The sequence below is a fragment of the Ochotona curzoniae genome, unplaced genomic scaffold (assembly GCF_017591425.1).
Source record: "Ochotona curzoniae isolate NIBS_2020 unplaced genomic scaffold, NIBS_Ocur_1.0 scaffold_1037, whole genome shotgun sequence".
NCBI lineage: Eukaryota > Metazoa > Chordata > Mammalia > Lagomorpha > Ochotonidae > Ochotona > Ochotona curzoniae.
The window spans coordinates 8,495,945-9,649,377 of NW_024467083.1; the positions used below are offsets into that span (position 1 = coordinate 8,495,945).

The window sequence follows — 1,153,433 nt, forward strand, 5'->3', positions numbered from 1 at the left end:
TCATTTGTTCTGTCTCAGTTCTGTGAGTCTGGGTCTAACACACACGCATGCACACACACACATGCACACACACACACACACACACACACACACCCACACACACACACACACACCCACACACACACCAGTAAGAGAAATGAGACTATGTAGAGGGCTGAAAAACAAGAATTTGAAAGTCTTTTATGAAGTGGAAACTTGTTAGAGTTGTTCTTCAACAACTATGTCAAAATAACCCCAGGAAAATAGTTCTACAGCCAGTTTTCTTTATAACAGCAAATATATATATTTGTATATATGTATTTATATATATGTATCTATTTTACATATATATGTAAAGAACCACTGAATAGGTGGCAGAAATAAGGTGCTGCTTGGAGATAGAATGAAACTCCCTTGAATGACTGCTATTTATGATAACATGATAATTTGTAATAATACACAAAAAGACACCTGAATTCATTTATCCAACTTTAATGAGATTTCAGCACTTTCCACACATTTTCATCTACTTTTTCCAGAATTCTTGCAAGGCCAGGTGGGAAGATCTTATTTCCCCATATGGAGTTAAGAGAGGACTGTGATGAAGACCAGAGAATAGACAATGTGAAATGGTGTCTGGTGATGCAAGATTGGATGCTTCTGCCGAACCCCTCTAACATTATCTGTAATGTATTTCTCTTTCAATGTCACCTCTGGTCTGAGTGGGAGGAAGGAGGTACTGAGACTTTGTACCAATGATAAAGACATGCTCCTTGGTTTTAGTCCTCCCCTTTCCTTAAACTCAACTTTGCTGACAGCCTCAGAATGATCTTATCACATCAACCCATCAGATTTTCATTTGATATGGCAAAAATAATTTTGGTGTGTAGCTGTATAGTTTAGCCATTCAATAAGGACTTGTATCTCCAAAATCAAACCCCCAGTTTCCAGGTTAGCTTCATATGATCTACAGGATTGAATAGAGAGAAGTATCATGACTTCTGATACACATACCTGGACTTAAGCCCTGCGTTGGACACTCTTTCTGAATTTTTATTCCATCGTCTGTAAAATAGATTGGTATTTACCTCTGGGAATTAATTTTTAATTGATTGATAAGAACGAATGATATAGTGTATACCAAACGTGGATATTAGTGTACTAACACCATAACCAAGAAATTCGCATCTCCAATGATGCATATGAACTTTGCTCCCACAGTGTCTTGACAGGTCTTTTCTGTACTGTGCTTTCTTAGTCAAAGTTCTTAAGGCACACTTCCTGTTATCCCACATCTAATCTCACACAGGAATTTCTGTGGATGTAGTTTTAATTTCACAAAAGCATTATAGGACTCTGAGCATTAAAAAGTTTCTTGCGTGTGTAGCCTCTGAGGTTCTCTTCCATTTGCTGTCCAGATTTAGATGAAGCCGACTGAGGAAGCCACCTTGTTCATTACTCGCTTGCCTACTGAGAGGTGGATTTACCACTATAAGAAAGTCTCACATTTTATGAAATTTCCTAGGAAGTTGCAAAATGTACTTGATGAGAGCTTCCAAATGTGTTTCTGACCTTCACCACCAGATCTGATGCTCCAAACAATGTCAGAATTGAAGGCATCCGGCTCACTACTGATCTGGTTTTTAGATGAGGACTCTGAAACTTGAGCAGATTATCACAGTCTGCAGTTACTGAGTGGAGCATGATACCTCAACTGCTGACAACATTGTGGCTTTTATGTCTCAAAGAATACTTCACAATCTTTAGTAAGTACTTTAGAAAATAAGCTTGAACAAAATTCCATTTCTTCTAAAATAAACTTAATAATCAATCTAGGCAATGCAGCTGCTGAAATAATGAATTTCTCAGCAGCTGGAAGAAGGGCCTATTGCTAACATGGAAGCAGCTACTAAACTGGATTTTTGGCTCATTGAAGAAACTTCCCTCAATGCTGTCCAGTTATCATTCCTGTAGCCTTTTAGGTATGAAAAAAAATGAGAAAAATTTCTTTGCTGGTGGCCTTTGCACTGCATTACTGAGCTGGCTAAGTGGGAAGTGGTAGGTATCGTAGTAAGGCCTGGTTTTCACTTCTTGAGCTTTACAGGATGGATACCTTTAGCTAATTGTCAGTTTTAACTCAGATGGGAGTTATGCTGGAGAGACACATCATATTTTTCCCGTTCATGATCATTTATTCCCTGTGCCTACTTTTCCTTCAGTGGTACATCAGAAGAAGGACAGCAAACTCAAGTACAGTGTTATGCAGTTCAGAGACATGGGGATTCAGTAAATATTTGAGAAAAAGCCAGAGAATTAGAATCAATGAGAGGTGATTTTAATTCTTTCCTTTTTCTTTTAAAAAAGAGTTATTTATTTATTTGAAATGAATAGTTACATGCAGAGAAGGGGGAGATCTTCCATCTTCTGCATCACTCTTGAATGGCTACAATAGCTGGATCTGGACAGGAACCCGGAGCATCTACTAGGTCTCCCCATGTGAGTGCAGGGACTTAAGTGCTTAGCTTGTACTCCCATGCATTCCCAGGTACATTATTAGGGAGCTGGATTGGAACAGCCAGGACCTGAATCAGCAGCCATATAGGATTCTGACACCCCAGAAGGTGGCTTTAAGTGCTACACCACAGCACCAGCCCCGTTTTTTTCCCTTTCTCTTGCTTCTAGATTCATGCATTTTCTGCAATAAATACTTTCTTCGTAAAGCTGCTTCCCTAATGTAAGTTTCAAAATTCTATCTATCTATCTATCTATCTATCTATCTATCTATCTATCTATCTATCTATCTATCATTTGAAAGAAGAGATAAAAGAGAGAGAGAGAGGACCTTCAATTTGTTGGTTCATTTTTCTAATGTACACAACAGCCAGGGTTGGTCTAGGAAGAAGTCGGGAGTGAGGAACTTAATCCTGGTTTTCCATATGTTTGGTAAAGGCCTAAATACTTGAGCCGTGATGTTCTGTCTTCCAAGATGTGCATTAGTAGCAAGCTAGATTGGAAGGAGTGCCTGGATTCAAATCAATGTGAAACAAGAGTGTTCAAAGCGGTATCCCAACTGTTGTGCCAATACCTGCCCTCCATTAAGTTTTAATTACTTAAGATGGTTGGCTCTTACTTCCTATTTCATTCTGGCTTTGCTTTTCTTTTACAGATATTCTATTCTCACAGTTCTCTGAGAGTTAAAAAATACTTCAAAAACTATAATATTTGTTCTGTATACATTAGATATCTCCAGAGGCACTCTGCAGGATCAGCTTATGTATAGCCTACAGTGAGCTCTCATATCTACTGATGCCCCACATTTTTTTTATTTGCCATTTTTCAGGTAGTCTAAAAGACCCAAGACTCTTAAAAGAGCCACATAGACATTATTACTTAAACTACAGCTCAAATCTTCTTACTTGTTCATTCATGAACACCAACCCTGCCCTTACTTGGATCTTAATAAGTGCAAGATATTTCATCAGTCTTGTCTGTGTTCCTAGAAAGAGGACATCTCAGCTCAATAGTCATCTATAGTGCCCCAACCCCATGAGCCTTCAGGAGTTACACTATAATGGGTGTTTGAGAAGGCTGTTAAGCCATTTAAATAGACAGGAAAGGTCTTCTGCCCAAATTTGTGTTCTGCTCTCACCTGTGTTCAGAGTACTTCAGTTGGGCCCAGTGATTCCTAACATCTCCTATATTTGAATCTCTTTATGCCCTAATCATCCCCTTTCATTGAGTTCAAGGGCACTTTCCATCAAGTTAGTGATGGGAAAACAAATGTTGAATGAACTGAAGACACCATGCCACCCTCTCCATCCTCCTGTCCACCCCAGCACCCTTCACATATACGACACTCTGCCATTCCCCACAACCTCTTTTCAAGTTAGAGATCAAGCCTTCTTGAAAATGAACTCAAGGAAGTATGTTTTGGAATAGAATGGTGGGGCACACAAATGGGAAAGTCCTCGGTTACTCATTTAGGTAGTGAAGCCCTTCTTTCCTGCATTGATTTCTTGCTCTCTTGGGCCACACTGGAGCTGTACTGGCTGGTTTCAGATGTGACGTTTGTCAAAGGAAGATATTCTTTTCCAGTCAGTAGTCCACAGGATCTGAGGATGATTGGCTTATTTGGAAGGTGCTTTCTGGAATCAGCAACAGCTTAGTGAGAAAGTAGGACAGAAAAGGGACTGGGGGAAGCCAACAGTGTGCAGTGGTATGCAGAACACTCCTGACCTGTGGATCACTAAAAGGATTTTACCTTAGAAGTTTCCAACACAAGTATTCAAAAAAGTGATTTATTTTCCTTCTTTATTCCCTTCTGGGAGGCACTGACTGACTCTTAGTATTTCTGGCAAGTCTTGGCCTGTTAGAAACCAGAAAATTGGGGTGGAGCCCTCAACACATCTCAGCATGCTCAGTGCCAAGGGGAATGGGCAGAGCCATGTCCTACTATCTGTCAGTGTCCTATTCAAAGATGTGAGTGGAAAAATACTTGCCAGTTTACCACTCAGTGACCCAGGAAATGCACAAAATCCTCTTTTGCCTTCTGCTTCATCAGAAACTACTCCATAGAGTTTATACTAGTATGGTTTTTGAAATTAAAGCCTTTTCTACACTACTCCCCAAAGAAGGGCCTGATGAGAAGTGAAGATGGCTTCTGGGATATTGGGCTACCTCACACAATCATTGGTTTCTATTTTGATAGCTCCTGAGAAAGTGGCTCGTATCCACTTAGTGAAAAACAGGTATTTATTAAATGGAAGAAACAAATAAAGAAATTAGGGTTGGAACCAAAGATACCTGGTCTCAAGAGTTGTGCTCTTTTCATTTAGTTCAATCTTTACCTCATTAAAGAGTCCCTGAGCTAAGAAGACAAGAAACAGCAGCTGCTACCAGCAGTAGCCATGAAAGAATTCCTCACTGGGAATGCTCAGCCCTGGCTTGCAATGGCTTTTGAGTGTCTACAACTGGTATCTCTAAATTGGCCTGCCAACCTGGCCAGAATGCAAACCAAAACAAAACAAAACAAAACAAAACACACAAAAACCAAAAACCCCTCTCCATTAAACAAACATCAGCCAAAATGTCAACACTCTTAAAAATGAATCTATTAATAATTCAAATACTTTAGTAATAGTATAAGCAGTTTCTCTCTTATATCAGAAAACTTGCCAATGTTTTCTCATATTCCTAATTATGATGACTTTATTTTGCAGAAATAACATAATTGTTCAGCATGGATGCTTTTGTGTATGCACTGAATAGCCTGACTTGGTGGAAATTTTCCAAAGCCAATAGCTCTTATTTTAATAAATAAAATTTGCCTGGCAGACTCTGACTTCATTCCAAGAAATTGGAAGCTATATTTAGCACAGGGTTTATGATATTTAAGAGCTTTTGTCTTTCTAATTTTTTTGATGATTTATTATGGATAGCAGCTTCCTATTCTGGATGTATTTTGCTCCACTGGCTATAACAGGTAATAGTTTCTATTGTGTAACTATGCATATATGTTATTTATACACACATGCATATAGTCACACATTCGATTTATTCATTCACTTATTTGAGAAATTGTTTATTTTATTGATATATGGATTTTTTTTAGGGTTCACCACAAGTTAATTGCTCTGGTAAGAAGGAAAACCTTTGTCTTAAGAAATACCTTAATTCAATCTTACTGTCTAACATTGAAGAAGTGACTTAACCGGCCCTGACTCAGCATTAAAATCTGTCACTGTGATAAATAATACTTCCTTCAGAGTGTTCAGTTAGATCACGTGTGAATACATTCATATTCAGTTCTGTAAACAAGTCCGTAGTTTGGTATTACCAAGCATATATCTTTAGAGGCAATCAAGATTTTCCTAATCTGATTCCCTCAACTTTCACAGAAGGGTATCTATTTGAGCAAAACATTGAGGCAACATTCTGATTTATATATCTGACATCTCAAAGTTCTCAGGGTTGTACAGAAGTAACATGACAATATCTCTTATCTCAGGTTAAATTGTTCTTATCAGAGAATAGATAGAAAATTCCCTTTTTAATCAATTAGATATTCATTAAGGTAAGCAAACATTGATCAGTGAAGGAGTGAGGTAGTTAAAAGGTTAGCATCATCTTCATTATGGACTATAAGGCAAAGGGATCTTAATTACTCCTCAAAATTATTTTTTATTTCTGGTGGACTTTTTAAAAATCCAGCATCAATGCCCAGGAAGTTTGTTCAAATATTTGAAAGGGAATTGCTTGTGTGTTTTTGCAATAGCCTTGAATTTTCAGGAGTATACAAGACCACATGGATTGGAATTCATTTGATGAATTTTTCGCCTGAGTGACACTGGCCAAGTTGGAAGACAAAGAGTGTGCTTGGCATCAAGAGCATCATTTCGCAATATTGGACTAAGCATGCTTCATTGTCTTTAGGAATTTATTCCTAAAATAACAAGGGAAAACATTGAGAACATGTATTTTTTTATATAGAAATATTTGTGTCATAGACAACTTTGAAAAAAGATCTATTTATTTCCATTGCAAAGTCAAATATACAGAGATGGGGAGAGTCAGAGAGGAAGATCTTCCAACTGATGATTCACTCCCAAAGGGCCACAACGGGATTAGAACCAGCTCCTATATGGGATCCTGGCAAGTTCAATGCAAGAATTTTGCCTGCTAGGCCACTGTGCCAGGCCCCACAGACAACTTTTAAAGAACATTTAGTGCTTGAAGTCAAAGAACTGTGTATCAACTAGGCTGGCTGGCTTCCAGTTGGGTGAACTTGATGGACCTCCCATAAATCCACTAGTTACACAGTTTCAGCATTTCTGCTGGAGCCGTTTTTCCACAGGTAAGATCTTTGCCACCTGCTTGGTGTGGACAGCAAAAAAAATGAAACAAACTTCAAAGAGAAAGCGTGTTCAGAATATTTTGAAATTATATTTACAAAATATAAAATCTGTGACCTTTCTTATTTTTTTCAAATAAAAAATCCTGGGGAAATAATACCTGTTTTTTTTTTTGAAGATTTTTTAATATGCTTTTGACAATGGAATTAGTCAGTGTAAGGCAACAATAAGCTAAGATTTGGGCTTGGTGCACCAGAGCTCTTCTTTAACTGTTATTTATAAGTGATTAAGGAAGTTTTCCACAGTTCTGAGTCTCAGACTTGTCACCTCAGAATCAATACAATTATCAGCATCATTCAGGGTTGTGTAAAAGTTAAGAAAAAAATTAGACAAGGCAGTTAGAAACCATCAGGTAGTTACCAATTTATAATAATTTTGATTTTTTAAAAAATTAATTTCTTTGGCAAAGAGACATGAGAGGAGAGATAGAGATGATAGTGATAGAGATATAGAGGGTGTAGGCCAGGCTAAGGCTGTGAGCAAGGAACTCAGTCTACGTCTCCCTGGGAGTGCCAGGGACCCAGTGTGTAGATCCATCACTGCTAGTTCTCAGAGCCTGCATTAGCAAGAAACTAGAGTAAGGAGCCAGAGCCAGAAAATAAATCCAGGTATCAAATATGAGACTGGGTATCTTAATACGTGGTTTAACCATGAGATAAAATACCCATCTTCATTTTAAATGTTTGACAAGAGTCTGTGGCTTCTGGGAAAGCAATAGTTAAAATTTCGTATTGGACGCATGTAGGCAAGGTGCTAAATCATTTTCACTTATTGTTTACTTGGTATTAATAATGTATCCATTTAAGTCTAAGTTACATGGAAAACATTTGCTGGGATTTGGTGAAAGTAAAAGAGCTATCAACTATTTTAAGAAAGGGATTCAGAAGCAGCTGGGGAAGAGAACAGAGCATGCAAAACCTGCAGCCCATTGTGAAGACTTCAACTTTGACTATCTCAGGGTTTTAAGATCAGGAGAAAAAAAATGACCTAATTTATGTTTGTGATTGGCTGTTCTTATTGTCGTAGTCTGTGAGTTCTGTATGGGTAGGGAAAAGTTAGGGGAAAACAGGAAGACCTTCTGTTAAGGTTCTGCAGTTATCAGGGCAAAAGCTGAAATTAAGTGGGATTAGAGCAACTAAAGTATGCATGTAACTTATGAGAAGTCAACATATTCCTGAGAATCATTTCAAATAGAGACAACAGCATTGTAGATGGCTTGGCTCTAGGGCAAAACTGAAAAATCAAAAATCACTCTCCAGTTTGGTTTGAGCAACTAAAAATCTAAAGTTGTCACCTGTTTGAAGGCAACCGAAGGAAGAGATTGGTAGTGCCAAAGTTTAAAATGTTTATTCAACTTTAAGTTGGCATTTAGATAAGATCCGAAGTCCAATAACAGGACCATAGGAGATATTAATTAAAGAGTATATGCACAGAGATGATATTTAAAGTCACAGATTGAATGAGAACAACAGGGAATATGAGCAGAAAGAGAGAGGGACCAAGCCCTGGGAGTATTTGTTTTTACTAGATGATGTTTCCCAAAGACCAAAGGAAGAACAGCACTGTGTTTTATCACTTTCGTATCTTGTAAATGTAAAAGTTGTAAACATTTCTGCTTTTGTGAGCCTACCACTAAAAAAAGGCAAAGTGTTGGAGTTCAGAATGTGGTTCGTCAGACTGGCGTAGAATAAGAGTTAATGTCGCTGTCACCATGTATTGGGTACTCGTTTGGATCTTGGCTCTTCCACATCTGAGCATGTTTCCTGCTGATGTCCAGGGAAAGCAGCCCATCATTAAGGGGGACCCTGCCATCCTCGTGGGAAACACAGAAGAAGCTCCTGGCTCCTGGATTCAGAGTGGCCCAGTGCTGGCTGTTAAGTTCATGTGGAGAGTGAACCAGTGTTTGAAAAGTCTCTCTGTATATAACACGGATATTCAAATATAAATAAATAAATATTTTCTAAAGAGTCTGATGACTCAAAGTATACTTTGGGATGCTGAATGCTTTATGATGAAGGACAATTGATGGGCCTCAGAAGCAAAGTCTCTCATCTTTTCCTGTCCTCTTGTTTCTTGCCTATTTGTCTCTCCCCAAATGAGTCATAAAAACAAGATTTCCTAGCTTAAAAACCAAGGTCTGTCTGTTTCTTTCCCTTACTTCAGAGGGATCTACCTCATACCCAGGAGGAAGAAAGGCTACACAGAGAAGCCGGGTAGAATTTGAGCGTGCAGCACTTGCTGAGCTACCCTCATAGTCCACTAGCACTAGAACACTTTGATTCAACCACATTTCTATCAGGCTCTACTTTCTTCAATGCACTTACACAGGAAAATAGACAGTGTCCTCGATGTCTTTGGGTCTTCATTTCTTAAGGTGGTTGTGTCACGGAAGACTTCAACAGAATATGCATGCTCTACTTTTATTCTTGTAAGCCTTGCCTTCTGTTAGAGGAGCGTGGACTGTGGTCTTCAATTTGAGTGAGGAAAGTTATCAAATATTTCTGCTTCTCAACACAAGATATAATTTGATATCTAAACGTCTCAAACATCATGACTTGATATGTAGAATACACAACGATTATTCAAAATCAGTGATTCAAAAGCAGCCATCAGTTGAAGCATGGTAACAGGTTTGAAGTGAAACTTTACCAAAGCAGATACAAACATGGCAAACAAGCACATTTAAAAAAATGCACAACATCATTAGTCTCTCAGAAATGCAAATTAAAATCTTGATGAACTATCTCTTTAAATCAGTTAAAATGATTAGAAAACAAAATCAAGGGCAGATATTTGGTACAGCACTTAAAATGCTATTTGGACACCTGCATCCCATTTTGGAATATCTGATTTTGACTCTCACCACCTACACAATACGGCTTCCTGCTGACGTGTACCCGATAAGGCATCAGATGGTGACTTTTATAGTTGGATGCCTGTAACCCCCATAGACCTGCGTTGAGTTCTGTGTTTTCTGGCTTTGGCTAAGCCAGCTACTTGTGAGAGTGAACCACAAACTGTCTGTGTCTTTGTCTCTCATCTTTTTGTATCTCTCATGCATGGGTGGGTACAGAGTGATGAGAATGCTGAAACAATTGAGGTTAGGAATGCCAAAGTGATATAGACTTCGGAAACAGGCAGTGTTCACCAGGTACTTCACAATCCAAAGGGAAAAACATTTATGATCATATTAGAACCTGTACACATGTTTATATTGGTTGTATTTATAATTGTGAAAAACTACCAAAACCCAAATATCCTTCTATCAATGAATGATTAAACTGTGGTATAACCTTATAATGGAAGAGTATTCAGTAACAGAGAGGGACAAATTATGGACACGCATTCCACCCTAGATTCTCTAACACATTATGGAAAGTGAAATAGCCAAAGTGAAAATAGTGAACTAGGCTTCATACTGTATGGGTCTGTGAGGACTTATTAGGACAGGGGACAGATCTGTTCTTTTCAAGGACTGTGGAGGTGTAGGGAGCCTGCAGCCCACACCCTAGACGGACAGGCGCCAAACTGCTGCTTCCTGCTGTGGTAGAAAAAACAAGTTTCAGGAAGTCTGCTGTGATTGGCCCAGGGGTGCGTGGATGGCACGTGGACAGAGCGTGATCTGAGTGAGGATTGGCCTGCCCACTGCGTGCAGAGGTGACCTTTTCGCTGATTGGCCATGTTACCCAATATAAGGGAGCCAGAGAAACAGAGAGGGAGAGAGCTCGCCTCGCCAAGATGTAGCTGCTGCATGCCTCACGATGTGGCAGCTGTGCGGTGGCTGCATGGCGGCCATGTGCAGCCGCCGCGCCAGTTTTGCTGTGTCATCTCTACAATAAAGGTTCCACAAAGACAACGAGTGTCTGGGTTTGACTTGCTGGCCAAGGGACCCCGACATGGAGGAGTACTGGCCACAAAGATTACAAAGGATATTGTGGGGCTGGTTGGAGGTTGTTCTCTGAGTTAATTGTGGTGGTTCCATGTTTATACATATTTATCAAAATTCATAATAGTCAAGGCTGGGATGTGGCAGAGCAGGAAGTGCTGCCAGTTTTGACTTTGGGGCATGCTCCATTTCTAATGCAGCTCCCTGTTAACGGCCTGGGAAGAACAGCATAAGTGTTTGGGCCTGTCTCATCCATGTGAGAGGCCAGATGAAGCTCTGCTGCTGCTGCTGCTTCTCCTTTGACCTGACTCATCTCTAATCACTGTGATTATCTGGAGGAAGCACACACATGCACACTCTCTCTCTTTCTCTCTCGTCCTATCTCTCGCCTCCTGTAACTCTGTTTTCCAAAGAGATAATTCTTTTAAAAAAATCTCCCAAAATTCAGAACAACCAACAAAAGGGGTAAATATCTATATATCCATTATATCTCAATATGCTTGTTTAAATAAAACCATTAGCATTCCCCGTATCATCAATAAACAGAAAACAATAAAAAAATCAAATCAAGTCACACAGTGACTTTTCATTGAGTAACAGTTGAGAGATATGGTTACCATGCTGACATCTTTCCCAAGGGCTGGGCAAGACGTAGAAAATGGACAAGGTAGTTCTTCATTTGATGCGTCGAGGAGTCTGTAAGTAGAGCCAGCAATGTGCTTGCTGTAGACCGTTTGGATGGTACACTTGCTTTAGTGAATGATGACTGAGACTAATGGAATATAAAGGGTCAACATACAACAAGCTTGTTGTAGTTTTAGATCCCAGATTCAGATACTCCATGTATTGTATTTTTCATAACTGGTTAGGTTGACCTAATACACCACAGGCAGGTTCTCTGGAGTAAAACATTTTTAACTGTGTGTCAGCAATGATTAGGTACAAAGGAAAAGAGAATTTGCCCTACTTGACACCAAAGACAGGAAAATGTGACAAAAGCTAAAAACAGGAAGAAAGTCAGTTCTTAAGACAAGAGACTGATCCCCAGTAGTGTAAGGGACAGGTCTTTTGATAACATCTTTTGTCCCACGAATAATAAATCCCTACCCTCAAAAGGCTTTCTAAGCTGATCTCCTCGATTTTGGCCTGGTGACCTCCAAACTACAATGTTCAGAGTTAAAGGAATCTGACCTGAATTTAATATTTAGTTTCTCTATGCTTTTACAATGTGCATTCGGGAGAGAAAGTCAGAGAATCACATTATCCTGCTGGAAATCAGGTACAGCAGGGACAACATGTTCTGTAGCTTTTTAAAGATGTAACAGGTTAAAGCCCTGATTAGTAAAAATGCTCCTTGAAACCTCTTGACTTAGGCATCTAAGCAGGCTATTAATTGTGATGTTGGCTTTCAGTGAAGCCTCAACCACAGCAGTCACGTGCCAGGCAGGGCTTTACTAGAGCTGAGCGTGCAGACACCAGACAGCCACAAAGACCAGTGTTAGGATGGAAAGGAGCAGGATTTAATAATAAAATCATTATCATTGCATTGTGGTAAATCAAAGTAGCCTGTGTTAAATTAAAGATGTAGAAGAAACAATAAATTTAATCCCAGAGCAGCCTATTGTGGTTAGAGATAGCAGAATCAAACCAGCCTACCCTGGAGTCCAGCTCCCAACTCATGCCATCAGGGGGAGTGTCAGTCTCTTTATCCGTATCAAAGAGATGAATACAAGTCCTCCTGCTAACTTTGTGAACGGATGTGGAGATGATGACTGTAAATGTTTCTACCTGAATGGAAAGCACTTAGTAAATGTGAACTTGTGGTCACGGTATTAACAATCACGGCATCAGAAGTAAGTGGCTCTCTCTAGAGTCTCATGGTCTGAAAGTTCAGCAGAGAGTGGTACCGGTTTAGAATTTTTTGCCTGGTTTTTCATTTTGTAAGTGACCACGGTGGTATTTTGCAAATTGCCCCACAAACACCACAGACATAGAATTCAAGGTCTTTTCCTAAATTTTGTGGGCATCTCCATTCACTCTCGTTTTTGTCATTAGTAATGGAATGTGAAAATGAGGTTAAATAAACTTCTTCTGGCTGATGTCATTTTAGCCTTCATCTCCAGTGTCTGGGTAAAGCATGGAAGCAATTACCTGGATAATTCAGGCAGAACCTACCAGGCCCTTGGGAGCCTCTTTTCCTTCCACAACTTTTGCCTGAGTAACCAGGGAATCACTTCATTCCTTTCTCCACTCATATAACTACTCTGCTCCGACTGCGTCTTCAGTGACTGTGTCACTGAAATAAATATATTATATTGGAAAAAAATACCAATGAAGGAATGCACTCTCATTTCAAATGTGGGTGCATTTAATTTCCATATGGACTATGCTGGGAGCCTGTGCAAAGGGCAGATCTAAGGTGTGAGGGATAGTTGAAGTCAGACAGTTGAGAACTGAGTCCTTGTCAGTTTGAAAGGAAATCAAGCTTACTAAATGTGAAGAAGCTGAATTTTCTTGACAAGAACCTGTATTATCGTTTATCATTATTTATTGTTCTTTGGAATAATAGTGAAAGTACTAAAATAAAGGAGAACATTGTGACCCATGTCATGAAACACCACGTGAATTTCTACTCACCTCATTAGAGATGTTTTTCCAATCATGAAGCAGCACTTTAACTTCATGAGAAAGGATGAGAAGGCTTTGAGATGCTTTTGATCGAAAAGCCTCAAAAATTTTACTTGGTTAAATGCCCAGGTTGGGAATATTACAGCAGCATAAATAAAAAATATCACCAGCAAAAATCACCCTCCCTTTTTTGTGACTGAATAGAAGTCCATGGACTTTGTGCTTGTGCTCAAATGAAGAGGCCACCAGCTCAAACTCAGCACTGACTAAGCCTGTCAGATCTTATCTTAATGAGCTACAAATTCTAGGGCAAGAGAGAAACAACGGGAGCTGTGTGATAAGGTCCACAGGGCAGTAATTGGATCAAGCTGAGGCCTTGGTGGTGTTTTAACAGCAGTGGTGGGTACAAATGAAAAGGCTGTCACTTGAAAATAATTCCTCATGTTTCAGCTTCAGCATTTGTTCCTAGAGTTGTGTGTCAGAAAGAAAGTCTAAAGGCATAGCTTTTCTTTCTTCCTTTGCCTTCCAGAGTGCTCATCTCCACATTTCAACATGTTTAGCAAAGCGGCACACTTGAGATGCTTGAAATAATTTATTTCTGTGTAACTCTAATGCTGTTTTTCAGGTCTGACAAATTTGTTCCGCTTCTGCTAGGTTTCCCATTCCTGCAAACTAGTGTTGCAATTTGCATTGCATTTGCCATGATTTGGCTGTGTTCCTGAGAAGCACTAGGTCAATACTGATGCTGTGTGGAATGGAATGATCCTTCCAGAGTAAACTGGGATTTTTCTACATGTGAGGAAGCATTTTGCACTTGTAGTCTTGCACTTTACTATATAGAACGTTGTTATGGACATTGTTTAAGTAAGTGTTTTCTCTCTACCCACAACTCAGTAGCTTCAAACAAGAATTCATCATCTCTTATGTTGCAATCTGAGTTGGGCTGAATGATGTGTTGTATGCATTGAACATGAACACATGAAAGATGGCCTTTTTGCTCAACATGTCTGGTGCCTGGGCTGGGATGGCAGAAACAACTGGGAGCTGTTCAGGTGTTTCTCTTTATTTGGTCTCATTTGCTAAGCTTGAGCTTCCTGAAAACACCCTGGTCCTAGAAAAGTGAGAGTTCTTACACGGTGTTGGGCTCCCAAGAAGGAAGTGACAGAAGGTTCCAAGATTCTTTAGGCCAAGGCTTGTTCTAGCATGTCACTTCTGATGCCCCATATTGTTGAAGCAAGTGACAGGGTCAGCCCCATTTAAAACAGAAGAAATTCCAAAGACTTTCAAAAGAAATTCCAAGGGTTTTTGTTGTTTTTACATGAAAGTAAATATACCTTCTAACTGTCTTTTCCATGACCTTTCCCCACAGCTTCCCAATGAGAGATGAAGCAGTAGCCTGTGTGAATGCAGAAGGAAAGGAAATACCTGATCATGCTGTCCGAAGGGACCTCAGAAATGCTGCCTGGGCTGCCTCCATGGGAACAATGGATATTTGATTCATGACTTGTAATGATTTGCTTCCAATGTTAAGTGAGTCAGTGACATGAAGAACCACAGACATTATTAAACATTGATTCTTAAAGCATTTGTGGTTATTCATGCTGGAAAATATTTTATACTATGATCGAGTACATAAAACAGAAACTTTGTATCCCTATATGTGAATACTGGTAGCAAAAGTTTCATGAAACAGGGTTGGGCAGTTGGCAAAGAGGTCAAGATGCCAGCTGAGATCCCTGCATCCCATAGCAACGTGTCTGTGTTCCTGTTCAGGCTCCATTCATGGTTCCAGCTCCCTGCTAATATGCACCACGAGAGCAAGTGGAACATGACCGCAGTGGTTAGGTTCTTATCATCCACATGGGAGTCCTGGATTGAGTTCTTGACTTTCAGGCATTTGGGATATAAACCAGAGGATGGGAGGGACACTCTTCTCCTGTGTCTTCAATTTTAAGTCATGGAACAATGTTCATTCTTAATTTGTGCACTAAATCCTGTGGCTGCATTTTGTTTGTTTTAAAGAAAGTTGATCTTGACCCATGAAATTGATTTTGTGACCTACCAGTGGGTTGGCATTGTAATCTGAAAAAAAAATCACTAATCTAATCCTATCTGTTCATTCTACAGATGAGGTTGCTGAGGATTTGCTAGGTTGAGTGACTTGCTCTAGATGGAGCTGGAATGCAGCTCTCCTGATTCAGAGGCTAATGAAGCTCTCAGCCTATTGCTTTTACAGACACCAAATAAGTAGTGGTCTAATGTGAATTATTCATTTTGCTCAGTTTGCCATTATGACCTTTACAAAATGTAAATGATGGTGGTTGATTTTTTTTAAACTGCATTTTGGCTCTAATTTTTGTACTATTTAACCATGTTTAGTATACTTTTTCAATCATGAGTGCTAAACCATACCACCTACTAGTAGGCACCTATTCTCTGATCTCAGGCTCTTTATGCAAAATAAGGAGATTAGTTTACCTACTTTTTACCCTTGGAAGTAGAAAAGAAGTAAGGACCTATAGAATCATCACACTTGCTTATGAGTGCAAAGAGGAAGTGTTTTCTAAGTGGAATGCTATGAAGAACCAGAGAAGATTCCTCAGGGAAGTGGTGGGAGCATCCACAGGAGATTTTGAGGAATAGGGCTGTCTTCTAAGACGAGTTTTATAGTATTTCTGCCTAGGATCATAGATGGACTAGATGACCTATGAATCCAAATCATTATTCACCTTGGTGTGTGGTGTTCTGTGGCTGCATTAACTGATGGCCCAATTAGTTTTCTAACAATAAAACTGCTTATTAAGTAAGCTGAACTGATTTCCAAATCCCAAGGTCTAATTGATAATGCAGAGTTGAACAAATGTTACTTTAGTTTTTATTTTACTTTGGTGTCCTACCAGTAACACTTTTTTTTTTAACAGAAATAGGGGATAAGCCATAAAAGTGGCACATCTATACTTTACAGAATCTACATTTAAAAGGTAGAATTTATATGTTGAAATGAATTCAGACTTATTAACAAGGCATAAAAATACTACAGCATTTCCACATATTTTCAACTTACATCTTTTGATGTTAAGCTATTGCATAAATACAAAGTTAGCAAAGCTAAGAAACTGACATGGGAATGATGTTGACTAAACTCAGATTTTATTTAGATTAAGGAAAGAATTTAATTTTTCTAAAATGTTAAAATTTCAACTTTGATAAGAAATTATGAAGATGATATGTTTCATTCTTTTTTTATTGTTAATAACATTGTATTATGTGATACAGTTTTACAGGCGCTTGGATTTCCCCCCGCTCCTCCCACAACCCTCCCCCCCATGGATGTTTCATTCTTTGTTTTTTTTTTTTGTTTGTTTGTTTGTTTTTTTTTAGCCCAGCCTTCCAAATCTGGTCTGCATCCTATTCTTTCTGGCCAGCCATTTACAATGTGGTGGTCACCACTTGTGCTCCTGATTATAGCGCTGGGTGTGATAAAGCTGTGCTCAAGCAAGTCAGAGAATGGCAACCATTAGCTACCTGCTTATTCCATGTGTAAATTACATGTATCATGCTTGGGATCCAGAAGCAGTGATGGTTCCAGCACAATAACTTGCTGCTGAGAGCACTGCTGTAGGGTATGAAAGGGTAGAATTCCAAACCTGGCTGTGCAACTTTGACATGTAACTCAAACTTTTCTGGGTCACTTTTTCTTCACCTGTTGAAAATAAGAAAATTAAAAAAAAAATGAAGAAGATAGCATCAACTCATGAGATTATTAAAAGAAATGACTCATTAAATGCTAGCATAATGCCTTAACTTGAGTTGGTACAAAAGAATGTTAGCTTTCAGTAGTGATCAGTGTCACAACCAAAACATCAATTCTATGTACACACTCTTCATTGCTGGGTGATATTAAAAGTAAGTTAGGGCTCTGGTCAATGTTTTAAAAAGATTTAATAATAAATATTTATTGGAAGGCTACTATTTGCCAGAATGTTAGGCAGAGCGCTAAGGAATCTACAGATGAACAAAAACCTTTGTGCAGTTTACCCTTTAGGAAAAGACTGCATTCAGATAACAACAGTGCATTTTCTGTGTTTATGAGTGGTGAAAAGGATGGAAACTGTAGGGGCTGCTTATGTCTTAAAATTATCTTAATTACATATCTCATATCTTAAAGAATTATGAAAACAAATTTTTAAAATGAATGCTTTTAACAACCTTATCATCCTTACAATTAACTTACCCTCTGTCTTTTTTGTATCTATTTTAGAGTATTTTATTTGTTTAATCTTGCCTGTTTGCAATCACAGGGTGGGTGCAAATTACTTAATGTTTCCTATATTGCTAGGTATTTGTTGCAGAATCTGAAAGACTATTTGTACAAGGGACAGCTACCTAAGGTATTTTGAAACAAATGGATCGAGTCACATTCATTAATGCGAATAAAGCTTATTTATTGTTTATTATAGAAGAAAATGGTAAGCTTATAGAGGGAGTGAGCTTTTTTTTTCCCCTTAGAAAGCCTGTCAGTAACAATAACAAAAGCTAACATTTCCTTTTATCATTTTTAAAATAAGCATGTGGTCATCATCTGCTGCTTTTTCTGTAGCAGAGAGATGGACTGCAAGTGGAGCAGACCTAATATGGAATGCTGGCAATGCAAACAATGGCTTAAACTCCAGCCTTACACCACTGGTCCAAAGCTGTTTCTTGATCATCAATATTCTGCTAACACAGTAGCTTGACTCCAGAGCTCCTGCGTAACACTCCTTGCTTTTCAGACTTATACCTTTCACCACTACTGTTTATTTAAATATCTTACCATAGAGTAAGTCAATTTTTAAAGCCTGGATACATATAGAAAACTAGGACATTATAATAGTGAATCTATTAGACTTTAATTGCCTTTGAAAAATTGGATTATGGAATATATACTTCCCTCTTTCCCTCCTTCTCTCCTTCCCTTTTTCCCTCTGTCCCTTCTATAGTTGGAACCACATTTCACTGGCATAGGAAACTTAAGAACTGTCCAAATAGAACATGAGTGTTAATTACATGGTATGGAGAAGGACTGCACTCTGTATGACCATCCAATATTTTTTATACTCAATTTGGATTAGGAGTAAAGGCACAATAACCCTTTATTGTGGACCCACAATAGGGTTAAGCCTGTGGACCCACAACATCTGTAATATTTGGGTGAACTGGCTCATAGAGGAATGTATAAATCAGCAGACTCCAAGATGGGCATGAAGGAAACAGATTTAAATTGTTTAGGCACCAGCAATGAAAACCAGAATCTCACTCTCAGGAAAAAAGGTGAGTTAGAAGCATTTTATCTTTGCAATTCAAGTTCAGGCAGTAGAACAGACCAGATTATGGGAAGTAGAGGACATTGAGTGAATCTGAATCTGTCTAGTGCTCACAGGAGGTCAGGTTAGCTACATTCCTTCACATACCCTAACAACAGTTTTTACAAGTAGCAGGGGAAGGATAACTCAGGTTGAAATACTGAAGGCAGACTGTTAGGCCAAAATAAATTAAATTGTCTAAAGAGAATAATTAAACTATTGGGTCCAGCTAAATATATCAGAATGCATTAAAATTTATTTTCTCTTTAATTAACGGAGAGTATGGATATATAATAAATTCATATGCATTGAATAGAATGGCAATTTTCTTTTCATGAGATGAACAAAAAATGAGGACCATTTTTGGTGGTGGAAGATTTTGGTGATATTAAATTTGAGATGCTGTGCAGGGAACTAAAAACAAAGTTATCAGCAAGTAGGTGAGGTGGTGCCTTGGGCCATAACTATCCCTTGGCAACTTAAATGTAGCCATCTACCGCCCACTGTTTATCCTTTTACAATCATCACATGGGGCACTGGGACTGGAGGACCAAAGCTTAACGGTTTCTCCCTTTTACATAATCACCAGCCTGAAGAAAATGTAAAGGCAGGAGTGAGCTGAGATGGCCTTTAGAGTGCATCTTGGTACTGAGTATAGAACTGTTAGACACACACACAGTTGCTACTGATGTTTCACAGTCTATGGGTTTTATACACATGTTTTTAATTAATTTTACATATTTCACAACATAGATTTATGAGCATAGCAATGCTTCCTATCCTACCCGCCTCCTTCCTTATTTTTGTTTTCTAATTTTATGACAGCTTAATTTCATTTCAGTTCTCAATCATAGGCTTAGCACTCCATTAGGTAAAGATATCAACCATGTGCAGCAAGTGGAAAAAAAAATGATGGGATCCTTCGGAAGGAAATGGGGTTGAATTAGACTGGCGGGGTGAGGTGCCCATGATGGCATCTGTGGCTTGACAGGATCTTGCTCACTGGCTCTCCCACCATGTGATGTGCTTAGCCATGTTACAATGCAGCCAGAAGGTACCCACCAGACACTGGTGCCATGCTCTTGGAATTCCCAGCCTCTTGAGTGGAGAGCTAAAAGACTTCCATATTTTCAGGGCCCGGCGCGGTGGCGCAAGTGGTTAAGTCCTCGCCTTGCACGCCCGGGATCCCATATGGGCGCCGGTTCTAATCCCGGCAGCCCCGCTTCCCTTCCAGCTCCCTGCCTGTGGCCTGGGAAAGCAGTCGAGGACGGCCCAAAGCTTTGGGACCCTGCACCCGTGTGGGAGGCCCGGAAGAGGCTCCTGGCTTCGGATCGGCATAGTATCGGCCCGTTGCTCTCACTTGGGGAGTGAATCATCGGACGGAAGATCTTCCTCTCTGTCTCTCCTCTCTGTATATCCACCTTTCCAATGAAAAAATAATAAAAATAAATCTTTAAAAAAAAAAAAAAAGACTTCCATATTTTCTAAATTCCTGTCTGTGAAATTCAGCTACAGCACCAGAAAATAGATGAAAACAGTGCTCGTAAAGAAGGGGAAAGGGCAAGGTTGCATATCTGCTCATGTGTTTCACGGGAGGAATAGTTAGGACACCATTTCACTACATATCATCTGGGACAACGTTTTGCAAAGGAAAGTCCTATCGTTTTGTAGCCTCATGGTCCAACACAAAAGCGTGAGAAGAGACTGTGTTGGGGCGTTTGCCTCTGCACTGAACAAAAGGCTCTTACCTCCTACTATTTTGACCTTTTTGCCTCCTAGGTCTAGTTATCTATCCATTGACATTTCCAGTTTAACTGACTCATAATCGTGCTGTAATTATGAGGGAGTGGAAATAAAAGCTCTCATCCCAAGTGAAGGCATATCAGTCCATCTTCTCTATGCAATGCATATAATGTGAGATTGTCTAGTACATCATCATGGCTGACTTGTTTCAAGTTGTTGATTCTGTAGAATTTATGGTTCTTTGAAGTTGATGTTTTTTGTTTTTTCACAAGTATAATCCCCTTTGCTGAGAAGTTCAAATAGAGGCAATAATGATAGTGTGTCATTAAATATAATATTGAAATCTAAGGTGCATTATATTACTTCACATTAGGTACCATGTTAAGAAGCTTATTTTTCTCTACAACCATATCTCAGCTCTATGTGTCATGATGTGAAGCCCACATACATAGCGATTAAAGCCTATAATCCGAAGTCAGTCTGTTTGGGTTGGAATTGTGGTTATGTCACGTATTACTATGTGATTTGCCTTCCTTTTGCCTTGATTGTTTTAATCTGAAAAATGAGAATGACAATGGTGAGGACAATAAGGTTGCATGGGGTCATTTCATGGACTAAACTTGATAATGATATAAAGAGATTAGAAAAACTCAACTGGTATGTAGTAAGGGATTCACAAACTGCAACTCTATGAATATCAGTGTTACATTTGGATTCCTGTCAAAAATGAGAAAAACAAAATAAAACAAAAATAACCTAAGTGTTCCTAAACTGCACCATGATAGGTAGTCCCCTTGAACTAAAAGTCAGATGTTTAACTTTCAGCCTAGTGGCCAAAAAGGTTTCATTCTATAATGAAATGGTGATAAATATGTCTCTTGCTGTATTGCATGAGTAGTTGTTATATCAATATGAAACACACTAACCATGTTATCCCTATTTCGCAGAGCTTATTTTTCTTTTTTATGTTAGTTTAAGTGACTGCATCCAGTTTAAGAAAAGGGATCCAGGGTGGCCAGCATGGAGGTATATCAGACCAATTCTCTATCCTGTGGTGCCAGCTTCCTATACGGGCTGGATGGTCCTAGATGCTCCACTTCTGATCCAGCTCTCTGCTTATGGCCTGGAAAAGCAGCAGAGGATGGCCTGAGTCCTGGAGCCATGCACCCACATAGGAGACCCAGAAGAAGCTGTTGACTCCCAGCATTGGAAAATATCAACTTTGGTCATTGTGCTAATTTGGAGAGTGAGCCAGCAGATGAAAGATCTACTCTCTCTATGTTCCCCTCTCTCTTTGCAGAATATACCTTTCAAATAAAAATGAATGCATCTTTAAAAAGAAAAGGGAAGCATCGCAGTTGTATGAGAAAGTCAGTACTCTTGACTTCTATTATATCAGTTCCTGCGTTGCAGTGTCTTGACTTTGCAATCAAATCTGTATATGTCAAATGACTTTGTAAACTTTAAAGTTCTTATAATTATTCTCCTAGGATGCCTATTGTGTGTGAGTTCTAATACCTAAGAGTATTTGTGCCATCTGGGTAGAAATAAAAAGGAAAGTAGATGTTATAACTCTTGGTGTTTTTTTTCCATTATTTTTCTTGTTTCCAGGGTTGACAACCACCCACGCAGCATTCACTGGTTCTGAGTGTAGCCCCGTAGAAATGCCAGCTGGCTGCATGCCAGGATCAGGAGACTAAGACTGTTGAGAGCTTCCTCACAGCAAAACCTTGTCAATGACAAGCATTGTCTCCGAATCTGAAATATATTTTTTCTTTTTCTGTCCCTTTGGCTTCTCTTCTCACCTGGGAATTGGACTCAGAATAGGTTGCTAATTATATCTTGGTAGCTGTGATTTCTAATAACCAGTCCTCATATTTATGCAGCGTCACTTACTTAGCTGTACCACTGAATATATGGAGACTGGACAAGGCTGTCAGCATCCACATGCAACATTTCAGGCAAGTCTGCTGTGCTTTGTACAATGTGATTTGTTTTCTCCAAGCCCGCCAATATGCTGCATCCACAGTAAAAACAGGATAAAAACACAAAATCTGCTTCCTGCTTATTTTTGGCAATTTCAACACTCACTGTCTTACATCAATAGAAACTCCAAATGATCTTGCTTTGAGAAACCGTGACCACTGTAATTCAGACACAAGCATTCCAAAATCAAACACCTTTCTTCCTTGTTGAAACTGCTGGTCAGGTAGCATCACTGATTGACTCTGAGGAATATTCCTTATCTGGAATCTGATGTTGTGTACATTGGATTGTGGATTAGAGCAATAAATGAAAGAAATTTGCAGAGCGTTCAGCACTTCCTTGACTGTATAAAAATATACCATCTTTTACTTAATAGGCATAATGCTTTAAAAATTGATCCAAACCAGCTTTAGTATCTATTTAGCCTCCAAAATTTTCTTACCAAAATCTAAGCAATTGTGATTGTATAGAATTATGCATACAATGTAAATACATGGTGAGCTTTTAACATGTGAAATGTGCATAACATTTTGATAATTTAATATGTTATTGTGCTTATGCTAGTCTGCAAAAAATTTTTATCAGTTCAAGGACTTAGGTTTCATTACAAAATGGTAGAATTCATATTTGTTGAATTGCAGATATCCTTAGTTTACACTAGGTGCTGTGATAGTCCATAATACTGTATTACACGAAGGGAAATCTGTCAGGGTGCACAGAGAATCCAGATTGGGTTCCATGTGAGGCTGGATTTTGGCACATAGATAAAAGAGTGGAATTGAGTAGTGCGACTCTGCTACTGTAGACATGAAGTTTCCTGTGTCTGCAGTTCTTGAACCTGGACTATTAAGTAATTATTTACGAAGCAAGTATGGTTTGAAATAGTTGTTCTTCCTGCTTGGAGCATTTTGTTACTTTCTTTGGTAGAGCGGTGGGTGAATTAGTCTTTACTGAACACTGGGTCTAGGCATGTTCTACTAATCCACTTAATCAGCAGAATAGTTCTGTGCGAGAGAATCACTGTTTTCCAAGTTCTCAAATGAGGGCACTAGAACATTTCAAGGTTAAATAGTTTTTCTACGGTCTCACAACTAATAAGTGATGTATAGGAAATAGACTTGGACTCTCCAACTCCAGGCAAAACAGTTTTGAACAATTAAACCTTTACAAATTTGACAGCACATTTTTGCAGAAGTATTAGTCATGGAATTTTTCAGTATCAGGTAATTCTAAAATAAGAACAATAGACACTCTTGTCCTATTGGTAACAATTTCTAGGGTTCTTTAATTTGTTGAAAGCCAAAGTATATTTTAGCCACACACTTTCTCCTATGTAACTGAAATATTCTGTATGCATAGTATCCTGGGAGCATGTGACTGTTGTGATGGTAGAATAGACATTTCTAGAATTGATGCCATGCATAAGGCACAAAGGTCTACTGACAAAGGACTGTAGTATTCCCTGTAGTTGAAGAGTTTGGAAATGCTTGTAAAATGAGAAGCACAGTTGTGCCCTCTTTCCAGAGAGAGAGTGTGGGTATCACCCTTTCTTTAAAGCTTCATACATGGTTTCAAGACATTTTCTTTAGATGCACTGCATGATGCTTTTGATCAAAGGCTAGGCGTTTCAAGGGATGACTGCCTTTGAGTTGAATATCTTGATTGTTTTTCTTATAAGCTCTAGCCCTGCCTCACCATGACAGAAGAGTTTGTAGTCCTCTGAGTTCTGAGCTGCTGCAAGCATTTGATGCAGTACTGAGTTGCTGGGATTCACAAGGAACCTGTGAAAAGAAGACAGTTAGGACTTAGTGCTGGAGACCCAAGTGTAAATCTTTCTTGGTCTATGGCCAAAATACAACAACAACAACAAAAATAAACCTCAAAACCATAGCCAACCATTATCATGCTACACAACCACTTCACCTTGGAGTAACTCCAGCAGCAGTCTCTTGGTTTTAAAGAGATGTGAATTTCTTAGCTATCTAATTTTACTTCTTGATTGTTTTTATTGCTGCACCACACAAAGTTTATTAGTAGCACTTGCGCATGACTTTCTTGATCCTTTTTCCTCCTTGGCTATACTTGGTATCCTGAAGCAGCTCTGCAATTGAAAATGTATTCTGGTAACGACTGTATGTGTTTGGATAACACAGTAACTAATGGTTGTAATGTAAATAGTGATCAGAGATAGGAAGGTGTAATTGAAATGCATTGCAACTGATTTGTAAATATTGGTACACGTTACCTGTCATTGTTATGCTATTATGCTATTTACCTAAGGCACCAAATATAGGTAATTTGAAACAATTAAATGACTTAGGTATATCTCATCCATGGTGATAATACACATAAAAGAAGGAGGTCAAACTAAATGTTTTATGAAATTGCTGTGTAGACTATGGATGGGACTGATAACTGAATGATATTACCATTGAAAAATTACCTTATTTCCTGCATTTCCTTATTTTTCTTTTGCACATGCATTTGAAGTGTCATATTCAAAGGAGCAATAGATCTTTCTCAAGAGCACTTTTGGGATAAACTATTTTAAAGTCTCTTCTGCTTCACGTTAATTTAATACTAATCTCAAAAACTTCTTATTTGATATTTTAACATCATACTCATTGATAGGATATAGTCTTAAATAAAAAAGAAGATTTTAACTCATTACCAGTTCCCAGTCAACTCACGTGTGTATTGATGAATTTTCTCCCATCTTCTTAAGCAAAGTAGCACAAAAACCACTCCATGTATGTTTCAGTAGGCATTTACTTTGACTGGGGGAACTGGATATGTAGGCAGGTTGTGAGCTGAAACTGTATCATGAGGCCCGGAGTGATGGCTCAGCAACTAAATCCTCACCTTGTACGTGCTGGGATCCCATATGCGCACTGCTTTCTGTCCTGGCTGCTCCACTTACCATTTAGCTCTCTGCTTGTGGGCTGCAAAACCAGCAGAGAATGATCCAAAGGCTTATGATCCTGCACCACATAGGAAACTTGGAAGAAGTTCCTGTTCCTGGCTTTGGATCAGATTAGCTCAGCCTTGTGACCACTTCAGCGATAAACCAGAAGATATAAGATCATTCTCTGTTTATTTTTCTCTCTGTAAATTTGCTTTTCCAATAAAACAAATGTCTTTTTTTTAAAAAAAAAGATAAGTATACTGTGTAAAAGTTTTTTTCTGCTTTTCTGTGGAACCATCAGATTCTGAATTGTCTTCTCTGAGAATATAGCTAATGAGAATAAAATTGATTAAACGATGCAAATATATCCAGATGAAGAATGTTGAGTTTCTCAGCTCTAAACTTCAAAAATTTTACATGCTTGAAGATTCTCAGTTAGTGGTTAGGTTGTCTATGCATGTTACAGTGAAAATACTGGAGTGTCATGCCTGGATGTGGTTATGTGAGATCTTCCTACAACGAGATGTTACAAAAGTATATAATAAAAAGGGTGCCTTTAACAGAAAAACATGCTGTCATTTCATCTCATCCCAAGAGATTAATCAATTCTAAGATTATTAGAAATTTCTATGGTACATGGGTTTTTTGTTTGTTTTTAAGATGGAAATTATACAATATATGTAATATGCTGGAGCTGTGAAATGGAAGGTCTGGAGTAACTTCTTGGTGTTCTAGTCAGAAAATATTTTCACATCAGCATATAGTGAGCATACCAGACAATTTTTCCTTTTTTTCCCACTTTTTTTACATTTGATTATTATTATCATTTTATGATACAGATCCATATTCCCTTATCCCCTTCCCAATTCTCCCCCCACCCCACCTAGTTCCTCTATACCATTACTAAAATATAGTTCTTCACACACAGTCATATGTCCATCATTGTGGGCATGGACAATGGCAGAGAGTCCAGAATCCTATTGTCAAGATATAGTAAACAGTTTCATTGTAAGTCCATCTTTGTCATACCAGACAATTTTTCATTTTATCAAGTGTGGAGCGATAAACAGCATGTTAGAACATAACAGTGCTGTTGCTAAGTAAATTCTGTGATCATCAGGAGGTATGAAGAATGAAATACATGTGTCATCAGAAGCACCATGAGACTCTCTGGTGGTGTCTTTTAGTAGGCTGAGGCTATTCATGAATCCAGCCTTGCCAGCTTTATCTCCAGGTTTTAGCAGCTCATCTATCTGTGCACCACATGCAGTGAGTGCAAAAGGGTTGCAGTGTGTGAGAGTTGCATGGCTTTAAGCACTAGAATCTGACTACACACAGTACAGATACACAATGAGAGATATTTGAGAGCTGAGGTTGACTAAAGGACTACAAATAGAATGATGATGATGATGAGAGAGAGAGAGAGAGAGAGAGAGAGAGAGAGAGGAGAGATTGTCAGCATTCTATTTGCTTGTTCACTTAGTAAATGCTTACAGACCTAGGACTAGACAGGAGACAGAGCCAGGAGTCTGGAACACATTCAAGTCTCCCAAGAGAATGTCAATAATCCCATTATTTGTGCCTGTCTCTAGGGTCTGTATTATAAAGGAAGCTAAACATGAGCTAGAGCTGGGAATTGAGGCAGGCACTCCAATGTGAGACGTGCATGAATCTCTTATAAGGCTGAATACCTGGATCTAGAAAACCAAACATCTCATTCTACCCCAAATTTTCTCCAAGACATGCATACACTGAATGAAATTACCAAAAATATTGGACCATTTAGCATTATTAAAATTTTCCCTCATTCTCTTTGCCTCTCCATTTTATCTAATCAGTCACTTTTCCCTCTTTTGGTTACTTTCTGGAGAGGAAGTTCAAGCCTTTAAAATAACTTATATATGGCTTATTCTTAGCTGTAAGACTTATTGTTTACACTTAAATAATCTTTGTGTTTTGCTTTTTCTGTTAAAAGGGGCTCTGAGTATTTTATAGATCAGTCTTTTTGAGTTGTGGTAAAAATTGACAATCCTTTCTCAAAGCATGTGCCATAGCATTCAAACTTATTTTAAAAAATTAAAATCCATTCACGGATTTATAATCCTTAATTAAGATCCTTAAATTATAGTTTTTCCTTTTGCCAGTTGTCATGCATACTCTTAGGATCTTAAGTTCTATCTTAGAGCAAGGCTCTAAAGATGGTAGCAGCAACAAAACTACGAAGGAACAAGCTAACATTGAATGTTCTTTATCTCTGAGTTTATTCATTTACTCTTCACCATAACCAAATAATGAATGATGTGCTCATTCCCTTATTTTGCTATTAAGGGAATGGGAGTGCGTGATAATTGAGGAATTTGCACTCCATTACAGGAGTAAGTGCTTGAATTCACGATATGGGACAATTTGGAATCAGGGTTGAGGGTGCGGTGTACTATATAATGATATTTCCCAAGTTCATGGCAATAACAGAATTGACAGAGTACTTTGATAGTGCAAAATATTTAGGAAATTCATGCATAGGTTTTCATAAAGTACATTTTTCATGGATTTTTCTTAAGACCCCATGCACAAAAGAAAATGTTTATTATTATTTTTTTTTAATTTGCTTAAAAGAAAAGGTGGGCCCAGTGTGACGGCCTAAGGGCTTAATCTTCACCTTGCATGTGTCAGAATTCCATATGGGTGCCAGTTTGTGTTCCAGCTGCTCAACTTGTCTTTCAGCTCCCTGATTGTGGCCTGAGAAAACAGTAGACAATGGCCCAAAACTTTTGGACTGGCAACCTGCTTGGGAGACCCAGACAAAGCTCCTGGCTCCTGGCTTTGGATTGGTTCAGCTCTAGCCATTGCAGCTACTTTGGGAGTGAACCAGCAGACAGAAGATCTTTCTCTCTGCATCTTCTTCTCTCTGTATGTCTGCATTTTCAATGAAAATAAATAAATATTTAAAACAGCAGAAGAAAAGATAGTAAGATTATGGGATTTCTGATAATCAATGACAATGCAAGAATGACCCTTTTTTTTTTTTAAAGGGAGAATGTCCCTCCTTAGGAAAGAGCTCCCTTTTATGATGCTTGCTGCTGACCTACAACCATCTAACCAGCTTTATAATCAGTCCCCGGTAAGCACTTTAATTAATTTCTGACAGTTTTATAGCCGGATTCAGACTCATAATAAGACTATATGTATTTTCCAGAACAAGTTAATTTTATGTTGTAATTTACTTAATTTCAAATTATATTTAGAACTTTCATTATACATTTTGGATATCTAACTTAAGGAAGAAAATTAATTTGTTGGATCTTGACTTATAAGGCACTATTAAACAGTTACAACTTAGTAAAAGAAGAAAATATTGATGGGTATATCTGGCTCTCTTCTGCTTTTATTTGTGTTGATTTTTCTCTTCCTGTTAACTCAGTTTCTCCAAATCACCAGAAATGTAAAGAAGCAAAGATTGTAAGTTCTGCATTTTACAACTTCTTGACAGATAAAGGAGAGCATTGGCATGTTTCTGATGTTAAGTTCAAATACCAAGTTCAAGAATCAAAGGCAATATATTTTATTGACCCAAATAGGGTAGATTCCCAATCCCTAGAATAAGTTCAACATTGCTTGAGGTGAAGGGGTAAAAATAGAACCATAAGCAACATGAGTGGCAATTTCAGAATTTCCTTCAAAAATGAGCAAAAGACCCTTTCAATCTTAGAGTTACAACATGAAGACAAGGATCTCTAGGCCAATGAATTTTTAAAAATCCGAACAAAACTCTAGAAACAGCAAGAAGATACTTCATTTGAGACTGCACAATTAGACAAACGAAAGTGGAATTATGTAAAGTGAAGAAAACCATTCCAGAATTAAGTAACACTACCAAAAATCAAATAAGGGTGACAGGAATTCACGAAGAATGGAAAGAAAAGCAAGAATGCAATCTGTATGTAATGAAATAGTAAATGAGAACTTCCCTAACTTGGAAGAAGAAAGAAAGAACCAAATACAGAAAGGATGAAGAACCCCAAATGGACTCAATCAGAAATGATCCTCCCCATGGCACATCATAGTCAAGCTCTCTTTGCTTGATTATAGTGAAAAGATACAGAAATGTGCATGTGAGAAAGGTCAGATAACTAATAGAAGAACACTAATCAGACTTACAGCTGACTTATTTGAAGATAACCTGCAGGCCAGAAGCAATTGGTGTGACATATTCCAGATCCCAAAAAGAAATACACACACACACACACACACACACACACACACACACACACACACCCCAGAACACAAACATATGCACACATGTGGGAGTCAAGAATAACATAGTTAGCAAATTTTTCATTCAAAGCTGAGACTGAAACAAATTCCACAGCAAATACTGAAAGACTTTATCACCACCAGAGCAGCCCTATAAACCTTACTTTAAGAATGTACCAGGGCCTGGCACGATAGTGTAGCGGCTAAAGTCCTCACCTTGAATGTGCCAGGATCCCATATGGGCGCCAGTTCTAATCCCGCAAGCCCCGCTTCCCTTCCAGCTCCCTGTTTGTGGCCTGGGAAAGCACTCAAGGATAGGCCAAAGTGTTGGGACCCTGCACCTGTGTAGGAGACCTGGAAGAGCTCTTGGCTTCAGATTGGCTCAACTCCAGCTGTTGCGACCGCTTACGGAGTGAACCATTGGATGAAAGATCTTCCTCTATTTCTCTCTTTCTCTCTATATCTGCCTTTTCAATAAAAATAAATAAATCATTTAAAAAGGTACTGAAGACAGAAAAAATGAGGCTATTACAGCGAAAGACGGCTAAAGTGGAACATTTCTCAATAAAAATCATGAAAGAAACCTAAATTATGCAATGAGAAACCCAATGTTAGGATTACAGGACAAAAGTCAACGGATGTGTTATACCACATCAACAGAATGAAAGATGAAAATGATATGATTGGTTACAGTGCAGTACACTAGTGGCTAAAGTTCTTGCCTTGCATGGATCCAGATCCCATTACTGGTGCTCCTTCATGTCCCGGCAGCCCCACTTCCCATTGAGCTTCTTGCTTGTGACCAGGAATGTAGTAGAGGAGGGCCCAAAGCCTTGGGACCTTGCACCCATGTGGGACTCCCAGAAGAGGCTCCGAGCTCGTGGCTTTGGACTGACTCAGCTCTGGCTGTTGTGGTCACTTGGGGAGTGAATAAATTGATGGAAGATCTTCCTCTCTCTCTCTTGTCCTCTCTGTATATCTACCTTTCCAATTCCAATAAAAATAAATCATAAAAAACAGAAAAAATGATATGATCATCTCAATCAATGCAGAGAAAGCATTTGATAAAATCCAACACCCATCCTAAAAACCTTAATCAAGATAGGCATAGAAGAAACATTCTATGACACAATCAAAGCAATATATGAAAAACCCAATGCCAGCATCATACTGAATGGGAAAGATTGGAAGCTTTTTCACTAAGATCTAGAGCTAGTGTTAAGACCTTGTTTTTCAGCATAGAACCGGAAGTCCCCATTAGAGTTACTAGGCAAGATAAAAATCTAAAATAATTCAAATTGGGAAAGAAGAAGTCATTATTTTCCATGTTTATAGACAGTATGATTCTATCTGTATGAGAGCAAAAAGACTCAATAATGGAACTATCAGAAATCATAAGAGAATTTAGCTAGATAGCAAGCAGGGCACAAAAATCAATGAACATAAATCAATGGCTTTAGTGTACACAAACAACTCCATGGCTAAGAAAGAACCTTCAAGAACAGTCCGTTTTAAAATAGTGGAGAAGAACCTTAAGTACCTTGAATTAAACCTAACCAAATATGTGGAAGACCTCTATGAGTAATATTATAAACATTAAAAAAGTAACAGGAAAAGACATTGAATAAAGCAGAAATTTATCATCTTCCTGTACTATAATCAACATCATCAAAATGCTCATATTACTGAAAATTATCTGCACATTCAATGCTATCCTAATCAAAATTCCAGCAACATTCAGCTCAGAAATAGAAAAGTTGATACAAAAATTCATCTGGAAACACAAGAGACCATGAATCGCCGAAGTTATCCTGAAGAATAAAAATAAACCTGGAGGAATCACAAGTCCAGACATCAAGACATGCTACAAGACAGTGGTCATCAAAACAGTCTGGTACTAGTACAAAAGCAGAGAAAGAAGATCAATGGAACAGAATAGGAACCCCAGAAGTGAACTCATATTCATGTGTAGCCAAGTATTCTTTGAGAAAAATGCAGAAAATAACTCAGGAGAAAGATTGGTCTCTTCAACAAATGCTGTTGGGATGGTTAGATACCCACATACAGAAGTAATAAACAACTTACCCACAATTTACCTGTACAAAAATCAACTCTAAATGGACCCAGGACCTAAATCTACATATAGAGACCATTAAACTATTAGAGCAAAACAGAAAGCACCCTACAAAATATAGGCCTACACAAAGACTTCCTAGAAATAGCACCAAAACAGTTACAGCCAAAATAAACAAATGGAACTACACAAAACTCAAAATCTTCTCTATGGCAAAAGAAACAATAAACAAAATGAGGAGGCAAGCAACAGAATGGAATAAAGTCTTTACACACTGTGCAATAGATAGGGAATTCATATTCAGGATTTAAATTGAACTTCAGAAACAACAGCAAACCAACCAACCCAATTTGGAAACGAACAGACATTTTCCAAAAGAACAAATTCAAATGGTTAACAGATATCTGAAAAATGCCCAAATTGCCTAGCTATTAGGGAAATACAAATAAAAACCAAACAGAGGTTCCACTAAACACAAATTAAGAATGGCCTATATACAGAAATCTAACAAGACCTACCAGCAAGGATGTGGGGGATGAAAAGGTACCTTACCATGCTGCTGGTGGCAGTGTAGACTAATAAGGCACCAGTACAGATGTCAGTATGTAGAGTCAGTACGGAGAGTGCTAAGACAATTGAAAATTGACCTACCACTAGCAATCTACTCCTGGGAATTTCCAAATAACCTGAGTCCACATATGAGAAACCAAATTGCATCCTTATATTCATAGCAGCAAAGTCCACAATAGGAAAGACAAGAAAGAACAAGAATGGCCTTCAAGACAGAAGGTGATGAAGTCATAATTATCCCTCTTGAAAAGGAGTATGAACCATGGGATTCTCGTTTGTCTTTTAGAAAGTTCCCTGATTATTTTGTATTAGGTTAATGATTTTTGTCTACTAACAACTGTTATCCATTGTATCATTGTTTCATTGCAATATGTTTGGAAGCTAAAATTCTATCAGATAAAATCCAGTCTTTTCAACTCAGTGTGTGAGTGCAAACTCATAAAACATTTTGCATGCAGTGTTAGAGATCCATTGGCTCCCACCACATTCTATAGGTTTTTGGTTATATACTTTAGTCTGCCAATACACATTTTAAATTACATTTTATTACTATTATTATCATTTTATGATACAATTCCATAGGCGCCTGACATTTTCCTTATCCCCTCTCCAAATCCCTCCCCTCCACCTAGTTCCTCTATATCATTACTATAGTCATATGTCCATCATTGTGGGCAAGGACAATGGCAGAGAGTCCAGCAACCTATTGTCAAGATATAGTAAACAGTTTCATTGTAAGTCCATCTTTGTCGGGAAGTAGAAATGCATACTACATTGTATCCTCACATCTGGATGTTAGTCTCCATTTCACAGCTACTGTACATCCCCTCAAATGAAAAGTCATAATACAAAATCAATAATAGAAAGAAAAATAGAAATTTACAATGCCATGAAGTTAAAGGACATGTTACTAGATATGACAGTCTCCATTACACAGCTACTATACATCCCCTTCAATGAAAAACCACAAAACAAAATAAACATCAGGGAGAAAAAAGAAATTAACAACATCATGAAGTTAAATAACATGCTACTGAATGACTAACATGTAGCTGAAGAAATGAAAATCAAGAACCTTGTTGAAGAAAATGATGCTACTGTATGACCTACAAGTCACTGGATGATTTAATCAGAAGAAAGTGTTTTGAAGAGATGAAACAACCAGAAACAACAAAACCCATGCGATATAGTTTCTGCTGGTTTTTGTTGGTGAAGTGTATCTCTTCTAGACAATAAATACAAGGGTTTTGTTTTTCAATCCAGTCTATTAATCCATGATGTTTGATTGAGCTTAAGCCATTTACATTCAGGGTTAACATGTATGGGTGGTACTTTCGTCCTATCATTTTAGGAATGGGTTGTTCATTGATTTAGTCTTCTGTTGTCATTTTTCTGGGATGTTCTTCCCATTTGCCTTTGGTTTTGGTGGGCACTATTCCTCTTCTCTGTCAAGAGAACATCTTGAGGTATCATTTGTAGAGCAGGTTTGGAAGAGGCAAATTCTTTTAACTTTTCTTTACTGTGGAAGAATTTTATTTCTTTTTCAAAGACAAAAGAAAGCTTTGCTGGGTATGTTATCCTAGGCCAACAATTTTTTTCTTTTAGAATCTGGACTATGTCACTCCATTCTCTTTTTGCCTGTAGAATTTCCTGTGAGAGGTCTCCTGTGAGCTAAATTGGCATTCTATATATGTCAATTGATTTTTTTCACGTGCACATTTAAGGATCTTTTCCTTATGTTCAATTGAAGAGAGCTTGATGATCATGTGTCTTGGTGAAGATCACTTTTGATCAAGCCTGTTGGGAGTGCTGTATCCCTCCTGAATCTTGTTTCCCAATTCTTTCTCCAGATTAGGGAAATTTTCCTTGATTATTTCATTAAATACATTTGCAAACTCAGCTTCTCTTTCTGCACCTTCTGGGACTCTCATAACTCTTAAATTTGGCCTCTTAATAGTGTCTTTCAATTCTTGAATACTTTTTTTGGCCTGATCCAACTCTGCTTCCACCTTTTTGTTTGCTTCCCCCTGGTGACAGGAGATATTTTCCAATTCTGAGATTCTTTCTTCTGTTTGCTTCATTCTATTTTGGAGACTCTCCACTGTACTTTTAATTTGCTCTACTGTGTTCTTAATTTCTGATATACCAGCCTTGATTTGCTTTACTGCTTCCTTAAATTCTTTGAACTCTTGCATGAGCTTCTCATTTTTGATCAGAATCTTTAAAATGAGTCTTACGGATTCTGTGTCCCCCATTTTCTCAATGTATTCCTCAGTTAACTCTGAGGTTGGCACAGGGTTTTGCTCCTTTGCAGGGGAGTTTTCAGTAATATTCATTGTACCTTTGCCTCTTGTTTTGCTCTTGATCATTGTATTTCTGGTTAGCTGAGTCTTCTTCTTGGGGCAGGTTTCTAAGCTGTGTCACCCACAGGTCTACAATGCAATTTTACTTATTGCAGTTGTCACACAACTTATTGCTTGCAGCCACTTGTGCCACAACCTCCAGTGAGTTCCAGGTCTGGGTTCTTATGTCAGATTTCCACCGTGGTCTCTATAACCCCAGCTCTTGGCTCACCCCTCTCCACCTCCTGTGATACCATGCTGAGGCTGCACCATTGTCTCTGCAACCTTTCTCCCACTTCTGGTTGGAGGATTAGTGAGATGCTAGGTGTGCTATATAGTTAGGTTGTTGGTGGTGCTGATCTTGTTGGAAGCTGTTGGACATTAGGTCTGAGTGACACACGGACCTATTTTGACCGGTACAATGCCACAGTTGGTATTATTTTCCTGCAGGACCAGTGCAATCCAAGGAACTCAGCGAGTTCTTGCGAGCTCAGCACATGCACAGTTCACTGTTGTCCCCTGTAGTCCTAAAGCTATTGCCATAGTGTACAAAATGGCGCCTGACCTACCACTACTAGAGTTCTCGATCTGCTGGCCATCTGGTCTTGGGCTACTCAGATCTGTCTTGGTTGGGACCTGTAGAATGCCATGTTGTTGCAATTTACTGAGTCAGAAATGAATTCACTACCAGCACAGTGTATGCTCAGTCCTTTCCCTTGCCTCTGCCTCCTTACGCAAAACGGTACCCAATTCAGCAATAGGGGGCTAACTGGACTGTGAAACCCACCCTGTTCTCGCACTGTCCATCTGGGACCTGCTGCTCTGTCTCTGCTGCTGGTCAAATCAAAGGTACAGCAGGATGGACAGTTCTTTGTCGGGCTCACCTCCCAAGCTCCCAGTGAAAGTCCCTTCCCACCTCGTTGCTGGTGGAGTTCAGATAGCTGTTTGCTGAATGCTGCTGCAGTATTAGTCACTGCAACACTACACTGTTGTGTCTGCTGGTTTCCTGTGTCTGTCAGTCTCTAGGTAGCCCTCTGCTGTTTTTCTGTCCTCTCCTATTTCCTGGAATGTGTCCTCTCTGCTTTATCCTGATTAAATATTTTTCCGTCCCTATTCCTCCATCTTGATTCTCTGCCAATACACTTTTGATATTTCCCCTTTAAAAATATTCCTGCTTAGTTTCTCTTTTGCTTACTAGTCCTTCATATGAAGACTTCCAAACTGTCTTACCGTATCTCTGGACCTTACTAATAGGAGCAGGAGACCTGAAGAAATTAATCATATGTTATCTTTTGTACCAGGTTTGAACCCAGGGGATTTTTTTTTTCTTTTATCCTTTGGAACTATTTTAAGAAATGCACAAACAACCCCAGGAAAAAAGCATTTGTATCAAATCCCTTGGGAATAGAATAAAGAATGAACTTTATGAAAAACATAAATACAAAAATATGTCCAGTGTGATAGTTCTCATTTTTATTATGTGAAGAACATGACAGGATGAATCGTCTAGATGGTCTTTATATCATACTGAGAGAAAAATTGCTAAAAATCATTTCTTCCCTTGCCTCCTGCAAACAATGACTTATGTTCCACTGCAAACCTACATCCAAACCAAAGGTTTCTCATCAGTTGTGGGATAATTTATTTTTCCCTTTGGAAAAGTTAAAAACTCTCTCTACATATGTGAAAGAATGAATGATAACAAATGTTAATGAAAAAATAAATAGTGCTGTATCTTCAAAATGACAGATTGTTATTAAAATGTTAGTGACAACATACGAGGGAGTGATCCTGATCAGTGCGGAGTAAAGAGAAGGAAGAGAAGCATGGGAAGGCCAGATGACTACTGTCCCTCTCTCTCTGTGAATCCTTTGGGGTAGGGAGAAATTAGGGTAAAAACAGATAGACTATCCCTTTGCACTACTCCCTACGTCCTGCACAGAAAGGCAGGGGTATGACTTTGCTTGGCACTCTTACAAAACACCACAGACTGAGTGGAGGGAAGAATTTCTCAGAGTTTTTGAGGCCAGAGGCCCCACAGGAAGGTTCCAGCAGGGTTGATTACAATTTGAGTTCCCCATCCTTGGTGTGTCATCACATGCTCTTATCTGCATCCCTACAGTGTCTCTGTGCGTCTAACTATTCCTATAAAGCACAACTTGTATTGAAGTTGGACCTATCCTAATCTTTAACTTAATAAGATTTTAAACTACCTTGTCTCTAAAGACCCCTGTAAGAAACTGAGGGGTTGGGACTTTGACACAGGAGTGTGGAGGGTGCGAAGAATACAATTCAGTCCATCCTCAGGTATAGGCGATAGATATGTGTTTTTTGGGGTGTTTTTTTTTGTTGTTGTTGTTTTTTGTTTTTTTATGGGAGCAGTGTCTGTCAAATAAGGGAATGTAAGATATGCCCACCATGTAACCTTTTCAGCCAGCAGGACTCCAGTGGTGTAAGATAGACAACAACTAAACCGCCTCTTTGAGCAAAAAATGTCGTGAATCTTGCAGCAGCTCTAAAAGCAGGAACCTGAAGTGTTTGGGGGTAAGGTTTTTTGTATGCCTAAGAATGCATTTCTGAGAAGGCTTCCAATCATGCTGTAAAGACTCTGCCTGCACCCAGCTCTCACTTCTGCATCCGCTTACCATGGTGGAGCGTTTCTAATCCTGTCAGCTTGTCTTTGATTGTACATTTTTTATAGTAACTGTCTAGCTAACTATCAGTGCTACTCGCTGTCTTTTAGATGTTCAAAATCAAAAGTTGCACAGTGGTTATGTTTTTATTTTAGTTAAGGGTGATTTCTATTTTTGGCAATCTTTGACAGCTCTTTTCACCACCGGTTGTACCATAAACTTATTGGAACTCTATTTTACAAAAACAGAACAAGCTAGAGTTATTTCATCCAACTAAGTTGGGAGATAATTTTGCTTTTACTTCCTTCAGCCTCCATAAATTCATTTAGTTCCATGAGAGATTCACTTTGAAAGATGCATTTTGTGCCTTACTTTGTATTTATAAATTTTATTTGGAGCAGTTCAGGTAAAATATAAAAAAATAATTTCCTATCTTTTATTTAAAATCGGGAACATCTTGTGGGCCAAAAGATGACTTCTAGAAGTAGAGCTAGGTCATGACAATCCGCCCAAAATGGAGATAAATCTAGAATGCTGACCTGAGGCACCACACAGGTTTCAAAAACCTTTTACCATATTTATTTTTATAAGCGTATTTTGTCTTGTTTCTGTTCCTATATGATTAGCCATCATCCACTTTACAGTCATCAAAACCTCTACATTTTTTACAAGGTAGAGACATAGTAGAGGAAACAGAGGCCAGGGAGGCTTCCTTTTTAGCCTTTATTTTTCTTACTGCTGTATTCTGAACCCCAGTTTGCCCCTTGACTCCTTTGCTTTGCCCTCCTTTTATGCTTCTATTTATAGATATCTTCCTTCTTTCTCATCCTATAAGGCCTCTGTCATTTATTCCATTTGAGAAACTATAGTTTGATGGTTCAAAACAATTTACAATCTGTAATGTCAGAAATTGAAATCCTGATTTTGCATTTGCTGCACAAATTCGCATGAGTTTCTTACCAGTTCTCTTCTTTAGCATCCTCATCTCTAAATGGGTACAATATGAAAAATAAAATATTTATAAAGCATTAAGTCTGGTAGTTTGGTACTCCACTTTATGTGTAGTCTTATCCGCATAGTATAAATGAAAGTTATTTTTATCTTTCCTACTAATTTTTTTTTGTTTAAACTTTCTCTTTACTCTTTTCCCTCCCCTTTTCCATCTGTCTTTCTGTCTCCTCCCTCAACCCCTCTCCTCTGCTCCTCTCCTCTCTACTCATTTCTCTGCCTAATCGAGTCCACTCTTTCTTCCCCCAAACACGATTGATTATGTCTGCTGAACACTGCATCTCTATTTGAACTTATCCCTGTGGCCTAACCCAGACAGTATCTCAAGTAGTAAATTCTTAAGAATATCCAGCTCTATTGAAAGTTCAAGTAGAGTGTTAAATTGGCCTATGTTAGCACATCCTTGCTTCCTTTCATTTGCTTCTTATTAGGTCCACTCAGCATACTGAAACCCGGTTCACACTCATCAGATGCTCTGATGAACAGTGATAAATGTATTAACTTTACAAGCAAAGACAGTGTGTGGAAGAATGATCAACTTATAAACATGTATTTTATGAAAGTAACATCATTCAACATACAAAGTCTTTGGAGATTATGGTAAAAAAAAAACACAATGAATTAAAGACCTTGTAGTTCCTTTTCCCATTTTCTCTAATATAAAATAGGTAGATGGAATAGTTTTGCATAACCTGAATAGTTGTGGCAAGCCTATGTGTCAGGGTGAGTTTTTAATTGAAAGTTGTTTTGATGTTTGAGACCTTCAGCTTTTTTGTTAAGATAAAAGGGAGTTTTTAGAACCTTACTGATTAGTGGAAAGTAAAATGCTCAATTACAATTGACTTTAGTCTTCCATTTGTGGAAAATGAAGTGCTTCCCCAGCTAAGAGAATGGGAATTGGGAATCATATATGAATTACAGAGAGAGGCCCAAGCTCAGAGAAGACAGGGACTTTCTCGCCATAATCATCACATTAAAAAAATTAAAGTTTTAGTTATTGTAGCTCCTTTTACCTAGCTTAGCATACTCAGTTATTAAGAAAGAACAAGCACCAACAAAGGGTATAAACACAGTTTGAAGAGATAACGTACATATTAGAGTCAGACTGAGATGGCAATGATGCTAAAAGAATCAAAGTGGGAATCAAAAATAATGTTTTTTTTTTTAGTTTTATCTCTTCAAAACACTTTCTTCCATATTACATTCTTCACTGACTCATAGAACATACAGTAGCATCATTTTCTTCAACAAGGTTCTTGATTTTCACTTCTTCAGTGACATATTAGTCATTCAGTAGCATGGTATTTAACATCATGGCGTTTTAAATTTTTTTTCCTATTGTTTATTTTGTTTTGTGGCTTTTCATTAAAGGGGATGTATAGTAACTGTGTAGTAGAAACTATCATATCTAGTAGTAAGTTATTTAACTTCATGGCATTGTAAGTGTCTATTTTTCTTCCTGTTGTTGATTTTTGTATTGTGGCTTATAACTGAATGAGATGTACAGTATCTGTGCAATGGAGACTACCACATCCAGCTGTGAGAATACCATGCAGTATGCATCTGTACTTTCAGACAAACATGGACTCCCAGTGAAACTCTTTACTATATCTTGACAATAGGATACTGGACTCTCTGCCATTGTCCATGCCTGCAATGATGATGGACATGTGACAGTTTATGAAAAACTATGCTATACTAATAATATAAGGAAACTCAGGTTGCAGGGTAGGAAACTTCTGGAAAGTGTAAGGGAAATCCCAGGGACTATGGAACTGTATCATAAAATGATAATAATATTTTAAAAAGAAGTAAAAAAAGAAAACTATAATGAATATAACTAGGGCTATAACAAGTAGCTAGAATGTAAGAATAGATATTCAGGGTCCCGGCGCGGTGGCGCAAGTGGTTAAGGTCCTCGCCTTGCACACCCGGGATCCCATATGGGCGCAGGTTCTATCCCAGCAGCCCCACTTCCCATCCAGCTACCTGCCTGTGGCCCGGGAAAGCAGTCGAGGACGGCCCAAAGCTTTGGGAACCTGCACCCGTGCGGGAGACCCGGAAGAGGCTCCTGGCTTCGGATCGGCATAGTATCGGCCCGTTGTGCTCACTTGGGGAGTGAATGATTGGATGGAAGATCTTCCTCTCTATCTCTCCTCTCTGTATATCCAGCTTTCCAATAAAAATAAAATAATAAAAATAAATCTTAAAAAAAATGTATTCCACTATGCTTATGTTTCTTGAGTGTGTACATATTGTCTATCTGTGCATGCTTATGTGTATTTAAATAGAAGTTAAATCAATGAGAATAAAGATAAAGAGGGCTAGAGGGAAGAGTTGCACTTATTTTGTTTTTTATAAACTAAACACATGGTCATGAAGAAGTGTTATTTTAAGATAGTCATCAATTATTTGTAAATATATTTTAAATATTTATTCATGTTTACTTGAAAGGCACACTTACTGATAGAGGGAGAGATACAGAGAGAGTTTCTACTCTTCAAGTGACTGACCCCAAGGTCTAGGGCTGGTTAGACTGAAGCCAGGAGCCAAGAGCCTGCTTCGTTTCTCACATCAGTGCAGAAAGCCAAGGACTGGACCATCTTCCATTGCTTTCCCAGGAACATTATCAGGGAGATGGATTGGAAGTGGAGCAGTCAGAATTCGAACCATGGCCTTTATGTGTGGCAGTATTGCAAAATGCAGCTCCATTAATTATACTACAATGCTAGCCTCCATAAGTATATTCTAACAACTTAACATAAATCAAAAAATGGAAAGTTAAGAATGTGTTTCTAATGTGTAGAATAAGAGAGAAAAGAGAATCATATAAAGTGTTTGATTAAAGCCACAAAAGACATAGTGGAAGACAAAAGTAGAAATAAAGGAAAAGATCAACACATGAAACATAATAACAAGTATAGTGTCTGCTAAACTAATCACATCAATGCTTACTTCCAGAACCACCAGTTTAAACATGCCAATGAAAAGATTAAGGTTATCAGAGTAGGTTAAAAAAAAGGAATACCTAATTCTATGTTGTGAAATACACTTTTTTCCCCCTAGTAGCAAGTTACTTAATTCATGTTATTATAGATTTTCTATTTTTCCTCCTGTTGTTCATTTGTTTTGTGGCTTTTTATTGAAGGGGATATGTTATAACTGTGTAATATAGACTCTCATATCCAGATGTGAAGACACAATATAGTGTGCATCTTTACTTCCAGATCAAAGTTAGATTCCCAAAGAATCTGTTAACTCTATCTCGACAATAGGATGCTGGACTCTCCACCATTGTCCATACCTACAATGTCAGGATACACTTAAATAGTAGAATGATTATGAAGGACTATACTATTGTAATGATATAGGAGAAATCAGCAAGGGCAAGGGGCACTTGAGGAGGTAAGAGAAATCAGAGTCTATGGAACTGAATCAAAAAATAATAAAAGAAAATATAAAAAATACTTGGGCACTGAACTCTCAACTGTAGTTTATCTAGATGGAGTGGCCTCAAATAATGTCCACCAGGTCTTCCCCCAGCCTAAATTCCTGTACTTGCCACTATGTACAAATGACTGTTCTATATCCCATTCAATTCTTGTACACATCCATGAACACTGGAGCTTAGTTTAGCTCAACCAACCCCCTACCCAGCCCACATTCATGCTGGTGGGTGCTATCATCTGTTTAACCAGGCCCTTACCCAGCACTGGTTTTCATGCCAACCAGTGGGAATCATAGGCATCAAAGAGGTGCCCACAGTTTCCCTGCTGGACCCATTGCCTGTTCTGGATCTTTCATTCTCCTGGTGATTCTGCAGCATAGCTTGATAGGATTTTCCCCCAGTCCCAGCACTTGATAGCAGATGATGTAGCAAAGCCCAACCAGCCTGCACTTTGCATGCATGTACCAGTGGATATAAATGGTTAGCCCAGACTGGCTCTCTTCCCATCCTACTTCAGATACAGGCCAACAGGAATTACAGCCCTGCTCAGCCTGGTCTACCCCCATCCCAGTTCTTATGCTTACCAGTAGCAGAAGTGGCCCAGCAGCTTAGCCTGCAATGCCCTCTACCAGGCTCGCACCCTTCCTGCTGGGTCTCACATGTATTAGTAGGTGCTGAGACCCAGTCTGGCATAGCCAGTCTCACCTCAGCATTAGCTGGCAGGTGCTGTAGCCTGGCCTCACCTAGTTTGTGCCTGATTATAATTCAGGCTGATTGGTGCTGCAGTCTAGGCCAACCCAGCCAGCCCCAAGTTCTGACCCTATTGTAAACTGGCTGGTGTTGTGGCTCAACCCATCCTGTCCTGCCCCCCATCCTGGTTCTGAGATCTGCCAGTGGGTGCTATGAATTGCCCCAGCCTGGCCAGCTTCCACATGTGACCCATATATGTGCTGGTAGGTACTGTAACCTGGTCTGGTTTAGGTTGCTCCCTGTCTTGGTTTTTGTACTCACCTACAGAGACTGCATAGTGACAGAGGAGTTGAACAGTTTGTATCTAATGAATTGTAATTTCTAAAGTAGGCAAGACATTATAAAAATGAGAGAGAGAGAGAAAGAAAAAAAAAGCTGAAGACCAAATATATAAACATCAAGGGATAAGCCCTCATCCAATTGAATCCAACAGTCCATAGTGTAATTACATATCACGTCCAAGTAAGACTACAGATATTGGCATGCCAATGAGTGCCAACTCCAGTATCAGCTGCTTTGCATCTGTGGGACAGTAGTGAAAGATGGGTTTCTGCCTCTCACTTGGAAACCTGAATGGAGTTTCAGACTTTGGACTGATCCAGTCTTAGCCATTGCAGCCATTTGGGAAGTGATTCAACAAATGGAAGATTCATTCCCTCTCTTTCTCTCTTCCTTTCTCTCTCTTTCCCAATGAAATAGTTAAATATACCTTGACAGTATGACACTAGTTTTTCTCCCTCTGCATATACCCACAATGCCATAATACACTTAAACAGCAGAATGCTAAACTTGTAATTGTTACAAAAGGATTATATACTATGACTTATGTAGGAGTACGGTGGGAAGGGAAATGAAAGAGGTAGAAAAATCATGGAGAGGGAGGAATTCCTAAACTTACAAAAGTGTATCACTGAAAATCATATTATCAATAACAAAAAAGTTGCAAACTTGCCTAAGGAAAAGATGCTCCACAACACCTGTTTTTTAAGAAATGAAAGAAACTACATGCCAAAAATTCAGAACACTGAAAACACCAAATGAATGCAGTATAGTGACAAATGCAGTTTGTGGATGGTTGGAATGTAAAATAACAGCGATTTAAAGCAGTTCAGTTGTTTGTTTAAAATAAAACTAAAAACACTGCATAATAGCATTACATAGTGTTTGTATGTTGAAGGAGTTGAAAATTTATATATACACAGAAACCTGAACACTGATTTTTATTCATAATTCCCCAGATGTAAAAGTGTAAGATATCCTACAGTAGATGAATGACTAATCATGGTATATCCAAACAATGGAATATTATTGTACTAATGGAATATCATGTACTAAGACATGACGTGATATGGGGAAACCTTAAATGTACATTACTAAGTGGAAAAAGTCATCTTGAAAGGGGATAAACTATATGATTTCAATTATCTAACATTCTGGAAAAGCAGAATTATGTACCAAAAATAGGTGTAGGTTCCAGGATTATTATGCTGATCACAAATAATTTTTAAAACTATCAAAATGAAACTGTCCTGAAGTTATCATGAAGAGAATATTACACTATACGTTTTCCCAAAGTTAAAGGTTGTATACAACCATGCATGAACTCTAGTGGAAACTCGGGACTTTGGGTGATTATGACATAAGTATCAATCATAGATCAATTGATTATAACAAATATTTCACTCTGGTGGAACTAGTAATAATGGAAGGAGGCTACCTATGCATGTGTATGTATGTAAATATATGGGATATCTTTGTACCCTCATCACAATTTTGCTATGATCTAAAATTTTAGTAAAAATTCTTTAAAAACAATACAAACAGAATAAAAAATAAGAAACAAATTATTCAGACTAATTTCATAAGATTTATCTTAGATCCTCTGTAGTAGATAAACCAAGAGTGTGCATAAATAGCTACTTCCCATCCCTTCCCTTGGCTTCTCCCATTTCTTATTACTCATGGATAATGTTGCTGCCAGATGCCCTTTCATGCCTCACACCTTCCTAGCCTCATTTATGTCTTATAAGAAATCATGCTTCATAATTTGAACAGAGGTGAGGGTTTAACTTAGCAATTAATATCCCAGTTAAGATGCTGTGTCCCATAATGGATTACTTGTGTTGCATAGCTGGCTTCAATTTCTGATTCCAACATCCTGTTAATGCAATGATGGCTGGAGGCAGTGACGGCTCAAGCAACAGGATTCCTCCTACCCATAGAAGATGTTAGGGTCTTGGATCTCATCAGTGTTATTTGATGCCATGTGGTAAGAGGAAATCTAATTATTACGATAGCACAACACACCTGGCTATATCCATGGCCCTAATTTTGTTGATGAAACCTTTGTTTTTCCTTTTTGTGTTTTTCCTTGTTTATTTTACATTAGAACATGCCATATTTACTTTATGGAGACAGGTTCTAAATGAAATTCCTCCTACACTATTAAGTTTGCACACTAATGAAAGCACTTAGCTATTGCGAGCAAAATTACCCCGCAGAATACAGCAGCTCATGCCAACTTTTGGTTTGTTGGTGGTTATTGCAGATGTAGTCATTTTAATTTTAGAAATTGCTTCAGGAGGATTTTGATTATTCACAGCAACGGTAAGAGGAAGAGAGACAGAGAAGAAGATTCTCCATCAGTTGATTCACTCTAAAAGCAGCTGTAATAGCTGGAGCTATGCCAATCCGAAGCCAGCAGCCAGGAGCCTCTTCCCGATCTCCCACGTCTTTCTTAACTGCTTTCCCAGGCCACAATCAGGGAGCTGGATGGGAAGTGGGCTACTGGGACATGAACCGGTGCCCATATGGATTCCCAGTGCATGCAAGGTGAGGACTTCAGCTGCTAGGCTACCATGCTGAGCTAACCATGCTGAGGTGACTGCTTTTAAAAAATAATTTTTTATAGGCTGGTCTGCCATGAACTTTGGCATAATTACCCCTAATCGCTCTATCTCCACGCTACACAGTCCTTTGTTGGTGAATTCCTGTTTTTCAGAGACAGTTTTCCCTGGCTCTAGTTCAAAACTCGAACTTTAAAGCACAGAAGAAGTTAGCACACCTAAAATGAAGAAAAAAAAAGTTGATGCCAAAGATAAATGAGCAGGTTTCCTATGAAACCCATGGCATAGAGAAAATCCCACTCAGTTCATGAACCATTTACTAAATGGTCTTTGCCTTCTCCACATGAATAACAAATGAATTCATTATAATATATGCTAGTACAATGAATAGCAAATGAATTTGTAACTATGGGCTCCATTAAAATATTCCTAATGGAAAACTTTTGCATTGTCAAGCTGGCTTCTAGAATAACTGTCACTTACATTGAAATGGAGGGGAATAAATAACACCAGGCAGGACAGTGTTTTGTTGGAACTATTTGAGTAGGTTCTACAGAACCAGTTCATGTTTGTCATAAAGCAAATAGCTTCAAATGACACCTTTTTGGACTTCCGACTTTGTTCATGATGGCTGATGTCTTGTTTTGTTTTAGATTCAATGATGATAGGGTTATATGTAGATCCTCCACAGGGAAGCTTTGATTTGTGATTAGATAAATTGGGTGATGAAATCTCTAAAGGGTGCCATCCTTTTCTGTTTAAGGCCATCTGATGGAATGACTATCATGCTTGATCAATTTTAGGTCAGTTGCTTTGTATAAAATGCTGTGAACCCACTCATCTGCTCATTTTGGTTCAGTGTAAGAATAAAATAAAATTTAGAATTAACAGCATGAATAGTGTACCCTTGAAGTAATATTTGGCTTTTATTGACCATCATAAATAGATTATGAAATCATGGCAGCAAAAAAAGCACAGATGGTGTCTTATTATAATCCTGGAAGCTACAAGCAATGAGCCTTAAGACCAGTCAGAGGGCATTTGTGGGCCATCAGTAATCTAGAGACCATACCACAATAACTTTTCATCTAAATGCAGAATTAATTTCTTAGAAAAAATGGCACAGATTCTTTGAAAATTAACATGCATCCAGGACTTGATTTTTAAGAATTGCTGGTTTCATATGGAATCATAATTTATGCAGAACATTTGAATCCATTAGAGTAAAATGTAGCAAGAAACAAAAACATAGAACTAAAATACCAAATTTTACTAACTCAAGTTTTACAATTCAATCAAATAGTGTTATTTGCAGGCCTACAGTGCATGATCTTCAAGAAATTTCCAATGCAGTGTGTCATACACCCATTTGACCATGATCTGTATTAGACAGAATGTATGCATATACCACACACCACACACACACATATAATGTGGATAATAGCAGCAAACTTGTGTAATGTTTTTTATGTCAAGAACTTCTTTGAGTACTATATACAAAATACTTAATTCTTACAATGAGCCTCTATTAGAGGCACTGTCATTATTCACTCTGCTACTAACATGACACGGATCACAATATTTTCACTCTTTCTTTACAGGTTGGACAACTGTAGCTGAGGAGAAACTGCTAAGTGGAGAGAATTCAAAGTTCATAGAGGAGGGGAGAGTCACAAGTTTCATGATACCTTGAGAAAAGGCTTTCCTGTGGATCAGAGATGTGATCAACCCTAACAGAAGTTTCACAAAAAGTTCAAAAAAGTATAGCAGAAATTGGGCGGTCAATGAAAAAGACAAAGACAAAAGTTTAACCAGCAGAGCTTCCCATAGTATTTTTAAGGGAGTGATATACAAAAGTAGTAATAGGTGGAAGACAAAGTATAGTGCAGCAGTTTCCAGATGATACCAATTAAAGAGCACTCATGGCATAAATTAGGAAATACAAGAAGTAGAGCCATTTCTTTGATAAACTAAACCTTGAGGACAAAGGGAACAAAGATGATATTAAGGATATTAAAAAAGCAGAATGAGGATTTTTATAAAATTAGGAATGGGATTAACTTAAAAATGACTCAGAGGGACTGGTGTGGTGGCCTAGTGGATAAAGTTCTCACCTTGAATGTGATAGGATCACATACAGGCACTGTTTCTAATACTGCACCAGTGTGGGAGACCTGGAAGAGGTTCTGGGCTCCTGGATTCCAACTGGCACAGTTCCAGCTGTTGCTGTCACTTGAGGGGTGAACCATTGTATGGAAGATCTTTCTCTCTGTCGCTCCTTCTCTCTGTATATATCTGACTTTGCAATAAAAATAAATATTTGAAAAAATGACTCAGAGAGGGGGCAGCAGGCGAGGCAAAGACATCGAAGACACAAATCACCCTCTATAATATTCTAAAGTTGACACACAACAGGTCTCAGAAATGCAACCTTTGACCTAATTATCTTGATTGGATACAGCCAATGCCTGAGAAGCTGTGTGATATGGTGACAGACTCCCCAGGTCAAACTCAAACCCCGTGAATTTACTTTTTTCTCATCATCATGTATGGAGAAGAGGAAAGGAATTTGTGGCAAAGACAGAGTCTGGAAGTCAAGTGAATTTAAATGGTTTTGGTGTGTGAACTCAATTAGAATAACTTCAGTGTTCCCAACGAAGTTGCTGGCAATCTTTGAGACTCCTGGACTGTTACTAAAAATAATCTTTGTAACAGCTCATGGATGCACCTCCAGTCCATGAAGCACACCAGAACCAGATCTAGCTTTGCACGTTCCTGTGTTAAGTAAGTATGTGAGATTCACTGTTGTCCAAGTACATTTGATTATTCCTGAGTATAGGAAAACAAAATGTTAGAACCTGCTGATGTATTACTGACACTTTTTAGAATGAGACAGCTTGAATAAACATCGAAAAGCCAGAAGAGGTATGCACTGTGGAACGGCTAGTTAATGTGCTACTTGTAATGTCCACATCCTATGTTAGCATGACAGCTTATCTCAGCCCCTCTGCTTCTGACCCAGGTTCATGTCAACACATCTGGAAGAGATCAGAGGATGGCTCAAGCATCTGAGCTCCTGCCACCCAATAGGAGAACTGAGCAGAGTTCCAGTCTTCTGATGTTGGACTGGTCCATTTCTGGCTGTTGTAGGCAGTGAGGAGTGGACCAAAGAATGTGGCACACACTCTCTCTCTTGCTTTCTCTATGTATTTTCAACATACGAATGTAATGTTTTTTTTTTTAATTGCAGAGCTTTTCATGCAGTGCCTAGTAAAATGTCAAATAAATTAAATATAATTAATGAGTTTTAACACACATTACCTCATTTAAGATTCAGAAGGACCAAATAAAACGGCTAGTGTCGTTTTGTTTTATGGATCAAGAAACAAGTGGTTTGCTTAGATCACACAGGGTAGAGAAGAAAAGCATAGCTGGAAGCAGATTTCCAATATCCTAGTGCTTTCTCTTGTATTACTTTTGTGTAACTTATACTTGAAATTAAAAGCTTGAAGCAAACTTAAGCATCATTATCTACTAAAACTTGTGAATTTTAAAGATACAGCCTTATCTTAGTGTAATGGCTTCTGGAAACTACTCACTAGTTTTCCGTTACATGGTTTATAACATGGTGAAGATAATTTTTAGCATATTGAAAATGGAGCCATTTTATTCAGTTATTTTTAGGGAGAGGAATAATGATGTCATTATCATCCATATGTTTATAAGTTTCTTAGTATTGTATCTGAAGTAAAATTATTGGAGTAACATTAGTGATTCTGGTCTGTACCATTCTCCTAAATATGGCTGATAATCAATACATTGTTACTGATGCTGTTTCTATATCTATCATAAAATTCACACTGACATCACGAATTGATTAGTATACACACATTTATTCATTCAGCCAAGTCTCCTGGATCATTGTAAGGGGCTGAGCACTAGGTACAAAGCAAGTAAAGTCTTTGTAGACTACCAACCTGTGGGCCTTGTTTGCTAGACTGTGCATCTTAAGTATGTACATGGATTTTGACATTTTTTGAATCAAGTAAATGTGGCTTTTATTTTCATTTTCCACAAGCTTTTTGTAGTCCACCTGTATATGTACACAATCACATAGCATTACACATTGATTTTCAAATGAATGAAAAAATCTTACTGATAACTTGGCATTATGCTCTAAACTAATATTGTTCCAGATGATTCAATTTCTAAATTTTTCCATGTGGAACTGCCTTTCTCAGTACTTTTCTTCCATCTTTGTTCATTCCAGTGCATCAGTTGGTCCAGTTCTCTGGGTTAGTGAGTGGCCAAAGCTGCTAGGTACGTGATTTCTTGATGGGTTCTGGGGATCTTCAGTTCTCAAAATGTGTACCTCGCATTTTCCTCATGTCAGTAATGTTTTTTAGTGATAGATTAGTCTGAATTATTCTATCATGGAACCCTGTTAAATATCAGAGGTCCTGGGTAATTTATGATAGTTGCCGTTGAGTTTAATTTTTAGGTACATGAAATCTTGATGTTTCATGGTCACAATAGTTAGGTGATATATTACAATTATTTCTCAAGGATGGTAATCCTTTAGTGTATCTATGAGGTCACCATCATTATGTGATTCAACTGTTAATTTCAAATGGTTAATTTTTATGTTTTTACATTGAGAGGAGAAAGATTGAGGAAATATAATATTGTTTGGTCATTGGAAGCAATCCATGCAGTCAATTGTTTTTGTCTCTCCAGGAAGCTATGGCTTAGAAACAAATTAAGCACATCAAAGCTGATAAAGTGGCTGATACTTACAATCAAAACAAAACTCAGAACCTGCTAAAATCCTTTACTTGAAAAGAAAACCAAGAAAGTTAAGTGAATATAATGAAAAGACTCAGGCTCAGAAGCCAGAGTTATTTCACAGAGAGCCTTGCAGGAGACTGAGATAACAACTTGACTTGCATAATTGATCCACTGTTTTAATAGATGATTATGAAATAAGCAGAAAATCATACTGTGAGCTTATTGTCATCAAAGGTTAAACGAATAGAATGGAGCAGGCTCAATAATTAACAAGTTTCAGGAAACTTTTTAAAAATTAAAAGATGTTCTTATAATGTGGTTTACATGAATGTACTGTTTATGTTTATGGAAAGTACTTTTTCCTGATATAGCTAGTGTCTCTCTCATTCCTAAGAAGTCCCCAAGATTGATGTTCATTTATTAGGAAAAAATTATCCCAAAAAGTTTCAAGTCGTTTTATGTAGTCAGGAAACATAATCAAGTAAATGATTAGGTTTTGAGTTAGTTCTTCACATCGAGGATACTTCGCAGGAAATCTCACGATCTTTATGACATAGGTGTATGTCTGTGCTATCTTTTAGGCAATATTTAGTCCTTCTCACTTCTTATTTCCCAAAATTTTTCTACCTTTGGATAGCTGAGTTTCCTGCCTTTTCACCATTGTTTTATTTCGTAGTCTCCTTGCTAGTGATTCTTTCCTCTGCCCCATTTCTTTCCTGTGACACCATCTCATGATCTGCCCCAGATGAACAGACTGAATCCTAACATTCCTTGACACTCTTTGAATCCTCACCAAGTTCAAGCTCTTAGGGTGAGTCCTTCTGCGCAAGCCTTTCTTCTAAGTCCTCTAAAACTGCCTGTAAAGGATTGTTGTACTTCGTGATCTCATGCACACATTAAAAATCAACAATTGTTATTTGCACTCTGAATATATTCCTTTTCTGGTTCCACTATTATTATCACTGAATGTTGAAATGCTAGCATCCCAGATGTTACCTGCCTCAACTGCTGATGAGATGCCATTCAGTGCCTTATGCACCCAGCTAAGTGAAAACATCACCTCTGTAGAACACTGGCAAGCAACAGGGAAGTGGGAAAGCAAGGATTAGGTTGCCGAAGGTTGAAGCTTTAGTTTGAAGTGGGTATTTCAATGTGGGATATTCATTCAGATTTAATGAGGATTACCATTTAAATCATCCAGGATTACAGGAGTGTCAGGATTTTTAATGAAAGAGTGTCAAGGAATCTTAGGATTCAGTCTGTTGATCTTTTACAGTTCTGGATGCATTTTTTCATGAACAATTGAATCATTATCAAGCTAGAGTGTCTTTGGCTGATAAAGTCTTATTGAAAACAGTGCAGGAAATGCATGGTGATTTTAACAGCAAGTTTTGTTTGAGCAGAATGAGTAGCTCTGTAATTAGTGTGCAGCATGTGTATGGAGGTGGTTTTGGTTTTCATTGTTGACATACCTACCTACTTTAGGTAACTGGGCAGCTGATCGCTATGCGAATGGACACTAACTCCATGGATTCAGCACTGAAATCTTTTTTTTTTTTAAAGATTTATTTATTTATTGGAAAGTCAAATACACAGAGAGGAGGAGAGACAGAGAGGAAGATCTTCAGTCTGATGAATTCACTCCCCAAGTGAGAGCAACGGTGCTGTGCCGATCCTAAGCCAGGATCCAGGAACTTCTTCTGGGTCTCCCACATGGGTGCAGGGTCCCAAGGCTTTGGGCCATCCTCGACTGCTTTCCCAGGCCACAAGCAGGGAGCTGGATGGGAAGTGGAGCTGCTGGAATTAGAACCGGTGCCCATATGGGATCCCGGGCATTCAAGGAGGGGACTTAAGCCGCTAGGCCATGCCGCTGGGCCCTCAGCACTGAAATCTTAACAAGCTCAGTCCTCTTACACAATTTCTCTGAAAAACCACTAAAAACTAACCGCTGCTATTAGAGTTCCTTTTAAGTCATATTCAGTTGGATAACGTTAGCTTGAATACCCGCTAGGATACCCATCTGTGCTCTCCTCCATGCATAGCTCTTCATTTTCAATGTACAGCAGGTACATAGCTCTGTGTTGCCGTTCCTGGCTTTCTAATGAACTTTCCTTCACTATGCATCCACTTTTTCCTTGATTGATGAGATGATCTCTAAAGGCAGTTTTTTTTTAAGATCTATTTGTTTGTTAATTTGGGAGATGTAGAGAGAGCGAGGGACCATTCTGTATGTTGGCTCACTTCCCCAAATAACCACAAGGATGAGGTCAAGGGCTTTCCATTTGGGTGGCAGTTGCCCAAGTATTTTGGGCTATCAGAAACTGCCTTCCCAGGTCCCTTAGCAGAGAACTGATGAGAAGCACAGCAGCTAGTACTTAAACATGTCATTCGGATGTAGATGCCCTCCTTGTAAGCAGCAACTTAATGCACTGCATCGCAACATGAGATGCTAAAAGCGGGTTTTTTTCTTTTTTACATAGATTTATTTATTTTTATTGGCCTATTTACAGAGAGAAGGAGAGACAAAGAGGAAGATGTCCCATTCGTGGATTCACTCCCCAAGTGGCTGCAATGGCCAGAGCTGATCTGATCTGAAGCCAGGAGCCAGAAGCCTTCTCTGGGTCTCTGACATGGATGCAAGGTTCTAAGGCTTTGGGCCACTCTCTATTGCTTTCCCAGGCCACAGGCAGGGAGCAGGATGGGAAGTGGAGCAACCAGGATATGAACTGGCTCCCATATGGGATCCTATAACATGCAATGTGAGGACTTTAGCCACTAGGCTACTGTGCCAGGCTCTTAAAGGCAGTTTTAAAGAAGTACTGACAGAACAGATAATGGCTCAAAAACTACATGTTGATGGTTTTATGATTATTCTTAACATGAAGTAACTTTCATCACCTATTTCATTAACATTGTTGGTACTGCCTTCATGTAACTGATTTAGATACCTGATTAATAGCCTGCAGGCATCACTATAACATATATTAAAGAGAATAGGATGGAGTCAGAGTGATTTTGGCTCACTCGTAGCTATGTGATTTTTAAGAAACCATTTCAGTTTTCTAGGCCTCTGTTTTGTTTTTGTAAAATAGTGTTATAACTAGACCCAGATGGTAACTGTTGGTTTGTATTGTCATAACAAAGTATCACAAATTTGGTGGAATAAAATAATAAAAGTTATTGTTTCATCTTTGGGAAGGTGGAAGTTCAGAATTAAGTGGTGAGCAAAGCCACATCCCTCCTGAAAATTATTGGTTTGCTTCTCCCCAGCTTCTGGCAGATTGCTGGCACTTTCTGGCCTTCACTGGCTGCAATCACAGATCCAGTGTCCAAATTTGCCAGTATAAGGCATTATTGCTGCATGCTTGACTGCATAGGCTGGTCCTACCTGACACCAGTCATACTGGATTAGAAGGCCACGATGTTTTGCATGAATTCATTTTAACTAAATGAAACGTGTGCAACAAACTTAGTTTCAAATAAAGTCACATTCTGAGGGACTGAGAGGACTTCAACACATCTTTTTTTTTTAATTTCTAGATACAAAAATCACCAATAAAAAAGACTTACCAAATTCTTGCTTGAAGAGAGTGATAAATCATTTGCATTTACCAGGTACCACAGTGTTATATTCCTCTCATTTCTCTTGCTAGTCAGTATGTAATTATTGTGACCCTTCCTGACTGTTTTCTGCCTGTCGTGGTGCACTGGTACCTGTCAGAAGATGCGCAGTCTATCTATGAAAATTGTGTCATCATCAACTGGTAGGCAGTTCCTCAGGTCAAAAGCCTATTCATGCTGTTTGGTGTTTTTCTTGGTTAACCACCAATTTGCCCTTCCTTCAGTGTTTCTTCTCTGCTGGCTTCTTTCTCTGTTATTGTATTCGGTCTTGCTATACATCCTTCCACACTATGATATGCTTCTGCGCAAGTAGCCAGCTCACTCCAGGAAGAGGGCTGATGCTCAAACATTTGCAGACTCTATCATCCAGCTGTGATACAGCAGGTGAACAGGCCCTTGGGAAGTATAAACTGGCTGGGTACCGATGTTCATAGGAGGGGAGTTCACTTTAGTTGTAATACTTTATTTTTGGCTATGCTTACCTCCTGCCAGATTTCTAATTCTCTTAGCATTTAAGATTGCCAAATCAGGCCATCTGTAAACATGAAGAGTAAGACTGGGATCTCTCACCAAAAAGGTAGCTTAATATTCTGAACAGAAGAAAGACTGGCTTTCCCAGTCCTGAAAGGCCTGAATAGTGGAGTTCAGAATGAGTGTTCCCTGGTTCTTCTCCACAGCCTGCACTTCCTGGAATTTTTTGGATATAGGTAGATCCTGGTTCAATGACCATCATTTTTTTTTTTTTTCCTTCTGTGCCTTGGCAACTGTTGTGGCAAAGCTCAGTACAGACTTTCATGAGCCAGAAAGGTTAAAACTGAGCTGACAGGACAGCCCAGCTCTCTGCTGTTGGTGAGCTATTCTGTTTATTCTACATATGTTTCCTTTTAATTAAAATGTCATTTTTAATTAAAAATGAAATGTCAGGAAGAAAAAAAATTGGCAAAGTCTGGGCGATTGCAATGAATGCAAGCAGAAAAAGTCAGTAGAGAGAAAAAAGTTTGAAAGGATGGGAAGTGTATCTCATTTCCCATTTTGGTAAAACAGCAGAAAGCAAGAAGAGGCTCAGAGAGTTCTGAATGCTCTTTGCAGTTCACGGCATGCGCGCACACACACTCATACGCATCTGTTTTATAGCTTGTTCCCATAATTAAAAATATATATTTGATGTGTGGCCACATGCTTTAACTTAATGCCTGATGCTGATGGGTGCTACATTTTTCATGAGTGACAGAGCCACTAATGAGATGTAGCATTGACTGCAGAGGGCAACAATAAATTGTGTAAAACACCCAGGCTGGCCATTTATTTAATTTATTTTATAGAATCATAATGCCTTATACTTTAATTCAGAGCTTTTATTTTGTTGTAAAGATCCGAGTCTACAATGGGCTCAAGAATTATGCATTTTTTAATGCCTCCCGTTAAGCATTGCTCTAATAGAGAATGTCCCACATTATGATTAAACCCTCAAAGGGATGCCTCCATAGGGGTCAAAAAAAAAAAACCCTGTGCTACAGTGCATATCAAGTTTTCTAGAGAGTGGGGAATAACATATACTAAAGATGATTGGATCTGTAGAAATAAGTTGTGGAAAACTACCATAGTTTCAGTGCTTGAAAATAGAGGGGGAAACTAACAAGAAGTGAGCCTTTCAGTGGCAGGTGTTGTCTGCAGCTGGCCTCCATCTCTTTGTTTTAATGATGATTTGGCTTTTTGATCAGAGATGTTTTCACATCATCTACACATCTTGGGACTTTTGCCTCAAATTGTTTTCTGCTTAGGGCATTGCATGTGCTGTGCCCTCCGCTTACCATGCAATTCCCCATCCACCACTCTTTCACTCTAAGAGCTTCTCATCTGGATTTTCCCAGCTTCTTTTGGAACTCAGTTTATCAAATAAATTCTTAATGTCAGTCAAATGCGTCCACACACTCCCATCAATGAAAGTGTGATCTTCTCACATTTGTATTTTTCAGAAATCCCCAAATTTCTCCTGTGAAGCACTTAATGCACCTACAATTAAATTTAATTGTCAACTATTTCCAATTTTCCTGTATTCGCTAGGAGATAATCTTCAGAAGTTAGGAAATGGTGCCTACCCTTTTTTTACAGCTGTTTCCATAGCAGCTGACAGTCTCTTAAATGTAGTACAAATTAGTAAACATTTTATTAGAATGGAATTTTATTCTTGAAGAAGTAAGAGTCTGTATTTGGCTGATGTGACTTGCTAAAAAGCAAATTAAGTAAATGTTCTTAAAGGTTATGGAAAAGCTTCATGCAAAATTATATAATCTATGTCTCTAGTCCTGCTATAAACTATGAAAATGATAATAGGACATAGAGTTTCTTCCTCATAATCATTCAGAATAAAGAGTTTTGCAGAAATGCGATTGAGTTAATTATAGTATGTTCCAAAGAGTGAGATTGATTTCTATTGTCTTTAAATATTTGGATTCTTAGTTTTATAAAATAGGTTGAGCAAATAAAAATGAAAGGATACTTTAACCTTATGGCTTATAGATTGTCCTTTTAATTTCTCAACAAGTAAATATTATCTAAAGGAAAAGAGAAGTCAGGTGGACACCCAATTATCTCTTAAAATATACTTATGCCTTTTACAAAGAACAACCTGAAAGAGGTTGTAATACTGTTTTTGTTCAGCTTGTTAGCTTGTGCACTAATGTGAAATTAGCACTTCATTGAAAAACAAACTGCTTGAAATAGGATTTTATGTACATATACATATAATTAAATGGATTATGTGTATACATTAGATTCTGCATATTCATAAAATAGGATTTTATGTATATATATATATATAAAGTATTAAATCACTGTCCAGTTCTCAATTTCAAAATAGAAGTAATAAGGAAAACACATCTCTTATCCACTTCTCTAGATATTTTTGACAGTTATCTTTGAAAAATTATTGAAAAAGGTTTCCCATTTTTCTTTATCACTGTGGCAGTCAAGAAGTTCTGTCTTATGTCCAGTTGAAATCTCTCCTGTTTTATTAAACCAATTTCTGCTTGTTTGTGCGTCTGTATCTGTGGAGAACAACTGATGAGAATCCTTCCCGTACACCTTTATATTCTTTGAGACAGTAATTTCCTGTGAAATACTTAGTTCAACATTCCATAAACTCTAAAAGAGTGTGTGGCTTGCTTAAACACCATAAAATTTATGAGTATTTCTCCAGATCTTTAAGACACTAAGATCATTACATTTAACTTTCTGCATGACAAATTAACTTTAATCCCTCCCTTTCTAACAACATTTGGGTTTTGTCATAAGGCATTTAAGCTATCTATTTCCTGTCAAGTGTATCTAATTATTTTGAAAGTGTGTGCATATAACAACTCTTTCAGGCTTTTCTTAATTTCTTGGTCAATCTTTTTGACTGGATTCTGTAATTTAATTTTGTAATTGTTCCAATATGAAGTATCACACATTTCAAATTGATTTTGGCTTTTTGACTCTAAAACTTGAAATGTAATTATGGATAGCCAGTAAGAAAACAAAATAGTGTAATCCACGTGAGATACTGAACAAAGTGCTTTTTTTTTTTAAAGAATTGAGTGATTATTTGATTGCCAGAGTAGTTTTGTCTTCAAAAAATACCTTATCTGAGGCATTAAGTTAGGACATGTATACTTGTTCAGAGTAGATTTAAAAATTCAAACATTTATCTAACCTTAAAGACAAAATGTCACCGAAAGTGCAAACATTTATGTGGCATTCTGGATGTGCATTTTCTGGGATTGACAGTACATGTAATGAATTGTTTCATAATTTCTTCATTCTTTAAGTCCAGGTAATGCTTCTCCTTCAAAGTTTTATGGGAGGGGTCACTACATATGGTAGGAAAGAGTTCTGGCCAAGTGTTTGCTTAGTTTTGGTGAAAGGCTGCCCTCTTGTGCAGAGATGAGAAGCAACTGTTAAAAAAAAAAAGAATGCCCTCATTACCTTATTTATATAATCACTGTTTGATCCTGAAATAGCAGGAAATAAAATGAAGGGTTGCTATTATTGCATAGTGTGTTAAGCTACTGCTTGCAACACCAGTGTCCCATATTAATACTAGGTCAACATCTGGCTGCTACACTGTGCTTCACATCCCTATTGATGTACCTGGGAAAGCAGCACAGGCTCTAAACCACATCAGAGATTCATACAGAATTCTTGGTTCCTGGCTTTGTTGATATGGACCATTCTGGATCATTTGGGAAGTGAACCACCTGATGGAAGATCTCCTTTTTCTTTCAGGTAAATAAATATATTTAGCACAAACAAACAAAATGAAATGAATACGGTGCATGTTGCAACACAGATGACCTTGGAAAACATGGTACGTGAAAGAAATCAGACACAAAAGGCTAAATAATGCGTGGATTTTATGATATGGGAATTATGGCTTAATAAAGCCATTATATTTAAGATGGAAAATTTTTTTATATAAGATTAATTTTATTTTTATTGGAAAGGTGGATATACAGAGGGGATATCCTCCGTCCGATGATTCACTCCCCCAGGGAGCCCATCGACCGACACTATGCCGGTCCGAAGCCAGGAGCCTCTTCCGGGTCTCCCACACGGGTGCAGGGTCCCAAAGCTTTGGGCCGTCCTCGACTGCTTTCCCAGGCCACAGGCAGGGAGCTGGAAGGGAAGCGGGGCTACTGGGACTAGAACTGGCGCTCGCTCATATGGGATCCCGGACAAGGCGAGGACCTTAACCACTGCACCATCGCGCTGGGCCAAAAAATGGAAATTTTTAAGATGTTAACCCTCTCCCGTCTCACAGAAAATTCAAAGACTCACTGTGTTCCATGAAACGACTTTTCCTTTATTTTAACGCTGTGGTAAAGGGCTTTTATTCCACGCTTCATGTATGTACATTCAGCCTCACAGGATCTTTCCTGATTTAAAGATTTTTTTTTTCTTACCGAATAAGTTTAAGTATTACAAATATTCATCCTTCAGACTTTTCTTTTTTCCTATTCCAATATAAACTGCCTTGGAAGAATGTAAGTATTTTAGGTATTGTAACAATATTTATATGAGCAGAAACAAAGCCGAGGGCTGCACTGTTCCCTAATGGATTTCAGCCCTACAGATTAAGCTTCAAATCCAACTTAGTAATGGCGGAATTTCATACAACTTTTCTTAGAGTCTCAGTTTCCTTAACTGTACAATGGGGATTATAATACTTTCTTCAAATATCTGCTTTTAACAAGATGTACCAAAATCAGTACATGATTTTAAGTGCTTTATAAAGTTGCGTAGATGTATGTTCAAAAGAAATTGAATTAGGAGGGAAATAATTGTCTTTATTTTAAAAAAATCTTCAAATTACAGAAATGGAAAATAATGTGATTAGCTTCCTTGTGTCATTCTAATGTTAATTACAGAGCTTTTGCATTGGGCTTTAGCATATGAATATTTACAGAGTTTATATTTGAATGCACTTTTTTCCTTCAAAAGAAAAGCTAGATATAAACATGCAGAGAGCCTTCTAGCTTTTTGGGAAATGGACAAAATTATTCTCTTGAGGAATTATTTTCAAAATAATGGATTTTACTTGTCATAGGACATTTTTTTTTCTGCCTTTTTATCGCAATTGCAATCAGTACACTGCCTATTTTCACTAGCAACAGAAACAGCTGGATCACTCATTTTGATGAGGGATTACTCTTCAGTATTTATAGTAACACCTATTTCACCAAGTGGAGCCCCAAAGAAGAAAAAAAAACCCCAACAAACAACTGACTTTTCTTAAAACAGGTAACTGTTTTCTTTTGTATTACATTTCCTTTCCCATTACTTTCACTAGCCTCAGATTCGAAGCTCATTTCGCCACTCAGGGGACACTTAAAAGCAGCCAAACCGATGCAACCAATAGAAATTTAATTTTAAAAGTACAAAGCTTGCTTTAAAAATCCTGTTGAAACATTAAGCAAAATATTGGGAAGAGAGGCAGATGAAAACAAGATCGTAAACATGCCAAAAACCTTGTAGTTCGAACAGGGACTATAATCAAAGTCAGATATGCATAAATCTGTGTTTTTTCTCACTGATATTAATGAAATGGTTAATTCTGTTGTCATGGTAACAAAGAATAGCTGTGATAAAAAGGTAAAGGTCTACACATAATGCCCAATACAAGGTCTCTAATTCTAAAGCTGATTTTCTTAGCTACAATAGAAGTGATGTGTTTTCAATATCATCCTAAACTTTCATATCAAATCCTTCCAGTTAATCCAATAAATAGACCAGTAACATAAAACGAATACATGTTTGTGCATTATAAACCCTATAAGTTTACCGATGTCCAGTCTTAAGAGGGATCTAAACAGAAACCACATACCATTTCAGAATAAAAATCTTTCTGAGTGAAGCCATATAAAACAGAATATGATCAAATGGAGTATCAGGGTAATTATCAAACACATTATTATCCAACCAATCAGTAAGAATGCCTTTTGTTTGAGATAACACCATCACGACAACCTCAAACAGCAGCACCACAGTAAAAATAGTCCAATTTTAAAACCTCATGAAAATGTAATAACGTAAGTACTAGTTTGTTCTCTAATCCTATTACTGTTGGTGTGAAAATGAGCTCATTACAATTTACTGAATTTATCACATGTGTAAATCCATCCCACATTGTAGATGAATTTCAGAGTGTGATGAAGATCCATATGATATATCAGCTTCATTGATAAACCTTTTGATTTCTTCTTCTTCTAGTCCCTGGGCAGCAATCACGACCTCTTGGTCTTATTCATTACCACCCTTAGTAGGTCTCTTTCCAAAAAATTTGCTCCACTAGTTTCTGTGATCTGAGCTCAGGTACCCACGAGTCCTCTCCCAGAGAGAGTAGAGATGCTTGCAACATTTCTTCATTTCCCAGTGTACAGTCTCCATTGTACAGTGTATTTATGAAACTATATGCATAGAACTGTTTACCTATCTATTTAGCTGTTTTGTATTTTGCAGGAAGGTTACTTTATATCACAGAAAATTTATGTCAGCATAATTTTTTTTCAGATGTATTGTCTCCTTATTTGATTAATTTTTCCTGGTTTAATCAGCTCCAAGGTGGATAATCTTAACTGATAGTAGTATGAGAAATGCTGATGGCACAGGGATTTTCTTGGAATGTCCAAAGCAGGTGGGGGCCTCCTTTTGGTCCTTCCAAGGGTAGGTGAATCCTAACATAACAGAGAGGGTTGTGATAAATAAACTCATTAATTTTTCTTTTGAATAGTTTTTTTTAGTCAGAATGAGCAGAGTGCCAATTATCTGTTTTACACAATCACTTTTCTTTCTTTATTAGGAATAGTTTGACCAGATCCAGGGTCACTTAGGATCATCTTACTTATTAATATGACTATGGTCATTCTTCACATAGACACTAGGTATTCCTTGCTGTTTAGAATCAGGACAACAATGTCATTATCCACATAATCAAATTGGATGACTTCATCCTCCGGCTCCAATCTTCATGATACTGTTAACTAATTTCCTGTGCAACGTTACTTCCCAGATATTGGAGGTAGTATTGTTGGTACTTTGTTTGGTTACTGCATTTCGTATTATCAGTTTTGGTAACTATGCTTCACATTTCTTCTAATAAGGCCAGATAGGAATGGCAATTGCAGAAAGTCTCAAGAATACATGAATAAATAAAATATTCTTGCACCGGATGGGTTTTAGTTACTTAGTCATTCATGTAAAACAGAAAAGGGAATTTGGAAAGTGGAGGGGATTTTTCGTAAGTTGAATATTGACTACCTTTTTACTGATGCAATGCTTTTCTTTTTGAGCTTGTTTGTTAATTACAGCATTTGGGGATGTTAAACATTTATGATTGGAGGCTAAAAAATTGTTTGTTTTAATTTTATGGTAGTGTAAGAATTTTTATAGACATTAATTTCACTCTGAATTTTGCCTCTAGCTTCTGTACTTGTGGATGGAGACACACACTTGAACATATTTGAAATTGCTTTTATAGCTGATAACATGTTTTTTTAAGACTTATTTATTTTTATTTGAAAGGCAAGTTTACAGAAAGAAGGAGAGACGATCAGAGAGATCTTCCAACTGCTGGTTCATTCCCCAAATAACCACAATGCCTGGAACTGAGCTGAGCCTAAGATGGGAGCCAGGATTGTCAGCTAAGTCTCTCACATGGAGACAGGGACCCAAGGATCTAGGCAACCATTTGCTGCTTTTTCAAGCCACAGGAAGAGAGCTGGAAGGTTAGTGGAGCAGCCAGAACTAGAACCAGAACCAGTGCCTTTTGGTAGAGGATTAGCCTGTAGAGCCCTGGTGCCAGAACCTACAAATATTTCTTTAGTATAAATGGGAAAAAAGGCATATTTTATAATGTCCAAATTCAATAGACAAAAATGTGCTTCTGGGGAACACAAGGAAAATGTCTGTTATTGTTGAGTTCTGAACTCAACTTGTGTTAAATAGGAATTGGGCCATCCTTTAATTTTGACCTGGTTATATTTACTAAAGATTACTGACGTTTACTCTCTGGTTCAGAATCACTGGGCTAGTTGTTTTACTAAACCGCTTATTACAGAGTTTCCAAAGCAACAGATGTGTTTCTTCAAGCTTCCTCATTCCTTGCAGTAATTCATAATCGTGGACTTTATCTGGTAGAAACAAGAAAACCGGAAGGGTGAGCAATGTTTTCTCATGAAGTGAGAAAGTCATAGAAGCAGCCAGTTTCCCCTAGAGAGATATGGCTTCTATTTTCCTGCATAATTTCCTCTAAAATCCTAAAGGCTGAGAAAGAGGATTCTTGAAGGGAATAAAAACCAGTGCATCCAGGTCTAACTCAACTGTGCCATGACTATTTTACCAATAGTCAGGAATTTTAGGTTTGTTAGTTTGTAAAGCATCCTATCGGCACTTCAAAATCCTTATTTGTAAAATGGAGATGATACTAGTGTCTATGTCACCAGTTATTTTGAAATTAATTTAGATCACATAAACAAAACTAGGAAAAGAATGGTATATGATGGGTCAATAAATATTCATGATTAGTGGTAGCACCATTGCTGCTGCTATGATTTTCAACAATTTTATCATTAACAAGTCTTCTCTGCTGCCCTGTAGTGTTTAGTGAAAAGTGAAAAGTGTTGGGAAAATTTTCACTGTGGATTATCAAAAAGTGGCATTGCCTTTTTGGGGGAAAGACATCTCCTATTGCTAGAGATGACCGAATGTGGATGATGTGCAGCACAAAAACTGACCAGACCCCTTCAGTCTGCATCGTGGGAGGAAAGAAGACCACAGGCGCTTCTCTGCACCTGAATCATGTTCCTGTGCACAGCAGTGCTTCTCATTGCAGAGACAGAACTAGGGAGCTGCCCAGGACTGGTGCTCATTGACTAACAGGTTTGTTTTGTTAGCACACATGCACATGATCTCATTTCTACATTTCTGAATCTGAAAAGTTTCAACAAACAAGAGTTTTTGGTGGAAAGAGATTATAATTTGCCAGGAAACTGCTGTGATCAACACCCATTTGGGGCCCCCTAAATTGATGTGATATGAGTCTACCATAAAGTCTTTGTCTTCAGAGTGAATAGTACATGCGTTTTCTGGAAATATTAACGACTTTGTATATGAGGTGCTCACATAGATCCAACTGACCGTACATACATGTAGAATTTAAAGGATATGTATTTATATATTTTCTTAAAATGTTCAAAACCCTGAAATGTGAAACCTGTGCAGCTTTGTGCTTTGTGGATAACAGATTAAGAACTACGAGAGAACACAGATTCACTTTGATCTAATGAAGTGAGCCAACTATGTATAACCAATAACTTCCAGCCATAGCCTCTACCTCTGAGCATCTGCTCCTTGGATGGCCATCCTTTGTTTCTACGCTGAGCCCTGATGGGCTCCCACACAAAAGGAAGGCCATTGAAACTGAGGTCAACAGCCATGGCAGGCTGGAATGATTTCTTTCCTTTAAAAAAGGCAGACTTGGTCTATTTTTCTTTTCTGAAGCTAAGATTTAAAGTGTAGAAATAATTTGAACAATGAGGAACCACAAGGATGCAACCTGAGAAATGATTTTCCCTGTGCAATTACAGTATAACCGTGGGACACACATTTCTGCATCACCAGATCTTCATCCTTTCGGGATTTGGATTTCTACCTGCTCCTACCTTAAAGTGCTGCTCAGCTTGGTTACCTGAGTGAGTGTGTCAATATCCCCTCTTCAGTAGTATAACTACTAATTGGGGTAAATCTAAGATTATTCTCCTTTTTTAAAATCTTTTCTTCTTATAAATGAGATTTCCTCAAAATACAGGCTGGAAATTCAATATTTACAAATCATAGCAGATGGATAAGACCACATTAAAAATCTACAAGACTCTCAGTCACAAATTAAACAAGGATGCTGGTAATGGCATAGTGTAAAGAAGGAATATGCAGTTGTAGAAGTGTTTTTTCTTTCTAAAATTTGAAAGACAGATTTATGAGGAGAGGGAAGAAGTGAGAGAGAGAGAAAATGAGAGAAAGAGAGAGAGAGTTTTCATCTGCTGGTTCATCTGATTCACTCACCTATGTGGCTGCAATGGCCTAGGATAGGTAAGGTTGAAACTGGAAACCAGAAACCCCAATCTGTTGTCTCAAATGGTTGGCAGGAGTTCTGGTATGTAAGACATCCTCCACTGACTTCCTTGGTACCTTATCAAGGAGTGCTGAAGCTAAACAACCAAGACTTGAACGGGCCTCCCCTATGGGATGACAGCATTGCAGGTGCCACAAAACCACTGAGCCACAAAACCAGCTCCATGAAAGGGCATTTCTGTAGGCATTATTAGAGACAGAAATCATTAGAACATTAGTGAGGAAAGGGAATCTGTTGGAAGGAGTGACTCACCAGCTGTTAGGAAGTGATGTCAGCAAACATTGCAACATCTAATCGTGTCTCATTGATTTATTTCTGTTTCCTTTGCCTAGAGGAAAAAAAAAATATTCTGGCCTGAAGTCTCAAGAGTTCAGGCTTCTCTTTGTCTCTAGTTGTTATTGCATATTCCATTTACATAACTGTATAGATTGAGTTTTGCCAAAGACATGGAATATCAAAAATTGACTTGGGCCATTCCATGTATAGGATAAATTCCTGTGGGCAAATGGTAGCCCCTCTCCTGGTATCCTGCCCTTGCTCACAGATAGCAGTCAAGTGGTTCATTGATCCTGGGTATCAGACGATCACTGAGTATAGGTGATTCATTGAGTTGTTGGATGAGAAATGTTCATATTCGCTTCCTATTTTACTACTCTTCATCCTTTTTTTAAGGTTAATATATACCAGGGTGACAACAATTAGCTAAATATATTTACTAAGTGTTTGCCCACTTATTCACATAGTGCCAGATCTTGGGGGCAAAGAGGTATAAAAAGTGTTCCTGCCTTAGAGAAACAACAGGGATAAACCTTACATGGGAAGAAAACATTCCACAGCTCAAACAGGGCAGCAGAACGTGGGTGGATGTTTTGATTGACAGTGGGGAGAATCTGGAAGTGGTATGGTTAAGGGAGAAACAGAAAAACATGGGCCTACTTGAGCAGTTATAAACGCTTGTGAACAGAGAGGAAACTTCCAGGCTTGCAAAGGGAATGGTAACCAAGGTGTGATGTCTATGGTGTGGAGGTTCTGCTGACCCAAGAACTCACAGCATATTCAGTGGGAAAGCTGTATTTGATTTTAGCTCAGAAATGAGTCAACTTTTCCAATAATTCCCTATGTGGTAATTAGTTTAGGAATTTTTGTATTATCTCTGTTACAGCTAAATTATACAACTTTATCACGCACGAAAGCAGTTATGGACTACATGATTTGTAAGTGGATGTGACTACATGCAAAACCAGAGACCACAGTGCGATGACTGCAGTTTTCTAACTCCTTGTGCCAGAGCTGACAGTTTCTAAGACTTGGACTTTTCAAAAGAAACCACTATTTACCATCAATGTCTGTGTGTTTTCTTTTTTCTGTTATGTCTTTTTTTTTTTAAGATTTATTTTTATTATTTTTTTATTGGAAAGGCAGATATATGGAGAGGAGAGACAGAGAGGAAGATCTTCCGTCTCATGATTCACTCCCCAAGTGAGCGCAACCGCCGATGCTATGCCGATCCGAAGCCAGGAGCCTCTTCCGGGTCTCCCACGCGGGTGCAGGGTCCCAAGGCTTTGGGCCGTCCTTGACTGCTTTCCCGGGCCACAGGCAGGGAACTGGATGGGAAGCGGGGCTGCTGGGATAGAACCTGCGCTCATAAGGGATCCCGGGTGTGCAAGACGAGGACATTAACCACTTGCGCCACTGCGCCGGGCCCTCTGTTATGTCTTAAAAATACATTTACTTAAAAAAAAAAATCAGAGGTACAGTGAGAGAGGGAGAGAGAGAGAGACAGACAGTGATCTTCCATTCACGTTTTCACTCCCCCGATGGCTGAGATGGAAAGCACTGGGGCAGGCTGAAGCCAGCAACCAGGAGCTTCATCCAGGTCTACCACATGGATGGCAGGGGCCCAAACCATCTCCACTGCTTTCGCAGGCCATTAGTGGGGAACTAGAAGAGGAGTAGAGCAGCCTTGACATGAACGGATGTCATACGGGGTGCAGATGCATACAGCTGCCAGGGCTGGGCAAGTGTTAAAACCAATAGTTATGAACACAATCCAGATCCCCAAGACACAGCAGAAACCCAAAAACTTGAAACATCACTGCTACTTCCAAAGCTGTGTTGGGAGGAGTCTGGATTATGAGTTTAAGGCCCACACAGAACTCAGACGATTCGATGTGGGGTAATATCTTTACTGGTTGCAACCCCTGGGCCAAGCACCTGCCCCAGTATTATTTTTTTACAGTCAATTTTAAGGTAATAACAGATGGTTGAAACTGTATTATAATACTTTTAATGATTGTGTGACAAAAGTATAAAACAAAGATTTACAAAATTGTATTTGTAACAATAGGGGCACACAGATACCTCTCTTAAAATTTTTGTTGGTTTTTAAATTTTAGCTCCCCCATATTAGTGAGAACATATGGTATTTGTGGTCTGATTCTGGCTTATTTCACTTACTGTGATATCCTCCAGTTAGGCTAATTTTACTGCAATTTGATAGAGTATCATTAATTTTAAAGCTGAATAATATTCCATTGTGTGTGTATCACATTTTCTTTACCCATTCATCTGACAATGTATACATTAGTTTATTCCAAATTTTGGCTATTGTAAGCAGTACTCTTATAAATATGGTGGTGGTACAATTTGTTTGGCCTTTAGAGGTCTTATTCAAGAAGTCAGCCCCTACATCAATGTCTTGGAGTGTTTCGCTCACATTTTCTTCCAGCAATTTTATACTGTCTGTCCTAAAATTTAGGATGTTGATCCATCTTGAGTAGATTTTATATATTAGAGATATGGATCTAATTCCATTCTTCTATATATATTCACTCAGTTTTACAGCATCAAGAGATTGTTTATAGCGTAAATTGTTGCATTATACACAAGTAGTTAAAGTTCCATTTGTTACAGACTCAACTTCTACTTCTGACCATTTATTTATTCTGCAAATGCTTCTCTTGATCTCAATGGAGGACAAGTATAGAACTAGACGTATAAATATTAACTAGAGTGGAAGAAGAGAGCAAGACAATCTAAGGCAAGCTACTCCACGGAAATGGCTTTATAAAGTATCACCTTTTTAAAAAAGATTTACTTATTTTTTATTGTAAAGTCAGATACACAGAGAGGAAAAAAGACAGAGAGGGAGATCTTCCATTTGCTGATTCACTCCCCAAGTGGCCACAACGGGTAGAGCTGAGTGGATCAGAAGCCAGGAACCAAGAACTTCTTCTGGGTCTTCAAGCCAGTGCAGGGTCCCAAGGCCTTGGGCCATTCTCCACTGTTTTCCCAGGCCACTAGCAGGGTGCTGGATGGGGAGCAGGGCTGTCAGGAAATGAACCAGTGGCCATACAGGATCCGGGTGTGTGCAACCTGAGGACTTTAACCAATAAGCTACTGTGCCAGGCCATCCCTCTTCCCACCCACCCCCTTTTTTTTTAACTTGTCTAGGGAAACAAATATTACAATCTTCCTTAACTGTTCATGTTTAGTAGTTTGATGTTTGTTAGTAAAAATATCAGGAACTTGAACAAAACCTCTTATCAGCGCTCATGCCTTTCTTTCTTCAATAGCTGGGACTTTGAAAAATGTGCTATATAGACATCTAGAGTTGGGGAAAGTCCCCATGACGTCCTCATGTGCAGACACTGTATCTGCTCTTGTGTTGAAATTGCCATCACTGGGTGAACATAGAATGAAGGTATGTGAGTACATGAGTGTCTACTCAAGACCTTTCCATTCAACCACAGAATCTCTGTTTTTTTCTCTCATTCTTTGGGATCCCACATAGGAGTTTATATATACATATTGATCTATAGATGGATAGTGGTTATGTGTATGTATATGTATATGCATATGGATATACAAAATTATTTGTAGGCAGCTTCTTTGTACCTTGAATTTTCCCCAAAGTCACATTCATGGCAATAGATATTATCTTCAATATTCTATTTGGAAAATAAATTAATCAGTGTCACACTACATTACTATAAGAGGCAGTCTTCTGAGGCCTGGGCTAAGATTCACATACTCCAGGATATGCTGACCCCAGGCTACCTGGAACCCAGGATTCTGAGCAGCCCACCTGCACTCCGGGTATTTGCATAGACCTCAAAACAGAAGCACACACGTTTTGAAGGAAAATCAGGAGCTTTCTTTTATTCACCTTAACACTTTGCCCAAGGTGTCCTTGGGGGATCAGAGGTTGTTTAAATGTGCTTTCACAAAAAGAACAAGACAAGGAAGATGTAAGCTGCAGGGGACTCTGTTGGTATTTCTGGCCTGGCCCTCCTAGCTGTATAATCATTCCAGCACATTCCTCTAAAGAATGGAGTTTTTCTTCTTTTTTGATCCAAGCAGAACTGATATACCAAGAAGGGATTTGAGAAGTAGCATGGCTAGCTGGCTATGAATAGGTGATGTTAATGATGGGTTGTTAATTGCAGCAGAATCCCAACTTTCAAGTGATGGAGGACAAGTGTCCTCAGGAGCCACAGACCAGGTCAAGGCAGACAGGAAATGACCCTTGGAAATGACTGAAATGTCTTTCATTGGTGTGGGAAACTATAGGAGAGCTGTACTGTCCAGACAGAGCTGACATAGGTGACTTGCAGGTGGGGAATAATTCATTGAGACCTACCTCACGATGTTAGTATAATTACAATGTTCACACAGTGTGACAACGTCTTTGGGGTTCAAATTAGGTTAAAAATTCATACTGATAACAGTAGCTGCCCATCTCTATTTTTCTGAACAGATGTTGCTTAAATGCATTTCTTCGTGCAGTGCTTCTCTTTAAGGAAGCTTTATAATTTTTGGATGAGCTTCACCAAGAATGTATTGTATTAGGGAGCCCCCAATCCATAATTTCCTGTTAATGAGGCCTGTTAATTGGATGACAGCATTATCAAATATAAACACCACCCTCCTCTAGTCTGTAAGGGGTTTCCTAATGAGGTGCATGTTGGGGGGCAGAGAGTTGCCAGACATATTAAAGGAGCTAGTGTCCCTGATGCAGGAAGGACTTATTAACGATTTCACTCCCATAGGAAGAGAACAAAGAAAATCTTCAGAGAGCAGGAAGTGGTGATGGTGAAATCCAAGCAACGCAGATGGCCTATAAACAAGCTAATTATGTGGAAGACCCAGAAACAACTCTGAAGTTCCTTCCCAGCTGCCCATGAAGTCTGCCAGGTAACCAGATGCTGTTAGGGCAGAGTCGCCATCCACAGGTCAGCAGCAAGGGGGGCTCCCCACAGGAGCAAACAATAGTTCTCCAGTCCCTTTCTTTATGGACTGAAAGGATATTTCATGTCATTAGGGTAGAGTTCTAGAGGATTTAGAAGCCTCCATATTAGGTGATTGCAAGAACTATAGTTATAAAGCATTGTTTTTTGTTGCTATAAAGGCATAATTATGAAACAAACCTCCATTAATAACATCAGATCAAGGAAAGGAAATGATTCCAGTACATATTGTTAATGAGTTGTACTATAGAGATAAATGGCAAAATTTCAGGAACAATGTCATTTCATGTCAATATTCATCTTGGAACTATGAAGGTCAATATCCAGCTCAGACACTGAAACAAGATGCTGTGATGGAAAAACTGCTCATCTCTGTCCTCCCCACAGCCTGAGAGCTCATAGTATAGGACCTCAGAGGTGGCAGCACATGATCTTTCTAAGTTTCAGATAATAATGGCAAAGGATCCAGGCACTTGGATTCACAATGCAGAACAGGACAAATGGGAGTGGAGGTAAATTTGGTAATTTTCTATTTAAAACATCTATGCCCATTAGCCATAGCTGGGAGGATGTCACTAAAGATGTTAGAAGGCATTCTGCAAAGGGGTATACCTCAGTTCTTAATGGTTGTCATGTCTTTTTCTTGATGATTACATTGGCTGGTGACTGCATATGAGGTAGTAAGACTAGAGCTCTCCAGAAACGCAGATGCTATGCAGGATCACTTTATACCTCAAAGGAAGAGTAAACTGTTACTTGTGGTAACCCTTACACTGAATGCGGAACTTAGTAGAGAAACCTAGAAGATATTTGCAGCTGCCTCACACAGTCCTGTGGATTCAAATGTTGTCATGTTTTTTGCTGGATTATGTTCCTGGATTCTGGTCTCCAGCATGGTATTTTGAACTCCCTTAAAATAGGCACCAGGAATTAACCAGTTTCGGTGACAATTTTATTGTAAAGGAAAGACTAGCCTTTTCAACAGTGGTGCCAATACAACTGAAAGTCCACACACAGAAAAATAAAACTGAACATTCCCTCACTTCACCATTAACAAAAAAAATTATCTGAAAATGGATAAAATCTAAATGTAGAAGCATAGAATGTAGATCTTTTGGAAGAAAGTAAGGGTGCAAATGTTGTGACAATACTTGCTTGATAAATTACTTCAGAATTGAATTAATACTCAAAAAGGAAAAAATGTCATTGTCAATATTGAAAGCTTCACGCTTCAAAAGATACTATTAAGAAAGTAAAAACTGCAATAGCAACAACACAGAATTAGAAACATTTTTGCAACTCATGTATTTGTAGCTAGAATATGTCCTACTTAAAAATAAGTAAAGTTGGGCCCGGAACCATGGCTTAGCGGCTAAAGTTCTCACCTTAAAGGCACCAGGATCCCATAACGATGCTGGTTCTAATCCCAGCAGCTCCACTTCCCATCCAGCTCCCTGCCTGTGGCCTGGGAAAGCAGTCAAGGACAGCCCAAAGCCTTGGGGCCCTGTACCCACATGGGAAACCTGAAAGAAGTTCCTGGGTCCTAGTTTCAGATTGCTGCAGCAGCGACCGTTGCGACCACTTGGGGAGTGAATCATTGAACTGAAGATCTTCCTCTCTGTCTATTCTGCTCTCTGTATATCTGATTTTGCAATAAAAATAAATATATCTTTAAAAAAATAAGTAAAGGTGTTCATTTGGCCTAGAAGTCAGGACTTTGCTTGGAATGCTTATACCACATATCAGCGTGTCAGGGTTCCAGGCCTGGCTCCATTCCCTCATCTAGCCCTCCTGCTAGTTTGCCTTGTGAGGCTCCCAATAATGTCTACAGTGACTGGGTTTCTGTCATCCACCGTGGAAACTAAGTGTGAGGTTAAATGCTGGCCAAGCCCTGTGGTTGTAGACATTTTGTGAGTGAATCAACAGGTGGGAGCTATATGTTTGTTTAAGTTTGTGTGTCTCTTCCATCTGTGATTTGAATTAAAAACAATTATTAAAAATATGAATAGGTTATAAGTAAAATTTTGACCAGAGAAGATGCTAACAGCAGTCAACACACATATGAAAAGCTGCTTAATGTCATCAGGATGTGCCAGTCAAAATTGCACTTGGAGATACCACTTTGCATGTCCAGGATGGCTGTAACGCAAGAGGACAGAATGTGGCAGTGTTGGTGTATATGTGAAGGATCTGAGCCTTCATCCACATTTGGTGGGGCTGTAAAGTTGTGTGTCTGACTTGGAAAGCAGGCTGGTATTTCTTTAAAAGCTTAAATGTTGAGTTACCATATTGTTCCACAATTCTTTTCTAATAAAAATTGAAAATGTATGTCCACAGTAAAACTTGTACATAAATATTCATAGCAGCTTTATTCATAATAGCCAAAACTTGAAAATAAATCGAATGCCCATCAACTGAAGAATGTATAAATAAAATATATTGTATCCATACCATGGACTATGGGGCAACCATAAAAGGAAATTCAATATTGGCACATGCTACTACATGGAGAATCTTGGTAAACATACACTAAGAAAAGAAGTCAAGCCAAAGGACTACACAGTATGATACTATGGATTGTAAAATATCCAAAGTCCGTAGAGAAGTATCATTGGCTTGTTTAAGGGGCAGAAAAGAATGGAGCATAATTAATTGGAATGGGTTTCATTTTTTGTGTGATAAAATTATGATGATAACCATATAACTGTGAATATATTAAAAATACCTTAAGTGATTGTTATGCGAATTATGTCTCGATAAAGCTGTTATAAAAAAATGAAGTGTTGTGTACCTAGCCTCATAGATGCGAATGCCTGCACCTGGCTGCGGGCATGCAAAGATGAATATGATAATTGCTTGCAACCTGGTGCATTAATAGGCAGGTGCAGGAGGAACAGTGATATTACCAGGAGGGACTGATTAATTCTTGCAGTAGGGGATTTCCTCAGAAAATATGCTTCAGCTGCCTGAGGTATTTTCTGAAGAAAGAGAAAGAAATTGTTCCAAGCTTGAGCTGCAGTGTAACACAGAAGGAGGAAGCAGCACATACAGACATTTAGTTCTTAAGATTTGGTATACTGCCTTTAATGTTTAAAGCGTGTTGGTGGGCAGCTGCTCTAATTGCTGTTGAGAAGTAGCAGGGATATAAGTTCATGTCATAAATGTGGAGTCCAGTGAAAAATGGACTACAACTAGATCCTGGGTCTGTGCCTTTCTTCATCTGCCCATTTCAGGTGAATTCTTTATTTATTTATTTATTTTTTTCTTTTTCGGTTGGGCCATTTGTTTGCAGATTCTGAGTTCTCAGTTGTGACTTTTATCTTGATGATGTTCTTTCAGGTTTTTGTTCTCTGTGAAACATGAAACGCAGCCTGTTGCTGGGCTGTGAAAAATAATCATTGACTGAATGAATCTATTCTGTCAGCTGTGAGCTCTAATCTTTAGTAATATTGATTTTATATTATATTAGCCTTTATGAAGCTAATACTTTTTAAAACAAGATGTTTAATTATTTTTATTGGAAAGGCGGATTTACAGAGAGGAGGAGAGATAGAGAGGAAGATCTTCCGTCTGATGGTTCACTCCCTAAGTGAGCGCAACAGCTGGAGCTGAGCCAATCCAAAGCCAGGAGCCAGGAGCTCTTCGAGGTCTCCCACGCGGGTGCAGGGTCCCAAAGCTTTGGGCCATCCTTGACTGCTTTCCCAGGCCATGAGCAGGGAGCTGGATCGAGGGCAGGGCTGCTGGGATTAGAACGGGTGACCATATAGGATCCTGGCAAATGCAAGGCGAGAACTTTAACCACTATGCTATCGTGCCGGGCCTGAAGCTAATACTTTTTAAACACTTTCCACAGGCAGAAACCATGCAAAGAACTTTATTGCCTTTGGAATTCACAGCAATAATAAGCAGTTGAGCTTTTGAGAGCGAGAAAGAACACAGTTGATTGTGGAGGAGGAATCAAAAGGATTCACGTGTAGGCTCTGCCATTAAACAAGATTGCTTACACTGCACATTTTAAATTTTATCTGGATACCTATGTTTCCTCCATCGTTAGGTTAGTGTTAACATAGCACCTCCCACATGAGATTGCTGTGATGGCTATAAGGATCATCGGATACACAGCACTGTGTCTGACCCGTGGTGGCCCACCATTCCCTTTTTACTATGATTACAACAGAAACCTGAGGTTTTTGATTATTAAGCACTTTCCATAGGAAGACACAGCTAAGAACCAGGCAGAGCCAGGCTTCTAGGATGGGGAGCCTGAATCTGAAGTTGTGTTGTATACTTCTCAACTCCTTCACTACTCTACAAGTAGTGAATTCCTATGGCATATATTCTCTATGAAGCAACCACTGTCCTTCCCAGATGGATATAAGGATGCCCGAGTTTTTTTTATGATAATCTGTTCCAAGTTTTATGGACGAATATAACAATATGTATTTCTAATATTTTCCCACAAAGTTATATGATGGATAATGTTACTGGATTTTTCATAAGCGTATATTGTTCTCATTGCTATTGCTAAAAATGTTTTCATTCCATTCTTCCTAACTCCACAACTGCTGCTTTTTTACTCAAGGCATTGAAAATCTCTTGCCTGAGCAAATGTAATAGCACTCTTAATTAGACTTTGGGATGCCATACCCTCCCCTGGATAACGTCTTAATAAGCCTCTGTTCTGTGTAATCAAATGAATCTACAGTTTCCCAGCTGAGAAAATTGATTCCAGGATAGGTGTATATACATGTAGCCCAACTAAACTGATAATAGTTTAGACATTCTTGTCACCTGAAAGTCTGTTACAATTATTATTTGACAGATGTAAGTTATCTTTGCTATTTGAAGTGTGGTGATGAAGGGTGTTGATTTATAAATACTTTTTGGATGAGTGTAAAAAGAATAGACTCCATAGTAATATGCAAACTGTGGCTTTGTTTTCTCTCGTTGAACTAAACAAGTAATCTGAAGTTTTCAGTTGCATGACAAGTTCCATGTGGATCTATGTATGATTATGAATATCTTTTTCAAGGTGCCTTATTGTAGTTAATTTATAAACATCGTGAATTTGCTGATTACAGCTCTGGAGACTGTGCAGTCTAATATCAAGGTGTCAGTAGAATCAGTATGTGGGTAGGGTTTGTTGACTGGTTCACAGATGCTGCGTCCTCACTGTGTCCTCACAGAGCATAAGAGACTAACAAATGATCCAAAGCCTTTGTGAAAGCAATGGCATGGGTCCAGTGCCGTGGCACACAATGTAAAGTAGCGTCCCATAAGCATGTTAGCTCTTCCACTTCCTGTCCATGTTTCTGCTGATGTGCCTGGGAATGCAATCTGAAAATGGCTCAAGTGTATGGGTTCCTGAATCCACGTGGGAGACCTAGAAAAAGCTTCTCACTCCTGGTTTCAGACTGACCCAACTCTGGCTGTTGTAGCTACTTGAAGAGTAAATCTGTGGTTGAAAGATCTATCTGTCATGTATCTATCTACCCACCTATCTATCATCTATCTACCAATTCTCTCTCTAACTCTGCCTTTATATATATCTCTATATATATGTAGATATAAAATATATTTGTATTTTATTTATATATAAATATATCTATTTCTAAGTATACATATATGGAATGGCACTAAGGACAGATGCAATGAAGCAAGTTAAGCAACTGCTTTCAGTACTGCGATGCCATTTTCAAGTACCAGCTTGAATCCCAACCATTCCATTTCTGATCAAAATCCCTACTAATGAGCCGGAGAAAACAGTGGAGGTGCCTGATTACTTGGGCCTCTGTTTTCAGCATGGTCCGGTTCAGCATTGTTGTTGGGGAAGTGAGCCAGTGAGTAGATCTTGCATCCTTGTTCTTGTCCCTCTCTGTGTTACCTGGCCTTGCAAATTAATAAGTCTTTAAAAATCAAAGTGAAAATAATGACACTATTTCCATTCAGGAGTGCTCTGTATGTCCCGTGATCTAACTTATCCCGAAGGCCTGACTTCTTATTATGGTCACATTTGTGGCTGTAAGATTTTGGCATTAGGTGTTTTAAGGAATGTGAGCATTCAGACCACACCAGCAGGTATCTGCTAAATTCTCCAACACTGATAGTTATTCACTGAATAAAACATCACCTGATGCAAAATCAATAAACTTATTTCCCTAAATAAATAATCCTTTATAATGCATAAAGAATAAGAGTACTTCATTTCTCATTTGCCTCAGCATGAAACTTGTATGCTAACTTTTGTTAACTGCTCAGTTACACAGTTTGGTTAGGGGCCAGGCAGTTTCCAAATTTCCCATTTGCTTTAATCCTTTCACAGTGTTTTATTCTATCCACTAGGGTTGCAACCTACTGAAGACACACATAATGTAATCATTGTGTTTTAGTATTTAACCTTGACGTCCAATGGAATGAATCAGCTTTTTATACATTTGCTGATCACTTGAATGCTTTCTTTTGTTTAGTGCTTACTCATGTCATTTGCTTATTTGTCCTATTGGCGTTTTTTGTCTTTAATTGATTGGCAAGAGTTGTTTTTATAATCTGAGTTGTCTTGTTGGTTATATATGACTAATTAGCAGCTGCAGACATATGGTGCCAGTTCATGTCCTGGCTGCTCTGCTTCCCATGCAGCAACGTGCATGTGACTTGAGAAAGCAATCAAGGACAGCCTAAAGCCTGGGAGCCTGCATCCTTGTGCTGGAGACCCAGAGGAAACTCCTGGCTTATGGCTTTAAATAAACCAGCTCAGCTCCAGCTCTTGTGGCCGAGGGTTTTGATTATTAAGTTCTTTCCACAGTAAGACACAGCAAGGAACCAGGCTGAGCCAGCTTTCTAAGATGTGTTATGGTTTCAGACCAGCTTATTTCGGAAATGAACTAGCAGATGGAAGATCTTTCTCTCTGTCTCTCCTTCTCTTTGTAAATTTGCCTTTCTTTAAAAATAAATAATTTCTTTAAAGGGGTGTAGAATAGAGTTGCTAAGTTACAGAAGGTTTTGGATCCTTATGTGATATATGGCCTTCCTCTTGCCGCTGTCATTAATGACCACAAAGCTTCTAGTAGCAACACAAATATATATATATAGTTTTACAGATACATATATATATATATATAATTTTACAGATCCAGAAATCAGAGTGAGAGAGAGAGAGAGAGAGAGAAAATGAAAATGAGAGAAAGACCCCACTGATTCACTCTGCAAATATCTGCATTCATTTGAGGCCAAAACCAGGGATTAGGAACATAGGCCAACTTTCCCATGTGAATGGCAGAAACCCAACTACCTGAACATCTGCATCTACTTCCCAGGGTATGAATTTTAGTAAGGGAGTTTTACTGTAGAAGAGATGGGACCCAAACTCAAGTACTCTGATGTGGGACGTGGGAGTCTCAAGTGGTGTCTCAAATGCTAGGCCAAATGCCTGCCTTTCTCCTTACCTTTAGTTGTTTGGCATCTTTAAAAATTTTATTAATAAGAATCACACATATTTTATGCATAGGTACAGTTCCAAGAAGACAACCACACTTTCCTCTCTCCTCTGTCCTGTCCTCTTTACCCTCATGTCCCAATAACACAACTCCCTTAATTCAATTTGGGTTCTCCTTTGCCATAAAATATAATACAGTCACAGGTTTCTGGGATTAGATTTTGGTCATTTTAAGAGAAAAATGGCTACCTTATCAGCCATACAGAAAAAAAAATGTGATGAATGTGGAACTCTAATGGGTCTATGTGACATCTGAAAGTAAAGCAATATATTGTAAAATAGAGATGAAGGGAAATTGAGTTCAGATGATATCATACCTTGAAACTCAAAGTACAAGAGCTGCAGTGTCTAAGGCAGGGGTCGCGGCAGGTGAGGGGCTGTGCCAAGCTGAGTCAGAGCAACCACTGGCATGTGTGCAATCTATGGCTGGGAACAGGCTAGGTTGGGGGAGGCTAAGGAGACTCCCTATCTGGGTGGAGGTTCCAGCCAAGGGGCACACAAGCTGGAATGGGGCTGAGTTTTGGTCAGGATATAGTTGTTGTCTCCCTTGGCATAAGTGTGGACTGGGACAAGACGCACCAGGCCGGGCCAGACTCCAACACCTTCTGGTGTTCTGGAGGACCAGGGTAGATGTGGGACGGACTAGGCTAGGTCTCAATCCCAACTGAGCCATATATGAGTTATATGTGGGTATGGACGAGCCGTGGCTGGGCTGAAACATCCAACAGCAAGAACCAGAATGGGTTGAAGGCCAGTTAGGGAAAGCCACTGTTCCTGCTAGGACAGGAAGCTAACTGAGTAGTACTGGCTCATGGACCCACTCATATGCATGAAAGCTGGCACTTAGAGGGGTTCTGATGGAGGAGCCCGGCAACTCCTCTAGCAGGACACAGACCCTGCAGGTAAGCGCAAGAAGAATGGAAGGAAACAGCCAAGAGGTCATGGAAAGTGTTCCACTGGCATATATTTGGCATGGGTCAGGGGCAGACCAGACTGAATCAGTTCACATCATCCACTGGCAAATCCAAGCACCAGAACAGAGTGTAGGTCGAGCCAAGTTCATTCGTGACAAAAGCAGTACACAACATAGAATGCCAAGGTGAGGTTGCCTGAGCCAGATGTAACCACTGCACCCAACCAGTACACACGAGAATCGGGAAGAGAGGGGACAGAACCGGCAGGGGAATAAATGGTAGTGCCGTGGCTGAACAGCTATTCCCACTGGAGAGCGTGAGCGTGGATAGGGACAGACCAGACTAGGCTTCACGTAACTAGGTGCATTAAGATTCGGTGCATAAACATTAATGATGGTGATTGCTTCTTGATGGATCATTCCTTTCACCAGTATAAAATGGCCTTCCCTGTCTCTTTTGATGTTAGTTAGAATGAAATCTATCTCGTCTGAAATTAGGATAGCTACCCCAGCTTTTTTTTCTCGTCTATTGGCGTGAAATATCTTTTTCCATCCCTTCACTTTCAGTTTCTTTGCATCCTTTCTGGTTAGATGCGTTTCTTGTAGGCAACAGATGGTTGGGTCTTGTTTGATGATCCATTCTATTAATCTCTGTCTTTTGATTGGTGAATTTAGACCATTTGTGTTGAGAGTTAAAATTGAGAGGTTGCAATTTTGCCCTGCCATGCGATTGTGTTGTGTGTGTTGTTGTCTATGTAATTGTCTTTTTTGTGCGGGCTTTAGTTTGGAGACCTTCTTATTTGCCAACTTTGTTTGTGATTTGCCTCCTTTTTTTCCGGGACTAGCGCATTTCTAAGGAGACTTTGCAGAGCTGGTTTTGTGTAGACATATTCTTCTAGTTTTTCTTTGCTATTGAAGTATCTGATTTCGTTCTCATATACAAATGAGATCTTTACCACATGTTTGCCTTGATTTAACCTGTAATTTTTTGTTTGGTTGTTTGTTATTTTTTTTTGAACCTGTCATTGATACTGTCTCAACCCAGATGTTTCGAAGAATGGAACTTGCATTATCTTTAACATATTGTTTACCCAATACTATGTCAATTAATTCCATAATGTTGTATATTGATACTGAGGTTTTGTTGGGGATTTTATATGACCGGATCTTTACTCTGTTAGCCCTACCTTCAGACCATAGAAGGTCTCCCCAAGAGGCCACTGAACTTATCTGGACAATAAGATGCTGAACTTTATGCTAGGCATGTGTTTGCAAGGAATGAATCTCAACTGAACTTGAACTATGGTTATGCAACAAGGTGGAGGAATCCACCCTGGGGGGAGGGGTGGGGGGAATCCCCAGCGCCTATAAAACTGTACCACATAATACAATGTTCACAACAATAAAAAAAATTAAAAAAAAATAATCTCTGGTCTAGGGCTATTTCATCATGCTAGGAAATAAAATAATTTTATCTTCTTAAACCAGTTTGAGTTGTGTGTTCTGTGCCTTGAAATCAGCATCCTTACTGATATAGGACAAAAAACTAAGAGTGAAAAAAAGAATCAATGCAACTCCAGTGATCAGCCCTGAGTGAGTAGAAGGATGAAATTATTTTATAATTTTTTTATAATTTTTTTATGTATGATATGTGTGAAAAGGAGTGGGGGTATGCACTACAGAGGAAGTGGAGTTAACTTTAGGCAAAATTTTATATGAACTGTATTTGAATATCCACTGTCTATTCTGATCTTTAGGTTTGAAATTTGCAGAATGAGGGATGGTAGAACAAATTTTGAATGTGTAGCATTGTAACATTTTTGTATTTAACAAAGATGCTTAATCTGTGATGTTTTTGGCATGCTAGGTGTTTAGCTTAGTAACTAGCAGAAGAGAACACAATAATACCACACTCCCTTTTAGGAAGCTTATTCTAGTTTACATTTTGGTGAATCTTTGGAGTATAACATAAATTACTCTTGCCTAAAGAATCAAACTATTGTTCCTATTTCTCTCTACCCTAAACACACATGTTGGTTGAAGGGTCATCAAAATAACTCTTGGATAGTTGTTTGACACAGAGTTTAAGGCATTGTTTGTGACAGCCACATCATTTCTCAGAGTGCTTGGACTGGAGTTATAGCTTTGCTCTTCAGTCTAACTTCTTGGTACTGTGCAGCCTAGGAAGGAATGGTGATAACCCAATTGTTGGGTCCTTTCCCAGATGGGGGTCCTGGATGGCCTGGCTTAGCACTGCCTGCTGTATTTGGGGGTAGGAAACACAAGGAAGATCTCTGTTTTTCTGTCTCTCTGTCTTCCAATGAAGCAAAAATACATCAGAAAAAAAAATGATAAGAATGGGAGCAAGATGCAATCTCATAAATGTTCTAAAAACAGAAATGCAGTTTAAAAACTATTCATGATTATCTTCATTTAGTTCTGCCCCTGTCCAAAATCCCTCACCCCATTTTACTCAATATCTGTTTTTTTAAAACAGAGGAAATCAGCATCTGAGATTTTCTTTCCTAAAGTCATACACAGAATTAAGTAATTTTATCTTCTGCTCAGGTTCTTGCACTTCCAATAGTAATATACAGACTTTTTTTCTAATCTGAAACTTTCTTAACCATAAGTATCTTTGCACCCTCATATATACATTTGTATGTACATGGGTACTAAATAAAGCTCATGGAAAATTGGATTATAAGATAAGCTGATTTACATGCCAAAATACTGTGAAATTCATATATATTAGTAGTCTTCTGAAAATGCGTATTACCAAGAAATGATATATAACTTTAATTTCTCATGTCGAAAATAGACTTATCTTTCAATTCCAATTTTCATGAACCTTTTGAAGCCCCCTTGTGTATTTACCACTTTATCTTTGACTAAATAATTTATTTTTAAAAATATTTTTGGCAATCTTTACACATTTAATTAGCATAAAAAGGTATAAAAGCTATAGGAAAGTGGGTAAGACCACTATTTCACTATTGTTTCCTTCATATATCTGAGGTGAAGGGAATATTGATGGAGAAGCCCCACCCAGTCTCCCACCCACCTCAGATTCCGGATGTGGGGTATGCTCTGAAATCCTTGCTCAAGTGGTTTTGAAAGTTCACCAGTTATGAATCACTGCTAATCTCGCCACTCCAGGCAAGATGAGACTGTTGAAGAATCCACTGATTGACATAGTCCATCATAGAGTCTCCATTTGTCCAGTATTTTGCTGTCAAAATATAACTGAGGTGGTTGATTGACCTGTTCTATCTTCCGTCTTTTCTTGGTTTGGGTTCTGAGTCTGCCATTTCGATTGGGGGGATCCCCAAAGAAGCTTTGTCTGAGGTGTTCCCATATCAGATTCTTTTTTTTTTCTTTTAAAGATTTATTTATTTATTTTTTATTGGAGAGGCGGATATACAGAGAGGAGAGACAGAGAGGAAGATCTTCCATCCGATGATTCACTCCCCAAGTGAGCACAACGGCCAATGCTATGCCAATCCGAAGCCAGGAGCCTCTTCCGGGTGTCCCACGCGGGTGCAGGGTCCCAAAGCTTTGGGCCATCCTCCACTGCTTTCCCGGGCCACAGGCAGGGAGCTGGAAGGGAAGCGGGGCCGCCGGTACCAGAACCGGCGCCCATATGGGATCCCGGGCGTGCAAGGCAAGGACCCCAACCACTGCGCCACCGCGCCGGGGCCCCCCAGATCAGATTCTTGTATGTGCTAGCACGCACAGGACCTAGTACAGTCCATTGCCCTGATCAGCTGGTGGTTGCAGTTGCTGGGTTGGTTCTGTTTTCAGCCCTGACTTTCACTGGAACCAATGGGTGTTTGCAGTCCCTCCTGGTTCTGCCCAGCACATACTCAGCCCTCACATAAACCAGTGGGAGAAGCAGCCTAGCTGGAGCGACGCACATTAACCCCCTCCAAGCCCGCCCCCTACCCTTGTTTGCCAGTATGTGTGGCAGACTAGACAAGTCTGTCCCACATTCCCTTCTGCTCTCATACATGTCAATGGGTATTAAAACCTTATTCGATCTAACCATCTCAACTATCCAGCTCTCATGGATGTTGTTGAGGGTCTCTCTGTCTAGGCACCCCAGCCCCTGCCCTAGTTTTTATGCCCTCCCATGGGAGTGGCAACCCAAGAGGTAGGAGCCCACAATTTCCCTATCAGGTCACTCCCACTCCCAGATTATGCACTCTCCAGGTAGGGTCAGGGCTTAACCAGTGGTTCAGAACTAAATTCGGGTCTCCCAAAAAAAGTAATACAAATCTAGTTGCATGAGTCCTTATCTGTTGCCTTCCTGGGTTCCTATTAGCAGGAACTAGAGTCAGAAGCAAAGCTGGGATCTGAGATCAAGGATCACTGTACCAGACGCCCTGCTCTTGTTTTCAATTTAAAGACAAAAGGGAAAAATGCCTTGACTTGGATGTTGATTAACACAAAATCTTTGAAAGCTGCCACCATCATATAAACAAACGTGAAATCATCACTGGAAAGCAGAACGAAGAAGTCAGGCCATGGAAAGACAGCACAGAGAAGACTTTTGAAGCTTGCAGAACGTAACATATGGAAAAGCATTGCATAAATTCTGTAAATAGATAACTGCACAGTTACATAAATCAGTGTGACTCACTACTACAGACTAGTTACCAGTGGCAAAATGATTTCAGTTCTTTTATGAGACAGTAGTTTATAGTGCATGTTAGAAGAATTATAAACATGGATAGAAGAAAGACAATTTCAGGGTTTTTAAATGCTCTAGATAAGTTAATGAAAGGCTAACACACTAAACGGAATAGTCAGCTATATGTGTTCCCAACAGTAATAGGAGTATCCTACTTAAAGGGTGTCATCCGTAATTTAAAATATATTCTGTATTATTCCAGAAAAGAGGTACCGTATTAAATAATGATGCCATAATAATTAATAAAGTAGAGAGCCACAGGCTACATAAAACTTCCAAAGTCGTTAAGGAGCTAGTCCAAAATTCCATTCAGCAGGCAATTTGCTGAATTGTATGCATCTGTGGATAAGAGGAAACTGCTACAACTCTGAGAAGATAATAGTTTGCCTAATGGCTTTCCTGTTAATTGCATTAACTTCATAGGATAGGAGTACAGCAGATCCTGCTGGGTAATAGGCTCATTTCTAGGGGCAGCACTTTTCAGCCAATATTATTACATGATTTTGCCAGGCCATTTACTAGTAACCTAAGTCCATGCAAGAGTGAATAATGCATCTCCAAAGATCTATATTATAGCAAAATATATGCTACTCAGCAAAATGCTCTTGCAGAGAGTACTATGTGAACATCAAGGTGACTGAAGTTCATTTCCACGGACAGATCCAATTTAACATGCCAGTTTATGGAAGTCATTTTTCTCCTTCGTCTTTTGACTTTCTTTTTTAGTAAAGAAATGAGTGAATAGTTTATAGAATTGAGAAGGTAAAATGAGATAATTTTACATTTGTTTAGATTATATATATTTATAAATAAACTTGCATTTTGTATAATATATATAAGTAAACATATTATATTTTACTTTCTCAGTTTCATATTTGTTATGAAGTAATTACTAGACTTATTGTTTTGACAAAGTAGTAGTTTTTTTCTTAAATTTTTTTTGGCTTTTTTACTGAATGGCATATTTTTAGTTCAAATTGCTATGATAGTTTGCTTAGGAACATCATTATATCATAATCTACTACTATAATCATCTGACTTGAGGCATGTCAGATGTACATTTTAATCAGTAGCCTTATATCTTTTTTAACTGATCAGTGGCAGTAAATAGACTGATATATAACAAATATTGAACTACTCTCTGCTCATGAATAAAAATATAGAGGAAAGTTTGTGGAGAAAATTGAGGTCTAATTGTCCTGTTAATGCATTCAAATCCACACACTTGGCAAATGTTAGATCCAGATAATATCCTGCGTGGAAGGTGAATAATTCCATAGCAGTAGGATGGACTAGTGGTTCAGATTCCTGGTACACCCATGTTTAGTGTAGCACAATTCATAATAACTAAGATATGAAATAAACTCAGATGTCCATCACAGATGACTAGGTAAGAAAAATGTGGTATATATACACCGTGGACTACTATCCGGCTATTAAAAAAATCGTTTACAATAAAAGAGATGTAACTGGAAACCACTCTGTTCAGTGAAACAAGCCAGTCTGACAAAGAAAAATACCATGTTTTCCTTCATCTGTGGTAACACACAGAGTAAAAACTTGCATTCTATATGAGTGATACTGACATTTTGAGATTTGATGATTGCTTATGGTCTTTTTTTTATAGTCTTGAGTAATAGTAGAGCTTCCCCCCCCCCCCCACTTTGTACGTATTGAAACCTTTACCTAATGGAGTATTAGGCTTATGGCTGTTCAATGAAAGTAAAAGTATGTCATTGTAAATTTTTAAAAATTGGGAAAAGACAGAAATTAGGAGGAAAGTAGGTGGACAACATGGGCAGGAGGGAGCATAGGGTGTGAACTATCATATGTTCCTGAACATGTGTTGTAAAATACATGGATTTTTCAGTTTACATAATAAGCCATAAAAAGCCAAAAGCTTGATAGTTGTCAGCAAGTTCAACAATGAGGTTTTTCTTTTTTCATGTTTTTCAACCTAAGTATGATTTTGGGAAATTAAAAAAAAATGAAGTTGGGGATATGTACTGTGGAAAATTTGGTACATAAGTGGAATGTTGTGGCAGAAAACTGATTTTTTTTCTCTGCAACGGATAACATAAGACTAATTACATAATTGGAGCTTTCCTCTTCTTTTTTTATGTATAAAATGGGGCTAATAATCCTGATCTGACACTATTCATGTGTGGTTACATGAGAAGTTTCACTTACAACTCAATTTGACATTTTTTGAATCAACAAAGTTTTAAAACTTTACAGTATTTCACTACTAGATATTTTAAAGTAGGAAAATAAATTAAATAATTACTCAATGTGCACCACTTAGATTGACCTGTATGATCTTGTTTTATCCTCACAAAAATCTTAATAGGTACAAACTGTTAACTACCAATTTCACAGATTATAAAGTTGAGATTTGCTTGTTTCAGATCACAATAATTAAGTTATAGAAGGGCATCAAAGTTCAACTTCCGTAGTTCTTTAGGGTATGTAAGGTCACATACAATGGGAAAGCTTAGTTTAGGCCTCATAGGAGGATCTAAAACTGTGTTTTGATTGTTAACTACAAAGAAGAATCTTGAGTGTTTATGACGGAAAATCTGATGGGATATTCATGTTGGCACGTAATCTGTGATACTGAATGAGTAGGAGTGAGATGGATAATGGAGGAATGAACTAAAGCTGTTTGTCATTCACACTTGGGTCATTACCAACTAGGAAGTGCTTGGCATAAGGAGGCATATTATATCTTTGTTTTATATGCTTCAATATCTGTTCAATGTTCAAATTCCCAAATGTCTCACAAACGTCATAATTTTAAAGCAGTTGCATTTTTAATCAGGAACCAAAAAATACTTGCCCATACATTGTGATTGATAGATTTTTAGAGCTTTGTTTAATATGTAGACTTTCTTATTCTTTTATGACTTTAATTGTATTTCACTGTAGAGGAACCACATTGTTTATCCTGTAGTGTTTTCAACATTTATGACTTTGCTGATCATATTCCTCGGGCTCTGTCTTTGCTGCAAATTGGGAGTTGGTTCTGGAAGCTTGAAATGATTCTGTTTAGGTTTCTTTTCTTAAAAAGGGCACTTCAGAAAGATAGTGTATGTTTTCTTCGGAAGGTATATAAAATCTAGTTGCTTTTCTTACTGCATGTTAAAAGTATTATTCGTTGTTTAGACTTGTTCAATAAAAGAGATTGTAAAGATGGGATTCTGATTCTCTTACTCCTTCTCTATTTATTAGTTTGAATACCTCTATGATGAGAAATGTGTCCTCCTTTGGTATTTTTTTTTTTTTTTAGAAAAGTCAGGATGGGGTCCCGGCACGGTGGCCTAGCTGCTAAAGCCGTGATCCCACATGGGCACCAGTTCTAATCCTGTCAGCCCCACTTCCCATCCAGCTCCCTGCTTGTGGCCTGATGGCCCAATGCCTTGGGACCCTGCACCTGCGTGGGAGACCTGGAGGAGGTTCCTGGGTCCTGGTTTCAGATTGGTGCAGCACCGGCCATTGCAGTTACTTGGGGAATGAATCATTGGACAGAAGATATTCCTGTCTGTCTCTCCTCACTGTATATCTGCCTTTCCAATAAAAATAAAATATAACTTAAAAGAAAAGCCAGGATATTACTTCATGATTACTTCTAGTGCTTCTTAAATGGCCTACGTAAGACCTTTTCCCCACTCACTTATTCACATCAATTATGTCTTGTTTTTCTCCAGAAATCTGTTTTTTTTAAATTAGCCATATAAATGATCCCCTTTTGATTCCAGTTCTCTAAGACACTTGCCAAAGTGTGTGCACAATTTTGAGACAAGTCAAAGATTACATAAAAAGGAATTGTTGTGACCTTTCTGAAAATCTCTAAAACTCAGTAGAAACTAAAACTCAGGGTTAGAGAGGACCAGCTATCATGTGAGAACAGAGAAGACAGTATCTGAATTGATTGATCTGTTTTGTGGTCGCCATTAAATTGAACAGAAAATTGTAATTATATTAAGAAACTAATACTTTCACTTAGATACCAAGAAAAATTGGTATGTGTAAGAATATACACAATTCATTCTTTGCAAAAAAAAAAAAATTGAAGGCATTCTTGTTTGAGCTGACATTCTGATTTCTAATTGGGCTGTAGAAACAGCTGTAGATAGGGGCCTTTTTTTTTATTTTTGCTGCACTTCTTTCAACACTGCTCTTGTACCTTACACTGACCAACCTGAACACTTGAGACCATTGTATAGAATGTTGATTTTCTTTGTACCTGTGACTAAGCAGTAGTGTCTACAAATTTGAAATTTACGGATAGATTTTTTTTAGGATTTTAAATAGTTGTTTTAAATGTTTTTTAAAAAGTTTCTAATGTTTAATTTTTAATTAGCTTTTAAGATTCAATATGATCAACAAATATAAGAATATGATATCCTTTCATTCATTCACCCTCTCCTTTCCTCATCTTCCTTCATCCTTCTTCGCCTATATTTTTAGTTTTTGATATATATTTCAATTTAAATCATAATTAAAAACTGCTTCAATGAGAAGTTAGCAAGTAAAAATTAAGAAGATTCTAGATTAATGGGAATGCAGACAATGTCTATAAATAAAAGTTGAATGGAAAAACAACCATTTCACTCATATACAATAAATGTTAAAGCGATCATAGATCACTCAAACTACAGTCGTGTAACATTCAGTCATTGGTTTCACAATGGCATAAAACAAAGTTTTATAAAATTACATTTGTAGCAATGCTGATAACGAACAAAATGTTGACCTTGATTCATTAAGGCATTCTAATATGATGTAAACTGACCTCTTCGTTTTACTACTTTGCCGCTCATCACATCTCTTTGTCCTAGACAATTCCAAGTTCTTGTGGTTTTCTGAACATTTCAGATGCTTCCTATTTCTTCTCCTCTTTGTTTTCTTCTGCATTACATTCCTTTCTCTCATTATGGATTTAGGGATTTTTTGTGTGAGCTCAATATATGTGTTACCTGGCCAAGAGAGTATGGTTTCATTTCCCTTCTCCTAAGGTTTTTTTTCCCTAGTAGTCAACTCATGTTATGTAAAAAGCTACTACATGTGTATGGATTATAAGCATTTTGAAACTAAACAGTAAGCCTAAAATTTATGGTTCCTTAAAATGTACATGTTGAAATTATGCTGAGAAAAGATACTATACACTAGTAGATTATAAGCACTTTGAAATTATGTAACAAGGTCTAAAAGCTTGTGGTTCCTTAAAATGTATGCATATGTTGAAATTATGAGCCTCAAGTTGAAGGTATCAGAAGCTAGGGAGTGGGATGGGCATGCTTGTCAGATGATTTGGTCCATGAGAGTGAAATCTGTATTAACAAGGCAAATGAACTTGTTCATCCTCCACCACAATGTGAGGATCCAGCAAGGCTTTGTCTCTCGACCAGAAAGTGGACCTCACCAGACACTGGCTCAGGGGGTAACTTTACCTGTAGTGTCTCATCTGGATCACAAGGTAGTCCAATTATTATGGTGTTTAATTTTCTAGCAGCTGTGACTAAGACATAAAGCATCCAGTATTTGAATCCCTATTCTGAACCTTTGCTTAGTCTAGTGTTTGGTACATAGTAGTAATTCAAGAAATATTTACTGGATAACTGATTAGATAGATGAACAAAAAAGTAGAATGCCAGATAATACAATAGGCAGATAGAACAAAAACTAGACAGGCACTTAGAAACATATCTAATTTGCTCTGTGACTTAAAAGATGTTACTGAGACTCTTTAGGAACATGTTTTGATTTCTCAAGTGAAAAAAAAGGCAATGAGAACTCATTTGATTAGTTCACTTTTCAAATGAGATAAGGTACATTGTCTTAGCAGAATTCCTCCAAAGAAACAAAACCGGTAGGAGTCATTTGTTTAGTTTATTATCTTAAGGGATTGAATCACATGACTGTGGATTTTTGTGAGTCTAAACTTGTGATAGGACTGACCAACGGGTTAGAAATTTAGGGCAGGTTTAGAGTTAAAATGCAGACTGTTATAAATCCAGAAGAACCAGTTCCATTAGGGAAATCTGAAAGCAATGTGTTTGGAGGTACCTCTTGCTTGAAGGCAGCTAGCCTTGTAATAAGATCTTCCACTGTCTGAATGAGGCCCATTACATTATGGAGGGCAATTTCTTTACTCAGAATCCACCACATTGAATGTACAGCCTGCCTCAAAATACTGTAATAGAATCATCCAAAATAAAGCTTGACCAAGTGGTTAGATCTTATAGACCAGCTGTGATGATGAATAAAATTGATTATACTATTTGTATAATGTTTATATAGCTTCTTCTAGATATTAATGTAGAAACAACATACTTTCCTGCTCCCCCGATATCCGAGATAAGGTGTGCTAGGTCAATTTTGTGATTTTCATTTATCCTCCAATCTTAGTTTCTATATAAGCTCCACACATAAAACTGACTTGTGCTTTCTCAGAATGCACTAGAGAGGGGGTATGACAGAATAAAACTTAGATGTAAGAGGCATTATTTTGGCCTAGGAGCTGAGATAACAGCCTGGGTGTCCACGGTCAATATTGGAGCATCACCTGGGTCCAATTCCGGGATCTGAGTGCTGATGCCAGCTTGCTGACAATAAAGACCCTGGAAGGCAGCAGTAATGGCTCAAGTAATTGGGTTCCTGCCACATTATATGGAAAATTTGGGTTGTATTTTCAGCTTCTGGCTTTGACCCCAATGCAGCCCCAGTTTGAGGGCATTTTAAGAGCGTGAACATGCTGATGGGAAGCTGTGCTGTCCCACATTGTTTCTTCCTTATTCTCTCAAATAGTAAATGTGTGTGTGTGTGTGTGTATAACAAACTAGTGTAAAATCATGGATTGCCATGGACTGTTCTAGGCCTTGGCCAATCATAGTTCCCCAAAGTATTTCAAGGAAAGAATTAAAGCATCATGTCATCTTCCAGAACAGGGAATTTCTTCCTAGTAGTCAGTGTCTTAAAGATAATGCAAATAACCAAGTTCAGCAAAATTATGCTTCAACACTATAAACTGCTAAATACTAAAATGAAAATAGACATGAGATAGCTGAATAGTATCCTATAGCCACTTTAAGGTGTATAGCAGCCGGTTCTGTGTATAAACAAAAAATGAAATGTCAATGAAGTAGTCACAGGATATGGTTAAGAACTTGCATGGTTTTTACATATTGATTATTCAATAGCATGTTAATTAATTCCATAATGTTGTAAATTGTTGTTGATGATGTGCTGGGACTTTCAATTGATCGGGATGATATTCTGCCAGCTCTAACTTTAGACCAGAGATGGTCTCCCCAAGAAACACTTGAATTTATCTGGACAATAAGATGCTGTACATTATGCTTGGTATATGTTTGCAAAGAAAGAATCTGGACTTAATTTGATCTGTAATACTACAACAAGGTGGAGGAATCCACCATGGGTGGAGGGCATGGGGAGGGGTTGGGGGAATCCCAGAGCCTATGAAACTGTGTCACATAATACAATGTAACTAATAATAATAAAAAAAGATAATGCAAATATATATGGATGAGATATCACTTATAATATTCCCAGAGGGCTGGTGAAATCCCAGCATAGGAAATTCTCGTCAGACGGAGATAGGAATTTGCACACTAAATTGGAATTCATGTTAGCCCCAGCAACATGTCTTTCCTGTACAACTGCAGCTTTTTGCTAAACGTTACAAACTCCAAAACTTAAAATACAGCATTATGAGTAGCATGCAAAGGGAAGCATGTTACATGAGCTATTAATTTTGTACAATTATAAACAGTAATATAAACATTATGTGTGCCTCTATGGAGAGCACGATTTTTCCAAAGTGTGCAAGATGCTATCTCCATTTGTCTCTGCCCATGGGACACTGTAGAAAACTGCCTCTTCCTGCAAAAAGGTGCACTTTGGCAAAATAAAGTCAAATTTGGTACATAAACCTGGGGAAGAAGGACAGGAAGTGAAACAGCTGAGTAACTACAATGTCATCAGACTCATTAGATTTGAACCGGCATTATATTTGCATAATGATGGAACTCATGATAGAACTAAACAAAAACTGCCATACTAAAAATCTAAATGGATGACATGGGATTACATTTGTGAATGAGGCGGCAGAAGACCATATTTACAACACTCAGTAAAACTTTATTTGATATAATTCAATTATACACATTTTGTGGTAAATATACTTTTTCAAAAGTCCATAATTAAACATTTTATCTGTTTTAGATCTTGCATTTTTCATGGAAATATATGACAGTTGTTAGTATCTGATTTACTTTAATGAGAACAAGACAAAAAGTCTATGAAGAAAGAATTAAAGAGAAAAATCTTGTTTTGCTGCAAAACTTTTTTTGAAATCCATGCATTTCTTCATAATACACATCCCCATGGATTTTTGAAGCTCTTTCATAGATTCGTATTATAATATATCATTTACCAATTATGAAAAAGTGAGATAGAAAAAAATATTATTTAGCTATAATAGTAAATATATAGTTTTTATTTCAATATTTTAAAAATTAAACACAAACTATGAAATAGAAAACAAATTAATTTGTACTTAACACATTACTAATACTGAGTTTTTCATTGTTAATAAAGAAGTGCATGACTCTTATATAATTATATATATATATATAATTTTGGCTTTTTTCCAACATTAATCACTATAATCACAAAGGTGATTATTCAAAGCAGAATGTGCAGCATAAGAGTGGTTTTTAGCCAGAACTGCATTCTATCATCTCATTTGGTTGGAAAATCATTGAAATATTTAAAGAATGTCAGTGTGGCCCACTGGTGGGAAGTCTGACAACTGTCACTGGCAATGAGTTGTGAGTCTTTACTAAGGAAATATTTTCACTTTCAAGGTCCAGCATCAAAAGAGGATGTTTCAGCAAAGGCACCTCAATAAAATCCTAAAGATTGTCTTTTAGGCTTTATTCTCCTGTCGGAGTAAATAATTATTGGACTTTATTCAGTTTATGGAATTGATTACATCTTAGAAAGAACCTTAAAATAAAAGGTAAAGTTTAGTTACATTTCCATGTGGATTTTTTTTTTGCATGTTAAAGTACACTTTGTTTCAAAATACTTAATTTCGTTTACAATTAGAAATAAAAAACGTAGCACAGCAAAGGACAATTTGGAAATTGTCTCATTAATTGCCATGGAGAGCTAATTTTTCACAATACATGACTGATGGTGAACATCCAATTATCTGCTACCCCATTATTTAACAGCTAACCTCAGAAAAGAATGATTCTATTTTGTTACCATAAATTGAATGGTCACTAGTATGAAATGTTTTTTTTGCAATTAAAAATTTAGTGAAAATCATATATTTATTTAAGAGATGAACACATCAATCATGATTTGATGAGCATAGAGTTCACAGCAACTGTTTCACAAATCACCTTAACACGCCGGACTTAAGGCCAAGGGTAAGCCTCTCTTTGGCTCATAAGGTGTTGTCCTGGAAACCATTTTGATGCAGTCGATAATAGGACAGACACTGAGACACAGCGTACAGCCTGTACAGTTGTCAGTGACGGTGGGCAGGTGGGTTTCTGGATCAAACTGTATAGCCTGCAAGGAGAAACAAAGATTATTGAAGTCGCTTTCACACAGGTCTAGAATGTTCCCATTTTAGCATCCACGTGGTGCTCCCATGAAGTAGAGCTGCACTGTGAGGCACCTGCCTCCAGAATGTGAAGCAACCATAGGGAGAGTTGAGCCGACACAGGGGAAACAAAGACAGAAGAAATCCTTTCAAATAGAAGCATGCTGCTTAAAATTCTACCATTGTATTTTATTCATTATGTGAAGATTATTTCATATTGTAGCATCTCTGCACCTTTCTTTGTTCTGATCAGTGCTCAGATCTTTCCAGTTGGACTAGGATGGGGAGTCTTCCACAGAGGGTGTCATGTGCTTCCACACAGCCTCCTTTCCCTTGTCAACACTCCTTGTTCTTGATAGGGGAAAAGAATTACTGTCAGAGTGAGCAAACGACCTACCCATCTGCATTTCAAATAATCCATGTAGTATTTAGAAGAAAGCAGTGGAAAAGAATCAGTGCAAATCCAACTTTGAGTTGAGTATTTAAAAAATGTTTCCAGTCTGTGTCCCTTAGTGAAGGGAACAAAACTGAGTGTACAGGTCAGGACTTCTGCTGTCCAGACCTAAGAGATCTAGGGCAGGGCCTCCAGCTCTGAAACTGCTCTAAATGCTTAGAAATTCAGTTGTGTGTGTGTGTGTGTGTGTGTGTGTGTGTGTGTTAACATAAAGAGATCTTAATAACCAATAAAAAACACTCCACACAAAATCTAAGTTTCAGAATTTCAATAGAATTATAATGGTGATTTGCATGTTTGAGAATAAAATCTCAACAGTGGAAAGAAAAACCACAGAAATTCTCAGTGGAAGCTACACGATTTTGGGGGCAGATAGGACCAGGGCATGCAGGAGATTTTGGCCCCTGCTCTGTAAGTATCACTTTCAGAAAGAAGCATAGAGCGATTACTTGGCCAACACATTGATTTGGAGTGACCAGGTAGGAGCTGAGCTGAAGCAAATTTCAGAGAAATGCCTCATAGCTCCACCATTGTCACTCTCATGTCTGAACTCATATTCAACTCAATATTGGATGGAACTTTTTATAGTTTGTTATTTAAAACAATGGCTTTCAACAATGAAGAACATGCAACTGTAATTTTTTTCCTTTTTTATATGCAAAACAAAACTTTCTATCATATGGTAAAGTTTGGAATATATATTATCTATGTAATATGATTCTTAAGGAAACAACCATATTACATGTGAGAAAAAATAGAGGTCTAGGAAAGTTTCAACAATATATTGCTATGTCTTTTATAACAACAGCATTTGACATTTGTCTAGATGAGGAAAAAATATTTCTTCTTTTTTATTGTCATTTTAAATAACCAGAAACCAAAGGAAGTAATCAATACAAATGAACACAATGCTTGCATTTAGAATTACATGTTCAAAATTTGCAAACACTTTGCATGCAATAGATTTTCATTTTTAAAAAATTTTTTGAGTCTGAGTCAAAGGGGTTTCTAAATATTTTTAAATGCAGAACTAATTTTTTTCTCATGAATCTGAACCTTTTTAAAGTTGCACTAAGAATTCCAAAATGGAAGACACAGTTCTTAACATTTCTTGGATCAGAATCCTGATGCTAGGATAGTCAGAGGACTCCTACAAAACTGAATGAATGTTGAATGTGACGTGATCTAAATCTTCTAAGCAACGGCTTAGAAGCAGTTCTCAGCTAAAAATAGTGTTAAACTTAATAAAAACTTGTTATGAAACCTGGGTCATATTAAGGAAGAAGGACTTTTAAAATGTTATTTATTTATTTGAAAACAAAGCAACACAGAGAGAAAGGATCTCCTATCTGCTGGCTGATGACTGGCACGCGCACAACTGCAAGGGCTGGGTCAGGATGACGTCAGGATCCTGCAACTCCATCGGGGTTTGCAATGTGTCAGGAACCCACGCACTTCAGCCATCGCATGCAGATTCCCAGGATGCTCAATAGCAGGAAGTTGTCTCAGAAGTGGAGGGGGAAATCAGACACAGGCACACTAACGTGGTATGTGGGCATCCCAAGTGGCTACAATGGCTGGAGCTGAGCTGATCTGAAGCCAGGAACCAGGAGCTTCCTGCATCTCCCATGCGAGTGCAGGGCCCAAGGCTTTGGGTTGTCCTTGACTGCTTTCCCAGGCTACAAGCAGGGAGCTGGATAAGAAAAGGAGCAGCCAGGACAAGAATTGGCACCCATATGGGATGCTGGTATGTGCGAGATGAAGATTTAGCCATTGAGCCATTATACTGTGCCCCTAAATGGCACCTTAATTCTCTGTCCACATAGCTTGCCACAAGGAGGAAGAGATTTTCAAAAGTTAAAATGTGAGGCTGGCATTTGGCATAGGGATCAAGATGCCCCCTGGGACATGTCCATTGTAGTTTTTAGCAATTTTACATTGCTTAACAGCTTGTAACAAATTTTAATTTACTTTCTCTAAACTCCACATCCTGAATATAAATTTCATTTTGTTTCACAAGAAATTGGCCCTTTAGGAATGACTTAGGTAGCATTGTGGTCAGGCTGGTGGTTGTCACGACAGCAGATGGCCTGCTCCAGTTCTGATTCCTCTCCCTGCTAATGTCCTGGGAAAGCTGAGGAAGATGGCTCAAATGTTTGGGCTTTTGCCACCTGGTCTTGCCTTGCCCAGCTTTAGCTGCTGCAGCCAACTGGGGAGTGAATCAGAAGATGCAAGAGCTCGGTTTCTTTGTAACTCTTAAATAAATAAAGCACTAAAAATAGAAATGGAAAACTTTTGTTTAATGATATTGCCATGAGCATTTTTTCGCTCATTTTTGAAAATCAACTGTCATTTATTTCAAATTCTTGTAAAAGCAGTAGATTATAAGTGAATACATAGGGGTAAATGAGAAGCAAATTATAAAACAGAAATTTGTAGGATACTTTTCCAAAGCACAGCCCACTTTGAGGTATTCAAATTCTCAATTTTGTGTTTTGTTCATGGCTAACCTTTTGTGAGGAGTGAAGAAAGAATATTTTCATTGGCTTTTCTTTTCCATATACAAACTACTTCCTGAGTCCCACTTGCTGATGAGAAAATGCCTTTTCTTTCTTATGGAGTAGAAGTCCGATGGATATAGAATGAAAGGAGTTCTCTTTTGGCCAAAGGAATCAGGCCTTCTTAGGGTAATAACATTAAATGGTAGCTCTTTTTCCTTTCCTCTGTATTAAAGCATAATGCTTTCCTAATATCCATAATTTTGTGTGTTTCCCTCTTCAATTTTATGAGTGATGAAATGATATTAAAATGGAATTGTGCACTGAATAATGGTATAGTTGGTATAGGTCAAGACTTTTCTTCAAGTGAAGAAAAAATAGCCTGTGCTACAGGGTGAGGGGATAGAATGACTGGCCATTGTTGCTCAACAATATTTGGTATGTAGGGCTGGATCTACCTACTTAGCAAAAGAAAATGTCAGCCTCACAATTGCCAGAAGAAACGTGCTTCCAGCTTCCCGGTTCCGGCCAAGCTCTTACCTGGTAGCCAGAGTCATTACAGGTCATGTAGCATTTACCACAATTGATGCACATCTCGTCATCGATCAGAGCCACAACTTGTTCTGTGTTGCTCAATTCACCGTATGTTCCGAGGTACTGCAGTGCTTTTCCAATGACATCCTAGAAGACAGGCAGTGACCTACTTATAGTGCTCATTTTAAAACATTTTCATGAAATAACCACTATCAGCTCAATTACCTCTACGTGTCTTACATGTCATGTTAATTTAGGAGACTTGGGCATTATAGTTTTCACTGTTAAGATTGTCTTGTTAATTACTGCTTAAATATTTTTGCCTTCAGAAAGATGGTCATTATGCACACCTACCATAGAAATATGAGACCTAGTTAACTGTATTCAGTAAGTTTTCTATTGTATTTTTTGTGGACAGAAAGGAAAAAAAAACCTTTAAGTTGCTGCATTTTCCTTTTTCAATTTTGTCCCTGGAAGGATCCAAAGGTAAAGTAACTTGACAAAGAGTAATGCAGCTAAACTAGAAAACTTTACATCATCATGAATGAGAGAAATAAAGTTATGAAAATAAAGTTTTGAATGAAGAGAGTGTATTTGGATTCTAGCTTTTCATGCACAAAAGCACATCTGATAGCACCTTTATCTGTCATGTGTTGAAGAATGTGTCTTATTATTCTGAAAATACAATTCACATTAATTAATTAGGCTGATGCAATAGGTAAATTAGATGTGCTTTTACTTTTCAGAATTAGAATTTCCCCCATTCACCACTGAAGACCTTTCATGCGGTTACACTCTGCTTTGTTCTTCACATTAATTGGAAGTGTGCTTCATATGTGAAGCCCAGGAGAGCTTCATCAATAATAAGAAACACTTCGTTTCATAAAACAAAATGGAAGAATGTACCAATGTTTGTCAAATTAGCATGCTTTCAGGATTCGCCCCTTTTGTTTCTAACTTTTAAAATGAGGATCTTTTGTTTGAATTCAAGGTCCATGTTCAAGGAGGTCCCTTACATAAAGCCATCTTGCCATATTCTCTTTGGTATTTTATTTTCGGCTCTTCCTTTTTTGACCTTGGTTACCTTTCCTTACCTTCCTTTTCTGCTTCAGCTCTAAATGACAATACGCTCATTACCATGAGCTTTCAAACTGAGACAAGTTTACATTATTTATACAGTTCATTTGTGTATCTCTCCAGCAGTAAGATGATAGAAAACTTCAAATACTGTCTTTCCTGTTTTCATTGTGTTGAAGTTAGAATTTCAAGTATAGTGCAGTCTGTTTGTAGGTGGATCCTTGAAGTCTAAATCAATATCTTCATTCTGAGTTCCTCTGACAAACCCAGGATATACATGTAGCAGCAGCAGGATGTGTCTTGTCACTAGAAACCGGTGTTGCAAATTCGCAACTCAGGAAACTTGTCAGCAGCACAAAGCTGGATCTTCCTTCATATTTCCTTAGTTTTCTGGGCAGCACTGGGGTTCCCAGCCATGGAGGGTTTGCACGGCAGTGTCAAATTTCATCCTGATTTTTTTCCTTGTCCTTATTTCATCCATTACTAAGTGTCTGAGTCCTGGATCCACATTTTCTTTGGAATCCTCTTCACCTGGGTGCTATCATCTTTAGACATTATAAATCAATTCCTCATTGTATAAAGTGCAGTAACCAGGTTCTCCTAGATAAGTTCCAATCTAACATCCTTTCTTTTCCATTCTGCTCCATGCATCGTTGCCATGTTAATCCAGATGGTAAGGCACAACTAAAAATCCCATTACCTTAGCTAAAATTTGGTTGAATTAAGTACAGGCTTGACTTGCATTTAAAGTGGGTTTTTTTTTGTTTGTTTGTTATCATTTCCTATCTTATTTCTCTGCACTTCAGATAGGTTGTATGGCCTTTTGTATTTGTGTGTGTATGTATGCGTGTCTGTGTGTATTAGTTTATATAAGGAGATTAGTTTATTTAAACAGATTGGATTTCATGCATTTCATATATACAATTTTAAGAACAAAATACTATTGGGACTAGTACGATAGCCCAGTGGCTAAATCCTTACCCTGTGTGTGCTGGGATCCCATATGGACACCAGTTTGTGTCCCAGGTGCTCCACTTCCCATCTAGTTCCCTACTTGAGGCTTGGAAACCAGTAGAGGACAGCCCAAAGCCTTGGGACCTGGCACCCATGTGGAAGACCCAGAAGAAGCTCCTGGATCCTAACTTTGGATTGGCTTAGCTTCATCTGTTGTAGCCACTTAGGGAGTGAATCAGTTGATGGAAGATTTTTTTCTTTTCCTCTGTCTCTCCTTTTCTCTATAAATCTGCCATATATATATATATATATATATATATATGAACAAAACAGCATTTTCCACTCTCCCTCCCTTGTCCCCACAATTCCTGTTCCTTCCTTTCTTATTTTTCTTTTAATATCAGTGATGGTATGCTTTTGGCTTACTTTATAATTACAAGCTTTGCATTCCACTAAGTAAAGACTTCAACTAGGAGCAAATAGAAAACAACTATTATCAGGAGTGGAGAAAGGCTATAAACAACAATCAAATGTCCAACTGTCACTTTCTCTCACATACATTACATTTTTTATGTTTTTACTATGCTATATATTAGTTCCACCACATTTCAGAGGAAAATATGATATTTGTCTTTATGGAGACTACTAAGCATACTGGTCACCAATTGCATCTATTCTGTTGGCAGACAGAGTGTTTCGCTGTTTTTACCTTTTTTTCATTGAAGATTTATTATTTTTAACTGAGAGGCAGATTTTACAAAAGAGAAAGAGAAATACAGAGAGAAGGTCTTCCATCTATTGGTTCATTCCCCAAATGGACACAACTGCCAGAACTGGGCTGATCAGGAGCTGGGATGGTTCCAAGGATTACAACCATCCTCTTTTACTTTCCCAGGCTATAAATGCAGGGCTGGATTGAAAGTGGAGTAGTGAGGGATACTGGTGCCACAAGTGGAAGATTAATCTGTTGTGCTGCCATGGCAGCTCCACTGCTTTTTTTTTTTTTAGTGCGCTCAGTAGTATTCTATCCTGTATATAAACCAATTGATCCATCTAGGCCTAACTTTACATTGTTTTGTGTTTGATATATCCCTTTTTTCTTCTCTTCACTTTGAAAAAGCTTATGCATAATTCAAACTCATTTCAAGAATCACTACTTCAGGAGGATTTCCAGTCTTTCCTTCTCCTTTCCTAACCCAGTGTGCTGATATAAACTCTCTCTTCTTCTTTATCTCCCTTCATCATTTCCTTTTTCTCTTCAACATACCTATGCATCTTCTTTTTTCTTTGTTTATTGTCCTTGATGGTTTAATTTATTTCATCTATTTCTGCTGCTATCAGGTAATACGCGAGTCCCAACTATATTTCCGTACAGTGCCGTAACTCATCAATATTTTCTCACTTAAGTCTCATGCATTTAATAGACTATGAGGCAGCTGAGATATAAGTGTAAAGCTAAATACATGATGAAGCAGATTTAGTGATGTGCTGTGACTTCCAATCGTATGATTATAAACATTCTGCTATGTTGACTCATTTCTTATTCTGTATTTTAAAAGGTCCAATTCATGTTATAGATATTTTCTATAGTTAGGGTCTTTTTTGTAAGAAAGAGATTATTTATTCATTCGACCTACAGAGAGGGAGGAAGAAAGGGAGAGAAAGTGAGAGAGATCCTCCATTGACTGGTTCAATGCTGGACCAGGCACACATCAGGAGCCAGGAGTTCCTTGAGCGTCTGTGACAAGGTTCAGGGACCCAAGCACTTAGGCCATCCTCTATCGCTGTATTGGAAGAGGAGCAGTCGGAACTCAAAGCAGAGCCCACACAGAGTGCTAGCACTTCAGGCAGTGACCTTGAACCATTACGCCACCACACTGACTTCCACATTTAGGTTTCTGTGTGCAGTTTCTCAGTAAACTGTATTCATATTTATGTCTCATGTGGTGTATTTTATTGCAGATCATGAACACTCAACTTTTTGTTGAAATACGTGTAGCCTCTGTATTTCTACATATTCAAACACAACATAATAGTGGGAAGATAGATGGCATAAATAGTACCAAATACTAAATATTTCATTAGTATGAATATTTAAATACAAAATAATCACATGCAAATTATATGGGAATGTTTAATCGTGCTTTAAGACACTAAATGCATGAGGTCACTATCTGGCTGGAAAGGGCTATTTATATATAACACAAAACAGTTTTTTCTGTGTACTAAATCAGTCAGTCAAATGGTTGCTTCATTGAGTCATATCATAATGGCTAACGTCACCAATAAATATTCAAAAGTTGAATAAAGCGGAAATGCACCTAGGCAGTCATCAAGCTTACACACTTCTTCAAAAGTGATGAAGTGTGTGCTTCAGAGGTTCTCTCTCTCTTTTTTCTTTTTGACAAGGAAGAAGCCTATATTTTGTGTACATTAAATATATTTTTTGCTTTTTATTAGGGATTTGTTCTTGTCATTAAAATGATTGTTTAATATGTAGTCAGATAAAGCATAGTTCTTTGAGCTTCTGTAACTTATTAACACATGCTATTAAAAATTCACCCCTTATTCATCACAGCTCTTTAAGAAAATTGTATTTGTTTTTCATTTGGAAGAGGATAAAGAATGACAACTATTTTTAATCATTTTGTGAAAGGATATCAACTAAAATAAAATATCATTCTATGTGGCTGGAAATGTGAACATTTATTTAAAACCCAAAGCCTTAGGGGAGCTATGCTAGCTTATGAACACCCTAGAGTATATAGCCTGGGATTTGGGGTTTCCTGAAAGATGCATATAATCATTAAAGTGCCTATGGCTAGTCTAGTCCCTCTTGGACACATGTTGGGCACTTAAGGAGCCTGTTCATTCATTATTCCATACAGGGTGTGGCTATTCCAAGGTCAGACAATCTGTAGTAGCTATCCTTGGTTAGTGGAAATCTTTATGTGTGTGTGTGTATAGAAAATAATGCTAAATCTTTTAAAGTATAGATGATACATTTGAATTTAATATGGGTGTTCATAAAAATGTTATAAAGTGCCACAGAATTCTGGAGTGACAGCTTTGTACATAATTTGCTTGGTATATTCAAAATATTTTGCACAAAATTTAGTCAATATTCCTGTCTGACATAAATTAAGGCCAGACTGTGTCTTGATCCAATCCATAATGTTTCATACTGTTTATTCAGATTAATAGAAATTTGTTAGCTTGGGCCTACCTTATATTTTGCGATGGTAATTGTTATTAGGCAGGTTAAATATTATTTCTAACTTCTTCACATTTAATTAGCAAACTTTCAGCAGTTCCTGTAAAGAAGTGTCCTTCTTAGACCAAGATCAAGGGCAGCATGTTATGGGCCATCACTAAGACTTCTAAGTTAAAGGGATCCAACATTTCAATTATCTGGGCATGGCTGTTTAATCACTTAAGTATTTGTTATATGTATCATTATTGATGCCCCAAGAACTTATCCTTTTGCATCATGATTTTTCCTTGTTTATCAAAATAGGAAATGAGATAATTTACTTTATTTTCATTAAATTTATGCCAATTTCTAGCAACTTCTTCTTTACAAATGTTACCAAGTCAAAAACTGAATAATCTTTGCAGAATTCCACTGGAGCAAGGTCTCAATTTTCCTAGTTTATTTCTAAGTTTTCCTCAATACCTTTACTATTCTCCTTTTATAAAGAATCAATGTCCCGGGCCTGGCTTGGTGGCCTAGCCGCTAAAGTCCTCACCTTGAAAACATCAACATTACATACAGGCACTGCTTCTAATCCCAGCAGCCCCACTTCCCATCCAGCTCCCTGCTTGTGGCCTGGAAAAGCAGTCGAGGACGGCCCAAAGCCTTGGGACCCTGCACCCGCGTGGGACACCCAGAAGAGGTTCTGAGCTCCTGACTACAGAGTGGCACAGCTCTGGTCATTGCGGTCACTTGGGGAGTGAATCATTGGACAGAAGATATTCCTTTCTATCTTCTCCTCTCTCTATATATATCTGACTGTGCAATTAAAGAAATAAATCTTTAAAAAAAGAATCAATGTCCCATAAACCATTTATGACTAAGTTGTATGGTTCAGTGATCTCATACAATTATACTTTCAAAAATATATAATGCAATTAAAATTTTTGGTAGGTCATTTGAGCTGAAAGACAGATGGGAATGAAATTAATTTTAAAGGATTTCCTGAGTTTAAGTTTGGTAGAGCTCTGGTAATTGAGGAATAAACTGAAATATCCTGAGATGAGAATGCACAAATTATGATACAGAAAATGTAGTAGTTGATTGACTACCGAGGAATAGAAAAATAAGTAAGCCAAGAGATAGAATAGGATGAAGTAAAAATCTGGGATTAACCAAGGTGAGAGAGGTTGGTTGAGACTGACAGCTATGTGAGGACTGGCTGGGACCAAGGCTGGCTCAGAGAAGAGCTGTATTTCTGATCTCTGCATTTCTTTTTGTAAGTAGACATGAAAAGAATAAGTTCTTGTAAAAACACTTTGGATTCAAAATCATTTAATGGAACTAAGTGCATTTTTATGATATCCTTACCTATCGTAGACTTTCACTCTCAAGCATATTTTCCTTCCTCTTTAAATTCTACAAGTATTCTCTATGGGGATGCTGGAAAGGTAACAAGTGCAAAGATTTGTCTTTAATTGTCATTTAACAGTGTGCCATCTGCTTGAAGTAGTGGGTGTATTTTTCTGTTTTCTAATTTTTAACAGGCAAGAAAACATTCCATTTTCCTAACATTTTTTCTAATATTTTGACCCATTCTTAAATGTGACACCACTCTTTTCTGGTTATCCTTGGTAATGAAGTAACTTCTCTCCTATGACCCCTGAATTACCAAGGTGTTTTAATGCACTACTTTTTTTTTTTTCCTACTTTTTGGGAATCTTAGTGATTTCGACATCATAGTTTTATGGGACAGCTTCTCATTTGGTTTGGTCCATCTTCTGGTTAGGCTGCTGACTATAGAATCACAGACACTGCTATATTTGATCCTGAAATTAAATTTTCCAAAGGTAGTAATCTGATATGTCTAAGTTCCCTTGGCCTAATGAATTATTAGTTAACATAAGGTTATTTTTTTTAAGGCTCTTTCCATTGCCATTTTTCCCAAAAGAGATTTTTGTAGAGTCAGAAATAGGCCAGTGCAATGAGCCATTTCAATCCTCTGTCTTTTTTAGTGAGATTAAATTTCCAACATGCAATTCAATAATTTTTCAGATGTTTTGTTTTTAGTGGCGTGGGATTTTCATCAGAAGTCTGTGAAGGCTTACGTCGTGACTCTGTCTTGCCTGTCCATATTAACCACCTGGTTACGGGGTCTGATGTAGTCCCAGGATAATGCGTCCGGTTTTCTTTCATTTCACAGTCTTGCAGCTGCTTCCTCCATGCTTCACCTTCAGGTTTGTGGCTTGCCATGCATGTTCATATCTTTCTGACATATACTGTTCCTTCCCAGCCCTTCCATTTATTCCACATAAAATACACCTTCCCATTACCATATTTCAGTAAAGAATCTTTTCTCAACAAGTCTTCTCAAGGCTTCAGACGATTATTTTTTTTTTCAAATTCCGTTCAGTTTGAAAGTTAGTTGGAGAATTATTCCTCCATCATTTGGTGACATATGGACAATTGAGACTATTCATGTTGCTGCCATACCATTTCTCTAGGATTCTGAAAATTGCTGGCCATGTCCTCTACTATTTTTCTTTCGGTGCCATCCTCTTTAAGCTCCGTGGTATCTAATATGTTCTTACAGTTTTATCTGGGTACTTTTCTCCTTCCCTTCACAATTCAATTGAAATAATAAACCACTCACTCAGGCTGACTGGTCTACTGCCAGCTCTGTTGTGCCAGTCTTATGAGATGCAGTCCATCTCCTAGGAGAGGCAGCAGGAAGAAGAGATGAAAACATCACTAGTGCCCCTAAACCATTCATTTTTCCTGCCCAGAAATTTAATGACGTTAGAGACACATCCATGCCTTCATAAAGAGAATAATAATTCTCTCTTGCATGGATCAACAGAATTGGGGAGCTATTGGGGGTTTTTATAGGTCTTGGCAGCTTCCCAAGTCTGTGTTGTATACTTTCTGGGAATAAAGCATGTTTCACATTTAGTTGGGCCAAATATGCACACTGTCACTTTAGTTCTCCTCAAGGAGATGAAACAACCTTCTCTAGGAAGCCTTGCCCAGTTTCTTTCCTAGGGCGCAGGTGACTCAGTCAGTAGCATCTCCACCAGCTACTAGCAAAAGGAAAGCTTTATACCCTGTGCTGGCAGCCAGGTCCGTTTCTTCTTTTGTCCCCTTCTCCCTCCACCCCTCTTATTCTTCTTACACTGCTTTGATTACCCTCTTCTCCCACAAACTCCACCTTTTTGTACTGTTCATAGAAGCTGGAGCTCCAAGGCATGACATCATGTGTGGTGAGTAGTGTTATTTTTATGAAAAGGAAACTAACAAGTGGTCATGAAAATGAGGAGACTGATCAGGAGCCAGGCTGTCTCCAGGACTCCTGAATCGGACAGAGAACCTGGGAGGTCATTCTTCACTGCCTGAGGGGCCAGCAGAAGCAGGAAAGCTGGTTGGCCGGTGAGGACTCATCCCAATGGAGCTCTGACACTCTAGCTGCCATCTCCTGGACTTCATTGGTCTTCTGGATCATATTCTTAAGATGGACCAAATATACAAAGTTATTTGCCTCATGATTGACTGCTTTTCAGTTCCATCGTAACTATGAGTCATTATGGAACAATACAATGCATTTACCATGTGGACATCACTGCCTGCTTGATCTAGGGATTGTGTATTGGATGTGACTGTCATGGGTTATTGTAAATATGTCTATACCTTATGCTCTGCAGACATGCACTTTCCCTTTTCTGGGGACTGAAGAGTCATAACAGACAGCAAAGGACAGTGCGTTGGGGACCAGAGCCTAAGAGCCAGACTTCAGAACTGATGCTTTGCTTTGCTTCCTGCTAGTTGTATGACCTTGGGAGAGTCATTTAACCTCTCAGTTTATCAATTACTTAATTACTAAATAGGAATAACATAGGTCCTTCATGGGGGCTGTTGTGAGGATTAAATGAGCTAATTTGTGAGCACATGGCAGTGTTTGAAACCTCATAAGTATTCAATAAATATTAGCTTTTATTATTAATTCTCTGCTTAATTAACACTCATTTATTAAACTCTATTTTAAATAATACCATCTCTGTGAAGCTTTCCACAATTACCCGAGGCAGAACTAATCCCTTTCACTCCTCTGTTTTCCCAGAGCATTTTGTACATATTTGATTGAACTGTAAATAATTTTTAACATGTGTCTTTCTCCCTTGCTAGATGATGAGCTCCATAAGGATAGATTTCTTTCTTTTTAAAATTCATGTTGTAGTCCTGGTTTCTAGCACAATTCCTGGATCACAGTGAGTGCATAATAAATACATGTTAGCGCTACATTTCCACTGAGATGGCAAAAATCTCTCAGCCTTGTACGTCTTTGGAACATCCACAGTCCTTAGCACACTGCTGGTCACACCCTCAATAAATACTTGCTGATTGACTTGATATTGAAACCGCCTACCTCTGAAGCAAGAGACCATTAAATCATATCTGAGATGTTTGTGAGGAAAAAAGAACAAAAGATGAGATCTATTGGGCATGGCTTGCTTAGAAATAATATTGTCAAATTCATAACTAAGGAAGATGGGCTAGATTAGAAACTTGGATGCATGACTGGAAAGCTTGTTCAGACAAGAGGGCTTAGTTAACTTTGTGAGGCACTGGGGCTCTTTCTGCGGCAGATGGGGGATAATACACTGTGGTAGCTGAGAGGATCAACAAGGCAGTGTCGTGGAGTTTAAACTATTGAACAGAGGAATCTATAAAGAGGCCAGCAGAGAGGAGGGAAGAAACAAGATAAAATAAACAGATGGACAGAGAAAATATTAAGCATGAAAACAAATAACCCAGGCTTTCCAGGAAAAAGGAATGAAGAAAAAATGATATGCCAAGTACAGAAGCAGCTCTGCAGGGAAAGCACAACTGTAATAATGTGGCAGCAGAGGTAAATACTTGGTGTGCCTGGATGTGTGTGTGTGCTAGAAAAAAAACAATGACTGGGCAAGATGCAATGTATGAAGCAAAAGCAGAGAGAAAATGACTCTTAAAGAGAGGGTGCCTGTTGATTTCCATGGGGAATGAACAACTTCACAACATATCATCCATATAGGGTAGGAAATAATGGGGGGCAGGGGATTTATAGGATAATGGAAATATAATCATGGTTTCTTGCATTTGAATTCAATTGTGATGCATATAACACTACACACATGTACCATCTTTTAAGACAGTGGAGTTGAAGTTTTCACGCATTATCTAGCACTTAATTTCCCTCCAGCAAGTCCCTCTCCTGCACTTCCTCATCTGGATTGCTACAATAGCTTTCCAACTGGTTTCCAGCCTTGCCCAGCTAGGATCTTCTATGACCACTACAGCTAGAAGATCCTTTAAGAAATAATTTTTTTAAAAGCCTCAAAAGTTTTTCACTTTTAGGATATTAATGTTTTCTGTTCTATCTGCATAAAGTGCTCTTTCATTATTTGTTTTTTTTTCACTTTTTCAGTTATTTATTTAAATGCCACTTAACCCTCAAGGTGCTTCCTAAGCAAACATATTAAAAATATCTTTACTCAATCTGCTTGATTTCTCTATAACACTTACATGTTATGCATTCATGTGTATTATGTTTGTTTGCTATTGTGGGCTTTTCCCTACTAAAATGTAAGCTCCAGGACAGGTTAAGTGCCGCTGACTATGCCCGTGCTGCAACACTGTCACCATGATGCTCAGTGTTCCTAAGGGGGAGTATGCCGCCTGAGGCAGAGGTTGGAGTCTCACTGAATCTTCATGAGACAAATGGAAACAACGCAGAGTATTTGCTGGCAAAGCAACCGGTGCTTGCTGTGCCTTATTCCTACTTCTTCAGACTTCTTCCTTTCTTCAGGCTTCCCCACACCATCATTTCCTTCCGGAGATTCTCCTTTTCTTTGATCACTTCCTTCAATACTCTCTCACAGAGTATTATTTCAAGTAAGAAATAAGATGATGTATTCAGGCCTTGATTTTGTGCTCAGAATACCGGACGCAGCTGAAATGTTAGTTCTTTCTCCCTTGTGTCTTCCAGCACGAGTCCACATAACCCTCTCTCTTATCCATTTCTATATACTCAATCTCAATTTTTTAGCCATATCAAAATATATTCATTAATCTAAAGACACTGAAAAGATTGATCTGTTTTTTATCTCATCTCAGTTGAATCATCAAAATCTGGTCATCTTAATCCTCTTATTCTGAACTCTTTACAACTCATACATACCTCAGTATAATGCGATTTGTTAAATCTTGGGGGAAGAATTAATAAGATATGCCATCTCCGTCTCCAACAGCATGGCACTTAGCAAATCCAGGACCAAAGCATGGAGTCTCATCTGGTGTATTCCTCATTTCCTCACCCTTCCACTACATAGCTAGTTTGTGTGCTCACCTCCTTGGAGAGATCTTCCCTAATCTGTCAATTTATATTCAGTATTGTTATGAAAATATTTTATATATTATCTTCTCACCATACCTCATATCATAATTATGACTTTGTATAATTAGTGTGATTGCAAAAAATGCTTGTCCTCTTCTCTTTCCTCCATGCTTTGCGAGAACAGAAGCTGTGTCTATAGTGCTTATCGTCCTAAAGATGCGCAGTCCCCAGCACAGTGCTTGTCTCACAGTAGGTATGCAATGGATTATGCTCTTTAAAACTCCTAACTTGATTGGGCTCCAACCAAGCTTTTTGTATTCCTACTTTTCATTCTTCCTTTTCCTTATATTTTGGACAAATGATAATAGACAGTTGGCTTAACATATTATCATATTCAACATTTCCATCCCTGATGTTACAATGGAAGTGACATTTATTTATGATATATTTGGTATAGGTATCAAACTAAAAGCACTTCACAATACCCTTTAACCCTAGGAAGCAAATAGTTTAAAAAATGTTCTTTATTTTAATCTGACAGAGAGAGAAAGAGAGAGAGGAGTCTCCCAATCACTCGTTCATTACTCAAATGCATACAATGGACTATCTGGGTCTCTCACACGTGTGGCAGGGATCTAGGTCCTTTTTAATTTATATAAATTGAACACTTTTTTGTGCATTTTATAATATAGGCTTAGGAGCACAGTGATACTTTCCCACCCTACCCTCCCAGCTGCCTGAATTCTGCCCACCTTCCTCCTTTTTTTTTTTTTAACTTTTTCTATTTTTATAATGGCATACATTCAGTTCACTTCATAATCACAGGTTTAAACCTCCATTAGCTAAAGAATTCAAGAACTAGAAAGTAAATAAACAAATAAACAAAAGTAAACAAAAAGCACTGTTTCCTAAGAGTGGAAAGGCTCCAAACAATAATCAATTCCAAAAATGTCAGTATCTTTCATATAGATCATGTTTTCTGAACTCTGTATTAATTATCACAGATCAGGGAAAATATATAGTGTCTGTCTTTTGGGGAGTGGATTATTTTATTAAACATAATAGCTTCAAATGGCCAGTTCATGATTCATTACCTGTTGCTCCTTAAGCTCTATATTAACAAACAAAAAACAAAAAACAGAAACAAAGCTGTACTTGGGAGTGGAGGTAAGATTTAAACCCAGGTATTACAAAATAGGGCAAGGTCATCCCAAGCGGTCTTTACACCTCTGGCAAATGGCAGCCCCTGATGTAGACACTATTTTTCCATCTCCACTTCACAGATTAAGTACACGAAGAAACTTCACAGAGCTATTAAATGGCAGAACCAATTTTTGGACACAGGCAATGCGGCAGGAGTCATCTCACACTTGGTTCTGGAAACTCATACAACAAACGTAATCCTGTTAAATCTTGTAAACTTCGTTGTGTATTTTGATGAAAGGAATAACTTCTGAAGGTACTTATATGAACACATCATTTAAACATGGCTATAAATAAGAGCACTATTGAAGCTGAAATTCCATTTCAAGAGATGTCCCTCCTTGAGATGGTTTGAATTTGTCCAGCACAAGTCATGCGTTGGAAACTTAATTCCCAAATTCTTATGTTTACAGTGTTGAGAATTAGAGGTTTTGGGAAATCATTAGGATTAGATGAACTCCTTTGGGTTGGGCCGGTAATGAGAAGGAAGGGTGATCTGAGGAACATTTGTTCTGTCCCCCCAACTGATACCCTCTGCCATGGTACTGTGCAGCAAGAAGGCCCTCCTCCGATGCTGAGCAGTTCTGACAGTTGTCATGTATTTGAACTTCTTAGCCTCTATAAGCATGAGCCAATAAGCTTCTACTCTTTATAAAAAATGACCAGTTTTGTACAATTGGTTATGGCACCTGAAAATGGAGTGAGAAACACCTAGTAATCCAAGATAACCTGCAGTATTTTTTTGCATCCCATCTCTTCTCCATCTGCTAAGGATGTGGCTGCCTTAGTCATGTCACTTCTGTAAGCTTCTTTTTTTGGATACAAACACACTAAAGCCTAGATAATTGTAGTTTATCTTTTTTTCATAAATATTTATTTTGCTAGAGAGAGAGAGTCTTCCTTCATCTGTTTTATTACCCAAATGGACACAATGGCCAGAGTTGAGCCAGTTTGAAGTGGGAAACCAGGACTTCATTCTTGATTCTCCATTGGGTACAGGGACCCAATTGCCTTGGGCCATCCTCTACTGTCTTCCCTGGCCATTGGCAGGGAGGTGGATCAGAAGTGGAGCAGTCAGGACTCAAATAGGGGCCCAAATGGGATACCAGCACTGCAAGTGGAGGATTAGCTCACCTTGCCAATGCACTGGCTCTAAGATGATTACAGTTTAAATAAACAAACCAGTTTTTCTCTCTTTTCCATTTCTTTTTCTAACCACCCTCCTCTGATCTTCCTCAAATTATTTTTGAGAAACTATTTTGCACTGAAGAACTGAACAACGATTTTACACACTTTGTTTTTACTTTCTCAGTCTTTATGCATTCTTCAGTTTACTGCCTCCTAGGTTCTAGTTTTCAACACTGCACTGAAACTGCTTATTAAATCAGATAAGCTAAAACAACACACATTTGAAAGCCATGGAGTTTATTGTAGGATCATGGCTGCAATGGAAAATCTTAAGTAAGGAGTAAAACCATCAGACCCCATTTTGAACACAGTAGTACTTCAAGGATGGATGACAATGAAATTGGGAGGTCAAATAAGGCAATGAATTAGATTTCCAGGAGCGAATGTGTAAAGGACTGCATTATGTTCTTGAGAGTATGAACAACAAAAGGAGGTGATATGTGAGTTCAGAAAAAGGACCTATTCCATACATTCTCTCGAAGTAATGCTAACTCCATGAATGATTTTCTAGCGTGTCACTCTGAATTCACTAAACCAGCAAGTCTTAATCTCACCTCCATCCCTACTTTCCAGTTTACTGTGTGAAGGTTAAAATAACTATTCTTAAAAGATTTATTTATTTATCTTTAAAAAAGTTTTATTTATTTTTTTATTTGAAAGTCAGATATACAGAAAGGAGGAGAGACAGAGAGGAAGATCTTCCATCTGTTGATTCACTCTTCAAGTGGCCACAATGGCTGGTGCTGCTCCGATCCGAAGCCAGGAGACTGGAGCCTCTTCCAGACCTGCCACATGGGTGCAGGGTCCAGGATTTGGGTCATCATCAGCTACTTTCCTAGGCCACAAGCAGGGATCTGGATGGCGCAGTGGTTAATGTCCTCGCCTTGCATGCCCGGGATCCCATATGGGCACCGGTTCTAATCCCGGTGGCCCTGCTTCCCATCCAGCTCCCTGCCTGTGGCCCGGGAAAGCAGTCGAGGACGGCCCAAAGCCTTGGGACCCTGCAGCTGCGTGGGAGACCCAGAAGAGGCTCCTGGCTTCGGATCGGCATAGTATTGGCCGTTGCACTCACTTGAGGAGTGAATCATGGGATGGAGGATCTTCCTCTCTGTCTCTCCTCCTCTCTGTAAATATCTGACTTTGCAATAAAAATAAATAAATAAACAAGAAAGAAAGAAAGAAACAAGATAGCAGCTAAAGTCCTCACCTTGAACATGTTGGGATCCCATATGGGCACTGGCTCTAATTCCAGCAGCCCTGCTCCCCATCTAGCTTGCTGCTTGTGTCCTGGAAAAGCAATTGAGGATGGTCCAAACCCTGGGGACCCTGCACCCGTATGGGAGACCAGGGAGACGCTCTGGGCTCCTGGCTTTGGATTGGCTCAGCTCTGGCCTTTGCGGCTGCTTGGAGAGTGAATTAACAGATGGACGATCTTCCTCTCTGTCTCTCCTCCTCTCTGTATATATCTGATTTCCAATAAAAATAAATAAATCTTTCAAAACAGGAAGAAGCGAGATAGAGCCCGCAGAATTTCCACTCACTTTCGTGGGAATAATCATAGCCAACCATAAGGGGAAAATGCTTATGAAGGATCTTGCCTGCCTCTCCCATTAGTGTACCACACAGCAAACTGATAAGAATAGTTCAGTAGAGTTTTTGAGGCTGTGTTGCTGTTCATCTTATTTGGAATAATGTCACGGAAGTAGTAAGGTCAGCCATTTGTATATTTCCTTTCAGAACTCAGCATTACTTAAATGTGGTAACAGCAAGTCTAAAGTCCATTGTTTTCAGTATATGGTCCATTTTATTCTTCTTATAGTTATAGGGAATTTTAAGTGGTTTCAGTTCTCAACTAACTACCAAATTCAATTTTAGCAAGGCCTACTTCAGAGACCCTAAGAGCAAGATTTTAGTTGATGTTTCAAACTGAAAACAGTGGCAGGAGGAGACTTGCACTAGATAGAGGAGTATCAATTTCAGTAACTGCAAATCACATTTCCGTGATGGTGATTTCAGAGAAAATACTATCCAACTACCCTCATTTTCCCCCTCACTGGGGATGCTTTAAAGCATTTCTGCCTCATGGGGATGTAGGGCAGGACAAAATGGGTGTGGCTATCAGCAAGCAACCTGAGGAATCCTGCTCTGCATCTTCAGCGGAATGGTGTGTGAATACACACACTGATACATGTAAAAGTTGCACACAATTCGACACAAACACTGACAGACATGAAAACACAGGGTTACAGTTGATAAATAATATCTTTTGAAATTTATATGTATAAGGAAATAATTATATAATTACCACAGCCAAACAATATTTTGGTTGTTGTATCATGATATACCACTTTATACCAGTGGGGAGATAAGAGTACAGGAGACTTCCATTTAATTTCTTACAATGGAATGTCAGGCTATATTTTTCTTAAACTACAAATGTTAAAGAAAAACAGCAAGAAAAGGTAACCTCCAAACAGAACTCTACCTTATTATCTATTTCTATTATCTATTTTTTTTATTATCCAGCAAATAATCTGTTTAGTTTTTCTAGAGGCCAAGCCAGTGAATGCTTTCCCAAAATGTAAAATATCATATTGATATATACATGATGTATACTGATACTTTGCATTGCATGACTAATACAAGATTTCTTGGAGTTAACTATGGGTTAAAATAATTTTTAAAAAATTAATTTTTTTTTTTGCAAAGTCAGATATACAAAGAGGAGCAGAGACAGAGAGGAAGATCTTCAGTCCGATCATTCACCCCCTAAAATGACCACAATGGCCTGTGCTATGTCGATCCAAAGCCAGGAGCCAGGAACTTCCTCCAGGTCTCCCACATGGGTGCAGCATCCCAAGATTTTGAGCAGTCCTCGACTGCTTTCCCAGGCCACATGCAGGGAGCTGGTTGGGAAGTGGAGCTGCCAGGACTGGAACCAGCACCCATATGGGATTCTGGCGCATTCAAGGCAAGAACTTTAGCTGCTAGGCTATTGTGCCAGGCCCCAAATAATTTTAAAAGACTACAAGCTCTCAATATTGTGATACATTGGCAACATAAGAATTTCTATAAAATTCAGGCTTGATAGCACTCTAAAAATTATAAAATACACGAATAAAAGCATAAATATAAAAATGGAAGAAAACATTTTATCATTTAAGATAATTTCTCCATAGAAGTGTTTTTTAATTTTATTTTTTATGCTGTTTACATGGTTGATTAGGGTGGGAAAGGTTGAGGATTAGGGAAAGTGGATGAGACAAGTGTTTGCAAATTTTCTTATCTTTTTCTCCTTCCTTTATCCAGGGGAAGGGTGGAGATAAGAGATGCAGCCACAGCAGCCTCCCTAATAGCCTCAGCATTCAGGGCTGGAGAATGGGCACCCTTCATCATCCCAGCAACCCTGGTGTGGAGCATGCTCTGAGGGTTCTAAAGCTTGTCTGATTGCAATAGTTCTAAAATGCTGTTGATCTTGCCGATCTAAGCATAAGGAAATGCTTCCAAGGTCCATTGGTTAACATAGTTTACCTTCACTCGGATATTTGCTGCCAATACTTGGCTGGGGTAGTTGTTCTGTCCTCCTTCTGCTATGGTACTAGATGTTCTCGGTAGGCCCCAAAGGATTGCCATAACCTCCATGTACACCTGGTATGCTGTCCATTGCTCCGTCTTAGCCACTGAGGAGTCACAGCTCTGACATACACACTCCATGATCAGACCACAGATGCTGTGATTCTCCCCATGGTTACAGTTCTGAGTCCAGCAGTTCAGTTAGGGGGATCCCCCAAAGAAACCTTGTCTGATTACAGGCCTGGCTCTTGTGTGTGCTTGCCAGTGTGGGCTCCAGATCTGTCCACCCCCTCACATCTGCCTACACACACACTAGTAGTTGCATTCGCTGGGTCAATTCTGTCTCCAGCCTGGTCTCTTATGTAAACCAAGGGATACCATGGAGCAGCCCAACCCTGACCACCACACATTCAACCCTCATGTTCATCAGTGGGAACTGCAGCCTAGTCAGAGTGACCCACAATAACCCTTACTAGGTCATCTCCCAGTCTTGGTTCTCATGCTTAACAGTATGTGCAGCAGCCTGGTCCAATCTGTCCCATATCCCATTCTGCTCTCATTCACGTTAATGGGTGCTGAAGCCCAGTTTAATCCAACACATCCCACCATCCAGCTCATACTCATGCTGGAGGGTGCCACTACCTGTCTAGTCAGGCCCACTCCAAGTACTCACAGGGGGAGTTGCAAGTCATCAGAGAGGTGCCCACAGTTTTCCCAATGGATCCTGCATTCTTCAGGTGTTTCTGAAGTCTTGCCCCAGTTCCAGCACTTGCCAGTTGATATTGCAGCAAAGCCCAATCAGCCTGAACTTACTCTGGCTCATGCATGCACCAGTAAATACAATTGGTTAGATCTACCTGGCTCTCCCTCTAACCAGTTCACATGCAGGCCAACAGTTATTGTTGTGGTGTCTGGACTAGCCTGCCCCTGGTTACAGTACTCAAGTCACCAGTAGCCCAACGGGAGAGCTCCCAGCAGCCCACCTACCTGGGCTTACACCTCTCATTTCCCTGGTCTCACATGTGCTTTTGGGGACTGTGACATTTGTTGGCAGGTGCTAGAGCCTGGCATGGCCTGGTTCACTCCATTTCCAGCTCATGTTGATGGAAGTTATGGCTTAGTCAAGTTCAGCCAGCCAACAGTTCTGGCCTCAATGAGAACTGGCTGATGTTGCTGCCTGACCTGGCCGGTCCTGTACTCTGTCTTGGTTCTCACATCTGCCAGTGGGTGTTATGAACTAGCCCAGTCTGGCCCACTCCTGAACTGACCCATGCGTATGCAGGCAGGTACCGTAACCTGAACTGGTTTGGGCTGCTCCCAGCCTGTGGTCTTGTGCTCACCTGCAGTGACTTCATCCTGACAGAGGAATTACCTAAGCTCATCCATCAGGTTTCCTCCCAGTGGCAGATATGGTGCACACTGATGGATCCTTGGGCCAGCCTAACTTAGTCCACCTCTTGTCCTGGCCAAAACAGTGGCCTTGTTTGGCCCACATCCATTCCGGTTCTTATGGTTTGATGCTATCGCCCAGCCATCCCTGGTCCTTGTGCAGACACAACTCACATGTGGTTCAGTTGGTACTAAGACCTAGCCCCACCTATCCTACACCCTCTCTGGCAGTTGTTGGGGGTCAGGTCCAGTATGATACACCTTAGACCCAGGCCACACCCATGCATAGGGAAACTGCAGTCATGTCCAGACCAGATTGCCACCCTGCATTCCAGTTCTCACACTCACCAGTGGTAACCACAACCCAGCTGGAGTTCCCATCAGTTCCCCCACCATGCTTGTTTCCAGCCACAGACCTTGAGCGTGCCAGTACAGACCCAGCTCAACATAGTCCATCCCCCATTTTGGCCTTTGCCATAAGACGCCCAGCCTACCATGACCCATTCCCTGTTCCAACACTGACTTTGCCACAAAACCTTAGAAACTGTTCAGTGACAGAAACTTGTAAGCAGCAAGTATTCATTTATGCCATTTTCTATATTAAATGGTAAAACAGTTATATTTATAAATTTGGCTTAATTTTTACCTTGATGGTTGGAACAGGCTTTTGGGGGATGAAATAGTTTTTCTCGAGTGGTGACAAATCTGCTCTTTGTTCTTTCAGTCTAATCTTGTTCTCAGCAATGATTTTCTTGCGCTGTTCAAGATAAGGTCCAAAACTTGGCAGTTTCTAAAAGAAAATGACACAAAGAGAAACGCATATTAATTCATAGGAGTGATAAATGGGAGGACATAACCTCATAAATATCATCAACAAACGTGTTTTCTGAGGATTTTTTCATGTATACCATAGCTCATTATTTACCCTGAGACCTCAAACCTCTAGGGTTTAGATTTTATTCCTTTTTAAAAATAAAGCAGTAGCACAAGACCTTTACTAAACATGTCTTGGATATACAGACGTTAATTAAAATACATTCTAAATGGAATAATGCTCACAATGGTAAACCAAATCCACCCACTTGAAACAACAGAGATTAGTTAAAGCATTTGTTTGGCTTGTATAGACAGAAGGTGAAAACTATTGATGCTTTTTCTTACCCTTCATCAGGTTTCTAGCAGCATATAGACACAGCATAGTCCCTGACAAATGTTTCTGTCAATAGCAGAGGTATTTTGCCAAAGTTCTAATCTGTATCTCTATTTTATTGTGTTCAAATTCTTACTACACCTCTTTAATGACTGTGACTAATGTTGATTGAATAGCTGAAAAACAAAATGGCAAAAATACTGATTTTGCTGTGCAGAAAATAAATTTTATTTTGTATGAAAGAGGCAAAAACAGGAATAGAAAGCAGAAGACACATCATAAGGTGTAGGCAAACTCTATCAGCATTCAAACTCACATCACGGCTTGAAATCTCATGGTTGTTCAATTGTAGCTTACAAAGTTCATTTGGAAAGATAACTGGGAGTCATGAAAAACTGCTAAGCGGTTTCAAGTTAACATAAAAATGCTCATAAAAATACCATTCATTATCCCACAATTATTTCCTCTTCAATTTGTTCTTGCCCTCTTCTGGAACCTTTGATCTTCTCTTTTACTGACATATTTTGCTGATGATAGACACTACTGAATTCCAAATGTTTCGTGTCTGCCTGTAACCTGGAATTGCTAGGTCTCTTTTATAAGGCAGCAAAAACACACTCTTTTTCTGGCAGAAGAAAGCCTATTTATCTAGCTGATGGGGGTTTGGAAAACTACAGCACTCCAAGGCCATCCTGATCTGTGACCTAGCTAGTACTTTGGTGAAAAATCACACTTGTTTCAAAACACTGGCCTCTACTTGCCATGTTGTGTAATGAGTTCTTTAGTCCTCTAGAGAACTCAGTAGGGTAGATACACTGAATTAAAACTACGTTCCACTCAATTCACACTGCAACTGTAAATTTATATTAGTGATGAACATATTTATGTGGCAATACCTAAGAATGTTAGCGCCATTATCAATTCACTGTAATTATGTCAACAAGTCAAGTAAATGGAAACAATGTCATGAATGCCAAATTAACTTATATACAATTAGACTAGAACTGTGTACTTCATCTGTATATTTTAATGCTTTACTAAATTATAATATTTAATGGTTGCCATAAAATTAGATGATATGGTAGAAGGAGACAATATTTTGCATCTCTTACTATAAACAAGAGGCTATGATTTGTTAGAAGCAAAATAAATAAGGCTACGAAACAAATGCTCAAAACTTATCACACATGTCAGCCTCCATAACATAGAAAAGATAATGCTTGTTTAAAGTGTGCTCTCATAACTGATTTTTTTTTCTGGGGCAGATGAGGTGTGAGGGATTACACTCAGTGCCAAAGATATGCCCTTGAGATTCAGATAACACCTCGCATGTGGTGAGTGCATGTCCACAGGATAGAAATCTTGTCAGAATGTCACTTTCTCACCTCTCTTACACATCAAGGGCACCTAAATCCTAATCTTCTACTCTAAAAGATTATCAAGAATGGTTAAGTGTAGAAGCACATGACCTGTGGTTCTAACAGACCCTTCATGTTAGCAAGTCTGAGAACCATCTGAACCAAATCTGTTCCCTGGTTTGGTCTTATGTAACTCAATATCATCTAATTTCACTTGAGAGTTTTATAAATGCTGTATGAAAAAAAAATGTCTCCGGAAATTCATAAGCTTTTTTAAAAAACAGGTCAAAATAGAAATTTCTTCCATATAGCTTATTTTTTATCCGAGTAGAGGAAAAGAATGTGATAAATGTTAAGACCATTGTGATTTTAAATTGTTTCAGTTACTGTAATAATAATGATAATGACAATGATGATACAAATAATAATAATGGTAAGTGTTTGAAAGTCCCTTGATGCTGAATGGGATACAGCCTGAGCAACTATCTAAAAGCTCTATATTTTCTGTAGTTTTTTTGCACTAAATGATCACATTGGCCATATATAAATATGAGGTAAGCACTCTATGGCCAAAAATGCTGTAATTGTAATGTGTTAATCTCTTGCAATTTGTCCTAAGGCAACACTATCAATAGAACATAAATATTCTTATTGGATTTTCCTTGTGTACTGGTTAGAAGAATCAATGTTAGAAAATTTGCCAGATTTTTCTTTAATGTGAAGGCCCACAGACACAAAATACCAGGGATTCTTCCCTCAATCTACCCGTCAGCATTGCCAAGTAAAATCAGTGCCATGTGGTGATTCCAGAAGCTCAGACAGAGTGCTATCATCAGGGGTATGTAGGCATTTTGTTTCTTCATTAATATAAGTAAAATTGCATCCTTTCTTAAATTTAAAACTGCATTGTTTGAATTTAAGCAGCTCCAGGATTCTGGGTACTAAACATTTTAAAGGTTATATTTTCTTAAGATGCAAAAAAAAAAAAAAAAAAAAAACCAAGAACCAAAAAACAAAAAACACGAAGTTCTCTCATGCAGGAGAGGATACAGCCACTATAACGTGGCATATATTAATGTCTGATCTTGTCCTAACAAAACAAAGCAAACTCAATACAATTGTAAGGAAAACAAAGGCAAGAAAAGGTGAAGATGAATACATAATTAGCCACCATGTATGTGCACAATAAGTGATGATTAATAAATCATTTTGTTCAAATCTCTGCCTGAACGTATAGTTAATTGATTTCCTATTGTGGGAGCAGAAATAGCAGGGCCAGACACAGGCAACAGCAGGAGCTTCTCCTCTTCATTCATTATTTTCTTACAGGAAAAGTTGTAGTCTGCGGTAACTCAAGGAGCAGCATTTTGAACGTTATGCAATGTTTCTTAAACAAAGAAAAAAAAGTTCTTTAGGACTTTCCAAAGCTGCTTTGTCACCGATGAACTGAACAAAGCTCAAAAATGGTGGGATTTTTGTTGCAATAGTTTCTCTAGGGATTCATCATTGATGAATGTGTTCTCACTGGAAAAGCTAAATCCTACTCATTTAAAGATAACAGTATCTCACACTAAAACTGTCTCTATCCAGATATAAAAAGCATTACATTGCCGATAGAAAAGTGACAACAGAATGAATCAACAATGATACCTTAAGCCGGCAAAGCTTTAAGGTAAAGAAGTCTATTTGGATCATAATTTATTCATGGATCAATCTCAAGGTAATTGAGCATATTATGAAGTAGAAAGCAGTTCTTGTTTCCAATAGAAGCAGGCACTGGTGTCTTCCAGTTTAAACTGCATAATTTTTATAAGAATAGAACTAAGTAGGCTAACAGTGCTAGTCTATAGCTCTGAAATCGATCAAGTTTGTGCCTTAATCATCATTTTTTCCCTGATTGGAAACAATAACATAAGGAAAGTAATTACATTGCTATCTAAATGGTAGTAACATGAAAAGATAAAAGGAGTTCATGTTTCCACTGAGTGCTATCATATGCATGCACACACATATGTGACTGAGTATACTTATACACTGATTTGCTTTTTGTACATATACATAAATTGTTCTTATATTTATATAACATAGTTTACATGTGAATGTGTGTGTACACATTGACATATTGAAGGATAAAGAATATAGAGAATATGTACCTCACAACCAAGTAAAAGGTGACTTCTAAAAAAGGTATTGGGGCTGGTGCGATGGAATAACAGATGAATCCTCCACCTGTGGTGCTCTCATCCCATATGGGTGCTGATTCATGTCCCATCTGCTCCACTTCCAGTACAGTTCACTGCTTATGGCCTGGGAAAGCAGCAGAGGATGGCTCACCCTGCTCGCACATGGGGTGACCCAGAAAGAAGCTGCAGGCTGCTAGCTTTGGATAGACTCAGCTACAGCCATTGTGGCCATTTGGGAATTAAACCGGTGGATAAAAGATCTCTCTCTCTCTCTTTTCCTCTTCCTCTCTTTCTCTGACTCTGTTCTCTCTCTTTAAATCTGCCTTTCAAATAAAAATGAGTAAATCTTTTAAAAATAAGTATTCGCTTATGACACTATTAATCTTTTGACATCTCTTCAAATTTTAGAATTCCAAATATCTTCTCTGGGCCAGGATTTGTTCTGTGCTGCAGTAGAAGCTAAATAATTTCCATGCATCATACATACCCTTATTATTTTCAATCAAATTCATAAATATATTTTATTTGTCATTTAGGACTGGTGTCAGATTGTATTCTCGCTGTGGCTTGATTTTGATTTGTTTCTCTGAACTCTTACAGAAGTTTAAACTTCAAATTTTAATATAATATTCAAGGCAAAAAGTTAACTTGACTGAGTTTTTAAAGAGAAGGACCTTTGGAAATTAAATATAATAGATCAAATCATCAGGACATACCGCCTATGATTGAATCATCATGGCTTTAGAAGGACAGGAAAAGGCAACCCACCCAGCCATAAGTAGGTCTATTTTGTCCCTGTCTGTTGCAATGCAATACTCTGCCCTGTCCTGGGAATCTGTAGCAAGAAGATCATCACCAGATGAGGTTCCTTGCTTCAACAGAACTAGAAGTCAAGATAAGCCCCAAACATTAGCTGCCTCAAGTACTTTATGATGGTAATGAAAAGCTGAGGAGTACCATGAAATATCAAGTTTTTGCAGTATTCTCAAAGTACGAAATACCAGGCTTTCTGGAAAACCAAACTGAAATTGAGTGGTCAGGAACTTGAGAGCAAAACTGAAGAGAATTAATTTGTTAAGAGTACATTTCTTAAACATTCAAGAGGAAAATTGGACTCCTTTTGTACATATGTTTTGAAAAGTGAGTGATGTGGTTGAATGGGCAGGAGCATCATTCCCTTGAGTATGTCCCATCATCTGTAAAATGGCCTTTGTGAGATGTAAATTAAATAATGCATTTTGCGGTTCCTAATGCCCCAATTCCAATCACTGTGCACTCAGAGTGGCAGAGATGACAAGTCTCCACTGCTCTCAAGTTTTGAATTTCATCATTTTTCCTCCCTTCCCAGAAATTAGAAAAAGTAACCAGCTGCATTAAACTCAGATTTTTACATCACTATGTTTATACACAGTTTAGATTAACTCGGGTTATACCTACATTTCACTGGCATGTAATTCTTAACCACTAATAAAACAGTAATTTATCATGATGTTATAAAAGTTGAACAGTGGAAAATAATAGAGGAGTATAAGAAAAGTGCCATTGTCTCTATATAATATGCTTTCATGGTGTCATGTGAAGCCCAATTATACAAATTGGGACACTGGAGTTGGACTTGCAAAACATAAAAAATATGACCATTGGTTTATCCTGATAATCTAAACATGCAACTGTTGATCAAAAATCTGATGTCTAAATCAGTTAAAGCTGTGGCCCGTGTTTCATAGTGAAAGTAGAGAGTCAACATCTACTTAAGTAATGAGGGCAGTGATTTAGGAGTTAAATTTGCATGAAAAATCACAGTTTTGCATTTACTTGCTATATGACTCTGAGTCAACTGTTGGACTATTTTGCTACTCATTTTTCTTATTAATGATAAGAAGATGATAATATCCAATTCATGATGTTACAATAAGCATGAAATAGGTTGTTGTTTGTAAAACACACGCCTGCCAACTTAGTCCCATGAGCCTAACTGCTTATATTACACTGTGTACTGTGCTCTGTATTTCTTGCTTCCTTCTGCTAGAAATGCTGCACCCTGGTCTTAGTTACCTGGCAAACAGCATGCTGGGTTTTCATTTTTAGCTCAGTCTTCATAGCACCTCTTTTGATCGTATTCCCTGTTCAGTGTCAGAGGCCTCTCCCAGTTCCACACAGTGCTCTGGGTATATTAAGCCCTTGCTTCCATTCTCTCCACTTGAGATTCTGGTGAGGTAGTTTTTGTACCAGTACACAGAAAGTGTTTAATATATTTTTTAAAAAGCAACAAATGAATATTTTTAACATATTCAAAAAGATTGCTGGTCGCTTGAAAGATTAGATAATCCTCAAAATTACATTCAGAAACAAATACAATTATATAATGAGACTTTTGATATTAAAAATCATGCAAAATAAAAAAAACTCAATTGTACCTATAAATAATTGTGATTCACAAATTTGAAAAATATTTCAAAGTTGAAGAGTACTTGAATTCTATGTATTCAGTCTGTGACCTTAAACAGCCTATAATTAATAAGATTTGCAATACCCTCTGTCAAGGGCTGGGGAAAGATAACACAGGCTGTTATATAGGAAATGACAAGGTGTACCTAAGCCAGGTTGAAAGGTCAGAGATTTTCTAGGGGACGTGACATTTGAGTTAAGCTATGAAGGATAAGGTGAAGGTAGGACGGCAAACAGTACAGATAGAGACATGAGGGTCAGGCAGGTGGAAGGGGATCCTCCAGGTGAAGGAAAGCACCAAAGAGAGCAGGGTGACAAAGCTGGAAGGGATGCTGGGTAACAAACCATCTGCCCTGTGTTTAGTAAGGTAAAGGAGGGCAAGGGGCTTCCTCTGGGACAAGCGAGCAGAGCACATTTTATTGTGAAGTGACAAAGTAGGAAGGTGTATTGGGAAGAATGTCAATCAACAGAAGGAAATCCGACATCAATAGAATGTCAGTGCAATGCAACAGTAAGACTTGCTTTTTGCCAAACACTGTGCAAGTGCTGGGTCCTGGGACTATGGAGTGGAATAAGGAGGGAAGAGAAGACTGACTCACAGTCAAAACAAAAGGGTGAGAAAATTATCTTGTTGATTTTGAAATGGTGTGTAAATGACTCAGATTTATTTAAAGAAATAACTTGAAGTGATAACTTTTAAAGCAGCATCTTTTTATTGGGCTCGGTAGCCCTGAAAGCATGATTTTGGAACCAAAAGAAAGGAAATAGTCCAACCCCTAAACACGGAGCCAAGGATAAGCAATTCTGAAGTAAGTGAAAGAAAGAGCAGAGCCTGACAGTTGATGGCCCAGGAAATGAGAGTCCATGTTCAGTTTTAAGCTATTTGCATTTCTTTGACATACACTCTGCTCTGTGACCTTTGTGCATTAAAGTCCGCTAAAAACTTACACATCTCGCTGAGAAATCTGCAAGAATACCAGGGAAGTAGCGTTGGCTTTCGCCCTTAGGTTGACATCACTCCTGCACCGGCCAGTGTGAACTAGAGAACCAAATCCCCAGGAATTTTGCAGCAATCCCTAGATGGATGACACTGGGGGCCTTCAGTCGATTTATGGGTTTTACAGGAGAAGTGGGATAAGTAGCAGGAGAGATGCACAAATGATATGAGGTAACATGGGTCCAATGAGCAGCTGATTCCATTACAGAGATTGAGAGGCTCTGCACTGAACGGGAGATCTCCACTACAATGAAAAATATCAAAGCAGGGTTGAATAATAGTACTAGGAAAAAAGGTGAAATGAAATGAAGAAACCAGATGAACTCACTCTTAATACAGGTAAAATACAGAAAGTGACTGTGACTAGTGGGGGATAATCTTGACAAATGACGGAGGGCTCTGGATTGTGGCCAAAGCAGTTTAGGCTCTAGCAGAGCACCAGATACTGGAAAATATGTGACCAGGTCTTTTGGAAGTAGACAGAAGGGTCAATTTTGGGATGGTGGCTATTACATAAAGAGTAAAATGCCTCAGTGTTAGAGATGGGATTCTGGTAATAGCAGGAAAAGAATTAGATGCCCGGTAGTATTAGATTTTATGATAGGAAATAAAAGGACATTTTATGACATGATGGCAAATTTTGTAAGTCAATATAACTGAGTTAAATGTTACTCAGATAGTTGGAAACATTATTTCTAGGTGTGTCTGTGAGGATGTTTCCAGAAGAAGCAGAAGACTTAGTCAAGATTACTTTTAATGTGGATTCACATCTTGCAATCTATTGAGGGCTGGGATAAAACAAGATGCTAGAGGAAGGGCAAGTTAATTCTCTTGGAGAACGGGCTGGACACCAATCCTTCGCTCCTCTGTTGTCCTTGGACACTAGAGCTCAAGTTTATTGGGCTTGAACTCTAAACTTTGCCCTCATTTCTCAAGCCTGCACCTTTAGGTACTAAGTCACACCTTTGTTCCCCCTAGTTCTCAGCCCTTTATGCTCAGACTGGATTCTACCGTTAGTTCTGCTGTATCTGTGATTCAGAATAAAGGAGAAAGAATCTTACTTGCATATTATCATGTCAAGGGCCGAACATTGATCTTAACTTCCACACTATTTGCCACTGCGACATCCTTGCTCTTACAGTAACTCATGCCCTAAAACCACCCTAAACAGACCTCTACTTCTGCCTCTTTGCTGGTTATCATTCTGCAAAAGACCTCTCTGTACTCACTGCTCCCTGCTTAGTCACAATTTCAACCAACCTTCAAAATTAGGAACCGGGTTAATTGCAATGCATAGGCTATTAGCTTTGAAAGAGTAACTTATTAGTCCAAATGAACATAAAACAATGTTAACGGGGTTTGTAGGATGGTGAAATAGAATTCATTTTTCTTTGCTTGCACTCTTGCAAAAATTGCTTGCATTTTGCAATGATTACGACGAATGGAGAGAGATGTTAAGGGAAATAAGTGCTGTAGTGAGAGACAAGTGTAAGTTCTATGAAAGAAGGAACTGCACTATCATTGTCACCATCATCCTTTTCTGCTTCATCTCCATCAATATTGGTACATTTATTGGGCATTGCTACATATCAGATGTTTTGCAAAATGGATGAGTATATAATTTCTTTAAGTTATAATGCTATATGGTAGCATTCTTATGTCCATTTATAGAAGACAAAACTAAAACTCAGAAAGGCTATGTACCTTGTTCCTAGTTTCATTAATAAATGATAGATCCAGAATTCAAATCTCAGGCTGACAAATACCAGATCATATGCTATGCTGTCACTCATATTTCTTTGTAAGTTTAACAAAGCTTTGTGTTGGTAAGGGGACATAACTAATAGGTACCCTTTGCTTGAAATTTATGCTTTCTCAAAGTATAGGGAAAAATATTCCACACAGTAGAAAGCATTCAAAAACAAACAAACAAAACCAAGTAAGTGCTGAACACATAACAAGCCAAATGTTTGAATTAGTTCAGTCCTGTTTATTACTGGTCTCAAGTTTAATGAGCTCAAGTTAATACAGGTGAAAGGCCAGAGTGTTACATGCAGCAGTTAATGAAATACCATGCAGTGGCTGAGAAAATGATTAGCAGCCAAATGTGAATTTAATATACTTCATCTTCAAGAAGCAATGCCCCATGGGAGGCACACTGCTGGAAGAGGCAATGTGGTATACTGGAAATAGTACTCATGAGAGTTACAGGATGGGACTCTGAGCTAAGCTTTGCTAACAGCTAGTTCTGTGACTCATGGTAGGGCTGGACTCCCTCTGAGTCTCAGTTTTCTCATCTTTAAAATGAGGGGTTGGAGATAATCTATATATTTTGTTTTCAAAGTTACACATAGAAATCCCTATGGTTTATGCCTAGGTGGAATCACATTGTGTATGGATAAAACATTGGATTGAGTCATAAATTTATAAGTTCCCCACCCACTTAACTATATAATATTCTAAGTCCATTTCAAATGTAAAGTGCAGGGACCTTGGATAACATTTATCAAACTTACATGGTTGAGTGAATTCATAAACTGCTCCAGGCCTCATAGTTGAAAGGTACAACCAAAGATATCATAGCTATTGTGGCTCATTATTCAATAAAATATTTGAAATGAGCTACAAATATCATGAACTAGATAATTCACAGATTGCAGCTAACACTACATTGTAATTAGCTTTATAAAGTCAGATGTATTGTTCCAAACTCGCTTAGGTACATTCCATAAAATAGCAACTGTGGTAACAAAAATGACACTACCAAGCAACTAAGAATAAAATACACATATATTTGTGTTTGCTTTGGGTGTATATTGCAATTTCAGGATTCTGGGAAAAAATAGAACCTTCTATGAGAGCAGTGTCAATATGCAGAATGATCACTAATCTTTGGATGCAGAAAAGAACTAAATGATGTAAGGAAAATCGTATGCTATTTGTGAACCTCGGTTTTCATTTCTTTAAGCAGAAATAACAGTAATACTTTTCCCACTGGTTCCTCACAACAAATGTTTCAAGTAGGAAAAGCACTAATAGATTATGAGAATGCATCTAATACTATTTTGAAAACTGTAAAGCAGTATAGCAATGAAGTATTACACTATTAAGTTGAGCATAAAGTTGACTTATGCTCAACATAATAATATAACATAAAAATGAAGTGAGTACTATGGATTACAAAAACGTCACAAAATATTAACTGCATACAAAAAAAAAAAGACTTCTTGAGCTATAGTTCTCTCAGTGCCTTAGGAAGACTTGGATGAAGTAATTTGCTTTTGAGATCTATTTTTAAAATTTTCCTCCTTTCATGGCTAAATGTTGCACAGAACGTCAAGAGCAAAAACCACAGAGAGAAAATGGAGGAAAAATTACTCCAGACCTTGGGATGGAAGCGAGGGAAAATAACAACACAAAAATTTTGTGATGAAGAAAATGGGTCTGCTGTAAGTACACACATACACAAAAGCAAGACTTATGCTATCTTTGGAATAAGAATGTATTAATACTTCTTTCCATATTTATTCATTTTGATGCCTGTTATTTCCTTCACAAAACCACTGGTATGATGGCTTTGAACATTCTTACCTGAAAGTATGCCATATGACATAAAACATTATTTTCATTTATTCCTAAACCATATTTTGAACTATAGTTTGGGACATATTGGAATAAAACGATCATTAATTTGAAAGTCAATTTTAAAAGTTTTTTTTTATGCTAAGCAAGAGATTTATATTGTTAGAAGACAGGGAAGAATTTTCTAATGTAATTAATTATCATATTGTAAGCAATATGTAACATGGAAAACCATCTTTTATGTGTGTGATGGAGTGTTCCATAAATAGTAGCTTATACACAGAGAAGCAGAAACATCAATAATTGTCCAAAGAAGACAATTCATGTTCAATCTATACCTGTCAACTTTGAGACCAGTGGTTTTTCCTCTGCACTAACTGATTACATCCTTCTTGAGCTTTTTGGTTCCAATTTTACACAACAATATGCCAAGTGTTTTGATATTTTAGGGGGAAAATGAAGGCACGTTTAATAAATAATGTCCTTGAAAAGGCCTATTCAGAAATAATTACTGAATATCCAATGTTTGTCTGGCACACTGAGTGTGTGAGACATTGAAAGCAGAGGGCAAAACAGATATGATTCCTGTCCTTGGGAGTCTGTAGTAATTTCAATGAAAAGGGATTATAAACATAAGCAAATAATCAGACAGATATAGAAAATGCATATCAACATTTGCAATGATAGATACTTATCTGGCAGTGTTTACTTAAGGTCTAATCCTGTAAGGGAAAAATCTCATCCCTCTTTTTGTTATGCTCATAGGTGAAATCTTATTTTTTTGTCAAGACCAGTATTTCCCGATATATATGTTAGAAACGGAATGTGGTTGGTGAATGCTATTGTTCCCTGTCCAAAGCCACAATAATCACAAATGGACTCTCGGTACTTCCCAATAAGCAAACATATGTTCCCAGTGTTACTTTTCTTCATTCAACTTTCCCCACCATGGAATTTTTGCATTGTCTTCTCTCTCTCAAATCTAAAGGTTATTTCTTCCAATTATGAGCTTATGACCTTGCCTCATATTACAAGTTAGAAATATTGAAATCATTATTCCATTTTTAATATCACCAGTTCCTCTTACCCACACCTCACCTCCATCATCTCTTCTGTATGGCAGGAACTATGCTGGATTATTTTATGTGAACTCTTGTCTCCTGCCCCCTTTGATCATCTGAAGAATCTGTGTGACTTCTCTCATTGACTATCCAAGAATTCATCCTCACTTTTTTGATTACTTTCATTTGTACATGTCTTAAAAATACCTACAAACACTTCCAGGCATCATTTACCTATTTCCCTTCAAACTTCTTTCAAGCATTTTTAACAGCATATGTCCTCAAATCCTCATCTTCCAGTCTTCAGTGCATTGTTTTCAGGGCTTTGTCCTCCATTCTAAGCCCCTAAAATGCATCCTTAATAGAACCAACTCTTTATTTTACAAATCCAATAGCCATTTTTCTGTGTGTGTGAGGATAACTTTATATCCCAGCAACGTTCAACCTAAATAATCTATCCTGCTTTAAAATATGCAAGCTGGGAATTTGTTCTAAAAGTTAAGACAATACTGGGGAAGCCTAAATCCTACATCAGGATGCCTGGGTTCACATCCTAGCCCTACTCTTGATTGCAATTTCCTGCTGATGTGCACACTGGAGGGCAGCAAATGATGCCTCAGGTAAATAAGTCTTGGCCACTCTCTCAGAAGACATGGATTGAATTCCTGACTCTTGGCTTCTGTCTGGTGTTGCCAGGATTTGGAGAGCAAATCAGTGAATGGGAAATCATCTCTGTCTCCCTTTCAAATAAATCATACAAATAAGAATACTTTTTAAAAGATAAAATAAATTCAGGCATATTAAAATAAGGACTAGTCAAAACTCAATCCAGGATTTGGTTTTCTATGTCTCGACTAACACACTGTTTCTAGTGATTCATTATCATCAATGGCTTCAATAGCATTCCTCAAATGGCCACACAATCACTGGAAATAGGTTGGTGTGAAGTCAGGAACTCTTTGCAGCTCTCCCTGGAAGTGTAGGGGTCCAAGCACTTGTGTCATCCTCTGTTGGTTACCAAACCTCTATTGGTTAGTGGGGAACTGGACTGAAAGTGGAACAGGCAGTGTTGAATTTGGTCCCATATTGGATGCTAGCATTGTAGGCAGCAGCTTTACCTGCTATAATACAGTGCTGGCCTCAGCACTTATGTTTACAGCTACCAAATTTCTGTTCTGCCCCTTACACTAAATTTCAGATTCGCCTGTTTAATTTTAACAGGTAATTTTAGGCTAAGACCAACAAGTGTCACCATGACTGTATCTGTTGGGACAGGCATTGTAGTGTAACCAGTTAAGCCATTGCCTGTGATATCAGAATACCATATGGGCACCAGTTTGTGTCCTGGCTATTCTATTTCTAATTCAGTTCCCTGCTAATGCACTTGGAAAGCAATAGAGAGCCACTCACATAGGAAACTGTGAAGATCACCTTACTTCTGGCTTCGGCTGGGCCCATCTCTGTGGCTCTCTGGGAAGTGATCCAGTGGATGGAAGATTTCTGTCTCTTCCTCTCTCTGTAACTCTACATTACAAATAATGAAGTATATATAATTCAAATGTCACCTCTCAAACAAGCATTCTCTGATTTCTCAATATAAAGGAGGGCCTCTACATCAGAGTCTCCATATCCCCATTTAAAAATATTAACATTGTTTATTCATTTATATTATATGTTCATCTCCTCTAGAAAGAACAGAATACTGGTATTTCTCCTTAACTTTGGGCAATGCCTGGTCTATTGGGGAACAATGCTGAGATCTGAACCCATTACCTTGCTACTCCATGAACATCTGGCAATCTGTCACTTCACAGGCAACATCTTTTCTAAACAGAACAGACTTGAATTCATCAGGGATTCCTATGCCACAGTATATGCTAAACTTAAGTACCTGCTTTTCAATGATTTCCATAGATTATCATATTCATGACATTGTGGAGTGAAAGCATTTTTTTTCTCACTCCCTTACCAGAACATGAAAAAGAAATTAAAACATTGGCAGGCACTTTGTCTCCAGTTTGTTGGACAAGTAAGAAAAGGACTTTCCACCTGGTAATGTAAATCAAATTCTGTCAACTGAGAGCATTTAAACAAAGATGACAGCAGCCTGTCTATTAATAAATACCTGACAGGATAACAATTACAATTACAGTTGACTGCTTTTCTTTAACTAAATGTGGATATTTTTTAAAGAATCCATTTAAAATAAAGCTAAAAACCCCAGGAATATAAACCCCATCTCTTTTTGTGCAAAAAGAAGCTGCTTGTACCTTCTTGCCTTTTTTATTGAAAAAAATATTAATGTAAAGAGAACAGATTATGTGTATTCCACAGGTACAGTGCCAAGATAACTACACTTACTTCATTTCCTTACTCTCTCTCAATATTCTTCCCTCCCTTGCTTCATCAGTTTTTGAAAAGACATATTTTTAGTTAACTCTGTTTTTACAGGCTGACTTCAACATTAACCATAGTACTCAAAAAGTAAAATGTAGGGAGACCCCAATTGCTTGGGAGTGTAAACATGGGCTAAAATTGACCGCTGTGTTCCCAAGTGGCCATTTCAGTCACATAGATTTTAATAGTCTGTATTAGTTGATGTACCTAAGCATAATGCTTCTAATTGTATCCATTTTGTTGCAAAAGACAGGATTTCCTTCCTTTTTATGGCTGAGTAGTATTTCATAGTGTACATATATCACATTTATTTTACCTAACCATCAGTTGCTGGAAATCTCAATGATTCTATATCTTAACCATTGTGAATTCAGAAGCATTAAACACAGGGGTACAATAACTCTCACACACTGATACCTTTCCATGTGGGTGAAGTCCCAGAAGTGGGGTGGCTGAGTCAGATGGTAGGTATATTTGCAAACCTTTGAGGACGTTCTACACTTTCCTCTGTGATGGTTATGCTAGTTCCATTCTGCCAACAGTGCATTAGGGTATGTTTGCACGTACATGCCAACATTCATTCTTATTTTTTGGTTAGTTTTGGCTTTGGTTTTTGGATGATGGCGATTCTAACTGGGGTGAAGTAAAACATCATTATGTTGCTTAATTTGCATTTCACGGATGACTAGTGCTCCTGAGCAGTTTCTCATGTGTCTGTTATATTTCATCCTTTGAAAATTGCCTGTTCATTTCATTTTCAAATTTCTTTACTTGATTGTTTTGTTGTTGTTGAGTTTTCCAAGGCTTATTTAGAACTGTTTTAGAATATCACAGTATAAGCTCTTTAAATACACACAAACATATAATTAAATATGTGTGTGCTTTCTGTATGTGCGCACATCCAAACTCCTACAATGCACAGCTATCAGACTCTAATTCCATATTTTCTATTACATAAAGATATTTATAGTAGGATATGGTTTTTTTTTTTATCTGGGGATGGTTAATTAGTTAAGGGATTATCTGGATATTAGTGTTACTGGTTCTATCTGACTTGGGATTTTTTTCACTGTTGACTAGCAGAAAGGAAAGATAAAGCTATGTCACAAAATAAGCTATCTGGATACCCTTAAGCTTTGGGAATACCTTAGTAGAGAATGAAGAGGTATATATAATAAACAAATTGAGTTTAGGGAGATTATCTGTGGAATTCACTAGTTCCCCAAGACTAGGGCCACATTACTTATAGGAAGTGAGTTTTAAAATAAAATTATGATGAAATTCCTGAATTTACGTTTATAGAATATCTTTCCAAGTGAATGTGCTCTCTCTGCCTCGGAGGTTTTGGCAGAGGATATTTGTAGAAGTATTTGGTTGTCAATTATTCTAAAACCATGAATAATTTTACCTGAAGGCAGAATAATTTTACCTGAAGGCAGAACACTATATTTCATCACATTTAAGACGCAACCAAATGTTGTCTTTATTCTTGCAATGAGGAAAGCATACGCAAAATAAATTATTGAAAAATGACTAAAAACCTTTCTACATTCAGAATCTGATTCCTTGGAAGTGTTATCACTTGTAATACACCCTGACTCAGACATATTATAGCATGGAAAAATGTGTGCCTTAGCATGATGGTTGTTCATTGTGTTGTTCAGTTACTTCCTGTCTCAGTTCTAAGTTTGCTCCCTACTGTTAGTAGCCTTCCTAACGGCACCTCACCGCCCCCAGTGCTGCATTATGTGCATATTGCATCATCAATCCTGAAATCCTACTTATAACTCAAAGTTCACATTTCATGAGTATAAAACTTCAAAAAATTTAATGTCAAAGAAATCAGGAACAATATTTATTTCAAGAAACCAATGTATAAATATCTCAGAGAGCAGATGAGAAGGGCCATTGCCAGATATTACTGATTTGGGTTAAACTGAAATGTGAAAAGGTTCTGGGAGAGGTGACCTGGCTTATTCTCAACTCCATTTTCCCTTTCAACCTTTTTTTTAATATTAAAGAATAAGCATTGTATGTACTTGCATCATACTTGCATCTCTATTTGCCAATGTAGTCAAGGAGAAAAAAACAGATATCATAAGCAACATTTGTTCCTTCAGAAAAAGTGTGATTTTTTTTCCACCATTTAAATTACTTCATTTTGCAGTTTATTTGAGAGGCAGATGCTGTTGTTTTACCCCAAATGCAGACTAAGACAATGACAGGGCAATGTTAAAATTAGAAAGGAGGTGCTCAACCCAGTACCCCCATGTGGGTGGCTGGGATCAAATTACTTGATTCTTTACTGTTGTCCCTCTGGATTCACATCAGCAGGAAGCTGTAATCAGCAACCAGCTGCAGGAATAAAGTTCAAGGAGTCTGATGTGAAATGTGGGTATTCTAACTGGGGTATTAACTGCTAGGCCAGTCACCCTCTGCATATGGTTTTCTTAGCGACATGATTTCTTTCTGTTCTTCTGAATGAATGTTTTTGCATAAGCAATATGTGAACAATTGACAGATTTATTTATCTTTTGGAGAAAGTTCTGTTAATCATTGTGCAGGGGTTAATACTAGCACTGATTCTTAGAGATACTTGTTCTAATGCAGAAGAAGCCACAGCAAGTTACACAGGGCAATATCAAATCATCATTAGATCATTTAATGAGTGATGTACATTATGTGAACCAACAGTTCTAGGAAAGTATGTTTTCCCTGAATTAGAATAACTCAACTTGATGTTCTCATATTTGATTAGCATCAATGAAATCATAGGCAATTACATCCAGTAATGGAACTGTGTATCTGTGTATGTGTATATAGCATTGGAATCCAAAAATGCATATTATTCCTAAATTCCTAAGTGAACCATCTCCCACTTCAGAACCATGGTAATCCAACTCATGTCAGAGGATCTGTTGGACTTGTCCCTCTGATTTCGCTGCTTTTCTGGCTTTACTGCTATTCCTTATTCATTTCTCACATTCCATAATCCTTTTGCCTCTCCTATTCAAGTTTATAATGTACACACGATGTAGTCACTATTGAAAAATAACACCAACAAAGGATTCTAGGACACATAAGATGCCTTGAAGTGAAAGGCAAAGGAGAAACACTGATAATTCCGAGGCTCTATTACACATGACACAGTGGGCGGCCTCACCACTTGTCTTCCTCACGTGTCTCGTCAACACAAAGAAACGGGTGGTAGCTGAATTTGGATGCCTTGCCTACTCTGATTCCCTTGCTGCATTCTGGCACCATCTCAAGTTGGAAGAAAATTCTCTGAGTGGCAGAATTGGCCTCCATAAGTTCATTAGTTGTCATGAGAATGGATTGTGATTTTATCATTATTATTATTTTTTTTTTAGTTCCCAAACACAAGATTAGCTCACTTGAATTCATTCTTCAAAGTCCTAGGTGTTCACTAAAAAAGATGACGGTGCTTTAGAGGGTCGTAAGAAATACATAAAATGCCTCCGTCATATATTTTTGAGTGAAAGGAAGAGTGGAATTTGAATCTTACAAGTTATACAATCCTAACTTAGTTTAAGAAATGATTATATATAAAACACACATCAGTAAATGGGATCTCTAAGGAGTAAGATTACAGACTTTTTATATTAATGTATTTTTCTAATTTTCTACAGTGAGCACATACTCATAATCAGAAAAAAGTCTTTAAAACTTAAAAAAAAAGTCTTAAAAGACACAATAGGAAATGTTATTTAAAAAGTACATGTAGAAATAAAATTATAATTCATATTATGGCCTGAGTCATTGTTCTATTTTGTTTTAAATATGAGGCTCAGAAATTACAATTTAGGATGTAGCTAACAAATTTATGTCATGGGAGTATTCATGTGTAATAACCAAACAGAAAGGTCCCACACTGTAGCCTACGTGCTAATATCCTTGTGTTGCATGTGTTGGAATCCAATATGGGCGGCGATTTATATCCTGAAGGTCCTGCTTCCCATCCAGTTTCCTGATTGTGGCCAGGGAAAGCAGTCGAGGACAGCCCAAATCCTTGGGCCCTTGTACCCATGTGGGAAATATGGAGGGGGCTCCTGGATCCTGGCTTTGGATTGGCTCAGCTGGCTGTTACAGCCACTTGGGGAGTGAATCAGTGGACGGAAGATCTTCATCTCCTATCTTTCCTCCTCTCTGTATAACTGACTTTCCAATATAAATAAATTAGCTTAAAAAACAGAAATATAATAAGGAAATCATAAACCTGTTTCCAAAATACAGTTAAATACATATTTGCTAAGGAATCTTCATTCAATTTAGGAAAGCACCAACTATACGTGATAAAGTAGATTTTTTGTTTCTCAGAATATGAAACTCTTAAATACTTCAACTTCTATATTCAATACATTATACTTCTGGCAAATTAATATCCTCCAAAAAATCAGATACTATTTTAAACTTTCTACCAAAAATTCAAAATAATGTTTCCTTTCACTAAAGTAAGTTCTTTTCCATTTACATGGCTTAAGGAAAATATTCATTGAGAAACAGATACAAATAAAATCTTTAAGCTGAAAAATAAAGAATAAAACTCTGTCTCTTTCCAGGCAAGTTATCTAAAGAATTACCCTTTCCTGAACAGCCCTATGCCTAAAAATCTCCTGTTGCTATTCTGCCAGCTCTACCTTCAGACCAGAGATGGTCTCCCTAAGAAACTGTTGAATTTATCTGGACAACAAGATGCTGGACCCTACGCTTGGTATACACTTACAAAGGAAGAATCTTGACTTAATTTGAACTGTAACACTACAACAAGGTGGAGTAATCCACCATGGGGAGAGGGTTTAGGGAGGGGTTGGGGGAATCCCAGAGCCTATGAAACTGTGTCACATACTGCAAAGTAATTAATAGCTTCTGGATTTGGATAAGCTCAGATCTGGTTATTGTGGCCATCTGAAGAGTGAACTAGAAGATAGAAGATCTTTCTCTTTGGTTCTCCTTCTCTCTATAAATCTGGTCCTTTCAGTAAAGATAAGTCAATCTTTTTAAAAAATGAATAAGTGACATTTTCTCATGCAACTTTTTATATACACACTCTCTTTTCTTCCATGTTGCATAGTGCAGACCAAGTACAAATTTTCATTACAGGATCTACAGGATTGCAGAAGGCATCTGAACAAGCAAATCCAGTCCTCTGGGGATAGAAAACACTGGGCAAGTTGAATGTGGATGGAAAATCGTATCCTTTTGCTCTCAAATAAACATGAACAAATGAATAAATAAAACTAAGAAAAATAGGGTGGGTTTTATTTGATAAGAAATTACTCCTTCTAGATTCTATTGTTAAGGAATTATATCTAAAACTTTATTATTCCCCAATTCCCTCCTGCATCTGAGGTTACAGTTTAATTTTCATTCCTAACAAAATACAATTACATTTTCTTCTTTTGGGGGGTTTTATGATAATTACATGATTTATCAGACTTCTCATTTTTCTAATATCACATTTAATTTCATTCCACATCCTTAGTCTGATTACTTCCCACACAGCACTTTGCTGATGCTCCAGAGATGGGTACAGCCCCTTTAGACACAGTATATCACTTGCCAGTCCAGACTGGCTTTGCCTCCTTGGTAGTACCTGATTTTAAATAAGTAATCTTCAGGTTTCATCATGGACTTTTCCACCTTCTCTTTCTCCCTGCCCCAACAATCTGCCTGGATGCTATTTCCATTTCATTTCCTCTTCAGCATTTTTTAAAGCCAGAAAAATTGACTTCCCAATATGCAAAATCAATTAGATATTTGTACACATGTGTGAAAAGTAATAGAAGAATGTAAAATAAATTCTGTAATTCCTGGCTTCAGTAGGAATTATTAGTACATCAAAAATGAGCTCTGGGTCTAGTGCTTTGGCTCAGTGGCTAAATCCTCATGTTGAGCACTTCAGGACACCAAATGGGTGCTGGTTTGTGTCCTGGCTGATCTGCTTTTCATTCAGCTCCTTACTTGTGCCCTGGAAAAGCAGTAGTGGAAAGCCTTGGGACTGTGCATCTGTATGGGGGACCTGAGGACGCTCGTGGCTCCTAGCTTCAGATCAGCTCAGCTCTGGCTCTTGTAGCCACTTGATGAGTGAACCAGCAGACAGAAAACCTTTCTCTCTGTAAATCTGCCTTTTCAATAAATAGATCTTTTGTAAAATTGAGTTCTGAGGTATGCATTTGGCCCACAGGTATTTTAGATGTCCCTCTCTCACATTAGATTACCTGGGTTCAACAACCAGCTCACGCTCCTGACTCCAGTTCTTGCTGATTTAGGTCCTTTGAGGCAGGGGTTTTGGCTCAAGTAATTGGGTTCCTATCACTGGGAAAGAAAACCTGGACTGAGCTCCTGGCTCCAAACTTTTACATTTACCCAACCTGAATTCTTTAACGACACATGTGGAGTGAACCAGGAGATGGTTCCCTCTATTCATCTCTCTCTCCCCTTCACATTCTCTCCCTCCCTTCCTGCCCCCCATTCATTTCTCCTTGTCTCTTAAAGTAAAAACAAACAAACAAACAAAAAAACAACAATTAGGTCTAACAATATGAGCTGCATCACTGACTGCTTAAGCACCTGGCTAAGGCAGCATCGTTTGAGTAGTACTGAGTCTGGAATCAAGAGATGAGATGAACCTTCTAGGGCCTTATTTAAACATTGTGTTGCCACACTAAAAAGTCAGAGCTCTCATCTAAAGAATTGTTCACCAAATTTCTGTCTTATTATCTACTTAAAAGATTAGGGAATTATGTGGATACAAAATTGCCAAATTAATCTAAATCTTATAATCACATATGTCTGTTTCCAAGATTTTAAAACTATGTTTTTAATAATTCCCATATGGATGGTTTTGACCAGGTCGTACAAGAATTAAAGAGAGAAATTCATTTTGCTATCTGCAAATGGAGTGGAAGTTTGGAAGTTTCACATTCCATGTTTAGAATGTTTACCTGAGCAAGGGATATAGCTCCCCTGGTGGGAGGTCATTAGTATATGAGGAAAAAGTCTCTTCATCTTTAAAAATTCTCTTTAATGAAAGAGGAGAGATAATGTAAACATCATTGTTTTTTGCAGACTTTGGAGATGAAAGGTTCTTGCTTTCAGTATTAGCAACTTTGAACAAAAAGCATTCATTATATAGCATGCTAGGTTTATTGTGATTTCTAGTGGCATAATAAAGCCTAAACAGAACAGTCCTGGCAAAGAAAGCCCTATACTAGTGCATTCAGAATTTTAATTTATGAACATCAAGAAGTGGATTGTTACACCACGCACAACATACCACAACACATCAGCGTGTCCCCAGAAGTCAGCAACAGTTCTCAGCCCTTGAAGACCAACCGTTCAAGGCGATGATATAGAAATTAACCCACTCAGCATCCTGCTTTGCTGCTGAGTGACTTGATTTCCATGAATTGACAGGAAGAGGATACCAAAAGCTGCAAAATGGTGTTAAGGGATAGCTCAAATGCTGGTGTGTGTGTGTGTGTGTGTGTGTGTGTGTGTGTGTGTGTGTGCGTGCGTGCGGTGGAGCAGGTGAGCGGTTAGGATTGTGTGTCACCAGTTGACAGGAAAGGGAGTGTCAGGCTACTCTGTGAGTGAACATGAGCCCTATCATAGAAAATGTGCTTTTTTGTTCAGACTCTCGGTATCTAGAGGGAGGGGTAGCCTTTCTGGCATGAATGCGTGGCTGCTGTGAGGATCCAGGAAAAGGTCTTCTCGGGGTTTGTTTAAAAAGGTCAGCTCAGGAACTACTGACCCCCATGACTTCATCCTGACAGTTTCAGCCCTTTCACAAAATCACTCTTGTCACTTCCATCCTCCTGCGCTTTTCTGAAAACAAAACCCTCCACCACCTGCCGTCCATTATTCCATCAGTGAGCACCATGCGCTCTCTTCAGCTGATATTTCAATTTATTTGTGGTTAGATGTGCAGTAATCCTCTGACTGAAGCCGAGGGAGCAGTTTAAAGATTTAAAACAAAACAAAGCCAGTGCTTCAAACATCTCTTCATGCAAAGCTTACCAGACGCAGAAATGTGGCTAATTCTCATCTGCACAAAAGCAAAATGAAGACACGCAGATGGTCAGTGCCTGCCCTCTGCAGAGGGAGAGGCAGGGTTGCCTCCAAGTAACAAATAATTATCCAGGCCCTTTGTAAATCAAGTTGTACCACTTCTCCTGTGAGCATCCACAAAGGCGGCTGCATATATTTGCTATTAGCTCTTCTTTGTCTGGGGATTTTGTTAATGCCCTTTCTTCATATAAGTTTATGTCGCCTTGTTCTCACATTTGACACTGACTGCAATAGCCTTGCGGAAGGAACCTTTGTCTCTATTTTCTTCAAAATGTGTATTCCTCAATGAGGTTTCATCTTAATCTCTTCTTTTCAAAAGGATATGAATTGAACATGCAGAGAATCAGCCTAACAGGACCGATTATCAATTTCCATTTCCTTTCAGTGCCTCTGCCACCCGTGGGCCACCTAGACAGCTTTCCTCCAAGACAAAGGGTGTCTGAAGCGGACAACTTTATTTTATACCCGGGTCTCTTGGTGGACAACAGAGACTCATCGCCCGCAATAAATCCTTCCTCTGACCCTTTCATATAATGCACAGCTGAGCTAAAAAGGAAATCAATGTCGCAATTTTAATTTAGCACTTTCATTGTGTTAATTTATCTAAAAAAAATCCCACCTCGCGATTTCCCTTGTCAAAACAGCCAATTCCTGTCAATGTGAAAACGCTTTGAATTTCTCTCCATTCCACCAGCCCCTTGCCTTTTTTCTTTTTTTCATTCTATTTTGATGGTTGTAAAAACCATGGGTCTCATACAAGGCCCTCCATGTTTTTCTTGCGAGTGCAAAGCTTCTTTTGAAAGCAATGTGAGCTCAGCAAGTTGGAGAAAGATACTAGCATCTCTAGGGAGAAAAGAATCCAGGGCGGGTAGCGTTTGTTAGCTGTGCTAAAAATGTTTGAGATAAGCGACTAACATGGAATACCAAGTGTCTGGAGTATATGTTTCATGGTGAAGCTTAATCGTATTTGGTAAACCAGAGCTATTTCTTTACAATTGCAGTGTTGTGATGGGGGGGGGAGGGGAGTTTGAAATAATGAAAACAAATGTGCTGTTAGGGCAGCATGAAATAACATTAATGTCCCTCTTTCCCTGCTGTACATCCAAACCTATGAATAAGCCACAGACAGAGGCTTACTGAACTCTGAGCACAAGGATGAAATAGAAAAGGAAGCTCAACCGGACACCACACTGTGGTGGGGACCATAGTAGATCCCAGCACAGGCATGGCAGCACTGAACCTTCACACTTACCCCAAATGGAGGACCTGGGTAGATGTAAAAACCTTCATGATCTCTGTAAGATCTGAACCCAGTCCAAAAGTAGCTCAACTTCAAAACCAGGCCAAGGAGTTAGACCCAGAATGGGCTTGTAAATAAAGTCAGATTTTTCTCTTTTGTGTGGCTGAGGTAAATCTAGCTGGTTTTGGGTGGAAACAAGGCTTCAGCTATTGGACCAGCAGATTTTCTGAAAGTCACTCAGTGAGGAAAACTATAGCCCATTCATTAAGCATTAATGAGGACCTAGAGAAGTTGGCATGTTGTTTCAAGTCCACAGAAGATACAGAGTGTACCTTCATGGGGAGTCAGGGAGGACTTCTCCAAGAGTTGTGCTGAATTTCGAGGGATGGTGATAATTTCAGTTGCAGAGATGAGGCGGATAGCATTCAAAGAAATAGAAATGGAGTTCAGAGAAGCAATAGTTCATTTCAGTAACACCAATTAGCTTTGTGTGATCTATTAACCTTGCAGATGTTTGCTGCAGGGAGGCTGAAAGGTAGGTGAATCTTTGGATTCAAAGTTGGGTTTTATATCTTGAGCAGTTTTATTGAGGAATAACCTATAGCTTTTAGGGAGACGATAGACTTCATTCAAAGGTCTTGTTTTATATTAGCACAAGATGTTATATTTTATTTTGTTTTGGTGGTGGAGATGGGAGAAAGGGTAAATATAATTAGCAAAGTTAATAAATTGGAAATACTACACTATAAATCCTAAAAACTACGGAATCTATCTGATTTTTAATTTTGAGGCAATAAATGTTAATAATATATAGCAGTCAGGAATTTAGTTTTCAAAAACCTTCCAACAGAGATTTTGATAATGTTATCATTCTTTCCAATATTCTTAACCAGAATGCTTATGATGGTCTATTTTTGTCTTTCAATCGTTGTTTCAGAATATTTCAAGTACTACAGAAAAGTAGAAGGAAGAATTAAATAAGCACACATAAATGTAGCGGTTTGTAACATCCTACCATATTCCTTTCATATGTAAATATTATATACATAAATGGATGCATAGTGTTTTTCTAGAAAGGACGCAGTCAATATACTAGTATTACAGAATGTGAGATTCTTGACAAGACCATGATGTCAGGGACTAGGGAGGGGCCTATGAGGGACTGTGGGATATTATTACATAAGAGGCATAATTCAATTAAGACAATATTTACAGATTTCCACAAATAAAGTAATATAGCATCTACCTGTTGTTTACTATTATATCTGTATGTATATAATAGATATTTGTCACACATACAAGAGAAAATATGTGCTGTTTGTCTCTCTGTGCGTTGGCTTATTTTATTTAACACAGTTAACTGAAATAAGTTTCACACATTTTTTTGCTGCAAATACCCGGATTTCATTGTTTTTATGCCTCAGTAATATTTCACTATATTTAATTATATGTACATTATATCATATATAAACAAACCACACTTCATATTTTCTTTATCCAGTCATCCAGTGACGCTCATCTAGGTTGATTTCATATCTTAGCTACTGTGAACAGTGCTAAGGTATCTTTATATCTATACACACATATAGATATAGATAGATGATTTCCTTTGGATATATTCACAACAGTTTGACAACTGTGTCATAAGAAAGTATTAATTTCAACATTTTGAGAAATACCCCCACTCTTTTTCCTTATGGCTGTACTTGTGTGGTTTCTCACCAATACTGTATTATGGTTCCTTTTTCTCCACATTATCACCCACATTTGCTTTTTTTTTTTTTTTGTCTTTTGGCTAACAGCCATTCAAAATACAGTAAGATAATATGGCTAGTGACATTGGGCATTTTTTTCAAGTGCTTGTTGGAAATTTTTTCTTTTGAAAAAGTCTGTTCAGATCTTTTCTCCATTTCTTCTTTGGCTTGCTTGTCTTATTTTCCTGAATTCTTGGGTTCCTTATATTATTTTGTATGCTGAAACTTGATGAAATGCATATTTTGCAATGTTTTTCTCCCCATTTCGTGTTTTCTTGTCCCTATGACATTTATGTAATTTCAAATCAATCCTCTTAATTCAGTCACTCTTCTTATTCTTTCCTATGTTTACACACAGAATTCTCAAGTGACAGTGCTAAAAATGGACCCTAATATATGCAAGAGTGACTGAGTAAATGGCTGAAATAGTCTATTCTTAAAAATAACAAAGCAAGGGCAGGATTGTATATATCTGGATGAGACCCGTATGCCTCACCCCACAGTAGAGTGCTGATTCGAGTCCACTCTTCTGTTTGTGATTCAGCCTTCTGCTAAAGCCCCAGGAAAGGGAATGGATGATGATGCAGTTCCTTGGGCTCTTTGTATGCATGTGGGAGGCCTAGCTGCAGTTCTTGACTCCAGGACTTAAGGTTGACACAGACCTGGCTGCTACAATATTTGGGACATGAACTGGGAGGTGAAAAATCTATCTTTTTCTCTCCCACCCTGTTTTCCAAATAAATCAATATCTTTTTAAAATGATGTTCCAGTATTTTCTTATATCCCTTAGCTTTATCTTTTATAAATTTAGTTTAAAAGACAACCTTTACAATCTATCTTTGTATTTCTCTCTTAATATTTACAGTGAAACTATCTTTGAACTTAAGCACAGGACTATTTTAGAGACTAGTGGATGATCATTAAATGACTCTTTAAAGCCATTATTTTGCTTTAGTCTTCGGATGCACTTCTCTGATTAGACAAATTGACAATAAAGTTGCCTACATCCTCAGATGTTTTTCTTCTCTACTTGAATCAGGTTAGGCTATCTCACCCTCTACTATCTTCAATGTTAAGGTTAATGACCTAATGGCTAGGCAATGACATATTTATTTAAGTTTTAAAGACAAAACTCAAATTTTCAGTTGATGAAACATAGACCAAGAATTTTAATGTTAACCATAACAGTGTAGATTCTCATTTCAGTAATGAAAAGTAGGTATTTTTACCCAAAAGATGCTTATTTGCTCTGCATGTCATTCAATATTAAGATATATATGTATATATACAAAAAGTTTACCATGCTTCCCTTGACAAAATTTATTTTTTTCTAATAAATTCTGCCTCTAATATTAAGGCTAGTTTCACCCGTTATAGATATTTAGTCATTTATTTTTCTTTGAAACATGTACTTTCAAATAAATTTAACAAAGGCAGAAAACGTTTAGAACAGTTGGATCTGATATATAGTATCTTCAGTAGCCCAGAGGATTCTGTTACTTTCAATCTGATAAAATAAATATATGAGAAAATATATGTGCCTTTTGAAATATATGAGAAAAATATATATGCTTTTTGGCATCACATTTATATACCAGCTTCTTTCCTTTTTTTTTTTTAAACCAGCTTATTTCTGAAATTTCTCTTTGTTAGTGCTTTTATATAACAAAATCTGCAACCTAGATGCCTTAAAAAACGGGTGAGGACATTTATTAACTAAGAAAATGTGCACAAATGCCTGAACATATATTAACACAGACCTTTGCTTTTCATTTTCTGATTTTCTCTTTTCTAATTTTTCTATTTTATATAATAGCTAATCTTTAGCAGGCTTATTTATGTATTTATTTTTGTGAGTCCCATTATAACACTCTGAGCATCCTATTTCCTATTTGGTTGCTGCTGTGTTTAGGCAGACACCTTTATTGAGTTATCAGAGGACTGTGCAGGTTCCGAGCCCTGCAGCATACAGAAGCAGCCCGGGTGAATCAGGTCAATGTGCAATGATGAATCTGGGGCTCTGCCAAATAGGGTTTGCCATTGTGATGTTCTATGCTTGCATTGTAAATTGTGATGGAGGTGTCTGCATTTCATTTTCCTTGTATTTTGCTTTGCTAAACACCTTTGGCAGAAGTATTTTTTCACTCTCAATTTTTGTGTGAAACTCACAGATTAACTGATGGTTTTATGGTTTGCAATAAACAAAGCCTGATGTGTAGGAATGAAAAGAAAATTTCATGAACTGTTTTGTTGTTACTTTACTAAAGTAAACCACCTTCTGTTCTAGAAAGTGTGGATTTTTAGAAGTATTACTGTTATTAGTTTGAACACATTTTAATCCTTGAGAAAGTACTTTCCTTAATCCTTATGTTACTTATGTCTTAATAGTTTATTAGGAGAAAAGACAAATCGTCATGTTCACTGTATTGCAATGCGTGAACAAGACAACTTTAGTAACTTTTCTAGCGAAGGGGAATCAGAAAAATGTTCTTCCATCTGTTGGTTCACTTCCCCAAAAGTCACAGCAGTCAACATTTGGCCGGGCTGAAGCCAGAAGTCAGCAACTCAGTGAAGGTTTCCCACAGAGGTGACAAAGGCCCAAGTGCTTGGAAAACCTGCTGCTGCATTTCATTTGATTTAAACGATCAAGCAGGTTTCAGTAAGATGTCAGATCATCTAAGAAAGTGGCAAAGACAATTTTCAGTTTTATTATTTTCCAATATTCTCGATGATTAAAATTATGAGGAAAAGTTGCACAGACCTGGGATACAAAAGACTCAATTTACCAGGCAGGCAAGAATAAATCATGAGAAGCAATTGCTAGGGTCTCCACGTCTAATTATTGTCATGTAAAAATGACATGGCTAGAGCAGGATGGTCATGAAAGTGGTGCTTCATGGATGGGTTTAAAGTTCTTTCAAAAGATAACCCCAAAAGTGTCTTTCCTCCTTCGGGAATTACAGTATTTTGTATAGTAACCTACAGACAGAAATAAATTTATATACACACATGCACACTCAGAATGTAGAGATATAAATAAATGAATTAAAAGGAAATACAAGAAGGAATATATTTCTTCACCTGAAAATATTCAGGGAACCATATGTGGTATTTAAGATAATAAAAAAGCACACTCATTTTGTCTTGCCTGGTACACAGCTTTAAATAAAGTGTAACACTGTTGCTTCTTTCTTTCTTTTTTTTTTTTTGTTTAAAGTCTGACTCAAAGCTTCATATCTTTGAACGAAACAAGAGTTCTAGCTTTTTATGATTTGCACAAACAAACAGAAGCTGAATGTGCTTAGAGTTAGCCATGCCTAATATTTTAATTCCATTGTTCAATATTTCCCATTCCTTTGCATTATTTTTGCTTTATTATACTCTTATAGCATTCTCAAATATGTCTATAAAACTTTACAATCCTTTTCCAATGGCATATGGTGTGTGTTCTGAAGAGAAACATGTTTATGAGCTGAAAGATGGGAAGAAAATGTAAAGTGCCCTTACGGGAGTTGGGGACGGATTGCTGGCTGCATATGTGGCAGGAACACTGCAGTATATCAGATGTACACGATAGAAATTGCAGTCTCTCTATTTAACAATGAATAGAAGTCTGCGAATATACTATGGCCACGCTGATGCTTTTGTTTGCTTATTTACTTATTTTTTTCTTGAAGATTAAAGTCAGTATTTCCTGAAGCCATATTTTAATTCTGCATGTTATAGAGCAGTGCCAATTGGGAGTGAGGAAAGGAGAGGAATTTAGAGCATAAACTAAAGAATGACAAATACCGGCTATCCTTCTTTCTTACCAGAGCCCACTCAGACCACAGATAGTGTTCCTGGCCATTTCATAATCATTTGCAGGAGCACACAAATACCAGTTCTCAAAGGCTCTGCGATGGCCTTAAAAAATAGCCACTTCTTGGGTTCTAGATTCATATTTTTAGCTGCATCAATTGTTTTTCTTTTCTTCCTTGTTAAAGCACTGGCTAATCAGATACAACACAGAGAAGTGACCTTTCTATGACCTTGACTTCTTTCTCATTTGAGCCCTGGTTGATCACCAAGAAATCATTTCTCCATTTCCTTTTCTTTCCTTCCCACTCTTCACCTCTACCCTTCTTTGGAAACTTGGAATTATTTCAGAAGACAAACTTCTGCAACTTGTTAGTCAAGCTCTTCTGAGTCTAGTTTTTCCCACCCAGTTTACTTTTTAACATGACACTGCCATGACCCCTGTTTCTCCAAGAAAGCTTTATACAGTGTTTTAAATAAGCAACCCTCAGCAAGTCTCTGGTGATATGCTAAACAACAACATCTCACAATCTTGATTTAATCCTTGCAATTTTCCCTGCATGGCACTGCTCCATACAGGCCAAAAGCACTGGATGCACTTATGGTCCTCTGTATACTCAGTCCCACTTTAATACTTCCTGAACATCTCATTCTCTAAAATGTGGCTCCTCTCTCAAAAACCCTTGTGCGCATTTATGAATTTCAATTACAAACAAGCCTTCCTCTTTGCTGTCTCATGGTTATATTATCTGATTATAACATTTTTACTGTTTTTAAATTGTTTGTGATTTTAAATTTTGTTGAAGTTAGTCACTGCAAGTTGTATTCTTTTGTCCTTTTCATTATGCACATGGCAACTTTATAGTGCTTCAATGAGATCCAGAAGTGTCATTGCACAAAATGTAGGCTTTATGCATGAGTATTTTCTTGGTCGATATTTCCCCATGTCTAAATGACCTATTCTTTCCAGTAGATTCTTCATTTAAAAATAAAACACAAAGACCTGGATCTGTGATTGGTCCACCAAGACAGGAAATTTCTGCTGCAGGTTGGAGAGGGCACTCTCATGCTGTCTGTCTTCCAATGCTGCTCAATCACAGATTAGAAATTAAAATACTTAAGAGGAGTTTGAAGTACCTAGTATTTTGATTTCTAAATGTAACATCATAAAATATTTGAATAAGAGCAGGATTTACTGATGCACAAATATTATAGGGATTTCTTCATGTGAAGTACATAGGACAGCAGTTTACACATTGAAGTATTTCAGCATTTCCAATCCAAGGAAATTTAATGCAAGGAAGATTCCCAGAAAAATTAGTGGCTATGGATCACATACAATTAGTCACTTGAAGGAACTTTTCTATAATGGCAAAGTTGAACACAATACTATGATACCTTCATCATGGACTTTCATTTTTGGAAGGATTTAGCATAAATTTAGATAGAAAGGCAACACATGAGGTATGTTTCCCTATAATAATCTTCACAAACAGAATTGAAAGTGCATGTTACTTTTCATGCATATAGTAATTCTGAGGCACCATTGTATCAATGAACCCTGCTAGACAACAGTGACCAAAAAAAGGCAATGTCTTTCTTAGTCTTCACTTGAGAAAGCAGAGCACTATGGGTTATGCATATAAAGAAGGTCAAGGGGCACGATTTTCTCATCCCTACTTTATGTCAGAGCAAAATAGCTGAAGTATCCTGAGAAGGTCAAGAGTAGTGGAGGTTTGCAAGACAACGTGTGTGTGTGTGTGTGTGTGTGTGTGTGTGTGTGTGTGTGTGTGTGCAAATGCTCATAGAATCCGAAGAAACCCTACCATGAATGTCAGTCTTTATGGTTTCTGTATGTGTGGCTGTGAGTGTAGCTATGGGTGTGGTTGTGGATGCTCATAGGATCAGAAGAAACCTGACTTCGAATGTCAGTCTTCATGACCTGATCACACAGAACTCAATGCAGAGGTGATATCAAGCTGTGCCCCTGGGCAGTTCAAAGTAGAGTATCCTAAACAATGAGCCTGCAACAAGGCAAGAGATTCAGGTCCTAGCAAGGAAAAAAAAAATATGAACAAACCTTGTTGCAGCAGGAATGAGAGGAAGTCAATTACAACTCAGTAATTGCAGTTTCTGGGTTTGCTTTCTGGATTTTTTTTTTCATAAAAACTTGTTATCACTTATCTTAAATGACTTTCAAATGGAGATATATGGTTGCTAAGTTGCCTATAATTTAAAGCATGCTTGAAAAGATTCCTCTGACAGTCACAATGACTGAGTCATTAAGAATAAGCACGACTAAATCATAAGGAAAGAAGATGAAGGAAAACTTTGGGTTTAAAAAAGAACAAAAACAAGGCAATGGTCAAATTTCAAAGATACATTAAAAATATAATTCCTTTATTATCCTCATCAGATTTTTGGACACCTCAGCTTTCTTCGGGTCAATCAGTCAAATCACTGCTAAATGGTGCCTCAAAAGGAACGTCACGCCAGGTTAGCACTGTCGTGTAAGCAGCTACTAACAAAAAAAAAATACACAATACCAAGAAGACACTCTGTAAGTGATCTACAAATGCTCTGCCATTTGTGCCACAAAAACGTGCTTTATCTTTGACTAATATCTTCTATTCCACATTCATTGGTGGAAGAGAACAAGTTAGAAGAAATGACCATAGTCTTGTATTCTAATATGAAATAATAAATAAGCACTAGTAATTTTATTTATTTTTGAATTACAAACCTATGGTAACTATAGAAACCTAGACAAATGGGAAAATTAAACAACAGCTACTACACAAATGAAGCATCCTCAAATGCCCATCACCCTTTGGGTCCTTTCCATTGTTTCTGCATGCAAGTCATCGAGATGTGCAATGACTCCTTGCAGTATTGTTGTTCATTTTGCGTTTTTCATAGGGAGTGTGCTAAATCATTGCTTAAACGTTACAAACCACATTCAATGGGTACACTACAAGTTTTTCTATATAGGTCCCAATTTTTTAACAAAGATACATTTATATATTCAAAGGCAGAGTCCATGACAGGGAGAGTCTCTCTCAAACACACACACACACACACACACACACACACACACACACACACAGAGAGAGAGAGAGAGAGAGAGCTTTCACCTTCTCGTCACTCTCCAGAAGACTGGGTCTCCCACGCAGGTGGCAGGGGACCTTGTATATGGACCGTTCTTTGCTGATTTTCCAGGTACATGAGAGAGTTGGGTGAGAGGTAGCAAAGTTAGGACTCCAATAGGTACTAGTATGGGTTGTTACTGTCACAGGCTATGGCCCAACCTGCTGTACTGTGACACCAACGGCTATCCTTGAGTTTTACTGTAACTATTGTTTTAAGTACTGCTGAAATAACTTTGGTAGGCCTATTTCAAATACTTCTTAGGAATCATTCACTTAGAACTAAAACCAGGAACTTAAGTTACATTATTTCTTAAGAGTTTAAATCCATTTTCAAAGTCATCACTATTTATAGACTCACCATTTGAAATCAATACTTGATATTAGTTTATATAAATGCAATGTGACTTTTTTTCCTTTCTTTTTTTTTTTATTGTTGCTTACATTGTATTATGTAGTACAGTTTTATATCCCACCAACTATGGTGGGATATTGCTTCTTTCACCAGTTGTCCTAGGCCCAAGGACGAGGTAAGTCAGTATTACCTTGGATGTTGACTTCCTCTTAGTGGAACATAAGTGTAGGAAAAAAGTGTAGGACTATCCCAGAATTAAGACTTAATAGAAAAAATGCAAAACAAAGTGATTTATATAAATATGAATATCTAATAAAGTATTCATTCCTGGAATGATTATATATAAAATATTTTAAACACTCATGGAATCAGCCTGATGGGCAGTTTAAATCATCATGTTTCTTTTTATGCTTTTATTAGATTTTATTAAACTTTTATTAAATTTGTAAGCTCTGGGATTTCCTTTTCCTTCTCCCCCAATCTCCCTCTCAAACACTGATTTCCCCTATATCATTATAATAGCATAGTCCTTCATAAACAGCCATATGTCCATCATTCTGCTGTTTAAGTGTGTCCTAACATTGTAGATATTGGTAATGGTAGGCAGTCAAGCCTCCTATTATTAGGAGTCCATCTTTGATTTGGGAGTAGAGATACATACTGCATTGTATCCTCACATGTGGACATGATAGTCTCTGTTACATGATTACTAAACATCCCCTTAAATAAAAATAATAAAACAAAATCAACAACAGGAAGAAAAAATAGAAAATTAACAACAATTTGAAGTTTAAAAACATGCTACTAAATGACCAATGTGTCAGAAACCTTGAAGCAAATGATGGTACTTTGTGACCTATTAGTCAGTGAAGAAATTCAGACAAAAATGTTTTTGAAGGAATGAAAATTTAAAAAAAATCAACCCCCTGAGATGTAGCTGAAGGCTGCTTTATATCAGAGGGAACATATGATGTTTGTCCTTTTGAGACTGACTTCTTTCACTGAGCACAATGGTTTCTAGTTCAGACCATCCTGTTGCAAATGGCAGAATCTCATTCTTTTTAATGGCTGAGTAGTAGTCTATGAGACAGATGTACCAGTTTCTTTTTCCACTCCTCTTCACAGGCATCTGGGTTGTTTCCATGTCTTTGCTATTGAGATTGCACTGTTGTAAATATAGGTATACAGATGTCTTTCTTGCATGCAGACTTCATTTCCTTTGGATATATTCCCAGAAGTAGGAGAGCTAGGTCATACATCAGATCAATTTTCAGATTTCTAAAGAGACCACAGCAGGATCAACTCTATGTCAAAAAGAGACTTTGATGAAGCCCATCTTCCTTATTTTAAATTCTTTATTATGGAGAAAAGATCAGAATCTAGACCTCCTCATTAGATAGCTATTTTATGCAAACCTAATCATTTTCTGCTTCTAAAAAACTAGAATGACTTTTGAAACTTTCAAGATTTAGCTTGTCCCAGAATCAGAATCTCCATTCAAAAAAGTTTAAGCTCAACAGGCTAGTCCTCCAGATGAGGCATCCCCTAGAGGCACCAGTTTGAGTTTCAGCTGCCCCTGATCCAGATGTTTGTGGCCTGGTAAATCAGCAGAGGATGGCCCAATTTCTTGGGATGCTTCATCCATGTAGGAGACCCTGGCTACTAGTTTAGGATTGGTTCTGCTCCAGTCATTGCAGCCATCTGGGGTGTGAACCAGTGGATGGAATATCTTTCACTCTATCTCTTCTTCTCTATGTAAATATACCTCTTCAATTTAAAATAAATGCTCTAGGAATCATGACACCACCAACAACCTTATGAACACTTTTTTCCCATTACCTATGCTACACGGTTTCAAGTTTCTTTTTCACATATTCTTCAGAGTCATCATTTGAGACAGGTAAAATTTTCATTCCTATTTTAAAAATCAGGAAAAAAAGAAAGGCATGTCCCATCTTGCCACCAGCACTCAGTGGAGCTCTCACTCACAATGTGCACTGTCTCCTAAATCTGTTAGTGTGTTCACATTTAAATAGTTTTGTTTTTGAACTACAATGCTATGCCTCTCATGGAATTCTTAATTCATATCCAAATACAATTTTCTTTGAAACTTCCTGCCAGCAAAGCAGGGATACATATTCAATGCTTTAGGACAGGAATGCCACAAATGGTTGTGGAATCCAATAAAGCATTAAGTATTTGGACAAATCATGAAGGAAGAATGTGAACTCTTCAAGAAGACTGTGCTTGAAAATAGGCATTGAAAGTGAAGGATACATTGAAGATACACTGAAGAACGTAGGGAAGAAAACTGATGGCAGGAGAGGAAGTCTAAGCAACAAGCAGCCGACACTTGCTTCTCCTGTCATCCTTTGCACTATGGGAGGGTATTATGCTAGGAATTCTTGAACTAGAATGGTTAGCTTAACTGGATAACCACCACTGTTAGACCTAAGACGCACGTAAATCAGAGAAACTCTCTGCCAATGATTGTCTTCGTTGTATTACTGCAATATTTGAGAAAGGTGATCACCTATTGGCTTTTCGTTTCAGAGTCTAGGGGTATATGTAAACACCACGGAACTAGTTCAGTTTGAGGCAGTGTATTCCTCAGCTGCTCATGCTGTGCTACTCTGTTGTGCTTATGAGTTTGTGTAGATGTTTAGTGTGCAGCCTTCTGGGAATGCTAGGAATTTGTTCTTAGTCTCTTCCTAGAGCTGGTTACATCAGTCTTGGTGATGCATATATCAACTAACACCATCCCACACAATCTCACAACCCCGCAGCATATTCAGTTATCTGCCTTGGAGAGACTAGAAATATTGCTATTGATTTGTCTTGATGTTTAATGCGGTTGTTAAATTTTCAATCACTGTACAATGACCAATACTTTGGATAGTAATGTAATTCTTTCAGGTTTATCATCTTTCTTGAAACCTGACTATTCAGTATATTGTGTAGCATTATATTCCAGGAAGGGGAATAGGCTTTAATAACAAACACTTAATAAAATCACTTCTCCGTAAGTTTTGTCATAATGGTATTAACAGGATAGAACAAGCTTTTTCACTGTGCTTCTCTACAGACACATTGCCAGTTCTGGATCTCCATTAGTTTTCTTGGTATATTGTTGGTTTGAGAGCACTTTCTCTCCTTGTTACCACAGGGTGATATTTTGAGCACTGCAGATGCACTACAAGTAAGGATGAACTGATGTATATTGAGACCACAGTGGGCAAGTGCATAGGGTCATTTACCTCTATGAAATGAGCCCTTCGGAAAGAATTTCCTCTTGGCATCTCTTATTTTATACAATTTTATAAAGGGAATGATAATTGATATACCTGGCCTCACCTTTTAATATTTACTGCTTATACGCAGAGGTGGAAGTAAGACAGGGAAAGAGACGCAACAGCTGTACCACCTATAGACAATAATTTCCTATTATTATGAGACCTACAAGAAATGATTTTGGTTTTTCTTGCTCTGAGGATAAACAGACCTTGGCCTGGAACAGGCTGATACCAGGTTATGGTTGGCACAATGTAGACCTAGATTGAACTATAGCTCATCATATGCTGAAGGTAATACCTCAGAATGCTAAATAATACATCTGCTAGCCACTATGACATGATCACATCAGTGACCACAAAGGGTGGTAGCTAGATCTGAGGAAGTGTTCACCTATTTCCAAAAGAAAACATGAATATTCCTTTCTGGTTTTAGAGTGTACCATTTTCTTAGAATGCACCTTCCCATTTAGTTAGACAATCCATATAATCTTAGACATATTTCAGATTCAGGGCCAATCTCCTCCTAGTAGACTTCATTCTGTGGATTGGATCTGTTTGCTTTTTCAATTAAATACTGAATACACAAATTTCTCTAATTACTGAAAAATTCAGTATTCTCAATTCCTGAAAAATTCCTTGCTGAAGCGAAGTCAAAGATTTGGGTACCAGCCAGCCCTTGCTGTCCGGCACTAGATGTACACCCTACACCTAACAGAAAAATGTGATCCTTACAGCTTTCCTTGCTATGTCACACACAGGATGATAGATCCATGAATCACAATATTTGTGGACACATCTGTTGTCAGCAACAGATGTTTCAAAGGATTTGTTTCTCAGTATCCACTGACCAGTCTACACAAAAGATGTGAGCTCAGTATGTGGTTAAGCACAAATGCAATCTGGATATTTAAGCTGACCTAACTGGTATGTGCTGGATGTACATTAAACCTGGCCTTACTGAAACCTGTTCCTATGTGAGCCTGGGTGTGGAAACTGGGACAGATGGTGGGGTCAATATCAAGGAACTTGTTTGTTGTTGCTGATTGGAGGCCATTTCTCCTGCCAGCATGATTCTACAGATTTATCCTGGCATTGCTGACCAGAGGGGAGACAAACAATGTTGTTCAACAAGTATTCTGAAAGATAGCATATGGCCAGACAGCAATCTCTGGAGAATATCAGGATGTGTTGTGCTGTGTTACACTGTGGTAGTATTGCTCCTAAGCAGTAGGGGGCATGGTGAGTTCATCTGGTTAGAAGCATAAATAGAAGTAACTGAAAACAGCAGGAAGTATAATATGTTAAGTTTGTGGGCTGCTGAACAATTGCATTAATTTCTGCTTCTAAGATTATTCGTTAGATTATTAATAAAATGCATTAGTTTCATTCTTGCCGTTTACTCTCAAAATATTCAAATAGATTGGATTCTAGGGTGACAATATGTTGAGGATTTTTGTTGATTTAAAGAAATATGTATATATGAACTAATGAGAAGAACATATTAATGATGTTAGTCTAATTAGGAGTCTCTGGAGGAGTCACTCAAGTTGGTGTCTGCTAATTAAGGCAACGTATTTTCCAGGGATTTTGAGAACCAAGAGCTCCTCTGGCTGCATGGCCACTTGTGGGTTTCTGTGCTGCAGCAGCGACAGCTTTTCTTGATGTAGTCACGGAGCTGACTTCGTTAGATGCATTCCACTCTCATAACAAAGCCTTGTGGGTAGTGCATATTAAACACCAAGGTAATTTCAAATTGTGACATTGAGTTTAGTCCTCTTGAAAAATAGGAAAGCTGCAAGTACGTCATAGTCTCTTAAGTTTTCTGACTTATATATGGTATTCAAAATGTACATTAATTTCCTAAAATAACTCTCCATTAGCAATCTCAGAATTCTGTTGATCATGCTATAAAGCATATAAGGTTAATTCTAAGAATGATGTTTTGAGAGAATCCCAAAGTACTTGCCATTCTTCTGAGAAGTAAGACATAAAACTAAAAGCAAAAGTATGTTAGTCAAGTGGTTTCACAGATGAGCCATATAAGGAAAAATCAAAACATGTAAGGACAATCAAGATTCTAGAAAAAATAATAATCACAATTTCTAGGGAAAGAATAAAATAGTATCAAAGCCAAAGATTAGGTTTTATTCATGGATTTAAAAAATCTTGGACTTAAACTATTTTAAACTTCTCTCTTAATAATATTGTCACACTACCACTATTCCCAGCCAGAAAACATTTTTATATTTACAAACAACAGACTGAAAACAAACCTAACAGCATTATTCCAGTAGAATGTCATAGTGTTTTTCTTAGTTTCAAACAAGGCCCAAAAGCTGAAAGACAAGTTGGTAAATCTCTTTGTAAAGAGCAGTGAGCAAGGGTAAATTGCACTTCAATCTTGTTCCCTGGATGTGTGTTTCATCACCTGCATCCAGCCTTTCTCAGAGAGCCAGAGAGGAGACCACAGAGAAGAGATGCTTTTGTCAGCCTAGAAAATGGACTTTCTCTTACAGAAACTTGTTTCCCCCACTTCAATCCCGGTCACAAGTTCACTGCAACCAGAAACAGGATAGTTGCCCAGAGAAGTGTTTAATGTTTGCTTATTTTTGCTCCATGCTACACGTTGGCTTCTTGAAAAAATAAACAATGTTTTTATGGGATAGTTGCTGACTGAAGAAAAAGCAATCTCCTTAGCATCACAGATATGAAATGCTCCCTTGATGTTTGTGCAGGCAGCAACAGAGTGGAAGAAAGCAGGATAGTGTTTGGTCATTGCTTAGAAGGGGCTACTTGTTCAAAGGGTGGTTTTTTGAGTTCCCTAATAATTTGGATCATGGGGACACTGCAGAAAGCTACTGTGGCAGAACAGCCTTCAAGATTCTTCCGTGGAGATGTGTGTGTAATCCCAACGGAAACTGAATTTTGCTCTGATGTCACCTTCTTCATGAAGTGTACACTCACTGACATCAGCTGTTAAACTGCAACCTGTACCATCCCGCCCAGACTCTGGAATTCCTTGCTTGCTCCACTTTTCCTTTGTACATACACTGTACCATACTATCTCTTACCTTCACTGTTTTTCTCTCTCTTGTTAAATATATAAACTGTCTCCCCTGACCCCAGATAGAGGGGGAAAATGGTGTCATTACACACACACACACACACACACACACACACACACACACACACACACACACAAGCTGTATAAGGAAGTATTCTTTTAAAAATTACTGATGCATTTCAAAGGTCTAAAGCAGGGTCAGAATCAGGTAGGGATTTGATAGGTATCTCAAATTAGTGAATAGATGAGGATAGATGAATGGAAGCTCCTATACCATGTTCACTGAATTCCATATGAGGCATCAGACAACACAATAGTGACAGGTGAAGTCATTGATTCCTTTGACAACCAGCTGTTGTGCAGATCCACAACTTCATACAAAGCCAAGATTTGGGGATTTCTACAGCTATCCTCAAAAGTTGAGCAGGGCCTCTCAAGCCAAGTCTCAGGTAAGAGCCTGCTCTGGGTTCCACTTGGGCTAGTTGCACTAGGGTGTGCTGATCTGGAGGCACTCAAGGTTCATACTGTAGGAAGGGTAGCAGTGTAGATACTAGAGAATACTCCAATTTAAGCAGGATCAATTTAGATCTTCAAATCAACTTGTACCTAAAGAGCACTGGGCCACATTAGGCACAAATATTCATGAAGATGATGTTGCACGGTGGAAATACAAAACTTTATCTTCAGGTGGAATGCACAAAATGACAGCTCTGATAAATATTATTTTGAAGAAAAACTTCATGCAGCACTATGGAAGCCAAAGACACTAGCTTTGTCCATTAACCATTTCCCATGTGAGAAATACAGACACCTGAAGACCTCTCTTTCTACACACAAAGAAGTATGGAACAAAAAGATAAACACAAAGAAACAAACACTTCAGGAGAATTTTCATTCTCTTTCAAACAGTTCATTCTCAGAAAATTATATCTTAACCACGTTTAACTTTTTCATTTGGTTTCCATTTCCCATATCAGAGGCAGGCAGAAAACTTCTCCATAAAATTTGCTTTTAATGGATATGAGCCATTTTTAATCAATTTTTTGGATAACCTCACTTAATTTATTCTACAAAGCAAATAATGCCAGTTATTTATACCCTTCCTGAATTTGCATTTTGATGTGAGTAGTCCAGATTGCTTTAAATTTGTTTTCCATTAAGTTATTTTAATGTAAGATTTGATCAGTGACACTTTGGAGATGCTTATGCCATTTTTCTTTTCCTTTTTTTTTTAAAGATTTATTTTTTTTTTATTGGAAAGTCAGATATACAGAGAGGAGAAGAGACACAGAGGAAGATCTTGCCTCTGCTGATTCATTCCCCAAGTGGCTGCAATGGCCAGAGCTGAGCCGATCTGAAGCCAGGATTCCAGAGCCTCCCCCAGGTCTCCCTTGTGGGTACAAGGGCACAAGGCCCAGGGCCTTCCTAGACTGCTTCTCCAGGCCACATTCAGAGAGCTGGATGGCAAGCGAGGCTGCTGGGATTAGAACCCGCGTGCATACGTAAACCCTGCACGTACAAGGAAAGGACTTTAGCCACTAGGCTGCCGTGCTGGCAGCCTTCGTGCCATGTTTCTAAAGCTGCTTGCTGCCTTTAAGAGTATTCACTATAGAAATGCATGAGAAAATTGAAGCAATGTAGAAAATAGAATTATCCAAAATTTTTGCCTTTAGAAATGTCTATTATTATACTGATATCATCACAGCTCCTTTTGCCTTTCCATGTAAACATGTTTTTTTAGTAACCTGCAATTAGGTGCAGTTTGGCTCCTATAAAATAATTTTACCTATTAAAAAATATTTCTCATGGGCCCAGTGCAGTAGCCTAGTAGCTACATTCCTTGCTTTCATGTGCTGGGATCCCATATGTTTGTGTCCTGGCAACCCCGCTTCTCTTTGAGCTCCCTGCTTGTGGCCTGGGAAAGTAGTGGAGGACAGCCTAATGTCTTGGAAACCTGCACCCACGTGGACTATCCGGAAGAAGCTCTTAGCTCCTGGCTTTGTACCAGCTCAACTCCGGCTGTTGCAGCCACTTAGGGAGAGAATCAACAGACAGAAGATCTCTCTCTTCCTCTCTGTATATCTGACTTTCCAATACAAATTTTAAAATCTCAAACAAACAAACACAAAACATTTTCTGGTGTTGGCACTGTGGTCTAGCAAGCTAATCCTCCATCAATGGAGCTGGCATCCCATGTAAGTCCTGGCTACTCTACTTCTGATCCAGCTCCCTGCTAATGGCCTGGAAAGCAGAGGATGGCTCAAGTGCACTCACAGGCGAGAACCAGATGCAGCTTCTCGCTCCCAGCTTTGGAGCATGTCAGCTCTGGCCATCGCGGCCATTCAGGGAGTTAGCCAGCAGATGAAATAACTCTTAGTGTCGCTCTCCCATCTCTGTAATTCTGACTTTCACATACAAATGAATTTAATTTAAAATGATGAACATTTCTTTAAAAGAAGTTGTTTTTATTGTGCCAGGGATGCCTGGAATGAGATATCTGTGCTATTGTCTTGGTAGAGTAGCCATATGAAAAGTGTGACATCTCAGCACTTGCTGTAGGTACATGGAGATATCTAATAGCTGGGAATCTGGGAGTGACAATGTTCAACTATGTAAAATTAGATATTAAAAGTGGAAAGTGAGCACTTGATCATTACTGCTATAATCAGCACATATAAGTCACTTGTTTTCAGTGGAAAGAAACCTCAGGGATGAGGAATCATTTTTAATATTATCCTATGTCTACTTAGGTGTTCACTGGTACCTAGAGACTCCATGCTAATGTCTATAAAACTGTATATATAATGCTTCTTTTTCACAAGAACCTTCTTAAAATTTAAATTTGTTCTTAGAATTTCAGATATATAGGGGACATCATCCTGGTGTAGTGGGTTAACCCACTGTTTGCAATGCCATCATCCAACATGGGTTCCTGTTTGAGCTGCTCCACCTCAGATGCGGCATCCTGCTGATGTGTTTGGGAAAGCAGAGAACCATAACTGAAGTGCTAAGGTCTCTGTCACCCACATGGGAGACCCGAAAGAAGCTCCTGGCTCTTGGCTTCAGTCTGGCCCAGTGCTGGCTCTTGCTCCCAACTAAGGAATTAATGTGCAAATGAAAGATTCTTTCTACCTCTCACTCTATCCTTCCTTTTCTCTCTCTCCTCTATCTCTCTAATTCTGTCTCTCAAATAAATCTTTAAAAAAAAAAGAATGTAAGATACCATATCCTACACACATGCTTTTTAATCAGAAGATATGCTCAACACACCCTGCTGCATAGCACTTACCTGTTCACTACCTTGCACTTTTAGCTTTTGAGTGAACAGAGTTTGAAAGCAGAAAACATGTCAAATATTAATTATTAATGGGATAGCCCGTCTTTGTAACGCTCTTTTCAGTGCCATCTTGGAAACTCCATGATTCTTTTTTTTTTTTGGAAAGGCGGATATACAGAGAGGAGAGACAGAGAAGAAGATCTTCCGTCCGATGATTCACTCCCTAAGTGAGCACAACGGCCGATGCTATGCCGATCCGAAGCCAGGAGCCTCTTCTGGGTCTCCCACGCGGGTGCAGGGTCCCAAAGCTTTGGGCCGTCCTCGACTGCTTTTCCAGGCCACAGGCAGGGAGCTGGAAGGGAAGCGGGGCTGCCGGGATAGAACTGGCGCCCATATGGGATCCCGGGCGTGCAAGGCGAGGACCTTAACCACTTGTGCCACCACGCCGGGCCCAACTCGATGATTCTTAATAAATGTGCAGGGATGCTTTTCTGTCATCAAGAGTGGTTCACCATCCAGTGCTCACTGATTGTTCGAGTCTGCTTTATCCTAGGTCCCAGTGACAGATCTTACTAACAGGATCATTATTATTCCTACCACAATCCTCTGGTCATTTGCGTCTAGTGTGTATCACCACGAAATTAATGTCTCAAGAAGGATAAGTCTCAGGGCAACCCCAGAGCCACATATGGACTCTCAGCTACTGAAAAAAAAAATAGTGTCTAGGTTTAGGCCTTTTGATAATTCAAATTAGGTTTTTTTTTTTTTTAAATAAAGGACAACAAATGGGTACCCTTCCTTCAGGCAGACAAATAGACAAATGCATTTCTGTTAGTTCATGCAAAAATAGAAGTATCTCTCACATTCTGGGCAACCAGCTGGAACTCTATCAACTGGTATATGAAGTAAGCTAAACTTCAAGTTCCAGATATAACAGGGAGCAAACATATTCAATTATGAAAGATAAAATCATAGCCCCAAAAGGAAAAGAACAAGAAGCTATCCAGTGATTTTAGATGAACAGTTCACTTTGACATTTCTGTTGTATTAACAATCTGTTCCTGCTTTGGTGGCCTTGGTAAAATGAATAGCAATGTTCATAATCTCTTACATAGGCTTTGTTAACATTTCCCCCCTATGACTATTGCATCTTTATTATTTCTGCAACTTCTTCTTTGTGAACTGCCTCCATTTCTACAACAAAGAGATTAAAATTAACAGAGAAAAGTTCCCCAAAGAGACAGGACTGTTGGAGGTTTCCCTGGGGTTGTTAGGAGCACTTTATACTCAGGCCATTTGAGTCACGCTGAAATATCTACTATTCAGGGTGACACGTTGCATTTTGTGCTTTCAGTAGATCAGAAATGCAGAAAATTTGGACCCATGAGTCTAACATGATGCAGCAAGGGGGAGATGACAACGAAGATTATCCTTAGGTGAGCTATCATTATCATTTCTTTCTTGCAAATTGCCTTCTTATCGAGATTACAAAAGTACTAGCATAGCATTAGTTTTCTCCCGATATTCAGCAAATAAAAAGGTATACCTTTCAGTGTGGTGGTTAAGATTAGGTAATGTTGAGAGAAGAATGATGCAAGGAAGGGTGTTAGTAGGGCACAGGGTACTGTTGGTGGTGGAAGGGCAAGTGTGCACAGTTAATAGGAGAAGATGTCAAAAAAAATGAAGCATAATAATAGTGCAATTTATCCTTGCTAAACGTACTGCAGTGTGCTATAATTAAATATGAAAACCTAAATTTATCTCTATGTTCGGTTGTCATTAATTTAACAGGGAGTGCACATGTTCTAATCTAATGGCTGATTTTTTTCTCCATGTGCAGCATATTAAAATGTATATTAGCCTCAAGGTGCATAAACACAAAATAATAGACCAAAGGTTTTGGCCTGTGGAGAAAAAAATCCATGCTCAAAGGCCGTCAAGTAGCTGTGATGCAGGGGAGACACTCACTTAGCCTCATTAAGCCAAAGCTCTCTTTTGCTTGTCTTTTGTTCTGCATGACAGCAGCCTCTTTGTTGTATAATAATTCATTCCAAGTTCGTTCCAAGCTACCGAAACTGGTGAACTGTGGCCATTTTAATGAGAAGTATTGGTGGTATGCATAATCTGGAAGCCACGTGGGCTAGACAATCACAGAGCACCGCAGCCAGCAAAATGAGATATTGTCGAAATCACAAATTTGTCAAGTTGTTTTTGGACAGGGTATTATAATAAGCACTAAAATATGCATCCTGTTACTCTGCATCTGCCAGTCAAAGATCACTGTAATGAATGCGTGCTGCAGGGTATAACCAGGCCGTTTTCCTAACTAAAACAAACCAGAGTGCAGAAGAGAATTACGCGAGTTTCTCTCTCTCTCTCTGGCTCTGTCTCTCTGGCATTGTTTGACTCTTTATTTAAATCCTTGTGCACCAGGAGTCAGGTTCTCCTGGCATGGTGTCTACTGTGAGCAGTGACTACACAGAGCCTGCTGGTGCCAGGGAGTTATCGTGAACACATTGTTTCTTTAATAGGTGTGCTTACCAACTGAGAATACAAAACTCAAACTCAAGGCTTAAATTGAGTCTAATGAAGAATTCCAGGGAGAGAAAAGAAAACAAGAGAGGAAGAAAATCTCTCTCCCAATGATCCTGAGCCTTATGTTTCATCCTTTCTTCCTTCAAATGGCTTACCTTTGGGACGTGTTTTGTTGCTTGTTTGTTCTTCCTGTTTTTTTCGTTTTGCTTTTTTGTCTGTCTCTTGGTTTGCTTTTCAGATTAAACTGAAATTTGGGAAGAAGTGGGTGGAATAGAAATCCAACCCCCTTCCTTACCAACTCTTTAGGAAAACAAATACAGTGTTAATGTTTAAGATGAATTTGTAAATAGCCACTAGGGATAAGCACCAGGTAACAACTCCCTTGAGCATGAAAGGGGATTAACCAATATTCATAGGCATAAAAGTCAGTGCTGTCACAGGTAATTAGCCTACTGATTATTCTAAATACACTCTGCACATAAAAAAGTATGTATTTTATTTGTGCCATGTTTATATGTGTGTGATGAGAGAGAGAGAAAGAGGGAGATCCCTTTATCAGTTTATTCTTCAAATGCCAAAAACAGGTAAGGCCAGGTCAAAGTCAGGAACCTAGACTCAATCTTGGTCTGTCTTTTGTGTGGCAGAACCCAAGTATTTCAGACATTATGCTGTCTCCAAGAGTCTACCTTCGTAGGATGCTAGAATTGTTAACTGGTGGTAGGACTGAAACACAAGCATTCTGACAAGGGAAACAGGCATAGTGATGTGTGTCTTCCTTACTAGGCCAGATTCCTGCCACCAACCATAGGTTTTTTAATTGGCAAATGTGAAGGATGCTCCCCATAATCAAAGCCAGTTCAGTACATTCGGTTGCCTGTAGTAAACAGAGTGTTTGCTTTTCTTTAGCCAATAATCCTTTCATCAATGTCTGGCTAGAAGTGTGATTGTGAAACATAATCTCAGAATAGGGAAAAGAATTCATGTGTCTACTCTTTTATAGCCCCTCATTAAAATGTCACTAAACCTCTGTTTTATGATCACTAGGAATGCTGTGGGTCAGGGATATATAAAAATATGGTGCTCATGGTATTTATAATTGGGGTGGGGGTGAAAAGATGGATAACAGAGCGCGGAAATGCCTCAAAGAGGTAGGGACACAGTACATGTTACATACATATAAAGTAGATGGACTCTTAGTTCAGAGTAGACAAATACTATGTTCAGTGAGTGAAAAGGAATAATGCTTCCTTGAGGATGGAATAACAAAACTGAGAAGAATTAGAATTTTCATAGGCAAGGAGAGTAAAAAACCAGAGGAATTCTATGCCATGAGTAAAGACCTGAAGGCTGTTATAGGACAGGTCAGGGCATGTGTGGGTACTGCCTGACTCAGAACTAGCTTATCTGAATGGAATAATTAAAGATTGATTAAAAAAAAAAAAGGATGCAATGAGGCTGCAAAATGTCTCAAATGCCAGACGAAAGAATTCCTTACACTTGTTGTCCATGGAATGTCATCATAAAGGGTCTTCCCAGGAAAAACTGCTTTGGAAAGAATAAACTAGAAGTGATGCATAAGAACCAGTGCAGAAATGCTGGGTGGATAAAGCCTAAGGTTACAGAGCTGTAGACAGATCCTAAAAGCCCAAACTATCATACAGATACCTGTGAAAGAGAAAGAGCTACCTAGAGTATTCCTATTCTCCCCTGAAATCTTATACACTTTTCAAGATGAATCTAATATTCTCAATGACATCCACATCCTAGGCTGACCAATTCATCATATTTTCATGTCCAACATTTTGTTCTTTCTCTCAGGCTCAATGATTAGAAAAGTGACTGCTTTATCTAGCTTGACTGTGTGAATGGTCAGGACTTAGGAGGTGAGGGCAAGAGTGGTTTACATATCTTGGTGTGGCCTAAGAAAACTGTTTTTAAAAAAATATTAATATTTAAAGTCTAAGAACGAGAAGGACAACGTGACTTTATTCCACAGGTGCATATTTCAAAAGGGAGATAAGTGCAAGGTAAGACAGAACTACAGATTTTTCTCAGGAGATATGGGATACGCTCTGCTCATGGCCAGAACCACGGAAGCCAAATCATTCATTTGCCCTGCGATGTAAGGTGTGGGTTGTAGAGCTATGATGCATAGCAACAGGGCTCATCTATGCCAATGGTTTCTGTCTCTGGGGCTGCGCTGTATCCATTTGCTGCCCAAGAATCTTCTCTTTGTGCATGTGCCTCTGTGTGTGTGTGTGTATGTGTTTCCCTTTAGGACAATGATTTGTCTTATCATCAACCTAGGTTTTTCCTTGATGGCAGTACAATAATCTAGAGACAGCACTCGCATTTGCCTAGAGCTTGTGCAAATTTTCAAATGAAGGCATTTCTGGCATGCAACAATCACAGCATTTTAATCTATCTTGCATCCCATTATATTTCCACAAACTGGTCAGAAGTTTGGTTTGGTTTGGTTTTTCAACTCTGATAATGTACACTCAGTTATCTAAAATATAGAAATATCAAATTTTGCAGGATAATTGAAAAGCTATTTTGAAATTTTTTCTCTAAAGATTTTTGCTATTATTTATCTTCAAAATCAGATTTTCAAATATACCATGTTAATCTTAAGGCTTACTACATATTGAGAAAAGTCTACTGTGGTAGACTTCAACATCTGATTTTAATTAGAATGAAATGTCATAATAATGTCATCTCATTTTCTTATGTCCTGACAAAAAATATTAGGACTATTAGCAGAAACACGTCCTCACACATTAACGGTTTTCTGAAGTGCTGGAACTTGCTGTAGTGCATTGTTTGCTACTCCTCTGCAAGTACATCATTCCAGGCATGTCAGTCATAACTCTCTGCTAAGTGAAAGCCCTTAACAGAAAACTCCAGCATCACTATGCTCACAGAACAGAGCCCTTGGTGTACTTTGGGCTTGATAAATACTGGCAGAATGGAAATTTAAATGTAGATGATTTGCATCCTTTGGAATTCATTTCTACTGTAAATACATGACTTGTAGATGCACTAGTCGAATATGAACAAATCATCAATTTTTGAAAATTAATTTTTATTAGTATGTATCATGCTACTGTTGTAGAAAAAATAAAATATCCTACATAGATCAATCTGAAATCTCATACTGATGGCAATCTGATACTACATTCAAATTGCACTTTATCTGCAAACTAAAATACACTTTTGTCATTCTCCAGTGTTATAATGCTAGCCTCAAGAAATAATACCTTGCAACTGGCTTTGTATAAGATAATTAGCAGTTCTGATTAAAATTTGAGGACTCAAGTGAAATATAAAATGTAAATCAATTTATTTAAAAATTAACCATTTAAAGATGGAGTAAGGAAAATATTAATCAAGAGTAAGATTTCCTCTGAGTGAAATTTAGACAATGATGTAACTCACATATTATCAAGCTGACCCTGATAACAACAGCTTTATAGTGAAATTGTTTATTTTATTTGGCCCAATTTTTAAAATATTTTCAAATTAGAGCATGATGGTGTATCTAAACTAAAATTTGGATAATGTCATTGCCTCTGTGTAAAACCATTTGACAGGTATCCTTAGCACATTTAGTAAAACCCCAGTTCTTTAGTGTCATAAGCAGCTCTCTGATATGATCATTGCCAACCTTTATAATCTCAATGCACTTTCAATGTCAACCTTTTTGCATAATTTAGCCATCACCCCTTCTTCAATGCATTTTATACTTTTGTAGATTCTGTTCCCTCCAAGTGCAATGCTGTTCCCTGGCTCCTTCTCAAATTGTATATGGTTTTTCAGATATTCCTCTAACAGAGTACCCCATGTGGTACTTAAATAAAGCAATCACATTCCCCATTATTATGCTCATAAGCATACTGTTCTCCTTTAAAAGAATAGCTGTTAATTTTTAAAAAAAAAAAGTTGGCACTCTCTACCATCAGAATGAAATCTTCAAGTTCTGTCTCACCAAAATGCAATGAAGCTTAGCGTGATGCCTACCTGATGGTGGGTGCTAAATGAACATTGTTAGATTACAGGATAACCTAGTGAATAGAAGAACTGTTCACATGTTTAATACATTTACAATTTGTTTCTGTGTAGTGGAGATAATTAGCTTGGTGAACAAAAAAATATAACAAGTGCATCTAGATATTTCCTTGTGGATACTAGAATTTCTTCCAGACTCACAAAGAAGCTTCTTTTCTCAGGATATTCCAAAATTATTAATGTTTAGCTGTATTATACAACAGGATCTCTGAGTTGAAGCTTCTGCCTTTATGATTTTGGGGAGGATTGATATGCATTTTTCTAGATTCTTCTCTTTTCCTTTTTCTAGTGTTTATAAAATGAGCTGCTAATTATTCTAAAGAATTGTCTTTCTTTATCTTTGCATAGAAATAAGACATTATAAAAAAGTACACACAAATAGAATATGTTGCATCCTCCTGGAATTCTAGAATATCATGATGACAAATGTATGCTAATTCAATATTCACTGTATTATGATGAACAGTTTTTATAATTGTTCAGGAAATACTAGAATAGAATGACCACCTTTGATAAAATAATAAAGTCAAGGGAATAAAATTATGGTAGGGTTATATCTTGTTTTGAGATGAGCAGCAAAGTAAATACACATGACTTAATAGTGATGTTAAATCTAACCATGTATTCAAAGTGAGAAACAATTATAATATCAAAATATTCTTTATGAAATATATTCCTTTTGTAGTATTATTACTATAGAAAACATTAAAATACTTTTTCTGTTCATTTTAAAAACTTGCTTTCCATGATAAGATTTTGTAGGTATGGGAATTCCTGTCTTCACTTCCCCTCACTCCTTCCCCATTCTCCACTCCCTCCACTGCTTTCTGCCATATTATTACAATAGTTTAGTCCTTCAGCAACAGTCACAAGTCCAGTATTTTGCTATTTAAGTATATATGGCATTGCAGGTATAGGCAATGGCAGAATTTAGTATAATGTTAGGATATATTTAACAGTTTCATTAGATATTCTCTCCCTATTTTGGCGTGGAGATGCATCTTGCAATCTATCTTCACTTCTGGCATGCTAGTCTCTAATATTTTACACTCTACTACACAGTTCGTTTATGAGACTCTGTATGTACATGTTTACCTATATAATAGCTTTGTACTGAGACTCTGAAAGAATATCTCGTATTGTGCAATGATCTAGCAGCATTTAGTAGAACCCAGATCCTCACATCCCTATTCTTTATGTTTCTCTTCACAGGTTTAAAAATACAGCACATAGAAATTACATTTTAGATTAAACAATTACTAATAAGTATGTATGTACACCCCACATAGAGAGATAAAGAGAGAGGGAGGGAAGGAGAAGAAGGGAGGATAGAGAGAGAGAGAAACATCTTTCATTTTCATTACACAATTTATTTATGAGAATATCTGTACATACATATTTATCAGTATATTAGTTTTGTACTTTACATGAATGTTGCCTTATATCAGAGAAAACACATGAGCAGAATGGAAGAAAATCTGCACACTACACAACAGATAGGGAACAGATAGGTAGTGTTTACGAAGTGCTTCAGAAGCCCACTCATAGCAAAACAAATGACCCTTTTAAGAAATTGATGAAGGAAAGAAGCAGGCATTTTTCAAAGGAACAAATAAATCTTTATTTCCAGGAAATACCTTCTGCTAACTTTGTAAATCATTCACTTCATAGAAAGCAATCTAAACAATTGTGACGGGAAAATACACTATGGGATTTTTCATGGGGTATGGCTGTTTTACTTCCTGGTTAGACAATCTCTATATTTATTTATTATTTAGGAATTAGGGGTAAATGAATGGATGAGTAACAGAAAACTGAGATGTGCAATGTTAATGTCAGCATTAATGTTAAGTAAAGAGTAAAAAGGTAGAAGAATAGAACAGCGAGATTGGGTGGATGATAAATTCATATAAGGTACTGTGAAAAGTTTGTGTTAAGCACTGGAGTACTGCCAACAATGAGTTAAGCAGCACCGTTACTGCCAGCATCCTTTATTGGAGCATTGGTTAGAGTCCTAACTGATCCACTTCCGATCCATCCTCCTGCTAATGCACTTAGGAAGGCAGTGGGTGTCACAAAGTGAGTGGGTCTCTGCCACCTACTGGAACATTCTGATGGGTTTCCTGGTTTCAGCCTGGCCTAGCTCTGGCTGGGGGGACAACTTTGGGAATGAACCAATAGATGGTCTCCCTCCCCCATCTCTTTTCTCTTTCTCTCTTTTTCTCTTACTCTGTCTCCCTGTGTGTGTGGGTGTCTCTCTACCTTCCAAATAAATAAATACCAAAAAGATGAAAAATGGGATTAAAAGATAAATCTATTTTGCCGTAAAGTCTTTTTTTTCGCTTTTTCTATACTTTACATTTACATGAACTATGAAATTCTCTTACATGCTTAGTATCATGTAATACAATGTTACATACATCCACATTTAGTAAATACTTATGATAATACATATACTCAAATATATTGCTAAAGGATAGCACACATGTGTATACATACTCACATGATAAATATATATGCTATGTAGTATAATATATTTATATCATATTAGTTGATTAGAATGGCATCAGCGTTTCATCCAGCTCTCACTCTCTCAGGTATAGCATTTCTGAGAAATATATACTTTTTCAAGTTGATGTTTAGATGGATTTTTTGGTAATGTTTTCCCACTGATAAAGCAGAATTTTACATATAACTTGTCTTATGTTCATCTGTTCTCAATTTGTGTGCATTCTAGTTCATTAAATTTAGACATCATTTCCCATTGCTCCTCTGTCCTTGTGGTTAATGATCTGTGAAACACTAAAAAACACTAGAGGAGTTCATTTTTTAAAAGGAGCCCTATGGAGAAGTTTTCTGAAATGTGAGAATGTCTCTTATAATGAGTCATTTATTTATTTGTATTTTAAATACTAATTTTCATAGAGCTGAAGTATACTTTTACTAGGACCAGCCTGCAGTATGTTCTCTAGCATAAGCTGAAGATACCTTAATTTTCTTTTTTTCCAACACTATGTAGCAAGACTCATCTTGCGTCTAATAAACTGACTTGCTTTCCAGAGGAGCCATGTTCAGCTCTAGTCTGGGGGCAAAGAGAATTATAGTTACAGCTACATCCTTTTCCTTCACTATCGAGTTCCTAAGAAAGCTGATGCCACATGAGAGATGTCTTAGCTGGCCCCAGAAGAGCATGGTAAAGTCAGTATTAAAATCATATGTTCAGTTAATTTACATAGTGAGTAGCCTTATCCTAGAGAAGCTAGTATTTTTTTAATCATATCATAACAAAATTGGACCAAAGTACAGTTAATTGACCGTGCTTGTCTCAATATCTGGTAGCGTGGTTAGGAGTCAGAAACATCTAATTTTCCCTGTCAAGGAATATCTCCATGGCCTGAATATGTGAACACATGGGTATAGTTTCTTCTAAATATATGAGATGTCTATAATTATGAGATTTTCTTTTATGTGTTATTTCATTGATGCAGTACAAATTTGATGATTCCTAAAATTAAAGTCTTTTTTCATTTCCTATTTCCATGTGTTGTCATGAATCTGACCTTGACTGGTCATTTGAACCATTCATAGTTCTGTTCATCTATGAAACTTCATAACTTGCTGCTCTCCGATCTTGTATGAAGGCTAAACCTTTTGGCTTTTGTGTCCAAATATTCCCTCTGAGTGTTCACCTGAGATATTTAAAAAAAGCTCCACTATCTGCTTATTTGTGGAGGCCACAAGTTATATTCATTGGTTTTATTATCCTGACACACTAGCAGTCTTATTTTACTATAATTGCTCTTTCCTTTCATCTCAGCTCCAGGTCTTCTAATAATATCACTTATTAAACTGTGTCTATTAAATGTCTTATTAGTATTATTATTTTATAGATTCATATCCTACATTCTAGGTTTCATTTCTTCTTTCTTGTTTGCAGCCTCTTCAGATTGCTCTATGAAAGTCATCATTCTCTGAGAATTAAAACTAACTCCTCCATTACGGCCAAGTGTCAAATCCCTTGGTGTTCTTTCGACCTCCTTTTCATTTCTATGAGATGCTTCTTACAATGAGATTTTATTTTACTGTACTATATATTCCAGTGCCTCTCAAACTGTAACATACAAGTCAGCCACTTGGATAGCCAAGAGGAATGTGATTGTGATTCAGTAGGTCTGGACTTGGGCCTGAAAGTCTACATTTCCAGCAAACTTTGAAGGATACAGTTATTGGTTTGGGCATAGAATTTTGAATAGAATTTCAGCTTATTTACCAACATAATTACGTGATTTATTTATCAGCAGAAGATTGGATAAGAAAGCTATGGTTCATCTACTCCATGGAATACTACTCAGCTATTAAAAAAATAATATGCAGTTCTTTGTAGCTAAATGGGCCCAACTGGAAACCATAATGCTAAAGGAAATGAGCCAATCCAAAAAGGTTAGATACCACATATTTGCTTTAATTTAAGGTGAAAGGATGTCAGTATGAAAAATAGTACCTGTAAAATGTAACTTTTTTTACATATTGGTTACTCAATACTATGTCCACTAATTCCATAACGTTGTGGATTGTTGCTGATGTTATGTTGGGGCTTTTGATTGGCTGGGATGACACTCTGCCGGCTCTACCTTCAGACCAGAGATGGTCTCCACAAGAAGCCGTTGAACTTATCTGGACAATAAGATGCTGGACTCTATGCTTGGTATATGCTTGCAATGAAAGAACCCCAACTGAACTTGAACTGTGGTAATGCAGCAAGATGGAGGAATCCACCATGAGAGGAGGGTTTAGGAAGGGGTATGGGGAATCTCAGTGCCTAAAACTGTGTCACATAATGCAATGTAATAATAATAAAAAAAATAAAGTATATAGAAAACGGATGCATTTTTTTATACATGGAAACATTTTTTCTGAAATCATGGCTGTTTGATGTGAAATCATTTGTCTGATCTTGTGTGAAAGAAAGCATCTCAATTTAACATGACGTAGGGAAGGTTAGAACGTGGATTTACCTTTTTCAGAATCAGGCTTCTATTCTTAAGCAGGAAAGCATTAACTGCAATCTTTCTAAAGTCCTCCTTGGTGGCAAGCAATATTACACAGTATTTGCCCACATTCAAACACCTGTTACTTTTTCTTCCCATTCACATAATTTCAGATATCCCTTTAAGTGAATTATCACTATTTTGGCCTTTTATTATTGGAAAGACTTACCTTAATACCTGGGATTTTATTTCTCAAATAACATTTTTGGTTTTTTGATAATTTTTTTGCCTCCTGAAGACCATATATGCTTACTTATCTGGTTTTAGTAATTTATTATTAAATCATTTCTCCATACAGCACAACAAAGTCCTTCACGTTTCTAAGGAGACTGAATAACAAAGCATTGGGAAGCACATATGAGAAAGAAAAAAGAAAGCTGGAAATTTCTTCAAGTTCAGGGAATATGTACTCTGTGGCACAGATTGCAGTATTGCTTCTGGAATATTTCACTTTCTGTGGAAACTGCCCACACCACTTGATGGATATATTTTCAAGTTGTACAGGCATTCCCATACCTGTAATATGTGTATAAGCTCTCTTTTACTTTTGACACTTTTATTTACCCTAAATGGTTCATGGAGCTACAGTGAAATATTTTCTAGACATGGCTTGATTTCAAGTGATGTATATCTCCAACTAAAGGATAATATTCTTTACAATGAGCAATGCTGAATGGTGCTTCTGTAATAATCAGACATCACATATTTGACTTGACTGCTCAGGGTTCCCATATATATTCTTATTGAAGTCCCAGGTGCTTAAAAATGTTTTACTTCATTCCTCAGTTAACAAAAATGACCCTGAATAGTACACTGATAGCAGGCAGTATTGCACCAATTATACCCTTCACTGCATTTGATTGTAGGGTTTTCTCTTTATTAGCTTAAAAGTGAGCAATACCAAGTCCAATTCCCCAGGGCCTTCTGTGCTTCTACAAATCATGTCAAGTTGCTCACAACCAGTGAATTCATTACTCTGATTTAGAGATGGTAGGGCACAGGATGAGAATTTAAAAACAACAACAGCAAAAAGCATTTAAGCCTACAAATTGTACAAGTTTTCAATTTTAAAAGTTTTATCTGTAGGTGAGGACTCTTTATGTTTCTTATTTGTGACAGATGACATTTAGAGATCACCCCATCTAGTAATGGCATACTAATTCTTCTCGGGCTTTTACTGCTGTGGATAACCTGTCACAAAGCATACAGACCATTCACAGGTCCTGAAGAATACACCACAAGAAGGCAGAAACAGGAGAGGAGTTGATACTTGGAAGAAGGAATGGTACCATTCTTACTTTCTGAGGACCAGTCTGGGGGTACTAAGGTATTAAGTGAAACTGAGAGAAAAATTCCCACTATTTGTGATTGACAACCAGAGTTTAAGGTCATCATATTATCTAAAAACCGGGAAAAGAGAAAGCTAACAGAAAGAGGGAATCTGGCTTGCACATGTGCTCTGCCAAAACCTTTGCATGACTTCTGAACTACACATGTGCTTAGCAGAGGCCAAGGAGCCCTGTAAGATGAAGACACCTAAGTAGACATTTCAGTTGCCTACAGAGTACGGAGGGCAAAGTCTGGAACTTACATTCAGAAAAGCTAATCATCTTCTAAAAACAAAACAAAACAAACAAAACAAAACAAGCATTCTTAGGTTTACCACATCCAGGGTTTCTCTATAATGTATCATTCACACAGTCCACATACAATACAAAATTATTCAAAATATAAAAAATTAGGAAATTGTAATCATTAACAAAATAAAAGGTAATTGATGTAAGGTGGTCATAAGAATATCCAGATGTTAGAATGAGAGATCAAGGGTTTATGTCAGTTGCTATAAATAAACTTGGAATGTAAAGAAAAAACTGTAATTAACAATGAGAACTGTTGCCAAGGAAAAAAGAAACGACTTACATCAAACAAAAATAAAAACATGACATGCACAAGAAAAAGTTCATTAGGCAGGTTTAACAGCATAAGAGAGATGGTACAAGAAAAAAGATTCAGTGAATATTAAGGGGGATCAGTAGAAATAATGCAATCTTAGGTGAAACAATTGGCATAGCAGATAAGATGTCACTTTAGGGATACAGCACAATGGCATACTGCCTAAATCCTTGCCTTGCAAGCACCAGAATCCCCTATGGGGCTGGTTCATGTCCTGGTTGCCCCAGTTCCCATCCAGCTCCCTGCTTCTGGCTGAGAAAGCAGTAGAGAGTGGCCCAAAGCTTTGGGACTGTGCACTCATGTGGGAGACCTGGAAGAAGCTCCTGCTTCCCAGCTCCTGGCTTTGGGCTGACTCAGCTCTGGTCGTTGAGGCCATTTGGGAAATGAACCAGCAGATGGAAGATCTTTCTTTTTTCCCTTCTGTTTGTAAATCTGCTTTTCTAAAAAAATAAATAAATCTTAAAAAAAAAAAAAAACTTACTTGGGATGCTCACATCCTATGCATGAGTGCCTAGATGTGAGTCCCAGACCCAGCTCTGCTTCTAGCTTTTTAGCAATGGGCATCCTGGAAGGCAGCAAGTAGTGGCTCAGGTAGCTGGGTCACTGTCACCCAACTGGGAATCTTGGAGTGAGCTCCTGACTCCTAACTTCATCCTGGGTCAGCCCTGATAATTGTGTACATTTCAGAATTGACCCAGAGAGTGAAGATTTTCTCTCACTGCCCTTCAAGTAATTCTTAAAAACAAGAAATTGTTCAATTTGGAAACTGAGAAACTAAACTACCATGAAAAGAAACAACATAATTCAGAACCTCAGGAAAGTGTGGACAAGATAAAAAAACATAATTCATTTTTAAATACTGCCTCTGAAAATAAGAAAGCATGATACAGGAAAAATAAAGCAATTTAAAGAAATAATGAAGGAATATTTCCCAAACTTGACAAGTCACCTGTATTCAAAGATACAAGCAAAGATAAACTTAAGCTATGCAAGTACAGACAATATTTTCAGGGTCTGGACATTTTAATAATCAATAGGGGGCAACTTAGGGAAAATGATATAAGGTATGAGGATGCTAAATCTGTAGAATGACGAAAATTGTAGCAAAAGGGGTACTGGAAAAGGAGAAAATAATGAAAATACATTGTATTTCTTTACAATCCACTATTATAATGTGAAATATGAGTCTTTCAATACTAATTAGTTATGTGAGCTCAGCTGTGATGCAGCTAAAGTATGTCCTAAGGTTCTTACATTTTCCTGCATCCTTCCTTTTCTGTTCTTCCTTTCGTTCCATCCTTCCTTACCTGGAGAAAAGCAAGGAATGAAGCTTTTCTTACTGATGGCAATATACTGAGGAGGAAATGCCATCTTATGATTTCTGTGTCAAGATATCATTGTAATAATAATAATGAACAAAATTATAATGAATAAAATTATACTAAAATGTTCTTTTCAACAGTTTCTATTCTATGGGATGCTGAGTTTTCAAAGATAATATTAGAATGGTTTCTATTTAACAGGCATGACATTAAAGCAAAAAAGTTATTTTCCACATAGGAAATAATCAAGGAAATTACAAAGGCAGCATTTCTGTTTTGCATTTATCTTTTATCCTTTAGGAATATTGGAAGACTGGAAAGTCATACTTGAAATGCAAGATGTAATGTTTTCCCTAGGTTCCTCATAATTGAATGTTAGTTATAGATTCTCCACTGAACTAACATTATATATTTCCTATGAAGCTGATAAGAGAGTTGAAAAGGGATGACTCTTTAATATACCACCTGACAAATGGGAGATTAGAGAGTCCAGCAGAATTTTGAAGTGCAAGTGATGGGATGTCTGATTCTGAGAGATAAGCTAACTCTTTAAATAAAAGAAAGATTTCAAGAGATTTATACTCTTTTATCAGGACCCCTCTAGTTCCCAGAGTTTAAAATCAATTAAAATTTCCTAGTACTTGAATTCTCTCTTGGTTGTCACCTATTTGTGCTTTGAATATTTGAATTTCAAAGAGAACATAGGAGCCTTGTACAATCGAAGATACAATAAAAAGTTTGTGGGAGAATGGAATTAAAGATATTTCTTTTAGCTCAAAATAATTTTGAAATTAATGGATTTTTTCATAATGTATTTTCCACAAACAATTTGAAGACCCCTGAAGGTATGAATTTCAGATCTGGAGACCCTAAAATTCATTTAAAAACGCTTTCCATGGATTTGTAATATAGAATCTATGAAGTCACTGAAACCAAAAGACATCATGGATGACGTTATCACTTAGATTCGTTAGTTATCACTGTGATACTTGCATAAAAATCTTACTTTAATCAGTACTCCCATTTTTTTTTTTTCAAAGTCCAAATCGTAGTAAATTATAAAAGCAGAAGTTCAGTGCTGGTCACCCTGCTAATGCCAATTCTTAACCTAGTTACAGGATCACAATAATTAATGAAGCAGAATGTCTTCAAAAGTGCACTAGAACATTTGCAACTTGGCCATTCTGGTGAAAGACATCATGGCAAAGTATGATAAACCAGTGTTTTGGACATCCGCATTCCAAACTGAACTGCTGAGTGAGGCTTGACTGTTCTGTTTCAATCCAGTTTGTTGTTATTATGCCTGAGAAGCCAGCAGATAAGGACCCATACTTAGTTCCTGCAATCTTATGGGACATCAGGATGAAGTTCCAGGCTTCAGCCTAGCCTAGATTTGACTGTTGGGACCATTTGAGGAATGAGCCAGTGGATGGCAAATTCTCTCTTTCTCTCTCTCTCTTCCTCCTCCCTCACCCCATCCTTGTTCTCTCTGCCACTCAAATAAATATATATATTTTTTAAAAGAAGGAAAATTGGCTTTTCTTTTCTTCATCCTAACCTCAAGCAATGTCTGTTTAATTTTAAGCAGGTGTCTTAGCACACAGTGATATAAATCGCATCCTGTGTTCATTCATAACCTGAATTAGCTCATTTGGAAGCAGGCTGACTTTTTCCGCATCTCATTCAATTTAGAAACAACAGCAGATTAGTGGTTAAACTGACAGAACAGCTTCTGGCTCATACCAATTAATTTCTTCAAGGACTTTTCCTTAAACAAGGCATCTTTTCTACCCAGCTGCTGGAAATGTCCCAAACAGCCCTACTCTACACACCATCTTTAAATATGTTCATTAAATTTTTTAAAAGATTTATTGAAAGATTAATTGATCGATTGCAATTGTAATAAGCTAAAAAGTTATGTAATAAAATCTGACGCTTTGTACTAGGGGGAAGACATTCACTTTCCTCTCCAAGTTTCCTTAATGACTGAGGTTAATCTTTATTGTCCTCTCAAATTTTGGCACCTAACCAGCCCAGCACCCTATTCCTCAGACTCCCCTTTCTGTGAATTCAACGGTATAAGCACTTTTATGAGCCAGAAATTATGTTTGCACTATGAATTCTCCAGTCATAAGTGAGAATCATCAGATTTACCAGGCAGAATAATACTTATGTTTCAAATAAAAAAAAAAAACAGGATTTTATGAATATAAAGCATTACCTAATGTCATAATATTTGAGTGTGTTGGAAATTTTCCATATTTTATTAACACAAACGTTTTAACCACTTCAGTGGGGTCGTAGCTGCAATTGGAGAATAAGCAATGGTTTTGATATCAAAAATTTAGATTTACAAAAATTGATGGTTGCAATTTAGATGAAGTTTTCTGTGAATAGGTTTATATCTTAAGTGTTTCTGGTGGAAAAAATATCCAGAGGATGTATGATGGAAAATGCTTTTTCAAAAATTTTAGTACAGATAAAATGTTAAAAAAAAAAAAAAACATTCAGACCAGAGGAGGAGTGTTGTATACACTTGAGCAGAATATTTACAAAGGATTATTTAACATGCTGGTAGTAGATTTAAAAATTAAGGCATAGATCACTCCATTTCCTGTCAGTTACCACTTCTTGACATTGCACAGTTCTTGGATATAATTACTCTGATTCTCCAGAGTAAGATCAGTACGCATCTAATGAAGGTTACCTGGTAGAAGTAGATAGTATGAGACAATGACTATATAACAGAGATTAGGTTTTATCCATGGGGAATGTGGTGTGCTCTGTATCCTTTAAAAGTCCATAGTAAAAGCACACTAATCCCGGTGAATCGTGTGATTCCAGCAAAATGTGTGAGGAGTTCTTTGGAGCTGATGAAAAATCTGTATTACCGGTTATTGGAAAACATACATTTACAGGAACAGCTATGGGAAGGATTTTCCAACAAACTCTCCTTTGGAACACCACACTCACTGTTGCTTTCCATGTGAATTTTGATAGCATACTTAAAAGCTGTTAATTGTCTTAAGTAGGTTAAACAGTTTTTGGAAGTTGTTTATATCAATAATTTGTGTAGCAAAGGAGGTCTTTTCATATTGTGGCACAAATGTACATTATGGCCTGAGATGACTAAGCTTCCTGTATCTTTAATTTTTATGTCTAAAATATATACCTTTGTAGTCCTTCATTTCTGGTTTCTGAGAAAACTCTAATCGTTTCTTTCCAAAGGTCACTATTTTCATTTAATATTTATAAATATATCTCCTTAATATAATTGCAGATATTTATAGAGTAGTGTTTTCAAGTGTGTATGCCAGCTTTATTTAGTGGATAACAAAGGTAAAGCACCTTTTTTTTTTCCTGCTATATATCCACAGATGTTAATTGTAACACTCCAAGGGACTCTATGAACATCACATTATTCTTCAGGCATCAATTCTCCAAACAACATAGGCTTGGTCTCTGACTTTCTGTGGTGTATAGTCAAATCTCAACCCCCTACTTGGGTGTCTTGCCTGTATTTCTCTCCTGAAAAGCAGGTATATAAGGAAGAATCACTGGACAAGTACACTGAGGCCAAAATGAGCTGATCAAAAATTTAGCTAAGTTCTTAGGCTCAGTAACAGCTTTATGAGAGTTTGCAGTTTTATCTACTGCTTAAAAAAACCAAAACTGAAAACATACTCATTTACCATGTTATATTTTCACTCACCTGCCCTCACCAATGTATACAGTCTGAGACAAAACCGGCTTCCAAAGGGACACTTCCTACTTTTTGGTTTCTATAGTTATAACTAATGAGTTTTGATATTTTCTAGATGATAAGATTCAACTAAACATCCCAAACTTTTTAGAATACACATGTAGTTTCTTTGGAAAACAGATACAACTGCAGTTTTGGCATTTCTGCTGTGTGTGATGGCCCCATAGAAGTAATCAGCAGCCTTGCTTTGATCACATATTCAAGCCCTTCCACTTTTGCTGGAATACAATTTGTCTGAATCTGGAAACTTCAATTTAAAGGCACTAAGCACTACCTGACTATACTTGCACAAAGATTTGGCTTCAGTTCCCATTTAGTGGTTTTGTTCTGCTCTTTGCAAATTGAGATAATTTTTCTTGCTGGAGAATATGGGAGAAAAGTAGTAGTTGAGTAGTGCTACCAACTATGTCACTTGTAAGCATTTTACAATTTTATGCTTGTATTTCTAAGGGAATGGTCTAATCACCACCATTTTCATCATGTAGTTCTAAAAAGTCAATATTTACTGATGAGATCAATGTCATTAATAATGTATTCTTTTCTTTCCAACTCAGATGTCTATCTATCAGCATCCTCCTCACATTCTCTCTCAGAAAAAAAACATTCCTCTCCTCCCGAGTCAAGATACCTGGGAGAAAATGCTTTTAGCATGGAGGTGTGTTTACACATGGCTACAATAATTGTGTGTGTGTGTTTTTAATGAATCAGGTTAATTTTAAAACACTGCCACACACTTTCCTCTTCAAATACATTCTTACCAATTCAAAGCTTTTAGTCACTACTGAATTATAAATATTCTTAATTCCGTATATATTTAGTAGTATATGAGAACATTTTGAAAAAAGAAGCTCTCTGTTGGTGACCTGAGAGTGAATTTTATTGTATGCATACTTTTACTTTGATTTTAGTTGTTGCTTGACTTTGTATATTCAGTGCACTGAAATTCCTCAAAGGCAACCCAAATGGCTACCTCACCTCACCACCCATTTTCCAGCAGAAGGCTTGAATCCATTACAATGCTCCATTAATGACTTTATGAATTTAAATCCCACCCACAGTTGTAAGGAAGACCTTCTAGGAATGTTGGCAGATGTATATTGCTGTTTTCCAATCACTTGTTATAAACCAACCATTGTCTGGTAACCTAGGACAGCTATGGGTACTAAAAGTCCTTTGGAGTTTGTTTACCAAAGGGGAGTCTGATATTCTTTCAACTCAGTTATTGCACAGATGAGTGATTTTATAGGAAATTTAGATGACTTAAGAGAAAGCAGGCAATATTCCTTTCAACTGTTTGGATGTGCATCCAGTCAGGCATCTATATACATCCATACAGGCACTTGCTGATGTACAGACCCCATGCCAAGAACAAGGCAGTTCAAGGGAACCCTATGAAGACTTCAGGACCAACCTCCTCCCAACTGTCTAAAGACTTTTTCCTTCTTTACTCTCTGGCTCTCATTATGTCAACAATTTTTCAAACACATAAATCAGAAAACTAGAACTTGTTGACTGGGCAATTGGCAGGAGAAATAAATGAAGTCAGAACCCATATTGTGGAAGAGTGGAAATCCAAGTTGTCCAACAAAAAGAGAAAGAAGAGAAGGCAAAAAAGGCAGGCTTGTACTTTTGCAGGCAGAGATAAAGACCCCAATAAATATCAACCCAGTTGGCAGGATTGTAGAGCAACTGCATGCCAGTGAGGGGCCTGAGGAAGGACAAGGACATGCCAAGGTAAGCAATGATTTACCCTGAGACCACTGAACACAAGTGACCATCATATTTTCCCTACACAAACACTGTTGTGGATGCCTGGGTGAGACATTCAAAGTGTACTAACCTTGAGCATGATTAATAGAACTTTCGTCAGCTATCTTCACTAGGAATCAATGCCAAGCATCACAAGCAATGGTTCTCTCTGTACAGGATTAGCTACCTCAGTAAAGAAGGCATTGGTTAAGTTTTGTGAGCACAAAGCCCAAAGCTAGAGTGCAGTGTCTGCTCTTCTTTCCAATGACTAGCATGGGATCTTGGATATTTTTCTAATCCCTCTCAGACTAAGCATTTTCAACAAGAGAAAGAGAATAGATTCACAACTTGAATGGATTGTTGTCAGGATTAAACTAGAGAACATAAGAAGTCCTGACAATAAGTTAAATGATAGCCCCTTGAAGACTGCTCATTATCACCACTATGATTGCTTTGGGCAAATAATCTTGTACTCACAGACTGATTGTGGTAGTATTGTGCATTTTGTAATCTGAATCAATAATCCAGTGAATAATATAGCAGAACTAACCTAGCTGTACGCTCTGTGGATATAGTTTAGAGGCACCCTTGTCTCTTAACAAGAAGATGATGAAACTCTGTAAGATCAAGCTCCCTGGGGGATGTCAGTATCTAGAGAAGATACATGGATGATAATAAATAACGGGGATCATTGAATTTACAAACGCGTTACAAGAATTAAGAAACAGAGATGTATGTGGATTTTATGTATCAGAAATTGAAGCAAGTTCAGATCAGAATTGTTGGCAGATTTTTTTTCATCTTTATTCATAGTCTTTATGGCCTCCAGTCAGGGTAAAAGAAGGAGATTTAGATTTTAAAATCCCAGCAAAAAATATATTTGCTTAGGTAGGTAGATAGATGGATGGATAGATAGATAGATAGATAGATAGATAGATAGATAGATAGATAGATAGATAGATTTAACACTTTCTTGAGCTGGTTATCATCGCAGCAATAAACTACTAAAAATTCACTATATTACGTTTGGATGAGCCATGAAATGCTGATAGGAGAGAAAAAGACATGAGTTCTAACAAAATATAGGAATGATTACTGCATTACAAATTTGATTTTGAAAACCCACCATAGAACTTCTGTTAATGCTAAGAAGAAAGTCATAGCTAATACTCTAAATTCACTTAAATATCTCAGCCCTACATATTTTGGTAGCAAATTAAATTTATCGCTTCATTATCCTTTCCTGGCACTTTTAAGTTGTAGGTTTTCATGGAAGGTGTCAAGGTTGCTGACAAAATCTTCTCGTCACAGATGAAGGAAATGTAAGATAAAGCTCACAAAGATTTGATGGACTCTCTGTCAAAAGATCATGGCACCCAAAAGCATAAACCAAGAATGAAGCCTACATCAGGGCATGGAATTAATCATTTCACAGATGTGTAACTCTTTCTCCAGCATAAACAAAAATGGAGCATTTTTCACAAGTGATCCTTTAGTCACCACCATAGCTTACAGAATGGAATTAAAGCTTGTACAATGCTTATTTCTCCAAACTTAGTTCATTCATTGTTACCTAAATGCTCTAAATGTCCAAAATTGAGTTAGACACTGTTCTTCCTCCTTCTTTAATGCTAACAGCACAGTAACAGTTAAGAGTGAAAGAGGGTTTAGGTAAGTGATCCAGGACACAATTTTTGTAAAATAAAGCAAAACAGGGTTTGTATTTTGCTAAAACTGCTGATCAATTAAACCTTTTTCACCTCAGGGTTTTTTTCTCTAAAAATGAGGAAACAAATTTACAAGTCTATAAATTTAATCTGTATATTATAAGCAAGAGTATTTGAATTGAATTGAATTGAATTGAATTGAATTGAATTGAATTAAAAGATGAGCTTATTTTGGTGTCCCAAAATTGAAATCCATGCACGGTATCTTCCTAAAATATATCTTCCATGAATCTTAAAAGGCCTCCAAAATAACTGATTACAAACTTTTTTCACCAAAATGAATATATCTTTTAATTCCATTTGTATTAATTTTTATGCATCCTGTGTATTTACATATTTACCTATGTATGCACACACAATTATGTAAAGCATTTAAAGAGTTCAGCACTGTTTTTTTTTTTTTTTGAGAGATACTTACTTTTATTTGAAAGGCAGACTTTTACACAGACAGAAGGGGAGACAGAGAGAGGCCTTCCACCTATTGTTTCATTCCCTAAATGGCTGACAGAGCTAAGCTGATCTGAAACTAGAAGTCAGGTGTTTCTTCTGGGTCTCCCATTGGGTGCAGAATCCCAACGACTAGGGCTTTCCTCCACCGCTTTCCAAGACCATTAGCAAAGAACTGGATTGGTAATGGAGTAGCTTGGACTTGGACTGGCACCCTTATGGGATGCCACACACAGGGTGTGCCACTGTGCTGGCCCCAAATTGTTCTTGCTTTAAACATCTACCACAGTGCCTCAACATCTAACAATATTTGTTGCATGAACAGATGCATATTTAAATGATTCAAATCCAAACTCAAAGTTCTTTAGCTAGGCAGAGTAATGTAAAATAAATCCTAATTAGTACAAAAAAATCAAATTTATCACAAAAATTGTGAGAGATCAGAAATGTTTTGTGATATTCACTTTCTGCATTAATTTTCTAGGAGAAGCAGTCTAGATAACAAAGTACAAAAGCAGGAACTTGAACAAAATAATAGAATAAAACTATAGTTTTTGACTCTTTGCCAATTTTTAATACTAATGTCGCATAAAACGTACCTGCAGTGAATGGAAAATCAACCCTAAGTATTTTATCTTCAGTTCTATAAATGTCATAATTTTATCATCCATAAAAATAATACTACTAGAAGACAGGACACAAATGTATACATTAATGTATCAGAAACATATTTGGTTTAAAATTGACTTGGTGTATTTCCCACTGGGTTTGTTTATGTGAGGGAAGGCAGGGTGATAGTGTGAAAGAGTCCAGCCCTGCATGTCACATTCTATCAGCAATAAATTTAAGGTTCTGTTCTGGAAGCTTTGGCCTCAGGCAAGGCCAGCTTTTGTTAATAGAGGCTGCAGGCACTGGCTGATCCTACAAAGCAAAGCTAGTTGAAGGCTACCCAAGGACCTAATCAAATTTTTCATCTTTAAGAAGCAACTTCTCATCTGTAGTGTGTGGCCACATCCAGCATCCTCCCCACTCCTCATGGAACCAGATGTGCCCTCTCCCCGGTGTCTAAGCTCCAGCCAAGCCTTCCTGATGGGAAAGGCCCAAGGTATGCCAATCCCACATCCAGCTGTGGGCAAGTTGGCAGAGGGGAACACATTTGTTTATGCCCCCAGCCATCCATTTTCTTTAAGCCGGTTTCCAGCCAAGATTCTTATCTAAGGTACCAGCTATTCTTTTCCAATGGTTAACTTCATAAGATTTTCAGTTCCCAAAGGCTGATTAAAAGCAATTTGGACATACAAAAATGGCTTTGATATTTCTTATCTGATATGTCTTATTTTGTCACTAGAATTCTTATCAAATGTTTACCTTTTAATTTTTTTAATAATGACCTGTTTGCTTTTTTTTAAGAGAAGATATTTATATCTGCTTACACAGAGTAAAATACACAGATTATTGATAATACAGTTAGAGAAATTTAGACAAATATATATGCAGTGAAACTATTATTCTAATTAAAGCAGAGGATTAAAAACAGTTCAGAAATCATGTCCTTTGCATGTTCTACCTACTGCTTTTATGACTTATAATCACATAAATTTGCTTCTCCTATTCTTAATTGAAATCATTTAATAAGCACTCTTTTTGTATATAATATTATTCATTCAGTATGTTTTTGACATTTTATTGCTTCTCAGCCTTTTGGGTAATATTAAGTGCAATTTGTCTATCTTAAAACTGAATAGAGGGGTCAGCGCAGTGTATATCAGGTTAATCCTTCGCCTTGCCTGTGACTCTGGCATCCCATATGGGTGCTAGTTTCTGTCCCAGCTATTCACTTCCAACTCAGCTCCATGCTAGTGGCCTGGGAAAGCAGCAGAGATTGGCCCAAGGCTTTGTGCCCATGTGGTCATAAGGGAGACATCAAAGCTCCTGGCTTCCAATTTTGGACCAGCCCATCACTAGCTGTTGTGACCATTTGGTGAGTGAACCAGTGGATGGAAGATCTCTCCCTGTCTTTCTAGTCAAGTGAAATAAGATCACACACACACACACACACCTGAATAGATATCTTTTTTTATTTCTCTTGACTAAGTACATAGGAGAAGAATTTGTTGGTTTTTAAGAAACTAACAAAATTTCCAAAGCAGTGATGCTGTTTATACAATCATTAGCAAAGTCAAGGATTGCTTCATGTAAATGCCAACACTGGGGAATCTTCAGACTTTCATTATTATTATTATTTCAGTCTCTCTCTCTTTTTCTTTTTTTTAGCAAAAACTGAAGTACTATCTCATTGTGGTGTTCTTTCTGATATCATCTGAACATTTTACTTTCCTCTTGTTTTCTGAGGTGCTAAGTTCTTAACTAAAGCTACCCTTCCTGAAGGCAATACTATTCCTATCACGGACCAGGCTATCTAAAAAATAGTGATATGTGAAGACATGTGAGGTGGAACGTTAGTTGAGAAAGACAAAATATACATCTACTAAAGTATATCCTGGATCTCCTCCCACTAAACTTCCTGTGGTTTGTCAGCAAGTGGCGGGGTGGGGGGTGCCAGGGGGCAGAATGAATGTAACACAGCATCATTGTTCACCAGAATCTTAGTGAAATAGTTCTACAGAAATACGTCCCATTTTGGAGCCAAAGGAGTATGGAACGATAGAGTCAGGAAGTAGCTCTGTGGAATGTCTGTCCTTCAACTCTACCTCCTTTCTCTTACCTATGTGTAACATTCTCGAGGCTTAATTTGTACCTAAACCAGGCGATATTTTCCTCTTTGCTGGACATTCTTGAAGCTTATTAGAATCAAGAAGACTGCATTAACTGATTCAAAAGTGAAAATAACAGAACCATTTCATATAATTTAGGTTAAATAAGGTTTTTTAAACACAATGCCTGTCCTTTCATGTTGCATCTTTCAACAGCTGAATGTTCTATATGGCATTTCACAGAAACGTGATTTGATTTGAGAACATCTGCAGCAGTCTGGAACACATTTTCCCCTGTACTTGACTTTTAGCTCATTATAGCTCTCAGATGTTCTCTCAGCAATCCTGTGACATATTGGAGTGTTACTGAACAAACATCAGCAAAGCCTATGTCTTGAGTAGTGTCAATCTCAGTTGAAAATGTTTCAGCTTTCTTAGCATCAACACTAGAAGAATTTAATTAACCCACTGAAACTTTCAAAATGATAGTGAATGCATGGAAGAAATGAGGAATCAGAAAAGAGGGGGTGGCGTGGATAAGTGCTTAACCTCCCACAAGCTAATCCTGCCTTCAGCCTGTGCAGAGGCAGAACTGGAGGAGCTGTGTCACTCCGTACAACCTCCCACATTCTGCAGGGGAAACCTCTGGCTCACTCAGTTGCCCCTATGGAGATGGAGAAGGTGGAGGTGGCAACAACTGCTGTCACACTGCCCTGGCCCCCACACAAGGTCAGCTTCCAGCCTCTAATCAGTTCTCATCCAGCTGCTCTCATGTTTTTTAGTAGGTGGGGCTGGGAGACCAAGGTCAGAAAAGAGCTGTCGGCAGTGACATGGTTTTTTGCCCACTGCTGCTATTACATTAAGGAAGCAGCTGGTGAGATAATGTATGCCAAAGAGCTTTGTAAATTATAAAGTGGTTATATAATTGTCAGGGATAATCACTACTGTTGTTTTTATTCTTAGGTTGCAGAAAGAGCACTGAACTGGGCTATTAGGTGGCAAAGTCCATCAGAAAGCTGAATATGTGGGTGTGTCGGGTCCAGAGAGAGGGCTTTGGGGAGAGGATAGCTTGGCAAGATAACAAGGAGAATAAATTTGTCCTCCCAGATTGAATGAACACATGTGGTCACAGAGCGCCACGGACAGGACAGGGGACTACCAATACTTACAGGACAAAATGTGTGTGTGTTTTGAGGTGTCCTAAAAGACTATTTCCAGAAAGAAGATAGCCTTAACATACAAAAATATTATTTCCAAACCTTTGAAACACTTTCTGCTTTACTAAGAAGTATTCTTCCATTTCTACTAGACTTCATGTTTCAGATATTTATAGGGAATATTTTGAAGTCTCTGTCACCACTACTATCCTGTGCATATCTTTATATTATTATAATAATCACTGTATGTGGTAAATAACTCTTTGTCTGCTTTGCTCACTGCTCTGTGATCCTTTGAAGGGTAAGGTTATTATCATTATTCACATTTACATTTATAGCACCTGGAACATATTAGGTGCTAGAAATTGCCTGTTTGGGAAAAAAGAAACAAAGAAGCAAAAGAGTGATTAAAAACTAAGAATAAATTGTGAATATGAATGAGCAGTTAGTTGTTGAGTATGACATAGCCCTAGTAAAATAACAATAGGGAGATTCTTATTGGATTTGGTGACGATTGAATCATTGATAACTTCAGAGAACAGTTTTAGTGCTTTTGGCAGGGTTGTAGTAGGTAGAAATCTAATTTGATTGAAAGAAGAAAAGCAAGTTAAGAATGGGAGACAGTGAGTAGAGATGACGTCTTTTATAATCCAAGCTATGAAGGGAAGGAGAAATGCAGACCCTGTTCTTTATTCTACTCCACAATCCTATAAAATCATTGTTATTATATTAAGTTTCTGGATAAGGAAGTAGAGGCTAAAGAAAGTATGTAAGTTTCCCAAGTTTCACTGCTAAGAAGGAAGCCATGAATAAGGCTTGAATTTTTTGGTTGGATTAGGCCATTTGGGGGATATTTTTCTAGTAGATTAATTAAACCAGGCTGCTTTAGTCTATTTGGGTTTCCAATCCAAAATACCACAAGCTTGATAGCTTACTATCAACAAGCACTTCTTTCTCACTATTCTGGGAAATGTGAATTTCAAGATCAAAGAGGCAGTAGATTTGTTATCTAGTGAGGGTCAGCTTTCTTAGAGACCTCCCTTTCTCATGGTATCTTTACATCATAAAAGGGCAAGAGGTCTCGCTGGCAACTCTTTCATAACAGCACTAATCCCCTAGGACTAATCACTCCTCGCCCTGCCCTCCTGGCCAGACTGTCTGGCAAAGGTCCCTCTTGCTAACAGAATCACGTTGAGTGTTAGGATTTTAAGCAATGGATGTTTCTCAGGACACAGAAATTCAGAATGTATCACAGGCACAATGGGGCAATAAACATTTTTGCTCTGTGGTGTGGCAATAAAGGTGATCTGCAGGTTTGGGCACTTTGCCAAGAGATCAGCCTTAGGATTTGTGATCTAGTGGGAAACTGCATTGTGACAGCGACTGCTAGCAGGTGGGAAGGGTGAAGAAAGAAAACTAGACATTAAAGATGAGTTCTTTTTTAATAATAATAATGGGGCTAAAGAGCCATCAACCTGTTGGGCAATAGCTACTCATTATCTGGATTTCTACATGTTAATGTAGTTTGGTTTTTACTGTGTTAATAACAAACCCTGAAATCTCAGTGGCATAAGAAAATAAAAGTTCACCTGCCACTCACAAAATGCCTGGTGTTTCTCTTATTGCTCTTTAGGTATGTTTCAATGATCCAGGTCATTTCTTTTATTTTGCCACCATTTGAACAGGAGACTTCAGTGGTCAACTTGGCAAAGGAAGATGGTATGTAGAATTCACCTGTGCTTCTGCCCAAAGAGTCTGTGCACATTCCTTCGAATCTTATGGAACACCCATGGAGCAGGGAGCTTTTCTTACCCATAGGACTAGGGAGGATCAAAGAAATGGAACTATCTGGCTTGAGCAGTCTGATGGCTTTCTAAGTTCACCCTATGTGTTAATGAAGAAAGTATACAGTGATACAAGACTTTTTCGCTTTGTAGTACTGAATTATAACAAATACCACATATTTCCTTTAGGAGTTTACAGTAATTGGGAAAAAATATTTGGAAATGTCTACTGATCATATTAATAACACTGAAATGATAGGTTACATTCTATACCTCAGTTTTGTTAGATAAATCAAGAGAATAACCAGCAGCAGAGGACATAGGGAAGATTCTGTCTTTGGAGATGAAATGGGAAAGAATTGGCAATCAAGATTTTAAGTGAAATGACTTAAACACACATGGCAAAACATTTGTGACCTTGATATAGTTTGCTAGCAAAAATCCACAGCAGAGCAGCCAGCTGGGTGGCTGCAAATCGAAGCAGACTTTCTGTTCTACCAGTCACAAGCGCGGCACACGTTGTAGTCATTATCTTCTCAGACACATTTCTAGGTGTCACCTGCTAGTGTGAAATATAGGACTGCATAGGGTATGGATTCAGAACATCAGTAAGATCAAGTTTTTTAAAAGAAGATTTATTTGGTTAGAAAGGAAGATTTACAGAGAGAAAGATCTTCCATCCACTAGTTTACTCTCCAAATGCCCACAAAGGTTGGAGCTGAGCCAATCCAAAGCCAGGAGCCAGAAGCTTCTTTTGGGTCTTTCATGCAAGTGCAGGATTCCAGGGCTTTGGGGCATCCTCCACTGCTTTCCCAGGCCATAAGCAGGGAGATTTATAGGAAATAGAGCATTCAGAAAGCGAACTGGCACCCATGTGTGATCCGATCACTAGTAAGGTGAGGATTTAATGAGAGCCATCATGCTGGGCCAAGTAAGATCAATTTTCAAGATCATATTTCATAAAAGAGAGTGATTATTTGAGAATGAGGTGGTTAACTAGATTAATTCAGGCAACAAAAGTAATCAGTGTTTTAAAGACAAGAAAGAGGATGGATATTTCCTATGGACATATAAGTTGATTGGGTTAATTGTGCAGCTGTCAGTTAATACTGAAATTGAAGGTATCTTAGATTGGATATTTTGAGGATTTTGGCATATTGCTCAATAGGAGTTATCATTTATATCACATTGATGTCAAAAATAAGTGAAATTATACTTTTTGTTGGGATTTTTTATTTCTGTGAGTTTTGGAATTCTTTTAGTAAGATGAATTGTACATTTCTTGTTTCAGATAGCAGACATTTGAATCTTTATCTTAAATCTCAGATTAAGACAAATTGTCAAAAATTCAATATAATTCAAATTTCTGTTCATTCTTTATATTATTGAAATGATTCCTTTGACTCCTGCAGTTACTAGAAAATTGTATTTCCAACTTAGTATTACCTTTATTCAAGTGACTAGATGGGCTCAGCCAGAGTCATCACAAATACATGTTTTTTTTTTTCCTGAAAGAGTTTCAGGGGTGTAGCTCAGAATTATATAGAGACATTTCGTTTTATTTGGTGAAATGATAGGAAATGATGAGTAGGAAAAAAGGTAACTGTTCTGCTACAAATGTCCACTGACACTGAAAAGTTCTGCAAGAAGGGCAGGGGATAAGTTCAACTCTAGAATTTTAGCTATTGTAAAAATGGTTTACTTGAAAACCCTCCACTTTTACCCAGGACAGTAAAACTAGTGTTTTTAATGGTTTAAAAGAGATATCAGAATTAATGTATACAAGTTGTATTGAAGATGAAAAATGTTTTTTACACAAGTTTCAGGTATATAATTAACATTAATAAAGTAAATTCTGATTAAAGTAGTTAAGTTTGATGAAGTTTGAGGAATTGCACTTAACTATTTACTTTTGTAAAGTACAAAAATTAATTACATCTGTGCTTGGAAGTTGGATATCAGTTACATGTGGTGATGAGAAATGAGGAGTCACAATTTTTTTAAGTGTGTTATAGGAAGGAAAGGAATCAGTGGTAAACTAGCAAAGCCATGAAAATGCAATATGGTTCACATTTCATTTTAGTCATGCAACGGTGGATTGCAAAAAGATAACTGCAGTGAATATAAATTCTAAATAACATTGCTACTGAAATCTCTGGACCAGATGACCTGTCCATGCTCCATATGCAGACATGGAAATGGAAAGCCAACTTCTTCCTGCGCCATCTCATCCTGTGTTCATGTCCTGGCAGGAACTGACAATTGCTCACACACGTCTAATGGGCCTGCTCTGCCAAGGACCTTTGGCAGGTACCACCAACTGATGAGACCTTGCCTGTGAAATGAACCAAATTGCCACCAGGATGGAAGAAATGAACTGGGAATTCTTACAGGGATTTCAACCTCTTCTGGTTACATGTATTGCAAGACACTTTGTTTCTGCCTGTATGAGGAACAATGATAGACTACTGCGTATTTGATGATCAGCAATTAATTCCAAAGAAGCATAATTTCTGCTTTGTGTGGTTAGTGGGTTTTGTAGCTTGCCCAATAATTTTTTCCTTGTGTCAAGGTCACGATGACATTTACTTCTGGTTTCTTTTAAAAATGTGTATTCTTGAAGCCAGCAGATATATGCTTTGTGTTCAGTTTTGCTGTGAATGGAAACATACTCTAAGCAATTAGTCTTAGGTCACATTTTACTTTTCAGTAGATGATATATTTGAAATTACTATTGTGTCCTGTTCACGGTAAATTTGAGGTTTGTTTAAAAATATGGATATCCATCCATTTCAGTAACATTTGTTGAATGGACTTTCCAGTTCTCATTGGATTTCTGCTCCATCTTCCTCAAAACTCTATTGGATGTAACACGTGGGTCTATTTTGGACTTTCTATCTGTTCCATTGATCTGTTTTTCTATGTGGAAAGCAAAATATATTTGCTTGATTACTTAAGATTTATAGAAAATCTTAAAGGCAAATAGTAAACATTGGCTAATTGTCTTCATTTTCCAAGAATGTTAATGTTACTTTTTGAAATTTTAATTGAATCTCTTGAATCACAAAGACCTTCCATTTTCTGGTCTGCATTGCAAATGCCTGCAATAGTTAGGATGGTGCCAGGATGAGGTTAGGAACCTAGATGTCACTCCAGGTCTTCCATGTCAATGACAGGCACCCAAATATGGAATCACTCCCCCGCTGCTTGTTAGGATGCAGCCCAAGTCTTACCTGCTGTGCCAAATTTTCACCCCCACTGTACGGTTTAGACTCAGTTTGTCAACTTTTACACAAATGCATGCTGGGACTTTGCTTGGAGTAATGATGTACATATGATTCAATTTAGGGAGAACTGACATTTTAATATATCTCACCATTGATCTGAAATTTCTTCATTTTTTTTCCCTGCAGTCCTTTGTAGTTTGCAGTATGCAGGTATTGCATAAGTATATTCTTGCCTCTAAGTATTTTATAAATTTTTAGATGGTACTGTCCATGACACTTAAAATTTTAATTTCTAGTTGCAATTGCTTGCAAATTTCCATTTGTTTTCACATCCTAAATTTTTGCCAAATTCATTTAATATTTTAATAGAATGTTTACAGGCTTTATGGAATTTACTATCTAGATCGTCTTATCTACTAATTAAGATTAAGTCCTTCCAATTTTTATGACTTTCTTGCAATGGTTAGAATCTCCTGTAGTACAACATGTAAAAAAAAAATCAGCCAAGTAGACATTTTTTCCCCAGGTCTTGATTTTAGGAGAACATAATTTACCGTTTTTTTCTTTGTTTAAATATTTATTTATTTTTATTGCAAAGTCAGATATACAGAGAAGAGAGACAGAGAGGAAGATCTTCCATCTGATCATTCACTTCCCAATTGACTGCAATGGCTGGTGCTGTGCCAGTCCGAAGCCAGGAGCCAGGAACTTCCTCCAGGTCTCCAACATGGGTGCTAAATGCAATGCTAGAGATAGAAGTTTTGTAGATCTTCTAATTGAGAACGTTTTCCTTTGTTAAAGGTTTGATATGAGTCATTTTACAAGTGAAGTTGGATTTTTCTCAGGCAAGATTTTTTTTCTGAAGATTTATACTCAAGATGCAATAAAAACTTCTAAAATTCAATTGTAAAAAAAACACAACAGTTGGACCCGGTGCTGTAGCCTGACGACTAAACTCCTTGCCTTGAACACACCAGGATCCCATATGGGCACCAGTTTTAATCCTGGCAGCCACACTTCCCATCCAGCTTCCTGCTTGTTGCCTGGGAAAGCAGTTGAGGACGGCCCAAAGCCTTGGGACCCTGTACTTGTGTGGGATACCCAGAAGAGGCTCCGGGCTCCTGGTTTTGGATCGGAGTAGCATGGGCCATTGCGGTCACTTGGGAAGTGAATCATTGGATGGAAGATCTTCCTCTCTGTCTCCTCCTCTCTGTAAATATCTGACTTTGCAATAAAAATAAATGAAAAAACAATAGTTACATAATAGGCAGAATATTTTTTTTTAAGATTTATTTATTTATTGGAAAGTCAGATATACAGAGAGGAGAAGAGACAGAGAGGAAGATCTTCAGTTCCATGATTCACTCCCCAAGTGAGCGCAACAGCCAATGCTATGCCGATCCGAAGCCACGAGCCAGAAACAACTTCTGGGTATCCCACACAGGTGCAGGGTCCCAAAGGTCCCAAGGCTTTGGGCCATCCTTGACTGCTTTCCCAGGTACAAGCAGGGAGCTGGATGGGAAGTGGAGCTGCCGGGATTAGAACCGGCACCCATAAGGGATCCCGGGCATGCAAGGTGAGGGCTTTAGCCACTAGGCCACGCCGCCGGGCCCTAGGCAGAATATTTTACTAGACATTTCCTCGAGGAATATAGATGGGTGATCAATAAAGACATGAAGAGGTTTTCAATGTAAGTTATTAAAGTGATGATAATTGATAGCACAAAATACTACTACACACATACCTGAATGGCTAAACTTTAAACGACCAAGACTGTCAAATGCTGGCTGAAATGTGGAAGAATCAAATATCTGCCAGTTGCATACAAGGATGTAAAATGGGAAAATCATTTCAGAAACCCATTTGCAAATCTCTTGTAAAATTTATATGTCTATCTTATGACCAAGAAATTGTTCTACACACCACTAAAGACAAATGAAAATATGTGGAAAAAGATATATAAAAACTTATATTTATAATATAAAAAACAAAAAACAAGTCAAAATACCATTTGAATGAGTGATTTGCTGTGTATTTATAAAATACAAAACTGGTTACCAATACTAAATGAATTATTAACCTTCATAACAACTTGAGCAAAGCTCCAAAACATGGTGTTGAGTGTAACTTGCCACATACAGAAACACATGTTCAGTGGAATTCTATTTGAATAATATTAAAAAGTATGAACAAAATAACTATGGTGATAGAAACCACATGGTTTTGTTTCTGGTGGTAATAGGGGATGGGATGATGGCTAAACATGCAAAAGCAAATCTTCTGATATGCTGGCAATATACTCTACCTCGGAAGAAAAGAGGCTTTCATGGCATCTGTCGCCACTCATTAAATGATTCATTTAAAACTTGTGTACTTTGCCTCTGTATGAATTGTACTTCAATTAGTAAAAATACAAAGTATACAAATATAAACAGCATGGAAGATAGAAAAGTTTTAAAATTTGACATAGGAAATACTGATGTATTCTTATAGCACCTGTATTAAGTGTTTTATAATTGTCATGTTGCTGGCACAGCATGGGGTTATTTCTGGGGACTCCTTTGTTCTCTACGTTTTTGATAATTTGCTAGAAATGAATACATAGGCAGTCATATGTCAACATGCAGAATTGCCATAGCCATATGACAATAGTTTTGTGAATCTGTATTAATTTTCACTTAAAATAGCAGAGTGATGCATCTGGTCATATTGATAGTTTTGTTTTCTATCATCAAAACCAAACCTTGTTTTCAGAGTTGCTACACAGTTTGACAGACTTTCTGATTTTTTTTTTTACTTTCTGATTTTGTGCTAATGAAATGCTTTTAATGAGCACAGGTAATTAACTTATTAATATCACTGGTACATATTATTTCATTTTATTTCAATATCTAACTGACAGTCATTTGGTATGTTTAATATTTTCTTCTAAAGTGATTACTATTGCTAAAATGGCCTAGATAGAATCTTAGCTCTAATTTAGCATTCATTCCTTTTTCCCTAAATAAGACACCATAGATCATGTGTATAGTGTACTTCTATAAATACATAGCGTTGGATTAGATACTTGAAAACTCAAAAGTGCATGAACATGATGTCTGCTTTGAAAGCACTCAGCATAAGCTGCAGCAATGCCAAGAAGACATAAAACTTAGAATATAACATAATACCTTTCATACTGGTCATACAAGAGGACCTCAAAAATGTGGAAATCTGAACTAAAAGCTAATTTTACTTTTGTATAAAAGCAAAATTAATAGATATCATAGGTGGGCAGGTAGCTTACTGGGTAAGACATCGGTTGGGATCCCACTTTCCCATATGGAGTACCTACAGTTCATTCTTGGCTCTGGTTTCTGATCCCTGCTTCCCGCCGCTACTGAGCACGGGAGATCAGAGGATGGTTCAGGCAGCTGAGTCACTGTCACCTTGGTGGGATTCTGAGACTTAATTCCGAGCTTCTGGCTCGAGTCCCACCCAGGTCTCAATGTTGTGGGCATGTGGGAAATAACGCATTAGATGGGAGCTCTCCCCGGTGTCTATTTCTTTGGCTATGAAATTTGAAAAAAATTAAATGTATACATAGAATTTTTCTCATAATATGCATCTCCCATGAATTTTCTGAAATGCATGGCATGAATAAAGGCTTCTAGAGAAAAGAGAAAGGGATGGATCTACCCTCCTGGAGAAAAGAAAGAGAATCATAGATGGCTGCACAGAGGGAGTGGCATTTAAGATGGATATTGAAATAAACTAATGTTGATCAGTGTTTATTCAGCAACTTAGCTATTGTTCATTGCTCCTATGTGACACATATTGTGCTAAATGTGGCTTACAAAACATGATTTGCACTCTCAAAAACTAATCAAGACACATTCTGCCAACTCAAGAAAGCATAAGTTGGCTCACCTGCTTGTCTATTTTGTTATGGATATTTGTATCTCACTTGTTAAACTAGACACAAACATAAAAAATTAATTTCAGAGGTTCATTCTTTCCTTTATGCCACTTTCATTTCTGACATCATGGAAAATATCACGAATGACTACTAATTCTTAATTTTACCCCTAATTTATTTTCTAACAATATTCCTCATTTCACCCATTAATTCGCCATCTGTTAATCTGTTATTTTATGCCAGTGAATATCTACGGAAATGGGATAGAAACATGGATGAGACAGGTGATATTAGTATCTAACAGATTTACAGTGATTCAAACTCTATAACACCTGTTACAGCCAAGGTTAAAAAGGGCAAGAAGAATTTAATTGTGGGTCAAGAAATAACTCTAAAAGAAAGTTATGCAGAGGTTTTTCTCCAGAAAACTGGGAAGTCCTTTTAGACATAAGAACACCACGTGAGAATACATGGAGATGGCAAGGCATCAGGTTTGCCTTCTTCCCTTTTCCCTTGTCAGGATTCCTGCTCTCATTCTAGGCACTGAAGGGCAAAGATATTTCCTTCTATGTTATTTTGATTTCAAAATCCATTGCTCAGATATTGGTGTATCCAATTTATTTCACATATCTCATGCAAATAATTCTCAATAGTTTTGCATTAACATTATAAAAATGCATAATTTGCCTCCAAATCTGAAGAAGAGCTGATAGACAATACTATATATGCATAAATTTAAAAAAAATTAAACTAAGCTGCCTGTGCTTGGAAAGTCTTATTTCCAATTTTTAAAAGACATTTTTATTAGAAAGTCAGACACACAGAGAAAAGGCCATACAGACAGAAAAATCCTCTGTATACTGATTCACTCCCCAAGCGGCTGCAACAGCCAGAGCTGAGTCAATCCAAAGCCAGAAGCTAGGAGCCAGGAGCCTCTTCCAGGTCTCCCATGCAAGTGCAGGGTCTCAAGGCCTTAGCTGTCCTCTACTGCTTTTCCAGCCACCAGCAGAGTGCTGGATGCAAAGTGTAGCAACCAGGATTAGAACTGGTGCCATATGGGATGCTAGGGCATGTAAGACTCCAGCCTTCAGGCTACCACACCAGGCCCAGAAATATTTTTGTTTAGGCATTTTTAATACTTGGAGTCACAGAGTGGGCTTTGTGACACATCATCTTAAGCAATCACTGGAGATGGCCACACAGTTTATTAGAATGTCTAGGATTGAGCCCCACCCTCATTTGAGATTCAGCTTCCTCCTAACGCATATTTTAGGAAGTCTGTCTCGTGGGGGAAGCTAACTGGAGTGCTGGGCTCTTGACTTTGGCCAGGTACTGTGGGCATATGAGAAGTGAAGCAGCAGACAGCATCTCTTTCCCTCTCTAATAAGTTGCATATCTAGTAAGTGATGAAACCTGATATAAACCCAACAGTCTTACCATGCTCCTACTCATTGTCCTACCTGCAGGTTCCTCACTGGCATATTCTCTCTTTGGCTATTCAGAACCTATCTTATCACTTACCTAGATTTTGTTTATAGCCTTTTTCTAGTTAATTTCTCCATCAGCTCAAAACCATTTGCTACTGTCTTTGTCTATCCAGGGAAGCCTGCATTCTGATAACTTTTCAATCTCTATCTTTTCTATTGCTATTCTCATTTCATTCTTTTTGCAATACAGATCCTTGGGAGCCACATAGCATTACAATGAAGATTCCTAGATGTGCCCCTGCTGCACTGAATCTCAAGAGCATTCCACATGGTCTTTAGCCACCAGTACTTTGACCCGGACATGATGTGGTGCAGTGGATGATTGCTATTCCCAGGAATTTACTGTCTCTTGTGAGCACAAATTTATGCAACTTACACCATTAAAATAAACCACCATCTTTGTGCCCTTAAAAGCCTCTTGAATAAACATTGCTTTGGGTAAGCTTAAGTAGATCGTATAAGTATTTAACGTAAAGGTCTTGGGAGATAACCTAACTTTGCCAAATCCTTGTTTCCATAGCCAAAGTGTCACTTCCTGTCCATCATCAAGATTCTGAATTGATTTTCTACATCTATCTATCTATACACACACATATATGTATATACACATAACATAGATATATACATATATATTTCATGTATATATGTCATGTATATGTATAGTTCATGTGTATATACATATATGCATACACACATATATTAACATATATATTTCTACAAGCATACTAATTTATTCTGTTTTGTTCTACAAGTAAACATTAAGCAGAGTAACAATGATATTTCATCAAATACAAAATTTGTGCCTAAAGAAATGAACTATTTTATAGAGGGTCTTCTATTTTTTACAGATTTATTTATTTATTATTGGAAAGTCAGATATACAGAGAGGAGGAAAGACAGACAAGAAGATCTTCTGTCCGCTGATTTGCTCCCCAAGTGACCAATGTCCAAAGCTGAACCAATCTGAAACCAGGAGCCCGGAGCCTCTTCCGGATCTCCCACGCGGGTGCAGGGTCCCAAGGCTTTGGGCCGTCCTCGACTGCCTTCCCAGGCCACAAGCAGGGAGCTGGATGGGAAGCAGGGCTGCCAGGATTAGAACCAGTGCCCATATGGAAATCCGGTGAGTGCAAGATGAGTACATCACTTACTAGGCTACCACATCGGGCCCTAGAGGACCTTTCTAAAGAGTCTGTCTCTTCTCTTCTCTACAGCATGAGAACACTATAAGGAACACCAGACTATTCTTTTAGCTAACAAAAGCATAACATAAACTGTTTTCAAAGACACACACACACACACACACCCCACTTAGAAAGGACAATTAGGAAGACACCTGTTCCCCAGCATTCAGAACACTGGGACTCACTGCTATGGATTAACCTAAAGGGTATATCCACCTATTGTTTGAGTCATGTCAGTCTCCACCGGAGAATCCAGGAGCACAAATCTATTACCAGACCATCTGCTTGTTGCTCAACTTAGAGCCATGAATCACTAATAAACCACACAGAGGAAATCCTTTTTCTTTTATCACATGATAATGCTGAAAATTATACTTAAGATTTTGATGAAGGCTAGGCTCACCAAAATAAAGCTGCATCTAGATTCAGACCATTATAAAATCAACTTCCATTTATGTTATTGACAGCAGTGTCCCCATCATTACCCATCTTTTATTTGAATACGTAAGTTTTGAAATGAATGTGAAAATCCTTGAAAGACAGAATGTTACAATGCAAGGCAGTTACTCGCATTTCAGCTCGCATGGCAACCACCCAAATTTGAGACAATGCTATTATAGATGATCACAAATTATCATGTCAGAAACAATCTCCCTGAGATATTTACACTGAATAAGTCATTTGCGAATTTTTTAAAGTCATAAGCAACTTTAAAATAGTGGTAGTCATCGATAAAAGCAAAGAATTCTGTCTAAAGAAGCAAACTCAGTTTATGATAATATGATTAGTTACACTAATAATGCTGCTTAGGTACTGTCTTGCTAATTACAATATTATAAATATTAATGTCACAGCCTTTCTGTTGATTGCCACTCATATAGTCGTTCTTCACAATTTCTTCCTGGAAATCACATTGTAAGATTTTCTTTCTTTCTCCTTCTTTTTCATTACTGGCCTTGCAGTTACTCACGTTTTGTCCTCAAAGAGGTTTTATTTTTGATTGTTGAGAGAAGGGACAGCATTACACTACGAAGTCAATTATGCAATGTTGCTTCTATGATTTCTATGTCCCTTACTCTCTCATCCTAGACAGTCTCGAGGGTTTTTGTTTTTCAGTCTTTTTCATGTGACTTGTTTCAAGTTAAGATTCATTTGAATTATTAAATGCTTCCTTAAAGAATCTTTTTATACTGCTTCTCTTTTTTAAGAAAGTTAATTATTGATGTAGTGACAAGCTCAAAAGACTAAGAATTACAATTTTTTCCTCCTCTCATTCAGGACTCCAGAAATGTCTTCTTACAATGGTGGTCTATTTAGAATAACACAAAAGAAATACAAAGGCGAAATGCTGAATGTTGTCTTAGAAAGGGGTTGCTAAAATCACTGTATTATATAAAATGTAAATGTAGTGTATATTTCTCAGAAAATAACAGTTAGTGAGAAGGTTGGGACATAACCTTTTGAGCCCAGATTCAACCACATGGAAGAAACAGCTATAAAAGATACTGATTTGATTTTAATTTTAAAAACTTCATTATATTATTCAGGGACTCTGGTGATTTGATTGTCTTTAAAATAGAAAGGTAATGTGATACTTTTCAGACATTGATAGAGAATAAACAAATCATCAGGCTCCCGAGGGACAGAACTCTAGGCCTCAGAACATGAAGCAAGAGTTTGGAGGCGTTTCATACCACAAACTTCACTCTGCCTGTCATATGAGTTTGTGTTACACTGATTCTATGAAAATGTAATTCACAGACCTATCCTAGAGTTATAAGCAAGCCTTCTTCAGCATGGTTCTACGGAAGGAATCACATCTAATAGGTGTTTCCTCTGTAAATGGGAAGGAAAGCAAGTTCTGCAATACAATCTGAGTGAGGCAGAGTTCTCTAGAGGCAAAAGAGAGTGAACACATACCTTGCCCACGAGTTCAGGAATGCGCAGAACTGGTTTCCCTTTTTGGTGCCTCACGGTGGCTGGACTCTGTCCATCCCAGTCTTGCAGTTCTTCAATGCTTTTCAGATAAAGCAGGGCTTTGAGGCCAGTACAGTAGTCTTCGATCACAGTGAAATCCTGATTCTGAACAGCACTGCACACCTAGAAATGATAGCGCAACCAACCAAAGTGAAAATCAACAGCCAGTTCTCCAGATACATTCAATTTTCATTATTTTACCACATATTTATTTTACACACTTGATACTGTCCCAAGGAAGACCAGTCAATCATCTCAGGGGAAATGGGGGTCTTGGGTAAGTAAGAACTTCAAAGAGTCCTGGGAATATTCAGACACGATGGATATTGTTACACATTTGGTGTGGTACTGTTGTCCCAGATATATATGCATTTCAAGGGACTGCACAGTGTGCTTTAAAAATAAAGAATTTATTCAATGTCAATATAGTTGTTAAAATTCAATCAGATGGGTGGAAATTTTAAGGAGTCAAATTTAGCAGAAGACATGAAAGGACATTTTTACTCTTATTTTCCGTTTATTGAGGTGTGTGCCTAGAGCTGGGCCACACGTCTGGAGCTAATCAAACTGAGGCTGGAGTGATGCTCGTTTAACTAAAGTCATCATTCACCCAATCTAAGCCTACATCCGCATGTGCCATTGTTCTCCATCAACCTTTCTCACCCAGGCCTTTCCTCTTTTCCTCAGATTTCTCAGTCTCTCTTTGCAAGGGTAATTCTGTAAGATCTCACTGGCTTTCCTTCCCACACATGGTTAACCACTTACCACCTGTTCCTCATTCCCATGATAAACGTCACTCACTCTCCAGTTAACTATACTTATTTTGGTCACAATGTTATTGTCAGGGATTAGCATATGGTTTGTCACTTATTCTTTCCTCAATAGATACTTAATGAATGATAAGAAGAGGTTTTTGAATTTCAGTGAGTGTATGTAAGACAATGAAATCTAAAAAATATAGAATTATGGTTGAAACACAGAAGTTAAGATCCTTTCAAGAAAAATATTCTTGTGGTTTGGCAAATGATGTTAGGGTATGAATTCAAGCTTCGAAAATATGGTCTTTCACAGGTACTCCTAGAAAATGTTTTCCAGAGATGAAGTCCAATTTTCATGTAACATGTAGACTACAGAATATCATCTACAAGGTCTGCAGGACTTCTTCCCTTACATGGCCCATTATAACCTCAAAGACAAAATTTACAACACAGAATTCAATAACCTCCTTGACCTATGTTTTAAATTTAACCAAATATTCAAACAAAACTAAGTAAAGTAAAATTCATTTTCAGGGGCCAGCACTGAGTATCGCTGATGGTTAGGGCACTGTCATCCTATAGCGGTACGTACTATTTAGAGTCTTAGCTCTGCTTCTGTTCCAGCTCTATGTTGAGTGCCTAGGAAACACACGGAACATTTGTCAAGTGATTTGGCCCCTGTAAATCACATAAGAGACTTAGAAAAGGTCCTGGCTTCTGGCTTCAGCCTGGGGCAACCCTGGCCGCTGTGGCCATCTGGCGAGTCCTGCAACACATCGAAACTTCTCTCTTTTTCTTGTCTGCCTCTTCCTTTCCCTGTAACTCGTTCAAATTAATTAATTATTTAAAAACATCCTTTAAAAATTTTATCTTGTTTCCAAGATATTAAGAACCCTGATTAAGTGTTTCTCAGTGTCTCTGAGGGATCAGTTCAACTATACATGTAGACATCCCTTAACCCTTTGGAAATATTAAAATTCCCAACTGTCCATGTTCTTTATATAAAAAGGTGTGGTGTTTTAATTCAATCTGTGTAAATGTTCATGTGCACTTTAATCATCTCTAGGTAGCTTTTAATATAAAATATACATTCTCTTTATGGACACAGATATGTACATTATTGCATCTAAATAGTGAGAAAAAATGTTTAGCATAGATATTTATATCTCCTGAATATTTCTGTTCTATACCTGGTTGAATCCAGTGAGGCAGAACTAACTCAGAAATATGCAAAGCTAGCTAAATATTATCAATATGTTTGGCAAGGATAACCAAAAAAAAAACATTACTTGATAGTTGAATAACAATGAAGAAAATGTTAGGTAGAGAGATAAAGCACACAGACACACACACAGACACACACAGACACACACACACGGGTCAAAAAACAACAAAGTGCTGATTTCAAGAGCACAATGCTTGAAATTCTAATGTCAGCATTTCAAAGGAAGCACAGGAAAGATTACGAAAGACAATATATGGAAGAGGTGAAACAGAGGTAATTGAAAGTTCCAGAAAGGTCAGTAATATCAGACCTAAAAACTGATTATGAAGTTAGAAAACTGAAAGGCACTGAGCAAAATTTAAATGTGTAGAAGAGGAGCCCATATTCAGACATAATCTGGTTTCCTTTTCATTCTCCCTTACCTCCATTCCCTTCCCTGTTTCTGTCTCCTCAACCCCTCTTCCTTGGCCTTCCTTGTCTCTTTGCTCAGTCCCCTCCTTCCCCTGCACTGTCTTTTTTCTTCTGATCTTAATCTTTCCCTCCTTCCTGCTTCCTTCTTCCTCTCACCTTTTCTAATCTTCATCTTTCCCTCCCTCCCACTTTCCCTCCTTCCTTCCTCCTTCCTTCTCTCCTTCCTTCCTTCTTTTCTCTTGTTCTTTCACTCTCTGTCTGTAATCTCTGCACCTGTATCTCACCTTTTCCCTTCTTTTCCCCCCTTCCTTTACGCTGGAATAAGGAATGAAGAATTGAAGCTATGGTGACAGACTGCTCTTGAAAAAAGTGTGGCCCCTCTAAGCGAAGGAGAACACCGAGGGTGTAGGATACAGGGTCTATTACTTCTATTATGATACAGGATCTATTACCATAATGAAACGGCTGATTCTGATTAACTTTTTAAAAAAACAGGTTATTTAGCTCATGGCCTTGGCTGTCCAAAGGTGTGATGCCAGCCTCTTTTTAGATCTGGTGAGGATCTCTTGGTGGGTAGAACCATAAGGGAAAAGCATGTGTAAGAGCCAGAAAGGAAGTCAAACAGTGCCTGGAAACTAATGGAGTCTCAGGAGAACTGTATTAACTCTTCTGAGGGCGTATCCTCGGTAACCTAAAAGCTTTCTCTTAGCTCATGCCTCTTAAAGTGAGAATCAAGCCTGCAAAATACCAACCCTTTGGGTACAAACCACATCCAAACCATAGAACAGGGCTTTGTACTCTATTTTCAAAGGATGAAAATAGTTATTATTTAGAGTGCAATAGTGATTTACCATTTCCGAATAAGAAAGGTTGACTTCTCTTTGTCTAAAAATTTATTAAAATTGGCTGAATGATGGTGTGAAATATAAAAACAACATAGTATCTAATATGATGTTAGCTTTCATTAAGGGCCAGGCAGTCTATCGGAAATTTGTATTTATAAAAGCTATCTATTTATTAATTTGAAGGCAATTAAACACATGTGTGTGTGACGGTGTGTATAAATGAGAGCGAGAGTGGAGCAGCTGGCACGTGGAGCTTGGATAGGTGCTCATCTGGGATACTGGCATTGCAGGTCATGTCTGAACTCCTCTGCTGCAACACTGCTCCCTGCTGAATGCTCTTTAACATATTACATCATTTAGTCCTCAAAGTAGCCCTGAACATCAACCTTAATGTTTACCCCTATTCTGCAAATGAGGAAGCTGAATGTTTGAGGTGTTAAATCTTCTAGGCCCAATACAGTAAAGAATTGGTAGAGCTGGGGCTGGCGCGGTAGTGTAATGGTTAAGGTCCTCACCTTGCACGCGCCAGGATCTCATAGGCGCGCTGGTTCTAATCCTGGCAGCCCCACTTCCCATCCAGCTCCCTGTTTGTGGCCTGGGAAAGCAGTCAAGGACGGCCCAAAGCCTTGGGACCCTGTACCCGCATGGGAGACCCGGGAGAGACTCTTGGCTTTGGACTGGCTCAGCATCAGTCGTTGTGCTCACTTGGGGGGGTCTTCCTCTCTGTCTCTCCTCTCTGTATATCTGCCTTTCGAATAAAAATAAAATAAATCTTAAAAAAAAAATTGGCAGAGCTAGGGTTGACAGTTACATAAGCCTAATGGGGCCCAGATATAGATATTGACAAAGGCAAACATGTTCTAAAGATGCTATAATTATCTTTCCTTCAACTAATCTATACACCAAACCACACAGGCTTGCAAAAATTTGATAAAATTATCTTCAAGTCCAAATACAGCTATTACTTTGGAAATTTACACTACTTAATGCAAATTAGGAAGGTTTTTTACTTGCCACCTTCCTTACACAGTACGAGTGAGAGTACTAATGAATCAAACTAAAAAGCAGAAACACATAACCCTTTACTTTCCATTGTTAAGTGTCTTACATTACTAAAATATCCAAAAGAGCATGAAATAAATTATTAAATGTGAACAAAAACATTTCTTATGAAGCCCATTTAGGACATTTAAAAAATTGTGTTTCTCTGGGGGAACAATCTGAGTATCAGACCTGTTACACTTTTCATAGAGTTGAATTTTATATCAATTATAAAGCATATCACTATAATTTTCTCCACAGGATTTTAATTTTTTTAATATGAAAGCTGAGGCTTTATTTTAATCCTCTGTGTTCAGTCAGAGCTCCAAATTGTGGTAGTAAGTGCTCACAAGCATATTTTTAATCATAATGTAAAAATAGTTCATGAATATAGGGAATCAGAATTTGCAAATCACACTGTATCATATCCTTTATGGGATGCTTACGACTGCTGATGTTTAAAATCAGCCGATGCTATGGAAGAACACTGTGGCTCCTAAGGTGAGCAAGCTTCCCTCTCTCCTACGCTCCTCTGCTCCTGATCCTGCAGTGTCACTGTTGTGCAGAAAGGATGCTTATGCTGAATATGTAAAGGAAAGCACCGTCTTAGGAGGTAGGAGTGATCACAAGAGAAAACTGGCTAAGGCTGGGATGGTGTGCAATCCTGGAAACTTAAAATTTCACCATGACACATAGGAACTTCATAGCCTTAATCATTCAGGAAAGTCTATACTAATACCTTCCTGAATTGAGTAATTTGCTTTCTATTTTTAAATAAGATTAGATGTATCTTGATAGGATGTCCGAGTGTAGGAGCTTTGAACAATAATATAATATTTCCTTAAAAATTTATTAGGTATAACATAGTTTGGGATTATAGTGAAACATGGATTTTGGTTCTGCTAGTGTGACCTAGGAGCGGTTTCCTCACTTCGTGGCAAAGTTCCAGATGGCACTGATGTCCACAGACCCAACTTACATTAGTGAAAATTTAATTACTGGTAAGACCGAACCCAGTCTTACTGGGTAATCCTGTCTGAAAAGTCAAACTTCTCTAAATAATACTCTGTTCTTAACTTCTATAATCAGACTATATCAATATTTTCATAGCCCTTTAAAAGAGGTGCTACTTAATAAGTCTTGTGTGAAGAAATGAGTACTTTCCTGATTATGTAGCAATACAACTAAACAAACTAACAAACAACAACACAACAGGCTGCAAGTACACCAGTGGGGACGCATCTTTATCCAAGGGATCAGATTTCGGAAAAACAGAAAGGCTCAGAAAGGAGCCTTGTCGTTGCCTAACGTTTACACTCTGTTGGGGCATTAATCTCCATCTCAAAGGTAAACGGTTCCTTTTAAAACTCTGAACATGTAGCTGCAATGCCTAAATTACTGTATTTTATATGACATCTCCTAATTGTTTGTTTAACAGCCCTGATTAGGACTCTTAATAGCTGTTAATATATTTGCTTAGTATAATTTGTAAGTTCTTTATGGTGAAAGCTGGTTTATCTTTCCTCACAGCAGGTCGTCAGGTGCCAGCGGAAGGAGCCGATCATTGCCACCATTAATTATATCTAAGTGTGAATATCCCTAGAATGAGCTGTCTGAAATGGGGACCCCAGACTCTCAGCAGGATCTGCCCTCTGTAGGTGATAAGCACGGGGTAGCCCCACGTGCAGAGTGATTTGAAGTGCCCTAAAGCTCCCTTTGCACGTAGTTGTGTCCTCCAGAGGTCTGACACAGTGACCCGAAATTCTACGAAGGGTGCAGGCATTTGTCCTTGAAGCCTGTCTGTTGAAAGCAACCACAGAGGCCTGGGAGTAAGAAACCGCTGGGAGGCTGAGAGGGTGGGAGTGAGGTGCTATTATTTTCTCATGGTTTCTCATTAAATGAGATTAATCACATTATAGTAAACTGCCCCTTTACAGAGATTTACATTTTACAACTCTTCCTGACAAACATTTCTTGTCATACTCAAGATAAACTTGATTTATGCACGAAACAGAGCAATATTTTTGTTCTAAAAGTGAAAGGAGTTCAAAGTTGAACTACTATTTTTTTTTTTTAAATCAAAGTCAAATCTAGTGACTTCCAGGTCACATCAAAAGGTTGAGACATGCACATTGAAGCTGTGCAGAATCCGGTTCCAAGCTGTGTAACCGCAAACAACCTTCTTCACTCAAAAACTGAAATTAAGTACTTAGCACATGGGAAATTAAAAGGAAACACGCTTGAGGGTTCAAAATAGTAACAAGCACCCAGAATAAATTTCACAATATGAAGAAATCATTTCAGCATGAATTAGGTAGCATATAATTTTTTAAAAAATCAAACAATTTTTAACCTAATGCTACAGAAGAATGTCAAGGCATTTTAATTTTTATTTGTAGTAAGCAATGATAAAAAAAAAAAAAAAAGAAATACCTTGCTCTTATCTGAAGCCTTATGCCTTTGATCCAGCTCTGCCCTTGAGGAGCTATGTATACTGGGGCTGAGCTACAGTCTCTTGTTTCCCAAGTCAAGACAGAGGTATCTTACTGCGTGGATATTAAATTACACTTTGAAGGGATTGTAAAGCTGTGACAGAATGGTATTAAACCTCATATGGATTGGCAGTTAATTTAGAATTGAAAGTGCCTAGCAGAGGTCAACATGGAAAGTTTTGTTATTAAAAAAAAAACTTAGTTCCGTCTGAATTATAGAAGGCAATTGACTAGCAAATTGTCAAATAAAAGCCAATTAGATTAAAGAGAGTAATTTCAGGTAAATAATTTGGCAAAAAGAGTTATACAAAAGCAGAACACCCTGACACTGGCATGAGCTTTTGTGTCCTAAAGTAGCACATTTTACAATTGCTATTTTAAATGTGACACAGTTTTAAAAAGGGAACTTGATCTATCAGACACAAATCAAATGAACCAATGACCACTACTATCCCTTTTCATTTTTTTACTACTCAGATGGAAAAAAAAAATATTCCGCATTTCCCGGAAGTATATGCCAGTGAATATATGTCTGAAACAATTAAAATTAATCTCATAGTTTTTCCTTTTGTAAATTCATTTTAAAACAATGTTGGAGAGCAACTTGCACAAGAAGAAAGTTTCTCTGCCATCGTTGTCATATTTCAACAGCTAACATTCTCATATTGTGGGAAGAAGCTTAAACATGATTCCTTGACCATGCCATACAGGAAACAATGTGTAAGGAACTTTATCCCACCAATTCCTAAAAATCCTCCAGTGGAAAAAATTGCCTCACTATACTAATCTATTTTGATTAAAAAAAAGTTAAACTATTTTTTATAAAATGCGTTTAAACAGTACTTTATAGTTTTGAAAGCAAGCTATGAAAAAGTCAGAAATATTTATGCAGTGGTGCAGTTTTACTAACATGCTGAGAAGTGCGATCAAAGGGATCCTAGATATCTTCAGATGTGATCTGTTCACGGTGACACAGTGCGAAATGATTTCAACTATGACAGTGTCCCCTTATTTGGCTTGTGGCTCAGTTCTGTCAGAGAGACAGAGAAAGTGCTATGAGTTAGTTCATGAGGAAATCAGAACTGAACCCTGAATGCCATGTCCATGTTCAAAAGATCACCAAATGCTAAAGCCAATAGACACAGAACTTCTAAGTGCTGAAGAGTTTCTCATCTTTTCTTCTTCTTATCTTTTTTTCATAAACTGGAGAGTCTTAATAGTGATGATGAAAGGCTTCCATAAATAAATACAGACATGTTTTCCTGAGAAAAAGCATCTTGTTATGGAATGAATTTAACTTAATTAGTTAATGGGTAATGACAGAAATCTACCAATTTCTAAATTTTCACATGTTGATATCCGGGTGATGCATCTGAAGGTTTCCTGCAATAAGCAATTAGCATTATCTGTGCTATCCTTGCGCAGAAAAACTGCAATCCTAAATGTCCACAAAAACTTATGAAAAACATTGGATTTTTTCCCCGGAACTTCTCAGTGAATTTCCTCAGCTGTAATCAACACTGACAAACCTGCCAAATGGTTGTATAAAATTACACTGTACTTATAAAATTGGTATACAATGTATAGTGTGAAGGTAATAATTCAGGAGAATAGTATCTCCCTGTGGACTTCTTGTACTACATAAACATAGCATTGTTTGCTAGAATTCATGAATAAAACACCAAAATTATAATTTTATAAAAGTACAGGTGAAAAGGCATCCCTGGGATATATATATAGTACACAAGAAACTAGATGGGGATATATACGTGTATTCACATAAAACCACAAATCTTAGTTGTTCAATCATATTAGTTTCCATTTGTTGGAGCTGTACGACATCAAAGTCATGATGTCCCTGTACATTGCATTTAACAGTAATGTAACAGACTACGTGAAGAAATCAAAGTGAGAGTTTCTAAGTACTTTCCTGGCAATTGAGACAGCAGGCTCTTTCATCTGCTCTGTAACTGTGGCAGTGCATTGATTTAAACTCCTTCTGAGATCTCAAATGCTTTTATATTCTTAGGTCTCTCCGGCAGTTTTTTTTCTTTCCCCCAAAGTGATAAAATTCCAGCATTCAGCAGAGCAGCACCTTGTTTCCCTCAAAAGGAGAGGGTTTATTTCAGCTTTGGTACTAAACTGCACAGGATCACTAAGTAAAATAGCTGTCCAGATGTCATTCTATTTAGAAATCTGATTTTGAGTTCAGTTTTTTTATGTTCTGACCACAGCAAGTTTGAATGGAGTAAAGAGCAACAAATAAGTCCACAGATGTTTTCCAAAGGCTCAACTCAAAACAAATTCCAACGGATATGTAACTGTACTTCTTAAATATAATACTAATTATCTTTTAATTTCTCTTCATTGACAAATCCTAAAGGTTGTTGGCACAATTGTCTTTTGTGCATATCATATGTTTCTTTATTAATCATGTATTTATCTGCTCATACAGCCTCTTGAATATTAGCTTCTCTGATAAATCCTACATACAAAAATTTCTCCCTCTAATCAAAAAGTAATTTAACAAACTCACAGATCTATTTTTACCTGTGATCTGTGGTCAGTCTCTAATTAATATCAGAACTTCAGCTAAACACAGACTGAGGAAGATGAAGTTTTCTTCAAGGTATTTTGTACTGAGTCCAAACCACATTTTGCCAAGCAGAATATAATGATCAATTCTCCAAGTATTTCCTCAAAGGCAGCCTTGGTGGTGGAGCACTCACTTAACTCCGATTCAGAAGAGCATTTATAGGATTGATCTTCTCTGTTGCACTCCGTCTATGACACAACTTGAGGGAAGATGGCTGGGATGATCAGTCAAAGGCTTGTGCCCTGCAGGTGAGACTGTCCCTGCCCTTGCATCTATCTTTACACTGGGAGCTCAAACTGCCTTCACATCTCAATAATGACCTGGACCAAGAAATAACAATTTAAAAGAACCATACAGAGACACAGTACCTCTATCTGCCTTTTATGTGAGGCTACAAATAAAACGGATGAGCCAGGCATAATGTGCAGGGTTCATAGAATGGTGAGTGCTCTCCTGTCTCTTCAAAGATATTGCGGTTGATGGTCCGGCCCCCCCACAGACACAAACACAAGGCTAAAAAGACAGAGGTAATGGTGGAGTCCTCTCCACACCAGGCTCCTATGCAGCCCATTCTTTGGTTAGGGGCTGGGGCTGCAGCTTGAGGGTGCTTGGCCTTACTGCTTCAGAGACAGTGGAACTTTGTTCTGAAGTCATCTCTCATCCCAGCCTATTGCTTGGTAGAGCATCAGCTTTAACAGTAGTTCTCAGTTCCTCAGTCGGAACACAGATGGCAGTGCAAGGGCTTGCATATAGCATTGTGCATATTCAGCACCTCTCACTACAAAAGTGGGGCAAGAAAAGAAAACAAAACATACAAACAATAGCTGTCAGATGACTAAAATCCATAATTTCAGGCAATCTTCCTTTTTCAACACAGTCAACACAGCTGGGAAAACTTGATTTATCCTATCATTTACAAAAATGCCACTTAAGAGTTTGGATCACAGAAGGAAAATAAGTCATAATGTCTGAAGAGGAAAACTCTGTAGTGTAAATTAACTCTTGGAGCTTTTTTTGGACCCTAAAGATGAAAAACTGCATGTGGTCACTTGACACCATAAGTAGACATTCAGCATTCCAAGAAAGCAATTTTCATACCATGGGAAAAAATTAACATAAAAATAAAATATTCTTTTTAGCATTGGCTGCTTCTTAAAGTAGTCACAATTCAGAAGTTGGTTTGGTGGTTAATGTATTATTGATAAAGAGATGAGTCTGTGGGCATATTGGACTGCACAAGTAAGCCAAAGACTTAACTTCCTGTGTTGTCCTAGTCTACAACACAAGTCACAACTTAACTAATTAGGAATGAATGCAGAATTAAGAGATAAATATTATATCCAAAAATAAAACAAACAATATTCAAGTTATTTACTGAATTCTCAATACAAAGCTAAGGAGAACCGCAGAAACAAATAATCTATCAAAAGCAGTTTAAAAAATTTATATTAAAGACCCAATTTCACTCACTAAGGGGCTTCAAAAAGTTTACTAAGCAGTAAGTTTAAATTTGTACAAAAGCAGATTTGAAATCCACGCATAGAGTTTTTTCTTGATAAACATCCTCCACAAAATCTTTGAAAACGCCTTGTAGATGGAAAACATGAAACTCACAAAGGTTGTGATTTTCCGGAAACAACAACAACAACAAACCCAGGGAAATAAATTTGTGTTCTTGCTAATTTTAAGGACCATGAACCTAAAAACACAATGCCCGATTTAGTGGAATATGGTTATGAATGCACAGAGTAATGACCAAAGAAACAGTTTCATCCGTGTCTGTGATATATTAGGTAAATCAGGAAACTACTAATGACAATACCAGGACAATTAGCATATATCAGGACCATGCCAGACAAAATGATGATCCATGATTCCCTGAATTACACAGTTTTCACCATCTTGCAGTTGGAAGCAGACTTTCACTAATCTTCATGAAATGCATTCGGAATTTTCTGTAATCTGTTGTTTGGTATAACATTCTGATCTTTTAAGAACTTATGGAGGTCTCAGGAGAGTTAAACTGTATCACACCCATCCATAGCTTTACAGCTTTGTGGGGGGCAGATCTGTAGTCTTACAGATCAGGCTGGATAAAGGCAACCTTAATTTTAAAAGGCCATTTAGGCTTCAAATATTTAACAATAATCCTTGTTTTCAGCGTAGTTTTATGTTTGCAGAGTAATTGAGCAGATAGTACACACATCTACTCTGCATTCAGTGTCTTCACTGATAATATCTTGCATGAACTTGATGTATTTGTTATAGTGAACCAATCAATACTGCCATACCCTTGTTAACTAAAATTCAAAGTTTACTCCATCACGTTATATTTATTCACTCATCCTATAAAAGGATCATCATAGTTTATTTATAATTTCAGTATTTGTATTTTAATAAATAAAGTCATTTCACATAATAAAACTTTTTTACAGTTAATAAATATACATACTATAATTTCCCTAATTGCTTAAAGATATTTTTATAGTTAGTTTTTTCAAACTCAGACCCAATCCGGGAATGCACATTTAGTCTCTGCCCCTTTTCCTCTGCATGTCTTATATCTAGTATTGCCCTTTGTAAACTTCAGAAGCCTCTGGTTGCTGAAATTCTCCTGCTTGGGACCACTTGTTTTGTCATAAGGTCTTTTATCTTTTCTTCTATCCCAAATCTCCTTGAGTCCTGTTAAGATTTTATAATAAGAGCATTCACCAGGAATCTGGGCTGATCGGGCATCATAAATACTTCATAGGAGTGTGTGGCAGGGAATGATGGTTATCAAAGCCATGGCACTTCTCTGGTCATGTGCATGTTTCATATCCTACTGGACTTTAGTTTCCCAATTTATTACAAAGCACACACAATTCTAGAACAGACCAATGGAAGACTCTGCAGGATATTGTCAAAAGGAAGGGAACAGAGTGTCATGCTTTTATCACAAGTTCACTGCTCTGAAGTCGTTCAGCCTAAGGAAGACTCAAAGGGGTTAGGGAGCATGAGGACTGTCCAAATTACAGATCTTGTCTTTTAAACACAACAAATCTTGAAATGCAGAAAAGTGTGACATACTTTGCATATTTTACATTTTGTTTGAGTTTGTAACTGGCATTTTTTTTTTTTACATTTCATTTCTTTACACTTAAGGCACTTTGAAATTTATTTAATGGTTATTACAGTCCAACACTTACAATTATGCTCATATAAAGAGAATCAAACCTCATTCTAACTCCATGTGTAAGTGTTATTGTCATTGGCTAATGGCCCAGTAAATGGGACGAGACAGCTAAAATTTTTTTGGAATAAGGCAAGGACACATTTAAACAGATGGAGAAATATTAGCCAGGGTGAAACAAAGAAGGCACATTTCAGAAAATAGGAGAGGACAGACTGATGGCAGAGAAGTGCCTGGAGACTGAAGACACAGGAAAGCAGTGGAAGTCCCTGGGTGGTGTTGCAGTGAACAGACATTGCAGCAGCATTCTGCCAGCAGCAATCTGAACTGCACTGGCAGCCGGAACTCCATCAGCAACCAGGTGGGAAGTGTGTTCATTGGGAACTCAGGAAGTGATCACAGACAAAGAACTGCCCATCCTGCTGGTGTGTTTGACTTTACCAAGAGCAGAGACAGAGCATCTGATCCCAAACAGGCAGTGTGAGAACAGGGTGGATTTCAAACCCCAAACCTTCAGTAGAGCCAAATCGGGAACCATCTTGTGTAGAGGCAAAGGTTCTGGGACAGAACTGACCATGCACTTAGCTGGGAGCAAAATAATTCTGAGCTCAGTGAATTGCAATAATGTGGCATCTTACACGTTCCACCCAAAATAGATCCCGTTGCCCCAGTCCTAACAGTCATCATATCAAGAACTCCAGTAGTGTCATATCAGGCGTCATTTTGTACAGTGTGGCAAAGGCTGAGACTGCATGTACTACAGTGAGCTAGCACATGCGGTGAGCTGGGAGCAAATATACTGAGCTCAGTGTATTGCACTGGTTCCTAATGGAAAACAATATGGACTGTGGCATCTTACAACGCAAAATAGATTTGTGTGGCCCTCAGATTTAATGCCAGCAGGTTCCGGCAAGATAAGTACCACCGACTAGCCATTTAGGATACTCAGTGCCTCCCTAATCCTGGGAACTGCACTAATTAGAAGTGGGAGAAACGCTGTACAGACAATGGTGCAAAAACAGCTTGGGATCACAGGAGGTACAATTCTGGGCCAGGAACTGGAGCAACTGAGACCATGGTGGAAGTCTAGTACCCTGCTGGACAACCACTCCCAATGGAGAACATGAGTTGGGATGGGGGCAGACCAGACCAGGCAGGGCTACAACACCTGTGGGCCTCATGTGAGCTAGATTGAGAAAGGGCCAGATTGGGCTGACTGTTCTGACTGGTGCAAGTAAATATTAGAGTGGGTGAGGGTTGGTTGAGCTTTGCCACATCATCAGAGGGCAGAGGCTGGTACTGGGTGCCAATTCTGTTAAGTTAATTGCCAGAACCACCTGGAGAGTGCATTATCCAGAAGTTGGAGTGGCATAATAGGGAGATAGTGGGCTCCTCCCTCGTGGGTGGCCACTACCACTGGAGAGTACAAGGACCAGGATGGGGGCAGGGGTGGCTGGAGAGGGAGGTACCCGCCAGTGTGTGTATGGGCTGGATAGTAGGTTGGTTGGGTTGGGTTGGACATCAATGCCCATTGACAAGTAAGAGAGCTAAATGGGATGTGGGACAGAATGAGCAAGTCTGCAGTACATACTGGCATGCATGAACCAGGGTGGGAAGCAGGTCTGGTGAGGGTTATGGGGAGTCACCCCAACTAGGCTGCAGCTCCCACTGGTTTGCGTGGGACCGAGTATGAAGTGGGTAGGATCGAGCTAGACTACAATACCCATTGGTTCAAGTGGATGACAGGTCTGAAAACAGAACTGACTCAGCATTAGCAATGACCAGCATGTGCGTGAGCTAATTGGGGTGACGGACTGTGCTGGACCCCGTACTGGCAAATTCATACAAGAATCAGGTTTGGGATCATCTTAGATGAAGTTTCTTTGGAGATCTCTCCAACTGAACTGCTGATCTCAGAGACCCAGCCATGGAGAGACTGTGTCAGCCAGTGGATTCTGTTTAGGTTTCATCGTGACTGGAGTGGCAAGATTGGCAGCAATTCAGGCCTGTGGAACTATCAGGACTGTTTGGGCAGGACCCTCGGAGCATGCCTCACGTCCGGGACCTGGGATGGGTGGGAGGCTGGGGTGGCTCTTCCTTTTGTTTCTCCCCAGACTACAGATACAGGGAAGGAGATGATATTAGTGTGGAAGCAATGGTGTTGCCCACTTTCCTGTAGCTCTTGACCCTTTTACCCTGATCAACTAAGTCAAATCATTTAAAAAAATAAATAAATTTTTAAAAAATAAGCTTATTTAGGCACACAAAAGATAATGTAAGTGATCATGTAAGTGATCTCCAACAAAGTCATAGAAAATGTATCATGAAAAAACTGCATGAATCACAGATGTTTTGCACGAAAATAAACTTGTTTTAATTCTTAAAAAAAAAAGTCTACTATAAGAGCCCAGAGCTGAAACTTGAAGGCTGGAGTGGCACATGTGACTGCAGAAAAAGAGCAGTGTGCCCACCAAAAAGTAAAATTGAATTGTAGACCTGTGGGTGACACAGCTTAAAACCTGCATCAAGGAGAAGAATCTGATAACCAGAAGTACAATGACCAAGAGCAAAAGATGACAAAGAGGTACAATCAATATTACTGAAGACTCCCCCGCAAAGGAGCAAAAGCCTTTGCTACCTCAGAGTTCACTGAGGAAGACATTGAGAAAATGGGGAAGTACATGTAGGAATTTAAGGAATATGACACAGAACATAGCAGTACTGAAACAAAATAAAACTGAACAATTAGAAATGAAGGATGCAACAGAACAAATTAAAAATTCAGTGAAAAGTCTCAATAATAGACTGAAGGAGGCAGAAGAAAGAATCTCAGAATTGGAAGATATTGCCTGTCACCAGGGGAAAACAAATAAAAAGCTGAAAACAGTGCTGGGTCAAGCTTAAAAAAAAGTATACAAGAATTGAAAGACATTATTAAAAGGTCCAATTTAAGTTATGGGAGTTGCAGAAAGTGCAGAAAGAGAAGCTGGGTTTAGAAATGTATTTAATGAAATAATAAGAGGAAACTTCCCTAATCTGGAGAAAGAATTGGGAAGCAACTTCCAGGAGGGGCACTGAACTCACAACAGAACAGATTAAAGGCTATCTTCACCAAGACACATCATCATCAAGCTCTCTTCAGTCAAACATAAGGAAAAGATCCTTCAATGTGCACTTGAAAAAAATCAGTTGACATATAAAAGAATGCCAATTAAATTCACAGGAGATCTCTCACAGAAAACTCTACAGGCCAGAGGAGAACGGAGCAACATATTCCAGAGTCTAAAAGCAAAAAATTGTTGGCTCAGGATAACATACTGAACAAAGCTTTCCTTTGTCTTTGAAAATGAAATAAAATTCTGCCGCAGTAAAGAAAAGTTCAAAGAATATCTCTCTTCCAAACCTGCCCTACAAAGCATATTTAGAGATGTTCTCTTAACTGAGAAGAGGAATAGCACCCACCAAAACCAAAGGCAAATGTGAAGAACATCCCAGCAAAATAACCACAGAAGACTAAATCAATGAACAAAACCCACTGCTAAGTGACATGACCAAAATACCGCCCATACGTAAAAACCCTGAATGCAAATAGTTAAACTCATCAATCAAATCTCATACATTATTAGACTGTATCTAAGCACAAAACCCATCTTTTTGTTGCCTACAGGAGACATATCACACCAACAAAGATCAGCAGGAGTTATATCTCATAGATTTTGATGTTTAGTTTTAGTCTTATTTCTTCAAAACACCTTTTTTTTCTCATTAAATTCTTCACTAATAGATCACACAGTAGCATCATTTTCTTCAAGAAGGTTCTTGAGTTTTCTTTTTAATTTCTTCAGTGACACATTATTCATTCAGTAGCATGTTATTTAACTTCGTGGCGCTTTTAATTTCTCTCTCTCTCTCTCTCTCTCTCTCTCTCTCTTTTTTACTGTCGTTTTGTCACTTTTCACTTAAGGGGATGTATAGTAATTGTGTAATGGAGACTATCATATCTAGTGGCATGTTATTTAACTCATGGCATTGTAAATTTCTGTTTTTCTTCCTGTTGTTTTGTTTTGGCCTTTCTCTTGGGGGAGATTTATAGTGACTGTGTAGTACAAACTGACATGGTGCAGTGTGCATCTTTACTTCTGGGTCGAGGATGGTCTCCCAGTGAAACTCTTGGTTGTGTGTGGATAATGAGATGCCGGACTCTCTTCCATTGTCTGTGCCTGCAATGATGGACTCATGACTGTTTATGAAGAACTATGATGTCATAATGATTTGGAAGAACTCAGTGTGTGTGGGAGGGTGGGTTTGGCTATAGAACTGTATCATCTGTATCATCAAATGAAAATAATAATACAAATAATTAATAAAATCATGCATTAATGCAGTCTTCAAAAGACCACAGAAAATACACATGACGTAAAACAAAGTTGATTGGCTTTTGGAGGTTTTTGCTACAAAATTAATTTATTTTTCAATTCCATTTTCCGATAACTTTTTCAAGTTCCATTATGTGAATATTGCTTATAAACTTGTGCTCCTTAGAATGAGGGCAAATCTTCATTAGTTGAAAGTATACCAAGTAAAAAAAATGCAGTGAATCAACCTGACCACAGACTATGGCTCAGCAACTCAGAATACTGTGGGCTGTTGGCGGCTCTCTCCAATTAACATTGCTGACTGGGACCTCCGGCTTGCTGCCTCCCTCCAGAATCATGAGACAGTTTCATGCGGCATATCTAGCCCTGAAATTTGAAGTGGTATGCACTGATTTTCACACAGACAAAAATAATAGGTGCATGTTGGAGACAATCTGTGTATTATATAACTATATATGAATGTAAATATGTTACAGGATTTTTAGAAGGATCAGATCAATTAAAATATCATATCATCTATTTTGGTCCCTAAAATAGATACATATACTATCTGGGTTTTCATTCACTAGCATTCAAGGACTATATTTATTTTGTTCATCACTGTGCACTCAGGGCTTAGCACATAATGATCTGTGCCTGGTATATGATTTGTTTACTAAGTGATCAAATGATGCAAAATAAAGATCATGCAGTAGTATCACTCAATAACAAAATTCTCTACCATGGTGTGTCAAGAGCATTTTTCTCACCCTATAATAATACAAATTCTACAAATGCATTGTAATATAAAATTCAGATCAATCTACGATTAAGTATACTTTCCTTTCAACTTATACTGCATTAAGAGTCTGTTTCACTAATTACACCATTTAAACAGTAAATTCCATGCAGCATCACTTAGCCATTCTTTCAGTATATCAATGTCTTTCTAGCATGCAAAGAAGCAGCCCTTCTTCTTTAGCATTCTTTTTGATATTGGAAGCACTATTTGTCACAGTCAGACTCATGTATGGATTTTTGCTTATCTTGTGTTTCCTGTCTGAATACCTGAATCTTTACAGCAGTTGTCATTTAATTTTTTTCTCCTGGTAGTCATCTTTAATAATAGTGGGAGAATGTATAATTCAGAATTCTACAAGGATATAATTTAACAATGACTGAATTCAATATCAAGACCAATGTGTGCAGTGTTAAAAAAAAATGTGGTTTTCAAAAAAGTGAAAAAAATTTCACATATAGACACATATAAAGTATTCATATATCACAATCTTGATTCCAGCTGCAATAAACATGAAAGATCTATTATTATTATTATTATTTCATTTTATGACGCAGATCCATAGACTCTGGGATTCACCCAACCCCTTCCCAAACTCGCCCCCATATTGATTTCCTCCATATTATTACAGCAGTCTAGCTCATAACCAGTCATGATTCCCTCATTGTGGGCATGGACCATGCAGACAGTCCAGCATCTTATTGTCCAGATAAATTCAACAGTTTCATTGGGAGACGATCCTTGATCTGAAAGTAGAGCTGGCAGAATATCATCCCCTCCAATGAAAAGCCACAAAACAAGTTCAACAACAGGAAGAAGCATGGACATTTACAGCATCATGAAGTTAACTGGCATTCTGCTGAGTGACTAGTGTGTTAGAAAATGCAAGTTCCTAACCACATCCTGTAACTACTTCCTTGACATCTCAATTTTAGTTGATACATAACCAAGTGCTATAAATCTGTTATAAATCTTAAAATGGCTATAAGGTACTATACAGCTGATTGTGTCTTTTTTCCTTCATATTTATATTTAGCAGCTTATAGTATTCAAGCATGATTTTACTGAACTTTGTGAATTTTAGGATAGTCCAAATTAGCTTATAACTTACAAACCTAATGTTAACTATTGAGGAGCAGAACAGTTTTAGGAGGAGCATGCAGAGAAATCTACAATACCTTAGTGAGGAGTAACTGATCTTTGTGTCCTACCTAGTGAGATATATGAGAGTCCAAGCTGAACTTTTCTTGTCTGCTCTAAGCTTTCCTTATTGGTCTCTGTGTGTCTATCTGACCTAATTTGGGGGACTCCGGAACAACCAAAATGGTCATTGCAAGAGTGGATGGGTAGCCAAAGTTGGAACTAAGAGAAAGTTCCTTTCCTGAGTCCAGAAGGAAGTTTACTATTCTTCTGTCTCTAAGGACCATGCAGGGCTTCTGGCTGTTGTTCCGACGTCATTAGACCCTGTGACGAGGGTTCTGGGTTTCTTCCATCCCATGTGGGAGATCCAATAGGGAATGGTTGACCTCAGAGTTCTCGACCTATGAGGGCACTCCAATTCCCCGTGATCCCCTTGGCAGTAGGGATATATACAGTCTTTGGTGCCCCTACTGATAGTCCTTGATGAGGTATCTACTGCTAAACATGACAGATCTTAAAAACAGTCAGGAGAAGCTAAAGAAAATGTTCCTGCTTTATTCTGTGCCTGATCTCTCTCTAAGCTTTTGGGATGTGTATCAACTAATAGCAAGGTCAATCCAATTTTCTACTGGGATTAGGACCAATATTTTTATTTTAAGAAATTATTTGTTTAATTATTCCTTTAATTATCAGCTATGACACCATGCTCCAACATGCAATAGAATACTTTAAAAAAAATTCTGCTAGGGTGCAGTAGCCTAACAGCTAAAGTCCCTGACTTGCTTGCGCCTGGATTCCAGTCCTAATTCTGGTGGCCACAGTTCCCATCCAGGTCCTTGCTTGTGGCTTTGGAAAGCAGTTGAGGATGGTCCAAAATCTTGGAATCCTGCATCCACATGGGAGACCCAGAAGAGGCTCTGGGCTCCTGGCTTCGGATTGGCACAAATCTGGCCTTTGGGGAGTGAATCAGCGGACAGAAGTTCTTCCTTTTTGTCTCTGCTCCTCTCTGTATAACTGGCTTTTCAATTTAAAAAAATCTAAAAAAAAAAAAAATCTGTGCTTAAATCACTTCTGTCTGTTTTGCTTCTTAACGAAGTTGTGCCCAATAAACATGCATCACTTTCTCAATTCAATTGTGCAAGAGAAGGTGAGCTCAGTGTGTTGTATGTATGAACGTAGTGAATTCACCACTGGTTAAAATGACTTCCGTTGCATCAAGTTTCTCAGGTCCAATGATGAATCAGGAAAATGTCATTGCCCTCATACACTACATTGTTGCCTCTGGTGTCATAGGTGGAATTAATATCCATGATGTAGACACTGATTTAGGGAGATGATAATGAGATTATGGCTCATGCTTTTAAAGTATGACAGCTGAAATACCATCATTTTCTAAATGAGGAAATATGCTAATTGTTATAATATGACATGTCTATCACTATGGGATTAGGTCAATTATAGGAAACAGGTTTGATATTTTGATCCTTATACATTAACTTCCTTGGTCATAGAGAGTAATCTAGTTGAGGATAATGAAAGCATCTGTTTGTATGTTTACATTTTAATTCCTGAAAGTTTTAGGTCCTCCTGCCTCAGATCCATCACCTTAAACAACAAACATCAGCTGCAAGTATCATTCTTCTTTCCTCTATGTCAGGCAGGAACAGGATATACGATAAGAGAGGTGATAAACAAGAAATATTCATGTTACAAGCCAGGAGAATCTGGTTCCAGAGTATTCAAAACACCCTTGATTCATAAAATTATGAAATGTGTGAAAAACATTTATACTTAAATATAGTAAAGAATATTTCCTAAATATTTGGAGAAGATGAGCTATTAATATGGAAGAATGCATTTTTGACAGTTCTCCAACAACCTCCCAACCTCTCACTGGAATAAAGTGTTTTCTAGGCTTATCCTGTTTGTGAATTACAACCAGGTCTTGGGGAGCTCTTCATGTTGCCTTACTCACCACTTCCTTCTTTGATGTGATTTACTTGGATATGGTTAGACAGTTTTCACAGTAGTCAGGCACTAGAATTGCAAGTACTCTAAAAATCATGTACTATGACAATTAATAGGACTTCTAAATGGCCAGATTAACAGACAGCTTCAGTCATACATTAACTTAGATTAATTTAAACACTGATTTAGTTTACTTATCAAAATTGATCTATCCCTAAAGAGAAAACAAACATTTCTTTTTCAACTATCAGTTTTGGGACCATAACCACATTCGTTCCCCTTTTATTTATTCCATCTGCTTCCTTGTCTTCTTTCCTTTTTGTTCAACTGTGTATATGATTAGTGGGTCAGTGATGCTTGCCTTCAGTGAATCAACACATAAAACCAAAAAGAACAATATTATCCCTTCTCAAGTCATCAACATGCCGACTTGTTACATACTTCCAGAAAAAAACAAATCTATATTTTCTTTAAATGTCTTTCAAATGAATAACTTCAGAAGCTGCTTTTCATGCATGATAACTAGATTTTAACATATACAACTAACTGATTTTTAGAGTATTTCCCATGTATTTCCATCTATAAGCAATGTCCATTTCTTCATGCCTAGATCACAGCTGTCTTAATTTTTTTTAAAGATTTATTTATATTAATTGGAAAGGCGGATATACAGAGAGGAGGAGAGAGAGATCTTCCGTCCAATGATTTACTCCCCAAGTGGCTGCTACAGCTGGAGCTGAGCCAATCCGAAGCCAGGAGCCAGGAGTTCTTCTGAGTCTCCCACATGGGTGCAAGGTTCCAAGGCCTTGGGCCATCATCTACTGCTGTCTCAGGCAACAAGCAGGAAACTGGATGGGAAGTAGGACTACTGGGATTAGAACCAGAGCCCATATGAGATCTTGGTGCATTCAAGGCGAGGACTTTAACCACTACACTATTGTGCTGGGCCCCCTGATTTCTTAATTCTAGTGTTTTTTGGGCTTTCCAAGTGAATTCCCCAACATAAAGCCAAATTTTACTTGAGGTCATTCTGATTCTAGCCACTTGCAGCTCAATCTGGGAGTAAAATTATATAGGATATGATATGGTAAAAAATATTGCTAAAAATGCCTATCACTTGCATTGACATATGTTATCACTCACAGTCACGTGGATAGAATGTTCAACTATTTGTAACTGATCCAGGATTAAGTTTAATCTTTTTTAAGTAAGAACTTATTTGTTACTATTAATATTCAACTGAGAGCTTGATAGCCGAGTGTAGAAAAGATTATTAGTATACTTAAGCAAGTGCCACCGTGGGCCATGGCACAGGAAATAAAACCCTGAAGGATGAAGGTGTTAGCTACACAGAATGATGATCTTCAACCAATGGGCAAGAGAAGGCAGAAATCAAGGGCAGATAATTCCCTCTCCATTTTATTTGTGAAGGATTGACTTGAGCTACTCAACCTAGAGATTCCCATATGGACAACTGGCTGTCTATTCATTTCTTCCTTCCTTCCTTCCTTCCTTCCTTCCTTCCTTCCTTCCTTCCTTCCTTCCTTCCTTCCTTCCTTCCTTCCTTCCTTCCATCCCTCCTTCCTTCTTTTCTTTCTTTCACATCTCATGAAGCAGTGGCTAACTCAGTAATGCATCACCTTGTATTCAAGCCTCATTTTTCTCTGTCTCATTTTCAGGCAATATTACCCTTGCAACTATAGGTTTTTCATAAAGAATTAACACGTGTTACTTTCCTCAACGGTCTTCTTTCTATCCACTTGAATAAGACACATGTTGGTCAAAAGCTAAATAAGAGGGCTCTATACTTAGAAACTTCGTGTTGATGCATGCCTTACCTAAAGGTTCTAAAGTGGCAGATCTTGATAATATCATATTGATGGTGATGACGATAGTAATGGTAATGGTGGTTTATATCTAATATCTATGGCACACCTGGTTTGCATCAGTCACTGACATGCTTTATATGTATGTTACAACAATCCTCACAAGTATCCTATGTAGTACATGTTCTTATCATTTCTGTTTTACAAATAACAAGACAAGTGTAGAAAATCTATACATCTAACATGGTCATCATAATCTAAGCTGACGAGCAACAAAGCTAGGATAACAACCCCAGCAATCGCATGCCATTTCCTTTGTGTCAGGGCAATCATGGGGGTGTTATCCTTGGAGGCTTCCTATTCCTACTCAGCAGTTCTGGATTGCCATCACTGTCTGTGCAGCAGACTCCAGAAATGCCAGATGAGGCCTTGTGCACATTGAGCAGAGTACATGCTCCATGGAGCTGAATGCCACTTTATTTCAAGATTTTAAATGTGCTGAGACACTCAGTCTATTTGTGTTTTCATAAGGAAGAACTTATTGACACATACTCAGTGGTTTTAGAATCTACCTCTGTTTCCTAATAGTGGAGATCTCTGAAAGGTCTACTTGAGTTTATATTTGGTTCATGGCATCTGCAAAGTAATGTAGAATCATTTCTGCCTACCATCACACAGTGTGAATTACATCCACCTTGTAGACAAACAGATATGCCTGTGCTCATGTCCATTACACTGTAATATGGAACTCTTTGGGACTACAATACTGAAGTCCTCATTTATGTGGGATAAGCATGTATGAGTGAAAGTGACTTATCATTTTGCCTTTCTGCTCCTCTACTTAAAATAATGACCACAGACTCTCTTTCATCAAAAGGTCACTTGTGTCAATGGACAGAACAGAGGATCAGATCACCTGCAATAATTGTAAATTAATGTTCCTCTAGTAATGCATTAACTACACACTATTGATCTACAATTAAATCATGCGGGCTGCTGAGAAGTAATCTTTACCTTACTGTGTGTGTATGTTTGCGAGTGTACTTTCATTGCTTTTGAATAAAGCAGGTTTGTTTCAACTGGAATTTTTTTTTAATTGGCTCTATTTTTAATTTCCCACAGTGAGACAACTTCTAATTCATAATTAAAATCTATAAAAAAAATTGTGTCTCTGTCTGAAAACCCTTTTAAAAACCTGCTAAACTAACTTTGATAATACAAATGCTATATATGAAACACAGAAACATATTTTGAGAGGGTGAGCTTTCAAATGAATTGTTTTACTAAGATAAAAAAAATTCATTTCATTCTCCATCCATATCTGTTGTGCAATCTACAATAAAACCTTGCAGAGTTTCTTATAAGCACTTTACCTGGAGAATATTCATCATGTGATTTTTGTGCGTTTACCAGATAAACTTTTTATATATAAGTAAGTAGTTTCTTTAAAGGTATTTATTTTCAATCTCTGTGAGAAGGAAAGATACAAAAATCCAGTATCGTGAATAGTTACACACTTCTTTATGGAATACTTCACACAGCATCCAGATTTCTTCAATTTGTCTCAAAGCTCTAACTGATAATAATCCCATTTGGTTGAACTGATCACTAGATTTCATTTTAATGCCGTGCTTGCTCCTGCTCCTGCTCTAGACATGATCTAGACCAAGCCTGGTTTCTCTTTCAATTGTGAATCAGAAATAACACGAAATGTAGAACTATACAGAGAGCGATTTCCTTGACCAATTTTCATGAAGTTTATACATATAACTGATGGGCTAGGATGCCTGCATCCTACATCAGAATGTTTGGGTCCTACAGTTAGTTCTGCTCCAGACTGCAGGTTCCTGTCAGTGCTGACTCTGGAAGGCAATAAGGATGATTCAAACAAAGAAACAAAAAACAGGGCTTCTACCACCACTGTAGGAGTCCTGGATTGAATCCATGAGCGTTTGGAAGCACAAAGCAAAAAATGAGAACTCTGTTTCTCTATTAAAACAAACAAAAATCAAAACCAGAAAATGCATGTTTTAGCATTGCTAAAGAAGCATAGACAGAACAATTTTGGCTTGATTTTATATTGACAATAAGCAACAGAATGCAGTTCTCAGAACTTAGCAATGTTACTGGCAATCTGTAGTCCAATACTCACTACTTTCCTTCCTTTTCCCTTTTCTACTCCCTCAAGGCTTTAGATACACTCTGAATAAAATTCACATGATGAACAAATAAATTCTCACATTTTCTATTTCTAGAAGATGATCAGAAAGCAAAGTGACAAAATCTACTAAACCATAACTCCAAAGAAAATACGGAATATATAAGTGGAAAAAAAATGGCAAAGGGGAATAAAATCCTGAGCAGCACATCTGCTCTGATGACAGATCTTCCCAGAAGTTCTAATTTGTTGTGAACACACAGTAGGGCTGGTGCCCAACAAGATGCTAACCATAATGACGTCTGTACAAACATAGGTGTTGGTGGTGGGAGGACAATGAGGTGTGAAGTTCAGTTGGCTATTAATACTAAGATAAATCTGTCCAAAATGCAAATATGTATAAAAATCAAATGGACTACTTTGAAAGTAGCCCCGAAAAATCGAAATCTGTTTTGGATCCATTAGAACAAAGAAAATAATCATAAGTCAGGGAGAGAAGCAAAAAAAAGTTAGGAAACAATAATTTATAACTTTGATCAAACATAAAGACTCTTTGATATATAAATCAAGATATTAATAAACCACATCTCTGCACAAAATTGGGGCAAAAAAGAAACCAATGATAAAGGATTTGAATAATAAAGAAAGTTGTCCCAGAATCTATTTTCTATAAAACCAGAAATTTCCTGACTTATATCTTAAAAAATGTTGACAACTCATGGTTATTTCTAAGATAATGTGGTCACCTTACTATGGTAGTATTTTTTTTTCTATAGTAAACTTTCAAAAATTAGACTTGCTTTCAATTAATTTCTTTTGAATCCAAATGCAATTATTCCATCAAGTGGAGAGTATGTTATCATCTGAGGGTCTAACAGGCTTCCATTTAATTTCTTTCCTTTGCTTATAACAACATTTGTTGCACTAGAATCAAGATGCTTTTTAAAAATTAAAACCTCTTGAAAATAACCTTCCATTAATGCAATTTAAAATAATGTAATAATTAGCACAGTAATTAGAGCTTCATTGAACAGATACTAAGAGCATATTTACAATATCCATTATGGTAAAAACACTGAGTTTATATTTTTTAAATGCCCACTTTCAGACTGTTCTTAAAAATTCACATTAAACACTCATTTAAGCTAGAAAACAAAAAGGTGCATACTGGAAAGAATAATATGTCTATTTCAACTAGTTATGTACAAAGGTTCGGAAGTTGTCTCAATAATTTTTGAAAAATGTCAACTGCAAATACCCTAATTTTAAATGTTATCTGTAATTTTAAAGGAATGGTAATAATAGCAGAAAAAGAAATGATTGAATAACTCTTTTCTACTTAAACTTCCTCAAATACAGAATATGGTACATAAATTATTAATCCCCTAAAAACATCCCTCAATAAAGCTGGATCATGGAAGTATCCATGTACCTTACACGACCAAGTGAGAATCTTTGTAATGCATGTGCATTTGTGTGGAAATGGTGTCATCAGGCTAACTACACTACTTCTTTTCCTCATTTTAATAAGGTAATCTACTCCCTGATCACATTAAAAATCTCACTGATCACGAACCGGCTCCATCAGATCAGCTGCATTGATTTAAATTGATTTGGGATTTGAGGCCGGTGAACGACCACCTTGTGAACATTACTCTTCACAGCAAATGCTCATTACATTTCTTCTATCTGTTGTGCTTCATGATTAATATCAGTAACAAAACATGACAAACCAGATGGATTTTTGTTTTTAAACATCCATACAATTTCAGTAGAGGCATAGGTCATGTTACAAATTAATACACCAGCGATTTTCTAAAATTTCTGAAGAGGGATCCTGGGACATATGATAGCTATATTTTTAATTTTTGCTGACCCTTCATATTGTTTTCCATTTTACCTACATAAATTTAAACTTTTACCAATACTATATATGGATTACATTTCCCTGTATCCTTGCCAACACTTACCAGTTTGATAACAGCCACACCAGTAAGAATGACCTAAGGTCTTGTGAGTCTGTCATTTGCATTTTGCTGATGATTGACAAGTTGGACATTCCTATATGCATTTTCGTAAGTCTGTTGTACATTTATATGCAGTGTTTTTAAAGAAATAGCTTCTTGGCCCATTTGCAAATTGGATTGCTTGTTCAGTTTCTTTTTCTTTTTCCTGTGCTGCTTAATTGTGTGACCTTCACATATATTTGGACATTAATAATCCCTTAAGGGCCCGGCGCGATAGCGTAGTGGTTAAACGTCCTCACCTTCAATGCGCAGGAATCCTATATGGGTGCCGGTTCTAGTCCCAGTAGTCCTGCTTCCCATCCAACTCCCTGCTTGTGGCATGGGACAGCAATGGAGGATGGCCTAAATCCTTGGGACCCTGCACCCATGTTGGAGACCCAGAAATGCTCCTGGCTCCTGCCTTCGGATTGGCTCACTCCAGCCATTGTGGTCACTTGGGGAGTGAACCATCAGATGGAAGATCTTCTTCTCTGTCTCTCCTCCTCCTTTAATAATGATAATAATAATAATAATCCCTTAAATATTCTGCAAATATATTTTTTACTCAATAGCTACATTTTTCATTATGTTTAGTTTTTTTTTTTTCTTTGCTGTGCAGGGTTTTTTTTTTTTTTTTTTGAGGATGTCCCATTTGATTATTTTTGCTTTTCCTGCTTATGGTTTTAATGTGCTATCCAAAAAATCATTGCCAAGTTCAAGGTCTAGGATCTTTTTCTCTGTATTTTCACCTAAGAGTTTTATGGTTTCAGGTGATTGATATTGGCCTGACTTTTGTATATTTGGTAAGGTAAGGATACAAGTCCTTTCTTTTTCAGATTAATATACAGTTTTCCTAACATTATTTATTTGAAAGATTATCCTTTCATTATGATTGCTTAGTGGAGCAAATGTAAATAATTTGCTGATATATATGCTTTGCGTTCATTTTTTGGGCTCTTTTGTTCATTGCTTTCCATTTTTATGCTAGCACCATATGGTTTTGACTAACATATCTTTGAAATATAACTTAAAAGCAGGAATTGTGACATCTTCATCTTCTCCCCCACAAAAAAATTTTATCAAATTTCCAAAGTCTTTTGTGGTTGCAAATGATGTTTAGAAATTTGCCTTTTCTATTTCTCTAATGAAAGGATTTATCTCAAAAAACTCAAAACAAAAAAGAACAAAGAAGTTGCACATTGGTATTTTAAGGCAACAATAAAGTCTCAAGCAGAAATACAGTGAAAGGAAATTAAAACATCAGTACGATATACCAGTGAATTGCTTCTCAGCCTTTAGGCTAAGATCAAGTGTGCCCGTGAAAATAAGAATTGGTTTGAGAAAAGATAAACAATATTGAGAAATATTTAACAGAGGTGATTAGAAAGAAAAAACAGATTTAAAAAACAGTAATGAAAAATCAGACTTACAATTTACTTCAGAAATACGAAGCAGCATAAAAGACTACTATGAGAAATTACGTACCAAAGTGAGGTAACCTAAATGAAATACATTAATTCCTAGAAAAATCTAATCTATCAAGACTGAGTCCTAAAGAAATACAAGATATGAACAAACAAATAAAAAGCAGCAAGACAGGCTCAATAATAAGAAGAAATTCTTCTGCCAAACAAAAGCCCAGGACCTGACATAATCATTGAGGAATTCTACCTAATATTTACAGTTAACTAATATCAGTCCAAACTTCTCCAAACACTTGCAGAGGAAATACCGTGAAACTGTTTTTTTTTTGTTTGTTTGTTTTTTTGTTTTTAACAAACTAAACACTTCCTTGATACAATAAGAATTCAGGCAATAACATACAAAAGAAAGAAAATTAAAGGACTATATGCATTAAAAAGAGATCCGGGGGAGAGTCCAGATGATTGAATAGGGTAAGGACACAATTAAACAGACGGAGAAACATTAGCCATGGTGAAGCAGAGAGAGCGCATTCCAGGAAATAGGAGAGGACAGAAAGACAGCAGAGCGGCACCTCAAGACTGACAGACACAGGAAAGCAGTGGACACAAAGTGGTGGCTGAATGCTGAACAACGATCTGAACTGCACTGGCAGTTCAGCAACAAAGTGGAAAGCGGTGTTCACTGGGAGTGCAGGAGGTGAACTCAAAGAACTGCCTGTCATGATGGTCTTCAATTTGACCAGGAATAGAGACATAACAGAAGGTCCCAGACGGGCGGCGCGGGAACAGGGTGGATTTCAAAATCTAGTCCACCGCCTAGAATCATATCTGGCAACATTTTGTGCAGGGAGACAAAGGCTATGATGGTAGAGGACTGCACATGCACTGAGCTGGGAGTGAACTCATTTCTGGCTCATCGAACTGCAACAATGTGGCATCCTACAAGTTCCACCCATGCTATATCTGGGTGGTCCTCAGACTTGAAGTCCAGGAGATCAAGAACTCTAGTAGTGGCACATCAGGTCCCATTTTATACACCGTGGCAAAGGCTTTCAGACAGCAGAGAAAACAGTGAGCTGCGCATGTGCGGAGCTGGGAGAGAATTCAATGACCTCAATGCATTGCACTGGTCTCTTAGGGAAAATAATATTGATTTTGGCATAGTGAGAGTCAAAATAGGCCCATGCCACCCTCAAACCTAACAGCCAAAAGGTTCCAGCAAGATCAGCACCACCAGCAGCCTAGCTATATAGGACACCTGATGTCTCCCTAATCTTGGAACTGCTCCAAGAGAAAGTAGAAGAAAGGTTGTACAGATAACGGTGCAGCCTCAGTACAGAATTACAGGAGGTGGAGAGTGGTGAGGCAGGAGATGGGGCTATGGAGACCATGATGGAAATCTAACACAAGAACTCAGACCTGGAACTTGCAGGAGGGAATGGCACAAGTGAGTGCAAAGAGAGAGCCATGTACTAACTGCAGTAAGTCAAATCGAACTATAGACCTGTGGGTGATAGAGCTTAGAATCCTGGACCAAGGAGAAGAATCTGATAACCAGAAGTACAATGACCAAGAGCAAAAGACGACAGAGAGGTACAATGAATATGACTAAAGACTCCCGTGCAAAGGAGCAATCTTAAAAGCGATCTTCACCAAGACACATCATCATCAAGCTCTCTTCAGTCAAACATAAGGAAAAGATCCTTAAATGTGCACTTGAAAAAATCAGTTGACATATAAAAGAATGCCAATTAAATTCACAGGAGATCTCTCACAGAAAACTCTACAGGCCAGAGGAGAACGGAGCAACATATTCCAGAGTCTAAAAGCAAAAAATTGTTGGCTCAGGATAACATACTGAACAAAGCTTTCCTTTGTCTTTGAAAATGAAATAAAATTCTGCCGCAGTAAAGAAAAGTTCAAAGAATATCTCTCTTCCAAACCTGCCCTACAAAGCATATTTAGAGATGTTCTCTTAACTGAGAAGAGGAATAGCACCCACCAAAACCAAAGGCAAATGTGAAGAACATCCCAGTAAAATGACAGAAGACTAGATCAATTAGCAGCTCGTTGCTAAAATGGATTAAACTCATCAATGAAAAAGAAGCTATAACTCATGGATTTTTATTTTGTTTTTAGTTTTATCTCTTCAAAACACGTTCTTTCTCCTTAAATTCTGCACTGACCCTACCGGTTTTATAGCAACATCATTTTTTTCAAGAAGATTCTTGATTTTCTTTTTCATTTCTTCAGTGACACATGAGTCATTCAATAGCATGTTATTCAACTTCATGGTGTTTTTAATTTCTTTTTCTTCCTGTTGATTTTTTGTGGCTTTTCACTTAAGGAAATGCATAGTAATTGTGTGGTGGTGACTATTGTATCCAGAACCATGTTATTTAACTCCATAGCATTATAAATTTCTATTTTTCTTCCTGTTGTTGATTTTGTATTGTGATGTTTCATTAAGCTGTGTCATGGAGACTATCATATCCAGATGTGAGGACACAATGCAATATGCCTCTCTACTTCCAGATCAAAGGTGGACTCCCAGTGAAACTGTTAACTATATCTTGACAATAGGATGCTGGACTCTCTGCCACAGTCCATGCCTGCAATGATGGACATATGACTGTGTATGAAGAAGTATACTGTATTAATGATATAGGTGAACTCTGGGGGGGAGAGGGGGAAACTTGGGGAGTAGGTAAAGGAAATCCCAGGGCTTATGAGACTGTATCATAAAATGATGATGATAATAATAACAATAATAAAGCAAAATATTTAAAAATTAGATACAAAAGGAGCTGGCTGTTATAGTGTAGCAAGCTAACCATCAGCCTGTGGCTCTGCATAGCATTTGGGTTCTGGTTCATGTCCCTGCTAATTTACTCCTATTCCAGCCCCCTGTTAATCGCCTGGGAAAGAAATGGAAGAATGTGTCAGGCCTTGATCCCTGCCCCAACATGGGAATCTGAGAATAAGCTCCTGCTCCTAGCTTCAGACTGGTCTGGGTTCAGCTCTTGTGCCTAGTTGGATAGTGATAAAGTGGATGAGATCTCTCTCTCTCTCTCTCTCTCTCTGTTTCTCTCCCTCTTTCTCCCTCTTTCTCTCTCTATAACTCTTTGAGGTTGAAATAAAAATAAATAAATATTTTAAAACATAGATATAAACATCCTCAACACATTCATGGTAAACTGAGAACATCACATCCAAAAGATCATTCATTTTGAACAAGCAAACTTTATACCTTGAATGCAAGGGTAGCTCACCCTTTGAAACGGACAATGCGATAAATCACATCAACTGCATGAAGGCCAAAACCCACAGGACCATTGCTCATATTAGCAGATACAGAAAAAGCATGTGGAAAAATTTCAGTCTACTTCATGATTAAAAACTTTCAGTAAATTAGATGCAGAAGGAATGTGCCTTAATAGAATAAGGGTGGCATATCACCACACACAGTTGAGATTGAATTTCATGGAGAAAACTTCTAACCTTTTCCTTTAGATAATGTACGAGACAAAGGTATCCATTCTTTTCACTTCTGTTAAACATAGGATTAGAAGTCCACTCCAGAATAGTTTTATTAAAACAGAGAGAAAGAGAGACAGAGAAAGCATCAGAAGGAAGAAATTTCATGGTCTCCTTTCGTAAACGACAGAATCTTGTCTAGTCAATGCCAAAACTTCTATCAAAAAACAACCAGAATTGATAGACATGTAGCTAAAAGATACAAAATCAGCATACAGAAATAACCAAGGACCTGATGTCATTTAACAACAGAACTTAAAAAAATATTTATTTATGAATATATTTGGGGCTGGTATGTTAGTGTGGCTGGTAAGTGGCCATCTGCAACACTGGCATCACATATTGGCACTAGGCTATGTCCCAGCTGAGCCATTTCTGATCACAGAATTATTACAAATTACTACAACAGCGACATGCACACAATAGTCTCAAAAATATTTACTGAATAATGAATGAATGAATGAGTGAATATATTTCTGGTGTGCTCAGTAATAATGAAAGCATACTCCAACATAATTATTCAATTTATTAAAAGCCCATTGTTACTAATTTAAAAATATTATTAGTGATGAATTTTCAAATTATTATTTTCAGTATAAATGTTCATTTCACTAATGAGCTCACCTAGCTACATAAGCTATGTATGTGACCTGTATGTTTGAAAAGCTGGTATCAAAATATTTACATTTTCCTACAAAATGTGTAAGTTTTCTTTGTATTTGAAAATCAGAGGGCAGAAAAAGAGATACTGAGGTGAAGTGAGAAGTTCTGTCCTCTGATTCATTCTCAGAATGTAGGAACCTGGCTCTGAGTCAGGGTCTTCCACATCAGTGCCAGGGACCCAAGTACTTGAACCTGCTGCCTCTTTGGATAGCCGAGTAACCTACACTCAAACCAGACACATGAATATGGGATGCCAACACTTCAAACAGTGACCTATCCACAGCTCCAAATGTCTGCACCCTACATTACAAATATCCAGTATGTCTATTTCCATTTTTGTGTATCAGCACCATCATTTAGATATGTAAATAAACTTCATTTGTTTGATCAACTGTCTCTTATAATATCCAAGTATGTGTTCTGTTAGTATATACTTAATTATTGAGTAGAATTTATAAGAAATGTAGATTTCATAAAACTAGAACCAGAAAAGGGTACTGAATTAGGCAACAAAAAGTCACTGAATTGACAGCCTCAGAGAAGTGGGAGGATGACAATAGAGAAGTTAAGTATTTTGAGATGTATGAAAAAGATTTGCACTGACTGCCAGAGAAAATTTGATTGGAAGTTTGTTTAAATTTCAAAAAAAAGTGAATAAAAAAGATGTTGACTTGTATGCAAGGCCGAGCTGACATTAAGCATTATGAAATTGGAGGAAACCCAATTGGCAGAGTTACTTGAATTTTTCTAATAATATTCAGCAACCCAGAAGTACAGAAAATGAAAGGTTAGAATAACCTGGAATTACAGCATGGAACAGGGTGAAATTCCATTACAATAGAAAAGACATAGAAATATTTCACATTCTCCACCCAACTGAAATGCTGAGCCAAAATTATAAATTTAAGTGTTTTTTGGCTTATGATCACTCTAAGTTATCTTGATACTTATTTTAGCTCAAATACTTTAGCTAAGATTGGTTAATAATATTTCCTGGTTGAGTAAAACTCTGACTTAAGTTAATGGTAGGCTTAATAAGCAATCTGTAATTTTGTGCTAGTAAAAGTCTACGTGCAGAACTTTATATTTAAAAATCTAAAAATTTATTTTTATTAGTTTGAGAGGCAGAGTTAAAGAGGGAGAGGGAGGGAAACATCAGAGACAAAGATCTTCAAACGTCTGTAAGGCTGGATCTGAACGAGGCCAAATCCAGGAGGCCAAATCCAGGAGGCATCTTGACAAGGCTCAACAGCAGCGAGCTGGTTAAGAAGTGGAGCTTCTGGGTCTTTAGCTGGCATTCAGGTGTGATGCAGATTGGAGCCCAACATCCTGTGCCACAGTGTGAGCCCCAGAACCTTATCTTTGAAATAAAATCATTGTGGTGGCAGTATTTTGCATAGCTGGAAAGCTATGGGCTGTTTCTAGCAAGATCTGAAGTGGCAAGGCTTTCTATACCATTTTTAATGTTCTTCACAATTCTGGTGAAAAAGTGCAGTTAATGCATATTCAAATAACAGATGAATTCAATGAATATTTAGTATAATTCTACTACATAACAAATGGTCAACACAAAGGGTAAACAATGGCTGAAGGTGGGGACCTGGGGCATCTGAACTAGCAGATACTAATTTAATGACACACTTCATGTAGTGATTAACAGCTAAAAGATCACTACGTGAGGTGGGCCCCAGAGTCATGATTAGCCATGTGCTAGCAAGAAATTCAGAAGAACAAAACCAAGATGCCACAGAAAAGAAACAGGAAACAAAACAGAGTACACAAAAAGAGAGGCATCAAAAGATTCCTCCTGAAACTACCCCGTCTGGCTTTTGAGTTTGTCCCTGTGTCCACTGATGTGCAGGATACGACAGCCTTTGAATTTTCAAATACAGTTTGGAATCATCTGAGGAGCTTGGAACTTTGAGTAAGTAATTTCCTTATTTCACAATAGGAAGGGATTGCATAGAAGTTGTGAAAGTTTGTAGGAAAAATTATATATATATATATATAATTTTTTTTTGGTGTTAATATTTCCTGATGTTCATTCTAGTTTTTTCTGTAACGTGTGTTTTCCATACACATTCTGAAGACTTGTGGTATTTGCATGGAGAGTTCACACAGTGAGCATGCAGCTACACTCCAGACACTTCTGCGGGCTCATTTATCTATATGGTCATGTGTCTTCTTTGAAACTAACTGCAAGAAGTACATTGTAGCCTGAACATGTGAACTGAGTAGATCTGAAACACCTGTTGCATTGATATTCTCACCTACTATCTTGGAGGAGGTAGAGACAAACATGTCCAGGGACAGCAGTACCAGGTTTAGTGGCTATGAACCTAAAGGCTGTACCCAGAACAGGTCATATGATTGTAGCTAGACTTTCATCCTTCATTCCTGAGTTGATGTCAGTCAAGAAAGTATGAAATGATCTCACTCTTGAGTAGGCAGTGGGAATACTCTAGCAGCTATTGCCAGCGCTGCCAGCACTGAGTAGAGTAGACTTCCATATGTGTCTTTCCCAGGATCACATGTCTGGCTTCAACTGTAGTGCATTGGGAACCCACTCATAATCTCATTTTGTCTGCACATGCATGCCACTGCATGTATCCACAAATATAAATGTAAGTCATACCAATGTCTTGAATATTGTGATTTCCTCTCCATTTTTGAAGGAACAGGATACTAAGGTGACAGACCTTCTCTTTCAGCAATGGAAAATATAAGTCCTTAAGACTTCTGATGTAAAAAATCACATCATTAGGATTATTTTTGCACCATAAATAATATTTCATTTCTCTCTAGCTGTTTTCAATTTACTGGTCTTAGTTTTCAGAAGTTTGACTATAATGCGTTTTGGCATTATTCTGTTCGTGGTTCCTTTAGCTTCTTTATATAGTATATCTCCTGCAAAACTTGAAAAACATTCTGTTATCATTTCATTTTCATACCCATCTCCTCTCCTCTGGGACTCTCAGAAATGCTAGATATTTGTTGTAGAAACACACTTCCCTGAGGCTTTGTTTATCCTTTTTCTGAATCTTTCTTTCCTCTCTTATACTCAGATTGGTAAATTTCTACTGCTCCATCTACTTATTGATTGGTACCTTTTTCTGTTCTCTTGATTCTACTGTTGGGAACATTGAGTTTTGAATTTCCATTACTGCATGTTTCAACCTTATAATTTCCATCTTATTTTATCTTCTATTTTTATATTGAGACTGTTTGGTTTCAAATATGTTTCTAATTGCTTGTTTATGCCATTTTGCAGAGGCAATTTCAAAATATTTGCTAATAATCTTAATTTCTTTGTCATCTTGGTGTTGGCAGTTATTGATTTTTTTTAAACATTAAGTTTGCCATCTTGTGACTATTGGTTTTCAATTTGTCATATTGGTTTACTATTTGTCATCTAGTGACACATGGTTTTCAACTGAAATCTTGACATTTTAGATATTATAGAAAGAGACTGTTGGTTTTGTTTGAACCATCTTTGAGTGGCCTTTCTTTGACACTGACCTAAAAGCAGGAAGGAAGGACAGGACACTATCTCCACACTCCCAAATAAAAGTACAGTTTCCTTACTTGGCTTTGACACACAAAGGGCATGGATCCATGTTACTGTTGGGAAAGAGTAGAGAATGTTGGCTCTCCACTAAGTCTCTGCTGATGATTCAAACGATGCCAGACACAAGAACGCTTTGGGAGTGCTCTGTGCTTGGCCTTCACTGACATCACAGAGAAGAGTCTGGAAGAGGACTTTTCAGCTACAGGTTGTGACAAAAGGTCTAAGTCTGCAGCAGACCTCTAACACAACCGAGGTGGGAGATGGAGGGAGTAGGAGTGGCAGTCCAACGAGAGGGCCTCATCATTGCTCAGTGGGAATAGGAGGTAACCTGGTAAGGTTTTATGCGTAAGACTTCACTTGTCTTTCCTGTACAGATGTGTGTGGCTATATTGTTTTGATCTGTGGTTTTTGGTTACAGCAGAGCACTTATGAGATAAGAGTTTTGTTTTGTTAGGATGTTCCTTTTCTGGTTCTTTGGCCAGAGAGAGCAGACTGTTTTAGTCTAAACCTACGGCTGCTTCTGGACTATTGGGCTTCTTAGCTTAAAGTATGGGAAATATGAAGCAAAAACAAAACAAAAATTGAGGTAACAAAATACTGGGATGTTCTCTTTGAGCTTTGAAATTCCCCTCTACCTTTCATATAATAGTAGTTTCCTACGAGTGTCTAGGGAGTTTTAGTGTCTTTAGTGGGAAGCACTAAGAAAACTAGGAAAACTGCATCTACTCCATCCTCTAAGAAGTAGAATTCTAACTCCATTAGCATTTTGAAATGTAAGATTTCTACCTAAACATATTATATTAATTATGATAGGCAAGTTAGCATATTTGCATTCTATGTTTTCAGCCACAGAAAATAAAAGGGGCTAATCTTTCAGATTTTCAGTTATCATTAAGGATTGGTAGTAAAAGTCATACTAATGGGGCCCTGTGGCATGGCCTAGTGGCTAAGATCCTTTCCTTGAACACGCCGCGATCCCATATGGGCTCTGGTTCTAATCCCAGCAGCTCCACTTCCCATACAGCTCCCTGCTTGTGGCCTGGGAGAGCAGTCAAGGATGGCCCAAAGCCTTGGGACCCTACACTCGTGTGGGAGACCCGGAAGAAGTTCCTGGATCCTGGCTTTGGATCGGCATAGCATCGGCCGTTGCACTCACTTGAAGAGTGAATCATGGGATGGAAGATCTTCCTCTCTGTCTCTCCTCCTCTCTGTATATCTGACTTTCCAATGAAAATAAATAAATCTTTTAAAAAAATAGTCATACTAATGGAGTATTACCTGAGATTTCTTAGTGTAGTGATCCTATAAAGCATTTTATCTGATTTGCAGGCCACTGGACCCATTGTGCATTCACTATGGGTTCCTGAGCCAGGCCTGAGTCTCCAGGTTGCTGCCCTGTGGCATACATACTAGATCGGGTAGGGGTAGGAGACCTGCTGATGGCCTTTGGTGTCAGAGAACAGCCCTTGCCATGTTGTGGTGGCCTGAGACACATTGGGATATCCAGTCTCAGGATAAGAGCCTGTGGGTGAGTGTGTGTGTTCCAGCCTTAGGGCTCGCTTTGCTTGCTAGGTCACCTGCTAGGCTGACTCCCGTGCAAGACAGAGGATCATACCCAGGTGCACACAAAAGCTAAGGCCACCTACTCTTGGGGACCAACTGAAGACCTGAAACACCTTTTCTTTTATTATTATTATTATTATTGATTACATTGCATTATGTGACACAGTTTTATAGGAACTGGGATTCCCCCCACCCCTCCCCAAACCCTCCCCTCATGGTGGATTCCTCCACCTTGTTGTATTACCACAGTTCAAATTTAGTTGAGATTCTTTCATTGGAAATATTTACCAAGCTCGATACATCCTTAAAATTCTGCTGCATTTTTCAAGCAAACATGCTTCCCGCCTCCACCCCACCCCTCTTCTCTTGATCCTTTCTGGAAACTGCTATTGACAGAACTCCTTAGGGAGTTATTATTATTATTATCATTTATTTAATGTTGGAAGGTATTGGCAGGTCACATGTACCTAATTTTAAAAATCTGACTATCTCTTCAAGTATTTTGACCTACACCTGAGGCCAGTTTCTCCAGAAAGTACTGAAGTTTGTGGACACCATCTAAAGCAGTTATGGGCAGCTTACAGGCCTTAGAATATACACATAGAACCTGTGGCCTCTACTTAAACAGTAATACTTACACAGTAGCATCTTCACTGAAAGGGGCATTGAAAGTCTTTATGCTCAAGCTGGGTGGTTTTAAAGTCTGCACACAGATAAGCTATTATCACTCAGTACTTGGGAAATAATGTAAAATGTCCTCCTTAAAGACCACTCTATCTACAATTTGTCTGTTTCCAAATTTGCTCATGCTAATTGATAAACTTGTTTTTTTCAGAAGTCAAAAACGTCCCAGAGTTAACAATGGCAATGCTGGGGACAGAGCCATTGGCACTGACTGCAAATTCCTGGTTGGTGAGATGGACCCACTAGATGAGATAAGAAGAGATTTTCAAATCTGGGATATGCAAGTCCCAGCCCCTAATCAGCAAAATGTAGGCACAGAAAATGTGATGAAATCCATCCTCCAGCCATCCTTTAAGATTAAGGGTCATAAATCTCAGTGATGAGTGAAGTAAGACAGGTAGACAACTGGCTTATAACATGACTTGGAAGCCACATCTCTTCTACTATACGGGACACTGTCCATGTATCTACCAATGAAAAAATCCCCTTCCCCAGGATGTACTTCCCCTTACCAGGGACCTGGAGTAGTATCATACAACGTCTCCCCTTTCCAGGCTCATATGAAGCTTGGCAATGGGGAGGGGCACTCTCTCCTTTCACATGGGCATCCATGGCAGGTAGAAACATTTCTCCCTGCCTGTCCTTCCTGCTTGGCCCACTCTATCCTTCAACATGGATTATGATTGCCTGTGATCTCCTTACCTTTTACAATAATCTTTACAAAATGGATAGAGGACCAAGAAAAATTATCCATGAGCCAGGTTAGACACAAAAGCTGCATATCTGATTATGCTTACAAAGGATGAACATTTTAGGACCGTCCTATGCAGCCTTGTATAAAGACATACAAAAAATTATTAAATTACCTGTCTTTAATCTATAGGAGTGCTATTACATACAATTTGGTACCTCTCAAAGCTTCTCCTAAGACAATGAAAGAATTTCTTTTAGCATTGTACCATAAGAATATGTGGTACAGATCTTTATATATATATAAGATTTATATATATATATGCATTTATATATATAAATAAATTCTTTTTCCAGTAATTTCAGAATCAAATTTGATAATCCCTGGGTGTCTTATGGCCAAGATAGTGTGTACTACCTTACCTTTAATTTAGCCACATTTTCTTTTTTTCAAATTGTTCTTTTTTACCCAGATTTGATCACACATTTGCTTTTTTATCCAATAATATGGCTCTTGATACTTCATGACACTTCTCTTGGAAACACATAAGTGAATACATGCAAAAGAAAAGGGTGTAGGGTTTGTAAACCCTCCATAGGACATTTGCCTTGCTCTTAACACACAAGAGAAATTGTTTAGCTTCCCAAGTTGTCTTTTTCCAGGAGAACTTATATAAATATATTTGCTGTCTTATAATTTACCTTGTATTTATGAGAGAACTTTCTAAAGAGACAAACACAAGTAATACCTGGAGGACTGAAGCACCACTGTGGAGAAACTGAAGACCACTTTCAGCCGAGTCAATTCCACCAGTGGCCAAAATGGGGAATCCAGGCAAAGCACGAGCAATGGCAGACACTGCTCTCAAAGCGATAGGTCTGATTGCCGTTCCTGCAGAAAATGAGAAGGATCCGCTATTAGATTACAGACAACTAGAGAATACTGGCTTCCATTTACTGCCGTGTAACGGCAGTGCTGGGCACATTTCAGACTCGTTATTTAATTGTATCACATAAAATGTATAAATGTTGTATTTTAAAGTATGATAATTTGTCAAAGCATACACATTTATTTTAAGGCTCTGATGATATGACTGAATGAAGACAGGTTAAATAAATGAGCACCACAACTCCACAACTCTAGGAGTTTCATAAAATACATGCATGCTACAATCTGATATACAGTGACATTCTGATATACGGTATGCATTCAGGCTTCTGTTTCAAAAAGAACAAGGAAGACCAGATTTTGAAAAGGAAAAACAAGCACATACAGTACATAAATAGACATACAGCTCTGTTATGTTTCTGCAAAGTATAAAGCAGCTGGTGTGAATATAGATACTGCAAAAACAAGCAAGGTGATGATGAACTTACACATTCCATATTGCTTCTTACATTTATTTCCCACCATGTAAAGAAACAGAATAATTCTGATCTAACTTTCACATATTAGAAAGCTTTAAACAAGTCAAAGAAAATTTAGGAGGACACAGTAATTAGAACATAAGTGATTTGTTTTTCATATTTTAACTAGCTATACGTTATTAGTACATAAACCCTAAAAGTCATGAAAACTACTTGGATTGACAGAACACTTTAGTGTCAATTTAAAAATGAAACCTAATTTGCAGCCTCAAGTGAAAAACATCCCTGAGTAAATTAATGCTTCTTACAAAGAGTCAAAAAATTGTCACATTTCCAGTGTTCACTCACAAATCACTGGTCCTTTAAAGGATTTAAAAAAAACTAAGGTTAGATAGTTTTATACAAGCAAGAACCCCACAAACAACACAAACAAGGATCTAGTTCAGCCTCAGGCATTAAGTACTTAACCATAACCTCCACCACCACAAGCATTATCACCATGTATTCAAGGACGAGCTGAGTTGCAGGAAGGAATCTGAGCTTTCCCTAACATATAGTCATTTCAATCTGAAAAGGCCATAAACATGTGATTCCAACTATTAAGTCCCCTAACTGAATACAGTTTGACTTAATGGTTTTTTACTTTACAATGATGTAAGACTGATACACATTTAGTAGAAATCATATCTAAAATCATATCTAAAGTTTTGAATTTTGACCTTTGCCCAGATAGCCGTGTGTAGTACCATCCTCCCTGCCCGTGCTGGGTTATGGAACAGGTCATGCAAACACACAACCAAGATGGGAGTGTGCTGCTAGGCTACCGACGGTCAGGGAGTTGTGTGTTAAGTATGTTTTTAATGTCAGACATTGTGAACATATTACGAAAAGTTTATCATATCACAGCTTCTTGGTAAGACATGGAGCATCTGCACATGACTTTAGTAAAAAGACAAACCATGGAGACTATAAAAAGAAAGAGGGATGAGTAGGCAGATGATATGATAATGCACGTTGCTATATTTTTATTCATACCAACAGAATCTGTAACACCAACAGTGAACTCCAATATGAAGTATTGAGTTTGTGCTGTCATAGTGATCTGTCAAATAAAACATGCCACTTCAGTGGAACACAACAGAAAGCTACGTATTTTGTACAGAATAAGATATGGGACATCCCTATCCTTTCTTCATAAATCTTTCATGTGAGCTTCAAAACTGTCTTAAAAAGAAGCCTTCCAAAAGTCACTGGCGTCCTCTTTGAATGTTCTTATTCATTTTGGATAAATTAAACTAATGTGTAACTAATGCTTTTGTATTCAACACCAAGAAGTTTGTGGAAATGTTTACTTGCTCCCATACCTATAAAGCTCTAAATGTTAGTTATTTCATAGTCAGATATGTTCAGTGTTAACATTTCTGAGTTTTGTAACAGCTATTAGAACACAAGATGATAAGTTGGGGTAAATGACAACCTGCATGTTAAGATTTTCTTACTATATCAAAATCTTTATCAATATTTCCCACATAGTCTTTACGTTTCAGCCTTGCAAAAATTAACACAGCAGACAGGAGAATTTATGCTTAATATATTCATATATATATATATATATTTAGCTGTATTGAAAATAAGGCTTAAGTAAAAATAAAAGTAAAAGGAAGGAATTTTAAGGATAGATGCAACTTCAACATTTAGATACACATACAGATTTTTGTGCATAAATGATTTGCTCAATACACACAAAGCTAATGGCATTTTACATATATGTTACTTTGAAGTGATAAAGAAATGTTTGGATTCTTTCCCCTTATTTAGTTGACCCCAGAGACTAAAGGAAATTTGAGCTCAGGAGATAAATAATTTATTTTTAACTGCACTGTTAGAAGACTATCATTAACACTAAGGGGTAAAATTTCAAAGTGGTATACAGGGATTTGGCCGCATATTTCAATTGATATTAATGGACATCAAATGGCAAAATCCCAGGACATAGCTTTGAAAATTTAACCAGTTATTTTTAAAGGGCAAGATTATTACACAGGTGTTAAAAAACATCAGCAAATCCTCACTGGCATTTGAAGATGTTCAATTAGGTCAATACGACATTTTCTACCTCACGTTTTTCTTCCTTTCCTAAAACATCTCTAATCTTCCTAATGACCATGAACCCTTCAAACTAATAAAATGTCTCTTTCAAAATTAAGAGTAATTATTTTCTCTGAGGAAATATGACCCAAAAATGGAGATATGCACCCTGTTTTTGCTGGCTAATAATACATGTCTTTTTTTCACTGTAAATATTTTTCACTATAAATAATTCAATTTTTTAAAAAATTAAAATGTTTAAAAATAAAATATAATCTACATGTTCTCAGCATTTTTATATAGAACAGGTTTTAGAAATGGCTTTCATCACCCAGAAAAATACCTAGAAGGAAACTGGAGGTATATTTTAAAAGCTCTTTCATTATATAAAAATTTCTTTTGCTTGCAAAATGGTAGAAAAACAAAAATATTACATCTAAAGTAAAAATAAAACTTTAAGTAGAAAGCAATATGTACATCAATACCATATGCCAATTAAAATGCATAAAGATTTCTAGGATCAGAATTATAAAGATTTTAGAAATTCTATTACTGTTGAAGTGATTGATGGTTTTAAATCCAGACTAGGGAGGCTCAAAGAATGTGAATGCAGACTGTATCCCTAAGAAAACAACAATTTAAATCTAACAACTGACATCCTATAAGCATAAACAAACTAACAAGTAACATGCAATTTAAATTTAAGCCCTCATCTACATGAGGTGACCGGAAGGAGGTGATGGGAAATTCAGTAACATCAAATTGTTCTGCATCAAACTGCGTGAAATCCTCCATTAGAAAATCATCCTAACTCCTCTCATTTGAAACAAGCTGCAGTTCCAAACAAATGCATGGTGATCTCTGCGTTGTGACACTGTTTTGCCAAGAATTCTAATTTGCACTAAAGTGAACCTCATGGAATTGCTGGTCGAGTAAGTGAACTGATAAGTTTTGGTACAAAATCATTCTAAGCTTTCCATGGCACAATATGCAGCTCCATGTGCTGCATTTGCAATTCTGTTTCTGATAAACCTCACAGAACACTTTGGCTGATTCATGCTTTAGAAACCATTTTATTAGGCCAGAGGTTTTAAAATAAGGTAATCAACCTGATTCTGATGAAACCATTTTTCTTAAGAAAATGAATCGTCACTTATCAGATATTTTGAATACTGTTTCAAAACTGCTACTATTAGGTATAGTATTATATGCTAATCTCTATGTATGAATGGATTATGAGTTACTCAGGTTTCTCTCTCTCACCACTCATCTACCCATCTGCCAAACCGCAAAACATGTTCATTTTTTTTTCCTGAATAAACAATCTGTGACCTAGCCATATACTGAGGACAGAAAGCTGAAGTACCAGCCTTCATGATGGCAAGATGTCATTTCAATGCAAATTGTAGCAGCCCAATTATTGGTTCAAAAATCATGTGCCATTAGGAGGAAACACACACATTTGTTTTAATAGAACATATATTTTCTCAGGAAATGTTAGCTGGAATTTGTATCAGAAATGGAGTATTCAGGAGTCCAACTGGTACTCCAATATGTTACACAGGTGTCTTAAATGGTGGCTTAACCGGACGAACCACAATGCATACTCCTTGAAACTGCTTTTCCTACGTGAGACAAAAGTGTAATTCCTATGATGACAGATTTCCATTCTTTGATACCTTCAGAAAATGTTACAAGCTCCTTCTTTTTCTTCTTCCCTAACAGCTCTCATTTAGTAGTGACTTAATTTTGATGTTTTTGATCCTGAAGGCAGAAATCTGAGGTTTATGTCAATACACTGAAGAATTTTCTTTGGCAATTAAAAGTCCACACACTAAACCACTATAAGAGGATTGATAAAGACAACATCAGAATTCAAGCTTATTTGTGAGATGGAGGCAAAGATTTACTTTGCATGACTAAATCCTTGGAGAGAAAAGGAATTTTTAATGGGCAAGATACTGTGGAACATATGCTAATTTTGGATAACTGAAATTTTGAATAATTGAGCTTAATTCTATTTGTTTTTTCATAATCATTGACTCCTAGGACAGCTACAGTTATATAATTAATTGTTAGAACTAAGTCCACAATAAACTCCCTGATAATAGCTGTAGCTGGCAATAAAGCAGAAATTGGGTTATAATACTCACATGTGCTCACTGTGTATACAAAAAGAAAATGTAGTTTTAATTTGCTTACATTAATTAAAATATAATGAATTAAGTGGATACAAATTCATTAGAAATTGAACTTTGACTGTCTAATTGTTAATAGCTTCCATATCATCCAGAAGAAAGAAAATATTAGCAAATTAAGAATTTCAAGGATTTGAGAATTAAAAATTGATATTTATAAAATACACGTAATGCCTAAATCAGGCACCAACAAACTTATGCTTTATTAAAATAGATTTATAGTGTTAATGAAGCTAATATGCTGACAAATCTAAGAAGCACAGCTATTTAAAAACAGATCTTTACACATGGATTCATTTTCTCTGAGAATATTAGCATAAAACAACCAGAAAGTGTAGTATTAAAAGAATCTAGGGAATATACAGAGATGCAAAATCTATAGGAAAATGACAAACTATAAAGAATTATTTTATTTTGTTACCTTAGGCTTTTTTAAAAAAAAAATCTGGGAAAAAATTGTTATCAAAAAGTGTTAACTTTAGTTGAACTTCCCATGATTTTTCCACAAATCTCCATTTACACATGCTTGTCTGCTTTATCATGATTTCAGAGCGTTCGTAGTCCATTCATACTCAGGGACTTGGCACCAAGAATGAACGAGGCATTTTATTTTAAAGCAAGACAATTAATAATGTACCGAGGAGGGGCCTTTTTCTTTTCTGAAAGTGTCAGCTGCTCTCAATGAAAAAAGTGATTAACACACAGCAGACTAGGCCAGGGTTCACACCCTGTGTGTGATTTAACCCTTTCTCCTGGGTAAAGGTAGATATTGTCACCATTACTTTGTGTATAAAGAAACGGTGCCCAAGCTGTGTCCAACGTCACATATAGTAGTTAAAAAGGTTGGACTACACTTAAAAAAATAGGGCTCTGTGATTTGAAAGTCTCTATATTTTAGTTTTTACTGAGAAGTGGCAGCTCAGCACTTACAGAGAAGATCCTGCTTGTATTGCCTCTGCCTAAGAAAACCTGTATCAGTTAGGCCTATATTAACAGCCAAGATGCCAAAGTCCAACCAACTGGGCTCAAGCCTCGGCTCAGTCGCGCTGTAGTATTGCAACTTTGAATTAACATCTGACTTCCTAAGCATTAATACGGTAGCCATGTGAACAGAATTGTATTGTTCATTTCATAGGAAGCATTCATCATAGTACCTGGTTCATAATAAATAATAGTTAAAATACTGACAAAGCCCAGGATTGGACCATGGATATTCAGCTATTAACATGTGGAATAACCACTCTGTACTTAATGGTGTTAATACCTGGACACGAGTTAAGATGAAATTTTATCATTAAATTTATTAAACATAAGGACCTCACATGTTTTCCAGTTCTCAGTTATTCTTTTTTGAATTTTTGCATATATTGTCTTTGGTAGTATGACAATAAAACAGGTATTTTTTATCAAACTTTTGTAAATGTATAAACTGAGACTCATCAGGAATAAAAGTAACACCTTCTCGACCAGGCAATTAAGAACTGTGTGCTCAGAATTTGGAAGAAACAAGTCTATGATTCTTACTTTTAAAAAAGTTTTTTGTTTATAAATTAATTTTCAGAAAGAAAAGTTAATTTTAAAACTATTAAAATCTTTATCAAGTTATGATAAAACAAATAGCATTAAAATTATGGAAATTAGCACTATATTATTTCATAGTGCTCATGAAATCGCCATAACCAGTGTGACCATATGGTCCACTTTGCCCTGGAAAATCCCAGTTTGTTGTATCTGTACTTATTTGTGATTACATGAAGTGATTATAAAAGAAATCATCCTCTTTCTCTGAAAGAACCCCAGGTTGGATAATAAAATAAAAAAACATAGTACTTACAACTAACGACAACTCTATTCAGGAATGACAGGACAAAGGGAACTACAGTAGCAAAGTGGAATCTTCTCAGAAAAAAATTAATCCATGGATAACTCAGAAACTCACTACATTATCTGACACTCAACAGTGGAATGGAGAGTTTAATGTTCTTAATTGGTTGCTGGAGAGAAAATATATATGGCCTTCACTCAGCACAATCTATATGTTCTTTCTATTTTCAACCTGTAGGTGGCCACCATAAGCTATACTTATTAAACAACTCATTAGTAGCATTTTCAATACTGTCATCTTCAGATAATTAGCAATTTATTTAAATAGCCAATTTCTGTAGAAATAATTGCCATGAAATGCCCTGAACCTACTTTTTATAAACTATAATAAAAGTGTTAAGATAATCCCTGACATTTGCAAATGCCATTAGTTCACCTTTCCTTTTGATAGTGTTGTGGCATTATGTTTAAACAATTACCCGATAACACAGCAGTTTAATGAAACAGTGCAGTAAGCATATTCTTCAATATGGCTAGAAAGGACATTCAGTTTAGAAAGAAATCCAGTGTGCAGACATGTTTACACAGAGGAAAGACTCAGCTACAATAAAAAAGGTTTATTCAAATACATGCATTCTTACCATTTGCAAGTTGCCTTCGTTGCCATGGTAGATCAAACAACAGAAACACACACACATTCTCTTTGGAAATTAAAGAATATAAGGTTTTATAAGTAGATTAATAATTTGTTGGTACAAACCACAATCATATGCACTTAGGAATTACGTATAATGTATTTCATCTTAAACTTTCATACAAAAGAAAACATACACACATTTTTGTAATTAACAATGTTAGCTTTGTAGTACACTGTTTATAAATTATGCACATTTTCAAAGTAGAGTTATGTGTAACGTATTTGATCTTAAACTTCTGTACAAAACATACACAAATTTTTCTAATTAACAATGCTAGTTTTGAGTACATTTTATTTAAATTATGTGCATTTTCAAAGTAGAGCTAGAAGATTATAAGTAGCACTAAAAACAGTTGGGGGTGGTGGTTCCGATGGGGCCTGGGCTTAATGGCCTGGGTCCTTTGCCCTGCCTGGGTGGTGGGAGCTGGACCCAGGAGTCCTGAGGGGAGGAGTTTCTGTGGGCTAGGCTGGCAAAGCCCAAGGACTGCCCCGTGTCATGCTTGTAGGGGCTTGGAGGAATGTGCTCGCAGGCTGTTAGCGGGATGGCAGAGGTGGGGATGTGTGGGAACTTGAGAGCTACAGTCCATTATTAGTGGACTGACCATGCAGTGCACATGTTAGAACTGGGCTGCCTTAGTGGATAAGATGCAGCAGTGGATGGCATGCCCAGATGCACACGGAGGATATGATAGCCCACTGGGGACTGCCGAGGACATCTGGTACCATAGCAGAGGAAGGAGGGCAGAACAAATTGGACAACTACCCCACCCAAGCATTGCCAGCTAATATCTGGGTGAATGGAGGCTCTAAGGTGTACCATGTCAGCCAATACACCTTGGGAGGATTTCCTCATTCTCAGATCGGAGAGATCGACAGCATTTCAGAAATACAAAACCACTTAAGCAGAGCCCTCAGGGCATGCTCCACACTGGGGACCCTGATTGATATTGGGTGACCATTCTCCACCCCTGGGTGCTGGGGTATTGGGAGGCTTGATGTGACTTCTCCCCAGATACAGGAGGAAGAAACAGAAAAGTTGGAACAATGATCTCAACTACTTTCCCCTAACCCTCACTCCTTCCCATCCTGATCAACTATGTAAAAATTAATAATAACAACAATAGTAATAAAACTACATTAAGAAAATGCAGCTCATTTTCTAGCTCATTCCTAACTCAGTTGTTTTGTTTTCAGTTCCTTAGAACAATACGATTCAATGATGACCAATCTTAAATGCTGTTCCTGAAATGTGAGTACTAAAACTTTTGGGACTTTGGTGATGTTTATGCTGTTGGACTTCATGGGATAAAACAAACTTAGAGATCAAAGTCAACAGCAAAATATCACTTAGACGGCTGAACAAATAATCTTCAGAGCCTGTTAAATCCCAGTTGGGTAGTTGATCTGCTAAATCATTAACATATTGCTTATTTCTTCACAGCATTAACACAAGTCATAAGTGCATTATCCTATTTCACAAATGAGAAAATTACATGCATTTAAGAAAGGCAAATTTGGAGTTGGCATTTGGGACCGGGGTGAAGCCACTGCTTTGGATGCTCAGACTGGAATGTCTGGATTCAAATCCTTGCTCTGGAGCTGATAGTGGATCCCAAGTGATGTGCATTCTGGGAGTCAGAGATGATGGATGCCATCAACCACGTGACACTGATTTACTGGCTCCTGCCTTCTAGCCTTGGCTCTTACTTGCATTTGGGGAGTGCACCATTGGATGGGGGATTTCTGTCTGTGTGTGTGTCTGTGTTTTAAAAATCATCATAAAAAATTCAGTTCTTACACACAAAAAAGCAACAGTCTTCTTTTTTTTGTCTTCAAAAAAAAAAAGAAGCTGGGTGATATTGTTAAATAATGCATTATAAAGATAAAACAATTAGTCTACAATGTCGCTGTAAAATTCATTGCAGGCTTTGAGCAGGAGGGTCCTTCTAGAATTTGCAGAATGCTGTATCTGTTTCAGTCTCTCCCCAGTAAATATGTCTGGCAGTGTCTTTTGTCTATAAATACAAATAGTTACCTGTATACATAAATAGAAAAACTCTTTTAAAAAAAGGACTATTTTCTCAGCCAAGAAGCAATGAGATCCCTGCCAGAACAACAGATTTAATGGATAGGCATTTCTCATATGATGTTGCTTACGCAGGTTCAGAGAAAATGTTATCCTACTGCACAAAAATCTCACAATTCTGTGTGTATTCAAACCTGGTTATTTAAAAGAGACAAAAAAGGAAAGCAGGATGACAATAATAATAACAATGAGCTGAAGTGCATTATAACCCTGGGAGAACCAGGTGTGGCTGAAAGTAAGTAGTTTTGTCTTGACATACAGTGAAATGTCCGAAAGAGCTTCCACAACCACTGAGAACACATTACTTCTTTCTTTGGAGATTTGTGATTTATTTTCTCTGTGACATTCTCGGTCCGGTTTCCTATGAGTGGTGCCGTAGCCAGGGTGTCCATGGCAGCACTTGTAGAAGCCCAGAGCCTTCCTTTTGCCTCTCAGTAAGGCATTCGTTTTTTACTTGACAAAGAATTACACATGTAAATCCCTGTACCCTGTGATAAGCCTGCGCTCTTCAGAGTCTGTGAAACTTAAGCTATCCAGCAGGCAAGGATGTTTTGTTCTCTTCTTCAGGCTGGAAGCCCTTCAAATATGTTGTATTGACAGGGACATCTCCACGTGGGCCCTTATCTGAACCCTCTAAGAACCAATGCTCTCTATAAAACTGATGGGTCCCTTTGGATTACAAGGACTTTCCTGATTCGATGCAATCTTGGTTTGTTGACAACATAACCCGTCCTAAATTTCAACAGTGTATAAAATGAGAAATCATTGTCATTCAAAATTATTCTTGTACCGGCACTGTGACAGCCGGTCAAAGGCAGCACAGTAGGTGCCTCCCTCAGCAGCTTAGGAAGCCAGTAGGTGAGAGCAAAGCACTGGTGATGGGCGTTCACATGTCCGATTCTGCGAGGCAGACAGCAGGCAACGGAGGGATCCAAAGCAGAGGAAGAGCCACCTATGGCGGCATCCAGAAAAGGTCTCAGAGCGGTGCAGAATCTCAGCTGAACTCGCAGGAGACAGGGAGGCAGGCTGGGGTTGGGAACCAGAACATGCAGGGATTTCATAAAATTCATCGAAAAGGGAAGTGAAAGATGTTTCTTTCTGTACCCGAAATTTCAAAATACGTGTACACAAAGTTCATGAAAATGCATATTTAAAAAAAAACCTGTGAATGGCTTTCGTTTTTGTGCAAAACTTAACTCTAATTTTTTCTCTGAACCTTTAAAGTACCTGTGTATTTGGGATCAGGGACTAAACAAGAAAACATGCAGACACAGTGATGAACTAAAGTTGACAACGAAACTAGAGTAGCCTCTCGGTCTGGGAAAGGGCACACCATGCAGCAAGAGACGCAGAGTGTACTTGTCGCTGACCAGTGGGCAATCAGCCCTGTCCCCACCTCAAGTACCAACATAAATTTCCATGTGACATTTTATTTTATAAAATCCTTACAGAAATATTTATCTGGAAGAAGCATAAGTAAGTTTTCAATTCCACTGTTTCTAAATGAAAGGTAAAATGATTTAAAAATTTATTAATAACAGAAAATATATTTAAACAGCCATTAACAAATGTTAATCATCTAATAAATATTGCCATAATAATTTTAAAATGTTAGGGAAACCAATGAGGCATTTCTTTGGCTCTTTCTTTCTAGATTGTAAGGATCTTTCCAATTGAAGAAAAAAATAGTTATTAGACAAAAGAGATAAGAGTTAGAAATAGAATAACATGACATGTATATTCTTCAGAATACAGAAAACTTAAATAAACGCAATAAACATCTCATGTGATTTAACTATTCAGTAATTACTGCCAGTCATTTGAACTTGTAATAAGTAAAAAAAAAAAAAACAAAACAAAAAACAAAAAAACCCTGCAGAAATCCATTAGCAAGACAGAGAATAAAAATAAAGCAATTAGGAAATAGAAAAGAATGTAACACTGTATTTCCTCAGATCAGATCTCCTAAAGCATTCCTGAAGCAGCAATCCTACTGCCTTAGATCAAGAAGATGCACAGTAGCCTGGCAGCCTGGCAGCCTCCGCTCCATATCAGAGGTCAACAACATCCCCCAACTGGGACTCCACCAAGCTGTACACATGAATGTGTTTCCAGGGTCCCTGATGTTTCAGTCTGGGGGCATATGCTGATGGTTCTTCTTAGCTACACTAGTGGCTAGAAACCAGCAGACATTTGTATTATGGCTGTGGGCAAAAACCTGTAACATACCTAAATCCAGAACCAGATACAATCAAACAGAATAACCATACCAAGGATGTAGTGCAGTGATTACTTAATACATCATTATAGATTCTAGAAGCATTAAAAGGCTAATGGAGAGGAGTGCATGTTGTGGGGCATTTGCTTAAGCCCATACTTACAATACCAACATCCCATATCAGAGTTCAGGTTCAAGTCCCAGACGCTCTACTTCTGACCCAGAATCTTGTGATCAAGCCTGGGAAGACAGTGGAATGTTTGGGCACCTGCCACCCACGTAGGACATGGAGTTGGAGTTTCTGGTTCCTGGCTCTGGCCTGACCTACTGCTGGGTTTTGTGGTCATTTGGGGAATGAACGAGTAGATGGTCTATTTCTTTTTCGGCCCCCTCCCCTTTCATTTCTTTCCACATTATCCTTTTAGTTTTTGTCTCTCTTGCTTTCCTGTCCCTTTCTCTATCACTCCCTTTTCAAATAAATATTAATTCTAGAAATTATATGTTTATATGAAGAATCTAGAGTAGTCCAAGTAGTTACTCAAAAGAAAACAACTCAAGGATAATAGTTCATTTTAGGGCATGCTCTAAATCACCAGCAATCAAGGAAATGGCATTGGAATACATAACACATAAAACAGAATGGTGCTGTGATACTCCATTCACATTTAAGGCCAACTGAATCAGCTGCATGGCAAAAAGAAGCTCGTCTGACACGGGATAGAATAATGGAATATTTCAAAGAAGAAAAAATGAACAAAAAACTGCTTACTTCATCTTACTTTATACAAAAAAAGCTGAGTATAAAACTTGACATTTAGAAGCCCCAGGAAAGGGTGGGGTTGTGCGGCAGGGAGAGTATTTCTGTAAAATTGATTAGGCAAATAGTTCTTAGAAATTATTCAACAGGCACTAATTTGTTTTAAGTCATCATGAGACATCATTAAAAAAGAATGAATCAAGGGCACGGAGTGATAGCCTGGTAGCTAGACCCGTGCCTTGCATCCACTGGGATGGTTCTCCACTCCCCATTGAGCTCAGTGCTTATGGCCTGGGAAAGCAGTAGAGGATGGCCCAAGTTCTGGCTGTAGTGGCCACTTGGGGAATGAGCGAGGGGATGGAAGATCTTTTGTCTCTCTCTCTCTCCTTCTCTCTGTGGGTCTGCCTTTGCAATAAAAATAAAATATTTAAAAAATGAAAGTAATAGTCAAAAATAAATGTATACATATGTATTTGAAAGAATGGTATGTAAAATATATAATGAACTTTTAAAGATATTTATTTACTTTTATAGGAAAGTCAGAGTTACAGAGAGGCAGATCTTCTATCTGCAATGGCTGCAATGGCTGGAGCTGTGTCAACCCAAAGTCAGAAGCCAGGAGCTTCCTCTGGGTCTCCCATGTGGGTTCAGGGTCCCAAGGCTTTGGGCCATCGTCAACTGCTTTCCCAGGCCATAGGCAGGGAGCTGGATGGGAAGCAGGGCTACTGGGATTAGAACCGGCAATCACGTGGTACCCTGGCACACGCAAGGCGAAGACTTGAGCCGCTAGGCTATTGTGCTGAGCCCTATACTGAACACTTTTTTTTTTTTAAGATTTATTTATTTTTATTAGAAAGGCAGATATACAAAGAAGAGGAAAGACAGAGAGGAAGATCTTCCATCCAATGGTTCACTCCCCAAGTGACTGCAAGAGCTAGTGCTGTGCTGATCCGAAGCCAGGAGCCAGGAGCTCTTCCATGTCTCCCATGCGGGTGCAGGGTCCCAAGGCCCTGGGCCATCTTTGACTGCCTTCCTAGGCCACAGGCAAGGGAGCTGGATGAGAAGCAGGGCTGCTGGGATTAGAAGCAGTGCCCATATGGGATCCTGGTGAGGCGAGGACTTTAACCACTATACTATCATGCCAGGCCCCCTATAATGAACTTTTATAAAGCAATAATTAAATGATGCTTAATCAACTAATATGGGCAAAAGACTTAGATGTTTCAAATAAAGATATTAAAATAGACAATAAGTACATGAAAAAGTGCTCCATAACTGGAAAATATTGATTAAAACTAGTATAAAACAATATTCAGCATACGTAAGAGTGGATCAAATCCACAGATTGTTAATACTAAGTGTCAAAATTTTCAAATGAATGGAACGATCATAATATTGCTGCTAGGGATAAAAATGATAGGGTCATTTTGAATAATTGACAATTTCTTAAAAATCTTACACTTGTGTTAATTCTATGACCCAGCAATTTCATTTCTAATCACCAAAAGTGTGAAAGCATGTCTATGGAGTTCTATGTACAAGAATGTTTATAATAGCCTTATTCACAGTGGCCTAAAACTGCAGATATGCAAAAAAAAATCCTTCAGCAGGAGAATGGTTAAGCAAAATGTAGTGAATTTAACACAGTGAATAATAACAGCAAGGGAAAAAAATGCCTACTGACAACACAGAAACATTTTTAAAAATCGTCTTAAAAGAATGAGACCAGATTATCCATCAGCCCAACACACACATTAGCACATGTGTGTGCTTGTGCACACACACACACAAATGAAACTGACATTTAGGAAGAAACAAAATTCACAGAAATGTTACACCTCATCCTGGATTGGGGGAATTGACTGCCCCACAGCAAAAGCGAACTTCCTGTTGTGACGTAAATATTGTCTACTTTGTTTCTGATTATAGTCATTATGGTGTACAATTTTAATATCCACCTACTCTAGCTGGATATTGATATCTTTTATATGTCTGGCACATATATATATGTAAATAAATATGTATGTATGGTATATATGTATGGTATGTATGTATGGTATATATGCATGGTATATATGTATGGTATGTATGTATGGTATATATGTATGGTATGTATGTATGGTATGTATGTATGGTATATATGTATGGTATGTATGGTATATATGCATGGTATATATGCATGGTATATATGTATGGTATGTATGTATGGTATGTATGTATGGTATATATGTATGGCATGTATGCATGGTATATATGTATGGTATGTATGTATGGTATGTATGTATGGTATGTATGTATGGTATATATGTATGGTATGTATGTATGGTATATATGCATGGTATATATGTATGGTATGTATGTATGGTATGTATGTATGGTATATATGCATGGTATGTATGTATGGTATATATGCATGGTATATATGTATGGTATGTATGTATGGTATATATGCATGGTATGTATGTATGGTATGTATGTATGGTATATATGTATGGTATGTATGTATGGTATATATGCATGGTATATATGCATGGTATGTATGTATGGTATATATGTATGGTATGTATGTATGGTATATATGTATGGCATGTATGCATGGTATATATGCATGGTATATATGTATGGTATGTATGTATGGTATTAGGTATGGTATATATGTATGGTATGTATGTATGGTATATATGCATGGTATATATGTATGGTATGTATGTATGGTATATATGTATGGTATTAGGTATGGTATGTATGTATGGTATGTATGTATGGTATATATGTATGGCATGTATGCATGGTATATATGTATGGTATATATGTATGGTATGTATGTATGGTATGTATGTATGGTATATATGTATGGTATGTATGTATGGTATATATGCATGGTATATATGTATGGTATGTATGTATGGTATATATGTATGGTATTATGTATGGCATGTATGCATGGTATGTATGTATGGTATATATGCATGGTATATATGTATGGTATGTATGTATGGTATGTATGCATGCTATATATGTATGGTATGTGTACATATACATACCATACACATATGCATACATACCATACATACATATTTATTGTTGTTACACTTGTTTCAGAAAAATAAAACTAAAATAAATGTATAAGTAAGACATAGCAAAATGTTCAACCCAGAAGCAGACATCTGTTAGAATTTGAATCTACTTCTGGATTCTTTAAATGGCCAGAATGCTTCAAAGATTTCACCTCAATTAGTGAGCATCTTTCTGTTTACCAACAGAAAATGAATCGGTGGAGCATCTATTGTGAGGGTGAACAGGACGAAGAATCGTCATCTGAATTTCATCATGGAAAGTAAACCTATGTCAACTTGATGACCCATCAAGAGCTATTTTTACGATGCTATTGGCTTCCGTAATGTCTGCAATCTCCATGAAATTTTCTTCAAAGTAATGCTTTTAAAGAAACTACATATATCACATGTGTGCATGTATAAACAGACATATATTGTCAGTAATAAATCACTATTTTTGACACACTGGGTACAAAATGAGTCAAATAAAAAGAAAATGTTATAGTTGGGATGATCTTCTAAGTAATAATTGCTAAATTAGCCGCTCATGCTAAATCCTACTCTGTTTATACAAAGACACAGCTTCAGCAAGCTATTAAAGCAGTATGGCCCTTTGCAGACCGTTGTGCTAAACAGGACCTAGAGCCAATTCTCCAAATGACATCAGTGGATTACAAATATTGTTAAAGTATAATGAGAGTTTATGTTGCTGCAGTTTTAGCCAAATTTATATTTGAGTATGTCTCTACATCTCCAAAACAAGAAAGCAAGCCCTCTAGGGTGCTATGTCTATTAAAACCCTGCCATCATAAACTTATTGTCCCAGCTGAAGCTTTAAGAATATTTGGCTGTCAAGCCTATGATGAGCTGTAATGAACTATCCTTTCTCTTTTATTTGTCCAGTCTTTTATGTTTTTTGATGATATTTCAGAATTGTCAAATTGAGGTCATTACTTTGTTGATAGGCATGGATATTTAGGGAAATTGGCAAGTGTGCAGTCCTAGATGACTCAACTCATCGCCAAATGGCAGACAGCTAACTTCCGCTTGCATGGAAAAGAGACAGCCTATTCTTAGGTCCAACTTGGTGGTAGAGGTTATGCAGTCAGTATGCTGTGAGTACATCTCCCAGCATGTGATGCATATGTTTTTCCTCATTCAAAAAAGCCCTCCAGTTAACACTGTCGCCAGAAATGTTTCATCATTCAAATGAGTAAATTTGTTTCATGATTCCAAACAACATTAGGGCATCACAGATGTGCTCAACTCAGTCACAAAGACCTGGCTAAAGCATAGCTTCCATGCTTCAAAAGGAGAGGCATTTTTGTAATCTTTGCCAAAACTGCTGTAGTTTTTCTCAACAAAAATTAGAATCTTTCTAATTCTAACTAGCAGAAATTATACTGGACAATAACATTATCAATTTTTTTTTCCAAAGCTGTGCAACCCTGAGTTAATAGGTGAAAGGTTACATGTGTATATGTTGTGGAACACACCTAATGTTTATTTTAATCTAGCAAAAGGAAATGAAAGTGTCGGAAATGCCATTTTCACAGTCAATGACAGGCATGAGAAGGATCTCTGTTTGCATTGTAGAAGATCATTTATTTATAAACCTCAGAATCTGAATCTTAACTCAGAATTTTCAGTTACTGAAATCTTTTAGTTAACTGAATTTGAAAATACTGAAGTGTTCAGAAGTTTTTTGGGTGAAATAATATTGTTCACATATGCAGCACAAACAGAACTTAAGACATGCATTTGTGACCGACAAAAAGGGGCTAAGGCTCTAAACACTGGAGGCAAACAAAATTCTAGCAAATTGAATAATTCACAATGGCACATTTATGAAGAGTATAATGTCAGAATCAACGACTACAAGCCCACACCAACAGCACTGTGATCATTATACAAGTCATGTTCAGAAGTGAAATAATTTCAAATTCGAAATCAAGAGCCTTTATGGACATTGGAAAATGTCAAATGGCAAATGAATGCCAGTATTCGTTTTCTTTCTGGATCATTTTTAGTTCTTGGATTTTAATTATTTCTTAAAAGATTTCAAATGAAACAAACACTAGCCTTTTCATGTATTAATTAACTCATTCAATACATTTAGATTTGTTAGGGAGCCATTTCACACATACAAAAACGAAAAGTGTTTGTTAAAACTGAAGTTTTTCTAACCTTTTTGCCTTTCATGTTTCTTTTATTCGCTTTTCTCCCTTCGTCATTACCTTGCCATATCACAATGTTTTAGTTTCATTCATTTTCTACTATTCTTTGTGTTTCAAATAAAGATTTTGAAACAAATATTTTCCATTACCGTGTATTACCTAGATAAATTCCTATGGTAAAGTAATCTTTATAATTAAAAATAACGGTGATTGGGAGAGATATATATTACTTTGCACTATATTTTGACTTCTGTGTAATTCCAAAATCATTCTAAAGCAAAAGATCTGTTTTCAAAAAATTTTCTCTTATATTGCATTTGGATTCTTCCTGCTCTTATAAAAATACCAGTTTGTCTTTAATAAACACTTATAGACACAAGTTTGCAAATACTAGAAAAAACTATTTGAAAATAAATTATATGGAATTATTACCTTGTAAGAAAAAACAACAACAATAGTTTTCCTCTAGTAATGGCTTAATCTTACTACATTTAACTCTGGTGAAACCATGGAGTTCTCATTTTTTTCTGTTAAAACTGCTTAAATATCTTGCTCTCCTGACAGTATACAGAAGACCTTACCTTGCAATAAAAAATCAACTGACTTCCAAGTCAGTGCTCTTCTGATTTTTCCCTCCTGCATTGCCTTCAAAAACATCATATATTTTTATGTATTTACCTGCTCTAAGCTTTGTACGCTGCACCATATATTTACATATATATTATATGTATATTTGAGTGCTCAACAACAAAATTCAAAATAGTTTGTTATTAATCTTAAAAGCAAAAAGAGTTCTGACATTTGCTATTAAAAGCTATCTCAGTTATGAAAGCATTTAACTGTCAACTACAATCTTCACTGACAATTTTTTAGGCTTTTGAAAAAAAAAAGATCTATTTAACCAGTTGTCCATTAATGGAGCAATGTCCAATTGCCTCGTGTATCACCAAATTATCTATCAACTAGAAAAGAAAAGAGAAGAAAATTTAATTTCAGGTTACTCTAGAAACTATGGCAACCAGGCTGTTTGGCAGGCAAAGGGTGTAAAATCCAGATTAGATAGATGGATATATTTACATATTCACTTTTACATTAAACAAAGTGGATGACACATCCTTGTATAAAACCTATTATTTAAACACTTCAAGTGAAAAGTGTTAAAATAAATGGCTCATGACTTATGAAGTGTTAAAATAAACGTTTATTTCAACACCATACATGTCATAAGCCATTTATTTCAACACTTTCTACTTCAGAAGATGCACCCAGACAAGAAGAAAAGACTTCATTTGCTAAGACTATGACAAGAGGCCAAAACACAGATTATTAAATAGAAATGTTAATGCTAATAGTTTGGTTTGGGGAGGCTTGGGTCAGAAGGTGGGCTGGGGTGTTGGTTGCTTAACACCTGGTAAAAGTTCTGTGAACTGTTCATTACCACTACTGAGAGTGGGCAACATGTAGATATCACATTTATCTTCACTGCTTTTGAGATTTCAGGGCACACCTGAGCATCAAATTATGAATGAAATGTATTTTTAGGTGTGAGCTATTTCTGCACAGGAGGCATATACTTCACTCATGTCTCTGCTTATTAGAGCTGCCTGATGGAATGTAAAGTTTTCCCGGAACAAAGCCTTCAAGATTAAAGCAGGGTTTCAGAAGCATAATAAGTACAAATGCTTCTATAGCAATTTCTAAATTCCAAGCTTGATTCTAAGTGCTATACAGTTAAGTAATGTAATCCTCACAATAATCTAGGAGTCCAGTGTTTTCATTTCTACTTTTTTTTTTCAGATGGGAAAAATGAGGTACAGTGTGGCTGAGTAGCCAATGGGAAGTTTGTTTCCCAAACAGTGGACTGAAGAGTCCATCCATCTCATGCTGTGTCTGCTGCTGCTTTCCAACCATGCAATGCCAGGATTCTCTGTCTCGTGTGATGGAAGTTATGCAGGCTGACGAAGTTTAGCTTTTCTTTTCATGGTCAGGCAGAGCCAGCCCAAAGGGTGAAAATCTCTCTCCTCGAAAATCAGATCTCCAGATAAGAGCAATGAATGTTATGCCCACAAGAATAATCAGACTGATGACAGATGGTGACTGATTATGAGTTCACTCAGTTTCCTCTAATTTAAAATTTTATTTGCCCATAAAAGTTTGAACGTTTGTGGTTGAAATGGAAATGGCTAAAGAACTATTCCTTTCCATATTATCCTCTATCCTTACCTGGTAAAAATCTTGGTAAAATATTTTCGTTTTTTGGGCCGTGCGGCATGGCCTAGCACCTAAGGTCCTTGCCTTGAACACACCTTGGATCCCATATGGGCGCCGGTTCTAATCCCGGCAGCTCCACTTCCCATCCAGCTCCCTGCTTGTGGCCCGGGAAAGCAGTCGAGGACGGCCCAAAGCTTTGGGTCCCTGTACCCGCGTGGGAGACCCAGAAGAAGTTCCTGGATCCTGGCTTTGGATCGGTATAGCATCGGCCATTGCGCTCACTTGGGGAGTGAATCATGGGACAGAGGATCTTCCTCTCTGTATATCTGACTTTCCAATAAATAAATAAATCTTTAAAAAAAGTTTTCATTTTTAAGCAGACTCAATAATACTATACTTCGTATTCTGTAATTCTCTGCAGCAATTTTACAGCGATCAGTGATGTTTTTCTCCCCTACTCTTCTGTTTTATCACTCTTGTTTATCTTCCTGCCTCATTGTTCCTTTAATCTCTTTAGTTTTCAAGATTATTTATCAATTTGAAAGACAAGTTTACAGAATGATAAGGATAGGTGGCATCTTTTTTGGATGTATTGGGCTGAATTTGGTTGCTAGAATCATGACTGAATTACCAGGAGAGTCCACACAGAAAACTGATGAAGATGTTAAATTATTTACATGAGATATGTGAGTCCATGTTTTTATAAATGAGGTCTGAGAGTGACAGTTTATTAATGCGTACATACTTCAGGTCACCTTTATTTGATGGGGAGAGTCAAGGTGAGTGTTAAAAGATAAACAGCATTTTAAAGGCTGGAGAAAGGTACAGAATGAATCATAGAGAAAGACTACTGCATGAGCAAAAGGATGAAAATCGGGAATGACTGGATCAGATCAAGAGTGTAAGTTGGGTAAAGATGGCAAGGAAGGAGACAAAACTGGATACAGAGTGTAACGGTATCACTAGGAAATTTCACAGCTATCCAACCACATTCACATTTTGAACGATGCTGCTATGGTCAATTTTCTCTCAGCTCTTGTTGACACCAAAAAAGCAGGATCCTACCTTCCACTCTGCTAAATTCATTGTACTTTCATTGCCAGGGCCTCTGCTGACACAGCAAGAGGCTTCTAGGCTGAATATTATAGCCACAGATATGCAGGGGTATTCATCTTCCCGTCGACAGTCTACAAACACTAGTTGATGGACTAGTGGATAAACGCTTCAGCAGCCATCCTTCAAAGGAACAATAATACAAAGCCTCTGTACGTTTTCTCCAGAGCTCACAATTGTGATCTGAAAAAAAACAAACTTTTAAATTGACTTTTGTTCCTTCCTTTCTCATGACCACTCTTCCCTTATTTCCCAACAGCAGCTCACCAATAAAACACCTGCATTCAGGTCTTATCTCAGGCTTGGCTTTTGCAAGAAATCACACAGAAGAAGTGAGAGATACAGTGCGGACTGTTTGTGAAGTGTCCTGTATCAACCTTCAGCATGTTTGACTGTTTTTTTTTTTTTTTTACAAGAAGGGGCTTCCAACAACTATCAGCAGAGCCCAGCCCTTACCTGATCAGATAGGATCTTAGATGTTTTAAATAATGATGGTATGGCATAAGGATAAGAAAAAGAAGAGTGTGAAAATGAATAAGCAAGGTGAAGATCATGCAAGAATTAAATGGTAAGCACAAGGACTCATGCTATGTTAAGGCCGTAGGAATAGAAAATGAGGCAAACAAAAAATTCATTCAGATTGAGATGGACTATCGGGAACCTTAAAACTAATCAGGTGTGCAATGCAAGAGGGCAGATGGCATCAAGAGGACACAAAGTCTACAACCTTTAACAATGGTCATTTTAACCATTTGTAGAAAACAATGAGTCTGGATGGGATGAAATGGTCAATCAAGGTAGGAAGGTGTAGCCCTGCGTAAAGAGAGGGCGATGGGAGAAAAGTAAGTGATATGCAGAGCTGGAGGAGGAAAATAGCTGCTACACGAGCAGAGATTGTAGGAGGTCATTGGGGGGAAGGTAGAGTTGTGTGTATGCAGAAAACCTGCTGAAAACACCTGAGGTTGCAGCCTGCAGCCAAGAGTGTGAGAAAAAATGAGCTACAGGAAGGCAGCCCACCTGGTGGACAGAAGTTCTATGGATTTGGAGCTGACACAAGGAAGATTGAACAGGCAGACTCTCACAGAAGTCCCACAGAGAGGGAATGTGTGGCTAGAAGCCACAGAAGCAAAGCACTGTCCCCAATACCCATGACAGCAGGCAAAACTTACATTTCCACAGGCTGCTGACACACCCAGATAAGTGCAGTCCCACCACTGGGAAGTCAGCCATCGGGCCACATAACCAGTTGAAAGAGGGATCCCAGAGACTAAAGCAAGATTAACTCCACACTCAGAAAGTCCACATCCTAAACTCTTGAGAGATACCAGGGCTACCCAAGAGGAGGACATGGGGACCTCTCAGGGCTGAAACTGGATTTGGATCAGCCACATGGATCATGGAGAGTAAACCAGAACTAGAAGCCAAATATAATCACATAGGTATACATTCGGATGCTTTTGTATAGATTCAAGCACCAAGAATGAATACAAAGTAGGAGTGGGGAGTGAAAGCTGCCTAAGCAAAGATGAACAGTTCACAGTCCAGGCATGCAGAGCATTTAACATGAGTTGAGCAGTTGGGGCCAAGGAGTAGGATGTGCCAAGCAGTTGAAGTGTGGAGCCCCATGGGAGGTAGTCAGAGAGCAGTGAGCATATTAACAAAAGGTTCAACAGGAGAGGCAGGAAGGAGCAAAGCCACTGACCTCTACATAGCATAGCTTAGCACCATGGGCAACAAGACTGTGAAATACATACAAGCAGGTGTGCAGATTTGTGACTCCACACCACACTGGCACCTGCCTCAATGCCTGTCCCAATGTCAGCAGCATCATGAGACCAGCAGCCCCACTGTGTGCCCAGCACCTTAGTGGAGGTCCCAGTCACATGTCAGAGGTTCTGTGTCACTGGATAGCAGGAAAGAAAGGGAAATAAGCTTTGAAGTCCAGGGATTCCTTCCTTGTCTTCCTGACTCCTCCAGTAACCTCCCCCGGCCAAAAAAAGAAAAGAAGGCAGCGCAAAGTCTCACTACTCATCTAAAGATTAGAGGCAAAGTAGTCACGACTCATTTGTCTCTAAGAGCAATAGTTACCCAATCACCACGTAGGGTAGAGTAAGAAAAAAGCAAAGACTGATGCAGTGACCACTCAAATCATGAGTGAGAGAGAGGCTGAGCAGACAACAACATGGGTACAATCCAGCAGCACCCAGGGGAAAAGCAGGCAGCCAGGATGATATTCCCTGGGAAGGCCAAGGTAGAAAAAAAGTACTAGAGCGGCCCAAGCTCCTTGGAGCAGTCATCACAAGCAGCCAGACATCATCTCAGAATGAGAATGAATAAGATGCTGCAGGCAGAACAGGAATAGTAAAAAGCATCTACAAATGTGGGTGACACAAGGTACAGACAGAAATGTGTAGATTTGAAAGGCAGTGGCTAACGTAACAGAACAACTGCAAGCAACACAGATGAAAAAACCAGTGTTTCCCTCAAAAATGAGCAAAATACCATCTCAGTACGACTTACAGGATGAAGACATTGAGGATCTCCCAGAGAAGGAATTAAAAAACATCATGACACAACTCTTTAGAGGCAACAAGAAACAAAAGTAAGTATGTAATGAATATATCACAAAGGAAATACAAGCTGTAAAACAGAATCAAATTGAAATACTTGAAATGAATATACAATAGAGCAAATTAAAAATACAATGGAAAACCACAACAATAGAACGAATAAAGAGATTTTCAGAACTAGAAGATACCTCATTTGAGAACACACAACTAGAAATATGGAAGAGGAATTGAGTAAAGCTAAGAAAACTTTCCAAGGGTTAAATGACACCATCAAAATATCAAATGTGGGTGTGACAGGACTCCTGAGGCATGGAAAGAGAAGCAGCACTGTAAGATGTATTCAATGAAAAAATCAAAGAGGATTTCCTCCACACTGGTAAAGAAAAGGGATGCCAAATAAAAGGGAGATCACAGAACCCCAAGCAGACCCAATGAGAAATGACCCTTGCCTCAACATATCATGATCAAGCTCCCTTCAGTTGAGCATAAAGGAAATACTCTGAAACAGCCATGAAAGGACAACTTAACAGGGGAACACCAACCAGATTCACTGTTGACTTTTCTGAGCAGGCCCTTCAGGCAAGATGAGATTGGGATGACATATTACAGATCATAACAAGAAAAACATTGTCAGCCTAGAACAACAGATCCAACAAAGCTTGCATTTGTTTTGAAAATGAAATAAGATACTTCCACAGAAAGTAGAAACCAAAAAACGTCACTGCTATCAGACCAGCTCAATAAATATTACTCAAAAATGTGCTGAAGACAAAAAGTGAAGGCAGGTACACCTAAGGATGACAATGTTACAGGGTTGGTGAACTTCTCAAAGTGTAAAAGAAACCTAAATCAAAAATGAGAAATCTAATGTTAAAATGATAGGACCAAATCACTATTAGTTGACTAACCCTGAATGCAAATGGCATAAATTTTTCAATCAAAATAGATTAGTGGACTGGATCAAAAAATAGGACCCATCTATCCACTGCCTACAAGATACACATCCCACCAAAAAAGATACATGGAAACTGAAAGTGAAAGAATAGAATGGGATCTTTCATGAGAATGAAGGAAAAACAAGCTGCTGCCCTTTTCAAATAGCAGAGAGGGGCTGCTAGGATGAATCAACTGGGTAATCCTCAGCTTACAAGGAGCTGGTATCCCATAAAGGTGCCAGTTCATGTCCTGGATGCTCCACTTACCATTCAGCTCCCTGCTTATGATCTGGAGAAGCAGTGGAGGGTGATCAAAAGCCTTGGGACTCTGTACCCACATGGAAGACCTGGAAGAAGTTCCTGGCTCCTGGCTTCAGATCAGCACAGCTCCGGCTGTTGCAGCCACTTAGGGAGTGAACCAGTGGATGGAAAATCTTTCTCTCTGTCTCTCCTATCTGTGCATCTGCCTTTCCAAACTTTCCAAAAATAATAAATAAATCTTTAAAAGAAACAGTGGAAATAATATTAGATATCTTGCAATAAAACAAAGCAAAGAAATTGAAGACTCCTAAAAAGAAAACTAGAAAACATTTAAAAAAAAAAAGACAACATTAAAAGGTGGATAAATTTACACTATTCCTCATTGGTAGAATCAACATCTTCAAAATTTCTAGTTTATCAAATGTAATATAAAGATTCAATATGACCTCAATGAAAATGTCAACAGTGTTCTTCTCAGAAATACAAAAGATGATAAAAAAAATCATCTGAAAACAAAAGAGGCCACTAATGGCCAACACTATCTTGAAGAATAAAAATAAAGCTGATGGTAATCAAAACAATCCAGTACTAAAGGAGAGAAAAAGATCAATGGGACAAAATAGAAATCCCACAAGCGAGCCTACACATGCACAGCCAACTAAATTCAACAAGGCAAAAAGGTTGGTCTCTTCAACAAACAGTGTTCAGATAATTGGATATCCACAAGTACAAGAAAAAAACAATACACCCTCTGCCACCCAATACAAACTCAAATCTAGATGGATCAAGGACCTAATCTATATCTAGGAACAATCAAATTATTATAAGAAATCATCGGAAGTGCTCTACAAGATGTAGACGTTAGCAAAGACTTGCTAGAAAAGTCAGCAAAAGCACACTCAAAACCAAAGCAAACGAATGAGATCACATAAAACTAAGAAGCTTCCCTACAGCAAAGAAACTGTCAACAAAGCATAGAGCAACCGACAGAGAAAATCTTTGCACACTGAACAACAGAAGACAAAAAAAGCAAAACAAATGAACTAGTTAAGAAATGGGCAGAAAAATGAATAGATATTTTTCCAAAGAACTAATTAAAGTGGCTTACAGACATAGGAAAAACTGTGAAGCTTCATAGCAATATGGGAAATACAAACAAAAAACACACTGAGGTTTCCACTTCCCTGTAGTGAGTATGACCTATATTCAAATATCTAACAGCACCAGCCGGCTATTAGATGTGTGGAAAAAAGTACCCTACTACACTGCTGATGTTTTTATCAAATGCCTTCTCTGCACCTATTGAGATGATCATATGGTTTTTATTCTTCATTTTGTTTATATGGTATATCACATTTACTAATTTGTGTACATTAAACCATTGCTGCATAGCAGAGATGAATCCCACCTGATACAGGTAAATGAATTATCTAGTGTATTGTTGGATTATGTTGACTAGAATTTTGTTAGGGATTTTTGCATTTCTGTTCATCAGAAATATCAGTCTGCAGTTCTGTTTCTCTATTGTGACTATATATACCTGCATCCAACAAAGTGGTCCCAACTAGAGACCACTGAGTGAAATAAGCCATCTCAAAAGGACAAATACAATAGGTTCTCTTTAATATAAGGCAACCTCCGTGCAAAATACAAAATAAAAAGATATATAGGCAAACAACTATACACAGATACAATCTCAAGAGCAAATGATGTCACGGAGCCTAGAATACCAAGAAACAAAGAAACACTACAATATATATCTCTACCCTGAATAAAACAAAGACCCTCCAATGAAACTGTCAAATACACCTTGACACAAGATACTAGATTCTTTACCACTGCCTCGGGCTGCAATGTCATGACACATGTAAATAACAGAATGCTGGAACTGTGACTTCAACTGAAGAAGTATACTACTGTAAAATACCGGGGAAATGGTAGGGTAGTAAAGGGGATGGAGGAAACGGAAGGAGATGGGTGAAGACTTACACCTACAAAACTGTATGATGAAACAAAACGAAACAAAACAATAAATGTTTCCAAATTTTTTTTAAAAGAAAACCATGAATTTGGATATGGGAATGCAATTGAAAATATTTAATTTGAAAATAGCTCAGCTACTTATAAATATAAACAACAGTGCATTATTTATATTTCTGATTGCTATTTGTAGTGGTATTGCGTAATTGGAATTCTACAAATGTCTTATTTATAGATAGTAGCTTAGAGCTAAAAGAGTTCGTTATGATGTTGACTACTCGAAAGAATTTCTTAAAAAGTTGCTCAATTGAACAACTATATAAGGGCTTTAGTATCATAAGGCCTGGTATAAATCCTGTAATATTCTCCTACCAGTAACTGTGAAGAAGGTTTAAATCACTTTATAAATGAGGCTGGTGAATACCCATACTTTAAGGTTGTTTTATGAACTGGATGAGATTTTGTAAAGACTTGAAACAAGAACTAGATTAACTAATATTAGCTGCCACATCCTTTAAATGTTCTATCATTTGGGAAATTATCGGATATATACCAACATGGATTTTGAAGTTTTTAGTAAGGATGATGGTGATGATAAAAGCTAAATTTACCAGTCCATGTTCTAGTAAGACTCTAGCATATTTTTGCTTATTTTTGTTTTTAAGATAAATGTCACCTTTTTAAAGGAGTGCTGTTGAGTACTTTTACATTTACTATCTCTAAATGATGGTGAAAGACATTAAGGCCAGTAAGACTCATTCAAGATGAGTGCGTTTAATACAAGAATTTCAAAGAATTATGACTGATGGTTTACAGCAATCTGTAAAAAGCAATGAAATAATACAGCAATTATAGGAATATCATTATTTCCTATTCATATTAAAATTCAGCAGGAGTTTTAATTTTCATTTTTAACTCCCATCTGTCCTTTATGCCTGTGCAAGTCAGGTTGGTCAGACTGAAATTAGAATATGTCATGAACAATGATTAATACAGAGAAATGAGTACATATATGCAGTTATGTATGTGACCATATATATGCAGTTTACCTTTCACCACTGTCATTCATGGCAGATGAAACACTATAATTATTTTACAGTTGAGTGACATATAATGCAATGAGAGGTGTTCATAGGAAAAAATATGCTTTCACCCTTTTACTTTATTTAGCAGTGATTAGTTCCAGAAATATAAGGTATCATCGCTTCTCAAAAGGTGCCGTAGGTTGTGAGATTGCTTCTCTGAATTTGGCAACATGTAATAAATGTGTTTTATTCCTAAACATCAATCAGTTTCAAGAATGGCAGTTGCTTGTGGAATGATAAGAATAGTCAGCTAATAAGTACTATAGGCTTAAATTGGATGACAGATGTGAAGACTTCTTGTTATGGAAGAACACTCACTTCCATAATTATGGTTTTATAACTAGTTACTTCAGTTTCTAAATATTTAATTGTTAAGATTTATGTGGAGTTCTAGTAACAAAACTTAAATGACAGTATTCTTTGCCAACATTATAAATGAGATATAGGAACATATCCACAAACTACAATGAGAATATGCTGGATAGATAGTATGATTCGAGGCCTACCAATTTGAATAATTTAAATATCCCATTTAGATTACTCCACTTTAAATAATTGCTAAGTATAATTTAGGTATCATTAAGAATATTTTAATTTAATGCAAAAGTGCAGACTTCACATAAGAATATTTTTGATGTCTTACAATTACCTGAAATTAGAATATTTAAGTATTTTTTAGACTCACTACTTAGGCATACTTTATCAAATATGCAGTTTGGTTAATAAAATAGCAGGTTTTATTTTTCTGTGTAGAACACCTAGGGAAATTAGGTTCCTTCCAAATGAAATATATTTTGCTGGAAGAAGGGTCTGCAGGCTGAACAGAGCTTTAGAAGGTCATACAGAAACGCCAAAGCAGCAGAGCAGCTTGCTCAAAATGCATGCAGAATTCAGGTGAGTTCCAGGAGAAACCAAGAGAAGGGGCTTAGCAAAGGTTGAGATTCTTAGGAACTGCCCAAAGCATGCAAAAGGCTAGAAATAATTTGTGAAGAGACATGGAAGAACAGGCACAATTTGGTGTAGATAATAGCTTGTGAGACTCAAGTCCAGAATATCCAACAAGTTGGACAGGAACAGAGGCCACTGGCAAAATGCCTTGACTTCTCTTCCTGTATAGCCAACTGAAGCAGATTACGAAGGGGATCATCCTGGAAGGGAGAGAAGAAATCAAGAGAGGAGGAAATAATGTGCCTCTAGGCACTGGGCGTTGGGGTGGCACCTTTGGCCTCAGAACACTTATTTTTACAATAATATATATTTATATACAACTATTTGGAAACATGCTTTTTTATGATTATTCTAGAAATCAAATGACATGGTTCTAAAGAAACTTAATCATCAAATGCCACTTGCAGATGGGAATGAATTTAAGACTGTCAACTTTAAAGAGATAAAAGAAAAATATGTATATAGTGTGAGCTGGGGGATGCCTTTGTGGCTTAGCACATTATGCTGCCACTTGCAATGTCTGCAACCCATACGGGCAGTGGTTACAGACTTTGTTGTTCTACTTTTAATCCAGCTCCTTGCTAATGTGACTGCAAAGCAGCAGCCAATAGCACAAATGTTGGGGCCCATGAATCCATGTGGGAGAGAAGCTCCAAGACTCCTAGCTTTAGTCTGGCATAGCCCTGGCCACAGTGGAGATTTCGCCAACAGATAGAAGATCTTTCTCTCTCTCTCTCTCTGTCTCTCTCTCTCTCTCTCTCTCTCTCTCTCTCCCCTACCTCACTCTTGCTCACTCTCTCTCTTCTTCCCTCTAAATTTGCCTTTCAGGATAGATAAAACTAAATCTTTAGAAGAAACGTGAGCTAATTTGTGTCTCCGGCTAACATGCCCAGGACAAAACTGAGAAGGCAAATTGTGCCAAAGAGCTGTTCCTTTTAAAGAAAGTAGATTGATAAGGTAGTTCTAAAATGACTTCTGAAGAAAGGGTATGGATTTACTTGGGAAGATAAAACATATACTGTCAACTGAGAATCAGGGCCAGCCAGGCATTTGTGTACCTTATCTAACAGCTCCCTCACAATGACTTAGAAATCTTACTTCTTGTGCTACCTACAAGTCCCAGTGAAAGCACAGAGGGGATCAGCCAGTAAGTGTGTTTCTGACATTTAAATTCAGTTAAGCTTTTTTGCATCATTCATGCAGTCTCCACCTAATAATTCTTCAATATTGATCTCTATGTAGTTTCTTTGCAAATATCACATTGTCACAACTCTGTCATTTTTCTTGCTAGTCCAACTGCCTGGACCTTGTTCTCATGTAAAAAAAGCCAATCTCAAATGTTATTTCATTTGGAAAACACCTTTAATCACCATGTTCCACCCTTTTTGTAATCCTGAGCACAAGCAGGAGAACCAACTTGAACGGTAGCAATATCCCCCTGTCTTGTATTAAAAATTTTTTTAAAAGGATGGGTGATCTCTATAAGTGAAGGAAAACTGGTTATCATCTGACTGAAGCATATCTATTAAAAAAAAAAAAAAGCTAAGTTTAGGAAACTCTGGGCATAGCCAGAAAAGTTCCATAAGCTCCTTGATACTTAGTTTCCTTTTATTTGATTTGAAGTCAATGAAATTACCTATCACAGCAGGTTAACTTTCTGCCTGCAGTACTAGAATTCACAGGCAGTATGTCCCAGCTACACCAATTTGGATCCAATGGAGGAAAGCAGTGGAATATGGCCCAAGTACGGTACCTGCTTATGAGACCTGGAAGAAATTCATGACACTTGGCTCATAGCAGCCAAACCCTGGAATTCCTGAACTTCTGGGGAGTATATTGGCAGATGGAAGATCTCTCCTTTTCTCCCTGTAATTGTGCCTTTTAAGCAAAAATATTTTTTAAAAAGATATAGATTAATATAGGTTAATAAAGTCCATAAGCAGTCTGGCACAGAGCTCCCAAAAAGTAGTAGGTTTCATCCATTTCTCCATCATCATTGGTACTAATTTTAAAAATTGATTTTGTAACATGTTGATCAGAAAGACCATATGTTGATCTGGTACAGTAGCCTAGTGGCTGAAGTTCTTTCACTTGCACATGCAGGGATCCCATATGGGCACCGATTCTAATCCTGGTGGTCCTGCTTCCCATCCAGCTCCCTGCTTGTGGCCTGGGAAAGCAGTTGAGCACAGCCCAAAGCTTTGGGAGCCTACACCGGCATGGAGACCTGGAAGAGGCTCTGGGCTCCTGCCTTCGGATCAGCTCAGCTTCATCCATTGTGAATGCTTAGGGAGTGAATCAGTGGACAGAAGATCTTTCTCTCTGTCTCTCCTCCTCTCTGTATATCTGACTTTACAATAAGAATAAGATAAATCTTTAAAAAGATCATGTGTTCTTACATTTTAAAGATAGTTTATTTTTATGAATTCTATTATAATTGAAAGAGTGCCATTTGAGATTTTAGAGTGTAGAGAAAAAACAGAATTTCTTTTGTGATTTACACTTTAATTTTTTTTGATTGAGGCATCGAAAGCATTAGCAATTTGTAAAACATTTGCTTTTACAGGCAGATACATAAAGCACAATATTAATCTCCTTATTTCTCTTTCCCTTCTAGGAGGTAGAAGTTATAAGACATTTCTGATACAGAAGATAATATCAGACTTAGGCATGTAGCCAGTTTCATTGTGGATTCATGCTGGGAGAGAAAACAATGAATGTTACACTTCATTTATAATTTCCACTGTGAACATGATAAGGGCTAGTATATTCCCAAATCAAATTAATCCACAGTTGCAGCATTTAAAATACAGTGAAAATCCCCAATTCAAGTGTACAGTATCACCTATAAAGCCAAAATAAGTGGGGTAAGATAAGAGTTCTTAGTGTCAGGTTATAGTGTCAATGCAAGACTTGAGCTGTGTTAATTCAACAAGCTTGATCTAGATTGCTAAAGCATGCTTGTCAATATTTAGCTACCAGGGGCATGTCAGAGGCCTTTAGAGAAACTAGCTTAAATACAAAATACTATAGCAGGATGTGTGATCTTTTTCCTAATACTCAGATTAAACTGTTGGTTTTTTTTTTTTTTTTAGCTTTTTAAAATCACAAATGTGTTTTCCATACTCCTATGGTAACAAGAGAAGAAACTGCAAAGGAGAATTATAAATGCCATTATTAGAGTTTCTTGATGCCAAGATAAAATTCTGTCACATGGAATCACTATAAAGCTTTTATCTAGGTTTGAAATACTATTTCCTTACCATAATTTAAAGATTGAAAAAGCTTGGAGAAGAGGTTAATCTGTATTCAGACACAAATGTAATACAGGTGAGGTCATGTGTATTAATCCCCATAAGCTTAAAAACAAACAGTTTGCATTTTTAATAACCCTACACTTCTAATCTTCTGCTATAATGGTGCTGTGAGAAATCTAGATTCTGTAGTCATTATTCTTTATTGTTTAAAGTGTTAAACCATTAGTGTGATTACCTTTAAGAAAATACAGTGGGGATAACTTTTATAATGATGAAAACCAATGCCTTCTGGTGATTAAGAATAAAACATAACATAAAAATTGCATTCTCCCTGAATTAATAACTTTCTATTTCTTATCTGACTTTGTAGCATTAAAACATATAAATTAGGAACCTACAATTGTCTGTTTTTATTGACTTGTGAAAACATTCCATGAAATTGTATACGTTGCAACAATGAACAAAAACCAACAACGCCACCATATTAGATACCTTGGACTGTTGATCAGATCTTTGGGACACTAAAAATAGAGGGCAAAGTTTAAACAATGTGACTTGTGGTGCAAAGATACTTCTCAAAGTATGTGTCAAAGACTTAGAGAAGAAAAACATAATCAAGCTGTACTTGGCCTTTTCCTAGAAAACTCCTCCACGTTTGCCTGAATAACGATACTAAAACCAGGCTTTTATCACTGTCCTTTTTATGCGTGGATACTGTTTTCATCGGATACTAGGGATTCCGATGACACATCACAAACATCTGCCTTTTCTAACTGCTGTTTTTAAAAGGTCTTCAGCATGGCTTTTCCCCTCCCTTCGTTCTCCTACGTGTACATTTTATTGCATCATTGTTAAATCTATCTGCATAAATTTTATGCAAAAAGTAATCTTTCAGATCCCCTCCTGTGCTGAAGTCTAAAGTTTTATCCTTCCTGCCTTTATCCCAATCTCACGATGCCACCTGGTTTTGCTTCTAATCATTACTGTTTACTGCACCACCACTATCCACTGCGGCTGTCCTCAGTGTAAGGCAGGACCTGACATATTTTAAACATAAATAACTGAATCAAAATCTCTTCAATATCTGCATCTAATATACTCTACACAGAAGTGTTTTAGTAATAACTTTATACCAACAGCCCCGCGGTTGGGTGAATATAATCAAATTTCACAGAATGGTGTAAAAACAGTCTTGTCATCTCTTTTCCATGATGTACTATATGGTTTTTACATAAATGCTACTTATGGAATAAATGCAATTTGAATTTGTCATTGAAATGTTAAAAACAGCTTTTCTTTCATTCTAGGGCTGTTACCTAATGTTCAACTTCAAATATGCAACCTATCAACTCAGATGTCATATTTGTCTTTTCCATTTAAATGGTTAATGTTGAAAAAAAAATACTCATTGCTCTATTGTAGACAAAGTCTGACTCTTCTACTCAGAGTTGTATTACATAAGTATTCCATGCAACATTTTCACTGAAAAAAAAAGTTACATATTGGACTTAGATAAAAGTTATGCTGGCATAGGAACTTAGACAAATAAATATTATTAGATAAAGTTACAGTAAACTATGAGACTTTTTTCAGACTAAAAACACGGAGAGATCCACAAGTTAAAAAAAAAAAGCAAAATTTCACGAACACTAGCTCACAATATTATCAACCAAATACAAATTTCAGGCAAATCCTATGATAAACAGTCTCTTAGGCATGCAAAGGAAAACAGTACCTGGAGAATGAAGAATAGCACTGCTGTACTTAGAATGTTTAACTGTTAGGTGAAGACACTCTGCACCATAGACAGAATACACAGAAAGCATCACAAGAGTCTAGGACAAGTCAGATGGTTGGACAGAGTTTAGCATTGAAGTCTACTGAATTCTCTTCCACTGAACCTCATTCGATTCACATCTTCAACAATCATCTTGGTTCAGGTGATTATCAGGATTTTTCCAAAGATTAAAGGAAAGAAGAAAAATAAAAGCATGCTTTTTGGTACTTAACTGTTGAGAATGGTTCTGGCAATTTTTGTCCCTGGAGGCTGTAGGGAAAGTTAAAGAGATCTTCCAGAATTAATTCGGTACCCACACCTTTTCAGATCCTGCTGTGAACTCAACCTGGTTCTGCATTTCTCCTATGCTCCCAGTTCGTTAGCTTCAGTTTTTTTTTATCTTGTTAAATTCCAATTCCTTGTCTTGTCTGTGCAAAACCTGTCTCTGTGCACTTTAGGCTTCTTTGTTGCTGTTAGTTAACCCTAAAATCAGACTGTTTACTGTCTCTAACAATAGTTTTGGAAGCTGGAACCTACAGCAGGTGTTTTACATCATGAGGGCATTGGACTAATTCTACTGTCTTGGGAGTTTATAATCTTGGGAATGGGTTTGCCATTTCTACCTTTCTTTCTCTGTTCTTACCCTCTGCTACATGACATCATCTGTAACGTACTAACTCAGCAAGAAGACCTTTGCCAGAAGATAACACCTTGATATCAAACTTTTCAGCTTCCAGAAGTCTGAGTCAACTGAGTCCTACTCAGTATAAATTATCTAGTCTGTGATAGCTGCAGAAAAACCAAACAAAACAGCTCCTCAAGAATACACATGCTGGGGACTGCTCTTGTAGCATTTCAGGAAAAGCCACAGCCTGAGACAACAGCTGCTGAAATGGGCACCAGTTTGACTCCTGACTACTCCATTTTTGATCTAGCTCATCACTAATGTGCCTAGCAAAGCAGCAGAAAATAGCTTAGGTGCGTTGGCACTTGTACCCATGTGAAAGAACCAGAAGAAGTTCTATCTCCTGGCTTCTGTGTGGCCCAACCACTGCAGTCACCTGGGGAGTAAACCAGCAGTAGAGGGTGTAACTCTGACTTTCAAAAAAAATAAATACATCTTTTTTGAAGAAAAAGAACCAACTTGAAAAATGTTTAATAACAAAACACCCAGAATATAAGTTGAGTGAAAACAAATGAGAATAAGTTTGAATACAGATTGCTTTTAGTGATGACGACATAAGTGTTGCCAAGGTATGTGAACATCTACATATATAGTCTATGCAGCACACTTCAGATGATTATTTATGAGTGATTTCATATTCTTTCTTACACGTTTGTGTATTATCCGGATTACAACCCTAAGGGTTGGATTCATTGATTTTGAGATTATCTCAATGTGGAATATTTCAGTGAGAGGGCTATGTGCTGTGTTGCTGACATTCTTTCCCCTTCCCAGGTTCAGGTGCTAGTGATGCGTGGATATGATCTCTGCCATCCAAGAATACTGTGTTGAGAAAGACGGGGCACTTCTAAGCTTTAGCATGTGTCCGCAAATGTAGTTTTCTGGTAGAGCCTCTATAAATGTGCATGTGTGCTTACTCTATAAATGTGCACATGCTAATCTGCCGCAGCTGCCATAACCAAACTCCAAAGTTGAGTGGCTGAAATAATAGTATATTCCTCACAGTCTGGAGGATCAAAAATCAAGGATCAAGGTGCCAGGTGATTGATTTCTGGTGAGAATTGCCTTCTAGCTTGTAATTTATATAATGCTGCCCTCATGGTGTGTCCTCACATGAGAGGAATGGTGGGGGGGGGAGGTGACAAGGAGGAGCGCGTGCGTGAGAGAGAGAGAGAGAGAAAGAACTTACTCTCCAGTTCTATTCAGCTCTCTCATCCATCCATTGTTACCTGCTCCATGGCCCTGTCTCCAATGAGAGTTACAGTGGGGATCAGAGAATCAATATTATTGATCTGTATGGTTTTTAATAAAAGTTTTCATAAAATAAACCTTAGAAATATTATTTCTAAATTAACATTCATTAGTTTATACACAGTGCAATTTTATGTCTATATGAGAAATCACAGTAAATATTAATAGGCATTTGAAAATTTTATTCACATACACAGAAGTTGGCTAAAAAAATGTTTTTTAATCTTGTCACAAGAGAAGGTGGGGCTAACTTATATGCAGAGGCACATTATACTTCTACTATCTGCCAGATTATTCACAAAAATTGTATCTAATAGGTGACCCAAATACAAAACAGACTGCAAACGCTAGCAGTGTTTCACTATGTGAAAATGGTGTAGATAGATGCTCATCCAACTGATAGTTTTCTTCATTCCAATTAGCGTAATTCAAAACAATCTAGTTCCATATTTTGGAATTACTACATTGCCAGATGGCAAGCATCATAAAAGCCTGTGTCACTTACATTTCCTTTACTACTTCACTTCAGTAGACTGTTTAATATATAGAAGGCATTGAGTGTTCATTGAGGGAAGGAAGGGAAGGAAGAAAGGAAAGGTGAGGAAGCAAGGAAGGGAAGCAAGATGCAAAGTCAATAAAATCACCAAACAAAATCTCTCTCAATGAGATTTAGAATAGGTTTAGTGTTCGGGAAGGAAGCATTCGTGGCTGCAATGGTGTTGAAAGGCTTCTTGGTCCTACAGTGGAAGATCTGTAGGCTCTTAATCTTCCCTCCCTCCCCAATCCAGGCTCACTGCATATCTTACCCAAGTGCTGACAAGACTTGTGTCAGCTCCTCCTCTGTGTTAAATCACATGTCTCTAGAAGAATCTAATTAAACTATACATAAATTATCTGTGGAAGTTCATTAGCTAAACCATTAGGATCACTACTCATTAACATGGACCTAAACTAAGACAGTGATAAAGGGATGAAAACACAGACCAGGGGAGATCCTGCTGTGAGCTGAGGTCAGAAAATATTGGCATATAAGCAACGGTTATGAAATGGTGGGTGTGGGAGACAAGCATTCACTCAAGTGAAAAAAAAAAAGACAAAGCAGACAATGGAAATTTGTCCTTGATAGGAGGAATTAAAAATGAGAAATGGATATACTTTGATATGCTTTGCTACTGCGTAGTTACGTTTTTCAAGAGCCATTCTTATCTGGATACTTTGATGCAAGTAGTTAAACAATTTATCTTTTAAGATCAGTATTTTCAGAAATTTTAGTTAGGAATATTTTTATTCTTCATGTTTATCTCTTATGCTTACTCTAAAGGAATTTATTCAGTACCTACTACCTATATATAAGGGCTTTTGCTAATGGAAAATTTAAAAAAAAAAAAAAAGACCAAGAGAGCAGCAGTTCTCTGCTGAAAGAGCTTTCAGACTAAGATGTAAACAAATATCAACCAGACATAAGTCCTATATAACATATAAGTCCTTTTATGGACCCATATCAAAGTATGTAAAAACCCATCAAATGGAGCACCTAATGTAGTCAGAGATTTTACATAGATTGGTTTGCAAATTGAAGAAGACTGGGGTTTCCCCAGCAAAAAGATAAAGGAGGCATGTGAAGAGTAGGGAGTGGTGTCTTCTGGCTGGAGCACAGAAGTTTGGCACAGAAAATGAAAGCAACAGAAATACTTAAGACTGAGTAAAGTGCATATCAATAAGAAAGGATTTGCAAGTGATAAAAAAAGAGATGCAGAAAATGGGCAGTGAGTAGGTGTAAAATGAAGGAAGCAAAAGCATGTGGGAGTTGATTTCAGTGTTCAAGGTCAGAGGTATTTTTGTGTCATAGGAGGAGGAAAGGCTGCAGAAGACACTGGACAATCTGTTCAGCCTTTACAGACCAACTAGATATGGCAGTAGCCATCATAGCCACCCTTTGTCATTTCACATCAGATAATGAGCATTGCACGTAATATTATAATAAAAAGCAAAGAAATTGCTCTTGTAAACTCTGTTTTAAGAAATCTGCATATTCTCTGCAGTATGCTAGATACCACACTTGTAAAGCATTGTAAAAACATCAGATTTATAAAACAGATTAAAATAAGGCAGGAGACAAATCACCAGGGCATTAACATTTAGACCATTTTCTATGTATTCCCCACTCACCACTGCTTTCTGTTTTACCACATCCAAAAATAGTTATTATCCCCTTTCTCCCACTTGGTGAACCATTCAATCACAACATTAGAATGGAAAGACTTCCATGTGTTGAATAATGGATCTCGAGCATATTCCCTTATGATTTGACATTCACTGTGTTGTTTTTCCTGAAGTATATTTATATCAATAACCTCAGCTTGGATTGCCCTTATATCAGAGTTCTCTTTTAAGAGCAAAGAATACTCTAAGATAATTCTGAGACTTATCTTGAAAGGCTTTTTCTTTCCTCCTATAATTTGAATTTAGGGCAACAGAGTTTGTCAAAGCCAACAACCACATCTTTCTCTCATAAAAGCCTGAGTTTTCAACACCTGTGAATGTCTCAATTGCTTTGACACTTAGCAAAGTGACAGGAAAACATATCTCACAGACCTGTTTATTTTTCTCTACTATTTCTCCAAATTCCCCTACATTTTTAAACTATTTTGTGACCCACTGAAGAAAATAAAAACATGACAGAAGCCATATGCATGGGAACATACTTTTAAAAGAGGCAACATGTAGATAAAATAGTATTCTATTGCTTCCAGTTTGAATCTTTATTTGCATAATAATCAGCTATAATCTGTCTTTTAACTTACTAAATGACCAGCAAACTCTCCTACATATGTTAACATGTTCATTTCCATCTGAATTCTCCTGACAAATACTAAAATAGATAACCCTAATAAGGCACTAATGAGATCATTATAACTAGTTTTGTCTGTATTCAAAGTATAAATTTAAGATCTTCATTAAGGATTAACTGCTGAAAAACTTTGCCCACCCTCTTGAGTTACATTTAAATCTTTATATACTATAATTACATTTATTCAATGATAAAACTTTCCATGACATTGAACATAATTAAACTTTGAGCAAGAACAAGTAAGTTACAAGTCTCGGCTGTTTAAAAAGGTTAATCTCTAAATAAATTAATGATGCAACGATCTTCAACATTTGAAGCTTCACTTGACTGAAGAAAAGCTGCTACAAGCTATTTCATATTTTTGACCAGATTGACATGGACAATTTCTTCAGAATATTTAGCAATATATGACTGAATTTCTTCAGAATATTTAGCAATGTATGACTGTAAAACACCTCTGAGAACAAGTGGGATATAGCCTAGAATTGTGTTTTATGTTTACCTGTGCTAAAGTAAGCACAGTGCACTCCTCTCTACCAGTTGTAAAGGACAGTAGAAATTAGTTGTAAAATAATATTTGATCTGAAATCAATGTGTAAAAATTTACTACCTTAAAGTTGGTTGGGAAAATGGGGAAAAGGACATTTTACACGTGCTACCACAAAATCAAAGAGGAGACAGAAATGTGATATGTTTCGCTTAATAAGATAATTATTGCAAAAATTGACTTGCAGATGACTATTTTTATGTCATGATGTACAATTCTCAGACTTAAATTCAGTTTTAAGCCAAATTCTTGTTTCTAGCCAATAAATGAATTTTAGAAATGTAATTGCCAACCTACACAAACATTTAAAATATAGCTTCCTGTGATTCCCATCAAGGCTATTTCTAAAAACCAGCATTCAAAAACGAAAACAAAAACAAAAAACAAACAGCATTTTCTGACCTTGAAATCTTCACAGAAACTGATTATAAAAAATCAACATAGAACTGTATAACTATGTTAAGGGTACAACATAGACCTTTTCTATATCCTAACTTAGTCCTTTTTAAGACATATCGCTTATTTCTTTTCAAAGATTTATTTATTTTGAACGAGTAACAAAAAGAGAGAAGAGAAATAAATAGGGATTTTTCTAGCTACTGGTTCACTCCCAAGATGGTTGCATTCTAAACTATTTACAAACTGGAAGGTCTTTTGCATTGACTTAGGAGCATAGATAGTGCCAATATGTACTCAAATTACTACAACAATTTTTCTGGACAATTTGCATGCTGATATTTTTATAAGATATTCACCTCTCTCAATACCATTCTCTTTCATGCATGAATTCAAATGTATCAAAACACAAGTATCTTTCTGGTCTGATATATATATCATTTGCATCTTTGGAAATCTTGCAGATAGAAAGCCTCCAGGTGTCTATACAATTCAGATACAAGATTATTCAGTAATACTATTTGAAGGATAAAGAATAATTTAATGAAATAGATACATAACAAGAAGTTCACATGACATCTTAACTTTCCTGTTTAATTTTTAGAAGTAAAATGCATGGGAAGAAAACTTTCACTGATGGGAAGCACAGCCTCTCAAAAACTATCATCAGACTGAACTATTCTTCAATATTCATTGTGCTTGCAGATTTTCTATATAATAAAGTGATGACGATCTGTACTTTAGAAATATATGTCCTAAAGCATAAAATGCAGATAGATATGTGTGTATGAATATAAAATATATGATGAATTTGGTTCAACATAAATCAAAATACATGCTCTCATTTGCGCTGAAAATAATCAAAACAGAAAATCCATGAAATACTTACTATGTATTGCTACCAAGGATAACCGGGAGCTCCTTTATGCAGGCAGGGTATGATCAGTGCTGGTGATCATGGTACCTTGGTAGGTGGACTAAATGCTATTTAAATAATAAGCACGTTCCCACAGTCCTGAAGTTTACTGTCTAAACACATCGCAAGAACTTGGAGAGATGTACTGGATGCACGGACTACTTCTAAAGCCATTTGGAGAATACAAGGAAAGTACTGGACCATGGATGGCTTGTGAAATACACAGAAGAATGTATGTGTAGGTGGAAATGAGCAGATTGTTGGGAGGTGCAGCACAAGGGAGAGGTTGGCATTAGGTAGAAGTGGGAGTACTTCCATATGATGGACTGTGGCCTAAAATGCTTTCAGAAAATTACAACAAATAAAGTTGAAGATATAAATTAGGAGAAATAATCATGATAACCTCTATCTTGGAATCCTAATCAAGATCTGGTTAAACTGGTATCTCTCCCACAAAGCTTTCATCCAGCTTTATAGTTGAGAGTGAGTTTTTTCTCATTAGAGCACTTATATAACTTTTTGAATTACTCCGTTGGCACTCAGCACATTTGCTATTGCAATAGGTGGTAGAGTAAAAAGAATAAGAAATAGAATCAGGAGCAAGGAGTCTACCCAGATTTTGCCACTTAGCATTCATTCATTTTCCTGTGGGCATTATGTTAGCTTTCTTTTCCTTATCAATAAGCCTTGGATAATAATAGTAACAAAACATTTGCCTTATAGGATTATTTTAAGCATAGAGAAGTTGCTCAGAGTTTAAGTGTTAATTGAATTCCTTGAATATATAACATTCCTACCAAAGTGCTAAAAGGGGCAAAATTTAGACTCTAGGAGGGTTGTATGGTATTTTTCAACTCTGTGTAAGCTTAAAACCTTGAAGACATATTTATGTCAATCACTTCTTCTAGGACACCTTCCTTTCATTCTTCTCCCTGGACAGGAAGCTTCTGATCATCTCTACATAGCATCCTGTGCACCACATCATGCCTTCAAAGCTTCCTCCTCTCGATTCCTTTGCTGATTTTTCCTGTTATTCCTGATCATAAAATGATTCAGTTATTCTTGAATCTCTTCACCTCTCTATCTGCATAGTTTTCCAAGGATTATTTCAATACTGTGCACTGCTCATTATATTAGTGCTCAATTAATGTATTCATTCATTCCTTTGCCCTAAATTTCATAATCACATATCTAATTGGTGATCGTATATATTTGCTCAGACATCTAGAAGACATCTCAAATTCAATACATTCAGAAACGAACTGTTGAGGACTTGCGATTCAGCACAGTGGGTTAAGCCAATGCCTGTGATGCTGAAATCCCATGAATGCCAGTTAGAGACAAGTTATCCACTTCTGATAACATACCTGGGGGACAGGAGTAGATAGCCTGAGTGCTTGCCTCCCTGCCACCCACACTGGAGACCCAAATGTAATTACTGGTTCCTGGCCTTGGCCTGGTCCAAACCTGATCACTGAGGTGCCATGTGTAGACTTACCCAGCAAATGGTGGATGGATTCTCTCTGTTTCTCTCCACTCTGCACCCCACCCCACTCCCTTCTAACTGTTCCTTCCAAATAAATACTAAAGAAAAAATAAATTATTGACATTCTTCTCAATGCATTCCTGTCATAAAGTCATTCCAGGGTTTACTTTAAATGGCATCACTCTTTATTCAGATGCTTGACCTAATCAACTCAAGGCATGCACAGCTTCCTCTCTGCTAGAAACCCAAAGCTATTCCAACCTTCTCATGGACTTTACTCTGAACCGTATCTGGAACACCACTTTCTTGGCTCCTCTCAATCTCCTTTACTACCATATTGGTTGTATTATCTCTTGTTTGGATTCCTGCATTTACCTTTAATCCATTTTCACCTTTTCCATTTTCACATTTTATGTACTATATGCCATACAACAGCCCCTGTGACTTTTCTTTAAAAATAGAGATCATATTATCAAACTAGCTTAAATTAGAATCAAAGGGAAAAAACACACACAAGGCCTGGCATATTTTCAGTAGCCCATCAAATCTCATTGCCAACTGTCCTTTTTCCTTTTCTTCTTACTTCACGTTACACATCTCCATTGCTTCGAGGCTTGTGTGATCTTAAGTAAGTGCTGATCTATGTATTTAGTTTGTGATTGCCTTGTTCACTTTCTATGACTAACTCTAATGTGTCAAATGAATATTTACTGTAATTTGCCTCATGACTCAGTGTGCTCCAGAAATTGTGAAGACAAAAACAAAACAAAATAGCATCTCTTTGTGGCTCATCATTTTCCTTATTTAGACATGATTTTCTCCTGTATAAATAATATCTACCCATAATGTTCACGAAATTTTCATACACAGATGCGTCTTGCTAGATAAGAAAGTATCACAAAAGCCAACATAATGTGTTAGTTTATCAGAAAGCAATGTATTTTGAGCCTGTACTTCTTAAGGTCTATTACTGAGCCTTTATCACATGACAGCTCAGGACAGGACAATCTAAAACTGGCAGGTTCATGTGCAAGTAAACAGGGATACCTTTTCTGATGGTACCATGGTAAATTTCCTGACTACACTGTACACTCGGAAGTTCCTCAGTGTTCATAACTCAATGCCTCTCAGTCACTGTTTTAATTATCCTGAATTATCTGGTGATATTATTAACACCCCAACCAGTCTTCCTAATTGTCGTTTTCCTTTAAAAGTTTTAAAACTGTGCAGAAGAAAAATGGTGACTTAATGAGGCTAATTTGATGAACATGTGGAGAAAAAACTGCAAATTTTAAAGAACAAAACACAGATTTCTATTCTGCACTAGGGCTAGGGTAATGTAAAATTTAATTCTGATAATACAGAGAATAATGAGCTTTTGTACACAACAAAAATTTAATCTTAATTTTGTGTAAATGTAAACACACACTAAAACACACACATAAAAACTTGAAGAGGCTTCAAAAAGTTCATGGGAAATATGAATTAGTTCTCATGCGTCTATGAAACTTCAAAAGGCCCTCATGTATCACAATCACTAAGATAAAAATCTATGATACAAATAGTTTCTCCATTGCTCTTGTGGACATTAAACTTGAGCTTAAAATGGAAGAAGCATATTTTTAACATATACATTCAATCTCACATAGTTTGAAATTAAATTATTCAGGAAATTGTTTCTCATTATATTAAACATAACACATATGCTGGTGAAGCACAGTAGATTCACCATTCACCATTCACCACACACACACACACACACACACACACACACACACACACCTCTTCTTAAATAACAGTAAGTAAACAATAAAAACCAGTAAGTATATTTGTATGTATGTAACAAAAAAGCAGTCAATGAGATCATTTTAATCAATAACTGATAGAAAAAAACTGGAATTCCTGATTAATTTTAAATCATGTAGTTATAAAGTGATTAGCATAGTAGAGTTATACATTAAACCTATTTAATAAGAAGATAAAAAAATTCTTAGAATGCTTGATATATATTAAGGAGTTCTCCCTGCTCCAGGAAAAAGAAATATCACTAGGAATATGAGTAGATAGGACCCAGAAATACAGAATCTAATACAAACAATGATCTAAGACATATCGATAAATGACACCAATTAAGCATATTGGAAATAATGTTGATCCCCCACAGTGTATAAGAAACTGCAAGCTGAGTATCAAATTTTCTACCTCACCACAGTCTTGAATTAAAAATTGCACTTAAAATAGTGTAACAATTTAGTACTCAAAAATAGTTCAGTATTGCTACTTTTTAATTCTCTGAAACTCGACTTTGAACAAGTTTTGCTTATAGTTATTGACCACTTTCTGTTCATGCTCAAAGAACTTTAAAAAAATCTATCTCTAATTTAGCTTGGGCAGCATAGAGTTGTTGTTATTGATTTACATCTTGATATTATTCTATAAAACTGCATCAAATGATGTTATAAGAAAGCAAACCCATTGTGTTAATGGGCTGACCATAAAAGTAGTATTCAGTCTTACATGGTACTCAATAATGAGGGAATGTGAACCTTAATTTTGAACAAATTGCATTATTGTATCTTCTAATCGCTGTTTTATTTTCACTTTCAATTCTTAGTTTTTACACAGCAGTTTCAAAGGATAATATGTAGTTAGAGATATTCAATAGCCTCACTGATCTTTAGTTAGTATGTTTTTGCTTTTAAAAATGTAGTATTCATCTTTTCATGATAGTTTAATTATTTAATATATCTTAAATACACTATATGCTTTTGATTCAATTTTAGTTTTTAATTTTTTATTTGAAATACAGAAAGACACAGACACATATACCCTGAAAGAGAGAGAGAGAGAGAAGAGAAAAATACTTTTCCCAAATGATTTGAGAGTCACGTTTTCTAATATGTTATATTATTGGGAATATACAGCCTATTTCATATTTCTGTGCTTTTTTGGTTTTTCTGCTAGTTCTTGTGTCAATATACTTTGTTCATAATTTTTAAATGAGTTCAAATATGTTATATATACTCTTTTTAATTTTTCCTCTAACTGAAGAAATCATTTAACATTTTTATTTGTGCTTATTCTTGCATGTAAGCATTAAAATAATTTTATGTCTTCCCAAAAGTTCATTTCTATTTTGTAATTGCATTCTACCTATAATCTAACTTGAAATAAATGTCGTATTTACTGAAATGTCATATTTACTGAAGTGTTTCTTGTAATAACACATTGTAGTTTAAAATGTATTACAATTTGCTTTGTACTAGGTTAATATATTGTTAATATATTGTCAGTTTCTTTAAATCTCATGTATTGTTGGTTAAAATTAGTGTTTGATGTTTTTTATTTTGTTAGTATAAATGTTGATATAAAGAAAGTAAGTGTGTGCTGTACAGAGGAGACACAGATTGTAAAAGTACAAATACTGGAAATAGTGAAACTTAAATAACAAAGCCTGGTACTACTGACCTCAGTTTCAAACTTTTTTGTGGAGGCTGCTTAGCTGAGTGCCTTATATTTAAGAACTGCATAATAAAAAGTAGCTATGATAACCCTTAATATCAGCATTGTCATCTCACTGTCCTATATCCTCAATAAGTCTGAAACTTAAAATATAATTTTGCATTTTCTGGGTATGTGTATATATATATATATACATATGTAATACATATATTACTAATAATTTTATTTTCTAAAACTATGTAGCTGTATTTCATGTTACATGCATTTAATATATCCTCCAGATAAATATTAAATAATAGTGTTCATTGCTTATCCTTTATCTTCATTTTTATGGGAACATTTCACATTATATAAGATTTGAATTGTCAGTTTATGATATTCTCAGTCATATTTATATTTATCATAAAGTAGGTTTTTCAGACTTGTCCACATGATTGACACTGAAAATTTAAAAAGTCTATCAGATCACCTAAGGAATATGTAATAATTTATATTGGATATGTGAGCTATGGAGTTTATTATGTTATCACTAGTCATAATATTAAGCCATCCTTGCATTCTTGGAATATCCTTTTCATTAAAATGGTTAACTCTTTGAAGTTCCTAAGAGCTAACACATATTTAGGCTCACAATTAAAATCAATTTAAAGCTTTCATTATAACCTTTTAAAGCCAATTTTAATATGTTAATTTCACAATGACTTTTTCACTAGGTAAGTTACTTGTAAGTCTTCTACACGATAGAAAAGAGAAAGCACCACATAAAAACAATCATATTTTAAAGTAACTTTTAGCATAATTTTCACAGAAATTCTATGGAGGAAGCACTGCTTTTATTCTTATTATGCAAATAAGGAAACTCAGACACTAAGTTTCTGCAGATTTAAAATGATTCATTTCATAGTCTATGGAATTTGACTACTATTTATCAAAACCTTCATAATTACTATTTTCAAACTTACAAGCCACAATTCATTATATCTAGTTCAACTTTTGGGTTTCATTCAACATTTCTTGAGCATCTACTTTGTGCTGGTGAAGGTTCCAGGAACAGATGATCCATTTGAAAGATAATTAGCTGTTATAAATAATTAAATTACGCTCCCATAGTTTGTCCTATTTGAAATACCACTTCAGATAGTAGCCATCCTTAAATTTTTTGTAAGATCCTACTTCAATCTATACTTTTAAAATTATATTTCACTTTAAAAATCTCATACTTATTACAAAGTGTTTTATAAACTGAATCTCCACCCTGGGTTTGTATTTCTCATTAACACTTCTTTAGTAAGATAACCTGAGGATGTACAACTAAGCTACTACTTAAAAAATTATGTTATTATTTTGGGCTTGTCTTTCAGGATTAATTTTAACACTGCAATTCCATGTAAAACTCAATTTGCAGTGATTACACAGACATTCATGTACAACTGAGTTTTATAAAAGATTAATATTTGTACAATGAAGTAATACATGAATTCACTAATGTTGTTCTGTGACTCTCATACCTTTGTGGGCACTAAAAGCCTGAATACCTCATTAAAATATATGGCTGGGGAAGACGGAATGGAAAGGAGAAGGGAAAGGAAGGAAAAGGAAGACAGAAGGGAAGGGAAGGGAAGGGAAGGGAAGGGAAGGGAAGGGAAGGGAAAGGAAAATATAATTAAAAAGAAATTAAAAATAAAACAGATTAGATTAAAAAATAAACAACACACACACACACACACAAACACATACACACACACAAACACACCCTGCTGGGCCTCATACCCAATTCTAATTCAGCAGTTCTGGTGTAGGGCCTGAAAATTTGTGCTTCTAATAAGTTCTCAGATGAGGCTGGATGATGATCCAAAAAGCATAATTTTAATTATCCCAGTTGCAATTTATCCTTCAGATGCTTTGCGTTGTATCTTCAATAATACTTTTAAAGAACAGTTACATTATGCTTTCTGAGCTATTGTGTATCTTAGAATTTTCCTCTGAAATTAATACATGAATATCAATTTGAATTGAATTATCTTTTCTCCTAGAAATATGCAACAATCCATTTTCTTCTGACATTTAATACTATGAGATTGTGGCTGGCCTAATCATGTTTATTCTGTTTTAAAAAAATATTTATTTTAGTCTTATTGGAAAGTCAGATGTACAGAAAGGATGAGATAGCAAGATCTCCTGTCCCATGATTCACTCCCTAAGTAGTCACGATGGGCAGAGCTGAGCCAATCCGAAGCCAGGAGCCAGAAGCTTCTTCCAGGTCTCCAACGTGGGTGCTGGGTCCCAAGGCTTTGGGTTGTCTTCAACTGCTTTTCCAGGGCACAGTCAGGGAGCTGGATGGGAAGCAGGGCCACCAGGACAAAAACTGATGCCCATATGGAATCCTGGCGGCTGCAAGGAGAGGACTTTAACCACTGGGCTACCATGCCAGGCCCAATCATGTTTATTCTTACAAGCCTAAATATTTTCCAGAATGTGATCAAGTAGAAATCTCTTTATTGGCCCTGGTGCCATACCCTAGTGGCTAAAGTTCTTGCCTTGAATGCACAGGGTTCCCATATGGGTGCCGGCTCTAATCCTGACAGCCCCTTTTCCATTCAGCTCCCTGTTTGTGGTCTGGGAAAGCAGTTAAGGATAGCCTAAAGCCTTGGGATCCTCCACCCATGTGACAGACCTGGAAGAATTTCCTGGCTTCGGATTGGATTAGCACCAGCTGTTGCAGCTGCTTGGGGAGTGAACCATCAGACAGGAGATATTCCTTTCTGTCTCTCCTCTTCTCTGTACATCTGCCTTTCCAATAAAAATAAATAAGTCTTTAGAAAAAAAATAAATCTCTTTATTGATTTTTCCCAGTGATTTATTTTTATTTACATGTTTCTACAAGGTATTAATATTCAGGAAAGTTAAAAAATGAGACACACACCTTGATGAGTTAATCTAGGGAAATTGCTCATTATTTAAGTCAAAATTACAAACGTGAACTTAGGACAGTGACTAGTACATTGCTAGTGCTCTGTAAATAGTTTGCTACTTACATCAAACAACCGACCAAACACTACCCTGGTTATCCAAACCATTCTTGCTTCTGTCATTAATAACTCATTTTGAAATCACCTATCTATCACCTTTTCTTCCTTGATTTTCATTTTACTGTGTTTTATTTTTTAGAAATTTTTAAGACTTTCCTTCATAACACATTTGAATTCTTATTGTCTCCACTATTGCCTATCATGAATAGGAACTGCACTTTATATATGCTACATATGTTTGCTCCATTTTTAAAAAAAGATCCATTTTTTATTTGAAAGGCAGAATTAGAGAAAGAAAGAGGGACAAACAGAAACCTCCATGAACTGTTTCACCACCCAAATGGCAACATCAGCTGGAGCTGGCTTGCTTTGAAGCCAGAAGCTAGGAGCTTCATTTGGGTCTCCCAAATGGGTGCAGGTACCTAAGGAATTGGGCCATCTTCTACAGTTTTCCAGAATATCAAGAGGGAGTTGGATAGGAAATGGCACAGCCAAGACCCCAACTCTCTCTCTCCCTTGTTCTCTCTCTGTCTCTCTCTGTCTCTAACTTCTGGCTTTAAATGAATGAATGAATGAATGAATGAATAAATAAATAAATAAATAAATGTTTTTTTAAAAAGAAGAAGAAACTGAAGAAAAATTTGGAAATGATTTAATAATGTACAAGGGGCAAACCCCTTGATGCATGTGTGCACACAGGCTTTCTATTTCTATAAGCATATATTATTATACTCTTGTCTTGCATAAATCTGTACCGAAACTACTGGAAGTATTATTACTGTCCCAATTCCTAATATATTTACATTTTTTAACTGCATAACATTGAAAGTTATGCTTCCATTTTAATATTGCACTAAAGTAAATAAAAGAATAAATGTTTAGAACTAATGAATACAAATCTATAGAAATAATATTGCAGAAATAACCTGATTCATTAAAATTTTGGCCTCTTCTTTCAAAAACACATATGTTACTCTGTGTTATATCTCAGTGTATTAATAATGAGAAATGCACAAAGCACAGAGGTTAACAGGAAAATGGAACAGTTTATGAGCCTACTAACATTGTAATTGTGACCTGTTATTACTGGGAAATTTCCTTTAAAATAGTGATAAATCTTAGTGTTATATCTTTAAATTATTTTGAGTGAATTTTATTATTGAAGAACTACAAAGGCAGCTCTGTATAAATTTTCCTCCTATAATGTGTTTGAACATTACGAATGTGTTATATTATAAATTAATATAATAATCAGGGAAAGAAAGTACTTGTAGCACTGGGGTAAGTTCACAGTTTCAATAATCAGAAGATTCTAAAATATTTTTATCTCTGCCATCTAGCATTACAGAACTTTTGGTCTCTGTGTCTCGATTTTTCAATAAAACAATTCACTAATTGTGTCTATCAGATAAGACTGTTTTACTGACGAAATGACATGACATATAAAATGCTCACAATATTTGCTACACACTAAGATGACCTTTATTCTATTAGATTTTCTTACTAGGTTTTGAAAGTTCACCAGCAAAATCAAGATGTCTAGCAAAGCTTAACAAGCACTCTAATGGTCAGCAGTATGGCATAGTGAATTAAGCCATTTGCCTAAAATGCTACATCCTATATGGACTTGGTTTGTGTCCCTGGTGCTTCACATCTGAACCAGCTCTCTGTTAATGGCTTAGGAAAGCAACAGAAGATGGTCTAAGTGTCTAGAATAAAGACACCTACACAGGAGACCCAAAAGAAGCTTTGGCTTGTGGCATCTGTCTCACACTGCACTTGCCATTGTGGCCATTTAGGCAGTGATTTACTAGACAGAAGTCCTGTCTGTCTCCCAGTCTATAACTCTGTCTTTCAAACAAATAAATCTTAGAAAAAGAGAATCAAGATGATGAAAGATTATAAGGACACATTTAAACAGATGGGGAAATATTAAGCAGTGTGAAGCAGAGAGGGCACATTCCAAAAATAGAAGAGGACAGGACAGCAGAGGGGCACCTGGAGACTGACAGACACAGGAAAGCAGCGAAAACAACAGTGTGGTGTTGCAGTGACCGATACCCCAGTGGCATTCAGCAAGTGGCAATCCGAATTGCCCAGCAGCCAGGACTACACCAGCAACCAAGTGGGAAGCAACTCTCACCAAGAGAGCTCAGGAGGTGAACCCAGACAAAAAACTGCCCGTCCTGCTGATCTGTTTGATTTGACCAGGAGCAGAAACAGAGCAGAAGGTCCCAGACAGACAGTGCAGGAACAGGGTGGATTTCACAGCCCAGTCAACCCCCTAGAACCAGATTGGTGGCAATTTGGTTTAAGGAGGCAAAGGCCATGGACAGTACTGCACATACACTGAGCTGGCAGTGAACTCATTTCCGGCTCATTGAACTATAACTACATGGCATCCCACAGGTTCCACCCAAGGTAGGTCTGGGTAGCCCTCAGACCTGAACGCCAGCAGATCAAGAACTAGTAGTGGCACATAAGGCAACATTTTGAACAGTGTGGAAAAACTTTAAGACTGCAGGAACAAGAGTGAGTTGCACATTTGCAAAGCTCGGCGAGAACTTGCTAAGTTCAGGCATTGCACTGGTCCCACAGGAAAATAATACCGACTATGGCATTGTACGGTTCAAAATAGATCCATGTGACCCTCAGACCTAACAGCCAACAGGTTCCAGCAAAATTACCACCAACAACAATCTAGCAATATAGACATGTGGTGTCTCCGTGACCCTGGAATCTGCTTCCAACCGGAAGTAGGAGAAAGGTTGTATAGACAATGGTGCAACATCAGCACAGTATCACAGGAGGTGGAGACTGCTCAGCCAGGAGTTGGACTATGGAGACCACGGTGGAAATCTAGCATAAGAACCCACAACTGGGACTTGCTGGAGGAAATGACACTGGGTCAGGCTAAAAAAGGTATCCAAGAAGTGAAAGACACTATTAAAAGACCCAATTTAAGAGTTATGTGAGTCCCAGAATGTACAGAAAGAGTAGCTGTGTTTACAAATGTAGTTAATGAAATAATAAGGAAAATTTTTCCTCATCTAGAGACAGAATTGGGAAAAAACTTGTGGGGAGGTACAGAACTCACAACAGTGTTGACCAAAAGCAATCTTCACCAAGACACATGATAATCAAGCTCTCTTCAACCGAACATAAGGAAAAGATCCCTAAATGTGCACATGAAAAAAATCTGTTGACATATAAAGAATGCCAATTAAATTCACAGGAGACCTCTGACAGAAACTCTACAGGCAAGAAGCGAATGGAGCAACATATTCAAGATTCCACAAGTAAAAATTTGTCAGCCCAGGATAACATACTCAGTAAAGCTTTCCTTTGTCTTTGAAAATGAAATAAAATTCTTCCACAGTAAAGAAAAGTTTTAAAAATATGTCTCTTCCAAACCTGCCCTACAAATGATACTTCAAGATGTTCTCTTGACAGAGAAAAGGAATAGTGGCCACCAAAACCAAAAGCAAATGTGAAGAACATCCCAGTAAAATAAGAACAGAAGACTAAACCCATTCCTAAAATGACAAGACCACAGTACCACCCATACATATAACACTGAATGTAAATGGCTTAAACTCATCAATTAAGCATCATAGATAGTAGACATGATTAAAAAAACAAAACCCAACTATTTTTGTTGCCTACAGGAGACACATTTACCAAAAAAGATCAGCAAAAATTATCTTATGGATTTTGATTTTCTTTAGTTTCCTTTCCTCAAAACACTTTCTTCTTATTAAATTCTTCAATGATTCATAGTTCATACAGTAGCATCATTTTCTTCAAGGTTCTTGATTTTGTTTGTCATTTCTTCTGCAACACATTAGTCATTCAGTAGCATGTTACTCAACTCCATGGTGTTGTCAATATTTATTTTTTTTGTTCCTGCTGTTGATTTTGTTTTGTGGCTTTTCATTTAAAGGGATGTATAGTAATTGTAATGGAGACCATCATATCTAGTGGCATGTTATTTAATTTCATGGTGTTGCAAATTTCTATTTTTCTTCTTGTTGTTCATTTTGCAGTGTGGCTTTTCATTTAAGGGGATGTGTAGTAACTGTGTAATGGAGACTATTAAATCCAGATGTGAAGATTCAATGCAGTAAGCATCTCTACTTCCAGAAATGGACTCCCAATGAAACTGTTAACTATATCTTGACAATAGGATGCTGGATTCTCTGCCATTGTCCATGCCTGAACTGATGGACAGATAACTGCGTATGAACAACTCTAGTATAGTAATGACATAGGGGAACTCAGTGAGGGGGCAGGAAATTGGGGAAGGGATAAGTAAAATCCCAGGGCCTGTGGAACTGTATCATAAAAGGGTAACAGTAGGAAGAAACAAAATTTAAAAAAAAGAAAAAAAGAGGCAGTCTAACATCAAAACCTTCAGAAATATTTACTGATAAGTGTTCAGAATTAAATGAGGTTTGTGGAGAGAACATTTAGCAAACCAGTTTATTTGCTGGCCAAAAGGCCTGCATTCCAAAACCTTCGCGTATGAGTTTACAGCCTGCCTCTCTTCTTGAGTCCTGCTTCTTGCTACTGTGCATCACAGGAGACAACAGAAATAGCTCAAGCAAGTACTTGGCTCCCAGCAATCCACATGGGAGGCCTGGATTGTGTTTCTGGCTGCTGGTTCCTGCCCAGCCCATCTCTGACCTCTGTCATTAGGAGATGGCAGCCCTGTCTCTCAGCCTCTCAACCAGAAGAATGTATAATTTTAAAAGCAGAATTATTTTTTTTTTCTTTTTGCATGTCAGTATGTGCTTATAATAGTCCCAGGTTTTGGAGAAGCTCTTAAGGAATTTATAATCCAAACAGGGAAATCATCAAAAACATGTAGCAAATGAATCAAGAGCCATTTCAGAACATTCTGTGAATCTTCGCTTCTAATTCACACAATTCTTTTCAAATTAACTCCTACTAAAATTTGTAATATGATATCATGCCAGGTATGTGCAAACAGAGCCTATCTATCTCTACTCAATTTAATGCAGTTAATTTGCATTTTATCTTGTTTTATTTAAAATCATTGGAATTGAAAGATGGTTTGGATTGTTCATTTCTGAAAGAAAATAGTTTTTTAAATTTTAATTTCTTTTTTTATTTAAAATATTTATTTTCATTGGAAAGTCAGATTCACAAAGAGACAGAGAGAGAAATATCTTCCATCCACTGGTTCACTCCCTAAGTGGCTGCAAAAGCCGGAGCTGAGCTAATCTGAAGCCAGGAGCTTCCCCGGGTCTCCCATGCAGATGCAGGGTCCCAAGGCTTTCTCAGGCCACAGGCAGGGTGCTAGAAAGGAAGTGGAGCAGCCAGGATACAAACCGGCACCCATATGGAATCCTGGCACATGTACAGTGAGGACTTTAACCACTAGGCTACCATGCTGGGCCCTTGGTTTTAATTTCTACAACACACCACCATTCTCAAAATACTCTTTGCTTTCTTCCCATCTAATGAAAAAGTAAGCTGGCTGAAAGATTCACTGGTGCTTTTTTTGCCAGCTCAGTTGAAACTTACAAAGGAGATGATAGCACTGCTGAGATAAAAGTTGGATCTGTCCAAAAAGTAGACAAGGCAGTTGTAAGTAATTCACATATTTGTCACTGATTAAGGAATGCAAAGAAGAGATTAAGACGGACACCCAAAGTTTGATTTCAGCAACACAGCTGGACCTAGAACTCACAGTCCTAACTCAGTAAGAAATGAGGTCATTTACTGCCGCATTGATGGCAGCTTAATTTCAGAAAATCTGCATACTTACACTTTAAGAAAAATATCTCAATGCTGCCTTTCACTGTTCTTTTAGTAACAAATACAAGCAATTCCATTAATACATATGTGTGTATAAATATAATTTATCTAGATAAATTTATCACTACAGAAACTGAATGATACAAGTAGTAGGGAACATCATTTTAAAAAGCATCATGAAAGAATACACTCAGATTTTGTTAAACCAAGAAAAAATAAAAGTTAGATTAGTAAATGACATTTGCAGCTTGTTAGCTGTTGGATTTATGTCTATGCTATATTGAGAAAGAGAATTATAGTAGCAGACATTGGATAAAGATATTGATTTACAAAAATGTGCAAGTTCATCTTTAGAGACAAATCTGAGGCTGAAGCCAGGATAGGACAAGTCTTAGTCACATCAGCTCTGCCAAGGTGGTTCATCATTAGGACTTTGGGTTTCTATTTCTGTAAAACGGGGCCAGTGGCATCCACCTTACATGCTTACTGAAACAATGTGTACAACATGTCAAATAAATGTCTAAGCATATAACTTTCCCATTGTTTTAAGGTCTCAGTATTTCCATGTAGCTGCTACCCACTGCATAGATAACCAATTCTGTTGAATGCTGAAATCCAACCACTTCTACCAGTAATATGAAACTACACACAGCATATATTAACATACTGAGATCTACCAACTTATGAATGCAAATTTTCATAAACTGCATTGTTACAGAGTTCAATTATTTTTTTAAGATGTATTAATTATTTGAAAGGCAGAGACACAGTAATAGGAGAGGAGACACAGTGGGAGAGAATCTTCCACCTGCTTGTTCACTCCCAAAATAAATGTAATGCCCAGGGCTGGGCCAGAAGGAAGCCAGGAGCTTGAAGCTTTGCCAGGTCCTCCAGATTATTGCAGAGGTCCAAGAACTTGGGCCAGTTTCAGCTGCCTTCCCAGCTGCATTATCAAGGAGCTGAATCAGAAGTGGAACAATTGAGATTCAAACTAGTGCCTAACTGGGGTCCCAGCATCACCAAGAGGCTTAACTTGCTGTTCAACAACAGACTACCCACACAGTTCAGTTTAAACATGAAGGAAAATCACATTGTGGTTTAGCTGTCACAAACGGTATGAAGACTAAGTGAAGTAAGTAGATAGTCTTGTCAGTGAAGTAAATCTACCTAGCATTACCTCTCACATGGAAGAAAGCATCAAATGCCCTGATACTAAGGAACTCATTTCCAATATACCCCATTTTCAAAATAATAATTTGCTTGGGAAAGTGGTATTGGAATGTCACACTAGTTTTCTTGTCTTTTTTTTTAAAGATTTATTTATCTTTATTGGAAAGGCAGATCTAGAGAAAGTGAGACAGAGAGGGAGAACTTCTATCCTGTGATTCACTTGCCAAACAGCCCCAACAACGAGAGAGGAACCTATGTGAAGCCAGGATCAGAAGCCAGGAGTCAGGAGCCCTTTGGAGTCTCCCATACAAGTGAGGCATCTCAAGGCTTTGTGTCACCCTCCACTACTTTTCCAGGCCACAGGAAAGGTGCTGGATCAAAGTGGAGCAGCCAGGACAGGAAACAGCACCCACATAGAATGCCGGTGTTTGCAGGAGGATTAGCCAACTGAACTATCCTACCTGCCCCAACGATTTTTAAATTGTGCGGTAATCATGAGCCTTCAAATTTTAAGATCACTGAAATAAGGTATATAAAGTTTCTGTACACCTTCTGAAAAGGCTTGTTCATTCAATTGAGTCAAGGTTCTGGACTTTTGAAAAGTTTACAAATTATTGTCAAACTGGGCTCACCAGACCCTGCCACATCTTCAATTGTGATTTTTATTAATATATCGTCTTGGCAGTCTCCACCTTCAAATATAGGATATTGCTCTATAATTTTGGACCTCTTGAAAATGAAAAGCTTAGTTTCATCTAGGAATTCACATGGCACTAAATTGTTGGGGTCGCACGCTGGAACTCTCTCTAGTATAAAGTAGGGTGCAGGCAGCTTCCGTAGATGGTAACAGTGTCATGAACAACCTAAATATGACTTTCGTAGATTCTTTGTACATTGCATAACCTTAGAAACAGAGCAACTCTGTGCATCAAAATAATGTTTTTGTCTTAACACTGGTTATTTCCTCCCTCCTATTGGTATAAGGATAGTATTGCATGGGAATATTAGAAACTGAATAAATTAATTGAGAAGAGCAGTAGAGTAGCAGCATTGCTATTTCCTACATTTTAAGTGTTTGAAAAATTAACTTGGCGAATTTACACATAAGCAGCTGTCCTTGAAAAAAACTATCTCATATTTTGGTATCTGCAGCAAGTCAAAAACAGAAATGATGTTTCATAATTTTAATTTTACTCTTGTCTGCTCCTTCCATCTGTTTCCTTTTCAAAGGACTATTGTTTTTTTGTAGATTATATTTGAGGTGTTCAAAATGGATGCTCTTGGTACAAACAATGTTAAGCAGTCACATTTTAATAATAAATTCAGTGACACTTTCCTTTTCTGACACTAAATATTTAGTTCTCTAACTTTTCATAAAAATGAACTCTAACCCTATCGAGGAAATTTGTATCAGATCCTGGATTTAGGGAGAATCTTTCAGATCCATGTATTGATACAACTGGGGAAAGAACCCAGAAACCTGTGCTTTATCAGGTCTCCCAGGTCTGAGACATGCTCATCTGAAAAATATGGATCCAGCAGATTTTCTTGTAACCATCAGGATTCCATAACCAAAACTGGATCTAGTTTAGAGTTTAGACAATGATAATACCCTTTACCAACATAGAAGAATCTCAATACATTAACTACTCATAAATATAAATCTTAAGTAAAAAAAAAATTAAGGATTAAACTATTTTCTTATGTACGTAACTGTATGCTTCCAGGCTTAAAGATCTTCTAGTACTGAGAGGCAATAACATTTTGATAGTCCTCTAGATGTGAAGAATAAATGCGTTGGCATTACAGTCAGAGTAATGCTGGGAGTTTGGTCTGATGCTTGGGGATTTAACACAGTGAACAGATCAAGATGGGGAGAAATCTCATTCTAGTCATGCCCTCCTTTCCTAATTTCCCTTTGCAGTGTTTGGTCTTCCTCCCCCTTTCCTTGGGGAGCTGAGTGATTGATAGCCTAATCCAATGACTGTATTACAGCTGCCTCAACTAGAACTCTTTTCCTTATCATTAGCAGTTAGCCTATGGTTAAATTCACAGCTCACTGCCTGGTACAGCCCCTGAGATTTAAGGGTCTGGCCTTTGGAAAATATTTAACATAAAACTGAAATCTTGACATACTGAGAACTCAGTTCTGTGCAAGGTTTCTTTAATTAATCCAGTGTACTGTACCATTGTTCTGTAGGAGCCTGTGACACGGTGAACTGTTCCTCAAGCTTACAGAGATGTGTAGTTCTAAATTAAACAGGCACTGACGTGGACCTACACTAATTTTTTTTTAGTACAGTAGATATGCATGAATCTGTGAATATTTAAATTCAAGCTCAAATAGTGACACAATACTCTCTAGTCTTACTTTCATAATAGAACACTTTTGATTAATTTCAAGCTTGAAATCATTCTTTATGAAAAAAAAAATCACACACAGTGAGGAAAGTAATTTAATAATTCATTACCACTGCTGCAAAGGTAACTTTTCTTAATATGCTTGTCAGAGTCCTTTGGTTTACAAAGTCTATCAAATATTTTCTTTGGAAATGGTACAGACAGTAATTTATTTTCCTAATTTTGAACAAAAGAAGAATATAGATAATTTCCAGGTACTCATAAATGTATTGGTTCTTCAATATGCTTTGCTTTTGTCATATATCTGCAGGGCAACGTTTATTTCAAAAGACCTAAGCAAAGGATGTAGACCTTGATCCATGCTTTAAACCTTTGCCCTTGTCCCTGCCCATCGATGAGCTGCAAGCGTCGATGAATATGGCAGCTGAGTCCCAGATGAAAAATTATGCATCTCATAAACTGCTATTCTGTTGAAATGTCAAGCCAAGGCAAGGCTGTACCTCAAACTCAGCACTTGGCATTTTCCTTCTGTCTGCTTTGTTGCCATGAAGCAAACATGAACAGTGAGGATTTGTGTAGGATAGGTACCAGGCAAGCTCACTGTCAAAAATCTATTATTAGGGCTCTGATCATCTGCACAAACCAACGGTGGCTAAGCAGTGAAAACCTCAGGCTCCAGGAAAGGCAATATAATGGGAAAAGGACTATTTTTCAGTATGTAATAAAATATACACAAATAAGAATTCTTTAAATTAGACTATTTCTCATGGTGAGCTTCTCTCAACCAAAATTATTATTTATAATGAAAATCACAATTTAGCATCTTTACCTGCAGTACCTAGTTTCTGCTGTTTTGCAAATATTGTACACATATATTATTAATAATTTGTTCTGTTAAATTTTTGCTAGTTAAAATTATTTTCATAATACATGAAAGTTTTTGTATTACTTTGATACATGAACTAAAAGGAGATTAGCAAATATGAAATGGGAGGCTTTTTCTTTAATTGTTCTTACTGGTCTGATTTATTTTCATATTTTTGTTCATTTAAATTATATGCTTATTTATCAGAATATTTTAGGCACTTCATAGTTAAGGTCTGATTTTTTATTGATAAAGATGGTTACGAGACATAGCTTAAATTTCATGACAGATAGTAGGCATGTTTTCCTAAATGGATTTTAAGCACCAATAAAAAAATCTAGCTCATTAAGAATTACGCCCTAATAAAAATTACCAATTCTGTATTTTGTGATATAATTGTATTGTGTAGAATAAGAACTTAAGGCAATACTTTCAAATTTTTTGGTTCCTTGTATTTGTAAAAGTAGTTATTGAAAGCAAGAGGTAACTAAAATGTCTTTAAGCTTCCAAGCTATTAGATGGCTTGTCACACAAATACTCATGAATAAATACATTAAAACAAGTTTGTTCTTAGAGTGAGTTACACTAGACTTGTACTTACGTAATGTCTAGTAGCTGAGTACTTGCTGATTTGTTAGTTAATGCTCTCAACAAGTCACACATAACTATGTTAAACTGAAAAAAATGTTTTATAGGTACTTTGTCAATTTTGTTTTTTGCTACTGTATCAAAACAAATATGGGTAAGTTTGATAAAGATACAGCTTACGTTCTCTTCCTGTCCAACAGCAGCAATTTAGAAATTACTTGCAATATTTCTAATTTGTACCTTTAAAAAAAATGGATCATTCCTATGTTGATTTTATAGGAGGCTTGTAAATATAAAGGCTCAGTATAACTCATTACTATAGAATGTGACAGCATATATTGAGTGAAAAATTATAATTTTAAACAGAAAGATACATCAAAACTTCATAAAAATGAGATTAAAAGACAAGCTTATATTGATGAAAAAAATAGGAATTCTGCACATACTTTTTGAGAAAAATCCACACTTTCCGTGAATGTTTTAAGGGCACTCTTTTTGCAATCTTAGATCTTCCACAATATGTTGTGCAATTATTAGGAATTTGGGACTGAAAAAAGAGGTTGAATGCTGAAAATCACCCTTGATAACTTATTTAGAAGTTAATAATAAAACAATGTCTTAATATTAAGTGAAATACTATTGTTTTAGCTAAGTTTATACATAAACAATCATTTTAAAATAAGAATCTAGGATAATTTAAAATCACGTGCTAGTTTTTCCAGCTTATAGAAAGTAAATTATATTGAAGCTAAGATATCTATTGCAACGTAACGTGCTTTCTGAGCTAGGCACTGTCAGCAGGCGATTAAGGCATGGCTTGGATATCCATAGCACTGAGTTTTGCCTCTGCTTCTGATCCAGATTTCTGCCAGTGAACCTGGAAAGCAGCAGATAATGGTCCAAGTACTTGCATTCCTGTCACTGACAAGGAAGTTCAGATTAAGTTTCTAGTTCTTGACTTCAATCTCATTCAACCTGGTTGTTGGGAGAGTAAATCAAAGATATCTCCCATCCTTGCCACCGCTGATTTGTGTGTGTTCCTCTCTTTCCATGTCTGTCTTTCCCTCTCTGCTACACAGCTTTTCAAACTAACCAATTTTTTTAAAGTACCCTCTTCCTGAAGTATGTGCATGTAGATGTGTGTTTACATGTGCAACAAACAAAATATGTCCAGGACTAGGAAATGACATAACACTCCTAGGAAACAGGAGAGTTTCCATTAATAAAAGCACAATAACCACAAAGAACAACAGAAATTCCTTTCAATGAATATGCCCCACTGAAAGATGTTTTATGACTGTCTCTTAATGCAGTTATCAATAAGTAAAGATTATCTTTGTGCAAGGGAAATATGTCCTTAGTTTCTGTCTTGCAGCACTAATTCTTAACCTCCTTTGACGAGATCTAAACCACAGGGAGGAGTTCATGTGGAAATGTCACACCGCAGCTGGATAACACCATTTATACAGGTGGGTGAAAATAATCACGAAGTTGGGGGGTGGTTATTGAGATGTCCTGATTATTTGGGAACATGCTCAGATAAAAGGTCAAAATATGAAACTAAAATAAGAAAAAGAAACTAAGCAAAAAGCAGGAAAAACAATGAATAATTGACTCAAGGATGGAGTGTATAGTTGTTACTTGTAAGACTAGGGTTTCATCCAATCAATAAATAAGATCAATAAATTTTTCTCTTCTTACATCATCAAAATGTGATAATCTATTCAACTGCATGAGATTCATGGATTAATTGCTGTTTGATATAACAGAACTTGTTTGTGTGGATTCTAGGGAATAGAAAGTTAGCCAAAAACAACTGATCGGTGCTAATTCGATACTTTTAAAAGAAAGATAGAGAATGACTGTTTTCTCCCAAGGGGCATTTGGATATTTATAGCATCATTTGTTAGTCATGCAAAATTATTAACTTAAAAATTAGCCTGCTATAGACTTACTGAATTTCATCTGCTGCTTGTGGTTACCTCGGACAGTCAGAAAAATAAGTTAAGACTAAAATGGCCCATAGGCCCCACACTGCCCACTTCTATATGCCAGAAAGCTTAATCAGCCCTTGCAGGTTTCATGAAAGTATCACTGATGACTACCAGACAACATTTCCTTGGGTTAATGACCTCACCATGCAACACTAGATCACAATCTTTAACAGATTCATGTATGAACATAATATTGCCAGGTATTTTTACTGAAACTCAAATTAATAAACCATTTTCTTATGAGCTTGGGTCATATGTTTCAGCTAGGACAGATTCTAACCACCTCCAGGTGATTCAGAAAAGTCCAGTGTTTGAAATAATAAAGTTGAGTATACGAACTTGGGATATGATCCCTCTAGTAACCGGCTTTTAGACTGTAACAAGTGGAAGTTATCTTTATTTAAGCTTTTTGACTTCTGTCATTTCACTTCTGTCATCTGTCTTTTTAAAACAGTAGCTTTTAGACTTTTTTGAAGTCATCCAAAGTTTAAAACAAGTCATTTTACACATGGCAAAGAAATGTGCATATCCTGTGTGTAAGTAAAAAAGATCGACAAAACAATGCTCATCTCAATTTTGGGCAAAGCAATCTGACATTTTCTCCTTCTATTTAATTTTTTAAAGGCTGATTATAGTTCTTCAAACTTGCTTCCTTTATGTATTCATTTGTTGTAATCAAACCTTGAAAAACATTGCTTTTGAATCCAGACTAATGATATCTGGAAACATTCAACTAACACTGAGTTCAGGTGAAACTGAGATTCTATCTTCCAGTGCAATCCATTGCCTTTTTCAGCCTAGCTCATGTTGAGAGAAAAACTAATCTGATAGATGATCATTTTCCTAAAGCAGGTACACTGCCCAAGGTACCTCCACTGTTCCTCTCTAAGTAAATAAAACCTTTATATTTCAAATTGCTATAGCTCTCTTGGAAGAAACAATAACAAAGATTGAGTAGTGACAGGATGTAATGATTGGGGACAATATCCTTCTCTGGCAATGGAATGTATGTGTTGTAATTCAGAAGGCTATCCAAAACTGAGAACTATTTAGATTTCACTTAAAATAAATTCCATGAATTGAGTCTCTCTTTGGAATATAAACATTCTAATATTCTTAGTAAACTCTTGGGAATACATGAACGTGATGCTGTGGTACAGTTTTTTAAAAATTTGTTGTAAAAAAAAAAAAAAAAAACCTAGCAGGTCCAGTGGGATAGCCTAATGGCTAAAGCCTTGCCTTGTAGCCACCAGGATCCAAAATGGATGCAGGTGTGTACCATGGATGCTCTGCTTTCCTTCCAGCTCCCTTCTTGTGGCCTGGGAAAGAAGCAGAGGATGGTACAAGGCCTCTGATCTTGGGACCCTGCACCCACATGAGAGACCAGGAAGAAGATCCTGGGTTCTGACTTCAGATCAAATCGGCCATTGCAGCCATTTGGGGAGTGAACCAGCACGTGGAAGATCTTTCTCTCTGTCTCTCTGTCTCTCCTCCTTGTATATCTGTCTTTACAAAAAAAAAAAAAGTCTTAAGAAAACATGGTGTTTTTATTGTTGCTATTTATTTATTTTTAATCATTTACCATGTTTAAGCAGTATCTGATGTCCTGACAGATATATTTAATAAAACTGGCAATAGTATTTAGCCATTTTTATACTTTCCCCACTCTAGAAACTTGAGACTGTTGTTTTGCAAGGCTAGATTTAACTAGAAGGTTTAACTAGATAGGTTTAACTAAATCATTTTGAAAGTTTAGAACTTACTTTTGCCCCCCAGTATGTTACCATTGCCTATTTAAACTCTTTTGCAGATACTAATGCCTTTAAACCCTAGTAAGCACCTCTTAAAAAGAGGAAAACATTATTGATATCAATGGAGAGGGGAGTTATTTTCAAAACAGATGTTTAATGTGAAAGAACATAAAATAGAACCTATTAGAAATGAGGCACAACTCCTTAAAATGTTAGAGAGGTCTGTTGTTTAAAATAAAGTTGCACCTAGGCCTAGCTAAGCTTATAGCCCAAGTGAATATTTATAGGTGAATTTATAAATCTTAGAAATAGAGTTTTATGAAAATGCTAACAGGCTCTGAGGTATAGCTGAACTTGTGTTTAGGTATGGCTATAATTTCCAATGTGTATATGCTTAAAGACTGCAAACAAAAGATTTTTTTTCTAATGCTATAATTTTGTAGTTTTATTATACTGAGTTATAGTATGGGAGAATATTCACAAATTGCAGCTCAAATGAGAAAATGTGAATGGTGTTACTCATATAAAATACTACTGCAATAGTTCTTTTATTAATTTTTAATGTTCAGTACCTTCTGTGACCTCCTTTATTCTCTTGCTGTCAACATGGCACGTTGGAAAAATTGAAATGGGCTGACAGAAAACATAGTGCATGTTACAGCCCAATTCTGGAGTCTCTTGACTCTTTCTGTGGGTCATACCGATATGGTCCATGCTATTCTACATTATGAAAATATTTAAGGCCTTGCTTGATAGCTCCTGATAGCTATGTTTGGGTGCTAAGCAGGAGCTCTGGGTCAGCATTCTTATTTCTGTCACTGTGCGATTGTCGTTCCACTAGAAGCAGAATACAGCTTTGTGATGGTTGTTGCTTTATCACAGCTCATCGACAGAAATCAGACTCTCAAATGAAGCAAAACAAAAGAAAACAAAAACCTCAGGACGGATACAGTTTTATTTGTGTCATACCAGCCTCTTCGAAATGCGCATTTTCGTCTTACTCAACATGAATTTCCTGAACAGTGGGATGCTGCTATGTTATGTGTATTTACCACTTTTTTCTATCTCCAAGGAGACTAATCCCCATACCAGTATAGTCAAGAACCTCACAGCATTGTCTGTTCAAGACCAAGTTCATGTTGTCACAGCAACAGAGTGACAAAGAGGACCTTGGGATTAGAATGTGTTTCCCAATGGAAAGGGGTGTTCAAAAGTAGGAGGCTGACATATATCTGGTCAGCTGAAGCTTAAATGTTGTTTTAATGAGTTGTTTGTGATATCTACGAAAGGAAGGTTTCTGAAGGAGGTAGACATTGAAATTCTAGGAAGGGTAGAAACTAATTCAGACTATGAAAAAAAATATTCAAGATACTTACAATTAGCCTGTGCTAATTCATGGCAAGGATATCCTGCTAATAAGAAACTCAGAAAAAGCAGAGATCATGAAAGAATAGGATTTGTAAAAGACCCTGTTTTGGTATTCTCTTGCAATCATTTGCACCTTCATATCCAACCTGTTCCACCTGTCAGGACTACTAGGAATATTGACCAATAATGAGTTATAAGAAGTTAAGCTCAAAATGACACAACACTCTGCCTGCAACATGACCTCTGGAGTTTTCAACACTCTTCAAGGAAGTATAATGAAAAGAGAGGGCAACCCGTACCTGACACTCCTCCATACGTGGTCCGTTTTCCAGTACCCACCGCTGGCCAGGGTGTGCCATCAGCTTTTAGTCCCATCAGGCCCGAGACTGTGTTGGTGGCTGTGACACCATCTGCACCACCTGTGAGAACCACAGCATCATTTACCTGCAGTGCTTACAGAAACAACGGTTCAAGTTCATTCAATTAAATGCACTCTTTTTGAAACCAAAAGCATTCACAACGACAGGATCCAGGAAAATGCAGCCAGCATACTCCATTTTCTATTGAGACTATCCTCCCTTCAATTGTTTTCAGTACCTTAAGTCTCACAATTATATTTAAACTGGTAAGGTTTTGTGTGTTTACTTGTTTTTGTTTTTGAGGTTTACACATTGCTTTGAAAGTCAAAGTGACAGGGATGGGGGAAACTGAAACAGAGAGAGAGAAAGAGAGAGAAAGAGAGAGAGAGAGAGAGAGAGAGAGAGAGAGAGAGAGAAGGAGAGAGAGAGAGCTCTCATCTGATAGTTCCCTGCTCAGATGACTGTTATTGTTTGGGATAGGCCAGGCTGGAGCCAGGAACCAGAGCCTCATCTGGGTCTCTGCTTTGTGTGGCAGGGACCCAATTACTTGGGTCATATTTCTCTGTTTTTCCCAGACCATCTACATGGAGCTGGATCAGCAGTGCAGCAACTGGGACATGAACAGGCACCCATATGGGATGCTGGTGCCACAGGCTCTAGTAGCTTTATCAGCTGCTTTATCATACTGGCCTCAGGTAGAAGTTTCAAAAATGGCTTTAATTAAGAATACATCATTTTTCCAACTATTGTATAGATTTTTTTCATGCCAAATGTTTGTATTTGGTGTTATTTTCCAAGTAATTTATGATGTTTTTGTAAATCAGAATTCAATTTCCATGGGATGAAACACAAGCATATATGATTTTAGAGACATGTACTGACTGTATGATTTAGGTACTCCACAGCTATTTACTGGCACGTGTATAAGGAAGTATACTAAACTCTATTAAACAATTAAAAGAAACTCTCAGAGAAAAGCATACCACTTGAAACTGGTCTTTCTCTCTTGTTCCATTAATGATTCACATGCTATGGCTGAATTGTTGTATTACAAGGTTATTAAATGTGGAGTAATTTGCAGTGACTAAAGTTTTGCTGCACAACTCTTTGTGTATGAAACAAGTATTTATTAGGAAAAGTTCTGCTCTTATATTTCTTGGTCAAATCTTGATGCCCCTTGAGTAACTTGAGCCCAGAAATGAAAATATCACATGTGATATAAAGTACTCAATACATTTATTTTAAAGGTTTATTTAATTATATTTAAAACGCATAGCTACAGACAGAAGGAGAGACACAGAGAAAAAAAAAAAAAGCTAACCCTTCCCCAATGGTTCTCCACCCAAAAGGTTGTAATAACTGGGGGTGGGCTAGTCCAAAGCCAGGAGCTTCTACCTGGTCTCCCACATGGGTAGGGATCCAAGAACTTGCACCATCATTCTCTGCTTTCCCAAGCTTTTACCAGGGAGCTGAACTGGAGTGGAATGGGTAGACATGAACCCGTGCTCACAGGGGATGCTGGCACTGCCTGTGGAGGCTCAATCCTCTATGCTACAGTGCCTGCCCCAGCACTCAAATTAATCATTATTCTTAAAAGTCTAGTCCTTACCTTCCTTTGCAGCTCTTGCGATGCTTACAATATCAGTGACATTTGGGGTCAACTTGGCAAAAAAAGGAATCTGAACAGCTTGCCTCACCCAGCGACAGATGTTCCGCACCAGCTCTGGATCCTGTTCAAATGGGCCAGATAAATATAGAAAATAAATAATTAAAGAATTTTGATTAAAACATGTACTGGAACCACGGCAGAACTGGAGATGTGCAAGACAAATTCAACCTGACAATTATCTACATGATACATTTCTCAATTTTTCCCTCAGTATCACACTTCAATTCATTAGGGAACTAAGGCTAACAAATTTCAGGTGAATTGAAAATTCATCACACAAAGGTTAAATTCCTCAGGAGAGCCTTATAGAAAAATAAAACTACAAAGATAAAAAAAAGAAAGGTAGCATTTTTTCACTTTCAGTTAAATATTAGGAAAACAACAGACTCCTGGTGGTAACCTCAAAAAGCATGACAGGATTTCTAGTGACCTCACTGGTTTAAGCCTCATCAGACATATTTGAACTCTGACTCCTGGGTGACTGATAATAAATCTGAAACCACTGTTTTCATTATTTGCAGACATATCTCAAGCAATCAAAAAGAAAAAAAAAATCTATCTGCAACTTAATCATCAGTCTAAATCTGGGCACATGCATGCTAATATGGAATAATTTAGCCTTGGATTAGATAGCAGCTGTTCAGTAACTTTAACTTACTTTTGTAAATGTTACCAGGATCTGTGCAGGGTTTTTCAACACTCGTCTACTTGAAAGAATTGATCAAAATGACAAAAGTGAAATAAAATATCAAATACTTATTCTTTAAAGCAAGAAATAGACATTTTCCTGAGCCTATTTCCTGTGATTTTCAGGGTTTGACTTTCTCATGGGATAAGTATCATTTAGAGGGCAAACACCCATCCTTTCCATTGAAATAACAGCGTAGTGATGTCCTTTGATTTCGATGCATACAATAGTCCTTTTTTCCCCATTACTTTGAGTGCAAAATTTATTCTGACAGGTACTGATATTGTGCTTTGATAAATTACATTAAAATACGCACCACAAATTCATTATTGAACTTGGTAATATTATCTTAGCCAGGGAAAATGTTTTTTCAATAAAAAGAAAAATCCAGAATTATAGGCAGATATTTCAACTCTGAAACTGCAGGCAAGTGCATCATTTGTAATTAATATTTTTATATGTAACAAAGTTGCTCTTTGCTTCTTAACCTTTCAAATTCTTTCCAGAGAAGATTTCTCATGTTAGCCTTTAGGAACAACCTTTTCACTTTGGTTTAATTTATCTTGATCCATCCTGCATTACTTTAAAAGTTATGTGTTTATGTGCTAAGACACTGCAATGAGGTAATTGCCCCTGATGGTTATCATCTATATTCAGTAAAGTTAATAGTTTTAACAAAGAAGTACTAGTTTTGCTTGTTCCTCTCTCAATGTAGTAATTTCTTATTTAAAACTAAATAGTAAAAAGCACTATATGAAGGGCTCTACGGGCACACTGTGCATTATGAATAGTAAAATCTGGAGACGTCGCTGTACAAATTCTAACTCATGAAAATGGAGATCTGCCCATGCAACGTTCATGAAATATTTATGATCACTGCATTGGCATTATGTAGGCAGTTGCATCTTTGTGACTTTCATTTCTAAGTTATGAATTTCCATGGGACTTAGCCTAGAAATGACAGTAACACCAGATGATATGAATTGCATGTCCTTTGTGAAAGTGCTCTTTGTGGTAGAATTTGACAATAATTCAAAGATCACTTGAATTGCATAATGCGTTAAAGGTAGTCTGATAAGAATTACTGAAACAAATTTAAAATATTACTTGGTTCCAAGAGAATAAACACTAATAATCTGATAAAAGTCCCTTAAATGGATTTCAATGCTAGTGACCATCATGTCTTTATCTGAATATAGGTTAGACTTTTCCTATCAATTTACATTATGGTTGAAAAGTATCTGTTACCCTTTGCTTTAGTGACTTGGAACTTGTTCAAAGTTATTTAGTTCCTTAAAAAAATTACAGCTCCTTGTTTACTTCTATTTACTTAAATCATCCCTCTATTTTTTGGATGTCATAATTTTATTCTTTGGGTCTATGTATAAAATTGACAGCGTTCAGATGTGTTTTCCTCATCTTCAGTGTTAGTTAAATCAATCACTGATCAATCATTATTCTGATTAACTGATTAAATGGTAAATGTTGTTTAGTTTATCAGAACAAATATACAGGCATATATAGAGAGTTTGCATCTGCTGTATAATTCCTAAATGCCCACAACGTCTATGGAGCTGAGCTACACCAATGCACCAGTGTTGGCAACCAATATTTAATGAGGGCTTCCTCTGTGGGGGCAGAGATCCATTCACCCAAATCCTCACCCCGAGCATGTTCATATGAAACTTAAATCAGGAGAGTGCCAGGACTGAAATTTATACCCTCTGATATGGCACACAGATATCTCAAATGTAACTGACCCTGCCAAGGGCAACCACGCAGCCCACATTACTTGGACATTTTAAGAAAAACTGCTCATCAACTGTTCTGAATATAAATAACTATTCTGCAAATAGAAAATATTTGAACAGGTGTAATAAAGTGTGTTCTCATGCAATTACATTTATGGAATTGCTAGTTTCATTTGTAACTGTATATTTTGGAGAATTAAGATGGTTCACAACTATTCATAATTTCCTGTTTTTTTCAGACTTATTTCTTTAAGAAAAGACATATATTTTTATTTAAAGGCAGATTTATAGAGGAGAGAGAGGGATAGAGAGAGAGATCTTCAATCTGCTGGCTTACACCCCAAAGGATCACAATGGCTGGAGCTCATCCAATCAGAATCCAGGAGCCAGTAATCCTTCTCAGGTCTCCCACATGGGTACAGGGTCTGAGTGAACTGAGTCATCCAACTGCTTTCCCAGGCCATAGGCAGGCAGGGAGTTGGATGGGAATTGCAGCAACCACGATATGAACAGGATGCCTGCACTGCAGGACGAGCATCAGCCTGTTGAGCCACCATTCTGGCCCTTTTTTGATATGAATGTTCAAGATCTAAAAGAAATTAATATAGTTTCTTCATTTGCTAGTGAAAGTATAAGATAATTTGGCTTTTCTTAAGAAGTCAGGATGTAGAATCTTACTGAAATTGATCAATTTTTGACAATTTTAATTTCCTAAATCTTCAGGATAGGAAATATATTGTTACGATTTCCTCTTAGACAAATGCAGACTGTATTATCACCAATACTAACAAAAAGCAAATAAAATCATTCTATTCTTTAAAGGAATAAATAAAATGCAACGATTTTCAATTTGCTTCTTGTGTAGCTATCAGAATAATATATCTAGATTTATGAAAAAACATATTATGATCAATGTCTGAAAGCAAGAAATCTAAGATTACAAGTTTGGGATATTTCTGAAGAAAATCGTGAACATCTGAGACATAATAGATTAATAGCCTAGAGCAGAAATTGCCTAGAGCAGAAGAAACTTACTGTTTGCATCGGAATCGGGGACTTGATTCTGACCATAAATTGCAATCTCTTCATGATAGCAGATCCTTGGCATGAGTGCACACACATGCTCATGTACACAGGCACAAAGTTCAGACACTGTTGACCCTCCCACTATCCATGCAAACACCACGTTAAGCTCACTGGCAATACAAGTGATGGAAGCGTGTGGCCTGGAACCCTTAAGTGAATGAATAATAAACCTGCGGAAGAAAAGTGGCCCATGGTACTGTCCGAGATGAAAGTACTGAAACACACCTCACCACTGTTGGGGAGAGAATAAAAGTAACCTACAGGCATATTTGGTCCATTGGAAATGTTCAGTGAGGAGCAACCTTTTAAAACCCCTATCGGCAATTAGTATGTGCTAGCGATTCCCATGAAGACCAAACAACAACGGCAACATCAAAATTAGAATGATGAGTAAATTACTTGCTTCGTAGTTACCAGCTTGCAAAACTGGCTGTTGTTAAGTCTATTTTAAAATCTGAATCATAAGATAATGGTTCATTCTGGAAACACATTTCTAGTAACTTATTAATAATTATGCTTCACAAATTGCCCACCTTACTGCTTTTGAGGCCTGTAACACAATCCCTCCAACATAGCAAGCATTTCCACCAATTACTAAGGGCATCAAATGCCATGTGCTTTATGCCCTCTCTGGAAAGGAACAAGCACTACAGAATGAGAACGGTGAGAATTTCTTGATAAGCTAAACCACAAGTAAAATTTTTGACTTGAAGAAACATTTCTTTTCAATTTACCTAGTAATTTTCACTCTGTACAATTCTTTTCAAAATGGATTTCTTAGAAGCCGGCATTTCAATGAACCCACTGCAAGATTTCACAATTTATAAAATGTTTTCCACTGAGGAATTTCTAAGTCTTAATTCACATGACATGACAAGAAGTGGCTAGTATTATTATGTACACTTTTCTGATGGAGAGAACTAGGACCCAGCCCAACCTGAGTACCAATTTTATCTTCTTAATTTTCTGTCACATTATCATGTCTTAAACCATCCTCTTCTTTAGCAAAATTGCTCCCTAAAGTGAAATTCAGCCATCAGTTGTAAACTAGAAGCATAAAAGGCTTCTACTTCATTTGTTCCTGTAAGACTAGATGTGGTGACAAAGTAACAGGCAAATGTGAGCTCTTTATCTTCCTATGTCAGCGTAATACGACAATAATAACTAATCCAGGTAGTCAACCGCCGGCCTACAATTTTTAATGAATGCAAAGATTGTGCAAACGGATGGAGATGCTTTAAATTAACAATGATTCATACATTTTTTTCAATTCTCACAGAGGTACAACCACTCTGGAAAGCAGTTTGGAACTTTCCCACAAAGGCCATGATTTGATCTTGAAATTCTCTTAACTATATACCTAATGGAGATAAAACATGTTTCCATACAAGAACCTGCTAATAATGTTCATAACAACTTTTCCAAAATAGCCCCACACTAATGAATCATGTGAAAACCTGGACTTAATCTTTTTTTAAGGTTTATTTGTTTTTATTAGAAAGTCAGATTTATAGAGAGGAGGAGAGACAGGAAAAACTTCCATCCAGTGATTCACCCTCCAAGTGGCCAAAATGACCGGAGCTGGGCCAATCAAAAGCCAGAAGCCAGGAGCCTCTATTGGGTCTCCCACATAGGTGCAGGGTCCCAAGGTCTTGGGCCATTCTCTACTGCTTTCCTAGGCCACAGACAGGGAGCTGGATAGAAAGCGGGGTTGACAGGACACTAACTAGCACCTATATGGGATCCTGGCGTGTGCAAATAGAGGACTTTAGTCACTAGGCTATCATGGTGGGCCCATGGATATAATCTTTAAAAATGTTGCATGAGGAGTGGGAACTTAGCACAGCGACTTAAATTGATACCTGGAATACCCGCATCTGAAAGCACAGTGTCTAGTGAGAGTCCAAATACTCTGTTTTGTGGCTTCCTGCTAATGCACATCCTAAGAAACAGCAGGAGATGGTTCAAATACCTGACTCCCTGAGACCTATGTGAGATCTGGGGGGACCTCTCACCTCCAGGATTAAGTTGACTCAATACTGGATGTTGTAGGTATATGGTGAGTCGACTAATGCTGGGAGATCACTCTGTCTTCCTTTCTTTCTCATTCTCTCTTTATCTCTGCATCCCAAACAAAGAATGACATTTTAAATAGTTAAAATAAATTAAATAATTATACAAGATTGCAATATAAAAGTACATTTCAGTGAAACAGCACCATAATGATGGAAAGCACAGGCGTGGTGCTCAGACTGAGGACTGGAGATGGGGGAAGAATCCAGTGGATAGAGGTACAAAGACAATTTTAGAGAGTAAAGGAATGTTCAATACCTTGACCATCTTCTACATAGGTGTGGATATGTGTTCATTATGTTATAAATAATTATACTGTCATAAATTTTAAAATTACTAAGATCATTTGAATATAAATGGAAAAATCAAAGTCAATGAAACCCTAGGCAATGTTGGTTCTACCTTTTCTGCAAACATTTATAGACAATGAACAAGTGAAATTTATCTGTGTTGGATGCTTCAATGAATGAAACAAGGAAATTAGCATATACAAACGCAAGCCAGACACAAAATAAGTTACTTGTTTGGTGTCTATGTCAAAAAAACAGATCTTTGTATAGTTTTATCACTTCATATTTTTAACACTGCTGTTTTCTGTCTTTTTTTCCAATTCTTATTGTATCTTTATTTTGAATTTTTAAATTTTTGTGGTCCAGTTTTGTATAGACTGAGATTGCCCTCAAACAGATCTCCCCCATAAGGAGTCATAATTCCATCAGTCTCTTATTTAAGTGTGCCCTGACATTGCTGGTACAGACTGTATCATTCCATACTATTCCAGAGCATTTCATGCATGACTTGGCACATAGGAAGCAGTCAATCCATATTGTTGAATTGATAAAGTTTACACTGCACAAATTGGCAATGACCTACTTATATTCATTTAGGAGAGAAATTATTACAAAATTATTGATTTGGGACTGGCACAGTAGCCTAGTGGCTAAAATCCTCACTTTCCAACTGCTGGTATTCCACAGGGCACCACTTCTTATCCCAGCTGCCTCATTTCCCTTCTATCTCCCTTTGTGGCCTGTTTGTGGCAGTAAGGGATGGCCCAAAGCCTTGGAACCCTGCACCCACGTGGGAGATGAAGAAGAAGCTCCTGGCTCCTGGCTTTGGATTGGCTCAGCTCCGGCCATTATAGTCACTTGGAGAGTGAACCAACAAATGGAACATCTTTCTTTCTGTGTCTCCTCTCTAAAAATCTGAGTTTCCAATAAAAATAAATAAATCTAAAAAATTATTGATTCTGTGATAAGCTACTAAACCACTGTTTTAGACACTAAGCTTTATGAAAGCTAATACACATTTAAGTATGTATGATAGGCCATCAATTTTCCCAAAAACCAAAACTCCAAATACTTTATAATCCAGAAACAGAAAATGCACATAAAATGTAATTGGATTTTAAAATGTTATAGTTTATAAACACAGAACTACTGATTTTGAGAATTTATATATATGCTAAAAATCTCAAAAAAAATACTAACAAACAGAATGCATCAAAAAGATCTTTCATTATGATCAAGTAGGACATATCCCTTCTCCCATAGATAAAAGGATGTTTTAGCACATGAAAAATCAATAAACATTGTAAATACTATCAACATTGAAGAACAAAAAGTGAATGCTGGGGCCCAGCGCAATAGCATAGCAGTTAAAGCGTAGCAGCCTTGAGCACACCAGGATCCCATATGGATGCCAGTTCGTATCCCGGCAGCCCCGCTTCCCATCCAGCTCCCTGCATGCAGCCTGAAAAAGCAGTCGATGATAGCCCAAAGCCTTGGGACCCTGCACCCAAGTGGGAGACCCGGAAGAGTTCCCGGCTCCTGGCTTCTGATTGGCTCAGCTCCAGCCATTAAGGCCGCTTGGGGAGAGAACCATCAGGCAGAAGATGTTCCTCTCTGTCTCTCTGTCTCTCTGTATATCCAACTTTCCAATAAAAATAAATCATAAAAAAACCTGAATGTTTATGTAAATAGATACAGAAAAGCATTTGATAAGACAAATATCCCTAAAGGATAAAAACTATCAACCAATTATGTTTTCAAGGGAAGTATCTCAAAAATTAAACATGCTATATATGTCAAGCCAAAGCCCACAGTGCATGTGGAAAGGCTGGCAGTATTTCCCCTCAGCTCTGCACCAAGATAATGATGCCCACTTTATCAGCTTGTACTCAACAGCTTTGGGAAGAGAAAGCATAAAGGGGGTTGACACTGGAGCAGAGCAAGTCAAGATACCTTTTTTCTCATGAAATGATTTTGTACATGGGGTAACCTAACCCTCCATTTAAGCCTATAAGAACTAACAAAGTAACTTACTAAAATCACAGGATACAAAACTCAAACACGAAATAGAGTACTACATATGATATGACATATATTTGGCTGTATTCGTATGCCTCATGTGGAAGATGATATATATTCACTGGCGTGTTCTGTCTCCCCCAGGATACAGGGCCTTCATTCTGTTTCTCCCTTCAGATCTTACGTCTGTCTCTCTCTGTCTCTGTGTGCCCCTTTGTTTCCGGAGCATGCTCTTATTTTTTTGTCCTTTGAATAAAACTCCTCAAAGCAGCTGCTGCAATCTATTGTACTTCAGCACAGGATGGATTAGTAAATGAACACATGGTCAAGCTTCCATAATATTTCTTCATTACCGCATTTATCACAGTTTTATAATCATAATCTCTGTTTACTAATTAATTTGATTCTATTAGACTATTAGTCTTTTAAAGGATGTATCTTTGTCCTGATCCTCTTGTAGTACAGAGCCTGAGACATGAAAGACACATGGTGAGTACCATGTGGGACAGAAGAATGAAGGATTTCTAATTGTGTACTAGCTGTCCATAACGACAAAGCATTTCCCTTTTCCATCCTGTAGACCCAAATGAGCCACACATGCAGACTATTATTACAGTAGGAAACAATATGCTATGTTCTACACCAGGAAGGGGCAGTGCTTGCAGGGCACAGGTCCCCAACTTGGAGGCTGGAAATACACGGCAAGCTCCCAGAAGGTCCTATGCAATTTAAGAATAGTGAAAATCTTTACAGCATTCACACTTTTTACCTTGCCTCAACTCCTAATCCTCAGCGTCCGGCATGGAGATGGGAAGGAGGCAGTTAAGCCTGTGCTCAATCTTACCAGCTAAAGAGGTTTCCCTTTTCCCCCTGAAATATCATTTCTTGTGGCCCGAACTTGCTGCTGTTTTGTCGTCCTTGCAGAGAGGATTTCTACCAGTATACTGACATTTCTTAGTGTTAAATTATCCCCATTTTGATACACTTGGTCTCCGCAACCAGAATTTTTAATCAGTGCAAAAGAATCATCATGCATTGTTTACAGAATTCAAAACATCGGGTGTCCTACAAGTTCTTACAGGTATTCTCTATGAGATCCCTGTGGTTCTATACCTGTCCATCAGATCCTTTCTCCATCAGATCCCTTCTCTCCATTCAAAGGGCAGTGCTAATGGTGATGATGTCCAGAAGATGTACTTTGCTGATTCACACGCAATAGATGCTTCCTACATTCAGTCCAGTGTGTTATTGCGGAGTTCACAAACTTGATGTACTTCTAAGGGAGAGCTTTCCCAATGGAACCACTGCTAAGTAATCACAAATACCTTGGATCTTTGTTCCAGGAACCCCACTTTTTAAAAAATTTATTTATTTTCATTGGAAAGTCAGCTATACAGAGAGGAGGAAAGGCAAAGAGGGAGATCTTCTATTCAATGATTCACTCCCCAAGCGGCTGCAATGGCTGGAGCTGAGCCAATCCGAAGCCAGGAGCCAGGCGCCTCTTTTGGGTCTCCCATGCGGGTGTAGGATCCCAAAGCCTTGGATGGTCCTTGACTGCATTCCCAGGCCACAGGCAGGGAGCTGGATGGGAAGCGGGTCTGCCACGATACAAACTGGCATCCGTATGGGATCCCGGTGTGCTCAAGGCGAGGACTTTAACTGCTATGCTATCGCACTGGGCCCCAGGAACTCCATTTTGAGTCAAAGGAATAAGCTGGGCTCAACTTATAAAAGTCAGGAGAACTTTTAAAAGGTTAACTTTTTTCAAGTATTGAGAAATCATATAGCTTTTCATCATAACTGACTAGTAGATGCTCTAAAATAGCTTAACTAGCAAAGCAAAGGTCACGGAGAACACAGGCAGAGGAGGGAAACTGTAGCAGATAACGATGTATAGTTCAGACTTTTCCTTGAAAGACTCTGTCCAAACACAAGTGTGGTGCTCTGACAGCCTCCAACTGCTGCTTCCTTCAGGTCCGCCCCAAATTTTTGGCTGAAATCATGCTCCTCTTTAGGTGGTCTTAGTCAATGACAGCAAAAATGTAGGAAACGAACTAAACACTTCAGTATGTGTGACTTCTTCATTAGACACCCTTGGCTTTGCAGCTTCCTAGTAAGCTGGCAGAGATTTTTATTTTTTGGCATATCTATATTAGGGTTTGAAGGACTCCCCTAGCCCACTTCATTTCCTCCCTTTTCCTTTCACAGGCATTACTCCCCAACGGAACTTGTTCCCTCCTAACTCCATATTGATGTCTTGATTTCTCAAAAATTCAGCTCCTGGTGTTGTCTGCAGCTTGCTCTTTAATGAGGTTATGCAGCATAACATGGGGAATCTTAATATAAGAAAAAATACGCTAGGCACAGACTTTCCTTATACCACCAGTGGCTGTTCCAAACTGTGGACCAGCTGAGCCAAACTGAACCCCAGCAGGCTTCCTAATCACCGCTTAGAACACACTAAAACACTTCAGTGGGTAATGAAGTGCAGGCAGTTGCTTGCACTACTATGTATGGATTCATTCTAGATAAAGGAAAGTAAGTATTCAAGTGTATAACAAGCAGCTTTTATTCTTTGCAGACATTAGGCCGCTTAGGATTTGTTTTCTTAATGCAAAGCATTAGTGTAAACAGTGTAACAATTGATAGTGTATACATCTGTTAGTCTATTCACTTAGCTTATGCTTTCCAGTGCCCCAGTTAGAAAACAAGCACCAACACAAAGCCTCAGTATCCTTTAATCCCATATTGGGGTGAATGATTAACCAACACAGTGGGAGCGGGGCTAGTGTGAAACAGTGCTCTGCCCTGGAGCACCCACCATGCTGATAGAAACATTTAGGATGAAGACAGCCTAGGGCAGTCATGCTTCTGTCCTGGGAATTTTATGAATTCCAAGAAAGAAAAAAAAGTGACTGCAAAAACAGGCAATTTTAAATAACTTAGTACAGAAAACCTCAATCCCTCGGCAATGAATGGTTTGAGCTAAGGAGAACTCATCCATAACCAGTTGGTACAGTTCCTTAGGAATTTCTTCCTACTGATGCTGAATAGAGCTGGAGAGAACTATCTAGCCTCGTTTGTTTGCCAACTCTGTAGTGTGATTTTTGTCTTTGAGCTGAAAAGTATTTGGATATACTAAAAAATAAGACGAGGTATTTACAAACTCTTGACATAAAGGTCACGCAGGCTGGATTTTACTCCAGAGTTTTGATTCATTCTGATTTTCACAATCCCTACCATTTTCTTTATTTACACTCAGGTGGTGGTTAATGGATGTCCATCTTAAGACTTCTGTGTCTGTGAAGTCTATTTGAAAGTAGTGTAGGCCTGAAGGGGAGGAAATGTGCCGGGGCACTCTTTCATACTGCTGTACACTAATGAGCATAAACGTTCTTGTCAAAGGTGGAACCAAAGCTCTGGATATCTTCTAGAATACAAAACAAGAAGTGCTTCTTTCTCCTAATTCTTTTACGAGTGTGTATCTATTGCTTGAAGAATTACAATCTTGAGTGTTAATAAATTCTATTTCTAGGCATATCATTTTCTATTTTAATTTCAGTTCACTTTATTCTTTTTATCCATGTTGCCCCTGGTTCTCCAATTCAATTTTCTAGTACTATAGCATCTGTACACCAAGAAGAGGCTGTTCCCCTTCCCCGGGTACTGACATGATTAGGCTGCTGGGAGTGGCCTCTACATTTCTCTCCTTCCTTCCCCCAGATACAGGAACAACAACAACAACAAAAGTTGGAAGCAATTGTCTCACCCACCATCTCCGGTACCTCAGCCCTCCCCACCCTAATCAGTGATCCACATGAATATACATTCTTCTCAACAATGTAAACAACATGAAAAAATTTATTTATGAAGGGATTTATACATTTCAAAATCAAAGTACATAATCCAGACACTTTAATCTTCCTATCTGAAAAGAGTCTATAATTTCTTTCTGATGCCAGGAGGTACATGTCCCCTGGGAGAACTCAGTCTAGGAGGCAGTTATGGACATCATCTCTGGTAGAGATGTTCTGGCCCATTTTCTAGGCCTGCTGTTGTCCTCTTGATAAACCATTTTGCTTCTGACAGTCTTAGTCTGATTTGTTGCTTGCAACTAAGAGTTTTAATTGATATAGGAAGTCAGCCATTACCCAGGACAGAATGACCTTATTTCCTGAGGTAAAGCAGCAGCTTCAAAATCTGCTGCTGACCTCCTTATTTTATTTAGTTTACAAGTGGCTGCCTTTTGCTTAGAATATGATTAATTATGCTTAAAGTAGCCAGGACACAGGTTTAAGTGATTGCTTGTTTGTCAAGTTCTACATATGACCACTGTATTTAGAAAGAATTGATTGGGCCTAGCAGGCTCTTAGATTCCTGGACTACACAGAAAATTTCTTATTTGACATCAATAATTAACTTGAAAACTTATTGGAAATTTGGGAATTTAAAACAGAATAAGGCTTCAACTTTGTCTTCAAAGAACTTAAAATCAAGTTATAATCACTTGGGGCACTGAAAAGTCATCCCGGTCAGTAGAATATATAAATTGCATTTGGGGTTACGTTATGTCTCTGTTCTTCTCTATAAATCATTCAGCATTTGAATCTGTTGTAATATAGCTCAAGAGATCCACACAGAAAGAACTGATATATATTAGCTGTATCATGGAAGCCTTATTTTAAGTGTATTAAGAGTAGCTATCATTTCCTAAAAGATGGATACACAGATAGAATGGTAATATAGCCTATAAGAAAAAATATCTTGAGGCACTGAAATTAAATTAAACTATGATTTCCCTTTCACTCTGAATACCTGCATGACCACCAATTTGACAAGGGTCTTTTATGTATCCCAACTCAACTTCACAGAAGTGCCTGAAGCCTATATTGTTGATAAAAACAGCTGATGAATCTTACATGGGAGGAGAATCCACAAAAAGCTTATATACAAACTATTGTTAGTACTAAAAACTGGTGGCTATTTATTTAACTAGTTAAGAAATATACAGTTCTAAGAGACCGCTAATGTTGCCTTGTTTAAAACATTGATTTTTTTCTCATTACTTAACATGAGCATGTGTTGGTGAATTTAACTGACAACGTAATTAGCATTTTGATGTAGCAGCATCTAATTGGATTATAACATAACAGAAAGGCATCATTGAGCAAATGGAGAAGACTCTATCTTGTACTTGCTCAGTTGGAGTATTCCTAGATCTTAACATGCTACTGCTGAAGTGACAAATGTCTTCAAATCTTCGTATTGCTTTTCCTTTCAGTAGTAAGTGAGTAATATAGAGGGCTTCCAATACCTATTGAATCTAATGTCCTTAATTGGACACTTGCCACCACCTTGCAGTTAACCATAAAAATCTCACAAAAAGTGTCATTTTGTATATGAAACAGACATAAAAACTATGTAGAACAAACTTCTCTACTTGAAGTATGTAGAAAGTGAAGGTGAATTTAGTAGTCAAGTGATCACTTTCATTTACTTCTACAGTGTATATGTATTAAAGGGAGGGGCGATTGTGAAGGTGATTGTACTTTGGAACCTTCACAGAATCACAAAGTGGCACTGGCTAGACAGAGGCTGTGAAATAACACCGCAGAGAGAAAAGAGAGCAAAAAGCTGAAGCATGGAAATGCTCACTATGAAAAACCAAAGAGAATTCTTGCAGTTGATAAGAGTCAGGAAGCATGACCGCATGTCTCAGCTTGAGTCAGTTCCTGTGGTGTTTTTCTGACTTGTCCTTTAGGTCCCAAGAAAGTATGAGAAGTCACATTTTAAGACCCATGTTTTAGGTCCCAGCAAAAAGGTCAGTGAATAAATTCTCCTTGCAAGCACCGGAATCCCATGTGGGTGTTGGTTCTTATACCAGATGATCCACTTCCCATCCAGCTGCCTGCTTGTGGCTTGGGTTAAGCAGTAGAAGATGGTCCAAGGCCTGGGGACCATGCCACCATGAGGGAGATCCAGAAGAAACTCCTGGCTCCTAGCTTTGAATCGGCTCAGCTCTCGCCATTGATGCCTCTTGGAAAATAAACCAGTGAATGGGAGATATTTCTGTCTCTTCTCTATAAATCTGCAGTTTCAGTAAAAATAAATAAATCTTTAAAAAAATAAAAATCCACGTTTTAAAAGCATAATACCTATTTGCTGTGGGGTGAGTAAAATAAAGCACAAACAGGCAGAACAATTAGGAAAAGAAAGTGTCACAGTTAAACAATGTCAGGGAAAGTCAAGCAGCTCAAATGTATTAGGATGTCATCATAAGAGTAAATGTTTAAAAAAAAGCTTTCAAGATAAGGGCAAGTTGAAGCTGGAGAGTAAAAATCAAGAAAAATGGCTGAGGGATGGAATTTCATCCATCAAGTGAAGAAAATACAAGAGAAGCAGGGGCTGGGGGGGGGTAGGACATGGAGTTTTAGATATGTCAAGGCAACTACAGAAGATCCCACTCAAAGAATTTGGTTGAGATTTGATAGGAATAGGAATAGCAGCAAATGAATTTTGGAAACATGACTTCAAAGTTATCACCATAAAAAGGAGATTGCATTATTATGAATAAATGCAAAGGATATCAGACAGCGAGTTAAACCTCATGATCACTAATAGTATCTTGTAGAAATCTAGCAGTGGTCAGGAAGAAAAGTAAACAATGGGAAAAATATACAAGCAAGAAGAGCAACCTCAATAAAGCATTTGTGGATGAAGGTCCTGAAGCAAAACATTCCAGAGATATCAGATAGGAGGAGGGCTAAAACGCGGGCAATAGATTTTACCATTCAGAAGTCCAGGAAATGTATGAGTATATGGCTAGAGTGACATAATTAGGATGGAAACATGGCAAGAAGTTAATATTTACAGATGCATACAGTAAGAGAACAGTCAACAATAAAATTAATTAGAACTATCAGACTCTAGGACATGGTTAGGCATAAAGGATGTTTACAACAAGATTTTATAGTTGTATAATTCGAAAGAGATCAGCTACATGTATATAAAGATAAAGGGATGGTAAAGCTGAGATTCACACTAGAAGAGTCCAGGGCTGTGTTTTTATTTGGGAAGCTGATATAGAGACAGATGTTGAGGTTCCAGATGTAAAAACACCTATTTCAATGAAACAACCAACCTTAACATCCCCTCTCTCCCAGAGTTGTGCAGCACTTAACATTCCTATTCCACACTCACACACAGACCTCTCCTCAAACAGCATAGATATAAACTTAATTCTCACTGATAGAGTATATCATTGAAGCCCAGGTTATTCATAATAGGAGTTTTCTGAACTTTACACATCAAAGAAATCCTTTTTAAGAAATAAGTGTTGTTATACTTATCCACAATTGTGTTTGACTAGTCAAAAAAAAAAAAAAAAACAGAAGAGCCGATGTTACTCATATCAACTGTAATACGAAGTCAAATCTAACCACTAAATTGTGTCACTTTTTAGTATCATTATTTACATTTAATTGATGGCACCAGAATGATTGCTTTTCTGTGCATAATACACCTTCCCATTTTCAAATCACATGAACTTAATTCAGTTCTGCAGAAATTTAATTTTTCATTTACTTTGCCTAAGGATTTTTTTAAAAGAAAGGCTTACTTACTTACTTTAGATTGAGGGTGGGAGAGAGACAAAGACAGAGACAGATGGAGACAGAAAGAAAAAACTTTGTCCCTGTGATCCAAAATGACAATACTGGCCTCAGGTTGTCTAGGCCATAGCTGGGAGGCTGGGAACCCAGTTTGGTCTCTCATGTAAGTGACAGGTACTCAGAGAGTTGAATCACTTCTAAAGGTCTGGCCCACCTTAGAGTTAGATGAGAATATATGTATATATAACATATATCCAAGTGTATGTCTATTGTGATTATTAAATAAACATTTATTGAAAAGACTAATACATAGCTATCACTTGTTTTAGAACTGGATAGTATAACAAAACATTTGAAAACCTTTAGTAGGGCTATATATTTTCCAAGACTCAGTCAAAGGGTAACACAACCATTTGCTATTAATAATTCGGAAATACATGCTCAGCTACATAACTGTGTTACCTTTACTTACTTATTTTAAGTTTTACTTTTGGTTATTTTTAATTTGAAAGGCAGAGATACAGAGAAAAACATTTCATGTATAGTTTACTTCCCAATCTCATGCAGTAGCTTGGGCTGGGCCAGGCTGAATAAGGAGCTTGGAATTCAATGTAGGTCACCCACATGAGTGGCAGGAAGCCATGCACGTCCCAGATTTTGCCATAGGAGGAACTGCATCACAAACACAGAAACAAAAGCTAAAGCCAGACAAGCCAACATGGGATGCTGGCATCTCAACTGGGAACTTAATTATTGCGCCAAATGCCCATCGCAGGTTTGCTTTTACAAAACATCCTTAAGTAAATCGCTGCTAATCATCTGAGAGCTGTGCACTTACCAACATATAATCAAATTTGCTAAAAATCTACAGTGATTATGTTGCAATCAATCATGCGAGAAAAGAATCTTCTATGAATTTCAATGTTAATGTTATGGTATCATTTCTTCATACTAAGGGATTTACTATTTATACCTTTGTTTTATGTCACATTGGATTAGAGCTAATTCTCTGTTTAAAATGTGGTAAAATAAATATTTCCCAAAGTGAGTGAAAGACACTCCTATACTGCTTTGGGCAATTTGTAGGATGAAATTTTGCCAAAAAGAAGCAGCTATGAAAGAAGGGAAAAGATGATGCATAATGATAATTCTGGATTTTAAGATTTCATGAATAGAAATGAGAATTACAAAAACATATTTTAGGATATGGAACTGCTAACAATTTTAATCCTGCATAAATTCATTTTATGGTGGTGCCATTAGTTTTGAATTATCCATGTTACAGTGGAAAGAACCACTTATATTACATTCACATTCAAAATCAAAAATATTTTCTTTTGGGAAATGTAATCAGGACTCCAAGGGTACACTCTCATCCTTTCTATACCTCTATTGAATTCTTTTTTAAAAATTATTCCTTTGAAAGCAAGAGAGATGGAGATAGGGTTAGAGACAGAGATAGACAGTGCAGGAGTGACAGACAGAATTATCCTTCCTGCTTTTTATTTCATAAATAACAGCACCTGCTAGGTATGGCTAAAGTCATGAGCTAGGAAGTATATCTGGGTTTTCCATGTGGTGGCACAGTCCAAGCACTTGGACCATCATCTGCTGCTCCCATGTACGTTATGAAGGAGTTGGTTTGAAATTGGAACAGCTGGGACTGGAGGCTGCATGCTAGTACTGAATACTGTTGCCTCAAGCAGCTGCTAAACTACTGCAGAACAACATTAGTTCCTTTCAACCTTCTTTATTTCCTGCATTTAATACTGAGTTAAGGGGAAGCCTGATGAGCACTCTGCTGGTTACTAACAGGTTACAGTAAAAATATAATTTCAAGTCACTATGCACGAATGGCACACTAAATGAATGGCTCACCCAACACTGAAACAAAAATACACACACAAAAGAATAAGATGGTTTTTACCATATTTTATAAATTGTGGTCAATGTTAAAATATTGAGAGATGATAAAAGTTTTGATATTTTATTTCTATGAATTTTCAATCACTTCAACATCTCCAGAATCTAAAATGTATTTCATTAACAGTCAACAATGTATTTACATTTTCTGCCAATTTCAATTCTTAACTTGAATAAAACGTTATTATGATAGAGGAACATAAAAGTATACAAAGAACATTTTACTTATAATTCTTAGGTCTTAGGAAATGGCTAGATATTGAAACATTAATTTTCCATGTAAATAATTTCTGGTTTTCCAGGATAAAAGAAGCCAAAGTGTGCTTCTTATTAATCAATGACAGCCCTAAAGAAATTATGAAGATGGTTGGTCTTTTCTCTACAGGTCTTTTGTTTAAAATTTTTTTATTCTGATTCAGTACATATTTGTTATTTATTGAAGACTTGGACTTGTATAAGGAGCTACCTATGTGCCTGGTAAACAATATTACATCAATCCTAGCTACCTTACTTGCATACTACTTGACTGCATGTTGTGCAACTAGTCAGTCATGACCCTCACTTGATGTTTGTGAACAACGGCCAGTCTGTTGATGCTTCACAGTAAATAACAACAAAGTTACTATTCTCATAGACTTCTCATTCTAGTGGAAAATACAAAAAGGCATAAGACAATTTCAAGTAAAATTTGTAAGAGGAGACGGTAGAATGTAGAAGGAATAAAGGAACCTCCTGGGTCCCAGCTACAAATCAGCCCAGAACCAGCAGACAGAAGATCTCTCTTTCCCTTTCTCTCTCTCTTTCTCTCTCTTTTTCTCTCTCTTCACCTTCTCCCCTACTCTATAAGTAAGCAAACACATCTTGAAAAAGAACTTGAATGAACTGTTCTGAAGTATTATGACATTTGGGTTTTGCTACAATTTAAGAACAAAGAATAGTGATTGTTTAGACTCAGGATATAAAATTGAGTATTTACAATTTTAAGGAGATAAGTGACTAAATTTTTACTGGGAGGCTATCTAGATAATGCTAAGCTTAGGGTAGAAACTGAAAGAAATAAAAGTCCAAGGTACTAATCAGTCTTATTTCTTTCCTATCTGTTATCTAGGAACTTTTTCATGTGATAAAGAATGGTTGATCATTTTCTTTTTAAAAGATTTTTTCCCCCAGCTCTGGTTACTCCACACAGATGCTACTATGTTGATCACTGTTGAATAACTTCTAATTGTATGCCCAGAAAAATGGCACATTCACTTGGCATTTCTCAGCAGAAATCTACTGTCCCAAGTCCCTCAGTTCCTTTGCCCAGGTCTGCTCTTTTAAGCCATGATATCTGAGTTGCTTCTTTAAAACAACAGAACATATTACCTATGTGTGAAGTCTCCCAGTTATTTCTGCTTCCCCTTCACAACTGACCCACTAAAAGGGGATAGAATGGTCTGCAAAAGTTCAAAATGATAAGATATAAATTTGCTGCATGTGCACAGCTATTTACAATATAGATCCATATACTGATTTTTTAAATTGATGACACAATGCGTATAGATGTATGAGGTTGTTGATATGTACTTACATACACACACATGCAGCTATACATAAGCACACACACTGTCGTTGCTATAGTAAGGCTGGTAGTAACACCAAAGTCAGAGAAATAGGACTGCTGTATACATTCTTTTTTGAGCCAGCATCTCTGCCTCTGTGTAGTGAGGTAGTCAGCTAGTTCAGGGTCATGAGCTTGGAAGTCACTCCCCCACCACCTAGGTGTTCCCTCCTGCCTATTTGTGACTCTCTATCATCTGAGAGGAGACCGTACTGCACTGTTGTGTAACCACTCCCCTCACAAGCCTCTATAAAGGCTCTTGATAAGGAGGGGCTCACTCTCTTGGTCATGTGCTTCCGTTGCTCTGGCACTCTGTTTCTTGGTCACCCCAGGACAGGTATCCTTTGAGCATGGCCCCTGTGTGTCTGTACTCCTCACCCTCTGCTTACTGCTTGGGTGGGACAACGGAGATAGCAATGCTAGATGCTTTGTATTTCTAATTTGTGTACTTTCAGGAATTCCAGGAGAGGTGAAACCTAGCAGTAGTGAAGCTAGGGAAAAGTGAATGTCTGCAGCTTTGTAAGTGTGTCCAGGCTGCTTGTTGCATGTCTCTTAGGATAAGTTATAATGTTGGGGAAGCTGGGATATAGATCTTCAGTTTAATGCATGAACTTGCTCGTACCCTACAACATCTGAGGGTCTGATTGTGTTAGGAGTCAGATGGGATAGTAGGCAGCTATGTTTTTTTGGTCTCCTAGTAATTTTTTTTTTCAGAATTATGTCATTTTTATTGGAAAGTCAGAAATACAGGGAGGAGGAGAGACAGAAACGAAGATCTTCTGTCCATTGATTTACTCCCCAAGGAGACCCAACAGCTAAAGCTGTGCCAATCTGGGACTCCCACATAGGTGCAGGGTCCCATGGTTTTGGGTCATCCTTGATTGCCTTCCCAAGCTCCAATCAGGGAGCTGGATGGGAAGCAGGCCCATCAGGACTAGAACCGGTGCCCATATGGGATCCTGGTATGTACAAGGTGAGGACTTCAGCCACTAGACTACCATACCAGACCCTCCTAATTATTTTTTTTGTTATATAAAATTGTATTTTCTCCCCATGTCTCAATTTCATCAAGCACATTTCTCCCAAGACACAGGGGTAGAATTAACATGTCTACTCACCATCTGAAGTGGCCCACCTAATCCCTTCTTCTGGCCACCATCAAGTACATGTTGCCTGAATGACCAGTTCATCATTAGAAAAGGACTGAGGAAGTCAACCACACCCAAATTTCTGAGGTCTTTTCTCTCAGAGCCAGATGCTATGAGGAACAGATTCTTTCCTTTGTCTTTGGAGAAACTACTTTGAAATGCAATTTAAAAGACACCATACCCACCATTAATGGGGATTTTCTTCTTTCGTTCTTCTTGCCACTATGGCAGGAGGTCTGGGGTTTTTCTTCAGGACAAATGGAACCCCCTCTTGCCACCGTGGCTAGAGCCCTTACCCTTCCTCTTTTTCCTTTAAATCCTGCTTTTCAAACTGTAATTGTCCCTATGAAAATTCTTTCATGTGAGACAAGAAACAAGGTTGCTGCTATGTTCTGCATGGAAACTTCCTACTATATGATCACTTTTTGAGCTCTTTTCAAAAAGGTATCTTCATCAGTTCCATGCTTTTATTTTTGCTGGAGAGTGAATCCAATTTAAGGCAGTGCTCAAAAATAACATGTGACGAAGACTATTCTCCATTTTTTCCCCTGACATAATATCATCACTAACAATAGCAACAACAACAAAACCCACAGATTCTGAGAAAATCAGGGATAACTCTAGTCAAATGAATGAAATTCTTAATATTGTGCATAGATCACTGAAAAATGCAAAAGAAGCAACAGGTAAAGAAAACTACCATAGGTTTTTGGGAATCTTGGAAATTTATAGGAAACATGTACAACCCCAACTATTTGTGAATGACTTCATAGAACATGTACTAATCAGTCATTCTGAGAAATCTGAATCATGTGGAGCAGCTGGTGTGACGGAGACAGAGATGCCTGGCTAACAGGGGACCCGATGCTCAAGAGTGTTCCGGCCTAGGAGCTTTACTGAAGAGTAATCCTGATATAACAGAGTGAAATAACTTTGATAAATATCCCTTAAGGAATACTATCTTCAAAGAAAGCCCATTGCCAATTTGCATCATGGAAATTAACATATATATATATATATATGTATGTATATACACATCTTACATGCATATATAAAAACTTCTATGTTTGTAAAAGTTAATGGACATTACAGAGAACAGAATTTTTGAATAATTCTGGTGATGACTCAGAAAAAAATGAGTACACCATGTGCTCTATATGTGAAGAAGGAAAAGTGATGTTTAAAAATGTTTCAGGCAGTGCTCAATTCAGAATTTACGCTAATAGCATTATGAATGACTTCAGTTCTCTTTCTATAGAATCATTAGGGGTCCACAGGGATCATTTAAATATTTCAGTCATACTTTGCTACACTTTATGAGGAAAATTATATATTACAGTGATGTGTGGGGATTTGAGCAGTTTGTGGGACATAGCCCTCATGAATATATGAGTCTCAATGCTAGATATACTTTTCCTCTATAATTTTTTAAAATTTTTCAGTAATTGCAAAAATTCTGGCTTATTTAGCTAATTATAAATCTGTACTTTTTGAAGCTTTAGAATTTTTTTTTTCTAAATTAGACTGCAGAGTGTTTAAAAACTCAGGAATTGAATTGCCTAACTGCCACATCTCTAGATATCCAACTGCTGATTTTTTTGGCTTTAAAATGTTTCCTATTGCTATTGCTAATTCCTGCACTTGGTAATTGGTCAATTCATTGTTCTATATACAGATAGTAGGATTTGTAACACGTATATTACAGGTCTGTGGCCCTAAGTAGCTGGCACAATAGGAGGGAAGAAAAATCCACCTAGTCATGGTTCAAGGTGGTATGGAGTAGCAGAGGCAGTTGCATAGCACTAAAAATACATATATGGGTTGAGGATCAGTTAAACTTCTCTGTTCTTGGCTCTGTTACTTACTAGTCATATGACGGGAACCTAGAACATACAAAGAGCACAACAAATTATAAACATCCCAAACCACCACAGAGCTTAGAGAAGTCTCACTGGTGAGCACTGGTCAGCAGACACATCTGAATGTGTCCTTGCAGGAATCAAAATGTTTGATTGGTCAAAATCTGTTTTTGCTTTTAAGCATGAGTTGAATCATCCTAAAGAACAATGAAACAGGATTCATGCCCAGAGAAATGCAGTGTCCAACTGCAGTACCAGAGAAATGCTGTGCAGCGGGGGGGACTCAGATTCCAGGTGTTGCATTTTACAGAAAAACATTATGCCTACCCATGTTGCTTACTTGTAGAGGTAGTATTTCCTTTGTTTTACATCATGCTTTTCTTTGCAATGTGCATAAGAACTCTGCTGTCAGTTTCTGTAGAGACTGCTTCTAAATTTCATTAAAAGATATTTCTTAACACAGAAGCAGAACCTCACCTTTTTGTCCCATGACTGCAGTTTATCTATTAAAACTCAGCTTATCAAATTACCAGCTTTACTGGGTTGATCTCAACACAGGTTGTGCATCAGTGTGTTAAATATAATACAACACACACACACATGGATAACATGTCAATTAAGATTCCTGAAGAATCCCAGAGAAGATAAAGTCCTTACATCTTTTCAAAAGTTTTTTGCAGGAAATCCTAATGCTCAGAAATGATTCGGGAGAACTTTCAGCTCAAGAAGTATCTTCTTTCCTAATAAATCTTAAACCGTGGGCTGAAGATAACACCCACTGTGCTCTGTACCATGTTTCCTCTTGGGATCACTACTCATTGTTCCATAAAACAACTGAAGGTTTAACTATGCATCATTGATTGTATAAGTGTCCATTCAAACAACCTGATGCACATACCTCCCTTTCTGACTCAGTCGGATGCTCATTGTCTTTCATTTACCGGATTAAATGACGGAACCAAGGAAAACTTCAAGTCTCTTATGTTTTAAAGTAACATACTAGGAAATAAAATTGTACAGTTGCTGACATAACCCTTTGAAAGTAGAGGCACAAGGTTCAGTTTACTCTTTTTGATTTCCTTTTTCTTTCTACTTCCAGGGTCCTGCAGCTATGCAGTTTCTTCTTCCTGAAACTTTTGTCTTTCATGGGCTGTTCTGTTTTCTTAGTCCCCGCTGTCATGTTCTTCATATAATTTCTGCTTCCCTTTTCAAGGTAACGAGAGCCTTATATTTATCTAGTAAACTGATACACAATTTAATGTATTCATTATAAATAATGCTCTTGGGTTAGAGAACCTCAGATTTGGCATTGTAGAGCAGCCTGTCCAGCTGTCACATGTGAAGCCATCTTCCCACATTGCAGCATCAGTGTTCTGCCTGCTCTTCCTCCCATCCAGTTCTTTTCTAATGTTCCTGGTTTCTTGTTTTGACCTGACATTGGATATGACTATTTTGGACATTTGAGGAATGAACCAGCAGATGGAAGTATTTGTTTCTCTTGTTCTCTCTCTCTTCCCCCTCTTCTCTCTCCCTCCCTCTCTCTTCCTCTTTGTCTCCCTCCCTCTGCCTCTTCATCCTCTGCCATTTTACCTTTGAAAGAAATAAATAAACTTTACAAATAGAGAATCCTTCCAATAACAATGCAATAATGTTTCCACCTCATAGAATGGCAGCATATTGGTGGATAATTCAGGTAATACGGCACAGTGCATGAAAAGCTATATTAAGGATATGCTCATAGTTGAACAGTGAGACCTTTGAGTACTTGTAGGCTATTCAAGGTTGGACGCTGAACAGGAAGATATGGTGACAATGAGCCCAAGTCAAGCTTGAATGTTTTATATCTGTGTTTCAAAAATACTTAGAAAAATTATTTCAAAATCAGTTATAGTAGAATCAGGATCTTTAAATTTGAGGATGTACTTAGCTACTAGGAAAGCAACGAGTGTTTACAGAATCAAGATTATACCAACCCACTTAAATAATACTAAGGAAGTGAACTGAACCAAGAGACAGGTGAGTTGAAGTTTCAGACTCAGGATCAAAATGAAACTGGGTCAGACTAGGGTAGAAACTGAAGTGATGATAAAGATGGCAATGAATGAGAAAAATAAAACTTTAAAGAGACAGTAAATATTTTCAAGGAGACCTGGTCAATAATTTCAAATCCTGGGCATGATTGAGAAGACAAGAGATTGTGAAAATATTATCCGTGATATTTCTCATAGTGTTTGAACAGAGTAAAAAAAAGGTTTGAAGAAGGAGTTTTGAAAGTGAGAGCAAAAGTGGTTTTTGAGACGACTGGTGTGGGAGCAGAACAAGGTTCATTTTTATTTTTTTATACTGCACACAGGAAAATGGAAAAGAACCACAAGGAAGGAAATGAAAAAGAAGATAGAGAAGGAGAGACAAAGAGAGCGAGATAGAAAGAAAGAATTTAAACGTGAAGGAGGCTGCAGCTAAGCATAGGAGCAGTGGGATTCTCCTGGAAAGAATTTTTTTTTCTATTGATCCTGAGGTTGAAACAGATAGCTGACAAGATATTAAGATTGCCAGGAGCCTGAGAAAAATGGAGCAAGCATAATCTCTTAGGATCTGTCAGATACTTTTCATTGTACTTCTTGTCCAAACAAAAGTTAAATGCTTTCAGGTAAGTCAACACCTACATAAACCAACTGGTGTTTCTAAAGATTTTGGATTTCCCAGAGAACAAAGTAAGCATGATGCTCCATTCTCCAGGAAGAGGGCATAAGAACAGAATTCCCAGCAGGCCTGAGGTCAAAGCAAAAGTTTTCACAGCCATTAAGGAGAGTCCAGCCTCACATGTCAGTAGAAGGAAGTACCATGCAAAGAAGTACACACCGCTAGGGTTTCATGCGGTCCTTTTGGACACAGCCTCTTCCTGCTGGATACATGGTCCAGAGAGGTTTCACAGTTGGTGAAGAGGGAGAATAAATTATTACAAGTATTTCTGTTTCAGAAGGAATTAACATTGCTCACTTTTACATAAAGAGTCACAGAAATCTGATCTCATATTCTTACGAATGAAGGGCTCAAGCATGCCAGTAGGTATTGACTAAGGCCACTGGACAAAACCACCACAGCATCTACAACTTTCCTGGTTACCATCACTTAGAAGAACCTCAAATCCCAGCTGTTATTCTTAAACAAAACCGTTAAGACAGGAAAGTCAAGGGAAAAAGCTACTTATTTCATGGACTCTGTACCTTGAGGGAGGGAGGTCAAACTGAATAGGTACCCACCATTATGGAAGAGCTAATGAATGGGAGAAGAGAATGTTAATTTAAATGTAATGAGTATTCTCAGATGCAATTAGAAAATAAAAATAATAATTACTTGAACTAACAATAATGATTTTCAGAGTTCCAAAATCAAATAATGGTAGCCACTTGCTGAGAATAGAATTAGTTTTCTGAATAATCAAATCAAAGAGAAAAAGAAGGAAATTAGTGACCAAAATGGGAGAATTAGAGAAAATACCAGGTGAAACAATATGTGAAAGAAAGGAATTCCAGACTGGGAGAGAGTGGGTATGGAATAGAGATCATGGAAATAACAAACATTCTCTGACTGGAAGAAAATAGTGTGCCTTTGGACACAAAGAACTAAAACTCAACCAGGATTAAATCTACTAAAAGTCACACGCTTACATATAATTGGGACATCTGAATTCTAATTTTAATTAAAAAACCTTTTTTTTTCTACTAAGGAAAAAAAAAACATAGTTTTCTTACAAAAGGATGATTGTCTGACTGTGGTAATGTAAGTAGAAGACCATAACTTTCTATCAGCTAATAGAACACTCAAATATGAAGGAAAAAATACAACTACCTTCAACATTCAAAAATTCAGAAAACATGCCACCAGGTTCAGAAATCTTATCTGAAGAAAATATCCAAGGAATCATGTCTAAATCTTATCAAAATCTCACCAGAAACAAATCTCTTCTTTCAGGAAGAGGAAATCACACTCCTAAATACAGTGATAAACGTACTAACTGATAAGATAGCTGTGCAGCTCTGAGTTAGATGTTATGAAGAAGTTCTTGAAATTCATGCACACACAGATATGTACATGTGTGTTTGTGCTTTTATTACAAAATTAAAATTAAAAAATCAGAAATGACAAATCACCGTTTCAAAGGAAACTAGGCCAAAAGCACCACTGCAAACAGGGAAAGCTATTATAAAATGACAGCAGGTATGATTTCAAATTATGTATAATTATATGTCAAGCACAATAATATATATCTTATAACTCCAAGATTTAAGAGTTAGCAGGAAGGAAAAATTTGAAAAACAATAGAAAGCACAAGATGAACAGGGGGTTCCAACACATCTTTTTCAGATTCATTTGGTTTTATTTATTTAGTTAGTTCTTATTAAGTGTTTATATAAATAGGACTAAATTATAGATTTTCATAATATATGTTTTATATGATACTTCAAGACCCGCTTCTGCTCTAAGTCCTATAGTTTGACTCTGTGACTGAACATTTTCCTGCATTCAGTTTAGGCTAGTGTGTCTTCGTTCTATACTTTCATTCAAAAATGACTTTATTAATACAGAATCTCCTTTTCTCTTCTTGTCTTTCCATCTTTTCTTCTTCCTGCCCCTCTCACTTCCTCTTTCCCTCAATTGTTTTCATTTTTATTTCTCCCTTTCTCTCTCGCTTTTTTTCATCTCCCTTTCCATATACAGATATATTTGTAGAATGTATATATACAAATTTCACCAATTATATAATAATGAATTGCAAAAACCCTAAGTTATTTCAATTAAGGTCAGGTTTATATTATCACACCCAGGACTTAACAAACTATATTTTCCTCATGACCTCTTCTACTCTGTCTTTTTATTTTTAAATAATTCGTTTACTTTTAACTGAATAATAATTGGTAAATTTACAAAAAGAGAGAGGAACAGAGAGAATAAGAGAGAATCTTCAATCCCATAGTTCATTGCCTAAATGATAAGAATAGCCAGAGCTGGGTCGGTACAAAGCTAGGAGCCAGGAGCTCCACTAGGTCTCCCGCGGGTCTGCTGCTTTTCCCGGCCATAAGCATGGATCTGCGTCAGAAGTGGAATGGCCACTACTGGAACCAGAAATCCACCTGAGACACTAGTACTGTAGACCTATTATACAAAGACACTGTCCTCCATACTCTTTCTTAAAATAGTACAGTTTAAGAACTTTTGAATATAGGAACATGTAGATAGGAAATGACGGAATTCTTACACCTCAAATTATTTCTTAAGAAACAGACAAATATTAAACATGAATATTTGATTTCTCTAATTTAAGCATTTAAAAATGGTAAAAATTTACCTTAAGGGCTTTTTAAGTTTTCCCACAAAGTTAAGGGGTCCTACTTACTTTACCTGAAAGCAGAAAATGATGATGTTCTGATAAGCCCCTTCGTGTCATCACTGTTTATCTCCTTAACAAAGATTTGTACATCCTTTTCTGCTGTTAGTATTCTCGCACCGCTAATGAAACTAGGAAGCTAAATCTTTCATAAATTATACCCAACTTCCACTGCTGAATAGCAGCAGATCAGTGTTCAGGGAAATCTGCTTGGTTGTTGGAAACTATCTGTGATGTTACCATGTAAACCGCAAAAACAAACAACAAACAGCAACAACAACAACAAAAACAGAAAATGCTAGAAAGTAGTGATCTGTTCTTGGTAGCGCTACTTTACCAGCATAGGACTTGTTTTTGTCTCAGGTAATTGATTTGACAAAGGTTGGAATTTCACACTCTAGCGAGGAGAAATTACCCAGAAAAAAGACCCATTAGAAATTGATTATACTCCTGAGTCAATGTTTTTTCTTCTTTTCAGAAAAGTAGAACTTTTTAAACTAATAATTTAGAAAATGTTAAGTGTGAAAAATCATTATCAAATTATGAGTGGAGAAAAATACTTCTATTGCTTAAGGCAAGTTAAAAACATGAACGTATCTACTTTACTCATTTTATTCTCCTACACTCTTGTAGTATTGAAACTTTCTAGCTTCTACTTAAAAGAACTAATGCAATTTTCAAAGGATGGGCAAAATGGCATTTGAGGGCCTGGCGGCGTGGCTTAGCAGCTAAAGTCCTCCCCTTGAACGTGCTGGGATCCCATATGGGCACCAGTTCTAATCCCAGTAGCTCCACTTCCCATTCAGCTCCTGCTTGTGGCCTGGGAAAGCAGTCAAGGACGGCCCAAAGAAGAAGTTCCTGGCTCCTGGCTTTGGATCAGCACAGCACTGGCCGTTGTGCTCACTTGGGGAGTGAATCATCAGACGGAAGATCTTCCCTTCTGTCTCTCCTCCTCTCTGTATATCTAACTTTGTAATAAAAATAAGTACATCTTTAGAAAATGGCATTTTAGTGAATAAGAATATTCCATGTTAAGCCTTCATAAAATTTGGAGCCTTTTTACTGTCTTACCGGAAAAAAAAAGTTCCCAAGGCTTCCCCTTGCTGATAAGGCACTGAAACATTTTTATTATTTCATGTAACATCACAAGACTAAGCAAAATCAACTGATGTTTTTATTAGTGGAATTAATCAATGTCAAACTAGTTATGACCCATCCGGGGTTAACTGAAAAACAATCTATCAAAGACATATAACAGATCTTGATCTGAAATTCAGCCCAAAATATCAAAAAGAGAGAAAGCAAAAAAGAAAGCAAGAAGGAAGAAAGTAAGGAAGGAAGGGGAAAAGGAAGAGAAGAAGAGAGGAAGGAAGGAAGAAAGGGAGGGAGGGAGGGAAGGAGGGAAGGAAGGAAGGAAGGAAGGAAGGAAGGAAGGGACGGAGGGAAGGAGGGAGGGAGGGAGGAAGGAAGGAAGGAAGGAAACAGACATCTACCGAAGAATGTGAAGAAGTGTGCAAAATGGAGAATAAAAGTCACGATAAGAGAGCTGTGGGTAGCATGCAGTGCTCTAGCTTTAGGGATTTGAGTTGTTTTTCTTTAGTGGCCTTTGCAATTATTGGCCTTGTCTGCTCCTGAAGGAGCTTATCATCAGTTCCCACCTACACATTCCCCACCCACTATCACCACTACTCTGGGAAGGACAATTCAATTTATTTTTATGACAGAGCCCAGGTGTTGAAGACTGAGTGAAGTCTGCAGTCTCTTTTGTGTTTAACTTACAGTTTCAGCTATTTTAAGAATCATTGTTAAAACAAACAATTTAGAAACAAATAAACCCCCTCTTCTCTCCCCCTCCAAAAAAATTTGATGTAAACAATACTGAGTCCTGACATACCCTTAATGTTATAAAAGTCTTTTGAGATTTCTCTGTGTGTGTGTGTGTGTGTGTGTGTGTGTGTGTGTGTGTGTGTGTGTTTAATTGTCTCAGCTATCTTCTATGAACTGAGAAAGGCCTTCTTTTGTTTGAATGTGACAGATCAGTTAGAACTGTGGCAACTACCATTTACAGCTATTGATTTCAATGTGACATTAAAGGCCCCAAATTCAACCATTATTCTCTTCAATTGTCACAAACAAAGGTTAATAATAGTTGAGTTTGGACTGAAGGAATCAAGTAAAAATTGCCAACTGAAATTAGCAGTTGTTTCTCTCTGAGGCACAAGTCAGTAGGAGAGTCTCTGCTTTCCAGTATCCTGCTTATTATTATCATTTGTAAAACTGTGCCTTTTACCAAATTTAATATTTAAAATACAGACCATGAAAATTCAAGCCATTTAAAATAATAAATAATTTAAAAATGTATTTCTCCTCCCATAGAGTATTTTGTTTTGTTGCTTCTCTCACAGTAAAACAATGTTTCTCATAACAGTAAAAAGTAGTATATAGCATGATTAAACAATATTTCAACCCTTTAGTTCATGCAGAGGTTACCAGCTGCAGGGGAGAAAGATTTGATTAGGTTCATGTCTTCCATGAGGAATTTTAAAGGAAAGCATACAACTCCTTTAAAATATGAGTGCTAAAGGTACAAATGTCTTTTTTCCTTGGTTAGATATGGAAAACCAAAGTCCCCTTACTATAATAAATAGCTAGAAAATAGCTGGTGAGATATTACAAATTTTCTCAAGAGGAATGACAAGTGTAAATGGTCTGTTGGTGTTTAAAGTTTCAGCTGTTCATATTTGTATTGTATTTTTTTACCTATTTACTGCAATGGAAAATGGTAATTCAACTTTCATGTGCTTTGTTCACTAAAACACTTTTTTAAACAAGCATCTTAATTTTAGAATTACTCCAACAATTTTAAATACTACTGAATCACATTTAACATTAACTCATCTAATGTATAAAGATGACTATAAAAAAATGCTTCTCATGAGATGGAATAGCCCTAATTGGATTATATCATTAAAAAATGACCTCTAGATTAACTAAATGAATTTAGGATAACTTAGTGTTGGTCATGACTTCTAAAACAAAATGAAAGGTGCTCTTTCAAGAGATTATCTGTCCTTCTGAGGAAACATTCTAAAATATTTTGTAAGAGGTCAACATGACTCCAAATAAACATGGTTTAATCTTTGAATAAACAGTAATATTTACTAAGATTTCATGACATTTAACATAATTATTGTAGCACATATAAATGTATCGTCTTAGAATTTCACTTATTTATAATAGTTGTAATTTAAGACACACAAGAATTATGAATTTTTGAAATAGACAATTGCGTAGAGAAATGAAATTTCCTATTTCTAATTCCAGACTCTTCAAGCACTCATGATGAAATCTATCCTTTTCCTTTTTTACCCTATAATTATAAAAGTACATCTGTATACACTTGCATCAATTAGTTTCTTACAGAAAATCTATTTACCAGAGTTTCATTCTATATGTCAAACGCAACATATGTGAAAAAGATTGATATATGTGACTATGATATATATGAAACTTATATTCCCTTCCCCTTGATTAAGACACAGAAGTACCTCACTCTTACGAATAGTGGTAGAACATATCATATGGATGTGTCATAATTAAATCAATATCTTTCTTAATAAACCTTAATGACTTCCAACAATTCCTACAAAGCCAGGTACTTACTGCTTAGGATAGTGATTTTGGTACACACTTAAAAAAGTTGAACGAAGCCATAAAACTCATAGAAATACCTACATATAAATAGAAACCTCATTTATACTGCAGCTGTACTGTATGACAATGAGAAACGTTGATAAGGTCATCATTATCTTTACAAATAATTATTAGCAAGTAGGGTATGTGTGCAATATTGGGAAACACCTTATTGGCATTATAATCTTTAAAAATTTCTTCAACGGGCAGAAAATGCACAAATCAAAAAGGAAAAGTCTAATAAATTTTATCAATCAAAAGTATCATAAGGAGAACAAAATAAAAAGCATAATTTGGAATAAATTACGAGCAGGTATTTGACCCAACAGGTAAGACTTTGGTTAGGTTGGCCACATCCCACATAGGGTAGCTAAGTTTCTGTTCTCACTCTGGCTTCAGACTCCAGATTCCTGACTATATATATTGTGACAGGAAAGTAATAGCCCAAGTGGTTGAATTCCGGGAACCCTCAAGGAAGTCCTGGATGGGATACAAAACGTCTTCTTCATCTCAATCTTCCTTGCAAATAAAAATTTTAAAAAGGAAACATCAAAACTATGCTATTGATTTATTGAAACCCACTTTAAGAAAATTTGAAATATTTGAGGCAAATGGTCTTGAAGGAATAAAAAAAACAATATTCACAAATCACGTATTATACATGAAGATGATTTTTGTACTTTTGTTAGGTAATTCTCATTAAGACATAGATTCCAGAACTAGACTGATGAATTCAGACGCTATACATACTATGTATTATCATAGCAAGTCACAGGAGGCAGGCTCTCAGAGGACAGCTCTCACAAGCAAATGGGTAGAAATGCACAGTCTCTCGTTTTGATTCTCTGTTTTGTGAAGTGTTCCTTTCTTTCATGCGGGCTACATTATTGCCTTATTCCTCCTTTACCAGTTGCCAAACCAGTAGAGCCATCTGATCCTGAACTTGAACATACAAAACTGTGATGTAGGTCGGTTATTATTAGTTGCTTTGGGTATTTTTTTTAAAGATTTATTTTTATTATTTTTTCATTGGAAAGGCGGATATACAGAGAAGAGAGACAGAGAGGAAGATCTTCCGTCCGATGATTCACTCCCTAAGTGAGCGCAACAGCCGATGCTATGCCGATCCGAAGCCAGGAGCCTCTTCCGGGTCTCCCACGCGGGTGCAGGGTCCCAAAGCTTTGGGCCGTCCTCGACTGCTCTCCCGGGCCACAGGCAGGGAGCTGGAAGGGAAGAGGGGCTGCCAGGATAGAACCGGCGCCCATATGGGATCCCGGGCGTACAAGGCAAGGACCTTAACCACTGCGCCACCGCGCCACCGCGCCGGGCCCGCTTTGGGTATTTTGTCCTAGTAATGAAAAGCTGATGACCACAACTTTTAGTGGTATGATTTATATTAAATGATTTTATTTTGTTGTTACAGCAACCTGAGTTTACTGACAAGCATGATGTAATTAAGCCATAATCACCTTTTTGTTATGTGTTGCTGGGTGCAACATGTTTTGTATCCTGCATGGGTGAGGCTGGCCAGTGATTTCCTTTTTCTCAATGAGCTATGGATATTGACATTATGCTGGTTTAGAAGTTGTTTCAGTTTTTCAGCTTCTATTTTGTTTTAGCTACAGGTATTAATGGTTTAAAATCCTTCCTTCAGGACTTAGGGAAAAAGGCCTCCTCTCTCCTGAGTAGTAAAAATCAATGTGCCTGGAATGTTGGTCAGCTTCTCTAGTTAAAATGGAAATTAGGAATCTTTTTTGAATAATTAGGTTTCAAAAGGGCTTTGCTTGTACGGTACATTCATGGATGTTAAGAAGACATTGTCACAATTAAGGTTTTGAAAAAATCCTTTCCAAGAGGATGTTTTCCATCAACAAACAGAAGCTAAATTAAATGCCCGATTAACAAACATAATGTCCCCTTTAATAAGCCTCAGCACTTTGGTAATTCTGCTAATGTTGCTATGCTATCTACAATTCTTTCCTTTTGTTTCATGTTCTGAATAATTCAATTAAAAGTCTGACAAAGCAATAACAAGGGATTAAATATTGTTGAATTGTAATTTGGAATAAAAACATAAGCTCTTTGGGAACATTTATTAAAAATTCTACAAAACCTTCTCAAGGATCTGAGATGCTTGAATACTACAAAATAAGCAGTTAATTATTCTCCAGGTTAACCTGCTTTCTTTTTTGTACCCAATTTCACTGTGCAAGGCCAATAAAACCATACAAGTCCAAACAAAGTATTTGTAAAACAGACCACCTGGGAACAACCCAAGTTGTTGTCGAAGGAAGTGACGAACTGACTTCTCTTTTCCTGTATTGTAAGGGAAAGTTGCTGGCATTGCTTGAGCAGAGAGCAGAAGCACCTACCAGGCTCATGTATTAGGTTCTATAGTGTTTGCCATTCATCTGGAAAAGGGGTACTTACAAAACAAGGTGAGTGACATGAAAAAACAACATGTAGAAACTTGCCCTTAGAAAGCTTTTCTTTAGGAACCAGGCAAAAAGCATCAGCATCACTGACACAGTGTCAGGTGGTTCACAGCCAGGAGGGAAGTCAAGATGTTAATGCCATGAGAATCATCTCCCTCTCTGCTCCTCATAGATACATTGTGTTATAATTCCTTAAGCTCCCCTGAGGTTTCAGCAAAAGGAAAGGTACATGAGAGCACTGATTCTTCAATCATAATAATGGCATATACTTTCATCTAGAGTAATTTTACAGATCAGCTATGGGGTTGTAACCAAACGAGCAACACTATACCACACATAAGTCAGAGTTAATTATTTCCGTGTTCCTGGAGTTTGGCCACATTGCATAACTTTCCCATGCTTCTTTATCTTCAAACATAAAGGATAATATTAGTACTCATTCAGAAGTCTGGTTTAGAGCAAAGTAATACTATCTACTTAAAATTTTAACACATTTTTTGTCATTTAATAAGCTCAGAAAAAGTGAAAACCATTTGTTGTTGGCAATAAAGGCAATCCCACAAGTTATTATAAAATAGTAGTGGTGATGCAAAAAAGAATCAAAATGATCCTGAGACATTTTCAAACAAGGCAAATGGTAAGCTAAAGGCAAACACAAGTGAAATTACATAAAAAAAATTAACTATGAGGAAATAGTTTCACAATTCAATGAAAGAAATTTGGCTCAGCTGGTGCCCACCACTCTCACAGGACAGGAATAAGAGGCAAATCCAACAGGGATTGTGGCTAAAGAAAAATAAAGAAGGCTTTGGGAGCTGGAAATCTTTTAAATTAAATACAACCAAATTTTATTGTACTATTGGTTGTTTGTAGGAGGTAAATCAGAAAAACATACTGAACTTGTAATCTTTAGTGTAAATGACTCATTAAATTGGCTTCCTAAGTTGAAGCTTAGCCCTGTATATAGACAGGTTTTAAAAGTAATCTAGTACCACAATCATATGTTCTTGACTGAACTGACAAAGGGTTCATTTACTCCTGGACATTATGTATAGGCTGCTACACCATTTGATAAATCCAATATCAACTCATGCTTTAGGTAAAAGATCTCACTAAAGCAAATTGATCAATTAACGCCAGATTATTGAAGAGGTAGTTATTTTAAATGATAGGTTTTGTGAGTAAGGTGTTTAATGTCAAGCAGTAAGTATTTACAAGTCACAAAAACAGAAGGAAAATATAACAAAAATAAAGCATGACAGCTATTCAGGATTGTTTTGCATACTAAGACTTTAGTACAATCACTTACTACAATAATTACATTATATTATTTACCCTAATATGGTTGTTAAAACATACAATAAGAAATTCAAAATACATATTAGTATGCTGGGTAGGCACTTGGTGCTTGGTGTAACACTTAAAGCACTAGTTGGGACTTCTGTATCCAATATCAGAATATTTGGTTTCAAGTCCCAGTTTGTACTCAATTCTAGCTCCTGCTAAAAGGCACACTGGAGGCAACAGGAAATGGGTCACTAACGTGGAAGGTTTGGGTTGCACTCCTGGCCCCCAGCTTTGGCCTGGTCCATTTCCAGACAATGAACCAGTGGATGGGAGCTCTAGCTGCCTGCCTCCCTCTCAAATCAGAGAATTGATTAAGCAAGAAGATATAATCAACCCGAATATTTATGTACCAACACAAACGTGATATATAAAACAAATATTATTAGATGTAAAAGGAGGGACAGACTCACATACAATGAGAGTAGAAGTGCTCAACAACAAACCCTCATTATCAGGATAGATCAGTCAAGAGTATGATTACAGATACATCAGAGTTATAGAATACTGTTGGCCAAATGGATTGAATAGCCGCTTATAGAATGAATATACAGTCTTCTCATGAGCACATGAATGTTTTCTAGAACAGAATATACATTAAATTGCAAATCAAGTTTCAGTAAATTTAGAAATATTCAAATCACACCATCTATCTTCTTTGACCACAGAGGCATAAAGCTAGATATCTAGAATAAGAAAAGACAGAAAATTTATAAGTAACATGGAAATTGAACAACATGTTACTAAACAATAAATGGGTCACCAATGAAATATAAAAAGAAATTTTAAAAGATTCTTGAAAGAGATAAAAATATAATATATCAAACCCTATGGGATGTAGCAAAATAAGCACTAAGGGGAGGGGGTGTTTATAACAATAAATGTTACATTTTAAAGAAATAAAAAGTTTTGAAACAGGCTAATGATGTATCTCAAGGACTTAGAAAAAGAACAAACCAAACCCCATGTAAGTAAGATGTTAGAAATAATAATGAGAGTAAAAACAAATAAGATTGATACCACAAAAATGAAGAGACAAAGCAAATGAAAAGCTGGTCTTCTGATAAGATAAACAAAAAGAAAAGTTAAGCTAGACTAACAATAAAGATCCCCCCACGTCCCTCAAAAAACAAATAAAAATAAAATTAGAGTTGAAGTAGGAGACATTACATATAATACCACTGAAATATAAAGAATCTTAAAAAGCTGCAATCGTTGAATATATGCTAAACACCCCAATACATACTAAAGCACGTGAAACAAATGGATAAATCTCTGAACATTTACACTTCATTAAGTCAAGAAGACATAGAACATCTAAAACTCATAAAAAGCAGACAGAAAAAGTAATTGAAAGTGTCACTTACAATAAAACTTAGTGTTTAATGGCTTTATCACTGATTTCTACAAAATTCTTAAAAGAGAAAATAATTTCAAGAATTTTCAAAGTGTTTCAAAAACACTGAAAAGGGAGGAACTCTAACACTTTTCATGAAGCTAGCATTATTCTAATAACAAAATGAAACAAAGGCAAAACACAAATTACAAACCAAGATCTTTGATGCAATAGATGCAAATGATCTCAGCAAAATACTAGCAAACATTATCCAATATTACATCAAGATGATACATCGTAATCAAAATGGAATTTATCCCAGAGATAGAAGGGTTGCTCAACATTTACAAACCAATAAATGTCATAGATTGCATCCACAGAATGAAGAACAAAACTGTGTTGTACTTTAATAGGTGCAGAGAAAGCACTTGATATTATTCAACATCTGCTCATTGTAAAAACTCTCAACAAATTAGGTCGTAAGGAATATAATTCAAATCAATAAAGGCCACATATGACAGATCCACAGCCACTATTACACCGAATGGAGGAAAAGCTAAAAGTATTTTGCTTCAGATCTGAATTCGACAAGAATGTTCACTTTCTCCACCCTTACTCAACACAGTAGTAAAATTTTTAGTAAGAACAACTGGGAAACAGAAACACACAAAGAGCATCAATTCTGGAAATGAGGAATTCAAATGATAAGATTATATGGAAATAGCCAGTTCCGTAAAGTTGTGGGACACAAAATCAACATACAAAAGAATGGTATCATTTTTACAAACCAATAATGGACTTTCTGAAAGAGAAATCAAGAAGAAAATCCCAAGCACAATTGCTACCAACAAATAAAATATTCAGGATGAATTTAATCCTTGAGGCCATGAAAAACTATAAAGATATTCCTCTTCTATAAAGTATAAGAAGGAATATCATGAAAATAATTAAATGTAGATGAATGGTAATGAGAAAACTGGATGTCTATATGTACAAGAATGGAATTAGATCCCTGCCTCTCAACATACACAAAAACCAAATCAATATGAACCAAATCTTGAAATAAAATGTAGAAGATGATAGTGTGGTTCAATAGTTGTGACAAAGCTAGTAACTGAGGTATTAATAATAAAGGATGTAGAGTGAGGGGGTATGTGCTTGCTGTCTGTGTTATTACCTCACATCATCAATTTTGTAAATTTAAGCCTACTGTAAATATAATGTTATAAAATAAAATAAAATGTATCAAAATTAGATAAAATAGTGTACAATGTCAAAGTTATGTAAAATAGGATCTTTGCCTCACCAAGGGAGTCATTTGTTAATAAAGTGGATGAGAGCTCCCAGGCAGAACCTATAAAAAACTATTTTATTTAGTGAGATCAGCTATATAAAGTCCAGGTCTTCAGGAACAAATCTTGGAGAAGTTTCCTGAACTTTTCATTTTCCCTTCTAACACCATATTTTCCCTAAGGTACCTTTTAATGATGTAAATGTCCTAATATACTTATTTGCAGTTTATTTTTTCCTATTCACTTTTAAAACTATCTTCATAACTCGTTATATCTGCTCCTCCTTCTTCCCCAAAGTGAAGAGGAACTAATTAAAAATTGGGAACATGGGCTTTGGGCCGTGGCCTAGTGGCTAAAATTCTCACTTTGCATGCCCCAGGATCTCATATGGGTGCTGGTTCAGGTTTCAGTTGCTCCATTTCCCATCCAGCTTGTTGCTTGGGGCTTGGAAAGCAGTAGAAGATGGCCCAAAGCCTTGGAACGCTGTACCCATGTGGGAGGCATGGAGAAAGCTCCTGACTTTGGATCAGCTCAGCTCTGACCATTGCCGCCACCTGGGGAGTGGACAAGTAAATGGAAGATCTTTCTCTGTCTCTGCTCTCTCTGAACGTCTGACTTTCCAATGAAAATAAAGACATATATATATTTAAATTGGGAGCGTGAAAAATGTGAGAGTCTAACATGGGCATTTTATTACAGTTAGAAGCTAACAAGATAGCTTGCTTCTATGAATGCGTGGAATTAATTATATTGCAAGTTTGAAAGATATTATGAAAGGCCAATTAGTAAAAACTAAACTAGGAGACTTTATTCCTGTGGTTTTGCCAAAGTCGTATTAAAGGCACCAGTATTTCTTTGGAAAATAAACTACATAGGAAAAAGTTAAGGTGGAATTCAAAGTGATGGAGTAGGTAAAAAATCTTGAAACAAGGAAATATTCGACTAGAAATTTGGAGAAATGAGGGAGAGTGAAGAGATGAAAATATGAAGAAAGGTAGCAGATATTTATCTCAGAGATGAAGATACTGCAAATTTATGGTAGGATGCTTCTGAGGCTGGCAAGGAGATAGTGCCCAACGAGAAGCTCAGGGTACTAAACATTTCCTTTCTGCTAGTCCTGTTTTGCTGAATCCTGTCTCTTTAGCAGTGTAAAAGACCACTGTTTGTATGAAGAAACTGTCCAGAACCAAATGTAGCCAACACGGCCACTGATTGCTTCTCCATGATGTCCTATAGCAAACTGTAATATTTAAAATAAAGTTGCAAAGACTGAAATAACTCTTTCTGTCATGCACCTAATGCCACCGTGCTTCTGAGAATTCCCTATGGGACAATTAAATGAAGAGTAGTCAACCCTTGCCACAAGCCTGGTACCTTATATAGATTCAAATAAATCTTATGCTTATACCATATGCTTCCAGATCATATAAAGAAGTGGCCCCAAGCCTTACTGAAGACGGCTCGCTGTCAACCGCATTCCCACTTGCTTCTGTGTGTGTACTTTCACTTTGAACTTAAATGAATCTTATTCCTTTATCTGTAACTGTTCCTTTAACTCCTTCTTGTGTCAGAGACAAGAACCTAGGCCCAGCCATCCCATGATATGTCTGGTGAGCCAGACAGGAGAGAAATGAAAGCACACACAGAAGTTGCTGATGCATCTTTCTCCTTCAGAGTTGGATTTCATTCTGCTTATCTTCCCTTTACCCCATGCTCACTTGCTATGTTCTAACTCTTCTTGACCCAAATGTATCAGAAACCCCTAGTGATTGGTGTTGCAAGTGGGAAGGCTGATGGATGATACCTTGTAGAGAAAACATCACTGAGTCATTCCTGAAAAATGCATGTAAGAGTGGTTGTGGCATGCACTCAAACTGGGCTGCATACAGTCTTTGAGCTTTTATTACCATCAGGCCATGACACATTGCCTGATTTCTCTTTGGCTTTTTTTCTACCTTCTAAGCCCTCAGTCTTTGTTTTCTCATTGGGGATGACTGTCCAATTGCATACTTCACCACTAATATTGAGATATTTTGTCCCCATGCAAGAAGGTTCTGCCTAAATATGGCAAATAAATTCTGTTATCTTCTGTCTCCTGGGGAAATCTACTGGCATGTGGTTGTTTTCACACTCCTGGCTCCTTATATCAAGGCCTTCATGACACTCTTCTAAAACTCTACCTTTCAATGGAGTTTTGGTTCTGTTATTCCCATTCCCTTCCAGAGATGTCAGATTAAGAAAAGCAGATATATATGGTGGATGACATATGATTCATCTTCCATCACCACAGGATTCAACTACATCAAGTTCAGCTTATTACCAGGAACATTCCTGGGAGTGATGAACCCTTCTCCTCTTTCAGCAGCCCAAATTCTTGTGCATTTCCTATTAGTCCACAATCACCACCATGCCAATTGAACTATCCACTGGTACTGGGCTTGGGATCAGGCCATGTTCAAACCAGTGGAGGAATAATGAACAATCCAAGACCTCTTGGCCACAATTAAGCTTATCATTCCATCCCATCTATTTTTCCAAATTCCTATACTAACTCAGTCCAGATGTCTGAATGTGCTACCACATGAAGGATATAGTCTATTATCTACACTTACACCCAGAATTCCATTATCTGCTTGCCACTGGATGGAGTAGTACATCCTGGAATATAACTAAGTAGTAAACATTGTCCTATTTCAAGTCTTCAGAGATGCTCAATTGTTTAGTAAATTGTTTAACTTGAACATAGCTCATGTTAAAGCTAGGATCCATTCTACAATATGCAGTCCCTCTAATGGGGATTTGGATGAAAACAACATTTAAGTCTTACACTCTTCAGAGGCAGAGGAAAATGTCATTTCTCAACTAAAGTCAGCTCTCCAAAATGGAATTAGCCTACCAGAGAGGTAACATAGTCATAGAATATCATGTCCTTCTGTTTAAGGGAAAGAAAACCATATTGTGGAAAGAAACATAGATAAAGAAACAGTAAAAGACACTGCTAATAATGACAAGAGATTGTTCAGCATTTGGTGTCTAATATTTGGGTTGATAGCTAATGGGTTCTGATAATAACATATTTGGTTAGACAGGAAAATAATATGAGGCCTTTCAAAATATTAAGTGTCTGCTGACAACTGTCCTTCACTAAGGACTGCTAAGGTAAACCATCTCTTTAATCAGCTTTAAACACAAAGATTAAAAAACAGCCTTGGGAATACTCAGCCCCAAATTGGTTCCATCTACTTAACCAGTCTTCTCGTTTTTCAAATCAGCTGGACTCTATAGCCAAGGATGATCTGGATTTTGAGGGAAACTGCAGCTATCACATTTTTGACAGAGGAAACCACTAGACTGAAATTCAGATCAATCTCTTGCAATTCAATCTCCATTTCAGGAACAGTGTTTCTGCAGAACGACATCTTACTAAATACCAGGCTCTCCTTTTAGATTAGTCATGGATAACTACTCTTCTGATACCTGAATACCGGAAACCTGGATTACTCTTCTGTGTATAGTACAGGGCAGGACTATTCCAGTTGAAATTACCTACAATATTAACTCTGGATATCAAATGGTTCAGCAGTAGCTAGCATTTCATGAGGGAAGGATGTGGAGGCTCAGGAATTACCACTCAACACTTGAGTGCAAAAGGCCGAACTTACTGCCTTCATTAGAGCTTTAAGCCTTGAGAGGGTTCAGAGTACAAGTGTCACCAGAAGATTCAATCAAGAGGTTATTAGAACTCAGAAAGAATTTGGCAGGGTAGCAGGATACAAAATTAATAGACATAAACTGATGGCACTACTATACACAAATAACCCTATGGCTGAGAATGAAATTGTAAATACAGTTCCGTTTAAAATAGCAGAGAAGAATCGTAAATACCTTGGAAATAAACTAACCAAAGATGTGGAAAACCTCTATGGTGAAAATTATAAAACATTCAAAAATAAATAGAAGAAAACATTAAAAGAGGGAGAAACCATGTTCCTAGATCAGAAGAATCAGCTTCGTCAAAATATTCATATTAGCAAAAGTAATATAAAGAAATACAATCCCAATTACAATCCCAACAATATTCTTCTCAGAAATAGAAAAAAATGATACAAAATTTGTCTGAAAGCACAAGAGATCATGAATAGCCAAAGCTATCCTGAAGAATAAAAATCAGGCTGGAGGAATCACAATTCTAGACCTCAAGATATACTACAAGGTAGTGACCATCAGAACAGTCTGGTACTGGTACCCAAACAGAGACAGATGAATTGAACAGAATAGAAATCTCAGAAGAGGACCCACATATGTACTGGCAACTAATCTCCTGTGTGGCTCGGGGGCAAAGAGGTCACTAAGTCAATGCGATGGCAACTAACAGTCAAGGTCATTGGATTATACGTGGTGGGCAAGAGGGCGGCCAAGGACCGAGCCCTGGGCATGAACAAGGGCAGAGTCACGTTGTTTCAAAGAAAGACTGATTGGCCAGGGCCATTTCACTCACCTACCCCTGGCCTATGGGAGGTGGCTTATGCAGTCATGCTCCTAATATGGCTCCTAGTTTCTCCCCTCCTAGAATTCCTGAAATTCCTGGCTTGAGGCTATTCCTTACCCTACATAAGAATCTGAATTTCCACAATAAATCAGAACTGCTTAGAACTCCTGTCCGTCTGTTTGTCTCTTCACAGGCTGGGAGGCTGGGTTGCGGGCAGCAGGCTCATCCCCCTCCGGTAACGGGATACTAAAGGAATCTGTGGGGGAGACCCCGCATTTTCGGCAAGAGAGCTGAAAATAATCCAGGGAAAAGGCTGGTCTCTTCAACAAACACTGTTGGGACAATCTGATTGCAGCCTGCAGAGATAAGAAGCAAGACCACCACCTGACACCTTACATTAAAAGCAACTCTAAATGGATCAAGGACCAAAATCTTCAGCCAGAAACCATCGAATGACTAGAGAGAAACAGGAAATATGCCACAAAATACAGGAATTAGGAAAGACTTAGAAAAGTCATCTAAAGCACAGACAGTCAATGCCAAAATAAATCATTGAGACAATATCAAACTAAAAAAGCTTCTTAAAAGCAAAGGAAATAATCAACAAAGTGAAAAAGAAATGAACAAAATGGGAAAATATCTTTGCAGACCATACAACCGAGAGGGAACTAATATCTGGGATTTACAAAGAACTTTAGAAGTTCAATGAGAGCAAAACAAACAATCCTGTGAAGAAATGAAGGGCGAAAGGAATGAAAAGACATTTTTCAAGAAAACAAAGGCAAATGGCTAATAGACACATGAAGCAATGTTCAGGTTTGTGAGCTTCCAGGGAATACAAGTGAAAACCGCAGAGGTTCCGCCTAACTCCATTGAGACTGGCCTACATTTAGAAGTCCTCTAACTCCACCAACAAATCCTGGTGGCATTGGAACGTAGGCAAAAAGGTACTGTCCTTCACTGATAAGGGGGTGGGGGATTGTGGGGTAATACAACCACTAAGGAAGCCAGTATGGACAGTGCTGAGAGAACTGAAGATTCATCTGCTGTATGACTCAACCATCCCATTTCTGGGAATTTATCCACAGGAAATGAAATCTGCATTTGAGAAAGGGATTTGCAATCCTCTAGTTACCACAGCATAATCTGCATAGCAAAATCATAGAAACAACCCAGCTGCCCATCAAAAGAGCAGTGGATAAAATAACTGTGGCACAACTACTCCGTGGAATACTACTCAGCCATCAAAAGAGTCAAACTCTTTCATTGGCAGACAAATGGTCCTAACTAGGGACTATTATGCTCAGTGAAATAAGTGAATTCCCAAAGGACAAATATTATATGTTCTTTCTGATATAGGGCAGCTTTCATGTAAAGATCAATAGTTCTGTCAATACAGTTTTTGCTACATCTCAGGGGTTTTGTTATCCTTAGTCTTTACAAGCAGATGCATAGGATAACTCTGAATACTCTTGAGAGCCAATTCAGGACCACAGTTTACCTCTTTTCAAAAGATTTATTGCATCTATTTGAAAGGCAAAGTAAAAGAGACAGAGGGAGAAGCACATCTTTTAACCACTGGTTCACTCCCTATGTGGCCATAATGGTCAGAGTTGGGCCAGGCAAAAACCTAGAACTCAACTCAATCTTCCATTAGCAGACAATAGCCTAATCACTTGGATCATCTTCTGTAGCTTTCATTGATACATTATCAGGGAGCTTGATCAGAAGCGAAACGTCCAGAGCTCAAACTAGCACTCTACTGATAATGCCAGCATTTTAGGCAATGACTTATTCAACTATGCCACAATGTATGCCCCTCAAATTTATGTTAAAACATTGCAAGACAAGTGCACTTTTTGTTTTTGTATTAAAATTCTCCCAAAGAGGTACAGAGGCCATTGCCCTTCCCAGACAACTAGCTATAGACTATCTAAAGAGGAAACATGGGAAAATATGTCCTGTCATAAATGTAATCTGCCACACATACATTAACAACTGGTAGAAGATACCCAAAGTATTAATGATCAAATTGAATGGCTCCTTGATTTTGATAAAAGAAGTTCATCAGTTTGCACTATTAGAGAATTGCAAAAAATGCTCTCCTTTCTTTGATATGGTTCTAAACCTGGCTGTTTTCGGCCTATCAATGTTTTCTTTAAAAAAAAAAATCAACAGTTTTATATAAAGTCAGTATTCACTGAGGGACCCTAGTAATTACTTCAACTGTGCTGAACCTCTAACTCTTTCAATGGAAGCTTAGATCAATTAGCAACTATATTTTGTTTTCTGGTTAGGTAGAGATGATGTCCTAACACAGAATGGAAAAGTTACAGAAGATGTACCTGCCTCCTTTAGTTGAAAATTAAGGGACATACATGCATAAGGAGGAAAGGGGATTATGTAGGCAAGAGGTAGCTAGAAAGAAGGAGTTGAGATTTTTGGTTCTTCCTTGCATGCCCACCTGTTCCACCCAATCCCCTCACTTGTTTCATGCTTCAGAAAATCAGCTTCCACAAAACTTTTGCATAGAAATGGTGCCAGTTACATATAATCAACATGGCTGCTGACTACATTCCTATAATGATGTACAGTCAATGTTATATAATTATGATATAATCAAATTTGCTGATTCTGACTCCTACGAAACACCTGATACCATGAAACACTTGTTAATTACAGAGAAAGAAAAGAGAGAAAGAATGAGAAGAAAGGAGGAGAAGAAAAGAAAAAAAAGAAGGGAAACAAAAGAGTTCAATCTTTCCTAGTTAGTTCAGTTCTGTTATGCTGTTCTGGGTCACCCTATACGGTGGCCCAGTGGACACAGTCTACTCTTAGTTATGTCATCTTCCCTCTTCAGTGTGTCCCTTCAATTTTCATGAAAATAAATCTGATTCCACTGTTAATCTTTACCTACATCTCATCTTCCGTTTCTGGTGTTAGGGACAAAAACCCGGACCCAGCCCTCCAATGATATCAAGGTACAGTTTCTCACTGCTGACTCTTGAGTCCCATCGGTACAAGCACAGACAGGCAGCAAGAATGGATAAAGTCATTGTGCTTGTACCTCCCATGATGGAAATCTGGATTACAGTCTCTGCCTACTGACTCCAATAGCAAGCACACCAAGCCATTTTCAGACATTTGGGGATGGACTAACAACAGGAGCCTTGTCTGGATATGTGCCTGCCTTTTTCTTTCCGTATCTCTCTGCCCATGAATAAATAAGACAATAATGATAAAATAAAAGGGAATACAGTGACAGAAGATATTAGAGTAGCAGATAACAGGGCTCTTTCATGAGGTATCATTACAATTTTACTTTTTGTAAGTAGCTGTAAGAAAAGTAAAAGCAGCAATAATTTTGTAAGGAAGAAAAGAAAAATATAAAGAAAAGTAAAAAATGCAAGAGGAACAGAAATGAAATATCATGAGAAGAGTAGAAGAAAAGATGTAATGAGAATAAGAAAAAATTTTGAAAGAAACAACTAAATATTATGAAAGGAAGAGTTCAATGATAGATTTTTTTTTTTAGTTACTCACTGATATTTAACACACACACACACACACACACACACACATCTAATTAGATTCAACTACTTTAAACCACAATAATCCACAACTGCAGCAGGGGCAGTGTTACTGTTTTTGTTTCTTCTTAGCAACTAAAAAATGAAGTTGAAGAATTTGGCACATTCGCAGATGGTAAATGCACAAGTTATGTGACCCTTCTCTTCTGATGTCGTGAATTCACGCAGAAAGTTGCAGAAATTGGAAGTCTTTCTTTAGTAACTCCAAAATGTAAAAAGAAGTTCAGTATATGTGAAGCAGTAGGTTAAGCTGCCATTCTGGACACTCACATCGCATATCAGAGTTCTGGTTCAAAGTCTTAGCTCCTCCATTTCCAAACCAGCCTCCTGCAGGCACATACATCCACAGCAGCTGTCAGCTGCCGTTCTTGTGTCCCTGCCAATCTTGTGAGGCACCTGTGAACAGTCCCCCATTCCTAGCTTCAGCCTGGAAAGATTTCTAGACCTCCTCCTTTTGCTGCTCTGTCCTTCAAATCAATCAACATTTCATTTTTAAAAATTGTAAGTCTAAGTCCAATGGGATCAAGGAAGAGAAATTGGGAGAGGCAGAACAACAGGGAAGAATGTGATGTCTCTAGGAAATGTGGATGAGGCATTAACTAAGGAGCACAAAAAACAAAACAAAACAAAAACCCCCAGAACAAAACTGCTAGCAGCCAGTGTCCTCAACAGCCATGCTCTCCTTGCCATTTAACAGTTACTCGATTAAACACTGGTGAAGGACCTGGATCTACGTGTGTTTCACCAAATGGAGATGAATTTCAAACTGTAAATTACTAATCAAAAATAAAGGGACATTTGTTTGAATTTTCAAGGAACAGCATCAAAACATTGCCACTTTTGAACAGACATACCCATGAAAAACAGAACAATCTAAAATTATTCATAGCAAACATACACATTCTGTGTGAACTGATCTACAGGGGGAAAAAAAGAGGTTTGCACTACTCAAAAGAAAAAAAAAAGACACAACTCTTCCACTGGTTGTTTTGATTGCTTTCTATTGCCACCAGTCTTGGCACTACTCCGGACATGTGTTTGGTATTCTTGGAACCAGAATGAATGGTACACAGAGTAAAGTGCATCTATCCTGAAGGGAAAATGACAAGTACATAACACCATGTAAAAGAATGCAGACAAAAACAGAATTTGTTTTTCTGTATTATAGGAGACAATAAGGCAGAAAAAGAAAGAAAAGTACGGCCAACAACTGCCTGCTGGGAAAGGGGATGGAGGCTCAGAACACACAAGATCAAGAAAGGGGGTTGGGGGAGCCCACAAAGGCAGAAACAAGGCAACAAAAAGGACAAAACCGACAGCAGAAAAGAGCTGTCAGACACAAAACCCTCAAAACAATAGATAGGAAAAAAAGGAACAAGATGACAGGAAAAGAGCAGCATGAAATCTAGTAAGAAAAAGAAACAAAAATTTCAAATAATGGATTTTCTAACACCCCTGCTGTTCCTCCAGTGTGCTGTGTCACAGTCTCACGGAGCAGTGCATAATTTATTATGGTCACTCGCTGCCAGGCTGCTCTAAAGGGCAACAGCTATATGAAAATACTCCCCACTGCCTGGATGGCTTAATGATCTCCTCTTTGTAGAAGGGAAGGGCTGTGCAATGGTGGGCAAGGGTAGAAGCAGCACTTAGTGGGCTGGATGGCAGGCTGCATAGTTTTTGCTTCCCACCATTTAAAGAACGGGTGAGACAACTCTCAGGGCACCTCTGTGGGGGTCCTTGCCCCTTTCCCATGTCCTAAACAATATCTACTTGCTCACTGTTTCTTAGCGCCTGGTACCACATCTTTTGCCTTTTTTAGAAGGACTGATGCCTAATTTGAAGAATAAAATACTGGTTTTTAAAATACAATCTTACGCTTGATAACTAACACTTATCACTGGAAAATTACATTATATTTTAATTGAAACTTGAAATATGTTTTACTGCTACAGTTTCTATTTAGAATGAATTCGGGTGCAGGAAAAGCTTACTTCAACATAAAGATAATTGAAATATTGTTTACCCACGCATTCTTTTTTTGTTGTTGTTTTAAGGAAATCAGACTGTCCCATAGTATTTATATGGAGGTGCTTTCATAACTTTTCCAAATACATTAGCACAGTCTTCAAACAAAAAGACATCAACAAGTTGAAAATCAATAATGTCTCAGGCTGAGAGGCATTAATGCATGTGGGCAGAAACACGGGATCTTGAGTCAGTTGGCCAGGATTTGAATCTTTTATTTTATTCAAATATTATTTGTTTAATTGAAAGATAATTTTACACAGAGACAGTGCAAAACAGTAAGCCTTTGTCTATTAGTTCCTCTACAACTGGAACAAAACAAAACAAAACAAACAAACAAAACAAAAAAAAAACATGCTGGGCGTTGCTGAAACTAGGAGCTAGGAGCTTCTTCCACGTCTCACACATGTCAGGTGCCCAAGAATTTGGGTCATCTTCTGCTGTTTTGCCAGGAACATTAGCATGGAGCTGGGCTGGAAGCTGGGCAGCTGGCACAGGCACTGGAGTTCATATGGTATGATGGCTTAATCTGCTGAACCACAACTCCATCCCCAGGATCTGTATCTTGACTCCATATAATCCATTTAATGATTGCATAGCCCTGCCATTATTGATACTTTCTGAGTTCCTTCCTCATCCAATGAAGAAAACATTAAGAAAAACATTAGAGAAACTGTGAAGATTACTTGTCCTAACCCTTGAGTCAAAGTTTAATCAAAAGCGAAGACATGCAGATATCTGCTGTGATCCCCACTCTGTAACAATGCAGGAGGCACCAGGGCTGTTTGGAATCCACAACCGTTCTTCCCTTGGTAATGAGTGTGGGACAAGTGAACGTTGCATGTTAATCCTACTGGAGGCCAGAAAGGGCAGTATATTTTCTTTCTTCTTCCCTCAACTCTGGGTACAAACTTTGTTTATATGGGATTATCTAGCCACTTTGATGACTTTCACAATCCATTATCCTATAACATCATGTGAAAAGATTCTCACTCTTTCTACTCTTTTAAAAGACTGATTCATTTCTATTTTGAGCGGTAGATTCACAGAGAGAAAAGGAGTCATAGAGAGAGATCTTCCATCTGCAGATTCACTCTCCAGATGGCTGTGATGGCCAGAGATAAGCTGATCCAAAGCTAGGACTAGGAACATTCTCCAATTCCCCACAGGAGCACAGAGACTTGTGCATCCTTCACTGCCTTCCCAGGACAGAAGTAGGGAGCTGAACCAAAAGTGGAGCAGGCAGGTCATGAACCGGCATCCTTATGGGTTGCTGGCAAAGCAGGCACAGGATTAGCTAGCTAAGCCAGCATACTGATCCCAGGATTCTCATATCTTAAGCAAAAAAGAAGTGATCTCTGAGTTCTAAAGATGGAATTTTGGAAAAGAGATGCACAGGGAATTAAGAATAATGTAATATGTACATAAGGGATATTTAGTCTGGAAAAACATACTGAGTTTCTATTCAAGAAATAGACTGGTGAAACCAGACTACTGAAACTTAATAAGAAGAGTTGGAAAGATATACTCTCTCCCGACTCCCTCCTCCCTTCCACAAAGAAACAGGCTAAGATTGATTATAGAAGGAAGAAAAGAGAAAGAAGTAATTTGAAACAGAGGTCCCCACTCACAACAGATCAAGATTGCTTTACTGTCCTCAACACAAAGGCACAAAAAACATTCTTTTTTATTAAAAGTTTAATTCATTCAATTATTCACTTCACTCGCTCATTTTGTCTTTCATGTAATAGTTGGTCCAAAAATCATTTACTGTTTATTTGTCACATGCAGATTTACATCAATCTCTGTGAATTGGATGGGGATTAAGTCACTTTGCCTCAGTTTCTGTATTAGTAATATAAATAATCTGTTCTCACAGTCAGGGTGGAAGAGTTAATATAATCCTACGCATCAAGACCTACCACACTGCCTAGGATAATACAGAAACTGACTGCATAAACTCAATTTTTCTTCATTATGAAATATCTTCTGAACTTATCAGCTTAGAATATATTTACATTATCATAATTATATTGTCATTCTAGCCATTTCAGAAAGTTCTTCCTTATTATTATCTACTGGGAAAATTCTATTTTACTTTATTTTAAAGACACAATGGATCCCTAATATGAGTAATACTTAAAATCCATTTTTAATGTTTTTAATTATAAATTTAAAAATTACAGTTACATATTTTATAGTGTGCATAATTAGTGAATACATTGTGGAAATTTAAAACAAGCTGGTTAACGTATCCATCAAATCAAATAATTATTTTTATAGTGTGAAATGTTGAAATGTACTGTCTTTTAGACTTTGCAATATATATTATTATTATAATCCTAAATCACATTATGCAATATAGTTCAAAGAGAAGAATTCCTTTCGTTTAATTCAGGATTTTTCTTTTGACTGTCATATCATCATTAGCGAAACCCAGTCTCTAGTAGCCAACATTCTAGCATGTCTTCTTCAAGTCTACTTGTCTGTAATTCTACACATATGTGAAAACCTACAGTATTTGTGTCTCTGTGGTGATCTCACTTCATTTGTTATTATTCTGTATAATTTCATCTGCATTTTCTCAAATGGAATTTCCCTTTAATACTGAAATCTCAGTGGCACAAATAGGGTAAAAAGGTTAAACACTCAAGCTATCAGCCTTAGAAAAAACAAAATAGCAAGTAAAATGAGGACCAAAGGTAATTAAGATATCTCGGAAAGAGAAGAATGTAATTCATACTTCAAATCTACTAAGGTTCTTTAAATGCAACTTTTTGTAAACACACACATACACATACATATTTATTAATTATATTCTATTCTTAAGATTGAGCTTTTTTAGTGATATAGTCAATCCAGTTAATGTCAAGGCTGATTTCATGTTCTGTAAAATCTGAGAGAGCCCATGAACACTACCTCATGTTTACCTGAGAGAGCTGTTACCGATTCTGAGAATGTGGCTGGCTGCAATTCAACAAAATCTTTGATCATCAAATAATATTTGTACATTGTAAAAATTTGTACATTTGTATATTTGTAAATTGTAAATTGTGTTCCTCCTGAAAGCTCCCTTAGGTCAGCTGAAAGCATCATACTAAATGTATTATCGAAGACTGGCTCATGCAATCATCCAGCAGTGGCCTCCTCAGTTGATTGTGACTATTCTAAATAAACATGCTAAAGTTGGTATCTCTCTGAAATAATGGTTTCAAGTTTTTTGGATATACAACCAGTAGAAGGATTGGTCCATATGGAAGTGTTTTGTTTTTAAGAGTCTTCGCAGCCTTTTGCACAGTGGTTGTATTAACTTCCATTCCACCAACAGTATGTTTCCCTTCCTGTACACCTTTCTTATCATTTATTAATTTCTTTTTCTACAAGTACATCTGAAGTTGTGATTGATTTTATCCATTGAAAGGAAGAGATAAAGAGTGAGAAAGAGATGAGGAGAGAGTGAAAGGAGAAAAATTCCCTCAGTTTTTGGGATTAGAATAGGACAAAATCAATAGCCAGGAATTCCACCCGTTTTCTCCCACAAGGGTGGTTTGCGCACATGAGCAGAAGCTAGATCAGAAGCAGAGCTAGGGCTCAGATCCAAGAATTTTGTTATAAAATGTGGACATTTTGAGTTGTATCTTAATCTCTGGGCCCAATATCTTCCCCCACTCCCCTTTTTCTGTCTTTTTGACAGATGTAAGTGATATATATCTCATTGTGGTTTTGATCTATATTTCTCTGAGGGCTAGTGACACTATTTTACTATCTATTAGCTGGGCAGTTTTGAGTGACGCCCATTCTAGGCCTCTGCTCATTTCTCAAGAGCATCAGTTGTCTTTCTTGTTGCGAATTTTTAGTTCGTTAAGTATTCTGAGTATTAATTCTTTGTTGTTTAAGTGGCTTAAAAACATTTTCTCCCATTCTTCAGATGCCTCTTCATGGTGTCATTTTTGTTGCTATGCAAAGAGTTCTGAATTGTTAGTAATCCCATGTGCTCTATTCTGCCTTTAGTTCCTGAGTTTTGGAGATTTTATATATATAAAAAAACATGCCTACACCAAGGTCTTGCAGTACTTTATTCTAAAGTTTCATAGCTTCAGGTCTTACATTTGGGTTCTGGATCTATTTGACCCACTGTTTATATATCATGAGTGGTAGGAATTTAATCTTATTACCTACAAATGTATATCCAGTTTTTCCAGCAACAACTGTTGCAATATTATTCTGTCTCTAATGCATGTTCTTGGCTCCTTTGTCAAAATTAGTGAACTTTAAGTAATGGCATTATTTTTGAGTTCTCTATTCTCATCCATTGTTTTATGTGTTGGCTTTTGTATCACTTCCAAACTGCTTTCATACTACAAACATGTCGCATGTATAATGCAGGATTATTCAGCCACAGAAAAAATGAAATCTTGTATCATAAGTGGACTAAATTGGAGGACATCATGTTAAATGAAATAACATACACAGAAACTCAAAAACAAGCTAACAAAAAAGCCTTAGTCGGAGAACAGAACACTATTTAGTAGCCTGGGAATGGCTAGAGGAGTTAAAGCTCTGATACCAGGTACAAACTCAGACGTAGACTGAACAAATAAGTACCCAGTGTTATATGGTAACCTACTGATATTTTAGGAGGAAACAGAAAAAATGTGCTCCAGAATCCTGAGGGAAATACTGACTAGTCTGATTTGATCTGTACACATGGCAGATGTGTATTTAAATGTCCCATAAATGTATTTAATTGTTTTCATAAAATTATACACATATACATGTATATACACACATTTTTTCCAGCAGGAAGTATATAAGAATTTTATTTTTTTTTCTTCATTTTTTAAAATTTAGTTTTATTGGAAAGGCAGATCTACACAGAAGAAAGACAGAGAAAACTCTTCCAACCACTGGTTCACCCCTTAAGTGACCACAACAGTTGGAGCTGAGCCAATCCAATGTCAGGAGCCAGGAGTTTTTCCCAATCTCCAACGGTCAGAAGTCTTTGGGCCATCCTCTATCGTTTTCCCAAGCAGACAGCTGGACAGGAAGTGGAACAGCTGGATATTAGCCAGTACCCGTAGAGGATCCTGGTGCTTACAAGATGATGATTAGCTATTTGAGCCATACCAGGCCCAGAACTTTCTTCTGGAGTAGTAATATTTTAATGTTAAGATCTTAAAAACTGTGTCCTTTCCTTCCTCCTTGGATTTACTACATTGTTCTTCCCCTGGTCTTATCGTGAATTTCTTTCTCTGTCTCATTGCTGCTGCTTACTTACAAGCGTCTGGTACAATACTGCCTTTTAGCCTAACCTGCAATTTCCTTTACTCCAGAGTCCTAACTCAGTTTGGTCTTGTCTGCCTGTTCATCCAATATTGCAAGCTGGTTGAGTCCCACTCTTATATTTTGCATTTTATTGACAATATTACATCCTAGTCATCTTGTTTTTTCAGCTTGTCTCTCCTTGGGATACATATTATCCTAACACAACATTATAGTATATGAACTCTTTGTGATATTGCAAATTAAGCTCATAGTCATCCTCTCACCTCACTCTCTCTCTCTTTTTTGTCAATGTTATTCTTATTTCATGTTTATATCTTTGGCCAGGCCAAAACCAGGAGACAAGAACTCTGTGCCTTAACTCACTAGGCCACAACACCTGCCACTTGAGGGTGAATTGTCAAACATATAAATGTTATATATAGATAATTGTACTAGTTAGTATGACATACATCGCAATACATAATAATGTACTGTATAAATAAATTACTATTATATGCTATATATAATAGGTTGTACATTTAATACATTTTCATCTATTGAGTACTCACCAAATGGTTACAATGGCTATGTCTAGGTCAGTCCAAAATCAGGAGCCAGCAGTTCCGACCTAATCTCCCATGTGGGTGGGAAGGCCCAAACATTGAGCAATTTTTTGTTTCTTTCCCAGATGCATTAGTAGGGAGCTGGATTTGAAGAAAATCAGCTCAGATTGAAACCTCTGCTCAAATAATGGGTGCAGGGATCGCAGGTGAAGGCTTAACTTGATGTATCACAGCATGGCCATTCCCCACCCCTAATCAAGATCCACTTTTAAGGACTTTCATGGGACCAGCTTTGTGACCAAGCAAGTTAAGCCTCTGCATGAGATCTCAGCATTCCACATGGGTGCCAATTTGTATCCTTGTTGCTGTTTTTGGATTCAGCTGACTGTTAATGTCCTTGGGAAATCAGCAGAAGATGGCACAAGTACTTGGGCCCCTGCCTCCCAAGTGGTAAACCTAAAGAGACTTGTAGGCTCCTGGTTTCGTCCTAGTCCAACCCCAGGCATTGTGACCATTTTGGGAGTGAAACAATAGGTGAAAGATCTTTCTCTCTCTCTCTCTTGCTGTAACACTGCTTTTCAAATCAATCAATTGATGGTTTTTAAAGAGCTGTCTCTGCTTATACACAGAATGTAACAAATTAGGAGTATTACACAAATTATATCAAATTAAAAAACATGAATTTATTCATTTTGCCTGCAAATATTCTCCACTTGGTGATCTGTATATATTATTCTTATTGGCACATAGTGTTTCTTATGAACAAAAACTATGTCATTCCCTAATACAAAACCGATCCTTCAGTCAGATGTAAATTGTGTTTTCTACTAAAAACTAAGACTTTTCAGAGATGAAATGATTTTTATATTGTTAATCAACCAACATTAGTAACTGCAATTGAAAAGCTCATACAGAAACATCTTTAGGCAAAATATTGGCAGTTACATGTTTTTTATGGATCTCCTGTAGTTATCTGCTTAGGATAATATCCATGTCTATGCAAATGGCTGAAAATTAAAATCAAATAAAAACCCAGGCACTGTAATATCACATAAAGCAAATATTTTTTTCTGATTAGAGACATTTTTTCATAAATAAGTGGATAATCTACCCTAAGCGCTTTTATAATTATAATACCACAAGGAAAGTAAGAAAAAAGGGCAAAGTCAGTGTATATGGATAATTCATTATTTGTCACTTTTATAGAGGCTCATATCACATAGTCATGTCCCAGGATTCTTTATAAGAAGATATACAATATTTTTTTCAGTGCAGTAATTTCCAAACCAATTAATGCTATGTTTAACCCATTGATGATGACCTAGTGTATTCCAATTTTATGTAATTCATCCTTGCACCTCCAATTCCATGTGTAAGCCAAATCTATGTTGATTAGAGTATGATTAAACACGATTTTCATAAACCACACTGAATGATGTTGCCTCAATATATAGATTTAAAATTTTCTTCCCTAAAGAATTATCTCTTAATTCCATTTTCCATGCACTTCATGAAATTGCTTCATACATACTACATAGGGACTAAATTCAGAAGGTCTGACAAAAATCAGAAAAAGTAAATCTCACAGACACATACCCACCCAGTGTCAACAAGCAAATGGAATTCATCAGTGATCCTCACTTTACTTTGCACAAGAAAGGCTAGAAAGGCTGACATGGCTTCAGTTTGCCATATTTTACTACCAGCAGGGTGCTCATGTTCTTCGCTCTCACCTTGGAGATTTATCATATTCTTTAGTTCCCAAGTTTCAACTGACTGGGCAATACAGGAAATACTGTGATTCAGTTAATATTTGAGTTTTAAGGCAGTATATCTTCTGAGAGCCCCCTCCACACACGGTATCAAATGAGAACGTGATTTCTGCAGGGCTGCATCATCACTCCCCAGGCAACATACTGTGTGTGAGATAGAGGGCATGCTAACGCAGCTGCTGGAGGAAGACTTTATTTCCCAGAGGAATTTCCACCACATCTGGGGCATTGTGGTTCTCGCATTTGGTTTTGGATTCTCTTTCCAGTGACAGACATCTGCTCTCTGGCAAGTGTTAAGAGTAATAATCTGTGGTTAATGCCTTACGAAAAAAGGTTGGCATGCTGAAACAGAAACAGAGCCTCTCTCTTTCTCCATATTATTTTTAATAAAGATACAGTTTGTTCAAATTAAGTTTGGACACAGAACAGATCATGAGGGAAATATCAAAGTATTGCTCTGGGTGATCTTACTTGGAACAATACCCATCCAAGACTATGGAATACTTTATATTTAAAACTTTTAAACTTTTTTTCTCTTCCTTAATTAAATTATTATTAAAACAGGAACTATACATGTCTCTTTTTTTCTTTACTCTTTTCTTCTCTTTTTTTTTTGTTTTTAATATTCCCATAGTTGATTAGGGCACAAAGGGTCACGGGCTACAGAAAAGTGGGTAAAACCATTGTTTCCTAATTAATGCTATTTTTTTTTTCCTGTATCCAGGGTAAGGGAAGAGATAAAGGGAAAAGCTCCACCCAGCCTCCCACCCATCCTAGGTCCCCGATATGGGGTATGCTCCAAGGGTCCTGCTCATGCAGTTTTGATGTTCAAAAGTTCTGAATTGCTGCCAATCTTGCCACTCCAAGCACAAACAAATCTCTTCAGACACACTCTCTTCATGGTTGAGGTTCTGAGATCAGCAGTTCAGCTGGAGGGATCTTCAAAGAAACTTCCTCTGAAGTCATCCCAGATCTGATTCTTCTGTGTACTTGCCAGTACACGGTCCAGCATAGACCGTCGCCCCTCTCAGCTTATTACTATGCTGGTATTTGCCATTGCTGGGTCAATTCTGTTTCCAGCCCTGTCTTCCATGAGAACCAATGGGTGTTATAGTCCAGCCCGATCCTGCTCAGTTCATACTCAGCCCTCACACAAAGCAGTGGAAGCTGCAGCCTAGTTGGGGCAACTCCCCCTAACTCCTACCAGGTCTGCCCCCTACCCTGGTTCCTATGCTTGCCAGCATGTACCACAGACTTGTTCAGTCTGTCCCACATCCCATTTAGCGCTCATACATGTCAATGGCACCGAAATCTAGTGCAACCCAACCTGCCTTTTACCCAGCCCACACACATACTGGAGGGTGCTGCTCTGTCTAGTCATCCCTGCCGCAATCCTGGTTTTTATGCTCTCCAGTGGGAGTGGTAACCCAAGATGGAGGTGCCGACTATTTCCCTACTAGGCCACTCCCACGCCCAGATCATGCACTCTCCAGGTGGTTCTGCGGTTTAACTTGCCAGAATTAGCCCCCATTGCCAGCCTCTGCCAGCTGATGTTGCGCCAAAGCCCAACCAACCCTCACCCATTCTAATTTATGCTTGGACCAGTCGGAATAGTCAGCCCAATCTGGCTCTTCCCCAATCTAGCTCACATGAAGCCCACAGGTATTGTAGCCCTGCCTGGTCTGTTCTGTCCCATCCCAGCTCACACTCTCCAGTGGGAGTGACTGTCCAGCAGGGGAGCTCTCCACTTTCTACTTACCAGCTTAGCCCCCTCCCTCCTGGTTCTCAAGTGTGATGGTTGGGTGCTGCCGCCCAGTCTGGTACAGCCCGCCTCACCGTGGCATTTGCCAGTGGGTATTATAGCCTGGCCGGGCCCGGCCCACCCCCAATTCCAGCTGATGCTGGTGAGGCTTATAGCCTAGCCCAGCCCAGCAGGCATCCAATCCCAGTCCTAAGGTGCACTGGCATGTGTTCTGACCATACCTGGCCCGACTCTGTAGTGGTGCTCAGATGTGCCAGCGGGTGTTGTTAACTGGTTCAACCTGGTCTGCTCCTGACCTATGCCAAATATATGCCAGTGGGTTCCTTTCCCTGGCCTCGTCTGGGCTACTCCCTATCATGGAATACATATCTTGTTAATGAAAGTCTATTTTGAGACTTTTGGGGTTGAATTTTCCAGAATTTAGAAATCCTGTCCAGAGGATATGTACATAAAGAGGAAGTAGCTGTCAGACATAAAGCTAATAATGATAACAGAGGTGTCTCCACTGATGCTCGGCTCCTTGCGCAGGTGGTGGAGCCAAAGCAGTCTTCTCTTAGCATTGTTTTGGAACTTCTAATCCTGAGGAAAATTTTCTGAAATAGTAATTATTCTAGGAAGACTTGATCTCTGTATTTAAAGGTTGAATCTGAATGACACATATTGACCAAATCCACTTCCAGAGGTCAGAAACAGTGTCACACGAGGTTCAGTAAGCTCTAATTCCTTTCTGCTTCCTGCATGGAAGGCCACTTTCTTCCTTTCTTTCAAGAGAAAGAAGAAAAAGTTTTTCTTCTTTCTCTTGAAAGATAGAAAGAAGATTTTTCTATCAAACACAACTACCATGGGTAATAATTTCAAAAATAATAATAATAAAAAACTAGGTGTTCACAGCCTATTCAGCACTGCTCTAACCTTGGGTAAAAAGGTTCTGCAGAATAGCAGTAAAGAAGCCCATTATAATTTCAAATGGACAGAAGAGGAATTCAATCAACGTGGTAAAGACTCAACTTTTAGGAAGAAGAGAACATCTTAAAGCGGTGCCCTGTTGGATTAAGTAGAGGTCATTTTTAACTCTGTTCTAAAGCCATATACTGTTACATGAGAGAAATAAATATACATGGTACAAAGACAATATTAAATCAGAAGGACAAGAAATCAGAGAAGTTTCCTTAGTTTCAAGAGACAGAAATTAAGTAGCAGCCTTGAGTTTGCTTGCCTTTTTACACATTTAGACAAATTAAGAATTAGAAATACAAATAGCTTCGGCATTGTCCTCATCCAGCATTTAGTTTTTAGTTAATAATAATAGTTAAGATTGACACTTAGTACTTAACTAGTCAGTAGTAACCGTCCTTGACATCTTCCCTATATTCAGGCTAACATGCTAATTACAGGGATGGTCCTTCAGCCACTGACTAAATTTTTGTGTTGGACCTCAATTCAACAAAAAAGAGAGATACTGAACACTACCATTTTCACAAGAATGTTATAAAGAAACAGAAGGTGATTGTTTGTTTGTTTGTTTGTTTGTTTTATTTATTTGCATTGTTAAAATGTAGCTTTTACCCTTTGTAGTGACAGAACCAAAACTAGACCACATTTCCATCTTTACTAGAATATCAAGATTATTGGGGATACCAGTATATAAAATGTAAAGCAGGCAGGCTAAGGAAGACATATTAAAGTTTTTATTTTAGCCACTTTAAACAGAGTATGTCTATTTAACTCATCTTAGTTTTTCTAAACAGCTGCTACTTAGGCATAAGTAAAATGTATCAATAAGTGAGTAGCATTGGTTGATGTGAAAACAGGTAGGGAACACAATAAAACATTGAGTTTATGCAGGCTATGGAAAGGTGGGAGTGTTTTTAGGAAGAGCAATAAGCTTGTTTCTTTCAACTTCATCAATATTCCTTCAGAATAGTTAAAAATAATACATTAGTTGCTACCTTTACCATTGACATATGTGGAATATTAAAGCTCAAAGGGAATCAAGAAATCATTTATTACCTATTGCATACTTTGGGGATGGAAACATGTTTCAGTAAAAAGGGTGACTTGAGCACAATGACTTGGAGGTTTAACGGAAGGAACGCAGAATGAAGCTATCTTTAAACATGTAACAGTCTAAAATGTTTAAGGCTTGACATGAAGTTACACTTTTCAAGAATTATGAAATTCAAATTCCCATTCTTGGGATTTTATTTATTTCCACAACTTTCATAAATAAAATGCCAATGGAGACACATGGGGGAATTTTATAGCCTTCTTCATTCAAAAATTTCATGGTTTTAGTAACTTGTTTTACTGTTTAATCACATAATTTATATGTAAACTTATAAATGCAACTAAGCTTATTATACATAGATAAATTAGTTTAGGTGTAAGGCAATATTCTTATACAAGAAAGTAAATATCTTAGATAAATATTCTAGCTATGGGACCAATGGTGGCTTCTCATTCATGAACTAAAAATCTACCCAACTGTGATAGTGCCATGCTTGATACCCCGGAGGCTGTCCACAACTGCAACACTGATAGCAAAGGGGGAACAGGAATGGCTCCTCAGTTCCCTACTAGCCAGTACAGACATCCCATCCAATGAACTATCAAGTGGTCAATATTTTGGAAATAAAGGGGAAAAAAAGACTAATTAATGGGAAGAACATGTAGAGAAAGGGAAAAGGGAAGTAGAATAATTGCCCCATGTGTCTGCATGTGCCCACTCCCAACGTCAGAGCCACAGGACAGGATCTCTTAGAAATATATTAATATTCCTCTTTCCTTCATTCAAAATAAGGTCAGTCACATGTCAAGAGGCCTAGGAATCATTTAAAACATGTCAGAATAAAAATGCTTAAATTTGACTTCTTTTCAATTATATAATTTTTTAAAAACTATATTCAAAATAAGATTTTGAAATGTTGACAGGTTCAGTTTAGTTTTTGGATGTCATAACTAAGAAGTAAGACAGCAATGTTCTGCAGTTGTCTTCAGTCAAGTGAACAAGATTTTGGCGGCATCTGATTGTGCTATTTTATCATGTAATATTCTTATCCAGTCACATGCTATGCAAAAATGTATATGACTAAGTAACTCTCCACTTAACAACTGGGTAAACTCATATATAGTTATAGAACAAATGCCTATGCTACCAAATAAATTCAGGTGGGACCTGAAGAATGCTTTCAAAATAATTGCGTTTGTTACGAGACCAAATATTGAAATATGTCAGTCCCCAACAAGCTTGTCTTTGGATGTACATGCATTTAACCAGGCTTGTTCAGGTTGTGAGGTTCGGGGACGATACAACAGACAGGGAAAACCTTGGGTTTTGCATCTCAAACAGAGATGAGACGACCGGGGGCCAGCTGTTCTTTCGGTCATCCTCCTTTGAACCGTGTTACAAAACTGGACAGACTGTTATTTCAAGATGTGATTCCTAACAGTTATGATCTGAGAGAAAGGTATTTCCTCTCATTAAGTAGTTGAGTTGCTTCTGTCACCCCATTTACTGATCTCCTGGAGAAACTACTGTGAATTACATACAGACTGCACTTGAAATATTTGGCCTTCCTTCTCCCATGACTGCATAGCAATGGTTTCTTCCTAAGTCTATTCTGAATACTAATTAAATATTTACAAAGTACTTCAAAATCCTTGGTGAATATTAATATAAAAATAGCAATAGCAATCTATATTCATTTGAATAAATGGAAATTTTTGCCCTTACATATCAAGGGCCTTTAAGTTTAATTCAAATCAATTCCAATCACTGGAGAACAAAAAAATAAAGTCAGGTGCCTACCATGTACAAAGTCTTGTGTTAGATGTGAAGATAAAAGTAAATTTTTCCAGGACTATAAGATGTATCAGAAATTGAGATATTTCATATTATTTAATTCCCATCAATTTTCTGGGGGCTGAAAAGTGAAAGTAGGTGCAAAATTCTGACCATTTTAGTGTTAAATGATTGCATTGCTCCTTAAAACAGGAAGGTCTGTCTGGTTGCACAGAGATGTGGTATTTCCTATAACTCACACATTATTTCACATTTTTTCATGAGATGTTTTAAAGTATTTTAGCATGAAGTTTCCATTTATTGTATCCAAAAATAAAAATAGCATCAAAGTCTTTTTGCAACTCCCAAAACACAGTTAGGGAATAATGATCATATGCTAAAAAATGTGAAATGCAATTTGTGCTGTGCCCCATTTACTACAAAATCACTACGAACAATGCATTTTGTACAGTATATTGCTCCAGGGAAACTGGATCAGCATCAAGAATGAATAAAGAACGTTGCATTTGAAATCAGCTAATTCTGCTTCAGTGCTTTTAAAAACTATTTGTTACGATATTACTTCCTGTCAAGCACATAATGTGAGATTTTCCTCAATAAAGCTAAACAGTTGCTGTAATTTCAGCTTCCCTCATTTTCCACTTTTTAAGCACTAAATATTTAAACAATGCAGACCTGGAAGTCTCAAGCCAGTCATCTGCTCCATGCACCTCCCCGCCTAAGGTGCAATAAGGACCATGCAGAAGGTTGCTGTCACGCTGATATACACGCTGCAGCTGTCCAGACTCTTACCTGACCACAGGCCAGACCCATTCCTCTCTCTCCCATGCCATGGGGACAGGACAAATTTAACTCCAGGGCGTCTGCTCCAGAAGCCTGTAAAACAAGGGAGAAAAGTGAACGAAAAGGTAAAGCTGTTAAGGTACCAATAGGCCTTCACCACTGATGATGGAAGTCAACATTTTCGAGTTTTAACTGTTATGTTTCCTGCATCAAAGCTATCTGGTGAGGTATTTTCTAACTCTCAAATTACGGCCAGAACAACAATAACATCAACTACAAAATATTTACTGAGTGCAGGTGAAGTGCCACCCACCAATCTCCATGCTTTGTATTTATTTTCTCTGATTCTCATGGTTTTGCATTATTAACTGAAAAATGGAAAGGTTAACAGAAGCCTGTGACACAAGGGAGACTTTAGCTTACCAGACTGATAGCCCATTTACTCTTTCCTTAACATTTCTTTTTCTTTTTTTCAATAGAAATAAACGTTACTAATTCTGGTTCACTGACACTAGGTGTGGACAAACAAACAAAAAACCGCAGTAGGCTAGCTAAAAATCAATTTTACCATATTTAAAAATAGCCCATGCTATGACACATGAAGTATTAATAGCTTTGTATAGCCTTAATAATTAAATAGGAATCTTTATTTGAATAATTGATTCCTTAATATATAAATGAATCATGCCAAAATGAACAAAACAGTTTACCCTAAGTATCCGTAGGATACTTGGAGAATATTAAACTTTTTCAGGAGTCTTTTGAAAAAAAAGTGCTTTTTAAGAATAAACAAAACACATTTTTATCTGTGTAGAATAATGAGATATTCCCTGTACACTGAACAATTCAAGATTCAAGTTTTATATTCATTTATCTGAGGTTCACCTATCTTTGACTATTTCTCCAATACCATAATTTCCTTCTAAGTCAGATCAGCTAGACACTTGTAACAATTTCAATAATATTTTAACAAGTCTGTCACCTCATATAAAGGCATAGAAATGTTCGCCCTGATCCGAGGACACCAGATCTTTCGTCAGGCCAACAGTTGTTCCCAAACCGTCTGCTTCCTACTTCATTGTTCAAGATTCTGGCCTATTTTTGCTCCTGCTTTTTGAATTTTAAGTAGGACCTCATGCATTGTAAGGACTCACGTTAGCTTTTCCCCACTGCTTTCTTGCCCATCTCTCTTCACTAATGAGTCGGCATATTCATCTGCATATTTGTGAAAGTCCATTTGATCATTCAGACTGTTTTCTAACAAGGTCTCACTATGGTTTCTGCTTCTCTAGTCCAATTTTAAAATGCTTCATGTTATGTGAAAATTACTGTAACTCATGCTACTTTTTTTTTTCCTGTAGATTTGATGGAAAGCACAAACAAAGCACAGATTGCTGAGCTCTGAATTCTGATCTCAGATTTCTGCAAAAGAATTGGGTGTTCGAGTAAGTGAGTTATTGGAATCTAACCACTCATTTGTAAACTGCAGATGACCTGTCTTGTCATGTAGGCTTTGAGAGCTTAATTTAAGATTATGCATTCAACTATAGGAAATACTGTCCTTTTCCTAATTTTTCTAAGCTATGTTAAATATGTCCTCTAGTTTCAGGCATTATCGTGCAATGCATTAAGTCTCTAGATGCTGAAGACATCTGTATCCTGAATTGAAAGTGAACCTTGTTTCAGTCCTGTCTATTTTGCACTTCGATTTCAACTTCCTGCTAAAGGGACTGTGAGACAGTGGATGATGGTGCAAGAACTCAAGAACTTGGGTTCCCTGCTACTCATAAGAAAGGCTAAAGTGGAGTTCCTACCTCCTGGATTTTTCTTGGCTCACTAGTGCCAGGCAATCATTTGGGGAGAGAATTAGTAGATAGAAAAACTCCCTTTGTCTCTCCCTCTTTCTCTCTGCCTTTCTATGAATAAATGAACCTAGAAATTTTATTTTAGACTTCTTCATGCAGCTGAAATGCAGCAATTAATAGCCAATATGTTCAATGATGCCATTTTACATACATATCTACATTATGCATATTTCACTGCAAACTAGAAGTTGACTAATGGTGGATAATAATAGTTAACAATAATTGAGCACTTATAATATGCCAGATATTAAGGCACTACGTATATTATTATCTTTACTCTAAGAAGTTAGATTTGGAATGATTTTTTTTAGCAGTCAATGAAATCAAGGCATCAAGTCCAAGTGACTTACTCCACATCCTAAGTGTTACAATTGAGAATTGGGTCTTGAACCAAACAATTTTTCTCCAAAAAATGAATTCGTATCAACTATATAATTTATTGGAAATAACTTATTCCAGGGACTTTTTACAATATGTTAAGACCCAAACAGGTTGACATTCTTATAGCTTATAACCTTGAAATAAAAATTAAATTCTTATGGCCAGTGTTGCCTCATAGCCATTGAAGGCAGTACGTGTGATGCCGGAATTCCACATCAGGGTGCTGGGTTTGAGTCTTGGCTATTCCTCTCTCAGTCCACTTATCTTATTAATGTACTTGGGAAGGCAGTGGGGAGTTGTCCAAGTACTCAGGCCCCTTCAATCCACACTGGAGTCTAGAATAGAGTTCCTGGCTCCCTGGTGTTAGTCTAGCCAGACATTGTTGCTAAAGGTCATTTGTGAGGAGAACACACACACACTCTCACACACACACACATCCTCATTCTCGCCCTCTCTCTCCCACCTTGCCTCTTTCTGTCTCTTACTCTCTCTGTCACTCTGCCTCTCAAACTAATTAATCAAAGTATTTTCAAACTACCCATTGAATACAAAGTGTCACCAGTGACTAAATATTAAAATTTCCCCTCTGTAACACAAATGGCAACACTCACTAAAGGACACACCTGGAGAGGCTTTAAAATGGACCTGTAGTCTTAGGACACTGGAATAACGGTGTTCAAGTTTACACTAAGAAACCAGAAGGATGCTTAAGTGGTGTCTATTTGAATATTCCTGTCACAGGATCTACCACATCAAAAGGCAGTTAATTCCATTTCCAAGCAACTCTATCCATTCAAAAAGAATCAAGTGCTGAATTAGCATGAAATGTTAAATTAACTGAAACTAGGCATGCATTTTGACTCCTGTTCATCACAAGCTTTTTAGTTTAACAATTTAGCTGAGAATTTCCTCTACCTCATTTAAATGTCCAAAATATAACCACCCAGTGAAGGCAGTGACCTATTAAAATGCTGTTTTAACTTGCTACGATATTTATTTATCATCCTTCTATGTGTAAGAAATCCTGTGTATATGTGAAGCATGAATTCTACTGCCAGAGTATATGGGCTTCCATGCTACCTTGACTACTGGCTATATGAACCTCACAGCTGATTTTACTACTTATCTCAGTTCCTTCCTCTCAAAGAATGTGCAAAACAATAGCACTAATTGGTCAAGTTGTACTGAAGTTAAATAAAATCAATAAAATAAAATGACTTGGAGCAATGCTTGGAATGTATAGTTAATGCCATGTAACTAAATACTGTCTAGCAAATATATCTAACTATCTACCTACCAATGTGATAATCTCAATCACAAACTTACTCTTCTCCCACCTACAGTAGAAAAGGATTTAAGGTGTCCACACTGCATTACATTATCTATACCTGTGTTTGGAGATGAGAAAGACACGAAAACAAAACTATTCCTGGCTAAATTCTCTAGATAGCTACATAAAAACTTACACAAAACTCTGTGAAAACCACAAACACTTGTACAATATGTATGCAAGTACTAAAGAAAAATGAGTTCATGTATAATGAAATTAAAGGATTAGTTCAGTTTAAATAATTTTGAAACCTATGCACAAATTGTTCATAATAGGTATTTTATATGTACCTTCTGAAGATCCTTTGTACAATAAAATTAACTCTAAAGCTGATCCTTCTTTCCTCCCCTTACTTACTCCCTCCTTTGCTTCCTTCCCTTCCTGATTAAAGTAGATCTGAAGCATTGTTGGGTAGGACACAGCAAAGTTGGGGAGCACAAGCTTGAGGTCCCACTGAGATGAGCACCTCGCTTCCGAACGTTTTACTTTGACTCTGCTAGGAATAGAATGACCATTTGATTGTGGTGTTCATGCCTCTCCATTGGATCTTACTGTCATCAAAACAAGGAGGGTCAGATTCTTGGTCATCCATCATCAATGAGGCCCCTAGTTTACAACCTTGAGCCCTAGGTCCTTACCACCACAAAATCTTTGATGATAATAAAATGCCATTTTGTCTCTAATGGTTTCCTTTGTGTATCAAATTGAGCTCTGGTTTTGTTATTGTTGCTGTTTGTTTTTGCTTCATTCAACATATATTTGTAGGTTGGCAAAGAAAGCCCTGTCTTTGAATGTAGGGTTAAGCAGTGAATCAGAGATTTCCACTTGCATGGAGCTTGCAATGTAACATACAGAATAAAGTAACTATGAGATTAGCAATGTTATCATTGCTAACCACTGCAATCTGTTAACCAGATGCTATCAAGTAAAAGCACAGGAGAGATGCAGATTCAGATCTTGAGGAACCTGAAGCTTAAATAATCTTGAAAACTCTTCTTAAGTGAAAAGAAATTTAAAATTAAAAACTGAAGACTAGGTAAAAGAGCTTGGAAGTGGGGTGTGTTAACAAGGGCAGTGAAGTTTACACTTTATTCCTTTTATAGTAAAGACATTTGGATCCAGGATCTTTTTTGAGAGAGGAAGGTAGGAAGGTTAAAGTTACCTAGTCAGAGGGCTCCAGATTAGGGCACAGAGAACATCTGAGAATAAGGAACAGTCTTTCACCAAGAAATTTGTTGGAATCATTTTTTTTTTTTAAGGATGTGGGGGCTGAGATGAAGGCAGAGAAAGTCAAGTTAGCACTGGAGAGGTGGGGATAGGACAACTTGTTGGTCAAATTAAGGGTTTTTAACTTAGAAAACATGGAACAATCCTGGAATGATTGAGAACAAGAGAAGTATTAGTATCTGAAATAACCTTGGGTTTAAAGTGGTAGTGATGCATATTGGATTACGTCCAATTCATGCGTTTCTTAGGATTAAATGGTCTCATCAGTCACCCTCGCTTTTCCCATTAGCTTCAAAGGGGAGCACTAGTCCATGCTGCTATTTTTATGCCTCCTGTAGTCGTGAGCTCTCATGGCCTTTTTCAAAGTAAAAGCTGGGCTTTATCACAGACAGCAGATCCAAGACAACCAACGTCCAAGAGTAGCCATGAAGTCTTGCCTCTTCATTCTTTCCTAGTTTACATAAGGCATCACATGACATGGTACGGGATGAGCAACTGTGCAAAGGGGATCAGACATGTAACACAGAAGTTCAGGGGAGAGTCCTGCCGTGTGAAATTCAGACTGGAGAGACAGGAAGAAGTCCAAAGACACTCCTTACCTGTCCTTTCCATGCAACTGCTATGAGAAAGGACAATTCCCCTTGCAAGCCCTGCTCCACAAGGCTAAGCCATTGGCTCCATAGCCTAGTGAAATTGTGGCCAGTTCTGTAATTCACCAGAGTGCATTTGCTTCCTCCTCTTTATTTTTATTTTTCCTCTATCCCATGGGTTTGTCATTGCATTCTTTGATAAGGCTTTTGCCCAAGATTGATGCTTGTTTTTTCTAGGCTAATACACAATAAAAAGAAATGGATTTAAAGACTGTTAAAATGTTTTTAAGAGTCTTAAAGCCTAATACTGTGAGCCTTCAACAATGACTCAGTTTGGTATATGAGTAAATTTCACAAGTTTAATAGAAAATAGAATTAAGACATACATTTATTTTGGCCACCAGAATTTCAGAATCCTTACAAAATTCTCATGATATGCATTTTCTCACGACACATCTGATGAGCTCTTTAGTGAACACACCTTTATCATTGAAGCTATATTTTACTCATCTTTGTTTTGGTAGGTCAGGGACTTTAAACATAGTAGGTACTTCATATGACTTTTTTGCATGGGGCTAAAATAGGCTATCAATGTCCCCGAACTATAGGAAATCCTATACCCAAACACCTGGGCCAGGAAAGTTGAGCAAGGCCTAATGATGTGACTGATTCAAAAACATGCTGTGACAAACTCTTCCGGAAGCTGTTTCTTTTTAATAGTACTCAGAAAACATGACAAGATCACACCAGGTTGAATAATACATAAGAAGACATCACAATCATGTGCATTCTAAGATTAGACTAAAAAGTAAGTTGTGACTCAGTAAGCTTTTATTTCTAGGTGAAAACATGTTTTTCATGGAAATACGTCTATAGCAAAGCAGACACAGCGGACACACATTAACTTTTACAAGCAGCGTTTAGTTGTTTCCTGCCGTCTAATGCAGCTTCCAAAGGGAGGTGAAGGCCTGGGGATATTTCCTTCCTGTGATGTTCCTGGACTAGTCCAGATTTAAGATTATAGGAAAGATTTCATTTTAATTGACATCATCTGCAGATTGACCTTTTTTACATGTAAATTGCTCTCCTGTGGAGTGTTTTCAGTGACTATTTTCACTGAGTGAAAGGTAGTACTCAGTTCTCTTTTTAGTTTTTTGCTCTAGAGTATGTAGAAGCTGATATTTTTCAAACTGTAATTAAGGAGATATATGGAATGAGAAAATGTTTGTTAAATAATATGTTTACATTTAAAGACTGGTTTTTTTTGATATTTGAAAATTAATGTCCATTACCGAAGAAACTAATTTTCTAAAGCATCTTATTCTTGCAGAAAGGCAGGGAAGCAAGCAGCACGATAAAGCCATTTATCATAGTCAGCTTAAAATTGGCAAAGCTCATGCCAAGCATAGGCTCTGGGGAAGATTTCATGGTCAATTAGGTAAATACATGTACAAAATGGACCCAACAACGAAGATCACGAAGCCAATTACTGATCACGTTTAATTTCACCCCTCCATGTCCCAGAAGTCATTTTTTTCCACATAGTTTAGAAATATTCAGATAAAATATCCAACAAACATTCTAACTTAGAGCTTTATAATATTTTATAATGTCAAGTCAATTAGTTTCTAAGCCTTGTTTCAAATAGTCTCCTATGCAACACATAGAATTTCAAGAATTCTCAGCTATGGCTGTGCAACACTTTCCATGCCAACACGAAGGACAAAGTGCACATATGTGTATATTTCTATCTGACATAGAAATTTAAGGAACATAATGTTTGTATTTGAGCAAGATTCCATTTTTACTGATGAAAACCTGCTGACTAGTGTTCTATTCAGGTGTTTTGTCCAACGATTTTATGCATGGCTGTATTCAAACTGGAATAGTATTAAATGAACCTTTTATATTTTAAATATTCAAGAGTTTTATATTCAAAATTTCTTCACTAACTGTCAAACTAGTTTGCCTAAAGGCAAGGTAAGATCAAGTTAGACTCTCAAAGGTAGAATTAAATTTTATCATGGCATCCATCATAATATACATTTGCTTAATATGCAAATAGAACATATGAATTCAGAGAATAAAGGACTTTTGAGAGTGCATGAAATCCAAGGGACTGCTTTTATACAGCAGATTCTTTTTATATTTACATTTCCATCATCTTAATGAAAACACAGGGTAAACAAATTATAATAAAAATGTTTTAAGCTACACTTTCAATTCAATTTCCCTTCAACTGTATTAGTTTTCATGGTAGCTCTTTATTTAAAACTAATGAAAATAGGAGAGAAGACATAAAATAAATAAGCGCACACTGAAGGAAGCATTACCTCAGCCTTTTTGGAGAGTTCCATCCAGTCGTTTTTGTTGTAACTGCACATGATGCTGGCGATCACAATCTTAGGAAAGAAAAACATGAAAGAACAGAGGTTCAAGCAGTTACGCTATAGTGCACGAAGATAACAGGTTACATTTTAATCAAGAGCCACATGATAAAAATTTATTTTAAATTTGTTGAAAAATAAACTGTTAAACAGTAGCAACGTGTAATAGTAAAGCACAAAGCCAACCCTGGAGACTCCAGACACGCTGTAAAGGTTCATTAAGTATCTGAACAATTGAGCAAGACAGTTACCTTTGTCTGATCCTTAGCACTCACAACCTTTAAATGGAAATCATAAAAATACTGTCTTTACTCTCCTCAGAGATAGGGAGGCTGAGGGAGACACTGAACAACCTGGACATAATAATTCCCATATCACAAGACCTACAGGTTATCAATTTCCTATTTTTGATTTGAATATAAAGCAATTGCCTGCCTAGACCAGGTTCATATCAGTTTAAGGGGGCCAAAGCTGAACTAGACTGACCTCTGGTCTATTATATACTCATTGTAATATCTTAGGATGTTAAATGATGTACCTATAAGCCATCATGATGGGAAATATCTGATTATAAATGGAGCACCAAAAGGCTACTGCTACAGTCCAGGAAATGTCTATCAACTTCCTAGGTAAACCAATATTCTTACCCTTTAGTAGCATATATTTTCCTTTTATTACATCATATCTCCCTTTTATTAAATAACACGTACCATATTAAAACACTTCAGTAATTGCCCATGTTATATAGTATGTGTGTCTTCGCTTTCTCAATCAAACACTTGTTGATTGCTGCTTGCCATCCTCTTATACACTTACAATTCTTTTCTTGAGGCCATCAGTTTTAAAAGATTTATTTTGTTTTTATTGGAAAGTCAGATATACACATAGGAGGAGAGACAGAGAGAAAGATCTTCCATCTGACGATTCACTCCCCAGCTGCAGCAATGGCCGGAACTCTGCTGATCCGAAGCCAGGAGTCCGGAGTCTCTTCCAGGTCTCCCACATGGGTGCAGGGTCCCAAGGCTTTGGCCATCCCAACTGCTTTCACATACCACAAGCAGAACACTGGATGGGAAGTGGGGCTGCCAGGATTTGAACCGTTGCCCATTTTGGATACTGGTGCGTGCAAGGCAAGGACTTTAGCTGTGAGGCTACCAAACTGGGCCCAGCTCTCAATGCTTAACATAAATTATATATTGTATGCATGTAGAAGAGTTGTCTAAATTCTTCAATTCCACAGCAACATGTATGAACACAATAAAAATAAACAGTGTCTCCTTTAATGACAAATTATTTAACGGTTTAGATAACAATTCTTTACAAATACATAATTTATCATGACTTCACATTTTTTTAAAGATTTATTTTTTTTTTTATTAGAAAGGCGGATATACAGAGAGGAGAGACAGAGAGGAAGATCTTCCATCCGATGATTCACTCCCCAAGTGAGCGCAACGGGCCGATACTATGCCGGTACGAAGCCAGGAGCCTCTTCCGGGTCTCCCACGCGGGTGCAGGGTCCCAAAGCTTTGGGCCGTCCTCGACTGCTTTCCCAGGCCACAGGCAGGGAGCTGGAAGGGAAGCGGGGCTGCCGGGATTAGAACCGGCGCCCATATGGGATCCCGGGCGTGCAAAGGGAGGACCTTTAACCACTTGCGCCACTGCGCCGGGCCCCATCATGTTTTTTTATTAGCATCTTTCCACATTTAAAAATATTTTACTTTGTTTATTTTATGATATAGTTCCATAGGCTCTGGGGTTGCCCATGCCACAGTCCCTCCCTTCTTCCCATTGATTTCCCCTCTAGTTTTATAAAGGATGTCCTTCATGATCAGTCATGAGATTGAGGAGACATAGTCTGAGCCAGGCTGAAAGTCAATGAAATTAATGACAGCTCCTTTAAAACACATCTTGCTTGGGTTGGGCATTGGTATCCATATTCCATAATGGAGTGCCAGTGTAAGTCCTGAGTACTCTGCTTGTGATTCAGCATCCCATTAATTCATCAGAAGTGACAAGATGATGACTCAAGTGCCTGTGCCACTTGTTGCACTGTGCCGAGAGTTAGACACTCAGATGGAGTTTTGGGTTCTCAATTTCGGTCTGTCCCGATTCTGGGTGCAGTAAGCATTTGGGGACTGTACTGGCAGATGGAAAAGTCTCTCTCTCACTCTTGCTCTGCCTTTCAAGCAAACCCATTGTGCTCTTACCATATGAATTTTCTGTGTCTTCACACAGGGAAAATGAAAACCAAGGTTATTTTGTAAATGTCATATAAGTGTTTTCATCCTTGATAGAAGAAAAGTTGTGATTATATCAGAAAAAGCTCTGAGAATCAGAGAAACAAGCCTGTCTTCAATGTTGGGTTAATTTTCTCTCTTGAGGGGCAATAAGCCCAGGCACTGGGACTATGTTATTTCACTCATCAATTTACAGAGGATAAATATATTGGGATACAGCATAGAGCTTGGCAATGAGTGACCACATTGAAAAAGTTCATCCAAGATTTAGGAGCAGGAGTTGCCTATAAACTTCACTTTCAAAGGGTTAAACATAAATGAATATCATGAGTTAGAGAATGGAAAAATAAACAATTTGTGAAAACTACTGGCAAGTTACTGGATGAGCTGGAGAGATGAATAATCAAAGGCATTAATCTCTGGTGATGGGAAATAAGACTCAGCTGTTAAAACACACAGGGTTGCAATTGAAAGGTGGAATCAAAGGATCCAAGAGAACTGGAAAGCATTAGTCAGATAAAGAAAGAATAATAATCAGAAACACAGAAGCCAGAAGAAGTGGCAGGCCGGGATAGAGGTTTTGCACAGAGGAAAGTGCAGACGACACAATGAGAAGAAAAATCATGCATGCCTAATAACTATTGGTTGGGTTTAGCATTCAACTTCTGTCTAGCGAGGCTGCTGCTTTTGAGAACTGGGGAGAAAATAATGTGAAATGGTTTATTCTGTGGCCTTTTCTCTAGGGGCAAAAGGAAAGTGAAAATTCACAACAGAAACCTCATTTGTAAGCAGAAAAGGGTCATTGGCATAATTATTACACTTCTTGCATGGGATCCAAGAATTAAGGGATATTCAGTCCCACACTGCAGCTAGAAAATGAATTGGGAAGAAACATCAATCAATGAGGACATCAACTCTTCCAGGACTGCAATTGCTTCCTACTAGTGTAGGTATGGACTCCTTGCATGGAAAAAAAGTACACATACAAAGGAAAAATCCAATGAAGCCTGGGGAACACAAGGCAGATTTCCATGGTCTTTGTTGGCTTTGAGGCATCAATCAAGCAATGAAGAAAGGTGGTCAATCTAAGGAATTAGGGAATGGGTAAAGCCTTGTTAGTTCCTGAAAGAAACAGGAAGGAGAGTGAGAGGTACAAACGCAGAGATGGATAAACTGAATTTGGCCATGAAACACTGGTTCTGTGGTAAAACTGACAACGGATAGAAGTAGCTTTTATGTATTTCTTTTTAAAATTTTATATACTTATTTTTCTTAGGGCATTTTGCTGTTTAAGCAAAAGATACAAAACAAAAGCAGTAACATGTATTGTGGAACAGTGAGGTATCATCCCATGTCAGAGCGCCTGGGACCTCTGTACCGATCCAACTTCAAGGGAGTTAGTAGGGTCTCTGACATCCATGTGGGAATCTCAGATGGAAATCCTGAATCCTGACATTGGTTTGGGTTTAGTACTCGTTGATTCAGGCAAATCTGAGTGTGATCTGGTATATGAAAGATCTCTCACACTTTCTCTCCCTTTTTTGTCCCTCTGACTTTCAGATGAATAAATCTTAAGCGCACACAAACACACACACACTCCTTGATTTGCATGCACTGGGATCCCACATAGCGGGTCATGTCTTGCCTGCTCCACTTTCCATCCAGCTCCCTGCTTGTGGCCTGAAAAAGCAATCAAAGAAAGGACCCTGCATTTACATGGAAGACCCAGAAGTTCCTGGTTCTCGGCTTTAGTCCAGCTCTGCCCCGTCCATTGTGGACCTTTGGGGAGTGAACCAGTAGACAGAAGATCTTTTCTCTCTGTTTCTCCTTCTCTCTGTAAATCAGCCTTTCCAAAAAAAAAAAAAAAACCGAAATAAAATCTTGATCAATTTGTTCTGTCTTTCATCCTCTGCTATGGTACCAGCTGTCCTCTGCAGACTCCAGTGCACTGCCATATCCTCAATGTCCACTGCTCCATCACAGCCATCGAAGAGGCCCAGCTCTGACAAATGCACTCCATGGTCAGACCATGGAAAATGCAATTCTCTCCATGGTTGTGGTTCTGAGTCCAGCAGTTCATTTCAGGGGATTCCCAAAGTGTTGGCAGTGTATATCTGGGCACACAGAGACTATATCAACCAGTGGATATAGGTGTACTATATCAACCAGTGGATTTTGGAGAGATTTCATCATGCTTGGAGTGGTAAGATCAGCAGTAATTTAGAACTGTTGAACTACAAAAACCTCTTGAGCAGGGCCCTCAGAACATGCCCCACATTGTTGATCCTAGAATAATGTCAGGTGACTGTCCTCCTTCCCAGGGTACAGAGATGTTTAGAAGGCTGGGTATGGCTTCTCCCCTTATTCCCCACTTCTTCCCCCCAAATACAGGAAGGAGAAAAAGAAAATGTGGAAATAATGATCTCATCCACCTTCCTGCAGCCCTTGACCCTTATCATCTTAATTAACTATGTAAAAATCATTTTAAAAAACCAAAACACAAAAAATATATAAAATAAAAATTTTTAGGGCCCGGCGCAGTGGCACAAGTGGTTAAGTCCTCACCTTGCACGCCTGGGATCCCATATGGGCGCCGGTTCTAATCCCGGCAGCCCCGCTTCCCTTCCAGCTCCCTGCCTGTGGCCTGGGAAAGCAGTCGAGGACGGCCCAAAGCTTTGGGATCCTGCACCCGCGTGGGAGACCCGGAAGAGGCTCCTGGCTTCGGATTGGCATAGTATCGGCCCGTTGCGCTCACTTGGGGAGTGAATCATCGGACGGAAGATCTTCCTCTCTGTCTCTCCTCTCTGTGTATCTGCCTTTCCAATAAAAAATAATAAAAATAAATCTTTAAAAAAATTTTTTTAAAAATAAACAAAATCTTGAAAATAAAATTGCTCCTCAAGCCTGACTAACTGTTCCTCAAAATCACATTCTACTACAAGCATGTAGCAGATAGTCCTTCAGTACAACCATAGCTCTTGTAACTTCCACTGCAATTTTTTTCAGGCCACTGTGAGAACAAGAGAATCCTTTTTTGGGAGCTAGCCCTCCGAAGCATGTGAACTGACCAGATAAATCCACTGCCAAATAAAGGCACTGATGGTGGGATGTGATATATGCTCTTCACTAGGGACCGACATGGCTCCTGTTTTCTAAATGGCAATTTTAATTTTGATAAAACTGTTTTTGCTTCAAATTTATATTGATTGTGCCAGTAATGGTTAAAATCATCATTTGCCCTATTGGTTGCAGTGAGTCATGAGGCACTACAATTGGACTTGATGAGGAGAAAGAAATATCATCTGGAGAATTGTCTAGGACAGGAGAGCATCGAGGTCTGTGGATTCAGGGGCTGCACGCCATTGCGGCAGCCTCTCTCCATGAGGGATAGCCATGGTTAGAGAGATACATTCTGTCAGGTTAAGCAAATGCACTCTGAAAAACCAAGCCCTGTTCTGATCGGCTTTTCCCATCCGTTGAAGATGGGAAGGTATCGCAGGCCAGGTTAATCAGAGTGATTGTTTACTCTGCCTTTATTCCATCGGAGTGCTTCTTTGGAACAGGGAGAGTGAAAGCTCTGTTCCTAATTCATCCACCAGCTGCAATACAGTGTGTTCAGAAGTATACTGCGTCCTCACTTGACCACCTCCCTACCTTGCTCAGAAGAACTGCAGCAGGACAAATAAAGCAGAGACAGAGGAAAGGAAAGATGAGAGATGGAGGAGTTAAAGGTATAGTTTCATGCCTATCACAGTTGAATTATTACCATTACATAAAAATTGAAGAGTCATGCTTGAAATAGCTCTTTTTTTTTTTTTGCTAAATCAGGTAAATTTAAAGAAAAAACTAACTTTATATACCATTTTAAAAACACTAAATGGTCTGTGCCCACTAAAAGTCTTTGTTTAGAACCCACGGATTGTGTGAAAATATATGATGGCATACTACTTCAGAGAAATAAAAATTGTCAAAAAAAAGTCATTGTATTGTCTATTGAAACAGATTTGGGAATTTCCAAAGTCAGGCTAAAAGATGCTTACACTCTGAGAACAGTACCACATTTTCATCTTTCTTTGATGATTAGAAAGCCCTTCAATGTCGTTCTATGTGCAGATTTTAATCAGGCTGCAAAGGACAGGTTACTTGTTTATCTTATACAGATAAGAAATTGATAGACATATTGTGAAATATCATGCAATGTTTCTAGAAATGAATACCAAATTAAATGTATTTTATATGAAAGTAACCACTTGCTATATTAATAATAAAATTAATTTATGCCATTTTTGTGTTCCATTCTTGATGGCTCATATTTTAAGACATTATTGAATAATATAATATGTAAAAGTCAAAAGCCATATGAAATTATAACTTTGTCTTCACCCTTCATTTCATGATATACGGTTTGGTGCTGCCTTAAAATAATATTATTTAAAAATTAATAGAGCTTAATTAAATTCCTTCAGCAAGAGCTAAATGGCACAAATCAGAGTTTAACACGATGACTTAAAGATTACATTTGTGGGCCATGTGTGGTAACTTAGTGCCTAAAGACCTTGCCTTGCATGCACCAGGATTCTATATGAGTGCAGGTTTGTATCCGGGCTGCTCCACTTCCCTTTCAACTCCCTGCCTGTAACCTGGGAGAGCAGCAGAGGATGACTCAAAGCCTTGGGACCTTGCACCTGTATGGGAGCTCTGGAGGAAGTTCCTGACTCCTGGCTTCAGATCAGCTCAGCACCAGCCACTGAGGCCACCTGGGGAGTGAACCAGTGGATGGAAGGTCTTTGAATCTCCTTCTCTATTTAAATCTTGCTTTCCAACAAAAATAAAATAAATCTAAAAAAGAAGAGGCCATATTTGTTCAACAATCACCAACATAACTGAAATAATGAACATAAAAGAATACTTGCCCTCCCAAGACAGACATTCTATAGAAGTAAATGGTTGCAGTAAGTAAAACAAAACAAAACAAACAAAAAACCTTTGGATACCTCCATGTCAAGATTTTTATGATAAAGATAGTAATAGAGACTCATTTGATTATTCAGCACTATACTAAATGGAAAAGAGATACATTCTGTTAGGTTAAGCAAATATTGTATATCTTTTGTATTGAGAACTTTAGAATGAAAGGTGCTTTGCACTGGAATATAGACTGTGTAGTTGAAATGAAAACACATTCTACACAGAAGGCACAAGGATGAGGAGGTGAGAATGAGTCATGATTATATCCAAGTTAAAGAGAAAGCCTGTGTGTTGTAGTTTCACAAAAAATTCAGGGACAGTATGAGATAGTTCAAATAGTACACCAGAAAATGGAAAGCAAGAATGAGGTCCTTTTAATACAAGTTGTTTTCACACTATGCGGAAAATACACATTCTCAGAAACAAATCCCAGATGGATTTCAAAGTTTTTTTTTTTTTTTTGCACTGCGTTAAGCTCATTTTTTATTCTACTTATCCACACTTTGATATAGTCTTATGTGACAGAAAATCAGAGAGGTAGACATTAGCCTTAGCTCTGGAATCTTTGAACCCTGTGAGGGCTTGAATTTTTATTTCAAGTATAATGGAAGACCACCGAAAGATTTAAGGGAAGCTAATAAAATGATTAACATTTTCTAAAGAAGCTTTTGCTACTTTTTTTTTCAGGAATGAACAAGGAGATTAAAGTAAAAGCAAGGAATCCCGTTAGGCTGAAATGGCTTACGTAATATCATAGAGATGTAGAAAAGTGGAACATTCTGAGTAAATGGGGAAAATGCAGGGAAAGAATTTAAGAATGAATCCTCTGTTTGGGGGCCAAACTACTTAGGATTACAGGCAGTTTCCAGAAATGGTAGAAAACCTATTGAAGAAATGATTGGGGTGCATATAAAGAAGTTCAGTTTTAATAAATGACAGATACGGTGATTAAGGACTACACATTAGTGAAGACATCAACTGTGCCATGGAGTATACGAGTCGAAAGTTCACTAAGGGACTTGAAGGGGAAGGAGTCCATTCTAGAAACTTCATATAATGACATTTAAAGTAATCTGTCTAGGTAACATCACAAAGGGTAGGAGATAGGGCACAAAGGGAATCACAGAAGAGTGTGTGTTCAGCCAACAGAATGAAGTGCTAAAAGCATAGAAACCATTTATCATGAAGCTTGAGAGTTTGTGTAAAATGATGGAGAAACGACCGCTGGATTTGACAGTACAGCAACCACAAGTAACCTTTTTAATAGGGCTTCAACGAAGTTTCAAGAAAAAGACTAGTGGTGAACGACCACAAAGTACAGGTGACACACAGATCCCTCTACAGGAGTAGACAGACTAGCTAAAAGAGAAACGAAGCAGGGCCTGGCGGCATGGCCTAGTGGCTGAAGCCCTTGCCTTGAATGCGCTGAGAACACATATGGGCAATGATTCTAATCCCAGCAGCTCCACTTCCCATCCAGCTCCCTGCCTGTGGTCTGGGAAAGCAGTGGAGAATGGCTGAAAGCCTTGGAACCCTGCACCTGTGTGGGAGACCCGGAAGAAGTTCCTGGCTCCTGACTCCGGATCAGTGCAGTACCGGCCTTTGTGCACACTTGAGGAGTTAACCTTCGGATGGATGATCTTCCTTTCTGTCGCTCCTTCTCTCTGTATATGTGACTTTGTAATAAAAATAAATAAATCTTGGGTTATGCCTGATAGCACAGTGGTTAAAGTTTTCACCTTGCACACGCCAGGATCCCATATTGGTGCCGGTTCTAACCCTAGCAGCCCTGCTTCCCATCCAACTCCCCGCTTGTGGCCTGGGAAAGCAGTTGAAGATGGCCCAAAGCCTTGGGACTCTGATCCTGCATGGGAGACCCAGAAAGCTCCTGGCTCCTGACTTCAGATTGGCTCAGCTCCATTGCAACCGCTTGGGGAGTGAACCATCAGATGGATGATCTTCCTCTCTGTCTCTCCTCTTCTCTATATTTCCACATGTCCAATAAAAATAGATAAATCTTTAAAATAAGTAACTAACTAGATAGATAAATCTTAAAAAAATATAGAGAAATAAAGCAGCAGATGAAAAGTGACTGATATATTTTAGAAAATCGTATTTGAGTATGTGTTTACGCTGTTGGAAGCGATCAAGAATATACTGTTGGAAAGGCACGAGGGAATGACAAAACCATAGCACAAGTAGAAGGGCCTTTGAAGAGGGAATGACTTCTCATCAGACCGGGTGAAAAAGTACTGAGAACAAACAGGTACAGATAGTTAGGTCTATAGCTATGGACAGAAAAGGTGAAATTCTTTTCCAGTGTTTACATTTTCTTTATGAATTAGGTACTGAGTCTTCTGACAGAAAAGAAGATGAGGTACGGAAATTTCCTATTAGAAGGAATAACGGTAAAAAATAATCATCAAAGAAAATGGGGAAGCAAATTTATTAGATTACAAAACAATTAGTAGAGCAAAAAAATTACAAATGTTAGCTTATTGGTATGGAAAATAATATGGGGAAATAGGATTAATGAAAATCAAAAGAACAATTTACAAAATTGGACCCACAGACTGTAATCTCCTTTATATGGGGAACATACATAAAAAATTCCATGCATTGTTCTAGTCAGCAGACATCTCATCAAGATGTTATGCTTTTTGGTACTTAAGTTATTAAAATTTGCCATGCAGTATGAAAGGGCCTTTCTTACGCTGAAATCTGATTTGCAGATAATGCAGTTAAACTGTAGTTTTTCATAGTCTCAATGTTCATCTGGACTAATGAACATAACAAGGAAATATAAACTGTGTAAACATCTAGTTTCCATGAGATATTAAAATTGCAAAGCCCTTAAAATGTTAATCATAATAATTTTTGAACAAAATCTTAATGTTTTTTTCCTCCCTGGAAATATTTTGAAGCTTAAAATAATAGAGGGCCACTCACTCTGAAAGCAAATACATATAAAACAGGTCTCAATGGCTTCTTTTGGCATTGTAGTACATTTTCAAATTAAAAAAAATCAATGGTTGACCTGATGATTACATTTTTTATGAAATAATTCATTTTATTAAGTCGATTTTAAAATTTGATAATAATAAAGTTGACTTACTGGGAACTAAAGCAAAGAACAGCCTAAAACCTCCAGTTGGTTTTAAAAACAGGCTGTCTTATTAAATTCTTATTGTCTTAAAGGGAACGCTTCAGAAGACTTGTTGCTGCTGTGTTTGCATTCTATGACTGTATCATGCCATGTGTTGAAAATCCAGTCAACAATTCAGCTACAAGACAATGTGAACGCTTCAGTAGGGAGAAACTGCAAGGTGACAAAGGCAAACAACACCAAATTACAAGTAGCAGTGTTAGGTTTTGTTAAACAAATTTAACAAAATCATTCCCAACACCACTGGGATTATATTGAGGAGGATAGCTAGCTTGGGGCATGTGATTTTCAAAAGCATTTAAACTAAGTATACATATTTATTAAATATTAATTAACTGTACAACATTCAAAATTTGAATGTTTTTTATGCTTCATTCAACCACAGGGAACGTAAGGCTGATGTGATTTTCCCTGAAATGAATACTTTGTGGGACATTTAAAGTGAAAATCATAAGCTTTTCAAATTTTATTTTCTTCTTGCTTATTTAATGGTACTAAATGAGAGTAAGAACCTTACAAGGTGTCTTTTTAGATAAGTTTAAAACATCACATTAAAAATTGATTTGGGGGCCCTCACTGTCTTTTTTTTTTTTAATACTATTTCTAGCACAAAGAAGTCATATTCAGAGTTAAATATGTTTCCATAAAATGTATTTTCCAACAAAAGAAAAAATACACGACCGAAGGCCACTACAGAAATACAGGAACTTCAGCCTTTTCTAGCCCTTTGGATCAATCCTGAATATGTTTTTATCCAGTTCGTTTCTGCTATGTTTGGGGACTGCTATCCCCACGGTTACCAGTGACCTTGCCAAATATATTAGAGATTTTTCATCCCAGATCATTACTGGAATTCTCCCTTGCACTTAAGGCCGTTAACTAGCTCTAGCTTCTAGAACTTCTCATCTGAGCCGGAAAGATTTCACTTTTCTTATGTTTTCTATTTTTACCGTAGCTTTTCCAACCTCTGCCACCTCTCACAAGCTGACACTCCAGGGTTGAATCATCACCCTCTTGAAGTCTCCCTTAACACTCATCCCTTCCATAACAGTCTTGCAATGAATTCCAAGAATATCTGTATGCAAAAAATTTATAATGTGTCCACTTTCAATCTGTATCTTTCACTTGGGAACAACCGTCTTTCAGCCACTGAATTCAACTAGCTAAAAAAACCAACTTTAAATTTCTCCCCTTTATGTTTATTGATTTCTTCACCATATGCTTGAGTTCTACACTTTATTCCAGGTTAGAACAAAGCAAGACATCGCCTTTCTTCATCCCTCCCTCATTACCCACATCCAATTATTCACCAAGTACTCTTTAGTCCATTGGTTCTCAAACTTGGCTGAACATCAAAATTACCTAGAGAGTTAAAAAAATAAATAAAAAGGACTTGGAGTTACTTTTTATGGAGCAAAGCACAGGCATTGCAGCTTTACAAGGATCTTTAGGTGATGCAATGTGCAGGTAAGTTTCAGAAGTACTGTTCCAGTTTATTTCCCAGGTATGTCTTGTTAAGTGTTCTTGGTTTTTCACCATAACTGCATCAGTTAAGATGCTCACCCTTACTTCCTTGGATTACTGCATTATCTTGTTTTCTTTCTCTATTTCTTTCTTTTTTTCATTGCCCAATTTCTGATCGCAGCCTTAGCCATCTGCCAGATATTTCTAACGAAAACAAACCTCCTCATATCACACTTCTGTTTCAAATTCAACTTCAGGTCAAAATGCAATTGTTTAACAGACTATGCAAGAACACAATGCAACTTTTGCTCTGTCCATAATGAATCACTTTGCTTCCTCATTCTGCATTTTCTTGACCATATGTCTATTCCTTTTATATAAATGAATTGGGAATGGTCCCTGCGCTCTGGCAGCATATGGTATAATAAAGGAGACACATGTCAATTGATATGAAAATAATTACAGTTATACAAACCAGAATATGATGAGAGTACAAAAAAAAAAAACCCCTGGTTATTTGTACTTCTGTGAATCAAGGAAGGCACTATACAAAAAACAACAGTTAACTGATTTTGAAATAATTTAAAATAACCTATTGGAAATCAATTAGAAAAAAAATGAAGTGGAATAGACTTTCATTTAGAGTGAACAATATGAGCAAGGGCCCAAGATGCTGTTTCAGAAACCTCAGGTTCTGCAATCTGGCTGGCCTCATCAAACAGAAGGATAATACTTAGTAGGAAAGGAGGAAATGCAGTAAGATGCATGGTCAGGAGCCTGGAGTATGCAGGCAAGGGGTTAACCCCATGATTTCCAATCAGTTGGGCATCTGAGATTCAATTTTGATTACTTCCTTGTATTAAATTCCTGCTCCTCATTTAAACCACGACTTGTAGTGTTCTGGTCACACTCCTCCCCTAACTGCCACAGGATCTGTCTAGATCTTCTGGATTTCTCTGCTACAAGATCTATTACATTGAATTATATTACTATTTGCTTTCTTAGAAGATGAGAGAAGTTTGGGGCAACAAGGTTCTTTTTCTCATATCTACATTTCCAGCACCTAATATTTTTATCATATACATGACTAGGACTTGAAAAAGAATTTGCCTCGAAAAAATTGCAATATTAAAAGTCTAGCTAATAAACATTTTTATTACCAATTTTCATATTCAAATGTAAGTAAATTAGTACAATCTAGAGAAAGAACAGGAAGCAAAAGTGATTCAAGGTATGGGGTCTAGAGAATTTTTGTAAAGTTTATTTATGTCAAATAATCCAGTATTTTATTTTTTATATTTATGTTGTAACCATATTTTCACATATATTTATACACATTATCTGATCAATTCCTCAAAACTACCTTGACTTAAAAAAATCTTTGTTAACAATAAAGAAGCAGAGATAATTTAAATTCCCACTGTCGGGTTAATTAATAGGTGATGAAGGGATTAAGCTCACGTCATTTGACTCATCTCTAGCACTACATCAAGACAATACCATATTGATTTCCTATCTCTTCAGTTTACATTAGATATGCTTGTTGATTTTTACATCCTCAAACCATCTTGTGGTAGACTTTTTGAAAAAAAAAAAAAAGAAAAAGTGATCCTGTCTGTATCCATGACCCTTCGTAACTACTCTCATTAAGCAGAATTTATCCATCCATTGGCTCTGTGTTGACTTTGCAACTTGATTAATGAATGCAACATGGCAGAAGGATCTTCTCGCCAGGCCAAACCGAAGACTTAAGAAGCCTGGTATTTTAAATCCTGCCTAGCCATGTAAACACACTACTGAAGACTGAGAAACCTCACAGATTCAATGAAGGGAACGAACTAGAGACTTGAGGGTGTTATAGCTCAGCCAGCTTCTAATCCACCTGGAATCAACCAACCAAAGTGAGAGCGCCTGAGAACAGAGGAAATACAAGGCTTGGGCCTGCTAAGGAAATTGCTAAAATACAAGATTATCAATTGCTATTTCTTTCGTAAATGTGGAGTGTTCCACTATGTAGCAAGAGATAATTGATGCCAGTTTTAATCAGCACAGCAATACGGGCCATCACCTGTTACATCCTTGAATGTGCCATGCTCTACAATTAGCATTTTATATATATTATTAGTAATCCTTAAAATACAACTTAGAATGTATCAGTTCATTTTTACAAAAGATTTCACAAGAGGTTAAGTCAATTCACATGCTTGTGTAGCTATTAAGAGTAGATATGAGATTTGAACTGTCTGATTGGAAAATTTTTGTTCAGAGGAATTTTCTATGCTCCACAGTCACATAAACAGGAAACATATGGGTTCAGTTTAGAAAAGCACTTTTTTTCAATGTGTGCGACCTATGCTGAGTTTTACTACTTTCACTCTCATGAGTTAAACTTATTTCTATGTTCTTATCCAATGGTTAGTTTCACTCTAGATCCCTGAATACCATCCAAGTTAGATAAGCAGGTGCAATTGCATAGGAAATCAGAGAATGAGAGGGAAGAACAAGTGAGCAGGGCTGGCAGCATGGTGTAGCAAAAAAAGCTGCTTTCTGCAGTGCCAGTGTTCCATATGGGCACTGATTTGAATCCCAGCTGCTTCACTTCTGATCCAGCACCTTTTTATTGGCCTGGGAAAGATGCAGATGATGTTCCAGGACTTGAGTGCCTGCACCATCATTAGAAAGACCCGTAAGAAGCTCTTGGTCCAGCCCCAGCCTTTGTGGACATTTGGGTGGTAAATCAGTGGATGGAACTTCTACCTCTCTATCTCTTTCTCTGCAACTCTACTTTAAAATAGGTAATAGATAAAATTTATATGAAAGAATAAGTGAGCAAGTAGTAATGACTTTTTCCTGACTACTTAAACACATTATGGGCTGAGAATAGGGCAATGTTTGCCCCAAATTGCTTGCTGTCCTATAATCTTGACACATCAAACCAAATGTCTAACATACTGCCTGCCACATGTACTTTTAGACACTCATTTATCTTCCATTCCTCTCCTTTGCCTTGTAATACTACTCCACTGCTCTGCCACTATATCATCTGACTATTCAAGATATAACTCAGACCAAATCTCAGCCATATAACCTTCAGTTCACGCACCGAGCAGTATGTTGTTGCTTAAAAGTTTGGCCATGAACAGTTCTTATTAACAGCAGAGTTAATGTGTTTTCAGGTCTTTTGAGTATACACTTAGGTTCAGGCTTATGAATTTGTCCTACAGGAGAAACTCCTTTGTAAAGAAGCAAAGAATGCACTAGTGTCTTTCAGAATCTGTCTTTTTAAAAAGATTTATTTTTATTGGAAAGGCAGATTTACCGAGAGAATCAAAGACAGATCCTCCATTCACTGGTTCACTCCGCAACCACCAGAGCTGAACTGATCCACAACCAAGAGCTTGGAGCTTCCTTTGTACCTCCCATGTATGCGCAAGGTCCTAAGGCTTTGGGTCATCCTCCACTGCTTTCCCAAGCCACAAGCAAGGAGCTGAATGGGAAGTGGAGCAGTGGCGACATGAAACACCGGCCATATGTGATTCTAGTACATATAAGACAAGAATTTAGTGACTAGGCATTGCACCAGGTCCTCAGAATGATTCTTTGCTCATGTCACTGACAGAATCAGGAGAGCAGAGAGAGGATTTTTTCATGTAGTATTTACTATGGAAAATTGATGAGTTTATGGGTGTAAACTTTACAATACTGCGGGATCATTTAGTACTGGGTAATTCCAGGTATTCTAACTCTGATTTGTCTATACTCACCTTCAAACAACCCATTGATACAGTTCAGCCTGCCCATTTATGAATTCCAGTATTCCCCCTTTGTCCTTTCAGTCTTGGAGGTAACAGTTTTCTCCTGTGTCATATATTCTCTTTCAGATTTAAGGAGCACTGATAATGTTCTGTCCATTCAGTTTCTTACTTGTTTGCAAGCAGAGGCCATTTCCAGGCTTTTTACATGTACAACCAGAAATCACCAACACACATTTTTAAACCATTTCCTGCTTTCATTTCATGATTTTGTTATTGGTTTTAATCTATAATGTTCAATTGGATTTGAGCTGTTGTTCAGCTTTTCATGGAGTTACTGTAAGTCAACTGAACTTAAGAGATTTGAATTCCTGAAGCACACAACAAAGATTGTTTCTACAGTTGAAATCTGTGTATGAGATTTTATTTTCATTTAAAAAAGACACAATATATTTCTTGTATTAATACAGTTAATTAAAAAATATACTTTTATTTGTACATAAAGGGTTTGATTCAAATACACATTATAATGGGGCCAGCAATGTGGATCAAAGGGTTGAGATGATATTTGTGATGCCAGTAACCCAAATAGGACTATGGTTCTAATCCTGGCTGCTCTGCTTCCAATCGAGCTCCTGCTAATGTTCTTGGAAAGAGTGAAGTTCAAGTACTTGAACTCTTGCCATCCATATGGGAGCCTTGAATGGAGCTTCTGGCATCAGCTTGAACCATGAGCCAGCAGGTGCAATGGATATGTCTTTCCCTTTCTCTATTTCTCTCTGTTATCGTTTCTTTATGAAATTAATTAACTAACTCTTTAAAATATGTATCTATTATTTTAAATTCTTCTACTTAGAGGTTGCAATGAATAATCATTTAATGAATTAGATTTTAAATTAGTAGAGTTAATAAATGATATATTATAATGTAGTATAGAAATTAAGAAAAAAACAAAAAGCAAACGAAAGCTCTCAATTACATGGAATGATGCACCACAACAAATCATTTGAACACTTCTTTCAGTATTATACAAAAAGCACATGAGTGTTATAAAGACAATTGAAGCATTTTCTGAAAATATTTTAAATTCCCAATGAAGACTTTAAGTAAACCGTTAGTAACATTATAATTATTCTATGAAACATAGCTCTCTTGTTCTCATGAACGATGACTGAATATTTAATGCACATTCAGCAGGATAACGTTAGTGGTTCTTAAGCATTTCCTAGTAAGTCCTGGAGGATATTCACTATATCTTCTAGATCAGAATGTCACTGTAGACTACAACTCACTGTCCCATGTGTCATTATTACTGGGTACACAGCAGAAGTTCAGAATGAAGAAATAAACAGAACAGCTGAAATGTGATCAGTGTTTTGTGAAACAAAGTATTTTAAGAAATCTAGTAATTCTAGAGGCACAGCACAATGGCTCAATGACTAAATCCTCTTCTTGCAAGCACCAGCATCCCATAGGTACTGCTTCATGTCCCAGCTGATCCAATTTCCATCCAGCTCCTGCTTGTGGTCTGGGAAAGCAGTGGAGGACAGCCCAAAGCTTTGGGATCCTATAACTGCCTTCGAGACTTAGGAGAGCTCCTAGCTTCAGATGGGCTCAGCTCTGACTGTTGCGGCCATTTGGGGAGTACCGCAGATAGAAGATCTTTCTGTCTCTTCTTATCTTTGCTAATATATCCATCTTTCCAACAAAAATAAAACCTTAAAATAATTTAAAAAGAATAAATCTAAGACTTCTGAAAGTGTACAACTTACCCCTTTTCAACAATGCCTTTATTACAACATAGAAATGAACTGAGGGTTCAAATTGAATTCACTGCCAATGGAGAGCATCCCTTCTCTGGAGAGATGGCCCCCCGCAGGCTTCCTCAGCTTTATATGTCCTTTCTTGAATGCATGTGCTCTCTGATATGACCTTTAAATATCTGCTCAGAGTGGAATATAAATTGGGAATCATATCATTTATGCAATTCATGCACTCTGTGCCACAAAGCTATATGTTTCACTGCACCTATCTTTCCTCTATGCACTTCTGAAATCCCAGACTGATGCACTTAATAAGGATAACGAGTGGATTACTGGTTGCAAATATTTACAAAAAGCTAGATGACATGCATACTACACACCAAGAGCATATGTTATACATATTGCATACCCCATAGTTCCTTGGCCATTGGTGAAATTAACTAAAGCACATGGTGATGTGATCAAGAGATACATATGCGGCTGCTGGTGGTATGATACAGCACCCTGTCAACTTTCAAAGTTTTTATGAGAATTAGTATACTCCACAGTAATGATAAAAGTACAATATAGTAAATATATAAACCAAAAGTCTAGTTGTATATTAAATTACCAAGTTTTATGAACTATGTATTACTTTACATATACATACATATATTATATACATATACACTTTATGTACTATATAGTACACATTAAATATGACTGACAGCCCAGTAAGTTTATACCACCACAACAAACATACATATGATGCATTTCGTTACAACATAATGATGATTAAATGTCACGAGGTGGTGGGTACCCTTCAGCTTTATTTGACTCCTTTGCTAGGTACCATAATCATATATGCAGAGCAAAGTTGACTGCAATTTTCTTCTGTAGCACATGAATGTGGTCCTCCCTCATCTCTCTTCCTATGACTCTATCCGCTTCAACACTGCTTCTTTAGCATGTGACCATGAGTTAGGCATAGGATAGAACTGGAATAAAAGCTAGATGATGAAAATTTGGATCCTGTGCTTTCTGCACAGTAATGCCATATGCACTTTTCTATTAATTTTATTTCCCCTTCATCTTGCCCATTACCACCAGAATTTCCCTTGTCTTCATCAGCCCTTGCCATACTAGATAAGGTATTCCTATGTTTCAAATCATGGGATCTTGCTTTAATTCAAGCCACCAGTTGTGTCAATGGTGGAGACATTAGCAACAGCAATAGAGACAACACTTGTAACACACTTTCCTTTTAGGGAAATAATAATATTAACATAGTAAAGCATAGATTATATTGAATATTAATAAATATTCCTCTTGTCCTAATATACTGCTGACACTTAGGAATCAATTTTAGTTTCTTCCCACATTTTGCAGACATCTTAGAGCTTCATCTTTATGACAAGTTTCAACCTGAAAATGTTTCTTCTAGGCAGTACTGCAAAGTGATTTACAACAGAAATAATGACAGGACCTTTTTCAAAATGATTGGGATCTTTCTGGTATAAACTATACAGCATAATGAATGTGTTGGCATTTGTTCCTTATTTGCATACTATAAAAATAAAACAGCATGTACAGCAAGTCCCTGTTAAATTCACATTACCTGTTAAATGAAAAGCAGTGTAATCTAATTAAAATCAAGAAATGGTATTTAAGCCATACTTACATGTTTCTAAGATTATACATATATACTAATATTTACTATGAACTTCAAAGGGCATACACGTCATTAAGCATACGGAGAAAAAAATTCCCACGTTTCCTTGGTCTATTTAGCCATATCATAAAATTTTCCTAGTTTTTCAAGAGTTGGACTAATGTTACATTTGACTATAATCTATGCGTTAGTAGTTACAATCCAATGCAAACTCTGAAGAACCTTCTCCAAGTCCAAAGCTCAATGCCTTTTCACAGTAATATAGTTAAAGCTTGAACATTTTAAAAATGGGCTTTTTTTCTCTCTCTTCAATATGCCTCTTCCCCATTGTTCATACTTTCTGGCTTGCCAACCAATGCCCAGATGTTGACATCAATGCTGTTTTCAAGGAACAACAATGAGGCATTTGTTTTGTAATTCTTTTCTCTCCCTTCTCCCACACATAATTGCATGATCTCTTTAACTTTCAAAACAAATAGGAGAAAAGTAGCCTTTCAAAATGAAGTAATTGTATGGCTGGGATGAGTAGTTCTCTAAATTAAGAACAGATTTTTTTCCTTCTATGTAAGAAATTCCTATTTGAAAGCATGCTTTAAAAACAAATTTCTTGCCTTAAGAATTATTACAGAAATGCACATTAAGAATTACGGGAGAAGTACAGATGCAATTTTGGGTTACTAAGCTTCCTCTGTTGATAATTGTAACATATTTTCAAAGAGTATTGTAAAATCTATAGTGCTGACTGTTTAAATTAATTAGAATAAGGCAAGGAACAGCCGTGAGAATAATTTTATTTAAAAGGCAAATTTTTTGTTTCAGAATCTTTTGAATTATTTACAACCACTTCCAATTGGTCTTTTACCAAAAAGAACAGAGAGGTACTTCCCTTACTGCACCCTGAACAAGTCATTGTAGGACAATACCATAAAAGCCATGATGAGGTTTTAGTCTCAGATGCAGCCTATGTCCCCACATGTCTCATAAATTCTTGTAATGCATTTTCACATGCATGATAGTGAATGCCTATTGAGTAAAAAGGCTTACCATATGCTACATTTTTCAACTACCAAGAACAAAGGACAAGTGGTCTCCAGCCTTGTATTTGGAATAAAATGAATAAAAACAAACAAAACCTCTTATGTTTTTACTAAATAAAAGAATGAATGCTGATAAAGGCCAAGTGGAATCCATTAAGGAACCATGCGGTTCTTTCTTGTAGAAAAAAAAATGTGGAATGAGGGACAGATAGTAATAAAAAAGACAAAGATGTAGTGGTAGACCTCATGTATCACCCAAAGCATCTTCCTCTGACAAAGAAATCCTCACCCAGCAGAGTGTTTCATGTTCCCATCACCATGCTAAGAGCAATACAAAGTTCACTACACAATAGGTAGTTACTGTCAAGAGTTTTGTTTTCATTTCTCCCTCAAGATACCCTTAGGTATGCCTCTTTTCTTCACAAATATTTTAATGACTTGGAGTATTATGTCTCATTAGGCAGTGTTACGGCAAGTCACAGATTTATTGAATTTTTTAAATGCATAAAACACCTCAAACTGCATGTAAAAGGTATATGCAGAATTATACATAGTGATTTATTTTTATTTTCCATACAGTTTACTTATGTACATACATGAATATTGAACATTTTACCTCAACAAAATCTCTAGTAAGTATTCTTGCAAGTAGCCATTTATGAAGGAAGGAAGGAAGAAAGAAAAAGGAAGGAAGACAAAGACAACACAATACAAAAAAAAAAAAAAACTAGTCCCATTCATGGCAAATAAGCTGTAGGTCTTACAATGTTCATTATGTATAAGGTTATCACCATCTTCAATATACTATTTTGAAAAAAATCCAGGAAACTTTTCATTCAAAGTAAATCGGTGTCTACATTTCAGATATAAAACATCTGCATGGTTGTGAGTTTTCCAGGTGCAAATATTTCAGTTTGTAACCTGTATTTACTAACCTTCCTAGAAGTACATTAAAACATTTCCATTACTTGGGTTTGCTTTTGTTCTGTTGTGAAAGATAGTCAGTTTCCACTGATCTATTTCTCCCAAAAACCTTTCTCATGGAATAAATATTAGACAACACTGAAGAATGTTTACTCAGCTAAGGCTATATTTTTAAGCTATAATTTCCATCTCTCAAATTCAGACTTCTGTGCTACTACAGCAGCATGTAAATTTCTACTTCACATGAAGCTATTCTTTCTAAAGACATAAAAATGAAGAAAAGCTTAAAGCTTACTTAGGAAAAAAGTAAACAAACAGAACTTTAGGAGACTTATGGAATGACAAGTTGGGGGAAAAGACTAACTCTTCATATAATTAGCAAAATGGGAGGGAAAAAGAGTCCTTGGTCCTTCAGTGTCAATGTAATTTGATCTTGATAGACTAATCTTTCAATAATTACTTTTGTCTTCTGAGGATTAGACCAGGTGTCATTATGTGGTTGCTCTCTCTACCAGTCAACAGGATAAGGAATACATATATACAGCTACCTAGAAACAAAATAAAGCGTTGAAGAAAAAGTCCCCACCATCCAACACATACACATTTTTTCATTATTGAGAACAAACATGTACATATTTCACCTCCCATTTTGTCAGAATTTGGCATTAAATGACTTTTTGTCAAGAATCTGAAAAATGCATCACAATGTAGAATCCTTATAAACAGGGCAATCTGATTCCTCACAGCTCTAAAAGAATGTCGAACTGTGTCATTTCACATATGTATAAGAAATAAAAGCACAATGATGAGCTTCGCACTCAATGGATGTGGCACTGAAACATAGAACCTTGTCAAATATTTCCAGACAGCTATCATTTGGGATAAGTGAAAGAAAAACATCTAGTTCCTAAGCAGGGTGCTAGAAGATTCTAGAAAAGAATTAAGAGAATGTTTTGCTCTATGATTTTCCTAAGCAATTAAATGTCAAATGATTGAAATGCCCTCATTATTAACTTTGAAAATACTACTACACTATTTTATTTCCCAGATATGCAGTTATATCTCTCCATCATAAATACACCCTAATATATGTTGTGACACCTGATATATCACTTTCCTTGAAGTTATCAGAAGTTGGCATTTTCTGTGTTGGAAGAGCTCCTCATCATTCTTGGTGAAACAAAAAAAAAAGTTGTTTGGGAATAATAAGGGACCAATGACCTTCAAAGCTAGCTGCAAGGACAACACAATTTCATCTATTTTTTTTAATTTTAAAATTTTATTGGAAAGTCGAATCTACAGAGAGAAGAAAGAAAGAAGGCACTTCTATCCACTAATTCACTCCCCAAGTGACTGCCATAGCCAGATCTGAGCCAATCTGAAGCCAGGAGCCAGCAGCTTCTTCCGGGTGTCCGACAGACATAATGCAATTTGTTAAAAAAAAAAAATAGGTGAAAGTATTGCTGCACTAATCATTGGGACAACAGGATTAATCCACTCTCTTGCAAGTATACTTAACTCATGGTTGCTCATCTAACTCCCCTGAAATAAGATCCTTACCTCACCTCCAGCCTAAAGGACTTCTCACTGGTTTACACTCTCTTATCATTTTTAAAGCTTCTACTCTCAAATATAACATAGCCGGCTAAATATTTATGTTAATTTTAAATTTCTAAAGGATACATGGAAAGATTTGGAGTCATTCACCTGATCTGTAAACCCTACATCCTTGAAACCCCACATTCTTGGAGACTACGTGATGTAATGAAAGAGCATAAACTTCCATATTTCCTAGTTGTGGAGCTCAGCTAAGTTTCAAACTATTCTTCTTTGAGATTCTGTTTCTTATCTGTGACATAGGTTTAATAATGGTTATCACATTGTTAATTTTCTAATCACTGTCTTTATTTGGCTTTGATTTATTTGAAAGGCAAAGAAAACAGAGCGAGAGTAAGAGAAAAGGCACGGAGAGGGAGAATGAAAGAGAGTGTGTGCTATCATCCATTTACATGTTTACCCCTGAAATGTCCAAAACAGTTATGGATGGGTCAGGCCCCGACCAGAGGCCAGAGACGCCACTAGGACTGGCCACAGTGGGTGACAGGGACCTCAAGCACTTGGGCCATTACCTACTGCTTTCCCAGGTATGTATTCACATGGATAGAATCAGAAGTGGAGCTGGTTCTCCAATCCAGGCACTGTGATGAGAAGCATTTTAAGCACTAGGCCAAATGCTTACCACTGTTGCTTTTTTAAGGTTTATTTTAACAGTGCATTTGTAATGCATATTGACAATATAGAGACAGAACCAGAGAAATCTAACTCCCATCCTTGGGTTCACTCCCCAGATGGCTATAATAGTGAGGGATAAATCGAGCCAAAGCCAGGAGAAAGGTGCTTCTTCAAGGTTTTCCATGTGGGTGCAGAGGTCCTATGACTTGTGCCATCCTCTATTTCCCAGAGCATACGCAGGGAACTGGATTGGAAGTGGAGCAGCTGGGACTCAAACTGGTGTCAATACTGGCTGTCAGCACTGCTGAGCTATTAATCAGCCTTGCTTTTTAAAAAAGCATTTCTTTTTTTAAATATTTATTTAAATTGGAAAGTCAGATATACAAAGAGGAAGATCTTCTGTCTATTGATTCACTCCACAAGCAGCTGCAAAGGCTGGAGCTTCACCAACTGAAGCCAGGAGCCTGTAGCCTCTTCCCGGTATCCCATGCGGTTGCAGGGTCCTCAGGTCTAGGGCCGTCCCCAACTGCTTTCCCAGGCCACAGGCAGGGAGCTGGATGGTAAGCAGGGCAGCTGGGATTAGAACTGGTGCCCATATGGGATCCAGGTGCGTGCAGGGTGAGGACTTTAGCCCCTAGGCCATCACACCAGGAACAAAGGCACTTCTTTTTCCCTGAAATTTCACATATTATAACTCTCTCAGTTGATATTGCTAACCCTATCTGCATTACCACCTTTGTATCTTTTTAAAAAAATTATAATCATAAAGTACTCATAAATATGACCTGTCTACTCTGCCTGTCATTATCTAAATCATATATTCACTGCATTAAGATAATAAAGCAACATGTACTGCTTTACATGTATTCAAACATTAATTTATAGGAAAGAAGTATATTTCTTTTAAGCAAACCTTAGTCTCTAAATAGCCACATTGTGTGTTCTAGTATATTTGATTTTATTTTACTATGTTGTTTCACTTCAATATTTTCAATATTGAAATATAACCATGCTTCTTATTAAAAACTACCTAGAACATCAAATCCCATGCAATAAGAGTGTTAACCATTGTAAAGCCTGTCATGTCTCTGAGAAGCAGAGGAATTATCTTGTTGTCAATTTAATAATGGAACATTGCAGTAAATGATGCCATCCACTGACATCAGTAACACTGTGTCTCTGGGGAAACTCATGTCTGTGAGAACTGTCAATCTACATGGTGTGGACATATTAAACAGACTCTTTCACCTCATAAATCTAGCTTTTCTGAGATGCCTTAATAAAAAGATTCCTTATTTTGATAAAGACAAGCTATGCAAAAAAAAAAAAAAAACCACTACAGACATATAATCCTTTCATTTAAAAGAAATTTTTGGTGGAAAGACTTAGTAAATAATTTAACAAATTTTCTTCCCTGTTTCTTCCCTTAGCATAGTTTATGTGTAAATATGTTCCAGGGGCTTTAAATGAATAAAGTATTAATAACTATGTGAAGATCATGATACATGGAGACAATGCATTTATTTACACTACTTGCTTTGAAAAGCTTTTGGCAAAGCTCCACTTGCTTTTATGATTTTAAATTAAATTGCCCTCTATTTCATTTTCAGTCGAATTTAAGATTATTTTCTACATCAAAAGTATTATTTTTTCCATGAGAAAATATGACAAGAAAAATAATAAGTAGAAGTATGTCATCAGATACACCATAGCAGAAAATAATGAAAATCTTCTCAGTACAAAAAGTACATCCCAGAGAAAACAAGAAGCATAAGGCAGGGTCCTGTGCAACAGATGACATTCTAAATGGGTGCCACTTTGTTTCCTGTACTGGATGTTCCATATCAGATCCACCTGCTTTTTCATGGCCTAGAGAAGCAGCTGACACCTAGATGAAGCTCCAGGATCACGTCATTGCTCTGGCCCAGCCTAGGCCATTGTGGACATGTTGATGGAAGATTTCTCTCTCTCTCTCTCTATCTATATCTATATATCTATGTATATATTATATCATATCATATATATGTGTGTATTTGTGTGTGTGTGTATTTTACAGCCTCTAAGAGTGTTTAGCATGGCAGGTGACAATGAATACCTGTCGAAAGCACACACGCACATTAGGTCAGGACATAAATTGCTTACTCTTAGGGACCACTGCTGGGCCTCACATATGCTGTGGGCACCATGTCTCAGTAACGGGGGCAACCATTACAACTCCTCTGGAAGTGGAAAGACACCACTGAGAGCCCGCCAACATGATTAAACATTATTGTTGAGAAGGATCCCCTCAGCTTTGAAGAACTCCTGATAAGACTAGTAGGAAGAAAAGTTTGCCAAAGCAGAAGCAGAGACAACTGATGGCAGAAGTGAGGTTCTGAGACAGTAAAAGTGAAATGGTAATCGTGTAAAGGATCAACCATTGAAGGTAAGAGCAAAAAAAAGATACAGAGGAGAGTGCTCTATGATCCTGAACTTTGGTACTGAATCAACTATCGATGAAATAATCATTCATTTTAAATCTTGTATTTTTGCAGGGGAAAGCAAGAGACCTGGAATTATTCTCCTCAATAATTGTTAGTGATATAATAAATAAGCAACAACAAAGCAAAAATATGAGAATCTCAATCACTAAACCTGAATGTGGAAGGTGTTTCAAAGTGAACATGTTATGAAATTAACATAAATATCAGTAACTGAACCAGGGAGTGTTTGTGGTTTAGAAAATGTACATTTCTAACAAAGTAATATGTTTGTCCAGGAAACTTCCACAATTAAAGAGAAAGAGGCTTTCACACTTTATTTCATTCAGTGTCAAGAAGCTATGGGATAGCTTAACCTGCGGATATGTTTATGTTACCGCCTTTTCTACCTCCTTGGTGCTGCTGAGTCAGTGGCATCTCCAATCGATTCTGAGGTCACAGCCGAGGTCCTCAGCACATGACAGAGTAATAAGCTCTGCATTACCGAGCACCTCCTCTGTGCCAGAAACTGGAGGAGGGTCTTGGTATAGAGTATTGAAGAAGAAAGATAGGATACTGCGTAATTCAAGATTACAGTGTAATGGACAAAAGAAGCATTGAAGGAACATAGAGTGGGTCACTACAAAATGTGGTTAGTTCTCTGAATAGCTTGGCAGACAAAATAAATGAACGAATAGGTAAATTAACAAGTGAGCAAAAACTGGTGTTGCCTATCTTTTCGGATGATGCCTCCACATAGAAGTGACCAAAATTGAACAGCTGACAGGTGGGATCAAACGTGCTGGCTGAAGATTGGCTTAGTTCATGTAAGGCAACTATCATGCATCAAGGCCCAGACACAGTGAGAACTAGGCACATATATATGCATTCTTAAAAGGTCGTATTTATGGGTGCTAATAACTGAGCAGGAAGTGGAAGGAAGCAGACAGTCGGCACACTCCTCTGTTGGTCCTAGCAAGAGAAAGCTTATTGTGGTGATTTTACTAAGAATGAGGTAAAACTATACAGTTCTCCCATGCTGCCCATATGGCCACTTATTCAACTTGAGGATACAGTTGCATAGCACTGAATTCTTGATTTTATTCAAGTCTGTGAGTAACTACATATCCTCTACAGTCATTCTCTGTCTGGTTCATAATCCGGCCAAGTGGAAGGAGGAGGTGTGATTATGGCTAAGTGGGGTGGGTGGAAGGAAAGCAGCAACTTCTTTTGTTCAGTCCCTTTCAGGCCTAATATTATTCTAAAGAAGAGAGTACAAAATGACATGGCATCCCTCCTGCTGGGGAGAGTGCAGAATTGGTCACAGGCAATTGTGAGCTCTGTGCTGACACAGTACCCTGGTGACCCGAATGAGTTAATGCATTGTCCAGAAGCTCTAATTTACAACCAGGAAGAATTTGGGGCATTGAGAAGCAGATTGAATAGGTCCATTTTTACCAATTGTGATTTCAATGACAGGTCCAGTTTGCTCTAGTCTAAACTGACTCACCAAATCATGCATTCAGACAATTGAATCACCAACCCTTTGACATATTGTAAAATCTCGGCAATGCAACATAGCCCTGTCACTTCTGATTCCAGCTTCATGTGCCTTTTACATTCTAGTGCTCCTTTTACACATTTTTTTTTAACTGAAAAGCTTCTATGAAACCGATTTAAAATAAGAAATTAATATTGTTACCTCTTTTTCCATTAGCTCACGAGTATAAAATCTTGCCAATAAGCTCAGAATAAAATCTAAAGTCCATGGAAAAACAGTCACCACAGAGTGTGGGATTTGCATCTCTTTAACTACTAACACAGTGTTATATCTATTTACAATTTGTATAGAACTTTCTTAGTAAAGGTTAATCAATATATTTATTTTTATCTACTAAGCTAAAGAAAAAAATTTTTTAAAAATACTTTCATAGCTGTTCATAAAATTAACAATGGTGATTAATTCAGAGTTTGTTACATCAAATGTTATGTGGTTAAGTGGTCCCTAACTGCAAAGAAAGCTCAGTGGTTACATGGTGCGAATCCAGAACTGCGGGTGAGGGGTGGTATGCAGGAACAGCCAAGCTGCAGCATGGAAACAGGAAGGAAAAGTCTCCCTCACCATGGGAGTTGAAAGGACAGCTGAGAGCAGTAGTCAGAGCACTAAAGACTAACCAAACACTAGCCAGATATGCTATTCAGTCAAGACAGAGAGAAATGCAGTGTTGAAACAACACATGCCAGAATATGAAAGCAGGCACTTTGGGTTGCATAGATTAAAGCACATAACCAGCACCATGATAACCAGGAATTAGAAATAGTTGCAACACTACGCGTCTTAATTCTATCTCATGAAAATATTGACAGTGACATTCTCTGTGTCAGTTTGACCTAGAAATCTCATAGCATATAAAGGCTATGCTTACTGAATTGCACTATAAAATTGATTGGAATGTATAAATAAAATTTTTGGAATGTATTCAATAATCTGAAATCCCCAAATGATAAATGAGGGTACATCTGGTATAAATAATTTTAAAGTATAGATGATAACTAGCGTAACTAAATAAAAGCAGGGATAATGAGATGAAAACTAGAAGGACACTTAAGAGGTTATTAAAGTGCTTTAGCTCAAGAAAAACAAATGCAAAATATCTAGCACTGGCCAACTTCTTATAAGAATATAACAAAATGGATTATTAAACTTATCTTTTTAACAAACTGGAAATTTCCCATGCAGAGCTTTTTTAAATAGAATATGATTAGGAAAATCAATTTAATACAGATGTTTAAAAACACCATAATTATCATAGTTGGTGGCAGAGTTATGATACTGCTCTATTAACTATAGCTATGAATATTTTGTTATGAAAGCATAAAAATTAGAGAAAAGGGCTGGCACCGTAGTGTGACTGGTAAAGGTGCAGCCTGCAACAGCAGCATCCCATATGGATGCCAGTTTAAAATCTCGGCTGCTCCAGTTCCATGCAGCCTCCTGCTAATGCACATGGGAAAGTATCAAAGGATAGCCAGATCCTTGTGTTTCTGCATCTGCATAGGAGACCCCAGTGAAGCTCCTGGCTCCTGGCTAAAGAGCAGCCTAGCTGCAGCTATTGCCATAATTTGGGGGAGTGGACCAGCAGATGCAAGGTGTGTCTCCCGCAACCCCTGTGACTCTGCCTTTTCACATAAATAAATACATTTCTCAAATTATAAAAATTCCAAACAAAGAAGAGATTTCTACACTCCTTTCGTTACTATAATCTTATAAAATCTTTTTTTAGGGACTTGGAAGAGGTATGTCATAGAAATATATCTATGATGGTTAAATTTCATTTATAGTTGATATTCAACACTAACCACTAAAATTCGACTGATAGAAAGTGTACAGTGCAATTTTCAGAAGACAGTAACATTATCCTGCGATTTCATCTAAATTTCCCAAAGCCATTCTTTCTGCATAGTATTTTTGAGAGGTTTCATGTTAACCTTGACAAAATTATTTGTCTTTTTTTTCACAAGTGTAACTTCTTTTTTTGCACTTCACACAATTATTTACAGACTATATATAATAGTTTTAGTCTAACTTCTTTGCGTCTCACAAATGTAACTAACAATCTAGCACAATTAAAAATGGAGCACATCTTAACATTTGTTAATTCTCAATGCATATTCAAATTTTCTGTTGCATTATTTTTTCAGAATTGAAACAAAAACAGGGTAAGTGCCATTAGAATTGAAAAGAACAGAAAGATGTTAACAGGCAGCAGATTATGAAAGTGTGGAAAATAATATGTAGCTAGAGATAGCAAAGATGTGGGCTTTTGTTCAGATAACCAAATCTGAGGCCCCAAGACTATTCAGATGCTATAATTCTTAAAAAAAAAAAAAAAAAAGAGGCAGAGCTGTCGACAGAAGAAAGACAGTGACAGGAGGACAAAATAAATGGAGAACAAAACATTAAGACACAGTAACAAAAATCATAAGCAGTTTTTTCAATTATGAGCAATATGCCAAATTCCTCATTTTCTGAGGGTGAGGATGAAGAAGAAAGGGGGATGCAGAGTAAGAATCCAGCAGCTGTAGAAAAGTGTGCTTTAGATTTTTAAGGTATGGTTCTTGATTTGTCACTTATAAGTAGCAATGGAAATCCAAAATGGTGCTTCACGCAGCTGATGGCCTCACTTTTTCAGATGCGAAGTGAGTGGCACAGAGCAGGAACAGGGAAGAACAAACTTTAACTCTTAGACTTCTGAGGAGTGCTTATCTTTTTCAGGAGGAACAGGCCTTTTTCGATATGGCAGAAATGTAAACACAAAAGTATATTGGGATATGCCACGAGAATGAGTTTCAGAGGGCAGAATAAGTAGAAGAAAGCGGCACCAGAAAGAAAATAAAGTTAAATCTCACTGGGATAATAATCAATTGTAGAACTCTGACGAGAACAGAGAGGAACTAAATTATAAGCCAAATTAGAATTTTGTTTTGTACAGTGCTTCTGCACACTCCTATGGCATGCAAGAGTTAAAATTTAGAGTTTATAGAAGTGCTTTTCATTGATGCAGTATATTAAATGTGAGTGAATTTGCTTTGAGCCTGTAGCAGTCCTTAGTTAACCCTTAAATATGTCATCTCAGAAAATCCCAATCAATAACTGATTTGGGATTACAGCACAGAAAGAGCAGCATATGGGTAAAGATTTTACTTGTTTGTGAAGTTAATTATCTACTTACTGATAAACTGCACTCAAAATATGCTTTCTGATATCTTGCAGATCAGATAAAATAGTCTTCCTTCCTATTTCCCTAAAAATCATCACACAAGTCAACATAAACCTAGTCCCATTTCTACCTGGCCAAATGACTGATATTTTTTGTGTACCCATAGATCTATGCCTTTATCAGATACAGGCAATAAGACAAAACTCCTGTTTGTCTATTTCACAAAATTGCTAAGAAAACATAACCCCAATCCTCCACTCTACACTAGGTACCAAAATAATTTCACAGATGATTTGAAACTCTTACCCTCATCTTCATGCCCCAAGTGCAATGTGACCTATCTAGCCAAGAAACTAACAGAGCATTCTCTCCCTTCCTCTTTTTGCCTTGTGTTGCTGGCTCCCAGCAGTAGTCTGTTCCCATAGTTAACCTCACAGAACAAGATAAAGCTTTCTTGCCCAATGAAGCAAGAAGAAGAAAAATCTCTCCCTGAAAATGTACCTCCATCTCAATTTTTTTTCCTCAGCAATAGATATTAATCCTGCCCCTTTGCCCACGCAGCCAGTAGTCAAAGAACCTTGGAATATAAAAATTCTCAGTAATTTTCTCTGTTGCTCCCATCAAACCATTTCATTACATATGACTAAAATGGAGTAGGGAATAGAAAACAGTATATATTCACCTCTGGAATGATCTCATATATTTTCTGAGCTTGAGATCCCACTGGCTTCTCTCATGTGCAGTTCAAAGACTTCTAAAAAATAGCTATATATTTATGGTTCAGCTAAAATGTAAAAGTCTTTCTTGCCATTCAATATACATTGTAATAATACAATGAAAGTCATACAATACAAAAGTCATTTCATAACTTCAATGAGAGATATGTTTAATCAAATCATTTTCAGAATGTGATAACCATGTTCAATCTTTGTTTATAGTTGAAACGATGAGTTACCGAAAACTTGAAAAGACTAGTTTTCCCATTTCAATAAACTTGTTTGTTTTTAATTTATGGAATTTTCCTCATGATCCCATTTGCAAATTACAGTCTCCCTAATCTTCCATGTGCCTAAATCTATTTTTGACAACAAACGTATTTTGGTAAAATCTAAACATGAAAAATGTAGAAATAATAAAAAGTTAATAGTCAAGAAAAACTCATTTGGGTAATTACAATGTTCCAGACATAGTGAGACAAAACGAAAAATGGGGAAGCTGCCTGGATGGGAAGACAGTGGATGCTGTTCATATGGAGGTTGCACAGTTTGAGCCCCTTATTTAGCAGTAACAACAAGATCATGTACTGGTTAGCACTAGGACCGAAAAGTTCAATCAGTCCTCAAAAAAATTCAACAACTACAGGCAGATAAAAAATGTAGCTGGGAATACCTTAAAAATAACCTGATAGTAATTTCTACAACCAAAAATAAATAAATAAATAAATAAATAAATAAATAAATAAAAAGACCCATAACATCTGAAAGTAAGCATGTAAAAGTACTGCCAGTTTAGAATTTTTCTATTGATGTATAGGAACTTTCATGATTGTTTATATGAATATCAGAAAGAATAAATCTTTTCCAAAGTGATTACAGCTATGAATAATCTGTAGTGTTATTTCGGATTGAGAAAACAAAGTTTTTACTTCTTAATAGATTATTTGGATAGAGGGTATTAAATGTACCAAATTTTGTAGTTGCACATATAAAATTCTAAACACAGGAATATTTAAGAGTCTAAGCATTAAAGTAATAAATGTCTTAAAATGTGACTTTCATAAGCGGACAAAAATTTAAATATTTGTCTCTAGCTGTTAATCAGTATACCATCATACACATCTGGGTAAATTTGCGTTAATGAAGGATTTTAAATGGAGAGAAGGGTGTTTTCTATGTATTTGATTAAAATATACCATTTTATAATTTGTTTTTTCTTTTATCGTTTTATCATTTATTTTTTATAATTTGCCCAATCAATATGCTTTCTCCCAAAATTTACACAAATTTTAAGACATTTTTTTCTGTAAGACATTGTTAATACATATTTGCTACAATTCTAGACAGATATATCTACCTTAATAGCAATTTTTTTTTCTTTTCAAAACTTTTATTTCTTATTCATTTGTTTTAGAGATGGTTCAGAGAGAAAAAGAGAGCAAACAGATGAGATAGAAAGAGAGAAAAAAGAACTTTATCAACTGGTTCCTTTCCACAAATGCCCACAGCAACCAGGGGTAGACCAGGGCTGATGCTGGTAGCTGGCACACCAATACAGGTATTCCGCACAGTGGTAGAAAATCAACACAATTTCCAATGGTTTTTAGGGTTTATGTTGGCAGGAAGTTGGAGTCAGGATGCAGGACTGAGGAGTCAACCCAGGCTGTTAGGGGAAGCAGGTTCTTTAACTACCAGGCCAAATGCCAACCCCTTCAATATATTTTGTTTTTCTTCTTCCTTCTCTCAGCAACTAATATGATTAGTAGATACTACAGCAATTATGTGAATTTTGGAAGGACTGAAAGATTCAGAGTTCGGTTCTTAACTGTGTTACTTCCAGTACTTTATTTATCTTCAGTATTTTGGATTTACCTTTGAGAATTTGCCTGTATCTTATGAAGGAAATGTTTTAACACTTCCTGTCTAAAATTTTACTTAGAACTAGTGAGGAAGAATGTCTGTTACTTAGCATAGCAGACGACATATAATAGATAGTTATTATAATGAGTTTAACCATTAATTAAGATATATTTTAATATTCTAATAGATACTAACAACATATAACTTCTAAAATTTATTTTATTTAATTTTTAATATTGTTTACATAGTTGAGAGGGATGTATGTCCATGTGGACCTCTAATTAAGGTTGGGGCAGGTTAAGGTTTTTCTTTCTTTCCTTTCCTTGTTTCTTTCTTTGTTACTTTGTTTCTTTCTTTCTTCCTTCCTTCCCTCCCTTTCTTCCTTTCCTCTCCTCTCCTCTCCTCTCCTCTCCTCTCCTCTCCTCTCCTCTCCTCTCCTCTCCTCTCCTCTCCTCTCCTCTCCTCTCCTCTCCTTTCCTTTCCTTTCCTCTCTCCACCCTTCTCCTTCCCCCCCGTCTCTTTCTCTCTCTCTCTCTTTCCCATTCTTTCTTTTTCTCCTGGGTCTTCAGGGGAGAAGGGAAAGTGGGCCACTCATCACTGTCAAACTACATCACTACATCAGCCCCCAGGGATGGAGGACAGTCAGTTGATGATGTCTTAGAGACTCCAATATGGAGTCTAACATCTTCAGTAACATCTCTGAAGATGTTACTGGAGTGGTTTTGATAATTCTAAGATTTGGTCAACTGAGAAAATCTTGTCAACCAAGGTCTACTGGATGACAAAGTGCACCCATAGCCCCAGGAAATGAAAGGTTGGCCAAAAGAATCCTCCAATCTGATCTGCTTTCCATTCTCTGATGAGACAGCTGACATCCACTGATGGCCTGGATGAGCTGACTTTTACATACCCTGTGTACATACGAGCATGCTGCCCACTACACAGGCATCAGTAAGTGATGGGGCCCAGTCCTATTACAGGCACTCCAAGCTCAGATTACACATCCTTTGATTATCCCTGGGATGAGGGTCTGAGTCCAGCAGTTAATTTGGGTAGTTCCCCAAGAAACCTCACTTGGGGTAGCTTCAGGTTTGATATGTATGTGTGAGTCACTGCAGAGTCAGGTTTATGCTTGCTGTCACCTGCACCACTCAATGGACATACTGGTGGATGTGGTTGCCAGGTTAGCTCCATTCCACCCCATATCTCATGTAAGTCGATGGATGCTGAGGCCTAGCCATGCCTACCCACCACAGACTTAGGAGCCACAGTCTAATTGAGATGGCCCTAATAACCACCACCAGGCCCACACCACGCTCTAGTTATTGCATGTTTCAACCTCTGCTATAAGCTAGACCAGCCCAGCTCTCATGCATACCTATGGTGCACAGCCCAAGCCAGCACAAACCCGACCCTCACATATACAACAGGTGCCACAGCCCCCTGCACCCAGCCGTATTTATTGTGCTTATCAGCTACAGGACAACCTAGCAGGGGAGTGCCCGCAGTTTCCCTGCCAGGTATGTTCCGAGCCCAGATCTTGTGCCTGCTAGTGCGTACTGCAGTCCAGCCTGAAGATTCATACCCTGTCATCATATTTGCCAGCTGGCCTTGTGGCTTAATCCTGCTTGCTCGCACCAATTCTGGTACTATGAAATAAAGGTAGGCTTCCAATGAAACTTCTAATTATACCTAGACAGCAAAATATTAGACTTTGTAGCACTGCCTGTACCAACATTGTCATGACTCATGTGAAGAACAGAAAGTTGGAGTCATTTCTTTTTCATCTCTGATTTTAATTAGTTGTTCCCTTGTGCTGCTCTTTGTTAATATGGCTAAAAGTTTGCTTTGCTCATCTTCTTAAAAAAATAGCTCTTTCTTGTTTCGATTTGTAGTTTCTTAATTTCAAATCAATCTATTTTTGCTGTGAATTTTACATCCTCAACTTCCTATTCATTTTTTAATGAGTCCTCAAGATACTTTAATAGATCATTATGAAACATTTTGATTGTAACCACCTGATAATATAAATATCCCTTTCAATACTGTTTTTGCTACATCTCATGGGCATTAATATTTTTATTGTCATTGTCATTTCTTCAAAATGTTTATTTTTTCTTTTTCTCATTGATTTCTTCAGTGACACACAGGTCATACAATAGCATCAGTTGTTTCAATAAGGTTTTTTATACTCCTTTTCATTTCTTTAGTGACACATTGGTCATTTTGTAGCATGTTATTTAACTTCCTGCTGTAAATTTTCTCTTTCATCCTACTGTCAACTTTGCTTTATGGCTTTGTACTTTAAGTGATGTATATACTAACTATGTAATAGAGACTATGACATGCAGATGTAAGAATGCAGTGCAGTATGCATCTCTACTTTCAGACAAAGATGGACTCCCAATGAAACTGTTAACTGTATCTTGACAATAGGATGCTGGACTCTGCTACTGTCCATACCTACACTGTCAGATACACTTAAATGGCAGAATGATGGGCTTATGAATGTTCCTAATGGACTATGCATTGTGATAACAGAAGGGAAGTAAGTGGGGGAGACGATACTGGGGGTAGAGGAGGAATCACAGAGCCAATGGAACTATGTTATAAAATAATAATAATTTAGAAAATATTAAAGAAAAAAAGAGCCTTCCCTTTTAGGACTTAGAACCTGAGCCCTATAAGGAGTCAGAGTTTGCTAACTATTAGCTTAGCCACAAATCAGCTTTTCAAACCCTGCAAGGTTCCTTGATGAAGTTCTCTTTGCTCTAAAGTCCCATTCTGGTTTCTTGTACATCTTCCAAAATTGGGTGATTCTGCCTTCTTCCAATTTTCCAAGAACCTCTGCGATGTGACTAGTGAAGGCCACAAACACAGTGGAATGATTTTTCTCAGAACTTTATTTCCTCTGACCATGCTTCTATAAGCCTGTTGTTTATCTGGAGAAGGTCCTTTGTATTCTGGGAGGAACTCTCACTTTCATTGTCCTGACTGCATTTGGTTGGCCAAGCCAATGCAGTTTTTTTAAAAACCTTGATTTTGTAGTTAGTTAATTTGTTCATGTTCTTAGAATAGTAGTGTGGTAGTAGTAGCAACTACTTCTGTATCTCTACACTCTATCTTGAAAGAAAAGTTCTGCTTCTATTTTTGAACTACATGGCTCCTGTCCTTACAGATTCAGTGTAAACTGGGCAGCCTTTGGAAAGTCTTATGAAGATATTAGGGAACAACTATGAGTAACAAAACACATCATAAAATCCAGAAGTTGAATAGTATGAATGAATACATATGAAATGTAAATCATCTAGGTTTTAGAGCCGAGCAATAATCATTATCATGTGCTGTTGTGATATTCATCATGCTGATTTCTGTTTCCAGCAATTTATTTATGCATTGCACATATAGTTTTCCCAGCATAAAATTCTGTTCATTTCCTATATAAAGTTATCCCACTACCCTATTTTGAACCCAAGAGCCAAAAGTAGATTTACAATTTAAACTAAATCAGGAACAAAACAGCCAGTGATCATTTTAATATTGGGAGTTTTAAAGAGCACATTATGAAAAAATTAAAATGCAAAAAGCAGCACAAAGTTAAATTAAATTATTTATTATGGAAAGATTAGTCAATCTAGTTACTTCTCTAAATTTTGCATGAATAAAATATTACAGAAAATTTCCTTATGGGTGATCAGTATATAGATCAGAAAATCCCCAAGAAGCTATATTAATAAAGTTAACTCATTCCTTATTAATGCTCCAGGCATTTTTAACAACTACAAAGTGAAATATCTACCTCAGAAATGACTTTAATGATAAGTTATTTCTTTGCTTCATGTACACAATGGATAATTAGTTCAGGAAAAAAAAATCTCTAAGGGAGAAATAAATAGCCAACTGTGAAATTCACAAATACTTTCTTGGATTGGGTACAAATGCTATTCAGGCCAATGCCAGAGATAAATTCTTTCTATCCTATTTACAATCTAGCCTTGATTAGTTAAGAGCTCATTTTCCAGTGTGTGGATTATCTAGGTCTTTGATTCTTGTCTTCCCTCTGGGTGATTACCTTTCTCACTGCTCTGCTCATTAGCACCTCCAGCAGAAAGGTAAGGAAATCCAGGTGAAAAGAACCCCGTGAATTACACAAGGCTATCTTGGATACTCTGGCACAATGCTTTACAAAAATCATCATTCCACTATTGTAAGTGAGTGCATCTCTTTCTTTTTAAGGCAGTATAGCTTCTTAGCATAGAGTGGCTCTGTTGTCAGATGTTGTACTATTTGACTGAAAATCTATTGCCTAATGAGTGTAAAATATCCTTAGGAAATAACTCAGCTTTATCTAAACATGAGATTCTTATCATGACATCAGCAGGATATTAATAATTTCTACATAATTCCAAGATCAGCTAAGACAAATACTAGCTTGCACACCTTATAAGACTATACAAAATTTAAACCATGTTGAATCTAAATCTGTGAAAACATCTCTGTCAAATTCTGTTTCTTCTACTCCCATTACCAATGCAGAGTTGATCTGGAAAAGTCTCATTAAAACATCTACTTTTCAGAAACCTACTCTTCCCTCTCTCACCTTCCGTCCCTTCCCCTTTTCTCCCCTCCTCTTCCCTTCCTTTTCCCTCCTCCTGGATTTATCTACTTGTTGAGAGGCAGAGCAACTGAAAGAGAGGCACGGAAGGAGTAAGTGACAAAGTGTATTTGCTGATTCATGCCCTGAATAAGCACAGCAGTCAGGGTTGTGCCAAGCAGCAGGCCGGAGCCAAGAAGTCCATCCCCGTTTCCACATGGGTAGCAAGGAACCAAGTACTTGGGCCATCACAAGGTGCCTTCTGAAGTGCATTAGCAAGGGGCAAAATTGCGAAGATCAGCTGAAACTCAAGCTGACACTCTGAAATGGGTTGCCAACAATTGAAAGGAACATTAAAAAAAATTTATTTTTAATTTTTATCAGAAAGTCAGCTATACAGGGAAAAGGAGAGACAGAGAGGAAGATCCATTCGATGATTCACTCCCCAAGTGGCCAAAACTGCCGGAGCTGTGCCAATCTGATGCCAGGAGCAAGGATCTCTTCTGGGTCTTGTATGCGGGTGCATGGTCATGAAGCTTTGTGCTGTCCTCAAATGCTTTCCCAGGCCACAAGCAGGGAGCTAGATGGGAAGCAGGAGTGCTGGGATTAGACTTGGCACCCATATGGGATCCTGGTGTGTGCAAGGTGAGGACTTTAGTCACTAGGCTACCGCGCCTGGCCCAGCATATGATATTTATAATTAAATTTTCCATTGCTCTTCTATGAAGTAGTTCATGTCAACAAAGGGTTTATATTCAATGCGATGCTACTATTTCCATATGCTTTTTCACAGAGCTCAGTGAGTAAGATGCTCTACTTCTAAATCAGAAAAATAGTGTTTCAATTACATGACAGCCTGACAAATTACACAATAAAAGGGATTTGAGGGCCCAGCAATACAGCATAGTGGCTTAGGCTTTCGCCTGCAGTGCCAGTATTCCATAGAGGCACTGGTTCATGTCCATGGTGCTCTATTTCTAACCTAACTTCCTGCTTATGGCCCGGGAAAGCAGAGCAGGATGGTTCATGTCCTAGGACTCCTGCGTCCCTGTGGCTGAGCCAGCAGATTCCTGACTCCTGGATTCATATTGGCTCTACTCTGGCCCTTGCAGTTATCTGGGATGTGAAAGAATAAATGAAAATCTCTCTCTCTCTCTCAGTCTTTCACATAAAAATAAATCTCTAAAGGGATAATTTGAAAAGATAGAATATCGTGGCAAGTTAAGTGCTGTATCATAAAAATTTAAATAATTTGATGGATTTTAAAGTTTTTATTTTACTGAATGACACGAGTCACCATTTTAATCCATAAGGCAATCAAAGTTTAAAAAACCCAACCAGCATTTTTTTTTTTTATCTTTTAAAACCATTTAGGGGCCCGGCGCGGTGGCGCAAGTGGTTAAGGTCCTCGCCTAGCACGCCCGGGATCCCATATGGGCGCCGGTTCTAATCCCGGCAGCCCCGCTTCCCTTCCAGCTCCCTGCCTGTGGCCCGGGAAAGCAGTCGAGGACGGCCCAAGGCTTTGGGACCCTGCACCTGCGTGGGAGACCCGGAAGAGGCTCCTGGCTTCGGATCGGCATAGTATCGGCCCGTTGCGCTCACTTGGGGAGTGAATCATCGGATGGAAGATCTTCCTCTCTGTCTCTCCTCTCTGTATATCCGCCTTTCCAATGAGAAAATAATAAAAATAAATCTTTAAAAAAAAAAAAAAAAAAAAAAAACATTTAGGTAATTTTAAAGTTCATGTTAATTGCTAAGACTCAACACATGTGAGGCCATTTCAAATACTACAAACTTCATGGAAGATATTTAATAAGTAATTGCTGGCTTGGGGGGTGAGGCAGGGACGGCAAAGTTGAGAGTTGGGGTTTTAGCCATTCAACTACATCTAGAAGCAGTTTCCAGCAGTCAGCCTATGAAATGTTGAAATTTCATTTTAAGTGTATGTAGTGAAGTATAGTTACAGAAATATGTAATCATTTGTACATATTTAAAGTACCCAGTTTTATGTTCAACATGCATACAGTTGGAGGTCATCATGACAATCAGGATGATGAAAAGTTATTTAACCAAAAAGTTTCCATATTACTCCTTTCTATTTCTTTGTACAACCCCTCTCCTCTTTGGTCCATGAGGCAACCACAAAACACACATTCTCTGTCTCTCCATGGTTTAGCTTCATCCAATCTATGTAATTCGTTACATATTAATGTCTAGTTATATGTTAATTGTTTTATTGCTGAGTAGTAATTGATCATATGTATATAATTGTGATACATATACATACACACCACAATTTGCTTTTCTATTCAACTCTTGACTGACAGAAATTTGGCTTGATCCCAGGGTTTTTGTTACCACCAATAAAGGTCATATGAACATTCCTGTCCATGTTTTTGTTTGGAAACATTTTCTTTTTCTTGGGTAAAAGTATAACACCTGGGTCATCTGGTACTTATTATCTACTTTTTAAAGTAATTTCTCCAATATAAGGGCAATCTTAGTTTATGAGACCTCCTTTAGCTTCATGTCCTGATTAATCTTTGGCATAAATAGTTTCTTAAACTTTAGGCATTCCAATAGGTAAAAGTGGTTTCGTTGTGTGTGTCTTGCATTTCTGCAATGATCAAAGATGAAGATCGTTTTGTGCATTCATTTATCATCCATAAACTCATTCGGTGAAGTGTCTGTGCAATTTTTTTAGTCAGAACAGTGAAGATTATTGTGCTTTTTTTTTTTACTACATTTTGAAAGTTGTTTAAATATACTCTATAGTTGTCTACTATTGCATATTTGATTTGCAAATATTATCTCTTAGTCTGTGCTTTATATTTTATATTTTCTTAACAATGTTTTTGAAAGCAAGTGTTTCCATCTATTGGTCATTTTGGTAAATTATCTATGAAATAATTCTACATCATAGGGTCCTAAGATTTTTCTTCTGTTTTACTCAAGACTTTTAGCTCCTTCATAGAAGAACTGTTTTGAGGCAGTTTTATGCATCATGAGATACATGAGTCCAGGCTTACTTTTTTTGTGGTATGTGGATACTCACTTTTCTCAGGATCATTTTTTGAAAGACTATACATATATTTTGCTTTCTGAATTGTTTTTTTGCAGCTTTGCAAGTCAGCTATTCAAACAGCTAATTTGGGGATTTTGCAGGACTGTTCTACTTATTAATACACTTGTTCTTCATTATGCTGATACACATTATCTTAATTAGTATAATTTAAAATTTCGTCTTGAAATCAGAGAGTTTTGGACTTCAAATTGTGTTCTTTGTGAGTTATTTTTTAAATACTTTGGAATTCCGTGTGATTTTTAGACTCAGCTTGTCAAAATCTCCAAAAACATTTTTTAATATTTTGATTTCAACCTCAAGTGTATGTATAGATAAATAAGGACAACCTGGCAAGCTATCAGTATTCACTTTCCTTTTTTATGGAAATATCTATCCTTCCATTTGTTTGGTTTACCTTCAATTTATCACAGTAATGGTTAAAGTTTTCAGTGTTCTGTGTTTCACATGTTTTTGGGAGATTTTTTTCCTAACTATTCATACTCGCACTGTTACTGTAAATACTCACTGCAATCTCCAGTTGTCTAATAGTGGAATATAGGAAAACACAACTGGTTTCTGTGAATTGACTTGACATCCCACATCTTTCCTAAACTCTTATTATTTAGAGTAGTATTTAGGCAGGGCCATTAAAGGGTGAGGTAAGTTACACATTTTAGGTGCCAAAATTAAGATGTTAGCAAATCTCTCAGCAATAAAAATAATTAGTATTTGAAAATATATATTTTAATTCTAAATCAACAGACTACGTGCTAGCTGCCTGTTTTTGTAAATCAAGCAAATTCTCTCTGTGAGTTTATACCACAGGATTTTTCTACAAGATGATCACTTCATCTATTAAAGAAAACATTTTACTTTTTCCTTCATAATATAGATTTTTTAAGTGCCATTCTTTCATTATAGAGATGACAAGATAGACTCTTTGGACATAAGAGTCAACAAAATCAGATATCCATGTCTGGACATATCTTAGCCATGAGGTGAGTTATTAATTATAGCTTTCTGTATATCTTCTCTATCTGGTTGAATAATTTCCCTTCTACCTCTCTACTGGTTTGACAAGGTTTCTTTCTTTTCAATTAGGTTTTGATGATGGGTTTCTTCAAATATATTTTTCTGTTGGACATATTAATATGGTCATATCATTTATGAAATTATTATTAGTTATAACTTCTGTGGATAATTCTAAAATATTAAACCTGTTTGGAACTCCTACAATGGACTTCATGTGTCATGATGTATTGTCTTTTTCATTTATTGTTAGATTTGTTAAAATCACTTAGGATTTTTGCATCTATGCTCATGAAGAACAAGTTCCCTCATTTCTTTGGGTTGGTACTATAGGTTATTGGCCCTACAGAATTAGTTGGAAAGTACTTCCATGATTCAACTTTTGCTATGTGTATGTATATTTATTACTCTTTCATTAGTGGTTTGTAGAATTAACTGTATAACAATCTGGACCCAAACATGGAAATGCTTTCAACTAGAAGTTCAGTTTTGTTCATTTGTCTTACTGCATTTTGAGTAAGCCTACATATCTGGTATCATTCAAGTAATTTACATGAAGTAGTTCATAATACTGTATCATTTCCCCTAACTATCTGTAAAATCTGCAACAGTGTTAACCTGTCTCACATTCTATACTAGTGACGTATAGTTCTTTCTTTTTTTCCTATTCAATTTAGCTGAGTTTTATCAATTCTATTGGTCTCCCAAGGAGGGGGCAGGGCTAAAACAATTTCACTGAGTTTTCTTCTTTATTCCTGTTTCTATTTCACCTCTGATATTTTTTATTTTTACTTTTAAAGCAAAGACACTTACAGTGCTTATTACTTTTATCCACTTGAAAGACAGGTGACAGAGAGAGAGAATTTCCACCCTAACGCTATGACCCCCTGGCTGGGAGAAACCTAGGGATGAGAAACTGTTCAAGTGTCCCAGGTGGTTGACAGGAAATAAATCAACTCAACTACCTGCCCCATCACTGCAGCCTTCAGTCATTAGAAAAAAATGGATTTAGGCAAATATGAGATCCAGGCATGTTAACACTGGGCCAACTCCAAACCATTTCCTCCATCATGATTACATTATTTTACTTACTTTAGGTTTCGTTTACTCTTCTTTGAAAGTTTTTTTTAAAGGTAGAAATTGAGGTAATTAAGATCTTTATCATTTCTGATATATGATAGCAACTTATTTCAATCTTAAAAGCACAAGAGGTCCTCAAAAGGTTGACAGAAATCAGAGTTAAGGTGGAATGTGCTTTTTAAGTTATTCAAGTTTTTTTTTATTGATTTCTATTACTGAAGTAAGTTCTTTTGAAAGTATGCAGTAGAGTGTTACTACTTTTACAAAGTTTGAAAATACTTCTCTTAATTAAAAGTATTTGGACCACTTAACATTTTTAATGTCATCATAAAATAGATAACAATTAACTCTATAACCTTTTTATATGGTTTCTATTTGTCTCATCTCTTACTTCATTTTATTCTTTGTTCTCTTTTTTAAAAAATGTTATTGGAAAGTCAGGTTTACAGAGAGAAGGAGAGACAGTGAAAGATCTTCATCCACTGGTTTACTCCCCAAGTGACCACAATGGCCAGAGCTGAGCTGATCTGAAGCCAGGATTCTGCAGCTTCTTCTGGGTCTCCCACACGGATGTGGGAGCCCAAGGCTATGGGTTGTCCTCAACTGCTTTCCCAGACTGCAGGCAGGGAGCTGGATGGGAAGCAGTAACTCTGGGACATGAACCGGAGCCCATTTGGGATCTAGGTGTGTGCAAGGCAAGAACATATGTCACTAGGCTACCGCAATGGACCCTGCTCTCTTTCTTTTACATTGAATATATTTTAGTTTTATTCATATTGGCTGTTTTAGCATTTTTAGGATCTATTAGTTTACTTCCAAACAGATGGTAGAATCTTATAGTAGTATGGATCTATTCCTTCCTTCACAGCTTTAGTAATATTTTGTCCCCCATTTTACCTTTATATACAATATAGCCCCCTGCCATGTATTATACTGTATTTTTAGTTAAAATTTTAAATTATGTTGCTTATAAAAAAGAACAAATTTCATTTATTTCATATACACAGTTTTAAGAGCATTATACTTTCTGCTCTACTCTTTCCCTGTCTCTCACTCCCACGTTCCCTCCATCTTTTATTTTTCTTTTAATTTTTACAATAACATAGTTTTCATTTTATTTATAATCACAAGGTTAACCCTCCACTAAATAGTCAAAGCCATACGTAGGACAATTAGTATTTCTCAAGTGTTAAGACATAGGTGATAAGTAATCAAACCTTGAAATGCTAAATCCACTAATATATAGTACATTGTTTTCTAAATTAGATAAGAGTAAAACATATTTCCTATGTAATACCAAGAATTCCAACATTATTCATTCCCTTGTCTAGGTCCAGATTTTGACTAGAACAATTTTGCTTCAGTCTGAAACATTTTAACATTGTTGTGTAGTGTGCATCACTGCATCTTAATCTTTGGAAAATGTGTTGCAGGTTTTTTAAATCTGAGTTGTTCATTGCCCTTTTCCCCTTCAACATTTTATTTTTTTCACATGCACAACTGAATTGTACTTACTGTATTCACTTGAGAGGTAGAGAGACACAGATGAACTCCCACCTACAGTCACCCAGATCAGATGCCTGCAATTAATCAGGACTGAGTTCGGCCCTGCAAACAGAAGCTGGTCATAAAATCCATGACTCCTAGGTAAAGGGCAGGGGACCAGCTACCTGAGTGATCACCTCTGCCTCACAGGGTCCAGCAGGATGCTAGAGCCAGCGAATGTAGGTATCTGACCAAGGATATAGACATTTTGACCAGCGTCTTAAACATCTGGCCAAATTCATGGATCTCCTTCAGCCCTTTAAGATGTTCTTCCTCTGCCTTTTGCCTGGATTGTTTCTGGCAAGCAAACCCAGCATTAACCCTTACATTTGTTCACTGATATAGGACGTCTGTACTGCTTTTAAAGTTTTACCTGGCTGCTTTTACCATTTTTTCCCCTAATCATTGGTTTCCTTGATTTGGGTACACTAAACTGCCTTAGTATAGCTGTATATTCATGTTTCTTTTTTGTCTATTTTTTTCAAAAAAGTTTCAAACAATACGAAAAAATATAAGAAAATCAATGAATGCACAGAAATTTAATAGCTTATAACAGTTGTTTCATATATAAATATTACAAACATATAAACATATATGCATGAATATATTATCTTGAAAGCAGAGATGAATAAGTGAATATCAAATAACGAAAGATCCATAGCAAAGAATATGAAATGAAGGAAGAAGTGGATAGTATAATATAATGAGTATATTCAGTGAAAAAATACTTTCAAATACCTGTATACCAATTAATATGGCATTGCATATTTTATTCATTTTGATATGAAGTTTGTAGATTACTTGGCTTTTATTGGAAAGAGAGAGGATGGAAGGCAGTTGTAGTTTTAAGCAAACCTGGGAAATCTGAGTCATATTTCCTTCAAATATTTGTATTCTGTATCTTTACATGGAAACTGCAATTAAACATATTTTATTCCTCACTTAGCTCTCTCCACATCGCCAGAGCTCGATCCTATTCTCTCTCTTTCTCTCTCTCTCTTTCTCTCTTTCCCCTTTCTCTCTCTCTTTCTCTCTCTCTCTTCCCCACCTCCTTTATTTTGGGTGGTTAAATCACAATGTCTTTAAGTTAACTGAAACGGACTTCTGCGATGCCTTATGTGAGCCTCATAATTTCCAGCATAGTTTTCAATTCACTGCTACCATCTCTGGAAATTTGATTTCATTTTTCAAGCTATTTGCCATGTTTTAGCTTTTTGAACAGATGGGATATAGATGTAAAAACAGTTTTCCTGTACTTGTCTGCTATTTCTAACAATGTGTCAGTTCTGGGATGATTTTAATTGACTTTTTTTTAAAATTTCAGATTATGTGTTCCTCTTTACACGTTAGTAATTTCTGATTGCATGCAAGACACTGAATATTGCCCTGTTTTGCAAGATATATATTCGCATTCCTACAAATATTGAGTTTCATTCTGGGTTGTAGGTGTTATTTACCATTTTATGTGTGAAGCCTTACTTTTAAGGCTTGCTGGGCATGACCAAAGCAATGTTTAACCAAGGTTTAACTTTTTCCCCAAAAATAAAACATGAGACTTATTTGTATCCTACCCAAGTGCCTGTGGTCATCAAGTTTGCTAGTCTTCCTGAAAAGAACAGCCAGTATGTGCAGGTCTATGGAAGAACAAAGCATTAGTCCTTCCCACCCACACCGACAGATCTTTTCTTTATTTAGTCACATGTATGAGCTAAGCTGTATGTAGATCCCAGGAAGAACTCAGGGTTTTCAGGATATGGAGTTCTTCCCTTTCCAACACTCTGATCTTGTGAATCCTAGTCCTTTGGTTGTGGAACCCTGCCTGGATCTCCTCAGTTTAGAGTCTGGAGACTCTCTGGGGCACTGGCAGAGCTCAGGACCTTTGTTTTCCACCTTTCAAACACCACTGTGCTTTACTGTCTGAGGTTCAAGGTCTCAAAATTGATATTTTGTGTTCAGGTTCTCTATCAATGAGGGAAATGCAAATTTCCAGGAGAGCAGTCAACAGACAACAAGGCAAGGCAGATGATGAAATTCAATCCTTTCTGACTCTCAGGCCTTTTGCTTTAGCTCCTACAACACAACTTGTGAAAATGAAACAGATTTATTTGAATAACTGGGCAGAGAGTATTTTGATCCCACTTAAACTCACCTTTTGAATTTCTGTTATTATGGTCTAGTTATATTTATTTACTTACTTATTATTGCAAACTACATGGATCATGTAATAAGTCAATAACTATCACTAGATATTCTACATTGAGATCTGCCCTCATTTTGGCAACAAAAAGAGAGTTGGAAACTGGTATCTATGCACTCTAGAATCCATAAATTGTATCAGAAAATCACAATAAGGAAATGCTTCCAGGGGATATGCTAACCATCCCCTCAGTAACTGCTCCAGCAACTCCCCAGGTTATTTGAAACAAATCAGCAAGGAAAAATGTAGAAATTGGCAGAAACACACAAACAAATTCAAAAAATTCCAAAGGGAGCAAAGGGAAGTTTTTTTTTTTTTTTTCAATAGTGGATCACCTACTTTCCTTTTAGAAGTATCTTCTTTGAGATATGAGGAGAATATTAAGGTGATGTTGCTACTCTGCCAATTCTGTGTTTAGAATGTAGAAGTAGCAACATTTTCAGTGGTCTTGGGGACCTGGCAACAGATATAGATATATCTGCAACAAAATCTTGTTTCTAAAGAAGGTAGAAAACAAAATTGCCCCTATTCCTTTCTGTTGTAATATTTATTTTATTTTAATTTGAAATATAGCATTATAGAAAAAGGAGAGAGAGAGAGAGAGATCTGATCTGCTCTCAACGGGTTCACTCCCTAAGTAGCTGTATTGGCTAGAGCTGAGCCAATCTGAAGCCAGGAGCCAGGAGCTGCTTTCGTGACTTCCATGTGGGTGCAGAGTCCCAAGGACTTGAGCCATACTCTGCTGCTCTTCCCAGCCCATAAACAGTGACCTACACCGGAACTGAAGCAGCCAGGACTTGAACCAATGCATGCATGGGGGATGCTAATGGGGAAGATGGAGGTTTAACTTGCTATACCATGGTTCTGGCCCCTCAATGTCCCTACTTCTAATGAAGAAAACTTAATTATAAATATTTAAAGAAGAGTCAGCCTTCCTGGTAGCTTGAGGAACACTGTGCAGGGACTACTGTGTAATAAAATCCACTAATCCAGCAATGAGCATCTTTCTTAGAAGATATCTAGAGCTGATTTGTTTCTTCGGCTTTCCTAAGAGATTTTCTACCCACTGATTAGATGGAATGGTCAGAATGGCCAGGCCGGACTGACCCAAGCTGGTAGGCAGAGGGCTTCTCCCATGTGGCTTCAGAATTCACAGGGCTTGGGTCATCCTCCACTGCCTTCCTAGGCTGTTAGCAGAGGGCTAGCTCGGAAGGGAGCACCTGGGACTAGAACTGGCACCCACCCGGCATGCTGGCACTGCAAGCACAGGATTATCTCATGTATGCCTTGGTGCTGGCTCATCATCCTTCCTATTTTTAAAGTACAGAATTTAAGATAACAATTGAAAGCTAAGTCCAAAGCGAGTTTTTGACATTGTTTCTATAAACAAATCTATCCCTCCAAAATAAGGGCTGGGATATAAGAAGTCGTAGAGAGGCTAAAGAAAAAATAATCATTGGTTGGTGACAAAATTTGCTTTGTCAAATAAGAAGGCTAAATTTTTTTCTGAATATCTGTGAATACTTGAGGGTGCCTGTTGAGAGTGAATAAGGAAGATCAGAGTGTACATTAACTGCCCTGTTACTTGGGCAAATGGGATGCACCTCTTTGAAGTATAATGTCAAAGTCTCCAAGCCTATCTAACAATCAATAGTTCCAAATACCAGTTTCCTACTTGGTGAAATGGGATAAATTCCCACTTCACAAATATACAAACCCATAAGGCACAATGTTTGAAATACAAAATGTTCTGGGATTTTTATCTATAGTTAGCATTATATATGAAGGAACATAATGTTGGTTATGAGTACAACAGGATCAATTGATGAGCTTTATAGAAATGCACAGAAATACGCACTAACACAAACATGAAAATGTAATTACCATGCTCATACCAAGATTTATGAAGTGACTGAAACAGGGTAAGACCTAACCATGAACTTTTTGAAGCTCTCAGGAAGACTCTAATATGTATTCAAAATTAATGGCCAAGGACAAAGATTTGTAAGCTGGTGCCCATAGGACCTTCTATAGAACGCAGAAAATCTATGAACTGAGTAGGGAAAAGGATTAGAACTTCATTTTGTGTCAAAATTCCATAAAAATATCATTCCTCAATCATCAAAGCAGTAAGTCATATTAGTATCCCGGATCTCCCATAATGGCAAACAGGAATAACAGAGAATCATAGCATTGTTGTTTGCTCGTCAGTATAACGACATCGTCTGCTACTAGACAATGTCATTCAATGGCCGAACTAAAGGAACACATAATATTATACTATATGTTTACCATATTTCCAAAACTTTGGAGGAGGCTCTTGAGCTTTGCCTAAAAGTCTGAAGAGTCACAGGAACAGACAAGAGGTTACAAATTCTGTCTTTACAGCAGGAGGTTGGTTAATAAACTACCCTGAAGAATCCTGCTTAAGATCAACTTCTCCAGTCAATCTGAACTTAGTGTGTAAGTGTTGATCTCTCATCAATTAACAGAGTTTCAGCTGAAATGAGTGGTGTCTTAATGAAAATATATTTACAGATCAACTGTTCCTCCCTTATTCATTTCTCTCATGCAACTGTCATTCCCATTTCCCCTGTAGGCTGGGTCACTGCTGAATCACCACCTCTGCCCAACTTTTCCTTCAGCTGCCACAAATGACAGGAAATGTCAATGCCTACTCACTAATTCAGGGCACTCAAAGTACAGTGTGTGTTTTTAAGATAAAAAAAAATCACAAAACCTAAAATACATAACTTGCAAGGTTTTTTTGCAGTAAGAATGAAAGGATTCACTTAAAATTGATTTCTGGAAGCACTAATTATACAGTATAATTCATAATATGCTTTGCAAGATCTTAGCTTAGTCAGAAAACTGTTCAGTATTAAATTTTCACTACAATAATCATGTTCCAAATAAAATTCACAACTAAAACCTTGAAAACCAAGCAGAAATACAAATATAGTACAAATATAGAAATTTGCATAAATATATCATAGCTAAAAGACAAACACATTATATTTAGGTAATCTTGTGATGTTTGTATCCAAAATACTATTTTATCTAATGGTTAAAATGCCACATTTTATATTAGAGTATGCTGGCTTCATACTTTATTCAGACACCTGATTCCAAGTTCCTGTTAACCTAGACCCTGAAGGTAGTGGTAACAAGGAAGCAATTGCTGCCACCCACATGGAGATCTATATTGAGTTCCTGGCTGCTACCCATCTGAACCCAGCCATTTTGTGACCTTTTGGGTATTGAAGTAGGGTATGAGAGCTCCCTGTCTCAGTTTCCTGTTTGTCTGCCAGCCTCCTACTGTCTGCCTCTCAAATAAAATGAAACATATTAAAAATTAAACAATGTTTAGCTATCTGTTCTGCTTCATGGTCAACTAGTGCCTACACTCTTTAGAAACAGAGACATTAACAGCCGGTATCAGCTGGCCTAAATGTCCCTCGACACATTTCTTTTTAAGAAGTCTTGGCCCTTGCTTACAAGCTGCCACAGTGGGTTGAATTATCCAATCCCTGTCATTAAAGGTGGCAGCCACGTACTTGAGAATGATGTGGGAAAACTCCAGTGAGAGTGATAATTAAACTTGGAAAATGAAGGGTCACCTACTTTCATTCAGCTCATTGGGTTTGGCGTCAGAATAATTCCAAAACAGTGGGGGATATTCTCCTCTCAGCATGGCAATATCTAGGTGCACACACATTATTTCCTCAGGTTCAAACGGGAATGCCATTTTAATTGTATTTAAAATGCTACCTTTTATACAGAGAGTAAATGTTAGAAATTAGTTCTAAGAATACACAAAAGATTAGTGATTATAATCTAAACAGAGGAGAAAAAAGAAATCACACATTGTTTCTCAGAAGAACAACCATTATAAAAGAAGGAAATTAGAGCCAGGGAAATTGAAAAGCACATTAAAATATGTCTCTTGTTTCTACTTGACTATCTAATCACAAAGCAAGGTGTTTCATTTCAGCTTTTCTGCCCACTTCCTTTCATTTCTTGGTGGCCATTATTGGCCAAGAGAGGTCAGGGAGCATCAAGTGTGTTTCAGATAAACCATTGTTGGGTTAAAAGATGTTTTTCACACATTGGCTTATCTAATTACTACTATTGAGGCAATATTTGGAAAATTACATTCCATAAAATTTTTAGGTTGCCTTAAATAGTCGTATTGAATACAGTCAACAAAGAAATGTGCAAAACAAAACAATATTGAATCAGGATCGTGGGCTAAGAGCAAATTTCAAGTTCAGATCCTAGTTTCGCCATATACAAGAAGTAAAATTTTAAGCTGGAATTGAGCCAATCAGAAGCCAGGGGCAAGGAGCTTCTTCTGGGCCTCCATGTGGATGCAGGGTCACAAGGTTTGGTGCTGTCCTTGACCGCTTTCCCAGGACACAAGAAGCTAGCTCAAAGGGAAGTGAAGCACCTAGGATGGGAACAAGCACCCATATGGGATCCAGGCACAGACAAGGCGAGGACTTTAGCCACTAGGCTACTGTGCTAGGTCAAAATTGTATAATCTTGCATATGCTGTCTAACTTCTGTGAGCCTCAGTTTCCACATCTATGAAACTGAGAACATTATACTGCATATCTAGTAACATGCACAGCTCAAAAGTACACATATACATATATTGTATAAACAGTGTCTATAAGGAGTGCCTACAATATTATTATGTTCAGCACCTAGCATGGCTTTCAACACTACAGTCCAAGTTAATATGCATAACAATAACTCTTTTTATGCTTGGTCATTTTAACTTTATCATTTTGTGAAAACTTTCTCAAAGGATATGGATCTGTTACCAATAACCCAGGGCCCAGAGTGATAGTCTAGCAGTTAATGTCTTTGCGTTGCAAATGCCAGGAACCTCTAAGGGTGCCAGTTCGAATCCTAGAGTACCTGCTTCCCATACAGCTCCCTGTTTGCTGCCTGGGAAAGTAGTTGAGGACCGCCCAAAGCCTTGGGACCCTGCACCAAGTGTGGGAGCCAGGGCCTGGCTCCTGGCTTCGGATTTGTTCAGCTCCAGCCATTGCAGCCACTTGGGGAGTGAATCATTGAATAGAAGATCTCCCTCTCTGCCTCTCCTCCTCTCTGTATAGCTGACTTTCCAATGAAAATAAATGAATCTTAAAAAACAAAAAACAGAAAACAAAAAGCCCAGCATTACAGTTACATAGCATTAACTGTATTAGTTCATAATAATAATGATTGCAAAATTATGTTTAGAAACATTACAAATAAGCACAAGCTATTAATTTTAGATGAGTACTGATAGTTGCCTTCCCATTTTATGGACTGGTTGAGGAGTATAAGTTGAATGTGTTCTATGTGATTGCATTTTTTAAAGATATGAGTCAATTAAAGCTGTTTAAAGAACAGACTTAATGAATAAGGCAATGGTGTGCTACCTACATTTATTTGCTTATAGGCAATCATACATGGGTTTATTCTATTTAAAATTCATAATTTTTATTATTTTCTTTTCTCTTTTAAATTTGTTTGTATTTATTTGAAAGAGGTAGGCAGGCAGTTAGAAATAGACAGACTGACAGAGCTTTCATCTGCTGGTTCACACTTCAAACTGACTTTAAAAGCCCAGCACTTGATCTGAATCTCCTAGATGGGTGGCAGCCGTGGATGTACTTGAGATGTTATGCACTGCCTTGCTGGGTATTCATTAATATGAATCTGGAATCACAGGTTGATATGGGACTTGACACAGGAACGTTTTTTTTAACTGTTCCTCCAAAAGCACACTCTATTTTGTCTTTGAAAGACACATGTACAAAACTCTTTTTCATAATATAAACATATACTGCCCCAGAACTACAGTCTGCAGTCATCTGCAGTTCATAGACAAGGGGAGGAAGAAGGAGAGGGAGAAAGAATATGTAGAGGGAGAAAAGAGAAGATGAAGGAGGGGAAATGAATGAATCCCATTAGCAATAACCAGACTACTGAAGTGTCTATTATATATAAGCCTGATTTTATCGCAACATTTGTTCATGGTTCTTCAACAGGAAAAATGATTTTACAAAAGATTGTTGACTTATTTAGTATGTGTGTTAAATTATTTGGCAACTTATTTCCCAACCCCCAAATATAAATAAACTATATAAGAAGAGATTCTGCTTCCATCTTAGGTTTATATCTAAAATGATTTATCGTCTGCAATTTCATCCTAAGGTCATCACCTTCATAAATACCAGCCACATACAGTGAAAACCAACTCAATCAAATGAGCCTTTCATTTCTCTTCCTTCTGCTTATGTAGATACTTCTTCCATCTACAAGGCATCCATTTATAACAAAGCCTCACATTGTGCGAATTTTTATGAGTTCTTGAGCTTTTCTTTCTTTTTTATCTCTCCATGCATCAGCAAAGCAACTGGCAGAGTCTTTAATAAAATATATTATACACATTAATATTTATGAGCCTACGAATTGGATGTTTAAATAAACATTCACAAACTTATGCCGATTCTCTTGTTTTAGATGTTAAATCACACTTACATTGTGTGGGAAGTCAGCCTTTAGTTCAGCGACACTTTGACACCAATAGGCAGCGGTTTTTTCACTGATGAGCTCGATATTCAGGAAGGAGCTTTGTCCAGGGCCATACACAGGACCAGAGGTGGTCCCCCGAATGATTCTGGGCGAAACGTTCGTCACAATGTCCTGGTGAGAGAGGAAACATCGTGGGTGTCCTTTTCAAAGAAAAACCTGTCATCTTTATTGTATGTTCATTTCCACATGACAATATTTTACCAAATCCCTGCTCGTGCTTTCATAGAATTTTTAAAATACTCTAGGTTACAGTGGGACATATACAGCTTGGAAATGAAGGACTAAAATAAAACATTTGTTGGCCTTAGTTAAATTACTTCCAATAATTACTAATCCTAGGTTTAGCATAGAGAAAAAAGAAAAAAAAATTTATTAATGTTGGCATTGGGCATACATACTTTTTAGTTGTTTTGCAATTAAATAATGAAAACATAACAGGTAAAATGTGATTCCACCATTTCAAGTTTATTTATTCTAAGTATCACCAGTCTTTGTTTATCTGTGAAAGAGTTAATGTTTATAAAAAAAATTATGATATATTCTTCCTAACAACCAACTTCAATGGAAATTACTAACAGATTTGTATTATTCTTATCAGCTCATGAAATCTCAGCACATGTCTTAACAAATTAACTGGGTCAAATTACCTGTAATACTATGCAGTCACATTCAGTGAGAAAAAAAAGTCACCTTTTCAAAGACTGAAATGAGGATATCAATAACTTCCTTATAATTATAAACACTAAACAGTGAAATTAACTTAAGTGTAATTAACAATTCACAACTGCTTCTAAAGTTGTATTAACAAAGCAGAGTAACATTCTTCCATTACTTAAAAGAAACAAAGAACAACAAAAAAAATGTTTCTTTTGCCAACTTCCAATTAAAATTAATTTTGAATAAAGGTCATTTAGTTAAGGATTTATCAGAATTAGTCTTTTAAGTACCCCTCCTCACCATCTTGTCACTTTTAGTGAGATAACATGAACCCCCATTAGTATATAGCAATTAAGGTCAATTTACATATTTTAATTAAGAACCACCCCATATAAAACAATTAGCGTAATAGGCATACTAACTGGATTTCATAACATTTGGACGTTTTTCCAACTAGATAGACAGGAAACCTTAATTAGCATTAATTAGTGCTGATCTGCATATGTTTGATAAGGCATACCCTTGCCACAAAAGATTATTTATTCCTGAATCTGCCAAATGCTACAGTTGCAAAGGATAAAAGGACTTTCTTCACATTGCATGTTAATTTCTGGTAATTTACATTCACTTTTACATTCGAATTAATATATTATAAAATAAGGGTATAAATGTTACAATAAGCCTCCTTAAATATGTACATTTTAACTTATAGGAATCCTGCCAGTTAATTTTTTACTAATTAAGCCATTCTACTTCTATTATAATTGTGCACAACGTCACCAGCCTTACTTGGATTTGCTGTGGTGAAACCATGTTAGAGGTAAAATGACAAATAGAATGGTATTGGAAAGCTCAAGCATAATGTGTCAAGTTTTGCTATTGACAAATGCTTAAACGTGTGAACTGTATCTGGACAAGTGACTCTGCAACTCACCTGGTACATACTCAGGTGTTGCCTCAGTTTAAGATCACTCCAGAAATATTTCCTTTGAACGTGATTGCATTTCATCTACAATGTTACTTCGAAGAGTTCTTGGAAGAGGCAATTAAAAGTTGCTTATTTTGATGCCCCCAAAATTGATTTTCATCTACATAGAGGTCTTTAAAGTTTATGAAGGTGATGGTGCTGAAGCATAGAAGGTGAAGCTGTTGCCTGCAATGCCAGCATTCCAAATGGGCATCAATTCAAGCCCTGGCTACTCCAGTTACAAATCCAGCTCACTGCCAATGCTCTTGGGAAAGCAGCAGAAGATAGCCCAAGTACTTGGGGCCCTGCACTCACATGAGTGACCTGAAAGAAGCTCTTGCTGGCTTTGGTCAGACCATGCCCTGGCCTCTGTGGCCTTTTGAGAGTGAATCAGTAGATAGAAGATCTCTCTCTCTCTCTCTCTCTCTGTGTGTCTCTCTTCCTCTCTCTGTGTCTTTCAAACAAATCAATTAATTTGGGAGGTAGGGGGTGGCTGGCACCTCAGTGTGTTAGGCCAAGATTCTGCTGCAACAACAGTATCACTTACAGACATCAATTTGTGTGCCAGCTGCTCTATCCTGACTTGGCTCTCTGTTTAATGGCCTGTGAAAGAAGCAGAGGATGGCTCAAGTGCTTTGGGCCCTGAAAGCCCACATGGGAGAAATAGAAGAGTCTTCTAGCTTCTGGTTTGTAGCTCTGGATTGGTCCAGTTCAGCCATTGGCAGCCATTTGGGGAAAGAAACAGTGGATGAAAGATCTCTTGCTCTGTCTCTTGCCCTCTTTCAAATAAAAATAAGATAAATCTTTGTAAAAATTAATTGGTGGGCCCGGCGCAGTGGCGCAAGTGGTTAAGTCCTCGCCTTGCACGCCCGGGATACCATATGGGTGCCGGTTCTAATCCCGGCAGCCCCGCTTCCCTTCCAGCTCCCCGCCTGTGGCCTGGGAAGGCAGTCGAGGACGGCCCAAAGCTTTGGGACCCTGCACCCGCGTGGGAGACCCGGAAGAGGCTCCTGGCTTCAGATTGGCATAGCATCGGCGTTGTGCTCACTTGGGGAGAGAATCATCGGACGGAAGATCTTCCTCTCTGTCTCTCCTCTCTGTATATCCGCCTTTCCAATAAAAAATAATAAAAAAATAAATCTTAAAAAAAAATTAATTGGAGACAGCATGATGGTTCAAATGGCTACTCCTCTGTCTATATGCACAGACATATGGGTGCTGCTTCCCAGATGCTCCATTTCTCATCTAGCTTCCTGCCCATGACTCAGGAAAGAAGCAGAGGTTGGTCCAAAGCCTTAAGATCCTGCACCCACGTGGGAGATCCAGAAAGTTCATGGCTCAGATTGGCACAGCTCTGGCCATTGCAGCCATTCATAGAGCGTACCAGAAGATGGAAGATATATCTCTCTCTCCTTCTCTCTGTACATCTGCCTTCCCAATAAAAAAAAAAAATTAAACATTAATTAACTCAGCTTTTAAAATTCGTGGAACATTAACATCATGAAGAAATAAGCACAGATTTAACATTCTGGATTCTAAGATTTCAAGGGAAGAAACTGTATCTTGCTTCCTATTATGTGCTCAGTTTATAGCTTGGCCTTGTTGTGTGAATGCCTCTGAAGGAGCCTGGGCTAGAATTATGGCCACAAGATAAGGTTTTCTCCTGTGCCACGGAAACCAAAGCTATTTATTTTATTATTTTGCTGAACAGACACATGGGTCTAAGCTGATACTCATAGCACAGGTACAAGTTGTATTTTTTTCTGGTAGCCCATTGCTGTAAAATCAAGGTCTTTCCTTGATACATCTGATTCCTGAGGTAGCCCTCTTTTGTCACTTAAGATAGTCCCTTACTTGCCATCATCACTCATTTCTGAAATTGGCTAGATCCTGGCACTGCTATGCAGTGCTGCAGTCTGCCTAGCCACTCCTGCCCTCCCTATCTCAGTCTATTCAGAGGATGATAAGAAGTGTGATGGACCCTCATTGCATGTAGCTTCAAAGGTTTTGCTGCTTGATGGCCCTAAACTGTTGGCTCTGTCTCACCTCTGGGACATACAGGGAATGTCCTTATTAAGATATAATGCAACACGTCCACTTCTCTGATTCTTTCAGATGTGTATTTCCAAAATGATCCACTGTTCCAACACGTCATTCCTTTGCTCAACTGATCCATTGTTTCAACACATCATTCCTTAGCTCAAGACGTTATAGGGAATTTAACCAAGTCCCTCTTGTCATTGTGTTCAGCAATGGGATTATATCTTCACAGTTATGGGAAGGACTTTTTAAGAAACCACAAAATTAAAAAAAAAAAAAGGAAAGATTCTATCTTCCAGACATTCTAAGCTGTAAGATACTTAACAGTTACTCTTCTAAAAATCATTAGGCCAACAATCCTCAGTAACCCAAAATATCTGATGATATTTCATTGCAGGAGAGTAAAAAAAATTCTCTTTCAAGATTCTCCCTTTCATTGAAACCTTAATGCCTAAAATCATACAATTTAAGATAATTTATTTGGATTCTATATGTTGAATTAATTGCTGAGATTGGAATTCTTCCTTTTTCTTTTGTATAATCCTGTGTTAAACTCCAAAAATACTACTACACTGGGAAACCAATAATCTTAGTCAAGATAATGACAAGACAGATAAGGCTGATCAGAAAAAACTTCATCAACTTTAGGATAGGGAATATTGACCCAGTTGTGTTGATTTAAGAAACAGAATGCTTTTGTAAATAGTTTTCTCTTTCATCAATCCAAGCAAGCATAAAAGATCTGTTTTAACTGCCTAAATTAAAGATGTCTACCTCGCAGAACTCTCCCGAGTATCAGTGAGTCAACAGTTAACATCATGGAATGCAAAGATTCCTCACTTTTCAATTAAACTAAGGGGTAAAATTCTAAAGCAGTCACTCACCAATAGATTAATAATAGAAGTTTTATTTTACGTTTCTTGTCTAACTTAAGTTTGTTACTACTTTGCCAAAACTTGTTCATTGGTTTGAGATTTTCACTTAAACCATTAAGTGAAAGATGAATGAAAATGTGGATATAACCAATTATCTTTGGTTATATTATTAGAGTTAGAGTTTCAATAATTGGGCAATAACTTACTAAAGCTTTGACTTGAGAATACTGGAATTTGAGCATAATTTCATGTGAGAATATTCTGTTTTAATATTTAATAGCTAAGTCATGTTAGTCTGGCCTAAGGAAGTTAATATAAAAAAGTAAACACATTCAAAACTAGTTAGAATAGAAAAGAGTTTAAATTGCCATAAATCTAATCTTCAGTACATGAACAAATAGATTTTAAAAATAGATGTTTACAGAGAAGGAAGTGTTAGGTGATATTTCTGCTTTATGTGATATTGTTACATTTCAAAAGTGTTAGCAACTTCTTAACATTTCAATTGATGATAGTGATTTTTCAGCAGTAATGAGATTTAAATGATACAGAAACTTACCATATTTGTTTAAGTATATTTACTTGAACTATCTTAACCTAAAAAATTATAATGTTTCCATGTTACTACTAACTGAGACTACTTGGAAAGTCATGATAAACAAACAAACAAAAACTTAGCAAAAATGTCTTCTAGGAGAAAAGGAAACCAATTAGAATAAACTAAGTATGATTAAAATTAAAAATAAAATTACAGAATAAGAGTTATAAACTAACATGATTTAATAAATTGCTGTTGAATGAGAACAGCAAAATGTACACACCATTTAAAATCTGACATCTAAAACAAAAACAAAACAAAACAACCCATCATTTAATAAAACATACTTATTGGATAAAAGTATAAGAAAATAGTCAGATATATTTCAGGATAGAGGTTACATTTTGGAGCAGATAGAAACTGGTGGAGAAATTTCAGGTGATGGATAAAAGATGTCTTTTCCAACATATTAAAACATAGAATTTTATGAAGCTTTGTTTCTTAATTAAAAATATGCATGGTAGGTGGCAAATAGATACAATGACTAAGGAGTTAGCATAGTTGTATAGTATATTGTTACAAGCTGTAAAGAATATTTTATCTGCTTGATTAAAAATTCAATACATATCATGGAGATTTAGTTTCTGAGATTCTATGAGTTTTGGTTTGGTCAGAAAAATAAACCTTTTAATTGTGTGGGTTACAAGTCAAGATTTAAAACATGAAACGCACTGTAGGATAGGATAAACAGTTTTTTTTTTTAAATACAACAGTATTTAACCATACATTATTCTAGAAAAAATCACTATGCAGGTAAGTCTTACAGTAAATATCTTGTTACATAATACGATTCCATATGTATACATCTGACATACTACTACCCTGGAAATAAGAAAAGTTAAATAAAATTCAATAGTGACCCAGTTTCTAGTGCAACTCCACTATTATGAAAAAATTCTCTAACATTTGATTTGCTTTATGAAATAACTATATTAATATTTGATTTCTCACCAAAATAAACTTTATAATGATCAAAGCAATCTCTGCTGGGTATTTTTTTGAAGGGTAATACTGCTAGACTGAATTTTTATTCTCAGTTTTTCATTTTTCTATTCTACTGTCTTATGTAAGGATAGCATTCAAACTTGAATTATTGACAAAATTTATCCAATTACATCAGCATCATTTATCTATATGAAAAACAACATGTATTTACACGATAAGCAATAATAATAATATTATCCTACAAATAACAAATAAAATATCAGGGAAGTAATTTAGACATCTATAGCATATATATAATTTCATTTATCACAGTTCTATCGTCAAGCTACTGTTGATAAAACAAATTTCAGAAATAAAGTAAGTTGTCTATGATTACAGAACTTATGAGCCTTAGAAACTAGAAGTCAATATTATATAATATAATTTTATTACATTACATGAACAATTATTATGTGTTATTTGTAACCTCTTAACATTTGTTATATACAGCAATAACCAGACTGATTTTACTTGCAAGAAAGCATGACCAAATTATATTCTGGGATTTAGTGTACTGTTGAAAATGGAATTATCTCATAAAATGTGCAGAAACAAATCCAGCTGTATGAGAGTAAGAAATGCTTTTACTCCTCTACTTGTCTCTGCGAAGCTCCTCATCTTTTTCTCTCCCTAGACGTGTTCTCTCATCTCAGTGCACAGGACAGAATACAGCTTCCTGATGGGTTCTATATTTACAGATTATAGGGAAAACTACTACACAAAGCTTATAGTTTCTTTGGCCAAACTTTACTCACTTGTGGTGGAAACATGGAAACTTCAATTAATTTGAGTCAGAAATAACTGAGAGATTTGCTACATGTAGCAAAAAGAATTAACTAGGTTTCACTCTGATACACCTATTTATAAAGCTGTATTACTTGAGTGGTCAAGTATTGTCAGAGGAATCTACTACAGGCTTAGTCTATTGAAGCACACGTTAGAGACTTTAGAGGCAAATATCATAGTTTGAAAGGTATGATTAACTAGGAAAGATTTGTACAAAGTAATTACTACTTTGTGAAACAAAAACACTCAATAGTTACACCAACACTGATAATCCATTTCCTATTACTGCTTGCAAAAATTTTGCACAATGAAAATTCTAAAAAATATATGAAATTCTCTTCTTTTAGACTACATTGAGAGTTCTGTAATTCAAGTGTTTCGTATGCTGAAGACTTTCATTTTAAAATGGCACAGAGTATATATTCCATTTCAGCCCTTTACTGCACTGAACAGATGGATAGCCTATGAAAGTAGAACAAGATAACGGAAGACAGGGGAAGTAAAAAAAAAATAGTGAAAAATGTAGTTTTCTAAAACAAAGAATAAAACAATTTATTCCCTGTTTCAATTATGATGGGAGCAGTGGATGAAAACTGAGTGCATTGAATACTATATTTGAGGAAGGTGTTTCATTCAAGTGATCTCCAGAGCCCAATCTGAGCCAAATGCTCTTCAACTCTGACAGAGGGTCAAACAGAAGATGAGATTGTGTCTCACACTACAGAGATATGGAGACTGATTTACCATTTATATTTATGTACGTATGATTAGTAAAATATTAGGTCTTAGCTTTTTTTTAGATTTTATAGCAAAATGTGAAAGCTGATTTGTTTTGGTCTTTGGCCTCAGTTTTCAAATTGGGTCCTCATCATTAGAATCACAGTACAAAGAAGTTGTAGAATATTAAATGAAATAAAATCACACATGCCTGACAGGCAGTATTCCAGAAATAAGCATTTACTCATTCATCAACTTACCAGCTTCAAAAACAGCCAAAGCAGATACTTTGGGAGTTCAGGCGCCTGGCTTTATCCAACCAAGGACTGAGGCTGCCAAAGCAACAGGAAAGGAGGATGGCAGGACGGCACAGACTCAGGTCAGCTATAGAAAAGCTTGCATGAGGGTTTTAAGGAGTTCGAACTTTTTTTCCTACAGGCTTGCGTAATCCATGGTGCTCTGTCTCCTATTGAAGTTATTAACACCAATAGCTCACAGCCGCTGTGCTTTCACAGAGATAAGTTTTACATGAAACAGATGAAGAGCTTTTTCAGAGCTGATATCAGATGGATTAGAATGTGATTAATCAACAGACAGGCTGATTAAATTATTGGGTTCACTGTTTAGATAAGAGGTTTTGGATATAGTCAGCCAAACTGTAATTAACTTAGAAATTTCTGTTGGCCTGCTTATGAGATGTTCATGTGATAGGCTTTGAAGAACTCTGTTAGGCCAAGAATGGCACCTTGGAAGGTGTATGCATAAGTCAATCCTAAAAATTATCAATTATCTTTATGATTCTGAGAACATTTTCATTGAAAATTATTTTATTTTAAAACTATTTATTTTATACAACCTAAATCCTCTGGCTTGATTCTAGAAGCTACTATAAAATAAAATGTGTATGACTTTTGGGAGCAACTAACAGAATCAGACAGGGGTTTTTCAGTTCTGCAATATGGTGAACAAAATTGAGTGGAATCTCTTGTAATTTGGCACATATAAAAATATTTGAGCAATTATGCAAAAAAGAATCACAGACTACAGTGGGGCAATAATAACAAAAAATTAAATATAAAAACTCGTGCTAGATAAAACAAATCACCAAAAGACATGCAGAAGGCAAACTTACTATAGGCTGCCTTGCCCTCAACATTTTCTGTCAATCCCTAGCGACATGGACATTAAATGCTCACCACTTCCACACATCTGGGGCAGCAGACAGAGATGAAGCATGAGTGTAGGTAGATTAAAAACCTCCACATGAATATAGTATCAATGGCGATGGCTCTTGGCCTAGACGTGGAGACACCAGTTAGGACTTCTGCGGACCGCACTGGAGCATCTAGGATTCAGTCCTGACTCCTGACTTCACCTTCCAGCTAATGCAAATCATGAAAGGCAGTAACGATAATTCAAGTAAGTGAGTTTTTGCCACGCATGTGATAAACCTAGATTGAGTTCTTGGCTCTCAGTTTGGTCTAGGTTAGCCTGCCTGCTGTAGGAGTCTTGGGAGTTTTTCCTTCACTCTTTGTTTCTCTGAAACTCTCTTTCCTCCGCCACTTCTGCTAAGCTAATAAAGTAATAAGGTAGTTTTTAAAAATAGCATAATAAAAGGCACGTTCAATTTGTGAAATATCAAATAGCTACAAGATAATGGTTGGGTGTTTACTGATTTCAGCTTTACTTATGATTAAAATAAGTCTTCTGCCCTATTTACACCTGTGTGTCTTATTAAAAATCTGATTTGAAAGTGCAGAAGGGCCAGTTTTGTGCTGTGTCAGGTTAAACTACTGCTTGTGATGCCAGAATCGCTTCTCAGAGTGTTGGTTTGTCTTAACTTCTCTGCTTCTAATCCTGCTCCTTGTTGGGGCATGCAGGAGTGCTGTGCCTTGTTGCCTGATGTACATATGGGAGACTTGTAAGAAGTTCCAGGGTCCTGGATTCTGCTGCCTGAGATGTGGTTATTGTGGTCTGGGGCTTAGACTGGCATATGGAGACTATTTCTTCTGTCTGTCTCTCTCTCTCTGTCACTTGGCCTTTGAAATGAAAAGAAAAGAAAAAACAAAGAAAAGTGACTCCCAGTCATGATGTTGATTATAGTAAAAGCAATCTCAACAAATGCCCACAAAATGTCAGTACACAATACTGGCAGAAGAAAATTACTAAAGACAAATGAAAAGAGATACAACAGATGAGAATCAGTAGGAAAAAAATCAGAGCCATAAAAAATAAATATATATTAGATTATGAGATATAAAGTATAAGCTAAAGGCTTAATATGCTTAAGGAAGATAAAATCAATGATAAAGTCAGAACATAAAAATTGCAAATGTTACCATTAAGATTTCTGTTTTCTTTTCAGAGTTTTATTTATTTATTTTTATTGAAAGGCACGTTTACAGAGAGAAGGAGAGACAGAAAGATCTTCTATCCACTGGTTAACTTCCCTAATGGTCACAAAGACCATAGATGAGCTGATCCAAAGCCAGGAGCCAAGAGCTTTTCTATGTTTCCTACATGGGTAGAGAGTCCTAGGCTTTTAGTACATCCTTTGCTGCTTTGCTAGGTCATGAGCAGGGAGCTGGATGGAAAGTGGAACAGCTGGAACAAGAACTGGCACCCATAAGCAATGTTGATGCTTGCAGGCAGAGGATCAACCAAGTGTACTACAACAGCAGCATGACATGGAAACAACCCAGATGTCCATCCAAGAGGAGTGGATAAAGAAAATGTGGTACATCTACTTCATGGAATACTACTCACCCATTAAATAGAACTTTTGCACAAAGATTAAATCTCAGCTGACTATTGTACTTCTTGCAAAATCATAATTTAGCAATGAGCAGAAAAGACATAAAAAAGAATGGTGAGTAAACAGTACAAGCAAATGAACTTATTAAGATTCTTCAACTGGGAAAAATAGGAAGAGATCAGAAAACAATAACAGGAATGACCAGTGCTGGATCACAGTATAAACCTATGTCTCACCTTTAGTATAGCAGCAGATTAAGCTGCCGCTTTGGACATTGGTGTTACAGATTGCTTGCTCAAGTTGTGGCTACTCCACTTTCCATCCATTTCTCCACTAACATATTTTGGAAAGCAGTGAAAGGTGGTCCAATTATATTCTCCTGCCCTAAACTGTGAGGCACTAGTAGGGTTCCTGGTTTCCTGGCCTTAGCCTGACTCAGAATTGGTTTTTCTGGGCACCTGAAGAGTGAACCCAGTGACTAGAGGATCTCACTCCAATTTTTTCTTCTGTTGCTCTTTGTCTCTCTCTTTCAAACACACACATAAACACTCTTTTAAATAAATGATTCTATTTGCATACATACATAACTGAATGATTATATTAAGTATAAAACTAGGAAAAACTGAACAGTATAACGTTTTGAGATACACATGTGGTAAAGAGATACAAAAGTAAAAAAGTATTATCACAAAATCTAAAATTCTTCTCCATCTTGGAAGAAGAGAAAGTATTATAATTAATATAATTGAGAAAAGAAGATACAGAGAATCAACAATATAAGAACTTTTTATGTTCTATATCATGTGTCATGAAATGAGGAAAGGAATATTCCTTTCACCGTATATCAAACTCTAGGTCTATATCAGATATACTACTTTGGAGGCAAAGTAAAATTCATAATATGAAACAAGTACTCAAACATAAAACAAACCTTCAAATTGATCATTCACGAACTAATAGGCTACAATCCTGGAAGAGACTGCATCTGAGTAAAAAGTCCAGGATTCTAAGTAAAATTGATGTTTTGCATAGCAAAATTATTGTCTCTGTTGCTATATTGTTCTGAGTGAGGTGTAAGAAAGAGTCTTGATTCTAACCATTGATCTAACAATGATATGATGTAGATATATGATGAGATATATGAGATTCTAGCACACGAATCCTAGCATCATTTCCAAACAGCAGTTAAGATAGAAAAAGGACTTCATTGTGCAACTTTAAAACATACAACACAGAAAGACTTAAGACTGGAGAAGCTGTGATCTGAAACTTTGACATGAATTTAAGTTTTAACGGTAATTTCAAACTCATGAAAATCCCTTTAGGCAATACACACTGTCATTTCCCAATAGGGGAATGCTTCCTTCCACCCTGCCCCCAAACTCTGGCTGTTAATATCCCAAGTAACATGAGAAGATACAGTATGAAAGAGAAAAAAGCCGAACTAAATCAAAAACAAACAAACAAAAAACCCTTTCTTTTCTGTAAAACTATTCAGCTAATGAAAAATAATTCATTTGAGCATATATATATTTATATATATATATATATATACTCTAAATTAAGTTGAATAGCTATGGAATTTAACAATTAAAATAATAGAGTTTAAATTTTGTTTTCTCATAATTCTAACATCTCTACTAAATAGCATTCATCCATATATTAGGTCATAAAGATGCTTGTATTACAATTACAAAACACAGTTTTTAAAATGCATTACGTCCTACAGCAGTTAGCCTTGACAAACAATTACTGGATCACATTCAACTGAATACAAAAAGCAATCTTAAGCACAAGGTTAAAATTAGCCTTGGAACAATGAATGCTTTCAAAGCTATTCTAAACTCCAAACTGCTCTGCACCAGTCTCTTTTGAGGAAATGCAAACAAATAAAATGAAGGGCATTTGAAAAACTTCCCGTAACCATCCTTTAATTTTTTCAAGCGTTTTCAGTTTCATAAAGGGATGATCACACTGCACCCGAAAAGTGATCAATATGTATTCATTGAGAATGTTTTACAAATTAAAATCCAAACAAGGCAAGAGCATATAATGAAGATTCTGATAATTACAGAGTATAATAAAGATTTAATTTTAGTTGTTTATGCAACTTTTAAGCATTGTTGTAGAAAAATCTGAATGACAACCTGCTTCCTGAAGGAAGAACTTGGTGGCTAGCTGATTTTTGCTAGTCGATTCAAACTTACTATTCTGAGTATATCTTCTTGTTTACCTATTGTTTAGAAGAAACTCTAAAGGTAGAATTTCATCATTTGGGTTATGCAACAAAATAACCACAATAATATTTAGGAAAAAGGCAAAATCAGAATCTCAACAAAGAGAGACAGGAAAATGGAAAAGCTGGAGTAAAATAAGCATCTTTCTAGTTTGATCTCAAAATAGATTGATTCCTTCTAGATACTATGCAATCATAATTTTCCAATTACTATGTTTAAAACACTACTTTTCATTTTATTAACACTCAATTCTAATATATTTTAAAATTTTACTTTATTGTGGCTTTAAAATTGAAAACAGAAATCATGGGCAGTATAAAGCAGTCTCATATTTCACTTGCCATGTCATTAATATCCCATATTAGTTTGATACATTTGTGGTAAATAATGCACCATACCTAGTCGTCCTTATTTTTTTTCCTCCAAATTCATTCTATTCCTTCCTTCATTCCCAGCCTCTGGTAATGAACTTTCTGTGTTCAAATTCAGCTGCTTTTAGTTTGTTTATCTCCCACATATAAGAAAATAAAGCCACTCAACATGATGACCACCAGTTCCAGTTATGTTGCTTCAAATGACACGATTCCATTCTTTTTATGACTGAGTAGTATTACATTGTTAATATATACTACATTTTCTTTATCCATTCATTTGATGATAGATACCATAACAGACTCTATATTTTGGCTAAAGTTAAGAGTGCTTCTTTAGCATGATGGAACAGATATTTCTCCAAATGAATTCATGTTATGGGTATGTACCCATTACTAAGATGACTGGATTATTGGCAGATCTATTTCTAGTTTAAGGAGTCTCCAAAGTGCTTTCCACAATGCACTAACATATATTCATATAAAACAATGTAAAAATTTTCCTTTCTCTACATCCATGTCCAAATTTATTACTTTCTGTAACTTGGATAATAGTTATTCTGACCATAATGAGATGAAATCTCACTGCATTTTTCATTTGTACTCCCATGACAGCATGACGGTTAGTGACACTGAGGACTTTTTCATTTATTCATTGGTCATTTGTATTTCTTCTTTTGAGAACTATCTATACAAGCTGTTTATTTTTTAGCTGGTTTTTTTAATCAAGTTGATATATTCTGGATACTAATGATTTGTCAGATAAGTAATTTGAAAATAGACTGATGTGTGATCACTCAATGGCACATTCATTTCCATTACTGCACAGAAGCTTCGAAGTTTGGTATAATCCCATTTTGTTTTTTTGTCTGAACTTTTGAAGTTTCATTCAATAATTCATTACTTACATCAAAGTTTTCCTGATGACTTTTTCTGAATGGTTACATATTTTCAGATCTTACATTTAGCTAATTGATTGATTTTGATTTTTGTTTACATTGAGACATAAGTACCTAATTTCAACTTCAAGGTATTTAAGTTTTGACAGCACAATTTGTCAAAAAGTTCATCCTTTTGCTAATGATATTCTTGATATCTTTGTGAAGACACAGCTGCCAATATTTGGCTTAATTTCTGGGGCCTCTGTTACATTCTATGGATTTATATGTCAGTTTTCATGTGAGGAACATAGTGTTTTATTGCTATTATTTTATAGTATAATATGAGGTCATTTATTTTGATACTTCTAGCTTAATTTCTTTCATATTTACACTTTGGATACTGAGTATTTGTGTTTCCATATGAATTTTATAATTTTTTTCCTAATTGTGCAGAGAATGTCATAGTCTGTTTGGGACTGCAATGGAAACTGTAATGAATTTTGGGTAGTTTGGACGCTTCAGCAAAATCACTTTACCTGTTTGTTAGCAAGTAAGAACCTTGCAGTTCCTGGTGCATTTGACAATTTCTTTCATTAATGATTCATAATTTTCATGGCAGTGATTGATCCTCTCATCCTTTTTTTTTAAAAATTACTTATATACTTATCTGAAATGCGGAATGACAGATGCAGAACCAGAGGGAGGTAGAGAGACAGCTTCCATTCACTGATTCACTCTCTAACTGATCACAATAGTTAGTTCTGGGCCACTCTGCAGACAGGAGCCAATATTTCCTCTTGGTCTTCCACAGGAGTCTCAGGTCCCCAAGTACATGGGCCACCCTTTCTTGACTTCCCAGGCCATTAGCAGGAGGTCCCATCTGAGGTGGAACAGATGGAATTCATACAGATTCTGTGATATGGGATGTTTGTCGTTAAGTGGCAGATTAGACCACTCAGCCAATGCTACACCCTTTTCTCTACCTTGGTTATTTTATTATTCTTAAATATTTGAGTTTTGGTACTTAGCGTGGATGGGATTTCTTTTGGTTTTGGCAAGATTATCGTTGGTGTATACATATGCTACAATTTTATGCTAGTTTTCAGTACTTTAATGAATTGGTCAATTTGTTTTGAGAATCTAACATTAGAGTACTGAAGTAGCTTTGGGGTTCTTAGATTACAAGGAATAAGGATAGTTGTAAGTTTTCCTTTGAATTTTATGGACAATCTGACTTTATTTAAAATTAATCAACTACACAGCAACAGGCAACAACCATCTCTCTCTATATATTATATACATATATAATTAAGCATTAAATATATATAACATTTGAAAGATTATGGAACTTTTGACAAGCTTTCAGAAAAAGTGCAAGATTAGTTGAAGCTGGCCCCATGGTCTTTTTAACCTTCTGAGGATAAAGAGTGGGAAGTGTTTCTGCAAAAATGCTATAAAACGGCCTGGCGCGGTGGCGCTGTGGTTAAGGTCCTCGCCTTGTACGCCAGGGCCTTGCACGCCATATAGGCGCCGGTTCTAATCCTGGCGGTCCTGCTTCCCATCCAGCTCCCTGCCTGTGGCCCGGGAAAGCAGTAGAGGACGGCCCAAAGCTTTGGGACCCTGCACCCGTGTGGGAGACCCGGAAGAGGCTCCTGGCTTCGGATCAGCATAGCATTGGCCGTTGCGCTCACTTGGGGAGTGAATCATCGGACGGAAGATCTTCCTCTCTGTCTCTCCTCTCTGTATATCTGCCTTTCCAGTAAAAATAAAAATAAATCTTTAAAAAAATGCTATAAAAAACCTACTTCATTCATTTATTTTTACAAATATTGTCTTTAAAGATTTCTTTTTATTGGGAAGTCTGATTTACAGAGAGAAAGAGAGACAGAAAGATTTTCCATCTGTAGGTTTACTGCTTACGTGGTTGCAAAGGCTAAAGCTGAGGCCAGTCCAAAGCCAGAAGACCAGAGCCCCTTCCAGGTCTATCACACAGGTGCAGGGTCCCAAGGCTTTGGGCTGTCTTCTACTGCTATCCCAAGCTACAAGCAGGGAGTTGGAAGTGAAGTGGAGCAGCTAGGGTATGAACTGTCACCTACATGGGATCCCGGCCCACACAAAGCAAGGATTTTAGGCCAGAAGGCTACCACGCCAGGTCCAACAACTGCTTTTCAATGTATCAGTCTCGTTAAGAACAAAATGCAGTGTTAATATCTGTACCGTCTGGTAACACTTCATGCAAATATTTTCAAATTTAGGTGACGGTAACACAAACACCATATTTCTTCAGAAGCCTTTTGTCCAATAAGTCTAAATGTAAGTCTGACTATCAAAAGCTAAAGAATTAATAATATATACACAGAGGGCATGCAGATACACAACTTGTCTATTAAAACAGCCCTAAGGGAAGTTAAAATTGAAAAGAGAAAGTACCAATAAATAAAATGCTATTATTTCCTCAGAAATTTTTGGGTTGAAAAAAAAAACCCAGTATTTTTATTACTGATTTTTCTGATAGGAAAACTAAAGTACACTTAGAAGCACCAGTGTTAAATTCTCATACTAGTTTGAAGATAATGATGCTGAGGTGCATTCATTAGCATACTGGGAAGTTTCTGCTTCTCTAATAAAATTATATTATACTAAGTGTTCACAACTTAGACTGTAGATAGTAACCATAGCACCATATTATGATCTTTTGATTGGCTTACAATGTTTTGGATCAATTTTGTAATGGCAGCAATTTCAGACTAATCTTATTTTTAAAAAATGGTCAAAAATCTAATATAGAGAAAAATGAAGAAGATCTCAGGTACTTGATCCACAGAAGCAGGGCATCTGATTGTATTGACAAAAGAAAAAACTATGGAGGCACTTGCTTATTTTGTAGAAAAGGAGGAATGTTAGGTTTGCTCTGCTCTCAGTCTATGTTGCTTATCATTGGTACAAATAACCAGACATTGTTGCATGGTCCTGACAACAGATGCAGGATTATCATGCTTAATTAATGTATTGACCTTACTGAAAAGAATTAGAAAACTGTGATGGAATGAGCAGTCATAGACACAGACATGGAGATTTTATTCTAAATTTATGTTTTTCATATCCTAGGCATTTTTAGAATTATTTTTATATGAAGAGGCAGTACTGGATAGTGATTTTAAAAGAACAAAGTCAAATTAGCCAGCTTCACGTTCACTTTATCACGCAAACAGTTCCAGCAAGACAGGTAACAACCTGTTTCTATTTTACTTTTCTCATTGGAAAAAAAAAAAAAGATGGCCAGAGATAACATCTGAAAAATTATTGTAGTAAGCATTAATCTATAAAAATAAAAAGATGTGTATTTAACTTAGATAATGCAAATCATACATATAAAGTGCATAGCACAGCATGCAGCACAATACAAATGTTCACTGGGATTTATTTATTTTTTTATTTTTTAATGCCTCAACATTCTTTGCCTTCTCTTCAGTAATATGCATGATACAGTATCCATGTGTACTTTACATTTAGCGAATTAGCACTGGGTGTTGTGCAAGTTGCATATAGCTCTGCGTAGTATGCCTCCCCTAAGAAACTAGGGACTTCCTGCTTTCAGGAGGGATTCCAACTTCAATTGTAGGTATCAGTGATAGAGTTGGTTGAACAAATGCGCTGAAAGACTTAGGAATTATCACTGAGAGCACACCTATATTTCAATATGTGTGATCCAGAAAAGTGGGATAGATTTGACATGGAGATTATGATGCTATGTAACAGAAAATATCTACACAATACATTTTTGAAACTTAAAGGAAAAATAGAGATTAAGCTACTTACATCACTGACCTAAGTGTATTTAATAAAATCAATCAAGTTCTCCAAAAGTTGACAGTTACACAGTTTATATCTTTGATGCTTACAGATGTTTATGGAAGAGACCAGAAAGATAATAGAGGGGAAAAAACAAATACTTTGGACATAGAATCAAGATCTAAAGGAATACTGAAGGACCAGAGGAACAGAGTTATTCTAACAAGATGACATAATAAGTAATTACATTTGAGTCTAAAGTTGAAACAGGAAATGCACAAGGGAAAACAATTTATCTGCTGAAAGTCTTAATGAAATACAATGGTGCTCTTGTTTTAATACTGCTCAGAGAGTAAAGAGAATGACACACAAAACATAAAAACATTACGAAATTAATAATATTCATAAAAGGAACTGTCTAAGACACTTCCTTTAGGTTGAGGCAAGGTTAGAGCATTTTTAGTGAAGACATGGAGAAAAAAAAGGTGAAGACATTTAAAGATATGTCATATTGAATAAGAAGATTCAGCTTGCATAAGGTAGAGCAGGGGTCATAAAAGACTATTTTAATTTTGAAATATAGTCACAGCAAAGAGTTCAGAGTTTTCTGAATTGCTTGATGATGGGGTACTCGGCACAATAATTAGGAGTTACTCAAAAGTACTTCAATTGTATTTCCTAACATGGAGAGCTTTTTAAGGAGCTTATTGTTTAATGGTTCATCTTAACTGAAGCATCTAGGGTGGTACAATAAACACCTGCTGGATTATGTGCCAGTACTCCTGAACAGAATTGTCTTTTGTCTGGCAGGACAAAGTGGGTCCCACAGCACCCTCCATCCCCACAATCTCCTTATACAAACAAAGGTTGGTTCAGGAATTGATAACCTCAGAAGGAGCCCAGCTCAGGTTCTTTTATTACACTTCTTCCTTGGGGAACCTGATTTCTTGTCTTTCTGATCCAAGAGACTTCTGTATTTTTCTTCTTTATTTACACATTATGTGTGCAATTTATTTTTCTGCATTTTCTTACATGCACTTTTTAGCACATTTATTGCATAAAAGTAGAACTAGCATATATACTGGCTAGTTACCTATTTAACAGGGACATTGAGCAATGGGAGAAACAGATGACGGCTAATAAATATATAAGTCCCACTAAAATGAGCGTTTTGTATCTGTGTGATTTCTTCAATAAATATATCTTTGCAAAGGCAGCATTTAGGGATTTGACCACAAAACCTGAAACTTTCTATCTCTTCAAACTGAAAAAACTCAGGTAACCTCTTCTGTCCTCTCAAAAAGAAAAAGAAAATTGGATAACTTTTTTCCTCAAATAATCTTCTTAGGTTTAATAGACTTATTATTGCTTTATGAGATATAATTATCCAATGAAGTTGCACAAGTTTACACTGTACTATGTATTGATTTGATATATACACACACTACTTGGTTTGATAAGTCTATGTATATGCTTATGGTGAAATTATTAACACAATCAAGCTAATTGACATCCATTTCCTTTTTGTGGATTCCTTTCACAAATATTAATGATTCAGTATATGAATGTATACAAAGATATATTTATAATCAGATCTAGCCCAAGAATTTTGTCAGTGCATGTTTCACATTTTAAAATTTTAGACTCTAACAGATATTAAAATTATTGAATTAGAAAGTTCAGTGTTTAAATGACCTATTCGTAAAGGAAGCAGATTAATGTTTGTAATAAGGATATATTGAGATGTTTTTAATACAATTAGTCTTTCAGTTAATCGTTATGTAGAGGGCAACTATTCTGTGCCAGGTAAAATCTGCAAAGACTAATAAGCAAATGCAAAATGAAGCACTAAGCATATGATTTATTTACTAGTCATGTGAGTATCTAGGTTCTAAATGACATAGTGGTATATAATGTGGAAAACATTGACAAGGAAAGATGCCCATTATGTGCATGGGTACAATATTCTGCTAAACATTTTGATTCCAACTTGTGCTACACTAGATTCTAAGAGGCAACTGTGATCACTCAGCCACAGGAGAGAGTATTGGATTGAATTCCTGGCTCCTGTGTCAGTCATTACCAATGAGGACATTTGTGGGGCCGTGCTCTCTCTCCCACTTTGACTCATTCTCTCTTTCTATTTCTCTGCTTCTATGCTTCTGGCACTAACGTGCATAGATACTAAAACAAACAAACAAACAAACAAACAAACTTGGGTACCCTTTATCATTTAACTTTCCATAAAAACAGCGCACAACACTCTTTCAATTCAATAAAGACAGAGTGGTAGAGAGAGGAAGAAACAGAAAGGAAAGAATTTCCCACTGATAATTCACTCCTGAAATGACTGACACAGAGCTGGGACAGACTAGAGCAAGGGTTTGGAATGTCATATTAGTGTGCCATATGGTTAACAGGGAAAAAATAACTGGGAAATTTTCCACTGCCTCCCCAGGCATAATAGCAAGAAGATATATAGAAATAGAAGCAGCATAGGCTCATCAAACTCTCTGACATGCAATTGGGCATCCCAAGCTGTAGCAGATCCTGCTACATGAATCTTAAACAGGTAAAAATAAGCAAATGATTAAGAAATCATACAAGAAATATACTTGTATGTGTCTTAACTAAAGTCCTGGCATGTATTCCAAATAAAAAAGCAATGATAATGAAAGAAAGGAACAAATGTGTGAATCAATAAATAAGAAAAAAAATGGATGGATAGAAATTGCACAAATTAAATTAAACCTCTAAGTTTCTATTTCTAAACCATGTAATCAGAAAAAAAAAATGAAACACTGGGAAACATTGACAACATGGCCAGCATGGATTCATATCCTTGATTTCCTGGAAGGGAAGGATTAATCGCTGAGCTACGTCTTATCCTCTAGCTCCAGGGTGTGCAAACTTTTTCATAAAGTGCAGTCTAGTAAACAGTTCACTCTTTGTGGATCAGTAACTTTCACAATGAATCTGCAATTGTAGCAAGGCAGTCCTCTACAGATAATATTATCCAGTGGATATGCTTACAGAGTGGAGACACCAGAATATAAACCAGCTCCCATATGGGATCTTGGTGGAGTGCAAGGCAAGGATTTAGCCAGTAGGTTATCGCAGCAAGCCCAGAATTTGGATATCATTTAAGGGATAATACCCCTTAATAATCCTTGAGACTTGCCTCTATAAATACTTCTCTATCCGGACAGGCCACTTGATAAAATCTGACTACTGAGAAATCATGTGCAAGCTCCTTGAACACTCTTCCATTTTTATAGGCCTTGTGCCTTCTTGATTTTCTTTTGTTTCTGCTTGGAAACATTTCTCACAAGCAGCATTAAATGAATAAGTAGAAATGCATTCAGATTTTTGCAGCAAAATCATTCTTCACATGAAAATGAATCTGTAAAGATTTAGAAAATACACTTATGACACACTCTTTCAAATCAGTCTTTCAGGGACATCTTTTAGGATATTGAAAGAACAAGTTAATAAAAAACAAGAATTTGTATAAAGCAAATATGAAGAATGACACACAATAACTTTAGAGCACTCAGAAACACAGTGAGTCCAGAATGAAATATAAAATACTGGTCTCGAGAAAAGAGAATGAAACAGTGAATTGTGCTTGGAAAATGTATTTATATGCTCACGTAAAAAATATTTTTAAGGGAATAGAAACAAAATCATCACAAGCGCTCTCAATCAAAGTCAGCAGGAAACAATCATTTATTATACAGAGTCACGGAGTTAAAAATCTCAGCTATGGGGGCCCACTGTGGTAGCCTAGCGGCATAAATCCTCGCCTTGAACATGTCGGGATCCCATATGGGTGCCAGTTCTAATCCTGGCAGTCCCACTTCCGATCTACTTCACAGCCTGTGGCCTGGGAAAGCAGTGTAGGACAGCCCAAAGCCTTGGGATCCCACACCCATGTGGGAGACCCGGAAGAGGCTCCAGGATCTTGGCTTCAGGTTAGCTCAGCTCCGACCATTGCAGCCGCTTGGGGAGTAAAACAATAGACGGAAGATCTTCTCTGTCTCTCCTCCTCTCTCAATATACCTGATTTTCCAATAAAAAATAATACATTTTTAAAAGTCTCCACTATGTAAGAAGTGAAAATATTGCTCTGAAAAGCAAGCAGGAAGGGCATGACATAGTGAGGCCGAAACAACTGATTTTCACCAAAATATATACGTTTTTTATTTATTTAATGTTTAAACTTGTGTACACATTACTCTGTTACAACTGAATTGCATTTTTTTAATGGCAGAAGAAGTAGGCTAAAGTAAATAGCTGAATAGTCACTCAGTTAAAGGTTATCATCTGTGTACAAAAAATTCTCTCTGATATGGTAGGAAAAATAGCAGAAAAAAATGAAAAAAAAAAACCATACACAGCCATTCTCTCAAGAATGAGGCAAATTCAACAATGTGAAGATGCTGCAATCTGAATGTAGGAATCTGCATTCAATGTATGTGTCTCATTGGGTGGTAGGGCCCGGTCATCATCTACTGGCTCCAAAGGTGTGCACGGATAGGAACATGGATCAAATGTATGTTTAGAGTACCCAGCACAGTGGCCACGGTATTGGTATGGGATGTGAACACATCATCTGATAATGTAAACCTTATAATGAACATTTATCTTATATGATACTTTTTGATTACATGATTTTTGCTAACGTGGCAACAAATTGATAAAAACAAAACATCTCAATGCCTAAAAATGGGCTTCGGGGAGGAAGGGATTATATAGGTTGCTCTCTTACAAAATTATTTTTATGAACTGTTCGTTCATGTTCAGAAAAATTTTCAGTGTTTCTATATATACATGTAAGGAAACATATACTTTGAATCTTCAATTCTATTTTTGGCAATTTATCCTAGCGAAATAATAGCAGAAAACACCATACACAAACATTATATAGGGGCAACAATTTATATCATCAATATGTTCTTTTAGTTACATCTGTGAAATACACTGAATCTGTCATCTTTGTATTAATATCATATTAGCAGAGTGTTGATGAGAATTGTATTGTAGTTATCTAATTTTTTTAAAGATTTATTTATTATTGGAAAGGCAGATATACAGAGAGGAGGAGAGACAGAGAGGAAGATCTTCCATCCAAAGGTTCACTCCCCAAGCAGCCGCAACGGCTGGAGCTGAGCCAATCCGAAGCCAGGAGCCAGGAGCTCATCCAGGTCTCCCATGAGGGTGCAGGGTCCCAGGTTTTGGGCCATCCTCAACTGGTTTCCCAGGCCACAAGCAGGGAGCTATATATGGAATTTCCACACATTCAGGCAAGGACTTGAACTGCTATGCTATTGCACCAAGCACAGTTATCTAGTATTAACATTTCATATTATTCATTCTCATTGGAAAGAAGATGAAGGATATATATGTGTGTGTGTGTATGTGTGTATATATATATAATTTGATGTATAGATCAATGAATTATATACAGTTATTTAATGTGTGACTGTATCCAGTAATTCTCATTGTGTGAAGCTGCCTTACTGCTCTTTAAATTGGTGTAATCCAACAGAAATCATACTCAGTTACACACTCAGGTCATCTTTAGAACAGCTGAAATCAATGTGAACATCATAGACACCTGGATTTTCCTTCCTGTGCTGGAAATTAAGACTGTTATAATTCTATAAGTATTGATTGCCATCATGAGTTTATTTTGGGTTAAGAACTGGAGGCAAATAGGCCATTTTCTTGTGAGTGCTACACTAGAAAATGTATAATTAAATTTTACATTCTTTAAGCACACAGTCAGTCAGATTCAGGCACATAAGGATAAAGAATTGGTTTGGATAAGGGATATGTGCAGGCCAGTTGTATTCATGATAATAAACTTATTATATTGGGAATCAAAGGTAGCAAATTGAGCTCTCAGAATGAGTAACCATCGAAGAGAAACCTCAGTGCCTTCTGCGGTGACTGAGTACCGAGAAGAGACCATTATCCTTGCACACAGAAGCTATTTGCCATCTCTGATGTCACTCCTTAACTACCAATTATGGAAGATAAAATTTTAGCCCTTTTTAAAACCTCGCAAAAGTTTATTCTCCTCCCACCTTCTAACATTTTAAACACATTTTAGTAAAACCTACAATCCGTGCTTTCTTTTTGCAAAGATTTACTTCTTTTTATCGGAAGGTCAGATTTACAAAGATAAACAGAGGACAGAAAGAACTTCCATCTGCTGGTTCACTCGTCAGCAGCTGAAGCTGACCTGAAATGAAAAGCCTCCTGCAGATCTTCCACATGGGTGCAGGGACCAAGGCTTCTGGCCTTCCTCAACTGCTTCCCTAGGTCACAAGCAAGGAGATGGTAGTGAAACAAAGCAACCAGGACCCAAACTGGATCCTGTATGGATCCTGGAGCACGCAAGGTACGGACCTGAGTCACTAGGCTACCGCGCTGGGCAGAAAATGAATACTTTTATGTATGTAAGTGTAAATGCTGGACATCACAGAACTTGGAGCAGGCTACACTCTATTTTCTTCTGTTCTATGTTTTCCGGTCCCCAGCCCAGGTTAAACAGTCCTTCAGATACACTCCTGAATGTACATGGTAGGAGTCTCTCCTCATGGCACAGTAACTCTGTAAGATAGTTCATAATCTGCCAAAATTGAAAGCTAACAGACAACTGAGCATTTTCCATTTAATGAGAAATTCTGCCCAAATGCTCAAAGCCATTCACTCTCTAACTGCTCTCAAGTCTTACTGCATACTTCATATCCTATCATTTCTCCTGCACACCTACCAAAGTCCCTTTTGCTTTCAGTACACTGTCAGTTTGTTTCACCTATTGGTAAAACTTATTTTGATCTAGCAATTTCTGTAGCTTCATTCAGGAAAAGTGAATCTACTTGAATTTGTTCTTTGCTTGTCTTCCACATTTACTCTGCAAAATTCAGATCTGGCCAGAGTGCTAGTGGTGCTTTTAAGAGACTACTCGTCATGTGGGATCCCTCCTCACTATTGAGACTGAGATCCTTGCGGGACGGGCTTCTCACATTAGACAATGTCCTGCCTTCGTACATGAAGACTCGGCGGAAAGGCTTTTACCAAAGGAGATGGTGGCATCTTGACCAGGAAGTCCTTTCAGAATCATGAGAAATCACACACACACACACACACACACACACACACACACACACACACACACACACATACGTACACATGCACACACATACACGCACGCACACACACACACACAATGCAAATGCCACAAAACAAGAAAAATGATATTGGCAAACCATCATAAAACTGGTGAATTGTACCAATGCCAGTGTAGATTTACTCTAGGACATAGCAGACTTCAGTTGAGGTCACTGCCCTCGTTAGTGCTCTCCCCAAACATTGACAATTAGCAAGAATCAGCAAAAAGAACACTATAACAATATTCTGCCAAAGTTTCACATTTATTAAAAATTATGAGATACTTAATATATAATGAATTCAATATTTTTAAAATGAGTAACTCCGGGGCTAGTATAGTGGCCCAACAGGTTAATCGGCCCCCTGCAGCATCTGCATCTCACTTGGGCACCAGTTCAAGTACTGGCTGCTCCACTTCTGCTCAAGCTCCCTATTTATAGACTAGGAATGCAGCAGAAAATGGCTCAAATTTGTACCCCTGCACTCACAGTGGAGACCTGAAAGAAGCATCAAACTCTTAGCTTTGGATCGGTTCAGCTCTGGTCCTTATAGCTATTAGGGGAATGAAATAGATATAGTGGACAGAATATGCCTTTCTCTATGTCTCCTCTGTAAATCTGGTTTCCAAGTAGAAATACATATATATTTGAAAATGATGGCTTTATTTTTATTAATATTTCATTGTAACAGTTTTACAAAGAAGCAGAGTTTAAATCAAAACCCATCAAACAGCCTATACCACATGCAATAAGATATTGTGAAATAACCAATGCACCAACAATCAATGCGAGTCAGACTGCTTATGATCTACATTAAAGAATTGTAAAACCTAACACATTTTTAATACCCTATGTTGTTCCATATTGGAGAGGGAGAGCAGAGAAATCTTCCATCTCCCTAGAATGTGTGAGGTAGACATGATATACAACCTACCAAGATCATAACTGGTAACTCACAGACAACAGATTTGAATCAGAATTAGACAAAAGTTAAACTACAAAGACATATAAAGGAATTCAAGAGCGATCCTGACAACCTCTTAACAGGAGGTCATATGCAAAGAGTAGAGTGGACCCCAGAGTGGAGCAGGAGGACAGGAGGAGGCTTGTATCCCAACCCTGAAGACTCCCGGGTCCTCACCAAGGACTATCAGTAAGAACACCAAGGACTACATCCCAACTGCCAAGGAGACCACAGGGAATTGGAGTGTCCTCGGAGGCCAAGAACCCTGAGGTCTTTCACTCCTGCTTGAATCTACCACTTGGGATGGAAGAAGTCCAAATCCTCCCTCGCAGGATCCAAGGGCATCAGAACAACAGCCAGGAGCCCTGAGCGGTCCACAGAAACAGAAGAACAGCAAACTTCTTTCGGGACTAGGGAGGGGAGCTCTCTCTGGTCCTTGCTTGGTTCCAACTTTGGGTCCACACCCTCTCTGGCAATGACCATCAGGATCACTCCAGAAACCCCTCAAAACAAATAACCAACCAACCAAACAAACAAAAATCTAGAATAGATAGACAGAGAACAACAAGGAAAGCCTAGAATCAGACAAGAAGCAGTCAGTGTAGACTCATTTATATCTTACTACGTGGGACACAAAGATTAGTTACTTCTCACTAGGGCAGGGAAGATTCCTCTGCCCTCCTTAGAACTGTTCTGCACCTAAACTGTTGACATTTGTCCTGTTAGAAGTTTAAGCCAGTCTAGACTTCCCGAAAAAAAAAAAAAAAAACAGGTTCAGCAAAATAAGGCTTCAATGCTATAAAAAGCTAAATACTACAATGAAAATAGACACGAAATAGCTAAATAGTAATCCATAACTATTTTAAGGTGTATAGAACCCGGTTGTATATAAACTAAAATCGAAATGTCCATGAAGAAGTCACAGGATGTGGTTAAGAACTTGCATTTTTTTAACATATTGGTTACTCAATACTATGTCAATTAATTCCATAACGTTATAAATTGTTGCTCATGTTATGTTGGGGCTTTTAATTGATCAGGATGATACTCTGCCGGCTCTACCTTCAGATCAGAGATGGTCTCCCCAAGAAGCCGTTGAACTTGTCCTGGCAATAAGATATTGGACTCTATGCTTGGTATATGCCTACAATGAAAGAAGCTCAACTGAATTTGAACTGTGGTAATACAACAAGGTGTAGGAATCCACCATGGAGGTGGGAGTTGGGAAGGGGTAGGGGGAATCCCAGTGCCTATAAAACTGTGTCACATAATGCAATGCAATTAATAAATTTAAAAAAGCATGTGGTAGAGCAAGACTTTACTCATTAGTTCATTCATTGAACAAATATTTGATTCTTATTCAGAATATGCCCTTTAACAATAAATTCTTTAGGGGCTAGCACAATGGCTCAAGTAGCTAACATCCACCTCCAAGTACCAGCATCCCATATAGGCATGAGTTCATGTCCTGGCCACTCTATTTCCCATCCAGCCTCCTGCTTGTGGCCTGGGAAAGCAGCATGGGATCGCCCATTGCCTTGAGACCTGCAGTGGTTTGGGAGTTCCTGGCTCCAGATCAGCTCAGCTCCTGCCTTTATGGCCATTTGGAGAGTGAACTAGCATATGCAGGATCTTTCTCTCTGTCTCTCTTTCTCTACATAAACCTGCATTCCAAATGAAAATAAATTTTTAAAAATAATAATGTCTATATAATTTTGAGGGTTTACTAGATGCCAAGATATGTATTTAGTATAATCATTACACCAAATCAACTAACTGCAATACTGAGTGGACAACCAATTTGCCCTTCCTTGACTCAACTTCCTTCCTCCAAAGTGTTTCAGTATTTAAAAAGTATAAGATAGTACATAGAGATGCTTTGAAAATTCTGTAACACATTAAGTTCTCCACGAGCTGTCATCATCATCATTATCATTGTCATCAACATCATCATCGTCATCTCACTGAATGTTCACAATATGTCCTCGTGGTACATTTTATCTTCTGTGCTCTTCCATTTATTAATGATTTAGCAAAGATGAACAACTTGTTCCCTTATAAATTCACCCACTATATGGGAACAGTAGTTATATATACTGCATAGGGTTATTGCAAATATTTAGCAAATTACTATATGTGCATTTTGTGGAACAGAAATATACAGTTAGTTTCCAATCTGGTAAGCACTCTCATGGATGGAGGAGAGGAATATACATACAGGTAACAATACCTCTGTATTCAGTAAACAAATTTCATTTTCATTAAGTAACTGGGGGAGGGGGCTCGCAACTCTCTTCTGTGCTGCTTATTTTTAAGCTATTTAACACCAATTTAATTTATTTTTGTAATAAGAGGAGACAGAGTTGCATTGCATAAAATCCTTGACTTTGGAATTAAGCCAAAGTAAGAACCCTGGCTTCACGATTTATTTCTCTGTTGCTAAGATTTGCTTATTTTTACTTGAAAGAAAGATTTTACAGAGAAGGACAGATAGAGAAAGAAAGTCTTACATCACTGGTTCACTAACCAAATGGTTGCTACACCAGAGATGAGGTGATCTTCTTCCAGGTTTCCGACAGGGGAAATCTGGGGTTCAGGAGCCCACAGCTTTGAACTATTATTTACTCTGCTTTTTCAGAAATGGAGCAGCACAGATTCAAACCAACATCTTTATGGAATGCTGGACCCACAGGGTGAAAGATTAATCTACTGTGCCACTGTGCCAGCCACATCTGGCTTTACAATTTCATCTTTGTGTGCCCCTAAAGAGTTTACTCAATTTCTTTAGCTTTGAGATAAAACAATATTAAAGCTTTAAAACTTTCATTTCTAAAAGTTAACATGAGCATTAAATTAGGCAATATACATCATGATAATACACAAATGATTTATTGATTTTGTTCATTGAACAACGTTGTTAGAAGGAAACCAACGTATGCTCCACAAAAGGTCTTGATTCTGGAGTTTTATGCCCTCATACTTAACATTTCCCCTATAGTAAATATATCAGCAGAATTTTCAATCAAGTCAAAGTAGCATTGCCGATGGCAGAACTTTTTTTTCACTGCTTTAAATATCTATAGGAATAACTGTGGATATATCTCATGGATTCAGTGTCAGACTTCCTTTCTTACCCTAAAGCCTCAAAAAGATCTCTTCTGATACTGTATTTTTAATTCATTTCCACTTGTCAAGGGAGGATATTAGGTATTATTTCAAATTTGTTTCACCCTCTTTCTGTGTGATTCTTGACATTGCAAAATATGATGCAACTCTCCATATATTAAGCTCAGTACAGTCATAAATTTGCACTTCAAGTCCTCATTGACTTCAACAGAGCTGCAATGCAGAATGATTGCAGATCAAGAGATGTTGATATGATGTATCTTTTAAGTACCTTTTTTTTCTGTGAGTAGAAACATGCTGGGAATAGCGAGCTACCTGCACAGCATACACTGAGCAGTAAGTAACCCAGCTCCTTGTCAAAACATTTTCTGTTCATATGCAAGTGTTGACTGTGCTGAGAGATTTTAAAAGACTTTAAGAAAAACCTCTGTGGCCATACTCTACTCCCTATTAGCATAACACAATTTGAGAAGCTTCATTAGATTTTTTTCTTAGAGAATCATACCTTGCATAATTTATTATGCACAATGCACTAGCTATCAATTGCACCACTGGCTTCCCATGCATGTAAATCATAGAATATTTTCTTTCATTTAAAAATCAGCATTTGTTTCCAAATGATGATTTATTTTGTTGGTTGATCATGACCTGAGCATGTACCATAAATCATGTAGAGCATCTGCAAATACATGTTTCATGTTCAAGTAGCAATGATCTGCTACTTATAATCCTGAAGATAATAAACATTTTATCCAATCAACCAGAGTCTAAAGAAATCCAAAGAATCAAAACTCTGAACTATACAGGCTTTTTGATATCAAATTACCTTTGAAACCCCCAACCAGAAGTATCTCTAACAAAATCCATCTGAAATACTGCTTCAATATTCTAAAAAATCAATAATTTAAACCACAGGTTGAACATTTTTACTGCTTCCACTGCAGACTGTCATTTTTTGAAATGAAAATGCTAATGATTCCGAAGGGGAAAGCACTAAGCAAAAGAGATGCATGAATGAAATCTTGGTTTGGCTAGACTTGCTGGTTTGATCTTGCTCCCTCACTCATCTGTAACAAAATTTCTTTTAAAATCAACAACATTCATTTCGCTGTTTCTAAAGAATGTACTTTTCTTCTACATTGCATCTTTCTCTATAGGAAGTTAAGGAATATGCTGTAGCAAGATATTGTATAGTAAATATGAATATAGAATGTAAGGCCAAGTGGGCTGCATTATTTCAGTGTAATCCATGATGTTGGTACACCTTTAAAATACTGCACAGAGGATAATTCCCTTATACTAACAATTTTTATATTCTTGCCATTGTACTAAAATATAGCCAAGGAAGGAAGCCATGGAAACCCAGGGCCTGGAGGAGTTCAATTGAGAAGAAACTTTTCATGCCCTCTGATTTTTATTTGCAGTGTTTAAAGATTTAAGAATTGAAGGTGGAAGCTGAGGGTCATTTCCTTTCCTGTAGGGGTCCTGGCTTTGCATCTGCTCTACCTAACACTTCACCTTACTGATAAACCCAGGGAATGCAGGAGAAAATAATTTTTGTCTCAAAACTGAAAAAAAGTGATTCATGGGATGTACAACACTTGCAGAAGGATCAGGAATTTAAATCCAACATAAGAACGATTAACAATGAATAGTCAATCACGATCCTATGAACTGTGGGACTCTTTAGGGAGGAAGTTGATCTTATAAGAGAGTTAACAATAAGTGCACAGTAGATACCTTAACTAATTTTTAATTTCTTTTGTAAAGATATATTGCAGTCTAAATTTTCCTGGAAGCAAAATAATGGCATAAAACAATTATCAATTGCTTTATATTATATGATAAAACCCAGTAGGTTTCTATCTGAAAGGACAGATCTCCTAATATGAGGAACAGCACGTGATGAACATCTGCTGTCTTGAGGCACTGAGCTATGATTGAAGGGAACACACAGAACAGGGTCCCAGGAATGACAGAGCCTCAGTTACACATTTACCAAGGTGGACTGCTGGAGGTAACGTAGAAATCATAAATTATGCAGTTTGCAGGAAGCCTGGCAAATAATATATCCATAATATATATCAAATGATAGTTTTTTAGAGGAATTTGGATTTTGTACACAAAAATCTCTAAAGAAATGTAGAAATATTTGAATTTAAATGCATCATAGTAGAGCGCAGAGAAGCTGACTAGTACCTGGCTTGCTAACCCACTCCATGTTTTAAGGCTATACAGCACATTACTGGCAGGTTGGTTTGCAATCCCCTTGTAATCTTGTCTTCTTTTCATTAAAACATGTAGTTTCAGTACTCAAAAGACTATTTGAATATATTCAAGTATATATATGTACATATGTGTATATACATATATATATATATGAAAGGTAGTTAGATATCCATACACTCACAAACACAGACACACACACACACACACACACACACACACACACTCAGACTTTTGTTTATGCTACTGCTGATTCACTCCCCAAATGGTCACACTGGCTAGAGCTGGGCAAGTCTGAAGTTGACAGCCAGGAGAATTTAACAAGTCTCCTAGGTGGGTTTTAAGGGCCCAAAGACTTGTGTAGGGTTCTTCAGATGGGAACATCCCACATGCAGGCAGGTGAGCAAGGCCATATTTGATCACTGTGAACGGACCTCAGGCCCAAGTAGTGATTGATCTGCACATTAAGTGGGCTGAATAATAAGCCAAACACATGGAATCTGTGCAATGTTATATGTTACAAGAGTGTAGTTATATTTTTTTAAAAATCTCAGTCTTTTTATATAGAGCTTTTTGTTATGTAAAGTATGGCTGAGAGAAAGTTGAGATGACAACATTGTTCTGACACACTTGAGGAATATAAACTTTTCCTATTAAATAGGAGAGAGTTGTCCAAATACTTTCATGGGCAATGTACACCTGGTTAATAATTATTATTTCTGTCAGAAGAAAATGTCCTAAGTGATGACAAAAGAGATATCAACAATGATATTCACCATGGGAATGAGAAATACATATTTGGTAAGCAATTCTAAGAAAATGGCAGTGCTCCATTTAAAAAAGGTATAAGGAAGTTGGGGAGAAGAGGTGAAGGAAAACGACTGGTAAGGAAGACAGAGAAAATGCTCTCTTGACATTGTCTGTGCTTCCTCATCATTTCACTGAAAGTTAAACATCAAGAAGTAAACATGAACTTCAAAGGATGAATGGTTCAGTTTAGTATCTTACTTATATATGACCTGAACATTTTGATAAAATTCCCTTTCTGAACTGCATCAAAATATTTTGCTCCATTGTTGATGTTATTATTATTTATTATATTTTCATTACATTAGTATTTGAAACTGTTAAGTGTTGTGAGACAGTTTGTTAACAATTTGTCACCGCACCTCTGTTGGGTGGGAGAGGACACACATCATTATCATTATTATTAAGATTTTCTTTTACAGCTGGCTCCATGATAAATGATTTACAGACACACATAGCAATATGCAAGTTATTTATACCAAGTTAATTAATCATATTGATTTAACATCCTGTTCTGTTATTGAACTTTTCCTCCTTAGATGTTAGTTTGGGGTCTAATTTTAGAATAATTTAATTGAGTTCAAATTTCAGAACTCTACATTAGTACCTGTATCTCATCTGAAAAATTAACATTTCCAGTTCAGTTTAAATAACTGCACTTGCTCTATTAGGGTGACCTTTTCTTTCTAAATATTTGAACTAATTAAAATTGGAGAACAAAAGTACCTGTTGACAATTCCCTTTTGATATTGAGAAGTCCTGCTTGTCTGAATACCAAAAAGCACAGTACTCATATTTTCCTCATCTTAAATTCACTTTGATTGCAATAGAAGAATAAACATCCCCATTTAGTGATATCAGAACCTTTAACTTCTTTCTCCTCATATCTGGTCTTACATAGTCACAAAGATTGCTATTCCAGTGCCCTTTATAAATTTCAAATAGATTAATTATATTCTAGGTATAACGTCAGGTCGATATAATTTCTTACCCACTGCATTACACTTTAGAATCTGCAGATTAGGGCCTTACAATATTCCTTCCCTTAATCATCAGCATCCAAGCACAGAGGATAAAAGAAAGTGGCTCATTGTAAATCACCTTTACAATGAACATATTGATCATTCCTTGGCTATTTTCTAAACACTTTTGTTCTCTGATTTGGATATTGTTTGGGTGTGCACAAGGGTTTAGGTTTGCTTTCTAGGGTGACATCATTGGGAAATGGTGGAACATTTAAGTGGATCTAATGAGTGGTCCTTGGATCACTGGGGGCATGATGTATTTTTGCAGGACCTTTGGCAGTTCTCATCAGAGATTTTTTTTTAAGTAGAAGACTGATGCATCTGGTAATCTTTGCCTCTTGAATTCAGATGTAACTGCTTGCTCAACATTCGTTTCTACCATTGACATTTAATCTTCACCATGCGGTACACACCACAACTGAATCAATGGTGGGACCAAGTCCTTTGATGTACAAAAATATGAGTTAAACTGTTATTTCTTCATAAATAGCTTGCATCAGCTACTTCTGTTATCACAGAAAATTGGCAGCATGGAATGGGAACATTGCTCTGACTACAGCTTTTGAAATGTTTAAGTAACTTTTGAATAGGTTTTCTAGTAGATGCAGGAAATATTTGGAAGAGCAGGCTAGAAAATATCTATAATGCTGTTAATATATTATTAATGGTGATTTTTTTGAGGCTTGGAATAAAAGCAGAATGTTGACAAAAACATAGACAGTGAGGTCTGCACTGAAAAGACTGCAAATTTAAATGAGAATTCCATTGTATGTATGAATAAAGATCATCTTTCTCCCACCAATGGCAATGAGTGCTGCCTTGTGTTTATATCTTAAGACTTTGAAACAATGGAATTAAGAATGATGGGCTAGATACATTGCAGTATGCATCTCTACTCCTGCATAAAAAAAGAACTCTCAATGAAGAGAGTTAAGTATACCTTGACAATAGGAAACTAGACAATCTGCCATTGTCTACACCTACAGTGCCATGATATACTAAATAGCAGAACACTGAACTTGTGACTATTGCTGAAGGACTACATTATTGTAATAATAGAGGGGAGAACATATTATAACAACACGGGGATAGGAGGTGAATGGGAGAATCCCTATGCTTATGGAAGTATATCATGAAAATAATAATAATAATAGAATGATGGGATGGTGGGCATATATCATAATTCTAAAGAAGCTATTTTCAATTCCTCTGTCTCAGATTGAAGTATTTACATTCATTCAATGTCTCTGTTTCCAAATTTCTCCTATGCATGGTAGCAGGTGATGGTTCAAGTGGTTGGATTCCTGCTACCCAAGTGGGAGACCTGAACTGAGTTCTGTGTTCCCAGATGCATTTCCATGTCAGTCTTGGCTGCTAACGGTATTTGGAAACAGACCTGAAGATAGGAGCTCAGCTTTATTGTGTCTGCCTTTATCTCTCTACCTCTTGAAATAAAACAAAATAAAAACGAAGGGTGGATTAATTTATTTCAGTGGAGGATATTTCAAAACAACATAGCATTTTGAAGTACAGGTATTATTGGCCATTTTTAAGTCAGCCCCATAGTGAGGATCAAAAGAAAAATTATTTTAATTGGAAAGATGTGGAACATTCAGAGTGCTACTGAACACTGTGCAACCACTAAGCAACAGTTAGATAAGGAGATAAACAAGAATAGTGGCTCAAGTGATATGGGCTCTAGAACTCAAGCAGAAGAGTCATGGCAAACCTTGCTCCTGGTGTAGACTTTTGGAAAGTAGACCAATGGATACAGCAGATCAGATTTAACATTGTTTCCTTTCTCTCTCTCTCCTCCATCCCTTTTCTCTCTCAAATAAATAAATAAAAAGTAAACGTTAGGAAAATTGAAACAAAAAAGAGCTTTAAGTTAGGATAACTGAGAAGGGCCTCAATGAATTTCAGAAATCTTCAGCTGTGCTTCCTATCACAGGTCCAGAAGCCTGAAAGTAGACATTTGCTTTAGAACCCTCGAGAGAAATCTTTCAAGTACCAATGTACCCTTCATGCCCAAGATCAACTCAAAATTCTGTCTTACTGGCACCCTTTCTAACACCAAAGCAGCCACAGTTCAAGTGGACCCAAGAATAGCCCATGATGGTGACAAACAATGCTGAAAGTTTTGCAGGTTGGCAGAATGTAGAAGTTATGGGATTGTAGCAGCTTCCATAGATTTCAGGGACAGACTTTAAAGGCCAAGAAGTGTTGACCTCTAAAGTTGCTGTTCCTGTAGAAAGCCCACTATGGGGAAATGCCTTGTCAAACTATGAGAAAGACACCAAAGTGGAGATCTCAGGAAAGTGGAGGCACCAGCAACATGGAACATACGCTTGGAAAAGCTGCAGGTAGCGTGCTGAAAACTAATCGTCTCTGAGTAGTAAAGTTACTGGAATAAGGCTGCCCAAACCTCTAGGGGAGCTACCCTCTTCCATAATGTGTCCCCTGGTAGTTGCAGATGTAAGATATTTATGTTTAACCTCTAGACCTCTATCTTATTTTAGGCATATTACCCCTTTCTACTAACCTATTTCTCTTCTATAGAATAGGGATGTTGGGCTCAGCAAAATGGCTCCATTAGCTAATCCTTTCCTTGCAAGTTCCAGGATCCCTTGGGTGCCAGTTAATGTCTCAAATGCTCCACTTCCCTCCAGTTGCCAGCTTGTGGCATTGGAGAATAGTGGAAGATGGCCCAAAGCCTTGCGGTCCTGCATCCAGTTGGGAAGCCCAGAGGAAGCTTCTGACTCCTGGCTTTGGATCAGCTCAGTTCTGGCTATGGTGGCCACTTGGGGAATAAACCAGCAAACTTAAGATCTTTCTTTCTGTTTCTCCTTCTTTCTGTAGATCTGCCTTTCCAATAAAAATAAATAAATCTCAAAAAAAGAATACAGATGTTTAATTTTTTCCTATCCTGATATTTTATCTTGGAAGTATGTGATCTGATTGTTTATTTTAAAGGGCTCACAGATTAAGTGGTTCCTCTTGAATCATGGATGACATTTATGGATAATAACTTTTGAGAGATACAGGACATGACTGTTGAGATGGAGTGAATGCGTTTTACATTGTGAGGAGAACATGATGCCCTGGAGGGCAGGTGCTAAATATGATGGTTTTAGCGATTCCCATGGCTCCATGGGATTGGAGGCTTATATACCAGGTGGTGCTACTGGTAGGTTGGGACTAGCAGGGGACCAGCAAGAAATCTTTACATCACTGGAAGCATGAAGCAGTTCTTAATCTGTGATAGGAACATACATTGCTATCTGCCATGTAACATCCAACATGGGCCTTCACCAGAACTGAGCCAACCTAGACATCTTACCACGGAACTCCTAAAAATGTGAGCTAAAGTAAGTCTATTTGAATTCATAAACAGACAGTGTGAGTTGCATCATAATGGAGCTGAAACCGAACATAACTATACAATTTTACACACTACAAATTCCATTCCAAATTCATGTCTAACACTGTTTGTTCATCCTAATGCACTCCCTGCTCCTCTGACAGGCAGGAAATACACACTAGGGTATATTTTCTCCAGGAACACCCCGGGCCTTCTGCTTTCCCTGGTGCTTCCTCTGGATTTTTTTTAAACCTCCTTGTTTCTACCTCTCTCATAGTAGGTTTCACAAAACATGCGAGCTGAATACTCATGCAGCTCACCTCTGGGTTTTAGATTCCCCAAGATCCAAGACTGTGCCTTACTGTAATGCATACAATATTGACAAAAATGAACCAAAGAACTACAGAATGTAGAAAGTGCTAGAAATAGAAAACAGGCCTAAAGATGCCAAATGTATGATTTGATAGCCCCGTAACCCAAAGAAACCCTAACCCAAAGAAACATGAATGGATCAATTCAGCAGTGTCAGACTAATTCTCACCACCTGTAGTGTAAGCACATGGACTATGGCTAGAGCTACGGTAAGACTTCCTGACTTCCACTGTCCGTGATACTTGATCTAGGATAAATACATACATTTCTACACAGCTACACACATTATATTTAATGCTTACTTTATGGATAAGGTGTTTAAAAGCTTTTATGTTTAAAATTAAGTTAGCACCAATTACAAGCTAGGATAGTGGCTCAACAGTCCCGTCCTCCAGCTGCAAGCACTGAGATACTATATGGGGGCCAGTTCATGTCTCAATTGCTCCACTTCCCATCTAGCACCCAGCTACGGCCTGTGAAATGAGTAGAAGATAGCCCAAAGTCTTGGGATCCTGCACCTGCCTGGGAGACCCGGAAGATGCTTCTGGCTTCTGGATTTGGATCAGCTTACTTTTGGCCACTGAGGCCAGTTTGGAAGTAAACCAGCAAACAGAAGAACTTTCTCTCTGAATCTCCTTATCTCTATAAATCTGCCTTCCCAATAAAAATATTTTGTAAATGTTATCAGCAGGCGAGTAGATAACCTAACGATAAAAAGAATCCATTCTTGCAAGCAATATATTAATGGAAGCTATCCAGACTTTAAAGAAAAGCATTACTAAAATTATTTATAGCAGACAGATATAGTTCCCCATAAAGGAGTGATTTTTCTTGAGAGTTATATTTTTTAACAGTTCTTTAAACTCTAATTGCCACAGTAAATAGAGCTACTAGATACTTCTTTTTTTGCAAACTTATCACTTACAGTAAATAAGAATAAAAATGAAAAATTGAGTGGATCAAAATAAATACAGATTGCAATAATGACCTCTATTTGGTTTTGTTCCCTCAGGAGATATATGTGTAAATAAGTAATTTCAATATTTAGCCTTATATTCTTTCTGTTAAATCCATTTTTCTCCTATCTTGAATAATTTCTTTATAAAATCTTCAAGAATATATCACTTAGGACTTCAAGTGGAATGACTATGATCTTCCATATTTTTAAAATAACTTTTATTTTGGCTATTTTTATACTTGCACTGTATAAAAGTTGAAAAATATCATTTGCTTCAACAGTAAATATTTTCATGGCCATGAATTCATACCTAGGAGTAATGCTAATTCAAAGACATTGTAGAGAGCATGTGATGTGCACTTATTTCTCTCTCACTGTTAAACACTCTTTGCAAATACTGGGAATTGCAAAAATGATGTATACATATCTAATTACATGAAGACACACACTTCATCTGATAAGAAATCAACATATTTTGTTCTGCAATTTAATTAAGGCTTTCTTATTGACTGTGAGATGCCTAAATGTTTTTCCTGTTTTCAGGATTCACTGTGTCATTGTGACTTTTTATTTCAACTAAAACATAATTTTCTATTCCAAATTTTATTTATAAGTCCTCAAAATATGGTGGGATCTGAAAGGATGTGTGCAAATAGTGGTGGAGGCAATCATTTCCGTGAGGGATCCTATGAAGGCGCGCTGTGTGTGTATCTAACCTCATCCCAAAAGGACGCACATTCCTCGGTGGCTGATTTAATTACAGCACAATTCCTCTTGCTTGTATTTCAACCACACATGGCTTTTTGAAATGAAAGTTAAGTTTCTTCAACTAAAACAATAACAAAAATAACTTGCAGGTTTGACATTTTTAAATGGATTCTGTTGTTACAGCTAGTTTATCCAATATTACTCTAATCTTCGTTGAATGAAATGTATTTAATTACATATGTCATTTTCTTACATTTAAACCAAAAGTCAATTGCATGATAAAATTGCATAAATGGTAAAAATTAAGTTTTAACTATCAATATAATTTATATTCATCTAAAATATTGCCCAAATTGCTATCTGTATTGTATCTAATGTCTTATGGCTCACAGTGATACAGAAATTGATCATTAAATAATAAATTTAGAAATTCTTATTTCAAGTATCTTTAATCAGGCAGATTTGTTATCTTCCCGTATTTTCAGATAAGGCTTTTTTTTTCCTTAGATGTGTGGGAATGTCCTATTTTTTGCATTTGAATGCCAAATAGCATATGTTAAAAGGAGGAGCTGCAGAAACACACAATATGTAGATTAATATCATGTGAGATAGTGTATCAGAGGCAATACGTGACAGGCAAGCAGCCTATTTTAACACTGTGATGTACATTTTAAGCCTTCTTTTACTTACATAATTTAGGCTTCAGATGTATTTCTCAATTGCTCACTGTAGAATAGCTGCAGAACTGAAACAAAACCTTCAGTATAAAAATGACAACCCTTTTGTTTCCACTAAACCTGTATTCTGTCATCCACTGGCAGGGAGCTTTCCAGTCATGTTCTCTGCCAGTCCTTACCAGTTTGCCAATTATACAAGCTGCTTCCCAGACATCAGACACAAATTCCACAAGACTGCTGTGCAAGCGTACCCTAATTAACCATCAGCTTAATTAGACAATTTACTGTGTAATTAGCAGGCAATTAGTCAACACCTCTCAGATCTTATTGAGTGCTGTGACAGCCCTTCCGTCTCTGTGCATTCCAGCATTCCAACACACAACAGCGACCATGTTTCTAACGCTCACACCCTGTGTGGCATGCCTCTGGACGGAAAAGTGGGTAATATTATATAACAAAGGAAAAAATCAATATGGAGTCTGTCCAATTATTGAACTGTTTATAAACGTGTCTTTTATTTCAAAACGAACTTCCAGTAGTACAGATACCCTAGAACCTGCTCCAAAAATGACCACAGAGCCAACTTTTTAATAGTTTTATTCATGTTTTAGCGTAAAACACTGTATACTGCGTTTACTGTAAATTATGTCCCATACTTATTATTCCGGTAGCGATTTCATTGCATTTTCTGATCCCTGTTCAGGAGAGGTACTCCCACAAAATCCCATTAAACATAGCAGTGAGAGACACAGACTCCACAGGCAGTAATGGAAGTGCTCTTGCAAAGGGAAACATTTGCAGACTATGAAGAGGTTAAAAGATAGGAATCACAATTTGGCATATTAACATTTATGTTAAAACTTACAATTTTCAACAGGAAAACACTGCTAAACATGTTTTCCTCTGAGTGCATGTGGATGTTTTGTAACATCCTCAGCCAACTTTCTGACACCCTCTAATACCCTTTCCACATGCTGTAAGCTTCACTCTTGGTAACTGATGCTATTCTAACAGTTTGAAGAAAAAAAAAAGATCCTTTCTCTTAAAAAAAATTAAATGAGATGAATTTTATTCAATGACTTAAATGTCATTCAATCCTTTTTAATGGACAGAACAGAATGGAAGAACAGTTGATCAATTATTCATAGTTCTACCAGTTAAACATCAATTTCTAATATCTCATAAGTTTTACTAAATATACTACATATGACAACCAAGTGATTCTTGTATAAACTTAAGCAATAGCAGCAATTTTCTTTTTCCTTTTTTGGATGTCAACTGGTGAAAATTGCAGGCAAGGAAAAGAGAGAAAGGGCTTAATCTGGCTGTTTGGAAAAGTCCTTTATGGCTGTGGCTTAACTGGTATAAGGTTGTAGTAGAAGTGAGGTGATGGGGTCAAGAGAAAGAAAGGACCTCTAACGCAAATCATGTATACAAGAGATTTTACTTTAAGGGCCTCGTGAATCCACTGGAATGTGTTAAGGGCAGGCAGGGCATAATCCGACAGGTTGTAAGATTCCGTGCTGGATGTTGTGTGGAAGCTGGAAAGCAGGACAAGAAGACTGTACTAGGAGTCTGATACAGTATTCAGTGAGCCACAGCAGGTTGATACAGGTGGAAGCAGGGATGAAGAGAGACGATTTTAAAATTATTACTTATTGATGTTTTATAATTATTAATGACTATGGGTCATTAGATGATTATACAACTATCACTGTTTAGTGCAGGAGTTTGGCCTTGCGCATTACAGGTTCGGACATGGTCATTGCATATTAGAGTTCCTGGATTTGAGTTTCACTTCAGATTCTTGCTAAAGTGTAGCCCTGCTTAAAAGAAACGAACTACAACAGAGGAAGAGCTCATTTAAGCACAAGCCTTTTGGCATTTTGATGTAGATTTTGGTGATGAATTCATTGTTGGTAGAATTCCAAGGTGGCTTGGAGTACTGATAATATATTGACAGCTATTGTGACTGTATCATTGGGGAGGTTTCTCCAACCACTATCACATTTCTTTTTCATTTCTCAAAGGCTCCATATATACAGACGGTAATTGGGCTTTTCTGGGGCATTTCACATAATATTCAAACTACAGTAAGATTCAAATTAACATACCAATGCTGACTTATTCCTCATTTAATGATCATATACTACAAGGCTGGCTATCTTATGTTGAGTATCATAGACAATCCAACTACTGAGAGTGTAATTGAGCAAGAAACTTAGTTGTTGGGCAGTGAAATCCATCACAGCACTTGAATCACTTCTCTGCTTCCTTCCCATGGCTCATCAATGACTAAGACACCAAGCAGGGCCATTGCTGAGAGACCAAGATTCATCCACAGCACTGTATGCCTCCTTGAACAATGCCCATTCACCTTCTTTTCTTCGCTCCTTCACTTGGGACCACTTTGCTGCCACATAGCTCTGCCAGCCTTTCTTGCCTCCATCCACGAAATTTTACTAATAATAATCATCTGTGTTTCATCTCATATTGGGTAAGTTTTTTTTTTTTTTTTAAAAAAAGACTGAACTAAAACGTGCTGTCAGACATAAAAATCATGACGACTAAAAACAACAGCAAATCAAATTTAGGATAACAGAATATAATAAAATGTAAGATTTTTCAAACGTGAATGTATGTAACTAATGTAAGTAATTAAAAATGATTAATGATATGAAAGGAATATTAAAATGTAAACTGGCCAAAACCTTGTGAGGCATTGAAATAAATTATAAAAATGAATTTCCTTTTTACAGAAATGCCAAGGTACTACAAAAATCTGCTTAGGAAACTCTCATACTCTGTACTCCAAAAGTATACAAGTACTTCAAGGAAGGGAAATTATGAAATGCCTTGTATGGAGCACGGTGTGTTCTAAGTCCTACTATCATTTCCAGGTGCTGTATCATATAGTTGCAAGAGAGGGGTAAAAAGAGAAGTCAGGACAGTTCATATGTGTTCACCATATGTTTTTTAAAGATTTATTTATTTTTAAATTGGAAAGTGAAATATAGAGAAAGGAAGAGAGACAGGAAGATCCACCCCACCTAGATGATTTGCTCCCCAAGTGGCTACAATGGCTGGAACTGAGCTGATCCAAAGCCAGGAGCCAGGAGCTTCCTCAGGGTCATCGGGTGCAGGGTCCCTAGTCTTTGGGCTGTCCTTGACTGCTTTCCCATATGAGAAGCAGAACTGCAGGAATTAGAACCAGTGCCTCCATGGGAACCCAGTGAGTGCAAAGCAAGGACTTTAGCCTCTAGGCTACCGTGCCAGGCCCTGTATGTTATGATTCAGAGGGGTTCCCAGTCTACTTTGCCTGATATACAAGGGTCTTACAAAGTTCAGGGCTAATACATTTCTTTTTTTAATTTTATGTACAAGTATTCATGGGTTTAAAACATTTTTACAACCAAATCAAGCTATACTGATTTCAATTTCCCATGAAACAGTTGAAGTCCTCTTTGTTCTCAAGAGTGAAATATGAGTCTTCTGCTGCTAAAGGGTAGGTTAAAAGGGAAGCAGTGGTGTGGCACTCAATTTGCATTCCTAGGCACTGTTAGAGCAAAGGGAATGTAAGACTTTGCTGTGAATTGGTTAAGGCATTTTCAAAAGATTGCTGAGAAGTGACTGAAGCTGTGTTAAATGATGGTTCCTGGAAAGGCAGAAAGTGTTCACCAGACAGCAGCTAGACAACTGAATAGGTTTTTGGAGCCTTTGTACTGTAAGTGAGTTATGTCTCAAAATTCAAAAGAGCTAAAGAGGCCCAGATCTGTAGCCTAGTAGCGAAAGTCCTTGCCTTGATGTGCCAAGATCCTATGTGGGCGCCAGTTCTAATCCCGGCAGACCCACTTCCCATTCAGCTCCTTGCTTGTGGCCTGAGAAAGCAGTCGATGGCCCAATGCCTGGGGACTCTGCACCTGAATGGGAGACCTGCAGGAAGCTGCTGGCTCCTGGCTTTGGATCAGCTCAGCTCCATCCATGCAGTTGTCATAAATATTGTGTATGGAAGTATTACCAAGTGGTTAGATTCATCTGAGATTTTATATACTTGTACTTCAATTCACATAAGACACAATACATTCTTTAAATAAGCTTGTTTCTTATTTATAAGTATTGTGAATGAACAAGTCAGCAAGCACCTTTTGACTTACTTCCCTTTTCCAATCAGCAAATGCAATTCATTGGATGGAAAATCTTCCTCTCTGTCTCTTCTCTCTGTATATCTGACTTTCCAATAAAAAAGAGCTAAAGTGGAAAGTTCCCAAGCAATGGAAATTATTTTTGGTAAATGATTTAAAGTATCAGAAAGAAAAAGAGGTAGTAAAAATTACATTCCCTAAAGTAGAATCTAATTGCTCTAACATGACTGAGAAAGTAAAAATAATTCTTTATGAGATAGCACCTTTTACTAGTTTAATATTCATAATATTGCTGAACAATGAATTGCATTGTGTCTTATGTGAAGTGAAGTACAAGTATATAAGATCTCAGCTGAATCTAACCACTTGATAATACCTCCATAGACAATATTTATGACAACTGATATTTAACATGTGAAAAGCACAAAAACAAAGAAAAAAGAAAAAAAAGAAAAAGGATCTTCTTATGAGTGAATAATGGTAAGATTAAAGGTTTAAATTATGCAAACATAAACCTGGCAATTAAACTGGGTTAATCAGAAAAGAAGTATGCATGAGGAAAGAAACAGAAAATTACTGCTGAAATGGTTAGTGGAGGTTATACTATGCTCAACAGGAACTTGCCAATGGAATTTTGTTGTTCCTCTGCTTAAATCTTCTTCAGCTCTCCTGTTGCTTCTATAATAACAGTTACACTGCTAGTCTAACAACACTCTCCTATTGTCTCCTCAGTTACTCATACATTTTACATGACATTTTATGCAAAGTCTTAAATATGCAGGCACTCGCATGACCACAGTGTCCACGTGGCATCCCTTCGGCCTAATGGCAAAGTCCAAATGTGAAGTTCTATTTCATTTAAACATTATTGAAAAATGCCATGTATTAGGTAATGCCTTAGGGATTCCTGACATGTCAGCATTTGGTTATCCTATGGTAACTGAAGTACATGCAATTTGAAGCACACCTGAAGTTTTCTTAACACACAGAAACACATGTGTTATGTGTTATGGTCAGTGACAAACAAATGACATAAAGATAATGTACACAGGGGGAACAACTGTAGCTCAGTGAGTTAAGAAGCCATTCAGATGTCAGCATCCCATAACAGGTTGCCAATTCAAGTCCTGGCTACTCTGCTACTGGGCAGGCAGCAACAAATGAGCAGAGTACTTGGGCCCTATGACAAATGTGGGAGACCTTGGTGCTCACGCCTTCTTGATTTGGCTGAAAAGACCTGGCTGAAAAGACCATTTAAGGATGAACAACCTGATGGAAGACATTTTCTCTCCCACGTTGCAATTTTTAATAAATAAACCTTTTTTTTTAAGAATTTAGGTAAAGGACATTAGTATGAGTTCTCACAGCATGTAAGTATATTCCGTATCTATTTTAAAAAGTATCTATGGCATTGTTAGATAAATTTTAACTTTAATAGAGAGTGAATTTAGTCTGAGAAACTATTTCAAACATGAGATATTTCAGAAAAGCATGCAAATGATTAAACATATCAGAATGAAAAGGCGGTGGCTTTATTATAAGTGAAAGAAGCAGATGCAAAGGGGAGTGTGAAAACGTAAGTGGGCATAAGCATTTTGCATGGTGGTTAATAGGCCCCTCCTTATGGAACATGGATTGTGTTCCATACTCGCCTCCAACTCCTGACTCCAGCTCCTTTGTAATGCCGAATCTGGGAGGCAGCAATAATGGGGCCAGCCACTCATTGGAGGAACTTGGCTTGAACTTCTGTCCCAAGCTTCATTTCAGCTCTCTGCCCAGCTTCAGCTGTGACTAGGCTTTTGAAGAGTGAACCAGCGAATCAGACTGCTCCCATGCTTTCTCTCTCTGTCTCTTTCTCTCTCTCAGACACACACACACACCACACACTAAATAAATAAGTAAACTCATAAATACAATTAAAGGGTTCTTGATGTATAAAAGGAAACATTACCTGGAAACTTATCTAAGATGCCAGTAATTTCCTTAAGTCAGTAACACCTGATCCTCTCTCTACACTGAATATGAAGCCCATCACCTGCCCTCTTAAAAAAACATGGCTAAGAACTGTAATCTAATGAATACTGAATAAATCTCACAACAAAATATCCAACATAGGTATATCTTCAATCAAAAATGTAACTGGAATATAGCTGTTTTTTACCTGTAATATAGCTGCTTTATATTTAAAAATTTATCTTAGTATATATGCTTTATATTTAAAAAATATTTTAGTATAGTAACAACAAGACTCATAAACAAAACAAAGAAAGAAAATATAAAGGCAAAGTAAATATCACGAGATTTAGTTCATGTTAATTTCAACCAAATATGGTGTTATCAAAATATGCTTAGAAAAAGTGAAGTATTAACTTGTTGAATTTAAAATCCACAGAAGAAACACATGGGACAGAGTAAGGGTAAAATCAATTTTTCAAACAGCAGGACTGGGCTTTAACAAAATTTCCATTAGCCACAATTATGAGAATTTTCCATTAACCTTGACACCATTTTCTTAAAGAAAAAAAAAAGGAATTGGATAACAGGCATTTTCCATTACATTTCAGGTTTCTCAACCAGCTCACCCAGATCAAAACCGTACACACCAATTTATATTATTAAAAAGTCTATTTGAATCTCACCTTGTCCACTCTACCAAAATGATTAACTAATTAACAAGTGTGAAATCACAGCCTGAAATGGAAAAGAGGTGAAGATGTAATTATATTGGAAAATTGATTAATCGGTTACATAGTCAACTTCACTAAATTTGAAATAAAATGTAAAAAAATGATTTGTAGGCCTTTATGTATTTCTATAATGTGTATGGTCAAAAATACTATTTTATCATTGATACTTTTTAAAATTTAATGTTAGAACTATATGTTTTAACTTGTGTTTTAAATGATTTTAATCTGTATTTTCCTTTTAATAAACAATGATTGGCAAACACACCTGACCACAAACCACAATTAATTTAGAATTTGGGGCAGTGACAATGGTACCTTTATTACCTCCTAACTTTCAAGATTTAGCTTCCATGTTTACATGTGAACACATTGTTTGTTGTTAAAGAGATAAAGGCTGTCTCACAGCAGAGGTTACTAAATAAGTCTTGAAGTGAACACTTGGAAGAATTGTCTCTAAAGGCTTTGTAAACTATAGCCTTTTAATAAACTCATTCCTTATAATTTGAGGATGAGTTAGTTTCATGAATTTCAACAAAATTAATCTAAATAATAATTAAAAAGAGGCTAGCCAGGTAACAAATTATTAGTAGAAAACAACCATTTCAGGTTTTGGCATGCTAAAAGTCTCCCAGATGAGAAGTTTACATTGAGTTTATTTAAATAGTTACAGCTCTTTAGTTAATGTACAATTATGTATCAAGAGACTAATATCACACGATAAATAGAATTCAATTACATTCAAAATTTGAAGCTACAACTACAGCAGAAACACCACGCACTGGCCTGCTGTCCATTTATTGTTACATACACTGACCCACGATACTGTAGAAATTCATAAGAACAAATGAGTTGTGTTCAACTTCTCAAAAATCTAGCTTTCAATTTCTAATAAGATGTTCCAAGTGAGTTGCAAAAGTAAATTGTCATGTTCTGATTTGTATCCCAAAGAGAATTAAATAGGCTGTAAACTATTATTATGTATTTGTAAAATTCTCAAGGTTAAGTATTATTTTTGGCATCTGTAGTCTTGACAATGTTATTTCTCAGTTCTTGTCTGGTTGATAGGTGCTAGCAATTTGTGCAATTTGTGCAAATGTAGGCACAACTTCCTCTCAATTAAGATAATGTGGATTGAAACAAGTTTCTTGAAATGCACATGGGAGTACAGACAACCTACATGGTGAAAAGTCTGCAAACCTTATTATGGCAAGGAAAACAGGACCATTTAGAAAGCAAAAGAAAAGGCTTATGGATAGGACATGAGAGCTGTCTCCAAGTAACTGAAGAGCTGTCATGTGGAATTGTGGTTCAAATTAGAATCCTATAATTATATATTCATCTAGCAAGCATGTATTGAGTCCTTCTCTCTGCCAGACATTGTCCTTGGCACTGCACAAGCAGTAGTGATCATGAAAGACAACATTGCTCTTATGGAGCTTGCGTCAAGTGCCTGAAACAGAAAATAAATGAGAAAAAAAAATGATAATTTCATATGGTACTTAGCACAATAAGGAAAAAACAACATGGGTGGTTAACACAGAAAACTGAGTTTTGAACAGTCAGCAGAGGCTTCTGCTAGATGGTAACATCTGAGACTTGAATAAGAAGCACACAGCAATCTTATAAATATCTAAGAGCAGTGCATTATAGACACAAAAATATAAGCAAAATGGTTCTGAAATAGGGAAGGGACTGCCTGCTCGGAGAACAGTAAAAAAAAAAAAAGCCAACGTAACTGCAGAGAAGCCCTATGGGGAAGCTGGCACCAAATGACAGTGAGTTCACAGTACTTGGGGCTGGCTCGATGGCTCAGCTGGCTCCTCCTTCACCTGCGAACACAGGCATTCTCTGTGGCCACTGGTTCACATCCTGGATGCTCTGCTCTGCTTCCTGCCCAACTCTGCTTATGGTCTGGGAAAGCAGTGGAGGATGGCCAAAGCCTTGGGACACCACACCCGCATGGGAAACATGGACAAAGCTCCTGTTTCAAATGGCTCAGCTCTGGCCTTCACAGCCATTTGGGAAGTTAATTGGCAGTCTCTCCTCTATGTAAAGCTGACTTTACATTAAGATAAAGTTAAAAAAAAAATCAAAGTGCTTGCTTTCTCTCTCATATATCTTTTTCTTTGTAATTTATATTTTGCAATCTGAATACAAACATAGGTGCCATGCTGCTAGAAACAACAGATATAAAATTTCTCAGTGAACCTCTTCAGATGAACTGTGGAACTTCAGTCAAAATTTCTGTAGTCTAGGTACAAAGCAATCAAGTTCAGAAAGGATAAAGGACCAAAAAGTATGATATAATGGGAAAAGCCATGATTTATTTTTTAGACCTTGGTTCAAATCCTGACATATCAGAATTAAGTCTTCTAAAGGATTCACCTATTCCCTCATTCTTTCACTCTGGAACTAGCCTGTGCTTTTGTTTAATAAGTAAAATACAATTACATGGTGTAAATGCTGAGTCTCAATCCATAGGGAGCTTGTCATTTTTCCTTCTGCCTTTTTCTAACACTGCCACCTTGTGAACAAGCCCTGTAGTCTCTTGAAAGGTGAGACCATACAGAGACAAAGGCCTAATCAATACCAACTCATGACCTAAGCTTGTAAATGAAGGCATCAAAGGCCAGTCACCAGCCAGTTTCTAATTATTTTATCAACTGATAACAAATTCACAAATTCACAAGACCAACTAATATCACAAGGAGGAAATGCAAGCCAACCCAACTGAGCTCTGATTGTTGGCAAAAGTGCAGAAACAGGAGTAGAATTTTCTGTGCGTCAATACATTTTACAGTGGTTATTCAACAACAGATGAATGATATAGAAACTGGTTATCTTTACGAGCATAACAAAGTACAAAACTAACCTTGAGACTATGAAACAGGAAGAGGCTCGAAGAATCAACAATTAAAGAACAGCAGTGTGCTTCCACTGCAGGTTGGTAGAATGGTGTAAGAACTGCTTGTAGACATTTAAGACGTAGTGTGAAAATGATTTTGAAGGCTAAAAAAAGGACAGCCTGTATTACAGAATGACAGAACAGTTGGCAAGAACAACCCTGGTGATAATTTAGAAGGTAGAAAACACTCGTAAAGCATTATTGAATCTGACTAAGGAAATCTCCAAACAGAATAATGAAAGTGTCACTGAAGCGTTAATTCCCAAGTATAGTAAGATATTGTAGATGAGAAAAAATCTAAATGATATAAAATTATATATTATAACTTTCATGGAAAAACAGAATTTAAACAAAAATTATTTTGCTTTCATTGTTTTTAATTTCAGTGTATGTTTTTCATCATTTTTTCCATAAACTTGTTGAAGACTTACACAGTTTGTTCAGCAAAACTCAACAAAATGAAAAGTTCTAAGTTCTACTGAATTAGAAAACATATATTATTTTTCTTATGCAAGAAATGTGAAGATTCAGCCAGATAATTAACAACAACAACAACAACAAAACCGTTTACATTATAAGCACTTGACAGCTGCTCCTTAAATCAAAGAATGAGTACCTGTTATAACTGCAATCTACAATGCTAGACAGCGTGTCCACAGAAGTGACTCAGAAGCCACATTTGGTGAAGACGGGAGTCTGCACACAAAAACTGCTTTCCTTACACTAGTCTCTTCATACTTGTTAACTGCTCTCTAGTACATTCATTTGGTTAAAAAACAAACACTAAAATATATTTTAAAAAAACCGAGTTATTGATGTAAAGAAGCCCTGCTAATTTATTCTATCATGACTCAAAAAGCATTTCTGCATGTAGAACATGAATGGAGCTTAAGAAAAGACTGAAGTGAGATCAATAAAGTGAACATACTTCTGAACTAAATCTTTACTCAGCTTATAAGACACTTTGCCTTAAAGATCTAGCAAGTTCTTTGTCACCATAAGCATTCAAGAATACATAAAATTTCTTCAGTGAGGACGATTGACACGTGAGCTTAAACACTTCCGCCAGAGGACAATTTTGTCTTTTCCTAGAATTGTATGCTATTTATTCTGCTTTCTCAAAAGTTTTGTGTTTCAGTGACTGATAATTCAACAACCCAAGACTTAAAACACTGCCTTTCATTTGGTAATTACACGGGCATTTCCAGTTTTAGACATAGATAAGTGTGATACAGAAACCAGCAGAGGATACGAAAAAAATGTAAATGGCCTGTTATGTTTTGAGATCAATACACAGAACAATCAATTGTTGTATCTGTTAGTTGTTTGTTTATGTGGGTGTGGAAAAAAATCTCAATATGCTGCTTCTGAATAAAATATGTTTTTCAATTCATTTATTCACCAAACATTTATTAAACTCTCATATGTATGTATTGACACGTGGGACTTTTCTAAAAGGGTTTCAATTTGGGGGGGAGTTTTTATACAAGCAGCTGCAGTTAACACCTTGATTTCATTGAAATAATGATGAACTTTAGTCTGTAGTTTTTAATATTTTACATTGAGAAAAATCTATTATACATTCACCTATATACCTAATTATCTGATATTTCTCAATACAAAACATGTGGAATTGTTTTCATTCTAAAAATCAATCACAACTTTATTATGAATGGTAATTATGTAAATGTATATATACATACATATGCATATGTACAGCTTATAAATGAAGTGAACTGTTACTTTGGTTTGAATTAGGTTTAGTGTAGCAACAAACGCTTTTTAGTTTACTTTATTTGTAAGAAATATGCAACTTGCACTTAAATATTATACATTTGAAATATCTAATATGCAGCTGTCAGACAACAAAATCTATGGAGATGATTAGCACAAACAATATGTTTTCATCTATCTCCTACAAATTTAACATGAACAGAAGTCCAGGGATTAGATTATGTAGAGTCCAAACAATTTTTAACATTCACAGTTAGACAGAGTGTTTCTCTGTTTCCTCATGATATTTAATCAATTCTGTCAGATTGATTTCTTTCCCACTTTTCCTTTTTATTTGAAGTTGACTCTAATATGTATTTGCATAAAAAACTAATTTTATAATTATATTTAAAATAATTTGTCATATTTATAAAACCTAAATATCAAAAAAAGCAATTTAGTTATTTTGAGATATTCTGGGAAAGACAGATTGTCTTGGAAAGATGAAGAATATAGTTAATAAAAGCCATTTTTCATGTGATTTAAAACAAAAGCAAACACAGATCTTTTTATATTTACCATTAAAAATCTGATCATTTGCCACCTTAAAGAAAGTATATAGAGCTTTTATACAGACTGAAAAGTAAAGAATAATAATATTTGTGTTTACTGAGATATCTACTGGCATTTCACTGTAAGTCAATGCCCATCGTTGCTACAGCGAATTAGACCTCATCTGGCATCTACAAATGTCAAAAGCATAAAAAAATATATAGAATGAAAATCAAAAGCATTTTCTGAATTGCCCCAAAAACAAAAGAAAAGGAAACAAAGTTCACCTAAACATATTTGCTGCAGAAATCAGTGCAATATTCAGCTGTCAATCTAGAAAAACAAGGGAGCCCACTGTCAGTGGGACAGGATAATAACATTTCTAGCAGATGTTCAGGCAGGGCTCTAATTTTTGCTGAACTCCCTTGGTAAGCATTTAATTTCTTTATCATATGCAGGCTCTGCAAATTGTACTTCATCAAAACTGCTTTGTGAAATATTAATATTTCATACGATAACAAAACTCCATAGAATAACCTTTGTCATATTAAGAGGATCCAAATTTCAAATGTCAGGATTCTGAATTTTAATACATTTTAAACAGCGGCTTGCATTGCATAATAAATTATAATAAAGCTAATCTAAGTTGGTATGCTACAATGTCCCACAAATGTATATTATATACAATATTTTAATAGACCCCGTTAGTAAGCAATATGAGGAAAATGAGTGTTTATCTTACTGAATTGCATACTAAAGTATTTCATCAATAAGAAAGCGCAGAAACTCATAAGATATAATTGTATATTCACAAACTATTTAATCACTAATTAAGGAAAATACAGAAAAGCAAAAACTATCTCTCAATGAGGCACACTAGTCTGCAAAATCATGTATGGGAAATAATCTTTTTGAAAATGGCATTATATCTGTGCCAGGTGGTATTACTTTTTCCATAATCAGCAAAAATATGCTTAAAGTAGTTTTTGAGGAATATTTTGGTGTGCCTACCATCACAACACACAAAATAGGGTTTCCAAAATGCCACCATTATTGTTTTCTGTACCGAACTTAATTCACATTTGTTCATATCTATTCTTTTGAAACAGTATCACAGAGTTCTTGGTTGACAGATGAAATTTAAATTAGACGTTTCGAAGGAAGTTAGCTTCCACATTCATTTCTGCTGTTGATATTCACAAAGGAAACTGTTCCTAGCTTACTGAAAAACAGTGTCACAAATCAATGAATGGCACCAATAAAGACTGATGTTTTTGATTGAACATAATTCAATTTTTGAAGGCAAATAAAACAGCAAATTTAAAGCAAATATCTGCTTGTTTGTTTTTTCTTTTAACCACACTTTTTCATTTGTTGCTGGCTGGACACTTATTTCTGTTTACACACACACACACACACTTAAACAGCATAACTAATGTAGCTACCGAATGTTATCAGAGACTTTCCCCAACAGATTAAACATTTGATCAGTTTACGGATTCCCAGTAATACTTCAAGGATTGAAACAAAGACAAATACAATGCTAATTTTCAACAAGGTCTTGAGCAACTGACTCACAATACTGTAAAACTCTATCCAGTATGTTCTGTTCATTTTTATACCCCCTTATGGAAGTATGTATAAATTTGTCAGTTTGAAAAAATACAATATCCCTCTTGATATTTAAATATAAAAATCTTTCAAAAGTGTTCTTTTTCTGCACTGTTTTTTTCTAACTTTTGATTGTTATCTATAATTTTTAGACTACACTAACACACAGCATCTTGTGAAGCTGTCACAATCAGACAGCTATAATGTTTTACCCATAATAATGTCAGCTATTGATCCAACTAGGAGGAGAAAGAAACAGAGAATGTGCTTAATGGAGCATGTTTGCTCCCTTATTATTTTCTTTGCCTAAGGATAAGGCTGATTTAAATAATGACATTCTTTTCTTAGCCACTGGATTCCCAGATTCTTATACATTAATTATTATTAACTACCAGTTAACACTAAATACATGAAGAATTCACCACTAAAAATTTCTCAATAAATAGTATAAAAGCTGTTACAATATGACACTCTTTTCTAATCTTATGTCAGGTAATAATGTAATCCCAGGTTGCACAATCCATCATGTATTAAAATATGGCTTTATAATTTTTAGGTACTCTGAAGAATCAATCTCAACTTTAATATGTAGTATATTCCCCTCAAAATTCAAGGCATATGGTTTGGGGGAAAGTTTCAGTATTCAAAAATTCACAAGAAATCTTATAACACTTTAAAAAGACAGTGAAATACTCTTTTTTACATGAACAAGACCTCAGGACCTTGCACAAAAACAAATCGGCTGTTTAACTTTTAGTTGAGCTATATGACCTCATTCACATACAACCAAAAATCAGAAAACAATCATGACAAAATAAGAAGTCACACATTTATAATTATTAAAGGAGTTGCTTTCATAATTTTTCAGTTTGTAGTAAATATTTAAGTATAAATGACATCAATCTCCAGGATACTAAACCATTGGGCTTAGTATTCATAATTTTTACACTTGCATTTTACATGTCCCACAAACAACATAAAATAAGAAATTCATGTTTCTCCCTACTTCTGAAGAAATTTAGAAGAAATTTAATGAATACTGGGTAATGATAGTTCTTTTCAAGTAATAATAGTTATTTTTTTTTGGTCAAAAACATCTTTACAACATGTATGCTTTAATAAAAACTTGTGTTAGTAATTTCAACAAGGCTTCAAAAATATTTCCTTACCTTATCAAGAGAGAAAGTTTTGGTCAAGGCAAAACCCCATCCAGCTTCAAAAGCTCTTCGAATCATTGATGTGCTAGTAGCTGGAGTTGCACTCGCAAGACCAAAAGGATTTATAAACTTCAATCCAGCCATTTCCACACTGATGTCCACCAGATCAACAGGAGTATAAAAGAGTGGTAGCTCAGGTTTGGCAGAAACTGAAGCTCCAAATTGAGACTGCAAAAAAGAAAAAAAAAAAAAAAAATAAGTGCCCTCATGTCACATCCAAACTGTGCTCATAATCTTTTACAAATATCACTTCACTGAAGAATTTGAACTAATACAAAACATCCTGGTCTGTCCATAAAGATGAAAACACAAAATATCAGCAACAAACTACATTCAAGTAATGCCATTTGTTTCCGATTTAGTAGTACAGGGTATTAACAGAACAGAATCAATTACTTACACAAATAACTGCCTAAAACATAAAGCTCAAACACAAAAGAGAAAAATTTTATAATTTCTGATCCTGTTAATCCAGCATCTTTATCTTAATTTGTAAAAATATCTTTATTGTTCAGAATTCTGCACTAGAGCAAGGCAGGAGGCCTAAAATCAGCTTCTGGTCATTTTACTACACTTTATGTCATTGTAGGAAGGCCACCTCAAATTTCCCCATATTTTCTCTATAGTTTCTAGCGTAGCAGTAGGAATGCTAGTTAACTAATTTCCTGGAAAATGCTGAAAACTCTTAAACAACTGAGGAACACCTACTTTGGAAAGTGTCTAACATAATCATGTGCACAAGCACAGTTTTTTTGTTTTTTGGTTTTGGTTTTTTTTTTTTTGCTTTGTTTTGCAGAACCCCAACAGATATCATTAATGTATGTTGAAAGCTTCAGTTGGCATTCAAAAGCACACATTTATTATTGTGAAATGTTCTGTGTATCTTTTAGGAATGTTGAAGTGATTTAACAAAAACCTTATGAATATTGGGTACTGGCTGGATAGTCTTCTTTTTATTTTCTATCTGGAGAAGTTGTTAGAGAGAGGTATCATTGGATCTTTGCTTTTGAAGTCAATCTCTCTCTCTTCCCCCACAATGTTCTTCCTGCTTCCTCCTCCTTTCTGCTTATCTCTAGAAGACAAACAATCCTGGAAACTATGAAAAGGATGGAGTCTTCCAGTGAAAGTGAATGGGCAGGGCTAGTTAACTGAAAATTAGAAACCCCTTTTGTTGTGAATCGTCACTCAAAAGAAGTTATTTTGGCAGAATTTTAAGGGGCATGTCTTGTGTAGATAAAGATTACCATGACTTGCACAGACATTATTTCTGTCACTTTATGATGTTAAGCAAAATACACTCTTATATGTAAACATTTATCGAACCTGTCCATTGAAAGACATATGTGTCTGGTACTACAAAGGACAGCTTATGGACCAGGCAGAGCAATGGCAGGCCCTGCTGCCCGGGATGTTGGGGCTTCATATTTTTGCTGGTTTTGAACACAATTTGTTCAAACTTCACATGAGACGGCAACAATAATAAAAGGATTACCAGCAAAGACAAAAGCTCTAATGTACAATATAGGGGAATGGGAAGTAATTTAGTGTGTGTGTGTGTGTGTGTGTGTGTGTTTATGCACATTCACATGTTATTTAACACTGAGAAAAATTTAAAGCTATCTTGCCTATCTGAAAAGTTCTGAAAACAATGCTGCTCAACATTGTGTCTGATGCAATATACAGCATTAGGCATAAGCGAGAGAGACTGATGAGTGTAGCCCCAAGTACAGTTTACACTTTTAAATAAATAAAACATTACTGTAAAATTCTGAAGAAGGTTACTATCATAACACAAAGGAAATGATCTGGATACATTTTTCAAGAATTACTTTAAGGTTTAAAACAACAAAAAACCAAGCATACTAAAGCCATAACAACAAGACACGTATAGACACATGAAGCCTCTAAAGTAAAGCTGGTCATATGCAATACACATGCATTTAACATTTTTTGTTATTTACATAAATGTCCCTGATGTCAATGATACAGCCTAGACTCTCCATTTGGAAGAAGTAGTCTATGTGTCATAATGTTCATACATATAACTAGTGTTTCTTTTGTCTGTGTGGTTTTCAACCAATGTGCTGCTCATAGCAGTCCAGAATCTTCGGCTTCAAAATGCATTCCTTCCATCATATACAACTGTTTCTCTGAAGTTTGAAAGCTTGTTCCTCCTATGCATCTCTGCTTTGGGAAACTGAGTATTTCAAGTGTCATCTCCACTCCTTCCAAAACTCAAGTGCAACCCCTCAACTCTGAGCTTGCAGATCCTAAAGGCCTTGGGACTGGTGAGCTTAGCCCTTATTTCACACTCAACTCCTTTAACATGCATGCCATCTTGCCACTTCAACTTTTGACAATGATACTGCACCAATCACTTGATGGTGTGAGCAATTAAATGATAGAAGAAATCAACTGAGAAGCTGAAAAGCAAGTCCATAATGAGTCTACAATAGAAAGTTAGCATGAGAAATTATATTGAAGAATGTACTGAAATCAAAGACTGCAAACATTGAATAACAGCAGATTAAATACAAAGCCAAAGCTTTAGGTATGTATTCACAATGCACAATTATTTTGTAATACATTATTACTCATCCATTGATCATTATATTATAAGCCAGAAGGATGTCCCAGCATCAGAGTTTTAAATGAACTTTAACTCAAAGTTGCTTATTTTACTATTCATATTTAAATAATCCTAACTAGTGCAAAACAGATTTAAACCTATACTAAGGCCAATTTATTTTTATGTTTAAATGTTAGTAAATATTTATAATTGTATATAATTATGGCAAATATAATGTTTTATGAATGCAGTATGGAATAAAATAAAGATGGTCAAATAAAGATGGATATCATCACCTCAAATGTGTAATATTTTTGTGGCAAAAACATTTGAACTTTTTAAGAGCTCTTGAGATCTAAAATGTTATAGTAACTATATTCAGCATGCTGTGCAATGGATCTAACAATTTTTTCTCAAATTTCTCAATTTCTCTAAAAAATTCTCAACTGATTCTCTGTCTTTTGACCTTCTTCCTGTTTTCCAAAATCCCTCCCATAATCTCTGTAACTGTGGTTTTGCTCCATATTTTCATGTGCTGGTTTTGCATCCACACCCCAGTGATGTGGCATCTATCTCTGATGTCTGGGTTAGTTCACTTAACAATGTTCTCCGATCTCATTCATGTGAAGACTTCCTTCCTTTCTAATGATGAATAGTAGTCTACTGTGTATATATTCCATATCATTTTTATGCATTCATCTATGGATTCATACTTGGTTTGATTCCACAACTTGGAATCAAATAATACACTATTATCTACTAACCATATAGTATTATGGGTAGTAATGTAATAAACATGAGAATGTGGATATGTCTTTCTCAGATGGACTTCAAACCTTCCAAATAAATACCCAGAAATGGAGTTGTTGCACCAGATGATGTCTAACTTTCAATTTTCAGATAAACCTTCATTCAGTTAGCCAAAATGGCTGCAGCAATCAACATTTCCACTGATATTACACAAGGGTTCCCTTTTCTTTACATCCTTGTCAACATTTGCTATCTTTGGTCTTATAATAATAGTTACTCTGACAGGTGTAAGATAATACCTCATTGTGATTTTAACTTGAATTCTCCTGTGCATAGTGATGATGAGCATTTTTTTCATATTCTTGCCCCTTTGTACATTTTCTTTTGACAAATGTCTATTCAGATATCTTGTCTATTTCTTAATTTTATTTTTTCTTGCTATTGAGTTGTTTCAGTCATTTACGTGTTTTGAGATATTGCAAACTTATTGGACGCTTGGATGGAAATACTGTCCACTAATCTGTAAATTGTGTCTGTGTGGTATGCGTTATTTTTTCTGTGAGGAAACTCTTCAGTCTGACACAATTCTATATATTTTTGCTTTGGTTGCCTTTTTTTTTTTGAGGTCAAATCTGAAATATCATTGCCCAACTCACTGATTTACTGCTTTTCTCTTATATTTTCTTCTTGTAGTATTAGAATATCTCATTGTAAGTTGGTCACTAATGTGTGTTGAGTTGATTTACAGGGTTCAACATCCTGAATATGATATTCCAGTTTCCAAACTTTGAAAAACTATAATAACTTTGAAATATATAATAACTTTGAATATATAACTTTGAAAATTATAATCTTGTAAAGTGATTATAATTTTCTCAAGCTGTCTTGTTTCTTTTTCTCTTGAATCAAAATCAAATAATGATACATTCATTTCTGGGCACTCTGTTTTTATATTCTTTACCACCGGTAGATGTATCTACTTTGTCAATACAGTACATTAATAATGTTTTTAAATATTTGAAAACTCATTAAATGAAGAACAAAGGAGAATTTAGGTGGCAGAACAGAGTAAGGACACAGTTAAACAGATGGAGAATCATTAGCTAGTGTGAAGCAAAGGGCAAATTCCAGAAAATAGGATAGGAATGGCCAATGGCAGAGGGGCAGCTGGAGAATGACAGACATGAGACCACAGTGGAGACAACAGTGTTTTATTGCAGTGACTAGATACCCCAGTGGCAGTCAGCTAGTGGTGATCTGAGATCCACTGTCCGCCAGAGCTCTACCAGTATACAGGTGGAGTGGAGAGTTCACCTGGAGCTCAGGAGGTGAACCTAGGCAAAGAACTGCCCATCCTGCTGATTTGATTGATTTGACCAGGAGCACAGAGACAACAGAGGATCCCAGAGATCCTCTGTGGGAACAGGGTGGAATTGATAGTCCAGACCATCTCTTCAAAAAAGTTTTTTTTAATCTTATTAAATTCTTCACTGAGTCATAGATCATACAGTAGCACCATTTTCTTCCAGAAGGTTTTTTATTTCATTTTTCATTTCTTCGGTGGCATATTAGTCATTCAGTAGCATATTATTTAACTTCATGGTATCATAAATTTTTGTTTTTCTTCCTGTTGTTGATTTTGTTTTGTGGCTTTTCATTTAAGGGGATGTACAGTAACAGTGTAATGGTGACTATCATATCCAGGAAAATGATATAATGCAGCATGCAGCTCTGCTTCTAGATCAAGCATGGACTCCCAATGAAACTGTAAAATATATATTGAAAATAGGATGCTGGCCTCTTTGCCATTGGAGTTATGACTGTTCATAAAGAAGTATACTATTGTAATAATATAGGGGAAGTCCATGGGGAGGGATGGAAAAAAGAGGGGTAAAGGAAATTCTAGAGCATATGGAACTGTATCATAAAATGATAATTTTTAAAATGGAAAAAAAAATAAATGAAGATCAAAGTAGATAGCTTCCACAGCAATCTCTTTCACTGACTACACTAAATCTAATCTTTTTAATTCTATTTATTATTATACACAAAAGATAAAAAAAACTAGAGAATTGCGTCCAGCACGGTAGTCCAGCAGCTAAAGTCCTTGTCGAGAACATGCCAGAATCCCATATGGGTGCCGGTTCATGTGCCAGTGGTCCTTCTTCCCATCCAGCTCCCTGCTTGTGGCCTGGCAAAGCAACTGAGGACAGCTTAAAGCCTTGAGACCCTGCACCCCTGTGGGAGACCAAGAGGAAGCTCCTGGCTTCAGATCGCCTCAGCTCTAGCCATTGTGGCCAGCTGGGGACTGAACCAATGAATGGAAGATCTTCCTTTCTGTCTCTTCCTTTCTATATATCTGACTTTATAATACAAACAAATCTTACAGAAGAATCTAGAGATCTAGAACAAGTAAATGTATGATCTAGCTGGTAAGCTTTATTTCATAAAAAGAGGGACTTAGCTCAAAAAAGTCTAAATAAATTCCATTATTCCATTAGAACTGTTTTAAAGAATAATATATACTTCTCATAAATAAATACAAAATTATTTTTCCATATGATAGCCGTACTTTGTTAAATAGTTCATTTATATAAATGTTGCTGGTAACCTGCTAAGACAAGAGAAGTTGAAAAGGTTAGAGGTAAGAATTTGAATTGTTATCATTCCCAGCCCCTGTCCCTTTTGTGCAATATGAATCATGTTATGTCGAAATCACTACAACCTCTCTGGTAGTTCAAAACACACATAAAAGATAAACTTAAAAAAAGCAGAAGTCATAAAGAGCTAAGATTTAGATTGTTAAAATAAAGCCAGATGTCCAGTTTTTACAATGTAAAGATAATGAGTAACACTGCCTTTTTAAAGTCATGGCCAGACTTATGAGATCTTGGAAACGAAAACTACAACTTATGACTGTTTGCTTAAACTCAAACACCAAATACATCTTTACTAATTTGTCACATATGATGCCAGGGAAAAAGAGGATTATTTATTTTTTAAAAATTCCCAATGAACTGTGGCCACCATGGTATCCAACAGCAAACAAAATTTCTTTGAAATTACATATTGTAGCATCTATAGGCATTCTTTTCCTTCATTTTAAGAATTTTTTAAGTGTATTATTTTTCTAACTTGGAATGGTTTTAGAAAGTGAATGATGAGTTTACTTTTAATTAAAATTATAATTACAAATTTTAAAGATTTTCCCCAAATGATTGAAATGTGCATCTAATATTTAGAATCACATGTCTAGTCACACAGACATTCTCCCAAATCCTGAGTTCCCCATTGCAAGATTTCTGTTTAACCATGGTAGGGTTATTACTCACAGCAAAGTATCAGCTCTGACACACATCAACATATTGCCAAGATACTTGTGTTTTTCCAAGTAAACCTTGTGACACATTCAATAATAGGAACTGTTTAATGCATTCTCTATTTTAAAATCACAACTATTCAGGGTAGGTTTTATTCAACTGAATAGGGAAAGTAAGACTCAAAGAAAGTAAACAGTGAATCTAAACTAATAACAAGGGATAAAAAAAGACCTAATTAAAGCATACACTCCACTACATCAAAGCTAGTTGCCCAATCATATATGACCATTATTTTTCAAAACCACTAATGTTCCCCAATTTGAAAAAAATGTGAAAGTCTGAAGTCAACTTTTTTTCCCCATTATTAGTTATTTCCATTTTGTCTGACGTGGAAAGGGGGCAGAAGACAGAGTGAAGGTATACACCCGTACTTGTTCACTCCACAAATGCCAACAACATCCAGTGCTGGGCCAGGCTGAAGCCAGAAGCTTGATCAAAAAGAAGAAAATCACCATCATTATGTTCTACTCATTTTCAGAACCACCAAACCTCTTTCATTTTCTTTATTTATATTTTATTGCAATGCAGTTCCCTATCTGGGGGGTTTAATGCTTTTAAAAGTATCATTTCTAAAATTAGTTTAAGGCAAACAGTAAATAATATCTCATTGCGACTCATGGCTAAATTAATTCATGGGGTGAAAATACAGCAACCAATCCCATTTCAGTTAGCATCCCCTTTGAAAACAATTCTTCCTCAAGCAAAAAAAAAAAAAATAGCAACTAATTTTGACATGCTGCTTCCATGACTGAGAACCTAGCAATTATAATTGCAGCATAAAAATTTGATTTCATTTGTACATTTTGAGAAATTATTATTTGCATTGAAAACTTCAGAAAAAATACAAGACTAGAGAAGACTGTCTACAAAATAATGAGCTAACTTTATTTACTTCTTCAAAATATTATATTCAAATTTCTCTTATTCAGGTACTTAGAACAAGCATACAATAAGTCTAGAGTGTTATGAAAATTCAAATTTAAGTGATATTTTTCCACCTAAAGCATAACTCCTTTTCCTATTACTAGTTGTCTAACAACTTGAGCTTTTATTCCTGAGAAATTTCTCAGCTTTCAACAATAAAAAGCCCTATTCATCCCTTAATTTTTTGTCCCTTAATTTTTTTTATGACACTGTATTCATCCAACATTATTGTGGACTAAAGAGTTTATTAGCGTTTGTTGGGATTGGCAGGAACAGGAACTGGGCTTGTAGTTAACAACACCTAGACTGATTGGACTCATCTGTATCCAACTTCCTGGCCAAGTTAAGAGTTGGGGGGAAGAGTATATAAGGAGAGATGAAGGAGCAATAAAAAGAGACTTCGCAGCAACTTCAACCATCACTGGTCTCCTGTCGGTGCTTCATCCCCAGACCCTCTCCCTGTCCACGTTACTGGCTCTGCTGCTTGGAACACAATATAAATCAAAACTGTATTTTCCTTGATTTCTCTTCTCTCATTTCCCTTTTCTATCCTATAGAAATTTAATTACTCCCTATTTTAATCACCATCATTATCTTCTACTAGTAATAATTTGGTATTGACCTCACCATTTTCTTTGTTCCCTACTTGAATCTTCTAAGTTTTTAAAACCATGAATTTTACTGGTTATACTCAGCCCCCCAAAAAACTTCTCACCAGTTTGTCATTGGATTTTTAATATTAAAACTATTGCCTATAATCCAACAAAATCCTTCCTAATCTTAGCCTGTCTGCCTATACAAATTTATATTATGTCACTGCCACTCTACCTGTAAAGATACATATCATATATGCTTATGAGAGGAGTCATCTAAATATTCATAGGAATGCTTGCTATTAAAAAATACTGCAGATGGGTTTAAAAATATTCTAGTACCAAAAAAATTCATTTTAATTCCATGTGCATAAATTTTCGAACTAAGGAAAGTGCTGATAGTTACAAAGATACAAATCACATGTCACGTGACTGCCTCCAAAGTTTATCTTCGCCCAAGTATTTCACCTACCGTTCTGTCTTTCTAGCTCTCTCTCTCTCTTTTCTTTTTTGCCAGATGTTCCTACACAGTTTAATAGAAAATTCAGCATTTCCCTCCTGATTCTAGATAACAATTTTATCATATGCCAGGTTCATCCGTACGCATGTGTCTCAGCACTGTTGTCAGTCCATCTAATTCCCCAAACACAAAGTTTCAATTATTATAGTTTCATTATAGCACAGGCTCTTATATGACAGGACAAATATCATCTTCCAATCCATAAGACTGTTTCTTTTATTTTTTTAATTTTATGATACAATCCTATAGGCTCAGGGGTGCTCTTTTTCATGCTTCTATTTCCATTTAAACTCTTTTCCATCAGCCAAATATCAAAATACCCATGTTTTTATACTCAGGTGCTAAAATATTTTTTGAAACATGCCTCATGTATCTCATGATATAAGACATTAACATGACACATTCAATTTTGTATAATATTTTAAAGCACCTACTATAGGGCTGGCTTTGTGTAGAAGTACAAGGAACATAACAGTAAACAGGAAATATTTATTTTTCTTTTAAAAGACATCGCTTATTAATGATTCAAAATTGCAGCATTTAAATTGCTAGAATCTCAATCATGTTATGTTATTAATTACTAACATATTAATACACTGAAAGCAATGTTATCATACCTGTTTTTCTCCCATAGCTTTATTGAGATAGGATTAGTATACAAAAACTTAATTAATGTGCATCATTTGGAGAGCAATGTAATTTATCTCTATCAAAATGCCGGTTAAGATTTTATTCTCCATCATTCCAATGCCAGGTCAGGGGAATCAGTGCAGGGTATTTGGGTCATGACACCAGAGTCCTCATGAATAAAAGATCGCCCGCTCGCAAGAGTAGATGTCTTCTCCCCGGTAGCACTAGTTTTGCCAGTGGACTGTCTTCCACAAGCATCTCCCTGCCTTTGAGCTCCTCCACAGGCATAAGACACACTGAGGGCCCACAACAGAAGGTGAGTAGATAGATACAGCTCCATGATCTTGGACTGGCAGGGTTCACAACTGTGAGCTAAAGAAAGTTCTTTTTATTATACATAGTTAGTTAGTTAGTTAGTTAGTTAGTTAGCTATACTATATTAACCAATACTACAGGCTAGATAATACATATAAAGCATCAAAAATATTCTTATACTTCTTGGTTATTATTGTTCCTTCCTTCCTTGCATTCATCCATCCCTTTTTTTGGTGATAATAATATTTAATGTAAGATCTATATATTTTAAATGGGTAAGTATATAATACTTTATTGTTAACCATGGGCACTGTAAAACACAGCAAGGCATGACAACTCATTCATTGGTATTACTGTAACATTATGCCCCATACTCCCTACTTTTCCTAACACTATTTCCTGGTAAACCATTATTCTATCACCTGCTTCTATAGCTTTCAATGCTTTAATGTTTCATTTCAAAGGAATCATAAAATACGTGTCCTTAAGAAACTGGCTTATTTCATTATTATGTTCTTCTTATCTATCCATGCTGTAGTAAATGTAGTTCCTTTCTCCATTTGTCCACTCATATTTACTCTGCCTCCCTAACTTTGCACTGTTTTAACACTGTAACAAATAGAAGAATACAGATGATAATTGGAGACACTGAGTTCAATTCTCTTGAATATAATCAGAAATGGTGGTCGTAAAATTTAAATTTTCGCAAATATCCATATGTTTTTTCATAGAAGCTACATTTTTAACAATTATCTCCAACATTGCACAATGTATCAATCTCTCTAAAATGCTGCCAAGATCTCGATACAAAATTCAGGATTACTTTCACATGATATGGATTTTCACGAACTTCTTAGAGATCCTTTGTATAAATGGCTTTTAAAAAGATGGCATGAAAATAAATGTCCTTGTAATATCCATTTTCCACAAAGGATTAGAGACACTCTCATATCTCTTGACCATTTGTATGTCTTCAGAAAATTACCTACTCAAGTCTTTTGCCTACTTCTAATGTAAACCATGATTCTGCTATTAAGTTTTAGGAGTTACAAATATTTTGGAGCTCAATCACTTGGCAGATACAACTTATATTTTCTATCATTCTGAAAGTCTTACTTTCCCTCTATGAATCGCTTCCTCTGCTAATCATAAGCATTTCGTTTGATTAGCTCACATCTAGTTGTGCTTATGATGACTGCTTTGGGTGTCACATTCAGAACAGTGCCAAAATCAATGTGAAGAAGCTGTTACACCTGGATTGCTCTCTTAATCTGGCTTCTGGATCATATCTTGTTAATATATAGAAATATAAAAGATTGTGTAAGTTAATCTGAATCTTGCACAATTGAATGTCATTTTCAACTCATGTTTTTGTATGTGGAGGATTTTTTATTCCTGAATGACAATGTGAAAATGTGGTTAACTTTTCTCCCTGCTTTCCCATATGGATACCTCTTATTTATTATGTGCCTGAATTAGTGTCTAGTACTACTTCTACTATGTCATATAGAAGTGGTTCAAGTGGGCATCCTTGCTCAGTACAGACCTTAGAAGAAAAATTCAGCTAAATATTAATCTGATGTTTGATGTGAGCTTTCATGCATGAATTTCATTGTTCCTAACTAAAATTTCATGAATTGTAAATTATTGGGATTTGTTCGAGTCTCTCATTTGTTAGATTCCAACATTTTAATTGTATCAAGATGATCATACCATTTTTTCCCTTCATTCTGTGAATGTGTAATACTGTATTACATTTACTGACTTATACATACTGAATCAAACATTCCAGCGATGTGTCTAACTTTATTAGCATTCACCAGTAATGCTACAAGGTCTTTTCAATGTGCTATTTAAATTATCTTAATATGTTGCAAGGATTTTAGCATTCATGTTCATCAAGAATATCAATTAGAATTTACTTATATTGGGGCTGGTGCCATGGCCAACAGGCTACCCCTCCCCCTTCAAGCACCAGCATCCCATATGGATGTCAATTTGTGTCACAGCTACTCGACTTCCTACCAAGCACCGTATTTAGGACCTCGGAAGGCAATGGAGTTCTTGGGCTCCTATACCTACCTGGGAGACCATGAAGAAGCCCCTGGTTCCTGGCCTTTCATAAACTTAGCTAGAGCCATAGGAGCCATTTGGGAAGTGAATCAGTGGTTGGAAGATCTTTCCCTCTTTGTTTCTGCTCTTCTCTGTAAGTCTGCCTTTCAGGTAAAACTAAATGAGATTTTATTTATTTTTACTTGATAGACTACTGTTACTCAATTCTTCCTTTGTTGCCTTTCTCTGTACATTGAAAGGCTGATATTCTTTAACTATATTATTGTTTTGCTTTTCCTATCTACTATGACTTTTTCTTTACAGTTACCAAGAAGCTTAAGCAGACACTCCCATGATTATTAAAATTAATTTTAAGCTAATAACAACCTATATTACAAATAAAAGCTCTGCACTTTTGCTCCCTCGTACACTCTATGCTAGGAATATCTAAATGCATTTCTTGGTATATTGTGTACTCATTCATGTTTGTATTTATGGTTATTTTTAAAAAATTATATTTTAATCTTCATGCTGAGTTAAAAGCTATTTATATCTGCATTTTAAATATCACAGTAATCTATGCTCATCTATATATTTACCTTCACCAATGAGATTTGTTTTGTCATATCAATCCATGGTGGTGTTCAGTGATTATTTGCTTCAACCTGAAGAATTCCCTTCTGCACTTGTTAGAGGTAGTGAGGACAAACTCTCTTAGTTTTCATTTATTTTGGAAGTTATTTCTCTTCTATTTAGAAATAAATTTTTTTCTCTCCTAGTTTGGAAGGCACTTTTTTGTGTATAGTATTTTTGACAGATAGGGATTTTTTTTTTCTTTTCAAACTGAATATATCACCCCACTCTCTCCTGAGCTAACAAAGGTGGGGTTTTTTTTTTTTGTCATTCTTTTTTTTTTCTTTTTTGGTTCTGTTCTATTTTGTTGTATATTTTCCCTGGCATTTTTAGGGGAGTGTTCTTTACATGAGGAGTTGCTTTTCTCTACTCCTTTCAAAACTTCCATTCGTTTTTTATTTCTGACAACTACAAAGTGCCTTGTGCATTTCTCTAAATTCTGTCTATTTTGAAACTATTAGACTACATAGAATTGGAGGTCTATATTTCTCCCCAATTTGGGAAATTTTCAGCAATTATTTCTTTAAATATACTTTCTATTCTTTTTTCTCATCTTGAGGAACATCATAATGCTTTAATGCTTTGCTTGGAGGGTTCACAAATGCCATACATCTTTCAATGTTTTACTCAATTTTAATCAATTATTTATTCTTTGCTATTATAATTTAACAGTTTTAAGTAACTTGATTTTCAATTTTTCTCATTCTTTTTTTTTTTTGCCTATTTGACTCTACTCTCAAATGTCTCCTTTGCATTTTCTGCTTCAGTTATTGTAGTCTTCATCTCTATTCATTATTTAAGATTTACGTATTTATTTTAAAGGGAGGGAGGAAGGAAGAGAGAGAGAGTGCTAATGAATTGTTTCACTTTCTATATAAGGCCTGGAGTGGGTTCCGAAAGCAAAAGATGGAAACTCAATTCATTCCTCCATGCAGATAAATTCAACAGTCACTTGGGCACTAATGTGCTGCCTCCAAAGCTCTATGTTAACAGGAAGCTGGAATCAGGAACATGGACAGGTATCAAAGTAGCTTTTTCAACATGAAAATCTTACTTTCTAGAAAAAAAAGTAAGTCTCATATTTCTGTTTTTAATTGTTTCTGTTTCGTCACTTTATTTTTAATTTTATTCATGCACTATATTTTTCCTAATATCATGTAGCTGGATATCTGCAAATTCATCAAACTTTCTTAACACTATTTTCCAGAATTCTTTGTTGGGAAGTTCACAAGCCTCCCATTTTGGAGAGTCTTTTGGACCTTCTTGAATTACCTTCTATTAAATCATGTTTCTCTCATTTCCCACTAAGTTTACTTCAGTGTCTAAATGTTTTAGGAGGTGTTGATTATTCTTTGCAAGATGGCTTTGGAAGGGAGCAATCTTCAAAGGGAACTTATTTGAATAGAATAACCTATAGAGTTTGTCAGTGACAGGATCTATAGGTCTTCCTGCAGATTCAAGGAGGCTGGGTGTAGCTGGCATGGAGGACTTCAAATCTAAGCAAAGCTGTCAAGGATGGTTTCTTGCCATAAAGAAACCATGATGAGATTCTATGGTAGAAAATCTTAATCCAAAGTTGGGCAAGAGTGATTTGGTTTATTGTTTCAATGAAACTACTGGTCAAGTTCCATGGTTGTATAAGGTTACCAGTTCAGACATGAGGTTACAATCAAGATATATGTGCCAGCTACTGTGATATCATAGCCCTTTTTTTTTAATACCCCACCGTCCCCTGGTCTCTGACATTGTTGAATTGCCTGTGAAGTAAGCAGAAAGGGATCATGCAAGCAGAGCTCCATGATGCTGAGTAAGTTAGATATTTTCTTGGCCTCATTTTCCCTCCCCTGAGAAACCATGTGCTGAAGTGATCCTTCTTGGCACAATGTTATGCCAGTATAGGGAATGAAAGATGTGTAGAAAGTGAAAATGTTACTTTTACCCTTCTAAATATGGATTTTCTCAAGTTTATCCTCAATGGGAATACCAATTTTAGTATATGTACTACAAAACAAGCACCTCCACTGGGATTCCATCACCTGTCCCAGATGTTTCAGGATTCTTACAAAAGCAGATATATTTATATATCTGTCCTGTGAAAGTTCTAAAAATCCTAAAAGAGGACTAGTGTCTGTGACCTGCTGTTCTGTCATCCTGCTGGTGCTACTCACAAATTACATATTTTAGTACCATGAATTTTACATTAAAGTATGATGATGGGGTAATAATGAAGTTAGAGAGATAGATGAGTGTACAAGTGTTCGATCATGCTCTTTTATGCATGTGTATGTGTATTTATAACTTTCCTTCAGAAACAGAAGGCAGATTGTGTAGCTTGGGAAGCAGTGTGCCTCAGAACATGAGATTCTACTACTTTGTCTGGCCATGGAAGGCCTCTTTAATAAAATGATACCTGAAATGTTGCATAAGGAGGTGAGCAGAAAGGCACTACATCAGCTTACAAATGGTGCACTAAAATAAAAGATCCAATTTCTTTACCTATTAACTGTAATCATAATATAGGTTTGTCTTACATTCTACATCTATTAAGAAAATACTATGTCGACTACTCTTACCAGCCTGAGTTTGATACAATACAATGTTTCTGCTAAAAGATTAGTAGATTAACCTTAAGAAAAAGCTTGAAGTTGGACAGAGGTTACTCAAAAATAATAAATAAGATGCTGACAAATTCTCAAAAGCATCAATCATGGAGTAACAGTTGCCATATTCACAGGCTCAGGAGAAGAGGTGGTGACACTGCTGACAAGATGTCAATGGCTAGAGCAAGAAAACTGTGGTGACCGGCACAGGGAGACACCTGACAGCAAATCCATGTAACACGAAGCAGTCAGGATGATCAAGGTGAGAGTGACAAAGGCAAATAAAAGAAACTGACATTCAAGAAGGGTGACAGAGTGATATTAAATATTAAGACTTGGAATAAAAAGGCTCAAAATTATAAGTCAACAACATACCAACCAATATCTGCTCTTGTGTTGACCTTTTAATTTATTATTTCTGGAAGCGTGCAAAGGTGAGAATATGCAGCGAGAAAACCTGTGTGGTCACTCAGAGGTCATTTTGAAATAGACAAAGCAATACCTATAGTGAAAACTAGATGGCAGGATCAAAAGAAAAATATTACAAAGCACTGGAATTTTCATCTTATTCTTTCTGTTTTCATATGAATCCCATGTCTCCATCAAATAGCAGATATCTTAGTCTAACAGAATCCATCACAAATGAACAAATTAGACATGTCAAATAGGTTTCTTACACTCCATGTCCCCCTAATTGAAAGCTTTTTTAAAATACACCCAGTTTTTCAATAATATTCATCAACTGTCTACTTATGGCAGGTATTTTGTTGACCTCCACCATGAGGTAATCACTGTCCCAGAAAAGGAAACTGAGAAATAAGTGATTTAAAGTGATTTAAAGTGATTTAAAGGTTAAATTTAAAGGTTAAATATCCATACAATGTTTCTAGGCATCTACCCAATGACTGCGCAGTGCATGAAAAGTGGTGCCAAAGGAAATGCAATAAAGTTTGAGAACCAGTTGTATGAATTACATAAAGTGCATAAATATGCATCCCTACCCTGCAGCAGAGTTCTCTGATGACTGCTAGAGAGTAGCAGTCAAGGACTGGTAGTTCTTGTCTTCCACTTGCGTAGCTGCAGTTCAAAGAGCATGCAATGAAGAAGACGTGGGATGGTGTGAAAAAAATAGTGGGACAGAGAATAATAATTAAAAAAATAAAAGATTGATTCCCAGTGTCAATTTTCTAACAGAGTTGTTGCCTAGGACTAATACCCTAAAAGGGCTTGAAAACCATTGCCTGTCATGTTTTGTTTGGTTTTAATGGATGTCATTCCTACCTTTATGAGCACCTTAAAGTCTGTTCTTCAGCTTCCTAACCCATAAAATATGGTTGGATCACATTATCTTCACAGTGAAACCCATCTCAACCAAATTCAGCCTATTTCAAAAAAATTTTTTTTAATGGGAGTAAATTGGCTTGTAAATAATTTTTAGTAAAATGTGAAAGTAAAATCCCTTAAAAAAACACTCATGGATAACCTCAGACTCAAGCTTACTAAATCACTGAATAAGAAACACAATTTCAGCCACAATTTCTAATTAGAATGATGCGTCTGAATCTCCCCCATACTCTAAAATCTTTCAGACCTTTGTTTTACTGTGAAATTGTCATTCACTTTAAACAGTTCCAGACATTACTGGGTACCACATTTGATGCAGAATCCTTAATATTTACAATCCACTTGGACTGTGTTGCACTGCAATGGCGAACCTCTTTGACTCTCCAGCAACATACTCTAGGGTTGGGTTTCTTGTAACATGGGATCAGATGGATTCAAGTTTTCATACCATATCATCCTATTTTTTTCTTTTTGCCTATTCTTATCTTTAGTTACCCTGCATGAAGTGAGAATCTGTTACTCTTCTAGCAAGAAAACATTCTGTCTTTATAGAGTCAATTTCATCTTAAATTACCTTTAAAGCCAAGTGCTTTCATTTAATAAAAGTTTGGGACCCTATATAAAGTTAACAAAAGGCAATAAAACTACCTATTAGCTATGGTATAGTCTTTCTCTATAACCAACCATATATCTTTGTTTTGACAGCTCCATTAGGTATAGGCTAAACTTCACATTCTCCCTCTCCTACCTGTAACAATATACAGCCATTTCATATAGCTGTACACTATTAGGAATATAATTCTTTAAAAATCTATTAACTTCTGGTGCATTAATTATTTAGAAATACTATCTAGGAAACAAATCACAAATTAACTTGAAAACACCACTAAAGAGGTAAATTTTTAAAAGTTAGTATAGTTTTTATTGCAAGTGATTTTATAAGCAGTTGAAATGGAATTAACTTTCCAGACACTGTAAGAAAATTTGATGCTTCCGCTCCCAATCATAGAAATAAAAATGAGATCGCATACATTTCTGATACTCATTAAATCTAGAAGCTCAGTTTCCCAGACTAGCTAGAGTTATCTCAATTCTGTGATTCCAGCAAGTGGAAAAATTTAGCATGGAAACTACATTTAGCCATGACATACTTCAATATTATTTTTTGGAGGCTATCAGTATCTAAAACCAAATCCATTATGATTTAAAACTGTCTTTTTATTGATATTCATTGTTTTCAACCTGACAATGCCCAATGATTTATATCAATCTTCTCTTAACACGGGAATTAAAGACTCTGCAATATATCTTAAACTGAAGGACACTTTTTCAATAAGTCCCAAGATTTTAATACAGCTGTCATTTCAAAAGCTTTACCTCCTCTCAGTTGGAAAGGGTTTTAGAGGAGAGGAAGGCAGCTCTGTTGATAAGATTGTTTTTATCTGAAGCAGTAGAGGATTCAAAAATTAGTATGACATATCGATGATGCCTTTTTTAAAATAGCATTTCTATTCTTTAAGTGCAGGAACACTGTTGTTGGCTGTCAATCATTAAGCCACAAACAGAAGTCCAAGGCCTGGACAGAGGATTTGCAACTCTACCAGGGCTGGTAAACTAACCACCAAATTACAGTCTTTTCTGCTGCCTCACCCAGATTTCACAGGGGCTGCACACCCAAATAAATGCCTCTTGGCTACCCATTCATCTAACAGCTGGAAAGATGACACTTGACATTTGGAAACTTTCCTGTGAAGATTGCTGCAAGGCTTTCCCATTAGCTTCCTGGTGAGACTGTAAGGTCGAATAAGCTGCCTCAAAACCTGCAAAGGGTAACGGAAATGCTCTAATATTAAGCCTGTGCAATTTAAATTTCTAATTCTAAAATCATAGTTCTTCAGATATCAGGAAATCATGGGTATATTTCCAGGGTAAAAGAATGCCTTTGAAGATGTGGAATTAAAATGATTCCCTTTTAAGGAATGGTAATGGATAACAAGTGTCTTTTACTTAAAGTTAAGACTGTCTTTTAAGCCCTGTGATCAGTTCATGTTAAGTTTGTTTTTAAAAATCTGTGACTCACATTTTCAGTAAGTGTTCATCTTTATCCAGATCAGAAATCTTTAACAAAGTCACAGTTGCTATAATTTTTCAGATATTATGTTCACCTCACCAAAGTTATCAGAAATAGCTCTGAAATTCATACAGCCAAACTTATCAGAAATAGATTTTAAATTCATAAAACCTATATGGGTTCATTTAGAAAATTACTGATATAAAATGTAATCATAAATATGCTATAATTAATAAAATGCTGTGATCTTTTAATTTTTTAGACAGAAACGCATCCCTATTTTTTCCTGTTTAGAAAAATAATTATATTCAAGCAATTCTAAATTTAAAAAGTTTTAATAATTTGATTATATTGATTATATTGAAGATGTAGAAAGGACAAAATACTTCACATAAACTCAAACTCTAAAAATGGCAAAGGTAAAAGATTTCAGATATTTATATGAATGCATATAATTCAACCTGGTCTGATAACAATGATCTTTTGGCTTCATATTCAATTCTGAATTCTCCATCTTTACAGTTTGTCTATAATTGTGTTTTCCTTTTTGTTAATGAAGTAAAACAGTAACGAGAAGGAACAGATCTTCTTATTTATTCATATGTTCAATGTAGATGAAGTTAATACGAATCAAAAGGAAAATGAAACATCTAAACATATATGCAGAAGCGCTCTGAAGAAGCAAGAAATGAATGATGAAACTTTAAATTTTGATTTAATCACCATCTGAAAATTAAATAACTACCTGTGTAATAGTTAAGTAATGTTTAAAAATGGTAATAACATTTTATATGAATGTGCATCCCATGACCCCAAAACAGAAAACAATAAAGGTATATGCCTAATTTTCCACCTCATTCCACCAACAAATCTACCTAAAAGAGGTGTAGCTCAGAGAAAGAAAATGTAATACTTAGCAATTACCTCAGTTCTTTTCCTTTCAACTAAAATCACAACTATTACTATGAGCCAGGTAGCAGATTCACAAATTCCTTTTACATACCCCATTGAACTGCCATCAGATGATAATGACTTTATGTCACTTTTGACCTGGGGCAGATTTGAACCAGCCACCAAGAGGTTAAAGGCTCTGAACCTCACTACCAATCCCCTGAGATACATAGTTCATGCAACAGATAGTGATGCTTTTGTAACGCCAACGAGTAAGAACAAAATATACAAACACCTTAAAGAACAGAAAAGGAGGTCAACACTGCTGATCATTATGAAGAATGTTGCTACTTTAAGTTTAAACACTTATAAACTAATACAACTGAATATTATACAACTAATACGAAAATACTGTTTTCTAAACAGACTTATACACTGATACAACTGCTAAAGAACTTTCTTATAGCATTATATAAGCTTCCTTGTTAGGCTCAGAAAAATTCTAGAAAACAGTACCTATAGACAAACTGCAGCCTGTGAGCTTACAGAGGGAAGAAATATACTTGAGGTCTAGCATGATGCCACAACATTTAAGTAGGTATCCTGTCTTTCTGTTTCAGTAGAATGCAGTCCCAATAATTAGTTTCAGGAAAGACTAAGAAAACAAAAGGAATAATACATATTCCTGAATGAAGTAAGAAAAGCAATATCAGATATTAATGTAAGCACTCAATACAGTAACACAACATATTTTAATAAATGATTAAGTTCACAGAAACAAAAAAATATCACTAGGACCACACATTTATACAAGTTCATGTACAAAATAATTAGCTTCTGGTTGTTTAAAGTTGGCATCAAAAAAACAATAATTTATAATTATTCAACTTCAATTATAACTAAACGTTTGAGAACTTCGAAAGTTATTTATAAACATGGTTTACCAAAAACTTTTCATGTTTAATGTCCCTATGATTTCTTTCTTAAACATTGCAGTTATCTGTAAATACGTGAGTTTTCTTGTCTTTTTCATTCCCTGCCCATTCTAAACAAGCTCTACACAAACAATTCCATTATTTAAGTATCTACCTCTACCTCTGGATTTCATATTTATTCCTGCAGCTGTAACGCCTGCCTTTTATCTCTCAACATTTACATTTCTGCTACTACAACTGATTTCACAACAATATCATGCAGATTTGGTTGACTCTTTCCACTACTAGTACTACATACTGTATGTGTGTTTTTAACATTCCATCTAGCAGATAGTTTATTTAAAACAAAACCAAAAAAAAAAAATCAGATAATGATGACACCAAGCCAGTGGCTTTTAAGATTATAAATCCATAGAGATTGACTACGTAACAAGCTCTTTCTCAATCATACCACATCTCTGTCAAAGAAAATGAGCTTCTGGTGTAGCATGAGAATCTGGATGAACTAAGCCATGTATTCTAGCTTCAAGTTTATTTTTGGTGGAAGGACATAATAAAATGAGCTATATATAGCCTTTTTATATCAGAACAAAATTGTCCATCTTCTGATGTTTTTATAAACTCATAACATTTGAGAGTCTTCTCTTTGGATACTTTTGTAAAAGAAGAACTTGACATCCCTTGTAGCCCATAAATTGGCTGAATTACCAGGCTAATCCCTTTCTTCATTTTCTTCTATGAGGTCACAAAGGACACTCAAGGAATGCTGAACTTTTTCAGCTAATAGGGTAACACTGGGTGCCAATACAATATCTATTCTCATCAGATGAGCTGTGTTCCTACCAGGAATCAAATGTTCTTCACTGGCTCATTCCTTGTTGGTTACAGATGTACATAAATACTACATAAATTAATGAGTTATATGAATATAACCAAGCAGGAGTTGATTCTATGAAACTTAAGTTGAATGTTTCCAAATATATGATAAAGGGGAGCTACTAACAGAAAAAATCTTGTCAAAACAGTTGTGAATTAAACAACTAAAATAACTGCAGGGAAACCACAAGGAAACATTTTGAATGCTTCTTGAAGGTATTGGTGCTCTTCCAGAAACAAAAATAGAAAATGTTGACAGTCTATTTTAGATTGGTTTAGGCAAAATACATAAAACTCTTAAATGTTTTCTTCAAAGAGTTTTCACCCTTTTTCTTCCTTTATAAAAGAGGAAAATGAAAAAAATAATCTGTATTTTTTAATTTAAAAAGAAGCTAATGTATGCATATTTTTATAATCAGCTATTTTAACATTTTTAATGAATAAAGTAATTGTCAAATTTGGCATCAAATGATAAATTACTTTTTCTGAACCTCCTTTTTTAAAATGAACATTTTGGACTTATGCAATTTTTGTTGCTGTTGAATTATTGGATTTACATACATAATTAAGGTACTTTATTTTTATCATAATTAACAGATTTACGTCTTTAATCATACAGCTGATATTTCCCTGTACTATTTTATTTTATGAAATTAAGGCGATGTCACAATTCAGTTTACATATACTTTTAACCAGAACAAAATTATGAACAAAATACAGTCGCCAATCACTGTCTTCTAATTTCTCCAGAAAACAATCAGGAAAAGTTTAAAATATTACTATGTTTTTAAATTTTAATACATAGAAATTGTATGAGAAAGTGTCAAGGACAGGTGACAGTTGGGGAGAAGAGTAACAATTCATAGTTGAAAAACACCAGGGAAACAGTTTAGAATAGGGGATAATAGAATAATACGTGTGAGTTCCATTCCTGGCTTCCTTTATGACAAAATATTGACCTTGAATGGGTTTAATCATTCTAGCCTTTGTAGTTCAGGCTGTGAAACACAGATAATGATACCCACTACACAAGGTCATTGTAACAAAAATAAAGTATAACATATAATAGATGCTAAACAAATAGTCACTATTATTACAGTGACTGGCAAGAAAATATACAAGGTTATGTTCTGAGGAGGATAAAATCAGGGCATTTCTTTCACAAGTCTTTGCAATTATTCCAGGCAGCACTGATCTCTGCTCTGTGATTACTTTAGCATTCATTGGTTATAATAAATTTAAGCTTTCATTGTACCACAGATATGTACTTTTCCATAATTACTTCAAAAGGGTAATTATTGAATTCAGCCCTCATTTCAAACTTTTTTTAAGAGAGAATAAAAAATGACTGATAGATTGAATGACTAGTTTTTTTTTTTAATTTTCCTGGTATAAAACATTTACTTAAATACAGGTATGCACATACACAAACACACACACACACACAAGAACACATAGTGATCTTATAAATAATTGAAGAAATCTTATTATTTGGCTAGTTATTCTTTTAGTTATGTAGTCTTCATTTAGGTACACTTTCAAAATTATCCTTGATGCTCAGTCATTTCATTTTTTTAAATTTCATTTGACACATAATAATTCTATACATTTACGAAGTGCAGTGTGAATATCTGCATGTGATATATGCTGATCAAATCATGATAATCTGCATGTCCATTACCTCAATCACATCATTTGCTTGTGGTGAAATACTAAAAACCCTCTAGCATATTGAAATACAAGCTAAGTTGTTATAAACCATATTCACCCCATGCTGCCATAAAAATTGTAACTCTTTCTTCCCTTCTAAGTGTATGTTGGTACCCATTATCCAAACTCCAACCTCCACTCTCTCTTAATTACTTTTTCTACTCTTTACTTCTATGAGATTAACTTCTTTAGTTTCCACAAGCAAGTAAAAATGTAAGGGTTTTTTTCCCCTGTTTGACTGCTTTCATTTAACCTGACAGCCTCTATGTTTATTTTGTGACCAACTGCTGGTTTTCATTTTGTTTCTATGTAGCTGAATAGATATACAAAATGTAGAAAAAGCTCAAAATGCCTGAATTACACTAACATGACAATATTAACAATGTGATACCACAAAGTTATTAAGGTAATTAAAGAAAACTACACTAATACTACAAATGAGGACTCTTACAAAGGGATATGTTGACAAATTAGAAAATGTTAATCTGAGCTTTTCAGACCATTTCTATAAATACACAAAGATCATGATATCATTACACACCTAAAACTATAACCCAGGCCAGGTATTCTCCGCATGCTATGACCCAGTATTATACACAACTTCTATCTCATTGTTGCCCATATATTCTCCATGTCCAAGGTCTCCACTAGACTAGACTATGCTTTTGGAGAAATAAAATGAAACCCTACCCTGGGATAAAATTTATGGGGCAAGTAGAGAACATCTCTGTGAATATTCAAGGGAGGCACTCCTTGCTCTGAATAGAGGCTGTGTAAAGAAGTTTCCATCGTGTAGTGAGTAGAGACTATTCTGAATTTCAGCAAGCAGGTACCCTTGTCCCAGTACTGTGTCTGCACATAGCAGCCTATATAAACTTTTCTCAGTGGCCTGCAAGTTTCATCACTTCTATGTTTTCCTATAGCCTATATTTGTATCTTGACTTTTGAGAAGCCTCTGCTGATTCCATATCCTATTCTCTCTTTCATACTAGCTCTGTAGCTCTACATTTTAAATTGTTATCCTAATTAGAACGTGTTAGATTTACAGCCACAGAGCTGACATCCTTATTAGACCATTCCTTACTAAGGCTCCTGCAAGCCAAGTTTCTTGTTTTAATTCACATTTACCACCTAGTAATTATGAAAGACAGCAATATTTTTATTGATTGAATAATTTAATGAATTATCAAATCATGGATAATTTCATAGAAAGATAAATGAATGTCTATATGTGAAGAAAATAAGTGCTTTAATAGTACATTTTTATAATTACCTAAAATAGCCTACTTTAACTTCTATCTGTTAAGATCGCACATTTTAAAATTATAACCAAGTATCCTAGTTTGTATTTTTTAAAATCTTATTTTAATAATTCAAACGATTGACAAAAATACAGCTATACTTACAGAGCAGAGAATATACTAGGAGATTTTTCATACATTCTGTCACATAATCTTCTCCACAACACAATACCATAGTAATTCTAATTAGCATCGTTTATTCTTTTTTAACAGATACTTTATTTATTGCTGAGAATATCACAGGCTGACTACAGAGCTCCAAAGTGTTGAAATTGGGTCCAAAATCTGCCCTTCAATGCAAAGCCCAATTTGTAACTGCCATATTACACCTCTTCTCATTTATTCATTTTGGTATCTTCCCAATATCAAGTGTTGTACCCAGCAGCTGGTACTCAATAAGTGATAATTGAGCAAATTAACTAATGGAATTTAAGTGACACTCTTTTCTGACTACTGTGGGACTTACTGAAATCCTAATATGAATGTCTAAAAAATTCCTATGTAAGACTTTATCATAAAGGAATTCTAAATACTAAATTTCATTTATCCCATACACTAATCCATACTATCATGTAGCTACTAAATCGCCATCAATATAATTAATATTCTCCCAAAGGGTCTAATGTGAAATGTAAAGCAAAAGAATATAATCATCTTTTCACAAATACATCGTACATGTTATAGAATTTTTTAACAAATTATATATTTGTAAGGAAACACTGGTTTAAATGTTATTTAGATTGCCACATAATAATCCCATTCATTTTCCTTCTTTAAGATTTGATTTGTTTGCTTACTTATTGACTTGAAAGGCAGAGTAACCCAGAGTGAGAGAAATGCACACACGTGGACGGGGATGAGAGCAGGGATGCAGGGAGACAGTGAGGGAGCAAAAACAGTCAGGACTGCACCAGGCAACGATGCAGCATCTCCCTGTGGGCATTCTACAAACATGAGAGGAACTCACGTAGTAAGGTCATCATCTACTGCTTCTTGATGACATTAGCTAGAAACTGGATAGAAGGCAGAGCGACCCCAAAACAGTTTTCTGATACAAGATGGCATCATGGCTAGCAGAGCTTAAACCACTGCACCAAAATGCTATCCACCCTCCACCCCTGATTTATTTCCTTAATGCCTCTTTAAATTCATTTAAGCATTTATCCTGTTCATTAAATGATCGCATTCCTTACTTTAGGTGGCAAAAGTAGACGAGCATGGTCACTGTCTTGTGTAGAGACAGATTAAGAAATAGGCTTTAAACATATCAAGGGGCCGGTATTGTGTCACCATGGGGCTACTTGTTCCCTGTGATGTTGAAATCATATTTGAGTGCTAGTTCAAGTCTGGGCTTCAACTTCCAATCCATTATCTTGCTAATGCTCCTGAGAAAGCAGTGGAAGATAGCCCAACCCACTGTGCCCTTGCACCATGCGAGAGAACCAGATGAAGTCCATCATCCTGGCTCCTGGCTTTGATCTAAACTAACCCCAGAGGCTGCGGCCATTTGTGGAATGAACCAGCAGAAGGAAGACTTTCCTGTCTTTCTTTCACCCTCTTCCTCTGTGTGTTACTTTGCCTTAAAAATAATAAATAAATAAATCATGTTATAAAGAAAGGAAAACTACACCAGGAAAAGGATGAGAGCGGAAACCTGGAAAGGCAAGCAGGATCCAACCCAAGAAAGTGGATGGAATATGGGGAAAATATTGATACAGAAGAATTCTTGTGTATTGGTCACAATCAAATCGATGTCACAAGAGATCAAGCTTCATCTGAAGTGCAAAGAAAAGCCACTGAGGATTTTAAGTAAGGAAATTAGCAGCCAAACTTCATTCTAGCAAGATGGCTCTGGCTGAGTAAGGCAGAGGACATAACAGAGAAAGTAGAGGTAATTTCAAGGAAAGCAATACAGAAGAGAATGAAGTTCATGAGAAAAATCTCACTTTGTCCGTGTATTCCTTTTTACCCATACCACTGCTTAGCACTTTCACTTCCACACCCTGGTAGACAGGTAGACACACCAAATTTATTTGACAGAATTTTTTACCTACCTTCCATCTCTTTTTTTATTTTAAAATGTAATTCAACACTTAGTTTGACAAGTCTGAAATCCTTCAACCAAATCCAAAACTCTCACTGTGCACAGATTTTTTATTTTATATTCCAGACACTGTCATTCCTAGAGTTATGTATTTCTTAACACATGCAAGTTTTACTTCATCAGAAAGGTCTGCTTCTCTCCTTTCAAAGTAAGAAAAGCTAAATAAAACGATAGCTAACTTTTGTTTTTTTCCAGGAGACACGTATCGGATTTAGGGAAGCTAAAATAAAATAGGCAAGAATTTGAAAGAAAAACAACGATTAAGAATCCTTCAGCAGAGGGGAGTTAGTAATATCTGATAAGATTGCATATCCAACACGGGAGTCCTTGGGCCCCACCACTGAATCTGGCTCCTGACTCCACCTGCAGGTGAATTAAGGCCCTGGAGCCAGCAATGACTCAGGGTCACGCTACTCCCGTGGGAGACATACACTGCATCTACACTCTCGCTCTGGCCCCCAGTTGGGCTATTACAAGCATTTGGACAGTGAACCAGTAGATGGGAGGGTTCTCTCTCTTCCTCTCAGCAACCTGTAACTTTTACTTTTAAAGGAATATTTAGGATGATAATTGTGAAACACAAAATATGTTTAAACATTTCATGTATTTTAATTCAAAATCTAGAAGATTTAAATGTTTAAAGGAAAAAATATTTTCTCACTGACCCTGTCCAATTTTAGCTATTCAAATCTCTCCAGCATCTGTGTCATCCACCATTTTCACTCCTAGAAACTGAATTCACACATGCACTGGGTTTCATGCGGACTTGACAGAAGAGATTCCTTTTCTATATCTGATTTCACTTTGATTTCTTCAAGGAGCTAACAGGCTGCTTGGTAAGATGTCGGGCCAACAAAAACTGTAACGCCACACAAAAGATAGGCAAATTGAAACAAATACATTAAAACATGTCTAGAAGAAATAGAACTGATCAGAAATACACGAGAGACAAGAATAAAATAAAGCACAGATAGTTTGTGCATGTACCTGCATGCATTTATGCTGTTTTATGAGAAAAAAGCATGTGCTTATGTGTGTGTGAGTGCATATGTGTGTGCTGTGCACACAAACTGTTGTGATCTTGTTAACTGCATTTTTCTGAAAAGCATCTTGACATTGTATCCTTTCCTTTTTTTTTTTTTTTACAAAATTTCCCTATGAATATATTCTAGCAATGCTACAGTCTCCTTCGCTTGTGTGTTTATCTTAATGCTGATTCTAGGTAAAACAGCCATTAGCTCTCACAGTTGGCATTTGGCCTAGCAGCTAAGATGACATTTGGGAGCTCATGTGCAATATCAGAGTGCCCAGGTTCAATCCCCTCCCGCACACCTGATTTTACATTCGTGGTAATGTACACCCTGATATGCAGATGGTAAAGGTGCAAGCAGTTGTGTCCCTGTCAAAGCACATGAGAGATTTGGATTGAGTTCCTCACTTGTGGCTTTCTCCTAGCCTATCCTTATCTGCTGTGTAATTTTGAACTATGAAACAGCAGAGAGAGACATCTCTATACACCTGTCTTTGTATATCTCTTTGTAATAAAAAAAAATGTTAAAGTAGCCATCAATCACATATTGATTCCAAACTTTATTTTGAAAACTGCCTCAGTTTGCATAATCTAAGTGTGAAGGATACTATTTTAGTGTGCTTGAACTTGAGAATCGGAAATGTTAAACGCTGTGTGTAGAGTAGGTTTAGCACATTTGGTTTAGTAGTAGTGGTAATGCAACAAGGTGGAGGAATCCACCATGGGAGGAGAGTTTGGGGAAGGGTAGGGGGAATCCCAGGGCCTATAAACTGTGTCATATAATGCAATGTAATCAATAAAAAAAAGTAGTGATTGTGAAAGACATTCATATGAGCATGTCAGTGTGTTGGAAAAGTAGGTTAAACAGTATGTGGGATATCTACAAGACACCTGGATCATGAGTGGAATAATATGACACACTGAAGAAGACAAGATTAGGAACTTATGGTTCACTCCCCTGATGGCCACAACAGACAGATCTGGGTCAACAAACACCAGGACCTAGGAATTCCGTCTGAATTTCCCAGGTGCATGGCAGGAAACCAGGCACAACTTAGGAATTTGGGTCATTTCCCAATGCTTTCCCAAGGACAATGGCAGAGAGTTGGTTGTGAAAAAGAGTAGCCAGGACTTGAACAGTGCTTCAATACAGAATGCTGCATAGCAAATGGTGGCTTAAGCTGCATCGCCATAATGCAAGGCCCTGGAGTTTTTGTTTATAAATCTGGAGTCTTTCTAGCTGCTTTGTACGTCACAACTTTGTCTCTATGCAAAACCCACAGGTTGCTGACATTCTGTTTTAGGATCCTACACTTCTGTGAGATAATACCTTGGCCTAGACTCAGCAGCAGCTTCACTACTCAGAGATGCCAGGGAGAGATGGAAGTAGGAAAAGCAGTCAAACACAGAAAAGACATTGCAATCAGCAGACCTATCTAACAGATAACCACCTGCACATCAATTGCAAACACAATAGAACAATAATTACAATACAAAAAGGTTAAAAATTCAAGGTAATGGTAAAGAGAGAGTGTTGTTAGTACAGTGGAATAAAAAAGGTAAATTGAAAGAGGGAACATAAGGAAGAATATTGTGAGTAGAGTCTTCCCGGAATCAGAAAGAGACAATAAGAATCTCATTCCCAAGAGGAAACTTCTTCAGAAGCATTTTCCACTTAAAAAAAAAAAAGGCAACTTTGAATATAATTTAAATTATTAAACAGGACAAAAATTACCCATTTATTTGGTCAAAAAGAAAAACTACTAATTGTAAAGTATGGCTCCCTTCGCCAAGACTACCCAGTTACTGCACATACAAGAGCAAGTTCAACATTGCATTTCATCATTTTTCATTTTGAAATTTATTACAAAGCAAACAGCAAAAAATTATATTAATTACACATTTGTTTACACTTAAGGTAAAGTACATAAAATTGCAGAAATATAAAAGACTTCATTTGGTCCAAATGTATGCAGGTTGATCTATGTAATATCATGAATATCAATTCTGTCTCCCATCAGATATCATAAATACATCATTTGGTTTTATAAATACATTTCTCTGTATATTTCAGCCACCATTGAATCTACTGAAGGCAGCAGAAATGATGCATGAATTCACTACACTGATAGAAATGCATAACAAATTCAGTCAATTAAAGTAGCCTATATTTTAAAAATAGAATCTAAATAAATAAGTATACTTATTATAAACTCTATGAAAATGTTCCTATTATTATAACCAAAAATAAGTATGTACTCACTGTGAAAAACGAAATGCGATTATGATAAATGCCTACCTGTATGTATTTGTGAATGTACCAAGAAGCTTGCTTTCCATCGTTCACCGATTCCACTGTAGTGTTAGCCACACCAACAATATCACCACCTGCAAACACCCATGGTTCACTTGTTTGCATAGTCTCTGGATCAACTTCAGGGAGACCCCATCTGTTGAATTTTATAGGACTCAAGGCTTCTTTTACTAGGGAAAAAAAAAAGTAAAAGAGAACAGGCAATGACTAATCTGTGTACCACATAATAATAATCTGGAAATTTAGAAAAAATATGAATTGATTAATATTCCAGGGATTCAAGCAACTGTTTTCAATGAACCATAACAAATGAATGTTAACAGAATATCAGAGTTAATATATTGAAGATACACTAACTTATTTGAAATACAACTCATAGAAATAAATGCCACAGATTTAGCCATGATCAGGCCAGGTATTTATAGCAAAGAAATATTGGATCTCTGAAAGAAGGAAAGTACAGCCATTTAAATACACATTAAATAGATTTTCTAAAACTTCACTTACACCTCATTATTTTCACAAATTTTTTTATCATTCATATGATTCCAAACTTATCCACATCTATTTCTGGCATAACTTCTACCACAGCCACAGGGGAATGATCAATTTCTTAATTTTACAGGATTTTTTATGAAAAAAATAAGAGAGAGAAACAAAGTACTTGCATTTTCACCAAATTGTTTACAGTTTCTTTTAAACAATTTAATGGGCTCAGTAATACAATTACATTTACCCAGCAACTGCAGCTTTATTTATTTTGTAAAAACCCACAAATGCAAACGGTTTCATGAATTCCTTGTGGAAACCACTATGTAAAATAGTTTTGTAATTATTTGCTAAATATGTCATGCAACAATGAATCTAAAAGTGAATCTCTTTAAGAAAAAACTAAGGAAATTCTCATTACAAACATAAAACTGAGATTGGAAAGAATTATAGACTTTAACTTAGAGAAAATGTTTTGTAAGAGATGAAATAAAAAGCATGTGGAAAATAATACCACATATAATGGATCAAACTCTGCCAATGTTTAGGAAAAAACATTATCTACAGCTATTCGTATCATGTTTTTAAAGAACAGCACCTCAGAACAGACTAGCAGACCAGCCTATTACTCCAAATCCAAAGAGAAAACAAAAATTTCAATGGGAAGAAATTGGTTTGGTTATCCCGGAAACAAATAGCTAGTGGTTGAATGTATCAACTTGTCTAGTTCAAAATAAAATTATCAAATACAGGAGCTTGCATTGGCTTATCCCACTGTTTGTAATAACTACATTCTATATTAGTGCACCTGTTTAAAAGTTTGAATTTTGGCTGTTCTGCTTTAAAGGGGGTACCCACTAGTGCATCCGAAAAGTAGTAGATGATAGCCCAATTGTGTAGGCTTCTGTCATTCACGTAAAAAATACCAAATGTAAAAATACATTATTTTAACACTTACATTTATCAGTCATAAAAGTAAATCAGTATCTGAGAGACAATTGTTGCCTGTGTTGTTCATACAAGGCTATAAATTCCATGAGAGGAAGGTGCTCACAGAGCATACTTCAGTGCAACAGTTCCTGGCACAGAACTTAGACAAAAAGAAGACACTACACTGGATTGATGGATGCGCGAATGAGTGAACAGACAGTTCCTTGCTATCACACTCAGACTTTTATTACAACAATCTTCTGCTATTTGTATTTCTTATGCAATTTCACCTTTCATCGAGAGTAAAATTAAATATTCATGTAATTATTTTCAAAGTAGAATGGCATTTTGAAAAGATTTTTCTAATATATCTAAAGGTCACATGAAGAGAGACCTTCATCATTATTGCCAGCTGCATAACAGATCGTCACTACCATCTGTCGACAGTGACTTGAGTTGCAAGGAAGTCAACAGTGACTACGATCAGTCCTACTTGTTTGAATGACAGCCAGCGAAAGTCACCATCCTCATGAAATGATGCCTGCCCTGAGTGTGCTAAACACAGGGATTTCTACTCTGCAAGAAATAAACGTTTATATCCAAAACTTTGACCTAAGTTGGAACAACCTAGAAACCTGAAATAAAGATGATTTTTAAATGAGAAGGAATTAAAAATTATTTCATCAATAGATCAAAGTCCCTCTATACACTTATCTAACTTTCATAGGAGTATCCTTGAAAACCAAGTATTAATTTCATTCCAGGCTTGAGAAAAGTAAGGATTAAGCCTTAAGTATACCTTTTTTTTTTTTTTTTGGAAAGGCAGATATACAGAGAGAAGGAGAGACAGAAAGACCTTCCATCTGCAGGTTTACTCCCCAAGTGACCACAAGAGCCGGAGCTGAGCCAATCCGATGTCAGAAGCCAGGAACTTCAAGTTTCCCCATGCAGGTGCAGGGTCCCAAGGCTTTGGGCCATATTCTGCTTCTTCAGGCCACAAACAGGGAGCTGGATGGGAAGTGGAACAGCCAGGAACCCGAAGCAGCACTGGCACATGTAAGGCAAGGATGTAGCCACTAGTCTATTGTGTGGAGCCCTAAGTATTACATATCTTTTTCTTTTTTTAAGATTTATTTTATTTTTTATTGGAAAGGCGGATATACAGAGAGGAGAGACAGAGAGGAAGATCTTCCATCCGATGATTCACTCCCCAAGTGAGCACAACGGCCGATGCTATGCCGATCCGAAGCCAGGAGCCTCTTCCAGGTCTCCCACGCGGGTGCAGGTTCCCAAAGCTTTGGGCTGTCCTCGACTGCTTTCCCAGGCCACAAGCAGGGAGCGGGAAGGGAAGCGGGACTGCCGGGATTAGAACTAGCGCCCATATGGGATCCCGGGCATGCAAGGCAAGGACCTTAACCACTGCGCCATCGCGCCAGGCCTAGTATTATATATCTTAATGTCTTATAACATTTACTGGAGTTAAAGCATGTATACTAGGAGTTTACTGACACCTAAATCTAATTATTCAGTTGCATGGCTTTCTTTCAGGGCCTGTGCCTAACAAAGAATTTGCAAATTTTTCATTCTCCAAAACTTTCAAATTTTATAATATTCAGGTTTCACAAGGCTTAAATGTTTGCTTGAACACAGGACATTAGACACAGTAGATGAATTTAAGTTCCTAAAGTGAAAATTAAATTTCACAAACAATGCACCTTTCCATTCCTATGGTGCAAAAAAAATGTACATTTCTTAAAGTCTGAAAAAAAAAATAAGCCATCCAAAGAATAGTTACATCTAAAATCAAAATACTCTTTTACTGCATACACACAGTGTTTTGCGTGTCTCTAAACTCTCATAAATATTCCTTTACAGTTTTAAAAATCAAGCTGGGGTCTGGCGCAATGGCCTTGAAGCTAAAGTCCTTGCCTTGGATGCGCTGGGATCGCATATGGGTGCCAGTTCTAAACCCTGAGGCCCTGCTTCCCATCCAGCTCCCTGCTTGCAGCCTGGGAAAGCAGTCAAAGACAGCCCAAAGTTTTAGGTTCCTGCGCTCATGTGGGAGATCCAGTTGGAGCTCCTGGCTCCTGGCTCCTGGCTTCAGATTGGCTCAGCTCCAGCAGTTGTGACTGCTTGGGGAGTGAATTACCAGATGGAAGATCTTCCTTTTTGTTTCTCCTTCTCCCTGTATATCTGACTTTGCAATAAAAATAAAATAAATCTTAAAAAAAAATCAAGGTTGTTGCTTCAATATTTAATTCATTCATCTTTTGCAGCATAAATTTGCATAACAAGGTTTTTAATAATTATTAAAAAAAATAATTATTAATTTGAACTATATAGCTAACATCATTAAAATCAAACAATTCTTTCTTTGATACCGTATTCAGAATTTTAAAAAGCAATTTTTCATCTTAAAAATGATTTCAATCTCTTTCTGAAAATGTACTGAATTTCAACTTGTCCAATTAAAATTTTTTTCAAGTGAATAATTTCTTATTTTCATTCCAACAATTAAAAATAAACAATTAGGATTTATATAACATGATACTCTTGATGTAGATCAAATTAGACATCATTTCCAAGAATTTTAAGATCTGATATTTTACTTTTCAATATCCACAGAAAGAACACTGCAGAAATATAACGTGAACAACACAATGATTTGAAGCAATGCCACAGGAAGTTAGAAATACTTTGGACTAGTTACCCAGACATGTTCATCGCAACTTGAACATCAAATGGTTGAGGTCACTTCCTTGGAGGTATACCAGTCTCTATTTAGGTATAGATATAATATGCTTACAGTCGTTATTCCAACTTTTTGAATCTATAATGAATCACAATAGGACCTCTCTGAATTTCAGTTGTTTAATTATTGAAATCATTTTTAAACTTCCAAAGTATTTGAATGGGAACTCAATGATTCATCAGAAAAAATCATTTATGTTGTTTTCATAACATGTGAGAAAGGAGTTCACGTCTTGACCTGATTCTCGTGAGGAAGGCATCCAGCCCCTCATCACTGTAACCATCCCGCAGCGAACTCCTTCACAAGCAACCCTCTTCCATCGCTGCCATTACATTTTACTTGGAACCCACTGAACCTGAACTTTGGTGACACATCCTCATTTCCGCCTTTATCGTGTTTGGAAGAAGTAAAAGCATACATGGATGAAAAATGTATATTAACATTCGCAAACCAAATAACTGCTTGCTACTTCCTATGAAGTGTTAAATGAATATTAATAGAAGAACTTTTTTTTCTGTTTCATAAAACAGGGTGGGAAGGTGGAAGCAATTATACGATATACGATACATCAGGTGCAGTTTTCTAAGACCTGTGAGACTAGTTTTGGACAGACACGGCCACCATATTCCAGCAGGTATGTAGTTGAGCTGAAAAAGAACTGGAGAAGGAATCCTAAAGCCTGCTGATCCAGTGTGTAGTGCTATGCGAATGAGGAAGAAATCTGCTAAATGATGTGCTGTCTAGAATTTTATGAAGTCTTTTGAAGAGAACCAAAACATCCCTAATTCATACCAAACGTTCAAGATTTATGTTAATTTTTCTGCTTTAATTACTACTATGTTCAAATGAGCTTATTTAAAAAACAAAGATACTCTGAGGTAGCTTTATAACAAGAAATGGTTTTGAAATAGCAACTTTTAGTCAATTTAATGTTATGCATGAAATGACTTTTTATATAGACTTAATTGTATTGTGACACACAAGTTCTTCAATAAGCCACAGCTTAAATCTGCAGAAACCATTCCTCAGAGACACAAGACTAGCAGATGCAGATTGCCAAGGTCAATTAAACTGATGCAGCTCTGCTGTCATGTATATGGAAGAGAAACCCACAAGCATGTGACAAGTATATTTCTCAGTACTTACAAGAGATGTCAAGAATGTTACATTTTAGTATGTAAATATAAATTAAATATCAGCAAACAATAAAAGAATGAAACAGATCATAATGAAGAAGGATTACTAGTATTCCTTGGAGACTTGGATGTGCTTTAAAATAATGCTGGTGCTAAAATACTTTCAAAATTTGTAATTTTGAATTTTGCTTGTTCCTTAATTTTGCATTTCATTTGGTAGAACCAAAGTGCAATGAAAAAAAAAGGCACGTTTAGTTAATTATCTCAGTAATCCGGAGCTGAGAAAAGACGAGTCCAGATGACACACACTTTGTCTTCACATCTTCTCTCTGCCTCTCAGTATTTTAAGTAATATACTATCTCTCAAATACAACAAAGACCACAACAAACATTCACCATTTTCTTCCTGTAAATTCCTGAAAAGATACCTTAATTCTTCACTTTTCCTATTTCTCCGCCACTTCAAATGCCATCTCTTATTCTCTGTGGCATTTTACACTGTTTCCTGTTTTGAAAAACCTTGCTCTTAGCACAATTGTCTTCTCTCATGCTAATTCTTAATTTCTCCTATTACCAAGCCCTTAAGTGTATTTTATGCTGTTCACTTTTCTGAATACTCAATTTTTCCTTGCAGTTTGTCTTGCTAATATGTAGCTCCCATTGTTACCAGAATGTGTGACCTCGGTCTCCTTCTACAGCATCCAATACCTGAATCAAAGTAGCTGTGATCTGCTTTTCTGATGGGTAAGTGCCATTCTATCCGGGCTCTCCTTATCTTAATCTGTTGGGTTCCAGCTCCTCCCCAACTCTTCCTTTAGTTTAGCTCCAAGGTACTAATTCTAGGGCAGAAATAGGAGGAAGTGAGCAAGGTATAGGAAGACCCAAATATAACGTCTTTACTCTTCGTGTCATACAGGGGAAAGGTTATGCAGGTGCCTTACTTTCCTAACTCTGGTTATCAGATCCTTCCTGCAGTTATCTGCACCTTACAAAAGGTGCTCATGAGTCATCTGTCATGGAATTATTGACACCAAAATTTTGGTTTTCCAACTGCCTCCATGATACTTTTTAAACCTTCACTGTTGCTTTCTCTTATACACTCCTATTCAAATGACACAGAAGCATACCTTAAAACTGAAAATTGTTGCAGGTATGGATACTTAACAGAGAGGGTTAAGATATCATGTACAGGGCTTGTATTCAGTATCAGAATTATGATTGGCACAGGCAGTTTCAATTAGTAGAAAAGCAGACACTGAGAGGTAAAGTGGGAGATCCTAGCTACTGTTTCACCCTCAAATGCCCACAGGGTGGACCAGGCTGAAACCTAGAGCCACACAATGCAAATCTACCTGGGTGTCAGGGTCTCAAACTCAATGATCACTGACATCTGTGTGAGCACACAGTAGCAGAAACCTGGAGTCAAGAGCAGAGCCAGGACTTTAACTCAGAACTCCTAACCACGATGCCAACTCCCATCCCAAATCATTGAATCTATTGTTTCCGACTATCTCAGCACTCGATCAGACACATTTTGTCTGTCCATCCAGTTAATTATTTTCTAGTTACTTTGTACAATTTATTCACATCTTTCTCAGATAATGAACAATATTAGGAAAATCAATCAGAATTTACTGATTCCCTTCTGATTGGCAAGCTTAACTACATGAATATATGTATGTATACTATTTCATATACACTATCTCATTCAGATCATAAAACAAATCTTACGTATGGATATCTTCCTACTCAAAGATGCTAACAGGTGACAGAGCCATTATTTAAATCCTGTTATTTCTGACTCCAAAGCTGTCTTTAATTTTAACTCTTTGTTCTGGGGATAAGAAAGAATGCACAGCTATTGTCTCTTAAGGCATTAGAACCCTGAGAACTAATGAATAACAAACAAAGCAGATGGGGCTTTGAAGAATGCAAAGAATTCTAGTCTTGATCATTTCACTTACTCAACATTAGGGTTGTCTTTTCCTATGGAAGTTTTTCCATTTCCCTTTTTGTTAAATTACTGACTAATGGGCCCGGCGGGTTGGCCTAGTGGCTAAAGTCTTTGCCTTGAACTCACCAGAATCCCATGTGGGTGCCGGTTCTAATCCCAGCAGCTCCACTTTCCATCCAGCTCCCTGGGAAAGCAGTTGAGGACGGCCCAAATCCTTGGGACCCTGCACCCATGTGGGAGACCTGGAAGAAGTTCCTGGCTCCTGGCTTAGGATCGGCACAGCACCAGCTGTTGTACTCACTTGGGGAGTGAATCATTGGATGGAAGATCTTCCTCTCTGTCTCTCCTCCTCTCTGTATATCTGAATTTCAATAAAAATTTAAAAATCTTTAAATAAAAAAATTACTAACTACTTTCTGTTCAACTGGCACTGTGTAACTCTTTTTTTTTTCTAGTAGAATTATGGAAACCGTATCTAAGTCAGCTATTTCCCCAACATTTAGGCAATACCTAGCATATAAGAGGAATCTAACAAATATTTTAGGTCAAAGCAGGCAATAGCACTTTCTATTTACTTAATACAAATTTTATCATGCCTTAATATTTTCCTTGTGGCTTTTATTTTCATAATCCATGATAGAGAGGAAACCTAAATGTTTATATCTATATCTATATATCTATATCTCTATCTATAGATATCTTCTATGGTAACAAACATATTAAGAAAAAAATAAGCACATATGTCATTTTTTGATTCACAGATCTATTTGATTCTTCCGTTAAAAAATTTTTGGTTGGGAAATGCATGTAAAATTTCTCCATGTTCAGGATAAACGTGGTCTTTACCAGTTAATTAGAAAGGATGGATCTCAACTATAGCTTGTAGAAATTTTTTGTTTCACTTGCATTCCATTGAGGGTTTCATTTCATTTCCTAAACTGACCACAACTAATAAATTCAAAATTAAAATCATCCAAGCACTTCACCTTGAATTGCTTATTGCTCTGCAATAATTCTATCTATTTAAGACTCTGCATTCCTTGAAGATTTGATTTCATTTTATCTAGAAGAGATCTCCTCAAGGAGGTCAGTGTTGTTTTAGTAAATGTATAGGGAGTGTTTGCAATCCTCTGTTGGATTTCCAAACGCTGCACACTGATTTGCTTATTTGTATTCAATGATGCCATCTACTTAAGACTACAAGCTCCTTGAAGAAATAGATCATCCTTTAATCTGATTTGGACCATAATCATCATAATTCTATGCATATTTGGGTGCTTAATACTTCTTGATAATTATGAGACTGAAAAAAAGTAGCAAGGAGACTGAAATACTTCATATGTAATTCTCAGTGAAATAAATATTTTAAATTATGAATGATGTCACCAAATAACATAAACAATTTCAAAAAGGGGTAGAGAAAAATATGTAATTCAAAAATCACGTTTGCTGAATTAGAGCCTAAATAAAATCACATAGAAAGCCAGCAGTAAATTGCACTACTTGCAAAAACAATATTATTAAAATATAAGTGAATACAGAAAAATATTTTAATTAACAAAATAAATCAAATGGAAAAGATTCCCTAAATAGAGCTTTAAAAGTAAGTCTATGTGTGTTTGACTGCCATGACTAATTATGTATCCATGTAATGTGTGTTCAATTTGGGCTTATTTAAATAGCAGAAATGCTCATTAGCTGCAGTATATCTGTGAAGCTTCAGTAAACAGTTTAATGGTTTTTATGTTTAACCAATTTCATAAGTTCCTGTAATTTTAGCTTTAGCAGCTCATTAATGTTATTTTTGATATCCATCTTACAGCTTTTTTTCCCCTTGTCAATCGTCAGCAGACATACTTCAATGCAAACTTAAAACACACACTAGAATCGTGTTTAAACACTTTTAATACATAACTAACTGTACAACTCAAAATATAGCATCTTAAAGATAACACCAGCCCTGGCAGCAATTCAGAACTGTTGAACTATCAAAACCACTCGAGCAGGACCCTCAGAGCACGCCCTACATCAGGGACCTGGGGTGAGCAGGAGACTGGGTGGGGCTTCTCCCTTAATATTCCCCTTTTCAGATACATGAAGGAAACAATGTGGGAACAATAGTCTTACCCACTTTCCTGTAGCCCTTGAACCTTTTTATCCTAATTAACTATGTAAAGATTGTAAAAAATATAATTAAAAAATGGAAAAAGTTAAAAAAAAAAAGATAGCACCAGTCCAACATCAGGCAACCAAGAAATATCTGTGGTAATGGAAATGAGTATTTGCAACGAATTACTAATGATAAAAATAAGAAAAAATTTATTGAGTGCTTTCATAAATATGTGACCTGTTCTGGGGTAGGCACTGCATACACTGTCTCTGGGTTGTCACAGAATATGCATTATCTTAGTTTTATACTGCAGGAATGTGGGGCTGAGATAAGTTGCCCAAGTCACACCCTCAGGATTTGATCCTAATTGCAAGTCAACTAAATATGCACCAACTGTAACGCCTGAAGCTCTCCAGGGGGAGTGGAGAGATACACCTAGACATCCAGAGATCAGATAGCCCCACAAGGATAGGTTAAGTTCCAGAAGAACAGAAATATGAAAATACAGGTGAAAAATAAAGCCAAATAGTTATTTTCAAAGTTGAACTAAGCAGAGCCTTAACACAGCCCATCAGAGAATCATGATATTTCTAAACTAGGCAGACATATACAGAGTGGTAATTTTAAGAAATGTCAGATACAAGAGAAATATGATGAGGTAACTGAACTTTATGATCTGGGCAGCCAAGAAGTGTTTAAAAAGGCAGGAGGGCACCCAGAGCCAAACAGGAAAACACAAAATGAATAAGATAAAGACACAGAACCTATCAAGGACATTGTGTACTGCAATTAGGCTATTCTTTCCAAGAATTTAATAATGACTGTGCAGAAAAAAAATAACACAATAGCTCATGTTTACTCATCCGATTAGCAAATATTCCTTCTCCACCATGTGCTGAATTTGGCTGTAAAAATCACAGATTAAGGACCCCGCCTTGCATGCTGCCAGTTGGCAGAAGATAGAAAACAAAAACTACATAATTATGAAAATGGCTATGAAGAGGGTTACGTACAAGAGACTGTTATAAGACAGGGTGGGGCACTGTTATAAGACCAGTGCTTTAGATCACATCAGAGAACAAGGATCTGAGACTCTATCAAGGCTAATGTACAAAGGCACAAAGCACAACAAAGATCCAGGCATGAGGAGGTAACAGATAACAGAGCATTCCAGGAAGTGGAACAGTGGTAAGGTCCTTGAGGATAAGGGGAGATTTGAACATGTGAGCAGAAGGGAAACTTTTGGTGTTTTGGGGGTGTAAATAAGCCAGATGGAAGGAGAGAAACAGAGAGAGGCTGGGGGTGGGGGTTGCAAATTAATGAGCTGTGGAAAGAATTTGATTCTCAACAAAGTGGGAAATCACTGGGAATCATAGCATAATTCTGTGTATAAAGGGAGTTCTTGTGAGATCACAAGTGGGAGAAACAGAGTAAGATCAACAGCTTTAAAAGGCTGTTCCCAATGTAAGTGGAAGTACCAAGCATCTGACCATTTTCTCAACAGATAAAGGGCTTGCTGCCCTTCGCAGGACAATGGTCACAAGCCCGACAATCACATACTCCTGTCTATTCTGTGGGTTTTCTGCAGGGACACCTGGAATAAGCAATTACTCAACTCTTCTCTTTTAAATGTTGATCCATCTCTTCATTCACCTATTCGTTAATTGAATGCACACTTACGAAGATAGAATCTAATTTAGATCAAAATATAAACAAAATCCCTGCCAATGTATTATAAATATAATTTTGAATACATAAGATATCCATAGGGAAGCCAAAGAACAGAAGCCCAAAAGAAGTTCTAGTTATATGCTCAGGGGAAAATAATTTCTAAAAACTTTGCTTAAAGTCTTATTAATTCAAATGAGTTGGGGGGTGGTGACAGAAAGAGAAGGAGAGACAGAGATCTATCTCCTGGTTCATTCAGCAAATGGCTCACTGGCCAGGGCTGGGCCAGGTCAAAGCCAGGAGTCCTGAATTGCGTCTGGGTTTCTTATGTGGCTCTCTGGGGCCACAGCATTGCAGCATCCTCCACTGTTAATCCCAGTGCATTATCAAGGAACCAGATTAGAAGCAGAGCAGCCCTGACTGGAACATGTGCACTGATACTGATGCCAGTGTGACAGGCAGTAGCTTAACCCACAATGTCACAATTCCCATCCCTGGAGCAGATAATTGTAAACACAAAGTTGTGAGAGATACAGAGAGAGACAGATGATGTAGAAGCACATTTGGCAGCAACTTGGAAATACAGGGTAAAACATTGGCTCATGTGAAAGCAAGTGAATTATCAGTCTACATCACTAAGGGCTTGGAAAACCTTTTGGTATTGATAGTATTTTTGACACTATTTCATATTTTTTTTTCAGAAAAACAGGTATGTAGATAAATACTTCTAAATAAAAAATCCTTTGAAACATATTAAAGAGCTTCACAATTATAAGAATTTTCAAAGAAATAAAGATACTGGTACTACAAAGCATTAATCCTTATATAGCCGAGACAAATTCCTGAATTGATGTTTAGATGAACATTTCTGTATTCCTCCAGCAAGAACAGGATGCTATAACTGAACTGAGAAGCTTCCATAGTTTGAAGGTATTACATGATTTAACATAATTTTTTAAACTTAAACAACGATGCCTTTATATATAGTACTGCCCTTTTCATATTGTCTTTGAGCCACAAAGGCAAGAAAATGAGCACCGATACTTTCATTTTGCCACACAAAATACACAATAATAACAACATGCACATACAACTGATATCGTTACTCTGTAACTTAATCAAATCTTGCATATTGAAATTTCATATCATAGTAGCTTAATACAGTTTAACATTTCACAGGAACATAAGATTTCAGAACAAACTGTGGTTCTATTACAAGATAACTAGCAACTGAAAGACAAACATTAATAGTCCATGGTCAACAAGTTCAGGGTATCTATCGCATTCATTCAATGTTGAAAACTACTGGTTATGCTTTATGATTTCTCTTCTCTGAAAAAATTATGTTATTTTTCCATTTTCTACCTTTTTTCTCCAACAAAACTTGTTACATGCCTCTGATCTACTTCTTGTATGTAATCTTTGATTTGATAGAAAACTACTTTGATTTATCCACTGTCTCCCTGTAAAAATGCATATGATATCAACCACTACTGAAACCTGGAAAATAAAGATAAGGAAAGACTCTGAACGGAGCTATTCACTGGGGAAACAAACTTATTTCTATGCAGTTGTTAGAGGAAAGTAAAATCATTAGAGAAATATCATGTTTTGCTTCAAACTGATGTCTAAGGCAGTTGTAAGTGATGTGATGTTGATTCCAGAACACTTTCAACACTGTTGTCAATTTGACCTCCCTCCTCATCACCTCCACCTTTTAAAGTAATTCTAAACAAACAAACAAACAAACAAACAAAAAAGCTGCAAGGATTCCATTATTTTGGATATACTGTGTTTAAAAAAAAAAAGGGAAAAGAAAGAAAGAAAATGCCAGTACTTATATTAGATTCCACATCATTCTCATTTTACAGAATATTTTTAAAGAAAAAAAACAACAAATCTTTCATCTGGAAAAGATTTCTGATAATGAGAGTAATTTTAAGCTAGCATAGACACTTTGACTATCACTACTATGCATTATCCCTGCTGTTATTTTAATAAAGCTTGTTCCCACCCAAACTCGGGTTGAAACTTTCTTCCTCCATAGGGTTGTCTGGGAAGATGGAGCTTAACAAGGTCTGCTTGGACTAAGGGGGTAGAGCCCTCATGAGTAGACTGATATCTTTCTAATGATAAGCTCTCATTCTCAGGGGACTTGACTATTTACCATGAGAGTGGATGGCAGCAACACAAGGCTGTCGCTCATGTTTGGATTCCTCTGCCTATAGGCATTTGCCCTTTTTTCCTTTCCACAATGCGTGGAGCAGCAAGAGACCTTCGGCAGAAACTGAGCAGATGTTAGTATTCAGTGCTTAACACTTCCCCACCTCCTGAAGCATGAACCCAAACTAACTCTCCTCTACCAACCACACATTTGCAGATATTCTGTTATGGCAACAGAAAGCACATTAACACTGATTCTGAGAGTGCATTTTTTCCTGTAAAATGTAATTCAAAGCAATGTAAAATACAAGTAAGACTAAGGGCTCATTCTTACCACTGAAACAACCAATAAAGAGGATATATCATTATCATATTATTCAGACTTTACAAAACGAAACGATAGTAAGTGAAATAATACAGGTTAGTATAATCAAATGTGAAGCTCAATGAAATAAAACTATGCGTGATGCCACCTACATCCCACAGACATCTATTATCACAAACATGGATTCTTCATGAAATCAAATCTTTGGTCATCAGAAACCAAATCTTTACAATACAGTGAGATGACCCTAACTTTATAGAACAATACCACATAAATTTTATTATGGTTTTAACAAGCCGTTATCTAAACTATCAGCTCTAACAGCTTTCACTCAATAACAAAATCAACAAACAGATAATACTAAAGGCAATAAGATAGAACAAAAAAAGCAAAATTAGTAATTCCCAATGTCTGGTTCCAATCCTTTTCTATGCTCTAGTTCTTCTTTTCTGCTTCAGTTGTTAAATGGATTAATAAATCGATAGAATTCAGCACCACTTCTCTCAGATCTGTTTACCTGCTACAACTTGTGAGTTCTCTCAGCATTACAGACACCTGATTGCGTTCCAAGTTTGATACTCACTTCAATTCCCTCTGATTAAACAGGTAAACAAATCCTGAATACTTGAGAAAAATATTTTGGTTCTGAGTCTTCTTTTGAATTTCCACATCTTCTACCTTAAATATTGAACTATTCAAGAATCCATTTTAACTGGCTTCAATAATAATGTCTGTCTTAATTCCAGAGCATCTTTTCAACATGACTGCCACTGGCTGCTGGCTAACAGTGTGACTGTTCAAATGCTTCCTTCCACATGGAAGCTGTTCCTCAAAATGCTGAAATTAGTCATTCTAATTAGTGAACTTGGAGGTAGAAATTAGGCATGTCTAACTCATACTTCTTAAGCCCACAATATGGGAAATGCCCATTTGGGCACAGATTCTGTTTCTGCACTTGCATATTACTGGAACAGCTTCACTAAAGGGCCTCTGTTAGACTGCCTTATGATTGAGGGGGCAATTTATTCTCATTGAGGTACTCATTATGTCCAAGTACAATTGCCTACAATATGCACACCCTAAGAGATGATTTTATGGTTTCTAACTCCAAATGACTTGAAGAATATTACAAATAGTTGAAAATCTATCTGCCAAGATTATTTTTCCTTCAAGATACAGATTAATCCTATAACTTACCTGGGTGTCTATTAAATAAAATTTCAAATCACTAACTTAATATATTATCTTTTGACTTCATGTACAATTTGTAGCCAAATTTCTTAACATGGTAAGTCTTAGCTGGTAAGTCTCTAGCTTTACACAATCTCTCACCATGTGTTCCAGGTATTCATGGGCCACAAGAGCCCTATTTGACAAGCTATGCTTTATTTGTTACTTATGTTTACTTTTAAAGATTTATTTAATTATTTGAAAAGCAGAGCTACACAGAGGGAGAAACAAGTCTTTGGCCCTCTGGGTCACTCCAACTTACTGCAGTGGTCAGGGCTGTGCAAGGCCAAAGCCAGGGGCCAACAGCTTCTTCTAGGTCTCCCACATGGGTGGCAGGTAGAGTCCCAAGAACTTGAGCCACTGATTTCCCAGGTTTATTATCAGGCAGATGATTCAGAACTGGAACAACTGGGACATGAACTGTCCATATAGGATGTTGGCCACTGCAGGCATGGCTTAACATGCTATGTATGCTATAATGCCATTCCCTGCTCATACTTTTGTATATAGTATACTTTTGTTTATAGTATATAGTCTTTCTTACACAGAGACCACTATTCAAATGTTAAAACCTACCTCAAAAGTCATCTTAAATTAGCACAGTACCTTGTTATTTATATGACTGTTTCTCCAATTAGCATATAGGTTCCTGCCATAATACAAAAAGTTCAATTTTGGAAAGAAGCATGCAAAATCAAGGCCTTCTTTTCAGAAGATGAGAAAACAAGAAGAGGAGAAGTAAGTAGGAAGACTGCACCTTCCGAAGACAACCACTTGTTTCTAATAACTCATTTAAATGGCTATTTAATCTAACAGTGTGATACTGAGCAAACTGCAAAATATCTATTTGAATTTCCTGCTTTCAACCCCATTCCACCTCCACACATGCAGACTTCATCTTAAAATACTTCCTGCAGGAAACTTTCTTGCATTCTCAGGATTTGTTGCATGCTCCTCCAGAACTCTAAATGTTACCCAGTACACTTTATTATAATTCTGAGTCTCCCCTGTAATGTATGCAACTCATGGAGATATAATTTGCTTTTGTCATTTGCCACCCCCACCCAACCCCGGAATGTAGTTCTTATCCTAGAATAGCAGGCTATCCACAATTACTAAACAGATAAGCCAGTGAAATGAGAGGTCCACAATGTATGGCCTGTTATGCCCTACGCAGAGCATTCAGAACTATAAACAAGGGAAAATCCAAAGCAAGTTCCTAAAGCAGATCATACCTAACATATTTTACTCAACTGCTCATGCTATTTCTCAATCCTGTCTCATACACTGTTAGATACAGTAACAAGTTCCTTCTTGTGAACTTATGATCTCAATCAAAAAGTTCATTTATTTAACAATAAAGTACAATATTCTTTAATCTTCTTTGAAACTATTATAAATACTCTTGTTAATAAGAATACATACAACAGTAAAAATTTAACCAATAATGACAATTTCTGTACTTGACACTCCATTTCTTCTCCTTCTACTTTATTTTTGGGCAGTAAGAGAAATTATGCAAGCTGAAGGTCATAAAGAAGGTAAAATTGTTCACAGAGAGATGTTGCTGAGTCTATAAGTGCCAACAACACCATTTAGAACCGATGTTTTATTGCTTGAAAAATAAAACACATAGGCAGTATAACAAAAAAAGGAGTTGTTATTAAAACATATTGGTATTCTCAGTACCATCAGTAATATTTTACTAAAGGATGTCCACATGCTCACAGCAGATGACTGAGGAAGAAGGGGACACATCTGTAAAATTCCTCAATCTCTGCACTGTCAAAGTCTTAGGGACGTCATTTCTTGCCTGTGTCAGTCTCCAGGTTTGATTCATGCCAGAAAAAAGCCAAATTAAACAATGGCCTGCAACTTTTCTCAACATGAAAGCAAATAAACCAACACCATAATCTTAGCTGATACTGATAGTATTTTTCATTTATACCACGAAGCTTTCAAAACCTTTTCTAAGAGTCTTTAAAGATTTGTTTATTTTTATTGGAAAGGCGGATATAGAGAGAGGAGAGAGAGAGAGAGAGAGAGAGGCAGATCCTCCGCCCCATGGTTTACTCCCTAAGCAGCTGCAACGGCTGGAGCTGAGCCAATCTGAAGCCAGGAACCAGGAGCTCTTCTGGGTCTCCCACACGGGTACAGGGTCCCTAGGCTTTGGGTTGTCCTCCTCTGCTTTTCCAGGCAGAACATACTCATTCGTGCAGCTAATTACAATTAATGCTGCTGAAAAAGTTTATTTCTGAGGAACACACTAAAGATTAAGAAAGATCTGGAGTTTGGGCTTCCTTGTTATCTTTGGTTTCTGGTAAGATGAGCAGAAAGAACTATATGACTGGGAGAAAGGTCTCACATTCCCTGGCTATGCTCTGTGAGCTTAATCACTTCCTCATTTGCTCTTCTGAGCAGCATTGTATAGCCTTAAACTGAATCAGTTTTACTGGCATCATTTACCTTAATCTCTTTCTCCCCAAAATACAGATTTTTAATCTTGACTGCATTACCCCACGTTTGTCAAGTGCTTTAAAACCCTTAGTCTTCTCAAATGTGCTTATTCTTTTCTAGAAATAGAAATGAGAAGATGGGAATGGGTAGACAAGGTGGCGTGCAGAGGTCACTTGGGACACCTACACTTCATATCTCAGTGCTTGGGTTCAAGTCTCAGCTTCAGTATGAGTCCAGCTCCCCTGGTACTGCATATTTGGAAAAGACAGACAATAGGTAAAATATTTGAGTCCTTGGAACCCATCTGGGAGACCCAGAATGAGTTCCGGGATTCTGGCCTTACCCTGGTTATTGTGGACACTGGGAGAGTAGACTAGTGAATGGAGCTTCTCTCTGTCTCAATCTCTATTGCTTTAAAAACAATAAAATAGCAATCATCTTAGATCAAACAAAAATCTGGTCCACTCTCTTCATTTTGGGATGGAGAAATCAAACTCATCCAAAAATACTTTGCCGTTTAAATACTTATTTTGTTTTGTGGAAACTTAAAACGGACATTTGTAACAATGAAAATTTAGTTAAAGTAAATTCATTTGCATGATAAAAAAATCAGGATTGATAATAAAGTGTGTTAATAAATGGACCATTATAAACCGTGCAAAGTAACAAATATGTTGTTTTCTCACTTAAAAATAATAATAAATGTAGTTGCACCTGCTTCACTTATTTAAAAAGACATATGGAGCCACCATGATTACTGATGAAGTGATGATTTTTTTAAAACATTTACTTTCATTGGAAAGGCAGATTTACAGAGAGAAGGAGAGACAGATAGAAACATCTTCTATCCACTGGTTCACTCCCCAAGTGGCAGCAATGGCCAGAGACGAGCCAATCCAAAGCTGAGAGTCAGGAGTTTCTTCTGGGTCCCCAATACAGGTACAGGGTCCAGAGGCTTTGAGGTATTCTCTACTGCTTTCCCAGGCTACAAGCATGGCGTCGGAAGTGAAGTGGAGCAGCTGGGACATGAACTTGTGTCCATATAGTATCCCAGTGTGTGTAAGGCAAGGATATAGCCACTGAGCTATTGCACCGGTCCCAAGTACTGATTTTTGAATGTTGTTTTCCAAGATCACCCTCAGAGATTCAGGAGGGCATAATATAATAAACTAACTAGTATAATAGGATTTCATTATGCAACAATAGTATCTAAAAGTTGGGAGACTAAGTATATACTAAGGCTATGTTTAAACGTCTTAAATACAATTTTCACTTACTTTTAAAGCAAATCTAGGAAGATACTAGAATCACCCACTTCAATGATGAAGAGTATGAAACACAAAGAGCCTGAATAACTGAGGAAAAGGATAAACTGGAAAGAAAAGAGCCATGTCTCCAGCTGTGCAGAGATGCTCCAGAGGTCCTACTTAGAACTGATGCACCAGACAGATTCTTAGTAGTTAAACATTCAGTGCACTATAAAGAATGTAAGAATGTGTTCTTTGGCTAAGGGAAAAATCATCAGCAATGGAATTCTTACTCTTTCATATTTTTGAAGAAAATAAACAAACTGACCTGATAATTTGAAAAAAATAACAAGTAAGTGTAATAAAAATAATATGCTAAAAAAGAACCATCAGGACAAACACATACATACATTTGTCCGTATATTATTGGCACACTGACTTACCAATTGCTATTGAAATTACAACTGAAATGTTTTTGGGGGGTCCATAGTTCTAACTTACAGGTCGATTTCAATAGCTTGTGTAACACTGAAGGATATAGATTTTTTCAAAGTGAACCTTTTGAAAAACAAGAGTCTTATGTATACAGAACATGAAAAAGTTCAGAGGTTATGGCAAACACACGAACTCTGTTGTTTGAAAGTACATTCAAAGACCCTTAAGATTACGTCATATGAATTTTTGAGGACTTACAGGAAAAGGCCAACCGTATTGCCACTGCTGGAAAATAAACTTACAGAAAAGATACATACACCTCAGAAATGATTGATTTGAAGCAAGAAGAGGAGAGTATAAATTAGAAGATAAGCAGGAATTCTTTTAGATTTGACACTTTAAAAATAACAAAAGACAACATTGAATTTAAAAAATACTGACAACGGTGTCTAGCAATAAAAACTTCCTATGTTTGGAAATATGTACTTTTATAATAGATAAATGGTTAGAATTTCCATTGGAGTTTTTGTGAAATAGAAATGAATTTAAAGGTGGTCTCTGCCTAACTTGTTCGGTTTTTTCAAAGATTGATATTTCACCAGCACCTTACTGAAAGGGAGAAGCACGTGCAAACACACACACACACACACACACACACACACACACACACACACACACACACACACAGTGACACAGAGAGATGGAGAAGAAATCAAGAAACCACCTTCCATCTACTGGTTCACACTGCAAATGCCCAAAACAGGCAGGGATTAGCCAGGCCAAAGAGAGAATTCTTGAGCTCCATCCAAATTTTCCACATGTTTGGCAGGGCCCTAAACACTAGGGCCATTTTCTACAACTTTCCCAGGAACATTATCAGTGAGCTTGATCAGAAATGGAGCAGCTCAGAGCTGAACCAAAGCTCCTATGAGACAACCGTGTTGCAGCAAGTGTCTTAACCAGCTTCCACATGTCAGACTCTAAAAGAGTCTTTATACTCAGTATAAAGGGCACTGGAGCAAAATTAACAAATTCCTGTCCTGGACTGCACACCTCCCATATCAGAGTGCCCGATTTCAGTATTGGCTACTCTATCGTCAATCCAACTTCCTTAATACACAACCTGGGAGACAGCAGGTAGCAGCTCAAGCACTTGGGTGCCTGCTACCCGTGTGGGAGAAAGATGGAATTCTAGGTCCCTAACTCAAATATTGTCAGCCCTGAATGTTTCGTGTATTTGGGGAGTAAATCAGCTGACAGAAATTTTTTTTCCTCTATCTCCATCCTACCTCCTTTATCCTTTCCAAATAAGTAAAAATAAACATTTAAGAATCAATTAAAAACAATAAAATCACAATTTGATATGATATGGAATCTTAAATACTTAGATGGAGTATAGAAGTTTTAAAAGGTGCAGCTACTTTGAATTCTCCATAGGAAAATATTAAATATGGCCAAGATTGAGGTTTCAGTTAAGTTAAAAATGGACAATATTGCTATAAGAATTTGAAAAAGTAATCAACAGAGGTTCAAATAAATTGTTCACAAACATGCATATATTTTACATATAGAGAAGTAGAATGCCCAGCTTTTTGTTCCAATTTCTCATCCACTGCTACAATTCAAAAAAGTTACAAATAAGAACAAAATTGGACAAATATGAATGATTATTTACTATTGACATTAGTCTTAGAAGCAATGAGTTTATTACCAATCGTAATCCAACAACAATATTCACATTACTGCATAAAAATATTATACCTCTCTCTTTTGTAAACTACTGAATCACATATGATTCAATCACCTGTTATTCATTTTGTCCAATCAGAGGTATGATGGGCACATGATAATAGATAATGTTAATATTTTTCATTGTGAAACAGAATATTTCATGGGCTTTTAAACAACATTCACTAAATCAGAAAATAAAATGATTTTCCTTTAAGTTTTCAACACAGATTATCTTTTAAAATACATATGATTAATTAATTTCTAAAGTATGCTCACTTAAAACATAATCAAACTGTCAAGAGTACAAACTGCTACTGTACTTTATGTGTTCTTTGCATTCCTTGAATTCTTCAGTACATGCTGAGTATAGCATTCACTAAAGATGTTCATAGCTGCCACTCTTCAGAGTCTGTCACATACTAGATACTAGGTAATTACACACTGTATGGCGGAAAGTAGATCTGGGTACATAACATCTAACTCACTAAACATCTCAGATATTCAAGAGAAGATGTCTTATCTATAGTGTAAACAATTAAGCTGAGTTTAATAAAAAGGAAAAACTGAAATTAAACTTTTGAATCAAAAGTATCTGGAGTTGGCAGTATGGCATGTATAAAATAGTAAAGAAGTGACTTCTGTTTCAGGGAAATCAGATTTGGTGAACATTCCTGATTTTGGATCTATCCTCACAATATTTTCTTCACTTTAAACTACAACTTATTGTTCAGAGATCTCCCACTCAAAACACAATTTGGAACTTAGCATTGACCAGACATTGTGTAACTATGTATTACGTGTGTGAACACAAAAATGGGATGAAAGAACTTCTGAGGCATGGAAAGTAGAGAACTAGATTTCAAGATCATTTTACACAGAAATGAAATAAATCTACCATAAAGTAGACATTGTCTGACATCAAGAAAATGTCAATTCATATTTTTCAAACAATGAATGCATTTGTGAATGAATGAATGAGGCATTCAATTACTTGAAAGAATAAATATATTTAAAAGAAAAAAAAACAGCAATATCTAAACTCAAGTGTTTATAATGAATTGGACTAAGTAAAGAAGTCCGTGGCAAGTTTGGAATGAAACAGCTTATAAAAAAATGGAAGAAAAAAGTGGCAGAAATAACAATACGGCTCAGACATTTCATTTCCCGAATTGTAATTCTGAGACTTATCCTGAAGGATAGGAAGAAAAGATAGCCCACTGTAGGGCAGGGTAGGGAAAGGAAGGGAAGGGCAAGGAGGGGAAGGGAGGCAAGGGAGGGAAGGAGAGGGGAAGAAATGACAAAACTGAGTTTGAAAAAGGTTAGAGGGCTTGGAGTAAAGCATTTCAAACAGAAAGAAATATTTCACACTATCAAACACGGAAAACTGTAAAAATGACTGGAAATAAGTCAGTGTACATGGCATGCGGTTCCCTGAGCAAACGCAAAGTTAGGTTTGAGAGAAGGGAAGAGGAGGGGAGAGGTCAACACTTTAAGGCATTACTGGTAAATATAGTAAAAGAGGTATCACGTATGTTTTGAACACACATGTATCACACAGTAATTATACTGCATATTTACTGGGGTGAACAAAATTTGGAGTAGAATGATAACACAAATATTGTCCCTTCTTCCCAAAAACGGCTTCCAATAAACCAGTTCTCAGAGGAAAATAAATAAAAGTGTGCATGGGAAAGTTTTCAAACTGTCAAATTATTATTTCAAGATTTTAAAAGTCATCTGAGATACTAATTCCTCCTCCCTCTTTGTTTTATCTCATCCATCCATGCACACATCATTGAACATGTGTGTATGGCAGTAGAAACCTGAGTGCCACTTTACATTCTAGTTATTGTTGTTGCCTTCTCATTTGAAATGCATCCTCTTATTAATGAACATAGTAAAAGGTCCTCATGAAACAGGTAACATTATTTAAGGGGAATTTCTCTAGTTTGTCATTTCAAATCTGGAGAGAGTAAAAAAAATACATAGTTTTGTCTTCCTAAACTCCACACACAGAGCACTAAAAGAAACACTCAAGTAAATATGAATAAATACACAAATTCTGTAATGAATTTTCAAAATAAATGCAACTAAATGCAAATATTTAGATTCAAACAGAAAGTTAGATCCCTATGCTTCACAGATATACAAAAGTGCACACACACATACATTTAGCATCTGAATTTGCTAAAACAATATTCTATTATTTTCTGAGTCATGTATTCACAGAATGGTTTTTATACAGATATATTTTCCTTAATATTAGGATTGTTAATTGTAAACCATAAATTCAGATAGGTAAGCTAAATTATTATGTTTTCAATTTAAAAAATCATCCATTTTCATTGGAAAGGCAGATTTACAGGGAAAAGTAGAGACAGAGAAAGGTCCTACATCCGCTGGTTCACTTCCTAAAGGGGTGCAATGGCCAGTCTGAAACCAAGAGCCAGGAACTTCTTCCAAGTCTTCCACATGGGTGAAGGTTCCCAAACAACTGGGCCATGCGCAATTGCTTACCCAGGCCACAAGCAGGGAGGTGGGAGAGAAGTGGTATACCTGAGACATAAACTGGTGCCCAAATGGATGCTGGCACTTGAAGGTGGAGTATTAGGCAGTTGAGCCACTGCACTGGTCCCTAAATTATTTTGTTGATTGGTGAAGCATCACCAGAATTGCTAGTTAAACATGATTCAGTTTACTCAGTTTATGGTAATGTGCAGTGTATTTAAGTACAATATGATAGCTTAGATAACAATGCATTTATTATTCTCTTTTCCTTGTGGAACATAGTTAATAAATACAGACTATTCTGTGAGTGTGTCTACATATCCCAAAAACATCTAGATGAAAATCGACAAATTCTGGTCATCACCCAGCTATTTGAAAGAATTTATCTTGAAAACATTAAACATCTGGATGTTTCCAAATACTAAGATACTTGATATCCTGCAGAAAAACTACCCTGATGACTGGCTGGATTGTTCTACTTATCTGCTGCATATAAACCCACATTTGTACACATATATATTGCCTTTTATTTCAGAGACTAAATGTAATTTTAACATAGGTATAGGAGGAAGTCAGAGAAGAATCGACATTTAGGATTGCTTTATTGTAATTGATTTCCTTAATTCATCTTAGAGCAAACGAATGTCTTTTATTTTCCTTTCAGTACATAAGATGTAGTTGTCATTTCAACAGTTTATGTCAAGAATTTTAACTACGTTGGTTATCAAGCTCCAATTTACTAAGGCACACAGCAAAGCTGATTGTATATACTAACTATTCAGGTGCAATGTTGTACAAAATACTTCCTTCTCTTATTTTTAAAGTGTTGAGCTTCTCCCTAACCATATCCTTTTACACTCTCAAGGTAAAATGGCAAAATGGCAGCAGTTCTAATTTTTCATAAGATCATTTTGATGTTTATAGTGATGGCTTGTCCTGAGGATAATAATAAACACGAATTCCATGTTTTAGCTGTTGATTAGATCTACTGGCCGTTCCTTAGTCTCTAACACGCATTCTTATTTGAGTATAACCAAAGAAAAAAGACATTCTTGTTTAGGAAACAAGACAAACATTATCAGAAAGTAGAATATCTATTTTTGATATCCACTTAAAAAAGGATTAATGTTATTGTCAAAAATTACCACTTTAAAAACAATTCTACATAAGCAATGATTACCATTTGCTAGCTTTTTAAAATCAAAATTGCTTGCACTTCATATTATAAGAAAGCAATAAATGTCAAAAGTAAAAATAATTCCCCGAATGCTGGAAATTATAAAGCATAAGACAACAGACAATTCCACCAATACATATCAGCTTTTAAGCACTCTACCTTGAGGATTGCTCAGAACTGAACCAAAGGCACTGATGACCACGTCAGCTTTCAGACGGACTATCTGATCTTCATCCTCATGCCATTTTCCAGTTTCATCTTGCTCTGTCCGAACAAATTGCATGGCAACAATTCTTCCACCTTTTACTATCACTTTCCGTGGGGAAAGGAAAGGCAAAAATTCACATTTTTCTTCTTTAGCAAGCTCCATCTAAAACAGAACAGAGGAAAAAATCTAAAGAGAAATGTTTATGAATCCATTTTTAAAATATTAGGAATATAACTCAACTACACGTACTAAAGTTTAAATCAACAAGAAGGTTTTTCATTTACCAAAGCTGAGCTTCAGTTTCCAACCATGTGCATTTTGTAACTCACTGGTCCTGAAGTTCTTAAATTGGAAAGGAACATGGAAATCTATCCATCATGGCATCACAGGATATTTCTCACATTTTAAGCATCACATATACTGCAATTGGTAATGTGTCAGGTCTCAGACAGTAGGATTTTTTTTCTTTATTTTCTTTTATAAAAATTAATTAATCATTTATTTCATTATTCCATGATACAGTTGCATAGGCTCTGGGATTTCCTTTCCCCCACCTTGCCAGCTCCCTGCACCTTCGCTTCTCTAATTTCTACCATGTCGTTACAATAATATAATCCTTCACAATCAGTCATAAGTCCATCATTCTGCTATTTAAGTACATACTGACATTGTAATAATGGATAATAGCAGAGAGTACAGCATGCTACAGTCAAAATACATTCAACAGTTTCATTGGAGTCCATCGTTGATTTATAAGTAGAAATGCAAACTGCATCACATCGACATAACTGTAGCTGATAGTCTCTACTGCACAGTTAGTATACATCCCCTTAAATAAAAAAAGCCATAAAACCAAATCAACAGAGAGAAAAATAAAAAATACACAGCAATCTAATTTTAAATAACATGCTACTAAATGACCAATGTGGTGGTGAAGAAATGAAAAAATCCAAGACATTCCTGAAGCAAATGGCTATTGTGTGATCTACGAGTCAGTGAAGAAATTAATAAGAAAAACAAAAAATGGTCTTTGAATGAATTAAATAAAAAAACAAAAATAATCCAATGAATCTTTTAAATATACCTTGACAGTATTATATTGGATTTTTCCGTCTTTGCTTTGACCTTCAATGCCATTATATACTTAAGTAGCAGAATTCTAAAATTGTAACTTACTAAACAACAATACTACCGTGATAACATGAGGAGATGCTGTGGGAGAGGAAATAGGGAGGGAGGTGAGGTAGGAAGTAATCCCTATGCCTATACCTATACCAAACTATACCATAGAAAACAACAACAACAATATAAAAAGAAAAAATACAGAATATAATGTTTGTAGGGAAATTTGACATTTTGAGATTCAATAATGTTTATAACTACTGTATATATTCCCGAGAAACCGTGGTTTTCCTACATGCTACTTATTGAGTGCTTCGTTTAGTGGATGGTTAAGCTTGTGATTTTAAAAACTCAAAATATGTTAGTGCAAAAATTAAAAGAAAATGAGCAAAGAAGAAGAAAGTCTGGAAATGAAGTAGGCAGGAAGGATGAAAGGGGAAATTTTGAATTGTTCCTATATTTTTGAAATCCATGAATTTTGCTACTCTTATAAGTAAAAAAAAAAAAAGTAAAAATAGAGGAACAAATGGTATAAACACTTCCGTGGCAGAAAGGACCAGATGAATGTTTAGGAAACATTGGTATATTTTCATATATTAGCATGAAGTTAGTTTCTCTCTTATTTAGGACTGTTAGGGTTATTACTCATTAAAGCCTAAAAATTAGACTACAAAAAAATAGTCATAAGAGATTGCACTTTCATTATAAAATAACAGGTTAGCAGTATATGAACAATGGAAATGTGGGATATTCTGTATGGTAACAATACAAAACGGGTAAGGTCAGAGCTGTGGCACGGTGTAAAAAGCTATCATCTACTGTACAAGCATCTACTACATAAGCATCCACTGAGGGTGCCTATTGAAGTCTCACTGTTCCACTTCTAATCCAGTTCCCCACTAATGTGCCTGAGAAAGCAGATAATGGCCCAGGGCTTGGGTGCCTGCACAGCCTCACAGTTTACACAGGGAGATTACAGATGAGTATAATTCAATCAAACTTAAAGCTTGCTTTTAGCAGTTTTAGGATTTGTAACTTATATGTAAAATTAAGTGGTATATTATACCTCATAAGAAAAGGTGACATTTCTAAAGCAAAATCCAGTCTATGGAAGACACAAATAAATGCTGTCCATTCATAATTACATCTTCTGAATATACTCTTTTGCCTCCCTCATCAATTTTAACTAGTCCATACTCCTTAATATTGAGACTAATTTCAAGTAAAATGTGGTCCAAAAACAAAGATAAAAAAAAAGAATGGACAAAGATGAATCTTGGATCCAACTCTAATTTTCCAATACGTAAAAATGTCTCATTAAAACTGTTGCTTGGAAAATACTCAAAGTTCAAAATAAATGTGACTCCATCATGCAAGATATATTTTGTATATCAATTTTGTTGCATTTGTGTAATATAACACCTTACAATTTATCAATATAAACAAGCTTATTGAACTTCAAAAATGTCAAGTAATGCTAAATTATAGTGATAATGCCATACTTGATTGAATAACAATGCCAAATGCTTATGGTTTGAATAAATCAATGCATGATGTATTTATAAAAGTACTATTTTCCATGGAAGGCAAAAATAAAAAACTGAACTATGTTTCCACATAGTGGAAGTACTCCTCACAGATGTATTAATCTCATTCTACCTTTCTTGCATACTAACACTTAGACAAAATCTTTTATTACACATTAACAATTTGTTAGATTTCTTAAAAAATTGGCATTCAATTTTGAAACAAATTCAACCCTGTTAATAAATTCAAAACTTACATATATAAGCAAAAGATGATCCATGATTTGAACATACTTTACTGGTATTTTCACCATGATCTAGGCTTTTAAGTGACTAGAAATCATGCATACTTATAAAGCTACTGGATTTTAATGGATGCTCAACTCATATAATTTTCTAATGCAACAGGACAGATGAATTGAGTTCAGATGCTTAGCATTCCTGCCAAACCTCCAATAGCACAAGTCAAGCAGGATGAATACTGGTCCCCACAGAATTACTCCGGATTCCTGGCTATGAACTTTAGAATTAATTACTTTCTAAAATATGTAAAATTTGACTGTTGGGCTGCAGACATAAATCATACCACTTTTGGCTGTTTTGTTACCAAATAAGTATTTTTTTTCTATTTTACCTAAGAGAGGGGGAATATGAAAACAAACAGGAAGATATCATTTGAAAGTTAATATTCATCTGGGAAATCCTGCTACTGGGAAAAAAGGAACTCAGGTCATGATAAGATTTATCTTGGATATTGACTGTTAGAGGCAGAGAAAGACTGGGGAAGGGAAAGTGGGGGGAGGATAACACACACTAAATCACAGTTTGATGGAAAAAACAAGGTCAAGTGCTCACCAGTACAGTGTAGTAGCTACAGATTTCAAAGATATCCTGTATTATATATGGGTAACAGGCAGAGAAGAGAATCAAACTCCAAACATAAGGAAAAGATAGAGAAATGGGAATACTGATTACCTAATTTGATCAATTAACACAGTAAACCTGTGCTATATTATTATACTGTGTCCCATAAAAATTACAATATTACATAATAATAAACTGCTTTAAAGATTTATCATGGGAAATATAGAAATATCCAGAAATGAAAATACAGAGTAAGGGAATTCATATATGAAGTAAAATAAATCTTCTGAATTATTTGTAGAATATAAGAATTTACTTTTACCACTTAACAAGTCTAACAAGAATTACACAAGCAGATACGCTTTTAACTGCTTAACATGTAATTCATTTCAGTCCTCACACAGACGATGCACTGCAACAGCAATATATTACTAATTACAACTTTTTATCTTCAAACATTGGCTCCTTGTGTAGCCCAAAATCCATATTATCCTGAGCATCAATATGATTTTGCAGATAAAGCACCCAACCCTAGGCAATCTGTTGCTTCCTATCCTCACAAATCATGTGTGAAAAAAAATCACTGCCTTCCAACAGAAGAAAAACCAAGGCTCAGAGAAACCAAATATGTAATGAGGATGGCAAACCTTAGCTACAATCCTGACTTAGTTGAACCTGAGTCCAACACAGTCTTTATCATATCCAAGAATAGCAACTGCAGTGTATAGTATTGGAAATAGCAAGATGAATATTAGTTGTTTCATTTCTAACATGACAGAATGAAATAGGAAAGGATCTGCTCCATGTTTAAGCACTTGACTTAACAAAAGCTACCTTCTTTGAAAAAAAAAAAAAACCCCAAGTTTTCCAGTCTTCATGAATTCACAGGTACCATAAAAACCAAAAAGCACAAGAATCAAATGAAGGTCGTATCAACTGACTATCGTAAATGAGTTAACAAAGACTTCTCAATCCAAGAAAAGGTAAGTTATAACTAATGAGCTACTACTTTGAAAATAGCAGAGCTACAGAACATATTTTCTTCAAGTTATAAATGTGGGAAATTAGAATACAACGCAAATACGTAAAAGAGGTGCTTTCTGAAAGCTTACAGTAATTATATGAAGAAATTACACATTAATTTCAAGATTTTTAGCACCAAAATATTCATTTTTAAATTGAAATTAAATTTTAAATTTAAATTTTGAAGTGCTCTTTTTGTTTGTTTAATAGCACAATCCTTCACAGAACACTTGCAGTATGGGCATAATGTCTTACTGCACTTTTTATCCACAGTTCCTACAGTAAAATTAAAATAGTTAATAATCCAGAATGCTATCCAGGAAATGAACGTATACACCTGTCAACATTCCACAGGAAAGAATATCAACATAGAGCTGCATCTATCAAAATTATGAACACACAGTATTCCTTGAATAACATTTATTTTTTTAAACTCAAGATGAATAGAAAATTATGAGAGCTTAGGGACGTTAAAATTAACATGCAAAAACTAGGTTGCTTAGTCAATGCTTATAAGCACTCATCATAATGCAAGTCACATGAGGCTTGCAGAAGAACCGTTACCTGACAACATCATCCTATGTTGTGAGGTTGAAATTAAAAAGCAAAATCATTCTTGGTAGCAGCAGTAACACTACCACCAGAAAATGAAGATTTCTAACTACCTGCCATGGGTCTTCATATGCCTCCCTATTGAAATGAAATGGACTTCTGTGCTAAGTAAGTCACAAATGTTTGTGGTAATGCATTTTAGTACTTGGTACTTGGTACATAGTCATGATAACAAGCAAGTGTGTGATCTTAATGATTTCTACATTGATGGCACACATGCTTGTTTCTATCTCTTTAATGGAATATACTCTTATAAGAGACAAATGGTACAGCAAGCCAACACACTAACTTTTCTTGTGCTTATCCACAGCAGTAGTTATTCAAGGAATAATGTGGCAAGTATTAATTTCCATTTCTAAGATTCAATAAGTCAGATTGTCACTTTCTTCTCACATAATATAAAAGAAGTTTTTGAATCCTTTTTAGCTATGATTTTTACCTCTGTACTCAGAAAGACACATGGCTGATGTTGAGTGAAATAAAAATAGGGTGCCATGGCATGCAATAATGATAATCATCTTAATGATTAACTTTATGTAATGTGATGATTTGGTCTGATTACTATTACAGGCATCATACTGAAGAAATTATGAAACAACTTAATTTACTATAATTAAAAGCATGATGTCAACTCATTTTTAGATTGCATATATAGGCAAAGTAAGCATAGATTATAATGAGCAGAACTCAAAACGAGCATACATTAAATTCCGAAATAACTTCTAATATGCCACAGTTTGGAGAAGCAATATGAAGTAACAATGTTCTTCTTAAATAATATCCTTTAGTAGCAAGGCATTTAACAATTAATCAATTCTGTGAGAAAGCAAAAATCTCAAAATTACAATTTGGAATCTAAGTGATAATTATAAATAATGGCTTTCCATTTCATCACTGTCAAATTATTAGCTACACTAACAACATTCACAGATATTTATTTTTGATAATATTTATTAAGCACCTAGCATCACAAATGTTATGCTAGGTCTATAATCAACCAGTAATTTTACTTAGTATAATTTTTCAGACAAATATTTTTTCTTAATCAAACTTTAGTCAGTTTCTTGCACTTTCTAGGCCCATTTGTGTACTTTCCCATTAAGTCCTATGCTGACCTTATTGATTATAACATATCCACTCCAACACCCAATACTGGATAACCCTCATTAGTGGATCAGATTTCTCACTGCTCAATTAGTCACCCCCTAGGTGATGGCTGTCTTCAGCAATAATCAGCATTGTCAACAGAATTTAACCTTATCCCAGATGTTTGCTTTTGGTTTTTTGCCTTGTTTTGTTTTTAATTCTATTACCTCCACCTACTGCTTGGCTATGTTTCTACTTGACCTTAGTTTTGAGTACTCACTCAGGAAATATCAAGGAAAGATACCAAGGGTGTGGGGTCCTTGATATGAGTAAAGCTGAATTTTACAAGGAAGTGCACAGGTGGATCTAGTGCAGGCTTCTGGACCCTGAATAGAGTTTGGTCAGGCAAAAAAAAAAAAAATCTTTTTCTTATGTAAACACGATGAATTCTAATGACAAATACTGTTTCATACAGTGGTAATGTAGACAAGCTACGTTCAGCGTGGAAAAGTCTAACCCTGAAAAATAAGTAGAAATTAATCATTGGTGTAGAATCTAGTATCTATCTCCCTTTGGCAAGATAAGTGTGCACATGTAGTACATAAAACAGCTTATCTAAAGATGGAAGGAAGATACCAATCTTCTTGTAAACATGCAATCAAAAAACAAATCATTAGCATTTCCTAATGGAATATTCCTTACCCATGAAATACCCTTGACGGGCCAAACCTGTTAGTTTAACATTGCAATGGTAACTCAACCTGGAAACAAATTATGCAGTATAGGAGTCTTTACAGAGTCGTATAAACTGGTGATGTTTTATAAGTCAAACAGCATTTTTCTTCTGTAGCAGCAGTTTTGTTAAGGGTTTAAAAAGTATCTCAGTGCAAGCAAGTGGCCCTGCAATTCTTGTTCACAGGAAATTTGGGGTTTATTAGAATATTCAAAATTATCTATGAGGGTCATTGCAGATAATAGTTTTAACTCATGTGGGAATGATTTCACAATTTAATACTCTAGTTCTCTTATTCCCAGAGAGAAAGAAAGATACAAAACAGTGAATTCTGCTCATCTACAGTGGATCTCTAATTTATAAGTTTATTCTGCAAGTTTTCACTTTTTTGGCCAAAATTATTTGCTGAAAATGTAAGCGGAACATTCCTTTAGACCAGCTTAGTGATGCAGCTTCATCTACTGTCTTTACAACTCAAGCTCCACAAAATTGAAGAATATTAAATACAGAGATAGAGGTATTGAACTTTATCTCATCACTATCGAGTTACAAAACATGTAAATTCAATGTAAGGCATTGTATAGAAGCATGAATGGCTTTACATGGGTATCATGAAACATGTCTCTTTCAATAAGAAAATGCTTTAAACACTATTCATTTGTGATGGATGACATTTTCTGAAACTTGACTAGCTCCGATCATGCCTGGTCTTACACATCGTTACCATGCAACATTCAGCACACTGATTATCCTGCAGAATTAAGTTCTGCATAACTTGGTGCCTTGTAGTATCCTCTTGAGTTTTGAAATGCCTCCATCTACATATTCTGTACAAATTAAGATTCTCTAGATTTTTCTGTTACTTGCAAATCATCTCTGGTTGGAAAAAAGTCTTGTTCATTTTTCCATTTTATACTCACATTCATAGATCTCAATATTTTTGCACGGAAATAGCCATGATTTAATTCAATTTCCCATGAAATTTTGAAGTACCATCATATATTGCTTAGTCCCATTTCCTGTTTTTCAGTTCTCTCCAAGTTATAAGAGACCAGAGGTCAGGGCAGAATCATCTTTCTTCAGTCTACTTTGTAAAGTGATAGAATATAAATAGATTTTTTAAACCATTAAAAGGTGTTAGAAACTATTTTGAGTTAAATGTGTGTATTTGTGAAAAATTACATATTTTGAATATTTAATATTCATTTAAAGTCTCTCAATTAGATTTCAATATCATTAAAAATCCTGGCTTATTCAAAATTCTTACTGATCTACCTACTCTACCAAAGTAGAGTAAGCCAATCCAGTGAGGATTTTAGTTTGTGGAATAGATACAAAATAATAGCTACAATAAGGGTCAGCACCAAAAAGACAAACTCAATTAACAAAAACTAGGGAATCCTTCCATCCCAGACAAAATGATATTTGAAGCAGACTTTGAAGGTAAAATTCACCTTACTCAAAGAAAAAAGAAAAAAACACTCTTAAGAGGAATGATCATTCCTTGCTTTTATGTTAACAGCATGTATACACTTCATTCATCTTTCTCTTCTGAATGGTATATGCGTATGTTTTACAAATGTTAAAGTTTGGAGCTGGCACCATTGCACAGTGGGCTAAGACCCTGCCTGTAGCACTGACATCCCAAATGGACAATAGATCACGTAATGAATGCTTAGCTTCCACTTTCAGTTTCTCACTTAGGAGCAATCCAGGAAGCAAAGGTTCATGGCTGAACTCTCAGGGCCCGTAGCAGCTACATGGACTACCCACAATGAATCTGGAGAGTGACATCACCCTGCCAAAGTATCCTGAGGCCTTGTAAAGTAAAACAGAAAACGGAAGATCTCTCTTGCTGTTTCTTTCTCTCCCTGTCTCAAATTAGATGAATCAATAAATAAGAAAAGCAAAATTTGGTTACAGAAGTTTTCAAATGTGTGAAAAGAGAAGGGACCTACTGGTCATGTCACGTGAATGATTTATTTTGGTTTATGGTAAAGAGTACCAGAAGGATTCAATCAGAAAGCAAACTCTTTCATATAAGTATTGTTTCAGAGTTGCCATAATTCATAAAACAAAACAAAACAAACAAAAAAAAACATTTTTACTAAATAGACCATGTAGTCTGGTTTTGCTACCTTTATACTTCACATAATAAAATATGATTAATTTTTAACTTAGCCCTACTGCAACATGTAGAAACAGGAATGTCACAGTTAAATCAGTTACCATCGTGACAAAGGTGGGGAAGAAGCTAAGGGACATAGAGATCCAATAGAAGCACGGCGGTGTTAAAGATCCATTGTGTTGTGCCTGCTATTCTTTGTGTGTGGAACTGTGCTATTAAATTTTTTGTACCATTCTCTTCTCAGTAATAATTGATAAGAACTAGAAAGTCCTTCTTCAACCTTATCCTTTAAATTTATCAACCGAATTGGGTCTGTGGAGTCCTGACCTTCATACCTCCTTTTAGGGATTCCCAACTGCCTAAAGCATTATTGCAGTTCTATCTGATCTGTCAACAGCTTTTAATACCAGCATTTTGGGGGATTCTGTTATCCTGTGAAATTTAATCTCACCTATTTAAGCTTGCAGAAAGTACTGGAGGGAATTATTAACAGATTTTTCCCTCATCTTCTTAGAGGATAGTGCCGAGTGATTGGCTGGTTTCCCTAAGGACCCATGGTGGAGAAGCACTAGTTTGTCAGTAGCATCCTATTTAGCATGTGTGTGAGGCCACGAGGGAGCCTGGAAGACATTTAGAATCCGAATTACATCAATATGCTGATGATGCCCTTCGTTTCATCAAACCTATATTCTTTAGCATTAATGCTTTCTTAACTAAGAAGGAAAGTGCCTCCAACAGCACACGGCTCACAGCTCTAATTAGACAGCTAGAAACTATGTGCAGGATGCAGTATAGCAGTGGACCAGCAGCCTCAGAGCAACCTCAGGGAACTTGTTAAAAATGCAAATTCTCAGGCCCACCCAGACCTACTGAGTCATGAATCCTGAGAATAAGGTCCAGCAGTCTGTGCTTAACAAGCCGTGCAGGTAGTATAACTGTATACTGAACTTCAGCAACTTCTACGTGAGTGACAAGTGATGTGTTTGTCATTGAGGACCCTGTATAGTGTTTTCCTGTGCTTTTTGGGACTAAAATATATTATTCTGGCTTACTAATCATGCAATACACATAAACCCAATTCCACGATAAATGTAACTGGCTTCTCTAATATTTAATATTTGTCATTGAAGGAAAAAGTGGCCATTATATTGCTCAGTAATTCTCTCCCCTGAATACTGGGAATCAGATTACAGCATTAGATGTATTAGTGCTGACATGCTGAACAACATGGCATTTTACTTATAGAAAAAATAATATTATGCCCCAAATTTGCCAAATCCCAGGATTTTTAAACAATACTTATACATTTATCTCAGGATAATTTCCACCTTTTCTGTTCCTCAATTTTCACTGACTTAAAAAAAAATCAATGAGGATGAAATATGTGTACATTGGAAGTAAAAAGCCCTGGAGAAATCAGAAATACACAAAACTGAGGCACAATATTAGATTTTCATATTAGTATAAATGTGTGCTAGAACATAATCTCTCAAAACAAGTATCTTCATATAATTTGAACCTCCGTTTCACAGTTTTCCAATTATGTGACTATTAACACTGCAATATCTTGACATTTTTTAGATATACATAAAAGCAACTAATGACTATGACAGATCAATATTGAACTTCTCCAAACAATGGAGGGCTTCAACTTAAAAATACATATATAAGCACTGGTCAGTGATCCAAACTTGGAATCCTCATGCATTGCAACAATATACTACCAGAACTTTCCAAAAGCTTCCTACTGTCCCAGCAGTAGACAACTGTCTAGGTTGCCTGTACCTAGGCAAGTGTTATACAACTAGGAGAATGACAGTCAGGAGTTAATGGGCATTCTGAGTCTGGTAAATGCTAAATTCGTATTAAGAGTATCTGTATACCAGTATGTCAGCATTGTGCCACAACAGCCCCTAGGTGGCAAGGCAGGGGGGCGGTGGGAGGGCTGCAGGTTGCCCAGGGAACAGAGTTTGGGAATGTATTCCAGTGGAAGCAGCTTAGGGAATGCTTGACAACAGTGATGTGAATTCCATTGTCTTCTATGGACCAGGCCACTGCACTTGCAGGTAGGTGAGGTAGCTGAGGTGCAGCAGTTTAAAGAGGGTAAAAAGAGGGCACATCTGAGTCAGGCCAACGCCACCCTCCTACATGAGACATGGGCTACAATAAATAGCATCATCACTTGTCTGCTGGTGTATATAAAAGCTAGGGCTGGGGGACATGCCTGGCTGGCCTAGGCTGTGGCACACACCCGCAAGTATTGCAGCAGGGAGATGGGCCACAGTACCAACCAGAATACTGGAGAAGTGGTTCTGGGAACAGATTCTGAAAGGGAATTGTGGGCTCATCTCTGTGGGACTGCAGCACCAGCTGCCTGTTTGCAGCAGAGAGCTGGGAGTGGTGACTGGTTGAACCAGGCTAGACCACAAAGTCACCTGACACTCATGAGAGCTGGTGCTGGGAGGAGGATGGGCCAAGCCAGGCTGTAGCATCTGTCAGCACATGCAAAGGCTAGGACTGACAGCAGAACATGCCAAGCAGGGTTGTGGCAAATGTCAACATGCAGGAGATCTGAGGCTGGGTGCTGGCCTGGCAGGGGAACTTGGGTAATTGAAACTCCCCTGCTAGGCCACAGATCCTGATGGGGAGCATAATAACTGGGGTTGAGGGCGGGCATGACAGGCAGGGCTGCAGCACTGTCAGCATTTCTGTGGGCCAGGTCTGGGGACAGCAGCACCCACTGGAACATACAAGATACAGGACAGAATGCGAGCTTCACACGGCTGGTCTAGGCTGCAACACACTCCAACAAGAGCTGAGACTGTAATTGAGCCATACCAGGATAAGTTGAAGCACCCAAAAGTACTCATAAAATCTGGGGGTGGGAACAGGCTTGGTAGAGGAACTCTGCTAAGATGCAGCTCCCATTAGTGAGTGCAAGATCTGGGACTGGGGGCAGGTTGGTCAAGATGTGGGCCAGGTTTGATGAGGCTGCCATACCTTCTGGCATGCATGAGCACTATAACTATGTGGGCCACCTAGGCCAGGCTGCAACACCCGAAGCAAGTGTCACCGCTGGGTGCAAGTCAAGTCAGGCCGGACCACAGTGCCCTCTTGCAGATGCAACACTCAGTCTGGGAGCAGGCCTGATAAGAGAACTATGGTCATTCCCCTGCTGGGCTACAGCTCCTAAAATTTATCATGAGCCAGAGCTAGGGGTGGGCCAAACTGGTCAAGGTAGTAGCAACCATCAGCATACATGTGGGTTGAGTCTGGGGGCAGAGTGGGTTGAGCCAAGTAGCAGCACCCATGGGTGTGCACAAGAGCCAGATGGGATTCAGGACAGACTGGGCTACACTGTAGCATATGCTGAAACATGTGAAAAACACGACTGGCAGCGATCCTGGTGAGAATTTTGGGGAACCAGGCCACAGCTCCTACTGGTATGTGTGAGAAATGGGCCTGTGGAGGGATGGGCTAGGTTAGGCACCCATCAGTTTGCACGAAAGATGGAGCTAGGGACAGAACTGACCTGTCAGCTGCATCCACTAGTATGTGCATTAGCTGAACCCGACCCTGCACTTGCTGACACACACAAGAGTCAAGTCTGAAGTCACCCCAGGTGATGTTTCTTGGGAGACTACCCGACTAGATGGCTAGACTCGAACCCCAGCATCAGGAAAAAATCATAACATATATGATATGATCTTACAGTGTATATATTGGGTCCTGGATCCTATGCAGTAGACAGCATGTCCAGACGCACATGTGGCACATGACAGGTTGGGGAGCTAAGGGGACAACCCTACCTGGGTTGAGGTTCCCACCAAAGGGCATGTGGGCTGGAATGGGGGCTGCGTTCTGAACGGGACACTGTTGTAGTCTCCCTTGGCACAAATGTGGACTGGGATTGGATGCACCGAACTGGGCCGGACCCCGACTCCCCCTGGTGTTCTGGAGGACCAGGGTAGATGTGGGATGGACTAGGTAAGGTCTCAACTCCTACTGAGCCATGTGTGAGCCATATGTGAGTATGAACGAGCCATGGCTGGGCTGAAACATCCAACAGCAAGAACCAGAATGGGTTGAAGGCTAGTCAAGAAAAGCCACTGTTCCTGCTAGGACAGGAGGTGGACTCAGTAGTGCTAGCTCATGGACCCACTGGTATGCGTGAAATCTGGCACTTGGTGGGGTTCTGATCAAAGAGCCTGGGCAACTCCTCTGGCAGGACACAGACCCTGCAGGTAAGCGCAAGAAGCATGAAAGGAAACAGCCCAAAACAGACCATGGAAACTATCCCAGTGGTATACATTTGGCATGGATCAGAGGCAGACCAGGCTAAATAAGTTCATGTCATCCACTGGCAAATCCGAACACCAGAACAGAGTGTGGGTTGAGCCAGGTTCGGTCGCAACAAAAGCAGTACACAATACGGAATGCCAAGGTGAGGTTGCCTGTGCCAGATGTGACCGCAGCACCCAACAGTACATGTGAGAACCAGGAAGGGAGGGGGCAGAGCTAGCAGAGGGAATAAGGGTGGTTCCCTTACTGCACAGCTGCTCCCACTGGAGAGCATGAGCTGGGTTGGGGGCAGACCAGACTAAGCAGGGTTACAAGCAGACTAAGCAGTGTTGACTTGAGGACCTCATGTGAATAGATCAGGGAAAAGCCAGGCTGGGCTGATTGATCCAACTGGTCCAAACAAAACTAGAATGGGTGAGGGTTGTTTGGGCTTAGTCACAGCATCAGCTGGCAGAAGCTGGCACTAGGGGTTAATTCTGTCAAGTAAAACCACAGAACCACCTGGATAGTGCATAATCCAGGAGTGGGAGTGGCCTGGGAGGGAAATAGTGGGCTCATTCCTCTACCACCCCCACGGAAGGGCACAAAAACTAGGACAGGGGCTGGGGTGGCTAGACAGAGAGACACTCAACAACATCCGTGAGGGCTGGATAGTTGAGCTGCTTAAATGAAACTAGGCTTTAACACCCATTGACATGTATGAGAGCAGAACAGGATATGAGACATACTGGACTAGTCTGCTGCACATACTGGCAAACCAGAGTAGGGGGCAGGCCTGGTGGGGGTTATTGTGGGTTGCTCCAACTAGGCTGCAGCTCACACTGGTTTGTGTGAAGGCCGAGTATGTGCTGGGCAGAACCAGGCTGGACTGAGAGGCACCCATTGGTTCCAGTGGAAGACAGGGCTGGAAGCAGAGCCGCCCCAGCAATTGCAACCACCAGCTGATCAGGGCAATGGACTGTGCCGGGCCCTGTACTTGCTAACGCATACAAGAACCTGGTCTGGGAACACCTCAGACAAAGTTTCTTTGGGGATCTCCCCAGTCGAACTGCCAGACTCAGAACCCTAACCATGAAGAGACAGAGGACAGAACAAGTCAATCAACCACCTCAGCTATATGTTGGCAGTGAAAAACTTGGCAAATGGAGACTCTATGATGGACTGTGTCAATTAGTGGATTCTTAAAGGACCTCATCATGCTTGGAGTGGCGAGACTGGCAGCAATTCAGAACTGTTGAACTATCAAAATCATTTGAGCAGGACCCTCAGATCATGCCCCACATCGGGGACCTGGGGTGGCTGGGAGACTGGGTGGCCTTCTCCCTTAAAATCCCCTTTTACCTCAGATATATGAAGGAAACAATATGGAACTAATTGTCTTACCCATTTTCTTGTAGCACTAGAAACTTTTTACCCTAATTAATTATGTAAAGATTGTAAAAAAAAAAGCAATAAACAGAGAGGCTTGAAAAGAAAAAGAAGTCTTCTGTACTAAAAATGTCTCTGACATTGAAATTAGCAGAATAAGACTGAAAATGACCTACACAAAACACATATTCCAAGTAGTACTATTTCCATACCCTGTGACATGGACATGGATATTATCAAGAATAAAATTAATTCTCATCTCCTTTAACTTGAACAAATCACTTAATTCCAGTTTTCTTTATCTCTCTCCCTCTTCTCTCTCTCTCCTTCTTTCTCTCTGTCTCTCTGTTTCCCTCTTTCCCTCCCCCCAACTCTCTTTCATTTTTTTGTTTTTGGTAAAACTATGTGATTGTACTGATTCCTGAGATTACACATAGAAAAAGCTTGTATGATTACAGAGCCATTTTGGGAATTTTGAAAAAGTCTAGAAAAGCAGACTCTTCAGAAGGAAGTCCAGAAAATAAATGTAACATTTGAAGCCCAGTCACATCATCGTTGACTCCAATAATTTGGTCAGATTATTTGTAATGTGGTTAATCTAGATGTGACAAATTACCTATAATTGTAATTCCAGAGTAACACAGAAATGTCAAACAAGTTCAGGTGTTCTAAGGTAAATCAAATTCACAATACTAATTAGAGTATGATGAGTCATTTGTCATTCTACAAATATGCTTAGTTCTTGTCTTCAGAACTAATATCCTTTACTAAACACTTACCACTCTCTAATAGCATTAAAATCCAAGAGATTTCTAGTACATGTAACCAGTTGATGCCTTCTCACCCAAAACAGGTCACCATTTACCAATAGGAATACAATTAATGTAATTCTAACATTTTTAGTAAGCTCATTAGTTATTAATTATACAAAGTGCTATTACTGGAGCACTTTCAAAAATATACAAGAGTTTATTCTTTCTGTTTATTCTCACAGAGGAATTAACTGACAAACTATGACCAAACTGTGTATAGTGCACATTTGTGTATGTGTGTGTGTGTGTGTGTGTGTGTGTTTGTGTGTGTATCTTCAAATGTAGTTTGGAAACTTTTCTTGTAGCTAACTCCAACAGTTTTTAATAACCAGATTCCTTTATAAGAAGAAAGAAATCTAGTTATTTGAAACATGAAGAGTGTGAGCGAGAGAGGAAGAGAGAAACAAAGAGATCATTCACCCGTGGTTCCCTCTCTAAATGGCTCCAACAGCCAAGAGGTGCCTGAATGAAGCTGTAAACCAGGAATTCCATCCACATCTCTTAGCAGGAACTCACGAACTTGTGTCATTGCCTGCTGTGTCCCAGGCACATTCGAGCTGATTGGAAAGTGGAGCAGCTAGGACTCCACAGGTCACTCTGAGCTGAGATGGAGGCCACCCCAATCAGCAGTTTACCTCACAAGCCACCCACCCCAATCTTCTAATATTCACAAATTTTGTGAAGACTATCTTTGTTCAGGAGGTGGAAGATGTAGCACATTCCACCATCGCTACTTAGGATAATGTCAAAGGTAAAACACTAACAAGAATCTTTTTCAACTGTCAGAGATGAACTTATTCTTTTCCAAATCACTCTCTTGAATTTTCTTTCAGCAGAAATGTCTGAATTAGAAACAAAGAATTATGCATTGGCCACAATTTGTACATATGCATTTGACAATTACAACAACATTCTACTGATTTAAATTAGTGACCGGAACATCAGCAGCTTCATCTCCTAAAATATGTCAGATTACAGCTCCATATTTTCTGATGGTTCCATTTTACCTCCTCAGGGACAGCTCTTATATTAACAAAGCCTTTTCTGAAGACGACGAACACGCGGCGGGCTCCGCAGCGCAAAGCCGACGTGGCACAGTCAAAGGCAGTATCTCCAGCGCCGAGGACAATCACGGCTCCCCGTATCGACGGCAATGGAGAGTGACAGGCGCACATTCCTGAATGATGAAAGGAAAACCCCATTTTCAAGCAGAGAAACCATTTCTGCATGACAGCTCAAAAGATACTTGTACTCAAAGCAGTGTAAAATTGCATCATGCAGTTTCCGAGGATGGAGTGTCACTATCAAATTATTCTGCTTCATTGAGACACAGTTTTATTCCCATTTTAAAAATATGCTCATCTATGTAATTTCATAGTCAGTACCTTTAGTTTTTTTTTTTCTAGAAGAATTGCTACAACAAATTCTGAAGAATTTAGGTCATAACTAACTAGAATGAACCAATTAAAACTGTCAAAGTTGTGGTATGTATTATTAATTTGGCATCATTAAATCTCTTCCTGTGGGAAGAAAAATGTGATACCTAAGATCTGCGTTAATAATTTGCAGCATGTCATTTAAAGTGCTTTATATATGTTATCCAATTTCTCACATGTAGGTCTGCTACATGTTACAGTTAGGAAACTTTTAGAAATTGACAAGCTGCATAAGTGCCATTTAGATAAATCAAGAGGTCTAAGAGAATTCTTGAAATAATTTAAATAAAATTGGCTCCTAATTATTGATTTCTCACTTGGTTTATAAAATAGGCCCAAAAAGGAAAGAAACATGAGTTTCTAATTTGATGTTCCTATGAAAAAGTAAAATGCAGGTGTTCTCTATGTGTTAACTACCAATATATTATCAGATTAAATAAGACTGTTGCTAAGATAAATTACTATAATTTTTGAAATGGTAGCATGGATAGAACGGACCTACAATCTCAATAAGAGTAATCATTTGGCTTCAAAGACTTTGTCCTCAGGATTACACAGTGTGCACACTGCAGTCCCCAGATACGTGGGAGGAGTTCCGGGAGCTTCACGGAGAGCGGTGCAGACACCCAAGCACCTTGCTGCCATGAGAGCAAAAAAAAAAATGGAGTTGCCATTTGCCTTTTGTTTGAAACATCTACAGGATGATTTGACGTTGGAAGTTTCTTCTGTAAATTTTGGAAGAAAAGCATATGTTCTTATCATTTCCACATGTAATTAGATGTGGGAATAGTTGCAGCTGAGACTTCTTCAAAAACATATGTTTAAAGAATTCAGAGTTTCTGGATTGGCAGAATTTATTACACTTCCTTTATGACTAACACAATGCCGTTAGTCAAACTGAAGCACGGCACAGTAAGTTTCACGTTAGCCTCCTTAGGGAGGATGGAGAGATGGGGTGTCGATCAAAGTGTTTTACTTTAACTTCATAAAATTACTGTTCAAGAAGAAGAGACCTTGAATTTTTCTGCCTGAATTGATGTAAATCATCTAAGGCATGTGGTGATCCGTTCTGTTTTAAAATAGATCCCCAAACTGAAGCTGTGCTGTTTCTTTCAAGAACATGTACCCATGTTTACTAAGGGCTCCTTATTTTGAAGCAATTCTTCATGACGCAGCTTTAACCTATCTGTAATCAAGCCAAAACTTTGATGATCACACTTTAGCAGGTGAATATACAAGCAGACATCCTGTAAAACTGTTACATCAGGTTTTCCTTTTTTTTTTCCTCCTTAAGTTGACATTATTCAGGGACTGATATTAGATATGTGCAATTACTCACTGAACTGGAAGGCAATATAACTTTATAATGCAGAAAACAACAGGACAACCTGAAGAGCAGAAGACAGTATGTTGTACCTGCTTTACTGGCTTTTGCTACAAGCGGCAAGAAGTCTTTGGAAGTATAAAATCCCTGGTCCTGTGTCAGGCCTTCGAAGATGTGGTCCTTATTGGGTTCTGGCAAACCTAATAAAGTTTATAGAAATTCTGTTAATACGAAGGAGATGTTTCTGCTTTGCTACTGAAATGAAGTTGAAAGCTATGATCATTGAAATGATATGGTTCTAGGGTCCGGCGCATTAGCATAGCGGTTAAAGTCCTCGCCTTGCACATGATTTTATATAGGTGCCGGTTCTAATCCCGGCGGCCCCACTTCCCATCCAGCTCCCTGTCTGTAGCATGGGAATGCAATCTATGACGGCCCAAAGCTTTGGGATCCTGCACCTATGTGGGAGACCCAGAGAAATTTCCAGAGTCCTAACTTCGGAATGGCTCAGCACAAGCCGTTGCGCTCACTTGGGGAGTGAACCATTGGATGGAAGATTTTCTTCTCTGTATATCTGCCTTTCCAATAAAAATAAATAAATCAATAAAAATAACTAAATAAATATAAAATACAAATATAAATATAAATAAATAAACAAAAAAGAAATAATATGGTTCTTAGGGGAAAGAAAGTTGTATATGCAAATTAGCATTAAAATGTAACTAACAATAACTGAACAGATCTCAAAAAAATCTTAAACATGTAACTCAACACATGTCATCAATCACCCATAAAGGTGCTCATGCAGATACGCGAAAGAATACTACGCCTATACATACAGAGACATATACAGTGGCAATGGGAAGATAAATTTGCAGTCTTTTTCTACATGACATAAAGTAAAATAAGTTTCAGCTGTACTAAATTAACAATATATAAATAGCATACACATTATTTATTTATATAATTATATAACTTACTATGTGTAATTATCATAATATGTGTACTATAGAATTATTGTATATAACTTATATCTATGAAACCACTATCAAAGTAAGGAAGGTGGAATATTTATTTATCTGCCATCTTCTGCATAAGCAAGCTCATTCTTCGGAAAAAAGAATGGAAGACAATACCACAAAGGGAAAAAAATACCTCAAAGGAGGAAACAACACATTTAACCACATATACAATTGAAAAGTATAATAAATCAACTAAAAGGAAAATGAAAGGTAGATATCTGGCTATCTAGTTAAAACACTTGGGGGAACACCCATCTCCTGCATGGAGTGCTTGGTTCAATTTTCTTCTCCATTCCTGAATCAAGTGCTTGGGTCCCTGGGATCACATGAGAGATGGACTGGGCTCCTGGCTTTGTCCCCGCTCGGCTCTCATTGTTGCAGGCATTTGGAGAACGAATGAGGAGATGGGAGATTGCTCTCTCTCTCTCAGCCTTTCAAATAAACTTAAAAACTAATTTTCAAAATGTTAGAGGCAACTGATTACCAGAAAAACATACCGGCAAATGCCTTTAGTTCATAAAGAAATCTCACTATCGATAGGAAACACTAACTTTCCAACAGAAATTAATAACCCTCAGAGAAAAAAATAGCTTATAAATACTAAAATATTAGCCCCTTTAGGAATTAAATCAATGTGGATGAAAACAATGAGATACTAAATGTGATTAAAAAATAATAAACTACAAAGTTAAAATGGAACTTGTCACTTTGTTTTAGTACAAATGCACAATGGCGCTCAATACTCAAAATAATTTTTTATCTATCCTAAGGAAATACTTAGTCAAATGTAAATTTTACATACACAATGCAACCAATAAAAAGGATGCAAAAATGAGAAGGCAGCAAGGAGATGAGGAGGAAGGAATCCCTATATCTAAAAAACTGTATCATGGAAACCATGGAATATAATAATTTTTAAAAGGAAGGATGAGAAACAAAATACCAGAACATTAACTGCATAAAATTCACAAACCAAAAAGACAACAGAGTAAATTTAAGCCATAAAGGTGACTATATGGTATCAAAGTACAGTCAAAACACAGTGGTGAGGGGACCAGTGCTGAGGCACTGCAGGTTACACTGTTACTTGATATGCTGGAATCACCTAAACGCATCAGTTTGAATCCCAGCTCCTCCACTTCCAATCCTGCTAACTGACAATCAACCAGGGAAAACAGCGGAAAACAATTCTCCTGCTTGGGTCCGTGCAACCCACAAGTAAGCCTGGATAAAACACCTCACTCCTGGCTTTAGGCTGGCCTGCCTGGCCACTGTGTCCACCTGGGGAGTCAAACAACAGATGTAAGATCTCGCTCTCTCCCTCTGTTTCTCCTGTACTCTGTAACACTGAATTTCAAATAAATTGAGTAATTTTTTAAAAACCTATAATGCTGACTAAACCTCCAGAATATGAAGTTTTGTGTATGGTTCAAATTTTGTATCAATGATTGCATAAATTTTATAATAAATTTGGCCAGTTCACTTCACTTTCCTTTACCTTGATGTCTACATAGATGAAGTGAGGATGAAACTACACCTCCATTTTCAAACACAGAGATCTATTCCCTGGGTATGGAGTAACATAGAGGTTATCACAAGCGTATAAGTGTAGAATGATTGATGATTTTATTACACAACTTGTGATAGAACTGGGAGTATAAAGACAGTCATATATGTACTGAAGACTTCAATAAAAATTTTCTCCTGCAAGCTATTTAAAAAATGTCTATAGGCTATGCTTGAATAATCAAATACACATGGAAAAAAAGGCACTGAGAAAAAGAAAATATGTATCAAGATTTAATTAAAATCCTAAGTCTCCCTTTGCACCCCAATATACTGTGAAGGTAACAAATGTTCTATATCACTTTGTATCCACATTAAAAACACAGACAAAAACAACCGAAATGCTGTGCTATTTTAAGATGATGTCATCAGCCAAAACCTGGAAGGCAGATAATAAAATAGGCACAAACAATAGGAGTAATGGATAAGAGTTCCACAGACACTGGCAACAAGGTCTAAAATCTTTCCTTTCACCAAATCTTCATGTGAATGCCTACTCTACCTGCAATAGTTAAAGCCGAGAGAAAATTTTACATTGATTACTATTTTCCATTCCTAATGCTAAAATAACACCTAAAGAAGTACATGGTATTCTTCTTATTAAAAACACTATTGGCTATATAGAGATGAGCTTTCCTCTCTCGCAAGGATTATTTCATGAGAAAAATGCTGGTGTACAATTTAAATTTCATTTTTACACTTGGATCCAGACCCGAAACGGTTGAGTTTCCTGTACTTTTAATATACTGCACAGTTATCACTCCAACGGGTTTAAAATGTGTTGGGTCAGATTCCTCTCTGTAAGTGTCCTAGAGCTCATCAATTAAATATTCTGACCTCAGGAAGACTGGCTTCACAAGAAGAATAACGAGCCTAGAAGTAGATGGGCTCCTAATTGCAAGGTTATTATTGCAGCTTACTTAGCCACAGTGCGAGTCAAACACACACTTGGAGCCCCGAGTTCTTTTAAGTTATGTATTTTTCTAGGGTGAACAAAAATAGGGTCTTAGTCAATACAGATTATAATATGAATCCTTCTTCCAATATTTTACCAGTTCCTGTATCTAATTCAATTTTCTGTAACAGGTAGCTCCATCTGTAAACTTGGCCAAGTTATAGTATCCACTTCTTTAAGGAAATACTAATCTAGATGTTGCTCTGAAGACCCTTTATACAAAGGATTAATGTCTACCATCTGTTGACTTAACGTACAGATTACTCTTATGCCGTGAGTGTGGCTTACCTAACAGTCAAAAGAATTAAACTGAAGTTTCCTTGAGGAAGTGGAAAATTCTGTTTAAAAACTGTGAAACAGACAAATAAATCCTGATAATTGGATGCTAGACTTTCTATCACTGTCTGTAACTACAACGTAAGGATATACTTAAATGGCGGAATGATGAACTCACAACTGTTTTTGAAGGACTATTCCATTTTTCCCGTTTTTAAAAGGAAAGTTTATTTAACAAGTTTCACTTAGTTACATCTGAATGAAAATCACAATGCAAGGAAAGATTTAAATCAAAGCCTCAGAATCTCATACAAAACAACACAACCAAACTCCTAAGGTATTGGCATTACATCTCAAAATTGTCCCAGATCTTTTAAAAAAAAAAGTGTACACTCACGCGCCTTACAGGATATTAAACCAAAAAGTTAGAATTAACAAACATGCCAATCTTTTCACTTTGAATCGTAGACATAGCTCCTATATTTGAGCTTTACAGAAAAGCATGTTTCGCAACATGCATCTGAAGTTTTCAATGTATGGTGGTATAAGAGCAACATTTAACATATGCGAAACTGCTGTAACCTAAACATGCTTCCTGCTTTGGGTACACTCCTAAAACATAACTAACTCGAGGAAAGCTGAAAATTGTTTGAACAGTTACAGCCAATACTGAACTCTGTTATTACGTCCTAGCTGAAGGTTTCATTGTTTAAAATGACTGAGCATAAAGTTTTAAAACAATCTTGACTTTCACTTTACAGTAAGCAGAAATCACAAGCCTGTAATGCAAAACTGTTCATCTTCATTTTCTTAAAAAAGAAGAAAGATAAAAAGAAAAAAAGGAAACTGACCAAAAATGGTCAGAATCAATTGTATTTCCCATTTGAGCCAATCATACTAGATACACTAAACATCCCTCCCACACTATTCCACTCCCACGAATGCACAGCTTTTATTTCTGTAGTAGTAGCTGTTAAATGCTTCCTCTTTACCTAAGCAAGGTTTGACTGATAGTTACTGGAGTTTTCCTGCATATCCACTCATGCTGCTCTGACCGCCATAACCTCCTCTATAACCGCCACTCAGCTGCTGGCTAGCAGGACCCCCGTAACTAGACTGGTTGGATAAGCCCTTTCCTCCCATCATTTGGCTACCATAAGCACCACCACTTGCCCCCGCTGCAGAATTCAAAAAGAGTTCTACATAGCTATGACCCTAGGCTCCCCCACTTGTTCCTGCAGTAAAATTCAAGAAGAGCTCCACATATCTGTGTTACGTATTAGCTTTATCTTTTGCCATGCTGCCACTGCATCTTCATGAGTAGCAAATTCAACATCTGCCTCACCAGGAACCCTGCCATCCAATCAATATGGACTCACATGGGATTAAGAGGTGAGAAAAAAATTATAAATATCATTTTCAGTGGCTCTGTAAGGCAACGCCCTCATGTGCACACAGTGCCCCGTGGTGCTCTGTAAACTGGACCCACCATCTCCATATCTATGATCAGACATTCTTGAGAAACAGTAATTGAGGTCTCTCCCAAATCTATCAGATTCAAAACCAAGCACATCATTATAACCACCATAGTCATCATAATCTCCATAGCCCCCACCATAGGCACCCCACCTCATTCTTTCAAACCTGGCTCCTCTGCCAAGGCTATTATATCCCCTGCCTGCCCCTGGCCTGTCAGAGGGACTTGGCCACTGCATGGCCATGAGCTTCAGAAGGGGATCATAGTGGGTTCAGACTTCAGCTCGGCTACTCCTGAAGAATTCAACGTACCTGTGTCCTCTTCTTCCCTTGCGTCTCTTAAAGGCGTTTTCAGCTATCTCCTGTGAGGCAAAGTGCACAAATGTCTCCTGTGCTCTGCCCCTGGAAGTTCACTGGCAATGTCATCCCATTTGGCACAATTTCCAACCCTGAAAAGAACTAAACAATCTCTTCCTTGCTACAGCCAATGGGAGTCCTCTAAGCCGGATGAAGCCATCGTTGGCACTATCAGGACTATTCGGACCTGTATGCTTCAACACCCAATCCAACTTCAACATATCTGTGTCCCATGGTTTCTCTGTCCTTCAAAGACAATTTCATTTCGCCTTCGGATTCGAGTTCAACAAATGCTTCTCCACTTGGTCTGCCTTCTCTGGTGTAGATGAAATGAATACCTGATGTGCCATTCTGGATTTTAGAATCAGAGAAGAAGCACATAACTTCATCAGCTGAGCAGGACAGGGTAGGCCCCTGACCTTCACCATGAACCCCTCCCTGCCTTCCGTGCTCAGCATCACGGTGACTGTTGGGCTCTTGGTGGCAAGTCTGACTCAATGTGTAATTTCAGTGTTGCTCTAACAATACCAGGTAATTTTCTTTCTTTTTCCCTCACACAGCTATAGAAGCAAGGATGGACGACAACCAGAACCACTTTTGCTCACGTAAGCAGGTCTATACCATTTTAACAACATAGGAGAAATCAGTGGGGAATGGGAAATAGGGAAGGAGGAGAGGGGAAATCCTGGAGCTAAGGAACTGTAATAAATAAAATTTTAAAAAGAGTGTAACATCAACTTCTTCCTCTGAGTTTTGAACTTCCTGGCCTGCCACATATATTGGACTTATTTTCTCACGCAATGTTATTTCCAAATTCTTTAAAGTCAGCCTCTCTCTCTCACCTCTCTCTCAGGTCCCTTTCCCCATTACCTGCTCATCGCTTACCAACATATCCCTCTGTCTGTCCAGTCTTTAAGCCAGAGAACTCTGAAACTGAATTCCTTACTTTTTGTAATGTTTCACTATTTCATTTTCTTAAATAATTTTTTAAAGATTTATTTGTTTGAAAGAGTTGTAGTGAGAAAGGAAGAGATGCAGAGAAAAGAGAGAATGAACTTCCATCTGCAAGTTCCTTCTCCAGATGGCCACAATGACTGGTTTGATCTAGGTCAAAGCCAGGAGTCGGGGCTTCCTCTTGGTTTCCCAAGCGAGTGGTGACATCTCAAGTGCCGGGGTTATGTACTGCTGAATTTCCCAGGCCATTATAGGACAACTGTCTCAGAAGTAGAGTGGCCAGGATTTGAACCAGCATCCAATAACAATACCAGCATTGCAGGTGGCAACCTACCACATTATAATACACAGCCCCACAATTTCATTTCTAAAATAGAAGTAATAAGTATATTTCCCTCACAGATGTGAGCTTTAACAATTAAGTAGTATTATACTTATTATTACACTTAAGTAATATTTCACTTATACTCCTTGAATGAATTCAAGATATTCACAGAAAATTCAGATTATGAAAAAAATCTCATGTATGGGGTTCAAAGCTTGTTGTATCAAACAAATTTATCTTTTCATTTCATTTTCCCACAAAATTTACATTCCTTCATGTGACTATGTATGCTATATATATACATATCCACATATACATATATATTCTACATAATTGAATAATTGAAGCCAGATATATACTGAATGATCAACAAACACTATCTGCTAATATAACAGTTGTTTTACACTCCAGTTTATTAATTCTTTCCAACTTCACATCTCATGGAAAGAAAAGAATAAATTTAAAATAAAACCAAAGCATTAAACCTTAGCAGGTTTAAAGAGGGTTCTACAAAGAAGAAATATGAGACAACCTTAAGTGAAATATGAAAGATAATGAAACTTGCAAATAACCATCTATCAAAGAAAGATTTCCCTGAGAGTATGTGGCATATTAATAAATAAGGCATGTGTCTATATCAATATCATATCAAAATGACACCGAAATAACTTTTTAATCCACCTTGCAGTGGGAAAAAGGAACTTTATTAAATAAAGAACTGACAAAGATGTGATCAACCAACTGAGTGATACTCTCTACTACATATATATAGCTTTTCAGATTACTTACTTAAGTTTGTGGTTTCAGAATACATTTATACAAAGGAATATCTCTTTAAGAATTATTGATAATGTTCCAGTTCTCTAACTATGAAAGAGAAGGCTGCTTAAGCTACAGAAAATTTAATTTTACTTTCATTGACCATAGGCACCGCTTTAAGTGTCTGGAATATAGGTGATTTGTATATATTAGTTCAGCTTAATTTTCCAAATACCTGTATCAAACAACTCATGTTGTTATTAGCTGCATTTTAAGTATGAGGAAATTAGATGATATTGCTGAAGGTCACAGGAGAAGTAAATGATAACTGCAATTCCTAACCTTCACGGTCTAGCTAGGGTCCATGCTGTAACTACAAATGTAGATGGTTACTAATGAAGCTTCTTTATAACGCTTTGCTACATAACCAGTGACATTTGAATTAATCATTCAAAATACATGCATGAAGTTTTACTAGAAGGCGTATAACAGAATGTGGCTGTGGCCAGGTTCCAATTGAGTGGTAGAGGCAAGACTGGCTGCATCTCTTGGCTACAGTTGTGTTTTGAATGATTTATTTTTCAAGCAAATTATTTTTCCGAAATGTTTTGCTTCTTAAATGAATTCCACTCGAATTTCTGCTGGTTGTTTGGTTTTTTAAGATTTATTTATTTTTTAATTTATTTTATTGGAAAGGCGGATATACAGAGAGGAGAGACAGAGAGGAAGATCTTCCGTCCGATGATTCACTACCCAAGCATCCGCAATGGCTGGAGCTGAGCCAGTCCGAAGCCAGGAGCTTCTTCTGGGTATCCCACTCAGGTGCAGGGTCCCAAAGCTTTGGGCCGTCCTCAACTGCTTTCCCAGGCCACAGGCAGGGAGCTGGATGGGAAGCGGGGCAGCCGGGATTAGAACCGGCGCCTATATGGGATCCTGGCAAGTGCAGGGCAAGGACCTTAACTACTACCCCATCACGCTGGGCCCTGCTGGTTGTTTTTTAATATTTGATATCCTTTACATGAAAGCACCCCACCCTGGAGCAATTTTTGAATAAATAACTCATGCATACAGTAAACTCTTTTCTTGTTTTATACCAAATTTCACACAGTCTCCTTTAAGAAGACATTAGGTAATTTGTTGCATGCTATCATCTATTAAGTAACTCTATTAAGTAACTCTAGGGCTGGTTAAAATGATTCAATGTTTAAATCCGCACCATGCAAGCACCAGATCCCATATGGGTACCTGTTTGCTTCCCCCTTGCTCCACTTCCATCTAGCTCCCTGCTTGTGACCTGAGAAAATAGCAAAGAATGGCCCAAAGCTTAGGGACTCTGGACCTACTCTGGAGATTTTGAAGAAGCCCTGGCCCTTAGCTTTGGATCAGCTAAGCTCCAGCAGTTGCAATCATTTTGGAAGTGAACCAGTGGATGGAAAATTTTCTTTCTTTCTTCTCCAAAAGTCTGATCTGCCTTTCTAGTAAAAATAAATAAACCTTATTTAAAAAATAATAAAACCTCTAAATGCATATATTTCATATTAAAATTTTAATACTATCTAGCATGATGTTGGTCACGAAAATCATTTGTGCATGGTAACAGTTTTGTTATAGGACTGTTTGGAGAACAACATGAAATACAATCATATGTAAAGCTTTTTGAATATATGTGAAATGATTCTTTTTGTTTTAGTTCTCTTGCTCAAAGCCTTTTTAATTAATGCAGTGATACATCTGGGTAGCCATGAACATTCATCTAATCTACTATATACACAGTTCATGCTATTACGTATTATAGTAGAAAGGGTTGCATAATGGCAACAATGTCCAGAAAATTTAGCACTTTGGCCTAGAATGAAAGGTTGCATCTAAACAACAATATTCTTGTAACTACATCGTTCTATGAACTACAATGGATTAAAAGCATAGGTACAATCGAGACTAGGAAAGTAACAAGATCTGCCATGTTGAATGCCTTGTGCAAACTGAGTACTAAGTGTAGCATTCTTGCTCAGAGAGCAGTGTGCAGTCTGGCAAATGGGCCGCCAGTTTTTATTTTCCAGTTGCACTGAAATAAAATTGATTAATAGTGTAATTATCAAATTCCATTTTAAAGTAACGTTTATTGATCTACTTATTTACTTAATTTAAAAGCACAGAGAGAAAGAGTATGTGCATAAAAGACAGTTCTTTCAAACCCCGCTGCCCACAACAGCTGGAGCTGGGTCAAGCTGCACCTAGATTTTTACTTTGTGTTTCACAATCCAAATGCCTGACTCATCATCTGCTTCCTCTCAGGCTGCTAACCATCAAGAAGCTGGAGGAGAGGTGGGAGAATTCCACTGCAAGCACTTGTATATATAAAGGGAGAGCCCCAAACCATAGCTGAACCCACTGTAATACAAGGGTCATTCCACAAATTTTAAGTTTAGAATGAACCTAATCCTACATGCTGTTCGATAATGCTCTGAAGATTATATTAAAAAGTACACATAAAGTACCTTGACAAATCTGAAAAAGCATGTATATAGAAGTCATTGCTTGACTCGAGTAAAATATGAAATCTACAGAAAACACATGATATAGACATTATACGAAGCATTCTGATACACAGAAGATACTGAAATTAATACTAAGAAGCCAATCATGTCTAACTATAGAATGGCATAAATGTAGGTATTCACAAAACTATAAATACAGGTGTCATGTGCATATGTGCTTAAATATGCAACAGAAGTGACAAATTATCCCTACCCTAAGCTTGAGCAGTAGAGATTACAATAGGGAAACAAAATATTATTTTCAAGGACCTACACAATCCACAATTCTACTATGGATTATAAAGTTCTTCATTTGTCAATTAATGATCACTTGTGACATAAGGGAGTTGTATCTCACGTCCTAGAGACTTTACGCCACATGGATTATCAACCTCGGATCAACACACTGATTAGAGAGAGAACAGATCTATGATGCTCTATTGTGTTCTGCTTCACAATCTCTCCTTCCTCATGCTTCTAATGGATGCCTCACTGTACTCCATGTAGATCTTATTAGCTAGAGTGAATTCAGAAATAATAGAGTGATTCTGATCCAATACAAAACATACAAAATTAGATCTCCATGCATCATAACAGTATCCATTTCATGGATTTTTCAAATTCCTATCAAACATCTGCTTCATTTAACCAGATCTTGTCTCTCAATGTGAACTCACATGTTAATTGTGTTTGTCACACAACTGGATAGAGCATAACAAGGTGAAGATACAACAACTGTTAAAAATGGAATCCCCATTTCAAATCGTTACATTTCCCATGAGTTATTTTTTTGGAAGGGGGACAGAAATATGTAAAGATAATGAAGTCAAGCATCAGCTGGAGTATGGAGCATTCTAACACACGTTTTCAAGTGTGTTAAATGCTAAGCTCTTCTTTATGTATTTAGTTTATAAAACTAACATCTAACTAGCACTAAAAAATGAAATAATTGAATATCATAATTCCTGAAAACTGCTACTGTTACCCAAGCATATACATTAGATCTTTGTATAGAAAAACGCACACAAATACTTCAAATCCATATGATCAGTTCACATAAACTCATATTTGAACTTGCTCTGACACTCATTCTTTTTGCAGTCAGATAAAAAGAATATGAACATAATAACAAAATAACATAGTAACACATACAAACATGTATGAAAAACTGAATCTTAATGATTAAAAGCCTCTAGAAGATTATTTTTCTTTTGGCAAATGCAAGAAATTTTGAAAAATGTCATGTAACAAAGTGAGAATGTGGCTCATTAGGCATTTTTGATGTCATAAATTTAACCCTATTTATACATTTGGAGAAAACAGAAAAGGGTCTCTGGTTTCCATTAATCAAATAATGGCAAAGACTCAAAAATGAGCAAAATGTTCTTGAGTATATTTTTCTTACCTGAAAAAATATTTGTTCTATCAGGATAAATATCATCACTTATTTCAGCAATATTTGATATAACCAAACAATAAACATCTTGTACATAATGACAATGAAGTATTTATTCATTATACTTCTGCAATAATCTGATTCTTATTAGTAAAGCAATTTTTAATAATTAAAATTTAATTTTTATATAAATGTAAGGTCTAGTCAAAATTCCTTATCTAGAAAAGAAATAGTAGTGTAATTTCTCATTTTGGTTAGAAAGTTCTATTTCTTTCTTTGATTTGGCTGTGTTCTGCTGTGTTCTGTCTCTGGAGCCTTTCCTCTTTTCTTCTTTCTTTATTTTCTCCTTTATCTTCCTCATTTCTTTTTCTCATTTGGCTTTGGCATAAAACAATTTCCTTAAATTTTAATCCCCAAATTTGGAAGCAAAAGCAAGCAGAAAAACTAAAACAAAATATGTCTTAGGCAAAGATTTCTTTTCCTAATGATTGGAGTTCTTGAATGGTGTTAGGAAATCACTGTTTACTACTGTGTAAGTATACCATATTCCAAAGTAAAGAAATCATTAATAATAAAATACAAAAAAGAGCAGTTATATTATGAAATAAATCTACCAGGCTTACAAAGAAAACAAATTTGCAACAGCCACCTGCTGGGAGATGAGGCAGTAATCTCAACAGCAGGAAATAAAAGGGAAGAGAGGAGAAAAATACAAAAGCACAGACATTAAAAAAGTAATTAAAACACTTATCTCCATCGACATACATAACGGAAAAAATCCTCTACCAACCACCTAAAAAGACACTCTATTGAACTGCACAGCAGGAAGCAATATTAAAGCTGCCACCATAAACACACATTCAGTAAAAGGGAGAAGACCCCTTTAAAAATGAAATCTTAAAAGTCTTACTAATGTGTTAATCACCAGTAAATGCACTGCACATTCATTTATTATATTAGTTATAATCTCAAAGGTTTCATTAATTGCACTTCTATATTTGTATTCAAATAAATTCTTAAATACAGACACTGGCAGCCCCTTTATTTTTTAACTCTTCTAGTCAATTTGACAATCATTTGGTGAGACTGAAGTTTCTGTGTATCAAGAACATTCTGTGTGTTAATTTGTAGCAGTCATTTGTAAATGCGTTTGAATGGTTTCTTTTCATGCCAAACATAGCTACACTACTGGAAAACAATGAGGTGCAACACAATGTAAGAGTAAGGGTCATGGATTAAACTAAAATGAAAGCTAAGAATCATTCTGAATTACCCAAGTAAGCTCTGTCCTTCAGAGTTCTGAAACAATGTAAGCTTAAGCAATCCAGTGGAAGACTTTAACATAAAGACCATGCACCAAATGTGCTTGGTGACTGTCAGCTACTGGAACTTGTTTTCTACATCTGTGTGAGTCTCCCTAGGCATGTCTGTGACACAGTGCAGAGAAGTGCAATTCAGCACGAGAAGGGCCTCTACGCAGCTGTAAATCTAAGCCCAGGTCATTAAACTTTAAACCTCAGTTTCCTCCATTTGGAATTGAAAGAGTTGCAAAACTCCATTTCATTCTACAATTGTGATGTGGTGTCTCCCTGTACAATTATGATGTGGACAACATAATATAGCTCTACTGTGTTGGAACAGATTAATTTTACAGGTAGAAAATATGCTGTGATATGATTCACAGCATAGTGTCATTTCATTTTTATTATGCATTTTCCTCTTGTATATTAAATGAGAGCTTTTCATGTCTTTTAACCTGATCTCATAATTTTACGGATTTGTTAAGAAAATACTTCAGGACTTTGTATTAAGTATGCATTAAAAACATTAAATTATTTATGCACTTAAATACACTCAAAATGTGTTTGGTATTATGGATTTGCTAATGAGTGATTTGAAATTAGAATGTGTATCCAGGAATTCCAAAAGCTCCAATACCACCTTCTAAAAGACATGCTTGAATGTCTTAATGATTGCACATGGTCAAAAATTCCAGATACATGTAGTTAATTTACTGAAGTTGGTCTGCTGCTTCAAAGAACTTGTGAGATTATCTAGAAATTTAACTTTGCCTTTTTCTTTTTTATTCCAGAAACTCTAATGCTGTCAAAAAATATACACTTGTAAAAGTTTGCATTTTACTGTGCCTCTGCGGAAAAGTTCCTTATCTTTCATTGTACATTGCAAGAAACTCCTGACTCAAAATGGTTACATAAACAAATTCTCAACTTTGCAATTAAATCAATTACACTACCATATAACAAATGTCATTCCAAGTGCACAGACTGTGGTCGTCAATTTCAAAATAATATGTGATCATTCACATCTGACAATCAAGGCATACCACAGATGAATAGGAGTTTGTGCAAAAATTTTCAAGCCTAATTTAAGGAGAAGCCATATATTTTTTTAACATCAGACACAAATCTATTTCTATCACTTCTGCACTAAATACAAGCTCTGCTACCTTTCCTGACCAGTTACTTAAATTTTAAGCTTCAATTTCCTTATCTATAAAACCTGCCTTCCAGGAAGATTAAGAGATCATATATCTCAGTAACACAATAACTTAGCACAGTGACTAGCATATAAAAATGTTAATAAAGGAACTGAGTTTTCTGTATTTTCAATTTTCAAAATCCTAATATTTTCATATTTAAAACTATAGACACTCTTAAAAACAGCCCTATTTGAACATTCCTTAAATAGTGGTAGCTAACCATTGAAAACTTGGCAGGTTCAATGTATAATCATTAGTCATCTGGATCTGATCCTCTTGTTATAAAAGTCAAACAAAAATACAGTGTCTCATGCTCAACTTCTACGTTTGGCTACCAACCATTAATATTCTAAGAATTGTGGTGAAAGTCAGTTAAAAAATGGAAATCATACATGTTTAATATATTTATCCAGCTATTTGTTGACATTCATAGAAGGATTACTACTTGCACTAGAATATGTATATATGGATAAGCATAGTGTAGTATAGTCAGACAAGGATTCATAATCCAAAATGTACAATTAAACAGGACATGTGTTTTGAGAGATGGATACACAGGTTGTTACAGCAACAGCAATAAGGGGCAATTCCTCCTGTCCTGAAACATGAGACTTTCCGGCATACACGAAGCAGGAGAACGAACAGCCTGTGCAAAGACAGCAAGCACACTAAGTGCAATCTGTCTTCAGGGTCTAAACTCAGAAAACGGGAAAGAACAGACAGAGTAGAAAAACTCCACAGATCGGCAGAGCCCAGATCATGAAGGGCATTCAAGTAACATTAGGGATCTGCTCTGTTTACGGCCAAGAAAATTCTGTAGTAGTATCTAGACAGAAATCCCGGCAGTGAGGACAGAAGAGGGTAGATCATGCCTGGGGGTGCTGCGTGAATCCAGGCTGGAAAGCGGATCTTACTTTGTACTTCTCAGGCTGCATTACTAGTTACCTCCATTAATGGAGCTTTGCCTGGGGTGTCCATAGCCTGTAGTTATCCTCCTGAAGCAACACCTGCACTCTACGATGAGTCATTTAAATTATGGTGTTAATGTTAAGAGAAAAATGGAGGGACTGAGGAATGAAATGACATTTTGAATGAAATTTTATCACCTCAAATAAATTCTAAATGTAGCGAGTGAAGTGCCTGCAGATTTACCTTGAGGATGTTTTCTATATCTTCCTCTAGTACAGAATCACTTCCAACCTGTGACTTATCTGAGAAACTTGATCTTGAAATCAGCAGTCAAAAAGATAGTACCAAAAGGCAAGCTTGATAAAGAATTCATCCAGGAAGAATGAATGCAGTAGACAGAAACAGGACTGAGAAGGACCAAGAAAATACACCAGTCTAAAGAAGAATTAAACACATATTGAGGACCAGTCAGGAAAGGGAGGAGGAGAAAGCAGGTGCTGAAAGCCAAGGTCAGAGGGTCTCCTGTTTCAATTTCGTGTGTCTAGAAGAAAGTCAGAGACAAAACTATTTTTTTAAACCATCCAGTGTATAGAAATATATGTTATTAATCAGAAGAAAACGTGTTGAACGAAATGCGTTTCATTTTGGAAGTCATCTTTCTTAATTTTAAAGTCTACTAAACTACAGTGCATTTTAGGAATAATTTAATCAAAGGAGGCTCACTGAAAGAGAACATAAAGCACATGAAAGCATCAAAAGATACACTTATCATGGTACGCTGCATCTGTGGATTCTACATCCAAGAGTCAAGTGACTACACACTGAAGATATGTGTTTTTTTTAAAAAAAAAAAACATCTCTATTCAATTTGCATGGACCTTCCTCCATGTCATTATTCCCAAATCATTACATTACAAACTATTTTAAAGCATTGTGTATTACACATTATGGAAAAAGATTTTTAAGTATAAAGGAAGAAGTGTGTGGATGTATGCAAATACTAAGTTACTTTATGAGGGGCTCAAAGGGCAAATGGGTCACTGATTCAACAAGATGGTGACTAACAGTCAAGATCACTGTGTACCAGGGCAGGGAACAAGTTGTTTCAAAGACTGATTGGCCAGGGCCATTTCGCTCACCTGCCCTTGGCCGATATGGGGTGGCTTTCGAAGTCTTACTGATGATAATTGGCTACTACTTTCTCCCTCCTGGAATTCCTGGCCTGAGGCTACACAGTACCCTATATAAGAAACTGAATACTGCTAAGATGGAACCCTTGTTTATCTTTCATGCACTGGGAGGCTGGATGGTGGGCAACAGGCTCACCCTCTCCAGCAACAGGGTACTGGAAGAATCTGAGGGGGAGACACAGCACCTTTACCTAAGGGACTTGAGTATATGCAGAGGAGGTGGAAGTCCTAAGATTAGGACTGTGTCAGAGTACCAATTGAAATGAGGCCAATCAGAAAGGAAACAGGAAAAATTCTATAAAGGATACATGGCCACACTGGAAGCTGTTAATATGCTAACAACAGCCAATGCAGGGAAAGATTTTGCTGTAGATGGAAAACCATTGGCCTTCCTGGGAATCAGCATTAATGAAGATACATTTAAACTAAAGAATTTCTTATGACATAATAATTAGTCAGAGATGACAATTCCACACTAAGTAAATTCTGAGTTGATAATACAAAATGGGTGTAAGTAGCCTGTATAATACTAATTTGATTTAAAGCAGTCATTACAAAATCTCCCCTTAAATTCAGCCAATGTATCATAACTGAGGTTTCGAGAATGGAGGTATGTTCCTTGTCTATTGGTTTTATAAACTGAAGAAGGGAATGTTCTCTGCATGCTATAAATATCCTGACCTTTGAAAAACAAAACCAAATATAGACTCCTAGACAGCAGAAAGATACAGTTGAAGTAGTGGCATCCATGTCTGCTCTCACTTTCGTCACCCACTGGCTATGAAATATGCATCAAATTAGCCTACATCTCCAAGCTTTAGTTTCCTTATTTACAAAAAGAAACCTTCAGCATAGTCATGCATGCCCAGTTGCTTGCAGACTCTCAAATTACAACGTATCCACACAGATATGAGAAACTTAATTAATATTAATGGAAATTATTTTCATTTTCACACAGCACATTACATAAGCAAACAGCCTGGTCTATTCATTTCCCATTTCTATGGAAGAAACTACAGTAAACAGGGCAGTGGATCACTCAGGGAGGTCCAACTGAGATTGGTTATTTGAAAACATTTACATTTTCTATGAGCTTTGTAAAGATGTACATTGATGGTTATGCTGCATCGAATCAAGTGCATGTGTAATGTACTTGAACCGTGTTAACTGCACTGTAGAAGTATATATTTTTACAGAATCAACAAAATCTCACATTTTTAAAGTCAATGTAAAATAATTAATAAAGAAATGATGTTTTCATACATATATGTCAGTTTTTGAAAGTCATAATAGGTGATTTATATTATGAGAAACAATCTTAGGGGAATTTTTATGTTTTTAATATTTTCATATTTTTCAAGTAAATAAATGCTTAAAAATAAACAAAAACAAAGCAGTTACATTCCAATGCTAAGATATTTGAGTTCTGCTTCTCAGAGCACCTTAAATGGATGGCCAATAATAGCAAGTTAATCCAACCCAATTTGCTTACATTCCAACCACAAACCAGATTGCTAAATCTCAAACTTGCTGTCTACAGATCATAAGATAAAAAAGAAAAACCTTAGTTCATAAGGTATTTTCACCCTAATTTCTTAAATGAAGGGTCAACTTTTTATAAATTAAGTAGTGATAAATATCTGCCTTTCGAATACAAATAAGTAAAGCTTTAAAAATATATATATATACACACATATATATACGTATACTTTCCAAAATTGTCATAGCTAGTAAATGGGAAAGCCATATCTGAACATTCAAAATTCTCAAATATATCTTCTATCCCACTAAACATATTTTGGGGTAGTATGCAATCTTTACTATTAACGAGAAAAATATGAAACCCTAACCTTCTGCTCGGTGAATTGCAGTGCCTTAAATTTTGTGAACATTACACTAGCAATTTTAAAAACACGAAAGGAAGGAAATAAAACCTTATTTTTTAAATATTAAGAGGTAATTATTCACATAGCCCTTCTATGCTTCAGTTTCAAATGATTTTAGGTAAACTATGCCTATTTACATTTAATTGATGTAAAAGGACATTCTGAGCACTGTTCATTTGTTTAAAACATGGATCTATGATGACAAAGCCATCATCAATTCATTTTGATGAAAGGATAATAATTAAAGCGTTATTTTCCTTCTTTCACTGCAAGTCATTTGACCTATGTTAAATCAACTATCAAATTTCCATTCATTATTTCTACATGAAGGATTTTGCTGGCTCAAAAAAGTATGTATCTTCATTTGTCAAATGTAAACTATACCTGTCCCATTTGCTCTCCAGGCTCATAGCTCTTATCCCTTGAAAACAGGGAAATATTGTCAAGTCATACAACCTCCCATTGCCTTCAATGACCCCTGGGATCAATAATATTTGTAAGTTGTAAGTGCACAGTTAAGGAGTACAGAAGGCAAGCGCTGTCCTCGTTAACCACATTGAGCTGTGATACTACAGCTGACTCCCTTGTGTGGTCTGTGATCAATTCTCATCTCCTGACCAAGGATAAAAGAGTACAGGCCCCTGATTCTGGATTCATCTTGAAAGGAGATTATAGATTTGTAAGTCCTCAATGGGAATGAAAGATATAATTTAACTGGCATTCCAGGAAAGCATGCATCTAAACCATCGTTCCTCCTCATTACCTCTGCTGCTCCCAAGTCCTCTACTGATAGAAGTAAATGTTGAAAAATATATGCACAATGGGTTAAAAACCCATGCTGACTCTGTGAACACAGGATCAACAAACCACAGAAACAGGTTCCATGGAGGCTTATCTTACTGTTTGAAGTAGAATTCGTTTTTCCATCTCAAAAATTTCCAAAAAAGATTTCAATATTATGTCAAACTTCTTCATGTAAAAAATCCTTAATTTTTAAACAATTAAAGAATGTAGCATCTATTAAAATCAGCTAGCTGTTTTCAAATGGTATTTAGCTAAGAGGGCTGGTCCATTTGGGGAGCTTTGAACTTGCTAATTGACCGGAATATCAGAGAGAGGAGAGACATCACCCCCTTAAGTGTTGGTTTTATATCTCCATTTGTAACTAAATGCATGTGTAGGTAAATGCATATACATATTTATGATAATTTACATAGAAATATATACACATATTGTTTTTCTACAAACAAAAATAAAATGATTATTGTTAAAAATATAGTGAATATAAGGCGTGTTATAGGAATTTATAGTAAAAAGCCTTGAACAATTTGAAATTTCTATAATTCATATCAAATAGTTTTTTGAATAGACCAGACAAAATTTACCATTTGATGGTAAATCTAGAATTGTTTGTGGTATTTGATTGTCACTAAATAGTTAAAACATCTTCTGACTCATTTATTCATTCATTCAATCTTTAAGAATCATTCATTAAATACTTCCCATGGAAAAGGACCTAAAAATGAGGTAACCATCCTAGACAACCTGATTTGGTCAGCTCTTTAACTTCTGCAAAATCAGTCACTTCATTTGCAAAATTAACATAATATTTATTCTGTAAGACTCAGATGAAAATCAAATGAATGAATAAGAGATTCAAGAATTAAATGAGAAAATATATGCTAGGCTTTATATTAGAGGGGAAAGTAAATCAGGTATCACCTTAAAATATATCAAATAGAGTTAAAATATAGTTAAAACTCAAATATTACTAAATTTGAATTAGTAAAATAGAAACTCCTGGCAAAAAGTACATTTGTCTTGTTTATTTCGATATAAAACTCAGCAGATGTTGAAAATGAAAACAATATATTGCTGTTTTTAAAAGATTTATTTATCTTTTAGCTGAAAGGTAGATTTTCAGAGAGAGGGGAGAGTCAGAGTCTTCCATTCACTGATTAACACAGGAAACAATGGCAATAGCCACAGCTAATCTGAATACGGAAACAAGGAGCCAAGGTTTGGACCATCTTCTGCTGCCTCACAAGACGGTACAGGGTGATGGATTGGAAGTGGAGCAGCTGGGACACTAACTGTTGCCCATATGCCACAACATCAACAGCGCAACTAGTATTCTGAAACCAGTAAGGTAAGTTATAGGGCTATTTAATAGGCAGGGGTGACTTGTATTATCACTTGACTTAAAAATACTTAATGTAATGCTCCCCAAATTGATTTACTGGAAAAGTCTGTGAAAACACAGAAGTGCAAATGATTATAAAAGTTTTGTCTAAAGAAAATTACTTCCTCAGACTGCAGAAGTAAAGTGTTAATGGGATGCACTCCTCTATGCAAATTTTAGTCATCCAAAATAATATTAATTCTACATCAAAATGAATATGAGTGTCAATCAGGTAGTTTAAAAAGAACATTGATTTGAAAGGACAGCAGTATTTTAACTATTTTAACATTTAAAATGTTTAAAATATCTAATTATTATTACTTATATTTAATATTTTAAATAGCACACTAGACTCATCCAGTTCTATTCAATGAACACCCAATATTGATATCTCTGAATAGTTGTTGGTGATGAGGTAATATCATCAACCATTCATTTTCTCATAGATAATGCTATACTAAATTAAGAGGAAAAAGGAGAAAGAAACCAAAAATGTGCCAATATCTTAGATGATATTTTGTGTATAAGGTGTAGTGAGGAGCTCAGTAGAAAAGGAAAATCTAACCACTGTATGTTCAATAGCAAGACATCTGGAGCCAAGTGAAGTAAAGTGGTGTTCAGATTACACAGTGGTACGGTTTTAACAGGCAGAAGGAACAGGAAAAGAATGGAGCCCATAGCTCAACAAAGTAACCCTCGTCATTACACTGATTTGCTTGGGGAATCCCTTATGGTTCTGAAACATTTATTTTATGTAAACAACATAATATCTGATCATAATTTATCCTACAAATTTACTAAGGTAAATTCTAAATCATGTAGGAATCTTGGGAAACTATATTGTTTTGTCTTAACTGAGGACAGATTCTGTCCTTATATGTGTGTATAACATGAATAAATGTTGAATATGTACCAGTACAGCCGATTATAACCATGGGTACAAAAACAAGATCCTCGTCATCACCTATTTTTCCTACTATGTATTTATAAGTATATATGTGTGTATGCTCCAGAAATAATTTGTCAATGATAGAAATAATATAACTTTTTCAGAACATAAGCCAATTGTTTGACTTTTCTGCATAAAACATCTCAAAATCACAGGAGAATCTGCTGATGCTGATGAAGGTGGAACGGATTCCCTCTATGCTATTCTTACCTGACTATCTCTTTAATATTTTGCAGGCAAAGTGGTCTAAGACACAAGGACAAATTAGGAAGAAAGCAGTCATCATGCTGAGCCATGATTTAGCTAGTCAAGTAGTCAAGTTGTTCATCACCAAGTTTTTGAGAACTGATATACCTACTGAATGGTTGGTGTCCCTTCCCTGCTTGTTATCCAATCAATATTTAACTGTCCCTCCTTGGATTTATGTAAGTTATAGTAAGCATCAGAACAAGAGGTCAGGTCTTGGTAACAGAGCCAGAAGGTAGGGGTGGAAGACACAAAAAAATAAAAAGAGAGAAGTGTTATCCCTTTCCTCTTTTTGAAATATAAGATAAGATTTCAAAGTAGACTTATTTTTTCACTGACTCTTTGAATCTTCATCTAACAAACAGAAGTAAATGTTATCATGGTTATTTTCAATATGACCTTCAAGTATTAGTTCATGCCTAAAATAAGCATGAGTTGTCCACCTCTGAGTCATAATGCCAATTTTCAGGATATATTCTATTTCTATGGATCTATTTCCTGCAAAAAACTATGTTTATATTAAGTGGTACTAAAAGGATAAAAGGAGAAGTAGATCAACTTAATATGATTCCTCATCTTTAAAATTCAGCATGTTAACACAGTATATTGTCTCTGTGCCGTTTCATTATACATGTAAAAGAAACAAGAAGCATCTGATCATTAAACAGAAAATTAAGTTACTTGTTCCTGCTAGGTTGCTCTAGCAAGGATTAAGCTCAGAAATGTTGGTGCATGCCTAATGTTGTGCCTTTTAATCCTCTCACACTAGTAAGTATAAAGCATTTGCTATTACAACTAATGTAGAAAGAAATAATATTTTACATATTACTATGCACTCGACTCAAATGAAGGGGTTAACAGCCAAAGAAGCCTTTAAAGATGTAAATGATTCCTCCCATGTGGCTTAAAGATAGCTCAAGTGTTTTTCATTTAAAATTATAACATATAGAAACATTATCTTTGCAGTTAATATGTACCTCATTGAAAATCTCATGGTTTATAGCAATTAAGGAAGGTAGTAACCATAATGAAGTTATAAAACATATATCATTTACTAAGTGGCAGATCATATCTTCAATTTTAACATTAATATATCCTTAATTTTTTGCTATTATGACTGTATTCAAAATGACTTCCAAAACCCCAAGACAAATTACACTTGGCAATTGGACTTGTCTCTTTCAGCTGTCCTCTATTCTGCCCGAAGTGCTGAGCAAACGTAGTGATCTTAACCAAACTGCCTCCCTCTGAGCATGCACTGCTCTAAAATATTGAGACAATCAAGACATCAGCCAAATCATGTGTCTGTTTTTCCACTGAAATTTGTGCATGAAATCTTGATGATTTCTTATTGATTATTGTAGAAGATTGAATAACTTAGAGTGAATGATATGGATTAGATTTTCACTGACACCTTACATTATGAAATATTAGAATAAAAGTATTGAAACCCAGTCAGGCAAACTTTTTTTTCTCCTTCCTCTCTTTACCCTCTCTTTACTCTTTTCTTGCTTTCTCTCCCTGGATTTTTCCCCCCTCTTTCAACAAAAAATTATTAAGCAACCTTGATATGACAGGCAATGTTTTCTATGCAAGAAAAAGTTATCTAAATTTGTCTAAATCTTACACTAATTCAATAGAGACAATTTGTACAGTAAAGAAACAACTTCAGTTGTGTATTGTAGAGAGTAAAGTCTGAAAGCCCCTTTCCTGAGAAAATATTTCATGTCTTGATAATACAAGGAGACAAACTCTGTGTTCACTGGCTCAAAGAAATCAATCATACTTCAGTGAAAATGATTAGGGAAAAGCAGGTATGTCAATAGAAGCTTTAATAAATTCTTTGTCACTGCTCTCTGTTAACACAATACTTGCTTCCTGTTTCACCTAAACTGCTGCATGACTTCAACATTTACAGTGTTTAGATGCAATGTCAGAAATTTGGCCTCCATACTGTGTTAATTCTTCTTGGCTGCTATCACAAAATACATTAGTTTGTGTTATTTACAAACACTATAATACTATTTCTCACTGTTCTACTATCTGGGAACTAAAATCAAAGCACTACCAGATTCAATATCTGATGAGGGCTCATTGCTAACGTATGGTGCCCTCTGTGTGTGCTCAGTGTGGAACAGGTGAAGAGGAGGCCTCTTACCTAATCCCATCTGCAGGACCCAACTTCTTTTTTTGTAATTTTTATTTTTTAAAATATACATTCATTTTATTTTAAGGAGTTATATAGGGGGACATAGGAGAAAGCAGAGAGGGAGGTCTTCAATTTGCTGGTTCATTCAATGAATGGTTGCCAAAAGTTAGAGCTAAGCCAATCTGAAGCTTTGAGGCGGAGCTTCTTCTGGGTTTTCCCAGGCATGTTAGCAAACAGCTGGGTTGGAAGTGGAGCAGCCAGAACATGAACCAGTACCCAGATGGGATGCTGGCGCTATAGGTGCCACACTACGCCACAGAACTGTAACTATGACTCTATTTCTTATCACAATTACATTGGGGTTTAGGTTTCAAACTACTAGTTTTGGAGGAAACAAATATTTGGAACATATCATAAAGTATTTCTCATAGAACAAGTAAAGGTAAATATAATCATTTTCACAGGGAGTAGGTTGAGGTGAGAATTTGAGGCCAGGATGAGGTAGGGAAAAGGGCATGCTATTGTTAGCTACTGAGATTTCAAAACAACTATCTCCAATACCTGATCTGCCTGTGGCTGTTCAAGCCTGTTTATCTAATATATATTTACTCAGGCTGGGAATGCAGCCTAGCAGCAGCGAAACTCACATCATATTGGAATGATTCTGATTTCCTGACTCAGGCACCTGACCCTAATTTTCTCCTAGCACAGACTCTAGGAGGTAGCAGTGATGCTTCAAGTAACTGAGTTCCTACCTCTATCATGGGAGATACAAATTGAGTTTCTGGGTCCCGGATTTGGCCCAGCCTAACTGTAGCCATTGGGGGTATCAGACAGTGAGCCAACGGACTGGTATTTCTGTCAATCTCTCTCTCAAATAAAATTTTTTAAACATAAATAAAAATATTTATAGACTAAAATTGGAAAGAAAGCAGGTATGATTATAGCATAGGTAATGAAATTACTAATTAAAATATATAGATTCTTATACACACAGGATATATGGTAAGAAACATTAGGCATCATTACATATCAATAAAGAGCCAGAAAGAAGGCAAAATTAACTTCCAAATGCAGTTGTAATCCTACCTGTATTTCTCAAGGAGTTGATAGTCAAAACAATTGACAAATGTTGTTTATGGTACTTTAAAACAGCTACTTAAAATTAGAATGCTGATAAATCAGGCAACTCTTTAAAGTTCACTTAAGTATAAGGAAGTTTAAGGGTTCTCAGTTGTGCCACAAATTAAGCCACTGCTTGCAATGTTGACATACCATGCTGGAATGCTGATTCAAGTCCAGGCTGCTTTATTTCTAGACTAATTTAATACTATTATGCTTGGGGAAACAGAATATGATCTAAGTACTTAGACCAAAGCCATTCCTGGGACAGATTCCAATAGTGTTACTGTCTCCTGGCTTTGGCCTGGCCCAACTCCAGGTGTTGTGGCTTCTGGGGAATAAACCAGTGGATTGAAGAACTCTCTCTCATTCTCTCTCTCTCTCTCTCCTCCTCTGTCTTTCTATATCACTCTCATTCTTTGTGTTTGTTTGTGTATGTGTGTGAATGTGCCTTTCAAATAAATAAATATTTTGAAGTAAGTGTAGTAACAAGGTGTATCATAAAACATGACCAATTTCCACAAGAAATCAGTATCACACTAAATTAAATATAACACCTACAAAAGGAGGGATGTCAGTTATATGGACTAGATATCAAGGAACTATGATGAGTGATAGACTTGGAGTCAGAAGAAGGAATTTTGCGGGGATTTTTCTGCTGGATAACCTAAATATGTTTATTCTGTGTTTTGAATATTTCTTCTAGTCATACTACAAGTTAACACACTTTTTTTTAAGATTTTACTTATTTTACTGGAAATGCAGATGTAGAGAATGGAGGAAAGACAGAGAGGAAGATCTTCCATCCAACGATTCACTCCCAAGTGACCGCAACAGATGGCGCTGTGTGGATCCGAAGCCAGGAACTTCTTTCTGGGTCTCCCGTGCGGGTGCATAGTCTCAAGGCTTTGGGCTGTCCTCAGCTGCTTTTCCCTGGCCACAAGCAGGGAGCTGGATGGGAAGTACAGCTGCCGGGACTAGAACAGACACCCATATGGGATCCCGGCGTATTCAAGGCCAGGACCTTAACCATTACGCTATTGCACCGGGTCCAAGTTAACACACATTTAAAGACATGTGTAACAGTGTTCTGCTGGATTAAAACGTGAAGATAAAGACATGATTTTTGTGTAATAAACAAAAGGCTAGGCATAGTTTTGCCGTGGGTTAAATCACTCAGTATCAGAGACAAGACCCAGTCCTGGCTACTCTGCTTCTAATCCATCCCTCAGTTGATGCTCCTGAGACACAGCCTGTCATCCATGTGGAAAAGCAGTACAGAATTCATGGTTCCTGGCTGCAGCCTGCACCAGCCCCACCTCTTAAGGTCATTGGGAAGTGAACCAGTAAATACAATATCTATCCCCATCTGCCTCCCTGGCAAATAAATAAATCTTTAAAAGAAAAAAAACCTCATATCTCAATGTTCAACAACTTCCTAAATATCTCCCAAATGCATGACACCCATGATTTGATCCTTCATGTTTCTATCCAAATGTATTCTTGCTCCTATATTTCTTTGTGAACAGTAAGAGTACCATTCATCCAAGCCGTACATATGCACTTGAGTGTATAACCCTGAATTCATTCCCTAAAGACAGTACCCGATTTCAAGTTCCTGTAAATGAGGATGCTGGCAGATGGCAGCAAACATTTATACAATTAGATCGTTGCCCCCCACATGGGATACCTTGACTGAGTTCCTGGAATCCAGTTTTTTTTTAAAGATTTATTCATTTTTATTGGAAAGTCAGATATACAGAGAGGAGGAGAGACAGAGAGGAAGATCTTCCGTCCGATGATTCACTCCCCAAGTAAGCACAACCGGCCGGTGCTGCGCCGATCCGAAGCGGGAGCCAGGAACTTCTTCCGGGTCTCCCATGTGGGTGCAGGGTCCCAAGGCTTTGGGCTGTCCTCGACTGCTTTCCCGGGCCACAGGCAGGGAGCTGGATGGGAAGTGGAGCTGCCAGGATTAGAACTGGTGCCCCACATGGGATCCCGGGCGTTCAAGGAGAGGACTTTAGCCACTAGGCTAGGCCCCTGGAATCCAGTTTTTGATCAGCCTGTTGCTGGTCATTTCAGGGAAGTAGAAAATGAATGCATCAGAGCTTGTTCTCTCTCTCTCTCTCTCTCTCTCTCCCTCTCTCTCTCTCTCTCTCTCTCTCTCTTTCCTTGTCTGTGTCTATTTGCCTCCCAAATAGATAAATGATATGATTCCTGCCTCCTTGTCTTCACATGAAAGACACACACACACCCGCACATGCACACACACACAAGACAAGAACATAAAGAAAAGAAAAGAAAAGAAAAGAAAAGAAAAGAAAAGAAAAGAAAAGAAAAGAAAAGAAAAGAAAAGAAAAGAAAAGGGAAGGGAAGGGAAGGGAAGGGAAGGGAAGGGAAGGGAAGGGAAGGGAAGGGAAGGGAAGGGAAGGGAAGGGAAGGGAAGGGAAGGGAAGGGAAGGGAAGGGAAGGGAAGGGAAGGGAAGAGAAGGGAAGAAGGAGGTCCAGTAAGATAGAATCAAATATCCGGATTGCCAAACAGAAACTAGGAAGCATGCTACATCCTACATTGAACCATTTAAGGAAACCATCAAGCCATTCTCTATTCACATAAGAAGGTCTCAAATTCAGTTCTTCAATCTCACTATTGTAGGTCAGGTCTATCTTTCCTACTTTTCTATCCTGATTAGTAAAAAGCAAAAAGAAACTTACAAAACCTATCTTCCTGATTGTAACCTTCGTTTGTGGGAACCCTTCTCCAGTAGGGTAGCTAGGAATTTTTTTCTAAAACGTCACATTTGTCATATCACTGACAGGGTTTCCCACAGCGTCTAAATTCTCAGTACAGTCTTTCTTATTCAAAGCCTAGTTTAACCTCTCCCATCCTTTTAAGCATGACCCTTCACATATCACAGACCCATTTGAACTCTATTTTAGAGTTACAACATTCCTTTCCATTTTCCTGCAACTGAAATGCTTGGCCCACCCTCTTTTGCTTGCCAACAGCTGTTAAGAGACAAGTAATAAATCAACTCATTTAAGAAGATGAACAGCAGTCACTACGTTTGCCCCTACTGAGACTGCAAATCCAGACTCTGTGCTCCTCCTCTTTATCATCCGTATTCTAATATTTTGAGCCCATTTTACTAGTCCTGGTGAAATATTTGAATCCAAATAGCTTTTTATCTATTTATCAATTTTTTGATCTGTGAACACTGCAAGGACAGGTCGAGGTCAGTGTTGTGTTCTGCCTATTCTCTGGGTCTCTAGCTGTTCAGTCAGTATTCCCCAAATGAGCAAAATGTAAATTGGCTTTTTATTTGTTCATTTGTTTTTCATTCATTCACATACTTTTTTCAACATCATAAAAGGATGCCTTCGTAAATACGTGCATGAATCATCCTCTTTTAATTTTAATATCCAAGGATCCAAATGTAATTTCAGGATAATGAGATTGAAAATTATTCTGAGCAAAGGAGAAAATTCTTATTCTGAATATTATCTTTCTGAGACAGATAGGATTACATGCAAAAGACCAGAGGGACAATAGAGAGATGCTGGATAGTTACCTATTATTCATTTAATTATTTGTATAAACCCCGTGAATGCTATACTAAAACCAAAATTGCTAAGAATGTTGTTACATAAATCTAAGCAATACAAATATTAATAACAATTTCTACACACATATCAGCTCAAATTACTCAAGTGCTTACATAATTGTGACAACTCAAAAAAAAATAGAGAACTGGATCACACAAGAAGAAAACTTTGTTCTTTGTGAATGATTAGTGCAATGCTATACATGGTAAATTTTCTATTTCAATTATAGCATTATTTACAAAAAGAAAACACAGAGAATGAATATTTCATGACTGTGTTAAAATGCACATGTTTATTAAAGTTTAAGTCCCGGGTCCTCCACCTCCCATCCAACACTTTGATCATGCTTCTGAGAATGCAGCAGAAGATGCCCAGCACCTATGTGGAAGACCCAGATAAAGCTTCTGGCCCCTGGTTTAGCTGGCCCAGCACCAGCCATTTTGATGATCTGAGGAGTGAACCAGTGGTTCAAAGACAATTCTGTCTCTGTAACTCTGCCTTTCAAATAATAAAATAAACCTCAAAAAAAAAGCCACTGATAAGTATGAAGCCAGGCTGACAAGAAAAACACGTCCTTTGTCCTAAGGAGTGCTACAGAGTATATTTAAGAAGAATCTGTGTCAAAGTTGGGTGCCCGCTGTCCAGCACTAGTTTGGACAGGCATACACAACACACAAACCTTAGAACCTGTACAATGAAGGAACTTGTCAGAAACAGATCCCACCTTGTGCCCACCGAATCAGCTCTGAATCACAGCTCTAGGGGATTCACAGGCAAGCTAAAGTTCCAGTTCTCTCAATGAGAGACTTCTGAAAGGCAGGAAAGTCTAAAGCTGCATTTGCTTTTGTAAAACTCTTACGCCTCCAAAAGATGGATCTCACTAGGGTAATATCTGTTACAAGTTTGACAACTTGATAACTACTGAGAAATCAAGCAGGCTAGTACACAGAGAAAGAGCTCTTTCTGGGGTACAATATACCAAGGACCTCCTCAAGTGGTGTCAACTGAATGGTATAAACCAATGCCTTGCCTTACTTTTTCACCTTCTTTTTACCAATAAGAATAGTGAAGCCTCATATTAGTACTACTCTAGGCCAGTAATTTTTTTTTTAAGATTTATTTATTTATTGGAAAGTCAGATATACAGAGAGGAGAGACAGAGAGGAAGTTCTTCCATCCAATGATTCACTCCCCAAGTGAGCGCAACGGCCGATGCTATGCTGATCCAAAGCCAGGATCCAGGAACTTCTTCCGGGTATCCCACATGGGTGCAGGGTCCCAATGCTTTGGGCTGTCCTCGACTGCTTTCCCAGGCCACAGGCAGGGAGCTGAATGGGAAGTGGAGCTGCCGGGATTAGAACCTGCGCCTACATGGGATCACGGCGTGTTCAAGGCCAGGACTTTAGCTGCTAGGCCATCTCGCCGGGCCCTAGACCAGTAATTTTTAAATTCTTCATGGAAAATGACCAGTATCCTATAACTCCAATCCATTTTGAAAAAAATAATCTCTGCAAAACAGCATAATTAACTACTACAAGCATGAATTAGAAAAGAAACAATAACCATAAAAATATATACTCTGATATTTTGCAGTTTGATTTATTAGGCATGAAATCACCTCTTCATGTTCCTATAAAAACTTCTAAGTGCACACTGTGTACTTATTTCATGAAAAACCATCATCAACCACTTCAGAAACTACACCAGCACTGGTTCCACTACCAGATACACTGCTGTTGGTTACACTGCAGAATTAAATGCAGGATTTGATTCTAGCCAACCAAGGTTTCAGCTCTACGTTTTCAAACATGGTATGGTTCCTGACCTGTCTGGGAGACAGATAAGCCTTGAGGATGGGGCTGCTTACCTATAGCCTAGAACAGTTTTTGTAGTTTCATCAGATTGAATCAGAGGCAAAGCATATAGAAGAAATAACAGGCCAAATACAACCTGGATGGAATTTTGTGTTTCAATTCTGTAGTACCAATAAGATCCCTCAATGAAGATGCTTCCCTTCATCATTAATTCTCACTAGCCTTTTTGTTTGCTTGTTTGTTTGTTTGTTTGTTTGTTTGTTTCGTTGTGTGATACACTCCAGGCTGCAACTGGGGATATCACAGCATATCACTGTGTTGTGATAAAGATTTTGCACTTAGAGAAAATCGTATTTTGTTTTACAGATTGGTAATTACAAAAGATTTAATGTTTTGTAGAAGTCTAGTACATTAGTTTCAAAACAATTAGGTAGTCATAACAAATTTTCTTTTAGAATTGCTCAAAATGCTTAATACCATTATTCCTACTTTAAACAATTTATAATTTAAATTAAACTGACAGCTACCAGTTTTGCAAGCTAAAACACAGGATTCTGTCTGATGCAGTTGTCTTTAGCATGTAAGAAGTTACCTACTTTCAATGAAATCAGAGACAGAGCATTTTTTATACTTAATAATTCAGAATGTCATGTGAATATACAAAAATAATTTTTGTTTTGCATAAATGTACTGCATAAATTCAGTCCCATTTATGTTTTAATCAGCAGAAGAGGAGCTACCCGATGTTCAGCAGCAGCCGTTCTATTTTTTCTAATAGTAACTAGTATCAATAGTATAGCAGCTTTGGTCCCTACAGTTTTGGAAAGTTTTTATTTTCTTCCTATCTTAGTATCTTTTATGCCTTACCTACCTACCTACCTACCTATCTATCTATAGGTAAATATAGATATAGATATAGATATAGATATGGATATAGATTGATATACTCTCAAATTTCACTTATTTTCTAGGAAATTTGAAGGCATGGTTTTTTGATGGATATTTTCAATATGTCAGCATCATTTTCTAGGCATAAAGCCTTAAAAATCATTGTCAGTGGCATTTGTGCCTATACTCTCTGACAGATTTTCTCATGTTGAAAAATAAGTTTGGGAAGTTAAACCAAATTCAAACATCTGTGATTGCCATAATTGATTCTAAATACAAAAAAAATTAAAATTTTAAAAACCCCAAACTGTCAGAACAATTTTCACTTATTTTTAAAATTTTATTTAACTTAGGATTTGGCACAATCCCCAAATATAAGTAAATTTTAAAGAGCACATATTGGGACTAGCACAGTAGCCTAGTGGCTAGGGTCCTCTCCTTACACATGCAGAAATCCCATATGGGCTCTAGTTTGTCCCTGAGGCCCTGCTTCCCAGCAAGTTCTCCGCTTGTGGCCTGGGAAAGCACACAAGGATGGCCCAAAACCTTGCAACACTGCACCAGTGTGGGAAACCAGGAAGAGGCTCCTGGCTCCTGGCTCCTGGCTTTGGATAGGCTCAGCTTCGGCCACTGCGGCCACTGGCGGGGGCTTGTGGGGGAGTGAATCAGTGGACAGAGGATCTTCCATTTTGTCTCTTCCCATCTTTGTATATCTGACTTTCTAATAAAAATAAATATTTTTTTAAAAATGAAGTATGTCCCTGGGTCATAAGCAGATATAGTCACTACTTTAAGCAATGCATACATTTCTGCCATTTATTTTTTCCACATCCATTTTTGAATGCTTTCAGATTTTTACTGACAATATTTCCTAGATTATGGAAAATTATTTCACTTCTTAAAATTAGGTCAGCTTAGTTATACCAAAGTTATTTCATTGAAGCTGCAAAGAGCTTAGAATTTCAGATAGTTAAACATAAATCCACATTTGGTTTTGCTACACATGCAACAATAGGAAATAGTCTGTCCCACTGTAATTCTTTCCCAGTAGATCTTCGAATTATTTGTTTTTATCTTATTTTAAACCTACATCTATCATCCATTCCTAATAGTCTGATTCCTTGATAATGACTAAAGTTCGTACATGCAGATTTATTTCCTGTAAGTGCAAAGTCTCCACTCAACACTGAACATCTCCACTTGCCTGAACATACTGCCTTTAACAATGGAAACACTGCCAGCTCCCCTGTGGGTGAAATCACCAGGACTCTTTGCTCCCCACTTCTCAACTTGAGTGGCCTGGCTGCCTGTATGCATTGACTTCTTTCCAAAAAGTATAGGATGAAACTAGATGAAAAAAAGTTACTTTAAAAATGAGTCACTTTGCTCAGTGAAGTGCCATCCAGACCTTCCAGCAGCAAGGAACCATCTGCCTAGGACATGGATGAATCTACCACACATGGCAGAAAGAGATGACGGCTCAGAGCGCAATCCAGATTGGTCAAGATGTGGAATCAACATAAGTGCCCATCAAGGGATGAGAGGATAAAGCAAATGGTATGGATAAAGTGGAGCATCATTCAGCCTTGAACAAAGTAAATCCTGCTACTCTTGGCCAAGTGGATGCATGAGGAAGACACCCACATGAACATGGCCACTCAGGGAAGCCCACCTTTTTCAAACAATGGCCTGATGAAAAACCTGGGGTTCCATGTGAAAGATGATCACAAGGAAATTTATAGGGAAGGAGCATGGATGCTGCTGAACTGATTTTTAAAGGCAAATACCCTCACTGTTCTCTTTATTAAACATTCTTTCTTGAATTGTAAAATCCAAACAGTTTCTCTTCGACGGATTTTCTGTAACACAGTTAATTTACACAAGGCAAAGAAAATGTGAATAATGAATAAAGAACCAGAGTGATACTACGTTTCTGAAACAATGTGAGGTGTAATCAGTATCCAACATTAGGTTTCTGAAACCATTCCTTAGGTTTACATTTTCTGTGTAGATATATTCTCAGTGAAGTTTTTTATTGAAAGATATTTTTTAAAAGTGCTTTGTTATTCAAAAAAGGGTTCAAAAAAACAACTCTATAGTCATTTACATTTGTTTTAAAAGACTGAGAACATATTCCTGGAATAACATATTAGAGTTCTTTTTACAAATAGCTGGCCTCATGTTGTTTTATTAAAAACATGATAGAATCAAAGAGCTCTTCCTGTGCAAAAGAATGTTCTATATACTATGTGATATATGTGTTTGATATTTATAATTTATAATACATGCACATTTATAGTTTCAAAAATGAATAACTTTACAATGGACACCTGACATGCCCTGGTGAGTAACCTTAGTGCGAACCACCATGAGGTTTACTGATAGTATATAGCTTTCATGTAACACACATAAAGAAATTGGTGCCTTACCTTTGCTCTTGTAGTCCCTTATAATCTCATGCTAATCATGAGCCAAACAACAGATATACTCCAACTGAGGCACATTCTAAAAACAATTCCTGACTGAAATTATGAATACTGACAAGGCCAGCAAAGCAAGGAAAATCCAAGATATTTTAAGAATCAAGAGGGAACATAAGAAACTATGCCTACTAAATATAATATGATCCTGAACGGGAATCTAGAATACCAAGTGGACACAAGACATAAACTAAGATAATAGTTGGACATTAGTCAATAATAACGTATCAATATATTCTCATTTATTAAAATAATTATAATATGCTAATTTAATACATGAACAGGAACTACTATGAATTGTATGAAAATTCTATAGTATCTTTGTAGTGACTCTATGAATCTAACGCTTTTACAACAGTGTCAACTTATAAGGGGGAAGGAATGGTGAAGCTGAGGAAGAGTAAGCATATAAGTGTACAAGTAGATATTAAAGTACAGCATACATAGTATGATGAAGTGGCGAAGAAACACAGCAAGGTAAGATTGAAAGCATCAGAGGAATGAGTCATGAAGGAATGCTATTTACATGGAATTAGAAAGTGAACTAAGATTTGCACAGCTGATTTTGAAACAGGAAGATCAGGTTGTAAAACCAAACCAAGAGCCAGGAGTCCAAGACAGTAACCTTTAAAATCACTTCCTTGGAAAGTAGGAAGTAGATAAGATCCTCTGCAGTCTAATATTCACCAAGATGGGAAAAGAGGAACCGGAATGGCCTATGGCAACAAAGAGTCCTGGTGGTTTCACCCACAGGGGAGCTGGCAGTGTTTCCATTGTTCAAGGCAGTATGTTCAGGCAAGTGGAGATGTTCGGTGTAGAGTGGAGGCCATTCACTGTACACTTACAGAAAATAAATCTGCATGTATGAACTTTAGTCACTATCAAGGAATCAGAGCATTAGGCACAGACAATAGCTGTAGGTGTTTAGACTTAAAATAAGATAAAAACAAATAATTCAAAGATCTACTGGGGAAGAATTACAGTGGGACAGTCTATTTCCTACTGTTATAAGAGTATGCAAGACTTTGCAGCTTATAAAGCAGTTTATTTCAAACTCATGAATCCAAAAGCCAGAAGTAAAAAACAAACAAACAAAACAAACAAACAAAAAACCAGTATTGGCAATCGTTGGGCTACTTGGGAATGCCTGATGTTGCACTGCAACAGTGTCTATGAGCAGAGGGTGAAGTGAGCACGTGTTAGTAGGAGAATATTCACTTTATAGCAATCTACTTATTCTCACAAGAATTAACTCACTCCTATGAGGAAGGCATTAATCCATTCAGGAGGGCTCTGTCTTCATGAAACAGAAACCTCTGGAACACTCCACTTCTTTGTCTTTATTGTAATATTGGCAATTAACTTATGTGAACACATTCAAATCACAGCAAAGATGAAATACAAGAGGACATTGTACAAGAGAACACCGGTATTATAAGCTCAATACGCTAAGGATTGTAATAGCAAAGGCAAAAGTATTAAAACACACACACACACACACACACATATATATATATATATATATAAAATGGTAGATTACATATGATGGACAAGAGGATAATTATTAGATATCAAGTTGCAGTTCCCAAAGTTCATATGCGGTAGTTGTAACTCCCAGTACCTCAGAATGTGACTATATTTAGAGACAGCATTTCTGAAGATATGATTAAGTTAAAATTAAGGTTATTAGGAGAGTCCCTGGCCCAATAATAATGGTGTTCTGAAATGAAAACTAATTTAGGACAGAGAGGAGCCTGTGTGAACTCCCAGGAAGATGGCTGTCCCTAACCTAAACTGGAAAAACAGTGCTGCTGTCACCTTCATCTGTGACTGGAAGTCTCTACAGCTCTACAAAAATAAATCCCTATTGTTTAAGACATCTGGTCTTTGGTGTTTTGTTATGGCAGTTCATAATACAGTGACAAAAACACTTTTGCAACCTGATAGAGTAACTGACATCACTGGAAGTGAATTGGAAATTGGATGGGGCATTCAGTGTCTACAGTAAAAATTTATACCAAAATCATTGCCCACATCGCATCATTTCACAGATGCAGGTTATGAAAGTTTATTCTCTTACTTTTATCACTACTCAAACATGGTCAAGGAAAGCCAGTATCTATTCCTGTTAGAAACCCTATGTGTAATGCCAAAGAATTAGTAAATATTTGTTGAATAGGTAGATTTCATCTCCCACAATGCCAAATGCTGAGTCTTCAGATTTTAATGGTATTTCACTAATGTTTGTTGAAACAAATCAATGGGAAAATATGTTTTAAACTCATCAGAATTGTAATTATTTTAAATGTCAATGATGTCAGCATAACTTAGAAAACAACTATTAAAGTAATGGCAAATTCATTTAAACAACCAGTCATTTCAAGTATTTTGTTTTAAAAATATTTTATTCCAATTAAATTTGAAAAATACCTCCAAAGACTACAGTAGGCTACTCCAAGTGAAAGTGGATAAAAAAAGCAATGTCTTTTAAACTCTTCCAAATGTCTCTACCTAAGAAAAAAAATCAGTTCATATTCTCTCTCATATTTCTTTTTTCAGTTGGTTTCCAAATGTGATTCACATATTTTCTATTCCAACACAAATACCTGTCTCCTAAAATAACATTAAAGCAATATCAGTTATTTGCTTTAATTTGATGCTCCCAGGTGAAAAGGATCAAGCTTTACTTAGCACGTCTCCTTTCCGTTAGGTTGAAAAATATCAAACTGAAATGACATATAGAAGGAACGGAAGGTAACTTTACTTAGTGAGCTACATATTATGCACCAGGAATTTTTTGGTCACTTACATTCAATCAGTAAACAATTATTTTCAGGAAATATGCTCCTTTGCCAGTTTCTTTACAAAGAAACTGGAGGTTAAATGATGTTGAAGTACATGTCCAATGTCTTTTTAATTGCTTATTTTTAATTAATGAAAGAAGTAGATTTCATGCATTTCATAAACACAATTCTAAGAATACAATGATGCTTTCCTCCTTTCGCCTTCCTTGAATTGTGCTATTTTTTTATTTACTTTCCATTCACAGTCTTGATCCTTCACTAAACAAAGAGCTCAATAAGTAGAAAGATCACTGTTCTACAGAACATGTCTCTCTTTTAGTTTTAAATACTTGTTTGAAAGGCAGAGTTAATGAGAAAGAGAGAACAATAAAGACAAAGAGAACTTCCATCTCTTGCTTTACTCCTTAAATGGACAGAAAAGCTGAACTGGGGACAGGTTGAATCTAGAAATAGAGAATCCCTTCCTCTTCTCCAACAGGGTGATGGGGCCCAAGTACATAGGCCTTCTTGAACTGCCTTCCCTGGCACATTAGCAAGCAGCTGGATCAGAACTGGAGTAATCAGAACTCAAACTCATTCCCATGTGAGATGCAGCTGCTGCAGAAGAGACTTAACTTGCTTGCTGCACTGCAATGTTGACCCCTCTAACATGTCTTAGTGGACATGAACATGACAGAGTACATTGATTTAAAAACAACAGGATGATATCCATGAAACCTTGATTATATTCACGTATCAATCTTCAAGAGAACCTGTTGCTTTAATCCATCCTATTTCCCTGGGTCTCCAGTGCCCTCTACGTGGACTCTAGAATTCAAGAGGAGTTTTGTTTTACAAACCTGTTTCCATACTCTCCTTTTGCCTATTCCCCCTGCTTCCTCACCACTCTGCCTTATACTGTGATTTCAAAGCAACTCAACTTTGATTAATACTTATTTCTTCCCCAGACACCACCCATTATGTACAGTGATTCTCTTATTGTGTATGCAAACGAGAAAATATTCCCAGACACTATCAGTTAAATTGTCATTTTGAAATCAACTAGTAATAACAGAAGATGCCTTTGGCGTCATACATGTTTTGCCTGCTGTTTAAGGTCCTGCAATCAAGCATGTAGTAATATTCTCAAACAATTATATCAAGTAACTGTTAATTATAGGAAATTCAGCACCACTTAGAAATCTTGCCAATAATAATGATTATATTACCTCTTCATAAGTTTCATAAAATGAGAAGAACCATGAGTTGTGAAGTGACAGCCAAGTTCCAGTTAGATTTACAATGCGCTTTGCACATCCATGTACACATGGATGAAAACAAGCATAGCTTGAGGAAGAAAAACTCAGGACCAAAATCTCATTATATGCAGACAAAACTAGTAACTGCCAGTATATTGCCTATTCTGCCAATATATGCCTATTCTACAGAATAGTTGCCTTTTTACTTTCTGCTTGGTAAGCTCTTTGTTCAGTATAGTGATCAAAATTGTCAATATAAAGTAAATTAAAAATAAGCACAATAAAAGGAAGGAGGAGTGAAGGAAGAATGTAGAGAGAAAACTATCACTATATTCTTAGAATGTTACGTTGCAGAAAAGCAAGTTTTGTGCTCAGATTCTGAATGAGATTCTGAGTTCAAAACCCAGCCTCAGGGCTAACATTATGGCTTTGAAGGCTAAGCCTTTACCTTCCAGCACCAGCATTCAATATGGACACAGTTAAAACCTGGCTACTCCACATTCAGCTCCCTGCCTATGGCCTGAGAAGGCAGTGAAGGATGCTTCAAGTCCTTAGGCTCCTTCCATCCCTGGGAGACCTGAGAGAGGCTTGTGACTCCTGACTTCATATTGGCCCAGAGCAAGCCATTGCAGCCAGTTAAGAGTAAGCACGTGGGTGAAAGATTCAGTCTCTCTCTTTCTCTTTATCTTTCTGGTTTTCCTCTTTGTGACTCAGCCTTTCAAATGGAAAAAAGAAGAGGAAGAATGAAGAAGAAAAAAGAGGAAGAGGAGAAAGAGAAGGAAGAGACTAAGAAGAGAAAACCTTAAAAAGCAAACAAACAAAAAAAAAAAACAACAAATCAAAACAACAACAATAAAACTGAAAACCCAGCCTCTATTGCTGATTAAAGGAACTGTGTCTCACAAAGAACTGGAGGAGGGATAGATACCCCAATGGATGGAAGACATAATAGTATTATGCTTCCTCATGCTTGGTAAATATTCACAGAAGTTAGATGTTCTTATTGTCCCTTTTAATAGCTATCTTTTTTTAAAAAAGGAAATGGCCCATTTCTCTAATTTTCCGGGTTCTTTTTCCCCTTCTCACTTTGAATCTGCAAGTAAATACTACCAGTGCCACCTCTAAATGGCCTGCTGAATGAGTTAAATTTTTGCCACTTACATGGCCATCATTTTGGTTTGAATTGCCCTAACAGTAGAAAACAAGATAACAAATTAAGGGCAAGTGGGAAAGTACTTGCTAAAAAACCCAGACAAAAACTCCTGGGTATAGGAAAGGCAAAGAGGGGAAGAAAAAAAAAGTCATGCTATATTCCTTCTAAGGATTGCCGGGGCCTGAAAGATGTAAGTGTCAGAGCCATCCCATCTCTCCCATCTCAGGAATCAGGTGAATGGTAGATGTATCAGGTATCAAGGCTGCTCACAGTGGTGCTAATTCATTCAGTACCTTCTCCACCTATTGTCATAACATGCTGGCCTGTTACTTAGTTTGCTCCAGCCATAGTTTATCAAATTGAGTACATCCAAGCATGTCACACATTACAACATAATTCAGTTATTCAAATGACCCTATTCAGAGCATCATTTCCAAAATCTATTTAAATAATGCTTTAAAAAAAGTTACCAATATTTCTCCTATACAGTAATATACTCAACAACTTCTACGCATAGGTTTAGAAATTAGGAATTAAAAGTCACTAAATTTTATGCAAGTGATTTTTAATCTGGTGACTTGCTTATAAAATTAGGATAATAAGATCTGTACCCATAACTGTGAGAGTTGAGTAAAATTTATAAATATTTATATCAAGTATAGAAATGCAATACAAACATGACGGCAATTTTGAACTTAAAATTTTATATATTTTGTTAGAAAGTTTTTCATGAACTTATTTATGTATTGAATTTCCCATTTCCCCCTCTTTAACCCTTTATTTTTGTTCACTTTGGTTGGCTTCTTCTTATATTCCGTTAACTACTTGGTATGCTTCACACTTTCCCGTGTCTAATTTGGTATTACTCTGTTTCTTCTTGACTTTCCAGCCATGCTATTTCTATCTTCTTTCACATCTCCCTCTTGGGGGGCTCATCCTTCCTCTGAGCCTTCTGCCAGTGTTGTCTCTCCTGCAGCTCAAAGCTAACAAGACCCTGAACCGATGCTTCTCTAGGACCTCAGGGCTTAGTGTTTTGTCAGCTTCAAGCTGTTTTGGAGAAAGTGTTGGCTTATTTCTCCGCTGTAGCATTGACTTAGCAAGTCTTTCTTCTAAAACTGTAAATAATTCATTTCAGGTCAGGTTTTTGCTTCCAGAAACTTTCCCCAGTAAACAAGTTTCTTTATCTTCGGTAAGAAAGTATGGTTTAGTGGTAATAGTGGTAAGCAACTTATTAATAAAATATAAGTTTTATAATAGGAAGGAATTTCTACTTTGGTACAACTCTGATTTTGCTACTCAGGGAACAAAGTAAAGAATTATAGTGACAATACAGCTTCCTGGCTTTACAAAGCCTGCCAATAGGCAATATTATCAAAACTTTGAAGATAAGCTTAGTCTCAACAGCACATTAATACTCCACTTGTCTCAGCATGTTTCATCTCAAGTCCTCTAATAACTGAAGCAATTGAAGAGATGGAGGTGGTAGAAGCAACAACAAAGTAAGAATTAAGCAGGATTCTGAATTCAGGTTTCACTGATTTTCATTTTACAGACAACACATGTAATGTGAGTTATGGGTGTCACAGCAGGATTTCCTAGTCACTTCAAACTCATTGTCTGAGCTGTCACAACAACAGGATTGGAATCAGGAGTTTGGGGCATTCTATATTGGTCTCCAGGTCCAAAGGAGTTGTGACTTAAAAGGCACAAAAAAGATTCAAATTCCCTATCTATTGGTAAAATGGGAAGCCCAGCCAGCCACAATCAAACTGGCTCAAAGGATGGTTTATTTTCTCTTGTCAGTCTCAGCAAGCTTATTTGTTGTTGGCATTTCAACAAGCAAGATTTATTAAGGGTAAAATGTCAATCTTGGGGCCCACTCCACCTTGTCCCAGGTCAGTAGGCAACCAAACTGGTCATTCTAGCAAGTGGCATTTGCAATCATAGGCAGTTATGTGAAATCAAACTGAGAGATGATTTATGCTGACAGAATAAGAAAGCAGATACATTAAGCAACAAAGTGACAGGCAAAAGATGCTTCAGAGAAATAGTCCATTCAGAATGAAGTACAAGGAGTTGTTGTTGTTTTGTGTGTGTGTGTGTGTGTGTGTGTGTGTGTGTGTGCAAAGATATAAATCAATAATTTCTCTATGTTACTGTGTTACGTACTCAGGAAAAAACAGACATACCTGTATCACTAAAATGCAAAAGGGAAGATAAAGCAGAAATTCTGGAAATTAATGTATTCATAGATTTCAACAAATTTCTTAAAGGTGTGACGTGAGAAGAGCTTCATAAAATGGAGGCAACAAAGACGTCAGAGAAACTATAACAGTTAAAAAGATGCATAATTGGTACATTAGAGTATTTTATGGATAACACAGTAGTAGTAGTTTTTTTTTTTTAAATAAGATCCCTTTGGAATTGAGATTTGAATCATATATAAATATACCCACAGGGCTGGGCTTCGAAAATTCCATACCACCACTCGATTGTAATCTAGAAGTCATGCAAAGAATGCATAAGCCCAAGTACATGTAACTTCTTCCACAGCAAAAATAACTAATATAACAGGGAGTGAAATGAAAAGAGCTGGCAATGCATTTCCCCCCCAGCATATCAAGCAGGTTTTCATAAGGAAGTTGTGGTCATCAATCACTACCTCATTACCAGCCCGTCATCTGGGCTTAAGCTAAATGTATTCTGGCTGGCTGCCATACTAAATGTTCAATGAAACATCCTTAAGGCTCTCTACAAGTTCAACTGAAGTCACACATGCTATAGATCAAAGCGGAACATTAGCGTTATCATAGCTTAATAAATAGTGTCATTCTGGCAATGTAATGCTGTGTTCTAGAGTTATCTACCATCCTCTGCATTGTGCTGCTTAAGTAAACAATCTTTCTGTCTTCTGTAAGGTTTATTTAGTGACAAATGCATGTAGAGATAATTAGTCACGCTCTTCAGATATACACACATACTTTGGAACTTTCTCAAAATTTGAGCATGAATGACGCTAACACACATGTAAAGTGCTATTTATGACTGGGATTTTGAATTGGATTATAAACTTTTAAAAATACATATAAAAATGAGCAACAATATATATTTACACCAATTTAGGAGCATTGTGATATTCCCCATCCCACCCCTACCCATGTTCGCCACCCACCTTTCCCCTTCCTTATTTCTTTGTTAATGTTTACAATGGCATACTTTAATTTCACTTAGCAATCACAGATTAAATATTCTACTAGGTAAGGATTTCAAGGAATGAAATTAGAGAAAAAATTAAATTGCTGTTCCTCAAGAGGATAGAAATAGGATGTAAACAGTAATTAAAACTCAGTATGTTGGGTTGGAAACTCTTAAGCCAAACAATGGTCACAGTTCCACTTGAGATTTTGACAAGTTCAACTGAAAAGAATATACAGATCTAGTATGATCCAGTCCTTATTTAAAAAGCTGCTGAAAGATTGCAGCAAAACCAACAGTCTCAGGATCTGCAACATGCTTAAGGTCCTGTTATTTTCATTTGTATAAACTATATCCTGAGATAACTGGCTTGAAGGATGAGCAATTTTTTTTTTTTTGTGGGAAGAAAAGACACAAAACTGTTACAGAGAATTCAACAGTTTGCAATTGGTGGTTAATTTTAAATTGGTCCATACGGCCTAAGGGAATAAACAGCAGGCGCATTACTAAGAAAAATGTTCCTGGCTGCTCTCCAGGTTGGAAAACCACAGTAGTTCTAACACAAAATAGTGAGGGATGAGTTTAATTCTATGATGTTTGTTCAAGCCAAAAGGCCTTATTTGGAGCTCTTGTTAATTATATATATACACATACATATATACGCATATACATATATACATATAGTAATTTATATTTTAACATATATCTATATTGCTATCTGCATGTTTGAATTTGACAGATCTGAAAGGCAAACCTTAAATGTGAAGACAAACTCATTATAAGGATTTTGGTTCAAGACAGAATATGCTAGCACTGTTATATTAAACAGAAAATAAAAACAAAATATTTATAGTAAAACATAAGAAAAATATTATTTGGGGCCAGAAAATGAGACAAAAAGTACCAAAGGGGAAGACCCAGTGACTAACTCTAGGCATTTTACCTTTCTTGCTTTCCTTTTCATTTTACAAACTGTCTTATTTGCTGACAACTGTTTCCCAGCTTCGAGCTTCCACACTAAACTAAGGAAAAAACCTATTGAGCTTCACGGGGTCTTGACCCTGGCCCAGCCCTGCTCATTTCAGTCCTTAAAGAAATGAACCAACAGATGACAGATCTTGCTACTGCTTCTCTCCCTTTCTCTTCTCTCCCAAATCCTCTACTCCTTTCCTCCCCTCCCCCTCCCAAATCCTTCCTTCTTACATTCAGAAAATAAATAAATAAATAAATAAATAAATAAGGCTGAAAAACCACTTAAATCATGTAAAGGATTCTAATGCTAAAAAGAAAACTAACAAAGTTAATTTATAAAATATGACATTATAGAAATTAATTGACATTTATATAGTACCAACAAAAACTTTAAAATAAGCATGTCTGCTTTAAGCAGAAAATGACACTTTTTTTTCCCTAAAGCAAAGCAACAACTTATGAAACAAAAAGAGTTAATTAAATATTGAACAACAAATTGAAAAAATATAAGCAATATGTGGCAATAGAACTAAAATATAGTAATCCAAAAAATAATTTTAAAAAAAACCTGACAAGTTAATTCTTGACAGGAAGATCTCAAATGAATAATCAGAGACAATACTAAAAAAATTACCTGCACAACAGAGGAAAAACCCACTAAACAGCAGGTTAAGCAAAGAAGAAATACCAACAGGTGACTTCGAATTTCCAAAGAACAGAATGAAAAGGTAGAGGAGCATTTTTGAAAAAAATAATAGGTGAGCATTTTAGTCTTTAGCAGCGGTGGCCACAGTGGGCACCCATGTTTCACAAGGCCTAAAGAATACTGTCAGAATAATATTCCTGTGTAGGTCTAGTGCAACTGACAATACCACAAAGTTTAGGGACAAAGAGGAGCCCCTCAGGAACAAATCTAATCTCATCCATCTAGCAGCAATTGCTTGAAATTCTTTTAACTGGAGACAAAGCGTTTCCATCTATGGCTAGAGATAAAAGGCTTAAATGAAAACAACCAGAGAGAAAGGATGTGTTGAGCCCCTGCTCTGCTTACTTGAGTGTAGGAAACCATGAAGAGGCACCAAACACCAGCACACACTGCTGAAAGACTGCAGCTGACTACAAAGTGAAGGGAGCTGCACTCAGGCCCAGACTCCTTAGGGCCCTCGCTCCAGCACTGCAGAGGCACTGGATTCCAGGAGACGCAGCTGCTTGGCTCCTCTTGGACTACATTCCTCAAGGCAGGAAGAGTTAACACCATTCCCACTCCCATTACAGCAGGAATTGTCATCTCTGTTCCCTGCATCTCTGCCTATCCCCCCTAATGCCCACAAGACCTGAGGGTTTCCAGTACCTCTGGGAGGGCTAAGTCCCTTCTTCTTCAGCACTCTCCTCCATCTCGATGGTTTCAAAACCAGACTTACTTATAATATGCCTTGAAATGATTCTCTAGGTATTAAATGCATAACTATGTTTCTTAATCAGCAAGCTCAGAATTCCTTGAGCTGGAGAATGTCTGTTACAGCTGAAGCATCCTTAATGTCCACAATATTCACTTAGTGCTTATTAAAAATTTAACATCAAACCATTTTATAAAGAGATATTGATTTACCATTAACTCAACTTAGCATTCCTGACGTTGGAAAAATAGTAAATCCTCCTGCTTCTCAGAATTTCTATTAGGCTTCCTTAACAAAATTCTACTTTTATTGCAACCTCGCTCCAAACATTCATTAGTCACTAATCCATCATCAAAGCAATATCCTCTGTGTAGCATATAACATAGTATCAGTTTCAATGTAATAATAATGTTACTTGAATAAATTATAACAACCAAATTATGGTACTGGTCTTTTGACTCTTTTTCCATTCATTTTTCTATTGGGTCCGTGGCCTAAATGAGACCAAGAGTCATCAAGTAGTTCTGAACTCAACCTTGACTCCCACTTACAGCTATGTAACATTGGGCAAGTAACAATGTTTCTAACACATGGACTCAGAATTCCAGCAAAGAAGGCAGGGACAGTTGAGGAATAATTTGCCTAAAGTTTCTGGTGAATGACAATCATACTTGGAGTGTTACTTGAATTTGTTCATTTTACACAAAAACGTAGAATTGTAATACGAGATTTTCTTTTTAAAGATTTATTTATTTTGGTGTCCAGAACAAAGGCTTAATTAGCTATTCCTCCTCTTGCAAGTGTTGGGATCCCATATGGGTGCCAGTTCATGTCCTGGTTGCTCCATTTCCTATACAGTTTCCTGCTTGTGGCCTGGAAAAGCAGTGGAAGATGGTCCAAAGCCACAGGCCCCTGTACCCACATGGGAGATCAAGAGGAAGCCCCTGGCTCCTGGCTTCAGATGAACTCAGCTCAACTGACATGGCCATTTGGGAAATGTACCAGCACATGGAGTATCTTTGTTTCTGTCTCTTCTTCTTTCTGTAAATCAGTATTACCAATAAAAATGATACTGCTTTCCAAGTTTTTTGTTTGTTTCCTAACTGAAAAGTCTCCAGCAACTCCTCAGTGAAAAGCCATTAGAAATATTTGCTTATTTTGTTATCACCACACCAAAAATGATCACATTGTCTTTCCTGTATAACACATTGACTTTCCTGTATAACACACTGACAAACTACAAAGGGTCATTAAGAAATCTTGCTAGTGTGTTTGAATGACCCACTATTTTTGCAAATTGCCCAGGGACCACAGTTCACACTGTGAGGACCCACTGACAACAAAAGAATTGATATCAAAACTGCCTTAATTTAGAGTTATTTGAGATCCAACAGACTCACAAAGAAACCCTGTGAGAGCTAAATTAACAAAAGGCAGGAACTTCTGGGAAATGAGGATGGCTTACATTCCAGCTTCAAGATGTCTATTACTGGAAAGAAGACAAGGAATAAAGCCATCAGAAATACCCTCTCCAAAGGGCAGAAAAAGCAGTCACCTGTACAAAAGAACATTCTCCTTTGCTCTCCCGAATAGCCATTTGTCTTTTCTAAGCAATCTTGTGTTCTTTCAATAGTATGTGTGTGTACTTATTTAATTCCATATAATTGCTACACAAACAGGATTCTCAGATGTGACACTGATTACAATTATCTCATCGTTAATGTAATAAACTCACTGGAAGTTTAATGTCTACTATTAGAATGACCAAATTAGAACCACAAACACATATGGACATCAGCAGGTGACACAGTGCATTCCTACTCAAGACAACACCATTTTGAGTGACTCTGAAAAGGTCAACACCATTTTGTAAAAGCTAGCCCTTTTTCAAAGTTGACAAACACAGGGGCAGAACCTGTACCATTTACCACATGTCAAACAAGAAGTTAGCTAACAGAATGGATTAACCAATGTATCTAGTGTGCATATAAAACTAACAAATCTTCAAAATATTTAAATATATAATATGTCAAGTTACACACTCACATTTTAAAAAGCATAAATTCTTGAATTCATTTTTCAGAAAAACATTTTAACCAGGAATAAGGGAATTTTCCAAGCCTTTTGCATTTTCAACCCATAATTTTACATATAGATTATCAACCTATTGATTAAGATACCCACATCCCATTTCAGACATTGTATTTGACTTAGTGGTTGATTCCAACATCTAACTTAAGTTGCCTTGTGCAAAGATCCTTGGAAGCAGCAGAAATTGTGCCAGTAGTTGCCTTCTGTCACCTATGTGGGAGGCCTGAACTGAATTCCTAAAGCTTGTCTTCAGCCTGGCCAAATCCACTCCGGACATCTGCAGAATTACCTGTTGATTGGTGATCTCTGCTATTTGTCTCTTTATCTGTCTATCTCTCTGAGTGAGCGTGTGTACGTGTGTGTCTTTGCCTCCTAACTAATTCAGAAAATATTTTTAACTTTGTCTTTAGAAATGCTCCCAGAATTTAATGCAGACATGTTTATTTACAAATTTACTTTCCTATTAAAGAACAGATTCTGCAGTTAACAGCTTAGAAACCGCAGCATGGTTTAACCAGCATAAGGGCTTCCTTAGTAGCTGTGGAAAAATTACCACAACAACTGAGTGAAAAAAGGGCTACTTGTACCTAAAACTGGTGGAGGCCAATAAAGAAATAGAAGAAAATGTGTGGTTCATATTTGATCCTGTTGCTTAAGGCTCTTAACTGAAACTTAGTTTAATATCGTGTTTGTTATTGCCTGAAATAACTTAAGGAATGGATCTTCTAGGATAAAATGTTGAGCAGGTTTTGTACACTTCAGACAGATCTATTTAATTTCAAAAGTGCCTCTAAGTTCCACTGTTTTAGATGAAGGGTATGAGTTTCCAACCGTAAGAGATATAAGGTACTACTTAGTCTTTCTGTCCCAGGGTTGCACTGGTGATAAATCAAATGATCATTCCTTTAGACACAGTTCTCTGTATGGATAAGAAATGACTATTCTAGGTCCTGATTTGTAAACAATTCAGACACAATGTACAATGAGACGTACAAAACTTGATTGGAATCTGGTACAAAGTTATCCAACTGAATACTTCACTGAGAAATATGCAACAGCAAAAACAAAAACACCAAATATAAAAGATTACTGATTATTAAGCAACAAAAAACTTTACTTATACTTCTAATATTGTTCAGGTCGCATAAGCCTGGCAACATTTCATTCCTATACTTTTTGAGTCATCCTTCACAGTAGCATTTTGCAGAGGAGTTTGCTGCTGGTAACAGCAAATATAATTGCTAGATACTTACTCATCCTCTATATCTCTAAAGGGGAGAGGATTGGAAAACTAAACATACATAGGTATACATATACGTATATGAAGTAACATGAAATTTTATATAACTATTAAAAGGTTATGTTAAAAATATTTATACTTCTCTGATCACCACTTGTGACAACTGTTTCAGATGGAAATATATTACAAAGTGAGGCCTACAAGCTGTGTTTAAAGGCAAATATTTTAAAATTACTTTTTGGAATATGTAATATATTTCACATACTTGAAAACTAGCATAAAAAGGTTGCAATGTGGCAATTTCCTTTCATTGTTACATCTGCTACTTTAAAACTTTTTGAAATTAACACTTCTTACTATGTAAAATATTAAATCTTTTTATTAAAAAACAAAATGCAAATCTAAAATATGTTGCCTTAAAAACTAAAAACAGGGACCTAGGCTAGTGACTAAAGTCCTCTCCTTGGACACGCCAGGATCCCATATGGGTGGGGGTCCATGTCTCTGAGGCCCTGTTTCCCATCCAACTCCCTGCTTGTGACCTGGAAAAGCAGTTAAGGACGACTTTGCAATCTCCATTATTATGCCTCTATTGTTTTGTCCTTATTTTAGTTGCTATAATGTAACAAAAAAACTACATCCTTCTCATGTTCTGTCAAATTAATTTCTACTTTCTATTGTCTCTGGCATTATTCTGGAACTTCAGATTGGTGGTTTGTGATGATGTTACACTAAAGCTGCTATTTTGTTAAAATACATTTTCTTATTGTAAATGAAAGTCAAAATAGTGATCATTATTTTTATATTTCTCATTGCTATAGTTTTTTCCTTAGAGTGTGCCATTTTTGCTGCCACAACATAGGTTGCTTTCCTGCAAATATGGCTTATTTGTGTTGAATCCCCTGAATACTTCCAAGTAAACTGTTCTTTCTACACAAAATCAAATTCAGGAAAATTGGTGGTTTTGTTTATTCTTGCCAACCAGCATTGCTCATCTGAGTTCTAACACTCATTCCTTTGAGAAAAAGGAACAAAGTACTCTATAACCAGAGATGTGCCACTTCGCGGGGCTCTGCTCTACTCTGCAGCGTCTGGCATCTCTTAAACTACTTTGGAATGCACTAGCTATGCAGACATCCTGACTTTACCAAAATTTAATTGAACATTTTTTTATATTTTTCTTCTTGTGTTCAATGAGTAAAGAGACTTGACTTCTAAACATTTTCAAAATGTCAATGTCCTTTTCACAAAGAAAATTAAGGTCGCGTGTATTATTCTTAATTCTATGGCAACTAATACATTTTGTCCTAACTATGGTTATATTTGATGTCAAACAATGACAGCAAATTATACTTAGGGAGTAAACTTAGGGAGTTAAGTATGCCATTCAAATATTTATGCGTTATAAATGAAAGGGAAATTTCTTAGACCTGAGTACCACTTGAACAGCCATGATGAAAATTTTTAAAGTTAAAAAGAATAAAATGTTCTAATCCAAATAATATGTATTCATACTGTGTGGATGTCTTATTAAAAGCAAATAACTTTTCTTCCTCAATCACACATTTTAAAACATTGCACACTAAAGGCCCAGCGTCTTAGCCTAGTGGCTAAAACCCTCGCCAGGGTTCCATATGGGCACAGGTTCTAATTCCAACGGCCCTGCTTCACATCCTGTTCCTTGTTTGTGGCCTGGGAAGGCAGTACAGGACAGCACAGAGCCTTGGGACCCTGGATCTGCATGGGAAACCCAGAGGAGGCTCCAGGATCCTGGCTTTAGATTGGCACAGCTCTGGCAGTTGCAGCCATTTCGGGAGTGAATCTTCAGATGATAGATATTCCTCTGTCTCTCTTTCTGTCTGTATATCTTGCTTTTCAATAAAAATAAATAAATCTTTTTAAAATTGCACATTACAAAATGGAATAAAACATTAGTCATACTTTCATTAAACAATGCTACATCTTTATAATTATTTTGACCTAGCTAAGACTCAGCTACGAACACGTTCTCTCCAACTACTCTGGCTTGTTATCAGAATCTCTTATGTAATTTTATTTTTAAGTACTTATGGGAAGAATAATCATTCAAATTCCTCTAAGAATTAAGAAACATAATATTATTATGTATCTGAAGCTTTCTTTATATACCCGATGTTTTGCCAATTATCGATGACTGAATTCTTACCTCTCAGTCATATTTTTATTTCCAATCTGGTGGTTACCATCAAATCAGGTGTTTCTTGCATATTGACTAAAGCCTTATAGAAACATAGAGAGCTTCCATTCAGAAGAATGCTATAGTCAAGATTAGGTCTTTGAATATCGGGTCTCTATTTAATTTACAGGTATTAGAAAGTGACAGTTTGAAACTATCAGTATATTCTGTTGTGAGAGACCAAAGTCATATTGTCTGCCAGAATAACAATGCACAAATTGCTTCACTATCTCCGTGGTGAAGGATCTAAAAAGTGATATGCAACCTGAATCCAATCAAGGAGCAAGGATCATCCACAAAAATCTAATCTTCGTAGGACTGGAAATCAGTCTGGAGCTGAGAAAGTACCTACAGCACCGTAGTCAAACTGATTTAAAACTAAGGCAAAAGTAAACCCAGTACTGTCAACTATGTCATCATAAGAGGAAAAGAAATTAGAGAGCTGTAACATCGAGGCGATTTGTTATTTCTGGGAGGAACACTTCAAGAGAGATTGTGTCTATGTTTGATTGAAACCAGATATTTTGGGAATAAATTACTTTTTATTATATCATTAAGGTCATAATTAGTATTTTGAGGATGAGTCTTAGAATACAATTACTGGAAGGGATTCCTTTATAAATAAAAAAAATAACAGAAAACAGGTAGAAATGGGACAAGAGCTAATGATGATACAGATTTTTGATCATAAAGGGACACAGTATTATTTATTATTAAAAGTTGAAGATAAGTTATAATAAGACCTAGCATATGTTAAACATTTGTTTTATGCCACAAGCTACTATACTCATTTTCTCTGTTCCAATTCATTTAATGTTTTCAATGATCCCATGAGGAAAGCTTCATTATTATTCAGTTTTAAAATTAAAAAGACACAGAATTATAAAGCTACTTGCTTACTGACACAGTGAATTCAGGCACTGTGGCTTCAGAGTTTTTTTTCTTCATTATTTATTTAAAATATGTTTTTTTTTTTTTTTAGTTTTACTGTAAAGTCAGAATTAGAGAAAGAAGAGAAGGAAAGAGAGAGAAAGATCTCCCATCAACTGATTTACTCCCAAGTGTCGTTGATGGCTGGAGCTGGCCAAACCAGATCAAGAGCTTCCTGCAACAATGTAAGAGAAATCACCTGGAAAAAAGTCTGCAATTTTCTCAGAACTTAAGATGATGCGTAACTCGCACCGGCCACAGAATCCCTGACATCTTATAATAAATGCCCCTCTGAAGAAGACTTTGCTATTCCTCTCTTTAAAATACAGACTTTATTATGTTTAATAAATGTGAAATTGCTCTGTGTCTTGTTTAACACAGTGTGACTTTCAAGTCTTGGGTGCAATATCTATGGGCGTCATTCATTCATGGAACACCTTGTGAACAGCCTGGGACTAACTTTCCTGAGGATGAGGTACTCACACTTTAAGTGAAGAAAGAGATCAGGGAGGAAAGAGGGAAGAGAGAGGTGGGGCTGGGCAGCTGGGCAGTAAGAATGTTTTTGCTATTGAGTTCTAAGTTACACCAAGTCCATCTTGGACACATCAGTGCACACTAAGCCATCAACTGACTTACTATGGGTAAGTCCAGTTACTTATATGTGCGACAGAACTTCAGAACCACCCAGAACAAACTAATATGAAGCTCTAAGAAGTAATGATGGAAGATCCTCTTATTTTTAAGCCATGAACACTCTGGAATAAAATGAAGAAACTAAAAACCAATGAAAGGTTGAGATAAAAGATGAGGCAGACACCTGTTTAACTCAGTGGGGTAGTAGCTTATCGTCATTCCTTGCCCTTAACAATCTTTCTGCTATTTCTATTATTACCTTCACTGAGATGACACTGACTGCTTTGATAGCCTAACTATCCAGCTCTCTAGCCACTGCCTAGTCTTTGTTCAATATGTCCTCTCTCTTCCATTCAAGGGAGGAACCCCCAGAATAGACTTAAAGTATCGCACACCTCTGCTTCTGATAAGTTTTCAAACCATTTCCTTGTAAAAGGTATGACATATACAAGATATCTCTCTCTCTCTCTCTCTCTCTCATTCTCTCTCCTTTCTTAATCTCTTAATTCATTAATTCATTCAACGAGTCATTTCTTAGGTCTAACTGTATGTTTAGTCCTAAAGCCACAATAGTCAAAAGGAATGTAATCCTGGATAATGCATTCTCTAATTTATTAGCAGGTATGTACGCAATGATAATGTCTCATATTTTGAAAATTTACATGTTTACTTTCATATAATTTATGATAGTGGCATCCGTCATTAAATACTCTTGATCTACAGAGTAGCATGCTAATCTTTAACATCCCATACTGCAAACGTGTGTTTCAAAGATGAGTTAAACATGTAGCAGTATCCGACAAACCATGAAAGAAGGGATGAGCAGTCCTTGTGGCACAAAGCTCCTGCAAATTGCTCTGTGGGGATCTCCACATTGTTTCCCATGTCCATTGTGAAAATTATCAGGATGCTCGTGACTTGAAAGAGTTTTGAAAGTTCTCTTTACCTGCCACTGATTATCTAAAAATTCCCGGAAAATGTGTAACCAAAATTCTGCATGGATTTCAAAATGTATGCTCCAAAATGATTTTTTAAATCCAATGTTCTACAAACTTTGGAAAATGCATGACGATTACCTTTATCCATAACGTATGATTTTTGCTGATCAATAGTGGAAAATTCAAGCTATACATGCACACATGAATAGTACCACATAAAACAGCACCACTGTCATTATATTCCATTCCATATAACACACCATCTTATTGAAAATTACTCAGACATTATGCAATAATATGCAAATATCTGAACATAATATTTGCAGTGTAAAGACATCCCTGCACATTTGATAAGTGTTCAATTAAGACCTCAAATCTTTTTTTTTCCCCATTTGGGCACTGTTGTTTTAAGTATCTACAATTTATTCATCTTTATACATAAAACATGTGCAATTTTAATAGTTGTATATGATACAAAATTTGAGCATTTAAGAGTTGTTACACCACATTAAGTTTAACCCTCATTTATGTCTTGGATGATAGATGTAAGAATTCCAACTGAGGCGATTTTATGAACCAGCTAAATGATTTGTATTCAGAACAGCATTAAAAATCCCCATGACAAAGTGTACTTGCACAAAAACACCCTGCATGTGACACATCCTTTACAAGTAATGTGTTTTCATTTTTCACATGTTGCATCTCATTTATTTTATTCAGGCACACATACTTAAATCGGCAAGATACCACAAGCTTCCAATACCTTTGAAATAATAAATCATTTCTTGCAGATGTTTTCGCCCGCTGCAAGGCTGCCGTTCATTAATCAAACATTATCAGTTTCTATCAGTGCCCAGTGTTAAACAGAAAAGGCACTTCATTTTGAGTTCTGACTTTCATTCACTGGTTAGTCCGTGACCCCACAGTACTTATTGCTTGTATTTTAGAAATATGAAACCTCCTGTGGTGTATTGGATCCAGCAGCAAAAATTCCTAAATGGTGCTATATTTTCTGAGTTCCAGATTTTTGTATCCCAGGTTAAGTAAAGCAATATTCCCGGAACACCAAATGAATCCAAACCTAATAGCCACTTAAAATTAGATCCACAACTATAACACATTTATAATGTAGCCCTATTCCCATGAATTTATCTAACTCATCAAATTCTAGAACACAGATCCAAAAATATATTTTAAAAATTTGACTTAAAGTATTAATATCATTTCAAAAGACAGCATAAGATAATGTATGCCCCTGCTGTGTTTTTAAGCCAGGTTCTCTTTAGCCAAGAAAATGGGATGAAATTAGAGAAAACTGTAAAGTGTTTCTCAATCACTACTCAAAGAAAATCTGAAAAAAATGGATCAACGTCTACAGATTATTAGTCATCAGGATCACCTCCAAATGTCCTGAAGACAATTGAGACAAAGCGGATTCTTTTTTTTTTTTTTAAGATTTATTTATTTTTATTACAAAGTCAGATATACAGAGAGGAGCAGAGACAGAGAGGAAGATCTTCTGTCCAATGATTCACTCCCCAAGTGACCGCTATGGCCGGTGCTGTGCCAATCCTAAGCCAGGAGCCAGGAACTTCCTCCAGGTCTCCGACACTGGTGCAGGGTCCCAAGCCTTTGGCAATCCTCGACTGCTTTCCCAGACCACAAGCAGGGAGCAGGATGAGAAGTGGAGCTGCTGGGATTAGAACCAGCATCCATATGGGATCCTGGTGCGTTCAAGGCCAGGACTTTAGCTGCTAGGCCACTGTACTGGGCCCGAAAAAGTAGATTCTTACACTGCTTTAAAAACAGCCCAATGTGGGCCCGGCGCAGTGGCGCAAGTGGTTAAGTCCTCGCCTTGCACGCCCGGGATCCCATATGGGCACCGGTTCTAATCCCGGCAGCCCCGCTTCCCTTCCAGCTCCCTGCCCGTGGCCCGGGAAAGCAGTCCAGGACGGCCCAAGGCTTTGGGACCCTGCACCCGCGTGGGAGACCCGGAAGAGGCTCCTAGCTTCGGATCGGCATAGTAAGGGGCCGTTGCGCTCACTTGGGGAGTGAATCATCGGATGGAAGATCTTCCTCTCTGTCTCTCCTCCTCTCTGTATATCCGCCTTTCCAATAAAAATAAAATAATAAAAGTAAATCCTTAGAAAAAACAGTCCAATGAAATAAATACTGAAAAACATGATTTCAGCCAGCACTGACATTCTCTTCAAAGATTCAGTCTCTTATTATTCGGCCTTTTTGACTAACAAATCCTGAACTATAGGAACTCAGTGTCAACATTCACTTCAAAATCTGACCCGTCAATGAATTAATGAACTGCAGATCATCATGCCATTGAACATAAGGGAAATGCTTTATAAATATTTTATGTCATCATTACTAATTAATATCATTAGTGATTAGAAAAAACCGTTCTCCCATTAAGGTGTAGTACTAACAGCTGCACATATGGAAATAACCTCTTAGAATATTGATAATAAAAATTATATGAAATTTTCAAAGAGACTTTTTCTCTCAAGATTTGAGGAATGTGGAGCAAATAAGAAATGCTAAATGAGCGGCATTGTGAAATACTTCCATTCAGGTCTTAGAATACGGGCATCAGAAGGGACAAAAAGCATGCTATGGTTTTGTGTTGGTGACGTTCAGTCTCCAGGTAGCACTCTGATGGTGAATCTTGCCTCTCCACTGCCACTGGGACAGATCTCAACTGCACAAACTTCACCTCACAGATGTACTACACAACAATTCACTTGTCTTCTATGTTCATGAACAATCTACTATCACCTTTAAGCATGCATCCTAGGCATGTCATAGCATAATGGACTGGAATTCTGAAAACCGTTCTCTTCTTTCAAATCTCTGTATTGCAATGGACACCATCTTATCTACTATTAATAAACTTTCCTGAACTTTCCTAATTAAATATCTTTCCTTGCCTGGTTACAGACTCAGCCCAATTTATCCTCATCTAGATTTAGATGGAATTCCTCCATTTGCGAATATACAAAGACTCTTAATTCCATTTTCCATGAGCTTTTTGAAGTTCCCTCACACTTTAACACTTAAAATGAAATAAAATATAATCTTGGCAATTTCTGATACATCATTTTGAATATAAAGAAAATCCTATTTAATCCCACAATGAAGCACTGGGCATTTGATTTTTAAAATTACGGCACAGATTTTTTTTCACAGAAATAAATATGCATTTCTTTTCTTTAGGCTAACACATGATGTACTGAAGCTTAAGTCTGCCACTCAGTTAAGTCTCAAATAGAGCAAGCACATTTGTGACTGCTGTCACAGCCCACAGATGCTTCTGTAAGTTCCCTCAGTATCCGCTGAGACACATCCAGTGCCCCAGATCCAAAGTACTACAAGTCATCTCTCATGCAATTTTATAGCTTTCTTTTGTTTCATTTTTGCTTCATCAAGTTGATTTTTAAATTTTATCTTCACAGGAAAAAATAAAGTTATGGTGACTTGGTATTAAAAATCAAAATGCTTCAAAAGAGTCTTTTTGAAGCACAAGCAGCTTAGTATAAAATAAAATATAACCATACAAAATACTGGCATATCATTTCCCTCAAAAACAGGTTTAAAATTTCACAAAAGTGGTATAAATCACTTGATATAAATTTTTTGTGAGCTGATTTTTGGTGATAATGACTTCAAGTTCTGTGTATTTTATTCTTTCCCCCATCAGGTAGTTATCACTGGGTTAAAAATAAGGATAAGAAGAAATCATCATGCCTGGGACATTAAAATGAAACACAGGTTCTGCATTTCATTATTTATGAAGCAATTATTTAAAAACATCATCTTTTCCTCCACAAGAATGAAGCCTAAGATTATAAGGACTATTCCAAAAGCAGGATATCTTGTGCTCTCAATTTCTCAAATTTCCATTTTTATTATAAATCTAAATGCACCATTTTCTAGTAGCTATTGATTCCCTTACAAGTCTTAAAAAAATATGCAGTAAATGACCATGCCCAACTGTCATACTGTCACATCTACCTACATAGCAGTTGTTCTGGAACCCAGTGAGAAAAGCCGCATAAAAGAATTTGCAGCATACAAAAATACACTTCATCTCCTGCTTTTCAACAGAGTTTTCTCCCACCCCGTGTCCTCCCTTGCAAAAACTGGATTCTTTCTCTGCACTGAGCAAGGGTTCCCAAATTATCCCAGGTCAGTCAGAAAGGCAGGTGATCCAGCTGCGTTTCGGCAGACACTTGCGAGTTGCTCAGGTCTCAGCCTTGTCTTCCCTCCTGATCCTCTGCAGGCTGACACTTGAAGCAGGTGCAGCAGCACACAGTCTGTACTTCCCTGGTCTGCTTCAGCATTCTGGACCATCTGCCTTTCAGGTTTGCAGATTTTAGTGTTGTTTCCGCTCTTTTTTCTTATTCTTTTTTCTTTGGCTTGTGACATTTAACAAATTCTGTTGCTTGGGGTTTCTGGCAATCCAACATATACCACAAGCATAAGTTTGCCTTAGGACTGGCATTCTGAAAAAGAAAGCCTTAATAAACTAATTTCAAAAATAACCTTAGGCTGTAGGCTCAAGTGGTTGCCATGGAAATACACAAGTTCATGAAGCCCGAAAAGGTGGTGTTCATCGTGACCAGATGTGACAGAGGAAGAATACCAATGATGGCATCTCGGATTGCCCCTACAGCCATGCTATGGTGGCTGGCATTGACCACTAACCCCCAAAACTGACAACCGCCATGGCCGAGATCACCTTGCAGCCCACGATAATGTCGTTCGTGAAGGTTTATAACTACAACCACCTCACACCCACAAGGTGCTCTGTGGATATTCTCTCGGAGTAAACTGTAGACCCTGCTCTGAAAAGCACGGCATGGCTCAAGGCAAGGTCAAACCTGAGGACAGGTACAAGACCTGCAAGAATAAGTGGTTCTTCCAGAAGCTGTGGTTTTCAATACTTTTTGTTTCACTCATTAAAGACTTTAAAAAACAACAAAACAAGCAAAAATAACCTTAACACTTAGGACATTTCTGTTTTCTTCTCACTACTTGATAAAAAATAGAAATTAATTTCTAGGTGTTTCTTTCTTTGGTTTACTTGCTTCAGGATTATATTCTTCAGTCCCTTCACTGTTTAAATGGGAAATTCTAAATAAAATTTAAGGCAAAGTCTTTTTTTTTTATCTTAATTTTTTCACATTACAGTTTCATAGGCTCAGGGATTTCCCCTCCCACCCTCCCTGTTCCCTATTCCTCAAGGTTTTTCCCGTATTATTACAACAGTGTCTTTAGCAAGTCTTTCAGTCTTTCTTTTCATATTAAATTTCCAAATACAACAATATACAGTTTTGTCCATCAGCAACTTCAATCGTCTTTTTTTTTTTTTAGGATTTCTTTGACTTGAAAGTCAGGGTTACAGATAGAGAGAAAGATCTTGCATCTACTGGTTCAATCCCCCAGATGACAGCAATGGCTAGATCTGAGTTGCCCTGAAGCTGGTAGCCAGGAGTATCTTCCAGGTCCGTCATGTGTGCACAAGAGCCCCAGACCACAGGCCACTCACCGCTGCATTCCCAGGCCCTTAGCAAAGAGCTACACTGAACATAAGATGGAACTAGAGCAGCCGGGAACAGATCTGGCACCCAAATGAGATGTTGATGCTGCAGGCACAGGATTAGCCCGCTTCACCACCAAACTGGCTTATATCTTCTGGTAGACACAAATAAACATGGTTCCCTAATAAAGGAACCATAGGTGTTCAGAAAAATTAGTTCAATTTGCAATTTTCATTTTAAGAATCAGATCTTAACACTGGGTATCAACTTGTAAATCCTTCTCAAAGACCATATTTCAAATAATCTAACAAAAATTTGACTAATTACATTTATTCTTGAATAATCATTGAGCCAAATAACAGTCTGTGTTTTTGAACTTTACATGAAAATTGAAATATTTTTGAAACCAACTTATGACTGAAACATACTTACAAGGCCATCTACACAGAAACTAAAAGTTATTAATTTGCTTATTTCTCCTCAAAAGGTTTTACTAGCTCAGATCTTATGTGATATTTTCAGCAAATAAATCAGAACATTAAAACATTCTGTTTGGTTACACCAGAATCCAATTCTTGTTAATGCTCTATTAAGTACTCCAATTAGTTGTTATGTTTACTTTTAGATTTATAAATTAATCTTCCTTACATATCTAAATATACACTTCCTAATGAGCTTTAATATTCAAGGAGATAAATATGAGAAAACGCTTTGAAACCAATTATGGAAATAATCTTATGTAACCTACAAATGCTCATCAAAGTTTATCATTTCAAAAAATATTAATGCCGAAACAATATAGCTTCATTTGTAAAATAATATTTTAATAAAATGATTAGGTTAAATTCTATGTTAAATTCTATGTAATGCACAAATTTATACAGTTTTGAAGGTATGATGTCATAAAAATTTAAAAGACTGTGTAGTTCTAATATCCACTAATCAAGTGATTATTTACCTGTTAATATTCTCCTTGAAGTTTCTGACACTATATTTTGAGGAAAAAATACTGAATCACTTAGATTCATGTATTAATTCAATGTCTGCCAAGTTCAAGCTTTAATCACCTCTCACATGGATTATGTAACAGTTATTCAGTTTGTGTCACCATGTTCAGAATCTGCATCAACAAATTAATCTGGAAACCAGAAGACCTGTACTACTTACACTCATATGATAACTTTTCATATTCAATAAAAATAAAAACTCAAGTTCCTCACTACACAGCCATCTATGGCCTACTCCTTGCCTAACTCTCCTGATTAAAGATTCAACAATCAGAGAGTCAAACTCCAGCAATACCAAACCACTTCAGATTCGTAGCGGTACTCCACCTAGCATCTACTTACTAGAACCTGTGCACGGAAAAATACTCTCAATTTAACTTTTGTCATTATGGTCAATCCTAAGCATCCTTTTAAGGTAATAAGGAAATAACTTTCTCCTTAAATCTCTATTGTTCTAACCATCGCCTTTTCAAGAGATACCTCACATTTTAAGTTATTCTAGTAATAATGGTGGAATTCCTATTGTGCACCTACAAACAATAAGCAATAGCCTGTCTAATCACAGCAGTGTCCATCTGTACTCTAGAATGTTTTCATTACAAAATCTAGGAACCTGTCTCACCCATTATCCAACACTTAATCAGCAGGTTACTTCTTCAAAATGCTTATAAAAAGATGAAACGAAAAGATCAGTATATTTTGCTGTGAGAATTTTGTAAATCGTGTATGATTTTTCCACAATTCACATTTTCAAGGACTTTTAAAATCAAGGCAAAGCTTTACACCATAAAGCAATTTTTGAATTTGATGTACTTAGATATACCCAAGCAGGTTGTTCATAAGTTGACACACTAGAAGTTAGGCAGAATGGGGTACGTTTCTCTGCACAGGTATGAGCTGGTACCTCCTCCACATACACGGTGATGAAAATTCCCTTATTATCTGCATCATTTTGAATTAGTTTAGCTTAACAAATCACTCCAAATATGAAGAATTTTCTCCACATTATGTATATTGAACTATGGTTCTTTAACATATGGCTATTTAAGACTTTGACAGAAATCAGAATTCATTTTTTTTTCTTCATCTGATTTTGGCCAGAAGGCTAAGTTTAAAATGATTTATTCTTCAAAGCAGTACATAAGCTTTTTCAATTTGCTATTTTTCTTCTATCTCTGCAGTTGACGTAGAATATTAAAATATTGAATGAACAGTAAGCCACATTTTCATTCACTAAATTTTATATACATTTCTTCCCCCTTTTTTCCCCCTACATTTACCTTCAACCCAGCTGTTTGCATCTCACTACATACAATTATATATGTTTAGATGGCCATTTAATTTTCAAATAGGCTCAGTCTACAAAGCGCTGACAACACACCATGAAATAAAGATAAATCTATCCTAACTTTCAACTTATAAAATACCCCACATTTTCTGTACCTAACAGTAATATTCTGTAATGGCATGGTGCCCGATCCTATCACATACTTAAGCAATACACAAGTTGTTGCTAAGGACTGATAAGTTGCTAAAATGCTGCTGCTCCTGTATTTTAGTGAATATATGATCATCATAATAATACACTAAATAGTGCTATTTAAAGATGAGATGGAATTAATTCTTCTTTATAGCAATTAACTACAACCTGATTATAATTTGTACCTGAACCAAACAGCCTAAAACCAGCTTTGTGGGGTGTTTTTGTTTTTAAATATTTAAAGTAATACTTGAAAAGATTCTTGGAAGCCTCATTTGGTAACTGACCATTAATTTCACTGTAGTAAACACAAAAGAAGGGCCAGTGCTATTTCAGGCTAAGCCTAACCTACACCACTTCTGATTCAGTTCCCTGCTTACGTTTTGGGAAAACAGTAGAGGAAGACTCGAGTTCTTGTGCTTGTACACATCTGCAAGACCTGGAAGAAGCTCCTAGCTTTGGACTAGCCCAGCTCTGATCGCTGTGGCCACTTGTGGAAGTGACCCAGCAGACAGGAGAGCTCTCTGTAAAACCGTATTTCCAATAAAAATAAATAAATCTTTAAAAAGTACAAAGGATATTTTTGTTTTGTTTATAAATAACGATAAGTCTAATGTTCCAAACACGTCATTCCTAACTCTTCCTTGCATTAAAAATGTTTTAGTCCAATCTTTGCTTCCTTATACATAATAAACATAAAGGCGAAATAACATCAACCTTAAACAAGCATAGAATTAGGTAAATAATGACTTATTGCCCTCGAGTACATTTCTCTATCTTACTGTGCGATGTTTTTTCCTTCTGTAACAGTCTCCACTCTCCCTTCTCTTCTTAGCTCTCTTTCCTCCATCCTCAGCCTTGTTTATTCCTTCCTCCCCACCCATCTCTAAGCTTTAGTCAAGACTCCATCCTGAAAAAAAACTATTTCACTAAAAGGAAGCTAACAAAGAGTCAACTTAATTGGCTCACATGCTGCATTGTAGACGTGTGACGGAATATGCATCTTTTTGATATTCTCTAAATTATTTCTTCATTTTTCTTAATTTTTCAAATTAAGGCAAATTTTTTTTCTGAATTTTTCAAATTAAAGACATTTTTTTCTTAATTTTTCAAATATTTATTTATTTTTATTAAAAAGTCAGATATACAGAGAGGAAGATCTTCTGTCCAATGATTCACTTCCTAAGTGACCACAATGCTCAGAGCTGAGCCAATCCAAACTAGGAGCCAGGACCTTCTTCCAGGTCTCCCACATGGGTGAAGAGTCCCAAGGCTTTATTTAGGCTGTCTTCAATTGCCTTCCCAGGCCATAAGCAGGGAGCTGGATGGGAAGCAGGTTGGCGGGGACATGAACCAGTGCCCATATGGGATGTTGGCACATGAAAGATGAAGGCCCTAGCAACTAGGCTACAGCACTGGGCCCATATTGATTTATTTTTATTGGAAAGTCAGATATACAGAGAGAAGGAGAGACACAGAGGAAGATCTTTCATCAGATGATTCATTCTCCAAGTAGCTGCACCAGCCAGAGCTGTGATCCAAAACCAGGAGCCTCTTCCAGGTTTCCCAAGCGGGTGCAGGGTCCCAAAGCTTTGAGCAGTCCTGGACTGGTTTCTCAGGCTACAAGTGGGGAGCTGGATGGTAAGTGGGGCCGCTGTGATAGGAACCAGCGCCCATATGGGATCCCAGTGTGTGCAAGGAGAGGAGTTCAGCCACTAGCTTACCATACTGGGCCCCCTTCCAACTTTTAAAGGCTAACACCTCTTAATATGCTATTCCCTTATGTTTTCCCATGATATCTGCATCTCATAAATATCATTTCCAATTTACTTTCATCCACTTCTTTACTGTGCCATAGAATGCGTTAAGATATCTCTATCTCCAACAACACACAAAATCTCCTATCTCATTTCCTCCCTGAGGTTATTAGGCCACCATTTGCCTGTGCACACTCACTCTACACAAGTTTGGATGTTGTTGGAAAAACTATAGGTTTTGGATTTCTGGGAACTGAAAAAGTCAACTTGAAGAAAATTCCGTATGTTATTTTTCAGCTTTAAAGTCAAGGTAGTAAGAGCAGGTATGAGTACATACAGGGTACACTTTTTAAGTATAAGTTTTTAAAATATATTTGATGTAATTTTAAAAATAGCACATTTAGCAAATGGCATTAGCTAAACTACGATATATTGCTACAAGTATTCAAGAAATTTATGATGTTGGGGAGGAAAAGATTGACCAGAATAATATTTATCAAGTTTAAAGAGAACTATTTATTTGATTTAGCATATATTTATACACTTGGTAATGAATATGAGGTAGAGTTGTAATGTAAATCATTATTATAAATTTTAAAAGGGCAAACAGGAACCATAGAATCAAACACTGTTATAATTTTCTAATCCCTTTTTTCTTTCCCACATCAAGCTACCATAGCAGAAAATATATGTTCACTTTCTGTTACATTATGGAAATTTATTGAGTCTTTGATGATTGATTTTGTTTCCATAATACATACTGTATAATTTGTTAACTCTCGGTAGGACATAATATTTAACTTTCAGTTAGGCAAATGTTAAATTTATAGACCTATCCCATTTTAAGAAAAAATAAAAGAACTTTTAAATGTTTTAAAATATGTATAAGGACCACGTTTTTGTTTGTTTTATTTTTTTAAAAAGATTTATTTATTTTTATTGCCGGTGCAGGGTCCCAAGGCTTTGGGCCATCCACGACTGCTTTCCCAGGCTACAAGCAGGGAGCTGGAAGGGAAGCAGGGCTGCCGGGATAAAACTGGCGCCCATATGGGATCCCGGGACGTGCAAGGCGAGGACTTTGGCCACTAGGCCATCGCGCTGGGCCCAGGGCCACATTTTGATAAAGTATGAAATATAGAAATGAAGCAACTGAATTGTTGCAAATAATTATAGCAAATAATGAAACAGTTTTTGTTGCAGAACTTTACTGTTTAACAAAAATGAGTAGTAAATTTACCTATAATTTATGTAACAAAAATGTCTATGAAATAAATATTAGCTTTATAAAATACTTCATTTATAAATATGCATATATATCATATTTTCTCTTAAGGCATATATTTTCATGTATAACTATTATAGAGTATTTCTAATAGAACTTTTTAGCAAACCAGTATCAATGACAACCCAAGCTGTTCCCTCTTTATAACCACCAGCTGATTTTAAATCCTAGGATTTGGAGCCAGCACATGGAACAAAGCGTTAAGCCGTTGCCTAGAGTGCTGGCTGGCATTCACTTGAGTGCTTACTGGAATCTCCACTGCCCCACTTCCAATCCAAATCTGCTCGTGTGCCTGGAAAAGCAGTGAAGACAGATGAATAGCTTGCAACCCTGCAGCCCTCCTGGGAGGTCCAGAAGGAGTTCCAGGTTTCAGGCTTTGGCCTGACCCAGCCATGGTCACTGTTGCATCTGTAGAGTGAACAAGCAGCAGGAAGATCACTCTCCTGCATATGTACGTATGTGTGTGGATGCTTCATCTCCCTCCTTTCCTCTGTTTCCATCTCTCTCACTTTCCTTAACTTTGCCTTTAGAATAAAGAAACAAATCTTGAGAAGATAACATTATTAATTAAATTCAACCCTCTTAGGTTAAACTTTACTTTTTTTTCTATGACCAGAAATAATCCTTCTACCTACAATTAGGTATTTGATATATACTATGCTAAAAAAATAAAGATGAAATAAAAAAACACTGAGTTTTTTGATAAATGAATCATGATAAAATAACCTTCAACATGAAATTAGAACATACTTATTGCACCATGTTTGAATATCACACAATTTCACTGAACTTTAGTTTTCTCATTCAGCCTAAGGCAGAAAGATCAAACAAAATCACATCAAGAACCTTGATTCACACAAGAAACTGTTCGTGATAATGACAATGATTTTTTCAAATCCCATTACATGTGAATGTCTTTTAAAAAGTAATTTTATTCAATTATTTTGCCCCTCAAAACTGTAAGTCATTGCTTTGCTGACTGAATTTGTTAAGTTTCAAGACCTACACAAGTGCAACTAAATGATAACCCTATCCTTCCAGCAGCATGGTACAAACAAACTTCAACATTTGTGACAAAGAAAATAACTGATGATCTTCCCTGCTTTGTGATTGGTGAGCCACCATCTGTCTACCAGTGCACTGAAGACATCTTTGGGTTGGATCCATTCCACACTGCCCTGCCCTTTGTGCTCCTATGCTTCACTACTACATATAACTGCTGCTCTGAAAAACCATTGCGTTTTCTTTTATTTGGTTATCAGTCTCAGTTCTCTCCAAGTCCTGCTTTTCATCCTTGGGTAGTCCCTTACATTATCTTGCACAAAATATTGCAAAACCACAAAATGAATCTGCTAGTGTCCAATCATGTCCTTCCTCATTCCATAACATGGTTCCCTTCTTTCAATTAATTTCATGTTGCAACTAATCATTGTAGCTACTCTCCTTTTTGATCAAAAACTTTCATCCCCCACACTAAAAAAATAAAACTGAAAAACCACCTAAGTATACTTGCATACCATAAAAATAATTTCAAAACTGGCACTTTTATACATGCCGATTTTAAGTCGCCAGGTATGTATCTGACAGTGTCTTCAGCAACAAGAGAAAGAGCTCATGTAAATATCTCTTATATTTGAGCACAGAGATCACTGCAACCCCATGGCCCTAATTTGTCCTTCTCCTACAGAGGTTTATTGTTCTGCATGAAAACTTAGGAGTACATATAAGTAACAGAAGCAAATGGTTCATGTTCTGCCATTTTGTATTAAACATTGTAAAGAAATGTGAACTGAGAAACCAATCAGTATATGTTTGCAGTTCAGTCTTTCCTCAAGACTGTAACCTTCTTAAAATAACAAGCACTGACTTACAACAGACAGAAGATCTTTCTCTCTGTCTCGCTGTAAATCTGCCTTTCCAATAAAAATAAAATAAATCTTTTTCTTAGCCAGAAAACTTACTTGTTTTTTTTATTTTTTAAAGATTTATTCATTTTTATTGCAAAGTCAGATATACAGAGAGGAGGAGAAACAAAGAGGGAGATCTTCCGTTTGCTGATTCACTCCCCAAGTGACCACAACGGCCGGTGCTGCGCCGATCCAAAGCCAGGAGCCAGGAACTTCCTCCACGTCTCCCATATGGGTACAGGGTCCCAAAGCTTTGGGCCATCCATGACTGCTTTCCCAGGCCACAAGCAGGGAGCTGGATGGGAAGTGGAGCTGCTGGGATTAGAACAAGCATCCATATGGGATCCTGGTGCGTTCAAGGCTAAGATTTTAGCCATTAGGCCACAGCACTGGATCCTACTTATTTTATTGATGCATTGCAATTGCTCTACATTTTCCCATATTATGTAGAAAATACTGAAAATACAATCTACTTTATAAAGTCAAAGACAAACATTGAATCCAAAGATAAATTATGTTTTACACAATGGACCCTTTTCCCTTAGTTAGTATTAAATTTTAAATATGTATTTCTTTTGTTAAAATGATTAAAAATACAAGGAACACAATCAACAATTAAGATAAAAGCTTTAGTAATACCGGAGTATACAAATGAAGGTCTTAGGTCAGTGTGGTGGCACAGAGCGTAAAGCCACAGCCTGTGAAGACACATTTCATCTTCAAGTTGCTTCACGTCATACCCAGTCTGTTCACCTGCTATTGTCCTCAGAAAAGCAGCAGAATATGGCCCTGCCTTTCACATGGAAGACCTGAATGAAACTCTGGCTCCTGGTGTTGGCTGCTGTTGTGACCATCTGAGTTGTGGAACAACAGATAGAATATCTCTCTCTCTCTCTCTCTCTCTCTCTCACTTTCGCTCTCCCCATTTCTTTTTCTATTTCTGACCTTCAAATAAATAAATCTACATTAAAAAAAGAATGAAGGTCATTTGTTATCATACAGTGAAAAATGTTTTCCAAGGATAACTTACAAGTATTAGCTTTTCAAAAAGCACTTTAAGATTGCAAAGAAAAGATTGAAAATGCAATTACATGTGCAAAGCAATTCAATATGAATATATTTCATTTTATTTTGAGTCAAAATTCTGCTTTAATTTGCTTCCTCTTCTTAAAGTATTAAAAGCAGAAAACTTAAGTTTATATGGAAGTTTTGCTTCTTGCAAAACTTTGATTTTAGACTGTTCTCTGCACCTGCTACAGAAATTGAAAAGGAGGACGAGCGTGATAGCCTAGAGATTAAAGTCCTTGCCTTGCACACACTGGGATACCATAAGGTCGCCAGTTATAATCCCATCGGCCCTGCTTCCCATCCAGCTCCCTGTCTGTGGCCTGGGAATTCAGTCGAGGACAGCCCAAAGCTTTGGGAGATCCAGAAGAAGCTCCTGGCTCCTGGATTCGGATTGGCTCAGCTCCAGCCATTGTGGCCACTTGGGGAGTGAACCATCAAATGGAAGATCCTCCTCTTTCTCTCTGCTCCTCTCTGTGTATCTGACTTTGTAATAAAAATAAATAAATCTTAAATAAAGAAATGGAAATAGGGAGAACTCTCGCAAACATCTTTTATGAATTGAATATTAACTTAACTCCCAAACCAGAAAAAGAGAAATAGCAAACAGAACTTTAAGACAATATCCCTGATTAGCATGAATATAAAAGTCATCAACAAAATACTAGCAAAGCCTACCCCAAAATACATCAGAACAATCATTTTTCCAGACCAGGTGGGATCTATTTCTGGTTCAGGGATATTTCACCAAACACAAGCTAATAATTGTGACCTATCACATCAGCAATCTGAGGAATAAAAATCATACAATTATCTTAATAGGCACAAGAAATCATTTGGACAAATATAACATCCTTACCTAAGGAAAAAAAAAAACAATGTAAATTGGATATAGAGATAACATTCCTCAATAAAATCAAGGAAAATATTATAAAACTATAGCCAGCATCACATAGAACGGGGGCATTTCCATTAAGATTTGAAACCACACAAGGATGTTCACTCCCAATACTGCTATTCCATACATCCTGGAAGTTTTAGCAAGAGCCACTGGGTAAGGAAAAGAAATCAAAGAGATAGAAACTGGAAAGAAGGCAGTGACATCACCTCTACTTCACGATGACATTCTTCTCTATATCGGCGGAACCATAGGTGTCTCAAAGAATACTGGAAGTCAGAAGACAGTTCGGGATAGTTGCAGGATAGAAAATGAACAAACAGGGCCCGGCGTGGTGGCACAAGTCGTTAAGGTCCTCGCCTTGCACGCCCGGGATCCCATATGGGCACCGGTTCTAATCCCGGCAGCCCCGCTTCCCTTCCAGCTCCCTGCCTGTGGCCCGGGAAAGCAGTTGAGGACGGCCCAAAGCTTTGGGAACCTGCACCCGCGTGGGAGACCCGGAAGAGGCTCCTGGCTTCGGATCGGCATAGCATCGGCCATTGTGCTCACTTGGGGAGTGAATCATCGGACGGAAGACCTTCCTCTCTGTCTCTCCTCTCTGTATATCCGCCTTTCCAATAAAAAAAAATAAAAATAAATCTTTAAAAAAAATGAACAAACAAAAATCCAAATTTTGAGGTGGTATGGAACTCATAAGATGAGTTCCTTTCAAAAAAATAGCAAAAAAGAATATTTGAAATAAATCTTACCAAGCCTGTGAAGGGTCTCTACAATGATGTAGCAAACAATTAAAGAAACAAACAAACAAACAAAAAAAAAACATAAGGATGAAACAATTTGCTATTTTTATGCACTGCAAGAATTAATATCAACAAAATGTATATACTGCTGAAAGCAATTTACAATCAATGCAACTCCAATCAGAATACCAAAGACTTTCTTTGCAAAAAATTTATAAGGAAACACAAGAGACCTTGAATAGCTAAATCAATCTTAGGTGAAAAAAAAAAAAACCTAGAGGCATCACAATACCAGACTTCAAGATACACCACAGGGCAATTTTAATCGAAATAGCCTGGGACTAGCAAAACAAAAAAAAAAAACAAGGCATGTAAATCAATGAAACAGAACAGAAACCCCACAAAGGAACTCACACGTCTGCAGCCAACTAATTTTTGATAAGCAAACACAAATCAACCACGGGAGAAAGGATCATCTCTTCCACAAACTGTGCTGAGAAAATTGGATCTATGTGTGCAGAACTATGAAACAAACCCCTCACTCACACAGTAATCTACCCCAAGAGATGAAGGATCTCAATCTATGACCTGATACCACAGAGGCACTCTGCAACGCACAGGCATGGCCAACAACTTCCAGGAAAAGAAATCTATGGACATGAACAGAAATGAAAATGTAGCACCGTAAATCTCAGGGGAAGAACGAGGAAGACAGAGAAGGTGGGTACTGGCAAGATGCAGGAATGAATATATTAAATGTGTTTATTGTACATAAATAAAAATCAAAGTGAAAATTATGTTTTACTCATTTTACATATCTTAATATTTCCTTATGCTATCCAGCAAGCTTCTGTTTTTAAAAATTATGTATATTTGTTTGTATGAAAGGCAGGATGAGGGAAGGGAAAGATAAGCATCTCATCTGCTGGCTCACTCTCACACGGCATACGCTGCATCACTCCAAAACAAGGAACGAGATTCCATCCTGCTCCTCATGTGGATGGGAAGGGCTCAAGTATCTGGGTCAATTTCAACTCCCTTCCCAAATGCATTGGCAAGAACACTGTACGGACACCAGAGCAGCGGTCTCTAACCAGATGTCTTATATGGGTCACCTAAGTCCAGAATGATGGCTTAACCCATTATGCAATGAAAGAGTCCCAACAAGTTTCTACTTGTAAGAAATGTGACAATATATTACACAATGCTGAAAGGACAGATACACACATACAAACACACATATGATGGAAAAGAATGTAATTAAATACAGTGGAAAGCAGCTGGAAACAAATATGAAACTCTTTACTACAAAAAGTCTAGCAAGTTTCAGTCTGTAGCACCATGATAGGTAACATGGAGTTAAACATATCACTAAGCACTCATTTTATCTTCTCTAAGCTCTATGTGACATTGTAACATACACAGATTTTATCCAGCAGAAATTCTAGTGCTACAACTATTAGGATCTCATTGGAAGAAAAAAAAAGGCACAAGAAAAACATTGATTCAGTTTTCCTTAGAGTGCTCTATTACCCAAATATTTCTACAGTCAATAGCAGGGGAAAACAAATATACACACAGGGTCGAATAATTTAGTTCCTTGAGTGTAACCAAATGATGTTCCTCAGAAAAAATGTAAATGACCTAAATACTGAAAAATGTTCATTTTATAAGTTGCAAAAAGATAATAAAATAAATGGCTCCTCTTCTAAAATATGACAATAGTTTTTTCTTTATTATTATTAACATTTTCCTATATCCTGGTTTATGTGTATTTGTACTCCTTTCTTTTTCTGTTAAAGAGCACACAAGCAAACAAATTAAATTTAAAGAAAAAAAATCAAATTAGCCAGTCTTCAATTTAATACAGTTTTACAGTAGATCAAACTGATATTGAACTAAGACATACTTCTATACACCACGTGACATACAAAAATACTTTTCTAACTAATCACATTGACTTCAGAATTTTTATTTTAAAAAATCACAAATTTCATTCACCATTTAGTTCTCATTTTCTTATTTAGCATTCAGATGAGTCTAACTTACCAGTAGTGGGTTTTGTTTGTTCTTTAATATAATTTACTACATAAAATACTTGCTCTTGCTTAGGTTCAATATGGAAAAGATAGATGTGCTTGTGTAAAAAGTTAAGGTCATTAAAAAAGGACATTTTCTGTAGGAACCCCCATTTAAGTTCTCTAAGGCTAGAAATAAGACACTGTAGAATAGGTGGCTTTCATTCCTGCTTGGTTGAAGGAGGCAGGTGCTAATTATCAGACTGCATAGTGAGGATCTGAGGGAGAGATCAGGAAAATGGAAAGCAAAACTAATTTGATTTTTTGGATCAAACTGCAGCCTCTAAGGACAGAGAATATGTATATCTGTGTGTATGTTATTTTTTCTTATTAAAATTGAGAAAAAACTATGAAGTAATCACAATTTTCCTAAGATACACCTCTAGAATCATTAACTACTTCACAGAAAACTGATTAAGTACAAGTTTCATTGATTACATAATTTTAATTTTATGGATCTGCTTTTGCTCATTCTTTGATAATGAAATGAAGCAAACACTTTTTTATTGAAAATTGAATGTAATAGGATAAAATATCATAACTGAGAAACAAAACTAGTTGTTTTACGTGATGATAACGTTTTTATTAATTATACTAGCATCAGGAAAAACACATTTATATATATATATCTTTCAAACAAGCTATTTGCTAACATTGTAATAATGACAACCCAGGAGTTTTGTGAAAAATAAAAATGTGTAGACCCACCTACAGTCAGCTCTTTTAAAGTGGCAGTACAAGATAACAATGGAAGCATCTTATGCTTGAAAGACAGGACCTTCACTGCTTTCTTAAATGCATTCTGTTTACATGTATGCATCTCTAAGCAGATTTTTGCTTTTGTGAAAGATACAAGGAAAAAAATATGAGCAACAAATGTACTCATGTAAACAATATTTGTATTTATTTTACATGAAAGACAGAGTTCCACAGAGAGAGATAGCCAACCTAGAGCTTCCTCTGGATGTCTCATGAGGTGCAAGAGCCCTAGACTGTGGCCATCTTGCACTTCTCTTCCAGGCACATTAGCAGTGAGCTGACTCAGAAGTGCAGCACCCAGGATTCAAAACAATGTCCATATGAGATGCTGCACTGCAGGTGTCAGCTTTACCAGCTATGCCATAGCAGTTCTCCATTCCCTGCAATTAATTTTCTTAAGCAATTCCTTGTAAAGCTTATTATTACACTCTGACTTTGTTCTCACACTACAAATGTACAGTAGAGTAGTGGCAGAGGAACAGGTAGCCTTATAAAACTGAAATATTTTCTATTTGTTCATCTATTTTAAAAAAAAAGCTTTGTGGATAAGTCATTTAAACTTTTTCATTGGTGAGAAAAATAAATAGAAATAATTAAATTCTATTCATTAATATTTCCCTCTAATTTTCCCCTTTGAAAATAATACTTCTACTTTATTTCGACTTCTGTCCATATCTTGTTATTATAAAACCCAACTGAAGCCCTTATAAATATCACTAGAGATACATTCCATTTTATTTTTGGGAAAAGGCTCTTACTGCTCATATAACCTACTGAACAAGTCTACATTTAATCTATTTTAGATCTTTATACTACCACTGCAAGTTTTTATTGGTAACAGGCAGGATGTGAAACCTACAATAATTGCATCATTACATAAAGCCACACACCCACTGGGTAGCTAATATTTTTTAAAAGGCAGCCAAAAATAACCAATTTTAGAAATGAAAGTACCATGTTACTAAAAGTGTAAAATGATATAGCTACTACGGAAAATAATATGATTGCTCTGCAAAAAAGCAAACATCAACCTAACAAAAGATCCAGCAATTCTAATTCTGGACATATTCACAAAATAAATGGAAGCAGGAACTGTGCACATGTTCATGGCAGCATTATTTGTGATATTCAAAAGTAGAAGCAATCCCATGTTCACTGAAGGATAAAGAGATTAATTGAATATTATGTGAATGTAGAATGGAATACTGTATGGCCTTAAAAATGAAATAATTCTGGCACAAGTTAACATGTGGATGAGTCTGGAGAACAGTATGCCAAGTGAAGTTAACCAGTCACATAGGACAAACACTGCATGGCGTCATTTCTATGAGGTCACTGGAAGTCCGCAAATTGAAAGTATTTTAATAGGTACAGACTTTCAGTTATGTAAGTTAATCAGTAAAAAAATACATGTATGCATTTCAGGTTTAACAAACAAAGGTATTACATAAATTTTAGAAGGAATAGAAATATAAAATGCATTAAAGATCCAAGAAAGACATTAATCAACTAAATATCATTCCTTTTCCTGGAAATTGGGTATATCAACATGTTCTTGCCTGATTAACACAAATATCAATATCTTGTTCTCCAAATTTAACTTATTAATTGACTTAGATGCAAAACTGATCCAAGTAACATGAGCAAAATGAAAATCTGTGAACTTTATGCCATGTGAGTTTGTATGTGTCAGGGATGGGTATGAACAGGACCTTTCGATGTGTGGAATTCTTCCATCTGCACACAAGCACAGTTAATCAGAAAATGATCAAACGATCCCTTATACATTTGAGGTAGTAAACAAATCCAAATTTTGTTTCATGAGCTTAAAAATCTACCTATTCGACCCGGCGTGATAAACTAGTGGCTAAAGTCCTTGCCTTGCACATGTTAAGATCCCATATGGGTGCTGGTTCATGCTCAGGCTGCCTCACTTCCCATCCAGCTCCCTTCTTGTGGCCAGGGACAGCAGTTGAGGATGGCCTTGGAAACCTGTATCTGCTTGGTAGACCCAGAAAGAGGTTCCAGGTTCCTGGCTTCAGATTGACTCAGCTCCAGCCACTGCAACCACTGGGGGAATGGATCAGTGGATGAAAGATCTTTTCTCTCTCCTTCTCTCTGTTTTTCTGACATTCCATAAAAACAACTACATCTTTAATAAAACTCAATCTATCTATCTATCTATCTATCTATCTATCTATCTATCTATCTATCTATCTATCTACCTATATACCTATCTACCTATCTATCTAAGATAGGCAATGCAGTACAGAGTCCTTCCTTCCTCTGCTAGTTCATTCCTCAAATGGTCCAAACAACATTTGGGCTAGGACAGACTAAGGCCAACAACCTGGTACTCCAGCTGAGTTTCCCACATAGGTGACAAGAGTCTAAGCACTCAAGGTGTTATCTGTTGCCTCTCAGGATGCAACAGCAGAAAGTTGGATAGGAAGAAGAAAACCTAGCCTGGAACCAATATTCAGATATAGGATGCAAGTTTCCCAAATGTGGCAAGCTTAGCTCAATGTATATCTGTCCACAATAAAGTTGACTACAAAAGATTATCCTGAGTTTGTACCATGAATTAATTGGTATTAGTTTTCCATATATTGGTTCCTAACACAACATAATATTTCTAGGTAGTATAAATTAACAAAAGTAATAACATCAACATAGGTTCTGTTTAGGGCTTAGAAATGTGAATGTGCTGGACTTGCCTTAAACAATTCCTAGACAAAAATCTGAAGACAATTTACACAATTTAAATTACACTGTTCTTACAAAAGATTTGTTTTTTAAAAAACAATGGCTCTGTGATGTCTAAAGGTCATGCTGCTTCATGACAGCATCTTTTAAACATTCCAACTCAAAGAATGTCTGTCCATTTTTATCTAATCCCTCTAAACAAATACAGTTAGCAGATTGTGAATAAACAGGATATAAGTTAAAAAAGAGAGAGAAGTTAACCCATAAAGTTTCTCATTTTCATAGTTAGGAAAGACTTCCTAAAACAAAATATGAAGAATATGTAAAGATGTCTTAGTTTATTCCAACTTACATCAATCTCTTCTTCTTCACTTCCACATTATTTTTCACACCTTTATTAGCCCAGTTTTGCTTGTTTAAACAAATTTCACATCGTAGTGATTCATAAAGTTATAAATAAGCATAATTATGTGACTGTGTGAAAATAATTTAGTAAGATATATCGAAGGTTTAACTGAAAATCATTATATGTTATATTTATGGACATGTGTCTTTAATCCTCACATTCCATTCACAGCTCTATTCAATTAGAGTAGAACTGTATGCTGTGGTATTACTTATCTATGACAATACTTGCTATTTCAAGTGATTCCTAATCCGGCTAACTATCATAAGTTACCCTTCAATATCATCGTATTACCTCAGGGCAATCCAAAACTACAGTGTGACTTTAACATGAAAAGAAAATCATTTAAGAATATTCATACCTTTAAAATTCATCACCCCAACATGACAGTATATGAACATGAGGTTTTTTTTTTAGGTTTTGTGGAGATAATTTCATTTTGGTAAAGTCATGATGATGGAGTCCCCACGGTTGAAGTGTTGCCCTGATAAGAAGAGGAAAAGCAGCAAGAGTTCCTCACTCTGCACACATGGGAGCCAGCTAGGCGCTCTGTATGAAATGTGGAGAAGATTGCCTTCTATAAAGGGAGAAGGTTTACCCCAGCTGTGCTGGCACCTTGAGCACAGACTTCAGTGAGAAAGAAAATGCTAACATTTCACAATAAGTGATATTTTGTTATTTCATCTGAGATAGTCTAGCACCTTCCCCAAGCACTATGTGATCAGCAACATCCCCTTCCAAGTTCAAATGATCATAGACTATCACAAAAATTTTATCTGGCAGTAATAAGCAGCAGTTGACAGAAAACATATTGCTTAGTTCAATAATTTCCCAACTCTCTAATCAACTGCTTTTAAAGTCAATTAAATCATAGGAAACTACTAAAATAAAACTGGTGCTTGAAGAATGAAAAGATCAAAAGGATTTTATTCTCTTTAATTTAGAAAACTAGCATAAATAGAGGGAATTTTTATTCTATAAAATGCATTTGCTGAAACAGAACAAAAACTTCTCTTTGTCTCCATTCAAAAAATTCAAAGAAAGTAAATGTAGTGTATTTAATATTCAAGATCTAGTTTATATTTTCTTATAAAAGTAGTTGTTAAATAAAAATGAGGCCTAGAATATTTTTAAATGACTGTTGAATAAATTACTCCCTTTTTGCTAATGTTGAATGAAATGGGTATATATTAATTCATTAAACAATTAAACAGATACTTATTGATGACCCACGAGATGTTAAAGGCTTCTTATTATAGAAAGCCATACAAATGTTAAAATAATTTTGTTTTCATTATAAAAATTACATTAAACACTATCAAGCAAATAAGAATACCTTTAAAAACTACCCAATAATAATCAAAGATAACTTAATACTTAGCAGCACTTAAAGGTTAATGTTCTAATAAGGCAAAAATGATTAACCATAATCAGTAAACATGAACTTAACTTCGAATATCACTAAAAAAAGATAAAGATGATGCTTGGGAAGAATTGTGAATATTAAGAAGCTAAACCAGTACAACTATGGTTTCAAAACTTCTCACAAAATTATTATGTTGTTGTTAGTCCATTGTTTCTCTTTTCACATTTTTCTTCTAATTAATTTGCTCTGAAGATTTTTATGTTGTCTTATGTGTCAAGAAATGTGTGGAAATTGTGGAAAAGTACAAATCTTAACAACCACTGATTTCTAATAAGATGATTCTGTGTGAGGAATGGGGAGGGGTACATGCACAAACAGCATGTATAAAATACGTCATTATGGGAAAACAGAGGATAAATGCATCTAAATTAGTACAGTCTCATGAAAGAAGTGGCATCTGAGATGCATGTTCTAGAAAGTGTTCATTTCAGCATATAGGGACAGATTTAATCATTTTTTCAATAAACTAAAGCATATAAGCAAAGGTTTGATATGGGAATGTATCTTACTTGAAGATTTGCTAGATAGTTAATGGTGAGAGAGGTTTACAAAGTAGTAGATTTAAAATTTTAAGGGGCAGATTCTGTTACTTTGTGTTGTGAACATGATGGTAGGACAATTAGACAATGGGAATGTAAAGAGTAGCTACTAGAGATATGTGAAGCATTCTCTTGGAGAAGCAGAATGGATAGACAACAAAAATACTCATCACAGGGGCCAGTATTACTCTGACTGGCATAACTGCAACTGTCCCTGTAATCAAAGTATTTAGGAATCAGTGCCAGCTCTTCTGGTTAGGAATCAGAACAAGTGTAACTAGAGAGATTTATGAAGTGGATTAACTCATGTACTTTAGGACACTGGCTGCAAGAACTCCGATACTTCACTCAGCTACATTCAAAGAAACTCTCGCCAACATTGCCTCCTATTATTTTCTTTATGTTTCTTTTCACGTTTTAAATTTCTTTTTATTTTGCTTTATGTTTTCTTTTTACTTTGTTATTATATTTTGTTTTCTTTTCTTTCTGTTTCTGTTTTGGTTTTTTGTCCTCTTCCCTACTCCTGAAGATGGTCATTCCCCACTATAAGTTTCTATAGAATAGCATACATTTCCTAAACTTATGTTAATATAATCAAAGGATAATTGCCCTACATCAATTTTACTCTTTCTAGCATTTTACACGAACTCATTAAGTGATGATTTAATTAACTCTCAGCTGGAATTTTATTTCTCTCATTTCTGAATTCTTAGGAGTCTCACAATTATACATGAGGACTTACAAATGACACTAAATTAAACAATACTCTAAATTTCTAAAAAGTGGATGGGCAAAATACTCATGAGTTTTTTTTGCTTACAACTAAGTCATTTTTAAAAATAATATATTTTGCAACTGAATATTGATCAAGAATGTCAGTTTTTTATGTGGAGATCAAAGTCAAGAGGGTAGATTACAAATTTATTGCATTTTCTTCTAAATAAACAAAACACTTGTATGATTATGCACAATTTAGAAGCCCTTCTTTAAGTAGCTAATTAAGAACATTATTTTATGGAGGAAAATTCTAGCTCCAAGAAGGCACTAGTAATTTAAGTAAAGGCCATACTGTTGTAAAAATTTAATACCATAATCTCTCAATGAGTTTTTGTCATTGTGACTATCTTTTCTTTAGCTGTTATAATGTTTGGGAAACTTCACATTTAAAGAACATACTTCTCTGGTACTTGAGAAAAAGTCAATTGGTGGCAATAATATGAAAACCAACAGTAAGTATAAAGGCTAATTTCTGTCGAACAGAGTATAAGCTAACTATTCAAGAATGTTCAATGGGATGTTATGATATAGGCAGGACACATCAGCTCCCTCGTTTGTTTTCTGTCACTGTCTCTGAAATAGATCCAGAAGAGGCTCATTTCCCATGTTTTGGTTATCATTTGGTAGCTTTGTCTTAATTTTGATACTTACAAAGTGTGTCAATGATGCCTAAAAGGATCATTTTAAGAGTTAATAGGATAGATTACATTATGGAGCATGAAATAATATTACCTATGCCTACTATCACAACCATTATAAAGCCGCATATATCCAGAATCAAAGATAAAGTTAGGAAGGATTATTGCTATGAGAAGAGAAGAATTACACTGATACAGAAAAGATGACTACTCATCTCCACAAAATCCCCTGGCAGTCACGAAAGCACAGTGTCTCCTAGGGCTGTCACGGAGGATTCCACACTGGATCCCATTGCAGCCCTTTAGCACTTCATGCTCTTAATATTAAGCAAAAAGAATCAAAACAAAAACATGTAAGAAGAATATACTAAATCTTATCAGTTACCTTTGTGTGTCTTGGTGAATGTTCTTTTCCAATATTTTACTAACCTTTTCAGCTCTACCATGTATCATGAGAACAGCAATAAAATTTTGCCAACCAAAAAGAGCCAGAAAAAGAAAAGATAATGAGTTCCTTTGAAGCAAAGCTAATGGTTCTAGTTAGTCACCTAAAATACTGATTTGCAAATGCATCCCTTGCATAAAATCATCCAAAGAATTTAAAACAACTACACTTACACTCAGCATACTTCTACTACAATTTATCTATCCAATTGTGCAATATGCTCATTCTTTCAGGATCTTTCATGATATCTGTGATTCAATCTAAAAGTCTAAAAATGAATTCTCATTTCTTCATATTTTTAAATCATTTAAAATTACCTAAAACACTGGTTATGTCAGATAGATTTAACAATTGACTGGTTATGTCAAATAGATTTAACAATGGACATGCTATGGGAGACAGCTGGTTGGTACTTTGCGATCCATAAAATATGAATCCATGGACAATGACTTTTTTACATGAATGCAAATTTTCTCTTATGTAGTAGAATGTAATAGTCTTGTGCAAATATCTATTTTATATCAGATTTATGTGCATGCATACTTGCATTCATTTTTAAATTTTTCATCATATGTTTATATAGGCATAAGGATTTTCCATTCCATCCCCCTGCCAATGTTATTTTCCATACCATTATAATGGTATAGTCCTACACCGACAGTCTCAAGTCCATTATTCTGTTATTTAAGTGTCTCATGACATTATAGTTACAGACAATGATAGAGTCCACCTTAAGGAATAAATATTTTTATTTATTTTATTTTTATAAGAAAGATAGGTATAAAGAGAGAGGGAGATATAGAGAAGTAGATCTTGCATTCTCTGGTTCACTCTCCAAGTGGCCACAACAGCCAGGACTAGGCTGATCTGAAACTAGGAGCCAGGAGCTTTTTCCAGGTATCCCACATGAGAGATGGCTCTGGGCCATCCTCTCAGGGAGGGAGCATTTTGGAATGTGGAGCACCAACTCAAAAACCGTTGCCTTAATGGGATCCCAACACATGCAAGGCCAGGATTTAACCCCTGAGCCATTGCTGCAGAATCTAAACTATATTTTAAATGAACATTGTATTGGGGCCAACTCCATGGCTCAACAGGTAAGCCTCCATCTTCAAGTGCAGGCACACCTGGTTCGATACATGTCTGATCCACTGGTTATAGCTTGGGAAAGCAGCAGAGTATGGGCCAAGCCCAAGGGAATCTGTAATCAAGTGGGAAATCCAAAAGAGGCTCATGGCCCTTGGTTTTTCATTGCCTCATCTTTGTCCACTGCAGTGGGGAGTGAACCAGACATTTGGTCACTTGAGGAGAGAACCAGCAGAAAGAAGATCTTTCCCTTTCTGTGTCTCTTTCTTTCTATAAATCTTTCCTTGAAAAGAATAAATAAATCTTTTTCTAAAAGTATATATTATGCATAATACGGTATGTGTAAATAAGCATACACATCAAAAATACAATTAGATGAAAAAAATTTTTAAATAGCTTACTTCAATCACTCAAATACATTTTGGTATTTTCAATTTTTTTATGATATTTGTAGAACTGAAAGAAAAGCGGTGGTCAAATCACATTACTCTCAAAAGCAAGCATAAAATCATGTAATACTCTGACAAAGCCTCAATGTTAGATATCCTAATTCTCCTTCTGAACACTGTTAGCAACACACTACGCAGGTGTATAGATCCAGGAAAAATGCCAATGTTTTTAGAGTCATTAAATAATTCCCATTATCACAAAGATAACTCCAACTTTGAATATGATATTAGGTTTTATCTCACTACAGAAAAGAAATAAACCTTTCATGGATAGAGATGTAACTCATTAAGGCCCAGTGATGTACACATAACAAGATAATTCCCTAACAGACTGTTAGAGAAAGATCTAAAAGTGAAATATGTTCTCTCAGCAAAATCACTTTGTTAAAATCAGAAATATGAGTGGACACTTGGATGAACACAGTTTACTGAGTTATCCTAAGACATATGAAGTATAATATTTTCTGTTAGAAAAACACAGAATAAGATAATAATGTAATTAAAATACCTATAGCTTTTATACCCAACTACAGAAAATTAAAATATCACCAATTTTATTATACTAAGTGACCAACATGAAACCTGTAAGTCCAAAGCAGGTTTTTTTTTCTGTAAAACAAAGTATGGATCACGTATCAAACACTACAAATGACCCAGTTGTCAGGCGGAAACCTTTGTCTTTTCTAAATACATCTAAATTCCTCTGGAACTCAACAGTTGTCTTTTTATCAGCAATTGCAACTCCTTCTTTCTCTGTACATCTAGAAGTTACCTGGCACTATGTCCACATAACTGAACGCTACTATCTCAAGCATTCTTTCTGCTTAACGATGCTTATTTAACCAGAATATAGTCAATGAGATGAAAGAAGATATCACATGTACAACTACTGCTTCTGAATAAGATACCAGGAGAACCCTTGCCTCTTCCTTGCTCCCTGCTAGTAGAAACACAGTTATAGAATACCGCAGATCAAAGAGATCAAAGATTAAAATCAGGTACCAAAGATAATTCCTACAGTTCTTATCACTATATGAGAGAGCTAAATACATTTACTGTTTCAAACTCTACTTTTTGTGAAAGTAGTAAAGTCTATATCCTGAAGAAAACAAAATTGTTAGTGCACAATTTATTCTTCCAGATGCAGAAAAAATAAATGATTTATAAAATAAGTAATGAGTGAAGTCTAATTATATTACAGAAGAAAGGTTAATGAGCAAAAGCTTGCAAGGATGTAAGGCTACCCACAGAACACATGGCAATAGAAAGGTCATAAATTCCCAAATCAATAATCAAGACTGTCAAACATATCTTCTAGAGGAGGAGATACTGGTTTTATATACAACAAATCTTTGACAACAAAAATTTTCTATATAGTTTATTAAAAATTTTGAAATAGAATTATATTCCTCATTTTACTACACCAAACATCAAACAATCCATTTTTTCAGCTAAGTGGACTCCTCCCTCTTGGGTTACAACCCCCATGGAAGGGCACGGAAACTAGGACAGGGGCTGGGGTAGCTAGACAGAGAGACACTCAACAACATCCGTGAGGGCTGGATAGTTGAGCTGCTTAATGGAACTAGGCTTTAACACCCATTGACATGTATGAGAGCAGAACGGGATGTGAGACAGACCAGATTAGTCTGCTACACATACTGGCAAACCAGGGCAGGGGGTAGACCTGGTGGGGGTTATTGTGGGTTGCTCCAACTAGGCTGCAGCTCACACTGGTTTATGCGAGGGCTGAGTGTGTGCTGGGCAGAACCAGGCTGGACTGTAACACTCATTGGTTCCAGTGAAAGATAGGGCTGGAAGCAGAGCCAGCCCAGCAATTGCAACCACCAACTCATCTGGGCGATGGACTGTGCCAGGCCCTGTACTTGCTAACGCATACAAGAACCTGGTCTGGGAACACCTCAGACAAAGTTTCTTTGGGGATCCTCCGAGCAGAACTGCTGGACTCAGAACCCTAACCATAAAGAGACAGAGGACAGAACAAGTCAATCAACCACCTTAGCTATTTGTTGGCAGTGAAAAACTGGGCAAATGGAGACTCTATGATGGACTATATCAATCAGTGAATTCTTCGGCGAACTCATCGTGCTTGGAGTGGCGAGACTGACAGTGGTTTAGAACTGTTGAACTATCAAAATCATTTGAGCAGGACCCTCAGAGCATGCCCCACATCTGGGACCTGGGGTGGGTGGGAGACTGGGTGGCCTTCTCTCTTAAAATCCCCCTTTACCTCGGATATCTGAAGGAAACAATATGGAACTAATAGTCTTACCCATTTTCCTGTAGCCCCTGAATCTTTTTACCCTAATTAACTATGTAAAGAATGTCAAAAATATAATAAAAAATGAAAAAAAAAGAAAGAAAATGCACAGCAGGGAGGTTGCCAAAATAGCTGAACAGGAAAAGATACACTAATTGTGACTGGAGTTAACTAGGAAAGAAAAGCAGATGAGATCCATTCTCAAGGGGGAACTGCAGAGAAGTTTGCATTGAGAATCCTGCAGAAATTGCAGAGACACCATAGAAAAGTGTGTGCAGTGTAATCAAGCAACAGCAAGCAGAGATACCACACTGGGACCAGAAAAGCATCAGATCCGAGGACAAAGGTGGAAATAGACCATCACAACCAGAGGCAATGGCAACATCGACTGGCATGGGATCTGGTGGACCACAGGGACTCCAGGTTTATACCAGACACAGAGCATATCACTGGAGGGGAGGAGCACATGTCTTCCCTGAGTATCCCAAAAAAGAGCCGGGGATACTGGGGAGAAAATGTCATTCTGAAAGGGATGTGGACCAAATGGAAAGATCATCATATTAACATCAGAAAGGTGACACAAACTACAGTGAATGTAATGCAAAACTGACTGGCATGGATGTATGAGATTGGGTGATGCTACCTAAAGGATAAATCTCAATTCCCCACTGACTTGACTGAGATAAAACTAGTGGCCTGGCAGAGTGTTGCACACATACCTCCAACTATGAGGTGCACACATATTTCTACCCTCCAACAGGCTCTGAGGCACAACAAAGAAAATTCAAAACAAACAATGGGAATAGTTAAGTAAAAATAGTATGATCAGTTGTTGCTTTTCAAGAATCATGAATGCAAATGGCCTAAATTCTCCAATAAAGAGAATGAGACTAGCAAAGTGAATTTTTAAAAATCTATTTGCTGCCTACAAGATGTACACAGACTAAAAGTGAAAGGATATAAAAGATACTCTACCAAAATGGAAAGGGAAAATGAGCAGGTTTAGCCATGATAATATCAGATAAAATATACTTTAACACAAAAACTGTTAAAAGAGAAAAAGAATGGCATTACATAATGATTAAGGAAACAATTCAACAGAAAATGTGACCATAGTAAATGTTTATAACCCAACGTCAGGACATGTGGCTACTTAAAATAATTGTCAATGGATTAAATGGAGACACAGACTGCAATACACTAAGGGGGAACTTCAACATCTCACTTCCACTAGCATGATGACCAACTTGACAGAAAATCAAGAAAGGAACAACAGAGCTAATCTATAGTATGGATCAAATGGGCCTAATTGATTTCTACATAGCAGTCCATCCCACATTTGCAGAACATACTTTCTTTCATCAGAGCATGGCTATAAAACTCTAAAAAATTTTGAAGTCATAACATACATTTCTCTGACCACCATGGCAGGAAGCTAGAAATGAATGACTTAAAACACTTAGGAAATATACAAACAAATGTATTTCAATGCATTTGAAAGATCTAGGAGAAAACCTCTAAGTTAACAGAAAGAGAGAATTAACATTTCATGAGAAATAAATAAAATTAAAACAAATTATACATAAATCAGCCAACTGAAGAGCTGGTATTTCTAAAGACAAACAAAAAAATTGACACACCGTTGGCTCAACTAAGAACAACAAAAGCAAAAAACAGAGGAAGAAGACTCTAACAAATAAAATCAGAGATGAAAAAAGAAACATAAAAAGGTACACCACAAATATTCAAGTTATACAGGAATCATTAAAGGCACATGCCAACAAACTAGAATAAATTCAATCAAAATGTGAGGGATGCCTACAATGCAAATTACAAAATATTAAGAAAATAAAAAAGAAAGAAATGCCTTGGAAAAATTAATATCAACAAATATACATGCTATTATATGCAATTTACATATAATGCAATCCAAATCAAAATACCTATTACATTCCCCTAGAGATGCTAAAGTTTATTTGGAAATACAAGAGATCCAGAATAGCTAAAGAAATGTAAACAACAAAACAATCCCAGAGACATCGCAACACCAGATATACTACAGGGCAGTTGTGAAGAAAATGCATGCAAACTGGCACAACAAAAGACATGAAGATCATGTCATGGAATGGAATAAAAATCCCATAAGTTAATACACATATCCAGTCAATGAATTTTTGAAAAGTGAAAAGAAATTAATCAAGAAAGAAAGAGTAGAGTCTTCAACAAATAGTGCTGGGTAAATTTAATCTATGTATGCAGAGGTATGAAACAAGACAATCGCCTTAAAACTTATGCAATAATTAACTCTAAATGGTCAGGGATCTAAATCTGTGGCTTGATACCTTCAGACTACTAGGTGATAACATCAGGGATCCTCTGCAAGATTCATAGGCAAGAACTAACGGAAAAAGAACCCCAAAGCACACAGAATTAAAGCAACTCTTTAAAATGGGCTTACATGAAGTCAAGAAACTTCTACACAAAAAAGGAAACCATCAACAAAGTGAAAAAGCAGCCAGCAGAATGGAGGAAATATCTGCAGACTATGCAACAGATAGAGGATTAACATTGAGGATGTCTAAAGAACTAAGGAGTATCACCACCATCAATAGCCAAAAATCCAATTAACAAATGGGCGAAAGACATGAACTTGCAATTTTCAAAGAATGATAACACAAATGGCCAAAAGACACATGAAGAAATGCTCAGATTCACTAGCCATCAGGGAAAAGCAAGCAAAAACCACAAAGTTTCATATCACCCAGTTTGAACGGCTATCATCTGTACTTAAAAAATAATAAGTTCCATGGGCGGAGGGGTATGGGGAGGGGTGGGGGGAATCCCCAGCGCCTATAAAACTGTACTACATAATACAGTGTAAGCAACAATAAAAAAAAAAAAAAAAAAAAAAAAAAAAAAAGTTCTGGTGAGAATGTGGGGAAAAAGATCCCCTATCCACTGTTGGTGGGAATGTAAACTGGCAGAACGTAAACTGGTAGAAGTGAAAATTGATTTAATATATGATCTCACCATCTTTCCTCAGGGAATTTACCAAAATGAAAGAAAATGAGCAGATGAGAAGGTTGTTTGCATACTCATACTCATACTGTAGCTCAAGTCACAACAGCTAAGATATGGGATCAACCCAGACGTCAATGAATGATGACTGGAAAAAAATACATATATTATGATATATAATTTCATTTTATATAAATGCATAACACAAAACATTGTATGTTAATAATATATAAGCACACATATATAAATACATTATATACTATATATACACATAATATATAAATACATGCATACAGATACTTATGAAAAACTACTAAGGCACAAGAAAAAAACGAAATCCTGTGTTTTGCAATCAAATCTTATTATACTTAGTGAAATACACCATGCCAAAAAAGAGGAAGCATCATATGATTTCTCTGATCAGTGATAACTAATATCCAGAGTAGAAAAATGTAATGGATATAAATGAGAATAACATTTTGAGACTGATTATTCTAACAGCCTTTCTCTAAACACTTGAGGAATGGGAGGGTTCTTTTTTGTTTGCTTTTTGTTTTTTTTCTACTCACTTTTTGTTTGGTTCTTTACCTAATGCAGTGTTAATCCTGTCATTGTAAAATGAACTGAGATTATACCATTGAAAAAAATAATAAGAACGAAGGAAGAAGGACCAGCGGAGAACTCAGTTAGGAGGGAGTGTAGGTTGGGAGTAATTAATATGCTCCTAAATCACTACTGTGAAATATGTGTATGATTTACACAATATAAAATTTAGATCTAAAAAGAAAATGCACACCAACATAAGTATGACAGAGATTGGCATTTTGAATGTTAGATTTACATCTCACTGCAGAGTCAAATGGAGATTAATGTATTGTGAATTGATGTAGCATTTTCCAGTAACTTTAGAGGATTGCTGTTATTTTTTTTTTTTTTGATGTTGTTCATATAGCTAATCAGGGTCCAGGGTTAGAGAAAGGGAGTATGATGATCACTGTTTACAAATTTTCGTTTTTCTTCTTCCTGTTTCTGAGGGAATGGATGAAATAAGAGGAGCCATACCCAGGCTCCCAAATTCCTGAGTACCAGGGATGGGGAACAGCCATCTGATACCCACCCAGGGTACCTATGTGGCATACATCTTGAGGGTTCTGCATAGTTGGTTTCATTAGTTCTAAAATGCTCTCAATCTCACCAATGATGAGGAAATCTTTCCAATGTCCATTCGTTCACACAGTCTACTTTACAGTCCATATTTCCGCTGTCATCATTTGGCTGGGGTAGTGATACACTTTGTTTTGCTTTCCTTCCTCTGCTATGGTATGAGATGTCCTCTGAAGGCCCCATTAGGCTGCCATATCTTCCAAGTGCATCAGGACCTGCCATCTACTGCTCCGACTTTTCCACTGAGGAAAACCAGTTCTTGTAGGTGGATCCTAGGGCCTGGATCAGGTGACCTGGTCCCGTCAGACCGCCCAATCACCAGAGCTCATGGACCTGGCACCAATTGCGCATGTGAGCCCAAGGACTCAAACCAGGAGAACAGGGCCCTGCTGGAAACCCCTACACCTGGGGCTCACGAACCCAGCATTCACCATGTATACAGAGCCAAGGACCCAGTCCCCACTAGACACCCCTGGACCTGAGTCCATAAAGGATTTTAATGGGTCAAAATAACAGAAAAGAGTTACATTAATTTTTTCAGATGCAAAAGTGTCTCATGGCTGGAATCACAGAGAGGTGTAAATAATTTAAGTGCTCTAATAATTTCTTATAGAGTTAATTTGCGGATACTTAAATGTACAGCTTACCTGTCACCTAAAATTTAGCAACATAGGGTTTATATATAAATTAAGTATGTAAGAATATACTATTCCAATTAAAGAAAGCATTTCTTTTAGGTACTGTTTGCCACAGAAAAACAAAACATTGAATAACAAATTTTAGTTATTTGATAGCGTTACCATTATTTTAACCTGAATGTTTGACAATTTTTTTTAATTTATTTAATTTTACTGGAAAGGCAGATTCACAGAGAGGAGATACAGAGAAAAGATCTTCCATCAATTGGTTCACTCACCAAGTGGCAGCAACAGCTGGAGCTAATCCGATAAATACTTAAATTATAATTGACCATGTTATTTATTCATATGTATTTGAGTGCAACAAAAATTTATTGATCTAACACTAGAGATATTAATAGAAATAGTTGTCCTATTTCATTGCACTGATTCCAACACTGACAAAAGCCATATATAGTACCTTTACACATGAAAACTAGGGAAAATATCACACATTTCTCCCTCCTCATCTTGATGTAATTTAAAATAGAAACTCTAATGACAATGGTATTCTCGGTTTCGAAGAAGCTCACTTAATATACTTAGAAGCTGCAAGAACATTCAAATGTATTTCATTTTCATCTAAATACAGGGATTAGAAGAGATATACTAGGCATCAATATCTAATAAGACAATGCATGACATTATGAAAAGAAAAATTTAGTCAACAAAATAAGAAAAACTCTTAAAAATTTTGAAACATGAATTGCAAGGAGAAAGAGCCAGGTCTGTCCCTTATTACCATTCACAGTCTGAATTTCCACAGTATGACTTAAAAACTTCTTGATTCTAAGAGAAGTTCACAATGATAGTGATGTGGAGGGAATGAAGAGAAAAACAATTATTTTACCAAAATGAACCACAGTGAAGGTGAAGCAAAACAACTTATTACAAAGTCAAAAAGCATTTACTTGGTTAACTATTTTTGTCTGTTATTCCTGGTTATCAACAGCTTACACCTTGAAATATCTGAAGAAAGTAATTCTTACAAAACTGTCTAGGATTTTGTAAGCATCAAAAAAAAATGTTAAACGTCAGTTACTTACCTATTCCAATGAAAGCAGCTTTGTAACCAGCTTCCTTCAGAGTGCAAAGAGTCATTTCATTCACACAAAGGCTTTTGCCACAAACTATCTGCAAAAAACAGCATTATGAATAATAATTATTTTGGTATCTGGTTAACTGAAATCTTAATATTTAGCATTAAAAAGAATAAAGCACAAGTCCTAAACTCCATGTAAGATCTCTTTGATTCCATAGGTAATATACAGAATTATTTTCATTTCTAGAATAGATTGCATGTATGAATGTATACATAAATACCCGCACACTACAATGTAGCATTTAAAGTCTAATGCAGAAGAAAAGCTAATTATTTTAGGTTAGTAAAATTTATAGCCATGTGGTACACTTTACATAATAAAACAGGTAAAGAACGATTCCTGCTTTGCAGAATCTACTTTAATAAACTTAAGCTGGTCTAAAAAACTGTGTATGTATATGGAAATTCAGAACATGGAGAAATTGATGTCAACAAGGAGCATACGGATGAGAACACAGGAGGAAGTGGGATTTCAATGGGGCTTTTGCCAAGAACAGATAGGATTTTGATAGGGGGCACTGTCCTGAGAACATGAACAAGTCAGGGGACAGAGAAGAGTCACCTCTATTAAAAGTCACAATACTTTACACAGCTTCCAGACAAGAGCAGATTTTCAGAACCAGCCTCTGCAGAGTGAGTAAGGGACCAAGTGCCTAAGAGAAGTGACCCTGCATCACCTCAGCATGTGAATACTGTGAGGATTGCCCTGATCCCCAAAGGGGACTGGAGTGAAATACACAGGCAACTTAGTCTTGGGCAAAGAGAAATAATCAGACATTTCAAATACTGTTACAATATGTCCTCCATCTACACTGATACGCAAAGACACAAGATTGGGAACTACACAAATGTGCAAAGAAAAAAAATCAGGCCCAACTGAAGTCTGATTCATAACTGACACACTGAAGCTAATGAATCAGTCAGATTCATATATCAGATAATCATATATCAGATAATCACTATTACAATTCACAGACAAATTATATTTAGTTTCAGTTAAGGTAATCCCAACATTGAAATCCTGGTCTGTGAAACAAAAAGGTTAATAGGTAAAACAATTAGGAAGGACACCTGAAAACCTGGCCAAGAGGATAAATAAAACACCATGCAATATTGTAGATTTATGTGGGATGGGGAGATGTAGGAGTGGTCTTTGTCTTTTATCTTTCAATTCATCAAGGTGATCTCGGATGAGACTAGATGATTCCTTGATGATGAACGATAAACTCAACAATATCTGATTTCATATGACAGATGTGGCATAACTGCTGCAGCAGAATTAAAATGCCATGGGGTTCACTGCATGACAGCACTGCTTCAGATAAAGTATGCTCTTTCAATTTCAATTAACACAAATTATCAACATCAGTTCCCTGTCACCGAATACCAATAACAACATTCATATACAATTCTACCTCAGGGAGAGGTCAAAGTTAGAAACTCTGTCTGATGTGGCCCAGAGTTCCCACAGCATGTCACAATGAATTGCTCCATTGATGCTTACGCAAATCCACCTGCACAGCAAAGGGCTAAGTGGAAAGTCTGCTAAGACATATGCATTCAGAGGGTGGAAGATGAACCTATGATCGGGGAAGAGTCATTTGCATGAAGTTGAGAAATCAATCATTAGGCATGGGTCAGTATATCCCTTGTAATGTAAAATAAATAAATAAACAAATAAATAAATGCATCTTGCATTTCTGTCTGGAAATTTTTTGGATTCTAAAGGCACAATCCTTAAGCTAAATCAGAGAGTAGGAACAGCATAACCCAGAAGCAGTAATAACTGCAGCTTACCTACCCAGAATACTTAATCCCATGCAAAAACACTCAGCACAGACTGACCCACTCAATCATCACAACAGCGCTTTGGAGTGCTAGCAGTGCCCTCACTTTACAGCTGAAGATACTAAAAATGAGCCAGATAATCAGTCTCATTTCAGAATGCGCCTAACAACTGTGCTCTTACTGAGGTTAAAGGGTAACTCAAGGGCCAAATGACCTCACTCTCGAGGGCAAGAACAGATATTCTAAATAGACTTTTAGTGAAAAAAGACTTACTAATGGATACCTACTAGTGTTGTTACAAGTACTGGGAAATAAAATTATCTAATAGGCTTTCACGTTTTCATTAACTGAGACAGGATGAATTATTTGTTAGAAAGGTGGCTAATTTTGTGCTTATTTTATGATGTAGTGTCACTTTAGTACCGATCTATAATAAAAGTTACATATGAAAGACAACATAAGGTACAAAGCGTACTGTAAGCTAACGCATCTGACATCACAGAAAAAAGCAAATCCTGAATTTCTATCATACAGTAGGGTGACTAAGGTACCAATACTAGGTTATACATTTCAAAATAGTCCCAAGAGGATAATTTCGTGATCACAAGTACATAATGTCTACACGTATCAAGAAACCACTTTGTATCACACATTTGCATATAACTATAACATGTCAATTTAAAAACTAAAAAGAAATACAAATAAATTGCATAACAGCAAAATACAAGAACTAGAATGCCCAACAATAGTTAGGCATATTTAGGCAACAATCGGTAAGTTATTTATTGCTTCAGCAGTGATCCAAGAAGGATCTCTCATCTCGCTTGAGATGGTGTGTGTATGTGCTTATGTTTCTGTGTGTTTAGTTTAATTTGGAAATTTTTATCATTTACCAAAAGTGACTGACAATGTCTCAATTCTTCCACCCTCTAAATTGAACAGCATGTTATGAGTTACTAAATACAGGAAATATCCATAAACATTTTATTTCTACAGTCTTTTCACAATAGCAAGAAATGATATGCAAGTAGAGGACAGGAGCATGCGACTTTTCCTTGTCTACACAGCATTCTTAGAAACATACTGAACCTTAGTGTGAGCTAACCAAGAGCGGCATGCTTTTGACTTTACTGGGGACTGACACTGTGGAAAGACAGAGGCTAAAACGAGAACCAGAACAGCATTCAAGGAGTAATGAACACCATGTCACTTTCCTCTCTAATGGCTCAGCCCCCAAGCAATTGGCATGAAATAAAGAAAGAAGAGCACTAGGAGCAAGAGTTTTGACAGAGTATTTCGAAACAATAAGATGCCTTGGAAAACTGTACTGAGATTTGTTACATATATAAAAAAAAACTACAGTAAGCTTCACAATATACCAGTAACCAACATAAAATGTGTACGAATCTGTGAAATGCTAACATTATTCCCTAAATACATGATATTAGATGTCCAGAGATTACAATGAACATACTCTTTACATTTTTACAAGAATTTGGTTAGATAAACATAAATAACTTTATATTTGTCCAATATTTTCCATGATAATGGGAATTCTTGCTTCAAATTAGCACTGTTTAAAACAAAACTATAGGGGCCTGGCGGCGTGGCCTAGCAGCTAAAGTCCTCGCCTTGAACGTGCCAGGATCCCATATGAGCGCCGGTTCTAATCCCAGCAGCTCCACTTCCCATCCAGCTTGTGGCCTGGGAAAGCAGTCGAGGACAGCCCAAAGCTTTGGGACCCTGCACCCATGTGGGATACCCAGAAGAAGTTCCTGGCTCCTGGCTTCAGATCGGAACAGCAACGGCCATTGCGGCTCACTTAGGGAGTGAATCATTGGATGGAAGATCTTCCTCTCTGTCTCTCCTCCTCTCTGTATATCTGACTTTGTAATAAAAAATAAATAAATGTTTAAAACAAAACTATATAGAGATATTACTCTATTATGTAGAGTATAATAGAGTATAATATATATCTCTATTATATAGAGATATTACTCTATATAGAAAGCATTCTAAAATATTTTGTTTTAAGTCATGCAGCAACACAAATGCATCACTATCAAATTACTCTCATTCAAAGAAGAATTTTATTAAAATGTTTTGGGAAAAGGCAAATATTTTTAGAATGTAATGAAAGAAATTAGATAACCTGTTGCAGACTCCAGCACTTCAACGTTGAAAATTTGAAAATATCATAAAACTGATTAAAGAAAAATATTCAAGTTGCAAATTTATAATATTCAACTAAATTTTGAATTGCAAAACAGGAGAGAAGCATTTAATAGAATTGATTGCTATACGCTCTGACACAAATACAATGAGAGATTCTATTAAAGTCCACACTGGATAGCAAATACTTGCCAGGAGCTATATTAGAATTTTACCACAACATTAAGGCTTTTATAAAAATACAACTAAGTCAATTTAAACTAAAGAACAATTTTATTGCACTATCAAAGATTATTTCAATTAAAACATATTATGAGAATATATTTAGTTAACTTCAAATTGTATATCTTATCTAAACATGCAAAAGGAATATTTGGTGTCCAGCATCATGGTAGTTAAACCACCACCTGCCAAGCCAGCATACTGTATTAATACAGAGTCTAGGCCCGGATGCTTCATTTCCAATCTAGCACCTGGCTAATGTGCTTGGGAAAGCAGCAGAAGAGGCTTAAGACCCTGTTGGCCATGTACAAGACAGAGATATCATTCCAGGTTCCTAGGTTTGGCCTGGCCCACTGCAGCCATTTGGAAAGTGAACTGGCAGACTAAAGATACCTCTGTCACTCTCGCTCTCACTCTTGCTCTTATTCTCTGTCTCTCAATTTCTCTCTGTAGCTCTGCGTTTCAAATAAGCAAATTCAAAACAAATAAGCAAAAATTCAGAATCTATCATAAAAAATGGAAGCAAATTTTTACAATTTCATGAAACTATTGCCTAAAAGGGAAGTAACAACTATAATTATTCCAGAAAATAACACTAAACAATGAAAATGCATAGATGCTCACAAAATTACAGAAAATTATCATCTTCAATATTTATTGTGACAAAAATTTATCACCTTAAATACTTTCGTTACCCAACACACAAAAAATGAAAAATCAGTAAGAATATAACTGAAGCAAGTAAATGTGGAAGGGTTAGATAATAAGGAGAATAAAAATACAGACAACAATGAATGGTTAGGAAACATAAAACTTGGAGAAGTCTTAAAGTGCATTAGGTAAAGGAACTACTACCCACTCCTCTAACTAAAAACATTAGAGAAGTAGAGGCAGATGCCTCATGGGACACCTGTGACCTAGTCACAATGACTGCATCCAATTCCGTGATTCCTGTTTCTGGACAAGGCAGACTATAGCACACTTCTGCTTCTTCAGGGGGATTCCTGCCACTTATGTAGGAGATCTAAACTAACTTCTGGGATCTAGGCTCCAGTTCAGTCCAGCTTGGCCACCGGCATTTGGAGAGTGAATAAGCAGGTAGGAACTCCTTCTATATATGTTTCTCTACCTCTCAAAGACATCAATTAACTTATTAATGAAAGAAAAACACAAATTTTACAATCAAGAAATCAAACGGAAACATCAGGCAATTGATGGTGTATTAGAATAATGCTGAATTATATGCTAATAAATAAAAAGTCTCAAAAGCAGAAGGAATCTAGGAAAATTTACACTGTCAAAATTAAGGTGGGGAATAAGGAAAAATAATCATCAAATACAAAGAAGTGATCAAAGTGCTATCTATTTAAAAAGGATCTGAAGACAACAGAATTTCCAAATTTAGTGAAAATTATCAAGAAAATATTTTTATCAATATCATTTTTAAAATAATGAAGTGGTAAGAAATTTATAAAGTCAGTCTAAATATATTAATAAAAATCACAAAAACAATAGGAAAATGGGCTAAAGCAAAATATTAAAGAAGCTTTGTAGATTTAAAACTGTGAGAGGCAGGGGTATTTGGCTCAACTGGTTCCATCTCCAAGAAACAGCATCCTATGTGGGTACAGCTTCCTGCCTGGGCCCCAATTCTCATCCAGTTCACTGCTTGTGGTCTGGGAAAGCAGCAGAGCTGACCCAAGCCTTAAAACCCTGCACCCACGTGGGAGGCCCAGAAAAGCTTCTGGCTCCTGACTTCGGATGGGCTCAGATCTGGCTATTGTACCCATCTGGGGAGTAAGCCCACAAATGGAAGATCTTTCTCTCAGTTTCTACTTCTCTTTATAAATCTGCCCTTCCAATAAAAATGAATATATCATGTTTTTAAAAATAAGAAAAACAAAAAACTATGCAAGTGTAGCAACAATATTAAAATATTCCTTGCTCTTTTTCCATCTTTAATATACTGAATTAATAACTTTACACATAAGAAAATTTTAAGAAGATACATAGTTCTACAAGTGTACAAGAAATAAAATATGGTGCAAAAAGTGATCCAGAAATGAAAGCATTAAAGTGTTTCAACACATAATGCGAAAATGTACCGGGTTATTTGAAAAAAATAAATGTTTTTTATTGTATGAAAAATCTTATACTATTATGGTAACTTAAGAATAGAAAATGATAATATTTAACTGATACAATTGAAAATGATATCTCAAAGATAAAAAAGATTCAATATGTTTTCATGTTTTCAATAAATCAGAGATCCCATCCATTGATATCATGTAAGAAAAAGGTATGAAAAGGAAATAGAACATATAAGACTAACATTATATTCAAGTACCACCATTTTTTTAGTTAAAAAATAAGAACTCACAGAAATGAATCAGGCATAACATATGAAATTAATTAAATTATTCAACAAATAAATTAGTGAACAAAACTAGCCCAGATTAAAGATGCTGAAATGAACTTGGTTCTGGACATGGTTTGCTATTTACGTGAATAGGTATGTCTGTTAAACAATACAGTATTGGAGTTCATCAGGACAGTTCTAATCTGACTAACTGCTAAGTGTGAGTATTAAATAGTTAACCACAGACTGGGTGAAGCAAACCCGCTAATATATAAAAAATAGAGGAATAAGTAAAATAGCAACATCATAAAATCCCAAAATAAAGAAAAATATAAGACAAATTACATACCAATTCTTTCTAAATCTATGGGAAAGTTTCATTGCTAAAAAATTATACTCCACCTTATAAATATAAAAAGGCTATAAAAGGGACAAGTGCTATATTACAAGGAGAATATAGATGATGAGAAATTATAAGTAACCAACGTGGACCATTTCTCAAAATGAAGTCAAACAATGTTCTTGTGGCTGCATCATTCTCTCCTTCCCTATGCCAGGATCCTGTGTGAGATCTGGTTCATGTCCCGGCTGCTTTATTTCCCATCCAGCTCCCTGCCTGTGCCCTGGGAAAGCAGTTGAGGACGGCCCAAAGCCTTGGGACCCTGCACCCATGTGAGAGACCCGAAGAAGCTCCTGGTTCCTGTCTGTGTGTAGGTTCAGTTCAGACCATTGTGGCCACTTTGGAATGAACCAGCAGATAGAGGATCTTTTCCTTTGGATCTCCTTCTCTCTTTGGTCTGCCACTCTAATGGAAATGAATACATTTTTTAAAAATAAGGTCTAATAGCTAACATTGATAGATCATAAAAAGCCTACAAATTCCTCATCAACGAATTCAATTCCCCAAAGTGAAATATCTTTTCTCATCCAGATTTGTATATTCAATTTCCTATTTATATAGCAAATTTGAATATTCTATCTCCTTTGCACCTTAAAACAACCAGAGATTGGGAATGACAATGCTATCAACTTTCTCTTTAATCTACTTCCTACCTTTTCTTCATAAATAAATTCACAGTCTTAAAATTCAAATGTACCAAATGGTGATAAATTCATTCTATATTTTCCTACAAAGCAATCTGTGCTACCAAATGCTTAAGCTTTCCAGAGATAATCTATACATATGTAAACATTGATTTTACACGATCATACTGGTATATGCTTCTTACTAACAGGTACTGACCGAGACAAGGGAAACTGAGTACCTTTTTCCCACAGCTATTTCACTGCAGAATTAGGAAGTAGCATCACTGCAGCCAAAAATCTATAATATATATATTTAAAAGATTTATTTGTCTTTATTGGAAAGCTAGGTTTACAGAGAAAAAGGAAAGACAGAGAGAAAGAGCATCCACCCAAAGATTCACTCCCTATGTGGCCACAATAGCCACAGCTGAGCCGATCAGAAGCCAGTAGCCAGAAGCCTCTTCTGCGTCTCCCATGTCAGTGTAGACACCCAAGGCTTTGGGCCGTCCTCTACTGCTTTCCCAGGTCACAAGCAGGGAGCTGGATGGTAAGTGGCGGAGCTAGGATGTGAACTGGCACTCATATGGGATCCTGGCACATGCAAGGTAAGGATATTATCCACTAGGCAACTGTGGTGCTCTTGAAAATGTATATTTTTGTGCTCAATACATTATCTATAATGTGTTGATGAGTTTTTAAATGTGAGTGATGGGTATGCTTTAAGCTATACAACATAGCTGGCCTTGTGAAATTTTGGATTAAACCATAATTGGGAAAGGTACCAAATATTTCAGTTTGAAACTTCAGGAAATAATTTTCTTTATTTAATTATGTAATAATTAAATTGAAAATGAAAGACATTTGAATAACTTTTCAACCCTCCCCAAATTAACTATTTTGAATATTGTAACTTGGACATCGAAGTTTCATAAAGTCATTTACAACTATGCTGTGTCTTAACGATCAGACTGTTTTTAGTGTTACATGGAACCATTTCATCATCTACTATCAAATCAATTGTAACAAGAAGTACAAATGTGTAGATTGCAGTTCATGTGGTTTCCCTCTTACTGACTGGTTTTAACTTTTACTGATAGAGTCACATGCTAAATCATTTTTTTAAGATTTATTTTTATTATTTTTTTATTGGAAATGCGGATATACAGAGAGGAGAGACAGAGCGATTCATGTAGAAACACTATAAGGAAATGTACAGTGTATTTTGAAAAAGGCTAAATGATTTAGAAAATACACTGTACATTTCCTTATAGTGTTTCTACATGAATCACAGTACCTTACTGTTTTATAAATTATGGAAAATTAATATTTTTGAAACAAATTTATCATAAGTTCAGGTGTGAAGTAAAAATACAGTAGTCTTACTAGCACAAACTAGAACATTAAGAGCTATATCTTGAAAGTATAACATATCACCTTTTAGCAATACTTAAAAGAAATGCACAGTTTTCATTTTGTCCAACAATGAAAAATATGTTGTTGCTTTATAGCTCACTGATTTAGTACTTGTGCTAAGGAAGCATTAACATATCCACATTATGACATGATGCATACAATAAATAAAACAAACCTTTGCTACAAATTGTGTTCCAAATTGTGAAATACTAATGTTTCATAGTACACACAACTTGCATGACAAAACGTGAATAAAGAAACCAAATCCTTCTATTAGCTTCACTGAACCCCTAAAGCAATTTAGGAATTTGTTTCTTACAGACAATTAATCACATGCAGGCGTGCCAGATGAGAACTATTGATTGCCCTTTTCCAAGCTAGTGGCATTCAGACAGTAGACAGACAAATGCCCTAAGCAAGGGAGAGCATCTTTCTGCTTCTGCCTGCTGTAGCTTTTAATTGTTCTCCACTAAGATGCATGACATTTGCTGTGAAGCTTTAGTACAGAGCTTACTTGTTTTTTGAGCAATACACACAGAAGTGTTATGTTTTTCATATACCTTCACACCGAGGTCCTTCATGAGCTCAATCTCAAAATTCACTACATCATATGGCAGCCGGAACTGAGGGATTTCAGAGGCACTACAAAAAAAAAGGAAAAAGAATCAGCAGTGGGAAGAGTAATGAAAAAAAAATTTCTGTTTCTAATCAGTTTGACAAAAGTAACTATCTCTTCTAAGTGCATTAAAAATTTGTAAGATACACACCCTCATTTTTCACATTAGCATGGTAGAACATTACATAGACTAAAGGAAGAGCAGAAAAGGATATGAAAAAGAAATTAAAAACAATAAAAAATAACATAGACCAAATCGGGCAACAGAAATTCCAATATTTCTAAGTCAATAAACTGTTTAGTTAATAACCATTCCATGATTTCTGATATGCATTTGAAAGTTATTCAAAACTACATAGAGGAAAATATGCATACAGATATATATGTACATTTTGGAAATATACTTGTACCTTCTTTGAATATCAATGTGAAACTGCCTTACCATGCTGTTCAAAACCAAATGGAATAGGTTCTATAGGCTCTATAAAACACTTTTACAATAAACAAGACGTCTATCTCAGCAAGGAAGGTGTTCAAAGGACACAGTCACTAAAAACATACATTTTTAATATCATGGTCACTATCTGCATTTAAAAGAAAAATGATACTTCTAATACAATTATTTTGTAATTATAAAAGCGTGCAAAGCTCAATTTCAATGCTTCAAACGATAAAATAACAAAAATATTTTTTCATTCCTCTGCTCAAGTAACACACGCACAGAATAAGATGCAGCATTAATCATAGTGATTTGACAAAATTTTTGTTAAATTTTCACTTTTATTAAGCTCTTTTTTTTGTGAGCAAAGATACACAGATAATCGCAGTAAGAATTAGTACATGTAGTGAAAGACATGTCTATGTGTACAGCAATGAACTTGAAAAGTAGCAGTTATGGAAGAAGATTGTTCTGCGTCATATAATATAAGGCACTCCAAAGCGACTATGAAATTTTTTGTAAGACTTAAGAACTTGATTATTTAATTAATTTTCACATATCAAACAATCAGGAAGCAGCACTCACAAAATGTTATAAAAATTCAATGTTCTAACTGTATGACTAAATTATCTTTCTATTAACTGAGAAATATGTATCACATAACAATAAATCTGAGCCTAGGTCAAATGTAAGACTGACTTGTGAGTCACAGCCATTCTATCTCACAGGCCTTTAGAACATTGGACAACACAGAAAGCTTTGCTTTCACAGGCTAACCATAGAGGTTCGTTGGTGCTGTAATTTGTACACAGAAGTAGAGCCTTCACGGGCACAAAGTTCAGCAGAAAAGCAGTAAGTCCACATATCTACAGTTTCTGGAACTAAAACTGGCATCCGAGCCATGTGACGGGAAGCTAAAACAATGTGCCATCAATGAAGAATTCTAAACCAAAACCAACCAATTATATCACAGTGATTATCTTAAACATATCAAAACATATTGTGAGGCTGTACATTACTCCGGCATTTCTATGGCTACACCTAAGAAATATATGAAATACAATGGGAAAATGGTGCAAGTGCAGCGTCTCCCAGGTAAGAAGCAACTCTGATACATCAAGCTTACAGAAAGCAGCGGCAAGTTTGCTCGCAGAAACAAGGCAAAAGAACTCAATCAACCAGGAAGAAAGACATGTCAGGAGGAGAGTCTGCCCATCCCATGGCAACGCAACCCTCAACACCAAAGCACAACATACACAAAACTTCTGCTGAGCAGGTCTGCTAAGCAAGCCTTCTTGCCCTGAAACTCTCCAGCCATCATTTAGCAACATGATTGCTAAAAATCATTAAATGAATAAAATGAATAAAGCCTTGAGAAAAACACATTTTCCAGGTTGCCCTAGGGGAAATAAGTTCCATGTGAGCTAGTGAAAACAGTTGGTTAGTTTTAGTCACATCAAAGTGAGTAGAGAGTGGGGAAGTGATTATTGATTATTTCAATGTATCATATTTATATTCACTAATACAGGAGGTCAGCAAACAGATGGGAGTTACATCCTCATGTGCTGCAGGACATGACAAGGGTAAAATATCCAGTGCAAGCAGGAATGTTTGAAACATGATGAGATGATCAAGCTGGTAAAACACCTTGGACCCCTAACTGTCATAAAATGACTCCCACATTTCTCTCCTTGGATATAAAATATAGATCTTAATTTTGACCAGGATGGAATAAGGCACCTTAAAGTTATCAGGCTGAAAACTAAACTTGTTCCTCCTCCCCCAACACTGATCTTGTGATGAGCTGTTCAAGTTCCAAAGTTCACCGTCGCCCGTTTGCTTCACTAGACCCCAAGCCCACCTGCAAACACTAGGAAGGATGGAGCATGGCTTTTAGATGATTCAACTGCAAACCTAAAATCTACCTGAAGGAATCATCATGTTCTTTCCTTTCTAGGCCTCATAATTTCAAACAATGGCAATGACATTAGGAACTAGCTCTCATTGTCCAAAAAAAATGATAACACTCAATTCTGAGGAATGATCAAAATGAATCATTTTTTCTGAATGCTTCTTTAACATTATACTCTAATGGGGTGTGGATAGAAAATTCCCTGTAAACACTGGCAATCAGCACACACTGAATGAGTTACAGTCATTCCTTATCCCATCTTCTCATGGGCAACAGGTGGTACAACCTCCATGAAATGATACATTCTGATATTTGACCAGCTGAATTGGCATTCAAAAAACTGATAGTGAATATAGTAATATAAATTGCCTCAATTTTGTCACAGAGTGATCATACAAATTTTTTATGGTGCTTAAGATTTAACATAGTGACAGTGTGTATTATATCTTTAATTTTAACAAGACTGAATTAAGATTACAATCACTCATTACTCAGTAATTCATATTGAAAATAATGTTATAAAGACTGGAAGATCAGCAAATTAAATTTGAAACATCTTTGGTATGCAATAAAACACGTTTAAGACTAAACAGCCATTACTCTTGCTTACATCTCTACAAGCAAACACAAATTTTTCAAATTCGCTTTGTGAAACACTTCTTAAAGCAGAGCTTTAAATTGGACCTATGTTGTGGCACAACAGCTTAAACCACTGCCTTCGGTGACAGCAACTCATAGTGAAGCTCTGCTTCCAGTCCAGCTGCCTGTAACACACAGGGGAAAGTAGCAGAAGCTGGACTAAGTACTTGGGTCTCTGTACCCAAATGGAGACGCAGATGGAGTTCCAGGCTCCTGGCTTCAGTCTGGCCCAGCCCCGGTTGTTGTAGACATTTGGGGAGTGGACCCCGCAAAGGAACATTCTGAAACTCTCTCTTTCCTACTCTCCTTCTTTCCCAACCTCTCCCTTTCTCTTCTTCCCACTCTCCATCTCTCCTTCCCTCTCTATTGTGTCATTTGCTACTGTTTTGCCAGGCAAACTAACAGAGATGGACTGGAAGTGGAGCAGTCAGGACTCAAAACAGCATTCATGAGTGACACTAGCATCCAAGGTGGAGGCTTAACATACACAATGCTGAACCCCAGATAATGAATTAAAAATAAAGTGAATCCATGAGGGTAAATGAGAATTCACACTTGCATTACACCATGCATGCAGTCAAATATTTCATATTACAACAATAAGTAAGTAATAATTTTAGAAAGTTCTTAGAAACATTATAAACAAATGATAATTCCAAATTCATCCTGGCATCTAAACAATTAAGCATCAAATTTTAATTCCATTTTCCATTAACTGGCTGAAATGCCCACCTGTTTCACACAGATACAATTATTCCTTATTATCACTCAATGTGAAATTTAAAAAAATAATGAAAACACCAGAATATCAGGAAGAATAAAGAACAGTATTATTCCTAATTCTCCAAGTAGCAAAGTATTTTTAACTCATGTATATTCACCATAAAAAATAATAATCATGAAGTGCATAAGGGTATGGTGGATATGTAGTATTCTTTAACACAGAACGGGCAAGGTGGCCTAGTAAGTTAATCCTCTACCTGCAGCACAAGCATCCCATATGAGCACTGGTTCCTGTCCCAGCTGGTTCACTTCTGATCCAGTTCTCTGCTTATAGCCTGGAAAAGAAGCTGAAGGTGTCCCCTGGAAGAAGCTCTCGACTCTTGATTTTAGAGCATTCCAAGGCTCACCCATTGTGCCATTTTGGTAGTGAATCACTATATGGATGATTTCTCTCTCTGTGTCTCTTCTTTTCTCTGTAAATCTGACTTTCAAGTAGAAGTACATAAATCTTAAAAAAAATAGGATTCTTTAACACTACTCTATCCTGATTATCAGAATATCAAGCTCCTCCAACACCTTTAAAATCACAAAAATCCACAAAATAAGCAAGTCACATTTGAAAGAAAGCAAACCATCCAATATTTCATAAACTTTTTCAGCATTAAAAATAATCAGTTGGTGCTGATATGGGGACATTTCAAGCTAATTCACTGCCTGTTAGTGTCAGCATCCCATTGGGTGCTGGTGGACATTGAGACCACTCTGCTTCCCATCCAGCTCCCTGCTAAAGGCTTGGGAAAGTAGAAGAAGGTCCAAGTGCTTGGAATCTGCATTCACATGGAAGACTGAGAAAAATCTCTTGGCTCCCAGCTGTGGATCAGCTCAGAACCAGCAACTGCAGCCATTTGGGAATAAACCAGGAAATGGAAGTGCTCTCGCTCACGCTCATTTTTCCCTCTCTCTCTCACACTCTCTCTTTTCCCTCATCTCTCCCTCTCTCTGTAAAATCTAGCTTTCAAGTAGAAATACATACATCTTTTAAAAACAGTAAGCAATAGTGTTAAATAAATTAGATGTCTTACACCAAATCTACCGCTTTTTAAAAAGTAGCTATGATACTAATTCACTGGGGGAAAAAGATCCTGTTTGGGTGCAGGGGGGAGAAATGTAAAACCTGACAACATCTCTTCAAAAAACTGATTTCAAATATAAAGTTAAGTTATCCCTTTTTAGCCACTTTAAACATACAAGAGAACGAGAAGCATCCATACGCTGAGAAAAATGAACAAGAAAGTTTGGCGGTTGCAAGCCTGGTTAAATTCAAGGTTCAGTTTTTATAATCTGAAACAATGACACAGAATGCCTCTACAAAGGGACAATTAAAATAAGCCTGATAGAATATGTCATATTGTTCCTAGACACTGGGAAGATTTGTAAGTAAAGGAAAAGAGAGAAAAAAAAAACTTTCTAAAGATATAATGGGTCATGAATGCACAAGAATGTGTCCCCTTAGAAAAATCTAAAAAAACTAGGGCCCGGCATGATAGCCTAGCGGCTGAAGTCCTCACCTTGCACCTGTTGGGATCCCATATGGGCACCGGTTCTAATCCCTGCACCCATAAGGGAGACACAGAAGAAGCTCTTGGTTCCTGGCTTCAGATCGGCTTGAACGGAAGTTCTTCCTCTCTGTCTCTCCTCCTCCCTGTACATCTATCTGACTTTCCAATAAAAATAAATAAATCTTAAATTTAATTGAAAAAAGAAATTACAAAAAATAAATTTAAAACAAGTTTAGTGCTTGATTTATGTAAATTAGAAATTCTCCACTACATTTAGATAAGAAAGAAAAGGACAGAAATGCCACCTACCATAATCTTCTATGAAATTTAGCAAAAATTCACAAAAAAGGCCGGTTTCATTTTAAGGAACAGAGAGGTATTTCCTATTTTACCTAGTGTACAAAAATACAGTTCCTGTTTCTAAAATTAGCTCACATAATCTGATATGTATAATTAAAAAACTTGTATGATGTTTACACACAAGCTGTTAGTAGACCACGTTACGATGGCTACACATCTGTGTTGGTAGATTATGTTTTTCCTAATTGGTAATGCTTTCATAAGATGCTATTTTAAAAGACAGTATAAATCCTTTCAGCAAAATAATATATGAAAAAAATTATACAATTTGCATAATGCTTTAAAAATAATAGTGGAGAAATACCAGCATAAAAAATAACTATTTTTTCACATTTGGATTATTTATACTTCATATTATGTGCAAAAGGTTTTGTAATCTATGACATACCTGACAATTCAATTAGTTTAATGTAACGAACAAGTTATCTGTCAATATGTATGTTGATAAAGATAGTGAAACATGCCACTGATAATTTTGTATTTTCTTCGGTTTTTAAAGTCAATTAACCAGGATTAAAATGTACACATCTACAAAGATGCTTTGGAGGTGGCCCAAATATTTTTGCCAGCATAACAAATTTTAGTCATAACTTGACTTTTTTCTTTGTATGCTTAGCTGGGATAAATCCATCATTCAAAAATAGTCTCGTAGCTTTAAAAATTCCATGGCTTAAAAACAAACACATTTTCAAAAATATTTATATTTTATAATGCACAATCTTTCAAGATAGTAAAGAAAGAAAATAATAAATTGGATATGATTTATTGATATAATGATTATTAATATACCACTATCATTTTTTCTCATTTTTTTCAAATGCTTTAAGAAATATTCATTTCATACCAGTACTAAATTTTATTTCTTCGCTATCACAAATGTAATGTATATTTAGTGCAAGAATATATTTATTTTACATAAACTTCATTTATTATGCTTGGTATAAACTTCTGGAAATCAGTAATATAAAGTGAAATTTCCCATGTCATTTTAAGAATCTTCAGGGGAATAAAATAATTATGCAATTAATATTGATTACTGATAGGGTATATTGTATAATTGGAATTGTATAATCAGGAAGAAATAGATCTTTAAATAAACACTTGTAGTAGACTCTGGAAAATATAATCAAGCACAAGAGACTGCAAACTGAAAAGAGGTAAGCAGAATGGCATCTACACACAGCCAGGCACAGGAAAGTCCGACAGACTGCATGCCTAGCTCACCCTCTTCTCCTGTATCTACGACTTGATTCAGCCGTCTGTGTTACGGACTCATAGGAATAACACAATATTTTTTACAATTGCGCCTATAATTAACAAGTATTCTGTGGATATCGACCTCATATACTTAAAACTACACAGAGGAATTTTTAAATAAATATTGTTTAAAGCCAACTATAAAACTTTCAGTGAATAATGTAATAAAATTTCAGGGTTTGGAAAAAAACAAAGTAAGTACCACATATGATCCAGAATTTCCTACTCCACACCAATCACATTCACCCCATGATTTCTGGCAACAAAAGTTAAAATACAGAACGGAGACATGCATTACCTTAAACCACCAACATATTCTTGTTTCTCAAATATGGTGATGTCGGAGTATCCTAATCGAGCCAGAAAAGAAGCACAACTTATACTTGCAGGCCCTGCACCAAAAAGAGCAATCTTGGCAGAATAAGCTTCTGGCATTCTTCCTGGGGGAGGCAGAGAAGGATTTCTGATCTGTGGGATATTCATTGCTTTGAAGACCTATGGAGAAATCAATTACTATGGTTAAAAACATCAATGAACTTTTACATTCTAAGCATATCTTCCACATTTTAAATCCATTAAATAACTTCGCTTCAGTATTACTAAGTACGCTTAGAAGCTGCATTGTGTTAAGTAAATGAGGACTTGAAACTGCCTTCCCATCTTTGAAATTCATCCTCAATGTCACAGTTCTGTAGGAAGCACTCTCACTCACCTGCTGGATCCCTTCTCTGGGCCAAGATATGTGCACTCTTGCTTAGCTCTTAGAGTATCCTTTGTAGATTTTTCAGATTTTCTCTCATCAATCTGTTTTCCAGCACTATTTCCATGTCAACCTTCCTCCACCTTCCTTTCTTTTTTGTCTTTAAAAAATTTTTACAATAGCATATTTGTAATTCATTTCAATCACAGGCTTGAAACTCCATTAGGTAGTTTAAGTCAAGAACTAGCAAGTAGAAATAAAAGCTACTGTTTCTCAAAAATATAGAAAAACACCGTAAATAGTATCAAACCTGAAAAATGTGAATCCCACTCATATGAACTTTAGAATCTGGAATCTGAAAAGGCATCCTATGTAAACAAATTACCAATACACTATCAGCAGTTAGCTGCTACACTGCAGACACTGCTAAATGATGGCTAGAAGTCTGTTTCGGCTTACGATATATTCACTTTTGATAAGTAAAATGTAAAAATCTGGTTAAAACATCAGAGAGTTAACGAAGCCAGTCTGATTTGAAAAGGATAAGATCTTAGAGGAAATGGAACAAGAAGCAAACTAATGGTATAGGAATCTCTTCACCCCTGAAAGCAAACTGACATCTTCCGGGAGAGAGGAGCAATTTAAGAATCCTTAAGAGAACCATAGCTCAGAACAAACACCAGGAGAGACACGAAAATCTTACAGAACTGGAAGGAAGGGTACCAGTGATGTGGTGGAGCAGGAAGTAGATTTATAAAATGGATGAAAATAGGAAACATGACAAGTGAAATCAGTGGACACAGAAGGAAACATTCTACTTTTTTCTCTGACATGAGGAAGTATATGTATACTTGTATATGCATATATATATGCATAGATGCCATGGTACTTGACATAGATACATATTTATTAATGCTATCTTCACTGAATTATGCCCCTTACTTAATAACATTTTATCTTTGTCATGAGTTTTGCAATGTTTTATATTAGTATATCCTCCCCTACTTTAAAAAATAGTATGTAAGTGCCTAAACATGTGAATGTGAAAAACATACTTTGTGTTCTCACTGAACTCCTATTCAAACTTTTCTGTATTATCTGAAATGTATTAATTTTTTTAAAAAGACGAAAAATAAACAAGTGTTATTATACAGTAGATTGTATAAGAGAGATTAGAAAAACTGCTTTTGGGGCCCGGCGCCGTGGCCTAGCAGCTAAAGTCCTCACCTTTCACGCGCTGGGATCCCATATGGGCACTGGTTCTAATCCCGGCAGCTCCACTTCCCATCCAGCTCCCTGCCTGTGGCCCGGGAAAGCAGTTGAGGACGGCCCAAAGCCTTGGGACCCTGCACCCGTGTAGGAGACCCAGAAGAGCTCCTGGCTCCTGGCTGTGGATTGGTACCGCACCGGCCATGGCAGTCACTTGGTGAGTGAATCATTGGATGGAAGATCTTCCTCTCTGTCTCTCCTCTTTGTATATCTGACTTTATAATGAAAATTTAAAAAAAAATCTTAAAGAAAAAACTGCCTTTGACAAAGCCTGGTCATAAAATGTAGAAGATCCACAGGAGTCAAGGAGGCCTGAGGACAGCGACATGGGGGAACAGAAGAGAAACAGGACAAGAATCCCCTCAGATGGGTGGAGCACACCAAAAGTAGGATTCTAGAAATCCATAGCTACAATGTAAAGTTTTACAAATTGTGAATATCTGATAACCCTTCCAGGTACTGTATAAATAGTGCAAGTTTCTTATAAGTTTCAAATTGAGGAAAATTTTTATCTTTATTTCTTTCAAAGCAATGTGCACAGATAATAAATCATTTTACTATTTCTATTATTTCAATAAATTATTTCACTCCATTGTTCATAGAAATACAAAATCTATTATATTTTCAAGTTACTTTTCATATATTTCTCATTGATAATTAAAGTACACACTTAGCAGAATCATATAGATATTTTCAATTAGGAATAAAGTATATACTAATTTCCTTTACATTCAGTTCAGCATTATGAATCCTATGAGCTGAAAATCAAAAATGACTTTCCCATATTAAATAATCTATTTCATTATATTGTGTCTTAGTAAATTAAGAAGCAAAATTGAACTTTTTAAAAAAGAATCAAGTATTACTGATATTCTTTGTAAACAATTAGATTTTCATGAAAATATTTTTTCAGGATAAAGTTTCTAGAAAGTGAATGAAAGCTGTAAGAATTCAATTGAGTAGGATGTGTGTAACATCTACCATGCTGAATCACTCAGAACCAAGAAATTATTAAGATTTTAGATATGAAATATATCTGGACACAAATTCTAGATATTGGAATATAAGCACTAGTGCTCTAATAAAACACAATACGAATAAGCTTATCTTTAGTACCAATTTAATAATACTGAATGATGCTCTTACGTATTCTTTTTTAAAGCTACCAATGAAAAATACTGAATCTCTAACATTACATCTATTGAGTCCATACTGGCACTCAGAAGACTAGGAGGCTCTCATGGGGTTGGGAGGAAACCAAACACTTTTCAAACTGTAAAGCATCATAAACATACACCATAATGCATCCTGGTCCTAATCCACACAGCCTAAACATCCACAGATTATAAATTGTTAAACATACTCACTGCACTACCCTGCTCAAAACAACAATGGAATAATTGGTATTTCTTTGCCTTCTTTTCCTTTTTGTTAATTTCTTGGTTACACTGGATTTCCATCTTCCTTTTATAAAATTGTGGTTTGGATCAACCATGGCGGTATTTCTGATATAACGCATATTTACACACCATTTTCATAAATTTGAACACAAAGGATGTAAGTTAAGGGGCTGTTCACAACTGAGTTCTGACTTGCATTTTTTCCTGGTACGTGGTGTTGAACATATCATTACCATTCCCATCTCATTGCCTCTTGAAAGCATAAGTGGATTTCAGAATATTTCCCAGTAAAACAGTTCAATTTGACTTTGCAGGAGAATACTAGGTGTCCTATATTTGCTCATACCTATAATACCATGAAACAGTTCAGAAACAGAAAGTTGAGGTTGTAGCTGGACTATACCTCTGTGTTACTCTTGGCCAAAATGGCAGAAGGGGAAAACTGGGAGGTAGGGAGGAATGAGCCCCTACATCTATGAAACTGCATCATGGGAAATAATAATAAATAAAACCCAAAAGGGATTATCTCATGATGAATACTGGGGATATTACACAAATATATTTACAGTATTTTAGAAAAGGCCTAAGGTCAGGCGGCAGTATTACTTCTACATTAGCTGACATTCAAATTCTGTAAAACAGAGGCTGTCTAAACTCACACAGTCTCCAACATCAGAGAAACCAGCTATGTGGGGATTTTTACAAAATAATGAGTGCAATAATAGTACCATATATCCAGTGTTTAACAGTTATGTGTAGCTAATGGCTAACAGAACATTTATATTACCACAGAAATTAAAATTCCTAAAATATGTCACAATATGTATAAATAACTTTCAGAGGGAGTTGGCATCCTGGCACAGTAGGTTAAACATCTGCAGCAACTGAGACATTATCGTGTGCACACTGGTTTGAGTTGCACTGCTCTACCATTTCACTGTTAACACTGCAGGGAAAGCAGCAGAACACTGGCCCAAGTACTTGGGTCTGGCCCACCCAGTTCCAACTACTGCAGATACTAGGGAAGCAAACCAGCAATAAAAGATTCTCTCTCAAAGTTTCTTACTCTCTTTCTCACTTATTCAAACACTCTCCCCGCCCCCAATCCTCTCTCTATAATTCTACTTTTCAAATACACATATTTATTAAAATCCTCAAGAACAATCTTACGGGAAAATGAAATACATAATGTGTTTAGTATTTTCCACATCCATTTTAATATAATTCTTATGATTATATACTTAACGATTGTCACAATTGTCATATTTAGAACTAGACAAAATTACTGAGTACACAAGAGCTCATATAAATTTACTGTAGCTGTCATGTCATACCCACATTCTTTTATAATCACAGATACTCACATTACAACCCCAAACTTGGTGGGGAAAAAAAAAAAAGCTGCATTTTCTTTTAAATAGACTTGAAGAAAAGAAGTTGCCCTCTACCTCTGTAAACCAACAAACAGTTCTTTTTCAACAGATGGATGACAAAATGGGGTAAGGGAAAACCCACCAGAAGTCAAACTAGAATCACAAACATTGTGTGTGAGACACAGTGGGGGAATAAGAATGCATGGGTATGCAAATACCTTATATGCTATAAGCTTTTTATACATCTGATATTAGCATTTTATGGAAGGAGGTAAATTAAAGTAAGAAACACTAAACCATGTTTTGAATATTTCTTGAGGTGTTTCATGTTTATAAATAAGTAGCGTATTGTTCATTCTTTTTAGAATAATTTGTCTTCAGATATAAACATTACAATAAAAATTAAAAATAAATTATACTTAAAAGGCATTTTGGCTCATTAATTATAATATCAAAATGATGTTTCCTTACAGATTTTCTTGCAATAAAGTTTCCTACAGTCTCATAACATAACAAAAATAATTCACAGTAATTTAGATCTTTAGGTGAGGAAGACTTCATTGTTCTTTTAAACAATTTTATCTCTCTACCCACATTTCTGCAATTTAACTTTCTGAGCTGAAGATTCAACTGCCAAAAATATGTAATAGTGCAAACAAACTGGCTAAGCCATATCACAAGACAGTGATTCAAATATTTTTAAAAGCACAGAAAGTACACTGAGAATATATTTCTTTATAATAAGAAATTTAATATTCACTAAAAACATACATAATGCCAAGTTTTATGTTAAATTCCTACCATTTAGTCTTCAAATGCAAAATTATCATGATCATTTCTTACATGAAAAATCTGTGACCAAGTTTACAAACTGAGGATTTTTATTCTAAAACTGCTTCACTCCAAATCCAAAGCTTCAAATTTCTACAGTTGATTTTCACAATAAATGCATTCCATGCCTTAAACAGTGCATCACGAAATGTTTAGTATTAAACATACTACATAAATACTATAAATACACTTATAATATTCTACTACATTATATATACAAGTCAAACTGTCAGGAACAATTGCTTGTTACATTTAAATTGCAATTAAATTTAAAATCAAACTGGAGAACTCTAAGATAACAGAGAAAAGGTGTACTGATTTTGAAAAGGGGGAATTTAGGAAAAAAAAGTGAATGAAATGTACTCCTAGAAGAAATCTGGAGAGAAATCTGCAGTGGAAGTTCTACAGCTCCTGGAGAAGCACAGTGTAATCATGCAGAAGCAAACGGGGCCATCGGGCTGGGAAATGGAGGAGATTCCAGCTCCAACAGGCAAGAGCAAGATGAGAGGAGACCACAGCAGGCAAAATCACTGAAAACACTGCCTGGCATACATTCTTACAGACCACACAACTCTGTGTTTGGCCTGGAGACATAGCAGGGAAAGGAAATGGAGAAATCATTAAAGATAAATAACCCACTTCTTTTCTCCCACCACTGTACCTCACCATCAGGGACACACAGGACAGCCAGGAGATGGTATACCATCTTAAGATTGGAAAAAGTTACAGCAGTTGTAGTGTGTGCTGGCATTGGGTACATGCAACCAGATGATATATAAAGGGGATGAATCCTCATTCTCCACTGAATGTTTAGCTTAGTCTATTGAGATGGCAGAAGATCATGCACCCGTGTAGGACTGAGACGTGTACACACATACACTACTCTCACTCTAATACTGGCACCACAGCACAAGCTGCTAAGGCAGAACATGTATAGGTCAGTAGAACTGGGAATGCCTCTGTTCACTGTGTCTACAGGGCTGAATAGAACCCTGGCACATGTGCCTGAAGGTGTCTTGTACACAGACTGTAAGAATTCTGTGACTTCATGATAATGTGTACCATGTAGCTGGATCTCTGGGCTCTCAACATGCTTGAAAGCAGAGGCTAAAAGGACTTGTTTGTCCCAAGTGGATCACTGCAGGGTTCTGTGCTACCACCAGATTGCACAGATCTTCCAAGTGTTATGTGCCATTGTGGCAGAGGGTGGCAGCTTCTGTAAGCTATAGAGGAAATAGCTATGACAAATATGGAATGATTAACAAAGTCCTTCCCAATAAAGAAAGCCAAGGACCTGATGGTTTCACTGCTGTGTTAAGCCTAGCTTTTCAAGAAAGACTAATTATTATTCTGCTTAAACAATTTAAAACCATTGGCATGGAGGTAATCCTCCCAAACTCCTTCTATGATGCCAGCATCACCTTAATTTTCTAAAAGATTGATATTATGGATACTTACAGGAAGAAGGAGATGGAGTGCCCACTCTGCCATGATGTACTGAGTACATTTTAATCCTCAACAAAGTGCCAGCTATATCAATCAAGACAATGACAGCACATATTAGGGGTTTTACTGTAGTGACTGTGTTGATGGGTGGGTTCGATATCGTCGTATCAATAATTGCATTGCTTGAATTAACAACAAGCTATGGTTATCGCATATTATTTTTGAGATTGTGTCTGATATTCTCTCTTTCTGGGTGTTATGGGGTTTCGGGTGTTCTATATGGATGTATTTGCTGGCGTACAGATGGATCGTTACTGTATAGGGAGCATTTCGTTATGCACAGTTCGTTATGGCAGGCTACATTAATTGGATATACGTTTGTACCCAATCGATGGTATCGTGTTGGGTTTGTGGAAGGGTTTGATGGCAGTTTTCTGTGCTAAGAGAGTTTGATTGAATTCTAGATCTTCATTTCTTGTTTATGAAACAGGTCGTAATGGTCATTGAGCGGGGATTTTTGTTTCGTATTTGGAATTACCTTTTGGCCTTCTGAAACATGATATAGGTGACTGGAATATTGGTTGAATTGATATGTATTGGGGGGTAGAAGGAAAGATATATTTTATATGGAGTTGTTTTGTTATTTATATTTTAGTGTAGGTGTGTTTTTAAGCGTTGAAATGTATAATAGTATTGGATAATAGTTATGGAGGTTGTGGACACACCAATAAATTAGATTTAAGTTATTATAGAATCCAATTAGGGGAATGTTTCAATAAAATGTATTCGATACATTAAAGAGTGATTTGTATTCCCCAATTTCAAGCAGCTTAAATCACAATAGCTAAGATAGAGAATCAATCAGATGTCCACCAACAAAGAAAATGTGATAAATATACATTCTGGAATATTACATGGCAACAAAGAAAAATGAAATCCTGCCCTTGCAACAAAATGGATGCAACTGGATCCCCATGATACTAAGTGAAATAAACCAAGCTCAAAAAAACAAATATCATAAGTTTTCTCTGATACTTGGCAGTTAACATAGAACACACAGAAGTATAGAAATGAAGTACTAACTTTCAGATATTATTGTCATTTAGGAAATGTGGACTGGTGGTCTTTTAACATTTTGCTTGTTTAATATAATGATTAGTGAATAATAAAACATCTGAATAGAGAATGAATTAAAATTATGACTATGCTAATAGTGTTGAAGAAAGGGAAGGGAAGGAATGGTAATGATGGGGGGCAGGAAATAAGGGAAGCATGATCACCTTCTCAGAACTGTACATGTGGAATGCATAAAATCTACCCTCTTCATGTTCATAAAGATGCAAAAATTTCAAGTCTACAAACTAATAATTATTCATGAATAATTGGAAAAATATATCAGCATAATGCTTAATTTCCATAATTGTATCTGGCCATCAACAGAAGGACTGAGCTTAGGGTGTTTGTTGTGACACTGTTGATTATATCCCAACTATGGGCCTAGGAATTCAGTATCAGAATGGCTGGGGTTGAATCCAGCCTCTGCCCCATCGATGACACCAGCATCCCCCATCAGAGTGCCAGCTCAAGCCCTGATTATGCTCCAGCTCCTCACTCAGACACCTGGGAAAGCAGCGGAAGATGGACCAAGTATTTGGAATCCTGGCACCTACCTGGGTCAGATTCCAGGCATCTGGCTGATGCATGGCTCTGTCCCAAACACTGCAGCCATTTGATGAAAGAACCACAAGATTAAACATCTCTAACTTAGTGCCTCACTTTCTCCTTGAGTTATGCTGCCTTTCTAATAGATAATATGAATCGTTACCCTTCAAAATGGGAAGAATTGACACACTGATCACAGATTTCCCAATTGGAAACAGGGAATATGGTTCCATTTATTTAGCTCTTTGCTTTTTTGGCTCCTCCTATAGCTCATTATTATGCTAGATTTATACCTAAATATTGATTTTCTGAGAAGGATAATATAATCATTAGAACATGCTTAGTTTTGAGATCTGATTTTTAAATGATATGTAGAAAAGCATTTAGGATCTTATATTATTATTATATCCTATACTCATTTATCTTTTGCTTTTGGCATTATTTTCTATCTATTATTTTTCATGATACAATTTTGTAGGAACAGGACATTGGTCCCTTTTCTTTCCCATTTTCTCCCCGTTTTCCCTTCCCACTATTTTCCTCCACGTTCAGTATCATAGCCCCTTTAATGGATATACGTTTAACTTTCCACCATTGAAATGTATACTCTTACAAACATTTACTCGTTCCAGGAAAACTTTTTTAAGCTTGGCTCTTCAAGATCTTCTATATCAACAATGATGTCATCTGTGAATGGAGTTTTATTCTTTCATTGTGGATGTTTTATTGCATTATATTTATACCCTTTTATGTACTTGGTTATATAGAAATATGGTAGCATTTGAACTGTTCTACATTTTGAAGTAATATTTAATAAACATTTAGAAAAAAATGGAACATTAGATTATAGAAAATATTGGAAGAGTACTACAGTGTTAGAATTAGGCCCGAAAAAGCTGGTTGGGGGTTTACTACACATTTATTGCACTAACGTATGTCCACATATTAAGAACTTATCACTGATTCTTCCCTTCTTACACGCTAATGCTAACTTACTTTCAACACTTTATGAATTCCTCACAGTTTTTCTTCCCAATCCATACTACCAGGGCAGAGCAGAGCTCTTCAACATGGTAGGCACTCAACGAGATTTTATGGAATTCAAACTTCCTAACTCCACAAATAGAACTTCAACAAATGAGTAAATATAACCAAGGGAAACAGTTCCACCTTACCGACAATGAAACACAGCTATTTATAAACCAATATTCTTTGAGAGAAGCATATTACAATAAACTTCCTTGCATAATCACCCAGTGATTTCTGACCGTTCACTCAACTGGAACGGTCAGAAATTTATTTCATCACTCCAAATTGACTTCACTACCATTTTCTTCATAATTTTCCCATTACTTGGAGGCAAGGGAGAGATTATCCTGATTTTTAAAATGGGAAAATTGAGATGCAAAGAGGAGCCATGGGATTTTACCCCAATCCTTCTCTCATTCTTAAAGACAGAAACAGTATAATTTTCCAATCATTATATAGAGCACTATAAATGAATCAGGACATAACATTGCAAAAGCAAAGACATTGACCAATTCTAATTTGATGGTAACTCTTTTACCTTAATCTTTCTCACTTTCTAAAATAGCATATAATGAAAATAAACATGAATGTTTGGAGGCTATAATTCTTTCTCAATTATTCTGATTGTTTGAATTAACCAAGCATCAGCAAAAGTAAACTCTAGGGAAATCATGGCAAGCAAAATATTTGTAGAATTTCCAGAACACATACACTAAAGGATGCGCTGTAAAAAAACAAAAAACAAACAAAAAAAAGGCTGTAATCTATGTATCTCATAGGAGGTTTATATTTGGCAGTACTACTTGATTTATTCTAGAAACTAACTTCTGAACATTTTTAAGACTCACATAGAGTTTCAAGCTCCTGGCTTTGGTCTGGCCAAACCATGGTCACTGTGGCCATTTGGGGAGTATGCCAGAGAATGAAAGATATTTTCTCATTCTTATTCTCTCTCGTCTTTTGCCACAATCTTTTGTGTCCTCCTACTTCTCTGTAATTCTAAAACAATGTAATTCTTTAAAAAACTGAAAACTCATTCTTAAATAGTGTGTTTATTTTCATTTTTTAAAAAATGGACACTATTTAGATACATTTTGTGGATTTTGATATCAGAGTATTTTGTTTCATTCAAGTTGCACTTCAATTTAGAAAGTCTTTTTACATAACCTTTAGCTTATAGATAAGAATATAAACTAGGCTCTCAAGTTAACCAAAAACCCATTGGGAAAGGAAGTGTTCATAGGTCTCAAAAGCAGGGATATTACTACACTGCAATATGTCTGTGCAGGGTATAATTTTATAAATCATGCTTTAAGGGCAGATGAGAAACAAAATCGACCTAGAAAAAAAGGAAAAATTGACAACTGAGTCAGAAACTAAAATGCACACTCATACGCACTCATTTGTCATCTTGGTGGGTGCTTCTCCTCTCTAGATAACAACTCTCAGATTAAAAGATTAATAACTGTCAGAAATTTATCATGAAACTGATGAGCCAAAGATGATAACATGATCTCTAAGGTGCTCTCTGGGGAAAATAACACTCACATAACTAATCCTAACTGGTTTTGAAAGTTAAGTATAATTACGCATTTCATAACAAAGAAACTAATTCATAAGCAGTTATTACATAACACTCCATAATCTTATTATACTACATGTTTTATTTGGGATTTGAGGCTGCAATATTAAGTGATTTAAACTGACCACAAGTGTCTTCAAAATATGTTGTATTTTAGTTATGAGAAGCCTTACTCATTTAAAATCATATGAAGGTACAAATCAATGCAAACACAATCTTCTCTTTAAGATTTGCCCACGTTATTCAGCATTCCTTGAATATTCTCTCCTTCCACATTTTGCTATACAGTTAATGAACATTTTCGAAGACTCATTTTACAGTGCACTTCCTCAATTCAACCTCCTGACTGCTCAGTTATCTACCAGATTTCCTAGCCATCAGATTCCATTTTTTTGTCTCACCCTCCCTTTCTCAGTACTTCAAATCATATTTGTTTTCTTAATTGTCTTTATTCCTATTCTGTTCTGTACCAAATCCTTTATCACTGAAACACTGTCTAAAAATTAATAATATAACTATGTATTCAATGCCAGCATCAAACACTAGAAATTGCAGAAGACAATAAATAGTTACATCTATTGAAACAAGAAGATGACAGAAAAAGAACACAAAGTGACAATGGCAGGTGGACTGGACAACTTCTCTTCTATCAGCTTCTTCTGCAATTAAAGATTTTCTGGAAACAGCAGTAATCATTAACACCTGAGTTAATGTCACATATTAATCAAATAATAGGAGATTAATACTTAAAAAAACAAACACAACTCAATTTATTATTTTGATATAATATACTATAAAATTATTTAGTAAACCCTTTCAAAGTTCTAGCCTTTTGCATTGTAGGTTTTTTTTTTTTGCTTTTATGAATTAGCTCACTGTTTTCTATTATTATTTTCATCTCTTTCCTAATTTCTGTTTTACAAATTACATGAGGTAAACACTACCCAATTAAAGAACATTTTTATCCTATTCTGTAAAATGCACTTAACATGCTATGTTTTCATGTAAAAATACTTTTGGGCACATACCACATCGTAACTGGACATCGTCAATCATGACTATATGTTATGTAACTTCTATTGTAATAATTTCTTTAATCCAAAACACATTTTTGGGTTAAATGTGTTTTGTAAGTTTTAGAAATACAAGTTTCTCAGTATTTTCACTTCAACATCATTTTTAAGCTTAATTTCTAATTTAGTTGTTTTTTATAGATTAAAAAATCCACTTATAAAGTATACTTTAGATTGTACCCTTCTATTTATGCATACAAATTTGTAATTAATCACATCACATATTTTGAATGAAAATACTATAAATTTAAATGTATATATAAATATTGTAATTGCATATATTTATAGGCAAATATACTTATAGCATATGCATCTATCCTGTTTTCTTGGAAAGAGGTTAGTTTTAGCTAATGTTCAAGTAGTGCAGAAAAATCATGCATTCACTCTACACTGATTTAGTTCAGAAGACTACATATTGTTCAAATTAACCTACAAAACCCCTTCTGTAGGTTAATTTACTTAATTTACTTGTATAAGTTAAGTTACTAATTTTGAATAAGATTATGCTGTAATAGGTAACTAAACTTGTTAAGATGTTGCCTGGAATGCTTGCATGCCATAGAAGCTGTGTTCCAGAACCAGCTGCTTCTCTTCTGATCCAACTTCCTGCTAATGTGCATGGGAGGCAAGAGAAGGCAAAGGAAACAGAGACCTGGATGGAGTTCCAGGCTTCGGGCTTCAGTGCGGCTCAGCGATGGCTGTTACTGCCATTTGGAAAATGGACCAGCAGATGCAAGATCCTTTCTCTCTGCTTCCCTCTTTCTCATTCTTCTCTCCATATAACTCTTTCAAATAAATACTTTTTAAAACTTTTATTAATTTTCTATTTATTCTATACAGAACCAATTTCATGAAGTTGATGGATACAACTGCAGGAATAAAACACGTCCCATTTCTACCCTTCTTGCTTCTATTTTTTTTTCTTTTGTAGTAACAAAGGTTACATTCAATAGTCAAATGGCAAGATGTTAGTTTAACTTGACATACTTCAAGTTTTGTTTGCATTTACTTATTAACTACAACCAAAGAAAGCTTATTATATATACCTTAAAAATATATACAAGCTTATATGAATGATGCATCTTTTTTTAAAAATTTATTTTGGAAGACAGAGAAAAACAGTTATCTCCCACTGACAGTTTCAGTCTTCAACTGCCTGCAACAGCTGGGATTTGGACAGATTAAACAGCAACCTAGAACTTAATTTATGTCCTCTATATGACTCGAAGGAATCCAAGTATCACCTGCTTTACTCTTCAGGATATTCAGGAGCACAAAACTGGAATGAGAAATGGAGCCAGAAACAAAAGACAAGCATTCCAACAGGAGCTGTGCATGTTCCAACAAACATCTCAATGCCTGTGCCAAAATGCCACCTTCTGTGCCTTCCTCCTAAAGAATCATTCATTGTTCTTACCAGACATGCTAACAAACAGTAAAATTAAAATATCTCATCATACATTTATTAACGCCCTTACTACCAAAATGAGAAATACAGTTGTTTATTGTAGATCACTAATTGCATTGTCCTTTTGGCCTCTGACTTCCGTTGATGATGATGAGAAATCTGGGTTCGGTGTAATTGTCATTTTATTGTTTAAATAATCTGAGTTCTTTTTCTCTGCAGACTTTGATTTTCTCATTACAGTCAGTATTTCAAAATATAAATAACATCAATGTTTCCTTTTCTCGGAAAATTCTCCACTAAAGCCATCTAAGGCAACTTTGAAGTTAGTGTTCCTTGCATGCGTGCACTGGAACTTTCTAAGCTTCTCACAGTCTGTTTTGCTTCTCTGGATCTATTTTGTTGCTGTTGTTTCTTTGTTTGATTTTGTATTCTGGTTGAATTTTTTATATCCATGTTATCATTTGAACATGCCCTGCAAGACTCACGTGCTGCAGTCTTATTCTGAATGGAATTTGAGAAGTTAGCCCTTTGGGTGATCGCTGGGTCATGAGGACTCTCAATGGAACACAGGCTTTTTCTCTGCTCATGCCTTTGTACCTCATCAGGACACAGTGAGAACACCCCCCACCACCACCACCACCACTGGGCATGTTCTTGGAATTCCCAACCTCTAGATTTATGAGAAATACATTCCATTTATTTACAAATTATGTTGTTTGAAATACTCAGCTATAGCAACAGATAAGGAACTACAACTGCTTATTTGTTTTAAAATTCTGATGATTTTATTAGTGTTTCAACAGAAGCATCACTCTTCAGAAGCCATCATATCAGTGGAGTCTTCTGATTGTCATCTACCAAATGTAGTTTCTCTTTGTTTCAGATTTCAGTTGAAAGCAATTTTACTCTCTTTGTACCTACTCTCTTGCTTCTGTCAAATGCCTCCAGCCAAACATGACATTACTGCTATGTTGTAAAAGAGAATCAGGTCTCTTACTGAAAGACCAAGATTCCAGCCCTGGGCTGATAGAAAAGATAGTGCATTCTCAGCATTCAAATTGAGTTGCATTTGAACTTGGTTTTGTTTTGTGGCTTTTCATTAAACGGGATGTACAATAACTGTGTAATGGAGAACATCATATCAAGTGGCATGTTGTTTAAATTCACGGTGTTCTAAATTTCTATTTTTCCTCCTGTTGTTGGTTTTGCTTTATACCTTTTACTTGGCAGAATATAGCATGACTGTGTAGTGGAGACTGACATGTCCAGATGTGAGGGTCTGGTGCAGTGTGTATCTACTTCTGGATCGAGGATGGAGTCCCAGTGAAACTGTTGGTTCATTCTTCATTATTAATTCTTATTTAGATTCTATTTCATTGAAAATCAACTAAATGCGCTTGTGACATGTGAACAGTGTTCACAACCTACTGATCCTGCTATTTGAATAAGAGAAAGCAAAAGAAGTCATATTCAAATTGATATGTTTGGAAAATAGGGTGAATCAACTATCAACCTGAAAAAGATATTATCTATAAATATTGGCTTAGTATTCATTATCATGATAATGTGTCTTAATTTCAGATTAGGCATATGAATTGATAGATTTTTATTGACCATTTTAACAAACTGCACCATAAATGTGCTAAGCTCATTCCCAAATTTATTTCTATAAAAGCTATAAAAAAATCTTAGGCTTTAGGATTTCAAATTAAAATATGCCTTAAGGGTTATTCATCAACATTTTAGAGTGGAACATTATAAATTGCATTGAAGTGCTTTTCATGCGCTGTGCATTGCAATTCTATATCTCACCCTACACTGACACTTTCTTTTCTACTATGGTCTAATTTCCTCCAAATCAAGGGACAAAAGCTAATGAAGAGTAGATTGCAATTTTAATAATGTGAATATATATGCCTTCTTAATTTTATTTTGTGCATTTACTTATCTATTAATTTTAACATGCAGTCAATCTGTTACTTCTTAAGTTCACTAAAGTTTATAATGATATTTGAAGTATTTGTTCTCATTAGTTTCATAAAACGGACTAGCTTCAGCAATTACTCAGTATTTTATCTATAATACAAGTTTACCTTGAAGCAAATAAAACAAAATAAATATTATTAATTACATGAAAAATAGTTTTTCACTACTGCAATGGTATTTACTAATAGGACAAGAACACAGTATGTCAAATGAGATGATATTTTAAAGCCTTCTAAGAAATAAAATCCAGGTCAAAAGAGTCACTTGATTCAGTCTGGAATTTCATCAGTTCCACTTCCATTTTTTTTAGGATTCATTTTTTTATTGGAAAGGCAGATATATACAGAGAAGAAGAGACAGAAAGGAAGATCCTCTACCCGCTGATGCACTCTCCAAGCAGCTGAAATAGCCAGAGCTGCACCTATCCGAAGCCAGGAGCCTAGAGCCTCTTCCTGGTCACCCACATGGGTGCAGGGTTCCAAGGTTTTGGACCATCCTCGACTGCCTTCCTAGGCCACAAGTAGGGAGCTGGATGGGAAGTGGAGCCACTGGGATTAGAACCAGTACCCATATGGGATCCTGATGGTTGCAAGGCGAGGACTTTAGCCACTAGGCTACTGTGCCGGGTACCTCCACTTTCATTTTTAACACAAAGCACTAAAACTAAATAAAATAATTCCATAAAGCATATGCTACAATAACATAACATGCAATATAGATTAGAAAAACATAATGCAATGTTTGTTGTGAAAAGTACATATTTATATATGAATTTCATAGCTTGTGTAGCAATTCAGAATGGAAGCAATAATTAAAATATCAATTTTCTGTCTCATTATTTCAACATTTAATCAGACTTCAGAAACCTAAAATTTTACTTTTGACTTTTCTAAATCACTTCCATAGCCTTTAATGCCAGAAGAAGAGAACAGAATTGGCATACTGCCTTCTTACTAATATCATTTTTGTAAACTTCAGACCATCAATGAAGAGATGTATTATAATTTTTTTTCTTTTTCAAATAAATCATACTTACACTAAAGGGGCAATGACAGTGTAGTTAGTTTATTAAGTCATGAGCATATAGCTTGTCAAAAATTCAAATAAATACACAAATGCTTTTCAAAATATTTTTTCCAAGATAATTTTATGCATAAAAATTTATAAGTTCTATGAAAATGAAAAATTTCATGGCCAACTACTGCTTCTGAGTCATTATGTTGAAACAATATTATTGCGGAAGTATGATGTTATTAAGAGGAAATAATGTCAACTGTTGTAGAGAAAAATCTTAACAGCCTACGTATTGTATCAACACACAAAAGTGTCTAAAACAAGGTTGCAATCCCTCAAATGTGCAAACAGCAAAAGAGTGAAAAGAGCGACAACACAGGATCCAAAAACATCTGCTCTCCTCACGCTACTGCGGCCGCTCCCTGCGTGATCTGTTCCCTTTTCCCACAGTCCCTGCAAATCACACCTTCATCATGTTCAAGTGGAAAAGAATAAGCTATGAACCTAACTATTAAAGGCAGAAATCTGCGTTGATATTTTAAAAGTCACTCAGAAGTTATGGGAGAAACAATTTGGAAAAATGTTGTATAATTTAGTCTGCATTCCTAACCTTTGTTTAATAGTTTGTAAAAGGGATTTGTATCTCTCAAAAGGTCAAAAATAAATCAATCAAAACACAATTATTCACTCATTGTATTTTATCTTAAAAACTCACTTCAATGGTAGTTTTTTAAAGTTATTTTTTAAAATATTTATTTAGTTTCATTGGAAAGGCAGATAAATACAAAGAAGAAGAGACAAAGGGGAAGATCCTCCACTCGCTGATTCACTCCCCAAGTGGCTGCAATGACTCAAGCTGAGCCAATCCTAAGCCAGGAGCCCAGAGACTCTTCCAAGTACCCCACATGCGTGCAGGGTCCCAAGGCTTTGGGCAGTTCTCAAATGCTTTCCTAAGCCACAAGCAGAGAACCGGATGGGAAGCGGAACTGCTAGGATTAGAACCAGGGCCCATATGGGATCCTGGAACCTGCAAGGTGAAGACTTCAGCAACTAGGCTATTGTGCTGGGCACTATCAATAGCAGTTTTGAAGAGGAATTCTTTGAATCTTCTACTTCTTTTTCTCACAGTTATTCACATAATACATTACTCACGTTTTATATAGTTACTCATGTGTATATATATATATAAATGAAAGGTAACCAAACTTTCATTTAAAAAAAAAGTAGAGATCTTATCCCAACTGGCAAATTTGAAAATACAAGTATAAATTCTTATAAGAGTTTTAACATGGACAGTTTTAATCATTATTTAATATAAAATGATAGCCACATAAAGGCAAAAATGGAAGAGGAAGATATACTTCTATTATGGATCCATTGATTTAATGAAAAACATTTGTCCTACTTTTTACTAACTTCATAATTGGAAGCTTATGAAAATTCATTAATATCACAGTGAGTTCAAGCTGTATCTTACTTAAGTGAGATTAAGCAGAAATTAGAACAGACAGACTTTATTTTTTTTTTAAAAAAAGGATGTAAAAACTAATTTAAATGAATAAATGAATACAGGATTAAAGGAAGGGTGGATTCTCTCTCTCTCTTTAACTCTATCTCCATCTCTTATTCACTCTCCATCTTTCTGTTCATTAACAAAACTAGCCATACAACTTTAACTATCTTGTTTTGAAAATGCAGTGCTGTATCTTATACATACGGTGTGACTTCTCATTGCATCCTACACAGGCTTCATCCAGTTCGATGAAGAGGCAACGAGTCCCCAAAGGAAGATAGAGAGGAACTCAAGTGTATCTTATCCATCAAATAAGGATTTTCCTGGGCTGTAAAAGATCATACCTTGAACTGTTCAGCTAAGCCTAATGCAATTTCATATTTGAGAAGAAAGGAAATTAAATCCAAGAATTTATTGCAACAACTATCACCTCCAATTGTTTCTATTTTTTTATTCCCATGAGCCCATTCTTAGAATTAACCTGTCAGAAAGCAGGAAAAGAATAATCCTGATTTATTACTAAAAGAAAAGTGAGACTTAAGCTTGAGGAATATGATGGTTTGAGTCCTAAGAGGAAAACTACAATGTGTTTAGGTTGATATAACCATATAGATAAGTCATTCAGCAAAAACATGATGTTGACAGGCATTTAATTTGGATTTCTAGACAACTAGTCCCTACAAGTTATATAATTTAAAATAATCTCCATATAAAATGATCAATTAAATCATACATGGGGAATTGCCTTACAAGACAACCTCAAATGGGAGTCCTCAGAGCGCTCAAGGGTTCCCCAAAGTTTTAAAGTGCTTTACAAAGGATTAATAAAAGAAAAAGACAGGATTTGGTTGAGGAGATCATGAAAAATGAGCTTTTCATTTATTTTATTACTATTTTTACAAATAACACACCTGTAAATGCATAAGTTACATACTATAAGTTCCTAAAATCTAAAATTAAATTTTCTTAATTATGTTACAGTTTCAAGGATCAGAACATTTTCTGAAGAATAGTACAATATCCTGCTAATATATTATTTCAAATTAAAAATATTAAGGACCATCCCAGGAAACAAACAAACAACAAAAAAAATCTGGTTAGGAAAGATTCCTTTTTAAATCAAATGTATTCATTTTATTATGATACAGTTCCACATGTTCTGGGATTTCCCTCCTCCCTCCGTAAGTATGCCCTGACCCCCACACACACTGATTTCCCCTATATCATTACAATAGTATTGTTTTTCATACAGTCAAAAGTCCATCATTTTGTTATTACAGTATATCCTGACATTGGAGGCATGGACAAAGGCAGAAAGTCCAGCATCTTATTGTGAACTTAACTATTTCATTGGGAGTCCATCTTTAATTTGGAGGTAGAGATGCACACTGCATTTTTGTACCTTCACATCTGGATATTTTTTCCTGATTCAAAAAGGGTTTTTTTTCCTTATTAATTTCGTCTCTGACTTAAGGTCACACAGTATCATCATTTGTTTCAAGAAGGTTTTTGGTTTTCTTATATTTCTTCAGCAATACATTGGTCATTCAGTAGCATATTATTTAATTTCATGGCATTGTAATTGTCTAGTTTTACTTCCTGTTGTTGATTTTGTTTTATGGATTTTCATTTAAGGGGATGTATAGTAACTGTTTAGTACAGACTATCATATCCAGGAAAGACTCTTCTAATAATAAACTCTACTTAATAAATTCACTGAGAATTTAAAGAGTAAGTTCTATTTTCAGATCATCCAATTTATACACTATTCTCAGTTAAAGCATTTTAAGAAGCCACTGATACTGCAAGTAACCTGACATATAAGCTTTAATTTTTGTAGCCAACTTGTTAAATAAATATATTGCTTATTGCAGAAAATAATTATACCTTAGCTATGCATTATAATAAAAATGTTGCTTATCAATAGGGCATCTAGGGTAAAAGTTATCTTAAGATCCTTAAAGGGCAGGGCACACGATACACGTTACATACCTCAGCAGCAAATTGCTGCAATCCACCAATATTAATCGGTCCCTCTTCAGTGGCACATAAGTTGCATCCACCTACACAAAGATCAGAGGTTGGGCACACCATTCCGCAAGTCAGACCAAGTGGGTTGTCAGAAAAAATGATCTTGGCAGCTCCATAATAATTCTGAAAAAATAAAATAAAGCATTATGTAGTGTTGCACCTTTGACATTGAGACTAAGGTCTAAATGCACAGCAATAACATTACAATTTATATTCTATTATTCTATTGAAGATCAAGAAGTATACCACTGGCATATGATAAAATAATTTTACCATGAATCATCAACTAACAATCAACACAGTATCTAACACAAAGTGATTCAATATATGGTATACTGATACATAAACAGGGAATTAATATTAAAATTAAAAATTTAGGGCCCAGCAGTTAACATCCTCACCTTTTTTGGGCCAGGATCCCATATGGGTGCCGATTCTAAACCCGGCAGTCCTACTTCCTATCCAGTTCCCTGCTTGTGGCCTGAGAAAGCAGTCAAGGATGGCCCAAAGCCTTGGGACCCTAAACACACATGGGAGACCTGGAAGAGGCTCTGGGCTCCTGTCTTAAGATTGGCTCAGTTCCAGTCATTGCAGCCGCTTGGGGAGTGGATCATCAGAAGGAAGATCTTCCTCTCTGTCTCTCTTCCTCTCTGTATATCTGACTTTGCTCAAAAATAAATAAATCTTCCAAAAAATCAAAATTTAAATATAAATAATATGTCAATAGTTTTGATTCACAACGCATCTAATTGTACCTAGTCAAATTTCTCTATTTTCATTTTTAACAAAGAAAGTTAGACAGCATTTCTTGAAGAGGCATCAAGAATAATTCTTAAAACAACAAAAAAGTTGTTTCCGGTTATCCCTTACTATATAGATTAAAGCAGTCACAATTTGCTGTCTTCTTCTTTCATTTCACCTAGCTTGTCCAAGGCTATGATGTTCATGACAACCTATGTTGGTAAACATCCTTCAGTGTCAATCCATTAATTACAAAATAAAAAGCACATTTCAAAGAAACTGTTGGCCCAAATATCAGGTCCATTGTCCATTACTCCCTTTTGCACACTTCACACGAACAGAATAGCATAGAACACCACTAAACTTTATAAACAGATTTTGGGACCTAGTGTGCTTTTAAACTGAAAAAAAATTATATTTCTTAAACAGAGTGAATAGCAAGATTAATATTTATACCATTTCCTCTTCTCTTCAAAAAAGAAACAATAAACTCTGACCACTATTCTTTAGAACAGTCAAGTATACCAGTAAAAAAGAAAAGTCTGAACAAATGTTGAAATCAAGAGAAATTTAGAAAAATCTGCCATAGTAAAATATGGTATCTGGGATAGATTACTGCAGCAGAAAAATAAATGATATTAGTGAAAAAATAAGAAAATTAAAATATACTAGTGACATAAGAGAGTTGTTTCATTAACTTTAACAAGTGATCTATACCAATATAAGATGCTACTAAGGGCCTGGTATGATAGCATAACGGTAAAAATCCTCACCTTGAACATGCCAGGATACCATATGGGCACCGTTCTAATCCCGGTGACCACAGTTCCTATCCAGATCCCTGGCTGCAGCATGGGAAAGCCGTCAAAGATAACTCAAAGCCTTGGGACCCTACACCCGTGTGGGAGACCTGGAAGAGGATCCAGGTTCCTGGCTTTGGATTGGCTCAAGTCCAGCCATTGCGGTCGCTTGGGGAGTGAAATTTTGGATGGAAGATCTTCCTCCCTGTCTCTCCTCCTATCTGTATATCCACCTTTCCAATAAAAATAAATAAATCTTTTTTAAAATATGCTGATAACAGAAAAAAACATATGTAAGCATAAATGATAATCCCAGTACAATAATCCTAATCTTTGTGCAAATCTACAACTGCTCCAAAAAAATATTTTAAGATAGGTAAATCGATTCAACAATATATTCATCTGAAATCAACCAAAATTTTGCTTTGGTTTTGTTTACTATACTTTTGAAAATCTTTAAAAACATATACACTGCTTTCACGTTAAGCGTAAAACATAAAAGAAGATTGTTAACGACTTCAGACTACTGAGTAATGGTATAAAACATAATGGCTTTAAATATTCACTGACTCTAGTCTTTATTTAATCACATCATCAATTACAACTTATTATTTAGGATAGCTATCAATCCTGGAATTGAATGTATTCATATCTTTTGGATACGTAACCAATAGTGCGATCATAAAGCAATTCTATTTCTAATTTTCAAACAAATCTCCCCACTGATTTTCATTGCACTTGTACGAATTCATAGTCCCATCAACACTACCAGAATTCTCTTATCTCACATCATCACGAGCATTTTTCACTTTTTGTCCTTTTTATAATAGCCAATCTAACAAGAGTGAGGTGATACATTATGTGGGCTTTCTCTTAAAGATTGCTTTGCTTCAAAAGCAGCATTACAGAGAGGGAGAGACACACAGATAGATGTCCCACATTTTCTAGCTGAAGGAAACTCAATCTGAATGTCAAGTCATGATTACTATGGGCTGGAAGTGCTAAAAGAGGGAGGAATTTGGATAATGAGTGCCAAATAAGAGTTAGAACAAAAAAAATGAGTTTCTAATGTTGGCATAGTGTAGAGACTGTAGTTCAAAACAATCTAGTCCACATTATACAAATGAACAGTAGGATGGAGCACTAAGTGTTCAGCCATAAAATAACATCAGATAAGGGGAAGTGCTGATTGCTTTGATTAGCACATGATGTATACATGCACTGAAATGTCACACTGTCCACTGGTCCACTCCCCATTCCTACTGCAGCCCATAAACTTGTGCATCAGAGGGAACAGTAATTTTAAAAAGATTTCCATCAATCCAAAATGTATTGATGCAAGAAGAGACAGAACTAAACATCTCAAAATCAAGAGAAAATAGATTTTTTTTATAAAAATACCCCTTAAAGATGATTTAGAAATTAAAGATAGCAGGATGGGCTTTGGGATTCATCTCAAGGCATAGTGGCACATTGGGTTTAGGTGGCACTTTAAATGCCAGAATCCCATATGAGTGCTGGCTCATGTCCCAGCTGTTCTAATTCCAATCCAGATCCCTACTAATGTGCCTGGGAATCACCAGAAGACAGTCCAAGTACTTGCACCCCTGCCATGCACCCAATAGACCTGGATTGCTTTATCCTGCCCCTGCCATAGTGCTTGTGGTCACTGGAGAGTGAATAAAAGATGAGAGATCTCTGTCCTCTCTGAAATTCTGCCATTCAAATAAATGGATAAATCCTCAATTTTTTCTTTAAAAAAAGGCAATCTTGAAAACTCAGGAAAAATAAAATAGATTAACCATTTTAAAAATGGCCAGAATGTTGGAACATGCTTTACAGGGTCAAACATTCCCAAACTGGACAAATTATTTTAAAACAGAACTTTAAAATATCAAATAAATGTTTTAAATGGTTTTAAGAGTATTCATTAATCTATAAAAGTATTTGGTTGAGGGTCAGCAATGTGGTGTAGCAGGATACTCTCCACCTGAGCCACTGACATACCATACGGACATAAGTCTGTGTCCTGTTACAGCTCTGATCCAGCTCCCTACTTAGAGCCTGACAAATCAGCAGAGTGTGGTTTAAGTCTTTATGACCTGTACCCACATGGGGAACCCAGAAGAGGTTCCCGGCTCCTGCTTTCAGACGAACTGAGCTCCAACAATTGTGGATGTTTGGGGAGTGGACCAGGAAAGACATTCTCTCTCTCTTTCTCTCTCTCTCTCTCTCTGTAAAATCTGCCTTCTAAATAAAAATAAATAAATCTTTTCTTTAAAAAAGTATTTAGTTAAGTGTGAATCCTCAGCAGCCAACAGTTTTGTCTGATATGCAAGAGTATATTTTCTGAATTCATAATAGGAATATAGCATGGAATTCAATGGAACTAAGACAGGTATCTAATAGCAAAAATATAGAAGACCCAGATTCATCATTTCATGCATCAATAGATGATAAAATCTAGTCACAGTGCTCTTATTCAACTAGTTCGTTTTTTCTAATAAGTTCAAAACCCATTACTAGCACTTTAGATTCAGCATGCTTTCTGTTTTATAGTTTTTACTCAACGTTCCTTGAACTGTGTTTTGTAACCAGTCTAACAAAAACTCATAAGACAAAGGTTATCTTCTTTTTTGCATAAGGACTTATGTATTTATCTTAAAAGAGTTACAAAGAGAGGGCAAGACAGTGAGTGACATATTTTCCAATAGCTTGATTACTACTCAGATGGCCTCAATAGCCAGGATTGGGTCAGGTCAAAATCAGAGACCAAGAGGTTCAACAACATCTCCCAGGTGGATTGCAGAGACCCAAATAATTGGTTTATCTTCCACTGCTTTCCCAGACCACTAGCAAAGAGCTGGTTCACCTGTGAAGCAGTTGAAGAACTGGTGCCATATGGTATGCTGGCATCCCACATGGCAGCTTTACCATTACACCACAATGTAAGCCCACACTCATCTTCTATGTCTAACTCTATACTGCCACAAGTTTGCAATATATACATATGTGAGATTTATTATAAGGAATAAGGTTACATAATTAGAAAATTGAAAATTCGTGATATCTGAGTCACATAGAGACACACAAAGATCAAAGTTTTAGCTCAAATAGAGACAGAGGGGCACAACACCAGGAGAGCACCTTAAGCTGAGCAGTCAATCCCTCTGGAGATAAGCTCAAAGTCATCGCTCAGGATTGCTTCCTGTCTTCCCTTGGCATCTTGAAAATATCTGATCTGATGAACTGTACATATTTATTAATGATTCACTAACTAAAGTTATATTGTGCAAAAAGAAATCTCCTTAGATAAAACAGCATAATGGGGAAAATGTGATCAGTGCTTAGTAGGCCACTTGTAAGGACTTTTTTAATATGACATGAAGAATATAATTGAATTATGTACCTCAAAAGTTTTTCTGGTTATTTTAAATGGCTCAAAATGATTTTAACACTGCATATAAAATGACAGCATAGAAAGCAGAAGCATATTTAAACAAATGCACTAAATAAAATGGTTAGGATTACACTCAAAGCTCAGGATTTTCTATAACTCTGAGTGTACCAGAGACTGAAAGGCAGTGCATGTCACTGACCATGAAACCGTCCACCAGATTGGATGCTGTCTCAACACCCATCACCAAAATAAAATCTATAGAGTTTCAAAAGTTAATAAGGATTTATTTAATGAGTTTTAAATAAAAATCATTATGAACATTATGTAAGAAACAAACCCATGTTTCCATACATACAGATACTTTAGTGTCAGAGATATGGTCCTCAGCTTTAAATGGGCGGCGGTCAAAAATTTTCTGGGTTACGTAAGAATAACAGATGGGAACGAAGGGACATCCAAATCATTCTGTATTGATATCACTAAATATTCAAGTTCAGAATTCTTCTTGGTGTTAGAAACTGCAAATTTGCTTGGAATCATCCATTCTCTTGCTATAAGATACGAAAAAGCTATCCTCAAAAATGTGTTTGAACAAAAAGTTTCAACTTAATGGAAGACTGTTAATAGGAAGTGGCCAGTTTAAAAGGACTATATAAATACATGATGTGGAAAAGCTCAGAATTGGAATGGTGAGAGGAGAAAGCGGGAAATTGAACAAAGACATGTACCAAAAGAAATGCTCTTCTATGTATAACAGAACACAGAAGCATGGTTTGGACGATGAGCTGAAACAACACTGAAGTCATACTTGCAATCCCCCCATCATACATAGGATGCCCTATGTACTCCTCTGTTAGCATTCTGACCCTGAGACTCAAAGCTATTCAGAAACCTACTCAAAAGGGAACACCTCCTCCACTCTTCCCATAGAGGGTGACGAGATCAATATCAATTTTTGTCTCAGACCTTAAGTGGAGAGATTTGTTGAGTCTTTCTTCTACACAAGAGGTCTGACTTCTATTTTGTGAGCTCATCAACCTTTTTTACAGGATAGAAAATTTAAATTTAGAAGTATCCTTTATAAACACCCTAGCAGTTTCGTTTTAAAACAAACATACCACTTCAACTGCGAACTTCAAGTAATTCAATCAGACAAAATGCCTGCAGTTTTCCATACTGGAAAGAACAAGGGGCAGAGTGGTATAAGGTGAGACACAAGATAAAATATCATATCTTTTTTGAAATGGTGTTAGAATGTAAGGTATGAGGGTTTTCATCATTTTAAAAAAATAATTGAAAAGAAATTATTTGAAAAGTGTTGTTTCCAATTCAACACAAAATTGTAGAAATGAATGCTTACCAGCCCATTAATTTTACTATGACTTGAATGTACAGAGTTTTTCAAAAGTTCTTGGGGTTTTTAAAGTGTGTTCTTAGCCAATACACATGTTACTTAGGTGAGTTATTTTAAAATAATTTAAACTCTTATCCTTTGCTTTTTATTTTAAAATTATAAAGTAAAAATGAATCAATGTCATTTCTCCACAATTTAATGATTTTTTAAAGTCATTATGAGGAACAGCAAAACTGACAAGCCAGCTATTCTGTCATATGGTATAACTAATTTAACAAATAGTCCTATCATATTCAGGCCTTTATATCACTTCAAGATCATCAATACAGCTGGTGCATTTATTTTAAAGTGTTCTTCCTTCTTCCAGTGACAGTTTTCACAGATGGAAACAGCCTTCTACGATAAATTCCAATCTGTTGCATTTAGAAAGTGCTTGAGATAAACTTAAGTTTGCATGTGAGAAAGGTGAACTAACATTACTTATCACTCTGGTCTGAGCTATCTAATCATGAATGAATTGACATTAATTGAATAGAACATGCCTGGAAGAACATACAGACAGCACAGGTACAAGGAACACCATGGCAAGTTTTCACCACTCCTCATCAAAGAACCTGTCAGTCTCCAGATATCTGACAAAGATATTTGAAAAATGCTACAAGAGGAAAAACCTCTGCCCTTGTAAAAACAGGGAGAGGCAAAAAAAAAAAATGTAACTAATTTTATTCAGAAACAGAAATCCTAATTTTAACCTTAAGTATTCTCAATTTCAGGTAAGTTTTATACACTATGATTTCACTTTTGGAACTATGAATTCAGTTTAACTTGTCTCACCAAAAACCAAAACTGCAAGACAATGAATAATCATTTCTTTGAAAAATATTTTCCTGACAGTAATCTAGAGGATTGTGCATGTTCATGGCACACTGAGACACACACACCAACATGCCAGTTACAGTCTCCCAGATTTGAGTCCCACCCACAACATACACAGGCAATATGACTGTGGAGAACTGTAGGAAATGTTTAGTGTTTGATCACTTTAAAAATTTAGATCAAAATTCCTTCTTTATTAGTTATATGATATATTAAAACTTTGGGAAAAGATGCCTAAACTATAATGTAGCAAACTGATTCAATGTAGATCCATTAACTACTTTCAAAAACAAAACCAGCATTGGTTATAACGATTTATTTAAATTATTCAATGTATCAGAGTAGTTTTCAACAAACTGAATTGGGACTGCACAGAAGGTTAAGACATAGCCTGCAATGTTCGCATCCCACATTGGCACAGAATAACATCCTGGGAGAGCTCCAATTCAGATCCATCTCCCTGATAATATATATGGGAAAGCAGCACACACTAACGAAAAATCTTGGGCCCCTGAAATCACAATTCTGGGGGCAGGTATAGCCCCATTCTCATAGATTCAGCATGGTCCAGCCTTGGCCACTGACATTTTTTGAATACTGTAGCAATGTATGGAATATCTGTCTGTCTCATCTTCTGTGTAAATACCTTTCAAATAAAACAGATAAATCTTTTTAATTTTTTTATTAGAAAGATTTTACAGAGAGAGGAAGAGAAAGAGAGGAAGATGTCACATCCTCTGGTTTACTTCCAAGTGGCCACAACAGCCGGAGTTGAGCCACTCAGAAGCCAGAAGCCAAGAAATTCTTCCACATTTCCCCCACAGGTGCAGAGTCACAAGACCTAGGGCAGTCCTCTACTGCTTTCCCAGGCCACAAGCAGGGAGCTGGATGGGATATAGAGCAGCTGGGATATGAACCGGCACTCATACAGGACCCCAGTGCCTGCAAGGCAAGGACTTCAGACACTAGGCCAACGTGCAGGGTCTTGGATAATCTTTATAAAACACATGGGGGAAAAAAAAAAAAAAACCCTGACCAGAGAATCAAGATGGTGGAATAGGGTAAAGACATGTTAAAACAGACAAAAAAAAAAAAAAACATTAGCCAGGGTGAAGCAGAGAGGGCACATTCCAAGAAATGGGAGGGGACAGACCAATAGCAGAGGGATACCAGGAGACTGACAGACACAGGAAAGCAGTGGAGAAAAAAGTGAGCCTGCTGCACTGAATAGATATCCCAGCTGCATTCAGCAAGCAGTGATCTAAAATCCACTGGTGGCTGGAACTCCACCAGCAAGATGGTGGGAAGCGAAGTTCACCGGGAGCTCAGGAGGTAACCCAGACAAAGAGCTGCCCATCCTGCTGGTTTGTTTGATTTGACCAGGAGCAGAGACAGAGCAAAAGATCCCAAACAGGTGGCATGGGAATAAGTTAGATTTCACAGTCCCACACCCCTAGAGCTGATTCCAGTGCCATTTTGTAGGCCTATGGGACAGGAATGCACAAGCACTAAGCTGGGAGCCAATTTATTTTGGGCTCAGTGAATTGCAACAATGTGGCATCTTTCAGGAACCACCCAAAATAGATCCAGGTATCCAGATCTAAAGTCTAAAAGCGAATGGAGTGAAATATTCCAGATTCTGTAAGAAAAAATGTAAGCCCAGAATAATTTACCCAGCAAACCTTTCCTTTGTCTTTGAAAATGAAATAAAATTCTTCCACAGTAAAGTTAAAAGAATATGCCTCTTCTAAACCTGCCTACAGATGAAACTCAAAGATGTTCCCTTGACAGATAAAATAAATAGAACCCAACAAAACCAAAGGCAAATATGAAGTACATCCCAGTAAAATAACAACAGAAGACTAAATCAATGAACAATTAACTGCTAAAATAACAGGACCTAATTACCACCTATTTATATTTATATTAACCCTGCATGTATATGTCTTAAGTCATCAATCAAATGTCATGGATTTGTAGACTGGATTAAAAAACAACCACATATCTGTGTAGCCTACAGGAGACACATTTCACAAAGTTTAATGGAAACTGTATTTCATGGGCTTTGATTTTTGTTTTTAGTTTCATTTCTACAAATCTCTCATTAAACTCTTCACTAATTTATAAAACATACATTAGTGTCATTTTCTTCAAGAAGGTTCTTGACTTTCTTTTTAACTTCTTTAGTGACACAATGATCACTGATTAGCATGCTATTTAAACTCATGGTAAAGTAAATCACTATTTTTCTTCTTGTTGTTGATTTTGTTGTGTGATATTTCACTTAAGGGGATGTATAGTAACTGTGTAATGGAGACTATCATTTCCAGATACAAGGATACAATGCAGTATGCATCTCTACTTCCAAATCAAAGATGGGTTCCCAATAAAACCCTAAAGTATATCTTGATAATAGAATGCTGGACTCTCTGCCATGTCCATGTCCATAATGACGAATTTATGACTGTTCATGAAGAACTATATTATAGTAATAATACAAGGAAACTCAGAGGAGCTGAGATGTTTTGGAAGGGAGAGAAAGGGAAATAACTGGACCTATGAGCCTGTATAATAAAATTTTAAAAATACTAAAAATGGAAAAAAGCTAACCAACATTTCAATATTGATTGCATTATTTTCTAATTGAACAATCATATATTAGTTGAACTTATCATATATTGCCAAGATATCAGTATGTTTAATATTTAACCCTTCACATTTTATTTTTTTTAAGATCACATTTTTCATAGGAAGGAAGATTCACAGAGAAAACAGGAAACAGGGAGTGATCTTCCATTAGCTGGTTCACTACCCAAATGGCCAAAACACTTGGGACTGGGTTGCACAAAACTAGGAGCCAATAGCCTCCTCTGTGTCTCCCATGTGGGTGCAGGGGTACAAGGAGTTGGGCTATCTTTTATAATTATCAGGAAGCCAGATCAGAAGAGGGACAGACAGAAATCAAAGCATCTCCATATGGAATATGCCGTAGGCAAAGGTTGAGCTACAATGCCATGGTTCCAAACCCTAACTCTTTTTATTTTACACTAACACATTATTTGCTCATAGACACAGTTCAGTGGGAAGAAAGAAAAAAACACATTAAACAAGAATTCTAGAAATCTTTGTACACTATTAAGCAAATGCGTTATCTTGGAAAAATTATCTGCCTGACAGGGTTACAAATTTTTTTTGTATAAAATGAGATAACATTAAGCTAAAAATACATTTTTCATTTATATACTTTTACACTAATTTGTACTTAATACTGTTATGGGGTGAAGCCAGTGATAGTCAGCAACCCTTGACAGTGGGCAAATGAAATTTGGCTGTGTGTCCCCTATCCTCTGACCTGAAAGTGGGTCCTAACAGCAATGGAATGTTAATTTCACCTTCAACCACCCCCCAACATCCTAAATTAGCCAGCATATTGGCAGTGCAATTAGTCTAGGTGTTTTTAGCTACAAGCCCAGTTCCTGTTCCTGCCCATCCCAAGGAGCACTAATCAACTCCTTAGCCCACAACACTTAAGTATTCGTTCCTGCCCACCTGTGGCTCACCTATCAACTGAGATGGGACGGTATTGTATTATTTTTATAACCACTCCTCCTCTCACAAGCCCCTTTAAAAGGCCCAGGAAGCAGGGGCTCTCACTCTTTCTGGCCAGGTGCTTCCATTACTCTGGCACCTTGACTCATGACTGACCCAGGACAGGTAATCCCCTGAGCATGGTCCCTGTGTACTGCTTAGATGAGGCAACGGTTATAATAATGTTGTTTCTGGTTTGTGTGCTGTCAGGAGTTCCAGGAGAGGTGAGGCCTGGCAGTAGTGGAATATGGGCAGAGAAGCCAGGGAAAGGTGAATGTCTGCAGCTTTGTAAGTGTGTCCAAGTTCTTTGTGAGTGTGTCCAGGTTATTCTTTGCTTGTCTCTTAGGATAGCTTATATTATTGGGGAAGCTGGGACATAAGTCTTCAACTTAATGGATGGACTTAAGGATAACGACCATTTGTTCCTTATGGGATTATGATTGGCTGGACTGGTGTACGGACTTGTGATCAGCTATTGTGCTCCATTGTCATCAAGCTTGATTAATAAAGACTCCTTAATAAACCTTAGACGTGTCTGGTGTGATCTCGCTCGCACCCCACAATACTATTAGAAATCATCCCATTTAGATACACTTTTCTTTGAATTGGTGATACTGAAGAAAAATAATACTAGTTTAACTAGTACTTCATAGATATATATTTTATCATAATTTTATACTTTAAAATCATTTAAATTTAATAAGTTAACATTTTTACAAGTCCATTTCGCTGTATAAACAAATACAACAATATGGTGTTACTTCTGTATTAAAAGAGCTATAAGATGTACAAAGAAAGTACTTTCTCATATAAATTGGCATTGCTCTTAGATGTTTTATTGCTTATACTTTGTACATTTATTTTAAATTACACAAGGTTGTGAAATTTATTATTATTATTATCATTATCATTTTACTGTGATTATCTTTAAATAGTTGCGTATGGCACAAAGGATCAAGGACTACAGGAAAATGTGTGAGACCACCATTTCCACAATTTTTTCTGTATTTGGGGGAAAGGAGGAGACAAAGGGAAAAGCCCCACCCAGCCTCTCAACCATTCCAGGGTCAGCTCAGCTCTGGCTGTTGTGGTCACTGGGGAATTAAACCAGTGGACAGAAGATCTTTGAAAAAAATTCCAAACCTTTGTCATAACATCAGTAAATTTAGTATGTTGCCAGTAGCTAGGTTCAATGTTAGGAAATTATACTTTAAAATTAAAGAACAGATTCAGAAAACCAGTTAATAGTACCCTCAACTGATAAACGTATGCAAGAGGCAATATGGGCATATGTTTATACTAATTATCTGATTATCTGAAATTAACACTGTTTAATCAGGCTCAATTAGTGATCAATGATTATTTTAGCTATATTCATGTTAAGAACATCTCAGGAGCATGACTAGAAATGATGTTAAGCTGGATTGTGCAAGTTTCTAATACAAAGAATTGTTACATGCTTGAAGGGATAAATACAATCACACTGAGTGAAAAATACACAATTTTTAAAAATAACAAGACACCACTAGGTATCAAATATGTACAAATTTTTTATAAAGCTATTTTAATCATAAATCTAGTTTTACATGGAGAACTTGGATATTCTGAAAATGCATGTAAACGCAGAGGATGATTTTAGTCAGTGAAAAAACATATTTCATACAATAACTAGAAGAACCTGGTCTGCTTAAATAGACTAAAATTAAGCAGGTTAGATAAATTGAAAGATGGATGACAGATGGAGCTGGAAAGAAGCTGAGAAAAGATCTAAATTAATATGGAATTAGGTATCAGATAAAGGAGATATTTAGGAATAATGGGATAAAATATTCACCACAAACACCTTTGAAACTATTAACCATTTGGATTATTTTCTCACTCTTTTTTTGTTTTTAAAGACTTATTTATTTCTATTTGAAAGGCAAAGAGAGAAGGGGAGACAGAAAAAGATATTCCACCCACCGAGTTATCCCCCAAATGGCTGAAACAATTGCAGCTGGGCTGATCTGATGCCAGGTGCCAAGAGCATGGTTACAGGTCTCCCACATGGTTACAGGCCATCAGGACTTGGCCACCTACCACTGCTTTCCCAGGCCACTGGCAAAGAGCTAGATTAACAGTGAAGCAACCACAACTCAAACCCGCACCAAAAAGGACACTTGGCACCATGCGCACAGGCTTAGCATGCTACAAAGCACCAGCCCCAATTTTTTCACGCCTTATAGTAAAATAAAAACTTAGTTTTTAGAATTAATTAATAATTAATAATAGTTTTACACTGTCTTAGGGTATAAATTTATACCATTTATATCATTCAATAATTCTATACCATTTACTACAATAAATATTTTATAATTCATATTTATTGAACTCTTATTATAATTATATAAAACTCATCTCAATAAGTTAGATAACATATTTTTTTTAAGTTGCACGTTTTATTTATTAGAAAGGCAGAATAACAGAGAGGCAGAAGGAGACACGCCTCTGTCAGATGGTTCATTCCTCAAACTGCTGCAAAGGCTGAGGACTGGCAGAAGGAAGCCAAGAGCCATGAGCTTCACCCAGGGCCTCCATGTGGGTAATGGGGGTCATCCTCTATCGCCTTCCCAAACACATTAGCAGGGAGCTGTATGAGAAGTGGAGTAGCTAGGGTTAAAATTGTGCCTATATGGGACACCTGCATTACAAATAGAGGCTTCATCCATTATGTCACAACCCCAACCTCAAAGGGAGATCTTCAAGAAAATCTTAATAATTTCACTTCCTCACATACTAATCAAAACTTATATATTCTAAAGCCATGTTTAGCTCTAATGTTAACTGTGATTTTTCTCTAGAGATAGATCATGTTGTTTATGTGAGTATCAACTTGTATTTTTTCATTAAAAAGAATACTTGTGCAGAATAATTATAATAATATGTTTTTGAGAAGTTTTATGCCATTCTACAATATAAATATTACCTAGGATATTTAGCTGACATTAAAGTTATCACTCTGCTTTTATACTTCCAATGATGGTACAATGCCGGCCCAGCAGTGTGGCCTAGCAGCTAAGGTCCTCGCCTTGAACACCGGGATCACATATGGGCGCCGGTTCTAATCCCGGCAGCCCCGCTTCCCATCCAGCTCCCTGTTTGTGGCCTGGGAAAGCAGTCGAGGATTGCCCAAAGCTTTGGGACCCTGCACCCATGTGGGATACCTGGAAGAGGTTCCTGGCTCCTGGCTTTGGATCGGCATAGCATCGGCCATTGTGCTTGCTTGGGGAGTGAATCATCGGACAGAAGATCTTCCTCTCTGTCTCTCCTCCTCTCTGTATATCTGACTTTCCAATAAATAAATAAATCTTTAAAAAAAAATCAATACCTGTTGACATCGTAGTACTTTTTCTATGTAGAATGAATTAATAAAGCATATTGAATAAAACAGTGTGTAGATTAATATTTATTTAACTATATGCAACAAATATATATTTGTACTTGCAATGCATAAGTATACATATAACATAGAACTCTCCTTTCCTTCCTGGCCTTCTTTTAGTAGAAAGCCACTAAACTTCCTAATTTTAACAATGGATAAAATGAAACAGGTGACTTTTGATTTTTTGATCTTTTGATTTAAACATTTCTGACTGATATGTAACTAGGACAGCTTTAATATGGTAATTAATCATTACATTACTTTTGCTGTACTGTTCATGATGTTTGCCCATACCTATTCTGAGTTGCCATTCCCATAACAAATGTTTGAATTCTAATAGTGATGATAATATGGCAAGAAAAAAAAAACACATGGCAATTTTTTGTTTCAGGTTTTCTTATATTTTACTTTAATATTTTAAAATATATACAGTTAAATTGCCTGTCATTTAGGCTGTAAGTTATAGAATCCAAGATTATCCTAACTTGTAAAATATGCAGCTGCTCAGTATATTTGAAATGTACTCAAAATGAAATGACAAAAGTTCTAGTAGTTAAAATCATCCCACCAAAAAAAGCTACCATTGTCATCTGAATTAAAATGGCCTCTTGATTGTCATATATATATATATATATGATTGGTTATAGTTATCAATTCACATTTATGCCATACTGTGTATTTCTATACCAAAACTATATTGTTTAGAAAATATGCGTAAAAAGCAAATATAATATCTACATGGGAAATCTTCCTTATGTTTCTTTTTTGCACTTAATTTCAAATCATTATTAGAATGCTTTTTATGTTTCAATACATTTGGATTATCATTAGTTCTTACATATTTTTCACTTTTCCACATATATTATGACACTTTCTTGAAAAGCTAATGGATAAAATATTTTTTTCAAACAACATCATGAATGGGACCATTCTTAGAACTGCAAATTACAAAATGCTAAGTAGGACAGACTAGTATGCAGAATTATCTTTAAAAGCTTTGTCAAGCCAAGTGAATAGGTCTCCACTTTCAAGATTTCTGAGAGCATAAGTTTCAGAAGAAACTCAAGATACAGGAGATATTTATACCTAATAATAAATTCCTCCATAAAGTTAGGAATGCCTAAGCCTGAATCATCAGAAAGATGGATTAAAATTACTCTTAACTCCTTCCTCCCTGCAATCAAAAAAATAAGATAGATCTTACAAAGTATGGTGGGAGTTAACTAGGGTTAAAGTTTATGAGACAGGGAGGCCATATCCTTAGAAAATTCATAATACTTTCCTTCAGCATATTTGTGGTTTGATTCCTAGTACCTGGGCAACTCAAAGAAACAGAAAAGATTCAGTTTATGTGTACAGGGCTGCTGATGATACCAAAGTCAAAGAGAAGCAAATGTAAAATGCCTCCTAAGAACTCATACATTGGTCATAGTTCCTTAAAATTTCCAAGTGTACAGCTTCAAGACTGAGCAACATTTAAAAAACTTACAACTTACTAAATACATAAACACAGTAATAGGAAAGGAAATAATGACAACAAAGATAGTATAAACAGACTCACAAAAAAATCTGAATAAAATTCCATAGCCTGAAAATAAGTATTTTATATAAGAAACAATAGATAAGTGTGAAACGATTAATAAGACCCAGAAGATTAGAAAGATTAAAAAAAAAAAAAAGATTCACAGAATTCAAAGATAATTGTCCCCAGAACTCAATGGACTATTCAAACGTAGCTGAAACTGCTGACATTACTAATAGATTTGAAAGGTAAATTTAAAGAACTTATCTAGAATGTAACTGCCAAAAACCAGCTTGAAACATAACAGTAGCAGGGACAAATAAAAAAGATTTCACATACATATATTAAGAATCCCGTAAGAGAAAATAGACAGAAGGAAATATTCTCCGAATTAATGAAAGGTATAATACACAGATTCAAGAATTCCAAAGCAAACTAAGTAGGATAAATAAAATAGAAATACAGACTTAAATAAATTATTGTAACATTTTGCAACATCAAATGTTTCAAAAATTTTTAGTCACTTCCCAAAACTATAGTACCTCCACATGTGCAGTAATTAAGAAATGCAGTAATTTTGACTAACAGCAATGGACCACAAAGTACATTGAAATGACATCCTCCTATAACATAAAAACTGACTGTTGTGAATTTTATCCATTAAAAACATTTTTTAAATGTATTTTTTAAAAAACACAGGGAACAGCAATTTTTCACAACAGGTTGAATCTCTGCCTTTGGCACTGGAATTACATACGACTGTTGGTTTGGGTCTCAGCTGCTCCACTTTCCATACAGATCCCTGGCAATGAACCTAGCAAAGCAGTGGAGAAACTCCCAAGTCCTTGGGCCCCTGCCCGCATGTGAGGTGCTCAAAAAAGCTCCAGCCTCCTGGATTTGGACCAGCCCAGCTCTGGCCATGGAGGTCATTTGAGAAGTGAACCAGAGAGTGGAAGATCTGTTTCTGTATCTTCTCACACTGTAACTCTGCCTTTCAAATAAAAGTAATTTTTTTTAAGTAAGATAAACAAAAACAGAATAGTTTTAAAACAGCTTGGCACCAACATTCCATTTCTGATTAAAATATCAATTATCTGTTCTTGGAAGAGGTATATAACCAACAAGTAGAAACTCAAAGATAAAAGAAAAAAAATTTTTTAAAGTAACAATGTGAATGAAGTTAACATTGATTAAACAGCATTAATAACATTCTCACTGGGTTTTAAAGGGAAAATATCCATAAAACATCATCTTAATGGAAAGAAATAATTAGATTTAAGCTACTTACTCTATGTCCATATTAACAGCCTAAATAATTAAAATCCATAACATATCTCAAATATTGACAGATCATCCATAAAGGACACTGTTACAAGAGTTCAGACCTATGATTTAAACTAAACAGCACAGTCTACTGGGGAGTTATAGCTCATGTGCACTCTAGGGTAGAATAAAGGTCTGTTTTAAAGAACAAGTTTTGTTCTTCAAAACAAAAAATCATCTTAGAACACACTAAGCAAATTTATGAGAATACTCTTGAAATGCGTAGAGGTGCTTATAAATCATGTAGTGATAATACACACAAGAAGAGGAATTGGTCTGCTATAAAAAAGTAAATTTTATCACTTTTTTGTCTTATAGATCTAAAATAAATACACTTTAAAAACTATTCTGTAATAAAGTGTGGTCTTTCTAACATTTTATTATTTACTCGCTTCACACTTGACACAGAATCTCAGTAATCGGTAATATGTGGATATTAGTTTACTGAAATGGAGTACTGCTAATCCTATTTTTGTGCAACTGGAGTTATTATTTCAGGAACCTGTTCTAGAAATGAGCAATGTTTTGACTGTTAAAGATTGTAAACCATTAATGAAACCGGAAAGCAAATTGAAAAAGAAAATGTACCAGCATTACATACTGAATTTCTACTTTTTATTTTCTAACACTCAGATACTATATGTATACATCTACATCCATGTCAATATAAAGAAGTTCTCCTAAAATTATAAATGACCTGGTAAAGGCATCCAGGTGCCACATGAATGCCAAGTTTGACTCCTTGTCTAGGTTTGACTTTTTCTTTGATTGCCAGCCCCATTCCCCAACTTCTGCTTCCCAACAATGCAGACTTTGAGAGGTAACAAAGATTGCTCAGGCTGTTTGATTTCGATTTGTTATCAATGTGTTAGGTCTCAAGTGAATGGATTATATGCCAATTAAAACCTAAATTTTAAATTAGCATTGAACTTCAAAATATCTTGGGAACATCTGCTGTGCATGCATCTTCCAAGGCTGTCTGTCATAACACCCATTACCGACACTGAATGCCTGGAATGAATAACTGGATTCAACCCTTTAGCCCCGCATAATGAAGCCATTGAAAGCACATGAGGGTGTGAACCACTAACTGAACGGTATGCTCACTTGTCTGCTCTATCTCTTCCTCTCTCAATACCTCACTACAGAAAAATAACAAAAATGACAAATATTATTCATGATATTAATCTATTTTGTTGATTAGATTTTGTTATTTTTCAATAGGAATCTTCTCAAAGTAAAAATCCATTTTCCATTGGGTATTATTAAATCTATACATATATAAAATCCACACAAATCTAAGTACACACATTCTAAACAAGCTGAAAATCAGTAACAAAAAAAATGAATGCTTGGCAATTTAATGAGATAGTTTTTAAAATGAATTTATCCCTACTTCTTAAGGGATTATTAAATCAGGGAAGAAGTTCCATCAGTTTCTTCACTACACTTATAGATTGATCTCATGTATTATTATATCAAGTAGTGCTTTTTTTTTTTTAAGAAGAACTATCAAGTAGTACAACTCAGCATTCACAGTTTGAAGCTTCTAAAATGTGTACTTCCAATTGAGAGATACAATTGCAAGCAACAGCCTACACAGGCGAAACAGAAAAAGTGACTGAGGAAGTACAATAGGATTGAGTGTAACATTCGAATCCCAACCTGTAATCCAGTTTGTAAGAAGATAAAGAATGGAAGTACCAGTCTAAACACCATTGAATCATACAAACTGATCATAATACAACACAAGGTGACACCTTTTTCTCAAAGGGACACAAGACTCACTGAGTCAGGTGATTCAATTACCCTCTCATCCTGGAAAGACGCTGCCTCCCATCTGGACGTCCGTGGGCAGAGCAACATGGGACAGTCAATATCTACAAAGCCGCAGGCTTCAAAGAACATGAATGCCTGACCTTTTGTGACTGCTACGGTGATTCTTCAACATAACACTGCCTTATTATTTCTAAAATGTCTGGCGACCAAACATCTTCAAAATATGCATACTGCTTCATTAAGCAGTGAAGAATATGGGAAAATTAATGAAGTGGAAGAAGTTTTCTTAAAATAGAGAGGATTTTGATTGGCTCAGGCATTTTATAAACTTTTTGAAGAAATAGCACTAGTAGCTATTGGGTTTCTGTTTCAATAAATGTGCCTAGGTCTTGAATAAGTAGATTGTGTCCTAATTAAAACCTAAAATTGTAAGGTTGTCTATCATTACTCTCATAGTTTCTAATGTTTGAGTCCCAGTGTGCTAATTTAAATATATTTAATATTCAGGTATTTTGCTTCATTGCTTGTTGATGAGACCATTATTAAACAAGTAACATTTCACATACATTTCTCATAAAATTTCACACTAAGTTAAAGTACATGTGATGATAAATATTTGGGATACTAGAAAGTTTATAAATGATAGTACTTTCTGAATTCATTTTCTTAATTATGAACTACATACAAACATTGAGAAATTTCTGCTCCCTACAGGATGAAGTCCCACATAATGAGCATAGTTTTAAATACTTCCTTAATTTAACCTACATCTATTTATCTAGTTTCGTTCCCACCAATCATTTGCTTATAGCATTGTTTCCATTCTAGCTATCTTAAATTATTAACATTTCTTGAAACCTGTCATGAACAAGCATTGTGCATTCCTGATTTTTTTTTAACCTTCTGAGACTGTGGTACCAGCAATACCAAATTATACTTTTAAACTAGGTTTCACTTCTTGCTCTTGATTATGAACTTTTGTTTTACAAAAGATTATTGATCTGAAAGGCAGAATAACAGAGAGAGAGACAGACAGACAGAGAAGTACAGAGAGAGAGATAGAAATCTTTCATTGCTGGTTCACTCACCAAATAGCTGTAATGGTCAGGACTGGACAGAATGAACTGAAGTGCCAGGAAATTTATCTAGGTCCCACAACCCTTGGGTCTTATCCCATTGCTTCACCAAGCACATTAGCACCAATTATTAGTGGAACAGCTGAAATGCATCTGGGATGCAGGTTTTGCATTTAGTGAATTGACCGAATAGGCCACAACACCAGACCCAGATTATGACCTTTGCAAACTCCTAAACCACAACAGCGACCTCATCCTTACCAGACACCCAACACTGCATTTGTCACATTCTAGTTTTGGATGAAGAATTGCACCACAAACACAGCAACCACTTCTGCAGGATCTACCATATTGAATGATCAGGAAAACTAATCCTTCCATTTAAACAAAATGTTTGAGTAATTATTATGTTAAACATTTTCATATGCAAGGACTAACATTACTCAACTTACAGAGCAATATTATAAGACAAGTGATATCTGTCCTTCCTAAGTGAAAGTAAAGACACGACTAATTTTCCCTGGGTGCACAATGAGTGGTCGAACTGAAAATTAAACCCAGATTTCAAATCCTTATAAATCTGACCATATAGATTAAAGCCATGCTTCTATACCTAAATAATAACTGTTATAGCTCTTGAAATCCTAACATAATATAAATTTACTGTTTATCACTGAAAGTCATTTTAACTAATTGACATGCTTAGAAATTATTATTTTTATATTAAAAAAATGGTTATTGAAGCAGGACCTACTGGATCATTATAACATTTTGCAATATGGATGTCAAGCTTTGTTAAAAGAAAGACTGTCTATCTGGATGTCAAAGGAGATCTTATTGGATCTTTATGACATTGTAGGTCATTTAGATCTAAACATTTTACCTCAATTTAGATCAATGAGCTTTGTGAAGCTAAACATTCTTTAAAAACTTGTGGGAGGCCATCAGGTGTTATTCATTCGTTAAAGTCTAAGACATTCAGTCAAGAGTTCTCAATGCTCCTTTCATTAAAAAAATGCATAACATTAATCTACCAATCAGTCAAAAACATTCACTTAGGGACTGAAAACTGGTTTTAGCCTCATACAGGCTAAAAATAACAAAGATCAAGTTTTTTGTTGTTCTGCTCATGGTCATAAAAGATTGCTTGCTATTTTTTGGTTACTTTTAATTGCAGTTATAACAGTGTCTATTGATTATTTGAAATATTAAATATATTAATTTCATTTAGAGGGAAAATTTCATTCCACCATGAATTTCAGTATTCTAGATTTAATACAAAAGCATGCTTTAAACAAGGATATTTCACAAATTTTAAATGTGCTGTAATAATCAGTGACAATCCCAACTAAAACTACTTAGCAAGCTTATGACAGAGTGTACAATTTTCAATCAGTATCTTTTGCATAATAACCATGAAATTAAAAATAAACTAATATTTCAAACAGAACACATTCATTTCCACAACAAGCAAATGTCAAATTGGAAGAGTTAAATTAATAAATTATGTTCTATTTCCAAATTCCAATAGAAATCATATCTTTAATGATTTCATTGCATTTACTAACATAAGCTTTATGTTTTAACAACTGATAATAAAAAAATAGAGATCAAAATCAAATGCTATTATTAATTTCATGTGCAGCGTTAAATCTGAATTTACCTTGTTTGCAATACTTGTGATGAAAGATTTAATGTCTAGATTAGTTGGACAGCTCTTCTGACAGGGGGCATCTGCACATTTCAGACATCTAGGAAAGAAAATAACCACATTTAAATAACACAAAATAATGAAAGTAATCTATGAGATATTTGCATATTCCCTATCTTATCTACATACTTACAAATACTCATACCTGTTGAGCAAGTATAAGAAAATTTTTAGATACAAAATGCTTTGTCCTTCTTGAGAGACTGACAGACACACAGGGAGAAACAGAGAAAAAGTTTTCCTTCTCTAGTTCAGTTCAAATACCTGCAACAGCCAGGGCTGAACTCAGGAGCTGGAACTCAATCCAGTTCTCCCCTTCCATGCAAGAGCTCATTTACATGAGCCATGACCTATAGTCTCCCACAGTGTGCATTGACAGGAAGCTGGGGTTAGGATCCAAGGCCAGGAACTGAAACTGTGAGAGTAGATATCTTCAATGATAGGCTAACCACTTACTCCCCTATACAACGTTTTGCTTTGTTCCTGCATATTAATATCCAAGTTTCAACTTTTTCTTATTCTTCAAAGGGCATAATATAGTATCATTTTAGACAATATCTATCCCCCTATGAGTTAAAACTGAATTTTAGACAAGATTGGGCACATTCAGGGTGGTATGGCCGTAGACACAACTGAATTTTAACACCATCACACCTATTTAAGATGATCGTTTCGGAGTTTTAAGATGGCCGACGTAGGAGGAAGGCTGTGAGGGAGCGTTCAGCGAGATAGGGATAAAACACTACAGAAGCAGCAAAGAGGAACAGCAGGGAACCGCAGGGAGAGGTCTGTGAAGCTCCCTGGGACAGTGTGGAGCCAAAAAGATCCACACAACTCGGAAGAACAACGAGAACGGAGCAGGACAAAGGTAGAGAAACCGACATCCCACTCCAGACCTGCAGAGTCACTTTTGAAAACGGCCTGACGGGAGACGCTGCCAGCTCGGAGGCAGGGAGATCGGGTGGATCGTCGCCGGCGGGAAGCCTTTGACAGCGGCGGAGGCAGACTGCAGCAGCCGGACGTTTGGTGAGCGGGGGGGGGGTTGACGTGGCAGCCTCCGCATTCCTCGCCCCCTACTGAGGTTCCAGCCTCTGAGAAGGCGGGGCAGGCAGCCTGAAACGGTTGGGTCTGTGCCTTGGGAACTACGCGCAGTGGTGTTGGTGGTGAGGGAAGGCGCCTCGGATGTTCCTGCGCTGAGGGGGGCCAGTGCGTCTCGGTGCGCAGAGGCTGCTGGCGAGGATCTGGAGTCCCCCACATCCTGCCTGGTGGAGGATTCTGATCGCTGCCTGCAGCAGCCGCCTCTGCAGCGCAGGTGTCAGGTGTCAGGGGTCAGGAGAGCTCCCAGTTTTGGGAAGTGTAGCGCTGTGTGTCCCTGGCACGCAGGTACCACTCCCATAGGGTGAACTGCTCACTCCTAGCCTCCCACCCCGCAGTTCTGAGCGTGGGCGACCCACCAGGAGAGCTCTGAAAACTCCTGCATCACACTGACACGGTGAGAACCTGCCGTGAAGTCATTATAACAGGGCGCCTGGGTCACTCCTCCGCTAAGGGCCTGTGTGGGGGAGCCACACGGGAGCAGGGGCTCTGAACACCCACACACCACGAGTGGTGGATTCACTGCACAAGAGCCACGCCTGGAAAGTGCCTCACCCACAGTCCCGTGTGTGGGAGACGCAACAGGTGGGCCCTGAAAAACCCTGCAGTCCCTGACACGGAGAACGCAGGGAGAAAGCACATAAAACCTTCTAAGCCCTGGGGATTCCCGCACAGGGGGCACACCCAGAGAGCGCCTCCATCCCTCCACGCCCTGGGGTGTCACACCTGTAGAAGAGGTGCCCAGAGTGTGCCTGGAATCCACTGGGCCCCCAAGGTGGTGCTCTACAGCCCCGGGCCCTGAGAACGCACCAACGGTGCCTTGAAAATTACCACGCCCGGCAACACCACGCCTGCAGGCTCCAATCTCTACAGGAAAGCACCTGACAGCCCCTCAACACACGGGTCCATTTGCCCCACCAGAATACACCAACGCAATGGGAAAAACCACCAGAAAGAGTTGTGCTCCAGATGAAAGAGCCAGCACCCCACCAAACAAGGGCCAAAAGCCATTATCAATATCGGCGATGCGAGATGAAGACATGGAAGTGTTACCAACAAAGGAATTGATGAAAATAATGCTAAAATCTCTCAGAGACGTGGACACAAAGCTGGAAGACCTCCAGAACCGCATAATCACCGAAATACAACAAATCAAAACCAAACTGGATGCCCAAGAGAATAAAATTGAAAGCCTCATCAACAGAATAAATGCGGCAGAGGAAAGGATCTCTGAAACAGAAGACACACAAAATGAAGGTGTCCAGCGAATTAAACAGCTGGAGACAAACCTCAGCAAAACTAATAAAATGATGCAAGATATGAAAGATTACCTTAGAAAACTGAATATTCGGATCATCGGCCTCCCCGAGGGAGTAGAAAGAGAATCTGGGATGCAAGCAGTGCTTGATGAAATTATACAGGAAAACTTCCAAAACACTTGGAACACAAATCCACCCCGCATACAGGATGGACAGAGAACTCCCAACAGACATGATCCAAAGAGATCTTCACCCAGACACACGGTGCTCAAGTTCTACTCCAATGAAGACAAAGAAGGAATCCTGAGACAAGTACGAAGTAGAGAAAAGATCACATACAGGGGAAAACCCATCAGAATCACTGCTGACTTCTCCGAAGAGACCCTACAGGCAAGGAGAGAATGGACAAAGATCTTCCAAGTCCTGAAACAAAACAACTGTCAACCAAAAATAATCTACCCAGCAAAGATCTCATTTGTATATGAGAACGAAATCAGATACTTCAATAGCAAAGAAAAACTAGAAGAATATGTCTACACAAAACCAGCTCTGCAAAGTCTCCTTAGAAATGCGCTAGTCCCAGACAAAAAGGAGGCAAATCACAAACAAAGTTGGCAAATAAGAAGGTCTCCAAACTAAAGGCCACACAAACAAGACAATTACATAGGCAACAACACACACGCAACACAATCACATGGCAGGGCAAAATTGCAACCTCTCAATTTTAACTCTCAACACAAATGGTCTAAATTCACCAATCAAAAGACAGAGATTAATAGAATGGATCATCAAACAAGACCCAACCATCTGTTGCCTATAAGAAACGCATCTAACCAGAAAGGATGCAAAGAAACTGAAAGTGAAGGGATGGAAAAAGATATTTCACGCCAATAGACGAGAAAAAAAAGCTGGGGTAGCTATCCTAATTTCAGACGAAATAGATTTCATTCTAACTAACATCAAAAGAGACAGGGAAGGCCATTTTATACTGGTGAAAGGAATGATCCATCAAGAAGCAATCACCATCATTAATGTTTATGCACCGAATCTTAATGCACCTAGTTACGTAAAGCAATTACTTACAGACTTAAGGGAAGACATAGACACCCGCACAATTCTTGTAGGCGATCTCAACACACCTCTAACAACAATGGACCGGTCTACGAAACAAAAACTCAACAAAGAAACAACAGAGCTCACACAAACAATAGAACAACTGGACTTAGTAGACATATATAGAACTTTTTATCCTAAGGCCACAGACTATACATTCTTCTCAGCGGTACATGGCACCTTCTCCAGAATCGACCACATGATAGGACATAAAGCGAATCTAAACAACTTCCAAAACATTAGTATCATACCATGTACCCTCTCAGACCACCATGGGATGAAACTGGAAATCAACAACTCAAAACTCCCCAGGAAGTATAGGCACTCTTGGAAATTGAACAATATGCTATTAAACGAACAATGGGTCAGAGAAGAAATTAAAGATGAGATCAAAAAATTCATGGAAACCAATGAAAACTCTGATACTACATTCCAAAACTTGTGGGACACCGCCAAAGCAGTGCTACGAGGTAGATTCATCGCAATCGGAGCGCATGTCAAGGCCCAAGAAAGACGCCAAATACAGGAACTAACCACACACCTCCAGGATCTGGAAAAACAGCAGCAGAAGAGTCCCACGCACAATAGGAAACAAGAAATCATCAAAACAAGGGAGGAGATAAACCAAATAGAAATCAAAAAAACTATACATAAAATCAACAAATCAAAAAGTTGGTTTTTTGAGAAAATAAACAAAATAGACACTCCACTGGCCCGATTGACCAAAAAAAAACAAGAGAAAGTGAGAATCAACAGCATTAAAGATGAAAAAGGCAACATAACAACAGACACTGCAATCATTAAGAAAATAATTAGAAATTACTACAAAGAACTGTACTCCCACAAATTTGAGGACCACCAAGAAATAGAAAAGTTCTTGGACTCCCACCATTTACCAAAACTCAGTCCGGAGGCAACTGCAGAATTAAATAAACCCATAACCGAGGTAGAGATTGAAACAGTCATCAAGGATCTCCCAACGAAAAAAAGCCCAGGCCCAGACGGCTTCACTACAGAATTCTACAAAACATTCCGAACAGAACTAACCCCAATCCTCTACAGGCTCTTCAAAACAATAGAGGAGGAAGCAACCCTCCCAAACTCATTCTATGAAGCCAACATCACCTTAATCCCAAAACCGGATAGAGAACCATCAGAGAAGGAAAACTACAGACCTATTTCTCTGATGAACATTGATGCTAAAATTCTCAACAAAATCCTAGCCAATAGAATTCAAAAAATCATCAGACAGATCATTCATCCGGATCAAGTAGGATTCATCCCTGGAATGCAGGGATGGTTCAACATTCGGAAATCCATAAATGTTATAAACCATATCCAAAAACTGCAAAACAAGAACCACATAATAGTTTCAATAGATGCAGAAAAAGCTTTCGACAAAATCCAACACCTCTTCATGCTAAAAACTCTAGCCAAAGTAGGCATAGATGGGAAAATCCACAACATAATTAAAGCAATTTATGAAAAACCCAACGCCAGTATCATACTGAATGGAGAAAAGCTAGAACCCTTCCCACTGAGATCTGGAACAAGACAAGGGTGCCCACTATCACCACTGCTATTCAACATAGTCCTAGAGGTACTTGCACAGGCCATAAGACAAGAAAAAGAAATCAAAGGCATACGTATAGGAAACGAAGAAGTCAAGCTTTCACTATATGCAGATGACATAATCCTATACATAGAAAAACCAGGAGACTCAATACAGAAACTGCTAGAACTTATACGAGAGTTTGGCAGAGTGGCGGGGTACAAAATTAACGAACGAAAATCAACAGCCATAGTGTACGCAAATAACACCAAGATAGAAGAAGATCTAACCAACAGGATACCATTCAAAATAGCAGAGAGAAGTATGAAGTATTTGGGAATAAATCTAACCAAAAGTGTAGGAGACCTATTCGAAGAAAACTACAAACTATTTAAAAAGGAAATTGAACAAAACCTCAAAAGATGGAATAACATCCCGTGCTCCTGGATAGGCAAAATCAATATCATTAAAATGTCTATACTACCACAAGCAATATACATTTTCAACGCAATTCCAATCAAATTGCCCAAAACATTCTTCACGGAACTGGATACAATGATTCAAAAGTTCATCTGGAAACACAAAAAACCATGAATAGCTAGAACCATCCTGAAAAATAAGAATTTAGCAGGGGGAATCACAATCCCGGACCTCTGGACATACTATAGAGCAGTGGTTATCAAAACAGCCTGGTACTGGCACAAAGACAGAAAGGAAGATCAATGGAATAGAATAGAAGCACCAAAAGGGAATCCGCACAGATACAGCCAATTAATCTTTGACAAAAAGACCAATGACAGCTTAAGCAAGTGGGAAGGACTCTTTAGTAAATGTTGTTGGGACAACTGGCTGATAGCCTGTAGAAACAAAAAGATAGACCCACATCTATCACCATACACTAAGATCCAATCTACATGGATAAAAGACCTAAACCTACATCCAGAAACCTTCAAACTCTTGCAAGAAAATGTAGGAAATACCCTGCAAGACCTAGGAGTAGGTACCGACTTTCTAAGAAGGACACCAAAAGCAATAGCAGTTGAGAACAGAATAAACAAATGGGACCTCATCAAACTAAGAAGCTTCTGTACAGCAAGGGAAACAATCAACAAAGTAAAAAAGCAACCCACAGAGTGGGAGAAGATCTTTGCACACGATATAGGCGATAGGGGGCTAATTTCCAGGATATACAAAGAACTTCAAAACAACCAAAAAACCAAAACAAACAAGCCACTCAAGAAATGGGCACGGGAAATGGGCAAACATTTCACAAAGGAACAAGTCCAAATGGCAAACAAACATATGAAAAAATGTTCCAGCTCCCTAGCAATAAGGGAAATCCAAATTAAAACATCGATGAGGTACCACCTAACACCAGTAAGATTGGCCCACATAAACAAGAACACCAACGACGCTTGCTGGCGAGGATGCGGGGAAAAGGGAACCCTACTCCACTGCTGGTGGAGCTGCAAATTGGTACAGCCTTTATGGAAATCAGTCTGGAGAACACTCAAACAACTCAAAATCTGCATACCATATGACCCAGCAATAGCACTCCTAGGAATATATCCAAAACACCTGTTTTACGACAAACCAACATGCATCCCTATGTTCATTGCAGCACAATCAGTAATTGCGAAAACATGGAAGCAACCAAAATGCCCATCAGCAGATGATTGGATAAGAAAGCTTTGGTTCATCTACTCCATGGAATACTACTCAGCTATTAAAAAAAACAAAATGCAGTTCTTTGTGGCTAAATGGGCACAACTGGAAACTATAATGCTAAGGGAAATGAGCGAATCCCAAAAGATTAGATACCACATGTTTGCCTTGATTTAACCTGTAATTTTTTGTTTGGTTGTTTGTTATTTTTTGAACCTGTCATTGATACTGTCTCAACCCAGATGTTTCGAAGAATGGAACTTGCATTATTTTTAACATATTGTTTACCCAATACTATGTCAATTAATTCCATAATGTTGTATAATGATACTGAGGCCTTGTTGGGGCTTTTAACTGACTGGATCTTTACTCTGTTAGACCTATCTTCAGACCATAGAAGGTCTCCCCAAGAGGCCACTGAACTTATCTGGACAATAAGACGCTGAACTTTATGCTAGGCATGTGTTTGCAAGCAATGAATCTCAACTGAACTTGAACTATGGTTATGCAACAAGGTGGAGGAATCCACCATGGGGGGAGGGGTATGGGAGGGGTGGGGGGGATCCCCAGCGCCTATAAAACTGTACTACATAATATAATGTAAGCAACAATAAATTAAAAAAAAATAAATAAAAAAATTAAAAAAAAAAGATGATCGTTTCCTCTATCAGCCTTGTCTTGATCCCTCATTATGATAACAATGTTCTGTCTTTTTATAAGTTTGTATTTACTGTAAAATCATTATTACAGATATGCAAAAATAAAGTCTTTTACTTAACTACTTATAATATCCTGTTTTCTCACACCATTTGTTGCTCTCACCTTTCTTCACTACCTCTTTGCTTCCCAACCTCCCTTCTTACAACTTGCTGATGTGTTTATCTTTTTTAAAGGTTCATTTATTTTTAGCGGAAAGGCAGATTTAGAAGAGAGGAAAGACAGAGAGAAAGATCTTTCATGCAGTGACTCACTCCCCAAAATGTCCACAAGAGCTGGAGCTGAGCTGATCCAAAGCCAGGGGTTTCTTCCAGGACTCCCACTCAGGTGAGAGTCCTGAGGTCTTGGGCCAAACTTCCCTGCTTTTCCAGGACATAAGCACAGAGCTGGATGGGAAGGGAAGCAGCTTGGACACAAATAGCACCCATATTAGATCCTAGCACTTGCAAGGGCAATATTAGTCAATTAAATCATCTTGCTGGGCCCAGTGTCTTTGAACCTACCTACCATTTGCCATGCATCTGTAGAAGATGCCTAAAAGCACAGCCCAGGAACATTCCTTTAGGATAGAAGTCCTTAATCAGCTGCCTTGTCTCACTGAAACAGACATGGACCCTTTGTCATGGCAGCCTGTATCTAACCACAAGTAAACAAGGGGCTAAACTCCCTCTCCATCTTTGGGGGAACCAGTATACAGAAATCCAATGAAGCCTTCATGATGACTATCTACCTAATTTTGCTTGCTTCACCCTTCAGTTAAATGATCTGTCTGCTAACCTCATCTTAGAATATGGTTCCTAAAGAGCTGAGCAGAGACAAACTCAAGCTTCCTTGTGCATAAGAATCATATAGGAGCAAGAAAAATATCAAAATTCACTGAGGAACCCATGGTGAGATTGAGCTGTTGCCTGGGAATCTACAGTCAGCGGGGCATCTGATGTAAAACCATACAGCAAAAACCAACAACATTCTATAAATAATTGCCTCTGAAAACCTGAGACTATTGGCTAGAATAACCCATTGTGGGTACAATTTGTTAATTTAGACATATTGCTAGCATTGAATAAGCCCTTGTCACATGGCTCAGCCTCAAAAGCATTTACAAAAGGGATAACAGCATTGCGATGCTCTGGGACTCAGGAAACTAGAAGTTTGGAGGATATGTGGATATACAAGAAGATACTGCAGAGATCAATTCAGTTAATGCGAGTTTGGGCGACAACATACAAAGAATCACATAGGAAAATATGGTGCTAGAGGGAATGATTCAAGAAAGACTTTCATGATTGGGGGAAATCATTCTTCAACAGAATGAAGAATGAGTTGATTATAACAAAGTAAATGACAGCAAGTGGAGAGCACAGAGTCACCCAATAGAATGATTCTAAAACAGAAAAATATGCTCCAGGGCCTAGAAAGCAACATGACAGAGTGGGTGAATCAGCGAAAACTGATCTGACATAAATTAAGAGTAGGAGTGGAAAAAAATTAGACTGGAAGTATACAACTAAAGACAATATACCACTGTTATTGTATCAGAAACCAAAATTCTCTAAGTCACCAAGAAAGAATCCTACACTACTGCACAACAAAGGTGATGAGCGAGCTCATTTTCTTCCCACTTCCTCATGGAAAGTATTATTCGCCAAGAAAATAATACCAGTCTGCTTGTCATTCTTTATGAGAGTCCTCTTCATTGTCTGAGGCAATTTCGCAGTACCTAATTAATATCTTGTTTTTAAATCTGATCTCTTTTCACTAGTTTGTGCCCTCAGTCTTCCTTCTAAATTAAATTTTACACAATGAGTACAGAAGGCTTTTCATAATCAATTGTCCTCCCTGAAATGTAGTCATTAAACCTCTCTCCTATCATTTCTCTAAATGCCATTGTGAGATTCACATCTATCATTTAGCTGAGTTCCTTTCTGCTCATATTTATTCCCCCCAACACATTGTCACTGAGTACAAAACGAGTTTCTTCAACGTGTAATCTATAGTACCTACTGTAAGACAATGCAAAGAAAAGATGGTCTAATTGGTCCTTGCTGCTGTCAGGTGAATAAACATGTGCAGCATTAGTAGCAGTTTCAAAGCAATTTCTGTTACACATTAACAAAAAATCCCTAAAAATTTGGCAAATAATATGACTTCCTATTTTCTCATTTGCAAGAAAGTTATCTCAACAGTTTAAAAATATCTACTATTATATAGGATAAGATTCTGCTTATCCCCAATGAAGTCATAAGTTTTCCGCTTTTCTTTAACACCTAACTTGAATAATAATGTAATTAGAAATAATGTCAGTAGGTATCAATGAACCAAATTAATGTGTACTGAATTTTTCTGTTCTTCCAGACAAATCTTAAATTTAACATAAACACATTCACTTAAGAGCACTGACAATGTAAGGATTTTTAGTTGTAGTTATTAAGCCTCTTTACCAAATAATTCTCCTTTTATTATCGAGCTAGTTCACAAATAACAGCTGTTGGAAATGTCAGCTGTTAATGAGGCAGGGCAATGCAAACCTGAATTGTAGCATTCTTTTTTCTTCAGTGCCATGAATATGCCAGAATGGGCAGACTCTGATAATAATACCATCTTGCAATTCTCTAAGCGCTCTGCAGACTAAAGTGCATCAGGCTGCCATTAATCCCACTTATCACTCTGACAGCTCAGTAATTACACTACTGCTATAGCCAGGTAGTCCTAATAAAATATCAGCCACTGCACTGGAATGTATACTGGTGAGATGTTTTATTAAACTTTGGGGGGGGAGGGTTGATCATCAAGTGACATTATTGTTGACCTATTTTTCTATTTGACAATAAATTATCCTTTGACCATGCCATAATAGATATTACAGAATGCATTTACTGTACCAAACCAGAAAGGCACAGCATTACAATGATGTAGGCAAAAGGTGTAAATAAAATAGCAAAACTGTGTATAAGAATGTTATCACCTAAATTGCTTGAAATGATTGATGCCATGAAAAATCACAGACACAGTACTTAGGAGAATATGTCAACAATTATTGTAAACTACAATTGTACATAATTTTTTCCTTAGAAGTAATATTTCAATTACACCTGTTTTTATCTCCACTCATTTAATTCCCCTTTTACCTTTCAAAGCCATTCTGTCATAATGCAGATTATTTTTAAATGCAATGTAATGAATAAAAAGTTAATTCAGATAAACAATCATGATATTTTTAACTTCCAAATAATTACATTTAAACAGAGAAATTTAGTTTTGAAGCAATAAAACACATTTTTTACTTCTGATAATTTTATAATTTCCATATTTAATAGGACTATATAATAGAGTTCACTAAAAGCAAATCCTTAATAAATATCAGTCTTCCATGATTGAACATGACAATTAAAAATGCTACATGTACATATCAGTATTGCTACTTACACAACAAAAATGATTAAAAATATGTTTCCCAGAATGTTTCTCTAGAGACATGATTCCTCATCCCAACTATAAGTGAGGCTGGATAATTTTATCCCATAGTAAAATATTCCAAAAAATGACAGCCAAAAATGAAGTAAGTGGCATTTCACTCCTCACTTGTGAGATTTCTTATTATTATATTAGTAACTTTACAATCCCCTGGGTTTAAATGACTCAGTTAATTTCTTTTAGTGTTCAAACATAAACTCACAAATACATACACTCACATGTATCAATTTGAAAACCTTAAAACTCAGTGTATTTTTTTTTTCATTTGCTTAGCTAGACTTCAGTTAAATCAACTTAGAACTGCCTTATCGGTCTATGTATAATCTACATTAATTTTTATGTAATGGAATTAACAAGTTAGTAATTATACTATTTATTAATACTGACACTGCCTTCAGAATTTTCACTGTTATGTACCATAATTTGGAAAGTCCATGTAGTTGATATGTAGGAGATGGAGAGAGGACCTAGCTTTCCTGTCTTTTAATGATCAACATAGGCAAACTAACCTCAACTGAGAAATACTGCTACTGAAAACTGAGAAGAATTGACTATCGTGTTTAAATGGAAAGAGTATGAATCAGGAATTGGAGGTTGAAAGCGCCATACATGTGTCTGACTTCAGAGTTTTCATCTCATTCACCCAGCCAGGTCAAGCATAGTAACTGAATCCAAGAAAGACAATATCTATCTTTGAAACAAAATGGGAGTAATGACATGTTCTGAACCATTAAACAGAGCATTCTAAAGTAACTCTTAGTGTCCAACAATTCTCTGGCTATTTGAACACCTCAGTGTGTTCAATATTCCATCAACAACCCTTCACAAATATACCTTCTGACTACATTTGATCACGCTTCAGTGTCATACCAGATTAAGTATATATTGCACCAATCTTGAATATTCTTAATATGCATCTTGGCCAAGCTTCTATATTCCTTTGAGTTTGAAGATGCAATAACATAATTAAGTTACTGAATTCTTAGTTCTTTGTTTCATTCGGCCTTCTAACCACACCTATTACGTCAGGTTGTAAGGCTTACAAGGTTTATCTATATGTTTAAGCTGATATCAAACCTATTTCTTAAATAGGGCTATCTAACTACAAGAAATCTCCACTTGCATGTGGGTGCTAAATAACCATTCAAGAACTGGAAGTTGGAATTGTACACAATTCATATAACTAATTCTCAAAGTAATTTGTTGGATGATGAGGAAGAGCAAGAGGACCAGAAAACACAGACAACACCCTGCGATCTTTATCAGAGAATTGCTGGTTTCCCCAAATGCCTACAACTAAAAAATGCAAAGTTTATGCTTTTTTATAATTTGAATTAAATGAAAGTACTGATGTTAAATATAATAATTATTATTTACCTTCTCATATAACAGACCTTTAAAATTAATAAAATCAATTTTGTCTCCACTGAACATTGAAAGCAGCAAGGTTCCAATAGCTTCCCAGAGTTCTAGAGAGACAGTAATCAAGCAGCCAAGAAAACCACCTAGAACACACGTAGCAGCTCAAACTCACAATTTCCATCCATGAAGGAGCACATGTACAAACGCTAAAGATTTTTACTTTTTCAAGAGGCTGAGAAAGTGAGTGACAGATCTCTCACACAGTGGCAGGTCATGAAAACTTGTGCCATCACCTACTGCACTGGCAGGGAGACCAAATCACAAACTTGGGAGCAAAACCCAAGTATACCAATATGGGTTACTGGCAGTCCACATGGTATGTGAGCCAGATCATGTGCCCCTCTCAGGCTACAACTGTAAGAAGTACTATTTTCCTGAGCCCTTTTCTTGGAGACCTCAGTAACAGCTAGGAAAAAGGCTCCAGTACTCTGTCTAAAGGAGTTCAACTACAATTTTTAGAACAAAAGGTGAAAGATAGTCTTCATGGACATTAAATATGATATAAAACCATTGACAGTATAGGAAATGAGAAACTAATGGGTATTTTATTTTCTTACTAGTGAATACGATATTTCTTTAAAATTATTAGCATGTTTTCATGACGCAGGCAGCAGGCACACAGTCCTACACCACCCACGCAATCCTACACCACCCACAGGCCTTGAGGCACGCAGGGATTTCGGTCCACAGGGTAGGTTTGCCCACGCCATAGTGGGGCGCCTCGGCATCACCTACACCCACAGGCAGGACTGCTGCGGGTGGTGGGGTCTTCATACGAGTTTTCATGGCTTGCCACTGTGTGAGAGATCTGTGACTCTCTTTCTCAGCCTCTTGAGGGAGTAACCTTTGAATAACTTTCAAAACGGCTCTATTATATTAAACAGAAAAAATATCAACATAAGTAAAGAACATGCTTACAAATCTACATTCTTCTAGTTAATACTCATAACAGATATTTGGGAAGAGATCTGAAAAGAAGTTTACAGTACAGAGTGGTGAAAAAGAAAGTGTGTGATCAAATCTGTGCACACTGATAAAGACAGGAAGATGTTTTAGGAGAAAAGGCACATACTTATGAACATGGGCATAGTCAGAAATATGAAAAATCAAATATAACAAGAAAAGAGAATCCATATAAGTACAGTAGTTCAGGCATTAAAGCTTACTAAATTTACTGAGACTCTCAAACATATAAAAATACACTATGATAAAATGCCTTAAATATCAAATGCGAATGAATGGTCCTAAAAATTATTCTGATGATTTGGGGAGGAACTGATATGCCTCCAGTTATTATAAAAGACTGATTCATTTATTTATTATTTATTTTAAAGTCAGCATTATTGATAGACAAGTCAGTGACAGAGAGGAAAAAAATCTTCCATTCACGGTTTTACTTCTTAGATGTGGGCACAATGGGCAGTGCTGGGCCAGTTGAAGCAAGGAACTAAGAACTTCAAATAAGTATCACACATGGTTGGCAGGGCCCAACACTTTTGTCACCTTCCACTGCTTTTTCCAGATAGATTAGCAAGGAACTGGATTGGAAGTGGAGCAGCCGGGACACAAGCCAGCATCCATACGAGATTTCTAGTATGGTTTCTTTTACCAGGCACAATGCCAACCCAAGATCCTTGTAGCTTGAAACAGTGAATATAATACATCTCTGTTTCTAACTTTTGGTAAATATTTACTTCAATTGTACAAAATAATGACTTACAAGCTAAATTATTTACTAAATGCTACAAATATTTGAGGTAACTAAATGTTAAGTATTCACCAGTGTTTTACATATCAGTAACACAGAAACAGTTACTATAAAGTGAATGCATACAGAAGAAAAAATAAACATTTATGAAGTCAAAACACAATGAGGAGCTGAATTGCCTGAAAAAATGTAAGCCCCGACACCTACAATTACTCCAGAGGTATGCTTAAGATACTCAGAGAATATGAGGTGAAAGCTCTGGTTTAGACCCTAGAAGGATAGTCTTGCTGGGAATATTATTCTTAGAAGTCACTCTTCATTCAGCTGAGAGATAGCAGAGATTTAGAATGCTTAAAGGATTGAGCAAGATTCCAGATTCACCATGATAAGAGTCTCTTCTGTCCAGCAGACTAGAATCAGCATTACACAATAGTAAAACTACAAAGACATACGGGGGAATCAAGAGCAATCCTGACAACCCCTTAACAGGAGGTCATATGCACCAAGCAGGGGGGACCCCAGAGTGGAGCAAGAGGACAGGAGGAGGTTTGTATCCCAACCCTGGAGACTCCCGGATCCTCACCAAGGACTATCAGTATGGACAACAAGGACTACATCCCAACTGCCAAGGAGACCAAGGGGAATTGAAGGCCAGGAACTCTGAGGTCATCCACTCCCGTTTGAATTTCCCACATGGGATGGAAGAAGCCCAAATCCTTCCTCACAGGGTTCAATCTCATCGAAACAATAGCCAGGAGCCCTGAGTGTTCTGCAGAAACAGAAGAACAGTAAACTTCCTTTGGGACTAGGGAGAGGAACTATCTCTGGTCCTTACTTAGTTCCAACTTTGGATCCCCACCCTCTCTTGCAATGACCATCAGGGTCGCCCCGGAGCCCCACCCTAAAAACAAAACAAAACAAAAAAAAAACAAAAAAAAATTAGAGTAGGTAGACAGAGAACAACCTGGAAAGTTTAGAACCAGACAGGAAATGGTCAGCACGGATTCACATATATCTTACTAGGTAGGACATGAAAATAAGTTATTCCTCACTGGGATATTGAAGATTTCTCTGCACACCCCTCCTGAAACTGTTCTGCACCCCAACTGTTGACATATTCCTTGTTAAAGTTATAAGCCAGTTTGGACCATCCAAAAACCTGCCAAGTTCAGTAAAAATAAGCTTCAATACAACAAACAGCTAAATACAAAAACGAAAATAGACACGAGACAGCTGAATAGTACCCTACAGCCATTTCAAGGTGTATAGAAGCTGGTTGTGTATAAACTAAAATTGAAATGTCAATGAAGTAGTCACAGGATGTAGTTAAGAGCTTACATTTTCTAACCTATCAGTCACTCAATACCATGTCAATTAACTCTATAATGTTGTAAACTGTTGTTGATGTTATGTTATGGCTTTTAATTGGTTGAAACGATATTCTGCCAGCTCTGCTTTTAGACCAGAGATGGTGTCCCCAAGAAACTGTTGAATTTATCTGGGCATGCTTGCAATGAAACAAGCATGACTGGATTTGAACTGTAATACTGCAATAAGGTGGAGGGATCACTATGGGGGGAGGGTACGGGGAGAACCTCAGAAACAATGTCATAAACAATGTCATAAAATGAAAGGCAATTTAAAAGAAGGAAAAAAAAGAGTCTTTTCTGTTTTGCAAAAATGAGACAAATATTGACAAGCCATGTAGTTATACTCATGTTGTTTATAAGGTCCACCAGCATGAGCCCTTTAGGTAATACATAGCATGTACGTATGTGTATAGATGTATAAACATGAAAACACACATATGTATGTGTACTCACACTTAAGTGTACACTAACTCAACACTGCACAGATGTTAAGGGTACAGGTTCTGGCACTTGATTGCTCATATCTAATTCTTGACTTCACTTTACTACTCTTTAAGACTTAAGCCAAATGACCTAACCATTTGGGGCATGGATTTCATCATATGTAATTAGGAAGGCCACTTTTAACTTCAGATTATGCGTTAATTTCCAAAGATTACATACATGTCTATACCTAATCACACAGACTTCTTTGGTAATCTTAAATCAGTATAAACCTCAAAATTTAGAAAGAATGTGCATTGTTTTCTCATTTTGAAGTGGAAAGGATTAGCAAAGATATTCAGAATAATTTTCTACACATATACACGCAACATAATAGACATCTCATAAGTTCATGTTCTAAGTGCCTGTTATTGTTACATGGAATTTCAGAAGAAATGAAATTTATTGCCATTTAAAGTGAATCAGAGATGTGCTTTACAGAATTACTTATGCTGGAAGTTGAAGGACAACCATGGAAAGATAAATATATTAAGCTTAATACTGATAGCAGGTTCCCAATGATTTTTTAGTTCTCTTCATGACACAGCAACTATAACGGTACTATGTATATTTTATCTGCACAATTATATGGAAAGAATGAAAGAAATGAAAAGAAAAAGAAATAGTATTACCTAACGCAATCACCTAAGGAAGAGAGGGAGATCGGATAGAAAGGGAGGGGATCATGATCTCAACTAGGAAAAATACTAACATACATCCTTATTTTTCAGTAGTTACACTAGTAGTTGGCACATCAATGTTAGAGAAAATCCCCTTTCCTATAGCATCCACCTCATCAGTGATCCAAAGCAATCTATATGGAAACCTTTCTTCATGAAGTTTCTGTTGTTACCCCCATGCTGATGATATTAAAGAAGAATATTCTAATAATCAATAAAAAATGGTGATATTTTAGTCTACTCAGCGCATTCTAGAGTTTAACTTCTGAAAATGGTACATCACACTTACAGGTCTACCTGACCTTTATTGTAGATGCCTGTGATTGGTGAGGTACCTGAAGGATACATCTGGCAAACGAAAAGGCAGGTGATAAAGCAACTACCTCTCACTATTTCTCTACACATTATCCCCCGAATCCTCTGCATTTCAATGCCCAAGTTAGTTATAATTTCCCTTCACTCTTTCTGTTGCTGTGAACTGGCATGATAGCAACACAGTATTTTTCCCTCTAAAGTAGGTAAGCAATTTATTTTGAAAACAATAATGCAATATGATCATCCTTGTCACTATTCACAAATAAGGAAATGTCTATATTGTCAGCACTTTACCCTGGTTAAGCTCACAAACATACAATCACAGATATAACAGAAAATCATTACACATGTAGCTAGCATATAGCCATATTCAAAAGTCTAAGTTGTACAAAACATTGTAAAACCTACTCCACTATTTTAAATGAAAGTCATATGTATTATTTCAAGCCACTATTTCATTGCTCACAATTGCATCCCCATCATATTCCAGAAAGCTGATATATGATGTACAATACAACTTTGATTCATTATAGACCTGAGGAAACTGGGTGACAGTACTGACAGTGTTTATGCTAGCTTTCTACCAACCCAATCATTTTAATTCACATAGACTATCTTCCCAGTAGTGTAATAAACGCCTTGATTTCCAGGCTTCATAGAAGAAAAGATACTGTAACATATACATAAGTAAATTATCTTTTCAGATTTTCAAACACCTGTAATGTGTTTATTTTAATGGTAATGGCCATGAAACCCTTTACAAAGAGTAGTTAAAAATGCACATTAGTCACAAGTAATCCAAAATAAACTTTCTGTCAATTTTAAAAATGGAAAAAATGCTTATAATTTAATGGGTAGCAATTTCAGAAATATTTGATACTGATATTGAAACACTATGATATCCAGTTTCTACCAAAGATGTGAAAAAGAAATGATTCAACACAAATATAAACTGTTAGTTACAACAGAATGTTTATAAATTTGCAATATGTTGGTTAAGAAAAATAATACTTATTATTATGGAACCTACTTAACCTACCTCATATGAGCTAAGACTTAAGCTGGATTTTACATTCTACAATATTTTGTTACTGAGCAAGTACAGCATGTAATTGAAAACAATATATAACTATTGCTTGACCTTGGCCTTCTGTATCCCTGACATTCATAAACATCTGAGGGATGAATCAGCAGATGACAGATCTTTGCCTGTTTGTTCTTCAAATAAAATGAAAGTTCAAAAAAAATATTAAGTCAAGAAAACTACTTCTACTTAAGTTTTGTGTTTAGCAAAAGAAAAAATTTACTGAAACTTCGGAGATCGTGATGGGGAAACATACTGAACTTATTTCACGCAGATATGGTTGTATAACTTATCTTTAGACTTATAACAGTGACTACAACTCTTTCACAGCTACAAGAATACAACAAGACAGTCAGGAGCACATGTAGATTTCTGCCTCTTGCAATTACATGATTCATGCATGGATTACACACACAGCTTTATCACAAAAATTCACTTTTTAGAAATGTACTTTTAAGGGCCAAGAGCAACAACATACTGGATAAAGTCATCTTATATGCACAGGGAACCTGTGTGGATGCCGGTTCATATCCCAGCTGCTCAAGTTCCCTTCTAGCTCCCTGGCTGTGGCCTGGGCAAGTAGTCGAGCATGGCCCAAAGCCTTGGGACCCTGCACCCACATGGGAACCCAGAAGAAGCTCCTGGATCCTTGCTATGGACTGGTTCAGCTCAAGTTGCTGTGGCAACTTGGGGAGTAATCTAGAAGATGGAAGATCCTTCTCTGTCTCTTCTGTCTGTAAATCTGACTTTCCAATATAATTAATTAATTAATAATTTTTAAATGTATTTTTAAAAGTAAAAATGAGGGACTAGTGATGTGACATAGTGTATAAAATTGCACCCTCAGAATCCCATATCAACATAATTTTGAGTACTGGCTGCTCCACTTTTGATTCAGCTCCATATTACTGGTCTGAAAAAGCATTAGATGACGGCCAAAGCACTTGGACCCTATCACCACTTGGGGAATTGGGTAAAGCTCTAGAATTCTAGATTTCGACTGGCCCAGACCTGGCTGTTTGTAGTGAACCAATGAATGGAAGCTAGCAAGTTCACTCCCTCTGCAATTAAAAAATACACATATTTATTTTTTATTTGAAAGGTAAATGTACAGTGAGTAGGAGAGACAGAGAGAAAGAGAGATCTTCCATCCACTGATACACTACCCAAATAGTCACAGTGATAGGAGTGGAGCCAATCTGAAGCCAGGAGCTTCTTTCTGGGTGTCTCACACAGGTGTAGGGTCCCAAGAACTTGTACCATAACCCACTGCTTGCCCAGGCCATAAGAAGGGAGCTGGATAAGTGGAATATCCAGGACACAAACTGGAACTCCTAGGGGATACTAGCAGAGGGTGTGAAATTAGCCAGGCTCCTGCAATTCTTTCAAATAAGTACATCTTAAATTTTTAAAAAATCAAAAGCTCCTACTATTTGCACACAAACTGCAAGTGAACTAATTTTAACTAGTTACTTTGCTTAGACAGTTCTATGGGAATTACCCCAAAGTAAATGGGGCAAGGGATATAGTAAATTTTAAACTGTTTTTCTTTTAAAATTCATTTATTTAAATTGCAGAATCAGAGAAGGATAGGGAAAGAGGGAGATGAAAAGTGTCAAAGATAGAGGAAGAGGAGAGAAAGAGAGAGGAAGAGGGGAAAAGAGAGAGAAATATTCCATCTACTGGTTCACCCCCAAAATGGACACAATGGTCTGCAATGGGCCATGCCAAAGCCAGGAGCCTGGCACTTCATCCAGGTCTTCCACAAGGATGGCAGTGATGTGAGCACTTGGCCCATCATCTGCTGCCTTCACAGAAGCATCAACACACAGTGTGATCTCAAATAGAGCAGCTAGGAATAAAACAGACCCCATCTGGGACACTGGTGTCACTAGCAGGAGTTGATCCACTGTATCATAATACTAACTCTTTCCCACTGTTTTACAACCGCTATGAACATTCCCGGTGATGTTTTTAAACACTTACAGGATTCTACTACTATGTCGATTAAAGGAGAATTATGGCACAAAATAATCTCCAAGTCTTGCCTATTTCATTTTTAGCACTCTGGCTGCAACCCCTATTCAATTATACAACACTGTTCATGTTGCAGTTCTCTGTGCAGGTCATTTTCAACCCCCGTGCATTCAACATGCTTTTCCTTATTTAACAGCCATATTTAACTCACACTGGAGGGTTAGACAAAAAATTCTCCTCCTTAAATAATACGCTTCAGGTCTCCTTGAGTACAACTTAGGTGTCATCCTGGAGACCCATTGCTGTATCGCAGAAAGGTATTTTGATCTTTCATATAGCACCTGGGATTCTTTTATCAAAGCAATTATCATATTGGATAGCAACAACTTATTTTTTTTCTATTCCACCTTGCATTTCTTTCTTAAGAAAAAATCAGATCCTTTTCAGCTTTGGGGTTAGTCTACATGGAAATGGAAAAATACGAAATCTGACTAAAAAGAGACAAAAATTTGTGCAATGCTCCTATCATTATTTTAATGCTTAGGGAAAAAAATCATTTGCATTTTTTCTTCAGCATTATGCACACACTTTAATTAAACTACTGTATTTTAAAAATTAATTAGTAAACATATAGTGAGTGACTATCTGTAAGTAACAGTCTCTCTTGTATAAATATAAGGCCATTTAAATGCTTTTACACAAATTGAATTAAAAGATAAGCTTACAGGCCCAGCGTGGTAGCCTAGTGGCAAAAGTCCTTGCCTTGCACCTGACAGGATTCCATATGGCTGCCAATTCACGTTCAGGCTGCCCGTTTCCCATCCAGCTCCGTGCTTGTGTTTGGGAAAGCAGTCGAGGATGGCCCAAAGCTTTGGGACCCTGCATCCGCGTGAGAGACCTGGAAGAGACTCCTGGCTCTGGATAGGTTCAGCTGTGGCCGTTGTGGCCACTTGGGGAATGAATCATCAAATGGAAAATCTTCCTTTCTATCTCTCCTCCTTTCAATAAAAATAAATAAATCTTAAAAAAAAGAGATAAACTTACTGCAATGCCAAAATGGTCATATATGTGTTATTATTTTTATTTCATGAACTTTATGTAGGTCCCTTTTACTAATCTATTTACTTATCATTTACTGGTCAATAAGCTACACCTAACAGGAACTCACCATTACTTTGTAAAAGGCTGCTGAGGCAAATACTTCTTTTTTCTCTCATTTTAAATAAAAGGATAACCAAATCATAAAATTGTCTTTCTTGAAATTTTAAAAATATTTTACTATCTATTTTTGTGATCTGGTGATTTCATGAAGTTAACAAAGGTAGGGTCTACAATTCCCTTCTTTTTCTTGCCGTTTCTCATTTGTTCTAAAATCCTAACAATTTAGTTGACATCAGAGCTACCTCGGTTTTTGGAAGCCAGATGCTTGAGTTTCACGCTAGTTCTACTTTCTCAGAAACTCAGCCTGGAATTATCTTCAGTTCATTTCTATGATTTTCATTCCCACTAAAGTTGTTGAGGAGATAATTATTATTTCTCACATTTTCTAAAATGGCCAAGATGTTGTTTTGTTCTGAGAAAAGCAATGTGTCATTTTCAGTGATGACATTGCACATAAACCATACACAGAAATCTCAGGAAATAATGAAAGGGGTAAAAGGTACAAATATGTGTATTTACTCTTCTCAATTTAATTCATATCTTATGGTAGACCAAGAATTCAAGCAACAATATGGAGATCATTAACACATTTTTAAATTAGCCTAGAAGATAAAAGAAACAATGTTCAGAAATAGCTTGAATATAGTCATTACAATTAGTTGCCTACTGTTTAATATGATTGAAGCCATAAGAATAGAAAAATTAAAAACATGTTATATATATTTATACAAATGGTATATTCCATCAACTGTGCTCCTAAAGTAAGGTATTAGAACACTAACAATGCTGTCACTATTTATTACACACTCCATTAGATTTAAGAAAGCTGAATGAGGAACTTGAGTGAAGGTAATAGAACTTAAATGTATTCCTGGTTTGTGGAGCCTTAACATATTTTTCCATGGTTACTTCATTCTCTTCATTCCTTCTTTGCTTCAATTAACAAATATTTAGAAACCACTTTCTCCTCTCTGGACTGTCTTCCAGATGCTGGAGATGCTAAATTGAATAAGATGTAGGTCTAATCTCTAGGAGCAAACACTGGCAGATGAGACTAACAGATGATCAACCTTAAATTACAGAGGGGAGTGACAATGGAGAAATTCATAAAACAAATGTGCTCATGAGACCCAAGTTTAGTGACAAACTCATCTTTTCATTTCTCTATCTTTAATGTGTGGTATACTTTACTTTTTAAAAAAAAGATAAATTTATTTTTCTTGGAAAGGCAGATTTACAGAGAGAAGGAGACAGAGAAAGATCTTGCATCCACCACTACTTGGTGCACTCCCCAAGTAGCCATGATGGCTGAAACTGAGCTGATCCAAAGCCAGGAGCTTGGTACTCCTTCTGGATCTCCAAGGTGGGTGCAGGGTCCCAAGATTTTGGGTCCATCCTCTATTGCTTTCCCAAGCTGTAAATAGTGAGAGTGCTGAATCGGAAGTGGAGCAGTCCAGGACACGAACTGGCACTCACATTGGATCCTGGTGAGGGGTTTAGCTATTTTGTTTACATTGTTCGTGTGTGCACACGTGTGATTCTTGGACAAACTAGGTAATATTGACTTGAGGAATATCCACGATATGAGAACTAAATTCATATTTTCCTGAAAATGTTTGCAGGACATCTCTCTTGACTACTGTGAGCCAATCCAGTTCTCTTTGTAGTTCTCAAGAACAGCTGCAGTATATGTAGGAAATGCAACATTCTGAGATGTGAAAGGAGACTGGTTGGAATAGCCCAGATCCTGTTATGTTCCCCTTCCCTCTTAGTCCCCTGTGAAAGAATGTCCTTCCATAATTAAATGTAGCAATTCCAATGAATCTGAAGTATAAAACTTGAGACAGTCTTACTCCAGGTATACTTCAGCTGTGGTTCAAGTGGGACACAACAGCAAAGACACCACGCCTCTTGCCACTCCAACTATAAACCAGTTATCTGTTCTTTCAATACACTTTCTTGTTGTATTCAAACATTATTCATTAGGCATCCAACAAAACACAGTTCCCTAAGAAGCAATATTATTTAATTGGATTTAATTTGGATTACTTTATGATCTTGGGAAACTTATCTGAACACTTTGTGCTCCAGTTTCCTCTTAGTTACTAATTATGGTGTAGCTATCACATCATTCTTGGCAGAATAAATAACATAACACATGTGAAATATTCAGAAAAGTGCCTGCCAGCAGTAACTGCCCAGTAATTTAAGTCTCTGTTGTAAATAGCTTTTACTATTGTCAGGAAAAGATGGAGAATACAATGCAGAAAAAGAGCTGTCTTCCCAGTAGCTCCTTTGAAATACACTGCTATGATGCAAACTAAAAAAAAAAGATATTACATAAGTTACAGTGAAAACAAATACTATAATTGCATTAAGCACCAAAGTCATTTTCATAGTATCTGCTCAATAAATGATCACTAGATTGAATGATGAAAATACCTTCCTTTTCCACACCAATGCGTGTGAGTTCAGGGAATACAGAAATAAAATGATATCATTTTACACAAAATAAAATGAGTAACTATGAGAGATCATAGGGAAGAAAATAGGTAAATCTATCACAAGATGAATAATGAAATCCACACCACATAGTCAAACCTAAATTCATCTCCACAGACACCTGTCTACCAAGATGAGTTACCGTAAGCAATGATTCATCATTCATTATCTCATATATCTAAGTGACTTTTTGCTTACTTCATTATGGCTTTGATGGGTCTGCTTCAGTAACCAATTCTGTTTGGTTAGTAAGGCAAATTTACACATCAATAATAAAAAGAGCTACTACTTAATGTTCAGGGTGTCACAAGTGCATAGGAAAGCAAATGAGTCTCCCATACTATAGGAAGTTCAATGGTAGAAGTATGATAAATTGACTCCTATATTCACCACAGCTAAAATGCATATTTTTCCAATGCAAAAATACATTTTAAGATGACATAAAATCTGAATTTTTAAAAATATAATTGAAAAGAAATGCCATGAGAATATTATGCAAAAATAATCTTACAGAATACATTTTTATATGCTATCATTTTATTCAAGCTGTGAAATTTCTTACTTGCTCTTTCTTGATTCTTTCTAAGGTGAACTTCTAAGAACAACCCTACTGAGAGGAAATTGCTTTGCAAGCCAGGAAGATGTACATTGGTTCTCCCAACATAGTGGGTACACAAATCCTATTTTATTGAAAAGGTATTATTGCTGAAGTTCTACATATAAGATGACAGTCCAAGTTAGTTTTGGTGATGCCAATACAAAAGCAGTATTATTAGTTAAGCACATTATATACTTTCAATTTTCTTGCACACAAAATGTGTGACTCTTCATTCTCACACCTTCCTTAGTTGCACCCTTCAAGATTAGCTGCTTTTCCCTCTTGCTAGTCCTTTCTCAACTTCCCTACCTCTTTAAAAAGCCATTCACTTCCTGTTTCATATTTCACATACTTCAACCTACAATACATTTATTTAACAGCTAACTATATTCCTAGCCTAGTCTGACAGGTCTCAGAGGATATTCATGCATTCAACAAATAATCTTTGAATACTTGCTAGGAACAAGGCCATGGGGAAACAATAGCTAGTAAAATAAACTAACATATTCATCAGCTCATGGTTAAACAAATGCAGGAAAAAAAATAAACATCACAGTCTAAACAAAGATAAAATGATGACAGTAGAGAACAGTCGGACCCAGAGATCAAGGCAGTCTTTCTGAATCTCAAGGATGAGCAGGATTGATGTTGAGTGAACAAGCAAGTGGAGGACAAAGAGATACACAATTGCCATGAGGTAGAAGACTCAGCAGGTTGGACATTTTTACAAAAAGTCATTGTGAGAAAAACAGGAAATGGTATTTGATTTTCAGCAATCTGCCATTGTTGATACTCAACAAATGCTTGTCAGATCAATAAATGAACAAATCAATTACTAAATTTTAAATGATTGCATAAGTTGCTTGGTTTGTGAAGACTTTTGTTATTTTTTGGGAAAACAAAAATTTTAGAAAGTGTTTATTACCCATTTAAAAATGGGAATGCTTTCACCTTCTTAAGACTTTCCTCTTTGCATACATTTAAAAGTGATTAAGAAAGGTATAATTCAGAATTAAATTGGTCAAGCAAGATGGCTCAGTCGCTAAATCCTTTCCTTGAATGTGCCAAAATCCCCTATGAGCACCAGTTCATTTACTGGCTGCAGCACTTCCCATCAAGCTTCTTGCTGATAGCCTGGGAAAGCAGTAGAGAATGGCCCCAAATCTTGGGACCCTGCAGTCAAATTGGAGACCCGAAGAAGCTCCTGATTTAAATTGGTTCAGCTCCAAACAACGCAGCTTCTTTGTTAGTGAACCAGTGGATACAATTTACTTCTCTCCATCTCTCCTTCTCTATGTGAATCTGTCTTTCCAATATAAATAACTAAATCTTGTAAAAGTATAATTCAGTGTTAAATATAGGATATAAAATTTGTATGATGCAGTAAACTTGAAAAACAGGCATTTTACAAAAATCTGCTTCCAGAAGTATTTCTAACATTTAGAAATTCTGCAGATACAAGTGGACATAAACTGTTTAATCTGTTTGGAGAAAAAAATAATCATTGTTTCCCACATGTGGTAGCAAATGAATGCCAAAAAAGCCACTTTGGCACTAACCATTTCTTCATACTACTGAATTCTCACAGTACACATTGTCAGAGCAAAAGGAATGTAAGCCTCTGATTGATTTATCTCAATTACAGACATCTCCCATCACAAAGTTACTGAGCCATTAGGCCATAAAACATACCCCAAAATAAACTCCCAGAGAAAAACAAATTAGAAAATGTAATACATAACTGCCCCCTGCATTGAAATAGCACTCTACAAAGTGTGCTTTCCGGCTCTCATTCTGTCATCACCAAATTACAAACCTAATGCTGAACAAATTGTTTAACCTCAGGAAAATTTTGAGTCCCAAGTGATTAAACCTTTGTGTTCTCATCAGTAAGAACTGATACTCAGGAAGGTGATCTCCAGTGTACCTTCCAACACACAAAGGCCATGAACTCATATCCACTTCATACAAGTTACCAACATTATAAGATTTTTAAAAATTAACTTAGGGGAAAATTAATCAGGAACTACCAAACTTTTAGGCTCTGAACATTTTATAAATAAAACAAATCAGCTAATTTTAATTGCTTAGTAGATACTGTGTTCTTTTTACAAAATGAAAATCTGCATACATTAAAGAAGTCCATTGGTGATATTTTTTTACAGCAGTACATGTTGTATTTTGGAAATTCTATGAATATTTAAAAATTCATTATTATTATTATTAATAAATGTTTTGATAATCTAGGACTAGTGAACTTCCATGTTAATATTGTAATTATTTGGGGACATCTAAACCATTCTCCTATATGACAGCAGACTTCATTGGTAAACAGTATGTGTGTTCTGACTGTTCCGCCAACTAGCACATTGAGTCTCTCTCTGTTCACAGTTCTTATCAACTGAGAGATAATAATATCAAAACTAGGCCTATCAGTAATCTTACAATGGCCTCTAAATATTCAAGTAAATGAAAAATCATGTTTCCACTTTAAACCAAATTTCTGAACTAAGTAAATTTGCTAAAGAAAGTATGTTGGAACCCAAATTAACCAAAAGCTAGGATGAGGATGGTTCATGAAGAGAAAAATCAGCGCAACAAATATTGAAGGCACACAAACACACAAAATTTCTAAAATCACACAAGGCAAGAATAACACTAAAAAGATCCCCAGTAATCAACAAGGAGGCTGATTTCAAAGTAAACATAATGCTGGGCTTGAAACTTTCTTCGAAATCATTTAAAGAAGTAAACAACACGCCTTTAAACAACTAAGTCAGTGCGGTGGCACAGTAAAGTACTTTGCTGCTTGTAATGTCAGCATCCCATGTGAGCACCGTTCCTAGGCTCAAGTGTTCCAACACTAGTCCAACCCCTAACCTGGGTCCCTGTCACACTGGCAGTAGATGCAGATGAGGTTCCTGATTCCCCAGTTCAGCCTGCCCTACTCCTGGCCTCTGTGCACACTTCACTTCCTCTTACTTTCTCTCTCTCTCTCTCTGTCTCTTACACACACACACACACACACACACACACACACACACACACTTATTTTATCTCTGTCTCCTGCCTTTCCCTGTCTTTTTGTAACTCTGCCTTTAAAAGAAACCATAACAAAAGGGTATGAAATAGGACTTGCATTATGTTACAGTACATTAGGCTGCTGTCTGCAACTCCAGCATCCCAAAGGGATGTCACTCAGTGTCAAGGATGCTTCACTTGCAATCCAGCTCCCATTTAGTGGCCTGGGAAAAGTAGGGGAAGATGGCCCAAGAATTTACACACTTCCACTTACAAGGGAGACCAGCATAAAGCTCTCACTCCTGGCTTTGGCATGTTTCAACCTGGCTATTGGAAGCATTTAATGAGTGAACTATTAAAGAGAAGATTTCTGGCTCTCTCCCTCTCTGTAACACTTTCAAATCATTTTTCAAAAATCTTTCGGGGACGGGGGAAGGGAAATACCAGAGCCTATGGAACAGTATCATAAAAGAATAAAATAAACAATTTTTTAAAAACACAAAAAATAATAAACCACATTGAGGTTCCACCTAACTCCACAGAGTGACCTACATTCAAAACTCTACTAACAACACCTGCTGGCATGGATTTGGGGAGAAAGCTATACTCCTTCACCATTGTACTAGTAAACCACAATAGAAGTCAGTATGGAGAGTTCCAGAGAACTGAAAATTATTCTGCCCTGTGACCAAGTTATCCCACTTCTGGGAATATATCCAAAATAAATGAATCTTCATGTGAGAAAAGGATCTACAATTCTGTATTTGCAGCAGCACAATCTACAATAGCAAAGACATGGAAACAACCCAGATGCCCATCAAAAGAGGAGTACATAAAGAAACTGTGGAACATTTATTTCATGGAATACTACATAGCCATTATAAAGAATGAAATTCTCCCATTTGCTACCAATGACCCCAATCAGAGACCATCATGCGCAATGAAGCAAGTCAATCCTCAAAACACAAATATCATATGCTCTCTCTGATATAATGCAGCCTTCATGCAAAATACAAGATCAATAGCCCTCACAATACTGTTTTTGCTACATCTCAGAGGGTTTGCTATTTTTGTTTTTATTTTCATTCATTCAAAAATATTTTTTTTATTAATTTCCTCACTGACTTGCAGGTCACACAATGGCATCTTTTGCTTCAGGAAGATTTTTGATGTTTTCCATTTCTTCACCAATACTTTGGTCATTCAAAAGCATGTTATTTAACTTGATGCTGTTGCAAACTTTCTATTTTTCTAACTGTTGCTGCTTTTGTTTTATGCTTGTTCATTTAAGGAGATGTGTAGTAACTCTGTAATAGAGACTATCACATCCAGATGTGAAGATACAATGTAGTATGCATCTCTACTTCTAAATCAAAGATGGACTCCCAACGAAACTGTTGAATGTATGTTGATAGACTTATGACTGATTGTTAAGGGCAATACTGCTGCAGTGACATTGGGTAAATCCATATGGGGATGGATTTTAGGGAGGAGCAGAAGCGAAATCCCAAAGCGTATGGAACTGTATTATGAAATAGTAAAATAAATCAATAAATTTTAAAAAAATAATATGTGACACATATTCCAGCAAAAAATGGAAGAGAAATGAGAGCCTATTAAAAAGAATCAAGAAGAGATTCTGTAATAGAAAAGTTTATTATTAAAATGAGAATTTAATAAATGAAATATATTCAAGATGGAATTTAGTGGACTGTAATGTGGTGTTAGAGAATACATGTAAAATGTGGCACATAGTGCTGGAGATTAACATCCAAGGAGTTTTAACATTGTGATATAGACAGAATGCAGTCATCATATTCAGTAAATGCTATAAAAATACAATACTTATTGCAGAGTAAGAAATTTGATGCCTTTGGCATCAAATATTGAAACACGAATGACAGAAGAAGTGAAAAGGAACATTACTTTTCCGTATCTTCTGTTTCTGATCTTATTAAATTGGTTCTCATATAAATGGTTCCTGGAATAATAGAATATCACCAAGTATTCTCTTGATCTTCCCCTTAACCTCCGATTTCCCCCCACCACCACATTTACTCCTATATTTGTATTTTTGTTACAATCCAGTTAGCAGAGTATTCATTTTTCCTTCCTAGAATTGTTTCTCTTTTTCAAAATAATTGTGCATTATAGCAGGCATAACAGTTTCTAAAAACTGTAAAAAATCAAGTTTAAACCCCTGAAATACGATACATTTAGAAGAAATAGCCTGATCTTAAAAGTCAAACAGAGTTGGTTTCAAGTATCCATTCCACTTATTAACTGTTTGACAAGTCACAGCTGTGGTAAACCTCACATTGTAAATTTGTGTAAGTGGAATAACAAGCGGCCATTTCATTGTCTTATGATGAATACCAAAGCAGAGTAAACATCTACAGTGTATAGAAAAGTGTTTGTATTGTGCCACATGTCTGATAAATACTTTCCCATTCTCCTTAATACAAAGCCGGAAAGGCACTTTTTAATACTCCTGACAAAGAGAAACAAGGCTAATTATTCCATTATTCTTTATTCAAGTTAAGCTAATTATTTGTACATGTATTACCACTACGGATCTATAAAATTCTTTTAGAGCAATGACCATATTGTACTTCTTTCTGTGTCATTCTATGTCTAGCTAAAAGTAGAGATGTGCTAAATAGTAGATAAACACATTAATGTAGCCACAATATAATTTATCTTCTACCCATCATTCTTACAAGACATCCATCCTTTCTTAATCTGCACACTATCAACTCACCAAATCACCTCTACCTTTTCTTCCTCCTTTGTTCTGATTCTATCATTCCTTTACGACTTCTTTCTCTTGAAAAATCTATGCCCAATCTCCATTCATTATCTCCACTGAAAATGACTTATTCCTTCTCTCAATTCCACCATAAGAAAATATTTTGACTATCTCATCCAGTAATAAAAGGCTTGCTTCCTAGCTTAGTTTCTCATGAAGAGTAGGAGCTCAAATTTGGTAAGCTGAGTTAAATAATACTGCCTATTAATTGAACTAGCTTTTATATGAAAGTAAAATGGAACATACAAAAAGTTAATGCATGCGCTGGCGAGGTGGTATAAGAGGCTGATACTCCTTCAGCAGTGCCAGCATCCCATATGGTTATTAGTTCATATCCTTGCAGCTCCACTTTCTGCTTATGGCCTGGAAAAGTAGGACAGGGTATCTCAAGTCCTTGTTCCTGAACCCACATGGGACACCAAGACAAGATTCTGGCTCCTGGCTTCAGAGCAGCTTAGCTCCCCGGTCATGTGTCCATTTGAGGAGTGAGTGAACAGAATTAAGATCTCTCTTTGTCTCCTCTCTCTGTAAATTATGCCTTTCAAATAAAAACAAATCTTTAAACAAAAAAGGTGATACATCTTTAGAGCTTCTGTGATTTATTAATTTGATTACTTTGATTTACACCAGGGAAATAAAAATAAAGATTTAAAAATCCAAAACAGATATTAAGATTCTCCACATTCATCCAAACACCCATTATGATTTTCTTCTCTTCTGAAAGTAAAACTTCTTAGCAGACTAATTAGCATGCATTTGTTGTGCTGAAAAATGTCCTCAAGGATTTTCCTTTTTTTCCCACTCAGCCTATAATTGTTTGTACTAATTAGCTACTGCATATTTTATTAATTCAGAATGAACATAAAGCACGATATAATCAACTATATTCAAAAAATAATAAGGAGCCCTTCTGACAATCTTTTGAGGTAAAAAGGAAAACAGGAGAAAGAGCGTGGAAAGGGCAGAGAGAGACTGGAAGGAAGGGGTAACAACGCTTAGATAAAGGCCAAGAAGAACTGGCTAAGAAATGAAAGAAATGACAAACGTGTAAACATACAACAAATAATACTGGCAAAAGGACAAAGAGAACAAAAAAACAAACAAGTAAGGAATATTAAAGAATGATGAGTAAAACAACCTTTCAGAGTCACAAATATTAATTCTATACCCCCATAATGACTTCTAACATTAGAAATTTAAATAAAGAGGTAAAATGACTCACTACTCCCAAGACAGAGGAATTTCAAACACTTTCTTTCCCACCCAAAAATTCTTGTGCAACTCCAAAACACTTAAAAAGAGAATGTGATTTAAACTGAAACAATCTATTTTGTTTTAGTGGAAAGCTAATATTACACAAGCATCACCTGTTCAAGTTAATAATGATTAATTTTTTTAGTATTTGTCACTGAATTCCAAATCAAATAATAAACTTAAAATTTTACTGTTTTATGCAATATTATCAGTTTTTATAGTTTATATAAAAATAGAAAAACTAGTTGTATTCATAATTAACAGCAGCTCACAATATTTTTTAAACTCTAGGGTTATGATATTTGGTAGGAATAAATATTTATGAAACTATTCTATTTACAATGCTGATTAGAATTAGCCTTCACATATTTTATGCATCGTATTTATTTTAGAGGTTCATTACATAATTCTATTCAACTTACAGACTGAAAACTCTTTTGAAGCAATATTTATTTCAGTTTATATCATCTCTATATTTGAATAGTGAACAACAGTTCACATAGTCAACAAATGTTTGTTGAATGAATTAATGAATACATTAAGGACTCATTATAGCTTTTGTTTTAAAAAAAGATTTATAATGCTGGCACTATGGCACAGTAAGTAACATCAATGTCTACATGCTGGCATCCCTTTGAGCACTGGCTCTAGTTTTTCTATTCTGCCTTCCAGCTTCCTGTAGATGCCCCTGGGTAGTAGCAGAGATGTTCCAAGTGTTAGCATCATTTCACCCACACACAGGAAGGCAAGAAAGAAGTTCCTGGCTCCTGAGCTTTAGGGATGGCCCAGTTACAGCCACTGCGACTATTTGGGGAGTGGATCAGCATATAGAAGATCTCTCTGCTTCTCCCTCTCTCTGTAACTCTATCTTTTAAATAAATAAATATTCAAAACAAGATTTACTTATTGATTAGAAAAAAATGACAGAGAGAGAGATCTTCCATGTACCATGAAAAAAAGACAGGAGTCATGAGCTTCATTCGTGTCCCCAACATTGGTGGCAGGACCTCAAACTTGGCCACTCCTCTGCTGCTTTTTGAAGGTCATTAGCAGAAAGCTGCATCAGAAGTACAGCACTCGGGATATGAACCAACAAAGCATTTCAGCACTGCAGGAAGCAGCCTTACCCGCTACATCACAGATACATACCACACCATCAAGTACTAATTGATTGTTTTCTTTTTTATTTGAAAGGAAGAGATCAAGGGGGTGGGGATGATTGTCATTCCACTAATTCATGCCTTAAATGCCTTCAGTAGCCAGGCCATGCCAGTTAAAGGAGTATCAGGTAATCCACATGGATAGCACAGACCAACGACTTTAACTATCCCCTGCCACTTCCCAGGGTTTACACCAGAGAGAAATTGGAGTGGAAGCAGAAAAAAAGCAGGTTCAAATCAAGCACTGTGATATTATTTGCATGAATGTCATGCAGCAACTTAACCACTACACCAAATGCCATCCTTATTTTTTTCTATGTGAATTAATCTTTACTTGTTTGACACGTTTGTGCTTATTATATTTTAATACACTTATAATTACCAACCTAATATATTTGAATACATATTTCTTAAAGCATTTTTCTTATCCAAAATATTATGAATCCTCATCTTTTCTGAAGTTCAAATTCTAATGCTCTGGTTTTGTTGTCCAAATTACATCCCTCCCTTTTTTTTAAGATTAAGCTATTTATCTGAAAGTGATACAGAGAGAAGAACAGAAAGGGAAATTATCCATCCAATGATCCATTCTCAAAACAGCTGCAAAGGCCATGTCCAGATGAGGCTGAAGCCAGGAGACCAGAGCTTCTTCCTGATCTCTATTATAGGTTTAAGAACTCAAGTTCTTAACCCCATCTCTGTTGCCCCTCCCAGGTACATCAGCAGGGACAGAAAATAGAGCAAGCAGAACTCAAACTGGTACCCAAATGAAATGCCAGTTTCACAGGCCAGCCCCACTGGGCTTTCATGATTCAAACTCTTCATAACTGAGAGTACTTCAAAAACAGAATGACGTAACAACTCAGAACTGACAGGATGCATAAATAAATTCATGAGCAAAAACAGACATTAATGTCTTAGTATTCACTATGTTTGTGGATTATTTTTAAAATTCCTATTCTAAAGGCAGAATAACCTAGAGAGGAGGAGAGACAGAGGCATTGAGATACAGGAGAATCTTTTCCACTCCCAAAATGGCTGCAATAGCCAAGGCTCACCAGAACCCCGAAGCTGTATGACATGCATACAGTAAACCAAGAACTTGGGCCATCTCCCACTGCTTTCCCAGGCACATTACTGCAGAATTAGACAAGAACTAGGTGACACCCACATTGAATGTCAGTATAGCAAGAGGAGGCTTTACTTGGTAGACCACAACACCAACCTCTGGGATAACTTTTTGCAACTCAGTATCTAACTAATACATGCAGTTATCCTCCATAGAAGTTGAATTCAGATTAAGGAACACTAAATCCCTACAATTAATTTGGAATAACATTCTTTTAAAATAAAGCCAAAATTAGGTACTCGTTTTGAGTTCTTTCAACTTGAAAGGCTATTTTTTTCCTAACAACATTCTAGAGAAATGATGAGATTTGACAAATTCATGAGCAAAAACAGACATTATTGTTTTAGTATTCACTATGTTTTGGGATTATTTTTTAAATTCTTATTCTAAAGTCAGAGTTACCTAGAGAGGAGGAGAGACAGATCATGAGATTTGACAAAGTAAAACATACTGCTAGAATATTCTGAGAAGTCTTTTAGTCTTCTGCCCTAAATAAGGTCACAATGTTTCAATTTAGTGAAGAGATAACTCAGATAACCTGCAATCAGCTCCCTAGCAATTGGGAGAGTCTGAGAAATATTCTCTCAAATATTTACTGTCACCTATGAAATTTCTTGAGCAAGCAGCCTTTTCTGTTCAAACAGTTCTAGATTTTCTAATGCCAAAAGTCATATGACGTCCAGCCTTTGAAAAGTTTTTCTTTGTGTATCTAGGTGAGACTTAATAATGAAGCCTCTCACTATATTGAAACCATCTGCTTTGAACTGAAAAAACTATGGACTCATCCTGAGTATCGTTTTACAAGCACTTATATCAACAATAGCTGGTTTAATTCTTTTATTTCCTGAAAGCATTGCCAAGTGCCATTATGCAAGCAAAATGTCAGGCAAATCACAGATTGACAGGAAAAGAAACTCACTCATCCTTTTGTTATTTTAAAACATATATTAAGATCTGATAATAATAAAAATTTCAAATATTCTTTCACAATCTAAACTCAGTCATTTCCTTTGTAATCCAGGTGGTTGAAAAATTATAGTGATGTGAAAATTGAAATTACTCTATTATAAAAGTTAAACTCGCGTTATGAGATTGATAGCTGCTCAACATTTTTCACTGTAAGTATAAAACTATCTCTCATGCACACATGACTTCTCCACTACAAATACTTATAGGAAAAAAGCATCTTTTTCCTAATAAGGAAAACATTCCCAATCTTCTACACAGCAGAAGGTTAAAAGAAAGCTGTTTTAAAGCATACATGTACATTTTTTAAAACACAATTTTCAGGTAGAATAAAACAGTAAAAGAGATGAAAAGTAAAAATGACATGAATAACATGAATGATATAATCACATAACAATTGAATTTCAAATTTTAAAAGTCAAAACTATTGTTTTAAATCTTAAATTACAAAAAGAAAAACATTTACTCAGATACAGCGTATTAAAGTCCTTTCCATTTCAGTTCTTCTTAGTGTAATGGCAGAATGTTCCAAATTCTTACAATGTTGGCTTTACCTTGACTCAAATTTATTATTTCCAGTATCTGCAAGAAGAAGGACTTTCAGGCAAGAAATAAAGCAAACTCTAGTGCAACAGGATTCATTACCAAAGAATGCGAAAGCTGAATACTATTACAAAACATTTTCTAAAGAGAATAGTTGATTTTCAACAAACTGTAGTAGGTTTCCTCACCCAGAAAATTCGAAAGCTTTCACACTTTTCTAGTACAGAATAATCTCCATGTCATGCTAACAAATATTTGTCTTCAGTATTAAGCTTTTTTTTTTCCTAAGAAGCTATGTATGGAAGTTAAAGCACTCCTTTTTTTTAACACTTCACATTTTTTATCCCCTAGTTGCAGTAAGTAGGTTGGTTTCCATTCATCTAGGCAAGTGTTAACACTGCTGGGAGGAAAGTAGCCAACAGCTGCAGGCATTCTGGGCCTGGGCCTGGTTAATGCCAATTTTTTATTAAGTATACCAGCATGCCAGCACACACATGTGAGGAAGGTGGGGAATGCCAGGCCCGGACATGCCACCTCGGTCCCCAGGCTGGGGGACTACAGACTGCCTGGGAAAGGGAGCCTGTGAACGGACTGGAGTGGAAGAAGCTGGTGGCATGTTTGATGAGGGTAGAATGATTTCCGAGGTTTTCCATAGATCAGGCCATCGCACTCTCTGGTAGGTGAAGAAGCTGAAACAGAGTGGTTAAGAGGAGACCTGCATCTGGTGAAGGTAGCCACCCACGTAGGAGACCTAGGTTGGGATAAACAGCATTGCCCTCTGCCCCCTGAAACAAGCAAAATCTAGAGCTGGGGACATGTGTGTCTGGGCAAGGTCACAGTGCCTAGCAGGAAGTGGGCCACATCAGGTTGGCCTGTGGAACTAGATCTGGAGGCAAATTCTGTAAAAGAATTGTGGACTAGCCTCTGTGAGACTGTGGCACCCACAGGTTTGAAAGGAGGGCTGTGGGTGGTGATAGGCCAAGCCGGGCTGTACCATAGAACTCACCTTGACAGGAACCCATTTGACATTCCCTGCAGCTGGGGTTGACAGAAGGCCAGGTGAGGCCAGGCTGCAGTACCCTCAGGCAATGCAAAGGCTGGGACTGAGGGCAAACTATACCTAGCAAGACCATGGTACCCACCAGCACACATGCGATCTAGCCCTACTGGGCTGCAGTTCCCACTGGTGAATACGAGAGATGTGGAAGGAGGATGAGCAAGGCTGCAATACTCAAGGCATGCATGTAGGCTGGGTCTAGGAGCGGGTCAGACTGGGATCCACTCCGGCACCTGTGGCACTCGTGAAAGTCTAGAATGGATATGAGACATGCCAGCTAATCCCTAGCACCCACCAATTCACATAAAAGCCAGGCTTTGGAGCAGTGGCCTAATCTATAAAACCCATTGGCGAGAGCCTGGATGGTCAGTTGGACCAGATCACAGTACTCGTCAGTAGTACCAAGACTGGGACCACTACATAAGTCTAGGTAGCAGCACCCACAGGGATATGCAAGATCCATTGCCCAAAGCAGGCCTGGAAGAGGAGCTTGGGGAACTCCACCAGTAGGTCACAGATCTGATCAGTGAGCCCAAGAGCCAGGGCTGGGAGCAGGCTAGACCAACCTGGGCTGCATCCCTCATTGGCATACATGTGAACCAGGTCTGGGATGGGCTGGGCAGCGTCAGTCAACAGCACAGGCTGGCATGAATGACAGCCAGGACATGGTGCTGGCTAGGTCGGGATGGACCATAAAATCCCCCAGTTCACATAAGGGCTGGTGCTGGGAAGGGTTCTGACTGGACTAGACTGCTATACCAGCCAGCGAAAGCTGGCCTGTGGGCAGGCTGGCTGAGCCAGGCTGCAACACCTACTGGGAAATGTGAGATGGGGAGCAAACCATCTCAGACTAGGCCACAGAATACTAAGGCACACACAAAACTCAAGGCTGGGAACATGACTAGTAGAGGAACCTCCAGGACTACCCTGCTTGGTGGCTTCCTCCATGGCTGAATGTGAGAGCTGGAATTGGGGGCAGCCCAGTCCAGGCAGGGCTGCAGCAACCATTAGCCTGTGTTTGGGCTAGATCTGGGGCAGACCATACCAGGATAAAATGTAATACCCACTGGCACACATGAGAGTCAACAGGGGTGCAGGTCTGCTAGGCTAGACCACAGCACCTGCTGGAAAGTGCCAGAACTGGATGCAAGTCAGTTCTTGCACTAGGGCTGGGGGCAGGCCTTGTGGGGGTTTTGGTGGTTGGCCCAACTAGGCTATGGCACCTGCTGGTATGCATGAGGACTGGGTCTGTAGTAGGCTGGCTAAGCTGGGCTGCAACACCCAAAGGAGTGGATGAGATATGGAGCTGTGGCAGAACTGACCAGGCAGCCGCATCCACAGGTAAGTGCATTGGCTGGTACAGGCAACAGACAGAACCTCACCCTGCATTGACTGACACATACAAAGTCAAATCTGAGGTCACCCCGGGTGAGGTTTCACAGGGGATCTCCTCCTTAGATCTCTGGACTCAAATCCTGCTCACAGTTATTAGCCACAAGGTGTGGTCTGACCTTGAAATACATGTTTTGGGACTGGGACTCTTTAGTTGCTGATGCCTTTGCAGTGACAGCATGCCCAGATGCACATGGCTCAATGGGGGACAGTGATAGCCAGGCCATCTAGGCCATTAGGAGACCTCATCAGAAGATGGTTGGCCCCTCTCCTGGACCAAATTTCACAGCTTGTTCCAGGTCTGTGGATACACTAAGCTAGACTCATAGACCTTGGAAGATTTTCTTGATCCTGGCACAATGGAGCCGACAACAAGTCAGAACCATCAAAACCACTCTAGTAACACTCTCAGAACATTATTCCCCTCACTGGGGTCTCTTCAGCATTATTAAATGCCACCCACCTTCTTCCAAACTTGACCCTCCCCACGCTAATGAGTAGCCCACATGGACATGCATCCCTCTCAACCACATAAAAATTATCACAAAGCAATTTTTTCAATTTAATGTCTTTAGTTTGAAACATTTGAAAGGTCTCTTTTTAGTCCTCAAAATAACTTGTGGAAAACTTTTGAAAGGCAAAATTAAACCTGATTTAGAAATAGTACTATTAAAAGTATATTTATTTTCAAACTTGAACATATTTTTTATTCCACACGTGACAATAGCTTAAACATATGCAAATATTATTACTCCCCCTAAATTATAAAGGCCATATCTTCTAAGGAAACAAAGCTGAAAATAAGAGATGTTAGAAAGAAGCTATCTTTCTATTTTGGCACTATCACTTCAGATGAGAACAATGATAGGCGAGATGTAGAAATAAATCCCTAAACAAACTAATAATAAAGCCAATTTTAACTAGTTGTAAGTGTTGTTTAGCAGGCAAACAAGTAAACATTGTGATGATGAATTTATAGGCGCAAGATCCATAAGTTAGCTGGTCAGGTCTTTGCTTAAGAGGCTATATTAAAACCAAGCCTAAATGATGTTAAAACCTCAACACTGGGGACCAGCATTACGGTACAACTAAGTCATGCCTGTGACACTGATAGCCCACATGAGCACTCGATCAAGTCCTGACTGCTGCACTTCCGATCCACTCAATGACTTAGATTACATAAATGCTCAAACTTTTGGATGTGCATTTTTTCCTTAAGGGTACCAAAATTTTACAAACTAGAAAAATGTTTTTTTAAAAAGCCCTGGAATTAATGCATATGTGAATAAGGAACCACTGTTTGACATCTCACATGAGAATAGACTGATTGGAGTGGGTAGAAAATGGTTTACATGAATGCTCTTTAACATAAGCTCTGCGTAAGTTGACACAATAATACAACAAATACATTTGTTGTATTAATTTCGACAACTTCATGATCTTCTTGCAAATAAACCTCTACAAATGTTAGATCACATACAGGAAGTACTAAATATGCTAACTTGTTACGAAAAATTGCATTGTCGAATATGCATTCTGCACAGTGGTTAAGCCACTTTCAAGGACACCCACATGCCTCCTTTGAGTGCCTGAGTCCAGGTCTTAGTTCTGCTTTGATTCTAAGTACTGAGAATGCACACTCTGTGAAACAGCAGGTGTTGCCCTAAGTATCTGGGTCCCTTCCACCACAACAGATCCAGACTCAATTCCATGCTCCTGGCTTTGACTGCTCCAGTGCTGGCAGTTAAATTTGAAGTGAATCAGTGGATGAGAGGTATCTTTCTTTGCCCTTTCCCTTTTTCTCTCTTTCTCCCCTCTTTTCAGATAAAATAAAAATAAATTTCAAAATTTCATTTGCTGCACAAGTCTCACTTATATATCCTACTAACTAGCCATTTAATTTATCTTAAATTTCTATAACCAAACTTTCTAGACTCAAATGGAAGGTCTTTAAAAACATTCATGGGGACCAGTGCAGCATCCTAGTTGCTAAATCCTCACCTTGCTTGTGCTAGAGTATCACATGAGCTCTAGTTCGTAACCTGGCAGCCCCACTTTCCATAAAGCTCCCTGCTTGTAGCCTGGGAAAGCAGTCGAGGATAGCAGGATGGCCCAAAACCTTGGGACCCTGCACTCATGTGAGAGAACCTGGAAGAAGCTCTTGGCTCTGGCTCTTGGCTTTAGATTGGCTTGGCTCCAGCCACTGCAGGCACTTGGGGAATGAACCAGTAGATGTAAGATTTTTCTCTTTTTCCTCCCTTCTCACTTTAAATTTTATTTCCCAATAAAAATAAATAAATCTTTTTTAAAAAAAATCATGGAAATTCTCATCTGGAAGAAAAAACACACAGATTGCAAAATTGTACCAAAATAAACTAGCATACTCAATTCAGGTCTCACGGGTGAGCAGGAGGTCCTCAAGCACAGGAGCCAGCACATGCTGTCTCGCAGGATGCACGGAAACAGCAAGTTAGAGGTGGACATGGGACTAGCACTCACATCCATGCACTCAGGCCTGGGGTGTAGGTTTGTCAGTATATGAGCTGCTGAGCCAGCACCCAGCCTTGCATTGTACTTTTCATTACATTGTGGGATAGTATACAATATGATCTGTGGACTTCTTTTACCTTCAAACTGTGTAGATTTATTACAATGGGAGAAAGACTATAAAAAAATCAAATGAACAGAAAAAATAAATATAATTATTTTTGTTATTTTCATTCCGGTTTTGCTTATCCTCCCACAGAAAGATAACCATTTATTTATTAATGTCCTCCCCACTTTTCTGTCCATTTTTCATCACACTTATACCAGTGAATAGAAACCAAAAAGCATTATGAAGCAAAGCTTCCTTGAAAAAGTGCATTTTCCATAAATGCACTTCATATTTATACATGCATGTGTACATATTTGCAAGTTTATATGTATTCATAATGTGTATACATATAGTCAATATATTTATTTATGGATGTATTCCAAGCAAACAAAAGCTTTTCAAAAGCAAAAGAAAGAAACAGAGAGAGAGAGAGAAAGCAAGAAAGAAAATCACAAGAAGTCTTCAATTTTCGTACTCAGTTGCCCTCTGTATTTAAGAATTGTTTCTTGAGGATCTTTAATGTTTACAAGCCCTAGACAAGGACCGGGCAGCACAGTAATAGACAAGAAAATCCAAGCTTAATACTCCAAAATTTCTGAAATTGTACTTCTTCCATACCTCATCAGGGAACAATTCAGTAACCCAATCAATTCAGAGTGTACACCAACAGTGTTCTATCTCCTGTACTACCTTCCTCTCTGGGCAAGCATAGAGAAGTCTTCTGTGTTTGGGAAAACCTGTGGAGATCCTCAAAATTGCAAGCGCAGTAGAGCATTTTAGATTTTACTGGTCAGAATTAAGCACTTGATGAGAAAGTACAAGTAGTGTTTGTAACTTCAGACAATTTATAGCAATCAAACTTATGAAACAAAGATAATAAATAGGAACATAACCGAGAGGACAGCAACATCAAGCTGTGGCATTTACAGTAGAGATACCTTATAGAATGAAGGCAAACCGGTGGGTGAAGGAGAGTGGATAGCAATCACATGCAAACAAAAAAAAATGCCTGTAAGGCAACAAGGAGCTGCTGGAGATCAAATGATGCCACTGAAGGCACAGTCACCAAGAAAACACAGAGAAGAAGAAACAGTTCTCCTACTACAAATATAATAAAGGTCTGAGGACATATTTCTGAGGAAGATGGATGGTCCCTGGAGGAAGGCGCTCAGGGCAGACATTTTTCATGACCTCCACAGCCGGCTCATCTGGAACATGAGCACACTTCTCCTGAGGGGGTAGAAAATCCATAGTGTAAATAATTAACTAGCTCAGAAGGTTAAAATCTGTTAAACTAACTCTTTTGAGCCCAAAGGAGGAATACTGAGAAGTTTTATAACTGAGGGAGTTCGTTATAGACAGTCAGCTCCGAAATAAACATTGAGTTCGTAGTATGCACCTCGGACCTGGCAGGTTCTTTCAAAGAGCACCTTATGTGTTCTTTCTTCAATCCTGGGAGGTTGATGCCCCCATAAACACCTTGTACAGATGAGACACTTGAACCAGCAAGAGATGGAAAGGAAATCTAAATCAAGAAAGTTTCATTCGGCAAGGCAGGCTTTTGATCATGAATAGATAACTCCTCAGGGTTTATTTCTGTAAGACACATAACTGCATCAAAAACTAATATAAATACACTCTTGTAACATTAAAGCTAATAATGTTATGTATTAAAAGGTATTTTGATACTCAAAAGTAGAAAGAAAAAAGATCCGTTATAAGCCAAACAGCTAATAACTGCCAATGAATCCTGGTTCATATGTATCTAATTTTTAATGTCTGTATTTGGGAAAACATGTACATCACAAAAGAGATCATTTTATCTGTTTCATAAGCTGCCTTCTATTTTGCAATATATTAAAACACTTTTCCAGGCAATAAATATAAATATATATCATAATTTTTAGTGATTGTTTATGATTACATTGTATAGCATTGCAAAAACACTCAGTCTCTTACAATGAGTGGGTATATGGATTCTTTTTCATTTTGCTATAATTAATAACTGTAGAGATAACTGATATACACATCAGTTCATGTCCCAACTGCTTTGCTTTGGACTCAGTACTCTGCTTATGGCCTGAGAAAGCAGTGGATGGTCAAAATCCTTGGGCCCCTGCACCCATTTGGGAGACGTGAAAAGGTTCCAAGGCATTGGGCCATCCTCCTCCGTTTTCTCAAGTCTTACACAGAGAGCTGGATCAGAAGTGGAGCAGCTGGGGTACGAAATGGTGCCCTCTAGGCTGCAATGATAGCCAGTTGAGCCTCTGCACCAGCCGAGTCTTCTCAAGATCTTTATTATAAAGCACACATACTGCTGTTAAGCCTTTATGTGCTTTATGTAAATACCAAAATTCTTAGCTTTTTGACGGTCCTATAAAAGTAGAATTGTACTTTTTAGAAAATGACTAATTGGATGAATGATCGATTGGCCGGAAAACAGTGACAGAAAGCGGAGGAGAGATTGGATTAAAACATCTTTTATACACTTGTTAACTCCCCAAATGGCCACAAAAGTACGGGCAAAACTGAAGCAAGGTGTCAGGAAGATAACCATCCTGGTCTGCCATTGGGCTGCAGGGGACAACTACTTGGACCATCTTTGAAGCACTACTTTCCTAAGCACGTAAGCAAGAAGCTGCATTCAAATCAGAGCAGCCAGGACACAAAATGGCACTCCAACAGGAGCCACTGGCATGGCAAGGAGCAGCTTAACCAGCTATACCATAAGCCAGTTCCTGGAATTATACATTTTTACATTGATGCAAGCAATTGAGAATATTTTAATCTTTCTTCATTTCTCTACTCCATAATACTCATTATTCATCATTACAGTCACAGCTTCCACTTGCAGTTTACCATTACTATTTTCATATGTTTATAATATTTTCTTTCAATATTTGCATATATCACATGGATTCAAGGACCCAATGATTTGAGTAACCCTCTGCTGCTTTCCCAGGCCAGAAACAGGGAGCTGGATCAGAAGTGGAGCAGCCATGACATCTACTGAAGCCTACATGGATGCCAACACTGCAGATAGAGGCTTAACATCCTATGCCGCAACTAGACCCATATTTAAGATTTCAATAAATTACTGCTATTCAGGTATGACTTGAGATCATATATTCTACAGTAAACTAGCTAAAATGCCATGCTATGTGCAGATATTATTTACCATAACCAAACCAATATCAGCAATTAATGATTATCTGTAATTTTTCATGAATATTTTTATTTGCCATCCAGAAACCAGGAATGAAAATTTTAAATTTTAAATTTTACCAGATACTTTAAAACAATATTTTGAATTTAAAATATTCCAATGACTTTTAATGCTGTATAAGCATACTTAGATTACATTATAGGGGAATAGTAAGTCATTAGAATGATTATGATTTTTTGCTGAAAATCTTTCAAATATCCAAATACATGTAATTTATTTCCTCTTTGCAAATATATTTAGAAGTTCTATTACTAACATGCAGGTTAGTGCTTAGTTATTTGCAAATTCAAGGTATGAAATATTTGCATTCTCAAGATACAGATGCCAGAAGGGATATATGTTATCAAGCCCATTATACATGAGAGAATAGGACCATGAACACTTACTCAAGGCTGCAAAACTAAGTAAGGGCAGCTCTTTTCATTGCCTTTTTGCTAAATGAGAGAGCATTTAAGTTCTGATTTCATGTCCCTGGTGTTCTTACCACACACATACAACAACTGATGAAGGTAAAACAAACACAAACAAACAAACAAACCAAAAAAAGCGCTCAGTTGTTGATATACAATTGATAATGTACAAGATGTGTTTTGGGGTTTTTGCTGTTGTTTTCTAGCTGGCCTGGTAATTAGGTAGTAACTACATATCAAGTCATTAAAACCGGGTAAATATATGCAACAAACTTAAAATGATTCTCACAGAATGTGGTCATATTAGCAAATACTCTGAAATATGGGGCTAGCCTTGCTGTGCAGCAAGTTGAGCTTCCAGGTATAACATGAGCATGAGTTCAAATCCAGGCTATTCCACTTAGGATCTTACTCCCAACAACGCACCTGGGGAAAGCAGCAGTGATGTCTCAGGCAACCAGACCACTGCTGCCAACATACATGATGAGATGACGTCCAAGGCTTCTGGTCTCAGTTGGCCCAGGCCTGACTGCTGTGAGGAGTGTATCAGCAGATGGAAGAGCTCTCTTTCTTTCAAAATAATCTTTCAAAAATACTTTGGAATACCATAAATCTACTATTCAGTTTTAATAATAACTTAAAAGGCAACTCAAAGTCAAGGCACCACACCCTGAAACATTAGCTCATCAAAACCTTCAATGGCCTTACTTGTTAAGTACAATATTATTGCCAATGTATTAATAAGGAATTCCAGAAGTAAAGCAAGTAAGGTTGTAAAACTATTAAGCATGACAGCATAAATTAGTTTATCCATTTAAAAATTCAAATTCTATCACTTCACCACAAACTAATGCTGTATATTAAATAATGTCTAAATATTCCTGAATTCGGATGGCCGACGTAGGAGGAAGGCTGTGAGGGAGTCTCCAGTGAAAGAGGGATAGAAAGTCACAGAAGCAGCAAAGAGGAACAGCAGGGAATCGCAGGGAGAGGTCCGTGAGGCTCCCTGGGACAGTGTGGAGCCAAAAAGATCCACACAACTCGGAAGAACAGCGAGAACGGAGCAGGGCAAAGGTAGAGAAACCGACATCCCACTCCAGACCTGCTGAGTCACTTTTGAAAACGGCCTGACGGGAGACGCGGACAGCCCGGAGGCGGGGAGATCGGGCGGATCGTCGCCGGCGGGAGGCCTTCGGCAGCGGTGGAGGCAGACTGCAGCGGCCGAACGTTTGGTGAGCCGGGGGGTTGACGTGGCAGCCTCCGCATTCCTAGACCCCTGCCGAGGTTTTAGCCTCTGAGAACACGGGGCAGACGGACTGAAACTGTTGGGTTTGTGCCTTGGGAACTGCGTGCAGTGGTGTTGGTGGCTGAGGGGGCCCCGGGGGGGCGCCTCGGGTGTTCCTACACTGGGGGGCCAGTGCGTCTCGGTGCACAGAGGCTGCTGGCGAGGATCTGGAGTCCTCCACATCCTGCCTGGTGGAAGTGAGATAACATCAGGAAGACCCTGGTCGCCGCGCCCAGCGGCTGCGCCGAGCGGACTAGGCGGCCCCGCCTGCAGCAGCCGCCTCCACAGCGCAGGTGTCAGGTGTCAGAAGAGCTCTGCCCAGCTTTGGGAAGTGTAGTGCTGTGTGTCCCCGACACGCAGGTACCACTCCCATAGGGTGAACTGCTCACCTCTCGCCTCCCACCCCGCAGTTCTGAGCGTGGGCGACCCACCAGGAGAGCACTGAAAACTCCTGCATCACACTGACACGGTGCGAACCTGCCATGAAATTATAACAGGGCGCCTGGGCCACTCCTCCGCTAAGGGCCGGTGTGAGAGAGCCACACAGGAACAGGGGCTCTGAACATCCACACACCACGAGTGGTGGATTCACTGCACAAGAGCCACGCCTGGAAAGTGCCTCACCCACAGTCCTGTGTGTGGGAGACGCACCAGGTGGGCTCTGAAAAACCTTGCAGTCCCTGACACGGAGAACGCAAGGAGAAAGCACATAAAACCTTCTAAGTCCTGCGGATTCCCGTGCAGGGGGCACACCCAGAGAGCGCCTCCATCCCTCCACGCCCTGGGGTGTCACACCTGTAGAAGAGGTGCCCAGAGTGTGCCTGGAATCCACTGGGCCCCCAAGGTGGTGCTCTACAGCCCCGGGCCCTGAGAACGCACCAACGGTGCCTTGAAAATTACCACGCTCGACAACACCAGGTCTGCAGGCTCCAATCTCTACAGGAAAGCATCTGACAGCCCCTCAACACACGGGTTCATTTGCCCCACCAGAATTCACCAACGCAATGGGAAAAACCACCAGAAAGAGCTGTGCTCCAGATGAAAGAGCCAGCACCCCACCAAACATGGGCCAAAAGCCATTATCAATATCGGCGATGCGAGATGAAGACATGGACGTGTTACCAGCAAAGGAATTGATGAAAATAATGCTAAAATTTCTCAGAGACGTGGACACAAAGCTGGAAGACTACCAGAACCGCATAATCACCGAAATACAACAAATCAAAACCAAACTGGATGCCCAAGAGAATAAAATTGAAAGCCTCATCAACAGAATAAATGCGGCAGAGGAAAGGATCTCTGAAACAGAAGACACACAAAATGAAAGTGCCCAGCGAATTAAACAGCTGGAGACAAACCTCAGCAAAACTAATAAAATGATGCAAGAGATGAAGGATTACCTTAGAAAACTGAATATTCGGATCATCGGCCTCCCTGAGGGAGTAGAAAGAGAATCTGGGATGCAAGCAGTGCTTGATGAAATTATACAGGAAAACTTCCAAAACACTTGGAACACGAATCCACCCCGCATACAGGATGGACAGAGAACTCCCAACAGACATGACCCAAAGAGATCTTCACCCAGACACACGGTGCTCAGGTTCTACTCCAATGAAGACAAAGAAGGAATCCTGAGACAAGTACGAAGTAGAGAAAAGATCACATACAGGGGAAAACCCATCAGAATCACTGCTGACTTCTCCGAAGAGACCCTACAAGCAAGGAGAGAATGGACAAAGATCTTCCAAGTCCTGAAACAAAACAACTGGCAACCAAAAATAATCTACCCAGCAAAGATCTCATTTGTATATGAGAACGAAATCAGATACTTCAATAGCAAAGAAAAACTAGAAGAATATGTCTACACAAAACCAGCTCTGCAAAGTCTCCTTAGAAATGCGCTAGTCCCGGACAAAAAGGAGGCAAATCACAAACAAAGATGGCAAATAAGAAGGTCTCCAAACTAAAAGCTGCACAAACAAGACAACTACATAGGCAACAACACACACACAACACAATCACATGGAAAGGCAAAATTGCAAACTCTCAATTTTAACTCTCAACACAAATGGTCTAAATTCACCAATCAAAAGACAGAGATTAATAGAATGGATCATCAAACAAGACCCAACCATCTGTTGCCTACAAGAAACGCATCTAACCAGAAAGGATGCAAAGAAACTGAAAGTGAAGGGATGGAAAAAGATATTTCACGCTAATGGACAAGGAAAAAAAGCTGGGGTAGCTATCCTAATTTCAGACGAGATAGATTTCATTCTAACTAACATCAAAAGAGACAGGGAAGGCCATTTTATACTGGTGAAAGGAATGATCCATCAAGAAGCAATCACCATCATTAATGTTTATGCACCGAATCTTAATGCACCTAGTTACGTAAAGCAATTACTTACAGACTTAAGGGAAGACATAGACACCCGGACAATTCTTGTGGGCGATCTCAACACACCTCTAACAACAATGGACCGGTCTACGAAACAAAAACTCAACAAAGAAACAACAGAGCTCACACAAACAATAGAACAACTGGACTTAGTAGACATATATAGAACTTTTTATCCTAAGGCCACAGACTATACATTCTTCTCAGCGGTACATGGCACCTTCTCCAGAATCGACCACATGATAGGACATAAAGCGAATCTAAACAACTTCCAAAACATTAGTATCATACCATGTACCCTCTCAGACCACCATGGGATGAAACTGGAAATCAACAACTCAAAACTCCCCAGGAAGTATAGGCACTCTTGGAAATTGAACAATATGCTATTAAACGAACATTGGGTCAGAGAAGAAATCAAAGATGAGATCAAAAAATTTATGGAAACCAATGAAAACTCTGATACAACACTCCAAAACTTGTGGGACACCGCCAAAGCAGTGCTACGAGGTAGATTCATCGCAATCGGAGCACATGTCAAGGCCCAAGAAAGACGCCAAATACAGGAACTAACCTCACACCTCCAGGATCTGGAAAAACAGCAGCAGAAGAGTCCCACGCACAATAGGAAACAAGAAATCATCAAAACAAGGGAGGAGATAAACCAAATAGAAATCAAAAAAACTATACATAAAATCAACAAATCAAAAAGTTGGTTTTTTGAGAAAATAAACAAAATAGACACTCCACTGGCCCGATTGACCAAAAAAAAACAAGAGAAAGTGAGAATCAATAGCATTAAAGATGAAAAAGGCAACATAACAACAGACACTGCAATCATTAAGGAAATAATTAGAAATTACTACAAAGAACTGTACTCCCACAAATTTGAGGACCACCAAGAAATAGAAAAGTTCTTGGACTCCCACCACTTACCAAAACTCAGTCCGGAGGCAACTGCAGAATTAAATAAACCCATAACCGAGGTAGAGATTGAAACAGTCATCAAGGATCTCCCAACGAAAAAAAGCCCAGGCCCAGACGGCTTCACTACAGAATTCTACAAAACATTCCGAACAGAACTAACCCCAATCCTCTACAAGCTCTTCAAAACAATAGAGGAGGAAGCAACCCTCCCAAACTCATTCTATGAAGCCAACATCACCTTAATCCCAAAACCGGACAGAGAACCATCAGAGAAGGAAAACTACAGACCTATCTCTCTGATGAACATTGATGCTAAAATTCTCAACAAAATCCTAGCCAATAGAATTCAAAAAATCATCAGACAGATCATTCATCCGGATCAAGTAGGATTCATCCCTGGAATGCAGGGATGGTTCAACATTCGGAAATCCATAAATGTTATAAACCATATCCAAAAACTGCAAAACAAGAACCACATAATAGTTTCAATAGATGCAGAAAAAGCTTTCGACAAAATCCAACACCTCTTCATGCTAAAAACTCTAGCCAAAGTAGGCATAGATGGGAAAATCCACAACATAATTAAAGCAATTTATGAAAAACCCAACGCCAGTATCATACTGAATGGAGAAAAGCTAGAACCCTTCCCACTGCGATCTGGAACAAGACAAGGGTGCCCGCTATCACCACTGCTATTCAACATAGTCCTAGAGGTACTTGCACAGGCCATAAGACAAGAAAAAGAAATCAAAGGCATACGTATAGGAAACGAAGAAGTCAAGCTTTCACTATATGCAGATGACATAATCCTATACATAGAAAAACCAGGAGACTCAATACAGAAACTGCTAGAACTTATACGAGAGTTTGGCAGAGTGGCAGGGTACAAAATTAACGAACGAAAATCAACAGCCATAGTGTACGCAAATAACACCAAGATGGAAGAAGATCTAACCAACAGGATACCATTCAAAACAACAGAGAGAAGTATGAAGTATTTGGGAATAAATCTAACCAAAAGCGTAGGAGACCTATTCGAAGAAAACTACAAACTATTTAAAAAGGAAACTGAACAAAACCTCAAAAGATGGAATAACATCCCGTGCTCCTGGATAGGCAAAATCAATATCATTAAAATGTCTATACTACCACAAGCAATATACATTTTCAACGCAATTCCAATCAAATTGCCCAAAACATTCTTCACGGAACTGGATACAATGATTCAAAAGTTCATCTGGAAACACAAAAAAACCACGAATAGCTAGAACCATCCTGAAAAATAAGAGGTTAGCAGGGGGAATCACAATCCCGGACCTCTGGACATATTATAGAGCAGTGGCTATCAAAACAGCCTGGTACTGGCACAAAGACAGAAAGGAAGATCAATGGAATAGAATAGAAGCACCAAAAGGGAACCCACACAAATACAGCCAATTAATCTTTGACAAAAAGACCAATGATAGCTCAAGCAAGTGGGAAGGCCTCTTTAGTAAATGTTGTTGGGACAACTGGCTGATAGCCTGTAGAAACAAAAGGATAGACCCACATCTATCACCATACACTAAGATCCAATCTACATGGATAAAAGACCTAAACCTACATCCAGAAACCTTCAAACTCTTACAAGAAAATGTAGGCAATACACTGCAAGACCTAGGAGTAGGTTCCGACTTTCTAAGAAGGACACCAAAAGCAATAGCAGTTGAGAACAGAATAAACAAATGGGACCTCATCAAACTAAGAAGCTTCTGTACAGCAAGGGAAACAATCAACAAAGTAAAAAAGCAACCCACAGAGTGGGAGAAGATCTTTGCACACGATATAGGCGATAGGGGGCTAATTTCCAGGATATACAAAGAACTTCAAAACAACCAAAAAACCAAAACAAACAAGCCACTCAAGAAATGGGCACGGGAAATGGGCAAACATTTCACAAAGGAACAAGTCCAAATGGCAAACAAACATATGAAAAAATGTTCCAGCTCCCTAGCAATAAGGGAAATCCAAATTAAAACATCGATGAGGTACCACCTAACACCAGTAAGATTGGCCCACATAAACAAGAACACCAACGACGCTTGCTGGCGAGGATGCGGGGAAAAGGGAACCCTACTCCACTGCTGGTGGAGCTGCAAATTGGTACAGCCTTTATGGAAATCAGTCTGGAGAACACTCAAACAACTCGGAATCTGCATGCCATATGACCCAGCAATAGCACTCCTAGGAATATATCCAAAACACCTGTTTTACGACAAACCAACATGCATCCCTATGTTCATTGCAGCACAATCAGTAATTGCAAAAACATGGAAGCAACCGAAATGCCCATCAGCAGAAGATTGGATAAGAAAGCTTTGGTTCATCTACTCCATGGAATACTACTCAGCTATTAAAAAAAACAAATTGCAGTTCTTTGTGGCTAAATGGGCACAACTGGAAACTATAATGCTAAGGGAAATGAGTGAATCCCAAAAGATTAGATACCACATGTTTGCCTTGATTTAACCTGTAATTTTTTGTTTGGTTGTTTGTTATTTTTTGAACCTGTCATTGATACTGTCTCAACCCAGATGTTTCGAAGAATGGAACTCGCATTATTCTTAACATATTGTTTACCCATTACTATGTCAATTAATTCCATAATGTTGTATATTGATACTGAGGCCTTGTTGGGGCTTTTAACTGACTGGATCTTTACTCTGTTAGACCTATCTTCAGACCATAGAAGGTCTCCCCAAGAGGCCACTGAACTTATCTGGACAATAAGACGCTGAACTTTATGCTAGGCATGTGTTTTCAAGCAATGAATCTCAACTGAACTTGAACTATGGTTATGCAACAAGGTGGAGGAATCCACCATGGGGGGAGGGGTATGGGGAGGGGTGGGGGGAATCCCCAGGGCCTATAAAACTGTACTACATAATACAGTGTAAGCAACAATAAAAAAAAAAAAAAAAAAAAAACAAAAACAAATAAAAAAAAAATAAATAAATAAATAAATATTCTTGAATTCAATGTAACCAAAATGAAATTTACAGGTATTTCACAAACATCGTCTGGAAACATTTCTTTCTTTTTTCTTTTTGGTTGAGGGGGGATGACAGATTTATTTACAGATTTCGGAATCTCCATACTGTCTACCCAAATGCTTGTACTACTTTACATTTTCATCAACAGTGGATTAAGATAGCTTGCCAGATTTTTTAACTTTTTTTTTAATTTGACTTTTTTTTATTATTATTATATGATACAGTTCTATAGGTTCTGGAATTTCCCTTATCCCTCCCCAATTCCTTCCCCCCTCACAGAGTTTCCCTATATCAATACTATAGCATAGTTCTTAACGCACAGTCATATGTCCATTTTTGTGGACATGGACAATGGCAGAGTCCAGCATCCTATTGTCAAGATATAGTTAACAGTTTCAGTGAGAGTCCATCCTTGTCTGGAAGTAGAGATGTGTATTGCATTGTATCCTCACATCTGGATAGGACAGTCTCCATTGCATAGTTAGTATACATTCCCTTAAATGAAAAGTCACAATACAAAATCAACAACAGGAGGAAAAATAGAAATTTACAATGCCATGAAGTTAAACAGCATGCTACTGGATATGAAAGTCTCCATTACACAGCTACTATACATCCCCTTAAATGAAAAGCCACAACATAATCAGTAACAGGAAGAAAAAAAAAAGATATTGACAACACCATGAAGTTAAATACTATGCTACTGAATGACTAATGTGTCACTGAAGAAATGAAAAAGAAAATCAAGAACCTTCCTGAAGAAAATGATGCTACTGTATGATCTATTTGTCCCTGAGGAATTTAATCAGAAGGAAGTGTTTTGAATATATAAAACTAACAAAAACGTAAAGAACCATGAGATATAGTCTCTGCTGATGAGTGTTGGTGATGTGTGTACCTGTAGGTAACAAATAGATGGGTATGTTTTTTAATCCAGTATACTAGTCTATAACATTTGATTGATGAGTTTAAGCCGTTTACATTCAGGGTTAATACAAATAGGTGGCAATTTGGTCCTGTCATTTTAGCAATGGGTTGTTCATTGATTTACTCTCCTGTTGCTATTTTACTGGGATGTTCTTTGCACTTGACTTTGGTTTTGATGGATGCTATTCCTTTTCTCTCTCAAGAAAACATCTTTAAATATCATTTGTAGGGCAGGTTTAGAAGAAGCATATTCTTTTAACTTTACTGTGGAAGAATTTTTTTTTTTTATTTTCAAAGACAAAGGGAAGTTTTGCTGGCTACATTATCCTGGGCTGACAATTTTCCACCTTTGAATCTGGAATATGTCATTTCATTCTCTTCTAGACTGTAGAGTTTCCTGTGAGAAATCTCCTGTGAGTTTAATTGGCATTCCTTTGTATGTCAGTTGATATTTTCCCCGTGCACATTTAGTTCATTTGAAGAGAGCTTGATTATCATGTATCTTGGTGAAGATCGCTTTTGGTGTTGGGAGTTCTCTGCACCTCTGGATCTTGTTTCCCAATTCTTTCTCCAGATTAGGGAAATTTTCCTTTATTATTTTATTAAATACATTTGTAAACCCAGCTTCTCTTTCTCTCCGCACCTTCTGCGACTCCCATAACTCTTACATTTAGCTTTTTAATAGTGTCTTTCAATTCTTGAATACTTCTGTTGGCCTAATCCAGCTCTGCTTCCAGCTTTTTGTTTGTTTACCCCTGGTGACAGGAAACATCTTCCAATTCTAAGATTCTTTCTTCTGCCTCCTCCATTCAATTTTGGAGATTCTCCACTGCACTCTTAATTTGCTCCACTGTATTCTTCATTTCTGATATATCAGCTTTCATTTGATTCATTTTCAGCATGATATATTCCTTGAATTCCTTGAAAGCCTGTTTTACGTGCTTCTCATTGTTGATAAGTTTATAATACTAGTTTTGAATTCTGTGTCCCCCATTTTCTCGATGTCTTCCCCAGTTAACACTGAGGTTGGCAATGTGTTTTACATATTTGCAGGGGAGTCTTCAATAATATTCACTGTGCCTCTTTCTCTTCTTTTGCTCTTGGTCATTGTGCTTCTGGTTAGCAGATTCTTCTCCTTGGGGCAGGTTTCTAAGCTGTGTCACCCACAGGTCTACAGTTTGATTTTACTTATTACAGTTGGTACACGGTTCTTTGTTTGCACTCAGTTATGCCATTCCCTCCAGCAAGTTCCAGGTTCTTATGTTAGATTTCCAGCTCAGTCTACACACAATCCTACCTCATAGCCCTTGCTTCCTTAACCAAAATGGCTCCAAATACAGCTCTAGGTGGTGGACTGAGTTGTGAAATCCACCCTGTTCCTGCACTGCTCGTCTGGGACCTGCCACTCTGTCTCTGCTCCTGGTCAAATCAAACAGACCAGCAAGACAGGCAGTTATTTTTTTGGGTTCACCGCCTGAGCTCCTGATAAACGTCCTTTCCCACCTTGTTACTGGTGGAGCTCTGGGTGCCAGTGGAATTCAGATCACCATTCACTGAATGCTGCTGGAATATCAGTAACTGCAACACCTCACCACTTTTTTCACTGTTTTCCTGTGTCTGTCAGTCACCAGATACCCCTCTGTTGTTCTGTCCTCTCCCAATTCCTGGAATGTACCCTCTCTGCTTCTCACTGGCTAATATTTCTCTGTTTAAATGTGTCCCTACCCTATTCTGCCATCCTGATTCTCCTGGAAGCATTTCTTAAAGCATGTGAACTTGTTTAGCCTTTTCAGTGAAACATATGAATTAGTGTAAGAAAAAGAAACAAAAACTTATATTTTTAAGACTTATTTTTCTTGAAAGCAGATTAATAGAGAGAAGTAAAGAAAGAAAGATATTTTGTTCACTGGTACACTGCTCAAAAGGCTGCAACGACCAGAGTTAAACTGATCCGAAGTCAGGAGCTTCTTCCAGGTCTCTCCCATTGGTGCAGGGTCCCAAAGCTTTGGGCCATCTTTCACTGCTTTTCCACACCACAAGCAGGGAACTGGAAGGCAAATGGAGCTGCCAGGACATGAACCGATGCCTACAGGGGATCCTGGTGCAAGTAAGGTGAGGATTTAACCACTGAGCCATTTTGTTGGGTGCAAGGAAAAAAGATCTCTTTGCTCTGCTCTGACATTGTATGCTGGCTCTGATTGTACCTAAGAAAAGCTTTTTCCTAAGTACCAGGATAGAGTTACTATGTTTTGTCAGCATATTTGGAAGTAGCAGGTATAAAAACGAAAATTAAATTTGATATTTTGCACAGATATCCTAAGATATAGTTCCTCATTTTTCCTCAAAAAACAACAACCAAAGCAAGTTTTGATACAATGCTCAACACTAGCTGAAGGACCACTTGGTATAACAAGCTCCCTTTCTATACTGATGATTATCATTGAAACACACTGCCACCTTATGACAATTCTTTTTATGCTTTAACTTTCAGAATATTCTATTTTAAAAATTAACCATCAGCAGGTATCCAACTGCAAGGCCTAGAATTTTTTTGAAATTTATGCACAGAGAAGTATACCAGCTCTATTAAATTTAGTCTGAGAAACAAAACACTATATCAAAAGAATATTTTTAGCTTTGGAATAATACAATAAATCTGATGACATGATATAAGCATTTTTAAATCCAAGAAACAAAAAGTTAACCATTACATAACAACGGACCTAGAATTTTGAAGGCATTTTCCAATTTCAGTTTTAGAAAATATATTCAAAATATTTGTCCTTTGCTATATCTGCAATCTTTTCATATGCCACAATACCACATTTTCAATGTCTTAGCTTGAAAAGAATTATAGAGAACAGTGGTAAAATTAAGAAAATATTGTGCATTTGAATGAATCTATTACTGTGAGAAATTTATAAAAATGTCATATAAAACACTATTACTTCCAAAAAGTAGCAGCTTTCATCTACAAATTTCTTTTTGAATATCCAAGGTGGAAATGTCAGTTCATCCAAGAAATATGGAGATTTTGCCCAGGAACTGGCTAATTTTTCATCTTAAGATTTGGTGATTCAAGTTCCTAGTAAGTTCTGTTGCTCATTATGCATTTTGCTGCAATATTACTGAATTTGTGATTAACATTTTACAAATGTACAGGCAGTCATTGCAGGGAGAAGTGTGCGTTCTAAAGAATAATACTCTGGTTAAGAAGCACAGATCCCATATCAGAACACATGGATTCAATTACCAGATTTGCCTCCAAACCCAGTTCCTGTTAATTAATATCCTTAGGAGCCCTGCGCTATGCAATGGCTCAGTGGTTAAATCCTTGCCTTGCACGCGCCAGCATCCTAAATGGGCACCAGTCTGTGTCCCAACTGCTCCACTTCTCTTCCAGCTCACTGCTAGTAGTCTGGGAAAGCAGTCAAAGGGCAGAAACCTTTGGCACTCTGAACCAACATGGGAGATCTGCAAGAAGCTCCTGGTTCAGCTCTGATTGTTGCAGCCACTTGGGGAGTGAAAAGGCAGATGGAAGATCTCTCTCTGTCTCTCCTTCTCTCTATAAATCTGCATTAATAATAATAATAATACCCTTGTAACAGGTATGATAGTTTAGGTAATTGGGTTCCTGCCAATCACATGGGAGACGTGGGGTGCATTCCTAACTTCTGGTTTAGGTATCAGATCATGCCAGCCACTAATAGGAATATGAAAAAAAGAACCAGCAAGCAGATGGGAGCTCTAGCTCTAATTGACAAATTAAAACTATATTTAAAGAAGTTATTCTATGTATATTTACATTATTATCACCATATTTTGTTTTCATTATGGTTTGATAAGAGCTCTGTGGTTCTTTTTGTATGTATTTACTTGGTACTGCAAAAAGAACATATAGATTATAAACTGATCAAATTCAGCTGTAACTCTTAATAGTTGGAGAACCATTTGTTTTTCTTGTATGATAAACCAAAGATTTCTCATTTATAACTTGAGATAAAACGTTTGAGAGATATTTAACATTTATGCATTGGCTAACTCGCATATAGTGGGCACTTACATAACAGTTTTATATGGCTTGATTTAAATTAAACTTTTCAAATTTTAAATACTTTTGTAATTATATTTAAAGCAGTAACATTCTATGCTTGCACAAAAGCAGTTCTTAAACAATTAAAGTTTCAGTTGTGGGAAAACTAGATGAAATTACAGTATTATACTTTCAAAATAACTCACCATTTACATTTTATTTATTTATTTGAAAGACAGAGTGATAGAGGGAGAGATCAGGAGAGAAAAAGACAGAAAGAGATCTTCCATCTGCTCCATCTGCTGTTTCATTCCCCAAGTGGCACATCTGCTAGGGATGGGACAGGCTGAAACCAGAAGCCAGGAGTTCCACAAATGTCTCACAGACAGGAAGCAGCAACGCAAGCATTGGGGCCATCGTCCCTTACCCTCCCAGGTATATTAGCAAGGAGCAGGATCAGAAGCAGAGCATCCAGGAGAGAAGCTGCTGCCCCAGGCAGAAACTGTAGCCACAACCTTGGCCCTCTCAGGTTTGTTTCATTTTTTAACTAAGTGAATTTATAAGGGAGAAAATGCTCAATAAAATGCCTAGCCAAGGCTGAACAGTGAATTAGGAAAAAATAGAAATTGGTGAACTAATAAAAAATATTAAAAGGATTTGGCATCACAGTGTTGAGAAAAAAAAATCTTTACAATTTGTAAAGGTTTGTTAAAATTTCATAAGGGAACAAACATACAAAAAAAGATTATGTGCAAAATAACATATTGCTTAGTTTAATTACTGATTTGTTGTTTGACAAATTTTGAATCAAAAGATTTCTTACATGAGAATAACAATGGTGACATCTGTAAAAGTTAGTGCCATGTTTAACTCCTCCAGGCATTGCAGCACCTGGTGACACCACAGGAAAGAAATTCTGGATACTTCTTGAACATACTGCAACAGCTGTCAACTCCGAAGGAGGTACAGTCTACGTTCTACCAAGCAAGTAGTACTCTGCAAAATCTTATCTTGTCCCTTTTTAACTGAAAGAAAGCCAGATGGAAACATGCAACTTGTCAAATTGCAGATGAAGAATGACTACAAATCGTATCATATGGATCTCTGGATCTTCAGCATTAAGTGTTTGCTTAATGTTCACAATAATTTCACTGACTTCAAGAAAACTAAAGATATTTTATGCTATTCCATGGAAAGATAAAAAATCTTTTATTTAAGAAAATGCAATAAAGGCGATGAAATATGATTCTATTTTAACATATCAGAAGCAAGAGGCATAATATTACAAGTTTCATAATGTTCAGAATGACAACAGCTGAAGCAAAACTGACCATCCCTCACAATACTTAATTGTGTCATCTCCTGAAGCATATGACCAGAGAAAACAGAAGCATTCTGAACTGTGCTGCTATGGCTAAACCTCACCTGCATCTCCATTACAGCCTTCTAGTTCTATCTACTGTATCAAATTATCATTATCATTTTAAACATACTGTGAGCAGATTTGATTACGAATGTGTACAAAGATCAAGACAAGTTACTTTGTTCTGTATTTTCGGTACAGAAATTACTGAAAGTTTTATTATAACCAACTGGATTTTCTTCAAGCCGTACACAGATAATTGTTTCATCTTTAGAATGCTGGCTTTACTGTTTCTGAGTTGCTGCTGGGAACATACTGATTGGCTCATCCAATCTTGCAGGTCTGCACAGATATGCTGGTTACCTGCTATGGAATACATATCATCTTTGGATACATGGAATCGTTCCTTCGCCATCATTAAATGTTTCCTTCACGGGTAAAGTCTGGTTTGGAGCAGGAAAACTACCTTACAAACTTGAGAGTTATGACTTGTATCAAGAAACTGAACCAAATGATAAATAGTTTTCTTTTAGTGATGATACAAAGATCACTGAATTTATGAGAGTTTTCAGTAACATTTATCACCAAACACTGGTTCAAACAATTTATTTATGGGGTATAGTGCAGTAATTCAATACACGCATACAACTGTAATGAGCAAGTCAAAGTAATTAGCATCTGTATGGCCTCAAACATTAATCATTCCCCTTTGTTGTTTTCTTGAGACTCTTCTAGTGATTTTGGAATATATCACGGATTTTTGTTGATGACAGTTATTGAGCTAACGGACACCAGACCCGACTCGTAATGTCTAACACTGTCTCCATGCCTTCCCCAGTCCGTCTACGCACATCTCCCTCCTCAGCCTCTGGTGGCCCACTGTCCACTTTTTTTCATGAGATCAGTTTCTTTCGTTTTTTGGGACAATTCCTTCAAAATTTCAGAAGGATATAAATTATTTACTTCTCCTCTAAATGAAGCCTGAAAACTATATAAACGTTTTTAACAAGTAAACTCTCATTTCAGTGCCAATTATACATTTGAATATGGTAATCAAAACCAAATAGTGTTTTTAAATGCTCATAAATTTATATTCAAGTTAGCACAATGACCAAAACACTCATGAGTGACATTGTGTATGAGAAAGCTGAAAATTACAGAGGCTAAGAAAACAGTTTAGAATCACACAAAACCGATACAGTGTTGGCCCATCTCATTCCAAGCCCTTATTATCTAACATCAGTTTTAGGCAAAAACGTTAAATCCTGAAAGGTGTTTTTTATACAAAGTGTAAGAAAATCAATAAGAAAAAAAAAATCAATAAGAAACAGATAAATTGTAAATGGTTGATTATTTAAATCAAGTTACTATTTCCCAGCACCTTTCCTATTTCTCAACTTCTTACATTAAAAGATGCACAGTACGACAGCTGAACAAGGCCTAATGCAGCATACAACATCCATACTGCCTGGTTTCTATGAGTTACAGAAATCAGACTGGCAAAAGTACTGGCATTCTCTACCAGTCATTTTCTTGAACCCTTGTTTTGAAACCCATCATTCCTTTTCCTTCATGGCACGAAACAGCTGCCACAGTTAATGGTGTTAACAGCAGCCTGGTCCTTGGAAAATCGTTGTGCCCACCAGCTGCCTGCCTCTCTCCTGTATAATGAAAACCCGGCACATTTTATTCCTAATTATCTGCAGATAAAATACCTGCACTAGGAATCACTCATTGGCTGGGAGAAGTGGGGTGACACCACCCTCCATACTCACTGCCTTCTTGCTATGTAATGTTATCAGTTATTTAACAACCACAATTTCCTACAAAAGTCTGGGAAGTAAAAGTGGTATAAAAGCAAGGTAGGAGTAAGTGACAAGGTAAAAAATTCACAGCATCATTATACACCCATACCTGCTCTACAGGTAACAGAGTAAGCAAATTCATCAAAGATGAACTTTTTCTTACTATATTTGACAGAAGAAATATGCCAGTGCCTTTTCTATATTACCTATATAACACAAACATAAGAAATCATTGCCTAAACATCAGTTATCATCAGGATCATCAGGATGTCACTATAGTTTCTTTTGAATCCAAAGGAAATATGAGCTTACATTACAAAGAGACAATGCTGAAAGCTATGTAACAGTGTGGTGGGTGCCAGAAAATTCTGAAAGTACAAAGTAGGGCATGATGTGGAGAAACACATGCTAATTTACAATAACTGTTTTTTTTTTAAAAAAAGATTTATTTATTCTTATTGCAAAGTCAGATATATACAGAGAGGAAGAGAGAGAGAGAAACATCCTCCATCTAATGATTCACTCCCCAAGTGACCACAACAGCAAGTGCTGAACAAGTCCAAAGCTAGGAGCCAGGAACTTCTTCCAGGTCTCCCACACAGGTACAGGGTCCCAAGGCTTTGGGCCGTCCTCGACTGCTTTCCCAGGCCACAAGAAGGGAGCTGGATGGGAAGTGGAGCTGCTGGGATTAGAACCGGCGCCCATATGGGATCTCTACACATTCAAGGTGAGAACTTTAAGCGCTAGGCCACTGCGCCGGGCCCAATTTACAATAACTGTTACACCACTCTTCCCTCTGGAGTTGATGTTTTCCAGTGATTCGGACACCCTCACCCTGGAGTGTCTGAGTTCAACTCCCAACTCTAGATCCGAACCCTAGACTCCCACTAATATTAATGCAGAGTCTGGGAGACTTCTGGACTACGGTGATAGTCCAGATAGTTGGATTTAACCACAATGAGAGACTCATATTGAGTTTCCAGCACCCATGATGAGTGCTTGTGCACTGAGCTAGCAGACGGGAGTAGCCTTTCCCTCCTCCTCCCTTTGGCTTTCCCTCCCTCAGTCCTTCTCAAATCATTTTCTTTTTAGCTCTCTTTGTAGTTCTTACAGGGTCAAGGCTATTGAGTACGAAGACAAAGAGATAATTTTTGGTCTTTGAACAAAATAATTATTTGAATGGTATGACTCTGCTATAAAATAAAAAGAACTCCACAGCTTACTTTAACATAGATACATATTGACCATAATATTAAAAAAAAAATTGGGGGGAGGGGCGGCATGGTGGTTACAAGCTAATCCTCCACCTGTAGTGCCAGCATCCCAATGGGAGCCAGTTCATATCTTAGCTGCTGCACTTCCAACCAGCTCCCTACTTACGGCCTAGGAAAGCAGGAGAGGATGGTTCAAATCCTAGACACCTTGGACCCATGTGGGAGACCAAGAAGGGGCTCCTGGCATCTGGCTTCAGGTTGGTTCAGCTCCAGTGGTCAAAAGATCTTTTTCCTTCTCTCTGTAAATCTGCCTTTGAAATAACACTAAAGTAACATTTTTACATTAACTAAGACCATAAGAAATCAGGTATACTTTCTTTATTGGATGTATGTGTAGGATTGCTGCTGGAGGCAGTGAGAGATTTGCTCTGCCAGGTTAGGGTGTTTATTAATGAAGGAAGACTCCAGTTTATAATTATATTGTAAATCAAGGACAAGAAAGCAACATTTACTCGCGTCCACAAGTCTAGAAAAAGGAATTAAAAAAAAAAAAACAGAAAAGAGCAGATTCAGAAAACAACTTTGTGAAAGGCCATTACTCTCTTATGAACAGTATCTTATTCTAAAGTCCAAGTCTGACTCAACATCACGGTAACAGAAAGAATAGGCTTTGCTCTTCAATCCTTGTTACTCACGATAAAAATCATGGTTTCCATGACAATAAACAGGAGAGATAAGTTCAGAGTAAAAACAACAAGCTTTAAGGTTGCTTTAAGGTTCAGGATAGCTACTACAATAAAAAATAGTATTCATGTCTTTTTTTTTTTTCAATAATGGTAGTAAGAGTTTACAAAAACATAAACTACATATGGCATAGCCAATCTAATGTACACTATTTGACCTTATTTGAATTTCTATCCCAAAGAGACTAAGGGTGTTCACTATGGGAGAAATACTAATAAAAACACCTGTGACACATCTCAAGCCCTGTTGACCATTTTTCTCAAACAGTAACACTTCCTTAGGCATAAGTCATTTCTTTTCTTTTATGCATTGCTCCTATAGTGTAAATAAAACTGCTTCCTCAGCTCTTCATGCCAAGAATGGAGAGTATGGGTATTTATTTAGCAACTAACTTTCTTTGGCAACTCTAGGGAATATATCAAACAGATCTTTAGAGGAAAAAAAATGCACAGAATAAAAGAACAGATGAACACAAGTATCAAATTGTCTTAGGAAGAAAATACATGTATGTCTAAAAGGCTGAACCCTTTTCTTCAAGGAATATGGAACAAAGTGTGTTCTGAGTGGTAAAACTTGAATCAAATAGATTAATAATTTGCTGGGGATAGTACATCAGATTCTCTCGCCTATGACTCATGCAGAATTGGGAGGCACTCTCACTACAGAGGTTAAAATCTGCTCACCTCCCTTTGCTTTTCCTTTAGACTATTTCTACCTACAATAGAAAACCCGAGAGTTTCTATTGCCAGAATGACCAGAGGGGCATGGTGTCTACTGTGACAATGTAAGGAAACTGTGTGATTTTCATAGCCTTCTGTGCCTTTTTAACGGTTCCAGCTTCTGTGCTGTCAAACATGTAGTGATAAATGTAGTCACTATATTAAAAGGTTTCCCCAAAAGTATTTTCAAAATAAACAGAATCTAGGAAAACAATCCCCATGTTGGTTACATTCGTCTCAGGAAACAATGCAAAATTGTGCTTAAAAGTAAGAAAGACAATAAGCTTTTTATAAAAGATAATATTTTACAATTTCATGGCATTCTGACTTTAATAAACACAAATATATTTATTTAGTTTTTCTTGTTTAATGAAAAGTAGATACACAATTTGCTCCTGAGTAAAAGCATTAAATGAGAATACAGCTAATTCAGACTTCAATTTGTAGAAAAAACAAATAGCAGCAAAGCAAAAACATGTTCTATTTAAAAAAAAAAACTCCAAACACCATGAAATCCATCTAACAGTTAACATAATGTATATGTATATTCCATTGGTCATTTTGATCCCATTTTAAGAAAACTTCAAAGGCTTTAACCACATCTGAGAAAGGTCATAAGCTATCTTTTCATGGATACACAGATAGCAACATATTCATCTCCTCCACTGAGCATCATACCAAGCAGTCTGAAGCATTGTTCTACAGTCAATGCATTGCTCAATTTGATTACATATTTAGGACAGCATTTTACAAATAGAAAAAATAACTACTGACACATTTATGACTTAAAGCTTTCAATTAGGCAGCGACACCCATCTATCAATAGTCTTTCACACCATATGCTTTTATAGCCCATCTTGAAACACAAAGGGAAGCTAAATATGCAGTGAGTTGCAAGCACATCAAATGTCTTTGTGTTTATTAACAGACCTTTACACTGGCCAAAAGAGAAAGATGACCTTTTCTTATAGGCCACTGATTCCTGACTGTAATGAAATGTGCCCAATTTGGACCTTAACTGTGAGGTCAACAATATGCCTCAAATTAAACACACACGCAAAATTGCAGCTTCTCATTCAAAACATTCAATATAAGACAATCAGAGAAAATGAATTGTTTTTAAATTGTATTACCCGAAAAGAACAAAGGCAATTTTTAGAAAATTATTCCTCTTTTTTTTTACACTTGCTAGTAACCATCACATACTGAATAATGATACCAGTGAAATTCTCAGATTCTCCTAATGCATGAACAAAAAAATAAGGTGATGTTTGCAAATGTGGACATTTCTGACTTACAATTGTCCTTAATTTCTACATAGCACACTTCACTTTTGTGCTTATTTCTTCAGCACAAATTAAAATGTGCTCAGTCCACTATTGTAAAGTTCCTATTTAAAACTACCCTCTGTGAAAAATTCTTTTATGCCAAGGGAATAACCATTACATATCAGTCTTCCTCATCCTTCAAATATGCTCACACAGAAGATTAGGATGATACCTGCAAAGATACTACTTCTAGTTCTTTTACCAGCTGAAATCTCAATGAAACTCAAAACAGACACCCAAAGGTTATACGTGTAGAAACACTCTTTTAAGCTGAAGAATGTGACTTTTGAGGGCTGATACTAATGTACACATTTTGACATCAGGTATTTAACTTACACTATACAGGAAACAATCTTTTGTTTGGGCAAAAATTTGCACACAGAAATCTTGTTAAATATAGCAATATACCTGTCAGTCTTTGAGTGGAAATGCTAATGCTAGCCTAACTATTTTTAAAGATTTACTTATTTTTATTGGAAAGACAGATATACAGAGAGGAGGAGAGACAGAGAGGAAGAGCTTCTGTCTGATGAGTCACTCTCCAATCAGCCAAAACGGCCGGAGCTGAACTGACCCAAAGCCAGGAGCCAGGAGCTCTTTCAGGTCTCCCACATGGGTGCAGAGTCCCAAGGCTTTGAGCCATCCTCAACTGCTTTCCCAGGCCACAAGCAGGGAGCTGGATGGGAAGTGGAGCTGCCGGGATTAGAACCAGTGCCCAAAGGGGATCCCAGCGCATTCAAGGCAAGGACTTTAACTGCTACGCTATTGCACCAGGCCTGCTAGCCTAACTATTGAGGAGAATATTGGGTACTTTGTACACTATTTGCAATGCAAGTTCCTGACTTCAAGTCAACTTAAACACTGCTTCACATTCTATGTTTTATCCCCCTCGGTTTAAAAAAATAACATAAGTCACTATAACTAAGAGCAGTCTTTAAAATATTCAGGTTTTTATCCTTCCCTCAATGGTAACTAGAACACAGAAAAGTTTATTTAATTTCAAAAAAGATTCTACAAATTTGAATTGATACATACACATAAAATACCTATATTTTGAAAGAATATAAAGCTTACCCCATCTTCCAGCAGCATTCTTCATTAAGGCAAAGAAAATACTTAAAAGTCTAACTTTATAAGCCATAATTGAATTTGTATCTAAAATAAATACAGCCACTGAGACTTTTTCCCTAAACATTAAAATAGATCATAATGACAAACCTTTGGAAAGAAAGAACTTGCAAGATGTTACTTCATATTGCTGGCTTAAATTGTCCACTTGCATTTCTAATCTGTGTGTAAAATGACAGCAGTCATCTATGGCAAGGCAGTCATACGGCATTTTTAAAAATACAATTAATTATTCTCAAGATGGTCTTTACAGTGGTCAAAGCAGGCCATGGTTACACAACAGCCCCAAAATGAAATATAAAATTAACTGACAGTCTAATATCAAAAAAGTGCCATCTATAGGCTGTATGATTTCAAAAGTGAAAATGACAGAACTGCATATGCTGGTCCTCCCCAGGAACAGCTTAGATGCACTGGAACCAAGGGGCTTTTGATAGTGTAAGGGACATCAACCACATAACAGTATTTACTTTATCTAAACACAAGATATTTTTTACAAGTTTAATTGATCATCAGTAGGACACAAAAATGTATAAGGTAAGTTCTGATAATTCGTTTTTTGAAAGGTTAGGTTTGATTATGAATTTTTCTTTTCTTCTCCAGAATAGAAATAATAACACTTAATATGAAGGTCATATGAAATCTGAAATAAGCCATTTTTTTGCTCTTTTTTTTTCTCACCTCCCACACCTGCTACCTAGCCCATGGGATCTCATCCTGTCCTGAGTTTTACTCATTATCTCACAATTTTCCCAATTCCCCCAAACAAGATATATATTTGCATTACAAAATTAAATGTAACATCAATATGTCTTCTCAGATATTCTTCTCAAGAGTTCTGTGCCTGAAAATCTACGAAACCCATTCCCTAAATCAACGCTCTCGCCCTCTGAGTAGAGCCCATGTCAGCGAGTTACCAGCAAGAAAGCTGTGACATAGCTTATTCCCCTGTACTGCAGATTAATTTACGTAGGGACTAACATTTTTTTGTAGTTTTAAAGACCAATGGTTTTGAGAAATGAAGGACGCATTCAAGAGGCCAAGACAGAGAATTAAGTCAAACAGAACAGTGCAGAATGCAAAAGAGTGTGTGCCGGAGGTGGTGGGCTGCATGGAGAAGGAATAATGCAGAGTCCATATTAATCAGGAACATTCTCATTCCCTAAGGAAATCCTGGATATCTTGCCAATGATTACTCACAATTACTACGAGGCAACTCTTTCTGGAGATGGCAAAAAGTGGTCTCAAAGTTAGTCTAGGCTCAGCAGACACTACACAGTCTTCAGGATTACAATCTTTTCAAACAGGAAAGTTGCTACAGGAAGAGTTTGCTTTTCCTACATAAGAAAGAAAGCAGTAACTAATCTTTGTGTTCTACCTAGTAAGGTATATGTGAGGCCAAGCTGATTGTTTCCTGTCAGTTCTAAGCTTTCCTTATTGGTCTCTATCTGATCCTATTTTGGGCAGGAGGGGGCGAGATTCCGGAGCAACCCTGATGGTCATTGCAAGAGAGGGTGAGGATCCAAAGTTGGAACTAAGTAAGGCCCAGAGATAGCTCCTCTCCCTAGTCCCGAAGGAAGTTTACTGTTCTTCTGTTTCTGAGGACAGCTCAGGCCTGTTGTTCTGATGACATCAGAGTCTGTGAGGAAGGATCTAGGCTTCTTCCATCCCGTGTGGGAGATCTGAAAGGGCATGGATGACCTCAGAGTTCTTGGCCTAGGAGGGCAATCCAATTCCCTAAGGTCTCCTTGGCAGTTCAGATATAGTCCTTGGTGGTCGTACTGATAGTCCTCGGTGAAGATCCCAGAGTTTCCAGGATTGGTTACCAGCCTACTCCTGTCCTCTTGCTCCACTCTGGGGTCCCCCACTGCTCTGTGTGTATGACCTCCTAGTAAGAGGCTGTCAGGATCACTCTTGGATCCCACTGTATGTCTTTACAGTTTTTGCTAATGTCTAACGCAGATTCAAGTCTGTTATCTGTAAGTTACCTGTTATATTTCTCCGCACACCCCTCCTAAAACTGTTCTGCGTCTCAATTGTTAACATACGCCTTGTTAGAGTTATAAGCCTGTTTGGACTATCCTAAAATTCGCCAACTTCAGTAAAAATCATGCTTCAATAGTATAAACTGCTAAATATAAAAATGGAAATAGACACAAGACAGCTGAATAGTACCCTATAACCATTTTAAGATGTGTACACAGCTGGTTGTGTATAAACTAGAATTGAAATGGCAATGAAGTAGTCACAGATACAGTTAAGAACTTGCATTTTCTAACATATTGGTCACTCAATACCATGTCAATTAACTCCATGATGTTGTAAATTGTTGTTGATGTTATGTTGTGATTCTTCATTGGAGGGGATGGCATTTTGCCAGCTGTACTTTCAGACTAGGAATGGTCTCCCAAGGAAACTGCTGAATTTATCTGGCAATACAAGGCTGGACTCTATCCATGGTCCATGCCTGCAATGAAGCAATCATGACTGGATATGAACTGTACTATTGCAACAATGTGAAGGAATCCAACATGGGGTGAAGGCATGGGGAGGGGCTGGGGAAGCCTCAGAGCCTATGAAATTGTGTCATAAAACAAAAACAACAAAAAAGGAAACTTAATAAATTATAAATCAAAAAAGAATAATATACAAAACATCCTTATTAAAAAAAGAAAGAGAGCAGTAATGCCAGTATTTAGCATCCAAAAGTTCTCTCTTAAATGTATTAAAAAGAATGGTATAAATCTGGGCAGGATTCTGCACTTGAGGACCCTAGAGAAAACTGATTTTCAACAGAATTAATGCATTTCCAATGAAAGCACAGGATTTTCAGCAACAATGTGATTTATATGGTTCCCTTGCTTTTCTGACATTATTTCAGAGAAACTATATGAATATGATCTATTTTTTCTGCAAAACGTGGATAACAGTGTATGTTGGAAAAGTAAAAAAGTGTGGTTATTTTATATGTTCTCATACTACTTGATGTTTCTTATTCTCTTCCTAGCTATTCTTTAATCTTCTCTAGAGTTCTTCAAAAAACTAGGCTCATGCTAGTTCATACTCTGCAAAAATAGTAGACCTACTAAAAGGATATTCTGTCAAGCTCCAAAGAGTCAATCAGTTAGAAAAAATAACAATAAAAAATTCTATTGTATTTGTAGGCATAACTAAACATTATCTGCAATTATTACATGATAACATGTTATATTTCTTTCATTTACTTCAGCTCTAACTAAAAATAATTTCGGGTTATGTAAACTATTGAAAAATATTTTAGCAAGATACTACTCTCTTGTGCGTACAGTTCTTCATCCATCAATGCTTCAACATTTAGTTGATTAGCAATTGGATCAAAGCATTTCTAAATTGCAGTGTAATATACAATATAAATACATACTGATATCTCTAATTACAATAGGATTATCGATACTTTCTCAAAAAGCATATTCATATTTTGTGAGAAGTAATTAATTCTTCAGTTTTATGAAGTACTTTCCACATAATCTTGTGAGATGTGTTATGTTACTGATGCCCTCCTGTCAAATTCCAGCCCATAACTGTGGCAGTCAAAATGCCTCCACAAATGGTCACATCCCACGCCAGGGTAGCAATAGCCAGTCCAAAGTTAAATAGTGCTAGACTCACTTTGTGTTAAAAAAAAAAAAAACATCCAAACAAAATTAAAACCACTGAAACCTCTACTTTACTTGGAATTTACAATTATTTGCTTTTGAAACTGTAGCAGTAGAATATTGGAACAAACTGTACAGCCCAGTGTGCCATTCTTGTAGAGCTGTGCTAATTAGTGTGAAGGAATGAGAAGGTTGCATTTATCACATGACAGAAAGCTTCCAGGGAAATCATGCGTCAGTCTGGTGGTCTCTCCAAGGATCAGTCTGTTTCAGGTATATGTCTTTTCTAACTACTTTTAAGAGATTTTTTATTTTAAGCAAAGGATTATCTAAATAAAAATGGATATACTACTCTAATTTATCCCATTCAGCACCCTATATTGTGAACAGAAGAAAAAATATTGTATAGATCTGCCTCAAGTGGTTCTTATCTCTGAGAGTTGGCACTAAACTATTCCATAGGTTGATCTCTTTTGTTTGCGTTTTTGTTGTTCAATGTTAGGGAAAATTAAGAAAATACAAGAAAAGAGTTCATTCCACAGGAAGAAAATAAATTCAAAAGCTTCTCAATTGCATATTACAATGAGAACCATAGTTTCTAAAATTTGGTTCTTAGCCTGGTGGTTAGTAAGTGTGTATTCCACATCAAAAGTGCTTGGCTTTGATTTCTGGTTCTAGCTCCTGATTCAGCTTCCTGCCAAGCAAAGCGTGAAAAGCAAGAGAGACAACTTCCATAATTTGGAGTTCTGTCACTCACCTGAGAGACCTAGGTTGAGTTCTCAGATACTGGCAACAGTCTTGGCCCAGCTCTGGCCACTGATGAAACTTAGGGATTGAACCAGTGGGTAAAGCTCTCTGTCTCACTTTGAATTTGTGTATATCTGGCTTTCGAATTAGAAAATAAAACGAAGAAACCAATTCCAGAATATTACAAATATAAGATATACTCTCTCTGAGCATATTCTTGCTATCTCTGCTTTTTTTAAAAAAAAATTATACACCCATGCATTTATTTGAAAAAGAAATATAGAGGCAGACCAACGTTCTATTTGCTGGTTTACTTTCCCAGCTTGCCAAAATTACAAGAACTAGATCAAGCTGAGTCAGGAGGCCCATCTGGGTGTCCCACATAGCTGGCAGAGGCACAGTAACTTGGCCCACTTACATCAGGAAGATGTATCCACATTGGAACATAAATCAGCATGTGCCAGATTCACAGAAGGGATTAACTGCTAACCACAAATACAGCCCCAGAGTTTTGTTTCATTTTTTAAAAATATTTATTTTATTTTCAGTTGAAAGAGTTACAGAGAAATGCAGAGGTGGAAAAAAGCAAAGAGTCTCAATCTGCTGGTTCACTCCCTAAAGGCCTAAACAGCAAGAACTGATCTTAACCCAAGACAGGAACCAAGAAATTCTTCTGGGTCTGCTATGTGGGTGCGGTTGTCTAAAAACTTGGGCCATCCAAGTTTTTAGGTGACAAGTGGAAAGCTGGATGGGAAGTGGAACACCAGAGACAAGAACCAGCACCCATATGGGATATCAGCACTATAGGGAGAGGATTAGCCTACAATACCACACAACAGGCCACAAAGTTTTGTTTCCTATTAGTCAAATCTTCTATCTGCTAAACTCTTGTTTTCATAATCATAGTACAGCACAGACTGAAGACACTTAAGGAACAACTGTTTGTTGTGTGTCCACTGGGCACAATGAAGAGTGATGTTGGAAGAAGACCTTAACCACAGACCCAGCAGTGATAACCACTTAGAAATAATCTCATTCATCTTCCAAAAAGAAAGATAAAATACTGTTGCTGAGTTCTTGTGTCTACACTACCTTCCTCACATAAACGTAATGTATGCATATTTTCTTTCAGTCTTTACTGCATGCCAGTATCATTATCACCACTTTATAGGTGATGGAACCATCCTTCAATAACATAACATCACGCATTACTGACATTAAATTAATGTAACAGTCACATTAGTGAGATAAACTGAAACTTCACCTAAAGACATAAAAGTTACAATCATTGGTTAATTTTAAAATCCACAGTAGAAAAATGTAGGGGAAATTTTTATTTTTGATTTCCAAGTCTATAAAGGCATTGAGCAATGAAAGGCAGATTACTATATATTCAACACAATTCATTAATTAATTCACTCAACAGAAATGTCTATTTAAAATAAGTTTTATCTAGCTATTTTACATCATCATACATCAATTTTCATAATGCTAAACATGCAATTTATAGTGTCAGAATGACAAATATGCAATCAAAAACTGAATTTCTAGTGACAAATTTAATGTGGAGTCACACTGATTCTACTGTAACTGAATATATAAAAATCTAAGAACAAATTAATGCAGAATAGACAATAAAGATGACTACTATAGTAAAGAAAAAAGTCAGAGCCTTCTTGTGTTAACTCTCGCTTATATATTTTTACATTTACCTTAACTTAACCTTTTCACATACTAAAACATCAAAATTTTAGTGCTGTCATCATTGTAGGTGTCACTTCTTAAACAAGTATACTACAAAATTCCCTTTCAAAGCTTAAATTTTTAGCAAAATGCATAGTCAATAAAATAGTATAGATATTAGTTCCCTGAAAAGTTTTTATTATTTTAATTATTGCCATAGGTCCTGTTTTGTTGTGCCATGGATATCAAAAAATACAATGTCACATTCTAATAAAAAGAAGTTAAAACAATTCCTATTCTAGTTACTACTGTTATATTGAAATTCTCATATAAATTTTTCAGTAAGAGATGCTCCAATTAAGAACACATTAGTGAGGGTAATGTCTTTAAGGACTCATTGTCTAGTACAGGTTAAAATTTACCTCCAATCACATCTCTTTTGACTCACATAACAGTTATGTTAAGCAGATATTAGCAGCAATAGTAATAGTACCATTTTATAGCTAGAAATATTGAAGATTTTTTCCATTTCTCCACGTGACACAACTAATTAAGAAAGGTATTCCACTCATTTTTCTCCAGTTATATTAACTACATTAAAGTAGTCTCTCTATTCAATATATAGACTTAATTTTCTATTAAAACAAAATTGCTTTTCCATTCTACATGGGTCACAGATAAAATATACCCTTTCAGCATACCAGAAACATCCATGTTTAATTCTTTCCAGTTTTTGATGTAAATGTGCACCCTTATGATGCACATGAGTTACATACACACACATCTTCACTCAATTTCAACACAACCTTTTTTTAATTTTAATTATTTTTATTTTTGATTATTTTTACACAGTTGATTAGAGTGGTGAGGGTCAAGGGCTATAGGAAGTGGGTGAGATCACCATTTCCACATTCTCTTTTTTTCCTTCCTCTATCTGGGGGAAGGAGGGAGTTAAGAGGAAAAGCCACACCCAGCCTTCCAACCATCCCAGGGTCCCTGATGTGGGGCATGCTCCAAGGGTCCTGCTAAAGAAGTTCTATAGTTCAGCAGTTCTGAATTACTGCTGATCTTGCCACTCCAAGCATGATGAAATCTCTCCAGAATCCACTGGTTGATATAGCATATCTTAGAGTCTCTGTGTGCCCAGATATACACTGCCAACACTTGGCTGGGGTAGTTGATCATTTTTTTTTTCTGTCTCCCATCCTCTGTTGTGGTACCAGATGTATTCTGCAGGCTCCAACATAAACCTTTTATGCCCAACAAAGAAAACACTCTATATGGGTTCTTGTTAAAATGGGGTCAGGGAGATTCTGAACCAACAAAGGAAAGCAGCAGAAAGGAAGTAAGATGACATAGAAAGAAACAGAGAGAAAGAAACAGGAAGAACAAACCTCCAGGAGTGTGATGTGTATTATTTGCTGAGTTACCACAAAGTAGTAATTATATTGTAACTCCATGGGAACAATGGTAATTTCATAGCAGCTCACATTATTGTTATCACCTTACATCCTGATAACTGTGAAATTAATTTGTGGCACTACTGTATGTATCGGCCATAAGCTGTTCCCTTGGTAACAGTATTGTACTGCCATAGGAAAGGCATGTTTGAGAGTAAAATAGGTAGTAGCAAGCTGATTATGCAGTGAAAAGCTTCTATCTAAATACACATAGCATGGAAATCACCCCTGGAAATATTGCATGGCTTATCCAAAAGCAGCTATCTGTTCATTCTCCATTATCTCTTGACTGAACTGGTTCAAATGAGTAGTAAATAATAAACCACTCATTTATATTTACCAACAGACCCTTCTTATCTTTAAAAAAATGCAAGGAGAAATTACAAAAGTATTCTGCATTTCTGTTGCTCTCCTTTCTATTCCCCTAAGTTATTAGCATGCTATAAAAAGTCATACAAATATGCACACACACACACATGCTCATAAACACAGTCATGTTTCAATGGAATGTATGTATTCAGCTGATAGCTAAGACACCCCGAGGTATGAACAAACATCCCAGATATACCTTTTAGACAACTACGTTCAAGGATATCTATTTAAGAATGAAAATCAGTTACTCTTTGGTCTATTAACCACAATGACACGGAGGAAAAGGTAAAGTTTGGCCAAAAGGAAAATAGCTTACATTTCTTCGTTTTCAACTTAAGATTTTGAAGTGAGTGCATACTGAACAGAAGAACATAACACCATGACATCCTAAGAAATCCTGAGAGATGTACATTTAAAAGCTCAAGCATCCCAAGCCACTGATGACTTAACAACCAGAGGCACACGTCAGTTTTGCCAGCTCTTAACCTCTACCCATGTTTCCAGATACTAACATGAACATGGTTGGAGAATGATAATCATTTGGCCAAGCAGACTTCTGACATTAGCTAACATTCATGTGTCTCTGCTGAAGCAAAAAGCAGCATTAAAACTGACACCAAGTGCCACATTTCAGATAAAAAATAGGAGCCTTTCCAAAAACAGTCAATCTTTAATAAACTTCGATTTTTGCTTCAGAAATGATCAAAACTTGTCCAAACATATGACCATATTCTAAGATTTACGATATGTATTTGCTGAGTAACATTTTTCTTATATGTACAATACAAAGCTAATAGCTTCTACAAAGTCTTTCACTTGGCATGTTCCAAGTGTCTGTCAACCAACCTAACTTCAAAAAATGTTAAGTTCTAAGAAATTCTAAGAGTTAAGTCATGAAAAAAGCTTGCTGAGTCTTAGCTGCATTCCTGCCTTTTTCATGTAGCCACAGCATGACAAAATTTAAACATTTGTTGAAAATTTGAATAAATATCTTCAAAACTTTTATTTATCCATATTCTCAATATGAGGATTAGTCCAATATGGGCCCCAGAACTTGCAGCTAATTCAGATTTCTGGGTAATATCATCTCAAGTATTTAAGAAAATATCAAGAATGTAGATTTTAGGATCTATTTTTTATTTATTTATTTTTTTTATTGGAAAGGCGGATATACAGAGAGGAGAGACAGAGAGGAAGATCTTCCGGCCGACGATTCACTCCCCAAGTGAGCGCAACGGGCCGATACTATGCCGATCCGAAGCCAGGAGCCTCTTCCAGGTCTCCCACGCGGGTGCAGGGTCCCAAAGCTTTGGGCTGTCCTCGACTGCTTTCCCGGGCCACAGGCAGGGAGCTGGAAGGGAAGTGAAGCTGCCGGGATAGAACCTGCGCCCCTATGGGATCCCGGGTGTGCAAGGCAAGGACCTTTAACCACTGCGCCACCGCGCCGGGCCCTTTAGGATTTATTTTAATTACCAACTAACTGCATATAATATCACAAATTTGGCTTTTAAATGATTTTAGGAATTCCCTGTAGCCAGCAAAAAAGTGAAAATGTTTTGCTGTTATGAATCAACTACGTGTATGACCATGTGCAAATATCCTGTCCCATTCAAATCTTTATCTCTTCACACATAAAATTAGTATAATAATAATTACTTAAGATTGTTGTCAGAATAAGCTTAATCTATTCAAATAGTGTAGTATTAACATGCTGAATGACCATACTAAAAATTCATATTATTTCCATAAGCTTTAGTGAAAAATGCTTGAACAACCTGAAATTATATTCACTTCAGAAATTATAATTTTCATCTGCAGTATCATATAGCCAATAAGTACTCAAAATCATTTTTTAAATATCTACAATATATCAAGTACTTAACAGTGTTACAAAAGAGCCAGCTTTCATTTCAGTTAGAGGTAAAAGTTGACTTTCTGCTATTCAAGAAAGTCCCTATCTGTAAATTATCAAACCTTTCTGAATATCAATTTCCTTTCAAAAAAGAGGTGGTGGAAATGAAGAGCCATGATTTGTCTCTTGTCCTCTAAATAAAAATCATACTACTTTCCATGTTAAGGAAATGATTCCTGAATATTTATTATTCCACATCTCAGTTTCTTCCACCCAGTTTTACATACACTACTTTTTGTTGGTATCTCAAACATGCCTAATCTTGTACTCATACTAAGGAGGGCCTGGAAGCCAAAGCGCTTCACCCGAGAACGGTGCCTCTCCTCTCCTCCTGTAAGGCAACACAAGGCACAGAGACATCGTGCAATGAATAGCCTGCAAAGTAAGAATAAGTGACTTCAATGATGTTTTCACTTTTTTTTAAAGAAAAAAGATTTATTTATTTTTATTAGAAAAGCAGATTTACAGAGAAAGAGAGACAGAGAGAAAGATCTTCCATACACTGATTCACTCCGCAAGTGACCACAATAACCAGAGCTGAGCCAGTCTGAAGCCAGGAACTTCTTCAGGGTGTCTCACGCGGGTGCAGAATCCGAAGGCTTTGGGCCGTCTTGACTGCTTTCCCAAGCCACAAGCAGAGAGTGGGAAAGGAAGTGGGGCAGCCGGGATGCAAACCAGTGCCCATATGGGATCCTGGCGCATACAAGGGAAGGACTTTACACACTAGGCAACCCTGCTGGGCCCGATGTTTATACTTTTTAATAACTTCAATATTTCTTAGGAAACATTAATGATTAAATTGGTCTTGAATTTACTGTGGCTCTGATGTTGTGACCAATTAATACAACTTCAGAGATATTACCAAATAATATCTATCATTTCCAGAGGCAAAGATCTTTACATGCATACATTTTCATCCTGAAAAAATCACCTTTAAAAAGTCCATGCTAGATACATGAAATAACATGAGTGCAGTACAAATTATGTCATCCACCATGACCCAAAATAAACATGTACCACCACTCTGTGATTTTAGTTTTTATCTCAGTCTGACCTATTTCTTGAGATTGATACCTCCAGGTGCTCTCCCACAGAGCCAGCACTGAGAATACTTTAATCCATTTCCTTAAAAATCCATAACAAAATTACTAGGATCTCAATGGCTTATCAAAACTCTTTTGTTTCAAAATGATACATGAGAAAAATAATCTTTGGCAAGTGTGACTGAAGTATTTTATACCTGCAGTGCTGAATTGTTCCACTGGAAGTTATCAGAAAGAAAAGTTCACATTGCTGAGCATAGAACCTTGTTGTCACCTTAGAGCACGTTCTCAATTTGTTTATTCAAACACACCATTCCCTGCAACATACATCCTCCAAGTCTTTATTTTGCTTGCTCAGTTTCTCCCACAGTAAAGGCATTAACAGTCTTAAAAGTATACAGTATCCTCCATGCAGCAAATGGCCACAGTGAAGACATGACAAATAACCAACAGAAGGATTCAAATTTCATCTGACACTTGTTTTCTTCATGCTTTTAGACATTGCAGCAATCTCCAGGGTAAAATTTAGGTAAGAATACCACTTTAAAGAATGGACATTGACACAAGAGTTAGGGTGCTTCTTGGGATGCCCACAATATAGAGACTGAATTCAAGATCTGTTTTTCTTGATTTTGATGCCAATCTTATTCCAATCCTTCATTCTTATCAGTCTCCATTTAATATATTCTCATTTCTAATTTCAAAACACTAATTTACCCACTATTTTCTGGCCATCCCTATGTGTCTATCTTTCTCTGCTTTTTAAACCATTATTTTCCTAAATGATAATTAAATACTAGGCTTCTTCATGGTTCTGATGTTGCCCTTATGTCTACTGTAATTCCGATGTTGCCTTTGCTAGTATCTGTGTTTTGGTATTCATTATGAATTTCCCTTTATCTCTCACACCCCACCCCTTAATTTTCCTTTTTCCCTAATAAAAGTATCTTATAGTTTGCCCCCTATCTTCTGGATTGAGTTTTCAGATATAGACAATAACTATTTGTCACTTGGAATTTTTAAAACATCTCTATAACTCTTTTATTATTTGCTTGATTTGCAATAAGTAATAAGTATTATTTATAATGTAACTAATGGAGTCTAATTTTCATAAAAAATAATCTAATGAATTTTCTTCAATTTCAGAAGCAAGATATAAAAATAAATAAAATTGAAATACATCAATTTTCAGTTTTTATTTTCTTCAGGACATTTTGCCTATTAGCAAAAAGAAACAAACATGCCAGATTACAAGGGATGAGGCATGACTCAAAGGTAAAGACATGAAGTCACGCTGCCTGGAGTATATATTCTAAAAGCTTGACAGTGAAACACCTGCCAGATAAATCTGTGCTGGATAAAGCACAATTCTGACAGCTGGCCCCAGTAAATTCTTTCAGGTTTTAAAAACTATTTCATTATGAACATATGAGCATAAGCCTTAATTAAAGCAAATTGTTCCTCTGTTTGAATAAGACCTGCCAAGATGTCAGAGGGCAAAACTCTAAGTTTTTGTCTGAACTCATTTTATAGTTCCCACATTTGCAGACTGTATAAATCCTCTATGTTGCCAGAAGTCACTAAGCACAGTTTCAATGGATTCAAGGTCATCAGTTTACAGCAAGAACTATGAACTTATCCATGACATCGACAAGGAACCACTAAGGCTGACGCAGAAACTAGAACTTAGGGCTCCACTATCCGGGTGTCTCAGATCCTACCCCTCTGACACTTGCACTTCTTTCCAAGTCTCTATCCTGGACATCTGGTATTCACAATCTCATTCTCTTTAGTGTACATAGCCAGGTCCCTTCTGACTGTAGTTGACATTTCTGAAACCTACGCTTGCTGCCATAAAAAGTGTTTCAAATGTTCACAAAACCACATAGTGAACAATTGGACCTCATTCAAGTGATTTCATTTTATTTTTCAAAAAAATCTATGACTCTCAGATCACGGTGTGTTTTTTGGTTTTTTTTTTTGGTGTTTTTTCTTATTTTTGAATAGAACTGAGATCCTTGTAAAGAGAGTCAAATAAGTAGACACCTAAAACAAAACAAAAAACAGATATAGGCAAAAGGAGCATTTACATGCTTCACAGTTTAGTTCTTACAAGACTTACAACATAAAAACATTAATCTTTTCAAATACACACATTATTTTCTGAAACTGGAGGCATGAAATTATTATAATAAAATCAAATTAAATATATTAAATGCTGAATAATTATCTCATTTATATGAGTAGGTTATTAGCTTATATAGGATGTCTTTAAAATAATTCCTATTTGCAGTTACACTTCAAACTGAAGATTTGATGCATCAACCAGGAGGAATACTACAATTCCTGCTGTGCTAAACTTACTGAAACAAATAGAAAAAAATATGTTATTGTGTTTTGTTCCTTTTTACGATTTTGTAATTGGGCGACCCTACAGGAAATATTTTTCTTTATAACCTTTCACTGAATTCCTGTAACAATTTTGTTTCATTTATATATAGAATACATTTTCTGAGTTATTGTATATCAGGGGTAAAAAATGGTAAAGAGGAAATTTTTTTAATTTTCATCCAAAATGTATTTAGTTCCACTTATAATGCTAATTATTGCTCAGAATACAATTGAATATATATTATTTTTTTTTCTTTTTATTGTTGCTTACACTGTATTATGTAGTACAGTTTTATAGGCGCTGGGGATTCCCCCCACCCCTCCCATACCCCTCCCCCCATGGTGGATTCCTCCACCTTGTTGCATAACCATAGTTCAAGTTCAGTTGAGATTCATTGCTTGCAAACACATGCCTAGCATAAAGTTCAGTGTCTTATTGTCCAGATAAGTTCAGTGGCCTCTTGGGGAGACCTTCTATGGTCTGAAGATAGGTCTAACAGAGTAAAGATCCGGTCAGTTAAAAGCCCCAACAAGGCCTCAGTATCAATATACAACATTATGGAATTAATTGACATAGTATTGGGTAAACAATATGTTAAAAATAATGCAAGTTCCATTCTTCGAAACATCTGGGTTGAGACAGTATCAATGACAGGTTCAAAAAAGGGAAATGAGTGAATCCCAAAAGATTAGATACCACATGTTTGCCTTGATTTAACCTGTAATTTTTGTATGGTTGTTTGTTATTTTTTGAATATATATTATTAAGAGGAATATGGGCACTTATAGCCAAGAGCTATAAAATGACACTATACAAGAATTGAATTAAATATTATTTAAATTATCCTGTACAATGTTTTTAAAATATTAATGAGATTATTTTTCCAAAATACAAAATTGTTTTTTCTAGTTTGATAATTAAAGGAAAAACAACAAAATCTCCTTGTTTATAAAGTACCTCTGAATTTTATTTCTGAAAACTGTAATGTTATATTGCATAATTTCTAAACTTCTGTTTATTTATTTGGAAGGCAGAGAGAGAGACAGACAGACAGATTTCTCATTCACCAGTTTAAATTCCCAAATGCCTGTAGCAGCAGGTGCTTTGCCAGAAGAAAACCAGGAAGTCAGACTCAATCCAGGTCTCCCATGGGAAAGGTGGGAACTTTGTGCTATTTTCCAGACTTCCATTATCAGAAAGCTAGAACTGTGGGCAGAGCCAGGACTAAAATCCAGGCACTATTTCTCAAGCTCTAGGCCAAACTTATGTCTTCCACAATTCTAGTGTGTTCCACATTAAACATTACCAAATAAATGTTATTTATGAAACTGGTAATATAGTTATCAATTAACGTAAGTTCTACCTCATGTCTCCAAAGATTTCATATACTCACATCATTTTTAAAATCAAAATAAATTTTAATAAAATTATTTTATCACTGAAGTAATAAAATTCATTTCAATGGTCTTAAAATTGAAGATTTTTGAACAATTTTCTGAGGGAAGATGAACATATGTAATAGAATATAACATCCAAGTAGAAGGCTACATAAATTCTGCATGTTCCCCAAGTACCATGAGTATTTACTAAAGACCTGACTTAAGAACACTGCAAGACTGCACTTTATATAAAAACATACATCACTTCCTCAGTAAATGTAACAGGAAAAAAATAGTTCTAATTACACCCCATGGTATGATGTTCTTAGAACAATTATTTGGGAAGTCCAGGGATTTTTTTCAAGGCTTATCTATCTATCTATCTATCTATCTATCTATCTATCTATCATCTATTTATCTACCTATCATTTATCTATATCTGTCCATCTATTATTTATTTATTTTAAGGTCACAGTTACAAAGAAAAAGGAACAGACGGAGAGAAATCAGTCTCCCCTCTGCAGGTTTATTTCCTCGATGGCTGCAACATTCAGGGCTGGGCCAAGCATTGTTGCCTAGTGAGTAAAGCTACTGCATATCACACCAGCATTCTATATGGGCTCCAATTCAGGTCCCAGTTGCTCCGCTTCTGCTCTGGCTCTCTGTTAATATGCTGGGAAAGCAGCAGAGTATGGCTTAAGTCCTTGGGCCCCTACACTCATACAGGACACCTGGAACAAGCTCCTGGATCCTGTCTTCAGACCGGCCCAGCTCTAGCCAATGATGGCCATCTGGGGAAAGAATCACTGGATAGAAGATATAGAAGATCTTTCTGTATGTCTCTCTCTCTCTCTAATTTTTTCAAGTAATACAAATAAATGTGTGTGTTTTTGAAACTGCTCCAGGACCTTTTAGAGGATATTAAAAAATTGAAAGTATAAAAATATCAGAAAATTAGTCATGATGGATATGTATATACATATGTATTTATACACAAAAGTGGATATGTGTGTGTATGTATGATACAGATCACTGACAATACAGCTAGAAAAGGAAGAGAGGCTACCAAATACTTGGACCCCTGTAACCACATGAGAGATGTGGAAGAAGTTCCTGGTTCCTTTCTTGGACTATCCCAGCTCCAGTTGTTTCAGCCACTTCAGGAGTGAACCACTAAATGCAAGATTTCTTATTCTCTCTCTCTCTCTTTTTCTCCTCTCCCTCTGCCCCCCACCCCATCATCTCTCCTCTCTCCACCCTTTTTTCTTCTCTCTTTCTAACTTTGTCTTTCAAATGAATTCATCTTGGGGGGAAAATAAAGTTAGAAGCTTCACCCACATGTGGGCAGCAGCCCAAACATTTGGGCCATGCTCCATTGCTTGTCCTAGACAATTCGCAGGAAGCTGAATCAGAAGTGGAGCAGCTGTGGTGTAATTTGGCATTCATATGGGATGCTGGCATCACAGGAGAGGGCTTTGAATCTGCTAAGTTCCAACATAAGCCACAAGTCTGGATATTTTAACGCATCATACAAATTCATTAAGAAAAATGAAAAATAGCATGTATTTCATGTGGCTAATTACACATCTCCCACAATGTTTCTTTGACTTTATCTGTCCCTGGAGAACCCCATTTTTAATTTTTTTTTTTAATTGGAAAGGCAGATTTACAGAGGGGAGAGAAAGATCTTCTATCTACTGATTCACTCCCCAAATGGACGCAAAGACGAGAGCTGAACTGAGCTGAGCTGAGCTTCCTCCAGGAACTGGAGCTTCCTCCATGTATTCCAAACAAGCACGTTCTAAGGATTTGGGCTATTCTCCACTGCTTTGCCGGGCTATAAGCAAGGAGCTAGATGGGATGTGGAGCATAGCAAGGACATGAATTGGTGCCCATTTGAAATGCTAGCACTTGCAAATTGAGGATTAGCCAGTTGAGCCATTGCACTAGCCCCAGAATCTCATTGATATTTATCTTCCTACAACAACGTCAACGTCATTTGATTGTGTTCAACCAGGTGTAGCTCCCTCAAATAATACAAATTCTCTCCAGAGAAAAGAAGAGGGAATTAAAGACATTAGAAGATAACAGGTTGCATAGTCTAGCAGTAAAAACAGACACTTTAGGAGAGGTAACTGCTTAAGTGGTCATATAAAAAACCCAATTAGAACTAATTTAACTTTTTCTCTTAGGATTTGTAAACCTATGCTTTAGAGCACTGAATCGAGCTGACAGGAGCAAGTTATCCTTAAGTATTCCTTATTTAACTAGACCAATTAATAACTGATTCTTACCAAAGTACTGAACCCTTTTCAAATTAATATATGAAATAACTAATATCAACTATGATGATTTTGAGTTTGACACTCGATAACTGTTTTGTTAAATTGAGCAATGATTCACCTGTATTGTGAATCACTTAAGAGAAATAGCGAGTGAAAGAGATCCTGAAAGAAGCTAAAAGGTTCTGAAAATATTAGTCAGTCTTGGGAATGCAGTATACATTCGAGAGGTAAAACAAATTTCATTATTAAAACATCCAGTTTGAAGTTCCAGAGAGAGCATTCAAATGTCAAATAAGAGCTTAAAATGGTGGATCTGGTGTCCTGAATGTTGATCAGTGAGGATAACATGGATCCAGAAAACACTGAAACAGTCTGTGCAAAAAGGAAAATAGGAATATTGAGATCACTCAGTCCTGAATACACAGAAATAACCCAGGACGAAACTTCCTTGCATTCTATGTAAGCATGTACAGCAGGTAAAATACCTTGTTTGAAAAGAACAAAATATCAAAATCAATTACAAAAACAAGTGCAGTTTTGTTTTCCTTTTAACTTAAAATGACATTTAACTGCTTCTATTTAACCAATAAATGTCTTTGATAACCAAAACAATGTCTAAGGTTAACACAGAGAGACACAACTTCTGGGAAAAATGCAAAGGTCACAGGAACCACTCTCAATGCCAAAGCCGAAATAAAGTGGACAGATTCATATTCCATTCTCAGAAAGCAAGGAGAATTACTAAGAAAATGAGCAAAGCATTTAGTGATGACAGGCATGCAGAGAGAGATGCTAAAACTTGACAATTGGGAGGATGTGAAATTAAATGCCCAGAGAACATGATAAATGCACTACAATGGTATGTGGGAGGCTAAAAAATGAGGCCTAAAGTTTGTAAATGGAGACAAAAACAAAATTCTTAGAATGAATAAATAACAAAATATACGCACAGACGTAGGTGAGAAGATCTAGATAATACTACTACTCACTTCAACCTAATCAATGTGTACAGAAAACACCCAGCAATCACAGAGTAAAGATACTTGTCTAGTTTGCATAGAACATTCACCAAAAACAGACCACATACTGACACAAAATAAGTATCAAAGTAATTGAAACCTTACAAATTTCATTTTTGTGGGCAAAGTGAAAGCAAATTAGAAGCCAATTAACAAAATCAAAAACTGTATCAACAACATCACACAGATTCAGGAGCTTCACATCCCCATCCCAACCCCATTTTTTTTTTTTTACTTTTCTAAATACTCATTCATGTGAGACAGAATAGTATTTTATCATTTTAATTTGTATTTTCCTGACAGCATTATCATGTGTCTACTGAATATGTACAGATCATCTGTTAAGATATTTTTATTCAAATACTCTAGTTATTTTTAAAACATTTGTTTGTTAGAGCAGTTTTTGGTTCAGAACAAGATGCAATGGAAAGTACAGTTCCCATGCATCTCTTACAACTCATTCAAAGGTTGGCTCATCATCAACATGTTGAAACAGGGCACAACTTTTGTTTCAACCATGAGCCTACATTGTCACATCATTATCACAAGCTAAAATCACAGGCCCCTCTTGCTACGCAGTCTATAGCTTTGGACAAACGTATGAGAGCAACACTGAATCAGAATTCCTGTTACTCAACACATGCATCAGAAGCTACTGCTGTCAACATTCTCAATTTCACTCATTCTGATAATCTAAGGTTATCTTATTATTTTAACTAGCTTTTAAAAAATAATTTATAACACTCAGTATCTCTTTTCACACACTTTCAAGGTGCTTCTAATCTTGTCTGTAGGTGATGCTTTCACTGCATCTGAGAAGTTTTCATGTATTTTCATTATTGCTCAGACATTCCCTTATGCTATCTAATCTCAATTAGAGTTATTTCTTAAAATGTTAAACTGTATCTGTTTAATCAACATGGATGAACAAAGAGAAACTGGCTCCTCAAACAAAAAAACAGAGGGGTAGAATAGAGGATCCAGATCATATATGACATTTTCAGAATTTTCTCATTTATTTAAAAATGAGATATGATGTCACTGAGGGGTTCTTAACAGACGAGAAGCATAAGCTGGTCAAATTTAAAAGATCACACCTGACACTATACTTGGGAAGATCAACCATATAAGTAAGCTCTAACCTTGTCTGCTAAACACACAAGCATTTCACATCCAATGTATCTTCAGTTGTGGCCATACACTAGGACTTTAATAACCGTCCCCATGTATCCCCCAACCCATGACTGTTCTGCCAAAATCCACAATTCACAGCAACTAGTTTTCAGTTACTGCAGTAACCAACTAGAGGCGATGACTTGGACCAATGTAAAAGACATGGAAGTTTTCAGTGTTTCAGCATTCTGGTTATTCATTTTGAGAATCAACACTAGTTTCTAAGTGAGTATTTACATTGACAGAAAAACAAAGTGAGAAGTCAATGGTAACTGAAGGTTTTGGCTAGGGTAAACCCTATTGAACCAGATAAACAAGTGGCATTGAGGAGGCCTCCAATATCTGAAGTAACATGTAGTATGCCCTGTATAATAGCTTTGAGAGCAGTTGGCTGAATGAAGATGGAAAATAAAACAAATCATTGGAGGAAAGAAAATAAGGAATTGAGGACAGATACCGAATATCTTTATTTTGTGGGATACTAAACCCACAAAGAATAAGGATATGGCCTGGTGTGTTAGCCTAGCGGCTAAAGTCCTTGCCTTGCATGTGCCGGGATCCCATATGGATGCCGGTTCTAATCCTGGCATGCCCACTTTCCATCTAGCTCCCCCGCTTGTACCCTGAGGAAGCAGTTGAAGACAGACCAAAGCTTTGGGACCCTGCATCTACATGGGAGATGCAGAAGAAGCTCCTGGTTCCTTGGTTCAAATTGGCTCAGCTCCAGCTGTGGTGGCCAATTGAGTATGAACCATTGGATGGAAGATCTTCCTCTTTGTCTCTCCTCCTCTCTGTATATTTGCCTTTCTAATAAATAAATAAATAAATAAATAAATCTTAAAAGATAAATAAGGACATCAGAGTAAGTAACCCAAGAGTAAGAAAGAGTAAGTAATACAAAAATTTCACTTTAAGGAATAAGTAGTCAAAACCAAAGATCTTTAAGTGACCACAGGGAAAACAAACAAACAAACAAAAACAGGAAGCAGTGTTTTAATAGAGTATCACACTGGATGGATATCAAGAGGATAAGGATAAAACTGAAAAGTACCAATAACAAACATCAAGGGCACTTGGGCACCTCAGCTGGTACAATGGGTCTGGGGCAGATGACAGTCACCCCGTATTAAATAACTTCTTAGGACAAAATATCTACACGCAGGATTAAAGATGAAAGGGAATGAGCAAGCAAATGTGATAATATCAAATTATTCTGGGAAGAAAGTCGCAGCAAAGTACATCCTTACCAGTAGTATTCCTTATCTGCTCAATTTGTCCCACCCACCTCATGTTTTACACCCTGCTTACCCCTCTAGTTCGTGAACATTACTTGGGACTTGATGTCCCCTCTTTTCCTTTCAGTCAAGACAATATGAGAAACTGCCATTTGGATTCTCTCTATCCATCATACACTTAATCAAACTCTTTTTACTTCGACTAAAATGATTACTTTTTCTTTTAATTTCACAGTTACAGCCATAAACGATTAAGTTTGTTGGCTTACTGCTGCTTCTGATATCGACACTTTCTTGATAGGTCTTTTGAAGTTTAGCTTTATCTTAAGCCTTATCACACATAAGCATCTTCTGTCTCTCAAATTACCTGTCACATTGATCTTCAGCTCTTTGCATGTATCGCATGTTCACAAGAATTTTACCATTCAAGTATATCACCCATGTCTTCTCATCTTTGTCCCTGCCACTGCCTAGTCCTTCCTCCTTCAGATTTCAGATAAATTTACTCTCTCAGAAAGGCTTTCCTATCAAATTTTCCCTTAAGTTACACTCCTAGAAAACAGTTGCCCTGTTTTGAAATTGTGTGTCTCTCTCTCTCACACACACACAGACACACATACGCGGTTATTTGATCAATGACTACCATAATTCCAATCTAACTATATGGATAAATCTCATGAAAAATTTACCCATCATTGTATCACTTTGCTTATTAAAAAATTCCAATAAATATTTTACAGAACGAAGCAGGTATAATAGTAACTCCACATAACCAAAATGCTATACACTGTAGCATAACTGAGTTTTAATTTTACCTGGTCCACATATAAGTGACTGAAGTTCTGTTAAAATTTATAATTTTGCTGTAAATGCATTAAATTTGTACTTATATAAGGAAAACAATTATGTTTCATATATAGTTTTTAAGATGTAAAGATTATTTCCCTATTCCCCCCTCCCTCCATTACTCCCATCTTTATTCCTCATACCTTTCTTAAATTTTCCTTTTACTATTTCCAATGAGATACATTTTAATGCACTTTATAAGCACAAGATTAACCTCCTCTAAATAAGAACTCAAGAAATAGTAAATAGAAAAAAATCTGTTATTCAGGAATATAAACAATAATCAAATCTCAAAACATCAAGTTTGCTCATATATATCGCATTTGTTGGATTCTGCATATTACCACAAATTAGAAAAACATTATATTCATCTTTTGGGACAAGCTTATTTCATTAAGCATATGGTTTCCTACTGTATGTGTTACAGCTTTTAAAAAATTATATTCTCCAAACTTATAGGTTGAAATTTACAGTTAATGCAAAGGCATACTGTAATTCTCAATTACAAATAGTACTTACACATCCTGATATCCTTTAATTTTCAATCTCATATAAACAGCCTGAGGTCACTAGCCTAAAGAAACTAATTAAAACTACCAATAGAAACTTGACACATGTATATTTGAAGGACATCAATCAACACCAAAATATCACGGAGTATAAACAAAAGTCTGAAAAATACAATGCAGTCGCTCCTTCTTAACAATACTTCCTTTGATTTCTTATTAATGCCCACATAACTGAATGTTTTCATATTTTCAGTTTAATCCAATGCTCCTTTGCAAATTGTTTTATTTTTATTTTAATCTTATATGATTTAACAACAAATATATGCACATCAAGGACTTACAACATTTTGTGCACATCACTGGCTCCCATCTTAACACTTTGAAAAACCTCCATTTCACCAGTAAACCGACCCTTGCATATTGAGCTATAAAATCCAAAATCGAGGGCAGCTCCTCTTTTTTACGCAAAAGTACCAGCTTTGCACTTAGCATTTGGTAGTCCAATAATGAACTGATTTTCATCATACGAACAGAAAACGTAGTATTTTTCTAGTAAAGTTATATGGTAACTACAATCCCTTTTTGTTAACTAATGATAAACTTCGTTTGAGATTGAAACATACTCAATATCAACTGAGCCACAGGAATGTGTATATGCATGTGTTGGCATATATTAATATTTTATTTCAAAAACTATGACTTTTTTTCAACGTGCATTTCCAAAACTGAGCTCCCTAACACAATAACACAAATTGAATCAAGTGAGATAAATCTTTGCTTTATATTTCAAAGAGCATTAAAATATATAAAATGTTCTTTTAGAAAATATATTCATGGTACTAAATTCACTATTTGACAATCTGCTGAAGTATTCTAATACCAAATAGCATCAGATTTAAATGTATCTGTTGAGGTAGCAGGGAAGCTGAGCAACTTAATATACTCAGACCCCACACTGACGTGTCCACTTCCCAGTTCTGACTCATGATCTCAGTTTCCTGAAAATCTGCAACTGAGAGGTAGCAAACATGGTTCAAACACTGTGGTCCTCACCACAACTGCAACACACCTGGACTGAGCTTCTGGCTTCTAATTTGAACTTGGTGCTGCTCTTGTTCTAGCATGCTTTTGGCGAATAAACAGTAAAGCTCAGCTCTCCAAGTCTGTCTCTTGTTTCTCCCAAAGAAATAAATGTAAAATTAAATAAAATGCATTTTTCAATTACACAGAAACATATTCAAACAAAATATAGGCATGTAATATTTCAGATATGCTTAAAAATTCTTAGTTTGCTCATACAGTTGTAGTTTTCAGAGAAAATGTGTTTGTATTGATATAGTCAAGTTATCTTTCTAGCACAGTTACGTCAGATAACATCATCAGATAACAGCTGATGTTGTGGCAAAGCAAATAAAGTCACCACCTGGCCACTGGCATCCCATATGGGCACCAGTTCAAGTTACAGATGTTCTACTTCCCATTCAGCTTCCTATTAATGCACCTGGAAAGCTGTGAAAGATGATCTAACTTGGGCGGCTACACTGATTCGGGAGACTCAGATGAAATTCCTGGATCATGGCTTCAGTTTGGCCAGAGTCTGGTCATTATAAAAGCAAGGAGCCATTTGGAGTGTAACCTAGTACTTAGAAACAGTCTCCTTATGCATTCATTCATTCATTCATTCATTCTCTGTCTCTCTTTCTCTCCCTCTCTTTCTTCTACCCTTTCTGCCCCTACCTATCTCTCCTTTCCTTTATTTCTGTAACTCTGACTTTCAAATAAACTAAATCTATTAAAAATTTCTATTTTATATAGTTCCATAACAGCTGAATATAATCTGAAGTGAATATGAATTGCACAATTCATACACCTCATGCTAATAGCAAATAATGACAGACTTTCCTTGTGCTGGAATGATCCAGCTCCAAGCCACCACTTTCAAGCAGCAACTACTTGGAGTGTCTGGTTCAATCTGGCCCCTTAGTGTTTTTGTTTTACATTTTAATAAATTCTTTAATATATGCAATCCTTTATCTTTAATTTCTTATCAAAACTAGTAATTTTTATCAAAAAACTATTTTTGTCCAGTATTTAAAAGGAAAATACATGATTGTCCAAAGTTTTTTCACCTATGCTGTTTAAATTTCAACTCAATTCTTACCCCTGGGTGAGAAATGTTTCAAGAAATAGTCAATCATAGAACATGAAATTTTATACAACATCTAAGGGGATGAAGGAAGAAATGAAATATGAAGAAAAAATATGACAATGACAAATACAATACCAGCAAGCAATTTAACTTTATTGTAAATCATTTTTCTTTACCACCTTCATGAAAAAAGTTACTCTAAATTTCCCTGAAAGATGAAGGGAGATACAGACAAGATAACTGGTTTGTAAATGCAAAGCAGATATTAACTAAAAGGATTACCTCTGTGCTTCAATGACAAACATCTGTTTCTACTAAAAAAAAGTTATGGTTGATCTCTATATGAAATCACCCTTTTTTCTCAGTTTGCTTCCTTATGTACAAAATAAGTCTGGCTGCCCTGTTTCCAATTTGAGCATTATCTGATGTCTAATTAAAGTCATCAAATACATTGGGCAAAATTCTTAAAAACAGATGAGCCAACAGCAGGTTGGTTATCCCTGAATGTGAATGGGGAACTCAGATTTCACAGAGTTCAGGTATTGAATTTAAGAATGATCTTAAAACTAATGTTCTGGGTCTGACACCAGGGTTCAACTGGCCAATTCTCCCCTTACAAGTGCCAGGATCCCATATGTCCTGGCTGCTCCACTTTCCAGGCATTTTCCTGCATATGGCCTTGGAAGGCAGTGGAAGCTGGCCCAAAGCATCGGGACCCTGCCTTGGCGTGGAGACCAGAAAGAAGCTCCTGGTACCTGTCTTTAAATCAACTCATCTTGGGTCATCGTGAACCATGTCCCTGACACATGAACCTTTTGTGGGACATTGCAACCACATTCAAACCATAGTGGGAGGTTTTGATTTTTAGATCTACTATATGGAGGCAGGAACATTTCTGATAAGATTAACAAAAACAGGATCCAGGTCACAAATGAACAGACCAGCCTCTGATAGGAGCATGGCCTCTTCAACCATCACAAGCAGAAGCCAGTGAAAGCAAAACTAACATATTCCCAATTTAATGGATGTCTGGACATATCAGAAAAGCTGTCACTGAACAGTGCTTTACATCAATAGCATATCAAGAGCTTTTTTCAAAGACTATCTTATCATTTTCAAAGACTTGTCTTACCCTGTTATTTCATCTCCCTACATAATAATCTTTAAATCCATTATTTGTGAACCACAAAAAGAAACATCCATTATGCACCAATTTACTAGATAAATACTGATTGATTAAATATATTCGATGAAAGTAATTCTTTAGATAGTCTCATGCTATAATTTTTATAAATGAGTAAAAAATAACATATAGGATACATTAGGATTTTTCCAATCAATATCAGAAACAATATATACACTTTTTAACTATTTATAATAGTAATGAATAAACTAATTTGGAAACTCTAAGACCAAATTGAGGTAAACTAGTGTAGAATTACATTATATTATTTTATTATGTAGATGGTTCTTCAGCAATTATTACATAAGAAACCAATGCTAATAAATTCATTGGCATTAATATCTGCACCTTATGTTGGTTGCAGATTGGTAATGTTATAGCCTTGATTATCTAATGTTTCATCATTATTATTTATCTGATTGAGTAATCTTTGAAATGTAACATAGCCAATCGCAGGGAACAAACCTTATTTACGGATTTGCTTATAAAATTGGAAGACCTTAATTATATTGTTGAGCTGTACCCCATTAGAGACAAACACAAATTCATTCTTCCTCACATTCTCTTTTTCAATTAAATAAATAAATATTTAAGAAGAAGAAGGACTTTTTTGGGGAGCACAAACACCAACACATGCACATATAATGCCCCAGAAAGTAGTAAATGCATGCCTTCCAGACATACTCATGGAAAACGGGAGTAGCCGTTTGGCAAAGCAGTAGGGACATGGCTTCAGACTCCCAGGTCCAAAATCAGAGTGCCTAAATATGAGTCCTGGCTCTGCTCACAATTCCAATTTTCTGTTACTGTTCACCTTGGAAGGCATCAAGTAATGCTTTAGGTACTGGGCCCAGCCATCCACATGGTAGTCTTGGGGAGACGATTTCTCAGCTCTAGGTCATTTGGAAAGTGAGTGAACTGATGGAAGCTGTCTCTCAAATAAATGAAATAAATGTTATAAATATGTCTGCTTACCTCTGCTTTAGACGATCAAATTATCATGCTTTGTAACTCAAATTAAAGAGCAACTTTTAGTAGCTATTTTTGCCAACTGTCAAAATTAGACATATTTTCCCTAAAAGTGGAATAAACCCATATACTTCAGGTGGACAGAATGCAGTACAAATCATAATAACCTAGAGGAATACTGGATAAGAAAAGGTAACAACAATTTCATCTAAATGAATCATACTGATATAGGAAAAATGCAAAGTATCTTGTATAAATATATATCTTTCAGAGGAAATGATACACAAAAAATGAACTGCTAAAGTATTTTTGGTATGTTGTAGAATATGCCTAAATTAATTATAATGAACAATAACAAAAATGCCAATGTATTTGTAAACAATAATCTTTATCTATAAATCCAATCTATTAATCTTCTTAAGTTGTAGAAAACACCAAATATAATTACAAAATGCGTATTCAAACCATGTAAACCACTAATTTTCCACTTGTAAAAGCCTGATTCAAAAAGCAATTTACTTTATGGTTTACTTAAGCTTTGCAACTACATTAAAATATGATAGTATATACACAACAGCTTGTTAACAAGATTATCATAACATTAAAATCATAATGTGGCACTTCAATTATGGATACTTAAAATTAAAGCTAATCCTCACAGTACCAATTTTTATCTCCTAAATAATTTCAGCTATTAGCTGCTCATTCAAAATCTGTATCTAAAATGATAAGCATTCCTGAGTAACAACTAAACACTGCACTTTTTTTTATTAGCAAAAACTAAAGCTGTATCCATTCTAGTCTTTGCATAAAACCTTTTGATCCTAAGAAAAAAAGAATGCAGTTTTCATGACCTTGGCTCTGTGCTTCTGGTTTTTTTGGGCAAAAGCACAACACATACCAATGGCATACATCAGTCATTGTCACTGCAAATGTATTAAATATTTCAAAAATGGCAATTGCAATATAAATGAATTGTGTGTACAAATATTGTTCTTCCAGACACTAGTATGTGATAAAAACTAGGTTGAACAAACCAATGATTACATACGTAAACATTTTTTTGATGGAAAATAAGCTTACACATGACTGCAGGTTATAAGAGATGCCTCTCTCACAAAATTTATCAGTTGTGTAATCAATTGTACACACATTCATATATCTAATTAAAGTTTTAAAAATATTCTTAATTAACATAGCTCTAAGTACCTATGGGCCAGTGCTGACACTGTGGTACAGTGAGTTAAGCCCCAGTTTGCAATGGCCGCATCCTTTTCACAGCCCTGGTTTGAATTCCACATCAGTCCCTCCTGGGAAGGCGGCAGAAGATGACTAATGAGGTGGAGTCCTTTCTATTCATGCATGAGAGCTGAATGGAGGTCCTGGCTTCTGTCTGCAGCCTAGCACAGTGCTGAGTGTTGTATTCCTTTAGGGAGTGAACCAGGAGATGGAAGACATGTCTCCTTGCATCTCTCTCTCTGTCACTCTTTCAAGTAAAGAAATCTTCAAACAAAAATAGCAAATGTATATTGGCCAACTGCTCTCTAATCCACAAACAATCCAGGAGTATCATTACTGAATATGTTTGGTTTTATTAAATATTAGTGACAATTAATAAAAACAATAAAAAATAAAAACAATAAAAATATTTGAAGACTTAAAATATATAATTAAGATCAAGAAATCTGATTAAAATAGAAAAGAATTAACACATTGCTTCTGATTCAAATTTTAGCTCTCAAAATATTCATGTGGCAAAAATACATAGATACAAATGAAAATTTCTAATTATTATTTTATGTTCATCTTTAAAACCTTGAAAATACAAAAAGTTACAATGTTAAATCACTTGTAATCATTAATGCTGAACAAGTTCAAAATTCAGAAAAATGTTTTACTTCCCACAGTGTAAGGCAAGTTAGCAATTTGACTATAAGTATTTTATGTATAGTTTCTCATTTTATCTGTTACATTCTTCAATATCACTTTAATTTTCCTTATAGCACTGTATTTGTATTACTTAACCAATTCACTAGTCTAAAGTATCTTCCCTGCTTCCCTTTTCTGAAATTTTCACAAAACCATTTTATGGAACCTCAAGCCTTGTAATCATAGTGAATAAAGAATAAAAAAATTATGGGAACTCCAAAATGTAAGTTTTCTTCAAATGAGAAGTACAGAATGTATAAGTGTGTGTCTAATTTTATATGTATATACACAAATAAGTACATATTACAAATACTTATCTCTTAAAAATAAGACGTAGTAGTAGGTTAATGATAATATTTCTCTATTGGACCCATTCAGATGAAAAGATTTCAAAAAAAAAAAAAACACAATCATTTGCTTCAATTCTTCTGTATCAGTTCAAGAAATACCAGTATAATTTAACTATTCTGCTTCAGTAAGACATACAATATCAACATAACTAAAGCAAATAATAGCTAAAATAATGCCTGGGTATCTCAGTAACACAACCCATAATTCAGTACCCAGAAAAACTGGGTAGTAACAGAGAGGAGTTAAAGAGGTACTTTAAATCATGTAAAAAAGCTACACGTGGTTCTTCGGTGGCAGAGCGGCGTCTCTACCTGTACCGGCACACTGGAGCTCGAGGCCAGGAGCAGATACACCAGCGAACCCAGCCGTCTTTTCCCTCTTAACTGTGGTGCTGTTGGCCATCGGCACGTTCTTCACCGCCTGGTTCTTCATCTATGAAGTCACTTCCACCAATTACACCAAGTACATCTACAAAGAACTCTTCATCTCCTTGGTGGCCTCACTCTTCATGGGCTTCGGGTCCTCTTCCTCCTGCTCTGGGTCAGCATCTACGTGTGAGCTCCAGGGGTACCAGCCACGGAGTCTCCACTTTTGTAGATCCATCTTTTTTGTTTTCTGTTTTTTACTATTGCTGGAAGTGTCCCACCTGCTCTCACAATAAAAGCAGATGTGTGACAGTTTTAAAAAAAAAAAGGCTGTACTTGAAAAGCTGAAAAAGTCATCTTAAACATGTTAAAATACCTCTTTGGATATCATCTTTTAACAAAAAAGTTTATATTACTATTTATATTCCTTTTACCTCTAAAATTGTCTGAGTTGAAAAAAGCACACAAAACATTTGGTGCTCAAATAACATTTAGAATTGTCACATCTCTTAAAACCTATTTTATAAGTTTAAAAGGTTATAACTCTAAAAGTTATCTCTGTATAAATAACTGGATTGATGACACACCTACAACTACTATTACACACACCAGAAAAAAAGCCAGCAAATATAAATTGTGCGACTCAACATCACCATCTAGTGACAAAATTCTTAACACGTGATAACATCAAGAGTAAAGGAAAAACAGACTTTAGAAATATTATGGCCTGATTATTCACCTGCATAACAATAAACAGTTCTCACCAGACTGACTTCACTGCGCAAATAAAGTACTAATGCCCTCATAGTGACGTGGTGACTCCAAAATGCATAAACATAAGAAGTTTATATTTCTCTTTTAATTAAGTCACTGTCAAAATAGTATGCTTTTTGTTCGTTAATGAATATATTCTACATGTACCTCTTCATCAGAATTCAGCATCTTGCTCTCTCTCAAGCTATTCAAATACTTTGCAATTCCATATAAACACTTGCCACGGCACACCATTGCCACTGGGAGTGAAATCAGACAAAGAAATGAGGTTAAAAATGAGCCCATACAAGAAACATGTTCTGGTGTTCTATTGCACGGTAGGATGAATGCAACAACAAACACCAAGTATTTTTCTTCAAAGAAGTTTAGCTAAAGGATTGTGAATGTTTTTATCATAAAGAAATAACAAATGTTTACCATAATTTGGACAATGTACAACCTATAGAAACATCAAATGAATACAAATATGAATATGAATAGTTCATGTATCAAAAGCAAAATGACTTTAAAATATTCTAAAATTGTATCCTCTTTTCTTTAGGATGTATTACAGTTAACGCAGGAGCAAAACCATAACAGCACAAAAATAAAACACTTTGGCATCATACAGGTTTGTATATGTTTGGATTAGGAGAAAAATTAGGAGAAAATGTGAAGGAATCACTTCCATTCATCATCATAGTATCCAATGTACTTTTGTAACCCTAAAACACTTTATATTTGTATATAAGATTTTTTACATCACTGTGGAACAGCAATAAACTATTAAAAGTTTGAAAAAATTAGAAGCTGTTCTATATTCCAAGACTTTAATATTTTTCAGTAAATTGAATTAATGACATATAGAATTTAAATTCCATTAATTACATGACGTGTAATTTCCTTTAAATAACTACTCTATCATGAAAAGAAAATCATCAAAAGTAATATAGTATTTTTAACTGTTATTAATTTATACAAATTATGAAAAATTCTCACATAATGTCTTTAGTCCTCCTAGAAAATCCCCTGAAGTTTTTAAGTCTTTTTATATATAAAAAACTAAACAACAAAAAAACTAAAACTAAGTTACCTGTAATTTCTGTTGCAACATACAAATTCATATGAACATGAGTGCTCAGACTCTTAGTGCTCAATTCCTTCCAATGCAGCTCTCATTTGCAGCCTCATGAGCCCATCTGAGAATGGCTGCCTGACCATTTCTCCTCTGGTACACATTTATATGTACACAGCTTATTTGCTGTTTGAGTCAAACATGTTCAAGCATTTCTTAACATTATTCACAGAACTTATTTCTCTTTTAAATATGTCACTCACTTGGCCATATGGCACATCAATGTCTCCTAAAACTTCCTCATTTACAGAAGTCTATTAACAAAATATATCAACTATTTTTCAGTTTAACCTATTTTCCCTATCTAATCCTCAAGGAATAGTCACTTTCACAATCTACTTGAATCTGGCTGTTTCGATGACCTCACTTGGCTTTTTAATATATCTAAAATTTCCTTTGCCTCCTTGAGGTAAAAACAAAATGTTTCTAAACTGAATTAATGCATTTGGAAGTCAGAGTTACAGAGAGAAAGAGAGAGGGAATTTTGTATTTGCTGATTCATTCCCAAAATTACTAGAATGGCCAGGGCTGGACCAGTTTGAAGATAGGAGCAATGGACTTCTTCCAGGTCCTTCTTGCGGGTGCAGAGGCCCCAGGCCTGGGGTCACCCTCCAGGTAGCTGGATCAGAAGTGGAGCAGCCGGGACGGGAACTACTGCATACATGGGATGACAGTGTTACGGGCAGCAGTTTTACCTACTACATGATACCACTGGCCCGAAAGTTTAGTTCCTTTTTAATTTTGTTTTCAAATAAATAACCATTTATTGAGTGATCCAGCAGGTACTGAATTATTTGGGGTCCGTTACCATATAATGACTTCATCAGATCTTTACAGGATAATTTTATCAGTTACAGTCATGGATTATAATTAACATACAGAAAATTTCATGAAATTCCATCTCCACTTTTAGTATCATCATATTAGTAAGTTATATTACTAATGCTTTTGATACTTTTGTTGTTGATCCTCCTAGATTTCAGGATATCAATCACACCTTTAAAAAAATAATAACACACTGTCCCCTTCACACAAACTGACATTAGTTCATGTTGTTTTACATCATTATTTTATTACAGATCTCACTATCGCCCTTAGCTTTCTAAGAGAACATATAAGTGTGTGCTGTTGTAAGCATTGGCTTCCGCTTTGAGACGCACTCCATCTGCAAGAGGCAGGCAAGTGTCACTTCAGAAACACAAAATCAAACTGGACAACTACTCCAGCCAAACGATACCAACAAAAAAATCTCGGTGAATGGAGACCTGAAGTTGATATGTCAGCCAATGGACATTGGGGGGACTGCATATCCTTGGACTGGTGAAATCAACAGCATTTCAGAACTATTCAAACCATTTGGGCAGAACCCTCGGAATATGCACAAATTGGGACCCTGGGTTATAACAGGTGGTGGATCCTCATCCCTGGCTACTGGGACATTTAAAAAGTCATATGTGGCTCCCCTCTTTTTCTCTCCCCTTCCCCTAGAATCAAGAAATAGCAAATTTGGAAACAATGAGTTCACCCAATTTTCCCTAAACCTGGATCAACCATGTAATCATTATTTTAAAAAAATATTTTTTTTAAATGCTGTTAATTTCTTTTTTCTTCCTGTTATTGATTTTGTTTTGTGGTTTTTCACTTAAGGGGATGTATAGTAACTGCGTAATGGAGACTATCATATCCAGATGTGAAGATACTATGCATCTCTACTTCCAGATCAAAGATGGACTCCATGAAACTGTTTATTATGCCTGTGTGCCATTGTCCATGCCCTCAATAATGGACATATGACTGCGTATGAAGAACTATACTATAAGAATAATATAGGTGAACTCAGTGGGTTGCGGAGGGAATTGGGGAGGGAATAAGGGAAATCCCAGGGCCGATGGAACTGTATCATAAAATGAGAATTATAATGATAATAATAAGAAGAAGAAGTAAAATTTTTAAAAAAAGAAACACAAAACCATTCCTCAAGGGCAGCACAATCTAAAACACAGCCTCAAAAATGCATGTGAGCATTTACATTGAATAAAAATAAAATAACCTTAGCAGCAAGTTCCTCAATCCAACTAGTCAGATTTCCAGTGTTCAACAGCCACATGCTGCTAGTAGTTACCAACCAGAATGGCACAGAAAAGTTTTGGGAATGCTTTATTCTAGGGTCAGCAAGGGCTAACATAAAATAGGAAGGAGTCTCCCCACTATGATAACGTCTCAGCTTCACTACATTACACTTCAGATTTTCTCTGTTGACGAAGGGTACTTACATTTTTAACCCTTAACCCATTTTTTCTCTGACATACATTATCTTAAGCCCAATATTTGCATAGACATTTAGCTGCACTCTCATTCCTGACTAAAAATCACATGGCTACAACAGCCATCAAAATACTAAAAAGTCCCAAAGGTTCATATCAATTCCCATTATTTTTATGAGTCATAGAATTATATTTTCATCTGTCTACTGCATATATATATATATATATATACACAGGAGTACAACTTAGCCATTTCCAATTAATCTGAAGATAAAAATCTTATTTATTGATTTAAAAAATTGTATTTTTTAACCCTCTTCTTTTTTTCACTCCCTATCTCAGTTAATGTGCTTAATCAATGTTTTAGCTAGTATTTAGTTAGCATCCCTTGCGCTCTTAATGTAGTAGGGCTATATTCGTGGAGCATCTGCACTTCTAGGATCAGAGGGAAACACAGGAGTCTAAATTGATTCAAGCATTACAAAAATTATGAGAACAGGTTCAAGGCTGAAAGGTGAATACCAGCCAGGAATAAGACTGAACAAATTAAACAGAGAATTGAACAAGGGTAGTATCGCTTATTTTTGCTCTATGTTTGTAGAACTGATAGAATGATGATAAACAAGAAGACATTCAGTTTAGTCAAAGAACAAATCCAGGAGGCACTACACAACACTGCAGATTCAGCCCAGTTCTCTCAAGTTTTTCCTAGATGAAAATGCTCAGAAGAATACCACTGTGCAAACCAGGAACCACCTAAGGACTCCCATGAGGATTAACCTTAAAACAGAATGGGCGCTACCTGCTATGACATGCACATGGTGCAAGAGAGTAGCCACAATGAAAGGTTTGGGACCGAAGAAAACAGGCATTGTCCTCCTCAGCCTATGGGTCTTCACATCAAGCAGCTGCTTTTCCCATCAGACTCACATGCTAGATACTAGCTCTCTGCGACCATTTCTAACTCTCTATACCCCATTACAGAAACTGAATAAACGAGTGATTGCATCTATCCCTACACTGTATCTTCTTGCCGTACAACTCTACAGAACTACGGAATTAATTCTGCAGTTCTTAACATTTAACACTGCTACTTCCACACTTAGATAACATAAATTTATTCATCACAGTCACAATCAGCTAGCCTCTATGTACCCAGCCTTTAGAGTACAGTTAAACACACACACACACACACACACTCACACACAAATTTCCCACCAGCTTCCCAAGACCAGTGCCTATACTAACAGGCTTTTAGACAATTATTCATGCCTGCCTTCCACTGTCCTACCCCACCACAGCCCTGCTTATACAACACTATTTCTACGTGCAGCACATAAGATACACTATTAATAGAAAAATTCTGGCTTGGAGTTTTGTGGTAAAACATATGTTCAAAAAGGCTTTGAAAAAACTTGCTTCCCAACACTTAAGCCCATATTCTCTTTCAGAAATAACTGCTTGTATCTTCCGGTCACCTTACCTCGGCAATATACTATTCCCTTTATGTGAAACTATTTTTTTAAAAACTCAGATGAAATTCTTTATCCTCTCTGGATCTTTTTTATAGAGATAATTTCCTTATAAGGCAAAACTGGTCAAACATGAAAGAACAATTAAATTTTACTTCTTCATGGATTTTTCTCTGATTAATCCCATTGCTTTTAACTTTCCAACTTAGTTCAAAATTCTAAATAAAAAAGAATGATTTCCATGTTAATTTTCCAAAGGATACACACACAAAAAAAGCAAAGTCTGTTCCACAATAAGTTGCTTTATGCTCTTTGTTGTTATCTCACTATCAATGACACATGTGCACTGGTGACTGCATATTTGTATAAAATCAGCAATCTATGAAACCAAGCACATTTCATAGCTGAATAATTAATCCTTATTTAAATTATGTGGAATACTGCCTTCTCCTATATCAGCAATGGTTAAGAGGCTACTCTATCGAGTTAATGTTGATTTTCTCATCAGTTCGTCTCTACTTTAAAAAAAAAAAAAAGGAATCCTAGCATCTTCCAAAATGGTAGTAACACAAAATTTGAAAGTATTTAAAAGTCTCTTGACATGCAGTTCTCCCCTAATTCAATTGAATGGAAACAACTGCTTCTACAGAATTAACTTCCTCCATGACAAATTCCTATGTGGATTAACACACCCTTTCCTAGTTAGTGACACTCCCCACAGTCACATCCAGCTTCATATATCTCCTCTTTTCAATTCCGTCTACATTTTGGCCTTCAGTTCCACTCAAAGCTTGTGAGCTGACATCCTCTTTGTCTTCCTGTTTGTCTACCTATTTCCTTCAAAACGAACAGATACAGAAACGTGTAGATTGAATACAGTTTTCTAAGTAAATGCTGTATGCACGTTAAAATTCTGAAGGTGTATGTACAAATGAGATGTTAAATAAACAACATTGTAGCTTTAGACAGAGCATAAAGGTGGTATCATAAAACAGGTTCGTTCATATTTTCTGTATTCATTTTTTCCACAGTATACTTTATATCTTATTTTAAGCTTACTACTATTTTCAACAACAAACTTTCTAAGTTTATACAGATGTAAATTCTCTATTGTATACTCAGTTTCATTTTTCCTTCTTTTTTTTTTATTAGTAAAGACATTAACAATAAAATAGGCTCCCTTGCTCCAGCTGGTAATTTCTCAGTACTAGTAATATATTATTCCTCTTTTTGTGACATCATAATCATCTATACAGAAGTACCATGTATCTTTGTGTAGAAGCTACTGTTTCCATTAAATTTAATTACCTCCCCCTGTGGTTTTAAATAGAAGTGGCTTCAAAATGAGGGCAGCTTCTATTAAATTTAATTACTTTCTCCTGCTGCTTGCATGGTAAAAAGGAGGCTACTAAATAGGAGCAGCTTCTAAACTAAAGTATATGGTAACCGTGTGCTAGCAATAACAAAACTCAATCTGAACTACCATTCCAGGGAGCCCTTTCTCCTTTGTCTTACATTAATTTTTCAGCCCTAAGATTTTAAAATAAAATGAACATTAACACTGAGGAAAAATATCTGTTAAACACAAACTTAAGTTTCACAGTACCCCGGCACATAATTATTTTTACAAACACACTGGAAATTGTTTGACTCAAACACTGAAGCTCAGAACTTTTAAGACTAGTACCATTTGTTATTTGGTCTCTAAGGATGATGGGATTTATCCCTTGCACATTTTTCATGTCCACTAAAAAGCCTTTCATGATTCTGATCAAATGGAATTAAAGGATGTTTCACTAAAAGTTATTAAAAAGGCATAAAATCTGAAATATTTTCAGAGAAAGAGTCAAAAATAGTAAGAATGAAACAAAAAAAAGTTTCAAAGACTGCTGTCTTTAAAAAGAAGCTAATTAAATGCTTTGTTATGAAAATGTAAACCACTTTAAAAATATCATCATACACCCCTATAAAATCTAATAGAAGTTGAAATTTTCGGCACCTCTTTTTAAATTAAATATTAATTAACAGAAAACACTATTTGGCTAAACCAGCAGTGCACAATGTTTATTTTTATATACATGCAGAATTTAGATGAACAATATTCCCATTCAATCACACAGTTTAGTATAAATATAAAACAAGACACCCCTTAAGCATTTTAAGTAACAAATTAAACATTTACATTTTTTACTGTGCACTGAGGCTTAACATTTATGCAGCTTCAAAACCAAAGTACAGCCCCAAGGGAAGTCCCTCCACTGACAAATTAATACCTTAGAGAACAGAGCTGAATGGTGGCGATGAACTCATTTGTTCCCCCAATAATGAAGAATGACTTTTTCTTTACCACATCTGTGACTGTTGCTATGGTGACCCAGACTTACCTCACTGCTTCTCGGAGAGCTCCTCGCTCACCAAGAGTGGTGTGCTTGATGTCATCAAAATTATTCTCCAGCTTTTCACAATTCTGCAACATATTTTTTTAAAAGAGCATTAATCCCACAACATCCTGAGGAAAATCATGTCTATGCAATTATGTGAAATTGTAATTGGTTATATTGATTATGGACTCAAAAAATATGCTCACTACTTTAATTGGATAGAATTCATTAAAATTGACAGTTGAATTCAACACTAACAAACTAAAAAGATCTTAAGATACAGCTGTCAAAGAAGTCTTTTTATCAATTTTTCAAAATGAGTAAATGGAAGAAACGAATAAATGTGTAAAATAGTAAAACTTCTATAGAGTTGAGGATTTAAAATATCTCCGGAACAATCAAGAACACCAAAGTCAAACTAAATGCTACAAGAAAAATGAGGCAAGTTCTAAGTCATAATAAATAATAATTAGTTAACAATTACTAACATAGATAAAGCCCAGATATAAGTTCCTAAAGTTAAATAGCCACAAACTTTTATAGCCACATATTTAAGTAACAATTATACATTATACATAAATATAGTCCTTAAAATTTTATATCATTCTGAGAGGCATGTTAGCATTCAGTAAATATGACATAAATTCATTCAATATTACAAGTGATTATTTTTCTATCAAACATTATAACAGCACTCCTGGACTGAATTCTAGCGTGTTGGTAAATTTGACTACAACTATAAATAAGAGTACATTATAAATCTAAAACTGTTCAATATTATATGGCCTTAGAAGGAAAATGTCACATTTAAGACTTAGCAAATATAACTATATAAATCTTTTGGCACATTAAATGTATTGTAAATTTTCACTTGTATTTAGAAAATAGAACTAAATATTTTAAATTGCACATAGAAAAATCAAACAATAAAATATATGCATTCTGTGCTTTCCTACTTCCAAAATTGCAAATAAATATGCTACATTTTTGAAAAAGTATAGAACTAAGATTAATAATTTTTAATGTACAAGATCATTTCACACAAAATCTACTAGGACATAGACCATCATTTTACCTTAAATGTTTAAGCCAAAATAAAGCAAACTTTTTTTTAACCCAATATATATGCTGGTATAACAAAAATCTTAAAGGTTACCAAAATAGATCTGCTGGATGTTAGCACCATAAATATCCCGCTATTGCTCTGTCTTTTCACTTTTTAACTATTGATTTTCTTGAAGAATCTTATATTTAATGAAGCTCAAACTGTCATTCTATTTTAAAATTACTGCATTTGTTACCCTGCTTAAGAAGATTATAAATTCCTCAAAACCATGAAAATATTTTCCTGTGTTCTTTCAGAAAGCTCCATTATTTTACATTTCCAATGTAGATGCAGAATCTGGGATGATATTCACATATGATGTAGAAGCAGAAAATCATACCATGTGGGTAAGCAATTAAATCAGTCATATTTATTGAAAATTTATCTGTAATTCAAAGTATTTTTTCTATAAATTAAGTCACAATACACATAGAGTCTATTTCTGAAGTCTATTCTGTTTAAATGTTCAAATTGTTATACTGGATCCAGTCCTATTCTATTTTAATTACTTCTGTCCACCATGCAGTATCCATAAATAAATATGAAAAAAAGGTAACTCAATAGAAAATAGGCAAAATAATTATGTAAACATTATATAAAAGAGAATATCCAAGTAGCCAATTGTAAAAAAAAAAAAATCAGCATCACTAGTCATTAGTAAAATGCGAATATTTAAAAGTTATGTTCTGTATTTCAACAACATTGCAACAGAGAGGGGAAAAAAGAAGGCATGGAGGGAAGGAGGAAGACAGAGATGGAGATCTCCCATCTTTCGGCTCACTGCACAATTGCACACAGAACCTGGCCAGGGCCAGAATGAAATCAGAAGCCAAGAACTCCACTGGCTGCCTCCCAAGGTGTGAGCCAGCAGGACGCTAGACAAGCAGGAAGAGGAAGGAAGCTCTTCCAGTTGCTCCTACATGGCTTAACCTACTTCATCAAAATGCTAGCCACTACATGCCAAGCAAGCCATAAAGAAACATCACAGCATATTTTGAAAATGTATGAATGTCAAAAAAAGCTACACAGATATTTATTTTTTAAGTATTAGAAAATAACTAAAACACTGTTGGCAAAACTGCTAATTATTACTAAGTTATATAAATTTACTTGAGAGTACCTTATGGGTCTGCCTGGAAGAAATACAGTCTATGTTTACCAGAACTCACAGTCATACTTTTCAAACTAGCCCAAAGGTGGATATAAGCCCACCAAAATTTAAGACAGAACACAGGAATAAAGCATGATATTTATTCCTGAAAAGCACTGATATTATACATTCTATCACTACAAGGAGTACAATGAATACATCTCATGACAACAGACACTGTATTAAGCAAAAGAAGTAAGTCACAAAGAGAGCAGTGAAAATTAATCTACTCATATTTAGTTCAAAAACAGGCAGTTTCGATGAATAATTCAAAAAGGTATTATGATACCTTCATTTAGAAACACACTATAAAAAGAGTGTTTATTAATAAGTGTAACAAAACAAACATAATTCTTAGGCATGAAAAATTACAAAATATTAAAAGAAAGAACACTTAAACAAAGGAAAGACATCCTTAGCTCATGAGTTTTGAAGACTTATCATTGTTAAAATAGCACAACTCCCTAAAGTAACCTACAAGTTTGATACACTTCTTACCAGAATCCCTGCTGGCTTCAGATTTTGACAAAGTGACCCCAATATCTCAAGCAAATGTAAGGAACCCAGAATAGCAAAATAATTACTGAATTCAAAACAAATGAAGCTATAAGAATTATATTCCCTGTCCCATAACTTAATACAAAGCTATATGGTCAAGATAATGCAAGAAGAGTGGGCTTTGCACGATGGCTCAGTACCTAAAATCCTTTCCTTGAACGCACTGGGTCCCCATATCAGCAGCACGAGTTCCTACCCCAGCTGCTCCATTTCCCATCAAGCTCCCTGCTGTGGCCTGGGAAAACAATAGAAGATTGCCCAAAGCTTGGGACCCTGCCCTGCCCTCCCATGGGAGACCCGAAAGAGGCTACTGGGTACTGGCTTTGATTAGCTCAGCTCCAGCCATTAGGACCACTTGAGGAGTGAACCAGCAGATGAAAGATCTTTTTCTCTGTCTGCTTTTCCAATAAAAATAAATCAATCTTTAAGAAAAAAAAAAAACAAATAAAAATACAAACCAATGGAACAGAATTGAGAACTAAATGTTTATATTCTTTATCGTTGTGGTTCCAACAAGGGTGCTAAGATAGTTCAAAGAGAGAAACAACAAATGGTTTTGCAACAGTTGGAAAATGACATAGACCCTAATAGAGTCAGATGCTTCCTTGATACAAGACACAGAATCAAATCAAAATGGATCACTGACCTAAATGTAAGAGAGGAAAGTTAAAAAATACTAAAAAAAAAAAAAAAAAGGAATAAACATTCATGACTTTGGAACAGCCAAAGATTTCATGTGTGATCAAAAGTGTAAGTATCAAAAATAATGAATATTGAATTTCAGCACAATTTCAAATATGTGTGACTCATGGACACTAGTAAAAAATGAAAAGACAACCTAAAAATATAAAAAAGTATGAGTAAGTATGAGTAAGTCATACATCTCATAACGGTTTTTATCAATAATAAAAACAATTTTTAAAAGAACAATGGTCTTGAGTGGATAGTTCCTGACACCCATTATCCTCCAGGTCTCCTACCAGTGAATCTAGACACCTGAAATAAACCAGTAGATAGAAGATCTCCCTCTCTCTCTCTCTCTCTCTCTCCTCCCATATACATACAAATATGTACATGCACATATGAATATATATGTATACATACCTATAAACATATATAAGAAAATAAACAAAATGTTTACAATAAAAAAATTCTCACAAAAAATATGAATGCTGGTCTCGCATGGTAGTCTACAAGCTAAAGTCCAAGCCTTAAATGCCCAGGATCCATAAAGAAGCCAATTGGTATCCCGGTTGCTCCACTTCTCATCCAGCCCCCCATTTGTGGCCTGGGATGGCAGTAGAAGATGACAAGAACTTTGGGATCCTGCAGCTATGTTGGAAACCCAGAAAAAGCTCCTGGCTCTTGGCTTTGGAATGGCTGAACGCTGGCCACTGCAGTCATTTGCAGAGTGAACCAGTGGATGGAAGATCTTTCGCTCTGTCTCCCATTCTCTCTGTAATTCTGACTTTCCAACAAAAATAAATAAATCTTGGGCCCGGCACAGTAACTTAGCAGATAAAATCCTAGCCCAAAACATTCCAGGATCCCATATGGGCAGCGATTTTAAATCCCGCCTGCTCTGCTTCCCATTCAGCTCCCGGCCTGTGGCCTGGGAAACTAGTCCAGGACGGCCCAAGGCCTTGGGATCCTGCACCCATGTGGGAGACCCAGAGGAAACTCCTGGCTCCTGGCTTTGGACTGGCTCAGCTCCAGGCATTGCAGCTACTTGGGGAGTGAATCAGTGGATGGATGATCTTCCTTTCTGTCTGTCCTCCCCTTTGTATATCATACTCTCCAATAATATAAATAAATCTTTTAAAAAGTATATAAATGTATGCAGAAGTATCATTCATTATATTCACAAAAGAAACAACCCAAAAGTCATTCAAGTGACAAATCGAGTAACAAATGTACTGTACTGATGTAACAGAATGCTATTTGTCCAAAGAGTGAAACTGTGATAAAGTGATATATATCGCAACATGTGAAAGAAATGAAAAGTCATACTAAGTTAATAAAGAGAGAGCAGGGTTCAGACCTGTGGTCATATTTTAATTATGCAGTGTAGATTAGCAAAAAGAAAAAAAATTTATATATATTCATGGTTGTTGAATTGTACCATTTTTAAGGTTTATTTATCTTAAAATTTCAGTTCCTTGAAAGCAAGTGAGTAGAAATAGATATTTTCACAAGCTGATTCAATTCTCAAATGTTAACAACAGAGGATGGCTTAAAGTCTGGGGAACCTGCCTTTAACCTGCATGCAAGACCCAGAAGCTCCTGGCTCCAGATAGGTTCAGCTCTGACTATTGAGGCCACTTAGGGAAAGATCTTTCTCTCTGTCTCTACTTCTCTCTGTAAATCTGCCTTTTTAATAAAAATTAAAAATAAATCTTAAAAAAAAAAAAAACAGGAAGCCGTACTGAAAGCAGAGTAGCTGGCACTCAAACCAGAATGCTAACCCGGACTTCCAGTGCCTAAAAGTGCAGGTACTGTTCCTGAATTTAGTGTGTGAACACTGCGGTATGTAAAGTACATCTCAATAGAGAGATTTTTGTTTTGTCTTGTTTTAACTAAGCAACCCAATCCATGATGTTGTAAGTTGGCAAAGAGTAATTACAGGGGCACAGGAGGGTCTTCTGTTTAATTCGTACTGCAAAAATTCATTAAAAAGTTGTCTAAGATTTATTTTTCAACATGTGATTATAATGCAATACGATTTTGAGGGATAATTTCAATTATGATTAAAAATCAAAATGCAATCACATCTCACTGGAGTTAAATTGAAAGCCTGTACATAAAATACTTCAAAATGTCCAATCTAGTACATATCAGCCATCAGCTGTTGTTTTAATTGCTGTTATTTACTGACATCCTATCCTAAAAATATAATTCCTAAGTTTAACTTATACTGGTCAAATTTTTTGAACTCCTAAACTTATTTTCTCCACAATGATTAGCTTTAAAAGATGGAAAAATCACAGAAATGAATATCTACATCATCAGAACTAGAAGGCCCATCCCAGAACACGTTTCTAGTTCCTCAAAACTAAAAATTAACTTCACACAGATTCCAGGACAGGAAAGTAGAAACGAGAGCTTTGCTTTTTCTTCTGTCTTCATAATGCCAGTCAGACAAAGGAAGGAAAAGAAAAAGGACAAAGAAAAAGACAAAGGAAGACACCTGCAAACTGTGCACTTTAAAGTCCCATGGTGAATTATTTTAGCACAGAAGGTTAAGCCACTACATGCGGTACCAGCATCCCAGTCTAACTATCCTGCTTCTGAACCAGCTCCCCGATAATGTGCCACCGAAGAAAATGGGAAAACAATGGAAAAACAATCTTGAATTTCTTCATTTATTTTTAAAGCTTTATTTAAACTTGAGGATTTTTCTTTTAAGATTTAAAGAAATATTTTTTTAAGATTTATTTATTTTTATTGGAAAATCAGATTTACACAAAAGGAGAGACAGAAAGAAAGATCTTCCAACCACTGCTTCGCCCCCCCCCCCCCCCCGCACATGGTTGCAACAGCCAGAGCAGAGCTGCTCTGAAGCCAGGAACCAGGAACCTCCCCTGGGTCTCCCACACGGTGCAGGGTCCCAAAGCTTTGGACCATCCTCGACTGCTTTCCCAGGCCACAAGTAGGGAGTTGGATGGGAAGCAGGGCCGCTGGGAAAGGAACAGGCACCCACATGGGATCCTGGGCGAATGCATGGTGACTATTTCAGCCACTAGGCTATAGCACTGGGCCCAAAATGCTGAATTTCATTAGATGCCTAACTAGTTAAACGGGGAACTTTAAATTTCTAAGCTTTTATACTTACATTAAAAATGCCATTTGGTGGGTTTTCAACAAACCAACATTCATATGAGAGTACACAATTTTTTAAGAGACACCATAAAATAGATATGTTGTATGATCATAATTAGGGAAAAATGCCAAGCCAATTTAAATTACAAATGAACTAGTGACTCAGTTTCTCACTATTGAATATCTAAGAGTTTCTCTATTCACAGACATGTCATTTCAAATTATGAATTATGAGTTTTCTTTCATTTTTTTCATATAGGATCCTGGTCCCTGCAAGGCATGGACTTAGCTGCTAGGCTACTGTGCTGGGTCCTAGACCTTATTATTTTTAAACTGTGTTACAGGACTAATATTACTAAAACAATATTCTGAGGTGGAATATGTGGATTCTAAGCAGCTATTACAGTATAATTTTTAAAGCTGCATAATATTTCACCATGTCCAAGAGCCATTCTCTTTCTGCCTTTGTGGGTGATGTTATTATGGATATAAACTATAAACACATGACTAAAAATGAATTCAAAGCATAAAAAAAATCTCCAAAACCAGTCACTGGCTACAATTACTCATTCAAATTAAATTGCCACTTAACTCAAATTGCATTACCTAAAATATATTCAAATATGTGACTACCATCACTAATGGCTCAGTCAAAATCAGTCAAAATTTTGGATCCCAAATCTCATTTTTTTTCCTTTCCCAATTTAACTATTGAAAGAAAGCAACACAAGTGTGGACTGGGATTGGATGGACCAGATCAGGCCAGACCCCAACACCCTCTGGTGTCCTGGAGGACCAGGGTAGATGTGGGACGGACTAGGCTAGGTCTCAACCCCTACTGAGCCATATGTGAGTCATATGTGGGTATGAACGAGCCATGGCTGGGCTGAAACATCCAACAGCAAGAACCAGAAAGGGCTGAAGGCCAGTCAAGGAAAGCCACTGTTCCTGCTAGGACAGGAGGTGGACTGAGTAGGTCTGGCTCATGGACCCCCTGGTATGCATGAAATCTGGCATTGGGAGGGGTTCTGATGGAGGAGCCTGGGCAACTCCTCTGGCAGGACACAGTCCCTGCAGGTAAGCGCAAGAAGCACGATAGGAAACAGCCCAGAATAGGCCATGGAAAGTTTTCCACTGGCATACATTTGGCATGGATCGGAGGCAGACCAGGCTGAATCAGTTCACATCATCCACTGGCAAATCCGAGCACCAGAACAGAGTGTGGTCAAGCCAGGTTCGGTCGCAACAAAAACCAGTGCACAATACGGAATTCCAAGGGGAGGTTGCCTTTACTGGATGTGACTGCAACGCCCAAGCAGCACATGTGAGAACCAGGGAGGGAGGGGGCAGAGCCGGCAGGGGGAATGTGAGGGTGCTCCCCTGCTGGACAGTTACTCTCATTGGAGAGCATGAAGTGGGATAGCGCCAGACCAGGCCAGACTAAGCAGGGCTACAACATATGGGCACCTCATGTGGATTAGATCAGGGAAAAGCCAGGCTGGGCTGATTGTTCCTACTGGTGCAAACGAAACTCAGAGTGGGTGAGGGTTGTTTGGGCTTAGCCGCAACATCAGCTGGCAGAAGCTGGCACTGGAGGCTAATTCTGTCAAGCCTAAACACAGAACCACCTGGACAGTGCATAATCCGGGAGTGAGAGAAACCTGCGATGGAAATTGTGGGCTCCTCCCTCTTGGGTTACCACTCCCACGGGAGGGCACAAAAACTAGGACAGGGGCTGGGGTGGCTAGACAGAGAGGCACTCAACAACATCCATGAGGGCTGGACAGTTGAGCTGGTTAGACAGAACTAAGTTTCAATACCCATCGACATGTACAAGAGTGAAATAGGATATGGGACAGGCTGGACTAGACTAGTACACATACTGGCAAACCAGGGTAGGGGGCAGGCCTTCTGGGGTTAATGTGGGTTGCTCTGACTGGGCTGCAGCTCCCACTGGTTTATGTAAGGGCTGAGTATGTGCTGGGCAGAACCAGCCTGGACTGCAACACACATTGGTTCCAGTGGAAGTCGGGGCTGAAAACAGAACCAACCCTGCAACTGGAACCACCAGCTGACTGGGGCAATGGGCTGAGCAGGGTCCTGTGCTTGCTAGTGCATACAAGAATCTGGTCTGGGAATACCTCAAAGTTTTTTTGGGGATCTCCCCAATCAAAATGCCGGACTCAGAACCCTAACCAAGTCAATCAACCACCTCAGCTATATTTTGACAGCGAAATACTGGGCAAATGGAGACTCTATGATGGACTATGTCAATCAGTGGATTCTTCAACAACCTCATCGTGCTTGGAGTGGCGAGACTGACAGCGATTCACAACTAGTGAACTATCGAAACCACTTGAGCAAGTATCTCAGAGCATACCCCACATCAGGGACCTGGGGTGAGTGGTAAACTGGGTGGGGCTTCTCCCTCAATATCCCTCTTTACCTCAGATATATGAAAGAATCAATATGGAAATAATAATCTTACCCCTTCCCTATAGCCCTAGAACCTTTTTTTTCCCTAATTAACTATGTAAAGATTGTCAAAAATATAATTTAAAAAATGCAAAATAGAAAGAAAGAAAGAAAGAAAGAAAGAAAGAAAGAAAGAAAGAAAGAAAGAAAGAAAGTAACGTAGGTTCTTTCAGACTTGATTACTCTTTCCTGAACCACTTCACCAATTTAACTGAACTACTGACATGTGCCTTTCATTTAAACCTTACTGCATATGAATGCTTCACAGGCTACTTTTCAAAAAAGTAAACATTAGGTTACTGATTCTTAACAGTAAAACCAAAATCATTAATTATTGTTTACTGAAAGTGTTTATCAATCAGATATATAGCAATTGATATTTAATTTCCATGTGTACATTTTAAAAATATTGTTTGGTACACATATTTACACATAAGATATGTTTCCTTCATGCATATTTTTGCCATTTAATAAAAATTAACATGTACCTCTGAGAAAATATTTCTGCTTTTTAAAATTTATTTTGATCACCATGAAAAGAAGAATGATAGAGAAGGAGAAAAAGAGTAAGCAGAGAGATCTTTCTCATTTACTAGTTTACTCCCCAAATAGAATAGCAAGGGCTGGGCAAGGCCAAAGCCAGGAAGCCAAACGCCATGAGAGTCTGGTACATTAGTGGCAGTGGCCCAACACTGGAGCCTCTGTATTCTGTCTCGCTTCAACACGGGCATCCTGCAATATCGGATTAGCTGCCATCTGAACTAGTAACTCTGACACAGAATATGTGGACCCAAAGGATGGCTTCATCCACTAGGTCACAACACCTTGCCCTAATTTGGTTGGTATTTAAGAAAATCATGTCATTTACCAATAAGAATTTATACATTAAATAGTACTATACCTGAATCTTTTTTATTTGAAAATTGTTTTTCCATTTGAAAATAGTCTATTTTCTTTGGCTGGCAATGCTATAGGATATGTGTGAATTAATCATAAATTCCAATAGAAAGTGGATCATTATACTGCTATAATTAAGAGGGAATTTTAAGATCTCAGTTTAGACATTACAGTTACTTTCTTTTTTAAAAAAAAATGATTTTATTTTTTTGAAAAGTCAAATATACAGAGAGGAGGACAGAGAGGAAGATCTTCCGTCCAACGATTCACTCCCCAAGTGACCATAACAGCCATAGCTACGCTGAGCAAAAGCCAGGAGCCAGGAGTTTCTTCCAGGTCTCCCATGAAGGTGCAGGGTCCCAAGACCTTGGTCTGTCCTCCACTGCTTTCCCAGGCCACAGGCAGGGCGCTGGATGGGAAGCAGGGCTATTAGGATTAGAACTCACACCCGTATGGGATCCTGGAATATGCAAGGTGAGGACTTTAGCCACTAGACTACTGTGCTGGGCCCTACAGTTACTTTCTAAGTTAAAGCAATTGTGTCCTAGGCAAGAGTCTAGTTAACAGTCTAGCTCTCACCATGGGGCATAGTTACTTCTTGTCAAAAGAAAACACATACAAATCCACAAAACTTGTCTTATCAATATCAATACATCAAGTTCTATGAGGAATAACTGAATATGAAACAAAATTGGGTAATGGAGAAAATTTGTTGGTAATTTATAAATGCTGACAAAATTGAATGTCAATATAATCAAGTTTTTTAAAAGATCATTTTACATTAACGTCCATGTGCGAGCAAACATTTCAAAACCTTAACCATTGAAGATCCTTCCCTTTTCAGATTTATAGCTGTAAAAATGATACAGAGGTCACCATACACAGAAAAATATTCATCTCCTTTCCTATCATAGTATGTGAATGAAGAACATAAGGAAAAAATACACACAGATTTTACTTGCTCAGTCAAAATTCTTATCATTTCTCTCTTTTCTGCCAACCCCACTGCAATATCAAATTCTGTCTTTGCTTCTACCATGGTAGGGGTACAGGTTCACTAAAGAATTAACAAGGGGGCAGGGGCCAACATTGTACAACTACTCCATTTCCAAAGTAGGCGCCTGCTAGTGCACCTGGGAAGGCAGAGGAAAACGGCCCAAGTACCCAGGTCCCTTCCATGCACATGAGAGACAAGGATGGAGTTTCAAGCCTCTGGCTTCATTCTAGTCCAGTTCTGGCCATTGAGATCATTTGGTGAGTAAATCAAAGGACTAGGAATCTCTTCATCTTTCCCTTCTCCTCCCCTTTCACTTCCTCTCACTTTCCATCCAACTCTGTCTTTCAGATAAATTAATTAAAAAGAGGGTAGGGAGGAAGGCGAAGAGGGGGCCGGTATTTGGTTGCTGTCATGCAGTATGTGAGTTCTATCTACTTGGCTTGCAGATCAGGTTGCTGTTAATGTGCACCAGTGGGGGCAGCAGGCAGCAGGTTTTGACTCAAAACCTGAGTTTCTGCCTCCCATGTGAGACACCTGGGTAAGCTTTCAAACTACTGGCTTTGTCCTGGCATTGGGGAGCTCTGTTTGTTAATAAGGGACTATTCCAGAATGAAATTTCAGGTGTAAGTAAGATGTAAATGAGTTATTTTCTAGGATAAAATGTTGCCTCTTATTATCCTTTGATCAATATAACACCATTAGAAAGCCACAAGCAGTGTAACAAAAGCAAGGTAGGCCATGCTTTTTTAAGGAAGAAAGGGAAACACAAAGGAAAAATACAAAGGAAAATGACACAGAGAATAAATGAATGAAATGTTATTTAAATTAATAAGGATAGAACAAGAAAAATCTGCAATTAGCAAAAAATACTGAAATAAGAAGTAGATTTTTGTCAACATAGAACGGAGGTTGAAAGTAAGTACCAACACATGGGAGAAATGGAAGGCTATGAAAAATTAGAATTTAGTGCTAACTAGATATTCCTTTTGCTATAACAGGCAAGTTATTCCTACTTAATTTTTAGGAAGTTAGATATTCATATCTGAGAAAGCTTCATAGACATTTAGGGGGGAATGGGTTCTCAAGGATAAATCACAGTAAACAAGTTAATACTGGAAAATTACTTCCTGCTGGCTCTATTTAGGGGAACTTTATTCAACTTATCTGCAAAACAACCACATGAGTTTCTGTTTTGTAAGAAAACAAGCACAATGAGAAGACTAAAGCAGCCTAGGTCATAAACTACAGAGGGATAAAGCAGTAATTTGAGCCAAGTGGCACTGCCTGAAAAGCCAAACTCAACACTACATAAGATGTCTCTTAAAGTGCAAGTTCTATATAGTGAATATAATTTCTAAAATGTCCTCCTGGTGATATTAATTTTAGAAGCTGGACCAAGCCATAGCAGTCTAGTACTAAAGTCAAATGGAGCCCAAACGCAAGCGAGATTCTCTCTTACTTCTGTGCGGATTTGCTTCACTTGTAAAATGTAGAAAAACAAGAAATCCATATATACATAGTTAAGCCAAATTAATACCCATAAATATTTGCATGCAACAGTCTTTATTTGGGCCTGTGACACCACTGTAAAAAATATAATGAGCAATTAAATTCCCAAGTGTTCAGATTTTGGCAGCAATTAAAGTAGAAACTAGAAACTAAGCATCAAAAAAAAAAAACTGGTTTTGATGGCGTACTGCCAAATAAATCCCCATGGGGGGAGCGAAGGTCTCAAGTTTCAACTGTGATAGATTTTTATGGTATCTTAGATCTCATTTATGTTAGGAATTGTATAAAGATATACTAAACTATTAGAATATCATCAACATGAGAGAATATCACATAAATTTCTGAAGGCTGAGAAATTTAACAAATATTGCTATTGAATTCTCTATTTAAACTACACCAAATTAAAATGAAATTCAAGCAAAAATCTACTGGTTCATATACTAGATAGAAATGGAAAGAAAAACAAAGAAAAGCTATCAAATTGCAATATTAAATAAAATATTTCATTGAAATGTCCAATGAAACTAATTTCCATAAATAGCAGACTGATGGAATTGTAACTCCTTATGAAGAGTTGTGACATTAGAAAAAAATCAGTCAGGAAAATGGAGGGGAATCCCAGACTTTACAGAATTGTACTATCAATTTCAAAAATAAAAAAATGAAAAAATAAATTAACTTCCAAAAGACTGCATTTCTTTTACAAAATAAACACAATAGCTGAATACTATATTAAGATTTAAATCATCAAATTTAATTCATTAAATTTCAGAAAACATTCCTGAAAATCTACTGAGTCAGTTGTTTTACTAGGCACAGAAATAAAAAGATAAATAAGACTTCAAGTTGCTCATAAAATGGCACAAATATACAAAGTGAGAGCGGGTTTGCTTCTGGTTCATTGCTCATGAATACGTAACTTCAAGTCAACCAGGTAAGGAAGGTGAACATACAGCTGGGGGAGGAGAGCCAGGGAGGGGACACACTCAGTGCCATGTAACAGAGACGCACGAGTGACCACTGCAAACCTCACACGTTTGGAAGCTTGCTGCACATCATATGAGAAGACATAAATGCGTTCACAGAAAATGCAATTAAAAGCACTTCTTATGTGTAGGAAATTGTTTAAACCCATACAGTTTTCTTTCATACTACGAATTTTCCACAAGCTTTTGAAGACTCCTCACATTTTGAAGGACCCTCAGGGAATCATCAACCATTCTTATGGAAAATATAATAAAATTCCTATTTTAAAATATGTAGAAGATTCAAGTGAAATGACACACTCCAAGGTATGGTACTGCTAACCTATGGCACGCTGACATTAGTTAATATAATGTTTTGTTTTTTTTGTTAACGCCATAAGCCAAATTGAGAAAAGATAATAGATGTGCATATGTTTCTCATGTATTTAGAATTTCCTAAGGTCTAGATTTCTCAAAAGGATGAATCAATTAAGTGAACTTACCTCTTTAATGAAATTGTATATTTTAATTTGGGTACATATCAAAAAGCCTCAAAGCTTTGATGAAGTTCTTCCATATAAGTCTGAGGAAGAAATAACCAGTGTATTGAGATTTTTTTTTAAATTCTAGATGAACATTCTAATACGAATATATGATTTCCAGTTCAAATCAAGGGATTCATATTTCAACAGATAATTGGTTTTTCCTTCAGTGTGTCTTAGCTAGTTTAATCCTTTCAGGGAACATTAAGAGGTAATCATATTTAACTAATGTCATTTCACTAATGGTGGCCAGCTTACAATCGGCTCCTGTCTAGCAGTCTTCCACGAGTCACAGTGAGATGCAACACAACGTAGCAGCACAGGAATTAAGCACACAGGAAGCCAGTTTGGATCAACAGACTGTTTCTGAGCTCTGGCTCTGCAACTAAAACTGTCTTCATTCTTAGGAAGATGCCTAAAACCTCAATCTGCAAAAAAAATTCTTTCAAAAAAAAAGTATCCATGATATGATCGCACTTGACAGTCCTTTCAATGTTTAGTGTGGGAATTAAATAAAATCATGTAAGTAAAAATACATTCTAAGGGGGAAAAAAGCACTGCTTAAATACATTTTTATGTATCTATTTATTGAGAGATAGTGTGCTCGTTCATCTTCTTATCTGCTGGTTCATTCCCCAAATGCCTACAAAGGCTCAAGGCCAAACTCAAGACCAGAAATTTAATCCAGGTCTCCCATAACTGGCTGACGAGACCCCAATTACTTCATCTGCAGTAGCAGAAAACCTCAATCAGCAGCTAGAGTTAGCCATCAAGGCCAGTAAACTTGTAACATGAAATTCAGGAGTCCTAACAATTACAACACCCACCCCTCATGCATTTTTAAAGGTTAGAATAAGTCTCCTTTCAGGGTTCACAATCAATTAAAACAGCTTTAGTTATGTATGAAATATTCAACATTCTATCTCTCATGAACTGTAAAGACTCGGGAATGTTTTAGTACTCGACACAAACAAAAATAAAAACAGTTCAGCGACATAATTCTACCTGCTGACCACTAGTTTCTGTATCTTTGGGAAGACAATACAATTCAAGATTAAGTGTTCACTTTTAATCTGGATTTCACATCCCAGTATTACAACAGCATTTCACATGGTTTGTGCAACAATCAAAGGGTATAAAGTAGCATTATGTTGACTTTTGTCACATCACTATATAAATACTAGTGTGGCTTTTGTTTGTTTCGAAATTGCCATTACACACCTACTGAATCTTGACCATTGAGAAACCTTTCAAAGACAATTTCAATGAAGAAAATCTCCTGTTTGGACCAGAGAGGCTTGTTCATTTTCAGGCTCTGTATCTTCACATCAGTATCACTTCCTACCAGGATGCTGTGCTCTGTATGTTCAAGTGGCAGTGAACCTCACTGCTTCTGGTCCACACAAACACGGATTTTTTTTTTTCTTCAGGACATTTACACTTACTAGTGCGTTGCTAGAGATATTCTTGTTTCAAATATTCACATCTGTGTTTCAATACCATTTCTTTAGAAACACATTCCCTTCACATTTCCTATATAAGCAATCCCACTCTGACATTACTGTCCTACTTAACTATTTTCAGAACATTTGTTATACCTGACATTACATGTTATAATATATTTAAGTCAAACTATTAAGTTTTATGAAGGCAACACATGGTTTCCTATATTGACTGCAGAACTGGAGTCAATCATTAAAGATTTATTGAGTGGATATTATGGGAACTTTGATGCATTAAGTATATTAAAAATGAATGAGATGCTATCAGCATATTACAAGTGCAAATGAATGCAGTAAAGGCAGGCAGCTATTTCCCTCGAAAACATCATTGTAGGCTTATCTTAATGACTACCTCATGATCCAAATTTGATTCTTCAGTTTTGCACACTAACTCAGTAACAATGAATCTGTTTCCTAATGTCTCTCAGTAACCAATTTAATATAAAGAAATAAACAAAACTAGAGTGCGAAAGCATACATTCATTACGTAAGTATGCCACATAGACTAGACTATCACAAGGACATGATTAATAAATTTAACTTCTAGATACTCATAACAGAATGGTTTGGTCCTTAGCCACATGTTATAATAACAGAAAACCAGAAGCCTTTAAAGTTTTTGGCTTTGCTCCCTGCAACATATCAAAGCACTGGCCCCAAGCCCAGCTGCTCAGTTTCTTATCTAGGTTCCTGCTGGTGCGAAAGAAAGCAGCAAAAGATGGCCCAAATATCAGGGACATTGCCAACAACACTGGAAAATCTGTGGGAGTCCCAGGTTCCTGGCTTTAGCCTGCCCAGTTGGACCTTTGTGACCATGTAGAAAGTGGCCATCAGATGGAAGATATTCTCTGCGTGTCTCTGTCTCCCTTTCAATGTAACTCTGCTTTCAAGTAAATATTTTTTTAATGAAAGGATTTCTTTCACAAAGCCCTGCATGAAATATTGCATTCCATAAAAAGTCCATTACCAGTGATACTACCAAATTTGACACTACCTCTTCACTGAGTTTTATAACTAATCTTTGGATTGTGGAAACAAGCCCTCTTGAAGACATTTTTGTGGAATAAACCAATTAAGTCTTTCACTGCCAGGTGAGTCTTGCAAATTCTTTAATTTTGCATGTAGGTGATGTATATTTACAAATTATAATGCTTTTTCTGCTTTCAAGCAAAACAAACAAAATTATGGAAGACAACATGTGGCACAATGAGTAAAACCACTGCCTATGATGATGGCATCGCAAATGGGCCCACTGTGACTCTGCACTGCTCTGCTTTGGATCCAGCTCCTTGCTAATTAATCTGGAAAATCAGTGAAAGAGAACCCAAGTGCTTGGAACCCTGTCCCCCATGTGGGAGACCAGGATGACATTTCTGGCATATCTTTTGGGGAGTGAACCAGAAGACAAATGGACTATTTATGGAATTCCTTCCTTTTTCTCTCTGTCTAATCTCCCCCCTCCTTCACTTCCTCTCTCTCTCTCTCTCTTTCACTTTCTCTCTCTGCTTTCCTCTCTGTCTCCTTCATTTCCTCCCTCCCTCTGTAAAGCTATGCCTTTCAAAACAATAAAATCCTTAAAGCATTATTTGAAGTTATATATAAAATAACAAGGACTTTCAACACAATATTAACAGATGGGTGAAATAAAAAAAAAAAAAACTCAACCTCCCCACTCCACAAAGAAAAGCAGAAGATGCCAGAAACTATGGTTATAAAACCTTTACAGATTAAACAAACAAAAACAACAGCAGCAACAAAAACAGGATATTGTTGTGGAAATGGATCAGTATTACCACACTCTACTTCTGCATAATTTTTTCAAGGCTTTGCTTGAATTCTCAGTTCATTTCCAGCACTCATAATCCAATTCATTCATATAACACTAAACACATGATTTTATACACATACTTTTATGAACAGCAAACACAATAGCCCTTTCAGTACTGTTTTTAATCTCAGGGGCTGTGATATTTTTCTTTTTGTTTTCATGTCTTCAAAAATGTTTTTTATTAATTTCTTCACTGACCCAGAGGTCATACAGTAGTATCATTTGCTTCAAAAAGGTTTTTGATTTTCTTTTTCATCTCTTCAGCAACACACTGCTCATTCAGCAGCATATTATTTAACTTCATGTTGTAAATTTTCTATTTTTCTTACTGTTGTTAATCTTGTTTTATGTCTTTTCATTTTTAAGGGGATGTATAGTAACTCTATGATGGGGACTATCATATCCAGATGTGAAGATACAATGCAGTATGCATATCTACTTCCATATCAAAGATGGAATTCCAATGAAACTGTTAAATATATCTTGACAAAAGGATCCTGGACTCTGCCATTGTCCATTCCTACAATGTAAGGATATGCTTAAATAACAGAATGATAGACTTATGGCTGTTGATGAAGGATTATACTATTGTAAAATATAGAGGAAATCAGTGTGGGGATGGGACTTGGGGAGAAAGAAGGGAAATCCAAGAACCTATGAAACTATATCATAAAATAATAAAATTAAAACAGAAAACCAATGGTTTTCTTCTTGCCTTCCTCTGTCCCATTGTAGTGGAAGCTGGACAGGAATCCAAGGAAGGAAAAGGAGTATCCATTCACCTCCCTCATATGTTGTTGTGCTCAAAAAAGTCACATTTCAATAGGCCCTTAGCTCTGGTTAGCATCATGATCACTGTCTCACTGGAAGTCCCTTCTAGTGGATATTCTGAGGCCTACTGTGCTCTATGAGACCTGCAGGGAAAACTTAACACCAAAATCAGAATATTCCCAAATGACAAGTCTCCAGGTCTCACATATTTATGAATATTTCCTAAGTATTTTTACCAAAAGACATATTAAATTAATCTTCATAATAATAGTAAGATCACAGCCTAACACATTTCATACACTGGCTGATTTGTAGGAACTGAGCAATGTCTATCTAAGTACTCACCAGCCACATGACACCCCCCTAAGTCATTTGCCTTTGTCATGTAGGGCTTAAATAAGAGCAACTAATTATAAAGTTCTTACTAACAACATACGTGCAGTAAAATAATTCTTGCCCAGGAAATCAGTAGATACATCAGTTGGTCTATCAAAAATATTACAAGGATAAGAAATCTGATTAAATCTAGCAACTTTAAAACAACTCTTATCATTGGGAAGTTTTTCTCTGAAAAAAAAATTATGAATAGTTAAGATTTAGGTATGAAGTAGACACTTAGGTATCTAAGCACGTGGATTTGCGACCTTCCTAGCTCTGCTTCTCACACCAGCTTGTTGGTGATACCCACTCTGAGAAGCAGCACATGGTCGTTCAAGTTGGTGGGCATGTCCCACCACCTAAGAGACCAGGATTCAGTTCCCAGCTCCTGGCTTTGTCCTTGAAGAACCTCAATATTAAAATCCCAACCATTTGTTCTTAGTAGCTCACTGCTACTAAGAAGCTGTATGAGCTTGCAGGCTAAACAGCCTATGTGACCTTTAGCAGCCTATGTGACCTTTAGCACTAATGGGTTGCAATATTTATGAATCAAGTCCCACCTAAGTCTGGTTATCTCACAGGTGGATCAGAGTAATTAAGTGGGTGCTTCCCTCAGTTTCTGGAGGCATGCGCTGTCCAGCCAAAATAGATAGGGAATGTGTGGTATTTACCCTCACCTTGCAAACTATTGTGAATTGCTTCTTTTCAAGCTATTGTGGACTGTCCCTATAAAAACCCTATGAATGTTCTGTTTCTGTTCGGGGCCACATTTCCGGTATAGGGTGTTGGTCCCAGTCTGCCAGCTGGCGGGCCAATCTGCCAGCTGCCTGCTCTCAACCAAGAACCCAGGCTCAGATGTGCTGAGCTTCAATAAACCATCCTTGTGCACTTGGATCAACTTCAGACTCCTGGTGATTTTTGGGGATCAGAAAATCTGGGCACAACAAATGGGAGCACATCTAGGATCCTCAAGATCATCAGGACTCCCCTCGAGGATGTTGCAACATCCTGGCATCACCCTGGAGTAAACAGCAAATTCCAGAGCTTTCATTGTTTACCTCTGCCTCTCCAGATCAATCTGTTGTTCAAATAACATTAACACCAAAAATAAAGGTCTTTTAACCCCCATTCAGAAGATTTACCATTAAGTCTGTTATGTATTTAGAAAGTAAGCCAGGCTAGCATCATGGCTCAACAGTCTACTCTTCCCTCTGTAAGCACGAGCATCCCATATGGGGGCTGGTTTATACCCCAGCTGCTCCACTTTACATCAGCTCCCTGCTTGTAACATGGGAAAGCAACAGTGGCTGACCTAAAGTCTTGGATCCTGCACTATCACAGGAGACTTCTCATGAAGCTTCTGGTTCCATTTTGAGAGAAGACTCTCTCTCTTCCTCTCTCTCTATATATATCCACATTAAAAAAAAAAAAAAAAAAAACTACTACAAGCACAGGGAGGGATAGGTAGCCTAGCAGTTAAGGCACTAGTTAGGATGTGCATCCCTATAAAAAACTTGTTTTTTAAGAAAAGAAAGTAAAATAAATGTTTACTTTACTAAATTAAATAGGTTTATTTATATGCTTTTTCATGACATGGAAAAAAATCTTTAGTGTTTGCAACTGATTTTAATGTTTAATTTCATCAAAATCTGAAGAGGTAGACATGGATCACACTGCTCTACTACAAAGCATGAACTAAAATAACAGTATGGACCATGCATAAGATATAATGTTATACATAATCTTAGCTCACGGATATAACCATATTCTTTTCTCTAGTATTAAGAAGGACCATTTGTTCTTAATTAACAACTGACATTACTATTTCAAGCTATCTCAACACTCTCTTTCAGAGTCAGTCCCTTACATCCACGATTAAGTAAGTCATTTCAAAAAGAGACATGTAATAGGTGGCAGTCCTAAAAATTTTAAATTCTCAATGCAATATGGATTGTAAATATATATGACTCAGAAAAATAGGCAAGCCTATTTGGCATAAGTGAAAACAAACAGTTGCTTTACTAGTAAACTGATTTTTGCTCATAAAGGCAAAACAAACCTAAAATATTCCTATATATACTTATTGAATGCTTGATGCAAGATAGATATCAAACAAACAAAACTATAATAGTATATATATTCATTTATCTCTAAAAGAACATATGCATTTTAAATAGCTGAGGAAAGACTGATAGAACTATTTGAAGTTCTTTTTTTTTCAAAAAAGCAATCTTTTTTAAGTCACAAAAGATGAAGTCTTCTAATATCCTTTTGGTTTTGGAGGAAAAAAGGCTTTTGCTTGATAGTTACTTACATGAATTTGTATCAAAAATAATTTGGCAAACACTTCTAAAATCATAACAATTGTGTATTAGTCTGTTTTTAATAATTTTTCTTTGGCATGTAATCCTCTTTAATTAGATTCCACTCTCTGTTGTTTCAAGACTCCATAAACTGGTGTCTTATATACCAGCTGCTAAAGCAGGAGTTACTGTCTAAATGATATTCACAATGAGTATTTAGAAGGTTTACAATTATACCCTTGCTAATAAATTGTGCTATTTTCCCCAACAATTCTAAGTGCTAATCTTCAGAAGGCATTTTAAAATTAGCTAAAATTCTGTCAAGAGATTTACAAAAATTGTTAGCATGAAGATAATTATGTCACAGTCCTTGGACTCCGTCTCTGATTGTGTGCATAAATCAGAAAATGTCAGCTGTGTTTTCCCTTAATAATTATGATCGCAGCAATATATTATAGTCTAAACTCCTATTATAATTTTTGTTTCTGGTTTCTGAAATATCAGACAGTTATTTCAGAAGTTTGGAACTGATAAATTATCACTTACCATTCTAGATATATAAATTTTCAGTTCTAAAATTATAAGCATCATCAATAAATATAAGACTAATCTAAAAGAGATAAAGTCAGTTTCCATATATCCTCTCTTCTAAGGAATCAAATACTTAAATATGATAATGATTTTTAAAATATAAATTTGGTGAAATCTAATGCCCGAGATAACAGGCAAATGAAGCACATATACGAGTAGAAGCTTCAGACATATACTTCTTTACACTGAGCAACAAAGACACATGACACATAAGTATTGAAATATACATCAAGTTACTTATCATTTGCTGATAAATGATTTCTGATAAATGTTATATTACAGAAAATTTATTCTCTATGAAATGTCTTCATAAAAGTAAAATAAACTGACCTTCATCCTAGAAGGTATAAAAGAAATTCTCTCTTTCATCTACTAATTATAAATTACAAGTATGTTTTGATATTTTTCTGATCAAACAGATTAAAGATAGAATTCCTAAGTAAGTTCTGTAGTCATGATAAAAAAATAAAAGTCTTAGAGAGCTTTATATTCAGATAGCTACACAAAAAAGTATTTTATTTGCTGCTATTCATGATATCAGGCATTTCAGGATCAAAAAAGATAAAAATCTCAGTTCTCCGATTTCTTTGATGCCATAACTTAAAAAAAACTCATTGGGCATTAACAGTAAGGATTTATACTTGTTATCTTTTAAAGCAAATTTTATGAAAAGCAGAATATATTTTTTTAGAACATTATTTTCATTAGATATTTGCAAAAATTTATTTTGCCTGTTCACTACAATCAGTAGTCACACTTTCCCTGTTACCCAATAATACGTTTTCTCAATAAAATCTCAGAGTGGAAAAAGTGATGTGCATCAACTCACTGAAAATTAATGGAAGTTGGGAATTATTGCTGAAGTGGAAGGGAGAGAGATCTCCCACTTGCTAGCTCACTCCGCAAATGGTAGCAATGACCAGGATTGGACCAGGCCAAATTCAGGAACCTGGAACTTCATTAGGGTCTCCCACACGGGTCTCAGAGACCCAACAGCTGACCACCTTTGGTGCCATAGCAGACACATTACCAGGGAAATCAATAAGAAGGGGAGTATCTAAGACTGGAGTCACCACTCACCTGCGATGCCAGTTTCGCAGATGGAAGCCTAACAAGATGCATCACAATGCTGGCCTCTAAATTTAATGTTTAAACTTCAGATTTTATATATTAATTACATTGTCAATGTATGCATAAACACATACCATCATAAAATATAAAAATGCAAAGCTATGTATTAATTCATAATGTACAATACCCAGTCTATTTCTGTTTCTCTGAGCGGACTAGTTTAAGCAAAAGTATTATATTCTTATTGATTTTTCCATATTTACATAACTTGTTTAATGTTGTGGATCTCTGTGTGCATCATTTGGCTTTCAGCAGGATCCATCATTTAAAAAATCTTTCTGCAATTTTTTTCATATAACATAGGCAGAGAAATCATCCAATGAATAAATTACTCTAAAATACTAAAAACTTTTCAAAACCACTTAAAAAGACATAAATAACAAATTTCTTGTCACATGTTATTGTTATGAGTAGGGCTCTAATACATGCCATTGTATACATGTGATGATGATAACATTTTGTGGAATAAATTCTTCATAACAGAAGTTTAAAATCTGGTTTTTTTTTCATTTTTATATGCTTTTATAGAAAATTCACAAAAAGTCTGCAGCAACTTGGAATATACTAACATTGTGTGAAAGTGCTTTCTTGCTTGCATTTCTCACCCACATATTTGCCAACTGGAGACTGAAAATCCTTTAAAAATTCCTGAAGCATGAGATTCAGCATCTTTTCCATCGTTTACTAACGCTATGTTTACATTTCAACTATTCATATCACTTCTTCATTATTCTGATTTTTTATGCTATAAATACATTTCCAAGTAATTATATCATTTCAACCTATTTATTGTAACCTTTGAACATGATTGTTCTTTTCTGAGTTTGTTTTCATGTTTATTTTTGAACAATATTAAAACCACAACAACAACTGACATCAAAATCTTGGAAAGGAAGCTAAGTGTAGAATTTTAGAGAAGAATCTAAAGCAATAAAAGATATAATTTAAGGAACCTGCATTGTGATGTAACAAGTTAAGCTGCTGCCCTCTATATTAGGTTTTCATATGGATCTTGATTCAAGTCTTGTCTGCTCAACTTTCCACCCAGCTCTACCAGGTAGGCTCAGATTGACTATTGATGTCATATAGCGATGAACCAATGGATGAAAGATCCCTCTTTATTGAACTCAGCCTTTCAAATGAATAAAATAAATCTTTTTAAAAATATTTGATTGAGAACATCACTGTGACTTAACAGGTACAGATTACACCTGTAGTTTTAACATCACATTCAGGCACCAATTCACATCCCACCTGCCCCACTTTCAATCCTGCTCTCTGCTAAGGAGCCTAAGAACATAGAAGATGGCACAAAGTCTTAAGTCCCTGCACTCCTCCCTTCTGGCTTCAGACTGACTCCTCTCCAGTTATTATAGCCATTTGGGGAGTAAACCAGAGGATCAAAGAACACTTATTTTTTAAAGAATTATTTATTTATTATTGGAAAGGCAGATATACAGAGAGGACAGACAGAGAGGAAAATCTGCCCTCCAATGGTTCATTCCCCAAGTGGCCAAAACGGCTGGAGCTGAGCCCAGTCCTTCCGGGGTCTCCCACATGTATACAGGGTCTGAATGCTTTGGGCCGCCCTTGACTGCTTTTAAAAAGATATAATTTATGAGAAAAATATAATGGTGTTCAAAATTATAAAGTGTTTCTAAAAAGCACAATAAGGGTGAGCATTTAGCGTAGTAATGTGGGTTGAATATCTGGTTTCAACTCTTAACTGCACCTTTCTCCTCATGCAACCCCTGCCAGAGAGCACACGGTGAGTGAAGTTTTTTGCCACTGATCTGAGCAACCCGAATTGAGGTCCAGGCTTCCAACTCCAACCAGATTCTGTCGCTGCCATTGTTGGTGTTTAGAGAATACCCCCACGGGGGAGGAGGGGAACTCTGTCTTTGTCACTCAGCCGCTCTGTCTCCTTTTTCTTTGTATATGTCTTTCTATCTCTCAAATAAAAATAAAAATATATAACAAAGAATAAACAAGAGAACACTTCTCACTTCCCCAACAAACAGCAGTTTCTTGCTGAAATCAAATGTTGACTATTTTGGTTGATGTTGCTTTGGAACAAAGAACAGTATCCAAGTGGGGCTCTTACATATGTTTTACACATATTTAATACATTCAATTGATACATGAATCACTGCTTAAGAATGAAGATTAACCGATACTGTACTTTTCTGGGATAAATACAGAAACAACAATACTTCTTCTTTTCTCCTTTTTTTTTGTCATATTCACAATTTCATCCATTTATCTTTAATAATTCATTTGTCTCCAAATAAATAAAGTTAAATAATCAGATATGATCATTTCAGAATGTATGTGGGTTTTTCCTTTTGTTTTTTTTAAAATGCTGTATCAACTGTAACAGTGTATAGCAAATGCATAAAATGATGCCAAGTTAATACAAACCAAAAGTACAAGAAGATCCCAGTATATCTGACCTAAGTCACATTCAAATTTTTAAGAATTAGAATCTCATGCTCAAGTTATACCTTATCTGATAGATGAGAAGATGGTAAAATAGTTGAACATTTTGATTTTTATTTTGAATTTTAATAATTATGTATTTATAATTTTTATCAACTATATGCAAATGCGGATAGCTTCCTGTACTCAATTTGGAGGAAAGTACTGAAAAACGATGATCTTCCAGAGGTAAAAAGTTGAAATAAAACAAATATTTTAAGCTCATTACTCAACCTAACATGAAGATTTGCAAATTTGGTCTATTTAAACATTCCTACAAGTTTGAGCATGATTCATTAAAAAGTACATTGAAAACAGCCTATTTATTCATGGCACATGACCAAAATGCTACAATGAAAATAAAATTTGAAAATTGAATGGAGAGTTGATTATGTAGATTGCAAGGCTCGGATAATTTACATGTGATGAAAATTATAGTATCAGTTTTTAAATTAACAGCATTATCAGTCATCATTATCCCCTGAACTGGTCCTCTTATGAGATTATCACAGAGACGAGTGAAGATTGACTGAAAGATCAGTGACCCTTTCATCCCATCATAGACCAAGAGTGTCTTAACTAGTCATTGAAAACACACTCATCACAATTTCCGCAAAAACGCTCTGGAATTATTGCACTGTACTGCTTCTTTGACTCGTTGCAGATTATTCTCATTAGTGATTATCTTGATGTACTTTGCAAGCAGAGAAAGGAGAAGCTGATGGCTCCTCTCTGTTCATCTCCTGGGGTGGGAAAGCCAAAAAATGGTACCCATCTTTTTGCTAAAATGACTGTGTGAGATAAGTACTTAAATTAATTTCCCAAATCTGATTTGAGACTTGAAACATCATTTCACCACTAGGCAAAAGTAGTTAGCAGGGAAAAATCTGTTCCTGGAAATAATAAGCAAATTCAAAAGTATCATTCTAACCTTAAAGTGAAAAAGTATTATACTCGTCTAACACACTATATTCTATATTTACTAATTTTGCCTGTTATCATTTTTAGCAAATCAGAATATATACTCTTGCACAGCGGGAATTTTCGTCTATTTTGTTCATTTCAGTACACTTTAGTTTTTAAATACTACCTGGCAGATACTAGATTATCTAGAAATGAATAAAAGCTATATTACAATTATAATGTAAAATTACGTTAATATTTATATTTTAAAAAGAAAGACTTTACAGAGAATGTCTATTATAGACTAACGGCCATGACTCTCTCCTCTAGGTAGTACTTCCCTTTTACCACAATATCTCACTGGAAATTTTGGCAAGCAGAATGTAGTTGATATGATTCTTTAGAATTGACTAAGTGCCTAAAGGGAAGACATAAACATATCTTGCCTACAGAACTGTATCATAAAACAATAAAAAAGTAAAAAGAGCTTAATTTTATTTTAATGACCATTAGTAATATATAAAGTAATATTTTTTATGAAACATTAAAGGTGTCAGTTTAGTAAACTGAATAGTTATCCTGTCATCCTTGTTAAGAGTAATTAAATGCTGGCCAGAATGAATAGATTAACAAGTATAATACAGTTATGTGCTGTCAATGTGTAAGTTAAAATTTCAAAAAGGAAAAGGATACTTCTAAGGCCTTATTTTCAGATGGACATTTTAAAGGAACCAAAAATCAAGATGAATTCCTTTGTAATTTAGTGCTTATTCATTTCTTTTAGAAGATAGTTACACAGTTATTTCAGTAGTCAAATTATCTTAATGCTACCTTCCATTCATACAGAACCTTTGATTTCCTGATGATGTTCTACTCAATGTAATAATTTAATGTATTTTACATTTATTTTAGCGATTTCAATAAATTATTTTAATAATTAGAATCACAATGAGTATTTGCATTCTCAATAGCCTTAAGTGTTGGCTCCTCCTATAAAGAGCTCTCCACCAATGGATTACTGAAATCACTGAATTGGAAAGGGCCTTACGCACACAATAATTGTTTCATGAAGTGAAATGGAACTACTGCCTATTAATAAGGTTTGGAAGGGAAAAAGTCTATATTGTTTAAAAAGATTTCCCAAAAACAGAATTCACAACCCCTCAAGGATTCAATCTTCTCACTCTAACAGGGTTCTTCAGTTCTCATCTAAAACCCTTATGTTTCCCATGCTTCCCATCCTCCTGTTCTGCCCTCAGCTGACGTGAAAAACAGTCCTCTTTCTCTAGTAAGAACCCTTCATCCTTAAAGACTGTTATTAACTCCCCACTCTCCTAGTCTCAGGCCTGAACGATCCAATCTTTTAGCCTTGCCTCATCATCCTCATTTGTTTTTAAATCTCATGTATAAGCATCCCTCTTTCAGAAATCCTCTCTAGATTTTTGACTTCGCTTCTTACTAATGGAGAAAAAAACTGTACAACTTACCCTAGACATTAACCAATTTCAAACATGATTAGGAAAATATCACTTTACTGCTTCTCAGGACACCTCTAACTCCCACCGAATGCAAGCTAAGTGATAACAGGCATAAAAACGACACTTTTAACTTACTAGAAGACAGATTTAGTAGCAATAATGTTTCCCTTAAGTATATTCAGAAGGACTTACTCATAAGTTTCTTAAGCTAAATGCTACATACAAACTCAATACAATCGTAAAACAAAATAGGTTCAAACATACACATATACACATTATATGATGGCTTGGAAAAAGTCCATTGTCTGGCTCAAATCCTTTCATCAAGCATTCTGAGTAACTTACAACAAACACTGCAATACTGATGGCTTGAGAACTTTTATTTTCCTGGCAAAACTGGAAATGCAAACTTGGTGATTATATCAAATTAACCATATCTTATATAATAAGTGAATAGTACTCCTGTCTTTTTCTTTATGAAATCAGATAAACATCAACCAGAGACATACTGTCATTCTTGGCATAGATAAACTGTCTGAATTGACTCTACATGGTCATACCAGAAAGAAAATTTAAACTTTCAGAGTTGTTTCTAAATATCCTAGCCCTGTGTGCTCATAAAGCATGCCTTGTAGTGGAAAGAGCTGATGCTAATATAAACCAAAAAATAGTCTTATCAGAGGGCAGAAAACAACAACAACAAAATGCTGTTAAGACACACACCTCACATTTTATTGTGAAAGGCAGTAGGGTACAAATATAGTGAGGAAATAGAGATCTAGCACTTAAGATGGTCAGAGAAGACATTTCCAAGATACTGACAAAGAAAATAAAATTTCAAATCACCTAGGGTGGCTTTAACCTTGCAAAATAAGAAAATATGTGGGAAATGTGGTAAATAAGGCACATAAAACTCAAATGGGAGAATACATTTTACATCACATAACATCTTGCAAAACCCACTGTAATACTGTGATATAATATGAAATATTCTTTTGGCATGAATTCCTGTTTTCTAGTATATGGCTTCTGAAATCTTGGAATCTCCAAAGTGAAGAAATTATTATTCTTAGTAAGATTTCTTTGTATTAATTTGATTGGCTGAGTGACAAGAAAAGGGAGAAGGGGAGAGAGAGAGCAAGAAATTATTTTTCAACTATTGGTTCACTCCCCACATGGCCACACAAGCTGGAGATATGGAGGGAAAATCCAAGAAGACAAAATTTCATCTGGATCTCGCACATGGCTGGCAGAGGCCCAAGCACTGAGCCATCTTCAGATTTTTACCCAGGAAAATCAACAGGAAATTGGATCAAAAGCAGGGCAGCTGCAGCTCTACAGTCATGGAAAGCAGAGGTTTAACCGGCTGCAACACAATGCTAACCCTCATTATCAGCCCCTTGCTTGCTAATGAGATGACTTATTAGCGCAAGTGCAGGTTCAAAATGGTGCAAGCTACAGGGAAATCAACCTGGTGACTTATTCCACCTGGCTGTCCAGAAGTATATCCTTTTATACTCAACAGGAAATGCAATAAATAAACTGCATTCCTAAGTTCTGTGAGGCATTGTAGCAAATGACTGTACTCAAGACAGTGTCTTGGAATAAACAATTTATAGCTGGTTAGGCAGCGGCACAGGTGACAGTTTTTGAATAGCATGTAAACTGGAGGCAGTCTTATGGAACTGAGCCCTTTGACCTGTAGGATTTGATTTTAAGTCCAGGTAAGTGGTGTGAGAATTGAGTTACATTGCAGTGCAACCAGTTGGTGTTCCCAGAAAATTGGAGAGTGCCTTGATGCTCGGAAAAGCCTTGTCAGAAGTAGGAGAGTGACAGTGGTGTACAGAGAAGAGAAAATGCATGTTTTAGTTCTTCAATCATAACAAGTTTTCAATTCATTAAAGTTACAACATGAGGTTTATATAGAGAAATAACTATTCCACATCCTCTTAAAAGCATCAAAGTAACAATACATAACACTTCTATTTCTATTTTTGAACACTACTGCTTTTTATCAAATGCTTAAATTCCTAAAATATTAGTTTGTTCTCCTTTCATAACATATATATGTATGACTATATATATGTGTGTATATATATATATAAAGTCATCAATAAGTACAGATTCCTATATTTTAGAAAAAGGCAAAAGGTCAAATACACAGAAATGGAGAATGAAACAGGGATTGCATGAGTGGGCAAGAAACGAAATATGAGTCAGATGTTAAAAAGTTGATTTGTAGGGTTAAGCAAATTATCTTCCTATAGAAACAACAATATTTTTGGAATACAGATACTGCTGAAACCTTAAAATCCACAGCCAATAAAATCTCATAATTATCCAAGCTAAAACTTTCACATTTAGTTTATTCCCTAATATAAGAAGTATAGAAAAGGGCATATATGAGCAATAAAATATTAAAAATTTAAGCCTATATTAATATAATTATTATCAAAATAATTATGAGGCTGAGTGAAAACTTTTAAAGTTACTCATAAATGAAAATTTATTCAGTGCCAAAATAAAAGTAAAGTAAATTTCAAGCACGACTAATTGTAACAAACAACAATGGTATTACGTAGGAAATAAAAGCATGCTAGATTTGTAAGTTTAAGTTAACTCAATATAGCCTTTTTATTGATTATGGTAATTACTGACTGCAGTAGATAAGTCAATTATTTCAACTACATTTAAAACTGCAATACTAAATCCTACAGAACCAAAATATATGACTTATTCATTTAGAGAAATTTGAAAATACCATCAAAATCAAGATAAACAAATATTACCATATACATGATGGAGGTGAGGTTGAGACTAGGATACCATTTGAATGCAAACCCAAATATATAAATTAAACACAAATGTAAAGTGGTTGATCTTTGCTAAGAATCAAAAATAGCCATATGAAAGATCATCTGTCACATATAAGATACATTTCTACCTCAAATACCAGAATTTTATAATATTGGGATGGGCCAGGTAAATGCAAAGCACTAAATGGTTTTACACTGTTACGTAAATGTTAAAATTCACAAGAAAAATATGATAACAGGAAGGACAAAACAAAATACTTATATTGTTTTTGAATATTCAACCTCAATGAAAAACTCACACACTTACCTAGTTAACAGTGAAAAACACATTTCTATTTAAAACCTTTAAACAAATCTGAAGTGACCATTCTTTTACAATATGGTAAATGGCTGTAAAAATGTCACTTCACAGAACACTGATATGTGACTATACTTCATATTATTAAGGCATGGATATACCACGTATTTTTTATTTTATGTGTGCATACATTATAACTAATCAAGCATCATTATATGAAATTTTAGAATACACATACAATATAACATATATACATTTAATTCATGTATTATATATACATTATACACATATGCCATAATGCATGTATGTTACACATATATACACATATAAATGAGTAACATAAACTCAAACATTTTGGTTCCCTACATTAATAATGTTAATGTAAATCTACGATGCATAAATTGACTAACTTACATAATCACGTATTGCTATATATGAGCCCATATTATGTCACAGCTTTAAGACGACATCTCTGTCATGTAATTTACATTAAGATGAACCTCATTCTCCACTGATCAGCATCATGAGTGCTAGCTTGCCTAAGAGAACTTCAAATACCACAGAATTTTCCAAAAACTATAATGAAAAAAGGCTAAGGAATTCTTCTCTGTTTTTTACGGACATCAGGAGCCATGTATTTCCAAACATTTGAAATGGAATATTTTCAATTTGTTGAATTCCAACTATTAAGTTACTATAACTTAAGTTATAAAGAAATTTCTTACACATCTAAAGGAAATCTTACATATGTACACTGAAGGCATCACAATGATATGAATTAAAGCATTGTCGGTGTGGCAGAAAACACTTATGAAAATTTAATGTTTACCTCCAAGGTACTGGTTAGCTAAGTTATCATATTATGATAACTGAAGGTATTTTAAAAGTACATAAAATATATAATTGTATAGAAAGTTTGCATATTTTGAGCCCAGAGCGGTGGCCTAGCGGCTGAGGTCCTCACCTTGAACGCTCCAGGATCCCATATTGTCGCTGGACCTAATCCCGGCAGCCCCGCTTCCCATCCAGCTCCCTGCTTGTGTCCTGGGAAAGCAGTCGAGCATAGCCCAAAGCCTTGGGATCCTGCACCCACATGGGAGACCTGGAAGAGCTCCTGGCTCCCAGCTTCGGATCGGCGCAGTACCGGCCGCTACGGTCACTTGGGGAGTGAATTATCAGACGAAAGATATTTCTCTCTGTCTCTCTTTCTCTCTGTATATCTGGCTTTTCAATAAAAATCAATAAATCTTTTTAAAAAATAGAATAAGATTTAAACAGCACACTTCAAAATATCTGATTCATTTCTATGTCATTGGGTTGTAATATGTATTCCATATATATGTTCTAAATTCTCCACAAATCTTCATGACCTATAGCTTGGTGTTTGACATTGTTTTATTTGATTTATGTGTCTTTGGCTTTTTACCTCTGCTATAGCTCACCAAGGCATTCATTAGTACATTTTTTCACATGAGGAAACTGAAGCAAAGAATTTACATCATTTGTCTAATTTCTCTTGAACATAAACTAACACATCTGAATTTAACTCTTAGTGCTGGACTAAACTCTCCCTAAATAAGAACTGAAACTGTTTTCTAAATTTCCAAAAAACTGTACTAATAATAATAGTAACACGTACAAATAAGGATTGCCATCCACTCCCGGCAAGCCTCAAACTGAGATTAGTTCTACCTCCTTTCCCACATATGAACTCAAAAAACACACAAGTATGCCTCAGTAATGTTTCCATAACGATTTGTAAAGATATATGCCTCTTCCAAACTTAGTTTTGTGATTTTTTTTTTAAACAAGAACAAACATGTTGGTGAAGTCATCAGGGGCACAAAGAGATTTCCTGCCTGAGAAATAAATGACTGAATGGAAACAATTATAGACCATTATGGCATGCTAATAATCCATATTAGATAAATACACACAGGCAATGGAAAGAAAGAGCAGATTCAATGGAGAATGGTGATGCAAGAGCAATGGACAGCTCTTTCCTCACAGCCAGAATTGCACAGACTGAGCTATCCAAGGAAAATGAGCCATCTGGTTCTCAAGTTATAAGAGAGACTTACAGAATATTTTGAGTTCCAATAGCCAACAATGCAAGAAAATGAAATGGGTTTTCAAATATCCTGTTAAAGTCACTCATGATTAAAACTAGTTTAGAATATTTTTTGTCACTTTACACATGACAAAACAGAAGTTAAATGTCTAGAGTTTTTATTTTTTGATACTTAACTTGTAAAGGAAGTACTAACTAAGGTAGTAAATTAAGATGCTTAGCTAAATTTTAAGATATGAAAATGAAGTCTAAAACTACGACGACATTCTTCACATTCACAATGCTTCTTAATGAACTATTTTGTTCTTTGATTTAATACTCATTTAATTTCACACAAAATTTTTTTAACATAAATGGCTTGTCAGCAACAGAATGCTATCTTTAATCTAAAAAAAAGTTATCCTTGAGAATGGGAATGACAGATCAGAAAGAAAAATGAGAACAGGAATAACATGAGGAGTGCAATGTAATCACACCAGTTAAGAAACACAGAAGATCTCAGAGAAAATAAAGCTACCAAATAAAGCCATCAATACAATTAGGTTTCTCATTTTTTCCAAATTAATTAGATCATACAAATTGATTACAAAAAGCCATCAGACTAGATGATTTGTGTATTGAATTACTTATAACTCTATCATCTGTTTTTCCATAACTGATACATTAATATCAAGTATTTGGTGATCTTTAAAACATTTGACTGTTTTTAGATAAGATATGTCATCTCCTCTAATACTTTACCAATTTGTCCTTGAAAAGGAGAACAACATTGCTCCATTTGCCCAATTAGTCTATGTTTAAAACATGCAACAAAACTGAGTAAAACAGAATTCTACCTAACAACTCTCAGAAGCATACAGAGTGTTTTATTTTTGATAAACAAATCAAGTTTATTGAGATAAGTGATCAGAGAATAAGTATAACGGTATTAACACAAAAGATTTGTAAGCCAGTACATATTCATTTAAGAGCCTATACAATGAATCAAACCTCTAACAAATTACAATTTTGGAATATATGCTGCATTTTTTTACTTGTCATCTTTTATTTAATACCCATTCTCAAAAAAGTAGAAGAAAACATGGGTTGAAATGAGATCATAATATATAACTTAATCTGTTATGCTCTATATTATGAGGTATATTATATATATATATATAATATGTTATATAAGTATGAGGTATCTGATCATCTAGATCCAAACAGCACATAAAAAGTCAATGTCAATGGCAAACAAAAAATGAAAACCATGCAGTATTATGGATATTCAATAAAGCATAGCTATAATGTAAATGTTCAGGGAATCTGTGTTTTCCATAAGCAGTGTTTCAAAACTATGACTTCCATATATTTTGTAGTATTTTATAGAAAGCTCTTAACAGGAAGTCCAAATAAGAAGTCAGTCCTAATCCAAAGAATCCTACAATACCAAACAGACAATGCCTGTTACCAGAATTTCCACAGTGACCGACAGTGAGAGTAGTGAATAAAGGACACAAAAAAATGGAGTTGGGCTCTGAAAAAATCCACACTGTTCAATTTTCTGCAAATGCCAAAGCACTACAACCAAAACTTGTGTGTGTGTAATTAAAGTGAACTAAGATTGTGGGTCAGAAAGAACTTTTTCAAAGTCAATATCCATGAAGAGCTACATTTGGCAGATGCTCAAGGTTGCGCATTTCAGAATTCCAATTACCTACACTGCTTACACCAGTGGGAGCTGTAGCCTAGTGGGGGCGACCCTGAAGAGTCTCTACCAGGTCCTCCATCATCCTCAGCTTGCACACACACACACCAGCAGGTGCTGCAGAATAGCCCAGCCCAGCCCAGCTCATCTCTAGCCCCCCAGCACCAACTTTTGTCAGTAACACCTATATTTATTAAAATGCCATTTTAATCGTTAAACCGATTTGTGTAATGCCAACTTTCCTTTCTTCTAACTTAGGTGCTACTTCTCTGATACATAGCAACTTTTTTATTACAATTTAATTTGAATAGATTTTCAGTCATCATAATTTTCAGGCTCTATTAACAACATCTCAAAGGATAATTAGAAAGCCCCTTTTGTTCAAAAACACATAGCAAATGACTGTTGTTGGCAATTAAAACATTCTAGTACACTGAGGAGTTATTTTCCTTTTTATACATACATACATAGGTTAATGATTGGAACCTATTTCAGAAAGGTCTTGTCAGACATATTTTCCTCAAAAATACTTCAATGCATTAGTGAAAAATCAATTGACTGTCAATATCCAAAGCTAGTATCGCAGTGTCCGCACCTTAATAAGAACTGTCTCCTGACATCCATTAACCCCATCCTGAGTAATTATTCCATAAAGTGTTCCTGAAAATCTGGCAGCAGCTAAAAATCCACATTCCCTTCGGCAGATCTGTCTTCTTCAGTAGACCAAACACTGTGGATGCTACAACTATGTCCTATGCATAAATGACTGAATAACTCAGTGTTGTTTTATACTAGCTGCTCCACATCTGTTAACTAAACCAAAATGATTGATTTAAAATATAGCCAAGTTTTCAGGAACTTCTGTTTCTTTAGCTATTCATAGGCTTTGGGTGTTTTATTCTATGAACCCTTTGGGAATTGCATACCTAAAATTTTTAAACTAGTTGAGCCACTCTCACAAGAATGATTGAGATTCTGCCACGGAGGCATTTCTGCTCAGCAGCAACTCTTTCCCAAACTGCCAAGCAAAGCCTCCAGGCTGACCACTTCCTAAACAAGTACAATGTGGACCATACTTCACGTAGCCGGTCTAGAGGTTATACCTAAAATATTACTCAAATACAAGATACTATAAATGTATTAAGCTATATAAATACACTGATAGGTATAGTTTATTGAACACCTAATTTTCAAAATGTTTTAACAAATGATCTTCATGACCTTCACATTAACAGTTTTATTAGAAAGTAGACAGTTGTCAGATAATAACACATCAGCAAATGACCAAGGCATGTCAAAATGACTTGTCCGAGGCTGGGTAATTAACATAAATTATCTTTCCTTTTTTTGAGAATTGTTTTGCCCTTATGAAACCACTCTCTGAAAATTGAAAGAAGAGTCGTAACAACAAATCAGTCCACATGGAGAACTGTTTCATCTTTGCAAGAATATTTATCCTTGCAAATCTGTTTTATCCTTGCAAGAATATTAGCAAAGAAGAATCAAACAAGAAATAAGATGAAAAGATATTTCTGATTGCAAAACTATTACTTTGTGTCATTCTCCTATCTGCTGCTCGCACATTTCTTCAGAATAAAAAGGAGATATAACTCCTTTGAACTCTTTGTGATTTGTATTATCTGGAGTATTTATACATTAAAAGGAAGACATTTATAGTATTTAATTATTCGCTTTTTTCCTTGATTTTCTTAGCTATTATGTCAATAAGTTTTGGAGCAAAGAGACAGATACGCAATGCTCCCTGACAAAATCTATAAACAAAAAGACTTAATGTGCAGACATTCATACAAATATCTACAATCACAGATACAACCTTTTAAAAATAGACACGAATTTTAAATTTTTATTTGGCTCACTGCATATTCTTCAGTCTGATAACCAATATGAGCTAAACATTACAATACAACACCTTTACAGAAAATGCAGTTCCAGTTCCAGGGCCCATTATCTGCACTGAAAAGCAAGCTCAAGCAGTATAGCAACCCTCCCCTTGAGTAAAGTTCTATTCACTCTCAAACATTTGGCAAGTTAAAATTCTGAACAATGGCACAACCAAGAGCTTTCTGTGCCATAAGACACTGTACATGACTCAGGAAGACTTTGAAAACCATAATTGCTTTACATTGGACTGCACATTTATAAAAGTGATATTTTTAATGTGGAAAACTGAAAGCCTCAGCACAGCCTTCCATATTTATTCCCATAAGTCTTACTCCTGGACAATTAAGGACACCAGACCTACACTAAAGGGGGCACCAACCAGGAGACCCCTGTGTCCTTTGTGAGCAGCAGGAGGCCCCTGTGGCCACAGATGGAAACCTCATATTCAAAAGAAGAAGCCATGGCCAAAGGTAGGAGCTGCAAATTTTATGTTGGTTTTGGGTTATTTATGTGATTATGGAAATTTTTCAGGACTGTGATTCGTAATACTGCGTTATAAACAGTTAAAAAGTAAATTTCATTATAAATTGTTCTTTTCTAGTCTTATATGAAGACAATGTTTGGTTTTGATTTTTTTTTTATTTATTTAAAAGACCCAGTGAAAGTGAGACAGAGCTCTACCACCCGCTTCACTTCCCAAACAGATGCAGGGTTGGCCACACAGGGCTGGCCAGCAGCCAGGAACTTCATCTTGGTTTCCCACATGAATCTCAGGGGCCCAGACATTTGAGGACCCTTTTGCTTCCTTCAAAAACACATTATCATGGCCCGGCATGGTAGCCTCGTAGCTTAAGTCCTTACCTTGCATGCCCCAGGTTCCCAGATGGGCATCGGTTCTAATCCTGGTGGCCCTGCTTCCCATTCAGCTCCCTGCTTGAAGTCTGGGAAAGCAGTTGAAGACAGCCCAAAGCCTTGGGACCCTGCACCACATGGGAGACCCAGAAGAGGCTCCTGGATCCTGGCTCAGATCAGCTCAGCTCTGGCTGTTGAGACCTCTTGGGGAATAAATCAGCAGACAAGCTCTTCCTGTCTCTCTGTCCTCCTCTCTGTATATCTAACTTTCCAATAAAAATGAAAATAAATCTTTAAAAAAAAATAAACACTATCAGGCAATTGGGTTGAATGCAGAGTTGAGCCAGGACTGGAACCAGCACTCACAGCTGGCATCATTGGGAAGCAGCATAACACACTGTGCTACAACACCAGCACCATTGTGTTTTTACTGTTCACCTATTAGCAGTTTATAGAAAAAAATTCTGCAGATGAGACCCTTGAAAATCAACCTGAATCTCTGTACACTGTACACAGACTATTAAATCAAACAGATGCAATATTAATATGCTTTTCAAATAAATCCAATTTATTTTTTTAATTCCCTAAAGCTAACGGGCTCTGGTAGGGATAAAGCAGAATGCACATTACTATCCAGAACTTCAGTTAGGTAAAATAAAATTAATACCACTCTCAAAACAATTTTAGCATTCACCCTAACATTTGATTTAGAGGGGTGTGTGTGTGTGTGTGTGTGTGTGTGTGCACAATACATATATATATAACTTTATATATAATCTTCAAGTCCAGATGAGAAATGCACTTAAATATATTGAAATACTTTTAATTCAATAGAACACACCATCATATAGTTTTTAAAATGTATAATTTTCTATACCTAACAAATAATTTTACTTTCCTAATTTTTCCATTTTTCTCCTTTGTATACTTTCTCCTTTTACCTACTTACTTATTTTCATTCTGTTTTAAAAGCAGAATGAGACAGAGATCTGTCTGCTGGTTGACTCCCCAGTGTCCACAAAAGCCCTGGCTGTATCAGGCCAGAATCAGGAGCTAAGAACTCAATCTAGGTATCCCACGGGTGGCAGGCAGCCAGGACTTTGGCCATCATGCTACCTCTCAGGGCACAACACGAACAGGAAGAAGGATTGGAAATCTAGGACCCATGATTTGAACCTACTTACTCCAACATGGTATATAGACATCATAAGCTGCATTAATCTACTGTATTAAGGTATGTGCTGTACCTCTATTTTCCTGTAAGTGTAATTTTTAATAGTGTCTCATTTCTGGATCATATTCATCTTTATTTTTTAAATCATCAGTATGTCATAAATATACATGTTTACCAAATATTTATTTACTTCACTTGAAAACAGAGCTAAAAGAGAAGGAATGACAGCAAGAGAGATCGTCTACCACTAGTTCCCACTTCAAAAGGTCACAACAGATTTTCACTACTTAAAAGCCAGGAACTCCTTCCTGGTCTCCTACATGGGCACAGGGCTCCACGGACTTCAGACATCCTGTGATGCTTTCCCAGGCCATAATCATGCCGGCATCCAACACATATGCCAAGTATTGTCCTAGCCACAACATTTGGGATTCAACTTCCCACTAATGACCTAGGACAGAAAGATACATGGCTCATGGATTTGGGACCCTGCCACCCTTGTGAAAAAGCCCAAAGGAACCACTGGCTTCTGGCTATGGCCTTGCTCGGCCTTCATTCTGGGAGTCAGCTGGAGAGCGGACTAGTCTCACTGTATCTCTATATCTCTCTAGAGAGCTATGTATCTCTAGAGAGTTATATCTCTATAACTCTCCAATTTTAAAAAATAAATATCTTATTTAACTCTAAAAATCTAATTTATGAGATACATAAGTACTTGCAGGCAAAACTAGGAAAGAAAGCAACATAAACAAAAATAACTTACTTTGACATATAAGGCACTACTACTTTTTCTAAATCAACAAAATAAAGTTTACCTATTGTGAAAATCAACATATGGGTGGGGATTTTACAACTTTAAAGACATAAACTACAGCAGATATGAGTCATCTGAAAACAGGACAGATTTTTCAGTTAAAAATAAAATATAACCACTGACATTCTCAATGCAAAACAGTCATTCCATGCACATCACAAAGCAGAAAATTAAACTCATAACTGAAATAGATAGCCAGTTCACAAATAGTGGACATGCATTTTTAGAAAGACCATTCTTTATAAAAGTTTCTCTAAACATAGAACCAAGACATTCATGAAAATAATTTTAACATAAAAATATTATATATGAGTTTGTCTCAAAAAGTTCATGGGAGGAGCCAGCATTTTGGCAGGGCAGGTAAAGCTGCTACCCGTGAAGACGACATCGCATATGGGCATCACGACTTGTCCCAGCTGATCCATTTCCAATCAACCTCCATACCTATGGCTGGGAAAAAGTGTACAAGATGGCCCAAGTGTTTGGGCCCCTGCCACCAATGTAGGAGACCCAGAAGAAATTCCCAGCTGCTAGCTACAGCCTGGCCCAGTCCTGACTATTATGGCCATTTGTGTAGTGGATCAGTGGTGGATATCACATCCCTCTCTACCTTTTCCCTATCCCTTCTATAATTCTGAATTTCAAAAAGACAATTAGGGCCCGGCACGGTGGCACAAGTGGTTAAGGTCCTCACCTTGCATGCCTGGGATCCCATATGGGCGCCAGTTCTAATCCCCAGCAGCCCCGCTTCCCATCCAGCTTCCTGCCTGTGGCCTGGGAAAGCAGTCGAGGACAGCCCAAAGCTTTGGGAACCTGCACCTGCGTGGGAGACCCGGAAGAGGCTCCTGGCTTCGGATCGGCATAGTATCGACCTGTTGCGCTCACTTGGGGAGTGAATCATCGGACGGAAGATCTTCCTCTCTGTCTCTCCTCTCTGTATATCCGCATTTCCAATAAAAAAATAATAAAAATAAATCTTTTTTGCTGGCTACAGGGAATTCCTAAAATCATTTAAAAGCCAAATTTGTGATATTATATGCAGTTAGTTGGTAATTAAAATAAATCCTAAAGGGCCCGGCTCGGTGGCGCAGTGGTTAAGGTCCTTGCCTTGCACGCCCGGGATCCCATATGGGCGCAGGTTCTATCCCGGCAGCCCCACTTCCCTTCCAGCTCCCTGCCTGTGGCCCGGGAAAGCAGTCGAGGACGGCCCAAAGCTTTGGGACTCTGCACCCGTGTGGGAGACCTGGAAGAGGCTCCTGGCTTCGGATCGGCATAGTATCGGCCTGTTGCGCTCACTTGGGGAGTGAATCATCGGACGAAGATCTTCCTCTCTGTCTCTCCTCTCTGTATATCTGCCTTTCCAATAAAAAAAAAAATAAAATCTTAAAAAAAAAAAACAATCAATTCTCCTTTAAAAGTTCATAGGAAAAAGGAAGTTAAAAGATAAATTGACTTTGGTGAAAAATCTGAAATTCAGGATTGGTGGGTAGATTAATCAGATTAATCCTCCACCTGCAACACCAGAATCCCATACGGACACCAGTTCATGTCTCAGCTGCTCCACTTCCAATCCAGCCTGTGGCTGGGTCTCTGTACTCTGTACTCATGTGGGAAACCCAGAAAGGTTTCTTGGATCCTGGTTTCAATCAGCTCATCTCCAGCCATTGTGGACAATGGGGGAGAGAGCCAAGAGATGAAAAGCATCTCTCTCTCTCTCTCTCTCTCTTCTCCCCCCCTCCCTGCCGTGTGTGTGTGTGTGTGTGTGTGTGTGATTCTGTCTTTCAAATAAAAATAACTTAATATTTTTAATTTTTTAAAAATTTCTTTTGTAGCTTTTTTATAATTTATATTTGGATGGATTTTCTGAGGCATTCTCATACCCAAAAGTTCAAAAAAGTTTCACCTTTAAAAATTTAATAATATAAACAGAAAATACTGCTTTCTCTAAGTACAGAAACTTAAAAGGTAAATTAAAAGGAGTTTAAAAGTTATAAGTGAGGGCCAGTATTTTTGGAACAGATAGCTGAGAAGTCGGAATCCCATAACAGAGAACTCATTTGAGTCTCAGCTGTTATGCATTTTTTTACCTTGAAATATATGTATACACAAACATATATGACTTAGAAAAAACAAGCTAAATAAGATTCAGAAATAAAATTAAAGAAAAAAAAAGCATGGACAAAAATGTATTAAATAAGCAAAGAACAAAAGGCCACAATTATTCCACAGGGGCAATGACGACTGTGCAGCATAAATATGGACACTGGAACAAGAATACCACTCTGCTCTATTTAACATCTATTAAATAAAACTACAGCAATAAAAATAATCTTGTTCTTAGAAAATAAGTAAAATGATGAATTGGCACAGTGTCAGAGCTAGGCATTTTGCCTAATCCTCTGTCTGCCTGCAGCAACAGTATCCCATATGGGCACAGGTCTGAGAACCAGTTTCTTCACTTTGATCCAGCTCCCGAAAATGCCTGGGAAAGCAGCAGAGGAAGGTCCAAGCCCTTGGAACCACATGCCCATATTAGAAACCCAAAAAACCTAACTTCATACCAGTGTGGCAGTAGCAGCCATTTGGAGAGTAAGCCATCAAGTGGAAGATCTCTCTCTCTCTGTCTCTCGCTCTTTCTCTCTCTCCCTCTCTCTCTCGCTCGCTCTCTCTCTCTCGCTCTCTCTCTCTTTTCTCTCTCCCAGCTCCTTTTTCCTTCTCTCCCCGTAACTTTGAGTTTCAAGTACAATAAAATAAATACATCTGTAAAAAAAAGTAGCTACAGAATAAAAGTTGGGGATCTTACACCATCAAGTTGTGAGTACAAGCAATTAGTACATAGGAATTGTTTTTGAAGGAAGAGTATGACTTTAAAAAACAAATGAAGAATTAGAAAGCAAAATATCCTTATGGCTATTATGTGCAAAGTTCTACTGATCTGGAAAGAAGACCTAACCAAGTAAAACATTCCATAAACCCAGTACTTAATCCAAAACAAAAATCTAATTATTACTCTCAGTTTGAAGAATGCTAAGTGAGGAAGCTATCAAAGAATGTTTAAAGCTATCAGAGTATGGTTCATAAGATTTGAGGACAGAAGCTATCTCCATAAAACAAATGAGCATAATGAGGTAGCAAGCGCTGATATAGAAACTGCAATTCATCTAGGAGACATAGCTAAGACCATGTATGAAACTGGCTGTCCCAACAGCTGTTTACTGTAGACAAAACAGCCCTCCATTCAAAGAGCCATCTAAGACCCCACAGTGAATCAGAAGTAAATGAGAGACTTCATAGCTTCAAACCAGAAGTGATTCTTGTCAGAGGACAATGCAGCCAGCAGCTTCAAAATGGAGTCAATATTCACCTCAAATTCTGAAAAGCATAAAACCCTTAAATAATTACACCTAATCTATCTGATTATGCCCTATCAGTATACTGACTAAGCCTGGATGACAGCATACCTATACACAACATGATTTGCCGAATATTTTAAACATGGAGTTGAGACTTACCACTGAGAAGATTCCTTTAGAAATGTTACTGTGGTTGGTTACCCAAGAGTTCTCACAAAGACATACGAGAATGTTGTTGTTATGCCTGCTAACACAACACCCACTCTGCGGCCGATGTATCCACACCTTTGACAAGGATTTCTTGGACACATGTGGAAAAAGAAACTTAAAAATTTTCTGGAAAGGATTCACCTTTCCAAATCTTGCAAGAATACCTTTTATTCAGAAGAGATAGTCACATTTTCAGTATTAGCAATTGTTTGGAAGAAGCTGATGCCAAGTCTTTAATGACTTTGAGGCTTTCAAGACTTGAAATAAATAATCTATTCTCAAAGAGCAGCTCAAGCTACAGAGAAATATGTCAGAAAGTTTACACATACAGCACACCTCACTGATACCTTAATCTAACAAATGGCCACAGCCACCCCAAAATTTTAGCAATCACCAGGCCAACCAGACACAACCTACCAACGGTGATACAAAACAGTAAAGCAGAAAATCAACAAAATACTACAATTCCCGGAAGGCTCAGTCATTAACATTTCTTACTAGCAACACTTTTCCTTTTAAATTGAGGTGCATAGATGGTTTTTCAGATATAATGTTATTACACACTTGGCAGATTACAATCAAGCATAGCCAAAGCATTTTGGCACATTAGACACTCAAAAATCATGTGAGTTGTTTTACTGCAACATTAATTTTATTCTAATGAACTGAAACCAATACGAAAGTATCTCAAGGCATGTACATGAGAACTTATATACAAGAAATTTTACTACACCATGGTTCGTAATACTAAAGTTGGAAAAGTAAAGCAGTTTTTTGAAAAGGATGATTAATGTATGATTAGATATGTTGTAGAATAATGTACAATCAGTAAAATTAATGAAATAGAGATGTATTAGGATCAGTTACATTTTCCTTTGCATAAAGAAGTTACAAATTGACACTTTTAGAAATGTATAATTTGATAAGCAATTAATTATACCACTAAATTATAATGTTATAATAATTCTATATTGCTTCGGGAGAGCAAGTGATAAAAAAAAAACCTCCCAACTGGAATATAAAGATAATAATTAATGCATGTAACATAGAAACCTAGATCTGTCTATTGGCAACTTCTTTTTTTAGGACTACTATTGGACAGTAAGAAAGTGGCATTAGACTAAAACTAATTTGTACAAAATCCTGGGAAATGTGAATAGAGATCAAGCTGATTTGGCAGAGACTTTCCAATTTAGAATATAGGCAGACTTCAGAGTCAATCAGCATGTTTTGAATAGGTAAAAAATTCCAGCTGCTTTGCAGGTTAAGTAACTATATTCTTGAGCAGAAAAGCAAGTAAATGAACAACATTACAACAATGTAAGTACTACTTCAAACAGCTTCAACATAATTTTCTGTCTAAGTTCTTGCTGCCTTTCCCTAAATAGAGTAAGTTCCATAAAGTGACGATTTTGTCTGTTCTGCTTTATTTCAAATGTTTTCAGCAGCACCAATCACTTAACACGTCAATAGGAAATCAATTACCAAAGAAAGCAGAAAAGCAGGGGAGTGGTTTATATCAGAGGTAGGCTCAAGGCTCTGGGAGATATGGAGGGAAGCAGAAAGTTTTCCAAAACAAAAGAAGTCTCAGCTAAGACCTGCAGGATAAAAGCAGACTTAATGATTACGTTGGAATGGCAAATAATTGTTTCAGGGTCTGAGTCAAGTGAAGAGCTACCAAGACAGAGGGTCCATGCACTGAAAACTGAAACTGATCTGAATGGGATTTTTTCTTTTCTTTGCTTTTCTTTCTTTTTTTTTTCTTTTTTTTTTTTTTTTTTGGCAAGTAATGTGTCTGTGGTTTCGAATATATGTAAGTGCAATAAGTATGTGAATATATATATGTGTATATATTTTTTCATATACAGATCGATGGATAGATAGATGGACAGACAGGTGACAGACACAGAAATGGACCATCCCAGAATACAGTAAATAAATCCTGTCAAGAGAAACATTATCATCAGATAAAAAACGACAACAAGCCAAAGATGAGAGAAGGTAGGAATGTGGTTTGAAGATGGCCTTCTGATATGGAAGAGTACTTCAGGAAGGAAGGTATTCACAGTGTCAAGTCATGCAAGGTCCTAGTAAAAAAATGCCCATAAATATGTTTACCAGATTTGGCAACACAGAAGCCATTTGTGAAGTTGAAATAACAGTTTTACTGAAGCGCAGATTAGATGGAATCAGATTGTCAGGTTTAAGAGAAAACAGAGATGAAACCTTTGCACTTTTAGAAAACAGACAGCCTTTATGTGGCCTGAACCTATGTGAGAAAAAGAGACCTGAGTGTTTATATTTATTTGTAAATAGGTCTACCTAACTGTCTTTCGGAAGTAATAACCCTCTGTTAGGTGTTGGTTTGTATACGACTGAATGCTGCTGCAGATGCTGAATAAAAAACTGTATCACCATTCTCATTGATCCTGGACACGTTCACTTAGGGCTCTAAAATCAAGCAGTGTAAGGTAACTACAGACAGAAGCTCAAATAGAGAAAACCTTACTGCCAACTACTTGAAGGGAAAGGAAGAATCGCCAGTGCCAACAAGCCTCGTAAGCTTGCTCACTGAACTGATGAAATGCATTTAGCTTTCCAACCATAGGCTGGGCTCAAGCCCCTGATTTACTCTGTGCTTTGGGTTGTTTCAACAAAATACTCGTGAACATATATAGGTATTTCTGAGAACATCTAAAAATAATTTACTATGGTGCATATGAAATCCTGAGAGCAAAAACACATGAATGCTGGATACTCCTTCATGTAATAAAAAATTTACATCTAAATCTTTCCAAAAGTCATCCAGAAATTTTACTTGCACCACATAAAATATAAAACCATTGTTTTTACTTGTAAAATTGTTTTAACATTTAAACCAAGGATTGGATATTCTCATAAAAAAAAAAAGGCACAGGAATCAACACAGCTATCTGGCAACATATGAAAATTTCCTTACTTAAAACTAGGAAAAATCCTGATAAGTGTTTCCCAATTTATACCTACAGTTAATTCTTCATTTTCCATTCACTGCGCTAAACACTTTGCACAATCTTTGACATAAAAACTGTTGATTCAGTTAAGAACTCTCACACAGGAGATCACATATTTTGTGAATTTTAATTAAAGCAGAACCCCAAAATGGCAATTCTTTATTGGTCTTTTTGTGTATGGCTAGAGCTGTGACAGAAGACTTAAATGAAACAACTGCAACATTTCTTACAATGATAAAAAGTACTGAATGATTTTTATACCCATATTATTTTAGAGTAATTGAAAATATTTCAACACTATTTGTATAGGTCTTCAGATTCACTTCTTTTTAAAAATTTATTCAACAGGAACAGGGAATGAAAGAATAGAAATGGAAAGGAGAAAGGAAGGAAGGAATGTAAAAATAAAAAAAAATCTAGAAACCACTGTACTAGAAACACCTCAATTTGTAATACTGAGGGAAAGCTAGAAGTACTGTCATCAAGTAGACTGTCCTGTTTTAGAAATTTTAATCTATAAACACCGTTACAAATTAAGCACAAGAGAACCCCACAAGTTTAGAAAACACTGGTCCCTGAAGTGTATCAGGATAAGAAACATGATTTCAGTTTCATCTGTGCATCATAAAAAAAGCATGAAATACCCCCTATTGTCCTTAACACAAAAACCCAGAAAAATAAAGACCTGTCATCATCAGTGTGCCATATTGTAAACTATCCAACATTTTTCTTTCTGTAACCTAATATTGCCATTTTACCACAGCTCAGAATGATAGCTGCATTCTATTTTTTACTTATAGAACGTGAAAGTAATTTTCCTCATTAAAAGGTAATGTCAAATAGTATCCTCGAAGGGAAACCAGGCATTTTACTATGGGCCTCTTTTCTGTGATCACCATCAGTGAACTTGTTTCTAGTTTCCAATCCACTTTTTAAATCAGTTATATTCTAGGAAGTAACATGGTCTTTGCTTAAAAACCTTTGTCTTACTGGCTAGAGCAACTATTATCTTTCAGGAAATCGGTCTAAACTCTGACAATATGTACTTGGGAACAAAACTGAGGAAGCTATTTCCATTCAATAAAAAAAATGTAAATTGGGTAGGCAATAAGGGATGCTGGTATGTGGTATGTTACTACACGAAATTGAGTATGAGGTGAAATGAGACAAAATGTAAAAGGACAGGGAATGTACTACACATATACCTGGAGAAAAGTTTTAGAAACATACGGAAAAGCACAAATGCCATGAGGCCAAAGGTTCTAGGATATATTCAAGAAAAATCAAGCAGGCTATGAGATGGTGAACTACCAAGAGAAAAATACATGCCAAACTAACAAGTAGAACAAGAGATGATGTGGGGTCTTTGGAGGAACAGATGGTATACTGAGTGGTTTGGAAAGATAAAAGGGAGACCTACTTCAGCTTTCAGAATAATACTAATAGTTTAAAAATATTAGAAGACAAGGACAGAAGCAAAGTGACCAGACAGTTGAATACCAAAATGAATACAGACCTTACACCTGAGTGAAAGCGCCACTTTGGAAAACCATCAAATCTCAAACACATACCATGAACTTATTAAACAAGCACCTGCGTCTGCCATTCTGAAACTGGTACTAAGAGTCAACAGTTGACAGTTCTAGATTTTCTCACACTCTGGAGTGTACTCCCAAAGTAACCAATCGGGCCCCACCAGGCTCTTTGCTGCATCTGTGTCTTATGTCAGAGGGACAGATAGGAGGACAACGGCATAAGGAATGATGGGTTTTTCCACTGCTGACACATGACACAAAAGCCATTTGGAAATATCTGGAGGGTCTTAGTTGCAAAAGCCTTAAAAAATAAAAAACAAAATTAACTACTTAACATATAAGCAAACTGAATTTAATAGTATTTTTAAAAGACCATTCACCATGATGGAATAGGATTTATTTCCATGATACAAAGCTGGCTTAACATACACACACCAACAAATATCATATCCCACATTAAAAGAATGCAGGATAAAACTTATGATGATTAACATACATGCAGGGAAAAAAAATTCAAAAATTCAACATCATTTCATAGCAAAAACTCATAACAAATCTGTCAACATGAAGCATGTACTTTAGCACAACAAAAGCCGAGAGTTAACAACCATATACCATGCTGAAAAGCTGAAAGCTTTTGTTCTTGATATGGAACCACACAGAGTTGTTTACTCCCACCACTTATATATAATATGAGAAGACCTAGCAATAGGCCATCACGAAATAGCAATAGAAAAAGAAGTATCCAGATCTTAAAGAAGTTACAGGTTTGTTTGTTTGTTTGTTTTCACAGATGATATGATCTTAACTCATTAAAATCCTGAAAGAGCTATCGAAAACTGTTAGAACTAGTAAATCAATTCAATAAAGATATAGGACATAATATCAGCATAAAAATAGTAGTGTTTCCATAAATTAATAAAACTATTCAAAGAAGAAATAAAATCTCAACCGTAACAGACCCAAAAGAAAATAAAATATTTGGGTAGACATTTAAAAGAGTAGGTGAACGATCTAAATAATGAGAACTATCACAGCATTGATTTCAAAGTATACCATAAAGAGATGCCCTGACAGTACAGTGGGTGAAGCTACCACCTGAAACCAACATCCCTCACCCAGCTGCAGATGCTATTTCTGATTGCTATGCTTCTGAATCAGCTCCTACTGCACATAGGAACACAGCAGATGACAGCCCAAGTACATGGGGCCTGTATCCAAATGGTAGGAGATGTGCTGGAGTTCTTGGGCCTTGATTTCAATCTGGCCCAGTCTAAGCATTTGGGAACATTTGGGGAGTTAAGTAGCAGCTACTTAGATAAAAGAAATAATTCAGGGCCATTTCAGTGATTATGAGTAAGAAAAAGATTTTACACTTGAAAACTGTTGTCACCACAGAAGTAGTATCTAACTGATTTAGCCACTGAACAACACATGCACACACAAATATTATAAGATCATTTTGTTTGTTCAGCATAAAGATAACTTGTAAATTTAAAAGACAAAGTTACAATAGATAAATGAAACTAAATGAAAAATATCAACTTAATATATAGCACAAATAAAATACTATTGATATCATTTTTGTAGTAGAGTCAAAAGTCTAATGTTTTGCTTCTTGCCATTTGTAATTCAACGAATAACTCACATGTATTACTACACTCAGACAATTCAATAGAACAGAAACAATAATTCTCAATGTTTCATAATTTCTACTGCTTTTCAATGTGGTTAGATATAATGTATGAAATAACTTTCTATATTACTATATTGATACAAATAAATCTGATATTCAGATTAGTTTATTTTTTATTATTTAATAACGTGTACTAAAAGTTAAATTGCAGCACTGTAAGAATGCACCAAAACAGTGGGACCAGAATGATGAAAAAACCCGGCTTTATTGAGGTCTGCTCCGTGGCGAGGTTCAACAGTCCTCAAGGGAATGGGCACACATTGCTTAAGTAGTGGTGATGCCCGGCTCAAGGCAGAGGTATGTGTTGTCTTCTGATTGGCTGATTCCATTTGAATGAGTTCCTGCAGTTATTCTCCCTGGGAAAGGGCGCCATCTAGGGACTTTCCGCCTGCTCCAGGGCCGTCCAAGCTAACAAGCACTGTTAAAATAATCAGACAGAAAGGAAGGAAGGAGAGACAGAGGAGGAGGGATCTTCCAGCTGCTGGTTCTTTCCCGAAATGGCTGCAAAAGCTGGGATGGGGCAGAATGAAAATAGTGGAAGATTCTTCAGTCTTCCACATGGGTTGTTGGGATCCCAAACTTAGGTATTATTGTTTCCCAGGTGGATCGGAAGTGGAACAGCCAGGACAAATAGGATGCCAGACTCATAGGCCACAGATTAACAAAGTATATAACAACATTAGTCTATCATTTATATTTTAGTAAAAATGTATCAGACTTTTGTCAATTTTAAATAAATTGCAATTATATTTTAATTATTTAAAATATCATTGACACTGGAAAACAAAGTAAACATCAATGACTAATTCCTGCAACAATTTGTGATTCTGAAGAAATGAGGGAAAGAATAATCTTCGTAACTGTGTCTATATTCTGATACCCAATCTATTCATTGAACCATCAATATTGTGATTTACTTTCAAACTTTCATGTCAGAAGTGCTACTCCTTCTAAATTTCACAACATCTGAGGAACATGCAATCCCATTCATTCTGCTGTTATCTCTCCCCTCTTTACTGATGCCTGAAATAAACCAGTGGGTTCCGAATTAATGACCTAAATATTCCTGTTAAGCGTAAAATATCGTTAAAGATTTATTTTAGTTTTATTAGAAAAGTGGAGTTAGAGTGATAACAGATCTTCCATCCACTGGTTCACTCCCTAAATGGTCACAATGGCCAGAGCTGGACCAATAAGAAACCAGGAGCTTCTTTCAGGCTTGCCACGTGGTCAAAGGGGTCCAAGGACTTGAACCATGTTCTGCTGCTTTTCCAGGCCATAAGCAAAAATTTGAATTACAAGTGGAATAGCCGAAAAATGAGCCAGTGCCCATCTGGGATGCCCAAGCTGCAGGCAGATTTTAAGCGTACTCTGCACAGTAAAGGTCCTTAAAATGTATTATTTTTTTTAATGATGCCAGTATCACAAGTCAAAATCATGAAAGTTTCCTGCCATAATTATCCAAAATCCCTAAGTAACTTTAATTGCTTTTTATAACCTGAATTCAGTTTTCTTTTCTAGACACCACCATTCATCTTTTAAAATCTTTTCTTATATTGCTTTAACGTATATCCAATCCATCCATACTTTGTCTCTCAAATCCATACATATTCCACATTGAAATCTTTGTTATCAATGCTGCACCTTTTGACCATCTTTTATATCTACGCTCTTAAAACCTTCCTTTTGAATCAAGAACTACCAAGAGGCTACAATGATAAAGAAGTTTTTCTAACTATGTACAAAAAAAAAACACCATTACTATCAAGATTTCTTTGGCTGTGTTACTGGGGAAATGATCTGGTCAGATTACTTATTAACTGGTTGTTTACAGAGATGCTGACCTCAATGCAGAAAGTATATCTAAAGAAAGCAAAAACAACGAGGAATTAGGTATAAATTTGGGCAGGCTAGAGGAGAAAGAAGATTGATTTAAATCCTGAAAAACATAAGAAAAGTGATTTAAAAGAAAGCGCAAAAGTAAAATATAATGCCAAGCAAAAACAGTTTGGACCAAAAGACTTTGGCACAAGGAGAAACAGATGGGAGGAATCCAAAATAAACTACAATTACTTAATGTAACAGAAATGAAAACACTAAAACTGTATAAGCCTTATCTCCGAGAGAGAGGTTTTATACAAAGGAATCTATTAAATTATGAAAGGTATCTTTCAACTTAGATTTATTCACAAGATACTAAAATTGAAATGACATTTGAAAAAAGTCAAGGAAAAAACTGGAATAGCACTTTATACAGTTTTAGCATCTATAACTTTTAATATCACTAAAAGATGTAATGCTCTTCAAAGAGATCCAAGATAACTTTTCATCATCTGAAACAAGTGATCCTCCATATTCATGTAAAAATAATACAAAGCTACCATATCTTGAACATTTATTCTGTGGAAAGCCTTGTATTACATCCTTTCTAAATTCTTCAGTCCATTCCACTCAAGTAATTTGATCGGATTGCTAAAATGCTCAGTAATTCTATTTGACTGTGAAGGAAACTGCCCATGTTAACTCTGATTTTAGAGGAAGATTTTCCTTCTCCCTACACATACTGCATATGTATGATCATTAATACAACCTTCTAGCTACTGATAACCCAAACACTTCAAATATTGATGAAATACCAATCAATAATCCAATCTGCAAATGTTATATAGATATTAGTGTTTAAAGGATCAATCATGTGAAACGTTCTTGGGAACAGGTTAACAAAATCTAAACAGAACTGAGAGAAAAGAAAAAAATCATTATGTCTCACTGAAACTACTGAATCAAAAACATGATTATGCAAATAGGGTATTAACTTGTTTTTCAATAAGCAACTCAAGATAGGTAATGCTAAATATATCACAACTTTAGGAAAATAAAAAATGCAATGCCAATCTTCAGTTATGTGAAAATTCAAATATTTCAAAATTCATAAAGTTCAATAACGATGGGCTTTGACAGCAGAATTCTACATTTCTGTTCATGTTCTATTGTGAGTCTATGACTGCAGGAAGATCTTTTTCATGTTATTTCTCTATGGTCTCTGATATTCAGAGTAGGGCATGCAATATTAATGTTGTCAGTTTTGTGAGTACACAGCATACCCTACATCCTCACCGAAAGAAAAGCTCCTCAATTCCTAATCATTTCAATAGGCTCTAATGCAATATTTCCTACATTGGAAATCACGGCACTTTATTTAAGGAAATCAGTTTGGCCAAGTGAGCTCCGTGGAGTGCAGCCTGCACAGACGTCAGTTCAAAGGATCAGATGTCAAAGTGCTCCCTCTAATGTCCCTTAATCATCACTCCGATTAGTGCTTGAATAGGACTGTGATTAAAAATGCTGCTGCCATTGTCTACCTATTCAGGCTTCTAGCATTCTATGTGGGTACCACCATTAGTGTTTGAATAGGGGAGCGATTAGAAAGACAGCTGCCATTGTATGCCCATTCAGGGAAAACAGCAAAACTCGCATATTTATTTGCTATGAGCACCAAATAAATGTTTTGCAAAGGTAAAATATACCATTAGGCTCTACAGACAATTTAGCTGATTTCTTTTGTTCAGAGCAGGATATGTTCCCATATGCAAAGATATTTTGTATTTGCAAATACAGTAATATGCTTCATTAATATCTTTTAAAATATACATATTCTGTTTTACAGACAGTCTTAACACACATCTGCTTTATTATATAGTGCTTATTGACCTACAATACATCGTACAATTCCAGTTTAATATTTATGATTATGCAAATAATTCTTGTATAAACAAACTAAATCAATTTCGTTCCAGATCTTTTGGAACCTTCTCAATATTCTTGGACTAATATGTAGTCTATAGAAACAACTTCGTTCCCCAGAGAAAATTTCCTTGTTAGACACTGAAAGTAAATATTTTATTCTGAGGCCATTGTAAGAGGAGAACATTTCAGATTAGCACTTCATATCCCTACAAGAGTTCACACAAGTCAGCTTCAAGGTGGGACTCCTCATGACAGAGCAGAGCTCTAGGATGCAATGCAAAAGAGCCAGAACCAGGCCACTGAGGTGAGGCTTCCTGGAGAAGAAGGGAGGACAGCCAAGAAATATACAGGAAAAAGATTCATGCACAAGAGGAGAGTGCTAAAAAACAAAGCGAAACAAATAACAAAGAAAGGGTGGGGGAAGGGACTCTGTTTCTCTGTGTGTGTGTGTGTGTGTGTGTGTGTGTGAGAGAGAGAGAGAGAGAGAGAGAGAGAGAGAGAGAAGCAGACAGACATTTGGTTGCTGGGACATTTCTCGGTCATAAAGAAAAAGCCCCAGATTCCTGAAACACTGTTAGCATCTTTATATTTAATATCCTTCCATGCCCCATCCGTATTTTGTTATGCTGTTCTGCATTCACTGCAGTAACAAAAACAGACCTGGGAGCATCCCTTCTACCAATGCTGACAAGGAAAAGCAATAACCAGTAACAGGTGCAGAGGGTTTCATGAATGGCCGGACACTGTTTTACATATTCACATTAACTTAATTTACCCAGTAGATTCGATTATTATCCTCACTTATAGATGAAGAGCTGGAAAAAGGAAAAGATTAATGAATTACCTCAAAGTGATACCTGGACCTATCCAGTTTACCTGTCGAGTTTACAGTCTTAAATAAATGGTTTTAGTTCTACTGCCTTGATTTATGAAATCCTGCCCTCAAAGGTAAGTGATGATACAGAAACAAAGTTTACTTCGCTTTGAAAATAAAACTAATTAAAACACACCTTCCTGAGGATAAAGCTTTTTCCAGTTCAATTTAAGCTACGACTTGATAACTATAATTCATCCTAATTAACAATAGTTCATTAGAAAAAGAAGAACGAGCAATTGCTTAACCATTCTAAGAATTTCAAGCTAGAACAAAGTAAAAGTAACAGGGCTCATGGCTGACTATTACAAACGATTTTAATTTGTGTGTCACATGAACGTGGAGAAAGTTGAGATCAGTATGAAATAAATAATTTAAACAAAGCATTTTTGTGATTGCCTCAGGAAATCAAGAGTTAACACTTTTCTTCTTTTGAGTCAATTACCATTTTATTACACATGTCTGCCTGGAGAATAAATCTCTGACAGTATTATTCTATATGTGAAGTGAAACACCAAGAATATACACATTTAAGGACAGAATCTAATATAAAACTTTACACTACAGCAAGTACCAGAGTGTGTTCTGTATTTCCTCATAATGAAAGAACCATACTCTACAACCTGTCAATGCAGATCAGCAGTGGCTTCCATTACTACTTCCTGGCCTCATCTCTCAGCACTTGCATCATACTCCACCGCTTCCATCATACGCTACTGAAATACGTTGTCTCAGCACCTTACGTTCAACAGACCTCCCAGGAATCTCCTAAATTGAGGCAGAAGACTGAATGCAAAGTTTCCATTCAGGAGGCACTCCTTTTTTCCCCTTCCTTTATCTTTATTTTTAAATAAAATTCTGTATGGTGACATTGTGGTTTAATAGGTAAAGCTACCACCTACAACTTGGGCATCCCATAAGGACACAGCAGGTCTTGTGCTTACTGCACCACTTTAATTCTACATAACTCACTTATCTTCTCCAAGCTTCATATGTCTCATTAATAAAAATAAAATAACCATAACAACAATACTCATTTACCACGGGAAGATAAGTCAGAGTTCTGGGCTACTACACTTAATCCAGCTCCACACTGTTGGTTTAGAAATGCAGCAGAAACACTCCAAGCACTCAGGTTCCTGCCATTCAAGTGGGAGATCTAGAAGAAGCTCTGTATTCCAGACCTGGCTCAATCTAGGCTGCTGTGGGCATTTTGGAAGTAAACCAGCAAAGATATTTCTCCTCCTGTCTCTCTCTCTCTCTCTCTCTCTCTCTCTCTCTCTCTCTCTTTCTCTCACACACACACACATTCACACACACACACAAACACACTCACCCTTAATCTCTTCCAAATACATAAATAAATCTTAAGGAAATTTATATGCAGGATTTTAGCCACTAGGCCACGGCGCTGGGCCTGAATTTCAGGTTTTCTTCACACTTTCATAAAACTAAAACAAGCCAGTGATATGACATTGGATTTAAGAAGAAAAGATGTAATGAGCAAAAACAATTTTTTAAAATCTTCTTCCATTCTTCTCATACAAACTACAGAAATAATTTAAAGGATTCAGAGATAAAGTGAGGACTAAAATGAAAGGGAAGGGCCCAGAAATATCTGTGCATTCTAGAAAAAAAAAGAACCAGTACCCTCCTCCTCAGCATATGTACACGGAACCAGCAAATAACAGCTGGATATGTGGAATCAGAGGATGTGGAATCTGACTCCCTTCCTAGGTGAAGCCTAATAAATGACTGAATGATGAGGCTTCCTGGTGTGTGAACATTAGAATGGTTGCTACATGTCCAAGAGTACTTTCAAAGTAGTAGAAATGTAGGATACTGAATGGGAGCTGGTGAGTGGGAATCATCCCACACACCCACGACTGTTCTGAAGGGAAAGACAACACGATGAACTAGCTAGGCTCATCTCTCCTACACACTTGCCACCAGCCGCTCTGTCAAATATCAGCCCGGAATAATAAGAGGCAGTGATGACAAAGAACAACAACAACAATAAAACAAAAAAAACTCTTAAAGCGGAAAAGAAAACTACCAAGTTTCCACTCTCACAGACTAAACAACACCCAAATGAAGTTCTGTTAGTGGCAAAAAAAAACAAACGTTCATTACGTGCATGCCTGAGTTTCTGCTTGTACAAAAACACTACCTTTCTCACCTGCTGAAGAAGGCACTAAATTAAAGACTTTTGTTTTTATTTCAGAAACTGGCACTGAGCCTACTTTTAGAACAAAGTTATTGTCAGCAATCAGGAAACCATGCTCAAGGTTAAGAAACTGCTTTAAAATATAGCTTAAGGAAAGGCGAGGGTAAAACAGGCATTGTTTTCATACTGTGAATCTGGTCAAAAGTTCATGCAACTTGGGAACTTGAATCTAGAATTCCACATTGTGAACTGGATCTACCAATAATGGAAAATGCATTTTATAGCAAACATAACAAAGTTAAGTAGTTATCTATCCACACAAGACTGAACAACATTGGGTGGTACACCTGTTTATTGATTAACTGGACTTCAATCTTTAATAGTTGTACAAATCGGAGGCAGACAAACACATGCAGCAGACAAGGATCATTTCGAAAAACACAAAAACTAACTACGTTTGCAATACAATCAAATCATATATTATCAGGAAAACAAACTGACCTCTTGTTCCCTGAACAAACTTACCCACGGTGCCCTCCTGGCTCTCATCATGTTTCTTTGCTAAAGCCTCATCTCTGCCTGCCCTTTCCCTTCTAGGCCCGGTGTCATGCTGAGCCATATTAGAGCCCAAGGGGAAGAAAAGAAGAATGCCCCCACATATCAATTTTTTTATTGTTTACCTTGATGATTGAGTCTTTTGGTAATGCCTTATATTTTATACCTGAGAAGAATGTCTATTTAGAGAAGAATAGAGAATGTCTATTTAGGTCATTTGCAAGATTTTGCTGTGGTTGAGGGTTTTTTAGCTTTTGTACAATTCCAAATATTAATCATGTGTCAGATAAACATACTGTAAATTTTTTCTCCAACTGTACTTCATAAGATGATTCTGGGATCAAAAATGAAATAAAACTTCGGAAAATAACATTGTAAAGATAAATTTCATATACATTTAGGCTTACACTATTCTTTAAAAAAATGTGTCTATTAATTTTATTTGAAAGGCAGAGTTACAAAGAGAGGAGATAAAGAGAGAGAATTTCTACCCACTGAATTGGTTCCCCCAAATAGCAGCTATGACCAGAGCTGGGCCAGTCCAAAGCCAGGAACCAAGAGCTTCTTCCGGGTCTCACATATGGAGGCAGGATCCAAAGGACTTGTGCTATCCTCTGCTTGTTTTCCAGGTCATAAAGAGGGAGCTAGATCAGAAATGGAGCAGCCAGGACATGAACCAGCACCCATATGAGATGCTGGCACCAGAGGAAAAGGCTCCTCCTGATACACTACCACACCAGCCTCCATGCAATTCTGTTTTACTGCAAGTTAACAGCATGGGTTAGCGATGAAGAACAACATGGCTAAAATTCTTAAAACACATTTAATACGTATTGGTTTTTGGCTGTCTTTATTTTCACTAAGGTTAAGTTTCTGATTTGCAACATTCTCAGGTTTTGGAAATTGCTTATGGAAAATGAGGGCAAAATATTTAGGTAATCAGGACAGTTCAACATTTTCAGAAAATGGCAAAAATAAACAGCAGTTATTGAACACCTGCTTAAAAGAACCTGGAAACAACCTGCTTCATGCTCCATTAACCAGTATAAACATACTAGCCAGTTTGAATCCCCGACTGAATTCAGAATTTTCAGCAAGTACCAGACCTGCATTTAATTGTCAAGCAAAGAAATTCCTGAGGAAAACTTCAAAATTGTCATTGCAAGGGCATTTTTACAGGTCAAGCAGAAGCCTATTGTCTATGATGCCTATCATTTATTTACCAAAACTAAACTTATATCTAGCAAACCATTTCAGACAACTTATTTCATATTTTTTTTCATTTTGGGGAACAATACATACAGTGTTTGAACTATAGATACTTAAAGCAACAAGTAAGTGGAGAAGAAAAATCTCTCCACTGTTACTTCAAACACAACAAAGGGTAGAAGCAAAAAAATATCTAAATCTAATGACAAAAAAAAAGTAAAGTCAAATTAAAATAACTCTAAAAACAAACAAAATAGAATTAAGAAAATAAAAGCTTTACATATGGTGGTCAGTAAATTGGTGGAAACTTTAATTTTTGGTCTACCTTCACAAATGATATAAAATTATATGTTACAAATGTGACAACTTCAATCTGTATTCAAGCTAACAATCTGGGTAATTGTGACTTCCAAAAAACACCTTTATTTACTTGAAAGAATCACAGGGCGGTGATGGGTAAGACACAGAGAGCGAGCGAGAGAGGATCTTCCACCCACTGGTTCACTTCCCATATGGACACCAGCTAAGCCAGTGTCACAGCTTCACAGTTACACTTAGTGCCCCTGGTGCTAGGATCCCATATGGCTGCTGTTTCCAATCCTGGGTACTCCATTTCTGATCCAGCTTTTCAGACAGTCAATATGGGATGAGTGACATGAGTAGAAATAGGTAAAAACTGAGCAACAACACAGTCAATTTATACTGCACAACATAACTGCACAGAGGAGGCAGGCCCAGCTTGGGGCAAGCCACAGGGTTGCTTATGACACACTTTGTCTTTGATTCCTGAAAGTTTAATCACGATGGACCTTTTGATGGATATCTTTAAGTTTTGTTCAAATTTTAGAATCTATTGGCTCATGTTCCTTGTCAAAGTTGGGAGGATTTCATCCATTATTTCCTTTTGAGCATTTGTTTCACTCTTGTCTTCCTTCTCGTTTTTTCTGGATGGTAACTGTCCAGTGTAATTACTCAGGTAACTCTAGGTAAATGTCAAGTGCCCTTTCCACTGACACTACTGAAGGTAGGTTTTGAACAGGGTCAAATTTTTAAGAGGAAGTTTTTATGATGAATCTAATATTTTATTAACTCAAATGTTCATCAGTTACTTATGTTGGTCTTGCCTATGAAATCTACTATGAATCTGCATGGCCTTTGTTTAATTTTTCTTTTTGTATAATTTTCAATTTTAATGATTTTTTACATATTTGATTAGAAAGCAAAGGGTCAAGGGCTAGAGGAAAGTAGGTGAGACCACTGTTTTCACATTCTCTTCTTTCCTTCCTGTATCTTGGGAAAGGTGAGATAAGGGGAGAAGCCACACCCAGCCTCTCAACCATCCTAGGGTCCCCAGGGTGGGGCATGCTCCAAGGGTCCTGCTCAAGTGATTGTGATAGTCCAACAGTTCTGTATTGTTGCCTGTCTTGCCACTTCAATCATGATGAAATCTCTCCAGACTCCACTGGCTAACATGGTCCACCTTAGATATTCCACTTGCCCAGGTATTCACTGACAGCACTTGGCTGGGGTAGTTGCTTAATTTGTTCTATCCTCCATCCTCTGTTATGGTACCAGGTGTCCTCTGCAGGCTCCAGCTGTACTGCCATATCCTCCATGCGCTTCTGGATATGCCATCCACTGCTCTGTCTAAACCACTGAGGAGGCCCAGTTCTGACACATGCACTCCACGGTCAGACTATGGAAACTAATGTTTTTTCATGGTTGGAGTTCTGAGTCCAGAGGTTCCATTGCAGGGATTCCCAAAAAAACCTCAACTGAGGTGATCCCTGACCTGATTCTTGTATGATAATGCCAATACAGGGTCTATCACCCAATCTATCACCAAAATCGACCTTCATGCACAGTGTTACTTGCAATTTCTGGGTCACTTGTCTCCATCCCTTTCTTCTACACAAACTAATACTTGTTGCAGTCCAGTCCAATCCTGCCCACCACACACTTGGCACCGCCCACACAAAACAGTGGGTGTTGTAGCCTAGTAGGAGCAACCTGCAATAACCCTCACCAGCCCCACCCCCTGCCCTGGTTGCCGTGCTTGCCAATATGTACAACAGACTGCTCCAGTGTGTCCCACACCCCAGTCAGCTCTCATATGTGTCAATGGACATTGAAGCCTAGTTCAACCCAACCATCCCCACTATCCAGCGTACATATATGCTACACATGTGCTGGCAGGTGCCACCCACTGTCCAGCCATGCCTGTCCCAGTCCTGGTTCTCAGGCTTACCAGTTAGAGTGGCAACCCAAAAGGGAGGTGCCCACTGTTTCCCTAAAGGGCTCACTCTAACTCCTGGATCTTGTACTCTCCAGGTGGTACTGCAATTTAGCTCAACAGAGCTTGGAACAGGGCCATTTTTGTTACTGGTAAGCAGGCACAAAATAGAAGTGAAAAGTCTTGGCTTCCTACTTAATCTGTGACATCACCATAGATGGAATGTTAGGTTATCTCATTAATCTTATCTCAGGCTGGAAGCACAGTCCCCACATCTTAATGGGGTCACATTACGACTGCTGCTACTACTACCACAACTGTTACTATTATAGTATCTGGCTGGCGTAGGCACTTAATGTCTAGAGATTTTATGGCTTAACAAGGTTTCTTTTTCCTGGCTCTTTGGTTATAGGAAGTAGGCTTCCACTGGCTTTTGTGTGTGCACTTGCTGGTGTTTGTAACTTCATGGCTACTTCAAGTCTAACTAGTATATAAACACAGAAACAGAATCACCATGGAAGTACACTCTCCCCAAGTCTATGTCCCCAGAGAGCAGGTCTTCTCTGTACTTTTCAGAGTCTTCTTATGTTTGTTTTATCTGTGAATCTTTGAGTCATTATAAAACAAGTATATCATTTAAAAATTTGAAATCATTGACATATTTTAATGATGCTACCATTCATTCTTCACGCAAGCACAAAAATGTTAATGGCAAAAAAGGAATCAAAGACTGTTCTTTAACTACACTGAAGATGTTTTCCTTTTGTCAGTGAGCCTCACTGCTCTGGTCAACCTGGTTGTGTCATGGAATAACATTATGAAATACATTACAAGTTGAGAATGTTATTTAGAAGTGTTCATTATTTTCATTTCATTTAAAAGGCAGAGGGAGACAGATAAGAGACACATTCTATCTACTGTTTCACTTTCCAAATGTCACAATAATCAGAGCTGAGCCAAACCTAAGTTACAAGCTGAAATCTTACACTGGTCTCCCACATGCATGGCATGCATATAAGCATTTTAGCCTTGAGCTCCTGCCTCCCAGGATGTACAACAGTAGTATACTAGACTGGAAACCAAAGACTGTGGACTTGACCAGGCATATGGGTTGCAGAGATTCAAACACAGATAGTATCATTGCTTCAAATGGTCACATATAAATTACTACCTGAACACTGACTTACAGGCTTTCATTTTGTTTTTCTGCTAGTACTAGGTAAAATATATAAAAGAATCATGAAAAAGATCAGCACTGTTAATATTTCACTTTCCTTTATTCTGTTGATATAAGAACAAAGATATAACTACGCATATGTACATACAATCATTATTAAATATTTTGATATCACATGTATTTCCATGCACTCAGAACATAAGCTTCCACCAAGATTACCAATTATTTGAAAAACAATCTTTAATAATTGCATCTTTTTATCTAGTGATTTTTTCTTTTACTAAACTATGATCCCATGGTTTTCTTCTACTGAATAAATAATGCATGGATAATCCTCTTTCCAGTTAATTCCTTACCTACAGTTCTAATTCTTTCCTTAGGATATATTACTAGAAATTAAATTACTGGGTGAAAATGTTTGATAATTTAAGGGTACTGTCATGGGCTAAATTATACAGGGGCACTTCAAAAAGTTCACACAAAACAGGATTAAAGGTTTATTTGGGTAAAAAAAAATCATAATCCATGCAAAATGTTTCATAATATGCATTTTTGGGATATTTCTGACAACTTTTCACATGCATATATTTCAATTTTTTTACAAACTTTCTGAAATTCCTTTATATTTTCTCAAAATTCATATACTGATGTCTTAACTGCTAACTACCCCTAACTCAAGATACGACTCTATTTGAATAATGTCATTAAAGAAGTAACTGATGCTCTTAAAAGAATAAATTTAGTGACCAAGATGTAGTTCGGCAATTGAGAGGCAGCCTGGAATCTGCACATCACATGTCAGAGGGCGGGTTCATGGATCCCAGTTTCCCATCCTTTCACTGACATTCCTACTAATGTGCACCCTGGAAGGCACTATTGACTGCACAAGTGCATTTGTCTCTAACAGTTATGTGGAAACCTAGCAGGAATTCCTGGTTTCTTGTTTTAGCCTGTGAGACCTGAGTGCTGGAAGCATTCAAGACATGAGTCTAAGAACAGAAGATTTGTCTGTCAGTCTGCATTTTAAATAACAAAGAAAAAGTTATATGAAAGGAACATATCTCAATGCAATAAAGGCAATTATTACAAAGTCATATGGTTTGGAATTTTAGCCAAAGCCATTAGGATAGAAAAAAGGATATAAATTAGAAGGAAAAAGTCAAATCACCCTTGTTTGCAGACCCTTTTTAAGGGACAGAAGAATTACTTCACAAAGAAACTACTAGGATTACTAAGAAAATTCAGCAAAGTTGCAGCATATAAAATCAACATACAAAAATAAATAACATTTCTATACAACAGTAATGTCTGGTGGACAAAACTTACACAACCAGTCTCACTCACAATAACTACAAAAAAAATCTAAATTTTTGGATAAAATTATCCAGGGTTGTAAAAAAGCTCTATAATGAAAATTGTGAAATGTCAGTGAAAGAAAAAGATAATAACCAAAAATGGAAAAAAATATGTCATGTTTATGGACTGCAAAAAGGTCCACATTAGCCAAAACAAATTAGAGCCTAAATGCAACCCCAGAAATTTTCCAATGACATTTTTCATAGAACTAGAAAAAGAATCCTTAAGTTTGGATGGAAACACAAGAGACCACGAAAAGCCAAAGCAATATTAAAACAATAAAAATAAAGTTAGAACCATCACAATACCAGATTTGAAGATATACTATAAGGTTATTATCATCAAAACAAATTGGAACTGGCATGAAACAGACAGACTTAACAACAGAACAGAACAGAAACCCCATAAAGTAACTCACCCATCTACAATAAAATAATCTTTGACCAAATGAACTAAAATCTTTCCCCGCAGAAAATACAGTTATCTTCAGCAAACGGTGTTTGGAGATAAATTTTCTACATAAGGAAGTTTAACACAACACTCCTGTCACATACCCTATACAAAAATAAACTCACAATGAATTTGGGATCTAAATGTAAGAACTGAAACCATCAAATTACCAGAAGAAAACATGATGGAAACAATGAAAGATGTTATGCTAAGCAAAGACTTCTTGGAAGTCTCCGGAAGCTCCAGCAAAAGAGCAAAAGTCAACAAATGAGATGACATCAAACAAGCTTCTGCACAACAAAGGAAACAGTGAAGTGAAAGGTAACTGACAAGATGGGGGAGGGAGGAATATGTGTAAGCTATGCATCCAATAAAGGATTAATATTACAAATGCATAGTAAGCACAAGAGACTGAACAACAAAACAAATAACTCAGTTAAGAAATGGGCAAAGGAAATAAACAGACAATTTTCAGTATATGCTACACAAATGACCAATAGGCACATGAAATAATGCTTAGGATTCCTAGTAAACAGGGAACCACAAATAAAAACGAATGTAATATATCATATCACTCCAGTTAGAATGGCTTTTATCCAAAATTTTTAAAAATAACAAAGGTGATGGGTTGTTGAGAAAAAGGGACCCTAACACATGATTAGAACTAAATGTAAATTGGTCTAATTTTAAAGAAAAATAGTATGGAGACTCTTCAAAATCTGAAAAAAAAAAAAAGATTTACCACAGGACCCAGCTATCCCACTCCTGGGGATAAATGCAAAAAAAAGAGAGAGAGAAATCAGTAAATGGAACATGTTTGTACCAACTCAATTCACAATAGCAAAGTCATGGAATCAAACAGAGGTCCAGTAGCTGACGACTACGGAAAATGCGGCATATATACACAACACACCATTACACAGCAATAAAAACAATGAAATCTTGACACATCTGTGGAATGGAGGCAACTGGCAATCATTATGCTGTGAAAAAGCCAGACACAAAATGATATCACAGTTTCTCTTACTGTGGGAGTTAACATATACAGAATATAAAAATCAAGTGGCTATTGTATCACTAGGTATTCAGTTATAATGCTGCTTCACTGAATCATGTCATGTAAGTCATAACAGATTCTGTTTTTCCACATTTTGACTATTTGTTACAAATCCCTCACTCCTTGATATTAATCTGTCTTCAAGGAAATAATAGGATACAATGTGTATACATAAATAAATGTGACAAAATGCTAAGAAGTATAAAACCATAACTTTTAAAAATGCGAGAGTAAAAAATTATACAGAAATAAAATTATAATATGATCCTTTCTATTATAAAAATAAGGTTTTCTTGGAACACTAGCTACTTCTAATACTGACAGGAATTTATTTACTTTTAGGTTTAAGTTACATTTTATCAAAATAATTTCATGTACTGCATGTTGTCTTTATTAAGATTTTTGCTTAGAAAAGACAGAGTCACCTGTTAAAAATGTTAAAGGTTTTTTCTCTTTAACTATGTAGCCTTCTGTATTTGCCTTTAAAAGTTTGGGGTATGTTGGTTGAATAGATTACTGCTATTTCACAGTGAAATTTTCTTTAAAAAATAAAAAAGTTAGAAACAAGAAAACAAAGCAATCATGATAAAAAAAAAAAAGCCTACAGAACATTAAAAAAAATTGATTCAGGCACATAATATGGCAAAACCACATGGGAGAATGTTCTGCCTTTACACCAGTGAGGGAATTCTTATGAGAAGTCAGCCATGTTCACACACCGATCTCAGAGTACTCCCGTCCAGAACTGTGAAAACCAAGCTTCTGATGTGCGAGCGTCCTGACTGCAGTATTTTGGTATAACAGTCATTGCAAACAAACACAAATACTAATGATTGGTGTTAGGTACTGCCAGATTGCTTTTTTAAAACTTTGTGCCAATATGCAATATGTGGAATGATATCATATCATACATGAAACCATGTATTGGTGGTACTTACAAAGCAGTTCTTATCAGGATTTCTTTTCCAATGTTTCTTGTCTAATTTCTTGTCCGAAGTTGAACGCAGGGTGGCATGAGTTTGTTTTCGAGGATTTAAGGCCAGGATGCTCTGAATATAGAGAATAAACGATGAGTAAGCATATGTATGCCGCGATTTTAAAAATCTAAATTTTATGGAATATCTTTTCTCTCTCTGTCTCAGAATTCTTTCTCTGTGTCACACAAATACACACACATATTCACACAAACAAATGATCCTAAAGACTGAAGTCTTACAGTATACAAGAGATCACATGTGATTTAATATAATGAGAATGAAAGTTACCAAGATTAGGAAAACTAACGGATTCAGTATTTGGTGTAGCAATTAAAATGCAATTTAAATGCTCACATCTCATTATCTGAGTGTGTAAGTTCAAGTACGGACTTCACTTTGAATCCAGATTCTTTCTAAACTGCAACATGAAAGGCAGTGAAGGATGGTGAAATTTGGGCCCTTGCCACCAATGTGTAAGATTCTCAATTTCTCAATTGAGATTTCTCAATTGAGATTTCTCAAATTCTCAATTTCTGGCTCCAGGTCTTGGACCAGCACAACCCTGTTGCAGGCATTTTGGGGAACCAACCAGTAAACTTAAGAAGGACATCTTGATCTTGATTTTTTTTCTCTTTCTACCTTTGAAACTAAAAAAAAGAAGGAAAATGAGAACTTCCATTTTTGAATGTGACAATGATGGCAGCTAGAGGATCAAATTTCAAAACCTACTACAAGGCATCAATCATCAAAATAATCTGTCACTGAAACCAAAAATCGACATGAAGGCCAAGTTAATATAATAGAAATCCCAGAAATTAATTGATACAACCAACTGAGATTTGGAAATTAGGTTAAAATCAATCCCTGGAAAAAGAATTATTTCTTCAAAAAATAGTGCTAGCAAAATTGAATCCAGAAATGCAGAAATTTTAAACAAGATTCCTACTTTACACCTTATATTAAAAATCAACTCAAAATGGGTCAAGGTTCTAAATTTATGACATGCTACATTCAGAATAGAGGAAAATGTTGGAGAAACACAGCAAAACAGCGAATATGCAAAGACTCCCTAGAAAAAATCCAAGAAGCACAAGGCAATATAAGCAAAAATTGACAAACGAAATTATATCAAAATACACTCAAGAAAGTGAAGAGGCAACCAACACAATGGGAAAATGTTAACAAATTGTGTAACTAATAAAGAATTAATATACAAAAATCCATAAGGAGCTCAAAAAACTCTATAACAAAACAAAAATCCACTAAAGAACTAGGCAAAGGACATGAAGAGGTAGTCTTCAAATAATTACTCAAATGCCCATCATACACAAGAAAAAAGGCTCAGACATCTAGCTATCAAGGAAATGTAAATAAAATTACAATATGGTTTTACCTCACTCCTGTTGGAATGGCCATCATCCAAAAATCCAAAAAACAATAAATATTGGAGAAGATGTGGGAAAACAGTGTCCTAATTTACTTTTAGTGGGAATGTCAATTAGAGCATCAATACAAAAACCAGTAAGGAGTTTCCTCAGATATCTGATAATAGATCTAATATTTAACCTCAGCCATCCCAGTTCTTGGAATTTCCACAAAAGAAATGGAATCAGAATAAGAGTTATTCATAACCATATGATTATTGCAGGTCAATTCACTATACCTAAGGTGTAATCAAAGTGATATCTATCACCTGATGGCCAAAGAAAACCTATAATATACACATGATAGAACACTATTAGCTATAAAAAAGAAAAATTCTATGGTAACATAGCAGTTGAACCATTACGCCTTGTGAAATAAACAAGTGTCAAAACACAAACATCATGCTTTCTCTGATGTGGCAGTTAACATAGAATACGAAAAAAAAAAGCATATGAGCAAACAGGCACTTTGTGCAATTATTGTTGTTTTTAACCCATTTTATACTCCTGTGAAATTGCTTTCTTCCATTTTTTTTTTTTTTTTTTTACTTCTTGATGGTTAGTGATGAATTAAACCTGTGATTAAAGAGGGGTTGGGAATTATCTTTTTACAGAAATTTTTTAAAAAAAAGAAGGATTGAGGGAGGAAAATGATGAGGGATTTAAGTCTTACTATCATCTTAGACCTGCATCTATCAAATATATGAAATATATTCTTTATAGTAATAAAAAATTCCACTAAATTCTACACTTTGTAGATTAAGCTATGACTTTTTAAAGATTTATATATTTATTTGTTTATTTATCGTAAAGTCAGATATTCAGAGAGGTGAAACAGAGAGAAAGACCTTTCGTCCAATGATTCACTCCCAGGTGCTCCCAACAGCCACAGCTGAGCCAAACCAAAGCCATGAGTGAGGAGCCTCTTCCAAGTCTTCTACCCAAGTGCATGGTCCCAAGGCTTTGGGCCATCCTTGACTGCTTTTCCAGGTCACAAGCAGAGAGCTGGATGGGGCGAGGCGAGGACTCTGCTAGGCTACTGCGCCTGGCCCATGCTGTATTGACTTTACAAGCATCAATAGTCCTCGCTTTCCTGGCCTAATGTAAAAGTGGTAATATTATTTTTAGCATTTCCTGTATATGATCAACACGGTTATAATTCACTGTCACAGTTAGATTGCTGTTTTTTGGATACCAGACAATAATGTGCTTACTCTTCATGACGATTGAATGTGCTGATAATAGAACAAAAACTAAAGCCAATTTCCAAAAATCCAAGTAATCTTATTTTAAAGCAAAATTTTAAAACACTAACTTAAAATATTTTACTTTTATATTCAAGCTTGAAGCATTACTAAACTCAATTTAATAATACAAACTGCCTCCTTTTTAAGGGAAGTTACTCCAGCCAACATTATAAGAAAGCAAACAGGGCATCACACAAGAAAGATGACTGCATTTATTTTAGTATTTACTTCCACAGTCCATGCTTTGATAAATAAGCATGTTTATCTATGTCAGCATAGTAATGTAACTTATAAGAATAAAACATTCTGAATGTAATTTATTGGTTGCTTATCAGAGCAACTTTTCTTTCACATAGCATAAGCAGAAGATTTAACAATATGAAATACTGAGTTAACCTTTTGCAAAAAGGCACTGAGTTGAATTCTATGGATCTTGGGTAAAAATAAATTGAATTTTGGGAAATGGCTACCAAGGATTTGACTTCATAATATCCCAAATGAGAAGTGATATAAAATAAAAATACAAGACATGAGTGGTTGAGACCTGTTATTTCTTAGACTTTTTAAAACTAAAAGTCAATATCATCAATAACTAAGCAGCTAGCAGAACAATGCAGGAGAATTCTAAATTGCAGTCTTCCTCAAAAATGACCAAGACCTGTCCTTCACAAGATCACAGGGTCTCCCCTCTGGATAAATTGAGCACTTGAACAGACCCATTAGCCCTTCAAGATATAAAGTATACAACTTGTAGAAGGAGATGCTTTGCTCATCAAATAATTCGGCCTTTAGCTCTCCCAATCATTATCAGCAGCATAATAATAATGTAATGGTGATTTAAGTGGCAGAAGAACAAAATTTGAAAAAATATATATAACTGCACTGAGTTTATTTGGTTTAAGGAAAGACAGAATATGATAAAATGTACATGAGATTAAATCAGAGCTATGTGTTACTACTGATTTGTCAGTTAATACTATTCTGGGAGGTTGCTAAAAAGACAAAAACAAGAACTGGAATTCTGCATTTGAACGTGCTTTGTATTATGTTAGAGAGCAAAAGAGCAACCTGTGCTGATTTTAGTCAGAGACCTTCAATTCATAAATAAAAGCATCGACCCTGGGCCCTAATACACTGAAACTTGGCTATCTGAGTTTGAATTCAACCACCGTAAATCACTTGATCAGTATGGACTGCTTCTAAAAATGTGGCTTTTTATTAGGACAATATTGGTTATCCAAATATAATCATGGCAAATAAAAATTTAAAAATTAAAATGAGACTAAGAATGTTTATATATATTCACAAATTATGTAACAGTGCCATAATTTCAATAATCTGCAATTACTTTGAAATGTACTATATATGTAGGAAATGGTCATTCTTCCATTTAATTTTATGCCCATTGCTGGTATTCCCACTAAACTATGGTCTTCTTGCCAACAACAACAACAACAACAACCGAAGGCTCTGCCTTTTATATGTATTCCTATTCCCACGATGGTTCCCGGGTGTAGGGATTTTTCTCTCCCTCCCACTCATTTTCCTGTCTGTTTCCCCTCCTGACATCTTCCCCCCCCAGTTGTAGCACTAGTATGATCCTTTAGTAAAATTTACAAGTTTAACATTCCGCTGCTTAAATACAGCATGGAATTGTAGGTCTACACAAAGATAGAAAATCTAGTATCATATTTGCCAAGGTCTATTTTACTGTTTCACTGGAGTCCACCTTTTATTAGGAAGTAGAGACGTGTACTGCAACATATCTTCACTTCCAGCTATGCTAGTTTCCATTATATAATTTATCATGAGAATATGTGTACCTATTTTTTCACCTGTACATCTATTTGTTTTATATTTGGCATTATATTTGTTTTATATTTTGAATGTTGTTTTATATATATCAGAGAGAACATGTATTTGTCCTTTTGGAATTAGCTTATTTCACAGAGCATACCGGTCACTCATAAAAACCATGTTTTTTTTTGCAAATGGCAGGATTTCATTCTTTGTGGTGGCTGTTTAGTATTCCATCAAACAGTTGTAGCACAGCTCCTTTATCCACTCCTCTTTCGATGGGCATCTGAAATGTTTCCATGTCTCTGCTGTTGTGACCTGCTGACTATGAATACAGGGCTGTACGTCACGTTCTCAGTGAGGATTTGACTCAATAAAATCTAAAACCACTTTAAGCTAAAAGCCCTAAACAAGATAGGCATAGAAAGAAATTCTACAACACAATCAATGCAATATATGAAAAACCCAATGCCAGCATCATACTGAATGAAGAAAAATTCACAGCTTTTCAAAAAAGATCTGGAACTAGAAAAGGATGTCCTCTTTCACCACTGCTATTCAACATATTAGTGGAAGTCCTTGCTAGACAGTTTAGGAAAAAAGAAATTAAAGGAATTCAAATTTGAATTGAAGAAGTGAAAATTATCCCTGTTTACAGAGGATATAATTATATATATATATAAGAGGACCAAAAGACTCAATAAAGAGATTATTGGAACTCATGAAATAGTTTGGCAAAGTACCAAGATACAAAATCACTGAACATAAATCAATTGTCTTGCATACACAAACAACTTAAAACATTAAAAAAAAAAAAAAGAAATAGAAGAAGACATTAACAGACGGAGAAAGTTACCATATTCCAGAATCAGCAGAATCAGCACCATCAACATGTCCACATTACATTAAGTAATACACGGACTCAATGTGATCCCAATCAAAATCCCAACAACATTCTCCACAAAAAGAGAAAAGGTGATATAAAAATCATCTGGAAGCACAAGAGATCATAAATATCCAAAACCACATTGAAGAAGAAAAAGAAGAAATTACAATTCCAGATCTCAATATGTACTACAGGGCAGTGATAATGAAAACATTCTGATACTGGTCCATAAACATAGAAAATCAATAGATCAGGATAGAAACCACAGAAGTGAGCCTACACATGTACATCCAGCTAATCTTCATCATTAAAAAAAAAAGTTTTAATTATTTACTTGAAAGGTGGAGTTACAGAAAGAAAGGGAGGAGAGAAGAAACAAAGACAACACAGACCTTCCATCTGTTTGTTCACTCCTCAGATTGCCACAATGGCCAGGACTAGGCCAGGCAAAAGCCAGGAGCTGGGAACTCCATCCAGGTCTCCCACATGGGTGGCATGGGCTGAAGACATGGGTCACTGGGCATACAGATGCATTGAAACTAGAGCAGCTGGGACTCAAGATGATAATCTCCTCAAATAACAGTATCACAAGCAGTAGCTTAACTCACTGCACCACAACGCTAGCCTCTTTATTTTATAAAGATATACTTGTATTACTTTTCCAGGTACGATATTCCGTTCCCATATGTTGGCCTGTCTTTCCAAACAATTTACCTTCTACTTGTTATTATTAATATTAAACTAGCTCTATACAGATGTCTACTTTCCCTTGGTGTGCAGATTAACTCATTGTACTCAGTAAATAACTGATGAGGGAAGGAATTCTGATAGGCCTACAACATTACAGTTTTCATTTCTATATAACAATATGCAAAGTGGCTGAAGTTGACTTGGGACTTAAACCATAATTATACTGTTTTTTTTCTGGTCATTAAAACTCTCAATCCACTTTTCAACTATAAAATTGTGATTAGTCAGAGTACTTCCCAGATGTGACTGTTCTGCATTTAAGTAAGATGATACATAAAACTATTATCCACCATGGTGCTTGCTGCCAGTATTTCTACATCCTGTCTATTAGTACATTATAGATACAGGGTTAGTAATCATTCACAAAAGTATATTTAAATTCTTTTCAGTTTTAAATATAAAGATGGAAATGATTTTTTTAAACTACACAAATACAGAAAAACATGAAGGCAACAGGCAGAAAGGTAACTATAAATAAGACAGAATGAGAAACAGAGTGTGTTTCAGATGAATCCTAATCATTGGCTGAGTCATGAGAGTCAGGACTTACCATGCCCTATGGCCTGCAATTTCAAAGGAAAGCTGCCTGAAAATGTAATATGCTCTCCACAAAGTAACAATGAAATTCAAATGCAGTTTAACATTCATTTCATACATACAACGCCATAGGTATCATTCAATAGTGCACAAAACTGGATAAACATTGTGAACCACTGGGTCCAACTTATTTAGGTGAATTTACATTGCATTTATTTCCCAGAAAATAGAGGTCAGAAGAAAAATGATGACTTTATATATAACATCAAGAAACTCATCAACGGGTAATAAATACTTTCAGAATGCTAGCTGTAACATCTGGGAAATTCCATTCATTTTTTCAAACACTTAACAAAAATAAAATAATTTATATATCTAGAAACAACACATCTGCCATGCCACTCTTCCACTCAACAATATAAGGTCGGCCACATGAACCTCGGGCCTTGGTTTTACAAGGCCCAGAATAAGATTTACCTACAGTCACCTAAATGTCCTCTTAGAAAAAATCATTTCATTATCTTTCAGAAAAGGTTGAGAGCTCAAATACACAAAGCAAACACTGGATGTTAACCACACACCTCACTTTACACATCACAGTCTCTGGATTTGGGTTCCCAGCGCTGGTCCCTGACTCCTACTCTCTGATGATGAATAGCATAAATGGTGGTTGTGATGGTTCTTTAAGACCTGTATGGCATTCCAGGTTTTCAGTTTGGGGCACAGTCCAAGTACTTGGGGAGTAAAATGACATATGGTAATGTGCATTTCCTTTCTTCTTTCCTTTCTTTCTCCCTTCTTTCCATTGCTCCCCATCAAACAAACAAATTTTAAAAAATAAAATCACCAGTTCACTTCATTTACTAAAATTTATACTTTTCCATTCAGGGAAAATAGAACATTTTACCACAAAACTTACTTTATAAAGAATGTAAAATGGACCTTAGAGAGCCTTTTTCAATATAATGAAAACTATTATGAGTTTCCTTTAATCTATTAGATTCTGTGTACAAGACACTGTGGTTTACAAAACAGCCTGTTCACAAGACCAAGGGTCACTTTAATTTAAGAGAGGTTAAGTGTACAGCAGCCAGCTAAAATTACAGAACCAGCAGCCAGCAAACAGCAAAGCTGGAAAGGAAGTCTGAAGAAAGACAGGAGCAAGACCTAAGCTAAAGTAATTAAGTCCAGAGTTCTTAAAAATTAAAAATATTAACTATTTTGATTTCCAAATTTATAAAACTACAATAAACTGTAGGGTGATAATTCGTTACCTTTCATCTATATGGTTACAGGCTAAAGGATACCTATATGGGTTAGAAGCAATTTATAGAAGAAGAATTTAAATGATCAAAACAATGGCATTTTTTATTTGGATGATTCTAATTCAGGGATTATTTTAAGCTATTCTTTCAAGAAATTTAAGAGTGAGATGCAAAAGGAATTAGGGAATAGTAAGTTTGGTTGAAATGGTGAGTCGGCCTACTTAAACTTGAGAGAATGAAATATATGAAAACAATGTGTTATTAAGTTGTAACTGGCAGTATAAATCTTCATTCTCCACAATATTTATACAAAATTCCATACTGAGGTTTCACCTTCCTAACCATAAAACCAAACCTTTCTTTGCCATACCTCATAACTTTTAAGACCTCTCTTTCGAGCAACTAACTTTTCTTTTGTGACTTTGACCACCTCTTCCCATCTCATGGAGGATTTTTTCTTTTCTTTCTTTTTTTTTTTTTTTTGGACTTCTCCCTTAGGCCACAGGCTTCTTTTTTCTGGAAAATGTCAGAATTAACATGAATGACTGTCTTTCGAAGTCAAATTTGTATGCATATTCTAAACTCTTAAGATACTTTTTATCTACATTCAGCCATTTTATTGAAGGTCAAAACCACTTATATTCCATCATGACCCAAATTTCTTCACATCAAAAAACAATGCACTGTTTTTTTACTCCCAACATTTTAACTTCCCTCAACTTCTGCCAAAAACATCTGTAAGTTTTCCTTCCTTTTGGCTCCTTAAATTCTCATGACAGTGGATTAGAAGTGGAGCCGTTGGGATATAAACAGGTATCTATATAGGATGCTGACACAAAGGATGGATGATTAGCCTGCAGTGCCACCATGCTGGCCCACATATAAATCTACGTTTTTTTTTTTTTTTAAGATTTATTTGTTTCTATAAGAAAGGCAGATTTATAGAGAAAAAGAGAGACAGAAATATCCTCCATCGTCCAGCCCCAAGTGGCCACAATGGACAGAGCTGAGCTGACCCGAAGCTAGAAGCTTCTTCTGGTCTCTCATGAGTGCAGGGTCCCAAGGCCTTTGCCCATACTCAACTGCTTTCCTAGGCCATAAGCAGAGAGCTGGATGGGAAGTGGAGCACCTACGATACGAATTGCAGCCCATATGGGATCCCAGAGCATGCAAGGCAAGGATGCAGCCACCAGGCTATCACAAGGGTCCACATAAAAACATTCTTTATGAAAACCATCACCTGTTAGTTCAGTCTAGTGTTGTCCAGGGCTTCCATTCTAGCCAGGTTACTGCTTATATATAATCTTTACCGTACATTTGCTTACACCAGTCCTGATGTCTAGGGTGCAGTCACTTTATGTTAAATCTAAATGCTAACTTCCTAAGTTTTGAGAAGTAACTTCATTCAAAAATTAAGAAAGTTCCAAACCTCCAGGTTGTATTGGGCCCATGAGCTTCCAGAAATTCCTGCCACTTACCATCTGACACATAGGATTTTTGTGACATCAAGTAGTTACGAAAATGTATGCCCCGTCCAACTGGTCAGTAAAATAGTAAAATGCAAAGAGTTTTGTTGTTGTTGTTGTTTTGTTTGTTTTTAGGAAGGAAAATACTTTATTCTTTTATCTTTAGGAAACAAAACACATCATTCAATGAAATAGTAAAACAGACTAAAGCCCTTCAGAAAGTTTTCATGTCTAGTATTATTGTGAACATCTGCATCTAAAATGTACAACTAACTTTGGCAAAAGGTATGGTTTGGTCAGTAAATACTATACATATACGGAATACCATAAAATTAAGTATAGAAAAAGAAATATTCTATTAAAATATGAGCAAATAGTTCATTTTAATGGCTACTAAAAACTTCCGAATGATTATACCATGTGCAAAAAACAAATTTTGAGAAAGTATTCATGTAACCTGCAAAACACAGAAAAAGGACTTCATACTTAAAAATATTATGATAATCAGGAAATCAATCACACAAAGACTTTTTTAAAAAAATCCTCCTGTCCTATCAAGCACAGAGCTTCATTACAGAATCTGATAGAAGGAAAATATTATACAAAGAATTTTGAAATTTTAGAATACAAAAATAGTGTGCAAAGAAAAATGTTTCAGGAGAAAAATGTCTTTGCCAAACAGTCTCAAAATAGTAACAAACTGGAGAGTAGCAGGACTTTAATAGCAGAACAAACAGAAATATTTTTTTTCTTAAGGTTCCTTCTAGTTGAGAGCACCAAGGAAACACCATTCAGTCCTTGTCAACAGTTACAAAGACTTCAAGCCACTTAATCATTAACCACTTCAAAATCGGAGGTCAATGTCTTTCCTCACTTTCATTTGAAGGTTTAATCACCCAACCCACTTGCTGAAGCTGCAACAATACACTCTGAACTGCACCTTGCAACCTGGGGTAACAGAATGTCAGCAACAAATTCTGGCAAGTAAACAAAAGAATCACTTTTGCTATTTGCTTTTCAACTGTTCAAAGGTCAACATTTTGGATTTATAACACAGACACCTCCACCCTATAAAACCTCTTCATATCATGGAAGGTTTTCAAGAGCAGAAATCAAATCTATCTAGAAACAGTGGATTTAGAAATATATAATTAATGCATTACATAAATAAAATTGATGTAAATGATTACTGCTCAAATCATTTTCATTTAATTAACATACTTTACATACTGAATACATTTTGTCTGAATGCCTAGAGAATAGCATCCACTTTTTTTTTTTACAGTTTAGAAAGATTTTAATTGTATATTCTTTTTTTGTGAATCAAAGCTAGAAGAACTTGAGGTTGCGCTCATCCAAAGACTACCTCCTCCCTTCCCTGGTGCTGACACAGTGCCTGCTATGCCTGTACTTGCTTCCCTAGCAACTTGCAGCAACCTTGGTGGCTTACAGCAGAGCTGCATCCTCTGCAGGGCACAAGTCCGAAATCAAGGGGCCAACAGATCTGGGTTTTTAGGAGACTCTGGGAGAGAATTCTCCACCTCTGTTAGTTTCTGGTGGCCCTCAGTGTCCCTTGGCCTGTAGCAGCCACTTTTTTAAGATTTGTTTATTTTACTTGAATGTCAAAGTTACAGAAAGAGATGAAGAGATAGTGTGAGATCTTCTTGTGGCTTACTCCCTAAATGGTCACAACAGCCAGAGCAGAGTCATTCTAAAGTCAAGAGGCAGAAGCTTCTTCCATGTCTCCCATTTGAGTGAGGGGACCCAAACACCCAGGCTATTCTCCACTGCCTTCCTAGGTCACAAGCAGGGACCTGCATTAGAAGTGGCACAGCCAGGACTAGAACCAGCACCCATACAGGATGCCAGTACCACAGGTAGAGGATTAGCTTGCTTTGCTACTGCATAGACCTCAATATTCTCCATTTAAAAATATCATCTTCTAGAAAATATGCAACATGAGATCACATTGAATATCCCAATTACTTAACCTGACCCTGCGCTGGTGGGTACACACAAGAGTCAAGTCAGGTCACCCCAGGCAAGGTTTCTTGGGGAACTCCCCAACTAGACACCACTCTGCTGTCTCTGTTGCTTCCTCATGTCCATGGGGCTCCAGCTGTTCCCTCTGCCTTCAGCCTGTCCCTTCCTATTTCCTGGGATTGCAGCCTCTCTGCTTCACCCTGGCTAATGATTTCTCCATCTGCTTAAACATGTTCTTACACTATACCACCATGTTGCTCTCTCAATTTATCTATATATTTAAAAATTAAAATATTTAAAATTTAAAAATATATATTTAAAATTAAATTTAAAAAACATGAATATACTTTAAGGTAAATAAGAAAAATGCATGAGCAATTCACGGAAGAATGCATGCAGGCCTCCAGTTCAAGCGAAAAAAGGAGAAATGTTCAGCTAGCCACTGAGGTTGTGCTTCTGTCGGCATCATACTGGAAAACACGCTGTCAAGTCTCTGATGATGATCACAAAGCCCAATTCTGTGCAATTAGCAAGTATTTTACCATCTCCCTCATGTTTAGTACCTTGGTGTTTTCTCCATACTCTTAATAATAACTTTATTGGCACATAAGCCACTCACCATTCACTCATTTATTCATAGTTTTTACATATATTCACAGATAATCAGCATAGTCATTACTACAATATTTCACTCACTCTTCCACAGGGGGAAAAATTAACTATTTGCAGTCATTTTCCATCTCCTTACATCCCCAAATGTAAGCAAGTGTTCATTTGGTTTCTGACTCTATGTGTCTATTGTAAGACATCATACAAGTGGAACCACAGAATATGTAGTCTTTTGTAAATAGTTTTTACTTAGCATAATGTTGTACCATTGCATGTTGCATTTTCTTTCACAAATGTTATAAACTCCACCAAGTATATTTTATTTAAGCATTCAATTCTTTGGATGAGATTTGAGTAAAAAGTAGAAATTGTATATTTACCTATGTAGTTAATAGTTTTTGCAACTCTATAGTGCCTGAAATCAATTCATATTTCCACCCAGTATCATTTCCTTCTGCTTGAAGGAAATCCCTTAGCATATCTTAGAGTGCAGGGACACTACTTATAAACTCTTTCCCTTTTTGTATGTCTGAAAAAAAAATTTATTTCACCTTAGTTTTTGAGTGCTAATGTCAGTAGGTATAGAATTTTATTTTGGATTATTTCCTCTCCCCAACCCCCTTTTTAAAAGCTGCATTTCCATTTTATTTGAAAGACAAAGGCTCCCAAAGGGAAAGAAAAGCAAACAGACACAGAGTGCTCCTTCAGCTGCTGTTTCACTCCCCAAGTGTCCTCAAGTCAGGGGTGTGAAAGGCTAAGGATACCACAGCTCATTGGCTAGTGCCTTCCAGGATCTCTACTCACAGAAAACTGGATCAGAAGCAGAGGAGCCAGGACTCGGATCACTCTGATGTGTGAGGGGATCCCAAGTGGGGATTCACCACTGCACCAGACATCTGCCATATCCCCGGGGTTTTACAAAGAGCATTCTTGCTGTCCTCTTACACCATGCCCAGTCAGAAAGCTGCTGCTGAGCTGGTGTTTGTTTCTCTGTGTCACTGGGCCATGCTTCTCTGTCTGCTCATATGATTTTCTCTGTTACTAGTTTTGAGTAATTGGATACTTTTGTGTATTGATTTGATATTTCTGATTTTTTTAAAAAAATGTCCTATTTCTTCTTCTTGGACTTTAGTAGGCTTATTACTCTAACAACCTATTCTTTCCAAGTATTATTTCTTTCCTGCCATCCTAACTTTCCTCCTTTGATATATTTTCACAGATATGAGGCCACCTGAAGATGTCCCAGATATTTGACACTTTATTTTACATAGTATTGTGTGTGCTTCATTTTGTATGGTTACTATTTTATGTCCTCAAATTCACTATCTTTCCTTCTACAATATCTAATCTGACACTAAGTCAATGTATTTTTCAGCTTTCTAAAAGTTCAGCATAGGTCTCCTATCTTCCATCCCTCCACTTATAACATTTAAAGCACACAGAATATGCATTAAGTGGTTTAATTTCCTTTTCTGTTAATTGTAATGTCTGTTTCATTTGATTAATTATTATCCTCATTATAGGTCAAATTTCCCCCACCTCTTTCCATATCTGCTTATTTTTGATCGGATGATGAGCGTTATGAATTTCACCCTATTGGGTCCAGCATGTCTTTTGATTAATCAATATTCATGAGATTTCTCCTAAGACACAGTGAAATTCTTGGCAACAGTTTTATCTTTTCAGGTATTTATTTTTAGGTTAGGATGTGGGTTTGCATGGTATTAGTTTGGGATGACTATTTCCCACCACTAAGTAAGGAAATGTCTGAGTCTCTGTTCTTTTTTAACTGATGAAGTTATCCAGGTATGGTACTGAGAGAGCACGACTTCTACTACCACTACTCACACGTGTACTATGTTCTGTGTTGAGTTTCTGAGTGTCTTCTTCTAGCCGTGGTTTATTTTATCATGTTTGCACTGATGATTATTTTTTAAGTGACACAAGGGGGGCCCTCTCTAAGCCACAAAGCTTGTGTATCAAGAGATCATTCATTCTAGTTGCTCTTTTCTACAAAAGATGGGCCTCAAGATTTCCATCCCTGAGTTTTCAGCTGTTCTTGCTTGAGGGACTCTACCAGTGTATTTACAGGTTAAACCTGCCTGCTGAAAAGCTGGGAGAATTCTGGGACGCTCCTTCATTGTTCCCCATCATTCAAGAGTTACCTCTTGTCTTGTTCTGAAAATCAAAATCTTGAAAAATCTCATGTATTCGAAATCTTTCTTATTGCCTCAGGTAGAAATGCATGCAGAAAAGGGTAAACCAGACAGGTTCCTACATTCAAATCCTGCATGTTTCCCAAGAAGTCCTGTTTTCCAAAGTTGCCCATGGCCCACTGTTGGGAGCCAATCTGGGAATATGTAGGCAGAGCAGCAAAGTGAATTTTTAGGTTAAAACCTCAGACTACATCTGTATGTTTGCCTAGTTGATACTAATAATGTGATTAACAATAAATATCTTTTTCTCTGGTGATCTGGAGCTTGAGTAACTGAAGTCAGTCACAGTCCACTGCACAACCACAAAACTAAAGCACAAGACCCGCAAGCTGAGGTGAGCTTCCCTGGTTGGCAGCTCTTCACACTGTGTCACACATCATTGCTGAGGAAATGAAGTGTGTCTTGTATAATTCCATTGTGAGAGGACAACTGGAAGCTTGTGGCTGGCTTCTTCCAGACTTTGATCAATGTGCCTTTCCCCTTTGCTGATTCTAACCATTTCTTTGAACTTAATAAGCTGTGTCCATGAAAAAAACACTCTATGTCCTAAGAGTACACAGAATAAATCAATGAGTAGAAGAATGGTCTTGGAATTCTCACTACAAAATAAAAACACATTCTATATTGTTCCACTTTGAGTGATGTAAAAGAATCCTATTGTAACGGCCATGTTCTCCCAAGCAGCTTGATTTTGTAGGGGACCTTGATGAAATAATAATAATAATAATGGTATTCAAAATCACAAAAACTGATTTCTCAACTCCCGCATATATAGGAATCTTAGGTGAAGATATTAAGTATTTGTATTTGACTATGGAATCATGAAACTTAAAATAGAAAAAGTAAACCTATCACAGGTACTCCTGATGAATCCACTCTACTCAAATATCCCAAAGCTACTAGTTCTCTATGGTCACTGTATAATGAAGTTTGGCAGAGATGGTCTCCATTCTCAGCAGCCATTAGCAAACTTCGGAAGACACACGAGAGTATTTCAGAAACTTAGTGGAAAGTTTATTTTGGTGCCAAAAAATTTTGCATCTACATATACTTATAGATTTCAGCTAAAGATGATAAATCCCAGCTTTTCTCACAGCTAAGACACATCATTCAACTAAGTGCAAGATTATAAGATATATATTTGGAAGTGTAGATCTTTTACAGAATATCATTAAAGGAAAGAATGTCGTTTTCTTTTCCCTTCTTCCTTCCGTCTGAGGTTCTGGCTTCCACTTTGAATGAGGATGTGAACATAAGGGTACTGGAGTACTAAAACAGAATCCTGTGTTCTCTGTAGAATATCTCTCTGGACTTCCTTGCTGTTTCAGTTACTTTTGCTAAATTTCTTCTCTATTACACCTTTCAGCATGGCCATTGTAGTATTGGAGTTGACAGGGTAGCCAAGTACATATGCCAAGTGCTGATGGCTTAATCAAAAACGTAAAATATTCAAAACCAAGGTGTACATAAGCTTCAAAATAAAAGCATTTGACTTATGTACTTCAAGACAAATGGGAAATAACATCAGCATAAGTTAGTATTTTTTCTTGAAATCCATCAAGATGTCAAAAATCCTAAACCAAAAATTACTCATTTCATAAAATGATCAATGGGAATTTTGTTGTGCCAGCAAGAAAAAAAATGATTCATTTAAATCATCATTGATTGCCTGCTAATAGGTTTCTCCATTTTAACTGACATAAATTTTTTACAATACAGCACAATGATATGAATAAAAATTTTTACTATGCTCCTTCTAAAGTCTTTTTTTTTTTTTTTGCTTTTAGTAAATCTTCCTTAGCCATCTCCTACACCTAATTCTCCTCTCCCATGATCTACACGTCCAGTCTTTGTTTTAAACCCTTCATCCTAGGCTGTGGCAGACAACTCAATTCTGCGCTCTGAAGATGTCATGCCAAACCTCCTGTCTCTATCAATATCCTTACTTTCTGGATGCGTTCTCTAATATCTATCTTAATGAGAAAACAGTTTCATTCTATTTCCTCAAAATTTTATAATGTCTTACTTCAAAAACGTAGACACATTTTTATTTTTCCTAATGTTCTTATAGAGGATGACAGTTTAGAGTACCTCATGCTGAAAGGGAACTTACAGCATATGAGGTAACTAACAGTTTCTCCAGATGATCCCCACAAGAATTCTATTATATCACTGACATTAATGCTTTCAATTTACAGATGAGGAAACAACATCACAAGGTTAAGTAACTTGCACAGAAAGTGATAGAATCTGACACCTGTTTTGGCTTCAGATGCGATGGTGTTAAACACTATTCTGAACTTCCATGGGCATCAATAATGTTAGTTTCATATTTATGTTTATGTATGTAATTCAAAGAGTGCTAGTATATTCATTGTAAATATTAAATACAGTTTTATGTTGGTGAAGAGAGCTATAAATAAAAATTAAAATAAGCCAGAAATAAAGAAAAGTCTATCAACTGCTTGTTAACTTCAATTTTTTTTTTAATCTAATTGCACTGATTATATTTTCTTGATTGAAATGACAAGAAAGAGGCAAACCCAAGACACATGGTTGGGAAGTCCTTGCAAGACATCGTAACAATGAATAATAAGCTGTGAATTGAAAAATAAATGTGCCTCATGTCAACAATTTGTGATTATAAGGGGAATGGTAACCACAAAGAATGAACCAGAAAGGAAAAATTTGCATTTATCTTTGGAATATTGCTTGAATGTTGGTGCTATCTTACAAATGACATAGAGAGTTTAAAAAAAACTGACAGTGAAATATAGCATTTTCCAATGCTTTTAAATTGGTGAATTTGAATTAAGTCCAGACATTTATCTGAAAAGCTATGATTTTATCCCTTAATTGTGAAAAAAAAAGTCTCACAGATGCTCTAGTATCAAAAATAAAGCTTACAACTCAAAAATGTCAAGTATCACTTTTTATAACAGAAATTTCATGTTTAACATTTATCAATTTATAAAAGTCTGAACATATGTTATTAGACCCTCAAATTCACGTATTTCAACTGGAATCCACTGTATAAACTTATTTCAATGTTTGTCCCTTAAGATTTTGAACTTCTCAAATAGAATGACTAGCTGTTACTCATCAAATATATCCAAAAACTTTCATGAGGCATAATATGAAGGATGAACACAGTGCACTACAATGCACTCCCTTAGAGTGCCGAACCACAGAGACCTGTATTTGCACATAGTCCCAGTAGGCTGAAAGGACAACTCGAGCTAAAGGTACACTCAAGAGTACGACCAAGTATGATGACACAACCTTGACAATCAGAACATAACTAGCACTACAGAGAAGGCCCCACATGCCTTGATGGAAGCACCATCTTATACTTCCCTGTGACCCCAATCCTGATAGAAGTCAGCAGTAAAACTACAGTAAGAATCAGAGGTCATGTGAATTATAAAGACCAATGAGAGAAATAGCAGGTCCAAAGTGCAGTGTTTCAAATGTACTGAGTAAAACTAGATTTATTTTAGTTTCCACAAGAAAGATTACATGATCACTATAACTGAAATAATCATTTGAGCATTGTCACCTAAGTGTTTTTGATTCCAAAGCTGAGTTAAATTATCACCGTTACTTCCAACACAAAGCTTGTTACACTTTACTTGTCACTTCTTAGATTAATACTGAAAATATATTTAAAGCACATTAATGTTGCTAGACAATAAATCACTTCATCAAGTAAGTACCATATATTCTAGTGAATTTTTTCTTATTTTATTTACATAATATTTTGTAAAAGAAGCGTACTAAACAGAATAATTTTTAGGACTTTTCTTAAAAGGAATATAGCACCAGGAAATAATCAGCTATTATTCTCATTTCAAGCTAGATAATACTAGTAACTTCCACTTTAAGAACACTTTGTTACCTGCACATAGTCCATATTTTCTTTAAATCTTCCTGATACTTTGATTTACTGAAAGAAAAACATGGGGCCAGCAAGCACAGCAGTACAGCAGGCTAACCCCGCATGGATGCCAGTTTACTTCCTGGTTGCTCTACTTCCAGTGCTTACTTATGGCCTGGGAAAGCAGCAGAAAATAACTCGAATCTTGGGACCTTCCACCCACAGGGGAGACGCAAGAACAACTCCTGGCTTCTGGCTTCAGTAAGCTCAGCTCTGACCTTTGTAGCCATTTGGGGAGTGGACTAGCACATGCAACATCTGTCCCCCTCTCTCTTTCTCTCTAAAATCTGTTTTTCTAATAAAAATAAATAAATAAAATCTTAAAAACATCTTTCCAAAAAATGATTGATATTATGTTGTAATTAAGGTTGCTGTGTTGCCATTAGGAGAGAACTTGTTAGAAGATTTTTTGTGATAAAAATGAGTAACAATGCCAACTAAAACCTTTATAGACTTGCCTATGAGTAACATTTATGCTATTTAACATTTTAAGATTTAAAGCAGAGGCGAGAAAATATGTCACTTATGGTACATACGTAGTATAAGACCAGTACTAGAAAAAAATCCACATTTAGCAACATTACATAGAATGTAATATCTCAATTTCATTGGCCTTAAAATTTGTTAAACTGAATATATATTTTATCGGAAGAAGTATAATTCAAAAAAATACATATTCCCCAAGAACGCTGGCTCTGGAGACGGATGATCACTCCTTAAAAGAAAAATATATATAGGTTGACGATTTGTATAATTTGTCGATCAATCATGCCTATCAATTCCAAAGCAGAATGTATACCATAAGTAGAATCTTGAAATTCACAGAACTTGTTAGTCTATAAAAGTTACACTGCCATACACTAAGAGTATATACTTGTTTATTAAGGTATACTTCAGCATAGCACTATGTTTAGCATTAACTGTATCTTTAAAATTATTCCTCAGAAAATTCTTCTTGACATTACTTAAAAAAATTTTTTCACATTCAAACCCATGACATGATCATTTTAAATTAGTATAAATTATACTGAAGGAATCTAGAAAGACAAATATGCAGTGCTTTTTAGAAATTAATTTAAAAGTTAGGCAGTCAAATTAAAAAAAAAAAAAAACTATACTTTTCTAAGACTTCTAGGCAAATGGCCAAAGACAAAATTAAAAATGCCCCAGAATTTGACAGCTGAATAGAAATTTGAATCTTACAGGCAGTTGAATTAAAAAGAAACAGCAGAAAGTGTTGCTTCTAGAAAGGGAATTCAGAGGAGATAGAAAGGCGTAAGTGAGAAATTGGCTCCCAAGGGCACTGGCGCGATGATGATTAACATCTCTTTAGAATTCCTCATCCTTATGGCTTCAAACATAATGGAGAATGCACTGATCTCTTGGCAGTCTGCAACTCCACTGCACAGGGCTTACCTCTCCCATGAACCTTCCAGTAATTCCTATAACTCGCTGTTTACCAACAAGTCACAAGGAAGAACAGACAAGCACATCACTGCTTGTCCGGGTTCTTCATTTAATTTTCATGTTTATTATAGGATTGCATCATATTGAAAAACTAAAGTACATTTAAAGATGCCATTATTCCAATAATGAGATGTTTCAAAGATCATTCCACAGGATCCATGGGGAAATAAACAATCATCATATTTCATGTAAAAATTTCTTAAAAATAATAGAATCATAGAACAAAGAATGGATGATCCAAAGAAAATAAGATAATTAAGAGAGACATGGGTGATAGCTCTTACTTTTCCCTCTATTTAAGGGCAAAGATATCCAAAACATGCTGTTTCTCATGAGCTTTTTCAATAGCTCTCATGTGTATGGATTTCAAAATTACTGGCAGCAGATAAAGTTATTTTAAATTCTATTCATCATGAAATGTATAAAGTGTCCTCATATGTTTACATAGACAATAGGTCATGCTCCTTCTCAACCATGGAAATCAAAGACAGCAAGACCTCATCAGCCTGACAGTGACACCAGAGGAATTTATGTTCATTTTACTAACATTTCTCTTTTCACCCTCTTTCTCAAACTGCCAGACATATTCAAAGTTCCTTTGTCTTTCCACTCGTCTAAAAATGTATTTTTTTGTTGAAGATAGTATATAAGCTAGAATCCAAAGACAATACTTGAAGAACTACTTATTCTGTACATCTACAATGTATACAACGTATATACATGAAACTATGCTAATGAACTAACATTAAGATCTTTATCTTTCTTTGTCTTTCATTACATAATGGGGTCCATTCCAACCTATTGGAATGTTATTATCACTACCCTACAATTAGAATGTAACATTCCATATCATCCCAAAATGGATGTCATGAATATTAAAATGTGTTAGTGTTCTTGTGTAGTAGCATGACAACTTACAGAGGCAGCATAATTTAATTTTTCCAAGAAAGTTGGCTCAAATTTAAAATTATTAAATATATTCTGCGCTTATTTTTAAACCATAACTTTTACATAAATGCATTATTTAGAATTGATAATATAGATTCTGAATTATTTTACTTTTAGTTACATAACTTGATGTATTTTTTTTTATTTTGAACTCTCAAGTGAAAATAGAAATTAACCAATATGTATCTCTATATGTTTCTCGTTATAGCATAATTAATTCACAATTGCATAGTACTAAAGACACAAAAGTAGCACAGGTTAGGCTAATATCAATTAACCTTAGATCACAGCCTGGTAATTACATTTTTTTAAGTCGTCAAGTATTAGCTGGGTCTCTTGACTGTGATACTGCCATTGTCATAAAGTAGAATATATTTTTAAAAGTGAATCGAAGTTTTATATCTTATGTATAAATATATTTGCACTCAGTTCAGTTACATTTTGCCTATTTCTTTTCCCCGATTTTGCCAACAAAGATTATGTCTGTCAGAGGTCAAAAGAGCCTGGCAAAGGGCAAAACTGGTCAGTTGCCTTTTGTTGAGAAGTGATTGATGGTATCTCATCAGCTCCCTCCCCTGCAACCATCTGGCTTGTGGATGAAAAAACCCTTCCTACCTTGTCATTTACACATGTGAAGGACTCCTTGAAGAACTGAATATTAAACATCTTACAGAGGAATTGTGTGAATGCTTACAGTTGGGAAAAAATAAGGTAACTTCTAAAGGACTTCCCACTCCTAATAGTTCTCTGACTCCGAATTTTCATGCCATGTATTTTAACGTCCGAATAAACAGGAATGTAAAGCTGAGCTTGTTTTCATATGTTTTAGTTTCTAGTTCACTACCAAACTTAATCAAATTATTTAACCTCTGTGTATCCTTAACTGCACCATTTCTGAAACAAAAGCATCCTTCTAAGACTGGAAATAAGTTATTAATTTGAGCACCAAGAAATAAAGTGAGAGTACACAGACCCACAGACACCCTGTATGACTCTAACTCTGCCAGAACCTCTACTTCCGCTTGCTTTGCATCTGACCCACCGTATCCAGGACTGTTCTCAAGCCCCTATTACCAAAAAAAAAAAAAAAAAAGATCACCTAATTCCTCTTGTGGCCCCTGAATTATTGGAGGATGAAGTGAAGGTTGAAGGAGACTACTAAAACTTACATTAATTTCTTTGTTACCATTTTTAAAATATGATCGAAATAATTACACAAAACCAAACCATTAAGCTGTGCAAATGTGAATTTACAAGAAAATGGATTTACACCTTAATTCTTAAATAATTCTGAGCCATCACCTCTAAGCACTGACACTTTTTGTCTTCATTTAAATTTTTTTGCAAATGACACTCATCTGCTATGTATCCTAAACCCATATAGGATAAATACATCTATCGTTCTAGTCAGCACCCATATGGTACTTACTGCAGTGTCAAAGAAATAACAAATATCTAACAATTACTCATGAAATAAAACCACAGTAAAAATACATTTTGTTGGTTATTTTAATTTTTGAAGAAAAATATGTATTTAATACCCAGTGCAGATTTCAGTTTATCTACTTAGTTGTGTTTCATATTTCACAATAAGCATATTTTCCTTCATATAAGAACTGAACATCTCTGTAACTTAAAAAAATTCCTAACAGTAACAGACTGCATTTGCATTTGTTGTTAATGCATTTGTTCCAAATAACAGCAGTATGAATTACAGAGCATAGGGATTACGATCTCCATTTAGCAGAGAAATGAGCTGAGTTCACAAAGCTAAGAAGTGTGAAAATTAGGAATTTAGCAGCATATTTAGCATTTAAAATATTGCGGGTATTTAACCCTAACCACTTTGAATTCGATTACAGGAAGAACCGTCTCCTACTCAATGTGAGCTGCCCTGAGTGTACTCCTTTCTCCAGGTTTCTAGCATTTTCCTCTGCTTCTCTCCTTTACAGTCTTCTTTCCTTCCTTCCTAAGATATCCCAGGTCCTCTGATGGTCATACCAAAATCTGTACTGATTCATTATGGCTGTTTAAAGCTTAAACTGACTAACATGAAACAACAGAATTCTACTGCTTCACTGTTGTGGAGGCCAGAAATATGACAGGAGGCCATACCAGCTTTGAAGCCAGAGTCCTCTGTTATATCCTCCAGCTTCTGGCAGTTTCTGAACATCCCTGGCGTTGCTCAGCTTGAGAAAGTGTCACTGCAATCAGTACCTGTGACATCATGCAACTCTGTCTTCATGCTTCTTCACCTGTACTCTTCTGTACTCAGCACAGCTCTTCATCTTTTAATTCCATATCCCATTCCCAGACTGTTTTGTTTTTTTTTTTTTGCCCAGGCAAACCTCAATTCAAGGCTATCCCTTTCATTCCTATTTGTCTGAATTGAAGTAGTTAAAAATCACTGAAGAAAAATCCACAGGGCCAAGCACGACAGCTTACTGGTTAAAGTCCTCGCCTTGCACACACTGGGATCCAATATGGGTGCCGATTCTAATCCCGGCAGCTCCACTTCCCATCCAGCTCCGTGCTTGTGGCCTGGGAAAGCAGTCAAGGACAGTCCAAAGTCTTGGGACCCTGCACCCACATGAGAGACCTGGAGGAAGTTCCTGGGTCCTGGCTTCAGATCGGCACAGCTCCAGCTGTTGCAGTCACTTGGGGAGTGAATCATTGGATGGAAGATCTTCCTGTCTGTCTCTCCTCCTCTCTGTATATCTGACTTTGAAATAAAAATAAATCGAAAAGAAAAAGAAAAATCCACAATAAGGCTCACAGCTAATTTCTGACCATGAATATTCAGCAGAAAAGAATGCCTAACCATCCTATATAATAATCTTAAATAAATTATTTTTCAATCTCACACTTTCCAGAAATTCCTATACTCTCATCTGTTCTTCAAATATTCTAAATATTCTCATTATTCTAAATATTCTCAATTAATAAACATGCCTTACACTGTTTTTGAGACAACAAAGACTGTCAGATGAGATTTCTACCAAAGTTGTCACCTCCTCCCTTTTCCCTCCTGTGCTACTTTATTCCCCCAGACCAAGAGAATCATTTTATGTAACAGGTCATCCTTTCTCTCTCCTTCAGCACTTAGCTCTCTTCCATGCATATGTATATACCTTAACATATAAACGGTTGCTTATCCCCCTCCAGTCCCCTATTTTTGTAGAGACTTCCTAAAGCTTTTTAATGTCACCGTGTCATTCCCTTATATTCTTCTATGTTTGTGCCAATCCATTCTTGTGGGACACCTTGCCACAACAGTTATTGTCAAACTCAATTTTTTCATGTGATGAAATCAAAAGACATATGTGAGGCCCTCACATAACCCTGCAAACATCAGTAAAGAAGCTGATTGTAGCTGTGCACATTTGTCCTCGTTCCATGGGCTCATGTGCCAGATTCCTTCACTGTTTCTTCTTTTGCACATGTCAAGACTCTGCTCCTTTTCTAACTACACTGACCCCATATGAATCCCTCAGTCCTGGAACTTGAAGCATTATTTTTAAACATTCTTCATCTGAACTCCAGCCACGGCTATTTCAGTGACTTCCATAGCTTATCTCCAACTTCCTATATTTATTTTGGCATTTAACAGGTATTTTAAACTTCATGTTATTAAATACCACACTTGTATCTCTCTCAACACCCTCGTTACCTATGACAGTTCTTCATACAAAATTGAATCTCACCTGTATGATATGTTTTTATTTGTTGTTTTGTCTTCCTTGAAAGCCCTGGCATACTCCTTATGACCTTTAGATTTACAGTATAAAGGTCGATTCCTCAGGGACATCTCCTCTGACTTCCAAGTCAAGAGAAGAATCTACTTACTCATTCTGCAACACACTATTTTGCTTTATATATTTACTAAATTTCATGATACTGGTGAAGTGCCACATATCTTTTAAACACCACCACAGACTGTTCCTCAAATCTAATGAGATTTTATTGCAGATATGAAATCAGTAACAGCTTAAGAATGAACAAAAAGGCTAAAATAAACATGTTTTTAGAACATTAGCACCGAGATTAGTCAAGGTCAGTACTATTAAGCAGCAGGGATATGGCGTGAACATTAACTGGCATTCTGAATCCAGAGCCTACCATCACAACCATTAACTCTATGCCACTCTTTCAATTTAATTAGAACAATATTCATTACTTACAAAAAATATTATAATAGATCAAGTATACCTACTACTATTTCTGAATTTAGCTAAATTTTATCTTTCCTAGATTATATGTTATCAAAAATAGCATTGTTATGATTTTTATTCAGAAGCATCAAGTTTTCTTAAAGTTAGTAATATTTCAATTCTTATTTCTTTTCTCACTTATTTCAATATTATATAAAATTTTATAAATGTTAATTCCATTTTCATAAAAAATTTGGAAGAAAGTGTTCAAACTCATCAACATTCAAACAAATTGCAATTAAGCCAAACAGAAAAAAATTTTTTACCTAATTGCTTACTTAAAAAACGAAAGGGGGAGCCAGTTCTGTGATGTATCAGGTTAAGCCACCACCTGCATACCTGGCTCCCATCTGGGCACTTCCGGTCCAGCTCTCTGGTAATGACCTCGGAAATCTTACTCTACAAATATTTAAATTTATTGCAAAATGCAACCATAAGCAAACCCATATTTGGAGTACAGGTGGCAAGTAAACTTTAGCTGAAGGTGTAGCATGAAGCAAAGGTTATTTCTGCTTAAATATGTACGCAAGAGAAAGTTTTGTCAAATTTGCAACAATAAAATAAATGTGTTCAACCAAAAACTTATTATACATATAGATCCTTTTTTTCTTATATCCCTAAAAGGAAGAAAAAATGTTGAAACACACACAGAGAAACACATGAGCAGTCATATTTTATTTATTTATTTATTTATTATTTGAAAGCAGATGCTCAGACAGAAGGAGAGAGAGACAGAGAGAAAGATCTTCCATCCACTGGTTCACTCCCCAAGTGAGCACAATGGCCAGAGTTGAGCTGATCTGAAGCCAGGAGCCAGGAGCTTCTTCTGGGTCTCCCACATAGGTGCAAGGTCCCAAGGCTTTGAGCCATCCTTGATGACTGCTTTCACAGGCTGCAAGAAGGGAGCTGTGTGGGAAGGGGGCCACAGGGACAGGAGCCAGTACTCAGATGGGATCCCAGAGCATGCAAAGCGAGGATTTAAACACTAGGCCATCGTTCTGGGTCCTGAACAGTCATACTTCAATGTAAAGGTGGTTCAGGATAAAACGACCCTTCAAGAATCTGGTTTTCGAGGTGTTTTGTTCCCAAGGGGTGGGGTAGCTGAAACAACACAAGATTCCATGTGTGAACATATGATAGGACAGCAATAGTGTTGGGGCCCCGTCTTATTCTCCCACTCACCAAGGAGAGGGAGCAAGAAAAAAACTCGCAACAAGTGAACCTGTAAAGTAAAAGCATTGTCAGCACTGCGTTCCCACTAAGTCACACATTAGTTTGTCCCCAGATGCTTGAGTGTACTATAACCAAATGCAGTGCCAAAAGGGAGAGGCAAACAGGGGACCATTTCCATTTCCACCTTCTCTGTTCTCTCCTGACACCAAAGAGTAACTGCCGGTTACCTCTTTTTCCTTTAAAGAAATACAAAAACAAACCTTTTTTAAAGATGCATAAATGGGGTACTAAGCATAGTCAGAAATGGCAGAACTGAAATTCACTGCTCCAGAGCAGAGTTCATGAAAATGGAATTACAAGTGTATTTTCGTGGAAAATGCTTTGGAATCGATGCATTGCTTTTTTCATAGTACACATCTACATTACATTTTATGAAGCCTCAAACACATGGATTACAAACATTTTTAAGAAAGTAAACATACTGAGGGTAGAACTGTGGCAAAGCAAATTGGGCCACCAACAGTAGCATCAGCATCCCATACGCAACACCTGGTTTGAGTAACGGTTACTCCACTTCCAATCCTGCTGATGCACCTGACAAGGGGCTGTCCTGGGAGCTTTGCACGCACGTGGAAGGCTGCTAGGAGACTCCCAGCTCCTAGTTTCAGCCTGGCTCAGCCTGATCATTAAGGCAAATAGAATACTTCTCTTGGTCTCTGGTTCTCCTTCTCTATTAACTCTGCCTTTTCAATCAAGTAATCTTTAAAAAGCAAACATATTTTTAAATTTCATTTTGACAAACTCTTTAAGTTCCTTTACTGAAACCAACCCTGTGAAATGTATTTTCAACAAAATGGCTTCTATATAATACTTTGTTGAGCATTAGTTCTAATAAATGGTTGCTAAAGACAGAGTAACTGCCAGATAAAGGCAAGGATGCTTCAAAAAATTTTAACACTTCCTCCCAAACTATTTTAAAATTTAGTAATAATAGCAGTGTATACTTTTAAAATGTTTTTATTTATTTAAAAGTCAGAGAGGGTAGGGAGTGTGGAATCTTTCACCTACTATTGGGTAACTTCCCTGATGATTGCAATAACAAAGGCTAGCCCAGGCTGAAGCCAGGAACCAGGAGCCTCCTCCCTGTCTCTCACATGGCTTTCTTTGTCAGGAGCTTGAGTACTGGAACCAGCTTTTCCCATTCCATCAGCAAGGAGCTAAATCACAAGTGGAACAGCCAGAACTTCAAGCAACACTTACATGGGATGCTGGCATCTCAAATAGAGGCTTTATAGGCTATACCAAAACGCCAGATCCAAAAACACCTCTGACAAAACAAAAAGCAAATACCAAACTGCAAATGCATATTTAAGAAAAAAACAATGCATGCATTAGCAAAGCAAAGTACTTCACTGATGGCATGGTTGCTAATATACATGTTAAGGGTCATATTTTAGCTTACTGGTATCTTACACATTGTCTGTAATGTCTGTGGAGAGAATAAAATCATGAAAATGAAAAAGTTTAACAAAAGTTAATATGTAAAATGTGCACTTATTGTAAAAGATACCAGGTTTTGGCCCTTGGGAAGTGTTATGATAACTTACTGCTTTTCTTCAAGTTATGGAGTAGCTCAAATTATTTACCCCAGCATTCCTTGATACTTGGTACAGATGAATATCTGAAAGGAGGCACCCAATACTTTCAGATTAGTGAGGAACAACCTCTCAGAGAAACTGAACTTGAGTTCCTCCACGGGGTAGGACTCCACTGTTGCTGCTCTAGCTTCCACTGACCGTCACTGGTAAACACACACACTAGAGAAGCTCTCTAATAGTAACCTATTTCCATTTCAGCAACCCAGTTTCTATTTTTTTTAGCCAAGAACAGCTTGATCTAAGAAACAAAAAATATTAAATCCAGATGATTTTCATAAAGAACTTCATCAGCATAAATTAGCATTGAATTTCCTGTATGTTCTTAGATAAACTTAAAACTTTAACTTATTTGATTTTAAAAAGGAGAAAGAAGAGTTTTTAAAAAAAGTGAATAAATCTATCAAATGTGTATAGATGGTATGAATGTCTTACCTAGTCCTACCTAGCACATACATAAGCAGCTAGGACAACACTTTTACATTCCCTTAGTTTGATCACAGAGCACCTTCCATTAAAAAAAAAAATTCAACATGACCATATTTTACTACCAAACACCCTTTAGAGATAGATTGGTAGCGAATTCACCAAAGAATTGACAAACACATCACAGAAGTGGAAATGCTACAAGGTCAGACAGCAAAAGATCAAACTGTACAGCAGAAGTATCCCAGCCTACCCTTTATCGTGGGAGGATGATTTTAATTAACAAATAGCAAATAAACACTTCTTTCACTGCTTTGCACAGATTATCACGTAATTTTTTCATCAGACACAATATCATCTTTAAATCTTTAAGATGCTATTACAGTCAGTAATTAATATCACTCTTTAATACAGAAAGATTAAGATCTAGTTATTCAGTGCTAGGCAAGCCACAATCAAGTTGAAAATGGGGGGATGAAGTTTCTAGAGTGTGTGTGTGTGTGTATGTGTGCATGTACAGTGTACCAGCTGATTGTGGGGTGGGGGGTGCAGGTAGGGCTTCCTTCATGCTCACCATCTGTATAAATCAGGCCTGCAGTTGACATGTAATTTTGTGTGGGTCCCCTGAGAAGTGGCCCTCAGGGCTTAATTATTGATGAAGAGATTTTTCTTCAAAGTGGCCCAGTCAGGAATGCCTCAAGGGGACATTCATAAGCACTCATAATATCAATTTCCAAGCACCTGGGAGGTAGGGACACAGATTGTCTCTTTAATTATTATGCTAGAGGTAGAGGAGAGGGAGAATGCTATTTACAACCATGCCGAAACACTCCAAAAAATTACTATAAGTATTCTAAAAAGTGTACCATCTGATCCTTGCTTCAGAAAGGACATCCTTTCCCTTTCCCTGGTGAAAACAGCTAGACCTCACATACACGCCTTCCTCCAAATTAAAAGTTATTGGTAAACAAATACGATATGGTCAGAGATGGTTAAAAATTGTATTAAAAGAAGTCTTTTGTTCAAAACTGTTCTTTTTTCTTAGAATATTAAGTATGTTCTAGTTAGTACAAAGAGGTATCTGTTTTAACTGTTTTCAGAGAGAGTAACAAATTCCTAGTCAATACCAATAAGAAAGCCCCCAGTAATATGCACCTATGCCTTAGCCCTGCTCCTGTCTCAAAAATACTCAGAAGAACACTGAAAACGCACTTCTCCAGATGTGACATTGTAACACCTGCAGGTCAGCCCTGGGTTTAAATCTCACTCCCTACCTAACAGATAGGGATGTCCCTGCAAGTTTACAGCAGAAGGCTGACAGCACAATGAATACCAAAAATCTCTTAATAGAAATAAAATGTCTCTTTAATTTGACCAAAATTTCAAAAATTCTTTTGTTATCTGTGATACTGACATGTGTATTCAAAATACATTATCAATCACATTTACAAAACCACAATCATCCATCTTCATAATTTTTTAACTTCAAAAACTTCACCTTCTTTCAGATTCTAACACATCAATACTACTAATGAATTCCTGATCTGAACAAATTCCAGTCAACTTGCATTTACATAACGCCCATACTGTATGCATTTACAATATTTAAAAGAAATACTTCATTTTTAAAGGTATATATTTTATAGCAGATGCTGTCTGAATCATTTTTATAAATAACACCAATTAGTCTCAACAGCCATTGCAGGAAATATATAGGATTAAATCTAATTTACAAAGAAACAGATGAAAGTTGAGGAAAGAAAAACCATAATAACATATATTGAAAAATAATACAGCCATGATTTTAATACAGCACTGTTTTAACAAAATAGTTTTGTATCAATCATGAAATAAAAATTCTGTGAAAAATAAAAATTTCGTACCAAAATACTTAGCTCTTATCGTCAATAAACAGATATCTGTAGTGAGCTGAAACAAACGTTATATGTTGTGTTAATACAGATGTTCCCTCCCTATTAGTATAACATTTTAATTAAATGCAATGGAAGCAAAAAAAAGAAAACAATGGAAGTGGTAATAATTAAAAACCATAAGAAAGACATAATCCTATTAAAAGTTATTGTAGTAGTCTAATTGGTTCCAGGATATCTGCGAGCACCCACGCTACTGATGTGTGAGGCCAAAAAAATACAATATGCCTTCATACGGACAATCATAAGCAAATCAAATACAGAATGTAATCAGGTCACATGTGAAAATCAAAATCCTGACTGTAGATAAATATATAATCTTATAGTACTTTGAGTATTTGATGATACATTTCTAAATTAACATGAAATATAAGTTAAATAAAATTTTCTGTAGTTTTAAAGGCTCAAGTTCTCTGCTGTACATTTGTTTTTGTATCCACAGAATTACTGGTCAAAAAAATAAAATGTCTAAGACCATCCACTCTCCTCTAGCTCTGCTGATGCTTCACTTTCATGCAATGTCACACCCATTTCGGCTGTCGTGAGATCTTACGACCACTCTGGCAGAGTCCCATTGTCTTTTCATTTTGAAGTTTCAAAATTTTGGAACTGAAGTCTATTGTTTGTTTGTTTTAAATTTTATTTTTAAATGATTATATGGTTGATCAGGTTTGGAAGGAGTGAGGTTTAGAGAAAATTGGGTATACTCATTGCTTCCAAATTTGTTCTTTCTTCTTGTTGTTCCTGGGGGAAGAGGAAAGACAAACGGGGAAACCATTCACGACTTTCCGCATGTCCCAGCACCCAGGGATGAGGAACTGAAACCTCATATCAATCCAGAGTTTCAATGTGTACATATTCTGAGGGTTCTGTCCAAATGGCTTGGATAGCTCTGAAACACTGCCGATTTCACTGATCCGAGGATGATGTCACCCTCCCATTGTCCATTGGTTCCATTCACTGAGATTTTTTGCTGTCATTGTTTGCTGGGGATAGTTGTCCAGTTACTTCTGTTCTTCTATAGTACCAAATGTGCTGCCATATTCTCCTTTTACAACAGGGATTGTGTCCACTGCTCCAGCTTTTTCATTAAATAGGGCCTGTTCTTACTGGAGAGCCCAAGTCTATTCTGCTAGAATTCTCCCACAGTGAACAAATATCTCTGTCTTCCTGGGAGGTCTAGTTTTCAGCCTTGTCATATTGTCTACTCAGTTCAAGATATCTGGGACAGAAATGTGGCACAGATGACAAAGCCACCGCTTAGGATGTCAGCATCCAATGTGAGTGCCACTTCCTGTCCTTGCTGCTCCACTTGCAATGAAGCTACCTGCTAAGTGTCTCAGAAAGCAGTAGAAGAAAACACAGCTGCTTGGACCCCTGCTACCCATGTGAGGGATCTGGAAGAAACTACTGGCCCCGGCTTTGGTCTGCCTAAACCTGGCCATTATGGTTATCTGGGGAGTGAATCAACAAAAGATTTCCCATTTTGTTTTTTCTGAAAATATTTATTGTGACTTGGTTTTTGAAACAAAATTTTGTTTGCTATAGAATTCTCAGTTGACAGCTTTTTTTCCCTTCAGTATTTCAAAGATGTTACACTACTCTCTTCTCAACATCGTTTCTGATACCATCTTTACTTTTTGTGACTTTTGTTTCTCTGTATACTGGTTTTCCCCCCACCCCCCCGATTCTAAATTTAAGGTTTTATTATTAGGCTTTGAGCCTTTTGAGGATGATGTGTCTTACTTTCTTTTATCTTTTCTCTCCCCGCCCCCCATAACTCTTTCAAGTAAAAATTAACAATAATAAAGAGGAGATGATGCTTAAACATCATTCAATTCTCCCAATCCTAACTCCAGATCTTAACATTCTTACTAATTCCTTAACGTTAATATTCAGTTTTTCACATGTGGATATATTACCTCTCAAAAACAAGATAGGTGGCTACTGAATTGTGACACAGTATACAATTAAACACTCGGAAAACACAACTATTTGCTATCAACAAGATTAAGGAGACTCAATCTAAAAAACTCACTTGTAGATACACTGTTACTGATAGAGTTATGAATTAAATACATTTTAAAGATCATGTGACTCATGCAAGCGGGGTAGAACATAAAAAGAAAACTACAGGGGATGGTGCCGAACTACAGCATCCTAACACTTCACCTGTGGCACTGGCTGCTCCACTGGGGATCCAGTTTCCTGCTCAGGACCTAGGAAAGCAGCAGAGAATGGCTCAAGCCTTTGGATGCCTGCACTCAACAGGGAAGACCTGGAAGAAGTTCCTAGCTTCCAGCATTGGACCAGCTGGGGGAGTGAACCAGCAGGTAGAAGATTTCTCTCTCTCACTCTCTCTCTAATCCTGTCAAGTAAAATAAACAACTCTTTTAAAAAGAAAGGAAGAATAAAACTACATTGTATATGTCCTCAACCATAGGAATGTATAGCAGCTTCAAACCAAAAGAGGTGTTCAGCAGAATCAGTGACCCTCCGAACACGTGACCAGATATGTTTTTACTGCATGGCTCAACTCTTTAGAAAGAGGGAATACTTTTTTTTTAGCTATAATTAAATATTTTATTTATTGTTTAGTTCTTTTTTTTTATTAATTACATTGCATTATGTGACACAGTTTCATAGGCTCTGGGATTCCCCCAACCCCTCTCCATACCGTCCCCCCAAGAGGGAATACTTCTAACTCATACTGAGTATGAGAAAAAAGGTCCTTAAAAAAACAGAGACAGTTCAGTTCCAAAAGTTCCCATTAACAAAATCCAGGTTGTATTCAACAATTAAGCTGCATAACATTTAAAAGTATATAACTACTGTTAATTAATTTTAGAGTGCTAATTATTTCACTAGTTATGGTTTTCCTGAAAATAAGATACTTTCTCTGTATCTTATTTTTTAAATATTTTTCTTATTTTTCCTGACAAGAAGCTAGCTAACTTCCCCAAGCTTACACAAATTAAGAGGGGGGTGGGAAGGGAGAAACTAAATCTTAATCCAAACTCTGAACCACATTAATGCGCCACAAAAAAAAAATCTCTACCATGATTATAAGGACAATATTATAAGTATTTATAAGCCAGGTCCTACCAAGTAACACATTTTTTCTATGCCCATCTTCCAGCCCAGGGGTATTTTAACTTTGGAGCTTGATGATCTGACTATTTTCAACATTTCCCCCCTTCAATCTCTGATGGGATGTTGGACTGGGACCAGAAATTTTGGAAGAATACACAAAGCATCTTCAGATGCCTCAATTAATTTTTCACCAGAAATCAAGATATTCCTTATTTGTTTACACCAAAATCCGAGGCTCTGAAACTTACAAGGGAAATTATATCACTGTCAGTGAGATGTCACTATTACCCTCTGTGCTTTTCACATTTATCAAGTACTATTTCCCTTTATCAATGTATTCTTATCCTACGTTCGTACCAGTAATTTCTTAGGAGATGACTTCCTTCCCCATGTCTTGGAGGCTAAAGCAGTGATCATAATCCAATCAGATTTTCAATAATGCTGTTAATAAATGTATTCAAGCAAAGCGTTCAAATCTGATAGAAAACAGCATAGCTCAATCTGATTGTTAAACAGAAAAATGAACTTAGCTAAGTCAACAGGAACAACTGAGACATCTACGCTTGAGTGTGTTCCCCTAGGCTTAATGTATTTTTCCTCACTGCATTATATTTTAATGATTAATTTCATGCTCTTTCATGGTATTTTAACTCATGAATCACGGGTATTACTTCGAGGGGAAGGAAAGACTCTGTGTGTAAAGAGAGATGTTACTGATTAAAATGTGCTGCACACAGAAACTATAAAGCTAAAGGAGTCTGATTACCACCCTGCAGATTATAAATTATTCCAGACAAACCGGCCATGTTGATTTAGTCTGGGAGTCGCAAGGAACCTTGGCTTCTTATGTGCAATTGGTCAAAAACAGTTTCGTGCATGAAACTGAGCCACACATTTTATGTTTCTTCCCATCTTTTTCCTAAGAATCAAGGTTAACAACTGATTGCAAAGACCATTACAAAAGAAGCAGGAAAAAATTTCCCTTAAGCATGTAACAACTCTCAACTTCAGCAGCCCAAACTCAACCACCATCCTTCCTCTGAGAGTCTAGTCTGTGAAACTGGTGCTTCCTGAAAGCTGTAGAATGTTTGGTATTTGGTTTCATTTCAAAGAAAAGAGAAAGCAAAGGAGATCTGGTTAAGTCAAAACAACAAGGACTAAAAAGGACTAAGACCTAAATGAAACATGAAAAGCACAAATCATACCATTTACGTTGTGCACACACGAGTATTTTATCACATGATCAGTATCAGAAAGTAATCTATCCATAAGAGAAGTCACAACTAAGCAGAAACTCACTAGATGTCCATGTGATGTATCTAATATACCAATATAGATTTTTCAAATCATGAGTGTGGAGTTTGGACAAAACAGAACACAAAGTTCCCAGAACAGTACAAACAGAACATCTTCCCATTACTAGGGGGCAAAGTTTATCCAATCAATGCCAGGGGCAAAAATGCAGCAGGAGCAGCAGGTGGTTTTAAACTTATTTTCATTACCAGAAGGACAGAAGAGAACAAAAACTTGAGATTTGTAAAGCGCGCACGCGCAGGCACACACCACACACACACAAACGTTTGCCAGAGCAGAAAACTCATACAAAGAAAATCCTCCAACAAAACAACCTTTGCCTTTAGGGAAGGAGTGCTGACAGCGGCTTAGGCCGTCTAAGTCCCTGTTGACAGTTCAGTGCGACTCACAACACGGATTAAGGAAACAAGGAGAAAGCAAAAGAAATAGTCTTGGTTCAGGTGGGCCTTATTCAGACAAAGATTCCTGTAATTTTTCCAAAAGTGCAAGACAGAATCAAAAACTGCTAAGAGAAGAGAAAAACGTAATTTATTTCTGGATTTCCCCTTGCGGACACTGTCTTTAAAAAAAAAAAAAAATGTTGTTTTTTTTTTTTTCTTGTATTTCCGTGAGACTTTGTTCCTTGTTCCCCTAGGGGCAATTATTTCATAAGCAATACCCTGGCCCTTGGTGCCCACTGCGGCTAACCCAGGCCTCCCCCTAAAGACTACTCTCCACCTTCCACCGACCGGGCAGGTTCCTAAAACAGGGTCCACTGGGTGGCAAAGGGGCACTTGGTCCCCTCAGAGTCCACGGTCCCGCCACTGCGCGCTCTGGAGCCGTTGCCACTCCGGGAAGGACAAGGAGACAGGCTTCCACCATCCCCTCAGAAGTAAGCAGACGCGTCCCGGTACAATGAGACACCCGCCGCGGGTCTCCGGCGGTCCTAGGGCTCTGCCCCGCAAGTCTCGCACCGAGGCAAACTTTCCCCGTGTGCCCCACTTCTTCTCCCACGCCCCCCGACCGTGCCGCGGCCCCAGGCCCAGTGAGAGCCGGCCGGCGCGCAGTGGGTACCTCGATATCCGCCGTGTCCTTGCTAAGCACCCGGGCCATGGCAGTCCCTACAGCGGGAGACCCTCCCTCGTCCGCGGGCTCCAACCAGACGGAAGTGACAGCGCGCCCGAGCGCGAGTGGAAATAGGGGAGCCGGGCCCGCGGGGCGGCGCGGGGCGGCGCGGGGCGGAGCTGCGACGCCCCCGGGGCGGGGCTGCGCGGCTCGGGCGGCCGGGCGGCTCGGGCGGGCGGCTCGGGCGGCTCGGGCCGGCTGGGGGCGGCCGGGGGCGGCTCGGGGAGCCGGGGAGTGCCGGGAGTGCCGGGAGTGCCGGAGCCGGCCTGCGCGCCCGAGCGCCCGCGGCCCAGCAGGGAGGCAGGTGTTTCTCCCACGGCCGCCAGGAGAGCAGGCGTGCAAGCGTTAGCTGGGAGTCGCCACTGGGAGAAAGTCGACCTGGGCCGCGAGAGGACCTTAGTGCCGGGCTCCCCGGGAGGCAAGGCAAGGGCGTTCTGCGCCCCAGGCTGTTCTCAGGCTGTTCTGGTCCTTTCTAGCGAGGGACAGAAACAGTGTGTCCCGGGCAGCCGCCTCTTCAGGAACTCCCGTGGGTGAGGTGGTAGATGCCCCTCCACGCATTCTTCGAAGAGACTAGCCGCCGAGGAGAGGGCGGGAGCGCAGGTCGCCACGAGGATGCCAGCCTGGGGTCGCGGGCATGAGGCAAGCGAAAACAGACCCCGCCGGCAGCTGCTGAAGTAAGTTGGATGTTTGCAGGAGAATCCATTCAGCTGCTATTTTAAAAAGGTGTGTAGAACTGTGAAGCGTGAAGCCCTTTTGAAGAGTTACTCTTTATGTTTCCCTCCTAAACTTGCCCGGAGTAAGGAAGCAAACTCATGTAATGGAGGTTCCAGTGTGGAAAATAATCTCTCCTTTTTTCCCCTAATGAGATGCACTGCCTTATCTTACAAAACTTTGCATTTAATTCTACTATATTATTTATCTTCACATCAAATATTATTCCCTGTGTCTTTTTTTTCCCCCCTCAGTTCATTCTTCGTCTTCGTCAACAAGCCTCTGCTGAGTTTCCTCGAGGTACCGGTAATGTGTGGTTTCCTAATACTACTTTTCCAGAAGCCTGTGCACTCATACTGAATGTGTGGCCGCCCGGCCAATAAGAGCAACTGGTCAGTAACAGGTATGATTTCCCCCCTGAGTGTTTGAGGAAGTCATCTCGGAACAACTCACGGGCTCCTTTTTCAAGAAACTGGAAATTACTATGCAGCAGAAACAATTTGTAAAATATTCATTTGTCTATTTGGAAGCCAGAGTTGCAAAGAGAGGGAGAGATCTTCCTTCTGCTGGTTCATTCCACAAATGGTCACAGTGGCCTTGAGTGAGCCAGGCAGAAGCCAGAAGCCAGAAACCACTGGAGTGCCATGTGGGAGGCAGGAGCACGGGGACCTGGGTGGCAAGTGGAGCTGGTACTGGCATCACAGGCAGCAGCATAACCTACTGCACTGCAGTGTCGGCACCACCATTTTTCTTCAATCAAGTCTTATTTAATCAGAGAAACTAGAAATCTGAATAGCAATCATCCTTGACTCACTTTCCCTCACTCCATCATTTAATGCACCCCCAAACTCTACAGATTCAGCCTTCTACACAGAAAGACCTTGAATCATTCTACATTTCTCCATCGTCATGCATCTAGCAAGCCTGTGCACTCAGCACGGCTTCAGACACCCACTCTTATTCCACATTCCACTCTTACCTACTCTCTATTCCAGACTGAGCTGGAAATTATTAATTGATTCACAGTATACGTACATCCATTGGGGTCAGAATATAATACAGACCCCTTAATGATCTTTCTCTCCAACCCTAACTAGAAACACTCTTGCTCTGACTCATAATGTTTCAAACACAAACTAAATTTCTCATAGTCCTTTCTCTAGTGCAGCACCTTGTCCATCCCCTTAGGAGCTTTCACCCATTCTTTAATTCTTTCAGGCCTCAGAGAAGCCTTCACTGATGTTTCCCATCTCCAGCAAATTAGCCCCAACCCTATCCTTGTTGATCTGATTCATAACCCTTGTTTGTTCTGTAACAAACATGTCAGATTTTGTTTGCATGTTATTTGTGACATGTCTTCTGTTTAGAATACTTAATTATTTCTTCTGTCTAGACTGTGAGCTCCAAGAACAATGGGCCCAATGACTGCCAGGATTCTCCCCTGGATTCTCAGGTGCCCTCCCAGGACAGAAACATTTTTAAGAATACTTGATAGTCCGGTGAACGGGGTACACCCTCAGCTTGTTTTACGCACGGAGCAGTTCAGCTAGATATCTTACTCTTTACCATGTCTTCTGAGCATTCCATACATCGTTGCTACACATATCACAGTGTGTACCAGTGGATTGTTATTTTAATTGTATCAACTACTTTTCATGGAATCTTGTTCCAGAGTCAATTGTTCCTCACCTCCCAGCAAACACAATTTACCTACCTGTTAGCCACCTGCATCCTGTTAGTTATGGATTAATAAAATGTTGCATTTTATATTTGGTCACTGACTATAAAGATTTGGAATTCTGATGTATTTTTTCAAAACACACATTATCAGTGAACGTTTTGTAGATGCTACATACACGTCGATTTCAAAAATTATTTTAACCAAAAAATGTATCTTCATTCCATGTTCCTTGAACTTTTTGAAATATTATCATGTATACATGTACACATAAATGCATACAAGTGCATATAAATCTTTCTATATATACATACAACTGAATTAAGAATGGTTATAAGTAAGTATATGTATATATATACACAATATTTGAATAATATGATACTTATATAGCTACAGTACGTGTGGTTCATTCCCAATTTAGTCAGTAAGGTTCAATGTTGACTTCCTAACGTCAAAGAATATGTATTGTATGCTCCTTTAGATTATACTACAGCACAAGTTGGATCAATTACTAATCAATACTTTGTTTTATAGGTACAAGTATCCAAGTTACCTTAAGTGTTATATACCACATTTATGTATTTGTTTTTTGTTTTCATATTGTTTTCCTAATCCACACTAGAGGGTTATTCCATATATGCTTTTGCAAAGCAAGAGCTTATCAACAATTAGATACCAAAAATAAACTGTAAATCCTATTTAACTTCACTAAGCAGGTGTAGTCTGCTCTGAAATGTTTGTTTAAGGCATTTAATCACATTGCTCAATGCTACATCTATACTCTGTGATCAGTGATTGCATCTAATAATATGTTAAGTCCATTGAAATTCCACGCTGAGCACATTTGTACCTGTAAATAATCCAAGCTGTTTAAGCCTACTGCAAATGCATTCACACCACACTTTTTTCTTAAAGTTGTAAATTATGATGGCATTTGTCAAGCTGTCCCTCCATCTGGAAGCACAGTCAAATATCAGGTGTTCCACATTATTTTTTTCTAGGCTTTGGAGAGACAGCTCATCTTTCAACCTAATGTTTACAGTACATGAATGAATAACATTATTATTACCACAGTCAGAAGCCAGGCCTATGAGTCATCATTCATTTGACTTCCAAAATGTATTAAAAATTATAGATTTAGAGACAATAAAAAAATCTGATATTCAAATAACCCTTTTCTCCCCCTTTCTCATAGTGTAGAATTAAGTATAAAATATGGACATTTTTTGGATGATAATTTTATTGCAAAAAGTCACATACTTTGACCATTCCCCTCCCCCAATCCTATCCAAGCATACAAGGAAGTTAGCTTGGAAGAGTACAGAAGTCTAAGGAAGGATGAAAAGGAGGCTCTCATGACTGAGATTTGGGCAATAAATGGGAGAGTGACCTAAGGTTAGGCTTCAGAGTTAAAGAGTGCCATTTGTTTTTGAGTCTTTTGAATAGGACTATGGACTTTATCCTATAAGAAATGGCGACCTAGGAAGTTTTACAAGAGAGGAATGGTTTGATAAATATGAATTTTGAAGTAGCACCTGATTGCAATATGTGCCTCATTGCATATTCATATACTCACTTGGGTAAATGTGTGAACATCAATGAATATAACTGATTTCTAGGCAGAGTCTCATTGATTCCCTCCACATGGTAGCCTGAATAGTAATCATAATTGGAATTAGAAACCAATATGATTAATTTTACTATTATCGATGCCATTATTTTTTAACATGATGAAACATTTAGAAATTAGGGTTTGTTTTTTTTTTTTCAAATTTTGTTTACTTACCTCCCATCTGCTGTTTTGCTTAAAGCCCACAATGGCCTAGGATCAAGCAAGGATGGGTGCTCCATCCAGCTCTCCTTCCTGGTGGCAGAAAGTCAGGTATTGGAGCCGTTACCTCTGCCTCCACGGTGTGGATTAAAAGAAGCTCCTGAATCAGGAGTCAAGTTTAGGCACTCTGAAATGTGGTGTGGGTGTCTTATCCTTTCAGGCAAACACCTACTCCCAGATCTCTGATCTCTGTTTTTAATCAGATTGGGAAGAAAATTTATACCCCAGAAGGATCTCTGGGCCAGTCAATGGAGATCTTTCTGTTTTACAAAGCTGTGATCACTCATTTTTAGTCATCTGAATAATGAGCAACGCATTGCCCTTTTCTGCCATTTGTCTTAATGATTGCCACTGCTCCCAGGTCCTTGATGGCTTTGAGTAGGCCTTTTCTTTTTATTCCCCGCTTCACACAGTACCTAGTACATAGTAGGTGCATAAATATTTATGAATAATTATTATCTTCTCATAAGACTTAATTGCAGATCAATATTATTACTATTTAGACATGACAGCAGAACTAGAAAACAGAAATTGTATGGAGATCCAGTAATACACAAATAGACAAAGAACCCTATGAGTGAAACACAAAAAAGAAAAACAAATTATTGATAAAATGTGAAAATCACATTAACAAATTAACCATTTAAGCAATGCCAAAAATTACAGTGACATGATTTTTCACTTATCACTTTGACAAATGTTTTTTTGTAGCGTGAACGAGATAACAGGATTTTAGGACTCTGCAATGTATAATAACATGGTTTAATATATAAGCAGAGCAGTTTAGCAATACAGAGCTGTCTTAGTCCATTCATGCTGCTGTAATGAAATGCCACAATCTGGATTGGTTATAAAGAGCAGAAATTCATTTCTTACTGTTTTGGAGGCTAAGGCCATTACATTGGAAGATCAGCTGCCTGTTGAAGGCCCTACTTGCTAGCTCATAGATGGTGCCTTCCGACAGTCATCTTGATGGGCCTCTTGATTTGCTCATTGTTCCCATTCCACAGAGCTCTGCCTTCATGATCTGCCCCTCTTCCAAAGGCATCACCTCATAATTACATCACATTGGACTTGATTAGGTTTCCACATGTAAATTGGAGAGGTAGGGACACAAGCATTCAGACCAGCAAGATAGCCAAGCCTCAAATATGTGTTTGATGTTTTTTATTTTAGTTTTACTTATCCCAAACACTTTTTTTCTCTTGGCGAAGTCGTTGCTGGCTCATGTATAACATGGTGGCATCAAATTTCCCAAGAGACTTTTGTGTTTCCTTTTTATCACCCATGTGTTGGTTACTCAGTGGTGCATTTTTTTCATGGTGCTTTAATTGTTGTTATTTTTGTGGCTGTTGTTCTAATTCATACCAGTTGTTGAGCTTATTTCTGGCTTCTCATTTATGGAAATGTATAGTGATGGAGTACCAGGGACTACCATATACAGATGTGGGGGCATAATGCAGCATTCTTCCCTGCTTCCAAACAAAAGGTGGACTGCCAATTAAACTGTTGGAAATGTGTACACAACGCGATGCTGGACTGTCTGACATTGTTTGTACCAGCAGTGTCAGGGCACACTTAAATAAGAGACTGATGAAATTATGATCCTTTATGAAGGACTATACTATTTATATCAACATGGGGAAAATCTGTCGGGCGTGGGAGATTGGGGGAGAATCCCAATCTATACGAAATTGTGCCACAAAATTTAAAAATTCAAAGTAAAAATATAACATATATATATATTTTTACTTTGATTTATAGATATCAAGATTTAGCATATGCTCTTAGATTCAGCAACCTAACTCTTGATATTTATATTTTAACAAAATAGTTATTCTTGTATATAAAATTCACCTGAAAGAATGGTTCTTCCCAAAATTAATTTAAAAATTTAAAAACATATTTTGCAAAGAGGAGAGACAGAAAGAGAGCTTCTATCCACTGATTCGCTCTCCAAATGATTGCAACAGCCAGAGCCAGTATAGTCTGAAACCCAGAGCCAGAAGCTTCTTGCAGGTCTCCTACTAGGGTACAGGGGTCCAAGCACTTGAGCTATCCTTGGCTGCTTTTCCAGGCCATAAACAGAGAGCTAGATCAGAACTGGAGCAACCAGGACACAAACCAGTGACCAAATGTGCCACTGGTGCCTTAGCACAGAGGGTTAGCCTGATGCACCACTGTGCTGCACTCCTGCCATATCATGTACACAAAAATTAAACATAGCAACACATATCTATTATAGAAGTGACATATTGATACAGTGATGAAGCTGTATAATTCAGCTTTGTGCAGTCTTTATAAATGAAGTTGGAGAAAAATATCCACATTGAAATACATGTATGTCTTATATATATCAACAATATATATTAAAGAGGAGGCAGCTGCCCTCATATTAGCCCACACCCCATATCAGAGTACCTTGGTTCAATTTCCAGATCTGACTCCTGACTCCAACTTTCTGCCAGTGTAGACTCTAGGAGGTGTCAGCAATGGTCCCACACCTGGTTTCAGCCCTGGCCATGGTAAGCATTTGGAGAATAAACCAGCAGATTGCAGCTTTCTCTCAAAAAAAATTTTTTTAAAGGGAAGAAAAAATATAAATATTTTACCATGATGTTTTAGGGACTTAAATATACATGAACAAATACAGAAACATATTAACTATAGGAAGCAGTAAAAATAATCTTAAAAACTCCATTGTTTTATGAGCAAATGACAAAACACACATACTTTATAAGTATCGTTTTATTTTATTTATTTGATAGGCAGATGCAGACAGACAGACAAGCAGTTAGGTATAGAGGTGGAATTTCCATCCAAGTGTTCACTCCTGCAATGTATAGGCCAGTGCTAGTGCGAGGAGCCAAAAACATGATGTGATTCTTGCATGTGGGTAGCGAAAACTCAACTATGACAGCTATTATACTGCAGAGATTCATATTATAATGGTCCTGGGCATGAATGATTTTAAGAGTTATATAAAACCATAAATTAGGAAGAGCTACTTACTAGACAAAATAATTTGACTGTTTGGATAATGTTCTATTACAAGATATTTACTTAGCTTGTAAATTCGTTTCCTCTGTGGAACAATAATACGGTAATCTCTCCAAACCAGTTTTGTCTTCCCATCTTTCTCTAGGAAAGAGACCTACAGTGACCCCTAAGTTTAGTGACCTGCTTTTTATTTCCCTCCAGTTATGAGTATTCTTACTCCAAGCCCACCCCCACAGGTTTCCTGCTTGCTCTTACCTCTACCTAAAATGATATTTCACTAGATATTCCAACAGCTAGCCCTTTAGCAGATGCAAGCATCACAGAAAGGTCACTCTTTGCCTGAGATCTTCTCTGTTCACCGTATTTAGAACTTCAGCTCTCATTTCTCACACTCACTGTCCCCCTCTTGCTGTTTTAATTTTTGCCACAGTATGTACCAAATGACATCCACTCCTCATCCACCTTCTACTAGAATTCAGGATACTCCATTGTTTTGCTCACTGAAGTGTCACTAGTACTGAAATGGTGCCTTTTATAGTATATGTACTCAATAAATAGTATAGATAAATGTATGCAACAGATAATAAACTATAGCCTCTTATTATCATTACATTTACCTGCATAAGCATTTTGTGTTTAATAACTGAACATTTATTATCTCACACGATAAGAAGAGTTCAAGGAAAGGATGATATCTTATTAATCTTTGACTCCTTCAGCTTCCAGTATCTGAAATTAAGCAAATGTGTAACTTGAGTGAAAAATATGAAGTCAACATACATGTATACTTTTCCAGTAGCCGTCATTCCAGAGTATCTTTACATATTTAAAATGAAACTGATCATATGTCAGAGAAACTGTAAGCTAAAATGTTACTCTGAAATAGGTTTCCTCTTATGATTTTTAACAGTGCACCATTTTAGTACTACCGACACTTCAGTGAGCAAACAATTGAGTAACCTGAATTCTAGTAGAAGGTGCATGAGGAGTGGATGTCATTTGGTACATACATACTTGATATTAGTTGAAAAATAGACCATCCATGCAAAGTATTTTATTTTCAATAGATTTGAAGATATTTTCCATTTTTATGTCTTGTCTTCAACACAGGCTTATGTGTATGTTTTTTTCATATATTCCAAGAAGTTTCTTAGTTTATTGAAAATGCTATCAAATGATTTTTTAAATATTTGGATCCAATTAGCTCCAGGGAACATTTATTTGATACTTGACATTTTATGTAGCGTATTCACTTATAAACTATTTTAGCATTCTTTTAGAAGAACTGATGTGTTACATGTGTATACATTATATGAGGGTGTGTATAGGCATATATACACATTTATATGAAGATTATTCAAAAACTAATGAAAATTAAATTGAAAAATATAATATTTTTGAAGTAAAAATGTGAGTCACATTGGCTCAGCTCTGGCGTCTGTAGCCATTTGGGGAACGAACCAGTGGATAGAGGATCTCGCTTTGTCTCTCTCAGTCTCTTTGTAACTGTGCCTTTCAGATTAAAAATAAAAATAACAAAAAAAATGTGAAATCCATGTACCCAAGCGATCATAGGAAGTCTGTATTATGAAAAATTATGTATAAATTTTAAAATCTTGGCATTGAAAGAATCTTTCCTATCCTACTTCATGCTCCAACTGCAAACAACTGCCAGATCTAGGCGCCAGAAACTCATCTGCAGGAAATGGTTGGATTGTTAAGTTTAGGTGGAATTCAAACCCAGGGTCAGATATGGGATGCAGATATTCCAAGTAGAATTGGAATACCACTGCACCACAATGTCCACCCCTAAACCTACCATTTAAATCTATTTTCACAAACTATCTGAAGTACCCTCAGTACGTTTTTAAAGCACAGTACATGCTGATTGCTTTAAATGATTTGTCACAGAACTCATAAATGTAATTATCTTGTTTTAGAATTTGATTGAAAGATCTCAATTTATATATATATATACATTTAGAGGGGGCAATTTGGGGGAATATTGATTACAATAAATCTTCCAAGTACATTTCACAATGTGATCTTTGATACATGTCCAAATGGAATTTAAAACTTAGTAAATTGAGCTGCTTTTTGAGTACCATAATTTATTCCAGCCATCTGTATCACACACAAATTTCTTTCTTAAGGGCTTTGTGATTTTTTTTGTGTATGTGTGCCTACCTCCAACCCAGGACCACCTTTAGTATGTAACAGCATTAGCATATTTCAGGATTAACTTTGGCCCCCCGAAGAATATAACACATCTTCCCATTGAAGCATTTTTCGACCTAACTATTTGCAACATGGAGATTAAAAAATGTGGAACCTAAAACACTCTTTGGCATCGTATTTTCTATTTAAAGGCCACCAAATGTTTCTTTCTGAGAGATTGTATTGAGTGGTTAGGATCTTGGCATCCACTATTGTTCTAGGGAAAGATTTTCCTGGCTCACGCTTATTATTCCTGGATAATGAATGATGAGAGGACATGGACAGAGCCACCTTCCATCTGTACTAGCCTTAACCACTATCTGCTGCTGCCTTGCATCCTCTACTGAACTATGCATGCTTAATCATTCATTTTACTTAGCTGTAATAAAATAGCTACTTCATTGATGATAGATTACTTGCCCAGGACATTATATATAATCTTATTTATTGATCAAAATATTCTGAATTCAAAGATAAAAGGTATTGAAATTGCTGACACTTAAATTATTTATTATTTGGAGGGAAAATATAGAATTTATTAAAATAATAGCATTTGTGGATTTCATTTCAAATGCAGTATAAATTATACAATGCTTTTTCAGTTTTCTAATACTAACTTTTAATGTTCCTATTTTGCTAAGCAATTCATTAGATTCTTGATATTATCATACATTTATGAAAACTGAGGCATTGTAATATTAATACTGTCCATTCAGAAGAAAGGAATCAAATAAGGGAATAAGTGTAAAACTGCATGATGCTGCCACTTGTAGCACTGGCATCACCATGACCGTTCATATCCTCACTGCCTCACTTCCAATTCAGCTCCCTTCTAATGTGCCTGGAAAAAAGCAGCAGAAGGTGGCCCAAGTACTTGGAACCCTACATCTGAGTGAAAGACCCAGATGAAGCACTTGGCTTCAGTTGGGTCCTTCTCTGGCCATTGTAGCCATTTGAGGAGTGAACCAGCAGAGGAAAGATTGATCTCTCTCTCTCTTTCTCACACATTCTCTGTCTCTCTCTCTCTCTCTCTCTCTCTCTCTCTCTCTCTCTCTCATACACACACACACACACACACTCTCTCTCTTTCTCCTTTTCTCTGTTTTTAACTCTGCCTTTCAAATAAATAAATATATTAAACAAATATAGATTTCTCAGTGTTGAAAACCAAATATCGGCATGACCTCTTGAGGAAGATGTGAAATCTTCATATCAAGAAATACACACAAAGAACATACACAACCATTTGCCACAGCCCATCCCACCGCACCCCCAAACACAAATTGCTGGACTACTTGGTTGAGCTTACATAGTCTTCTCATAATTCTTCTTTCTTTTCTTCCCTTCTTTCTTTCATAACAATGTCTTAAAGTCTCATAATTTCTAACCTTAGATGTTCAACACGTAAGATTATTAATTGCATTTGATTATGAAGAAGTGAAAGCAATGGTGTATCAGCCTGGTTTCAGAGAAAGGCAGAGTCCAAGAGCAGTCTCTTCTATAACTTATTTGTTAAGAGATAGCAGCTGCATTGATGGTTGAAACATGTCTAAATAACACCTCTCCTCAGTTTAAAACCTGTCAATGATTAATCTTTGAAATTAAAGCAAAACTCACCTTCCTTAAATGGTCTGAACTGCGTACTACCTCTAATTGCACTTTCTCCCTTTTCTCCTATAGATCACACTGCATTCACCATGGTAGCCACTCTTTATCCGACATGACAACTTCTAAGCTCTCTGTGGTTTGCCATTGGATTAACACTTACACTGTGATATAACACAGGCAATCGTTCACTGATGAAGGGTCAAGATATTCCAAAATATGGAACTACACATTACAAAGGCTTGCACTTCATGCTTACCATTGTTTTCCCAGAACTGTGTAGGCACATATACACATCATCTTCCATCTGTTTTTTCCTGATCATTTCATCTCTTTGTAACTACTGATACTATCCTGTATTTGTAGGCCTCTTTAATATTATCTTCTTTTACACCATGAGTCGTATGCACTCTCTGAAATATTGCCTATACTTGAAACAGTGTGTGGTACATGATACACATTTAGTGAATCAACTTTTTACTTCCTTTTCAATTTAAGGATGGATATTGTTTCTACAGTGCCAAAATAAAATCAAATAGAAACATTGTTCATGGTGTGGCAATGTCCAAATTCAGTAAATGTGTGACTGAGGATGGTGGTGTCTGTCCATACAGTGCATCACCATGGAAAGAGAGCTGTAGGAAGAAGGTAAAGTGGTAAGGGCAATTTATAGAAAGCATAACACTTGTTCTTTCTAACACCAAATCAAGGCTTCTTGTCTTGGGGTAACATATTTTTTAAAATCTCCAGTGAAGTTTTATCTATATAGAAAAATGCTTTCTGTTTTTTTTTTTCATAAATGTAACTCTGTCTCTGAAGCTAGAATTTATTCCATTCGCCGAGAGTTTCAATGCTATTTGCATGTTGCCTGGAATACAAATTGTACTTAGTAATCAATCAGTGTTTAATTGCCGCTCAAGTAAACCCTTGTAATCAGACTTGCTGTAAAAATGTTAAGGTGTGCAAGAAGCATAAGGTGGCATTTTCCCCTCCTTCTTATTATGCCTGTGTAACTTCCATTAATACTAATAGGAGGCACAGCTGGTCGTCAACACGAGATTACAGGTTGCTGCTTAAATCATGTTTTATTTTTATACCTTGGCACGGGTTGTGTATTGAAATCAGGTGGTCAGATTTTTACTGTTGTTAAGAAATCTTTTTTTCTGAAAGAATGAGATGGGGAGGCAGAAATTGAGTCTCATTTTTTTTTAATTTTATGAATATAAAGAGCCAAAATCCAAGCAGCAGCTTGTTCTCATACAGAAAGTCTGTCTTATTTTCTAGCACCAGCTGGAGTCTCATTTTAATTTGCTGTGAAGAATTAAGTGATTTGAGACCCATACCCTGGAGTATTTGACCTCCAATGTCAACCAGCTAGCTTGCAATTCCCTTGGCTAGAAAGTTTCTCCAGAATTGATTTGAACTAACACCAGTTAAAATACTGTGCAATATAGTGGTAGATATCATTGTAAATATGAATATGACTTTATAGACATGAAAATGAATACACTGTAGAATATTGAAGAATTTAGAAACTTGGAGATCAGAAATGCTGTGATCATAGATCCTGTTACCTCCAGGTCATCAGTTAGAGTCTGGCACCCTAGGGTGGCTTTCCTCGCTGAAGATAGTTGTAGCGTTTCTGAACTATGCCAGTTTTCTCAAGTTCATTTCTTTGTGACCAGGCCCATTCGTCGTGAAGTATCCACTCCTGTTATTCTTAATTATCACACTGTTGACAGAGCTGGAGAAGGAAAAAAGGACTACAAAGGACAATTAGTGCAGCATTCTCAGTACCTCAAGTACAAGTCATCTCCTGATCCTGTTACCCTTGTCTGGATTGTCTCCATCTTTTAATCTCTCTACCTAACCTAGTAGTTCAAATTACTTAACTTGTTCTTTCCCTCCTCCATAAAATTCCTTCCAGTGATTCCTGCTAGCAGATTTCTCTTTCTCCCGAACACCCTTGGTACCAATAACCTGAAATCAGATATAAGTAACACTAGTGTGAGTGATAGGGTCAGTAGTGCCAGATGCATTAGTATACAGATCACTGTTTTGAATGGGAAATAAAATTCTCCAAAACTCTCCTAAGCTCCTCTATTCTTGTTTCCTATTCATTTTTTTTTCCTTATATATTTTTAATTTCAACCATGTCCCCTGAAGCCATATCCCATACCTGATTCTAAAATCTCAACAGACTCATTCCCCTAGCAATGTCACCCACTGACAAACTCTAGTTTGGGCACCTATTTTTCAACACTGAGAACAAAACTTAGCAGAGTAGAATCCTAGTCCCTCAATGTAAGGATTCAGTCAGACTTACAGCAGGGAAGGCCCCATCCATAGGACATTACGGAATGTAGGAAGAAATTGGAGAAGGGCCAAGCATGAGATGGGAAGTTTGGAATTCCTGTTTGGAAAATCACATAGTAATTACTATCCTCATAACCCACTTTCCCACATACTCTGTTTTATAAATTTTGGGGGTGCTTGGTATATTTCATATTCTTGTTAAGTATATTATGATTTAATTTAGCACTGCAATGTAGATCAGTTCCCAATCTTGCACTTCTGTGCTTTTACCTATGAGTTTTAAAAAAACCTGCATGCCACCTTATATTGAGAAACTACAGTATGCCACACAACACTGCGAGTGCTTTATCCCATCCCACATTTAATCAGTTCCATAAGGGTGATCAGAGCATGGTATGCTTTTAATACAGAAGAGAAAAGAAGGCTTTCAGGAACTTAAATTTCTCTACCTAAGTCACACTGCCAGAAATATGAAATTTAAAGTTGATATTTTCAACTCCACATTCTACTTCCTTAACAAACATTAACAAGATTCAAATCTTAACTTTCTACAGAATGATTATCCTTTTTGGCATAAGAAGATTAAACCCGAGATTTTACCACAATATGTAAATTTTATTGTGAGAAAAGCTATTCTGTACAAACCATATAGTAGTTTCATCATACTTTATTTAACATGCACAGTGGAATCATAGAAAGTGATGTTGCTATGTTATATAGTGGCTCTTCAAAGGATTTTTGAAAATGAAATGAAGTTAATAAACTTATTGCAGCACCAAAATTTTTGAAATGCAGGAATCTATTTTCATAATATAAATTTGCTTTTTGAATGTAATCTTTTGTAATTGACTTAAATATCTCTTTTTATCGTTGACAGCATAACCTATTATCAGGGACTCAATAAATGCTGCATAAAAGCATGTGACTTGGAGTTTATATTCTAATAAAAATATGGGAACAAATCGTAGGAATTCAGAGGTTTGTACCTTTACAAATTTTGTTGTGGGCCTGGCACTGTAGCCTAGAAGCTAAAGTCCTCGCCTTGAAAACACCAGTATCCCATATGGATTCTGGTTCTAATCTTAGCAGCCCCACTTTCCATCCAGCTCCCTGCTTGTGGCCTGGGAAAGCAGTCGAAGATGCCTCAAAGCTTTGGTACCCTGCACTGATGTGGGAGACCTGGAAGAGGCTTTGGGCTCCTGGCTTTGGATTGGCTCAGCTCTACCCATTGTGCTCACTTGGGGAATGAATCATCGGATGGAAAGTCTTCCTCTCTGTCTCTCCTCCTGTCTGTATATGACTTTCCAATAAAAATAAATTTTTAAAAATTTGCTTTTAATTTGAGGGAAAAATAATATGCTACCTCAAATTACGGTAGCCAAAACCATGCGCAGGTCATGTCCTGGTTTCCTCTTGTTCAAAGTTTGAGGAATATGAGTTCATTATTTGTTTACTTTTTTTCCTGCATATTTTAATAATAACATAACAAAAATGAGAGAAAATATATTATATTTAGGATTTCACCACAATTGTTTTAACTCTTTCAGTTTACACAATTGTTCAATGCAATTGTCATTACTTTAGTAACCATGATTTGTAATCTGACTTTTTTTTTTTACCTGAAATACATTTACTGTATTCTAAATTTTGAATACTGTAAGTATGTTAGGCTTATCCTGCAGTGTCCGTATGAATACCTTCTGGAGGCTCTATTACACAAAAATTTATGCCAAGCTTATGAACATAATCCACACAGCTTAATAGGAAGCCTTGTGCAGTTATCAGGACCTAGGAAACTGGAGCTTCCCTCTATGTAAGTGAACCTCCTGGAACATGAGGTCTCCTTAGTCACTGCACAGATTAAAATGACTTAGGAATTTCTCACTTCTCAATTAAATACTTGAGCCAGAAATGATAAATATCACTGCTAGTCAATCCTATGACCAAAATAAGTTCCATCATCCTGCCCAAATTTTCAGTGGGCTGAAAATCGTAACACAAAGCAGGGACTATTTTAGATAAATAATGCTCTTCAATTTTTCAATGGTGTTCCTCTAGTTTCTTATAAAATAAAGATTTCTGCAAGTTTGGGTTATCTGGAAAGGCACCCTTTTCTTTTTTTTTCCAAGTCCTGATAAACATGGTAGTTAGTTAACTTAGAGGTATAGATTTACAAGAAATATAACCTTGTTTATTGATAAAAGAAATCACTTTGTGTTTTAGATCCTTAATCAGTTACATGACTCAAACACAATCTCAGCCAATCCAGTGTTGCCTTTTCCTTTCACTAGAGTTGAAACTGAACCTAGGCAGTTGGTAAAGTGCCTGCTTCACAGTAAGAAGGGCGAGGCACCTAACCTATAATTTTCACGGTCCTGTGTGATGACAGATGAAATGAGAATTATCCATTCTTTTTATGGTTCATACTGGAAAGCACAGTCACCTTCTAACTCCTGAAGACAGGATTTCAAAAGCCCGCTGTTGTTGCTGTGCACCTGTGGGCAATATGGAGCATGCTGTTTTGCTCCTTCAATCATAGAGGTCTGTGTCGTGAATGGGCTGCTGTGATAGGAGATATAAAACAGGCAAGGTTCAGATCTTTCTTGCAGAGACCCACTATTTCTGGGAAATATGGCAAATGCAGAAAGGGATTATTGTTTCCCAGATCATGATGCAGCTAAAATGTTACTTTATTTTTACTCAAGTTCCATTTTAACAACCCTTAACTTCATGAAGCTATAAACTTGGTAAATAAAAAGCAAAAATGGGAAAAGGAAATGAGAAAAATGCATTACTATTTGCCAAAGTATTCTGTAACAGCTTTTCCTTAAAGATATTTGTTGTTGTTTCTCACACTTGAAGAAATAATGCTACCTAAGAAAATAAAAAGTCACTTCTAGGACAAATTTCAAAACTCGGAATACCTGTTCAAGTACTCTTGACTGGTTTCTTGTGTGCAAAATATTCTTTGTCTCCAGGCAATGAAACCTGCTACTAGTAAGCATCCCGATCATGGTGTGAGCCTTGTAATTTTTTTTTTTATTAATTGCTTTTGATACATTGTAGTTAGCACTTGACCCTCCCTTCTGGCTCCCCCAAATTCCCTCTCCTCCCTTCTACTCTTCCCTCCAGGTTCACAATGTGTGTCTTTCGTGCATTTTCCCCAAGTCCATCTTGCTGCCACTGAAGTGTCTCCCAACCATATAGGAGACTGTTAGTCATTTTGCTGAGGGTTCATTCTTGTATCCTGAGGCTCTAACGTAGGTACAATGAGGATTCGATCTTCTTTATTTATGGGCAATTACAATAGAATTGATAAAGGGGACATTGACCACCTCAGATAATTTTAATTACATCTTTAAATGTCCCAGAAATAAAGATATTTCAGCGTGTTTTTAAAAGTTTGGTGGTGAGTGAAGAGCATCCATTTTGACACACTGGATTAGGTCACGGCTTGGGATCCACTCAGCCCACATCGGAATGCCTGGAATTCAGGTTTACCTCTGCTTCCGTTCTGTCTCAAGAGGCAGCAGGTGATGGCTGAAGTGTCTGCGTCTCAGCCACACTCAGGGAGTTCCTGGCTTCTGCCTTTAGTCTAGCTCCACTCTCTCTATTGTGGGCCCTGTAGAAGTGAGTCAGCTCCACCTTTCAAATATGTTTTTTTTTTCGACAGAAGTAATGGCAGTGATAAAGTAGTAATTGCTGTTATTTCTCTGTTCATTTGTTGCTTAGAAGCAGCAGTTTGTCCAGCACTGGGAAAAGCTCACAGACTACCTATGTGCAATTTCCTTCTTTTTTCTACCTGGTTCCTGGGAAGGAAATTCTACTGCTGTATTTCTAAGGAACATTTCCCAATCCTCTGACACATTAAACAAAAGAAAAAATAATTTCATTTTAATGGAGAATATTTCAGCCCGAAAAGTACTTGTTGAGATATTTTTTCAAGGGACCCACCGTGGTAGCCTACTGGCTTTGGATGCACTGGGATCCCATATGGGTTCCAGTTCCTATCCGGACTGCTTCACATCCCTTCCAGCTCCCTGCTTGTGGCCTGGGAAAGCAGTCGAGGACGGCCCAAAGCCTTGGGACCCTGCACCCTTATGGGAGACCTGGAAGAAGCTTCAGGCTCCTGGTTTTAGATTGGCTTAACTATTGCCATTTTGGCTACTTGGGCAGTAAACCAGCAGACAGATCTTTCTCTGCCTTTTCTCTCTATAAATCTGACTTTCCAATGAAAATAACTAAATCTTTTTTAAAAAGAGAGATCTTTCCTTGTTTTAAAAAGGAGCCATCTAGTTAGTGGAAGGATTGTGTTCTGGAGGCAAGGTAACAGGAGACAGGGTCCTCAGCCCTGAGTTGGTGCTGGGAGGGAACAAAGAGAAGATACGCAGCTCTCATGAAGCACTTGTCCTCTGAGAAGCCTCTAGAACCATTGAAAAGATTAAGAACCAAGTTACTGATTAGAGGTTCTTGGGAAGTTTCTATTGCAACAAATGTAGAAAAGGAGGAAGGTGATATTCTACTGTTGCCAAAGCCACTAAAACTTCCTTTTTTCTATTACAAGAACTGTAATAGGAAGCATGTGGTGGAAAATGAAATTCTGGTAGTGACATTGCATGGTCTCTTCATTTCTTTCAGAGACTTTCACTCTTAGAAGAGTTCCTGTGCACCTCACATCTAGTTCCCATCAATATAATATCTTATCCTTTTACATATGTTAAAATAATGAATCATGGGGCTAGTGTTGTGTATCAGCACATTGAGTCACCTGTTGTGTTTCTGGCATCTCATATAAACAGCAGTTTATATGACACAGTTACTCCACTTCCAATCCAGTTTCTTGCTAAAGAGCCTGGGGAGCAGCAAAAAATGAGTGCTTGGATACCTACCACCTGGAGAGATCAGGACAGAATTCCAGACTCCTGGTTTTGCCCTGGCCACACCCAGCCATTATCGTCATTTGAGAAATGACCATCTCCTTTTAAAATACATTTAAAAAATTTTAAAAATAATAACTTAAGGAATTGGTGCCCATTGTCATTAACTGGAGCTATACTATACTCTAGTTTCCTTAGTTTATACTTCACGTTTATATTGTTGCATAGATACCATGAGTATATCATAGCACATTTTGCTGGTGTTTCTCTGTAGATTCTCATTGAGTGTGGCAGTTTCTCAGATTGTCCTTGTTTGGGATCGTCATTAGGAAGCACATATTTGAAATTTATTGAAGTGGGCTGGTTTCTGTACATTTCTTGACTAGAATGTCATATATCTTTACATGATTAGACTCAAGATTTTGAAGACTACAGAGGTGAATCTTTGTCCTAGTTGCATCATATCGAGAGTATGTGCCCATCCTGACTGCTCATCGATGATACTAACCTTAATCACTTAGTTAAGAAAGTGTTAGATTTCTTTACTGAAAATTTACCCTCTACCACCACTATATTTTTTTTTCAAAATGAAGTCACTATGAAAATCCAGACCAGATCTTCAAGCAAGATCTGTGGTTTATCAGATTAAGCCAATACCTGCAGTGCTGGCATCCTATGTGGGTACCAATTAGTGTCCTGGATGCTGTATTTCCAATCCAGCTCACTGGTATTGTTCCTGGGAAAGCAGTCGACAGCTTGGGTCCCTGCACATACCTGGATGACCTGGAAAAACTTTCTGGCTCCTGGTTTCATAGTAGTCCAGCCACAAGCATTGCAGTCATTGGAGGAGTGAGAGATAAGCTTTGTATAAGCAGAAGGACAAGGTTTGGAAGATATTCACTCCTTCCGGAAGGACAGAATCTGTACATGAAATATTTTTAATTTTTCTACATGAAATCTTTGTTTATTCTCTTTCATTTTATTTCCTTCATTCAATGACATATTTGTTCATATGGATTGAGGACTATTTTATACAATAGGCTATAATCCAGGCTACATTAATTTTTTTCCTTAATTTTTCTAGCATATATTTTGGAAACTCTTTCATTTGGCCCCTGTGCCCCTTGGACAAACCTCAGCTTTTCAGGCTGGTTTCTTTAAGCAATATACATGCATGATTTTGAATGACTTGTACCTCACATCTTTCTTTTTAATCACTGAATAGCATTCTATTGTATCTGCCTTCTTTAAGTCACTATAATTTTTTCAACATTTATACACACTGAAGTCTGTGTCTATCAGTGTCCATTGTTCTTTCCATTTGAATATTGCTTCCTTATATAAATATGTAACTCTTTATTTATGCTTTTATCAATTGGTAGACATTTGTTTCCACATTGGAGCTGTCGAGAATAATACTGCCACAAGCATTTACATACAGATTTTTGTGTGAACAGGTTTTCATTTTTGTTGAAATTACTGGATCACCTAGTGACTCTGTATTGAACCTTTTGAATCTCTGCTGAACTGTTTTCTAAAATATCTGAACACTTGTACATTCCTACCAGCAATGTGTGAAAATTTTGGTCTTTCTGTTTCTTCACCAATTCTTAATGCTATCAATTTTATAGCCATATTTTTTTGGTTTTAACTAACATCTCTATAATGAATAATGACTTTGAGCATCTTTTCATGTATATAACATTTAGATTTTTTTTTTTTAAAAAAAGATTTATTTCTTTTTATTGCAAAGTCAGATATACAGAGAAGAGGAGAGACAGAGACAGAGAGGAAGCTCTTCCATCTGATGATTCACTCCCCAGGTTGCCCCAACAGCCAGAACTGCACCAATCAGAAACCCGGAGCCAGGAACTTCCTGTAGATCTCAAGGCTTTGGGCCATCCTTGACTGCCTTCCCAGGCCACAAACAGGGAGCTGGATGGGAAACAGGGCCGCCGGAATTAGAACCAACGCTCATATGGGATCCTGGCACGGGCAAGCTGAGGACTTTAGCTGCACTAGGCCACCACGCTAGGCCCATAAAATGTAGAGTTTTATACAGACATGTTTTTAATAAATTCAGTTTGTTGGTTTCTTAGAAGCACTACTGTTGGATTAAGTATGAAGTGTTAAGTCTTTTGTTGGGCATTGTGGTACGACAGCTCAAGCCACCACGTGGATGCCTGTGAGAAGCAGGAGTCCTTCTGATTCTGATAGTTTCCTGCTGATGTGCACCGTGGAAAGCATTGTGAATCATGAATTAGCATAGGATCACTATATCCAACAAGTGGAAGCAGGGAGGACACAGTTCCCTGCACATATAAGAAAGAGCAAGAACAACAGCCCTTCTGGAATAGATCCATTTTGCAAGTATGAGAAGACTGTTGACTGACAACTTTCTAGGATAAGAAGCAATAATATCTAGCCCCATTGCAGGAGGATAGTAGGCTAATCCTCTGCCTGTGGTGCCACCATTCCATATGAGCTCCAGCTAGTATCCTGGCTACCCAATTTCTGAACCAGCTTCCTGCTAATGTCCTGGGAAAGCAGCAGAGGGTTATCCAAATCCTTGGAACCCTGAACCTGTAGGTGAGACATGAAGGAAACTCCTGCCTCCCAGCTTTGGACCAGGACAATTCCGGCCCTGGTGGGCACTTTGGGAGTGAACTAGAGGATTAAAAATCTCTCTCTCTCTCTCTCTCTAGATTTCAAGTTAAATAAGTAAACCTTTTTTAATGAGATTGTCTTGAGTTTTAAATCATCTCTGAGCCCAACATGTGTCATAACCTCTTCATGACAAGCCATAGGCCTTTGACATTCTTGTCTTTGTTGTATTTTATGTATTTATTGCTTAGATTACCCAAGTGTGTGTTTGGTCTTTGCAATCAAAAGATGCTACTCACTGAATTTTTTTCCCTAAAAATATAAACAGAAGAATTTGAAGAAGATATTGAAGGAGATATATTACAGTAGAAAACGTGTCCTTTTTTACTATAAAGTTATTTGTTTGAGGCTTTTGAAGTAATATTTGCATTATGGCTAAAAAAAATGACAAGTCATTATGGCATCTGCAAATATTAATCTGACAAGCTCATTACTTGATATGTGCTTATTATTTTTCCATGTAACACTAATGAATTGCTGTCCAAAATCATACAAAATTATGAAATTAAAGTCAACTTCAAATCAAATATTTTATCAGAGGAAACACACCAGTACTATGCGTATTTATTCCAGATATGTGGAATATTATTCTAAAATATTGTTAAACATTGTGAATCAGGAATTGGCATCAAAAGAAAGTGAAAACTTCTCAAATTACCTTCCGTTTGTAAGAATTATAGCTTTATTTCAGGTGAAATGGAACTTTGGCTAAGGAATAACCAAGTAGCACTTTGCACATACCAATGCATTTAATTCCCATTTACTTGAATTTTGCACATTGCTAAAAAGTTTAATTCATTCCCCACCCCACCTCCATCCGCAGCAACTGGAGATTAGAATGCATTATTTTATGTTGCTGGCAGCCAATTCAGTAAGTAATAATTAAACCCTGTGGAAGTTTGTTCCATTGGTGGCCCCTAGTGGAGAGATTTCCTTGTATGCACCCCTTAGACGATACTTTTGCTTTGATTCTGGACCAGCCCAGTGATGTGCTTCATCGTGAGTATGTCAGAATGCCGTTATGCTATCTGCAAACGTCTACTTTTCTCAAAGGAACCCTGTGCATCCATGCAAGAAGCTCAGCTATGCTTCTAGAAAGACCACCTTGGGAAGAGCATCAAGGAGGATGACAGGCCTTGAGAATCAATAGAAATACAGAAATGCCTTATTCTCTCAAGCTCCCTGTTGCTCACAGGTGATTATCAGCTGAATTCTCTTATATAGCAGCACAAAAAAGAATGAGAAAGTGGGTCAAACCTAAACTGCAAAATTATAAACAAGCTAAATATTTGTCAATAAGCAGCTATGGAAGTCACTATGAAGAGGGCTCAGAGAATTAAAAATTGATCTACTGTATGCTACATCTGTCCCACTCCAGGAATATATCCAAGAGAAGTAAAAACTGCATGTAAGAAAGTGACTTGCAACCCTATATTTACAGCACCATAATTCCCAATAGTGAAGACATGAATACTAACAAAATGCCCTTCAAAAGAGGAATGGATAAAGAAACTATGGTACATCTATTCCATGAAATACGACTCAGGCTTTAAAAAGGATTGTCCCGATAGGACACTATTGTGTTCAGTGAAATAAGCCAATCACAGAAGACCAAATATCATATGCTATCTCTGATATGATAACCTTCATGCAAGATGGAAGATAAATATCTATATATAGATATATTCTCATAGATGCACTGTATGATGGAGACTGGCATGGTGGGAAGTGAATATACCATTTAGTATACATTTCTACTCCTGAATAAAATGAGGACTCTCAATGAAGCAGTTAAATATACCTTAACAATATCATGCTAGATTTTCTAACACTGCCATTACTTGCAATGCTGTAATACACTTAAATAGCAGAATGTTGGACTTGTGAATATTGCTGAAGAACCATACTGTTGTAATAATACAGGGGAAATGGTGGTGGTGAGGAGAATGGGGAGGGAATAAGGGAAGGTAAAGGGGGGAATCCCGACACCTGAAAAAACTGTATCATGGAAAATAATAAAAATAGAAAATATGGTGTTTGGCTTTTAAATGGTAACTAACTAAAAAACACCTACTACATATATAGTGCTATACAATTTGCCAGGATCATACAAAAAATAGAAGGTGAAGGTGCGTATCTGACTTCCGGATTTTAGCCTAGAGCTGTGTGTGTGTGTGCACGTGCGCTCGTGTGTATTAATGTGTGTATTAGTAGAAATTTTAGAGATTGCCGTTTATCAATAATATATCTCAGGTTGTACAAAGCAAGGCATGATATATTAACTGTATTTAGCATCTTGTGTACTAATGCTTTTTCAACTTTTTTAACTAGTAACTTAAAAATGAACTTCTTGAGGACTAGCCTATTGTAATAATATTGGGGGAATCAGTTGGAGCGGAAGAAGGAGGAGGGTGGAAAAGAAAAAGCCCTGAGCCTATAGAACTGTATCATGAAAAAATTTTTTTAAAAAATTTAAGTATTTACACACACACACTCTGAATTTCTTGAACACATTGATTTACTGGCTATTGCTAATATTATCACATGCCAATTCAACAAGGCATAATTTTAGTTTTTGTGGTAATTAAGGAAATATATAAATTTGGATTAACTTGAATCACTCAAAAAGGGCTGATGGGGGCACTCAGTATAGTCAATGATAAGGAGGAAAGAGAATGATCTTGGTACAAAGACCAAGACAGACATGTTAAACAAGGCGTGGCACATTATGAGACATGACAGCTGAAGGGAAACCACCATGTTAGGATACATAGGGATTTGGTTTTTAATCACCTTGAATGTGTTAGAATTTTTTAAAAACTTACCAACAGGTGAATTAAGAAAAAACTTAGATGACAATGCCATAATATACAATTATCAAGTTGGCAGAATTTGTAACAGAAAATCATTAAAACAATCAATAATTAGTACTTTCAGTAGCTTTTTCTAATATTCAGAGGAGATTTTAAAATTTACATTTTATTTCAGACATCTAATAATTACAGTAAATACTTTATCCACTTATTCAAATTCTTTAACATGATGTCATAATTAACATTAAATATCTTTTATTTATTATTTTATTTTATTATTATTTATTTTATTATTTATTATTATTTTATTTATTATTTTATTATTCATTGTCATATGTTTCCACAATCCTGAGCTCATCCGTGATATGTGTTAAATAGAGAAATATATGGATTCTGCAAACTTGGACTTTGGAATTCTAAAAAAAAAGCTTGCAATAGTTTTCCTGCATTTTTTTGTGAATGTATATTGTGTCTTCAAACTTTGATTCATTATTCTGAACATGGTTTTTTATATTTTGATTTGATCTTTAATAGTAGAATATTTTCTTTTGTATTTAAATGTGCCTGATTGTGATGAGTAAAGCTGTTGAAGAAAAAATATTCTTAAATAACAGAGACAAGTGAGTCAGAGTGAAAAAGAAAAGGAATAATTGCCCCAATTCTTATTTTAGTCCCTATTTTTGCTTTAAGTATTCTATGCTAAGGCACTTCATATTGTGGTCTGCATTTCATAGAGAATATCAGAGAAAGTTGGAGATAAATAACTTGTTGTATTTGACTATTATAAGATTTATAAACAAAGCTGATATAGTAGTACATCAGATAAGATCACAGTCTAGGACATTGGAATCCCATGTTGGAGCACTGGTTCGAGTACTGACTAGTTCACTTCAGATTCAGCTCCCTGCTAACGCATCTGTAAAGCAGTGGAAGATGACCCAAGTGCTTGGGACCCTGCCATCCCTGTGGCAAACCAGGATGGAGTTTTTGGTTTCTATGTTTGATCTGGACCAATCCCAGCTTTTGCATCCATTTGGGGAAGTAAGCCAGGAAATGGGACCTCTCTCGCTCTCTCTGCCTCCCCATCATCTTTTTTTTTTCTCACTCTCCCTGTGTGTGTGTGTGTGTGTGTGTTTCTATGTAGGTTCCTTTCAAATAGACAGGTGCTTTAACCAACTAAGCCACAGAGCCAAACATTGGAATAAATAAATCTTTAGGCAATTACAGTAAATGGACAGCCTCTGTGCTAATCGGTAGCTTTGGCCCAAGTCAGTGCTTAGAGGAGCAGATCCACAGGTTTTCAACTTACATTTCTAGGTTGCCCAGTTAGAATGTTTTCTAGCACACAATGTGAATTTTGTATCTGTGTAACTGTGTAGACCTTTATGGGCACCTTCCAAATTAGGTTAAGTTTTTGGAGGACTTTGCATTTTAGTTAAATTGTCTGAATTGTTCTCAGTGGTAATTTAGGGTACCGTGGCAAGTAATATCAACATGTGGCATTTCTTAATGACCAGAATTAATTTAACATGTGCTGCTGTGATTTGCGTTGGTATAATCTTGCAGTGAGTTACAAGTGGGTCACAATCCGTTTCCCCTTAAAATATATAACTAACTTGATTTAAAAATAATCAACTGAGGTACTAGCACGGTGATATTGCACAATATCCCCCTGCTTGTGGCACCAGCATCTCATGTGAGTGCCAGTTTGATTCTGTCTGCTCCACTGCCAATGTAGCTCCCCACTAATGGCCTGGGAAAGTAGCAGAGGATAGGCTAAAGTAATTGGATCCCAAAAGTACTTGAGATTCTTGGAGGAAGCTCCTGGCTCCTAGCTTCAAAACAGGCCAGCTCTGGCCATAGAAGCCGTTTGGGGAGTGAACGAGTGGACTAAAGTTCTCTCTGTCTCTCCCTTTCCCTCGGTAATGCTAACTTTTAAGAGAAATAATTTTTTTAAAAAAATCAATTGAAAATATGCTAAATATTTCTAAAATACAAAATCTGTGTATATTATTATATTGACTACAATAGAGTCTGTCTCGTAAAAGATGGAAGTTGGGCTGAGCACAATCCTCCACCTCCAAGTGCCCATATGGGTGCTGGTTCGTGTCCCGGCTGCTCCACTTCCCACCCAGCTTGCTGTTTGTGGCTTGGGAAAGCAGTGGAGGATGGCCCACATCTTTGGGACTCTGCACTCATATGGGAGAACCAAAGGAGGCTTTGAATTGATTTGAGTTGTTACCATTTGGGAAGGAAACCAGTGGGTAGAAGATCCTTGTCTATCTCTCCATTTCTCTGTAAATCTGTCTTTCCAATGAAAATAAATCTTAAAAAAATAAATATATTAAATTAATAAAATATGAAAACTTTTAATTTTATTTTATGACAGTTTCATAGGTTCTGGGATTCCCTCAACCCCTCCCTTTGCCCTTCCCCCATGTTGGATTCCTCCACATTGTTGCAGTATTACAGTTCATATCCAGTCATGATCCCTTCATTACAAGCATGTACCATGCATAGAGTCCAGCATCTTATTGTCCAGAGCGTGCAGTACTTAGATGACATTGCAGATGAAGCGAAATTTTTTTTTGAATCCATGAAAAGTACACCTTAAAGATGTGAACATAATTTAGGTTTTCAGTATTATTTGTGGTAATATATTAAAGGTAGCTTTGGATTTGAGACACTTAAAATTAGAGATACCCATGGATTAATTTCAAAATTAAAACCCATAATCAAATGTTAATTCTAATTATTTTGCTTGTCTTATAAGTGTAAAATTGTGTTTTTGTCTCTAAGGTAACATAATGAACCATGAATCTGAGATTGAAAAAATCATATACTAATGAACTTATAATTCCCTTGTGTGTTATATTGGAGGAGTTTTTTGAGAGGCATATCTGAAATTATGAAGAAAATCTTTTTTAGTATTTGATTAGCAGCAAAATTAGTGAGCTTCAAACATTATTTATAACACATTAGAGATGTAGGGAAGTTGGAAACTCGCTAATTGAGTATTTGGGAACAGTGACAACTTAATTGTTCTGAGGCTGAGAGACAGACCACGGATTATGCTTCCTAAACAAAGTATTGTCTTTAAAACTAAAACTGAATTTTTTTTTTTTTTGCTGAGCAAATTTTCTTCGGGCACATAATGCATGGCACAAAGCAGGTGCTTAATTTTTTTAAATTAATTTTAAGTGCAAATATGTTATTAGTTCTAAATTTATTTGGCATGCTGTTTTTTAAACGTAATGGATACCAGAGGGGTTTTTTTTAATCTTATAGATTAGACAGAATTTGAATGTTGCTATTTTTGGTAATTTCATTAAGCAAATTTTTAATCTGTGATATTTTAACCCAACATTATCACTTCTAGTATAAAATAGTATTTGACTTCTAGAATGCACTCTAGGTAATTTATTAAGTATCAGTTGTTTATCTTTCTCTGTGTATCTCCTTCTCTCTATTTATCTGTCCTTCCAATAAAAATAAATTGATAAGTAAGATAAATCTTTTGAAAAATAGAAAGGTATTTAAAAATAATGAATACATAAATAGCATCTGTATGTGTAAATGGATCCATATTTGTGTTAGGGAAGTTAGATAATACTTCTTGTATCTGAAAATGTCTGTGTCCCTAATAGTGCATGTATTAGATGAGAGAATGTTTTAGATACTCAAATCTATAATTTGGTTGCATGAATTAAAGAACATCTTTCATGGGTCAGGAGAAGCATGCTTACATTAAACCTGGAGTAGGGAGGAGAGAAAAAGAATCAAAGATTGATGGGGTATAAGGAAGGACAGCCATGAACTAACCCAAAATGTAAAAATACTTTTATTACTCAATAGACAAGAAAAATCACAGAGTCAGGAATACAGACAACCCACACATTCGGCATGTGTCATATACTTTCTATTTAAAATATACTTCTAAGTAGAGACAGAGAAATAAGTTCAGACATTGCTGAATGATACTTGCAATGGGAAGAATTAGCAGACATGCCAGGTTTTATAATCTACCACTGGGTCTATCTGATCCCATCATCAATGAGAATTTATTTATAACATAATGTTATGTGTGAACAATACCACTTTAAATAAAAAAAGTCGTGAAGAATCCTTAAGCATCATGTTGTGAAATGTATAGTGTTAATTAGGAAGACAGAAAGCTTCTTTAAAGAGTAAGACCTGCGTTCATCTGCCATGTTCCACATATATCTGACTAGTACTAAGTGATCTATTTACATAATCAATATTAAAAGCAAGTAGTATAAAGCATGCAGATGAGGAAATTAAAATTGGTGGAAAATAAGTAGAATTGTAATAGGTTGAGATTTCACATTGAAGAAGTTATCTATCAAAGGTACTATTATTGGAAATATGGAGCAAGATGCTGGGATTGTCCTGACTGAACATAACAACACATACAGGGACATCAAAGTCTAAGAGTAAATTGAATATGGTGTAAGGCCAAGAGGTACTAATTGTCATGCATTTTAAAATTTACCAAAAATGGCCCGACATAGTGATTCAATTGGCTAATCCTCCATCTCCAAGAGCTGGCATCCATACTGATGCTTTGTGTTCCACTGCTCCACTTCTCATCCAGCTCCCTACTTGTAATCTGGTAAAGCAGTGGAGGATGGCCCAAAGTCTTGGGGCTCTGCACCCACGTGGGAGATTGGGAAGAAGCTCCTGGCTTTGGATTAGTTCAGGTTCAGTGGTTGCAGCCATTTGGGGAGTGAATCAGCAGATGGAAGATATTTCTCTCTCCTCCTCTCTGTAAATCTGTTTCCAATAAAAATAAATACGTCTTAACAACAAAACAAATCATCAAAAATCTTAATAAACACTCAAATCCTGTGATAATATGATGAGGCAATGGAAGCTGATGGAGGGGAATCAAATGAGTAGAGTGAAGGTGTGGAGACAAGTTGGAAAGTTATTATAATTACAGTAATGATAGGTGTGAAGATCCTGAAAATAGACAAGAACAGTATATGTGGGATGCAATACCCAGATAATGTAGAAATTGACATAAGCATATAGTACAATCAAGTGGATGGTAGGACAGATAAAATAAAGATATTAACAACTACCAGTTGTTACAGAGTTTACATTAATGAATGGAATCAGGGTTGTGGCACTGTGTCCAAAGCTCCTACCTGAGATACCAACATCTTGTATGGAGGCCAGTTCAAGTCCCGGTTGTTCCACTTCCAATGCAGCTCTTGCTAATGGACTGAGAAAATCAATCGAATGTGGCCCGATTGTTTGGCCGCCTGCTCCCTACATAGGAGGACTAGATGAAGCTCCTGGCTCCTTTTCTTCTGGTCCAGTCTTGGCCATTGCAGGCCATTTGGGTAGTGAACCAGTGGATGGAAGGATTTTCTCTGTCTCTCTCTTTCTCTCTCCTTGTAACTTTTAACATAATAATAATAATTTTGACAAGTGTTATTGTATGGAAACTATGACATTCTGTGGTATGCATATTTGCAATGTCAGCCTAATAAGCTAAACTTATTTCCCTGTTTTTAATACTGAAAACATTATTCTGTATAATTAGCTGGTGAAGCAATAGACTAAATTTTCTAATATAGATACATTGTTCATTCCCTTTTAAGTGAGATTTGGAGGGTTTGTGTCTGTAAAGGAATTATCCCATCTCATTAAATGTATCAAAATGATTGGCTATAGTTGTTCTAATATTCTCATAGGAATTTCACTATGGTGAAATGGTTCCTTTAGTTTATGACACTGGTAATTTAGTCTCCATTTTTATTGTTGCTGATGATCAGTTTGAGAAGAGGTTCATAAAGTTTATGAGTCTTACCAAACAATCAACTTTTGGTTTCGTTAGTTTTCCTTTCTATATTTTGTTTCCCATTCACTACTTTATAGCTTTACTAGTTCCTTTCTTCTGCATGTGCTGAGCTTAAATTGTACTTTTTTATGAAATATGTGAATAGTTCAAAATGTTCAGGGAAATGTGTATCTTTAAGAAACTTTGAACAAATTTAGAAACATTTTTTTGCATGAACTTTTTGGAGTACACTTATATTCTTTGTGCTTTTTCAAAAGATTAATATATCTTAATTCAAAAGGAATAATTAGAAAAAATGGTGAGAAGGGGAAAAACATCTTCCTTTTGATGGTTTGCTCCCTAGATGACTGCATTGGTGCCTCATCTTAAGCCAGGAGCCTGAAATCCCATCCCTGTCTCACATCAGGGGACAAAAGCCCACGGACTGGGCCATCCTCCACTCCATTCCCAGCTGCATTAGTAGGAAGCTGGAATGGAAGTGGAGCAGCCTTGGAGCAGAGTCCATGTGGGATGATGGAATTAAAAACACTGGGTTTACCACCTAGGCCACAGTGCAAGTCCCAAAGTGCACTTATATACTTAAGGTAGAAATTCATATCATTCATTTGAGACTTTTTTTTGTTGCTTTTGTTAAGTAAAAACAATTGTTACTTTAATTCCCACCTAACCATTGGTTTAGTTCCAAATTTAATGCGTATTTTCTGCCTATGACGCCAGCATCCCATATGAGTGCTGGTGAAAAACCTGACAACAACATTTCTGATCCAGCTCCCCTCTACTAATACCCCAGCAGAGGAGGACCCGAGTCCCTGGGCTTTACACCCATGTGGGACACCTAAAAGAAGCTCCTTTACCATTGCTGTCAATAGGCAGCGAACCAGCAAATAGATCTCTCTCCTGTTTCTCCTTCTCTCCCTGTAACTCTACCTTTCAAGTGAAGATACAATCAATATTGAAAAAGAATAAAACTGAAGTTTATAATTTCAGTTCTGCTTCTGTGCTTATGCAGTCACCACGAAACTATTTCGCACTTCCAGAGAAAATTTGATTGTAGCACATTATAAATGAAGACTGAGGCATGGAATACTCAGATGTGAGTTTTGAAATCAGAATGTTGGTTTCTAATTACCTTGTGCTTCATACTGTATCATGTAACTTCTGGATATATTTGCTGAGTTATCATGTGTGAAAAATGAAGGAAAATTATAATATCAACCAACATTTTGAATACAGGAAAAGAAACAAAATTTGCTTAGAGGGAAGGTTATAACCTGAATTCGACTTTTTGATGTGTGAAATAAAGGAATATCTTCCTAAATTGTTCACTCTATGAAATGCCCTGAAATCAGTACCTAGAGACTAATTTCATCCAGCAGAAAAAGCATTTTTAACTCCTCAGTTATTGCAAGTTTAACTAGATAAAATATTGTTTTATTTGCTTCATACCTAAACCTTTTAATTTGCAGGTTAGAAACTTCTGATTCAAATTGGGAACAGATGAAGAAGGCTCTTAGCAATGTCCTGGAGGTTCTCAGAGGTATAAAGCTCCCAGTACCTCTTAGAAGACAGTGGGAAAATCCAGAAAATTGCTGGTGCCTATGCATTCTGATTGTCCATATTTTGTAAAAATGTATTTTCATTGTTTAGGAGTGTAAGAATATCTAACTGGGAGTGTAAGCCTATCTGTCATAGGAATAAAAAGATATCCTCTCACATGAATGGAGCAATAGTGGGCAAAACTGATAGAAGCAGTAAAATGTATGGGAAGCATAAGTGTAAAGCCGATTCAGAAATCACTATTGGAAAAATTGCTGGAAGAAGAAATTTTGCCAATTACCAATATCATCTAAATTGACACCCTGAAGCATGGCTTAATACTGTATTATTTAAGAAAGAAAAAAAATTTAAAAAAAATACAACTTCATTATGTAAAATACAGTTACAAAATAATAAAAAGGAAGCAACATCTGAAAGACCTAGCAGAGAGCTTTATTTCTGAAAATAATTTGTTACAAAAACCAGAAGAACATATTGGAAAATAATTAACATTCACAAAGGAATTCAAGAGAAGATTGCTTATTATAAAACAAGATGAAAAATTGATGGACAATATTTGGACAGAATACTAAAGGATGACTTAAAAGAATGGATTTCAAGGAAATTCAAAATTATGGTAATAGGTTGAATGTCCAATCAACCCAAAACAGGCATATGTACAGGGTAAACGTGAAGATAATCTTTCTGGAAGATAAGAACAGAGCACTGTGGCAGAAGAGTCTTCTGCAGCATACTTTCCAAATTTGATATTTTAGTTAAACATAAATATATACTAGTAGATGTTTTAGTCTATGGCCACACCACCCTGATTGCGCCCAGTCTTATCTGATCTCAGAAGCTAAGCGGGGTCGAGCCTGGTTAGTACTTGGATGGGAAACCAGCAGATGTTTTAGAGTAATATAAACTCATAGACCTTTGGAGCAAAACTATGTGCAAATGCATCTACACATAGAACTCATTGATTTCAAGGGGTTCAAAGACCGCTTTAGATGACTTTGTTTTTCTAGAGTGCAGAGTACCTGTAAAGTTTAGATCAGCATTTCCCAAACCAATATTCAATGAAGTAGATTTTCTTCCTCAAACTGACACTGAGCAGTAAGAGCATTGTTACTCCATTAAAAAGACAATATTAACCAGGTTTTATTAATTTATTACTTGTCAAAGTTTCTTAAATGCAATGAGTTAATGTGCATATATCTAAGAAAATACTTTTCCTCTGGCAGACACTGTTCTGGTTTTTAATGGGGCCATATATTCATTTTAGAAAATTCCTAATACCCCGTGAAGTAGTACTATCATTGCTGCCAGTAACATGGAGATGAAAGGAAAATTAGATTAAATAAATTGCCTAAATTCAAATGGCTTGTAAACTTGGAGAATCTGAGTTTCAAAAAATCTTGTCCAGATTTTTAGTTATTGCCTCTACAAGAAAAACAGGAAGCAGAAAACCTACGGATCATTAAATTTTTTATTTGAAGCTAATTCATTCATAATTTATAGAAACAGAATTTCATGAAACATGTTAGGGAAAGTAATAATATGAGAAACCAGGTAAGCTGAATAACAGAAATACTATACATCCTTACACAATTATGTGATTGAAAACAAAACAACATAGGAAATATTTACAAAGGTTAATCATTTACTAGGCAACTAACATGTATTAATATACTCCAGGCAGAAACAATGCAGTCTATATTGTTGATGACAATACAATGAAGCTAAAAGTTATTAACTCTAACAGTTATGATACAAATACAACTACCAATGCATAGCCTCCAAACAAAAGTTCTTCAGTGAGACAGAAATCCTCTCACTTTTCATTCTTTCATAAACTGCCAAGGAAAAACAGGGAAGTTCCTTGGCTCCAGTATCCAGGACGCTCCTGTTGCTTGCTCCACACATCTCCACCTGCCATTTCCACCTGGGATAATGCATCCATCTCTTTATTTTTGGTAGTAAGAAAAGGAAGATATGCACTTCTCCTTTTTAAGCTCACTTCACTTCCACTTTCTGTCACTGTCACTCTCATAAAACTTAGCTCTATGGCAACACCTTGCTCTAAGAAAAGGTCCTCTTTGGTGTGGGATGATGTGCTCAGATAAAGATTTATTTCTGGGCCCGGCGCGGTGGCGCAAGTGGTTGAGGGTCCTCGCCTTGCACGCCCGGGATCCCATATGGGCGCCGGTTCTACTCCCGGCAGCCCCGCTTCCCTTCCAGCTCCCTGCCTGTAGCCCGGGAAAGCAGTCGAGGACGGCCCAAAGCTTTGGGAACCTGCACCCGCGTGGGAGACCCGGAAGAGGCTCCTGGCTTCGGATCGGCATAGTATCGGCCCGTTGCACTCACTTGGGGAGTGAATCATCGGACAGAGGATCTTCCTCTCTGTCTCTCCTCTCTGTATATCCGCCTTTCCAATGAAAAAATAATAAAAATAAATCTTTAAAAAAAAAAGATTTATTTCTGTGTAAGATGATGACAACAGATATTAGGGCTCTGAAGCTTCAGTAACTTTAGCTATTCTAAAAATAAAAATTCTCCGTACATATGAAAGATGAAATCAGAATTATAATTACAAAGTGTTTCAAGCTGGTGGGATGCTGCCAAACCTATATTCAGAAGAAAATTTAATGCTTAACTGATTCTATATTAAACAAGAAAGAATGAAAATAAATGAATTAATCATCTAAATCTAGAAGCTAGAAATAATTCTTCGAAATGAGCATAAGAGAAGCAGGGGAGAATTAACATTGAATTGTAGATTAATAATTTATAAATTGAGGAAAAAGACAGTTGAGCAAAAAATAAATTTGGATGCTGTCTCATCAAAAGACCATTAAAAGAGATAAACTACAGTAAATGCAAGTCATAAAAAACAGGATACAAATCTTTAACATTATATACAAAGGGAAGAACACAACCACAGATATAAAGGAAGACTAACATTTATCAGTTGTATGCCAGCACTTAGCATAGTGCCTACCTGGAACAGCACCTAAACAAGTATCCGAGCCTTAATTATCAATCAACCAGCTCACAGACCCTGGTCTACAAAAGGCATTTGTCTGCAAAGTAATTAATACGTGCATATAGGATCAGAATCAACTAACTGCTGGAAGTGTGAATTGCCAAAAGTAGACAAAGAGGACAATCAGTGTTTTCCAGCACACCCAGGGCAGCAGTTGCTTTGTATATCGTTTCTTATTCATGGAAGCTTTTTGACCCTCCAAGCTTTTCCACAACTGAGGAAACTGAGGTTCAGATCGGCTGGTAATTTCACGCTCATGATGTAAATCACCGACTTGTTGCCTGTAGCTTTTTGTCAAACCTAAAGCTTCATTTTGTTTTCACACTCTGTAGTTTGTAATTTTTTTTTTTCCTAAGGCCTCTTTGCTTAGAAAAACAGAGTCATACAAAGTATATCTGAGCAGGAGCATTTCACCCATTTTATTGATTTAAATAAAGAGTTGCTTTCCTCTAGCATTCACAATATTTCAGGTTATCAATTTTACCACCATGGCCTATATATGTGATCTGTGTACTTTCATCTTAAGAATAATCAGGCACGTACAAAGAAAGGGGAAAATCAATAATGAGTACAAAAAGCAAAAGGAAATTCTCATTAATAAAATGTAAACATGAAAAAGGCAGATGAGAAGCCAAATCCCGGCGATTGAGCTAAAGAAGCCGAAGCTTGCTTTCTTCTGACAGTAATCTAGAACTTCAACATGAAGGACTGAAATAAACAAGCATTTCCGAAATAGCAGTCATCTCTGTGACGAGGCAGACAAGAACACCAGGACTCAAAGTACTGCTTCTCACTGAAGAGCAAACCCAGCTCACAAATGTCTTTCAGGACAGCATCCAGTATCTTGAAACGCATATCTAGCAGCTACTACAACTAACTCAAGGAAAAAAGTTGAAAGTTGGACATTTTTCATAAATTCATCAGCCTACATATTCCTACTTGTTAATCTGATTAATTCTTACTGATTTCATCTAGCTTCTTAAAACTTCAGTAAATTTTATCCAGCTATTAAAATATTCTCGGTTTAATTATCTATGAACTCTGTATAATATGCATGATTCCTTTTTTTGTTTTTTTGTTTGTTTTATTCCTAGAAAGTCGTGTCTTATTTAAACATATGAAGAAACTTTACAAACTGGAGCACGTGGCTGCCTATTTTCAGTGTTTCCTCTTTCATATAGCAATCAATTCAACATCGCTTCTAATGTGATTTCCATTGTTGGAAGGGTTACCATGCAATGAAGCAACCTTTTTCTAATGGCGTTAACGTGTTCCATTGAGACAGGTTTCCAGCCTGAATTACTTGTTTCAGACAAGGAAAAGAGCTGGTATTCAACCTAAGTTTCTATCTCAAGTAGCTAACCAAAGAAACTGTGCATCAAAACAAAAGGTAGGTTAGGCAAAAGAATAAGAGCAGAAATCAATCAATTAGAAATCTATTCATTATGGAATAATACAACAAAGTGCGAAGTGGGTTTTTTTTTTGATAATAGAATTGTTCACCACCTACAGGGTTGATCAAGTAAAATATAAAAAAAACCCATTTAACACCATCAGCGACATTGGTTCAAAATAATAATAATAATAATAAAAGATTCTCACCATAGTTGTTACTGATGTTAAAAAGATCAAGAGTATTTTGAATTGCTCTATAAAAATGCCTTTGACAACTTAGATGAAATGCATAAATTCTTGGAAAAAGTTGCCAGAATAATAAAGAGAATATTGGATAATTCTTTAGCTATTTAAAAAAAAGATTCAATTTTTTTTTGCAAAAAGCAGCATGTCTCAAGTTAATTTTATAACTGAATATTCAGTTAATACAATACAGCATCTGTTTTACAGAAATTCTCCAAATAGGTTACAATTGGAGAAACATTGTTCATTCTTTTCATGGGGCTTGCATAATCTTTTGAAATCTCGCAATATTCAAACAATGAAAGTTACTTTTCCACTACTTTAATGAGCAAATGAACTTGTTTTAGTGAAAAAAAAATCTGAATAAAATGTCAGCAAAAATATCAGCAAAGTGCCAGCAGAACAACAAATCAATATGTTAAAATGGGTCTGCTTTAGTCCATGAAAAAAACAAATTTAAATCAATATAATGGATATTCATAGAAAAAAAACTCACTCTAACATAAATAATATCAATGGATTTTAAAATGAAATGCCATATAATCAAAAACTTTCAGTAATCTGGGAATGGATAGGAATCCCTTGAGCCTGTGTAACCATATCACAAAAAGTAAAAATTTAAAAAAAGAAATATTCATTTCAACAAAACTATATATATCTGATATGTATTAATAAGAGAAAAGTTGGCAACAGACTTGAATATACAAGTCCCCAAAGAGACTATCCAGATGACCAGTGCATAAAAGGTGCTCAATTTTACTGGTAAATAACTTCAAACAAATTAAAATAAACTAAATGAAAATCAAAATATTGGACATCTACTATCACACCAGAATGAGTATAAAGAACAGCACAGATAATTTTGGTATTACTGAAGTTGTGGTACAACTGAAACCTTCCTACAAAGTTATTGAGACTGTGAAGCAGTATAGGACTTCATTATTTTTATGATTTTATTACATATTTTATTTGATAACAGAGTACAGGTTTCATAAATTTCACAAATATGATTCTAGGGACACAATGATAGCATCCTCCTTCTTTTCAGTTTTTGATACAAGATCGTTGGATGATAATTAGACAGTGCCTCTTAAAGCTGCAAATGTACATTACCAGTAAATCTGCTTTGCATTACATATCCATCAGAAAATAGATAGATTCACACACAAATATGTATGTGTGTGTGTATATATATATATATATGTATGCATATATATATTTATCACAACACAATTCCTTTTGGCCAAGACCTGAAAATCAAGTACTCTTCAGTTGTAGAATTGATAAATCCATTGTGACCCGTTATATTAATTATAAAGGTATAATTTAACAATATAAAGTGGCAAAAGTGAAATCACTGCTACCTTCGCCAACATGAGTTCTACCCATAGACACAATGTAATGAAAAGTGACAAGAGAAAATCATAGATGATTCACAATTATATCCCATAAATTTTTCAAAAAAACAAGTAAATTGTGTCTAGAGACAGTTCTCTGTGGGCTACTAATTCCATGGAGAAGACATGACAGATGCTCTGAGTTGACAGTCACGGTCTAGTTCTTGATCTGGAAGTCGTCAGCCGAACATGTAAAGTTTGTGAAACTTCTTCAAGAGTGGTCTTTATGCCAATACTATGTCAATTAATTCCATAATGTTGTATATTGATACTGAGGCCTTGTTGGGGCTTTTAACTGACCGGATCTTTACTCTGTTAGACCTGTCTTCAGACCATAGAAGGTCTCCCCAAGAGGCCACTGAACTTATCTGGACAATAAGACGCTGAACTTTATGCTAGGCATGTGTTTTCAAGCAATGAATCTCAACTGAACTTGAACTATGGTTATGCAACAAGGTGGAGGAATCCACCATGGGGGGAGGGGTATGGGAGGGGTGGGGGGAATCCCCAGCGCCTATAAAACTGTACTACATAATACAATGTAAGCAACAATAAATTAAAAAAAAAAAAAGAGTGGTCTTTATGACTGGGTATGTATATGTATATGTTCACATTCAATAAAAGACGATGTTCCAGAAAGTAATCTCATAACTTACTTGAGAGCATCTTGTATCCCATAAAGTTTAAGTAATTACATTAATTCTTTTTTCTTTGTATATTATGTGAATTTAAGCTGTTATCTAGTTGCTGCATTGCTATCATTATAACACTAAGATGTCAAAATGTAAACATTGTGGATTCAGCAAAGAAGATGAGACTACAAATTAGGATTTGGATGATATCAGGATAGGATGCATGGATAAAATAATGTCACTGGAATTACTTCTTGCAGTAGAAAACAAAGTCTTTTTTTAAAAAGTGAGGATTTGAGTGGAATATCAACTGGCTGCCGTTTACAGGATTCAGGTCAATTACCTTTGGGTGATGACTTCAGAAATGCTCACCAGAGCTCTTGACTACTGCAGATTTCCAATGTCTTACCTTGGGCCTGATTTCAGCATTTCTGCCCTTAGATGGATGATGTGTTGGCAGCTTCTTGGAGGGGTTTCCTGGATTGCCCTTGGATTCTGAATTTTGAATCTTTATTCCATATTTTGTAGCCTAAATAAATTTCTTCCTGTTACTCCAGGCCTCGAATAGTTCTCAGAGCTCATCCTTAGCCTGCAAGGAAATCCTGAAGTGTTAGGGATGCATGTGGAAAACCAAGCGAGGCATATTGATCATAGGGCTACTGTTTTCTCAAGTGCTCTTTGACTTTTACATCTCTAACAATTTGTCCCACACTGGTGAAAGTAATTCTACACATAGGAGTTATATTACAGCTTTACTGGCATCCTTCCAGACACACATATCTTACCAATATAACATGCATGATTTCAGACACTCGGGGAGAAAGTTTAAGTTCTTTCACTTTAGATCTTGACTTTGTGGTTGTTTTGCAATGTTTATCCAGATAGTGCCTTGAAAATTCTTTCAGAAATCCTCCAGTGATTTTTCTGTTGTCTTCTTTCCCTAATTTCCCTTTTTCTTGGCTTTCTTTCTGTGGTTTCAGGACTTGTATGTGTGTGTATCTTCATGACCTACAATGCTATTTTCAACTCTTTCCCCTAAGTCCATTAAAAAATACATTTACCCTTCTTGCTTTGATTGATACACATTCTTTTTGGAATTGAAGATTAAAATTTCACAAATATCTCTCAAAATTTCACAATTATATTGAGTATATACATTCAATATAAACTTTTATGGAGTTTAAAGCAATAAGCTTTCTGGCCATTTCTCTTTTCTATGTTTTAAAGTGTTTTAACTTACAATCCCTACAGAGTTTCAAGTAGAACTGTGAAAATCTTCATAATTTTATTTGCATTTTGCTGAATGATGTACCACAAATAAGAGGAATAAGTTTGTAAAATTACACAAGAAATCTCTTCTTGCTGCATTTAAGAGAGGTTAAAAAATAAACATCTCATTCTAAAAGTATCCTTGAAGGGATAAATGTTTAAAAGATCAATTTCATAATAAGCAGGAAATGTGTGACATATGGTTAGTGGGAGGAGGGATGAAAGAAAAAATTAGATTATTTAAATTATGAATCCTTACAAATTTAAAATATCTTAAACCTATTAGAATGCTATTCTGTCTCCCTCTCCTTTCTCTCATTGTGTGTATATGTGTACTTTTATTATTTGCCTCTGTCTTTCACTGTATTTTTAGTTCTTAAATCCTTTAATTAGAGGCCTAGTTCAGCGGTAGCAATGAGGGCTGTGACTATTACTGCCAGTGCTCTCCCGGGTCTTTAATTTTCCATAACTGGCTGCCATTGAAAAAAATTGATCTTGGACCCCAGCTCTCAGAGGAAAATGAGGGAGAAAGTATTCATTTGCGATTGAGGGTAAGCAGATTTAGCCAGTGTTGGAATGGAGTATGCTGAGCTGTTTATGCACTACTTGTGCTTGCAACTACCCACATTCCCAGACACTTGCCTTTCTGGTAATAAAATGGAAGGAGAAATGTTTTAGCATAGATTCACACCAGCCCTAGATACTGCCATTGACACTGCCACTTCCATGACCTCAAATTTAACAACCTCTATACACAGTCAAAAACTGGCCTACGTTTTCTATTTGGGATGATGTCTGTGCTGAATATGTGGAGGCTTTGGCTTCCCCAGCCTTTGCCTAGTGGTGGGCAGCAGATACAATCCAGAAATTCGGGCAGTTAATGCTACACAGAGAGACTATGACCACTTTAAGATAGGAAACACAAAGAACCTGCAAATAGATTCTTTGCATTTGCTTCCCCTTAATGGACTTGTCCATGTTGCAATCATTTCATAAGACTTCTGGAGACTTCCTTTGAGGGTTGGCAAACAGCTGTGTTGCAAAGTTTTGCAAAAGTCAGACACATACTTCTTAGTTTCAGTTTTTGCTTCTTTGCTTCTCTTGCATTGTGTACCGAGAAAACTAAAGCAAATATGCTTTTTTCATGACATCTGTTTTCTACAGAAGTTTATGCAAGACATAGGTCATACAACAAAAAGACAAGACAATCTCAGACTGACTGATCCAAATGACTACAGCTTTGCTTTCTGGCAGAAGGTTGGCCTATTGAGCCACTGCACTGGCCCCAACAATAAGTGAATCTTTCCAAAAACAGTAACGTTATTCTTTGATAGGGAGGGGGAAAAGAAGAAGAAAGGAGAGGAAGTTAGAAAGAAGCAGAGAGGCAGCTCCCATATACTGCTTCACTCTGCAAATGCACGCAATGCCTGGAGTGAGCCAAAAATGAAGCCGGAAGCAGACGGGTCCCACAGTTGTGGCAGGGATCTCATGACTGGGCCATCATTGTTGTTTGAGAAAGTCTGCATTAACAAGAAGCTATAATTGGCAGTAGAGCAAGATTTAAACCCAAGCATTTCGGGCCCGGCGCGGTGGCGCATGTGGTTAAGGTCCTCGCCTTGCACGCCCAGGATCCCATATGGGCGCCAGTTCTAATCCCGGCAGCCCCGCTTCCCTTCCAGCTCCCTGCCTGTGGCCTGGGAAAGCAGTCGAGGACGGCCCAAAAGCTTTGGGACCCTGCACCCGCGTGGGAGACCCGGAAGAGGCTCCTGGCTTCGGATCGGCATAGTATCGGCCCGTTGCGCTCACTTGGGGAGTGAACCATCGGATGGAAGATCTTCCTCTCTGTCTCTCCTCTCTGTATATCTGCCTTTCCAATGAAAAAATAATAAAAATAAATCTTTAAACCCAAGCATTTCTACATGAAACTGAAACAGCATCTCAGTTACCAGGTCAAATGTCTAATCCCAAACACAGCAGCTGTTTCTGCTGTGTGGGCAATCATTTGGCCTTTTGGTTAACATGTTGCTTATTCTGTGTTAGAGTACCTGGATTTGATACTGGGCTCTGCTTCTGATGGCATCAGTGTTGATGACTCCAGTTCCTACCTCTCTGTAAGAGACTCATATTCAGTTCTGAGACCCCAGTTTCATTCCTCAAGGAGGAGGGATTAGGGCCTAATAAACATTTGTGCAATGAACCCACAGATGATTTTCTCTGTGTAGCAAGTAATAGTAAGGCTTTGACATTGTGGCATAAAGGGATAAGCTGTCGCCTGTAACATCAGCATTCCGTGTGAACACTTGTTAGTGTCCCAACAGTTTCACTTCTGATTCAGCTCCCTGCTAATGTGCCTGGCACAGCAACAGAAGATGGTCCAAATTCTTGGGCCTCTGTGACCAAATGGAAAATTCATATGAGCCTCCTAGGTCCTGATTTCATCCTGGTCGTGTCATAGCTGTCGTGATCATTTGAAGAGTGAACCGATAGATGTAAGATCTCTCTCTTCTCTCTCTAAATCTGCTTTTTAAAGTATTGTTTTTAAAATACAAATAAAATAGGCTTTAGTAAATAAAAAACTAAGTAAGTAATAAGATGAATAAAATCTAGTTATAAAATCATAAATATTTAATAATTCTTAACATGTATGGGACAAGTAGAATTGCCTCAACATGTACCTAGCAAAAAATGATGGAAACAATGTCAAAGTAACAAATCTATGATCATAGAGATTTCCCTAAATTTCTTGCAATTGTTGATACATTTACCAAAAAGAAAATGAAAAATACAGATAATTCAAAGACATTATTAGCATAGCTTAGCAGCAGTTTGTTTTAATGAATCAAAATCTATTGACAGATTGTATCCGGAAAGTAAAGTTGTATAGTCACTGTGGAATATTATGAATCCATGAAAAGGAAAAGTACAGTTGTGTGCAGAAAATAACAAACACAGCCTTGACTTAGAAGACTGTTGCATACTATCTACACTAGCACCAAATATCAAAACTCAAAATACCGATAAAGGCATTTGTAATGAAAATTGCTTTTAAAAGGCAAGGAACTATAAACCCCACATTCAACATGCTGTTTACTCTGTGCGGTGAGTAACTAACTAGAATTTGGAGGGAATTGTGGGATTACCTGCAGTAATATTGGTAAAATTCTGTCTCAGTTGACTGAAGGGATCATTACTAATTTATTTTCATGTTTCATTGTTTTTATGTAAGTTATAAATATCATTTATGCATCATAAATTACATACATATGTAAAAAAATAGCAGGTAAAATTTTAAAATTGGTTTTAAAAAATTAATCTAAAAAGTTTGTCTGGCAAGTAGAATAAGATGTATCATTAGTGAAGATTTTATTTGGAAAAATGAATGTTAACAGTTTCACTTCCCAGCATAATTTATCATAGTTTTAAGTTTTATGTAAGGATAGCATTTTGAGGGGCCTTTAAAAATGCCATGGGAATGCATATTGTGAAAAAGGTGATGAATTTGAAGTTTTTTGCATGAAAAAAATATAACGCTTAATTCCTTTCTCCATGAAGTTTTTAAGTACTCTTGTACTATTCTCAGTATCCCAGATACTCACTCAAGAAAATAGTAGGGGCAGATGTGTGCAACTGCACATTAAGCCACTCTCTTGCACGCCCAAACTCAACATCAGAATCCCTAGTTCCAGCCCTGGCTCTTCTACTTTGCATCGAGATCCCTAGCATACGTTTTTGAAGGCACCAGATAGCTCAAGTGCTTGACCCACTGCCACCCCCGGGGCATCCTAGATGCAGTTCTGCACTCCTGCTTCTGGTCTGGTCCAGACTGAGGCATTGCAAACATTTGGGGAATCAACAAATAGATAGAATGAATTTTTTCTCTTTTTGCCACTCTCATTTCAAATAAATAGTAATTTTTAAAAAGAGAACAGTAACATTTAAGATCATAAAGCTCAATTCAATTTAATGGCATTTCCCCCCAATTTTACATCATTTTTTTCAGAATAAAGATCTGTATAGAAATGCCCAAGGAAACTCAGCATGGTTTACTTGTTGTGTTCAGTAGTCTATGATTTTTAAGCTACTGGTGATTATGTGGTAAAAAATTACTCAGTGTTAAAGAATACCAGCAGTATTGGATGTCATTGAAATATTTTTCCTTGAAATGCCATACACCATATGTATAGTGCTACATTCCCTCACTCTTATACCTGCCTAGGATTAGCATAGACACTACACAGTTACAATACAAATGACAAGCTTAGAGAACATAAAGAAGTACTATTGTACTCAAATGAATCAAGCAGTTAAAAGTCCATATATGGCCCATAATATATACATGTGATAAGATATAACATATGGATTGCTTACCTGGTTCCAAAGAGACCTTGAATTTATTCACTTATTAGCTATGTTACCTTAATAAGCTTCATTATTATTTCTCTACTACATTCTCAAAAAATAAATACAATGTAACACCTAGCTCAGAGGTTTGTTGTGACAATTAAATAGTATTTGTAAAGTTCATAACAAGATGTAGTTTTAATTTGTTATAAGCACTATAATTCTTTAGTGTTGTCATTATTACTATATGGTTCAGGGTACTGACATCTGTTAACAATCTTTATCTCATAAAAAAATTGCTGTGCTAAACAACCTCTATCTCATTAAAACATTGCTGTGCAATGTACTCTTATCTAAGACTTTGGATTAGGGAAACTTCCCAAGAAGATAGCGTTCCAGTGTATAGACATTAGAAAGAAAGAAATGAAAAGTGCACTAGTTTCATCTACAAGAAACAAGAACAGTAGCTTAACAATAAGGAACGTTTATTATGTTACATATCATGAATCCCTTTATACAGATAGGGTAATATGAAGCTGGACAATTTGGAAGTAGATAAGTTTCACCGGAAGTCCAGGTTTTTCCCCTCTTTTGTCTCTGCTGTACCATCATGTCAATAACTGTCTTGAGCCATGCAAGGTGGCTTACAGCAGCTTCAGGAACTTCACTCAAGACTATTCAAAAGCTGTACGAAAAGGCACCACTCCCTTCTGAACATTAAGTATGGGAAAAAATCTTCCTGAAAGATGTTGTCTCATGTCTCAGTGACCGCAATAACATCACATGTCTATTAACAGAAATGTGGGGATAGGGCCTGGCATGATAGAGTTGTGGTTAAGGTCCTCGCCTTGAAATCGCCGGGATCCCATATGGGCGCTCGTTCTAATCCCTGCAGCCGTGCTTCCCATCCAGCTCCCTGCTTGTGGTCTGGGAAAATAGTCGAGGACCCTGCACCCTGCCCCTGCGTGGGAGACCAGAAAAGAAGTTCCTGGCTTCTGGCTTCAGATCGGCGCAGCTCCAGCTATTGTGGCCACTTGAGGAGTGAATCATCAGATGGAAGAACTTCCTCTCTGTTTCCTCCCCTCTGTACATCTGCCTTTCCAATAAAAATAAATAAATAAATAAACCTTAAAAAAAAAAAGAAATGTGGGGGGGGGGAGGCAGTTAAGGCAAATCAATGATGGTGTCTGTCACAGTGGGAGTAGAAGCAAAGTGTAGGAAGCAACAGTGAAAATGTTAATTAATCAGATATACAAAATCTCGCACAGAGAATCATTCCATGAATATTTGGTGAAATTATAAAAAAAAGATGGCAATATGGCATTAAGAAGTCAATAACTTTTATGAAAATGTAAAAATACTATAAAAATACTAACAGAGACATAGAATTCAGCAAAATAAGATAAATGTGCAGAATTGTAAAACATTGTGATCCCTGTATTAGATAAACAAATGTCATTATTTTGTGTACATCTCCCTTTTATCTTTAATGAAATTGCCCTCAAGAGAAATAACACTACTTCTTTCAGTAGCTGTTGGGTGGGGCTGGGGGGATGGTACTAATGTGTCACATGGCTGGAAGAATATTTTTTTTTAGTTGTTACCTTAACAATAACATTTTACACTAGAGAACCCTAGCAAAGTTACACAATTTGCAGTTCAAGGGAAAAAATATGATAAACTAAGCACTTAGCATGCACATAGAGCATTGTACTTGGATTCTTAAGCTTACTTACAACTGATAAACATAAAAATACTTACTCAAATAAGGAAGTAAATCACACTTTAGTTCAAAGCCATCAGAGAAGCTATAAAATTCCTTCCTGTGCATTTTTGAATTTGAAAATATTGATGATGATTTATATATATCTTGCATCGAATCAAAATGGTCACCAACAGAGTGACCAGTAAATATTTAATGGATTTGTGAACATTAGGCCTATTATTTTTAACTTGTTTCCATTATAGGTAAAAGGAATATTGAAAAAAAAAATCATAGTGGTGTTTTCTGCTGAAGACACCATGTTTTTAAAGGCTCTGGACTCATAAAAATTTTAAACCTTATAGCAACATTATAAATTATTTCATCCTGCCTCCTAATTTTACTAATGATATCCACGAAGGGCAAGGTCAAGTGCCTTTTCCTAGTTCATGCAGCTGACTGGCAGGCTGCTTGCTGAACCTGGGTGTCACCTTTCTTCTTCTTCTTCTTTTTCTTCTTCTTCTTCTTTTAATGCCTGCACTTTGGGCCTTTGGCACAAAAATCATTGCATGTTCTCCTCTAGTGTGTTATTATTCTTTTTTCTATGTTTGACTCTTTTCATTAATGAGATACACAAAAATCATAAACCCAGAATTTTAAACAGGCAAATAGCATATTTTATTGAAAATTTAAACAATTTTTTCAGGAAAATATTTATGGAGAATGGAATCTTTTATAAATCAGTTACTATTTTGTTATTCCAAGTTGAGACAGTAGTATTTGGGAAACTTGTTGCCTTGATTTCTAGGTAAACTACACACCTGCTCATTCCCTTATAAGCACCTGCACTCAAGATAGTTCAGAAATTGAAGAATTACCATGTAATTATTTTATATTATAGAACAGAAATTCAAAGCAGTATGAAGTCCCTTCCTCAGAGCTACATCTATTCTTTACACAAAGATTGGTCTGAATGAGGCTTTTATCTCCTTTGCCCTACACGAAAACCAATCACTCTTTTCCCCAACACTCCTCCAGTTTCAAATGCCCAAACAGGACTTGCTCCAACAATACCTTCAGAATATACATCGGGTTTGTAATGTTTATAACAGTCTCTCCTTGACATAAACAAATCCTTTAAGCAATTTACAACTGGTCTCATTGCTGTAAAAGCCCATGTCTTACCTGGTTTCAGCCAATCAGCGATTTTCAACGTGGTGATTCATTTCTTTGGCAAATACTTGTTCATCACTATGTATATCTGGTGTTCTAAAAGCTCCGAAGATACACTGTGGTGAGTAAGAATAATTTCTACCCTTACAGGGCATTTAATTCAATAACTAAACTCACTGAGCTACCCACTCTGATTCAGAAATTGTAAGGAAAGATGAGAATAACATAATAGGAACACCTACCACAATTAGAGAAAGAACATCTTTTTTTCAAATGGACACTGAGGTTGAGTAAGGCATTTCATGGGTAGAACAGGCCAACTACATTTTCACAGCTGTGTCTGAGAATTTTACCTTCTTTTTTTTTTTAACAAAATTGTTGTAAAACAGTATTTTAAAGCTTAGAGCTCTTTATTTGGAAACTTTAACTTCAGTGTTTTGCTTTATGATTAATCTGCCGCATCTAGAATTTTGCAGTTCCTGAAACTGAGTCAATATTTTCTGAATTTAATTTCTTTTGTGGCTCTGGTTACTCAAAGACAAGTGGGTATTTAGGACTGTATTTAATGATGATATGCCAAGAATCTCTACCAGTCCATCTTTGGGAACATGGAGAGAGTACACACATGTGAATATTTAATGTATTTGCTTTATACAAACTAAATTGTGATGAGTTTACCTTCACAACATAACTAAAATCTTACCAGATTTCCTTGTAACTCCCTCAGAATGAAGCATGTGTGTCTTTTTGAGAAGAAAACTATTGCTAGCTGTCCACATGCCAAACACTCACCTTGATTACTTCTCTATTACATTACCCAAGGCACTCTGTTGGTATATAAGCATTTCCTGGGACTAAAATGACACATGCCTACGGCAATGACCAGTTGCTGCAGCATTCTTAGTGGGCAGAAGCAGGAATTAGAAAGGTCAGTGTTCAAAATTCCTGCTTCACCCATCTTGAGTTTTGTATGTTTTTATCTAGGGAATGAAAATCACCGTTACTGTAAGTGACTAGCCTCTGGCCAACTCAGAAAATTGGGGCAAAGTTTATCAAGGTACTCTGGGGTTTTTGACCCACAATCCAATATTTTACCAAATAAAGCATTTTGGTACTGAAGCATATTATATACATTTATTGTGTTAGAATAAAACCATCCTGCTGTTAAAACTGACAATGAATGATAATGAAGTGACTTAAGGAAGATTCACACTTATTTTTCTTTCTTAACAGTTCAAAATAGCATTTTAAGTTGTGGGAAGTCTCTGCTCCATGTGATTGAGAAGTGAACCAAGTTGCTTACATATTCACCTTTTCTCTTTTAACTTGTTTAAATGGTGAATTGGGTTGTTATAGGTTCTAGTTAGCATGAAAAGATGAAAATAGAGAAATCCCAAGAAATGCATTCTTCCGCTCATACTCCAGAAAGAAAAACCAGGACTCACATAACAGAAATTCAATCCTTCATTGTTGCCTACATACCTAACTCACAAGTGTGTTATTATGAGAAAAGGGAAGAAAGATATTAGAGGATAAGTAGAAGTGTCCCTGTCTGTACTTAAGAAATGCCAAGAAGAGGTGATGGACTATGAAATAAATCCTTTATTTACTCATTTATTAGTTACTTACTGATTTAGCCAGAAATTAGACGTAAGTTAATGTCACCCATTAAAGCAGGTAACAAATCATCCTGATTCCTAGTGACTTCAAGCAATTGAAAAAAACTATTCTTGCAAGGGAATGATAACAAATATTGCATGCTTTTCAAGCCACGTGTTGTGTGTTACTGCAATTCAATTCTGCATTGTTTTTTGTGGGCAGCATAAAATACTGCATAAACAAGTGAGTGTGGCTGTGTTCTAACAAAGTCTTATTTTCAAGAAGGGAAATATTATTTAAGTCCCTAAATCTGTATTGAATACTGCAATACAAAGTAAACTTTGCACACTCTATATAAATAAATATTTTTTAAAAACTTAATTTCAAAAACATGTGGAATTCTGAACTGAATTCATGTATCTTAGATCACAAACTCCTTGGTTTAAAGCAACTATATCATTTTTATTCATGAGTTTGTGGATGATAAATTTAATGAGCAGCTCTTCTAAGGCTGAATGGTCTTGCATATCCTTATTCCTGTGCCTGGTGTCCGGTGTGAGGCTTAAGCAGGTAAGACTGTGGGAAGAGTTTCTCCTCCCAGTGACCATCCCAAGTTTTTTCATGTGGTAGTTGCAGGAAAGAAGAGGCAGCAAGTTCTAGTGTGCATGTGTCTTGAAACCTCTGTTTTCATCAGGCCTGCACATGCCACAATGGGCAAAGCAAATCACCTAGCAAAGCCAGATGGATGTGGGGGAGAAGTTAACTTTAGCTCCTGATAAAAAGAGAGCAAAGTCCTGTCATTTCAATTATCTTTGTAAAACTATCTACCATAAAGTCTTTGAAGTACTAAAGGATTTACAATTCAACTAAACTCCAGTAATTTCATTCCCACCATGAAATTACTTAAGTGGATCTAAAATTTTTTTTTTAGGAAATAGAATGACCTTCACACTTTGTAAACTGTAGCAGAAGATGTATACATGTATGTCAGAATTGTATTCTAAAGCCAGAAATGAACTGGTAGTTTTAGGAACAAATAATCCATACTGTAGACTGACTCAATGAGAGAGTTGCTAGACGACTAAATAGAGTTTTCTACAGACTTTTTGAACTTTGGTTAAATTTCTTAGTTCCTACAGGGCCTACTTTTAAAGATTCAAGTTATGCATACTGCCTGTCATCATGATAAACACAATGGCCTCTGGCTCAGAATTTTCTATTGAAATTTTCAGAAAGATACGGGAAATAACTAGTTTCAGTCCTTATATCAGCTTATCAAGAAATTTTGAACACTAAAACTATGGATTTAATCTAATTTGGGGTCATGAATTAAAGCCCCAGAAGGTACCCTTTAGCTTAGAAGTCAATGTAATCACACAGGAGGAATTATTAGTAATATTTTAAGGAAATATTAGTAATTATTTTCTCCTTTTTAAAAAGCTAAACAATATTTATGAGAAGCCATTTCACCAGATAAAGTCAATAAGATAATTTTTATCAATCCTTTCCTTCAAAATTTTGATTAATTAATTAAAATGCCTTCCAGTGTCATAGAGATGCAAAGCTTCTCTATTAAACAGAATGTTTAAATTGCTAGAGTACTATCATGATTGAGTTCACTATGTACCCAAAATATATGTGAAATATATAGTTCATTTAAAAGTTTATAGAGTCCTATGGAAGACCTGTGATATGTAGATTTTCTTAGTATGAAAAAAAAGCTAAAGCTCATAAAGGTTAGTGAACTTGTTAACGGTTCAGTTATGTGCTGATAAGCCGACACACAAGAAATAAAGCAGTTTGTCTGACAGTGTTTGATACTATGGAGAGCATAAATAATCACATTGTATGGTTTCAGCTACCAGTGTGATGTCAGTGAGCATGGCGTTGGGAAGAGATGCACAAAATCAAATATTGCAAGGAAGTCAAAGGTGGTTCTGATTCACTATAGCCAAAATCATAAACATGATACGAAACAGGAAAACCAGAATATCAGCTCCTGCTTTTCAAAAAAATCCATGCTCTAATGAATACCCAGTTAAATCTTCCCTATTACTCATCTGACAAATCATAAAAATTATGTAGATCAGTAATATCTTTCATTCTAAAAGTTCAGTTGTCTTTTTATATTAAAATTAATGTATGAAATTACTGTTAGATATCAAGAAAAACACTTGTGCTTGTTTGGTTATTCCCATTATTTCTCCTTTTCTCCTTCTCTTAGGCTTTCACACGTTTTCTTAGTGCTGTTTCTACTCATTTTTCATTGTAACATTTCATATTGAAGTGTTTCTTTTGGGTGGGGGGTTGGAAACAAATTCTTTAGCTGTTGCAAACTATTTGCTACTGCTTCTCTCTCTCTTTTTTTTTCACTCCTATAACATATTTAGATTTTTTTTTCTTACCTTATAGAATCAGTGTCACAATTTCATTCTTCCTTCAGATTCAGCTTTGAACAAATAAGTAGAGTAGAATTACTGCTAAGGAAATAACATAGGTTCACATTTTAAAAGTGATCTGCCCTGTTTGTAACAAAGCTCTTTTTATCTGTAAATGGCAATAATATATTATCTACCCTGGGTGGCTGGTTGATCAATTAAAAATACACAGACACCATCGAAGAAACAACTACGAACGTGGTTGAGGCCTTGAGGCTGATGCGAGTCAGGATTGCTTGGTGTAGATGGAAAGCATCATTAGCCAATTGATGGGAGCACAGCTGAATGATTTTAAAACAACAGGTTTGAAAGCTGTGAATTTTCACAACACAAAATGAAATTGTATTTGTGTACTTCCATACGCAATACATTTTCCATTAAGAATTTCCTTTTTGTCACCGTAATTAAGACACTCATGAGTACTATTTATCTTGCCATTGATGAAAGGAGTAACAATTGAGCAAATCTATTTTTCCTAAGTAATTCATGTGTGGTACGTATTAAAAAATAAGGAAAACAATTTTGTAACGTGATATATTTTTTAATCTATTTTTTTTCAGGTGAAGTTCATGAGAGGAAATCTACTATGATATGCAAGTATATGTTTGTACTATGCCAGAGAAATTGGAGAGGCTATTCTAAAATCATCAGAACTTTGCACATTTTTTAAAGTGGCGTAAGCAAGTAGGTACTCAGAACATTTTTCTAATATACTTCTACAGCAAAAGAAATTACACTGACTTTACAAAATGGATCCAGTTGCATATTTTTTCCATATAAAGGTTAAACAGGGGTATTTTGTAATGGATAATTATCATTGCGAGAAAAAAAAAACTTACCTTTTTGATGTGTCGTTTTTATAGCTACATGGAAAAACATGGTGGCATCTTGATTTTCTGTGAAGTTATTACTTCTTACTTTGTAGCATATCTTAGAGTGTTGATGTATTGTACAGAATGGTGAATAGAACACATTTTTAAAAATTTTATCCTGATGCATTTCAAGTACATCCAGACAAATGAAAAGAAATAGATAGAAAACAGACTTATTTAAAGATTCTGGCTCAACTCAACAATAGAAAAATATGGAGTTTCAAATCAGTAAATGAAACCAGGAATGAATTCTATTTTAAACAGTAATTTATAATTAAATTTCAAACATAATTTATAAACCACACAATAGATCACTAAGTGGAGTAAACTACAAAGTTCATATTTTATGTTTATTATCTTTTCTTCCCTCGACTCTTTCCATACATTTCTGCTGTACTATAGAGAATAGGTTAATCCTCAGTAACATTTAAAGCTAAAAAGAAATTTTGGGCAGATAAACCACTGGCTCAAAGCTTTACCAGTATCTAATAAAGAGAAAATGGTGACGATGCCATAACAGCTGCTTCAGTGAAAAGAAAATAAATCTATTGAATACCTCCATCCTTTCCAAAGCCAAATGTTTTAATTTGCTATCCTAATGCATTGCTAGTTTAATTTCATAACTTAAAAGTCGATAACTACAACCTGGCAATTATTGCATTTTCTTTTTTTCTTTTTCGAAAACAGCACACTGGATATTTTTCCTTCCACAAAGCATATTTCCAAGATTCATTTATTAAATAATGATTACTGAAAGCTTTTATGTTCATTGAGAGAAAATATGAGGAGAATCTGTTTTTGCATAAAACTTTGGACTGAAGTAAATCTCATTCTTTCATAATTCTGGGTTAAACATTTATTGACCTGTAAAACAGCATGACATTTCAGAAGCTTATCATGATTTACCTTATATGTAAGAAAATGTATCATGGATGAATGCTAAATCTAAACATAGTCTACTTTAAACAGATTGTAAAACAGAAGTGGTGAGAAAGCTAAATAAATAATAAATAAACAAGAGGAGTCAGAATTAGCCACAACGTGAAAATGAAGGCTCTAATAATGACAGGGTTGTGAACAAAACATTTAAAGAAAAATGAAGAATGCTTAGCTTGGATAGCTAACTTGCCCATTTATCCTCATTTTGGGGAGATCTTAGTTTATCATTACATTATGAAATCTAGCATAATGAATATAAAATATGCTAAACTGATGAAGAGTGATGTCAGAATTATCCTGCAACATAAACAGCAATTCTGTAGGTCCTGAATACATGCCCTACATTTTCATGATATTATATTAAATCATTTTATTTCCTTAATGTAAAACATGGTAATTTTCCCCCAGATTAACTTTATTTGATTATATAAGCAACCGGTTTCCTTTTTAGGTTGTGTTTTTTATCTTGAGCATTTTATTTTTGTGGTGATTTTAATTTCCATAGAACAGTTGAGAACGTTTAAATTGATCATTTGGATGGAATACATGGTTTGTCATGAGCAACACAAATAAATACATTAATTGCCTTATCATACTTTTATCTGACAGATGGGTCCCCCAGGCACAGAGCCTAACCTTTTATTGTGACACCTGCCACATTTTACCAGCCCTGACCCTTCTTCTTTGCCAGTGTTACTGTGCTGTTCACCAGGGTTGTGCTAATCTCTAGCTTTTAAAAGGCATAATATTGGAACCCTTGTGAGAATCAGTGCTATCAATCAGCTGATACCACAACACAGGGTATTTCACAGAATCATCCAGCATCATGTCTCTCCTGTGATTCAAGCACATTTTCTCTTATTGCTGTGACCTACTGGCTCAATAAGATTACATGGAGCTTGCATTAATCTAAAGTCCCATATTGTTAACATCTGATACAAACTACATAATTTACCTGTAATTTAAAATTTAGAGTTTACTGGAAAATAAAAAAGTAAACTGCTTACATTTTGGTACTGAAAGGCAATTTTTACTACAAAATGAGCATGTATTTTAATAGTGAGGAATGAAAAACAACCTGAATACTTAAAAAATGCATCAAGGCAATAAAATGTGTTTGAAGATCAGTGTGCATTCAATCTCTTACCTGCAGCTTTGATTTCTGGAATGACTCCAGAAACCACTAACGCATGATATGTGACTGGGTTAGTGCAACTAAAAGCACATGTCTGGTCCATTAATGAATGGGGTTTGGTTCTAATGAGCTCTGCAAATCAGAGAATATACAGAGGGCAGAATAATTGTGGAAACTCATTTATTACTGAGATAATTTGGCATAAATTTTAAGGGAATCCTTCCTCGAGCAAAATAAGGCTGTAATTATCTTTGTAAAATATTGTAATCAATCCTTTTGGGGAGTAAGCTGGAAACAAAGAAGTAGGCAAGTAGACAAGAAGGTGGGAAGGTAGGTGGGGGAAATATTTTTAGTAGCAAAACTAGTAGTTCCAGCCAACTAGTCCAGCTGGGTGTACAATTTTATTGCAGAAATGTGCATACCAATAACTTGTTTTTCAAATATGGCATCTATTAATTCTGAAATAAGCCCATTTTGTAGAAGGAGGAAAGCTTGGGACTGTGTCTTGTTTAAGCCAAGTTTCTTGAATAATTCAGAGACCCATTTATGCCAGTTAGAATATATTTGTACATTGCAAGAAGTATAGGATCTGTATCTTAGGACATTGAAAGAAAATGCTGTTTCACGCCCGGGGCTAGCAGATATTGTTGTTGGAGGTAATTCTAGAGTTATGTCAGCTTTATGTATGTACCTCTACATTAATCTTTAGTGATCCACTATTAAAATGACTCAACCACATTACACATATTCCTCTTTCTGCCCAGCCCCTATTCAGCATTCACAGATTACCCAGACTGTGAGCTCATGTTTTAATCAAATACAAAACTTTGGAATGCTATAGAAAATCCTTTCTTCATGCATAAAATAAAAATCCAGAGAGGAAAAGCTGAGGGGCTCAGCTCCAGACGTCTAGCCCGGTTTCAATTTTTTTTTTTTTTTTGCACAAAGACAAATATTTTTCAGTCCCATTAAATTTTGAACTATCCTTACATTAGTAAAAGACGTTGGTTGGCAACATACTAGAGATGGGTGGGAAATGAATCTACAGATAACTTGAGAGACACTGAATTCGAAGACAAATTCATGGTAATGCCTCACCACAATCAAGTAAGTAATAATAAAATCTGTATGGGAAAATTACCAGGTAAGACAAACAGGGTCTGTGATGGGAATCTCTGCCTTCCCCAAGTTGTTAACTGTCCATGAGAAGTGTAGTGGAATGAATTTGAAATGTAATAGGTAATCAACTTAAGTTATTAGATTTCACTATTAGTTAAAGGACTTTCATTATGCCAACAAATAGGAGCATACATGAGGGGTCTTCAGATAGTTCATGGGAAATGAGCATTATGAAGAACTACGTGGGCCTGGCACAATGGCTCAGTGGCTAAATCCTCTCCTTGCATGAGCCAGGATCTAATATGGATGTCAGGGTCATGCCCTGGCTGCTGCATTTCCCAACTAGCTCCCTTCATGTGCCTGGAGGATCAGTGGAGGATGGCCTAATGCCTTGGGACATTGCATCCACACAGGAGACCCAGAGAAAGCTCCTGGCTCCTGGCTTCAGGTTGGCTCGGTTCCAGCCATTGTGGCCACCTGGGAAGTGAACCAAAAGATGAAAAATCATTCTCTCTGTAGCTCCTTCTCTCTGCAAAATTTGCAATTCCAATAAAAATAAATAAATCTTTAAAAAAGGACTACTCATGAATTTTATAATTGCTTGCACCAAAATAGATGTATTTCTTAATTCCATCTGTACGTACATATTTCTTTTAAATATTCTCATATATACAGGCAGATGGAATTATAAACTCAACATTTTCTCAATAAATATATGTATTTTAAACCTTGCTGCTTTCTCATATTAAATGTAGAATATGGCAGTGTGGGTCTGATTGCTTCTTTTCACTGTATTTACTAGTTTCTACAAGAGGAAATTAGAAATTAAAATATTTATTCAAGAAATATTCTATTCTCAATAAATGTTAAGTTTAGTTGAGTGTGTGAAAGTTAATTTGAAAATTTATGCATATAATACTCCAAAAACTATCATAGGAAGTACATATTTAGCAAATTATACTGAAATTTAAAAATGTTACTCAAGAGAAGAAGAGTTTTATACTATGGTAGTAAGAGTAGATTTGCTTCATAAATACAATTTGTTCAATATTTTGAAAAACGGATATGAATGGGAAGTGATGAATTAGGTTATTCTGGACAAAACAAAAACCAAATCAAATGGTAGAATTAGGTCATCTATGTGCCAAAAATAGAAGTAAGTGCTTGTTTCCGATATATAAGTATCAATAGAGAAATTCCAGAAAACAAATGTAATTATTAATAAAGTATAAATTAAATGTAAAACTCTGAAACTCAAATTACAGAACAAAACCATAATTTTTTGTGAAGTTTGCTACCTATCACTTGATATTCAGTTGTTAAATTGGTAAGTTGTAACATAATTGTATTTTCAGATATCAATTACAGTCACATAAAATGAAATCAAAATAATTCCAAAAATTCCTTGGAGAAAATAATGTCCCCAAGTAAAAAAGAATATATTATGTTAGTTGATAAGTATCTGAACATCTCTAACGATTGATAGAGAATGAATGTAATTTAGAAAATATGGGTTTATTTTCTACAACCATCTGGCATCTCAGTAAAACACAAAGAACAAACACACTAAATGAAACGCAACTGTTTCTCCCAACAGGCAACATTAGAACCTTGACAGTGCTCTTATTCCACAGCAGGGCGATATGGATTGCACTGCTGCAGATTCTGAGCATTATGTAAATGTGAGCCATTGTACATATTCTGCCTCACATGGAAAAGTCTGCATAGTAAAAATGTTGTTCTTGTCATTAAAAAAAAAATTACTTGGAAAGAAGTTAGAGAAAGAAAGGAGAGGAAGAGAAAGAGAATCTCCTGTCCACTGGTCACTCGCCAAATGACTACTAAAGACTAGCTGTAGCTTGGCCTGTTCCATGCCAGGAGTCAGGAGCTTCACTGGGACATGCCACATCAGCACGTGGGTCATCCTATGATGCTTTCCCAGATGCGTTAGTTCTAGGACAGATTGGAAGTGGAGCAGCAAGGACTGGAGCCAGTGTCTACACGAGCTGTTGGCACAATAAGTGGCAGCTTTACTTACCCTGCCAAGATGGTATTAATAATGACTGACAATAATGCTAAATAATTTGGTGATTTCAATGCAGGTTTTATATCAAACCTTCTGCAAACTGGTATTGCAATAATATTTCTACTCTGTTCATTAAACAGTATTGAATATAGAAGAGATAACTGCATGGGGATTTTCAAGTACACAAACTAACAATGAACACAGATATATAAACAAAATATTTCAATAAAATACATATAAGTAGACACTATAGGGTTAATATGAAAAATAAATCTATAGTTCCTGAGAAGAAAACCTGCTCATAAATTAGTAACAATTAGCAAGCAAAGGGTCAGTGCAATAGCTCAATTGTCTAATCCTCCATGTCCAAGCACTAGCATCCCATATAGACACTAGTTCATGTCTAGGTAGCTCCACTTCCAATCCAGCCTTGGACAATCCAGAAGAGTCTCCTGGTTCTTGACTTCATATCAATTCAGCTCTGGCCATTGTGGCCATTTGGGGACTGAACCAGCTTTCCTTCTCTCTGTAAATTGTATTTTCTAATAAAAAAATCAATAAATCTTTGAAAAAATCAGTTATCAAGCAAGATTTAGAATTATTTGAAGATGAAGCCTCCCAGGGGAATATATAGAAATAACGTACAGCATCAACAGAACTTCGGTGATAAGTGTAGAAGTGAAAAGAGCCTTTAGAGTAATAAAAACATCGCAACTAAATTAATTCAATGAAGCAATTTCTTTAAGTCACAAAGGTGACAAATGAATAACATTACCTTCAATTGTCTTAAACAATTAAATTCTTTTTTGTGTGGTGTTTTGATATTAACATTACTGTATCAATTGAATCTAGAAAGTATTTTTTTGAGAATAATGGCTAAATCTGTTTCTACAATTTTTGCATTTTGGATGTTTCCATTTCATTTGGTATCTTTTGTGAATGCTTGTGTTCAAACTATATGGAATATTTAGTTTAGTTTCACCCTTTATTTCCTCCAAAATGTATTAGTAGTATTCAAATAAAGTACTAGAGTCAACTACATATGCCATCAGTCCTAACCTTTTATCTTGTAGATTACTTGCCCAGTTCTTCAATATCAACTAAACTATGCTAGATTGTTTCCTCTATGAATTATTTTAAAGAAAAGGTGTGGTGAGAAGACCATGCTACTCCACTGAATTAGCTAGCCACATTCTCATGCCTTTTCCTTAGTCCTGTATCGCTTCATTCCACAAGTTCCTCCACAAAGAAGCCATCCATTTTTCCCCTACCATTTAACAAGTGTAACCCCACTGAGTTACTATTTTACGTGCTTTTTTTTTTTAATTTTTCAAAAGCTTCCTCAAAGAACAGTCAGTACTCACCTCACACCTACTTTCAGTTTGGCTCTCTGTAGCCAAACTGTCCCATTTTATATGGTGTTTTCACAGAATCAGTTCAGTTTCTCCATTGTTTTTGGACATTAAGGATAACTCTCATCTTAAAAGCCTTGGTCTCCTTGACTTCTGTCAACTCTGGCAGGTTTGCTGACTCAACCTCCTTTTTGTGCAAGAATGCACATTTGTTTCTGAAGGATTGCCTTTTCTGACATTCTGAAAGGCAGCTCCTGCGTCTCCCTACTTCAGTCCCAGGAAGATTTCCCAAATACTAGCTCACACCAAACTGCCTGCTGGGAAGCAACCAGCCCTTCTGCAGATGATCTCTGCTCGCACAACTTCCAGTTCTTAACTGTGGATCATGGTCATAGTAAAAGGGATACACTCTAGGCAGCTAGTTCAGCATCACTAGTTTGGAAGACACAAAGACGCATCTCTTTCCCCTCAACTCCTGTAGCTTTTATAATCTTTTCTGCCCTCTTGTAAGCCAAATGACGCTCACTGATCATTACCTGGAACCTGAGGGGGGCAGTGTTGGGTTGTTGCCTGACCACTCCCCTCCAAGCCACTTTAAAAACCTTAGGACAGGGAATCTGGCTGTCTGGCTTTCCTGTGAGGGTGGAGGGCTCCCACACCTCTTTGCACGTTCATTGTTTTCTTGTTTCCTGCCAGCAGATTCCAAGGACTTTACCACTTGCTTCAGGTTTATTAGTGCCTGTGCTTAAAATACTTTTGAAGTAGGAGGAGAACCTAGGGAATAAATATTTGGCCCAAACCTTTAGACCACAGTAAAATCTGGCTTGACTATCAGACTCAGGTCTGCACTCATCTCTCCAAGTCATGAATTTACAAAATCTGTGAGTTTCGCTTCCACAGTATTCTGCATTCTTCCCTTGGCTGTAATCTCTCAATTAGCTTTGGCTTAAATTATCAAAATAATTTTATATCCTGTCTCTCCAAATCCACTTCCTATTTGGAACACAGAACTATGATCCTGTCCAAATACACTTCTCTAGTCTTACTTTTTTTTTTTTTTTTTTTTAGATTTATTTATTTTGACTGGAAAGGCAGATCTATAGAGAGAAGGAGAAACAGAGAAAGATCCTTCATCCATGATTTCATGCCTCAAGTGGCTGCCACAGACCAGAGCTGAGCTGATCAAATCTGAAGCTAGAAGCCAGGAACTTCTCACAGGTGGGTGACATGCATGTAGGGTCTCATGACTTTGAGCCATCCTTTGCTGCCTCCCCCAGGCCACAAGCAGGAAGATGAATGTGAAGTAGAGCAGCCAGGACAAACCAGCACCCAAATGAGATGCTTGTGCTTGATGGAGGAGGATCACCCAATTGAACTATCATACCAGGCCCTAGTCTTACACTCTAACTCCAAGCCTTTCAAACCACCTTTTCTTCTTCTTCTTCTTCTTTTTTTAACCCCCCTTTATACTGCATTCTTAGTTTCTAGAGAACTCGAGCTTTGGGTTATTTGTCAGTATACACCATACTTTAGCATAACACTTTACTCCCGAATCTTAAAATAGATGATTTCATGCTGATTGTTTTTACTAACCATGTGTTCATTCCTGACATCCTGATATCTGGACTAGAATTTGAATTCCATGAGATCAAAGCTAATAAAAAGCCAGAAGTTATGGTGCCCAGTCCTGGGTGCACACTGGAATCTACGGAAACATTTGAAAAGAACTCATGCTCCACTCAGAAACATTCAGATTTAATTGCCCTGGGTGGGATTCAGTAAATGGTATTTTTAAATGTTCCCCAGACAATCTGAAATGCACCCGAAGTTAAAAACTTTTCAGCTCAAGAGCAAGTGTAGGCTGGGGAAACCAGAATTTTACATTTAATTCTCATGTACTATATTTACTCCAACAATCAAATCCACCCAAATGAATCCTTTCACTATCTTTCTGCAGCAGAATTTGATACTTAACAGATCTACAGTTAATGGAAAATATACATAGAAAAAACTTAATAAAAATTAAACTTTAAAACTCTATATAAAATTATCTGAGAACTAGAATATTCCAGAACAGTATGCAACCAGCCCAGAAAGCAAAACATCACCATTTATACATGAGTCTTTTCTTCTATTTACATAGTCATCTATATGTTTAACCAGAATTAATATTAAATTATGTCTTAGTTCATTATAATTACAACTTTAATTAGTACAGAAAGGATTCAAAATCAGATTATTTTAATTTTAGAGTTTATTGATCGTTAATACATCTTATGTGATCATTAGCACCATTGATTACCTCGGAGGCGCTAGCACCCTGTAAGCCTTCCTAGCTCATTAAGAGTGTTGAATCCTCTAAGCCTTAAAGAACATGGCACTGCACTTATTGAAGAAAAAGTTCTAAACAAAGTAAACGTTTCTAAGTTTTTGATCTACCTATTATTTTCTTTCTGTCTTTAAACTCAAATAAAACATATATTTGGAAATACTTCAAGCATTTTAAATCTCACCCAACAGCCAGTCAGTGTAGTTTAACACTTCTTATTTTAGAACACAAGTGACAGTTTTTAATACCTGCTGACTCAGAGATCCATTAACTAGTTTTGAAACGTTAACCAAATTCTCTCTTCAGCAGTTTCTCTCTGCTGCCTCTGTTACTCTAGCTCGCCCTGAAATTATCAATAGTGCAGGCTAATATAGAGCTGAAAGAAGAAAGCATTTTCTTTTTTTTTTTTTCCTTAAACTGACTACAAAAGCCTGAAGTGTCATGGGGAATGGGAAGTTCTCAGAGTATAGATAAATATTTGAAGAGCTATGACTTAAAAGCTGAACATACACCATTCATTCCCCCAACACTTGATGAATATGGAGGAAACAGAAAGAAAATGAGATAAATCAGCCATCTCCTTGCAGAAGCATCCATGGCATGTCTAGAAAGTGGGCCACCCGAAAGAATAAAGCAAATGAGAATAAAGAGCATGTAATATGAACCTTAGAGTCAAGTTGATTGGGTCCAAACCTTAGTTCTCATATTCACAAGCTGTCTGACCTGAGGAAATTTATTAGTTTTGCCTAATTTTTCTAAACAAAAACAACAAAAGATGATATATTGACTTCCTGCTTCATAAAAGTGTTGTGCGGATTAACTGATGAAGATTCTGGAGACAGCAGGTTCTTACCCAAATGTGCCATCTGCACGTATCCATCATATTGTTATTTCATGCTCAGCTTTTAGAAAACTGAATTAATCCTTGTTCCCTTTTAGTAGTTTGACTATTGTCTTTAATTTCAGCTCTGGTGAATAAGACACTGTCTTTCTGCCTTCTGGCCAGCCTTCAAGGTCCATGATGTGCTGTGATGTCCCTACTGTGTTAGATGCACTAAGAAGTAGTTAGTGTCAGGTCCCAGTTGAAATGAGGAAGGGGGAGTGCTTTCATTTTTTTTCCCCATTTTTTTAATTATACTTTTGACAATCTTTATGTAGTTAATTAGGGCACAAAGGTTCAAGGGCTCTAGGAAGATGGGTAAGGCTATCATTTCCATATATTTTTTTCCTCTATCAAGGGAGGTAAAGGGAGAAGCCCTACCCAGTCTCCCACCCATCCCAGGTCCCCGATGTGGGGCATGCTCCAAGGGTCTTGCTCAAGTGGTTTTGATATTTCGTTATGAATTGCTACCAGTCTTGCCATGCCAAGCACGAAAAAATCACTGCAGAATCCACTGGTTACATGCTTCTGCCCAGAAGCTGCCTTTGAAAAATAATACTAATCCTATTCCTTAGTTTTATCATGGGATTAGCAAGGAATCAGTGAGTCTACCCTTCTGGGGCCTTCCATTTTCATCATGAGAACAGAAAGAGGTTACCTGTCCTATTCTTTGGGTGGCTTTTTGTTTTATGCTGGTCAAGATATACAAGATTGCAGTCCAGGTCCTCTGAAAGATTTTGCCTCCACCCTCTGATTGACTGTTCCTTGAAATGCGCTGAAAAGACTCCACTCCAACCTCTTGTCTTCCTCTCTTGGAGCTGCCCACCTCCCACCCCAGTGACTGTTGACTACAGAGGGTTTCTGATTTGAATAAATCTTGTTTTACCCAGTGGCTTGTCGATTTAGAAATTCTTTTACATGAGATAAGAACCAAAGCCACCTTTCTTTATCATCATTTCCCAATAATTCTACTTTGGGAGATCACCCCTGGATCTCTGTGTGCTTAGCCCATGTGGGAGGCCGTAGACAAATGGCGCGTGTGTCCCCGGGGGAACCCCTGACAGAAGTCTCAGCTGACACCCCAATCTGGCCTCTTCACTGGGCATGCAGGAAGAGCAGTCTCTATTTTCTGTCTGCTGGAGGAACTTCCTGGCTCCTGGCTTCTGACTCACGCAGCACTGGCCATTGCAGTCACTTGGGGAGTGAATCATCAGACAGAAAATCTTCCTCTCTGTCTCTCCTCCTCTCTGTATATCTGACTTTACAATAAAAATAAAATAAATCTCTGTCTCCTGAAAAGGTTGTGCCCAGATCTTGGGTCTAGAGATCTCCCGTTCTTCCTTAGGGTGATCTCACAGCCTCTAAAGTAGAATTTTCTCTAGCAATCACCTCTCATTCGGTAAACACCATGCTTTCTGCAAGCTACTCAGGATAATAGTTTTGACCGCGAACATCTAATAGCCTGTGCCAACATAAAAATATGTTGCTATGTGACCTAGTGAATTCTGAAACAGTGTAAGCAGTGTATTCTGATATTTATGATTCAAGAAGAAATTTGTGGAATAAGTCAAAATTTATTATTAAAAAGTTTAGATGTATTAGCACTGGTTCATACTATTCTCTCTGCTTCATCTACCTTCTTTCGTTTGGCTTAATAGAAAACCCTATTTAAAATTTGTATCTACATGAGTAAAAAGAAAGAGAGAGGATATTCCGTCTGCTTGACTCCCAGATGCCTGTAACAATGGAGAATGGGTTACACTGAAGTCGACTGCCAGAAAAATCCAGGTCTCTGATGATAGTGGTAAATTCTCAGTCACTTGTCAGCTACCAGTAGGATCCACATTAGCATGAAGTGAGCTAGAAGCCACGGGGCTGGACACTGAATCCTGCCACTCTCATATGGAATGTGAGTATCTCTACTACTAGGCTATATGCCAGCTTGCTGGAAAGCTCATTGTTACTCAGTTTGAGACTGCTTCCAGAGGAGTCTGAGCCACAGTGACCACCTGCCTTATACTCAGCCTTTTGCTTCTTTTTGACTGTAGCCTCATGAGAGTAAATATTATCTACTTACCTTAATTATCTACATAGTAATACTCTTTTGAACCTGTTTACAAGTGAGTTGTGGATTTATTCAATAAAATCGTAATGTTGCTGTGTTAATCCAGTAAATTAACAGATATTCTACCTGTATACAGCAAACTGTGCTGGATAATCTCAGAAATATACTATGATTGAAAAATAAATGTGTATCTAAAGAATGTATTCATCAATACAAATTGTACAAATAGGCATAGAATGACTTCAAAGTACTTATAAGTGGAATAGGAATAAGACTTCTGATTTTATTCAGTGGTTCTTTACAGTTAATTAATTATTAGTCACACCATGAATAATCTATGTATTACCACATAATAGTATAAATCAAAACGCAGCAATGTTTAGTTGTTCTTACTAAATTACTTACGCCTATTCTCTTCTTCGAATATGTGAGTATTCCCTCATTGTTTTCCAGGTGCTAAACACTGTAAAGCTTGATATACATAGGTTGCTTATCCTGAATTCATTCAACGTCATCATGCCTTCTGGGAAAGGTGCTGAATTAGCTTGAGATCTCAACACAAATCGCCATGAACCAAGAGCCTTAAATCTATTTTCTCAAAGTCATGGAGTTTGGAAGTTTGAGCTCAGGGTATCAGAAGGATAAGTTTTAGATAAAGATTCTCTTCTTGATTTGCAGTTTCTTCCTGTTTCATTGCATCACATACCCACTTCCTATCTCCAAATGCCATCACATTGGGTGTTAGAGCTTCAACACATATGAATTTAGTGCAGGATGCAATTTAGTCCACAACATCCAGCCAGGCTGTCAATCAAATAGGAGTATCCTATCTTTTTGGCTTTGTGATTTGTCTTGCCTTCAAAGCTCTTCCATATTTCAGTCCAAAGAGTGGTTATAGCCCCAAAACTCCGAAAAGAGACTCCAGATTGTTGAAACTGCTGCTACAGCTCTGGTTAGCTTCAAATTGCCTTGGGGATCATTTTTCTATTTTCTGAATAATGGTGTGTGTTCACAACCAAAGAGCTGTATCTTCTCATTATGTCAAATAAAGATGCCCAGTAATCTTCCCTCATTTCAACCCATCATCATTCCTTTTGGTCCCACTGGAAGAATTTCTGGTCCTAAAATAGTATAAACTGCTAATCCAATTGTTTAATCAAACCTTTACTTTTCAGACAATTTATTTTAATTTTTTATAATATGGAAAAACTGAGAATTTTAATAGCAAGTTCTGAATTCTTCGGCTTAACAATTTTTTCTTTAATTCATCTTTCTCTTTTTGCATTTTAACCATGACGAGTCAGGAGGAACCATGCTATTCCTCCAACACATTGCTTAGAAATTTTTTCAACTCTATGTTCTGTTTCACTGATCACAAGTTCTACTTTTCATAAAACAGTAAAACACAGAGTAGCCAACATCTTTGCCACGTTATAACAAGGATTTTCTTCCCTTTAATTTTCACTAACATGTCCATTCATTTTGAATCCTCCCTATGCACCTCAAAATTCTATTAGCTCCTCCCTTTCTTCTAGTTGCAAACCTCCAGATGTTCAGTTATTTGCTTTAGCAACAATTCACTACGTGGTATCAAAATATGTCTTAATATGCTGGAATTGTCATGACAAAATATCATACTCTGTGTGGCTTACCTAAGTAGAAAATTATTTTGTTACGGTCTCAAGCTGAGAAGCCCAAGACTGACATGCTAGCAAGAGAGCTTTGATATTGAAGTCTGCTCTTGTCCCATATGGTGTTTGCCATCTCACTGTGTGTTTGCATGCTTTCTCTGAGCATGCATGAAATGAGAAACAAAGCCAGCTGTTTGCTGACTCTTTTTTAAAGTGTACTGATCTTATCCTGAGGATCCCACTATAATGTTTGATAAATCTAATTATTTCCCAAGGATTCCAACATGTTGGAGATTATGGCTCTAACATGATTTTTAAAAGGATACCCATCAGTCCAAAAATATCATCTTTACTCAAGACCCTTTACGTTCAACTGTAGGCAATTTGTCATAATAATTTCTTTAAAATAGACATTCTATAAGCACCAGCTAGCAAACTGTTGCAATAAATAGTTAAATCAGTAAAATCAACAAAGTAAATGCTCATTTAGGACTATAATGTAGCAATCAGCATAACCATTTATGATTATGGTTCAGCTGTCTATTCTTATCTGTAATTAAGAGTTATCACATAATGAAAGTGCTTCAAATACACATTAAGGCAGAAACTTTAGTTTTATAGGAGTAAAATACTTTAAAATCATTACAAAAATCATCTCAGTAATAAGTATAGTATAATGTGGCTTAAACTTAACAAAGGGCTACACTCAATGTGTTTCCAAAAAATTGGGTTATAAAAAGTACTTTTACTGCTTATGACTACAATTAGAAAAATTGATTCTCTAATAAAAAAACTGTTGAGAGCCCATTATGGTAGCCTAGTGGATAAAGTCCTTGCCTTGTATGCACTGGGATCCTGTATGGACGCCAGTTCATGTCCCAGCTGTTCTACTTCCTATCTAGGTCCCTGGTTATGGCCTGGGAAAACAGTAGAAGATGGCCCAAAACGTTGGGACCCTGCACCAGCGTGGGAGACCTGGAGGAAGCCCCCGCTCCTAGCTTCAGATTGGCTTAGCTACAGCTGTTAGAGCCACTTGGGGAGTAAACCAGCAGATGGAAGACCTTCTGTCTGTATATCCTTCTCTCTGTGTATCTGCCTTTCCAATAAAATAAATCTTTGTAAATGCAGTTGATAATGTACCAAATAGAAAAATACTGATTTGAAATTCACCCAAAAGTCCATAGTTTAAAATTCTGTTTTAAGAAGGAACTATTTTTTGAACCAAATGAGTAACTATTATTTTTTATTTATTTATTCTTACTTATTTGAGAGGAAGAAAGAGAGAGAGAGATGGACAGAAAGACAAAGAGCGTTTCCATCTATTTGTTCATTCTCCTACACCTCCAGGAGCTGGGGCTGGGCCAGGGTCATAGCCAGGATCCAGGAACTGAGATCATGCATGCCACATGAATGCCTTCCGAGCTCTGCATCTTCAGGAAGTTGGTGTAAGTAGTCAGAGCCAGAAACTGACCCAGCTAACCACTGAGTGTTACAGGCCTCAATAGCTAGGCCTTTTGCTTCCAGTCCTTGCAAGTGGAAATGAACAATTCACGATTTTTAAAAATCGTTCTTGTACTTAAATCTTCAATAGTCAAAATTTCAGTCATTATTTGCTATTCCCTCAATGTAACCATGAACATCACAGAAAATATGAAGTGCCTAAGATGTGGTAGAAACTTTGTCAGTGGTAAAGATTTATAAATCATGCAGAACTTATTAATTCATTGAGAATACATTTTAAGCTTTCTGTGTTTTGGCAAGTTAAACTTTAAACTCCTTTACAGAAAGTATGTAGAAATAATCAATAGATAATTATAGGATCTGAACATTTCTTTTTAAGTTAAAATATAAATATATTTCTTTGAAAGAGAAAGAATGAGCACCCATGTGCTGGTTTAGTCATCAACTGCTTGCAATAGGCAGGCCTGGGGTAGGTTGAAGCCACAAAATTGGAAATCAATAGCCTCTTAGGTGGGTGGCAGGAACCCAATTACTTGAGTCATCACTAGAGTTTCCCAGGGTCTGCATTAGCAGGAGGCTGGGGTCAGGAGGTAGATACAGAGCCGGGAATTAAGTTCAAGTATTCCAGTGTGGTTCGAGAGCATCTCAGCTTGAGACGTCCACCTCTGAGCTTTCCCTTTTAAAATATGCACATTGTAAACACCATTACTTTTAAATCTAACTTGCTTTTTAAGTTTTGTGCTAATTACTAATAACATGGAATGCTTCTGTTTGACAAGCTGAGCCATCACCTTAAAAGGAACCAAGCAGTGTCTTTTTTATTGCCACAGGCTACTGTTATTGCTTGCTTGTTTGTTTTTTATGTTTTCTGACCCTTTAATTCAGATTCTTTCCTTTTAACAGATTAAACATATTAAACGACTTATTCCAAGGACTGAATATAGTGCTTATGTCTGCATTATAACATTTTTATTCAGTTTTGTGCAATTATGTTAAAAGTAGATTCTTTTTTTTAAAAAATTAAATTGTTAAATTCTTACTTTTATTGAAAAGTTAAATTTATGAAGAGAAGGAAAGACAAAGAGAAGGATCCACTGGTTCACTCCCCAGATAGCTCAAATGGCTAGAGCTGAGCCAATCCAAGGCCAGGAGCCAGGAGCTTCTTCCTAGTCATCCACACAGGTGTAGGGTCCCAAGGCTTAGGTCATCCTCCACTGCTTTCCCAGACTATATGCAGAGCACCCGGGACCTGAACTGGAGCCCACATGGGATCCTGGCATGTGCAAGGTGAGGTTTAGCTACTAGGCCATCACACTGGACCCTGGATTTTTGTTTTATCTTGAACAACCCAACAGGATTACCATTCTGGCCCTCTGATGGTCTTTGTCCACACCCTTTTGTTGACTGCTGCTAGCTGTTATTCAGCTCACCGGACTGTGCTTTAAAGACACTAACTTCCGTCATTTTCTTAGGTCTTTACTCTTGTGGAGTCTTCCTACTGATGCTGTAGCAACAAGTTTCTATCTTTAACACATTTTACGTTGCTCACTGAGATTGCATGAAAAAAAATTTTTTAAGGTTTATTTTTAATTTTTATTAGAAAGGACAGTTAGATTTATGGAGAGAAGGAGAGACAGAAAGATCTTCCATCCACTGGTTCACTCCCCAATTGACTGCGGGAACTAAGCAGTTCTGAGGCTAGGAGCTAGCAGCAAGGAGCTTCCTCCAGATCTCTCACTTGGGTGCAGATTCCCAAGGCTTTGGACCATCTTCCACTGCTTTTCCAGTCTACAAACAGGGTACTGGATGGAAAGTGGAGCAGCCAGGACATGAATTGGCACTTATAATGGATCCCAGCACTTGCAGTGTTAGGCCATTGAGCCATCATGCTGGGCCCAAAAATTATTCTTTCAAGTGAGATAAAAAAAACATGGTCAGCTTCATGTTTTCATGTGAAATTTGCTGCATATTTTTATTTTTAAAAAGTTTATATAGAGGAAACACATTTCATGTATTTCCTATATCAAGTTTTAACAGCAAAATGATATTTCTTACCTAATCCTCCCTCAAAAGGGCCTTCAATTACATATACAAAGCTGCATAAAACAAAACTGTACAACATTTTAAAAACTGACCAGTCTTTATTAGGGTAAGTAAGATTTGCTTTCATAACTGGAAGGCTTAATTTGTTATTAAATAGATAATGTGTGAGAGTAATAAACTGATTTTTATTATACATTTCATGCTAATCCAAGTGCTTCTTCATATTTTCCCAAATTAATGTAAGCTATAAAATAGCTTTTTGATAATCTAGTTTTAGGAATCTCTTGTAAGCAGGATTTTGGGGACTGGCCTTTTGGTGTGTTGGGTAAAGCCTGTGCTTACATTGCTGGCTTCCCGTAAGAGTGCTGGTTTGAGTTCCAGATGCTCCACTTAGCACTCTTCTAAGAGCCATGGGAAAGCCATGGAAACTGGCCCAACTGTTTGGGAGACCTTAACAAAGCTTCTGGCTCCTTGCCTCAGCCTGACCTTATACGTGTTGCAGCCATTCAGAGAGTTTGTCAGTGGATAGAAAATCTCTCTTTCTCTCTCTCCTCCTCTCTCTTCATTTCTCTCTGTTTCTCTGTAAATTAAATAAATCTCCAAGAGAACGATTTTCTTGTCTATAATTTAGCTTTAGCTTTTAAACAAAAAGCATATATACTACAGGTGTCATTTATACCCAAAACTTATCATTTATAGTATATTCTAATTTTCTCTTAATTTTGCCTCTTAGAGTAAGTCTTTCTAAAATTGTTGAAATGGTTACACTTGATTTCTTCTATAAATTTTAACAATCACCATGGAAATGTAAGTCATCTAGTAAAGTCCCTCTGTTCCTATACATTTTATACAAAGCTGTTTTCATGTCTCGGCTTCTTTAAGTTTCAGGCAAGCAAATTTCAGGAAACTAAATTACCATCCTTTATGTATGGGACTCCAACAACTGTGATGAATAGAAATTATTTTCTGAAGTGATATGCCTTTCTTACTACTGTGGTTCCTATGGTAGGTAAAGATTAGCAGTCAGATTGAACAGAAGAAGGACTTGTCCCCAGCAGCCTTCAGATGAGCTTTGTTTACAATTTGCTCCTTCTTACAGACATTTTCTCAGTAAACTTGGGCAAACTTATGGATAATGTTCAACTTCCACCTCACAACTATCAAGAGGAGCACTTTCACAGCAAATATGTCAAATTTTATCAATTTCCTAAAGTGCTTGTTATGCATATATGTAAGATCATATAAAGCAGTGAAATAATAGAGATTTTGAAAGAAACACAAACGACATCCCAGATTTAACAAATGCAAGGATTTTTCAGTGTCGACTTCAAATTTTTGTTAATAAAAATTACAAATAAAATTTAAAGATAGTGTTAATTGGTAGTTGTTTATATAGCAGATAAGAGACCACTTGGGAACCTTGCATTCCATATGAGTGCCTGAGTTTCAGTCCTGTTTTCTGTTCTGATTTCAGCTCCTTAGAATGTGCACCCTTGGAGAAAGCAGGAGACAACACATGGAGTTGGGTCACTGCCACCACCTGGGAGAGTTGGAATGAGTTTCCAGCTCTTGGCTCCCAGTTGAGTTTGGAGAGTCAATCAGCAGGTGAGAGTGTTCTGTCTACATCTCTATTACCTCCAGATCTCTCCATTATCACTAACATCTCAATTTGTGTCGGTATCTCTCTGCTCCTCAAAATAAACAACAGTATCAAAAAGTAAGGTGGTTTTATGTTTATCAGACATTTTATCTTACAGTGAATAAATTTAGGCAACAATCAAATTATTTTCTCCCTCAACAATTGCAATAATAGATGAGGCTTAGGTAAATGCAGGAATGAATTTATATGAGTCACAGATACTTCAGGGAAGAGAGTGTCTTAGAATTCCCTAATTTTAATACTTTATTGAGTGATATCAATTATCTACCTAATGCTATACAGTTTATTAAACACTCTTAGGTTGCATCCTTTTCACAAATGCTTACACTGTTCTCTCAGAGGGAGAAAATGTAAATTGCACTGACTGGACTAAGGTTAGGAATCAACTAAGAGTTACTTAAAGTGGAAATGATGTTTAAGCTTTTTCCACACCAGTGCAATTTTCCTAGTCAGAACTCATCCCAAAGGTTCTGCACACCTAGGAACAGAGGTAAAAGGTTAAAAAAAAAAAGGAGGTAAAAGGTCATCTCAAATACAAACTATTAGTTTCATATTCTTGAAGGGCCAGCACAACACAACAATTCCTGAGAATTCAAGGAAAGTGAATTCCTTTCAGCTTCTGTCATGGGCTCTACGGGTGGCTCTTGCTGCTTTTGAGTAATAATTCTATTTCATCTATACATGATTAAATGGAACTTTCTTCCATAAAATTTGTACCTGGATGAACTAAAGATGTATTTTCAAGCATTCTAAGTATATAGCAAGCAATCATGTCTACTAATGGACACAAACATGGATCATACCCTCTGATGACATTGTGTGATTTTTCAATTTTGATTTTTGCCATTCTTTTATTTGTTCAATAAGCAATCATTGCATATCAGAACTGTGTGACGTGCTGATGCCATAGACAAAAAGATGCAGCTTCTGCCCTGTGAGGCTCATACTCTGCTTTGAAAGAAAGACAGTCACAATCATACTACATGAGAAGTGATACAAAACACTTCCTAGGAGATCACGGGAGTTCAGAGGCAGAGCATTTAAGCCAAACTGCTGCTTCTTTTTTCAAATGATTGCTTTACAAACTTACACCTCAGTGGTTGAATCTGTGCAAGTATGTACGTTTGTTCTTTTTGGTTATGACTTCTTTTATAAATAAAATGATATTCTGAACCGTCTTCAAGCAGAGACACTTCATATAAATTGCTAATTAGGTATGATGTGATTGGTCTTTGAACTTGTGGATTAATCTAAAAGATATTCACTTCTTTGCAGTTATTCTGACAAGCCATTTTGAGAATGGAGATCTTAAATGTCTTGGGAGAGAAAGGGTTAAGGAAAGGTTGACTAGCAGGTACTATTTAGAGTTTCACAAGTAGTTCTTGTGTTTTACTGCACAGTATGGTAACTGTATCATGAAAATGTACTGTATATTTTTATATAAACAACCAAGAAAAAGGGATTTTTAATGATAGATGTTAGCTTACCCTGATTCGGCATTATATGATGTGTACATGTGTCAAGGTACCACGTGTGATTGATTCCATAACTATATATAATTTTTATGTCAATTATAAATATTTTATAACATAATGAAAGAAATTATTAAACCCTAATAGACATTTATATCCTGAGTTATGACCATCCATTTTCCACAAGGATTTATTACTTTTTTATTTGAAAGGCGGACTTTCCAGGGAGAGAGGGATAAATGGAGACAGATGTCTTCCATCCACTGGTTCACTTGCTCAAAGGCCACAATGACCGGAGCAGGGCCTGTCTGAAGCTGAGAGCAAGGAGCTTTTTCCTAGGTTTCATCATGGATGCAAGGGTCCAAGGACTTGGGTCATCTTCTGCTGCTTCTCCATGTCAAAAGCAGAGAGCTAGATAAAAAATGGAGTTGAGAAGACATGAATTGTGGTGCCCATATAGGATTTTGGCAATAGCAGGCAGAAGACAGCCTGATAACACTACCAAGCAGTTCCCTATAACTACCTCCTAGAATGTTTGATTCTCTAGAAATCTACAACCACATATGGATTCATAAAAGTTCTAGCAATATTTTCAATATTGAGAGCCAGAGAGAAAGAAACAAAAAAACTCAGATTTTTATCTGCTGCTTCATTCCCAAATAGCTGTGAAGTTTAGGGCCGAATCAAATCCATATTACTTGAGTTATATTCACTGTTTCCCAGGATATGCATTGGTATATGAAACTGAAGTCATGAGTTGATGGTAAAAATTCTACCCTGCAGCCCCAGTGTCAGATGTAGGTGTTTCAAGTGCTACACTAAGTCTGCTCTTTAGTTTTTGTTATAATTGTTAGCATCTAACTTAAATATACACTCCTTTAGCAGTGTCTTCAAGATAAAGCCTAAATATCAGAGAAAATAGAATATTTCTGTTAATATGACCTGTATATACAGAACTCAGTCACAAATTGTATATAAAACTTAGTCACAAATTAAGACCAGATGAAAATCTGTATTATTCTCTCTGAGTTTGTAACTTAACCAATTGTACCCACTTATATTATTACTCATATAAGTAAGATGAATTATTTATATATTATATAATATACAATATGCATTGTATATCATATATTGTGTATGATAGGAATATATAATGCTGTGTATTATATCATAATCTATATATTATATGTTGTGATATATAAATATATATAATTTATTGTATCATATGTTATATATAACATATAACTTATATGCTATATATGTTATATATATAAGTGTAAGGTTAATTACATTCTAGTTAAATAGCTTTACTATTCTTTTACCTTTGCTTCACATATGTATTTTCTTTAAAGATTTAGTTATTTTTATTGGAAAGGAAGATCAGATTTACAGAGAGAAGGAGAGACAAAGTGAAAGATCTTCCTTCCTCTGGCTCACTCTTCAAATGGCCTCAAAGGCCAGAGCTGAACCAACTGGAAGCTAGGAAACAGGAATTTCTTCCAGGTCTCCCACGCAGGTGCAGAGTCCCAAGGCCTTGGGCTGTCCTCGACTGCTTTCCTAGGTCATAAGCTGGGAGCTGGATGAGAAGTGGAGTAGCAAGAATACAAATAAGTTATACTACCAAAAGCAATATATGTATTCAACGCAATCCCAATCAAATTGCCCAAAACATTCTTCATGGAACTGGACAGAATGATTCACAGGTTCATCTGGAAACACAAAAAACCACGAATAGCTAGAACCATCCTGAAGAATAGGAAGTTAGCAGGGGGAATCACAGTTCCGGATCTCTGGACATACTATAGAGCAGTGGTTATCAAAACAGCCTGGTACTGGCACAAAGATAGAGAGGAAGATCAATGGAGCAGAATAGAAACACCAGAAGGGAACCCACATGGATACAGCCAAATAATCTTTGACAAAAAGACAAACAACAATCCAAGCAAGTGGGAAGGTCTCTTCAATAAATGCTGTTGGGACAACTGGCTGATAGCCTGTAGAAACAAAAAGACCCACATCTCTCACCATACACTAAGATCAAATCTACGTGGATAAAAGACCTAAACCTACATCCAGAATCCTTCAAGCTCTTGCAAGAAAATGCTGGAAATACCCTGCAAGATCTAGGAGTAGGTCCTGACTTCCTAAAAAGGACACCAAAAGCCATAGCAATCAAGACCAGAATAAACAAATGGGACCTAATCAAACTAAGAAGCTTCTTTACAGCAAGGGAAACAATCAACAAAGTAAAAAAGCAACCCACAGAATGGGAGAATATCTTTGCGCACTATGTAGGTGATAGAGGGCTAATCTCCAGAATATACAAAGAATTACAAAACAACCAGAACACCAAAACAAACAAACCACTCAAGAAATGGGCACAGGAAATGGGCAAACATTTCACAAAGGAACAAACCCAAATGACAAACAAACATATGAAAAAATGCTCAAGTTCCCTGCCAATAAGGGAAATCCAAATTAAGAGATCGATGAGGTACCACCTAATGCCAGTAAGATTGGCCCACATTAAAAAAAAAAACAAAAAAAAACACCAACAACACTTGTTAGCGAAGATGTGGGTAAAAAGGAACCCTACTCCACTGCTGGTGAAGCTGCAGGTTGGTACAGCCTCTATGGAAATCAGTATGGAGAACACTCAAACAACTGAAAATCTGCATACCATATGACCCAGCAATAGCACTCCTAGGAATATATCCAAAACACCTATTTCACGAGAAACCGGCATGCACCCCTATGTTCATAGCAGCACAATCAGTAATTGCAAAAACATGGAAGCAACCAAAATACCCATCAGCGAAGATTGGATAAGAAAGCTTTGGTTCATCTACTCCATGGAATACTACTCAGGTATTAAAAAAAAACAAAATGCAGTTCTTTGTGGCTAAATGGGCCCAACTGGAAACCATAATGCTAAGGGAAATGAGCGAATCCCAAAAGGTTAGATACCACATGTTTGCCTTAATTTATGATGAAATGATGTCAGTATGAAAAATAGTACCTGTAAAATGTAAATTTTTTATTCTAATATATTGATTACTCAATACTATGTCCACTAATTCCATGACGTTGTGGTTTGTTGCGGATGTTATGTTGTGGCTTTGGATTGGTCGGGATGACACTCTGCCGGCTCTACCTTCAGACCAGAGATGGTCTCCACAAGAAGCCATTGAACTTACTGGACAATAAGATGCTCGACTCTATGCTTGGTATATGCTTGCAATGAAAGAATCTCAACTGAACTTGAACTGTGGCAATGCAGCAAGGTGGAGTAATTCATCATAGGGGGAGGATTGCGGGAGGGGGAGGGGGAATCCCAGTGCCTAAAAAACTGTGCCACATAATGCAATGTAATAATAATTTAAAAAAAAAGAATACAAATAAGTCACTATATATGGTCTCTGCTTGTAAGGTGAGGATTTAGCCATTCAGCCATTGCAGCTTTACTTTAAATTTCAAAAAAAAAAAAAAAGTCATAGAAACCAGTATTAATCTTTTATCTAAACCCTAAAGCTTTTTTAAAACATTTGTTCTTGGTAATTTTTTTAATTACAAGATTTAGAAAATTATCTAGAAAATAAAAGTACTTCACAGTTCTGTTAGAATCAAGTCTGAAGTATTCTTTGAGGAAATCATGTATTACCCAAAAAGGACATAGCTTTTGTGGTTCTTCCTGATTTGCAGTGAATCATATCATGCATTATGCTTTAATCACTTAATTGATTTTATTTTGAGAAGTGGATGTAAGGGAGGAAGAGAGAGAAAGAGCTTTCATACTCTGTTGACTCCCCAAATGTCTGCCATGGCTAGGTAGGGCTGGACTAAAATTGGAAGCCAGGAACTCAGTTCAGATTTCCCATGTGGGTGGCATGAACCCAAAACTTTGGGCCTTCGCTTGTATTCCAAGGTATGCATTAGCAGGAATCTGAAGTCAGGAGGATAGCTGGGGTTCAAATTTAAGTACTCTTGTATGGAGTTTCATATCATAACTAATGTTTGAAAGATTAGGCTGTAAATAACGTTCCCAATTTAAAAAAAAATATTTAAAACACTTCACAAAATTGCAGCAGAGATTCAGTAAAAAAAATTCAATGGTTCCTGTTCAGTCAATTTGCTTTGTGAGGATATCAAAGTCACCTCCCAGCTATCAGACTGGTCTTTGAGCGCCAATCAAAGTATTATTCAGATTGTTTCCAATGAATAAGGATTGAGATTTCCCAAGCCATTTTCCTCTTATTTTCTCATGGTTACAGTAACAAGTGATGTCTCACATTCTATTTATAATGCACATGTTGTAAGCAGTACATTAAGCAGAAATTGGGAGCAATTTTTGTAATTCGTCAAGGTATAACATCTTTTTTAAATAACCGAATCAAATATAGATGTGTTATTTGACATCACATGGGTAGCTCAGTTGGCCCCAGCTTGGTGCTAATGAGTCAGATATGAGGATTCTGCTTCCCTCATGCACTAATTACAACCTGATTGACTTTTCACATGTTGGATTTTTGTTTTATTTTAGAATGACTGCAGCTGTAACTTCAACTTGCCAATGTACACCATTGCTCACAAGAGAGCCGGTTGAGAGCATCTGAATGAATTAATTGCCACCTTTTTCCTTTTCCTAAAACAAAGCAGTTCTGTAGACTTGCGACTGATCCATCAGAAAACCATCTTCATATACACAGGACAGCATCTCATACGGCACCAACACCAGTGTAAATGACCGAGATCAAGAGAAGACAGTGCAGATTATCTTTGGCTATTGTCTTATTTGTAAATTAGAGCACAATTATGTTTTCCACTGATTTACATTCTGATTTGTTAGTTAATTATGTTATTTGCTTCTTTTATGCTCATTCTCCCCTCCCATTACATCTCGCTGACTGTTCTTTTCTTTAGTACCCTTTCCCTTGTTAGACTGTTTATTTTCTCTAAGGGCCAGAATACCTTTATTATTATTATTTTGAGAATACTAAGCATTTACCTAATTATACTTCAGAGAACATTGGAAGACAGAGCACTTGAACAAATAGATGAATACTGGGAGAAACATACTGGATAATTATTTCTAGGTGTCTCAGTGATGGATTTGTTTTCTTCTTGCCTTCACGTATTTTTCTCTAGGTTACTTTTATATGACAAATTTTTTCAGCTTATAATTGATAACTTTTTCTACCTATTTGAAAAAAAATATTATGGGATGTGCATATGTTCAGAGAAATGTTATCTAATAGATACTCAATGATTTAAGAATATTTAATTTGTTTACTGATTTGAGAGAGAACATATCTAATACAGTGTTTATTTTATATGCCTTGCCTTTGATTAATATGTAAAGTTAAAGAAGATTACCAAATCAAATCTATGCCATTCCAAAAAACTGAATAGCTAATATAAATAGAAGACAATAGGCTTGGCAAAAAAGAATGAATTCGTGAGGACAGTCAGTCATCCATCCTGTGATTATTGAAAAACTATACTGTGCCAGGAGTTACTCTAGATACAAAGAAAAAACAAACAAGCAAACAAAAAAAACCAGAGTGCATTCTAAGAATAAATAGATATGGTGACACAATGGATGTAGGATCAAATAATATCATTACAATAGGATCAACCCTTTTGAAAACACGTGTGGTCACTGAGAAACGATCCAGCCCAATGGAATCCAATCTGGCAGTCTATTTAAATCTGGAAGTCATTCTGATGGTTTCCAGGCAAATTTCTAACTTTTCTGCTGGGTTGGCTAATCTTAATTGATTTAGTTATTATTATTATTTATTTAGAAAGGCAGATAAAAAGAAAGAAGGCAAGAAAGAAAGCTCTTCCATGCACTGCTTTACACCCCAAGTGGTTGTAACAGCAAAAGCTGAATTGATCCCAAGTTAGGGGCCAGAAACTGCCTCAGGACCTCCCGTGTGGGTTCAGGGTTCCCAGGTTTTGGGCTATCCTCAACTGATTCCACAGACCACAGCAGGAAACTGGATGGGAAGTGGAACACCCAGGAGGACACAAACCAGCACCCACATAGGATTGCAATGCTTACAGGCAGAGAATTAGCCAATTGAGCCATCGTACCAGTCCCATGTTGATTTAATTCTTTATGTATTTATTCTCCAGACATAGACTGATAAATTATGGCACCTGAAAGAAGAAAGCCATCACAGGGGATTGACATTTATAAATCATTGATTTGAAATGTAGAATTCAATCCTGAAATGGAAAAGAAACTGCAGCGTTAAAAGCAGGTTCACGGAAGCTGAGTAGCATAGCATCGGACAGCCTGATTCATAAATTGTTTCTGTTTATTTTCACATTGTTCCTTTGAAGGGAAACTTGACAACATGTCTCACAAATTTGTTGCCACTTTCAAATTTGTTGCCAGTATTTTAGCAAAGTAGAAGACAGTTCTGGCGTTTTGGATAAATATTCCTAAATCTTCGCTGCTCATCATCTCAATATATAGGAAGCCTCAACAGAGTAAGTAAAAATTTGATTCACAAATGTGATGTTTTGTATATATAATATTTGCAAGGTCTTTTATACATTTTTTGTGGATTTAACCTTTAAGGCTTGAGTGCTATGTCTTTCCTTGTCTACTATTACAAATTACACTTCTCTGATTTCCTTCAGTCCATTTCAAAGAAAATGTACAATAAATAGATGAAACTTACCATAATTTTCAGAAAACTGTGGTAAGAACTGACTTTGAATTCTGAATATCTTAAGCATCAAGTGTACTTTTCTTTCTAATGCAATAGTACTTTTAAAAAGTAACATTAGCACATTTCCTTAAAAAATTATTATAATAAACCATCAAATGTCTATTTTGTGGCTAAACATGGACCCCTGAAAATGGGGTTTGTACCTTATTCACTGTATGTCTTTGTATTTCTGGCCAGCAAGTTTGATGAACATTTTTGAAGAAATAAATATTATGACTTAGCAATGTTTGATAATTGCTGCTCTTTTCTGATGTTCTAATGTCTTTCAATCTCTCAAACTCTTTCTTTTTTTTTTTTTTTGGAAATGGATGGAAATAGTCCTGTGCAATCTTCCTCTTCAATTCCATTGTCTTGGCCTTAGTGCATCTGCCCATTCCCACTTGGCCAGACCGCAGAAAGAGCCCTCTCACTAGTTACAGGACAGCAGTCAATTTCATCCTCCTGCAGGGCCTGACTCCATTCCCAGACAAATCTTTTCCAACATGAAAATCAGATTATGTCACACTCAAGTGCAGAATTATTCAATGCCTGCCATTCGCTTCTCCATGAAATGACAGTCCGAAGTTATTTTTATCTAGACCTAGTTAGAAAAGTATATGACAAGTTGCACCTTCTCTGTTCCTCTATGTGCCTCATATATGGTGCTTTTTAGTATTAGGAAATAAATGCTTCAGTAAGTGTATTCGTGGTTGAGTAGGTGAGGATGGCTATTGCACTCTGCTTGTACCAGAGTTTGGGCAGGAGTGTTAGTTCAGAGAAGGTTTGAATGGAGATCTGAATTAGAGATGGGTATCTTTAAAAAGCATTTCTCATACTTGCTCTATTCATAACAATTACCTAAATTATTTTATATAATTTTGAAAAATTATATTTATTTGACAAGCAAAGAGAGAGAAAGAAAGCCTGCCAGAGATAATTTATCCATTGCTTCACTCAAATTCTTTCAACAGGTAGACACCAAAACTGACAGCTGGGCTCTCTCACATGATTGGCAGGCGCTCACGTCCTGGAGCTGTCACCTCCTGCCTCCCGGGCTCTACAGTAGCAGGAAGCTGGAATCAGAAGTGAAGAAGAGACTCCAATTGAGGCACTTTGAGTGTGGGCATCCCAGGTAATTTCTTCATTTCTGTACCAAAAGCTAAGTCCATGCCAGGGCCATCTCTTTGAAGTAAAGACTTCTAGAGTCATAGCTTTGTTTTCTAAGATAATTGTTCTTGTTGATTTTTATCTTTAGATATGTTTGGGAATGGTGTCTGATAGCAGTCGTTAAATATCTGAAGACTGGATGGCTGCTCACTGTGGCTGGATCTTGAGATCCTAAATCTCCTTTCATGCACTTTGCACGCTAGTATTTTAGTGAAGGTCAAAGATTATGGAGGGACAGAAGCACCTGAATGACTTGTGAATTTTCTGTGTGCACATAGGAAGGGCTGGGGATCACCAGATCCGGAGAGTAATAGGCCATTTTTATGGAATTCTCTTCTAATTCCCAAATTCTTTTCTGCATTTAACTACTGAGTATTTAATATTTGCCAGATTAAACCTCTAAGTGTTGTGCATGCAGTAGCAATAATATACATATAATGTCTGTGTGTGTTCGCTTGGCTTGTTACAGCTCTCCATGCTGACCCGTGGTACTCTCCAATGCTTCACTGTTATTTTTTAAATTCACCTGCTTCTTATGCAAACTGAAAAAATCCCTTTTTTCAGAGAGCCACTATTTACCTTACTAAGAAGAAATGTATAGTCTTCTTTAATACAATGAAAACTCTGATAGGGTTCCCATGTCTTCTGAAGGTATGACAGGTAGCTTTCAGTGATCAGAAATTGTCACCATAAGGGATATATTTTTGTCCTTGACTGAGAAGTTTACTCCTGAGCTACCCTGAGTCAGGAACTAAGGCATTGTGACACAGAAGGCTAAGCCGCTATTACAATGCTGACATCCTGTGTCAAAGTCCCTGGCATCAACATCTGCTGCTGCATCTGTTCTCCCTATGCTAACACACATTCTGAGAAGCAGGAAATGGTGACTCAAGTACCTGAGCTCCTGGCTTCCACCTGCTAGGTCCCATTGAAGTACCAAACTCCTGACTGCAGCCTGGCTGTTGGAGACCTTTCAGGAGTGAACCAGCAGACGAAAGATTTCTGTCTCTCTTCCTTTAAAATATATACATAAATAAAGGGCCTGGCATGGTAGCCTAGGGGCTAAAGTCCTCACCTCGCGCACACCGGGATACCATATGGGCACCAGTTCTAATCCCGGCGGCCCCACTCCCCATCCAGCTCCCTGCTTGTGACGTAGGAAAGCAGTAGAGGACAGCCCAAAGCCCAGGGACGCTGCACCCGTGTGGGAGACCCAAAGGGGGCTGTGGGCTCCTCTATCTTTGGATCAGCTCCACCCTTGCCACTGTGGCCACTTTGGGAGTAAATCACTGGACAGAAGATCTTCCTCTCTGTCTTTCCTCCTCTCTGTATGTCTGACTTAAAAAAAATAAATCCTTATAAAATTACAAATAAACACAAATAAATAAATATCCAATTATTTTAAGTTGAAATACGTTTACTTCTCATTTTTACCTTTTAAATTGGGTGTTTCTTTGTTTAATTTGGTAAATCTACGCATATTTCAAATTGTGAAGGGTAGGATGGTCAAGTGGAAAAAGCAAGAGCGTCAGAAATAAGAATAACCGAGTTTGACATCGACTGTCAGTGGTTAACAAATAGAAAATTATCTTGCCAGGATACTAGTGGTTAAATTATAGTGTTTCATCAGAGGCAAAATTGGGTTAAATTTTCCCAAAATGTAAAATATTAAATTACATATAGAGTCACAGTACTTGGCACTTAATATTTATATATGAAAAGTATGTTAAAATATTCTAATATTTATATATTGAAAGTGCTATGTCATTTATCTTTATTATAACATAGTCAACTATTTAGAAAACCTAATTTTTTTTTTGAAAGTTGTACTTCTTCATTTGAAAGTCAGAGTTACAGAGAAAAGTAGAGAGGTAGAAAGTGAGTCGTCAGTCTGCTGATTACACTTCCCAAGCAGAGGCAGAGGCCTGGGATGGGTCAAGTCAACATCGGGAGCCAGGCCAGCTTCTCAAGCTGTTTCCAAGCCGTTGACACAGTGGATCGGCAGGGACATGGATTGACACCCATATGTGATACCGACCTTGCCAAGGTGCCTCTGCTATGTTACATGTTAGCCTTTTGGAAACAATCTTTCTAATGACCCCAGGTGAGTATCTGACCTGGAAATGAAGACTCCTGGTCCAAGTTCTGGCCTTTGCAGGAATCTGAGAGATTAGGACATACAGTTTCTCCCTGTCCTCCTTTCTATCTGCGGCCTGTCTGATAATCTTTTTAAATGATGACCTTGAGACAAGCATATTTTCTGACACCCCCCCCCCCTTTTTAATCTTATGCGGTACTCCAGGCTTAGAGTTCTTCATATTTTATTTCTGTAAAATAGCATTCCTACTTTAAACAGATTATGTTGCTTACATGTAATCAAATTTGGTGCACTTTCACAAGCAAATGCTTTTTTAATGAAAAATGATTATTTATTTGGGGCCCGGTGAGGTAGCGTAATAGTCCTCGCCTTACATGCAATAGGATCCCTTATGGGTACCGGTTTGTGTCCTCGATCTCAGCTTTCTATCCAGCTCCTTCCTTGTGACCTGGGGAAGCAGTTTAAGGACAGCCCAGAGCTGTGGGACCCTGCACCCATGTGGCAGATCAGGAGGAAGCTCCTGCTCCTGGCTTCAGCTCCCGGCCTGGGATTGGCTCAGCTCTGGCCGTTGTGGCCGCTTGGGGAGTGAATCAACTGATGTTAGATCTTTCTCTCTGTATCTCCTTCTCTCCATATGCCTCCTTCTGGAGCTGCCTTTCCAATGAAAATAAGTGAATCTTTAAAAAAAAAGATTTATATGAATCTCTCTCTCTCTCTCTCTCTCTCTCTCTCTCTCTGTCTCTCGCACACACACAGTGGGAGCGAGAGTGAGAGCAGGTGAGCAAAAGAAATAGAGATTGGTGGAATTAAAGATTCCTTCTACTGCTTCTCTCTCCAGGTGCCTACAGAGGTCTTTACTGGGACCTGCTGAACCAGAGCCGGGAGTTCAGTCCAGTCCCGCATGCGGACGACAGGAACCCAGGGACTTGTGTCATCACGTTACCTCCCAGGGTCTTCATCAGAAAGGACCCAAACTCAGGGACTCTCAGATCACATGTGCAAAGTCTTAATGCCACGAGAAAGGCTCCTGTCAGGAAATATTCTCAAAGAAAAATTTGTTAGATTCAAGTACACTACAAGGCCATTTTGAAATCATTCCACTTAAAGAATAGAATTCTCTGTGACAGGTGCAGGGGGCGCAGCAAGCTGCTAATCCTCTACCAGGCGGCGCCAGCATCCCATACAGGTTCCAGTTTGTGTCCTGGCTTCTCTATTTCTGATACAGTTTTCTGTTTATGACAGGGAAAACAGTGGAGGATGTCCCAAGTCCTCAGGACCCAGCACCCAATATGGGAGAACCAGTAATAAACTCCTGGATCCTGCTTCGGATCATCTCAGCTCTGACTCTGGCAGCCATTTGGTGAATGAACCAGTGCTAGTCTCAGTAAAATCTTTCAAATAAAAATAAATAAATAAAAGATTTAAGGCCCAGCACAGTAGCCTAGTGGCTAAAGTCCTTGCCTGGTACACACCGGGATCCCATATGACCGCCGGTTCTAATCCCGGTAACCCCGCTTCCCCATCCAGCTCCCTGCTTGTGACCTGGAACAGCGAGGACAGCCCAAAGTCTTAGGACCCTGTACCCACGTGGGAGACCTGGAGGGGGCTGTGGGCTCCTGGCTTCAGATCAGCACAGCTCCAGTCGCTGCAGCCTCTCTTGGGGAGTGAATCACTGGACAGAAGATCTTCCTCTGTATCTCTCTTCCTCTCTGTATATCTGCCTTTCTAATAAAAGTAAGTATTTTTTTAAATAAGTAGGAATTAGAATTCTGCATATAAAAAGATTGAAGTCTTTTCGTGCAACTAAGCTCTCTTCAGGATAAATTTGCCACAATAAGCCCAAATACCAGAGGCAGCCAGGCATAGGAGGTCCTTTATTCCAACAGGATAAGGACAGAGGCAAAGGGAGAGAGAAAGGGGGGTGTCTCCTGCCACAGTGGCTGGAGGGGCTGCAGCAGAAGGGGAGAGAGGAGAGGAGAAGAGGGACAAGATGGAGGAACTCGGGACAAGAGCCCAGAAGGGGCACCATGCCAACTGGATTCGCATGCTGGAATGGGCCTTCCTTTGTGCCTGGGCGTGGGTGGCACAGAGCCTGAGGGATTATTGGATAGGGTTGTCAGGGCCACAGGGATTAGTAAATGGGCGGAGATTAGGGAAAGTGACCCCTAGGGATTGGTGGGGTTGCCAGCTATGCATCATGAGATCACAGTGAATGTTTTGAGGGGTTTGTGTGGATGTGTTTTAATAAAACACATACTTTAGAATCCGAAGACTCTTCAAGAGCCCAGAAGTCTTGGTGAATCCTGTAGAAATGAATTCAGTAAACATGAATTCAGACACGAGATTTTTACATACGATGGCTCCTCAAAGAGTTCATGGAAAACATGCATAATGAAAACACTGTTCATGGCTTTTTTTTTCACTAAAATAAATTTAACTTTTAATTTTCCATGACCATTTAAAATGATTTCTTATACAACATCTCCAAAGAAAAATGAATAAACTGCCTTACTTTTTATTTCAAAATTTCTCATAGCTATTATTCAAAAAATAAAAGAGTAAAATTACCTTTATTAGCAATGGTTCAACTCAGTGTTAAAAATAAAGTCATGATACCAAAGTGAATGATGTATTTCTCACGGAGATTCCCTACTGAGGACTGGGATGTAGATGTAAGAGATGAGAAGTGCTGTAATGGTTTTCTTTCCTGGTCACGTTTCCCCGGGACTTGCGGAATACGATTGCACCAAATACAAATACATTCTTAAAGCTGGCAGACTGAAAATATAAGCTATATCTCTTTTTCTAGAGATTTTTAAGAATCACAGATATGTATTTATCATTGTAACTTGAATACTTCCCAAAACTATCATCGGCACCTCCACTCACCATACATTGCCCAGCAGGGCATCTTAAATTTTTCCATTACAGTACTCATTGAAAATAACATTTGTGCAGCAAACAAGGATACAAAGAGAATATTCCTTTTATCAGAGGCTAAATACTACGGCAAGTTCTAGTCCTAACCAAGGAAGAAATAAAATCTGAAGGCTACAGATGTCACCACTGCTGGGCAAGCAGCCGTCATTTTGTACACACTAGAGTATATCAGTATTATGACCGAAGAGTTCTATGCTTGATTTAAAAGAAATCATAATATTAAAAACACATATTCTTTGCAACTTAATTTTTTAGTTCCTATGAGCCCATATTTTACCAAACCGTATTTTCATATTTTGTGTTTTAGTTTTCTATTTAAACATATGGATTTCTATGTTATGTCACCAGTGATAAGAGGCAATTAAACTTTAGGTCTCAAGTAAAGATAATTGTCAAATGTGAATCTGTTTATACCAAATTGGGCTTTTCTTCTTTTTTCTGAAATTGTCAATTAAACTTTGGGGCTCAAAGTAGCGAACTGACATCCTGAATTGTTGCAATTAAATGCTTTGGGCAGAAAAAGAACAAGATGTCATGCCTATCTCCTGTTGATACAGTTTATCTTAACATACATTCTTTTAGAATTAAAACTAAAAGCTGTAATGTTTCGTAACTAATCTGAACATAAGAACAGAACTTTTTAAACTAGAAGGCAAAAGGCCAATCAGTTTAAATTTAGAAATATACATTTTGAGAGGCGGTAGAAGGGCAAATAGGAATACATGTGTAGCAGGTGGAGGTGGGTGTGGGGACTGATTTATCAGTTTCTATTAGTGTGTTCGAAATTTAACAATTCTTTCTGTCTAGAAATTGTTATATGTAGCTTTAATCTCGTCTAGTACAATGTACCTCCATTTCCTCTTTTCATGTTGTGGAGAACAGAGTGCCCCAAGAGTGTAAGACTCAGAGAATAAGCAGCTCCATGACCGTGATTGGGTAGGGCTGATTCAACTATAAAATCAAAGCTGATCCACATGTTCTATCACCTTTGAGTTTTGCAAATAGTATCCTATAGTGGAAAATTAGGGGGGGAGTGAGTCTGCTTTGTTTTCCAGAAAAAGAGAATTATGCGTCTGTCTTTCCATGATAGATTAGTTCAATTGTGTTTCTTTCAAAAGCTTTAAACCTAAACTGCCAGAGAAGTTGTATGTCATGACTGTGGTGTCAGCAACCTGTGACACTTAAGCAATTGATTTCTGTGTTCAATTTGTTCTATTAATAATCCTTTGTATATTTCTGACACATTATCTTGCTAGTGGTTACATAATAATCACTTCAATTTTGAAGATAGTCTCATTGTAACATGTACTGGTTGAGGGCTGGTCTCATGTGTTGGAGACTGAGCTTAAGTATCAAGAATGCCCTTTGAGCTTTTGTGACCTTAAAGCCAGTGTAAAATTGGAACACAGTTACGGGGGAAAAGCACAGTCTGTAACTGCTCGGCCTGCTCAGTGTCAGCTCTTGCATGGGAAGTGGTTTAGAGAAGACTATTTTATGAACAGATTTTTCTGCGTAACTTAGTGAGATACACCTGAAGTTTAACAGTCTCTGAAACGTTACTGGACCTTTTAGAGAAATTACTGACTCCACCCTTTGTGGCCCTTGCTTCTACCTTTTGTTTTTGTGCTCTCAATTGCAAAAATACATGCATTATTCTCATTCCTGTAAGACGTGACAGATTGCCCTATCATTGTGGGATGCGAAGGACTTGAAATTGTTTACACTCTCTAATATACTGTCACATTTCTGATAATCTTCATAGTTATAGATATACTTTCAATGTATTCATTACATATGACAGTTTTGTTAATAACACCAAATAATCGTGATAAAATGTCAGCCCCAGCAGATGCTAACAGCAGGACCCAGTGTTGCAGTTCCTCCCAGGCACCTTTTGGTTATGGCTATACTGTCCCACCGTATGGTCAGCCACAGCCTGGCTTTGGGTACAGCATATAAGCTGGAAAGCTGATTCTGTAGTCACCTGTTTTGGGATGAAACATAGTTTAGCCACTTCTCAGTTTATAATAGAGGAAGACTAGGCAACGTGTTCTTATAACCTTTATTTCACAAAGCACTGCTTTTTATTTCTAACTATAAACTGGGGTCATCTATGCTAAAACTTTATCTTACATTCCACATCAGTTTAGAATTTGCTTTCGAAGGGGAATAGTTTCAGTGTTTTATTCACTTGGGGGGTTTTTGCCCTTTGCATTCTTTCAAGAATTGCTTAATCAATGTGTTGTGAAGAACCTGATTTGCACTCTGTAGTGTTTAAAGAAACAAAGAAACTCCAATGCTGAATCTCTTAAATTTGGTGTATGTAAACAGCTTACAATATGTATTGTGTAAATGCATTTAAGTCTTTTATTCAAAGAAAAGCTACAGCAAAAATACTGCTATGTGACCATGCACGACTGTCAGTGCCGACAGAGATAACACTAACCAGCAGATCCACGTTGGGTTACAGTGCTCTCCACGTTATTGGAAAAATGCATACAACTTACCTGATGTTAAAAGGAGCATAAAAGGCCCTCTAACCTATGCAGGTTTCCCTGTTACACATATAGAAACTGCTAGTGTGTTCTGCTCACCTCATATGTAGCAGGTGCCCTCATGTGCTGTATCCTGTGCTTTTTCTGTGGGACCATTCCATTAGGAACAAAGAGCACCACGATTCCAATCTTGAGTGTATTTACTAACCCTTCCCTGAGATTTGTGTATGTTGGATATTGTGGTGTTTTAGATCACTGAGTGTACAGAAAAGAATTCAAACAAAATATTGCTGTTATCCAGTTTTGTTTGTGGAATTTGAAATTGCTCCAATTTAAAATAAATTACTGGACTGTGGAAATACCATGCAGAATGACAGTTTCAGTAAAATACCTCTTGAACCAGAAGAATCCTAGCTTTGATAGCTTCTAATTGGATACAAGGCAACACAGAGAGTCATAAGTGAAGATTGGTACATTGGAAGACACTGAATTATGTCACCTGCATTCCTATAGTTAATGAGCAACATAAAATAGTCTGAAGAACCAGTCACTACTATAGTGGATTACTTTTCCTCTATCTCAAATAACGTTTTAGCCCAGTGGCATTTTAGGTTTTTATCAAACCGTTTCACCTTAAATGAACAAATCATGGATGTTAAGTTGTGTTAACTTGAAATAAAAGTATATTTAAACACATAAAAAAAGAAATTATTAAATACATAGGAAATGCACATTGCCATTATTCTATCATGTTTAGGAAAATAGATACGAATTGATGCAATCTAACTTGTTACTCGAAAATAATTCTTAGATTTTTCCAAACTGGTAATTAAATAAATATTGTTTAACAGGAAATATTAAGGTGAATGCCTTTCTATGTGTAGCCTCAGAATGTCTGTCCAGAAAAGATTTTCAATAGCCCGATAAGAAAATTTCACTCATGAATAAATTTATGATATTTAATTTCTAGAACATTTCCAAATAATATTTCCTATTCAGTCCATTTTGAAATTTGAATTGATATAAATGACATCAGTTGTGAAGTTCTCCTTTACCAAGTGCTAAAACTGTCAAATAGACTTGGATAATTTTCTGTATTCTTGATTTGAACTATTAGCTGACTACAGTACTATTTAAAAAAAATTTTATTTTGGGGCTGTCATGGTGGCATGATGTTAAAACCTCTGAGTGCAGTGCCAGCCTCTATGTTCTGGTCGCCCTACTTCCTAACTAGCCCCTTGTTAATGGCTCAGGAAACAACACAAGATGGACCAAGTGTTTGGGTCCCTCTCATCCTTATAGGAAACCTGGATAAATCAGGCCATAATGGCCATCCAGAGGTGAGCCAGTAGACGGATGATATCTCTTAATATGTATCATTGACTTTCAAATTAAAAACGAATATATCTCCAAAATGCAAGCAGACAAATAAAAGTTGTGCTGCATTTTTTTGGAAAAGCAGACTGCAGAGAGAGAGGGGGAAAGATGGAGAAAAAGATCTTCACTCCACAAATAGGGGCAACAGATGGGACTAGGTCAGGCCAAAGTCAGTAATCTGAAACTCTATCCTGGTCTCTTACATGTGTGGCAGCAGCCATCTTCTGCTGTCTTCTCAAATGCGTTTGCAGACAGCTGTGTCATTAACCTATGGCACCATAACTGTGGCTCCAAGTATTATCTGCTCTGTGAACCTTGTAGACTCAAGGCTTTCTCTATACTTTGATAACCAATTTGAGTGCATGTATGTTGGCATCATGTGGACTTTCCCTGAATGATCTTTCATTAAGATCAGGTTAAAGTACAGAACTTAATTTCAGAAATGTAGCGTCTTTTACCTGTTTAATTTATAGATGCTGTTAACATATGCACCAATAAATAAATGATAGCTCATTAGAAAGTTAAAAAGTCAAATAATTTCCTTACTTGATTACTAGTACTGCTGTTACCTGTTATACAATTAAGTTACATAAAGCAAAGTACAGACAAGCTCTTTTCCCACATTTTTAACAACCAGAAAATTTCCTCCAAATAAAAACCGTTTTGGTTGAATATCATTTTGCAAAGGTAATTATCACAATTTCATCTAAAAGTTATCTTTAAGATAATGAAGGAAATGGGCCCGGCGCGGTGGCGCAGTGGTTAAGGTCCTCTCCTTGCACGCCCGGGATCCCATATGGGCGCCGGTTCTAGTCCCAGCAGCCCCGCTTCCCTTCCAGCTCCCTGCCTGTGGCCCAGGAAAGCAGTCGAGGACGGCCCAAAGCTTTGGGACCCTGCACCCGTGTGGGAGACCCGGAAGAGGCTCCTGGCTTTGGATCGGCATAGCATCGGCCGTTGTGCTCACTTGGGGAGTGAATCATCGGACAGAAGATCTTCCTCTCTGTCTCTCCTCTCTGTATATCTGCCTTTCCAATAATAATAAAAAAAAAACAATAAAAATAAATGTTTAAAAAAAAGATTATGAAGGAATTACTTTATGTCTTCAGTGATGGAGACATTTTGTGCATCCAGAAAATATTATACTATGAAATCTGCATTTTCCAGGCATGAAAAGAAAGAGACCTTGGAGCTGGCACGCTGGTGCATGTGGCTGAGCGGCTGTTCATGACATTTGCATCCCATTTCAGAAAGCTGATTCAAGTAATGGCTGCTTGACTTCAGATTCAGATGCCTGCTAATGTGCATGGGAAAAAGCAATGGCAGTCTGAGTGCTTGGTTCTCTGCCATCCACACGAGGAACTTGGGTGTAGTTCCTGGTTTTGGCTAGGAATGTTGTAGCCATTTGGAGAGCAATCAGTAGATGTAAAATCTCTCCCATGCCTCTCTCACACACAAACACACTTTGTCTCAAAAGTAAAATAGTTAAATCTTTTTAAAGAAACATTAAAAACAGACCTGTGGGTATTTTTTCACTACACTGGGAGAGCACTTTTTGAAAAATAAATCCCAAGGACACACTGTGCAAAAATTATAAGAAATTGTCTGGCTCAGAACTGCACCTAGAAGTCTAACTGGGCCCAGCACAGTAGCCTAGTGGCTAAAGTCCTTGCCTTGTGAACGTGCCAGGATCTCATATGGGCGCCGGTTCTAATCCTGGCAGCTCCACTTCCCATCCAGTTCCTTGCCTGTGGCCTGGGGAAGCAGTCGAGGACAGCCCAAAGCCTTGGGTTTCTACACCCACATGGGAGACCTGGAGGAAGAAGTTCCTGGCTCCTGGCTTCGGATCGGCGCAGCACCGGTCATCGCGCTCACTTGAGGAGTGAATCATTGGACAGAAGATCCTCCTCTCTGTCTCTCCTCCTCACTGTATATCCGACTTTGCAATAAAAAATAAAATAAATCTTTAAATAAATAAATAAGTATTACTAGGGAGTTCTAGTCAGGCCAGGCCACCTACTAGACCCCATTATCTGTTGGGAATCTCTATCTTTAATGCAGTTTGGTTCCTCCTTACTGATGGCTGATGGGTGTTAGCGAATTTAAGCATGTCAAGACAATTAACAGTAATCAGATTAGCAACATTTGATCCAAATTGGAATACACTTTGATTGAACTACAATGGGAACATCACTTTAAAACATGGTCAGTGCATAGAGAAATCTAAACTATTTGTATTATTTGGGACAGTAAATTATAGTTCTAAGAATCAATTGTAAGGTAATTGCAGAATCTGGCCTACAACTTGAATTGAAAATTGTTTATTGTAGTGACATGTGGAAATAACTGGAACATCTAATAAATGGAATTGGGTAAATATAATATACCCATACAAGGAAAATATTATAAAAATTAAAATTATTTGATTATTTATAATTTGGCAAATGCCTTTAACAAATAAAATTATAACTGAAAATTAATCTTTTAAAATGCAAATCTACAGTCATATGTTTCTATATACTAATATGCGTACTGTTTCTATTTCTGTCTTTCTAAAACCCATGGCATTCTTCAAAGAAATAAAATGACCGGACCGTTCTTTTCAACTGCTTTACGTTTTCATAGATTTTCAAAATTGCATAAAATTAGATAAAACTATATTTACAATTATGAAGCTCAGGAAAAATTAGATTTCGTCCTTAGTAGTGAAATAAGATGGTTCTTCATTAGTTAATGTGTCTGCTGTTCTTAAGATATGCAATCATATTGTCTCCACTCACAGGGTCATTCCATCACTTCTTCGTGACAAACTGGAATATATTGGATAAATTAATCCGTATAACTATGACCAATTATTGAGGTACTTGTCCTAATGTATAATTTCTATTACTTCATTTTCAGCAAGGGTAAATGTTAAAGCCAACTGGGGAGTTTAAGACTCTCAGAGGTATTAAAATAACAATTAAGAAATAAGGAACTCATGCAGAACATGATTTTGATAATTTATCAAATATAATACTTATTTTATTCCTTTCCTGTGAAGATGTTTTCAGTGTATAAGTACTTAATTTAGTTAAAACAAAGTGAAGGTCCATTGCAGTATGCGTCTCCACTCTTGAATAAAAGGAGGATTCCTAATGAAATTTTTAAATACACCTTGTCAATATGATATTAGATTTTCAACAATTGCCAATACCTACTAAGCCACGATACATTTAAATAGCAGAATGTTGGACTTGTGACTGTTGCTGAAGGGCTACACTATGCGAATAACATGGGAGGAAATGGCGGTAGTGGGGAGAAAGGGGTGGGAGGAAAGAGAGATGGAGGGGGGAATCACTATACCTACAAAATCATATAATGGAAAATAAAAAACAATAAAAATCTTTCATGAAAATGCTCACTTTGGAGAACTTGAATCTGTAACTTTGGGAAATCAATGTGAGTTCCTTTAAAATTACTTTTTAAAAAGGATTTATTTGTTTATTTGAAAGCAACAATTATAGACAAAGAGGGAGAGACTGAGATATCTTCCATCTGCTGGTTCACACTCCTCCACCAAATGGTTGCAGCAGCCTGGGCTGGGCCAGGCTGAAGTCAGGAACCAAGTTTCATCCAGGTCTCTCACACGAGTACAGGGGCACAGGCACTTGGGCCCTTCTCTGCTACTTTCCAAGACAATCAGTAGAGTAGAACGGACATGGAACAGCCAGGACTCCATTCGGCACCATATGGAGTGCTGGCCCTACGGACAGTGGCTTTACCTATATGCCACAATACCAATCCTAAGTTTATTACTGTCATTTAGGATGTTTCAAAGTCAGACTTTAGAGTTGTTGAAAGATCTTTATCTTTGTACACTTCTGTTTTTTTTTTCTATACCACCACCAAGCACATAGCTACAAAGACGGAAGAATGTTGTCAGAGCAAGGACCACTGGACAGAGACGTAACTGCTCCACTTCCCCAGACACAGGAGGCTTGTGAGGGAAAATTGTCTTATGAAGTCATTTCTTTTCATGATAAACCTGAACTAGGAATTCATTCTGCAAACAGGGAAAATTTGACTTTCTCATTTTCAATTTGAATTTTTAAATTTCTTCTTCTTATCTAATACCTCTAGCACGGACTAATATGTTGAATAGTAGCAGTGAAAATGGATATCCCTGTCTAGTTCCAAATCCTCGCGGGAAAGCTGCCATTCTTTCCCCATTTACTAAGATGCTGGCATTCGGTTTTTCATACATTGCACTGTGTTGTAGAATGTTCCTTCTATGCTTACCTTGCGTAGTGTTTTTAGCATGAAATGGTTGTGGATTTTATCAAGTGAAAGCTGCAAATGAGTAAGTAAACTACAACCCTCTATTTATAGTAGCAAAGCAAAAACAAAGGCATGGAAACATTTCAGATGCCCATCGAAAGAGGAACGAATAAAGAAGCTATGGTACAACTGTTCTGTGGAATACTAGACAGCCACTACAAAGGAAACCTCACCAATGACAACAAGATGGTCCCAAGTAGAGATCGTTATGCTCTGTCAAGTAACCTAATCCAAAAGGACAGATATGCTGTGTTTTCTCTGATATAAGGCAACATTCATGCAAACTATAAAACAAATAGGCATTTAAGTGAATAAATTATATACATATATACTCATAAATGGACTACATATTTAAGACTAGTGTACTGGGAAGTGAAGATATGTTGCAGTACACGTCTCTACTCCCCAATAAAAGGTGGAAACCCAGTGAAACAGTAAAATAGACCTTGACAAATATGATACTGGATTTTCTGGTTTTGGACATAACTGCAATTCCATGATGTACCTAAATAGCAGAATCTTAAACTTGTAACGGTTACTAAAAGATTGTATTGCTGTAACAACCTGGGGGAAAAGGGTGGGGAGGGGAAAAATGGAGGAGAAAAAGAGAAGGCCAAGGTGAGAATTCCTATACCTAACAAAATGTACGATGAAAAATTAAAAATTATTTTAAAACACTATTGTTGAGTGAATACAGATATGGAACTTTTTTCAATAAATAGCACTGAGTTCTTATTTATGAATTGTGCCCCATATTGGTATGAAATGAAACTGTTCTGGAAGCACACACACAGTATTTACAAATGTTCAATGAATTAATGCAAGAAAAACATTTTAAAACCCTGATTTATTCCCTTTTTATCCATGTTCTAGCCTAAACCTATAGTTATGTCAAAAATTAAATTCTGCATGTGGCCAGAAAATTTCATGTTAAAAATTGCAAAATAAACAAAATTTTAATTAATTTTATTCAACATAATTTTAAAATGTAAAGCAAATGTCAGTTGGTATGCAAAATTCTTTGGAATTAATTAAATCCAGGTATCCTGGAAATGGAAAGCCTTCCATGTGTGTAACTAATGAGTCTGCAATATATATATATTTGTAACTCCAATAGGTTCCTGTAGTTGCACTGCTGAGAAGTGCGATCACAATGAATTTGCACAAAGAATGCAAATTTTGCTTTTTCCAGAACGATGTGACTTTAATCATATGTAGCCACTACATTTTAATGAATGTTTAATGACTAAATCAATAGCTATTGTTTGGCAATGTCTATTTTAGGAAAAGAATCACATTCAAAAGGAGTTTTAAAAAACCCTGGTTTTTGTAGTGACTGAAGCACATTATCTTTCTCAAGATATTTAGACATTCTATGAGATCATTTTCTGAACAAATGATTTGCAAAATTAAAAGAAATTAAAGCATGATTGGTGGCATGTAGCAAATACTTACAATTTGATATGTATATGCACATTATGAACAAAAGAAACTGAACAATATATTGAATTATTATTATAACTATGCTACATTTATCTTCATGTAGAATTTTTACCAGTATGCTATGTAAGAAACAAGAACTTGCTATCTTTGTTCAGATTAATGATGATGTTGTATTTATTTAAAAACGTTTCTTAGAGAATATTACTCTACAGTGTGGGTTTTATTTAAAATTACATACTGAGCTTAAGCAGTGATTTTTTAAAAAAAGAAATAATAGGACAAAAATAAGAAATAGTTTTATTTCTCAGTCAATATGCCATGGCTAAAGAAAGAAAAAGATAAAAGATTCCATTGTATAGCACAAAGAAGAATATCAAAGTGTCCTCTTGGTCACAAGCTAGCTACATAAACCATAAAAAGAGAACTGCATTAAAAATACAACACAGTAATTTTTCACTGCTATGTAAATACTATGGGCATTTTAAATTCACAGATAAGCAGAATCAGCAGATAGTGACAGTTTTAAATTTGCTAAAAATCAATAGAAGAGCAGTAAAATGCAATTTTCCTAAAGCAGGCTGTAACTTCAAGTGAGCTGAACCATGCTTGATGCAACTGAGAGATTTTTTAATAGATCTTAGGAAAATGGATTTAGCATTGTTTCATCTTATTAGTGGTTGAGCATCATGATTGTGAAATGCTGAGAAGTATTCTACATCACACATTAACTTCAAAGTATCTATATGCATACTTTATGTTCTTTTCAGATGCTTAAATAGTATTATATTCTAATTATGATTGGTAGATAGTGTTTGTTTTTCTCCTAGTGACCAGTCAGATTAGTGCTCTGAGTTCCGTGAAAAAGAACCATCTGATGTTGAGTAGCACTTACTCAGTATGCATTCTAGCTTTTGGGGTCTCAGAGGGGAAGATTTAAATAATGTATGTTGGGTTTGTTTGTAACGAGGCACGTTTTTATGATTTTGTAGTGATTTTGTTACTTCGCAGGAAATGTCATTAGTTAAAGGGTCACAAATCATTAAGGATTTTATCAGTGCCGTATAACTCATTTATAATATCTTTCAGTGGTTGAATCACTGTCATTCAAGGCTCTTGGACATTTAACACAAGTATTATTCATGGAATTGAGAGCATATTGATGAGTTAGATAAAGTCATACAATTGAGTACATAAAAGCAGAGTGAACATTTACCTGCTTTCTTTTCCTTCTTTTCTTCCTCCCTTCCTTCCTTCCATATTTCCTTCCGTCTTCCCTGTCTCCTTCACTCCCTCCATCCCTCTTTCTCTTTTTTCCCCTCCCTCTCTTTCCCTCCCTCCCTTCCTTCCTTTTCTTTCTTTCTTTCTTTCTTTCTTTCTTTCTTTCTTTCTTTCTTTCTTTCTTTCTCTCAATCCCTTCCTCCCTTTCTCTCTCTCCATCCCTTCCTCCCCCCTCTTTATTTCTTTCTCTCTCTCTCCCTCTATCCCTCCCTTCTTTCCTGGAACCTTCCTTATTTTTCATTAAAATTTAATTCAAATGTTTTTGATGGAGACTTACTAATAGCCAAGTCACTTCTACTTCCCAGTGTGGTAATAAAGAAATTAGTCACTAAAACACAATTTTCTTATCCTCTTGTGTTCATCATTCTCTTTCTCTTCCATTGCAGCTAGCTGTTCCCTAAAGCTTCTCTCAAATATGAACATTGACAATAAATTTTTTTTTAAGAAATGAGAAACTTTATGGAGAGCTGGTAACTTTTTAAGCATTGAAGTTCTGAAAGAGCAAACATAAAAATTATAATTTTAGCAAATTTTAACAAGAACATACTTCCTAATGTATTCAGTATTCTGTCATCTCTCTTTTAAAATGTTTCCTATATGTGTCGCCTCCAGCACACAAAATTTTCTCAGGTATTGGCATTTATTCTGCACATTTCTTTTATTCCGTGCTTACTGGCTATTATGCCATGTCAAGCCCTTCTGTGAACTGACAGCACCTGCAGCACTGTATTTGGAATACATGTCTAGGAGGCACACTGAACAATACTAATACACAGAGTACAAGTCAGCCACCACTTGGTGTTGGGGAAAATAGTTTACTAAAGTTCGGTGATATTCTTCTAAGTTAAAAGACAAGCATGCTAATTTTACTTGTTTTCAAGAGCATGCCATTATTACTGACATGTTTCTGGTTTTGCCGTCCCAGAATGCATGAATTGTTAGTATTGCTTGACATTTTGTACCCTAACTCATTATTCACAGCTATACTTCCTATTAGTTATTATGAGTTTTAAGAATATATGATTGTTGTTCATCAATGACTGCACAGTAATTCAGAACTGTCAATTTCTCTGTGGATTCAAAAAGTGCTTGACTATGGCTGGACCTGATAACACAGCATCTTTGATTCTAAAACGCTTTTTAAGTATGTTGCTGATTCCTAAATATTATGCTTTGTGATTTTTTTGGAAAAAAACTACCTTTACTTTTCCACCATATTTTTAAAGCAGCAAAATAATATGGGAAGGAAAGTATGTATTAGATCTTAACACCTTTCTTTGAAAGCATTACAATGAAATATGGCAGCATTTTATCATGAATAATCAAATGCTTGAATATTTGCTATTCAAAGAGTTTATCAATTAGGAAAATAATAAATTTAATAAATTTGCAAAAAATTCTGTTTTTAATTTCATAGCAACAATATGACAGTTGCTATCACACTGAATTTTAACTGGTTGATTGACATCAAAAGATATCTGCATTTGAAGTGACTAAAAGTAAAAACAAAAATATAAGAGGAATCTTTTAAAATAATATTTATGTCTATTTAAATTTACAATTTAAGTATGAGGAACTATTACTAAAAGATTTAAAATGTTAAACAAATGAGTGCATTCTCAGATATGCTTTTGTTTGGAGTCTTTAATTGTTGGAAAATCACAGTGCAAATGAATGTTTCAGTTTTTCTACTATAATGCACATTAATTCTATTTTTTCAAGAGGAAGCTCTGTAGTGAAGAAATCTGTAGTGAAGCTCAGCAAAATACTTGCCTGCTAGGCTGTTACATTAGATCTGCATTACCAGTTCTGTTGAAAAGTTGAGAGTTTTGAGATTTATCTTTTCCAAATTAACTCTTGACTTATTAAAGAATGCCTCCCCAAATCCTGGTGATTAGTTTCAGTGATTGGCTTAAAATACGAACCACACTTCCAGAGTTCTCCTTTTGCCAAACTGAAGCGCTGGTTTTAATCCCTTGTTCCCACTGAACTGTGAACATATTTCTATCTAGAAGCCCATTCACCATGTCTTGAAATACTTTTTTCCTTTGGCATTCATGCTTATTGTTCTGTTCTCATTTCATCATTAAAAAAAAAAAATCTTCACGACATTTTTCCTGGGTCCCTCTGCTCTTCCTTTTTCATTTACTTACCCAAACATTTACAAAGTATTTTCTATGTGTAAACAACTCTGGGCAATTTCAGAAGACATGCAACAAGGGAATGTCTGGAGGACCTCAATCTTTAGTGCACAGAAGCATGTAAACATATTCCAACTGGGTATCAGTGCTTCTTGTCTGTGTGATTTCCATGGTCCTCGGGACTTCAAACGCAGTAAGAACTGATGATTCTTGACACTTTTGCATACACTGTGTTTCCGAGTCTTTATGAAACTGCTGGATGTCTTCTAAACACTTAAAGCCCAAAGTGCTGTGCATAAATTCTCCCTGTGCCAGTGCTCCTTAATTTTTTCAAGAACTCTTGTTCATCTATTTAAGTCACAGGCATCAACATACCATTTGTGCTTGTACTTTTTCATCCTTACAGCCTCTAATTTATCCTTGGTCAGCACTTTCTATTTCTTTTTTCATACTGTTACAGAAGATGGCTACTTTCCCATTAATAATGGTTGACAGATGTCAGTCCCTATATGTGCTTTTCATCTCAGTCACATATAAACACATGTTATCCTTTATCCAGAATACTAGGTTAGTGTAGATTCCTTTGAGAATATAATAGCAGTAAAAAAAAGATGCCATCTTCAGAGACATACATGTGGCTAATGGATTCTCTGATACTTTTATGAACACACCCTTCCTAACATCACATTTTTTATTCAATAACCTGAAGAATAATCCTATCAAACATTTTGCCTTTAAATAAAATCCCCGTTTCAAATTCAGTTATCCCCAAAATATGGCCTCAAACAAAGCTCAAACCCTTTAGTTTCCAGGTAAGAAAATTTGAGAATCACTGGATTATGTTAGTAATATATTCAGTTCCTCAGAAAATGCTTATTTCTATAATGTTAAAAGAGAGCAAGCATTTTTTGTTAAACTGCACCTGACTAACTATGCTATCTTCTCACCTGATTTTTAAAGGGGTACTTACAAAATCTTTTATCTGGGTGGGTGCTGGACACTGACAAGGACATTGGTTGTGTCCAGGCTACCCCACTTCCCATGCATCCTGGGAAAGTTGTAGAGGATGGCCTAAAACCCTTGCACCATACATTATGTGGGAGGCCAGGAAAAGGCTCTTTGCTCCCGGTTCCAGATTGGTCAGTTCTGGCCATTGTAGCCATGTAGAGAGTGGACCAGTGCATGGGACATCTTTTTCTCTGTCCCGTCTTCTCTCTGTAAGTCTGCCTTTCAAATAAAAATAAATCTTATTTTTTTAAAAATAAAACAACAACAAAAACAAAACCTGGGCCCCACATGATAGCCTATCTGCCTAAGTCCCTCCGTGCGTGCACCGGGATCCTATATGGGCACTGGTTCATTGTCCTGGCTGCTCCACTTCCCATCCAGCTCCCTGATGAGGCATGGGAAAGCAGTCAAGAATGACCCAAAACCTTGGGACCCTGCACCTGTGTGGGAGACCTGGAAGAAGCTCCTGTTTCCTGGCTTCGGATTGGCTCAGCTCTGGCCATTGTGGCCACTTGGGGAGTGAACCAGTAGATGGAAGATCTTTATCTCTGTCTCTCTTCCTCTCTGTAATCTCACTATCTAATTTAAAAAAAATCTAAAAAAAAAAACAAATAAAGCAGACAAATCTTTATCTGATTTTGATTGAGATTATGAAGGACACATATTTGAATTGTCCTAAAATATAAATACTGAATTTATCAGAGGATAAAGAAGAAAGTGAAATTGTACAATTGGATACTAGAGATTGCAAATTGGCTGCCAGTGGATTGAATTTAGCCCACACATTTAATGTGTGACTAGCATCATATTTTTAAAAAATTCATGACTATCCTAAAGCATCAGGATACCTGAATCTGTAGGTTTCCAACTTTTCTTGAAAATTTGGAAGGCCTGACAGTTCTGGGCTCATGTGCTCATATGGCGACAACTGGCTGGTGTAAGAAGTAGCTGCTGCCTCCTACACGGGACATTTGTGCTCTGGTTCAGCAGAGCTCCAAGCAGATCAGCTTCACACATTCACTGCACCTGCCTGTCCTTTCTTGGCAGCTCTGACTCTGGAAAACTAACCAGGAAAATGGATGAGTTTGAATAACACATCATTACATCATTAAGTGTGACGGGGCAGAAAATCACTAAATCTAGAATGTGTATTAGTTACATACATTTACGAGTAGTAACTGAGGTTTCTTTGACTCTCAGAAAATGATTAAAATAAATAATCTCCACCTTTATTTACTTGAGCTCATCATTTTGATATGAAACAAAGAGCTCGACTTCTAGCTTACTGGTCAGAGGCAAACCACGTGTTCACATAAATAGGAAACAATGTGAAACCCAGGTACTCCATGACATAAACTTGCAACATCAAAATCAGAATGTCAGTAAAAGTCTATCAGTGAGTAAGGTACTCGCAATTAAATACAATTTTAATCTTTATTATCTATAAGAAAGGCAGAAGCATGAGGCTGAGGTTTGGCTTGGTTTTCTTCTTATTTTCATTACCATGATATTACTAAATTCACATTTCACCTTATATCTAGGGAGTATAATATTAATAATAAAAATATAAAGAGACAACCATTTTGCAATTCTTCATTTCCAAGTCATTTCTATCAGGCAATGATGATCACAATTTTATTTAAAATTTTTTATAGATTTTTAAGAGATTTGTTTTATTTTTATTACAAAGTCAGATATACAGAGAGGAGGAGAGACAAAGAGGAAGATCTTCCATCCAATGATTCACTTCCCAAGTAACCACAAGAGCAAGTGCCGTGCCGATCCAAGCCAGGAGCCAGCACCTTCTTCCTCCAGGGGTCTCCCACGCGGGTGCTGTGTCCCAAGGCTTTGGGCCATCCTCTACTGCTTTCCCAGGCCACAGGCAGGGAGCTGGATGGGAAGGCGAGGACTTTAGCCACTATGCCACCACGCTGGACCCAAAATGTTTTTATATTTATGGAATCTCACATCATTCTAAATCCCTTTAGTTCAACAGATCCTTGAAAGAAATTTCCTTCAAAGAAGAAAATTAAGTATATTATATTTTAATTATTTGTGTTGGATAATAACTATCAGAGTAAATATCTGTTCCCAGTACTTTATTGAATCTTAGACCAGAGTAAATATTCGAAAGCTGATTTGATTTATTAAGAATCTGAACTCCTTAAGTTGTTGGAAAACAGCTTCCATTTCCCTGTGTGTCTCGCTCACGTCTCAACAGTACTGGTACTGTTAGGACACGCTGCTGTCTCACAATGCACTTCCACATGCTGCACACCTGCCTTTAGCTATTGAAATTAAACCAACTTTAGGATATTTAGTCTAATGAAAACATGAACAATCTCATTCAAAAATAAGGGCAACTGGTTTTGGTGTTTCTTTCCAATTCAGCAATTTTTAAGGCTGATAGACTTAGCAACTTGGTAAGGAGGTAACAAGAGACAGCATTTATGAACAGCCCAGAAATATAAAAGTTTTCATTTATATAGAATTTTGTCATTATGAACTTAGAATACGAAAGTTGTCCAACATACGTGATGTTTGGAAACTGATCGTTTTTGGAAGTTGAACTTTGAAACTTTTCCTTTTAAACTCAGAGAAAGTTAATCTAACAAGTCTGGTCAGTCACTGGACATAATGTCAGTGCTGTTGCTTTGCAATCCATCTCTACCCACAAAGCATCGTTCTTAGAATGGCTTCATCCACACACATAACTTTTTTTTGGAAAGAAAGTGAGCTGCAAATGACAAGCAGTTAGAAAGACAAAACAGTAGTGAAATAACTTGTGGTGAAAAAGGCCAATACTGCAGCAGCATTTTTATGTTTGTAATCTTGAAAATATAAGATTTTAAAAATTGAAAATGTCAAGACCCTGCTACATTTTGCATATAGCTTTATTATATACTAATTCTTTTATGCTTTGGCAATGGACAGCACTGTGTGTGTTAAAATGCAAATTTAATAACCACTTGATCAAAATATTCATTTAGTATTCAATTGCAAAGATGAAGGGATTAGCAGAGATTGAGGCAAACATTGCTAAGAACACAGTTCCTTCCAGAACTGCTTCTTCCTCTCTAGATTGAAACACTTCTCCAACTGTAGAGTGCTTTTGTACTAGGTTCCTTTTCTTCCTACCATCTATTTACATATGTCATTTCTTCACCATGGAATGATATGCTATACCTAAGTGCTATTTTCATTTCAGATTCAGCTCAGATAGTACTTTATCCAGGCAACTCTGCCAAGAAGAGCTGAGTGTTTTCATTGAGGGTACTACAGCCTTCTGTACAAGCTCTCCGTGATATTTTCTTTCATGCGATATTATCTGCTTATGCGTTTTATCCACATCAATGCTTCTATCACAGGAAGTTTAGATAATGGAGGGATAGCCACAGTTTTCCCCCATCTGTGGGTTACCCTAATGAATACCAAAACATGTGGAGGAAAAAAAAAACGTACTTAAGTTTTTGTTAAAGCTCAGAATTAGATACAGGAAGAAGTTGGGGACAATGGTTTGATGCAATGAAGATGGACACTGCGTTCTAAAAGGAAAAAGGGTTTGCAAAGTAGCAATACTTCAGTCTGTATAGAACACCAACGTGTGGTTGAAAACAGAGAGCACAACGTCCGGCCCGAGGAGGAGTGTGGTGATTTGTTCAGTGTTCGCTTTACTAGGCTTGATTCAGGACATGACAGTCACAATGTCCTAATGAAATGTGTTTCAGATTCAGTGAAAGAAAACAGTTAACAACTCTGTAATACTTCAAGCTTTAAAAATGCGAAGAAAATACTTTGTGAGATACATACATTTTAAAATCCAACCATTTATATATATCATCTTAGTTTCAGAAGTATTATCAAAAGAGAAACTGCATGCCACTAACTTAGCTTTGTAATAATGTTAATGCTCTTACATACATTCTTATAACATTAAATAGTATAGCTGTCAGAATGTATTTCTTCCATTGATAGTTATTTTAATTACAAAAATATGATGAAGCAGAAATGTGAATCTGGATTAGCTTCTTTTGACTTTCCTCTAAAAGATTTAAATTTGGCATTGTTGTAAGGCTCACCACCTGATGAGAAAGAAATACTTTTAGTTTCTAATGAATTAAATCTTTAATATACTGGGGACAGTGTTGTGGCTTAGTGAGCACGGGCGCTGCCCGTAACACAGCATCCCATTAGGCAACGGTTCATTGTCCTCTCTGCTCCACTTCAGGTCTCTGCTAACAGTCTGAGGAAAGAAGAAGGTGATCCAAGTATCTTGGCTCCTGCCATCCCCGTGGGAGATGCAGATGAAGCTCCTGGCTCCCGTGGTCGGCCTCACCTAACTCTGGCTGTGGCAGCTGCTTGGAGAATGAACCAGCAGAAAGCTCTCTCTTTCTCTATCTCTGAGGCTTTCAAGAGGAAAGTGCGATTATCTTCTTAGAATTGTACCTATGAAATATGTGAATTTTTTTCTTTACGTTAATACAAATAAAAGATAAAAAGTATATCTATAAAAGAATTTAGATTTATTTACATACCAAAGTTTACCAAATCTTGTCTAAACTGCCTTCATATGTTTTACAAATGAAGTTTCCAGAAAAGTGCTGATTTTAAAGACTGCAAAATCTGTTTCAGTGACCACATTCCCATTTCAAACCCAATATATTTGTCTTTGCAGGAATATCTATCTTAAGTTTAGATTTCCCAATCAAAATCTGAGGAATTAGAAGCTGGTTGGATAACATGGCTTCTTAACCAAGTGAAGCTCATGATGAAGGTCAACAGGAGTCACAGCACGCTCTCCTGTAACAGCCGCAACGAATTAGAGAAAGCTGCTGATTTTGAAGAGCTATTCATCAAGGGGAAATCTAGAAACAAGCAACAACAACAAAAACACTAGTTTGGGGGAGAAGTCAGCTAAATGATAGAACAAGTGCAGTGCTTGTAGACAGACAGACAAGGAGATCGAGGTGTTAGAGGTGTTGCTGAACATGTGTTCTGCATGAAGGTGAGGCTTCAGGATTAATAAGTGCAGGTAAAGAAGCGGGGAACAGAGTTTCAAGTTAGGAAGCCAAGAGACATCATGACTCATGGTTGGGGCCTAGCACAATAGCCTAGTGGCTAATTCCTCACCTTGCATGCGCTTTTGATTTTGAAAGTCTCATGGTTGCGGTGAACATGGTCCACCAGGTTCCTAGCTCAAGGATTTTGCAGATGTGGTTGTCCCTTCTGGAATGCTCCTTCCCTAGACAGCCAAATGGTTTATTGTCCCATTTTTGTCACCTTCCTGGTCAGATTTCTTTTACTAACCCCTAACTTGTCTACTATCTCTTACTTTTTAAAATTGTCTAACTACTTATTATGCACATTTAATTTTCATAAGAATCTGAACTTTGATTATACAGAATTAGATTGAACTTCTTAAAACAAACACTTGCTGAATAAAAGAATAGAGATATGACTGTCAATAGTCAGTTTAAACATTTGAGATATGAGTTTGCCTCCTTGAGTATTTCAGCACATAAACAAATTTTGACAGGAAATATGCTGAACAATTCTGGACTTGAGTGCCTAAGTAGGAAACACGGCAGTGAGAAACACTCTGGAAATAAGACTGTTTCCGCAGGCAATTAAAGGTTTCCTGAGGAAACCAGAGGCCATAAAGGCAAAACAAACCAATTTAAAAATGGGCTATCGAATTTTAATAGATATTCCTCCAAAGAACACATGCCAATTGCCAAAAGGTTTACAAAGAACTGCTCAATATTACTAAACAACAGGAAAAAAAAGACTTCATGTGAACCTGTTTGAATGGCTAATATTTGAAGGAAAGGGAAGAAAAGAAGCAAAGAATGGAAGAGGCAAAGGAAGGTGAGCAGGAATGGAGTGAGAGAGGAAAAAGAAAGCACGCGGGGTGTGGGCTGGCACAATGTGTGGCTAAATCCTCACCTTGCAAGAGCCAGGATCCCATATGGGTGTTAGTTCATGTCCCAGCTGCTCCAGTTCCCATCCAGCTCCCTGCTTGTGGCCTGGGAAAACATTAGTGCATGGCCCAAAGCCTTGGGACACAGCACCCATGTGGGAGACCTGGAGGAAACTCCTGGCCTTCTGGATTCAGATGGCTCAGCTCTGGCTGTTGTGGCCACTTGGGGAGTGAGCTAGTGTTTGGAAGATCTTTCTCTCTGTACCTCCTTCTCTCTATAAAGTTGTCTTTCTAATAAAAATAAATCTAAAAGCAAAAAAGGGGGGAAGGAAAGGAAAAATAAAGAAGGGGAAGAAAGCAAGGGAGGAAGAATAAAAAGGAAACGGAAGAAGGACAGAGAGAGAGAAGACGAAAGAGTAATCATTTCTTCCGCTGTTAAGATGACAACCAGAACATATCCGCAATCTGAGTGTTTGAGTTGGAGTCCCAGCTCTGCATCTGATTCCAGCTTCCAGCTAACAGATGTCCTGTGAGGCAGCAAATGAAGGCTTCAGCAGTTGGGTTCCTGCCACCCATGGGGAGGCCTAGATTGAATTCCAAGAGCCTGGCTGCAGCCTGGGAGACCCTGAGCAGTGGTGGGCATTTGGGTAGTGAGCCATCAGATACAAACTGTGTGTCTGTCTCTGGCCCGGTATGTCTGGCTGTCAAATAAGTAAAACAGATAATAAGTTTCCTAAAAAGACAACAAGTGTTGGCAGGAGTGTGGGAAAATTGGTTCCCTGGAAATGGTTGCTAGGAACGGAATGCAACCTGGAGCAGCTGGTATGGAGTTTCTTAAAACAAAACAAAACAAAACAAAACAAGACAAAAGTCTACCTTGGAATCCAGAAATTCTTCTTGTTAATTAGTCAAAAGAACTGAAATTATAGTATTCATTGGACATAACCCCTGTCCCTTAAGATACAAAAATTAAAACAGAAAAACAACATATAGTTACAAAGAAGACACAGTTCAGCCTTAAAAATAAAAACAAAAACAAATCTGAAATATGTAATTTCATGATTCAATTCTGAGAACAATTTTCTAAAGGAAGTAAACCCATCACACAGCATACACATGGTGTGGGTCTACTTACATGAGGCATCCAGAAGAGTTAAACTCACAGAAGCAAGTGAGGGGAGTGGAGGTTGCCTGAGGCTTGGGGGAGGAAGAAGGGACAAGTTGCCAATCAATAAGCATAAAGTCTTATGCCATGCAAGATAAATTTCTAATGATCTACAGTAAAACATTCTACCTACATTAAAAAATAGTATATGTTACACTTATATATTTTGAAAGAGTAGAACTTATGTTAAGAATTATTGGCACACTAAAATATACACACACATGCACAAACTCTCACACAGATAAATATTTGTAAAAATCCCCAAATCTTGTTTTATTTTGTACTGAAAAATAAATTTCACTATTAGAAATACTTTGTTATTCATTTTAAATCAACAGTATAGCAGGAAACCAGACGACAAACCTTTTTTAATAAACTAAAAATCTGAAATAGCTATTGAACTTGAACTACTGAGGGAAATTATGTAATTAAAGCAATTTGGGAAAGTCATCAAAATTGAATTCATATATATAGATAGATAGTTCATAGCATTGCAGAGTATATCTACACGAGGCCAGCAGATGTTAGCTCTGTGTATATGTTCATGTTCTTTACAAGAAGTGTAATTAGCAAATGCTTAGCTTTATATGCAACCTTACAAAGCAGTCAAGCATCAAAAAGACATTTATTTATTAATCATTGATTGAAGTGGTTGCCAAGAATAATTTATAGCATATTATTTATGTCATTAATCTTGAAATAAGGAAATAGAAAAAAACACTGGCTATGAAAACAAGCTTTTCAAGGGTTAGGGAAACTGAAGTGTTGTTAAAGAAGCAGAACAGGTGATATTTTCTACTCCGTGCAATTTTGGAAAATATTTTTTGCTGAATAATAGAGGTTCTAAAAAGGAGATCAAAAATAAGAAAAGACCTAAACTCACCCATGGCACGCATGTGGAAAGCAGATTGGCTATGAGGTGAGGTTATGAGTTATGCAAAAATGACAACTGAAAGTACATAAGTTAAAAATTGAGAAGTATAATATATTAGGCCTCTTTCATCAGTTTTTTGACTTGTTAAGGTAGATTCTGTAAGGGAAAAAGCGTTAATTCTTCATGGTTGAAGCTTATAAGTGGATTTTTCAGTTCATTGGTGTAATAATATTGCACCAGCAGAGAATATTAATTTTCCTAAAACCAATCCACATCTTCATTCCTCATTCATACCTAGGATTCAGCTCTCCAGGTGAAAGGGAGGATTTAATATTTAAATAAGTAAGTTCAATCATTTAAACTCACATTTAATTTTTACATACTCATGATTGCCAATATTTTGATTAATTTTTATGACTTCAGCTGTTTCTCATGCTTGAGTAGGTCCTCTAGACTTTTCACATAAGTTATTCATGGATATCTGGGATTATATCAATATTTCCCCTATAAAGATAGGCTTCACTGGAAGAATAAAATATCTTAGAATTATACTGATTATTATAAAAGCAGAAATAACTCAAAAGTTAACTTTCATTAATTTAACAAATAAATTACATATATCAATTTATCACGTGATACTGTTTAAAAGATACTTATGAAAAAACTCATCACTTGTGTAAAATTTCATCCAGAAGCAAGTAAATCTTCATGTCATTCATGGAAAAGAGAAACGGCTCCTGGTAAATATTGTATTTTCTTCAACGCTCTAAGTAATTAGAGCGTAGTTTTGTGCTACAGTGAGTTAAGCCACCCCCTATTCAGTCACTCTGCTTCCAGTTTAATTTTCTGTGAATGCACTTGGGAAAGCAACACAGAATAATCCTCCAAATACTATGGACCCGGTCACTCATTGCAAACAGGAGGGTGGAACTCTTCATTCTTTGCTTTGGCCTGGCTAGGTCCTCATTGTTGGGAGTATGCAGGTGTCCTATTTCTTTCTACTGCTGCTCTGCCTTTCAAATAAATAAATAAATAAATACATTAAAAAAATAGTATATCAGGGCCAGTACAATAGTCTAGGTGGTAAAGTCTTTGCTTAACATGTACCAAGATCCCATGTGGGTGCCAGGTTCGTGTCCTGGTTGCTCCACTTCCCATCCAGCTCTTTGCTTGTGACCTGGGAAAGCAACTGAGGACAGCCCGAAGCCTTGGGACCCTGCACCCACATGGGAGACACAGAAAAAGCTTCTGGCTCCTGAGTTTGGATCAGCTCAGCTTTGGCTGTTGTGGCCACTGGGGGAGTGAATCAGTGGATAGAAGATCCTTCTCTCTGTCTCTCCTTCTCTCTGTAAATCTGCCTTTCCAACAAAAATAAATAAAATTGTAAGGAAAAAAAAGGATTAGTTCTATCATGTTTTGATAGCCATATAGTATAACGATCAGAATTCACAACGGCCCCTCAGGGAGATCGACTTTAAAAACCATGTTCTGGCAATGCTAACATTTTTTCTTAGGTCTGTTTCATTTTAATCATATGGGGAAAAAAGAACAGTGCTTACTTCACAGCGTGCTGGTGAGGATGAAATAATCCATCTAAGCAAAGCCTTGTGCCTGGCACAAAAATTTTGTATATTGTGATTTTATAATAACTCCTTTATATAATTAAAGTATGTCAATTAAAAATAGTATTTTAAAACTAAAGGGCTTAAAAGCTTTACTTACAATTGGGTTTGAGCACTGACTTAAAAACAATGTGACAATATGTTGGTAGATAATTTACCACTGAATACTTTCTTCCTGGAAAATTTAAACATGAAAGTTCAAATGTATGCACAGCATTTGAACTACCATTTGTACATATTTCTGAGATACTATCTGTGAAAACTATCCCTAGAAGTCTCTTATCTCTTTCCTGTAGCTTGTATTCTGTACGAATGTAGATGAGATAAGTATAGCATTGCATGCTAAAACATTCTACAAGAGTCAGCATGGGTTTAAACAGCTTGATCTGTTCAATTGCCTTTGGAGTTATCACTATGTAACATCAATAGTAAACACTGTAAGCAGCTTCATAATAAAATTTTTCATAGGAAAATGTAACTAGCATAAGTAACATAGATAAAGAAAAATCAAAACCTGCTACTGAAACTTTCTTTATGTCTGCATTTATCACACACCTACTGCAGCAGAGTCATGTTGTTTTGGCTAAGCTTTGCAATATTTGTATAAAGTATGCTGTTAGTGAGTTGGTGCTGATGTACTCTTCAGGGAGAAAAATCATGCAACACTGTAGCTTAACAGATCCCTTATTTTGGCTGAGGTTGCATAAGACATTTTGTGATTAGCAGAAAATAACTGAGTTTCTACATTTTTCATAGTTTTCCCAAATGGAAAAAACAAAAACTATCCCATAGGCTTCAATTAGGTCAGAATTTTTTCCAAAGACAGGGAAAAAGGTGTATCACTTCATATTATAAACCAAATAATTTTATGTATTAGGCCTGTATTATTTATTTGCTTTAAACCATCTCATTGAAATTTTAAAAAGCAAGTGTGTTCTTAAACAGTGCAGTTAAGGCATTTACCAATAAAGAAGCCAACTACACCTGAAGGAGTGTTTGCATTTTCATTAGGTTTTATCTAAAAAAAAAAAAAAAAACCTAGTAGAAATGAGTAGCTTATTTCAGTAAATTTTCTAAGTTATTTTGATCTCTTTTGTTGATGATATACTAGGATATTGTCATGAATATATGAATATATGCCAAATTAAATTATTTTAGATAATAGAATGTACCACAGTTTAAACAAGCAATGTCTTCTCAATTCAAAGCAATTCTCAGTGTAGTAACTTATTCCCTGTTTTCTCCCTTAAAAAACTAGGTGTCCCTCAAATATCTGCATGTATCTGTGTCCATATGGTTTTGAACAAGTGGCAAAAGTATTCACTATTTGCTGTGTACCCACACTTGCATAGTTCAGCTGGAATGCCATCTGGTGTACTACTCTTCCCATTTTCCTCATTTTGATTGCTTTCTCAGTCTGGAAAATGGTAGCTTGATCATTCATCGGGTCTGCAGACGGATCATTTTATAGAGTATCCATCAACAACATGTGATGGGTTATATAAAGTTCATCCAAGGTGTTTGCAAGTTAATCATTTGCTCATAAAATATCAGTGAATTTATTCAGAGGGAACTATTATAATCCAGTGAATTCTTTGAGATAAATATGAGAAAAACACATTTATAATTTCTAAGAAGCAGATGTCTACTCTTAGAGAACAGTTACCCAAAATTGTTTTTATTTTTACCCATATATATATTGACTAAGACAATATTTTAGTGGAAACAGCATCCTTACATGTTGAGTTTCTTGATGGACAACTGTTAAAATAAGAAAACAGATGAAAGCCAAGAGACCAACACAGGTATAAGGAACAATGAGTGAAAATGAACTCTGTTGATTAAAGTAGCATAAGGATAGATGTGACAGGAGATATAAGACAAGTTGCAATATGTGTCCTTAACTAAATATGAAGACATCAATGGTTCATCAGCCTCCATTCCTACTATCCTTCCCAAACACATCAATACTTTACTGAATTTTGAGCTGAAGAGAGTTATAGCTTCCTAATTTACCTTTTAAAGCTTATCCATTTCTCCATGTTTTGATGAAGGTAATGGGAGAAGATCTCTTTGCTCTATTGGATTCCTGTTTTATGTATAACTGATTTAATTGAGATTACAGTTGCCCTTCTCTCTTCTTAATCATTCATTTATCCTTTCACTTCAGAAGTACAAAGTCCCTTCCAGATATTTAAGAGCGATGATAGACAATTCAGAGGGGATTATTGCATCCAGGAAGCTCTTAGTGCAGAAAAAGGAAGTGTATGAGGGAACGGGTGTAATATAACCTGATGGATACCATAATCTATGCAGAAGGAAATTGAAACTAAAGAAAGATGCCTGCTCTGTCAGGGTAGGAGGTACATATTAATATCTATCATTTTTCTGAATCACACTGTGCTGATAGAAAGTTGCTGTGGTTTTCACAGGACATTTACTGAAGCATTTTCAATCATACCACTTGTTATATGCTGCAAAGGACTTCTAGATGACTCAAAACCTTAGCAAATAAACTCTCCCAGAACTGGAACACTTATCTCACAAATGTAGTACCTATGTCTAAAGTTTCCATGTAAAGTATACTTTTTTTCCAGTACTGTGTAAAAATGGAAACGTTGTTCATAATTCGTGTGTGGCATCTATTCCTTACTGACTAAACACATATTTAACAACCTCCAGAAGATGAGAATTTAGCCTTGACTTTCAAGTTTCCTCGCCAAGTTAGATTGCCATATCTCTGATTTTATGAGCTTCCTGAGAAATTGTTGTGTATCCAACTTTTGGCAAATACTTCTCTAAAATTTATCCACTTAAAAGTGAATTTGAATTCTGTTGCTTTTTATCTCAAAAGACAGGTTTTATTTCCTATTAGGATTTTAATTTATTTTTAAATTTCTAAAAGTGATATTGAAGTGATACTTGCGGTTTGGAGTTGCACTTAAATGAGAATTGGAGTTGTCAGATTAAATGGTGTCTATTTCAAGTTCTAGGCAAAAGTTTCAGAGTCTACTAGCTTTATTATCTCCTAGCATTATTGCTTATTATTAGAGAAATGTAAAGTTAGTAAGCTACTTCAATTTTTATTTCATTCTTGTCACTTTGTAATAGTCAATTAGAAGATTTTTGGACTGACTACAATTTTCGACTATCCATTTTAAAAAATTGAATGGGCTTATGATTTCCTGCCAAGTTAAGTTGCAGTGACTCTCTCCTATATTAGGGTACCTGGGTGTGAGATCCAGCAGAGGAACCTGACCCCAGCTTTCCGTCTGGCAGGATACAGGAGAAAGGGGTGAGAATTGAAGTAACAGGTGCTGCTGTTCATGTAGGACATTTGAATTGCGTTCCCAGCTTCCAGATTTGAGCTGGTTGTCCTCCTTGCTGTAGGAAGAATTTAGGGAGCAACCCACCGGACAGATCCCTGTTTCTCTTTTCTCTTGGCCTCTCAGGTGAATAAATCAAGTATTTTAAAAAGCAATTACAAAGAAAATCACACCTTAGTATCTTACGTGCAGAAGATCAGCGGAATGCTTTCTTCATTTTTCATTTGTTACGATGTTATAAAGATTGTTATGCCATTATCATACAATTTTGTGTCATATTGATTAATGTTCATTTTCCAAGAAATATATGACAGTTTTAGAAATTGTTATTTAACTTATTTTGTGGTATAAATACTTGAATGCAAAGTAAGGCATTAACTTGCACCCATGAGTAATATGCTTACTACAACCTTAATATAATTCATTGTTTTATTTAAAACGGAATATTAGTAAGAATATATCATTAACTGTTTTGATAAAAAGTTTCTAATTTTTCTTTGGAAATGCAGTCATTCTGTAGTCTGTATTTTTGGATATGTAGCGACTGTGAATGAGAAAAAGTAAATAAGAAGCAATCACTTCTTGTAAGATTGAAACTCTTCAGAATAAATTTTATATTTTATTTTAAAATCTTGATTTTTTTCATAGACTATTACAAATACAGGGCATCCAAGCATATATCATTGCTCTAAGAAATAGCAGTTTCTTAAAAACATAATATCCAAGGATGGGTTATATTTTAGCTATTAAATATTTCTCCCATTTCTACATTTAGGTTTTTTCTCAAGGATCGTTTTATGTTTTTTTTTTTCCCTAAGTTATTCTGACCTTCCTAAAACGCCTGCTATCTCTTAAGCAGATCTTTAAGTAAACCACTGTGAGTTCAGAGACAAACTGTGGCATAGCAAGGCATGCTTCCCCAGCAGTGTTGGCATTCCATATGGCCACCACATGCCTGACCTGTCCTTTACGGCCATTTGGGAAGTGAACCGATGGAAGGAAATTTGCAGTCATTATCTCCCTCTCTTTTCTATCTATGTAATACTGCCTTTAAGATAAATAAATCCTTTAAAATAATAATAAGAGAGAGGGAGTTGGGATTTTCCCAGGAATTATGCCAATTAATGGAACTGAAAGACAAAAGAGAATGTACTCCCAAAATATTTTGATCTGTTTTAATGATGCAGTGCTTGGTGTTTTGGTTTGGAGCAGTCTTCATCCAGCATTTGTGTCACTTTCGTCTCTCAAGATCAGAGAGACCCCGTTCTAACTTTTCTAAACTGGTCTCCCCAGTTTATATCAAGATCCTTAAGGTATTAATTTCCTCTTTGGGGGTTTTGGCAATTTCTAATTATTTTTTCTCTTTATTGCCTTTATTGATTTGTGTTCTCTCTGATCTCACTGTAATCTTCATGTAGATGTCACTCTTGCTTCCCTTTTTATTGCAAAGGATTCAATGCCATACTCAATGCTGGTGCATAGCAGAGTTCATAAATACTTTTTGAATAAACAAATGAGTGAAATCAAACGTAATCATACTTTTTGCCACAATTTTTCTGGCTCACAATGACCTTCAGCCACATATTTTTTGTGTGTATTGAAAACACTATATTACAAGTAGGACTTTTAGGTGTTTATAAATTATGTGGCAACAATGATCTGTTATTATTTCTGAAATATAAAATTGAAATTGTAACAATAGTTATGCAAGAGCAACATGAGAGCGGTGATCCTTCTTTTAACTTTACTATCGTTTACATTTTTATCAGCTCTAAAAAGGAGAAAATGGTGAGATAAAATCTGTAGATTCAAAAGAATATTTCACATCTTGTTATACCATATTTTGTTGTTAATAAATATATTACAGAATTGACACGGCATGCAATGGTGTTTGATGCCATATGAAAAATAAATGTGCTTAGGTGAGTATATGTGAGAACTTGGAGAACTATACAATGAACTGCCAACATTTCCACCTATTGTGTCCCAAATTCTTGTGCTATAATTAATTTATATTCTATTTTATAGGATCACTCATTTATCATTCTAGATAATTTTCACAGCTTATCATAAATTCCTAGTGCTGCAATGATTGTCAATACATTTACACGAATAGTATAAAAATGAATTTAGACAGTTAAGCATAATGTTTTCGATCTAATCCTAAGGTATTTCATATGAATATATGTAACATTTTGCTTTTCAAGGGAAGGAAATGTATTTTATGCTTCATCACACATACTACAAATATGATCTATGCTTATAGTGTTTTCTCACCTTGCTTCACATCACTCATTTATTTTTTATATATTCAGCATAATCAATTCATGTTGATGAATTCAAACTTTGTAAGTCTGACCTACAATAAGTGAATTTGATCTTTCTCTGTGCTTCACTGATCTAGTTAGAATACAGACTTCTTTTTATATCAACAAGGATTTTGTTCTTTGAAGCCATGAAATAGGATTAAGAACATGGGAAATATCTAAAAAATGTTGCTCAATGATATTATTACTAATAAAAATGATTTAGGTCATATAGTGTTAGAGATGTTTCTGTCACCTGTCTATAGATGAGTGAAATAAGATCCAAGGCGGTGGTCTAGGCTTATGTTTCCCCTATTAATGAAAACGGGGCTAACGCTTAATTCTACTAATGTCCTAAATTCTTCCGAAGCACGATTCACGTTTGCTGGTTGCTTTAAGACATGAAAATGGGAGCTTACTGGGGCATCTGAACATGGGCTTTGATAGAAAAGAGCCTTAGGCGCTTGCATTTATTAGCTGTGTGACTTTGGGGACATGACATTCCCTGTGAAACCCATTTTTCTTATTTATAAAATGTCAATGATAATGGCTGATGTAAGATTGTTTTCAAAAGGATAGGAAATGAGATAACAAATCCTGTACACAATGTTTGCCACGTGAGAGGCATGCAATACATTGCAACTAGCACTACTACAAGTATTTGCAATTAGCAATATCATAAGCATGAGTGATCTTACAGCACTACCATCTGAGACCTTCACCGTGCAAGCAGAGCTCACCTGGCACTGGAATAATTCAGCATTGTTTTGGCAGACCCTGGCTGCACTCAGTTTTGAAATAATTAGTCCTACTCAACCAAGGTAATCTGGAAATTGTTTCTCAGACCATATTTGCAATTTTATGTGGAGAGACATGATTCAACATTCAGTAGTGGTTATATACTTTCAGTGTTCAACCCTGATGTCCTTGTGTAAATAGCATTGCAGTTGAAATGGAATGGAAGTTTTGCATGTAAAATAACAACAGAAGCAGCCCCTTAATCAGATTTACACAGAAAAGGAGGGGACTGTGCCATCCAACGAATCCCAATGAGTAAATGTTGGTGTGAAATGAGCATAGAGTATTTATAAGTTCTTTTCATAAAGAATGCAATGTTTGTCATGTGATATTTCAATAGTATTTTTACTCTAAATAAAATCATTAACAGTTTATGAACTAAATACATTTTCAAAAATTAGCCTATAATTCAGTAAAGAGCAGAAAAATTAGGGATGTGAGAAATAAAATTTTTATGTTAATGAACACTTGTTCCAATAACAAGAATGAAGGTCATAGTAAATGCTTGATGGATCTAAGTACATGTATACTACAGCAAATGTGGTCCACGACTTTCACGTTATTATTACCAGTAAGAGTTTCACTAAAGAAAATACTTTCATGTTAAGACTAGAAACAGTAGTATCCCAAAATCTTCATTTCTCATCTTTAAAATAAGAAGGATTGTACCAAATAACCACTTAAGTCTTTTCCAGCACAAAACTCTGAAAACAATTCTATCGTTGATTCAAAGCCATCAATTCAAAGACAGTCTTTTTTCCTAAGTATGAAACCTGTATCCATCATGACTTACAGTAAAGGGCAGATATTCCACACTATGAGATTCGATTTCATATCAAATCTACTCCTAGTGCGGTTTGAGCATTCTGAAGTGAGTGAGAAATAATGTTTCTATAATCACAACCTCTTTTGCTCCTCACCTTTCAGGATAGCATGAACCTAGTTTTGACGTTAGCAGAAAACCCCAAATTCAGGACATAAACAGAACTACACTGTTTTCGCAGAACAGGAAATCAGGGTCAGTGAACTCACCCATTCCCTTGGGAGCAGTGGCAAAAGCGACCTCAAAAAATCAGCTTCCTTTTTCAAACTGCTCACAAACCTTGAAACTTATATTTTCTTACAGCACAAATTATCTTCTACCCATTCATCATCTGAAAACTGCCCAGATGGTAGTTAATGGTCATCAGACCACAGGATTCTAATTTTGAAAAGTTTTAGAAGAAACCCCCATTGCAAATTTCCCTCGTTTAACCAACTTCAGAAAGGGAGTGCCTCTAAGCATAAAGGACAAGATAATAGATTGCAGTCTTCTTTGCCATGAGTATTATACCTTTGTCTTGCACAGTGGAGATCAAATTACTTCATTTCAGGCTGATGGGGGACAGTTTCAGAGTTTTCTTTTTCCCTCAGTTAAAACATGATCACTTACAAGAAGAAGTGAAGGGAATAAGTGAGGGTGAAATTCACAGAAATTAAGACCATATTAAACACTAAGTAAGTATATTTATCATCTGCATCTTTTAGTAGATGAATTTTTAAATTTCTGCACATTGGAATTTACAATATCTTTGGTTAGTTATCTTCAGAGGAAATATAGTAATCATAATGAAAACAAATTGGAAATGTAATACTTAACATAAAGCATAATAATTGACATAATTAATAATGTAATAATAATGTAATAATTAACATAAAGGTAGAGTTACATAGGAGAAAGAGAGAGAGAGAGAGAGATCTTTCATCTACTGATCCACTCCCCAAATGGCCACAATAGCTGGAGCCAAGTTAAGCTGATTGGATGCCAGGAGCTTCCTCTTGGTCTCTTACAAGGACCCAAGGACTTGATCCATCCTTTGCTGCTTTCCCAGGCCAAAAGCAAAGAGCTGTATTGGAGGTGGTGCAGTCATGACACTAACCAGTGCCTGTGCCTCAGACAGAGGACTAACTTGCAACTCCACTGCCAACTTGGTGTCACTAAAAACATTTTATTGGGCCAATGCTGTGGAGTATTGTGTGAGATTGCTTTCTATAGCACAGGCTTCCTATGTGGTTATCAGTTAGTGTCCCAGCTATTGCACACCCCACTCAGCTCTCTGCTAATTTGCCTGAAAAAGCGTCAGAGGATGGCCCAAGTGACTGAGCTCTTGCACCCACGTGAGAAACTTCCTGGTTTCAGCTGGTTGAGGCCTTTTGGGGAATTAATTGTTGGATGGAAGATTTCTCTGTCTGCCTCTCCCTTTCTTTAACTCTGCCTTCCAAATAAGTAAATTAAATCTTGGGAAAAGGATTATTTTATTTATATGAGAATTGGAAGAGAGAGAGAAACTTCCATTCGTTGGTTCATTTCCCAAATGCCCACCAATATGTGAGGTCAGATGAGATGAAGTTGGAGGTAGGAGTCCAGTTCCATGAGCCTTCCTTGCTGTTTACTGGCTTTATATTAGCAGAAAGCAAGAGTTAGAAGTTAATGTCAAATATAGAACTCAATCAGATGTGGGCATCTTAACACCTATATTGAACAATTTTTTATCCCAAAATAATTTCTTTACCTACTATTTGACCTTAAAAAGTTATTATGCATATGGTAAAATAAAATAGAATAAAATAAATGCCTTTGTGAATATGAAATTTATTATTAAATTTAGTATAATTCTACATTATAAGTGTTTTAAATTCCTATAAACATCCTTCCCACTAAAAGTGTACAGAAATTTTTTAAAAAGCTAATTATTTGGGAACAAATTGCTGTAAAAAATTATAGAGTTTTACCTTTTCCCCACCACCTCTAATAAACAACACATACACTTAACACGAGAAAAATAAGAATATCACCATACAGCAAGTATCATTCTGAGAAATCATTTTAGGATCACTTGTCAGTTTGGATTTTGATCTCTAGATTGAAAAATAGTGACATTTTTGACATAAAAGACTTTATCTTCTTCCAAGTAAACCAATATATTAAGCAGATAAGAATTATTCTAAATATTTGCATGTACCTAAATAAATATAACCAAAGTGTATGTTATTCTTTTGATACGTGTGGTTCCATTTTAAAGATTAGAAAATTGACACAAAGTTAATGTCATATGTCTAAACAAAATTTCAAATTTTACCTTAAAGTTTCTATTGAATACAACAGAATACAGTATAAAAAGGATGCTGATGATAGCTCATTGTATTTTGCAATTGTTGTAACACAAAAACAAAACCATCATCAGCCTAAGAATCTGCTAGAAGTGGTCACATTTTTCTAAGAGATGTAAGATCACCATGTGTTCTTTGTCACAGTACAGCAGAATTTATCACATTTAACTCACATTCATACAGCTATTAAAACACTACGGATTGTATTTATACATCATGTCATTTCATGTTGCATTAGTAGTAGTAAGGATTAGTACTATTTGAATACCTGGTTTTATCATCTTGTGGAAAAGCAGTGTGATTAGTCTTCCTGTTGTATTAGCACTACATGGAATTCTTTGCCCGAAAATGTCAGCCCCATAGTTTCATGAATCATTGCAAAAACATCAGGGAGTATCATTTATAATGTACGGTAATCCATTTTGATCCAAGAAAATAGACTTTGCTGCAATGTGCCATTTTTGGAGTCTATTTTCATGTAATTTGAGGCAAATGCTAAAATTATGATCTTGCCTGATACCAGTGATCCAGTTGTGGCATTGAAATTGATGCAGAGCAAAATAAAGGGAAGAAGAACAGTGACAGAAATGTGTTGATTTAATAAAAAGGTTAAGTTTAATATGCAAGAATTTCCTATTTCATTAAGTTAATTATAATGGTTTAATAGCTAACAGAAGGTGCTTTCATTTTTGCTTCTTGCTGTCTTCTTTTTCCAAGTATTTCCTGTATGGTCAAAACATTCTAGTTTTCATTTTTTAGGATAATGTACATTATATAAATAGTATTTGTGAGTTCTAGGATTATAAAAATAGGACCCAGGATTCAAGAGTAGGAAATATCATGCCAGAAACAAATATCTAAAAAAAGTTATGTTCAGTCTTAGTAATTATTTTATAAATGTATTGATTCACCATATAATTGTAACAGTTCTGATTATAAATAAAAATGGAAATCATGTCTTTTTGAATGATACTGAATTTTCAAAACAGGTTAACTATTTAAATTTTTGTCATTGCAAAACTCCATTTACTATAAACTTTAAAAACTAGATTTCAAAAATTATAGAATAGAGCACTTTAAGGTGAATAATTTTTCATAACATAGCTGCCTTTATAATCATCTTTAAAACTTTTATAAATAGCATAAACAGAAGGAGCATTTTAGTTCACCCATTAGAATGCCTGTTAGATGCCTGCTTACAATCTGCATCAGACAACCAGGGCTCTCTTTTTTTTTTGGACTCCAGTGTCTGACTCTAGCTTCCTGTTAACATAGATCCTGACAGATAATGGTGATTTGATTAGGATCTTGCCACCCATGGGAGAGTCCCAAATAGAATGGCCTGGCCCAGCCCTGGTCAGTGAGGGCATTTGGGACATTAAAGCTATGCATTGGAGCACTCTCTCTTTCTCAAACACACACACACACACACACGCTACATAAATAAAAATGATCACGAAATGTGATGAAATCAGTTTTGCAACATATCTTACGTTTTCCACAAGAGATATTAAGTCATTGGTGTTTTCCTTAATAATTAATAAACTTACAGATGTGAAATTATCATCATAATTTATATGGAATATAAACTAACAATTATGTGAGTATCAGTAAGATAAATTCAGTGTATAGCAAAAGAAGACCTTGCTACAAAATAAAATCTTTATAATTACTTGAAAGACCATTTACAGACTCGTGATATTAACAAACTTTTTTCAAACTGATTGTTCCAGTATAAAACATTAAAAATAACATTTAACGTAACAATATGTGAACCATTCAAAACAAAGCAATAGTTGAATACACGGTACTGTTCAGCATAAGACAAGTAAACTAAACATTTAATAGAAATATAAGCTAAGAATAAATTGTTTCTGACACCTCTGAATTTTATTTGTTTTCTTTGCCTAATTATAACCTTGCTTAAATTGCATCCATTTACACCCCAAATTCTCTTTGTTTAAAGGACTGAAGGACTAGCTTTTAAGTTAGTGGTCCACTTAATATAATAATAAAACCCATCAAACTAGAATTGTGCTGGAATAATTTCATGTTCCTTTATGGCTAATCTGAAGCACTTAATCATAGAACGTTAACTGTCGAAATAATAGAGTTTTTCTTCCATGAGAATAACTTGGATTTTTAAAAACATATCTCTTGTCAATCATTTTATCTAAACTGTGTGTATATAAATTGTTCTACCACTCTCTAAGTCCATGTTAGTTTTGACAGTGTTTTTCATCTCTTTTGTGAAAAGAAAATAAAATCATACTCTACAATGGATGAATATTCCTATGCTTACAGTATCATGATCTGTTATTTGGTCACAAAATGAACAACTGTAAAAAGAGTATGCTTCAGAAACAAAATGTTATGTAATACATCAATGTGTTCAAATGCTACGCATTATTATTGATTTTTACACATAATTCACTATGGGGCAATATTTCGCCAATCAGATCATCACTTTTCTTTCCACAAACTAGTAAAATTTGAATTTTTGTTCAGATGTATCATTAATTCTTTGTTGTGTGTCCTGGAATTCCACAAGGTATGCGATTAAGTTGATACATTAACATAGACAAGCTCAGGATAACATGAATAAAATAGAGTTTGAACTGAGAGTAATCGCAGTGACACTGCCAATCAGTTACTTTAACATTAAGTCCAGACGGCCTGTGATTAGGTTTTAATGTGAGTCACAAAAGCCAACACTATGGAGCAGAGAACTAGAACAGGCCTTCCAGTCCAGAGGGCCGTCTGTGGTTCTAATAATTGTTCTTTTTAACTTTAACACATGAAGCAAAAAGCAATTCACTTTATTTTTGTTTAACAACTTTAATCTAATGCATTAAGCAAAAAGCAATTTAAGAAATCCCTGAACCTATGGAAATGTATAATGAAAACAAAAACTTTTTAAAAAAGAATTGCATTTTAAACAGCCTTAGCTTTACATTTCTAGCATTTCCATGACAGCTTAAATAAAATCTGTGTTCTGCAGAACAGAATGATATGCTATGAAACAATTTCCAATTGACATAGATTGACATAGTGATAACTCATATAACTGGTCAACCAATAGTATTCATTTTTACTGTTATATAATAATCTATGTCCTAAGTAGAATTTCAGCAAATAGTTTTAATAAAAACTCTTAGGAAATTTATTTTATGTTGCTGTGGTATTGAAACGTTTTGGAAACATCAAAGAATTTTGTGTGGGTATTTACCGAATGCCAGAATTTAAATCTCTGCCACAGATGAACGAAGAAATAATAATGATCCAAGGGACAATCTCACATATATATGTGTGATCTAAGCTTCTTCTTGCTATATGACCAAATAAAACTGATTCTCTTAGTTTTTTCAAACTAGACAAAAAGGAGAGTAAAATCTGAGAGACGGAGTTTCAAATACAGCAACAAGTGCAATCAAACAAAGGATTTACTTTAAATTTCTTTTTAGTTTTAATTTTTGATTATTTTTATTTTTGATTATTTTTACGTAGTTGATTAGAGTCATTAGGGTCAAGGGCTACAGGAAGGTGAGTGAGATTACCATTTCTGCATTCTCCCTCTTTTTTATCCTTCTTGTCAAACAAAGGATTTAAAATTCAGATTTTTACTAGATTGAAATATTTAATTCAGTGGTTATCATAATTATAGAGAGTAATAGTGAAAGAACCACATAATACTAACAATGAATGTTTTATAAGTCATACATAAATCTACAACAGAGCTTAAATGATTGGGTGAGTGTTACGTAATCTGACTTCTGTGATTTCTGAAAAAATCTTTGAAAAGCAGTGGTTCTCAAACTTTTAAGAGTTTGAGAAAGATTAAGAGTTCCTGCCTCCGGAATATGTGAGTCTACAGGCCTGACAGGGGGGTCTGGGCATCTTCATTTGTAACAAGTCACTCCCAGGTGATACTCAGCTTGCTTATCAGAGAACTTCATTTGGAAAACTGCTGATCCAAAATGTAGCAGAAGGTTTTAATCATCATCTTTCATAAAATCTATCAACATGCTCTCAAAAGACTTACTTAGCCTGGAGCCTAATCTTATCAATGAATTTGGAAATGACACATATGCAATATTTGCTGAACATCCACTAAAACGTATTTTCTGGTAATCAAATGTTATAATTATTCCCAGTTATAAATGTTATTATTAGGGCTGACATTCTGGTGTAGCAGGTTGAGCCACGACGTGTGATTCCAGTTGGTCTTACTCCACTCTTGGTCTGGCTTCCTGCTGATGCATCTAGGAAAGCAGGGGGAGGTGATCCAAGTGCTTGGACCCCCGCATCCACCTGGCAGACCCAGATGAAGCTCCAAGCTTCTCAGCCACGAATGCCTCAAGGGCCAAGTCTATCCATTGTTCTTCCAAAAACCACTGTATAAGTAGAAGAATGCCAGATGTACAGCAAGTTCTTAACAAATGTTGATAGATTTGAACACACAGCTTCATGAATACATGAATACAATGCATATTTATTCTAAAAGACATTCTGGGATCTGAATTTGCAATCTGCTTTATTTCATATTCCTTGGTGTCTATAAAATGAAAAATGGGCTAGTCCAAGAGCATTTGCAATAAGGCAGATAACTCCATCAGTGTAAAATTTCCTTTAGACTAATTTTGCCCATGTCTACTCTACAGAAATTTCAATAAACTGTTTCTACATTTTAAAAGTTTTCTTGTGTGCTTTTTAATAAGGTGGATGTGATTTTGTACACATAAAACATATTTTTAGAATATGCGCATCATCATTGTTACTTGTAATGCAAGCTGCAGCTTTAATGAGGATGGTGGGAGACAGATTTTGTTCTGTTTATGGCTGTGAGAAGGAGCTTTATAACTTGGTACTAGGACTTACGAGGCTTAAATAGGCCTGTGTATTGCACCAAAAGTATTAATCCAATTTCTGATCCTAAAGCACATTAACTCAAATTTTATCTGTGTTTTTCATCAGTTGCAATTGAGAATTATACCACAAAGTATACGGGGAGAATTAGCCACATCCAGTGAAGGATAAGTACGTCATTACAAAAAGAGAACAAGCATGAATCTCACTTATCAAAGAGTTTTGAAAAGGTTCCTGCCTTCTCTTACTGATTGACATTCTAAATTCTCTAGGGAAACCAATTTTGCACATGGGATGTGTGACAAGGAGAAATTTCAATAACCCCATAAACTCAAATGTCTTGACAAAGCTGAACTAATATTTTTTCTAACACATTATGGAAAAGCAGCAAATACAGAAGTCACTTACAGTCCTTTGAAAAGAATAAAAGGAAGGAATGAAGGAAGGAAAGAAAAGAGGGAATGAGAGAGTGAAAGAGAGAGAGAGAGAGAGAGAGAGAGAGAGAGAGAGAGAGAGAGAGAATGAGAGAAGGAAGGAAGGGAGAAAGGAAGAAAGCATTAAGGCAGCCAGACTAGTGAGTGGGTCCAGCTCTGCACCTGTTCCTGATGTTGAGACCCAGTTAACAGGAATGTGTGAGACATCATCTGCAGCCCTGGTGGTTGTGATTTTTTTCTTTGACTCCATTAAGAAGGTGCAGCCCCCACATATAATGTAGCAGTAGGCCAACTTAACTGCTCTGTCAAATATTGTTTACCCATTTCAAAGAAAGAACAAGGCAAGGGGTGGGAGACTGAGGATGCTTAACACCAAACACTGCCTTTCTGCTTCTTTCTCCCTTTCCTCATAAACTAAATGAACTGTTGTTATGAGACAACATACTGCTGAGTTAATGTAACTTAAAATTTTACAGCAGGTTGTATGCCTGGAGGCACATTATGGGGCCACCTGTAGGCATCTAATTCCTTTGAAAATACTAAATAATTGTGGAGAATTCCTCAGCTTCTACAGGAAAGTGGTTAAGAATTGTGTTATTTGTTCACTCCAACACAAATTCTGGTGAGGTGGAGGAGGATTAGAGAGCTGCACTCTCTCCAACGAATACGAGTAATCTCCCCACAAAGGAATCTGCTAAATGCTACACTAGACACCTGGGTGCCAGATCTACACAGCCACTTTTTTTTTGTTATTTCACTTTTGATAATCCACCTGCAGAAATTACCACACAGCAATTACTTAATGTAACACATTGATTCATTTGAGAACTTTTTTGTTGCAGTAGAGAACGCTATTTTGCTTGTCTCTATCTTGTTTGTCACTTTTAAGCCTCTTCCTTAGAGTTTAGCAAAAATAGAGAAGGATGGTAAGAATATTTCTAACGTGAATACAAGAACTTTCTTGGAACACTGATAGGTGCATTTTAGCAATACTTAGCAACCTTTCCTGGTTTTGGCCAGGAAGTCCCAAATAACTTACTAAAGAATTGCATAAAACTAAAAGACTGTTATCCCTTTCCACAAAGTGGTTAGATCAGAACTTCTCTCAAGACTACGCAGAGAGTCTGCATTTTATATTTCAGATCACACGCTACATAAGATCAGCAACATTTTACACGAATTGACACAATTTCGAAGTCTATAGAAAATTAAGTTAACGCAGAGTTGATGAACTTTTTGAAGGCTCTTCTGAAATTTATGTATGTATGTTTGAGTAAATGAACTTTCATTGATTTCACTAGTTAGTTTAAATTTTTGTTCAGTTGGTTTGTAAATTACCTATCTGTTCTATTAATGAAGTCCTCATCTTAAGAAATACGGCAAATACTATTGAATTTTAAGACTTTGATAACCTTTCTCTGCAATAATCACATGGAATTGAAAACCAATTTTAAATTAACACTTAAGTATGAAGATTGGATTCTCAGTAGTATTTAGGCTGACATTTCATGTCTGTTCGTACTACATGAAGGGTTAATAAGGGCTGCCTAACCTTATTCTTTGATGGTTTTTTGGTAGAGTATTTCAGGATCGCTGGCCAAACAGAGTTTTAATCCTCTATACTATACTGTTAATAACCACAATATGTACAGTTCAGAGAATACTACATGTAAGGCCACACAGCTTTCTTTTAACATGGTTTTACTTGTTAGCCAATCAAGGCAGGTTTTACAGGTTGCTATGGTGAATTTCATATTTTGTGGAAGCTACTGCTAGATGTCTTAAAATAGATCTTTGCCAAGAAAAACATTGGTCCAGTGGCATATGCTGGCAGAGCAGTGCAAGGTTGCTCAAATTCCCTTCCTTTGTTTTTCCTGTTCCCCCTGGGGCAACTGCTCCAAGCCTCAGCCCACTAGTCTGGCAGCCTGAGAATCCAGAAACTTGCTGCTAATTACAATGTTGACAATTCCCAACCTGTTTGCTGGCGCCAGCAATCAAACTGCATCCTCTCAAGTGAACCAAAAAACACTTGCTGGCTTTAGCTTCCCGAGGTTCCAAGCTGGCTATATTAATTACTGCTAACTTAAAACTGTACGTTTTCCACAGGGAGCTTAATGAACTGGTTTGAGGATTAAAATCTATCCTTTACAAAATTTAAAACATCCTCTTCCTGACTAAATCATGTGAACCCATAAAACATCTTTTCTTGGACAAAAACATAGATTTTAGATATTATTTCTCAGGGTCTGCTTTGCCACAGTGTTACCTTCACTCAACACCAAAACAGATCTGAAAGAACAGTATCTATTTACCAAGGTATCTATTGATCTTAGAGTTACATCTGCACTTTGTTTTTTTAACTTACAGTTTACAGTTCATGAAAAGAGAAGATATTTTTACAGGGACAAAATGGCTATTAGAATAGTATTTTCTATGTTGGTGAATTACAAAAATAAGATAGTTACAGGTTTTTTCTTCTCCCTAATGAAATCTTCCTGCGATAATGGAAATTTGATTTGGCAGCAATAGTCTTTTAAGCTCCAGTAGTGTCCAGATATCCTTGATTGGCAAGTTAGGTAACCATACTCAGAAATTACTCTCTTGGCCCTTTAAATGATTAACAACAGGTAACGCAGATGGGTCAGTGACAAATCCGCCATGCAGTTCTCATAAACAGAACAATGGAATTGGCAGGATTGCAAAACAAGCAATTCTGTTGAAGCTGCTAACCCAAAAACTAATCTGTCCTAATTTGACTATTCAAAAGCCGAAATATAAGAGGTTGAATTTTTTTCCTTTTGGTGTGAAAACATTATTAACTCAGTGTTACATACTAATATTTTGACAATTTTCCATTGCATTTACTACATAAAAATAATGCTTCAGTCCAACCAGTTAGAGAGAGTTTTCATTTGAAAGCATATTAGGTTGAATTGATGCAAGTATGATTAGTTTTAACAGGTGCAAACAGTGCAAAGGATTAAGTTATTCCTTGGCTTTGTTTGTTTGTTTTTTTCTACATTGTTATTACTAACCTTATAACAGTCTTCCGTATTTTCAAAGTAGCAGCACACTATAGAACTTGGAAATCTATTTACACATTCATATCTGTGTATATACTATGTGAGTTTGCTAATGGTTAAAATGAATGTATTTGGTTAAAAGATCACTAACACAAAAATATTAGAATTCTCAGACATTATGAAGAGTAAACTTGTATGAAAAAATTGTAATTTTAGGTTTTATTGAGATCTATGGGAAAGACATCCATTAAAGACTTAAAAATTTTCCATTCCAAGTATTTATTTAGGTTTTGATTGTGATTAAATTATCTGGAAGCTAAAAAAGTACAGGTTGTATTATAGAGCAAGAACTGGATCAGTGGCAGAAATGTATCATAACTAAATATTACATTAATTAATTTGGGGCTTACCAAAGACTTGTGAAATTTTGTGTTCCATGTGAATAATGGACTGGAAAATAATTATATCCAAATAAAAGAAATGATCCTGTGGAAACACGGTATCTTTGGAAATAAAATCTAAGCCAGAGAAGGAAAATAAATGTGATATAATTTTTATTGTATTGCCTTTTATAAGCTTACCATGGTTAATTAGCAAACCTCCTACCTCCCTAAAATCTGAATCAATCACACCAAGGAGGGAAAACTAAACTCCTAGCAAGAAGTATCTGCATTTTCTTTTTTTTTTTAATATTTATTTTTATTATTTTTTCATTGGAAAGGCGGATATACAGAGAGGAGAGACAGAGAGGAAAATCTTCCGTCCGATGATTCACTCCCCAAGTGAACGCAACGGGCCGATACTATGCCAATCCGAAGCCAGGAGCCTCTTCCTGGTCTCCCACGCGGGTGCAGGTTCCCAAAGCTTTGGGCCGTCCTCGACTGCTTTCCCAGGCCACAGGCAGGGAGCTGGAAGGGAAGCGGGGCTGCCGGGACTAGAACCGGTGCCCATATGGGATCCCGGGCATGCCAGGCGAGGACCTTTAACCACTTGCGCCACCGCGCCGGGCCCTGCATTTTCTATTAGTAAAAAATGCTAAAGCAGCCTTAAAGAAATTATCCTAGGCTACTTGGTTTCTAAGGAATACATTCAAATGTATCTTTTAAAAATCTTTTTTAAAGATTTATTTATTTTATTGGAGAGTCAGAACTCTCCACAACGGTCAGAGCTGAGCCAATCCCAAGCCAGGAGCCTGGTGCACACATGACGTGGACTTTAACCACTAGGCTACCGCATCAGCCAGATTTGCAAATATCTTTTCTACTACAGAAAAATGGATAGAATTCATGGCAATAACTTAGTGGCTAAAGTCCTTGCCTTTGATCCATTGTGATACCAAGTGGGCACCGGCTCGAATCCCATCTGCTCCACTTGCCATTGAGTCTCATGCTTGTGGCCTGGGAAAGCTGTAGAGGACTGCCTGAAGTCTTGGGACCCTGCACATGCTGGGAAGTACTGAAAAAAAACTCCTGGCTGCTGGCTTCGGATCAGCTCAGCTCTAGCTCTTGTGGCTACCTGGGGAGTGAATCAGCACAAGGAGGATCTTTTTGTATCTTCTCTCTGTAGCTCTGCCTTTCCAATAAAAAAAAAAAAAAAAAACACCTTTTTTTTTAAAAAGTGGATAATGAAAGGTGTTCCTTAAACCACATCCTCCTTTAGCTTAACTTTCATAAGCTGACTTTTCACACTATTTGGGAAAAATCCAGATTTCCTGCCTGTCTCAATTATCCACGTATTAGGCCCATTTTACTTATGGATTATTTCTGTTTTAGTTGATTCATGGTTCTATAACAGAACACAACTTTGTAGCTAAATAAAAATCAAGAATTTTTATTTCAAAATTTTTTGTGTTAAAAAAAATTAGTACTGACAACAGTGCATCACATTTTGGAAAAGGCACTACAGGCAGTAGAACATCTCTTCTGAGTTTCTTGAAAGTGTTTTTTCAAAGTGTATCTGTATCAGCTATTAGGACTATCAGTAGAATAGCCACCAGGAATCTCATTATTTCTTTAACACATCACGAAAAACTGCACATTTCTCTCTACAGTCCATATCCTTCATGTTGTAAATTGCTGTCATTGTCTCTTGTCAAAACTCATTTTTATCTGCACGAATCACCAGCTCCAAATGTATAACTGTGTCAAAAGTATAACATTGGGCAGGATTTAAAAAAAAACACAACGTAGTATCCACAACTAACATAAACCTGTTTGGGGGTAAAATCCCCTCACTGTTCATTTTTAAATGATGGACGTATGCATTTGAGGTCAAAAAGCTAAATAATATTTCTTGTGGATATGCAGCCCTGAAGAGTCAGACATTCAAACCTTTCAAATAAGATCATAATTTTGTTTTCCTAGTAAGTTAGGAAAGCATATATTCCACAGATCCATCTACATAGTAATTATATTGAAGTGCACTTTGATTACTTATTAAAAGCTTATGGATTCTTATAAGTGTTTACAGTTTTAATATGAAATAAAACATATTAGGTAATAGTCAGCAGGAAAGACACTATTTTAAGACCAGATTGAATAGTTACTTTTACTTTCAAATGGACTATCCGTTTGGAAAAAAGTGTTCTCATAGATTTCAATTATTTAAGAGTTATACCCGAGAATCAGAGAAAATGATTTTCTCATTTTCGCAAATAGCTGCACTATTAGCAGATAATTTTGAGAGTTAGAATTTAACATTAAATTCAACTTAAATATATGCAGTGTAACCACTGTTTTATATAATAGCCAGTTTCAAAAGGCCACTGGTTATGAAAATATGTAAAATTCTGTGTTAACACATGTGTTAAAGGGTATAATACTTTTGCTAACCTAATAAATATTTTAATAATCTAATAAATATTTTTGAAGTCTAAGCTACCTTAACACAGTTAAATATCTTAGGTACATATTGGTCATTCAGAACACCATGGTTTAGAGAAAAAAAAAGCAGTAATTTCTCCATTTTTCTAAAATTCAAAATTAAATTTAGTAGCATAAACATTTCAACACAAAGTATATGTATTAAAATGTTAAATGTTTATTCTTGTCACTGTAATCTTCTATTTGACTTTAAGGAAAGTTGTCTTTGATTTGGCCTCATTGGACCAAAATGTTTCTAAGTAAGAATCTATGATTTGAGGGATTTCAGATTTTTTATGCAGATTTACACACACAGGAACCATCGGGAAAACACACAAGGGTGACTCTGAGTCATTCTTTAGGAACTTTCTATCAAAACTCCAAAAAGAGAAATGAAAGGTGACAAAAATGTTTCTTTGCATTTAACTTTCAAAATTTTCAGTAAAAACCATGAAGCCCATCTTAGCAAGATTTATGTCTTTTTAAAAGGTTCTTTCCTCATTACGTTATCAATTTGCACAACATCTTGAAGGAAAAAAAAAAGGCTTTTTGCAATATAATTCTAAGGAGGTGACAAGGCTTTGGAAGAATTTAAATCCAACATTCCTTGTAGATGAGACGGCTGAGGACTCCAGAAAACCAGTGCACTGCAAGTTCACCTTAGAACCTAAGCTGAGCCTCACATGGTCTTGTTTCTGTTCCAAAATTCTTCCCACTACGAAACATACTTTCTTCACTTAATTATCATGTAAATGAGAAAAATTTAAATTTGATGTTTGCCATAGAGTTGTCTCAATTTTCCAACCGGGTTTTTCTTTGTAAACATTAATTCTTGTTTAAATAATAGCTATGAAACTAATTGTGCATGAGACTGGGCCTTTATTGTAATCATTCTGCAACTTGAACTCCCCGATAGTTATGTCTAACAATCCAGGAAACTTGTAAATCTTATTTTCACAATTGTTAATTTAAAAAAAAAAAAAGATTTTGCCTCATGTCAACTTCAGATAAAAGATTAGGCATGATTTCACATATTAATTCTTCTTGGAGTGCAAAAACAAATGCAATATTTGGTAGATATATAGAAACTATTTTAAATAAGGAAGTTTCAGTTCATTTTTGAAACCTCTTTGAACCAGTTCTAGAAACTGACCATATTTGCTCAATAGAGATAAAAATTGATTTCTCACTCATATACCAGATACACATGTAAGAAAGAAAATGATAAGAAATACCAGTTTTCAACTAACTGTCATTCTTACAAAAATAATGTTTAAGAAGCATTTACTGAAGTCTACATTTTCCTCAGGTTTATAGATATCACTTGAGTATTATGTCTTTAATGTAATATAACCTATCAACTTCCTAAAAAAGTATATTCTGATGTAAGTTGTATTTGAACAAAGAAAAATATTAGTAAACATACTACAGCAATTTCATTATATTTGAAATAAAATTGAGTGAGATTCAGTATTGGTTTTAAGCTAATAAAATAAATACAGCAATCCTTAGTCAGTCCTTTAAACTGAATGCTTTAGAGTTCATTGTATATTTTAAGCTTTTGAAAAAAAAACCCTTGGTTTACCTAAATCTGACAAGTGTGCATATTTACATAGCGTGAATTATTACTGAGTCTTGAAGTTTATATCCATAAAAAAGCAAATTAAAAGGGTTGTTTTTACACTCCTATACATATTAGAATCCCTTTTTTGATTTTGAAGATCGGATTATCTTTCTTAACTCTACTGTGTTTAATCAGAATCTTAAAAACTCAGAACTGAAAATTTTAGACAAAAATTTGTAATTTGAACAACACAAACATTTGAGACCATTTTACTGTTAGGCTGAATTCAACAAATTCAGCTCATCACTAGGTATTAAATGCATTTTGAGAAACCTAAACAACTTGTAATATCTCTTTTTCAACTTGCAGTTTTTTCAGTGAACTGCATTTTTTCTGAGGTTTTTAAACATTCATAAAAAACATGTTGCAGACCAAAAAATGGAATATTTCACAATAAAATGTATGTCATGATTATGTGACTGAAAATGGAAACACCAAGGGAAAAATTTATAAACATTTTAGAAACAAATTGTCCTGCAAACTTATTTGCTTAAAATCTACTTATCATTAGTGTTTATGGCTTTGTAGCTATTAGTAATTGAATATAACTGCTAAAGGAAATAATTAAAGGTCTTCTAGTGTACTGACGTCATTAAAATTATTTTCTCTTTTTACTGAAACTCTCTCCAAAGCAGATTTAATTTCAGATAGCAGATCTCATATGCAATGTACAATATTCTCAAACATGGTAAGAACATTATTCTGTCACTTCAGAAATAGAATTATGGATGCATCTATACAGTACTAAAAACATAATGGTACTAGCGGTCTTAAACTTTTTTCTTTCCTTTTCAGGTTCTGCACATGACACACAGTATTCCCCAATATGCTCATTCTCCACTTTTGCTTTCTATTGTTATCTGAAAATATAGCACTGTTAATGTGGGATATGACAATGAACACGAGAACACGATTTGCGGAATTTTCCATCCATCAAAATGCTACTTCATGATTGCTGTCTTCTGCCTGTCTTTTTTCGGGAGCTCTGTTCTGGTTCTAGACTGACACTGCTGTAACACCAAGAACCACATCAATCTATGGCTAACAGCGGCTTCAAGGAAAGATCTGGTTCTGGGAAATGATGATCTATTAACAAGCATTGTTGTTCACATCATCAATCCACTTATGATGATGATTCACATGAGAGTTGTGGATGTACTCTATGGATCTTCAACCGTAACTACAATCCAGGCCCAAAAACATGAAAACACAGTCCACAAACATAGAGAATAAATTGGTTATTTGTAAGATGAAATCTCTGTCAGACTCCTTACCTGGAACTCAGTAGCAAACCATGAATCAAGGTGATGTGTTTTACACCTACTAAAGACTATCATAGTATAAAATTGAATATTCATTGGTGTTATATAAATTTCAAAAGGAAGCCTAAAGTCTTCCATGTAAAAGCCATAATGGAGTTTTAAAAAGCTGAATATTTGGTCATGCTTGATTAAAGTACAAACAGTGAGTACAAGCAGTGTTCCAAGTTTTCCCCCCTGCTTCCCTACGCCATAAGTATTATTGTTAAACGAATAATCTAAGCTGTATCCATTGATGTTTTACAGGGAGAAGTTCTATCACCTTTGGAAGAGAAAACAAATTTTACTGGGGAGACGGTTCCTGCTCTAGTATTTGATACCAACTTTTAAATAATCCAGCAATTATGACTAGTTATCATTACTTGGTTCTAGTTCGAAAAGCACTAACAAGCACTTTGCACTTCTTTAATCTGGGCTACGGACACTGACAGGGCAAAAGCAATAATTGGCTACTAGTGATGTCATTTAAAATTCTATTTTCTGAGAAGAAAAAAACCTGTCTTTTAACGAGAACAATTAACTGCAGTAGCTTCAATTTAATAGTTTGATTTTTCTTTCCCCTCTGAGGTGTCTTAAAACAGGCCTGGGCGAATGACCACTGCCTGCGCCCTCTCCCCTCCCTTGAAGAGGAATCAGCTCAGAGAGACTGACACCTAATGTAAACTTTGATAAGAAAATCATCTTGTAAAAAAAGCAAACGACTAAGCAGTTAAATAACCTGAACACACACACACACACGCAATTAAAATTATTGCGTGTTGACCACGAGTAAAGCTTTCCTCTGGAATTCATCACTAGTATTCACAATTATTTCACTCTGAACATCGCTATCACTCATGTGAATAACAACTGAAGTCATAGGCAGACGTGCCTGTACCAAGGAACACAAAGAAATAGCTGCTTTTTCAGTTCTTTAGTCTTTCAACAAATGTTGGAAGACTACACCTTTCATTTTTCACACATCCCATCAAGAGGCCCCAGTTCTCTGCCCTCAAACACTCTACGTTTACTAAGATTTCGCCAGAGGCCAACTTTGCAACGAGCACCTAAACCCCATTGTGAAGCTTCCCTTACTTTTCCGATTTTTCAGGGAAACAACACCCCCAGTAACATAGTGCATCTAGTCAATACCTAGCAAGCACACACTTAAAAGACTTTAATCAACAACTGGTGGGTCTCTAGAGAAAGAAGAAAATGCATGGAACAATGGAAGACTAATAGTTACATCGTGCTAGAGGTTGGTAGAATATCAAATGCAAAGATAGCATCTGTGTTTTCTTTCAACTCACTCGTAAAATGAACTCACCCCGTTACCCCCAGCTTCAGAGAAGGGCCCCACCCATTTTTTTTTTTTTTTTCCTGTAGACAAAGTCCCCTAAGCGCTGAAGCTGCAAGTGTAGACACCAGGTGAGGCACAGTAGGATCTCACCTGCTGGGGTGAGAACGGGGATGGAGGAAGGAGGGGCGGTGGAGGATCCCTCCCTGGGAATCCAAAGCCTGGAAGACAGGCGAGACCCCAAGTAGTATTGCACCAGGTGTGTGGCTCCCAGCTTCTCCAGGATCCAAATTGCTCTTTATGGGCAAGAACCCAGTGGGCAGCTGCCAACTCCAGGGTCCCAAAAGCTCATTCTCCAGAGAGGATGGGGGGTGTATGCCTCTAGGCTTAGACTGGGTTCTGGAGCGCCGCGAGGGAGAGCTGTGCAGGCTTCTACTGCTATTCTTCCTGCAGCTTCCACTTCTCAGGAATTCAGTTCTCACTGCTCCTGCACAACCAAGGCAAGGCCACCATTCAGGGAGGAAGCCTCTGGAGGCTCCTGGTGCGCTCTTGTCAGCAATCTCTCCTCCCACCCTCGAAGCGCCACGCGAGACGTAGTGTTGGAACCTGGCTCCGGGGAAGGCGACGTGACCGTGGGCGCCCGCGAGAGCCGAGTGCTGGAGCCCCGAGCCTCACCCTGCGCCTTCCGCCCTGGACCATCACCATCCCCAGCTCCACCTCGGGCATTTCAGCCCCGACGAGTCCGGTGGCCCCAGGGGGTGCCCGGCGAGCTGGAGGGACTCAGTGGGCGGTTACTTGCTCTTCGCTAGGACGGGACAAATCCGGATTTTTTTTTTTTAAATCGTCCATTAATATTTGAAACAAAACCTGGAAGCAGAAGGAAGCAAAGGCTTTCTTTTCCTCCCATCCCTTCACAGCGGACCTGAGATAGGAAACGTGCCTTGGACATGTTGATGTTTGAGACCCATCCTAAATTAAGCCAGAGGCTGGGAAGACAGCGCTGAAGAGGTGTCCCAAAGAAACTGGACGTCTGAACAGTCACTGCCTGCCCCAACCTTTTTCAGGAAGGTTCCAGCTCCGCGCCACACTGCGACCAATCCGGTTCCCATTCTGTTGTTCCACCCCTTCGCGGAATATCCGAAAATGGAAAAGAGGGGCTTCGGAGAGAACCGCCACTCTTGGCAGGCGGGAAGTGCCACAGGGACCTGGTTCCCGGCCCCCACCCCCTCCCCAGCCGGGGCCGTCTGGCTGTGGAGTGGTGCGGCCGGGGGTGGGGCTCCGGCGCCGCCCGGGTCCGGGATTCGCGAAATCACCAGCCAGCCTCGGCGAGGGCGCGGGGGGCACCTGCGCCCACGGACACGCCCTTCCTGCGGAGGCAGCCCCCAGCGACCCTCTGCGGAGCTCAGGATCCTCGCTCGCCACACTGCCAAACTGCTTAGGGCCTTTCAATCATTTCCAACTTGAGAGGTTCGCCCAGTGCGCACCGCTCTCCCGCAGCCGCACCGCCCCATCCCCCCACTCCCCGAGAGGAGACCAGCCCGCGGGGGTGCGGCAGTGCCCCGCAGGCGCGGCGGAGCAGACCCCGGCCTTTCCACGCCCATCCCCTCCGCCCGCCCCCGCGCGCACCCATTTTACAGTCCGAGTCACCAGAAGTGCAGGCGCACAGCCTTTCTGGTGGCCCCAGCGCGAACACCGCCCAGGAAAGGAAAGGATCAAAAAGTGCTACCTTGGCAACCGCGGGCGCTGAGTGGCCAGCTGGTGGGCTGAGGAGGGGCGGCCGCTGCCCGCCTGCTGCTGGTACTCTCCTCGACTACGCGTATTCTTAAGCAATAACAACGTAATCCGTATTATCCACCCAAGAATACCCGTCACCGAAGAGAGTCAGGACCAAGCTGCCGCTACTGCCGCTGCCGCTGTGGACGCCGCCGCCACCAGAACTCGTGCTGCTGAGCCCGCCCCTGGCTGGGGCTGGGCTGAGCTTGACCGGGACCATAAATCCATAACTCGATTTCCCTAAAGAAGGATCCAAAGCTGTGCTCTGCTGCTTCCTGCTCAAGTCCAAATGGCTGCTCAATTTCCAATTCTGAAAGACAAATCACAAAACCGAGCACTTAACAAACAGGGAAAGGAGTGCTCTCTTCCCAGCTAGAAGGGACTTTGAGGCAATGCTCCTTGGGCACAGGGTGGGGGTGACAAGGAGCCTTCAGTTTACCTGGGGCACTCCCAGTGCTTTCCTCTGTACTCGCTCTGCTGGCAGTCACTCTGGTCTCAGCCAGCCCACCTAAGGGCTTTGATTGAGTGTCATGGCAGCGAGAGAACCCTGTAAGAGACATGCATAGTTAAGCACACAAATATTATAAATGTATTTGCTTAGACGACTTTAGGAAGAACTAAGGATCAAATAAAGATAAGGTCATGCATGGGTGAAATTTTCAGCAGTGTGCTTTAGAAACGCATTTTCTCAAGCCCAAGATCACAGAAAATAAACACTCATTCAATTTACTATTTGAAATCAAATACTTATAGATCTACCAAACTAGACATCTCTCCTTTGAAGGCCTTAGAGCTACATACAACATAATGATTTGAAAAAAAAAAAAAAGCTTCAAGGTACAAAATAATTAAACTAATTTTCCATAGCATCAGAACTTACTGAGTTGACAAGCTGGCAATGTTTCTATTATTTAAACATCATTTTGTAGTGCCACAATGTTTAATTTCACAGTCTGCCTTTTAAATACACAGTGCAATGCATTGCTGTTTAGCTGTTGTGAGCACTTCTACAGAAAACCTTTGAAGCTGTCTCCTCACAAAAAATATTTTCAAGAAGACAAATAACAATAAAAACTCATTTCAAAGTGACTGTAATTTTGTTATTTAAGAAAGAGAATCTCTGCAGCTCTTTGATGCTCAATATGGCTCTTACTGGAAAAGCTTTGTCTTAAGACCCTGCAGTGGATCTTCTGATAATAGGGGTTTATTGTCCACTAAATAAAAGGGACAAGTTCAACGTCACTACCCAAGACATGCTGTAGCTCCATTAGAAAGTTCTCAATTTGCTTTCCCCTTTACTCTCCAAAGATGTAAGTACATCCCTGTGAGTGGAGTAGGGAGGGAATATGGGAAGATGGCACAAGACATTATGATTTCTCAAATTATGTAAGTGCAAATAGCTCTTCATCAAGAAGTAATTATATAATACAATCTCTCCCACTACCACAACTCATCTCTAACTGACCTGGTTGTAATTTAAGGCACTTAGTTTGTGCTTGTTCCTAGATTTAAAAAAAAATAACACTTCTCCATGCACACAACTCATCATTTTTTGACATGTAACTTGCAAATAAGAGAATAACCATGAAATGTAGGTTTTGTGAACTGATGTTTAGTATATAATATCCCAAACCTAAAATAACTCAGAGAAAAGCAGCATCACCCAATGACTTTAGTCTATTTTACATTGTTTTTAGATAACTCTTAAACACACCATTTACAAAAAGACAGATGCCATCTAAATAAATTAATATGGACTATTTTCTGTCATTACCTAACACTGGAATAAACTGAAGCTTTTCTCTGGTGCTACAACCAAAAAAAAAAAAAAAATTAGAAAGCTGACAGGTTCTCTTCAGCTTGAACTCTTAGAAACAAAAGCCCTTAGGGAAAGTAATGCAATAGTCTATGAGCAAAGTGAGCATTTGCTTGTGAACTCTTCCATTTAAATCTCAACTAACATTAAAAAGGAAAATAGGAGACATTATACAGATAGGCTTTGGTTTACCAAATGGAACATTTTTAATTCAAAAGGGTGGACACACACAAACCTACACACACACACACACACACACAGAGCAATACACAGTACATCAGAATCATAGTATAAATACCCACACGGTGCATCAGAATCATAGAAAAAAAATACCCACATGCTTTTCAATGCTTTCTGAGTAGTCTCCTTTAGTTTTGCTTCCTTACAATCAAAATAAAATACACATACACACATACACTCTGACCCACAGACGCACATGCTTTAGAAACTAGAACAACGCAGTTGATATGTGTGTTTTTCCCCCTACCCAAGTAGCACTGCCAACCCTTTCCCTACCTACCCAAATGTTCCGCCAGCTTCAGCACCTGGACCAGTGGACAGCTCATCCCCGCTGACTGCCGGCAGCACTTGCAGCAGAACTGACGCTCTGAGCTCTAACCAAAGCTCTCGTGCTTCAGCGGGGCAGCCTGACTTACGAGAACACCATTTCCTACGAGACCACTGCCGCTGGGTGCATATTCAATTCAAACCTCCTTAAGCTGTCGGATTTCTCCCACCCATCTACCCTCCCCCCTTCTCCACCCTCCACACAAAAACAGAAAAGGGAAAAAAGCCCAGTACCATCAGGGCGTTTGTTGATCAACTTACACTTTGCTTTTGAATATTTAGATACCGCTAGCGGAGCAATATCAGCGGAGGATTAGGATCGCATTAAGTACCTTTGTTCATCGACTCCTGCAAGCCATGTTTATTAGAATCTACAATTCTCTCGTGCCCCAATAACTAGAGGTGTGTTTTGCGGGCAGGGGGCTTTCAGCACCTTTTGATCTCTCAAGCCCACCGCGGCTGACTGCCGGTCCCCCACTACTTTCCTACCTTATCCCCCACACTTCAACACCCATCCTAGTTAAATGCTTCGTAATTTGCAACCAAATATGCATAAAGAAACGCGACAAAGCAATGGGTTTGAGGAAATAAGCCAATTAAGCTAAAGCAGAAATGCCTCGCGCTCTCTCTCTCTCTTTCTCTTTCTGCCTCTCTCCCTCTCTCTCTCTCCCTCTCTCCCTCTCCCCTTGACTTGCTCCCTCTCCCTCTTTCCCTCTCAAGTAGAAAGGGGGAAACACCAAGGAGAGGGGAAAAAAATCAAGAGGAGGGTGGCAGTCGACTCTTACAATCAATTGGAAAAACACCATACACGTTTTTACTGAATAATACTCTGGTTCTCAGACAAAAAGAAACGCATTTATCGATGTAAACATAGTCTCCCTCTCCCACACATCCTACATCCTTTTCGTTTGCTCAGATTTGTCTTGCAGTATAGCAAAGTAACTGTCACAAATCCATCTCGATTGAAGTGCTTACCCTCTAAATCCAGGTTTCAAGCGGAACTCCAACTGTGTGTAGAAGCCAGGAGGGAGTCATCTGATGTGCGGTGAGGTAGGCTGTGGGCAGTGGGAGCTGCTTCCCTCCGAGTGCCGGGTTACAACGTTAACAAGCCCAGGGAAGGCACCTCGGCGCCTCACGCTGGCTGTGCCCCAGTGCCTTCCAGTGGTGGCGGCTTGCTCATGCTTCGGAGGAGTCCCAGGCGATAGCCTTCAGCTGATGCGAGCTTCCAGGAAGGAGTGGGGAAGGGGGGAAAAAATCATCTAATGCAATCAAATCGATCTGATCTACACCATCTGTCGCCTGCCACTATACACAAACGTTAAAATAGGAAAACGGAAAACACTGACAGCCCGAGAGGGTTGGTCTGCAAAGAGTTCATTTTTAGCTGAGCATAATTGGGCATGGTCGGCGTACAGTTACAAAAGCTGCTGTTAACCATCCAGTAGTGGATCCCAAACATGCTAATGGTGGATTAATTGAGGAAGATCTGACGTGCAAGCTTCATAGTCTCTTATTCATGACTTCCCAATGGGAAGGGACCAATGCCTTGTGGGACTTGGTAACATACAGTCAAAAAGCTGCTAAGAAAATGGCTGTGTGTTCACAGCACCTCTCTCTGATAACAAACATATGTCGACTAAAACGGTTTAGTAGAATGAGAGGGGGGTGTTGGAGAATAATTTTTCTTTTCCTATGTAAGCAATCCCCATCTTCTTAAAGAAAAGCAAAAAATAGATGTCACATCTACCATGGTGGGGGGAAAAGGATATTTTAAAAGGTTTTTTTTTTTTTAATCAAGATCAAACTCTGCCATGTTAAAAAAAAAAGAATGCTCCCACGAAGCATTCTTTTTTTTTTTTAATCTACTGTCATTTTTTCTTGCTATGATCAAAGTGGATCCCTAGCATGTGCAGTGTATAGAAACTCAGCCCAGTTCATCCCACCAGGATTGACTCAAGGATGTGTAATGCCAGGTACCCTTTTGACTTCTGGAAATCAGAATGCCTTTTGGGCAAGGCATTTTGTACCATTTAAAATTGACATAATGAACATTAAATGTGATTGCAGTGAGGAGATGGGGATTTTTTTTTTTTTTTAATTCCACAGTTACTCCCTCCAGCCAAAACTCCTTTTGGTCTGTTTCCAGTTTTTCCTGTGCAGTTGTCTGGAGAGACTGATGGTGGGGGAGGGAGTGGAACTACTGAAGAGAAGGGAATGTGTACAATCACTAACCAATAAGTTCAATTTCTTCTGTAACAGAAAATTATTCAGCAATAAAAGATTGTCAATCCTGAAATGTAAATGCAAACTAGTTTTTAAGACTGAAGTTTCCTATGTAGGAAGAAAATAAATTGCAAACAATAGACTGACTACTTCTTACCTTTTTGCAACTGTAAGATATTAAAAACTGAACATGGAAAGTTTAAGCTATGTGACATTCTTTTAGAACTGATCCTAAATGTTTCACCTTTTCTCTGATTTTGCCATCCACTTAAACATAGAAAAATGCGTTCACTTTTACTTTCTTACCTTTTTCTGAAAACATGTATTACACAAATTCTATAACAATTAGTGTTCAAGATAATTTTTGAGATCACTGACTGTGTCTCTTGAAACTTTGCTAATCTCTTTAAGAAAAAATAGTCCTAGCTGTTATGAATCAGATTAGTCTAAAAATATAGCTTGAAGACAAATAAAACAATTTACCTGATCTTTTGTTTCAATATACATTAATTAAGCACTCTTTCCAACCTACACAACATTCCAGGGTCCAAGCCTGAAATCCAAGTGTAATAGCTCAGCAGGCTTTGTTGTCATTTGTGTCAAGCTATTGCCCCCTGCAGGTTAGGTTGAATGTGCAGGCACAATTTGGCCAAGGCCTCAGAAAATATGCCACAGTCATGTTACTCAGCCTCTCCGAAATACTTAAATGGAACGAACTTTTAAAGTTTGCTTTCATCATGAGCTAGACAATTTATTATTGAAATAGCTAATAAGCCCAGCAAAGGTTGAGCATTAAAGGATATGTGATTTCAATTTTTTCTTATGAGAATTTAGACGATGCAGAGCACTTATTGTGATCCTTAGAGCACCTTGATGCATTCCATACAGTTTTCTTCAACTTATCTTATCCTACTCTCTCAGTATCCAGTAGAATTCAAAGACAAATGTAATAAAATTGGAGTTATTTTTCAGTAATAAAGATGTAGTGCCAGGCAATTTACCCTTTGCTGCCAGCATGCTCGTGGTACACTCAATGAGATGCATTAATTCATACTCTCAGGTTCTTCTGACTGATGATCTGATGGTGACAACTGCATTTTTTTTTTTCAGGATTATAAGATGAAGCATAATTTCAAGCTCCTTGGCATTGCTATGCCATCCCTGTTTCCAAATAAGACATCTTGCCAAGATGAAATAAATTTATAATTGACAGAACAGAAATTAACAATCAGCTTTTCCACAGTATTAGCAAGTGGAACAGGTTTCTGGGAGCAATTTAGTTTTATGGGCTGATTCTTTTATATTTTGGAAGTAACGCTGTGGCTATTCGCAATGTGTAATGCAATGGTATTTCCCTATTATCAGCATGTACCTCATTGAGCAGGGGGACTACCATTATGTAAGCTATCATCAATTCTAATGCCAAATTATCAACCATTAAGGTTTTCACCCAGTCAAATGTTAGAAGCATTATTTTCACATTGTGGGTTAGTAGAGAAAAACAGAAATTTCATTTTCCTGTCTTAAAACTATTCTGCTATTCTGCAATGCTCACAAAAAACTTAAATAAAATTAGTGGCAAGACTTCAGAGTTTTTTTCCTTTTTAAGTATTTCTTTGCACTAAACCCCCTTTTTTTTTTTTTTTTTTTTTTTTTTTTTGCAGATATTTCAGAAAGGACGCCTTTCCAACCTGGAGTTGGAACAGGGGATAACTGTAGTATTTCAAACAATACTAAAAACAAATCGACAGACATGTTTTAAGTCACGAGTGCCTGGTCCTGTTTTATAACATTTTTAAAGTATGCTGTTAAATTCCAAGAGTACACTAACTCTACAAAGTAAGCTCTTGACCGCTACCATTCATGAACATACATTCCGAGGAAATAGGGGCCTTGAACTAGGCCGTTGGCCCATAATAACGCAAGCACCGTGTAGCCAGAATAGTATCTGGTTTCCCACAGCTGACACTGCTGGTTATCTTTGAGTGGGTGTTATTAAAGCAAAGAAAACTCAGTTTCCCTTCTAAATCATACATCAGATATGTGATAAAATTATACATGATTGTCATCATCTCTTCAAAATCACATCGATGATACGATTCTGTTTGATTGTATCTATAAACACATTGTTACTGAACCAAAATTTTTTAACTATCTTGATTCAAATGTCTGTCGAGTATCTACACACGGAGTGGTTTTCAATTAGCTTCCAGAAAAGAAAGATGGTGTCATTTGACCTGTGCACTGCATTAGGGCGGATATTTTTAGGTTTTTTCTTAAAGGACATAGTAGAGAGCTTGCAGGGTCTTAAAAAAACACAGCCCTACCCCTTTAAGGTCACCATTACTTTGCTGGTTGTTTTTACAGAATAAAAGCAGGATTTCAAAAACCTTGCTGTGAGTGCTTGAGTCCTAGGTTATTAACCATGCTTATCCCTAGAAGCCAAAGGCCATCTAATGCTTTTAAAATACAGGTTACGAGTCATTTTCCACGTGTGTGCATGTGTGTGTGTGTGACAGTATGTCTGTAGGGTGTATATGTCATTGTGGTGCCTGTATGAGTGAAGTATGTGTGTGAGAGTGTGTGTATGCGAATGCATGAGTGACACTTTGTGAAGGGTGTGTATGTGAGAGAGCCAGGAGAGAGCGCAGGAAAGAAAAAAGCAAGAAAGAAGGAAGGAGAAAGTTCATTCTGAAAGGCTTCTGATTCCAGAGGTTTTCAAATGCAAATAGGGTGGGAGTGGTGGCTGCGTTGGAGCGCAGTGTGTGGGTGTGGGGGATTTGGGAGAGGGTGTCGTGGGCAGTAACTTTATACAAATACAAGGCCATCACTCCCACTTGCAGAGCACAGCAACTTGGGTCCAAGAAGCCCCTTAGATGAGACACAATGCTTGCTTCGTCTAAACCGTTGTGAGCCAAAACGCAGGTCCCGGAGCTCGCCCAGTTTGAGAGGACTCTGAGAACCGCCGGTGGCCAGTGCGCGAGGGCGGGCCCTGGGGCTGAACTCTCGGCCCTGGCTCCCTCTCCCCCCTCCGACGCCCCCAGCCGGCCAGGCTCCTCTTCTGTCCCCGCCAGCGCCAACCGGGACACAGGCCTGCTCCGGGAGAATCAGGGGAGCGACAACTCTGTCTGCAGCCGGGATCGCAGATGGAGGAGAGAAAGCCAAAGCGAAGGTCTGGTTGCATAGCGCGCCACCGAGCCACCCAGGGAGGCCTGCACCTCGAAGCCTCGGCTGCGGCGGCTGTGAACGCTGGGGGCGCAGGCCGGGGCCGTCGCCGCTCTCCCGGGGTCCTCCGTGGACACGGGGCAGCTTCCTCACGGCCTGGCCAGCAGGGCCGCCCGTCGAGGCCCGAGGCGACCCAGGGGCTGCAGGCCGGAGCCAGACGGCGCCGTGGGACTCGGCAGCCGGGGTAAGGCGGAGGCTCGACCCGTGCTGAGGAAAACGCCCGAGTCCTCCAGACTCGCCAAAGCTAAAGCGGCCACGGGAAGGCTCCGCGGAAGGAAGGGTGCTCGCCCCAGCGGCCTGCGCCCTTCTCCTCAGCGCGGCCGCCCCGGCCGCCCCGGCTGAGCCCGCGGAGCCCGGGAGAAGAGCGAAGGAGGAAGGAGCCCCCTGCTGGCCAGAGGCGGCAGGCACGGCCACCGCTCCGGCTCGCCGCCTCCGCCCGCGCTGCGGCCCCGCCCGGGCGCACCTCGACCGGCCCGTGAGAGACACAGAAAACAAAACAAACACACACAAAGCGCCACCACCCACTCTCACCTCGTCGTCTGCTCCAAGGTAAGTGTGAGTTCAGCTTCGCCCACGCTCCACTCAGACCCTCCTCGAGTTGAGGTCTGGGGGAGCAGAAGGTAGACCTCCTAAATGAGAAATCACAGCTGGGTTTGGAAAACACGTCTTGCAAGCACCACGCTCACCCACACAGGCAAACACGCAAACACACACCCCACTCATCCAAACCCACACTTACCGGTCCGCAAGAGGGCTGCTGATGTGTCTGTACTTCCTTAGCCATTGGAGGAAATGTTTACTAGTATTTCAGGTTGTAGGGAGTCGCAACAGTCATTCGGCCAAGTGGAGAGGCAGAGAGTCCTTTGAGTTTAGCTCTCTGTCCCATACCTGGGCGAGAGTACTACTTTCAGTCATAAAGCTTGACAAGGGCGGCAAAGTTTCATCCTGTTAGTGAGAAGGGGGGACGGTGGAGAGAGAGAGAGAGAGAGGGAGAGAGAGAGAGAGAGTTTACCACGCATCCATCATGTGTATCTCACCTCTCGCTAGGGAAGTGGGGAAGGGGTTGTTTTGTGCATCTAGACAATTCATGAGTTAGCTTCATTTGGCATTTGAAAATTGGTTTAAGCTTGAGTTGGGCTCAGGTTTCTCTGTTAGTAGGAACAGACTGTTAGAAACAGTGTTTCTGTTGAAGCACCCTCCAGTCGGAGATGGGCTGGTTATCTTGTTACTGAGACTTGCAGGAAGGTCTCTTGACCCCGAACCTCTAGTCTGGGGAGAGTTAGTTACAGGTTTCTCTGGAAGTTCGGGGTGTCGGTACGGACAGCTTCAGCCAAGGATCAGTACTGTTGGCGGCTACTTTTCTTTGCATACGCTTTTGAGGATGGAAAGTGGGAGCTTTTGACTGCATCCAAAATCAGCTTGTAATAGGCAAGGTCTAGGAGAGAATCGTCTGCAGTGACATCTGTTTTCCTGTTTGGCATTTTCAAGTGGACGTCCTAATCTTTGACCTGCTATTAAGGAAGGGGATGAGGGTGATATGAAGATGGATCTGGTATCTGTCCTTCACGTGCAGCCAACCAGGAGAGCTGAGCAGGTCATCAAGAATGACAGTGTCTCTTGAGGATAAAATGGCAATTGTAATAATACAAACTAACATATGTAGAGTGTTTCCTCATTGCCAAGTGCTATGCCACGGTCTTTTATTTCATCACTTCATCTGTTTCCCACTGTGGACCAATGGAGTAGTTACTGCTCCAGTTTCTCATTTTACAGGGAAGGTTTTCTTATCTTACCAAGGTTACCCCTGATAAGCAGAATAACAGGAATGTCGTGAGAAATCAGATTTATTGCATTTAATGGACTGGTAATGAACTAGCCTAATCTTTTAGTTTTGAGATAGTCTTTCATAGAAAAAAAAAAAAGACATGATTTTTTTCTCCTGGAAAGCTAGCATTTAATATAAGGGAAATAATTTCTCTGTTGACAGCCGTTCGTGAATTCTCTAGTCCCGTTTCACAGATGAGAAAACTCTGAGAATGAATCCCCTTAGTCACCGTGGTACACTGTACAGTCAGGCCTGAGAAGGCAGTTTCCTGATTCCAGTTTCTCTATATATTCCACGTAGTCACATGGGAGAAACACAGGACGAGCTTGTGTCAAGATACTAAGTAGATCGTGAACAGCCCAGAGGCCGTATTTCTCAACAGAGGTTTCTCTCGCCTTAATTGTGAGCACCCTTTTTCTACTGAAAGGATGCAATGGCAACACTGCTATTCTCAGCAGTGAATCAAATGACAGGAAAATGGCAGGGACTAAAATAACTACATCAGCTTTGCTTAAAAATTGGTCAAAGCAGGTACAGAGGTATCTGAGAGACTTGCCTTTCCTGATGTTTTAGTCTTCATTACCTCCCAAGACCCATCCTCCCTACTCCAGCCAAGTCACTTCACCTTATGTTACTGCCAGCTTTAGTTCACTAAGGAGTTTAATACTGACAAGGTTTGCATGCTGTTCATCTCCATTCATATATATATGCATATTTCTTTGTTACAGTGCATGATTAGAACAAAAATGTCCAAACAAACCTTTGGAAGTGATCACATTAATGAAAAAAATATATATATATATAAATTGGTGAAAGATTTTTGGCTGGTATCCTTATTTTAATGCATGTTTTTGATGCACTGAAGTCTGTGGTACAAGTGGGCTTATCCTGTGTATACAGTTAGCTCAGGTCCGGAATATGCTTCATAAAATGGTCTTGGAGTCCCTTAATTTCCGGGAGGGCTCAAAGTATCAGAGAAAACCAGATGAACTGCCTTAAGTCACTGATTGGACTGCAGCCCATATGTCTCAGCTTTCTTCCTCAGTCATTTGTGTGCAAATTATTTGGCCACATGGCCTCCTGTCATGTTGGGGATCTGTGATTTTTCCAAAGGTTTAATTTAGTTGAATATGATTGTGAATGTCAAGTTGGGAATTTTCTCCCTCCCATCTCTCATTAAAAACCCTTCATCTCACTATCAGTTTGGAACTGTTGTGTTATATAATGAAGCTTGCATGTCTGTGTGAATTTATACCATAAAGGCTTTCATAGGCTTTTAGGCCTGAAGGGCCTTTTGAAATGATCTTAGTCGAACCTTTCTATTTTGCTGATGTGTAAGCTGATGCTGTGAGAGGTAAAACACAGTTTTCAAGGATGCTCATCTAGTCAGGAAGACAATGAGAACTGGATCCCAGATTTCTATGTTGAGACTCTAGAGCCACTGTTTATCCTAGCATTGTGTCCATTATTTGACTGTTAGAGGTTCAAAGCACTCATGCAACAACTAGGTATTGCCATGAATTTGGCAACTGTCCTAGCTGTTGGGAATTCAGCAGGGAGAAAAACAAAACTTGAAAATGGCCTTCATGTGTTGAAGGTTAGTGGTGGTGGGAGAGTGCAAAACCAAATGCCAGTATGAACGAAGGCTGTAAGAAATGTTTTCCTTGTAAACTACTTCTAATGTGCCACAGTCTGCAAAGAAGTCAAAAACGATGGCAACATTCTGCGATTTCTGTTGAAGAAACTTTGGGGGAACCCTTATTGCAGGTACTGAAATCATGAGGTAGACTTTAATTTCATAAAGATAGCAAATCTTAATTAGGCAAATCGTGCTCTTATAGATAGTCCATTCATGAATCAAAGATGAGTTTCTCATAGACTTTGAGCGAACTGGGATGTAACTGCGTATGCGAAAATATCTATTAGTGTAAGAGTCCGGATAAGGAAACAATAAAGAGATCAAAGAGGAAATTATTCACCAAGATGTTTTTCAAAATGATACATTTTCAAATGTGTATTAGATTGTCCTGGCAGATGAACCCAAAGGTCAAGAGAGGAATAGCACCAGAGTTGAGGGCAGAAGCTACAGGGCGTGTTAGGGTCAGTTTTTATCATTACTTTGTTTTACCCTTCAGTGGAATAATGGGGAAGGGAGAGGTGTAACAAATCAACCATATAAAATCCTGGATTTAATTTTTGGAAGATTCATCAAAAATAGTGTTTTTCAGAGAAAAGATCTAGCTGATCACAACCGATGAAGCACACTGGACACTGAAATGAAAAGTTACTGAATGACTAGGAAACGGTAACTTTCTAAAATCCTTCATTTTCCTATTCCACACTATAACATTAGCCTGTCATTTTGAATTATGGGGACAATAGACAATTGTCTTGAATTTGTAATTAAAAGTAGTAAGGGGTACTTTTTACAGTGCAGGTTTTACTGTTTTCTTCAAGTGATGAAATGAAGCTCCCTGTTGGCAGATATGCAGAATGGAGCTTTTGGTTACTATTGCAATAGTGCAGAATGAAGGGAGCACTAAGACACTGAAGTTTCCTTTATTTTTATACATTCCATTAATCTTCTGAGTTCTAACAAAGGAGCGAGATCACAGCTTATTATTAGGGAATACAACATAAATTAAGAGTTGACAATTCTCAGAGAGTAATTGATTATTTCACACATATGTATTAGAAAGGCTTTTGCATGTTAGTCATATGGTAAGTAGAACTGATTGAAAGAAAATGTTAGATGACAGTCCTGTTGTGAGAGGCCACCCAAATGCAATTCCCTGTATCTGAAGTTTTCAGGAACTTTTGCAGAAGTCCTCTTTCATGTTGTCTGGTTATCATGTGGTTGTTATCATCCAAGGAAATGGTGAGGTTAGATCCCTGGGACAGTCACACATGTAGTTCCTGCTTCCAAGAGTAACTGAAACCAAACGACCGTTATAATAAGTGTTGAATTTCAGAAAATGGTTGGATTGTTATCTCTACTATCTGTATTACCGAGCTTAGAAGTTTAAAGTAATCTGGGTTTGCTTCCAATTTTTCTGCCCTCAGGCCAGTAGCAGAAGCAAGGGTATGCTTTGGTTCCATGATCACTGACAAAAGGAACAAAGCTTAAATAAAGGAAAACATGAGATCTGAGATCTTTTTGATCTCCCTTAAGATTGGAGTGAGCTTATGGAACAATTATATTGGAGCACTCAAGTGATGTGACTGAGGGTTATCTTTCTGGAGGGGTTGAAAAGGTCTGGGTGAACCACATTGCTTTTTGGAGCCAACTCTATAGAGAAAAAGGCAGACAGATAGGAAATAAAAAAATTCTCATGTGAGGTGGGGGTTGAATGAAGAAAGAAACTGTTGGACTTCAGTTTATTTTCTGTCTTCTACATAGCTAATCATATAGCCTTTGAATCTCTAAATCTGTTTTTAGCCATTCATTGAACTTTAGGGATAATCTGTTTATGGAAAATATAGCTATTTCTATTTGAAAACAAATGGAAAAATATTATTTTTCCACAAATATGTACCCTTCTAATTGATCAAATGCATCCAAGAAATTTTGTCGGCAATTTAAACACTCTGTAGGTGCTGATGGTGCTCTAAATTTATCTGCGAGAGGAATTGTAAATGGTATTTACCTTTTAATTAAACAAAGCATCTTGCAAATTAAACACATGTTCTTGCACATCAAAATTTAGTTAACATCCTTTTCATTGTTCATCCTGCTGACACTCTGACAGCATCAACAGTCCACACACAATATAGAATCACACCGCTCCCCACTCCCTTGCGTTTTGCATTCTGCAGAGTAGATGGTATCACATGCCAGGGTACACTCTGTAGCTGACTTCTAATAACTCAGCAGCTTTTTCCATCTAATATGCTTAATATTTTCTAAAATATGGGACTGCGTTGCCGTGTCCAGAACCTAGAAAGCTTTGGACACTGATCTGACATATGTCTTATAATCTTACACTGGAAATTTGACAGTGAGTGACAGAACACCTTAGAGGAATATAAGGAGCTGATAAAGGCAGAAGCTCTGCACATGAATGCCGAGTCTGCGTTCTAATAGCTACACACTTTTTTACATGCATACCAGTAATTTGACATTTATAATTCACCGTGGAGTTGAATTTCTGTCATTTTCTTACTGTCAAGTTCTCCACGTTTTGAAATAAATGTCCCTTCTAATTATTATATGAATTTGAACTCCAACATTCAATTTTCCCCCCTGTCCCTTATAATGGAGTACTACATTTGGCTGAAGTCTGATTTACAAGATCATTTAGGAAATGTGACCATTTCAAATGTATTCCCACAAACTGTATGTGGAAACCCTTTTCTTGATTGTACTCTGCCTCGCTTGTGAAAGTGCGGTTTAAAACCCATCCATCAATACTTTTTCTAAGAAAACAAGATTATTAATGGCAGAATGAAACTGAGATAATTAGGCTACAGTTTTAATGGAACAAAAGTCAGAGAGAGGTTCCCCAATAAAGCAGAATTATAGTTAATGACTGTCACTCAATTGTACTGGTGCTCATTAATCTCTTTTATTTCTGTTTATTTATGGTTTGTATAATTGAAATAAAGTCATTTGCTTAGAACATTGCTAAAGGAGAAGTGTTTTCTGCTTTGAATAGATGCATCTCAGAATAAAAGTTAGATAAAATGCAGAATGAGGAAAGGTCTTTCTCAGCATTAGGGTCCCCTTGGAAACATTTCTTTGTAAAGAAAATGAGGCATTATCCTTTAGCTGTGAGTGTGTGGTTTTAAGGTTCAGGCAGCTATCACGTTGAAGAGCTACTGCTCCCGTAAGGAACTGCTTTGAGGTCCAGACATGACGGCTGTGGGTATGCGTGGAAGAGACATAGGTGAGCTGCTGTCATCGGATGATAAAAGCTTCCACTTGGAAGAATGAAACCTCAACCTAGGAAGCGTTAAAGAACCAGAATAAAAGTTAAAAATTGTACCCCCTTTTTTACAAGCATACTTCATTTCTTAAAATAGAACTTTATAAAATTTTCGATGAAATGATGGGTGTTTGCTGGTTAAAATAAGTCTTTACTTGTAAAATATAGAATGTCCTTGATTTCCAGGAGAAGGATGGGGTTTTAATATTGAAATGTTCAAATAGAGCTTACAATGACAAAACTAGTTTCCCTAGATTTGAATAAGCCCAAAGATTAGGGACTTTCATTAGTTATAAAGTTTAGAAAAAATGATTTGCTCTTACAACAGTATAATTTCTGTCTCCTTGTTTAAATGTTTCACAATTTAACTGCATACAATTTCCCAAGTATAAAGAAAATCTATGATATCCGACAAGTTTTAGAGACATTGATTGCAACTTTCACTCATGTGTGAAATGTGCCTGAACTATAGACATAAGATTTTCCATCTGAAAAAAAACCAACAACCCACCCCGTCCAAATAAAGCCCTCAGAAGTTTGAAATTCATGCTTGTGCTACTAGATTTATACCAGACTTGCTTATCTAAGATAAAGCATTGTTTTAACTCTTCCTAGAACCGTCTCTTGTATAATGATTTTCCAACTGATTTATGACTCCTTTTAGAGTAATTTTAATAACATATTTTAAAATGTGCTCCTGAAATATTTTAATCTTTGTTTTCCGAAAAGATGAGTGGAACATTTTAAGAAGTATATAAGCCTGGAACTCAACCCTGGTCTGCCCGGTGGGGGGCAGGGAGCCCTAGTGGGAGAGCCACTATCTACTGCCTCTGAGGATACGCGTTAGCAGGAAGCCGGATCAGGAGTTAAGGAGCTGGGACGCAGCCAGGCACTCTGAAGAAGATGATGGGTGTACCAAAGGGTGACTTTACTATTACCCCAAATGTCCATTCCTTCATTGTAGAGCATAATGGGATATGAAGTGCATCCCAGACATCTTGTAAGAAAGGAAAATTGGGATCCCTGAAAAATCTCTGAAAGTAGAATCCCCAGTTGTGTTTTTTTCCCTACATATTTTATCTCAAAAGTAGAATTTGGATACACTTCGTGGAAGCATAGGTTGCCCCGCACACTAAATCCCCCCGCCATATTTACTATACTAGTTGTTTCAAAAGTTCCCTCTTGGTTCCTCATATAATTTTTAAAACTTGGTTTTAAAGATTAATTTATCTTTATTGGAAAGCCAGATATACAGAGAGAAGGAGAGACAGAAAGGAAGATCTTCTGTCCCATGATCCATTCCCCAAGTGGTTGCAACAGCCAGAGCTGAGCCAATTAGCCAGGAGCTTCCTCTGGGCCTCCCACGTGGATGCAGGATCCCGAGGCTTTGGGCCGTCCTTTACTGTTTTCCCAGGTCACAAGCTGGGAGCTGGATGGGAAATGGGGCCGCCGGGATTAGAACCAGCTCCCACATGTGATCTCGGTGTGTTCAAGGTAAGGAGTTTAGCTGCTAGGCCACTGCGTTGGGCCCTAATTTCTTAAAATTTCGAAACAGTTTATTTTTAGTTAATATATAGCTGGTTAGATGCAGTTCTGAGAACACAATGACATCTTCCCTCTCTTCCTCCTTCCTCTATCATCTCCTCTCACCACTGTTTTTTTTTTTTTTGAGATATCATAATGTTGACTTACACTGCATTAAAAGGCTTTCTATTTCACCAGGTAAGAAGCTTAACAAGTAAAAGTAAAAAAGATCTTAGTGTGTTGGGAATATAGACAATGACCACAAATGATAATTGAAAAAGGAAAAATCATCATTTCACCTATATACAGCAAAGTAAAAGTAGTCACATATCATTTTAATTATAATGGCATAATCAATCTCTTTAACCATCGGTTTGGCAGTTATAAAACCAAGTTTTACAAAACAGTATTTGCTGTGAGACTGACACACAAAGCATTTCTTCTTTGTTTTTTGGTAACTGGTTACTGGTTTGTTTTTTAAAATTTTGGCTCACATGTGTAAAGGAGAACATGGGATATTTTGAACTTTTGACTGTGTTGGAGACAGTCCAACATAGAAAGTTTCTGAAAAAATGCACTTCAAGGAAGTTGCAGTCTCATCCTCCCAACCCCCGAAGACCATGTCACCTGTTTCTTTCCAACAGCTAGGACAGTGCTTGGTACATAGGAAGCTCAATAAATAGTTATTGAATGAATGAGGCAAACTTGAAATTAGAGCTCAGATGCGCCTAATCCTGATCCAGAGTTTGTTACATTTCGTCACTTCATCTTCAGAAAAATGGGACAACATTTACACTTCTGCGTGTAGAAAATTTGACTCGCTCTTGCGGTACACAATTTTTCTTTTCCTGCCTAAATCAAATGAGGCCTAAACTAAAAGCAATTCAGCCAAAGGAGATTTATTCAAAGGTTGGTTTCAAATTGAAATCATGTAAACACAACTAAATGTACAGTACTTTCCAGAAGACCTAGAAAATCACATTTGCTTCCAATAAAGTCATGGTTATTGATGTAGTACACTGTCTTGAGCCCCGTGAGTGGAAAGGGACCAAGAAGCATCAGACGAAGTGAATATCCTTGCCAGGCTTGTTGAGCACATTTCAGGGGCTCACAAAAACCTTTCCACTGAGCCGATTTTATATCCAAGCAGCCAGATTGAAAAAACTAAATAACTGAACTGTTTTATCTCTCTTTATGATTAATCCCTGTGATATCAATTTCTAATTATTTAGACAATGCTTGATTCCTTTATTGAACACATCTGTCTTTGGGTGATTATGCTTTTCATGTCATAGCATGCCATCCATTTGCTTGCTCCAGAGGATCTTGGGTTGCCCAGTAAGGCTCATTTCAAGCATGTTCCAAGCATTCTCTTGCCAATTAGACTTCTTCCTCTTCTTTTTTCTGTTAAGATTTATTTGATTGTAAAGATAGATTTACAAAGAGAAGCAGATATAGAGAAAAAAATCTTGCATGTTCACTGGTCCACTTCCCAAGGGTCCACAATGCTCAGAGCTTTGCCGATCTGAAGCCAGGGGACAGGAGCTTCTTCCAGGTCTCCTACATGGGTGCAGGGTCACAAGTCCCAAGCAGGGAGCTGGATGTGAAGTGGAATAGCTGGGACACAAACATGCATCCATGTGGGATCCCAGCTTGTACGAGGATTTAGTCACGGAGAGATTGCGCTAGGCCCCGGTTAGACCACTTCTATTACTCTTGTTGCGCATCACCTGAAAATGACTAAGGCACTGTCCTCTCTCCAGTATGTGGTTTCTCCCCTGGCAATATACTTTAGACATTTATCAGTTTTCTTTTTTTTTTTTTTTTAAGATGTATTTATTTTGTTGGAAAGTCAGATATAGAGAGAAGGAAGACCTTCCATCCACTGGTTCATTCCCCAAGTGACTGCAATAGATGGCTGGAGCTGAGCCAATTCAAAATCAGAAGCCAGATACTTCCTCCAGGTCTCCCATATGGGTGCACTGCCCCAAGGCTTTGGGTATTCTTCTGCTGCTTTGCCATACCACAAGCAGGGAGCTGGATGGGAAGGGGAGCAGCCGGGACATGAACCAACATTCCTATGGGATCCCAGTGCAGGAAAGGTGAGGAGTTAGCCACTAGGCTATTTCACCAGGCCAAGGACTCCGTCTAAACAACTAGTTTTGTAGCTGTTAAGCGTGTGCCATATTACTTGTATGTATTAGGTGCATACCTGTGTTGCTGATATTGTAGTTACTAGGCACATTTGAAGAAGGAATATGTTTACTATTTATCTTTAAAAGACTTGTTAATTTATTTCAAAGGCAGCATTACAGAGAAATAAGGGAGATATTGCATCCTCTCATTCCCACCCTCCATGGTTGCAAAGGCCAGGGTTTGGTCAGGCTGAAACCAAGAGCTGTGAAGTAGGAGATGCTTTCAAATCTCTCTCATTGAGCCATTAGCAGGAAACCCGATTGCAGGTGCAACAGGCAGGACTAGAATTGGCACTTGTATGGGACACTAGCATCACAAGTCAGGAACCCAGTATGCCACAATGTCAGCCCTGGAAATGCATTTCTTAATCATTTTGTTCTATGTTAACCTTGCATTAAATTTGGGATCAACAGATTAATCAGGCTATCACATTAGCACATTTGGATGACAATGTAGCAACAAAACAAAAAAGCTGAAAGCAGTAGTATCTTTTGAAATATATTCATAGTCCTACCAATTTTTCTTTTTCTTTAAAGCCTGCAAAATACTGCTTTGTCTCTTCTTTTCTGTTCTTTTACTGAAAGCATCTTTTAAAAAAGTAATCTGAAATTGGCACAGGTGATGTTATCTTACAATTCAAGATGATCACATCACATTGTGATATGCGATCACACATATTGTGATCACACGTTTTTGTGATATTTTTTCCTGGATTTGTTTTAAAAATCATTCTCAAAATATTATTGCCAGAATTTGATTTTTAGTATTATTTAGTCTTATTAATTAGTTCACTAAAAAATTCAATTCACATTGGAAATTTGAGGATTTACAAATTCTATCAAATGGGTTACTGATTAGAAAAAATGTAATAATTCTTACAAAGAATACTATATAATCATTAAAATAATAACATTGTGATAGTAAATAATTTGCTTTTTTATTGATATTAATTTTCTGTTTCCATTATAAAAATAAAGGCTTTAAAGAAAGTGGAAGAATAATTCACCTCGGTTCTTCAATGTTATACACATTCAAAAATGTGGTTTCGTGTTTCCTTTCTGTTCTGATTTTTAGGGAGAGATGAGTGTGTGTGTAGGATATAGGGTTTGACTTCAGTAGTTTAATTCAAAGTCTAAAAACACTAGCTTTATTAGAATTTGTCTGAGCTTGTTTTTCCATGTACTTAATTATGTTTTTCTCATGGAAATCGGGTGTATTTTTTAAAACTCATGATTTTTTTCTCTGATTGTAGTTTAATAGGCAAAATTATCTATTAATTCTTTTCTAGAACTCTGTTTTTCATTTTTTCAGAGTATCAAATTATTTAAATTTAGATGTTATATATTTAGTCGAATTTCCTCATTTTTACCTATTTTGTTTTCATTAGCAAAGTCTCATGTCTGTATTTCTTCAATATTCTTACTTCATTCTTGTGAAAGTTATTCTCTTTTGAGCATCTTGAAAATTATTTTTTATTTTCAAGGTGGTTGTCTTTTAAAGTGTTTTTTATTTTCTCATAAAATGTAATTTGTTTATTTTTGTTTTGTTTATTGTTTAAGAGATGGAGACACATGGAGACAGATATTGCATTCACTGGTTCACTCCCTAAGTGCTCACAGGAGCACGCGAGGGGCCAGACTGCATCCAGGAGCTTGGGACTACACTTGGTTTTCCAGACAGGCAGCAGGAAAGGAAGTGCTTGGGTCCTTGCTGTCACTTGCCTCTCAGGTTTACATTTGCAGGCTACCGGAAGTGATAGGCCACGTGCCCATCACCATTTTTTTTTTTCCCCATAAATTTATGAGATAGAAAGTGGGAGGGAGAGAGAGACCTCATTAACTTCGTCTGGGAAGCTGTAGCTGGGATTGCATTTGGTTGCCCCCCATGAATGGAAGGAACCTAATCATTTGAGCTCTGACTACTCTCTGAATTAGCAGGAAGCTGAAGTCAGGAGGCTGAACTCGCTACTATATTTTGATGTAATTTGGAATATTGATGGGCCAAATACCCATTATGGTTCCTCATGTTTTAGAATGACATTTGTGGAGCAGGTATTGTGGTGCAGTGGGCTGGGCTGCAGCTTGGGACGAGAACATTTCCTATGGAAGTTACGGCTTTTTCTGCTTCTGATGCTAACATCTCTGGAAAGGCAACAGATTATGGACCAAATACTTGTGTCACTACCATCCTCTTGGGGGATTCTAATGGAGTTCCTGGCCTCTTGCTTTGGCCTAGCCTCAGCTGTTGTGCGGAGTAAACAGGTGGTTGAAAGCTCTCTCTTTTCTCCTTCTCTCTCTCTCATACACACTCCCTCTGTGTTTTGATAAATAAGCCTAAGAAACAAATATATATATAATGCCATTTTCTGAATTTGTGCTCTCATTTTGTATCTTTTTATAATTTTTTCCCCTTTTCTGCCTTAAAGTTCATAAATAATGATTTAAGTTTTAAAAAGTCTACAATTCATTTTGAATTCTGTTTATTTTTCTCCATTAGGATAGTTGTATTAAGGAGAATATAAGCAGTGATATTTTCATTTTTAACTTTTTTCCACAAAGCACTTTTACATGAATGTGTCTGACGCTATCTTTAAAAGGTTTTAGAATTTTCTGTGGCCACGTTAGTGGCACAGCAGGTTAAGTCACTTCCAGTAATACTGGGATTCCATCTTAGTGTCAGTTCAGAGCTCCTTGGTTCCACCTCCTCTTCTTTTTAAAAGATTTATTCATTTTTATTGCAAAGTCAGATATACAGAGTAGAAGAGACAGAGAAAGATCTTCCTCCTATGATTCACTCCCCAAGTGACCACAATGGCCGGTGCTGTGCTGATCTGGAGCCAGGAGCCAGGAACCTCCTCCAGGTCTCCTGTGTGGGTGCAGTGTCCCAAGGCTTTGAGCAGTCCGTGACTGCTTTCCTAGGCCACAAGCAGGGAGCTGTGTGGGAAGTGGAGCTGCCGGGATTAGAACTGACACCCATATGGGATCCCAATGCGTTCAAGACAAGGACTTTATCTGTGAGGCCACCGTGCTGGGTCCTCCACTTTTTATTTTTATGTATATATGTATGTAGGTATGTATCTGTCTTCTATCTATTATTTCATGACACAGTTCCATAGCTGTGGTATTTACCCTCCCCCTCACCAAATACCCTCCCATCCCACTCTTTTCTCCTATATTATTAATAAAGTATAATCCTTCATAAGTTGTTATAAGTCCATCATTCTGTTTTTTAAGAATATCTTGACATTTTAGGTATAGAAAGTGGCGGAGTCCAGAATCCTATTGTGAAGAGTCCATCTTTGATTTCAAAGTACAGATGCATACTCCATTGTATCTTCACATCGCAATATGGTAGTCTGTTCTACACAGTTACTATACATCCCCTTAAATGAAAAGCCATTAAACAAAATCAGCAACAGGAAAAAAAAAATAGAAAATTTACAACATGAAAAATTATATGCTACTGAATGATTAATGTGTTGCTAAAGAAATGGGAAAGTGAAAGAGAATACCTTTTCGGTAACCTACATTTCATAGAAAAAATTAATTAGAAAGATCAAAATTTTTCAAAAAAACTGAAAATAAAAAAATCAAAAGCCCATGAAATGTAGCATGAACAATATTGGAAGGGACAATTATAACACCACACACTTACCAAAAAATCAAAATGTTTAAAATAAATGATGTAATAATGCATCTCAAGGACTTATTAAAGAAGAAAAAATGAACAGGAAGCAAGAAATGATAAAATCATAGCAAAAATAAACATAACTAATAAAGTACAAATTGCAACAAGAAAGAACCATATGTTAAGAAGATGAGCAGAGCAAACTTTTAGCAAGATTAGCAAAGAAAAGCAAGAGAGAAAAAACAAGTAAAATTAGAGATAAAAAAGGAAACATCCAGAAAACTAGTCAACAGAGGGAAGCTCTTCTGTATCCCCTACTCCTTTCTGTATCTCCTACTCTGTGTATCTGCGGTTCCAGCCCTGGCTGTTCCATTTCCCATCCAGCTCCATGTCTGTGGCCTGGAAAGACAGTAGAGGATGGCCCGTGGCCTTGGAAGCTGTGCGCACATCAGTGACCTAGAGAATAATCCTGGGCCCTGGCTTCAGATTGGCTCAGCTCTGGCTGTCGTGGCCACTTGGGCAGTGAACCAATGGATAGAAGTGGAGCCCATTGGAAACAAGATAGTGGAATAGGGTAAGGACAAGTTTACACAGATGAGACTCGTTAGCCAGGGTGAAGAAATTACCTCTAGTACTTCCCCATCCATGGCTCTCCAAGTATCTACCTGCCATTGGCCTGTCCTTTCCTATTTCCTGGGATCATGACCTTTTTTCTTTACCCTGGCTTCATTTCTGATCCAACTACCTGCTCATGCACCTGGAAAAACATCAGAAGCTGGGCCAAATGTCTGGGCCCCTGCATCCACGTGGGAGATTCAGATTGAGTTCCATGCTCCTGCTTTGCTGCTCAGATATGGGAAGACAGATGGAAGATCGATCTATCTGTGTAACTCTGCTTTTTAATAAATAAATCCTTAAAAATGCATGTTACAATAAAATCCTTATTTTTGTTAGATCTGAAATAAGTTATATGCAGACAAAGGTGTGTTTGTGTGCCTTATTTGGGTCATTGGGTCAAGAATATTTTCTTCTTTTGACATGAGCCTGCCACTGACTTTCTTTGATTGCATTTATTTTTCTTAGATGGCGTGTGGTAGTTTCTATCTTAATTTTATAACTTTCTCTTTAAACTGGCCCATTGACTTCACTTCTCTGTTTTCAAAATTATTTTAAAAAATGTTTGTTTTCCTACTTATTTGAAAGGGAAAGCTACAGAAAGACAGGAAGAGAGGAAGAGAAAAATTTTCCATCTGCTGGTTCACTCCCTACATGGCTACAACGAAGTTAGGAGCCTGGAATTTGATCTGAATTAAACCCCTCCTCCCCCCACCCCCCTTCTTAAACCTCCTGCCTTGCAAATTAAATTAGCAGGAAACTGGATATGAATCAGAGTAACCAAAGCTCAAGCCTGTATTCTCATAGGAGAGGCTGGTGCATAAAGATGTGCTGTGTCACAACACTGTGTCATTTCCTTCTTTCTGCTTCCACACAGGAATACAAGGGCATCCTCTGCCAGCTGGCCATGACTCCCAGAAGCAGTGTTATATGAAGGTTGCTTCTGGTTTTACCATTTTATCACTTCACTTCCTGTTGATCTCCTAGTTCACTGTGCTGTACTGTAGCAGATGTCAGGCCTACTTTATATTTCCTTGAGATTGGCCATTCTGTTCCTCTGGCTGCCTTCACTGTGTTCTACCTCTCTTAGGTCAAGATTCCTTATTCACTTGACAATTAATCTCTGTCGGATAAAAACTTAGCGGCTGCCTCTGTTACATTAGGACATTTCTTTCTGGACACAGAGTTTGAAACTTGGAACGTTCCTTCTGTCCTAATTATTTTGGAGGCCCAGATAATCACTGTTTTGCTTATTCTTTGTTGATTTGTATTGTGCTTTGAACATAGATTGGAGTAATTAATGGAGCAAAAGCATGAAACAAGGAAAAAGAGAATTTTAAAGAAATAACTGGGTTGAAGGTAAATAGTAATACATTACAATTGTGCAATAAAATGTTTAAAATATTACCATAATTGACTGCGATAAACTTGTCATGGGTATTTGTTTTCTGGAAAGAGCACAGTGAAGATATATGAAAAGAAAGTGAGCAACCAGTGTAATCTGGGTGATTTTCTACTTTTATCTGAAGAGTACTAGAAAGTAAGATAAATATAATCAGTTAAATGTAACTGATTTAAATTGTTACCAATCCTGATTTTATTTTTATATATATGTGTGTGTGTGTGTGTGTGTGTGGTGTGATAGAGGTGTTATTCTTGAGAATTAACTGGAACTGTCCAGCATTTAGTTCTGAAGGATCATCTTTATGATGATGTGATTGGAATCTCTCTGTCTGTCCTTCATTTTCTTCTCCCATTTATCTTTCCCTGCATCCTGCAGCCATGTAGACAAAAAAATTTTTAACAAGCATGTTATTTCTGTATATTTGGGGCTAACATTATGGATTTGGAGAATTTCATACCACATACATATTTTTGTTGTAAGTTAATATATATTTTATATTTGGTATATGTATAACTATACATACATACCCTTAATAGTTAATTTTCTCAGACATATTAATATAACTTCTTTCCTTGCAGTTTTCACAGTATTAGTTACCTTTTGTTGAGTCCTATTTTCCTACATTTACAAGGTTGACAATGAGTCACTGTTCCAGTTTCTGTTAGGTTGCTGTCTTCCCTGACAACCATATTTTGGTAGACTGAGATCCAAGCCATACTGTTTGGCACTTGTAATTATATATTTACTGCCTATTACATTTTTTGTTCTCATGCTTTAGTCTGTACACTCCCTGAACTGATAACTACTGTGTAAACTATATAGGGAAAATGATTGTTTTAAATAGGTATTAAACAAAAGACCATTTTAATGAATGGACATGGACAACTGTCACTTTGGTCACAGAGTGTTTCATATATGGTTGTGAATTTATGCAGTATTTTTTTTCAAGTATATCAGTTCTTTTTAGGACACTGTAGACAGTATAGTCATTACAAGAGGGAAGAAGGTTTCTTTTTTGTTCCAACAGGAGGTAATCCTGAATCTGCTTCTCCTCTTCCCCTTTTCTTCCTTTTTTTCTCTGCTTTATTGAAGACTTATTATTCTCAACAGCAAGATGTGATCACATATTTATCATTGTAAAGCACCAGTGGAATGTATTATTAATATTATGTAAATGTTAATTAAGAAGTCTGCCTGTGATTATGCAGGATTTCCAGTACACTTTCAATTCAGCTTGACACCATACATCTAGGTAAAATAAAAGTCTGCTTAATAGCAATACATTTTAGTAAAAGAGCTCTATGAACATGTACCAGCTTTCTTTTTTACGGTTTGAAAGAATTCTATATTATTTTGTTTTAACAAAAATTCTTAGTTTTCTTTTTTTGCTTTTATATTATTATTTTCCATAATATAGTTTTGAAGGTACAGGGATTTTCTCCTCCCTGTCTCCTTCCTTCCTTCCCATTTTTCCCTCTCACCACAATCACCCATATTTTTAAAGTCATTGCCCGGGGATGGAGACGATCATTTGATGTTGCCTTGGAGACTCTGATGTGGGAAAGAATGTTCTGAGGGTGTTGTTTGAGTGGTCTTGGCAGTTCTGAGATATCAGCTTCACTGTACCAGGGTTGAAAAAAATCCCTATGCCTAAAAAATGGTATCATGGAAAATAGTAATAGTAATAAAAATACGAAAAAAGAGAGAAATTCTTCTGATTAGGTACTTGATGTCTTCTGTTGGCTCATATGAACTAGTTCTCATATCTTTCATGTGTGCCTGAGTGTATTCTCTATTGCACAGGTGTCAGCAACTGAAGAGGCACAGTCCTGATACTTGTATTCCAGGCTTGGACCACATATCTTATGATTATCCCCGAAGCTGGGGTTTGAGTTCAGTGGTCTAGTTGGAATTTCCTCACAAAACCTTGCCTGTCTTGTGTGTGCCAGGTAACGCAGGGTAACGTTCAGTCCGTCACCTGCACCAGCCAAAGCATTAGTGGTCAATGTATCTGCTTGGTGATTTATGCCCTCAGCCCCATCTCATGTGAATTGAAGGGTGTCTTGTTCAAGCCCAACCTAGCATGCCACAGACCTGACCCTCACACACACTTGATGGCACTGTGGCCTCGCTGGGTGACTCCTAATAATCTCTCCCAGGCCCAATCCCGACCCAGTTTTTGCTGGCATGTGCTGTGGACTAGTTCGTCTCCTCCATATCTTGTCCTGCTCTTGTGTGCACTCATGAGTGTTGGCACATAACAGCTTGTCATCAGCTTCAGCCCAAGTGCATGCTGATGGGTGCTGCAGCTTTGTCCAGCATAGTCTGCCCCATCCCTTGTCTTTGTGATCATCAGCAGGATCTGCAGCCTAGCAAGGGAGTTCCCAAAGTTCCCCTACCAGGCTTGCTTCTACCCTGGATATGGACATAGCTGGTCCACAGTTGTTTGCAGTCATGGCTGTACCTATTCTTGGCTCTCACTGGTGGGTGCTACAGTCTAGCCCAGCTTGGCCTGCCCCCAGAAATGGCTCTCACATGAAGTGATGAGTGCTACAATCTAGCTTGACCCATCCTGGACCAATTTTGGTTGTTGTGCACACCAGCTGGTGCTGCCGCTCAGCCAGGTCCAACCCTTCTCCAGACCCAGCCCATATCCATGCCAATGGGTGATGCAGGCCTGCCTGACCCACCCTGCCCCCAGCCTCAGCTCTCATGTTCACCTGTGGGAGCTGTGGCCTAACAGGGGTTTTCAAATTCTTAAAATTATTTGATGTTAACAGAATTGAATTCCTTGAGACTGCTGTGTTACTTTTTTTTTTTTTAAATAAGGAACATAAGTGCATTTAGTCAAAAACGTTTAGAGTAGTTCATATGACTATAAATCTTTAGCAACACTTGAAAAGAAGTTGTATTGTCAATATGTCAGTGATTCCCTATTATCAAAATAGTGACATACAAAGAATGTGATTGAAGAAAAATTTCTGGGAAAAAAACAGCCTTGGATTTGGAGATGAAATACTTGGGGGAGAATAAGCCTTTTTGTATAGTCAGAATAATATTAATTGCTAATAATTTATAGACTAGGCGAACATTCTTGACATAAATATTCTGATGCAATAAAGTACACACACACACACACACCATTCTAGCTAGTTTAGGCAAAGGATACCAGAGAATATGGGTAGATCACAGAAGTTTTGCAGGGATGAAAAACAAAAAAACCAAAAAAAAAAACAGTGTCTGGTTGGTGCATTCAGCAATGACTCCAAACCACAGCATAACCACTGAAACTGGATCTGTGAGTTTCAGGAATCTGCAGGATTAAGAAGCTGTTTTTGTGGCTGCTGCTTCTTGTACCTCAAGCTACTTTCCTGATGCATGTAAATATCTGATATGTGTCTTGCACCCTGAGTCTCTGTTTCTCTCCCTGTATAACTTCCTGTCAAATCAAAGAGGAATCCAGATTATATCTGGAACCCAAGCTAAATGGAGGCATGGAATAGGTCATTTTTAACACTGTACTGGAGGGGATTGGGATTAATAGTAAAAGAACTGTCCAAATCTTATAAAGGATTAGGATTATGCCATAAGAGAGGTTTGTATTTTATGTCATTGTAATTTAAGTGATATCACAATAATTTCTCATATAACTACATGTGCTGTGATATCACATAATAATGGCATGTATTAAAACAATACTGACAAATGTGGTTTGAGTCATAGCCACATATGAAAACTCAAAATATATATTTGAATTAATTATTATAATTTGAGGGCCGAACTTGACAACAGTTGTGCCATTATACAATGGTCAGAGGCCATTATTATCTATACCTATGGAGAAGAAGTATCTGGAAGGTTTTTGGGTCTTATTAATACACCAGGCTTGGGAGTAACATAACATACACAGCCAATAACCTGGCATGGTTTTTCATAGTCCATTGGAGAGAATGGTTACAAAGCTATACCTTTAAAAAAACATTTATTTATTTCTATCGGAAAGGCAGATTTACTGAGAGAAGAAAGCCTTTTATGGGCTGCCCACACAGGTATATGACCCAAGCCTTTGGGCCATTCCTCCACTGGTTTTCCAGGCTATAAGCAGGGGAGCAGCTAGGACATGAATGTGTTCCCATATGAGATGCTGGAACTTGCAAGGTGAGGATTTAGCCAATTGAGCCATTGTGCTGGCCCCCAAAAGCCATCTCTAAATACAGTGGTGGTGATAAAATGAAAAGTGTAGGTGACCCTACCTACAGCTCTTTTGTAGGAGCAGTTTTGTAGGGCAACACTCATAATGGGTGAAAAAGTACTTTTATGCTTATTTAGAATGCCCTGTGCACAAAGGCACAATTTTCATTGTTCAATATTATTTTTTGAACTGTAAATAATTTATGATGTGTATTACAGTTTTCACTACTACTGTTTTAGAAGTAACGCAACAGAAACAGAGAGGGGAAAAGGGAGAAAGAGAGTTCCCACCTGCTGGTTCATTTCTCAGATGCCAGCCGTTGCTGTGGCTGGGTCAGGGCGAAAGTCAAGACCTAAGAATTCAGTCTAGGTTGCTCACGTTTGTGGCAGGAACCCAATTGCCTGAGCAGCCACCACTATTTTCAGGCACTTGCTTTAGCTGGAAACTGGAGTCAGTAGGCAGATTCAGTATTGAAATTACCTACTCTTATATGGGATGCAAATGTCTTTGTAAAAACGTTTAAAAATTTATTTTTGAAGATCTTATTTGAAAGGAACAATGAAAGAACATGCAAATTTCTCTGTGGTTTTCCATTTTCAGTTTTATTTCCTATATTCCTATAATAACAGGAGTTTCCCCAGGCTGAAGTCAGCAGCTCAGTGTGCAACAGTGACCCAAGTACTTAAGCCATAACTTGCTGCTTTGTAGAATGTGCATTGGCAGTGAGTTGGAGTGGAAGTGGAGTAGCTGGAACTCGAACCAGGAACTTGCTACAGGATGCAGGCATCCTCAGCACTGACTTAACTGCTCTGCCAACTGTCTGCCCTGGGATGTGAGTGTCTTAACTAGTCCAAACACCCGACCTTGTATACTATTATTTTTCAATTTAACCTAAACAACATATTTTTCTCTCGCATGAATGAATAAACATTAAGTTGGGGCATGATGCATTTGAAATATTTTCCTTACAGCAGTTGATTACACATTTTAACTAAAAATGATTTTGAATCATCATGATATACATTTTCTAGCCAATGCAGAGTTCTGTTAAGACAGCTGAAAAAAGGCTAGCTTTATGAACACCCAGAATTTCCCCATTCTCTTTTATATATGGAATCGAAGTAGAAATTTTCTTTCTAAGTTTCCTTTAAGGAATTGGCTAAAATGTAACTGATTTGTTTTATGGTCCACTTGTTTCACTTACCTTACAATTTGATTCAGATTGCATTGCTAGCTGCTGGAAGCACAGCTTACTGAGCTATTGTCTTTCTACTTCTTCCTAAGATACAGGAATGCCTCCCTCCCTGTTGTTTTATAGCCTATATCATCTATTGTTAGGAAGATTGCATGTTCTGTTTAGTACATCCCTAACTACATTATTGTCCAACAAATGACTCATATTTCTCTGCCTCTGAAATCCACACATAAAATAAGACAAGATAGGTTAGCTTGACAAATGTCAATTTTGACTAGAGAGAGTTTGTGCAGATTGCATTGGCTGAGATAAGTTAGATTTAATCACACTTATCATGATCATTAATTTCTCCCTAAGTTTCCAAATGATAACAAATCAGTTAATATATGTATTCACCATGGATAATCGTCTCAGTCTTGGTTTGTTTTGTTGCTGAAGGAGTAGACTTTTCAAATGATTAATTTTTAAGAATAAAGAGCAGATCGTAAAGAAATGAGTGTCTATGGAATCCACAAAATGGGCAAAGTGACTCATCTTAGCAAAATGACAGCAGATTTGGATAATTGAGTATTTGTTTAGTTATCATCTAAATTGGTTGTCCAAATAATCTAATGGCTTAATTTGTAGCCAATCTGTCATAGATTATAATATTTTGGAAGACTGGAAAGTATTTATATGTAATTTTGGGGGGACTGATCTAACCAAAATTAGGCCTGTTTTTTTAAAGGTAATAAGGCAAATCTTCATTACTTCCATTATCAGTTGCTTTAGGAAGATGCTTGTTGGTGATCTGAGAAATAAACACAAAGATTAATAACAGTCTTTATCATGTACTCACTATACTCCAAGTGCCATGCTAAGTCAGTTTTCAACAAATATTTCTCCATGTCTGACAGGCACTGAGGACCCAGCAGTGTAGACAGATATGTAAGTCTCTATAGTTCATATGCTGGCAGGGGGAGACAGACATTAACTATAATAAATACGTAAATTACATCGCATGCTCCAAATGTGATAAGTGATACAAGGAAAATAGAGCTGATAGGGGGATCCGGAATGTCTGGAATAGGACTGGAATTTTCTGATTAATTTATTAGGATTCCACTGATCCTTCAGGAATATGAGTGCATTATAAGTTCACAGGCTCACTCCATCTTTCCTGGGTTGTCCTTTCCTTTGCTAGCCCCAGTATTTGACATTAGTAGGTTTGATTCTTGTGTTTTCCTGCTAGCTTGACTCTGAGCACCTCGTTTTTTTCTCAGCATGGAATGAGGGCTTTCGATCTCCTTTCAGTCCAAGCTGAAGCCATTCTTTTGAAAATCCACAATCTCAATTTAGCCATTGTCTCCTACATTTTGCTCAGCGAAATTCTCACCTAGAATTTTTCTGCTCAGGCCACACAGCTGAAAGGACAGTCCCTAGCTTGCTTTAAGGTTGCAAGTGTATAGAATTTACATGTAAAGAATGAGGAATAAGTAAATGGCCTTTGTTGAAAAATATTGCATGTGAAACATTATGCTGTATAATTTATATCTCTTCATGTAAAAAATCCAAAGGAACAGGTGTTATTATTCCTGTGCAAGGATTAGAAGAATTGAGGTCTGCTAAGACATTGGTTCAAGGCTAATGCTAAAGTCAGACTTTTGAGGAAAAATATTGGAAAGAGTTATTTTTATCTGATCTCTTCTCCCAATCTTATCATTCCATTTTCCAGACACCATTTTACCTTTGCCACTTTTTGAGATAATAAATAAATCAGGTAAGGAGATGTGCATTTTTTCAACCTTTCATTTCCTGGTTAGATTTGATATATGTTACAAAATGCACTTGAATGTAGAATTGAAATTTTAAAAGAATAGAAACATTTCTCTCATACTTGCATTTTCATATTTTATCTTTTCAACATTATTGTAATGATGCCATTTTTATCTCCATTTTCATGGGAAGGAAAGTCAGATTCATGAGAGTTACATATAATGCCTATAATGCTGACATGTCTAGAAATGGTGATACTTAAATGATACAAAATCAAAGTTGATCAACTCTTGAACAAAACATTATTTTAATCATGACTTAGCCCCCCTCATCAGCCATACAGAAAATATTATTATCTAATGTTTGATAAAACATAATTATTAAGACTGAAGATGAAACAAAGAAGAATCAAATGATTCCATATTTAATTTCTTTTTTAAAAAAATTTGGAACACTGCTGTGTTTGCACTGTTTCAAATGATGTGAAATTTTGAAAAGTTAACCATCTTATAGCCACATTTCTTAATTTTCTGTGCCCCTTATATTCCATGTTTTTAATTTTACACTTAAATATTATTTTTGGCAAGCACATAGGCACAAACACAGACACAACATATGTCAAAAAAGAAACAGCTTTCAATTTAAACTCAAAATTAAAAATCTGCCCTTATGTAATGGAAAATGAAGTGATGCATTTTTCAAAAGTCTTATTTTAATTTTTAAAAATATAGGGTTTGGGCACCAATGTTGCTTTAAGAAAAGTACTCATGCGATTACAAAAATAGAACTTGTGCCTGTGATGCTTCAGTTACCATGGTTACTACAAATTTGTTACTTAAAAGCAGAGCAAATAGATTCATAAACATGCTAATTATATCTGATACATTTTTCAAACTGTTTTATATGAATATGCATATATTTTGCATAAAAATGAATGCCCCCATCCAATAATTCTGCAAGTTTGGGAAGGTCTTGCTGTGTTCTCTATGATGCAATGTGTGGCCATCTCGACAGAAGGAGAAAAAAAAATCAGGCAAATGATTTTATAATGTCGTAGGCAGGCAATAGTTATTAATGTAAGTAAAGACAGAATTTCAAAATGTTAAATACTTTAATATCCAATTAGTTTATGGAAAGGTTAAAATTTGGGATTTATACTAAAAGCTCTTATGCTGTTAAGACATTTAAGGAAATGTAAAGAAAGACGCTGACATGACAAAGGAATGAATACAGTGCTGAGTTTTTTGACATGAATCAGCATGCTGCAAAATTTATACATGAAGATGAACAAATGATTTTCTAGCTAAAATGTTTTCCCTTCTATGCCTTAAGTGTTTGAGAAAACTGAATGCACATTGAACAACATAACAACTCAAGGACTCAGCTCGATCTTTCTCTCAAAAGCAAAGCCATCAACAGAGTGAGAACAGAGTCCTGTGCAGTTACAACATCACAAGGAGGAGGAAATGGTGGTCCAGGTTTACTATTTACGAGGCTTACGAGACAACTCACACTAGATACGGAAGGAAGGAAGCTTTGGCTCCTCCTGAGAAAGATTTGCTTGGCAGGTTTTTGTCATAAGGCAAGGCCTTATCTAACTGTCTGATGAAAGAGTGGGACTGTATGCCTCTAGAGAGTTACACCAGGAGGGTTATTTGCCTTCATCTTGTAATTGAGGATGTTATTACTCTGTGCTTAAGTCACTCTATTTTCTCTGGTTTTGACTTTCACTTTTCTCTCCTTTGATGAAATACTAGGTAAGAATACTAGGTACAAGTCAGAAACCAAATAGTATTTAGCATCATGTATGATATTAGCAATCAACTACTTTATGTTTACCCCATTTTTTCCAAGTTAGCACTCGTAAGCATGCATGGAAGTTAGATGCTATATTTCAGAACTTTGAATGTGTCAGGGATACCGATGGAAAAATCTGCAACTCACTGTCACTTAGTGATTGATATCAGTTGCAACAAGATAAAATGTTATGGCATCATAATTCTGTTTGATACAAGGTAATCTTTGATCTCTTACTATGAACTGAAGATTGTAATATATACTTAGTGTGATAAATAATATCCTTTCACTAATGTCAGAGAAACAGCAAGTTAAATTGCTAATGGTTCCAAAGGCTGGCATTTTATTTGCGATTTTTTAAGATTGAATGCCTTGTAAATAGAAAGATTAGACTCCTAAAATATGTATTGTTAAGTTAGTACAACTTTTATTCGTTATTAATTAATCATTAATTATTCTCTCTTTGAATCTGAACTGTAAGGTACATTTCAGGAATTGTTAAATGCAAAGCCTTGAGGCACATTTTGATTGGAGGACACCATGCACTGAGGCAGCAATAAGGGCATTTAATTGGCCAAAGGATTATGTAAATGAAAAAAATCAAAAATTAAATATATGACATATAAAATATTCTAAAGAGTATGAAAAATGTCTCTTTTTCCTCTCTAAAATCTAGGTTATGAAACTTGTTCCTTGTCATGTGACGTGCTTAGTAGATATTTGTGTTAATATTGTTAATTTTGCCATTATATAATTTTAAAAGATTTATTTTATCTGAAAGTCAGATGTACAGAGAGGAGGAGAGACAGAGAGGAAGATCTTCCATCTGATGATTCACTCCCCAAGTGGCCGCAATGGCGGATGTTGAGCTGGTTCAAAGCCAGGAGCCAGGAACCTTTTCCAGGTCTCCTATGCAGGTGCAGAGTCCCAAGGCTTTGGGCCATCCTCGACGACTTTCCCAGGCCACAAGCAGGGAGCTGGATGGGAAGTGGGCCTGACAGGATCAGAACTCACGCCGATATGGGATCCTGGTGCATTCAAGGCGAGAATTTCAGTTGCTAAGCTACCGTGTCAGACCCCAATTTTGTCCTTATTAATCAAAATTCTTTGTATAACCCTCTGACAATGGTTCACTTCAGACGTCCTTTGCTTAGAAAAAACTTTCATTCTTGAAGATACAGCTTAAATGCCACCACCTGCCTTCAGAACCAACCCAATGGGCTCTTTGTGGTTCCCTCAGTGATGAGTCATGCCTCCTGCCTGCTCCCTCAGTGCTTTAGTGGTAGTTTCTTGTTGCGGTTTCTCCTTTTTTTGGTAACAGGTGGCTTTAAGGCACTTATACTGCAGGTCTGCGGGTCCAGGACTAGTCTCGTATGTCCTCCTCATTTCCTCAAAACTCAGAAAATGTTTGTTGGATCAATTCTTGAACATCTGGAGAAGGCCACATAAAGTAAAGGCCCTGCAACAAAGAAAACAGGATTGCTGGGTACTGTGGGTGCAATGAGTTAAGTTGCTGTAGTGAATGTTTGCATCTCACCGTATTGGAGTGTTTGGGATCCAGTCCTGCTTCTGTTTCTGAACTGGCTTCCTCAGATCATTGCCACCTAGCTGGAGTCTCTGCCTTCATTTAGAGCTGCAGATATGTATAATTGTACAGTGGACTAATAAATGGAAGATCTTTCTCTTAATGTCCTACTGTTCTCCATCATTCTACCTCTCAAATAAATGAATGAAAATCAACAAATCAAAAGAAATAGTTGAGAAGAATCCTTGGCAAAAGAAAATAATCACGAAAAAAGAAAGAAACTTAAGCAACAAAAATCAATCAACCTTGTGTTCATGCCTGGGGTGTATACTCAGCAATGGGATTCTGATTCACACGACAGTTCAATTTCTGATTTGTAAATAAGTCCGCATGTGATTTAACACAAGGGTTGCACTAATTTTCATTCCACAAATTTGCTTCCACAAATAAAGGTTTCCTCTTTATTCACATCCTTGTAACTTTGATTTGCATTTCTCTGATAGCTGTGATATTGAGAATTTTCTCATTTTTATTTCTTCTTTTGGGAATTTCCAGTGAAATCTTGAAATGAATAAAGCTAACTCTTGAGCAACCTGTTGGATGAAATAGACCTGACACAGGAAGACAATTGCCAGGTGTAGGTGGGACTAATATTAGGAAAAAAGAACCATCCATCTTAACACAGGATGTTGAGTAGTAGCCGCTGAGATGGAAGGTAAAGATAAAAGGAGTTTGGACAAAAGGAGAGAGAAATCTGTGGTTATTGTGAAAAATGTAGTAATACGAGATATTAATAGGAAAAATAGGGTGAGGAGCATAAGGGGATTTTGTAACACTGAGTCATGCTTTTTCTGTTTAAAATTTTAAACTATTCTGAAATAAAGTGCTAAAAAAAAAAAAAAGAAAAGACAAAGTGTGTTGCTGACATTAAACATTTCCATCACAAACCAGATAGTTTTATGGACATACAGCCAACATTCAGGCCTTACAGTGGGTTGAGAGTTTTCTGGACTCTCTTATTTTTCATTTCTTCTACAAAGTCAGGTATTAGCACAACTTTTCAATTAAGTCTGCCAGTTTGTTTCAAACAGTGTCCTTGTAAATAGGTCAAGTACCACCATCCCTGTTTTTATAGGGCAGTAATCTGCAGCTCAGAGACATACACATTTGCACAGCCAAATACCCGATTGTAAACTCTCTGGCCTCCTGACGCCAGTAAAGAGCCCTCTCACTGATGCCATCAGTCTTTCCTAAAGCTGATTACAAATAATTGGTCCTTCCAGGAATTTTATTTTTCACTCAGAATCCTTGGGTTAACATTTGGACAACTACAAAATAAGATTTTAAAATGTCTGTGACAGAGTTAACTATTGGGTAACCTACATTATCTTTAGTTTTTATTACCTAAAATGATGTGAGAAAGATAGATGAAAACTCTGAAATCTAGGTATAGCACTTTCCGTATGTGTGTAAGCATCTTTTTAATCCTAAGTAGAATTCATTTTGATGGCCTGATAATTTGTACAAACCAGTTTGTTTCAAATAAGGAAATACTTTTAAAACTCTCTGAGTTTGTCTTCACTGTTAGGCTTGTGCATACAGGCCAGTCCGATTCACCTGATCATGTTATATTGATTCAGTTCAAAAAAGAAAACATCTTCAAAAATAGCAGCTTCCCTTATACATTTTGCAGAATCATTGTTCTGAGAAAGAAGAAAGGTGTCATCTTTTAATAAACAGGTGAGAATATGGGCTTTTAGGCAATTACATGTAATGTTCCAAAGCCACATTTTCAGTCAAACCAGGTCTACAATTAGTGTCAGCTCTAGTACTTTTTTTAGAAAAGTAAACAAGTTGATGTGACTTAAAGGATTATTTCTGGGATGTTTTGTTTATAACAGTCATTGTTGGTATCCCATAGATATGAGTAATTTTTATGTGTCAGCGAAAGAGGTTAAGAGATGCATCTATTTTTGCATGGTGAAAGTCAGATTCTATTGTGAAGTCAGTACTTGAGCTGATACTACTTTATTCCCTTTCAATTTCTTTTTTCACTAAAATTTGCTGACTTCCTTTTGCTGTATAATAAATCCCTCCAATTGGTAGTGACTTGGGGAAACTGTGGCCATTGCTGTGGGGCTATGGTTGTGATTCTGTTGCATCATGGTACGTATTCATATGTATAAGAAACAGGCTTTTAGTCAATATTTATAAAACCTCTGTTCTAGCTACCGGACTGTCACTAATATATCAGCCAACATGTATATAGAACAATAAGTAAGACATGATTGTTCAATTTCAATTTCCATTTCATCTCACGTAGTTGAATATCAGGTAAGTGTAGTGGCATATGAAATAAGCTTACTTAAACATAACATACTCTTGTTCCAGTTTGATGTTTATTAGAGGAAAACAAATTTTAGAGACAAGGACTATGGATTTTCCTACACCAGCTGCCGTATTTTACTCCCTTCTGGCAGAGCAGTTGTTTAGAACTGAAGTAGTTGAATGTGTCTTCTATAGCCCCGATTTCAGTGTCTTCACAAGTGAAAGTGAAGGTCTGAAGCCAGATATTTATGCAATGACTTTGCTCCTCCCACCCACCCCCCCTTTTTTTTTTAACATCTGGCTTGTCCCTAGCTAGCATCCTTTCTTGTTTGCTTTTAAAAAGATTTATTTATTTATTTATTTATTTTGAGAGTAGGGAGAGTGGAGACAGAGTTTTTCCATGGGCTGATTCAATCGTCAGATGGCCATATTATTTAGGGCAGGGCTGGGCTGAAACTGGTAGATGAGACGGCGGGGTTTGGGGGTTTGGGGGGAACGGGGGTTTACTCAAGTGTCTCATGTAGGTGTCAGGGCCCCAAACACTTGGGCAATCTTCCGCTGCCTTCCCAAGCTTTCATCAGGGACCTGGATCAGACATGGAACATCTGGGACGTGAGGCAGCTTCCATATGGGGTTCTGGTGCTGAAATCAGCAGCTTGGCTTGTTTTGCTACAACGTTAGCCCCTTCTCCCTGGTTTCTGAAGTAGCATCTTTGGAAGAAGCAGGACCCAGGAAATAAAACACCTAAGCAAAAGTTATGGCAATAGTAAGAAATACTAAGAACTAGAACATGGCTAAGTTTATGAAAGGAGAAATTATATACTGAGAAACTGAGGATGACGTGGTACAGCTGAAATGCCAAGGTTCTTTTCTAGCTTTGCTTGTCCAATCATATTTTTGTAAAAAAAAATGGAGTTCAAAATGTGCTGCTGCAGTAGAATGTGTAGGCACAAATCAATCAGAAGAAAAAAGAAGCCAACTCATCTTGCTGTGACCTGTGTTTTGTTTGGGTTCAACAGCTGAAATTTCTGATCATACTTGTAAAACTTTTATTATTAATCCTATAGAGAGCTCTATTGAGGCTAACAACGTGTGTGTGTGTGTGTTGTGTGTGTGTGTTTTAAACCCACCTTAAGCAGCTTAAAATAGTAGTTCTAAATACACTTCAGTTTGGGTGGTTTTTCTGGAGGTCTTTCTTGAAGTTACACACTTGAAGGCAGAATCCTTAAAGATTTTAATGGACTACATGATTTAAAATGGCCTCATTCACACATCTGGCTGTTGGTAAGCGTCCTCATCCCTTGCCAACACAGTTGCCAGGAAGGCTGGCTTGGGCTTCTCTACCTGCTGTTATTTCGTTAGCATAGGGGCAACGGGTGAAGCTCCAAGGCTTAGTGGAGATAGCCTTGGCTCTCCCATAATGTTTGTCATGTTCTGCTGGTCCAAGTGAGTTCTAAGGGTGATCCAAACATAATTAGAGAAACTGACTCTGCCCCCTTACAGAAAAAAATAGTAATGTCACATTGAGAATAACTGTGCATACAAGGCATTTGATTTCTTAGCCATCATTTTACTTATTTATGCTTCTATTTGTTCATTTATTTTTTACTTTTTGGCAGTATTGTAAGGGTGATTCAGAAATTTCATGGAGAAAAGAAATTCAAAGATCAGTTATTTGTCATTATTTTTTGCTTTACTTTTTATTGTCATTGTTTTCCATGGCAAATTTTTTAAAATATAGGGATTCCTCTGTCCTCCTTCCTTACTCCCTTTATATTTTCCCTTCTCATTACCCTCCCCCCCCATAGTATTACAGCAGTATTATTATACAGCTGTTTAGGTCTAGTGTTTGCTGTCTTTATGTGTCTCATGACATTGTAGGAACAGGTAGTGATACAGAATCTAGTGTCTTGTTGTCAAGGCATACTTAACAGCTTTATTGGGGGCATCTTCTTGTATTAGGGAGTAGAAAAGCATACTGTGGTTTTAGTTTCCTGGTATCTAATCTCCATTACAAAGCTCATTTATGAGAATATGAGAATATACTTTGATATGTAAATACCTTTTTGCTTTGTGTTTTGCATGAAGGTGGTCTTAGAGAGAACATATGATATTTATCCTTTGGGTATTGGTTTATTTAACTGAGCATAATGGTCTCCAGTTGTTACTATTTTGGTTGCAAATGGTAGAAGTTCATTACTTTAATGGGTGAGTAGTATTCCATAGAGTAGATCCCCATCGAGGGTCCACTTAACTCCAGTGGGAATGGTCTACATACAGCATTGTTTTAGTAGCATCTCTTGGTGAGAATGTGGGGAAAGAGGGACACTACTGTAGTGTTAGTGAGATTGTAGACTTGTGCATCCACTATGAAAGACAGTATGGGGAGTGCTCAGACAACTGGAAAATTCATCTACCTTATGAGCCAGCAATTCCATTCCTGGGAATATATCCAAAACAAGTAACAGTTACAAGTTTAAAATTTGGCTGTTGAAATGTGTCATGACATTGTAGGTATATGCAATGGTAGAAAATCTAGTATTAAATTGTCAAGGTATATTTAAACGTTTCATTGGGAGTCCTCCTTTTATTCAGGAGTAGAGATGTGCCCTGCAATATATCTTCACTTGTTATTATCTACTTGCCAGGTGTGGATGTATTTGCTTAACGGAGTGTTAAACTTGTGATTTAAGTGAGATGAACGTACACCATTGTAAAAGCTAAGGAAAAAAAAAAAAAGAAATGAGGAGAGAGGTGGATGGGGAATGTGGGCAGGACGAGGGTGGGTAGACTGAGAAGCATCAATCAGATCTTACATCTGCATTGTGTTACATGCGAAATTTGTTCACTTTCTATCAATTAAAAAAAGAAGAAATTTACTTTGGTACAAAAAAAAAAAACACCTCACTTTGCAATCCATGCACGACTTTCATAGAATACACACATCCGTGAACATTTTGAAGGCTCCTTGTATGTTAGAAGCTGTGGTAGAAGTTCTTGCCCTTATGCTGGAGGTAACGTATATGGTTACATACCATAGAGAGCACCCTTTTCTAATTCCAAAGAATGATAGTATTGATATTTTTAAGTTTTTTCTTATTCTATATAAATTAAGAGGTTGGGTTGATAATTATATAAATACAGATGTGTATATTTCTTATTTTCTCAGAAAGAGGTGGAGGGCAAAACTGGTTCTCTAGTAATGTTTGTATTTTGGTTTCTGTTAAATGATGATCTGTAATTGATTTGTGTGCCAACTGGAACTGCCTCAGATTGTTTTCAACTATCTTGTTCCTGATTCAATACAGAACATTATTTACAAGGAACATTACTGATTCTTTCCCAGATAATCAATTGTAAGCTACAGAGAAAGAAAGCTTTTTTTTTTTAATGAAATATTGAATAAAGAGGAAGTGACTAAATAACTTGGGTGCAGGGCTATAATATTAGTAATGATACTTGCAAAGCTGTTATGCAGTAGGTCCCACTTTCTCAGTATTTGCTTGTTTCTTAATTTTGTCCAGGTAAAGATAAGAAAATATAACATAGAGGAGGTTGGGGACAAACATTAAGGTATTAAATGGGCAATATGCTATGGAACAATCACAAAATTCTATCAAGTCATTCTAATGTACCCATTTTGCATATAGGAAGCTGAGTTTTGGGAAGTTTATCATTTTATACAAATTCATACCAACATTAAATGTAGAGGTGGAATAAAAAAACACAGAAAACATGAATTCAATTTTTTTGTCTTACTATATGCAATCTTTTTATTTGGGGATATTAACCTCCTTATCCCTGTTTTCTCTGCATAGTGTTAAATAGGTACGATAATTATTAACAACTTCTATGGAAGATATGGCACATTCTAACTGATAATTGCTGTATTAGAAACACTTATCAATAAACATTATTCAAGGAAGCTATGAAAATATCTCCCCTTCTTTTCAGGGAAAATACAATGTAAGCTGGCATATTTCACTGTTTTAGAACAATCATTGGGAGGAAAGTTGAGTTGGATTGTATCTGTGTTATAGCAAATCTTTTACGTGGCCTTAAAAATAATATAGAGGGGCAAGGAGACCTCTCTTGCCCAGGTCAGGTGGCTGCTTTGGACCACCTGACAGCATGCTCTGGGGGTTTGGCAGTGTATTTTTTCATGAGCACTGGGGGATCGTACAAATGTGGACGAGTGATGACCTGAGCGTTTATTCTTAGGTAAGGTATTACTGCTGAGGGACTCCCATGGACAAGGTTGGGCCACAACACCAGGCAGTTCACATTAGGACTGGGGTAAGGATCTTACTGGACTAGGATAAGATGTAGTACCCAACAGCAGGAGCTGGGACTGGGGGCAGGCTGGACTGAGCCAGACTGCACAGCATGATGGTGGATGCTGAAGTGAAATGAGCCATACCAGTTTCCTGGTTCATGGGTGCCAAGTTTGTGAGCCCTGAGGATGGGGGATCTGGCAGGGCTTGGGTCAATTGACCTGGGTCTTGAGGCCTGCCTCTGAGGTAGGTGCCCGGTTGGTGAGCCCCAGGTGCAGGGGTTCTGGTGGGGATCGTGGTACCTGGCCTGGGGCCTGGGGCCTGTCTGTGATGGGGTGCCGGGTTGGTGAGTAACAAGATGGGGGATCTGGTGGGGCTCAGGACGCCTGGCCTTGGTCCTGGGACCTACCTACAAGGTGGGTGCTCGCTTCATGAGACTCAGGGATAGGGGATCTGGTAGGACTTGTGTCACCTGGCCCTGGTCCTGGGGCCCCCCTGTGAGTGAAAAAGGTGTAGCAGTGAATGCAGACAGTGATATATATGGAGAACATGGCAGCTCATTGGGTACCATAGCAGAGGAAGGAGAACTGAACAAATTGGACAACTACTCCAGCCAAATGAAGACAGCAAAAATCTGAGTGTACAGAGACTGGAGGTTGACTATGTCAGCCAGTGGACATTGGGAGGGCTGTCTCACTCTAGGGTTGGCAAGATCGATAGCATTTCAGAACCATCCAAACCACTTGGACAGAATGCTTACAACATACGCCATATCAGGACCCTAGGATGATATCGGGTGGTAGTTACCCAGCAATAGATACTAGGACATTTGGGAGACTGGGTGTGGCTTCCCTGTTTATCTCTCCCCTTTCCCCAGAGACAAAAAGAAGAAACAGAAAATTTGAAGATGAATTCACCCACTTTTTCTTAGTCTCTGATCCTTTCTTCCCTGATCAACCATGTAATCTTCATTAAAAAACCAAATATGACACCTTAGGTTCCATGGAACTAACTACCTCAGTGACAATCAAATCTAACACACACACATATAAATCTAACATATATATACACATGTGTATGTGTGTGTTTGTGTATGGTTTTTATATTACAACATCTCTCGAAATTTGTTTTTAAAAGACTAATAGCAAGACAATTTCTTTTTCTTTTTTTTTTACATTTTTGCTATTGCATGGTTTTCAAAACAATAAAAATAATGAAATAAAATACTGAACTCAAGTAGGTGGCATCCTACTTTGTCTCTTTTCTAGATGAAGTAATTGAAGGATATTTAAATAGGTATTCAGTGCCAAGTGGGATTGAAGTGGTGGAAACGGGATTTGAACCAAAGAAGTCTGGGCAGCAAGAAAGCCTTCACAACACAAAATGTAAGAAGTGCAGAAACTGAGAGCAGAAAACTTGCTATGAATGACATCTTATTGCTTTTCCACATCTTTAATTATAGTATAGTGTAATATATTTGCATTTTTGTCAATTTGTTAATAGGAAATAACAGGTGAGGAACTCTCATGTGTTTGAAATTCCTGTTACTAAGAACTATTCACATCCTTTGCCTCGTTTGTTACTATATTGCTAGTCTCCTTTATATCCCGCAGCATTTTGGTTAGTAGTTCAACTGTACGGTTTTGACATGTGCTGACATTTCTCTACACTTTTACCAAACTATTGGCATTTAATTTTTTTTTTCTTGCGGATTTTAAGAAGTCTACTATAGCTTATAAATCCCCATCCCTCATTTATGGATTTTCTGAGTTATATTTAGAGAGAACTTAGTCCACCAAAGTGCTAAAAATATTTGTCTTTAATTTTCTTAAATATCTTTATGGTTCTGTGTATCCATTGACATCTTTGATTGCTTATAATGTGCTTAGCAGGAAACTTGCCTAGTAGGGATCAATATTTGTCTTTTCAATGTTAATTGATTTGCTATAGGACCATATATTTATTATGATACAATTCATTATAAATTTAATCTTTGTTCCATTGATTGCAATTGCCACCCTAGAATATAATAAATTAACTTCTGTATTTGAAGCTATTGATTCATTTAATTCTTCTGTCTATTCATGTGCCAATACTCAGTGTTTCATTTATTAGAACTGAACGGCCTAATACAGTAAGCTATTGAGTAATTGATGCATTGCTACATGAAATTGGAGGCACTGTCATTGGAATGGGGGTTTTAGAAAACAGTTGAAATAATGAATCTTAGCAACTCTATCAATAGCTTTTGTATTGATCACATATTGAATTGACACTAATCTGGAATAAATTGGTTTAAATACAATATTTTGAAATTTATTTTCCAATTTGTGACTTTTTAAGTTGTTCTTATTGTTTCAAATGTATATCTTTTATTATATATATACATATATATATACATATATATATTAAAATTCATTTACTTTACTTCTAAGTCTGAGAGAGAAAGAAAGAGAGAGATATCTTCCATTCACTTGTTCACTCTCTAAATAGCTGTAGCAGTTGGAATTAGACTAGTCTGAAGCAGGGAGCCAGCAGCTTCTTCTGGGTCTTCCATGTGGGTTCAGGGCCCAAGATCGTGGGGCATCTTCTCCTGCCTTCTGAGGCCAGTTGCCCAGAGCTTGGTCGGAACTGGAACGCTTGGAACTCAAACTGGTGCCTCAGGTAGAGGACTAGCCTGATAGGCCACCTCATGGGCCCTTCATATTTTCATGAGACATATAGATATATTTCTTTTTACATACATATTTATTAGTCTGCCATAGTTAGTCCCATCTCATTGTCCTTTTGGGAAGTTTTCATGATTATTTATCCTTAGAATGAGTTTATGTATTTGTATAACAAATGTCATGATGTTTTTATTGGAATTGTGTGTAAGGTATAAATAAACTTGAGGAGTTTGTATTTTCATTGTATTGAGCATTCCTAAAAATGTGTATTAGTAGCAATGCTTTTTTATTTTAAACTAAATTTTTAGTATACTTTAGAAATGTTAAGTTTGACTTGCACAGTTTGGAACTGTTGTATTTATTCCAAGGTATTTTGTCTTTCAATAGCAATCATAAATGTAAATATTTTTCCATTTCGCTCCTTATTTGTTGTATAAATACTATTAACTTCTGGAAATTAGTTACTTCCTTGCTACTTTAATTGACTCCTTGTGTTTGTAGCATTTCTCCCCATCTTATTCTTTTTGTGTTTTCCAAGAATAAAAGTATTTGTTTTTTAGCAAGGAGAGTTTTATCATTATCTTTAAATGGTCACATCTGTAATTTTCCCCTCATATTGGTGAAAAATTAAGTAGTAGTGAGGAGTGCGACTATACCTTTCTTGCTTGAATATGAGCAGAAATGTCACTGTCATATGGGGTCCCTTCTCTCTCCCTCTCTCCATCACACACACACACACACACACACACACACACACACACACACACACACACTCACACACATCCATTCATCATTAAGACAGTATTCACATATTATTTTGGTGAATGTTTTAAATAGCCTGGAATGGTTGTTTAGTGTTGTCATGTTTTTGAAATGTTGGAAGGACTAGTTTTCTCCTACTTACTAAATAAATTAGATTCATATATTTGATAATGCTCCTTGTTACAGTGTGTTACAATTTTTAAGCTCTTTTTGATTTTCTTTTATTCACACACTTAGGATGTTTCTTTTGAAACACATAAGATTTGTCCATAGAGGATTTTGAATATTTCTTCCATGTTTTGCTATGATTGCTTTCATTGTTCCATAATTCAAAAAATGTATCTTTACTGTTTTCATAGACAACAATTATGACTGCATTGGCATAAGCTATTGTTTACATCAAGTATTTTCATCATATCAGTATTTAGAAGGATCTTCCACTTAAAGCCACTGATTCTTTTTCTGTCGCAGGCCTCATCCCTTCTTGGACTTTGAGCTGTTGGTTATACAGCAGCTTCAGGATTTCTGTTTTCTTGCTCCTCCATGCTCTGCATCTTTCTTCCTGAATTTAAACATATGACTAGTTCTTAAATTTAAAACATAGCAAAACTCTTTAAGAAAGTATTGATTTAAGAGAAATAAGCCCCGTTAAACTCACACTCTTTCTCTGGTGGCTTTGTTATCATTACCTGCTTTGCTAATCAGATTTTTAAAAGAATTCCAAAAATCATTGATCATGGGCCCGGTGCGATAGTGTAGTGGTTATAGTCCTCGCCTTGTACTCCCGGGATCACATATGGGTGCCAGTTCTAATCCTGGCGGCCCTGCTTCCCATCCAGCTCTTTGCTTGTGCCCTGGGAAAGCAGTTGAGGAGGGCCCAAAACCTTGGGACCCTGCACCCATGTGGGAGACCCGGAAGAAGTTCCTGGCTCCTGGGTTTGGACTGGCTCAGCTCCAGCTGTTGGGGCCTCTTGGGGAGAGAACCATCGGATGGAAGATTTTCCCCTCTGTCTCTTCTCCTCTCTGTATATCTGCCTTTCAATAAAAATAAATAAATCTTTTAAAAAAAGATTTTGTGTATCTTTAGATTAAAAAAAATCATCGATCATTTTCCCCTTTGGATTCATTGGTCAGCACACGCATCTGGCTTTCCTTCTAGGTCACCAATAACAACAAGTTATTCCTAGTAGATTCCTTCAGCATTCTGTACCTTTTCTCCTACTTGAAGTATTCTGTTCATTTGGCATTTGGGGCTACTCCTGACTTGGTTCTTCATTTTCCTAATATCCATTCACTCAGAGTCATCTTATTTTTCAGAAACACCAATCTATACAAAAGTACATTGACTCTGACATCCCCTTTTAGCAACACAGAAAATAGTGCTTCTCACAATGCTGTCTTCCTTAGCAAATTATGCTTCTACCCACTATTTTTTTCAAAAGCAGAAATGTGGGTTTTTGTGATATCATCTCCTTCCTTATATTTACCAGGTTCCCAAGTACTGTTGACTCTAAGTCTTTTTTCTCAGATCTATTCACTTCCCTTAGCCCAAGCCATTCAGGTCACATTGACTTTTTAAGGCAGTCATCTCTCAGTTGCCTTTCTTGAGTTTTGTTTTCTGCTTCTTATTTTACTGCTAAAATTGTCTTCGTTTAAATAAAGTATATATATATATGAATATATAAGGGATATATATCTATACATATATCTGTACATGCTTAGGTATGTATATATATGTGTATGTAGATATATACATAAATACTCCCCAGCTCCACGCACACACCATAGTTATTAGGTGAGTGAGTGAGAGAGTGACGCCTCATGTGCTGTAATGGGCACGGTTGGCACAAGGAGAAACAGGAGCCTGAAACGCCATGGGGTATCCCTGGTGGTGGGGGCCCAAGCCCTCAGGATAGTCTTCTTTCACAAGTGCATTAGCATGCAGTTGGTACAATTTTGAAATCCATGCATAGAGGTGTCCTCAATTATCTCATGAAGAATGCATGCTATGAAAAAAAACCATATGTGGATTTCAATACTTTTTTTCCCAAATGTCATTTTATTTCTATTTCATTTTTATGTATTTTATAGCCTTACATTGTGAAAGCCCGTGATAGTTTTCATTTTTTTTTTAAAGTTCAAACTTGTTAGCCTGTGTTTTTAAAAAAGGCTTATTTATTTTTATTAGAAAGGCAGATTTACAGAGAGAAGGGAAGACCGAGAGAAAAATCTCCTGTCTACTGGTTCACTACTCAAATGGCCACAATGGCCAGGGCTGAGCTGATCCAAAGCCAAGCTTCCCCCAACTTTCCCACATGGGTGCAGGGTCAAAGCTTTGGGCCATCCTGCACTGCTTTCACAAGCCACAAGCAGGGAACTGGATGGAAAGTGGACCACCAGGGTCACAAGCTGCCACCCATATGGGATCTCGGCATTTGCAAGGCGAGGATTTAGCATTGAGTCATTGTCCTGGGCCCATTAGCCTCTATTTTTAAGGGCCTGAGTGACTCTGCTTCACTTGTATTTTGATGTTCTCCTTACAAATTATCCTTCTTAAAAAGGTCAAGCTGTTTCCACATGTCAGTAAATTAGTAAATCTTCAAAATGGAGAAAGGGAAGATTTTTGAAAGTTAGGCCAGTAAAAGCTGTGTATGGTTAGAGAAATATTATTACTGAAGTTACCCACTCTGAGAGACTATCATTGACAAGTAACCTTGGGTAGATTGAACAGCCTACTATCTTTCTTGCCTTCAGATTGATCGCAATTAATTTTGTGTGCCTTGTCTTTTTTGCTGGGGTGAAAATTGGAGTAGTTAGGAACTATCAGTTCCTCCAACCTAATGCTTAGATATTGAATATTTGCTAATTATGCGATGAGAGAAGGTGGGAAGGAAATAAAGAAGTAAGAAAGGATGTTTTTAAAGCACACATTTTGTAGAATTTTGGACTTCAAAGGTCATGGGAAGAATTTCAATTGTTTATGAACTGATATTGAAGGAAAACATTCAACATTCTCAACTGGGAAATGTCATTAAAAGAGAGTTTTTGAAAGATCATCTTGACATTTTTTGGTTACAACAGATGAAAAACAAATAAAATGTAGGTTTGTAGTTTTGAGAACATAGAGAAGTGATGTGATATAATCACCCTATGATCTCTAGAACTGTGCAACTTCCAAGCTATATTCATGATTAATTAAATATACTGGTTAGGAGAAAAACTAGGATTTGTACATGTTTTTTCGAAGCTCTCGCCCCACTTAGGATTTTGTACAGTTAAATTAGTCGTAGCATTATCGGCATAGATAAAATGTAGTCTTCCTAAGGATGACTGAGTATGGGTATAGGTGTTCAGCTGTAGTAGAACTGAGCAGCCGCTATAGGGTAAGCTGGCGAAGTAGGAGGGCAGAAAAAGAGTAAGTTTTAGATATCCTGAATATGCTACAACGTAAAACTTAAATTTTTTAAGAAATTTTCTGTGCTCAGAAATTTAGAAATTTTACTGTTATGTTTTTAGTTCCCTTAAACTCACCTGTGTATTGTTTCTGCTTCCTGGAATGTGCATACACATGTACACACAACATGTATACATAATTACAATATTACGTAATCCATAGGTGTGTGTATGTATATATATGACTGTCTCCTAGTCATTTATTACTCAGATGCCCCCTTCTCTGCTGGGCCCCAGATCCTAGTGCTACCTCAATTAAATCTTTGCTTCTGTTTTTGTCTTTTCCTTACCTCAGTTCTAAATACCTTGATAATAAGAGTGCTACCTTGTTCATCATTGACAGCCCAGTGCATTGGACAATGGTTTACACACAACACACACTGTTTGTAGAGTGAATCAGTGAAGACAAGATATGAGACTGGATAAATTCTCCCCAAGAGTAAATGCTGGTGAGTGGGGGGAGGGGAAAGGCTGAATTGGAGCAGGCATCTTCAAGTGGGTAAAGCTAGGGAAAAATGAGCAGCTAAAGTAACTTTAAATGAGAATTCCAAAAGGTCAGAATGAAGGCCAAGGGTGTTGGTGTTATAAAAGAAAATGAACCGTCTGGGTTGAAGATTTGAGAAATGTACGAAAGATATGTGGCTTGCATGGAAAACTGAATGATGAGAAGCAAATGAGATGTTTCAAAGACTGCTACATTGATTTAATGAATACAACCAGAATGAAACTTGTCTAGTGTTGAATATATTCATGAATTAATGACATGCTGGTCAATTTTGTTAGCTTTCATCATCCAGAATGAAATGCAAGTGATTCTTATGAAAATTTGTGGGAGGGAATATATGAATAGGTTGAAAGGATTAGAAAGGTCAAATAAAATCATTTTTTTCTTTTTAAATAAAAAGATTCATACATATTTAGAGATACAAGGTAAGGGCCCAAGGAGAGATTCAAGATGTAAGAAGATGGGATGAATATTCACTCCAAAATCCCTTGGCAGGTGAAGAGAGAGTATTAGGAACTCAGGAGGAAGGGATGACTTGTTGCATGTGGGCAACACCTCTTTCTCTGGAGCCTCATTAAACTGGATGATTCATAGCGGAATAGTGCTTAATAAACTTTACTACACTGATTATTTAAGCCCTGTCTACATTTCATCACCAACACTGTTTTCCACTTACTGTTTGAGATGCAGTGTAAGAGAGATAGAAAGTTTGGAAGTGGTAGTTGACCATAATTAAAGTTTTGTCTGGGATTTTCAAGTTCCATGCCTATGTACGTGTTTTTGTGTTATAAAAGCTAAGCTCTGGGACTGAACTTTATTTTGTTGGATTACTTTGGAGCATATAAGCATGCAGATTTCAAACTTGTTTAAATATTTAAATTATTTGATTCTGCACTAGAGATCAATAACTAAAGAAGTCACTGATTGGATTAAAGTCTGTGTAGTTTATCCTTCCATTTCAGAATACAAAGTGTGATAGCGCATTTGTCTGACAAATATATATTTATGTCAGATAATATCAGTTTCGTTATCACCATCTGCACTCTGCTATATATTTAACAACAATATGAACAGAGATATTCATACAAAGTTGTGGATTTCCAAGAGATATCATCATTAATTTCCACATAACTAAATGCTTTTGTTAGTTAAAAAAAATTTTAGAGCATTAAAGTTAAATAGCAACTGCAGTCCTATTTTATGTTATTGCAAGTTTTATATTTTATAGAGGATTTTATTAAAGGACGAATAAAATGATGGCAAATTAAAGATAGTTCAAATGATAACATGAAAGCAAAAGTTTTGATATGAAAGTAAATTATTATATGATATTGTGGTTACTTTTTATGAATTATTGAAAATTATATAGTATGTGGCCTTCTACTCATTTTAGGGTTGTCAAATCATCCTGAGGCAATTTCTGTTACAACATATGTAGTCGTTGTATTTATATTATGATTTCTACATTTATTATTTTATTTTCAAAATAAGAGCATCACAAAATGACTATTATTCAGCATCATATTTATGTATCCTTTATGTAAGTGTATTTATGTAATATTTTAAAAAATGGTATTTTCTTGCTATGTCTAAGCTATGTTAATGTTATAATCATAGAAGAAATCTTAAAAAAATAAATTTTTAGGATTAAAACATGTAAACATTTAATTTCTTAACCATTTGTAATTATAATCTAGAAAAATTTATTAATGTATGAGAATAATTTTCCACATGGCCACATAGTCTTCATAACGCACATTAGAATAAATTTGTACTGTTCAATCAAGTTAATAGACCATGGTTATTTAAGCCTTATGTTAATGTGGCATGTTGTCTACAATTTTCTCCACTGTAAATATTGTTGAAATGCACTTCTTTGTCATTTTTGCTTTCTTTTCGGTTAGCTTTTAGCCTCGACTTAATCTCAGTCTCTACCACTAACAGTAGTTTTGACAAATTATATAGCTTATCAGACTTGGTGTCCTCATTTGTAAAATGCAGTCACTGTTTATTTTCTTGCAAGGTTTTGTGAGACTTGAATCCAATCAATACTGTTATCATTTCGTTCATTGGAATATTTTGTTGGACTCATTATCTGTGACAGAATCTGTCTTACATTCTGGGGAGACCTCAGTGGAGAAAACAGTATTTATTGATACACCATCATATTGTTTACAAAGTAAATACGCAATTCTTCTATGAGAAAAATGTAGTGTAAAAGGGAAAGAGAGTTTTGGAAGCAGAGATAATAGTTTTTGTATTAAAATTCCAGAGTCTTAATGCACCTGATCCCTGGGCCAATGGAATGAGAGTAAAGACATTTTATGCAGGGAGAATAGCAAGGGTGGGGGCCTCAGTTTGCTGTGTGGAGTAGTAAGATCAGTGGGAAGAAGAAAAGTAGATGAGAGTAGGAAGAGATGGATTGAAAATCAGTGGTATGGTATTAAAACATTGGCCATCAGAGTCCTACAGATAACTGAATTTGGATTTTTCTCTAAGTAAGATTGGAATTACTGCAGGAATTTGAGCAGAGAGACTAAACTTCATTTGATTTTATAAGACTCATTTTGTAGCTATACTGAGAACATATGCTAGATGGGCAGAGTTGGAAGAAGGGGAATTATTAAAGAGGCTGTTGTAGATATTGATCTCTAGAAACGGTGGTCGCTTAAAATAAGGTCATGTGAAGAAGTGATAAGTGGTTGCATTCTGGATTAATTAATTCATTTTTACTTTTAAAAGATTTATTTTTTTTTTGTTGGAAGCTCGGATATACAAAAAGAAGGAGAAAAAAAAGGAAGATCTTCCGTCCCCAAGTGACCGCAATGACTGAAGTTGAGCTGGTCAAAAGCCAGGAACCAGAAGCTTTTTCTGAGTCTCCCAGGCAGGTGCAGGGTTTCAAGGCTTTGGGCTGTCCTGCACTCCTTTCCCAGGCCACAAGCAGGGAGCTGGATGGGGAGCAGGGCCGTCGGGATTAGAACTGGCACCCATGTGGGATCCCAATGTGTGCAAGGTGTAGACTTTGGCCACTACACTATCATGCTGGGCCCACATTTTGGATTAATTTAAAAAGTAGGACAGGTTATGTCATTGCCTGAGACACAGGCAGCCCATAGTCGAATACCAGTTCCAGTTCCTGGTTGCTCTGCTTCTGATATAGCCCCTGCTAATGTACCTGGGAAGAAAGGGAAATAAGACCTAGGTACTCAGGTCCCTGATAGTACATATTGGAGGCCTACATGGAGTTTTGGGATCCTATCTTTGGCTTTGTTCATTCCAGCACTTGAAAACCATTTTGGGAGTGAACCAGTGGGTCGAAGATCTTTTTCTTTTATGCCTTACTTTCATTCTGCCTTTCAAACAAATAAAATAAATTAAAAATAAACAGGGCTCATGGATGGATTCTTAGTTTATAAGAAGTTGAAGCTGATCTTAATTGGGTCTGGTGTTGTGGCAAAGCACATAAAGCTGCTGTCTGCAATGCCAGCATCCAATTTGGGTGCCTGTTTATGTCCTGTTTGACTTGTGGCTCAGCTCCCTGTTAACAGCTTGGGAAAAGTAGCAGAAGATGGCCCAAGTGTTTGGGCCCTTGTCACCTACTTTGGAGACCTTGATGAAGTTCTTAGCTCTTGGCTTCTTCCTAGTCCAACTTTGGCTGTTGTAGCCATCTGGGGGTACTGAACGAATTGATGGAAGATGTCTCTCTCTGTCTCTCCCTCTTTCTCTCTGTAACTTAATTTTCAAAATAAATAAAAAAGTAAATATATCTTAAACTAAATAATATTTTGGCTAGGCATAACAGTTTTGGTATAGGCAACTGAAAAAATGGCACTGTCTATTTGTGATAGATGAATTATTCATGTGTGCAAGTAGAATTTGATTTTGGAAATCTTATATCTGTGTATTGGATATACTTCTCTGGTATTCAGTGGGCAGTTGGATACGTGAATGCAGAAAGGAATTTTAAAATGTTAGTGGATAGATGTTTTCAAGATCCACAAGCCTGCATGCTCAGTTATGGAGTCGTTAGGCTACGGAAGAAAACAGTCCCCAGACTAAGCTGTGGGTATGCCAACAGCTGAACATTGAGCTATAGAAAGGAGAGAGAAACATTAGTCTTAAGAGAACGAAATCAAAACTGTCTTCTGGAAACCTAGTAAATAGCAAAATGACAAAACTGTAATTTCTCATACAAAATGTTGGAGGGCAATGTAACAATAACTATAAAATTTTAAATGCATCTGCCTTAGTTTGATGGTTCACTTCCCAAATGTTCTCAATGGTGGGGTTGGGCTAGGCTGAAGTTAGTACCAGGAACTTCTTCTGGGTCTCCCACATAGGTGCAGGGACACTTGTGCCATCTTCCACTGCTTCACAGGCTCACCAGCACGGAGCCAGTTAGAATTGAAGCAGGATGCAGTCAGATCTGGAACCTGCACCCGTATGGGATCTTAGCATTGCAGGTGGCAATCCAAGCCTATTGCGTTTTGAAAGAAATTCAGCAAATGATTGTGATAAAAAGAGAAGTTATAACAAGTGCTATGAACAAGTAGATACAAAATTCTATACTGAAGGAATAAGCTGTAAATAAAAGTACTTGGGGATTCAAGCAACACAGGGTAGACTAATCAATTTTAATTCACAAAGAATCAAAAAATGTAAGTAATGAAGTATATGGAAATTCTGTTAAAGATCACAGAAAGAGACATTTAATTATCCCACTTGTCAGTACTGAAAAAAATTACATGATACTAAGTATCATAATCACCATTTACCTTATTCTTAAAAACTTAACTTCTACCATTTTAAAATACAATTATTAGTAGTAGAAAACATACAAATAAAACACAATCATCTGTAAGTTTTTTGTTAGTGATCGTCCAAGAGTTTCATGAAAAAAATATAATCTTTAATTTTTAAGATAATTTTGTGTGTTCCACTGGAGAAAACGGCATGGAAATAAATAGTAAATTTATGAATACCAAGTAGACTACACTTGACTTGATTGACAATAATAGACAATATCAGACAAAGTAGAAATCACAATGACAAAATGCAAGAAATATGGAGACAGAAAATTGAAGAAAAGATAATAAGAAATGTCAGTGAATTATTTTTTACAGGTTTTGAAAAAATTGTCATTACATGCAGAAAGTGTCAGTAATTTTATGTTTCTCACTCTGTGCTTTGTCTTAATGACATGAGAACTATAAAGAATAACGTGGTTTCTAAGAACTTACCTTGTTTAAGATATGATACAATTTCTCTTTTCCAATTTAATCAGAAACTGGGTTACTCTCCTCTGAGATTTGAGAGGATACTGCATATATGTTTAGTTCAGGAAGAGCAAGAAAAACTCTCTGAATGTTGTCCAGGGATGGAAAGAAGGCAAAGCTTCATTAGTTCAGAACACACCTTCTTCCGGTTGAAGACCTGGTCATGAGAAAATGCTGCATTGGTTTCTTGTCATCTGCAGGACATAGACTCCACCTAACAAGATACACAACACATTTCATCTCATCTGATCATTGCTACCTTCAAGACTCATTCCCTGCCCTCATCATTTTAAAACTTTGTCAAATTCTGAGACTCTCCAGGCCTTTTCTTACAGTCTTTGACTCATACAATTTCTGAGATGCCAGTCTGCCCTCTTTGCCTGATTAATTCTTACTTGTCAAAGAAGACTCAGATGCAAGTGTTGTCTCTCATGACCTGTTTTTTTCCTGGTGGAGCAAATCATCTCTGCCTCTCTGTTCCCATCATGCATTTCTTAATGAACTGTCTCCATTCCTGTATTCAGAGTTCTAAAAGGTCCAGTCATCCTAGAATCACTGCTCAGAACTTACTCTACTTGATGTTTAATAAATATGTGCTTAATGAGCATTTTGGTGTCAGTGTAGTGGAGTTGGGTGGAGACAGACATCAAAGAGTAAGTGGGTCCTGAAGAGGTGTTTTGCACAACACATCAAGCTGCTGATCTGGACACAGCATCCCATGTCGGGTCTTGGAGTGAGTCCCAGCTACTCCACCACCAGTCTGATTGCTGCTAATTTACAACCTAGGAAGGAACAGATGATGGTTCAAGTATTTGAGTCCCTTTGTAGGTGATATGGGTTGAGTTCCAAGCCCTTAGCTTTGGCATGGCCCAGCCTTGGCTATTGAGGTACTAGGAGAGTGAAGAAGTTGAGATCTTTCTGTGCCTTACTTGCTCCACCTTTCAAAAGGAAATGAAACAGTACTTTTTTTTTTTTAAATTTAAGCATCGATGGCCACAAACTTTGAGATTTATCATTCATATTTGTTGCTACTGTTGAAGGGCAAAAGAGACAGATCAAGCAAATAAAAAGGGGAAGAAAAGGGAAGCCAGAGTTGGACAAATTTTGAAATAACTGCATTTCATATGTTCCCAGCATTCATTTCTAAAGGGCATTGCTTCAAGAGCATTTCACTGGAGTGTAGTTTTAATAAAGTGTAGAGCCATTTGCTTGTCCTCAAGATGTTCCTTGTAACTCTAAGGCTATATCTAAATTAAAGCTAATGACCGAACAGAGATTTTTCCCCCCTGTTAATGTCTAGCAGGAGAAACCATTAGTAAATTTATGAATTAAAATATGTTTATAAGTTGTTGAGAAGAATCATCCTGTATTCCCTTAAGCAATTCCTCTATCTTAAAAAGGAAGTACAACTGATAGGTTCACTGAGCAGGACTCAGGGGATGTAGTCAAAACAAACTTCATCTCCCAATATTCTAATGAAATTTATTCTGTGAGGAGAAGTTCCCCTTCTGACCCTGGATACAAACTCAGGCAAGCCATTCTTAGATAATAAAAAGGCTTACAGCCATTTTAAGTCACAAACAAAGTCTCTATCGAATAATTAGAAGTGCCTGGAGTCCCATGTGTTAATCAAAACTTCACCTTCATTCGTGTTTGAAGATTCTGTGCTCCTTGTTCTAGTGTGGACTGAATGCATACTTGCTTTTTCTTCTTCTGCCTGGCTCGACATTGTGTTTGACCCTGACAAGCCTGGGTTTCTAGAAGGGATGGTGGAAAAGATATTGAGAATTGGGTGACACTGCTGAAAGGTGGCGTTGGACTCTTCAGCTTGATTTTACCATTTTTGGATTTTGAAAGAAAGTTTACTCAGGCTAGACAAATAAAATTTGCATGTATTAATGAATTGCAGTGTGATGTATTGATATATGTATAGATTATAGAGATTCAATCAAGCTACCTAATGTAGCCATCATCTCATCAATATACTGTTTTTCTGTGGAGTGAGAGTATTTAAAACCTTTTTCAGTGATTTTGAAATAGCACATTATAATTAACTGTGGTCACCATATGCATGGATCAGTGAATTTTATTTCTTCACTTGATCTGAAACTGTATATACTTTGATGAACATCATCCCCTTTTTTCTCCTGCCTGCCTGACACACCATCCCTTGGCAACCACGTATCTACTTTCTGTCTCTTTGAGACTGCCTTTGAAAGAGTCTACTCATATAAGTAATGTTTGTCCTTCTGTGCTTGACTTATTTCACCTTAGTATTATGCATCCCATTTCCATCCATGTGTTCACAAATGACAAAATGTATGTCTCTGTAGGGCCTATCATATTTTGTTGGAAGACACTGACCCCATTTCCCAAGAGGTGGGGAACTGGGACTCAGATGTTGCGATTTCTTCTGTCGAGGTATTCCCTCATTAACTTCTTGATGTCCTCAGCTGGGGTTTTCTTGCCCCAGTGACTATTGCTGGTCATGAACGACTTTCTCACAGAAATTAGGATATAACCACACTGGTGTGCCCACGTCCAGCTTTTTCACTGTTGGAGCTCCTGCCAACAGCTCAGCCCCTTCCCTTTATATTCTGCATGCAGGTGTCTAATAAACATACAGTGTGTCCCCAGGCCCCAGGTGACTTACACGTGGCACACACTCAGCATTGGCTTTGATCAAAGAAAGGCATCACTTTCCCAACCATCTCACAACGTGGTGGTAGCTATCCTAGAATGGCCCCCATCACAATCCTTTCAGCCTTTGAAAACTTGACTCTTTTCTCTTGTTAAAAGTCATACAGGTTTTTAAGAGTTCAATAGCTCTGTTTTAGTTCTACCAGGGAACACACATACTCATTTAGCATGAATTCCTCATGGCATCTTGGTATCTAGAGGAAACTTCCAGTTTACACAGTCGGGTATCCCTTATGTATAATTCCTGGGATCAGAAGTATTTTAGCTTTGGGAAATTTGTATGTGTATAATGAAGTATGTTGGGGATGTGGCCCAAGTATAAACAAAAAAATTTCTCATATTTTAGACATGGTTTTTGCACGTAGCCTGAAAATAATTAAACAATTGTTTTCTTCCATTTGAGAGAGAGAGAGGTAGAGAGGGAGAGAGAGAAGAGAATGAAATAACTCTAATTTGCTGATTCAATCTGAGAATGCACCCAGTGGCCAGGACCACAGCTACAAACCAAGATCACAACTGATGTTTTACTGATGGGAGGCAGAAGCCTAATTACTTGAGCCATCACTACTATTTCCTAGTGTCTGTGTTGGCAGGCAGCTGAAGTCTGTACTCCAGTGCAGGATGCGGGTCTCACGACTGCTAAGGTCAACGGCCACCTCCCTTAGAAGGTAATTCTGTAGTGCCGTGTGTTGTGAACTTACGTTTTTACTACAACAAGTCATGTGAGGTGAGATGTAGGTTTTTCATTTGTTGCATCACTTGTATGCCCCAAAAGCTTAGATATTGAAGCATGTCAGTTTTAAATATTTGGTTTAGAGCTCCTTGTCCTATTTTGAAAAAGTAATACTTATACATTTGAATGTTTTTCCCTTCACCTAGGGACATTATTGCTTCTTATATATGAGTTTAAGATTAATGTATAGAGGGCCTCTGATAACAAATGAATTCACTCTTCTTTGTGCCATTAATATTGATGTGGCACTGATGCATCCATGGATGAAGAGGGATTTTGTAAACTTGTAATCTGCAAATACTCCTTACCCAATAAGTGTATTTATTTATTTGCTTCAATATATTTTTATTGAAAAAGGCATATCAGATTTACAGAGAAAAGAGAGGGACAGACAGAATGATCTTCTATCTGCTGTTTCACTCCCCAAATGACCACAATGACTGGAGCTGAGCCAGTCTGAAGCCAGGAACCAGGATCTTCCCCTGAATCTCTCACATGAATGCAGGGTTCCAAGGCTTTGGGCTATTCTCTATTGATTTCCCAGATAAAAAGCAAGAAGCTGGACAGGAAATGGAGCATCTGGGACAAGCACTGGCACTGATATGGGACCCCAGTGCTTCCAAGGGGAGAATTAGTCAATTGGACCATTATGCTGGGCTCCTGGGTTGGCCGGCCTTCCTTCTTTCCTTCCTTCCTTCCTTCCTTCCTTCCTTCCTTCCTTCCTTCCTTCCTTCCTTCCTTCCTTCCTTCCTTCCTTCCTTCCTTCTTTCCTTTCTTCCTGATTTCTTTATTTTTTTTTGATGTATATATGTTGTTGGAACCTACCAGAAGCCACCAGGCTGCTGAAACTTTTAATCCCAAAACCCCCTTCCAATCCTATCTGCTGCATGATGTTTCCCCTCTCAGTGTACTCACCAGGAAGGGAGCAGCCTCTGGAGCAGGGGCAGGCCTGGGGACAGTTCCCTTTCTGATTTCTTTTTATTTGAAAGGCAGATTTTACAGACAGAAGGAGAGACAGAAAGATCTATCTAATAGTTGTCTACTAGTTTATTTCACAAGTGGCTGAACGGTTGCAGCTGAGCTGACCTGAGGCCATGACCTTCTTCCAGGTCTTCCATATGGATTCAGGGTCCCAAGGCTTTGGAACATCTTCTACCGCCTTCCCAGTGCACAAGCAGAGAGCAGGTTGGGAAGTGACACACCTGGGATAAAATTGACACCCATGTAGAGTCTTGGCACATGCAAGGTGATTGTGCTGGGCCCGGGTCCCTAGATTCTATTACTTATGCATACATATTTGTTTGGAACGAGGAAGATGTGTTCTTCTAGGGTGTTAGAATAAATGCATGATGAATTTATAAAATCATGGTAAGGTACCCCTAGGCTGACATTAGAAACTCTGAGTTTTATTCTCAAGGTATCAGACTAACATGTGAGCTCTATTAGTATGAGGACATATAGGATATTGGTAGGACAAGACAGAGACTTTTTTCTTATATTGAGTTGGATAAATATATAAATAGTCATTTTAGTAGATTGTATGTGTCCAAAATCTTTCCTTTTCTTCTAGGCCTTCTGATTTATTGGCATATAGCTGTTTATAATAGTTCTTAATAATTCTATGGATGTCCAAGCTGTCTCCTATTATATTTCCTTTCTTGTCTCTGATCCTATTGATTTCATATCTTTTCCCTCCTGTTTTAGATTTGTTGGGCTAGTGGGAAATCTATTTTGTTGATTTTGTCAAGCAATCACCTCTTTGATTCATTTTTCAGTTTGTTGATGTGGTGAATCATATTTATTGATTTTTGAATGTTAAGCCATCCCTTCATGCCAGGGATGAATCCTACCTGGTCTGGGTGACTGAACCCCCATATGATTAAAGTAGGATAGTTCTTTAGTAACAGTTACAAGCTTAACATTCTGCTATTTAAGTACACCATGGAATTTTAGGTATAGACAAATATAGAAAATCTAGTATCATATTATCAAGATATATTGAAGTGTTTCACTGGGAGTCCTCCTTTTATTTGGGGGTGGAGTTGCTTACTGTGATATATTTTCACTTTCTGGTATTTTAGTCTTCATTATACGGTACATCTTTGAGAATATGTGTATATATTTATTCACCTATATAACTATTTGTTCTGTATTTTGCATGAAACTTACTTTATATCGCAGAAAACATATAATATTTGTCTTTGGGATTGGCTTATTTTACTGAATGTAATGGTTTCCAGCTGGGACTGTTTTGTTGCAAATGGTAGGATTACATTGTTTTTACTGACTATGTTGTATTCCATGGAATAGTTGTACCATAATTTCTTTATGCATTCCTTTTTCAATGGGCAATTGGGTTGTTTCCGTGTCTTCACTATTGTGGATTTTGCTGCTATAATTATAAAGCTACATATCCTTTCCTCATGTGCAGATTTCACTTATTTTGGATGTAGTTTCAGGAATGGGATAGCTGGATCATATGGCAGATTCATTTTTAGTTGTCTGAGTGCTCTTCATACTGACATCCATGTTGGCTGCACTGGCCTACACTCCCACCAACAGTGGAGTAGGGTAGCTTTTCCCCTACATCCAGACCAGCAGGTGTTGTTAGTAGATTTCTGAAGGTAAGCGATTCTCACTGGAGTTAGGTGGAGCCACAATGTGCTTTAATCTGCATTTTCCTAGTAGCTAGGGAGCCTGAGCACTTTTTGTATATGTCTATTAGCCATTTGAATTTGTTCTTTTGAAAAATGATCATTTTCTTTCACCCGTTTCTTCACAAGGTTATTTTTTGTTGCACTGAGTTTCTGAAGCTTTTTGTAAACACTAGTTATTAGTCCCCTATCTGTTGCGTAGTGTGCAAAGATTTTCTCCAATTCTGTCAGTTGTCTCTTCGCTACGTTGATCGTTCACTTTGCTTTACAGAAGCTTCTTCATTTGATATAGTCCCATTTGATTATTTTGGCACTATCTGTGCTTTTATGACTTTTTTTTTAACATTTATTTGTTTTTATTGGAAAGGTGAATATACAGAGAGGAGAGACAGAGAAGAAGATATTCTGTCCAATGGTTCACTCCCCAAGTGACCGCAATGGCTGGAGCTGAACCAATATGAAGCCAGCAGCCAGGAGCTCTTCTGAGTCTCCCACATGGGTGCAGGGTCCCAAGGCTTTGGGCCATCCTCGACTGCGTTCCCAGGCCACAGCAGGGAGCTGGCTGAGAAGAGGGGCCACCAGGATTAGAACCGGTGCCCATATGGGATCCCAGTGCATGCAAGGTGAGAACTTTAACCACTACACTATGGCGCCGGGCCCCTTCTATAACTTTTTTAGGAAGTCTTTAACAATCTATTGATGTTTTTAATTAACTCATGATTCAGTTTTGGTAAATTCTATGTGCCCAGAAATATATCTATTTCTTCTAGGTCTTCTGATTTGCTGGTGTTTAGTTGCCTGCAGTCATTCCTGATTATTCTATGTATATCTGTTATGATATTTCCTTTTTCCTATAATTTTATTTTTTCGTATTTTCTATCTCCCTTTTGGTTAGTTGGCCTAGTGAGGAATCTATTTTGTTGATTTTCTAAAAAAAACAAGCTTTCTGACTTCTTAACTTTATGGTGTGTTTTTTTGGTCTCTATTTAGTTTATTTTCTCCCTAATTTTGGTTATTTATTTTTTTCTGTTAATCTTGGGATTACTTTGCTGTAATCCGGTTCCTTCAAATAAATGGTTAGCCCATTAACATGGAACCTTTCTAGTTTTTTGAAATAAGTGTCAGTTAAACTTTTCTCTTAAGACTGTCTTGACTGGACCCGGTGTCATGGTCTAGTGGCTAAAGTCCTTACCTTGAACGTATCGGGATCCCATATGGCACTGGCTCTAACCCCCATAGCCCTGCTTGCTATCCATCTCCCTGCCTGTGGCCTGGGAAAGAAGTAGAGGATGGCCCAAAGCCTTGGGACCGTGGACCCATGTGGGAGATCTGGAAGAAGCTCCTGGCTTCAGATCAGGTTAGCTCTGGCCGTTGCAGTTACTTGGGGAGTAAATCATTGGACTGAAGATCTTCCTCTCTGTCTTTTCTGCCCTCTGTGTATCTGACTTTCTAATAATAATAAATCTTAAAAAAAAAGACTGCTTAGACTGTCCCATAAGATTTGATACATTGTGTTTGTGCCTTCATTAATTTCAAGCAACTTACAAAATTTTTTCTTTGATTTTTTTTTCTATCATCCATTGTTCATTTAGCAGTATGTTGTTCAGTCTCTAACTATTTCTTTATCTTCCTGGGTATTTTCATTTGTTGTTTTCCAGTTTTATTCTGTGATAATCTGAGAAGACTTTGGTGTGATTTTTATTTTTTAAAAAATTTTCTGAGGCTTGTTTTGTGGGGGTATAATGTGGAAGTTCCATGTACTGATGAAAATGAAATATATTCTGAGTCTGTAAGTAAAGGGTTCTTTAGATAGCAGTTAAGTCTGTTTGTTCTGTTGTTTGGGTAAGCTCTATTTCTTCACTGAGTTTCTGTCTAATCAATCTGCTCATTGACACTAGTGGGATGTTAAAGTCCTCACTATTATTGCATTGGAGTCTATTTCTTACTTTATATCCATTAATACTTGTTTCATGTAGCTATGTGTCCTGGCATTTGGTGCATAAACATTTATTATCATGATTTTTTCCTACTGAATGCATCTCTTGATGATTATGTGATGTCTTTCTTCATTTTTAATGCCTTTCTTCATCTCTTTTAATGCCTTTCATATTGAAGACTATATTATCTGCTATTAGAATGGCTACACCAGATTGCTTTTCCTTTCCATTAGCCTGGAATATACTTTTCTTTTTCATCCTTTCACTTTTGGTTTTCATGTATCTTTGTTGATCAGGTGTTCTTCTTGGGTTTGCTTTTTTGATCTGGTATGCTAATCTCTGCTTGATTGATGAGTTTAAGCCACTTACATTGAGGGTTAATCAGTCACAGGTAGTGTTTGCCCTGTTTTTTTAGCATTTTGTTCCCATTGTTTGACTTAGGTTCCTTTTGTGGGTTATTGTGAAGTTCTCCACATTTGCCTATGGGTTTTGTAGGTTTTTTTTTTTCTGTCTGTAGCACATCATTAAGCAGCATTTTATTGCATTAAGAAATATTTTATTTCACTTTCAAAGACAAAGAATAGCTTTCATGAATGTGGTACTCTAGGTTGACAATCTTTCTTTTAGGATCTGGAATATGCCACTCCATTTTCTTCTGGCCTCTAGGGTTTCTTCTGAGAGGTTGCTGCATGTCTGATTGGGTTATTCTAAGTTAATTGGCTTTTCTAACATAATATTTACGTTTCTTCTCTTTATATTCAACCGTAGAGAGCTTGAGTATTTTGCAATGTTGACGCTGTTTGGAGTTCTGTGCCCTTCCTGTATTTTGTTTACCAATTTTTCTCTGTTAGAGTAGTTCTCTATTATTTTTTCATTGACTATCTCTTTTTTAAGATTTACTTATTCTTATTGGAAAAGCAGATTTGCAGAGAGATGGAAAGACAGGAATATTTAATGTTGACTTGTTCATTCCCTAAGTGGCTATAATGGTCAGAGCTGAGCAGATCTGAAGCCAGGAGCTGGGAGACAAGAGCCTTTTTTGATCTCCCATGCAGTTGCAGAGTCCCCAGGCTTTGGGCCACCTTCTCTGTTTTCCCAGGACACAAGCAGGGAGCTGGATGAGCAGTGGAGCAGCTTGGACACAAACTGGTGTCCATATGGGATCCTGACATGTTCAAGGTCAGGATTTAGCCACTGAACTGTCATGCTGGGTCCCTCACTTTGCTTTTTAAGCTGTGTGGTCCTCAGGTGTACAGTTCAACTTTACTGGTCCATTCAGTGTTCAATTCTTTGTTGTCACTACTGCCATTTCAGTGAGTTTCAGTGATATGAATCTGCCATGGCCTTTGCAGCTGGGGCTCCTGGGTCACCACTCTTCACCATCCTGTGATCCCATGCTGTAGCACACCATTGTCTTTTCTGCCTTTCTCCTGCCCCTGAGTCCAGTAGCATTACCTGGGATTAGGAAGACACAAACTGTGACTTTGAATTAGATCACACATTTGTCAGTGGTGCCTGTTGCAGATTTGTTTTTTTGATAATTAGGTTTGGAGTAACCTGGACCTATTTTGGATGGAATGCATGGGACACCTAGTTAGTATTATTTTTCTGCAGGGACCAGTGCAAGGTGTTAAACTGGAAGTGTCCTATGTGCAATTTGCAGTTGTTCTCCTCCCCACCACAGAACACAAAATGATGCCTGATGTGCCATTGGTGGGAGTCTGAGCCTTGAAGTCCACTGTGCTCCCACACTCATTTACTAGGGCTCCAACTCCTTCTCATGATCAGGATCTGAGCTTTTAGTAAATTGCCTTCCTTCCTATCTGCAAGTGGTGCTCTGATTTCCACTAGCATATCTGATCACGGCAGCACTGCTTCATTATCTCTGCTATTTCCTTGTGCTCACAGGTTTCCAGGTATCCCTCTGCCATCAGCCTGTCCTCTACTAGTTCCCAGGATCTGACTTTCCCTTCTTCTCCTTGTAGATCCTTGATCTGTTTTAATGTGTCCTCAATGTATTTCACCATCTTGCTCTCAGGTTTTTAACACTATTTCCTCTACCAGCTTGAGACAGGTATATTTTTAATGTGCTCTACTATTGCTGTCTGCTTACACATATTCCCCATATCCCAGTCTGGGGAGAATGTTAAGCAGTTTTTGGAAACTATTGGAAACTATTAACAATAACAATGAAGATCTATTAACCTATGCACAATGGAATTAGAAGACCCTTCTCTTCATGCTACTATCCAGGTTATCTCCAGTTTACTCATGATTTTGTCCCAATGTAGAGGGCATGGCAGCCTTCAAACACTTGTACATCCCCAGGACCCAGAGGTTGCACTGATTTTCACTGTTCATTCACTTCTGCATTTTTACCATAAAAATTTGAACATCAACTCAGGAGCAATGCTCAATTACCCTACCACTGGTGCTGGTGAGGAAGTCCCATCTCTTGTGCATGCATAATTGTACCCCAGTGGCTTTGCCCATTGGCCCTTGACTCGAAAGGGACTGTTCTTAAAGTTCATTCTAAGCTTTTACACTGTGTATACTAGGGCTATGGACTTATGTTAATTGATTTTGTACCCTGTGATCTTGCCAAACTCTTATGAGTTTGTTATGAGTTTGGCAAATTAGGAACTTTTATGAATTTCATAGTATCTTTATTGAGTCTTTTGGCTCTCCTATGTATAGAATCACATCATCTGTGAACAGGGATAATTTGACATTTTTGTCCAATTTGACTTCTGTTATTTTTTTTGTTGCCCAATAGCTCTAGTGAGGACTACCAACACTATGTTGAACAATAATAGTAAAAGTGGATATTTTTGTCTAGCTCCAGATTTTAGTGGAAAAGTTTCCAGTCTTTCCCCATTTAGTATGATGCTGATACACACACACACACACACACACACACACACACACACACACATATTGTATATTGCACTGATTGTGTTGTAGAATGTTCTTTGTTTACCTACATTGCTCAAGATGTTTAGTGTGAAGGGGTGTTGGATTTATCAGGTGCCTTCTCTGCATCTATTGAGATGATCATATGATATGTATTCTTCGTTTTGTTCATGTACCATGTTAATAAAATTATTTGAAATGAAAAAAAAATCAACATTTATTTTTCCTTTGTCCGCCCCCTTTGAGAGGATTTTATTTTGAGAGCTAGAAAGACTTACAAGTTAGAGAGAGAGAGAGAGAGAGAGAGAGAGAGAGAGCACTCTCACCCATTGGCTCACTTCCTGGCTAAAGGCAAGGTCCGTGAACTCCAACTGGGTCTCCTATGTGGAGGGGCAGGAACTTTATCATTTGAGCCATCACCGCTGCCTCTTTGAATCTGCATCGGCAGGAAGTTGGAGTCAATAATGGAACCACTTGTCTAGTCCAACTACTGTTATGCATGACACAGATTTTTAATTAATATCTTAATTGGTTTGTTAACTCACTAGGCCAATTGCCTGCCTTCACTTTTGTTTTGTTTATATTCTTTGACTTTCTCCTATCTCTTTATGCTCAGACACCTATCACATTTTATCCTGATATTTCCTCAATCACGTCCAAGTCTTCTTTCAGAGTTTTCTGTGTCCCTAGTTTAACTTGCTTTTCACATAGTCCATATCAGCACCACTGACCTAAGACAAAGAGAGCAGGAACTGTTCCGATGGAATTTATTCACACTTGTTTTACAGTGGTTTGTGGCTAGTTTATCACTGCCTGTTATTCGATATTCATATCTTTTAAGGGAGATTTAAAGTTACAAAACAATTTAGTCTGGGAAAGCATAAGAGTACTTTTGTGGGACCTGGCATATATTTTAGCTTTTATTATTATTTGCTGAATTAATGAGTGAATTTGTGCTTTCAGGTAGTTTCAAAAAGGAAGTGTGATTTTGTACCATTCAGGGAAGACATTTCTAGATAAGAATGGCACCTCAGCCTGGCGTGATTGAGTAGTGGTGAAAGTCCTTACCTTGCACACCCGGGATCCCATATGGGTGCCAGTTCTAATTCCAGCAGCCTCACTTCCCATCTAGCTCCGTTTGTGACCTGGGAAAGCAGTTGAGGATGGCTCAAAGCTGTGGGACCCTGCACCCATATAGGATACCTGGAGGAGGTTCCTGACTCCTGGCTTCAGATCGGCACAGCACCGGCCATTGTGGTCACTTGGAGAGTGAATCATTGGACGGAAGATCTTCCTCTCTCTTTCCTCCTCTCTGTATATATCTGCCTTTCCAATAAAAATAAATAAATCTTAAAAAAAAGAATGACAGTTTTGTAGGATGGTGATTTTAACTTCAGAGTCAGCATTTTAGGCTATTACTATTTTGTTTTATTGGAACGTGAATATTTAAAACTCTAAAGTCTTTCATAACTTCATAGCTAGAAGAAGAAAAAAAAATAGTTGGAGATGGGAGAGTTAGAAGTCGGGATGGAGAATGCAATGGTTAAGACACTGCAAAAGTATGAAGACTGAGTATTTCAGTATCTATAGTGAAATACAATATGGGTAGAGTGTATAAATTAAGTTTTACTTCGGGGCTACTTGGTCCCAAATATTATGACACTTCTATTAAATGGGCTTCTGTTTTTGTCTTTTCCCTCCTCCCCAAAGGTTATTTTGCTGCTCTAAACAAACCAAACTAGCAAAGCCTTGGTCCAATGAATGCCTTAAGTAATAAAATTAAGAAGTCCGAAGATACTAATGAACTTGCTTGAGCTACACCCTAAGTTGTGAATAATTGCCAGTGATTTTGAACTGCATTTCTCAAATAATAAGCAATCAGGGCTTCAAGGCAGTAAGGAAGACAATATTGAATAATGTGTGCACATGGAGTAGTCATGTATAAACTAGTCTTTTGTTACCATAAGTGGGCATATCTGAACTGGAACCTTTACTAAATAAACAGTGATATTAAACATGAAGAGGAATAAGGAGTTGACAATTTCAGTATATATTCACACCGGGAAGATGAAACTTTAGGATTAAAAATGTGTGTGCATGTGTGTGTGTGTGCGAGTGTGTGTGTGTGTGCGTGCACATATATACTCAGCGTGGTGTTGCAGTAAGCTAAGCCACTGTCTGCCTGCAAAATGTTGGTATTCCATGCTGGAGAGGCACTTTGAGCTCTGGCTGTTCTTGCACCTTCGCTTCCTGCTAATGAGTTTAGGAAAGCAGCAGAAGATGGCCTCAGTACTTGGAGCTGTGCCTCACACTTGGGAAACGCTGATGGAATTCTGAGCTTCTGACACTGGTTTGGACCAGCCCTGGCTGATGCAGTCATTTGAATAGTAAAACAGCGACTGGGAGTCTCTTTTAAATAGAATGAATAAATAATTAGAACAACCTGAAGGGAAAGGTGAAAATAAACCACCCATCTGCAAATAATTAGGGAATTTGTTGGGCTTCTTAGAAGAGTGGAGTCTGGGAACCTGCATGATCTTTAAGGGCAATGAATTTTGAGCCTTTAATACTGCACATTCAAAAATTTTGCATGCACTTAAACAGATCATGGTAGCTTTGAATGCAGCTGCAGAATTATTGCTGTAAATCTTGCACAGACAGTAATCTTTGAGTCTCAGATAACCAGGGCTAGATTTGCAAAGCTGTCTGCAGAAAAAAAGAAGATTTCATTTGTGAAAATACCTATGATGTTTTCATATTGCTAGACATCTGCTCTTGGCCAAGAACATCATGGAAAGGGATTTGTTTTCTGGTAGGGTGCTGTCCTGTAGAGGAAGATCTTCTTTTGAATTAATTGACCATCTCAAGAGTGACCTATATTTGTATCCACAAATTAATCTAATTAAGGTTTCCTTGGGTTAAAATTTCTGCTTAACCCTTGTGGATGCCTAATAGCTTTCTTATTCCTTCACTGTTCATCAGGGTCAGCAACTACCAACATAAGTGCAATGTAATTGGTAGATATAAAATTGAAATATGATATAAACAAGCAGGGAATTAGTATTCAGTGAACGTGGAACATAGTTTGCATATTTTATGCGTAATACTTTTCTTATATATACCTTTGCAATGATATCAAAGATTCAGAAGGTGAGCACAGAGAACTAGGTAAGTTGCCTGAGATGTCTCAGCCTGGATACCAGGCAAACCAGCTTTCAAAACTAGATCTGTTCAACCCTGAAACTCAGGATATTCTTTTGTATACCCTAGTTCTCTCAAAGAACCTTCTGAATGCAGGAAAAGCAAGACATATTAACAAAACTTATCCTGGAATAGTAAGTATGTATGCTGGAGGGGAGAGCAAAGCAGTTTTCTGGACAATTCATCTGGAGAAAGCAACGAAATTGACAACTTTCACTGGGCATATTTTGTGTTTCAAAGTTTTCTGTTCATTAACGTTTCAGTGCGCTTCAACTCAGGCATTTATTTTTAATCTTGTTTCCCCCTACAGTGCCTAGCAAAATATTTCTAACAAAAAGAAGGGTTCTGTCAACATATGCTGCTGTACGTTAAAAGGAACAAAGGGGTTCATCAAGAACCCCTTCTTTATCATAGATGAGGCATTCATTTTATTATCTTGTAGAAGTTTTATTTATTGGGAATGCAGAGTGAATGACAGATAAGGGAAACCAAATAGAAAAGAGACTTTTTGTCGCCTGGTGTACCTCTCAAATGGCAAAAATGTTGAGAATAGGGCTAGGTTGAAGACAGCAGTTTGGAACTCTGATTTTCCAGATGGGGGGCAGGGTCCAAGCACATGGGCCTCTCTCTTCTGTTTTCACAGATGCTTTAGCTGGTGGCTAGATTGGAAGTGGAGCAGCTGTGATGTGAACCAGCACTCCTGTGTGGAATGTCAGCATTGTGGGGGGTAGCTTAGTCCTCCTTAATATGCTTTATAGTTATACATTTTGATGTTTTCAAATCACATATGTATCATGTTGTTTTTCTGACAATGAATTATAAGAATTGTGATAAAGTAGGCATTTACCTAAGAAGCCCCCTTTTGTATTGAAATAGCAAAGGGCTAGAGATTAAATTTTCTTAGGGCATGGTCAATGTCAAGATGCTATGATTGCTTAATAAATAGCAGGTGATATCAATTAATCCTCCATGGGCTCCTTGGGATTTCATAGCAGACCCCACATACCAGCAACTCAAGTGATATTGACATTCTGTCTGTGATTAAGGCAGACACTGTGGAGACTAGTTTATGAATGCAGTGATAGTATTTGGGAATGCTAATCAGATTTGGAGAATAACCACTGAGTATTCTCAGTACTGTGTTTGTCTTTTTAGAAGATCTATAGAACTTTATTGAAAGGTTAAAAAAAAATGAAGCTCTCAAACACAGAAAGGATATTAAGTGGCATGTCAAATGACATTAACTGTGAAATTTACTAAAGAGAAAATAGTGCTGGAGCAAATCCAGGAACCTGTCCTGTTTCCTTCCTCCTGATGGACACCAAACACTTTAGTAACTGACATATTCTGAAATAAAATGAAAATGGCAGAGGTACTACTGAACATAACTGTGTAATTGGAATGGGTGGAGACGAGATCCTGGAATGTGAGCCTGGACAGGGTCTTCAGCCCTGCCACAGTCAAAGCTTGTGTTGTCACCCAAAAAATCTTCCAGCTTTTGTCTCTTCCTAAGCAATTATCCAGACAATGGAAAAAGTAACACTTTCTTCTGCCTATCTTAGGTTGCTGTAAATATCAAAAAGGAGTTGATGCATGTCAGTAGCGACAGGTATATCATTACAAAGTATATAATATTATTATCATTCAGAGACAGAAGGATCAGAATGAAGATATAATTTGATGTATTTAAGAAAAACTAAACAACAAAATTTTCCTCAGCTGGAATACGGCAGTGTCTTTTGTTTTGCTTTGATAGAATGTATGAGCATGATTGGCTCTACAACCAATAGTTTCCTACCATTTCCCAAGGAACCTTCCCTTTCACCTCCCACCCCCCAGACAAAAATTAAGCTGTAGAAAAAAATATCTGTTATTATGACATTTAACAACCAGACACCTACTCTACCATTTCACCACTTTCCTTTTTATTTTTCCTGGTGGTAAATTCATTGGAGGGAGAAGCACTGGCATCATGCAGGTTGGACCTTCAGATTTCCAGCAGCAATAATTACCTAATTACTTGAATGTCAGTGATTGGTGTTCAAGGAGACTCCACTAACTGAAATTTTTAAGTTTCCCCCTTTGAAATTGCATTAAAAATATTGCCAATGGAAAATGTACTTTGAAAAATTGTTAGGAAAATCTGTGAGAGAGTGTTCTAGGGCTCTACCGCATGTAACTGTAGGCTCAACAATGAAGCATGGTGCAGGAAAATGGATGTGATATCCAGGAGTGGATTAGCATGTCAAGTTATTTAACTGTGTCTTGAGCACTTGCCAGTTGCCACATGGCAGATATATTTGTTGGATTAGGAGAATCCAGTAATCACTTCACATGCTCATGCAGGATTTACATTTAGTAGAAAGTCAGAAAAGGAAGATATTGACTGGTGTACAAATAAGACAATATGTAATTAAATGATAAGGTGTATATGAACAGTTAAGAGAGCTGAAGAAGTATATTTAGATAAGTGTATAAAAGAGCATTTGTAACCATCAGTGCATGCAATCATAGGAAAAATATGGATATTAACTTATGTACTGCATATTATCCTGTGATTTACACATGTAAATAGTAGCTCTCTTTTTTCCATTTGCAGACCAGTGAGGTAATTATTAGCATTGTCTCCCTTTACAGAGAAGAAAATTGAAAATGAGAGGGGTTAAGGGACAGACTCAGGTCATACAACTAGAGTGAGCCATGAAGTCAAAGTCTGATCCCAGGTGTTTCAATTTTAAACACTCAAGTACTTAGCACTATGCTGACCATTGTTCAAAAAAAAAAATTTGGAAATGTTACCTAAATATCTTCTCCATTAACATTCCATTTGCCCTTACCATGTATACACAAAAGAAGCTTCTACAATTGAGAAAATGTGACACAGAAATTTCATATTCAGATTTAAATATCTGCTCTGCTCTTGGGATTTCCAACTTTCACAGCATAAAGTTCCTAACTAATATATTTCTCTGACAAATAAAATAAATGAATGTGTTGTTCTACCTGGAAATCTTTAAATTATCTCTTTAGACTTTCAGCACACAATTTACAAGTGACAGGCAACATATTTCATTATCTTTATGTTTGAAATAACTTAAAAGAGAGAGAGGAGAGGGGCATTTGACATTATTGTAATCAATCCTGTCAGAAATATTATTGGATTTACTTGATTTTGTGAACACGATCATTTTTCATGGTTATTCTGAATTTTCTCAGATGTTTTACTGGAGGCTAACATAAGTAGTAAAATATGCTTTACGAAGACATCTGTTGAAAAAGTAATGAAGAGGTGCTCTTCTGTGCGGAGGCCCTGTGTAAGCTGCTGTGGGTTATTTTTAAAGCACAACGGCACATACAGAGTTTTCCTTGAACTCACACAAACTCCACCCTTATCTCTCAGGATCCCCGATGATTTTTTGTTTAACATGGACTACTGTACGAAGGCCTAAACCCTGGAGAGTTGATGAATCAGTCTCTTTGGGCACCTATCCAAAGAGCCTTACCCAGGTTTAGTGCATTGTTGAACTGCGCATCATTGTGTGAAGGCTCACTCTTTTGTCTGGTTATCATGCATATGTTAATGCTTTGTAATGAAAAGTTAAAGCTGAGGAAGTCTCAGAGCAGGTGTCCATGTGGCTGGACCCTGTCTGACCCCTGTGTAACATTTTTTATAATCTTATCAGGCTAACTCTAACTCATGTCTCCTTTTATGTGCATAAGGAAACCTGCTTTTGTTCCTGGGCACAATTTGAAGACTGGAGTAGACTATGTACTTTAAGTGAAAAACTTAAAATTTAAAAATTATCATCGTATGTCCTTAGTTGACTCCTAACTGCTTATAACTTGTTGTCTTACTTAGTTTCTTAAATAAGAAATTCATTGGTCTTATATGTAGGATCTACTAACGTCTGGCAGAGGGTCTTTGATGTAAATCCAGGAAGGCATTATTATCCTCATTTGACACAGGAGGGATCTGTATCTGAGAACCTAATGAAACCGTTTAAAGACTCTTAGCAATTAATGGCGAAGAAGAAGGTGCTTATCCAATAAAAGCTTTACCTGCAGTGTAAAACATGACATTAAAAATATTTTCATCGTATGTTTTTAGTAGGGATGACAGCCTTGGTTTTGTTTGTTTCACCTTTTCCACCCCAGTCGACTGGTTTCTGAGCATTTTGATGTATGTGTGTCTTGCATGTACTTCTGTGGTGAGTGTATATTTATATTAGTTGTGGAATAGTGGGCAGAAGTTCGTCTTTGTGGTTAACATGGTGTGTCCCACATGAGAATGTTTGGGTTCTATTTCCTGCGTTGGCTCCTGACTCAAATGCAGATTCTGGGAAGCAGCAGGGATGGCTGAAGTAACTAATTTTCTGTCACCCATGTGGAATACCTAGGTTGCAATCTATGCTTTTGGCTTTTGCTCCTTCCAAACCCAGATGTAACTGGAGAAAAACAGTGCTATTTCTACCCCTCAATTAATGTTGTTTTATCAAAGAAATAAAATGATGGCACTATCAAGCATGCATTCTGTGAGAAGGGTCATAAGGCAATGTCTTTCCTACTTCTGTATTCCAAGGGTGTTAGAAAGCAGCACATAGTTTAAACTCAGTAGAAAAACTACTGAATGCTTAAAAGTTTGAGGCTTAGAACTCTTCTGAGGAAAAGTAATGTAGTTTGATACCTTTCAAATATATCTAGCAAGCTAAATTTAGCTAACATACGGTAAAATTACCTGAAAAGTTTTCTGAAACGGTCTATTTCGATGACTGTAACTGAGCGTACTTTAGAGCTAGCACATTATATATTGGAATTTAAATGGATACTTCTAAACCATTGGAAAAGCATATTCTCTAGTTTTATTACTATTGGTTTTTAATGAGTCAAACTTAAGTATCAGGTGAAAACAATTTGGCTCAATATGTGTCTTCTCACTTTTAAGGAATCATTTTATTTATTTGAAAGCAGAATTACAGAGAGGGAGAGATTTTTCTCTCTTTTTAGAGAGAGGGGGAGAGATGAGAGTAAGAGATGCTCACTCTCCAAATGGCTGCAATGGCTGGACCTGAGCCAGGCTGAAGTCAGGAAACAGGAGCTTCTGGGTCTCCCAGAGGAGTGTACCGGACCAAGAACTTGAACAGTTTTCTGCTGCTTTCCCAGGTGTATTAGCAAGAAACTGGATTAGGAAGTGGAGCAGCCAGAACTTGGCACCTATATAGAGTGCTGGCACTTCAGGTGGCAGCTTAACTTGGTACACCACAATGCTAGCCCCTAACTTGTACCTTGCAACTGCATATAAAGTCATTGAATACAGAATTTGCCATAACTTTATTTTAGAAAGATTTTGAGAGGAAGGCTGTTGGATCTTGCCCTCAAGAGGCTAGTGGGCTGATTGGGGAAGGTAAGAGTTTTAGTTCTGAACTGCCTTGGAGAATGACAACAGCAACAGGAATAAAATGAAGTGCTAATGGACAAGGATGTTTCATGGAAAGTGCATACTGTTTGCTGTACAGTATCCCAGTGGATGAGACTGAAGCAGTCTAGCCTGTGGTAGTTTCAGTCACTTACAGTATCAAGCCTTCTGACAATGAAGGCTTAAAACAATATTAACATAGGGAATAGAAAAAAGAATAGTCATAATGCAAAGATAAGATAAGGAAACTTTCTAATCGAAGTGGAGTTTGAACTGTTCTGTTAAAGACCTGGGAAAGCATAGACAATGGAGGCTAGGCCTAGTCTGCACCAAGAGCTAGATGGAAAGTGCCAAATGGACACAAGGATGAAGTTTCCAAAAGGCTCACCAGCAATAGTCAAGGGGACCTGTATGATTACAATACAGCTTACACGTGAAAGGTAATTCAGCCTGGGGTTTGCTGCCCAATCTTTCACAAAATTGCATTCAAAATGATAAAATTGTACTGCACGCGGTCTTTAGTCTGTTGTAAATTTCCATCTCTGTATTTGTCAGACATCATTCTCTTGCAAGAAACTAAGGAGGATAATCCATTGTGCCGAGGAGAGAGGATCTGGTCCTCTGCACATCCCTGCTGTGGTGCAGCATGGTCTGATGACCAAGGGCACAGGATCCTATTTCTAGGATTAGCCAGAAAGGAATGAGCACATGTCTCTAGACTTTTACTTCAATATTATATTTTAGATGGTTCAGTCAGAGCTGTTACATTTGGCAGCCTTCCTTGTTAGCATTTGATAAACAATTATTGCCAAATGTTAGCAAGGAAACCTGCCAAATGTTACAGCTCAGATTTAACTGCTTGAAAAAAAAAAAAAAAGCCCACAGTTCGAAAAAGCCTTTTGCTACAGAGCTGTTGCTTGGTGTGCCAGTTCTGAAGCTGCAGGGGACCCCGGATGGGACAAATTGTGAGTTTAAAGGTATAGGGCCTTTTGCCAGCAGTTCTGGATTCCCCTCTGGAATTACAGATTAGTTGACACCTGTTGGTTTTCAAAGCAATAATTTTGGGGCAAATCAATTCTGGAGAACATTTTGCCCCGGGGTGCTTACCCACATTTTGTATTTAACACATCTGCTTTTGTGGCACTTCACATAGATAGGGACAGTGGTACATCATCAGATCATAACGTATCTTCTTGCTTCTCTGTTGATGGATCTAATTTTATCAATGCCTGGTATGCCTTCATTTTAAATTGAGATGTTTTCCTTATTTTAAAGTAAGGAGGAAAATAAGAATGGGAAAATGTGGAAATGTCTCCTGCGGCAAGCGGGACAGGGAAGTCTGAAGAGTCCCACAGTGGACCTTTTTTTTTTTTTTGACAACTTTGGCATTTTACTAAATCAAAATGATAGTGTAGGCATGATCTAGCTAGATTTGATTGAACACTGTCACTGGCGTTCTATATGCTTGATTATGATCAGTAACGAGGTGAGAAACCAGAGAACGAGGCAACTGCACAGATAGTCATGTTCACGTTCCACTGAAGAGCTATCTCAGTGAGAGTCGATTAACTTCAAACTTGAGAGTCTTTCCCTTGGTTATTCACATGGCTTTGATCTTGTCCTTGTCCCATACATTTTTGCCACAGGCTTGTGCTGTGGTAGGCATTTTTATTTAATGTGTGGGTAGTTCAAAGCTTGGGTGAAATAATTGAAATCTTGGGACATATTTAAGGTTAAGAAAGATTAAAAAGGTCAAAATTGGGGATAAAAGATGGGAAAATATGCTTAATAAGAATAGCTAGAAAAGTTTGTCTTTATGTTAAAAATCCATGCCAACAGTATAAGTCATATTTGTATTTCCCCTCCAGGAGCTCGTTTCTTTAATATTTGCTTTCTTGACCAGGGTTTCCAAGCAGCTGAAAAGCAGGTATATGACATTGTCTTAGCCAAGCACACATGCAAGTACAAGACTTTGCATCTGAAATTAATGAGTAAGGAAGCACAGACAGAATATCATTTAACTTGTTGTGGGTATTGGTAACTGGGACAGTTGACATCAGTGAATACAGGAGGGATGCTATATAGTATTAATATCTATGAGGAATTTCTTTCCTACTGATTTTATTATGCCATTGATATCTTTAGGATCCACTATTTTCACCTACTGTCTAGTTCATATACTCAGGATCTCCTTCCTGAGCCTATATAAAGTTCTCTTGCTTCTATCCCTATATATTAATAGCAGTTCTGTTTATAGCTTTGAGACTATTAAGTGACAGCAAAAAAAAAAAACCATGAGGAAAGAGAAATAGGGAGATGAGATGTTAGCTGATGATGCAAAATTTGTACTAACATTAGGGCATATTAAGAGCATAGTAAAAATATTTATTTGCTTGGAAGTCAGAGTTACCAAGAGAAGAGAGAGAGAGAGAGAGAGAGAGATCTTGGTTGGATTAATCCCCAAGTGGCTGCAGTGGCCAGGACTGAGCCAGGCTGAAGCGAGGAACCAGGAGCTTCTCTCAGGTCTCCCACATAGATGACATGTATCCAAACACTTGGCTGTCTTCCGCTGCTTTTCACAGGCTGTTAGCAGGGAACTGGATCAGAAGTGGGGCAGCTTGGAGGCACATTGAAGCTGAAGCCCAAATAGAATGCTGGTGTTGTGAATGGCAGTTTTACCTGGTATACCATAATGTAGGTGCAAAGAATGTAATTTATCGTAAAAATAAAAGGGCAAATTTAGTCAGAAATGTAACCATAAGGCTGAATGATAGGGTAAGAAAATGAGGGGTGCTGGGTACTCACTCTCATGTTTTTTCTTGTTAAGTGTAAGGCAAGGAGATCTGTTAAGATTTTAAATACAATCTTGAAGAGATAGTAAGTTTGAAATACCCAGTGAGGGAAATATGAGTTGGACATGGGAAATTAAATAACTACCATAAGGAGACTCAGCTAATCTGGACAGCTGAGTAAGTATTACATCTTGAATTGATTTTGCTATGAAGAGGAACTCTTTCAGACAACATGGGAAGCCATGTTTAGGACTAATTGAGAGTTTACCAAATTGGTTTCATTGGAAGGACACTTTTGCCAACTTACTGAAGTTGGGAGTGAGCACAAACTCTAGTATTGAAAATGTGGAATATTTCGCTAAGGCAATACTCACAGGATTGAAGTTGTGATGCAGTGAGTTAAACGACAACTTGCAATACTGGTATCTTATATCTAAACCCTGGTTGTAGTCGTTGCTGTTCCACTTCCAACCCAACTCTCAGCTAATGCATCTAGGTAGATAGTGAATGATGCATAAATACATAGGCCCCTGCCACCCATGTGGGAGACCCAGATGGAGTCTGTGCTCCTCATTGCACCTGACCCTGCCCTGGATGTCATGGGCATTTAGATTCAAACAGCAAGATGGAAGATATCTTCTCTTCTCTCTCTCTCTCATTCTCTCTGTGTCTCTGTTACCTTGCTTTTCAAACAAGTAAATCTTAACAAAGAAGGAGAGCAAATCAAACTGAACTAGCAAAAATTGAAGAGAATGTGGGAACTTGTACTTTGTAGTAGAAGAAGAAATCATGATCAAATACCAATTCATGGATTTTTGTTTTGTAAAATTTAGAGTATAATTATGGAAGTTAACGAAATAGGAACTGGTTATCAAAGAACGATAAAGATGAAAATTTGCTGGAGTGAGATTTGATCTAAAACTCTGATGGGAAACTTATATTCATTTTGTGTTTAAGCGAGACCAATTTTAAGTTTCACTGGCTGCAGCGTTTGTCTCAGCTTTCTCAGAGTGCCAGTGCACAATAGCTTTCTGCTTAGAAGCCTACTGTCTAAGAACATAAGTCAACAGCAAAATAAATGCAGAAAAAATAGTATGAACCTCATAAATAATATACATTTCAAGTCATATCATCTAATTCCTACCCTGCTAATTCAATTTGTGAATTTCTGCATCAAAAGGTACTCCAATCCACTGTTGGTGGGAATGTAAGCTAGCACAACCATTATGGAAGATGGTATATAGAGATTCCTCAGACATTTGAAAAATAAATCTGCCATATGATCTAGCTATTATACCAGTTTTGAAAATTTATTCTAACAATACAAAATCAGCATATGAGAGTTTTCTGTACCCCTATGTTTATGGCAACTCAATTTACTGTAGATAAAATATGAAATCAACTCTAATATCCAGCAATGGATTGCTGGATAAACACAATGTGATGTGTATGCTTTACAGAATAGTACTCAGTCATAAAAAAGGCAAATCATGTCTTCTGCAGCTAAATGGATGCAATTGAAACCATTAGGTTTAGTAAAGTAGGATAGTCCCCAAAAGACACAGAAAATGCTTTCCCTCATATATAATAACTAATACATAGAATACAAAAATGTATCCTCTATGAGTGAAATTGACATTATGGAACATGATTATTTTTACAGCCTTTGTCTATACTCCCGAGAAATAGCAGTTTTTTTTTCTTCCACTTGCTGTGTGTTGAAAGCTTTACTTAATGGAGTCTTAAGCTTGTGATTGAGAAGTGGAAGGAAAGTATGCCATTGTAAATATTAAGGGAAAAAAGAGAAATAAAGAAGGAGAGGGATAGGTAGGGAATGTGGGCAGGGGAGTGGGTACGGTGAGTGGTATCAGAATGCTGCTAAATCCATGTTGTGAAATACATGAAATTGGTCCGCTTTATATAAATGTTAATTAATTAAAAAATTCTGAACCAGAATATTGAATTGAATAATACTGCAAATGACAGAGAATTTATTTTCCTTACAAAACATTTTATTCCATTGTGTATCTCATCAATCCTTTGATAATTTCATCCTGAATTGTGTAAATATGTAGGCTAGAAGACTGTACATCTGTACTTTCAACATACAGCTATTTATCACTGCACGGTGATGTTTAATGTTCAGGGTTTGACTTGGAGACTTGTCCCTTGTGGTTAGGTACCCTCCTGCCTTTTCATCGTCACTTTAGGATACTTTAGTCTTCTGAGTGCTGTATTTAAAGCTATCTACAATCTCAGTGTCCTCTGAGTATCATGCAGTCTGCCATGAGTGACCATTTTTTCATTGTTCTTCTGGGGCTTTCTCCTTCAGAACACCAAGTGACTAATTTTATTCCTCAAGGAAACTTTGGCTATACTGCTTTTGTGCTACCAGGACTTCTTCTCTACATGTAGCACTTAAATGTATCATTTCTGCCATAGTAAGTGTCAAAAGATTGGAAATCTTATTCATCCCACTGCTTCTATGACTCTTCACATTGAATCCAAACATTTTAAAAACTCACATTGGTGTCTTCAGATGTGGTGTCCTAAATTGCCTGCCCCACTCCTTTGCAGAGTGGCCATACTCATTAGTTCATGTGAGTGCCGTGTCTCTCACCACAGGGGCTTATGGATTTGTCTCATCGTTTGCTTGCTTGGTTATGCACCAATTCCTGTTTACTCATATTGTCTTCATCCACAACTGTGTTTCTCTTAGACTGTAGTTCATAGGATCTCCTTCATTCACAGATCCTAGTAGCACAAAGCTACTGGTTAATTTAGTCACAAAATAAAGTAATTGTTAAAAGATTTTGTATAGCTCACAGATGCAACTGGAAGTGTAGAATTTAGACAACAGTCATGAGCAGGGGGAGGCAAAACAGCTAGAAGCACAGCCAAAACCCTGGGGGACATTGACATTTAAACGGCAGATGGAAGCAAAAAGCCCAGGAAGGAAAACTGAGAAGGGGCCATCAAAGACGCATAAGGAGAACCGCAGCCATTTCAAAACCACAGACACTGAGAGACTTAGGAGAATTCCAAGAAGTGGCTGAGATTTAGTGAGCTAGTGATTGTAAAATGTCCATTAGTCCTTGGTGTGCTTGGTGAGAGCATGTTGTGAAAAGTGGTAAAGTTGACAGGTAGCTTCTGGCAGGGAGTTAAGACAGTAGGCAGCATGGACCAAACTTAAGAGTGAAAAAACAGTGAAGAAAATGGTTAAGAAAGGAGACTGTCGTGGGAAAACTGGAGTTAGTTGAGTCATTTTATAACCTACTGGGGAAAGTTTGAAAAAGAGAGAGGGAAAGTGAGTTCAGTGTGCTTCAGAAGAGATAAAGGTGGTGAGTGGGTATGGATGTTAGGACCACCTCATGATGTTTTTGGTGCAGCTTCCTGTTGAGGTGTTAGGAGGGAGGGTCACTGAGATGAGCCCAGTGATGAGATTCTCAGTGTGCTGATAAAAACGTGGAACTCACCTTTAATTTTCTGGATTGTTTTTAATGAAGTATAGAGATAGTAACTTATTAACAATGGAGTCACATTCTTGGCATTGCCTTTTTCTGCATTGTTTCTGTTGTCTTTTTCCACAGTCTTAAACTGTCTTACTTGAACCACCTACCCTAGTCTTGCAGTTTCCTTCATGATAGCATGTGGCATATATTGTGAACACATAGGCCTTTGCCTCCTCCAGCAGACAGTAAACCTGCAGAAAATACCTCTATCTTATTACCACTTGTAACCTATAAATAGTCTGATATCAGTACTGGCAGAATGAACAAAGTTTTGTTTGTTTGAATCTGTACACTTTGGATTGCCTGGCTGGGTACTACAATTGATGTATTGAGAGTACACAGAAAATAGAGGAGGAAATGCGTATGGGCTTTCACCATAATTCAGTCTGGAATGTTTACAAAAATCCAACTATGTCCTATCCACTTCAGTATTCATTCAATAGGCTTCTACACGGGTGTATTTTATGTATCATAAGTTGGTGTGCACATCCAGTAGCATGAGTACATAGATATTTGAGTGATTCTGTTGTGAAAAAGACTGAGCATACATCTTCCTACACATACATTCTTCCTACACATCAGCATCTGGGCTCACGTGAAGCTGATTTGTGGAGAGGCAGCTGGCTCAACAACTTCATGCCTCCTCAAGCTGGTGGGAAGGCTTTATCCTCTAAGTGGTTGCTTTGTTGGTGTGATTCACCAAAGCAGCAGAGGACAAGGCACTGTCATAACTTTGGCTCAGCATGGGGTGGTGACCATTAACTCTGTTTTACCATTTCTCTTCTCATTGATCAGAGAACTGCTGCAGTCGGCAGCTCTGTGTGGGCTATTCACTGTGACTTGGCAGTTCTGAGTTAGAACTGGCCATAATTCATGGGCACACAGACCTGAGGAGGAGATATGCCTACTTGGCTGGGAGGCTTGTGAAACAATTAGCACACTTCAAGGGGTTGCAAAGAGGCAGTGGGACAGAGTGCTTCCTGTATATTTAGATTCCCTATTGCTGGTCCTTACTAAAAAGTACCTCACTCCTAGTCAGAAAGGAGTAGAAAAATACCAAGAGTAGCAGCAAACTCTCTTTTGATGCATGGATTTTGTATTTCCTCCCTGCTTTGTTTTCTGCTTGAATTTTGGAGCACAAAGGATTGCATCTGTAAAGACAGTGCTACTGTTGAGTAGGTTTGTTCAGAGAGCTGTCTGGAGGCCAGTGCCTATTCTGAATTTTCAGTGCATGTACTGTCTCTGGATGTTGCATATTATAACTGTCACTGCTGGGTAAAAATAATCTCTAGGGAGTGAAATGCTTTGCTTAACCATCCTAAAACAATCAATAGTTGTTTTCATTTAACTATTATGTCCCATGCATAGTGTGAACATTTCCAGAAATAAACATTATTCACTTTTAGCAGATATTTTCTGAGCCTCCAAATGCTTCAGTGAAGTGCGTAAAGTCTCTGTTTTAGTAAGCAAATAGAGCAATGATTCAGTCCAGTTAATTCTTAAGCTTCCTCTTTTCCCACAGATTGAGCCCTATGACTAGCTTCAAAGTGTAGAATTGGCACTACGTATCCCAAAGATTGGGTTGATGGATGGAAAAGGACTGTTTTCCTTGCAAGCCTTTTCCCTGCACCTCTTTTCAGCAAATAGGCTTTGGTTTGGTGGATATATGAAGCAGGGCAGAGAGAAAATGGGAGTCATAAGTGAATATTCATATTAATTTCTCAGTCTCATTGATTAAGCTGGGGAGGGGCTCATTTTATTTATTTCCCATTTTATCCCAAGTTTGGCTTGCCAAGCTTCTTATATTTTGATCGCGGATATTTTTTGAATCTCCATGCCTTAGGCGTTGTCCTAGCAAAAATTTAAAGCCATGAAACATGAGTATAGAGAAAGAATAAGAGCAGCAATAAAACAGACTGAAGTGGAAAAGGAACAGAAAGCATTTCACCTCAGCAATTTTTTTTATCCCTTTATGGAAATGTCCATTAGCTGCCAAGTATCTTCTGAATGTAACAGCTGTGATATTCTTGAATATATGCAAAGAAATTTGGAAAGCCTACTTTTTTTTTTTTCCAAACTGGACGAGCTGCTTATAAAAGTGCTGATACAGTAAAGTGTCTGGGATTTATTTAAATTAATATACACACTAAGAACGAGAACCCTAAGCTGATGAGGAACAGAGCAACAGGTTTCCATTCTACAGCCACAAGCATTGTCCTTATCATTACTGTCACTGCTATAAATCAGAATAGGTCCATAATGGAGTCATTGCAACAAAGAGTACATCCATGTTGAAGAGCTTTTCACATGGATCTCTTACCAGTTGTTGAAATCAGAGCATAGTTACTAGGGCTCATTGTATCTTGGTTTCTTCACCTGCACAGTGTTCATAAAAACATTTTAAGTGAGTTGACATAAGCAGTTCATGGGTAACTGTATGTAGCAAATATATAACCCTATTTGAAAAATAATTATTATTTTTGTTATACCAAAATAAACAAAATTCTATAGAGGTGTACTGCATTTTACAAAGGAATTTCAATGGGAACTCTAAATCTCCCTCAAAGAAGAGCTTGAAAAGGACAATTTCTTGCGGGGGCCAGTGGTGTGGACCATGGCTGTAATGCTTTTGCTTAGAGTCACCTTGTCTTTGGAATTCTCCCTGACTGAACATACAGCATCATTCCATTGGCCTTAGGAGACACTGCCTTCTTGGTGGAACTATTCTAATTAGGGAATGGGAGCAGGTGAGGGTACTATTCCCTTATAATTGAAACAAAGTTAAGGCGCCATCATAGTTCAAACTAGTTACACTTTGTTAGAGGTCTTCAGCAGCAGGAAAAAATGGGCAAGAGGGCATATATTATCTATTTGCTAACTGCCCAGTATGAAGTCCACTAGACATCTGTAAGTTGTGAGCAATTGAAATGTGACTATTTTGAATTGAGATCTGTTGTAAGACAGACTGAATTTCAAAGACATAGTACACCATGAAATTTCCTAGTAATAATTGTATTTGTGTAGAAAGGATATTTTAGATCTGTTGGATTAAATAAAGCTATTGTTGAAATTATGGAGATTTGTTTCACTTTTTCTTTTTTACATGTAGCTACTAAAATTTCAATTAACAATTCAAATTTACATACATGTTGATTTCCTTTGGATGACACTAAGATTCATAACTTGTCCCCCCAAATAGCTTGTTCTTACAGTAGGTAAGAAAATTTGTTTTACAGCCCACCCCCAAATCCAGTCTGTTTCAAATTTCTCCCTAAGTAATCTCCCTGAAAAATTCAGGACTCAGCACAGACCCCCATTCCAACCATCCACATTTTTCTTTTTTTGCCTCATTAATCATTCTTTCATAATATCTGTGTCAGAGTACTCATTCATTCCCTTCAAAACCTTGAGAAAGATGTCACATGAGACTGCTAGTTTTCGGTTACATCAAGCTAAAGGATAGCTCTTTAAAGAATCCAGAATTCTTGGGTTTGAAACATGATAAAAATCGAATGTAGTGATATACATTTTTCTTCTATTGAAGTATAAGGAAAGAAGCTTATTCACTAGTACCGTGAAGTGATGAGCTACTTAGACTGGCACGGTGGAAAGAACAGGAGTCCCTGGATGGTTAATGTGGATTTGGTGGTGCACAATGGATTTGGAGGTAGTCTGAAAACATATGACTCCAATTCTTAAGGGTATTGGGATCTTAGTCTTGCTACACTTCCTTCCGCAATTGTAGGTTCACTTGGCAAAGTGGCATTGGTAATTGCATGTGCACAAGAGCTCACATGATTAAGTCAGGTGATACATATAGAACTTGTTCAATAAATATAACCTTGGATTTTCATAATTCCTCATGCATTACTATGAACTGTGACAACTCTAAAAGAACGATTTACAGGTATTTCAGTCCTTACAAATGTAGTCTGTGTGTAACTCATTTTTCAGCCCAGGGAAATTGTTCAATTTTGATGGGAAAATTGTTAAAGTGTTCATATTCTCCAGAGGGGAGTGAAGTGCATGGCTGCCTGTATCCAGTATCTTTATGAAACATGGAGACACAGCACATTCCCAGTACTTCTCTCCAAGCAGCCTAGAAAATTGTCAGCTCGAACCAGCTATTTTGGTTGTTGACTTTGGGAAAAAATTCCTTCTCTCTCGTTAAAGAGGCAGCCTTCATTTGTTTCACCTTTCTTTCTGACATTTCTGATTCCATGATGGGCAGAAATAGGAAGGGATTTGGAGCTCAAAAGTTTGTAGGGTACATTTCTATAAGGTGATTGATTATTTCATGGCACATTTTCACTTTAATTGTGTTCATTTAGTAAACCTGACTCATATAAATATATGCCATGGTTTTTAATGTATCCCCAATGTATACAACATCAGAGGTATTATTGCATTATGGGTTCTGCTACTGATACATAAGGTACTTAAGCTTTGCTCAGGTAGTTTGTAGCATTGCTAGAATGCCTTGATGGAATTATAGCATTATCCATATACAGCTGGGGCATATGATTCCTTTTAGATAATATAATGCCCTATAACATAATGAGTATCATTAATAAAGTGACAAAATAAAACTTGAATTACCACTTCAGGATGTGCTTTATTCAAGCAGCAGTACACTCTCTAGTCTTTTGTAGTTTCTCTGCTTTGAATTCATGGCTTACTGCATTCAAACTGTGATATTAATACACCAACCAAGCATACCCTATTGTGTCATAAAGCCATGGTGCCAAGGTGGCAAAGGGGAAAAAAACAAACATTATTCTAAAGCAGAAACTGGGGAATGTTACCGAGATGCCTTAAAAGAAGATATAGCTCTCATGAATAAAAAACTTATTTACTACATTTCTGTTCTTATTTTGCTGGAAGGTAGTTGTTTTTGCTCAAAAAAAAAAGTCTGTAAATTCTGTATTTCAAAAGCAGAGTTGGAAAGCAAACACAGGAGTTAGTATTAACTAAGTCTAGATGTTAGAGCTGCACAGAATGCTGAGAGTAGGCAAAAATGTGGTAGACATAAAAAAATCTTTGATTCATTTTTCTTTGGTCCCCTTGATACTACCAGTTCATTAGCCCAGGGTGATTTTATAAAAACAAAAACAAAACAAAACAAAATCATGAGGGCATGAGGCGTTTTCTCTAGATAACTCAGTTATCCCTAAAGCATAGAGGGTTTAGGCATTTGATTTTGGGTGAAGGCTATCCATTACAAAGGGAAGATTTCTTGCAGGTACAGTTAAGCTGATCATAAATGCTCACAGGTCAGACTGACATATAATTAGAAGATGCTCAGAATCTTAAAAACTGATTTCTAACTCTAGAGAACAGAAAGCATATCTAGTTGTGTGTGGTAGGTATGAAGATTGGAGATTCCTTCATGTTCTCTAGCAGGAGGAAATATGTAAGTAAGATTGAAAGAATTGTTAGTTAAGAGATTTCTTCCAGAAAGACCATAAATGTGTGAAAAACATGGACAGTTACAGAAGGCTTGTAATCTCTATTCCAAGAATTCTGTTTATCTGAACTTCCTGGTTAATATATCAAATTAAAAAAATGTCACTTCAGATTCCCTGATTTCCTCTGGAAAGAATTTTTTGTGGCTCCTGGTAGGGTAATCTGTAAGAGATATATGATTAAGTGTAGTGAAAAGCAAGAATATGAATAAAATAATTGAAAGAAAGAAATAAAATATCACGATCAGTCTGAGAGGCAAATATTTACACTAAGTCAAAAACTAGGGTCAATGACCACTTTCCAGATATTCTGGTATTAGTTTTACATAGTTAGAGCTATTTTTATCTATAATATTGTTGGACATAAGTGCAGATGTTCCAGAAATGTAACAAATGTAATATTGACAGCAAGATTAAAAACTTTGGAATTATGATATGGCTCATTTGAAGAGAAGAATCTAGCGTGTTTATAACTATGCAATGATATTATTCTAACACCATCAGACTGAAATGGTCTAGAGAAAACAACAAAAAACTTTGGAAAAGAAATCTTACTATGCCCATTATTTGCTCTGGAAGAAAAAAAAAAGGTTGACTTCAGAGTCCGGCTCGATAGCAGTTCAAGTCCTTTCCTTGAACACGCCAGGATCCCATATGGGCGCTGGTTCTAATTCCGGCAGCCCCACTTCCCATTCAGCTCCCTGCTTGTGGCCTGGGAAAGCAGTCGAGGACGGCCCAAAGTCTTGGGACCCTGCAGCCACCTGGGAGACTTGGAAGATCTCCTGGCTTCTGGCTTCGGATTGGCTCAGCTCCAGCAGTTGCATCAGTTGGGGAGTGGATCATGGGACAGAAGATCTTCCTCTCTGTCTCCCCTCCTCTCTGTATATCTGACTTTATAATCGAAATAAATAAATCTGGAAAAAAAATGGTTGACTTCTGTGCCTTTATCCACTAAGTTGACAGTGTTCTCTCACCTAAATTCCTTTGTGGTCATGTATCTTTAAATTGAGTGACTGGTGTTGGCATGTAGCTCTAGAATACATATTTTCCTTGTGTTACATCAGTGACCCAGATGAGAAATCAAAGTTACATATTTGTTCTTAGTAGCACCATATGCCAACTGTCCCAAAATAAATCTGTGTTTTCTGCTGTGCGGTTCACATGCTGGTAGGTCTGGGAGGACATAGCACTATGTTATTATATTTTAATTGTTATAATTGTGTAAATGGAATATTTAGTTAGTGTTGTTCTCTTTTAAAAATGTAAATGCAATTAAACTTAGATTCTATTGTTGACCATATTACCATGAGTTTCAGAGTACATAGCAGATGGTATGTGAGTGAATGTATACAATGTAAATTTCTCTTATGTTGAGTTCAACTTTGGACTCTGAACTTTTTAAACAATTGATGACCAATATGTCAGTATACTGAGACATACTTTTGCTTTTTTTTTTTTCACTCTGCAAAATGGTGTCAAAGCTGTCCCATTATAGCCTGTTTGGCAATTTTTATTGAAAATAAGACATTGGACCCGGCACAATAGCAAAACAGTACTGGGATCCCATATGGGCGCTGGTTCTGATCTTGGCCGCCCCGTTTCCCATCCAGCTCCCTGACTGTGGCCTGGGAAAGCAGTCGAGGACTGCTGAAAGCCTTGGGATCCTGCACCAGCATGGGAGACCTGAAAGGGGCTCCTGACTTCGGATTGGCTCAGCTGCAGCAGTTGCGGTCACTTGGGGAGTGAGCCATCGGATAGAAGTTCTTTCTTTCTGTCTCTTCTCCTCTCTGTATATCTGACTTTCCAATTAAACAATAAATAAATCTGTAAAAAAATAAAAGACAGGAACATTTATACAAATAACAAACAAATAACAAACAATAACCAAAAAAAACCCAACCCCTCCAGCCCCTCTTAGGTGGAAAATAATTATCATTTTAAGTCTTTCTGACAAAAATGGTAAATTACAATGTTTATTATAAAAAAATTTGCACCTCAAAACTAGTTTGTCTTCCCAAAGGTTTCTAGGAATACTCATGCTGATGTGCCTCTGCAGTATTGGTGGTGACATTGCCAGTCTAGATCAGAATCCACAGCCTTCTTGCAGTGGTCCAACTTGTTCCAGTTTACGAAGGCTTGCATAACTCTGAAGATGTTAGATGTAGGCTAGGGCAAAGGGGGTAGGGCAAGCTCACTTCATGTGACCGCTTGCCTCCTAAGCTGTTTCCCTCCCTTAATTGTAATAAACAGGTTGCCAAATCTCCAAAAAGTTAATTGATATAATGCAAAGAAATTATCTTGCTTTTATTCTAGCATGAATCAATTATTTTAAGAAACTTTAATTAGCTGAAATAAATGTACATTTGGCATTAGAATAAAATTGCATATTTGATGCAGGTAACCAAAGAAAGTTGTTATTATTAGAATATTAACACAGCATAATATTTTCAGATAGTTATTTCTGTTTACAAAGCTTATACACACGACTTTTTTGGCACATTCGGAAATGCAGAGATTAAGGATGGACCATAAAAACAATACTCTTGTGATTGAAGTTGGGCTTTTAAGAGGTCCATTCATACACACTATTTGTTAATTAACGATATAAGACATTATTTTAAAAGTGTGTAAAAGTAGAGGTAGTGCATTTTGCACAGGTTTCTGAGTGTTTCTTGAGATTGATGAACTCTCCCATATCTTACAATGTCCATGCTCTATTGAGAATATAATCTGTGCCACCGAAAGCGGTCAGCAAACCAATGCAGTTCTCATAAGCTCCTGAAGGATTTTTCTAATGATGGTCCATCATGTGCATGTCACACAAGTGGATTTGAATAAGTGTTCACTGCAATTTGTTCTGAAATGCTCTGTGGAAAGATCTTACTGAATTGATACATACATGAGAAATTTAGTTATTTTAATTAGAAGTTGCTTTTTGGAAGAGCAAAAAAAATATCTCAACTAAAACTACCTTTCTTTGGTGTTAGAGTTTTATTCCATGAGAAATTAAGCCAGTCTCTCTTTTCTTAATTATTCTGTGTTATAAAATAATATGGGAATAAAAAAATTATACAAATAGCCACATGACCAAAAACCCTGCTTTCCAGAATTTCAATTTAGAGTTAGCAAACATTGTTAGCACTACTCTTTGCCCTGCTGGGACCACTACTGCAAGTCACTATCTATTGCAATCTGAATGGACACAAAACTTCTAAGAAAAACATTTTTAAAGGGCAGAAGATGTGTTGCAGAGGAAAGTGTTTCTTTGCAACTTGGGCTGGGCAACTGTCCAGAGGTCTGAACCATCTGTGTTTTAATGCAATGTGCTTTTACCCTGAACTTGAGACCCCAAGTGACATCTGTCCAGATACTTGCAAGTTTTATTTTTGTTGTGCATATTGGTATGACATTGAACTTTTTTTGCTTTTCTGGAATAAATAGATTTGTGTCACCCAATTGATCTTTTCAATTTTATAATAAGAATAATACTATTCTTGCAATGTTTATATCTCTTTTCCTTTACTCTCCTTACTTTTACTCAGGGTGGGAAAGGTTATACACACTCCCATACTACATTTACGACCATATAGATTTTGAAAAATAAAAAAGGATCCAGCATTAATTCTAATATTAAAGACTGTTCAGTGTCTACACTTAGGGTCTCCCAGGGATCTACTTTCCATATAATCTCTTCAAGATGTGTTCACTGGTTTTGACAAAGCTCAGTGGGGTCTTTCTTCAGCTTATGATAGAAATAAAAGGCAGAGAAATGGTTGCAGACAGAAGACAAGTTTTATTTGTGAAAAGAACAAGTGAACATGAAAAGAAGAAAGGGGAGCAACTCCTGGGTGAGATTTGGGAGATACTGTCTCCAGAAAGAAGAGAGCGAATAAGAGAGAGACTGAGGTTTCTTTAAGTGTCTTAGAGCTTTAAGGGTTCCTTTTCTGGGCAGAACTTGCTGAAAATTTTCCTTATTGGTGATATCTAACCCATTAGGAAATATCTTGCAATTTTTCTGTTGCCTCCTTAAAGGCATTATTTGGCAACTGAAATACGATAAATCTCCAAATAAACAGAGATGTGCAAACATGGGGCAGTGAGATGGTGGCTCAGGGAGAATGGCCTCATAAGGTTGGCCCCTTGATATCACACAAGATTTTAACAGGCTTGGATGTCTGACTCCCACTTGGAATCCTACAGCCTACTTCTGAAGGTGATTGGGGTGAACACATCTGGTTACATCCTGCTGACACAGGACATTGTTAAGGTAGTGGGGTCTTTTGAGGTTGGAGATTCACAGAGTAGTGGTCTGGATCATGCAATTTGCTGCCACAGAAGGTGATTGCATGGGAGTTTCCATGTTAAAGATCATCTACAGCTTGAATACATCTGGCCACCAGGAAACAAAGGAGGCAAGACGGTTGAGAATACAAGATCCCAATATAGCAAAGTTACCAAATACCAAACACTCAACAGGTATTTTTGAGATTTATACAGGGCTGTTAGGGCATCTGCTGTATCCAGTGTATGTAGTTCTGATGTATGAAGGATATTTTGGACTGTCATATATACATTGGAGCAGCCACAGAAGGAGTAGCCACAGAAAAATGCCAGTTTTTAAGTAAGGACATTCCATCAGTTGAATTGAATCTCTAAAATCTGGAGGGAGAACAACACAAGTTAATTATCATCCCCCTACCCTTGGGTCTTCAAACAAGGGTTGGCTTTGGGAATGTATAGGAATGCAGAAAAAGCACCTTTTAGATTGAGTAGTAGAGAATAATACTTTGCATTACCAGCAACTCGGGTTGAGAGTCCACAGGGATTGGGAACCATAGGGTGTGAAAGAATAATTGCCTCATTTATGACCCTCAGATGCTGAACTAACCTCCACTTGACAGCCCCTTTCCTTACCCAAAACATAGGAGTATTCTATCAGCAATCCCATTTCTGCTCATCAATACACAATAGATTTTAACCATTTCAAGGCATCTGGTCCCAGAGGATATTGTTTTTGCCTAGGAAAAACTGAGCGATCCTTGAGGAAAATAGCCACCAGTTCTTCTGAAAGGGTTCAATCCACCATTTTTCCACCTGTCCACATTGTAACATCAATGTGTACATTAGAAAATAATATCAGACTAAGCCTGTATGTCCCTTTACCAGTATATCTTGTTCCAAATAAAGGGGAAGGTGTTTTGGGAATAACAAAAGATGAATAGTGGAAATGGAGATTCTGCAAGAGCAAGCCGATGGTTCAGTGAAATACTGTTTGAGAAGCTGGCTTGAGATGTCTCATATGGCTACTTTCTGAGAGGATCTCTGCCCAGGTGAAAAATACAACACAGAAAATGGGGCACCTGTATCTAGCAAGAAATTGGTCTTCTGAGATTCCACGGTCAGGGAATCCTGAGGCTCCTCAATAGGAACCCATGTGTTTTTGAATGTGTGCTTGTAAGAACGATGGTGTATTTGTGTCTTGTATGCAACAGAGGGAGAAACAGACACAAAGATTATTTAGAGATATGAGGAAGGAATTAATAGGTGTGGGAGAAAATACACAAATTAAGCAAGAAGCAATCATAAGTTAAATACAAGGTGCTATGGGAATTCATAATATGTTGAATTCATATCCATTCTATTACAGGTCTATGGTTTCTATGAGAAACATTTGTAAGTAGTTGTAAGAGATCCACTTTGCCTGTGGAGTGGGTCAAATCCTAATGATATTTCAGAGCCTAAGAGATATTTTATTATTTGCCTTTATGCATACAGTGTTACATATGAAAATCAATGATTGCAGGCATTTACAATCCTTTGAAAAGTTTCAGAATTATTTATTCAGCCCAATATATCTTTTTGCTAGAAAACGTAATTTAATTATGAAACAGTCTTTTTTTTTTTTTTTGTAAGTCTGTTGTTATAGCAATAGAAGTGTACTTGCACTATAAAGACAGATCCAGAAAATGAAAGTGTGGGGAAAAAATATAACTTGCTGTAATGGGAGGTTAGATTTCATGAAAAATTTAAATCAATTAAACCTAAAGAACAGGGTAAATTCGTGACTACAGAGACAGCACAGGACGAGTTTCACATCAGTGTTGGATATTTGCCAATAGTTGATCTTACATTCTTTGGACATCTTGAACACGTAGGTGAGACTTCTATGAGTGTTCTTGCAGTTTTTTTCAGTTCTTTCCTGCTCCTTTACATTTAATATTCCAATTTCCATAATCAATGAGATATCCCCAAGGCAGAAGTAAATTAAGGTTTTTCTTTATAGTGTCATTGTGGTGTGCCACTTCAGCTCCATGTTTCTCTTCCTTCTCTAGTCCTCTGGGAACTCATCTTTTGGAACATATATTTATGACAGGAAGCCATATATAAGATACATAAAGGCAAAAATGTTTGAGTTCTTCCTAAGATAAAATTATATACATATGCATATAATTATATATGTATACATAATTAAATATGTATGTATATAATCACAGATTATTGTTTTGCTATTTCACATCAGTGTTTTCTTGGAAATTTCTAAGGTTTTGAGTAGATATTTATTGCAGGACTATTTGGTGCATTGGGCTATGATTTATGATAACAGTGGGAATACCCCAGTGCGGGTACATAGATCTCTGGAGTCTAGAAAAAATCTGAACTCTCTGTTTGGGGTAGTGAAGCTTTTCAGGGGCGTTGGTCTTTGAGTTGCACATTGAAGAAAGTAAATATTGGACTATTTTGGTAATATTTGTGTTTTGTAGTACTAACGTGTGTATAGTGCTTAGCATATCCCAGGCAATCAATAAATCATTGTTGACTGAATAAGTGCATAAACAAATATGTGAATGGGGCTCGTAGGACGCTGATTTAATCTGTCAATTATATACATTTGTTATTGAACTAAAATAAAAACATTCATAACTTTTTTTAGTTTTTGTGTTTTCCGATCTTCCTCCCCATGAAGTTTGCCAAGCTGGAATTTCTCTGTCAGCTGTGATCAGATAAAAATGTGATTGAAAGGAACATTTTACCATTACTAGTAACATGTTTATGGAGAGGAAAGATTTTTCCTCTTTTGGATCACGTAACCCATGTAGTCCACTACTGGAAGCACTGTTGAAAGAAATAAGCACGATAGCCCAATAAGTGACTGCACATAGTGCACAAAGGTGCATATGCACAGGACTGCTTCATTATAAAACCTCACCTTTGACATTTCAGTATATGCTAGAATGTTGGTTGGTTATCTGTGTCTTATTGTTTCATCGAAAATTGCTGGCAGCATTAATTCCATCTTAATTATACACCCTTAAAATACACAATGTGTTAATTCCTTTTCTAAGTGGAAAACAAAGTTTCACTGATAGTTTTAATGTGCCTCTCAGCCTTAACTAAAACCACTTTGTTGTTAGATGTTAAGAATTACTTCTGGTCGTATTCAGTGTCTCCTACTAGAACTGTAATAATTATGTTGCTTTATAAGGAATCAAAAGCTATAGATGGCTTTTGAATTTATTCTGTTTTAATTTTTTATCAGGACTCAATGCAATCACAGGAGGATATAATCATTTAGATTTCTCTGCTTGTCTTGATAACAATCTGAGACAGGTGCTAGTCTGTCATATGTGGCTTTCCCTTCTTGTGATCTATTTATTATCCTACACATCTTAAGGACTTTTAAATTTTTTGTCATTCAATTATGGTACTGTTGAAAATAATAAGCATTCAAAAATCCAAAACAATGAATTTATAATGATGGGCTTCAGAGTATACAGCTAATGTTGATTGTAAAAAATAAACTGGAAATTAATCACGGGAGAAATTTAGGAAAGACATTTACAAGCTAATCAAAGAGAAATCAACTGAAAAAGAGAATGGAAGTCAATAACGGAATAGAATGCATGATACCAAAAATAAAGGAAAAGAGAGCAATTTTAAATACTAGAAAACGATTTCAACGAACTGAGATGGCCAGAGCTTAGTACAACCATTCCTGACTTTGAGTGATATGTGTCAAAATATTATTTTTTAAAAAAAATTTTTAAAGATTTATTTTATTTTTTATTGGAAAGGAGAGGAGAGAAAGATCTTCCGTCTGATGATTCACTCCCCAAGTGAGCACAACGGCCGATGCTATGCCAATCTGAAGCCAGGAGCCTCTTCCGGGTCTCCCACGCGGGTGCAGGGTCCCAAAGGTTTGGGCCGTCCTCGACTGCTTTCCCAGGCCACAGGCAGGGAGCTGGAAGGGAAGCGGGACTGCCGGGACCAGAACCGGCGCCCATATGGGATCCCGGGCGTGCAAGGCGAGTACCTTAACCACTACGCCATCGCACCGGGCCCGTCAAAATATTATTAAATAGAAAACCAGTTTTGCTTTTTGTAATCATATCTACCTATTTCTTTATGTGCATTTCTCTCTGTTATCTAACTATATCATTATCATCCATCATCATCATCATCATCATTATGTATCCATGTAACAAAATTATTAAACTGTATAGTCTTAAGTATCTACCAACAGGGTTAGTGTTCCATGATACTATAGCAGTAATATTAGAGAAGCTTTAATTTTTCTCAATGTAATGAATTTGAACTGCAACCAGGAACAAATCAAACAACAAAACCAGAGAAAACGTGTAGTGAAACCTGGTGGTCAGTAGCCAAAATACTTGCGATTGAGAAATTTCAGCATCCCCAAAATAGTACTAGAAGGCAATTATATAGTAGATTTGAGGAGAAAGATTTTCAAATAAATGTAGCTGACAAACGCTCTGTGGACGATGAGCTGGAAATGTTATATTATCTTTCCTTGTGTTTTTGACAAAAAAAAAATGTCATCGAGAAAGGATGTGGGACAGAGGATTCTAGGATTTCCAATGCCAACAATAAAATAAGATTATTAGATTAAGGAGTAGAACTGGTACTAGTCGTCAGAAACAATGTCATGTATTTCTGTCCAGGAAGCAAGAAGATTGTGGGCAGGGTTGTGTACAACAGGTTAAGCCACAGCCTTTCAAACAATGGAGGCATCCCTTCTGAGGGACCCTGGGACCTGGCTGTTCTGTTTCTGATGCACCAGGAGAAACAACAGCAGATGGCCCAAATTCGTGGGACCTGGCCACCGATGTGTGAGACCTAACTGGAGTTCATGACGCCTGGATTTGACCTGGCCTAACCCCAGCTATGGCAGCTATTCGTAGCTATTCAGAGAGAGGGAACTAGCAGTTGGATGATCTCTCTCTCTCTGTCTCTCTGTCTCTTTCTGTCTCTGTCTGTCTGTCTCTCTATATATTTACAAACATGCATTTTCTTTCTATGTATTTATCACCACCATCATCTTGCCTTTAAAATCAATAAAATCTTACAGAAGTAAAGAGTCTTCCAGAAACTTCTGCTGCCCAACTAAGATTTATGCTACTTCTAGAGGCTGCAACTTCATCATTTGGGAAGAGGCTTCACTCTAGATTGAGCCATCATTCTTAGAAGATGTGATAAAATTATATGGTAAAGGCTTTGATCTATCTAACAATAACTTTGGTACGTTGCTATCTTCATCTTCAAAATCAGACTGTACTGGTACTAACCACATATGTACAAAAGGCATGTGAAGTAGAGGCAGGATCAAGACGAAGTGGCAAAGGTGAATGTGAGCCACAGAAGTAATCAGAAGTGCTATCAGTTTCAAGAGAAAATTCATCTATGTAGTTTTTATTTGAAGGTGATGATCAAAGTAGATGCTAAAGAAGTGTTAAATGTGAGAACTGCCACATTCAGGTTGTGCATTAGGACTCCAGTGTTAAGACGAGGACATACTGCATCCCAGAGGCCCTCTGTGCGTTAGTGAGCGTGATGCAAGGAGAGCAAGACACATGGAAGGCGAGTATTTTTGATATCTGCTCCAACGTGACTAATTTCCAAGCATTCTGGATAGGAGTTATTTTATTTTAAGTCTCCGTTTTAGGTTCTTATTTGAGAACACATATGCTTCCTCTTGCAAAATATGTAAATAAAACCAGTGACCTCTTATCATGTATTTTCATTTTGGAAGATTCAAATAAGAAGTTTGAAAAGACACTAACTTCAAAGACAGGTGATCAGTATATTAAACAATGAATATCCACTATTCAGGAAAAGATGCATAATTTTGCTAGTGGGAAATGTTAGATATAAATAGTCAGTAGATTCTTGCCAGAAAAATGCTCCTTGGCATGAGAAATAATCAAGTAAAATTCTTGAAAGATGAATTACATTCTTGATTTGCATAACTTGGATTCAATACATTTATGCAATATTTGCATTGGAAACATATCTAAAGCCAACCAATGGAAAGAATACATGATTTTACCAACATGCTTATACATTAATAACATTACTTGGCAATCTGATGTTTCAAGACCCAGGGTGAATTACTTATTAAAAACCCATATACTGTTATCTGTCTTTATCTTTCTTTCTGTATGAGCCATAATGGCTCTGATTGTTTTCAAAATTATATTTGGACAGGATATGACTGTTACATGAGACCTCTCAAACCAATATCATTTCCCTCACTCATAAAATACATTATACTGATGTGTGCATTGAGCCAAATCATTAATGAAGGAAGCATAGCCTAACCTTTGTGCTTCTGATTTGACCAGCAGTTACACTGGAGCAAGCTAACATCTTGGAAATTGTTTAAAGAGTGAAGCTAACATGATTATGAATATTTATGGTAGATTCACTTATTTCTTGAAAATTCATCCTGCCATCTGAACCATTTCATTATTCGTAACTGTTTTCTAAGAGGCTTAACTTTGAGATAGAAAAGCAGTCTCTGGATCTTACATTATATATGAAATTAAATAACTGTATGTGATAGCTTCAAAAAGTTCATGAGAAATAGAATTTAAAGATGATTTTGGTGCAGAAAAATCTAAAATTCATGTGTATGTGTTTCCTGAAGTACAAACTATATCTTTTCTCTGTATTTATCAAAACATGCAATAGCTACAAAGCTAGTTAAAAATCTGTGAAATGTGCAAATTAGAAAGCACATTAGCAAAATCCTCACCTTTTTCAGCTTTAAAAAATATTTATAAGGCAGCCATCTACTTGCTATTACTTCTTTAAGAGTACTGAAGTTTTCATCAGACAGCTGAAACCTGGACTAGGAGACACCTGCTTTATCTGTAGCGTTATGTGTATTTTCTGGACGAGGCAGACATCTGATTTTGTCAGTGATTAGACTTTTCATCTGTTTGCAGAATGAAGGAGTTCAGATTTCACACTGCTAATAATGAATGACATTGAATTTAAAAGCAGCTATGCATGGTTATATTTTATCATTATTTTTAAGCCATTTTCTCCAGTGTTATAAAAATATGAATAAAATATGACTTCTACCATATAGGTGTAGACAAATGAGCATAATTTATTATTTAGTGAATATCTGTATTTTGGAAGTGAATATAAGTCAGAAGTTGCAAAATAATATGATAGAGCTTGGCATGTGCCTGTGTGATGTATAAGAGACCCGATAGGCTAGAAACAGATCCAAGGTGCAGCCTATAGATCTATACTTTCAGTATTTCCATGAATCTATTCACTTTTCTAACACATTGCAAAAGAGTAAGTATGCACATGAGTCTATTTGAGTTGTTACAGTGTTTTCTTTTTGTTTTCAGTCATTTGTGATACTGAACAAAGATACCCACTTTAATGTTAACATGTCTTAAAATAAAGGCATCGATGCTAAGAACTGCTTTGATGGTGAGAAAAATTACCTTGTTTCACTTATTTAATAAAAATTTCAACAACTCTGTGCTAGAAAATATTCTGTTTCAGATACCTAATATAATCCTGAATGATTAAAGCCATGATGTCAGGCATCTTCCCAGCTATCACTTCATCCTACATATGACGTTCTTTGCAATTGAGATTGCTTTAAAGTATACAAATGTGTACTTAGTAACACAACAGTCATTTGCAGGGTGCTTAAATATGTTTCCAAATTGGAGCCTGATTTTCACAGCCTACTCAGGAAATACTCAAGTATCCATCACATGAAATTATGGAATTTAGACTGTATTGAAGGTGATTCACTCATGAGTAAATGACACATGAGTGCAGTCCGCTCTTCTGCAGTATGAATTCCTGCGGTTCTACAGCCAGGACTCATTAGGAGTAAGGAAACAGACCCGTACTAAGCAGTGATTCAGTCAAAGAGATGTCTGTTTAACAGTTCCAGCTGTGACCTTTTGGTGCCAACACAAGCATTAACATACCTGAGCTATTTTTGGAAGGAAGCACCTGCTTGAGAGGAGAAAATGGGAGAGTTGTAGATTGGTTTCTCTTTCGCTATCTTCTCCATTGTTTCCTTTTGTTAAAGTGAACTTACTAAATGTGTTTAACCATGATGTGCCATCGGAAAATGAAATGAGTTTCTAGTGATATCACAGCTGATACCAACGCCTGAAGTGCAATGATATATGTGACAGCAATACAAAGATTTAAAGAGGTTTTTTTTTTTGTGCAAAATTTTTAGGGTATTAGAGACTGGAAGATGAACAGGCCAGAGAGGTTGTCCCCTATTCCACCTCCTCCCAGTGGATTCAGGTTAATGAGCTGAGCCCTTAGCTAACTAAAATATTGGTTTCCTAGTGGTATCATGAGAAGGAAGAATAATGGTAGTTCAATGCTATTTAGTATCATCAGAGTTTTGCTAGACTTTTGGAAAACATGGAAAAATCTTCGCAAGAAGGACTGCAGAGAAGTGCTTTCCCACAGAGAACATCAGGATTTTTATTTATCATCAAGGTGACTGCTTGGAGCAAGCATAGCCACGGAGAAATGTAAAGAAGATTGATCACACATGTGTTCATTAAGTATCATCAGACTCACAGAAATAACCGTGACGGTCGTTGAATCTGGGACTCTGAACCAACTTGTTTGGTGTTTATAATGTAATCCCCTGTGGATCCATCCATAGGTAGGCAAATTCCCAGAACATTTAAGTTTTTCTTGTAGCTAATAGTAATGTTTAGGTTTCATTATTCACTTTGACTGTGATGTGAAACAAATAGCATAGTACAATAAGGTAAACTGCAAAAAGTGCATTTACATGATGCTGAGATCCTGTCTAGCATTGCAAGAATGCTGAGCAGAAAGGTGAAATCTGCCAGTGCCCATCTGTGGCTTGTAGTAGATAAACCATTAGTGTCAGCTAAGTACATGACTTTCCACAGAATTGCACATGCAAAATGTGAACTCCCAAGATTTTGGAGAGCTTGTCACACAGCAGAGATTTGCCTTTAAGAAAGTCTGGATAAGCTACTGTTTTCAGAGAAACAGATATGATTTTGGGAGGTTGCTAGTCTTTTGAGAAATTGTGGCTTAGAGGCATAAAATGTATTGGGTTGGTTAATTAAAAGCCAGTTCATGCCCTCCTTTGTATATATCAGCAAATGTCCTAAAACTAGCCATCTATACGCATTTGTAAATGATCGCGATTCTCAAGGCTTGGGATGGAGAATTTTAACAGCTAACATTGTTTCACTAGAAATTTAATTGGGCTATATCACACCAAGATATCCACTGACATGGAAACTGATGTGGAAAATCAGCTTCTATATAAAATTAGAAAATGGGCTAACTGTATTGATTATTTCAGAGAAAATAGGGAAAGAAAAGCTTTAAATCAAATCAAGGAGAGTCTGTCTTATGTCAAGATTAAACCAGAAACAGAAAACTCCAATATAAATTAAACCAGTGCTTTGTGAGCCCTTAGGAAGAATAAGAACACTAAGACCCAGACTGTAGTTTTAAAGAACAATTCAGTTAAACCATTTCCTTAGTTTTCTAAAGAATCATTAAAATAATAAATTTGGACATAACCTCTACTGACTTGTTTAAGCATCTATCAAATTTCTTGAAATACCATTGCAGATAAGATGCAAAATTATAGATGTGGACATTTTTATTGATTTGCAATTGGTTGAACAACAATATGCCTGAAGACTGTGAATCAAACAACAAGGTTAATGTGGAAGGAAATCTGAGTGATGTGTTATCAAGCTCTCTTCCCAAGGTACCAAGATAGGGCACTGTCTGAGGAATGTATTGGTTACCATGGCGATAAGAGAATTTACTGATCACACTTCATCAGGGCTCATTGACCAGTGCAAATCACTGATTGTCTGGTCCACAGGGGCACAGAGAAGCAACTTTGTGTTAATCTACAAGGATTGGAAACAGTATTGCCCAAAGAAAATGACTCAAAGGTAACCAACATGCCAATGTAGTTATTCTTAAAAAAAAACAAGCAAAACAAGACAAAACAAAAAACCAAGTCATTGGAGGTAAATGATGAACAGATTTCAGATAGCAAGGAAGAATTTTGAGGGCATTAGACCCTCACATTACTTATTTTGGAAAACGGGATTGCTAAGTATTAGATTTCAAGTTAGAAAATCCATTCAATAATTAGAAATACATTTGAGAAGATTAGCCAGGAAAAAAAATATTTTTACCCTGAATCTTGAAATGCTGTAATTGAAAATACCTGAATTGTGAAAATAAATAATTTTGTCTATTTGAGGAACCATTAAGAGAATGTGACTTTGGACGGAGAAACTGCCAGGGCGGATACTGAAGGGGAGATGGGAGCTTCTATAAGGACTTGAAAACTGGACATTTGTTTCTCAGGGAGGCATGACTGTTTGAGTTCCCAGTTATCAAGTATATATAAACGTATATGTACACTTCAATGATCGGTGTTTTGAGTGAGAACTTCTCCAAAATATGTTCACTTTTATGTTACAAGTATGAAAATCCTACTAAGGTTCACTTGTACTTGCATAAAGAAGCAATCAATTTGGTATATTTCCAGGGATGTCTTTTTTTGAAGGGGGGCCAGTTGTTAGAAGAACACAGATAAATATTGGTGCCCAACTTATGAAGTGGCAAAAGTCAAAGGGCTGTACCTTAGAAAATAGACTGACACAGAGACTTAGATATTGATGGTGCAGGACAGTGACTTCCTTGTTGTATGATGTATACCCATCATCTACTACCATGTCTGTGAAATAGGTAGACATACAGTAATTGATTCAGTAAGTTCAGTTGAGGTCAGGATTTGGGGTAGGCAGAAAAAAATGCAAATGAGGCTAGGTAGTGGTATTTTTGTATTTTTACAGCAGTCATTGCAATACTCTACTATTTTTATCTTTATTATTTTCTTGGCAGATATATTTGTTATTACAATTTCATAAGGAAAACTAATGCTTGGAGGAATTATAATTTTTTCTCTAACTCATATTTTTGGTAAGAACTGGCATTACAATTTTAAACTAGATCTGTTGGACACAAAACTCCAGACTCCATCACTCTAAGTTTTGAAAGAACTCAGTGTCTTTGAAAAAGAGACGACTTCTTCAAACTACAACTAACTTTCTGACTGGAAGTTATATTATCTTAGAGTTGAGAGGCTATGTCAGGTAGCCTTTTATTTCTATAATAATTAGGGTCAAACACTTATTTAGATTTTTAGATTCAAATAAACTGAATAAAATTGAAATAATACAACTTATTTCTGTAATATATGAAGAACTGAAGTCTTCATGAATAAGTATACATGCTGAACTTCTCAGAGAGAACTTGGTATACAAGGCTGTACTTATATAACTCTCCACGCACTTTTGAATTATTGACAAAATATCTTTCTTTCCCTTCACATAATTATTTCTATTAGGATAGTGACCCTGACTTATTTCATATTCCAGGCCTAGACCATATAATAAGATTTCAAACAGGACTTGAACCCAAGTTTTCAAGTTTGCAACATTTAAACAAAGGGTTTGTGACAATATTCCTGTCTTTGCACATTATGAATGAGTTGTGCCTGGTAGCTGTCATGGTTCCTTCCAGTAGTAACATATATGAAAATTAAATGCCTCAAGGGTTCTCGGTGTCTATCCGTGTTCATCCTATTCCGATTTCTATTTTTGAACAGAGTGAAATTTACTGACATCAGTTTATGTCCCTGATTTCTCACCAGAGTAATATTACCTGAGGGTTCAGACCATGCCCAATATTTAGCATACGTTTCTCATTTTTAAATTATTACTTGGTAAATGTTGATCTGACTTACAAAAACTTTATGATTTATTTTCATGGAGTATTTAGATACCCATCACATTGCTTTCTGAGCTGGCTGCTTCTGTTTGAAGAGCCTTCTGTAAGAAAACGCTTACTGAATTGATTGCTTTTCCAGCTGTTCTTTTTTTTTTTTTACTTAAATAGAATTAGATAGCAAGTAAGATAGGACATTACAAAAGAATCTCTGATCTCCTTAGCCTGCCTGACACAGGTTGTCCACATACCCATATCTCTTTATGAATTCGGTGCAATTTCTACATTTATAGAAAGATGCGGTCGTTAGGATTAGCTTCATTAGGCAGTTAGACTTGAACAGAGGTGGCAGGAGTTCAGGAGGGACTCTTTTAGGAATGAGAACAGAAAGATGTGGTGTGCAAAGATGAATTTTCCTTTAAATAAAACTGAGTCAGATTTTAGAATGAAATTCTGTAGTGCTGTCAAACTGTTTGAAACTGGAGTTGGCAGTTGTCCTTTCAAACTGTTATTTTAGAGCACGTGTCCCAGAAGGGACAGCTAAGAATGTTTGTCATATTTGAACTCTTTCCAGAGCCATTCAGCAGGATACTGGCAGTCCACTTTCTTGTGTTAATTATTTCTGCCCTGATTGCCTGGCAACACATAACATGGGAAGTATTATATTTTGCTATTTGTGAATGCTTCCAGCTGAATGCAGGAAGAAAATGGAATACAAAGTCAGCTGGAGATGCAACTTAATAAGTTAGGTGTGTTTTTTGATTGAAAATTTGTTATGGATGAAGAGGTTTGTAATCCTATGATTGTGTGTGTGTTAGCCACAAATCCATAGAGCTTGAGAATATCACAGTGGGTCGTGGTGGACAGAAAATGCCAACTGATCTTAATGGCCAGCAGATAGAATCTGTGAACATGAATGTTCTCCCACAAAGCACAATGGCTTTGTCATAAGCCTACGTTGTTTCATTATCCAAGATTTTCTCGTTCCCTTCCTTCCCTCCGTCCCTCCCCCCTTCCTTCTTTCCTTCCTTCCTCCCTCCTTTCTTTCTTCCTCCCTTTCTGTCCTTGTGCTAATCTAGAAATTTGAGTGCAGCCATAGACACCTGAGAATCAAGTTATAATGGTGCTGATGCCATTGGTACGATAGCAGCAACATTGAAGACTGCTGTAAATGGTTGAGCAATAAAGGTTTTCATCAGTGACTCATGCATAATAGTTTCTTATTACACCATTATAAAGATTTTCCTGTGGCTGAGGTTCAGTTAAAGACTACTATGTAGAACTTAAAGTAATGTATACTTACAGCATTGGAAAGCAAAAATGCATGATTAAAATATTTGTATGATTTCAATAATTAAAAAGTTCTCTGAAATATTTCCTGTTGCTGTGTTAATGACAGCTATTTGTGGATGTCATCAAAGATTGCAATGTTAGATTCTGGGCTGCTAGCTAACATGAAGTGTTGATGGATATCAGCTACAAAATTTAATCATAAAATGTAATTTTTTGTTTAGAGATCAATTTTTGTTGGTGTTAAGTACTGAATTGTAAGGGATTCATTTTCAACCCATATATTGAAAGCACAATACAAAAACTGAATATAATCTTGAAGATAATTTTTCTATAATAATTAGGCTTCAAACATTTATTTAGAATTTTAGATTGTTGCTTTCTCAAGTAAACTAGGTAAAAATGAAATAACACAAGAAAATGAAATTCCAAAGCACACACATATATCCTTGGGTCAGATACACTGAGTTCCAGAAATGAAAATTCCTGTAATGCAAAGTGAATTGAACAAAATCACAAAAAGTGAGTTATGGATAAGAAGGATGATGAGAGAATGCATTCACTTCATAAACTGCAGCTGTTTCCTTTAAGCCTGCTTACTCTGAGGATTAGCTTCAAACGAAAAAAAGAAAAACACCATCTTCATAGGATTACTGTAAATATTAAACTAAGTGAGGCACTTGTTAGTTTCATTATGCAAGTTTGGGTTAGACTATGAAGCTTTTGAGATGATAGGCTCACTTTATGTTTCCTTGCTCTTTTTCTTTTAGAGGTGTATCAATCGACAACTCCAGTGACTTACCTATCACGCATCATGGCTTTCCCCTTCACGTTCCAGGGCAGCTGTACTCTGTGAAGTCCTCACACATGCTCGTCTGCTCATTGGAAATCTCCATTTCTAGCTAGCAACAGGGTCTTTCCTTTTGTTTCTCATTTGCTATCCTGCGGTGTCCTGCCTGGTGTTATATCCCACACATTGAATTCTCCTGACTTTCCTGGGCAACAACAATGTCACAGCTAATGCTAAAGATGACACGTGGTTTGTGGAAAGTGGAGGAGACTGCTTTTTTCACTTTACCAGATAACACTGTCAGGCAGTGGGGTAAAGCTGTGTCTGTTCTGATGCCCAATGAAGTCCACAAAGGAAGGGAAAGCTCTTTTACACATTTAAATCTAAATTTTTCATGAACGTTTGGGCACAAATTTTTGAATGTGGGCCTCTAAGGTTAGGTTTTATGAATGATATCATTTTGAAATTAGAATTTCACTTCTCCCTAAGAACAAGTTTGCCTGTCAAATTATTTTTGTCCTTTAAAATGAATGTCTTTTTTATAAGGTTTCTCAATATTTCTTGTAAATAGGTTCTGGAAGGCTAACCTCATCCCATCTCACCAGAATTTTTGGAAATACATCAATTTCAAAGGTAAATGCAGCATAGAAAAGGAGCAACAATTGCAGCCGGTTTTTATATGTCTAGCCAACTAAGATGATGGTTATATCATCAAATGGTTGAAAAATTATCGAAAGAAGAATGGCTTGCAAAATTGGTGCCCATCTTAAAATGTGACTATAACACAACTATGCTTAATTACTTACAAGATGTTTACGGCTGCTTTCCACATCAGCAGGATTGTGTAGTAATGCCACTGGGAGGCCTGTCCTCCTACATTGCTTGTCATTCAGCTTTTTGCATAAAATGTTTGCTCACCTCTGGTGGAGTAATGAGAACCACTGTTGTACATAATGGCTATATTGCAAAACTGCTCAGGAAGTGTTATACTTCTTTCTTCCCCAAGTCTGGTAAGTGTGGAGATTTGTAGTTCTTCCTCCTCCCTCTCCATCTCTCTCTCCTCTCCTTCCTGCTATGCTCCCTTCTTTTGTTCAGCTCTCTTTCCTTCATACTTTCATTCTTCCTTCTTTCTCTTATTTTTACTTGAAATAGCTTTTAACAATTCCCCACATTTTTCAATATATAACAAGGAAGTACTTTTAAAATATATTTAGGTCAGATCAGAATCTTTTAAAGATCACTCTATAAGGTACATTTGAATAGACTTTAATAGTTGGCAAAACATATAAAGACATTCTGATTTTTCTCAAATGTTAAGCATGACTGTTTCATTTATTTTAGACAAAATGTGCTAGACAAAGCATGACTTATGAACAAATGCATTTAAAATGTTGACTTTATCATCAGAAATAGATTGTGTGTATTGAAATTTAACATAGGAATATTTTTAGTGAATTCATGCTTAATGATTTTGTATTTTGCATTTAAAATATATTTATACAATTTCATTATTCCATATGACATTTATATAAATGTGTTTTACATAAACTTAAATATTTCATATAACATATATGATTTACCCTTATGTAATTTACATTTGTGCTTTCTGAAAAACAAAATAAATGAGGGTACTGCAAATCTCTATTTGCAAGCATTTTAATAAAAAGAGCGTATCTTGTGTGAACATAACCTTTTTTTGAATAAAGGAAAAACCAAACCAAATGATCAGAATTATATTTTCCTTTTAATTTTATTTCTAAAGAAATAAGTGCATCTTGTTACTTAAATTTTTTGAGGTGAATGAATCTCATTGACCTGGGGAAGTGCCACCTTCATTTCCATTCTGAAACCTAGAAAAATATGTATATTTTGGATAAGTTGACAAATGGATGGATGAACAAATAAATTACTCTCCACTACATGTTGCCCAAATTTCCAGCTAACACAACTATTCCAATTTTCTAATCCGTGAAATATTTTACTTTTTACAACTCCTATTCAATGCCCCACTTCCTGGTTTGATTGTTCTTACTTTTTATGGAGGAAGATAATGCTTCTTCTTACTAAAATAATTTCTAGTAGTGGTCCCTGCCTTAATCTTGAAACGAGGAAAATGCATTCCGTCACTTAGTTTGAAAGGCCAACATGACATCAGAAGATGGAACCAGGTTGTGCAGTATGTTCTCTGTGCCAGTGGTCAGGCATGTTGTCTCTCTGTCTCGTGCATGCATCTCTTAGAGATAGCTTAATAGGTGAATAAATCTTGGGAGATGGGTGAAGATGAATTTGTACAAATAAACTTAGATAACTATATAAATAAGTAACCTTCAATTTGGGAAACTCTTAAAGACATTGCTTCAAATAGCCACTATCCACACATATAGTGTTCATGTGCTCTCTCCATTTTATTTTTGATCGTTGTGAACATATGTTGTAGGAGACCTTGTAACCCAAAACTCTATAAATGCAGAAAATCACAATATGCTGAAAGTTAACAAATGTTGGAACAGTTCGTGTAATGCATGTATTTGATGCTAATGACTTACGGCCCTAGGATGTGTGCCAATGTCCAGATGTAGAATATATATTATTTAAAATTGTATTTCTATATTTTATATAAAAAGTATAAATAGAATTTCTAGTATGCTATTTTTCAGTAAAACAGAATGTGTCCTGCATATTTCTTGAGTAATAGTGGCTCATCTCTGACAATTACTCTTTTGTTGTACATCTGGAAATTATTATTTTATCAACCATCTTTCAGAGCATTAGATCTATTCCTTGCACTGAGTTGGAAACTGGGTATTCATCCCCATAGATTTTTATGCCACAGGACAAATATGATGCAAGATACTACCTTTAAACTTCTGTCTGCCCTGTCACCTATCACACGTTCTGGCTGAATACTTTCACAGTTCCTCCAGAATAATTACCCCCTTCATTTGGAACATGATGGGGAAGGCTAAAATGTAACATTCTCTAAGAACTCAACTGTGACTTCTGATAGTGTATTACCCTTTCCTCCTGAGAGGCATTAGTCTTTCCTACAAACATAGCACATTTATTTATGTTTTTTTTTGTTGTTAGAAAGGTTTGTTTCATTTTGGTATGAACGGCAGAGTAACAAAGAGAAGACACTGAAAGAGAATGCTTCCACCAGTTGCTTCACTCTCCATGTGGCTTCAGTGGTTGGAGCTGGTCCAATCCAAAGTCAGGTACCTGTAGCTTCTGCACAGTCCTCCCTCATGGGTGCAAGACCCAAGTACTTGAGCCATCTGTTGTTGCTTTCCCAGGCCATCATCAGGGAGTTGCATCGAAGTGGAGTGGCTGCGATAGGAACAGGTGCTCACATGGTATGCGGCACTGCAGGTGATTAGATGCATGGCATTGGACCGGAGAACACATTTAATCCTTTATTCAGACACTGTGTTTGCATCAGTTTTGTGACTTAGAGTTTCTTTATTATTGCAAACATCCTAGTAACATTTCTGATGTTTCTTTCTGGCCAGGTGGGAGCAAACCTGAGCACATTTTGTGCCACTTGCTGCTTTCTGCTACTCTGTGGCTGTTGACTCATATACAGACTATATGAAAGGGTTGGGGCAAGGTCAAGTTTATAGGGATGCTTTGATGCTCACATTGACACTAAACTCCACATTCAAGGACCATAATCTATACAGGGAAAAAGAGTAACTACCATGGTTCCTACCAATCTGCCACATTGGTATGCATTCCTATCATTTTTTTTAAGATTTATTTATTTTTATTGGAAAGGTGGATGTACAGAGGAGGAGAGACGGAGAGGAAGATTTTCCGCCAGATGATTCACTCCCCAAGTGAGCACAACAGCCGGTGCTGTGCTGATCCAAAACCAGGAGCCAGGAACCTCCTTTTGGGTCTCCCACTCGGGTGCAGGTTCCCAAGGCTTTGGCCCATCCTCAACTGTTTTCCCAGGCCACAAGCAGGGAGCTGGATGGGAACTGGAACTGCTGGGATTAGAACCGGCGCCCATATGGGATCCTGGTGCACTCAAGGCAAGAACTTGAACCGCTATGCTATTGTGCCGGGTCCCCATCATTTTTTTTTTTTTTGGATAAAGTACTCATTACATGAGAGTTGTGATAGAAGGACTGAACTTAGAAGAAAAGCACATTAATGTTTTTATTTATTCAGAAATGTCTCTTTGGTAACTGCTATCTATTGAGTGTTCAGTCTGAAAATAAAAACTGAGCAATGTGAGAAAGGGAAATCCTACAATTTTTAAGTTCGTAGACTGGATGTTTCACCTATGAAATATTCAGTGTTTTACAGGAACAAAGCACTTAAAGGAGGATCACAGGACATATTCTTTTTGCATTAGCAGGGCCTAAAAGAAAATACTTATTTCCCAACAGATATATTGTTTATTTTACTATGGGGACATCCATGAGAAAAGTTGAAATAATTGTTTCGCTAGTTGTACAGTTTTAGTTCATTTTGGCTGATAGATATCTATATAAGAGACATTTTTTTTGTTTGTTTTTGGGGTTCTGACTGCCATCAGTAAAACACATAATTACTCTCATGCTCATATATTGGATAAATTCTACTCAGCAAATACTGATTCTCATTAAGACAAAGTAATAGGATTCTGTGCTAACAAATACCATTTTCTCAAGTTGTATTTGCTCCTACAAGATCAAAACCCTGCTTCTGAGAAGAGTTGCCAATGACATGCTTAAAAGATTCATTTTAACAGGAAAAGTTACAAAGCCAAGTAAGTTTAATTGCATGTCACCTCTTGATTTTGACAAAATATAATGGCACAAGTTGCTAGTAAACTTAATTATGTAGATTTATTTTAGCTTAACAAAATATATGCTATATGGAGTAAGTAGTTAGCTATGAGCCAAGTGTTAGCTTAATTCTTTTCTGTGAAAATGCTCATGAAAGAATGATTTAAATTAATGAAATTAGCAGTGTAATTATTGTCAAAGCAATTTTGTATTGGGACATCTCTTTCCATTGTCCAATGATAAATATAGTCAGGAATTTGCTAAGGACATTACAATTTCTTGTTTGGCCTTTCACCTCAGCCAAGACTTGCCAGAATTTGCATAATTATGTTCTAAGTACTATAGTTCAACTTTTTCCAGGCCTTTCTTATAATGCTAACTAGAAAGGGAGAGTTTTAGATGCAACGTTTTGGGATTGCTCCCGTGACGAATCCCTGCCTCCTCATACAAATTATTCCCATTTTCTCATTGTCATAGCTTTTCTTTCATGGATCTAAAATGAAAACCTTGGAGGCATTTCTGGATCTTCCTTCTCATTTAGTACCTGTCAGTCACCCACCAGATCCTGTTTATTCTTTGAAAAATCTTTTTTATTTGGGCAGCAAGACCATTCTGGTTTCTGTCACCTTAGTAAAAGTTGTTTTGTCAGGACAAAGACAATCATCTTTTTATTCATCTCCTGGACTTTCTATTCTGTATCCCACTCAGTACACATATTGAATATTCATAAAATGATGATTTTTATCACTATCCTACTCAAAAATCACCGATGTTTCAGTTCAGTCTACACAAAAAGTTTAAATACTCATTGTAGACTCTAACTTCTACCTGCTATTAGCCTTCTTTATCTGAGCACTTTTGTGTGGAGGCTAGCAAAGTTTGGGACTATCTCATGACCATGAGGGATTGTTCTCTTTGATTTCCAGATTTTGTTCATACTAGTGCAATTTTCTGTTATTCTTTCAACCTAAATTAGCTCTTTTCCAATTTTTATGACCCATGAAATCCTGACTTCTTTGCACAGCTGCTCTAGGTTTTCCAGTTCAAATTAATCTACATTGGTCAAGTTCAAAGGAACTTCAACAAGAAGAAATTGAATTCTGTATTGGTTAACGATTTAGAGGAAAACCATGGTTTATTCCTCTCCACTTTTTTTCCTTTTATACTGTGGTAACCACCATCATTAAGAAAAATTGCCTTGTATCACTGTTGTATTGCATCTGTATTTGCTTGTTTTGCCCTCTTTTATAAACTTGGGAGAAATAAGAGAATCTGCATCACACAAACTTCATTTCTAGCATTTGTGTATACTTTTCAAAGGAAATAAAATTGTTCTTTAAAATTATACAAAATTTCAATACAGTCTCCTTTTTGCTAACTTTTACTAGTTGAATATCAAGGGATACAAGGTAGAATTCAGACATTAATATTAAGAAATGTTGCCTAATAGCTCACTGTGTATTATAAACTGAAAAGTAACTTTCAAAATGACATTAAGAAGAAATGTTTTGTTTTAACCACTGGATCTTATCAAAACAGTTTTATTACATTTGATTATATATTGTTGGATTAAGGCTAAATACTATTATATTCATTGTTATGTCATTATTCCCATGGTAAATAAGGGGAATTTCTGTTTTATTTCTATGAAGCCAGTCTGCAGTCTATAATATCTGGAAAATTACCATAATATGACTATCTAAGCAAATTTTGAGTTAGTGAAAGATGTACTTGAAACTTACTTTTTTCTGAAATTGAAGAAATTCTTTTTTTCACCTACAATCATCATATCATCTTATTGCCTCTCTTTTGGAGGCATGCTAAAATTTATCTTAATAGTTTTGAATTTAGGACAGAAAAAAATGTATTCTTTCCATTACGAGCCACCTTGTTGATGATCAGCAGCGATGATCAGTAAGAGTTAATTCAAAGTCAATGAAACAGAGTTAAGTTTTACAAAATGTCATTTACCATCCTGAAAAAGTCTGCATGCAACATTATACATTTCTCACTTTTTGTAACTCTTGGAAAGACATGATATTTTTCTGGTTTCGTCAGCAGTGAAAACGCCTTCACACAGGCCTATAGCTGATGACATTGTAGTGAAAGCTCTCCAAACACTAATTGGAAATTAAAAGAAAAAGACTTGACAACACCTCACTGCATCATAGTTAAGCTTCATCACCTAAGACATCCATTATCACACAGCACATACACATATGTTAATGGAGAATACTATTTAGAATTGACTTATCTTGCAGAGTCAAGTCATTTTTCTCTTAAATCTTGCTGAATTATTTTCGGATGTCTAACAACTTGTGTTATCAAGTATAATTTTACACATAGCTTATTGTACAAAATGATATGGGAGCCCCATATTTTTGGAGGAATTTCTCTAGGAAATATTTTCCTGAAGGGAAAAGGAATGAAAAGTATTGGTCTCTTCACATCATTATGAAAAAAATGTGGGATGTTTTCAGATTTGTGTAACTTATCAGAAGATTAACTGTAGATTAACTTTCCTACCATCCAAAAAATGGAAGTAGTAAAGCACGTTGTAGTAGTTGTAGGATAATTCATGATAAGATCTTGAAAGGGATTCATAGACTGCATTTCAATAGTTGCATATAAAAGAGGAACTAAAGGGGAAAATTACCTTTTTAACACTTGGGACCAGGGTCTTTTAGAATATCAGATGAAGATTTGGCAACTAGAGATTACTGTAGGTATTTTCCCCTTGTGACTCACAGAACTGGCATAATTTTCTAAAATGTTCTTACGAAACTAAAAACAAAAAATTTCATTGTGTCCGATCCATAGAATGAAATTTACATTTGTAAAGATAGATAATATATAAATACAGACAATACATTTGGTCACGCTGTCTATTCTTGGCTCTAGCTTTGGCTGTGGCTTTGCAGAAACCTTTGCTTTAGACATATTTAGAATAGCTACTGTGGGCAGGGGAATGTTCTGGAGGAAATCACTTCCCTGCTCTCCACTTAAAGTGCATGCAGAGAATATTGCAAAAACAAGGCTTATTGCATGTGCTAATCCATGATACTCTTACTTAGGCCAATTGTCAATTACTTTCTTTGCATTCAAACTATAGCTTTATCAGTATACAGGGCTACTGTAGAATGATAGAAACTGCTGTTTAGTCAGTTCCAATTGTTTATTTTTTTATTTTAAAGATTTATTTTATTTTAATTGGAAAGTCAGATATACAGAAAGGAGAAGAGACAGAGAGGAAGATCTTCTGTCCAGTGATTCACTCCCCAAGTGACCACAATGGCCAGAGCTGAGCCGATCCGAAGCCAAGAACCAGGAGCTTCTTCAAGGATCCCGATTGGGTGCAGGGTCCCAAGGCTTCGGTCTCTCCTTGACTGCATTCTCAGGCCACAAGTAAGGAGCTGGAAGGGAAGTGAGGCTGCTGGGACACGAAACAGTGCCCATTTCGAATCCTGGTGAAGACTTTAACTGCTAGGCTATCATGCTGGGCCGTAAGATTTATGTTTATATATTTGAAGGAAGTGCTACAGAGTAAGGGAGATTAAAAGCTCTTCCATCTGCTGGTTGACTCCCCGTATAAAACTGTGATGTCCAGAACCAAGGAGTCAGGATTTCTTTCTTGTCTCACGTGGGTTCAAGGGCCAAACAGCTGTACTGTCCCTCACTGCCTTCTCAGTTACATTGGCAGAAGCTGGATCAGAAGCTCAGCAGCCAGTACTGAAACTTGCACCCATATTGTGCTACAGGTGTTGCCTAATCTCCTATGCCACAATGCCAGTCCCAAGGCTTTAATTCCAAAAAGTGTGCTTCACACAAATGGAAATTTGTAATTTGGCAGGAAAATATGTAAATATGCATTATCTACTGTGGTTTATTTTTAAACAAATTGCATTCAAATTTTCACATATAATGTCCGTGCAGTGCTTAGTACGTATATATAGTTAAGCACAAAGAAATCTTTAAGCATATGACAAAGTAGTTGAGCTGTAGTGACAGATAAATACTGTAACTGATTTTTAAGTTATTTAACAAGCAGATGACTATTTGTTTCAGGCTCTGAAAGCCAACTCACAAATGACAACATCATGCTTTCAAAGTTAGGTAGAGGAGGAACTGTGCCAGTGAATACACTTTGAAAGTAGAAACTGACATTAACCCACTATGGCAGCACAAACCACACGTCCACGGCAGATGTCTGGAATCTCTGCCTTAGCAGCCAAGATATCCTTGAATGAAGCAGTTCGCAAATACCTCATATCATTTCAATGCACCCTTCTTACTTCACTGTAGGATACCTTTATCTTTTCCATTTGTTACTGAGTGATTCTCAGAAAAATGTGTTAAGGACCACAAGTCAGCACTGTGGAGTAGATTTTATTAGTCCCGCTCCTATTTAAAGGTGAGGAAGAAGTGGTAGACAAGGGCATTGTGGGATTTTCCACAGACGGTCAGCATTTTAGTGCAACATATCAGGAAAAGAGCCCAACCAATATTGCTCAAACCTGTTTCTTAACTGCTTTTCTGTCTTTCCTGTTACTGATTTCAAGGCATATCCAGAAAAGTCCTCACAGTGGTTCAGAGGCCAGAAAAACAAGAAGAGTTCTGGGAAAATGCTGTTTCTTTTTCATTTCACTTATAGCAGTGTGACACAGAGTAATTTATGAGGATGTGGATAAAAAGTGAAACAGTTTAAGGTATTATTTGGGGGCTTGTAAAAATACAAAAATCATCAAGACAGGGATTATGTATGGTAGAAGACCTGCTTGGTGAATAACCTCCCATTACGTTTGTGAAACTTTCTGTTTGTTATATTTTTCGTGTAAGAAAAAAAAGTCTCCTCTGAGTGCTATTGCCAGATACACACCATAATTCAACCTTCCTTTTATTTAAGGGCTGCTTTGATCAAGTATTGGGTCAGTCAAAATTCTATAGACTGAACCATACTTTCTCAGTGGAGAACTGAAAAACTATATAAAGAGGCCATGGCTGAATGACTATTTTTGAAACATTTGTTTATCATTATTTTTTAATTTGGAAAGTCAGATTTAAGAAAGAAGGAGGGGCAGAGAGAAAGATCCTCCATCCTTTGGTCCACTCCCCAAGTGGCTGCAATGGCTGGCCAGAATGCCGGAAGACTCCTCCAGGTCTCCCACACAGACACAGGGTCCCAAGGCTTTGAGCCATTCTCTACTGCTTTTCCAGGCCACAAGCAGGGAGCCTGCTGGGAAGGGGAGTATCTGGGAAGTGAACCGGCATTCAAATGGGATCCTGGCACATGCAAGGTGACGATTTAGCAACTAGGCTATCACATGGTTGAATGATGATTAAAATGGTTATTTAAATGTTCAAAAATACCTTTTAAAACTTACTCATAGTAGTTCCATCATTTTAAATAGTAAGACAACGATTAAAGAAAAACATGTGATTCAGAACAAAGATGGTTGTGAGTAATGTGAGTTCTTCCAGTAGTTGAAACAATGTGTTAAAATAGCATTTGCTAAAAAGAAATCTGAGTACTTGACAGTAATAAAAGAATATTTGCTAAGTGGAAAAAAATCGGAATAAGTACTTTCTTAAAGAACATACATAAATAAATATGTATAAATAAAATGTATGTATAATAAAATGCTCAATATCATGCATAGTTAGGAACTTACAAATTAAGATCAGTACAAACCACTGGGGAAATGCAAATTAAAGCTACAATGAGGTTTCCCCTAATTCCTAGTAGAAAGGTTATCATTCAAAATAAAAAACCGGTAAATGCTGGTGAGGAAGTGGAGGGAAATGTACCCTTAATCCACCCCTGATGGGAATGTGAACTAGTTTAACCATTCCAGGGACGGTTTGAAGATTCCTCAAGATTTGAAAATAAATCCACCCATTCCACTTCTGGAAATTTAACCAAACAAAATGAAATCAGAATGTGAGTGTTATTTATTGGCACGTGTTTGTTTGTTACAGTTCAGTTCACAATAGATAATATATGATATCAACATCGATGCACATGTACAAATAACTACATAAAGAAAATGTGGCCCATATACCTTTGGGAGTACTACTGAATCATAAAAATGGTGAAATCTTGGCTTTTGCAACCCAGTGGATGCAACTAGAAACCAGCGTTGTAAGCAAAATAAGGTAGTCCCAAATAGACAAATGTCACTTGTTCTCCCTGATCTGCTGTAACACGGAGTTCAGAAAATATAACCTCTGTATGAGCATGTTAAGCAGTTTGAGATTTGGTGATTGTTTACAGCCATCGTTTGTACTCTTGAGGAATAGAAGCATTTTTTCTTAATATTTGCTAAGTTTTTTAATCTTTACCTTACTAAGTGTTAAGCCTGTGATTGCAAAATGATATGGAAGTATGAGATTTTAAAAAATTTTTTTAAAAAGAAATAAACAAGAAAGGGGGGATGATGCGAAATGCATGCATTGCTGCAATGTGAAATAGTATGTTCACTTTGGAAGAGGGATGGATGATTTCTTATAAAGTCACATACAATTTTACTGTATGATCCATAAACCATGCTCCCATGTATTTACAGCTGTTTTGAGATCATATGTCTACAAAAAGCCTACACACAAATGGTAATTTAAAAATATTTGCTGCAGATTACAAATGAGAAAAATGTGTTTCAATAGTTGAATGGATAATTAAACCATAGTATATGTATATTGTGTAATGCTGATCAGTGACGCAAAGAAATAGGTGTCAACATGGGTGAACCCTATATCCATATTGCTTAATGAAAGCAGTTCTTAAAAAGGTCACGAACTGTGATACTTCACTTTTAAGACATTCTGGGAAAGGCAAGCTCTACAGAATACAATGATTAGTGGTTGTAGAATGCTAAGGGACAGTAGATAGGATTAAATAAATGATGTATAGAGGGATTTTAGGGTGGTGAATCTGTTTTTGCAAGATTTTGTAATTGTGCATTATAGAATTGTAGCATTAGTCAAAGTACAGAATTTGAAGTGCAAAGAGTGAGCCTAATAGTGTGAAAGCAATAAAATACATATATTCACATAGAAGAACTCTATAAAGGGGACTAATGTACCAGGAAGTAAAGATGTATTGCAGTATGCAGCTTTACTCCTAAATAAAAGGAGGACTCCCATGAGATGTTAGGTAATCCTCGATAATACGATATTAGATTTTCTACCACAATTCAAACCTACAATGTGATGACACACTTAAATAACAGAATGTTGGACTTGATACTGTTTTTGGAGGACTATCCTATTGTAATAACATGGGGGAAAACAGGAGGGGAGGAATACAGAGGAAAGAAGGGGAGCTGCGGGGGAAATCCCTATGCCTATGAAACGGAATAATGGAAAATAATCACAATAAAAAATACAAAAATGTAATGGAAAATATTTTGGATATTGGTGGATTCCAGAAGTGACAAGGACTGTGATGAAAAAGAAACATAAACTTATTTAAATTAAGTATAAACTTAATTTAAAAATCTCTAGAAATGATATGGAGTAAAAATGTACTGATTAACTTTAGAATTTATGGTGTCTTTAAAGACAAAACAAGCTGCACACACAGGACTCTATTGTACTCGATGAGGTGATTTCCAATGAGAAAAGTGGTTGACAATGCTGATACTGCTTCATGGTTCCAGTGCAGTTGATTATCAGTGGATGCTGGATAGACAGCCAGATGTCTCTATATTGAATAATAGAAGTTTACAAATTAGCACAGAAAGGAAGAGATGCTGCTTCATGTGATTATAAATTAGGGTTGATGACATGAGTATGAATTGATGTTCAGTTTAGTATAGGTACAGATGATCACATCATGAAACATCATAGACATATGGTTATAAAAACATGCATTTCCTACTCCTCTCAGCTGAGAAAGTTAAGACAGTAGCAAATATACATCAAACACCAGGGTCTTACTTTCTCATAATGTCTCTGATGAACAGAAGCAAGGTTCTTTGGAGAAATGGTTAGTTTTAGGTCAAATAGGAAGTGTACAAAATGAACATATTATAATAAAAAATAAGGAGGGATTCAAAAAATGAGAGTTATAACCATGAGACACCATAGTAAACAAAGCAGTTTTGATGGCCAACCCCAAAATATTTTGAGTGACAAGTAGTATTGGATTATAATTCAAAGAACAAAGCACACATGCTCAAGTCCATATTGCTATAAATAAATAATTAAATCAATAAAGAAAAAAAGGGTAAATGGATTAGGGATGTAGCACAGTGGTGATCTTCTGTTTGGTAAACAGTTTCCCCTATCAGAGTGCTCATATTGGAGACCCATCTCTATTCTCTATTTCAGGATCCTGCTAATATGCATCACAGGGTAGTGATAGCTCAAGTAATTGGATCGCTTATACCTACGTGGAAGCACAGGTGGGCTCCTGGCTTTGGACTGTCTATCGGAAGCATTTCAGAAGTAAAGCAGCTGGTGGAGACTCTGTCCTCTCTCTGTGCCTTTCAGATAAGAAAAATCAATAGCACATTTTTTTTAAAAAAAGAAATTGTGCACAAAAATACAAACAACTTATGTAGATGTAACATCCTCTAAGAAATTGTGAGTGTTGTGTTAGGTGTCATATTGGCTAGGCTATATTGCCGAGTCATTTGATCAAGTAGTTTAGCTGTGATTGTGAAGATATTTAATTATTTGTAAGAAAGAGTGGAGTGGAATGGGGAGGATATTTTCCATGTGCTATTTCACTTCCCAATAGCTGCCAGGGCTGGGTCAGGCTGAAATCACGAGCCAGGAGCTTCAAATAGCTCTCTCATAGATGGCAGGTGGGCTGCCTTCTGTTGCTTTTCCAGACACATTAGCAGAGAACTGGACAGGAAATGGAGTAGCTGAGGATTGAATCAGTGCTCTTATGGGATGCTAGCCTAACAGGCAGCAATTAACCTTTCCCCTGCCTCCCGCTGACCCCACCAAATCCAGAATCTGCTGGTACTTGACTGAGAGGCCTTTAGGTTATGGAGAGAAGAAATGGTGCAGGGCCGACTGCCAAAGCCCATGTAATGGTGCTCTTGCCCCTCCTTTGTAAGACTGTGGCCTGGAGAGCCTGAGCCCATTTTGGTGATATTAACTTCCTTCCTGTCTTAATCAGCTTCAAATATTTTTCCCAGACAAGCTATCAACATGGCTTCTTCACCTGCTCCACAGAAGACCTCCCAGCCCCACTATCTCTCTAGCCCTTTCTTAGATCCCACCTCCCACTCCTGCCCCAACTCTTTCCTTCCCATGCCTCTCACCAAGTGTATAACCTTATTCTGAGATAAGTGGCCTGCCATGGCACCCTACCTCTCACCAGCACCCTGACAAGATCTATAATTGATTTCAAGTAGACTTGATTACCCCTAATAAGATAGCTGTGCACAAATAGTCTGTTAAAGGCCTCAGAGCAAAAGCTGAGGTTTTTCAAAGATTGAAAAACTTCTGACTTGAAGTACCAGCATCCCACACAGGTTCTGTATGAGTTCCAGCAACTCCTTGCTAATGTTCCTGGTAAAGCAGTAGAAGATGGCCAGTCTTCGAGTCCCTGCACCCATGTGGGAGACCTGGAAGAATTTTCTAGCTTTTAGCTTTGGACCAGCCCATCTCCTGCTACTGTGACCCTTTAGGAATGAACCAGAGGATCAAAGACCTTTGTCTCATTTTCTGTACCCTTGGTATAATAAAAGGAAAATGGTAGTTTAGCTTCATGGTTGTTATTCCCAAACTACTAACTAACATCTGTCTAATTAAGAGAAAAATATTAAATTCTTATTGGTAGATATTTTACAAAATGCTTGATTAGTATGCTCTCAAAAACTGTCGAGGCTCTTGTAAGCAAGAGAAAATTGAGAAATTGTTACATCAAAAAGAGTCTTAGGAGACAAGGTAATTGGATGTAATATGGTGTCTGGAGTGGGATTCTAGAAAGAAAAGGGACCCTATGGACATTAGGGAAGTACAAATGAAGAATGGGCATTAATAATAATAATATATGTTAGTAGTTGATTAACTGTAGCAGATGATGTAAACTCACTTAAGAAGATAATGATAGGAAAAAGTGAGTTCAGGCAAAATGGTAACTTTATAATCAGCATTTTGCTTTATACAACTTCCAAAGGGATTTTAAGGTTCCCAAGTGTCAGATTACATCTTTTTGACACATAAATTCATGAGAGTCCTACACATATTATGATTATGAAATATATGTTGATACAAACAATGTTTCTTTTAGAAGACACACACTTGAATATTTGTACAGTATCATATGCTTTTAGTTGAATTTTTAAATTCATTTATATTTAATGTTATTATTGATATAATTAGATTTAAGTCTGTTGTTCTGAAATTTGTTTGCTCTTTATTCCTTTATTTTTCCCTGCTTTTTATTTTAAAGATTTATTTTATTTTATTTTTATTGGAAAGTCTAAATATACAGAGACAAGGAGAAAAGAGAGGAAGATCTTCGGTCCATTGATTCACTGCCCAAGCGACCACAACGGCCAAAACTGCGCCAATCTGAAGCCAGGATCCTAGAACCTCTTCCAGGTCTCTCACATGGTGCAGGGTCCCAAGGCTTTGGGCCATCCTCTACTGCTTTCCCAGGCCCAAGCAGGGAGCTGGAAGGGAAGCATGGCTGCCAGTATTAGAACTGGCATCCATGTGGGATCCTGGTACTTGCAAGATGAGGATTTTGGCCGCTAAGCTACCACCCAGGCCCTACTTTTCCCTGC

The 1,153,433-nt window shown here is 36.9% G+C and overlaps 1 protein-coding gene and 1 pseudogene across 1 annotated transcript; both read right to left on the reverse strand.

Moving 5' to 3' along the window:
* Nucleotides 1-91,409: 91,409 nt before the first annotated feature.
* On the reverse strand, nucleotides 91,410-900,162 carry DPYD (dihydropyrimidine dehydrogenase). Its single transcript, XM_040999080.1, has 23 exons — nucleotides 900,051-900,162; nucleotides 864,624-864,734; nucleotides 800,083-800,165; nucleotides 698,747-698,834; nucleotides 677,165-677,326; nucleotides 657,185-657,381; nucleotides 649,942-650,023; nucleotides 640,346-640,433; nucleotides 552,905-553,012; nucleotides 551,060-551,229; nucleotides 534,428-534,638; nucleotides 509,942-510,126; nucleotides 480,367-480,582; nucleotides 426,469-426,633; nucleotides 373,413-373,481; nucleotides 365,696-365,779; nucleotides 304,037-304,157; nucleotides 302,368-302,487; nucleotides 237,708-237,850; nucleotides 197,981-198,160; nucleotides 115,453-115,596; nucleotides 95,866-96,006; nucleotides 91,410-92,339 (listed from the first exon to the last, which is right to left on the reverse strand). Exons 1-23 carry the CDS (start codon nucleotides 900,087-900,089, stop codon nucleotides 92,169-92,171), a joined length of 3,078 nt encoding a protein of 1,025 aa, XP_040855014.1. The 5' UTR covers nucleotides 900,090-900,162; the 3' UTR covers nucleotides 91,410-92,168.
* Nucleotides 557,302-558,922, reverse strand: LOC121168775 (annotated as a pseudogene).
* Nucleotides 900,163-1,153,433: the final 253,271 nt, after the last annotated feature.

Excerpts from the sequence above, each read along its gene's own strand:
- DPYD (XM_040999080.1), bottom strand. The coding sequence starts at position 900,089 with ATGGCCCGGGTGCTTAGCAAGGACACGGCGGATATCGAG. Across the intron at positions 304,158-365,695 it reads TGGGTCTGGCCTGTGGTCAG|GATCCAGAGCTGGTGCGGAA; the intron begins GTAAGAGTCTGG and ends CCATTTGAACAG. Across the intron at positions 198,161-237,707 it reads GTGGTGCTTCAGTCCTCCAG|GTGTGCAGTGCTGTTCAGAA; the intron begins GTATTACTTGTG and ends TATCATTTCTAG.